The sequence below is a fragment of the Bos grunniens genome, chromosome 26 (genome assembly GCF_055505025.1).
Source record: "Bos grunniens cultivar Pamir isolate PY7600 chromosome 26, Bosgru_T2T1.0, whole genome shotgun sequence".
Lineage (NCBI taxonomy): Eukaryota > Metazoa > Chordata > Mammalia > Artiodactyla > Bovidae > Bos > Bos grunniens.
The window spans coordinates 15,261,040-16,312,140 of NC_141190.1; the positions used below are offsets into that span (position 1 = coordinate 15,261,040).

At 40.8% G+C, this 1,051,101-nt stretch overlaps 9 protein-coding genes, 8 long non-coding RNA genes, 4 other non-coding genes and 2 pseudogenes across 79 annotated transcripts; 11 read left to right on the forward strand and 12 right to left on the reverse strand.

Annotated features, from left to right (window-relative positions):
• Window positions 1–2,751: 2,751 nt before the first annotated feature.
• On the reverse strand, window positions 2,752–7,995 carry LOC147344064 (uncharacterized). Its single transcript, XR_015155691.1, has 2 exons — window positions 4,689–7,995; window positions 2,752–4,207 (listed from the first exon to the last, which is right to left on the reverse strand). It is a non-coding gene; the product is annotated as an uncharacterized LOC147344064 (long non-coding RNA).
• PDE6C (phosphodiesterase 6C) lies at window positions 2,887–55,097 on the forward strand. Of its 9 annotated transcripts, none has more exons than XM_086378722.1 (22): window positions 2,887–3,708; window positions 10,344–10,496; window positions 10,597–10,686; window positions 11,628–11,768; window positions 12,449–12,523; window positions 13,468–13,532; window positions 13,637–13,703; window positions 20,806–20,853; window positions 25,489–25,638; window positions 26,217–26,360; window positions 27,504–27,572; window positions 32,901–33,047; window positions 33,292–33,399; window positions 33,921–34,030; window positions 35,686–35,773; window positions 47,414–47,514; window positions 49,208–49,315; window positions 49,397–49,460; window positions 51,959–52,033; window positions 52,149–52,232; window positions 52,621–52,774; window positions 54,771–55,097. In XM_086378722.1, exons 1-22 carry the CDS (start codon window positions 3,244–3,246, stop codon window positions 54,830–54,832), a joined length of 2,568 nt encoding a protein of 855 aa, XP_086234848.1. In that variant the 5' UTR covers window positions 2,887–3,243; the 3' UTR covers window positions 54,833–55,097. The 9 variants fall into 9 exon arrangements, with proteins under 9 accessions (XP_086234848.1, XP_086234849.1, XP_086234847.1 ...); XM_086378721.1 differs by having other exon boundaries at window positions 3,010–3,708; window positions 49,193–49,315; XM_086378723.1 differs by lacking the exon at window positions 33,292–33,399 and having other exon boundaries at window positions 2,906–3,708.
• LOC147344066 (uncharacterized) lies at window positions 18,230–20,356 on the reverse strand. Its single transcript, XR_015155689.1, has 3 exons — window positions 20,234–20,356; window positions 19,463–19,692; window positions 18,230–18,386 (listed from the first exon to the last, which is right to left on the reverse strand). It is a non-coding gene; the product is annotated as an uncharacterized LOC147344066 (long non-coding RNA).
• On the reverse strand, window positions 49,309–54,354 carry LOC147344067 (uncharacterized). Its single transcript, XR_015155690.1, has 2 exons — window positions 52,959–54,354; window positions 49,309–50,160 (listed from the first exon to the last, which is right to left on the reverse strand). It is a non-coding gene; the product is annotated as an uncharacterized LOC147344067 (long non-coding RNA).
• Window positions 55,098–58,817: 3,720 nt separating the features above from the next.
• Window positions 58,818–100,096, reverse strand: LOC147344068 (protein FRA10AC1). 10 transcript variants are annotated; one of them, XM_086378741.1, is made up of 16 exons: window positions 99,329–99,523; window positions 98,895–98,964; window positions 98,484–98,521; window positions 96,811–96,887; window positions 95,394–95,489; window positions 95,237–95,282; window positions 90,941–91,017; window positions 89,813–89,896; window positions 89,130–89,214; window positions 83,032–83,077; window positions 80,959–81,072; window positions 79,073–79,115; window positions 76,754–76,872; window positions 71,598–71,636; window positions 61,150–61,228; window positions 58,818–59,003 (listed from the first exon to the last, which is right to left on the reverse strand). In XM_086378741.1, exons 4-16 carry the CDS (start codon window positions 96,885–96,887, stop codon window positions 58,961–58,963), a joined length of 948 nt encoding a protein of 315 aa, XP_086234867.1. In that variant the 5' UTR covers window positions 98,484–98,521; window positions 98,895–98,964; window positions 99,329–99,523; the 3' UTR covers window positions 58,818–58,960. The 10 variants fall into 10 exon arrangements, 8 of the variants coding, with proteins under 8 accessions (XP_086234867.1, XP_086234866.1, XP_086234864.1 ...); XM_086378740.1 differs by lacking the exon at window positions 99,329–99,523 and adding an exon at window positions 99,264–99,315; XM_086378738.1 differs by lacking the exon at window positions 99,329–99,523 and adding an exon at window positions 99,071–99,274.
• A 17,636-nt stretch (window positions 100,097–117,732) lies between these two features.
• On the forward strand, window positions 117,733–117,838 carry LOC147344069 (U6 spliceosomal RNA). The gene has a single exon (XR_015155906.1). It is a non-coding gene; the product is annotated as a U6 spliceosomal RNA (small nuclear RNA).
• Window positions 117,839–131,735: 13,897 nt separating this feature from the next.
• On the reverse strand, window positions 131,736–136,556 carry LOC147344070 (uncharacterized). The gene is made up of 3 exons (XR_015155692.1): window positions 136,420–136,556; window positions 135,330–135,555; window positions 131,736–133,067 (listed from the first exon to the last, which is right to left on the reverse strand). It is a non-coding gene; the product is annotated as an uncharacterized LOC147344070 (long non-coding RNA).
• Window positions 136,557–136,765: 209 nt separating this feature from the next.
• LGI1 (leucine rich glioma inactivated 1) lies at window positions 136,766–177,258 on the forward strand. Of its 2 annotated transcripts, XM_086378744.1 has the most exons (8): window positions 136,766–137,291; window positions 137,695–137,766; window positions 157,547–157,618; window positions 157,724–157,795; window positions 169,328–169,399; window positions 171,930–172,099; window positions 172,368–172,532; window positions 176,068–177,258. In XM_086378744.1, exons 1-8 carry the CDS (start codon window positions 137,077–137,079, stop codon window positions 176,901–176,903), a joined length of 1,674 nt encoding a protein of 557 aa, XP_086234870.1. In that variant the 5' UTR covers window positions 136,766–137,076; the 3' UTR covers window positions 176,904–177,258. The 2 variants fall into 2 exon arrangements, with proteins under 2 accessions (XP_086234870.1, XP_086234872.1); XM_086378746.1 differs by lacking the exon at window positions 157,547–157,618 and having other exon boundaries at window positions 136,879–137,291; window positions 157,667–157,795.
• Window positions 177,259–217,563: 40,305 nt separating this feature from the next.
• LOC147344072 (uncharacterized) lies at window positions 217,564–220,547 on the reverse strand. The gene is made up of 2 exons (XR_015155693.1): window positions 220,339–220,547; window positions 217,564–218,866 (listed from the first exon to the last, which is right to left on the reverse strand). It is a non-coding gene; the product is annotated as an uncharacterized LOC147344072 (long non-coding RNA).
• Window positions 220,548–224,188: 3,641 nt separating this feature from the next.
• LOC147344073 (uncharacterized) lies at window positions 224,189–227,069 on the reverse strand. The gene is made up of 2 exons (XR_015155563.1): window positions 226,328–227,069; window positions 224,189–224,468 (listed from the first exon to the last, which is right to left on the reverse strand). It is a non-coding gene; the product is annotated as an uncharacterized LOC147344073 (long non-coding RNA).
• Window positions 227,070–266,848: 39,779 nt separating this feature from the next.
• Window positions 266,849–268,936, forward strand: LOC147344074 (mitochondrial import inner membrane translocase subunit Tim17-A pseudogene; annotated as a pseudogene).
• Window positions 268,937–275,339: 6,403 nt separating this feature from the next.
• On the forward strand, window positions 275,340–299,391 carry SLC35G1 (solute carrier family 35 member G1). 6 transcript variants are annotated; one of them, XR_015155695.1, is made up of 4 exons: window positions 275,340–275,584; window positions 277,653–277,765; window positions 279,817–279,997; window positions 298,502–299,391. XR_015155695.1 is itself a non-coding variant. In XM_086378749.1 (3 exons), the coding sequence occupies exons 1-3, from the start codon at window positions 275,407–275,409 to the stop codon at window positions 298,629–298,631; spliced, it is 489 nt and encodes a 162-aa protein (XP_086234875.1). In that variant the 5' UTR covers window positions 275,340–275,406; the 3' UTR covers window positions 298,632–299,391. The 6 variants fall into 6 exon arrangements, 4 of the variants coding, with proteins under 4 accessions (XP_086234875.1, XP_086234876.1, XP_086234873.1 ...); XR_015155694.1 differs by lacking the exon at window positions 298,502–299,391 and adding an exon at window positions 282,198–283,494; XM_086378749.1 differs by lacking the exon at window positions 277,653–277,765.
• A 66,491-nt stretch (window positions 299,392–365,882) lies between these two features.
• PLCE1 (phospholipase C epsilon 1) lies at window positions 365,883–738,035 on the forward strand. 6 transcript variants are annotated; one of them, XM_086378751.1, is made up of 34 exons: window positions 365,883–366,111; window positions 408,921–410,478; window positions 543,655–543,943; window positions 575,866–576,182; window positions 632,030–632,175; window positions 639,130–639,388; window positions 641,405–641,610; window positions 655,786–656,461; window positions 664,210–664,377; window positions 665,983–666,100; window positions 666,684–666,840; window positions 670,040–670,165; window positions 670,258–670,394; window positions 672,685–672,923; window positions 674,691–674,752; window positions 675,455–675,620; window positions 679,044–679,151; window positions 680,259–680,375; window positions 684,094–684,252; window positions 692,262–692,391; window positions 695,076–695,117; window positions 696,022–696,143; window positions 697,043–697,160; window positions 702,212–702,343; window positions 703,459–703,749; window positions 709,594–709,757; window positions 711,047–711,308; window positions 713,254–713,372; window positions 715,622–715,750; window positions 718,085–718,294; window positions 726,358–726,516; window positions 727,934–728,152; window positions 728,469–728,677; window positions 733,619–734,970. In XM_086378751.1, the coding sequence occupies exons 2-33, from the start codon at window positions 409,276–409,278 to the stop codon at window positions 728,652–728,654; spliced, it is 6,936 nt and encodes a 2,311-aa protein (XP_086234877.1). In that variant the 5' UTR covers window positions 365,883–366,111; window positions 408,921–409,275; the 3' UTR covers window positions 728,655–728,677; window positions 733,619–734,970. The 6 variants fall into 6 exon arrangements, with proteins under 6 accessions (XP_086234877.1, XP_086234879.1, XP_086234880.1 ...); XM_086378753.1 differs by lacking the exon at window positions 695,076–695,117 and having other exon boundaries at window positions 733,619–738,035; XM_086378754.1 differs by lacking the exon at window positions 702,212–702,343.
• On the forward strand, window positions 375,151–375,257 carry LOC147344077 (U6 spliceosomal RNA). The gene has a single exon (XR_015155907.1). It is a non-coding gene; the product is annotated as a U6 spliceosomal RNA (small nuclear RNA).
• Window positions 636,009–638,611, reverse strand: LOC147344078 (uncharacterized). Of its 2 annotated transcripts, XR_015155703.1 has the most exons (3): window positions 638,422–638,569; window positions 637,741–637,869; window positions 636,009–637,462 (listed from the first exon to the last, which is right to left on the reverse strand). It is a non-coding gene; the product is annotated as an uncharacterized LOC147344078 (long non-coding RNA). The 2 variants fall into 2 exon arrangements; XR_015155702.1 differs by lacking the exon at window positions 637,741–637,869 and having other exon boundaries at window positions 638,422–638,611.
• TRNAE-UUC (transfer RNA glutamic acid (anticodon UUC)) lies at window positions 732,424–732,496 on the reverse strand. The gene has a single exon. It is a non-coding gene; the product is annotated as a tRNA-Glu (tRNA).
• Window positions 738,036–739,021: 986 nt separating the features above from the next.
• Window positions 739,022–764,910, reverse strand: NOC3L (NOC3 like DNA replication regulator). 8 transcript variants are annotated; one of them, XR_015155698.1, is made up of 21 exons: window positions 764,788–764,910; window positions 763,650–763,857; window positions 760,647–760,779; window positions 759,602–759,759; window positions 758,950–759,003; window positions 757,496–757,626; window positions 756,319–756,480; window positions 755,857–755,950; window positions 754,001–754,176; window positions 753,465–753,593; window positions 748,982–749,113; window positions 747,255–747,335; window positions 746,811–746,922; window positions 744,676–744,748; window positions 744,528–744,591; window positions 744,370–744,441; window positions 743,851–744,032; window positions 742,469–742,597; window positions 741,693–741,790; window positions 739,725–739,809; window positions 739,022–739,379 (listed from the first exon to the last, which is right to left on the reverse strand). XR_015155698.1 is itself a non-coding variant. In XM_086378760.1 (21 exons), exons 1-21 carry the CDS (start codon window positions 764,794–764,796, stop codon window positions 739,251–739,253), a joined length of 2,400 nt encoding a protein of 799 aa, XP_086234886.1. In that variant the 5' UTR covers window positions 764,797–764,910; the 3' UTR covers window positions 739,022–739,250. The 8 variants fall into 8 exon arrangements, 4 of the variants coding, with proteins under 4 accessions (XP_086234886.1, XP_086234885.1, XP_086234889.1 ...); XR_015155696.1 differs by having other exon boundaries at window positions 758,944–759,003; XM_086378760.1 differs by having other exon boundaries at window positions 746,822–746,922.
• Window positions 764,911–764,963: 53 nt separating this feature from the next.
• Window positions 764,964–881,739, forward strand: TBC1D12 (TBC1 domain family member 12). 22 transcript variants are annotated; one of them, XM_086378778.1, is made up of 17 exons: window positions 764,964–765,058; window positions 828,489–828,612; window positions 830,157–830,216; window positions 831,956–831,992; window positions 832,091–832,142; window positions 835,085–835,136; window positions 854,091–854,206; window positions 858,803–858,885; window positions 860,874–860,991; window positions 862,211–862,317; window positions 870,332–870,412; window positions 872,699–872,787; window positions 873,668–873,739; window positions 876,050–876,178; window positions 876,439–876,548; window positions 878,743–879,001; window positions 879,882–881,739. In XM_086378778.1, the coding sequence occupies exons 8-17, from the start codon at window positions 858,861–858,863 to the stop codon at window positions 879,948–879,950; spliced, it is 1,059 nt and encodes a 352-aa protein (XP_086234904.1). In that variant the 5' UTR covers window positions 764,964–765,058; window positions 828,489–828,612; window positions 830,157–830,216; window positions 831,956–831,992; window positions 832,091–832,142; window positions 835,085–835,136; window positions 854,091–854,206; window positions 858,803–858,860; the 3' UTR covers window positions 879,951–881,739. The 22 variants fall into 22 exon arrangements, 20 of the variants coding, with proteins under 20 accessions (XP_086234904.1, XP_086234892.1, XP_086234903.1 ...); XM_086378782.1 differs by lacking the exons at window positions 831,956–831,992; window positions 832,091–832,142 and having other exon boundaries at window positions 765,003–765,058; XM_086378781.1 differs by lacking the exons at window positions 764,964–765,058; window positions 830,157–830,216; window positions 832,091–832,142 and adding an exon at window positions 786,932–787,847.
• LOC147344082 (U6 spliceosomal RNA) lies at window positions 778,951–779,053 on the reverse strand. The gene has a single exon (XR_015155905.1). It is a non-coding gene; the product is annotated as a U6 spliceosomal RNA (small nuclear RNA).
• Window positions 881,740–887,082: 5,343 nt separating the features above from the next.
• HELLS (helicase, lymphoid specific) lies at window positions 887,083–926,854 on the forward strand. The gene is made up of 22 exons (XM_086378758.1): window positions 887,083–887,436; window positions 887,904–888,025; window positions 892,552–892,674; window positions 897,470–897,526; window positions 899,919–899,955; window positions 900,045–900,109; window positions 904,147–904,188; window positions 907,781–908,005; window positions 908,377–908,559; window positions 909,152–909,295; window positions 910,014–910,210; window positions 912,229–912,325; window positions 913,589–913,750; window positions 914,809–914,948; window positions 915,044–915,182; window positions 916,437–916,520; window positions 916,604–916,723; window positions 917,316–917,432; window positions 917,737–917,896; window positions 920,817–920,913; window positions 920,995–921,071; window positions 926,300–926,854. Exons 1-22 carry the CDS (start codon window positions 887,406–887,408, stop codon window positions 926,392–926,394), a joined length of 2,514 nt encoding a protein of 837 aa, XP_086234884.1. The 5' UTR covers window positions 887,083–887,405; the 3' UTR covers window positions 926,395–926,854.
• A 34,291-nt stretch (window positions 926,855–961,145) lies between these two features.
• On the forward strand, window positions 961,146–1,002,512 carry LOC147344084 (cytochrome P450 2C18-like). The gene is made up of 9 exons (XM_086378786.1): window positions 961,146–961,339; window positions 968,866–969,028; window positions 969,202–969,351; window positions 972,147–972,307; window positions 975,529–975,705; window positions 980,064–980,205; window positions 982,771–982,958; window positions 1,000,111–1,000,252; window positions 1,001,972–1,002,512. Exons 1-9 carry the CDS (start codon window positions 961,172–961,174, stop codon window positions 1,002,151–1,002,153), a joined length of 1,473 nt encoding a protein of 490 aa, XP_086234912.1. The 5' UTR covers window positions 961,146–961,171; the 3' UTR covers window positions 1,002,154–1,002,512.
• Window positions 979,367–981,510, reverse strand: LOC147344085 (uncharacterized). The gene is made up of 2 exons (XR_015155705.1): window positions 981,177–981,510; window positions 979,367–979,774 (listed from the first exon to the last, which is right to left on the reverse strand). It is a non-coding gene; the product is annotated as an uncharacterized LOC147344085 (long non-coding RNA).
• A 156-nt stretch (window positions 1,002,513–1,002,668) lies between the features above and the next one.
• LOC147344086 (cytochrome P450 2C18-like) lies at window positions 1,002,669–1,042,220 on the forward strand (annotated as a pseudogene). Its single transcript, XR_015155704.1, has 9 exons — window positions 1,002,669–1,008,825; window positions 1,010,763–1,010,919; window positions 1,011,093–1,011,254; window positions 1,016,840–1,017,000; window positions 1,020,399–1,020,575; window positions 1,029,212–1,029,353; window positions 1,033,118–1,033,305; window positions 1,038,630–1,038,744; window positions 1,039,494–1,042,220. The product of XR_015155704.1 is annotated as a cytochrome P450 2C18-like (transcript).
• The last annotated feature ends 8,881 nt before the right edge of the window (window positions 1,042,221–1,051,101 follow it).

Sequence of the window (1,051,101 nt, forward strand, 5' to 3'; positions counted from 1 at the left end):
ATCCCCAGCTAGACTTTGAGGCCCAGTAATCTGGGCCCACCCGTACCTTTCTGGTTCCTCTCCCATTAGTCCCCTTGTTACTCCACCCTCCATGCCATTGCTTCTGCCATTACCACCCCCTGGCTCACACTTGGACTTCTCTATTTCCATCTACTCTAAACATGATTCCATATCCATATCACATAAAGTCTCATAGTCATATGTATGTACTTCACTTCTGGCTTTTAATTCTATTTTGCTCTGTGCTTCATGATTTTCTTAAAAAAAATTATTTCATTGCGCCAGGTCTTAGTTGGGGCACAGCCATCTTTGTTGCTGCATTCGGAATCCTTGTTGTGGCATGCAGAATCTTTTTTGGTTGTGGTATGTGGGGTCTAGTTTCCTGACCAGGGTTGAACCTGGGCCCCCTGCATCGGGAGCCACTGGACCACCAGGAAAGTCCCACGTCATAATTTTTCGTGTTCTAGTCTTAGCTCCTTTACTGCACCACAAGTTCTTGTAAAGCTGGAACCAAGGCTTATTTATCCCCTATAGTCCCTGAAGTAGAAGTGTAACAGGATTGATTGGGTTATGCCGTGGTAACAACATTCACGTCTCAAAGGCTGAACACGAGAAAGATGTATTTCTCACTCGAGCTACATGTCCATCTCAGGTCAGCAGGGGGCTCTGTTCCATGACATCCTCACTGGGATCCATGAGGCCCCTCCAGCTGGAACTGGGAGGGAGCAGGGAGAAGCGGGGAGCTCCCGGGCCTCACTGTGGCGATTGATTGTTCCTGCCTGGAAGAGAGGTTTAAGCTCACAACCCACAGGCCAGAATTAGTCACACGGCTCTACTGGGGGTGGAGGGCAGAGAAGAATAATCTTTCCATACAACTAGCAGGGGAGGAGAATCAGAAAAAGAGGAACATGGAGTCTCTACCACAGGAGCTAGTGTATGTCTTGCTTATAATGGGCCACCAATAGACATGTGTTGGAAGAATAACCAAATGAATGAACCTAGATGTAGTCATCAAAACATAAGAATGCTGACTGTGATAGAATATGCTTCATTTTAAATTCATTTTCATTTTTTACAAGTAGAGGAATGTAAACATACATGAGCATTTTGTTTTTCCCATACACAGATTCATACCTCTGAAGTATAAATACCTCTTTATATTTCTGAAGTATAAATCTGTGTATGGGATATGGATATGTGTTTTCTCTGTGTGTGCATATAAAGAGGGAAGGATGGCATCAGGGAATTGTGAGCACACACATGCTTTTGAGAGCAGTAGGAACTGCACAGTCATCTCATGGAACAACCAGGGAGAAAGAGTGCCCTCAACTGTGTTAGAGGAAGATGGATGGTAGTCCCATTGGAGTGACTCAGCTGACTCAACTCCTTTCTCTTAGGAAATAAACCTCTGCATTATTCTATTTTTTAAAAAGTATATGTGTGTATATATATATGTTACAAAGTTTTTTTTTTTGGCCTCACTGCATAGCATGCGGAATCTTAGTTCCCCAACCAGGGATTGGACCCATGCTCCCTGCATTGGGAGCCCAGAGTCTCAACCATTGGACCACTAGGGGATTCCCCTATGTTACTGTAATTATAATGAGATGCTAATAGGATATTATGAAATAAATAATATTCTTAGGAGGACCATCCTGAGACTGGACTTGGGCCTGATGGAAGGAGATGAAAGAGAGTGCTTGACAAGACCCTTTGAGGGAGCAAGTGGACTCAACCATAGGAAGTGATGCAGCTCAACAAATGCCAGTGTGGATTCTGTTCCCCGGGGAAAACCATGTTCCCATCAACAGTCTCTCAGTTCATGACCTAGACACTGCAGCCTCGGTGAATCTCTTCTTCTTTTCTATCTAATATGACCATTATCACCCTAGCAAGGTAAGCTTTAAGTCTAGAAAAATAAATGAAACCCATAGCTGTGCTGTTTTTAAAGTGGATTTAAATGTGGGTGTAACTAACCTTTAGAGTCACTGTAACTCTTAGATATATTTTCATTCAAGAGAATTCACCATATAAAGTTTGCAGGGTTATTTGAAATGCTTAAAAGACCTTTGACTGAATTTGAATCAGCCTGTAGATAGCCAAGGAAACTGGTTCATGAAATGTGTAGTTCGGCTTATTAGTTGCATAATAGTGTTTAAATATTTGGGAAAATGTGCTTAATCAATGTAAAAACTTAGTAACCTGAACATTAAACAAAAGTAAGTAATGGTTAAGTGTTTTTTCCTATGCCAAAAGGCCCTGAGGTGTGAAAGATCCTAGCAACAGACAAGACATGTATTATCCAGTAGATTTAACTGACTGTACCTTGGAGCAAAAAGGCATGAGATCTGGTTATTACTATTGAAAACAAAATCCAAACTAATATGCTTAGCAGGAAAACCCAGTTGGCAGCTGCAGGGGTTGCCTTTCATGATCGTGTCTTTTGACAAGGATTATTGTATTAATATAAGTTGTGGCTTGATCAGGCTTAAATTGTGGGCAAATATTTTTCCATGTTCAGTTCTCTAGAATAAGCCCAAGGTCTGTTCCCATAAACCATTTCTGAGGTCAGGTTTTTAAATGAGGGGAACGGAGAGGTGAGGATTTTAGAAAAAGAGCAGGCCAAGCAAGCGGGCCGATTACAGGACTTTTAAAGAAAGGAAAGATTAACATTTGATTTTATGTTGTGTTATGCTAAACTCTTCCATCTCCCTAAAGGTTCCTTGACGTTGCCATATAAACAAACAGACATTTCTGAGGTCTAAACAGTTTCATTTCATAGAGCTACCACGGAAGAACAAGTATTGTCAATGCCTATGTAATATAATTAATGGACACCCCCGTTCTCCTTATTGCCTACAGCCACCAAGGTTCAGCTATTTTTCTGGAATAGTCAGTTTGACTTGTCACTTGGCTGGCTGATCTAAGATGCTCTGCAGATTCTCTGAGGACTTATGAGCTAATAATGCTTAGGGATTTCGTGTCCTGAAGAACTCTTTAATCCCATGCTTCCTGAATCCCACTCTAAGCCAGGGCCTTCTGTCACATCCCAAGAGTTACAGGCCAGTTTGAAAGCTCTGCTAAACAACCTTTCTCCTCGGCCCCTGGGGGGTTCCTGCGAGGTGCCCCTTAGGATTTTCCTGGTATCTTTGGCCAGGATGTAGCTCTTCTTGGCACTCTGCCTCTGGTGGTGTTCTGAGGGTCTCTTCCTTTCTAGACCAGAGCAGCACAGCACGCCACGCCATGGGTGAGATCAGCCAAGAGACGGTGGAGAAATACCTGGAGGCCAACCCTCAGTTCGCCAAGGAGTATTTCAACAGGAAGTTGCAGGTGGAGGCGCCGAGCGGCGGGGCACAGGCACCGGCCAGCGCCTCCTTCCCCGGCCGGACGCTGGCGGAGGAGGCGGCCCTGTACCTGGAGCTGCTGGAGGTCTTGCTGGAGGAGGCGGGCAGCGTGGAGCTGGCGGCACACAGGGCCCTGCAGAGGCTGGCTCAGCTGCTGCAGGCAGACCGCTGCAGCATGTTCCTGTGTCGGGCCCGCAACGGCACGCCGGAGGTGGCCTCCAAGCTGCTCGACGTCACCCCCACCTCCAAGTTTGAGGACAACCTGGTGGTCCCCGACAGAGAAGCTGTGTTTCCGTTGGACGTTGGGATAGTGGGGTGGGTTGCTCACACGAAGAAAACCTTTAATGTTCCAGATGTGAAAAAGGTGAGTGGTCTGATGGCGACAGTGGAGTGGAGAGGAGGTCTTGGTGGCCTCGGGGAGGAACATGGGAAAGAGGGGGGTGAGGGGGTGGGGGTGGGTCCAGGGGCCATCCTTGTGGCTGTGGTTTGGCTATAACCTGGGGAGTGGGTGGTGGAGAAGAGGAACCCCCAGGCCAAGAGTGGCTAGATTTAGCAAATAAAATGACTAGATGCCTAGTTCAATCTGAATTTCAGATAAACAGTGGATAATGTTTTAGCGTTATGTCCCCTGTAATGTGGGGCAACCTTACCTGGGCATGGGGCGGTCCACACCTGCTCCCACACACCTCTTCTGTCCTCTGGACACTGTTCTGACCAACAGGGTAAAGCAGGCCGCTCACTGGGGAGATCAGCCAACAGCCCAGATGCCAAGGCCCCTGAACTGCTCCCCACGCTTCTCACCCACAATCCTTTGAAGACTCTCAGCTCTTTGGGGTGAACTGGCTCAGGAATGATTCTCTCACCTATAGATCAAGCGTGAAAAAAGAAAAATGACATGAAATTTAAAATGTTCCCATCTGGATCATAAAAAATACATGAATTTAGGTGATGATTAAGTGCAGTTGGCCATCTCAACCCCTCCTAATTCAGATCTACCAAGAATTTCCAATCCTATAAATGGGACATTTGAAACCTCCCGAAGACCAGTTGAACACTACATAAATTATTGTGTTTTAAAAAGAACGTTCTTCCAACTAAAATGCTTGTTCATCTAAGGAAAATTAGAAAATACAAATGAAGAGGGAGGAAATGCGAATCACCCATAATCTCTGCACTTCAGTAGTGCCGAGGGTCCCAGCCTGGAGTTTCTCCTGCCAGCCCTTTTCCTACACATGCGTCCTGTCATTTTGCTTTGCTGTTAACAAAGGGGAGAGCTAGCAGATGACGGAACAGAACTGACTGGGGGCAGCCCCTGAAACGCTTACTGTGTAGAGGTTTACTTACGTAGAGGGCAGCTGGAGGCTGGAGGATAATCCCCTACGTGCCTCCTGAAGCTGATTACAGGAGGGGGGCTGTGCAGATCCACAGAAGGTGCAGAGGTTGTCAAACATTAGCAGCACTCAGCAAACAGCCCCAGGGGCAAGGGTTGCTGTTAGGCACTGGAGGGTCCTCAGTCTTTAGCACCCCTCCCTGCAGTGCATTCCGTCTGGTTTCAGTAGGATTCTGGGTCTGCTGCAGCTGCTTCTAGTGTATAAAGGGCCTTAAGGCAAAGTTCTTGGACCCTAGGGAGGAGGCTCTGCCTGTACATCCTGAAGTTTTCTCATGAGAATATGCTTCTTTCAAGTCTCTGACTGAGGCCATCTCCAAAATGACGAGGATAGCAAACTTAAGAAAGTGACATGCAAGACTTTTTTTCAGAAAAAAGTTTTTGTTGTTGTTTTTAAAGGAGAGATGGATAAAATGACTTCTGGGGTGTGTGTGTGTGTGTGTGTGTGTGTGTGCGCTCAGTCTTGTCCAACTCTTTGTGACCCCTTGGACTGTAGCTTGCCAGGCTCCTCTGTCCATGGAATTTTCCAGGCAAGAATACTGGAGGGGGTTGCCATGTCCTCCTCCAGGGGCTGCACTGGCAGGCAGATTCTTTACCACTGCACCACCTGGCAAGCCCTAACTTCTGCTACGATCCTTTATTAATGAGCCCAGTCCCGTCGAGGACAGAATGATAGAAAGGAGCTGCTTAAGAGGTCAGGTGGCCTGGGTCTGCCGCCGTCTGTGATGGACACCCCAGAGGCAGAGCGGTGGTAAAGTGGGGGGCAGGGTCACTCAGTTCTCCCTTTTACTGAGTATGTGTGAAGACAGATGCCCTCCCGCCCTCCTGAGCTCCCTTCTGAAAAGGGACAAAGACCTCATTTGCCCTTCATTTCTACTGCTTCTGAGCATTTTTCCCCCCCTCTGAGAATGGTGCTTTTCAACTCTGGAAGCACATTAAAATCAAACTGGGAGCTCTTTTAAAAATACAGATGTGTGAGACTCTCACTAGACCAATTACATCAGGCTCTCAGAGACTGGGATGCAGCCAGGAGTATGGTTTAAAAGCTACTCCGGTGATTCTAATAGGCAGCCAATGTTGAGAACCACTGGTCTTCTGGGTGAAGAGATGCAAGAGGAGGAACTGAATTTCAAATCAACTGTAAACGATTAGTTGGAAGGGCTCCTGGACTGTTAGTTTAAGTCTTCTCTTGGGCAGACAGGAAGTTGAGTCATGGGGGCTGCGTCTCTCCCAGGGGCCAGAGTCTGATCGGTGATAAGAGGGACTGGAGAAGATGCAGCCTCCTGGCTGTGTTCCCACGCTCACCCCACCCTGCAGCCCTGCAGGCTCACCACACTTAAGTCGCTGTGGTAAAATCTGCAGAGAAAGGAGTTAGAAACCACTGTTTTAAGTGACGTTTCGACCACCTCTTCACTTTTTCATTGCACTTGACGCTTGATGAAGATTCCTCTCGTTCTTGATTTCACTTGATTCTGGCAAAGACATTGTGCAGAAGGCCAGGACTGTATTTTTATTTCCATCCCGTGTATGTGAGAATCTTCTCCAGGTCAGTTAGGCACAATGTGGCGGATCTAGGCTCATAATCCAGGTCTTGCAAGGCCGCCCTTTTTCTTTGCCACAGCCCTGACCACACACAACTCCTGCCTGGTTGGCAAGTGTGGGCACAGGGAGGGAAGGACTACCTGCCCACAGACGGAGAGGCAGAACTGGATACTCCCAGCCTTGGCAGCAGAGAAGCCACATGGTGTCAGGTGAGAGCTTTGGCATCAGATGACCTGGGTACAGATCCAGGCCTGAGACTGGATGACGGACTGTGTTTCTCCACAAGAGAAATAGAGGGAACCAGGTCATAAAGTGCCTGACTCCCGGGAGGTGCTCAATAAATGACAGCTATGATCATATCATATTAATGTCCAGAGAGTTTGGGGGCCAGGTATAAGTGGCCAAAACCGGGTCAATGATCACTGCCTGTTTTTAAAACAGGTTAAAGGCAGGGAACTTAATAACAGGAAACTGTGACATATCCTCATCAAGTTAATCATTTCCTATTCTATTGGGAAAGCTGGTGATTAACTCTATGGGTGGTTCTCCTGGCAGCGGTTTAAAAGAAAGCCATGTGAGAATCCTAAGTTTTCAATAATTAACAGGGTGCTTATGGCTTGCACTTATAGCTTTCCATCCTTGTCTCCTGACTCCGGATCTCCAGATGTTTGATCAGAATTTAACAGTGCTAAGATTGAGGATCCAGGCAGCCCTCTGCTCTAAACATTCCCAATTGCCTTCATTGACTTATTTGAAGAAAAATCATTGAGGGGACTTCATGAATCCAAAAGATACAGGATTTACTCACAGAAACTTTACCAAGGATTGTTTGAACCAATGAAAACACAAAACCAGAAAACCTCACCTCACCTACCCTGAAATTTGATGGATGGTTTTATCCAAGATTTTCAGATATGATGATAAGCGAGTATTAAGTTTTGAAACTTGTAAGTCATTTTCTCAAAACATTCACTGAATGTAAGAACATCTTCTTGTGCTTAGAATCTAAAATAAAATAGCATCAAGTTTTGAGGCTGCAGAGTAAAATGTGTTAGCCAAGAAATGCTGCCCAGCTCCATCCCATGGTGCATGTTTTGGGCATTTTGGTTATTCCTTCTGCCCAGCATCATTGTGTAAATGAAAGTGATCACCTTCTATAATGGATAATAGGTTAGGAGGAAAATGGACAGTGAGCCAGCCTGGGCTATAGCAGTGGATTAAAAGAACCTGTCAAAGTCTGGAGGTGTCCTGGACTGAGTGAAGATGCTGCATGAGAAAGTCACAGATACAGCAGTTAGGAAAAAACATGGCTCTTGTTGGCACAGGGCAGAGAGCTAGCCCCCAGGAGCAAGCGTGCTTCTAGGCATAGGAGGCCTGCATCAGCTAAGAGCATCTCATTTCTTCAGTGATTGGAATTAGTTAGAAAAGCTAGAAGTAGAAGCCAAATGATGGGGCTTCCTTGGTAGCTCAGATGGTAAAGAATCTGCCTACAATGCAGGAGAGCCAAGTTTGATCCCTGAGTCATGAAGAAGCCCTGGAGAAGGGAATGGCAACCCATTCCAGTATTCTTGCCTGGAGAATTCCATGGACAGAGGAACCTGGTGGGCTGCTAGTCTGTGGAGTCACAAAAAGTCGGACACAACTGAGCAACTAACTCATCACATCATCATTGGAAGCCAAATGGTAATGCAAAACCTGAAGGACCTCTCATCCAGTGAAAGTAAAAGAAATGAAAGTGAAAGTGGCTAAGTCATGTCTGACTCTTTGTGACCTCATGGACTATCCAGTCCATGGAATTCTCTAGGCCAGAAGACTGGAGCCTTCCCCTTCTCCAGGGGATCTTCCCAACCCAGGGATTGAACCTGGATCTCCCACGTTGCAGGCGGATTCTTTACCAGCTGAGCCACAAGGGAAGCCCTGTCATCCAGAGAGGCCCCCAAAGTCCCAGGTTTGGCTTCCTAGTATTTACTGAGCACCTACTATCTGTCAGACTCTTTTCTAAGTGCTCTGCCCACACTATATTATTCTCTTTTTACATCAGGTACGATAGACAGTAGATAATATCCAGTGTTCCCATTTTCAGGTTAAAAAATGAGGATGCAGAGGGTTAAGTAGCATGCCCAGGGGCTCACAGCTAGTGAATCAGGAGCTGGTTTCAGCCAAGGACATCTGACTTGGGAACCTTCTTCACAATTATGCGATGCTGCCTCCTACATAATTAGCTGGTTTCTGGGGTTCCACTTTGGAAGGGTACAGAAGAAGTCTGGGGTCAAGGGCTGCATCTGACTTCCTTAGCATCCAACATTTCTAAGGATCCTCTACGGAATCAATTCATCCACTAAAAGTATAGACTCCTGGGGAAGCCAGTTTCCACTTTAGGAGATTAGAATTCAGCAGGTCTGCCATGATGTCTGCAAATCTGCAGCAGTCTGCAGGTCTTTCGGAGCTTCAGCCCAGGTCCCCTGCTCTGAGCAGGGCTGTGATTCTGTTGCCCAAGCGGTCATTGTGCCCTGATGGCGATGCTGGCCCCAAAGTCACACACCAGTGGACTGTTCCAGTTTTACTCTGGGAAACTGAACAGAGTCCAGCTGTTTATAGAAGCACCACCCACGTGGGGAAATGAACATAATACAACTTGTGAAAGGAAGACCACATTGATTTTTGGCCACTGAATCTCAAAGTCAGGTGGAAATTTCAGTTGAAGTTTCAAATGATGAAGACTCAAAGAGGAGTTAGTCATGACCCAGAGCAAGCAGAGTCTATACACGACCACAGTTGCTCTCACTTACAGCTAATAAGATAACTGCTATCCTTGACCTTCTTCCCAAGCCCTTCCACTTGTATGCCTCTCCAAACTCATCACTGTGCCCTCTACATGCTTAGTGAATTAGAGTCGTCCCTTGCGTCTTCTACTTGAAGCTTGTATCTGGGATGATCCATTTCATTTTCCCCTATGAAAGAAATAAAAAATACGAATGAGAGATATTGACTTGATAGAAAATGACTTCCCTAGTGGTTCAGTGGTTAAGACTCTGCGCTTCCCCTGCAGGGGGCACAGGTTCGATCCCTGGTCTGGGAACTAAGATCCACATGCCATGCAGTGCAACCTAAATAAATAAAAATACTTTTTAAAAAAAAGAAAAAGACTTTGAAGAACTGTTAAATATCTGGTGCTGTCAAGAGGGTGGTAAGAATTTCAACATTTTGTAAAAGTAACTGGTGTAAATTAAAACTTCGTGTACCTGTTGATACTGCAAAAGACATTTCCATTTGGGGACTCCATCAATAAAAATAAAAGCAAGGGTGATTAGTGCAGTATTGTTTGCAATGGGGAAAACTCTAAACAGACTAAATCAGTAGATATTGGTTGAGCAGAACTGGAGCCCCCACGCTGTGGAATAGCATGCAAGAATCTGGAAAACTAGTTCACGTCCATATGCACCAGTCTGGAGGGAAGTCCATAAGATAGTGTTAAGTGACGAATTGCATAAAATTAGGAGAGAAAATTTTATTAAAGAAAAAGAAAATGCTTTGTCCAAGTATAGAGAAAGGCATAGAAAGAGGCACACTAAGCATTGTAATACAGATTTCTTCAAGTAGGTGAGATTAGGAGGGGTTTGGGGGCAGTTAATAATTTTTTCCTTATGATGGTTGGGAGGTTTCAAGGGCAAATTTTACTTTTGCGATTAAAAAGAAGAGCCCTGTGGAATCCCAGCTGTGTTCTCCTTAGAGCACGCACATCCTCCCTGTTACAATCCTGCATCCTTGCCTCCCTTCCCCTTAGAACCTGGCTTTCCATTTGGTCACAACATCACCTCTTTCATCCTCGCCCAACCCTAGCCTAACCCGGAGAGGCCACAGCTCAGGTGGGAAAGCTCATTTGGAAATGGGCCATTTCATTCTATGCTTTATTCATTCTGTCTGCTCGTGGATGGTGGGGTGGGTGGGGATGTTGGCTTGGGACCATTATCCTGCGACCTACAGAGGATGGTCTGTTGCCCTTCCTAGATCTACACTTCATGGTTTCGTGCTGCTTTGTCAAATGTCAAATGTGGGAATGTATCTTTCAGAACAGCCATTTTTCTGACTTCATGGACAAACAAACCGGGTATGTCACCAGGAACCTGCTGGCAACCCCCATCGTGATGGGCAAGGAGGTTCTTGCTGTGTTTATGGCAGTTAACAAAGTAGACGCATCCGAATTTTCCAAACAGGATGAAGAGGTAATGCTAACCCTGGGCATCCCTTCAGACGCTCAGTAAATTTATTTGTTGTGTAACTGAAAGATGTCACACCTAATTTGTTTTTCTCCGCCATCCGTAGGTCTTTTCCAAATACCTCAGCTTTGTTTCTATCATCCTAAAGCTTCATCACACCAACTACCTGTACAATATTGAATCCCGAAGAAGTCAGGTAAAGAGAAGGTGACAGTGACTACTTCAGCTGACCTGTTTGACAAAGAGATCCCCCAGAGGCAACAAGCGCAGATCCTCCCCAACCACGCCCTGTGGATCAGACCCCCAAACTTCCGTTCCCAGTGTCCTCTTGTGGTCCCCTCCCCGTCACCTTCCTGCCCCTCTATCTGTAGGCACAACTGCTTGCTTTCTTTAGTCTGTGTCCTGGGCAGCTGTGGTTTCTTCCTCTTTGAGGTGGCGATGATAATCACAGTACTTACCCCACGTGGTTGCTGTGACTATTAAATGGTCACTAGATGAATTAGTTCACATAAAGCTCTCAGCAGAGCTGTGTATTCCTGGTACATAGTAAAGATGCTACATTGAGAAGCAAATCGCTCCTCTGTTGCCTCCTTGAGCCAGAGGGATAAAGAACAGCATTGGTAGCCAGGATACCTGAGTTGAACTACTCTGTGGATCTTGGTTTCTTCATCAGTACAATGGTGGGAGGGTGGTTGGGATAGAGGACTTCCAAGGCCCTGGCCCATGCTAACTGTCCAGGGCAGGTAACCTTCGACTAGCTCAGGACACATGGAAGGAGGCAGGTGGCTTTCTTCCCACAAGGGCCAGCAGTAGCCAGTGGGCCCCCAATACTGGACCCTCTGCCTAGGAACTGTCTCTGCATTTGTGTTAGATTACTTGCCCTTTGGAGCCAAAACATTTTGGACATGGGGATCAGTCATGGCTTTCATAAACACACGGCTTTGCAAAAGGTCTGCTCATCATCCCACCCTGAGACTCTCGGTAGTTTGTTGGACACGTACATATGCAAAAATGGAATTGCATTGTTTGCTCACATGTGTTCCTTTTATTTGATGCATCTCCTGTTTTCTTCTGACTAATGCTCCTCTTCATACTGTATTTCGTTTTGATTGTTTTCTTTGTAATACCTACTTTCAGATTCTTATGTGGTCAGCCAACAAAGTATTTGAAGAGCTCACAGATGTTGAGCGACAGTTTCACAAAGCACTCTACACTGTCAGGACATACCTGAACTGCGAACGATACTCCATTGGGCTGCTGGACATGACCAAGGAGAAGGTCACTGTTCCATATGTTTTGTCTCCCCTACCACCGGCTATAAAATGCACATCACATGAGATGCAACCCATTAAAAAATGGGTATACTACGTGAACTACCGGTATAGATCTTAAAAATCAGTGCCAAGAAAGTATGGTACTTTCATCTTTTATATAAAGTCAACTTAAAAATCATCAATTACATTTTACATGGAAAAGAAGAAGGGAAAGTGTACTTTTTGGAGCAAAAAAGTATCTAGACTTGGCTTTTCCACTTCCTAGCTCTATGTGTCTTCAACAAGTCTTTTTTTCTTTTTTAAAAATTAATTAGTAGACCATATTCTTTTAGAGTATTTTTAGGTTTACAGAAAAAAATGAGCAGGAAGTTCAGAGAGTTTCCATACATATTCTTTTCCTTCCTCTTGCCCTCCTTCCTTCTAACTATGTGTCAGGGTAGGTGCTCTGTATTATTCATTTAATCCACATAATGACTCTGTAATACGCATTTTGTTATTGTCTCCGTCTTACAGATTTAAAAGATTGACTTGTTTACAGTCACAAGTTCATAAACAGCATTACTAAAAAAGAGCTTTAAAATTCCAGAATTATAAATTAACATAAAATATGCAAACCAATGGCACTCAGATATGGTAGGTAACAGGACAGTTTGCTTAATAGTGTTTCAATATATTTGCCTTCAGGAATTCTATGATGAGTGGCCAGTCAAGCTTGGAGAAGTCGAGCCTTACAAAGGTCCAAAGACACCAGATGGCAGAGTGAGTGCAGACATCTTTCTTGATGATATCTGTGCCTGGTTTTAGCGGCTGTGTGTAAAGGAAAGAGCGCTGGCCCAAGAAGGACTGGGCTCTAGTACTGGGACTTCCTGGAGGACCTTGGAGAAGCAGAAAGCACTGGACAAGGAGTTTGAGGTTCAAGTTTCAGCTCTGCCCCAACCAGCTGGGTTGCCCTTGCCTTCGCTCGTTTAACTTCTCAGTTGTCTTTTCTGTGACGCTAGGGTTTGGTGGATCAGTGCTTCTCCACAAGGAGGGAGCATTAGAGCCTCCTGCATAGTTTTTAAAACACACTGTGCCCAGGCCTTTCTTCTGACATGCTGGACTGGGATCTGCAGACAAAGGTTGGCTTAGATTTACTTTCCCCCTTGATTGCAAGTTTCATAGGAAGCTTGTTCCACCACCATATCCCCAGCATATAGGAAAGGGAAGGCAGGGGACGGAATGTGTAGGTTCTTCATCTGCCCAAAGAAGCAGAGAGACTAGTTCTCAAGTCCCTTCCAGCTTTGACAACGTATTCACAGAATCCTGCTTCTTAGGCACCCACTCAGAGTGCTGGAGGGGGTAAGTGCACTGTACAGCTGGGAAGGGAAAACATTGACGGAGGTTGAGGAATTCCATGATTTGTTCTATGGAAGTATTAGTCTGATATGTCTGGACAATAGAAATTAAAAGAAAATCTAGAAGTTGTTAGGGGGTATTCAACTTTCTAAAATTAGTTCAGCAGTTTTGTTCATATGATAAGTGGCCAATGATATTTCTAGTTTAATTGTAAGCTTGTAATTAGGACATGAGTAGCTTGGTAATTTATGTTATGTGAAGAAATGTGGTTGGGAAATAAAATATTTAAATTAAAAAAAAGTTCATTAAGGAAAAATGTCTTCTCTGGGAGGTAAGATTTTTCTCATATTCTCTCTCTTTCCTCTTAGGAAGTCATCTTTTATAAAATCATCGATTACATTTTACATGGAAAAGAAGAGATCAAAGTCATTCCGTGAGTTTTGCCATGAAGCAGCTGCAGGAGTTGCCTTTTAATGTTTGTATTCAGTGCATTTCTTTGCATAGCGATGATTTTTTTTTCTTCTCATCTTCCTCAAGGACACCTCCCACGGACCACTGGACTCTCGTTAGTGGGTTGCCAACATACGTTGCTGAAAATGGATTTGTAAGTTATCAAACAAATTTGAACCTTAAGTAATATTGGATGAAACTCTCATTAGCTAAGAGATAGGAACAATTGCTGGAGAAGGCAATGGCAACCCACTCCAGTACTCTTGCCTGGAAAATCCCATGGACAGAGGAGCCTGGTAGGATGCAGTTCATGGGGTCACAAAGAGTCAGACACGACTGAGTGACTTCACTTTCACTTTTCACTTTCATGCATTGGAGAAGGAAATGGCAACCCACTCCAGTGTTCTTGCCTGGAGAATCCCAGTGACGGCGGGGCCTGGTGGGCTGCCGTCTATGGGGTCGCACAGAGTTGGACACGACTGAAGCAACTTAGCAGCAGCAGCAGGAACAATTGTGAAGGCAAGAACGCACCAGGTAAGGGTAAGATGGCCACTTTGGCACAGGACACAGGAAAGAAGAATCTTGGTAGTCAGAATGTATGTGAACTAGAAACTCCTCGACTCCGCAAGAAAATATTTAGTCAACACAAGAAAGACAGATCCATCTCCCAGCCTCTTATTCTGCAGCCACACAAAGTTCAGACATCCTGGTAGCTCACGACTATGATTCATGCTGGGTTTAATTTGACCTTAAATATAGTTCCCCTTGGTCACGACTTTTGAAACTCAGAAAATTACTGACAAAAGAAAAAATATATAAGAAGAGGACTTTGCCATTGATTGCAATGCAAAATGCATTGAGTTGATAGTGGAGGTGAAGATTTTTGCCCTGGTCTCTCATGTGGGGCGGGGGTTGTGGTGGGAGGGAAGAGTAGGCCAGGTCCGGCTGAGAGAGGTTAGGGGTGGGAAGACAACAAACAAGAGGTCTCTGTGGGTCGCATAGGCCTCAAGGTCAGGGGCCCAGTAGCTTCCCACTTGGCCTTGACCATGCTCTCCTTCCTTTTCATGGCTGACTTCTCTCCCTAGTAGGGCTTCTCCACCATCTGTGTCATTTTTTTGGCATCAAGATACCTCCCTGCGAGAATGTTCCCTGTTTTTTACGTTTCTTTATGTTGGCATCTTTCCTTTCCCCCTTCAAACTCAAGTTTCCAAAAAAATATTTTTATAGCATGTATTTGCATGGTTGTTTTTTCTTTAGTGTTGTCATTGTGTTCATGCATCTTCATTATTTAGTAAATGAGCATGTGAATTACAGTGACTTAGGGGTCACAGGGGAAGTGAAACAAAATTTAGGTTGTTTAATGTTTTTTCTTTTACTGTGACAAATTTGCCTCTGCTTAGTGTGAATATTTCTGGATTCAGAATGGTGACAGGGTAAGGAAAATTCTGTTGTGACTGCAAGGTAATCTTTCTATGTAGTGATGCTTTACCCTAGGGTTTCAGGGAGGATGCTTAATTCTGGGCTTGTCGGTTACAGGACAAAGTGGCCTCACCAAGTGACATGATCTCTTAGTGCAGAGACATGTTGAAGGGGAAGAAAAGAAAAAGGAGAGACAATTTTATGTCTTTTAAGAGTAAACAGCAATATATACTAACAAATATTATGATATAATTGAATTTTTTTTTTTTTTTTTTGCCGAACCACACGGCTTGCCTGGATCTTAGTTCCTGATCAGAAACTGAACCTGATCCCCGACAGTGAAAGTGTGGAGTCCTAACCACTGGACCACCAGGGAATTCCCGTTTTTTTATATATAACTGAACTATTTTTAAATGTCATTCCTGACATGGTGGTACTGACCAAAGTATTCCAATTCATTCCTAACTGAATCCACAGATACCACAATTTTTCAGCCTCACTGAAATAGCCAAGTAGCTTGGCCCTTGGCTTCTGTCCTTTGGTTTCCTGGCAGCCCATCTATCAAGCTCCATTTGGGGTTTTTATCCAGTTTGATATTCCCAAAGTTGCCACAGGTGGTATAAAGGAATTTATGCACCACTTAAAATTTTTTTTATTGGAGTATAGTTGATTTACAATGTATTTGTTAGTCTCTGCCAGACAGCAAAGTGAATCAGCTATACTTGTACATGCGTCCATTCTTTTTTGGATTCTTTTCCCATATAGGTCATTACAGAGTATTTGAGTAGAGCTCCCTGTGCTATACAGAGGGTCCCTGGTGCCTATTTTATATATGTGTGCTCAGGTGCTCTGTCATGTCTGACTGCCATCCAACAGACTGTAGCCTGCCAGGCTCCTCTGTCCATGGAATTTTCCAGGCAAGAATACTAGGGTGGGTTGCCATCCCTCTTTCAGGGGATCTTCCCAACCCAGGGATGGAACCCACATCTCTTGCAAATCCTGCATTAGCCGGCAGGTTCTTTACCACGGTGCCACCCGGGAAGCCCTATTTTATACATAGTAGAGTGTACATGTTAATCCCAACCTCCCAATTTATCTCCACCCCATAACCATAAATTTGTTTTTTACATCTGTGACTCTATTTCTATTTTGTAAATAAGTTCATTTGTACTGTTTAGATTCCACATATCAGCAATATCATGTGATACTTGTCTTTTTCTGTCTTATTTCACTTTTATAATTTCCTGGTCCATCCGTGTTGCTGCAAGTGGCATTTTTATTTTGCCCCACTTTTTAAGCACTTCTTCTCTCCTAGATGTTTCCCAGGTAAAGATTTTATTGTCCAAAAATCAATTTGGAGAAAACTAATGCACCAAAGTTTAATCCTACACAAGCTTTTGACACCTAAGTCATGAGCACTCTTTCAGGAGTGCAAAATTATATCAGTTAAGCACTTAACTTGTAGCTTGCAAAGATGGAAACTTCCAAGTTACAGATGCTCTGACTTTGATGAGGATATTTAACCACAAGCCTGATAGTTATCCAAAGAATCCTCTTTGTTGGAAGAAAAAAGTTTATAATAATAAGTTTGTCATCCCTGATGACTTCAATAAAAGGAGGAAAAATTAGAACATGAGAGAAAAGATCTTCCCAAATACAGAACTTCAGGGACTCATGAGAAATCCAAAGTATTAACTCCCAGAATGTTCATCAAGTAGCTAGAAATAGTGATGAGAGAAAACAAGGATGGGAAAATTAGTCTCAGTTTTTTCTAGTTGTTTTAACTGAAAGAATAAACCTAAAGCTAATTAGATGGAATTAACTTAATTCCTTCCCATTAAAATTGCAGTATTTTTAGGGTAAAATCATTGAGATTAAAAAGCAGATCAATTGAAAATTTGGGAGAAATAATAAACAAATGGGGGAGAAGGCAATGGCACCCCACTCCAGTACTCTTGCCTGGAAAATCTCATGGACAGAGGAGCCTGGTAGGCTGCAGTCCATGGAGTCACACAGAGTCGGACATGACTGAGTGACTTCCCTTTCACTTTTCACTTTCATGCATTGGAGAAGGAAATGGCAACCCATTCCAGTGTTCTTGCCTGGAGAATCCCATGGACGGAGAAGCCTGGTAGGCTGCAGTTCATGGGGTCGCACAGAGTCGGACACAACTGAAGCGACTTAGCAGCAGCAGCAGCAACGCAACAAAAGCCAACTCATTGAACGATTCATTTGCCAAGTCATCAATTTGCCATGTAACCAATTTGCCAGAATCAATTCCAAAAGCTGTGGAGGATTTTCTTCCCCCAGGTTTTGTTTCTATCACAGATTCACTGCATTTGCTTTACTGCTGCCTTTCACCTCTCAGCTCCTGCCCTCAGCCCCACCCCTGACGTTATCCTTTCTGCTGGCAGCCCAAGACTGATGGCAAACTCGTGTAAATCTAGTGTAAGGCTGCTACTGTTGCTGCTAAGTCGCTTCAGTTGCGTCCGACTCTGTGCGACCCCATAGACGGCAGCCCACCAGGCTCCCCCATCCCTGGGATTCTCCAGGCACGAATACTGGAGTGGGTTGCCATTTCCTTCTCCAATGCATGAAAGTGAAAAGTGAAAGGGAAGTCGTTCAGTCATGTCCGACTCTGTGTGACTCCATGGACTGCAGCCTACCAGGCTCCTCCGCCCATGGGATTTTCCAGGCAAGAGTACTGGAGTGGGGTGCCATCGCCTTCTCCGCTAGTGTAAGGCATTTCTCATCAAATCACTCATTAGACAAGTTAGCATTCCCAAAATGATTTTCAGAGAACTGACCTTGAGCCATTTTGGGAGACTCCAGAATTTGGGTGAACATACATCCCAGTTTGTATGGGACAACCTCCCTTTACAGTGCTGTCCTTGTGAGTTTTTAAGTCTTTCCTTTCACTCCCAGATGTGTCACCCTCTGCTATATATTTCAAAAGGCAGGATCTGTTAAAAACATAATTTCTGTGTATAGAACAGGATTTCTCAAACTTGTGGACTCTACTAACATTGTGGGCTAGTTCTTTGCAGTGAGCAGCTGTCCTTTACACTGTAGGGGTTTTAGCAGCCTCCCTGCCCATTAGATGCTAGTAGCACCACCCTGCCTGTGAGAATCCAAACGTCTCAGAAGTTGCTAAATGTCCTCAGGAGGATAATATACCCCTGACTGAGAAGCACTGGTCTAGAGGATGATATCAAACATTTCAGCAGACCCAGCCAGAGCAGCGCCATTCCTGGGGGCCACTTGTGTGTGATATGACGGTGGGTTCTAGTAAAGACAGCAAACGGCCATGACTCAGGATCCCTGGGTGCCATGACTCAGTCCGGCTTTGGGCAAATCCCATTGCAAATCCTTGACCTTGGGCAAATCCCTTGATGTGTCTGGGTTTTAACATCATCATCTGTAATAAGAGGTTGTTGACTTATTTAAGAAATGAAACACTAAAAAATCTTTAATAATAATAAAAATGATCTGGAGTTTTAATTGTAATTATGATGTTCCTCCAAATTGCTTGAAACTTTTCCATTTAGCTTTTCAAACTTTTCCCTTGATTTTTTTTTCACAACCCCTTGTAATAAAGGCAGGCTTTTGGATGAACTATCCCTTCAGTTGGACCTCGCTGAATTTAGGGAACACGTGCCCACAGAGTTCTCATTAGTAAATCCCAGCTCTGAATGAGAAACATTAGACTTCAGTTGAGTGACTTTTTAGAGTTAAAAACATTAGAAAATGAAAAGTAGTTTCTAGAATTATATTTGTAGAATTGAAGCAGGAAATGCAGGATAAAACCAGGCTAGAATCCAAATGATCTGTAAACTTAGAGAGAGAAATGGGGAGGGTAGAGACGATTTTTGAATATTTGAATACTGAGTTAAAAAAAAAGCTTGGCCTCAAGGACCTTGATCCATCTATAGATATTCTCTAAAGGCCAAAAAGCCTGGACCAAAATAGATACTGCTGACGGTAAGGTCAGAAAAGAGAATTAAGCTGCTTTTTGTCTCTTTGACACCCATGTGAAGGATGCTCAGCCAATCAATTCATGTTTTTTTATTCAGATTCAATCATAAAATTAATGGATAGCACAAGTGATTCCTTAAATTCTTAGGCTGAAATACTAACAAAAACTTTGAAAGCTGGTCACATTTGCTTCGTAAGAGTCGTCGGGTAAAGAATCCTCCCGCAATGCAGGAGACACAGGAGATGAAGGTTCAGTCCCTGGGTCAGGAAGATTCCCTGGAGAAGGAAATGACACTAGTATTCTTGCCTGGAAAATTCTATGGACAGAAGAGGTTGGAGGGCTACAGTCCATGGAGTTGCACAGTTGGACATGACCGAGTGACTAAGCACAGCACATTTGCTTTCTAAGAGTAAAGGGGGAAAAAATAGTTGATGTGGCTCAGCCACTCCCAAACAGCACTTCTGTTGGGTGGAGGGGCCGGCAGAGTTAGTACCATAGAGGGAGAAGCTGGCTCCTACCTTCCATTTTCAGGAGTTTGGTGAGCAACTTGTTAATCCCAGGTCAGTTTGAAATCCCCCATGGTGGGTATATTTACAACATGGAAACTGGTGAATGATGCCAATTAGGGCTCCCCACTCCCAACACCAGGAGAGGTGATTCCAACAGCACCCTCACTGGAGAGCTCAGTTCTCCTCTTATCCCATGAATTAAAAAAATCACTTAATGTCTTTGGGCTTCTGTTTCCCACCTGTGGAAAGAAAAGCTTAAACAATTATTAAACTGCCTTCTAACTTTAAAATGCTATGATTTAAAGTATCTAATTTTGGTGAGAAGAAAGATGCTGTCTTTTATTAAGACCCACTTGTGGATTTGACCTGATAGAAGGATAATTCAAAATGAACAAAAATGGAATGACTCCTTGTCCTTATGGATGTGACCAATCGTCTCTGAATTTAGTACTTAAAGCCATGTCTCATAGTGAATATTTACTCTGGTGTACCTAAAAGGCTGTCTGGTTTTTTCCTCCAGCCCTTAACCACCTTCTTCCAACCTGGATCCCACATCAGAAAAGAAAAAAAAAAAGGAAAGAAAATAGAGTCTTCCCAGAATTGCTGCCACACCTGCCAGGCCTTTCTGCTTTAGCTTCCTCCTCTTCTTGGTCTGAGCAGCTAGCTGCTTTGAATTTGGAAGTAGATTCCTTAGAGGCAGGAAGAGTAGGGAGGAGAAAAGATGGGGCTAAACGTCATCCAGTGTCTTACTTAGCAGAAGAAAAGCCAACAGTTACCCACCCAGGTCCTCTGGCTCTTTAATCAATCGCAATTGGTCAGAGGCCAGAGGAGGACTTCAGGCAAGGCTTTATTGGCACTCCAGTTGCGGGCAGGAGGGAGCAAAAACAAGAAACAGGTTGCTCCCTGGGTGGGGCGAGCTGGTGCCTTAATTGCGGTGAGGATAGGGGCGGGTTGGTGGGTTGGGCCAGAGGGTCCGCCCACCCCCTTGGCGGTGCTGTGTGCCGAGGTCAGTGCTTTTGCTCCCCACACCTCAGAAATGGCCATTGGCTTGTTACGTTTTTTGTATCTTACTGTTTACATTTTGCCCCAACTGGGAGTGCATGCAGTTATTTTTAGTCCCTTAGAGTTTCTCTGTATTCTGTTGCTGGAGGAGACGTTTTCTCAGACGTAAGCACTCTGGTTAAGGGCTGGTGCCCATCTGTCTCAACTTCAGTGTGTTGTTAGCTCAGTTGGTCTGGCCAGGCCCAGAGTGAATAATGTGCTTGCGAGCGCTGGAGGCCTAGGGAGGAATCCCTTGCTCCCACGTCCTTTCTCCTTGTGGTCTGTGTCTAATGGCTCTGTTTGCTTTCCAGATCTGCAACATGCTGAACGCCCCGGCGGATGAATACTTCACGTTTCAGGTAACTGCCCTTTGCCACCACCCCCACCCCGGCCAGTGCAGGGAGCAGGGGCGGCACTGCCCCCTACTCCCACCCCCAGAGTCCGCCGGGTGCTCAGGGGTGACCAGGAAGCACGCACAGGGCTTATGTCCTGCTCACCCTGGCTGGCCACCACGTAGCAGGTTCTTCAGGCAAAAAAGAAGGGGGAGAAGAGAAAGGAGGGTGAGACAAGGAGGTAGGGTGTTTGTCACTCTGGCATTGGCGGGTGGGGTGGGTTAGGGGGCCAAAGGGGTGGCAGGAGGGACTGTCACTTCTCCATTCTCTCCCATCCCTGGTCGTCTGGTGGTCTGGGCACAGCACAGGTGCTCAGTAAATGGTCTCCGCCTGAGTGATTGGCTGAAAACATCGTACCACCTGGATTCAGACCTCTACAGGTTTCTCACACCCTTTCTGGCGGCTTATCACCACCGTTAGGAGGAACAGAAGCTTCCTGTTGGGTTCTTGGGGGCTCCCCATGCTGTCAGACTTTTGGTTTTAATTTTTCCGCCTCCAACATCCAGAGATGCCCATCCCTACCTGTCCCCTCTCTCACTCCCTCCCCACCTGACCACTGGGACAACCTGGCTTTTGGCCCCACAGCCTCTCCTTTTCTTTTAGCCCCTGCTGTTCTGTGTCCTGTTTTAACAAGCGTGTCCGGTTGGAGACCTGTCTAGTTGGGAATAGAGACAGCCTTCCCAGTGGGGATCACTAGCGGCTGTCTTCCTATCTACACAGACTCACCCACAGAGCCCCCTCTCTGCCCACACCAGGGTGAAGGCGACCTGGGGTGGGGGGCAGAGGCTGAGGGGTGTTTCCTCAGCAGCAAAAGTGTCCAGGCAGGAAGAACCTGTGGCCACTTGCTCAGTTTCAGGGCAGGTTTCCCTCTGTTCTCCCTGCTCATCCTTCTGCTTGATGACATGGAACATGCAGACACCATACTCAGGCCACCATGCCGTTGTGAAAGAGTTAGCAGGGCCGAAGAGGATTCCTAGGACCCGTGGTGCTGGTTGGAGGAGTCTGGCGCCTCCCAGGAGCTGGCCTGTGTTAGTATCCCAGGGCCAGGAAGTGGAGCCTCCACCCTAACAGTGGATTTCTGAGCCCAGCAGCCATTGGACGGTCATCCTTCCCACAATCAGAGGCCTGAGAAGTGTGTTTTCACAGGCACTCCACTGATGTTTTTTGTGGGAGCTGGGAGATTCCTATGGGCTGGAGGTTTACCCTAGGTGAGTGCCCAGCCTCCTCTGAACCATCAGAGCCCTTGTTCTGGCTCCTTCCTCCTGGCAGTCCAAGGCCTGAGTGTGACCACACTGTGCCCAGCCCTGGCCCCTCTGTTTATGGTAATTGCATGCCAGGAAAGGGTGCACAGGCAGGAAGAAGGGGACATGGACTCCTTAAGGTGTCTGAACCTTAAGCAGTCATTGTCTGGACAGGGAGGGCAGTAGAACCAAGCTGCATTCTGAGGTGTGAGGGCCTGTGCTTTCTGGGGGCTTCGTGTGGCTTCCATGGGAGCAGCCATACAAGGGCTCTGATGGTTCAGAGGAAGTTGAGCACTCACCTGGGGTAAACCTCCAGCCCATAGGAATCTCCCAGTTCCCCAAGAAACATCAGTGGAGTGCCCATGAAAACATGCTTCTTGGGACTCTGACTGTGGGAAGGATGACCGTCCAATGTCTGCTGGGCTCAGAAATCCACTGCTAGGGCGGAGGCTCCACTTCCAGGCCCTGGGATACTAACATAGGCCAGTTCCTGGGAGGCGCCAGACTCCTCCAACCAGCACCATGGGTCCTAGGAATCCCCTTCAGCCCTGCAAACTATTTTAGAACTGCACTGTGGCTGGAGACACTCCCACCCAGCCCTCCATCCATCCAGCCCTCCATCCTTGGACTGAGGTCAGGACTGCATCTTGGGGTGCTCTCAGCCTCCCTCTCCATTTCCCCTTTTTGCATCATCCCAAAGATCAGACTCAGGAAAGGGCGCCCCTTCTCCCCAAGCCTCCACCGTACCCGGCCTCCCCTTCTCTCTCCATCTGCTCACACCCACCTCCATCCTCACTGGTCCCTCTTGCACCTGAGAAGTGTAATGGAAAAACCAATGATTCAAAGTGAACTATGGTTGGAGCAAACCTGAAAAGGCAGTGGTTCTCAAACTATGTTCCTTGGTGGCATGATGTATTAGCTTCCTGTTGCTGCCATAACAATGACTACTCAGTGACTTAAAGTGACACAACTGAGTTATCTTACAGTTCTGGAGTCAGAGGTCTAATATGGGTCACACTGGGCAAAATTCAAGGTATTGGCAGGACTGACTTCCTTTCTAAAGGATCTGGGGGAGAACCTGTCTCCTTGTCTTTCCCAGGGGCTAGAGGCAGCCTTGGCTTGTGGTGCCTTCCGCTTTCAAAACTAGCATCGCATTGGCCTGACCTTGCCCCTGATGTTGTATGTCCTTCTCTGATTTTTGACCCTGACTCTTCTACTTGTAAGGATCCTTGTGATTACATTGTGTCTACCTGGAAAATCCAGGATAATTTCCCTATTTTAAGATCAGCTGACTAATAATCTTAACTCCATCTGCTGGTTTAATACTCCTTCCACATAAAGTAACTTGTTCACAGATTCCAGGCATTGACAAGTAGACATCTTTGAGGTGTTCCTTGAAGTGAAGTAGGGACTTCTTCCTTTCATATCAATTAAAGTGATCCCAATTCACAGAAGAAAAAGTATATAGAATATTCTCAGTCTTAAGTTTTTGTCCTACTTTTCAAGTGTTAAGTTCCTCTTATCACTTTTCTGTGAACAAGCTCCAATTTAATAGCAAAACACATGAACGTGAACAGGTAATGAATACGAACTGAAAAACAGAGGCAGTAAAACGTATTTTGGAAGCTTTTAAAAATATATGTACACCCAGGTACTTATGGGTGTGAGGTTATTTTGCACACAGGTAACAACACTTTCTGTTATTGACTTTGTCTCTGATCTGTGTGAGGTTGTAAGTATATAAATGTTTCATAGTGTTTTCCCAAACTGAAAATTTTGAGAACAACTGTGCACTACTTTTTTCCCCCAGAGCTTCGACCATTAGGAAGCATGAATTGAGGCTTGGTTTCTTTGCTTCTCATTCCAAGCATAAAGAATTGGAGAAGGAAATGGCAACCCACTCCAGTACTCTTGTCTGGAGAATCCTAGGGACAGAGGAGCCTGGTGGGCTGCCATCTATGGGGTCGCACAGAGTTGGACACGACTGAAGCGACTTAGCAGCAGCAACAGCATAAAGAGGAGCTCTTCAACTAATAAGCAGTTGTTTATTGAGCATCCCTTATATGCCCAGCACTGTCCCATTACTTAGGTAGAATTCAACAGTTTATGGAACTGCTCTTTGGTTAGAAAATAGCCTCAGAGACAAAAGCCAACAGTTCAAAGCATTTGGAAAGTACCTAAGTTGTGTGATCCAGGCTAAAAGTGCTGATGGAATTCTGAAAAAGGAAAGTTCCATGTGGGTGAAAAGCTAGAGAAGCCTCCCTGGGAGAGGCGAGACTTAACCTCCATCTCTGAGGATGAGTAAACAAGCTGAGAGCAGGCAGAAGGAGGAGCAGTGTGGTGTGTTGGGGACTTGGCTGTCTTTGCAATGGCTTTCAAACTTCTGAGGATTTCAGAATCACCTGGGAAGCTTATTTAAGACACACTCCCGGAGATTTATGAAACTGGCTAAAAAAGAAAGATCTGTTGCCCTTGATTCTTGGCGGACACTTTGAGAAGCACTCCTGAACTTCTGTGTGTGCATCCCCTAACACACTGTTATCTCGAGGTTGGGGACTGTGACTTCTTCATCTCTGCACCTCAGCAGCTAACCCAGGTCCTGAAACATCATGGGACTTGACAGACATTTACTAAATGGAACCACACCACAGGACAAAGGACGATCTTGGTGGATCAGTCAGGAAAACAGAAACCACATTAGGTGTTTCAACAGAGTTTAAGGAATTAGCTAGATAGGTATTGGAGGACAGAAAAAGTGAACAGGGAGCACTGAGGTAATAGAGGTAAATGCTTCCCATCCTAGGGCTGGGAAGGGGATTGAAGAGAAGAGGGTAGGGTTGTCACAATACAGACACTTGGTCCTAGGATACTTAGTCAAATGTACAAGAGTGCTTTTATGACTGCATAGTTCTAGCCACGTTCTGTCACAGCATAGGAATTGTGCATCGAACACCCCCAAATTATTCTTTATCTAAATTGAAAGCAACCTAAGTGGGGGATAGCAAGGGGATGGCTGTAATGGGGTAGTGCAAGTGGATTAATTCTTGGATTAATTCTCTCAATTCCAGGGACATTGTACATAGCTACATATATGATGAATTTGCATAAAAACAGCCCTCCACACCCCCACACATGCACAAACACATACAAATCTGGTTAAACCTGGTTAAGCTCCATGGGTCATACCAATCTGTGTTCCCTGGTTTTGCTAGTGTACCATAGTGGCACAAGATGATACTGTGAAGAAAACTGGGTGAAGGGCACATGGATTCTCTGTACATTTCTCTTGCCACATCCTGTGAATATACAGTAATTTCAAACTAAAAAGCTGAAAAATAACCTGTGTCTTTTTTGTTTGTAGAAAGGACCTGTAGATGAAACTGGCTGGGTCATTAAAAATGTCTTGTCCCTGCCTATTGTCAACAAAAAGGAAGACATCGTGGGCGTAGCTACATTTTACAACAGGAAGGATGGAAAGCCTTTTGATGAATATGATGAGCACATCGCTGAGGTGAGTGCAATTATAAAATAATGGAGGGAGATGAAATTCATGAATAGAGGACGCATAATTGTTGTTCTGGAAAGATGTTTCCAAAGTGTAATTAAGATGTGAGTCACACACGCTTGCCATCAATATGTCGTTATTGTGTCATTTGTTTCCTGATCTCCATAAAACTGCACTGTTTTCTACCAAAGTGTGAATGTTTGACTTAATCAAAATTCTTTCCAGTACTAGGAAATTGGGGAAAAGGTTTCTCTCTCTTTTTCTCCCCACTCCCTTTTTTCCCCCTCTGCTCCTTGCTGTCACCCCCAGCCCTCTCTGATTCAAGTCATTCTTTATCTGATTGGATTTGGGTCATCCTTTCCTCTAATAAAGTATCCATGGTGCATGAAGCACTTCGAAAACGAGGGCTTAGCCAATTTTATTGTCTGGTGCTGACTATTAGTATTTTTTTCTTAGATTAAAACAAGAAACTGGGTTTTTGATGGGGGAAGAGCCATTGCTGGATAGGAAAGCATGCAGACTGTTGCCTCCAAATCAATTTTCCTTTAATTTTAGAGAACTGAATCACATTTTATCAATTTCAGACTCTCACACAGTTTCTTGGCTGGTCTCTCTTAAATACTGACACCTATGAGAAAATGAATAAGCTGGAGAACAGAAAGGACATAGCCCAGGAAATGCTCATGAACCACACCAAGGCTACACCTGATGAGATCAAGTCTATTTTGGTAAGTGAGGAATTCAGTCCTACGGAGATTAGATGCTGTTTAACCATGGCTTCTGGATTTCACCGGAGTACCCAGAGGTCTGACAGCGGAAAATAAGTTTAGTCCTGGGCTGAGGAAGGGGAGACAGAGAAGGAGGGGTCAGGGAGAATTTGGGTGGTTCATAGTACACAGACCCTTACTGAATGTCCAGACTGCTTGGTTGGAACAGCTTTTTGTTTAAAATAGCTCTGTAGAAGCTGGAATAGTTAGGTCTAGATTGGACTGTTAGCACAGAAAAAAATATTTCCATGGAGGGAACCGTCAGCTGTTGGCCATGTAATACTCTATAACAATCGTAACCTCTCAGTTGTATATGACAATAAGCATCTATTTCTCATGCATTTATGGGTTGACCAGGCTTCAACTGATTTTGGTTGGGCTGTGAGCTGTGCATCTGGTTGGCTCTCTGCATCTGTCATCCTTGATCATCATACCTACCTGGTAGATGTTCTTCTCATGATGATGACAAGTGGCAGACCGCAAGCCCAGCTGTGCAAGCTCATTTCAAGTCTTCCCTCATATCACATTCACTAAAATTTTCAGTGTACAAACATGACCAAATCAACATCATGGATGATTGGGGAGCCAGTAGGTATTTGCTAGAAGTGTTCTAATCACCACCAAATGAAGGGGAAATATCACACACCCATGATCTCTATTCCTTTATTTCCCTAGCTTTCAGAGAATGTGTGATATAGTTTTCCTGGGGTGTTTTTGTTTGTTTTTGCTGGGTGGTTTGAGATGTAAAAGAAATTTGAGAATTTGATATGTTGAAGATGAAAATGTCTGGGGAAATACAGGGAAATTGCTATAAACTAATAGAAAAACAGATGTAAGCCACTCATTTTTCTCGCCTACGTGTGAACTATCAATGTCTCCTTCCTCTCTCTCTTTGAGACAGCTGCTGTTACATTTTGGAGGATAAGAAAGAGTAATTGTGTTTTAGAGAAAATTCTACATAATCCAGTGCTATAGACCTTTGTATGGCACTTTGTCATGGGACTCATTAGAGCATGCTTTATTTTAACTGATTTTAAGAGTAAAGGAATCACATAGAGATCAACTTTATAGGAATTTCACACTTCCTTTGCTTTTACATTTTAGAAATTTAAAGAGAAGTTAAATATAGATGTAATTGAAGACTGTGAAGAAAAACAGCTTGTCACAATTTTGGTAAGTGTTTTACTTCTATCCTTAATGCCTTTTAAATAAAATATGGTTCCCTGCTTTTCTTCCTCTTTGTCCCCCACAGTGCAATCCACAAAGGTAAATTAGAGTCACAGCTAATCTAGACCACTGCACAAGAGAGTTCAGGCACAGACTCTGGGGGATAGCATGGCCTGGTTTATTTGAATAGCTTTGGATTACACCATGGCCACCCTTGAAGATGTGGCAGAGTTACAGACAGACCCTTACAGGCACCGTTGTCATTTCTGCCATGTCTAGCTTCTCTTCTGGATCCTGGAGGAATTATTTCTTTCCTATTGTTGCCATTGGGTCACGCCTATCATGTCTAGTTGAAATAACTTCTCTTCCAGTCACTAATCCTGTATTTTGTATCTACTATTTAAACTCACCCAAATTTTCTTCAGTCAACTGTTAAACCCATGAGGTAAGTTTTTAATTTCAGAGCTTCTCTTGTTCAGTTCTAGGATGTATATTTAACTTTTTTTTTTTTTTTTAAGATTTCAACTCTATGCTGAAACTTTGTCATTTTATCGACTTTCTCTCTCTTTTCGTCGATCTTCTTAAATTTATTCATCGTAGTGATTTTAAATTCTCAATACCTGAATCACCTATATGTCTGATTCTACTGTCTATATTTACTCTTGAGTTTTACTCATTTGATCATTTTAAGGCATACTTCATAATTTTTTCATTGAGACCCAGACATTGTGGGTAAAAGCTTGGAGGGGCTCTGGGTGATGTTATCTTTCTCTTCAGAGGGTTGATTTTCTTCTGGCCAGTGAGGGAGCTGGTTTTAGAGTTCATCAGGGATGGTCTATCTGAGGTTTGCCCTTCCTACTCGGGTAGAATCTTTATTTCTAGAGGGTGGCCCTTCTGGGGTCCCAACTAAAAGCCTGGGATATTTACCAAGGCCCCTAGACCTTTGACTTTCAGAGGCTTGAATACAATCTGTCTGAAATTGAAGTAACGTCACATTTATTTGCCTCCCTAACTACCCTATCCTGTTTTCCACTGCCCCTTTCCGATCTGCGTTCTTTTTTTCTGAGCTAAGATATACTGAGTATCTCACCTCCCCATCCCCATCTTTCATGAGCTCTGTCTCCCCGTCCTGGCCCTTGGCTGTACCACCACAGAGCCAGTGGCCTTTGACCTCTATGTTTTGACACCTTGCATATTTTCGTGTCACTTGAGGCTCTTTCTCCTTCTCTCACTCTCTTTGACTTAACTGGTGAGCACTTCCCTCTCACATGTAGTCCAGAAGATGACCCTTCCTTCTGCTCATTTGCCCCCAACAAAACTCATCTTCTTTGTAAAACAAAGCTTTAATTGATATTCATGACATGTTAGAAATTTTCTAGTTCTCTGTTTAGAGGAGGGAAGGGCCTTATGATGGAAAAGCAATAAAATGGACAAAGAATCAGTAGCTTTACAACAAAATGGCTTGTTTTGAATATAAGATATGCTCTAAAGCTCATCCTAAATCATTGCTGCATGTAACTTAAACAAACACAGATTTCAGAGGGGTTATCTGAAACTATCTTGGCATAATTTCCAAGTGGCATAAATATATATATGCATCTTTGCAACCCCATGGACTATACAGTCCATGGAATTCTCCAGGCCAGAATATTGGAGTGGGTAGCCTTTCCCTTCTCCAAGGGTTCTTCCCAACCCAGGGATCAAAACCAGGTCTCTCGCATTGCAGGCAGATTCTTTACCAGCTGAGCCACAAGGGAAGCCCAAGAATACTGGAGTGGGTAGCCTATCCCTTCTCCAGCAGATCCTCCCAACCCAGGAATTGAACTGGGGTCTCCTGCATTGCAGGCAGATTCTTTACCAGCTGAGCTATCAGGGAAGCCCAACTTAAGAAACAAACAGGTGTTTCAGAGGGGTGCTCTGAAACTATCTTGGCATAATTTCCAAGCGGCATAAATACATATGCGTCTTCACTTACCGTGATTTTCTCCAGGGATGCGCTTTAATTCTTGGTTCAGGGAAGGCGTGGCCCTCTTTTATAGGTGTAACAGCAGGTGCGTGGGGCTGTGCTGGTAAGGACTGAGGAAGCAGCACTGCAACTTGGGCAGAGGAAGTGGGGAAGGTTGTCCCCCTTCCTCCCCCTGCTTCCTGGGACATTTCAGGTCACTCACAGATGCCCTGTAGCTCCTGTTTACCAGACCATAGAAGACGTAGAGAGAATATCCCAGAGAAGTACCTCATTCACTCCTCCTTGAGTTTTTTTTTTATTCATTCACTAATTATTGAGATGCACTATGATACAAGAAACTGTTAAGTCCCAAGGGCGAAAGATAATGTGGTCTGGTTCTTACCTGGCTCAAGAAACCCCTTGTTTATTAGATGAAAAATACAAGCAATGACACTGCCTTGAATGGACGGGTTCATAGGGCGTGAGCATCAAGGGCCCTGGGGAGGCCGAGGGCCTCACTCTCCTCACAGAAGGTGGTGGAGAATGAGATGAAGGCCATGGCGTATAGGCCTGAAGGGAACGCGGGAGCTGGGTGGGCAGAGAGTGATGATGCGGGCTTGGAGATGAGAAGGGAAAGCAGGACAGTCCAGGCCAGGGTAGGGGGACACAGCTGGTGTGGCCAGAGCCCCAGCGAGTGGAGGAGGGGAGCAGCCTGTGAGGCCTGGCAGGGAGGTGGGGCAAGACCACACATGGCAGCCTGGCACACTGGGACCCAGGAAGTGACCTAATCAGATGGTCAGGGTCTCTGGAGCAGAGGGAGCGAGCTAGCCTGGATGCAGGAGGCCAGTGGGGCCATGTTACAGTCACATACAGTTACAGAGAGGGTGACTTCTCTCAATCTCTCATGCTCACCGCCTCTCATTCTCAATCTCAGCTGTGGGTTCCATCAAAGAGGAGAAAACCAGCCTTTGGTGCTAGAGTTCCTACTTCTCAGACCAAGCAAAAGCCTTTATTTCTATCAAGCTCTCTGTATCACTGTTGAATGACTGCTGTTCTTCAAAACCTGCGATTTCTGTATTATAGTATTATTACAATGGTTTGCCTATGTCTGCAAATTGGGCCTGGGAGTCATAATTCTGAGAACTTCTTACTTTGTTTCTTGCTAAAAATGCACACTTACACGTTAGTGTGACTGACCCTGTCATGCTTCAAAAAATGTTTTCACATTTGATCTTTACATAATACGCTGAGAACAGCAGGGCAGAGGTGACTTCCAGCAGGGAGGTTCTGTGGCATGGGGCACCCCTCACTGCACCCCACAGTTCTTGGTCTGATTTTTACATGTGCTTATTTTCCATTTCTCCCCACAAGAATGTGCATTTCAGGGAGTAGTGACATTGTTTTATCCATAATGCCTACAACACAAATAGGAACCAATAAATGTCTGTTGGATAATTAAAAATGAACAAAAGGAAAAAAGAGCTCCCATGGGCAAGGAATCTGGGAGGTTCTGGACAGAGAGAAAGTGATGAGAAGAAGGAACAGTGGAGGACACGAGAGGCTGTGTGAGGAAGGAGCTTTGGGAAGTGCCACTAGGGGCTTCCCTGGTGGCTCAGCTGGTAAAGAATCTGCCTGCAATGTGGGAGACCTGGGTTCAATCCCTGGGTTGGGAAGATCCCCTCAAGAAGGGAAAGGCTACCTACTCCAGTATTCTGGCCTGGAAAATTCCATGGACTGTATAGTCCATGGGCTCACTAAGAGTCAGACATGACTGAGCGACTTTCACTTTCCCTAGGGGTCGTGTGACGAATCCCCTCTAATTGTCTTTGACACATGAAAATAAAATTGGTACTGCTTTTTCATTAAAACAACAAAGACAAAAATGTTACTATTGTTATCCGCATTTCACAGATAAGAACACTGATGTAGCTAACCCCAACCCAGAACTGAACACTAGTTTCCTGGCTCAAAACCATTGCTTTGCAGGAGAGAGGTCTCTGCCCAAAGTGACCATCTAAGAGTGGCCTTGGGGAGAAGGGGTTCTTCTTCCTTGGAGAATCAGGAAGACCCTACAAAGAAGGGCAAGGGTGTGAGGGCCAGCTCTGACTTGGGGGTTAGGTGAACAGATACCATAATTGTATTTAAAAGAGCCATATAGCATTTGGTGTTGAAATTTGTACAAATAGAACATGAATCATCCTCTGGACCAAGCCTGAGCTTTCTGAGGGATGTGACCTTAGCACAGTATTGAGGGTTTACTATGGGCTCAGTGAACACCCACGGAACTGAACTGCTCCTGCACGTCCGTCTGCTGGGCCACACAGCAGACTGTGTGCTTTCTTTCTTTCTTTCTTCTTTCCTCGCCTGCTTCTTTCTTCTTGTGGGGTTGTCTCCACCCTGCCGTCTGTCACATCAGCTGAATACACACCCCTCCAGAATCTCACCTTTCACTATCTGTATTTTTAACCACTTCAGTAAGTGAAGTCCTTAAAGGCAAGACCCACATTTTTGTTTCCCAAGCCATGTCCATGTGACTAGTTCAACTGTTTTTTCATCTGGTCCTAAATCCTGACAAGGGGTGGGTTAAATGAGATGTCTGCGTGTGTTCCAGGACACTGGGGGCATTCATTCATTCATTCAATGAACATTAACCAAGCACCTCTGTGGGACAAGCCCTCAGGTTCTTTTACTGCAGCAGGTAACACACCATGATCCCATCCTTAGGGAACCCACAGACTAGTGGGAAAGCATCACTGAACAGGTAAAGAAAATACGATAGAACTGAATCAAGCCATCATTTACTGTTTACTAAATATTTCTAGAAGAGGGAAAAAGAGAAGTTAATCCCATGGACGGAGGAGCCTGGTGGGCTGCAGTCCATGGGGTCGCGAAGAGTCGGACACGACTGAGCAACTTCACTTTCACTTTTCACTTTCATGCATTGGAGAAGGAAATGGCAACCCACTCCAGTGTTCTTGCCTGGAGAATCCCAGGGACGGGGGAGCCTGGTGGGCTGCTGTCTATGGGGTTGCGCAGAGTCGGACACGACTGAAGTAACTTAGCAGCAGCAGCAGAGTATTGAAAATGGGTTAGGCTGCTGTAATTCAACATTTTATTTTGCATCAGAGAAAGAAAGTAGCCTCTGGGGTCTGCTTTGGAATTGAATGCGTCACGTAGAAAGCTTCTCAGGATAGCTGAGCCTCAGTTTAACCATCTGGAAACTGAGGGTCGTTGTGCAGATTTGTTGTGAGGATAATAGGGGCGTAACCCAGAAGTGGGTATGTAGAGGCTCAGGGAAGTGCATGTGGCATCACTGCATTGTAATTTTGTGTCTGACTAAAGGGATAAAAAAGAATGTAAACTGGAACCTTTGGTCCTGGTTTCAACAGAAGGAGGACCTGCCAGACCCACGGACTGCAGACCTGTATGAATTCCGCTTCAGCGACTTGCCCATCACAGAGCACGAACTGATTAAGTGTGGACTTCGGCTGTTTTTTGAAATAAACGTGGTGGAGAAATTCAAAGTACCTGTAGAGGTTAGATGGTATTTAATTTAAAATATGGTGTGATTCTGTGGCAGTTCACCACTGTGTAAAATTACCTGTGGTTCACACAGATTCCCTGCAGTGTGGATCTTAAATTATCATTAACTTTGTCAATATATCCGCTTAAACCTTGTAAACAAGGCGATCCTATCTTTTCAGATAAGGTTGTCACAGACCTTCTAACCTTTAGAATTCTGTTCCAAAGTCTGAGTGGCGTTGTCTTCTTCGGCGGCAGGTTCTCACCAGATGGATGTACACGGTGAGGAAGGGGTACCGGGCCGTCACATACCACAACTGGCGACACGGGTTTAACGTGGGGCAGACCATGTTCACTTTGCTGATGGTAGGTGTGGAGCACAGCAGTTGGTGAAACCTCGTGCCTCCCTCCTGAACGTGGTGAGAAGAGATACAGGCTATCACATTAGAGCTGTAATTTTGGAATTCATGGATACAATCCCATAAATCCCCAAATCCTCTGGAGATGATGCCAGGGCATGTGGGTATCCCTGGGCGTTTGACTGGATGATAACTCTGACACTCACGTACTTACGTCTTTCAAGGAAAAAAATTCAGTTACCTGCTAGGTTTGTAACTGCCCAGAATGAGCTACAAGAAATAAAACCAGTTTGGGACTTCCCTGGTGGTTCAGTGGTAAAGACTCCATGCTTCCAATGCAAAGGGTCAAGGTTTGATCCCTGATCAGGGAACTAAGATCCCACATGCCACGCGGTGTGACCAAAAATGAAAGCAAGCAAGCTTGCTCTCAAAACACAGCAGACACCCTTCTCCATCAGAGGCAGGCCTCGCTGCACATGCTGCATAATGTATTAATGTAAGTGAAAATATATGTCTATTTTCTTTTAGACAGGAAGACTGAAGAAATACTACACAGACCTTGAAGCCTTTGCCATGCTTGCTGCTGCCTTCTGCCACGACATTGACCACAGAGGCACCAATAATTTGTATCAGATGAAGTAAGTGAACATATGCTGCCGCATCGATAGTTCTGGTGCCCATACCTCATTTGTAAATGCCTTCACTTTTTCAACTTTATTTCATCAAAGTATTGAATTCATACCTTTAGGTGCATTGATCTTCGACTTGCAGTTGTACACCCTTGGGTGACACCCCCAACTCAAGCTAGAGAACATTTCTTCCTGGGCTCACTACCTCTCATGTTCCCCGTCCTTGTTCCTCCACCAGCTGAGCTTGCATCTTAACATCATCACCACCTTCCCCTCTTGCCTAAGAAAAGAAGTGCAGGCTCTCAGCTCGGACAGATTTGTGTTCACTGAGTTCACAAATTATTTAAACTTTCTAAGCTTTGAGTTCCTCATTGGGAAAATAAGAACTGTAATAATGCTACCTAACACTTAAGGTCACTGTAAAGATTAAATAAGGCTATGCATACAAAGCAGTCAGCTCACAGTTGGTGCTAGGTGGTTAATAATTATCAGGTATTATTATTATTAGTTACTTTGTCATTGGCACTTTCAAAATTGGTCAGCAATGCCATGGCCAACCTAGCTCCTTGATAGTGACATTTAAGAAGCTCTGTCTGCCTTGGCTGCACTATATCCTCATCTCCTACACATAACCCACTACCCACAAGGTACCAGAGGAAGTGAGACATTTTAGAGAGTATGAGCTTTGGAGTCTGGGTTTGTGGGATCCAAACACTTCTTGTTAAGTGATCTTGGGTAAATCACTTAATGTATTCGAGATTCAGTTTCTTAACTGTTAAATGGGTACAATATTGACCTCTCAAAGACTGCTGTGACAATCACATGAAATTGTATGTCTGAAATTACATAGTAGATGCTCAAGAAATTTACTCAATGAATTAAGCAGTGACTTTTCACCTTCAGCAACTCTGCCAATCAGGCTTTGCCCTGAAGTGGGGATTCCCAGTCTGGGTTCAGGCAAGACACATCTTCCTCTAAGAGCTCCAGCCCGTGCTGGCTGTTCCGCATTCCTGAATGCAGGTTTCCTGACAATGACTGAGCTCTCTTCCGCCCTCCTAACTGCTTCAGCCAATTCAGTTTCAAAGGAATGAATATTTATTGAGCACTTGTGTACTGGGAGACCAGCTGAGAACTTGATACCTATGGCCTTTTTGAATCCTTGTAGCCCTCCCACCTGGGAGTTACTATTGTTCCCCTCTTTTACTGATGAAGAAACAAGTCCCAAACAGTCAAATCTAACTTGCCATAGATGAAAAGAGAGTAGCCAAATGGGATGTGGCATCTTGTCTCCAGGTTTGCAGAAGAGATGAGACCACATCCCAGACTTCTGCTTTGGCCTGGTGTTGGGAGTCTGCATGGGTTCCATCAGCGATGGGCGAGCTGACCTTCTTCCTTTTCTTTCCGTGAGAGAAACTTTGTAGTTCAAGCAATTAAATCATTTTATGCATTTAACAAATTAGGGTTTTTCTTAAAAAGATTTTTTAAGAGCATATTCTTCTGTTCTAAATCTAAAAATTCTTTTCCAATATGTTACTTTCAACTGTTTCACAGTCATTAGGGGAGAGGGAAGACATGAAAAAAAAAATCCTCAGATTGCAAGGATTCTGTACTGTGTCATCTTATGTGTCATCTTTAAATAGCTAAAATGACCCTTTTCCTCCTAGGTCCACATCTCCGCTAGCAAGGCTTCACGGCTCTTCCATCTTGGAGAGGCACCACCTGGAGTACAGTAAGACGCTCCTGCAGGATGAGGTACGTGGGTCTCTCTCTCTAGGGCAGCTCACAAGCTCTGGATCAAAGTGCTAACCCACAGAAAATGCTTAGCAAGAAGATCATCCTGAATGCTGGTGGCTGACAGTGTATATACCCTTATTGAAGTCAATTGATAGAAATGACTATATTGCGATAGTTTTTGAACAATCAAATTGGAAGTAGCTGAGATAGAGGAGGAAAGAGCTATGAAAAGTCACAGAATCTCTGTGGGTCTGTAGAGTATGTAGAGTAAGAATAAAAAGTTTACCTTGGGTATGTATGAATGTAAAAAGAGGCTACACAGCCCCTGCTTTTCTTATTCATAGGGCATGTACTGTTAAGGCATTGTCTGGATCTTTGAGACAGTCAGGTGTTGGTAGTTTGGGGGTAGGCATGAAAATCAGGCTGTAAGATCAGACAGCTGCCATCAGAGGCACTGAGTGAGTGAGGGAGATGTCCCATTCAGGAGTGGGTGGGGCATAGGAGAGAAGAGGGGTGGCATCAGGGAACTTTTCACGGGAAGTGGGTTAAGCTTGGCCCTGAATTCATTGTGATTTATACAATATCATGTACTACTAACTTTCGATAAAAAGATTTTTCTTTTTATCGATTTTATTTAAAGAGTATATAGGCTTGTTGGAAAAGTTTTGAATATTATCTAGTTATGCTTGACAACAAATCTGAGAAGATTCTAACTCAGAATGAATCATTGTTAGATAGAAGGGAACATTCTTCTGTCTGCACAGAGAAATTGTCTAGAATCACACAAACTCATTAGGATAAATAAGCCCTTGGGAGAGTGGAGCTTTTTTCACTTTTGATAATAATTGCTTATTAAAGGCTCAGGAGAAGGGGTACAAGGAAATATGTCCAAGTTTCGAGATAATATTACATTCTTCTAGGTAATCAAAAGCCAAGTGGGAAAAATTTGTAAGGGCAATTAGGCAGAAAAGTGGAAAAAGAAAACAGACATATGGTTTAAATATTTTTAATAGCCTTTGATTGATGCAGCATCCAGACAGGAGGACAGAGACCAACTGCACTGAATTACCGATTTCACAGGGCAGAAGAGGGCAGGCGGTTAAAAACACATCCTGGGCTTCATCTCCCACTTACCAGGCTCCCTGGGGATTGGACCTAGGAATCTGCATTTTTAATAAGAGTTTTCATCACTCTCGTGTGTAGCCAGGACCTGTTCCTGCAGTAGTATCATAAAAAGAATGAGGATATCTGTTCTATGAGAGTTGGAAAAAATAGAATTGAAAGTAGTTCACGAATATGATAGTAATTTGTTATCCACCCAGTTTGTTAAGGGTCTTGCCTTACTGGTTGGGATGGTCTTATGTTTTTGAGTAAGGGTCTTCCATATATCCAGCTGATTACATATACCACAGGCAGGCAGTATCAAAAATAATTTATTTTACATTTACCTACTAATGCAAAATATATTCTAAAACCTTTATAGCCAAATGTTTAAATGCTTAACTATGGAAGGGCTCCTAGTAGCTCATATATTTTTACTTTCTGGGATTTGAGAATTTAAAAGAGTTGTTGTTTCCCATTGTAATTTTTAAATGTTATTTACTCTGCAGTCTGAACTGGTTTTCATGGCTAGATAAAGGCTTACTCTTTTTAAAAAGGAATATCGCATCCTAGTAATCCATGCCACCTTGGCAAGGACCTATCTACAATGCTATTTGACCTGCTAATTGCAGACTTTTAAGGGTTGTAAATAGAGTCACTAGGCAATAAATGCAATCACAGAGCTTTTTATGAGCAGGCAAACTGAATGCTGAAAACATGAAATTTTAACATCAGATGTTCTTTTCACATTTTTGGAAGACAGTACAGTTCTTCTATTTATTTATTGTATAGAGGAAATACTTATATTTAAAACTTTAATTTTTTTACGTAAGGCAAATCCTTACCTAGCAATTTTGCCATTTTGTAGGCATTACTTATTGTGTTTTGTATGTTATCAGGCTTTATGTCCCAGTAGAGTTGGATTCCCTGCTTTGAGGACAGAACTGTCTGTATTCTAAACTAGTCAGAAATCTACCCTTTAACCTAATGAATAGGGGTTAAAGCCCTTGTTAGCCAAATTTCTCAGAATATAAACTTTAATACTACAATGTACTATCAGAATGACAAAATGTATTATTTAGCATAAATAACAGAATACTTTTATTATTCAGAACATTTCTTCATAAAATTTATAACTTCAGACTTAAATTGAAGAAAGTAGGGAAAACCACTAGACCATTCAGGTATGACCTAAATCAAATCCCTTATGATTATACAGTGGAAGTGAGAAATAGATTTAAGGGCCTAGATCTGATAGATAGAGTGCCTGATGAACTATGGAATGAGATTCGTGACATTGTACAGGAGACAGGGATCAAGACCATCCCCACGGAAAAGAAATGCAAAAAAGCAAAATGGCTGTCTGGGGAGGCCTTACAAATAGCTGTGAAAAGAAGAGAAGCAAAAAGGAAAGGAGAAAAGGAAAGATATAAACATCTGAATGCAGAGTTCCAAAGAAGCAAGAAGAGATAAGAAAGCCTTCTTCAGCGATCAATGCAAAGAAATAGAGGAAAACAACAGAATGGGAAAGACTAGAGATCTCTTCAAGAAAATCAGAGATACCAAAGGAACATTTCATGCAAAGATGGGCTCGATAAAGGACAGAAATGGTATGGACCTAACAGAAGCAGAAGATATTAAGAAGAGATGGCAAGAATACACAGAAGAACTGTACAAAAAAGATCTTCACGACCCAGATAATCATGATGGTGTGATCACTGACCTAGAGCCAGACATCCTGGAATGTGAAGTCAAGTGGGCCTTAGAAAGCATCACTACGAACAAAGCTAGTGGAGGTGATGCAATTCCAGTGAGCTATTTCAAATCCTGAAAGATGATGCTGTGAAAGTGCCGCACTCAATATGCCAGCAAATTTGGAAAACTCAGCAGTGGCCACAGGACTGGAAAAGGTCAGTTTTCATTCCAATCCCAAAGAAAGGCAATGCCAAAGAATGCTCAAACTACCGCACAATTACACTCATCTCACACGCTAGTAAAATAATGCTCAAAATTCTCCAAGCCAGGCTTCAGCAATATGTGAACCATGAACTTCCTGATGTTCAAGCTGGTTTTAGAAAAGGCAGAGGAACCAGAGATCAAATTGCCAACATCTGCTGGATCATGGAAAAAGCAAGAGAGTTCCAGAAAAACATCTATTTCTGCTTTATTGACTATGCCAAAGCCTTTGACTGTGTGGATCACAAGAAACTGTGGAAAATTCTGAAAGAGATGGGAATACCAGACCACCTGATCTGCCTCTTGAGAAACCTGTATGCAGGTCAGGAAGCAACAGTTAGAACTGGACATGGAACAACAGACTGGTTCCAAATAGGAAAAGGAGTACATCAAGGCTGTATATTATCACCCTGCTTATTTAAATTCTATGCAGAGTACATCACGAAAAACGCTGGGCTGGAAGAAGCACAAGCTGGGATCAAGATTGCCAGGAGAAATATCAATAACCTCAGATATGCAGATGACACCACCCTTATGGCAGAAAGCAAAGAACTAAAGAGCCTCTTGATGAAAGTGAAAGAGGAGAGTGAAAAAGTTGGCTTAAAACTCAACATTCAGAAAACTAAGATCATGGCATCTGGTCCCATCACTTCATGGGAAATAGATGGGGAAACAGTGTCAGACTTTATTTTTGGGGCTCCAAAATCACTGCAGATGGTGACTGCAGCCATGAAATTAAAAGACGCTTACTCCTTGGAAGAAAGGTAATGACCAACCTAGATAGCATATTGAAAAGCAGAGACATTACTTTGCCAACAAAGGTCCATTTAGTCAAGGCTATGGTTTTTCCAGTGGTCATGTATGGATGTGAGAGTTGGACTGTGAAGAAAGCTGAGTGCTGAAGCATTGATCCTTTTGAACTGTGGTGTTGGAGAAGACTCTTGAGAGAGTCCCTTGGACTGCAAGGAGATCCAACCAGTCCATTCTAAAGATCAGTTCTGGGTGTTCATTGGAAGGAATGATGCTAAAGCTGGAACTCCAATACTTTGGCCACCTCACGTGAAGAGTTGATTCATTGGAAAAAGACTCTGATGCTGGGAGGGATTGGGGGCAGGAGGAGAAGGGGACAACAGAGGATGAGATGGCTGGATGGCATCACTGACTTGATGGACATAAGTTTGAGTGAACTCCGGGAGATGGTGATGGACAGGGAGGCCTGGCGTGCTGCGATTCATGGGGTTGCAAAGAGTCGGACACGACTGAGTGACTGAACTGAACTGAACTTCATGGTAGCTCACTGTGACTATATATGGGCAGGATGGTTAGAAACAATGTTAGAAAAAGGGGATCTCACTATCCAAACTATTTTGTTGTTGTTGTTAGAGTTATCTATTTGAGTTTATTGAAGTGTAATGTTTGTACAGTAAGCATCCCTTTAATGTGTCATTCATACAAATTCTATGAATTCTGTCCCTACACTTGGATAGATTTTACCCCACCACACTCAGGACACAGAAAGAACCCTTCAGTCCTCTCCTTCGGGATGACAAAGGGGACTTCCTGGGACTCTATCGCTGGATACAGAACACTTCAGTTCTGTAGTAGTCTATGCCTCTCTCCCTTCCCAGCCCAAAGCAAGCAATGAAATGTTTTTAGTCTCTACAGATTCGTTTGAATCTTCTAGATTTTTATATAAATGCAGTCATCCAGTAATTACTCTTTTGTGGTGACGACTTTCATTCAGAACAATAATTTTGTGATTTGTTCATTTTGAGCGAATGAGCCAGCAGTGATTCATTACTTTTCACTGCTGAGCGGCCTTGCATTTATCTTAAATGAAGATTTTAATTTTACTTCAGCTTAATGGAAGAAACATTTTTTAAGGGAAGGAATTACAGAACTTCAGAGAACTGTGTCCATAATCACAAGAAATATTAGTTCTTCAGATCAGATCAGATCAGTTGCTCAGTCGTGTCCGACTCTCTGCGACTCCATGAATCGCAGCACGCCAAGCCTCCCCATCCATCACCAACTCCCGGAGTTCACTCAGACTCACATCCATCGAGTCAGTGACCTCTGTCATCCCCTTCTCCTCCTGCCCCCAATCCCTCCCAGCATCAGAGTCTTTTCCAATGAGTCAACTCTTCGCATGAGGTGGCCAAAGTACTGGAGTTTCAGCTTTAGCATCATTCCTTCCAAAGAAATCCCAGGACTGATCTCCTTCAGAATGGACTGGTTGGATCTCCTTGCAGTCCAAGGCACTCTCAAGAGTCTTCTCCAACACCACAGTTCAAAAGCATCAATTCTTCAGCGCTCAGCCTTCTTCACAGTCCAACTCTCACATCCATATAGAGAACACTAAAATCAATAACTAGTGGTTATATGTTACCTTTTTACCATCTCTGAACTCCCTGCTATAAAACATGAAACAATTCGAATACTTACACTGCTTCCCACATCTCTTACTTGTTTTGTAAGGTATTTATTATCAGTTTTTTTTTTTTTTTTTTACTGTTATCAGGATTTATAAAATTAATTTATAATTTCCTTAAGTGTCTATTTTTTTTTTTAAAGCAGAGCGTTTGTTGCATGACTAATGGTGGAAATCCCTAAGATGAGCTGGATGCTGCCCAGCAGCTCTCTTGGGTTAGGTGTTCTCCCAGAACCCACGCCTGAATCTTCAGGACAGTATTTGTAGGTGCCTCGCTCAGCCACCTCGATGGTGTTCCATCTGTAGCCCTGGCGACTCCAGTCACATTTCCTCTTCTGCCTGGCGGTGTTGCCACAGTGATCATAGTTCGGCTTCTGAGTCGGAGGCCTTGGAACCAGAGTCTTACTTCCAAATGACAGTGTTCCCTTTGTCATCTCTTTTGTATGGTTGAGACCAAAGAGGCGCAATTGTTTATTCCTACTTCTACTTTTATATGGGCCTGATACTTAGCCTCAGACTTTCATCATGGCTTGTCCATTCCTGTGTATTTTGACTCATATCTTAGCTAGATTTTTGTCATCTGGTAGTTTTTCACAGTCTCTAAGCTAAGTACACACCTATGAAGATCTGTTTGTTACATTTTTGAAAGTCAGTTTGGAAGAATATAAAGGTTGTTGGGTCATTACTTTCTTCTCAGAAACTGGAGGACTGTTTTTTGGTGTTAAAGAGGTATAAATGGCTGATTTGATTTTCTCCCTTGTAGGTGACTTTGTTTTTCTGAATAGATGTTCATATAATTCTTAATTCTTCATATTTTAGTAACTTTGAATGTATGGGTGATTCTGCATCTATTTTTTTTTTTAATTTTATTTTAAAAATTTCATCCTGCAGAGTGATGCTGTCAATGTTTATTTGGGGGTATCTGCATCTATTTTTTTCTTGTTATAGGTTACACATATCCATAGAATCCATTGTCTTTTTTTTTAATTTCAGGGAAGCTTTTTTTTCATTTTATCTTTGGACATTTTTCTAATACATTGGGAATATCAATTATGTATATGTTGAATCTCCTTGCCATTTATGTTTTTATATTTTTAAATATTCTTTTAATTTCCTCAAGACTGTGGACTATGTCCCCTGCTTATTCTATTTGAGTAGCTTTACTGTGGATTACATTGCTTTTATATTCAATTCCATTTTCCTCATTCTACTACTAGTTTTGCTAGTTTATTTTCAACTTTACTGTTGTTTTACAGTCTTCCCTTTGAGTTCTTGTGGTTTTGAAACTATAGGTATTAGTGTGGATTTTTCATGTTCCATTGGGTATTTCCTTTGATGTATTTTTCATTTGCCTTTTGTGTTCCTTTCTTCTATTGTTATTTTCTTAGTTTGGGGTGTGTGCGTGTGCAGTGATGCACTGTATTTACATATTCAGTCAACTGCTCTAAGACCTTTATGTGACTTCTGATTCAGAGTTGTTACATGTGGTGTGCTGTGACTCTCTAGTTCATGTCTTTTTGTGAACACATGGGTGTATTTCTGTTTGGTATGTACCTGGAAATAGAATTGCTTGGCCATAGGGTGAGCATGTGTTCAACCTCAGTGGATGCTGACAAGCAGTTTTCCAAAATAGTTTTATTAATACATCCTTACCAACAGTTCCAGTGGCTCTCCATCGTCTCCAACACTTGCCACTTGCCATCTTTTTCATTTTAGTCACTTGGGGGATGCGCTGATTTGTGTCAAATTAAATAGCATTAACACATATAAACTACAATTTTTTATATTAACCTTTTGAAATTTTGTTTTGGGACTACCTTTGTTCTCAACTTGATTTGTAGGAATTCTTTATTCTGATTTATGTATCTTTCATCAGAAATACATATCACAAATATTTTCTCCCTGTGAATTGCCTTTTTATTCTCTTAATGTTGGATTTGGGTGAAAATAAGTTCTTAATGTCCATTTGATCAATTTTTTAAAGATTAATTCTTTAGTTGTATAGTATTGTCTTTTGCCTATTCAAGGTAATAAAGGTATTTTATTGTTCTACCTTTCTCATTTAGATCCACAATCATTTTACAACTTATCTTTATATATGGTTTGATGTAGAGATCAAGATACATTTTCTGTCCATGTGAAAATCCAGTTGACTCAGCACCATTTATTGACCCACTTCATTTCAGTGATACCTTTGTCCTACACCAGGTAACTGATTATAATAGTCTGGTTCTGCATTCCCTATTCTATTACACTGGTCAGTTTGTGTCTTTTGTTAATATGTCATCTTAGTTACTATAGCTTTATAATAAAGTCTTCCTTCCAGTGTAAATTCTCCAGTTTTGTTCTATTTGAAGATTGCTTTGGCTTTTATTACACCTTTGTATTCTCATATAAATTTTAAAAGTTTGTCAATTTACATACACACATCCACAAACTTGGTATTTTGGTTGGAATTGTACTCAATCCATAGGTTGTGTTCTTGTGGTCTTTATGCAGAGGTTTTACACTTGTTTTCCTCTGAAAACTATTCATTCCTTAGTGGAACTTGCAATCTGCTGTGAGGGGAGGGCAGGAATGCACTGTGGACAGCCTCAGCTTTCTATTTATTCAAACTCTGTCTCACCAATTCTATTTCTTTGGTCTGGAGAACTCACCTCTTTGATTTGGGCTTTCGGGAAGGCTCATGTTAAGCCAGCCTGTGAAGCTACAGGGTCTGTGTTAGGATCTGATCATTGCTGCCAACTTTCTGCCTTCACTCCTTTTTACCCAAAGCATTCTCTTTGGCACAGATGATGAAGTAATAGAAGTCAGTGCAAATATACGTCAGAAGTTACCCCATCAGCTCATCCTCTGCTGCTGTTCTGTGTGTCAGACTGGATTTTTGAGGGACATCCTTCCTTCTTCCATGCCCTGTCTACATTCTAAGACCTCTTGCTCCAATTAAAAGATTACTGGCTCTGCCTTCACTTACTTAAAAACAACTGCATGCATGTATATATGTTTAATCTTCAACTTGTTCCAAAAAATTTTTAATGGAGCTTCCAAAAATACATGTAACATTAAAGAAAAAATGAGGGCTAATGGGAAAATAAAAATAAGATGAAGTATGGGGCAGGCCCACAATGTGTACAGTGAGAGGTATAAATGTTTATTAGACATGGGCTATAAATTTGGTCAAGGGATTTCAAGTAACTAATTTAAACAGAAACAGGATCTTTTATGTGAATCTGTATCCATGGCTGAAAAAGAAACTACTTACAAGCTCTTCTTTTAAGAACTTTTTCTAGGAGAGAAGGAAAAGAGGAAATAAAAAATGATACTGAATTAAGACAGGGTTTTTCAATTAGAGACTTGTACAGTAAAAATGAGTGAAGGAAAAAAAGGTGAAAATCAGGAATATTGTGCTATCAACAAAGGAAGCAGTACTGAATAGTTGAACATACATCCTTTTTTCTTAAGTATACTAATTTTAAAAGTGTGTCATCTTTTTTAAAAAATGCGGGGAGGGAGGAGGGAGCGGGGTTCAGGATGGGGAACACGTGTACATCATGGCGGATTCATGTTGATGTATGGGAAAACCAATACAATATTGTAAAGTAATTAGCCTCCAATTCAAATAAATATTTATATTTAAAAAAAAAAGAAATGCAATACTGATTTACTTTGTAAAGTGAAAGAATGTTTGCCATTCTGTCTGCTTTAATAGAGCTGTTTTATTGTTCTGGATTAGAAAAAGGTATGACTTAAATGGAGTACAATGGTATTTTCTCTGTCTCTCTCTATATATATATACACAGCTTTTTTTCTCACACACATATATTTAGCAAATAGCAAAGTATCCAGGTTTAAAAATAAAATCAACATGTATTAAAAGTAATTGGCGCATAAACAATACTGATAATCGTGGTCGTGGTGTGTGGTCCGTGGTCTGGCGCTTGGTAGAGACGAGGTCTATCCTAAGGGATTGTTTATTTAAATCTGGCAGCCTGCCCTGTGTGTCCCCTCTCCCCATTCTATAATGTTCTGGCTCTTTTTTTCTAACTTTTTTAGTTAAAAAAGAATTACATGTTTAATGTGTACAACATGATGTTTTGATGTATGGATATATAGTAAAATCGTTACTACAGTCAAGTGAATTAACATATTATCTTTTTGTGTGTGGTGAGAAGACCTGAGATCCACTATTTTAGCAGAGTTTTTCACTATATAATAAGGATTAAAATGACTTATATAAAGAGATTAAAAGTGTGCTACTAATAATTTGTCTAAAAATTTAGGGCATTTCCACACATGATCCCCTTTTTTCTCCTAGTACAGCAGTCAAAAATGACCTGAAGTGCTACTGGACCTACAAAGTCTGTGTTGGAATTACATGCTACACGTCACTCTGGGAAACATATAACGTGCATCAGTGAACAGATAAGGGCAATGACTCACTGATGGAAACATGCCACAGGGTCACCACCAACCCAAAGGCAGGCCACCAGAGTAGCCAAATCAGGGAAGGTTAAGTGGGATTAAAATGCCAAACGGCCCACTTACTCTGCCCTTTTCCTGGTCAGTCCAGACCAGTTAAAAATAATCTATATCCAGAAGATTTGAGCAGAGATTACACACAAGGTGCTGCTGAGGACTGTCTCTTTCAAGCAAGACATGGATTTTGATCTAGACAAGTCTTCTTTTGTTTGTTGTAGTTTGGAGTATAATTGCCATGTCTTCTATCAATTTAAAAAGTCTAGCTATAGTTGCTATTATGAGCTCATTATTACTGCTGTGTAAAATACCATTTTTCTTGACTTCGAAGTTATAAAAGATGAACTAGGTGGAGGCTGTATTATGCACACATAATTCTAGTCCATTTCTTGCTTTCTAGTATTTCAGTCTCCTGGAATGACAGAGCTATATTTGGTCTTGGGTTTTGCAATTCTATTTTAAACTGGGGATAACCTCAGAACTTACCAGTAATAATGATACAGCAATAATTAAATTCTGTAGCAATTTACTGTTCTTAAATGCATTCCCAGTTGTCTCATCTGCATCAACATTCCACAAATATTTACTGATCACAGGTTGAGTGCCAGGCAGTTAGCAGGGCAGCTGTTGTTCTCCCCATTTGAGAAAACAGATACTTACAGATGTTAAGTGAGATGTCCAGGACGCTACAACTACCACGTGGGGAGGCTGGGAACTGAACCTGGGCTCCTTACTGAGTCAGTGTAGTGTCCCACTATACTGGCTCTGTGTGCCAGCTGTTCAACCTTGAGCAAGTTTCCTAACCTCTCTCTGCTGTGGTTTGCTGTGTGACTAAGAGTTTTCATAGAGCACTTAGAACAGTGCCCGGGGAGTGGGAAGCCTTAGGTGTCTGCTGTTATTATTTGGTGCTTGACCCAGTGTTCTTTTCTACATTATGCTGCCTCTGTCTCTACATAGGCAGAGAGACTGTTTCCTCCTTTCCAGTGGGATTTTTCTGTATTTAACTGTTGACTTCATTTGTCACTGCACATCTGTCTTTGGCCTGTATTCCTAAAAATGTTCTTTTTGGAATATCTTATCTTTTAAAAACCACTCCCAGATTTACACTCTTGTTTTCTGGAACACTAAAAATTGAGGGTGATCCATGTATGAGGAGACTATTAGTGGGAAACTCTTTGAAGAAAGGTAGAAATAAGTTATTGTAAAATAGAATTGCAAGACATCATTTTAAAAACAACTTGGAAGATTTACTTTTTTCTATGTGTGAGTACTATTGTAATCTGCAGCTTCTGAAAGCTCTCCAATAGTTTCTAGAATCACTCTGAAATTATCTGGTAAATAATTCAACATGTCTAACAATTGGACAAATACCAGATATTCTTTATTAAAGTTTCTCAATTACTACAGGAAATTTTAAATCTATTGTTTTTATTGAATTGGTCCTGGAAGAAAACTTATATACTGATTACATGAATATTTGCTAATAATCTGTTTTAAGAGTTTAAATTATCTTAATCAAAGTATAAGTAAAGAGGTAACTTAATCCAAGAGAGAAAACTGAAAGCAAGAAAATTAAGACTTCGTTTATCTTCTTTCTATAATAAGATGCTCTTATAAAGCATCATAGGGCGGTTTGTTTGTTGAATCAAAGGCAAATTAATGATGGCATTTTATTTTGAATTTTCATCTTGCAGAGTTTAAACATATTCCAGAACCTAAATAAACGCCAGTATGAAACAGTTATTCATTTGTTTGAAGTTGCGATAATAGCGACTGACCTGGCTTTATATTTCAAGTAAGTACGGAACTCCCTTATACTCTGTGTGGTTCCGCCTTCCACAGTCCATGGCCTCAAAGTTAAAAGACATTTGTTTAGAGACACATTTCTTCATTTTCTTTGTGGATTACCAATAAATACCCTTAAGATAACTGATGGTGGATTTACTGGACATCTGGAAACATATTTTAAAAGCTAAGCCCCTAATATTAATTAGTTTGTTATCTGAAGAAACTTCAATTGAAGAATATGCATCAAAGTAGATACACTGCCAGAACACTGATGCTATAAAAACTTACACGGTGCCTTTTGACCTGGGGAATTCATCATAGTTCGCAGTCTGGTATTTAGAGTTGCAGGCTCAGACATTTGATCCTGCCAGAGTCTGAGAGCTGAAAAATCTTAGTGATACTGATGCACATTAACAAACTAAAAAAATTTCTGAGTTACATACAGCAGAGGCATTAGCCTATTTATAATAATGATGATGATTACCAAGGAGACCAGATACTCCAAGCTTCTGTACATTTTCTTGTTGGTGAACTATAAAGTAAAATGCATTAGGACAAGGTGAACTAGTTACAGGGTCTAAATAGTTAACAACTTGGGCAGTATTAAATTATGCCTCTCCAATCCTTCATTAAAAATTCAATTATTAAATAGTTCAAACATGAAAGCAGATACTTCGAAATAGATAAGTGATATCCAAATAGCTATAGTCCAGATTCAACAAATGCTAAGATTTTGTCTTAGACATCTTTTCAAGGAAAGTGGTACAATTGAGGCATTCCGTACTCCATCATGAATGCCACACCCCCACCCCACTTCTTCAGAAATACCACTGTCTTGGTATTGCTATGCATTCATCCTTCCCACTCATGTTTTCTATGGCATTACTAAGTGTTTAAAATTTTTCAGTAAATGGTATCATACTGTATATACCTTTCTGCAACTTGTTTTCACACAACATTTTGAAGATTTAGCTTGGTGGTAAATTGAGATCCAGGTCATTCTTTTTAGATGTATATTCAACTGGGTGATTTTATCATAATTAATCTAGCCATTCTTCTATTCATGGACATTTAGGTTATTCCCAGTTTTTCATCATTGCCTACATTGTGTATCTTTGTGTATATGAGTTTCTGTAAAGTACATATCTAGAAGTGGGACTGCTGTAGGGTTTGCATATCTTCAATTTTATACCACATGGCAAAACTCCTGCACTCCTTAGTAGGTACGCCAATTTAAACTCCTACCAGCAGTGTTACAAGAGTTCCTATTATTCCATATCTGGACTCTTCTTGATCTGGGCATATTTAAATATATTTGTTAATGTGAGACAGAATATTATTATTCACACTTATAATTTTGTACCTTTTCATATATTTTACGTTCTAATATTTGGTTAGTTTTATACTTTACAATGTCTCATCACAACCTGTGGCCTTTGTTATGATCTTTTTGTCACATGTAGCTCTTAGTTTTAATGTATTTAAATTTACTTTTTTTTTTTCCTTTCTGACTTGTGATTTTTCTGTCTTAAACCCTTTCTGTATCAAGGTTACACAGCCATTCCCTCTTCTCCTGCCTGGGTCCACAATGTGGACAACTGATGCAAAGTGGGAACATGAAACCTGAAAGGACATATTAAAGACACTTTAAACCTCTGGTCCTATATGCTAAAATTGTCGCACAGTTGTCTCTTTTTTAGGAAGAGAACCATGTTTCAAAAAATTGTTGATGCCTGTGAAAAAATGGAAACTGAAGAAGAGGCCATCAAATATGTAACCATTGATCCAACCAAAAAAGAGATTATCATGTGAGAAGTCAAATTTTATTTTGCTTTTGGCAAAAATAACTTGTATATTTCTATTTTAACATGTTTTGTTTTCTTTCACAGGGCAATGATGATGACTGCGTGTGATCTGTCAGCTATAACCAAGCCCTGGGAGGTGCAAAGTCAGGTGAGTGGTTCCCACTTTCTGTCAGGCCCTCGGCTCTGCCTAGGCGCCATGAGACAGTGAATGTGAGAGTATCTGGCAACCTCAGAATTTAATTATAACCGTCAATTATATGACTATATATTTTATAAGCAGTTACCTTCGTTACCCTGGACCTGTCCTCTGAAACCATCAGTTTATAATTTACAAAGAAGAAAAAAGGAAGTTAAGAAGTTAAGACAAAAGTACAATGTTCCCTGTTGGGTTTCTGTTAAGAGAAGAAAAGCAAACAGCTTTCAAGAGCTCACAAATGTCAGTAGGTCATTTGGTCACGCCCAGGACAAGGGAAACAGAAGGAACCTTAGAAAGAAAATGCTTTCTGGAAGGAATTCCTGTTTATCACTGGACAGGCTGTAAGAAGTTTACATAAAATTATTCATGGAGCATCTGGGTTTTTAGTAGAGGAGATAAAGCATGCAGCAAGGATGAATCATTAGTGCCTTCATCCCTCAAGGGTGGTTTTGCTCCTAGTCTCCTCTTCGGTGTGCTGTCAGTCATGGAGAAGGAAATGGCAACCCACTCCAGTATTCTTGCCTTGAGAATCCCATGGACGGAGGGATTCCGTGCAGGTTCAGTTTAAGGGCGTCTTCTAAGGAAGGTCTTCCCCACCCTTGGGGAGTGTGGGGAATGAGTGGGAGCCATCTGCTTACCACTTGGTTTCCTGCTAATCGATCAAAGAATTCTCCCTCAGTTAATTCGTAGAAAGAATTCTCCCTCAGTTAACTCATAGGGAAAACCCTAAGCAGAAGAGGCCAGAATTCCCTGGGTTCAACTGTAAATGTGGACTGTATCTGTTAAGATAGAATAGCTGGGCTCCAAACCAAACACCTGTGCTTCCTCCTCACTGCCTGCCTGCTCTTCCTCCTCAATTCTTTTATCTACATAGTCACCCCAGCCACAAACCTGGGCTCAGGCTTGAGTCCATCTCCCTCGTTCCAAAACCATTTCTGTCCATCACTCTTGCTACCCTCTTAGTTCTTACTTTTCCTCTTTCGTCAGAACTATGGTGGCAGCCTCCTAAGTGATCCTCTCTCAGCACGAACTCTCCAACCTTTCTCTGAGTTGCTGCTGGAATGCTTATAAATAGAGCTCTGCTTGGCTACTGCTTTGCTTAAAAAGCCTTCTGAACTCCCCACTGCTGGAAGTTTTCAACCTTTTTTAAAGAAAAAAGAAATGTCTATTTTCCTTGCACAAAAAGTTGTACATAGGTCACTTTTTGTAAGAGGCAAACAGCAAAGTTACTGTACTTCAATCTCTCTTGGCATCCACTCTTGTACCACTTGTGCGCTTTGGAGGGACCGTAGGGCTCAAAGAAAAAGAACTACTGGCCCAGAGAATCAAGTTAAACTTCCCAGCAAAGCTTACATGGTTTGTTGTTACCTGTCCTTAACTCATACTCCCTAATTTATTTCCCTTATTTCCCATGTTATTGCCTCACACTCTTAAGCTCCTACTCACACAAGCTATAAACATTCAACTTTATCTGCACACTCTTCCCTTTCTTCTTTACGGGCGAGCTACTAGTCTTCCTTGATGACACAGCATAAATGCAACCTCCCTTATCTTTCTCCTTGATCCACAGCAGTTGATAGCTGTTGATATGATAGAACTTTCCACATTCTTTACATGACTGACTTCATTAGACTGTAAGCATCTTAAAGATCAAAGTCACATCTTAACTCCTCTTGGTAAGCCCGGATCATGCCAATGTAAGGCAGCTAGAAGGTGTTCAACAAACTTGATAAATATGGTTTTTAAAAAACCATATAAATTAACTCTCAAATATCCCTACAACATAATCAGGTAAAAGTGAAAGTGAAGTCGCTTAGTCATGTCTGACTCTTTGCGACCCCATGGACTGTAGCCTACCAGGCTCCTGTGTCCATTGGATTTTCCAGGCAATAGTACTGGAGTGGATTGCCATTTCCTTCTCCAGGGGATCTTCCCAACCCAGGGATCGAACCCGGGTCTCCCACACTGTAGACAGATGCTTAACCGTCTGAGCCACCAGGAGTTATTAGTCAGGTGAAGTGGTGTTCTAAGCTGTGCATGTATGTGCATAAACACATAGGCAGATACATGCTAGATGCTGGCAGATGATAAGCAGGACAAAAGGAGGATCTGGGAAGCTTTGGAGCTTGAAGCATAATGAAACAGACATCCTCCCTTCTCCCCTTTTTATTGTTGAGAGGTGGTGGTAATAGCAGCTAGGAGATTGGCACGCCCAGAATGAGTCTACCACACTGAAGTAGGAAGAGAAATCCCCCTTGTCCATTTCAATATAATCTGTAAATAACATCATTTTAAAGCCAAAGAACATATGGTATGACAATACCTCAAGCATTAATTATAAATTCTGTCCTTAAATGTTACTCATTTAAGGATAAAATGTTATGATAAAATGCAAATTCTGTTAAGTCATGAATCATGACTGTCATGAATCATGTCCTCCCTCTTTGCAGGTAGCACTCCTGGTCGCAAATGAATTTTGGGAACAAGGAGATCTGGAGAGAACAGTGCTGCAGCAACAACCCATTGTAAAAACCTTGACATAAAAACGCACTACTGATTAAAAATTATCAATACAAATCAGTCTGTTTTGTCCACTGGATCTTAGAAAATTATCTTTAAAGAATTTCTCTCTCTTTCTAGCCTATGATGGACAGAAACAAAAAAGATGAACTACCTAAACTTCAAGTTGGATTTATTGACTTTGTCTGTACTTTTGTATATAAGGTAAGTAAACAGATTATGTGAGTGAAATATATCATTTTCTGGATGAGAAGTTTTCTTTCAAAATGTAACTAAAATCAAAGTCACCCTCATCCCTCATGGAAAGTCACTAAGGTTGTCATCATTTCTCCAAGGTAGTTTGAGGTATTACCCTTATCTTTCCTTCAAGGATGCAATGAAAGGTGAGAGAACTCAGGTGTAAGCAAATTGAATAAACTTAGGTGAGCAGGAAAGACAAGAGCTACCTTTCCCACTTACAAGGTACTGAATTAATCTCATCCTAACAGCTCTGAGCACTGTAATAATTCTTTAGGGCTCCTTCTCTGCATATGAAAGGTACTGAAAATGAACCAAATGATTTAAGTGGTTTCTAACCTAAAATTCTCTCTAGGAGTTTTCACGGTTTCACAAAGAAATCACACCTATGCTGAATGGTCTTCAAAACAACAGAGTGGAATGGAAATCCCTAGCTGATGAGTATGATGAAAAGATGAAGGTAATTGAAGAGATGAAAAAGCAGGAAGAAGGAAATACGACGGAAAAAGGTTAGATGGAATCTGTTTTGGCTTCTTGTAAAGTAGCTGGAAGTTCAGCAGAGCTTCATCTCACATGACAAAAGCATAAAAAGTAAATGCAAACAGGAAATTTGCTTTACTGCCCACAGACTGAGAATTATAAGAAGCTGATTAGTGGTTTTCAGGGTTTTTATCCCCTTGAACAAGATCTTACTTTGTAATTCAAGATGGAATTGCTTGGTCCAGTTGAAGTTGGGGTTAGGGCTAGGTTTCTTCATCCACTCAGTAAAGTGGCTCCTGAGGTACCTCTGCAGAATACTGAATTTTAAGAAATAATATGAAAACCATAAGATTAATAGGATCAATCAGGTTTAGGTGAGAAAATAATTTTAGCCCTAACATTCTGTATTAGCTGTAAGACTTTGGGCATCTTGCTTAACCTCTCTGAGCTTAAAGTTCCTCTCCTTATAATGAGAAAACTTTACAGATCTCCAGCCTCATTTCCAGATCTAAGGAAGCCCTAGATGTAAAGATGGCCAGCAGAGTGGGGTGACTTGAAGGTACCCTAAGACTTTGTGCCTCAGATGTTTCTCCTTAGTGCTGTTTATCCTGATGAAATTTCTACTCCTGAAGTCACTCAGTTAAGTTTAACATAATCTTCAGAAAGCCTCTGTTAAGATGCTTACGATCACCTATTAGTTCATCAGATGACTCAAATGACATCTAGAAAGTGGAATACTAATGTCATCGTTTCGTATTTTGTCTCAAGAGCTCAAGACTTAAAAGGTTTTGTAAGAAATTCTTATTGTTTAATAAAGAAACCATCTCTGTCTGGAAAAGCCTTGTTAAAAAAAAAATGCAACATTCTTTTTAGACGGTTCATGTGTTTAGTGATATTTTAAAGAATTCAGAGGGAGAAAGCATTTTGCTTAAAGGGTTAAGGATATCATTCAACAGAATAAAAACAGGAGTTCCTGACTCTAGGATATACATTCACTTAAATGTTTAGTGGCTGTGTATTCTGTACAAGGCCCTGTGTTAGGCCCTGGGGAAAGATGGGGTCCTTATCTCCAGAGCTTACCACCTGGTACGGGAGTGCCAAGTGAAAAATCGATTATTTAACTATAATTATCAGAAGAAGCATACCTGGGGCATCAGGGAAGTCGTTCCTGAAGGATGTTTATGCTACTGAAGACAGGCTTCTTCTAAGCAAAGAAAGGAGGAAGAGTTTTAAAGGAAAGGAGAGGAAAGAAGAGAATATGCACAAAGGCCGTGACGTGGAAATAAGCTTGGTGCGCTGAAGAACTTGAAAACTGGTGTAGCTGGAGTCTAGAGAGCAAAGAGAGCAAAATACCAGATGAAGCCAGGAATGCAGGCAGCTCTGCCAGATGGGTGTGTTACCCTGAAGGCCTCCTTATGGATCTGTCCTCTACAGAGCAACGGGAAGTCCTTAGAGGAATGGATTTCAACATGAAAGGAGTAAGATCTGAGCTGTGCTTCAAAAAGATAACAAAAATGGTTATTTTTACTGAGCAAGTGAAAAGCAAAAAGTTATTTCTTAGTGCAGTTAATCTTTATCCCAATTTTACAATGAACACTATATCAAGCCCTTTAAGTGGTTCGTGACTTTTTTTTAAATTTAGTATTTGGTATATTGATATGGATCTCTATACTTTATTTGCATAAAAATTACTTCTGAATTTTCTTCCTACTACACTGAGAAGTCTCTGTAAACTAAGAATATTATTTTATCTCCAGGCAACACAAAGCAACAACTCAGATTCCCAGACTGGATAGTTCAGTGGTTCTTTTGAGAACTGAGACATTAACTGGTTAGTCATTTGTTAGATTTTATTTTCTAAATGGACTAATTTTGAATATGAATTCAAGTTTTTAAATGGTCAAACTCTTAGTACTTGATATAGGTTAAAACTATGAATTAGGCTATATAGTTACTCTAATATTAGGAAAAAACTACTATATATCCACTGATTCCTGAAAATATTGCTTTTCTCCTTTTTCCTAGCTGTAGAAGATTCAGGAGGTGGTGGTGATGACAAGAAATCCAAAACATGTCTAATGTTGTAAAACAATCCAACCGGTCTAAATTACAAATATTGTTTCTACATTTGAAGAAAACATTAAAAAAGAACATCAGCAAATTTCATTCATCAAACCATCAAGTAACAGAGACTCTTCAGGAAGGCTACCCTGTGACTAGCATAAGAAAATATACTGCTAGCCTGAAAGCCATGAGGATAAAATAAAGTTCAACAAAAGTGCAAAATAAGACAAAAATAAGTGCATTTTTGGTGCCAATTTGTTTTAAATTAAAAATAATATAATCCTGAAACTAGTCACCAATTCTTTTTTTAAAAGATCTTATTCATTGTATTCATTTACTAGGGTTACTATAACAAAAAAGCTGCCCCATACTGGGTGTCTTAAACAAAAGAAAATTTATTTTCTTGCAGTTCTGGAGACCAGAAGGCCAGCATTAAGGTTTGGCAGGGCTGGTTTCTCAAGAGGCCTCTCTTGCTTGTCAGTGGCCGTCTGCACCTGGTCGTCGGTCTTCTCCCTTGTGCGTCTGTGTCCTATTCTCTTTTAAGGACACCAGTCATACTGGATTAGGACCTACTCATAGGACCTCATTTTACTTTATTAGCTCCAAATACAACCACATTCTAAGGTACTGGGAATCGGGATTTCAACAGGAATTCAGGTGGGACACAATTCAACCCATAACATGATTCATACCTCACATCCTTTTCTGAACCAGAAATCTCTCATCAACATGTCTTAATGTAAGAGCAAATACAGTACAGAATGTATAATGTATTTAAGTACTATATAAGAAACAAAGAAAAAGGATATTAAATGTTATTCCACCTGAAATGCTTATCTCTTTCCTCCACTTTTTACTCTTGATAATGGAACAGTAAAGAGCACTTCACTTTCAACAGCTTAAAAGTATGTCATCCTATGCTCAGACTTTCTCCAAAGTCTGAAATCAATTATTTTATGTGTAACTAAGAATATGTTATTACATTCAGAACTATTCTTCTCATTGATAGAATTATCAATTTATAAGACATGACCTAGATAATCCTAATGCAAGTTAAATCAACTAATAAATATTATGCATTATTAAACAGCATGTGATTTGATTATACAAAAGCTTTACTACCAAAAACAGTTTAAAGGGACTTCAACAGAGGTGACTTTAAAAAAAGTGATTACTAGAAGTATCTACTAGGCATTCTAAATATTGATTGTCAAGAAAAATAAACAGGACTTCCCTGGTGGTCCAGTAATAAAGAATCTGCCTTGCAATGCAGGGGACGTGGGTTCAATCCCTGGTCAGGGAACTAAGATCCCACATGCTTTGGAGCAACTAAGCCTGTGTGCCACAGCTACTGAACCTACATGCTCTGCAGCCTGTGCTCCACAACTAGAGAGTCTGCACCACATGCAGAGATCCCACATGCCGCAGCTAAGACCCAATGCAGCCAAATAAATTAAAAAAAAAAAAACTACAGACAATCAACTACTTCTACTACATGGTACACACCTGTACATAAGGGAAGATTTCTTTATAATGACATACCAGATTATAAAACAGACCAAATATTAATTATACCATTGACTTTTTATTGTAAAACATCTAAATTATAATTGCTCTATCAACCTCAAACGTTCTGTTATAAAGGAGATAATCAATTTTAAGCGGCTGAGAAATCACTATTTGTTATATTTTTACAAGTTAGGTACTTAGAATCATAAGACTCTTCCTCTCACATTAGAATGTAAGGTCCATAAGAGGAAATATTTTTGTCTATTTTGTTCACAGCTCTTCTCACACTTAGAGAAGTGCCTGGCACAAGGCAGGCACTCAGTAAACATGAATGAATGATATTTTGCATAAATATCATGACAAACAGGTATAAATGAAGAGTGCCTGGAAGTTAATATTTTTATGGAGGGAAAAAAAACTATATATATATATATATATATATATCCCCAAATGAGTGTTGTCTATATAAGTCATGTTGCGCGAGAGATGTACATCTTATTTTCACTGCTTAAAATAATCCTGAAACTCCACTTAGGGTTATTTTAGAAACTGTATAAGAAACCCTCTTCCTTTAGTCTTAGAAAATTTTGGACCCCCCCAAATATCAGTCAGCTCAAACTACTTCCTCATTCACTAGAAAAGAAACTGAGGCACAGAGATGAGCCACCATTGAAGGTCTGCAAAAACAGGAACTTTGCTTACGAGTAAGTATAAGAAAGCATAACTTATCTCAAGCCAGTGATCTGCTGAACTCCCCTGACTATACTACAGCAAAGTTTAAGATAGGTCTGTTGGAGAATTAATCTTTAAAATCTAGATAATGGATAATAAGGACCTACTGTATAACACAAAGAAATCTACTTAGTATTTTGTGACCACCTATATGGGAAAAGCATCTGATAAAAGAATGGATAGACTATAACTGAATCATTCAGCTGTACACCTGAAGCTAACAATGCTGTACATCAACTATGTTCCAATAAAAGATAAAAATTCAATTAAAAAAATTTAAAACATCATCTTGAGGCCTTCTCAAAGACTCCTTTAAATATGACTCCAATTATCTGTCATTGTATGAATGGATTAAACACCGTGATTACATTTAATGATTTAAATTTACAAATGAACTTGATGTCCATAAACCATACTTGGAATACCACATATATGGATCTATTTTAAAAGGGTCTTTGAATATTCTTCCCAGTCACTTTAGTTTTGCAGGAGTTTTATATTCTGATGACTACTAATTTTTATCATAAAAATGTTTTGGCTTCATATATTCTATTAATAACATCAGTTTTCCTGCTGGATATTTCAACACTTTTTCCTCCGAAATCAAGATTCTTTTTCACTAAAAGTAGTGAGAAGAAAAAGATACAACAAACTATTTGTTGGTTATCAACACTCATTTACTGTTTTATGGTGGTTTAGAAATGACTAGTTATTTCCTAGCTACTTCCTTCGTAGCAATGTCTAGCAGTGTCTCATGTATGACAGTGATCTAATAATTAATGAATAACTTTAATAAAAGGAAAATCTGATACTATTTAAAAATAAGATACTATAAATACCTGTTTTACAGTTTAATGCCAATAATTCCATGTTTAAATGTCATTTAATTTTCAACAAAATACCTGTTTTCTATAGGTCCTCTCTTACTCACCAAATCACGCATCTTTTCCAGTATTCATCGCTTTGCTGTTTATAAAAATGGGTCTGACCTTTTGGAAAAAAATCAATAAATCCTTTTGAAAATTTGATGAAATCTATGGATCCTTTCCCCCTAAAACACACACAATCACGAAAGTTTACACATCGATTGTAGGTGTGTTTAGATGTCTTGAAGCACATCCATTGACTCTTGGGGGTATGGACCCCAAATTAAGTTACATTTTATAATATATCTCTGCATATAAGTATATCCATTATGTATGACTGTATCTGAGACAAGCTCTGTGCATACAGTATTGTTAAGTTATATTACAGCATAATCTTTACTGGAGAGTCAACTTTCATGAACACATATGCTGCTTTAGATTACTGGGATCTCATTTGGCCTCCTGTGCTATTAATTTACTTTATAATAAATTACCCATACACTGGGGAATTAAATCAGATTATAACAAACTCCCTTAAGTGGCAGAGGTAAGAAGGAAGAGAAATGTAAGGAAAAAAAGAAAAGGTAGCTAATGAAAAAAACAGGTTCTCAAGAGGGGCGCCTGTGTGTCAAAGGAAAGTAAAGAAGTTGAAGACATAATTAATCTACCTTATAATTTTGTAAGACCCCAATAACCCTAAAAGTTTAAATAAATTAATTGAGGCAAGGGAAAATGTGAAATCAGTGGGGAAAAAAGAAAAACCCATAAAAATAGGAACAGTGGATCTCTGTGCAGTGTACTAGGTCCATCCTTGAGCTACAGATGGAACTGAGTTGTAGGTAAGCAACTGAAAAAATATGTAAGAGATAGGGAAAAGTATCTCCAATAGAACTGAAAATACTTTAAAAGCATCTGACAATCCATCCTAGATGGATCTTTTATTTCCAAAGACAAACCACTCAAGTTGCAACTTGTAGACAAAACTTTTGTGAAGAATTTCAAAGTACACTTCACATTAAGGAATGTAGGCATCCCTCTTTCATCTCACAGAAATAAATCTTGAAAATATTCATCAAATTCTTCTTCCCTATTTAAAAGAAAAAGTATACATATTGATTAAAATCAACAGAGAAAAAAATTACTACGTGACACATTACATGAAATTAAGGTAATTCAAACCAACATACTTGCTAATTCTTTTATATATATATATATTTCATGATTCAGCTATCAAGTAATTCTTGGCTTCTATAATAATCATAACTAGGCCCAGACTGATTAAAGTGTTGTATATGGTGGCATGTATCCCTAAACATATTTATACCTAAGATTTTACTCTGAAGTACTTTGTGTTATATCATTGCTTCTCTTTACTTTTTTGGTTGACTTTATTACTCTGTTCTAAGTTGACTTTATTACTTACTCTGTTCATTCTCATTTCAAATTAATGAAAAAACTATTTTAAGGAAAAATACAAGTCTTACTCCTAAGAATAGGGACGATCTGCTTAGGCTGCAGGTTTTATTACTCTGAGAAGAGTAAATGTGTATTTGTAGCAGTGAAGATTATATCTAAAAGAATAGAACTCTGAAAGGAGATACTAAATTGTAATATATTAAAATATGAAAATTAAAGTACTAAATAAATATTAGTGCTAGGAGCCTAGAGCAGTACAATGAAAACAGCACAGGTTTTCAAGTCAGACAGTGTTTAAGTCCTAGCTCTGTCAGCTACTAGCTAGGTAAGCAAGTTATTTAACTTCTCTGGGCTCAGTTTCTTTATATAATAAAGAACATTACATTTTCTCAAAGAGCTGTTGTGAAGATTAAGTGTATGTACAGTTGCTTTTCTTCCTTCTGGGAACAGAGAATCAAGCTACACAAATTCTGCCTACCAATCTCTTTAGAAAATGTTCTTTTAGATTAGAAATTCACAGTGAGACTCCATCATTTTGTTTTAAGTGACTGTGACGGATAAAACCCTCACAACCATGTTCAAATTAAAAAAAAAAATTACAGAATCAGATACAGTTGATTTAAGAATTACCTACAATTTGGTATTCTCCATGCCACTGTCCCTTTTCCCAAGCATGACAGCAAAATGCAGCTGAATTTTTAAAACTGTAATAAGAACTTAGACGTATGAAATTAGCTGAACCTCTGTGTGTACTCAGATGTTAGTACATGATATCAAGTTTTTATAAGGTCACAAAGAGCTCTGGATTATGGAACCCCTCTTAGGCTTTACTTATGGATCTTTACTGCCATAAAGGTGAGTGGACTCTGAGATCTATTCTTTCATTTTCAGCTCTTCAAGGGGAAATTCTATGGTCAAAAGTTCAGTTGATAGTTTGACTAGGATAGCAATACCTTTTTAGAAATCTGATCTATAATGGCCACTCATTTTGGAATTCTTTATTTGGCAAGAAAAAAAAAGATCATAGAAAACAATCTTTTTTTTTTAAAAGGCCTCTTTTTAACACACTTGAATTCTATTAACTGAGAACATATTATACAATTAGCAAGATATTTTATCATCAGCTTAAGTTAGTGAATTATGATTGATTCAATAAATCTCTTATTATGAGCTAAGAAGACTGGATTAACAAAATGGGACTAAAATTTATTGAGCACGTATTATATTGGTAGGTATTATACCGGGTGCTTTATATTCTTAATTATATTAAATTTTCACAATAAACTATGTAGTCAGTATTATTTTATCCTCTTTCAACAGATAAAGCTCAAGTGGTGAACATCCCATTATATAAGAGCTGATAATATTCCAGCCTATATTCCAACAGCTCTTCCAACCAATAACAGAGAACAATGCATGAGTTGAGTTGTCTGTCTTTGGGGGCAAAAAAACTTTGACACCTGTTTGTATCTTTGAGGAATTCTCCTGTACAAGTTTATGATAATCAGAACATCATGGATAGGCTCTAGAAGCTAGTAAACAGGACATCTATGAAAGAACCTAAGCAAAGTCTAGGGGGTCATCTGTTAAGGGGAGATGAGGAAAGAATTACTCACCAAGAGGGAGCTGCGTAAGCTGGCTGATCGTGGCCATGAACAATGGCTGGGAATAAACTCTGATCTCATGGTCCTTGGCTTTAAATCAACATTCATGATGCTAAACTTTTCATTAAGTTATCAAAAATGGCTGTGGTCATAGCTTTCTAGACCGACTGTAGAAGGTATGCAATATCACTTTCTATTAACATCAGGACTTACTGTGATTTTTCATCTGTCTCTGGTAGTGGGCCCTTCCAAAGTTCAGACTCTGAAGCACTTTCTTCCTCATCAGAGTTTCCTGTTTATTTAAAAGAGATTTTTTTTAAATGTGCATATTAAATTTAAAACACATTTTGAACTATCCACCAATAATGCAATTAACTTTGGATTTAACTGTGGTTTAGCCTCAATTTGTATGGCTCTCTGAAAATTTAATTTGCTTTTCCAGACTAATACATTCTTTTGAAAATTAATAAGCTGAGCTATACCAAAGAGCCTCAGCAAATAGACCAAGGATTTAAAGTCTCATAGGAAACTTCCCTAAGTTATAGTGAGTTAAAGTAACAATTCCAATATTAACTCTATATTATAAAGGGAAATAGAGTTATACTACCTCTTGGAATATAGTTATCTTTAACTTAGTTTCTTCTTTTTATTGATCATACAAAAGACAAGCAGGTTAAGATTTTTGTAGAGACTATATTTATATTAGGATCAAGACCTCAAGAACTGAACTAGTATACAGGACTAGCTAGTAAAATTATGGAAAAATGTCAGATTTTTTAAAAATTAATGCTGATTACATTAACTAGAAGTCCAATTCAATGAAGAAACAGTTCTCATACACTGTTAGGAGTAAATACCCTTTCCTTGAGGAAAATCTGGAAATAAAGATCACTTTAGACCCTTGACTGGCAATGATGCCTTAAGAAATTTATTAGAATAAACAAGCTCCTCAAATATATACATATATGAAGATGTTCATTGTATAACAGCAACAACAAAAGAAAACAACTTAAATCCCCACCAATTAGGGATTATGGATTTGGTTAAATAAATACTATATGGCTGTTTAAAAAAAAAAAGCCCTTAAAAAAAAACAAAACCATTAGCATATCTGCGATAGAACACTATGTATGCTATATCAAAATTTGTAAAAGTTACAGAAAGCATGCATAGTATTATACAATATGTATTAAAATATTATATCTACATACATATATATATTATATATATATAAATGATAAGTTTGTGAATAACCAAACTTAACAGTCATTATATTACATGTAGGCCTGGGATATTTTTATTCTCTCAGTTCAGTTCAGTTCAGTTCAGTTGCTCAGTCATGTCCGACTCTTTGCCACCCCATGAATCACAGCACTCCAGGCCTCCCTGTCCATTACCAACTCCCAGAGTTTACTCAAACTCATGTCCACTGAATCAGTGATGTCATTCAGCCATCTCATCCTCTGTCATCCCCTTCTCCTCCTGCCCCCAATCCCTCCCAGCATCAGGGTCTTTTCCAATGAATCAACTCTTCACATGAGGTGGCCAAAGTTTTGGAGTTTCAGCTTCAGCATCCTTCCAATGAACACCCAGGACTGATCTCCTTCAGGATGGACTGGTTGGATCTCCCTGCAGTCCAAGGGACTCTCAAGAGTCTTCTCCAGCACCACAGTTCAAAAGCATCCATTCTTTGGCGCTTAGCTTTCTTCACAGTCCAACTCTCACATCCATACATGACCACTGGAAAAACCATAGCCTTGACTAGACAGACCTTTGTTGGCAAAGTAATGTCTCTGCTTTTCAATATACTATCTAGGTTGGTCATAACTTTCCTTCCAAGGAGTAAGCATCTTTTAATTTCATGGCTGCATTCACCATCTGCAGTGATTTTAGAGCCCAGAAAAATAAAGTTAGTCATTGTTTCCACTGTTTCCCCATCTATTTGCCATGAAGTGATGGGACCAGATGCCATGATCTTCATTTTCTGAATGTTGAGCTTTAAGCCAACTTTTTCACTGTCCTCTTTCATCAAGAGGCTCTTTAGTTACTCTTCACTTTCTGCCATCAGGGTGGTGTCATCTGCATATCTGAGGTTATTGATATTTCTCCCGGCAATCTTGATTCCAGCTTGTGTTTCTTCCAGTCCAGCGTTTCTCATGATGTACTCTACATATAAGTTAAATAAGCAGGGTGACAATATACAGCCTTGACATACTCCTTTTCCTATTTCGAACGAGTGTGTTGTTCCATGTCCAGTTCTAACTGTTGCTTCCTGACCTTCATATAGGTTTCTCAAGAGGCACTTCCAAATTTTTTTATTATTATTTTAAACAATAATCACGTATTACCTTTAAAGACCAGTAAAAACAATAAAGATACTTGTATTTTTTAAATACAACAAAACATCTTTTCATGTGTTTGTTAGCCATCTGTATGTCTTCTTTGGAGAAATGTCTATTTAGTTCTTTGGCCCATTTTTTGATTGGGTCATTTATTTTTCTGGAGTTGAGCTGTAGGAGTTGCTTGTATATTTTTGAGATTAGTTGTTTGTCAGTTGCTTCATTTGCTATTATTTTCTCCCATTCTGAAGGCTGTCTTTTCACCTTGCTAATAGTTTCCTTTGATGTGCAGAAGCTTTTAAGGTTAATTAGGTCCCATTTGTTTATTTTTGCTTTTATTTCCAATATTCTGGGAGGTGGGTCATAGAGGATCCTGCTGTGATGTATGTCAGAGAGTGTTTTGCCTATGTTCTCCTCTAGGAGTTTTATAGTTTCTGGTCTTACATTTAGATCTTTAATCCATTTTGAGTTTATTTTTGTGTATGGTGTTAGAAAGTGTTCTAGTTTCATTCTTTTACAAGTGGTTGACCAGATTTCCCAGCACCACTTGTTAAAGAGATTGTCTTTAATCCATTGTATATTCTTGCCTCCTTTGTCAAAGATAAGGTGTCCATACGTGCGTGGATTTATCTCTGGGCTTTCTATTTTGTTCCATTGATCTATATTTCTGTCTTTGTGCCAGTACCATACTGTCTTGATAACTGTGGCTTTGTAGTAAAGCCTGAAGTCAGGTAGGTTCAACATCACTCATTATCAGAGAAATGCAAATCAAAACCACTATGAGGTACCATTTCACACCAGTCAGAATGGCTGCGATCCAAAAGTCTACAAATAATAAATGCTGGAGAGGGTGTGGAGAAAAGGGAACCCTCTTACACTGTTGGTGGGAATGCAAACTAGTACAGCCACTATGGAGAACAGTGTGGAGATTCCTTAAAAAACTGGAAATAGAACTGCCTTAGGATCCAGCAATCCCACTGCTGGGCATACACACTGAGGAAACCAGAAGGGAAAGAGACACGTGTACCCCAATGTTCATCGCAGCACTGTTTATAATAGCCAGGACATGGAAGCAACCTAGATGTCCATCAGCAGATGAATGGATAAGAAAGCTATGGTACATATACACAATGGAGTATTACTCAGCCATTAAAAAGAATACATTTGAATCAGTTCTAATGAGGTGGATGAAACTGGAGCCTATTATACAGAGTGAAGTAAGCCAGAAGGAAAAACACCAATACAGTATACTAATGCATATATATGGAATTTAGAAAGATGGTAACAATAACCCGGTGTATGAGACAGCAAAAGAGACACTGATGTATAGAACAGTCTTATGGACTCGGTGGGAGAGGGAGAGGGTGGGAAGATTTGGGAAAATGGCATTGAAACATGTAAAATATCATGTAAGAAACGAGTTGCCAGTCCAGGTTCGATGCACAATACTGGATGCTTGGGGCTAGTGCACTGGGATGACCCAGAGGGAGGGTATGGGGAGGGAGGAGGGAGGAGGGTTCAGGATGGGGAACACATGTACACCTGTGGTGGATTCATTTTGATATTTGGCAAAACTAATACAATTATGTAAAGTTTAAAAATAAAATTAAAAAAAAAAAAAAGAACTTTTAGGTTAAAAATTATGTTGACACTGAATATATTATTATATAGTAATTACAACTTATTGTAATATAACAACACCTATCTGGTCATTTCAATAATAAATTATGCATATGAAAAAAAAATAAATACAACAAAACAGATGTTTCGAATGAATCACCCTATATTAATCAACTAAAAATTATCAAATACTGCAAAACATATCATAAGACAATAAAATTATATGCCACAAAATAATTATGCTAGTAAATAATTCCTCTCCAATAATGACCATTAGTCTGGAAAAGAACTGACACCAATTTGTCTTGTTGATATAGAACGTCCCTTAGTTAAACTCAACACAAAAATAAAGCAGCATTGATTTGCCATGGCGATTCTAGCCTTTTATCTGTTGGACTTTGATCCTTGAATCAACATGTGTATCCGAACTTTGGTCCTAACTGATTCTAGCATAAATTCTAACAAAAACAGAAAAAAAAAAAAGGTAGGGGGAGGGGTTGTACTTCTAATGATCTACACACAAAGATGATAAAATTATAAAGCTTTGGGAGTAAGCTTTGTCATTTCCTACTCCAGGGGATCTCCCCAACCCAGGGACTGAACCCTAGTCTCTTGCTTCTCCTGCACTGGCAGGAGGATTCTTTACCACTAGTGCAATCGGAGAAGGCAATGGCACCCCACTCCAGTACTCTTGCCTGGAAAATCCCATGGATGGAGGAGCCTGGTGGGCTGTAGTCCATGGGGTCACTAGAGTCGGACATGACTGAGCGACTTCACTTTCACTTTTCACTTTCATGCATTGGAGAAGGAAATGGCAACCCACTCCAGTATTCTTGCCTGGAAAATCCCAGGGACGGGGGAGCCCGGTGGGTTGCCGTTTATGGGGTCACACAGAGTCGGACACAACTGAAGTGACTTAGCAGCAGTGCAATCTAGTAATCAGATATTATCGATTCGTATGTCTCCTGCATTAATAGACAGGTTCTTTAACACTAGCACCACCAACTCAATGACAGCCAGCACTGGAACTGCCAATGTCCCAAAACAATATTCAAAAAAGACAAAAGTCTCCTGCTCTTTATTTTTATGAAAATTCACTAACTGAACTAACAAAAAAGATCTTCACAACCCAGATAATCACGATGGTGTGATCACTGACCTAGAGCCAGACATCCTGGAATGTGAAGTCAAGTGGGCCTTAGAAAGCATCACTATGAACAAAGCTAGTGGAGGTGATGGAATTCCAGTTGAGCTATTTCAAATCCTGAAAGATGATGCTGTGAAAGTGCTGAACTCAATATGCCAGCAAATTTGGAAAACTCAGCAGTGGCCACAGGACTGGAAAAGGTCAGTTTTCATTCCAATCCCAAAGAAAGGCAATGCCAAAGAATGCTCAAACTATCGCACAACTGCACTCATCTCACACGCTAGTAAAGTAATGTTCAAAATTCTCCAAGCCAGGCTTCAGCAATACATGAACCGTGAACTTTCAGATGTTCAAGCTGGTTTTAGAAAAGGCAGAGGAACCAGAGATCAAATTGCCAACATTCGCTGGATCATGGAAAAAGCAAGAGCATTCCAGAAAAACATCTATTTCTGCTTTACTGACTATGCCAAAGCCTTTGACTGTGTGGATCACAAGAAACTGTGGAAAATTCTGAAAGAGATGGGAATACCAGACCACCTGACCTGCCTCTTGAGAAACCTGTATGCAGGTCAGGAAGCAACAGTTAGAACTGGACATGGAACAACAGACTGGTTCCAAATAGGAAAAGGAGTACGTCAAAGCTCTATACTGTCACCCTGGTTATTTAACTTCTATGCAGAGTACAAGAAATATCAATAACCTCAGATATGCAGGTGACACCACTCTTATGGCAAAAAGTGAAGAAGACCTAAAGAGCCTCTTGATGAAAGTGAAAGAGGACAGTGAAAAAGTGGGCTTAAAGCTCAACATTCAGAAAACTAAGATCATGGCATCTGGTCCCATCACTTCATGGCAAATAGATGGGGAAACAGTGGAAACAATGACTAACTTTATTTTTCTGGGCTCTAAAATCACTGCAGATGGTGATTGCAGCCATGAAAATAAAAGACACTTACTCCTTGGAAGGAAAGTTATGACCAGCCTAGACAGCATATTAAAAAGCAGAGACATTACTTTGCCAACAAAGGTCTCTCTAGTCAAGGCTATGGTTTTTCTAGTGGTCATGTATGGATGTGAGAGTTGGACTATAAAGAAAGCTGAGCGCCAAAGAATTGATGCTTTTGAACTGTGGTATTGGAGAAGACTCTTGGACTGCAAGGAGATGCAACCAGTCCATCCTAAAGGAGATCAGTCCTGGGTGTTCAATGGAAGGCCTGATGCTGAAGCTGAAACTCCAATACTTTGGCCACCTGATATGAAGAGCTGACTCATTTGAAAAGACCCTCATGCTAGGAAAGATTGAGGGCAGGAGGAGAAGGGGATGACAAGAGGATGAGATGGTTGGATGGCATCACTGACTCAATGGACATGGGTTTGGGTGGACTCCAGGAGTTGGTGATGGATGGTGAGGCCTGGCTTGCTGCGGTTCATGGGACAGTTGGACACAACTGAGCGAGTGAACTGAAACTGAGCTAACAAAAGCACAGAAAAACTAATTAGGCCTAATAAAGTTATCATCATGGTGTTATCCTGTTAATGATGTCAGAGAACAAACCTACCAGGCTTTTGAAAGTGGACAGCTAATTTCAAAAGGCCTTACCACCAGCTGTTCTCTTGTTCCCGCTCAAGAGTACTTATCATATTCAAGCTTTCCTACACCAGCTTTCTGCTATCAGACAATCCAGTTTTACTAAAAAAATACAATTGGTTTAGAATAACATTATAAAATAACTCTCTTTGATAGAGGACATGCTGAAAAGTGACCAAATATCCTTATAGAATCAAATTCTACAAGACTGAAGGTCCCTTTTAGCCCTATGAGGGCTGCCCAGGTGGTGCTAATGGTAAAGAAACTGCCTGCCAATGCAGGAGAAGCAAGAGACTCGGGTTTGATCCCTGGGTCAGGAAGATACCCTGGAGTAGGAAATGGCAACCCACTCCAGTGTTTCTGCCTGGACAATTCCATGGACAGAGGAACCTTGAGGGCTACAGCCCATGGGGTTGCAAAGAGTTGGACAGGATTGAGCACATGTGCATGTACACACACATACACACACACGAATCTAAAATACCTAGTTCCCTGAGGGTGACAGAAACTACAAATCACTTCTTTGATAACTGCTACAACCTGCCAGAGGTGGGAATGGTGTTGACAAGGAAATAACAATTAGAAGACTGGGCAACATAAAATAGATGCTTGCATTTGCGTCAGCATCAAATCTCCGCAGTAATTATTGGCAAGTGGCGATCACAATTTAAGTCACTGATTCTGTGTTGGAAGGGGAGCTTGGAGGTCCACCTCTTAACCAATGAATGAACATCTTAGTGTAATAACTCCAGTAACAACTGGCTGTTTAATCTACACTTAAACACCTCACTGCTTCCTGAAGCAGCCCATTCCTCCATTCCATTCTTCAGATAGTTCTAATTGACAAGTTTTGCCTTAAATTAAGGCAAAAATCTGTCCATGGGCTATTTTTATCCACAGACTCTAGTTCTGCCAAGCAGCCACCAAAAATAAGTCTCCTACATAGTAGCAGTCCTGCAAATATCTACAGTTTCTATGTCTACCTCCTTACCCCTTCCTCTTCACTTTGTTCTAAGCTAAACATCTAAGGCTCCTTCAGCCTTCTTCCTATGAAAACATCTCAAGTTCTGGCAATGCTGGTTGTTCTATTCTTGACCTGCTTTAAGTTTTCAATGTTCCTTTTAGAATGTAATGCAAACTGCATATAATTTTCCCTACATGCTCTGAATAATAAAAGCAGGTCTAACATCTTGGTTTTTCTGGATATTATATACCTAAATAACTCAGCTTACTGAAGAAGTGGCAAGTCTCTAACTATGAAAACAACGGACAGGTCAGACTTTTCACAGACTTTTGATCTGACCTACTGCAGAAAACAAACACAAAATCTAATGTCCAGTATTTTCTTTTTATCTGATATAACAATAATAGCTACAAGTTATCAAGGACTTACTTTATAATAGAACATGCTTTACATGTCTATTATTTAACTTGACTCTGATAATAATCCAGTGACATCAAACCTCTTTACACCCATTTTACAGATAGAACTGAGACACATATCAAATCATTTGATGTGAATTTGTATAATACACGTGTCAAAACTGGGGTATAAAGAGTGGGCATACTTCATTGATGAAAGTTACTGATGATATAGGTAAAAGGACATACACTCTTATAAACCTTTGTTTAATCATAGCTCTGCCATTAACCAGCTATCTGACTTTAGGCAATTTAAGTAAATTCTCTGGGTCTTGCTTTTATCTACAAAATGGGATATTATGTGTCCATTACTAAAATTAAATTGGTACACAACTAAACCACTTGCGATTAAGACAATTAACAAAAGCAAGTTAAAATTCTTTTTCCCCATAGAAACTAGGCTTTTCTTTTTAGACTTGGTTTTAACAATCAATATGTTACGTGGGGGTAAAGGGTAACTGAATATCACCCAAATGGAAATGAAATATAGAAACAGCAAAATCTGAGTTCTAAAATTGCCGAGACCGCCTAAGACAGGTCACTGATGACCTGAGAAGATATCTGGGTGTGACAAACCCTAACAAGGTACCTGTCTCCTACTTGAAATGGTACTACTTCAAGAACCAAGATAAGGCAGGTGTTGTTCAGACTGACTACAGTATTCTCCCCTCCCTACCACTAGAAGTCTGACCTAGCTGAGGAGAGTTGACAGACTTAAGGCTCTCTCTGGGAAACGAGGGAGGATTCAGAGAGCTGGGGGAGGTAGGGGGAGGACAGTGGGAGGGAGAAGGAATGAAGACAAAATGAAAGAATGAATATAAATGGCAAGTAAAGACCCTTCCCCCAAAGATTACTTTAATGAAAAACTGGAATTGGAAAAGGACAATCTTTTTTTCTACATTAAATTGGACTTCACACCTCTAACTGCAATGTATAGTTGGAAATAGTCAAAAACTATAAATTTTCCCATTTTAACTTGTTATGCTTTCTAAAAATATATATACTTACTACCCCATCCTCAGATAGCTTAACATGCCTGGCTATGTTCTATACACTGTCAGGAAACTTAACCTAATTTTGAAGAAGAAGCTGCAGATAGATTAGGATTGACATGAGAAGAAAGGAAGTATCATTGCTTTATGACACTTCAAAAATGTTGAAAACAAAATGGTGTGAGTAAAATAATTTATAAGGAATATGTTATATTCCTAAACTAGAGCAATGCCTCCACTGATATCTCCCTCTTCAGTAAACTTTTAAACAATGAATATCTTAAAAATTTTATTTTAAAACAATTTCTGATTACTGAACACTTAAAAATTCCTCTTAAGAATTATATACTAAAATGCTAATACTTAATTTGAAAGGTGGGATTTACAGTAGTTACTTCCTGAGTTTGCCACATAGACGTATTCCTTGAAAATCAGGAAAAAAAATTTAAGTTTAAAACTTTACAAGCCGAGAATTTCTATACGTCTGCTGCTGCTGCTAAGTTACTCTGTGTGACCCCGTAGATGGCAGCCCACCAGGCTCCCCCGTCTCTATACGTCGAGACACTATCAAATAAATTAGATATTCTATTGAAGTACATTTTACTTTTAGACCCTAAGCCTATTTACTGTAAGGTCTTAAAGAAAAATTCGAGATTGTATTACTGTTGAGATGCAAGATTATTGTTTGTTATATACAAATGGATGCCCCCTTTTATGAACCCACAGGAGATTCTGCTCTCAAAACTGCCTGGAAAAAGCTGAACACCCTGTGAGTTCTCTTTAATATTGTATGGGTACAATTAATCATTCTACTATCCCTTCTTTGGTTTGGTTCTTAGGAAGAACAGTGACAAATTTGTGATCTACCTTTGCAATTATGCAAGACTTTTTGGTAAACATTTCTCTGTATTAAATTTACCTCTAGCTTTACTTTCCTACGCTACCTTATTTTTCCATTATTTTGACTTCACCTTTAAAAAAAATCTTATTTTATTGTAAACCACTGTGAATACTTTTTGGAATGCTGCAGGGAAAAAAACAATAATAAGATTTGTAGTAAATATTCAATGAAATCCAATCTGGTGAAAACTGTAGGATTTATTTAAAAAATTGACCAGTAACAACCAGTTGCTAACATTCTGCTTTCTATGCATAAAACAGAGATATTTAATTTGATTAATCAAAATCACCAAATGACAGATCATTCATTCTTGTGCAATATAAGCAACATTTCTTAAATGTGAATCCATCTCCCCAAATTCTTTTTCTGTCCCAATCGTATCCCTTTGGTTCTCTTCCTTCACACTCAATAATGTGAACTCAAAATGTGTATCCACTCTACTTACTGAAAAAAAAATTGTGCTCTTCTATACTTGAAATCAGAAACTTTTAAATGATTTAATTTGGGGAAGAAATACACTTTTGGTTTTTTTCCTATGACTTTTCTCACATAGTAGAAAAAAAATTACAGGAAAAGTCACAGTTTGTGGGAAACACAAATTGCAAATAACTTGAATCTATATATTTTTATTAAATAAAAACTTGATACTTACTGTTGACAGAATTTTCTGATTTCACTGAGGATGAATGCGCTGGGAAAAACAAAAAATGAATGTGATTAAAACAAAAAAACCAGCACTGTTTGGTCAAGAATCACTTTGCAGTGGTGTAACAGCCATAGCTATAACCAGAATTCTTCCGAGTAGTCGTGTACTTTCTAGTCAACTTTATAGTCTAGTAAACCTTACTTTATAGTCGTGCAGGAAAGCACTTCACTGTCTTTTAATCTTCCCTGTTCCTTTGACTTATCTCCCTAATTAAAATGTTAGGTCCTTTTTTGCTGCTGCGTCGCTTCAGTCGTGTCCGACTCTGTGCGACCCCATGGACTGCAGCCTACCAGGCTTCTCCGTCCATGGGATTCTCCAGGCAAGAACACTGGAGTGGGTTGCCATTTCCTTCTCTAATGCATGAAAGTGGAAAGTGAAAGTGAAGTCGCTCAGTCGTGTCTGACTCTTAGTGACCCCATGGACTGCAGCCTACCAGGCTCCTCCATCCATGGGATTTTCTGGGCAACAGTACTGGAGTGGGGTGCCATTGCCTTCTCCTAGGTCCTTTTAGGCAGGGGTATTGTAAGCTCTTGTACAGGCTGGAATACCTAGCATAAAACTTAAAAAAATAATAAACACCTATAAAAAATGTCTCATATTGCTGGGAGGGCAAGCTCATAGATTACCTACAATATAACCAATATTTCATCTACAGATTTTCAACATCCAAGAGCAGTTTACAAATAGTTTTTCTTAATACTTTTTTGAAGATCATATGCAGGTAAGAATTCACAGTAATTGAAAATCACACAAAAAACTATGTCATAAAACAACATTTGAGTTCCACAATGGTTACCAGTGAGAGAAACAGAAAAGTACTGAAAATGTATTAATTTAAAAAAAAATACCATTATATATACAGTGTCCTGCTGGAAGACCTCAGGGGAAATATTTCTGAAGGCTGCTAAGTCAAAAAAGAACATAACAGATGGAGAGTAACAATTCCTCCAACCTCTCTGGATGAAAGTCAGAGCTGTTCAGTTGTGTTTGATTCTTTGCAATCCCATGGCCTATACAGACCATGGAATTCTACAGGCCAGAATATTGGAGGGGGTAGTCTTTCCCTTCTCCAGGGGATCTTCCCATCCCAGGGATCGAACCCAGGTCTCCTGCATTGAGGGTGGATTATTTATCAGCTGAGCCACAAGGGAAGCCCAAGAATACTGGAGTGGGTAGCCTATCCCTTCTCCAGCAGATCTTCCTGACCGAGGAATTGAACTGGGGTCTCCTGTATTGCAAGTGGATTCTTTATCAACTGAGCTTTCAGGGAAGCCCACCTCTCTGGGTAGATCTCATAATTAGTCTAAGTTGTCACACGAATGATCCCTTAAGGCCAGACAAGAGGGTGTGAGAGACACAGGATAAAGATTCCAAAGAAAGTCAAGGCCTGGACTGCCTCAAGTGCTTTATGTTATTGTGTCTTTACTCCCACTTATTTCCCAGTCATCAGAAAACAAATAAAAACATGGTTAGCCTTCCTGTAGCAAAAGAAACATCCTCTTCTCTGTCATTTTCTCTGTCATGTAAGGAACATGATACTTGCTTATAGAACATAAGTGTCTATTATCTTAAAAAAAGCACACAGTTGGAACTAGAAGAAGTTGTAGGTTTGGACTAAATGTTAAGAAAACCTGCTAACAATTACAACTATCTGAAATGTACAGGAATATTTTGGATAATGGGTTCTTTTTCCCTGGAGGTGTTGAAGCTAAAGCAGAACAAGTACATGACAAAGAGCAGAGCATCTCAGACTTTATTGTGCATATGAGTCATCCTGGAAACTTGAAGTCAACTGTAATTCAGGAGATCTGCAAGGGCTGAGGTTATGCATTTCTAACAAGCTCCCAAATGATGACAATGCAGAGGACCATATTTTGAAAGGCAAAACCATAGAATATCTTTTCAATCATGATTTCCAGGGTTGATTTCTGATGTTCCCTGCAACACAGAAATTGGCTGACTTCACTGACTCACTCAAGCACTGTGCTTAGGAACTGGGGATAAAGAATTAAATAAGTCACATAATCCTTTCCTTAACAGAAAATAAATTATTCCAAGAGTGGTATGTATTTCTAAAGGAGAATGCAGGGTGCTATCAGTATGTGCTAACAGGGAACTAGCCTTGCCTGGAAAAGTAGAGTGAAAGGAATCAGACAAGACCTACTCAAGGAACTGATCTTTGGGGCATGGTGGAGGTGGAGGAATAAGATCTTGAACTTTCTGCCAAGACAGTTTACCTAAATATCCCTTTGTGTTCATACCTGCCAAAGGAGACTGGTCCTCAAAGTCCAGTTATTGATCTTTCTTACATTTTCTCTATCTGTTGGTTCAGCTATCAAGCCATCCAATTATCTACCCATTTACCTATTTAACATTCTATATGACGGTAACCCGAGTTATGGGAGTTGAAGGGATCACACAGGGAGAACAGAGAGAAAAAAGGTCTGTAAGAGCCCTGAATAATTCCAACACCTAAGGGTAAGACTGAGGAGAAACTATAGTCTAAAACATCTGGGGAGAGACCAAAAAGACAGGAAGAAAAGTCAAGAAAGTAGATTCTTTCGAGGAATGTTAGCAGTCCAAAGGCAGCTGAGATATTAAGCATTTATTAATTACTATTCAAGTTTGGGACAAATTAAGGTGGCCTGGCAAGAAAGTATCACATCAAATAGACCTAGTTACAGGTGATCAATCACAAATATCAAAAAATTAAAGAGGTTTATATGGTCCTCCTAAAGTTTGATAAAATGTTGTCATTTTCTGCTTTATACCAAAGCTGAAAAAGAAAGAACTATATCCTATACTCTCTATCAAAGATGCTCCAAATAAAGAATAAATAAGAAAGATGTCTCAATTCCACTTTGCTTGGGTTTTCTGTCTCTGAAGTTGCCCTGAAATAATCTTCAAAATGTTTCGTTTTCTTATTCTTTATTATTTATACCTAACATGTGCTAGTGGGGTGCTGGGGACAGAGCAATGAACACAGCAGACAGAATTCCTGTTCTCTTGTGCTTTTATGTAATTGTCATATGTGTAATGAGGGAAAAGTTCTAGGGTTGTGACAGCATTATAAATGGGAGTCCTAATTTAGATTCGTGGTTAGAGAAGGATCCCTGAAGAAGTGACATTTAAGCTTAGAACTCAAGGATGAGTTAGGATGGGCCTGGAGGTTTTAGAGAGAGAGGAAGCAGCATCTATGCAGTCCTTAAATGTATAGAAGTTTGGCATTTTCTAGAAATTGAAAGGCTATGTGGGTGGAGTGTGAAAGTAACATGAAGAGTAGTGAGAAACAAGCCTTGTACGCTGGATCATTTAGACCCTTTGGGCTTTGTCCAGACGTTGGTTATATCTTAAGAACAACAGGAAATCACTGCTAGATAGAGAATGAATTAAGGAAAGGGAAGTGGGATGACAAGACAGTGATGGAAACAGTAAGGATAATATAGTAGTAGCCTAGATAAGAAAATATGGTTAGTTTGAACGAGAGTAGAGAAAACTTCAGAAATATATAAACTGGGGTAAAACTGATGGGATTTACATAAACATGGAAAGAGGAGTCTGGCAGGCTAGAGCCCGTGGGCTCACAAACAGTTGGACACAACTGAGCAACTGACACACACAAGGATAATTTTCAGACTTCTGGTATTAGCTTTTAGGTTGACAGACATATCAGCTACTGAAATACAGGACACTAAAGGAAAAACATCTTTTAAAGAAGGTCACATGAATATATAACTTGAGGGATGCAACCTCATCCTTAATCACGAGCATCCAGCTACGTAATTACCTGTTTTGGAGGTACTGAATAAACTTTACATTGTAGGGATTAATTCTTTAATTTGGAATATTCAGTGACTAACATGATGTCTTATTATGACATAAACATATTATATAACAGTCAACGTTACAAAATCCTCAAATAGAATACATTAAATATTTTACTGGCACATGAGGATAAATTAAAAACTTTTAAATCTCAAATGAGATTTTCACACTTATTAATTAAAATTTATTTTGAAGTTTAGAACATGATTTATAGACATAAAAGACATTCTGTTTCAATACCATTTCTCAATAAACAGTAGAATACCAGTATTTTTCTTCTCATCATCTATCAATTTTACCAAGTCTAAAACTTGGCAATACTGTATGTTTGAATGTATCATGACATGTTGGAAGGAAAAGATGTACATAAGATTATAACATGTCTAATGATCTTCATAGCTGGAGCAAGGGAGCCCTCTCCTGTTCAAGTATTATGTTAACACTGGCTAGAATCTAATTCAATCTACCATTACCTACCTAATTTAACCCAATTCACTCTAAGTTACAGTTAATTTGACTCTATTACGGACTGAAAAAACAACCCACAGCAACCTTCATAATAACTATGGACCAAGTACTATGCAAACGGCTTACATACATGATCTGAGCTAAGGTACAATTATCATGACCACTGTCTAAACTAAGGCACAGTAAGGACTGCTGAGGAACAAGTAAGCAGTTGACCTGGATTTGAATTTAACAGTTACTTACTAACTGTATGTGCACAATACCATGTTAGGCTGAGGACACATACATATCAATCTCTATCATTTCAAGAAGCCCATTAGCTAGGGAGAAAAATCAAACAGACCATGATAAGAAATCACAATGCTAAAATTTAATACTGACTTATAGATTATGTACTGATTTACAGTGTTCAAAATGCCTTTCACGTTTATTTGATTCTTCACCATAAGCACCAGCAGTACAGAAACCAGGTAGTCACATCATCACTATGTAGGTATATGGGGAAAGTAAAACTCAAGAAATTCAGTAACTTGCTTAATGTAACATGTCTATAACTAACAAATCCAGAAATCAGAGTGCTGTTACAATATTATACCATTTGCAAAAATGAATCAAAACTGACCTTGTTCTTGAAACTTCTATAAGTTACTATAAATTTGTCTCTAAATTCTCCAACCAGTTTCCTTTCAAATACCATAAAACAGAATTGTAGATGCATTCACTAATTAAATTCTTAATCTGAGACATATGGCAGATTATCCTTTATGTTCAGAAATATGAGTAAATATTATATTTTAATTCCCATTTACCTTTATCCTTTGTCTTAGAGGTCTCTTCTACAGAAGATAATCTGGATTTTTTATGTGTTGACTCTTCAGAATCTTTTTCGGCTTTATCTTTTCTTTTTTTTGACTTGATTTCTTTTCTCCTTTATGTTGAACAATATAAAATTAAAAACAACTTTTTCAACTAAGCTTTACAAAAAATAAAAATCAACGGGCAAAAAAAGTTAAATTAGTTGAAGTATTCATTTAAAATGTAATTTACATAATAAGGAATGCTTAAATGAGTCTGTAAATATTGTAGGTTAGTATATTACTTTAGCCACTTCTATAAGATTACAAAGTCCGAGACAAAAGTAAGGTAATGAGCACTTGGAGACAAAATTATTTTTCATAAGTTCTATATAAAACCTTAGTGAATGTAATCATAGTTTTACTCATTTCCTTTTTAGATTCTATCATTTTGTTGTTGTTCAGTCACCCAGTCGTGTCTGACTCTGTGACCCTATCATTTAGCCATTCTAAAAAATTACAAAAACAAATCTCATTTCCCTCCACATAATTCATTATCTATCTACACTTTGAAAAAACACATAGAACAAAAGAAGCCACTGTACAGTTCTAAACCAGTAAATAGAAAATTATTCTCTTAATAATAAAGGAGAATAAAATAGAGGTATAATGGAATGAGAATGGAAGGGCTTATTGTTAACTCACACATCTACTTTAGACCACTTATCTTTTCACTGCTATGGCTTTACCTTTTTTGTTGTTCACTAAGTCGTGTCCCACTCTTTTGTGACTCCATGGGCTGTAGCCTGCCAGGCTCCTTGGTCCATGAGATTTCCCAGGCAAGAATACTGGAGTGGGTTGCCACTTCCCTCTCCAGAGGATCTTCCAGACCCAGGGATCAACCCCGTGTCTCCTGCACTGGCAGGTGGGTTCTTTACCACTGAACCACCTTGGAAACCCCTTATTTTAGGCCAGGTTTATAAGGCTGTCAGTACCATAGCTGGCAAGTGATTGATGTTAATTGCAGAGGATAAGGCAGTTGGATGGCATCACCGACTCAATGGATGTGAGTCTGAGCAAACACTGGGAGATGGTGAATGACAGGGAAGCCTGGTGTGCTGCAGTCCACGGGGTCACAAAGAATCAGACATGACTGAGCGACTGAACGACAAAGAAAAGAAACATGAAATAGGAAAAGGTGATAATGCTGAAACTGAGACTGGGAAAGAGGATGAAGAGACAACAGAGAGGATTACTTTCAAGAAACTTGTTTATCAAAACTTTCAAATTAAGATACTTATACCAAATACTACAATACTGTTTAAGACAGTAATAACTTTTTGTCTACGAATAATTCAATTCTGAAATGAAGTTTGAAACTCAAGGTCAAAAGAACATCTTTGGTATCTTTCAGAATCATTGATGGAGAAGAGAAATCATGTAATCTGAAAAACATTGCTAATTTTAAGAATTAAAAAAATTTTACTTATTTTTAATAGCTAAATACTAGATAAGGGTCATTCACAACACAGCTGATTATAAATATATATACATTTTATAAAGTTGCAGAATCTTATGTTAAGACTTTCAAGCATTATTCAGAACATGAAACCCAACCGCCACAATCATGCCAGGTCATACAGATTTTGCTTGAGCATCTTCAATGCCTGGGATTTCATTAGGCTCTGTTTACCATATGCCAGACACCGTGTCAAGCATTTTATACGCATTTTCATTTAATTCCCACAATAAGCTTAGTATCCTCTTTTTAGAGATAATAAAATTGAGTCTTATAAAGTTAAGCAGTTTTCCCAAGGATATGACTAGTGAGTGGAGCAGCTGAGAGGAATACACAGGGGTCTGATTTCAAAGCCCATGGTCTACATACGCTCCTCCCCTACTCAATATGGCAGACAGTCTAGATCCTTCAGTAGGAGCCTGACTTTAAACACTGAAATGAATATCGAGGTATAATCCTTTGTAAGAATGATAAACTCTGTTCAAATGAGAAGTAGGAATCACATTATGAAGACCTGATTTACAATATAGTTTCTAAGAATATTTCAGTATGTGAACACTGATTTCAAAACAAAAGTTCTAGCATCTGCCTGCTACTCTGCATAGGCCTTCACATTTAACACTGCTTGGCTAGAGCTAGGCAAGATGAACATTCAGTTCCCTGGTTTATGTGGTCATATGGCGATGCTGGATTGTGCATACACTCCACTAATGAAACCATCAGCCACTCAAGTTTACTTTAGACAGCTAGTGCAGGTAATGACGACATCCAAGACTACTAAAATCAACAACCACATTTTAAAAAGATCATATTACCTGTGATGAAAATTTAATTTAAAGGAACATTCTTGGCATAATCCTAAAAAAAAGGAAAAAAAAGTAACACCACTGAACAGCTAAATTTTTTATCACTGCACTGCTACTTTACTTTTAATATCATAAACTGTCATGTTTCTTTACATTCTTTCATTGTAATAGGGGAAAAAAATAATCTGAAGAAAAAATCTGATTCTCTTCCACCCCAAAATAAATATATATATATATATATAAAATAAAAACTGTATTAGAATGCTTGAGAAATTGAAAATATTCTGCCACTGCTTTAGAAAACTATGCTGTCAATTTATTCTAAAAGCAAACTGTTTCATTCATAGGCAGCATTAATGTGTATCTCAAATCAAAGACATCCAGTATTGGAGAAGGAAATGGCAACCCACTCCAGTGTTCTTGCCTGGAGAATCCCAGGGACGGGGGAGCCTGGTGGGCTGCCGTCTCTGGGGGTCGCACGAGTTGGACACGACTGAAGTGACTTAGCAGCAGCAGCAATAGTAGTGTGGGTATAGTCACCTCCTCTGAAGTACTCTAAGAGTTTTTCAAATGGAAAAGAGATTTTAAAAAAGTTCCAAATTGTTTCTTTTTTACTTTAATCTCAGTTCACACTAGGTGACTCTTCCTCATAAGCACTTAAAGGAGGAACTCGGAAACCAGTCTTCACTGGAGTGCACTAAGTTGCATATGAAATTAAAAGATGCTTCCTCCTTGGAAGGAAAGTTATGACCAACCTAGACAGCATATATAAAAAGCAGAGACACAGGTCCATCTAGTCAAGGCTATGGTTTTTCCAGTAGTCATGTATGGATGTGAGAGTTGGACTATAAAGAAAGCTGAGAGCCAAAGAATTGATGCTTTTGAATTGTGGTGTTGGAGAAGACTCTTGAGAGTCCCTTGGACTGCAAGGAGATCCAACCAGTCCATCCTAAAGGAAATCAGTCTTGAACATTCACTGGAAGGACTGATGTTGAAGCTGAACTCCAACACTTTGGCCACCTCATGCGAAGAGCTGACTTATTTGAAAAGACCCTGATGCTGGGAAAGATTGAAGGCAGGAGAAGGGAATGACAGAGGATGAGATGGTTGGATGGTACCACCGACTCAATGGGCATGAGTTTGGGTAAACTCCAGGAGTTGATGACGGACAGGGAGGCCTGGCGTGTTGCAGTCCATGGGGTCACAAAGTCGGACATGACTGAGCGACTGAACTGAACTGAACTAGAATACGGGGAAATCCTTGACCTCTACCTGGAGGGGGCAGAACACTCTTATAACACATTTATTTAGGAACCAGAGAAAGTTGTTAACATGATGCAGAGAAGACGCCAACACACAAAAGACTAGCTCAGGGGAAAAAAAAGGATGAGCAACAGATTCTAAATATGCGTATTAAGAGAAAATGCTATATTCTGGGTTAAAATCCTAAGCTTTTAAGACAGATATCGCAAACACTTTGCCCTCTTAAATTTTTTTTCTTTTTTGACACAAAGAGAGCAGATTTATTACCCATACCATAACAATATGGCTATTAACTAATGTGAGATTTTACAGTGCCTTTTCTGATACCACTCTGACTCCCACTTGGCATCTCAATCTACACTGACATTCTCAAATTAACAGACAGAGGTCTTCACTTTACAAATTACTGGTATACATTTGGCATTAGCACTATTTCATCTAAATGTCATGGAAATGCTGAGAAAGAAGTTTCAGGCTCAAAAGTTCTTTGAAACTTTAGCAAGCTCTGAGAAAAAGAGAGTTTCCAAGATACCTTAAGCATTTTAAATTGAATCTTAAATTGCCTATATATTTTCAATCTGAATTACTAAACTTTGAAGGAATCAGTCACAACCCATCTAAAGTCAACTTACTTAATTTAACAAGTGCATTTCTTTTTTCACCATGCTCAGTATAACCAAAATTAACTTCCCAACTCTTTAAGCCTTCTTTTTTATCACAAGATTTATTTCCACAGCAAAATTGGCCTGTAAATAAAGGAAGGAATATTAGCTATGGTGGTTGGTGACAGTATTTATCTACAATCAGGTATTATCTCTGAAATTTATTCAACATACATTACATACATGACATAAATTCTTAGTTTATAAAGTCTACGTCAAAAAACTAAGCACAATAATTATGGTATGTTCAAAAGTCAAATCAAGTTGCTGAATGCACTGTTTTAAAAAAAAAATCAGTTCTGGAATTCTTACTTGATAAATAGTTGACTCTCAAGTTAACTGTTTATATTTAAAAACAGATTTTTAGTGACTCCGAGTGAAGGAATCTTACACTTTGGAAAACGGAAGCACTAAAAAAGTGTACTCACTAATACCTTAAAAGAAAAAATGTATCTTCCAAAGTACATGCACTGTACCTGGGTCAACCTTTTTCAATATTATTGACATTGATACTTTAAGGTATTAACATATGGTATTTATTTTAAGCACCAGCATAAAACGACATTTAAAGCACATTTTAAAGTGTTATAGCATTTTGAGATTAAATAGAATAAGTAATCCAACTCGATGTTCTAAATTTTAGAATCACGTGACACTAAAATCAACATTACATACTCACTGTATATTAAAAGCTCTGTAAAAAAGGACTAATATTGATGATCCAAGAGGGAAAAAAAAAAACTACTCAATAATTAACTATTGACTTTAACAGAAAAAGAAAGATCAAACTTATTTGTACAACCTGAAAAGAAAGCACTTATATCTAAATTAATTGTACCAATAGGAACAAATCTGAACTTTTCATAAAAAAAGAGATTAACAAAATGAATTTGGAAAATGACCAGTCCAAAGGCTGATAACTTTTCTAAACTGGCATTGTATTACTCATTCCAAATGAATAGTTCATTAAATCTGTATATGTTGAGCAATTTGTTTATCATTAAAACACAAGATTATAACTTCAGGAATCACAGCAAATGGCTTTCTTTCCCCTTCTCAATTAAAACTTTTTTCAATTATATGAATTTAGAGAATGTCCATCAATTTTTTTTAAAAGGCAGCATTACTTATCATCACTTAAAAATTCCACTCAATAAAACTACAAAATTTTAAAACTGTGATAGATATTTCAATTAGGTAAAAGCACAAACTAAAATGTAATGCTAAGAAAAGTTTAAAAAATAGCTTTAAAATTATTCTTTTTCCTTCTCCTCTAGAGTACCTTTCAGGCTGATTATAATTTATGGAAAATGTATATAAACCACACTGATGGCATAAATGTGTATCATTTAAAAATGAAACCTTTATTTTCAGTTTAAGAGGTTTTTAAGTTACTTTAGCTTAAAATATTTTCTTAATGATTGTTCCTATATAGTTTTCAGAAGCATTAACACTTAAAATGCAATGCTCAATAAATACTTAATTTTATAACATGAGACAGTATAGAGATATTACATTTTCAGAAAAATTTCATGAATAGATTACAATGCATAGAAAATGCTACTGATTGTCTACAAAATGCTTGGTCTTTTGTTCTAAGACTAAATATTTAGACTCAAATTCAGTGACTCCTCAAAGTAAACTAGCCTGTCTAAAAATTCTGTAAGGGGCAAAGTAATATTTAATTTCTACTTGCAAAATGTAGATTTGACTAGAATACAGTAATACCAACTCATTACTCCAAAAATTAATTAGGGGAAAAACTCAAGTCTTCATCTATTGACAGTTTCCTTGCTAGGAAGCTTTTAACTTTTAAACATTTTCTACTTATCTGCAACTTAATATCCTAAAAGCAAAAATTCTAAAGGTAAAAACCACTAAAGGATCATATTTTGACCTTTGTCAGCAATATATCTTTAATACACCTTCTCTACTTTTACTTTGTATTTTGTAGACAATCACAGTAAGAATAATCTTACCCAATGACTTCAATTCTATAAAATAACTGTATCCTATTAAAAACTGAAATGAAAAAGAAATTACCTTTTCCTGAAATTACTTCTTTTTCTACTCGCCACCTAAATCCAAACTGATGAGGAAAAAAAAATACATGTATGCTAGAGTAAACTTAAACATTATTTAAACCATATTTAAATCTTAACATGGAGCCAACAACTGACAATATGATACTTATCTAAAAAGTAAACCTAATTCCCATCACAATAGTTTTTTCTTTCCTTGTAGGATTCCCGGTACTTAAAAATTTATCTGAATAATTACCAACCTGTTAAGAAACAATCTTCTTTACTTTTAAACTTTCTATTTAAAGTTATAGGTGCCAGGCACAAGGTATGCAAATGAATAAAAAATAGATACTGTTCTATAACACTGATAGGAAAAAAAGAAGTACAGTACAATAATGAAACAGAATACTGGAATACAAGAGAGTACAGTCTTTGGAGTCAGATTGTTTGGGTTCATGTCTTAGTTCTACCACTTGGGATTCCCTTGTGGCTCAGAGGGTAAAGAGTCTGCCCACAATGCAGAAGACCTGATTTCGATCCCTGGGTCAGGAAGATCCCAAGGAGAAGAAAATGGCAGCCTACTCTAGTATTCTTGCCTGGAAAATCCTATGGATGGAGAAGCCTGGAGGGCTACAGTCCATAGCATCACAAAAAGTTGGACATGACTGAGTGACTTCATTTTCTTTTCTTTATTTCTATCACTTGTACTCGATGTGGCTGTTTGGAGCAGCCTCAAGGGCCTGGAGTGTGACTCAGGCCAAAATTGGGAGTGTGCACATAAAAGAGCATGGTTCTGCCATGAGTACACGCAGGGACTTCCCTGGTGGTCCAGAGGTTAAGAATTCACCTTCCAGTAGAGGGGACATGGGCTTGATCCCTGGTCTGGGAAGATTCCACATGCCACAGGGCAACTTAGGCCTGTGCATCACAACTGCTGAGCCTGTGTACCAAAGCCCACGAGCTGCAACTGCTGAGCTCATGCCCAACTCCTGAAACCCATGTACCCTAGAGCCCTTGCTGTGCAACAAGACAGGTCACTGCAATTAAGAAACCCATGCAGTCCAACCAGAAAAGCCACTGAAATGAGAAGCCTGGGCACCACAACTAGAGAAAGCCTATGTACAGCAACAAAAGACCCATCAGAATCAAGATTAAAATGAATAAATTAAAAAACGCCTGCAGTGTAATTTAAAAAAATGATTACGTGGAGACTAAACAACATGCTACTAAAAACCAATGGATCAACAATGAAATTAAAGAGGAAATTTAAAAAAATCGAGATTGAAAACAATGAAGATATAACCATACAAAATCTATGGGATGCAACAAAAGCAGTTCTTAGAGGGAAGTTCACAGTGATACAGACTTTCCTCAAAAAAACAAGGAAAATGTCAATTTTTAAAAAAAATTTTCTTCCTAAAGTCATACGGAAAATTCTGAAAGAGATGGGAATACCAGAACATCTGATCTGCCTCTTGAGAAACCCATATGCAGGTCAGGAAGCAACAGTTAGAACTGGACATGGAACAACACACTGGTTCCAAATAGGAAAAGGAGTACGTCAAGGCTGTATATTGTTACCCTGCTTATTTAACTTCTATGCAGAGTACATCATGAGAAACGCTGGACTGGAAGAAACACAAGCTGGAATCGAGATTGCCAGGAGAAATATCAATAACCTCAGATATGCAGATGACACCACCCTTATGGCAGAAAGTGAAGAGGAACTAAAAAGCCTCTTGATGAAAGTGAAAGAGGAGAGTGAAAAAGTTGGCTTAAAGCTCAACATTCAGAAAACTAAGATCATGGCATCCAGTCCCATCACTTCATGGCAAATAGATGGGGAAACAGTGGAAACAGTGTCAGACTTTATTTTGGGGGGCTCCAAAATCACTGCAGATGGTGACTGCAGCCATGAAATTAAAAGACGCTTACTCTTTGGAAGGAAAGTTATGACCAACCTAGATAGCATATTCAAAAGCAGAGACATTACTTGGCAACAAAGGTCCGTCTAGTCAAGGCTATGGTTTTTCCTGTGGTCATGTATGGATGTGAGAGTTGGACTGTGAAGAAAGCTGAGCGCTAAAGAATTGATGCTTTTGAACTGTGGTGTTGGAGAAGACTCTTGAGAATGCCTTGGACTGCAGGGAGATCCAACCAGTCCATTCTAAAGGAGATCAGTCCTGGGTGTTCATTGGAAGGACTGATGCTAAAGCTGAAACTCCAGTACTTTGGCCACCTCATGCCAAGAGTTGACTCACTGGAAAAGACTCTGATGCTGGGAGGGATTGGGGGCAGGAGGAGAAGGGGACGACAGAGGATAAGATGGCTGGATGGCAGCACCGACTCGATGGACATGAGTTTGAGTGAACTCCGGGAGTTGGTGATGGACAGGGAGGCCTGGCGTACTGCGATTCATGGGGTGGCAAAGAGTCGGACACGACTGAGCGACTGAACTGAACTGAAAGTTAGCAGAAGGAAGGAAATAATAAACATCAGAGAAGAAATAAAATAGAGATTAAAAAACAGCAGAAAAATCAGGAAAACCAAGAGCTGGTTTTTGAAAGGATAAACAATATCGACAAACCTCTGGGCAGGCTCACCAAGAAGAAAACAGAGGACCCAAATAAATAAAATAAGAAATGAAAAAGGAGAAATAATAACCGATACCATAGAAATAAAGAAAAATCAAGTAAGCTATAATGAACAACTACATACAAACAAAATGGACTACCTGGAAGAAACGGACAAGTTTCTAGAAATAGACTGCAAAAACTGAATCAAGAAGAAACAGGCCAATCACTACAAGTGAAATATAATCTGTAATTTGAAAAACTCTTTGCAAACAAAAGTCCAGGACTGGATGGCTTCTTTGGGGAATTTCACCAAACATACAGAGAAGAACTTACACCAATCCTTCTCAAACTCTTCCAAAAGACTGAAGAGGCGGGAATGCTCCCAAAGCCACCCTATGAAGCCACTATCACCCTGACACTAAAACCAGACAAAGACATTAACAAAAAGGAAAATTATAGGACAGTATCTTTGATGAACATATATATATACATAGATGCAAAATTCCTCAACCAAGTATGAGCAAACTGAATCCAACTACACATAAAAAGGATCACACACCATAATCAAGTTGGATTCATTTCAGGGTCACAAGGACAGTTCAACATATGTGAATCGATCAAGCTGATACATCAACAAAAAAAGACAAAACCACAAGATCATCTCAACAGATGCAAAAAAAGTATCTGATACAGTTTAACATCAATTCATGACAAAAACTCACCAAAGTGGGTATAGTGGGAAGATAGATCAACATAATAAAAGTCATTTGTGACAAACCCACAGCCAATATTATATTAAATGGTGAAAAGCTGAAAGTTTTCTTGCTAAAGCTGGAACAAGACAAGGATGTACACACTCATCAATTCTACTCAACATAGAACTGGAACTCCTAGTCACAGCAATCAGACAAGGAAAAGAAATAAAACATATCCAAATAGGAAGGGAAGAGGTAAAATTGTCATTCTATGCAGATAACATGATACTCTATACAGAAAACCCTAGACTATACAAAAACTATTAAAACTGATAAATGAATTCAACAAGGCAGCAGGATACAAAATTAACATAAATCTGCTGTATTTCTTCATGCTAACAATGAAATAACAGAAACAGAAAGTAAAAAACAATTTCACTTAAAATCACATCCAAAAACAAACTATGAATAAACAATCAAGAAAGTGAACAGATTTATATGCTGAGAACTATAGATTAACAAAAAAATAGAAGAAGATTCAATAAAAATGGAAAAATATCCCCCACTTTTGGATTGGAAGAATTAATACAGATAAAATGGCCATACTACCCAAAGCAACATACAGATTAATGCAATGCCTATCAAATTACCCACAACATTTTTCACAGAACTACAACAAATAATCCTAAAACTTATATGGAATCACAAAAGACTTAGAATTGCCAAACTAATCCTGAGAAAACAAACCCACACACCTATGGTCAATTAATCTTTGACAAAGGAGGCAAGAATATACAATGGAGCAAAAAGTTTAGCAAAATATACAATGTTTAGCAAAAAGTATTGGGAAAACTGGATAGCTGCATGTAAATCAATGAGGGTAGAACAGTCCTTCATACCACACACAAAAAACATTCAAAATGGCTTAAAGACTTAAATACAGATGATATACCAAAAAAATTCCTAGAAGAGAACACAGGCAAAACATTCTTTGAAATAAATTGTAACAAACTTTTCTTAGGTTAGTTTCACAAGGAAAAAGAAAAACAAAAATAAACAAACAAGATCTATTTAAACTTAAAAATTTTACAAAGCAAAGGAATCCATAAACAAAATGAAAAGACAATCTACAGAATTGGAGAAAATATTTGCAATGATAAGACCAACAAGAGCTTAATTTCGAAAACATACAAACAGCTCATATAGCTCAGTAACAAAAACTAAAAAATCCAATCAAAAAATGGGCAGAAGACCTAAATAGACACTTCTCCAAAGACAATATACAGATGGCCAGTAGGCACATGAAAAGATGCTCAACATCACTAATTATTTGGAGAAGGCAATGGCACCCCACTCCAGTACTCTTGCCTGGAAAATCCCATGGACAGAGGGGCCTGGTAGGCTGCAGACCATGGGGTCGCTAAGAGTCGGACACGACTGAGCGACTTCACTTTCACTTTTCACTTTCATGCACTGGAGAAGGAAATGGCAACCCGATGCTCAACATCACTAATTATTAGAGAAATGCAAATCAAAACTACGATTAGGTATCACTTCACATCAGTCAGGAAGGCTATCATCAAAAAATGTACAAATTATAAATGGTGGAGAGGCTGTGGAGAAAGGGGAACTCTTCTTCACTGTTGGTGGGAATGCCAACTGGTGCAGTCGCTGTGGAAAAACTACAGAAGTTCCTTAAAAATCTAAAAATTGAGCACGATCCAGCAATCTCACTCTTGGGCATTATCCAGAAAAAACAAAAACTCTAATTCAAAAAGATACATGCACCCCAATGTTCATAACAGCACTATTTACAACAGTTAAGACACAGAAGCAACCTAAGTGTCAACAGTTGAATGGATAAAAAAGATGTGGTGTGTACACATACACACACACACACACACAGAATGGAACACTAGTTAGCCATTAAAAGAATGAAGTAATGTCATTTGCAGCAACAGAGATGGATATTATCCAACTATTAACCTAGATATTATCATACTAAATAAAATAGACAAATGTATCATTTAGATGTGAAATCTAAAAAACAGTACACATGAATTTATTTACAATACAGAAACGGACTCATACAGAAGAACAAATTTATGGTTACCAAAGGGGAATGTGGGGAAGGAATAGATTAGTATAAAATTATAGATACACACCATCATATGTAAAATAGATAAACAACAAAGACTTACTGTATAGCACAGGGAACTATATTAAATATAATAACCAATCACACAAAAGAATTGAGATAAAATATATACATATAACCAAGTCAATTTGCTATATATCAGAAATACAATATTGTAGATCAACTGTACTTCAATTAAAAAAAATTAATATTAACTAAAATAGAATATAAAGCAGGAAGGGCAATTTGTCATTACTGACAATGATGAAAGCTAGTTTTACTAGAATAGACAAAGGCATTAATATAGAAGAATATGTGCTTCTGCTGCTTTATAAATGGTGATCAGTTTGAAAAATAAAGCCTACCAATTTCAAGCATCATTTGTGAAACAAGACAATACTGTGCACTGTCAAATCATTCCTTATAATCAGTAAGGGCTCTGGATTAGAGTCAGGATAAAACAAGATCCAGTAGCCACTTGTGTTTAATTTTAGACTTTTCATGTTCCAGCTCACACAGCGGCACCCTTGACTTAGAGGCCCTTTGTAAATTCCACAGGTATAGAGGTTAAATGGTCCAACTGGTATTTCATAAATGCAGAACCACCTAGACTTGAATTAGCATCTTAAAATAATAATATGGGGCATACACTATATTAAAAAGTAATACTGTATATGAATAAAAACCTACAAATACATGGAAGGCATACCTTATTTTCTTTGTATCTGCTGAGATCTGCTATGCAGTATTCCTTGAATAATTTATCATAGTATTTCTTCGCAAGTCTCTTCTCCCTAGACTCATTAAAAAATTATAAATCTTTTTTTTTTAATATAAATCTTATATAGTTAGAAATTCAACCCCTATTCACTACTTGGAAGCAATGTCAAAAAAGGCATATGATATAAATACTAATGTCTTAAAAGAGGTCTATTATTTACACGTGCATAGAATATCTGAATATTAACTATTAGTAGTGGGCACTAGGGAGGGAAACTGGAAGGCTGATAGTCAAAGATGAGAAGGAAACTTAATCTTTACTTTTTATCCTCTGTAATGTTTGAATTTTTAAAACAATTTTTGGGTTTTACAGTTTCCCAAAATATTTTTAAAATTTTAAAAGAAGCATATTACAACAAATAATATTGTAAACGTGTTATAAATTATTTTTTAAAGACAAAGTCAAGCAATGAGAAGTTAAAATTGTTAACAATTACCCAAAGAATCAAACCAAATTCAATAATTGGAGGCATGGTTTTATGTCCTTGATTCAGAACTGTTCCATTCAGGGGCCAAATGTTTTGCAGGTGGACAAAGTAAGAAAACACTCAGGGAACAGGAGAGACAGGACTATAGCATTTGATCTATTATGTCTCACATGGCTACAATTACCAATTCATGTCCATTTCATCCTCCTCATTCCATAGGAATCTATGATTTTCTCGTATAACATCCATGTCTGTCTTATCATTTTCCCTGAAAAACCAATTTCAATGTGAACACAAAATTAGTCAAATTTAAGTTAAACAGTTGTGTAAGGTTGTGAGCACCTGAGTAAAAATAAGATACATAAAGATAGTTTTATATGAAGCATATATATGTATACATTTATTAAAAATATTTCAGTATTTTAAAAAGGCAGTTATAAAAACTGTGCTGCTACACAAACAACTTGAATGCATAAGGGATCCACCCATTTCAAGTGCTGGTCCAATTATACAAAGGGTGGTAAATTACCAAAGCTAGAATGAGAAATCTGGATAAACACTAAATGGACAAGGAAAATGAATGAAAATTTAAGTTTCAAAATCTGAAATCAGTCAGCAACACCATCCTATTGAGATCTAATTTTTAAAATATATGAAGAACTTTTCCACACCTCATATTACTACAGCTTCTTAGGAAGACTGAGTAAAGAAGGAAGAGATCTAAAGATGATTTTTTAAGATGACAGCAGTTTAGGGGTAGAAAAAGGGATTGTTGGAGAACATAGCCTAAATTGAGAGAAAAGTTTGGGATAGATGAGCTGGTATGGAGTTTTTTAGGGCTTTACCAATTCAGAAAATCGTTAAACCAAGAGAGTAAAATCCACACAAAACTAAGAGGCTCTGAAAGAAGAGCCTCAGATATAAGAAGAAATTTCATGTGTAGGAAATATTAGAGTGAGGTCTCTTGTTTGCCTTACCTTTTAAAAAGCAATCCAAACCTGAAGTTTAAAAAGTTCATTATTTCAAAAATTCTTGTGGAAAACAAAAACCACTGAAAATCAGGCACATGAGTATCCCTCACATATACTGTTATTGCCCGATCAGATCTGGCTCAGCAGGCCAGATCTGGCCCAAGGCCTGTTGCCAGAGAAATTAGTTCTCAATGAGCTGGCTGGCTAGAAGCTACGTATGGCCTCTCCAGTGATGATATAACAACAAAACCAAAATGGAAAGCAGGAGAAAATGAGAAGACACAGTAGCTGTGAGTCTTCATACCCATCTCCCATTGTAAAATACACTTCATGACACTTACCCCAATCGTCTGAAGTCTTCTTTTTTGCCACCATAATATAAAATATAGTCATTTACAAACTTTGTATGCCTTTGATACTGAAATGCAAAAAATTAAGGATTTTATTTGCTCAAGAGTAGTCCTGTGTCAATGACATATTAGTGAGTAGGGGGAAAAAGCATGAGTCCGCTTAGTTTTTTTAAAATATGCGAATACTATACATGGTTATGGGCTTCCCTGGTGGCTCAGAGGTTAAAGCGTCTGCCTGCAATGCGGGAGACCAGGGTTCGATCCCTGGGTTGGGAAGATCCACTGGAGAAGGAAGTGGCAACCCACTCCTTCTTGCCTGGAGAATCCCATGGAGGGAGGAGCCTGGTAGGCTAGATGGTTATAAATAAAATAGATGGTTATAAATAAAAAATCTAAAAGGGTAAATTTTAAACTGCTAAGAGTGAACACTAGAGTAGAGGGACTTTCACTTTCTATCAAATACTCTTTATATTGCTTTGAATGTTTTCAGGCAATAACTATGCGGAGAAGGACAGTTTCCTATTCTATTGGGAACTGCATACAGCCTCACACCACCATTCATTTTAATCATCATGATATGAAAAATAAATTATAGTTTCTAAAGTTAAAGGCAAGGAGAATTTAACTTCCATTATTATAAAATATAATTCAGCTATTTTGGTAACAATAAAGATTCCAAAATAGAAGATATAACTTTTATAATATTAAGTCCTGAGGCTTTCAAAAAGAATATAAGAAATTAGATGTTATTTTTTCTGTTCTCTTTTAATATTCAATAAGCTGCAGTCATATTTATTTTCAAGGCAATATAACAAGATATATGAGCATTTTACTTCTTGTTTTAAAAAGCTCAATGGTATTCTCTCTAGAGCTGAACACACACAACAGAACTGACATTATACTGTCTGTGACCATATCCTCTTATGTTTACTTCCCTAGCAGCTCAGCAGTAAAGAATCTGCCTGTATTGCAGGAGACGTGGGTTCCATCCCTGGATCAGGAAGATCCTCTGGAGGAGGAAATGGCAACTCATTCCAGTATTCTTGTCCAGGAAGTTCCACGGACAGAGGGTCCTGGCAGGCTACAGTCCATGGGGTCACAAAAGAATAGGGTGAGTGAGTGACTGAGTGACTAACATTTTCACTTTCACACCCTATTATACTAAAGATAAACAGTGATTTAATTGATCACAGTGTGTACTAATAGAGTAGCGAATCAAAACATAATTCCAAAATGGGAAACAAAGCAATTAACACCTCAGAAAAGAAAATAAGAAAAACTAGATACCCAGAGATCTGGGTTCTAATTCTCAGTTTATCACTAACTGGTCATGTGACACTGGCGAGTCACTAAATCATTCAGGACTCAGGTCAGCAAACTTTTTCTGTAACTAGTAAAATATGCAGGCCATATGGTCTCTGTCAAACTACTCAGCTCTGCCATTTTAGCATGAAAGTAAGCACAGATAACATCTAAATGAATGAACATAGCTGTGTTCCAAAAAACTTTTATTTACAAGAACAAGTGGTAGGTGGGACTTTGCTTCCAGGAAGATGGAGCAAAGATGTACAGTTAACCCTTAAATAGGACCTTAAACAGAGGTACCTACCTCTGCTAGGTCCAAAATCTGCATATAACATACAGCTAGCCTTCTGCATTTGCAGATTTAACTAAGTGCAGATCGTTAGTATCACAGTAAAATAAATACCCTTACTTACACAAGTAAAATAGTAAAACAAAAATCCTTATATAAGGGGACCCACACAGTTTAAACCCTCTGTTGTTCAAGGGTCAATTGCACTTCTTCCTGTTCCTCTCACTAAGAACTAAATACCTTGGAAATTATATATAAAACAAACATAAGAAGACTCTGAAAAGTAAAGAGAAGGCAGACCAGCTAAGAACCTCAGGATTCATGGTATGACATGGTAGTGAGTTCCCCAGGTTTTCTTTTGTCTTAGTAAATCCTAGACTTGGAGGCAAAGAAGCTGGCAACATGGAGATACCAAAAAAAAAAAAAAAAAATTCAACAAAAGGCTGCTCCCTCTAACAAAATAACCAGGAGAGAGACAGCCTAACAAGATAATTTGTAGGCAATAACTACTCTACTCTAGCCAAACATTTCAGAAAATGTATGACCCCAACCTCCACCTACTCCAGAAAAGGGTATCTGGACTTTCACCCCATCAGACAGTAACTAGATGCCCCAACACCTCCAACTGAATGGTGTGTAATAGAAGGCACAGATGTTGAAAGGTAAAGGAACAAGGGGCAGATGACATCCATGGGAAAGCTAACTTACTGGGTTAGGAGATAAGTGGAATAAATAAATTGGTGACAAGAACTTCTATAAATGATCAGGAAAAATCAAGTGAAACTGGTATCTACAGAATAGCAAGTATATCTAATTGCCACCGTCTCCTTCTCTGTGTCCTGACAATAGTTATAAATATCCCAAAATATTTTTATTCTCCAATACTTCCAAAGGTAATATGGATGTCTAGTGGTAGCAGCTAGTGTAATTAAGCCCACAGTCTTACCAAAAAGTTAGGCTAAGACATAGCTATAAGAGGGAAACAAGGTATAGCTTAAAGACAGCCCTAAGTTATGCCTGAAACTTGAAGCCACAACAGGCCTGAGATAGTTCACAAACAGATCTATTATTAAATATCAGTTTTAGAAGAACTTAAAGAGCTAAGAACCAGGTAAGAAAAGAATAAGAGTTAAGATGAGACTAAAGACAATAGTATAAAAATGAGAAACGTCGATAGCTTGGCAAAAACAGGTTGGAAAAATATATGCAAATTCAAGGACTTTGTAAACCTATTTATAGGAAATTAGTAATACATTTTATTATTTTTTGTTTCTAAATCTTTCTTACATATTAGTAAAAAGAGAACTGTATTCAAAAGTATAAAAGGCAAAATTCCACATCAATAAACACTTATAAAATTTACATCTAACTTCACAAGATTTTATGAAGTAAGTAGAGTATAATTCTGAAAGAGATGGGAAGACCAGACCACCTGACCTGCCTCTTGAGAAACCTGTATGCAGGACAGGAAGCAACAGTTAGAACTGGACATGGAACAACAGACTGGTTCCAAATAGGAAAAGGAGTATGTCAAGGCTGTATATTGTCACCCTGCTTATTTAACTTCTATGCAGAGTACATCACGAGAAATGCTGGGCTGGAGGAAGCACAAGCTGGAATCAAGATTGCCAGGAGAAATATCAATAACCTCAGATATGCAGGTGATACCACCCTTATGGCAGAAAGTGAAGAACTAAAGAGCCTCTTGATGAAAGTGAAAGTGGAGAGTGAAGAAGTTGGCTTAAAGCTCAACATTCAGAAAACGAAGATCATGGCATCTGGTCCCATCACTTCATGGCAAATAGATGGGGAAACAGTGGAAACAGTGTCAGACTTTATCTTTTTGGGCTCCAAAATCACTGCAGATGGTGACTGCAGCCATGAAATTAAAAGATGCTTACTCCTTGGAAGAAAAGTTATGACCAACCTAGATAGCATATTCAAAAGCAGAGACATTATTTGGCAACAAAGGTCCGTCTAGTCAAGGCTATGGTTTTTCCTGTGGTCATGTATGGATGCGAGAGTTGGACTGTGAAGAAAGCTGAGCACCAAAGAATTGATGCTTTACAACTGTGGTGTTGGAAAAGACTCTTGAGAGTCCCTTGGACTGCAAGGAGATCCAACCAGTCCATTCTAAAGGAGATCAGCTCTGGGTGTTCTTTGGAAGGAATGATGCTAAAGCTGAAACTCCAGTACTTTGGCCACCTCACGTGAAGAGTTGACTGACTGGAAAAGACTCTGATGCTGGGAGGGATTGGGGGCAGGAGGAGAAGGGGGACAACGGAGGATGAGATGGCTGGATGGCATCACCAACTTGATGGACATGAATTTGAGTGGACTCTGGGAGATGGTGATGGACAGGGAGGCCTGGTGTGCTGCGATTCATGGGGTCGCAAAGAGTCGGACCCGACTGAGCGACTGAACTGAACTGAAAGTATTAGTTGCTTAGTCGTGTCTAACTCTTTGCAACCCTGTGGGCTGTAGCCCACGAGGCTTCTCTATCCAAGAGATTCTCCAGGCAAGAATATTGGAGTGTGTAGCCATTTCCTTGTCCAGAGGATCTTCCTGACCCAGAGATCGAACCCAGGTCTCTCCTACATTGCAGGCAGATTCTTTACCATCTGAGCCACCTGGAAAGCAGCAGACTTTAAAAACTGTATTCGTCATAAAACCCAGGAATATAAAAAGGATACAGCATCCATAGCTATGAGATGAAACCTTCTATTTTTTGCTTCTTCCCTGTTAGGAAAAATTTTAAACAAATTCAAATGTCTGTATTTAATCAATATAATCAAACAACCAACATCTTAAACAAAGAAAAAAAAAGTAATTTAATTTGAAGTATCGTACCTATCCAGCAATTCTGCTGCAACTTGTTTATGAACCACCTTTCCATGTTTTTCTTTCTGAAATGGCTTTTTGAGTAGTAAATCATCTTCAACTGTCCTGGTTTGTTAAGAAAAATTATTAGAAGAGTTCATTCTTTGCAAAGGGTGTTTCCTGTTTCTTTATTATTTTCTTAATTGGAACATGTTTTAAAGAATTCAACTCTTATTAAAGATTCATTGATCTTTAATGAGACATTTTATGTCTTCAACACTTTAATTAATATCTTAACTTAAATATTTAATACCTCTAAAATGGAGAAGACCAGACTAACAAATGCATGTGCTCTGCTGCCATACCATCTAGGGTCCTTGGTTCAAATTTTGGCTCTGTCATTTACTATCTTAAATTACTTAAATCTTTGTGTGCCACAATTTCCTTGTTTGCAAAGTAGAGATAATAAAGCTTTCAATAATTGATAACATGAAAAAAGAAGGGCTGATTACAGATGATATACATTATAGGTGTTCAGCTCTAGTTAGATAAACAGGTATACTCCTAGAGTATACAAGACTATCCAATTAATTTGCTCAAATTCTATTCTAACAAAACAATATTTCTCAATGAAAAATTTTGAAAATGCAAAGCATTTTCATTACATAAAAATATAATTTATTACATAATTATTTCTATTCTTTTGGTTATCCACAAAGACTGAGTACCCAACAAGAGTGTCCAGTCCCAATTAGTCGCTTACTATATTGCTTGAGTGTGAAATAATAAACCAATTTTGTTAAGTTTCGTTAACACGAATCAGTCAACCACTCCTAAGTTAACAGATAAAATTATTATCCATTAAGCACTGAAAGCTGAACACAATACCCCTAAACACAGCTACTCCACCAAGACATAGCCTCCTTTTAAGGCTCAGGCTTTATCTGCTACCAGTTTTTATCCCTTTCATTCAATAAAAACTTCCATGGAGTCCTGCTTCTGGCCACTTAGTCTGCTCATTCACCGAATCTTAAGAATCGCACTGCATCACAATCTCATCCTCCACACTAACCTCATTTTGAAGTCAAGTACTGAAAAAGGGACCACCAACCAACCCAGTGCCTTCTTAGCTATGACAGTCACAAGTAGAGTCCTTGACAGTCGAATGAAAAGTACACGCAATAGAGAAATTTAAAAGCTTCAAATGATTTCCTTTGTTTCCCTTTCCACAAATCCCTTCACAACATAAATATTACTTTATCTTTCACACAACTGTTCTCAAATTCTACAGTCAATTCATTATAGTTTAATGAATAAAAATTCACTCAGTAGAGAGCATTGTTGTCTTCACATGTAAACACAATCCAAAAACTTTGAATAGTATTTATTTATATCTCATCTCAATCTAGAAAGGACTGGCAATAGAGATCAATAAAAAATTACTTACCTTTTCTTCCTTTTGCTAGATTCTCCACAGTGTTCATCATCACTAAAATCAGAGTCATATCCTCCGTGACCATGCATCTATAAAGAAGTACAGTCAGTTTACTTAGAACCTAAGTTATACATAGTTTTGGAAACAGAAAAGTTCAAATACAAGTTATCCTTAAAAGCCACAATAGTTATAAAGGACTGTGGTAGGTATACCAGGGGCTATCTAGCCATCTAAAACTCTCATTCACTTTGAAATAACAGACTTACCCTTTAGAAAATGAATCAATATTTTCCACCTTAATACCAACAAGGGAAACTACTCTTTTACCTTGCCCTTTAAAACCAGGTCTAGAAGCTGCCAAGTCAGGACATACAAGGTTCAGCAATGTGTTACTTCTATTTGATTCAGAGTAACAGTTGCTGTGTATTTATCATCAACTTTGTTCCAGACATTATATTAGTTTCTTTACAAACACCGCTTCTAATTCTGCAAGTTAGGAACTATAACCTCCATTTTATAGATGAGGAAATCAAGGACAAAGTTAAGCAAATCAATTATACGGAGGAAATACATGGCATGGCTAAGGCGATCTACTCGATTCTTAAGCCTATGATCTCAACTGTTACAAACTGCCTGTCTGGAATATGCTAACATTTTGATTACTGCTGCTGCTGCTAAGTAGCTTCAGTCGTGTCTGACTCTGTGCAACCCCATAGACGGCAGCCCACCAGGCTTCTCGTTCCCGGGATTCTCCAGGCAAGAACACTGGAGTGGGTTGCCATTTCCTTCTCCAATGCATGAAAGTGAAAAGTGAAAGTGAAGTCGCTCAGTCGTGTCCAACTCTAGCGACCCCATGGACTGCAGCCTACCAGGCTCCTCCGTCCATGGGATTTCCTAGGCAAAAGTACTGGAATGGGATGCCATATTAGACTTACTGGATTTGTGAATAGCACATAAACAATTGATAAAAAAATTCCCCAACTACTTTCATGAGTTCCTTTTTCTTTTAAACCTAGTTTCTTCCAGGTAAACCACCTTGTCCTTTGCTCTAGACAATTTTCTTTTGTTTCTATTCATTTTTAAATAAAAATTCTTAGGAATACTAAAAGATCTCAATTGTCACTCAGATATGTTAGAAGCAGCTCCTGGTTTCAGCATTACATTGAATTTGGAATGTAAATTAACAGAGGAGGAAAGGATTATTTGACTATTTGTCATAAATACCAATTCATACAAATATGAGGAACCAGTCCAGATCAAATGATATGTCAAATTTTAAAAATTCTAGTATTCACTACAGCAAGTACAGTAGAAAAAGGAAAGAACTTCCTAATCTTCATCGCACTAGATCCAAGACAAAAAATATGTTTCTAGTCATGGCTTCCTTGTATAAATTACTTCGTCTCTTTGGGCTTCATCTGCTAAATAAGGTGGCTGCATCAAACAATCTTTAAATCCTTTGAGTGTGATCTTTATTATTCCATTTCCAAACTTAAGTGTATGGGTGTATATTTCTCTTCCCTGTCCCACAGAACTCTAGAGGAAGACCCTAGCCAAGGTTGAGATGGTTTAGGACAGCTTCCACTTTACTCTTGCTTACATATAAGACACATCTGGATCTCACACACCTTTTATCATGTAAACTACTTGCTTCAGCTGTTCTATCACAAAGATTCAAACCTTACCAGCCTCTCACTCCTTACGGCCTCACTTTCTTCACACCCTGATAGGGGAGAAATATTGTCCGGAGTTTAGAGGTAAGTTCTAGGGTCAGCCTGCCAGAACGCAAATCCTGTCTCTGCACTTTTCATAGCTTTCTTTGAGCATGCTCCTTAACCTCTGGGAGCCTGTTTCCTCCTATATAAAGTGAGGCTAGTAAAAGTACCAGTCTCACAGGGGTTAGTCAATAAATGAGCTACCATATATAACGAGTTTTAGAACAGTGTCAGGTACAGTAAAACCCTATTAATGTTAATTACTCTTGCCGTCATCACCTTGTTCCCACACCCTCCTACCCTTGCACCCCGTCTCGTCTTTTATTTTCATCCATCGCACACTCATCTGAATTCATTGACTGCATTAAAAAGCTCACTCACTTTAGGCTACGAATCAACTGACAAGAACCGAGAGAAATTCGAGAAGGGAGACGCGGGGTGTTTCCAAAATCTGCCATTAAAGAAAAGAAAACAACAATCAACTAGTAGCATAGGAGGAACAAGTTTCGAGGTCCTTCTCCCCGACCCCAAATACACTCAAGGCCCGCCTCACACACCCCTTCCCCTCCTCCCTGCTCTGCCAAGTGCGCTCGCTGAGTCGTCGTTCCCTCTTTTGCCCACGTCTGCAGCGACAACCGACGGCCTGAGCGAGCCGCTGCAGCACCAGCCCCGTCGCCCCTGCTTGAAGCCTCTCCACAATAGCCACCACAGTTAGCGCCACCACCACCACCGCTCCCCGCCTCTCCCTACGGGTCCCGACTGGTCACTGCTTCCGGCTCGGCTAGGCTGCGTGTTTCACTTAAATGACACCGTACCCGGCGCGCAGACCTTGTGCTACAGCTAGAACAGCCCCGGGAAACAAAGGGACTGGAAGAACAGGGCCGGGAGGGAAGGCAGAGGCTTCCGGCTTCCCCGAAGTGGCAGAAATCGTTTTTTTTTTTTTTTCTCCTGGGCTTTCTTTCATTTTCCTCTCGGGAGCCCAGCATCTAATATCGCGTGGCACTGCTCACACTAAGCCCACGCCCCTCGTTTGAAAATTTGTTTCCTTGTAGGAAAAAAAACTCTTCCTGAATATCACTTGCCGTCCTCTTTCTAGTAACCTTAGTAACGCCTCCTCTCAGCACCCTCGCTGAGCGTCTCAGTCTCCGATCTGCCTTCTCCGCCACCCCCCCCCCCCCCCGCCCCAAAACGGTTCTCATAATTAGAACAAAAATAGCTTTTCATCGCTTCACCACCCACACAGTAGATGCCATTCCAAATGTAGTCCTGATGGCAGAGGAGCTCATCGAATATGCCAGGAGAGAAAGAAGAAAGAGTGGGTAGGGCCGATTTCACAGGCTCGCAAATTCTCTGCAGACAAGTGACTTGGCACAGGTGAAAGGGGATCTAAATAGTTACTTTAAAAAGAAAGAAAAGAAAAAATGCAGACGGGAAACATTTTAAGCTCTGCCGTGTTTTCCCTGTGTTTTACCTTTTCTAAATTATGATGCCCCATTCTGTTTTTGCAGCTTAGTTACTGGGTTCGTGTCTTATCCCCGCTCCGGCTCATGCTATTCATCTGTGCTTCCTCCTTGGTACCCAACACGGTTCCTTGGAAATTACGCGCGTTAATTAGGTATTTGTTGAAAACTGAACTGGCATGCCACTGACTTTCACGAGGGGCTCATTATAGCAAAAACCTTAGCACATAACACTCACCACTTTACATCTTTTGAACTAAATGGTAGATAACAATATCTATCCGTTCAAGCCACATCTATCCCTGACAGTAAATTACAGATTCATCCTGCTTTACACATGCAATGAATATGATCTTAAAAATCTGTAAGTTAAATTATTGTAAATTCAATTTCAAAATTCAATCGGATTAAACTTCAATAAAACGTTTATTAAAATATTTAAAGCGGTACGGCAGAAACCAGTAGACGTTGTAAAGCAATTATCCTCCAATTAAAAATAAAGTTTAAAATATTTAAAACAAGAGGAAGATTCATGATTTAACATTAAACCATATTGAATTATTTTGTCAATAAGTTCCTTTTTTAGTAAATATCTGAAGTATCTACTCAGTTCTTTTATTTATTATTGATAAAACCAAACACATCTGTGTGTGCTTGCTAAGTTGCTTCAGTCGAGTTGGTCTCTGTGCAACCCTATGGACTGAAGCGCCCCAGGCTCCTCTGTCTATGGGCTTCTACAGGCAAGAATACTGGAGTGGGTTGCATGCCCTCCTCCAGGAGATCTTCCAGACCCAGGGATGGAACCCACATTTCTTATGTCTCCTGCATTGGCAGGTAGGTTTTTTACCCCTAGCACTACCTGGTATTCAATTTACTTTCTACCAATATTTGATCTTTAATAGCATTTTCTACCATTCTTAGTGTTTTTTTGTCTGTTGCTTCATTTTACTCTTACAACAACCTGTGCTGCATGCAGTATTATTAGCCCCATTTTGCACCTAAAAAATAAAAGCACAAAACTCAGAGCCACAGGCCTGGTGAGAGGCTACAACTGGGAATACTTATTTCTCTACAAGACCCGGTTTTCTCTGTCTCTCTCTATCAAAATCTGTCTTTCTCTCTCTCTTTTTTAACTCACTAATTGCATGAGAAATAGCTTCTGGTTCTAACATTTGAAGAATTTCAGATCTGTTGTTACCAGATCATTCAGCCAAAGATTTGCATTTCTCTGTTTGAGGCAGCAGTTATTGAAAGAGAGAAAATAGAAAATGTATGTTAGGGATAGATCACATAATATGAACCAAAACCAACTAATAGAGGAGAGACAACCTACCTGATCAGGAAATCTCAAGTTAGCAATTACAACTCAACAACTGAAAAAACAACAAATATTTATCATGTGTCTGCTTTGGACAGAGCACTGTCCTAGTCATCAGGGTTACAAATATGTAAAAGTCACTCCTTACTCTCCAAGGATGAATAGTAACAAAGAAAGAGTATATAGAAAAATAACAACAAAATAGTCTATCAATATGAAGTGCCTGGTAAATGGCATGAACCTATGGTTTCCAATCTATAAAATATACTGTTTTAATGAATATGAAAATTTATATGGACACCAATGTTGTATAACTCAAAGCAAAAAATACTACAATAGGTATGTGGTGGGGGTGAGGGAAGTTGGTCCCCACTCCACTCCATCACCCTTCTCCCCTACACACACACCCTTATTCCCTGCCACTCCCAATGCCTGACGGTGGGGTGGGGTAGTGGGAATGCTGCTTTGAGAAAGAGTATAGTAAAGAGCTCCACTTCAAAGTCAGCCAGACCCACAATCAAGTCAGGTTTCTGTCACTTTCTAGCTAGGAAATCTTGGTTGTTGCTGTTGTTTAGTTGCTCAGTCGTGTCCGACTCTTTTGTGACCACACGGACTGTAGCCCTCCAGGCTTCTGTGTTCATGGGATTTCCCAGGCAAGAATACTGGAGTGGGTTGCCATTTCCTTCTCCAGGGGATCTTCCCAACTCAAGGATCAAATATGCATCTCCGGCATTGGCAGGTGGATTCTTTTACCACTGGTCCACCAGGAAGGCCCAGGAGATCTTGGGCAAGTTTTTAATTAAGTCTTAATTTCCTCACCTATAAAATGTAAATAATAGTACTACCTATCTCATAGTGGGTTATGAGGTTTGAAACAAGGCAGCTAAAATGCCCAGAATGATGCATACTTCATATTAAGAATATAATAAATGTTTTACTTGAGGAAAGTAGCATTTATTGAGGAAATTATTATTTTTTTTAACTTATTGGCTGCATGTGGGATCTTAGCTCCCTAAAGTGAAGTGAAAGTCGCTCAATCGTGTCCAACTCTTTGCAACCCCATGGACTATACAGTCCATGGAATTCTCCAGGCCAGGATACTGGAAGGGGTAGCTGTTCTCTTCTTCAGGGGATCTTCTCAAGCCAGGGATCAAACCCAGGTCTCCCACATTGCAGTTGTATTCTATACCAGCTGAGCTATCAGGAAAGCCAGTGATCAAATCCGCACCCCGTGCTTTGGAAGCATGTAGTCTTAACCACTGGACCATCAGGGAAGTTCCTGAGGAAATTCTTGTGATTTAACAATCAACTGCTTCTGGAGTATGGCCTAGAAACAGATCCACATTTATATAATATCATGATTAATGGCATAGGTTTAAGTATGAACTTCTTAGTAAATAGTTCTGAGCAAATTTAATACTATGGTAAAAAAAAAAAAAACCACCCTCATTCCTAACTTGATTCACACCACACATATTAGTCGCCTTCAAAAATAACATAGGAAAACCTCTTCATAATATTCCAGGATCTCTTCCTTAGGGCAGGAGAGATTTTCTTACGTAAGATATACAAAGGGCTAACCACAAAGTACAAAAATAAAGAATAGGCTTCTGTTCATTTAAAACACTTTATTAAAAAGTGAAAAGTTAAGTCACAGAATGAGAGAATATAATGCAGTAGACACACTATCAAATTATATGAAGAACTTGAAAAATAAGGGGAAAAAAAACAATAGAAAAGCTAGCTAAAGGCTTGAACAGACAGTTCAAGACGCCTGAATTGCCAGTGCACATACAATGAAGTGCTCGTTCTCACTGGTTATCAGAGAAATGAAAATTAAGAAAACAATGCACACCATTACACACTGAAGAGAGTAACTAACTGGAGATGACAGATCTAGTACTGATGGAGATATGGTATGACTACAATAATTTTATGCTGTTGTGGGAATGTAAATTGGTACAATCACCTTGGAAAATATGTTTGATAGTATGTACTAATGCCAAATGTATATGTCCTATGTCTCATATGTTCCACTCCTCAGTGTACTTTCAAAAGAAAAATGTACATATATTCATCAAAGCACCTGGCTTAGAAAGCACCAGCACTACTTATAAGTAAAAAACTGTAAGCAACCCAAACGGTCAGCAGGATTAGAATAATTAAATAAATTGCAACATATTCACACCTTGGAATACTATACAGCAACAAAAACAAGTAAATGACAGCTATCTGCAGCAGCATAGATGAATCTCATCCATGTGATGCTGAACAAAAGAAGCTTTGTGTATGCAAAAGAATACCTATCGCACAATCCTATTCATACAAAAAATAAGGTCAAAAGTAATCTGTCTGTTCCAAGTTAGAATAATGATTCCCCTGGTTGGGCATACAGGAGGTGACTGGAAGCAGCCACAAGGCGTAGTGGGAGGGGACTTTTGGGGAAATGGCAATATTAATATTCTGTTTCCTGCCCCTGGCATTCACTGCACGAGTGGTTCATTTCTACCTATGACTTGTGTACTTTTATGTTTGCAAGTTATGCTTCAATAAAGAGTTTATATTTACAAAATTTAACTGTTCTCAGAGGTTTGTAAAACTTTAATTGATCAATGGAAATTTTGGCAATTAAAGTGATTTCAGGCATGGCAGAACAGGCTGGGGAGTAGATAGATGGGATTTCCTGGGGTCTCAGAATTCACACCACATAAATGCTTGTGTAGTCAGAGATGAATTTCCTGTAGGCATAGAGATGGAGACAGACAGGGAGCTCTGTAAGTGCTGAGAAAGACTCTAGTCAGCACCCAAAGGACTGAGAGTGCCCAGGCCTTGAACTCTTGGCACAGTCAGCTGTACTTCCTGTACATTTATAAGCCAGGATCTGGCAGAAGGCAACTCTGCAACCTCCGACGTACAACTCAGCCCATGAACTGAGACCCAATCTAATACTTCTCTTTGCAATACAGTCAAAGGTCAGCCACTCACTTGTGAAAGTGCCTGGAAGAGGCAACCGGAGCACGAATACTGTGGCTGGATGGACAATGGGAAGCAGAGTGGAAAGACAGCAACATACCGCTTAGCCAAATGAATTGATTGTCATTTTTAGGCCTGCTCCCAGGAGGCAAGAACAGAGACAGGATGTCTATAAAACCCCTCTCCGAGGTAGTGGTGGATAAGGAGCCTTCTGATTAAGAGATAGGGAGACACTTACCAAGTCAATGAGATGAGAAGCAGAGACCAGGGATATTAATGTCACTGGAAAATTGATGGATTTATGTTTTGTCATATAATATCTGTTGGTATCAAGATTTCAGGTCTCATTCAGGAAATTGCAAAGTGGGGAGACTCATTATAATAATGAAAGCTGATGGCTGCTGTAACTCTGGATCCTTCTTCAAGGGCTGACTGGGCCTACAGTCATGGGAAACATAATCCCCCCACTCACTGAGGCTATAGAGAGGGAAAGAAAACCCCTACCCTTGTAAATTCTTCTGGCTGGCCTAAACACTAAATTGATGAGATAGATTACCAGGAGAAAGTTATATTTAAGTACATATGTACAGGGTTTCATAAGAATACATATCACATGATTTCACAATTCATGAATACAAGTTAAATGTGTACAGGGCATGTTGTATAGTCAAGCGAAACATCCAGGAAATTACGTCTGTTGTGTATTTAAGGATACACCCTATCATCATTATGTTGTCAGGCAACTGGATGTAAATAGTAAGCAATTTTCCTAAATAATGTCTTAATTAACGTATTTTCTGAAAGTAAAACCCCTTTTACTTTTAGCTCTCCTGATACTAAAGGTGATAATTGGTTGTAGGAAATGAAATACTTATAGACAGAGAGATAACCTAAATGACTAGGTTCTGAGACACAGCGGTAAACAGCAGATGGGGGGGCTCATGCCTCTCCTTACTTGGGCCACATAAAAAGCAAGAGCACTCAAGTAATACTGGGATCCATAAATAGAACTTTCTCAATGGCACACTTTATTGTCAGGAATTTTTTCAATAGTACAGGAAGCATAAAATAGAAATGTAGGCCAGAATTGCTAGGGCAATCCATTTTTCTAGAAAAGTTAACAAGCTGAATTTTTAGATTCAGTATTCTGAGTTTTAACACTGGCATCTAATTCATGTTTAAAAATCAAAGCAAACACACTTTGGACCAAAGCACTTCTGTGAGCTGAATGCAGCCCATGGGATGTAGATTTCCAAGGACTAATCCATACACCTGAGGACTGCATTTTGGAGGTGGTAGTTTGGAAGCAGAGGTTCTGAGTCTGTCTTGGATGAATCTCTTGGTAATAAAACAGGCTCTTGGTAAGTCATGCATGGACACTCCTTCAAGAAAGGAATCAAAAGCCTTTGGAACACTTTGGGAAGGAGGCTCACAGCCTAGTCACACCAAGGGGTGATCTACACATCCCTGCACAGAAACATATATACCAACTGAGAAGCCCCAGGTGTCACCCAGACTGGGCACATGGAACTCACATCCCAGTGCTTAGTGACGATGCTGAATTTTACCTGAGCCCTTTGCTCCTGGAAAACAGTGCCAATTAAAGGAATTCCCCAGTTTTTATGATATGGAAAACAGCTTGCTGCAAAGAACCACTCTTTCCCATATGACTTAGATAAGGCTTAGATGCCCCCTGTTTAACCTATGACAAAGCTACACACAGACCCTCCAAATTCCCATTGTCTCATAAATGATGAGTTGAACTGCTCACCCCCACTGATCAATTGGATCAAGATGCTTGTTAACCAAACTTCAGTTCAGCTTCTTTCCTTCCTCCAAGCCCCTGAACTTTGGCCCACCCTCAGTCTGAGGCAGCACACAGAGAACAGACTGGCTTCAGCGTAAATTTTCTCTGATCTAATGTCTGATCATGCCACCCTTCCACTCCAGTTTCCCACATTTGCTTCTCTCTAGCCCTGTTCATGCCCCTCTATTAAAACAAGACCAAGTCCTTCCCTATCACAATAGTCCCTTTCCCTCCTGGCAAAATATTTTTGAATAAAAGTTTCTCCCAACTAAGTCCAGATTTGTTTTTTGTTTGACCATGTCATTGTGCATCCTGTGTTATCTTGCACAGTTTCTGACAATAAAGTGTGCTGTTGAAAATGTTGTTTATGAACAGAAGTACTATCTAGTGGATGATGCCCTCTCACAGGACAAGAATTAAGCCGTCACTGAAGCGCCCCCAAGTCACTGGACAGTGAGCTGCTAGACATCAGGAGCAAGGTTGCTATCTGCCTTGGTTTCCATGATACCACACTCAGTTTTTCTTTCTCACTCTATATCTTCTCAGGATCTGATTTTCTGCAGGGTTGGGGCTTGGTGTTCCTTTCTCCTTATGGTATCAGTCATTTCCATGGCTCAGAGGACCATCTACATGCTCATGTGCCCCAGTTTATAGCTTCTTAATGGCTTAATAATATTCATCATTATCTATTGATCTATATCACATTTGGTTTATCCATTCATCTGTTGACAGACACTTGGGTTGTTTCTACCTTTTGGCTATTGTCAATAATAATGCTATAAACACTGGTATACAAATATTTGTTTGAGTCCCTGTTTGCATTCTTTTGATACATACCTAAGAGCAGAATTGTTGGGTCATATGGGAATTCTATGTTTAATCTTTAAAAAATCACCATCTGTTTTCCACAATAGCTACCATTTAATATTCCTACCTTCTCCACATCCTCACCAACACTTGTTATTTCCCCCTCTTCTTCTTTTCTTTTTTATTTATAGCCATCTTAGTAGGTGTGAAGTGGTATCTATTATAGTTCTGATTTGATTTCCCTAATGACTAATAATGTCAAGCATCATATCATGTGCATTCATCATTCTATATCTTCTTTGAAGAACTGTCTATTCAAGTCCATTGCCTATTTTTTGAATTGGGTGTTTTGTTGTTGTTGTTGTTGTTGAGTTTCAGTTCTTTATAGATTCCAGATATTCATCTTTTTTCAGATAAATGATTTGAAAATTTTTTCTCCCATCATATAGGTTGTTTTTCACTTTCTTGATAGCATTTTTTGATGCCTGATAGTTCTTGCTTTTCTTAAAATTCAATTGAAAAAGATATTTTTAAAGGCTAAAATCATGACTCTTGTACAAATATAAAATGAACACACATCAGAGATTTTACTTACCTAAGTCATGAGGCAATAAGCAAAATGTTACCCCCCCCAGATCAAAGGAGAATGCAAAGAACACATATATAGGCAATCAGGAAAATTAATATAAATTTACACATGGATGCAAACCTGATCAATATCCACAGGGCAATAATCAGTTGTACCTCCACCCGACAAAATTCATTCACATTACTACTGACAGGAATCATTTGTATTGCTATCAGTTTTATATGACTTTAAAAGTTGTATAAAATAGCTCAAAGACATTGAAAGTCTCATAAGTTGATTGGGTGCTAGACAGGACACCTAGTAATTCATTTTGCCTTTTTCAAAGTCTTTCATAAATTTTCCTAATGCCACCTCCAGGCCACCCTACATTGTTATCCTAGCAGTGAGGTGAACCAGCTGTTCTCCAACTGTCTGAAGTCTTTCAGCACTGGGATAGCTACTGGGGGCAGTTAGCTCAGGTAAAGAATTAATCACTAAGTGCCAGGTGGTGGAGGTGTAGCTATCCAGCCACTCTGGCTACAAACCTGAATATTTATTGTGAGCCTGCATTATGCTACAAGCATAGTGAGGAACAAGGCCAACTGGTCTCTATCCTCTTGAGGTTTACTGTCCAAATGGGGACAGGAAGAGCAAGTAAATAAATAAGTACAATAATTACAAACTGTGATAAATGCAATGAAGGGAAACAGCTTCCAACACAGAGAATCACCCAGAAGGGCCTATATAAGTAATGAGGGAGTCAGGACTAGTTTCTCAGAAGAGAACATTTAAGCTGAGACTTGAAAGATGAAGAGAAGTCAACCATTCCGAGTGTGGAGTGTGGCAGAAAGCTAGCCAAATACCCTCTGCTCTTCTAGGGACAGGTCTGCAGCAGCTGCAATTACTGTTCACCCCTTGGGCTTCCCTTGTGGCTCTGCTGGTGAAGAATCTGCCTGCAATGTGGGAGACCTGGGTTCGATCCCTGGGTTGGAAAGATCCCCTGGAGAAGGGAAAGGCTACCCACTCCATTATTCTGGCCTAGAGAATTCCATGGACTGAATAGTCCATGGGGTCACAAAGAGTCGGACACAACTGAGTGACTTTCACTTTCACCTGCCTAGGTACACAGGAGGCAAGAAGGACAAGGCCTGCCATTCCAGTGGTGTTTTCAGCTGCTTTGAGTCTCAGGTTCAAACAATTTCAAGGCAAAGAGAAGGCGGCCCTCTTCCCTTCCTCTTAGGTCCCAGTTTCCATCTAAATCCCCCCTATCTGCTAAGTGAAGCTTGAAATGTCTTCATCATGCAAACATCAGTTAAAGCCAAGTTAAACAAAAAGAGAAAAAAAAGGCTTTAAAAATGCAAATGAGTGGGAGAATTAAAATATTAGTGTAACTGTGTAAAATAATCAGCTCTTTTGCTGAACTGGTTTGATTAGAAAGCTTTAAAGGATAGGGATCTTTGAGGCAAGAGGAAAGACCAAGGTGATGTGGGCCGATGCGGCACCATAGTGAATGTCACCGGCCCCACTCATTTGTCCACGGTCTGTGCCACAGTTCATCATGTCCCAAAATCATGTCCTGCTGCTCTATGACTCTCACCAGGATGCTGGCACGAGAAGGGCAAGGCTGGGAACCATCTGCCCGAGTTGAGTGCTGCGAGTGGACGGGCTCACAGGGACAGTCAGGAGAGGGAGGAGAAGGCGGAGGGCAGAGTTGGGGCATTGATCTGGGCAGGAGACGGAGAAAGGCAGACTCAAGAGCCCACAGAGCCAGAGAAAAATGTTGTATCATAGCAACTGAGGGAAGTGTTTAAAGAAAGGAAGTGGCCAATTATGTCAATACAGAGGGACTGCATCTCAAAATGTATCTGTCACTCGGAATACCCACCTCAGAACCATGTGGGGTGGCGGGGTGGGGGTGTGTTATTACAAATTCAGATTCCTAGGCCTCAGCCATACCTGAACCTCTGTCACTGGAGCTAGTAATTGTCATTCTTTTAGGTGCTCAGAGATTCTGATGTATTTTCCAGGGTCGTGTTTAAGCATGTGGGATGTGGAATTAGAGCTGGGTCTGATTCTGGTTCTTTCACTTAAACTGTTGGGCAAATTATTTAACTTCTATGAGCCGTAACTTTTTAAACTCTCTAATAATACTTTCTACATAGAATTGATATAAGGATAATCTTCACGTGAGATTATATACCTGTATGCTGCTGCTGCTGCTGCTGCTAAGTCGCTTCAGTTGTGTCCAACTCTGTGCGACCCCATAGACGGCAGCCCACCAGGCTCCCCCGTCCTTGGGATTCTCCAGGCAAGAACACTGGAGTGGGTTGCCATTTCCTTCTCCAAGGCATGAAAGTGAAAAGTGAAAGTGAAGTCGCTCAGTTGTGTCCGACCCTCAGTGACCCCATGGACTGCAGCCTTCCAGGCTCCTCGATCCATGGGATTTTCCAGGCAAGAGTACTGGAGTGGGGTACCATTGCCTTCTCCAATATACCTGTATATACATATGTGTATATATATATATATATATATATATATATATGTATATATACGCGATGCAGTGCTTAGTACAATGCCTGGAACACAGGTGGAATTCAATGAACATTAACTGCCATTATTATTTAATAAAGAAAGGTCACTTGATTTGGGGAGAAGGGTAATTTTAAAATTTCCAGATAGCTTCCACAGAGCAGCTCGGGAAATTTCTGGGAATTAGAAAGGAAATACATGGATAAGAAGTAGAAGCAATGAATGAAGATCAAGTTCAAGCTCAGGAAAAATTTGCAACAGGAGGAAAGACATTTGGGTTGCTAGTTAGAACTGGGTAATGGTAAGAGAAAGGTATTACTAAAATAGCAGTGATGGGAGGGTTCTTAAAGGATGGAGTAAGGGAAGTTTCAATGGTGCAGATTGAAAGCACTAGAAGAAAAGAGATTGAGAGTAGGATCTAGTCCGGGAGAAGATGGGAAGATGGTTCAGAGGGCAGGTAGTCGGGGGGAGTGGGGTGGGAGGCAGGGAATACAAGTTAGAGAAGCTAACCCATTTCACCTGAAACATGAGGAAAGAATCCAAGCAGGAGTTTACAGAGTGTGGACCGTGGTCCAGCAGCATCAGGACCACCACAGTTTATTAGAAATGCAACTTTCCTTCTCCACTCCACACAGACCTACTGTGTCAGAAACTCAGGGCGGGGCCAGCAATCTGCGTCTTTATAAGTCTTCTAGGCAGTTCAGTGCACCTAGAGTTTGAGAACCACTGAATCAGGGCATAGCTGAAAAGGCAGAGATGTCTGAGACAGAACTACGTAGTGCCTTAGGCAAGACCACTTGCTGAGCGGTAAGGGCGGTGAGGGGACTTAGTGGAGGCTGAAGGCACGGAGAAGGAGGTCTGGACACCTGATGTAGGTGAATGCACAAGAGTCAGACGTACACACAAGGACTGCCAAACTACAAGACGCCACAAAGAAGTTTAGGTTTTACAATGACAATGCATCTGAGTGGACTAGGAAAATAACGCAAAGTATTCAAAGAGCAGGGTGTATGGACAGAGGAGCCTGGCAGGCTACAGTCCATAGGGTTGCAAAGAGTTGGGCATGACTGGAGCACACACGCACACACACACTGAGATATTTATGATATTGAAAGACTAAGCATTTGCCCAGCAATAATAGGGGAAAAGTTAGCAGAGTCCCAAGGCATTCATTAACACTTTGTGAAGACTATGAGACAATGAGAGAAAAGATCCATGATACAATGCTGAATGGCTGCACAACGACAGTTATGTTTGAAAAAAGGCACTCGGGGGAATGACTGGAAGTTTTAAATCCACAGATTACCAAAGGCCCCTGAGGCCATGGCTATGGCTATTAGACTTGCCCTCATGGAAAGGAAGGGCTGTTGTTAGATGTAGGTACCCAGTGAGGGGTGTCTGGATTAGCTGGGCTTTAATCTGGAAATTGACTGCTGTGGGGTAGTGTAGGGGACCACGAGCAGCTTTCTGGCGGTGGCAGTGGCACAGAGCCAGAGCAGACAGGATGGGAGCATTTACGCTTATTCAGAGCTCCTGAGACCACGGACTTGTTTGGAGCAGAGAAATGCTATGGAGGATACCAGAAGATGGCTTTGAAAACCAGCACGATGACATCTCCCAAACCAAAACCTGGGACCCAAGACCCGCCAAGATTACAGATGCCCCTAGGACTGTGGGCCAACATATTAGAATCTGGGCACTCCAAGGTAGTGTGAGACCAGGGCCGTCATGTTAGATCAGCAGTTCCAAGAGATCATTTACAGTTGGAGACCTCAGTCCCCAGTCATCTTAGAGATAAGGAAAATAAAGGCAAGGGAAGTTTAACATTTTGTGAAAAGCCAGGGCTTCCCTGGTGGCTCAGTGGTAAAGAATTCACCTGCCAATGCAGGAGATGCAAATTTGATCCCTGGGTCAGGAAGATCCCCTGGAGAAGGAAATGGCAACCCACTCCAGTATTCTTGCCTGGGAAATCCCATGGACAGAGGAGCCTGGCGGGCTGTAGGCTATAGGGTCACAAAAGAGTTGGACTCAACTTAGACATTAAACAACAATAATAGCACAGCTTTAATGCTGCAAAGGCCAAGGCTAAGGCAAGGTCACCTGTTTTAATACCATGCTTCCTGGATGAAGGACCCAGAACCCCATGTTGAGATGAGATGCTACAGGTAACAGGGACTCGTAATAAATCACCACACAGGGTGAGTGGAGTGTTTGAGGGAGGACAGTGATGTGTGAACAGGACAGGAAGAGTCTGAAGGGAGAGGGTTATTGGGGGGCCAGCAGCAACCTCTGTGCGAGGGGCCGATTAGGGCCTGGGCCTGTTCCTGTCTGTGAAATGAGATAGGAGAGAACCACAGAGAGACGTGCTGTCCCTCATGCCACACTTTCCCCAGTTTCTTTCTGCTGCTCCTCAGAACTCACTTCATTGCATTCAAGGCTTATCTGTGGACCTCACTCAGCACAGACTTCGGCCAGCGTGTTGGTCTTTTAGACATGTTTTTGCTTGGCCATGCTCTACACTCTTCAGGGCCAGTGCTATACCCATTGGGAACTAAAAGGAATCAAGTCCCCCGTAAACAGTGAGTGGCTCTGAATTTAACAGCTTTCTACAAATGATGTGGCATTTAAATAGGAAGCTGAGAGGCCGAAGTGTCTCACCCAAACACCACTCTTTCTGTCTCAATTCCAGCACTCTGATACACCCTCAGGCCTCCAGTATCCTTTGCTCCCATCAGCACGGGGTGGGAGGCATCACATGTAGACTATTTATACTGAAAGGGATCTTGGGGGTCACCCAGGCTAAGCCCCCTGGGAACACAGGTAAGCCAGGTGGAAACAAGACTGGAACCCAGGTGTCCTGATGCCCTCTCTGAACTACAACTCTTCTCTCCTCTTTCATTCCTACTTTCTGAAATGCAATCTGAAATAAAGTTCCAAAAATTTAAAAAATTTCAGTTCAAAATTGTACTATATATCTTTCTGTATATATACACACACAAATACATGTGTCTGCATGCATGCTAAGTCACTTTAGTCATGTCCGACTCTTTGTGACCCTATAAACTAGGAGTAGCCCACCAGGCTCCTCTGTCCATGGGATTCTCCAGGCAAGAATACTGGAGTAGGTTGCCATGCCCTCCTCCAGGGGATCTTCCTGACCCAGGGATCGAACCCATGTTTCCTGCATCTCCTGCATTGGCAGGCAGGTTCTTTATCACTAGTGCCGCCTGGGAAGCCCCCAGGTGATCTCTTAATCTAGTGCTATTTTGTGCACTAAATGGCTGGAGTCGCGATCTACTCTTTGCGACACCTGGACTGTAGCCTGCCAGGTACCTCTGTCCATGGAATTCTCCAGGCAAGAATATTGGAGTAGGTCGCCATGCTCACCTCCAGGGGATCTTCCCGACCCAGGGATCGAAATTGTGTCTCTTATGTCTCTTGCATTGGCAGGTGGGTTCTTGACTACTAGCACCACTTGGGAAGCCATGTATATATACACAATTATTTATATATGTATATATATATATGTGTGTGTGTGTGTGTATTCACACATAGATTAGAGTCAATAGAAGGAGATAAAGGGTAAAGGTCAGGTAAATGCATAGAAATCAAATATCACCTCAAATACAGTAATCGAACCACATCCACTCAGTTAAATTACCTTAAGGCATGGGAATGAAGACCTTTTTCCTTTATGCTATATCTGCCATCAGAAGTGATAGATCCACGTGCTTTTCTTAATCGTATTGCTGTTCCTCCCCTCCGAGCTGCATTGTGTTGCTCCTTGTTCTTGTCTCACTTTTCTTAGGGACCAAAACTGCCGAAAGGAAAAGACCTTATCTTTGCATGCCTCGTGGTTCTTGGCATTGTTTGGGGCAACAATGGTTTGTTCTTCATGAGGTTCTGACACAGTGTTCACTCTTCATAAACATTTTTTCTAATTTATTATTTGGTTTGGTTGTGCTTGGTCTTTGTGGCTGCGAGAGCTTTTCTCAAGTTGTGGCGAGCAGGGGCGACTCTGGTTTCGGTGCATGGGCTTCTCATTGAGGTGGCTTCATTTACTGCAGAACATGGGCTCTAGGGCATGCAGGCTTCGTACTTGCAGCATGTGGGCTCAGCAGTTGTGGCTCAGGGCTCTAGGGCACAGGCTCAGTAGTTGTGGAGCACAGTCATAGTTGCATGTGGGATCTTCCCAGACCAGGGATCAAACCCATGTCTCTTGCATTGGCAAGTGGATTCTTTCCCACTCAGTCTCCAGGGAGGCCCTTTCATAAACATTTGCAGAATGACAGGGCATCAAATAACTTGCATCTAATATTTTTGCAATATTTCCCTTCATCACCTAACGAAGAAAAGTCCAATAGTAAAAGGGATGTGCCACCTCAACTGGCGTATTTAACAACCTACTTTTTAAAAGAAAACACCTGAGGAAGCTATGGGCTCAGACCTACAATTCTGAAATCTAAATCACAGGTGAGTCTGAAAGGTTGAGTCAAGTCTTGGGAAACAAATTAAAAATTAGACCCATGGCAATTTGGGCAGAATCAAATAACATGTTAACTTGCCAATCTCTCTTTCCATAATCCATGAGTTATTTTGAGGCAAAAACAAAACAAACAAAAACACCTCAGGATTGTGTTCACTTACAATATTTGTCAGAAAACTGCCTGTATAAGTAAGAGAGGCAGAGCAATTCCTAGACTCTTCTCAGATGCTTCAGCTAAAAAGTAAAGTAAGCACCAGTGCCAATAATTAGAAATGAGGGAAAAATTATGCCAAATACTTGGCACCAGATGCAGCAAGAAAGTAAGCACCTGCCTTATGCTTCATCTGCTGGCACCCCCTCCCTACTTCATTTAGGCTGCATTCTGGATTTTTTTAGAATAAATGCACCTCATTGCACAAGCACACAAACCTCTTTTTTCCTTCTTATTTTTCTTTCTTTCTTTCTTTTTGGCTGTCATTAACTGGGGCAAACTGGAAGGAAGATCCCAACAAGGACAGGGTAGTAAAGACACTTAAATTTCTAAAATCTAGGCGGCATATGTAACCAGGGCAATCGGCTCTGGTAGGCGAGGACCAATGTGCATTGCTGTACCGATCACACCCTCCCAGGGAGACCCTGTAAATGAAAATGTGGATTCGATTTCTGAAAGCAAGATTTCTATTGGTTTCATTCTGAACCTTAGCTATGGCAACCAAAGCAAGCTGCTCTGCAGAGATTTAGGCTAAAAAAAAAAAAAAGATGCCATCTAATAGTTCTCTACCATCATCAGCACAGGAGAGCATGCGCATCAAATGACATGTGAACGAGGCGACAGTGCTTTGAAAAGTTGAAAGGATTATGCAAATGTGACATAGGTATTAATATTAAAAAACTTTATTGAAATCCATCAAATAGAAACTAGACAGTAAGTGTATTCATCCCCTGGAAGTGATTTAGCACTTTCAGAGCCCTGAGCGAACATTTCCTTGTTCCCTTTTATCTTGTCTGAAAACGCTGGCTAATGACGCTACATCAGAGGCAACTGAGAGGCTTACATGAGACTAAATGAGATAATGCATGTGAAGCACCTTGTTCCATGCTACTTCCATAAAAGACACTTAATAAACATGAATTGATTTCAAGGGGGAAAATCAAGCACATTATCCTGAGAAGTCTTTGTACTATCAGCCCACCAATAGATGCTTCACATTAAATTACAGGTTTCCGAGACAGAAAAATGGAAAGGTCATCCTCAGCAGTGCATAATCAGTGAAGCTGACTGCTTCTCACATGTGGAAAATAGATGTGAAACAAAGACAGCCATCCTTCCATTTGTAGGTTTCAAAGTAGCAATTTCCTTCTTTCTATACTGATTTCTGCTGTTCTGTTTAGGGGGAAATGTTAAACTGCACTGATTTGTGCTGTTCTGTTCAGGGGGAAATGTTAAACTGCTTTTGAATTCCCTCTAACAAAGCCAGATGCCCACAAAGGAGAGATTCTGAGACCGGAATAAGGACAAGAGCTCCAGGAGAACAGAGTCCAAAGTACTTAACCTATTAACTGTTAATTAGTTAATGTTGCCTGACAGAAGAAGAAACCAGAAAGTCGGGTCAGTGTACCAAGGGGCTCTGCTGTCTGCACTGCTTCACATTAATGTAAAGGAGTAAAGGTCAGTTGTCTAGAGCGAGCATCTGTTCATTTTGGATATTGCTACAACAGCAAAACAGACAATTACTGATATCCCTAAGAGATGCTTAGGGAGCGTTGAGAGATGGTGCCTTTCTCTGGGTCCATGCCCACCCCTCTGCATCAAACAGACCTGTGTTTCTGGTGTTACAGCATACGTGTGGTACAGAGCTTTCAGTTTACACACACTCATACACACAGAGCAACCTTGTCCCTAAGGCATGTCCACAGTACCTGGTGATTGGATCAGCAGGACCAGCATCCGCTTTATACTTTTTCCAGAACCCTTTCCTGAGTCTATTTTCTCTGAAGAGCCTAAAATCTCCAAGTTTGAGTTCAAGGAGATAACACTTGAACAGAACCCCAAGGATGGGGAGGAGGAAGTGGAGATGGACAAACTAGGAAAACAAATAGTATCACTAAAGACAGACTAGGTTTTTGACCCCAGGTTTCTGGCATGTTGAATGCACAGGTCTCAAAAAACAATGGCAAGGGAAAGGTGAATAAAATAGAAATGGGGTCAGGGAAGAGGGTTATGGGTACACACAGGGAGGGGCTGATGGATGGTCAGAACCTGGGGCAGGGGTGTGTCCTTCCTTGGGCGTCACATCTTATCCAACCCATAGTCAGGGAAGTCTCCTTCTGTCACAATGAAAGGCTTGACAAAGATGCCATACTTAGCCTGCCATTCAAAGTATTATTTCCCATTCTGTAATCATTTTCCTCTAGTGGCTCCTCATGGTGGACACCAATCCAGCAGCCAGCCCTGAAATCTGTGAGTCCAACATACATGATGATTCCCCAGTGAGGGGCCTGCCCAGGCATCTACCCCTCACACTGCTCCCCATTAGCACAGCACCAGCCTGAGCCTTCTCCTCAGTGAGGTACTGGGTAATCTTGGCGTCAAGCAACCATCATTCAGCTGGACATTTCATGAAGCAAACTTCATTCAACTAAGAAATTTCCATGGAATTTATTCAGGAGCAGGGAGCTGGGATGTCATAGAAAGGCAAGGCCATTTTGGGTGGGTCTAAAATTGATGAACATAGGGAAATACAGAGGGGTCAACATTTTTAAAAGTAGCCATTCTTTCTTTGGGATATAAAGATACCCTGGAAAGATGCCATTTGTACCACATTTTAGACTTGGGGCAAGAAATCAGAATTTATCACCACCACTTCTGTGGTCTTGCAGAGCAGCAGTCATGTTCTTGGGATCTACCAAGAATGTATCATACCAAGAACTTATCCAGGTTCTACCACTCACTTGCTATGTGCTATTAGGCAAGTTACTTCACTTGTCCAAAACTCAGTTTCATCTGTAAAATGGGAGCAATGAATTGTTACAGAAGAGGCTAGTGTTCACTAAGGCTTGTTTCCTTTCCTTCTTGGTTGGATGCCTAGTGGACATTTCCCAGCCTCCCTTGCAGTTAGGTAGGGCCATCTGACTGAGTTCCGGTTGATGGAATGCGGGCAGAAGTGATACCTTCTACATCCAGGCCTTGACTGTAAGAACCTTCCCATGGGCTCCTCCCCTGTGCACTCTCTCCCTCTCTTTTCACCTGCTGCAGGATACAGAACTCCACGTGCTCACTTCGGCAGCACATATACTAACACTGGAATGATACAGAGAAGATTAGCATGGCCCTGTACAACGGTGGTATGCAAATCCGGGAAACATTCCATATTTTAAAGAACACAATTTGCTTTCTTGAAGACTGTTCTTTCCTTTTTTTCTCATATATAAACTGATTTTTAAACACCCCATCTTGATTGAAATGTGTCTGTCTAAAGAGATCTGCTAATATTTGCTTTTTAAAAGCTGTCCACTATTTATTTAGGGGAAAAAATGAAGCCTGTAACTGAATTATATGTAAAAATAAAATTTAGACCTGTGGATTGGGAATTATTTTTAAAAATTAGCTATCAATCTGGTTTCAGAAAACAGTGGTTTTTCTCTTAGTATGTCATTGTTGTTCAGTTGCTAGGTTGTGTCCGACTTTTTGTGACTCCATGGACTGCAGCACACCAGGCTTCTTTGTCCTTCCCCATCTCTTGGAGTTTGTTCAAATTCAGGTCCATTGAGTCAGCAATGCTATCTAACCATCTCATCCTCTGCTGCCCCCTTCTCCTTTTGTCGTATCTTAGTATATAAGTAAATAAGATGCAGAGTAAGAATGTAAGCAGTTGTGATTCATTACAAGCAGTTGGAGATAACTAAATCCTAGGGATAATCATTTGCATTCTATTTCAAAGTCTTATTTTATAGTTTGAAAAGCACTTTGCACACAGTTCTCGTATATACAAGTAAACACGCAATTATAGGATGTAGTGTTACTGCTTTGTTTAACAAGAGCCTCATTTAAAATTTAAGATTGACAGCTATGGTATTTGTTTAATGATTTGCTTCTTTTCTGTCTCTTTACTGTAAAACTAAGTTAAAAATAAAAGGTTAATGAGAAAAAAAAAAAAAAGGACTCCAAGGTCCTGGAGAGGATGGGGACAAGAGTAATCAATTTGTCTTTACCTTATTAAGCCACTGAGATTTGGAGATTATTTGTTGTGGCAGTTAGCCTACCCTGACTAATAGGGCAATTGTGAGGATCAAACAAGATAATTTATTTATAAGCACAGTGTCAGGAAGACAGTAATGTTTAGCAAGTAACAGCTATTTATTACTGTGTGATATCAGTCCTACTTTAGGTACATAGACTTTTCCTTTCCATCTTTCCAATGGTACTTTTTCCCTTTTATCCAGTGACCAAGGCATCTCTGGATGTCCATTTCTGCTTTTTTTGTCTTTAAGCCTGATCGCAGTGTTAATGGGCTGCTTCTCTCTGGACCTTGCTCTACTAATAGCATTCCCTTATAAAAAAATATGGGGATAAAGGGGATGCTTCTATTGACATGATAATGGTTCTGAAATGAGTCAGAAGCACAAGGCTGTCCAGTTGGCACCATTCATCACAGCTCCATTTTTGCCTTCCCTGTCTTTCTGTATGAAGGCTACAGGGCTGAGAGTTAAATTTGTTTGAGAACTGCCTCGGATGAGCAGCACAATCTGCTCCACTGGAGTAAACATTTCATAAAAACTGCTCCTGTCGAGTTTTCACGAAACTTCCAAATTTCAATTAGAAACTGGAGAATCAGATGGGTGCAAAAGAAAATTTAAGGTAATGAAGAAGAAAGTGTTCATACACTAAAGTTAAAATCAATAACCATATGACTAAGTGGCCATATAATTAATATTATAATTAGCATGAGCTGAGGAGTTCTAGGGGCTCCTCCTGTGATCCCCAAACATTTCTATTGCATGTTGGCAATGCTTGAAAAGCTGTTCATAGCAACCCTTCACAATCACACATCACTTTATGTGATCTCTCTTATCACACAATTCTCTTGCAAGGTAGGTTTATAAATATGGACCTCAAGACCCTGTGAAATCATCTGTACAAGATTACACAGGTGTAAAGGGCAAAGCAAAGACTTATCATGTGTCCTGGCTTCAGGACTCTTTCCACAACACCATGATTGCCTCCACCATGATTAATACTTCATTTCTTTGGATTAAATACATCTCCTAAGAAATTGATCATTCAAATGAAACCTTACCTGAATCTCAGCATATAAATGGAGTTGTTCTGGCTGAAGGGTGTTTATGGGGAGAAGAAGCAGGGAGAGGGAGAGTTTAGAGAAGTCCATGATAAGCCTAAGAACTACATTCCAAAATCCACTAGGTTAAAGCTCTATCACCTATTTCAAAACAATTGGTCTTGGAAGAATCTCTTGCTATCAATCATACTTTGTAATCTATCAGACACTTCCTACCATCTGAAACAAAGAGCTGGAATAATAAATTCAGATTAAAGGGCTTTATCAGTCAGTTATGACAAGGTGGGAAGGTGAGAAGGAGTAAATAAAAGGTGAAAACCAACCTGACATTTGGCTTCAGGTTTGTTCTGCCCACTGAGGGAATCATATTCCTCTGTAACCAACAGATTAGTGTGCTTCTTGAACCTTTGTGCTTTAAAACTGCTAATATGGAAACAGATAAAACCTATAAATAAAAAAGCAAATTACAATCCAAGAAGGCCTTGTATACCTTAAAGTATGATCTTTATATTCTAGAAATACTAGAATTCTTTGGACTTGTCAAAGTATACTCTTCAATAAGTCAAAAATATGACTCTTAAACATAGAATGAACACATGTTGGAGATTTATTAAATTCATTAGTGAAGGGTAGTAAAACTGATTCCAAAGAGAATTAGAGGAATTGCAATTACATAGCATTGAGGAAAGACTGTTGACATAAGATGGTTGGATTAGACACAAAATTGCTTGCCCTACAAGCAATAGAACCATAACTTGAGGATTATTATTTCTACCTTTCAGAATTCATTTATATCTCTACTGGGTACAAGTTTATAGGTTCTGATGTAACTTCAAAGTGGCCTTTGCTATGCTATGCTAAGTCACTTCAGTCGTGTCCGACTCTGTGCGACTCCATAGACGGCAGCCCATCAGGCTCCCCCGTCCTTGGGATTCTCCAGGCAAGAACACTGGAGTGGGTTGAAAGTGGCCTTTGGCCAATAGTAAACAGAAACTCAAGCAAAGGTCCACTCTTCAGCCTAGATCATTCAATAATTCTTGGTAGTCCTGGTAGAGTGTTTCATTCTGACACTGAGAAGACAGACTGCCCTCTCTTTGCCTTCTTTGCAAGTTTTGAGTCCTAGTGGCTCAAGCTGGGCTCAAGTAGGTCAAGTAGAGGTGGGAAGAATTAGGAGATGGGGATTGACACATATACACTATTGATACTATGTGTAAAATGATAGTATCTATAGGGCTTCCTGGGTAGCTCAAATGGTAAAGAATCTGCGGGCCATGCAGGAGATCCTGGTTCAATCCCTGGGTTGGGAAGATCCCCTGGAGAAATGCATGGCAACCCACTCCAGTATTCTTGCCTGGAGAATGCCATGGATGAGGAGCCTGGTGGGCTGCAGTCAGTGGGGTCACAAAGAGTCGATATGACTGAGTGACTAACACACACACATGAAATAGATGCCTAATAAGAACCTAGGTATGGTACAAGGAACTCTATTCAATGTACTGTGATGACTTGAATGGGAAGGAAGCCCCAGATGGAGGGGATATATGTATATGTATGGCTGATTCATTTTGCTGTATAGTAGAAACTAACATAACAGTGTAAAGCAACTATACTCCAATAAAAATTAATTAATTAAAAAAAAACAAAACAGTTCTGTCATTCCCTTCTTGTTTTCTGGGGTCAAATTCCAACCTTTTTGGGTCATCACTTCTACTGAAACAAATGAGTATAATACAGGCCACAAGTCACAGGCAGCAATGTAAAGCTCTTAGTTCTTCCAGAATGAGAGCATAAAGCCAAGTAAAACTGAGCCTGTCAAAAGGGATAAGACAAAACAAGCAAGTCTGAAATCCAGCATCATGAAGTTTAAGTCTCCAGCATGAGCAGTTGAGTTACATGCTTTTTCTCTTAATTTCAGAATCATAAAGCAAAACAAACAAAAAAAGCAGTCAATAGTCTCCTTGAAAGAATGAAGGAGTGTCTCTTTTAAGAAAAAAATAACTACTGATAAGTATTTGGGGAATAATTCAGGCATAAAGTAGAAGAAGAAGGAAGAAGAATAATCATATTTTCAACTTTACATTCTAATAAACAAGGCCCTCTCTGGGCAACACTTCTCAGACTCACTGCCTTCCGGCCCAATTATATTCACCTTGCTTGAAACATAGAATTAGGCTTGTTTCATGTCCTAACATCTTTTTTTTTTAAAGCCAGTAGGAAGGGTGCCCTACCATGGTTTTGTATGCACTTTGATTGTTTGGTTCTGAAAAATTCAAATATATCTCCAGAGAACATGCTACATAGTTAAAATCATACTTTATCAAAAATCTTCTGGGATCATTTGCTTCTGTATACTTTTTTTAAAATTGAGAAATAATTGACATAAAGTTGTCTGGTTTCAAGTGTATAACATGATTCCATATTTGTATATACTGCAAAATGATCACCACAAGAAGCCTAGTTAACATCTGTCACTATACATAGTTACAAAAATGTTTTTCCTGTGATAAGAGCTTACAAGATCTACTCTCTTAGAACCTTCCAAATGCACAACACAGTGTTATTAACTATAGTTGGTACAGTCAATAAAGTATGCATCTGCATATTTCATATTTAAACTTTGCCCTATGCATTTTGGTTAATCGCAGTATGGTATCTACCATACACAAAATGAGAAAAACAAAGGCTTTCCAAGCCTTGATTTTTACAAAGTGTTTCTCCTTTCTGATGACAGGAATTAGGAAGTTATAGAATGTTAGTGCTATAAGGATGGAGAAACTGAGGACCGAGGAAATGAAATGCCTTGTCCGAGGCCAAGCAGCCTCTCCAGAGTTCTTAAATCTGTCAGTTTGTTCTGGATTCTGTGTGAAGAGCATTCAGCTTCCCTGAGTTAATGGATTATTGATTAATGTTCAGAAAAATGCACAAAGAAGTTTTTTATGTTCCCCACTCTGAGAACTTCTTTTATTCTTCCTCAGTGGGAACGCTCCAAGCATTCTGGCCTGGACAATTCTTCCTTGTGTGTGTGGTGGAGGTCCCAAGAGTTTCAGGATGTTAGCGTTTTCAGTCCAACAACTGCAGCCAGGGTGAGAGCAGAAGTGCCCTTCTCCATTTCCAAACACTTCCTAAGAGGGCAGTACTGTCTTTAGTCGATATCCACTGTCGTATTCTGAGACCAAAACAATGAAAAGTCTGCCCTCTTTACCCTCCTCTCCCCAGTGTCTCCTGTAATATTTTTCTCACTAAATACTTATTCCTTTCTTCTTTTCAGGTTTTCTGAGCATCTATGAATAACTGTGAGTGATATTATCCATTCGCCAGCTGCAGGCATATGGTGCAACATAAATCAGCAGGCAACTAAGTGCTAGGTTCCTCAGGGCACCCAAATAGGGCTTCCCAGATGGCCCAGTGTAAAGAATATGCCTGCCAATCCACGAGATGCAGGAGATGCAGGTTTGATCCTTGGGTCAGGAAGCTCCCCTGGCAATCCACTCCAGTATTCTTACCAGGGAAATCCCATGGACAGAGGAGCCTGGTAGGCTACAGCCCATGTGATCACAAAGAATCGGACATGACTGAGCAACTGAGCAGACATGCAGGGCACCCAAACAGCTATTATCTACTCATGTTTGGATGTTCAAGAACCTACTCAACACTCTCCTTGCCTTTCCAATAATTTAGCCTCCGGTAGGATTTCTGTCAGAGGCAGTTGACATAGACGGGACCCTTAAAGATCATCATGCCCAACAGCTTCCTTTGAAAACAAGATGTCAAGAGCTGTGCCCAAGGACACACAACTCACCCATGACAGACCAGATCTTAGCCCATTTTTCTTCCTTCCATGCCCCAGAGACAAACTTTCCATATGCCACAGCTCTTCCAAGGATCAATCCCGGTTACACACCCGGGCTAGCACAAAGGCTCAATACACATCACCCCACTGGGATTCTGTATTTACGCAGCTCTCGCCTGCAATGGTGTGAATAAGATCATCTTTGTTTGCAGAAACCACTCTGAAGGAAGGAGACAGTGCTGTGGAGTGATTAAGAGCATGGAATGCCTCAGGTTAGAGTCTAAGATTAACCTCTTAATCTTGGAGGTTGGCTGCCTAGCCTCTGTGCCTTAGGTAACTCATTGATAAACTGGGAGTCAATAATAGCCAAACTATGTATGTTATGATTAAATGGAGTAATGGTTCAAAAGTGCCTACAACAGTGACTGGCACATTATAAATGTGTTAAGTCGTCATCAATGTTAATCATCATCATCATCATCACCTTCATCATCAATTACACCCTTTTGCCTCCCCTGAAAATTTAACCAGGGAAAGAAAGCATGGCTGGTTCAATTTCTTCCACCAGCATGAGCCAGAAGGGGCTCTTCCTTTGGGGACATAAGCGATGGTCTCCAATCCACGGCTAATTCTGTTTCTACTAAAAACTGAAGACAATTATGAAAATATGTAAATTCAGTATACTTAACCTTTGGGAATAGAAATTGAGCAAAATAAAGTCTTGTTTTGTTTTTTTAAGAAGTAAAGTACCAGTCCACAGTTCTCTTTTCTCTTTCATAGGGCCATTTTAGCTGCTTTTCCTATTGAATGATTATTCAACCAAGGGAATAAAAAAATAAATCGTGGGTCCTGCCTTCAAGGAGGTTTTCATGAGCAGTATACTTTGCTGCCTTCATCCTGTTGACTTAGGTTTCACTCTGTGATGGGCTTGAAATCTTGGTAAACTAGGTAGTGCCTGGGCTGAAATTCCACTGGGTTCACTGACCCTCCTTCTCTCTTCCTTGCAGACCCCCACTCCTAATGGGGTGGTTACCCAGCAGCCTCCATGCTGCTCCCAGTTCTCTTAGAGCCCAGTCAGTTGCTTCCTACTGAGGAGTGGCTACAAAGGGATATTAAGTATGTCTTTTTATTTTCTTTATTCTGATAGTTTGACATCCGGGCCCTTGTTGACTTTGGAGAGACTGCAGGAGATAGGAGAGAGAGAGGAGATTGGAGATCTCCTCCCAGGGATAGCCAATTCCTAGAGATAGTAAATGACTCACCTGTGAACAAATCTTTCACATGCAAACCAACCAACGCAGAGTCAATATTTCCAACAACCTCCTCTGCTGGGCTCTCACCTCCCGGACCACTAATCAACTCAGGGACAGGTACCAGATTATTAGAGAGAGCTCTGATGCCCCAAAGCCCACTGAGGTTATTCAAACTAGTGCAGTAAAGCTCTTGTCCACATATTTCTTCACTTCTTCTGCCTCCTGACCAACCCTAGTGCCTCCCCATCCGGCCCCTCTGCATGGTGTGCCATGCCTCCTGTTTTATACTTCAGGAAACTGAGATCACAACTTCCTTTGTGATGGTCATTTCCATGTCTGAATATCTTTTTCTTTTACTCGGAGAATAATTGCTTTACAAAGTTGTGTTGTTTTCTGCTGTACAACAACTTGAATCAGTCCTAGTTTTATATATATATATATATATCCTTCCATCTTGAGCCTGCCTCTGCCTTCCATGTGCCTGCATTTCTTACCACACCTAATTAAAACAAATTTTGGGTACCCTTACAACAAAGGGAAAGAAAACAGAGGAGGAAGAATCAGAGACAAGAGCCAGCTGGGGAGGGAGCGTAGAATTCAATTCAGTAAATAAGATCACAGCCTTTAATACTCATCTCAAATGCTTTCATTGACAGAATTTCACCCAGCCTTTGACAAAAGCCTGTGAGGTCAGCATTATTAATCTCGTTTTACACACAAAAAATTGAGACCCAGAGAAGTTAAGTGATTTGACCAAGACCCACAGCCAGGAGTGGCAATATTGGGATTGGAACTAAGATCTATCAGATTCCACAATCCTATGGCAGCCTCCCAAATAAACAGAGAGAGAATAAGAAGGGACTGTGGCTGTCTGTGATCTTTTAAAAAATTTTAAAAAATATTTATTTGGCTGTGCCAGGTTTTAGTTGTGGCTTGCAGAATCTTTGTTGCAGCATGTGGGATCGAGTTCCCTGACCAGGGATCCAATCCAGGAGCCCTGCCTTGGGAGCACAGAGTCTTAGTAAGTCACTCAGCCGTGGCTGACTCTTCTCAACCCCGTGGACTGTAGCTCTTCAAGCTCCTCTGTCCACGGGATTCTCCAGGCAAGAATACTGGAGTGGGTTGCCATGCCCCACTCCAGGGGATCTTCCTGATCCAGAGATTGAACCTGGGTCTCTTATGTCTCCTGCAATGGCAGGCGGATTCTTTATCACTAGTGCCACCTGGGAAGTTCCTTAGTCAGTGGACCATCAGGGAAGTTCCTGTCTGCAATCCTGTAATCCAAGTATTCATTCCATTTGCTTCTAGCTCGTGGGTTTACAGAACTCTCTGAAGACGGAGACTTTGTCTTGTGTTACCTTGTCTTCCCCACTGCTTGGTGCACAGTGGTGTATTCACAAGTATAAGTTTAACTAAGGAATGAAGAGAAATCAAAAGTGGGCAGATAAATAACTCCAAGCCCCCTAGGAGCCCACTGACTTTCCCTCCCTTGTACTTGGCTCTGATACACCAAGGAAACGTTGGCATCTTGAATTGATAAAGGAAGTGAGATGCTTCCTACACAAGAAACTGAAGCTTATGTCAGTCAGTTCAGTCGCTCAGTCGTGTCTGACTCTTTGCGACCCCGTGAATTGCAGCACGCCAGGCCTCCCTGTCCAACACCAACTCCCGGAGTTCACTCAGACTCACGTCCATCAAGTCAGTGACGCCATCTAGCCATTTCATTCTCGGTCGTCCCCTTCTCCTCCTGCCCCCAATCCCTCCCAGCAGCAGAGTCTTTTCCAATGAGTCAACTCTTTGCATGAGGTGGCCAAAGTACCGGAGTTTCAGCTTTAGCATCATTCGCTCCAAAGAAATCCCAGGGCTGATCTCCTTCAGAATGGACTGGTTGGATCTCCTTGCAGTCCAAGGGACTCTCAAGAGTCTTCTCCAACACCACAGTTCAAAAGCATCAATTCTTCGGTGCTCAGCTTTCTTCACAGTCCAACTCTCACATCCATACATGACCACAGGAAAAACCATAGGCTTGACTAGACGGACCCTTGTTGGCAAAGTAATGTCTCTGCTTTTGAATATGCTATCTAGGTTGGTCATAACTTTCCTTCCAAAGAGTAAGCGTCTTTTAATTTCATGGCTGCAGTCACCATCTGCAGTGATCTTGGAGCCCCAAAAAATAAAGTCTGACACTGTTTCCACTGTTTCCCCATCTATTTGCCATGAAGTGATGGGACCAAATGCCATGATTTTTGTTTTCTGAATGTTGAGCTTTAAGCCAACTTTTTCACTCTCCACTTTCACTTTCATCAAGAGGCTCTTTAGTTTCTCTTCACCTTCTGCCATAAGGGTGGTGTCATCTGCATATCTGAGGTTATTGATATTTCTCCCAGCAATCTTGATTCCAGCTTGTGTTTCTTCCAGTCCAGCGTTTCTCATGATGTACTCTGCATAAAAGTTAAATAAGCAGGGTGACAATATACAGCCTTGACATACTCCTTTTCCTATTTGGAACCAGTCTGTTGTTCCATGTCCAGTTCTAACTGTTGTTTCCTGACCTGCATACAGATTTCTCAAGAGGCAGGTCAGGTGGTCTGGTATTCCCATCTCTTTCAGAATTTCCCACAGTTTATTGTGATCCACACAGTCAGTCAGAACAATTTTAAAAGAAGTGGTAAAAGAAAACCTTTCTGTAGTCTTGAAGAGCTTCAGGCCAGAAAAGCTCTCCTGCTCTGGCTTGCATCTGGCCTGTCTTTTCTTAACTCTGCTTAAGTATCGCACTTCTGGGATTGAGAAGTTGTGGCTAAGTTTCTCAGAATGCCTAAGTGTCTACCTACTCTTCATTACAGATGGCTGGGCCTAAGATTAACTACTAGTTTCCTTTGTTTTACCAAATAGATGTGATCTACCATCACATCTATATTTAGCTATAATATGCAGTCTATTTTTCCATTGACCTCTATCCTAAAATTGGAGATGCATTCCTGTGCTAAAAACAGCACATTTTATTTGCAATCAATGGCAGGTAGTAACTCTTCTCTGTTATCACCTTTCGAAACTGAGCTACTCACAGTTTTTCTGAATAGGTTGGCCCTACTGTGGGCTTAAAAGCTTAAATTTGGGAATCAGACAAATATGGGTTGAGTCCCAATTAATAGTAGCTATATGACTTTCATCTCCTTATCTGTAAAATGGGGTGATAATAATACTTACCATACAAACTTGTTGAGAAGAAGCAATATATTATTCAAATACATAATTATATAATACAATATTGTTATTTATATATTATGTAATGTATATTATATGTACAATATATATTATAAATATATAATATTGTTAGTGAACACTAATATAGGGGAAATGCTTTATCTATATGCCTGGCACATAATCAGTATTCAATATGTGGCAGCTAGAGTTAACACCTTTGGGAAACCTCTCACATTGTTGGTGGGAAGGTAAATTGGTGTGGCACTACAAAGGTTCCTCAAAAAATTGAAAATAGAGTTGCCATATGATCCTGCAGTCCCTCTCCTGAGCATATATCCAGAGAAAACTGTAATTTGGAAAGATACACGCATCCCAGTGGCCATAGTGGCATCATTCACAGCAGCCAAGACATGGAAACAACCTAAATGTCCACCGACAGAGAAATGGATAAAGGGGATGTGGTTCATACATACGATGGAATATTACTCAGTCATAAGAGAATGGATGAAATTATGCCATTTATAGCAACATGGATGGACCTAGAGATTATCGTACTAAGTGAAGTAATTCAGGAAGAGAAAAGCAAATACCATTTGATATCACTTACATATGGAGTCTAAAGTATGGCATAAATGAATTTATGAAAGAGAAACATACTTATAGACCTAGAGAACAGATTCGTGGTTGCCAGTGGGGAAGGGGCTTGGGGGAAATGGATGGATTGGGAGTTTAGGATTAGCAGATCCAAACCATTACATATAGGATGGATAAACGACAAGGTCCTTCTGTAGAGCAGAGGGAACTCTATTCAATGTCTTATGGTAACATATAATGGCAAAGAATCTGAAAAGGAATATATATATATATATATATTTATTTATATACGTGGTAACTGAATCACTTTGTTTTATACCTGAAACTAACACAATATTGTAAATTAACTATACTTCCATAAAATACAGTTTCTCTCTTGGCTGGGCATTGTGAACGTTTGCTGTCTGGGCACGAGGACAGCATTATTGGCTTCTGGTCAAAATTCCCTTCTTAGCCACCCTCTTCCTCAGCTGGATAGTATATTCCTTCTTTCTCTCCAGCTCCTGTTTCTCCTCCTTTGATAAAGGAGAGCTATGTTCCAGCTCCACGTTCCTATAGCACTTTCACACATTAGCTCAGTGACTATTTACTGAGCAGTGTTTTTTTTGTTTTTTGGTTTTTTTTGTCTGTTGCTGCATTAACCAACCACCCCAAACTTACTGGCTTCAAACAGCAATCATTTTATTTGCTCACAGCTCTTCAGTCTGGTCTGGGCTCAGTTGGAAATTTCTTCTTCTGGTCTTGCCAATGGTTACTCACTCTGTGGCTGCATTCACCTGGTGGATCCATTTGGGGCTGAACTCAGCCCGGAGGCTAAGGTGACAGGATCTCTCTTTACAGACTCAGAATTTCTAACTCTCTATATGGCCTTTTCACAAGGAGCCCGACATCTTACATTGCACCTCGGGGTTCTTAAACCCCCCAAAGCAGGAGCTGTTGTGTCTTCTTAGAACTCTGGCCTGGCACTGGAACAGTATCACTTCTGCCACATTTTGTTGGTTAAGGAGAACCAGCCTGGCTTCCAGGGGAGGGGGCACAGAGCATGGACCCTGGGAGGTGTAGTTCATGAGCGCCACTAACAGGCTGAAAAAGCACATTCTAACACTTTGCTAGACTTGCTGGCGAGCATGTCAAACCAGGTTCCAGCCTGGAGTTTACCCAAAGCAGGGGTTCTCAAAAATTGAAAGTGTATCAGAATCACCCAGAAGCCTTGTGAAAACACAGATTGCTGGGCCCCACCCCAGAAACCCAAGAATTTGTATCTCTAACCAGTTTCTGGGTGATGCTGATGCTGCTGATCTGAGAACACACTTTGAGAACCACTGTTCTGGGGCTGCTTCAGCACTACAATAAATCCCCAAAGATTTTAATTCAATTAGTCTGGGGTTAGATATCTGTATTAAAAAATCAAACAAAAAAAAACAACCATTTCCTAAGTGATCCTAATGTATAGCCAGAGCTGAGAACCACTGCTTTTAGAGTCTAATCTGTCTCCCTCTTTTTTCTTAAAGCTTCCTTGAGCTAGTTACAATTTGATTCATCTTTATGACCAAATCTGAATATTTCCCTTCAAATACAAGGGAAATATTTGCTGTACTTTAGAATTTAATGCGATTTTTAAAGTCTCGAGGTCCAGGTTACACTTTAGACTAATCATATCAGAACCTCTAGAAATGTAACCTGAGTATTAAGTATCTTTTTTAATTCTCTAGGTGATTCTGAAGTGCAGCCGAGTTTGAGAATGGGTGCTTTAAACACCCTTATTGCCATTTTCCCAGTACACATTTCTAAATTAAAAACAGCCCTTCCCATGATAATCTCCAATGTTTTCCTTCAAACACTAAAAACTGCAGAGGATATTTTAACCTAGAATCTTACCTTCTCCTCTATCAGCTCCCACTGATATCTGCATTCATGCTTCCATTGCATAATCATGATTTAGGGAAACCGGATTTCATCATATATGCCATTAAAAAACTTCTTACCCAAGACTGAGAGTAACTTTTAGTGAGGAAGGGGTTAAGAAGGTAGGCCTGTTGCATGCTGGGAACTGTAGTTCAATAGCACTGCCTAGTCAGTGAGGCAACTGTAGACTTGAGCGCTTAGTCCCTTCAGTCATGTCCGACTCTTTGCGACCCCATGGACTGTAGCCCACCAAGCTCCTCTGTCCATGGGATTCTCCAGGCAAGAATACTGGAGTGGGTTTCCATGCCTTTCTCCAGGTGATCTTCCTGACCCAGGGATCGAATCCGTGTCTCTTATGTCTCCTGCATGGGCAGGCAGGTTCTTTACCACTGGCGCCACCAGTGAGGCACTAGGAGTCGCCAAAGCAACATCCAGTAACCCACATGTCCTTTAGAGAGCAGTGTCCAGTAGTGACCAGTACCTTGGGCATCAGAGTCAGAATGCCTGGGTTAGATTCTGTTGCCACTCCTTACCACTGCTAGTGGTAAAGAACTTGCCTGCCAACGCAGGAGGTGTAAGAGAAGCCAGTTCGATCCCTGGGTTGGGAAGATCCTCTGGAGGTGGGCACGGAAACCCACTCCAGTATTCTTGCCTGGAGAATCCCAGGACAAGGAGGAGCCTGGACAGAGGAGCCTGGTGGGCTACAGTCCACGGAATCGAAAAGAGTTGGACACAACTGAAGTGGCTTAGCACACATGCACGCAGAGGAAATAAATCCCACAGGCCTTGTGGCATGGCCAAAAAATAAATCAAAATAGATAAGCAACACAAATTTACTGCAAAAAAAAAAAAAAGTCTTACCTCCATTTTACCAGTGTGGAAAATGAGGCACAGAGAAGTTAAGCAACTTGCCCAAGGTCACACAGCTAGTAAATAACAGAGATGATGTTGCAATAGGCCTGACTGCTGCCCTCAATCGGTAAATGAAATTGACTAGAATTGAGATCAACCTTTCTCTGCCATTTCAGATTCTTGGGATGGGTGAAGATCTTTAACATCCTGTAGGGTGGTATTTTCTTTTTCTCTCTTCTTTTTTTTTTAGAGAGGGAGGTCATAAACCAACTGTAAGAAATATCTTTTACATTACAGCCTTGTACACACACACGCATGCATGCACACATATACATACCCAAAGAATGGAAACTAAAACTTCACAAGGTAATAGCTACTCTTTTTTTTTTAAATTGACTTGCGCCAGGTCTTAGTTGCAGAATGTGGGATCTAGTTCCCTAACTAGGGATCGAACCCAGGCCCCCTGCATCGGGAGCACAGACTCTTAGCCCACTGGACCACCAGAGAAATCCCAACAGCTACGCTTATAGGTGTAATAAAGTCCAATTTTAGATTCAAAACTATTTTATTCTTTAAAATTCTGTTTTCACCTACTAGACTGATTTTGCAACCCACGAATGCAGCTGACTTGCCGCTTCAAAAACCCTGCTCTATTGAGAAAGCCGCTTAAACTGACACCAGTTTGCAAGTCTGAGTGTAAAAGGAGGCAGGGCCAAGCTGGATCTTTTAAGGCTCATAATAATGATTTGTTTACTTGCACAATGTGTGTTTCCTAGGTCACACCAGCCTGAGGGGAAAACTGGGATCAGAACTACGGCACAGGCTGTTCTCGCTCTCTCTGCTTTCATCAGTTCTCTCAGAATTGCCAGCCCCTCCTCAAAGACCCTTTCCAGTTTCTGAGGATGCCAGGGAACATTGCACATGCGCTCTCGGACATCTTCATTTTCCTTTCTTTTGCTTAGGCTCCCTGCTGGGATCATTTGCCACTTCCTATGTCTGTGGGCCTCTCAGTACTGTGGGACGCTAAGCATGAGTTGCTCCTGGTGGAAAATCCAATGATTTGGGTGATGTCTGAGCCACGGGCCTGGATGGGGACACGGTTGGTCTCATTTCTCTATAGCAGCTCTGGGTGCCAGAACACGGTGTTTAGTCTCATACCGCCCATAAGCAATGCCATGATACCCACCAAACTAGAGAAAACACTGTCTGTTACAGGGATCCCAGAGTAGATTCTTCTTGTACATGTATGCTCAGTCACTCAGTCATGTCTGACTCTTTGCGACCCCATGGACTGTAGCCTGCCAGGCATCTCTGTCCATGGAATTTTCCAGGCAAGAATACTAGAGTGGGTTGCTATTTCCTACTCCAGGGGATCTTCCTGACCCAAGGATCGAACACACATCTCTTGTGCCTCCTACACTGGCAGGTGAATTCTTTACCACTGCTCCGCCTGGGAAGCCCAGATTCTTCTTGCACCCTCAAAATTACACATGTTCAAGGGCAATGGGTTAAAGAAAAAAAAAACCTCCATCCAACGTTCATTCATAACCACCTTCTTTTTGTCCAGCCCTGGCTCTTACCCTTGGACCAAGCTTGGTGCTCCCAAACTGGAAGGGAATTCTTTCTTCCCGAGGAGGCTTTTTGGTTCCTTCACGTGTAGAGGCTCTTGGCAAGACCACAGTCTGTCATCCTGCTGGAAAGTGCCTGCTTCCTAGAGTGAACATATACTTAAGATAAACTCATTTGCATTTGAGAGCTTGGCTTCCCACATTTGGAAGTCACAGGTTCAGAATTCAAGTCCCACTGCAACAATGACAGTGATGATGGCGATGACAGATCATCCCCATATATCAGACCCCATGCTGAGCACTTTAAATACATTATTGTCTCTCATTCACTCCACAGCTTTACGTGTGGGACTTCCCTGGTGGTCTAGTGGCTCTATGCTCCCAGTGCAGGGGACCTGGGTTCCATCACTGGTCAGGGCACTAGACCCTGCCTGCTGCAACTAGAGACCCCAAGGGCCACAACTGAGACCTGGCGCAGCCAAATAAATAAATCAAATATGTTTTTTAAAAAACCAACTTTATATGATACGCACTATTAAATACACTCCCCATTTTACTGGGGAGTAAAACTGGCCTAGAAAGCTGAAATAGCTAGCGCATGGTCACGTGGCTGGCCAAGTGCAGAGCCAGCCCTGGCATCCCTCAGCTACTGCTCCAGAGCTGGGACTGGGCAGGGAGCCGGCCTTGGCCAGGCCTCCCCCACCTTCCTGGGCCTCCTTCCAGCTCTGCTTTCATCCTTTCTAGGCACCTCTCCCAAGGCACCCCCGTCATGCACAGGTGGGTTGCCAAAACTTATATAAACTTCCAAGCTGGAGGAAACCCCTCTCAGGGAGGGAAGCATCTACCCTCCCACTTCCCATCCCCTCTCCGTGTCCTACCAAGGCTTCCCGGAGGAGGGCAGGGAAGCTTGGTCAGCAGTAGGAGCTCCTCCCCAGGCCCCTCAAGACATCACTCTTGCAACAACCTGCCCTCCTCTCACTAGTTCCCTCCTTAGACCAATTCTGGCGCCTGGAATGGTTCCTCCTTCCTAAAAGAATACCAGTTATCTGTATTACACAGTTCAGTTGGTGCCTCATCTCGGTGGGTGTTTTAATTGAATGGGGAATTCAAGTCTGAGCTTTAAATGCCATACAAAAAGAAAAAGTTACTGTCTTTTCAGAATGCCCATTGTCATTTGTCCTTAGAACAGCCCCCTCACCCCCCGCTATGGTCCTTTTTCCACTTGAACTGACAAACTGAACCACCAGATAAATACAGCTGTGAAGTGAAGTTATGGCAATGCTTTCCTTCCCTCATTCATTTGCCCTCCCAGCTTAACCAAGTCAGACATGAAAGATTGCTCACCCTTTCATATCTACAGAGTACAGAGCCAGGGGCTGATCAAGCCATCTTGATAGTGTGATACATTTGATAGTGAAACGAAGGGAGGGAAGGATCCTGTTTCCCCACAAAAGAAAGAAAGTGTAGCCTTTCAGTCCTGTCTGACTCTTTGCGACCCCATGGACTTTAGCCCGCCAGGCTCCTCTATCCATGGACTTCTGCAGGCAAGAATACTGGAGTGGGTTCCCATTTCCTTCTCCAGGGGATCGAACCTGGGTCTCCTGCATTGCAGGCAGATTCTTTACCATCTGAACCATGCCTACAGGGATCAGTTTAACTAAATACCTGCCAGAGGTTCACCCCACAGTGTGGTGGCCCTGCCACTCATTGTCCTTGTGACCCCTCAGGACCTCAGTTTCCCTATGCAGGGATTGGAGCTGAGAACCCTGAGGTCCTAGAAAGTTCTCAGGGTCTTTACTTTATCACTACCAAATGCATCACTTACAAGTCAGAGAACTTAAGGTGTAGGTGATTGTTTGACTAAAAACCATCTTCTATAACCATTTTTGCCACATAATTATTCCACGGAGCAAGTTACCACTGTGCACTTGAAGCAGGATTCAGTTTACAAAAATCTGACTTGCAGCCAATTTTTCAGTGACACTTTTACTGTTTCAAGTGGGGCTTGCCCCCTGGGTCACCGTTTCTAAAATCACTGTGATAAACTCCCCCTCTCCATGGAGCCTGGACAGGGAAGCAAGAGTAAGATGCATTTCAAAATCATTACTTCTTGTGGACTGGGTTCTTTCTTTTCTTGTTTTGTGGAAAGGAAAAAACCAAAAAACCATATTTACATGTGCTCCTTCACCACCACCACCACTCCCCCACCTCCCCCCCACCCCCACCTCCAAACTGATTTAATGAAAGCAACCTACAGGTCCTTTAGAAACACAAACCAGATTCTATCCCGTCTGCCTAGAACTCTGCAGAGGTACCCTCGGTCCTCTGGGTGGCAGCCAGGCCTTCGCAGATGCTGTCTGCTCACCTGGGATGCTCCCGCCAACCCTTTCTATCATGCCCCTTACCTTGCAAGTCAGCTCCATCATTGCCTCGGGAATTGACCCTGACCTCCTTCATGATAACCGTGAGGAGCCGTTTGGAATTTCTTGGGATGAGCATGTCTCGACCATGGGGAGCCTCCGTGCTCTGGCTGTTCATGAGGGCACGCTGGTTGTACGTGGTGGTCTGCACCGTGCTATCCAGGCACTGGATTCCCTCCTGAATCTCTCCCTTCGTGGAGCCTGCAGTCTTCTGGGTAAACAGACAGCAATCAAATAGGGGAATGACCATGACTGCCACCACCCTCCCTTCACAGAGCTTACCGAGAAGTAAATGAGGGGTTTGTGCTCTCTACGATGAGAAGGAAAGGGTGGACTGTCAGTGACTTAAGCTCTGTGTAGGGTGAGTTTAGGTCATGACTGCACCTTGGCTTACATAGTCCATGTACTCCTTTCAGTCTGAAAAGCTGAGAGAAAAAGGATGGTGGACCGACATCCCTGGCCAGCTATGCCAGCTTAAGGGATGGTTGCCCACCACGTGGAAAGAGGCCCAAGCATCTATTCCTTACCCTAAGTGCCTCCCCAGGCACATAGATAATACCTCTCTGCCCCAAAGCCTGGGCTCTTGTTTAAATGAATTTCCTTCTCCAAGAGTGCATCCTCTTTCCCATCACGTGGGACAGTGGCATCCTATAATTTGGATTTAATGTTTGTAATATATATGGAACATCTGTACTGTCGCACCCATTGTACAGATCCAGAGACACCATCAGCTAGTTCACAGCAGAATCAGACCCTCAAAAGCCTGGTCTGTGGCTCGTAGGCTGGCATTTTTCCCACCCCTGTCTCAGCCTCCCAGACTCAGCCAGACCTTTTCCAGAGCCCTGGAAGCCCAAGTCGGCTGCCTCCTGCTGGCAGGGACTTCCTTCCAGGCTTCTGGTTCTAGTGCTGAAGAAGGGGGAGTGTGAGATGAGGAGGGGGTGTTAAGACACAGAGGCAGTCAGTGCTTCCGTCTCCCTCCTTCACACGGGAGAAGGGAACGGCTCACACATGGGGGAGGGTGGATATGAAAATCAATAATTTATGACAGTGAAGTGTCAGAAAAGTATTTACTCACATTCATTCCCTGAAAGTCACATTCTCCATGTGTTGTTTGTCTTTCAGCGACGGCATCACTCAGGTGGACTCAGCAAGAAATACCAAGGTTTTTAGCCAAAGGTTGCAGAGGGAGAGTTTCATTTCACTTCATTTTTCCAGCCAGGGCTGGCTCCGAAGCTGGTTTTTCTTACTAGGTTGTTTGCCACACGGAAAAGCAAATTCCCAGAGGTTTCCGAGATTGCTGAGATCCCAGGCAAGATGACTGCTCCCACCCACCCGCCCACCCACCCACTAATAAGACATAATGCCGTCCTATTTTTGGTAACAATTAAAGGGCCTCCCGGTGCAAGCAGAAAGCTGTTTATTCTGTTACATCACTTCGCTTTGCCTTCGAAGGCTGGTCTGTGCTCTGTGTTTTCGTGGTGATGCAAGTCTGCTCTCTCCTCCAGCCGTTGGGTCCCTCCCATCTCGCAGCACCTCACAGGTCTCTTCCCCAGCAGTGCCTCGCTGGAGCCAGGAGCGGCTCACGAATCAGCTGCAGGTCCCTGTTTTGAAAAGCAGAGAGACAGAGGCAAAGGAAAAGGGTGGACTCTTATGTGACCTGATCTTAGAGCAAGACAATCACCATCTGAATTCCAGAAGCCCTGTTCATGTTTGGGGATATTTTTTCGACTGCATGGAATCAGAGAGAAGCCAAAGGATGGGAAATGCCTGCATCCCCCTGAAAAGAATTGCTTATTGCCTATGTCTCTTATCTGCGCTTCTGCTGACTGAGGGGAAGAAACCAGCAAAGCCAAAATGCCCTGCCGTGTGTACTTGTACCAAAGATAATGCCTTATGTGAGAATGCCAGATCCATTCCACGCACCGTTCCTCCTGACGTTATCTCATTGTAAGGCCCGTAAGCATTTTGATATCTAATTTACGATTTAAAAATTCCAGCCGATGTATTTGGGTCTTTGTATGTATTGGTAAAAGGGCATGGGGAGAGTGATTCCTCTTGCACGCCTGGCTGTTTGACAGAGCTAACAGTCTGCTGCATTTAGAAATTTTGATTCTTAATAGCTGCTACAGAACATGCTTAGATATCTTCCACTCCCCGAACATTATTATGAGAAACCTGCAGCAGATTCATGCCTCCTACTTCAGCTGGCAAGGCACAGTATCATACTTCATGAAATAGTGTCAAATAATGACTGTTTTGCTAAACCGGATTAACATAAGGTTTGTTCTGTGTTTTGTGTGTGTGTGTCTTTGTGTGTGTCTGTTTGTTGTTTTGTTTTGTTTTCTTTCAGATCCTTTGTGAGATCTGGTTTTACTGAAATCTCCGAAGGGAGTTTTTTATTCACACCATCGCTGCAGCTCTTGTGAGAAATATTTATATCATGACTATTTTTAATATAGCATATATTTAGATAAGCCCTCTAGTAAAATTATCTCAATATTAATTTTGTCAAATGTGATTATATTTCTGGAGAGGAAAAGAATGATCAGTAAAGTGAGAGGTAGATGGGCTTGTTTGCGACCTGACACCAGTGTGCAGGTTGACGCTTGCAATGGTAAATTTGCTAACCTGTAATGCCGGCTACTCTCATGGCTATTTGTGAAGTTGTTGGAATGTTGTAACAGTGATCCTCACTTCAGTCTCCCCTTTTACTTTCATTTTTGACTTGGGAACTTTGGTTATTTTACCCTGGAGTTTCCGAATTAGTCAATACAGAACCCAGCATAACATATGCGCTCAAGATGTTGTCCTGGGAGACCTGGGGCGGCTGCTACTCTGTATGATTTACCATGTGGGGAAGAAAAATCTCAGTTCTTTCTAGGTAATTCCTTAAAATATTCATTCTTGAGTGACTGCTTTCTAATCTCACCTGATTTATAACTCATCTCCTTATAAGGAGGGAAAGAAAATATTAATATAGGATAGTGCAAAGGATTAGTCTTTGCTATGTGCTTTGAGATAGCCATGAGGGAACCACATATTCAATCTATGTCTGAAAATAGTCAAAAAATAATATTTGACTAAGAAATTAGATCTTTCCACAGGCATAATGTAACACGGATAACTTGTTCTCATTTGTAATGTTTGGCAGCTGGAGTGCTAGTTCTCAGAGCAGGACCGCACAGGGGGCAAGAGGTCCCCTGGTGCTCAGGTGTCAGGCCACAGAGTGGCTTGTCATTACCGGTTCCAGGGGGGGAAATCAGCCAATTGTCCATCAACTGAGTTGTGGTTATCTTAACTGCATGATCCAGGACTCAAGTTTTTTTGCTTGTTTGTTTTGTTTTAGGGTTTTTGTTTTCTTACCTTACTTGGCCATTTTGGCTATTTGAAGTTTTACATACGGAGAGGCAAATTGCATGGATTTGAAATGAGAGAGATCTGTATGTAAATCTCACTCCACCACTCCCTAGAAGCTAGACATGTAATTGTGTGCAAATGACTAAATCTCTCTGAGCCTCAGTCTTCTCATCTGTAAAATGGAGGTGATGACACTTTGAAAGGTTGTCATCAGAAATAAATGAGATTTAAGTAGATAAAATGCTTGGCATAGGATATGACAAGTGGTTACACATTTTATAAATGGTAGGGTTTTAACTTTTTACATGAAGCTAAAAAAGCTAGAAAAATCACTTAATCTATTGTTTTGTCTATATGAAATCCCCAAACTGATTTGACTATTCCATTTTGCAAACCTGATCAAGTGTTTTGACATTATGTAATAATGTTGACTAATATCCTTCTTCTAGCTAATGTCTTTGAATGATTAATAATTGAGTAGAATATTCCTAAGTGATTATCTGTTTGACTGACAGCTAATAGTTGATTAGGGCAATGAACAAATTAGTTTGTTTAGTACATCAAACAAATTAAAAAAAGAGGCAAAGTCATCAGTGCTGGGACCCTTTCATAGGATAAGAACTGGTTGTATGTGAGAAAGTGATCGATTGTGACTATGTTATTATTTGTCAAATACGCAAATGGCTCATTTTAAAAGCATCCTTTTGATGGACTGAGGCACTTCTCTCTTCCCAGGATAATTAAATAGATCAGTTCAAGAAGTGTCATTTGACACACACTACTAACAACATCGGACGGTTGTTAGTTGTGACACAGAACAAACACCTGGATTGATCGACCTCATCAGTTAGCATCTTTCCACTTTGTTTCCGCTGGGTGGACCCAGCCTCAGCAAGCACAGATGCTGGACAATGTTATAGAAATAGTTACCGGCTGCTGCAGGGTAATGTGATTACACGTATTTAGAATCACAGAGGGAAGCCAAGGAACTGGTTTTTAAATAGCCCGCACCGAGTGTGTGTGCCATGCCCCTGCGTTCCATGCTCCGAGTTCCTATGGAACATTCCAACCCTTATTTCTAAAAGCAGTTCAGGTTTCAGAAATAACAAAAGGGCGAGTAATTTTTGCCCTGGATGTCCTTACTTAACTCACATTGGCTAAACTCAATACAGCAGGGGTCAAAGTTTGTCTCTAATCTCCAGGATTCTGTTTCCTAAAGATTTTGCTCCCCATTCTTCCTGTCCAATGTTCTCTGTTTCCTCCTGTCCTTGGGAAAGGGTCTAATAAGTGCATTTTCACTGAGGAGGAAATAAATGAAAAGGCTCCAAGTATGAATAATGCCATAATCATAACAGTGGAGGGAATGCATACTTCGCAGACACAAAGAGTTCTTCTGTGGGACGGGGCCATCCAGTGCCCTGAAAACTCCCCACTGGAACATGGAGACCCAGGGGTCTGATTTCCTTTGCACGACCTTTGCCATCAGACCAGCCATTGCTTGGGGTTTGCAATGGATTTGCTGCTGGATCCCACCAGCCATTGCTTGGGGTTTGCAATGGATTCTAATAGCATTTGTGACCGCAGATTACCAAACAGACCTGTCACAGTTTGTGAAGAGATAAGCTTCTGAATCAATTCTGCTCCATTGATGTCCAAAGGCAGTTGGTTTCTTGCTCAGTTGTGGAAAAAGAAAAGACCCATTCCCATCACCCACCCTAAAAGTCTGATAATTTCATTATGGCCCCAAATGCTTTTTCAGACCTTCTGCAGAAGTCATGATGAAAAGTACTTTGTGAGATGTCAGCCTGGGGTACTGAGGGAAACAGACGCAATGCCTCCTTAAGTTACATGTTCTGGGGGAGAAGATCCTGGTAGGCTGTGGCTGGCAATGTGTGTCAGAGAACAAGAAAAACAAAAGCCCACACTCTGTAGAGAAGAGAGAAAGAATAAAATTATCCAATGAAATTTCGTCAGATTAATTATATGAGCCTTTTTTTTAAAAAACACCTATGGTTTTAAACAACAGCAAAAAAAAAAAAAAAAAAAAATCTTTCCCCAGCAAATGTAATTCCATTCATGTTTTCCATAGGCCTGCTGTGAAACTTAACCAATGGGAATGATTATTCATTCTAGTTTGCTTTCAGTGAGAGGGAGTGGTACTTGTAGTGAATGGAATTTACAGAAATGTGTTTTCACACTGGACAGCCCTGTTCTCAACCACAGACTAAAATCCCCAATGATATGGGCTCATTACAGAAGTAAAATTCAAATTTAAAGTATAAAATGTGAACACATTGCCATTTGTTCATAAAATTTTTAATAAACTAAAGCTATCTAATAGAACTCTTCAGAGAGTTCTATTTGCAGGGAGTAACAGGGTTCAGTTAGTATCATGCACACACACAAAATCTTTATATAAGAAATCAGGGTAGCTGGAAAATATTCTATGTATTCCAATGAAGTCTGATCTTGTTTGAAGCAATAGAACTGATCCCTCTGTGGGGGGGAGGATATAATCATTTCTTTTATTAATCAACACATAAATATATAGTTCATAAGAAATCAAAACCCAAAAAACCTAGAAGTAAACAGCATGAACAAGACAAATAATAAGTCCATCCTTACTTTAATTTTATCAGTTAGTTCTTAAAAATATTATTTGTCCAGGGAAAAACATCCATAGCCTATATCACCTTCACAGTGATTGGCCTCTTTATCTATTTCTCTTTACATGACAAGTGTTAAGAAACATTTCATGACCTTCAATGATTACTCAAGCCAAACCTATCAGCTAAGAGGGCTTCTAGAGGAATCACTGCTTGTGGATGAGTATGGTTTGGTTTGTGCCCAGGTGATGGCCTACAATGGACCAAGAAGTAAAAATTTCAATCATCTGGGCTGTTTTGTCTACAATCTGACCAGTGACCCATATCTCTGATTTTTAACTTCTTACTGAATCGTTGTGACTGTGCACGCAGCCCTGTATAACAAATGTTTTCTCTGAAAGCGTATTTCATCCTCTCAATTATTCAACCAGGAAAGTTAGGAGTTAGCTCTTCAGGTCCACTTTCAACAGGAAAAGCCCCCCATCAAACTGCATAAGAATCTGCCATCTCCTCTTGACCCCAGGACCATGATCCTAACTGAGGCTGCAGTCGCTGTTCCACAGGCTGCTGGGGGAGGTTTTACACTGGCCCCCCGGCGTCTGGACCCCCTTCCTCCCCACCTCCATTAGCATTACCTTCCTGAAGTGCAGATCTCACCCTGATACCCTCATGCTTGGAAGCCTTTAAAGGCTCCCTAGAAACAGAGAAACATCTGAACATCTGAGTTAGTATTAATAGAGTTTGGCTATTTGTCTAGGGTCATCTCTCATAGTAGCAATAGCACACACACACACACTCACCACAAGCTCCATCCATGCCAGCCTGAAGTACCTCATTCCCTGACCTCTATTTTCTCAAGTTCTACAGACTTTTCTGATGCTTCTAATTCTTCCCATCATTTTTAGAGCTATTTGTATCTGCCCTTGTCTCTAACAGAGGGTTCTCAATAGCCATGGTCCTAGAAAGGATGTTATAAGCTTAGATTAAGATTTTGCTTATTATATATTTGTTGAATTCAATTCATATTTTCATAGATTTTATACTAGAGACTTCTGTCTTCCTATCAGTAGTTTCAGTTATGTTCACACTTCCTTTTGTTTGATATATGCGATCAGATTTCACACGAGCCAATAGTGTGGAGGTCTGGAATGTGGGCTGAACCAAAAGAAAGTGTGAAGAGGTATTTGCTCATGACCTTATGATGTCAAACTTCTTCAACAGATGTTTCCAGTGTACCAGAACTTAAAAGACAAAGCATCCAGAATCTTTCTTTAGACCCACTGCCTGGATCCCTTTTGTCTCCCTCTGATTTCCTCTAGGTCTTTGACAAGCACAGACTCTTATTTGCCACCCTGGTTGTCTCTCAGGTTGGACTAGCCTCTCTCCTGTGAAAGGTCAAACTCCCCTTTTATCTGGACATCCAAAGAAAGATGCTGATTAAGCATTATTAAGATGGAAACCAAATTTGTGAACACAAAGATAGTTTCCTTTTTATTTACAGTGGCTTAGCTAAAACAAGTGTTTATTAATTGTATAGCTGCAAGCAGTAACAAAATGAAAGCAGAAGCCTCCCATTTCAGCAAAAGCTTTTTGGGATTCTCCTGTGCAACAGGCACAGCACTGGGCTTTGTGGGAGACACACAGATGGGTGCCAGCTCTCCCTCCCTGCTTTGACATGGCAGCTCCAAGTTGGAGGTGAGCCCTAAAGAGGTAAACTCTATTTTGCCTGTATTTAAAGGTATGATAAAGTAGTCTTGATAAGCTCTCTCATTTTGTTCAAAATGGTACTCAGTTGATTGGTGATGATGGTGACTCTTGCCCACTGTTGAGCTTATGGCTGAGAGAGGCTACGTTACCGGCCTCTATTAATACAAAGTGGGCAATAATCATAGTACCTGTTATACAGGATGATAGCCAGGATTAAATGAAATAATACATGTAAAGCACTTGAACAGTTCCTATAATTCAATAAACATTAGCTTTTATTATTTGTTCTGAAAATCACTTTAATTTGAATGACCATAACATCAGATTAGCATCGGATTGTATAGGCTGGGTTTGCCTACAATGCTAGCTTTAAAATTTCATTGTTCTACACATAGGTCTGCATCAGAACTTGCTAAGAAATCTTTCTTCAAATACTTCTCACAAGAAAGGTGAACTATTTACCCTTCTGAGGATGGGAGGGGAAAGAGGAAGCAGAATCCTCTCACTCGTGAAAAAAACAACTGGCACCATATTTTGTAAACACGTCAGGTTTTATTAAAAATAATTAACACTGGCCAGTCTTAAGATGAGTAGTTCTGTGATAAGATGGAGAGAAACCTGAAGTAGAGATCAGGAGACATGAGACATGGTTTTGAAATACAGTTCAGACAGTAAAGGACTGTGTGACCAAGTATCCCTGGGTTTCAGATTTTATATGTGTGAAATACCAGAGATAGATTAAAACATGGTTCTCAAACTCAAATGCCCGATGGGGGTTGGGATGATAAGGTAAATGAAAGAAACAGTTGAGTATAGACAACAGGGAGTGGTAGTGACGGGGGTTAAACCAGAGAAGACACGTCTTACCTAAAAATGAATCTTCAGTTCCAACTGATTATTGCTGATGAGAATGTGCTACATGAAGATGGGTCATATTTTTTTAATTTTCAGAAGAAGGCAGAAATCTGGAGGTAGATTTTTAAACAGAATAAAGACCAAACAAAACACACATAACTGGCATTTTTGAGACCTTCATGTTCAATTAACTTACGTTTCTTTCTGCTTAAAAATGCTATTGTATTCTGTTCTACTAACAGGGTACTTTAATATAATACAGAAAATGACCTTGTTAAGGAAATGGAAAAAATGTATTGTATCAGTTCTAACAAACCAGTAAATTAGATTGTTTAATGAAAGAGCTTCACATTATGAAATTGGCTATTATAAAACTATTAGTAGAATAATAATGTAGTTCCCAATTTCCCAAGCAGGTCCATTGGGACTTTATCAGGACCCCCCATGGTGGCTGATGATAAAACAGTTTCAATATCCCTCCCACTGGGCAAGGACTGGAAAGGAATTGTTGAGGCCATTTAAATGGCAAGATGACAGGTGTTCACCTGTGTAAAATGTGATTAAAAAGCAATGAGCCTTTATGGGGGACTTCCCTGGCAGTCCCGTGGTTAAGACTTCACCTTCCAGTGCAGGGGGTGCAGGTTCTATCCCTGGTGAGGGAGCTAAGATCCCACATGCATCTTACGGGATAAAACCAAAACATAAAACAGAAGCAAATTGTAACAATTCAGTAAAGACGTTAAAAATGGTCCACATAAAAGAAAATCTTAAAAAAAAAACAAAAACCCGAGCCTTTAAAAAATAAACAGACTAGAATTTATATATACAAGTAACTCTTGACTTTCAGAGAATTCCTTACAGGAGATCAGAGATTCCTCCTAACTTGGCTTCTATAGCTAAACATTGCTAGATCTTTGAGAATTGTCTTCATTGCCAGTTTGCAAGTCATACAATAAAATCAGGCAAAGTTTTGTTAGGGGACATTTGTCACTTGTATTGCTTGGTGCTAAGCACTTTATCTGTCTCATTTTTTATTCATTGTCACAGTAACCCTGTGAGGAAGTGTGATTATGTCCATTTTGCAGATTAAGCACTGAGTCCTAGAAGAGTCAGGTAACCTCTGTGACGTCACACCTCTCGTAAGAGGTAAAGTCGGAGTTTAAACCCACATCCTCACTTTTACCTACATCTGTCTACTTCCTCTTGAACATGAATAACTGGGCTTAACTTTGCACAGTTTTGTTCCCCAAATCAAACCCCCTCTCAGAGGGTCAACTTTTGCCATTAATGAGGATATTCTGAGGACTGTGTCCTGATCCCTGGAGACAATCACTGAAAAAGAGTTTCAAAAGCCCTTTGAAAGGGTGGCAGCGTTGCTGGCAAGAACATGGAGTATCCCTAGGATTCAGCTCTTATTGGTATGTGTAGGCTCTAGTCTCCCAGCTTTAAAAAAGAGAGGGACAGAGACACAGAAAAGGGCAAATGACAAAGAACTTATATACTTTAAAGTTATACCTTAGACCAATGTTTTCTCATCTTGTGTCCTGTGGAACATGTGTCCTGAAAAAAAAAGTTCTGTGCTCAAATAAATTTGGGAAACTGCCCTTTCTATTCATGCTTGGCTACTCACAATGCACCTTGGCTTAGAAAACCTCTGGAATTTCTTTTTGTTGTTTTCCTTTTCTTAACCTCCAATAGGATACTGGGAATCTACACTTTTGGTGTTCATTTTATTTATTAGCTTAATTATGAATACCCTACCTTGCTCTCAAGAGGCTTGCTAGCAGAACTTAGGCAGGTAGAAAGAATCTCATCTTAAAGGATACATTAAACCATCTGTCTCCATATAAGGAGTGACTCAGACAGCTTTGCTAGTGTGGATTCATTGAGTGTGATTTTCTTTGAATGTGCCTCACTGCCAAGCTCTCCACCTGATCAGGCAGCGTGTGTGGCACACACGGCTTCTCTGGGGACCTCCTAGTGGATGTTTCATCCTTCAGAGTAAGTGCAATTATCACTTGCAGCCGGTTCAATAGAAAAAAGCCCCGTAAGCTTGAATTTATGCTCTCACTATTTTTGTTTTAAGAGGGCTTCCTCAAGCTATTTCAGACGGCTAATCCAGCATTTTCCTGGGTATATTCATTGTAGTTAAACTCAATGATAAAAGGATCCCATTATCAATAAGATAGGGAAACTGTGTATTCAAATCCCTTTTGAAGAGTCTCAGTTTACTTATGGATAGGAAGATTCATGTAATTAGGAACCTCAGTTAACTTCACTTACCCAATTTACATGAATTTGTTTTTTTCCTCTCTTGTTGTTCATGTAAAACCTCCCAATCGCATGAAGGCCTTGTGTTCCCCACACTCTGGGAACTACCAGGCAAGGCTAATCTAGATTTGTAGCAGATCTGGGATCTGCTGGGACTAAAAAGAGGAAGCAAAGCCTTGCCCCTGACCATTATGACTGAGCACAGAATCCCAGCTCTGCCAACTACAAGCTTCAAAGTACTTTACCACTCGCACCTCGGGTTTCTTTGTATCTTAGATGGAGACTATAAAGCGTATATTATAGTGTTCACTGGAGGATTTAAATGAGTTGGGACGACCCAGAGGGATGGTATGGGGAGGGAGGAGGGAGGAGGGTTCAGGATGGGGAACACATGTATACCTGTGGCGGATTCATTTTGATATTTGGCAAAACTAATACAATTATGTAAAGTTTAAAAATAAAATAAATAAAAAAATGAGTTCCTAGTAGCAATCTGATAAAGATGAGGTTTGGCATACAATAGGCTTTAAATGGCACCCCACTCCAGTACTCTTGCCTGGAAAATCCCATGGATGGAGGAGCCTGGTAGGCTGCAGTCCACGGGGTCGCTAAGAGTCGGACACGACTGAGCGACTTCACTTTCACTTTTCACTTTCATGCATTGGGGAAGGAAATGGCAACCCACTCCAGTGTTCTTGCTTAGAGAATCCCAGGGACGGGGGAGCCTGGTGGGCTGCCGTCTATGGGGTCGCACAGAGTCGGACACGACTGAAGTGACTTAGCAGCAGCAGGCTTTAAATAAAATTGAAGTCCCTTCTTCTTTGTTTTTTAGGAGCAGGGAAATAACAGACCACATATATAAACTGCATCGGGAGGGTGGGCTGTGACTAGTTTTGCCAACTCTTAGAAAGGAAAAATTTGATTATTCTGGAATGAAAGATAATGAACTATAAAACCAAAGGGGTGGATCTATGCTCAGATCAAATCCATGCTCAAATGTGCAGGCTAAGAATACTCCCCCAGGGAATCCTTGCAAATCTAAAATCTACATTTTAAACCTGGCCCTGCTGCAGTCAAAAGTTGTGACCTTGAGTAAGTCACTCACTTTGTGGCCCTTGCTTTCCTCACCTGTAAACTGAGGAATTGAATCGCATATCTCTCTAGGCTGCACCCCACCGCCTCAGATTTACATGGAGCAAAATTAAGGCTATTTTCCATCAATCCAGATAGAAGAGGTCTACCTAAGGGTCCTCTGAGTTACACTGAAAATGTTTTCCAAGGATGAGAGTCAAAAAGAACATAACGTGCTCATATGTGATGCTTCCCATTTTAATGCTTTCCTATTTAAGAGCCTATTTAATATGTTCAAATGTAAAATTATTCACGTGGCACTTAGAATGTGTGCATTCAACTGAAGTGAATCATCAGCCTGTTATTAATTATCGTTCAACCAGCCCTGTTCTTTTGAATAAAGGAGAATGTTAGTAACAACTAGAAGGTATGAATCATTTAAGCATAGGCAGTTCTAAAAAGTTGGCCAGCCCTTCCAGCTGTGCCCTCAAATCTCTAACAACTGTAACGTGTGCATCTTGCTCTCTCATTTACATGTATGTGCACATATAAACATCAGGCACACACATGTATGCAAAATGTGCTTGCACACATTGCCCATGGCGCCCAATTCCCTAGATGAGGCTCATAACAGTTCTCTTAGGCAGATGGCAGTCTCACTGGGCCTCAGTTTCCCTCTCTGCGCAACTAATGTTCTTCACTAGATCTAACAGCTCTTCCAGCTCTGACATTTTATGTCTGGGCCGTTTGCTGAGATACTCTTTGGCAGAAGCATTGACGAGATGCTCTTATATATTATCTCACATAATTCTCAGAATCTTCCAGGAAGTCTTTTTGTTATTACCATTCCTCTTTTAATGGATGAAGAAATAGATTTACCTGCTTGATATACATGTACATAATAAAAGTGGCAGCTACAAGCTTAGAAACCAGATTCTCTATTTTGTATCTAATCAATGCCGTCTCTAAGCGATAGCCTGAGGCTGGCTGCTCACTCTTCTTCATCCAGAGTAGCCCTTACAGAGCGGAGATTGTATGGGAAAGCCCCCTAAAGCATCTCCCCTCCACAGCTGAAAGAATCTGCCTTGAGCTGTGAGACAAGATGCAGACCACTTGTGGCCAGCGTCAGTTCTGATGGAGTTAAGAGGTCACAGGTGACTAAAGGGAGTCTGAAGAAGTGTCATTAGAGCCAGGGAGCCAGTCTGGCTTGAGACAAGGGGAGATTTTCCCAGCAAGTTTACTCCTCCCATTCAACCCTCTGCAGACCTACCTACCCAAGACTCCCACTCCTCATGCAAAGCCCATGCCTATTCCTCCATGAATGAAGCCTGCAGCTCTACAAGCCCAGACTCACATATCTTTCTGGTTATTTGACAGCACAGAGAGCAGAAGCGATGTGCTCAAGGCCACATGGAGGATTTATGGCCAAGTGGGAAATAAGGCTCAGGCTTTGTGATTCCCTCTTCAGGGTGCTCCTTCCTGGTCCCTAGAAAAGGTGTGAAACCAGGGCAGGAAACTGCTTTAGCAGCCCTTTAGTCTTGGCATTGACACATGTCCCTGCCCAATCATTTCACTCTTGTAGACCCCCAGCTGGACATTGGGCAGCCTCAGCCTTGACCTCCTAATGTAGTTAGATCCTCATTCTGTGGTCCTCTGCTTCTTCCTTTTCTCCTCTACTGCTGACCTCAGCACACCAACCTCCATGCTAACCCTATCACACACTTCTCTGTTCCTTTTGAATTAAGTGCTTTTGTTCCTAGCTTTTCAACCAAGAACGTCCTAATAACCTGATGGCCTTGGTGTTCATTTATTGGTTATAGAGAGATGTGACCCACTCCTACAGACAGGTGAATGCAAGTAGTCAGAAGAGAAACTGGAGCTCAGGGTTGGCAGGCATTTTACAGATCTCATCCTCCTTAGTCCCAGGGCAATGTTAATTTTAACTCATGAAAACATTTAAAAAATATCATCAATAGGGAATTTTAAGAATATTATTCTAAATACTTGTTGAAATCAAATATGCAATTTTAAGAGACGTACTGGATGCTTTAAATAGAGGCAAAGTCATATTTCTAAATACTTTCATTTTAAATCAGAAAGAATAAAAATATATGAATTGAGCATGAAATAATACATCTTCTAAGGAACTCAAGAGAAAATAAATAATTAGCATATAAAATAATAAATTAGGAAACAGTAGGAATAGTAAGTAAATTCAAGATTTCTTCTTTGGAAAAACCCTATAAAATAGCAGATTTTTGAAGGAAGTAATATGTACACTCTGTCTATCAGATCTAGTCCCTTAAATCTATTTTTCACTTCTACTGTGTGGATCACAATATACTGTGGAAAATTCTGAAAGAGATGGGAATACCAGACCACCTGACCTGCCTCTTGAGAAATCTGTACGCAGCTTCCCTGGTCCCTAGAAGCAAAAGTTAGAACTGTACATGGAACAACAGACTGGTTCCAAATAGGGAAAAGGAGTATGTCAAGGCTGTATATTGTCACTCTGCTTATTTAACTTACATGCAGAGTACATCATGAGAAACACTGGGCTGGATGAAGCACGAGCTGAAATCAAGATTGCAGGGAGACATACCAATAACCTCAGATATGCAGATGACACCACCCTTGTGGCAGAAAGTGAAGAAGAACTAAAAAGCCTCTTGATGAAAGTGAAAGTGGAGAGTGAAAAAGTTGGCTTAAAGCTTAACATTCAGAAAACTAAGATCATGGCATCCGGTCCCATCACTTCATGGTAAATAGATGGGGAAACAGTGGAAACAGTGGCTGACTTTATTTGTGGGGGCTCCAAAATCACTGCAGATGGTGACTGCAGCCATGAAATTAAAAGATGCTTACTCCTTGGAAGGAAAGTTATGACCAACCTAGATAGCATATTCAAAAGCAGAGACATTACTTTGCCAACAAAGGTCCGTCTAGTCAAGGCTATGGTTTTTCCAGTAGTCATGTATGGATGTAAGAGTTGAACTGTGAAGAAAGCCGAGCCCCAACGAATTGATGCTTTTGAACTGTGGTGTTGGAGAAGACTCTTGAGAGTCCCTTGGACTGCAAGGAGATCCAACTAGTCCATCCTAAGGGAGATCAGTCCTGTGTATTCATTGTAAGGACCGATACTAAAGCTGAAACTCCAATATTTGAAGCTGACTCATTTGAAGACACCCTGATGCTGGGAAAGATTGACGGCAGGAGGAGAAGGGGACAACAGAGGATGAGATGGTTGGATGGCGTCACTGACTCAATGGAGCTGAATTTGAGTAAACTCCGGGAGTTGGTGATGGACAGGGAGGACTGGCATACTGTGGTCCATGGGGTCGCGAAGAGTCAGACACGACTGAGCGACTGAACTGACTGAACTGAATATGTACACACAAGTGGGAAAGGCATTAATTATTCAATGACAGGCTTTGGCAAATTTGAGTAAATATCTAGGAAGGAATCAAGGCAGTGTGTCACCTCACATCATAGATAAAAGCAAGCTCCAAATAAATTAGAGTTAAAAAAGAAAAGTTATAGAGGGAGGGTTAAGTAATATTTCATTAATATCAAGGTAGGAAGAAACACTTTAAGAATTACAGCAAAGAAAGAATATGCAATAGACATTGATATATTTTGTTAGAAATGTAAAATATCTGTATGCTAAAAATCATGATTCAAAAGGCAAATCATAATCAGTAGGGAAACATTCAGCATTAGATAAGAAAGGAAAAGAATAGGTATATCCTTAATAAATAAAAGATGCTTAGAAAGCAGCAAAAATTGTCAAAGGATGATTTCGTAGAAAAAGAAACAACTAACTATTGGTAAGGATGTGATAATAGGCATTTCTACATTCAGAATTGAATACATAGTGTGATACAAGTTAGTAATAAATGGAGACATAAAAACCATGTATAATGCAACAATGCCAACTTAAAAAATCTATTGTAAGTCTACTCTAAGGAAAGAAGTAAGGATATGGAAAAATACTTGCATGTGAGAGTAGTCATGGTAGTGTTCATAACGGTGAAAATTGGAATCAACAACAAAAAAGTTAAATCCTGAAATATTTATAATACAAGACTTACTCATCTGTTAACATTTTACATTGCAACTTCTCATAAGAGTTGCAATGAGGACAACTTGTCATAAGAAATTGTTCTTGAAAAAATAAGTACATGCAAAGGAGGACACAGAACAATAAAAATTATTATTCTAAGTTTATAAATTTTATAAATATATAAATGCATATATCATATAGGTATTATGTATATTCATATCTTTGAGTAGTATGGTGACAGTCATTTTTATTGTCTTCTCTAAGTTTTTCTGAGTTTTCCAGAATTTTTACACTGAGCCTATAGTATCCTTAAGCAGAATACACCAAACTGCATTCATATTTTTTAAATTCTTTTTTTTTTTAACTTGGAGTATAACTGCTTGACAATGTTGTGATAGTTTAGATTTTTTAAAATTCTTGACTTAAAAAAATAGTTGTTAATCTTACCGTGACTTTTAGGATACTTCTTTTGAATAATTAATTCCTTTTAAAAAAGGAATTATAATTTAATGAGATTTCTTAAATCCTCATAAGCTGAGCAGTGTTATTATAGTTGCCTATCGTAATGGGAATGGTGTGTCATTATGTGGTCCGGCTCCTGCTGAGAGACCACCCAGGGTGTGGAAAGGACAGTGGACCAGGAGTCTTGGGTCTTATGATCTTGGTCAAAGCTTTTAGCAGCCCTCTGGGCCAGTTTGCTCCTGTCAAACAGCTGTTAACACCTACTCTACCACTTTCACAGACTTGTTTCAAAGCCCTAATAAGAAAATGCAGCAGCATTTTATGAAACACTTATTCATGTTATTGTGGAGGCCACAATGATGATTTAAAGAATGAGCTATTGCCTGCACGGAATTGATAGTTGATGTGTATGGTTTTAAATCTGTTTCTTGGCAAGGAAACATACCAGGTGTCGCTAGTGGTAAAGAATACACCTGCCGATGCAGGAGACACAAGATATGCAGGTTTAATCCCTGGGTCGGGAAGATCCCCTAGAGTAGAACATGGCAACCCACTCCAGTATTCTTGCCTGGAAAATTCCACAGACAGAGGAGCCTGGCAGGTTACAGTCCATGGAGTTGCAAAAGAGTCAGACACAACTGAGCAATCGATTAATCTATGAATGGTCTTAAATCTTTCTTGGTAAGAAAACATACATGCCCTTCGTTGCAGAGGAAAACAATCCTCCCCACCCTTCCTATACTCCCTTGTTTTCATACTGAATTTATGAGACTGATGGCTAAGGTACAGAAAGGTCAAGGTGCAGCCTTGTGTCCACCCCCACCAACATTCTAGGGAACATTCTTGACTCTTCCCCTTCCTAAGAAGAAAGGAAGTGTCAGAGACCTCAAATGTTCCCACAGGCCCAGGGGCAGAGGACACATTCTACATTGTCCCTGAACAAACCCACAGGATGGCTGTTTGGCAAATCTATGGGGTGAGGTCTCTGATTTGGAGCTCAGGGTAAGGAGTTTGTTCAGACAATACATTGATCCCCACCCACCCCTCCGTGTGCTGCAGTTGTGAGGACAGTCGTCAAATCTGAGTTACGGTATCATGGACTCTTGCTACCTGTAGTTAGGGGCATGGGACAATCTACAGCATCTCTGTGTATCAGAGCTCCCATTCCAGCCACACCTGCTACTAGAAGCAGAGGTCCCCTTGGTCGCCACAGGTAAAGGAAGGCTACTGTAACTGACCAGAAAGTTTACCATATGCAGCCCTGGCTGCATGTAAGAGACACCTAGGGAGTTTTTAAACATCCCACGTTCAGGCCACATCACAGGTATAGAATTTAACCAGATTAACCAGAATCCTTGAGGGTGAGAACATGGTAACAGTATTTATAAAGCTCTCTAGGTGATTCCAAGTGAAGCTAAGATTGAGAAGCACAGGTCTAGGATCAAACATAGATCTGGGCATCTCCCTGATTCAGCCTCACACACACAGCCCTTTGTGAGGTCTCCTCCACATTCCGCTGTCTTCTGAGTGCACCCTGCACACAGAGCTGACTCAACCCTAAGGCATCTTTCCTCCTTCAGCTCCTCTGCTGGATGGTTCCATCTCTGTGATTCCAAATTCTCAAGAAGGGATTCATCTTTAGCCCAACTCACCTTTTTGAACCAGACTAGTTGGGCCATGGGATGCTGACTGACCTCAGGATCAGCTATTCTGGATGAGAAAAGGAGTCCTTCTTGTTCTAATAATTTAAGAAAAGTGATAGAAGTCATGAGGTATAAAACATGGCCACACAGGTCTGCCCCAGGTCTGTTGTACATCAAGATGAGGTGGGGTGACATAGTTTCCTTTAACAAGGACTATGGGATTCTTTACCATATCTGGCTCAATAACAAATTATGATATTGAAATCAAACTTTCTAAAGGAACCTATAAAAATTAAAGATGGGCATTTTACCCTCTTTATAGAACAGGATCTTTTTAAGTCTTAAGTATACACAGGATAATAAAATGGATAGCCTGTTCAACCGACTATGTTTAGAATGTATGTATAAATGTACAAATTTTTGCCCATGGAATCCTTGTCCACAGAAAATTACAATTGAATTTAGAATCTACGGACTAACATATTCAATATTATCTTAGCCAGAGGAATTTGTTTTAGCTTTTATAAGAAAACTTTTTATTAAAATAAAATTTATATAAAGAAAAGTGTGCATATCCTAAGTGTACATCTTGAGAGTTTAAGACTTAATTTTTTAGAGCAGTTTTAGGTTCACAGCAAAATAGAAGAGAAGGCACAGAATTTCCCATAGACTCCTCACCCTGACACATGCATAGCCTCCCCATCCCCTACATCCTCCACCATGGTAGTATCTCTGTTACAACTGATGAATTTACTTGATCAGCCAGAGTCTAAACTAGGGTTCAGTCTTGGTGCTGTGCATCCTATGGGTTTGGGAAAATGTATAGAGACATGTACCCATCATTGTGGCATCATACAGAGTATATTCATTGCCCTAAAACTCCTCTATGCTCTGCCTATTTATCACCCCACCCCTTTCCTCATGACTTTTTATAAAGTGAACAACCCTTGTAACCAGCACCCAGGTCAAGAAACCAAGCATTATCACTACCCCAGACTTCCTCTGTGCCCTCTTCTCATCTCCAAGATGTAAACGTTCTCTTGACTTCTGCCAGCATAGGTTAGTTTTGCTAGGTTTTCTTCTTTATATAAGAGCAATTATATAGGATGTACTTTATTGCATTTTGGCTTCTTTCCCTGGATTTAGGTGTATGAGATTCACCCATATTTTCGCATATCATTGTACTTTTAGCCAGAAGTTTTGATCTCTAAAAACTAGTTCAGCAAACAGCTTTCAGCCAGGAACTGTGCTCAGGACTAAGGACACAAAAATCAACAAGGATAAGTCCCTGCTATAAGGAACATTAAATCTAGTAATGTAGTAATGACCAGAATTTAATGTAAAGTAAATTCCTCTTTAACAAATATTTATTCAGTGTCCACTATGGGAGAGGCACTATTATAGGTGGTGTTGCTGCTGCTACTGCTAAGTCGCTTCAGTCGTGTCTGACTCTGTGTGATCCCATAAAGGGCAGCCCACCAGGCTCCCCCGTCCCTGGGATTCTCCAGGCAAGAACACTGGAGTGGGCTGCCATTCCCTCCTCCAATGGATGAAAGTGAAAAGTGAAAGTGAAGTCGCTCAGTCATGTCCGACTCTTATCGATCCCATGGACTGCAGCCCACCAGGCTCCTCCGTCCATGGGATTCTCCAGGCAAGAGTACTGGAGTGGGGTACCATTGCCTTCTCTGATTATAGGTGCTAGGGATAAGCAATGAATGAGCAGATAAAAATGTTAGCAAAAACCCTACTTTATTTCTCTGACATGTGTGGGCTAATTCTGGCCACTTATATCCATATCATAATCTGTTTTGCACCTGATTCAACATAAGGAGAATGAATGTTAGAAGTCATTTCTTGCAGTGGCTTGAAGTGAGCAATTTTTAAGTCCCTGGGACAGTTTGCAAGCCAGTGAACACAGGAGGTATTTCTCTGTATCTATTTCTGCCTTATTTCATCCTCCCCCTTCTATCATTCTGCCTATACAGAATGAATAAAGAATTAAAAATAAATTTTATTAAATTTAATAAATTAAAAAGAATTTAATAAAATTTTAATAAATTAAAAAGAATAAAGAATTAAAAAATAAAAGAATAAAGAAAACTGAATGCTGAAGAATTGATGCTTTTGAGCTGTGGTGCTGGAGAAGACTCTTGAGAGTCCCTTGGACTGCAAGGAGATCCAACCAGTCAATCCTAAAGGAAATCAGTCCTAGGTGTTCATTGCAAGGACTGATGCTGAAGCTGAAACTCCAATACTTTGGCCACCTGATTCGAAGAACTGACTCATTGGAAAAGCCCCTGATGCCGGGAAAGATTAAAGGCAGGAGTAGAAGGGGATGACAGGATGAGACAGTTGGATGGCATCACCAACTCGATGGACATGAGTTTGAGCAAGCTCCGGAGTTGGTGATGGACAGGCAAGCCTGGCGTGCTGCAGTCCATGGGGTCGCAGAGTCAGACACAACTGAGCAACTTAACTGAAGTGATACAGAATGAAACGAAAATCTGGAACCTAAGGAAGACTTTGGATGGTAGCTTACCTTGCAGTAAGGCTGAGCAATCTTCTTGTTTCCCAAAACCATGATCTAAGAAGAGACAATTGCCAAAATTGTGACTGAAATTGTAAAAATTTGAGTTTTTTGAATAACTCTGGGCATCTAATATGTATGATTTATTCGATAATGTTGACTTCACAGTCTAGTAAATCATTTGAGAGTAAAGCTATAACGTTGGAAGGAGAAGGGATAGAAGAGAATCCAACATCATTCCAGGGATTATAGCTTAGGAAGAAATGCAAGACATCATCTGGTTTTATTTGGTTTACTTTCTCTCCCTCCCCATTTTTACAGAAAATTTCAAACATATATAAAAGTAGAAATGATAGTAAAAATAAGCTTCCAGCTTCAAAAATGACCTCTTTGTGTTCATTTTGTCTCTAACCCACTTATCCCTTCCTCTCATTATTTTTAAGCAATCCCAGATGTCAAATAAGTTATTTACACCTGTTCAGAAGGTGAGATCTCATAGTTTTAATCCCCTTGATTAACAGGCTCAGAGAGGATTAGTCATTAAATTGGTTAGTGCAGCTATTTTTAACCCCTACCCTTCAAAAGTAAAAGTTTACTAACAGAGAATACTGGACTTAATGCAATTAAACAGTATGTATGAGACATGAATTATCAAACTTCCCGTCTGTCCCATGATAATGGCCACATTTTGGACACTAGTTACAAGTGAAAAATGAGGTTTCCCCATATAAGAACCTTAACATGTAGCCTGAATGTCACTTGAACCCATTATAAGTTGTCATCAGTACACGTAAAACTTTATTCTCAGTTTGTGTCAACACTTTATCTGATGAATTCCATAAATTAATACTCATTCTAAAAAGATAACTTTGTATTATTTGGCTTGTAATCACCACTGTTAAGCCTCCGATTCAGAAAAAAAAAAAAATTCTTCGAGGAATTATGCAGGATGTGGGAAACTGCTGATTGATGTTTCTTTTCATCAGTTATTTTGAAACCAAATCCCTGTGGATACTGAAATTTCAAATAAATTTGTCCAAGTAAAAGTGTTCTTTTTCAACTGTTTAGTAATAAAATGGGTCTGAGACTCTTCCTAAGCCTCATTGTTTCCCATCTTCAGCCTGCTCTACTTTCAAAGAAGGTTAGTTGATTTTTATTGAACCAGTGTCAATGGCTTATCTACTATGAATACCATGCACAACCAGACATGGAGCTAGCTTTCTAGGTCTCTCAGGTTAGTGAGTATGATACCATTGTTTGGGCTGGTCAGAATGTTCCAGAAGTTTCAGAGCAAGAGGGAAAGATTCTGCTAGTGTCTTTGTCATGGAAACCTGCAACATGTTGATTTGGCTGCTTTGACTGTCATACTTGCCCGGTTGTGTCTCAAAATGTTACCCAGGGCATGTGACACTCATCCCTATGAAGAGTAGAGCACAAGGCACCCACTCATTGAGTGTTTGATGAGATAATTGATGGTTAAAAAAAGCTACAAAAATTACCTGAATAAATAACACTGTAAAAGGCAGGGATCCAGACATTTTTCTGTGCACAACTCCCACTCATTTCTCTGAGAGATAAAAGCACCAAAGATTGACAATCTGTCAGTTTAACCATTTTCACTGTGTACTTTTTCTGGGCAGGTTATTCACATCGAACTCCTTTGATGTGATCAGTGATGATGCTTTCATTGGTCTCCCACATCTAGAGTATTTGTAAGTAAAATAACCTTTTTTTTTTTTTTTTTTAATGTAATGATACAGGACAAGGGCTCTGAGGTTCTACAGCTGTCTGACCAAAAATATTATAACCTATTGCAGATTCATAGAAAACAACAATATCAAGTCCATTTCAAGACATACTTTCCGAGGACTAAAGTCTTTAATTCACCTGTAAGTATGAACGTTGCTATTACATTTTAAGCTTGCCAATGGACAATGCAGTTCGATAATCTGTGGTTAATGTTTATCATAGATAACCCACTTTATGGGTATCTATGAAAATTTAAGAAACCCAAATGATTTCTCTCCATGCACGCTTGCCTTTTCTCCCTGTCTTCAGCCAGTGTGTCCAGGAAACCCATTCCTTTTAATATTAGCCCAACCAACAATAATTAGGAAACTATCCTAATGCAAGGAAATTATGTGAATGAAATAATGTTTTTATTCACTGCATCATTACTCAACTTCATGAATTGACTATATAGTTTTTGCTGTTTCTCTGTTTCTGTATAAGCCCTGATTTCATATACATTTAAACATATACTAGAACCACAGGCCACATCTACACAGCACCTGAACAACTTTTTTATGAGTAAAATATTTAATTATTCAGTGGGTGATTAAAGCTCCATCAGTTGTTCTGAACAGGAAATAATTTTACCTTCCAGGGAACAGAGACGTGTTTGGTTGTCACAGCTAGGGGATGTAACTGGGATTTAGTGAGTGGAGAACAGCAGCGCTGCCGAACACCCTGCAGTGCATAGGAGAGCCTCTCATCAGCCTGGAATGGCACAGTGCTATGCCTGAGAAAGCAAATACGAACTGAATAACGCATGTCTCTTATTTTCAACTACACCCTAAACACACACATGCTGCCGAACATCCTGCAGTGCATAGGAGAGCCTCTCCTCAGCCTGGAATGGCACAGTGCTATGCCTGAGAAAGCAAATACGAACTGAATAACGCATGTCTCTTATTTTCAACTACACCCTAAACACACACATGCTGCCGAACATCCTGCAGTGCATAGGAGAGCCTCTCCTCAGCCTGGAATGGCACAGTGCTATGCCTGAGAAAGCAAATACGAACTGAATAACACATCTCTCTTATTTTCAACTACACCCTAAACACACACACACACATATTTTTAATGAAAATAGAAGGACATGGGAAGAAACAGTACCAACATTTGTTGAGTGTCTACTACTACAATGGTCAGTATGCTTTACATAAATTTTCATTTAATTATCTCGACAATCCTGCCAGATAGGCAAAATAACCCCCATTTTATTTTTTAACCCCCACTTTAGAAATGAGGAAACAGAAGCTTGGAGGGGATGTATGACAAGTAAACGGACTAGTTAGGGAATTATGATAACATCAGCTCCGAGGCTGAACTGTTGTGGCTACTCATCCATTCAACAACTATTTCTCAAGTTCCTAACATGTATCTCGTTAGTGTTAGATAAAGAGGCAAGCCATCTAAGCGTCACAGTCATTCTGTCCATTTTAACCTGTTGCCTCACAGTAGCTCATTTCTAGCTCTGTCCTAGAGCCCAGGAGGTACCAGGTAACGAGGCAGATAAAGATGCCCGCCCTTTGTGCCTTTATTCTGGGGGGTCCACATGGTCTCATGCCATCTCTACGAGTTCCTATCCCTACTGTTACTTGGATTTGCAGCAACAGGGAACCGATGGCCCTATGTATTTTACAAAATCACTACACCTTTCAAGGCTTCTGTATACAGTCATTATAAAAGGACGAGGAAAATATTGTCTATAAAACAAACAGCAACACTGCTTTTAATATCAATGTTGTAAGTGCTGCAAAATTGGCTGTGTATGGTGGGAATGCTGTGCCATTTGATTATAGAGCCAAATGCCACCAAGCCTGAACTTTCAGACGAAAACAGATAAATGGAAGCTTGTGACTTCAACCTGAGATCTACTTGATTCACATAAATCCATTCAACACGGCCTGTGACTAATGGCTGAGCATCACGAGGGGCTGAAGGAAGAACATAAGACCCCACGGTTCTCTCTGGAAACCTGGACAGAGCCTTGCCATGACCCTTAGTTCACTCAAGTGTGTCTTCTCTCCAGCCTAAAGGCCTACCTCATGTGGAAGGAAGAATGGAAAGAATGGCAGGGAAGGACGAAAGAGAGAAAAAGGAAGGGAAAAGGAGAGGAAGGTTAAGGAAGGCAGGAAAGGGAGAAAGAAAAAAATTTATACAACACTCTAGTGAAGAACATCCATTTTGTTTGACCAGAGCTTACTATGTGCATCAAATGAAATGGAAATATAAATTTGGGTCATTATGAGGCCCCTTCTTTAGAAGTGTGAAGAATATAAGAAGGAGGCATTGGTACAGCATGTACTTATGTCTAGAAATGTTCAGGCTCAAGTGAAAGCATAATGCAGCCCTCAAAGAAAGAGGCATGAATCTTAAGGATCAAACAGACAATGAAAGGGAAGTTCCTCTGAAACAATGTGGGACCAGGTGTTGGAGGTAGGAGGGAGGTGTTAGGAGGGAACAGGTCAAAGCTGATTGAATATGACCCTTAGATTTCTTGCATTTTTATCAAATAGCTAGGTTGATTCAGTGACTGTGCCAATAAGAGACTGTTTTCAAGCTACAAAAATGGCATTGCCATATGGTTCATCCTAAATAGTCTCTAGGATGTGCCACACAAAAATGAAGAAAATCCAGCTCCAACCTGGAAGAGCTCAGTCTAGCAAGAGGAATTAGTCAAATATTTTCTCTCTGAGTGCCTTGTCCCCACATCATGTCCTCCTTTCTAATTATGCTGTTCTTCCAGGGGTACTTCCTTCCTTCCTTTTTTCTTTTCTCCTTACCTTTTTTTTCCTTTCAAGAAGAGGTAGGGAAGATTTAAAGCCCAAATGTCCCTCTGATTATTCAGCACATCGAGTTCATTTTCCATTATTAACCACTTATACATACAGTTGACATTTCTTTGACCCATTAATTTTCTTTTTAAGATCTTAGGTTTCAAAGTGCACTTTTCTCCTCCTCAGACCAATTCTTTTCAATTAAAGGCATTTATTCAAGTAGCAAAGAATTATCACCTTGCCCTCTAACCCACAGGAAGAGTTTACAAAGCTTTTCATATTCTAGACTTCATTACAGTCTTTTGATGACCTTATGAAAGAGATAAGGTGGAGGGTTATGGAGAAAGTAGCATAGACACATATACACTATCTTGAGTAAAGCAGATAGCCGGTGAGAAGTTGCTGTATAACACAGGGAGCCCAGCTAAGTGCTCTGTAATAATCTAGAAGGATGAGAAGGAGGGAGGGGAGGGAGGCTTGAGAGGGAGGTGATTTATGTATCAGTTCAGTTCGGTTCAGTCGCTAAGTCGTGTCCGACTCTTCGCGACCCCATGAATCACAGCACGCCAGGCCTCCCTGTCCATCACAAAGCCCAGAGTTCATTCAGACTCAAGTCCATCGAGTCAGTGATGCCATCCAGCCATCTCATCCTCTGTCGTCCCCTTCTCCTCCTGCCCCCAATCCCTCCCAGCATCAGAGTCTTTTCCAATGAGTCAGCTCTTTGCATGAGGTGGCCAAAGTACTGGAGTTTCAGCTTCAGCATCATTCCCTCCAAAGAAATCCCAGGGCTGATCTCCTCCAGAATGGACTGGTTGGATCTCCTTGCAGTCCAAGGGACTCTCAGGAGTCTTGCATTGTTGTATGGCATAAATAATCACAACACTGTAAAGCAATTTTCCTCCAATTAAAAATAAATTAAAAAAAAGAAACAGAGCAGACACTATCCTTATTGGCAAATGAGAATTCAGAGGTGTGCCCTGAGTTTAAGCTGCTCCCCAGTTAGTAGTGGTAAAAGCCAGAAATTTTCCAAGATCTTTAATGAGAACCCTAGTGCCGACTCCACCATGTCAATTATAGAAGGACCAGAGAGCTTTATGGATGGCTAGGTCCTTCCACAGGACATGATCTGAGAAGCAAACACAAATGGGGAAGGAAGAGAAGATCCTGAAGACAGGAGCCCTACCCTCACTCCTGGTCTCCAAATGCAATTAGTTGGAATTAGACACATACTTTGCTGGATTTTTAAAAATATATATATTTTGTATTGGAGTATAGCTGATTAACAATGTTGTGATAGTTTCAGGTGGACAGCAACAAGTCTCAGCCATACATATACATACATCCATTCTTCCCCAAACTCCCCTTCCATCCAGGCTGCCGTGTAACATACTCTCAATAGTACGTAGAATACGTACGCACTTTTGTAGTATGTACAGTAGTAGACATACACTTTTAGATCCAACTAGTTCCCACTCTGGCTTAACATTAAAGCTGCTCCAAGGGAACTTGTAAGCACTGATATAAATTCAGTTCATTCCTAAAGAAGCAATGAACTTACCTTGTCTTCTTATACATCTATCTTAGCAGACTTGCCTTCTAAAGAGACATTTTTAAATAACTGAAAATTTACTATACAGACTCCCCTCTCCTTTAGACCAACCCCTCCCCAAAAGAGAATTCCTTATACTTAAGTCCTTACAAATCCTGTCAAATTCCAAGAGCCTCTGTTGATTCTTCAAATGACTGTCCTAATAGTATACATGATTAACTTAAGTGTTTGAATAGTTCATATATTTCAGAAAGGTTTGAATTTTTCTGGTAACCATGTATTACTTCTGAAATCATGGGAAAAATGAATTAAAAAATAGTTTATGGCCAATGAGGACAAAATTTCTAAACATTTTGTCTTGGTTTCTGTTAACACCCACAATGTTTTGGTAATGATTCCCTTGGGCATCACACAAGTGTCATGGTGGCTAAGGTCCAGTGGAGGCAGGCTTGTTCACATGTATGTATAAAAACATTTGGGGAAAACTGTCATCGATCTGTACATGTCATGAAGCAACTACTGGTTGTTCTGCAACGTGGAGGTTCAAAAGACATACATGCAGTCCCCCAAACTCAGGGCATCCATGTGTCCCCAGTTAATCAGGCAGGATGTCCTCACTTCAGCTTTCACAATGACAAGCATGTATAGGGGGCAGCGGGATATAGTGGCTGAGGAGGTTGTCTCTTCCACCAGACTGTATGTGTTCAAAGCCAGGCTTTACCCATTAATAGCTCTGGGACATCAGGCAGGTCACTAAGCTTCATGGTGCCTCCAATTTCTTTTGTGTAAAACAGAAGTGATAACAATCATCTGTAAAAATAGGGGTGGAAAATAATAAGATACTTAGGAACACCTAGATTGTAAGACAGACAGGAGATTAGGCCAGTTACTCTACGTAAAGTACCTAGAACAGAGCATGGTATGCAGCAAACACCATCATGTAGGGAAAAACTAAGCCTCGCTGCCTAACCTCTACTGATTCTGGATCAGGACTCCAAATGCTGCAGTGTATTTATCCCCTTTAAACATTTTGTATGAAATTAAAATAACTGCACTTGAAGTACTGCAAATTCAGTGAGACACCAACTCAAGCTGAGAATCTGCACTGCAGGGAGGCTGGGAGCACCCCAGATGGCCGTGGGCGAAGCTTTCTTAGCAGCAGAGCCCAGTGGCACTGAAACAAACGTGCTGTCTGAGCCAGTCTGGTCTGCCTTAGCAAGAAGACTTTCCAGTAGGTTCCATACTCCATAATTAGAGGTTTTCTCAGGTAAACCATGAAAACACCAAAGTGGAGTGAAAGTGAAAGTTGCTCAGTCATGTGTGACTCTTTGCAACCCTATGGGCTATACAGTCCATGGGACTCTCCAGGCCAGAATACTGAAGCGAGTAGCCGTTCCCTTCTCCAGGGGATCTTCCTAACCCAGGGATCGAACCCAGGTCTCCTGCATTGCAGGTTTATTCTTCACCAGCTGAACCACCAGGGAAGCATGAAGTGGAGGGAATGGTCATCATTTCCATTGGGAAGGAAAGCCTGCCTGCCATTAAGAATGCTTGACCCTTCTCAGCCAGTCTCAAGGCAGCTGGGTGTTCAGTTGGACAGTTTCCCAGGTATTTTAAAGGATGTTTCTTAGGTAGATTCTGAATCAGGACCTAGAGACTTGAGCTTAGTTGCATACACACTTTAAAAAACCCTCCTAGGAGAACCTTCCTGGTGATCCAGTGGCTAAGATTCCAAGCTTCCAATGCAAAGGGTCTGGGTTCAATCCCTGGTTGGGAAACTAGGTCCCACATGTCACAACTAAGTGTTCACATGTTGTAATTAAATGACCCCTCCAAGATCACTGCAGATGGTGACTGCAGCCATGAAATTAAAAGATGCTTACTCCTTGGAAGGAAAGTTATGACCAACCTAGATAGCATATTCAAAAGCAGAGACATTACTTTGCCAACAAAGGTCCATCTAGTCAAGGCTATGGTTTTTCCAGTGGTCATGTATGGATGTGAGAGTTGGACTGTGAAGAAAGCTGAGAGCCAAAGAATTGATGCTTTTGAAGTGTGGTGTTGGAGAAGACTCTTGAGAGTCCCTTGGACTGCAAGGAGATCCAACCAGTCCGTTCTGAAGGAGATCAGCCCTGGGATTTCTTTGGAAGGAATGATGCTAAAGCTGAAACTCCAATACTTTGGCCACCTCATGCGAAGAGTTGACTCATTGGAAAAGACTCTGATGCTGGGAGGGATTGGGGGCAGGGGGAGAAGGGGATGACAGAGGATGAGATGGCTGGATGGCATCACTGACTCGATGGACGTGAGTCTGAGTGAACTCCGGGAGTTGGTGATGGACAGGGAGGCCTGGCGTGCTGCAATTCATGGGGTTGCAAAGAGTCGGACACGACTGAGCGACTGAACTGAACTGAATGGTGCAACTAAGGCCTGGTGCAGCCAAGAAAAAAAAAAATGTAAAGGAACCCTCCTAGGGAATTCCCTGGCAGTTCGGTGGTGAGGACTTGGCCCTTTCACAACGGGGTTTGAACCCTGGCCAGGAACTAGGATCCCAGGCTCAGAGGAGGGAGGGAACTTTGTGAGTATCGGGAGCACTTGATGTCAGGGTAAGACAATGGTAATTCACAGGGCTTTGCAGTTTCTCCCTAACTCACTGTCTTGGTGTACAGAGCCTGAGACTCATTCTCTGCCCTTTTCTCTGTCTAGATTGGTGCCCTTTCTCTTATCCATTCAAGCCTGTCCCATTCATCCACTCATTCACTCAATCATTTATTAATTTAAAAGCAGCTGTTGAGGACTTATGTTACGTCAGGCACTGGGTATAAGAAAAACATCCTTCCAGTACTCGCTGCTGAGTGATCCTAGAAAACAACTAACATCAGTGAATGTCTCACTGCCCTGTCTTCACTTTCCCAACCAATTCTACCCTTTATCAGCTACCCAGATACAGTGCATTCTTCAGTTCAGTTCAGTTCAGTACAGTTCAGTCGCTCAGTCGTGTCCGACTCTTTGTGACCCCATGAATCGCAGCACGCCAGGCCTCCCTGTCCATCACCAACTCCCGGAGTTCACTCAAACTCATGTCCATCGAGTCAGTGATGCCATCCAGCCATCTCATCTTCTGTTGTCCCCTTCTCCTCCTGCCCCCAATCCCTCCCAGCATCTTACCCCTTAGTAAAACCTGTAGTGAAGCACATTGACTCTTTTTCTTTTTTTAATTTTGGAATTTTAAAATCTTTTTTTTTTTAGACCAAAACAAACAAAATGCAGTTCACCCATTTCTCCCACCCCTCAACCCCACCTCTAACAACCATCAATTTGTTCTCTGTATCTATGAAGTTCATCATTAACACCCTGGCTATGTGAGGTCTACAGCTTTATTCTTCAGGCAGAAAGTGGAACTCTCAATTCACCGGCTCTTTCAAAGAACTGAGTTGGGCAGCAAGGAAAACAGGTGTCTTTTCCTTGGTAATCTTAATGGCTGCAGTAATTCAGGACTAGACTGTTTTATCATTTCCCTCCCACTGTCTTAAAACCCAGCCTACTCCAAGCATGCATCCTGAAGCCAGTTTTACTTTGTGCTGGTGTCTGGGAGAGGGATATCCACTTAGGAGAAGTTAGCATAGGACTGGAGGACACAATTGTGCCAGCAAATATATTGAGATACATAACTTGAGAGTGACTCCAGACTGGTCCAAAACACCAAGAAATTTCTTCATTCAACCACCAGTCAGTAAAAGGAATTGTGGAGATGTTCTCTTGCAAAATCTTCTTTAGCAGCATTTTCTCCCCATGGAAAAGAAATGCAAAAAAGCAAAATGGCTGTCTGGGGAGGCCTTACAAATAGCTGTGAAAAGAAGAGAAGCAAAAAGCAAAGGAGAAAAGGAAAGATATAAACATCTGAATGCAGAGTTTCAAAGAATAGCAAGAAGAGATAAGAAAGCCTTCTTCAGCGATCAATGCAAAGAAATAGAGGAAAACAACAGAATGGGAAAGACTAGGGATCTCTTCAAGAAAATCAGAGATACCAAAGGAACATTTCATGCAAAGATGGGCTCGATAAAGGACAGAAATGGTATGGACCTAACAGAAGCAGAAGATATTAAGAAGAGATGGCAAGAATACACAGAAGAGCTGTACAAAAAAGATCTTCACGACCCAGATAATCACGATGGTGTGATCACTGACCTAGAGCCAGACATCCTGGAATGTGAAGTCAAGTGGGCCTTAGAAAGCATCACTATGAACAAAGCTAGTGGAGGTGATAGAATTCCAGTTGAGCTATTCCAAATCTTGAAAGATGATGCTGTGAAAGTGCTGCACTCAATATGCCAGCAAATTTGGAAAACTCAGCAGTGGCCACAGGACTGGAAAAAGTCAGTTTTCATTCCAATCCCAAAGAAAGGCAATGCCAAAGAATGCTCAAACTACCGCACAATTGCACTCACCTCACACACTAGTAAAGTAATGCTAAAAATTCTCCAAGCCAGGCTTCAGCAATATGTGAACCGTGAACTTGCTGATTTTCAAGCTGGTTTTAGAAAAGGCAGAGGAACCAGAGATCAAATTGCCAACATCTGCTGGATCATGGAAAAAGCAAGAGAGTTCCAGAAAAACATCTATTTCTGCTTTATTGACTATGCCAAAGACTTTGACTGTGTGGATCACAAGAAACTGTGGAAAATTCTGAAAGAGATGGGAATACCAGACCACCTGATCTGCCTCTTGAGAAACCTGTATGCAGGTCAGGAAGCAATAGTTAGAACTGGACATGGAACAACAGACTGGTTCCAAATAGGACAAGGAGTACGTCAAGGCTGTATATTGTCATCCTGTTTATTTAACTTATATGCAGAGTACATCACGAGAAACGCTGGGCTGGAAGAAACACGAGCTGGAATCAAGATCGCCGGGAGAAATATCAATAACCTCAGATATGCAGATGACACCACCCTTATGGCAGAAAGTGAAGAGGAACTAAAAAGCCTCTTGATGAAAGTGAAAGTGGAGAGTGAAAAACTTGGCTTAAAGCTCAACGTTCAGAAAACGAAGATCATGGCATCTGGTCCCATCACTTCATGGGAAATAGATGGGGAAACAGTGGAAACAGTGTCAGACTTTATTTTTTTGGGCTCCAAGATCACTGCAGATGGTGACTGCAGCCATGAAATTAAAAGACGCTTACTCCTTGGAAGGAAAGTTATGACCAACCTAGATAGCATATTCAAAAGCAGAGGTATTACTTTGCCAACAAAGGTCCGTCTAGTCAAGACTTTGGTTTTTCCTGTAGCCATGTATGGATGTGAGAGTTGGACTGTGAAGAAGGCTGAGCGCCGAAGAATTGATGCTTTTGAACTGTGGTGTTGGAGAAGACTCTTGAGAGTCCCTTGGACTGCAAGGAGATCCAACCAGTCCATTGTGAAGGAGATCAGCCCTGGGATTTCTTTGGAAGGACTGATGCTAAAGCTGAAACTCCAGTACTGTGGCCACCTCATGCGAAGAGTTGACTCATTGGAAAAGACTCTGCTGCTGGGAGGGATTGGGGGCAAGAGGAGAAGGGGACGACAGAGGATGAGATGGCTGGATGGCATCACCGACTCGATGGACGTGAGTCTGAGTGAACTCCAGGAGTTGGTGATGGACAGGGAGGCCTGGTGTGCTGCGATTCATGGGGTTGCAAAGAGTCGTACTAAGCGACTGATCTGATCTGATCTGATGTAGGGAGACAGTCACAGCAATTCACTTGTATGGTCAGTTTTCTAAATGCTGTTTTGGGGCAATGTTCACACGAAAGCAGTCCACATACCAGCTACCATCCTGAGTTACCCCATTTTTTTTAACACTCTTATAATATGAGGTATTATTACATCCACTTAAAAATGAAAAAACTGAGTTGCAGAGAAGGTACATAACCAAAGTCACACAGCCAGTAAATAGTGGAGTCAGGATTCAGACAGCTCAGAATGACTCCAAAGCTATGCCCTTCATCACAAAATGGACTGTCACTGAGACTGGAACCTTCTGATTCAGTTCCCTTTCTTCTGTGCCAAGGTTCATTGAAAAACTTTTCTAATCCAGTCTAGCGGTAATTTCCAAAACTCAGAAAAACAACATAATTAACTTAAAAATAGGTTTTAAATGTCTTTAATGCTTGCACTTGAGAAATCTCGTACTAATTAGAATAGGTAGAAACAGAAGACTCTTGAGAGTGTTTTAAGATCAATTTGAGAGAATTTTCAAGAGCTTTGGAGGCCGACAGCATAGGCTGCTTTGTTTCAGTTTTCAATTTTTATTGTGAAAATTAAAACCGCTTCTAAGGAAAGTATATAATATGTATATGTATGTATGCATGCTCAGTCGCTTCAGTTCAACTCTTTGTGACCCTATAAACTGTAGCCCGCCAGGCTCCCCTGTCCATGGGATTCTTCATGTAAGAATACTAGAGTGGGTTGCCATGCCCTCCTCTAGGGGATCTTCCTGACCCAGGGATTGAACCTGAGCCTCCTGCACTGGCAGGTGGGTTCTCTACCCACTGACCCACCTGAGAAATGCAAGTATATGTATAGTGCTGATTAAATGCAAAACACCAGTCCCGGGTCACCCTTCCCGGTTATACAGTATCTGCTCCCGGTTACGTGCACATTTCTGCAGTGTGCACACATGACCTTTTCCTGGATAGTATCAGGACTGTTTCCTACTTGTTACTCTTGATTAGAATCAGAATCATTTTAGCAATACGTGGAAGAACAAATAGAGAAGGAGAAAACAATTCTTGTGATAATAGAGAAAGAACTGGAAAAAGGGAAAAAAGGAGATGATTAAACAGGATGAATGGATGATTGGATAGGTGGATATTTATGAGGAAGCTATTTTCTAAGGAGGCCTGAATGAATGGAGCTAAAAAGGAAAAAAAAAATGTAGAAAAAGAACAGGAAGAAAGAGTGGGCTGGAGTCGGGGGTAGTTAGACAGGCCTCCAAGTTTGAGAGCTGTGGGTTCTAAGAGCTGGTGGTTGAGCTGCTCCTGGACCGAGCGCGGGGAGGGAAGGAGGGTAAGGGTGGCCTGAGTGTGAGGGGAGAGTGCATGGAGGCTACAGACATGGGAAGACAACCCTTAGTTGTCTGAGAGTGTGAGGCTCACACTCAGTGCTAAATAGAAAGACCGATGCCCGGGCATTATTTTGTTACTAGTATTTTGGAGTGTTTCCTTGTTCATTTTGTTTAATACCATAATACAAAAAGGGCCATAAATGCATTTATTTATTTATGACTACGGTTTACGTCACTCTTTTTTTTTTTCTTCCCAGGAGCCTTGCAAACAACAATCTCCAGACTCTCCCAAAAGATATTTTCAAAGGCCTGGATTCTTTAACAAATGTGTAAGAGGACCTAAGAAATCACTGATTAGTTAATTAATTTGCAGTAGTTAACAAAGATGTCTGGTGTTGATTATTAAAATTTTTAATTGGCTTTAAATTAAATGAGAAATTTAAAATTTTAATTTGTCTTAAATTTTGAATTTAGTTGGACTACTGTTTGAGTCTCCTAGGGTTTCCTCCACTATAGTTTGAAAACATAACCGTAAGCTTTCCTTTGATAAAGTGTGTGTCTTTATGGGAGGGACTGATGACAAGGGACTTTGGGGGGAGACGGGGAAGAGGAGAGCTAGATAGAAACTTCAAGAAGCCTTTTTTTTTTTTCTCACGGGGTTCAGGAAATGGGGCTACAAAGGAAAAACACAAAGAAGTCTGGGTAACTGACAGAAAAAAGATGAAAGGTTACACCCATGGGTTGGTCAGTCAACAGAGAAACGGAGCAGGAAGTGGGGGAAGGGAGGAAAGTTTGCCTTTTCTCTCATTAGACTGAACAACAACCCTAGGCTTAATCCCCAGGAATTTGGCTTAAGCCCCAGGAAGGGAATGAACTTAATTATTTTTGACCCTTTTTCAAACAAAAGAGCTTTCAAACTTTGACTTTTAAGCCTCAGAGTGAAAGATCTTTGTAAGGAATTTGTATATTTTGCAGTAAGCAAAGCAAGTAATGTATGCCTAACCGTCTCAAAAGCAATTTAGCTTCAATAAGTGCCCTCCAAAACATTAGAAAGGTATTTAAATGCCGCAAGGTAGAACATAGGAACAAACAAAAGACGTGTGAAAACAAGAGTTCATATTTATCAGGTCCTTTGCTATAGAATATATATTCAAAACAACTTTTCTCCAACAAAATTTGAGTCAAGTATTCTCTCCTAAACCCAGTATTTAACATCAAATCAGCTAGCTAGTGAAAAACTTTCTTTGTTCCTTGTAGTACTCCCCCAGCCCCTCCTCAATGTCTATTACCCCAATTCCTAAAAGATGGTTTATTTCCAAGAGAGTGTCAGAATCAGGACACTTCCAGAGTCTTGGACAGACCACAGTTATCCACTCTGGTTTACAATAGATCAGAAAAGTTGACACTCATTATTTCTGGGTCAGAGTAGTCTTGGGATATGAAGTCAGTCCTGCGAATGTCTTGCAAGTTAGATAACTCCATGGCAGACTTGGGGATATAGCTTATTTGGAGACCCTCTGGCCCAACCTTATGTCAGTCTAAACCCCACTCTAGCAAAAGAAAAATCACTTGAAATGGGCTCAGTTTCTCCAAGGAATCTTATCATGGGTTTGGCCTACCTTGATATGCCCAAATCAAGAATTATTTAAGAACTGCAAGGATCCACGCCAATATGCCTTTTAGTAGATTTCTTGGTTTTCTTTATTCCTTAAAACACATTTTTAAGTGCTCCAACACAAAAATTATTCTTGTGCTGTGTGAAAAGTAGACAATACCTATCTTAGGAATTCTATGTGACAGAGACGAGTTTTAGGAAAGAGATTGGGTTTCTGAACAGAAACAATGCAAATAAACAGAACTGATGAGTTGGGATCATATGTGGAAATTTAAACTATTTGTGCTGTGCAGTTTATTACGGGCATGAGCTATTGTATGTCTGCATTAACTCGGCTGTATCTAAGTCATTTCCTATTAAAATTGAATTTGAAGACCATGGAATAGGATCAGGATTAATTACATCTGTGAGGAAGAAGAAAAGCAAATAGCTCACTTGATTTAATTAAATATAGTCCAACAGTCACTACATTCTGTGTTTTAGAACCTGTGTTGCCCAGTATGGTGGCTGCACACTTAAAATGTGATCCTAGTGTGACTGAGGAACTGAATTTTAAATTTTACTTAGTTTTTTAAAAAAAATAAAATAAAAAACTAAATTTAAGAACTCATTTTTCTGTTCAATTATTGGAAAACTTTTAAGTATGCTTGGAACAATTTGGGTGTATGAATCTTTTTTTTTCAACTGTGAATTTTATTAAATCTAAACACAAATCAGGAACTTCTGCTGAAATTTTATTATCCAAATTGAGATATACTGTAAGCATAAAATACACATTAGACTCCACAGAGACTTAATATAGAAAAAGCATGCAAAATATCTCATAAGTAATTTTTATATTACTATATGTCAAAATGATAAAATTCTGTATTGGGTTACATAACATATGATATTAAAAATAATTTCATCTGTTTCTTTTTACTTTTTTAATGTGTCCTTAGAAAATTTTTAAACTACATATGTGGTTCACATTGTATTCCTATAGACAGCACAGCTCTAGACTGAACTACCTTTGAATCCAAGAGGGAGTAAGTTATGAGGTTCCATTGACTGGAGTGGCTTGCAAGGGTGCACTGTGGTCCTCTCTGAGCCCAAAGTGAATGATCAGACAGGTTCAAGGTAGATTATGAGGCATGATATAAAACCAGGTGAGAGCATCCTGCTCACATAATTGCTATGGTAAGAGTCATGCCTGTGAAGGAAGGACCCTTGTATATCAAAAGCAGCTGAAGTTTGTCTTTCAGTGACCTGAGAGGTAATTCATTTAATTGTGACTGTAAACTGAAGTGGCTGGTGGAATGGCTAAGCCACACCAATGCAACTGTCGAAGACATCTATTGTGAAGGCCCTCCAGAATACAAGAAGCGAAAAATCAATAGTCTTTCCTCCAAGGATTTTGATTGCATCATTACAGGTAATGTATTCCAAATTATTCCATCTTGTAAAATTAAGGGTTACATTTTTTTTTTACATATGCAGGAACTGATATTTTTTATACATTAAAAACCAACTGAGCAATTTAAAGATATTATGAACCATTAAAACTTCATGTGTTTAAAAGCAAAGTAAAATTGCCATTTCACTGTTTCTCTAGAATAAAAGTATTTCTTATGGACATTTGAGATCTAGCCAACGAATGAGGCATTAGCACAGCTACTAATCATCATTTTCAATTTTTACAGAGTTTGCAAAGTCTCAAGACCTGCCTTATCAATCACTGTCCATAGACACTTTTTCTTATATGAACGATGAGTATGTTGTCATCGCTCAGCCTTTTACTGGAAAGTGCATTTTCCTTGAATGGGACCATGTAGAAAAGACCTTCCGGAATTATGACAACATCACAGGTATGAAAAGGCTGATTGTATTTTGAATGGAAAGTTAAACTGCTTGGGTCAAGGGCAAAAGGAAAAGATGAGTGGTATCAGGGAATGCTTTGGGCAGGTTTGTGGTTTAGTCACTAAATCGTGTCCAGCCCCTGCGACCCCATGGACTGTAGCCCACCAGGCTCCTCTGTCCATAGGATTTTCCAAGCAAGAATACTGGTGTGTGTTGCCGTTTCCTTCTGCAGGAGATCTTCCCGATCCAGGGATCAATCCTGTGTCTCCAGAACGTTAGGCAGTTCTCTACCAGTTACCAGGTTTAGAATCATTTGAATCCTAAATCTACCATTTGAGATTGTTCCCTAAAGCTTAATTTCCTCAGTTGTAAAATGGTAATACTAATATTTAACTTGCAGGGCTGTTATAAAATAACGAGAGCATATGTTCAGGAAACTTAGCATAGGACCTATCTTAGTAAATATGCAATAAAAAGTGGGTTATTTTTCTTGAAAGAAAAAGTACTGGACTAAGAATTATGAGTTCTATCTGGGTTCTGCCACAAACAAACTAGTTAATCCACACTCTCACTGGGTCCATTTTTTAAACCACAGAATGAGTTTATTTTAGACTGATGAATCTCAAACTTTATTGCAAAAACATTACTTCTGCAAAATGTTCATGTATGACTTGAGACATAAGTGTTTTATCGTCCAGTAAATTTGGGAACCATATCTCCCTCTTGGAGATTCATAATAACACACGTTAGAGGCTCTGAGAAATCCTGCAGTGAGGACATAAACCTCTTTCTAATATTTTTTGCATTTAATTTAATGATGGAAATCTTTTTTTTTTTTTTTCCATGAAAACTTTTACTTAGGTCACCTCTTAAGTTTCTTCCTCATTTCAACAACTTTTAAGTGTTTAAGTCATAAATTAGAACATGAGGCTCCCTCTGAAATCACCTTCACATCAGCATTAGCTTCTAACACCCTTAAACTTGCTTCTGAGAGCACTCCCACATCCCCATAGAAGGTTACCACTTGACAGGGCCGGGGTAGTTATAACTAGATTTTGTTGGCAGTCATCAACCCTATTGCTCAAAGGATCAGGACAGGTTTGGGTCTTGCCTAAGACTGAGGTGCCCAGATAACTGAATCCCCTCCAAACTGAGACCCTCCTAGAGTCCTCTTTCCTTCTCAAGGAGGAAGGCTATGCTTCCCTTTCTCCTGAAGCCCCCTCAGTTCTCCAGTGGATTGCAGCAGGGCTTTGTGCAATCTAAACCAGCTTCTTACATGTGTGCTGCTGCTGCTGCTAAGTCGATTCAGTCATGTCCGACTCTGTGCGACCCCATAGACAGCAGCCCACCAGGCTCCCCCCGTCCCTGGGATTCTCCAGGCAAGAACACTGGAGTGGGTTGCCATTTCCTTCTCCAATGCATGAAAGTGAAAAGTGAAAGTGAAGTTGCTCAGTCGTGTCCGACTCCTAGTGACCCCGTGGACTGCAGCCTACCAGGCTCCTCCGTCCATGGGATTTTCCAGGCAAGAGTACTGGAGTGGGGTGCCATTGCCTTCTCCGACATGTGTACAGTCTCTCAATTGCTATGAATGAATCTTTAGATAAGCACTTGAAAGAAAAATGAGTCATATATTTGCAGACTTCCAGATGACATCATCTAGTCCAGGATGATGAATATATGTCATATATGCAGTCACTATGCCCTCCCTCACCCCATACAGACATTGTTAATCTAGCATGATGTTCTTTCTTGCAGAGGATAGAATCCTTCTTAATACAGTTCTCCAGGGAGTTCCAATCAGTCAGTTGATATTGGTACATGATTGAAAACTAGTAGCCATCTCTAAGGAAAAGGCGATGGCACCCCATCCCATGGATGGGGTGAATTCACTTTCACTTTTCACTTTCATGCATTGGAGAAGGAAATGGCAACCCACTCCAGTGTTCTTGCCTGGAGAATCCCAGGGACGGGGGAGCCTGGTGGGCTGCCGTCTATGGGGTCGCACAGAGTTGGACATGACTGAAGCGACTTAGCAGCAGCAGCAGCAGCAGCCATCTCTAATCTAGTTCCAACTTTCATTATATAGAAGGGAAAACTGAATCCCAGAGAAGAGATTTTCTAAAGGTCACAGAATCAGCTGAGTCTTGAAAAGGGTCATAAATAGAATAATTTTGCCTATGCATGCAGCCAAAAGAGTTGATGCGGAACTTATTACCTCAAAGCCCTTAGAGCAGCAGTTAGAAAAAGCCTGGGGCTAGATCTGCCTTGCTCTCTTTGGGCTTCCAAGAACCAACCTCCCTCTAGAAGATCAGAATCTATTGATAACTTAAACTCTTAACAAAGGATACTGAGCTAGGCTTCTGACAGACCCCCATGTAGTTTTCTGAGATTTCCCAAAGTAACTTTCAGGAGCATCGCCCATGACTGTACCCCTCTTTCACTTTTCTTAAGGATTCTTCTTCTTTCTCTTCTGCCACTAGTGACCTAAAGCTTCAGAAAAATCCCAAGTGACATCTGTCTTTTCTTAGGGGAAAGTTAGTCGATTCTAGAGCCAGAAGCCATTCATTACAGAGAACACAGCAATTGAAGATAGCCATGAGCTGCCCAGGCCACTGCTCAAGACTTGGCCTTGAGGTTGTCCTAGAACCTTGTGGAATCCAAACCCAAGGTGGAAGCCCCAGTACAGCTAACTCCTCACCCTTGGTTAAGTTAAAAGCATAGGGACACTGGTAGCCTTGGGCTCGAATCCCAACTCTGCCTTCTAGCAGCATCGAACCTCTCTGACTTTCAGCCTGCTCACCTGCAAAAGGAAGGGTAATAATAATATTTATCTTTTAAGATTGGTGGGAAATTTAATTCGATGATCTGGCAAAGCATAAAGTAGGTGATTTATGGCAGTTTCCACTAGAATTACTATGACTAACTCATGATACATCAGGGAAAGCAATGATCCTTTTCTATAAGAAGTGAGAGGAGAGGGAGCTCCCTGACAGTCCAGTAGTTAGTACTCACTGCTTTCCCTGTTCAATCCCTGGTTGAGGGAACTTAGATCCATGTGTGGCTTGGCCAAAAAAAAAAAAAAAAGACAAAGAAGAGGGACTTCACTGGGCGTCTTCCCTGGCAGTTCAGTGGTTAAGACTCCGCACTTACAATGAATGGGGCACAGGTTCAACCCCTGGTGGGGGAACTAAGCTCCCACATGCCACGTGGTGCAGCCAAAATTTTTCTTTTAAAAATTAAAGACAATGAAGAAGAAGAAGTGAGAGGGAAAACTCAGGCTTTAGCCATGTGTCCTGAATGTCTAGTACACATTGGATGTGACAAGACAACTCTGTTGTTGGTAACAAGGCTCCATGAGGCAAAAAGGCACTGTCTTGTTGCCACTGGATCCGATTAAAAAACTGACTTTGCCTAATCAACCAAAGAAATCTCTTATTTCAGGCTGAAACAAGGTTTTGGTGGCAGCTGCATGGTCTCAGCCTGTGTATTAACAGCTCTAAAAGAGGACGGCCATCCTCCTAATCTCTCATTTGTCTTTCCCAGGCACGTCCACGGTAGTGTGCAAGCCTATAGTCATTGAAACTCAGCTCTATGTCATTGTGGCCCAGCTGTTTGGCGGCTCTCACATCTATAAGCGAGACAGCTTTGCAAATAAATTCATAAAAATCCAGGATATTGAAATCCTCAAAATCCGAAAACCCAATGACATTGAAACATTCAAGATTGAAAACAACTGGTACTTCGTTGTGGCTGACAGTTCAAAAGCTGGTTTCACTACCATTTATAAATGGAACGGAAATGGATTCTACTCCCATCAATCTTTACATGCATGGTACAGGGATACTGATGTGGAATATCTAGAAATAGCCAGAACACCTCAGACTCTCAGAACGCCTCATTTAATACTGTCCAGTAGTTCCCAGCGTCCTGTCATTTATCAGTGGAACAAAGCAATACAATTATTCACTAACCAAACTGACATCCCTAACATGGAGGATGTATATGCCGTTAAGCACTTCTCAGTGAAAGGCGATGTGTACATTTGCTTGACAAGATTCATTGGTGATTCCAAAGTAATGAAATGGGGAGGCTCCTCATTTCAGGATATTCAGAGGATGCCATCACGAGGATCCATGGTGTTCCAGCCTCTTCAGATAAATAACTATCAATATGCAATTCTTGGAAGTGATTATTCCTTTACTCAAGTGTATAACTGGGATGCAGAGAAAGCCAAATTTGTGAAATTTCAGGAATTAAATGTTCAGGCACCAAGATCATTCACGCATGTGTCCATTAATAAACGCAATTTTCTTTTTGCTTCCAGTTTTAAGGGAAACACACAGATTTACAAACATGTCATAGTTGACTTAAGCGCATGACACACCAAATTCTGTGGCTGCCATCAGTAACTTTCTACAGTACATGATCCGGATGAACTCAAATGCATGATGACTCTTCTTTTCACACTTGCAAATGAATGCCTTTCACACATTGAGACTGCTAGAACCAAGCACTACCCGTATCTCCATCCTTACCTGTCCAGTCCAGTGGTGTGGGAAGTTACCTTTTATAAGACAAAACTGAATTGTGTAACTGTTCTTTGCAGTGAAGATGTGTAAATAAGCGTTTAATGGTATCTGTTACTCCAAAAAGAAATATGAATATGTACTTTTCCATTTATTTATTCATGTGTTCAGAAACAACTGCCAAATAAAATGTTTACATTTTCTTTCATATCCCAAAGGTAATTATTTACAGGAGTTATTTTATTCTTGGTGATAGTATATTGAGTAAAGAGTTTTATACAGTGGGGTTATATTTGGATTGAGAATTTATATAGTAAATAATGATTGAAGATGAACATTCATATTGATTGCCTATCATTTATTATCAGTTTGATCAGCTGAGTTTGAACATTCAAACGTGTTTCTAAAGCGCATGGCTTTGGGGAACACTTTGGGGTGAAATAGTGACCAATGAAAGAAGAGTAGACAAATTTGCCTGTTACAAGATGGCTAATTAGACAGTTAGGCCCATCCTTTCCTATCTGATAGCTCCAGCTAAAAACATCATTTGGAGAATTTATAGAAGCTAAATTCAAGATTTTGGATTTTTAAAACTTTCTTCAGGGACTTCTAAATGTCTGACTCTCGAATCACCTGACAGCTGACAGAGATTGTAACTACAGCACTTGCATCAGATGTATCTGCTACAAAGGCCTCAATCTGACCAAGGATGCTTTGCTTCTAGATGTCAGTTCTGACCCGTTACTGACATCCTGCTGAGTGCCCACAAGGCTCAGATCCGACTTTCTAAATTCCTGCTCCTGGATCACATGGTATGTTAGCACTTAGCACGATGCCTTTGATACAGTACGTTCTCAAAAACTACTTTTGAAGATGCACATGTTATAAACTTAATAATAAACTTCACAAGGCCCTTTGGTCTAATCAGTCATATTTACTGAGTACCTACATGGGGTGTCTTTTCTGTGGTTTGGGGAGGAAAACTGAGGAATAGAGCATAGTCCTTGACCTGTGGGGCCTTAGAAGACTAACAGGGTGATTAGGACACAAAAAACTACAGAATAAGCTGTGAGTGCCAAATATCACCTAAACATTCTGATTTTAAGTATCATAGGAGTGTCCAAGATGAGTTCCTGGAAGAAGTGGTCCTTGTTCGAACATAAAGGGAATAGATGATTTCAAAAGGGAATCGGGGCAGAGGAGATATTCTTGGCATGATTTGGTTCTGTGTGCTGCCTTCATGGAGGGGATCAGAGCTTCCTCTGGCTTATTGTTCCTCAGATTCTTTTGCTGAATGACTAGAGGGGCAGGTGGGACAGACAGCAACTCTGGCAGCATGTATCTGGCAAACTTGAGGCATTAAAGGTACACATAATAGTTACATAGTCTCTGGGAAGCAACACCTTGGGGAGTTATGCATAGGAACCAGATTCCTTTACCACATGGGGAAGATATCAACTCTGACATCAGGGTTACGGGGGGACGAGAAGAAGACTCACCCACTCCCAATCCCGCACATAGGGAGATCTGGCCTTCGAATGTCTGACTTTCTTTGTTCCTTTGTCCGATAAGCAGCACATGTATGTTAGGGGGGGCTTCCCTGGTGGTGCTAGTAGTAAAAAACATGCCTGTCAGTGCAGGAGACTTAAGACTCACAGGTTCGATCCCTGAGTCAGGAAGATTCTCTGGATGAGGGCATGCCAACCCACTCCAGTATTCTTGCCTAGAGAATCCCATGGATACAGGAGCCTGGCAGGCTACAGCCCATGGTGTTGCTAAGAGTTGGACACAACTGAAGCAACTTAGCATGCACCTCTATTAGAGAACACCTGCTTGGTACAGATTGGGTTTAAGTCCTGTCCTATCACGTACTGGCTTTGTCCACAGGCAAGTTACATGAGTTCGCTGAGCCTCAGTTTCTTCATCTGTAAGGACAACGATGCCTACTCCAAGGACAACAGAAGGATTAAATGAAACAAGGCACACATGGTGAATTGAATTTTACAAATATGGCCACAACGATATTTCCCATCCTACATGCTCTATGAGAACCTTGCCCTAACCCCATCAAGACATGATGCCTAATTTCTTGATCCTTCCATCTGGATGGCCTGGTGACTGATAAAATGTAGTAGAAATGATGCAGTTTGACTTTTGAAGTGAAGTCATAAAAACAATGAAGCATCTGCCTTGTGAAACTGGGAGGATCTCTTTTGGAGGCCTGAGCTGCTGCATACAAAGTCCTATTAGCCCAAGGCCACCACTCTGAGGAAGCCCAAGCTTTGGTCAACAGCCCCAGATGAGGTCTCAGCCAACCGCCACATCAGCCACCACTTTTGTGAGCGAAGATATCAGCTCTCAGCTGTCAAGTCACCACAGACTGGCAAATATTCTCAACTGAAGATCCAGAAATCATGGAGCAGAGACAAGCCATTCCTATGATGCTCTGTCCAAATTCCTGACCCACAGTATCTATGAGCATAATAAAATCATTATTTTAAAAAGCCAAGTTTTGGAGTGACTTTTTAGCAGCAATAGTCAGAATAGCACATGACGTGCTTAGCAGAGAACAGCACAAAGCGGTAAAGACTCCACCTGCAATGCAGGAGACACAGGAGACAAGAGTTCGATCCCTGGGTTGGGAAGATCCCCTGGAAGAGGAAATGGCAACCCACTCCAGTATTCTTGCCTGGGAAATCCTCTGGACAGAGGAACCTGGCAGGCTACAGTCCACAGAGTTGCAAAGAGTCAGACACGACTGAAGCAGCTGAGCACACGAGTACCAGTTATTACTAGTGGGCCCCACACCCAGAATATTGTCTGCTTTGGAGTCGTGTTCTACCTTATTGCCTTGATGTAATTCACTGTTGTTTCATTTCTAAAGGCTACCTCCTGTTTTCTATATGTTAATGGTGTTCAGACTCTGCCAGGCACTCTGCTGACTTCAGAGATGCAGAGACTTTGGATCTAGATTCTGGCCATTTGCTTTAATAGAGGCATTGATTATTTAAGTCAGCAAAGAAACTGTCTAATTTACCTTGAAACTGAGACCCACAGATGTGAAGCAAGTTACAACCCAGGCCTCCTGACCCTCAGCCCAGTCCTTTCTCCATTACATGGTGCTACCTTTCAAAATCTAACCCTCTGATTGGAACCTGGGGTTGCAGATGGGGAGGGAGGTGAGGAATGAGGAGGCTGACTGAGAATATAAATTCAAGAAAGACTGAGAAGAAGGACGTGTGGTCAGGTCCACTCTTGCAGGAATTGACTTTTCTGAGAGCTGCCCTCTCTCCCTGTACCCCTCATCTACCCTGTACTATGCAACTGGGTCATTTATACCCAGCCATAAATGACTGAACACCTAAATCCCAATCTAAGTGCCCAAAACAGAAGCTGGGCTGGCTCAGCCTGAGCCAATCCCTCCTCCCTCCTGGATATTTGGAACTAGAGCAGCAGAGTCTGAGTCAATGGGTCTCAGGCACCATACTTGTAAGGGGATGATCTTAAATCATGTTCCCTTGAAGCAGGGGGATTTACTGAAGGAGTGCTCTTAGGTAAGGGACAGGGAGGAGTACAGGGCAGGCAAGATGTAAAGATGTACTTTCAGTAGAAGTCTAGCTTCAGCCTGAACCCAAGGGGATCTCTAAAGCATGAATGAATTGTACCACAGAGTGTGTTCTGCCTTGAGGCAAGGAGGGTGGACATTTATATCCCCCATCTGATGATCAGTGACCAAAGAATGTGGGGGCATAACCTCTCAGGCATCTCCAGCTGAGAAGTTTCCAGTTGGCTAAGGGCAATCTTCCAGAGACGGGAACCAGTGTGAGCAGCCATGCTACAGGATGAGTTCACCAACCTAGCAAAGGGCATCTGGGTGGGTAACCAAACGCATAAGCTACAACGATGGTGTTTGAGGCACCACTCCAGTTTGGAGCAGCCACAGTGGTCTACAAACCAGAAGAGCAGAGGAGAAGAGAATGAAGCCAAAGCACAGAAAGAAGCAGGGGTGAGAAACTACATAGTCTGAGGGAGAGAGGGAGGGAGAGGAAAAAGAAGGGAAGAAGGGAGAAGGGGTAAGAAAAGGGAAAGGGAAAAGCAGAGAGTAGAAAGGGAGGGAGGGAATTTCCTAGTGGTCCAGTGGTTAGGAATCTGCCTTGCAATGCAGGCAACACGGGTTCAATCCCTGGTTGGAGAACTAAGATCCCACATGCCATTTTGAGCAACTAAGCCTGTGGGCTGCAGTCACCGAGCCCAAGCACTCTGGAGCCACCGTGCCACAACTAGAGAGTCCGTGTGCCCACTGAAAGGTCCTGCGGGATGCAAGAAAGACCCTGTATGCTGCATCTAAGACCCAACACAAATAAACCAATTAAAAGGAAGGGCAGAGAGAGAATGGGAAGAAGCCTGGGAGGGTCGGAGTCCCAGCTTGGGTCACCTGAGAACCAGACTCTGAGAAGTTAAGTATTAGGTAGTACCTTTGAGACCAACACTTGGAAGGGAGAAGGAATTAGGATTTGGCAAAGGGAGCCACTGAATTGTGATGCAGTTCTAACAAAAGCAACCCTGTAGGAAGCTCTAGAGCTGAGATGTCCTTTCTCAGTTTTCCCAAGTTGGACCAAGGGGATTAGACCTTTATACCTCTATCAGAGGTGTGCTGTCCCTGGAAGAAAGCATGGCCTTAGTGAGGCTGGTTTTTTTCAGCCAAGGCAATCCTCAAAGAGGGCAGACGGTAGAGACCCATCTTCTGGTAGTAGTCCCAGAAGCTGGGGAAATAAGTCATTTATTCCTGAATGGGGATCTAGGCAGCACAACACAGCCTCCACCCCAGAGGGAGACAGATGAAGAAGAAGGCTGTGGGGGGGGGAGGGGGGGAGGCACCCTTATTCCTAGTGATTGCCCATTTTCCACTCCATCCCTCGTGAGATCCAATGGTGTTGTTCCCTGCTATTGAATTCCTTGAGATATTTCTGTAGCCTTCTATTAACAAGCCACTACATACATACACACACATACACATTTTGTTTTATATTACTTTATGTGGCTTTGTGTACTCGTCACAAAATTATTTTCAACTAAGTCAGAACACTTAGGCACAAGGTACTATAATGTAGATATGATGGCAAGTACTAGATATTTCTGTCTCTTTTCTTTCTGCTACTTATAGGTATACCTACACCTATGGACACAGAAAGTTCAATTTCACTGAAAAAGTTTATTGACCACCTACTATGTGCAAAACACTATGGTATACAACTCAAAGCAAAAGTGAGCAAGAAATTGTCCCTACACTTAAAGGATTTGCATACCACTGGGGCTTATTTCTGTGATATTAAATGGTTTGCCTTGGAAACGAACAGAGCTCATTCTGTCGTTTTTGAGATTGCATCCAAGTACTGCATTTCAGACTCTTTTGTTGACCATGATGGCTACTCCATTTCTTCTAAGGTATTCCTGCCCGCAGTAGTAGATATAATGGTCATCTGAGTTAAATTCACCCATTCCAGTCCATTTGAGTTCGCTGATTCCTAGTCGATGTTCACTCTTGCCATCTCCTGTTTGACCACTTCCAATTTGCCTTGATTCATGAACCTGACATTCCAGGTTCCTATGCAATATTGCACTTAACAGCATTGGACCTTGCTTCTATCACCAGTCACATCCACAGCTGGGTATTCTTTTTGCTTTGGCTCCATGCCTTCATTCTTTCTGGAGTTATTTCTCCACTGATCTCCAGTAGCCTATTGGGCACCTACTGTACTGGGGAGTTCCTCTTTCAGTATCCTATCATTTTGCTTTTTCATATTGTTCATGGGGTTCTCAAGGCAAGAATACTGAAGTGGTTTGCATTCCCTTCTCCAGTGGACCACATTCTGTCAGAGCTCTCCACCATGACCCGCCTGTCTTGGGTGGTCCCAGGGGCATGGCTTAGTTTCATTGAGTTAGACAAGGCTGTGGTCCTAGTGTGATTAGATTGACTAGTTTTCTGTGAGTATGGTTTCAGTGTGTCTGCCCTCTGATGCCCTCTTGCAACACCTACCGTCTTATTTGGGTTTCTCTTACCTTGGACGAGGGCTATCTCCTCACCGCAGCCCCTCCTGACCTTGACGTGGAATAGCTCCTCTAGGCCCTCCTGCGCCGCGCAGCCACCGCTCCTTGGACGTGGGGTAGCTCCTCCCGGCCACCGCCCCTGGCCTCCGGCGTGGGGTCGCTCCTCCCTGACGCTGCCTCTGGCCTCGGGTGTAGGGGCGTGGGGTAGCTCCTCCAGGCCGCGGCCCTGGCCTAGGGCGTGGGGTAGCTCCTCTCGTCCGTTCCTGCGCTGTCGCAGTCTGGCACTCTCGGCCGCTGCCCCCTGACCTCGGACGTGGGGTAACTCCTCATGGCTGCCGCCCCTCGGCATGGGGTCCTTCCGGCTTCTGCCCCTGACCTCGGACATGGGGTAGCTCCTCTTGGCCGCGCTCTGCGCGCCGTCGCAGCCCCCCGCATGTCATGTATGGATGTGAGAGAAAGAAAGCTGAGCGCTGAAGAATTGATGCTTTTGAACTGTGGTGTTGGAGAAGACTCTTGAGAGTCCCTTGGACTGCAAGGAGATCCAACCAGTCCATTCTGAAGGAGATCAGCCCTGGGGTTTCTTTGGAAGGAATGATGCTAAACCTGAAACTCTAGTACCTTGGCCACCTCATGCAAAGAGTTGACTCATTGGAAAAGACTCTGATCTGAGGGATTGGGGGCAAGAGGAGAAGGGGACGACAGAGGATGAGATGGCTGGATGGCAGTACTGACTCGATGGACGTGAATCTGAGTGAAGTCCGGGAGTTGGTGATGAACAGGGAGGCCTGGCGTGCTACGATTCATGGGGGCCGCAAAGAGTCGGACACGATTGAGCAACTGAACTGAACTGGGGCTTATTTCTAAAAGGCAGCCTGCAGAAAAATTAAAGAGGCAAAAGTAAATCCTATACAAGAAGTGACATGTGACTCATATTTTCCCCTTTTTGCCTGTAGGTCTATCCTGGTGGTGCCCATGTCAATTTTCTCTTTAGGGCAGTAGACAGAGCAGGTAACATCATGTGTTCTAGACTCAAACAGACCAAGTTTGCATCTCAATGTGGCCACTTACTAGTTCCGTGACCCTGGGTAAGTTAATCTTGTCTGTAAAATATGAATAATGATCAAATAGAGTCGGTTTGTTGTGATATGTACCGTTTTCTTTTAAGGTGTACAGTACGCTTTTTCCTGGGGCTTCCCTGGTGGCTCAGAGGGTAAAGCGTCTGCCTGCAGTGCAGGATACCTGGGTTTGATCCCTGGGTCGGGAAGATAGAGTCGGGTTCAGAGGGGTTTATTGTATTGAGGCTGTGTGATGCTGGCCAAGTTTCCTCAGCTAGCAGAAAATCATTCTCAACTACTAGTGGTCTAGTGAAGAAAAGCCTAATCCCATTTCCTGTCTTCAAACCTTGTCTGCACTTAATGAGTATTTAAGAATTATCTGTGTAAATTCCCAAATACACATGACCATTTTGCAACCCCAGTTTCTGATCCCTGAGGAGACACAGTGGTCAGGATTCTTTTGGGTTTCAGTTGCTGAAATCCAGCTGAACTAGTTTAAACATCAAAATGCATCTAGTTTCAGAGAAACCTGGACTGGATATGAATATGATATTGTCATTCATCTGTCTTTCTCTGACTTTTGGCTCTATTTTCCTTCATGTTGACTTCTTCCTAAGGCAGTCTCTCCATTCTTGGCAGAAAGACACCCCCGGCAGCTCCGATGTTGCCTCTTGCCAGTTTTGTTGTTGTTGTTGTTCAGTCACTAAGTCATGTCTGACTCTTTTTGACCACATAGACTGCAGCACACCAGGCTCCCCTCTCCTTCACTATCTCCTGGAGTTTGCTCACATTCACGTCCATTGAGTCAATGATGCTATCTAACCATCCTATCCTCTGCCACCCTCTTCTCCTTCTGCCTTCAATCTTTCCCAGCATCAGGGTCTTTTCCAATGAGTCGGCTCTTCGAATTAGGTGGTCAAAGTATTGGAGCTTCAGCTTCAGCATCAGTCCTTCCAATGAATATTCAGGATTGATTTCCTTTAGGATTGACTGGTTGGATCTCCTTTCACTCCAAGGGACTCTCAAGAGTCTTCTCCAGCACCACAATTCGAAAGCATCAATTCTTTGGTGCTCAGCTTTCTTTATGGTCCAATTCTCACATTTGTACATGACTACTGGAAAAATCATAGCTTTGACTATACAGACTTTGTCAGCAAAGTGATGTCTTTGCTTTTTAATATGCTGTCTAGGTTTGTCATAACTTTCCTTCCAAGGAGTGAGTGTCTTTTAATTTCATGGCTGCAGTCACCATCTGCAGTGATTTTGGAGCCCAAGAAAATAAAATCTGTCACTGCTTCCACTGTTTTCCCCTTCTATTGCCAGTTTAGCCATGCCCATAACCTTTCTCAGTAGTTCTAGCAAAGGTTGGGGGCTGATGCTCATTGGCCAAGTGCCCATCTCTGAAGCAGTTGCTTTGGTTAAGGATAGAGTGCTCTGATTGGCCAAGCTTGGGTCAGGTGCCCACTCCTGGAACCCATGGATGAGAACCATGTGGAATAAGGTAAGAGCAATTCTCTAAAGTAAAACTAGAGTGCTGGTAAAAAGAAGGAAAGGATGCTATACAGGTAAAATAACAAAAGTCATCAGCAAGAGGTTTGATCTCTATTGAGATCCTCTACTTAGAGAAAAACTTACCAGAGGAGAAGCCACACCCTCAGATGTGTTTAGAATTCTTCGACTAAAAGGTTTCAGAGAGCGCTTCCAGCTCCTATTTTGTGAAACTTGACAAAACAGAACCTATCTTTGTCTATTATTCATGATGATTCATTGTTACAATTTCTATATACATTTAAAAATGGTGTTCTCTCAAATATTCTGTTTTAAAATATTTAAACGGATAACCTTTATTTTAAAAGGATGTTTTCCCAAGAGAAATCAAGCTGCCAATTCTGATTTAGTAGCCACCCGTCCCTGGGAGAGGAGACCAAGTGTTCCTAGATCACTTTCTGTTCTCCTGGATGTGTTTCCATTTCAGATCAATCTCCATCTGGCGAGGGCAGCGCTCTCCTTGCTCTAATTACCTTGAGGTTGGTTTTGCAGATTAAAATCTCAGAGGCTCCTTGGTGGCCCAGGACTTTCCCTGACTAAGCTTTCCCATAGGTATCTCGTCATCTGCTGGAAATGATCATAGGTCAGTCTCAGCAGAAAACAGAACATAAAGCACTGACTTCTGTTAATAATGGTTCCCCTATCTGGATGTCCCTCAGAATCAGTTGGAAAGCAAACGAACTATACAGATTAACTAACAAACTAACTAACCATACAGATTCTGGGGACCTCACCTCAGATTCACTAAAACTGAATCTTCAAAGTCTGGGATCCAGGAATTTTAATTTTTAAACATCACTAAGGTGATTCTTGGAGAAGGCAGTGGCACCCCACTCCAGTACTCTTGTCTGGAAAATCCCATGGACGGAGGTGCCTGGTAGGCTGCAGTCCATGGGGTGGAAAAGAGTCAGACATGACTGAGCGACTTCACTTTCACTTTTCACTTTCATGCATTGGAGAAGGAAATGGCAACCCACTCCAGTACTCTTGCCTGGAGAATCCCAGGGACGGGGGAGTCTGGTGGGCTGCTGTCTATGGGGTTGCACAGAGTCGGACACGACTGAAGCGACTTAGCAAGGTAATTCTAATATTGATAGCTCATTTCCAGTCCATTAACTGGGACCTTGGGGCCCCTACTCTAAATAACCACACTGGACTGACCAGTGATATATCAAGAGCACCAAGCCTGTGATTACAAAAGATGACCCCAAACTCCAGAACGTGATGGCTTCAAGTACTGCCTGGGGTGAAACATTTTAAGATTCTTTTGGCCTCAATTTTCTCTATAATTTATTGGAACTGGATCAGGTCCTTCCAGTTCTGAAAGTTCTGTATCTCTGTGTTATTATGGGGAAAAAATTAGCTTGGATGTTAGGAGATCTTGGCCCAGTACTGTCACTTTTATATTTCTGTGACCTTGAGAAATCATTTTTATCCTTGGGCCACAACTTCCTTTCTTTAAAAGTGAATTTGGGGGCTTCTCTGGTGGCTCAGTGGTAAAGAATCTGCCTGCTAATGCAGGAGATGTGAGTTTGATCCTGGATTTGGGAAGATTCCACATGCTGCAGAGCAAGTAAGCCTGTGCACTACAATTACTGAGTCTGGGCTCTAGAGCCCAGGAGCCCCAGCTGCTGAAGCCCACACCCCCTAGAGCCCATGCTCTGCAACAGAGAGCAGCCCCTGCTTGCTGCAAGTAGAGAAGAGCCCACATAGCAACAAAGACCCAGCACTGCCAGAAAGAAATAAAATTATAAAAGTGAATTTGTTGGAGTACATGAGTTCTTTATTTTTAAAATTTAAAAGATTAAGATAACAATTAAGTCTTAGATAATCCTTCAGAATTATCTGCTGAGACGCACAGTATGAAGTTGATGAGGATGAGCACAATATCCTGTTGATTTGAATTTGCTGGGCTGAGGCTCTGCACGCAGCATTTGGTATGTTGGTGTTTAATGGATATGACATTTCACTGCACCAAATGGGAATAGAGTATTTTTAGCACAGAATTCATCAAGGTTTAGTAAAAAAGACTTGTTCTCTGAATGGAGTGTGAACAAGCAGAGATACTATTTTGAAAGACCAAATATAAAGGCCCCTTCCTCTCCACTATCACAAAATAGTCATATGTGCACTTATTCTCACCACAAAGCTTGAAGAACTTACTCCTTTCTATATCTCCTAAAAGGCAGTACTCCATCCAATGCAATAGCTCTGCCAGCTCACACACATTCCTTCCGTATTTATATTACCTGTAAGTGCATGCTCAGTCACTTCAGTCCTGTCCGAGTCTGTGACCCCATGGACTGTAGGCCACCAGGCTCCTCTGTCCATGGGATTCTCCAGGCAAGAATACTGGAGTGGGTTGCCAGGCCCTCCTCCAGGGGATCTTTCCCACCCAGGAATCAAACCCACATCTCTTATGGCTCCTTCATTGGCAGGCAGGTCTTTACTACTAACTAGCTCCACCTAGGAATCTCCATGTTCCTTGTGAACTTGTGTTAAATGGGCTAAAAACACTGTTAATCATCAAAAGCTACCACTTACTGAGCATTTGTTCTGTGCAGAACATGTATTGAATGTTTTACATGTATTTAGTCATCCAAGCCTTGCAAAAATCCCATGGTTATCACTATTTTCTAGAGAAGGACATGATGTTCAGAAAGTTTCAGAAGTCTGTCTAAGGCATGTAGCTAGGAGACAGCAGAGCCCAGATTCAAATCCAGGTCTGTATTTCACAGACATAGAAGATGAATTTGTGGTTACCAAAGGGGAGAGGTAAGGGAGGAGGGACAAATAAAGGGTATGGGATTAACAGATACAAGCTACAATACATCAAATAGATAAATAACAATGATATACTATATAGCACATAATAACCTATAATGGAATATAATCTGCAAAAATACTGAATCACCGTGGTATACAACTGAAGCTAATGCAATATTATAAATAAAATATACTTTAATTAAAAAGGGCTTCCCTAGTGGCTCAGCTGGTAAAGAATTCACCTGCAATGCAAGAGACCTGGATTCGATCCCTGAGTTGGGAAGATCCCCTAGAGAAGGGAAAGGCTACCCATTCCAGTATTCTGGCCTGGAGAACTGTATAGTCCATGGGGTCGCAAAGAGTTGGACATGACTGAGTGACTTTCACTTTCACTTTCTTTCAATTAAAAACAAACAAATCCATCTGAAATCAGAGCCCTAGTGATTGACCACTGTACTTGCATTGACTGTATGGGGCATATGGTAGTCCTTTGGAAGAAGTCAAATATTCCTGGCTTAAAATAATAAAGGTTTCTGTCTTCTTCCTGCTACTGAGAGTACATGGAGAGTACGTGGAGTATAATGCTCCAAGTCATTATAATCTTTGTAGGCTGATACATGTTTTGATGGAATAACTACTACATGAACATTACTCTGTATCAGAGGTGAAAAGAGCCTTGACAAAGTGTGCACTGGCTGCTACTACTGTTTTTATTGCAATTCCTCTATTTGACTTTTTAAAAACCTATTTTCATATAATACTTAAAAAGCTTTTTAAAAGGAAAGTTTTCCCAAAAATGGAGATTCAAGGGGACTAAGCTCCCTCACTGCCCCACCCCAGCCGTCTCTTAGAGATGTCCCTATTGGTTTGATGAGGATTTTGCTGTCTCATCCCCCTAATCTAAGGTCAATATGCCCTGTAGTCATCAGTGATATGAACCAGATGTTCATGCTTACAATATTTACATTGGTGTGGGGGCAGAGCACAGACCACTTTTAAATGCACTCATCTGCTAAACTGCTCTCTTAGGACAAACAAAAATGGCTACGCTTAGGTGGGTCCTCCCAGAAGTTCATCCCAGTTATCTCACTGCCAGCCTGCATCAGTGTGCTGGGAAGGATTAGAGGGACCAGCCCAAGACTCTGAAGAAGTCCACATTATAAAATAAGATTTGACATGTGTTAATGGTCCCTGATAACCCAGTATGTTGGGGCATCTAAACCTAGTCTCCTTTATTTCCAGGTACCCAATTTTACCACCATTAGTATCTTTCCAAATCTTTTCCCCTTTGCTTTCTGTTTAAAGGGTCAACCTGATGCTGATACCTGAAATTTCTGCAGTGCTCAGCTACCACTTCAAGGATGCTATAGCAGATAAAGCATGACAATTATTATTATTATTATTATTATGCTGTAGTGAGTGACTTTGTATTGCTGCTGCTGCTGCTAAGTCACTTCAGTCGTGTCCGACTCTGTGCGACCCCATAGATGGCAGCCCACCAGGCTCCCCCGTCCCTAGGATTGTCCAGACAAGAACACTGGAGTGGGTTGCCATTTCCTTCTCCAATGCATGAAAGTGAAAAGTGAGAGTGAAGTCGCTCAGTTGTATTCAATTCATAGCGACCCCATAGACTGCAGCCTACCAGGCTCCTCCGCCCGTGGGATTTTCCAGGCAAGAGTACTTTGTGTTGAGAGGCCCCCAAATAGGAACTATCACAAAATGTGTGGGCAAGGTCAAGAGATATTACCATCTGACAACAAATCGAATGAGAGGCAGGGCAGAGTTGATGAGCTCAGACATTTTCTGGTCATATTTCAGGGTCCTTCCCAGAAATAACCCATTATCCTTTATAATGGGAGCCAGAATCACTCACTGAGCATGTGAGATAAACTCTACCTGGAAGCTGCAACATGGCTTCCTGCCATACTCCTTAATAACAAGAGGGCTTGGTATCTGTTAAGGACTGCTGAGGAAGGAGAGTTTGGAGGACAAGAACTGCAGTTTTTGTGGGGAAGGGGGGATGTAACCCAACAGTTAACAGGCAGAACAAGCCCACTGTGGTCAGCAGAGGGCAGCAGAACCAGACTCCCCCTGCAGGTGGCCCCAGAGACTATGTGGCAGCTGCTGTGGACATCTGAGTTCTAGGAGATCAGGTCCACAAAGAAAAAATACAACTGAGGTGGGAAAGGAGGTTTGGGGAAAGAGATTTCCTTTCCTGAGACTGTTCTGGAAATTCTAAGAACAGAGTCCAGGGGCCACCAGAGCTCAAGAACTAGAATAATAATTAAAATTTTGCTGAATAAATTTTGCCAAGGTCTTGCTTCAGCCTCATGAAGAAGGCAGGGTGGGAGGTGGGCAGAGAAAGAACCTGAGACTGAGGAAAGATATGTAAATAGCATCTTGCTTTAGTATTATAAACATCCTTTATCAGGGGGAAAGCGACACCCCAGAAGGTCTGTCCTTCTTGAAGCCGATGTTCTGAAATCAATCTGCTGGTGCGCCTCCTGAGAGACTGGATTAAGCCTCCAAAGCCTGGTCATCCCAAGAGGAACCATCAGAAGAGCAAATTGGATCATGCAGACCTGAAGGCTAGAACATAAACTCCTAATGATTCAGCCAAGATATAAGCAATTAATTAAATTCAGTCTGAAACAGCCACCCATCCTACCCTGCAGGCTTTAGCAGATTTATCTTTGCTTTACCTGGGTCACCAATGTCCACCAGCCTCACAACAAAGAGAGAGAAATAACATCTTCCCAATAGGTCTCCTACCCTCCATCCTGTTCTCCAGAGGGTCAGTGTTCTCATTCAGGTGATGGCGAGCACGGTGAGGGTCATACAGTCAGAGAGAGGGTCTACTTGGTTGCCTCCCTTTCTTCTTTGGTTAAGCTAGAGATGACTATATGTAATTGAATTTTACTGCCCTTAAATATCAGAGAAGGCAATGGCAACCCTCTCCAATACTCTTGCCTGGAAATTCCCATGGGCGGAGGGGCCTGGTAGGCCGCCGTCCATGGAGTCGCTAAGAGTCAGATACGACTGAGCGACTTCACTTTCACTTTTCACTTTCATGCATTGGAGAAGGAAATGGCAACCTACTCCAGTGTTCTTGCCTGGAGAATCCCAGGGACGGGCGAGCCTGGTGGGCTGCTGTCTATGGGGTCGTACAGAGTCGGACACGACTGTTGCAACTTAGCAGCAGCAGCAGCAGCCCTTAAATACAGAGAGAAACATCGAGCCTTGTGTGTGTTGGGTCAGTTACCAAGAATCACTCACAGTTACTGTTAGTTGAGATGAGTAATGGGTCAGAGCAGTAAAGGAAATTTTAAAAAATATTTATTGATTTATTTGGCTGCACCGAGTCACAGTTGCAACAGCATGGGAGATCTTCGATCTTCACTGTGGCATGCAGAATCTTTAGGTGTGGCATGCAAACTCTTAGTTGCCGTATGTAGGATCTGGTTCCCTGACCAGACCCCCTGCATTGGCAGCACAGGGTCTTAGCCACTGGACCACCAGGGAAGCCCCAAAGGAAATTATTTTGATGACACTTTGTTAGTCTAACTAGGCAAAACTGTTGCTGTCAAGTCCTGGCTCTAAACCTAAAGAAAATTCTGCCTCCTTCTACTCAATTTCTTCCTCTCCCCAAGTTCTCTCAACAGAGTCCTATTTTGGGGACTCTTCTCAAGCAGAATTGGAGGAGAATAACACAGAAACTGACAGATTAGGCTGAAGGAGCGTGTCCAAATTTGTGTTTTGGAAGAGACCCAGAAGCAGCTGTGTTAAGGGCAGTGGGTGGGGGAGGACATGGGAAATCTATGAAGTGTTTCTGTCGGTTACAGCCCTTTTGTGACATTAAAAAACAATATTGCTTGACTGTATTCACTTGAAACAAGTCTTCTTTGAGAATGGGCCCTATGAATCATAGTTTCCATAGAATTACAGGAGAAACTGACATAATTTGGCCTCATCCTTTGAACAAGTATTTGCATAATCAGAGTAGGTTATCCTAAATCTGATGAGGAATGTGGAAAATAATCCAACTCACAGGATCTCAAGTTACCCCCAAATAAAGCAAATGGGAAGCCAAATACTTATCAAAACCCTGCTGTTTCTGATCTCTTCCATGTTATCACACCTAAAGCTTTCTAGAGTCATCTTTGCAGCTTTAAAGCTATTGGAGACATTTCCACTCCATCTCTCTTGGAAAGTTTCTTCTTCCAGGGCCTTTGGCTTTGACATCTCCTGGCTGGGCTCTGGCTGCCCTTTAAAACCTGGCTGGCCAGGCTGTGGTTTTCTATTCTGATGTCTCCCCCACAGGACAGGACAGGAAATTCCTTTTTCCATCCTAAATGAACCCTTCTAGTTTGCAGAATTGGAGTCATTTAAAGAAGAAAACAGTTGTTAACTGTAATTACAGCCACGAGATCCAAAGGCATGTAGTTAACCAAGTGTTAAAAGTAGATTTAGGTTTTACACCTAAATGAAGCATGGGATGGGCAGTGGCTTTTCCTACTAAAGAAGGAAAACAGAAAGAATAGGTAACATCAGCTAGAGAAAGTCTCCTGGTTACAGATAGAAAAAAAAAAAAAAGATATCAGACATGCTGGGGTTCTTTCTTCCACCATCTCCCTCTCTGTCTGTTTTTCTTCATGGAAGGAGGATTAGGGCAGAGATAACCAGGAAGAGATGGAATTCACTGGGGAAATTATCTCAGAAGCAGGCTATGGAAGAGAGCACCACAGAAACAGCTCCCTGTGTAACCATGGTGATGAGCTGAGGCAGGAAGGGGTGGGGAGAGATGGAGCCAAGATCCAATGTAGACAGAGGGCAGGAGGGTATGCGGGGTGGGGGGACACTTAGGTCACAGCGGAGAATGACAGGAACTATGAGTCTTTTCAACTAAATTCAGGTTTTTAAAAGAAAGAATTTATTTATGACTGTAATCCATTGAGAAGGCAGGATGAATATTATATCATGGGTTCTTTTTACATTTGGAAAGGCTTTTAAATGTTTCTTTGGATGTTAGCTACTGCAACAAAGCAAGATTAGTAGTGAACGGTGAGAAGTTGTAGCTAAGTGGCGGGAGGTGGGTGTCAGGAGGGTTGAAGAGGAATGCAGACAAATTCAGAGTGACCTACGAGCCCAGAGACCATATGTCATCTTGCCTGAGCACAGCACCGGTCTGCCTCCTGGTGGCTGGAGATCAGCTCCCTGAGGCTGAAACAGCAAAACCAAAGCCATCAATGCAGGATGGCCAGGTTTAGCAAAAAAACAAAACAGAATGCCCAGTTAATTTTGTAAGGAGATCAAACCAGTGAATTCTAAAGAAAATAAACCCTGAATATTCACTGGAAGGACTGAAGCTGATGCTGAAGCTGAAGCTCCAATACTATGACCACCTAATTCGAAGAGCCGAGTCATTGGAAAAGACCCTGATGCTGGGAAAGAATGAGGGTAAAAGGAGAAGAGGGCAGCAGAAGACAAGATGATTAGACAGCATCACCAACTCAGTGGACATGGATTTGAGCAAACGCTGGGAGATAGTGAAGGACAGGGAAGCCTGACATGCTGCAGTCCTTGGGGTTACAAAGAGCTGGACACGACTTAGCGACTGAACAACAGTTAATTTTGAATGTCAGATAAACGGCAAATGATATTTTAGTATTTTTGACAACCCTAATAAGGGTGGCACCCACTGATTAAATCTCTCTTCATGATCTCTCATCCTTATATATTTATAGAAGAAAGGAGGAGAGAAAGGAAAGGGTAGAAGGAAGGGAGAGAAATTATGAACCCCAAATGGTTAGTTTCTAATTACCTATCCACACTCCATCCCTTCTTGTGCGTCTGCCTTTTCAGTATCACAGGATATTCCTTAACCATTCCCCACAATATGTCCTCAAAAAATCAAATCAGAACAAAACCACATACAATCAAACCAAACCTCTCCAGTTTCTACAACCTCAAATTGTCTTTGGGCGCTAACAGTGTATTTCAACATGCCTTCCAGCCTCCCTCGTGAGCCTCTGCACTGACTTTACTTCTTAACTTTCTTGCAGCTGCCATATCTGCCCTTATCAGTTGACTCCACCTCTGAGCTCCCTGCTTGTACTTCTCTCAGGCCTTTTAGGGCACAGTTCTTAAGGTGTCTGCTAATTAAGTGACAGGTGTCAATAAGTCCTGTCACAGTAATATTTCAAAGGGGTGTTTCATAAAACAGATCAATGTCTGTGGTTCAAGACATGGTGGGTGGTTATGATGCTCTTTGATGGATTTTTTCACACATCCCACCTCAGCTCCCAGCTTCCATACCCTGTTGCCAGCCCTAAACTACCACCACCATAGAAAACACCAGAAACAAGACAAGAAATTGGCTCACAAATCACCTTACAACTTCAGCCAGATCATGCCACTCTGTTTAAAACCCTCCATTGCTCTCTCATTACACTGAGAATAAAATAGAAAATGTTCACAGTGGGCTGTAAATTCTGTAGGACTTTCCTCCGCCCACACATCTCACTCTATTCCAAGCCCCCTGCCGGCCAGTCACATGGAAACATTTGCTGTTCCTGGAAAATGCCAAGTCTTTTCCTGCCCTGGGATCTTGCATTTTCTTTCCCTTTTGCCTTGAATGCTTCCCCCTGCCCAGCTCTTTGGTGGGGTAAATCATTCTGATCCTTTAGGATGCCATTTTGGGGTGCTAAGAATATTCTGTGTATGTCTCCAGATTTGTATGCTTTGCTGTATGGACATCAGGCCTCAGCAAAACGTAAAATATAAAGTGAACCACGTAGAATAGTTCGCTTCCACAACATGCTGTTTATTTACTTATCAATGATCACAATCTGATATTCATGTTGATGTGTTTGTTTAATGTCTGTCTTCCCCCTAGATCAGGCGTTGGCTAAACGATGGCCCACGACCAAATCCAGTCACCATCTGTTTTTGTAAATTAAGTTTTATTGGCACCCAGCCACTCCCATTCCTTTCACGTCATCTACGATGGCTTTCGCATTATAGCGGCAGAGCTGAGTAGTCCTGACAGAGACTGCATGGCCCCATGAGACCTAAAATGTTTACTATTGGTGCTTTCCCCCTAAAAGTTTGACAACTCCTGCTCTAGACTGTAAATTTCACGAAGGCAAGAAGTATATCGGTTTTCTCTATGTGTATTTTCATGGTCCAAACAGTGCCTGCAACAGACTCAACAAATGTCGGCTCCCGCTATGCCTCCTTCCAGCCGACCCCCCAGTGCCAGCTCCTAGTTTGCCCTTTTCCTTATTGGAGCCTGGCTCCTGGCCAGTTGTCCACAGGTCGTAGGTTCCTGCCATCTGCCATCCCCTCCTAGTCCTGCCTCCTTGCTCTGTATCTCCAATCTGGTGCTACCTGTGCCCTTAAACTGAAAAGTGATCTGATCATAACAAATAATCCCATAACCCAAAAGCTTCCTCAGCTGTTTGGGGCCCATCAGACCATGTTTTGTTATCAACCACTTTGTGGTGTTCCAATCCATTCTCTATAATCACAGAAAGCATGCCTATTTAAAATTTCAATCTTTTATTTTTCACCTTCTGGGGCAACATATTTACTTAGGTCTTTTTCTATTATAAAAATGATCCATCTACATAACATGAAATTTGGAAATATAGAAAATAAAAGGAGAAAAATCACCAAGAGACAACCATTTTTAACACTTTGGTGGCATTTCTTCCCATTCTCCTTTCTATCTATTTTTTTTTTTTTTTAGCACACTTGTATGAAACAACAAAAAATGGCTAAAGGCAATTTTCCCTCTTGTGTTATAACAAGCATTTTTTACATTATACATTCTTTGTAAATTACTGTTTTTCAGAAGCTGCACAGAATTATATTGAGTGTATATATTTATGAAATGTTTCCCTATTGTTGGGAAATATTTATATTTATAATATATCCAGATTTTTATAACCAAAAATAATTATGAACATCTTTTTGCATGAAGTTTTTTCTTTCCTTTTGGATAAGTTCCTCAAGTAAATTTCCAGAAGTAGAAATACTGGATCAAAGGACATATATATTTTTTGAGTTCAGATACATGTTGTCCTCATTTTTTAAAAAAGGCGTGAAAATCTCTGGATAAATGTCTCAAAGTAAATACACTATGATCCTATTTCCTGTGCTCCAAATCCATAAGAATAAGAGGTAAGAGGTCAAATATGTGCTTCTCCCAAAACGTTGATATAAGAGGAAAATCTCAGCAGCTCAATACTGGAGTAAAACTTAAAGAACAAGCCACATGTAAAACCACAGCTGTAAGCAGCTGGAGCCAGGCAAGCAGGACTGGGGTTGAATACCTCCCCAGAAAGGCCTAAACACACCTCTGCAATAGGAATCTGAACTGGGCTTGCCACCCGAGAACAGTGGGTGATACAGCTCCACCCAGGCATGGAGAACTGTAGCAGAAACATACTACTTCCTCAGGGCCAGTGTCCACAGCAGAGTCCCCTCTGTTATGTGCCATGTGAACTGTGGAGAGCTGTCACTCCGGAAATGGGGAGCTCTGAGCTGGGTTGAGTCTGGTTAACTCATGAGACCACGGCTGAGGCAGCTAAGAAACAACCCACAGACCAGGGTCCTGCGGGAGAAAATCCCCATGCAAAACGCGCATTCCGGGAAAGGGTAAGAAACACATTCAGCACAATGAGAGGTAGTCACAAAGGAGAGATTTATACTCTGAGGTGACAGAGATACAAGAAGAATCTGAAAAGAACTTTGAAATGAATCTGTCTAAAATCTTCAAAAACAATAAAAGATAACATTAATAAAATCAGAATAAGGGATTGTGAAACTGGAATAGGTAAGTAGTTTAAAAGAACATAAAAAAATTATCCACCCCTCAACTTAAAAATAAAGCCACCCCTTAAAGGAACTGTACTTCACAGCATTGACAGAAAAGGCTGATCTTGAACCAAGAATGGCAAACTGCTCCAACTCCATAATGAAGCAGCGTAAGCCCACACAAAGTTACTCTAAGGGGTTAAAAATGAGAATAAAAAAATCTCAACTGGAGAAAATTCTTACCAAAAAGACACAAAATTCCAAATGGATTAACATATTTAAACAAGCATTTGGAAATATCAAAAGCCACTTTAAATAAAAAATTCAAATATTTCACACCACAATTAGAAAGAGCCTTCTGTCACAGTGAAGACCCAGGGCAGCCAAAGAAAAAAAAAATCAAATTCAAGAACAGAAACAGACAAAATGATAGATAGATACGTGGATAAAGTGATTGAACAATCAGTTGACTGAACTTGGGAAAGAAAAGACAAAATTATGTTAGGAGTGAAGGCTAGGTTATAAGTATCCAACAGAGAATAGACTCAAATGAAATTTTAATGAAGAGTATTGAGGAGAGGCAGAAAAATAAACAAGAGAATAGAAATGATATAAAGAAGTAAAAGGATTCAGACAGAAAGTAGTTGACATAGAAGACAAAATTAAGGATACAAGTCTTTGGAACTCCTGAAGAACACATGCAAAACAATGGAATGCAATTTATATTTAATCCTATCATCCGAAATGGAGATCTCTATCCTGTTCGCATACTGGAAGACTCAATATTGGTAAGATGTTAATTCTCCCCAGACTGAACTACAGACTTCTCTGTGGAAAACCCCCTGAGTCTCCTTTACTCTCATGCAACACTTCTGCCATGGGATGTGCGGGTTTATCCCACACCCACCAGTTTTCCATTACCAGCTGGGTGTCCTACAGTTCAGTTCATTTCAGACACTATGTGCCTGGAGTGAGTGTCAGATCCCCTAAGTTAATGGCTCAGTCCCCCATGTGCCCACTTTAGATGTCAATTGCAAGGCTCAGGTTGACCCTGGTACTTCTGACTAAGCAGCAATAAATCAAAGTTCCCACAACCACCTCTGCAGGTTTGCTGGGCCACGTGGCAGAACTCAGGGAAACGCTATGGTTACTAGTTTATTATGTAATACAGGACATGATAAAGGATACAGATGAACAGCCAGGTAAAGAGAAGCATGGGCAAGGTCTGGAAGCATCCCAAGCATAGGAGCTGGCATAGGGATGTGTTCACTGACCCAGAAGCTCTCTGAATCCTACACTTTGGGGATTTTTATGAGGGTTGTATTGCATATGCATGGTTGATTATTAACTCAATCTCCAGTGAGTCCCTACATCTCTCAGGGAATTCTGCCCCATTCCTACACTGTACTAAGATGATAGAGTGCAGACAATCCCATGTCACACCATCAGCCAACTCTGTGTGTGTGTTTATTCTCATATAATGTTAAGCTTTGAAATGTTTTAAGCATTTTTTTTTTAAATTTGGAAGACCTGGTGAGTCTATCACGAACAGTTTTCTGGAGATTCTTATGGCCTAGATGAGCTGTTAACTTTGAAGTTGCTATGGGAACTAGTGTATTTTTTTTTTTAAATTATTGATATAGAGGAAAGAAAAGCTGTCATGATTATCTCAAGGGAGAACAAATGAAGCACTGGAAAATATGAAAAAAGTGAAAAACCTAAACATAACCAAGTAAAAATAGCCCTCCCACCTTTACTCATATTGTACCAATAGAAAGCTCTCAGAAATTCTGCCATTTGGGGAATAAGAGCCTTATTTCTATGGATAAGGTCAACTGGTACTTATTGGATGGATGAATAAATGAATGAATGAATGGGGAATGGGAGACAAGGTAACCCTGGGATGCTGTTGGGTAAATAGGTCACGCTTTACTGTTCCTATGGATTCTAGGAATTAAAGAGGTTTATCATCCAATGATTAGCCACTGATTCCAGTTTTTCATCAGCTCTGTTTCTTAAAGCTTGAGAAATTTCACTATGAATCTTTCATTCATTTCTCAGAACTCTATTTTCTGGGCTGAGGAAGTTTGAAAGCTAGGCTCCTGTAGCGGACACAGGGATGGTGAAGTCACAGGTCCCCATTCAGGGAAGGATTTGCCTGGCTGCTGGGAGTGCTATCCCCAGAGAACCTCCATCTCTCAGCTCCTTCCGGGTCAGCCTTGCCTACAGAGAGCTCCTTTGCCTAAGGTTACACCCTTCCAGAGGTAGCTTATACCCAATGATGAATGGAAGCAGGGCTATGCAGTCCCAGCCATTTCAGCCCAACGTGGGACAACTCAGATGCTTTTGGTTGCCTGTAGGGTTGGTGGAGGCTGTCGGGCCTACGTCTTAGTTCTCCTTCTCTCTCAGCTCCGTCCAGCTTCCTTCTCATCCCTTCCACATGTGTTGATCTCAAGGGTGATTTCTGTAAACATCTGCACACTGAACTTCATCTCAGCATGTGCCTGTGGAAGACCCAACCTGCAACAACTCCTACTGCCCCTGCCACCTAGCATGGCCAGATAAAACACGGAACGTCCAGTTAAATGTGAATTTCAGATAAACAATGGATAACTTCTTAGTACAATCTTCCTCAACTTAAAATGGAGTTCAGTTCAGTTCAGTTCAGTCGCTCAGGTGTGTCTGACTCTTTGCGACCCCATGAATCACAGCATGCCAGGCCTCCCTGTCCATCACCATCTCCCAGAGTTCACTCAGACTCACATCCATCGAGTCGGTGATGCCATCCAGCCATCTCATCCTCTGTCATTCCCTTTTCCTCCTGCCCCCAATCCCTCCCAACATCAGAGTCTTTTCCAATGAGCCAACTCTTCGCATGAGGTGGCCAAAGTACTGGAGTTTCAGCTTTAGCATCATTCCTTCCAAAGAACTCCCAGGGCTGATCTCCTTTAGAATGGACTGGTTGGATCTCCTTGCAGTCCAAGGGACTCTCAAGAGTCTTCTCCAACACCACAGTTCAAAAGTATCAATTCTTCGGCGTTCGGCTTTCTTCACAGTCCAACTCTTGCATCCATACATGACCACTGGAAAAACCATAGCCTTGACTAGACGGATCTTTGTTGGCAAAGTAATATCTCTGCTTTTGAATATGCTATCTAGGTTGGTCATAACTTTCCTTCCAAGGAGTAAGCGTCTTTTAATTTCATGGCTGTAATCACCATCTGCAGTGATTTTGGAGCTCAAAAAAAATAAAATCTGACACTGTTACCACTGTTTCCCCATCTATTTCCCATGAAGTGATGGGAGTTACATCCAGATAAACCTATCAGAAGTTGAAAATGTCATAAGTCAAAAATACATTTAATACACCTAACCTACCAAACATCATAACTTTAGCCTAGTCTATCTTAAACGTGCTCAGAACACTTACATTAGCTGAAAGTTGAGCAAAATCATCTAGCACACAGCCTATTTTATAACAAAGTGTTGAACAGCTTGGGACTCCCCTGGCAGTCTAGCCAGTGAGACTCTGCGCTTCCACTGCAGAGGGCGCAGTTCTGACGTCTGGCTGGAGAACTAATATCTCACATGCCATGCAGCCAAAAATTAAAAAAAAAAAAATTTAGGTGTTGAATATCTCATGCAATTTATTGAATACTGTACTGAAAGTGAAAAACAGAACGATTGTGAGTGTATTGATGGTTCACCCTCGTGGCTTCCTGGGAGCCGTCATTGGCAAGCATCACTAGAGTATCATACTGCATATTCTAAGTACAAGAAAAAGTCAAAATTCTAAGTACAGTTTCTGCTGCTGCTAAGTCACTTCAGTCATGTCCGACTCTGTGCGACTCCATGGACTGCAGCCTACCAGGCTCCTCCATCCATGGGATTTTCCGGGCAACAGTACTGGAGTGGGGTGCCATTGCCTTCTCCCAGTACAGTTTCTACTGAATGCAAATTGCTTTCTCATCATTGTAAAGGCAAAACATCGTAAGTTGAACCATTCTTAATCAGGAACCTTCTGTGAAGTATGTCTCAAATATTGTTTTTCTCAACCCCCTATGCCTAATATGGTGCTTGGTTTAGGTAAATGTTTGTTGCATGAATGAGAATGTTAGGATCTTATAACAGAGTACCATATTACACAAAGAACGTAGAGGTGGACATTGGTTTCCTACTTTCCATTATGCAAGTATTTCTCAAAATGTCCTCAGATAAGCAACATTCCAGTTATCTGAGGATGCTGGTTACAAATGCAGATTCCCAGGCCTCAGCAGCTTTAGTGAACAAGGACCTCTGGACCTATCCCTAGCAATCTGCATTTATAACAAGCTACCTGGGAGTTTCTCCTGCTCCCTTAGGTTTGAGAGTCTTCTACACTGATAACAGTGGCTTTGAACTAAAAAAGCCAGTTTTATCCAAATTGAGAAGGCCTCTCTGTGTGGTCACCAAAGAACTCTAGAGAGTGGGGGACAAGCCCTGTCTCTTTCCTTTTCCTCTTGAGTCTCCTTTGGATGGAAAGTACGTTCTTAGGCCAGGCTGATTGTTGTAATCTTTGGAAGAAGAGTTGTATAAGAATTCAGATGTACTAAGTTAGAGTGTAATATGATGAGCACGGCAGGGGCTCAGAGTAGCCAGAGTGGCTGGGAACGATATTAGGGAAGAGATACTTTGAATGATAGGCAGGGTTGCATGGGCAGATTGGAAAGTTCTGAGTATTCCAGAATTAGAGACTCTGCAGGCTTAGCAGAGGAAGCATGGTGTGGGGGGTATGGGGGAGGCACTCGCTGTTGGATGGATCCTGAATTTCAGTGACACGTTGCTTCAGGATCTGGGTGGCAGCTTTAGGAACATTCCTCTCTAGCTCCAAAACACATCATTTTTATTTTTTTACCTGTTTTCTATCTTTGCCCTCGTGATAGTACAAATTCCATGAGAACTGGGTCAATGTCAGTTTTGTTCACAGCTGCAATCCCTCACCTAGCATTATTCCTAACATTCCTTAAGTACGCCATACAATGGTTGGTAAATGAATGAGTGAACTTACATTTTTTTTTCACTGAATATCAAGAACATTGTTAACCCATAAGAGAAACGTAAGCACAAATGCTATGATGATAGAAGCACCTATGACACAGGGGCCCTTAGTGTGCTCTGTTCCTTGAAATTCATGTGGACCATTTTGTGAATTCTGAACTGCATTTGAAAAGCCACTGACAAGTTCTGCGGAGGAAAAGACAAAAGTTGAGCATTTGCAAAAAATTTTTTAAATCGAGCATTTGCAAAATCTTTACCAAATTGTTGCACAGGGTTTTATGATTTGACATTTAAGGGAAAATCAGCAAGTCAGTCTATATCCAACATAAATTCAAGATATGACAGGTAATAATTATTCATGAACATTACATTTGAAATGTTCAAATGAAAAAAGATCTTTAGACAGATGTGTGTATTTCTCTTGTATTTTATCCCAGAAAAAATAGACTTAAATGAGTCTTTCTAATAAATAAAAACTCATTTTAAAACTAAATAAAACTTGCCACAATCTGTATGTTCAAATGAAGCATTTGTTAAAATTTATGTGGAAAAGAATTCAAATTCAATTAATCACTAAGAAGTCAAGAGTTTAGTCAAGGATAAAAGACCTGGAAAATAGAATGTTAAAAGCTCCTGCATGTCAATGAAGTTACATACCATTTCATAACATTTAAGATTATAATATTTAAAATTTTGGTTATCTGCATCTCTAGGTTTAATTCTCATTCTTTGAATGTCACAAAAGGTCATTTCTTTGAATCTGCAAAGAGCAGAATTTTTCTAAAAATAGGCAAATAGGACCTGTACATCCTTTACTCTTATGAAGTCTGCTGCTGCTATTGCTGCTGCTGCTGCTAAGTCACTTCAGTCATGTCCGACTCTGTGCGACCCCACAGACGGCAGCCCACCAGGCTCCCCCGTCCCTGGGATTCTCCAGGCAAGAACACTGGAGTGGGTTGCCATTTCCTTCTCCAATGCATGAAAGTGGAAAGTGAAAGTGAAGTCGCTCAGTCGTGTCTGACTCTTAGCGACCCCATGGACTTCAGCCTACCAGGCTCCTCCGTCCATGGGATTTTCCAGGCAAGAGTACTGAAGTGGGGTGCCATTGCCTTCTCCGCTTATGAAGTCTATACATCTATAATTAGGCCTTGCTTTTAAGAAAAAGGAAGCTAAATTATCTGTGCTTTTTAAAGAAAGGTTTAGGAATTTGGTTAAGGTGGTCAAACTTATAAGACGATTAACGAGCTTAAAGCAGGATATTTAGGCTTCTATTATTGATGTTGAAACATTTGCCTTTGTTCTTTTATTTTTCACCCCTTTCCTTCTAGCCTTATGAGTTATGGGTCTTTGTTCATCACTAGATAATGCCTCAGTTTCAGAGCCACTGAGTTACTTACAAAACTCAACACATTCATTCAACAAATATTTTAAAGTGCCTGCTATGATCTAAAATTTACTCCAGAAATAGCATTAAACAAAGACACCTGGCTTCTTGGAGCTTGTATTTTAGTGATGAAGACAGACAATGAATAAGATAAATAAGTAAAATATGTACTTTTGCTAGAATGTGATGGGTGCTAAGGAGAAGGGTAAGCAGGGAACGGTACATAGGAAATCTGTGCATCAGGGGATTGAGGCTGGAAAAGGCCTCAAGGAGAGATGCCATCTGAGTAAAAGTGAGAAGTAGGTCGCAAAGAATCGGCCACAACTGAGCAACTGAGCACACACTCACAAGAAGTAGACAGGGGCAGGCTAGGAAGATAGAAAGCACTCATACATATTGAGTAACTGTACCATGGTCTATGAGTTTCTCAGCTCTCATTGTGTTTGGAATATCTCTTCCATTTGGGGGGATGATGTGTTTACTCTGTAGAAGTCTTGTCCCTTCTCATAACTCTTGAATGATGTTCTTATTCACAGCCCAAAATAGCAATCCCAAATCAGCAGATGTACATATTTATGCCCCCAAGAATAAATGACTCTGCACCATCAAAAAATGGCTGGATATATAGCCTGCATTGGTGGAAGGGAAGCATCACCACCTGCAGCTGCATGGATGTGGCACAGTATGAAATGGAAGGAATCACAGAATTCCAGAGAAAGCAGAAGACAGAGGTCTTGCTATTGGGAGTTATGGGTTTACACACAAAAATAATGTCAGGGAGGGAGAAATCTCCCCCTCAATCCCTCTTGAGTTTTCTTGGCTGGGCTAATAAAATTGATACAGACAGATGAACAGGGGGAAACAACAGACTTTAACCTTGTGCTGAAAGCCTCATAGAAACGAACCTAAGGGGACTTCCCTGGTGGTCCAGGGGCTAAGACTCTGTGCTCCCAATGTAGGGGGTCCAGGAGAAGGCGATGGCACCCCACTCCAGCACTCTTGCCTGGAAAATCCCATGGGCGGAAAAGCCTAGTAGGCTGCAGTCCATGGGGTCACTAAGAGTCGGACACGACTGAGCGACTTCACTTTCACTTTTCACTTTCATGCACTGGAGAAGGAAATGGCAAACCACTCCAGTGTTCTTGCCTGGAGAATCCCAGGGACCGGGGAGCCTGGTGGGCTGCCGTCTATGGGGTCGCACAGAGTCGGACACAACTGAAGCGACTTAGCAGCAGCAGCAGCAGCAGCAGCAGCAGCAGCAGCAGGGAACTAGATTCCCACATGCTACAAGTGAGACCCAGAGCAACCAAATAAAATAATTTAAAAAAGAAAAGAAATGGACCTAAGAAGTACCCAAAGCAGGCAGCTTTTATAGTTTTTAGACAAAGGAACAAATTTATGAGGAATTGACAAGACAAAGAAATTTGGGGCTTGGGTGCCCAAACAGTGAAGACTCTAAACAGAGTTTGGGCTTGGGGTAGTGAATTAAAGTAACACAGTTTTTTTTATCTGGGCTTCTCAGTCACAAATTCCTTCAGGGTGTCCTTCTACCTCCACAGGCAGGAAGTACACCTTTCACATAAGAGATTTATTTCCTGCATTTAGGGCAACAGAGAGGAGGAGCAGAGTGTCCCTTTGGCATGGGCCATTTCTTAAGTAACTCCTTCGAAATAATCAATATGCCATTGAGGCACATTTTGGGGTGGCTGACCTTGGGTCCCCACAATACCAATAAAACTGAACTGTTAACTAGCATTCAGTTCTGGCACGTTCATCTGTGGACTTTCTCTAGCCTTATCTCGTGTGCATACCCCAGCAGCATGCTGTTCTTGGCACGAACTACCGTCACAAGGAACCGAATGCTCTCCTAGCTCTTTGTGCTTTGCATGTGCTCTTTGCTTCTGACCTTTTACATCCTATTTGTTCTTCCAAGACTCAACTCAAAATTTCACCTTCTCTATCAAAACCCATTGAACTATAACTCTTAAACTTGGTGCACATCACACTGTAGGTGAATTATATCTCAAAAAAATAAAAGCGAAAGAAAAAACTTCACCTCCTCCAAGAAACTTTCCTGGCACAGCCTCCCCTCCCCCTCCCCCATTCTCCCCCAGAAGGTTTGGCCATGGAGCCTGGAAGTTCCAGAGTCTGGGAGTGAGCTTCCCATGAGCCCATGAGCCAAAGGAAGGGCTGTTAGTGCCTCCGGTTATTATCCAGATGGATTATTGCCTCTTTTGCCTACTCCACATTCCTCCTCCTGTATTCTTTCATGCAGACAGATAATTTCAGCCTCCTGGGGTTTTGTTCACTATAGAATTACTATGAGTAAGGAGGCATTTTTAATATTTCTCCCTTTTTTGCTAACTTCTAGGAACATTAATTCAAACTTTGCATTATAATTCAGACATGTCCCATCCATTCATCCATCCACGTATCTACCCAACCACCCGTCCACCCCTCTCATATCAGTTAATAGCATAGGCTGTGAGTCCCACAGACTAGGTTGAAATTATGGCTTTTTCGCTTAACTGAGTAACTTTGACCAAGTTACTTAATTTTTATGAGCCTCCAATTACTCTGCAGTAAAGTGGGATAGTAATAGTCTTTATTTCTGAGAGTTACTGGAAGAATTAAATGGGTTAATGCATTAAGTGAGTTAGTACATATAAATGCCCAGCACATAGTGAGGACTCAGAAATTCATGATAAGCATTCATTCACTAATCATTCCCGGTATATCATATGTCAGAATTGAATTTGACACTATGGAAAAAAAAACAATAAATAAGACAGGGATCCTGACCTCATGAGCCAAGTTTACAAGTAAAGCTTCATAGACAGACAAGTACAACAGAGTGGATTGATGCTGTGATGGGGCAAGCCCCCAAAGTGTCCCCACCTCTCATGGGGAGATGAGTCAGTGAGACCTCCCAGAGGTGGAGATAGTTGAACCAAGTCCTATAATACCGGCCTCTTCTATTTGTTCCCTCAATTTCAGCATCACATTGATCTCCATACTTGACATTCTTATTCCTGGTCAGTGTCCTGAATACCCTATGCCTGATACCCAAGCCTTTCCCCGCAAGAGTAGGCAAATAAGAACAGCAACAGTCATATTAATACGGTGATGACAAATGTTCTAGTTCCTATCTCATTTCAAAGTAAAAGCAAAAGTCTTTGTACAGCCTTCTAAATCCCCTACCATCTGGTCTTCATAATTTCTCTGACCTCTCCTATCACGTCCTTCCTTCTGTTGACAAAAAATTAGTCAGTTTAGATCAGAAAGGAATGGAAAATTGTATTCAAACCAAATTAAAGATTATAACCCAGGAACAGCCTCTCAGAAAGTTTCAAGAACTGTTCGTCCTGTCAGACGTCAAAGCATAGTTTTACAGATTTTTGAAACAGAGAGCTATATTTTAAATGACAGAGATAGTTTGCACAACTCAGATCTGTAAGTACAAAATGGTGGGTCATTTATAAGATCAGTTCAATTCAGTTCAGTCACTCAGTCATGTCCGACTCTTTGTGACCCCATGGACTGCAGCACTCCAGGCTTCCCTGTCCATCACCAACTCCCGGAGCTTGCTGAAACTCATGTCCATCAAGTCAGTGATGCCATCCAACCATCTCATCCTCTGTCGTCCCCTTCTCCTCCTGCCTTCAATCTTTCTCAGCATCAGGGTCTTTTCCAATGAGTCGGTTCTTCATATCAGATAGCCAAAGTATTGGAGTTTCAGCTTCAGCATCAGTCCTTCCAATGAATATTCAGGCCTGATTTCCTTTAAGATTGACTGGTTTGATCTCCTTACAGTCCAAGGGACCCGCGGATTCTTTACCAGCTGTGCTACCAGGGAAGCCCTCAATGGCCTTTAGCTCAAAACAATCTATACCCTAAAGAGACGTTTTGGAATGGCCTGTTCTGTTATCCTTTATTGCAGGGCTTGATCCCCCATCAAATAGTAATTCTCTGAAAGTGCAGTACCTGAAGAATTATTCAAAGTACCCTATGTCTGCCCAGGTTAATGCATTTTAAATTGATTTAAATCTTCACTCATTTCCCTTTTGCTTTCATTTTATTAGGATAATGAGAGCTCCAGAGATGTTTTGAAATAGAACTCATTTAAAATTCCTTCTCTATATTTGAGCCTAACCAACTGAGTCCTAACTACTGTAACTAGCAAGGAATACTTGAGAAATTCGGACATAGTTATATCTCTGCACTTTTCTAATGATTTTTTGGGGTCCCCTTCTGCCTTATTAACAAGAAGCACAGTATCTCGTACCTGAAATTATCTAAGAACCATGGGGGGAGAGTGGTGAGTAGGGGTTGGGGCATCTCACTTTAGCCTAAAAGGAACTCAGTGCAGCTTCCACACTTCCGCTGTAGCAAGGAGTGTGTGTGTGTTAGTCGCTCAGTCATGTGCAACTCTTCGTGACCTCATGGACTGTAGCCTGCCAGGCTCCTCTGACCATGGGATTCTCCAGTCAAGAATATTAGAGTGGGTTGTTATTCCCCCTTCTTCAGGGGATCTTCCCGACCCACAGATCGAACCAGGGTCTCCTGCATTGCAGGCAGATTCTTTACCATCTGAGCCAGCAGGTAGCGAGGAGTACTTGTATGAATCATATGTTTTAAATTTTTCTTCCTTTCCAATGCTTTGACATCTTGGGACCTTTCAGACTGCCCCTCCAAGGGTTAGCAAATTCCTAGAGATAGTAAAGACTAGGGGGGATTAGTACTTTTCATATGCACACTAACCAGAGACAGTTCCTACACCCAGAGGCCATGTGAATTATTCAACTAACCAATCCTCAGCCTTGCCTATTTCTTCCAGCACAAACCACAATAAACTACATTTTCCTCAAGTTCCTTTTGCTTCTAACCAACACCGGTACTTCCCCACTGCTATGGTAAGCCATTCCCCACTTCTCTTGGGAACTGTAACAATCACATCTTTTCATCAAAATCATCTCCTGATCAATTGAACTCCTCGTTCCTGAACAACAATAAAATTTATATTTTAAAATTCCACAATCTAGTGAGCCCAGCAAGCTATGGCTTTTCACTGTCCAGGACATCAGGGTTAAATATGGGTCTTAGAAAGTCCAAGAGATCATGCTGGTCTCCCACTGACAAGACATCAGGGTGTTCCAGATCTCAACCAAGACGGCAGAGAGTCCTGGAGGCAGAGCCCAGCTGAGCCGAGGATCCCTGACACCTGGGCTCCTAAGAGGGCAATGCTCAGAGCTTTCAGCTCACAGATCCAGGCACCTCCTGGGAGCAAGTCCAACCTGTGAAAACCTGGGATCTGGCATCAGCCATCCTGGGGACCCATAGCTATCTTGTGAAAAGGTTGCATTCAGATGATACACTGATATAATCCTGTGATTTATCTGGAGGACAGTAGGAAAGTTCCTGTCATCTCTTTTGCTGTATGAAAAAGGATCCCCCCAAAAACACTACCCCAATTTTATGTAGGCATTTCACAACTTCTCGGATCACCTAGTTTATGAAGGAATAGCTTGTAATAAAATAACCTTTGTTCCTCCTCCATCACTGGTTTCCTGTGGCCTCATCGCTGGACTCTTCCCATTCTTGAGAACTCCCCTTCATTGTGAAGAAGGAATTCATAGGGCCTGGACTCCATCTTAGGGCTGTTCATGCTGATCATGCTTGGCCACCTCTCCAATGGACTCTGAACTGTGTTTAGTGCCTATGAAAACAACAACAGAAGGATAAGACCCCCTCCAGCCAGGGGAACCTTGAAGATCGTATCTAGGTTACTTATCGCCTAAGAGAAAACATACACTAATCACCCCTTCCTCCATACAGGCCATAAATTTTTCTGTATCTTTCGGAATGTAACCTCGGGTTTATTGATTATTGGCTAATTGTTTGACTGTTTGAGCACATGAGCACATAGCACGAGAATGATGGGGTTATTGGGATTGTATTTTCCTTGGTTTATGTAAGTCTCAAGGAATTTAGAGTGGTGGGTTCAGACATGAACACATGGGGTATAAGAGATTTTCACAAATGCTGGTCGGGGTCCTTGGCTAAGAGGAGACTCTGCCTTGGGCCCGCCGGTGTAATAAACTGCACTCCACTATCTGCATTGTCCTTCTGAGTGAGTTTGTTTCCTGGAACGTGTGGCTACAACAATTGTACCCCCCATCCATAGTGGCCAGAGCTCCCCAACTGACCTCTTCTCTTCTAGTCTTCCCCTAAGCCACCTATTGATTCCCCAATCTTGGCTCCTCCACCAGCCTCCTTCTCCTTTTCTACACCCTGGCTCATTTGAAGTTCCCTAAGACCTCGAGCCTTAGCTTTCAGAAAGGCTTTGGAACTAGTGTCAGGCCCAACACTCAAGTTTTAGGGGCCTGGGCTGCTTCAAGGATTGTGTTGCAGAGAGAAAAAAATTTCCTTCCACCCTTTCTAGGTTCTTCTGGCTGGTCTAAGAATTGCCACAAGATAGAATAAAAGGAGAAAATAAAATTTCATCACACATGTATGGGGGCCTCCACACACAAAAAACAAGACCAAGGACATGTTAGGCAATTGAGGCCTATATGCCATAGTGAAGAGAAAATCAGAGTGGAGTTGGTATCATTAAGAGCTCTCTACAACTGAGCAGGAAGCTACTGAAGTTCAACCTGTGCACATGTCTCAGCCTGGGAGGAATCTGACCTTTTGACCACTTATTATCCTAATGAAAGTATCCAAAATATCTCCCAGAAACTCAAGATACCTATCAGAACCTTATTCTAAAATAACTGTGACAGTCTATTTACTTATCTGACCCCTACCATTAAACGACTTGTGATTACTGAAGGACAGATATTTTCTGAATTGTAATTCTCACCAGGCAAATTTAACAGCCTCGTGGCTTTTTGTCTCTTTAAGCCCCATGCTCATTCTCTTCCCGACTCTACTTTTGTGATAGGGAAGAACAAATCTGACTCTATATTGGATCTGTTTCTTTTACTTTAACCTTTCTATTCTATTGCTTTTGCTACAAGTCAGTCACTAAAGGGATGCGGCCTATAGCTTAAAGTATATATAAATGCTTCCATCTCCAAGAATCCTGTCTCCCATGCCTGAGTTTAAGTTAAATAAAATACCTTCCTTTAGTTCACAGAAAACATCCTAACCAGGCCTCCTGTGAATGGCTGAAAGAAAGAATTTAACACATCCTTTCCTGAGTCTGGCCAGAACCAGGAAACATTTCCAGCAACTTACTGACTTTTTACTTTACCTTGTAATCTCCACTCTTTGTTCCATAAAAGAAACTAGCATCCAAACCTGGGCGTCCAAACTGACATCCCAGAGGACTGTCTAGTTTTGCCACCTTCTCGGTCTGTTGGTTTTCTCGATAAAGTCGATATTCCTCACCCCGCTAGCTTGTCTCTCAGTTGAGTGGCGTGTTGTTGGGCAAGCAGTACAAGCTTGGACTCACTCGGTAACATTTGGGGGGTTACCTGAATCTATGTTTCCTGAATTGCAATCCTTGCTGCTGCTGCTGCTGCTAAGTCACTTCAGTCGTGTCCGACTCTGTGTGACCCCATAGACGGCAACCCACCGGGCTCCCCCGTCCCTGGGATTCTCCAGGCAAGAACACTGGAGTGGGTTGCCATTTCCTTCTCCTAAGACCCTAAATAAACTCTTTTCTTACTTGCAGTATCCTGCATTCGTTTTTGATTGACACCATCTGAAAGAAGCAGTGGTAAGATTTGGGGACTTCAAAGGTGAGGAAGGCAATTAACATGCAGCTGGAAAAACAAACGTTTGGTAAACAAAGGACTGCTCTGCCATGCAGAGACAAAGGACACAGGGAGAATTTTTGTCTGTAAATCCTCCAAGATTTCGCACCAGGCCTAGCCCACACTCTTGCAGATATCTCTAATGATAGTGCTCTTCCTAGGCCAAGTTCTTTATCTAAATTAATTTAGACAGCTAACAGGGAGGTAAAAGAAAGGACTTCTTGAAGCTTCTGTTGCTTAAAATAACCAGCCTAAAATAATCCTCACACTAAAGAGACACATGTTGGGGTGGCAAATTTTGCTCTCCTACAATATTAACAGTGACATGGGTTTTTAATGGGCCCAAGAACTGAGTCAACATTTAAACAAGGAGAAAATGTGTCCCAGGGTCCAAACAGGGACACACAAATGACGTTTCAGAGCATCCCAAGTCTCACACTCATCTCTTCCATAAAGACTGAGATAGCTCATCAATAGAATGGGCCTACCACCTCTATGATCTTCCTTGGCAGACTTGAGAGAATGGACCAGGCTGTGTCTTACAGTTCCAACAATGATACAGGATTAAAGCTGAACAAGAGAGGTTCATCTGTTGTTGTGAAGAATTTCTCATTGAATGATTTATGGAAAGTTTTGGAAGTAGGGGTAGTTTGACACTGATTTAAAGGATCCCTGTTAATTCAAGGGTCAGAGTAGAAGGAGAATTTGGAGAGGGAGGTTGGCCAAGGGCTTGGTTGGACTGGAGAACCCGAGAAACACAAAGGGATCACATGGTGACTAATTTATTTCTTGCTTCAGCATTTCCTTTTTCTCAAATCCAGACCCTATTGCGTCTCAATAGTCTCAAAGTGGCCAAATGCCTTCTTCCAAAGAGCAGTGGCTTGCCACCTGCTGGTTTGCATTAACATAAACTATGCAGCCACTTTCTTGTTCTAAAGCCTCTCTGTAGGGTTCAGCTTAGGAAAGGAGGAATTAATTAACTGAATTAGCTGACTTTCTGCTCCAAGTACTGTTAAAGGGAACTAATCTTGAAGGAGTCTGTAAACAGTTCACTTACACATTTTTTTTTTTTTTTTTCCTGTATTGCGCAGCTTGTATGATTTTACTTCCCTTATTAGAGACTGAACCCAGACCCTCAGCAGGGAAAGCAGAGTCTTAATCACTGGACAACCAGGAAGTTTCTAATTTTTGTCATCTTAGATTCAGTGAGCTTTTAAAATCCAAAGGCCTTAGTTTAGTACAGTTTGCCCTGAGTGAGATGTTAAACATTGACACCAATGCACAGCTCCTTCTCCCCTGCTTATTACAAATATTCAACCAACCACACGAATCGTTCTTTTAGGGACATTAAATTACTAAATGCCAAGTTTTATTTTCACATTTCTGTTTTCATTTTGCTAATTATCTCTTCACAGAAGCTTTTTGTGACTAGCCTTTATCAATGAAGCAGAGTTTAAAAAGAACTTTTGTTTCTACAAATCACTGGACTGGAGTCCACTCAGTGGCCTTGGCAAAAGACTGGGGGTGGGAGAGACAGTGACTGGGGAGCGATTAACAAAACCTGGCAAACAGAGCGGTGCTCATGGAACTCAGATGTTATCTGTTCAAGTCCCAGCTAGGTGGGATAATATAGTCAGACGATTTATTGTTCAAACTGGAGGAGGAAACAGACAGAGCTGGACTCCATCTTAGGCCTGTTCATTCTGATGATGCTCGGCCACCTCTCCAATGGACTCTGAACTCTGTGCTTAGTGCCTATGGAAACTACAATACAAGGATAAGACCCCCTCTGGACAGGGGAATCTTGAAATTCACAACCAGGTTACTCATTGCCTAAGAGAAAACATACTCTAATCACCCCTGCCTCCAGACAGGTCATAAATTCTTTCTGTATCTATCAGGATGTAACCGCAGGCTTATATAATCAATAACTGTTTGAACACCTAACACATGAATGACTGGGTTACTGTGATTGTATTTACCCTTCCTTTGTTTTATGTAAGTCTCAAGGAAATTGGGGTGGTGGGTTCGGACACGTACACATGGGGTATAAGAGATTTTCACAAATGCTGCTCGGGGTCCTTGGCTAAGAGGAGACTCTGCCTTGGGCCCGCCGGTGTAATAAACTGCACTCCACTATTTGCATTGTCCTTCTGAGTGAGTTTGTTTCCCGGAACGCGTGGCTATAACAAAACCAAGACACTTATGAGAGTAAAGGGGACTGCTAGCTGCATGGGATGCCAGGACAAAAGAACTGAGACAGGAAAATCAGGATGCAGAGTCACCATGCATGTCTCTTGGTGAGTGTGGAACCAAGGCACAGCCAAGTAAAAGAGCCAGAGGAGGGAGGATTTGGTACTTGCAGCAAGTAAAGAGAGCAGTGGAGATCTTCTCCAAATCAGTGGCCCCCTGAATAGCAAACTGGGGAAGCTTCAAGCTAAGGGTACGTCATATTAATAAAGGGACTCGGGTGGTCGACAGGGTCCAAGCTTTCAGTTCAGTTCAGTCGCTCAGTCGTGTCCAACTCTTTGCGACCCCATGGACTGCAGCACTGCAGGCTTCCTTGTCCATCACCAACTCCCGGAACTTGCTCAAACTCATGTGCATCAAGTCAGTGATGCCATCCAACCATCTCATCCTCTGTAGTCCCCTTCTCCTCCCACCTTCAATCTTTCTCAGCATCAGGGTCTTTTCAAATGAGTCAGTTCTTCACATCAGGTGGCCAAAGGATTGGAGTTTCAGCTTCAGCATCAGTTCAGTTCAGCTCAGTTGCTCAGTCCTGTCTGACTCTTTGCGACCCCATGGACTGCAGCATTCCAGGCCTCCCTGTCCATTACCAACTCCTGGAGTTTACTCAAACTCATGCCCATTGAGTCGGTGATGCCATCCAATCATCTCATCCTCTGTCATCCCCTTCTCCTCCTGCCCTCAATCTTTCCCAGCATCAGGATCTTTTCAAATGAGTCAGCATCAGGTGGCCAAAGTATTGGAGTTTCAGCTTCAGCATCAGTCCTTCCAATGAATACTCAGGACTGATTTCCTTTATGATGGACTGGTTTGATCTCCTTGCAGTCCAAGGGACTCTTCAAGAGTCTCTTCCAACACCACAGTTCAAAAACATGGTTCAGAAAAGGCCAGAGTCATCATTCCTGAGGTCCCAGCTGATCTGGTGGGTGAGCACCTCAGGCTAATCTTTACCACTGAAATAGAAATGGGAGTCCTTACAACTGATATATTATCTTTGCTATTATCACTTCTCTTGCCTGATAACAGTCATTTGCTTTCAAATTCTTTTGTTCCCTTAGGATCATTACTTACTGAAACCAGTTCAACTGCAAACATTGTGGCCAGGCTTAGACTGCAAAATAGCTTAGGCCAAAAATGGTTTCTCTTATGTCAAGAAAGATGGGCACAATAAAGGATAAAAGTGTAGAGACCTAGTAGATGCTGAAAAGATCAAGAAGAGATGGAAAGAATATATGCAAGAACTGTATAAAAAAGATCTTAATGAACTGGATTACTATGATGATGTAGTTAGTCACTCAGAGCCAGAGATTCTGGAGTGCGAAGTCAAGCAGGCCTTAAGAAGCACCGCTATTAATAAAGCTAGTGGATGCAACAAAATTCCACCAGAACTATTCAAATCCATAAAAGGGGGATGCCATCAAGGTTTTGCATTCATCATGTCAGCAAATCTGGAAGACCCAGCGATGGCCACAGTACTGGAAAAGGTCAATCGTCATCCCAGTTTCCAAGAAGGGTAGTACCAAAGTAACCATCGGACAATTGCCAAATGGGACTCATTTGGCCTCAATGGACTCAATTAACAAATGGGACTCATTTCCCATGCTAGTAAGGTGATGCTTAAAATCTTGCATACTAGACTTCGGCATTATGTGAACCAAGAACTTCCAGATGTCCAAGCTGGGTTTAGAAAAGGAAGAGGAACTAGAGATCAAGTTGCCAATATTCTCTGTTATAGAGAAAGCAAGGGAATTTCAGAAAAACATATATCTCTGTTTCATCAACTATGCTAAAGCCTTTGACTGTGTGGATCATGACAAACTATGGAAAGCTCTTAGAGAGATGGGAATACCAGACTACCTTACCTGTCTCCTGAGAAACATGTATGCAGGTCAAGAAGCAAGTTAGAACCCTGTAAGGAAGAATTGATTGGTTTAAGGTTGAGAAAGAAGTATGACAGGGCTGTCTGCTATCACCCTGTTTAACCTATGTACTGAGCACATCATGAGAAATGTGCTGGATGAGTTACAAGCTGGAATTAACATAGGTGGGAGAAACATCAACAACTGCAGATATGCAGATGACACCACTCTAATGGCAGAAAGCGAAGAGGAACTAAAGAGCCTCTAGATGAGGGTGAAGGAGGAGAGTCAAAGAGCCGGCTCAAGATTAAATATTAAAAACACTAAGGTCACAGCATCCAGCTCCATTACTGGATGGTAAATAGAAGGGGAAAAGGTGGAAGTAGTGACAGATTTCCTCTTCTTGGGCTCCAAAATCACTGCAGATGGTGACTGCAGCCATGAAATCAGAAGATGATTGGTTCTTGGTAGGAAAGTGGTGACACACCTAGACAGTGTGTTGAAAAGTAGAGACATCACTCTGTCAACAAAGGTCTATAAAGTCAAGGCTATTGTCTTCCCTGGTGGCTCAGATGGTAAAGAATCTGCCTGTACTGTGGGAGACCTGGGTTTGATCCCTGGGTTGGGAAGATCCCCTGGAGGAGGGCACGGCAACCCACTCCAGTATTCTTGCTTGGAGAATCCCCGTGGATGGAGGAGCCTGGCCGGCTACAGCCCATGGGGTCAAAAAGAGTCGGACACAGCTGAGCGACGAAGGACACGTGGTCTTCCTAGTGGTCAGGTACGGTTGTGAGAGCTGGACCGTAAAGAAGGCAGAACGGCAAAGAGTTGATACCTTCAAACCGAGGTGCCTGAGAAGACTCCTGAGAGTACCTTGGACAGCAAGGAGATCAAACCAGTCAGTCTTAAGGGGGATCAACCCTGAATATTCCCTAGACGGAGTGATGCTGAAGCTGAAGCTCCAGTCTTTTGGTCATCTAACGTGAACAGACGATTCATTGGAAAAGTCCCTGATGCTGAGAAAGATTGAAGGCAGAAGAAGAAGAGGGTGTCAGAGGATGAGATGGCTGGGTGGCATCACCGATGCAATGAATATGAACTTGGGCAAACTCCAGAGATGGTGAGGGAGAGGAAGGCCTGGGTGCTGCAGTTCATGGGATCACAAAGAGTAGGACACAACTGGAGAACTGAACAACATGTCAAGACAGCCATATCTGGTTTTCTTCCTGGGAACTCTATACTGTCTGCTTACAATACTGCTTGTCTCTTTAGCAGCTTGTTATTGTGAAAAGTCATCTGACATTTCTGAGCCCATTTCTCAACTTCACAATGAAGAGAACTTTGTCCTACAGACCTTTCAGACTCATTAGTCTTGGAGACACACATTAACAAAACTTTAAAACTTGCAAAAACATGATATAAATATGAGGTACTACCATAGTTGATAAAGCCAAAACAAGTTTACTGCTTGCTCCTGAGGACCAAATATACAGACAGCAGCCTGACCATGTATAAAAATAGAACAATCTGTCACAACCTGCTCAGGAAACCAACTCCTTATCTACAATAAGCAATGTAAGAGGCCAGTCTGCTATAAGGCAGATTTACAAGAAGTCAGCTTGCTTTCTCTAATGAGAATCCAGGAAATTAAAGAATAATCTCTGTCATAATCAGCCCCAAATGGCCAGAACTTGATTTTAATAACTGCAGCTTTCCTAATTTTTATCCCATTAGATAGATTCCAATTTAGGATCTATCAGAGAAAACCAAGTATCTACCCTCACTGAGTCACACAGGATGTTCTGCTTTGGTTTAGGAAGTCTACAGTTCGCTCATGTCAACATCCTTCAATTGGCGTATATATGAAGTCTCCCTTATTTTCCCCCTAAAAAGCCTTGGCACTCCTCTGCCTGTCTTTGAGTCTCTGCCAAAATACAAGTGACAACAGCTGATTCCCTTACTACAGCAAGTTCTGACTGAAGAGCCTTTGTTTTTCTCGTGTGGTTGGTCTTTATTTCCACATCTGATATTTGCATATGGGACCTCAGGTCACAGGATATTGAATGGAACACTCCATGTTGTCTTGAAATTGTCAACAAAGCCCTAAAGCTGAGGGAAACAGGAAATATTCCCAGAGTATCAGAATTACCCTACGGGAGGGATGCTGAAGCTTCTCAAGCAGGGGTATTTGCATTTCCTGTGAGGCATTTGATTTCACAAAGTTAGCAGAGCTTAAACCTTCTCAGTGGTACTCTTAGTAGGCAGCTGCCTGCCAGTGAGAGGACCCACTGCCTGAGGGTAAAGGTCAGAAAATGTGATGCTGGAAAACATCATCTAACCTTGGGTACATGGTCATTCGGAATAGAGATTGCATTTTCCATCCTCTCTTGCACCCAGAAGTGCTACGTTCTGGTGGATATGATATGCAGCATCTAGGTAGTATCAGTTCAGTTCAGTTCAGTCGCTCAGTCGTGTCTGACTCTTTGCGACCCCATGAATCGCAGCACGCCAGGCCTCCCTGTCCATCACCAACTCCCGGAGTTCACTCAGACTCACATCCATCGAGTCAGTGATGCCATCCAGCCATCTCATCCTCTGTCGTCCCCTTCTCCGCCTGCCCCCAATCCCTCCCAGCATCAGAGTCTTTTCCAATGAGTCAACTCTTCGCATGAGGTGGCCAAAGTACTGGAGTTTCAGCTTTAGCATCATTCCTTCCAAAGAAATCCCAGGGCTGATCTTCACAATAGACTGGTTGGATCTCCTTGCAGTCCAAGGGACTCTCAAGAGTCTTCTCCAACACCACAGTTCAAAAGCATCAATTCTTCGGCGCTCAGCCTTCTTCACAGTCCAACTCTCACATCCATACATGACCACAGGAAAAACCATAGCCTTGACTAGACGGATCTTTGTTGGCAAAGTAATGCCTCTGCTTTTGAATATGCTATCTAGGTTGGTCATAACTTTCCTTCCAAGGAGTAAGCGTCTTTTAATTTCATGGCTGCAGTCACCATCTGCAGTGATTTTGGAGCCCCCCAAAATAAAGTCTGACACAAAATAAAGTTTCCACTGTTTCCCCATCTATTTCCCATGAAGTGGTGGGACCGGATGCCATGATCTTCGTTTTCTGAATGTTGAGCTTTAAGCCAACTTTTTCACTCTCCACTTTCACTTTCATCAAGAGGCTTTTGAGTTCCTCTTCACTTTCTGCCATAAGGGTGGTGTCATCTGCATATCTGAGGTTAGATGCTTTCATTTTCTCTCTGTAGTCCCTCCTCTGCCTTCTCCAGTTCTAGTGGATGCAAACAGAGTGGGAAGGAGTAAGAGTAGTTTTCCATGGAGAAAGAAATGACTCCCTACCCATTAAGGTTCTCCTGGCTGGTCAGTTTGAGCAAACTCTGGGAGACAGTGAAGGACAGCGTAGCCTGGCATGCTGCAGTCCATGGGGTCGCAAAGAGTTGGGCATGACTGAACAACGAACAGCAACAAGATTAACAGGAGAAAATCAAACAAGTTTAATAACTTGTATACATGGGAGAAACCCAGAAAAACTGAGTAACTCACCATACTGGCTGAAACCTTCATCTTCAGCTAAAGAGAAAAGGGGATATTGTGGGTAGTGGTTTGGGACTTCAAAGGGGAGGAAGGCAATTGACATGAAGATGGAAAAACAAGTGTTTGATAAAAAAAATGTTGCTTGAAAAAAAACTTTGAATTAAAAAAAATGTGCTTGGCCATGCAGAGAGAGTGGGACATAGACAGGAATGTTAACAGACCTGCTACGTTCCTCCCTATCTACCACCACAGTTCATTCTCTAAATATCTCACACCCAGTTCACACTGTAATGATCTATAGTAGTGACAGCTCCCTCCCCAGAACAGGTCCTCTCTCTAAATTCTTTTAGGCAGTTAGGGGGAAGATCAAAGCATTTGTGTGTGTGTGTGTGCTTTTTTTTTTTTTTTAGTTGTTTGGACCTTGATTATTTTCAGCTCAAAATAATCTGCCTGCCAAAGAGACACACCTTGGGATGGCAAATTTTGCTTCCCTGCAGTAGACGTGTCCCTCTACCCCATGCAAGCGCCCTTGGTCATTCAAGCTGGGGAGGAGGGACAGAGCATTGAGTTGGACGTGAAACTGAAGCTTCTCACTGGGCTGGACTCAGCTTGGCTTTTTAATACCTGAGTGTGATTAGGAAGCTTTGGGATCCACCCAAGGTGTCATTAAGGAGCAGAAAATAGGTGCTTAATGAATATTTTAGTTCACTGGTCCAGATTCTCATATGCTCCATTTTCTTAAATAGGACACTCTTGTAACTTGTACAAAATACTTATAGATTGGGGCAGGAGCAAATACCAGAACCAAGGCCAACTTCTACCAAAAAGGGCACCAATAGCCTAAGTACATCATTTTAAACTTCAGTATGCTATAGCTTGAAGGATCCTGGGCTACAAGACTCTTGGTTTCTTTTTTATCATTGAATACACAGATTATAGTAGTCAAATAAATAACTGGTGGACCAATGAATGTATGATCCTGTATAAAAATTATTTTCTTAATCTTTTCATCTAGCAGGCAGCTTTTCTCTTCAAACTTTCCCCTATATTTTTTAATGTTTAAACGGCAATTTCTATACATACTTCCAGCAAAACGGAAGTCTAGAAATGGAATTACAGATTTCTAAACACTAATTAAGTAGATTAAAAACTCATTTGTTTCACACAATTTAAATCTTTGAGTTTAAATGTAAAGATGATTTAAGCTACCTGGGGAGCTGGCCAAGCACGCCGTGTCCGAGGGCACTAAGGCTGTAACCAAGTGTACCAGCTCCAAGTAAATATAATATGCCTAGCCACTGTTAACGGAGAAGGCAATGGCACCCCACTCCAGTACTCTTGCCTGGAAAATCCCGTGGTCGGAGAGCCTGGTGGGCTGTAGTCCATGGGGTCGCTAAGAGTCGGACACGACTTCATTTTCACTTTCACTTTCATTTTTGTGATAGATGCTGACACCTACTGGCCAAATTTGATATTAAATGCTTGAAATGTTTTCATCCTCCTCCGCCCCTCCTGGAAATGTTCCCTGTTGAAGGGGGAAGTTTGGTGGAGGAAGCATTACCAAGCCAAACTTGGGTCCACTCTCCTACACACAGTAAAGCAAACCTACTGACACCAAGTTGTGAAGGAAAGTGCCCTGCACCAAACAAGGAGTCCAGGGCTTGATCCTTTGGTCCTCAAAACCCTCCAACTCCTCAATCAGTTTCAGGGAAGCGTTTTCAAAAGCCCCGTGAGGGAGGGGAGTCATAGGGTTTGTGATCAGCTCTGGACAGTTCTCTGATTGGCTGGAGGTGACTCATTAGGCTCAAGCGGGGCTGTGTGCTCATGGTCATCACTTGGTGGGGTTTTTCCCTTGTGGCTCAGCTGGTAAACAATCTGCCTGCAATGAAGGAAACCTGGGTTTGATCCCTGGGTTGGGTAGATCCCCTGGAGAAGGGAAAGGCTACCCACTCCAGTATTCTGGCCTAGAGAATTCCATGGACTGTATAGTCCACGGGATCACAAAAAGTTGGACACGACTGAGCGATTTTCACTTTCACTTAGCATCTATAAAACAACTCAGGATGTGTGCTTCAGATACTGTTCTCTAGGTACTTCAGAGGGGAGCTAAAGCATAGGACATGGGGACAGGGGTCTGTCTTGGGAAAACCGCATAGGGTCCTACTCCCTTACTGGAGGGGAAAAAAACCGTGGCTCCAGAAGAACAACCACTGGGAAAGAGAAACCCAAGAATGGGAAAAGAATGAAGGAACAGAATCTTGGGGTGGCTTCTGAAATGTCATCCGATTGACCCCAGAACTCCTGACCCGCCGTCGTAAACCCTTTTTATCCCTGAGTTTTTCACTTGAGGTTCCAAGTGCACAGTTTCAGTTTTAAACTAGACTTTGGAAAAGAGCCACCCTCCAAGCCACCAAATAGACATGCCCCTGGATCCTTTTCTGCATATCCCTGTGGCACCTGATCATCAGCATCAACACTATTTGCTGAGACGTTCCGGATGCCTACCCTGTGCCACCGTACTAACTGCTTTATAAGTAGATAGACACTGGAGTTAGGATAGCAGGAGTCCAGTACCGGTTCTGCTCTTTACAAGTTCTGTAACTTTATTCAGGGGACTTAATCTCTCTCTCCTTGTCTCTAAAATGGAGGTAACAATAGAGCCTATAGCATACAGTGCTTGGGAGGTTTTAAAGGGTTTACATATGTAAAGTGCTCAAAACAGTGCCTGCAAGTCCCAAGTGCTATACAAATGTTAATTATTGTTACTTTGCTTTTTCTTTACAGTAACAGTCTGAAATAAAAACTGTTAATTTCAAAATTAGGAAAAAATTTTTGGAGGCTCGATAGGGAGGGGATATAAGTATGCATATAGCTGATTCAAACCAGTCAATCTTAAGGGAAAACCAACCCTGAAGGTTGGAAGGACTGATGCTGAAGCTGAAGCTCCAGTAGTTTGGTCTTCTGATGCGAACTCAGCCGACTCTCTGGAAAAGTCCCTGATGCTGGGAAAGATTGAGGGCATCAGAGGATGAGATGGCTGGATGGCATCACTGATGCAATGGACATGAAGTTGGGCGACCTTCAGGAGATGGTGACGGACAGGGAGGCCTGGGCTGCTGCAGTCCATGGGGTCATAAAGAATCGGAAAACCACTGCGCGACTGAACAACAACAATATAGCTGATTCACTTTGTTGTACTGCAGAAACTAACACGACATTGTAAAGCAACAATACTCCAATTAAAAAAAAGTAAGAAAATTAGAAAACTGAGCCTTAGTTGTATGAGTTGGAAATGCTTTCAGCCCTTCTCCTACTGATACTACTAACATCATTCCTTCCCTCCCATCTTCAGGCTTAACAGTAGTAATGGCTTTCTACTACCAAGAGTCCCTTCTTGATTTTCCTAACCCTGGCATGACAAATTATTATATTCCATCTGTTACTTGCCTGAGTCCTGACAAACACCTTATATTTACATAGTCTCCCATAATATTGTTTTATGTATAGCTTCAGTTCAGTTCAGTCACTCAGTCGTATTCAACTCTTTGTGACCCCATGGACCATAGCATGCCAGGCCTCCCTGTCCATCATCAACTCCCGGAGTCTACTCAAACTCATCTCCATTGAGTCGGTGATGCCATCCGACCATCTCATCCTCTGTCATCCCCTTCTCCTCCTGCCTTCAATCTTTCCCAGCAACAGGGCCTTTTCAAATGAGTCAGCTCTTCATATCAGGTGGCCAAAGTATTAAGAGGTCTTATTCTGTGGAGATTTCTACCTATTGCTTTGTCCCCATGCATCCTTCTGGTACCCCAGGTGCACATAATGGTGTGTTCCATCAGCATATGCACAGCAACTTTGCTGTAGAATGAGAACGTCTTGGTTCCATGAGGCACACAGGAAAGAATTAGAGTTACAGGCTTCCTTCACTAGTAGTCCAACCAAACATGGTTGCAATTTTCACGGCTGTATCTATCCAATCTTGTCCTGCTTAATCTGAGTCCCAGCCCTTGTCCTGTCTTCCTAAGGAATCCAGCTTCTCTATGCCATCCCTTTATCTTGCATCCTTTGCATCTAAGAATTTTGCCCCAGTGTAACTCTTTTTTTTTTCTCTGTCTGCGCTAAATTCCCCTCAGTTCAGTTCAGTTCAGTTGCTCAGTCACTTCAGACTCTTTGTGATCCCATGGACTGCAGCACGCCATGCTTCCCTGTCCTTCACCATCTCCCGGAGTTTGCTCAAACTCCTGTCCATTGAGTCAGTGATGCCATCCAACCATCTCGTCCTCCATTATCCCCTTCTCCTCCTGCCTTCAATCTTTCCCAGCATCAGGGTTTTTTCCAATGAGTCCCATAGAATCTCCTATTCTTAGCCATTTCACCTCTTCCTCTTTTCTCCTTTCTCTAGTCCAAGCTTCTTTCCCTGGTTTTCTGGCTTACGTGTGGAACAAGGTACCACTAAAAACCCACTTTCCCAGGTCTAGTATCCCCTTGTCAGTCATTTGCAGATCTTCCCTGGTGGTTCAGTTGTTAAAGAATCCTCCTAAAATGCAGAAGACTGGGGTTTGATCCCTGGGTTGGGAAGATCCCCTGGAGAAGGGCATGGCAACCCAGTCCAGTATTCTTGCTTGGAGAATCCCATGGACAGATGGAGTCTGGCAGGATACAGTCCATGGGGTCACAAAGAGCTGGACACAACTGAAGTGACTCAGCACACAGCATGTGCATATAAAAAACCAGCAAAGAGTTTGATGACATTTTATAAAAACGTTCACTCTATCACTCCATGGTTTAAGCAGAATATGAATAAGGCATATATTCTTGGAGGTTTTGGAGCAAGTAACAGTCCAAAGCAGTGTTTTCAGACATTCAACTTTATGACTTAATGAAGGGTAAATTCATAGCATGTGGTACTGGCAAGACTCTCAGAGGCAAGGAAAAGAAGTCTTGGAGGTTTCACAGCTTGATAATGAACAGTATCGTTAACAGAAATAGAGAAGTCAGGAGAGAAGCAGCAGCTGCTCAGGATTTTGAATGCAAGTGTCAGAAATGCAATTTGAACTTCAGTGGACAAAAATGGAGACTTTATTGGTTCATGAAACCAAACTGCAGAAAAAGCAGGTGTGACACGGAGTCTCAAAAACATTTGGCAGCAGGAACCAGAAGTTTATCCCATTCTCCATCTGCATCTCTGTTTCTCCCATCTGGGTTCAGGTCATTCGTGAAGCTGGAATACATCTGCCAGCATTTCCCAGGCTCACATTCTCCCCAGTCTCACACCAGAGATGACAGTTCCAATAGAAACCCCCCTGGAACACTGATGGATCCGTGGGGTCACATGCCTACGTTAGTTGGAGGGAAGAGGCAGAGCACTCTGCTTAGTTAGCAGTGCCCACTAAAACGACAAGATTGGTGGGTAGAGCAGTTCCTCAAAACAAAGGGAGGCTACATTTGCAAAAAGAAATGGGAGTATATGCTAGATAAATAAAGCAACTGGTGTTTACCATAGGGGACAGGCAGATAGTGTTTGCTTCTATTGACATTTAAAATTAGGTAAACTAGTATAAATCCCTAGATCACAGAGTCACATAATCTCAGGGTCCCATAAAAGTCATCTGATCCCACATCCTCTCTAATGTATTCATCGTTTTGGTAATTTTCTGAACAATTGATATTCCAGCAGGCACTCAAACAATTCACCCTCTCCTTAAGCCCTCTGGCCATTATAAAATGTTTCTGGTTGTTACAAAGTTGTTCCTTATAGTCAGATGAAAATCTATTACTTTATTATGTATTACTCTACCTGTGAGTCAATGGCAACTCCTTCCCTTGGTGGTAACAATAATGAATCACTTCTGTTGTGCAGGTTTGAAGAGAGCTCTCATTTTGCCTAATGAGTCTTTTCTTCCCAGGCTAAGTATCAATTTACTCCAATTATTTCTCACGTGGCATGAAGAGTAAGTCCCTTTGGACCTTTGTTCAGTGACCTCTTTCAACATTCAACAAATGATTAATCATGCACTTGCTTTGTGTCAAGCAGTAAACTAGACCTTGAGAATAAGGTGATGAGAAAAACATTACATTCTTCTTTTAAGGAGACTTACAATCTAGGAGGAGAGAAAAATATTGTGTATATAGTCACACAAAAAAGTGACAACAATAAAAAGTATTATAAAGAAAAACTATTATATGTTTCTCTTAAGTTTCAGTGCTCAGAATCATACAAAATGCTTCATGTATGGTCTTGCCAGTGGTAATAGGGAGTGGATTAAATATATCCACAGATTCTTTGCCACTGTCTTTAAAAAGTTGCCTTGAGTATGAACTGAATTTGTGACTTGCTTTTAATGAATAGAAAAAAAGCAGAAGTGACAGAATGCCACTCCAGAGATTAGCTCATAAAAGGCATTGTAGTTTTCTGCTTGCTTTTTTTTTTTTTTTTTTGGATCACTCCCTCTGGGGAAAGCCAGCTTCTATGTCTTGAGAAAACCCCAAAAGCCCTAATAAAAAACGTATGGTGAGGAACTGAGGCCTCCAGACAACAGCCAAGTGTGCAATTATAGAAGGTTCCTCCAGCCTCAGACAAACCTTCAAATGACCACAGCCCAGCCAAAAGTTTCATTGCAACCTTATGAGAGACACTGAACCAGAAACACCCAGCAAACCAGTCCTAAATTGCTGACCCACAGAAAATGAGATAACAAATACTTGTTCTAAGCTGCTACTTCTGGTAGACAGAGTGCCTGAAGAACTATGGGTGGAGGGTCGTGACATTATACAGGAGGTGGTGATCAAAACCATCCCCAAGAAGGAGAAATGCAAAAAGGCAAAATGGTTGTCTGAGGAGGCCTTACAAACAGCTGAGAAAACAAGAGAAGCAAAAAGAAAAGGAGAAAAGGGAAGATATACCCATTTGAATGCAAAGTTCCAAAGAATAGCAAGGAGAGAAAAGAAAGCCTTCCTCAGTGATCAGTGCAAAGAAACAGAGGAAAACAATAGAAAGGGTAAGACTAGAGATCTCTTCAAGAAAATTAGAGATACCAAGGAAACATTTCATGCAAAGATGGGCACAATAAAGGACAGAAATGGTATGGACCTAACAGAAGCAGAAGATATTAAGAAGAGGTGGCAAAAATACACAGAAGAACTGTACAAAAAAGATCTTCACGACCCAGATAATCATGATGGTATGATCGCTCACCTAGAGCCAGACATCCTGGAATGTGAAGTCAAGTGGTGCCGGAGTCCAGCTCCAGCAGCCAGGGATTCAACCTGAATAGATAAACGGTGTCCGCGAGTAATGAGACAGCCTCTCAGTTTTATTTTGGACTGCCTATTTATTTCAAGTTTAAGATTCTCTTTTATACTTTTACAAAAACTTTAGGCCAGAGGTTTGACATTTTCAGTTTCCCCTCTCCCAGATTTATTATCTCCATAAATCACTGTTGCTCTTCAGAGTTCCTGCTTCAGTGATTCTCTCAGAATCAGCCTTATCATCTATTATCTACCTCCTCTAATGTGTCCTATAGTTAACTTGTGATTACATTGTAACTCATGCTACATTCCTCAGTTTACTACTTATCTTCCTAAATCCTGTTTGCCCCTAACATCCTGAGCTCACTATCTCTTAACAAGGCTTCTAGCTATAGTGTCTCTAAAAATTCCTAACGTCTATAAATTATAGTAAAATATGCTAACTTTACAACATTCCTTAAATATTTAACTTCTAACTATTTTAATTATTTCTAAGCCCTAAATTCAGTAAGCTCCTTTGCCATAAACATCTTCCTCACAAATAGTCTTCAGATAGCAATTTCTCCCATGGCCTTAAGCTGCGGCCTATGTGCTCATCCTGGAACACTCTTTTGTAAAAGTCCTTAAACAAATGTCAGTGATTAAGTTTATGAATTATTTTCTGAGCACAGCTGCAGAAGGCTTTGTGCCTTCTCATGCTCCTCTCAAGAACAATAAGCACCTTAATATTCCTTTGCAGTCAACTCAGCCGAGGAGAGGAAAAGACAAGTCAGAATTATAAGGCCTAACTCCTTCATCCCGGGACTGTGCCTGCACAATGAGGAGAGGGGTCTGGGGCCGTGCCTCCATTTTGTCAGTAATGCCTAACGTGGCTCCCAACAAAGTGGGCCTTAGGAAGCATCACTATGAACAAAGCTAGTGGAGGTGATGGAATTCCAGTTGAGCTATTTCAAATCTTGAAAGATGATGCTGTGAAAGTGCTGCACTCAATATGCCAGCAAATTTGGAAAACTCAGCAGTGGCCACAGGACCAGAAAAAGTCAGTTTTCACTCCAGTCCCAAAGAAAGGAAATGCCAAAGAATGTTCAAACTACCACACAATTGTACTCATCTCACACACTAATAATGTAATGCTCAAAATTCTCCAAGCCAGGCTTCAACAGTATGTAAACTGAGAACTTCCAGATGTTCAAGTTGGATTTAGAAAAGGCAGAGGAACCAGAGATTAAACTTCCAACATGCATTGGATCATGCAAAAAGCAAAAGAATTCCAGAAAAACATCTATTTCGGTTTTATTGACTATGCCAAAGCCTTTGACTGTGGGGATCACAGCAAACTGTGGAAAATTCTGAAAAAGAGATGTGAATACCAGACCACCTGACCTGCCTCTTGAGAAATCTGTATGCAGCTCAGGAAGCAACAGTTAGAATTGGACATGGAACAACAGACTGGTTCCAAATAGGAAAAAGAGTACATCAAGGCTGTATATTGTCACCCTGCTTATTTAACTTATATGCAGAGTACATCATGAGAAACGCTGGGCTAGATGAAGCATAAGCTGGAATCAAGAATGCCAGGAGAAATATCAATAACCTCAGATATGCACATGATACCATCCTTATGGGAGAAAGTGAAGAAGAACTAAAGAGCTTCTTGATGAAAGTGAAAGTGGAGAGTGAAAAAGTTGGCTTAAAACTCATGGCATCTGGTCCCATCACTTCATGACAAATAGATGGGGAAACAATGGAAACAGCGACAGACTTTATTTTTGGGGGCTCCAAAATCACTGCAGATGGTGACTGCAGCCATGAAATTAAAAGATGCCTACTCCTTGGAAGGAAAGTTATGACCAACCTAGATAGCATATTCAAAAGCAGAGACATTACTTTGCCAACAAAAGTTCGTCTAGTCAAGGCTATGGTTTTTCCTGTGGTCATGTATGGATGTGAGAGTTGGACTGTGAAGAAGGCTGAGTGCCGAAGAATTGATGCTTTTGAAGTGTGGTGTTGGAGAAGACTCTTGAGAGTCCCTTGAACTGCAAGGAGATCCAACCAGTCCATTGTGAAGGAGATCAGCCCTGGGATTTCTTTGGAAGGAATGATGCTAAAGCTGAAACTCCAGTCCTTTGGCCACCTCATGTGAAGAGTTGACTCATTGGAAAAGACTCTGATGCTGGGAGGGATTGGGGGCAGGAGGAGAAGGGGACGACAGAGGATGAGATGGCTGGATGGCATCATTGACTCGATGGACGTGAGTCTGAGTGAACTCCAGGAGTTGGTGATGGACAGGGAGGCCTGGCGTGCTGCAATTCATGGGGTCGCAAAGAGTTGAACACAACTGAGCGACTGATCTGATCTTATCTGAAATGATTGGGGAAGTCATATCAGTTATTGACATTTACTTGTGACTCTGCAGGCTATTTATGATGCATGACGGGGCTAGTGTTAGTTTAAGCCTCCCACAGGTCACTTTGCCAAACAAAGGAGTTGCCGAGGCAGCAGCACCATGGAGTAGCTAAATTCTCAGTAAAAATTTTCCCTGGAAGTCTGAAAGATCACCTCAATGGTCAGACTCAATCACATGAACATCCTTAGCTGGAAGGGAAGCAGAGAAATTGAATATTTGGCGTTTTCAGACTCTCACTCAATGGAGAAGAGGGCTGGGAAATGCTGCTGGGTAGGCAGTTAATCAACAGCATGTGCCATAGGTAAGCACATGACCCAGACTAGCCAATCAGCACAGTCCATCCTCCCAGTCACAGGACAGGTGCTTGGATGTTTGGATCCGTGATTTTCTGTGGATCCTTGCAAGTCGGAAATACTGTGGCTATCTTGCCATCGGCAGCAAGGAGTCTGCCTGAGACTGGTGCCAGCACAGAGGGAAAAGAGGTGAGAGGCAAAGGGAAGCATATTCATTTTGACTCATCTGAGCGCTTTGTTACTGACATTCCTGAGCCAGCTACACTTCTCAGACCTGACGTTGATGTGAGCCAGTAAATTCCAAGCCCAGTGTGTTACTTTAGTAACCACAATGAACTGTGTTTCCCAGTATTCATACCTGGTATAGTCTCTCGCCTTGAATCTGTGCCAGCCTACTGCCTTACTTGAACCAATAAATTATGGTAAAAGTGACATTGTGTAAGTTCTGGCCCTAAAGCCTTAAGATAACAGCTGTTACATTCTTGGAAACCGGCCACTGTAAAACAAGTTTAACTACCCTGTGCTGTGAAGAAGCCTAAGCTAATCATGAGGAAGAGTTATATGGAATAGAACTGAGGAAACTAGCTGTATTAATTAGCCAGGGTTCTCCAGAGAAACAGCGCCAACAGGATAAACAAATATATATAGATTTAAAAAGTATTTATTTATCTGTTTATCTGGCTGTGTCGTGTCTTAGCTGTGGCATGTGGGATCTAGTTCCCTAACTGGGAAGTCAAACCCAGTGTCCCTGCATTGGGAGCATGGAGTCCTAATCTCTGGACCATGAGGGACATCCCTAGAGATTTATTATAAGGGATTGGCTCACATGACTATGGAGGCTCAGAAGTCCCATGATTTGCCATCTAAAAACTGGAGGCCCAGGAAAGCTGATATTTTGTTCCAGCTCAAGCCCAAAGGCTTGAGAACAAGCAAGTGAAGTGAAGTCGCTCAGTCATGTCCAACTCTTTGCTACCCCATGGACTGTAGCCTACCAGGTTCCTCTGTCCATGGGATTTTCCAGGCAAGAGTACTGGAGTGGGTTGCCATTGCCTTCTCCAGGGGATCTTCCTCACCCAGGGATTGAACCCGGGTCTCTGGCATTGTAGGTAGACGCTTTACCATCTGAGCTACCAGGGATTGAGCCAATTCTACAGTTAGCAAAGCCAATGTGATAAGTTCCAGCCAGAGTCTAGTGCCCCTAGAACCAGCAGTGTCAATATCCAAGGAAAGCAGATGGATACCACAATTCAAACAGAAAGAGCAAACTTACCTTTCCTCTGCCTTTTTGTTCTATTCAGGCCTTCAGGGGATTGCATGAAGCGCACCCACACTGGTGAGGTTGATCTTTACTCAGTCTACCAATTTGAATGCTAATCTCTTCCAGGCACACCCTCAAAGACACACCCAGAAATAATATTTTATCAGTTATCTGAGAGCATGCCTTAGCTCAGTCATGTTGTCACAGAAAGTTAACCGTCCTTCTAGCTGAGAGCAAGAACTGAGGCTCCGAACTGACAGCCAGCACAGACTCACGGACCATGTGAATGAGCCATTGTGGAAGTGGATGTTCCACCCCCAACTGATAAGCTTTCCCCCGAGCTCCGTCCACACTGTGAATAAATAAAATGGTTGTTGTTTTAAGCTACTAAGTTACAGACTAGTATATTACATAGCACTAGACAATTGAGACTGGAGGAGCCAAGATGGCGGAGGAGTAGGACGGGGAGAACACTTTCTCCCCCACAAATTCATTAAAAGAGCATTTAAACGTCGAGTAAATTCCACAAAACAACTTCTGAATGCCGGCAGAGGACATCAGGCACCCAGAAAAGCAACCCAACTCTTCGAAAGGAGAGAGAAGAAATACAGCTCCACCCACCAGAACACCGACACAAGCTTCCCTAACCAGGAAACCTTGACAAGCCACCTGTACAAACCCACACACAGTGAGGAAACGCCACAATAGACAATTGACACTTGATATATGCTTTTCTTCCACTCATTGAGTTATTTTTAGGATTAAATGAAATATCATATATAAAAGCACCTTTTAATGCTAAAGATTCTTGCCAACTTTCAGTGACCACTGCTTTCCCAATTGCCTTGCAGAAATCTGGGAACACCGCCTCCAGCATAGCCTTGATTTTGAAGCTTTGCAAATCATCAAATAAAATAAAATAAGGTTAATTTAACTAGTAGATTCTTATTGACTCCTAGTGATCACTGCCCTTGCCACGGATAAATAAAGGCACAGAAAGCCATCTAAAACTCAGTTTTGTCCATTCCTACATTTGATTCTTGTTTATTTCTCTTCCCTTCTTTCTCCTATCCCACCTCCTCCTCTACCTGCCATCTCCAGATTAGACAAAGTTTCTCTGACCTTGGCTTAGACTGGTTCTACTTGGCTCTAAGAGAAGAACATTTACCAGTGCTTCTCCCATGGGCTGACTGGGCATGGAGGAGGTTTCCCTTCCAGGACTGAGATCCTGGATAGGTTAGGTTTTAAAGTTTTAAACGTGGCTGCTGTTGCTGCTGCTAAGTCGCTTCAGTCGTGTCCGACTCGTGGAGGGGACCTAAACTGCCTCTCTCCAGTAGAGTCCCAATGGGACAAAACAGCAGACACTGTAAATAAGATTGGGGTTCTGAGCTTAGTGGGGAGAGGACTGGAAGCAAGATCTCAGACTAAAAATGGCTGTAGTGGCATGGGCACGTGGGCCCAAGAGATGTTTCCTGAGGACTTCAACACCCATGTATGTATGGGGACAGAAATGATTCCCCTAAATTTAATGTAGGCATAGTAAAGGGCAGCAACAATGCCATGGGGTTCATGTGGGCCTGGTATGATGTTGGAAACCAGGAGCTCAGTGCTCCTGAGAAGGTACCCAGTGAGCCAAGGTGGGGATGATGACTAGGACTTTTGTGGATTAACAGCTAAAGACCAGGTGAAAGTGAGGACTTCCTAGCACATGCCAGCAAACAGAAACCAGGCATTTGACTTGGCCCCGTCCCCACCATTCTCTCCAGTAGTTAAACACTCAATACCAGTGTTGGATGTAACACTGGCAAAGTGGTCTGGCAATCACTCAAATCCAGACAAGGGCTTATAATAGAAATCAAGTTCATTTGTGGGAAGCTTGTGGTGTTGGAGAAGACTCTTGAGAGTCCCTTGGACTGCAAGGAGATCCAGCCAGTCCATTCTGAAGGAGATCAGCCCTGGGATTTCTTTGGAGGGAATGATGCTGAAGATGAAACGCCAGTACTTTGGCCACCTCATTCGAAGAGTTGACTCATTGGAAAAGACTCTGATGCTGGGAGGGATTGGGGGCAGGAGGAGAAGGGGACGACAGAGGATGAGATGGCTGGATGGCATCACTGACTCGATGGACGTGAATCTGGGTGAACTCTGGGAATTGGTGATGGACAGAGAGGCCTGGCGATTCATGGGGTGGCAAAGAGTCGGACACGACTGAGCGACTGAACTGAACTGAACTGAAGTGCTCATATCTTGCATACCTGAGTTTGTTAACCAAACATATTCTCCAGGATTTTGGTAAAGTAGTTTGCAGGTATACTGCCGGTATTCAGATCTGACCTCTGCAGGTGCTATCACCCAATGCTACCATGACATGGGCACTTGGCATGGCTCAATTGATTCAGATCATGAAGGTAGAAGAGCTCACAGCCAGCGAAGTGGCACTGACCGGTAGTCAAACAGCTTCCCAAGTCCAAGATCAAGTTCCCACTGGCCCCTTGGGTCTTGCACAGCACAATACATGCTTATCAAGAAGCCAAACACCTCCTTTTAGGTGCAAGGCCCTCCCCATCCCTGATCGGGCCAAATAAATTCCTTGGGGGGAAAAAACAAAACATGCTCTTCACCTGGGGAATATGTAAAAGAGATCTGAAAGGTGGGTAGGAACTAGTTGAATGTATAAGGAGGCATGATGGAAGTTCCAGGCAAAGCGGGGAGCATGTATTCTCTTATTTTCAGAGAACTGTGTAGTTAATTTTGAATGATGTCCCATCCAAAAGAAGTTTTATTTATATGTTCTTCAGTGCCATTAAAAAGACAATTTTCAAAAGTTACACAAAGGCAGTGGTTTCTGGTTCGTTAAGATGTTTTCTGCTCTCTGTAATATTATTGCCTTACCCAATCTTGCAGAATACTGCAGACCACTTTGAATGATATTGTTTTAACAGAAGCCTAATGGAGTACCCGCCCATTTCTCAGTGAACCATTCACAGTGAATTGCTCAACCATGAAAGTAGACTCCTGGCAACCTGGTTTGTGATAGATGATCCTGGGCAACTATAAACCAGATCCAGTGAGACAGCTGGCTCAATTTGAACCAATCAGATTCTCTCCTGAAAATTAAGTTTGGCAGCTGAGGAGCTGCTGGTTATTCTCAGGGTACAGCTGGGACAGAGGGACACTTAACCACAGAAGCTGAGAGACTTTTCTTGCACTAGACAGAGAAGTGAAGAAAGAGAAGAGAAGCAGAGGGGCAAGGAGATCTAGGGTCAAGGAAGCATCTAGCTCCAGAGGGAAAGAGAGAGGTCAAAGGGTGCCTTAGCTCCTGATGGGAGCCCAGCAGGGGACTCAGCTGTGCTCCTGCCCTTGGGTTCTGAGACATACCAAGGCTATCCTTATATATTCTCTGCTCTCCCACCAGACCTTTCTGAAGTGAATTCAAATGAATCTCATTACATGCAAAAAAAGGGTTCAAAGACAAGATATGAATCCGTGTGCCTTTGTTCCCTAGTGGGTCAGTTGGTAGCTATATCATGCTCAGCAGCAATGTTACAAGACCTCAAATTAAGATTATTCCCTGCTCAAAATGCATGCTTGCATGCTTATGACTTGGCAAGCTTTCTTCTGAGTCTCTGTAAAGTCCTGGTAAATCTCAGTCAACTGCTGCCTGCTCCTTGTTCCCCAGTAGGTTAGGTCAGCAGCTTTTGCATCCTTATACTATCCTCCTCAAAGCACAACATGTAAGTGAGACCTCCAACACATGTGGATGTGGTGCACAATATGGACCGGGTCTCTACCCACCTAGAGCGCTCAGCTATCGGGCATCCACACTCAGTCATGTCCCAGTCTCTGCAACGCTATGTACTGTAGCTCACCAGACTCCTCTCTGTGGGATTTTCCAGGCAAGAATACTGGAGTGGGTTGCCATTTTCTTCTCCAGGGGATCTTCCCGACCCCCAGACTGAACCTGCATCTCCTGTGTCTCCCACATTGCAGGCAGATTCTTTACCACTTGAGCCATCAGGGAAGTTTACAGCTATTGGGGGACACAGGTAATTCAACACAAAATTAAACTGTAATTCCAATTAAGTGCTGTGTAGCCATGAGAAAGTACAGCATGCCAGAGAGACACACAACAGGGGTACCTAATGCAGTCAGGGAGGGGTGGAAGGAAAGTGATTTGTCAAGAGAGAACATAATTCCAAAACAATCAAAGGTTTTGCTTACACAGGGCTACTGTGTACCACACATCTTCCTAAACACTTTTACATGTATGAACTCATTTAACCATCACAAGTCTATGTCACAGGACTTACTGTGTACCAGACATTTTTCTAAGCACTTTACATGTATGAGCTCAAGCGTTAATCATCACAAGTCTATGTGGTAAATATTATTATTAGTCCCATTTTATAGATGATTCAAATACACCATAGAGAGATTAGTAAGCACGCCTAAGGACACACATTTACTAGTGGAGCCAAGATTCAAACCCAGGCAGTTTGAATAATGAATGTTAATTATTGATTGAACAGCTACAAATTAGACAAAGTATAATGCTTATCCCCCATCCCCTCCATTACCGCTCCTGTTGGTCTTTCTTATTTTTAAAATGTAAATATCCTTAGGCTTTGAAATGTGCATTTAGTGTGACCCATCTGTATATGCAGAGTCAATGTCAAGATTTTTTTTAAAAGAGCATTTCAAGGTAATTCTGCCCCATTATCACACTCCAGATAATACTGAATAGCAACCACATTGTAACCAGCAGTGACCTCTACACATCAGGGAGCAGGAAAACAAACTGGATCGTTTCAAGGTTGCACCAGCTGCCAGCTGAAATTACCCCATTGGAAGGAACTCTAAAGGGCAGTTGCTGGGTGACAGAAGAAGCTTGTTGACATGCAGTGTTCCTTTTCAGGAAAATTCTCCCATGCGGATTTTTATTTCTACATTTTTTCAGATTGATTTTGTAGCTTCATCAATGATTTTGTAGCTTCAATGATTGTTCAGTTATTTTATCTAACAAAATGTACTGCAGTGGTTACTTGTGAAGCTGCTGAGGGCTGAACCAACTCCACTATGAAAGTGAAATTGCCATAGTTTGAGTGCCTTCTAGCTACACAATATTGTATTAAAAAGAAGAGGTGTATTTTCTTTTCAAAGATACAAAATGTGTTTATAATTAATTAACAAAACTAAGAATTCTTTGGAAATTCTTTTATTTGTTTCTGTTCTTCTTTCCTTCTGGCTTTTATTCTCCCCTCCTTTTCTTTTAGCTCATTCTACACCACTCTTGGGCTTCCCTGGTGGCTCAGTCAGTAAAGAATCTGCCTGCAATGCAGGAGACCCAGGTTTGATCCCTGGGTGGGGAAGAACCCCTGGAGAAGGAAATGACAACCCACTCCAGTATTCCTGCCTGGAAAATCCCATGGACAGAGGAGCCTGCTGGGCTACAGTCCATGTGGTCACAAAGAGTCAGACATGGCTGAGCAACTAAATCACCACCATACCACTCTCAGCAATTCTCAGATCATCTTCCTTCTGGAAACTTTATAAAATTTAAGTAACAGATACTGGCCTGATTCATGCATATGAACTTGCAGAGAAATGATAGGTCTGTTTTGAGCTAATCGCTCATTTCCCTTGGTATTAACTCTGTGACATCATTAGGGATATTCACAACCATTTCAGTGCTCCCATTTCTTGAACATGGTAGGACTGCACCTCTGTCCATGGAATTTTCCTGGCAAGAACACTGGAATGGGTTTTTATTTCCTTCTCCAGGGAATATTCCCAACCCAGGAATTGAACCCAAGTCTCCTGCATCAGCAGGCAGATTTTTTACCACTGAGCCACCAGGGAGACCCATAATGGTATTATTCAGCCATAAACAGGAATGAAGCATTAATACATGTTACAACATAAATGAAAATTGAAAACAGTGTGTTAAATGAAAGAAACCAGACCAAAAAGGCCACATATTACATGATTCCGATTATATGAAACACACAAAATAGGCAAATAAAGAAAGCAGATTATGATTGCAAGGTGCTGCAGTGAGAGCTGATGGAGTAGGGAATGAAGAGTGACTGCTAAATGGATGTGCAATTTCCATTTGGGTTAATGAAAATTTCTGAAATTAGATAGCAGTGATGGTTTCACAACATTGTGAATACATTTAAGACCACTACATTGTACACTCTGATTAAAATGCTGAATTTTATGTTATGTGCATTATATCATACTTTAAATATACATACGTTAAATATATTTATAAACTATACACACATAGGAGTTTACATATTGAACATCCATCAACCTGAATGATTACAAGACAGAAAAATAAACTTTGGCTGTGTTAAGCCATTTGTTGTAGCAGCATAACCTAGCCCATCCTGACTGATGTAAACTAGTTCATTACATTTGGTTCACCTAATCTTTTCTTAAGCCTCCTGTGTGTCAAGCATGAGGGAAGCAAAGCTGAAAAGTCTCAGATCAGCAAGGGAGATAAACATACTAACCAAAAGATGCTCTTCGGTATGATCATCCCGTAATAGAGGTGGATTAGGAATTATAGTTCAAGCACAAAGGCTGAAATGGCAATTTCATCCTGGAAACTCAGAGAAGACTACCCAAGAAGGAGAAGTTTGAATTACATTTTAAAAGATGTGTAGATATTTGCCAGATAGAGACAGGGAGAGGTTCATCCCAAGTTTGATGGATGAATTTACCTTCTGTGCAATGATATAGACATGAAACAGCCTGGCACATGGCAGGAAATGGCACTGATTAGATAATAAGATGTGAAGCAGTGAGTACTAGAGATGAGAGGGAGAACTTGGCAAGTGGCGGGAGTTTGAACATAATATTGCAGCCAGTCCTTCCTTACCATACCACTCATGACATACATGGAAAATGAATACACATATGGACACCAGGGTAAAAGATTGAGGCTGCTTGTGGCTGGCTGGCCATATATATAGCCATGCTTGGCATGTCTTAATTCATTGAAGCACACATCTTTTAGGAAGCCCTACTATGGGTAATGGAGTCACACCGAAGATTTTTTAGCTAGGAAGCAATATGTTAAGAGTGCATTCTGCATCATGACATGGAAGATGGGTTAGTATGAAGAATAAGACTCAAGTCAGGGCCAGTGTGCAGTAAGAAGTGGTAGAGGCGCTCCTCCGGATCTGTGGCTTATGCTTTGGTACTAGAGACCGAGACTGTTCTAGTGGTGGGGACCTCTGCGGTGACAGATGACTCTCGAAAGAGTAGCAGAGGATGGTCTGGAGGAGTTGCTTCTAGTTGACCCAGGCAGCAGGAAGGTGAACGCAACAGATGCAGAATATACTGTATGGGGAGCATTTGAAGATCACTCCCTGAGCCTTAGGTGTGGGAGCACTGACTCCAAGACCCTAGACTACCAGAGAACTAACCCTCAGTTCAGTTCAGTCGCTCAGTCGTGTCCGACTCTTTGCGACCCCATGAATCGCAGCACGCCAGGCCTCCCTGTCCATCACCATTTCCCAGAGTTCGCTCAGACTCACGTCCATCGAGTCGGTGATGCCATCCAGCCATCTCATCCTCTGTCGTCCCCTTCTCCTCCTGCCCCCAATCCCTCCCAGCATCAGAGTCTTTTCCAATGAGTCCACTCTTTGATTAAGGTGGCCAAAGTACTGGAGTTTCAGCTTTAGCATCATTCCTTCCAAAGAAATCCCAGGGCTGATCTCCAGAATGGACTGGTTGGATCTCCTTAGGAGGGCAGAAACCAAATGGAAGAAAGAATTCAAACTTCTTCAAGGAAAGAATTCAACTTTCCTTGAAGCCTGGGAAAAGGAGACCTCAAACACAGTAAGTTAAAAAAAATCATGAAAAGGCAGAGAGTTCAGTTCAGTTCAGTTCAGTCACTCAGTAATACTACATAAATGAAGGAACAAACTAGAAACACAGAAGTCCAAATAAATGAAAAGGAAATAGGCAAACTACCTGAAAAAGAATTCAGAATAATGATATTCTGATAATGATAATAATAATGATAATAATGATCAAAAACTTTGAAAAAAAAATGGAGAAAATGCAAGAATCAACTAACAAGGACCTAGAAGAATAAACATACAGAGACAAACATCACAATTACTGAAATTAAAAATACTCTAGAAGGAATCAATAGCAGAATATTTGAAGCAGAAGAATGAATCAGTGAGCTGGAAGATAAAATGGTGGAAAAAACTTCTGAAGAGCAGAATAAAGTAAAAAGAATGAAAAGAAGCGAGGATAGTCTCAGAGACGTCTGGGACAATATCAAATGCACCAACACTCGAATTATAGGCATCCCAGAAGAAGAAGAGAAAAAGAAAGGGTATGAGAAAATTTTTGAAAATGAAAATTTCCTCAACATGGAAAAGAAAATAGTCAATCAAGTCCAAGAGGTACAAAGAGTCTCACAGGATAAACCCAAGGAAAAACATGCCAAGACACATGCTAATCAAACTAACAAAGACTAAACACAGAAAAAGTATATTAAAAGCAACAAGGGAGAAGCAAGAAGCAACATACAAGGGAAACCCCACATGCTTAACAGCTGATCTTTCAGCAGAAACTCTGCAGGCCAGAAGGGAATGGCAAGATACATTTAAAGTACCGAAAGGGAAAAATCTACAATCAAGTACCCGGCAAGGATCTCATTCAAAATTGATGGAGAAATAAAAAGCTTTTCAGACAAGCAAAAGTTAAGAGAATTCAGTACCACGAAACCAACTTTACAACAAATGTTAAAGGGACTTACATAGTCAAGAAATACAAGAGAAGAAAAAAGATCTACAAAATCAACCCCAAATAATTAAGAAAATGGCAATAGGAACATATATATCAATAATTACTTTAAATATAAATGGATTAAATGGTCCAACCAAAAGACAGACTGGCTGAATGGATACAAAATCAAGACCCATATATATGCTGTCTACAAGAGACCCACTTCAGACCTAAAGACACGTATATACTGAAAGTGAGATGATGGAAAAATATATTCCACGCAAATGGGAAGCAAAAGAAAGCTGGAGTAGCAATCCTTATATCAGACAAAATAGACCTTAAAACAAAGAAGATTACAAGAGATAAGGAAGGACACTACCTAATGATCAAGGGATCAATTCAAGAGGAAGACATAACAATTGCAAATATCTATGCTCTCAACATAGCAGCACCTCAACACAGGAAGCAACAGTTAGAACTGGACATGGAACAACAGACTGGTTCCAAATAGGAAAAGGAGTACGTCAAGGCTGTATATTGTCACCCTGCTTATTTAACTTCTATGCAGATTACATCATGAGAAACACTGGGCTGGAAGAAGCACAAGCTGGACTCAAGATTGCCGGGAGAAATATCAATAACCTCGGATATGCAGATGACACCATCCTTATGGCAGAAACTGAAGAGGGACTAAAAAGCCTCTTGATGAAAGTGAAGGAGGAGAGTGAAAAAGTTGGCTTAAAGCTCAACATTCAGAAAACGAAGATCATGGCATCTGGTGCCATCACTTTATGGGAAATAGATGGGGAAATAGTGGAAACAGTGTCAGGCTATTTTTTTGGGCTCCAAAATCACTGCAGATGGTGACTGCAGCCATGAAATTAAAAGATGTTTACTCCTTGGAAGGAAAGTTATGACCAACCTAGATAGCATATTCAAAAGCAGAGACATTACTTTGCCAACAAAGGTCCATCTAGTCAAGGCTATGGTTTTTCCAGTGGTCATGTATGGATGTGAGAGTTGGACTGTGAAGAAGGCTGAGCGCCAAAGACTTGATGCTTTTGAACTGTGGTGATGGAGAGATGCTTGAGAGTCCCTTGGACTGCAAGGAGATCCAACCAGTCCATTCTAAAGAAGATCAGCCCTGGGTGTTCTTTGGAAGGAATGATGCTAAAGCTGAAACTCCAATACTTTGGCCACCTCACGTGAAGAGTTGATTCATTGGAAAAGACTCTGATGCTGGGAGGGATTGGGGGCAGGAGGAGAAGGGGACGACAGAGGATAAGATGGCTGGATGGCATCACCGACTCAATAGATGTGAGTTTGAGTGAACTCCGGGAGTTGGTGATGGCAGGGAGGCCTGGCGTGCTGCAATGCATGGGGTCACAAAGAGTCAGACACGACTGAGGGACTGAACTGAACAGACATAAAAGGAGAAATTGACAGTAACATAATAATAGTTGCTAAGTCACTTCAGTCATATCTGACTCTGTGTGACCCCATAGATGGCAGTCACCCAGGCTCCCCCATACCTGGGATTCTCCAGGCAAGAACACTGGAGTGGGTTGCCATTTCTTTCTTCAAACACAATAATAGTAGGAGACTTTAACACCCCACTCACACCAATGGACAGATCAGATCAGATCAGTCGCTCAGTCATGTCCAACTCTTTGGATATGGCTTTTTATGCATCTATTGAGATGATCATATGGTTTTTATCTTTCAGTTTGTTAATATGGTGTATCACATTGATTGGCTTCACAATTTCACAATTCATTTGGAAACACAAAAGACCCTGAATAGTCAAATCAGTCTTAAGAAAGAAGAATGGAGCCAGAGGAATCAACCTTCCTGGCTTCAGATTATACTACAAAGCTACAGTCATCAAGACAGTATGGTACTGGCAAAAAAAAAAAAAAAACCAAAACAGAAATATTGACCAATGGAACAAGATAGAAAGCCCAGAAATAAACCCATGCACCTCTGGGTACCTTATTTTTGACAAAGGAGGCAAGAATATACAATGGGGCAAAGGCAGCCTCTTCAATAAATGGTGCTGGGAAAACTGGACAGAAACATGTAGAAGAATTAAATTAGAACACTTCCTAACACCATATGCAAAGATAAACTCAAAATGGATTAAAGACCTAAATGTGAGACCAGAAACTATAAAACTCTTAGAGGTAAGCATAGGCAGAACAGTTGACGACATAAATCAAAGCAAGATCTTCTATGACCCACCTCCTACAGTAATGGAAACAAAAACAAAAGTAAACAAGTGGGACCTGATTAAACTTAAAAGCTTTTGCACAGCAAAGGAAACTATAAGCAAGGTGAAAAGACAACCCTCAGAATGGAAGAAAACCATGGAAAATCAAACAATTGACAAAGGATTAATTTCCAAAATATACAAGCAGCTCATAAAACTCAATGCCAGAAAAACAATCAAAAAGTGGGAAAAAGACCTAAACAGACATTTCGCCAAAGAAGACATACAGATGGCTAACAAACACATGAAAAGATGCTCAACATCACTCATTATTAGAGAAATGCAAATCAAAACTACAATGAGATATCACCTCACACTGGTGAGAATGGCCATCATCAAAAAGTCTAGAAACAATGAATGATGGAGAGGGTGTGGAGAAAAGGAAATGCTCTTGCACTGTTGGTGTGATGTAAATTGATGCAGCCACTATGGAAGATGGTATGCAGATTCCTTAAAAAACTAGGAATAAAACCACCATATGACCCTGCAATCCCACTTCTAGGCATATATCCTGAGGAAACCAAAATTGAAAAAGACACATGTATCCCATTGCTCACTGCAGCCCTATTTACAATAGCTAGAACAAGGAAGCAACCTCAATGTCCATGGACAGATGAATGGATAAAGAAGTTGTGGTACATACACACAATGGAATATTACCCAGCCATAAAAAGGAATGCCTTTGAGTCAGTTCTAATGAGATGGATGAACCTAGAAGCTATTATACAGAGTGAAGTAAGTCAGAAAGAGAAAGATAAATATCATATTCTGACACATATATACAAAATCTAGAAAAATGGTACTGAAGAATTTATTTACAGGGCAGCAATGGAGAAACAGACACAGAGAGTAGACTTATGGACATGGGGAGAGGGAAGGTGAGGGTGAGATGTATGGAAAGAGTAACATGGAAATTTTCATCGCCATATGTAAAATAGATAGCCAACGGGAATTTGCTGTATGGCTCAGGAAACTCAAACAGGGGCTCTGTCTCAACCTAGAGGGGTGGGATGGGTAGGGAGATGGGAGGGAGGTTCAAAAGGGAGAGGATATATGTATACCTATGGCTGATTCATGTTGAGGTTTGACAGAAAACAGCAAAATTCTGTAAAGCAATTATCCTTCAATAAAAAATAAACTAATTAAAAAAAAAAGACTGAAATCAGGATGATCTGGGAGGAGGCAATGCAATAATCCTGAAAAAGATGGCAAAAGCTTAAGTCAGCATAGTGGCAATGGGGATAAAGATAGTGGACAAATTTAAGACATAGAATTAACAAGCATTATTGATTGATAGGATGTGGAGGGTAAAGGAGGAGAAAGAGTCTCCAATGGCTCCCAGACTAAGTGAATAACTGTGGCTCCACTGGATTGGGAAAGAGAGGTAGGGGAGACCTGTGAAGATTGGAACTTGTTGAGCTGATATGCCAGCAGAAGTATTGGAAAGGTAGTTAAATACTAGGGTAGTTAATTATGGGCTCAGAGAGAAGACTGGAGTAGGGCTAAAGATACAGTGGTCATGGACAGATACATGTGTTAATTAAAGCCATGGGATAGATAAACTGGTTGAAACAGGACATAAGTGAAAAATGAAAAGGGCTGAGGTCATTAAAGCAGAACATAGAGGAAGGAAAGCCTATGTGAATGAAACTGGCATTTCTTTGATGCCTAATAGGATCATTTCAATTGACTGAACACTGAAACCCTTTGAAAAGGATGACTGTATTTAATCTTTCTAAATCTGTCCAAATTAAATGTAAAGGTGCTTCTGGGAATTCCAGAAGATTGGTCCACTAATACAGGCTGAAGACTTTTGTGAAAATTGAATGTCTAAAAAAATATATATCATATAAAGTAATTTTAATGAAGTTGTAGTTACGGCTCTCTCTAACATATTACAACACAATGCTGTGCTTTTGCTGTTGTTTAGTGGCCAAGTCAGGCCCAACTCTTTGTAGCCCCAAAGACTGCAGCCTGCCAGGCTCCTCTGTCCATGGAATTCTCCAGGCAAGAATACTGGAATGGGTTGCCATTTCCTTCTTCGGTGGGTGGGGGGGACTGGGGAGGGAGGGGTTGGTCATTTGGTATCAAAATAAGTCCTGAGACTAAGACATGCAATGACCTTACGGCATGGCTATTTGAAGTGTGGCCTAAGCAGGGGTGATATTACCACCACCAGCTAGAATCTCAGGCCCCACTTCCAGAGCTGCTGAACCAGAATCTGCCTTTTAACTAGGTCCCCATGGGGTCGCGAAGAGTCGGACAAGACTAAGCAACTTCACTTTCACTTTTCACTCTCATGCATTGGAGAAGGAAATGGCAACCCACTCCAGTGTTCTTGCCTGGAGAATCCCAGGGACGGGGGAGCCTGGTGGGCTGCAGTCCATGGGGTCGCGAAGAGTTGGACACGAATGAGTGACTTCACTTTCACTTTTCATTTTCATGCATTGGAGAAGGAAATGGCAACCCACTCCAGTGTTCTTGCCTGGAGAGTCCCAGGGATGGGGGAGCCTGGTGGGCTGCCGTCTATGGGGTCGCACAGAGTCGGACACGACTGAAGCGACTTAGCAGCAGCAGCAGCAGCAGCCAGTGATACACATGCACATTGACATATAAGAAACACTGCCTTGAAACATACGCACACTCACCAAGACAAAGCTAGTGCCTCAGCCGATCTGCACTTCCACCAAACCATCGAGAGGTGTGATAATTCTTCACCACAAAGGCTGCCCTCAATTTTGGCTGCCCTCCAAACTTTTTCAGAGAATAGAGCTCACAGGGAACAGACCCAGAGGATGTGCCCCAGTCTTCACCTTCACTCTGCATAGGCAGGTGGGATTAAACATTAATTCTTTTGGGCATATCACTGGTTACGGAGTCAGAAGCAACCAAAAAGACCACACAAGACAGAAAATATACTTAAAATGTGGTTTGACCAAGTATAAGCAAGACCAATCACTGCCATTTGTAAAAATTGTTTACCAAATGTGCCCAATGAACTTGCAAGATAAACTTTGGATTTCTGCCTTCAAATCTCCAGGATGAACATGTAAATAGGTTCCCTACTTGGAACTTAGAAAAAGTGGGAAAAGCTTTTTACTCTTAAATCTAGCCTATAGTTTTGGTAAAAGAGAGAGAACTGGTCTTTAAGCACCAAGGGACTTGGAAGGCGCTTACTGTGGGCTCCAGACTCTACTTATCTTTCTAGGTTTGATTGCAGTGTCCCATCCTTTGAGAAGTTTTCCCCCAAATCACCACTCCTTATTCTAGTTCTCATGGGATTTTCCTTAGTCTTCTAGAATGGTAGGATAACTTATTTATTAGGAAGCCAGGCTTTGCTGCCTGATTATATGGCTCTAAATTCCCTCCTTTGTCTATTAATATTATTAGCTGGGTGACCTTGGCCAGGTAACTTCCCTCCACAGCTGTCAGATGGAGAAACCTGTATCATAGGAGGTTTTTGTGAAGATTACATGAGACAATGCATATAAAAATGACAGTGCCTGGCACATAACAAATAACCAATGTTAGCTATGATTATTAGCACTTTGCAGAGTCTGGCTTCAATTAGAGCCAGACATTCAACCAGAGCCAATTAGAACCAATACATTCAATTGGTTGCATGTATGTCTGCCTTCCTCGCTAGACTGTGAGCAAACTCTTTACATCCCACATCTGGCATAGCGACTTACAAATGGAAGATACAATATTTGTTAAATGGGTTTGAAGGTATGCGAGGAAAAGGAAAGGGAGTGTGCTGGAAACAAGTTTAACATACTTTCTGATTTTATCCAGTGCAGGGGTTAATAGTCAGCCGCCTGTTGCTCTGGCTAAGCCATGAGAAAATCACCATGGGAAAAGAATAAAAGCAAAATATAGCAATACAGCATAACCCAAATAAAAGTATTGGGTTGATCAGCTGGGGTTGTCATCCCCTACTAAGCTAAGAAGAAACAGCGTGGACCTTGGAACGCCCGATCAGCGCAAATTCAGAACACTGCTTGGGCACACATTAAGATGTTTCCCCAAGGCATATGTGGGTCTATGACCTCCAGCTAGGTGATAGCCCTTGTACAAGAAAATAACAAAGACAGTTTAAAGTAATCAATAAAGTGGGAGACATGACCAGGGACACAGGAGGCTGACTTCATCATAACACAACAGATACTTTTTGCTTGCCAAGACACTAAATAAAAGTGATGTGGCTCCGAGGAGCAGGGCTCTTGACCCAAGGTATTGAGTCCCCTGGTCCCATCTTTAAAACTTTAATTCTGTCTCTTGTTTCTTTTTCCCAAACTGTGCATTGACCACCTTCGATCCCTACCTGCTGTGCTGGCTGCAGCAAGTGGAGCCCACTGTGGGGCTCTGAAAGTGAAGGATTGCCGTGAGCCAGACTAAAGCTGAACAGTCCTGAAGTGCACGGTCCTGAAGAAGAGTGGGGTGAGGCCTCTGAAAATCCCCCTTTGTGGTAAATAACACTCTCAGGCATTGAAAGCGTGGTTAAATATACGAAATTCAGAAAGCTCAGAACAATACTGGCTGTATTGTTATGGGGCCGGGGTGCGGGGGTGAGGGGGTGGGAAGAAAGGGGAACGACAAAAAATAAATAAATAAATAAATAAGAGAGGGCCGGCTATTGGAACTTTTACAAACCATTGAGAAACATTGCTCATGGTTCCCTTCTCCCAGTACTTTAGATTTAGGAACATGGGAGAAGGTAGGTAGTAAATTAGAGAAACTTCTTTGTGAGGGAGTACCCTTGTCTATATCTATCTGGTCAGTTTTGGACACTGATAAAATCAATTTTTTTTTTTCTTTCTTTTTATTTTTATTTTTTTTATTTTTTTATTTTTTTTGTTTTTTTTTTTTAATTTTATTTTATTTTTAAACTTTACATAATTGTATTAGTTTTGCCAAATATCAAAATGAATCCGCCACAGGCATACATGTGTTCCCCATCCTGAACCCTCCTCCCTCCTCCCTCCCCATACCATCCCTCTGGGTCGTCCCAGTGCACCAGCCCCAAGCATCCAGTATCGCGCATCGAACCTGGACTGGCAACTCGTTTCTTACATGATATTCTACATGTTTCAATGTAAAATCTATTTTAGAACCTCTTCAGAGCCCAGAAAGCTCAGAAGGGAGTGAGGACGAAAGTGAAACCCGGTCAAAGGGAGAACCTGAATATGCAAAGCCTGAGGGTATAGAACAAAAAACTCAGGAGACTCTTAAAGCTACCTTCTGCACCTTTGTTTGGGGAGGACGAATTTCCTTTACCTCCTCTTCCTCCTGCTCCTGTCTTAACAGCTGGAGTGACTCAAGTTTTTCCTTCCTTGTCCTGGACAGCAGTTCTGTCACCCTTCCAGAAAGGTATTTGTCAGACTAGCCAGGAGGGTGACTTGGAGGCTATGACTATGACATTTCCAAGGACAATACATGAACCAGTATCCTAATAATCCTAATGGGGTATATGAGGCTGTACACAAACAGATTCCCTTTAAAATACTAAAGAAACTTAAGCAAGCTGTTCAAAATTATGGAGTAAATTCTCCTTTTACCTTAGAAATAGTGCAGGGACTAGCTGAGGGTTCCCATTTGATTATGGTGGCTCATGATCAAGCCAGACAGATCCCCATCTCTTTGGATCAATTGATAGGCAGTGGAAATTGGGGGAGAACTCAAAATCAAGTGCTTATGAAAGATCAGCTATAGAACAGGTGAGGCGATACTGCATAAGAGCCTGGGAGGAAATAGAGGCTAAAGGACAGGTTTTCTTTAAGAGAAGACCTCACCTGCCCAGACAGACAGTCTCTGCTGGGACAACTTCTTATCAGTCTGTCGACCCTTGTCATCAGAGCCAATTTGAACATTCACTGGTTTCATTTTTAACTATGAAACTATGACTACAAAAACAGAGATGACATTTTTTATACTGAATGGCCATGATATTCTTTAGACTCCAGAGAAAACTGGTTAAAACGAGTCTTTTTAAAATACAAAACCGGTTCTTTTTGCACGTGCAATTAAGAAAAAGCTGGCTTGTTAAAATACTTTTTTGGAGCTCCATTTCTGTCTGAGAAACAAAAACAGGCCAGGGAAAAAACCTAAAGTTAACTCTTATCGTGTCTTTGGGATACACAGCCCACTCTATCTGGGACTCCAGCCATGAACAAATTGGTAGAACTCAAACCAAGAAAAAAGAAGGGGCAAAGAGACATTTTAAATATCAAGCAGAAAAAAAAAGACATTTTAAATATCAAGCAGAAAACTATGAGATCCCTGTCTATATGTCTGTCTAAATTTATGTGTGTCTCAGTGTGTGTCTTTGTCATTGGACAAAATTGCTAAAGTCTAATTGGTCAATGAGCTCTATTTAATTGGCCTAAAGAGAAGTACACAAGCTGGAATCAAGATTGCCAGGAGAAATACCAATAACCTCAGATATGCAGATGACACCACACTTATGGCATAAAGTGAAGAGGAACTAAAAAGCCTCTTGATGAAAGTGAAAGTGGAGAGTGAAAAAGTTGGCTTAAAGCTCAACATTCAGAAAACGAAGATCATGGCATCTGGTCCCATCACTTCATGGGAAATAGATGGGGAAACAGTGGAAACAGTGTCAGACTTTATTTTGGGGGGCTCCAAAATCACTGCAGATGGTGACTGCAGCCATGAAATTAAAAGACGCTTACTCCTTGGAAGGAAAGTTATGACCAACCTAGATAGTATATTAAAAAGCAGAGACATTACTTTGCCAACAAAGGCCCATCTAGTCAAGGCTATGGTTTTTCCAGTGGTCATGTATGGATGTGAGAGTTGGACTGTGAAGAAGGCTGAGCACCAAAGAATTGATGCTTTTGAAGTGTGGTGTTGGAGAAGACTCTTGAGAGTCTCTTGGACTGCAAGGAGATCCAACCAGTCCATTGTGAAGGAGATCAGCCCTGGGATTTCTTTGGAAGGAATGATGCTAAAGCTGAAACTCCAGTACTTTGGCCACCTCATGCGAAGAGTTGACTCATTGGAAAAGACTCTGATGCTGGGAGGGATTGGGGGCAGGAGGAGAAGGGGACGACAGAGGATGAGATGGCTGGATGGCATCATTGACTCGATGGACGTGAGTTTGAGTGAACTCCAGGAGTTGGTGATGGACAGGGAGGCTTGGCGTGCTGCAATTCATGGGGTCGCAAAGAGTCGGACACAACTGAGCGACTGAACTGAATTGAACTGAAAGAGAAGTAAGTGCTTATGAATCAAACAATTCTAAATTCAAAAAAATTAAAATGAATTTCAGGCTTGTGTGAACTGGTAAATATTCATTATTGAGTTGATCAGATCAGATCAGTCGTGTCTGACTCTTTGTGACCCCATGAATTGCAGCACACCAAGCCTCCCTGTCCATCACCAACTCCCGGAGTTCACTCAGACTCACGTCCATCGAGTCGGTGATGCCATCCAGCCATCTCATCCTCTGTCGTCCCCTTCTCCTCCTGCCCCCAATCCCTCCCAGCATCAGAGTCTTTTCCAATAAGTCAACTCTTCACATGACGTGGCCAAAGTACTGGAGTTTCAGCTTTAACATCATTCCTTCCAAAGAAAGACTACAATTTTCATGACTTTTTGTCTGACATATTACTAGCTTCTAATCTTTGTTTTCAGATATTAAAAAAAAAACTCTTCTCCTCAAGTCACTGATGGTTCAAAATAATTTAGTGATTTGTACCTGTGGGTAAAATTAAAATATTTTTCTTTTCTCTCTGTCTCATCCCTCCAGAAATTGGAGACATTCGGGTTCTGAACAGCCTCATCAAGGTACAAAAAAGACTGTCTCCAGACATACACAAAAATCTCAGAGTATACTGGGGAGCCCAAACTCATATAAATGAGGATATTAACAACAGGTTGGTGGATTTAGAAAATGCAGTGCTACTCTTAGGAGAAGAAGCACAAAATCTTAAATTACAAATACATTTAAAGTGTGACTGGAACATTACTACTTTTTGTGTGACCCCCTAGAACTATAACCAATCTGAACACTCCTGGGAAAAGGTTAGACAGCACTTGCAGGGCCATACAGCTGACAACCTTACTCTAGATATTAAAAAGCTACAAGCAAAAATCATTGGCATGCAGCATGTTTCTCTTAGCCCATTACCAGGTACAGATAGACTTCAAGGAATAGCAGAGGGACTTAACTCATTGAGTCCTCTCAAGTGGATCAAAGACATCGGAGGTGACCTCACTAAAACACTAGCTATGTTTTGCTGTTTCACTATAATCTTCTGTTTCGTCCTCAGATGCACACGAAAAACCGTCCGAGAACTAACGAAGAAAGAAGTTGCAAAATCAACATATCTTCTGCTATAAAAACAAAAAGGGGGATATGCAAGGGTTAATAGTCAGCTGCCGGTTGCTCTGGCTAAGCCATGAGAAAATCACCATGGGAAAAGAATAAAAGCAAAATATAGCAATACAGCATAACCCAAATAAAAGTACATCAGGTTGATCTGTTGGGGTTGTCATGCCCTGATAAGCTAAGGAAAAACATAGTGTGGACCTTGGAACGCCGGATCAGCGCAAATTCTGAACACTGCTTTTGCACACACTAAGATGTTTTCCCAAGGCATATGTGGGTCTATGACCTCCAGCTAGGTGATAGCCCTTGTACGAGAAAATAACAAAGATAGTTTAAAGTAATCTTTAAACGTGACCAGGGACACAGGAGGCTGACTTCATCATAACACAACAGATACTTTTTGCTTGCCAAGACACTAAATAAAAGTGATGTGGCTCCGAGGAGCAGGGCTCTTGACCCAAGGTATTGAGTCCCCTGGTCCCATCTTTAAAACTTTAATTCTGTCTCTTGTTTCTTTTCCCAAATTGTGCATTGATCACTTTTGATCCCTACCTGCTTTGCTGGCCGCAGCAATCCAGGACCAACCTCTGTGGTGCTTGTTTTTCTTCCATTTCCAGAGCACATTGTCTCAGACTATGAGGTTGGTTGTTGTGAAATGAGGCTGGCAGGACACTATTTCTGCAACCAGATGTTCTGTTCAGCAATATGAGGTTGTGCTATGAGGCATCTGAAATCTCCAGTTTGGTCCTGGGCTGGAAGGGGAGTAGGGGGCTGAAGTTCAGCCAGAGCTGGACTGGCTAAACTGGGCACCCTAGCTAGCATAGGATCACATCAGCTCTGAGGATCTTCTCAGTGTATTCACTTAGAGGGATGTCTTTACATACTGCACAAAAGAGCTGTTTGTACCAGCAGGACTCCCCTGCAAACTCAGAGGTCCCCTTGGAAACCAGACTACTGACACTTGGATGAACATCAACTAAAATAATGTTAGTTTGCTTACTAAATATTTATTGAGCACCCATTATGTGCTAAACACTGTGCCTGACACTGCAGAGCCAAAAGTGAATAAAGAAATTACAGTTGGGGAAGTTGGGAAGTGATGCAAAAAGCAGGAATGTGGACAGGTATGACAAGTGCCACCTTAGATGTGAGTGCAAGGGTAGTAGAAACATCCAACAGAAGGCTAATGTAAGGCTCAAAGGGTTGGAGGAGGCTTGGACAAGGGACTCACCACCAAGATGAGGCTCGAAGGAGTGATCACAACAGCTAACATTTATTGAGCACATACTGTATGCGTCCATCCAGCCCTGTTCAGAGAACCCTGCATGAAAACCCTCATTTAGTTCTTACAACACCCTATGAGGTAGATAACATTATTCTCTCCATTTTACAGATGAGGAAACAGGCTCACAGTAAATAGTGGAGCTGGATTCAAATCAGAGCAGCTTGGTTCCAGACTAAAGGGGGAGGAAAGAGCCAAATCAGCCTTCAAGGCAGGGGCAAGGGCTGTGCAACAGCATAGAGAGAGGAAAGACGCTCCCCAAGTCCTTTGAGGAACTCAGTGTCTGGGGGTGGGAACAAGAGTTCTGAGATGACACAGCTCCATCTGCAGGTTAGAAGGGAAACCAGAGGCAGGGGACAGTCTGCTGTGGACTGTCAAAAATTAACTGTGTGATTCCTGTCATCTAACCCCTCCTGGCTTCAGTCTCTCCCTTTTGTAAAAGACAGTAATACCAATACATGGGCTGTACCATAGAGAATGGCTATGGGCATCAAATGGGGGAAATGCATGTAAACTTGATAGCAAAATGCAAATTCCTTCCCAAACTTGACATTTCATCAGTATCATTTCCCCAGCAGCTTAAAAGATTTGCAAACCCTAATCAACAGCGTCAGGGCAGTAGCAAGAGACTTTGAAGTAGAGCAACAGGATGGGGAAATAGACCCTCATCCTGTGTCCATCACTTGCATCCAAATTCACCACTTACTGTGTGATGCCAAGGCAAGCTACTCTCTCACCATCTCACTCCATCATCTGGGCAATGGGGATGATGATAGCATTCACCTCATAAGTCACTGGGAGGAATAAATAACACTTGTAATATGCTTAGGACAGCTCCCAGCACAGAGGAAAGACAAAACGTTAACGGCTATCATTTTTAACATTATTAAGAACTCTATTGACTACTCACCCCATTCTTCCACGTTCTATGTGATAAAAACACATGCAGATATTAGAAACCAGAGCTGATGAAGGTTTGCAATCCAACACATGTGCACTGCTTTGGACATTCTTCCTGGCTCTCACAGGCAAGCAGCTGGCTCTCCATGGTCTCTGTCCTGGAAGAAAATGCCCCAAAGCAGTAAAACACAGAGATCAAACACCATTTGTGCAAACCAGGCTGCTCTCATCATTTTTAGACAATCTAAACATCTACTTGTATATCTATTCCTCATTAGATGGTGAAATTCTCAAAGGTGTCCTGGTGTCTAGCCTGGTACCGGCATGTAGTATACAGTTGATATACGCATGTGAATTCATCTGAATTTGAGCTTTAAAGCTCAGTATATAGAGAGTATAACATTTTTTGAAACTTCAGTCTAATAATATCTCCAGGATTTTGCAATTGAAATATATTAAATGGGCAAAAGATACTATAGTTCTAAATGTGGCAGTGTTCCCTTGTAATAGTCAGTATTGATAATTATACATCATATGTTCATGTAATGTTATACAAAGAACAAAATCAGCCAATAAAACTACATACGCTAACAAGGATGAATTTCACAAACATGATACTGAATGAGAAGCCACACAAAAACAAATGCATACTGTATAATTCCCATCATATGACATTTCAGTTCAGTTCCGTTCACTCGCTCAGTTGTGTCCGACTCTTTGAGACCCCATGAATCTCAGCATGCCAGGCCTTCCTGTCCATCACCAACTCCTGGAGTTCGCTCAGACTCAAGTCCATCGAGTCAGTGATGCCATCCCGCCATCTCATCCTCTGTCGTCCCCTTCTCCTCCTGCCCCCAATCCCTCCCAGCATCAGAGTCTTTCCCAATGAGTCAACTCTTCGCATGAGGTGGCCAAAGTACTGGAGTTTCAGCTTTAGCATCATTCCTTCCAAAGAAATCCCAGGGCTGATCTCCTTCACAATGGACTGGTTGGATCTCCTTGCAGTCCAAGAGACTCTCAAGAGTCTTCTCCAACACCACAGTTCAAAAGCATCAATTCTTTGGCGCTCAGCTTTCTTCACAGTCCAACTCTCACATCCATACATGACCACTGGAAAAACCATAGCCTTGACTAGATGGGCCTTTGTTGGCAAAGTAATGTCTCTGCTTTTGAATATGCTATCTAGGTTGGTCATAACTTTCCTTCCAAGGAGTAAGTATCTTTTAATTTCATGGCTGCAGTCACCATCTGCAGTGATTTTGGAGCCCAGAAAAATAAAGTCTGACACTGTTTCCACTGTTTCCCCATCTATTTCCCATGAAGTGATGGGACCAGATGCCATGATCTTCGTTTTCTGAATGTTGAACTTTAAGCCAACTTTTTCACTCTCCTCTTTCACTTTCATCAAGAGATTTAGTTCCTTTTCACTTTCTGCCATAAGGGTGTTGTCATCTGCATATCTGAGGTTATTGATATTTCTTCCAGCAATCTTGATTCCAGCTTGTGCTTCTTCCAGCCCAGTGTTTCTCATGATGTACTCTGCATATAAGTTAAATAAGCAGGGTAACAATATACAGCCTTGACGTACTCCTTTTCCTATTTGGAACCAGTCTGTTGTTCCATGTCCAAGTGAAGTTTAAAAACAAGCAAAACTAATGTATAGCTTTAAAAGTCTGGGTTTTGATTATCTTTGGAAGGGGTGTAGTGATGGGGAGGAGGCACAAGAGAAACTTTTGAAGAACTGGTTACATTTCTTTCTTTTTAAAAATAAATGTGCTTTTTAATTTTGTCAAGTACATTTTTCTTTTTCCTTTTATTATTTATTTATTTTGGCTGTGCCTCATGGCATGTGGGATCTTAGTTCCCTGACCAGAAATAAAATCCATACCCTCTGAAGTGGAAGCACAGAGTCTTAGCCATTAAACCATAAGGGAAGTCTCACATTTCTTGACCTGAGTATTATCTTCATGGGCACATTAAATTTGTGATCATTCTTTGAGCTATACACTTATGATTTGTGCATTTTTTCCTGTATGATAGTTATACTTCAATAAAATATGACTTTACAAGAATAATTATGGCACATGATAACTAATCACATTAAAAAAATCATCTCCGCAAGTAAGAACACGGCATTCAAAAAGTAGCTATGCTAATCAACCAATAAGAAAGGACAGTGAAAGGAAAAACATGATGGATTTCAGAAGGTGTATAGACTTGGTTGATATATTGGCTGAAGATTCAAGGGGTTGTTAACTACATATCTGCATGGGAATAAAATCCAAAGTGGTCTTGCAGTTTGGTAAGACTATCTCAATTTCTAAGCTTTCAGTATAACTATTACCAACTGGACCTCCATTTTATTAGCTCAAAACTCTGAGGATAGAGGACTTCAACTTCAGCTTGTAATGCACTAACTGATACTACCCCCTGCCATAAATAAAATACTGATAAATACAGACTAATATTTAAAACATCTACTTTTAGATACTGAACAACAAGCTCCTCAAGACTGTAATCTCTGAAGGAGGGAAGCAAATGAGGTAAATCCTGCAAATGCTCCAGCTTTAAAGGCATTTAGATCCTGGCATAGAGGAGGAGAATCCAAAACAGAAACAGACTTACAGATGTAGAAAACAAACTTAAGGCTACCCAAGGGGAAAGGGGAGTGGGAGGAGATACATTATGAGATTAACCGATACAAAATGCTACGCACATAAGATATAAGTAACAAGGATTTACTGTATAGCACAGGGCACTGTATTCAATAACTTATAATGGAAAATAATCTGAATACACACACACACACATGTATATATATAACTGGATCACTTTGCTGTACACCTAAATCTAACACAATATTATAAATCAGTTCAGTTCAGTTCAGTCGCTCAGTCGTGTCCGACTCTTTGGGACCCCATGAACTGCAGAACGCCAGGCCTCCCTGTCCATCACCAACTCCCAGAGTTTACCCAAACTCATGTCCACTGAGTTGGTAATGCCATCTAACCATCTCATCCTCTGTCATCCCCGTCTCCTCCTGCCTTCAATCTTTCCCAACATCAGGGTCTTTTCAAATGAGTCAGCTCTTCACATCAGGTGGCCAAAATATTGGAATTTCAACTTCAACATCAGTCCTTCCAATGAATACCCAGGACTGATTTCCTTTAGGATGGACTGGTTGGATCTTCTTGCAGTCCAAGGGACTCCCAAGAGTCTTCTCCAACACCACAGTTCAAAAGCATCAATTCTTTGGTGCTCAGCTTTCTTTATAGCCCAATTCTCACATCCATACATGACTACTGGAAAAACCATAGTCTATACTTCAATTTAAACAATCAATAGAGAATCAGTGATTTGTGAAACAAAATGAAGCAGTCTAACATTTGTATAAATGTATTAGGGAGGTAGTGTAGTAGTAGGGAGGAGGGACTGAGAAAATATTTGAAAAAATAATGGTTGCTAATTTTTCTATATTGACAGAACTATCAACTTAAAGATCCAAGAAGCTCAATGATCCTCAAGCAGGATAAACACAGAGAAAACTATAAATTACACAAATGAATACTGATGAAAATCAATAATAAAAAGTTGACAGGAAAAACAAGGGCACAGAGATAAGAAAATTACTGATGTCTCATCAAAGAAAATACAAGCCATAAGAAAATAGAATAAGACCTTTAAAGGGTGAAAAGAAGAAAAAGCAGCCAACATATAATTATATATTTAACAAAAATATCCCTCAAAAGACATGTTTCAGACAAAGAATAAGAGACTTAGTTGCCAGCAGATATGTTGCTCACTTTTTAAAAATTGAAGTATAGTTGATTTACAATATCATATTAATTTCAGGTGTACAATAGAGTGATTCAAAATATTATAGATTATATCCATTTAAGGTTATTATAAAATATTGGTTATATTTCTGTGCTATAAATATATATTCTGTGCTGTAGCTTACTTATTTTACACATAGTAGTTTATATTGGAGAAAGGAATGGCAACCCACTCCAGTATTCCGCCTGGAGAATTCCATGGACAGAGGAGACCAGCAGGCTACAGTCCATGGGGTCAGAAAGAGTCGGACACCACTGAGCGACTAACACTACACTATGCTAGCAGTTTGTATCTCGTAATCATCTACCTCTGTCTTGCCCCTCCCCTTTCCCTCTCCCCACTGGTAACCACTAGTTCTTTATATCTGTGAGTCTGTTCCTGTTTTGTTATATTCATTCATTTGCTTTATTTTTAAAATTACACATATAAGTGATATCATACAGTATTTATGCTTCTCTGCTTGACTTATTTTACTAAGCAACAGAGAATGAGATCGTTGGATGGCATCATCGACTCAGTGGTCATGGTTTGAACAAACTCCTGGGGGTAAGTGAAGGACAGGAAAGCCTGGCGTGCTGTAGTCCATGGGGTCGCAAAGAGTCAGACACAACTGAGTGACTGATCAACAAGATTCATAAAGTCTGATTCAATCAATCCACTATTATGTCAGTCATTTCCAATACCCTTCATGTCCATCTATGTTGTTGCAAATGGCAAAATTTCATTTTTTTAAAGGCTGAGTATCATACCTGTCTTTCTATATATATGGAGGGGTATATATAGCTAGATAGATAGATAGATAGATAGGATTACTATATATATATCAGAATACAATGAACACTGGGGTGTATATATATATATATATATATATATATCTCTCTTCAACTTAGTATTTTCATTTTCTTTTGCTAGATACCCAGGAATGGAATTGTTAGATTGTACAGTAGCTCTGTTTTTAGTTTTTTCGGGAACTTCCATACTGTTTTCCATAGTGGAGGCACCAATTGACATTCCTACCAACAGTGTACAAGGGTTCCTTTTTCTAAACATATTGCAAACATTTGTTATTTGTGTTCTTTTTGATGACAGCCATTCCGACAGGTGTGAGGTGATACTCCATTGTGGTTCTGATTTACATTTTTCATGATTAGCTATGCTGCACATCTTTTCATGTGCCTGTTGGCCATCTCTATATCTTCTTTGGAGAAATGCCTATTCAGATGTTCACTCCATTTTTTAAATTGGGTTGCATTTTTTTGTTTTTGTTTTTTTCTTTTTTTTGAGTTGTATGAGTTGGTTTTGTATTTTGGATATTAACCTCTTCCTGGTCACATCATTTGCAAATATTTTCTCCCATTCAGTAGGGTGTTTTTATTTCATGTTTTGATGATGGTTTCCTTTGCTGTGCAAAAGATTTAAGTTTAACTAGGTTCCATATTTTTGCTTTCATTTATTTTGCCTTAGGAGACAGATTCAAAGATATAGTGCTATTATTTATGTCAAAGAGGGTGGGCTTATCATATATGATCTCTATTATGCTGAAGTATGTTTCCTGTATACCCACTTCATTGATTCAACATCATATACGGATGTCGAATTTTGTCAAAAGATTTTTTTGTGTATTTATTAACATGATCATATGATTTTTATTTTTCAATTTGTTAACAGGGTAGATATTGACCTATCCTGGCATACTGACCTATTCAGGAATCTTTGGGATAAATTCCACTTGATTACGGTGAATAATCCTTTTAATGTATTTTTGAATTCCATTTGCTAATATTTTGTTGAGGATTTTTGCATCTATGTTCATCAGTAACACTGACTTGTAGTTTTCTTTTTTGGTTATATATTTGTCTGGTTTGGTGTCATGTTTTGGTTTTTAGTTTTATTGACATTTTTTATTGCTTTTTAATCTCTATTTCATTTATTTCTGCTGTGGTCTTTATGAATTATTTCCTTCTACTAACTGAATTTTGTTTGTTTTCTTTTTCTAGTTCCTTTAGGTATAAAGTTAGGTTGTTTAAGAATTTTCTTTTTCCTGAGGTAGGCTTGTATTACTACAAACTTCCCTCTTAAAACATCCCACAGATTTTGGATTGTTATCTTTTCATTTTCTCCAAGTATTTTAAAATTTCATCTGTAATTTCTTCAGTGATCCATTAGTTATTTAGTAGTATATTGTTTGGCCTCCACATATTTGTGGTTTTTGCAGTTTTATTCTTGCTACCATCAGCACCAGTGTCCAAGTGGTAGAATGGGTTCTCAAGAATTGCTGACACCAGTGTCTGTGTCCCCAGGGGGAGCTCCAGCTGCCTCCTGCCTCTCTGGGAGACTCTCCAAGATCAACAGGTGGGTCTCACCCAGCTCCTTTCAAATTACTACTTCTGTCTAAGATATTGGAGCATGTGAGATTTTGTGTGCCCCCTTTAAGAGTGGAGTCTACGTCCCACAGCACTCTGAGTCTCCCAAAAGTGAGCCTAGCTGGTCTTCAAAGCCAAACCTTCTAAGGGCTTTTCCTCCCAGTATAAGACCCCTGGGCTGAGGAACCTAATATGGGGTTCAGACCCCTTGATCCTTGAGGAGACCCTAAGTAGCTGTAATTATCCTCCCCTTTGTGGGTGACCACCAGAAGGACCCCATGCCCGAAGGGCGGCGGCCAACAGGAGTTACCCCACGTCCGAGGTCAGGGGCAGCGGCCGAGAGTGCCAGGCTGGGACGGCGCAGGAACGGCCGAGAAAAGCTACCTGGCGTCTGAGGTCAGGGGGGGCGGCCAAGAGGAGCTACCCTGCGTCCAAGGTCAGGGGCGGCGACTAGAGGAGTTACCCCGCATTGGAGGTCAGGGGCGGCGGCCGGGAGAGGCTACCCCATGCCCGAGGTCAGGGGCGGCGGCCGGGAGGAGCTACCCCATGCCCGAGGTCAGGGGCCGCAGCTCGGAGGACCAACCCCACGCCTGAGGCCAGGGGCGGCGGCCGGGAGGACCAACCCCACGTCCAAGGAGCCGTGGCTGCGCGGGCGCAGGAGGGCCTAGAGGAGCTATCCCACGTTGAAGGTCAGGAAGGGCGGCGGTGAGGAGATACCCTTTATCCAAGGTAAGGAGCAGCGGCTGCGCTTTGCTGGAGCAGCCGTGAAGAGATACCCCACGTCCAAGGTAAGAGAAACCCAAGTAAGATGGTAGGTGTTGCAAGAGGGCATCAGAGGGCAGACACACTGAAACCATACTCACAGAAAACTAGTCAATCTAATTACATTAGGACCACAGCCTTGTCTAACTCAATGAAACTAAGCCATGCCCATGGGGCAACCCAAGATGGGCAGGTCATGGTGGAGAGGTCTGACAGAATGTGGTCCACTGGATAAGGGAATGGCAAACCACTTCAGTATTCTTACCTTGAGAACCTCATGAACAGTATGAAAAGGCAAAATGATAGGATGCTGAAAGAGGAACTCCCCAGGACAGTAGGTGCCCAATATCCTACTGGAGATCAGCGGAGAAATAACTCCAGAAAGAATGAAGGGATGGAGCCAAAGCAAAAAGAATACCCAGCTGTGGATGTGACTGGTGATAGAAGCAAGGTCCGACGCTGTAAAGAGCAATATTGCATCAGATTAGATCAGATCAGATCAGTCGCTCAGTCATGTCCGACTCTTTGCGACCCCATGAATCGCAGCACGCCAGGCCTCCCTGTCCATCACCAACTCCCGGAGTTCACTCAGACTCACATCCATCGAGTCAGTGATGCCATCCAGCCGTCTCACCCTCTGTCATCCCCTTCTCCTCCTGCCCCCAATCCCTCCCAGCATCAGAGTCTTTTCCAATGAGTCAACTCTTCGCATGAGGTGGCCAAAGTACTGGAGTTTCAGCTTTAGCATCATTCCTTCCAAGGAAATCCCAGGGCTGATCTCCTTCACAATGGACTGGTTGGATCTCCTTGCAGTCCAAGAGACTCTCAAGAGTCTTCTCCAACACCACAGTTCAAAAGCATCAATTCTTTGGCACTCAGCCTTCTTCACAGCCCAACTCTCACATCCATACATGACCACAGGAAAAACCAAAGTCTTGACTAGACGAACCTTTGTTGGCAAAGTAATGTCTCTGCTTTTGAATATGCTATCTAGGTTGGTCATAACTTTCCTTCCAAGGAGTAAGCGTCTTTTAATTTCATGGCTGCAGTCACCATCTGCAATGATCTTGGAAACCAGAAAAATAAAGTCTGACACTGTTTCCACTGTTTCCCCATCTATTTCCCATGAAGTGATGGGACCAGATGCCATGATCTTCGTTTTCTGAATGTTGAGCTTTAAGCCAACTTTTTCACTCTCCACTTTCACTTTCATCAAGAGGCTTTTTAGTTCCTCTTCACTTTCTGCCATAAGGGTGTTGTCATCTGCATATCTGAGGTTATTGATATTTCTCCCTGCGACCTTGATTCTAGCTCGTGTTTCTTCCAGCCCAGCATTTCTCATGATGTACTCTGCATAGAAGTTAAATGAGCAGGGTGACAATATACAGCCTTAACGAACTCCTTGTCCTATTTGGAACCAGTCTGTTGTTCCATGTCCAGTTCTAACTGTTGCTTCCTGACCTGCATACAAATTTCTTAAGAGGCAGATCAGCTGGTCTGGTATTCCCATCTCTTTCAGAATTTTCCAGTTTCTTGTGATCCACACAGTCAAAGGCTTTGGCATAGTCAGTAAAGCAGAAATAGACGCTTTTCTGGAACTGTCTTGCTTTTTCCATGATCCAGCGGATGTTGGCAATTTGATCTCTGGTTCCTCTGCCTTTTCTAAAACCAGCTTGAACATCAGGAAGTTCACGGTTCACATATTGCTGAAGCCTGGCTTGGAGAATTTTGAGCATTACTTTACTAGCGTGTGAGATGAGTGCAATTGTGCGGTAGTTTGAGCATTCTTTGGCATTGGCTTTCTTTGGGATTGGAATGAAATCTGACCTTTTCCAGTCCTGTGGCCACTGCTGAGTCTTCCAAATTTGCTGGCATATTCAGTGCCGCACTTTCACAGCATCATCTTTCAGGATTTGGAATAGCTGCATAGGAACCTGGAATATCAGGTCCATGAATCAAGGCAAATTGGAAGTGGTCAAACAAGACATGGCAAGAGTGAACATTGACATTCTAGGAATCAGCGAACTAAAATGGACTGGAATGGGTGAATGTAACTCAGATGACCATTATATCTACTACTGCGGGCAGGAATCCCTCAGAAGAAATGGAGTAGCCATCATGGTCAACAAAAGAGTCCGAAATGCAGTACTTGGATGCAATCTCAAAAATGACAGAATGATCTCTGTTTGTTTCCAAGGCAAACCATTCAATATCACAGTAATCCAAGTCTATGCCCCAACCAGTAACGCTGAAGAAGCTGAAGTTGAACGGTTCTATGAAGACCTACAAGACCTTTTAGAACTAACACCCCCAAAAGATGTCCTTTTCATTATAGGGGACTGGAATGCAAAAGTAGGAAGTCAAGAAACACCTGGAGTAACAGGCAAATTTGGCCTTGGAGTACGGAATGAAGTAGGGCAAAGACTAATAGAGTTTTGCCAAGAAAATGCACTGGTCATAGCAAACACCCTCTTCCAACAACACAAGAGAAGACTCTACACATGGACATCACCAGATGGTCAACACCGAAATCAGATTGATTATATTCTTTTCAGCCAAAGATGGAGAAGCTCTATACAGTCAGCAAAAGCAAGACCGGGAGCTGACTGTGGCTCAGATCATGAACTCCTTATTGCCAAATTCAGACTTAAATTGAAGAAAGTAGGGAAAACCACCAGACCATTCAGGTATGACCTAATACCATTCAGGTATGATTATACAGTGGAAGTGAGAAATAGATTTAAGGGCCTAGATCTGATAGATAGAGAGCCTGATGAACTATGGAATGAGGTTCGTGACATTGTACAGGAGACAGGGATCAAGACCATCCCCAAGAAAAAGAAATGCAAAAAAGCAAAATGGCTGTCTGGGGAGGCTTTACAAATAGCTGTGAAAAGAAGAGAAGGGAAAAGCAAAGGAGAAAAGGAAAGATATAAACATCTGAATGCAGAGTTCCAAAGAATAGGAAGAAGAGATAAGAAAGCCTTCTTCAGCGATCAATGCAAAGAAATATAGGAAAACAACAGAATGGGAAAGACTAGAGATATCTTCAAGAAAATTAGAGATACCAAGGGAACATTTCATGCAAAGATGGGCTCAATAAAGGACAGAAATGGTATGGACCTAACAGAAGCAGAAGATATTAAGAAGAGATGGCAAGAATACACAGAAGAACTGTACAAAAAAGATCTTCACGACCCAGATAATCACAATGGTGTGATCACTGACCTAGAGCTGGACATCCTGGAATGTGAAGTCAATTGGGCCTTAGAAAGCATCACTACAAACAAAGCTAGTGGAGGTGATGGAATTCCAGTTGAGCTATTTCAAATCCTGAAAGACTATGCTGTGAAAGTGCTGCACTCAATATGCCAGCAAATTTGGAAAACTCAGCAGTGGCCACAGGACTGGAAAAGGTCAGATTTCATTCCAATCCCAAAGAAAGCCAATGCCAAAGAATGCTCAAACTACCGCACAATTGCACTCATCTCACACGCTAGTAAAGTAATGCTCAAAATTCTCCAAGCCAGGCTTCAGCAATATGTGAACCGTGAACTTCCTGATGTTCAAGCTGGTTTTAGAAAAGGCAGAGGAACCAGAGATCAAATTGCCAACATCCGCTGGATCATGGAAAAAGCAAGAGAGTTCCAGAAAAGCATCTATTTCTGCTTTATTGACTATGCCAAAGCCTTTGACTGTGTGGATCACAAGAAACTGTGGAAAATTCTGAAAGAGATGGGAATACCAGACCAGCTGATCTGCCTCTTAAGAAATTTGTATGCAGGTCAGGAAGCAACAGTTAGAACTGGACATGGAACAACAGACTGGTTCCAAATAGGACAAGGAGTTCGTTAAGGCTGTATATTGTCACCCTGCTCATTTAACTTCTATGCAGAGTACATCATGAGAAACGCTGGGCTGGAAGAAACACAAGCTGGAATCAAGATTGCCGGGAGAAATATCAATAACCTCAGATATGCAGATGACACCACCCTTATGGCAGAAAGTGAAGAGGAACTAAAAAGCCTCTTGATGAAAGTGAAAGTGGAGAGTGAAAAAGTTGGCTTAAAGCTCAACATTCAGAAAACGAAGATCATGGCATCTGATCCCATCACTTCATGGGAAATAGATGGGGAAACAGTGGAAATAGTGTCAGATTTTTTTTTTTTGGACTCCAAGATCATTGCAGATGGTGACTGCAGCCATGAAATTAAAAGATGCTTACTCCTTGGAAGGAAAATTATGACCAACCTAGATAGCATATTCAAAAGCAGAGACATTACTTTGCCAACAAAGGTTCGTCTAGTCAAGACTTTGGTTTTTCCTGTGGTCATGTGTGGATGTGAGAGTTGGGCTGTGAAGAAGGCTGAGTGCCAAAGAATTGATGCTTTTGAACTGTGGTGTTGGAGAAGACTCTTGAGAGTCCCTCGGACTGCAAGGAGATCCAACCAGTCCATTGTGAAGGAGATCAGCCCTGGGATTTCCTTGGAAGGAATGATGCTAAAGCTGAAACTCCAGTACTTTGGCCACCTCATGTGAAGAGTTGACTCATTGGAAAAGACTCTGATGCTGGGAGGGATTGGGGGCAGGAGGAGAAGGGGACGACAGAGGATGAGATGGCTGGATGGCATCACTGACTCGATGGATGTGAGTCTGAGTGAATTCCGGGAGTTGGTGATGGACAGGGAGGCCTGGCGTGCTGCAATTCATGGGGTCGCAAAGAGTCGGACACGACTAAGCGACTGAACTGAACTGAACCTGGGTTATGGGTCTTATGACTATATGATGACTTTGCCCCTCCTATCAGTTTATTGTGGTTCCTTCCTTATATCTTTTGTTGTCGTTCAGTTGTTCAGTCCCTAAGTCATGTCCAATTCTTTGCAACCCCATGGACTGCAGCATGCGAGGCTTCCCTGTTCTTCACTATCTCCCAGAGTTTGTTCAAACTCATGTCCATTGAGTTGGTCGTGCCATCCAACCATTTCATCCTCTTTCTCCCCCTTCTTCTCTTGCCCTCAATCTTTCCCAGCATCAGGGTCTTTTCCAATGGGTCAGCTCTTCACATCAGGTGGCCAAAGTATTGGAGCTTCAGGTTCAGTATCAGTTCTTCCAATGAATACTCAGGGTTGATTTTCTTTAGGATTGACTGGTTTGATCTCCTTGCTGTCCAAGTGACTCTCAAGAGTCTTCTCCAACACCACAGTTCAAAAGCATGAATTCTTCAGCATTCCGCCTTCTTTTATGGGCCAACTCTCACATCCATACATGACTACTGGGAAAACCATAGCTTTGACTAGATGGACCTCTGTGGACAAAATGATATCTCTGCTTTTTAATATGCTGTTTAGGTTTGTCATAGCTTTTTTCCCAAAGAGCAAGCGTCTTTTAATTTCATGGCTGCCGTCACCATCTGCAGTGATTTTGGAGCCCAAGAAAAGAAAATCTGTCTCTATTTCCACTTTTCCCCCATCTATTTGCCATGAAGTGCTGTGATCAGATGCCATGATCTTCTTTTTTTGAACGTTGAGTTTTAAGTCAGCTTTTTTACTCTCCCCTTTCACCTTCAACAAGAGGCTCTTTAGTTCCTCTTTGTTTTCTGCCATTAAAGTGGTATCATCTCCCTATCTGAGGTTGTTGATATTTCTCCCAGCAATCTTGATTACAGCTTGTGAGTCATTCAGCCCAGCATTTCACATGATACTCTGCATATAAGTTAAATAAGCAGGGTGACAATACCTGCTGTATTGTCAGCGATGTACTCTTTTTCCAATTTTGAACAAGTCACTTGTTTCATGTCTAGTTCAGTTGCTTCTTGTCCTGCATACAGGTTTCTGAGGAGACAGGTAAGGTGGTCTGGTATTCCTATCTCTTTAAGAATTTTCCAGTTTATTGTGATCCACGCAGTCAAAGGCTTTAGTGAAGTCAATGAAGCAGAAGCATATATTTTTTGAAACTCCCTTCCATGATCCAACAGATGTTGGCAATTTGATCTCTGGTTCCTCTGCCTTTTCCAAACCCAGTTTTATACATCTGAAAGTTCTTGGTTCACGTACTGCTGAAGCCTAGCTTGAAGGATTTTGAGCATAATCTTGCTAGCATGTGAAATGAGTGCAACTGTATGGTAATTTGAACATTCTTTAGCATTGCCTTTCTTTGAGATTGGACTGAAAACTGACTGGCCTTTTCCAGTCCTGTGGCCACTTCAGAATTTTCCAAATTTGCTGACATATTGAGTGCAGCAATTTAACAGCATCATCTTTTAGGATTTGCAATAGCTCAGCTGGAATTCCATCTCCTCCACTTGCTTTGTTTGTAGTAATGCTACCTAAGTCCCAGTTGACTTCACACTCCAGGATGTCCGGCTCTAGGTAAGAGACAACACCATTTGGGTTTTCCAGGTCATTAAGACCTTTTTTGTACAGTTCTGTGTATTCTTGTCACCTCTTCTTACTCTCTTCTGCATCTGTTGGGTCTTTGTGGTTTCTGTTCTTTTTCATGCCCATCTTTGCATGAAAAATTTCCCTCGGTATCTTTAATTTTCTTGAAGAGATCTTTAGTCTTTCCCATTCTATTGCTTTCCTCCATTTCTTTTCACTGTTCACTTAAGAAGGATTTCTTATCTCTCCTTGCTATTCACTGGAACTCTGCATTCATGTGGGTATATCTTTCTTTGTATCTTTAGTTGTAGAAAATCTTTTTCTATTAGATTCCAGTCTTTCTCATCAACAGTTGCTTGTAAGTGGTTGTAATTTTGGTGTGCCCACAAGAGGAGGTGAGTTCTGGATATTTCTACTCCATTATCTTATTCCCAGAATCTTCTCCAGAAGAAATGTTTTTTAAAAGTTCCTCAGGCTAAAGGAAAATGATACCATAAAGAAACTAAGATCTTCACAAAGGCAAGAAGGGTGTCAGAAATGGTAAATATTTGAGTATATATAAAAGATCTTTTCCTCCTTTTATTATCTTTAAAAGATAATTGACTGTCACCCACAAAATAATAATAAATGTATCCCAATATGAAGAATGGAGAAGGCAATGGCACCCCACTCCAGTACTCTTGCCTGGAAAATCCCATGGATGGCGGAGCCTGGTAGGCTGCAGTCCATGGGGTCGCTAAGAGCCAGACACGACTGAGCAACTTCACTTTCACTTTATATGAAGAAACTTATGACCATCTATTTTTCCCTCCCCAACTCTTTTAAATATCTGTCATAGATTTTATTTCTACATTATAAATGTGGATATTCATGAACATGTGCATGCACACACATACACTTATGCATACATAACTTGCAGAATAAAGGAACAAGGTGAATACACCTTGGCAGAACTAGACTAGCCTTAAAGCATTTGTTTTTCTAGGTCAGTAATGGTTAAGTGGACTTGAGTGTTAGAGAGTCAAGGCTGAGTCTAACTCCACCAGTCATAACTATAGAACTCTGAGCAAGAAACGTAACTAGCCAAAACCTAAGTTTACTTATCTGTGAAAGGTGGGTATTGCCTCTTGAGTAGCGTGGGTCTGGATTAACTAAATTACCATATATAAATTGTTAGCATATTGCCTGCCTGGCAAGAGCAAAGACTTGACAAAGGGCAGCCATTATTATCCTAAAGTCAAACATATCTCCACCGTGCCAGATGCCAACTTGGTCAGAGAGCAGTTGATCGAAAAGATATGATGGAACAAGGGAAAGTAGGAGGTGGTAAAATACACTGAAATTTTTCATCTTCCAAAGCAGAATAAAGGAAATCATCTAAAGTTAATAAATCAGTAACAGAGAACTGAGAATGTGTAAGAGTATAATGGTGATCACTAGAAGAATTAGAAACAGAGACTGTTTACGGTGATTGCCTTTGAGAAGTGCAATTGAGGGAAGAGAGAGAAGTTTTTGTTCTTCATAATGTATCCTTTTATACTGTTAAAAATTTTAACCTGTATTAAATACTGCATAAAACTTCAAAACCTAGTTTTATAATTTAGAATGTACATATGGAGCAAGGAGAAAGGTTAAACAAATATACCAGGATTTGTGTAAAAATGGAACTTCTTGATTTCCTATTTTTGCACCACTGAAGGGGAAACTAATGCTGCTTCAGAAAACCAGTACTGGCCTCTGTTACATTGTAGTTGCCAAGAATTGTGTGTGTGTGCGTGCGTGTGTGTGTGCGTGCGTGTGTGTGTGTGTGTGTGTGCGTGGGTGTGTGGGTGTGTCCATACAACTGTTTGTAAAGTAAATAATGTTTTATGATTAAACCCTTTGCCTAATTCTTCCTCCCGTGAGGACTTGTACTATTAAAAATTAAAATGCTTAGAAGCAAAGAAAAGCAATTTTTATATTATTAACTAAAGCCAGCCTATTTTCTCTTCTATAGATAACCTCATTATCACACTCCAGCATCCACACCTCTGATTTCTTCCTAACTTACTTCTGTTGTCCAAAGCTGGGGTCTTGGCTAGGACCCTCAGGAAAGGAGTAGCTGGTGTTCATAGGCAATATGTAAAGACACCCACAAATAACACAGATCTGATTTTAGTCCCTTCCTGAATCCTCTGCTTGTCTGGGCACTCTACTATTTTCCCTCCATTCTCTTGCTCATCTGATATATTCCTCTTGGCCCATTAAATCTCATTATTGGGAAAGTTAAGATGCTGCAGAGACACCATAAGCTAGAGAGACAAGACACACAGCATCATCATAGTATAGAATGTAGTCATGGAATGCTGCCATAGTAAGAGCCTTAAGGTCCAAGCCAGGATATACAGTGAAAGAAACCTCTCTAATGAGGTTTTCTTGGAAGCTAGCAATCCTGGTAATTCAGTCTTCTGGATGAGTAATCATCTGGACCATGGACTTCAGCTTCTGATGGCACTGGGTTCTAATCATACCTCTGTCCTCCCCACCAGTGTGACTCCGGCAAGTTGTTTAACATCTCTAAGTTTCAATTTTCTCATCTGGAAAATGAGGGTAATAATACACACATCTTTTTAAAAAAGAACTTGCTCTCTGGTGTTCTACATGTTATTAACTCAAGTCATTCTCACAGCAGTTGGGTACTATTATTATCCCTTTCTATAGACGTGTAAAACGAGGCTCAGAGGGAGGCTAAGTAACTTGTCTGAAGTCACACAGCTGTTAAGTAAGGCAGACAGGAGAGTATCCAGGCAGTCTGCCTCCAGAGCCCTGCTTTCAGCTATTATGCTAACCTGTCTGATAAAGTTCACCTGAGGATTAAATGAAATGATGCATTTAATAGCACTTGGCATATTTTGAGCATTTAATAAAGAGCAATTATTATAATGAGAGCTGGGTGGAATCCAAGTCCCAAATTATAACAAACTTGGGGGTAAGGTGGATTATACTGTACTTTTATCATATGAAGCCAAGTCTAAAGTTCAGACATCCTTATTCTCAGATCATCTGCAAACAGAAAGCAAGCTCCCACAGGAGCAAATAGGTTTCCTGGGGCACCAGAAATCATTTCTACAGGAGCTGTCTGTTGCTGAGTGGGAACAGAGGAGAGTATTAAAGCAAGGGCTTGACCGAGAAGGAGCGGAGTCCAGGTGGAGCAGGAGGCATGCCAGCCCTGCCCCTGGTGCATTATGGATGGCTGCGGTGGGGGCCTTTAGGATGGGAACCATAAATAGTGGGATCTCTCAAGTAATCAAAGGTTTCCACAATTCTCTGGTAGGAGTAAATCACAGACAACGAGGGAATTTGATAGCTATTAAAACCAGGGTTCTGCAGTTGGCAGGTAACTTTGCAGTCTGAAGAGGTCTGTTTTCTGAGACTGACTGCAATACAGTTCAAGTCAGAGCAAAAGAAGACACCTGGAACTCCATCATGAGTGAAGCCTTAACAGAAGCCATCCTGAGAGCAAGAAAGGGGTCAGAATCCATGCTGGGTAAGCCTCAATGGGTGGCATTCTCCTGGCTCTCATCAAAGGAACTGGTATCTTGTTGATAAGATTTGCCTCTGCCCAGTTTCCCAAGGATTCTCCTTTTGCTGAAAACCCCTTCTAGTTGCCATCAGCCCATTTATCATCCTCACCTTTTGGAGACTACTGACAATACCAGTAGGACTTCTCTCTCAGGATTTCTTCAACAGAATGAGCTGTAGGTCTAGGAAGGATTTCAGAAGATCAAGTTCAGTCTGTTTTTAAAACTGTAGGTGGGACAACTATAGCCAAATAGGCTATGAAGAAACATTCAGAATCTTTTTCTGTTTAAAGGAACATGGCGGGGAGGGGGGGTGCATTCTTAAAAGATAATACATTTATTTATTCACACTTGGATTGCATTTGTGATAAAATAAATGTCTAAAATCTTTAAAATGAAACACAGTAAGTACTTAGAAGATGAAGGGCTACACAGCAAACAGTCTTGAAGCATGACTTTCCTCGGGGACTTCTCCGCCTGGTTTTGTTTTCTTAGTCAAACAACAAAAAACACCTGGAGACTGCTCTTTCTTTAAAAAAATAAATAAATAAAGCAAGGAGTTGCTGGAGAAAGTTCCAGCCGTGGTAAGGCCCGCAGGGCTCTGCTCTGCCCAACAATGACTGCTTGGCGACCTAGTCCTGTGACTTCTGAGCTGAGGAAATGGAGATGAAGAGAAGCCAGTGGATGCATTCAGACTCGCACAACCACACAGAACACTGTTCTAACCCTCAGGCGAGTGTGTCAAACTGGGAAGGCGCAGGAAGCTACACAAAACTCACATGGTTGGGAACGGGTTTGCATGATGCTAGCTCATGTTAGCATCCTTTTTTTTCCCTCCATCATCCCCTACCACATCTCTATGAGGAATGCAGCCTTATCTCTCTTGTTCCCCACTCTACCCCTGCTAGGAATTGTGAATGGTCAGGCATATGCTTTCAAACAGCATCAGCTGAATGAGTTACATGCCAGAATGATACTAAGATCAACATAAATATATTAGGGAATAGAATGGAAAACTGACAAATTTTGAAGTTGGGATGCCGAACTTCAAAGAAACTAAACTTCCCATTTCTGATGAGGGCTTTAAACTCTGTGTCCAGAAATTAGAGATCAAAGCTCACACTTCTTAGCTGTGAGGGACACTTAGATGGAAAAGTTTCAGAAGCCTGGAACATGCAATACCATGATGCTGCTCTTCCTCCTGTTATTTCTTTCTTTAAAAAATATTTATTTATTTATTATTTTTGGCCATGCTGGGTCTTCACTGCTGCACGCTGGCTTTCTCTAGCTGTGGCTACTCTCTAGCTGCCATGCACAGACTTACTGTGGCGGCTTCTTGTTGCAGAGCACAGGCTTAGTTGCCTGGTAGCATGTGGGATCTGCCCAGACCAGGGATGGAACCGATGTCCCCTGCACTGGCAGGAGGATAACCACTGGACCACCAGGGAATTCCTATTATTTCCTTTTTTCAATGCATTATTACCTCTGTATAACTATGAGCCAGAACTTAAGAGAGGGGATGGCCATGTTGGGGAAAATATCTTGCATCCCTCAGTTTGTATGTAGACCTAGATTTGCTTTAACTTTGGATTTACATTGCTGTTTTTTTTTTTTTAGCTGTCTATTGCACACCCTCAGAAGGGTTTTTCCTGTCATACTGTTAACTCTCTAAAATAGTTGTAAATATACGTAATATAAAATTTATCATTTTAACCATTTTTAAGTATACAGTTCAGTGGCATTAAGTGAATTCACATTGCTGTACAACAAACACCATGATCCATCACAGGACTCTTTCATCATCCCAAACTGACACTCTTTACCCATTAAATCATAACTCCCCATTCCCTCCTCCCCTCAGTTCCTGGCAACTACCATTCTATTTTATGTTTCAATAAATTTGACTATTCTAGGCCCCGAATATAAGTGGAATCATACAGTAGTTTTCCTTTTAGGTTTGACTTATTTCAATTAGCATAATGTTTTCAAGGTTCATCCATGTAGCATGGAAAGAATTCCCTTCCTTTTTTAAGCCTGAATAATATTCCATTTTATGTATAGACCACGTTTTCTTTATCCATTCATCCACTGATGTTCTGTGGGTTGTTTCCCTCTTCGGCTATTATGAATAATACTGTTATGAACATTGGTGTACAAACATCTATTCAATACCTTGCTTTCAATTTTTCTGAGTATATACAAATCAGTACCAATATACCAGGCTGGTGTGCATCAGCTAGACATACCAGGAAAAAGCTCCTGATTTACACATGTCTCACTTAAGAACATCCCTGACATGTATGGTGGAATTCAGGAGTTGATCTTCTGCAGTTCCTGGAGGTCTCTGTTTGCCACCACTGGGATCATGAGGATTGTGGACTCTAACTTGTTATTAATAATGGGACAGCTAGAACTCACCTCTCACTTTCATCTTCCTTCTTTTTCTTGACACCAGAGCTATATGTGTGCCACGGTCACTGTGGCTAGCTGGCATCGTGTCAAGAGTTCCTGTTTTCACTAGAGGATTGAATTTCTTCAGAAGCAGAGGAGTTTCAGTTGGAACACTGCATGACTCTGCAAACGGAAGCCATGGTCTTTCACATCTGTTCAACTAATCCTGTCCATTCCATCTTTTAGCTAACTCAAAATCAATCCTTCCTCCTTGCCTCCTCTGCCTTGAGGTCAAAAATTTCACCGAGACCACTGCAATGGGCTAAGTTAGTTTCTGCTACAGTCAGGATTTCTGCCCCACCCTTCATATTATACGGGAAATCCATCTTTGCCCAGCTTAATATTAGTGTCACAGAGCCTTGAAATAACAATGTTCAAAGAAGAACTTAACCACTCCAAGCCTCTGCTGAGTGGGACTGCAACAGAGCCATGTCTTCTTACTTCTAGTCTGATCTATACTTTTCTTACCAGTAGCTTCTTAAGTTTCCATGGCCCTTGTTTATTCAACAAATAAGAATGACTGTACTGATATCATACATGTATCAAGGGCAGCAACAGAAGGAAAGCAAGTTAAATGAATACACTCCAAGATCAAAATCATTCCAGTACCCTTTTGTTATCTTAGTCAACACTGGTGTGGCACGTATTTTCTTTTTTTCTCTTCTCAGTTTTTTTTTTTTTTTTAATGCACAGGCTTCTCATTGCCGTGGCTTCTCTTGCTGCAGAGCCCAGGCTGTAGGGCTTGTGGGCTTCAGGAGTTGTGGCTCCTGGGCTCTAGAGCATGGGTTCAGTAGTTGTGGTACATGGGTTTAGTTGCCCCATGGCATTGAGATTTTCCTGGACCAGGGATCGAATCCACTGCATTGGCAGGTGAACTCTTAACCATTGTATCACCAGGGAAGTCCTTTCTCTTCTCCCTTTTTGAGGATGGTGATCAAACTGAAGTAGTTAAGGTATTTCTTGCTCAACTCATCCAGTTCTTTCTTCCTTCCGCTTCTTAACCACCATCTTCACCATTTTCAGAGGAAGACTAAATGGGTTCCTGGATCCAATGCCGCAGTGGTTCACAGTTCTCTAGACACCAGCTTGGTGTCCTACAATTTAGCTCAATTCTAAGTTGGCTCCGTGGTAAAGAATCCACCTGCCAATGCAGGAGACTCAAGAGACAGGGGTTTAATCCCTGGGTTGGGAAGATCCCCCGGAGGAGGAATTGGCAACTCACTCCAGTATTTTTGCCTGGAGAATCCTATGGACAGAGGAGCCTGACAGGCTACAGTCAGTGGGGTCATAGAGTCAGACACAACTGAAGCAACAAAACAACAACACAACACTATAAACCTGTTAATTTCACAGGTAAAAGATTCTGTCCTAAAAGACTGCCCCCATGCCTTCAGATGCCAATCACAAGCCCACATGATCACCTGTGCTTCTGACCAATCTGCTATAAACTAGAGGTTCCAAAGTCCCCCTTTCTTGGACTTCCTAGTTGTAAGTCCATATTGTTACCTGTTCCTCTGACCAACTGGCTATAAATCAGAGATTTCCACAACCCCCTTCTCAGGTTTGATTAATTTGCTAGAGCAGTTCACAAAACCAAGAGAAACTTTTTACTTACTGGATCACCAGTTTATTATAAAAAGATATAACTAGGAACAACCAGGTAGAACAGATGCGCAGGGCAAGGTACAGGGAAAGGATGCTGAGTTTCCATGCCCTCTCTGGCCACATCACTCTCCCAGCATCTCCACGTATTCACCCACCCAGAAGCTCTCTGAATCCCTCCTCTTGGGCTTTTATGAAGGCTTCATTATAGGCTTAATTGATGAAAATCACTGGCCATTGATGACAACTCAATCTCCAGCCGCTAGTTCCTACCCACCTCCCTGGAGGTGGAGAGTGAAGAGTGAGGGTAGGACCAAAAGTGTCAATCCTTTAATCTCAGGGTTGGTTCCCTTGGTAACAAGCCCCCATCCTTAGGTGCTTTTTTTAAAAAAAATTAACACAAACTCAGTAGTGGAGGAAAGAAGCCTGTTCTGAATAACAAGGCATCTGTTTCACCTCTAAGGCACAGAAGCCATTTTAAGAAGTGAGGACAAGAGAACAAAAACTATAACAAAAGATGCTCTTATCGCTCTTACTGCTCAGGAAATTCCAAGGATTTTGAGAACTATGAGCCAGGAACTCAGGTTGAAGATCATATATATGTGAGAAATACATTTTGGTCATCTGAATGTGGCCAAATACATATTTCTCGTTGAGTCACAACATCTCAAGGGCTCTTCACATGTTCTGCACATTTAAATCTCAGAATGCAACTGTGACGCTGCACTTGATTTTTGCATGTTTGGAGAAGGTTCTTGGTTCTTCCTTCATAATCATGAGCTACCACTCTCATCACCCTTTCCTATAATTTCCCCACCAAAACATCTTCCACCACCACCAATAAATCAGTTGTAAGCAGTCTTGAGTTATTCTTTAGAACAAGGCAAAAGGATATGTTAGCTCAGAATTCAGATGGTCATTTGTCCCAGTGTGCCTAGGGCAGTACCAGTTTATGCCTACTGCCCTGCATAATTTTTAAATGAGCTCCCGTTTTTACTCTAAAAAAAAAAGTCCCAGTTTGGAGGATAAATTATATGTTTGCCCTACTTAAAAATACACCTTGCTTTCCCAGTAAAATGCTTTTCGGGTGACATGGTGCTTTTGCCCCCATCACTGCACTTCAGGTGCACAACAACTCTGCAAAGTAGGAAGGGAAATATTTTATCTCTGTTAATTAAATGAAGTAGCCAAGGCTGACTTCAGGCAGCACAGTAGTGAACTGTCCGAGGTCACACACTCAGTGACAGAATCAGGACTCCTGCTGATTTCAAGTTCAATATTGTTCAGCTGTGGACCACTTTGTGCAAATATCTAAGTAAAGACAAACCTCATCCAGCTTGCATTTGGACCTAGAACAGTTTAGACAGCTCCATCCTTGCCCAGAGACTCTCTTTTTCACATTTGAAGCAAGCAAAGAGATGAAAAAAGAATTATGGAAACATATAGAGGCTATTCGGAGAAGGCAATGGCACCCCACTCCAGTACTCTTGCCTGGAAAATCCCATGGATGGAGGAGCCTGGTAGGCTGCAGTCCATGGGGTCGCTAAGAGTCAGACACGACTGAGCGACTTCACTTTCACTTTCCACTTTCATGCATTGGAGAAGGAAATGGCAACCCACTCCAGTGTCCTTGCCTGGAGAATCCCAGGGACGGGGGAGCCTGGTGGGCTGCTGTCTATGGGGTCACACAGAGTCGGACACGACTGAAGCGACTTAGCAGCAGCAGCAGCATAGAGGCTATTAGTGAATCCTGGGGCCAAATGACATAAATCTCTGATTTTACCAGGTGCAGTTACATCAGGTTGTTGGAATTTTTTTTCCCCTAACCAAATAACAATAGGAAGGAAAGAAAGGAGGGAGGAGGGAGGAAAAGAAGAAGGAAGAGAAACGGAAAGACAAAGACAAGATCAACAATGAATGCCTACAGTTACAAAAAGCAACAACAAACAAATGGGTTCTGCCCGTCTTACAGATACATTTCCCCCATAGTTACGTGCTAATTTTTTTAAAAACCCCAATCCAGTAAAATTTGACATTCCTTGGGTACGCGGCAAAGCCTTATACAAAAGAGGAAAAACCCATGATCCTTCAGACAGGCACAGTGCTTGGCAAGGTCTTCAGGGTGTGCTGCTACTGCTGAATGCCGCGCCACACGGAAAAATAAATGCACTCTGCTCTAACCTCCCCAACAGCCGCCCCAAGAGAAGGTTACAGGACACGCGGGGGTCCCAGCCTCCCTTCGCAATGACAGAAAGGGGTCCAGCGTCCGTGGGAAGGATGACTCCACGTCGCTGGCCAGTCTAGGGGCACCGCAGCAGAGGAGTGGACGCCTCCGGCTCTGCCCCGGGCACCGCAGCCTAACCTGGAGGCGGCCGGCCTCGCGCAAAGGAAGCTGAAGGTGAGAGGGCAGCGGAGGACGAGCGCGGCTCGGGGAGAGGGGAGGGCCCACGCGCACATGCGCAGTAACCGGATTGCCGCGGGCCGGAAGAGCAGAACAGCAGAGCCGCGGCGGCAGGCTACAGACGCCGCTGTGGCCGCGGAGAGAGCGCGGGCCGGCGATGCGGCCCCTGGATGATACTGGGGCCGCTAAGCGGCAGGACTCCGGGCTGCCGCTGATGGACATCCGGACCCCGAGCTCCAGGCAGGAGCCGGCGGCTGCGGAGGTGGTGGAGACGCCCGGCCCCGGAGGGTGTTGGCAGTGCCCTTCCTCGCCGTGCGGCTCGCGTGCCCAGCAGGGTGAGTGCGGGGCGCGGACCCTGGCGCGGGTCTCGCCCATGGGGGAACCAAGAGGGCGCCAGTGGGTGGGAATCCCCGCAGCCGCGGGCGGGGGGCTGCGCATGGTGGACCGCGCCTCTCCTTCCCACCCTGCTGGAAGCTCTGGAACACCCTCGCGCTGTCACCTGCGGGCGGGGGTGCGGGCTGGAAAGAAGAAGCCCCCTGCGTCCCAGTCGGCGGAAAGACCGGAGAAAGTTTCTGATTGGTTTGGAACCCATTTGGGTTTCTGAAACTGTTCCTATAATTAAAGTGTTGCGGGCAGGATCGTGGAGTCCGATTGCCGTTCGGTGCGCCCTGCCGGAGGTTGGGGGTCAGCGAGAAAGGCCATCACGAAGCGGGCTGAGGTTGGGAGGAAGCCAACCAAGAAAACTGATCTCGATGTTAAACGGTGTTCCTCGAAGAGGAAGCTGAAAAGCATCGAGTCTAGAAAAAAATGTTTGTCTCAGCCTTAAGACTCTTGGGAAGGCAAAGTTGAGTGGGACCACTGGTTCTTAACCTTTTTTGAGTTACAAGGAATTTTTAGCAACTGAGACAAAATGAGACAAAAGCACAGTCTCACATAACCTGGGTAAGAGGTTCACGAGCCACCTACAAGGCCAGGGACACTGTCAATGTCTTCCTTCCACAAATGATGAAATCGAGGCCCTGGAAAGTGAGGGCTCTGGCAAGATTTTGTTCGGTTTGCTTTTTCTCCGAAGATCTGGCATGTTTGGAAAAGACACTCCACAGGTCTGGGCAGCACCAGGCATAGGATACCAGTTTGCTAGAGACCCAGCCCAGGGCCCTTTCTCCCAGCCCCAGGCACATTCCTCCTTGATCTTCACCACCCAATTGAAGCAGCTTCTTCCAAGAAAAAAGAAAGGCAAATCTCCTTTCAGGACAAAGTTACACAGCCTGCACCACCTCATCCTCTAGGTCACCTCCCTAGTGTGACCTGGAATTTCCCTGCTGTTTAGCCAACCCCACTGTTCCCATCTGTGTGCACTTTCTCAAGACTCACAAAGTTCACAGACTTTATAGAGAGACAAACCCCAGGGAAATGGTTCTTGCTCCAGTTTCATCCTAAATGCTAAAAGAAATGATCAGGCTTCTCATTATTTATGTAGGGGTTCCCTTCAGCTGAGTGGACCAGAGATGCAGCTTTGAAGAGGTCAGATTCTTGCCTTAATATCCTAGGCCTGAATGTTGTTCTGATGGACTGCTGAGTTAGTCCTTGCAAGCTCTTAAGTGATTTCCCTGTTTGTGAATCAAAGAGGAATATTTCAGGCAGCATGTGGCAAAACCTATGTAAGCAATTGCACCTAAGAATCTTGAGAGAGTCTTTTAATTTCAAAGAAAGTTGCTATTAATAAGACTTAGAAATACTTATTATAAGGTAACCAGGTAATATTCCAAAAAAGGGAGTGCCACAGAAACACTTTAAACTTCTGTACTGTGGTCACTGAACTTTGTGACAGCATCATTTTAGCTTCTTAACCCAACTGCTTATCTCAAGAAAGTTCATTTTCAAGTTGAGGCTGAAACTGTTACCCATTTTTCTTACATTCTTGGATAACCTTCACAGACAGCATATAGCTATCCTAAGACATCTGTTTATTTTCATGAGGGACAGTGTGAGTCTTAGACTGAAGCAAGGAGAAGTTGTCTTAAGTCTGTGCCTCTCATTCTCCTGGAAGAAGTGAGTTCCTTAGGGTAGCAGTGGCCCTGAAACCAGCAGAGCTTTTTACAATGCCCAAGATCCTGTTTCAGTGGGTCTCAGGTAGGGCTGGGATGGGAGCTTTAAAAGTTCCTAAGTTGATTCTAAATCCCAACTGGGTAGTGAATCACCAGTTTAAAGCAGAGGATAGAGAAATTGAGCAACTTTTCAGTTTTCTTCCGACTCAGGAAATTACACTGTTGCCACTTAAGTTGAATTATTTAGAGTTACCAGATTATTAGATACGCTTGCATGGAGTATGATCGCGGAAGCATATACGTAAGCAAATGCCTCTTTGGATTATGCTGCTCTCTTGTTCATTTCCTTTGACAGAACTGAAATTATTGTTCTGTAAGAGACTGAAGTTTGCCAGTCCTCAGCCTCACAACAAATAATCAAGTTCAGCCAGGCCTTGAAACTTAAAGTTTTAAAAGACTTAAAATATCGTAAGTTAAAATATTCCTTGAGAAAATTTTAAAAGTTTAGGTTGGAGAAGATCCTTGAAATACAGACCAAGATGTTTTCTGTCCTTGATCTTCCCACTCTGTTCTGTTCTGTCTGAGGGTATAGGTTCTCTGTAAGGATTAGGTTTCTTCTTAGAAAAACTATTTTATTTGGACCTGAATTCTGAAATTTCAGAAGCTGACCTCTAAGGCTCTAAGACATGTACTTTGTGGTGCTTAACCTTCTAAAGCTTCCTTCTCATGGACTGAGTGGATATGTACAGTTTGGTTCCTGCAGTATCTGAGCACACAGATATAGAATAGAATGGAGGATTCTGGTATTTATAACAGATAACCTATTACATGGTGACTGCTAGCTCCAGGTCATTCCCTTCAGCTGTACACCTTGAACAGGAAAAGGCGGAGGCCTCTGACCAGAATGGCGTCTTTTAGTACAAAGGTCAGACTGTAATGTACGCCCAGGAGGATTGTGCATCATCATAGTTTGGTCCCACTTTGCAAATTGTTTATCACTATGGGCAAAAGTATCTAGTTAACATGTGGATGTTGAAATGTATTAACTGATGTTTGTGTTTATCAGAAAAGGGCATTAAGACAAACAAACAAACATTGTGCAGTACTGGTTTATGGCTGAGTAGCCCACTGTAAATTCCTAGATTGGAACGATAATCTTGCTTTACTACATGTGCCTACACATCCTTCACCTCTGCTATGCTCGTAACTAACAAGGGCCGTACTGTATTTCCATCCTATTTTCTCCTTGGTTTTTTGTGCGTTAGTTTTTTAAAAAACTATTCTTCAGTGTGTGGCCTATCTTTTAAGGAGTTCTCTGCTTACTCTGTTGCTCTCCTCTGAATGGCCAAGATGAGATTGAAAGCGCATTCTACTCCTCTCTTAGACAGCTGTATAAGACAGAGGCAGTGGCTGCTCCTAATGACCTTCATTAACAGATTGAATACTTGATGCCCCGGAGGGAACAGAAGTTTCCTGGTTAAGATCAAGTCAAGAATTAGATGGCAATTCTTTTTCTTCTTTTTTAAAAACTTTAAGCACTTTGGGGTCAGAGGGATAAATAACCTAGCTCCTGCTGTCAAAAAGTTGTGTTCTAAATGGAAAATAAGTTGTAAATCATGAAAACTTAAATATCTGCTTGCATGTGTGCTAAGTCGCTTCAGTCATGACTGACTCTTCATGACCCTATGGACTGTAGACCACCAAGCTCCTCTGTCCATGGGATTCTCCAGGCAACAGTACTGGAATGGGTTGCCATGCCCGCCTCCAAGAGATCTTCCTGACCCAGGGATCGAACCCTTGTCTCTTATGTCTCCTGCATTGGCAGGCAGATTCTTTACCACTAGCACCAGCTGTTCAAAATAACTAAACAGAGAGCCTTCTCAGATTATGCTTTTGCCTGTGGTGTTAGACTATGCATCTTATATTATTTAAAAAACCCGCTAGGTTTTCTCACATTATTTCCTTCAGCAAATATTTATTCAGTGTCTTCCATGGGCCAGGCCTGAACACGCAACTGAGCTCTCAGCCCTAGAGGAGCTCACAGGCTTGTGGGGGAAGCCACATAATCAACAAGTAGCCACATCACACAGTTCGGACCTGTTTTCCAGAAAAGAACACGTTCTGTCTAAAGCTGAGTTCACCAAGGAGATGATATAAAATATCACTTGGAAGCATTTTTCTCTCGCCATCTTGATAAACATTTCTTAAAGATTTCTTTCACCATCTTGGTAAGCTTGTACTTTTTTTTGACTTACAAGTGAGGGAAGAGTCTTCAGTGAGCCAGAGAAATCCATTTTATAGCGTGAACTGCAGTTAAAAATGTAGGCTTAAATTGTTGCCCTTTGCCTGTGGTTCTCTATTCTTGGTGGGGAAAATGGTTCAGGCCCAGAGAATGGATATTATTTAGGAGGTAATATTTGTGTCCTGTTAGTCATCAATGTCATTCCATTTTTCTCAGTATCTAAGTAAAAGTGATAAAACATGGAAGCAAGGACTAATCAGAATTTAATCTTTTTCAGAAGCTGAGAAGAAAGCACCCTGTCCTGGACTTGGCTTGTTTTACACATTACTGTCTGCGTTCCTTTTCTCAGTGGGCTCCTTATTTGTTAAAAAAGTGCAAGACATCCACGCTGTAGAAATTAGTGCTTTCCGATGTGTGTTCCAAATGCTAATCATTATCCCTTGCATAATATACAGAAAGTAAGTATTTCTTACCTGTCAAGTAGAAAGTATTAATAAATGTTTGTAAATCTTTTGACCTGCTTGAATCATCTACTCTCCAGCATCTGCTTTATCACTCTCATAGATTTACCAGTCCTCATACCCTTTGGCTCAGATTAATGAAAAGTCACAAGGATCCACCCATAGAAGTTGCTCTCATAAGCACAAACCACATGCCCAATAAAGGAGGGGAAAGAGATTCAGTTATTCACCAGCCCCTATTTTGAGAACAATGCTTTCCTTGTACAATTCCCCCCATCTTGTACCACCCTCCCTCTTTCCTTTGGCATAACTAGTATTTGGAAGAGAAAAGTAAACGAGAGGAAATAGTAGTGTCTCCTGGTGTCAGAGGTTTCTTTAAGTATAACAGGCTGTTCTCCAAACAGGGCAGACAGAAAGTTACAATAATAATATTTCGATCTTCCCACTAGGGTGCCATGGGAAAGATGTAAGGAGAGCTTAAGAAAGGCTTTTTGTAAAAAAAAAAAATTTAAATAATTACTTTATTGCCAAAAAATGCTGACCATCATCTGAGGCTTCAGCAAGTCCTAATCTTTTCACTGGTGAAGGGTCTTCCTTCATGTTGATGACTGCTGACTGTGCGGGGTGGTAGTTGCTAAAGGTCAAGGTGACTGTGGCAATTTCTTAAAGTAAGACAGCAGTGAAGTTTGCCACATCAGCTGACTCTCTGAGAAAGGCCTTTTTAACTCCTTTCTTGTTCAGTGTCCTCATCTGCAAACTGGAGGGAATGATACCCTTTGTCCTCAACCCTATATGAAAACTGTATTCCCCATCCTTACTGTCTTCTCCCCGGCCAGCCTCTCTTCCCCTTCCATGTGGACCCCATCCACACACCCTCCCCAGGTTAAAATTATGGCTCACCCACGCTGTTATAACCTGTGCACACCCCTGTGTACTTAGACACCTGGGAAGAGGGACTGTTGGGTTCCTGGTGGCAGTTTGCCTCTTTGTCTCTTTGGGTAAAGATGCTTTAACTCCAAATTAAAAGTTTCAGTCACTTGCTACCGAAGTCTCCTTGTATCTATCACTCAGCACAGATTTATTTAGAATTGTTTCACTCCTATCCCAAGTTTTTGGTGAAAAAGGTGAAAATCCAGTAAGAGCAAAAATATTGTCAGAAATTCCCGTGTCGGTGTGGACAAGTCACAGTATTTTAGGAACTGATGGTGGGTACGACTTAAGGAATGTTGAAGGGTGGCAACAGACCATTGATGTGAATACCATCATGCTGTCCATTTTGGAATAAAAGTACTGGGAAGAAGGCGCTTAGAAAAATTTTCTTACATTGCTGGCACTCATCTCTTTTGACCCCTTTTACGTTTCACTATCATGGAAAAAACTCAGCTTCTCAAAGTATGGATCAAAGGTGACTACACTTTGATTTCTAACTCCAGAGACCCAGGGGTCCCTCTATCAAGCCTAGATGCTGTTCTAAAAAGGCCAGCTCTGTAACAGACCAGTGAGCCGCACCTAGGCAGGAACTTACACAGTGCCCTGCTTTGTAAATATTTAATTAAAAAGCATTTGAGCAGCAGTTACTATACTTATCCAGATGCTACAGTTTCTTTTCCAGTGTATTTTAACTCTTTTCCTAAGGAGAACAGTGAAAAGTTGTCTCATACTCAGTAGCTAAAATAAACTTTAGCATTGCTTCAGCTTTAACAGAAGAAACTCATTAAGACTGCAAATGCACACTTGCATTCCCAAGTTTTCTTATATAGGGCAGCTAAATAATGAAATTGTACCTATTATAAAAATAACACTTTTTCATGGTAAAAAGTTTGGAGAAAATAAATATAAAGAAGAAAAATTACCTATGAGTCCACCTGTTTAAGGTATAACCACAATGAACATTTCAGTATATTTTCCTTTTTGTCTTTTTTTACAAGCATATATCAATACATAGGGAAAATACTATATTTGCTGAATTATAATTATACTATTTATGTCTTATTTTTGCTTGTACTGTGAACACTTTGATGTCATTAGTTATACTTAGGAAACACTTTGTAAAAGGTATATTATAATAGTGTAGACATAATTAATATACCATTTCCTTGTTTTTGAAAGTAAAGACTTTTAAGATAATGTTTAAGAATGTAATTTGAAAACAAATGTCAAGTCCATTTAATATTCATTCGTTCCTTTGAATTTACAGAACTGGGTTTATAGGCCCCAAAGGTCAACGAATCTACCTGCTCCTCAGAGGAGTCCTTGGTTCTAACGCCATGATCCTTTTGTACTATGCCTACCAGCTGACGTCTCTCGCAGATGCCACAGTTATCTCCTTTAGCTGCCCGGTGTTCACCTCTATAATTGCTTGCATATTTCTCAAGGAAAAATACAGCCCCTGGGACGCCCTCTTCACTGCCTTCACCATCACTGGAGTGATACTGATCGTGAGGCCACCATTTTTGTTCGGTTCTGAAGTCGTGGAGGCGGATAAAGACTATTCAGTTCACGTGAAGGGCGCTTTGGTGGCCCTTGCGCATGCTGTGTTAGCTGCCATGACTCTGGTTATCCTCAGAAAAATAGGGACATCTGTGGACTACATATTGAGCATTTGGTATTATGTAATCTTTGGCCTCATCGAGTGTGTCATTGTCCTTTCTATTTTAGGAGAATGGCGTCTTCCGCACTGTGGGTTGGACAGGCTATTTCTCATACTAATTGGGATGTTTGGTTTGGGAGGTCAGATGTTTCTGGCAAAAGCCCTTCAGATAGAAAAGGCAGGGCCAGTAGCATTAATGAGGACCATGGACGTGGTCTTTGCTTTTATCTTTCAGATTATTTTCTTTAATGACATGCCATCATGGTGGACAGTGGGTGGCTCCCTATGCGTCATAGCCAGTAACACTGGAGCAGCCATTCGTAAATGGTGCCAGAGTACCAAATAAAGCATCACTGCCGAAATGTGTATTTTTTAAAAGTACACCGTCACCCAGTTTAGACACATAGTGGACACACACACACACCTGGAAAATCTGCATTTACTTCATTGATTATATTTAGTACATTTTATAAAGTATCATCTTTAATTAGTTGAGAATAAGCCAGTCAGTTGGGTGTAGCAGTGATTTCTTTGGTCAATTATTTTTGGTTTTGGCTTTTTGTTGTTGTTGGGGTGGCATTGGTAGGCATTGGTAAGAGGATACATCATTCGTTGAAGAAAAACTGCACAATTTTTGACTCTAAGTATAAATTATGTAATTTTTAGAAGTGTATTTTTGGTATTGATGGGATATAGATGGGAGGAAACTTTTAGATTCTCTTTCAGCAGTGTAGAGGCTGAAAAACTTACTGATAATAATGCTGCTATATAGTTAGTCTTATGCTGAGAATTCATTTGAAATGTAATCCCATTTAGGAGGCCAAAGCTGAAACTTGGAGTAGGTGCCTACTTAATGGTATTAATAAAACAAATGAATTAGCCTTATTTTCAAGGCTTTTATAAACAATTGTCATTCTTTTAACCCGTATTTGTGCCTTTTCACTTTAATGCTAAAACTTTTATGCATAAACTTAAAAAAAAAATCTTCCCATCACCAAATCTGGCTAATAGTTTTCTGTTTTAGTGGCATTAGCAACTGTAGCTACATTCTGTAATTATAATTGTCCGGTGTTTTTTTTTTGAAACACCCCTAAATTTTTCTTAACCTTAAAAGATTTTAGGTGTTTAAAAATCGTAAGAAAGAAATCTTGGCATGACCAGTATGCACATTTCCATTCTGAAGTGTTTTCCCTATAATAGAAATGTGATTTTCTATAAATTTTCTTTGAATTTATGGTGTGATGCCAAATAAAATTTTCTCAGGGTTTTATTCACTTTAACTATAGGAAACCAATGAGATTTTACCTTTTCACATTACAAAAACCATAGTTCCTTATGGTTCACCCTATTAAGATACCTCTCTTACTTTCTAAACCAAATACTTAAGGGACTTTGGAGTATATTTTTTAAATTACTTTTTAAAATATAGTAATCCTAGTAAACTTATTTTTATAGTCTTTTTCCCTTATGGGATTTTATATAATAATGCTTCATGTTATATATTAAATGTAAAGACCTGTGAATCCACAATTAATTGAGTTTTGTAATTTCTTGAAAAAAAAATCACTGTTAAATTCTAGTATATCAGTATGATCTTAAGTGTCAGTGCTGAACCATGATACTATCCTCATGAGTTCAAACAACACATTTTATGTCTGGAATTTCATCAGGCCAGTATTCTGTAGTTAAAGAGAGAATGTAATATTTAGGAGAACTTGAGAGGTTAATCAGGAAATAGAGAGTACATACTAATCGTTCTTTGTCACAGTGAACCCTTTATTGGTGGGGCTTCAGCTCTTACTGTATCAGACCTAGCATCTGTTATTTTAAGCCTACAGATTTGAACGCTTATAGGCTCTTTCCCATTGTTTCATCATAAATCTGCCAAAGTAAGAAAGAACTTGGCTTCCAAGGTTTATGCCATGGTGAGAAACGATCTTTTCCAGTAGTTCCCGGAGGAAATTTTTGGCTTGCTGATCTTCCCAAATGCTTCCCACCAGACAAATCCTAAATGAAGTCTATTTAGGAGAGTCACACTATTATTATAACTTTAGCCTATTCTGCAGTATTCAAGTTTAAAGTTGCAGAACCATCATTTTGCAAGTATGTTAGATAATTATAGACTTGGAGCTTTTTAAGGCTCAAAGGTTAGAAATCCTCTTGTAGGAGACATACTCCATGGTTAGGGATGCTAGGGAGGGGACCTGCCCAAGATGGGTTTCCATGGTCTTATTTATCCCTCCTATATTTCTCCGGTAAAGTATGGAAAATAAACCACTGCTTGAGATATCTAAGGTTAATAAACTCTCAGGGATGCCTCTCCTGGTTCTCTACCTTGCACAATAAAAGAACCTATGAGACCTTGAAAGTTACATCCCTCTGGGCCTGTACATTTCAACAAAGTGGTTTAAGTGCTTGAATGTCACAATATATGACCAAAGTTGGAGAAAATGTTTCTTCTCCTGACTTTTACAGGGTGTGATTCTTAAACACTTTTATAATGTCCGAGTTATATACAAGGATATGTATTGTAACAATTGTGGGTGTGTATATTTTGCAAAGACATCAGTTCCTATATCTTGAAAAGGAAACTATTTTCATAAACTGCTTCTATTTTATAATTACTAATAAAATTAATATGAAAGAAAACTATATTTTGGTTTTAATGATTGTAGCATATGCTTAGTTAATATAACTTGTTTCTTTTTTTAATCCATGTGCATCAAAATGTATTTATTAAAGAGACTGACCTCTAGCCAGTTGTGATTTAGACTCAAGTTTCAAACTATTTATCTCTTTGATACTGTCACATCAAATCTAATGTCTCAAAAATAATCTTATGTTCCAGTGAGGCCTTCATTGTTCTAGTTCCTCAGATCTTGAAGCAGTTTCTGTTCCAACAGTAAGTCTTAGAGTGCTTTGTCTTCTTACTGTCTCATGAATTCTTCATCCTTTGCACTGCTGCTGTCTTAGTCCAAGACTTATCACCTCACACCTGAATTACCACAACAGTATCTTGGGTCTCTGCTTCTAGACTCTTTATTCCACTCAGATCCTTGTTCCACTGCCAGATTAATCTGCCTAAGGCCCTGCTTTCACTGTTACTCTGGTTTGCATGAAGGCATAACAATGCTTTTTTATACACCACATCACATTCAAATTATTCATCTGATCCCATTCCTACTTCTCCGGCTTGATTTCCCATGTCCCAAGACAAATTCCACACTCTTGTCAGTCTCCCCACCAACTCCCACATTTGCCAAGAGATTCCTTCCTCTGTTTTGCGTGCTTGCTTTGCCTTCTAAAGCCTCTTAGCATCCAATGGCTCACCTGAGCCATTGTTTCTTCCACTATCTTCAGCTTCTCCCACTCATACTTCTCCATCTTGGAAGAGTGGATAAACTACTGGATTAGCCATCTGAAGATCTGGGGGTGGTGTCATCCCTTTCCATCTAGGCCCTTCCACTTAGTGTCCTTGAGCCTGTTTTCCTCATTTGCTTCAATTATTAAGTGCAAAAATATTACCTGCTCCAACCCATGTTACAAATAAGCATCATAGAAGACTTGTAGGCCACAAAGGAAGACAAAAACACTAAAGTACTGAACTGTGGTTACTATAGCAGAGTTGAGTATTCACTTCCTATTCAAAATGATGCCTAGCCCAGGGTCCTTCCCCTCTGAGCAGCCTCACCAGGAATGGTATGAACAGTCTTCTTGATCACAAACCTTATTTGGCCCTCTCCTGCTGGCACAGAATTCTACTGTTGGAGAGCTCTAATTTCCTGGTGACATGCCCAGGAAGGGCTGCCAAGGGTCACCGGCCTTTTAATCTTACTCATAGGTGTTGCCACCTTTCCAGTTCTGACTTTAGCTCTGTGAATATTGCACTTGGCTTTGACTGGGGCTGGGGAGGGTGCTGTTAAGCCTGATTCTCTGTGTGTTTCACATGCAGTATTTCTCAAACTCAGCATGGCTCTTCTAGCCTCTTATCTTTTCAGCCAGTAGGCATAATTAATCTACTGAGGGTAATTTAGTGGGAAGAGAGCCAGATCTCTTTGACAACATGCTGGCCTCCAGTGTAGGTGTATGGCACCATGGTCAGTACTGGACATGGGGATTTGGTAATTACAGTGTAGGCTGGGCAGCCTGAGCACTACTCTAAGCACACTGTTACATGATCCCTTTGGTCCCTTATATCAAATCTAATACAGCTACCGTATTCACTTAGAGTTCTGCAAGATGCCCCATCAGGGACCCTCTGTGATCCATAAAGACCCATTCAAGTTTTAGCCTATTTGAACACCAGGCTTGGAAAATCAGTTCACAAACAGCCCATGAACCTTGGCACTGCCCATCATTTCCTGGAAATTGGAGGATTTATAGCAGGAGGGTAAGGAGTAGACATATTTGGTGTCAAGGTAAGGCAGAAAATGTTATACCATAGAAGTCCAGTCTACAAGAAAAGGTTCCAATGGGTTCCACTAGGTACTATGCTAGCTGTCATCTACTGAGCCAGATTTGCAACAATATGAAACATGCTGTTTTTATCACTAAAAATATAGTTACTTTTCATAGGAATGTTGTTGTTGTTTAATCACTAAGTCATGTCCAACTGTTTTGCAACCCCATGGACTGTAGTCCTCCAGGCTCTGCTGTCCATGGAATTTTCCAGGCACAAATACTGGAGTGGGTTGCCATTTCTTTCTCCAGGGGATCTTCCCAACCCAAGGACTTAACCTGTATCTCCTGCATTGGCAGATGGATTCTTTACCACTGAACCATCAGGGAAGCCAGAATGTTGTTTATATTAATTTGGAATTAAATAATAAATAATATATTATAAATATATAATTTATAATATACACATATTTATAATATAATTTATATATTATAAATTAAATAATGGAATTATTTTAAATAAATTTAAACTTTTTAACTTTGCTTTTAAATATTGTTATATACATATCTCTCTCTCTCTCTCTCTCCCCCACATAAACCAGAAGTTCTTTGGAGTCCTCATAAATGTTTAAGAGAGTAAAGGGGTGTGGCACCAAAAATTTTTTGGCCCATGGTCATTGGTAGTGGTGGTGGTGGCTTAGTTGCTAAGTCCTGGTCAATTCATTGGACCCCATGGACTGTAGCCCACCAGGCTTCTCTGTCCAGGGGATTTACCAAGCAAGCATACTGGAGTGAGTTGCCATTTCCTTCTCCAGGGAATTTTCCTGACCCAGGGATCTAACCCAGTATTGCTTGTAGATTCTTTACTGACTGAGCCACCAGGGAAGCCCATTACCAAATTGTCTCTGTTACTTTCTGTATATGTACTTTGGTTTCTTTGTATGTGCACTTTAGAAAAATCAGAAGATTTTGATACTCTGCAGCATAGTACTTGCATCCATACAACTTCTACAAAGGGCAGTTTGACAGCATCAATTAATTTATGGACACATGTTATTTTTTCACCCAGAAATTCCATTTTGGGAATTTGAATTACATACATTTATAATTATAGGAATTGAAGATATACTTTCTGTAAAATGATATATGCAAGATTATTTATTACAACATTACTTAAAAGCAAAAAACAGAACTAGCCTGAATGTTCCTCAGTAGGGTACTAGTTAAATAAGCAATGGTACATACACAAAATAAAATGCCATTGAAAGTAAATTAAGGGAGAGCAAGGGAGCTTTACATGCATAGATGTGAGATGTGGGATAATCTTCAAGATTAAGTGAAAAAGCAAGATTCAGATAGTAGTAGAGTATAAGATCAATTGTATAAAAAGAGGGTAAACAATATTTTAGGAAGAGATACATGAATTTGGTAACACTGGTTGCCTTTAGGGAGAAGAAACTGGTAGCTGAAGATCAGGGTGGAAATGAGATTTTTCATTGCATCCCCTTTTATACCTTTTGAATTTTGAGCTATGTGAATATATAATGTAGTCCACCAATAAAATAGAAAATAAAGCTGATAGAACAAAATCAAAAAGATGACATGACATAAAGAATAGAAAGGAGGGAATGATAGAATAGAGATATGCATGCATGCATGCATGCATACATATGTAGAGAAACGTTTACTGTTTTAATCTGATTTATCACCTGGCTATGATTACTGACTTCCTTTTGCTTTCTCCTCTTTTCCTTATCTAGCTTGCAAGCCAGACTTTAATTTCCATATGTTCCACAACTGAAGAAAATACAAAAGGAAAATCTGAATTTCCCTTAGATTCAAAAAAACATTGCCCAGCCCAGAGCCAAATATCTGACTTTCCACAGCACCAAAATTATTTTTACATGGAAAGGAAACTAGTATTTATTAAACATGTCCCATCCAGGCCAAGAGCTTCTTGATCTTTGCCTCATTCAATCCTTGCCAACTCTGGGAGATGGGTTGGTTGGGAAATTAAAGTTCAAAGAGGTTGAAGGGGATCACCTACTAGTAAACTCCAGCACTCTCACTAGTAAATAATGGGACTGAGTCACTGCCCTAGGTCAGCCTGATCCGAAAGACCTTGACCTTTCCAGTCCCCATATTACCTAACTAGCTGGAAAAGAATCAGGACAGAAACGCTGTAGTGCTTGCCACCACAGTGAAAGGACTACTTCTTGACTTTGGGATTTGGAGGTATGTATACCCTTCTCCTACCTCCTCTTCTCTCACACAGCAAGAGGCGGATGTGAAATATAGAAGGTGGTGACAACACTGCATATATTTTAGTTTTATTTCTTTCAATCCATTAATCAATAGTTATTGAGCAGTAGCCATATACAATCACGAAACAAGGAAGCATCAAATATTGCTAAGCCGTCAAAATGGTCAAGATGACATGCAAACATGACATATATACGTACCATGTAATCAGAGCACCTGGGCTACAGCAAGATACTGCCCAAGGACCTGAAAATGAGGTAGTCTCCTGAGGTCTCAAAGCAGGGAAGAACAGAGCTGTATACAGAGCTGAACCTCGGGCCAGCCACATTTAGCCATAACTTCCCTAGAGATACTCAGAACATTTTTTAGGTTGTAACACACCAGTCAGAAGGGCTGGCCAGCCTCAGAAGCAGGAAAGGAAGGTGGCTGTGGCAGGCATGTTCACATAGTAGAGATGGGACACACTGAGATGGTGCATCCCAGTTTTTCTCCCTAAAGTACCCCAATAGCTGACAAGAGTATGGAGGCATAGCTATAATCACAGCAACAATAACCAGTACCCTTTATTTTGTTTTTCATGTGTAACCTTCTGTCATGCTTTTTTTTTTTTTTTTAATTTTTTATTTGGCTATATTGGGGCTTAGCTGCAGCATGTGGGGTCTTTAGTTGTTGCATGGGATGCTGAGTTGCACCATATGGGATCTAGTTCCCTCATCAGGGATCAAACCTGGGCCCCCTGCCCTGGGAGCACAGAATTTTAGCCACTGGACCACCAGGGAAGTCCCCTAATTGGCTTATTGAGTCTTGCAACTCTGTGAGGAAGGCTATTTATTGTCATCACTTAATTGTTGAGGAAACAGAAGCTAGGAAAAGTTAAATGACTTGCCCAAGGGCATGTAGCTAATAAGTGGCAGAGCCTGGGTCTTAAAACCCTCCTCTGTCAAACCCCAACTCTCTGTTCTTGACTCTGCTACTCTACTGCTCACCCTAAGACTGAAGCTGCCCATCTCAAGCTCAAAAGTTCTTTGAGGCTTCATGCTTTTTAAAAAATATATGCGATTTTTGGCATCTTAATAATATACCTGAGTGTTTTGGTATAAGAATATTATTTTAAATTACCAATTTGGTCATTTAACTTTTTATTGCCCAAATTTCTAGTTATGAAGATGGGGCCTCTATTATGGTATTGCTGTCCTTCTAAGAAGAGGAAGAGACCAGAGCCCTCTCTCTCTACTGTGTAGGGATACAGCAAGAAGGCAGCTACCTGCAGGCCAGGAAGAAGGTCCTCTGTTAAGAACCAAATATACCAACACTTTTATCTTGGATTTCCTAGCCTCCAGAACTGTGAGAAGCCACCTTCATCTATGGTATTTTGTTATAGCAGTCTGAGCTGATGAAGATAATGTGTAATTTTAAATTTTCTGGTGGCCTTATTAAACAATGTAAAAAATAGGAAAAATTAATTTTAATAGTACATTTTATTTAACCCTGATGTATCCAAAATATTACCATTTCAACATGTGATCATTATAAAAAATTATTCATGAGGTATTGTATTAATACGTTTTGTGTGTGTGTGTTTATTTTTAATATAAATTTATTTATTTTAATTGCAGGCTAATTACTTTACAATATTGTATTGGTTTTGCCATACATCAACATGAATCCACCATGGGTGTACACGTGTTCCCCATCCTGAACCCCCCTTCCACCTCCCTCCCCATACCATCCCTCTGGGTCATCCCAGTGCACCAGCCCTGAGCAGCCTGTATCATGCATTGAACCTGGATTGGTGATTCGTTTCACATATGATATTATACATGTTTCAATGCCATTCTCCAAAATCACCCCACCCTCCCCGTCTCCCACAGAGTCCAAAAGACTGTTCTATACATCTGTGTCTCTTTTGCTGTCTCGCATACAGGGTTATCATTACCATCTTTCTAAATTCCATGTATATGCATTAGTATACTGTATTGGTGTTTTTCTTTCTGGCTTACTTCACTCTGTATAATAGGCTCCAGTTTCATCCACCTCATTAGAACTAATTCAAATGTATTCTTTTTAATGGCTGAGTAATACTCCATTGTGCATATATACCACAGCTTTCTTATCCGTTCGTCTGCTGATGGACATCTAGGTTGCTTCCATGTCCTGGCTATTATAAACAGTGCTGCAATGAACATTGGGGTACACGTGTCTCTTTCAATTCTGGTTTCCTCAGTGTGTATGCCTAGCAGTGGGATTGCTGGGTCGTATGGCAGTTCTATTTCCAGTTTTTTAAGGAATCTCTACACTGTTCTCCATGGTGGCTGAACTAGTTTGCATTCCCACCAACAGTGTAAGAGAGTTCCCTTTTCTCCACACCCTCGCCAGCATTTATTGCTTGTAGACTTTTGGATAGCAGCCATTGTGACCGGTGTGAAATGGTACCTCATAGTGGTTTTGATTTGCATTTCTCTGATAATGAGTGATGTTGAGAATCTTTTCATGTGTTTGTTAGCCATCTGTATGTCTTCTTTGGAGAAATGTCTGTTTAGTTCTTTGGCCCATTTTTTGATTGGGTTGTTTATTTTTCTGGAATTGAGCTGCAGGAGTTGCTTGTATATTTTTGAGATTAGTTGTTTGTCAGTTGCTTCATTTGCTATTATTTTCTCCCATTCTGAAGGCTGTCTTTTCACCTTGCTAATAGTTTCCTTCATTGTGCAGAAGCTTTTACTTTTAATTAGGCCCCATTTGTTTATTTCCAATATTCTGGGAGGTGGGTCATAGAGGATCCTGCTGTGATTTATGTCGGAGAGTGTTTTGCCTATGTTCTCCTCTAGGGGTTTTATAGTTTCTGGTCTTACATTTATATCTTTAATCCATTTTGAGTTTATTTTTGTGTATGGTGTTAGAAAATGTTCTAGTTTCACTCTTTTACAAGTGGTTGACCAGTTTTCCCAGCACCACTTGTTAAAGAGATTGTCTTTTCTCCATTGTATATTCTTGCCTCCTTTGTCAAAGATAAGGTGTCCGTAGGTGCATGGATTTATCTCTGGGCTTTCTATTTTGTTCCATTGATCTATATTTCTATCTTTGTGCCAGTACCATACTGTCTTAATGACTGTGGCTTTGTAGTAGAGCCTGAAGTCAGGCAGATTGATTCCTCCAGTTCCATTCTTCTTTCTCAAGATTGCTTTGGCTATTCGAGGTTTTTTGTATTTCTGTAAAAATTATGAAATTATTTGTTCTAGCTCTGTGAAAAATACCGTTGGTAGCTTGATAGGGATTGCATTGAATCTATAGATTGCTTTGGGTAGTATACTCATTTTCACTATATTGATTCTTCTGATCTATGAACATGGTATATTTCTCCACCTATTAGTGTCCTCTTTGATTTCTTTCACCAGTGTTTTATAGTTTTCTATATATAGGTCTTTTGTTTCTTTAGGTAGATATATTGCTAAGTATTTTATTCTTTTCATTGCAATGGTGAATGGAATTGTTTCCTTAATTTCTCTTTCTATTTTCTCATTATTAGTGTATAGGAATGCAAGGGATTTCTGTATGTTGATTTTATATCCTGCCACTTTACCAGATTCATTGATTAGCTCTAGTAATTTTCTGGTGGAGTCCTTAGGGTTTTCTATGTAAGGGATCATGTCATCTGCAAACAGTGAGAGTTTTACTTCTTCTTTTCCAATTTGGATTCCTTTTATTTCTTTTTCTGCTCTGATTGCTGTGGCCAAAACTTCCAAAACTATGTTGAATAGTAGTGGTGAAAGTGGGCACCCATGTCTTGTTCCTGACTTTAGGGGAAATGCTTTCAATTTTTCACCATTGAGGATAATGTTTGCTGTGGATTTGTCACATATAGCTTTTATTATGTTGAGGTATGTTCCTTCTATTCCTGCTTTCTGGAGAGTTTTTATCATAAATGGATGTTGAATTTTGTCAAAGGCTTTCTCTGCATCTATTGAGATAATCATATGGCTTTTATTTTTCAATTTGTTAATGTGGTGTATTAAATTGGTTGATTTGCAGATATTGAAGAATTCTTGCATCCCTGGGATAAAGCCCACTTGGTCATGATGTATGATCTTTTTAATGTGTTGTTGGATTCTGATTGCTAGAATTTTGTTAAGGATTTTTGCATCTATGTTCATCAGTGATATTGGCCTGTAGTTTTCTTTTTTTAGTGGCATCTTTGTCAGGTTTTGGTATTAGGGTGATGGTGGCCTCATAGAATGAGTTTGGAATTTTACCTTCCTCTGCAATTTTCTGGAAGAGTTTGAGTAGGAAGGTGTTAGCTCTTCTCTAAACTTTTGGTAGAATTCAGCTGTGAAGCCGTCTGGACCTGGGCTTTTGTTTGCTGGAAGATTTCTGATTACAGTTTCAATTTCTGTGCTTGTGATGGGTCTGTTAAGATTTTCTATTTCTTCCTGGTTCAGTTTTGGAAAGTTGTACTTTTCTAAGAATTTGTCCATTTCTTCCAAGTTGTCCATTTTATTGGCATATAATTGCTGATAGTAGTCTCTTATGATCCTTTGTATTTCTGTGTTGTCTGTTGTGATCTCTCCATTTTCATTTCTAATTTTATTGATTTGATTTTTCTCCTTTTGTTTCTTGATGAGTCTGGCTAATGGTCTGTCAATTTTATTTATCCTCTCAAAGAACCAGCTTTTGGCTTTGTTGAATTTTGCTATGGTCTCTTTTGTTTCTTTTGCATTTATTTCTGCCCTAAATTTTAAGATTTCTTTCCTTCTACTAACCTGGGGTTCTTCATTTCTTCTTTTTATAGTTGCCTTAGGTATAGAGTTAAGTTATTTATTTGACTTTTTTCTTGTTTCTTGAGGTATGCCTGTATTGCTATGAACCTTCCCCTTGGCACTGCTTTTACAATGTCCCACAGGTTTTGGGTTGTTGTGTTTTCATTTTCATTCATTTCTATGCATATTTTTATTTCTTTTTTGATTTCTTCTGTGATTTATTGGTTATTCAGCAGCATGTTGTTCAGCCTCCATATGTTGGAATTTTTAATAGTTTTTCTCCTGTAATTGAGATCTAATCTTAGTGCATTGTGGTCAGAAAAGATGCTTGGAATGATTTCAATTTTTTAAAATTTACCAAGGCTAGATTTGCGGCCCAGGATGTGATCTATCCTGGAGAAGGTTCCGTGTGCGCTTGAGAAAAAGGTGAAATTCATTGTTTTGGGGTGAAATGTCTTATAGATATCAACTAGGTCTAACTGGGCAATGGCACCCCAGCCCAGTACTCTTGCCTGGAAAATCCTATGGATGGAGGAGCCTGGTGGGCTGCAGTCCATGGGGTCGCAAAGAGTCGGACACGAGTGAGCGACTTCACTTTCACTTTTCACTTTCCTGCATTGGAGAAGGAAATGGCAACCCACTCCAGTGTTCTTGCCTGGAGAATCCCAGGGATGGCGGAGCCAGGTGGGCTGCCGTCTATGAGGTCGCAGAGGGTCGGACACGACTGAAGTGACTTAGCAGCAGCAGCAGGTCTATTGTATCATTTAAAGTTTGTGTTTCCTTGTTAATTTTCTGTTTAGTTGATCTATCCATAGGTGTGAGTGGGGTATTAAAGTCTCCCACTATTGTTGTGTTATTGTCAATTTCCCCTTTCATACTTGTTAGCATTTGTCTTACATATTGTGGTGCTCCTATGTTGGGTGCATATATAATTGTTATATCTTCTTCTTGGATTGATCCTTTGATCATTATGTAGTGTCCTTCTTTGTCTCTTTTCACAGCCTTTGTTTTAAAGTCTATTTTATCTGATATGAGTATTGCTACTCCTGCTTTCTTTTGGTCTCTATCTGCATGGAATATCTTATCTAGCCCTTCACTTTCAGTCTATATGTGTTCTTTGTTTTGAGGTGGGTCTCTTGTAGACAACATATATAGGGGTCTTATTTTTGTATCCATTCAGCCAGTCTTTGTCTTTTGGTTGGGGTGGTCAACAAATTTACGTTTAAGGTAATTATTGATAAGTATGATCCTGTTGCCATTTACTTTATTGTTTTGGGTTTGAGTTTATACACCCTTTTTGTGTTTCCTGTCAGAGAAGATCCTTTAGCATTTATTGGAGAGCTGGTTTGGTGGTGCTGGATTCTCTCAGCTTTTGCTTGTCTGTAAAGCTTTTGATTTGTCCTTCATATTTGAATGAGACCCTTGCTGGGTACAGTAATCTGGGCTGTAGTTTATTTTCTTTCATCACTTTAAGTATGTCCTGCCATACCCTCCTGGCCTGAAGAGTTTCTACTGAAAGATCAGCTGTTATCCTTATGGGAAGCTCCTTGTGTGTTATTTGTTGTTTTCCCCTTGCTGCTTTTAATATTTGTTCTTTGTGTTTTATCTTTGTTAATTTGGTTAATATGTGTCTTGGGGTGTTTTGCCTTGGGTTTATCCTGTTTGGGACTCTCTGGGTTTCTTGGACTTGGGTGATAATTTCCTTCCCCATTTTAGGGAAGTTTTCAACTATTATCTCCTCAAGTATTTTCTCATGGTCTTTCTTTTTGTTTTCTTCTTCTGGGACTCCTATGATTTGGATGTTGGGGTGTTTAACATTGTCCCAGAGGTCTCTGAGATTGTCCTCATTTCTTTTAATTCGTTTTTCTTTTTTCCTCTCTGATTCACTTATTTCTACCATTCTATCTTCTACCTCACTCATCCTATCTTCTGCTTCCATTATTCTACTATTTGTTCCCTCCAGAGTGTTTTTTATACCATTTATTGCATTATTCATTATATATTGACTCTTTTTTATTTCTTCTAGGTCCTTGTTAAACCTTTCTTGCATCTTCTCAATCCTTGTCTCCAGGCTATTTATCTGTGATTCCATTTGGTTTTCAAGATTTTGGATCATTTTTCACTATCATTATTCAGAATTCTTTATCAGGTAGAGTCCCTATCTCTTCCTCTTTTGTTTGGTTTGGTGGGCATTTATCCTGTTCCTTTACCTTCTGGGTATTCCTCTGTCTCTTCATCTTCTTTATATTGCTGTGGCCTTTCTGTATTCTGGCAATTTGTGGAGTTCTCTTTATTGTGGAGTTTCCTCGCTGTGAGTGGGGTTGTACGGGTGGCTTGTCAAGGTTTCCTGGTTAGGGAAGCTTGTGTCGGTGTTCTGGTGGGTGGGGCTGGATGTATTCTCTCTGGAGTGCAATGAAGTGTCCAGTAATGAGTTATGAGATGTCAATGGGTTTGGAATGACTTTGGGCAGCCTGTATATTGAAGCTCAGGGCTGTGTTCCTGTGTTGCTGGAGAATTTGCATGGTATGTCTTGCTCTGGAACTTGTTGGCTCTTGGGTCGTTCTTGGTTTCAGTGTAGGTATGGAGGCGTTTGGTAAGCTCCTGTCAATTAATGTTCCCTGGAGTCAGGAGTTCTCTGGTGTTCTCAGGATTTGGACTTAAGCCTCCTGCTTCTGGTTTTCAGTCTTATTTTTACAGTAGCCTCAAGACCTCTCTATCTATACAGCACTGATGATAAAACATCTAGGTTAAAGATGAAAAGTTTCTCCACAGTGAGGGACACCCAGAGAGGTTCACAGAGTTACATAGAGAAGAGGGAGGAGGGAGATAGAGGTGACCAGGATGAGATGAGGTGGAATCAAAAGAGGAAAGAGCAAGCTAGTCAGTAATCACTTCCTTATGTGCGCTCCACAATCTGGATCGCTCAGAGATATTCATGGAGTTATACGGAGAAGAGAAGAGGGAGGAAGGAGACAGAGGTGGCCAGGAGGATAAAAGGGGGAATCAAAAGGAGAGAGACAGATCCAGCCAGTAATCAGTTTCCTAAGTGCTCTTCACCGTCCAGAACACACAAAGAGATTCACAGAGCTGGGTAGAGAAGAGAAGGGGGAGGGAGGAGATAGAGGCGACCTGGTGGAGAAAAAGGAGAGTCCAAAGAGGGAGAGAGCAGTCAAGCCAGTAGTCTCGCTCCCAAGGAAGAATGGGTACTGAAGTTTGGGTTCTTAAAGGTACAAAAATGATAATACCAAAAAGCAAAGATTAAAAATCTAGAGTAGAGGTTGGATTTTCAAAGTTAGCAACGAAGCCTGCTTGCAGTTTGGTAGATAATGCCTCTCTGGGGCTGCAATTGCCCCCTTCCAGCTCTGGCTGCCCTCGACTGCCTGTCTCCGGAGGGGGATGGGCCAGCCTGGAGCTGGCTAGCTCTGCTCTGTCCTTTGTTCTGTGAGCAGGCCTGATGGTGTCTTAGGTTAGGGCTTTTCGCGTAGCTCTAGTCAGTCCTTTGTTCTGTGAGCGGGCCTGGAGGTGTCTTAGGTTAGGGCTTTTAGCGTGGTAGCTATCCCACAGTCTGGGTTGCTATCCCAAACCAGTTAGTTCCTTCAGATTGCCCTTGGGGCTTTCAGACCCCGTCCTTACTCTAAGCAATGCAGCCTGCACCTCCCTGCCCAGCCCGTGCTTGCTAGTGGTGGATGCAGCTGTCTGCATTGCTTCTCTGCTGGGAGTTACCATTGGGCACGTAATCTGTGGGTTTTAATTATTTATTTATTTTCCCTCCTGGTTATGTTGCCCTCTGTGGTTCCAAGGCTCACCACAAACTCGGCAGTGAGAGTGTTTCTTGGTGTTTGGAAACTTCTCTCTTTTTTAAGACTCTCTTCCCAGGATGGAGCTCCCTCCCTACCTCTTTTGTCTCTCTTTTTATCTTTTATATTTTTTCCTACCTCCTTTCGAAGACAATGGGCTGCTTTTCTGGGTGCCTGATGTCCTCTGCTGGCATTCAGAAGTTGTTTTGTGGAATTTTCTCAGCATTCAAATGTTCTTTGATGAATTTGTGGGGGAGAAAGTGGTCTCCCCATCCTATTCCTCCACCATCTTAGGACCGCTGCCCATATTAATATGTTTTAGTTGTCATCCATAGCCTTCAAAGTCTGGTGTATATTTTACGTGTATAGCACATCTCATCTGAGACTAGCCACATTTCAGGTTTTCAATAGCTACATGTAACTAGTGATTACCACCTTTAACAGCACAATTCTAGACAGTGCTGGGAGGAAAGCAGGGTTACAACTACCATTGTTACTGTGGCTGCCATGTGCCAGTACGTATCAAAGCTCCTTATACATTTCTCCCATTGATCCTTGGAATAACCTTACAAGATTCATGTTCTCTTCCCTATTTTACACACTTAAGAGTGTTTAAGAGACTTTTGTGAGGTCACATAACTAGCAAAGGACAGAGATTTGACCCAAAGCACTTCCTAATTCATCTTATGCTTCCCATTTACAGATACGAGAAGATGAATTGCTCTGGACTTCACCCTTCAGGTTGTGAAGCAGCTCAGGTCCTAAACAAAGCTCAAAGGAAGGGCGGTAACATCACCAGTAAGTCGTGTAACCAAACAGGCCATTCCCTCTGAAGGCAAAGAAGCACCTACTATCGGATTAGAAGCAGAAACAAGGTGCTGATAAACTTCCTCAGGAAAAAAAAAAAAAAAATTCTTTGAGAAGCAAAGGTGAGAGAATGAACAAAGTGAAAAGAAAAAGGAAAGCTACGCTAACCGGAAAGCGATAAGTGGGTTTGAACATTAACCAAGGGCAAAAGTTGGGGATATAATAATGATCACAACCTTGGTAGATAAACATGCCATTAAAGCAAGTGGAAATGGATGCCACAGGTCTCACCTGTAAAGTTGCTCTTGGGAAGAGGAGGAACCAAAGCCTGGAGCCACGTGAAGGGTTATCAGGATTGACCATGGAAAGCAAGTCAAAGGAAGAGTCAAGGTCACAACAGAGACAAGGATGTGCAACCATTCAAGGTGTGCTGTTAAAACACCCCATTATGACAGGCTCTGCACCAGCTACCGACACAGCTGCTTATATGTGCTCAGCTAGGACTAATGCCAAAAGCAGGAATCCATATAAACAGTCCTCAGTGAAAAGAGAACATCATACTAAATGTATTACATCTGTACCTTTGCCTTTTCTATATTTAGAGTTTAAATGTCTTTTATTTATGAAATGATGGTAAGGGTGGATTCCCAATGTTTGGATGGCTTCGTTCTTATGTCTTCACCTGGCAAATGTAGAAGTTGACAGTTTTATGTTGGCCCTCCAGTTTAATCATTGAAAACATTTTTGTGGTCTATAAAATTAAAAAAAGTACTGCTTAAGATTCCATCCTTTCTCATGTGTACCAGATTTTGTTTTTCTCTAGTATAATTTCAACTACTCCTTCTACCCTAGCTCCATCCCCTCAGAGCAAAAATATGCTTGAATTTCTTCCAAGTAAACCAAATTAAATGAAACCTTCCTTAAACTATCCTCCCTTCCTCTCTGGATACACCTGAGCACGGGTTTCTTCTTTAACTACCATTCTTTCCTCAACTCCCTCCCACAACTGTTTATCCCTACACTTTTTCACACTGGCAACTTAATATTTAAAAACTATGCAATAAAAACTGTGTGATATTTCTCCACCAAAATAAAGATTAACTAAAATCAGTTTTAATACTTTCCCTTCTGGTTGAGTCACTATTAAAACAGTATCGCCTTCTTCCTACTTAACCACCTTCAAAGGGCCCAATATTACATTAAACAGTGCTTTGTCATTTTACCTTGGGTACTTAGCCAAGTTCATAAGCTTTTGTACAAGAGAAAGGCCATGTTCCAAACCAGGTTTCAAATACATTTTGTTTTTCTTTTATCTTTTTACTTTGACATAATAATTGCAGAGTTACAGAAATGCTACAAGAATTCCCACTACCTTTTCACTCAGATTCCCCAAGAGTGAACATTTTTGAGAGTAAGTTGTAGACATGATGCCATTCACCCCTTGCATTGTTTAGGATTCTCCAGAGAAACAAACCAACAGGAGATACATACAATTCTTGAGAGAAAGAAGTACGGGCAGCAGTGTTGCAGGGGGCGGGGTGGAGCGTAGACTAAGGAACTGGTTGATGCAATTGTGAGGGCTGACATACCATATATGTAGGGCAGTCTAGCAGGCTTGAAATTCAGGTAGGAGTTGATGTTGCATTCTAGAGTCTGAATTCCACAGCACAACAAGACAGAAATCAGGCAGACTGTCTATGTCTTAAGAAGAATTTCTTCCTTGGGAAACCTAAGTTGTTGCTCTTTAAGGCCTTCAAATGATAGGATGATGCCCTCGCACATTATGGAGTATAATCTAGTTTACTCAAAATCTGATGATTTAAATCTTAATCATATCTTAAGAATATCTTCACACCAACATATAGTTGTCTGACCAAGCAATTGGATATCATAGCCAAGTTATGTTGACACATAAAATTAGCCATCATATCCCTAAAGTTCTGCACTGCCCAGTTACTTCAAAAAGCATATTTTCTCAATAACCACTGTAAAATTTGCAAAATCAGGAATTTAACATCAATATAACGCTAATATCTAATATACCGACATTATTAGACAGCTAGTCATTAATCCCCACAGAATTCAAATTAAAAAACATTGCTTAAAAACCTTATTTTATAATTTTTAAACATCTTAAGTATTTACTAGGGCTTCCCAAGTGGTGCAGTGGTAAAGAATCTACCTGCCAATGCAGGAGACACGGTCGACATGGGTTCCATCCCTCGGTTGGGAAGATCCCTAGAAGAGGAAATGGCAACTCACTCCAGTATTATTACTGGGAAATCCCATGGACAGAGGGGCCTGGCAGGCTAGTCCCTCAGTTGTGCACTACTCTGTGACCCCATGGACTGTCGCTCACCAGGCTCCTCTGTCCATGGGATTCTCCAGGCAAGAATACTGGAGAGGGTTGCCATGCCCTCCTCCTGAGGAGGGGATCTTCCTGAGCTAGGGATTGAACCTGCATGTCTTAAGTCTCCTGCATTGGCAGGCATGTTCTTTACCACCAGCACCACCTGTATGGGTCCTTTCAAAAGGCTGCTCAGCAACTTGGCCTATGATTTTTTTTAATTTATTTTAATTGGAGGCTAATTACTTTATAATATTATAGTGGTTTTTGCCATACATTGACATGAATCAGCCATGGGTGTACATGTGTCCCCCACCCTGAACCCCTCTCACACCTCCTTCCCCACCATCCCACAGGGTCATCCCAGTGCACCGGCCCTGAGCGCCCTGTCTCATGCATCGAACCTGGACTGGCGATCTATTTCACGTATGGTACTGATTTTTCAGCAAAGATAGCAGAAGTATTTCAAACAGGAAAGCTTTTAAGATTCCGAAATCTTTTATAGAAAATCATTTCGTGAAGTGCCTTAGTAGTTCTTATTATCAAAGAATGTTGATTTGGATGTTTGCCTGGACTACACTTTAGGGATAAAAGAATGGTTAAAATACCTTTGAGGCTACACACACAGAATCCCCTTGGTTTAGAGCTCAGTTTTACCAGTAGATGTCGCTACAGTCAGACATATTCTGCCTTGAAATCTTTGTGACCTAGTATGTGGACAGAACTGTCAAGAGGCAAAGCTTGAGAATTTGCAAAATAAAAATGATTTCAAGATATGAGCAGACAAGTTTAGAAGAAACCAACTTGTCTAAAGTCTATTCGTGAGATGGGGCATGAGAATTCAAGCAACTCACCTTTGCAGACATTAAATATATCCACCCCTGTCAGCAATGAGCAAGGCTCTACTGGAAACAGTGGGAGAGGAGATACGGTACCTAGGGTTCCCTAGAAAAGTGAAGCAGTGGCCATTTGTTCTGTCCTCTGTCTGTGAAAGGGGCAGGTTTTCCTGGCACCTGAGACAGACACATGTTTTCAAATCTGGAAGGAGGGTCTAAGAAACAACTTCCACTAGCTCATTCAACACCCATTTTCCCCTTCTCAGCTGAGGTTGGCCTGCACATGACATAAAGACATCACAAAGACAGTTTACAAAACTGTCACATACTTCAGAGGTTTTATACTGAATATATACACAGGATTTATTATATTCATTTTGAGCACTTGCTAAGGGGCACACTCTGTACGAAGTTCCTTATCTGATTTAATTCTCCCCAAAGTTCTGTGAGGCAGACATTTTAAATTATCCTCACTCTTAGAGATGAAATATCTGAAAAACAAGGGGCTGGGGAATTGAGTGGTTAAACAACTTATCTAAGATCACCCAGTTAAAGAATGGTAAAACAAGATTCAAACCTAGCCCTGTGTGAAGCACTCGGTTGTGTTCTTTCTTAGTCCATTATTCCAAGGCAACAGCCTCTATAAGTGTCTGACCAGATAAAATCTGGGGTTGCATTGTTCAAGTTGACTTTACTCCTTGCCTAGAAATAAACACATGCATACATAGTCAATAAATTTACCATAAAGAAGCCAAGAATATACACTAGAGAAAGGACAGGCTTATCAATAAATGGTATTGGAAAACTGGATATCTACATGCAAAAGGGTAAAACTGGATCCCTACCTTACACACCACACAAAAAAAGTAATTCAAAATGGATACAAACACCAACATAAGACTTGAAGCTATAAAACTCTTAGAAGAAAAGTGGTGGTAAGCATCTTGACATCATTTTTTTTGTTGATTTGAGAATAGAAGCAAAGGCACTACAAGTAAAAGTAAGCAAGTGAGGCCATAGCAAACTTAAAAGCTTCTGCTCAGCAAAGGAAATCATCAACAAAATGAAAAGGCAACCTACGGAATAGAAGAAAACATTTGCTAATCATACATCTGACAAGAGGTTAATATCCAAAATATATAAAAAACTTATACAACTCAATAGCAAAAAAAGCAAACAATCCAGTGAAAAAATAGGCAGAGGATCTGAATTTTCTCCCAGATGTACAGATGACCAATAGGTACATGAAAAGATGCTTAACATCCCTAATTATCAGAGAAATGCAAATCAAAACTACTATGAGATATTGCCTCACTTCTGTTAGAATGGCTATTATCACGAAGACAAGAAATAACAAGTGTTGATAAGGATATGGACAAGAGGGAATCCTTGTCCACTGTTACTGAGAATATAAATTGGTGAAACCGCTATGGAAAACAGTATGGAGGTTCCTCAAAAAATTAAAAATAGAACTACAGACATGACTGAAGTGACTCAGCACGCACTCATGCACCATGTGATCCAACAGTTTTACTCCTTGGTGTGCATCCAAAGGAAACAAAAACCAAGTATATATATATTGTAAAAAAAGAAGGAAAGCTTGCCATTTGTAACAACATGGACGCACCTTGAAGGCATTATGCTAAGTGAAATGAGTCAGACAATACTGTATGATCTTACATATATGTGGACTCTAAACCTTACGGCAGAAAGTAAAGAGGAACTAAAAAGCCTCTCGATGAAAGTGAAAGAGGAGAGTGAAAAAGTTGGCTTAAAGCTCAACATTCAGAAAACGAAGATCATGGCATCTGGTCCCATCACTTCATGGGAAATAGATGGGGAAACAGTGGAAACAGTGTCAGACTTTATTTTTGGGGGCTCAAAAATCACTGCAGATGGTGATTGCAGCCATGAAATTAAAAGACGCTTACTCCTTGGAAGGAAAGTTATGACCAACCTAGATAGCATATTCAAAAGCAGAGACATTACTTTGCCAACAAACGTCCATCTAGTCAAGGCTATGGTTTTTCCAGCGGTCATGTATGGATGTAAGAGTTGGACTGTGAAGAAAGCTGAGTGCTGAAGAATTGATGCTTTTGAACTGTGGTATTGGAGAAGACTCTTGAGAGTCCCTTGGACTGCAAGGAGATCCAACCAGTCCATTCTAAAGGAGATCAGCCCTGGGTTGGCCACCTCATGTGAAGAGTTGACTCATTGGAAAAGACTCTGATGCTGGGAGGGATTGGGGGCAGGAGGAGAAGGGGACGACAGAGGGTAAGATGGCTGGATGGCATCATCGACTCGATGGACGTTGAGTTTGAGTGAACTCTGGGAGTTGGTGATGGACAGGGAGGCCTGGCATGCTGCAATTCGTGGGGTCGCAAAGAGTCAGACATGACTGAGTGACTGAACTGAACTGAACTGAATAATTAAAAGAAAAAAACTCTGAACTCATAGATACAGAGAACAGATTGTTAGCTGCTAGAGATGGAAGGTGAAGGGTGGGTCAGATGGGTGAATGTGATCAAAAGGCACAAACCTCAGTTGTAAAATAAGTGAGTCATGGAGATACAATGTATAGAAAGGTGACTGCAGTCAATAACCTTGTTTTTTAGTTTTTGAAGTTGCCAAGAGAGTAGATCTTAAAAGTTTTCATCACAAGAAGAAACACTGTAGCTCTATGTAGTGATGGATTTTAACTAGATCTATTGTGATCATTTCACAGTATATACAAATATGAAATCATTATGTTGCGTGTTCTCTGCTAAATCACTCAGTCATGTCCAACTGTTTGCAACCCCATGGACTATAGCCTACCAGGCTCCTCTGTCCATGGGGATTCTCGAGGCAAGAATTCTATAGTGGGTTGCCATGCCCTCCTCCAGGGAATCTTCCCAACCCAGGGATCAAACTGGGGTCTCTGGCATTGCAGGCAGTTTCTTTACCAACTGATCTAAACAAATACAGTGTTATGTCAATTATATCTCAATGTTTAAAAAACTTGACTTTACCTGAATCATTCATTTAAAAACATCTCAGTTATTGAGCCATGCCTATGAACAGGCACTCCGCTATGTGCTAGGAGAAAGAGAATATAAAGGAGTGAAAGCCAAGTGCTGTAAAAGAAGCCGACATTGAGCAGGAGTAAAGATGGGGTGTGTGGAGATGAGGGGTAAATTGAATGAGGATGGTCACCCAGCCTTTGTTCTCTCTGCACAGCTCAGGAGGATCTGGGGGAAAGTGGAGATTTGGAGCAGCTGCTTGTGAGCAAAGTGTGAGGTTCAACAACATGTCTGGGAGAAGCAAGGAGCATTTCAGGACCCTTTCTTCTGCTCATCAGAATTAACAGCCTGTTTTCTCAGATTTTCCAAAATAAGGTTCACCTCTGGCTACAGCTGAAGCTTAAAGAATTTCAGTACAGAATTTAGTCTTGTCTCTTGAAAATTGGTCAGCACTTAAAATTTTTCAGCGCGAAAATACATAATTGATCATACTATGTTAAGGAGAAGGAGGCCAAAATGTTTACTTGACTTTCAGTGTTGATTATCTATCCAACTTACTATTGCTTATTGTCACCTCACTTATGAAATAAAAAAAACAAGTAAGAAGCGTTTTCAAAGCCACAAGCTGAAGTTTTAACAAACCTCGCATGAAGGGACAATTGTGTTCGTATTTTCAAGGTACATGGGCTTATTTCCCTAATCCTTGCATTTGGAACAGTGTCATCTACTTGCTTTGTGTTTCTTCATAAATGTGTAGACATTTCCTAGCTCCACCAGGTTGTTTTCAGTTCTGCTCTGTTTCACTTAAATATTTTGTTAAATTATTTCATTGCACTTTATATTTTGAAAGCCTCTCTTTGAGACATTCCACCTTGCTTCTGGCGAGGGAGGTAAACCTTGTTGAATGTTAATCATTAAATGGAATTTCTTCAGATTCACATCTTACCCCACCCACTTTGCCTCAGAGCAGGTAGAAAATGTTGCTCTGGAAAAATTACAGGATAAATACCTCTAAATCAAGGGCTTAATAACCAAGTCCCCAAACAGTGTATTTTTCCAGACTGACTTTCAAAAACCATACATAAATTCATTATTAAAGCCATAAACAGAGGGGAAAACTCCCAAAATAGGAAAAACAAATGGTTAATTAATATAAGAAAAAATTTCAATCTTATCACAAATAAAGAAAAACACCTTAACAAAGCAATGAGTTCTTTTAAGTTAAAGCTTGTTTTTTGCTTTTTATGTTTTTAATGACAGTACTCAAGACTGGCAAGAGAGTGTAAGGGTTCAAATTGCCAGATGGCACTATGGTTGGGAGTATAAACTGGTAAAATCTTTTTGAAAATAAATCCAGGGACTTCCCTGGTGGTCCAGTAGTTAAGACTCCCTGGTTTCACTCCACAAGGTGCAGATTTGATCTCTGGTCAGGGGATTAGATCCTGCATGCCTGGAGGTATGGTCAAAAAACTTTTAAAAATAAAAAATAAAAAATCTGCAACATGTATTAAACCCTGTGGCCTGGTAACTCTATTTCTAGGACTCTTTCCTAAGAAAACAATCTGACTACAGGGGAAAAAAAATCTTACATGAAGATACTTCATTTATAATTTATAATAGTTCAGTTCAGTTCAGTCGCTCAGTCGTGTCCGACTCTTTGCGACCCCATGAAGTGCAGCACTCCAGGCCTCCCTGTCCATCACCAACTGCCGGAGTTTACTCAAACTCATGTCCATTGAGTTGGTGATGCCATCCAACCATCTCATTCTCTGTCGTCCCCTCCTCCTCTGTCGTCCCCTCCTCCTCCTGCCCTCAATCTTTCCCAGCATCAGGGTCTTTTCCAATGAGTCAACTCTTCACATGAGGTGGCCAAAGTACTAGTGTTTCAGCTTCAGCATCAGTCCTTCCAAAGAACACCCAGGACTGATCTCCTTTAGGATGGACTGGTTGGATCTCCTTGCAGTCCAAGGGACTCTCAAGAGTCTTCTCCAACACCACAGTTCAAAAGCATCAATTCTTTGGTACTCAGCTTTCTTTATAGTCCAACTCTCACATCCATACATGACCACTGGAAAAACCATAGCCTTGACTAGACTGACCTTTGTTGGCAAAGTAATGTCTCTGCTTATTAATATGCTGTCTAGGTTGGTCATAACTTTCCTTCCAAGGAGTAAGCGTCTTTTAATTTCATGGCTGCAATCACCATCTGCAGTGATTTTGGAGCCCCCAAAAATAAAGTCAGCCACTGTTTATAATAATAAAACCATAAATAACTATTTACCTGTTCGAGTATATTAGGTTTTTTTTTTTTTGATTGCACTCTGTGGCTTGTGGGATCTTATTTCCCCAACCAGGGGTTGAACCATGTCAGTGAAAGCACCAAATCCTAACCACTGGACTGCCAGGGAACTCCTAATATTAGGGTTTTTTTTTTTTTTAAGCTACATTCACAGATCAGAATCTTATGCATCTTTTCACAATTATGTTTATAAAGATAAATAAAAATAATTGTGATATAATGCTAAATGGAAAAGCAAGAGAGTGCATATGTAAAGGTAAATATACATAAAATACATAAAGTGTATTATACATATAAGTATATATACATACATGTTCTTTCTGTAAAATACTAGACAGATGATCCCTGAGGCCCCAGGTGCGATTCTATAAAGTGAATCATACCAGTGTGTTGTCTTCACAGAGGTTGTGACTCTCTGGAAACTAGAGTAATGGGGTCAGAGATACCACTTATATTAAGTCAGATTCCTTAGAAGCAGAGCCTGAGAAAGGGATGGGGGTGGGTGATTTACTGGGGACACTCTCTTCAGGAATCCTGTGAGGGCCTGAGAGAAACAGATGAGGTCAGAGGTGGGAGGCAAGCCAGGATAGGGTTTCAGGTGAAGTCTAGTCTTGGCCTGATCCAGAGGTGCTCTGGAGCACAGACTGCACCACAGAACTCAAGGTGGTTGGAATTCCATGACCTTGGAATTCCAGAACTGCTGGAATTCCACCCAGCAGTTCTGGGTGGTGGGGCAAGGGTGGAATTGCTGAGCTGCTCACAGCCAAGTTCACAGCTGCCAGGCTGTGGTGCACATGCAGATCTTAGCGGATCTGGGTTGGGTCCGTGTGTCTACTAAGTTACCTAGGGCCATTGTGTGGATTAAATGAGGTCACATGCTGTGGACCCACAAGACCCATCAAGGAACAGTAACTGGTTAACAGTTACTGTTAACCAGCTACTGGTATTTAAAGAACACACCTATGTTTAAATATATAGATAAATCTAACTCTTGGAGTGGGAATGCAGTTGTGATGCAGAATCTCAATTACAGAATGTCCACTTCCCAGACAGGCACCATCTATTGTTTCCACATGCTTTGGTCACCTGGCTCCATGACTGGTGGCAAATGTATGGCAAACAGCAGTGAGCACAGAGGGTGGAGCCTGTTTCAACAAGGTCTTGGTGACCTTTATTTCTCTGGACCATGTCTTCCTCCCGGGTAAAATTAAATCAATGAAGGGTCTTAACCTTGTCCTGGATATCTCCAGGAATTGCACCAAAAATCCATTCAGTTTCCTGGGATTACAATGCATAATTTTCATCAGATTCTTTAAGGAGAGAGTGACCCAAGAAAACCTCTTTCCGATCTTCCTTCCCTCTGGCACTCTGATTTTCCATGAGACATAAGTCAAAGGAGGAAATTAAGCTGGCTTTATCAGATCAGATCGGTCGCTCAGTCATGTCCGACTCTTTGCGACCCCATGAATCGCAGCACGCCAGGCCTCCCTGTCCATCACCAGCTCCCGGAGTTCACCCAGACTCACGTCCATCGAGTCAGTGATGCCATCCAGCCATCTCATCCTCTGTCGTCCCCTTCTCCTCCTGCCCCCAATCCCTCCCAGCATCAGAGTCTTTTCCAAGGAGTCAACTCTTCGCATGAGGTGGCCAAAGTACTGGAGTTTCAGCTTTAGCATCATTCCTTCCAAAGAAATCCCAGGGCTGATCTCCTTCAGTATGGACTGGTTGGATCTCCTTGCAGTCCAAGGGACTCTCAAGAGTCTTCTCCAACACCACAGTTCAAAAGCATCAATTCTTCGGTGCTCAGCCTTCTTCACAGAACAACTCTCACATCCATACATGACCACAGGAAAAACCATAGCCTTGACTAGACGAACCTTTGTTGGCAAAGTAATGTCTCTGCTTTTGAATATGCTGTCTAGGTTGGTCATAACTTTCCTTCCAAGGAGTAAGCGTCTTTTAATTTCATGGCTGGCTTTATAAATACAGTCAATTAGAAGAAGGATTCTTTGGTCTCATCTTTCCTCAACCCCTATTAAGATTTAGGAAAATTAAAGGTGAGCTCCCAGGGCACACCAAATAATTCTTCACCACTGATCTATGAGATGAGTCTTATCTTCAATGAAGAGAGGAAACTGACGTGCTATGAGGTAACTCATCCAAAGTCCATCAGCACCCCCTCGTGGCTTAGATTTAAATGGTCATGGCTTCATGAGACTTTCAAACATCTTTGGGTATGTTTTAAAATATTATATTGGCCCAAAAGTTTGTTTGGGTTTACCATTACATGTTACAGAAACTTAACAAGCTTTTTGACCAACCCAATATATTTTTTAATTAACTATTTTATTGAAGGATAATTGCTTTACAGAATTTTGCTGTTTTCTGTCAAACCTCAACATGAATCAGCCATAAGTATACCTATATCCCCTCCCTCCTGAACTCCTCTCCCATATCCCTCCCCATCCCACCCCTCCAGGTTGACACAGAACCCCTGTTTGAGTTTCCTGAGCCATACAGCAAATTCCTGTTGGCCATCTACTTTACACATGGAAATATAAGTTTCCATGTTACTCTTTCCATACATCTCACCCTCTCCTCCCCTCTCCCCGTGTCCATAAGTCGACTCTCTATGTCTGTTTCTCCATTGCTGCCATGTAAATAAATTCTTCAGTATCATTTTTCTAGATTCTGTATATATGCGTTAGGATATGATATTTATCTTTCTCTTTCTGACTTACTTCACTCTGCACAATAGGTTCTAGGTTCATTCACCTCATTAGAACTTACTCAAAGGCATTCCTTTTTATGGCTGGGTAATATTCCATTGTGTATGTATACCACAACTTCTTTATCCATTCATCTGTTAATGGACATTTAGGTTACTTCCATGTTCTAGCCATTGTAAATAGTGCTGCAATGAACAATGGGGTACATGTGTCTTTTTCAATTTTGGTTTCCTCAGGGTATAGGCCTAGAAGTGGGATTGCTGGGTCACATGGTGGTTTTATTCCTAGTTTTTTTTAAGGAATCTGCATACCGTCTTCCATCAATTTACATTCCCACCAACAGTGCAGGAGCATTCCTTTTTCTCCACACCCTCTCCAGCATTTATTGTTTGTAGACTTTTTGATGATGACCATTCTGAGGTGATACCTCATTGCAGTTTTGATTTGCATTTCTCTAATAATGAGCGATGCTGAGCATCTTTTCATGTGTTTGTTAGCCATCTGTATGTCTTCTTTGGAGAAATGTCTGTTTAGGTCTTTTCCCCACTTCTTCATTGGGTTGTTTGTTTTTCTGGCATTCAGTTGTATGAGCTGCTTATATATTTTGGAAATTAACCCTTTGTCAGTTGTTTCATTTGCCATGGTTTTCTCCCATTCTGAGGGTTGTCTTTTCACCTTGCTTATAGTTTCCTTTGCTGTGCAAAAACTTTTAAGTTTAATCAGGTCCTACTTGTTTATTTTTGTTTTTATTTCCATTACTCTAGGAGGTGGGTCATAGAGGATCTTGCTTTGATTTATGTCATCGAGTGTTCTGCCTATGTTTTCCTCTTAAGAGTTTTATAGTTTCTGGTCTTACATTTAGGTCTTTAATCCATTTTGAGTTTATCTTTGTGTATCCAACCGAATATATTAAAAAAAGATATATAATATTTTTTTCTCTCAAAAGTGATACTTTAAAAATTCAACAGCAAGTAAATGTGTAAAATAAATGGAAGTCTCAACTTCCCAATTTATGCCTCTAGATGCTAAGTAATATAGTGGATTCTTTTTTTATATGGATACATGCAAATTTGTTTGATTTCTACAAAGATGGCATCATATTAAAGATACTGTCCCCCACCTTTTGTCTAGACAGTGTATCATGGACATTTTCCACGTCAGAGCATAAAGATTGTATCTCACTCACAGGTGAAGAATTCACCTGCAATGAAGGACACACAGGAGATATAGGTTTAATCTCTAGATGGGGGAAATACCTTGGAGAAGGAAATGGCAACCCACTCCAGTATTCTTGCCTGAAAAATCCCATCGATGGAGGAGCCTGCTGGTCCAAAGGGTTGCAAAGAGTCAGATACGACAGCGACTAAACACAAAAACACTTATGCCCAATGCTGTTAATATGTTAAGTTGAACCACTAGGCTAAATCGTTTTTGTGAACCATGTAGAATGAGACTTCTTCCATCTTGGACCAATTATTCAAACTTATATAAACTTATTAGTTTATAATATAAAATTGACAGTTCTGCACTGTTCAAAAAAAATTCAGGAACTGTTCAGGATCACTCGCATGTAATTGTGAGCATGCTCTCATGGCCCAGATCTCCATTAAATGCCCAGCAAGGTTTGGGTCCACCTGTTTTGCATTGGTGCTCATCACATCATAACTATAAACTGCAACATTGGCATTCTGCCTGTATAACTCTCTATACTTATAATAGAGTTTTTAGAAGTTTTGGACACCTATCTTTAGCTTTAATTTTGTAATTGTTATTATATTTTGGTGGAGTGAAATAAGTAAGCCATGAACTAGAAGCTAAATGACAGATAGACAGTCATAGGTATAAATGTTTAATTATTTAACAAATTCTATTAAAAATAGCTTTCAATTGAATTAACCAAGCTCAGTTTGGCAAGGCAGAGGCACAACTAAACACAATTATACCAGCCTAACAATGTAAATAAAATTTCAGGGGCGGAATTTTACATGTAATATGCTTTTATTAAACTTGTAAAAATGAAATGGGATGGTTTTGAGACTTTAAGTAAAATGCTTGATGGACACAGGCACTGAGTATGAATATTTTTAAAATTCCTTGGTATAGCATGGTGGTTAATAGTTGCAGCTCAGGAGTCAGATCAACACAAGTTTGAATCCTAGCTTCATCATTAGCCAGATGACCTTGAGTAAGTAACATCACCTTTCTGAACCCCAGTTTCCTCATCTATGAAATGGGTTTGTTGGTTCCCCAAAGGTAAGAATTACAAACTTGCAGAGGCAAAGAGTTTAGGACAATGCCTAATGCTGAATAAGTATTAAGAATCATTATGTTTTAGGAACTTCCCTGATGGTCTAGTGGTTAAGAATCTGCTTGCCAATGCAGGGGACATGGGTTTGATCCCTGGTCCAAGAAGATCCCTTGTTCCACGAAGCAACAAAGCCTGTGTGCCACAGCTACTGAGCCCCCTCTCTAGAGCCCCTGAGCTGAAAAACTGCTGAGCCCACGTGCTATAACTACAAACTAGAGAAAGCCCCCATGTGACAACAAAGACCCATTGTGGTCAAAAATAAATTTTAAAAATGATTATTATTTTTTAAATAAATGGGAAGCAGAAGCTGCTTGGGATCATGATGGAGGGTGCTCTTCTCAGACGTCTTCTGAGCCACAGGTAGCTTGTTAGGACCTCCTTGTGTCAGCCTCCCAAACCCTGCATTTCTGCGCTTTAGTTACCCCACTGCATGAGCTCATAGCCAGTGCCTGTTTCCAGCAGGCAGATGCCCTCCATCAGATATATTTTTCTTCTTTTCTGAAATTTGTATGGAAAAGTGAAAGAAGGTCTTTTTTTTTTTTTTTGAAGGCAAACATTAACAGAGGAAAGACCCCTGCTGTTGTCCACTGAGCAAAGCCACCCCAGAGGGGCTTGAATGTTCACCTGATCTGAAGGAGAAGATTTGTTTCCAGGCTGGAATTCACAGTGAATTTACTTTGTCTTCTTTTTCATGAAAGTAATATATATACTTTAAAGAAAAAAAAATTCACAGTACAGAGAAATAAAACATTTAAATTTCCTATACCCAAACATCCCCAGTGCTGGTCCATTTAAACTGCTGGTTTCTGCCTTTGGGGATTGAATGGAACAATCTAGTTCAAGTGTTTGCAAGTCTGGGTTCAGGCTATGCTGAAACAAAGGGAGCAGGAAGAGTCCCTGACTTACTGGTTAAGGCCCAGTGTCAGCACGAGGATTTAGCAAATAACATCCTATCAGAATTTGAAAGTGAAATTCTGGAATAAATAAGCAAACCATGGTCAAAAGGGCTAGCAGGCCCAGAGGGATTGGGGTTGGTTTTCCTGTTTACCCCTTACCTCAGCCACCCTGAAATCCCAGGGAAGAGCCAAGCAGAGGACCATCATAAACTGGGACCAGTGACGGCAAATGATCCAAGAAGCAAGGCTTGGAAACCAAACTAGGAACCAGATTTCTTCCCATCAAAATGATGCAGTTGGATCCAATACAATATTATAAAGTAAAAATAATAATAATTAAGAAATAAAAAGAAAATTCCGTAATTAAAAGAAAAATAAATGACAATTAATACAACTGATAAAATATTTTCATCAATCAGTAAGAAAAAGCTAACTCACCTAATGGGGAAAGGGACAAAGTATCAAGAGAGGAAATTCAAAAATAAAAGGTTTTGCATTAGCTAAAGTATATATTAAATATTTATACCCTATTAATAATGAGCATCATTTTTAAATTAAATTGGAAAAATTGTAACACTGTAAAAATATTACCAAAGTCATAAGGCAATCTCATTTACTGGTGTTGGATTTAGATATTAGAAAAATTTCTCAAGAATAAAATGTGTTAGTGTACAAAAAAAAAAAACAAACAAAAAAAACGATGCAGTTGGGATGGTGACAGAATGAACCTGACCCTGAATGGTCCAGACCTGGCTCCCAGAGAGACCCCTTGAGAAGAAAGATAGGAGCGAGTCCATCTGGTGAGAGGAAGGATTCCCCTGGCCAAGCCAGTCACCTGCAAACTGGGAATAAGACAGGACTCTGCTCTTCTCCTCAGATATGCCAGCCAACTTGTGGCTAGCCTAGCAGGAATTTGGAAACGGATTAAGGAATGAAAGCAATCCAAATTTATTTCATTATGGTCACATGCCAACAAAATAAACCTAGATTATCATTATGGTTTTTTATGCACAAAGGGAACAACTTGGAATGGATCACAAATTATTTAATTCTAATTTAGACATAGCATGACATTCAATGTTTTGTTTTACTATGGCTTTATTTATTGACATGCCAACTTGACCACAGAAAATTCTACCTGTCCTTCACTGACCTCCTGTATTGTTAGGAAAAATAACAATTAGCTGTAAAGGAAAGGATTCACTTTCATAAGTAGCTTACATGTGATATTATAAGAACAGTGAAACCAGAGCAGGAAAAGAGTATCTCCTTAGACATACAAGCTCTTGGAAGCTTCTCTGCTTTCTCAAAGGCTCTTATCCCTATCCCTAAGTTACCCTTTCAGACTCAGCCTTCTTTTAAGTCTTTCATTTCCCAGTGAGAATGAGTTTCTCTTTCTTTTCTACTTCTGGAGTGGCCTGTTCTTATAAATCATTGTATGAGTGATATATTCTTAGTTTGACTGTCTATCTCTCATACTAGTCAATGAGCTCATCAGAGGGCAAAAGACTGTAAGAAATTGCTCTGCTTGTTATGGTACATCACACAGGGCAGTACTATGTTGTAGGCAAAGAGAATAAGGAGTCATCAGGAATCAGGGATATGAAGATCAAAGCTACAGTGTGATACCACTTTATATCCACTTTATATCCACTGGGAGAGCTGTAGTCAAAGAGTCAGATGACAGCAAGTGTTGACAAGAACTTGGAGGAATTGGGACCCTCATACATTACTTGTGGCATTGTAAAATAGTGCAACCACTCTGGAAAAGAGTCTGGCAGTTCCTTAAAAATAAAACATAGAGTTATCATATAATTCAGCAATTGCACTCTTAGGTACATGGCCAAGAGAACTGAAAGCATTAGTCCACACAAACCTTGTACATCAATATTCATAAAGGCCAGAAGAAGAAAACAACTCAAGTGTCCATCAACTGAAGAAAGGAGCAACAAAAATGTGGTATTTTGATACAATGAAATATTATTTGGCAACAAAAAGACACAAAGTGCTGATACATGGTACAACACAGATGAACCTTGAAAACACTGAGATAAGCAGAAGAGGCCAGTTTCAAAGGATTACAGATTATATGGTTCCATTTATAGGAAAGAATAAGTAAAACTATAGAGACAGAAAATAGATTGGTGGTTTATTAGTTCAGTTCAGTTCAGTTGCTCAGTCATGTCCGACTCTTTGTGACCCCATGAACCGCAGCACGCCAGGCCTCCCTGTCCATCACCAACTCCCTGAGTTCACCCAAACCCATGTCCATTGAGTCGGTGATGCCATCCAACCATTTCATCCTCTGTCGTCCCCTTCTCATCCTGCCCTCAATCTTTCCCAGCATCAGGGTCTTTTCAAATGAATTAGCTCTTCGTATCAGGTGGCCAAACTTTGGAGTTTCAGCTTCAACATCAGTCCTTCCAGTGAACACCCAGGACTAATCTCCTTTAGGATGGACTGGTTGGATCTCCTTGCATTCTAAGGGACTCTCAAGAGTCTTCTCCAACGCCACAGTTCAAAAGCATCAATTCTTTGGTGCTCAGCTTTATTTATAGTCCAATTCTCACATCTATACTGACTACTGGAAAAACCATAGCTTTGACTAGATCTACCTTTGTTGGCAAAGTAATGTCTCTGGTTTTTAATATGCTGTCTAGGTCGGTCATAACTTTCCTTCCAAGGAGTAAGCATCTTTTAATTTCATGGCTGCAATCACCATCTGCAGTGATTTTGGAGCCCCCACAAATAAAGTCAGCCACTGTTTCCACTGTTTCCCCATCTGTTTGCCATGAAATGATGGGACCAGATGCCATGATCTTAGTTTTCTGAATGTTGAGCTTTAAGCCAACTTTTTCACTCTTCTCTTTCACTTTCATCAAGAGGCTCTTTAGTTCTTATTCGCTTTCTGTCGTAAAAGGTGGTGTCATCTGCATATCTGAGGTTATTGATATTTCTCCTGGCAATCTTGGTTCCAGCCTGTGCTTCCTCCAGCCCAGCGTTTATTAGGGTTAGTGTAATCGGGGGGAATGGTGAGTGACTGCTAAAGAGTACAGGGTTACTTTTGGGGGTGATGGAATGTTCTGAAATGGAATATAGTAATGGTCATACAAATTTGTGAATATAGTAGAAACCATTGAGTTGTATCCTTTGAGTGGGTGAACTGTATGGTATATAAATTATATCTCTACAAAACTTACTAAAAAAAGGGAAAAGCCTTTTAATATTGAAAAGTATAATTCTAGTATGAAAAGTTTAAAAAGCAAGGGGCGATTCAATAATACACTGTGAGAAACAAGGCAAAACTGTGCATGCACCAGTTTAATTTTTCAAAAAGAACCACAAGAAGGATAAACTAGAAATTAATGATAACATATCCCAGAGAAGGAGAATGGAAAAGAGGGAATGGGGAGGGGAACTACTGATGTTTTTCTGAGTAAATCTTTTTGTTTCATTTTGACTTTTGGAAGAATGTTAGTGTTTTCACATATTAAAAAGTTAAATTAATACCATTTTCGTAAGTTTGACTTATTTCAAAAATGAAAAGATTCCATGAGTCTATACTTACAATAAAAATAAATAGACAAAAATAAAGGAATACAGAGATAAAGTTCTTATTTACAAGAGAATGCTAGCTGAAAAATATATGAGAAACAACAGACTTTTTAAAATCATCACTTTTCAATCACCATCTTATTTATTGACTCAGGCAAGCATTATCAATAGTTGCTAAACTCACTGGGGAAAAATTTGTTGGGAACCAGAATATATATACAGGCTCAAAGCATTTCCTTGCAGATTACTTATTAATTACAAAAGAAGAAATGGTATCTTTACAGAAATATGTCAGATAATACTTTAGCCAAGTGATCAAAATTAACATCACCCAAGATGGAATGAACCACATCAGATGATTCTTGCTGTGATGCACTGAAAGAAACACAACATTGCTGTCATATTCCTGCCAAGAATGCATAATCATAACCAAGTCATAATACGGCACTCAGACACACCTAAAATGAGGAACATTCTGTAAAACAACAGGCAAACACACTTTAAAAACGTTCAGTTCAGTTCAGTTCAGTCGCTCAGTCCTGTACAACTCTTTGCGACCCCATGAATTGCAGCACGCCAGTCCTCTCTGTCCATCACCAACTCCCGGAGTTCACTCAGACTCGCATCCATCGAGTCAGTGATGCCATCCAGCCATCTCATCCTCTGTCCTCCCCTTCTCCTCCTGCCCCTAATCCCTCAGATCAGAGTCTTTTCCAATGAGTCAACTCTTTGCATGAGGTGGCCAAAGTACTGGAGTTTCAGCTTGAGCATCATTCCTTCCAAAGAAATCCCAGGGCTGATCTCCTTCAGAATGGACTGGTTGGATCTCCTTGCAGTCCAAGGGACTCTCAAGAGTCTTCTCCAACACCACACTTCAAAAGCATCAATTCTTCAGCACTCAGCCTTCTTCACAGTCCAACTCTCACATCCATACATGACCACAGGAAAAACCATAGCCTTGACTAGACGAACCTTTGTTGGCAAAGTAATGTCTCTGCTTTTGAATATGCTATCTAGGTTGGTCATAACTTTCCTTCCAAGGAGTAAGTGTCTTTTAATTTCATGGCTGCAGTCACCATCTGCAGTGATCTTGGAGCCCCAAAAAATAAAGTCTGACACTGTTTCCACTGTTTCCCCATCTATTTCCCATGAAGTGATGGGACCAGATGCCATGATCTTCGTTTTCTGAATGTTGAGCTTTAAGCCAACTTTTTCACTCTCCACTTTCACTTTCATCAAGAGGCTTTTGAGTTCCTCTTCACTTTCTACCATAAGGGTGGTGTCATCTGCATATCTGAGGTTATTGATATTTCTCCCAGCAATCTTGATTCCAGCTTGTGCTTCTTCTAGCCCAGCATTTCTCATGATGTACTCTGCATATAAGTTAAATAAGCAGGGTGACAATATACAGCCTTGATGTACTCCTTTTTCTATTTGGAACCAGTCTGTTGTTCCAGTGTCACCAGAAAAAAAAAGAAAACACAGTGAAAAGCTGACAGATCATTGCAGATTAAAGGAGACTAAAGAGAAATGGAAACTAAATGCAGTGTGTGGTCCTGGATTAAATCCTGCACAAGTGAAGACAAGTGTTGTATGTTATATTCAATATTGGGAAAGTCAGTCCCATTTAATATAGAATGTATACTAGGTAAAATATTGGATCAATATTGCATTTCCTAAATTTGATAATTGTCAAATTATTCTAAGGAGATACACATTTTAGGAGTAAAGGGCCCTGATCTCTTCAATTTACTCTCAAGTGTTTAATTTGAAAAAAAGAAGAGTGTACGTGTTTATGTGTATGTGTGTGTGTGAGAGAGAAATTGCAAACAAAAGGTGAAGTTTACAAATTTTTAATTTATAAAAAGAAGAAATTTTCTCATTCCAACTCTGTATCCCCAGCACTTCCTAGCAAAATAATATCTGCAACATAGTAGATGCCCAATAAATGTTTAGTAAATGCTTAAATTAAAGGACAAAGTCCAGCCAAGAATGACTGAATTGCAAGTGATAAAATCCAGTTCAAATTGCCTACATGACAAAGGAAGTCAGAGAATTTAACTGTAAAGTCAAATGGTATACTTGTTTCAGGTATAGCTGCATCCAGAGGTTCAATCCATGTGATCAGGATTTTCTATATCCTCTGTCTCTCTCTCTCCCCTATTTTCCTCTGCTGCTGCTGCTAAGTCGCTTCAGTCGTGTCCGACTCTGTGCGACCCCATAGATGGCAGCCCACCAGGCTCCCCCGTCCATGGGATTCTCCAGGCAAGAACACTGGAGTGGCTTGCCATTTCCTTCTCCAATGCATGAAAGTGAAAAGTGAAAGTGAAGTCGCTCAGTCGTGTCTGACTCTTAGCGACCCCATGGACTGTAGCCTACCAGGCTCCTCCGTCCATGGGATCCTCCAGGCAAGAGTACTGGAGAGGGGTGCCATTTTCTTCTAGGATGACTTTATTTTCTCCCTTGAGATGACTCTCCTTAGGATGGACCCACATAATTCTCTAGTCCAGCAAAATAAAGACATTTTAAATCTCACAGAACTGACTTAAGCGGTCAGAGAGGATGAAAAATGTTGATGAGCAAATATGAAGCTTGTATTCTCAAATGTGACCTACATGCTTTGTGAAATGAGCAGCCTTAAATCCTCCAAATCACAAAAAGACATGCAGAGTCTTGGAACATTATCCCTGAGATGAGACATGCACCCAGGCTCTCCCTTCTGCCGCTGACTCCACTGATTAGCTGCTCTTCTCACGGCACAAAGCTGACAGATACCACAAAGTCCTCACAGCGGATCTCCAAAGCCCAAGCTGTTTACCCCCTGAGGTTAATTAACCCATGCTTCAAAATGAAATGTCATAATATGGGGACTTCCCTGGTGGTCCAGTGGCTAAGACGCCACAATCCCAATGCAGGGGGCCTGGGTTTGATCGCTGGTCAGGCAACTAGAGCCTACGTGCTGCAACTAAGAGTTCCCAAGCCTCAGCTAACAGTTCACATGCCACAACTAAAGATCTTGCATGCCACAACTGTGAAGACCCAGTGAAGCCAAAATACAAAATAAATGTTTAAAATAAAATGTCATAATATGAAACTCAAAGTAGAGAAAGCTTCATTAATCTTGTTTGAAGAACAGTGATAAGAAGTGATGTCTTACTCTAACATGCTCCATTCCATTAGTTATGATGAAATCTGTTTAATCAACCCAACAGCGGGTGTTTTTAGGCATTGGGTTTAAGATAATTTGGGGGAGATAAGGTGGTGCTAGTAGTAAAGAACCCACCTGCCAATGCAGGAGATGAAAGAGACAAGGGTTTGACCCCTGGGTCGGGAAGATCGCCTGGAGGAGGGCAAGCAACCCACTCCAGTATTCTTGCCTGGAGAATCCCATGGACAGAGGAGCCCGGCAGGCTGGAGACCACGGGGTTGCAAAGAGTCAGACACTGAGGTGACTGAGCACACAGACACACGCTTGTGAAACTCCAATAAGTAGAAAACATGGTCTCTGCTGGCAAGAAGCGCCCATTTTAGTCAGGGATAGAGTTTTGTATTGGAGACTTTCTCTGGGGATCTGTCCTAGCCTGTAGGTGCCAGATGTGTGACAGAATGTCAGGTTCCCTGCAAGTTCTGTGGATTCAAAGGCAAAGAGCCATTAAGGGAGATTCCAATGGGAGTTCAACAAAGGTAGGGTGTCTGGCCTGTCCAATTCACTGATATGTTCCCCTGCCTGGAAGAGTGCCAGGCACATAATAAGCAGCAATAAAGATGAATTCAATGAAAGCCTGGCTGAAAAAGCCCAGAAAGGCCATCAGAGAAGGTGGGAAGGAGAGTGATGACTGAGGAAGACTTAACGAGGAGGGATGGTGGCAGGGAGGGTATTTAAGGAGGACAGGGACACACTTCTGGCCTGGGAAGACATGGGGTAGCTGCAGGATGGGGCAAGCCAGGCCATGCTGGAGCCGCTAGCACAGAAGGGGTGCCCAGTGAGCCACAGATGGGAGAGAGGGCAATAGTTACAAACAGCAGCCCATGGCTACATAAGTTGGCAGACGTGCTTTCTTTGACTTTCCCAGGGTTTAAAAAATTGAGAAATCTTAGCTAGCATCCAGATTTCTGGCTTGTCCTGAAAGCTTGGGTGATTTGACAACACTGAGCCCACGTTCCCACATGGTGACACTGGCTGGAGCTTAGTAGCCTCACAGAGAGCACGTCCTCTGCAGTTCACTACAGCCCTCTCTACTCTCAGCTGTCTCACACCCGGGCCAAGTCTATCATTTACATGATGGTGGGCTCTACAGCATCTGTTTGTTAGTTGCTCAGTTGTGTCTGACTCTTTGTGACCCCATGGACTGCAAACTGCCAGGCTCCCCTGTCCATGGGATTTCCAGGCAAGAATACTGGAGTGGATAGCCATTGCCTTCTCCAGGGGATCTTCCTGAACCATGGATCAAACCCGGGTCTCCTGCATTGCAGGCAGATTCTTTACTGTCTGAGCCACCACCCGTGACAAGTACAGGCGGGCTTCCCAGGCGGCGCTAGTGGTAAAGAACTGCCTGTTAGTGCAGGAGACAAAAGAGACACAGGTTCAATCCCTGGGTCAGGAGATCCCCTGGAGGAGGGCATGGCAACCCACTCCAGGATTTTTGCCTGGAGAATCCCATGGACAGAGGAGCTTGGCAGGCTATAATCCACAGGGTTGCAAAGAAGAGAACATGACTTAAGTGACTCAGCACAGCACAGTACAAGTACAGGTGGGCTGTGAATTCCCTGAAGTTACCTCTGAAAACCCTCGTGGTGCCTTCACCTTCCTCTTTGAATCCTTCTGTATTGTATTCTGTCCTCAGAAAAATTTTAAGTACAATTTTAAGCATTTTTAGAAACTAATCACTCAGAAGTCTAGCAAAACTAAGGTTATGCTTGAAAACTATAGTGTAAACAAATGTTTTGCCACCATTTGCCCCAAGGAATCTCCACAGTCCTGCGCTAATGAGAAGACTTTAGCAGTAAAAGCCATTGCTATTCCCACCCCCTCCCCTTTCCTCCCCACCAGCAATGTCCTAGCACTCCGATCTCTTTAGGGACATTGGTATGAATATTTCTGCCATCTTCCTTCTCTAGTATTTTCAGAAACTTAACACATGCTGGACATGGCAGGTGCAATTCTAATTTTAATATGGGTGGGAGTCCGCCTAGCCTGCTATCCCAGAAGAGCTTTGGGAACTGTATTAGAACATCAAGCTGGTTGGAGCATTATGCTGTCTGAACAACAGCCCACGTGGGCATAAGTCTACTGAATGTGGGCCTTTAGCCAGTTAAACCCCTGTGAGCTAGGAGTGATTAAAAAAGAAAAAAAAAAAATATCAGCACCTGTTTCAGCTTTGACAAGAACCCTAAAATAGAGCAACCATTTCTCAAAAAAGCTGCATGTCAGTATTTGCAGCTGCTGGCTTCCTTATCAAAAATCAATTTGTCTATTATATCAGATACATAAATAGGATGGCCTTTTCCCCTTTCTGGTTAACCACTTTTCTTCTTGATCAGAGGAAGTTTTTTGAGCACTTTTGTATAGATTTGGAGTCAGTGGGAAGGTTTTCTTTTTTCTATCAAAATCTACTGACCCACTAAAAAGGAATCTACTTAAACTTTTTCTTAAGTTAGTCACTTTAAAAAGTAAGCCTAGAGGTTACGGTCACTGATCTATTTTGTTTCTCATGCAACCTACAAAAGAATGAATGAAGAAACAGACTCAAGAACATAAAACTTCTCTACTCACTGTAATCAATCAATAAAAAAAGGTTTCAGTTTAGTATAGTAATACACGTGGAGAGAAACAGCAAAAATGAGATGGTAGGAAATGGGCAAAAGGAAAGGGAAAGAGGACTAGAGAGGTTGTGAGAGAAAGAAGTGTACTCAGAGGTGGAGGGCAGGAACCAAAGGCTGATTCCTTATTCAGTAAGGCTCCCAACAACCTTACTTCACAAACTCACCTTACATGCTAACTGTACCAACGCCACAGCTCCTAACCCTGGCTCCAGGAGCCTCTGGCATAGCTAGTCTATTCAGTTTGCTCCCTGAAGCAATATATCCAACTCCTGAGACCCCGTGTTAAAACCAGTTACAGCATCCTCTTTTCCCAATCTTATCTCAATCCCCTCAAGAACAATGAGCACACTCAGGGTAGAAACCTGACAATAGATTTTTTGCCTTAGTGATCCAGATCATTTTCTAGAGTACATGATTTTATTGGTTGCATTTTGAATAGCTCAGTTTTAGGAGCCAAGAAAAAAAAAAAAACACATAGCTAGCACTTTATAATTCATCCATTCAACCAGCATTTCCTGATATCCTGTTGAATATCATCTGTGATGCTAAGAACAACCGACTCTAGGGTGTTTCTTACTTCCTATAACATAATTGTCTAGTATCCAGACAACTCACTATTCTCTCAAAATGTCTTGTGTGCAGCCACATAACTTCTTTCGTTTGAGTAAATGAAAGTTGCAAGTTGTCAACAGTGAAGTTACTTAAGCAGAGTGAAAAAGAGGGGGGGAGGAAATCTGTTCCTTAAACTTCAACAGAAATAGGATACATTAGAATGTACATTTAAAAAAACCCAGTTTGATTTGAAATGTTGAGGAAGAAAGTAAATGAATAACTCATTCTGGAAAACAATAAGGAGTTATTTCATCATTAAAGAAAATAAATTTCTTCACTTCCTTCCTCCCACCACCCCTTCTCACCGATTCTTCAGTGTCTCTTGGTAAAAAGCACTGGCAGAGAGGTCAGGGACAGACAAATGGATTGTAAAATCTGTGAAACTCAGTCACTTATCTTCCCCCCATCTACCCTTTGACTTAGTCAAGGACTCAGAAGTCAGCTTCTGCTGCTCATCTCTACCACTGGCCTTGAGCTACATCGGATAGAACCTTCCACTTGTATTAGATCATCCTTTTATGGCCTGGCATTTTTACTATCAAACACAGTTACTGGTTAATCTGATGGCTATCTCTTTTCATAAGTTTTTTTTTTTTTTTTTTTATAAAACCAGATGGAGTTACAACAGCTTTAGCCTCAGAATTCCAAAGTTCTCCCTAACTTCTAGCTCTGACAGTGCAAACTAAGTTAGGTTCTCAGCAGGCTCGGGTGAGAGACCCCCACCCATGGTTCCACTTACATTTTGAACTCTAAGCCCAGAAATAAAGCTAGAAGTTCCTTTGATTACTGTTGTGAAATGAGTTAATTTTCTGATCTATGATAAGGGCATGTGTGTGTGTGTGTGTGTGTGTGCATGCTCAGTCACTCCGTGTCTGACTCTGTGACCCCATGGACTATAGCCTGCCAGGTTCCTCTGTCTACAATTTTCCAGGCAAGAATACTGGAGTGGGTTGCCATTCCCTTCTCCAGCATGATTTGTCTAGAAATCATGTCATGCCACTACTCAAAAGCCTCCAGTATCTGCCCATTTCCCTCAGAGAAAAGCCACAGTTCTTCAGAGGTGAAGTCCCACCAACACATCACTACTCCATCCTGTTAACCATCTACTCTTCTCTTCTACCATCTCCCCTTTGCTCTCTCCAACTGCAGCATGATGTTCCACTGACGTCTCAATCTTCTACTCACCACAGGGCCTTTGCATTTGCTGTCCCCTCTGCCTGAGACGTTCCTCCCCCAGATATCCACAGACTCTTCCTCAGTTCCTTGAGGTCTCCACCCAAATGTCACATCATCAACGAGACCTTCTCTGACCCACATCACTAAAACAAAAGCACTGTTTTAGGGTGTGAGCCCACTCTCACTCTAGTACTTTCCATATTTTTTTAAAGGCTTTATTGAGATATGACTCATCTCCTACATAATTCACCCATTTAAACACACAATTCAATCACTTTTAGTATATTCATAGACTTATGCAACCACCATCACTATCAACTCTAGAATATTTTCCTTGCTTCCCCAAAGAAATTCTGGATATTTTATCCATCACTTCTCACTCACCCCAAATCTCCAGACCTAAAGTGAAAGTGAAAGTCACTCAGTCATGTCTGACTCTTTGTGATCCCATGGAATTCTCCAGGCCAGACTACTGGAGTGGGTAGACTTTCCCTTCTCCAGGGAATCTTCCCAACCCAGGGATTAAACCTAGGTCTCCTGCATTGCAGGCAGATTCTTTACCAGCTGAGCCACAGGGGAAGCCCAAGAATACTGGAGTGGGTAGCCTATCCCTTCTCCCGCAGATATTCCTGACCCAGGAATCGAACTGGGGTCTCCTGTATTGCAGGCAGATTCTTTACCAATTGAGCTATTAGGGAAGCTACAGACCTAAGCAACCACTAAACTACTTTCTCTCTCGAATTATTTGCTTATTCTGGACTTTTCACATAACTTGAATTATATAGTATGTAGTCCTTTGTGACTGGTCTCAGCATATTTTTTTGTTTGTTTTTACTGAAGTACTGCTGATTTATAATATTGTGTTAGCAGCATAATGTTTTTGAAGTTCATCCACACTGTACTACGTATCAGTACTTCATTTCTTTTTTATTGCCAGATAATATTCCATTGTATGGATATGTGAAAGTCAGTCAGTCATGTCCAACTCTTTGTAACCCCATGGACTATACAGTCCATGGAATTCTCCAGGCCAGAATACTGGAGTGGGTAGCCTTTCCCTTCTCCAGGGGATCTTCCTGACCCAGGGATTGAACTCAGGTCTCCTGCATTGCAGGCGGATTCTTTACCAACTGAGCTATCAGGTAAGCCAGTGGTATGGATATACCACATCTTATTGCTCCAATCATCAGTTGATGGGTATTTGTGTTATTTCCGCTTCTTGGCTATTGTGAGTAATGCTATGAAGAACATTTTGTATGAGTTTTTATGTGGACATATGTTATTTCTTTTGAGTGTACACCTAGGAATGAATCCCCATGATTTTTATCTGTTTTGAGAACTTATTACAATCTGATACAACATATGTTTCCTTTCTTACTTTTTTATTATCTGCCTTTCTCCCACTAGAATATTAGCTCCCTAAAGGAGGATTTTGATCTGTTTTGTTCACTGCTTATAACAGAACCATAGTAAAATACAATAAATATATGTTGCGTGAATGAAAGAATGCTAAATTATTGGGGGAAACTGATGGGGGAACCTATTATATCAGTACACTGATTACGTACACATTAAAAGTCAGTTTGTGGGAAGAGGTTTGCCATGACAGCTTCCAGGGAAATAGTAAAATTTCCAGAGTTGCCACTAGTCTGGGCCTTAGTCAAGTGACCTTTTTTGAGGTCAGTTCCTCCCTTGTAAACTGTCAGGATTGAACCAGTGTTCCTGGTTCCTTCTAGCCCCATATGCCATAATATAACATAAAAATTAGCAAATGGTTTGCTCATACAAATATTTATCTTCCACTCATTCATTTCTTTATTAAGTGTCTTTATGAGCCAGACACTATTCAGATGCCTTATTTGACATATCAACTTTACAATCTATTTGGATAATAATTACACCCTTGCTGATTTAAATTTCTTTTCTTCTTTTCTTTCTCACTTATTTGTTTTCAAAAATACAGCTAAGTTTGGCTTTAAAAAATGAAAGTTCAGTTCAGTTGCTCAGTCGTGTCTGACTCTGCGACCCCAATGACTGCAGCACGCCAGGCTTCCCTGTCCATCACCAACTCCCGGAGTTTACTCAAACTCATGTTCATTGAGTCAGTGATGCCATCCAATCATCTCATCCTCTGTCATCCCCTTCTCCTTCCGCCTTCCATCTTTCCCAGCATCAGGGTCTTTTCAAATGAATCAGCTCTTCGCATCAGGTGGCCAAAGTATTGGAGTTTCAGCTTCAGAATCAGTCCTTCCAATGAATATTCAGGACTGATTTCCTTTAGGATTGACTAGTTTGATCTCCTTGCAGTCCAAGGGACTCTCAAGAGTCTTTTCACAGTTCAAAAGCATCCATTCTTCTGCGCTCAGCTTTCTTTATAGTCCAACTCTCACATTCATACATGACTACCGGAAAAACCACAGCTTTGACTAGAAGACCTTTGCTAGCAAAGTAATGTCTCTGCTTTTAAAAAAAATGAAAACCATATCTTAATTATTTTGTTCCTACAACACAGGCAGGAACTAAAAGACCAAAAAAAATCAATATCAGTATACATTTATTATTATTTCTTATTCTAGTGTCTTCCAATTTTACACAGATACAAAATGCATCCATTATCAGAAATACAGAGAGGATGAGTGGGCTGGATTGACTGGGCTGTAGCTTTTGTGTATAGGACTACAATCTGCACTCCAAGCCCTCCCCATCAGCACTTCCTACCTCTTCTCTTGCTTTACAAGTGTTCACAGACTCGAGGTTTGCCTGACATGAATAAGTTTCTCTATAACTTATTTATCCAGTTTATTCCTTGAGTTAGCACAATTTCTCAAATATTGGGGGACACAGAGAGTAAGATAGTTACTCTGTTTTTTGACTCCTATGAACATTATGTTCATGTGCAAGCAACACATTCTGCCTCCCTTATAACTGTTTTCTCCTTAGTAAGATAATAGGTTTTGAGTTTACACTCTGGCCTTTTCCAGGTTACATTTGAGCATATGCAGAGGTACAGCAATCCAAAGTAGTCAAGAAAGGAATAAGAGGTTCTCTTGCACACATGCCTTATTTTTGCAAGCAAGAGAGGCTTACAGAATCACTGGCTATGTTCCTAGACCAAATACCTCAAAATGTATTTTGTCAGGAATATTTTCTATGGGTCCCAGGGACAGTTTTATATCATCTGCCTACTGTATAATCTTAAGAAAGCATTTTGTGAAAGCAAAGTGGACCTGGGAAGAAATACACAAATACTTCATTCAACAAATGCTTGTTTGCCTATGATGTGCCAGCCTGAAAGCTGTTCTTATGCAACCTGTCCTGGGTCTCCATGAAACAGATATTCCTGGCACACTCTGCTTTATAAATGAGGAACCTGAGGCCCCGAGATGTAAAGCAATTACCCTGGCTAGGATGATACAGCGATACACAGATGGTACACAGATACAGAGTCTGTGGGCTCCCAAAGACTTGACACTCTTTTCACCCTGTAAAAACCACTTCAGTTGCTTATTTTACATTCATAACAGATCTTGAATGTTATTTTTGCATATGAAGTGTACAACATATATTGGAGATAATAGATGATAGTAATTATAACAATTCCTTTTGAACCAAAAAAGAGGACATTTTATCTTTCTGTAATCAGAAACTTCTGTGGCTACTTGAAAAGTTTGACCAAATTTCATTATTTTCCATTAAATAGAAATCATAAGGCATCTCTTTTTTTTTTTTGAGAAGTTCCACTTTTAGAAGTTTATCCTGATAGTTACATATTCACACAGAGATTCATATACAAGAACATACATTATTATGTCAATAATAACCAAAAAAAGAGATCAATTAATGTCTAGTAATAGTAATTATAAAGTATTACAAAACTCTAGCAATATCTATAGAATGGAATACTGGACAATTATTAAAAATCATGAGGTAGAAGACTATTTAAATCAAAAAACATTTAGTGACCAGGCATCACTTTAAAAGAAAAGGACTGTAGTGAATTTGGAACCTCTGAGAGGCTGTTTTCAAGAAAATTTAGGTGAATAAATTATTCACATTTCATTGGGACATCTCTAAATGTTAAATAAATGTCCCTTATACCCATATGGGCTTCCCTTGTAGCTCAGTTGGTAAAGATCTGCCTGCAATGCAGGAGACCCAGGTTTGATCCCTGGGTCAGGAAGATCTCCTGGAGAAGGAAATGGCAACCCACTCCAGTATTCTTGCCTGGGAAATCCCATGGACAGAGGAGCCTGGCAGGCTATAGTCCATGGGGTCGCAAGAGTCAGACATGACTTAGCGACTAAATGCCCATCACCACCATACCCATAAAGTTAAAGCTATGGTTTTTCCAGTAGTCATGTATGGATGTGACAGTTGGACTATTAAGAAGGCTGAGCACCAAGGAATTGATGCTTTTGAACTATGGTGCTGGATAAGACTCTTGAGAGTCCCTTGGACTGTGAGGAGATCAAACCAGTCAATCCTAAAGGAAATCAGTCCTGAATATTCATTGGAAAGACTGATGCTGAAGCTGATGCTCCAATACTTTGGTCACCTGATGTGAAGAACTGACTCATTTGAAAAGACCCTGATGCTGGGAAAGATTGAGTGCAGGAAGAGAAGAGATCGACAGAGGACAAGTTAGTTGGATGGCATCACCAACTCAATAGATATAAGTTTGAGCAAGCTTCGGGAGATGGTGAAGGACAGGGAAGCCTGGTGTGCTGCACTCAGTGGAGCTGCAAAGTCAGACACGACTGGGTGACTGAACAATAACAACAATACCCATCCATAGAAGTGATTAATAGATAATTTCCCTGATATAAAGTCAGCAGGTAGATGGTCAGGGCACTTCCTGTTCTCTCAGTTCCTAAAGTCTCATCTGCATGGTGTGAGGACTATATGGGAATATCTCTAATCTAATCTGATCTAATGGAATCTGATCTACAGCACTTTAATGCGATCCTGGTATACAAATCACCCTTTCAAAATAATTCTATCAAATCATAGAAAAAGAAAGAAAAAAGTTGGCTGTAAACTAGCTGTTATCTATTGGCCACAAACAACAGGACCAATTTTTTTGTTGTTGTTCAGTCACCAAGTCATGTCCGACTCTTTGTAATCCCATGGACTGCAGTAAGAACCACTTCTCACTATCGTAAAAAATAATCATATTAAAGAACTTGGGAATCAAAGGAAAAGCTTTAAAATGAAGCTTAGATAATGGCAGGAACTAGAGAGGAGCGGCTCAAGATGGCAAAAACATAAAAAGCATTACCTTATAGATAAGTAAGATTGACTGTTTGGGGCCTTTGTAAAGCTTTTGTTGTTCTGCTCCATTCAGAGAGCATCTGAAGGGTTTAGTTTGTGATCCCACTCATACCTTAGCCGAGGAGGAAAGACACTTCACACACACGATGGATCTATGTTATTTCTGATGGCAGATGAGCGCAGATTCCCCTAAGTCAAAGTTGGGTGCTCTTACCAGAAGAATGGAGCGGAGGCTGACCAGGCAAAAACAACAGATGCCCATGAACCTGAAGTCAGGAATTTGGCCTCTCTATCCCCTTGGAGGGATCTGTGATATGGGTTTGAGGCTAGAGACAGATCCAAACCACAAATAGACATGAGGATAAACCCTGGATCAAAGCTACAGCCCAGGCCAGGAAGGGGCACGCTGGAGCCGGGGAAGGCAGATGACAGGAGAGGGCACTTGGAGTTCTCAGGGCTGAGCAGCTGTATTTTCTGATACGCACTTCATCCGGCTGCCTGCACTGAGAATGTACCACATGGTCAGTAGAATGGAATGCAGGGCAGACACCAGCCCCTCTGAAGCTCACAGAAACCTGATACAATGGCTTTAGCCTAATGCATGTCCAGGCATTTTTCTCTTATTTAACTCCAGCTCTTTGCAATGTCCAGCAAAATAAAGAGGATCATGCTGGATCAGAAGGTCAGACCAGCCAAGCCAGAGTGGTCAGGCCCAAACTACATATTTAGGTGAGATGAGGGACATTAGCTGAGACAGGAGAAACTGCCCCATCCCCTTTCTGATGCTGAGTCTCATCCAGCTGGCATGAGAGAGGGGTCCTGGTTTGGATTGGAAGGTGCTGGTTCCAGAGAGGGTAGAGGAGGCTGCTAGGATGATACATGGGGTGCAGTTCCATTTAGGGCAAGACCGGAGCCAAAGGAGCAGAATCAGCTGCTAAATCCAAGAGGTCAGTTTGAGACTGTGGTCAAGAATGAGGCAAGAGACCAGGAGCCGAGATTAGAAACAGGTCTGGAAACACAGTGGGAAGTAGGATAATTCAAGAAAGTTCAGGATAATCCTGAAGAGCCCCAGAGACCAAAGCCTTTCTCATTGGATGCTGGTCACATGGCAGGGTGCCCAGTAACCAATCAGATCACTAGTGGCACAGGCTGGACGGGAATTAAATGAGAAAATACCATAGGTGAACATGGGCATCAGGCCCATAGCAGGCAGGAGCTAGGGGGTCTAAAGGCTGGAATCCAGGGTCCCAGAGGTGAGAAAGCCAGCCAGGTGGGCACCAGTAGTTCATTCATACTTCAAAGATGCTATGCACATTTTTAATGCCAGTTTTTTGTGGGTATGTACTTTCATTCCTTTGGGTGAAGCAATATTTTCATTGAAAAAAGGACTTCATATGTAAACAAGTCTGGGAAATAGTGTTCTGTGTGTGTGTGTGTGTGTGAGGATGAAGTTGTTGATCAAAGAGGTTGCAGTAGACTCTGACATACTTTAGATAGAACTGTTTTCAATTAGGCTTAAAACCATGATATTCAAAACATGGAAAACTATCAAATGTCAACTAGCCCTTTGAAAACAAGCTTCTGGTCAATAACTTAACTGCCCTCTTTGTGAGTTCTTGGGGACAAGTCCTTGCCATGTTTATCTCTTTCTCTCAGTACCTAAAATAGTTCTGGGCATATATTAAATTCTCAATATATATTTTCAATTGACATACAAAAATTCTTAAAGGGTAAACAACAAAATGTTGTTTTCCTTTTGGTGGTTGGACTACAGGTGACTTATGTCTTCATTAAAAAAAAATCTCCATTTTTGTAGTTTCTGAACATGAGTTACTTTTAAAAATTAAAAAAATATATATTTAAATTAAAAAATATATATATTTAAGATATTCATTGTGCAAGACTACTAAGTCTCCATTAGAAGAAAAAAAGGAATGCCTAATTTTATCACTGCTTAAACATTTTCCAATTAAGTAGCTTACTTTAACATTAATACTGAGACCTCGAAGATTCTGTTTGACTCTGAGAAGTTAATAATGGATGGGACTAAGGAACTAGGAGCTATGGTGGGGTGTATACATTTTGCTATATAGGCAGCTATCCCTTTCATGGATCACAGCCTTGTTATGGCAAAGGCTGTGAAGTTACTCAAGTTACTTCATTGAGTAACTCAATGAAGCTATGAACCAAGCTACATCACCCAAGATAGACAGGTCATGGTGAAGAATTCTAACAAAACGTGGTCCACTGGAGGAGTAAATGGCAAACTTCTTAAATGGACAATTGCAAAGAAATAGAGGAAAACAATAGAATGGGAAAGACTAGAGATCTCTTCAAGAAAATTGGAGATATCAAGGGAACATTTCATGCAAGGATGGGCACAATAAAGAACAGAAATGGCAAGGACCTAACAGAAGCAGAAGACATTAATAAGAGATGGCAAGAATACACAGAAGAACTGTACAAAAGAAGTCTTAATGACCTGGAAAACCATGATACTGTGGTCACTCACCTAGAGCCAGATATCCTGGAGTGTTAAGTCAAGTGGGCCTTAGGAAGCATTACTACAAACAAAGCCAGTGGAAGTGATGGAATTCCAGCTGAATGACTTAAAATCCTAAAAGATGATGCTGTTAAAGTGCTGCACTTAATATGTCAGCAAATTTGGAAAATTCAGCAGTGGCAACAAGACTAGAAAAGGTCAGTTTTCATTTCAATCCCAAAGAAAGTCAATGCCAAAGAATGTTCAAGCTATTGGACAAACACGCATATATCACAGGCTAGTAAGTTTATGCTCAAAATCCTTCAAGCTAGGCTTCAGCAGTATGTGAATCAAGAACTTCCAGAAGTATAAGCGGGGTTTGGAAAAGGCAGAGGAACCAGAGATCAAATTGCCAACATTCGCTGGATTATAGAGAAAGCAAGGGGATTCCAGAAAAACATCTACTTCATTGACTACACTAACACCTTTGACTGTGTGGATCACAATAAACTGTGGAAAATTCTTAAAGTGATGGAAATACCAGACCTCCTTACCTGTCTCCTGAAAAACCTGTATGCAAGTCAAGAAACAACAGATAGAACTGGACCTGGAACAACTGACTGGTTCAGAATTGGGAAAGGAGTACATCAAGGCTATATATTGTCACCCTGCTTATTTAATTTATATGGAGAGTACATAATGAGAAATGCCAGGCTGGATGAATCACAAGCTGGAATCAACACTGCTAGAAGAAATATCAACAACCATAGATATGCAGATGATACCACTCTAACGACAGAAAGTGAAAAGAAACTAAAGAGCCTCTTGACGAGGGTGAAAGAGGAGAGTGAAAAAGCTGGCTTGAACCTCAACATTAAAAAAACTAAGATGATAGAATCTGGTCCCATCACTTATGGCAAGTAGGGGGAAAAGTGGAAACAGTGGAAAAATCTTATTTTTCTTGGGCTCCAAAATTACAGCAGACGGTGACTGCAGCCATGGAATTCAAAGACACTTTCTCCTTGGAAGGAAAACTATGACAAAACTAGACAGCGGAGCAGAGACATCACTTTGCCGACAGAAGTCATATAGTCAAAGCTAGAGTTTTTCCATTACTCGTGTACAGATGTGACACTTGGACCATAAAGAAGGCTGAACCCTGAAGAATTGACACTTTCAAATTCTGGTGCTAAATGAGACTCTTGAGACTCCCTTGGACTGCAAGGAAATCAACCCAGTCAATCCTAAAGGAAATCAGTCCTGAATATTCATTGGAAAGACTGATGCTGAGGCTGAAACTCTAATACTTTGGCCACCTGATGTGAAGAGTTGACTCACTGGAAAAGACTCTGATGCTGGGAAAGATTGAAGGCAAAAGGAGAAGGGGGCGGTAGAGGATGAGATGGTTGGATAGTCTCATCAAGTCAATGGACATAAATTTGATCAAACTCTGGGAGAGAGTGAAAGACAGGGGAGCCTGGCATGCTGCAGTGGTGGCAAAGAGTCAGACATGATTTAGCCACTGAACAACAATAGGCAGCAACAGTAAGTAAGGAACTATATAACTCAGTGCTTTACAAAATTGGTCTGTGGTACAGATTTCTGCTAGGTAACATTTGAACATTTGGTCTACTGCTTTGGTATCTAATTTACCTTCAAACATCTAGCTGATGGTTACAGAATATTAATAGAGTTATATTGAGATCCCTCTACTTCAAGGAATTCCTAAAAGAAAAAGCTGGGTGTTTCGTTTGTTTGCTTGTTTTTTGTTTTTCAAATCATCTGTAGTGGCTCCAACCAAAGAAGAACCAAATCTTGAAGTGAAAGTTGCTCAGTCATGTCCGACTCTTTGCGACCCCATGGACCATAAAGTCCATGGAATTCTCCAGGCCAGGATATTGGAGTGGCTAGCCTTTCCCTTCTCCATTGGATCTTCCCGAACCAGGAATCGAACTGGGGTCTCCTGCATTGCAGGAGGATTCTGTACCAACTGAGCTATGAGGGAAGCCCCAACCAAATCTTGAGCCAGAGTATTTACTGTGTTTAATCTGCCCCTGGAACAGCTGTTATCTTGTAAAGTGTTTCAAATATTATATTTGTGTTTGCCTTTTAAAAAAAGCAGGGCATACTCTACTTGCATTAACTACAAAACCCTGCACTGTTGACTATGGAATATAGAAAGGGTGTCCATAGTAAAACTTTGGATAAGGTTGTTCTCATACAAAACAATTCGTCATCATAAATGAAAATTTTATAGCCATGTGTGAGAGGCTTTCATTTCTCCTCAGACGGTAAACAGTCTTCGTACTTATTCTCTTATAACCAAAGCATATTTTTAAACCTAAAAAGAAAAAAACAATCTGAAATGCAGTAAACTGATGTTTTTATCCATTGTTCTATTTTGTAGACTATACGTAGTGCAAGCACTGTTGGAACACCTAAGTGATGGCTGTTTATTTTTTTCTGATTAACATGAAAAACGAAAAGAGAGAATACTTTTAGATTTGAAAGAAGTACTGCAGATGATAGACTTCAGTAATTGCTCCAGCAGACCACAAAGGATTAGTTTTACAGCAAGAAACTTGGGGTAACCTGGCTAAATATTTCATTCATGTGACTGAGCGGGTTGGGGGTGGGAGGGTAGGGAATTTGCTTAGCAGTGTGGGTGACTGCGGCTTGGCTGGGAGTATGGTTAATTTCTCACTCATAGCCTCAGACTGTACAGAATGGCCTGCTCATGTTATGTGCTCCAGTGTGAATCTGTGGCCTGGCCCCTCAGGTTGAAGCTATCTTAACTGCTGGCAAGAATAGCAGTAGTACTAGAGTCAGCCATTTCAGAGGAGGAGGGCTGGCTGGCTCAGGCTCCTGGGTATACAAGGGATGCTGATGTTCTGTCTTGCCCAGTCTGGATCCTTGCAAATTTCATTTTCATAAATACCCTGCATTTTGCCAGCATTCCCTACTTTCACCCAACAAAGTGGGTGCAGGGAAGCAGAGAATCAGGAAGAAATGAGAATACTAAGGACTTGGAGAGTGAGGGAGGCTTCAGCACAGGATATCATTTCTCTGGATCCCAGCTGAGTTCTCCTTTGGGTTCAAATGAGGAATCAGAGCTTCTTCCACATTCATTTGAATACTTTTTCAATGATGGAACATTTGTGCTTTCAGTGGTTACATCTAAGTTTTGGAAACAGCAAAGTCCATTCAGTTCTAATAAAGCTGGGCCAATAATAACTTATGCTTGGAGAATGGGTTTCATTTCACAAGGTGGTGTAATAATGCCTTGTTTAATTTAATCTTCAGGACAACTCTTGCTGTAGATACTTTTATTCTCCAAATGCAAGAGAAGAAAGCGAGTTTAAGAAAATTTAAGGAATATGCAAAGTCACAAAACAGAGGTTGGACTTGAATTCAGATCAGATTTCAAATCCGTTGCTTTTCTACTCAACATCAGAGGTTCTATTTTTTATTTGAAACATATGAAGTAGTACAATAGGGCAACCTAGCTAATTTTCATGCATACCTCATAATCTTGTGCCAAAGACAATTGAAAAAGAGGATTTCCAAAACACTTGGAGCAATGGCATCCTTGACAGAATGAGTGGGTGGTTTTCCAGGAGATAAATTCACAGATCTATCCAAACTGATGGTTGAATTTTAAAGTCCCACTCTTTTCTTGTCACAACTGGTAAGACTTTAAAATGCTTACTATATTTGCATCCATAAAAATCATTATGCAGGAAAAAAATACTGGAGGTATAAGCTATTTAACATCTGTGAACAGGAAAATTGCAAAGAACGTTTAACGGTACATAAAAGCAGACTTGTGAACTACTTTATTTTTATCTGGGAAAAGAAAAAATGCTAGCATAATAATATTTATCCTATACATCTACAAAGGGATCTCATTATACTCAAAAGGTTATATTCTAGAAACTCCAAGTTAATAAAGAAATACGAGAGGGATGTTCTTCTGATTCAGGTTTTTCCCCTCCCAGTTTTGGACTTTGGACCTGCCTTTCTTTTAGGTGCAGTGACCATATGTAGGAAATCAGACTGAAATGTCTTATAGGTGCCATAACTGATCATTGATTGACTTAACTCTCAAGTGCTTTAGCAGCTCAGAGCTGATCGTTAAATAACTGAGTATTTTGTGCTAATTGTTAAACTGTTGATACTTGAAACTGATCACAGTAGTAGTATTTACACTTAGAAATCGACAAACTACAAACCAGGGCTCCCTACTCACCACCATCCACGCCTAGCTCACCAGCATAATGCCGACCCTCCAGGGAATCAGGGAGGGAGGTTGCTGTTTAACACCTCACAAATGTTGGAAGCCACAAGCTGAGTCTTCTCCATACCAGCAGACAAGAACAACACGCCATCTTGTTCAGTGACTTTGGATTTGACTTACAGGGTTTTACTAAAGCTGGTAGAGCAGGGCTGCAATGAAGAACATTTCTGCTAAAGCCAAACAAACATTTGGGCTACAAAAGAAATTCCATATGCTTATGGAAGGTGGTTCGATTTGCCCTCTAGTTAAAATAATGTCAGATGGCCACTACCTATTGTTAAATGTTATAAACAACATATATACAGTCCCATGTTAGTAAAGCAAATTTGGTTTAGATATGGATATTCTAGAAAAATACACTCTAAACTGATGAGGAGGGAGATTAAATGTTTACTTTTTTTTATTTCTGAGTTCTTCTTTGCTCCTTTCTTTCCTAAAATCAGCATTAACTTTTCCTAGAACTAAACAGTAATTTTAATAGAAAAAGAACCAAACAATGTCAGGTAAATCTGGTCATGCTCGCAATTTGACAATGTACTGTTCAAAGCATAAAACTGATCCGACCAATCCTTTTCATCCTCATTCTGTAATCTCAATCTGTTTTCCCTTTTTAACTGTCTCAACTTTTCAAGTTATTGTTTTCAAAAATAAAAGCATTTATATCTTATTGGACTCTGAATTTTCAGATTTTATACCTGCTTTAAAATCAGTTCCTGCATTGCCCTGAAAGATACAAACTCTACTCTAGGAGTTGGTTAGATCTTGAAAGCCCACAATCATCTTCATGCGTTTGCAAGTCCCGGGGGACTCCTAAGTCCAATTGCTGGCAGAAGGCAGAGCTGATAACATTGTGTTCTGACAAATCACTTTGTTAAGGAAAGTTTGTAAATTAAAGTTTCTTAGTCTAGGAGCTTCTCAAGAACTCTAGCATCAGGGGAGCCATATATTGTATTTCTGGCGAGGCCATATAATCAACCATGTCACTTTGTATTAACATTTCTGAAAATTTAAATTTCATCTGAAAATGGGGGTCATAGGTATCATGTTTCTGTGACTCTAAGATATACCTTTCCCCTTATATTTTACTATTTCTGAAATAGGATGAGTCTGAATTCAATTATAGTGTTCCAGGTGATTCTGATGTTTGGGATCCACCCTTAGAAAAGAGAACAAAATACTAATATCTGCATCTCTCCCGCTCCCGGAGATGCTCAGGTGTTGATATGAGCTGTGAGTTCTCTCTTGTGCAACTAAGATTGGGAATTGCTAACAACGCGCATTAGAATCTCTGGGGAAACTTTAGTAATACTTCAAGTTCCTGGTGTGTGTGTGTGTGCTAGGTTGCTTCAATCGTGTCCGACTCTTTGTGACACTGTTGACTGCAGCCTGCCAGGCTCCCCTGTCCATGGGATTCTCCAGGCAAGAATACTGGAGTGGGTTGCCATGCCCTCCTCCAGGAGATCTTCCTGACCCAGGGATCGAACTCGTGTCTCCTATGTCTCCTACATTGGCAGGCGGGTTCTTTACCACCAGTGCCACCTGGGAAGCCCCAAACACCTGGGCTCATCCCCTACAGGTTCTAATTTAATTTGCCTGGATCTCAAGACAGTGATATTTTTCAAAAACTCACCAGGTAATTATGAGGTAAGGAGGACAAGATAGGAAAATGGGATTAAGAAGTTCAAACTACTATATATAAAATAAATAAGCTGCAAGGATATAGTGTACAGCACAGGAATTACAGTCAATATTTTAAAATAACTTTAAATGGAATATACTGTATACAAATTTTGAATCATTATCTTGTACACCTGAAACTAATAATGTAAATCAACTATACTTCAATAAAAATGAAAATAAATAAAATAATAAAGTCCCTTCTGACTCCAACATGGGGAGGCCTGGGTCATTGGTCTACTGTAGGACATTTGTTGTTTTCTCTGCTAAAAGCAGCATTCTGTCCACCTCTTCTGGGAAGTTGCCTGCTACACATGTAATTCTAAATGGACTTGCCAGTTTTCTTACAGAAGGCATCCCCCGTACATCTGTAGCTGGTCTAAGGTTGCATAACTTACCCAAATTGGGCCAACTCGAGTCATTCCACAGTAGTTTTGCACTTTAGGCCAGAGAAGCAAAGACTCTTATCCTCCTAGTGACAAAACAGAAATTGCCTGTCTGGTTGACAAGATACCTGTTCCCTACCACAGGAGAGGGAATGAAGGTGATGTTCAGAAAAGACAAGATGACAGGTAGAGAGAATGTGGCCCACTCGGAATCCTGAGCTCCAAGGTCTATAGCATTCTTGTGGTTTGGTTATGTGAATTAGGAAAGTCTCAAGTTAGGTTTCTATTTCTTGCAACCAAAATGCAAACCACAATGAAACCCTCTCAACTAATATAACTGATCCTCAGTAAAAATGACACTTTTTGTTTTCCAAAGGTTTTCTATATACCTCCTAACCGGATAAGTGGGACATGTAATTTCTTTAAAAATTGAGACATAATTCACACACCAGCAAATTCAGCCTTTTAAGGTGCACAATGCCGTGGTTATTAGTATATTTGCAAGATGTATAACCATCACCACCAACTAACCCCAGAACATTTCATTATCCCAGAAAAGCAACTCCAGTCCTATCCGCAATCATCCCTATACCTTCCTCTCCGTTGCCCTTAGCAACCACCAAGCTACTCTCAGCACAGGTGCTTTCATGCTCATTTAAAGGCAAAGAAAAGGAGGCCTGGATGTTCTGGTGGTTTTCTTAAGAGGCTGGAGCCAGGATTAGAACCTGCTCAACTACTCTACCTCCCTTTTGTGAACATATTTACGCCCAAGTCATTATATTTATTTGCCACTGTAAAATGGAAGAGCGGGTTAAAACAACCACTTGTAAATCATTGCAGTCATTTAGAAATAGTGTTGGTTTGTTCTGAAAGGTCAATTGATTTTGACATTGCTTGCTTGACTTTTGTTAACGTTATGCCTTCCTAATGAAAGAGATTGTTTTTGTTTACTTCTTGGCAACTGAAACCCACTTGACACCCCCATGAAAGAAAAAAAACAATGACTAAGTCAACTGAGCTGAAATTGCCTTTCGTGTACATCTAAGGAAAAAACAAGTTTTAGTTCCTTTCACAGTCATATATCTTAAGTACAGTAATTGCATTTTAGCCTATTAAGCTTCTGATGAGGGCAAATAAACCTTATACAAAATTTAGACCAAGCTCAACAGGATTAGAAAGGGGAGGTCAGAGAGAAGATGTGGATATTACATGTTGAATCATTTGGAGTTCAAACCAACTTGGAGCCTTTGTTTTTGGCAGATATTATTTTAATAAGAGTCATTGCCTACAGACTGCTTTAATCTAATTCTAGAAACCAATAAATTGCAATCTAATTGTGAAATGATGAAAGACAGTGATTTGAAGAAACGAATGTGTTTACATGCAGTTTAGCCCAAGCTCAGTTTTGCAGAAAGGAGTCCGAAATATCTAATCTCTACTTTAGGGGTAAAAATGCATTCAGGGGGCCACACCCACATAGCCGGGTATGTTTCTCCCTTTGTGCGCCTTGCCTTCCACGCCCCGGAGGCTATTTCTGTTGAATTGGATACCACCAGGCCTGCACATCCCCGTCTCCAGAGCCCCTCGGGGTAAAGAACTGGGGAACAGTAACTCCCCAGAACAATTGGGGAGCCTGTTCACAGTTTTGGCTGCCTGTGCTGCTGCTCTGCCAGTCTATCTGAAGCATTTGGGGAACACCCAGTCTTTGCAGAAGTTTGAACATGGTGCTAGGGAACAAAAATGAATAAAGAATAAAATTTCCCCCAAGCTGAGCACAAGGACCTCACTCTCCTGTCTGATTTCCTGCCATTCAGCCAGATCTGTATCAGAAGATCCAGTGCACATATGTGCTGGAGTAGGGAGAACAGACTCCTCCTTCCCAGCCCACCTGAACATGCTGGGTCTATCAGTCTCTCCAGTAGGATATGTATATAAAATACAGTCAACTTGCTTATGTCACAAAGCAACGGTCATCCTCATGCCTTTGTCCTTGGTTTCTACTGTCACTCCACTGGAACATCCACACTTCTCTTCTCCCAAGACTGACTCCCTCTGGAACCTCCCAGGTGGTCCAGTGGCTGAGATTCTGAGCTCCCAATGCAGGGGGCCCAGGTTCCATCCCTGTTCAGGGAACTACATCCACATGCTGTAGCCAAGAGTTAACACGCTGCAGTGAAGACTGAAGATTCTGTGTGCCACAAGTGAGACCTGGCACAGCCAGATAATTAAATAAATCACTTCCTTTGGGAAAAAAAAAAAAAAAAGACTGACTCCCTGCTTGTCCTTCTAGACTCAGCTGTGCTGTCTTCCTGGGAAGCCTTTCCTAACCTCCCTCTGCAGTTAAGTCCCTCCTCAATGTTCCTCCAGTGTCCACCCAGTTTCATTTTGTATCCTCCTATTGTGATGACTATTGTAGTCCCATTACTATCTTTTCTTTAAAAATCTGTCTTTCCCATTAGATGGATTATACAAAATCTGGCCTGTCATATTTGTCTCTGTATCCTCAAGACCTGATATCATACATGGCTTGTAGCAGGCATTTAACTCATTCAAAATACGTGTGGGGTTCTTCTGTGTGCTAGGTACTATGTGCGCTATGTTGGATGCTGCAGCTAACCATCATTTGTGCTTGCTAAATTAATAGTCTCCCATCCTTTGGTTCTTTGCCATCTTTTGCACTGCAGTGGAAAAGAAACTTTGCCCGGTGGGTTAGGTACCACGATCTGAATGCAAGAGTGAGAAAGATCCCCCTTTGGATTCTTATTTACACGTACTGACTGCTCATCTGCCGTGGCGCAGCAAGCAGCTATGTGTTCTCTTCCATTTAGTGGGCAGTGTAGCATGATGCGTAAGAACTCAGTGTGAACTACATTCTGCCCATGAGTCCTGCTTCTATAATGTCCTAACTCTAGGACTTTTATGAGTTCCTTAACCTCTGTCTCCTCACTTGTAAAATGGAGAGAGACAGAATGGAAGAGGGTGATCAACCATCCCAGCTTGCCAGGAACTACCCCAGTTTTAGCTTAAAGTCCTGCACCCTAGAAAACCCATCAATTCCAGGCAAACCAGGATGTTTGGTCACTTTAAGCTAACTTTCTTAGCCTCAGGACTCATGGTCTATAAGAGGCCCATTAGAGCTGAGTAGTATGAAGCACAGCTATTGAACAATCTCCCACCGCAGCCCTCACACTTTAACCTACATCAGAATCACTTAGAGAGTTTGTTAAACACAGATTGCTGAACCCCACCCCAGAGTATCTGATTCAGTATGTCAGAGGTAAGGCTGGAGAAGTTGCATTTTAACAAGTTTCCAAGTGCTGCTGCTGCTACTGGTCTCAGAACCATATTTGGAGAACTACTGCTCTGTGCATTTACATTGATATGTTATCAGCCAAGAAACAAAATTGCTCTCGACCTAAGCTGGCTGATCTCTCCCCAAAAATTGGAATTATAAGCTAAAAGACAAATGTTAGAAAACCTTTGGAGCTTCTTTCTATCGATGGCATAGCTCTGGTGAGAAGGTCTTTGTGTCTCAATTTGTGTAAAATGGGGCAATAGGATCTACATCATATAGTGCATGTAAGTACTGAATAGGTGAATACATGTGGAGTTCTTAGGGCAATGACTGATGTGTGGTGAGAACGTCCTGTGATTGCTTATTTTCTTAAAAATAATTTTATTTATTTATTTTTGGCTGTGCTAGGTGTTCATTCCGACACAGGATTTTTTCTAGTTGTGGCAAGCGGGGGCCACTCTATAGATGCAGTGCATGGGCTTCTCCTTGCGGTGGCTTCTCTTGTGGAGCACAGGCTCCAGGGCACATGGGCTTCAGTAGCTACAGCGTGTGGAGTCAGCAGGTGCAGCTCCCAGGCTCTAGAGCACAGGCTTGACAGTTTTGGTGCACCCGCTTAGTTGCTCTTCAACATGTGGGATCTTCTTGGATCAGGGATCAAACCCATGTCTCCAGCACTGACAGGTGAATTCTTTACCACTGAGCCACCAGGGAAGACTTGTGATTGCTTATTAATATTGTTATTAATTATTGATGCTCATGTCTCTAGACATGACAAGGCTTCTGCCCTCCTTAAATCTCCATGGTTCAACTTCTCCTCCGCTTTCATGAGATAATATAGTGTCCTTCCAAAACATTCCTCTATGGCATGTGGCATGTGCCAAGCAGAATAATAGCCTCCCAAATATGTTCATATTCTAATCTCTGGAACCTACATGGTAAAAGAGACTTTGCTGATGTGATTTTAACAAAGAGAGGTATCTGAATGGGCCCAATGAAGTCATGTGGGTCCTTAAAAGGCAAAGAGGGAGACAAGAGCATCACAGAAGAGAGGCAATGATGGGAGAAGAGTTGGAGAGATTTTAAGATGTAACACTGCTCTCTTTGAAGATGTGGAAGGGGAAACAAGCAAAAGAATGTAGGCAGCTTCTAGAAGAGACAAGAGAATGAAGTTTCCCATGCACATTCCCAATACCATACTGTTAGCCCACTGAGGGCTGTTTTGGACTTCTGACATTCACAACTGTAAGAAAATTATATTTTAAGCCACTAAATTAGTGATAATTTGTTACAGTAGCAATAGGAAACAAATACATGGCATAAGCTAACCAAAGCTAAAGTTAGATTCCGTTGCTCACAACAAATAAACAGTTTGGCAACAGCTCCTGGAGAAACGCAAGGCTACCCAATCCAGCGTTCTGGCCTGGAGAATTCCATGGACAGCCCATGGGGTCACAAAGGGTCGGAACCGACTGAGCAGCTTTCACTTCACTCACTACAGTCACTAGGAGAGTCTAAAGAATGGGCAGGTCGCTGCTGGGTGGTTCTTCAAGTCCTTATGGCATCTACTGGGATCACTGGGGGGCATTCTACTTGTAGCTGAACTGGTCTTGGGGGGGAGGTGAATTTTAAGTTGACTTTACTCATTTGTCTGGCACATTAACAAGGACAGTTTGAAGGCTAAGCCTTTGTCGACTTCCTTGTGATCTCAGGGATTGTCCACATGATCCTTCCAGCTGTAGAATTAGACTTCATATATGGCAGCTCTGAATTCCAAGACTGAGGGTTCCAAGAGAACCAGGCAAAGGTTCTAAGGCTTCTTTTCAATTTTTTATTTTTAATTGATTGATGATTGGTTTACAATACTGGTTTGATTTCTGTCATACAACATGAATTAACCACAGGGGTGCATATCAGCTCAGTTCAGTCATGTCAGACTCTTTGCAACCCCATGAACTACAGCACACCAGCCCTCCCTGTCCATCACCAACTCTGGAGTTTACGCACACCAGCCCTCCCTGTCCATCACCAACTCTGGAGTTTACTCAAACTCATGTCCATTGAGTTGGTGATGCCATCCAACCATCTCATCCTCTGTTGTCCCCTTCTCCTCCCACCTTCACTCGTTCCCAGCATCAGGGTCTTTTCAAATGAGTCAGTTCCTTGCAGCAGGTGGCCAAAGTATTGGAGCTTCAGCTTCAGCATCAATCCTTCCAATGAATATTCAGGACTTATTTCCTTTAGGATGGATTAGTTGGACTCCTTGCAGTCCAAGGGACTCTCAAGAGTCTTCTCCAACACCACAGTTCAAAAGCATCAGTTCTTTGGTGCTCAGCTCTCTTTACAGTCCAACTCTCACATCCATGCACGACTACTGAAAAAACCATAGCTTTGACTAGATGGACCTTTGTTGGCAAAGTAATGTCTCTGCTTTTTATATATACTGTCTAGGTTGGTCCCATACCTTTTCTTCCAAGGAGTAAGCGTCTTTTAATTTCATGGCTGGAGTCACCATCTGCAGTGATTTTGGAACCCAAGAAAATAAAGTCTGACACTGTTTCCACTGTTTCCCCATCTATTTCCCATGAAGTGATGGGACCAGATGCCATGATCTTAGTTTTCTGAATGTTGAGCTTTAGGCCAACTTTTTCACTCTCCTCCTTCACTTTCATCAAGAGGCTTTTTAGTTCTTCACTTTCTGCCATAAGGGTGGTGTCATCTGCATATCTGAAGTTATTGATATTTCTCCTGGCATTCTTGATTCCAGCTTGTGCTTCATCCAGCCTGGCATTTCTCAGATGTACTCTGCATATAAGTTAAATAAGCAGGGTGACAATATACAGCCTTGACGTACTCCTTTTCCTATTTGGAACCAGTCTGTTGTTCCAGGTCCAGTTCTAACTTTTGCTTCCTGACCTGCATACAGATTTCTCAGGTCAGGTAGCCTGGTATTCCCATCTCTTGAAGAATTTTCCACAGTTTATTGTGATCCCCACAGTCAAAGGCTTTGGCATAATCAATAATGCAGAAGTAGATAATTTTCTGGAACTCTCTTGCTTTTTCGATGATCCAATGGATGCTAACAATTTGATCTCTGGTTCTGCCTTTTCTAAATCCAGCTTGAACCTCTGGAAGTTCACGATTCGCGTACTGTTGAAGCCTGGGAAAATTTTGAGCATTACTTTACTAGCATGTGAGATGAGTGCAATTGTGTGGTAGTTTGAGCATTCTTTGGCATTGCCTGTCTTTGGGATTGGAATGAAAACTGACCTTTTCCAGTCCTGTGGCCACTGTTGTACATATATCCCCTCCCTTTTGAATCTCCCTCCTACCTCCCACCCATTCCCACCTCTCTAGGTTATTACAGTGCCCCCATTTGAGTTCCCCGAGTCCTTCAGCAAATGCCCATTGGCTATCTATTTACATATGTTAGTGTATATGCACAAATGCTACTGTCTCCATTTACCTCACCCTCTCCCTTTTCTCCCCCACCCTCGTCCATAATTCTGTTCTCTATGTCTGCATCTCCACTGCTGCTCTGTGAGCAGATTCATCGGTATCATCTTTCTAGAGTCTATATATATGCATTAATATACAACATTTGTTTTTCTCTTTCTGATTTACTTTACTCTGTATCATAGACTCTAGGTTTATCCACCTCATTAGAACTGACTCAAATGTGCTCCTTTTTACAGCTGAGTAGTATTTCATTGTATATATGTACCATGGCTTCTTCATCCATTCATGTCAATGGACATCTAGGTTGCTTTCATGTCTTGGCTAATAGTGCTGCAATGCACACTGGGGTACATGTGTCTTTTTCAGCTTTGGTTTCTTCAGGGTATATGCCTAGAAGTGGTATTGCTGGATCATATGGTTTTTTATTCCTAGTTTTTTAAGGAGTCTCCATACAGTCTTCCATAGTGGCTGTATCAATTTATGTTCCCACCAGCAGTGTAGGAGGGTTCCATACAGTCTTCCATAGTGGCTGTATCAATTTATGTTCCCACCAGCAGTGTAGGAGGGTTCCCTTTTCTCCACATGCTCTCCAGCACTTGTTGTTTTGGGACTTTTTGATTATGGCCATTCTGTCTGGGGTGAAGTGATATCTCACTGTAGTTTTGATTTGCATTTCTCTCATAATGAGTGATGTTGAGCATCTCTTCATTGGTTTATTAGCCATCTTATGAGCTAGTTTTTATTGCTTAAGAAGCAGCACATAAAGTTAGCTATATACACACACACAAAGCACATGGCTAAGAACTGGGGAGTGGAAGTGCCCCTACAGCAAGACTGGAGGCACTGTTACTGGTGGAGGGAGAAAGGATGCTAGAACCAAAACCACAGGACTCTCCTAATGAAGACACAGGAGGCAGCCAGTTGAGAGTTAAGAGAAAAGCAACCCCCATAGCCAACCTACTTTAAAACTCCTACTTTAAAGAATGAGTCTATAGCTTAAAAGACATCAAATATGTAAAATAAGTGTAAATGAATGGGGACTATGGGTTTCATTATTCATTTCTTGTTTAAATTATTTTAATGTACTGATAAAATAACAATATTAAGAGAAATGAAAACATTCAGGATCTCACCACACTGGCACACAGTTTTGAGTTTTTTTCTTTCCTTCCAGTCCATAACCTTGGCATCCATATTTTTGAAGGTTAACTAATTTGTTATTTGACCTTTAGAATACCCACACAACCTGGATTCATTAAAGTACGGTGTCTTTACTAGTCCATGAAAGTTTATAAGAAATAAATTTAACTTCATTGAGATTATTTTTTCTTTACTGCATAAACTGAAATTGTCTTAAATTAAAGCTCAACTATAATTCTGACACTATAGTACAGTGAATTAAATGTTTGTACGTGAGTCTGAGTGAACTCTGGGAGTTGGTGATGGACAGGGAGGCCTGGCGTGCTGCGATTCATGGGGTCGCAAAGAGTCGGACATGACTGAGCGACTAAACTGAACTGAACTGTTATTACCTGTTAATCTTGGTTCACATATATTCATGCTCTTTTCCTCTAAAGTTGGAATCTATTTCTATTTTTCCAACTATTTACTTAAAATTCTTTTAATTTATAGAGAAGATGCAACAATAATATCTTTATATCCCCTATACATAGATCCACCAATTGTGACTATTTTGCCACGTTTGCTTTTTCTCTTTCCGTCTCTCTCATTCACGCTCCTCAACACAACACACACATACATGATTTCCTTTTGCTGAACCATCTGAAAGTTGTAGATATCATAATACCTGATGCCTGAATACTCAATCATGTGTCTTCTACATAACCAAAATACCACTGCCATACACAAAAAATTTAACACTGATATAAAAGAGTATCTAATATACAGTACATAAGCATGTACTTCCAGAATATCTTCTAAAGTTGCTCTTTAAAATTTGGGATTCAATCAAGGTTCATGCATTATATCTTTGTCACATCTCTTAGCTTTCTTTTGGTCTAGAAAAGTGCCTTGTCATAGTTTTAACTCTTTCAGAGACTGACTTTTATTTGAAGATGGGCATCACTGACTCGATGGACATGAGTTTGAGTGAACTCTGGGAGTTGGTGATGGACAGGGAGGCCTGGTGTGCTGTGATTCATGGGGTCGCAAAGAGTCGGACACGACTGAGCGACTGAACTGAACTGAACTGACCAACTGTTTCATTGTATATCTCACATTCTAGATTTGCCACATTGTATTCTCATGATTTAATTCAGGTCAAACATTTTGGTCAAGAGCACCATGTATGTGATGATACATATGTGCTTGTCACTGCATCCCAAGAGGAAGCACATGACGTCAGGTTGTCCAGTTACTGGTCATGCTAAGCTTCACCCCTGGATTAGAGTACTGTCTGTTGTGAAAGTACCTTTTTCCTTTGCAGTTAATAATTAATCTACGGAGGTAACACTCGGAGACTGTGTGACTATCTCATTTCTCAACAACACTTCACCCAGAGGATTGGGATCCCTTGACAATGCTTCCTAATTACTACACTAGTGGCTACCAATGGTATTGTTAATTCAATTATTATTCCTTTTTACAGATTTAGCTGTCATACTTCTGTATAAATGAGCTATATTCCTCCCCTTTAAAATAGCAATATAAACTCTGTTTTTCATGCCTGTGTAGTCTTCTCTCACACTGACACTAGACTTGGCCATGTGACTTGCTTTGGTCATGGGGACCCTAGCAAGCAACACCAAGTAGAAACTTGGTTAGCTTTTGCATTAGAACTTGTCTCCTGGGAACATTCTTTTGTAAAACCAAGCCATCAAGCTGTAACAAAGTCCAAGTTATCCTGTTGTAGATGGAGACCACATAGAAAGACCTAGGAGAGTGAGATACCATGTGAAGAACAAGGCCAAAGCTTAAGGCAGGCATAGGAATGGTTCCAACTGACAGCTCGTGGAGCAAAAGAACCACCCTCAAATCATGAGAAGTAATAAACTGTCATTATTTTAAGCCAAAAATAAAACACACACTCAGAGAAGTCTTAATGGTAATGTTGCATAAAAAACTACCCCAAAACTTAAACGCTTCAAACAAGAGTTTGTTATTATTTCTCATGATTTAGTAGGTCAAAATTCAGAAAAGGAACAGCAGGAAAGACTTGATACTGCTCTACAATGTCTGAGACCTCAGTAAGGATAACTTGAATGTGGGAGGCTGGAACAACTGGGAGCTGTCTGGTACTTCCCCCATATATATATGGCTTATCCGCATGGCTAGCTTAGGCTTCTGAGCAATATGGCAACCTCAGAAGGTTGCTGTTTCTCACATGGCATTTCAGGGCTCCTAAGAGCCAGTGTTCCCAGAGACAGGAAGAGGAAGCTCTTTCTTAAGATCCAAGTCTGCACACTGGCATAGTTACTTCTTCCACTGAATGCTATTGGTCAGAACAGCATCTGAACCTGCCTACATTCAATCAGGAACACAGAATCTACCTCTTGATAGAAAGATGTCAAAAAATCTATGGTATCTTTAATCTGCCAAACATCTCTTCTTTTTCATTCTATTCTCTCCTTCTCCTATAGGAAACTGTTTTAATTGTGTGTGCATGTATGTGTGTGTGTGTGTGCACATGCATGCACGATTTCAAAAATAGGTGAAAAAAACCATGTTTTATTTCTCCTTTCTTTTAATACAATAGGTAGCAATATTTAAATGTTCTTTTGTACACTGCTTTCTTCCTAGATAGCTTTATTGAGGCATTAATACTATATAATAAATTTCACATACCTAAAGTATATAATTTCCTAAATTTTGACCTGTGTATGTAGCTATGAGCCACCAATCAAGATAGTGCACAAGTCCATCGCCTCTCTCTCATTTTCTTTCGTCACACCAGGAGGCTTGCATGATGTTAGTTTACCCACCAGTAGAAGCACAGAGTGTCCTAATCACTGGACTACCAAGGAATTCCCAACCCCTGTCTCATTATAATCCTTCCCTCCTGACACTCTCTCCCACCCTGTCCCCAGACAACCATTGATCTGCTTTCAGTCATTACAGATTAGCTTGCATTATATAGAATTACATATAAATAGAATAATACAATATATCTTTCTTTTATATCCTTCTAAAATTTTGACTTCTTTCACAAGGCATAATTATTTTGAATTCTTCCATATTGCTGCATGTATCAGCAGTCTTTTTTAAATTGATGAGTACTATTTAATTATATAGCTATATCACAACTTGTTCATCCATTCATCTGTTGATAGGTATTTAAGTTGTTTCTAATTCAAGGCTTGTTATATTCTGCTTAGATTGCTGTAACAAAATACCATAGACTGGGTGGCTCAAACAATAGACATTTGTTTCTCACAGTTTTGTGGACTCTGAAGTCCAAATTCAAGGTGCCAGCTGATTCAGCTCCTGATAAGGGCCCTCCTTGTGGCTCACAGACAACTACCTTCTTGCTATATCTTTACATGGTAGAGAGGGAGCAAGCTCTGGTCTTTCTTCCTCTTCTTATATGAACACTACTTCCACTAGGCATTATTATCATATTATATCAATATTATCATTATACATATCAATATTATCATTATTACACTATTATCAGCATTTTACACAGAATGAAACTGAGCCACAGGTAAATGAACTTGCCTAAGTTCCCAAGACTCTGATGCTGGGAGGGATTGGGGGCAGGAGGAGAAGGGGACAACAGAGGATGAGATGGCTGGATGGCATCACTGACTCGATGGACGTGAGTCTGAGTGAACTCCGGGAGTTGGTGATGGACAGGGAGGCCTGACATGCTGCGATTCATGGGGTCGCAAAGAGTCGGACACGACTGAGCGACTGAACTGAACTGAAGTTCCCACAGCAATAAACAACAGAGTCAGAATTGAGGTCAAGGTAATTTAAGTCCAGGCTGTGCCTTAACCATGGTTCTATATCTGCTTACTGAGCACCTTCTATGCGCCTGGTACTATTCTTGGTACTATCCTAGGATACCAGCTAATAAGCAAAACCCCTGACCTCATGAAGACTTCAATGAGGAGGCAGAAATTAATCACATTAATAAATCAATTTACAATATGCCTGCTGGAGATATATGATATGGAGAAAAATCAAATGGGGTAAGGAGGATAAAGAATGCTGGGGTGTACAGGCAGCAGGGGTTGCTGTTTTGCCGTTTAGATTTGTCAGGAAAGAGTATACTGATTAGGCCACCTTTGAGCAAGAACATGAAGGAAGTTAGGATGAAACCATAGAAAACATTTAAGGGAAAATAAATATAATGTCCCTGAAGCAGAAAAATGCCCATTATGTTAAAAAAACTACAAGAAGGTAAGTAGGATGGAGAGGAAAAGTGGAAAGGGAGAATGAGAGAAGTTAGGGATACTAGGTCATGCAGGGCCTTAAAGGCCAAGGAGGGACTTCTGAGTGAGGTGGGAGCCCAGGAAGGGTTCTGAATAGAAGAGAGATGTGATTTAGTCATGGAATGTGACTGACTCACATTGTGAAAGAATTATTCTAGCTGTACTATGGAGAAAAGTGTTGAGATTCCTTAAAAAACTAGCAATAAAACTACCATATGATCCAGCAATCCCAGTACTGGGCATATACCTTGAGAAAACCATAACCAAGAAAGATACATGTACCCCAAAGTTCATAGCAGCACTATTTACAACAGCTAGGACATGGAAGCAACCTAGATCTACCAACGGATGAATGGATAAGGAAGTTAAGGTACATATATACAATGGAATACTATTTAGCCATAAAAGAATGAATTTGAGTCAGTTGTAGTGAGGTGGATGAACCTAGAGCTATAGAGTAAAGTAAATGAGAAAGAGAAAAACAAGTATCATATATTAATGCTTATATATGGAATCTGGAAAAACGGTATTGCTGAACCTATTTGTAGGGAAGGAATGGAGAGGCAGATGTCAAGAATGGACTTGTGGACACAGTTGGGGAAGAAGAAAGTGGGACGAATGCAGAAAGTTGTGTCCAACTCTCTGTGACCCCATGGACCATGGCCCGCCAGGCTCCTCTGTCCATGGGATTCTCCTGACAAGAATATTGGAGTGGGTTGCCGTTGCCTTCTCCAGTGATAAAGTATGAAATGAGTGAAGTGAAGTCGCTCAGTCGTGTCTGACTGTTTGCGACCCCATGGACTGTAGCCTACCAGGCTCCTCTGTCCATGGGATTCTCCAGGCAAGAGTACTGGAGTGGGTTGCCATTCCCTTCTCCTATGGAGAAAGTAGCATCAATATATATACACTGCTGCTGCTGCTAAGTCACTTCAGTCGTGTCCAACTCTGTGCGACCCCATAGACGGCAGCTCACCAGGCTCCCCTGTCCCTGGGATTCTCCAGGCAAGAACACTGGAGTGGGTTGCCATTTCCTTCTCCAATGCATGAAAGTGAAAAGTGAAAGTGAAGTCGCTCAGTTGTGTCCAACTCTTCGAGACCCCAAGGACTGCAGCTTACCAGGCTCCTCCATCCATGGGATTTTCCAGGCAAGAGCACTGGAGTGGGGTGCCATTGCCTTCTCCGATATATACACTGCTAAGTCACTTCAGTCGTGTCTGACTCTGTGCGACCCCATAGATGGAAGCCCACCAGGCTCTCCTATCCCTGGGATTCTCCAGGCAAGAACACTGGAGTGGGTTGCTATTTCTTTCTCCAGTGAATGAAAGTGAAAAGTGAAAGTGAAGTCGCTCAGTCGTGTCTGACCCTCAGCGACCCCATGGACTGTAGCCTACCAGGCTCCTCTGTCCATGGGATTCTCCAGGCAAGAGTACTGGAGTGGGTTGCCATTCCCTTCTCCTATGGAGAAAGTAGCATCAATATATATACACTGCTGCTGCTGTATACCAGGCCCTGATCTAACTCTTTACAGGCATTGCCTCATTGAATCATTATCTCCATTTTATAGATTAAAAAGTTGAGACACAGGGGTGTAATTTGTCCAAGTTTGCATAGCTAGTAAGTGAAAGAGCTACTTTTCAAAGCCAGGCAGTGTTTTTCTGGAACATACTTGGTTAACTCCAATTACTACACTGCCTCAAAACCAATTTCCTTGGAAGACACTCTGAATGCTTAGTTTCAAGTTTATGAAATGCACTGGGGAAAGTCTGAGGGCTGGGGGATTGTTCACTTGGGTGGTGCCAGGGGAAAAGCTGCCTTGGAGGGTTGAAGTACTCTTGGAATGGGGGTTATGTGATTTGGTGTGAGGCAGCAGCACAGCTGGGACGGAGAACAAGAATTGATACTGAATGATCCAGGGTCAGCTGGTGGGGAAATGGTCCTAAAGGTTAACAGTGAAGACAAGAATCAAAATGGAAAAGTAAGCAGTCAGGGGAAGATTCAAAACTAAGGCAGCAGCCAGCAAGCTCGCATGTGGGAAGCTCTTTGCTTGTCCTTGGGGACAAGGGACTTGAAGGTCATCAGCAGTCATGGGGCAGTGTCTCTGGTAGGCCTCACTGGGATAACTCTGGATGCCTTTTCTGCCAAGCAGCTTGCACATGCCAGGCACTCACCCTGAGCCAGGCAGGTAATGGTGTATAGCCACATTCCTTTGAAGAGCAAACACTGCCATTTGTCATTGCAGTGGACCTCGATGTGGGATTCAGAGGACCTTTCTGTCATCCGCCCTCTAAATGTAAATATTTTCGACAGACCATTGCCCTAGTAAGTGAGACCACTTGCTGTGTATTTTTAACTTTACTTACCCAGTGAGCTCAGAACCATGGAATACTGGGCATTGACAAATAATGAATAATAATAGTACATTTTTATCCTGTATCTGCCACATGAGGGTCTTTTAACACATTCTCTCCTCTTTTGCCCTAGAAAGAACAAACAAGTTAATCTTCTGAATTACAGGGGGGGGAAACTCCAGGTCATCTCTTTTGAGCTATGTCAGTGCTTCCCAGTTGGAAAGGTATTTCTCAAGACTGCTTCCCCTGAATGGAAAGTGATCATTCTATAAGGCAATCAATAATGAGTTTTGTTGTTGTTGTTTTATAATTTTATTTATTTATTTATTTGTGGCTGCGCTGGGTCTTAATTTCTGTGTGGGCTTTTTCCTCGTTGTGGCAAACAGGGGCTACTCTTGGTTGCAGTGCCCGGGCTCTCATTGCAGTGGTTTCTCTTGTGGAGCATGGTCTCTAGGGTGCATGGGCTTCAGTAGTTGTGGTTCCCAGACTCTAGAGCACAAGCTTGATAATTGTGGTGCTCAGGCTTACTTGCTTTACAGCATGTGGGATCTTCTTAGAACAGGGATTGAAACTGTATCTCCTGCATCGGTAGGAGGATTCTTTATCACTGAGCCACTAGGGAAACCCAGGGAGTAATGAGTTTTTACCACATCATCCTATTTTATTGATAGTTTCTTTATAACTCCTTTTTTGCAGTCTTTCATACAATTTTATTTTCTCCCTTCAACCGTTATAATATATCTTGGTTCATGGCTTCTGTCACTCTGATCTTTGCTTCTGTGTCACATATATTCCGCTGATCTTCCTGTCTCCCTTTTACAAGGGTCCATGGGAAGATCTTGGGCTTGCCTGGATAATCCAAGATAATCTACCCATCTCAGGATCCTTAACATAATTATATCTGCACAGCCCCTTGTTGCCATGTAAGGTAGCATGTTCCTAAGTTCTAGGGGATTGGGAGGTAGATATTGTTGGAGGTCCACTGTTCAGGCAGATCTTAACCAGGGAGAATTAGTTTTGGGACTTCACCTTGTAAAATATAGGTTCTTTTTCAGTCTGATCCCTTGGTAGCTATTCCGATTTACCTTATCTTTGTTCTACTATTAACTGTGATATTATCATGTAAAAACACAATATGCCAAGGACTATTTTATGTACCTCATACATTTTAACTCATTGAGTGTAGATTCAGGAAGATTAAGTAATTTAAGTGGCAGAATCGGGATTTGAACCCAGGCAGTTGTTCCCTAGAGTTAATGATTATGTTGTCCTGATCTCTGATGACCCAGCTTCCTCCTGAGTGCCCCAGTGCTGAGAGTGGCATCTCAGTTAAACCATTTGACATCTCACGACATCTTCCTCAGACTCTGGATCCCACATGGAGACACCAGCATGACCTCTGCTTTGGGCCACGTATACCTTCAGGCAGGCCAGAAGCTGCCTTCAGCCTTTGAGCAGCTTTGAATCAATAACCAAATTAGATCTCTGACCCCTCAAAGCCAGGGACCAGCTCTCGACCAAGGTAACTCCACAGAGGATCAGTCCTGACATCCAGCTGGATGCATTTCTGCAGACTTTACCACAGTATTCAAAAGTATTACTTTTAGAATTGGGAATGTGACTCATGCTTCTACTTTTTATTGAGTACATAGAAGCAACAGTTAATGCAATTTGTCTGAACCCTGAGCATAATTCTACTGTCGGAAGAGCAGTAATGCTCAGATTTATCAGAGGCTGCAGGCTCTGCCATAGTTCATTAAAGTTTTTCATTATTCATCTATATTAAGCTAAACACATTACATGATGTCAGACAACACAGAGCTGCTGTTCTGATTAAAGACACTTTCCTTAACCCAGAAGACCGTGGATACTTAGTAAACTCTTAGACAGGCTTCAGGTAATCTGTGGATGTGCCCATAGGTCAGTGATGAGTTTCTGAGAGGCAAGAGCCCCCAGGAAACAAGCAATGAGGCTACTATGTGCCCCAAAGATGGTGTTTATTTCTCACCACCTGCTTTGGCCAGAGCCACCATCACCTTTTACCTGCACCCTTGCCAACAGCCTCCTGTCTGGCCTGTCTGCTTCTGCTCTTGCCTTCTACCATCTATTTTCCATACCACAGCCAGAATAATTCTTTTTATCTTTTTGTTATTATTTATTCTTTAATTGGAGGCAAATTGCTTTACAGTGTTGTGTTGGTTTCTGCCATGCAACAGTGCGATTCAGCCATAATTACACGTATGTCACCTCCCTCCCCTCCCCGTTTCCCACCCTTCTGGGTTATCACAGACCGCCAGGCTGGGCTCCCCGTGCCATACAGCAACTTCTCACCAGCTATCTATTTTGCACATGGTAGTGTGGAGAAGGCAATGGCACCCCACTCCAGTGCTCTTGCCTGGAGAATCCCATGGACGGAGGAGCCTGGAGGGTTGCAGTCCATGGGGTCGCTGAGGGTCAGACACGACTGAGCGACTTCACTTTCACTTTTCACTTTCATGCATTGGAGAAGGACATGGCAACCCACTCCAGTGTTCTTGCCTGGAGAATCCCAGGGACGGGGGAGCCTGGTGGGCTGCCATCTATGGGGTCACACAGAGTCGGACATGACTGAAGTGACTTAGCAGCAGCAGCAGCAGTTTTATAAGAACTGCCAAACTATCTTCCAAAGCGGCTACACTATTTTGCAATTCTAGTAGCAGTGTTTAAGAGTTTCTGTTGCTCCGCATACTCACCAACATTTGGTATTGTCAATGTTTGGGGTTTTGAACACTCTAATAGGTGTGTAGTGGTGTCTCGTTGTTTTAATTCATAATTCCCTAATGATATATGATGTTGAACATTTTTTCATACAGTTACTTGCCAACTGTATTTCTTCTTTGGCAAGGCATCTGTTCAGGCCTTTTGCCCATTTTTCAGTTGGGTTGTTCATTTCTTATTGCTGCATTTTATCTTTATAAAATATCTTTATTTATCTGGCTGGGCCACGTCTTTGTTGCAGTCTGCTGGATCTTTGGTTGCAGCACTGAACTCTTAGTTGTGGCATGTGGGATCTAGTTCCCTGACCAGGGATTGAACTCGGACCTCCTGTGTTGGGAGCATGGAGTCTTAGCCACTAGACCACCAGTTCAGTTCAGTTCAGTCACTCAGTCGTGTCTGACTCTTTGCCACCCCATGGACCACAGCATGCCAGGCCTCCCTGTTCATTACCAATTCCCGCAGCTTGCTCAAACTCATGTCCATCGAGTTGGTGACGCTATCCAACCATCTCATCCTCTGTCATCTCCTTCTCCTTCTGCCTTCAGTCTTTCCCAGCATCAGAGTCTTTTCCAATGAGACAGCTCTTTGCATCAGGTGGCCAAAGTATTGGAGCTTCAACTTCAGCTTCAGTCCTTCCAATGAATATTCAGGACTGATTTCCTTTAAGGGACCACCAGGGAAGTCCCTTAGTGAGTTTTAAAAACTCTCTGTATATTTTGGATAATAGTCCTTTAGCAGATGTGTCTTTTGCAAATATTTTCTCCCAATCTGTGGCTGTCTTATCATCATTTTGACAGTGTGTTTTGCAGAGAAGTTTTTAATTTTAATAAAGTCCAGTCTCATATATTTTTAGAAATCAAAAACATTACAGATATAATTGAAATGATTTTTATACCCTTCTCTTTCAGTTCCTTACCTGTCTAGAGGCAAATCCCTACCATGAAGTTCATGTGCACACATCTTATCCATGTTTTCAATACTTGCATTTCACATATGCCCATAAACCAGATATTATCTTATTTTGTTTGTTTTTCAAATTTACAGCAACGCTATCATACTGTAAAGGTCATTCTGCAATTTTTCTTTTTCACTCAAAATTATATTTTTGAGATATATCCATGTTTAAATTCACAAATCTAATTTATTCACATAAGCTATTGTACAGCATTTGGTCACAAGTAAACAAAAACAAATGTGTTAGTTCATTCACCAACAAACATTCATATATTCAGTTCAGTTCAGTTCAGTTCAGTTGCTCAGTCGTGTCTGACTCTTTGTGACACGTGTCCGACCCCATGAATTGTAGCACACCAGGCCTCCTTGTCCATCACCAACTCCTGGAGTTCACTCAAACTCACATCCATCGAGTTGGTGATGCCATCCAGCCATCTCATCCTCTGTTGTCCCCTTCTCCTCCTGCCCCCAATCCCTCCCAGCATCAGAGTCTTTTCCAATGAGTCAACTGTTCGCATGAGGTGGCCAAAGTACTGGAGTTTCAGCTGTAGCATCATTCCCTCCAAAGAAATCCCAGGGCTGATCTCCTTCAGAATGGACTGGTTGGATCTCCTTGTGGTCCAAGGGACTCTCAAGAGTCTTCTCCAACACCACAGTTCAAAAGCATCAATTCTTTGGCGCTCAGCTTTCTTCACAGTCCAACTCTCACATCCATACATGACCACAGGAAAAACCATAGCCTTGACTAGACGAACCTTTGTTGGCAAAGTAATGTCTCTGCTTTTGAATATGCTATCTAGGTTGGTCATAACTTTCCTTCCAAGGAGTAAGCATCTTTTAATTTCATGGCTGCAGCTACCATCTGCAGTGATTTTGGAGCCCCCCAAAATAAAGTCTGACACTCTTTCCACTGTTTCCCCATCTATTTCCCATGAAGTGATGGGACCAGATGCCATGATCTTTGTTTTCTGAATGTTGAGCTTTAAGCCAACATATATTAAGGCTTGTTTCAATTTATTTTGGTAATTAACAACAAGCTGCAAAGAAATTATAGTATGTCTTTATGTATATATGAAGAACTTTCTCTGTATAGACACAGATGTGAAACTGGAGTAGATGTTGTCTAATGACTCTTAAAAGAGGTTGTACTCATTTATAGTCTCAGCAACAGTATAATTCTAACATTTATTCTTGCCAGACTTTAAAACTTTTTAGGTCAAGTAGCTGAGATAGCTTTTTTTAATGTAAAAAATATCTCATTTTAAAATATTTTTATTTTTTTCCAGATTATAAATACGGTTTATATTTTCTATAAATTACCTACTCATAGCATTTGCCCATTTTCTATTTTTCCTGCTGATTTCAAGACAGTCTTTAAAAGACACTAATGATTTATTGGCTATTATGTTGCAACTTTTTTCCTTCAATCTTCAGATTTTGTTTTAACTTTGTTAAAGAGGCCTGTGGTTGTATGTATGGGCATCATTTGTGGCTCAGTGGTAAAGAATCCTCCTGTGATGCAGGAGACACAGGAGACTTGCGTTCGATCCCTGGGTTGAGAAGATCCCCATGGAGAAGGAAATTGCAACCCACTCCAGTATTCTTGCCTGGAGAATCCCATGGACAGAGGAGCCTGGAGGGCTACAATTCATACGATCACAGAGTTGAACACGACTGAAGTGACTTAGCACATGGTTACACAGGGTATATGTTTAAAGCCAAATTTACCGATTTTCTCTTACTCCTTAGCTTTTACAAGAACCTCATCAAAGAACTCCTTTTCTACTCTGAGACCACAGAGAACTTATCCTATAATTTTGTCTAAAAGTTTCTACATTTGGTAGAGTACATCCCTTTCCTTCACTGTTTCAGAGTCATCTTGGCTCTTGCATAGTCCTTTAGATACCCAGGAACCTACTTTTACATGATACACATCATCTAAAAGAAGTAAATTAGGATTGGCCTCATGCATGAAGATACCTGAAGCAGGCATGCATGCCCTGTCACTAAGTCGTGTTTGACTCTTTTTCGACCCCATGAACTGTAACCCGCCAGGCTCCTCTGTCCGTGAGATTTCCCAGGCAAGAATACTGGCGTGGGTTGCTGTTTCCTTCTCCAGGGGCTCTTCCGTACCCAGGGATGCAACTCGGAACCTCCTGCAGTGGCAGGCAGATTCTTTTGCACTGAGCCACAAGGGAAGCCCTCAGCTCCGGATTAAACAGAGTTAAATGGTTATTTATTTGGGATTTCTCATAATTTTTAGTATGTCACTGTGAATTGTAAACCTCTAGCATTTTAAAATATATTTGCCCACAGAGACTCTTTACACTGATTAAATATTAGCAGGTGAAAATACCATACTAAAACCTTTTTGTGTATGGATTCATTGATAAGTACTCCATTAAATTATAAACTTGATGACAGTAGAGATTATGTCAATCCTTCCCAGTCACTGTTTTCCTAGTACGTTATACAATTCCTACACTAAAAGTCACTCAGTAAACATTTAATCAATTCATTACCTACTTTCACTTTTTTTTCCATTGATTATTGTGTTAGTATTCTCAGTTATAAGTAACAGAAACTAACTTAGGCAAGAAAGCAATCTACCAAAAGGAATTTGAGTAACTTGCAGAATTGTTGAGAGCTGGAGAGTTAGCCTCAAAACTAGGCTTCCAAGAATAATGCCCCAAATAATTTCCCAGGCCCTGGAAGCCATAAGTTAGCACCATTGCCAGGAACTCAACGTTTCAGGAATCCCATCTGCCACCAGCACTGAAGCCGCCTTGGCACCACCTTTCAAGCTTTACAGATGCCCCCAAAAGTTTAGTTTGTTTGCTCTCACTGTTGCCAGCAATATGTATTCTGTATAGAATTTCTGTCTTCAAATTGTTCACTTTTGAATCTAATTCTCTCACGCATATGCCTGACTGATGATGCCGCCGCTGGTCACTGCCCCAGCTGCAATGGAGGCTGGAGCAAACAGGGTCTATAGCTAATAACTTGGGAAAACAAGAATTGTAAGGAAGAAATTTTCGAACCCAGCAATGGTGTTCCAAAGGAAACAAAGACTTTTCTACTTCTTGGATCAATTGTGGTAATATGATTTCTCAGAATATTATCAATTTAAGGCAGATTTTAAAAAATTGATTAGCTTAAACTTTATCATGGTCTTCCCAGGTGGCACTAGTGGTAAAGAATCCATCTGCCAGTGCAGGAGATGCAAGAGATAGGGGTTCGATCCCTGGAGTAGGAAACGGCAAATGACTCCAGTATCCTTGCCTGGAGAATTCCATGGACAGAGGAGCCTGGTGGGCTACAGTCCACAGGTTGCAGAGGCAGACACAACTGGGCACAGCACAGCAACAGCAACAAACTTTATCATGGTATTCTTTTATAATTGAAAGTGTCACATATCTGTTATAGTGTTCTGTTTCCCTTTTATAATTTTGTTTGTGTTTTTATTCTTGATTATGTTTTACAGAAGTGTTAACTTTGTTTTAATGCTCCCCTCAAAGGCATTTTACATTTTCCAAAAAACCAGCTCTTAGATTTAACTTCTAGTTGGTTAGGCTTTCATTTTTACTTTATTTTTTATTTTTCTTGGAATTGCTTTTGGCATTTTTTTTTAACATTTGAATTCTCACTTCATATATTTTTATACTTTCTTGTTTAATAATAAAAACATTTAAAGATGCACATTTGCATTTAATTACTGACTTAGCCACCTCTCATAAATTTAGATTATATAATATTCTTATTTTGTCATATTCTAAGAAATCTACAATTATCATTTGTATTTCTTATGTGTTTAGAAGAACATGGTTTAACTGTTGAGCAGTTGATGTTTTTGGTTTAAAATATTTAATATTAATTTCTAGTTTTCTTGCATTTTAGTCAGAGAATATAGCTCATATATTTCCTGGAATTTCTTGAGATTTTCTTGGCCCATTATTATAAATGTCCATGGCACTCGGAAGAGAAGATATCTATTCTCTATGCGCAGGTTTTAAATGTTGTTAAAAGTAATTTAGACTCTGTTTTCCCAACTTTCTTCATTATATTAGTAAAATCTATACTTAAGTAATGAATAAAATCAGGCCTAGAGAACGGTTATAAAAACAAGTCACACAAACAAGCCATGTTAGTGAGAGAGACAGTGTTTGAGAGAAAAGAGAAGAGATCGAAAGGATACGGGAAGGGCTGGGAGAGCAGAAGGAAAGGTAGGCAGAGGAGAAAGGAAGAGTCAGAGGAGCAACTCGGACTTTAGAGAAAGTACAGTTGCTCAGGAGGGCAAGTGTGGAGCACATTTTATACACGCAGAGCTATGGCTGACGGAAATGTTCTTTTATACACTGCTCGCAACGTCTTTGTCAGGGTTAGACAGCTAGCACAGGGTGGGAAGCTGCCCCAAGAACATAAGAATGAAGAAAAAGAAGTGCCAGCCTAAAAGAAACAAGTGGAGGATGGATATTAGGGGGAAATAAGCAGTGTCTTCCACACTCCCTCGCTTCCTATAGCCTTTACTCCAGTAAAGAAGTAAAGAAGTCTTACCTGAGACATTCTATTTAAAATTGCAATCCTCTCCAAGCTCTGCCACACTCTTTTTTTCTTTGCTTTACTTTTCTCAAGCATTCATCACCTTCTACTATACTACATGCTTTACTTTTTTTTTTTTTTTGCAATATAAATACATTTATTTATTTCTTGAAAGTGAAAGTGAAGTCGCTCAGTCGTGTCTGACTCTTTGCGACCCCATGGACTGTAGCCCACCAGGTTCCGCTGTCCATGGGATTTCCAGGCAAGAATACTGGAGTGGGTTGCCATTTCCTTCTCCATATGCTTTACTTTTTACATAGCTCATTGTCTATGGATACCAGAGTATAAGCACCATGAAAGCCGGGATTTTGCTGACTATTGTGTTCACTGTTTATATCTCTGGCATACAATGCTTGACAAATAGTAGGTGCTCCATACATTGGCATATTGCAAATGCATATTGCATATCAAAATATACTGATATTTTTGCATAAAAGAATCAAAGAACAGCACAATGGTAAATAATTAGAGCCGCTATTATCATCATTATAATTTCTGGCAGAAGGAGTGGTGAGAATGATGATTGCTAATAAAAGGATCTGGGAGAGCTGGCAGATAGTAACATGCTAACATTAATGCAGGAGGAGTGACAGAGAAACCAAAGAATGAGCTTGCAGTGGGGCTTGCACAGTTAATAAGCATCAAGATACCAGTTGGAGAATCAGTGAACAAATTAATAGCCAGTGAAAACCTGCTCCATGTCATCTACTCTCCACAGGTGACCAGTCTGATGATCTATGGACAATTCATAGCACTTGGGATCACCCAGGAGCCATGGCCATTTTCCTAATGACTTACTTCAACTAAATTTGTAGAAAAGATGATTTTTTTCAAAAGACTATTATTTCCTTTGAACTCCACAACCATACCAGAGTTCTCTTCAACATTTTGGCCACTTAGAATGATATGAAACCTTAAAACCTACCTCTCGAGAAGTCTCTTGCCCCAAAGTCTATGCTTTGGGATTCCAGGACAGTTAATTTTTTTTTTAATTGTGCTTTTATAATTTTTATTTATGGCTCCTTGAGATGATTTGAGCTACCCCTACCTTTTATGGATAGCAACTGAACCAGATATTACAATGAGATTCCAGAATATTTCAAGGGAAAAAAAAATGGATGGACTTTCTGTCAAAACACCAAGACATTTGCAATATTCAAAGGAGATCACAATTTTTAAATACCATACATATACATGAAAATTAAGTTCTGAGTTTTATTTCTTTAATCTAAGTGCTTCACATAGATTAACTCACTTAGTCCTCACAACCACCACGCAGGGTAGGTATAGTTTACAAAAGAGGAAAATGAGGCACGAAGAGGTAAGTAACGTGCTCAAGGGCTCACTCACACCTGGGAGTGGATTAAGGTTATCAACTCAAGTGGACCCTCATGGGTCTGTGCCCCTAATATTGGCCATGTTGAGAGACAGAGCTCCTCCACCCTCACTCCTGTCACCCCACAGAAGTAGAGCTACCTACTGCTCTAACATGCTGGTATTTCCACCAACCTTGAACCGCTTTAGTACTTCTACCCTCACATATGAGAAAACTCCAGCAAACTTGTTTTGGGCTCTATGGCCACTCTCTGAATGCACTAGCATATTTGCAGACAGCTGGTAAACCCCGTACAGTCTGATGCATTGACTTAGAATGAGAGGAAAGGGTGATTCCTAAACTCGGGGCCGCCTTGTTCCTTCAGTTCTTCCTTGGCTTCCAAAGCTGACCCAAAAGTCTGTTGGCAAATTCCTCTGCCTAGCAATTAGCTGCTGCTGCTGCTAAGTTGCTTCAGTCGTGTCCGACTCTGTGCAACCCCATAGACGGCAGCCCACCAGGCTCCCCTGTCCCTGGGATTCTCCAGGCAAGAACACTGGAGTGGGTTGCCATGTCCTCCTCCAATGCATGAAAGTGAAAAGGGAAAGTGAAGTCACTCAGTCGTGTCCGACTCTTAGCGACCCCACGGACTGCAGCCTACCAGGCTCCTCCGTCCATGGGATTTTCCAGGCAAGAGTACTGGAGTGCGGTGCCATTGCCTACTGTTGAACAAAGATCAATACGTTTGTCAGTTGTGCCTGTGCAGTTCCCAGCCTTAAGGTTTGTTTATAAATGGGTTAACTGATGGCTGGCTTGTTGAGTGTGGCAAAGGGCCAATCTTTTCTTCTGAATATGTGCAGTAGGGGGACTGCGGCCTTCCACTGGCAGCAACAACCATGAAGTCAGAGACACCCCCCTCCACATAAAAAATTACAGGATGTGAGAGGAAGAAAGTGGGGACACAATTCCATTTCTTAAAATGATTTTACAACTTACATTTCCTAGCCCAACGTTTACAACTTAATCAATTTCCATCAAATGGAGACCATTACGTAACAAGTTCAAAAGAGATGTGTGCTTTTTTCTGGAATTCCAAACAAAGATGCACTACATTTAAATAGCTTCCACAGCAATGTTTCTTGGGGCTTTTGTTTTTGTTGTTGTTTTTGACTATGCAAAATGGTCTTGTATACAAAGATGCATAACTCAGTTTATTGCAACTGAATTTTCCATGGAAACTGCCCAGTGCTCCCCCAATTCACAAGCACTTTATCTGACTGTCTTTCTTCCTCCAGATAATGGCTGGCAGCAACCCACAGTGTGGAGGTTATATGCTGTACTTTTGAAAAAGTCTTGAATGGAGCCATTGTTCCCCTGAGATGGTCTGTGTGTTTCACTGAACAGAGAGCAGGGTGTAAAAAAGGCACCTTGTGTGCAACTGTTGGCGAGGTTGGGGAGTGAATTAAAATCTCCAGAAAGTCTGGGCAGTGCTGTTCAGAGGAGCAATGAACCCTCTGGAAGCACTGTTAGCTCAGACATTCCAATGCGGTGAGGCAGCCTCAGGGACACGGCTCCCTCCAGTCTCATTTAGAGAGGGATGGAGGGGGCGAGCAAAGGACATTGATCTGGACCTGATCTCTTTGCAAAAAATTGGGGAAGGGCTTTTCCAGGAATGGGGGCTTATTGATTATCACACTCAGATAACTTTCCTGCCTAACGGACCTAGACTTTCCTTGGTTTCTAATAGTGAAGTGACTCATTTGGAGGATCCATGTTAACTGCTTGTGCATCTATCAGTTTGCAACAATCTAATTCCTGTGTGCCTATTTTTTCAAAAAAAACCAGACAAGCCTTTGAGGGCTCCAGGTGATTAATGATGTTTGATATTACTAATTCATTAAATGCATTATAAAACCACAATCCAAAACTGTATATTGAATAAAAAGCCTACCTTGTGTATTGTCAATAATGCTTCCTTTTTCCTGGAGCCTCATTCACCTCCTCAGGACCGTGCAGGCACAGGGGTTGGGGTCAGTGACTATTTCCTATTCCTCTCGTGCTAAAATCTCAAGCTTTTCATGAACAAAAACTTTCCTCCGTCTTCTGCAGAGGTCTTTCCACAACCAGCTCTCAAGGAAGGAGGTAATGTTGATTTTCATTAAAATCCTAGTGGTGAGAAAACAGCAAAACAGTGTAAGGACCCAGGCTGACATACTTTTCTTAAAGGCAGAATTCTTCGGTACACCCTCCTGTGCATTCTTTGCTTCAACTCCTCCTGTGCCTGGAAGCTCAAAGGATGGGAGGCCACTTTTAACAGTGACCTGAAAGAAGGGGTCAAACTTGAGCAAGAGGAAATATGTGGGAGGAGGTGGGACCCTTCCAGGTAGAGGTGCAGAGTGGGAGAAACACCATGTCCCACGTAACGGGGAGTTAGTCTGGAAGGCAGTTGGGGGCCGATGAAGGTTTCTGCACGGGTTAAAGTTGCAGAAGAGGAAGGACCACATGGCTGCGGTGTGAGGGAGTACAAGGAGTGGACAGACGGGAGGGGTAGGGGCCACAGGAACTGAGCTTGACTGAATGCAGGAGGAGGGGTCATACCTACGGAACGGGTTGGTCCATTAATAGGTAAAGAGGGAGAGGTATTTAGGGGAGGTGGGGTGTGATAATTCGATTTTTCTCCAGGTCTCTGGCTCTCTTGACTGCGAGTTGGGTATAAAAACCACCTCAACGGCCAGGGTGCAGAGGCTGCAGTTTCTGGCAGCGCTGAACACCTCCTGCTTGCTTCGGCAACGAAAGACACTAGATTTGGAGTCCACAGACCTGGATGTCACTATTTGGATGGTCACTAAACTCCGTAGCCTAGCACAGCACTGGGCACACTGTGGTGCTCAATAATAAATCGTTGTTGGATGAATGACGGAACACATTGGAGACTCGGTGCTGCCCTTACAGAGTAACCTTGGTCAAGTAATTTAACCTTCAAGAGCCTCAGTTTCCGTGTGTGTGTCGAGCAGGGACGGTGCCTGGCGGAAGGTGTGAGACTATAAATTCCCGCGGCCTGAGTTGGACCGAGTTTCGGCTCTCCTGCCAGAGCCGGGCGACCCCGCCGCACTCTCTCCAGCTCCCACTGTGGCCCGGACGCCGGGCGGCCTTGGGAGGCCCGGCGGGGGTCGCCGGGCCGACGTCCAGGGCCAGGGTGGCGGCCGGGTCCGCCCCTCGCGCCTGCCTTCTCCGCGCGGCCCGCGGCCCGGGGGCGGGCCCGTCTCAGGCCTCTCCCCCCGGCCGCCCGGCGGCCCGCGGCGGCGCTCGCGGCCTCTCACCCGGGGCGGGCGAGTTCTGGGAAAGCCCGGCCCAGGGCGGGGGCCCCGCTGCCGCCCGCGCCGCCGTCAGGGCAGCGCGCAGAGCTCGGCGGGCGCGGAGCGAGGTAGCGGCGCCGGGCGGGGGCGCACGGGGCGGCGCGGGGCGGGACGGGCGGCGGGGGCGGCAGACCCCCGAGCGGGAGCGGCGGCGGCGCGCCCCGGCTGTGCCTCCCGGGCTTTGCCTCCCGGGCATTTGCCCGGCTCTGCGCGCTCCTGGCATCCGCTCCGCCGCTGACACACAGTAGCGGGGACACCCGACGCCGTTAGCGACAGGCACGTTCCAGAAGGACGCTGCAACTTGGGGACTCCGGCGCCCCCGGCCAGCAGAGGAAAGGTGAGGAGGAGACTCTGGAGCTCGGTTCCCGAGGCGTGGAGAAGGGGAGAGAGGGGCTTGTAATCTCTGAACCAGTCAGTAGAGCCGCCGAGGGCAGCCAACCTCACCCAGTTGTACCTGGCGGGAGAGTGTCCCTCTCCCGCCCCATCTCCAGGGGAAAACTGAGGCAGGCGACTCCCGAGGGGACGAGAGCCAGCCTCACATGGGCTGGAGGACACCCTGGTAGGGCTTCCTTCGCCCCTTCAGATGTCTGCCTTGGGTCTCCACTGCATTTTGTGTGTGCAGCACAAAGATGAAAAATATAAACTCTTTCTGAGGCGGTCGGTCCCTAAGCGACAGTATTTCAAGGAAAAGTGCTCAAGACATTGTTCCTGGAGAGATTAGCTACATCAAGTCCTAGAAAATACAATTTTGGACCTGGGGCTCACTTTCACTGGCCACTAGACACATGGCTGCGTCTTTTTTCTTAAAGTCCTCTAGTGCTGTGATAATGAATAACCTAGAAGGAAAAGTCCTCCATTGTGGCTGATGTTAAATGCACAGTGTAAATTTATGGTCCCCCCCCCCCGCCCCCCTTGCCTTGTATTTAAGTCATGAGACAATTGGTACAACTGACTCAACTAATTATTCATTAGTAAGAGAGATGATGGTAAGAGAGATCCATCATCCATCATCCAAAGATTTAGCAGCATCATTTTAAAGAGGGAGCACCCTCAATAGATGTTAAGTAGGAGTCACTTGATGGAAAAGTTTTATTTCCACATGGTTCTTAATTGGGGTTGCATCATGCAAAATTTGCCACTAGGTCATTTAGATCCCTGCAGGATTAGTGCATTTCTTGTGTTTCTGCTAAGAATCCCTGGTAGGGATAGGGTGGGGTCCCTGCCAGAATGGGCACAGCCAAGGCCTGGGGTGCTGTAACCTGCCAGGAAGAATTTTTGAGAGCCTGTCTTGGGAGGTGGATTTAGGTGACCCCGTAGATGCACTTACAGGGCCCAGTTGGCCCTGGGGGAGAAGGGGTGGTCGACTATCTCTGGATGCTGTATCCAGGCATATCTTCACAGATGCTTTCTGAAGAATACCTGGGGTGTTGTAGTCTAAAATATCCTTTGCTCTTCCTGAGTGCCCTTTCTGCTCCATGTCATCACTCTAAATCCTAACCAGTTTTGTTGCTGCCATAAGACCTTCCCTCACACCCCAGTCCCAAATAGTCGGCTTTCTCAGGCTCTGATGCCTGCAGCATTTTACCTTCCTGGCTTTTTCTCCGCTCAGCATTCTTTGAGAAGTATTTATGTAGATGTTTCCTTTTCCCTACTGAAGGACTTCACTGTGGCTTTCTTGGCACACTGCTTGCACCTAGAAGCCTCTCTGGAAATAGTGCTATGGCTTTGGTTCTTCAATACAAATCTCTGTTTTGGAGAAGAGGATTCAGAGAAAAGCATAATGTTTACCATTCAAATTGTCCTCCACTTACAACCCCACTGGGGAAATTTTCCTTATAGCCAGGATGCATAATAATCATCTTTGGTCTAAGCCTGGGGACCAAGTAAGAGCTGGAGGGGACTGTCTTCCAGTCCTTCTAGTAAAATAAGCTCCTTGGATATGCGCCAAGGTTGACCTGTGTCATTAAAAATTCCATGCTCCAGTGGGTTGTGGTGAAGCTAGATTCCACTGAAGGTGGTTGGTTTTCTTTTGCTATTTGCAGCCATTCTAAGTTACAGTCTTCTCTGGGCTTTTGTTGTATACTTTAAACAATTCATTTAATGTACAATTTGTTACCTAAAAATTTTTAAATGAATAATGGAAAGTTGAAAAGAATTGTGCTTGCTGTTTTTCCAAGCAGAAAGCAGGGAATGTTTCCCATGGCTGGGTGAGAGGGGATATTTGCACAGAGTGAGGCTGCTTTGCACCTGTGTGTTGGCAGTCCCTGCCATACCACACCTGGGTGGCAATCAGCCTATGTAGGATAACAGTTGCTTCAGCCTGGGCTCCTGCTTTCTTTGCCTGGTGTCACTGTGCTTGAGGGAAGAAGAGGTCTGGGGGAGGACAACAATATAGAGCTTTGAGTTTGAAGGAGTAACATAGCAGAGAAGAGGAGAGAAAAAGCAGTAACAGCTTTTAGTGTGAACTGGTATGATCCAGGGGCTTTCCTCTAGATGCTTGGTTAAGATCTTGGCCCTTAGCAGGTGGAAATTTGGTTGGGGAGAGCGAGGGCAGGTGACTGGGGAGCCTGGTACTCCTGGAGAAGGCTGAGGGGTATTGATGGAGGCTTAGGGAAGCGTGTGGCCCAATTATGTGGGGTTTCCTGTGGAGCTGGAGATGGGGAAGTGGGGAGTTGAGAAGGAAGAAGATATCAAAGATGCACTTTGTGAATGGCTAGCTACAGGGTCTAGAAAGGAAGAGAAAACCCTCTTCAGCATCATGTGGTCTTCTCTTCTCCCAGGGGGCAGGACTAGGGCTTGGGTTTTGTTTTTTTTTTTAAGTCAAGTGCTATAATTCATCTATATAGGTTTTCATGAGCCAGATTGGAACCCGGCCCTCTATAGCTGTGCTGTCCAGTCAGGGTAGCTACAAGTCACATAGGGCTATTTACATTTAACTTTGAATAAGTTAAAATTAAATGAGATTAGTCACATTTCAGGCTCTTAATTGTCACATGTTGCTAGTTGCTACCATACTGGAGAATGAAGATATATAATATGTCCATCATCTTAGATATCTGCCCTGGGATATTCATAATGACTACTAATCTCCCAAGTACTAATTTCCAAGTCAAATTTAGTCATAAATTAACAATTTCCTATTCATAGCCCCCTACTAAGTCTACTTAGATAAAAATAATAGTAACAGTTGTTGTTGCTAACACTGCATTCTAAGTACTTTATATTTGTCAGTTCATTTAATCCTAACAACAGCATTAGGTGCTAAATGCCAGAGACCTGTTATCCCTTACCTGCAATTCCAAAATTAAAAAAAAAGAAACTCTCAAAACTGGTTTTCATGTTTGGCTACAAAATTTGGTCTGAAATGACATGAGGTTCTTTTGGTCTTAATTTTTCTCACCTGATAAGAAGTATATATACATTTTTTATTTTGGAAATGATGGACATGTTTGCTATAGATCTCACCTACAGCATTATTTAATATATGACATGTGTACTGTTTTGCCATTACCAAAGCCAAAAATCTTCTGATTTTGTATAAGAACATATAGACTTCTATTTTTATGCCCCCTCTGAAGACAGGAAAACCGAGAAACTAAAAGGTTAGGTAACATACATGAAGTCAGAGCAAGAAAGTGCCAGGGCCAGGATTCAGTCAGAGCTGGCTGGCTCCAGACTCTGTTCCCTTGACCACTATGCTTTCCTGTATCAACTCTTAGTTAGGTTCATCACCAAAAACAAACAACTGGCTCTTTTTTGGTGGGGTGAAACCAAATAACTTGAACTTGGCTCATTAGAAAATTACAGATAGGGCTATGGCTAAATTGTTTAGCAACTGAGGTTTTGGAACGCTACGGCTAGTTAAACCACCGTAATTGGCATGCTTAGCAAGTGTTTAGCTTACCCTTTCCCACTTTAGCTAATCACAGTTGGTTTCGAGCCATTCTCCGTGAAAAGAACTGATAGGAAAAGAAGTTGCTCATTGTGGCTGTTGGTAAGACTGCTGGACCCTTGTTGGAACCTGTGGCACATGGTTCTCCTAGCAGTTGTGGGACAGACGCTAGGGCGAGGTTTGGTCCTGGTGTATACCGACTGTTGTGCTGTGGGTGTGACCATTCTGGTGGCCAGCCGGGGTTCTGAAACTTCCTGGTAGGGCTTTGGAGGATCTGAGTCAATCTGACTTGGTTGGAATTCTCTCCCGGAGAGACTATGAGGTTCTCTCTTCTTTGGGGGAGGTTGACTAGAATCACAGGGTTGGCCTGGGGTCAGGAACCGACTTTTCACTTTCCCTCTTTAGCTGGTCCCTTCGTGGCTTTTTTGTTCAAGTCTGCATTTGAAGAAACTCTTTAGTAACCCCAAGCTTTCTCCTTTGAGTATAAGAAAATATTCTGAAGCTCTACCATCTGTGTGGACCTTATAGCCTAGGGTCTGCAGGACCCCTGTCTCTCTGTGTCTCTCATGGTATAGCCTTCAACGTCCTAGTGGTCATGGGGCCTCCAGTTATAGTAGCTTAAGGAATAGGGCAAGGCGCTCTTGGTCAAATACTCTAGAATCAAAATGACCTGGTTTTACATAAGCTTTGTCATCTACTAGCTGTACAGCTTTAGATGAGAAGTTAACCTTTCTGTAAGATAGTAATTTTATGAAGTTGCTCAGAGACCTAGGGCTTCCCTGATGGCTCAGCAGGGAAGAATATGCCTGCAGTGCAGAAGACGCAGGAGATACAGGTGTGATCCCTGGGTTGGGAAGATCCTCTGGAAGAGGACATGGCCACCCACTCTAGTATTCTTGCCTGGAAAATCCCATGGACAGAGGAGCCTGGCGGGCTACAGTAGCGTCGCACAGAGTTGGATACAACTGAACTCTCACATGTCGTGCATTTGAGACCTCAGTAAGATAAAGTACCTAAAGCACTTTGCATAGTGCCAGGCACACAGTCAGTGTTCAAAACGTTAGCTACTAATGTTATTGTCTTTTCCATCTTGGTCTTCCTAAGTCTTGCCAGTCTGCAACTTTAGGCTTAGGAAAAATATGTCTAGTACATTGAATAATGCCAGTGATCCTGTGAATTGTCCAAGTCTTAATCCCCATAACCTATACACATGTTTCTTAACAGGACAAAAGGAACTTTGCCGATGTTTTTAAAGATTTTGAGATGAGGGGATTATGCTAGATTACCTGAGTGGGCTCAACCTAGTCAAGAGGGTTCTTATAAGAGGGAGGCAAGAGGATCACAGAGTCCCTCATAGAAGGTCGGACTAATGTAAGAAAGGGGTCAGGAGCCAAGGGATTTAGGCTGCCTCGAGATGCTGGGCCTCCAGAAGGAAAACAGCCCTGCCAACCCACCTGAGACTTCTGGCCTCCAGAGCTGAAGATAACAAATCTGTATTGTTTACACCACATTTGAGGCCATTTGTCACAGTAGTAATAGGAAACTAACAAGAGTGTGGAAGAGAAAAAAGAAAGTAGTCAAGAGGGAAAGGAAAGCTGTCAAAGTAAGAGAGCAATAAGAGCCAGCATTTAGTTTGAACTTTGCTTGGGACTTGTTTTGACTACCCTACGTGTATTATCTGTCACCCTCATTACAACCTTCTGAGGTAGGTACTTTTATTACCTATATATCATGGAAGGGGATGCTCAGGCTCTGAGAAGATAGGTAACTTACCCAAGTTTACACAGCTAGTATGGGGTGGTGGTTTAGTCACTAAGTCGTGTGCGGCTCTTGTGACCCCGTGGACTCTAGCCCGCCAGGCTCGTCTGTTCGTGGGATTTCCCAGGCAAGGTTTCTGGAGTGGGTTGCCATTTCCTTCTCCAGGAGTTCTTCCCAACCCAGGGATGGAACCCAGGTCTCTTGCACTGCAGGCAAATTCTTTACCAACTGAGCCATCAGGGAAGCCCTAGTAAGGGTAGAGCTGGGATTAAATCCACAGTCTGGGACTCTCTTTACTTTGCTGGGGATATAATTGCTTTATAATGTTGTGTTAGTTTTCTGCTGCGCAGTGAAGTGAATCAAGTATATATGTATTCATATATCCCCTCCTTCTTCGACCTATCTCCCACTGCCCCCATTCCCTGTGTCCCGCCCATTCCATCTATCTAGGGTTCCCCAAAGCAGGCATTTCTGTATCTGCTAAGGCCGACAGTGCCAGCCACTGAGTGGTATGTTACTGTAAGGAAGGAAAAAGCAATATTTGAATAGGGGAGAAGGAGTGTGTTATAGCCCCATCACACTGAAAAAAAAAAAAAGAAAATGGGTATCGAAGCCCTTGGTAAGTTCTTGCCCTTTCTGTCTCTTGTAATGTGTGTGGACAGCTTGAAGCCAGAGGACGCCGGCTCTGGGAGCAGTCCCTGTGCTGGCCTCCTCCTCGGCTTCCCACCTCTGTTCCTCCAGCAGCCCCGCTCGCTCACCACAGACCGCTGGCCCTGGCGCCCGCTTGGCTCGGCTTCCCACCTCTGCCTGTTTATTGGATTTGCCTTATTCCTGACTCTATGCTCCAGCCCTGAATTCCACCTTTTCCTGGCCCCTCAAATGCTCAAACTTGAGATGGTTCGTGTTGGAGCCAGGATGGTGAGGTACCTCTGGGACTGCTGGGGGGTGCGTGGTGGTGATTTCTCCTTTTCCTCTGGGTTAGTCGCCTGTTATTGACTTTCTAGCTGTGCTTCTTTTGCTTCTCAAGCTCATTATTCAGAGTGATACTGGTTTTCCAGTTGTGTCACAGGAGGGTTGGAGCCTCTGCCAGTTAAAGGAGATGGTGGAAGAGGAAGATCTCAACTCTTCATCCCATTTTGCCCACAGCCCCACTCTTACTCATTTTATTTAGATAGCGAGGTCCTGCCTCAGATATGGCAGGTAAGCGCACCTCTATGCTAGAGAGACAGGAGTTTGAGAAGATCTAAAGCCCGCGTTAAGGCACACTAGGTGTGACCTTAGCCCAGAGACTTGGATGTGTAGGAAATAGAACTCTGCTGTGCTTTGTCTAATAGTCTTTTACAAAATGAGGATCTGGAGCCAGGTTGCTTAGATGTGTTTACTTGGCTCCGCTATTTATGTCCAATCTGTGTGATCTTGTGCAAAATACTTGTTCTACTGGGGCCTAAAGTTCCTCATTTACTGAATGGGAGGGGTGACAGATAGTAGCATCTGGGCCTCGCTGGTGGCCTAGTCATAAAGAATCTGCCTGCCAATGCGGGGACTCAGGTTCAATCCCTGGGTTGGGAAGATCCCTTGGAGAAGGAAATGGCAACTCATGCCAGGATTCTTGCCTGGGAAATCCTATGGACAGAGGAACCTGGAGGGCCACAGTTCATGAGGTCACAAAACAGTCTGATACGACTTAGCAACTCAACAGCAACAACAAAACAGTAACACCTAGTAAATGAGACTGTTCATGTAAAGGGCTTAGAACAGTGTCTGATAGGCAACAAGACTTCAACAAATATTGGCTCTTAGGCTCATTTTCATTCTGATGGAGTCTCCATGGTGCTGTCCCCAGTCGGCTGGGGGTCTTCCTTCCATTCCTCCTCTCTTTCCTAGTTGCCACTGTTCACTGCCCTGACCACAAATGACACAGGTGCATGAGGCTGCTTCTCATGGGGCACAGCTGCCCCTCCCCGAGGTCTCTGAGGTCTTCCTGCCTCTGCCAGGAAGAGGGTCCCTTCAGCTTTGAGAAACTGTGGGATGTTTGTTCTTTTCTCTCCTGCCTGCCAGCTGTAGGGGCTGAGATGAGAGGGACAGGGTGGAGCTGCAGTCTTCTCCCTGCTCTTTCTCCATGACATTGGGTCTATAAGACAGACTTCATACTCTTGCATCCTTTCCCCTCTCCCCTTAAGGCATAAAATAATAATAAACAGGGCGGCTAGGCCTGACAGGGTTGTTGGTTAAAGTGTTATCTACATAGTGGTGGTGGTGCTGCTGGCTCTGTGGACTGATCTGCTGTGGGGCAACCCCACAGAAATATGCTCCGTGGAACGTCTCCTTCAGGAGGGCTGGTTACATTTGCACATGAGTTCAGAGCTATAACAAAATGCAGTTAGCATTTATGAATTTTATTGCTTTGTAGGAACCGCTACATTTTAATAACAAAACAGTAAGTGTGCTCCATTCAAAATTAAGGAAGAGGCAGAAGCAAGGAGAGACTCTATTTTGATGACTTCATTTTAGGTTTAAACTATATAATATCACTGACTATGGAAAATCCAGAGAATGGAAAAAAAATCATTGGGAAAAACACATGTGACCAAGTGCATACTAGACACATCTGGGATTAAAATATCATATAACACAGTTTAATTTGGATATCACTGGAGTTAGTTCAAGTTACTGTCATTTCTAAAGAAAGCTTCAATTCATTTGTTATTATTAACAACATGAACTCAGATTTCATTGATGAACATATTTTTGCCTATGATCCGCTTGCCTGGAGGAATTGAAGCACTCTCTAATAGTCTGGTTTGTCCATCTCAGGGAGGTGGATAAAACTCACAGAAGTTAAATGCTTTTGGCATAAGATTGTATTCCTTTTTCCCCGCAAAGGCAGAATGAATTTGGATGAGAGAGTCGAGCGTGAGCCTAACTGGGTCTGCAGTTTTGCTAACTGCTGGGGTCTGAGTAAATTCAGATTCACTTCTCTGCCACTCAGCAGGCTAATTAGTCCCTAACTTAACTTGCTTTACTGTGCCAGAGGTTGTTCTTTCATCGTGCCTCCGGCAGGGTCCTAAAATTCACAGTGGGACAGATTGGTCAGGCAGTTGTGAAAGAAATATGCTCAGTTATTATTTGAATCTCAGCGAGGATGGCAAGAGCTTCCTGAGTTATGCATAGAAACTACATAAATTTGTAAAAAGAACCCCAAAAAGTGACTTTCCTGCACCACCAGTGTAACAGCAGTCAGATAGCCTTGCAGATTCTCCCAGGGCACCTCTTCGATCTAGGATTTTGGCTAAGTACCCTTTGCTGACTGAGAACTTCTCCAATGCCAAGTCGTGGGACGGCTGAAAACAGGTGAAATGTGTTCCTGACTCAGGCAGGCAAGCCCATATCAAGTTAGTTACAGAGGATCAGAGAGCCTGCTTACTTCTAGCCACACGGTCTATCTCTGATGAATTGTCACTATCTAAGCAGTCAGGAAGGTCCTAAGTATGTCACTTGTTTAGATTATTTGTTTAAAAAAATAAAGAATTTTTAGACAAACACTGTATGTTTTCACTTATATGTGAAATCTAAAAATCAAAACAAACAAACAAATACAACAAAACAGTAACAGACTCACAGATACAGAGAACAAACTAGTGGCTACCGCGGGGGAGAGGAGTACAGGCTAGGGCAAATAGGTGGAGGGAATTAAGAGGTACAAACTAGCAGTTATATAATAAGTCAGTGCCAGCTTCGGCAGCACATATACTAAAATTGGAATGATATAGAGAAGATCAACGTGTCTCCCACACAAGGATGGCACGCAAATTCATGAAGCGGTCCATATTTTTTTAAAAAGTACTAAAAAATCGTGAAGCGTTCCATATTTTTCCTAATTAAACTTAAAATCTTCTGCACATCAAAGGAAACTATTAGCAAGGTGAAAAGGCAGCCTTCAGAATGGGAGAAAATAATAGCAAATGAAGCAACTGACAAACAACTAATCTCAAAAATATACAAGCAACTCCTACAGCTCAACTCCAGAAAAATAAATGACCCAATCAAAAAATGGGCCAAAGAACTAAATAGACATTTCTCCAAAGAAGGCATACAGATGGCTAACAAACACATGAAAAGATGCTCAACATCACTCATTATCAGAGAAATGCAAATCAAAACCACTATGAGGTACCATTTCATGCCAGTCAGAATGGTTGCGATCCAAAAGTCTACAAGCAATAAATGCTGGAGAGGGTGTGGAGAAAAGGGAACCCTCTTACACTGTTGGTGGGAATGCAAACTAGTACAGCCACTATGGAGAACAGTGTGGAGATTCCTTAAAAAACTGGAAATAGAACTGCCTTATGATCCAGCAATTCCACTGCTGGGCATACACACTGAGGAAACCAGAAGGGAAAGAGACACGTGTACCCCAATGTTCATCGCAGCACTGTTTATAATAGCCAGGACATGGAAGCAACCTAGATGTCCATCAGCAGATGAATGGATAGGAAAGCTGTGGTGCATATACACAATGGAGTACTACTCAGCCCTTAAAAAGAATACATTTGAATCAGTTCTAATGAGGTGGATGAAACTGGAGCCTATTATACAGAGTGAAGTAAGCCAGAAAGAAAAACGCCAATACAGTATACTAACGCATATATATGGAATTTAGAAAGATGGTAACAATAACCCTGTGTAAGAGACAGCAAAAGAGACACTGATGTATAGAACAGTCTTATGGACTCTGTGGGAGAGGGAGAGGGTGGGAAGATTTGGGAGAATGGCATTGAAACATGTATAATATCATGTATGAAACGAGTTGCCAGTCCAGGTTCGATGCATGATACTGGATGCTTGGGGCTGGTGCACTGGGATGACCCAGAGGGAGGGTATGGGGAGGGAGGAGGGAGGAGGGTTCAGGATGGGGAACACATGTATACCTGTGGTGGATCCATTTCGATATTTGGCAAAACTAATACAATATTGTAAAGTTTAAAAATAAAATAAAATTAGATTGGGTACCTAAGAAATACAAAAAAAAAAAAAGAAACATTTTAAAGAGAGACCTAATCTAGGGACCAGAAATCTCCCCAAGTGACCCTTTAGCTCAAGGATGCCACACAATAAAGCATTCTATAAGAGGAAAAAAAAAAAGTACTAAAAAAAAGTCATAGGGATGTAATGTACAACACAGGGAATATAGTCGATATTTGATCATAGGTTTGTATGATACGTAATCTCTAAAAATATTGAGTCATTATGTTGTACATCTGAAACTAACATTGTAAGTCAACTATACTTAAATAAAAAATAATTAAAAAAGAATTTTTAATCCAAAGCCATTTTAACAACTAAAACTCTATCTTTTAATTATTAATGCAGATATTATGCATCTATTTATGATTTGTTACTTTTTTTAATTATATGCTGTGTCTTGCAACATTGAAAATTGAGAAATCCAAATGTTCCCCTCTCAGTTTTAAGAGTTGGAGAAACGTCTTCTCAGAGACGAAGATTTGACCAAGTCACCTGGCTGGGGAGCAGTAGAACTGGAACTTTTGTTTATTTCAAGCAAAATTAAGACCATCCAAACAGTCCATTCTGAAGGAGATCAGCCCTGGGATTTCTTTGGAAGGAATGATGCTAAAGCTGAAACTCCAGTACTTTGGCCACCTCATGCGAAGAGTTGATTCATTGGAAAAGACCCTGATGCTGGGAGGGATTGGGGGCAGGAGGAGAAAGGGACGACAGAGGATGAGATGGCTGGATGACATCACTGACTCGATGGACGTGAGTCTGGGTGAACTCCGGGAGTTGGTGATGGACAGGGAGGCCTGGCGTGCTGCGATTCATGGGGTTGCAAAGAGTCGGACACGACTGAGCGACTGATCTGATCTGATAGATACCTAATTGGAGAAGGAATGGCAACCTACTCCAGAATTTTTGCCTGGAGAATCCCATGGGTAGAGGAGCCTGGCAGGCAACAGTCCTTGGGGTTGCAAAGAGACAGACATGACTGAAGCAACTTAGCAGGCAGCACAGATACCTAATATGCAATTTTTAATCCTGCCCCTTTGCCTAACATTCTATCATTAAGATGTTTCCACTCCATTAAATGTTTTTAAATCTTGATTTCAGGGTCTGAACCTCATCTGTCATGTTGTCTCATGGAGGGTTTACGGATTCCCCTCTTTTTGGGCGTTCAGTTGTTGATCCCCAATTTTTTCTATTTAAGTAACTCTTCATTGCCTAGATCTCTAATTCTTTAGCACAGAGTCCTAGAAGTGAAATTACTAGGTCAAAGTGAAGAACTTTTTTAAAGGCTCCAGATACATACTGGCAAAAAGCTTTCCAAAAAGGTTGCAACAGTTTGCACTTCAACTAAAGATGTACTAGAGTAGTCTTTCCAGTGGGATGTCAATGAGAAATCCCAGACTTGGTACTTCATAGTTTGAATGTGCATTTCTTTGATTACTAGAGATAAAAAACATTGGTGTTTCATCAATGTGCTTTCTCTTGGTTAATTATTTAATCACATACTTTGTCCATTTATTTGAGACGTCTTAATGAATTAAGACTGTAATGTATCATTGTCATTTGATAATGTTTTTCTCAACTAGCATTTTTTCCTGATTATAATACAATGCAAGTTAATTTTGGCTAATTTGGGAAACAGAGAAAGGCACAGCAAAGAAGTCCAAAATCACCTGCATTTAGTGCTCTTACTATCATTTGGTTCCTGGCTTTCTGGGTTTATTTTCTTTTTTCCCAAATTGAGATCATGTTTTCACATTTTATAACTTTTCACCTAACTTTATAAATCATATTTAAGCAAATTATGTTTATCCTACTATGGGATACTCTGTATATATATTAATGAAGTATCATATTTTTGAAATGTTAATCATGTGTCTCAATGTGCAGAAAATTTTCCATATGGCCAGATAGGTCTCTGTTCTCCCTGGAGATTACTTCCACGGCTTTTCAATTTGTACCCTTTACTCCTTTCTGTGATTAACTGTTTTTTTTTTTTTTTCCCCCTTAGGTCTTTAGGCTTTTATTTACGTTCAGCTTTTCATTTGAAATTAGTTTTTTTTGTTGTTGTTGTTCATATTATGAGTTGAAGACCTATCTTGTTTTCTAAATACTTAATTTTCCTTCATAATATATTTACTTCCTCATATATATATATTTATATTTCATATATAATTTCCTTAAATAATATACCTATTGAATTATCCTAGATTATTCCTAATCTTATCTTGTATAGTCTAAAGTCAATTTCAGGCCTAAGATATCTATTTGTAAAGTCTTTAATGAGTACCACACTGTTTGGTTATTTAATATTTTAGCCTTATGACATTAATTATACAGTGAATTCTCATTATAATTATTAAAATTTTTCTTATTTTCCTTGCTTATTCTTATAAATTAAGTTTTGAAACACTTTGTTAAAATGTTAAATATCTGTTGATATTCTGAGTAGGATTATAATAAATCTATATATTAGCTTCCCAGGTGGTGCTGATAGTAAAGAACCCACCTGCCAATGCAGGAGACATAAGAGATACGGGTTCAATCCCTGGGTCAGAAAGATCCCCTGGAGGAGGGCATGGCAACCCACTCTAGTATTCTTGTCTGGAGAATCCCATGGACAGAGGAGCCTGGTGGGCTATGGTCCATACAGACACAAAGAGTTGGACATGACTTAGCACACAGGCAAATGTATATATTAATTTCGGAAGAATTAATAGGTTTATATATTTAGTTTTTCCATACTGGTATGTTTCTTAATTTACTCAAATGTTTTTATATCTCTACTTAAGTTTGTAGTAACCGTCATGTAAATCATATGTATATGCATGCATGCTCAGTCCTATCCAACCCTTGCAACCTAGTGGACTGTAGCCCACCAGGCTCCTCTGTACATAGAATTTTCTAGTCAAGAATTCTGGGGTGAGTTGCCATTTCCTACTCCAGTGAATCATATCAGTTTAGTTCAGTCACTCAGTCGTGCCCAACTCTTTGCAACCCCGTGAATTGCAGCACGCCAGGCCTCCCTGTCCATCACCAACTCCCGGAGTTCACCCAAACTCATGTCCATTGAGTCGGCGATGCCATCTAGCCATCTCATCCTCTGTCGTCCCTTTCTCCTGCTGCCCCCAATCCCTCCCAGCATCAGAGTCTTTTCCAATGAATCAACTCTTCACATGAGGTGGCCAAAGTACCGGAGTTTCAGCTTTAGCATCATTCCTTCCAATGAACACCCAGGACTAATCTCCTTTAGAATGGACTGGTTGGATCTCCTTGCAGTCCAAGGGACTCTCAAGAGTCTTCTCCAACACCAGAGTTCAAAAGCATGAATTCTTTGGCACTCAGCTTTCTTCACAGTCCATACATGACCACTGGAAAAACCATAGCCTTGACTAGACGGACCTTTGTTGGCAAAGTAATGTCTCTGCTTTTGAATATGCTATCTAGGTTGGTCATAACTTTCCTTCCAAGGAGTAAGCGTCTTTTAATTTCACAGCTGCAATCACCATCTGTAGTGATTTTGGAGCCCAGAAAAATAAAGTCAGCCACTGTTTCCACTGTTTCCCCATCTATTTCCCATGAAGTGATGGGACCAGAGCCATGATCTTCATTTTCTGAATGTTGAGTTTTAAGCCAACTTTTTCACTCTCCACTTTCACTTTCATCAAGAGGCTTTTGAGTTCCTCTTCACTTTCTGCCATAAGGGTGGTATCTTCTGCATATATGAGGTTATTGATATTTGTCCCGGCAATCTTGATTCCAGCTTGTACTTTTTCTAGCCCAGCATTTCTCATGATGTACTCTGCATATAAGTTAAATAAGCAGGGTGACAATATACAGCCTTGATGTACTCCTTTTCCTATTTTGAGCCAGTCTGTTGTTCCATGTCCAGTTCTAACTGTTGCTTCCTGACCTGCATACAAGTTTCTCAAGAGGCAGGTCAGGTGGTCTGGTATTCCAATCTCTTTCAGAATTTTCCACAGTTGATTGTGATCCACACAGTCAAAGGCTTTGGCATAGTCAATAAAGCAGAAATAGATGTTTTTCTGGAGCTCTCTTGCTTTTTCAATGATCCAGCGGATGTTGGCAATTTGATCTCTGGTTCCTCTGCCTTTTCTAAAACCAGCTTGAACATCTGGAAGTTCACGGTTCACGTACTGCTGAAGCCTGGCTTGGAGAATTTTGAGCATTACTTTACTAGCGTGTGAGATGACTGGGAAATAGATGGGAAACAGTGGAAACAGTGTCAGACTTTATTTTGGGGGGCTCTAAAATCACTGCAGATGGTGATTGCAGCCATGAAATTAAAAGACGCTTACTCCTTGGAAGGAAAGTTATGACCAACCTAGATAGCATATTCAAAAGCAGAGACATTACTTTGCCAACAAAGGTCCGTCTAGTCAAGGCTATGGTTTTTCCAGTGGTCATGTATGGATGTGAGAGTTGGACTGTGAAGAAAGCTGAGTGCCAAAGAATTGATGCTTTTGAACTCTGGTGTTGGAGAAGAGTCTTGAGAGACCCTTGGACTGCAAGGAGATCCAACCAGTCCATTCTAAAGGAGATTAGTCCTGGGTGTTCATTGGAAGGACTGATGCTAAAGCTGAAACTCCGGTACTTTGGCCACCTCATGTGAAGAGTTGATTCATTGGAAAAGATTCTGATGCTGGGAGGGATTGGGGGCAGGAGGAGAAGGGGACGACAGAGGATGAGATGGCTAGATGGCATCACCGACTCAATGGACAAGAGTTTGGGTGAACTCCAGGAGTTGGTGATGGACAGGGAGGCCTGGTGTGCTGCAATTCATGGGGTTGCAAAGAGTTGGACACGACTGAGCGACTGAACTGAACTGAGATCAGTGCAATTGTGCAGTAGTTTGAACATTCTTTGACATTGCCTTTCTTTGGGATTGGAATTAAAACTGACCTTTTCCAGTCCTGTGGCCACTGCTGAGTTTTCCAAATGTGTTGGCATATTGAGTGCAGCACTTTCACAGCATCACCTTTCAGGATTTGGAATAGCTCAATTGGAATTCCATCACTTCCACTAGCTTTGTTCATAGTGATGCTTTCTAAGGCGCACTTGACTTCACATTCCAGGAAGTCTGGCTCTAGGTGAGTGATCAGACCATTATGATTATATTGGCTGTGAAGATCTTTTTTGTACAGTTCTTCTGTGTATTCTTGCCACCTCTTTTTAATATCTTCTGCTTCTGTTAGGTCCATACCATTTCTGTCCTTTATCGAGCCCATCTTTGCATGAAATGCTCCCTTGGTATCTCTAATAATCTTGAAGAGTTCTCTAGTCTTCCATCTGGTGATGTCCATGTGTAGAGTCTTCTCTTGTGTTGTTGGAATCATACATTTCTTACTTATTTTAAAATAAGTTTTATTTTTTTATTTAATCAGGTTAATTTTTTAGCTGATTTTCCTGAACTTTCTAGGTAGAGAATTGTGTTGTCTACAAATAATAATTGTTTCTTTTAAATCAGAAATTTGAACATAAATAACTAAAAGGGAGGATGATAGAGCTTTTAATTTTATTCCTGATTTTAATAGAAATGCTTTTAATATTCACTAGTAATTATGATGTTGCTCTTGGTTAAAAATAGTTTGATGAAAGAGTTTTATATTCATAGATTTTTTTTTTAAATGAAAGGGAGTTGACTTTATCAAAGGCCAAAAGGTCATCTTTGAGATGACTGTGTGCTTTTTTTCTCATTTGACCTACTGATATTTTATATTAACAAGTTTCCCATCATTAAACCATGTTTTCAATCTTGTTGTAGCAGTTAATTATCATTTTGTTAATGAATTCTATCTGTAAAGTAGAGATTCATCTAGGCCCTATTTAGATTTTACTTTGTTAGGTTTTTCTTGTTAGATTTATTTTAGCTATGGTTGTCAAAGACTGATATTAAAATTAGCGTGCTGCCCCTGGGTGTGCATAGATTGAATTCCTGGAGACCTCCTGTGCTGTTCTGAGAGTGACAGGGGCAGCTTCAAAAATGGTGAGGAGCTGGAGGCCCCGTTGCTGTGGGAGAGAGTAAGGACAATGAAGTGTCGACAGTAGCTTGGTTCATTGGGGCTTTCCTGTGAAGTGAAAATGCAATGTCTTTTTTTTTTAAACTGGGACACTCTTGTTTCTTTGCACTCATCATAGAATAGGCAGAATTGAAACTACCATTAGAGGGTTAGGCATTGTTCATAATGATTCCAGACATCGAATGTGGACCTCAGTCTCCTTTTCTAAATTGATACGGGATTTTAAGTAGCAAAGCAGCAAACCTGAAAGACAAGCTTAGAGGCTAGTAGGAGTCAAATTCAATGTCAAGTCTTTGTTTAGGTGAAAAGTTAAAAAAAAAAAAATGTCCCTAAGGCATACAGAAGGGAAGAGAGAAAGTGGTTACAAAACAAAAATATTAAATGGTGAGTACTGTAAATGTGCATTTGACGCTTTAGGACTGAGAAACTGACCCGACGATTTAACTTCTGTGTGCATATCTTTGTGGAGAAGTTGAGGAGAATCTGAGCCCAAGATGTAAGAAGGTGGTTAGTTGTTTCTTCAACTTAGTCTTCTTCACACTCTTCCTGCTTCTATATCACCCCTCATTCTCTGTCTCCTTGTTTTTCTACAGTTTTGCTTTTTCCCACTCTTATCGTCTCATCCACTCAACATTGTCTCATCCATTCAGCAGTCACTCCCATGTGTCAAGCACTGTGCTGGCTGATGGGGGATGCTGGTGAGCAAGACCCCCATGGCTACTCCCACCTGAGCTTACCTGAGCCAGGTGATGATGAAGGTGAGAATCTGATACTCTCTTAATTTATGAAATAAGATATTACTAACTCTCCCCCTTACTCAGAATTTCAGACATTTGCTTATTTATAGAAGGGTATTATAAAACATCATGAATGGGGAATAATTTCTAAATTGTAAAATTAGACAGTTTGTTGTTGTTGTTCAGTCGCACAGTCATGTCCGACTCTTTGCGATCCCATGGACTGCAGCACGCCAGGCTTCCCTGTCCTTCACCATCTCCCAGAGCTTGCTCAGAATCGTGTCCGTCGAGTCAGTGATTCCATCCAGTCATCTCATCCTCTGTTGTCCCCTTCTCTTGCCTTTAATCTTGCCCAGCATCAGGGTCTTTTCCAGTAAGTCAGCTCGTCAGCTCATCACCTTCATCAGGTGGCCAAAGTATTGGAGCTTCAGATTCAACATCAGTCCTTCCAATGAATATTCATGATTGATTTCCTTTAGGGTTGACTGGTTTGATCTCCTTGCAGTCCAGGGGACTCAAGAGTCTTCTCCAGCGACACATTTCCAAAGCATCAGTTCTTTGGCGCTCAGCCTTCTTTATGGTCCAACTGTCACATCCATACATGACTACTGGAAAGACCATATCTTTGACTAGATGGATTTTTGTTGGTAATGTCTTTGCTTTTTAGTATGCTGTCTAGGTTTGTCACAGCTTTTCTTCCACGGAGCAAGCACAGTTTAATTTTAGACAATATTTTGTTTTAATGGGCTTCTGTGACTTCTTATGGGAAGGAGGCTTCTGTTGCTGCTCCTTGATGTTTTCTCAAGCAAAATATCTTCATCCTTGTTTCTTCCCTTCTGAAGAAATTTCTTTTCAACTGGAAGAGTTCTGGAAGCAAAGGCTGCTGGGACTGAAGAAGGAGCACATTCTAAGGCATAAACTAGAAGGACAAGGAGAGGCAGGGTGTGCTCACCTTGACCAGCTCTGTTCAGTGCAGAGGCTCAGGTGGAAGCTTGGGAGAGTGCCCAGCATGTGGTTGCTGCTGTATCAAGAAAGCCATTCAGGTTCATCTGGAGAAACTAGTTCACATAAATGTTCTGCTATTGCTTCATTACCCTTTTATAATTGGTTCTGTAAAGAGCATACTGACTGAATTCCTAATGTTATACCCAGGATTAGCCATCAAAGATCTTTCAGTCCAGTCAGGGAGAGAGGGCACAAATACCTGAAATTTTCTATATCCTTACCAAGAAATGGCTGAGTCCCTGGCCAGCTGTTAAATGGCTTGAGTCCAGGAGAGGGCGCTCTGGGCTGGAATTTTCTGGAGCAGAGAGCGGGCTTGAAGGAAGCTGGGTATGGCTTGATGAAAAGGATGGGAAGGTGTTTCTGCTTGGGAAGAGATAAAGCCATCCTTAAAAGTCTGGTTCATGGGAATGTGCTAGTTGGCCAGTGAGCAGCGTCTCTTCTGAGGCCTTCTTTTCCCTTGTTTGCCTTACATACATGTTGTGGATCCTTCGAATTTATCCACCTCCATGAGTTTCATCAATGATTCCAGATCTTTCTGTGATCCATGCCCCACTCCTAAGCTCCAGACCTGCAAATCCAGCTGCCTGTGAGACATCTCCCCAAAACCCATGTCTCAAATTGAACTCAGTCTTTTCCCAAACCTATTTCCCCCACATTCCCCATCACAGTGGATAGAATCTTTATAGATTCAGTTAACAAGGCTGGAAACCTCAGCTCTCCAAGCACACTGCACACCCCCCCACCTTCTGAGCTTCTCCCTCCCAGTATTCACCACACTCTGCTACCTTCCATTTCCATGTCTATCTTTCCCAATAAATCATGTGCTCCATGAAGGCAGGGTCTTCCCGGCTGGTACTAGTGGTAAAGAACCCTCATGCCAATGCAGGAGACATAAGAGATGCGTGTTTGATCCCTGGGTGGGGAAGATCCCCTGGAGGAGGGCATGACAACCCACTCCAGTATTCTTGCCTGGAGAATCCCATGAACAGAGGAGTCTGGTGGGCTACAGTCTATGGGGCTGCAAAGAATCAGACATGATTGAAGAGACTGAGCATTCATGAAGCCAGGGGCAGGGTTCACTTCTGTGATCTCTAGCTCCAGCACAATATTCAGCCTGTGACAAAAGTGCTCCATAAATACATGTAGATTCACGGTATGAATTGAACTTCCTGTCCATTCTACTTCCTAAGTATTTCTCTAGTCAGGCAGACCCTAGTTTGAAATCTAGCTTTGCTGTTTACTAGCTGGGCAACTTTAATAGATCTATTTTTTTTAATTGAGTTAGTTTTAAATTTACAGGTTAAGCTATTTTTAATCTCACTATGCATCAGCTTCTGAATCAGTAAAATGGACTTAAGTGTGGTGCCTACCTCATAGGTTTGACATGAATTAAATGAAATAAAGCATGTAAACTATTATATGCATAATAAATAAATTATGCATAAATAAAGCATATACCACATTATACCATGTGTTTGACACATGGTATAGTCTTTACTGTTACAAAGGTAGGTTTGAAGCTAGACTGTGAAAGTCCCTTAAAGTACGTTAAGAGGTGTGTGCTGTATCTATTAGAAGGGGAGGATCCATGAAAAGTTCTGTGTGGCAGAAAAACAATAATCTGTGCAATCAACCCAAATTTGTGTAAAAATCAAAACTCTATCACTTAATAGCTGTAAGCTTTTCACAGAAGTACCTAGCCATTCTCAACCTCAGTTTTAAACCTGTAAAATTAAGATAACAATACTCAGTATCAGGATTTGTTGTAAGGTTTAAATGAGATGGTATATGAAAGGTGTCTGAGACTATTTTTTTTTTTTAAGTTGCTGTCTTTCCTCCAGTGATAAGTCCTGGGTTCCCTTGGAAAGATATCTGTAGTCCAGAGGCTTTTCTTTGGCTCAACTTCATTTAACATTTTTGTCAGACTTGGATGAAGGCAAAAAACCTTATTTCCAAATTTGCAGATGACTCAAAGTTGGCAAAATAGCTAACACAATAGGTGATGGAATGGAGGCTCAAAATGACCTCAACAGTCTGGAATGTTAGGCCTTCACCAAATGGGAAGTTGGGCATCTAGCAGATGGATCAAAGTAGTCAGGGACAAGGAGACCGTTTATTTATTTTAAAATTTTTGTTGGAGTATAATTGACTTACAATATTATGTTAGTTTTAGGTATACAGTAAAGTGAATCAGTTATACGTATATCCACTCCGTTTAGATTCTTTTCCCATATAGATCACTACAGAATATTGGGTAGAGTTCCCTGTGATATAAGTAGGTCCTTATTAGTTATTTATTTTGTATATAGTAGTGCGTATGTGTCAGTCTCCGTCTCCTAATTTATAAGGAGACCATTTAGAAGGAGATTCCACTAGTCCAGATGATGAATGGAAAGGGTCTGACCAGGGGGTGGTGTCAGTGGCTAACAGTTGGGAAAAAATTTTTAGAAAAATCACCAGAATATGACAAATAACTAGGTGGGTGTCTGGATGAAGAGGACAGTGATAACTGGGAAGTTTCCTTTCCGAATTCCTGGGAGGAAGGAGGTGCCAGTTAATAGGAAGGAGGAAGTTAGGCAGAAGAATTGAGTTAAGGAGAGAAGGGAGGACAGGAGTCTGGTTTTGTACTTGGGGTGTTGGCTGTATCCAACAGGAAGTTGGAAAGTCAGGACTGTAGCTCGTGGGAGCGGCTGTGTCTAGAAAGAGGCATTTGGGAGTCATCCACTTAGAGGTGATAGTTGAAGCCGTGGGTGGGAGGGGATGGGATGGCCAAGGAGTGGCCAGTGCTATTCAGAATCATTAGCGTTGTTGGCTCTAACTAGAGATAAGCAGGATAAACAAACCCATGCCCAAGTGGGAACTAGTTCTGCTGCCTTCCAGGAGTTCTTTAATGCATTAAAGCAAACTTTCACAGGATGAAAAAAAATCTCATATAATAATTTCAGATTTTCAAAAAGTTATTTTTCATTAAACAATACATAAATATGTTCTTGGTTGTAAAGAATGTGAACATTGAAGATAAAGTAGAAGCCCTTATAACCCCTCTCTAAGTCTGCTTTTTCTTTTTCAGAGGTAATCACTGCTCCTAGTTGGGTGGGTGCTGTTCAAATGTTTTGCTGTGTGTTTATACAGTTGTACATACACATAATGATATACTTTGTGTGTTTTGTTTTATATAAGGCGCTTCTAACATGTTTTGTTCTTTGATTTATTTTTACCTTAAGAAAATGAAACAATATACCCTGGAATCCTTTCTAGGTAAATGTATCTAGAGCTAAGTTATAAAAACAACAAAAAACCTGTTCTCCTGGATATGAAAGTACTATATTTTATCAATCCCTTGTAGATGGAATATACCTTCTCTCCAACTTTTTCATCTGCTCATTCTGCAAGACACAGTGTGATCCCTGTGTTGGGAAGATCCCCTGGAGGAGGAAATGGCAACACACTCCAGTATTCTTGCCTGGAGACTCCCATGGACGTAGGAGCCTGGTGGGCTATAGTCTATGGGGTCACAAAGAGTCGGACATGACTGAAGTGACTTAGCATACACACACATAGCGTGTAGGAGACTGCCCAGGAGAAACTGGGATCCATCAGTAATAGTAAGCCAGGAGTTGGCAGACTACTCGGGTAATGAGATGTACATAAAGAAGAGGACAGGCAGAAAATGCTGCTTCTTTTTTTATTTTGGTAATAACTTTGTATTCTGCATAATCTATAAAAATATGGAATCACTATTTTGAACACCTGAAACCAATATAACATTGGAAATTAACTCTACTTCAATTAAAAAGAAAGACAAATCAATTCAGTAAATCACTTAAAAGAAGGCAAAAGATATATAGACACATTACTGCTACTGCTGCTGCTAAGTCATTTCAGCCGTGTCCGACTCTATGTGACCCCATAGACGGCAGCCCACCAGGCTCCCCCATCCCTGGGATTCTCTAGGCAAGAACACTGGAGTGGGTTGCCATTTCCTTCTCCAATGCATGAAAGTGAAAAGTGAAAGTTGTCTCTGACCCTCAGCGACCCCATGGACTGCAGCCTACCAGGCTCCTCCGTCCATGGGATTTTCCAGGCAAGAGTACTGGAGTGGGGTGCCATTGCCTTCTCCATAGACACATTAAGGGGTCTACTAAAGGTATTTAATAAGATAAAGTAAAATCAAGTAATAGAAAATGCTGCTTCTTAAGATTGCCGCGCACTGTGGTATCTTCAGGGAAGGAGGCCTTGTTTGCTCTGGGGTTGCAGAAGGAGATGAGAGGGGCTGAACTCTTTGTCTGTGTTTCAGATGGAGACGTGGATGGACGATGGAGGTGTAATCTATCGCCCTAGTTCTTGGTGCCCTAGTTCTCCCTACCTCACCAAGGGATCAATTACTAATATGTTACAAACCTTAGGACAGGGAATTTCTGTGTCAGGCTCAGCCACCTGCTGTGTTTAACCTGGCCAGGATCCTTTCTCTGCCTCAAGCTGGAGGAGCTGGAAGTAGTGGGGAGAAAGGGAAGAGGAGGATGGATGCTAATGAGATAGGGACTTTCATCTGGATCTCCAGGTCCAAGCCAAAGTTGGAGTGATTGATTTGGGGAGGGGCGGGTTGGGTTTGAAAACATTTTTCTTCGTACAGATACCATCAAAATGAATACATAAAATTTTCAATTCTCACTGGGAGCTTCTGAAAATATATCATATACCCCAGTGAGACATTGGTATATTATTCCTTTTATTCTTTCTTTTTTTTTATTTAGTTGGAGGATAATTGCTTTACAAAGTTGTGTTTGTTTCTGCCATACAACAATGTGAATCAGCTGTAAGTATACATATGTCTCCTCCCTCCTGGGCCTCCCACCCCTCTAGGTTGTCACTCACCAAGTTGAGCTAGTGAACTTCCCACTAGCTATCTGTTTTACATCAGATCAGATCAGTCGCTCAGTCATGTCTGACTCTTTTCGACGCCATGAATTGCAGCATGCCAGACCTCCCTGTCCATCACCAACTCCCGGAGTTCACTGAAACTCACGTCCATCAAGTCAGTGATGCCATGCAGCCATCTCATCCTCTGTCGTTCCCTTCTCCTCTTGCCCCCAATCCCTCCCAGCATCAGAGTCTTTTCCAATGAGTCAACTCTTTGCATGAAGTGGCCAAAGTACTGGAGTTTCAGCTTCAGCATCATTCCTTCCAAAGAAATCCCAGGGCTGATCTCCTTCAGAATGGACTGGTTGGATCTCCTTGTGGTCCAAGGGACTCTCAAGAGTCTTCTCCAACACCACAGTTTAAAAGCATCAATTCTTTGGCGCTCAGCCTTCTTCACAGTCCAACTCTCACATCCATACATGACCACAGGAAAAACCATAGCCTTGACTAGACGAAACTTTGTTGGCAAAGTAATGTCTCTGCTTTTGAATATGCTATCTAGGTTGGTCATAACTTTCCTTCCAAGGAGTAGGCATCTTTTAATTTCATGGCTGTAGTCACCATCTGCAGTGATTTTGGAGCCCAAAAAAATAAAGTCTGACACTCTTTCCACTGTTTCCCAATCTATTTCCCATGAAATGATGGGACCAGATGCCATGATCTTCGTTTTCTGAATGTTGAGCTTTAAGCCAACTTTTTCACTCTCCACTTTCACTTTCATCAAGAGGCTTTTGAGTTCCTCTTCACTTTCTGCCATAAGGGTGGTGTCATCTGCATATCTGAGGTTATTGATAGTTCTCCTGGCAATCTTGATTCCAGCTTGTGCTTCTTCCAGCCCAGCGTTTCTCATGATGTACTCTGCATATAAGTTAAATAACAGGGTGACAATATATAGCCTTGACGTACTCCTTTTCCTATTTGGAACCAGTCTGTTGTTCCATGTCTGTTTTACATATGGTAATGTATATGTTTTGATGTTACTGTCTCAATTCATCCAGTCTCCTTCCCCCCTCTGACTCTGTTCCTGCTCTGCAAATAGCTTCATCGGTCCCATTTTTCTAGATTCCATATATGTACCTTAATATACAATATTTGTTTTTCTCTTTCTAACTTACTTCACTCTGTATAGGCTCTAGATTCATCCACCTCACTAGAACTGACTCTCCCATTTTTTCTTGAACATATGAGATTTCTTGAGTGTAAGGACAGCTGAGAAGGGGAAAAAAGGACAATCTTTTCTGTACTTGCTTTGTCCCACCCCAATCATTCTCTCTCTTTCTCTCTCCATCCACTTCTCTTTCTCTTTCTGGTTTTCCTGCCTTCGATGCTCTGAATCATATTATATCGTAAGCAAATTTGGGACTTGCGTATTTTGTGCAAAATACCAGGGCCTTCCTTTTCCTTCTCTTCCTTTCTGCTGCCTTCATTCAGGGCTCAGGAGATTCTGCTTTGGCTCAGTCTCAGGAAATCACACTGGTTCTTCTTTCTCCCCTTCCCTCTGTTCAGCACTGACTCAGCTGCTGCGAAGCTCTGCCAGGCAGTTAGGAAGCTGCACCATCCCAGGGTGAGATGGCCGATAGCTGGGCTCCACAGCAGCCCCAAATCAACTACATAGGCAGCCCATGTCCTCCAGCACGTGTGGGAAGAATTATTCCTTGGGGTCTCTGTCTAGTTCCCCAAGCCTAGCTCCTCCTGACTCACATCCTCCCTGCTTGCAGCACAGTGAAGTTTGGTTGACTTTTTGCATTTCTCCTGTTTCTGCTTCCAGGCAAGCCCGGCCCTCTGAGATCCAGGAGCTGGGCTCTTCTCCCCAGTGAGTGGGCTCATCTCCACAAGGCCTCCACAGGCCTGTGTTTGAAACGGCTCTGATCTGCTACCTGTGAGAGAGTGACCACCCACCCACCTCTCTGGGTACATCTCCCAGCCCCTCTGCTCTGACTCGTCCCCTGATACACCAGATACTCCAGCAGTAAATACCCGATGCGTTCACTATCTGGAGCTCCCTGAACACAGCACGTGGTCTTTCCATTCTGTGCCTCACCCTGGGCTGCCCACTGGTCCCAGCCCTCTTTCTCCTGTTCTTTAGGTTCAGTTTAGGTTTCAATCACTCTACAAAGCCTTCACTGACTGCCATTATGCCAGATTCACTTCACTGACTTTTCAATTTTGTATCTGTGTCCGCCACTCCACTGTGATGGTCTCCATTACCTCTCTGTCCCTAGGGCTGAGCCCAGGACCTGGAATACTGCAGGCACTCAGTTCATGCTCTTTGAACCCCACTGGCTTAGGCCAGGGAATATCTTTGTAGTTTTTCTTCTAGGTTTGCCCTCCTGGCAGATTGCTTCCTTCCTAAGTAGCATCTTGTTATTTGAGTCCCACTAGACTGGGCTGCCGTCTGTGGGGTCGCAAAGAGTCAGACACGACTGAAGCGACTTAGCAGCAGCAGCAGCAGTATCATCTTATTTGAGGTTCACTGAGAGGCCTCGCCTTATAATAAATTATTGGGTTGCATTCTGTTTGGATGGTTTGCCAGGTGGAGTGGCATTTTTAGATTCCAGACAAGTCTCTGTCTAGGAGGAGTGGAGAAACGAGGAGGGGTCCATACTGTGCAGGGTCAGGAAGGAGGCCCCTTGAGGTGCTCAGGGCTTCATGAGCTGCCTTTCCATGCATGATAACCACATCCTATGTGGAGTCTTTCCTTTCAAAGCACCTTGGCATACCTGGTCTCATTTGATCTTTCCTACAGATCACCTTGGGAAGTAGAAGGCAACAGGTATACGCAGTGAAACAGATAAAGTGATTCATTTATTTATTCCGTATAGATTTATTGAGTTCCCATTCCCTTGCTGGGAACACAACAGTGAACGAAACCAGCATGTTCCCAGCTGTCAGGAAGTTCTGGTTCCAGTCAGGCTATGCCAACAAGTGACTAGTGTACAAATAAGTAATACGTAGGATTTCCAGTGACAATACGTGCTCAAAAGACAATCAGGCCAGGTAATATTACAGAAAGTGACTAGTGGGAGGGGTGAAGGGACTGCCTTGGAGCAGGTAAAGCCTTTTTGAGGAGATGACATATGAGCTAAAGTCTGAAAGTTGAGAAGGAACGGGCCAGGTGATGTGCTGAGAGTCCGAAAGTGGAGCTGGCCCTGGAGCCCTGAAGCATTTCCTTTAGCTGTTCTTTTACTGCAGGAAAGCAACCAAGGCCAACAGTCAGGACAGGAAAAAATTGTGTGTGTGTGTGTGTGTGTATACAGGAAAAATATATAAAATACATATATGTAAATACATGTGTAGATATAGGTATACGTATGCATGTGTGTGCATATGTATACCTATATCTGTACCTCCTATAGCAGTTGAGAGGGTAGAATATTTTTCCTGAAAAATCCTTTCAGAGCTGGATTCACGTGACGTCGTGAGAGGAATGTTTAGGTGATTAGTAGTGAGGCATGTGGGGTGTAGCTGTGGGAAATAAAGGAAATGAGTCTCTGGCACCTGTCATGGATACTTACCGCCACCCCACTCAGGAACAGGGGCAGTTAAGGTTGTCTAAAGAGTGGATGGTTCTGTACAGTTGGTGTGGCAACAGTTTGAGAATAAGGCTCATAGTCACTGTTCAAAAGAGCTTCCTGAATAGAATGTGGTTCTGCAGAAAGGAAGGTGGGGGTCTTTGGCGTGATGAGCAAGACCCAGAAAGGCAGGTGAAAGGCAGGTTCAAGGAACAGGAGTTAGACCACCCTGGCTTAGGTGGATGTCAGGTTGATGAACTGGAGAGGGTAGTTTTGATCAGCTGCCCCTCACACTTGGCTCTGTTTGGCCTAGTTTAATATCATATAAAATGTCACTTAAACCTAGCAAATATCCCTTTAATAAATTTCAACTAGACCCATCAGTTTTATGGACCATCTAACTCAGGGCTTACCAAAGGATTTGGCACACAGCAGGTGTTCAGAAAATAATTTGTTAAATGAGTGAATGAATGAATCAGACCTTTTGGTTGAATCCTATGGGCAGAGGAGCTGGCAGGCTACAGTCTACAGGGTCACAAAGAGTTGGACACAAATGAAGCAACTTGGCACACACGCACCCACCATTTGGTTGACCAGCCCTTGGAAGCAAGATTGAGCCATCTGGAATTTGTTGTACTCGAAGAATAGGGCAGTGTTTACAAGTATATCAAACAGGTGAGATGACACATGATTTCAGGGGGGGACAGCCTGTGATTTCTCTAGATCTTCTCCTTTTTAAAGTAAGATTTAGAATGTTAGGATAGAGATTGCTAAAGTTGATATAGATTCTATTATGTCCCAAAGTTTCTTTTACAGAATATAATATTAAACAAGAGAAGCAGGACAAGAATGGTACAAACAGTATAATTTCAGTTCTATTAAAAAATCTGTATTCATGGGGGAAAAACTGGAAAGAAGTTATAACAAAATTGGGACTTACCCAATGATCTTACCTTATCTTTTCTACTTTCTACTTACCAGACTTTTTCCAAATTTTCTACAGTTAGTGTGTGTTACTTTTATAATCAGAAAAATATAATGTGTGACTTGTTAAACTGTTAGTATAGAATGTGGTATGACATTCCTGCCAAAGCCTGCTTTCTTTTTTTAATCTCTGGCATTCATCATAAAAATCACAGCTGATATTTCAAATAATGACATTATGATAGCAAAAGTGAACTGCACCTTAGCAGATGTACTCCCACCTGTGTCATGAGACACAGTTGATCTGCCGAGGAGCCCACACCATCCAGATGCTGAGATTGGCCATATCATGGCTCCCTGCCTCTATCTGCATCCCTCTACCGTGATCCCTCAGCCTCCCTGGGTACTTGCTTCCACCCCCATACCTGTCAGAGGCTCAGGAATGGCTGGAAGCTGGTATCGCAGGTCAGAGCTGCCCTGCTTGCTTCTGATTGTGGACTCAGCAAACAACTCTGTAATGTAGATCATACTGACTGCCCTGAAAAATAGCAAATGTGCCACGGTATTGTCCTATAGACTAAACAAATTAAAAAAAAAATAAAAGCAGCCGAACCCTGAAAACTTATTCACTTCATTTTTTCAATCAGGTGAAAAGTATGAATAATATTGCTTCTCCCTTTTGGATGATGACATCTCAGTGGTAAATCGAGACATTGCTTAAGTGAACTTCGAGTTTTAACAAGATTTTCTATTTGCATTTTTGACTTTACCGAAAACAAGTGCCATTAGAATGATATCAACTGTTTGAGTCAGTTGTTGGCTTGGGCCTCCACCCAGAATTTGATGTCATTGATGGGCATCCATGAGGAACAGGAATAATTTTGAAGCTTTTGACCAGAGGACCTCTGAAGACCTTCATTAGTGCTAGTGTTAAATATAATACAAATGTAAAAATGAAAATGGCCGTCTTATGCACTAAATATGTGGATTTAAAATGCTTTCTATCTGCTAGGGCTTTGCATGGGAACCTCTATGAAACTGGAGAGTTACTGAGTCTGGAAAATGTTTTGCTCAGTGTGATGATGAAATGTAGACTAGGTATCAGATGTGGGGGACCCAGGATGGAGGGAGAGAAGGAAACACAGCCATGAGGAATAGAGTTTGCAGGGCTTGAATCATATCTTATTTTGATTAAATCAGGATCGGTTTACTGAGAGCCTGTAATGTGAGAATGTGTTAGAGTAGTAGAGGGGTTCTATTATGGTTATCTTACTCAAGAGTGAGTTCATTTTCATCACATGTATTTTTAATTCTTTGGAAAGACAATTACATTAATTGAGGAATGACATGTAGAATACCAGTTTGAAAAAACACTTAGTAAATGGGGGTACTGATGTTGCCTAACTATCAATTAATTAAAAATAGCTTGTAACATGAGCTCTAGGTACCCCATCTAAAGAGTGGCAGTAGGCTGCTTGGGGAAGCCCATTATATTTTTGATGCATTGATTGGGTAAAACAAGACCTTCAAGGAAGAGGCTCCGGGTCCTTCCCACTTTTCTGTTTTCATTGCACAGCTTCCAAAAATGTGCTGCTTTGACCTAGTATGAGAACTTCCCAACTCCAGGATGAATTGTCCAAGATGGTTCTACTGCTTTTGCTGCAGTTAGCCTTAGTGAAGGCAGAATAGTCTCCAGGTGCCAGCCAACCCATGACCTTCCGTCTCTCTCCAAAATGAGACTCCTCCCTCTCTCCTCCACTTTCTCCCTGGCCTCACTTTCCTGGACAGAGTCCTCTTTTAAAGACTGTGACATTCTCTAGGGAGGCTTCACTCATGAATGGAATTCATACTGATTTCTGTCATCTCTGTCTTCATTTTTTATCTATTGCACAATCAGTACACACTATTGAGTGATTCTCCCACTTTTTAACTGGTTAGCCTGGAGAATCCCAGGGACGGGGGAGCCTGATGGGCTGCCGTCTATGGGGTCGCACAGAGTCGGATACGACTGAAGCGACTTAGCAGCAGCAGCAGCAGACTATACTATTCAGTGTTCTATGATAATAGCTCATATCTAAGTTTTCCCCTTGTGGCTCTGTAGTAATAAATGACTTCCCTGTAGGCAGAGGTTGTGCCTGGAGAACTCTCATTTGACAAATAACACATGATCCAGGGCCCATTATGTCTAATATCTCCATATTTCTGGAACAGCAACAAGGAGAGAAGGGGCAATTTGCAAGCTAATTAGAACCACCAGGGAACCACCAGCCACCCAACGCAGAGGTCTTTCAACTTAAATATTATCTCTGAGGATATCAGGCATTGTTTTAGGCAAAGATTTTAAATCTCAATAAATAGTTATGAAGTGGCAAAAAAGAGATTTTATATATATATATATGTATATGTATATATCCTGTGTACACAGAGATGTGTATATACATTTGCCTACATGTATTCGTATGTATGTGGAAAGAGACAGAGATAAGCACTAGCAGTAGTTCGCTACATCATGTTTATGGATTAGATGCCTCAGTATGGTTGCTGCTAAGTTACTTCAGTCGTGTCCGACTCTGTGCGACCCCATAAACGGCAGCCCACCAGGCTCCCCCGTCCCTGGGATTCTCCAGGCAAGATCACTGGAGTGGGTTGCCATTTCCTTCTCCAATGCATGAAAGTGAAAAGGGAAAGTGAAGTCGCTCAGTCGTGTCCGACCCTCAGCGACCCCACGGACTGCAGCCCACCAGGCTCCTCTGTCCATGGGATTTTCCAGCCAAGAGTACTGGAGTGGGGTGCCATCACCAGGATGCTATTTTTCTCCAAATTGATTAAAACCGATACCAAATAAAGTCCTTGCTGATTGGTGATATTCTTGAGGATTGGGGTAAGGTTTGGGTTTACCACACTAAATAATGTAGCTCTCTGTTCCTTCTCAATTGATGTGGATGAAAGGATGAGAATAGTGTTTGGGGAAGATTTTTCTAAAAATTATATGGGATGGATTGAAAGAGCTTAGAATTTGGGAGACTGGAAGCTCTTAAGTAATCCAGGTCCTAATAGGCAAGGATTAGGCTCAAGGAGCCGTGGACGGGAAAGAGAGTCAGATACCTGTTGAGACCAAATGTTTGCCTAGGTATGTGGCATACACCTAGTGTGTCTATAGGATTCCTTAAGATTGAAGATACAAGGTCTTTGTTTTTCAGAAGTTCTCCATCTATGCGGGGGTCCTGAATTATTAATAACTTCAGTATATTGTGTGCCGTGATATTTTGTGATGGTAAAATGTGGGAAGCACGACAGGAAACACAGATGAGAGCAGTTAATACTGACAGGTGAGCATCAGCGAGGGCTACAGGGAGGAAATGCTATGTAAGCTGAGTGACAGTCTTATTTAAGTTAGAAGGCAGTGGGAAGGGAAATCCAAGTGGTATTAAGTGCAAGCCTAATTCAACAAATGGCAAAAAGGCCAGTGTGACAAGATATCTTTTCTTTGAGGGTATTGGTCAGAGATGAAGTTAGAAAAAAATCAACTGAGACTAAATCAAGAGGGTTAAATGCCATCTTCTGCTGTCTGCTTTTCTGTCTTCTCATCATCTTACCAAAAACGTGAATCTTTTTGTGCATGCATCTTGTGACTGTCTATACCATAATCCTATCCGCCTCCATTCTTGACTTTAAGTTACATTATACTGTGTCTAATATCTCCATATTTCTGGGACAGCAACAAGGAGAGAAGGGGTGATTTGCAAGCTGATTGTGGAATGTGTTTTTCAGTGACGTTTTCCTTTCCTTGTGAGTTTTATAATTGAAAATCAACCTGTATGGACAAGCTTTTTTTATGATCTTGCGTGTTACTGTATTGTCAGCCTTATCAGTACATTCATTTGGAATTACTTATTTGGGTAACTTTCTCATCTACTTATCAGTAGATTCCTGATGTCTAATATACATAGAGTATAAAGATTAAGATCTCTTTGGGTTTCTGAGTCATAAGTCTAGAAGCGGACTCTGAAACTTTTCTAACAGAGTAGAAGTCATGAAGGGTTATGTCTTTGGGGTCTTGGGAAAGGATCTAGATGGGTGCACCAGTGCCTTCGGGGAGTGTTTTTGAATCTTTGTTTCTTTGTGAATTGTGGAATTTCTGTCATCATAGTTCAGAGAAAGGAGGTCAGGGGGAGGTGGAACAGCAGACATTCGGTAGAGAAGAAAGACTCCACTGAAGACTGACTCATATTGTGCAGAGTTTGAGTGTGATTGTGTGCATACACCTATAACTGTGCACTCCATGTGCCTGTGGTAGGAAGAAGGGGAGGAGAGGGTTGTGCAGACATAATATTTTCTTTAATCTCTTTGCAGAGTGGACTTTGGAGAAGAGTAAGCCTAAGTAAACAACGTGGCATAGTTGTTTGTCTGTCATACACATGATACTCAAAAAGACTCTATAAAATCCTGTCTTAAGTTAAGAAGCAAATAGAATTATTCAGTTACCAACTTTGATGGTTACCCCAGTGTTTCTTTTCCATGATGGTGAAATTCCTGAGCAGTTTTCACTTGCTGTGATTAGTTGAAATGTTCTCCTACAAGCTTCAGATAAATTCATGGTTATGCATTGTATTTTCTTTATCTTTCTTTACACTGCTCATCCTATGTGAATATGGGTAAAGGGGCTGCTACCTCTTTGTAAAGTTCCACCCCAGACCCCCCTCCAGCAGAACTTTACTGACCCCCTGGTCCTTGGCCATCTTGCTTTCTTGACTGTACAGAATATAATTGGGACTTAATAAATAATTGAGAACTGTCTGATAGATTAGTTTTTGTTGTTGCTGTTACGTCCCACCTCCTTCTAACGCCTACAGTTAGAAAAGACAGTATGCTTGTATTTCATATTCTTCTAATTTTACTATTCTTTATGATACAAAGACTCTGATGCTGGGAGGGATTGGGGGCAGGAGGAAAAGGGGACGACAGAGGATGAGATGGCTGGATGGCATCACCGACTCGATGGACGTGAGTTTGAGTGAACTCCGGGAGTTGGTGATGGGCAGGGAGGCCTGGCGTGCTGCGATTCATGGGGTCACAAAGAGTCGGACACGACTGAGCGACTGAACTGAACTGAACTGATGATACAAAGCACCCCTTCTGGTTTAAGAGCATAAAATTGGAAACATCATAGAAATTAGGGAATATAACTTTCCCTCCAGTTCAGGAACTTTCTGTATAGCTTCCTTGTTACATTAGTCTGTTCTCTTAGGTCATTCAAGTACTTAGAGCCTTATTCATAGAATGAAGGTAACAGTAGTACTCACCTTTGTTAGCAACATATCTGGGTGCCAGTGACAGAAAACCTAAAACAGTGGTGACTTACGGAAGACAGCATATTATTTTCCTCTCTCCCAAATCCAGGAACAGGCACAGTGGCTCCTGTCTTACTTCCTTGCTATCACAGCATCTAGTTTCATGTTCGCCTTGCAGTCTGGTACGGCTGCTCCAGCTCCAGCCATCATTGCCAGCAGAAAGGAGAAAGAAAAGGGCATACTCTCTCTCTCTTCAAGGACACTGTCCGCAAATAGCAAACCATTCTGCTTATATCTAATTAGCACTGACTTAGTCATATTTGCTACATGTAGCTATAAGGGAGGCTGATAAAGAGATGGCCTTGTACTTGGCTGAAATTCAGAGTTTATATTACTGAGGGATATGGGAACAGATCTGGGGGACAATTAGCAGTCTCTGCCACCCTACTGATAATTTTATGAGATAAAAAATGATGAAATGAGATAATATGTACAATGTGCTTAGAACATGCCTGACATATAATACGTGCTCAGCTAATATGTAAGTATTAGCCATTGTTTTTATGGATAAACATTATAGGCAATCACTTATTCACTGTATTATTTGTTCAACAGACATTGAGTACCTACTGTGTTGAATATTATACGTCTCCTGTTTAAATCCTTCAATCAACAATCTGGAGGAGACTACTGTCCAAGATAGCTTATTTTTTATGGAATAACTCTAAAAGTTCCATAACTTATTTATCAAAGTAAGTCAAAGCATGCTTCCCAAATAATTCAGTCTTACCCTTTGAAACTATAGAACAAGTCTATTTCCTCCACTCAGTTCGTCAAACATATGAAGGTGGCTAATAAGCCTCACATTTAGTTTTCTGACCCTAAGCAGGCATTTTTGTTAGCTCATTTATTTAGTATGTGGTTTGGCAAACTTTTTCTGTAAAGGGCTAGATGATAACTATTTCTGGTTTTTCAGGTCACATGTTCTCTGTTGCAGTTTCTCAACTCTACCGTCCTAATGGGAAAGCAGCCCTGGATGTTTTATAAGTGAATGGCTATGGCTGTGTTCCTATAAAATTTGTTGTTGTTGTTTAGTTTCTCAGTTGTGTCCAACCCTTGCAACCCTATGGACTGTAGCTCACTAGGCTCCCCTGTCCATGGGATTTCCCAGGCAAGAATATTGGAGTGGGTTGCCATTTCCTCCTCCAGGGGATCTTCCAGACCCAAGGATCAAACCCACGTTCCTGTGTCTCCTGTGTTGGCAGGTGGATTCTTTATCATTGAACCACTGGGGAAGGAAGTTTCTAACACCAATACAGTATACTAATGCATATATATGGAATTTAGAAAGATGGTAATGATAACGCTGTATGTGAGACAGCAAAAGAGACAGATATATAGAACAGTCTTTTGGACTCTGTGAGGGGGGGATAATTTGGGAGAATCGCATTGAAACATGTATAATATCATATAAGAAACGAATTGCCAGTCCAGGTTCGATGCAGGATACAGGATGCTTGGGGCTGGTGCACTGGGGTGATTCAGAGGGATGGTATGGGGAGGGAGGTGGGAGGGGGGTTCAGGATTGGGAACACATGTACACCTGTGGCGGATTCATGTTGATGTATGGCAAAACCAATACAGTATTGTAAAGTAATTAGCTTCTAATTAAAATAAATAAATTTAAATTTAAAAAAAGAAAAAAAAAAAAAAAACAGATAACAGGCCAGATTTTGGCCTCATGCTGTGGTTTGCCAGCCCTGTGATTTAGCCTATGCTGCTACTACTGCTGCTAAGTTGCTTCAGTCCATAGAAACTTATAAATAAGATTATTTGTGACTGATATTCTCCTTCTCTGAAGCTGGAAACTTTCTTTGTGTCACTCCTGATTTTTCTTATACATTTCATTTCTTTTTCTTATTACTTTGGTTAAGATTTTCAGCACCCCTTGCATCTCCATAGCATTACTTACTGGCCAATCATTTCCCTAGATACGTTATCCATCATTTCTCACTTGGAAATGCTCTTTGACAAATCTTCTTTTGTTCTACCACACATTGTTTGACCTCCCCCAGGCTGACTCTTCTGTAGTCATCGCACAAATCTGTCCACATTAAGAAAATAAGAATCCTTTTTCCATCCCTTTCTTCTTCAAACCTGTTAGACTTTGATTTTCCTTTGGTGGTGCTTCAGCTTTTCATCACTGAACAGTCTAATACTAACTATAACCTAATCCAACTTCCCTTAAAGACAATTTAGAGGAGGCAGGTAGAAAATTAACATTTACTGATGGACCAGGCACTGCTGACATTTACAATATGTGTGTTTCATTTCAATGTTATAGACATGGGAAGTACAATTTGAGATTGGTCATATAACCAGCTGTTGTCATGCAGCTGAAATACAAGGAGTCAATCCCAGTTACAGAATAGAAATTCAAATCTGACTGGACTGGGGGACTTAAGTGTGTGCATCTGGCAAAAGTAATTCAAAACCATTCACAAATACAGCAGAGTTGCTATACTTTGGTTGTCCTTTCTCATCAAGACATTTGTGAAGCAGAGAATAACAAACATTTGTGCTGAACTTTTGGTTTTCAGAATATTTACTTCGTAATTTTGTGGAGTAGGTGATTTTATTTCAGTTTTGCAGGAAAGGAAATCAAACCACAAAATGATTAAAATGTTTGCTGGAATTGCCAGCCACCAATGCCTTACTGCTTCTAGGAGAGTCCACAATTGCTTTTCTCAGAAAAGTTCATCGCACCTCTTTTCTAGCTAACTCCTTGTCTTTCAGACCTCAGCTCAGTCCTCATCTTCTCCAGGAAACACTTTCTGCAGTCACCTCCACTTTGTGCCCACCGTCTGATTTAGATGCCCTTTCTACATCTTAAACAAGGTCATCACCCTCTTTGCACTGAACCTGAACTGACGATGTGTTAGCTTATAAGGAAATCAGGGGCACGTCCCTGCCTCATTTAACTTTGTACTCAATAAATAAATATTTGTCAAGTAAAGGAATGCCCTGAGATGGCGCCAAGTCAGTGCTGCAGGGAGTCATTTCCTTGTGATGCTTCTCTGTTCTGATTATACCTGGAGGCAAAACAGAAACCTCAGCCTTCCAGAGACAAACAAAAGAGGATCCTCCCAGAAGCCACTGATCTCTGCAGCCAGGGAACATCAGAAATTCAAATCTAGGGGGTTTCGGACTAGAAAGCACAGAAAGCAGCATCACTGTGGTGAAGAGCGCAGGTTCTAGAGTCAGGCTTCTTAGATTTGAATCCTGACTTCACCATTTTCCAGCTGTGTGATCTTTGGCAAGTGACTTAGCTTTTCTACGCTTGGGTTTTTGTCAAACGTGGGTAATGATGGAACTTCGGTATATTAGTTATCTATGGCTGTGCGACAAATTACCCCCAAACTGTGTGCCTCATAACAATAAACCTTTATTATCTCACAGTTTCTGTGGGTCAGGAATTTGGAAGGCGCTCAGGTGAGTGCTTCTGGCTCAGGGTTGCTCATTAGGTGACAGTCAAGGTGTTGACTGAGGTTCCTGTCATATGGAACCTTGGCTGAGGCTGGAGGATCTCCTTCCAAGATGGCTCACTCAAGCAGCTTTTGGCAGGAGGCCATAGTTCTTCCCACCAGCAACTCTCATTATGGGAAAATAATTGATTTCCCCCAGAGAAAGCAAGAGAGGAAGCCCCAAGGAGAAACTCCAGTGACTTTTATGACCTATTTTCAGAACATACACTGTTACTTCCACCACATTCTCTATGCTAGAAGGAAGTTGCTAAGTGTGGCCCACATTCGAGGAAAGGGGAATTAGGCTCCACCTTTTGAAAGGAGTATCGTAGAATTTGTGGACGTATTTTAAAACCACACACTATCCTATAGAGTTGAGTGAGAATTGCATGAGATAAGAATTGCAAAGTGCTTAATAGGACTTCAGCAGCATCTACCTTGAATTACCTTCCTCATGGATTAGAAAGGACAAATGAACCTGTCAGTCTGAAGGCTTTCACTTGAAAAATTATTCTATAAAATGGAGCAAAGATATCAGAATTAAGCTGATGCCATTAGCAATTAAAGTATTCAGTATAGTTCTTGGCATGAAAAGTTGTTCATGTTTTGAATTTTTAAAAGCGAGTAAAAACAGCATGTACAGTGTGATCTGGTATTTGTGCGATTATATACTTTTATCTCTCTATGTTGATACATAGGGAGCATTCTAGAATGAGGTGCCTCATAGTATTAATCATGGTTATCTCTGGGTGGTAGAATTTGTGTTAAGGTAAACACAAAATTGTGTTTTTATGCTTTGTTTGAATTGTTTTACACTGAGCGTAAATCTACAAAAATAAGGGAGGCATTTTCCAAAGAAAATAAAAAAGAAACTAAGCTGGAAAGAAGACATGAAAGGTGGAAAGGTTTAGCCTGTTGAGCCAGAATGTTGCTTCTCTAAGTGGACTAGTTTATTCCCTGTGGTGTATCTGATTGATAGGCTATCCTCTGATCCTTCAAGTTTGTTGTGAAGACTTGTATTTGCTGAGAGCAGGTGAGAGTTTTGTGGCTGTGTTTTGCTTGAGGGGACATATATTAAGAGAAGAAGGGAAAAGTGTGGAGAAGCAAGGAGAAGAGGGACATCTGTGTGGCAAAGAGCAAAGACAGACCAAACCCGGTGTTGACAGCAGAGCCTGAATGCTCATAAGTTGCCGTGGGAAGAACAACTTTACCCATAAAAGAGCGATATACTTGTGATGGGCACTCTGTCAGCCCAGAGGGCCTTGAATATCTTCTATAATTGCACTTGTTGCATTGAACTGAAATCTGTTCAATTCTCCCTCCCTCTTAACAGACTTGCAAGCAGATCCTGGCTATCTAGCTCCCAACATAGAGCAGGGTTTAATAATCTGAAGAATAAAATAGCTTAAATTATTTTTAAAAATAATGTCATTCACCATTGAAAATGTTTATGTCTCCTAACATTCAACTGAGTAATTTATTCAAATGAAAGAGGGAGGTAAAATGTGTATATTTTATGGGAAAAATTGGAGAAACTACCCAAAGATGCTTTTTGAAAGGTTTAAATCTATCATTTGTTTCCCATTAGTCACATCTGTTCTTTTCCTTTTTTCTGTCTTGTTTTTTTAGTTACTTGAAAAAAAAAATTAAGATTCTAACGTTTTTACTTTCTTTCTGTATTTTTGGTTAAAGTGATAGCATTGGGGCTTATAGTATACATCTTAAGCTTATGACAACCTGACTTTAAGTAATATTACAGGGCTTCCCTGATAGCTCAGGTGGTAAAGAATCTGCCTGCAGTGCAGGAGACCCTGGTTCGATTTCTGGGTCAGGAAGATCCCCTGGACAAGAGATAGGCTACCCTCTCTAGTATTCTTGGGCTTACCTTGTGGCTCAGCTGGTAAAGAATCTGCCTGCAATGTGGGAGACCTGGGTTCCATCTCTGGGTTGAGAAAATCCCCTGAAGAAGGGAAAGGCTACCACTCTAGTATTTTGGCCTAGAGAATTCCATGGACTGTATAGTCCATGGGGTCACAAAGAGCTGGACACGACTTTTACTTCACTTCACCCAAATTCATGTAGAAAACAGTCTTATATTAATATATTTCCCTTTCTTCTCTTTTGACCTTTGTGCTGTTAATGTCATACATTTTACTTCTAAATTTGTTAGTAACTGTATAGTCATTGTTATTACTTTTACTTTAAATGGTCAATTCAGTTCAGTTCAGTTCAGTCGCCCAGTTGTGTCCGACTCTTTGCGACCCCATGAATCACAGCACGCCAGGCCTTCCTGTCCATCACCATCTCCCGGAGCTCACTCGGACTCACGTCCATTGAGTTGGTGATGCCATCTAGCCATCTCGTCCTCTGTCATCCCCTTCTCCTCCTGCCCTCAATCCCTCCCAGCATCAGGGTCTTTTACAATGAGTCAACTCTTCACATGAGCTGGCCAAAGTATTGGAGTTTCAGCTTTAGCATCAGTCCTTCAATGAACACCCAGGACTGATTTAATTTAGGATGGACTGGTTAGATCTCCTTGCAGTCAAAGGGACTTTCAACAGTCTTCTCCAACACCACAGTTCAAAAGCATCAATTCTTCAGTGCTCAGCTTCTTTACGGTCCAACTCACACATCCATACATGACCACTGGAAAAACCATAACCTTGACTAGATTGACCTTTGTTGACAAAGTAATACCCCTGCTTTTCAATATGCTATCTAGGTTGGTCATAACTTTCCTTCCAAGGACTAAGCGTCTTTTAATTTCATGGCTGTAGTCACCATCTGCAGTGATTTTGGAGCCCAGAAAAATAAAGTCAGCCACTGTTTCCACTGTTTCCCCATCTATCTGCCATGAAGTGATGAGACAAGATGCCATGATCTTAGTTTTCTGAATGTTGAGCTTTAAGCCAACTTTTTCACTCTCCTCTTTCACTTTCATCAAGAGGCTTTTGAGTTCCTCTTCACTTTCTGCCATAAGGGTGGTGTCATCTGCATATCTGAGGTTATTGATATTTCTCCTGGCAATCTTGATTCCAGCTTGTGCTTCTTCCAGCCCAGCGTTTCTCATGATGTACTCTGCATATAAGTTAAATAACCAGGGTGACAGTATACAGCCTTGACGTACTCCTTTTCCTATTTGGAACCAGTCTGTTGTTCCATGTCCAGTTCTAACTGTTGCTTCCTGACCTGCATACAGGTTTCTCAAGAGGCAGGTCAGGTGGTCTGGTATTCCCATCTCTTTCAGAATTTTCCACAGTTTATTGTGATCCACAGAGTCAAAGGCTTTGGCATAATCAATAAAGCAGAAATAGATGTTTTTCTGGAGCTCTCTTGCTTTTTCAATGATCCAGCGGATGTTGGCAATTTGATCTCTGGTTCGTCTACCTTTTCTAAAACCAGCTTGAACATCTGGAAGTTCACAGTTCACATACTGCTGAAGCCTGACTTGGAGAATTTTGAGCATTACTTTACTAGCATGTGAGATGAGTGCAATTGTGTGATGGTTTGAGCATTCTTTGGCATTGCCTTTCTTTGGGATTGGAATGAAAACGGACCTTTTCCAGTCCTGTGGCCACTGCTGAGTTTTCCAAATTTGCTGGCATATTGAGTGCAGCCCTTTCATAGCATCATCTTTCAGGATTTGAAATAGCTCAACTGGAATTCCATCACCTCCACTAGCTTTGTTTGTAGTGATGCTTTCTAAGGCCCACTTGACTTCACATTCCAACATGTCTGGCTCTAGGTGAGTGATCACACCACTGTGATTATCTGGGTCATGAAGATCTTTTTTGTACAGTTCTTCTGTGTATTCTTACCACCTCTTCTTAATACCTTCTGCTTCTGTTAGGTCCATACCATTTCTGTCCTCTATAGAGCTCATCTTTGCATGAAATGTTCCCTTGGTATCTCTAATTTTCTTGAAGAGTTCTCTAGTCTTTCCCATTCTATTGTTTTCCTCTATTTCTTTGCACTGATCGCTGAGGAAGGCTTTCTGATCTCTCCTTGCTATTCTTTGGAACTCTGCATTCAGATGCTTATATCTTCCCTTTTCTCCTTTGCTTTTCATTTCTCTTCTTTTCACAGCTATTTGTAAAGCCTCCTCAGACAGCCATTTTGCTTTTTTGCATTTCTTTTCCATGGGGATGGTCTTGATCCCTTCTCCTATACAATGTCATGAACCTCTGTCCATACTTCATCAGGCATTCTACCTATCAGATCTAGTCCCTTAAATCTATTTCTCACTTCCACTGTATAATCATAAGGGATTTGATTTAGGTCATACCTGAATGGTCTAGTGGTTTTCCCTACTTTCTTCAGTTTAAGTCTGAATTTGGCAATAAGGAGTTCATGATCTGAGCCACAGTCATCTCCCAGTCTTGCTTTTGCTGACTGTATAGTGCTTCTCCATCTCTGGCTGCAAATAATATGATCAGTCTGATTTAGATGTTAACCATCTGGTGATGTCCATGTGTAGAGTCTTCTCTTGTGTTGTTGGAAGAGGGTGTTTGCTATGACTAGTGCATTTTCTTGGCAAAACTCTATTAGCCTTTGCCCTGCTTCATTCCGTACTCCAAGGCCAAATTTGCCTGTTACTCCAGGTGTTTCTTGACTTCCTAGTTTTGCATTCCAGTCCCCTATAATGAAAAGGACATCTTTTTTGGGTGTTAGTTCTAAAAGGTCTTGTAGGTCTTCATAGAACCATTCAACTTCAGCTTCTTTAGCATTACTGGTTGGGGCATAGGCTTGGATTACCATGATATTGAATGGATTGCCTTGGAAATGAACAGAGATCATTCTGTCGTTTTTGAGGTTGCCTCCAAGTACTGCATTTCGGACTCTTTTGTTGACCATGATGGCTACACCATTTCTTCTGAGGGATTCCTGCCTGCAGTAGTAGATATAATGGTCATCTTAGTTAAATTCACCCATTCCAGTCCATTTTAGTTTGCTGATTCCTAGAATGTCGATGTTCACTCTTGCCATTTCCTGTTTGACCACTTCCAATTTGCCTTGATTCATGGACCTGACATTCCAGGTTCCTATGCAATATTGCTCTTTACAGCATCAGACCTTGCTTCTATCACCAGTCACATCCACAACTGGGTATTGTTTTTGCTTTGGCTCTAACCCTTCATTCTTTCTGGGGTTATTTCTCCACTGATCTCCAGTAGCATATTGGGCACATACTGACTTGGGGAGTTCCTCTTTAAGTATCCTATCATTTTGCCTTTTCATACTGTTCATGGGGTTCTCAAGGCAAGAAAACTGAAGTGGTTTGCCATTCCCTTCTCCAGTGGACTACATTCTCAATTAGTTATTTAAAATGTAAGAAAAATTGTATTTATCTACATATTTAACATTTTTCATACTCTGTTTCTTTTTGTAGATCCAGATTTCTATCTAGCATATTTCTTCTACCTAAAGGACTTTCTTACCATTTCTTATTTTAGTGAGCCTTTTTTTTTTTTTTTTGACTGCATGGCTTGTGGGATCTTAGTTTCCCAACCAGGGATTGAACCCATGCCCCTTCAGTGGAAAGATGGATTCCTAATCACTGGACCTTCAGGAAAGTCCCTTTTTATCTTTGTTATATGTAAGTTTACTCTTGATGAATTCTTTCAGCTTTTCTATGTCTAAAAGTCTTTATTTCATTTTGTTTTCAAAAAATATTTTTGTTGGGTATAGAATTCTAATTTGGCAACCCACTCCAGTATTCTAGCCTGCAGAATCCTGTGGACAGAGGAGCCTGGTGGGGTGCTATCTATCAGGTCGCACAGAGTCAGACATGACTGAAGCGACTTAACGTGCATTGCATGCATTGTAGAAGAAAATGGCAACCCACTCCAGTATTTTTGCTTGGAGAATCCCAGAGACAGAGGATCCTGGTGGGCTGCTGTCTGTGGGGTTGCACAGAGTCAGACATGACTGAAGTGGCTTAGCAGCAGCAGCATATATATATATATATTTTTTAAGTTTTTTTTTAATAAACTTTTTTTTTATTTTTTAATAAACTAAATTGGCTTGCCTTATTCCTAATGAGAAGCCTGCTAGCGTCCCTATGTTTTCTCCACTCTACTTTATGTGTCTTCCTGCTCTAATTTCCTTGGCTTTATTGAAGTCTCAACTTCTTTTTAAATTAGACACACTGTTTGGTTTCATCTGAGTCCCTCCTCCTCCCCAGTAGCCTAAAAACTCAAAAGGTATAAGCTAGGGCATTTATAGAACTCACCTTATTTATTTATTCTTCTTTCTGGAATTACTATTCTATGTTGCCTGTTATTCAGTATCTCAAAACGATTATTTCATTATTTTTTCTGACTTTTTTCAGTTGTTTAAGGAAGAAGGATAAACCTGATCTCTGTTATTCTGTACTGGCTGGAAACAGAAGTTTGAAATATTGAATAAAAAAAATAAGTACTTAAAACCAACTTCTGATTCATATTTTGCAGTAGCTTAGAATTATGAGGTCATTTTTAAAAATTTGTTTAGTGTTTGACATTATCTCTTTTTCTTACAGGATACATTCAAACTGGATTTTTAAATCATTGTAAGCCAGTGATGGATCAGAAGTTACAGAATGCAATGCCGAATAAAAGTCTCCGAAAGAATTGCTTCAAAGAACCGAAGAAAGAAAATTGATCTATTTCCTTAATACCTTGATCTAGAAAAACATACTGCACATGGTAGGAACTGATAACTGGGAAAGTTTATTTTGGTCTTAATATACCTAAATGAGAGGAACTGGTCACTTTGTTTCTCAGAGGGCTTATACACCTGAGATTATGTTAAAAACCAGTAGTTTCATTAACATCTTGACATGATCACAGGAGAGGAGAAACAGAGTGCTAGCTGAAACCCTGCACCCGGTCAAGATGACTTCTGAAGAAATGGCAGGTTCTGTTCTCAGACCTGTGAGTCAGAGAAAAGTGATCTCTGCTCAGTCAACTGTAGATGAAAGTAATGATAAGGTCTCGGGCATCAGTGTTCCGAAGTCTCATCCTGTCAGGCAGAGTGGGGAGACTTCTCATACCATCTCGCAACCGACCAAACTTACAGAAGAATCTTCTGGAAGCAACGCGCCCCAGATTTTCTCAGTAGCAAGGGAGAAAATAACCAGTGACGAGAACAGTAATGAAAAGTGCTGGGAGAAAAGCATGCCAGATTCTGTGAAAAACCTTAACATTAACTGCAACAGCATATTGAAAAACCATCAGCACGGCCCTCCTCAGAGCCAGTTTTATGAAACGTGCAATTCTATCACAGAGGAAGGTCTGTGTTTGGAAACTGGAATCCCTTCTTCACTGGAAGGAAAGGTGTTCCCTGGAATTCAACTGGAAATAGACACATCTCCCATGGGCATGAGTCCATTAGGAACTCAGTCGGCCATCATAGAGACAAGCAGGGCACACCCTGAAAGCAACATGGCAGTGTTTCACTTGCGTTACGAAGTTGACAGAAGAATGTCAGACAGTTTCTGTCCCCTGTCAGATAACTTGATTTTGGATGATTGTGGAAACTGTGTACTACCTGCCGTTGGTGAGGAACAAGAGAAAAATTACATGGCATATACTTGCAAACTGATGGAATTGACAAATAACTGTGACAATAAGAATAGGCAGCTGCAGTGTGATCATTGTGACCCCTTGAATGACAAATACTTGTGCTTTGAAGGCGCTTGCCCAAAGGCCAATGTGGTATGTTCAAGTGACAGCTTTTGCAGGGAAGATTTTACTGACAGTCCACCTGCCAAGACCTTTCTGAGCCATTTTGAGGACTTCCCCGATAATTGTGAAGAGGTAGAAGAAGAATTGTTCAAAAATAAAAAGGAGCGGTCTGCTTGGTTAGTGAGGAGATTTTGCAAAAATGACAAGGAAGTTAAGAAATCTGTGTTTACTGGGACAAGGGCAATTGTGAGAACTTTGCCTTCTGGTCACATTGGACTGGAGGCTTTGAGTTACATTGATCAGAAGAAAAATGGTCTCTTATTGCCTCCTGGGAGAGTCATGGAACGGCTGTCAACAGTGGTGGTTAGGCAAGATGGTTCCCAAGGTCTGTCAGAAGCCCAGTGGTATCCGGTAAGAGTTAAAGTTTCTTTTAATCCATTTTTCAAAGTTGGTTTTTTAAAACTCGAAATCTCCATTGTCTTAATTCATGGGAAATGTTCAGTTCTGGCCAGTGATTCTTAGGGGAAGCATTTATAGTTACTGGAAATTAGTAGACCTAACAGATACTGGAATTGATACCTGTCAAGACTGAGTTAATTCCACAGCAACATAAGTCACAAAATACACGTAAATATGCGCTCAGAGAAGTTAGGGAGAGTCCCTGATTACTGTATGCGGGCTTATAAAACAGAAACTCCTGGGAGTGGGAAGATGGTTTTGTCAACTGATTATTCAGCTGTATCCTTCAGAGATACATCTGTCCTCTTCTGCCATGGAGTTCATCATTGTTTTTAGGTTGCAAGGCTTAAAAGAACTTAAATCTCATTTTCTCTGTTCAATTCCTCTAGCCAGTGTTTCCTGTTTCTTCCCTCTTAACCCTTTTTATGCCGTGGCCTCTTTGGCTATTTGGTGAAGTCTTTGGGTTGAGAAGAACACTTTTAAATGCATCAAATGAAATACAAAGGATCATAAAGGACACAGATTATGTGGATAGACATATATCAAGATATTTTTGAAATTGTAATATAGGAGGATACTTCTTTATTAACACACTAAATAATGGCAGCTAATGATGAGATAACTACCATAACTTCCAGGTAGTGAAGAATGTTAGTAGGGAATGGTTTACCTGGGATTTTCCCAGTTTTAGCACTGCAAGTCCCATGTTCTGGGAAGCCGCTCAGTCTTGGACAAACCAAGACAAACGAATTAATTAGTTACCTTAGTTGTAAATACTATTTTAGAGTCTCTTCCATGACTATAATATATGGCAATATCTGTGATTTCTATTGGTGACAAAATCACAGGTACTGCTAGTGTTACTGAAGTTTGTTGCTTACATTCATAATGGGAGGAAATGCTAAACTTCTATTTGAGGTTAATAAAAGAACTTTTTCTCATCCAAATTTCTGGACTCTCTGAGTTCTATCCATAGTTCCCCCTCTTTAAGATTCCTGCTCTGGAAACGCACACAAGTAGTTGCCCACTCTTGGACCTGATCTTGGCATCAGAAGCCAGCACCATGTGTTCTCTTGTGTTTGTTTGTTTTTTTTCCTTCTGTGGCTAAGTAGCCCTACTTCCTTCAACTGATGTTAGTGGAGAAGCTGTTTCTATAACTTTTGCATTCCAGTTTTACACAATTCCTTAAAACCTGGTCCTAAAAATAAACCCAATCTAAAAGAACATCCTTTTATTGAACTATGACTAGCATATTTTTATTTTCATCATCATCAATTGTGGGAACTAATATTTATTGTGAATTTACATATGCTAGGCACTGGACTGAATAACTTACACACTTCATTTCATGAAATCATCTCAACTACCTTCTGATGTGGTCTGATTATTCATCCCATTGTATCATTAAGAAAACAGAAGGTCAAGGAAATTCTATACCTTCAGTTCAGTTCAGTGCAGTTGCTCAGTTGTGTCTGACTCATCCATGCCCCATGGATTGTGGCATGCCAGGCCTCCCTCTCCATCACCAACTCCCGGAGCTTGTTCAAACTCATGTCCATTGAGTTGGTAATGCCATCCAGCCATCTCATCCTCTCTTGTCCCCTTCTCCTCCTGCCTTCAATCTTTCCCAGCATCAGGGTCTTTTCTAAAGAGTCAGTTCTTTGCATCAGGTGGCCAAAATGTTGGAGTTTCAGCTTTAGCATCAGTCCCTCCCATGAATATTCAGGACTGATTTCCTTTAGAATGGACTGGTTGGATCTCCTTGCAGTCCAAGCGACTCTCAAGTCTTCTCCAACACCACAGTTCAAAAGCATCAATTCTTCGGCGCTCAGCTTTCTTTATAGTCCAACTCTCATATCCATACATGACCACTGGAAAAACCATAGCTTTGACTAGACAGACCTTGGTTGAAAAATAATGTCTCTGATGTTTAATATGCTGTCTAGGTTGGTCATAACTTTTCTTCCAAGGAGCAAGCATCTTTTAATTTCATGGCTGCAGTCACCATCTGCAGTGATTTTGGAGCCCAAGAAAATAAAGTCAGCCACTGTTTCCACTGTTTCTCCATCTATTTGCCGTGAAGTGATGGGACCGGATGCCATGATCTTCATTTTTTGAATGTTGAGTTTTAAGCCAGCTTTTTCACTCTCTTCTTTCACTTTCTTCAAGAGGCTCTTTAGTTCCTCTTCACTTTCTGCCATAAGGGTGGTGTCATCTGCATATCTGAGGTTATTGATATTTCTCTGGGCAGTGAACACTGTGTGTAATGACCATGACAGACCCAGTGAAAACCAAATCATCTATCACTAATATTCATGCCCACAAGCATTCAAAACAGAAAAATAGAGCTGTGCAGAACAACAAGGGAATTCAATATATACTGATCAAGAAAGATGTTCAAGAAGATAACAAATGAAAAAAATATAAAGCACAAGTTTCCAACCATCTTCTATTGAGGTATAATGCACACATCATTTTAAAGTGTACAAATCCGTGCTTTTTAGTACAGTCACAAGATGGTGCACCCCTCACAACTATCTAATTCCAAAATAATTTTAACACCTCAAAAAGAAACTCCTGGGGCTTTCCTGATGGCTCAGTCGTAAAGAATCTGCCTGCCAATGAAGGAGACATGGGTTCAATCCCTGATCTGAGAAGATCCCACGTACTGAAGAGTAGCTAAGCCCATGCACCACAATTGTTGAGCCTGTGCCCTAGAGCCCAGGAACCACAACTTCTGAAGCCCCCGCACCCTAGAGTCTGGGTTGCACAGCAAGAGAAGCCACTGCAAAGACAGGCCTGCATACCACAGCTACAGAGTACCCCTGCTCACCGTGATTAGAAAAAAAGCCCAAGCAGCGATGAAGACCCAGCACAGCCAAAAATAAAGATAAATAAGTAAATAAGAAACCTCTTAACCATTAGTGACCACTCTCTATTCCTCCCCTTCCCCTGGCGACCACTAATCTGCTTTTGGTCCCTGTGGATTGCCAATTCTGGACATTTCCTACAAGATCTGACTTCTTGTGACTGGATTCTTTCACCTAGCATCATGTTTTCCAGGCTCATCCATGTCATGACATATATCAGAACTATATTCTTTTTTATGAGCAAATAATATTCTTCTATATGGATGTACCAGATTTACTCATCCATTCATCAGTTAAAGGACGATGGGTTGTTTCCACTTTGGGGCTGTTATGAATGATGCTGCTATGAATGTTCCTGGACAAGTTTTAGAGTGAACATATATTTTCATTCCTCCTGGTAAGATACTTAGGAGTGGGATTATTGGGTCATATGGTAATGTCATGTTTAACATCTTGGGGAAGGAACAAAATGTTTTCTAAAACCACTGCTCCATTTTATATTCTCAGTAGTAATACATGAGAATTCCAGTGTCTCCACATCCTCACCAACACTTGATACTATTCATTTCATTTATGAAAGCTATCTCAGTGGGTGTGACCTGGTAATTCATTGTGGTTTCAATTTGCATTTCCTTAATAACTAACGATGTTGAAAAGTTTTCCATTTCCTTGTTGGCCGTTTATATATCGTCTTTGGAGAAATATCAATTCAGATCCTTTCCCCATTAACGAAAATGGATTTTTTTTGCCTATTTACTGTTGCATTGCAAGGCTTCTTCATATATTCTTACCAGATACATGATTTGCAAATATATTCTGTTGGTATGCTTTTGCCTTTTTGATACTGTGCACTGATGCTCAGAACATTTTAATTCTGATGAAGTCAACAGTTTACCTACTTTTTTTCCTTTGGTTGCTTGTGCTTTTAGTGTCATATGTAAGAAATGATTTCCTAATTCATGAAGACTTACACCTATGTTTCCTTCCCGGATTTTAATAGTCTTTGCTGTTGTTGCTGTTCAGCCGTTGTGTCTGGCTCTTGGCAACCCCATGGATTGCAGCACGCCAGGCTTCCCTGTCCTTCACTACCTCCCAGAGTTTGCTCACACTCATGTCCATTGAGTCAGTGATGCCATCCAGCCATGTCATCCTCTGTCATCTCGTTTTCCTCCTACCCTCAATCTTTTCCAGCATCAGGGTCTTTTCCAGCGAGTCAGCTCTTCACATCAGGTGGCCAAAGTATTGGAGCTTCAGCCTCAACATCAGTCCTTCCAGTGAATATTCAGGGATGATTTCCTTTAGCATTGACTGGTTTGATCTTGCTGTCCAAGGGACTCTTGAGAGTCTTCTCCAGCACCACAGTTCAAAAGCATCAATTCTTTGGCACTCAGCCTTCTTTATGTTCCAACTCTCACATCTGCACATGACTACTGGCAAAACTATAGCTTTGACTATATGAAACTTTGTTGGCAAAGTGATGTCTCTGCTTTTTAATACAATGTCTAGGTTTGTCATAGCTTTTCTTCCAAGGAGGCAAGTGTCTTTTAATGTCATGGCTGTAGTCACTGTCTGCAGTGATTTTGAAGCCCAGAAAAATAAAATCTCCCACTGTTTCCATTCTTTCCCCAGTAATTTGCCGTGAAGTGATGGGACCAGATGCCGTGATCTTAGTTTTTTGAATGTTGAGTTTTAAGCCAGCTTTTTCACTCTCCTCGTTTACCTGCATCAAGAGGCTCTTTAGTTCCTCTTCACTGTCTGCCATTAAAGTGGTATCATCTGCATACCTGAGGTTGTTGCTATTTCTCCAGGCAATCTTGATTTCCAGCTTGTGATTCATCCAGCCTGGCATTTCACCTGATGTACTTTGCATAGAAGTTAAAGAAGCAGGGTGACAGTATACAGCCTTGATGTACTCCTTTCCGAAATTTAACCAGTCTGTTGTTCCATGTCCAGTTCTAACTGTTTCTTCTTGACTTGCATACAGTTTTCTCAGGAGGCAGGCAAGGTGGTCTGGTATTCACGTCTCTTTAAGAATTTTCCAGTTTGTTGTGATCCACATAGTCAAAAGCTTTAGCACAGTCAATGAAGCAGAAGTAGATGATTTCCTGCAATTGTCTTGCTTTTTCTATGATCCAATGGATTTTTGCAATTTGATCTCTGGTTCCTCTGCCTTTTCCAAATCCAGTTTGTACATTTGTGAATTTTCAGTTCACGTACTGTTGAAGCCTAGCTTGAAGGATTTCGAGCATTTCTTTGAAAGCATGTGAAATGAGCACAGTTGTACGGTAGTTTGAACATTCTTTGGCGTTGCCCTTCTTTGGGATTGAAATGAAAACGGACATTTCCCAGTCCTGTGGCAATTGCTGAGTTTTCCAAATTTGCTGGCATATCGAGTGCAGCACATTAATGGCATCATCTTTTAGGATATGAACTAGCTCAGCTGGAATTCCATCACCTCCACTAGGTTTGTTTGTAGTAATGCTTCTTAAGGCCCACTTGACTTCACACTCCAAGGTGTCTAGCTCTAGGTGAGTGACAACACCATCGTGGTTATCCTGGTCACTAAGACCTTTTTTTATACAGTTCTTCCATGTATTCTTGCCACCTCTTCTTAGTATCTTCTGCTTCTGTTAGGTCCTTGCCATTTCTGTCCTTTATTGTGCCCATCTTTGCATGAAATGTTCCCTTGGTTTCTCTAATTTTCTTGAAAAGATCTCTAGTCTTTCCCATTGTATTGTTTTCCTCTATTTCTTTGCATTGTTCACTTAAGAAGGCTTTCTTATCTCTCCTTGCTACTTTTTGGAACTCTGTACTCAGCTGGGTGTATCTTTTCCTTTCTTCTTTGCCTTTCATTTCTCTTCTTTTCTCAGCTATTGGTAAGGCCTCTTCAGACAACCATTTTGCCTCCTGACATTTCTTTTTCTTTGGGATGTTTTTGGTCACCACCACCTGTACAATGTTACGAACTTCTGTCCATAGTTCTTCAGGCAGTGTGTCTATCAGATCTAATCTCTTGAATCTCTTTGTCACTTCCATGGTATAATTATGAGGGTTTTGATTTAGGTCACACCTGAATGGCCTAGTGGCTTTCCCTACTTTCTTCAATATAAGTCCAAATTTGGCAATAAGGAGCTCATGATCTGAGCCACAGTCAGCTCTGGGTCTTGTTTTTGCTGACTGTATAGAGCTTCTCCATCTTCAGCCACAAAGAATATAATCAGTCTGATTTCGGTGGACCATCTGGTGACCTCGATGTGTAGAGTTGTGTCTTGTGTTGTTGGCAGAGGATGTTTGTTATGACCAGTGTGGTCTCTTGGCAAAACTCTGTTAGCCTTTTCCCTGCTTCATTTTATATGCTCCAAGGCCTCACTTGCCTATTACTCCAGGTGTCTCTTGACTGCCTAATTTTGCATTACAGTCCCCTGTGATGAAAAGGACATCCTTTTTTTTTTTTTTTTTGGTGTTAGTTCTAGAAGGTCTTGTATGTCTTCATAGAACTGTTCAACTTCATTCTCTTTGTCATTAGTGGCTGAGGCATAGACTTGAGTTACTGTGATGTTGAATGGTTTTCCTTGGAAATGAACCGAGATCATTCTGTCATATTTGAGATTGCACCCAAGTACTGCATTTCAGATTCTCTTGTTGACTATGAGGGCTACTTCATTTCTTCTAAGGGAATCTTGCCCATAGTCTTAATGTCTTACTTTCAGATCTTTGATCCATTTTCAGTCTATGTTCGTATGTGGTGTGTGAGTCAGGGGTCAAAACTCATTGGTGTGCTTGTGGATACCTTCCTGCTCCAGCAGCATTTATTGAAAAGACTAGTGTTTCCCTGCCAGATTTTTTCAGCACTCTGTTTGGTTGATAATCAGTTAACTATTAATGTGAGGGCTTATTTGTGGACTCTCAGTTTTATTCCACTGATTCCTATAGTATCCACATGCCAGTACCACCTAGTCTTGATTACTGTGGCTTTGTAGCAAGTTTTGAAATTGGGAAATGTGAGTCCTCTAACACTATTCTTCTCTTTCGAGACTGTCTTGGCATGCTTCCCTACAAAGGTTAGGATAACCTAGTCAATTTTTGCAGAGAAGGATTCTGATAGGGACTGCGTTGAACCTAGTTTGCTGTGGGTGGTATTCAGTTCACTTCGGTCGCTCAGTCGTCTCTGACTCTTTGTGAGCCCGTGGACTTCAGCACATCAGGATTCTCTGTCCATCACCAACTCCCGAAGTTTACTCAAACTCATGTCCATTGAGTTGGTCATGCCACCCAAAACTCTTATCCACTGTCATCCCCCTCTCCTCCCGCCTACAATCTTTTATAGAATCAGGATCTTTTCAAATGAGTTAGTTCTTTGTATCAGGTGGCCAAAGTATTGAAGTTTCAGCTTCAACATCAGTCCTTCCAATGAATATTCAGGACTGATATCCTTTAGGATGAACTGGTTGGATCTCCTTGTAGTCCAAGGGACTGTCAAGAGTCTTCTCCAACACCACAACTCAAAAGCATAAATTCTTTGGCACTCAGCTTCTTTATATTCCAACTCTCAATCCATACATGACTACTGGAAAAACCATAGTTTTGACTAGACAGACCTTTGTTGGCAAAGTAATGTCTCTGCTTTTTTACTATGCTGTCTAGGTTGGTCATAACTTTTCTTCCAAGAGCAAGCGTTTTTTAATTTCATGGCTGCAATCACCGTCTGCAGTGATTTTGGAGCCCCCCAAAATAAAATCTGTCACTGTTTCCATTGTTTCCCCATCTAATTGCCATGAATTGATGGGATCAGATGCCATGGTCTTAGTTTTCTGAATGTTGAGTTTTAAGCCAACGTTTTTCACTCTTCTCTTTCACTTTCATCAAAAGACTCTTTATCTTCTTTGCTTTCTGCTGTAAGTGGGCTGTCATCTACCTATCTGAGGTTATGGATATTTCTCAGGGCAGTCTTGATTCCAGCTTGTGCTTCATCCAGCCCAGCATTTTGCATGATGTACTCTGCATAGAAGTAAATAAACAGGGTGACAGTATACAGCCTTGACATCCTCCTCTCCCAATTTGGAACCAGTCCATTGTTCCATGTCCAGTTCTAATTGTTGCTTCAGAGTCTCAAGGAAATTCTGTACCTTACCCAAACTTACTCAGCTAGTAATAGGTATAACTAGGATTGCAACCCAGGAAATTAACACTCTTAATTTCTCAAGATCTAGAAAAATATAAAATTTGATTAAGCTTTTAAAGTAACAAAATAATTTTGTTCTTTTCAGTGTCTGTTGATTTGAGTGGCTCCACTCATTGATGCATGTGGTATCTCACATTTGCATCAGAGTTGTGTGTTCAACAGTGTGGCTCTAACCCTGCTTATGTTTTAGAATCAGTGTCCAGGTTCCACCCCAGACTCTCTGAAGCAGAACCACTGGGGTAGGGCACAGCATCAGTATTTTTTTCCAAGTTTTCTCCAGGTGGTTCTATGATTCTATGGAGTTGAGAACCACTGACGAGGAGCTTAAACTAAGATTTTTGTGTTTTGGTCAGGACATTTCAGGAATATTTGCTCTTCTGTAAATTCCCTGGTGGCTCAGTGGTAAAGAACTCGCTTGCCAATGCAGGAGATGCAGGTTCAATCCTTGGGTCAGGAAAATCCTCTAGAGAAGGAAATGGCAATCCACTCCAGTGTTCTTGCCCAGGAAATCCCATGGACAGAGGAGCTTGGCGGGCACGGGGTAGCAACAGAGTCGAACACAACTTAGCGACTGAACAACAATAACAAACTCCTTAACCTGGCTCCAGCTCTCAGGAGTGTCAGGGCTGTCCTAGGGGCCTGCCTGAACAATGCCAGCCTGGAGGCCCTTCTGTCTATACATTTGATGGGCAGTTCAACCCAGCAAGTGTCAGGGAGTTTGGTTTTGAATCTTCACCTGGTTCCTTAAGAAACCTGAATCATGAAGTGGGGTCAACTACCCACATGCTCCCCAGTGATTCTGGGGGATTTTGTCCACACAGAAGAAAATAGCTTGTCCCGGGCACATGTGTCCTGCCAGCACTGTGGTGACTTGTCCAGCGCTTGCCATGAAACTGCTGCTGATGGCAGCGGGTCTCACTAAAAAATGCATTGCTTTTAAAATCCACATACACTTGAAATTGAACATTAAGAACACAACAGAAATTTAAATACAGCAAAGTAAATGGAGGTAGATTACTTGAAACCATTATCAGAGTCCCCTAGACACTTATATAAGCATGAGAGTCGTGAATCGGATATCAGTTTCAGAATATTCTTTGGCATTCCTGTACTCATTCCTCCTTGCCACTTCTTCTAAGAATGTTCACCGGTCCCTAGCTCAAACCTATCCCTTTCTGTCCATCCTGGAGGCCTTGGGATGGGTAATTTCCAATGAAAAGAACCAAAAAGATGATGCAAATCATCTCTTCCCTGCTTCTTAGTCTCTGGAGGCTGGGAGAGGCTGCCATACCTCCTGCAGAGTAAACCTCAGGAACTTCTCTCTCCTTCTCTCTCTCTGGGCTTCCAGGAGGCTGTGGGCATTTTTATTAACCCTTAAGCTGAAGCTGGGGGATAGACTGATTGTCCTCCTGGTCTTTCTTTTTTTGGAGTTAATTTACAGTGTTGTATTAATTTCTGGTGCACAGCAAGGTGATCACTATGTATTATTTTCATGTTCTTTTCCATTATAGTTCATTTTAAGATATCAAATATAGTTCCCTGTGCTATACAGTAGGACCTTGGTGCTTGTCCTCCTGTCATTTCATAAGGGTGATTTCTGAAAGGGAGAGCCTTTTCTGAACATTCAAACATGGCTGGGATGAATTTTTTCTAAAATACGGTATTGTCTCTGTATTTCCTTTTTTAGTTTAGGGTCTAAACTAAAGAAATCCTTATCCTTGCAATGTTTAAGAACACATGGATAAATAAATCACAGCCCCTTTCTGTAAATTGCTTTCTCCAACCTAAAAAAGCTACAGGCTCCCAAGGTTGTGTTCTTTTTCCTATTTTTTGATTATTTTACATACTGGCTCTCCAATCAGATTCTAAGTTTACTAAGGGAGAGAAGGGGCCCTGTCTTTTTGTTATACTCTACATAATGTAAGCACGATGCCAAGTATTAAGAAAACAGGACACCACCATGCTTAGAAACATGGTCTCTGGAGTCAGTTGGCCTGAATCGAAATTGTGAGTTTGACTTCATCACCTGCTGGCCCTGTGACCTTGGAGAAGTTGTTTAATCTCCTTGTCCCTAGATATCTTATAGGTAAACTGGGATTAATGATTCTTGGGGGGTTAAATGAAATACTACCATAAAGTCCTCAGCACAGGGCCAGCAGGGCACTCTCCTCACCTGGGACCTTTTATCCCTTGCTGTGGTGAACTGTCCCCACCTCCTTGTACTGCCTGGTGCCTTCTCACACGGGGCGTTTACAGTGGGGCATTTGAATGTATGATCCTTGATCTATGATGGAGTAGCTTCCATAGTCTTTCCTAAGCATTTAGAGAATGTGTTATTTATCTAATTACTACCTTTGCCTACATTAAAATTTTTTTCTTATATGCCTTCATCAAAATGACCCAATTAATTTATGTTTGCACAGCTGTGGAGAGAAGAATGGGTTTGAATGGGAGACGTTAGTGAGGATTAATGCTTGCTGACTGACTAACCATGATGGTATCCTCCTCCTCCTTCTGCCTGTTAAAAAATTAAAACCTACCCCTTATCCAGTTACACCTCCCCTCGCCTGCTCTCAATTTATTGAGAGCAGATGACATTTTTTGGCAAGTCACTAAAGTCTTCAGGTTAAAAGTTGATTAAGGGTGCTTTTCCTTTAAAAAAAAAAAACAAACTCTCCTTGCCCAAATTTCGGGGAGTTTAAGTACCTAAAGTTATCCTGAATATGAAGTACAAGAAGTTCCTGCCTCTGCTGGAATCACTCATGTAACTTCTCTGCATGCACTGAATGATAGAACCCAGAGAGAGCGAGCGGGCAGGGCAGACAACCCGCCAGGTCCTGTTTTATTGCTTCATTTATTTCCCTGCCTTGATCCACAAGAGGACTTACTGTGCAAGAATATGTAAGGCAAAATAGATAAAAATGAAGTTTTATTATTTAGAAATCGGACTCTAAATTAAAAAGCAGCTTCTACATTGCTAGTTCCTATCTTGCTTTTTTCCCTTCTAAAATGTGTCTTTCTTCTTCATATTTTATTTTCCTCTCCAGAGAAAATTAAGAGGCAGTGAAGAATATTTGAGTGTTTAACATAAATATCTTTGCCAGTATACATGTCTTGGATTCTTTATTTTCTCTATTATGTGTAAAGGGACCAAATGGTAATGCATTCATCTTCTAAGTTGTAGCTGTTATGGATGATCAAATATCCATTGAGCCCTGTTGTCCAGTGTTGTAATAGATGGCAGTTGAAATAGCAACATGTCTTGTTTTCCTGTCTGGAAATTTGGTCTCTCTGCAACTTGGATACAGTTTGGATCTTGAAATAATTAGAATTTCACAGGGTGCACAGGCTAAACTGAGAGGCTGTGCTTGGGGACATGCCAGACCTCCTCTTCTATTACTAAAGATTATGCTGAGGTCATGACACGGGTATAGGACAATACTGGCCCCTTCGTGCTGAGCAGAGTGAAAGGGAATCCAGCTCCAGCCAGGCCCTGTGCAGTTTAGTCACGTCTAGTGCATCAGTGGAAAATGTGACGGGCTGTCAGAGGCCAGCGCTGTGATGCTAGGACAGCTTTCTCTTAGTAGCTGCTTTGGGACAGTTTAGATGAAGTTACTCTCACATCACTGTCGTTCCACCAGCTCCTTGGCTAGGATTTGACCCCTCCTCCCCCCCGCCAAAAAAAAGAAGAAAAGGAAAAACAAACACTGACCCTGGACCCTAGTTTAAGGTGAATGTATTCATGGCCATTGTTATTCTTATGCTAGCTTTGGAACATGATCAGATTAGGATTTTTTTTTTTTTTTTCATTTTCTCCAGATGTCCTGCTTAATAAGAATTAACAGCTGTAGAGGCCTGGACCATCCCTGGAAATGGGCTCTGGTTAAGATGAGGCCTAAAAAGAATCAGAATTCATGGGAAAGATAAAGCATAGATGGAGGCTGGATCTAACTCACGCCGTGCAGTTTTACACGGGAGAAACTCAGGCTTCCTATAGAATGACTTCCCTATTGTCACAAGTGATGAAGTAGCCCTCTCCCCCCGTCCCTTCCCTGGATGCTGACTCAAGTACAACAGGCCTCTCAGGGCTAAAGGCCTCCTGGAATGGTACAGATTCAACATCCAAGGATTGAAGAATCATTAGCAATGGGGCAGAGGGGTGGGGACTGTGACCATTCCCTGACCCTCCATGATTAGACTAACTCAGAGCTCAGGCAAAGCCCTGCCTGAAAAGCTGTTCTCAGACAACGGTACTGGGGTCGTTTTCTGACCCTAAAGAGCCCCATCCAGTAGTTTTTTGTCCTTGTAGCTGGCCTGGATACATTCAGAGCCTCAGCTTAAACATGAGGTTACAGATTAGCTATCCAAACCCCAACCCCTTCCCTCCCATTTAGGTCATCACCCCTCAAAGCCTCAGAAAGAACTCCGCAGAAAACCACCTCTGCCTTCAGCAACACAAAGACACAGTGATTTTTAAGGAGAGCCCGTACTTTGAAACCCAATGGCAGATCTCCTTAGAGAGAAGAAGAAATGCTTTGACTTTTTTTTTTTTCTTTTCAAAATAGTTTTATTGAGATGCAATTCTCATATGGTACAGTTTGCCTGTTTACAGTGTATAATCCAGTGGTTTGGGGTATATTTACAAATGTGTGCAAACATGTCCACAATTTTAGAACTCTTTAATCACCTCATAAAGAAACCCTGAACCCATTAGCTGTCATCCTCCATTCTCTCCACCCCTCTACCCCTCCCTTAGCCCTAAGCCTCCACTAAGCTACTTTCCATATCCATGTTGTTGTTGTTGTTCAGTCACGCAGTCATGTGTAACTCTTTGTGACCCCATGAGCTGTAGCACACCAGGCTTCCCTGTCCCTCACCATCTCCTGGAGTTTGCCCAACTTCATGTTCATTGCATCAGTGATGTCGTCCAGCCATCTCATCCTCTGACACCCTCTTCTCCTTCTGCCCTTGATCTTTCCCAGCATCAGGGACTTTTCCAATGAGTCGTCTGTTCACATCACATGACTAAAGTCCTGGAGCTTCAGCTTCAGCATCAGTCCTCCCAGTGAATATTCAGGGTTGATCTCCATTAAGATTGACTGGTTTGATCTCCTTGCTTGTCCAAGGGACTCTCAAGAGTCTTCTCCAGAACCACAGTTCCAAGGCATCAATTCTTTGGCCTTCTGCCTTCCTTATGATCCAGCTCTCACAACCATATGTGACCACTGGGAAGACCATAGCCTTGACCTTTGTTGGCAGAGTAATATCTCTGCTTTTCAACATCCTGTCTGGGTTTGTCATCGCTTTCCTGCCAAGAAGCAATCGTCTTCTGATTTCATGGCTGCAGTCACTGTCTGCAGTGATTTTGGAGCCCAAGAAGAGGAAATCTGTCACTACTTTCACCTTTTCCCCTTCTATTTGCTAGGTAGTAATGGAATCGGATGCCATGATCTTAGTTTTTTTTAATATTTGGTCCTAAGTCAGCTCTTGCACTCTCCTCCTTCACACTCATCAAGAGGCTCTTTAGTTCCTCTTCTCTTTCTCCCATTAGAGTGGTATCATCCACACATCTGAGATTGTTGATGTTTCTCCCACCTATCTTTATTCCGGCTTGTAACTCATCCAGCCTGGCATTTCTCATGATGTGCTCAATGTAAAGGTTAAACAAGTAGGGTGACAGCAGACAGCCCTGTCATATTCCTTTCTCATCTTGAACCAATCAGTCCTATACAGGATTCTAACTTGCTTCTTGGCCTGCATATAGGTTTCTCAGAAGATAGGTAAGATGGTCTGGTATTCCCATCTCTCTAAGAGTTTTCCACAGTTTGTTGTGATCTACACAAAGGCTTTAGTGTAATTGATGAAACAGAGATAGATATTTTCCTGAAATTCCCTTGCTCCCTCTATAATCCAGTGAATGTTGGCAATCTGATATCTGGTTCCTCTTCCTTTTCTAAACCTAGCTTGGACACCTGGAAGTTCTTGGTTCGCATAATGCTGAAGCCTAGCATGCAAGATTTTAAGCATGACCTTACTAGCATGAGAGATGAATGCAATTGTCCAATGATTAGCACATTCTTTGGTACTACTCTTCTTGGGAATTGGGATGAGGATTGACTTTTTCCAGTCCTGTGACCACTGCTGGATCTTCCAAATTTGCTGACATAATGAACACAAAACCTTGATGGCATCCTCCTTTAGGGATTTAAATAGTCCTACATTCTAAAGGAGATCAGTCCTGGCTGTTATTTGGAAGGAATAATGCTAAAGCTGAAACTCCAGTACTTTGGCCACCTCATGCGAAGAGTTGACTCATTGGAAAAGACTCTGATGCTGGGAAAGATTGAGGGCAGGAGGAGAAGGGGACGACAGAGGATGAGATGGCTGGATGGCATCACCGACTCAATGGACTTGAGTTTGAGTGAACTCTGGGAGTTGGTGATGGACAGGGAGGCCTGGTGTGCTGAAATTCATAGGGTGACAAAGAGTCGGACATGACTGAGTGACTGAACTGAACTGAACTGAACTGGAATTTGATTGCATTCCCTAGCTTTATTAACAGCAGTGCTTCTTAAGGCCCACTTGACTTTATTCCACAGTGTCTGGCTCTAGGTGACTAATCACACAATTGAGTTCATTGCTGCTGCTGCTAAGTTGCTTCAGTCGTGTCCGACTCTGCGACCCCATAGACGGAAGCCCACCAGGCTCCTCCATTCATGGTATTTTCCAGGCAAGAGTACTGGAGTAGGTTGCCATTGCCTTCTCCATTGAGTTCATTAAGACCTTTTTTACACAGTTCTTCATGTATTCTTTCCAACTCTTCTTGATCTCTTTGGCATGTACTAGATATCTACCATTTTTATCCTTTATTTTGCCCATTTTGGGACAGAATGCTCCCTTGATGTTTCCAATTTCCCCAAAGAGATCTCTAGTCTTTCCCCTTTTATTGATTTCTTCTATTATTAAACACTGTTCATTGAAGAAGGCCTTCTTGTTTCTTCTTGCTATTCTTTGAAACTCTGCTTTTAATTGGATGTACCTTTCCCTTTCTCCCTTACTTTCCACTTTTCTTCACTCTCCCACTATTCGTAAAGCCTACTTAATTAACCACTTTGCCTTCTTGCTTTTCTTTTTCTTTGGGATGGTTTTGTTCACTGCCCCCTGAACAATATTACAAACCTCTGTCCATAGTTCCTCAGGCACACTGTTATCTAGACCTAGTCCCTTGAATCTATTTGTTACCTCTACTGTGAATTCATACGGGATTTGATTTAAGTCATATCTGGCTGTCTTAATGTTTTTCCCTGTTTTCTTTAATTTAAGCCTGAATTTTGTTATGAGAAGCTGATGATCTGAGCCACAGTCAGCTCTGGGTCTTGTTTCTGCTGACTGTATAAACTTTCTCCATCTTCGGCTACAAAGAATGTAATCAATTTGATTTCAGTATTGACCATTTGGTGATGTCCATGTGTAAATTCATCTCTTGTGTTGTTGAAAGAGAGTATTTGCTATGACTAGTGCATTCTCTTGGCAGAGTTGAGTTAGCCTTTGCCCTTCTTCATTTTGTTCTCCAAGGCCAAACTTGCCTGTTACTCCAGGTATATCTTGATTTCCTACTGTTGCATTCCAATCTCTCTGATGGTGAATAGAACATCTTTTTTTGGTGCTAGTGCAAGGAGGTCTTCTAGGTCTTCATAGAACTGATCAGCTTCAGCTTCTTTGGCATCAGTGGTAGGGGCATAGACTTGGATTACTGTGATGTTGAATGGCTTGCTTTGGAAATGAACTGAGATCATTCTGTCATTTTTGAGGTTGCCCTCAAGTACTGTGTTTAGACTCTTTTGTTGATTAAGAGGGCTACTCTGTTTCTTCTATGGGATTCTTGCCCATAGTAGTAGATATAATGGTCACTGAATTAAATTTTCCCACTCCCGTCCATTTTAGTTCACTGATTCCTAGGATGTCAATGTTCATTCTTGCCATCTCCTGCTTGACCTCATCCAATTTACCTTGATTAATGGACCTAACATTCCAGGTTCCTATACAATACTGTTCTTTGCAGCATTGGATTTTACTTTCATCATCAGGCATATCAACAACTGAACATCCTATCTGCTTTGGCCCAGTTGCTTCATTTGTTTTGGGGCTATTGGTAATTTTCCTCCACTCTTCCCCAGTAGCATATTGGACACCTTCAGACCCAGGGATTCATCTTTCAGTGTCATATCTTTTTGGCCTTTTATACAGTTCATGAGGTTCTTATGGCAAGAATACTGGGGTGGTTTGCAATTCCCTTCTCCAGCAGATCAAGTTTTGTCAGAACTCTCTGCCATGACTTGTCTGTCTTGGGTGGCCCTGCATGGCATGGCTCATAGGTTCATTGAGTTACTCAAGCCTCTTCTCCACGACAAGGCCGTGATCCATGAAGGGGATCCATGTCTATGCTATGCTATGCTAACTCACTTCAGTCGTGTCCGACTCTGTGTGACCCCATAGATGGTAGCCCACCAGGCTCCCCCATCCCTGGGATTCTCCAGGCAAGAACACTGGAGTGGGTTGCCATTTCCTTCTCCAATGCATGAAAGTGAAAAGTGAAAGTGAAGTCGCCTAGTTGTGTCTGACTCTTAGCAACCCCATGGACTGCAGCCTACCAGGCTCCTCCGTCCATGGGATCTTCCAGGCAAGAGTACTGGAGTGGGGTGCCACTATAGATTTCCCTATTCTGGACTTTCATATGAATGGACTCACATGGTATGTGGTTTTTTGTGACTGGCTTTGTTTACTCAGTGTAATATTTTCAGGATTCAAGTTTCATTTATATTTTATCATATACTAATAGTATTAATATGTCACTTTTTATTGCTGAATAATATTCCATGGTGTGAATGTACCACATTTTCTTTATCCATCATCAGTTGGACATTGGTTTTTTTCTATTCTTTGGCTATTATGAATAATGCTACTGTGGACTTTCGTGTATAGGTTTTTGTGTGGACAGTGTTTCCTTAAGTGTATACTAGGAGTGGAATTTCTGGCTCCTATAATTGTGTTTAACTGTTTTGAGGATCTGCCAGACTGTTTTCTGAAGAAGCTGTAGCTTTTTACATTTCCACCAGCAATGTGTGAGAATTCTAATTCCTCCATATTCTGACCAACATTTCTTAGTGTTCATCTTTTTGCTCATGGCCATCCTGGTGGGTATGAAGTGATATCTCATTGTAGTTTTGATGTGCGTTCTCTTGATGACTGATGTTGCTGAACATCTTTTCATGTGCTTGTCGACCATGTGTGCATCTTTGAAGAAATCCCCATTCAAATCCTGTGCCCATTTTTAACTTGTTTTTTAAATTATTGAGTTCTTTATATATTCTAGATATGTCTATATCTAGAAAGTAGGGAAAACCACTAGGCCATTTGGGTATGACTTAAATCCTTTACACTTATACAGTGGATGTGACAAATAGATTCAGGGGATTTAATCTGATAGGCAGAGTGCCTGAAGAACTATGGACAGAGGTTCATAACATTGTACAGGAGGCAGCGACCAAAACCGTCCCCAAGAAAAAGAAATGTAATAAGGCAAAATGGTTGCCTGAGGAAGCTTTACAAATAGCTGAGAAAAGAAGAGAAGCAAAAGGCAAAGGAGAAAATGAAAGATATACCCATCTGAATGCAGAGTTCCAAAGAATAACAAGGAGAGATAAGAAAGCCTTCCGAAGTGAACAATGTAAAGAAATAGAGGAAAACAATAGAATGGGAAAGACTAGAGATCTCTTCAAGACAATCAGAGACACCTAAGGAAACATTTCATGCAAAGATGGGTACAATAAAGGACAGAAACAGTATGGACCTAACAGAAGCATAAGATATTAAGAAGAGGTGGCAAGAATACACAGAAGAACTATACATAAAAGATCTTCATGACCCAGATAACCACAATTGTGTGATCACTCCAGGATGTAGAGCCAGACATCCTGGAATGGGAAGTCAAGTGGGCCTTAGGAAGCATGACTACGAACAAACCTAGTGGAGGTGATGGAATTCCAGTGGAGCTATTTCAAATCCTAAAAGATGTTGCTGTGAAAGTGCTGCACTCAATATGCCAGCACATTTGGAAAACTCAGAGCAGTGGCCACAGGACTAGAAAAGGTCAGTTTTCATTCCAATCCCAGAGAGAGGCAATGCCAAAGAATGCTCAAACTACCACACAATTGCATTCATTTCACACGCTAGCAAAGTTAATGCTAAAAATTCTCCAAGCTAGACTTAAACAGTTGGTGAAGTGAGAACTTCCAGATGTTCAAGTGGGATTTAGAAAAAGCAGAGGAACCAGAGATTAAATTGCCAGCATCCAATGGATCATAGAAAAAGCAAGAAAATTCCAGAAAAACATCTGCTTCATTGACTATGCTAAAGCCTTTGACTGTGTGGATCACAACAAACTGTGGAAAATTCTTAAAGAGATGGGAATACCAGACCACCTTACTTGCCTCCTGAGAAATCTATATGCAGGTCAAGAAGTAATAGAACTGTACATGAAACACCAGACTGTTTCCAAATTGGGAAAGGAGTATAGCAAGGCTGTATGTTGTCACCCTGCTTATTTAACTTATATACAGAGTGTATCATGCTAAATAATGGACTGGATGAAGCACAAGCTGGAATCAAGATTGCCCAGAGAAATATCCATAACCTCAGATATGCAGATGACACCACCCTTATGGCAGAGAGCAAAGAGGAACTGAAGAGCCTCTTGATGAAAGTGAAAGAGGAGAGTGAAAAAGCTGGCTTAAAACTCAGCATTCAAAACACAAAGATTGTGGCATCCAGTCCCATCACTTCATGGTAAATAGATGGGGAAACAATGGAAGCAGTGAGAGGCTTTATTTTCTTGGGCTCAAAAATCGCTGCAGATGGTGACTGCAGCCACAAAATTAAAAGATGCCTGGTCCTTGGAAGAAAAGTTATGACCCATCTAGACAGCATATTAAAAAGCAGAGACATTAGTTTGCCAACAAAGATCCGTCTAGTCAAAGGTATGGTTTTTCCAGTAGTCATGTATGGATGTGAGAGTTGGATTGTAAAGAAGGCTGAGTGCCAAAAATTGATGCTTTTGAACTGAGAAGACTCTTGAGAGTCCCTTGGACTGCAAGGAGATCCAAGCAGTCCATCCTAAAGGAAATCAGTCCTGAATATTCATTGGAAGGACTGATGCTGAAACTGAAGCTCTAATACTTTGGCCACCTGATGCAAAGAACTGACTCTTTAGAAAAGACCCTGATGCTGGGAAAGATTGAAGGCAGGAGAAGAAGGGTACATTAGAGGACAAGATGGTTGGAACTCGATGGACATGAGTTTGAGCAAGCTCTGGGAGGCGGTGAAGGATAGGGAAGCCTGGCATGCAACAGTCCATGGCGTCACAGAGTCAGACATGATTGAGCGACTAAACAGTAAGTCTATTATCAGATATATGATTTGCAATTTATATACCAGGCTCCTCCATCCATGGGATTTTCCAGGCAAGAATACTGGAATGGATTGCCATTTCCTTCTCCAGGAGATCTTCCCAACCCAGGGATTGAACCCAGGTCTCCCACATTGCAGGCAGATTCTTTACCAACTGAGCCACCAGGGAAGCCCTGAGAGAGGTATAGATATAATGAATAAGAGTCAGGAGAGTAGCCAAGAAGGCTTACAATTCTCATGCACAGTGAAGCTTGTTAAACCTTTCCTTTGGATATTGATCTCATTCTTTGTCTCACACTACCACACTGGCAATGAATTTCAAGTAAAACTTTTCTGTCTTCCTTCTCCCTACAGTTCTTTCCAGACCCCAGTCTGCATGGTTTTTCCCCCTTTTCTGCCTCTGCCTAAGCTTTTCATCATGGATGTAAATTTTTCAAATTATCCAAGTTCTATTCCCTGGAACTGTGCGTGGGATCCCGATTGTCACCTGCAGACTGGTGCATCAGAAGGAAGGCATTTGAGGCAGTGATGATTGAGGAGGAGGTCACCAGTTCATAGTAACGTGCTCCTTCATGCACAGGTGCAGCAGGGCCAGGCCTGGGCTGAGAAAAGCAGATGCTTAGGGTATAAAATTAAAGAGACATGGTGTTGCAAGTGCCAGCCCTGTACTTAGTAGTGAATTATGTCTAATTCTTAAATTTTGTCTTCTTAAAATTTGAGCCCTGGGTAGCTTACATCAGTTCAGTTCAGTTCAGTCGCTCAGTCGTGTCTGACTCTTTGCGACCCCATGAATTGCAGCACGCCAGGCCTCCCTGTCCATCACCAACTCCCGGAGTTCACTCAGACTCACTTCCATCGATTCAGTGATGCCATCCAGCCATCTCATCCTCTGTTGTCCCCTTCTCCTCCTACCCCCAATCCCTCCCGGCATCAGAATCTTTTCCAATGAGTCAACTCTTTGCATGAGGTGGCCAAAGTACTGGAGTTTCAGCTTTAGCATCATTCCTTCCAAAGAACACCGAGGACTGATCTTCCTTAGGATGGACTGGTTGGATCTCCTTGCAGTCCAAGGGACTCTCAAGAGTCTTCTCCAACACCACACTTCAAAAGCATCAATTCTTCAGCACTCAGCTTTCTTCACAGTCCAACTCTCACATCCATACATAACCACAGGAAAAACCATAGCCTTGACTAGACAGACCTTTGTTGGCAAAGTAATGTCTCTGCTTTTGAATATGCTGTCTAGGTTGGTCATAACTTTCCTTCCAAGGAGTAAGCGTCTTTTAATTTCATGGCTGCAGTCACCATCTGCAGTGATTTTGGAGCCCAGAAAAATAAAGTCTGACACTGTTTCCACTGTTTCCCCATCTATTTCCCATGAAGTGATGGGACCAGATGCCATGATCTTCGTTTTCTGAATGTTGAGCTTTAAGCCAACTTTTTCACTCTCCTCTTTTACTTTCATCAAGAGGCTTTTTAGTTCCTCTTCACTTTCTGCCATAAGAATGGTGTCATCTGCCTATCTGAGGTTATTGATATTTCTCCCGGCAATCTTGATTCCAGCTTGTGTTTCTTCCAGCCCAGCATTTCTCATGATGTACTCTGCATATAAGTTAAATAAGCAGGGTGACAATATATAGCCTTGACGTACTCCTTTTCCTATTTGGAACCAGTCTTTTGTTCCATGTCCAGTTCTAACTGTTACTTCCTGACCTGCATACAGATTTCTCAAGAGGCAGATCAGGTGGTCTGGTATTCCCATCTCTTTCAGAATTTTCCACAGTTTATTGTGATCCACACAGTCAAAGGCTTTGGCATAGTCATATCTCACCCTGTTCCAGCACTGGGTATGAGAGTCTAGGGGTATCTGTGGTTGCATGGGAATGATTGCATGCTCAGTTTTGTCTGACTCTTTGCAACCCCATTTACTGGGGTCTGCTAGGCTTCTCTGTCCTTGGGATTCTCCAAGCAAGAATACTGGAGTGGGTTGCCATTTCCTACTCCAGGGGATCCTCCTAATCCAGGGATCAAACCCATGTCTCTCGAGTCTCCTGCATTGGCAGGCAGATTCTTTACCACTGTGCCACCTAGAAACTCCATGTATAGCTTGGAAATGCATCTTATCTTCCTAGGTCCAGAATGACCTTGAGTAAACCCCCATATACCTTAATACAGACATTTAAAAAATATAAGCTAAGAATGGCTCCTCATCTTTAAAGGGTTCAAAAAAAATCACAAGAAGGATAATATCTTATAACATGTGAAAGTTATAAGAAATTCAAATTTCACTCTTCACCAATGAAAGTTGTTGGAACACAGCCACACCCATTCCTTTATGCATTGTTTATAACTAATTTGTGCCTGGATCAGCAGAGTTGAATAGCTGCAATCCAGACTGTATTGCCTGCAGAGACTGAAATATTTATTATCTGGTCCTCTAGAGCACATTTGTCTTACCCTGGCTTAGAACACCCCTTGCTACCTGGCTAATTCCTACCCATCCTTCCTTCCTGAGCCTGGATTTCACATTCTCTCCATGGTCTTTACTACCAGTCCCCTCCCCTTACCACGGATCCCAGTCTAGCATTTTTCTGACAGTCAGTACTCAATACATATTTCTTGAATGACTCCCTGAATTAGAAATGAATAAAGGCAGTTTCCACCCACTTTTGATGTCTTCTCTCCTTTCCCAAACTCAGTGCAACTTGTTAGCTGTCCTTCCCCTGACCCTCAGAGCTTGGAGCCAGTTTCTTTGTGCAATACCTAGGACAGAATCAGAATTTTCCATTGATATTCAAAAGGATCTTTTTTAGTCCTGTGTACCCAGAGATACATGCTTGTCACCTCCATAGACTTGGCCGTAACAGACAAAGAAGGGACGTGTTTGGACTTCCTTGTTCCTAGTCCCCCATTTCTACTGGCTGGGGAAAAAAAAAAAAAAAAACCCTTGAGAAAGTTTTCAAACATTTTAAGTTTATAAGGGAGCACCTGGTTCTGCTGTGATCCCCAGGAGTCCAGGGAGGAAAGAGAGTCCCCTCCTCTCATAATCCAGGAGCTCTGTGTCTGCTCATCAGAACCTCCAGTCCATACAGGCAGATTTCCGTCGTGGACCAGAGGGGATCTGGCTTCTGTTTCTCAGTTGTGGTCAGGGATGAGGTTGGTGGTAAAGAGGACAGCATGCCAATGTCAATAACAGACCTGAGGTGGCACCTCCCCACACCCAAGCAGACCTAAGTACCAATTCCAGCTCTACTGTTAACTGGTTGTGTGACTTTAAGCAAGTCACTTTAGGACTTGGGATCTTTGTTCCTTTGGATATAAAGGAAAGTGAGGGCCGACGTGTACTCGTGACCTGCTATGTGTCAGCCACTGTGTATGTAATTTGCATATATTAACTTAATGACTGTTTCCTCTTAACTCTAAAAGCCCCAGCAGTCTATGACTTCCTGATTTAAGTCCCAACCCTGGATTTTGGGGTGAGTGAATATTCTCCCTCCTCCAGCAGTGCCTCCTGGAGGTTTGATTTGGAGAGAAACTTGGGAGAGATGCTCCTTCATCACTGAGCTGCATGGATCAGCACATCAGTGAGCCCTTCCTGGGTTCTCACAGAGTACTGGGCCCTGGGCTTCCCAGAAGTCTTTGCTCTTTTCACTCCCTTTCATCCTCACAGTAACTGTGTAAGAGGCTGATAGTATGAACATTCTCATTTCATGCTTATGGTAAGTAGTGAGACCAAGTTCACACAGTGTCAGGATTTGAACCCTGGGTCTGACTACCTCCAAAGCCCACACTCATAATGGCTTCTCAGAAGTTTCCCTGGAAGATTCTGATGTAACTCACCCCGGTAACTTGGCAGAAGTTCTGCTCTCTTATTAAATGTGCGAATGTTGAGCTGGATGAAACCTTGAGCTGTTTCTTTCTTCAAATGTGAGCTGGGTGTGACCTTTGGATGAAATGGGAGACATGGGGGAACAATACCAGTTCTTAATGTGAGGGGCGTGTTGGCTATTGAAATGGCTAAGACTTATTTTTTATGACTCAGCCTGCAAGGGGGAGGAAACCAAGCCCGAAGGTTTGAATGTTTTACTCAATTGCTGTAATTTAGAAGGACATTTTAAAAGTTTTATAAGTAAGTAAGCAAGAACAAAGTCCAAAGCAAACTGCACACATCTGACTCACAATCTATAGCTTATTCATGATCACGCTGAAATAACCCAAACTAGGGGGGACATAATTCAGTATTTTTCCATATTAATTTCAAGTTTTCTCTCATCCCTTAATGATTCTGACCAAGTGACCTGAGTATGAAAAACATTACTCAGTAACATTTCTTTCTGCAGTCACACCTTTATAAAGTGAAGTTTTCACCTATTTCACAAGATTTTGAGGCTGTAGGGAAAAAAAAAAAAAGAGCTGGTTGTGTATTCAAGTGTTTGGCCAATGTTATAAAATCTCCCTGAAATTATAACTTTTCTCAGTCCGTGCTCTGAGGATGCAGAGTGAGGTACTTGAGGGGAAAAGGAACTCAAAAGCTACTGCAGAGGAAGCATAACAAAACTAGATTCGGCTAAGCATAACAAAACTAGATTCGGCTGTATCCTTTCAGAAACATAGAGCATTGAGGGGTACCTGCTTACTGAAATCTGAGCCTTTAGTTTCTCTTTAATGTGCCCGCCTAGTTTTAATAACCTTGTCTTCAGCTTGAAACTAGTTAGCTTTTATCACCAGCACCTCGTTGGTCTTACCCCTATGTTTTGGTAGAATAAGGAGTCAATGTTTTCAGTAGACCATGCTGAGTAGCCTAGCTTCAGAGAGATTTAGCACCAAATTATAAATGGTGACACTTTAATAGTGAGTGTGGATGTGTCTGAGAGCCAGCATGTGGGAGTTTGGCAGTGGGAAAGCCCCATGGCTTCAGTTTTTCCAGATCGTGTACCCTTCCATCAAAGAGTAATTTCTTAGCCTTAAAAATCTTTCTTCTACAACAAGGGGGAAAGTTAAATTGAATTCTAAATTGGTGAATCCAAAACATGTTTGGTAGCAAATGCATTATTTTTCTCTTTAATGAGGGCAAGAAAATGGTCTCAGGCCTTGAATGGACCAGCCAGTTGTTTTGATGGCCACGAACCAAACATGGGCACCATGATGATGGTGTGACTGGTATGACTGATATTTTGTGAAGGTAATGCCACTATTGTGGCAACCATATTTTCCAAATAAAAAGCTAAGAACTTTTTATTGAGAGGAGAAAGGGAGAGACTATTTGAAATTGAGACTGACCCAGGAAATCCAGAATTATTAGACTTGGTAGTTATGGATCACAGTTTAAAAGAAAAACATTATGAGTGACCTAGTGCAAATCTAATATGCTGCTAGAAAAATCAGGAGCCTCAAAATGAATGACTAGATAAGGATGGTAAAGAATTGTCTGCATGTAAAGATAACATTAAAAGCCTAGAATGGGATCCAGCAAGTATTTTTCCTAAAGTTTTTATTTTTCTGTATTTTGGCAAGTATTTGGTATTTATCATGCTTTGAAATTGTGAAGGTAACTAAATAGATTTATTTAAAACCCCAGGACATGCTCAGCTAAATAAGGATTGTCCCTTTCTGAGGAGTCACCTTGAAAGCTCTCTTTGCTTTCCATTTATGCTGCCATTATGCAAGATTTCTTAACCCTTTGAACTTGGATTGAGATTTTTAAAACAGTCCATATTAACATCCTGGCTAATGGTTTATGTCATATTGATGTATAACTATGAAGGCTAGGTTTTTTTATATTTATTTATTTATTTTAGATTGAAGGGTACTTACTTTACAATATTGTCTTGGTTTCTGCCATAGATCAACATGAATCAGCCATAGGTATACATCTGTCCCCTTCCTCTTGAACCTCCTTCCCACCTCCCACCCCATCTTACCCATCTAGGTTGTCACAGAGCACCAGTTTGAGCTTGCTTTATTATATAGCAAATTCCCACTGGTTATCTGTTTTATTAGTACGTATGGTAAATGTATCCTTCCATGCTACTGTCTCAATTCATCCCACCCTCTCTTTCCTCCACTGCATCATCAAGTCTGTTCTCTATGTCTGTATCTCCACAGACCTGCAGATAGGTTCATCAGTATCATCTTTTCTAGATTCCATTTATATGCTTTAATATATGATATTCGTTTTTCTCTTTCTGACTTACTTCACTTTGTATAATAGGCTCCAGGTTCACCCACCTAATTAAAACCGACTCAAATGTATTCTTTTTATGCCTGAGTAATATTCCATTGTATATATGTATCACAGTTCTTTACCCATTCATCTTTTGATGAACTTATTGGTTGCTCCCACATCCTAGCTATTGTAACTAGTGCTACAATGAATATTGGGGTATGTGTGTCTTTTTCACTTATGGTTTCCTCAGGATGAATGCTCAGTTGTGGGATTGTTTGGTCATATGATAGTTTTATGTCTAGTTTTTTTAAAGGAATCTCATACTGTTCTCCACAGTGGCTATATCAATTTACATTCCCACCAACAGTGCAAGAGGGTTCCCTTTTCTCCATACCCTCTCCAGCATTAATTGTTTGTAGAATTTCTTTGATGATGGCCATTCTGACCAGTGCAAGGTGATACTGTAGTTTTGATTTGCATTTCTCTAATAATGAGTGACGTTGAGCATTTCTTCATGTGCTTTTAGCCATCTGTATGTCTTCTTTGGAGAAGTGTCTGTTTAGGTCTTCTGCCCACTTTTTGATTGGGTTGTTTGTTGTTTTGGTATTGAGTTGCATGAGCTGCTTGAATATTTTGAAGATTAATTCTTTGTCCGTTGTTTCATTTGCTATTGTTTTCTCCCATTCTGAGGGTTGTCTTTTCACTTTGTTTATAGTTTCCTTTGCTGTGCAAAAGCTTTTAAGTTTAATTAGGTCCCACTTATTTTTGTTTTTATTTTCATTACTCTAGAAGGTGGGTCATAGAGGATCGTAGGGCTTCCCAGGTAGCGCTAGTGGTAAAGAACCTGCCTGCCAATGCAGGAGATGTAAGTGATGTGGGTTCAGTCCCTGGGTTGGGAAGATCCCTTGGAGGAGGGAATGGCAGTCCACTCCAGTATTCTTGCCTGGAGAATCCCATGGACAGAGGAACCTGATGGGCTACAGTCCATAGGGTTGCAGAGTCGAACACGACTGAAGCAACTTAGCATGCACGCAGGCACCAAGGACGTTACTGTGATTTATGTAAAAGAGTGTTCTGCCTCTCTTTTCCTCCAGGGGTTTTATAGTTTCTGGTCTCACATTTAGGTCTTTAGTCCATTTTGAGTTTATCTTTGTTTATGGTGTTAGGAAGTGTTCTAATTAGGAAGTCACTCTTTTACATGTAGCTGTCCAGTTTTCCCAGCACTACTTATTGAAGAGACTATCTTTTTTCCATTGTATATTCTTGTCTCCTATGTCAAAGATAAGGTGCCCATAGGTGCATGGGATTATCTCTGGGTTTTCTGTCTTGTTCCATTGGTCTATATTTCTGTTTTTGTGCCAATACCAAAGTGTCTTGATGACTGTAGCTTTGTAGTATAGTCTGAAGTAGGCAGGTTGATTCTTCTAGCTCCATTCTTCTTTCTCAAGATAGCTTTGACTATTCAGGGTCTTTGTGTTTCCCTAAAATTTTTTTTGTTCTAGTTCCGTAATTTGATAGGGATTGCATTGAATCTGTAGATTGCTTTTGGTAGTAGAGTGATTTTCACAATGTCAATTCTTCCAATCCAGGAACATGGTATATCTTTTCATCTGTTTGTGTCATCCTTGCTTTCTTTCATCAGTGTCTTATAGTTTTCTGTATACAACTCTTTTGTCTCCTTAGGTAGGTTTATCCTTAGATATTTTATTCTTCTTGTTGCAATGGTAAATGGGATTGATTCCTTAATTTTTGTTTCTGGTTTTTCCTTGTTAGTGTCTAAGAATTCAAGTGATTTCTGTGTATTGATTTTGTGTCCTGTAACTTTAACAAATTCAGTGGTTAGCTCTAGTAATTTTTTAGCTCTAGTATCTTTAGGTTTTTCTATATATGGCGTCATGTCATCTGCAAACAGAGTTTTACTTCTTTTAATCTGGATTCTTTCTATTCTTTTCCTTCTTTGATTGCCATGGCTAGGACTTCCAAAACTGTGTTGAATGATAGTGGCAAGAATGGGCACCCTTGCCTTGTCCCTGATCTTAGAGGAAATGCTGTCAGTTTTTCACCATTGAGAATGTTTACTGTGGGTTTATCATATATGGCCTTTATTAGGTTGAGGTAGATTCCTTTCATGCCCATTTTCTGAAGTTTTTGTCATAAATTGGTGCTGAATTTTGTCAAAAGCTTTTCTGCATCTATTGAGATTTTCAAATGATTTTTGTCTTTTAGTTTGTTAATATGGTGTAACACATTGATTGATTTGCATATATTGAAGAATCCTTGTACCCCTGGGATAAACCAATTTGATAATGGTGTGTGATCCCTTTAATGTGCTGTTGGATTCTGTTTGCTAAAATTTTGTTGAGGATTTTTGCATCTGTGTTCATCAGTGGTGTTGGCTTGCAATTTTCTTTTTTTGTGTGATGTTTTTACCTGGTTTTGGTACCAGGGTGATGGTGGCTTCATAGAAAAAGCTTGAAAGTGTTCCTTCTGCAATTTTTTGGAAGAGTTTGAGAAGGATAGGCATTAGCTTTTCTCTAAATGTTTGATAGAATTTACCTGTGAGGCCATCTGGTCATGGGTTTTGTTTTTTGGGAGATTTTAATCAGTTTTGATTTCAGTGCTTGTGATTGGCTTGTTCATAAATTCTATTTCTTCCTCTTTCAGTCTTGGAAGGTTGAACGTTTCTAAGAATCTGTCTGTATCTCCCAGGTTGTCCACCTATTGGCATATCATAATACTCTTATGACCTTTTGTATTTCTGCATTGTCTGTTCTAACCTATCCTTTTTCATTCCTGATTTTGTTGATTTGAGCCTTCTCCTTTTTTTTCATGATGAATATGGCTAATGGTTTATCAATTTTGTTTATCTTCTCAAAGAACTAGCTTTTAGTTTTACTAATCTTTACTATCGTTTCCTTCATTTCTTTTTTCATATATTTCTGCTCTGATCTTAATGATTTGTTTCCTTCTACTAACTTTGGGTCTTTTTTTTTTCTTCTTTTTGCAGTTGTTTTAGATGTAAAGTTAGGTAGTCTATTTGATGTTTTTCTTGTTTTTTGAAGTAGGATTGTATTGCTATAAACTTCCCTCTTAGAACTGCTTCTGTGAATCCCATAGCTTTTGAGTCATCATGTTTTCATTATCATTTATTTCTAGGAGTTTTTTGATTTCCCCTTTTATTTGTTCAGTAACCTGTTGGTTACTTAGAAATGTATTGTTTATTGTTTAATCTCCATATGTTTGTGTTTTTTGCAGCTTTTTTTCCCCCTGTAATTGATATCTAGTTTCATAGTGTTGTGGTCAGAAAAGAGACTTGATACAATTTCGATTTTCTTAAATTTACTGAAGCTTGATTTGTGACCCAAGATATGGTCTATCCTGGAGAATGTTTCATGTGCACTTGAGAAGAAAGTGTTTTCTTCCGCATTTGGATGGAATGTCCTGAAGATATGAGTTAGTCCATCTGGTCTAATGTGTCACATAAGTCTTGTGTTTCCTTATTAATTTTCTGTTTTGATGATCCGTCCATTGCTGTAAGTGGAGTGTTAAAGTCCTCTACTGTTATTGTGTTATTGTCAGTTTCTCCTTTTATGTCTGTTAGTATTTGCCTTCTGATTGAGGTGCTCCTATGTTGGGTGCATAAATATTTAACAATTGTTATGTCTTCTTGGATTTATCACTTGATCATTATGTAGTGTCCTTCCTTATATCTTGTAATATTCTTTATTTTAAGGTCTATTTTGTCTGATATGAAAATTGCTACTCTGGCTTTCTTTTGATTTCCATTTGCATGGAATATCTTTTTCCATCCTCTCACTTTCAGTCTGTATGTGTCTCTAGGTCTAAAGTGGGTCTCCTGTAGACAGGATATATATGGGTCTTGTTTTTGTATCCATTCAGCTAGTCTGTATCTTTTGGTTGGAACATTTAATTCATTTATATTTAAAGTAATTATTGATATATGTGTTCTATTGGCATTTTCTTAATTCTGTTAGGCTTGTTTTTGTAAGCCTTTTCGTTCTCTTCTGTTTCCTGCCTAGAGAAGTCCTCTTAACATTTTTTGTAGAGCTGATTTGGTGGTGCTAAATTCTCTTAACTTTTGCTTGGCTGTAAAACTTTTTATTTCCCCATCAATTTTGAATGAGATCCTTGCTGGGTAGAGTAATCTGGTTTGTAGGATTTTCCCTTTCAGTACTGTAAACATATCCTGCCATTCCCTTCTGGCCTGCAGAGTTTCTGCTGAAAGATCAGATGTTAAATGGTATGGGGTTTCCCTTGTATGTTAGTTACTGCTTTTCCCTTGCTGCTTTTACTATTTTTCTTTGTGTTCAGTCTTTGTTAGTATGATTAGTACATGTCTCAGTGTGTTTCTCTTTGGGTTTATCCTGTGTAGGTGTCTTTGCACTTCTTAGACTTGATTGACTATTTCCTTTCCCATGTTAGGGAAGTTTTTGGCTATAATCTCTTTAGAAATTTTCTCAGACCCTTTCTTTTTCTCATCTTCTTATGGGCCCCTTATAATTTGAATGTTGGTGCATTTAATACTGTCCCAGAGGTCTCTGTGACTATCTTCAATTCTTTTCATACTTTTTTTCTTTATTCTGCTCTTCAGCAGTTATTTCGACTATACTCTCTTCCAGCTCACTTAGGCCTGCTCTTTGGCCTCAGTTATTTTGCTATTGAGTTCTTCTAGAGTATTTTTAATTTCAGTATTTGTGTTGTTTATCTCTCATCTCTGTTTGTTTATTCTTTATTTCTTCTGAAATTGAAGTGAAAGTGTTAGTCATTCAGTCGTGTCTGACTCCTTGTGACCGCATGAACTGTAGCCTGCCAGGCTGGTCTGTTGATGGAATTCTCTAGGCAAGAATACTGCATTGGGTTGCCATTCCCTTCTCCAGGGGTCTTCCCAAGCCAGGAAGATCTTCCCTACCTGGGGTTGAACCCGGATCTCCTACATTGCAGACAGATTCTTTACCATCTGAGCCATTGATCCTTGTTAAATGTGTTAATTCTTGCATTTTCTCCATTCTGTTTTTGAGATCTTTACCATTATTTTGGAGCATCTTTACTATCATTTCTCTGAATTCTTTTCATGTAGTTTGCCTATTTCTTCTTAATTTGTTTGGGCTTGTGAGTTTTTGCCTTGTTCCTTCATTTGCACAATATTTCTCTGTCTTTTCATTTTTTCTAACTTACTGTGTTTGAGGTCTCTTTTCTCCAGGCTGTAGGGTAATGGTTCTTCTTTTTGGTCTCTGCCCTCGTGTGCGAGGTTGGTCCAGTGGTTTGTGTAGGCTTTGTGTTGGGAGGAACTGATGTTTGCATTCTAGTGGGAGAAGGTGAGTTTTTTCCTCTCTGATGGGCAGGGCTGTGTGAGGTGGTGTGTTTGGGGTGTCTATGGGAAGCCTGTCTGCTGATGTTTGGGTTTATGTTTTTGTCTTGCTTGTTTTTTGGGTGAGGCATCCTTCACTGGGTGCTGCCAGCAGTTGGGTGATGCTGGTTCTTGTATATAGGTGGAGGCCTTCATGGGAGTCCTCACTAATTAACATGCCCTGAGGTCAGGAGTTCTTCGGCAGTGTCCTGGCCTCAGCACTCCTACCGCAGAGGCTCAGGCCAGATCTCTCTCCAGAGAACCGGGACCCCACAAGCCATTTGTTATGGCATTAAAAGGGATTAAAACAAACACACAAAAACAAAATGTGAACCCCAAATAGTAAATGCAAAATCAGACAAATACTAAAACAAGGGACCATACACACACACACACACACACACACAAAACCAAAAGCAGTCCAAAGAAAACAAAGAACAAGGGAGTGGCCGAGTGAACAAAGGAAACCAAAAATTATATCGACCAATTAAAAACAGAACTAACTAAAACACAAATCAGAAAATAAGACCAAAGCAGAGTGGTCTTTATTCCAACTTTGGAATAAGGCAAAGAAAACAAAGCAAACTAATGAACATGATGAAATAGAGAAACAAAAGGAAGAAAAGGAAAAAAATAGAAAAGCATATTAAATAAAAGTATATAAAAGAGATTTACTTGTATTAAAGAATAATGACAGCAGGAGAAGAACCATAGGAAAAACAAACAAAAAAACAAAAAAAAATTTTTAAAGGAAAAAAAAAAACCCACAGAACCACAAATAAAGCCAATGTAGAGATAGAAGCTTAGAGTTAATAATAATAGCAACTACAGCAACAATGAAAAAAAAGGAAAGAGAAGAAAAGACATCCAGAACCAACTATAGAATGAATCAAAATATAAGAAGAATAGTAAATGTTTTTCTTGGGTCTCAGCTGTCAGCGCCGTTTTCCCTCTGTGATTCATAGCCCACCTCTGCCTCTCCAGGAGACCTTCCAATACTGGGCGAGCTGGTTTCTGGACCTGCTTTCAGGACAGCTCACACTCTAATTGGGCCCTACTCCTGCGTGTTCTTGCCTCCAGTGTCCTCAGCTGCCAGTGCTAGGGCACTTTCTTTCGTGGGAACACTCATTGTCCTTTGATATATTCCATAGAACAGAGTCTACCTAGTTGATCATGTGGATTTAATCTGCAGTTTGTACAGCTGGTGGAAAGGTTTTCGATTCTCTTAGCCACATTGCCTGTGGAGTTCAATTGTGGTTTTATCCCCACCTCTGCTTGTGGGTTATCTACAGGAGTTTGTTCCTGAGGCTGCCCCGGAGGACTTGGGTCTGCCCCAATGAAGACCAGGCTTGGAGGTGGCACAGCTGCTTGGATTGCAGTAATCCTGGCAGTTTCAGATGCTCAGGGATGCTGGCGACCACGGGTGCAGGAGCTACGGCACTATTAGAATCTTTTCCTAGCCTATGACAGCAGGCGCTCAGAGGGTCCCCCTGGCTGGCATCCTGCTCTCATGCTTGGCACATCAGTCATTCAAATGGCCAGCCTCTCTGTGTTCTTTCTCTGTTGGTCAGCTGCCAGCGCTGGTGTGTGGGGAAAGAGAGGCTTCAGTGTGGCTCCACCCTCTGTGTGTGACTCAGCAGTATGGCCCTGCCTCCGTGGCTTCCTGGCTTTCCTCCAAAGGCATTCCCTGCCACGATCTCCTCCCTTATGTCCCCTTGGGCATGTCAACAGCAGTCCTCACCCTGCTTTCCAATCTCTATGCTCCAGCTCCCAGCCACTGAATGTTTCAGGGGACTTGAGTCCCTGGCCAGGGTATGTAGGGCTGAGGCACGGATTGTGTGGTTCTCACTCCATTCAGAGTGTCACAGATCAGCTGCTTCACTCTCTGACAGTGTCAGATGCTTCCCCTCTGTCCCAAACAATTTCCCCGATGTGCACATCTTGCCCCTGCTTCCGTTTCCCCAACCCCCAGGTACAGATCCAGTCCCGCTCATTCTCTCTTTCTCTTCCTTCCTTCATCCTACCAAGTTTTGCATGGATCTGTATATTCCTTTCTGGTGGTCAGGGACTCCTGCCAGCTGTCAGCTGGTGTTCTGTGAGATCTTCTGCATCTGAAGAGGTATTCCTGATGCATCCGTGGAGAGAGATGTACTCTACATCCACCTACTTTTTCCCCATCTTGTCTTCCCTGACCTAATATTGGTTTTATTTAGGGTCTTATAAGCAGATTGGATGTGAAGGGAGGTGTCTGGAAATGTTTTGAGCAAAGGTAAAATGACAAGCCCTACATATGAAGCAACTTGAATGCAAAGTTGGCCATAGCTTTACTATCTGGCTTCCCCTTCAGCATCGATAGGTAGTTCAGAGGGACCCACGATCCCGTAATGCACCTTTGGTTTGGATCCAGGCTCAGGAACACCAACCTCATGCCAGAGGGCAGGTTGAAATTTGGCCCCATCTCCTTCACCCATCTTGGCCAGGTGCTCTTGTACACGACACTGTTAACTGTAAGCGATGATCCTGGGTAATACCATGTGGAAGGGAATCAGAAGAGCTACTGAAATCCAAAGCTACAATTGTTTTTTCTCTTAGATCCATATATTATGTGCTCAGCACAGTGGAGTCTATTAAATCCAAGTGGTTGGAAATATAAACAAATTGGTCCAGTGTGAATGATTTTCTAGGCGAATATAAAATAAGTATTTGGTAACTTTATGAACTACTGAATTCTTGAGCTGGAAGGCTCATTTTCTATAACTTTATTCAGCTTCTTGTTTTATGGGTAAATTAATCAAGGCCCTGGGATTGTGAAATTATTTGACCAGGTTCACGTAGCTAATGATGGAAGACACAGAACTAGAAACAGGATCTCTGTCTCTTCATCTCTAAAACGGGATAAAAATATGTGAAACAGCCTGTCACACAGTAGGTGCTCTGTTAGTTGGCCGATTCTGAACCTAATATCTTTAAGGTTCCTGGGGTGTATGGATTCCTGGTACAGCCCCTGCCCTAGACTAGTTCATGGTGGGATAGTTCAGACTGACAAGCCCATTCTAGCTTTTATTTATCCTATAATTTTCCCAGGTTGTAAACAACTTAGTTGGTGCGTAGTTTATCACATTTCTCCTGTGTTCCCTGGTCCATTCCAGTTTTCAGGCTTATCCTATCTTCAGTTCTTTAAGAAGCTGGCTCATCTTGTTGCAATAATATTGTCAGTTCTTTAAATACTCAGAGATGCCCTTTAAGTTTGCATGTAGCCAAGTTTTGTGAGTTCATTTCTCCCCTTAGTCCATGTTTCTTTCCATCCTTCACTTGGCAGGTAGCTCTCTCTGGTTAATGACTGTAAGTTCTTCAAAGCATCCAGAGCAGCCGTGGGATCCCTCCCAGTCTCTCAGGAGGATATTTCCCCTTGTTCTTTTTCTCTTATTTATGGGAAGCAGAGCCAAATGTGAGACACTGAGCCCAGCAGGAGGGGCCAGACCTGGCCCGGGAAGAGCCTGTATGGCCTGAGCTGCAAGGAATCCAGCCAGGAATCCCAGGCTCATAAAACATTAGCACTGGAAGGGCCATGGAGACTATCAAGTCCAACCCGTCATTTTACAGAGAAGGAAACTGAGGCTTAAAGGAAGACAGGGGTCTTGCCCAGGTCTGGTCAGGCATTGATTTCAGGTCTCTCAAGCCAGCTCTCCTCCCCTGTGCCAGTTGCCAGATACCATTCCTGACCCATAGGCATGGGACTGAACTGATTGAATTATGATAATTAAGTTATTGAAGGCTTAAGGCTCCAGAGTGGTTAAGTGAGCTCAGGCGCTAGAATGCCTGGGTTAAAATTCTGACTCTACACTTACTAAGTTTGTTACCTAATGAAAGTTATTTAAGCTCTTTGTGCCTCTGTTTCCTCATCTCTAAAGTGGGGGTAATAATTTGACCTAGTTCTTTGGATTGTAAAGATTAATAGGTGGTTAGCTGTTAAATGTTAACATATGTTAACAAAAATATTCTTGCTTTTAAAGCATCGAAATAGCACCTGGCACTATCATTGTTGTTTCTCAAGCCTCAATTTTTAACCAAAATTCTATGTTATCTCCCTATAAATATATTTCCCTAGGTTCCTTGACAGAATAAGTCTAAGTTGTGGGATATAGTGTCTGCCGTAAGAGTGGGAAGAAAATTTGTGTAGCCTAAGAAGGCTTCCTGGAGGAGGTGGGGTATCTGCTCAGTCCTGTCAGGTTTGGGATTGCTCATCTTCCTGCAGTAAGAAAGCAAAATATCCATCATAAGAAGACTGACCACCTTTCTCACTTGCAGGAGTCCACATGACTTATTCCAAATATAATGTTGATTTTAGAGGCCATTTGCCATTTTGCCTTACCCATTTTTTTCCACCAAAGAAATTATTTTGCATAAAACTTAAAAGTGATATAATTTCTGTCATTAGAAAAGGAATTTTCCTGTTTTATTGTCAAGGCATCAATTGTGAAAAGTACCATCTATACTTTGCAAAAAGTTGTTGACAACATCCGTTGATGTGAGGAGGCAAGGGTGATCCCCTTGGATTTGGAGAAACTTTTAAAGTTACACACAGATTTTTCAACCGCACAGGGTTGGTAGGGGTGCTGTGTAGTGCCCCTAACCGCCTTGTTGTTCAGCGGTCAACTGTATACCTAGGAGCAAAATTGCTGGAGCATAGAATATGTGAATATCCAATTTGGGAGATAGTGGCTGTTCTCGGAAGTGGCTATACCAGTTTTGACTTCATGCCCACCCTAATGAAGTGTAAAAAATTCTCTGGATCTGTATCCTTTCTAATACTTGATGTTTTTCAACTTGTTTTTGCCAATCAAGCAAGTTTATAAGTATTTCTCTATGGCTAATTTTACATTTTTCTGATCACTAGTGATACTAACTGTATCTTCATATTGTCATTGTGTTTCTTTTTTCAATGAAATACCTCAGATCTTTTGCCCATTTTCTACTGGGTTGTTTGTGCTCCTGATTGATTTATAGGAGGGTTTTATTTTATATACATTCCTGATATTATCCCTTTTTGTTTGTGTGTATTATTAATACTTTCCCTCTGTTTTAAACGGTCTACTCTTTTTTGTAATATTTTCTTTGGAAAATAAAATTCTTAATTTTCATAGTAAAATTTAGTGAAGTTTTATTTTGTAGTCAGTACTTTTTTAAAGAAAAATATTCACTACTTGAAGTCTAAAAGATACACTTGTATTTTCTACTAGGAGTTATGAAGTTTTATGGTTGACATTTAATTCCCTAATTCTTTTAAATCTTTGATTTAGTGTATGGTGTGAGACAGGGATCCCATTTTAATCTATTTCCATGTAGATATCCATTCTCCAGCTCTAATCTGACATGCCACCCATATATCAAAATCCCACATTTTCCTTGCTCTTCTCTGAGCCCTCAATATAATTCATACATCACTGTGCCAGTAATATTAGGAAATCATAACAACTTCTTTTCAGAAATGTCCTTACCATTCTTACTTCTTTGCTCTTTATTCTTGTGATTATTATTATTAAAGTATAACATACCTACAGAGAAATATACAAACCATACAAAGTGTGCAAGTGAACAAAACCCAGATTTCCCCACAGCCAGTCCCTCCCATCAGGAAGCTTCCACAAGCCTCTTATCCTTATCCATCAGAGGGCAGACAGAATGAAAACCACAATCACAGAAAACTAACCAAACTGATCACATGGATCATAGCTTTGTCTAACTCATGGAAACTATGAGCTATGTCATGTAGTGTCACCCAAGACAGACGGGTCATGGTGGAGAGTTTTGACAAGACGTGGTCCACTGGAGAAGGGAATGGCAAACCACTTCAGTATTCTTGCCTTGAGAATCCATGAACCGTATGAAAAGGCAAAAAATAAAATATGACGTTGAAAGATGAACTCCCCAGGTCAGTAGGTGCCCAATATACTACTAGAGAAGAGTGAAGAAATACCTCCAGAAAGTATGAAGAGACAGAGCCAAAGTGGAAACAGCATCCAGTTGTGGATGTGACTGGTGATGGAAGTAAAGTCTGATGATATAAGAACAATATTGCATAGGAACCTGGAATATTAGGTCCATGAATCAAGGCAAGTTGGAAGTGGTCAAACAGGAGATGACAAGAGTGAACATAGACATTTTAGGAATCAGTGGACTAAAATGGGCTGGAATGGGCAAATTTAATTCAGATGACCATTATATCTACTACTGTGGGCAAGAATCCCTTAGAAGAAATGGAGTAGCCCTCATAGTCAACAAAAGAGTCTGAAATGCAGTACTTGGATACAATCTCAAAAGCGACAGAATGATCTGTTTCCAAGTCAAACCATTCAATATCATAGTAATCCAAGCCTATGCCCCAACCCATAATGCCAAAGAAGCTGAAGTTGAACGGTTCTATGATGACCTACAGGACCTTCTAGAACTAACACCAAAAATAGATATCCTTTTCATCATAGGGGACTGGAATGCAAAACTAGGAAGTCAAGAGATATCTGGAGTAACTGGCAAGTTTGGCCTTGGAGTACAAAATGAAGCAGGGCAAAGGCTAACTGAGTCTTGTCAAGAGAATGCACTGATCATAACAAACATCCTCTTCCAACAACACAAGAGAAGACTCTACACATGGACATCACTAAATGGTCAATACCAAAATTAAATTGATTATATTCCTTGTAGCCAAAGATGGAGAAGCTTTATATAGTCAGCAAAAACAGGAGAGGGAGCTGACTGTGGCTCAGATCATGAACTCCTTATTGCTAAACTCAGACTTAAATTGAAGAAAGTAGGGAAAACCACTAGACCATTTAGGCATGAATTAAGTCAAATCCTTTATGATTATAAAATGGAAGTGACAAAGAGATTCAAGAGATTAGATCTGATAGACAGAGTGCCTGAAGAACTATGCAGAGCTTGGTGACATTGTACAGGAGATGGAGACCAAAACCATCCCCAAGAAAAAGATATGCAAAAAGGCAAAATGATTGTCTGAGGAGGCCTTACAAATAGCTTAGAAAAGAAGAGAAGTGAAAGGCAAAGAAGAAAAGGGAAAGGTATACATGTTTGAGTCCAGAGTTCCAAAGAATAAGGAGAGATAAGAGAGCCCTAAGTGATCAAAAAAATAGTGCAAAACAATAGAATGTGAAAGACTAGAGATCTCTTCAAGAAAATTAGTGATACCTAAGGGAACATTTTTTGCAAAGATGGGCACAATAAAGGACAGAGATGGTATGAACCTAACAGAAGCAGAAGATATTAAGAAGAGGTGGCAAGAATACAAAGAACTGTACAAAGAAGATCCTAATGATCCAGATAACCACAATGGTGTGATTACTCACCTAGAGCCAGACATCCTGGAATGTTAAGTAAGTGGGCCTTAGGAAGCATCACTATGAACAAAGCTAGTGGAGGTGATGGAATTCCAGTTGAGCTGTTTCAAATCCTGAAAGATGATGCTGTGAAAGTGCTGCACTCAATATGCCAGCAAATTTGGAAGACTCAGCAGTGTCCACATGACTGGAAAAGATCAGTTTTCATTCCAATCCCAAAGAAAGGCAATGCCAAGGAATGCTCAAACTACTGCCCAATTGGACTCATCTCACATGCTAGCAAAGGAATTCTCAAAATTCTCCAAGCCAGGTTTCAACAGTACGTGAACCCTGAACTTCCAGATGTTTAAGCTGGATTTAGAAAAGACAGAGGAACTAGAAATTAAATTGCCAACATCTGCTGGATCATAGAAAAAGCAAGGGAATTCCAGAAGAACTTCTGCTTTATTGAGTGCACCAAAGCTTTTGACTATGTGGATCACAACACACTGTGGAAAATTGTTAGAGTTGGGAATACCAGACCACCTGACCTGCCTCCTGAGAAATCTGTATGCAGGTCAAGAAGCAACAGAAGAGGATGTGGAACAATGGGCTGGTTCCAAATTGGGAAAGTAGTACATCAAGACTGTATATTGTCACCCTACTTATTTAACTATATGCAGACTGCATCATGTGAAATGCCAGGCTGGATGAAGCACAAGCTGGAATCAAGATTGCCGGGAGAAATAGCAATAACCTCAGATATGCAGATGACACCACCCTTATGGCAGAAAGCAAAGAAGAACTGAAGAGCCTCTTGATGAAAGTGAAAGAGAAGAGTGAAGAGCTGGCTTAAAACTCAACATTCAAAAACTAAGATCATGGCATCCGGTCTCATCATTGCGTGGCAAATAGATGGGGAAACAATGGAAACAGTGAGATAGTTTATTTTCTTGGGCTCCAAAATCACTGCAGATGGTGGCTGAATCCATGAAATTAAAAGACTCTTGCTCCTTGGAAGAAAAGCTTGAAAAACCTAGACAGCATATTAAAAAGCAGAGACATTTACTTTGCTGATAAAGGTCCGTCTAGTCAAAGCTATGGTTTTTCCAGTAGTCGTGTATGGATGTGAGAGTTGGACCATAAAGAAAGCTGAGCACCGAAGAATTGATGCTTTTGAACTGTGGTGTTGGAGAAGACTCTCAAGAGTCCCTTGGACTGCAAGGAGATCCAACCAGTCCATCCTAAAGGAAATCAGTCTGAATATTCATTGGAAGGACTGATGCTGAAGCTGAAACTCAAATACTTTGGTCACCTGATGAGAAGAGCTGACTCATTGGAAAAGACCCTGATGCTGGGAAAGATTGAAGGCAGGAGGAGAAGGGGACGGCAGAGGATGAGATGGTTGGATGGCATCACCGAATCGATGGACATGAGTTTGAGCAAGCTTTGGGAGTTGGTGATGGGCAGAGAGGCCTGGTGTGCTGCTGTCCATAGGGTCGCAAAGACTCAGACATGGCTGAGCAACTGAACTGAATACAAAGTGTACAACTCACTGTATTTCATAAAGTGAATTCAGTGATGTAACCAGCACTGAAATCAACAAGTAGAACATTAGCAACCCCAGAAACCTTCCTTGTATCCTGTTCCAGTCTCTTTCTGCCTCCTTCCAAAGTCATCAATCCTATCTTCTGACACCATAGATTCATTTGAACTATTTTTTTAAGTTTATGTAAATGAACTCATAATAGGTACTATTTTGTAGGTCTTCTTTTACCTAACATTTTATCTGTAGGATTTATTCATGCTGTTCCATATGGTTGTAGTTTGTGCATTTTCACTGCAAGTTAGTACATATTCTTTTCCATTTCAAGGATATACCACTTTTCACCCATTCTATCCCATTCTTAGTTTGAAGCTATTACGAATAGTACTATTCTGTTCCCTATTTGCCTCTAGCCTTTGCCTGAGCTGGTTCCCTCTTCATGTCATGTCCTCCTTACTTCACTACTTAAGATTCTGGCTATTTTATAAAGCCTTGTTAAGTACATTCCATCTCCGTGTGAACCTTTCTTGTTGCTACTGCTGCTAAGTCGCTTCAGTCATGGCCGACTCTGTGCGACCCCATAGACGGCAGCCCACCAGGCTCCCCCGTCCCTGGGATTCTCCAGGCAAGAACACTGGAGTGGGTTGCCATTTCCTTCTCCAATGCATGAAAGTGAAAAATGAAAGTGAAGTCGCTCAGTCGTGTCTGACCCTCAGCGACCCCATGGACTGCAGCCTACTAGGCTCCTCCGTCCGTGGAATTTTCCAGGCAAGAGTACTGGAGTGGGGTGCCATTGCCTTCTCTGTGTGGCAGCTTAGGTTATGGCCAGTCTTGTCATCATATTATAGTTAACTTCTTCCACCTGGTGGGGGTTTCAGTATCTACAAGGCAGCTCAAAGGATATGGCTCAGAATATTATCCATAGCTTTTGAGGAAGAACTTATAAAGATCCTTGACTTTGTTTAATGACTAAACTATTATTATTTAGTTTTGTTTGCTTTCCTTTGCTTTTGCATTTTCTCACTTCCCTGATTAAATTTATTCTTTGACTGAAGTTTTCTACAGACAAAGGCAGGCAGAGGACATGGGTAGGGTGGATCTGTCCTGGGAAGACTCCATAGATCTTGCTCTCTTTTTTCTTGTCAACATGATTAAAAGTGAATGGTGACAGGCAAACCCATCTATAGACCTATGGGTAGGTTTTTGGTTATTTGACTCACTTATTGAATGTCTTTGTATTTTTATATATTATCTCCCTTGGTGGTAAAGGTTTAGTTGTTAGGTTGTGTCTGACTCTTTGCAACCCCATGGACTGTGTGTGGCCTGCCAGGCTCCTCTGTCCAAGGGATTTCCCAGGCAAGAATCCTGGAGTGGATTGCCATTTCCTTCTCCAGGGAATCTTCCCGACCCCGGGAACAAACTTGTGTCTCCTGATTGGCAGGTAGATTCTTTACCACTGAGCCACCTAGGAAGCCATTATCTCCTTTACTAGTCTTTAAATTAAAAAAAAAAAATTAATAATAATACAAAAGCAATGCACGTTCCTTGAAATAAAAAATGGTGTATAAAAATTTGCAAGTGATTGATTCTTCCTTGCCTAATCTCCCCCAACCCTTATCTCAACCCCAAGTTAACAGTATCCTGATTCTGGTACCAGATCTTTTGTTATGAATTCTAATAGGTTTCATAATAGGTTTCATAAGGCCTCCAAGCTTTTGGAGGCCATGGCTTTCTTACTGAACTTTGTAAACCTTTATACCTAGAAAACTGCTTTGCCTAAGACAAGTTCTCTGTATCTTTATTTGACGAATGATTTTTTTTTATATTTATTTATTTGGCTGCATCAGGTCTTAGTTGTGGCATGCTCGATCTTAGTTGCGGCAGGTGAGATCTCATTCCCTGACCAAGGGATGAACCCAGGCTCCCTGCATTGGGAGCTCGGAGTCTTATCCACTGGATCACCAGGGAAATCCCTTGATGAATGATTGATTGAACACAGATTGGAGGGAGAAGTCCCAAATGGAAAACATTTATGATAAACCAAAAGCAAAGTTTTCAAAGTTCAATTCAGTTGTATCTGACAAGAAATATTAGTAATAAACCTTTAAAGGAGCACTTGGAGAGGTATTTTTCTACTTCTTCCTTGTCCCATAATACCAAATCATGAAGAGATAATGAACAAAAACTTGAGAAAAGATAGATGTCTCTCTGCTGTCTCCTCTTTCTTAGAGAGTGAAGGACATATAGAAAGGAGAGGCTTGGGGGATTGAGAGGGGCCCTAGCAGTAGATAAATCTCTTACTTTGTATTACCAGACTCTAAATTTTCTGTGGAGTATTTTTATGGGTAATATCTTTTACAGATGTGTTTGGAGAAGATTGAAATTGGTAAAAGCACATCTAGATTCCGCATTGCAACTTAAACATATTGTATTTTATTTCCTTCAGCACAAGGGCAAAACCTCATTTTTCCCTCCCTCCTTCTTTTAATTAAAAAAAAAAAAAGAACAAAGAAAGTCCAAAATGTCTTTTCCTACTTGGAATGAAAAATTAATGATTGCTTTGGGCACAGAGGTAGTGAGCATCAAGTCTTGATCCGACTTAATCAGGAGTCGCCTTTAAATATAAAGAGCCTTGACTCTGGAAGGCTAGAAAAATATAGTCTGAAGGTGTGATTCATATTATTTCCCCAAGGTTTCATTTTTATTTTATTATTCTTCAGCTCCATGACTAAACGTTTATTTGGTGCTAGCAAATTGAAAAAGTCTGGACTGCAATAAGCCGTTTGCCGTTGCTGATTAATTGCCATGGGCATGCTTTTGAATCCTCCTGGTGAACCTGAAGTGTACTGTCCCGAGGAGTGCTTTCCGAAGGGAAAAGTTCTGGAAGGCTCTTCATTTCTTTGAGTTTTCATAATAGTGGAATGTGTTATACAGGCAGCAGAACGAGCAGTTAAGAGTTGGACTCTGGAAGAAGTCCCGGCTCCACCGTTAACTCACAGTGGAGCCTTTCGCAATTTTCTTGATGTTCCTTAAGTCTCCGCTTTTCTCACCTGTAAAATGAGAATAATGAAAATAACAGCTAATGCATAAAGTCACGAAGATTGGATATCTGAAAAAGCACTAAACATAGCACATGGCAGTCGTTCCAATAAATTGGAACTGCTGCTGTTGTGATTATGATCTCTATGACTACTACGAATAATGAAATGGGAAGTTGTGTCAGAGGACTGTGCTCTCCACATCGGAGCAAATATTGTACACTTCAGTATCTTATGATATCTGATTATAGTACCTTATTTAGTGTGCATGATGGTTTTACTCTGCTAGATGGTAGTTGTGTAGAGGCCGTGCCCCCCACTAGATTGTACACCCCCTGACTTGCTCTTATATAGTAGCCTTTGCATCTGCCAAGGTGGCTTGCCTACAGCAGGGCCTCAAGAAGGGCTTGTTGGATTGCACTGGGAAGTTATAGGCAGAGGGCTGGATTCCAGCTTTCTCCAGAGTGAGGGCTGTGTGTTAGAAATATCCCCTTGGTTGTTGAATGAAGGCCGAGGATAGGGATTTGGCGTTCCAAATAGGAACTGGGGCTGCCAAGGTCCTAGTCACCATGGTAGGAGCCAGCCATTCAACCTCTGAATGAAGTTGAAGAGTCGAGCAGATTTGGAAAACAGAAGTTAGTTTGTTTCACAGCGTGGCCACATTAGTTTCTTTCTTTTTCTCCCTAGCAAGTATTTTAAGTTACACAAAATAAATGGTCAGAACGTGAGATTCAGATTTGTAAATTGTCAGAATCTGGGTTGAAGAAGCTGGCAGTGAAAGTGTCAGTACAAATGATCAAATCATCAAGGGAAAAAATGCAACTTTGCATGTCTCAGGAGGCAGTTAAAGTCTTACTGTGTGAGGGAAGGGGATAGACAGCTGTGAATGAAGTCGGCCTTGCTGATCTCTTCAGCCTGGGATAAAATCAATCCTGAGCAACCAGAAAAAATACAAATTCTCTGTACAGTTTGTAAATGAAGAGGTGACAGAGCCTGCCTGCTGAGCAGGTGGACTCCAGGAAGTTTGGGGAAAGAGAGAGACCAGTGTTAAATCCAACTCCGCAGTTGTTCCTTTTTGTTATCTTTACTCCCACCCCAGTATTCTTGCCTGGAGAATCCCCATGGACAGAGTAGCCTAGATTCCATGTGGTCGCAAAGAATTGGACATGACTGAGTGACTGGTAGGCTGCAGTCCATGGGGTCGCTAAGAGTCGGGCAGACTGAGCGACTTCACTTTCACTTTTCACTTTCATGCATTGGAGAAGGAAATGGCACCCACTCCAGTGTTCTTGCCTGGAGAATCCCAGGGACAGAGGAGCCTGGTGGGCTGCCATCTATGGGGTCCCACAGAGTTGGACACGACTGAAGGGACTTAGCAGAGCAACTTTCATTATCATCTTTACTCCAGCTCATCTTCACTAAACTCTCAATTTCCTTCTTCCTCTCAGATCTCTGTTTATATGAGATTTCAGTTAAAGATTCCAAAATGTCCCCATTGTCGTTCTAAGACATAGCATAACAGTGTTTAATAATGACGACTACATACCTTATGTGTGCCCAGTGATGTATAAGAGGGCTGTTTGATGATGATTTCCACTCAATTCATGATGTACTTGTAGTTTCGAAGCCCTTCCCTATACCATATAAACCATTTTTTTTTGTATAGCTTTTGCTTTATGTTTTTAAAGAGATTTTTATGATTTTAAGTTTTTAAAATAATGAACTGCTTGGTTCCTGTAAAATTAGCTGTTTTAAATTTCTACATGATCACGTAGAGTGAACTTACAGTTAACTAATCGATAGGATGCTAGCATTTGAGGAAATTTCACTTATTAATCTTTATATTGTAGGCTTCTCTTTCGTATTTTAGTCAATAAATTATTTTTCAAGGCTTAATCATTTTTTTTTTACAGACCCTTAACACATTTGTTAGCTGTAGGCTTACTATGATGAACAAAACAAAATGGACTGAGTTTCTATCCTTGAGCTTATAGTCTGGTGGGGCTTTTTCTCTGTTGTAGAAATTAAAGACACCCCACTAGGTGAAACAAGAGATCATGTGGAAGGGGAGAGTCATTCCCCATTTCTGCACAATCTCTCAGAGTATCAAATGATGAAAAGGTGCAAATGTGGTGGTCTGTTCTGTGACGGAGGTTGGTTAGCTGTTACCAAAACTATTTCCCTTCCTCTTCAGCTCACAGCTAGACCATGTTCCCAGACTCCCTTGCAGTCTGCTATGTCCGTGTGCCTGTGTTTTTCCCAGTGGAATGTGGACAGAAGTGAGGTAAACCATGAGGTGTAGGAGGTGCCGGGAGAGGTGGAGGGTAGGATGCAAGGAACCTGGTTCCTAAATTACCACTTGGAAATCTTCCTGCTGAGCGTCTGCAGCTGACTGTGTGAACAGGAGATAAACTACTCCGTGAAGCTCCTTGAGAGTTCAGGGTTTCTCTCTTACAGTATTCAGAATTACCCGAGCCATTAATAACATTCCCTTCTAGTGCTTTTAGTCTACTGGGGAAACAGACAAAAATTAAACGACCACTCAAATTATATGTGAAACTGAAATGCCCTGGTCCATCAGAGAAGGCAAGGGCAAGCCTGTGTAGATTACGGAGTCATTTCTGAAGAGCTGAAATCTGAGACCTGTGATCTGAAACAGGAATATGATTCATTTTATTATGAAAGAAGGCAGTATAATAATGAGGATAATAGTTGATCCTCTATCATAGGATTGTTCTGAGGATTAAGTTAATGATGCATTACAAATAAACTAATAACCACATGCATAAATTAATAAAACATAGAACGTTGCCTAAATCATAGTAAATATTTATTGGGTTTTGTTTTTTTGTCTTACTTCTGAGTTAGACTTCCTGTGTTCACATCTCAGCTCTGCCTCTTTATTTTCATAACCTGGGCAATTTGTATAACCTTGCTGAGTTTCAGTGTCCCTGCCTGAGGCTGCCAATAATGCATACCTCGTAGAGTTATTGTGAGGAGTAATGAGGCAGTTTATGGATCTCTCCTCAGTGCCTCATGCAGTGTATGACAAGTTCATGGTCTTTCTCTTCAAGCTGTTTTAGAGCATCTCTTACCTTGAGCTAGCCCTGTTAGACTCCATGGGGATTCTCTGTGATTCCTGCTCAGAGATTCTGCTATCATTTGAGAAGGCAGGATGTGCACACAGAATTAAATAACCATTCAAGGCATTGTATGATTTCGTGTGAATTTAACTGGTTGTATCACTGTTGTGGCCACAGACCAGTTTGATTATCAGAGGACCTTTCACCCATCCCGAGACATTGCCCATCTCAGTACTCTGCATCCAGTAGATTTCTATAGCTTAGCTAGTCTTTGGATATCTGTACAGAAAGATTGTACATATATATATATATAAGCAAACTCTTTGCTACCTCTGTAGATACGAATTTTCTGAAAGCTAAAGATATTTCCTGTTCCTTTCTTTTTTTTTTTTAATCCTTTCATTTTGAAAAGCAGTACCATATGCTTAAATTTATACTACTCACTCTTGGATTTTATCAACATTAAAAAGAGAGGGTTGAAAAAAAAGAGATTAGAAGGTCAGACTAGATTAGTGGTTTTTAAATGTGGTTGGAAGATCACCCAGAATTTATGATTTGCTTTTCAAAAGCCATAAATTATATTTTATGAAATATTAAATAAGTAGGAATAGCAATTATATACTAAATTAAATACCTTCTTATTTTAGATTCTGGTATAGACTGTGGTAAATAGTATTAAAATTGTTTAAAGTAAGTGGTTTTTCAGGCTTGAATATTTGTTCTAAAAAGTTGAGAATACAAAAAAGAGAAAAATAAAAAAAAAGTTTTTGTAATTGAACCACCAAAGAATGGCCAGTAAATTTCCTTTCAGTCTTTATTCTATGCATATATGTTTTTTCACAAATTTTGAATCATATACAGTGTTTTATTTCTTAGTCTTTTTTAAAGGTATAATTTACCTTACCATAAAATTAAAAACATAAAAATTCCTTTTAAAAAGTATAATTCAGTGGTTTTTAGTATATTCACAAAGTTGTTCAGCTATCACTATAATCAATTTTATAATATGTTCATCACTCCAAAGAGAAACTCTTGTACCTGTTAGCAGTTACTCCTCCAGACCTTGGAAACTACTGAAGTGCTTTGTGTCTCTGCTTATCCTGAACATCTCATATAAATGGAATCAAAATATGTGGACTTTTGTAACTGACTTTTTCACTGAGCATTATGTGTTCAAGGTTTGTCCATGAGTAGCACATATTCATAGTTCATTTCTTTTTTGGCTGAATAAAATTCTTTTGTATGGATATACCACTTTTCACTTATCCATTCAGTAGTTAATAGACATTTAGATTGTTTCTACTTTTTGGCTATTATAAATAATGCTGCTGTGAATATGTATACCGGTTTTATTTGTGAATATATTTTCAGTTTCCTTGAAAATGTTAATCGCTCAGTCATGTCCAGCTGTCTGCAATCCCGTGGAGGACCCCTCCAGACTCCTCTGTCCGTGGAATTCTCCAGGCAAGATACTGGAGTGGGTAGCTGTTGCCTTCTCCAGGGGATCTTCCCAACCCAGGGACTGAACCTGGGTCTCCTGCATAGTGGGCAGATTCTTTACCATCTGAGCCACATTCCCTTGGGTCATATGATAATTCTATGTTTAAAATTTTGAAATATCTTCCAACTATTTTCCAGAATGACAGCACCATTTTCATACTGTTGTGCAAGCTGCTTTTTTCTTTTTGATAGAGAGGAAGAGGGAAATGATAAATGCATTTCTCACTTCAAATTTTACTTACTAAACCATTTAGATTCTTACTCTCTAATATCTTTTACTCTTTTCTGCTTCAAAGGTAGTATTCTAGTTCACATCCTCTTTATTTTTGTTATTTTTATTAAGATGTAGTTGATTTAAAATATTACTTTCAGGTATACAACATGGTGATTCAAAATTTTTGTAAATTACACTCACTTAAAGCTATTATAAGATATTGGCTATATTCCCTGTGACATACAATGTATCCTTAAAGCTTTTTTATTTTATATGTAGTAGTTTCTACCTCTCAATCCTCTACCCCTGTCTTATCCTTCCTTGCTTCCCTCTCCCTGCTATGAATATTGGGGTGCACATGTCTTTTTGAATTAGTGTTTTCATTTGCTCTGGATATATACTCGGAAGTGAATTGCTGAATCATATGACAAGTGTATTTTTGTTTTTTGAGGACCCTCCAATACTGTTTTCCACGGTGGCTGTACTGATTTACATTCCTACCAACGGTGTACAAGGTTTCCCTTTTTCCCATATCCTTGTCAAAATTTGTTATTTGTAGCCTTTTGATGATAGCCATTCTGACAGGTATTAGGCAGTATCTCATTATGGTTTTGATTTGCATTTCTCTCATGATTAGCCATGTTGAGCATCTAATGATGTGGCTGTTGGCCATCTGTATGTCTTTTTTGGAGAAATGTTTATTCAGGTTTTCTGCTCATTTTTTAATCAAATTGTTTGGTTGATACTGAGTTGTATGAGCTATTTGTATATTTTGGATAGAAACCCCTTATCAGTCACATCATTTGAAAATATTTTCACCCCATTCAGGGGGTTGTCTTTTCATTTTGTCATTGATTTCCTTTGTTTTGCAAAAGCTTTTAGGATTAATTTGGTCTCCTTTGTTTATTTTTGCTTTTGTTTCCTTTGCCTTAGGAGACGGGTCCAAAAATATCTTGCTATGATTTATGTCAGAGTGTTCTGCCTATGTTTTCTTCTAGGAGTTTTATGGTTATGTTCTTACATTTAGGTCTTTAATTCATTCTGTGTTTATTTTTGTATATGGTATGAGAAAATGTTCTAATTTCATTCTTTTACATATAGTTGTTCATTTTTCTCGGCACCAATTACTAAAGATTTAGTAATATATACTAAATATACAGTTGTATATACAATATACGATTTCTTCATTGTATATTCTTGTCTTCTTTGTTGTAGGTTAATTGACCAAAAACACATGGCTTTTACTTCTGGGATGTCTATTCTTTTTCCTTTTTAAGTTTTTATTGAATTTGTTTACAGTGTTGCTTCTGTTTTATGTTTTGGGTTTTATTTTGGCAGCAAGGCATATAGGATCTTAGCTCCCTGACCAGGGATTAAATCCACACCCCCTGCATTGGCAGCTGAAATCTAACCCACTGAACCACCAGGGACGGCCCCTGGGCTCTCTGTTCTTTTCCCGTGATCTGTGTGTCTGTTTTTTTGTGCCAGTACTATGCTATTTTCATGACTGTAACTTTGTAGCACAGTCTGAAGTCATATAGTGTGATGCCTCCAGCTCTGTTCTTCTCAAGATTGCTCTGACTATTCAGGATCTTCTGTGTTTCTACACAAATTTTAGAATTATTTCTTCCAGTTCTGCTCTTGCAGTTTGTGTATGTCTTTAGATCTGAAATGAATTGCTTATAGGAGCATTTTTGTGAGTCTTGATTTTGTATCCAGAGCATGAGACTTTGTGTGAGCCCTTTAAGAGTGGAGTCTCTATTTCCCACTGCTTTCTGGGTCTCCCAAAAGTAAGCCCCACTGGCCTTCAAAGCCAAATGTCCTGGAGGTCCTATTCCTTGTGCAGGACCCTAGGGCTGCAGAGGCTATGTGGGGTTCAGATCATGTACCCCTTGCAGAGATCCTCGCCAGTTGTAATTATTCTCCCATTTGTGGGTCACTCAATCAGGGATATGAGTCTTGACTATACTGCCACTCCGCCCATCCTACCTGTCTCACTGTGGTCCCTTCTTTATACTTTAATTGTGGGAGAGATTTTCTGATAGATTCTGTTCTTTCTAATCAATAGCTGTTCTGTGAGCAGCTGTAATTTTGGTGTGCCCTTGAGAGGAGGTGAACTCAGGGTCTTCCTACTCTGCCATCTTGGTCAAGCTCCCAGAGTGCTTTTTCATCTAGCATTATATCACAGTCATTTGCATAAGTGACTACATTTTCTTTGAAAAACTTATTTTTAGTACCTGATCTACACTCCATCATGTTTGCACAATAACTAAGTCAACCATTTTCCTAATATTGGCTCCTTTGTTATTGTTATTATTATAAATAATTATACAGTGACATTGTATGCATCTCTGTTTCTTCTAGAGTAAATTCCTAGAGGTGGAGTGACTAAGTCAATGGGAATACAGATATTTAAGACCCTTAACACTTAGTGTAACATTTTCCTCTAAGAAGGATTAACAATCTAGACTTCCACCAAATAGCATGCATGGCACTTGTCACGTCCTTTGCCCATTTTTCTAATGAGGACCTAGCAAAAAAATGTATGGTTTTCTCTGGCTACACAGCAAATTATCACAAATGTAGTGCTTTTAAACACCATGAACTTATCATCTCAGTTTCTATAGAAGTCTTGTGTGGTCGGACTGTATTCTCAGCTCACATTTTCATGTTCCAACATCAAGTTGTCCACCAGGACCCCCTGCCTTGTCTGGAACTCAAGGTCTTCTCCAAAGCTCACTGGATGTAGGTAAAATTCATTTCCTTCTCACATTTTCTATTTATTTCTTTCTTTTTCTCTGAATTAGGAAGTTACTCACTTTGAATAGTTGCATACCCATGTTCTGCAGATATGAAGTTTGAGAATCAGTGGATGAGATTAACTTTAAGACCCTTCTAATTAGAATATTTTATAATTTGTTAGTTATTTGGCTATCTTTCAGCAAGAAAAATCTAGCTGTAGTTAAATTGGTGTAACAGGGAGACCCCTCCAATTAATAGAGACTTTTTAAAATGGAGAGTTAATGCTTCTTTTGTTTGTTAAAATGCTTTTTTAAATTGTCAAGTCTACATGCATATTAGCTGATGTTATTGGTATGTAAATTTGGAGGAAGCTCAGAGCAGTCTCTCAGTGCTCTTCCTTTTCAGGACTGGGCCTGTCTTTGGAATCAGAAACAGCCTTTTTCACAAATGTGTTCACAGCACTCCAGTCTTGCAAAGTGTTCTTTTGAGGCAAGCATTTTGTGATAACCAAGTGTGGGAACCCTTACTTTCTGTGTTTTCACTCCTCCCTTTGTGCTCTCCTGGAAAGTCAGTAAAGAACTTGTTTAAATTGCTAGATCATGTTTTCCTTGACTAAGGAATGAGCACGCTGTAGCAGTGCTGCTTCCTGTGTCTCCTGTCTCCATCAGTCAGGCGAAGCAGAGCTGAGCGGGCCATCTAAAGCTTGGGTGATGACCAGCAGCCTGAAAGGGTAAGTTTTGGGGATCTAGAACAAATCACCTAATCTGTCTGGGTGTTAATTCTTCTTGGTAAAATGAGGATGGGAGACGAATTACACTTTAAATTCTCAGTTCCAATGTTACGGGATTCTATCATTTACTTTATTATGAAAGTATAAAGAAAAGTGTTTCATAAACACAGCTTTGCCAAAAATAAAAACACACACACAAAAATTAAAGTCATCTGCTGGACCTCTGAGAAACAACTGGATCATGGGAATCTTTCCTCATGAATTTTTGAATAGTCCCATAGTGTAAACTATGAATTATGGTGCTGAAGAAGACTCTTGAGAGTCCCTTGGACAGCAAGGAGATCCAACAAGTCCGTCCTAAAGGAGATCAGTCCTGGGTGTTCATTGGAAGGACTGATGGTGAAGCTGAAACTCCAATACTTTGGCCACCTGATGCAAAGAACTGACCAATTGGAAAAGACCCTGATGCTGGGAAAAATTGAGAGCAAGAGGAAAAGGGACAACAGAGAGTGAGATGGTTGGATGGTATCACTGACTCAATGGACATGAGTTTGAGCAAACTCCAGGAGATAGTGAAGGACAGGGAAGCCTTGCATGCTGCAGTCCATGGGGTCGCAAAGAGTCAGACACTACTTAGCGACTGAACAACAACGTAGCCTGAATACATATACATTCATAATAGAACTTGTGCTGATCGAATGGTCTAAGTGACAAATTCAGGTGCACACTTCCTTATATCAGTCCCACAGAGTGGTGACAGTTTGAAAGGGAAAGGAAGAAAAGAAATCTGGCTGGACAGACACAGTCATGGTGGAAAGCAGGAAGATTAGATGTGTGTAAAGGAATGCTGCTGCTGCTTCTGCTAAGTCGCTGCAGTTGTATCTGACTCTGTGCGACCCCATAGATGGCAGCCCACCAGGCTCCCCCATCCCTGGGATTCTCCAGGCAAGAACACTGGAGTGGGTTGCCATTTCCTTCTCTAATGCATGAAAGTGAAAAGTGAAAGGGAAATCACTCACTGAGGGCCTTAAATGGTGTGGGGCTAACAGGCAGCCCTTGGTAGTTCCCGAGTACAGAGATAACACTCTGAAAGGTATGGTTTAGCCAAATTGCTTGGGCTGTGATGCTAAGACAGATCAGAAGGGAGAATGTCTGTAAAGACCAAGACTAAGGCTTTGGCGGCAACTTGGTGGGTGAAGGTGGGGCTGTGCCAGGTTGATGCATAAAGCAACATAGAGGAAGCATTGTGGGAATGTGGTGACTCATTGAGGTCTGACTGATGAGGGAGGAGGAGGAACTGGCAGTCATTCCAGGGTAGAGATCTCAGAAGAGGAAGTGGTGCCGTTGGTGATCATAGGGAATGTGTGCAGAAGTAGTGATGTAGAGGTGAAACGATGTTCTTTAATAGATAGTTGAGATTTGGAGATGTGGCTAGGTAGTCTGGTGCAGCTGGCCAGTGAATAGGGCAGGTGAGCACACTGGGACGAGGGACTGAGAGAAAGTAACTCTGTTGCTTTGAGTATCAGCAATATTTGTGTTCCATGCTAATCTTATTTACTCATGTACTATTGCACTGGGAGGGTACCTTGTACTCCATTTTACACACCTTCTACCTAGTTTGAAGGTGAATTTAATTCATTGCTTTAACACATTTGACATATAAACTGCTTTTCGAGCTTTATTTTATCTCTATGTTTTCATGAATGTAATGAGTGGTTCCCTGTTTCAATTCAAGCATTCAACATTCCCTTCCTTCTCCTGGTAGATTTTTTTGTTTGTTTATTTTCACTGTGGCTTTTGAAGAATTGCCTGGGTTTGATTAAACTTGGCACACTGTTAAATTACATCAGGTTACAGTGGAAGGGCTATTTGCATTTTTTTGTTTGCCTCTTTAAAATAAAAAAAAAAAAAAGGCAGTTAGAAACAATATCCATATGGGCACTTCTTTAAGATTCATAATTTTAACGCCATGTGGTATGTAGGTCAGGGCTCGGGTGGTGTGAGAGGCAGTGTGGCTTTGAAATGAAGGCTTACTTTATGCTGAGTTTTGGACAAGTTCCTTTTCCTCTCTAAGCTTCAACCTTCTCAACTGTAAAATGGAGATATTCATACTACTTATTTCCTATTGTGGTTGTGAGATTCCAGTGAATTGATATGTATAAAGGCTTAGGATGGTGCCTGGCACCTATTAAAAGTACCCAATAAATAGGGCCTACCATTATAATTATTAATATCATCATTATTACTATTATTTTTATTAGCAATGGAAATATGTGAGGTCTACAGATAAAACTGGTCAGGAAATTTAATTATACATACAGAAAGGAATAAAGGCATATAAAAATCAAGGAGAAAATGGGGAATAAGATTAGCTTGCTTTAAAAGTCTGTTTCTTAGTTTTGTGAGCTTGGCAAGACTTTAGTTCCCTGTGCCTTGAAGAAATGAGTACTCTGTGGCTGGCCTTACAAGAAAATTACAAGGATTAGTGCATTTATATTGAACTCCTGGACTCTCTGATTGCAAAGTAGGAAATATTTTTTGCAGCTGTGATGCATTAATGTTAGCATGAACCGAAGCACTTATTGGACTTAGATATTTTTTCTGCCCCCTTTCAACTTTTATGAAACCTTTCTATATTTCTCAGTTGTGAGACTAAGAAAATGGCAGAGAACGTGCCTCCCACATTCAGTGAGGAGGAAGCTGTGGAATAGGGCACTGGATGCTCAGTGTGACAAGCTTCAGGCAAAATCTGTTTTGCTTTTTTCTGATCTGAGCAAACTTTCCACAAAATGTGTTTCTAACTGAGTCAAGCTGGAGAAACCAGTTGTGTAGGAAGATTATAACAGGTTGTGGTTGTGGTAGAAATGAAGCTCTTCATTGGAGATCAAACGATTAGCTTAAGCAGGTGATCTCTAAATGGTAATTCTCCTCAAGTCCATGGAAATGGAAAAGACGAAACCAACAGCACATGTCTGTGGACCGAGATTGAAGCGTACTAATGACCAGGCCGTTAATGAAGATATCCAGGACGAATGAAAGTCATACAAAACAGTAGCTGGATTTCTTTGCCATTAGACAAAGAGAAATTTCCTTTTAACTTTTATTATCAAGAAACGATCCCCCTGATTTTCTATTTTTCAGACAAGAGAGTAGAAGTTTAGCTGACAGTTTCTAAATTGTAGCACAATGAAGCTCAAGTACAAAGGCTAGTTTTTGTTTTCTCGTGCCTTCAGTGATGCCATTTGGAGGGACCATTCATGTGAGGAGCCAGTGGGCTGCCGTCTATGGGATCGCACAGAGTCAGACATGACTGAAGCGACTTAGCAGCAGCAGAAGCAGCATAGTGGTGGAGAGCAGACTCTTGAGCCTGACCACCTGAGGTTCAATCCAGCCTCCAGTTTCCAAGCCCACAGTGTTCTATAGCACACACAGCTGTGTGCCTTCAGGAAAGTTCCTTGGCCTGTTTGTCCTTCAGCTTCCTCACATTTACAATATCAGAATAGTAGTAGCTACCTTGGAGTTGTAACAAGGAAAAGAACTGATAAGTATATCATGCTAAGAACAGTACATGGCATGTAGAATGAGCACTAGATATGGGTTAGCCCTTACTGTCTTGATAGTTTGGTGGTTAAGAGTGTGGACTCTGAACTCACATGGCTTGAATTTTGTGTTCCTACTTGGGAGCTGACCTTAGGCAAATTACTAACTTCTCAGAATCTTTATATTTGCTAAATGATTGTATCTATTTTGTATGACTGAAAGTGAAAGTGAAGTCGCTCAGTCTTGTCTGACTCTTTGTGACTCCATGGACTGTAGCCTACCAGGCAGGCTCCTCAGTCCATGGAATTTTCCCAGCAAGAGTACTGGAGTGGGTTGCCATTTCCTTCGCCAGGGGATCTTCCTGACCCAGGGATCGAACCCGGGTCTCCCGCATTGCAGGCAGACGCTTTACCATCTGTATGACTGATGTGACAATTAAATTTACAAAGCACTTCATGATTCACACAGTCCTCAGCATAAGGTAAACCCTCAATACATGTTAGTTATTGCTTTCTTGGTTTTTTCCTGTGTTCAGATGTCAGAGACAACATTATGAGCCCTCAAGCAGAAAACTGGAAAATCTGAGAATGATAGCTCTGAGAGCTTATCTCTACCTTCCGTTGCTGGAATATCCTTCCCAGATTTTATGTTGGCCCTTGAACAGCATAGTCAATTGTTGTCTTTCTGATTTTCCAAGCCCACAGTGTTCTATAGCCAATCTTGGCAATACATCAGGTTCTAGGAAAGTACATGAATCATCATGGGACTCTTGACTCTGCCCTTCTGAACCTCATAAAAACATGTGATTCTATGAGCTGATTTCCTAAGTATCCTTCTTCCCTGATGTGCTCACTTCCTTTCATCTACTTATGTCACCCACTGGCAGCCCCTTCCGTGGCTTTCTCATCCCTGGTTTCACACCCACCATTTATGCCCCCTCCCTCCTGCTGCGTTTATATCAATCCCCAAAATGTATTTTGCACACTCCCTTCTGTCCTCTCCTTTACAGCGGTTTTCTTTTTCCTTGACTGTGCTGGGTCTTCGTTGCAGTGCCCTGCCTTTCTCTAGTTGTGGAGAGCAGGGGCTGCTCTCTCGTGATACGTGGGCTTCCCATTGCGTGGCTTCTCTTGTTGTGGAGCACGAGCTCTCAGGGGCATAGGCTTTAGTAGTTGAGGCACATGGACTTATTTGCCCTGCTGCTTGTGGGATCTTCCTGGACCAGGGATCAAACCAGTGTCCCCTGCACGGCAAAGCAGATTCTTAACCACTGGACCACCAGGGAAGCCCAGCAGTTTCATTCTTAATGAAGACGTACCCTGCTCTCTTCACAAATGAAAGCCTCACCTTATTTGTGGGGAAGGAGTGGATTTGGCTTTCCCATTGCCCTGTACTGGGAGTAGACAATGAACTGCCACCTTCTCCCTGACTCCCACAGGATGTTCTTGTCACCTATCTGAGGTCCTTGCTATAGTATTGCTACATTCCTTTTCTGTAATCCCTGACTGAACATCTAGAATAGACCCTGGCACATAGTAGGTCTTCTAATATCTGTTGAGTGAACAGAATCAATGAATAAATCTTTCTCAGGAGTATTATCAAAATTATCAACCTTCACATTTTTTGCCTACCTGGACCCCATTTTTAATCATTGTTTATTCATTCACTTAATAGATATTTATAAAGATGCCAGGGGTTGTTCGCCACTGGTCTTCTCTTCTGGAGACATCTCATTTAGTAAGAGAAATTGCTTAAATAAATTAGAGTTGTGAGATGTGTGTGAAGGAAAAACGCAGGGTTCTGTGGGGCCTAACCTAGTGGGGAATGAGGTGGTCAGTGAGGGCTTTTGTAAGGAATTAAGGTTCCATGCTGTACTAGGAGGAGGAATGGTGACTGGTTAGGTCAAGGTGTCTGGGAGGAGTAGGACAGAGTGTTCCAGGCAGACGGAGTCATGTGTGCAGAGGCGTGAAGGGAAGAAGCACGACATACTTTGAAGAGTCCAAAAGAAGACCAGAGGTGGAGGAGCCAGGGTGGGAGGGAGCTGAAGATTGTGAGAGGTGGGCAAAGGCAAGATCTGGGGACTTCAGTATTCATTTTGATAGCCCTTGATATTCCTTAACACCATAGCCATCAGCTCCGTACAAGTGCTTCCTTGCCTGGCATGCTTCTACACATTGTTTGTTTTTATCCCCATAAAAACTCTTTTTGCTTTGTTTCCAACCCAGTGAGATCACAGTGATGAGACCTGGAGCAGATCATTGGTAAGGAAGGCTAATTGGATGATTAAGAGAATGAGCCTTGCAATCAGGCCAAGCTATGGTTCAAAGACTAGTTTCATCACCTAGCTGGTTGATCTTGGGAAACTTTACTAAACCTCTCTGAGCTTCCATTCTCTAATCTGAAAAAAAGAGGATGCTAATATTTACCATGTGAGATTTGATGAAGATTAAATAAGCCAATGGAGTGAAAGTGCTGAGCACAGAATTTGGGTCATATTAACTGCTCATTACGTGGCTGTGCTTGTTGGGAGTTGAGAAGTGTTTAGAGGCTGTGTGCTGTAGGAAGCAGAGGAACCCAGCCTTTTTTCTGCTGCTTCTTGACCTTTCTTGGGGGAGCCCTGACCAATAATTGGGATCAGAGTTCAATTTTTTGGTGTTTTGTTCTGCAACAGCTTTCTTGGAGTATGGGCCAGAGACTTTTTTCTTTCCTTGTTCTGCTTTCAAGAGCATCTAACATCCATGTTTAGTCCTGACATCTGCTTCTTACTCAGCGGTCCTTAGGGAAGCTGTCTGTTCTTAGGTCTTCTACTAGCTTGTCTCTGTCACTCTCCATGTTTATATTTCCCACCCCAGCTGCTCACTTAAACTCTGCCTCTCCCTATTCTGGACTCTTGTCTGCCCTGGACATTGAGATCTGGTTGTTTTTGTTTTGACTATCCGGTAATCTGGTCCCAGACTCTTAGATCGCGGGTGATGTTATGTATTCCTTTACCTCCCCTTGACCTACTGGCTCAGGGGCCAAGACTAACCTCTGACACCTGCTATCTGGAGAAACTTACACCCTGTTTTCCAGTCCTAACCCAGACTCATGTCCAGCTTCTTGGCATTACTCACTACGTGTAAAACCTCTTGCTGTTGCTACCTTTATTTCTTCCTAGATAAGAGACACAACCTTTGGATTCCCACCACCAGCTCTGAGTCAACACAGTGAAAACAGAATTCACCTCTGTATGCCTCATTCTCTCTGTACTTTGGTCAGGTTCCAGGCCTAGAACTTATTACATCATATTCACCATGAAATTATGAAGTCTCCAAGGACAGCAGTTGTCCTTAATTATTTCTGTGTTCCCAGTATTTAGTTCAAGCCCTGGAAAATCAAAGAATACCTTTAATTAAAGATTTTCAAAATTAATTAGAAATTGTCACCCTGCCAGGGAAGTGAGGGTCAACCTGTACCACTGAGAGGGAATAGAGCCCTTGTCTATTAGAGGACAGAGGGGCCTTGGAACAGTTCCAGAGATGATCAGCTTCAAATTATTTGGGGGAAATTTCTGTGATCAGCTGATAGTCAGTGATGTGGCCTCCCTCTCTGCTTGGGGAGGATTTTCTTGAAACTGGTATGGCACAAAAATTAGTGTATTGATGTTTGCAGCACTCTGCTCCTCTAGCCTGCAAAGGATAACTCTGTGCTGGTTTTTTCAGTATTCTATTTGCTCTTTCTTCCTAAAGAGATAGTGCACTGTCTGGCTGAAAGAGAAGCTCTTCCTAAAGAGATAGTGCACTGTCTGGCTGAAAGAGAAGCTAAGTTCATCAGCAAACTAATGGACACCAGGGAAAAGAGGGAGAAGAACAGAAATCAAAGATCTATCTGGGCAGAGAGTGAACTTGGGGGGGGGGTCATTTTACAGAAAGCACTCTGTAGCTGCTGAAAGGTGAAAAGGAATTAAAGAGGAAAGAGAAGCAAGAAATGGGCCCCTCAGGTGATCTTTAAGAAAAGCAAATAAAAGATTTGACTTGGGAATAAACTCTCTCTGCATTTTTTCTGTTGTATCCCTTATATCCAACACAATGTCTGGCACATATAACATTTTCAATAATTGTTGGTTGAATTAATTTCTTTAAATATTGAAACTGAATCATCAACAAATGTTACTACTCAGACAGTAGGCCCTGTATTCACACCGTTCACAGTATTATGGGGCTTGGAACCAAATCCATTGACACCATGAGTCTAGTATGGCAAGGTGTTGTGGAGAAGCAGGGGAACATGTGCCAACCCACCCCCAACTTCACAGAGTAAAGGCAATGGCCTCATGTGCAATACTACTTCAGGACCAAGGACAGCATCTGTTGGACACTCCCCCTCATGTTTTAGTGCTGTGACTCCCCTGCTTGTGTGTGACTTCAACATCCTGGGCCCCTTATCTTTCCATTACACCTGCTCTGCAACCCTCACAGCTAGGATCAATCCAACTACTGCCTTCTCCATTTCTGGACATGGCCTAGGACTGTTGGAGAAAAATGACAAAACTAATCCCTTGGATGACACACAAATACACGCTCCTCTGTCTCAGCTCCACCAAGCAGTCCTAAAGTGTTGCTAGTCATCACTGTCTCCTCCATGCTCCACGGTGGCTCTTCTAAACCTGCGTCACCCTAGCTCCTCATACTTTTGCCTGTCCTTCCAGTCTCAGGATGACTCTTCCTCTAACTTCCATGAGAAATTGAAGGTACAGGGTGAGAATTCTGTTAACTTCCTTTTCATGCTCACCTTGTTTGCCCTCAAAAGGAAAGGTATTCTTTGGCCTTCTCAAAACAAATCCCCTGCCTTTGCTTCTGAGTTCTTCTCTCCATCTCCCCAGGTCCTCCAGGTCCAGACCTTGTTCCATCAGCTGTCCTCCCCTCTCCTCTGGATCTCTACTGGATCCTGCCCAACATACTAGTCAGTGTTGCTGGACAACTGTGAGGTTCTGTCATATTCACATAGAGTCGTTATTTAAAGAAATAGATTTGGAGACCCTACCCCAGGTCTCCTGAATCAGGAGATAGTGTCCAGGAACCTATTTTTAAAACAAGTATTCCTGGTTTGCAAAATACTCTTAAAAACTCTGCCTTTATTATTGCTGCCCCCAAACCATTTTTCACCCAAAAGCCAGAAATACCTCTCAGAAATGCAAATCTGATCACATCATTCCCTGTTAAAAGCCCCTTGAGAGTTTTCTAATAAGTTGGGGTCAAAGCAGGATGCACAAAACACATTCAAAATGGGTAAAGAGAATTTAATCTAAGTGATATTCACAAAGGTGTTCCGGAGGTGAGACAGACATGAGGGCCATGGCAGTGCCCCAGGGCCAGCAACAGGAGCTCTAAAAGGGTAAGGCGAGGGAGGGGTTCCTTGCCTAGGAACAGAGGACTGCCTGATCTGAGCTGTAATTAGTGGAAAGATGCATCCGACCTGGGACAGCGACAGAACAAATGAAAATAAACTCTTTCTCCTTCCTTCCCTCTGAATTCATGCCTGTGTTCTCCATTGGATGAGGGAAGGGGAGCTGGGGGGTGCAGTTTATATTGGGCAGCCTTCAAGGTAGGGAGCATGGTGGAGAAGGGAGGGTTGTGGGATTTGGGGAGGTAAGGGAGAGGTGGGGGCACGCAAGCCATAGTTACCTACCTATAGGAAGGATAAGGGCCGAAGCCTCAGGGTGGCTGTGACGCATAATGTCCTCTCCCCATGAGGCTCCTCCCTCCTGCTTCTATCCCCCTACAGTGTCTGTAGATGACATGGGCTCCGGGAAGCCCCAGGTTTTTCCTTTGCTCATGTAACCTCCTTTGCCTGAAATGCTCACTCTGTTCTGTCCACTGAACACTTCCCACACTTTCTGTGAAACTAAACTCAAGTGACACTATTTCTGTGAAGCCTTTCTTTAGCTTCCTCATCAAGTAGAATTGGCTACTTCTTCTTTTGTGCTCCCATCGTTGTAAAAACAGGTCACATGGATGGAGTGCTTACCCTGTGCCAGACACTAAGAAGTTTGCATGTGTTTACTAATTAAATCCTCATAACAAATCTATTATCCCCATTTTATAGGTAAATAAACTGAGGCACAGAGTGGTTAAGTAAAATTGCACTAGACAATGGGCTTCCCTGGTCATTCAGGTGGCAAAGAATCTGCCTGCAACGTGGGAGACCTGGGTTCGATCCCTGGGTTGGGAAGATCCCCTGGAGGAGGGCATGGCATCCCACTTCAGTATTCTTGTCTGGAGAACCCCATGGATAGAGGAGCCTGTTGGGCTACAGTTCATGGGGTTGCAAAGAATCAGACACAACTGAGCAATTAAGCAGACAGAATCCAGTTAATAATTGGTTGAGCAGGATTTGAAGCTAGGCAGTCTATTTCTAACTGCTTAACGGCTTTGTCATAGAGCCTCATGACTCTATATATTACCACTTGACTGCATTAATGTATTTATATGTCTGTCTTTCTCTATCAAACCACAAACTCACCAAGGGTAAGATGGTGTTTTATTGATCATTTCCTCAGTAACCCCTTGCCTTGCCCCATTGCATAGCACAGAACTTGGCAAAATGGAGATATTTGATGAGTGAAAAAAATGAATGAGGAAGGGAGGAAAGCAATCTTTTGCAAATATCCCCTCTTCACAGTTGAGACTACTACACTGTAATAGCCTATGCTGTAATTTCAACTCAGATCTGCCTGACCACAGAACCCAAGCCCCTGTCCTCCTTATATCAGGTTGCTTTCAAGAGGAGTTCAAAACTTTAATGCTATACAACTGTTTCCAAACAGAAACTTGGCAAGCTACCAGGCATAACTCAGATAACTCATTGGAGATTGAATGTCATTTAAGATTAAGACCTAAAGCAGAAACTCTATTCAGGAATAATGAAGTAGAACTAGGGGGTAGAGGTGGGGAAATGGAACAAGGATAAAGTTCTAGGTCAGAATTCAACATAGTATCCAAAGAGTTGAAATTTAAGACCTCTAAGTTTAGAAACAGGACAGGCATCTGACCAGTCCTGTCTTTTCTTGAAGCCATGACTTAAGTAAATAGACAAAGAGTGGCTGTGATTTAAAGAATATATCTTCCAAGGAGTTGGGTGGGATTTGACCCAAGCCGTGTCCACAAGGTAGCTCTCTAGAGGCTCCAGTTCTATAAGGGGTACTAAAATATTAGCAGAAAATATTGAGAATAATGTGTCAGTTAATTTAGCTTTCCACAGTCAACTCCTAAAATGACCTGAGAAGCAGGAGGTCACTTTCCATCAAGTAAAACCTGTTTTGAAGCATCCCCACCAGTGCTGGCCACTCGTCAAGCAGTGAACGAGTGTGCAGGCTGTACCTGCAGCCACAAGCATCATCTCAATCCAGCTAGAGTCAGCTGTCCTCAGCAGCTACCATCAACTAGACCTGGTATTGAGTAATGCACAGCATGATAGCGATTTACCTAAATTTTGAGCAGTTAATATGTGTAGCTTAGAAAAAAAAATGCATGCCATCAATCAGTGTAATAACGTTATCTTTTTAAAACATAGAGAATTAGGTATACATTTATTTATGGAAGGACTTCCCTTGTGGCTCAGCTGGTAAAGAATCCGCCTGCAATGCGGGAGACCCAGGTTTGATCCCTGAGTTGGGAAGATTCCTGGAGAAGGGAAAGGCTACCCACTCCAGTATTCTGGCCTGGAGAATTCCATGGACTAGTCCACGGGTCGCAAAGAGTCAGACACGACTGAGCAACTTTCACTTTCACTTACTTATAAAAAGAGAATCGGTTTATGCTCTTGTTCCAATGAATAAATGTTGAGCAGATATGTTAAGAACATCAGTGTAAGGGATGCCAAAATGTCTGATACTCCTCTCTGAACCCACATGCTCTGTTAATGCTTCATCCTAAAAGAAGAGAGCATCCCACACTTCTTTTAGGATTGCAGGAGCATTGGTCTCCCAGTGCCGGCTGTTTCATTCTCCTCTGTCAGCCCCTAATCTCCCTCCTCTTTATCCAGGTCAGTTCTAGTTGCCCAATTACTGGATCAGTTTCTTCCAAGATATTTTAACATTCCAAGATTGTCCCTTGGCATGGAGATATGCTTCTTTTGAGCAAAACTTCCAGGCTTTTCCACAATCCAATGCCCCTCCACATTAAACATTTTTCCTTACTATTCCTGCTACCCTCTTTACTGGAAAAATTTCCACCCTAGTCCTCACAGATAGAACATGTGGGATCATTGTTGCATCTGTCCCTTCAGCACTGCCTCCTCAATTCCCATAATCCTCCGTCCCACCGCAGTCTCAATTCTCTTTTCTCTTTAAATCGTACCCACTATTTTGTTGTTGCTGTTCAGTTGCTCAGTCATGTCCAACTCTTTGCGATCCCATGGACTACAACATGCCAGGCTTCCCTGTCCATCACCAACTCCCGGAGTTTACTCAAACTCATGTCCATCGAGTCAGTGATGCCATCCAACCATCTCATCCTCTGTCATCCCCTTCTCCTCCAGCCTTCAGTCTTTCCCAGCATCAGGGTCTTTTCCAATGAGTCAGCTCTTCGCATCAGGTCACCAAAGTACTGGAGTTTCAGCTTCAACATCAGTCCTTCCAATGAATATTCAGGACTGATTTCCTTTAGGATTGACTAGTTTGATCTCCTTGCAGTCCAAGGGACTGTCAAGAGTGTTCTCCAACACCACAGTTTAAAAGCATCAATTCTTCAGCACTCAGCCTTCTTTATGGTCCAACTCTTATATTCGTAAATGACTACTGGTAAAACCATAGCTTTAACTATATAGATCTTATTCAGCAAGTCATGTCTCTGCTTTTTAACATGCTGTCTAGGTTGGTCATAGCTATTCTTCCAAGGAGCAAGCATCTTTTAATTTCTTGGATGTAGTCACTCTCCACAGTGATTTTTAAACCAAGAAAATAAAGTTTGTCCCTGTTTCCATTGTTTCCCCATCTATTTGCCATGAAATGATGGGATGGGATGCCGTGATCTGCATTTTTGAATGTTGAATTTCAAGCCAGCTTTTTCACTCTCCTTTTATACCTTCATCAAGAGGCTCTTTACTTCAACTTCACTTTCTGCCATGAGGGTGGTGTCATCTGCATATCTGAGGTTATTGATATTTCTCCAGGCAATCTTGATTCCAGCTTGTACTTCATTCAAGTGGGCATTTTGCATGATGTACTCTTCATATAAGTTAAATAAGCAGGGTGACAACATACAGCCTTGATGTATTCCTTTCCCAGTTTGGAACTAGTCTGTTGTTCCATGTCTGCTTCTAACTGTTGCTTCTTCACCTGCATATAGATTTCTCAGGAGGCAAGTAAGGAGGTCTGATATTCTGATCTCTTTAAGAATTTCCCACAGTTTATTGTGAGCCACATAAAGGCTTTAGTATAGTCAATGAAGCAGAAGTAGATGTTTTTCTGGAATTGACTTGCTTTTTCTGTGATCCAGCAGTTGTTGGCAATTTGATCTCTGGTTCCTCTGCCTTTTCTAAGTCCGTCTTGTACATTTGAAAGTTCTTGGTTCACGTACTATCGAAGCCTAGCTTGGAGAATTTTGACCATTACCTTGTTAGCGTGTGAAATAAGTGCAATTGTGCGGTAGTTTGAACATTCTTTGACATTGCCCTTCTTTGGAATTGGAAGAGCAGTGACGTTTTCCAGTCCTGCGGCCACTGCTTTTGGAAAACCACTGAGTTTTCCAAATTTGCTGGCATATTGAGTGCGGCACTTTAACAGCATCATCTTTTAGGATTTGAATAGCTCAGCTGGAATTCCATCACCTCAACTAGCTTTGTTTGTAGTGATGCTTCCTAAGGCCCACTTGACTTCACACTCCCAAGATGTCTGGCTCTAGGTGACTAATCACACTGTGGTTATCTGGGTCATTAAGATCATTTTTTGTATAGTTCTTCTGTGTATTCTTGCCATCTCTTCCAAATGTCTTCTGCTTCTGGTGGGTCTATACTGTTTGTTCCTGTCCTTCATTGCGCCCATCTTTGCATGAAATGTTCCCTTGGTATCTAATTTTCTTGACGAGATCTCTAGTCTTTCCCATTCTATTATTTTCCTCTATTTCTTTGCATTGTTCACTTAGGAAGGCTTTCTTATCTCTCCTTGCTATTCTTTGGAATTCTGCATTCAAATGGCTATATCTAGGTCCTTCTTTCTCCATAAAGCCTTCCTTGATTGTACTGACCATTCTTAATCCTTTCTTCTGATATGACCTTGTACATTTCACACATGGTGCTAAGTATTTTACTCCCATCCACACACTTAAAAAAGCAGAGACATTACTTTGCCAACAAATGTCCATCTAGTCAAGGCTATGGTTTTTCCAGTAGTAATGTATGGATGTGAGAGTTGGAGTATAAAGAAAGTTGAGCACTGAAGAATTGATGCTTTTGAACTGTGGTGTTGGAGAAGACTCTTGAGAGTCCCTTGGACTGCAAGGAGATCCAACAAGTCCGTCCTAAAGGAAATCAGTCCTGAATATTCATTGGAAGGACTGATGCTGAAGCTGAAACTCCAGTACTTTGGCCACCTGATGCAAAGAACAGACTCATTGGAAAAGACCCCGATGCTGGGAAAGATTGAAGGTGGGAGGAGAAGGGGATGACAGAGGATGAGATGGTTGGATGGCATCACTGACTCAATGGACATGAGTTTGAGTAAACTCTGGGAGTTGGTGATGGACAGGGAGGCCTGGTGTGCTGCAGTCCATGGGGTCGCAAAGAGTTGGATACAACTGAGCAACTGAACTGAACTGCACACTTAATCTTGCCAGCAAATCTGACAGGAGACATTACTTCCCCATTTCAGAGATGAACAGAGTAAAGTTTAGAAAGGCTATGGAGTTCAAGAGAAAGGGAAAGATATACCCATTTGAATGTAGAATTCCAAAGAATATCAAGGAGAGATAAGAAAGCCTTCCTCAGTGATCAAAGCAAAGAAATAGAGGAAAATAATAGAATGGGAAAGACTAGAGATCTCTTCAAGAAAATTAGAGATACATAAGGAAACATTTCATGCAAAGATGGGCACAAAAAGTGACAGAAACAGTATGGATCTAACAGAAGCAGAAGATATTAAGAAGAGGTGGCAAGAATACACAGAAGAACTATACAAAAAAGATCTTCATGACTCAGACAACCATGATGGTATGATCACTCGCCTAGAGCCAGACATCCTGGAATGCAAAGTCAAGTGGGCCTTAGGAAACATCACTATGAACAAAGCTAGTGGAGGTGATAGAATTCCAGATGAGCTCTTTCAAATCCTAAAAGATGATGCTGTGGAAGTGCTGCACTCAGTATGCCAGCAAATTTGGAAAACTCAGCAGTGGCCACAGGACTGGAAAAGGTCAGTTTTCATTCTAATCCCAGAGAAAGGCAATGACAAAGAATGCTCAAACTACTGCACAGTTGCACTCATCTCACATGCTGGCAAAGTAATGCTCAAAATTCTCCAAGCCAGGCTTCAACAGTACATGAATCATGGGCTTCCAGCTGTTCAAGCTGGATTTAGAAAAGACAGAGGAGCCAGAGATCAAATTGCCAACATCTGTTGGATCATCAAAAAAGCAAGAGAGTTCCAGGAAAACATCTACTTCTGCTTTGTTGACTATGCATAAACCTTTGACTGTGTGGATCAAAACAAACTGTGGAAAATTCTTAAAGAGATGAGAATACCAGACCATCTTACCTCCTTCTTGAGAATTATGTATGCAGGTCAAGAAGCAACAGTTAGAACTGGACATGAAACAACAGACTGGTCCATATTGGGAAAGGAGTACATCAAGGCTGTATATTGTCACCCTGCTTATTTAACTTATATGCAGAGTACATCATGAGAAACACTGGGCTGGATGAAGCACAAGCTGGAATCAAGATTACCCGGAGAAATATCAATAACCTCAGATATGCAGATGACACCATCCTAATGGCAGAAAGTGAAGAAGAACTAAAAGAGCCTCTTGATGAAAGTGAAAGAGGAGAGTGAAAAAGTTGGATTAAAACTCAACATTCAGAAAACTAAGATCATGGCATCCAGTCCCATCACTTTATGGCAAATAGTTGGGGAAACAATGGAAACAGTGAGAGTTTATTTTCTTGGGCTCCAAAATCACTGCAGATGGTGACTGCAGCCATGAAGTTAAAAGATGCTTGCTCCTTGGAAGAACAGCTATGACCAACCTAGACAGCATATTAAAAAGCGGAGACATTACTTTGCCCACAAAGGTCTGTCTAGTCAAAGCTATGATTTTTCCAGTAGTTATGTATGAATATTAGAGTTGGACCATAAAGAAGGCTGAGTGCCTAAGAATTGATGCTTTTGAACTGTGGTGTTGGAGAAGACTCTTGAGAGTCCCTTGGACTGCAAGGAGATCCAAGCAGTCCATCTTAAAGGAAATCAGTCCTGAATATTCATTGGAAGGACTGATGCTGAAGCTGAAACTCCAATACTTTGGCCACCTGATGTGAAGAGCTGACTCATTGGAAAAGACCCTGATGCTGGGAAAGATTGAAGGCTGGAGGAGAAGGGGATGATAGAGGATGAGATGGTTGGATGGCATCACTGACTCGATGGACATGAGCTTGAGTAAGCTCCGGAAGTTGGTGATGGACAGAGAAGCCTGGCATGCTACAGTCCATGGGGTTGCAAACTCTCAGATATGGCTGAGTGAACTGAACTCATGCAACTGAGGATAAGGTAGCTAGTAAGTGCTGGAGCTGGGATTCAAGACCCATTCTTGGACTTGCTGTGAATTCCGTGAAAATAACACTGTTTTCTTAAGGGCAAGGCCATTCTGTTTGGGCGTGTCCCACACAGAGTCCAAGGGCTGGGAGGCTATCTGTGCTCATGTACTGCTTCCCTGCTCCTCTCACACTTCAAGGCTATCCTGGCTTGGGAGACTCCTTTGTGCCAGTGGCACCACCTTGATCCTGGTGCCTGACTTCTTTCTTCCTCCTCTGCATCTATTACACTATTCCTTCCTATTCCACTGCTTCCACTCCAACCTCACCTGCCCTTCCTGTGGTGCATACAGAGACAACAGGGCTCACAGAGCCACCTCTTTGGTTCAGGAGTCTATTACCCAAATGATGATTAAGTCCTTTTTATTTCAAGAAATCAATAGAAAAGGAAGCCCTACCTAGAAAGCTCAGCTGATGGGAAGTGGGGTGTGCAACCGAGAGTTCTAGAGCTACAGAACCCCAAAGACAGGGCTGGGCCCTGGGACTTCTTCTAAGCCTCCTTGCCTGTCTTGAAAACCCTTTGTCTGTTTACCGCAGAATGTCTACTTCTTTCTTTGCTACCTCATTACTCCTCTTCCTCTCTGTTGGTTATCACTCCTGTTTTTGTGTTTCCTCTCTCCTTGATATTAACTCTTATCCTCCTATTTCTGTTCTCTCTTTTACCTCTCTTTCTCTTTCATCCACTTCATTCTATTGAGGAGCTAAGGAATACCTGGATGGTGGCTGATTAAGAGAGCTGTACTCCAGGGTACTATTTAGGGTGGTGGGAATCATTCTGCCTGGATTCGGCTCCCAGCTCTACCACCTTCTTACCTGGGACACGTGGCTGTCTCTTCTTCAGTTTTTTCATCTGTTAAGTAGGCATGAGAGAATTTACTGAGGCTGAAATGCAGCGTGTGCTTGTGTTCTCAGGCACTGAATTTTGTCCAGCTCTTTACGGCCCCATGGGCTGTAGCCCGCCAGACTCCTCTCTGTCCATGGGATTTCCCAGGCAAGAATACTGGGGTGGGTTGCCATTTCCTTCTCCAGGGGATCTTCCCACCCAAGGATCAAACCCGCATCTCCTGCATTGGCAGGCGCATTCTTTACCACTGAGCCACTTGGGAAGCTTGTACTTCTTTATTATTTGGCCGTTGTTATCATTATTATTTGGACTTACATTTTAATCTGAGTGTTCTTAGGTGGGGCGCATCGTCCCTACCTTTTACCTGCCCTGTGTCTACAACTTGGCCCATGTTAGCCGTGTCATTCGTCTGCTTGCCTCCTGGAGGTATTTGAGCTGCTGATGAGCACAGACCAAAGCTTGGAAACGACTGAAAATGTTTTCATTTATTTTTTTATTCCCCTACAAATAAATCATTCTCTCAAGCATCAGTGGTGACATTTGTAGAGTTTATTATTATTATGTTTAATTCCTAGAACTACAGTAAGAGTTTTCTGTTCTCATTTTTGTAGTCATGATGTGGGTTAAGTGGATGTCCCCAGATACCATCTGGTGGCCCTTTCTCTGACCTCTCCATGCAGAAGCAGGCTTACTACATCACCTTCACCTCAGGAAAAACTCAGACCCCTCCCCAGGCACCTCTGACTGCAAAGGTTCCTTTGCCACGCAGGACCAGGAATTCTTTTTGTTTCCCTCCCCACCCAGGAGTACCCAGCTCTCTGGCTGCTATCTTCATCCTTCCAGAGCCAACTTCCCACCCCAAACTTTGGGCATTTTCTTGGTGTGTAAACCCTCCCCTTTCTCCCTCTACTACCCATCTCAAGCAGCTCATCACATTTATTTAGAGAAAGACAGACTGCCACAGGCAGTGCCTCATTTGCATGCATCTGGAGTCTTGGCACCTTGACTATCCTATGTTGTCCTACAAATAGACACTGAGAGCTTATTTGGAGGTTCCAGCAGGGGAATGCTGCTGCCTGTATGCCCTTGACTGAAGAATGGTCCTCCTTCTCATGTGCTTCAACGAAGCACATGACTTCAGGAGGGACATACATGGAGCAGTGAGGGAGGAAGGGGACACCCACGTCTCCAGCCAGATCAGCCAAATTAACCCTGGTGATCAATGGATGACAGGTGTTGCAGTGAGACTCCTTCACACCCTAGTTTGCCTTTAAGTGAACATTCTGATAAACACATTTTCCCTTGTCATAACTTATTTTTATAGAGTGGCTTAGGATGCTAAGGATGCTAACTGACTTAAAAATTAGTATCAGTTACTAATTTTTAAGTCAGTTAGCATCCTTAGCATCCTTAGTGAGGCCTGAAAATCCTCAGGAATAGCTTCATGGGAGGTGCGTCTAGAGCTAGACCATAAGGGATGTGTAGATTTCAGTTTTGCATTGATCCATTTTCCAGAGCATGGTATTGATTTTTTAAGAATAACTTTTCTAACACCAGATGGGACATCTACATGAATAAGTTCTGCTTGCACTGCTGCCACTGCTTAGTCACTCAGTTGTGTCTGACTCTGTGGCCTCATGAACTGTAGCCCACTAGTCTCCTTTGTCCATGGGGATTCTCCAGGCAAGAATACTAGAGTGGGTTGCCCTGCCCTCTTTCAAGGGATCTTCCCAACCCAGGGATCGAACCCAGGTCTCCTGCAGTGCAGGTGGGTTCTTTACCATCTGAGCCACAAGCAAAGCCCAAGAATACTTGGTGGGTGGGTAGCCTATCCCTTCTCCAGGGGATCTTCCCAACCCAAGAATCAAGTTGGGGTCTCCCACATTGTAGGCAGATTCTTTACCAGCTGAGGTACCAGGGAAGACCATGAATACATTCTACTCTTCTCTTATCAAATAAACAAGGGCTTCCCAGTTGATGCTAGTGCTAAAGAACCGGTCTGCTGATGCTGAAGACATAACAGGTGTGGCTTCCATCCCTAGGTCAGGAAGATCCCCTGGAGAAGGGCATAGCAACCTATTCCAGTATCCTTGCCTGGAGAATCCCATGGACAGAGGAGCCTGCAGGGTTACAGTCCATGGGGATTGCAAAGAGTTGGACATGACTGAAGGGACTTTGCACGCATGCATGCCTAGACAATACAGGGTCTACACCTATTGTTTTCCACAAGGACAGTAGGATTCCAAGGGCCTGGGCCTCTCTTCATTCCCTTCCTTCCCCTTCTCCTGATGCTAAATTCTTATCTTTCATGAAGTGGCTCAAGAATCATCTTTCCTGTGAGATCTTTCCTAAACCTCTGCACCCTCCATCAGTTAGTCTCCCTCTTCCTGCTCTGGAGCACTTTGTTTTTGCACCATTAGCGGAATAGCTGGGGGCATGTCCATGTCTCCAGCTGGACCTGGAGCTCTTTGAGGGAAGTCTTGTGCCTCACCTTCCTCTCCCCATCACTCAGCACAGTGTAAGCCCCAGATGCACCCTCCAGTTTTGTTTACAGCAACACATCACTTAAAAATAGCAGGCTAGGGACTTCCCTGGTGGTCCAGTGGTTAAGACTCCAGGCTTTCACTGCAGGGGACACAGGTTCAATCCCTTGTCAAGGAACTAAGATGGCTCATACCAAGCAGCATGGCCAGAAAGCTAAAAAGAAAAAAAAAGTCTAGGAGAAATTTCATTTGAATGTATTAATATTCATGCTGATTTACCTGAGAAAGCAAAATTGGTGTAAAATTAGGTGACAAATCCATGAATGTGGATTTCAGGAGTCATTTATCTTGGAGGACTGAGTTGTTGTTGTTGTTTTTACTAACTAAGCTGCCAACATTCTATTTTTTACATTAAAAGTTCCATGGGGCGAAAGCATTGTCTGAGTCTGTCTGACCGTCTCAGGCAGAGCCTGTCTTCCTTTGAGTGAAGGGGATGTGTTTGGATCCTGTGGCTGGAAACATACACGTCATGAGATAAATACGTGGGCATTTGCGTTAGGACAGCAGATGATATCCTCTTCCCGAGTGAAACGGGAAGAGCAGGGCTTCAAGGAAGGCCTGCACCATGACCCGGGTGACGGAGTAGTATCCAGAATGTGTCCCGCTGTTCACCGTTCCCTTCTTATCGTTCTTTGCCTCAGTTTTGCAGATGGGAAACGGGTGGAAGTCAGTGGAATTCTTGTGTCATAAAAAATAACCAACACTTATTTCCTGTGAGTCAGGTAGTGTGTTGAATACATGGGCTCCTTTAATCTAAGATGAGGGCCTTATGAGATGATAACATTAGGATTCCCGCTTCACAGGCAGGGAAACAGCAGCTTAAACAGGTTAAGTGACCGGTTGACTGCAAGTAAATGAAAGAATCTATGACTCAATTCCAAGTCTCTATGACCATAGATGGAGAAGGAAAAGGAAACCTACTCCATTATTCTTGCCTGGAGAATCCCATGGACAGGGGAGCCTGGCCAGCTATACTCCATGGGGTTGCAGGAGTCGGACATGATTTAGCAACTAAACCACCATGACCATAGAGCTTGTCCTTTTACCTCTGACCTGCGTGCATGCGTGCTCTGCTGCTGCTGCTAAGTCGCTTCAGTCGTGTCTGACTCTGTGCGACCCCATAGAGGGCAGCTCACCAGGCACCGCCGTCCCTGGGATTCTCCAGGCAAGAACACTGGAGTGGGTTGCCATTTCCTTCTCCAATGCATGAAAGTGAAAAGTGAAAGTGAAGTCGCTCAGTTGTGTCTGACTCTTAGCGACCCCATGGACTATAGCCTACCAGGCTCCTCTGTCCATGAGATTCATGTCCAATTCTTTGAACCCCATGGACTGCAGCCTACCAGGCTCCTCCGTCCATGAGATTCATGTCCAATTCTTTGAACCCCATGGACTGTAGCCCACCAGGCTTCTCTGTCCATGGAATTCTCCAGGCAAAAATACTGGAGTGGCTTGCCATTTCCTTCTCCAGGGGATCTTCCTAATTCAGGGATCAAACTCACATCTCCTGCATTGTCAAGCATGTTCTTTATCACTGAACCACTTGGGAAGCCTCTGTGCTAAGCTGGCCCTATGGGAGCTCTGGAGAGCCTGATAAAAAAGCCAAATAGATAGAAGGGGTCAGAGATATCCTTATTAGAGTGTGTTCAGTAAAAAGGTAATGAAAATAATGTTAAGTATTTTCTTGAGAGAGCTCTCAGTCCAAAGTAAAGACAGATGCTATAAAGCTGCACAGTGGTTGATTTAATCAATAACTTGATCTTTTGTATCCAGTTAAGCTTGGTAGCTCAGACGGTAAAGTGTCTGCCTACAATGCAGGAGACCTGGGTTCTATCCCTGGGTCGGGAAGATCCCCTGGAGAAGGAAATGGCAACCTACTCCAGTATTCTTGCCTGGAAAATCCCATGGACTGAGGAGCCTGGTAGGCTGCAGTCCATGGGGTCGCAAAGAGTCGGACACGACTGAGCAACTTCACTTTCAAGCTTATATGACTATCAGGTGATTCTAAGACCTGTAAGACCTCCATTGCAGTAGGAGTTCAGAGGATAAAGGTCTTTATTAGGGCTGGACGGGGGCAGTGTGAATGGTTTAAGAGGTATACTGCCTTTTCTGAATTGTGCATTGTTGTCTTTTTTCCTACCAGTAGGTGGAAATAGAACTGAATCTTTCAGCTGAGTCCTACCAGGATTCCTTTCATTTCTGCCTCAAAAGAACAACAACCCAAAAAAGCCCTCAGGAGAAGTTTGCAGCATGCAGTTAGAAAATTGCTATTCTGCAGTCGGACTGGAATATTTCCAGTCTGATGGTCAGATAATGGTTTTATCCTCTTACAAGGCCAGGGTGGCCTTGAAGGAGGCGCTGGCAACCCTGGCTATCCTGTGAACCTTGCTGGACACCCACTTTGAGTGGGTTTTTTTTTTTTTTCCCCTTTCCTGACTATGCGTCATTTTCTAAGGCTTTTATCTCCAGTTTTAAAACCTTTGTACTTACTGTCAAATTGTGTATGATGGTATTTTTTTCAGGAACTACATTTCTGAAATGAAAATTTACCCAAATTAAAACAGTCCATAGTGGACAAAGTAGGTGAGGAAAGTCTCCCTTGCCCTCCCCACCTTCACCTGCGTTCACCAACAGATACATTTATCTCCATTTAAATAAAAGGGGGATCATGTAGTATGTGTTACACTGCATCTTGCTCTTGCCACGTATCGATGTTTTGAGATTGCCCGTATGTGTGACTGTCTCCAGAACGGTTCTCACCTGGGGCCAGTTTTGCCCCCACCAGACAGCTGGCAATGACTGGACGCATCTTTGGTTGTCAGAACTGGGGTGGATGGTGGTGCTACTGACGTCTAATGGATAGAGGACGGGGAAGCTGCTGGACACCTCCAGCAGAGAATAATCTGGTCCCCAAAGTCAGTAGTGCTGAGGTTGAGAAACGCTTTTCCAGAGAACCTCATTCTTTGTAATGGGTACATAGTATTCACAGTCTCAAGTTCTGTGTTGTATTAATCCATTTTCCTACTAGCAGTCTTTTTTTTTTTTTTTGAGGTATAGTTGATATACAATGACACTGTATAAGTTTCAAGGGGACAACATAGTGGTTCACAATTTTTAAAAGTTATACTCCATTTATAGTTGTAAAATATTGGCTGTATTCCCTGTGTTGTATAATAAATCTTTGTAGCTTATTTGTTTTATACATAGTAGTTTGCACCTCGTATTCCCCTAGCCCTGCCTTACCCCTCCCCACTTCCCTCTTTCCACTGGCAGCCACTGGTTTGTTCTCTATGAGTCCGTTTCTTTTTTGTTACATTCAATAGTTTATTTTTTTAGATTCCACATAAAAGTGGTAACATACAGTTTTTGTCTTTCTCGGACTTATTTCATGAAGCATAATATCCTCCAGGTTCCATCCATATTGCTGCAAATGAAGCAAGATTTCTTTCATCTTTATGGCTGAGTGGTATTCCATTGTGTATATAACACATCTCTATCCATTCATCTGTTGAAGGACACTTAGGTTGCTTCCATACCTACTAGCAGTCATTTAAAGCTGTTTCTAACCTGTTGCCATTAAAAGCAATGTTGCAATAGTCATTGTTTTACATATTTATGCACTGTGAGATTTTATTTCTATAAGGTAAGGACATAGAAGTAAAATGTCTGCATATAGGGACTTTTATTTTAAAAGTAAAAGACCTACAGACTGAAAGTATTTCATTTTAATTACACAGCAAGTTTATTTGATGGCAAAAGCTAATATGAACTGGCATGAGGGCTAGTTACAATCTTTATTCTGTATACTGTATTTAGACAATTTGTAATTATGGAATACTCCCTTAGTCTCTGCTGGGGATGTTACATAATATATGGCATAAGTACTTTGTTCATTTTTTAAATTTTTTATTTAAAATTTTAAAAATTTTTACTGAAATATAGTTGATTTATAATGTTGTATTAGTTTCAAGTATATAGCAACCACTGGAGTGTGTTGTCATACCTTCCTCCAGGGTATCTTTCCAACCCAGGAGTCAAACCCGCATCTCTGATGTCTCCTGCATTGGCAGGTGGGTTCTTTAACACTGTTGCCACCAGGGAAGCCCATCAAGTGTATATATATGTGTGTGTATATATATATATATGTGTGTGTGTGTGTGTGTGTGTGTGTGTGTGTGTATATACTTTTTTTACACTGTCTTCCATTATAGGTTATTATAAGACCTCACTGGTTTTTTTAATCTGAAACAAATTGAATATCAATGCTCTCTTAACTCTTTGATGCTGCAGTGATGCACCACGTTTAGTTCCTGTAATAGTCTTATGTTGCAACAAGCAGACAGAAATGACTGATGATTTTGTGTTCTGCATCTAAACCACCCCCCAGAGGTGATTTTGTTCTATAAAGAAAAGCTGTGTGTGTTCAGTTTATAATTCTTGCCAGCATCACATGGTTTTCCATCCAAATTAATTTATTAGAAAACATCAAGCAAGACCCTGAAAAGCACTTGTTGCCTTGATAGTTATGAATCTCATAAAAAATATTAGCAATATTAGCAACGATTGAATGCTTACTGTGCTTCATCACTAATCAACATTACCAAGTTGGACTTTTATGATAAAACCACAGGGAGGTGGGCTTATCGGACACGACTGAGCGACTTCACTTTCACTTTTCACTTGCATGCATTGGAGAAGGAAATGGCAACCCACTCCAGTGTTCTTGCCTGGAGAATCCCAGGGACGGGGGAGCCTGGTGGGCTGCCGTCTATGGGGTCACACAGAGTCGGACACGACTGAAGTGACTTAGCATAGCATAGCATAGCATACTTAAGGAAGAATCCCATGAACAGAGTAGCCTGGCAGGCTACAGCCTGTGGGGTTGTAAAGAGTCAGACATGACTGAGCGACCTAACACGTATTTAAGGGAACAGGTTTCAGGAGTTGAGATCTTGGGTAAAGTAACATATCTGGGGAGAAGCAGAACCCAAGCTTGCAGTGCAATGTGCTATATCCTTCGCCATGGTTATTCCAGTTCACTTTCCCTCATGAGGACAGAGTTTTAATAGTTTTACATCAGTGGTCATTAAAATTTTTTTGAGAAAAAATGAGTCCCAAGTTGCTTTTTCTCTCAAGGGGCTGCACTTGGGATTTGAGGGCAAATAGGCAAATGTTGCTCAAGTCAAGTGAATATTTTCATCACAATGTTAAGAGAAAGTCATCGGAGCAAATCTGAGGTCACACACTCTCCCACCAATGAACTCTAGCGCTGAGCGTTGTTTGAAATAAGAAAATGTTAATGTCCTCCGTGGAGCCTGTATTTGATATAATATTAGGGGAAAGCTTTCAGTTATATTTATTTCTCTTGGTGTAATCCCAAGAAGATGTCAGTTTCCATTATGAAAATTGCAGGTGTAAAAAATATTATCTTCTGTTTGCTACAGCAGAGCCAGTCCAAGAACCCTTTGGAGAAATTCGTGCCCCAAGCCAACTGGAATTTCTGATGCCTAAATTTTTTGTGTGTGACCAGCCTAGGCTGAAGTGGTGTCCAAGAAGGATGCTCCTAGGTTAGTTTTTTTAGCTGCCATTGACATAATCCACTTTGCTACCTCCTGGCTCTGAGAGTTCCTCCAAAACTCAGAATGCAAGGAGCCTTCCCATTCCTCAGCAGATTCCCATTTCTTAATGCTTTTTTCCCACTGTGTCCTCTGCAGCTCAATCTCCTGTTTTCTTAAAGTTTCAAGTTTATCATTGATTTTACTTCAATGAAAGGGAATAATCTGACCTGCACAGTTTTTAATGTTGCTTTTAAATGTCTTTAGCCTTTTACTCATGGTCTTTCACCCTGGGTTAATTCTTTGTGGTTCCTTGGACTTTGAGGAAGACATAGGTACATTCCCCTTGACCATGAGAGCAGTGCCCTTCCTCACAACCACAGAACCTTTCTTGGAGGTTTCTGTAGATTGTACACTAACACCTCACAGGCCTGGGCTCCTTTCTGCCTCAGGGCCTTTGCACATGCTGGTCCCTCTGCCTGCGGCATAGTCTTCTACCTACTACATCTTGGTACCCGGTGGTTGATTTCAGTTCATATCCTCAAGGAAGCCTTCCCCCAAATACACCCGTTCCCCTGCCCATATCAACCATTAGTTTATCTAATAAATCTGTCTCTACCATAAGACTGGACATGGTATTGGGCCAGAGACCACATATTTCAGTCAATAAGTATTTTGTGCAGTAAGTGGACAAACAAGGGCTGTACTTATTCTGGATTTCAAGAGAAGTAGCTCCTCTGCTTTTAAACTTTATTTCTGGACCAATGTTTTTTTCTAAAATGTGCATCTTTCTTCACATCACCCATCTGCCTTTTCACTGTGCTGATCTACTGGCCTTCACACTGGGCCTCTGCAGGGCATCCTGGTTCCCATTCTGGGCCCAGCCAGCCCTCTCAAAAACTGACTTAAATAGATACTTTTATTTTCTGTTGTTCCTTCTCAGTATCAATAAGGTTGTTTTAGATATGGTTTATTTGCTTCTGTTTATTTATATTTCAAGCATACAGAAAAGCAGAGAGAGGCTGATGGCAAACGGCCATGTACCCATTGCCCAGAGTTGCAAATGTCAACGTTTGTAGTGTTTGACTCCATTGTTTTTTTAAAGAAACAAAATGTTACAGAGACCATTATAGACCCTATTCCCCACTCTCTCCTCTTTCCTCAGAGGCAACACCATGTACTCAGTTGTCAGTCCAGTCATTTGAAAATCTGAAAGTGAACTCGAATAGACAGCTTGACATTTTGACTAGCCTTATGAATGGTCAATATTATCTTACTCTTGTGTTCATTAATATTTCCCTGATTATGGGTGCGGTTGACCAGTTTCCGGATTTGCCAGCTGCATCTGAGAACAGTTTGTAGGTTCTTCCATGTATCTGTTTGGTTGTTTATCTTTTTCCTGTTGGTTTGTAAGTTTTCCTGTGTAGTTAGATTACTCCTTTGCCAATTATTATATATGTTACACTTACCTTCTTCTAGCCTGTAACTTGTCTTCTATCTGTGTTTACATTATCATGCATTTTATAGAAATTTTAGATTTTAATATGATTCAACTAACATTTCCTGTATGTTTTCTACTTTTTTAAAATTAAGAAGCCATTTTCTACTCTGTGATTGTAAAGGCTTTCTCCTCAAAATGTTTTTAATGCTTTGCTTCTCCAAATGGAACTTTCATTCATCTGGATTTTACTGTTGTTGTAATTAGATAGAAATGTAATTTGTTTTTACCAAGCTTCACATACAGTTGGGTATACTTCTTCTGGGAGGGGAGGAGAAGGAAAGATTTATTACTTGTAGCAAGTAAGGAGAATAATGGGGAATCTTTCCTAAAATAGTGTCCCTTATAATGGCACATTTCTTCCTTTGCCATTTTTATTCTTCTTATTTACTTTTCTTGTCTCATTACACTGCCTAGTACTTCTAGTCCATTATTAAAGGGATGTGTCATTAGCCCTATGCTAAATCTCATTTAATTTGACTACACTAGTAGTCATTAATGTAGGTGTTATCTCATCTGTGTAGATGAAGGAAGGAGTGGACAAGTAACCTTTCCAGAATCACACAGCTAGTAAGTAAATAATAGAGTCAGAGTTGAGACCCAGGTTTCAGCAACTACAAAGTTGAACTACTTATACTACCTTTTGCTCACAAATGACTTAGGAAAAAGATAGTCCCTTTTACCTTCCCTGCTCTTGCCCTGAACCTCTATGTCCAATGAAGAAAGAACATTTTATTGAAGTGATGCCAGAAAAGCACTTCTCGTGTTTCTGAACAAAACCAATAGACTTTGTTTAGTTTAGACCTGCCAAAAGCATATTAAAGAACCATATATGTATGAAACAGTTCTTATTCCAGATGGTATAAACATTCACTCAGGTAATAAAATCACATCTTGGTGGAACTTCAGAAATGAGAAGTAGATCTTCATAGTAAGTTAACATTTTCAGGAATATTGGTGAGTAACTCAAGTTTCCTTCCTCCCTTCCTTTCTCCTTTCCTTCCTCCCTTCCTTCCTTCCCAGCTTCCATCCATGAAAGATCTAAGGCAACTTAGAAAGATCTACCCAAAACAAGGTAAAATTAAAAGATAAGGAAATCAGAGCCAAGACAAAATTGATATAGAAAAATAAAAATGAATTCTAGCCTTAGTGTCATTTGCTGGAGTGTGGCCACAACACAGCCCAAAGCTTCCTAGCAACTGAAATAAAGAAAACCTATCCAGCTACACAATTCACAGGGGGCATGGGATCAAAATAGAATCATTGCTAAAGGGATACACAGTTTTTCCTAATTCGGAGAGAGAGGAGCTTCTGCCATGGCCTTCATATAGGGGCCCTGTGTGGTATTGTGAGCAGTGCTTACCAGCATCTTCTTGGTAATGAGAAAGTGCACCTCACTTGGACCTGGTTCCCATACTTGACCCTGAGCTCCTTGAAAGGGCAGGGACCATATTTATTTTACTCTACATTACATAACAGAGTCCAGACCCCACCTGTTATATAGTAGGTGCTCATAAAATATTTTTTCGGTGAGTGAATATTTGTTCAGTTTAGTTCAATTCAGTCGCTCACTCATGTCCGACTCTTTGTGACCCCATGGACTGCAGCATGCCAGGCCTCCCTGTCTATTGCCAACTCCCGGAGTTTACTCAAACTCATGTCCATTGAGTCAGTAATGCCATCCAACCATCTCATCCTCTGTCATCCCCTTCTCCTCCAGCCTTCAATCTTTCCCAGCATCAGGGTCTTTTCCAATGAGTCAGCTCTTCACATCAGGTGGCCAAAGTATTGGAGTTTCAGCTTCAGCATCAGTCCTTCCAATGAATATTCAGGACTGATTTCCTTTAGGATGGACTGCTTGGATCTCCTTGCAGTCCAAGGGACTCTCAAGAGTCTTCTCCAACACCACAGTTCAAAACATCAATTCTTCAGCACTTAGCCTTCCTTATGGTCCAACTCTAACATTCATACATAACTACTGGAAAAACCATAGCTTTGACTAGACAGACCTTTGTGGGCAAAGTAATGTCTCTGCTTTTTAATATGCTGTCTAGGTTGGTCATAGCTATTCTTCCAAGGAGCAAGCATCTTTTAATTTCATGGCTGCAGTCACCATCTGCAGTGATTTTGGAGCCCAAGAAAATAAACTCTCTCACTGTTTCCATTGTTTCCCCAACTATTTGCCATGAAGTGATGGGACTGGATGCCATGATCTTAGTTTTCTGAATGTTGAGTTTTAAGCCAGCTTTTCATTCTCCTCTTTCACTTTCATCGAGAGGCTCTTTAGTTCTTCTTCACTTTCTGCTATAAGGGTGGTGTCATCTGCATATCTGAGGTTATTGATATTTCTCCAGGTAATCTTGATTCCAGCTTGTGCTTCATCCAGCCCAGCATTTCTCATGATGTACTCTGCATATAAGTTAAATAAGCAGTGTGAAAATATACAGCCTTGACGTACTCCTTTCCCAGTATGGACTAGTCTGTTGTTCCATGTCCACTTCTAACTATTGCTTCTTAACCTGCATACATATTTCTTAGGAGGCAGGTCAGGTGGTCTGGTATTCCCATTGCTTTATGAATTTTCCAGTTTGTTGTGATCCATACAGTCAAAGCCTTTGGCATAGTCAATAAAGCAGAAGTAGATGTTTTTCTGGAACTCTCTTGCTTTTTTGACAGCAGATGCTGGCAATTTGATCTCTGTCTCCTCTGCCTTTTCTAAATCCAGCTTGAACATCTGGAAGTTCATGGTTCACATACTGTTGAAGCCTGGCTTGGAGAATTTTTCAGTATTACTTTGCTAGTGTGTGAGATGAGTGCAATCATGTGGTAGTTTGAGCATTCTTTGGCATTGCCTTCCTTTGGGATTGGAATGAAAACTGGAATATTATTTGTAATATCAATAAAAGCAAATAGCTCAATACAAAAATCAGTTGTATTTCTTTACACTAGCAATGAACAATTCCAAAATGAAGTTAAGAAGAACTTGATATTCTTAAAGAGAAGTTAAGAACAATTCTACTTATAGTATCATCCAAAAGAATAAAATACTTAGGAATAAATTTAACAAAAGAGGTACAAGACTTAGACACTGAAAACTGCAGAAAATCATTGAAAAGCCAAGGGCAAAACGTTGGAGAAAATTTATAAAAAGCAATTTTATGAGAAGTAAAAATATTTATATTTTAGGTATGTGACTTTCTGATGATTTGATTTGATCAAAGACTATAATTTAAAATTTTAAGAGGAATAGGTGAGCTGAGCATACTTTTGGTGATTCTTCATGATTACTTTTTGCATTCAAGCTCCTAGTAGGAAGGAATAGGAAAGAACTAGAGTTTACTTCTTGGTCAAGATCTGAAAGTAAATGTGATATATTGTCAGTAAAAGATGCTGGTAAGAACTTCAATGTCATTTAGTTTCTGAGTCATGTCTGACTCTTTTGTGACCCCATGGACTGTAGCCTACCAGCCTCTGTCCATGGGATTTCCCAGTAAGAATACTGGAGTGTGTTGCCATTCCCTCCTCCAGGGGATCTTCCCAACCCAGGGATTGAACCCACGTCTCCTGAATTGGCAGGCAGATTCTTTACCACCGAGCCATCAGGGAAGCCCACTAAGAACATAGATGAACTCATAATACATATATGGTACCATAATTGTTTTGTAAATTGGAAAAGTTTGTATTAGGTAAAATGAAATCAGGATGTACAAAGTGGGAGACGGCCTCAAATGTTTAGCATCTAATTTATATTGAGGACATTTATATTACTAGTTTCAATTAGTAATCTGTGTGTATATGTGTATATATATATATATGTATACATATATATATGTATGTCTTAAAACACACGTCTGCTGTCATTAGTAATTATTACTGAACCCATAATATATACCTGGCACTTTTGTAAACAACTTTCTTGACATTATCGCATGTAATGCCCATGACTCTGGGAGACTCCACTGTAATGTCTCCTGTTATAGAAGAGGAAACGGAGATCTAGAGAGGTTAGGCCACTTGCCTGGGTCGCACAAAAGCATGTGAGAGTCCCGGTAACCACACCATAACCTGTGCCCCCAGCCACCCTGCCACATTGCCCTACTTATTTCTCGCTCAGTGATAGCAAACACCAATTTCCTGTGATTGGCTAGAAGTGAATGTCTGTTTCAGGTATAGCCTGTGGATGTACCCTGGGGATCTTGTTTTGCTGTTGTCCTCAGGATGCTACAATTAAAGAATTGTCCCGATTTTAAGACTGTCTTTCCGGAGAGTCTCTTGGAATTTTAAGATACCAACTACAGTTTATATGACATTTGCCAAGTTTTGGGCTCAGAAATTTCATTGCACATTGTAAAGTAATTATACTCCAATAAAAAATTAAAAATAAAAGAAAAAAGAAATTCCATTGCTCAAACAGAGGCCTGGACATAAACATGATTGCCAAACTTTGTTCCTGCCTCACAAGGATCCTCGTTCTGTAAAAGTAACAGTTTATAGATAAGACCTTGGGCTCTAGTCAACAGGATCAGTTCATGTTCTGTTTCAACAATAGAACCTTCCACATGGTGTTGCTGAAAGTAAGGCTGTCACTTAGGGCACTTAGCACACCGTGGGGCACTTAGAACGCTTTTAAGAATGGTAGCCGCGAAAACACACAGCCTTTTAAGAGGACTTCGGTGTGAGGAGTGCATCTTAGCAACCGGCAGACCCAGCCTGCAGTTTAGAGCCGAGAACGGCTCTGGACTGCAGACTCCTAAGGCCACCTGGAAACTGGCCAGCCCGGACTTTGAAAATTTAAACATTTTCAAATTTATTTTTAACCAAACTTAAAGAAAAGGGATTCCCACAGTGTGAAGGAGGCTGCTGCAGCTTTGTCATTTCCCACAGGGAAAGGGACCCAGGGAGACTTCTTTTCGTTGGTGGAAGAAATAAAGGGGAGGGCAAGAGTTCGAGGTCAGGAAGAAGCCGTGGACTGGGAGCTTGAATCTGGGTTCTCTGCCAGCTGTCCCTGGAGCTCCCCACTGCTCTTTCTATGATAAAAGCAGGGGGCTGGAGTGCAGGCCCTTCCAGTGTTGACATTCTGTGAAACCATAAACGCCTCTCTGGAACTACAATTTAATGGGAGCCCTCAGCTTTTATGGTGGGGTCCTTGTAAGTTGGGGCCCTTGGAAAGATGTCTCTGTATCGTTCACTCGAGTCCCGGGGAAGGCATTGTCCTTTTGGTTACCCAGTGCCCTACATCCCAGCTTGTAAATTCCTCTGGAAATTTGGAGCCAGTAAAAAGGTTGTCTCTCGGCTTAAACTCTTACATTTTTTTCTGATTGGATGACATCTGTGATACCCCCTCAGTGTGTTTCTCTTATTGTTCGGTTTGCCAAGAAGCTCAGAGCTAAAGGCAGTGGTTAGCAATAGTGGCTTTCCTCAGACAACTCAGGCCTCTGAATCCTTCTTAGAACTGAGTTGTTTAATTTTATTTACTTTAAAAAACACACCAAATCCTTTTGTGGCATCAAACAGGGCATAAACCATCAGTGTAGGGTGACACAGTAAATGCTTTAGAAGTACAGAACGACGTTTCCCCACCTCCAGCTGTGTCCATCAGCTGCTTCCTTCCCCACTCCCAGCAAGTCAGAAACAGACAGCAACTGACATGGAATAGCACCCGCCCGGGGGCCTCGCGTTCTTCTAAGTCCTTTGCGTGTATTTTCTCATTCAACAACCTTGTGTTTGGGGATACGGTTATTTTCTTTATTTAAAGATGAGGGAAGAGAGGGGGTTTCCCTGGCAGTGCAGTGGTTAAGATTCTGTGATGCCAGTGCAGGGGCCATGGGTTCAATCCCCACTTGGAAAACTGAGATACCACAGGCCATGTGGCCTATAAAAATAAATAAATTAAGAAAGAAAGAAAAAAGATGAAAAAAGTGAGCCACTGAAAGATTAAATATCCAGGCGAGGTCTTGCCATCCCTTTCCTTCACTAGTGATGGATAGTCAGGCCAAGGGGTCACATTAGACCCAAAGAATCCCTCTGGCCCTGAGAGTTCCAGGGGCCTAGAGGCCTTGGCTTGCTTATGTGGATAATTAGTAAGCCAATTACAGACAACAGAAAGGGAGAATTGAAGACTGGGGAAACTTCTCTCAATTCCAGCTTCCGTGAGGTCTATTCCAAACTCCAATTGGTCCTGTTTATTTGATGAACTCCATGGAGTCTCAGAGATGTCAACCCACTTTTTGGAGTGTGTATGGAGTTGGGCTGTGGTTGGGGAACGGTTCCTTGGACGTTCCAGTTTCCCCCAGACTTAGATCTGGTAGGAGGCCAGCATGGCTGTTGGGCACAGAGGTTCACTGCCTCCCCTAATGGGGCGGTGGATGCCTTCCCCAGCTTTGCCAGACTTCCAGAGTGGGCACTCAGTCAGGCCATGTGGCCACAGGCCCTGAGCAGGTCCTGCAGGGTGGCTTCTTTAGTACATGCTTCTCACTCTTCTTCACACTGAATGCAGGAAAGGCTATGGGTAGGCACAGGGTGGGAAACTGGGGCTTCCTTGGTGACTCAGTTGGTAAAGAATCTGCCTGCAATGCCGGAGACTGGGGTTTGATCCCTGGGTTGGAAAGATCCCCTGAAGTAGGAAATGGCAACCCCACTCCTGTATTCTTGCCTGGAGAATCCCATGGACAAAGGAGCCTGGCGAAATACAGTCCATGCGGTTGCAAAGGTTGAGTGACTAAACCACCACAGTCAGAGCCAGGCTCACCATCCAGGACCTGGCATGGTAGACAGACTAGGTAAGAACAGTCTTAGTTTGGCCATTGAGCTCAGTTTGGGAATGTGTCCACAGTCAATATGTGGATGTCTAAGTGTGACCAAAAAATAAGACAGTTTTTAGAAGTAAATAATCCAGACTTTGTACATTCAAATGTATCTCTCATTTAGTCAGTCAACAAACATCGGTTGAGCCTCACCCTGTGCCAAGTGCTCTGTCAGATGCTGGGACACTGCACAGGCGAGCTCTTCTGGGCTTCTGGTGGGGATCAAGTGATTCTGCAGGCCCTGCTCTGCTGTGGTCATGTTCCCTGCTCTGGAAGCCTTGTCTTCTGGAACCGCTTTGGGCAGCTCTGCCTTTAATCTGGTATCATTGCTCGAAACATTTTTGGAACTCCCCTTTAACAATTGCCTTCAGAGCTAGTCGGGGCCACACGGGAAAATCCATCTCACTATTTTATAGCCACACCTAGCTTGTGACCAAAAATGGTATTACCCAGCTTGATGACCCACTTACTCCCCAGACTTGGCTCTAATTGACTTGCCTGTGAGCCAAAATTGCATCCACCCTCTAAGGATGGATATTTACCACCACTGAACATATTAGCAGTAATTTGGGTAATTTTGAAATAACATCTCACTTGCCCCAAACTCCCCTGGTCCTGTGCCTCAGTTCTAATACTTAGCCCAGTCACCCTTGTGGTGGAAAAACCTTCTTCTGCCTCTGTTCCCCCTGGGAGCCTTTGGAGGTCAGGACCACATGTCTATAACCTCTGCAGTGTCCAGCATGAGTTTTGATGTTCAGAAATGTTTATTTATTAAAATGCAGCATATGAGTTCTGACGGAAGTTTCCAAAAAAGTGTTCCAGAATTGCTGCAAGTGATAAAGGGTGTTGTTGGATCAAAGGGCAGTGTAGTGTACATGGAATACATAGGCTCTGGAATCTATCAGGCCTGATTCCAATCCCTACTTGTCCCCTTTACCAGCAGTGTGGCTGCTACTGCTAAGTCGCTTTAGTCGTGTCCGACTCTCTGCGACCTCACAGACAGCAGCCCACCAGGCTCCCCTGTCCCTGGGATTCTCCAGGCAAGAACACTGGAGTGGGTTGCCATTTCCTTCTCCAATGCATGAAAGTGAAAAGTGAGAGTGAAGTCGCTCAGTCATGTCCCATGTCTGACTCTTCGTGACCCCGTGGACTGCAGCTTACCAGGCTCCTCTGTCCATGGGAGTTTTCAGGCAAGAGTACTGGAGTGGGGTGCCATTGCCTTCTGGCCCTACACAAATTCATTCCCTCTGAGCCTCTATTTCTGCAGCTGTGGAATGGAGATAATGATACTGCCTTCTAGGGGCTTTTATCAGGACAAGTGAGAATGTTCGTGTAACGCTCTAAGCATAATGCCTCTTGTGTAGTACACTAATTCAATAAATTAGAGTGGTTCTTTTACTATTATTATTGTTGCTGTGTCGTTGTATTGGAGTGAATTCTCATTTGGATGCAGAAATTCTGATTTTTTAAAAAATAACATCTCACTTAGCACTCCCATCCTTTAAAATCATATGTTGTAGAGATTTCATGCTGAAATGTAGTTGCTAGAACCCAACTCAGTCCAAGCTCCTCATTTTTCAGAGCTCAGAAAGGGAAGTGGGTTGACTGAGGTCACGCTGGTTCATGGCAGAACTGGATCAGGCCAGAGATCCTTTTATGTGACATTTGATTCTTGCCCCTACATTTGGAGGTTTTCCACCTTCCTTCCAAGGGTCTGGCAAGCAGGCTAGGAGCTCTGGGGCCTGGCATTCTTGGGCGGCAGCAGCCAAGGATTTGGCTTATGCCTTTGGGGAACTGCAAACACATGCTTCCCATGCTTTTGTGTAGTAACACTTTGTCACTTTGCAGAGCACAGAGCATGCTTGTGATGGTGTGGTTGTGTAGCTGGTGAAGCCGGCAGGAGCAGCGGGCTGGTGGTCAAGGAGCACACCAGACAGACCTGGTACCATCACTTAGGTAACAGGTTTGAGCTTCAGCTTCTTCATCTCCAGAACAGGAATGGTAATAGTATCTGCCGCATAGTGTTATTGTGAGGGTTCAAGCATGTTTGCATGTAATGTGCTTAGCACAGTGTGTGGCACATGATAATTACTTTTAAAATTTCACATTATGATCGGTTAAACACATCCAAAATGAAACAGTCTACCTCTGGCATCCCCACCAGTCACAAGCCAATCTCTGATCGGTCTTGAAACCTTACCTGGGGTCTCTCACAAGTGGGCTCTATTGACAAACTACTTCCCCTCCCCTTTCCCCTTTTCATCCAGCATTGTGCCTCTCAAACCTTCCCATCCCAGCCTGATCAGGGAAGACCATCAGATGCTGAAGTAACCAATAGCAGTTGTCTATCAGGAATAGTGTTGGAAACCCCTGGGCTTTCTTATTCATCAAAAGTCCTGAGACTTCCCTAGAGGTCCAGTGGTTAGCTTCCAACGCAAGAGGCTCAGGTTTGATCCCTGGCTGAGGAACTAAGAGCCCACGTGCTGCACATTGTGGCCAAAAAACTAATTTTTAAAAAATTATGGAAAAACAATGGACTTCTGGCTTAAATAAACAGTATTTTTCTTGGAAGATGCCTTTCCTTTGAAGGCATTTGCACCTGTGAGAGGCTCTGGTCTCCTGCAGCATGGCAGGCTTCCACATCCCTGGATTGACACCTTCCACCGTTGCCACCTTGATACCAGGTTCTTTGCACACGAATGCACTGGATTCTGTCTGCTCCTTTTTTTTTTCTCTCCAGCTAAAGCTTTAAGTAATTGAAAAGTTCTGAATTTCTGTTTGGAAAGCATGATGATACTCAGTAAGACCAGAACAATCCAAATAATCCTAAACGTACAGAGACTAGATTCATAAAACCCCAGAGTAATTTTTTTTATCCCCATCTAGAAAAATCGTATTTCATAGCAGTTCTTACAATGCCCTGACTCTGGATGGAGGCCCTCCCTTGATTCTAGATATTACATCATTTCATTTCTGCTAATGTAAACATTCATCACCCCGCAAGTAACAGGATTTTTAGTACAGTTTGAGATTGGGCTTCACTCGGTGGATCGTTGCAATGATTAATGGTTTCAGAAGGAAGTGCAGCAGGAAGAAGCTTTGCGGGAATGGAAGAGGTGAGGCAGCTCCATGTGAGATTCTGCAAAAGGATTAAGATTTGGCACCGGGCTTGGTTTCTGTGCAGCCTCTTAGGCAGAGAGCCTCAGGAGAGGGAAGCAGGCTGTCAGCTGGGGCTTTGCACACTCTCAGTCTGCCTTGAGGGTTGCTTGGTTCTTCCCTCTCTCTGCAGTACCCAATTTTACCTTATTAAAGGATGGATGTGGATGCTGAAGCCTTAAAGAAGACCAGGTAAGGGTTCCTGTTGTACAGGAAGTCCCCTGACGTTCTTAATGCAGGAAATCTGGGGACTGTTCCTTTTCTCACACCGCTGTGCAGTGTTAGCCAAAACACAATTCCTCTGAGACATTTCACAGAGAGGATCAGGGAAGTTTCTTCCCCAGTTAAAGACGTTTCTAAAATGTTTTAACCCAGAATACTGAACAGTTAGAGATGCAAATTTCTCTTCTTTTGAAGACATGGTTTTAAGATTATCGCTGTGCATTTTAATCTACAAGATTTAGAAAGGAATCCTGAGGGTGTATTAGAGATTTGTTTTCCTTCCTTTTATAATGGCCTGTGGTGTGTTATATCTGTATCAACATCTAGTTTAATGAAAACTTCTGATTCATGATATTCTTCAGAATGCTAGCTTTTGAATAAGTTGATTTTCCTTTTGCAGATTTGATTTTCTTTTTAATCTTTTGGCTTTTGTGAATACGATTGTGGTAAGGAATAGGCTTAGTATAACTAATTTTAAAGTATTCTTAAGAGTTCAGTGCAGTTATGTTTGATAGCATCCCTGGCTGAAATGAGCTACATGTTTTTTAATGCTTTAAATATACCTTATTGAAAATGTTTTTCCGTGTTAGTGTCCGTAGTTTATCTGTGTGGTTAAGCTATTTATTCACCAACATTGAGAACATGTTGGACCTTTGATAAGATTAGTTCAAGAAATAACCGAAAGAGTAGTTTCCTGCTCACCACCAATTCAATTCCAAGTCCTGTTCCTTTTCTTTAAAAAAAAAAAAAAAAATTCTGGGGTTAAAAATAACCCAGAATAAAACTTGAAAACTGTTTTGTTTCTCTGTATTTGGCTAACTTCATTGCAAAGCACTGTGTTTAAGGAATTCAAGCTATGAAGACTACTCTTGAAATGGCTCACATAACTCTATCTCTGAATTTCTACAACCCCTTTCAAGAGCATATGATGTTTTATGAGTATTATTGGGATTCAAGTTTTCAATTAAGTTTTTACGCTTTCTACACCCCTTGTGGATGGATGAAAATAACATGAGAAATCATGTCAATTTCCTGACACAAGCTCATTTTTCTCGCGTCCAAAGTAGTGTAGAGTTGTCAAAGTGAGAACAGGGGGCATCTGACACTCCTCTTTACCATGAGAGTGTGGGCGTCTTCGTAGGCGTGAACGCCTGGTGCTTGTTGTAGCAGAAAGATAGACACAGGAATTGTTTTTTTTTTAATTATTTATTTATTTTTTATTGAGGTATAGTTGATTTATGATGTTGTGTTAGTTTCAGGTGTACAGTAAAGTGATTCACTTATATATACTCTTTTTCAAATTATTTTTCCACGTGTGTTGTTACAAAATACGGACTATAGGAACTCTTGGTCTCTATGATTTATTGAAAATCAAATGTTTTTATTCAAAGTAGAGGACTCTGACTCTGTAGCAAGGAGGTCTCTATACACAATTGTTCCTGCCATTTTTGCTTGATGAGCCCTTTTAGTTCATGTAGTCTCTGTTTCTTCCTTTGGGAGACACACTGGCAAGAGAATCTCTAGCATTTTGTATTGCTTTAACCGAGCATTGCATCCACTGTGTTTTTCTCTTAGTGGGATGGCTAATAATAAAGCAGGTTTATGGCTCAATTTGAGGTGTGAGAGCAGCTGTAATCTTTAGGAAAAAAAGAATCATGCCAAGGATTAAACATGCAAACTCTTTAATTGTATTGTGTTCAATCTCTTCTGGTTATTAGAGAATCTAGACATGCTATTGTTACAAATACTTTTCATAATTGAGTTTAAAAAAAATCATGCTATATAGTTGGAAATGGTTAACCCTGATGTTGTCCTGACTTGACTTATGGTCATATCTGCTGAAGGGATAACTTTAGTCCTCTAATATTTTTAGAAATATTAAACAAAATATATTTTGTTATATTTTTGTCAAGAAACAAAATATAATTTTGTCAATGTATTACTTTATCATCATTCTACCTTCTTCCTTCTTATCTGTCATGTAGGATAGAGGGGAAATTGTCCAGGTAAACAGTTGGGGAATAATTACTAGGAACCTCCTAGGAGGTTGCCATGAATTGTCCTTTCCATCCTGGTGTGCTGTTGATAAAGGTTCCATTTATTTGTGTGTTTTTTTTTTTTAATTTTTATTGAAGTAGAAAGACATTCTCATGAAAAAATGTAAGCAATACCAAAAAAATAACAAAAAGTCTCCTCTGTGGACCCCAGACTCCCATGCCTCCTCTAGGCAATGTCGAGAATTCTTTAAAGCAGCCAACAGTGCTTTCAAGCCTTGCTTCTCAAAACACCTGCAGTGTTGCTGCTGGATAAAACACAGCTTCCTGGGCTCCACCCCAGAGATGCTGGATCTAGGAGACTAGAGTTGGGCCCCCAAATGTGCATTTCTAGCAGTTTGCCAGGGGATGTTGCCACCTGGCAAGACAACACTTTGATGTGTGCTGGCTTCAAGTGAAGGTCTCCTTCTTCCGTGTCCATTTTTCACTTTCTCTTTTCTAGTTTTCAGAATGGTTGCAGTTGCAATGAATAGCCACACTATCCCTTTGGGAGAGAACCATGGTGGCAGATAAAATCACATACCTGTAATCAGCATTGGGGTAGGGGGAAGGGTAGTGATAGCGGCAGATATTCTGTGTGAATGGCTGCAGTGTGTGAAGGGCATTGCTTTGTGGGTGGGCCACTGTGAGTTCCAGGCTCGATTACAATCTGAAACAATCATCAGTTAAAGTGAGCACAGCAGCCTCCACCAAAAATCTCTTTTTATTGGTTGTGATTTTGAAAACATTTACTGTAATTATACACATACACACACACACACACATATCCTTGAAAAATGACCCATCTCTGCCCCCGCTTATCTCTGCTTCCCTATGAGTATTGCCACATCTGCCTGTCCTCTGGCATGTGCTGCAGGTGGCCCTGCTTGACATAAAAGAATCCAGGTCACACTTTGGTGTTGGGCAGAGTGTTCCCCATGACACCAGCCGGGGTTATAAACAGGTTTGTTCTCATTGATGTATTGGCTCAAGCCATTTTACTGGGGACCTTTTGTGCCACACACTTCTGGGCTCTGAGATACAACAGTGGGCTGGACAGACAGTCCCTGCCTTTTTGAGGCTTTAGATAATGTAGAGATTCTTGGGGAAGGAGGTGAGTAATCCAGGATGGGGATGGAGAAGGGGAGAAAGGGAAGACTATGACATGTAGGTGCTTAGTGATAACTGGGTGTATGAAGGGAGCCCTTCCAGTTCATGTTCAGTTGGCTTAGATGGTTTCTTGGTGCAGGTCATAGTATTAGGAAGACCAGGAGATACCCTGGGGGAAATATAGTTCTTGCCCTCAAGGAGTTTGCTGTTTAAGGTGATACAACTCTAACAGTCCAGCATGGTACATTGATAAAGAGCTTTCCCATACGGGACCCACCCGCCATAGACATTGTTATGTGGTTAGATAATGAAATATAAGCAGTTGTCTCTGGCGCCCACTTCTGCCATTTCTCAAAGGAGCTATTGCTACAAGAAGAATAAAAAGATAGAACACCTACTGTGTTTTATTTCATGTTCATTTCACACCCTGACTTGCTTGGCCACTGGGTGCTAATTGAATTCAAAGTTCTGAGACATCGAATACTAATAACTTCCATATGCTCACCTGCAACATGAAGACGTACAGAGAAGCGTCAGGTGTGTGTGTGTGTGTGCTGGAGAGGGTAGGGGTTTTACCAGAGACTATGTCTGTTCCATGATTTCTCCACTGGGGTCAGTCTAGCTTAGGAATCCAGTGGGGTCTGCAGATCACACCCATGAAGAAAGAACTGTGGCAACCACTGCAGGCTTAGGCAGGTGCAGGACACAGGGAAGCCTTGGGGCGTTCCAGAGCTATTTAGCAACAGTTGGCAAATGGAGTCATGGTCCCCTAGCAAAAATCGAGTGAAGACCATCTGGTGAAAATGATGAAACAGAGATAGGAAATCAGTTGGCTGGAAGCTGTCCCGTGCATGCCCTGTGATTTCCATGCCAAACTCTCCTTTTTGGTGCCAGCACCATAACTTGAAAGCATACAACAGCGAGGTTCTAAAGTCTAATTTGGGAAGCTGAGAAGGAAGCTGAAGATCAGAAACTTTTGTGATCATTGCTGAACCATAATCATAGATAGATAGATAAATAGATAGACAGATAGCTGAGTACAGACCATCCATGAAACAGGTGATTTTGAGGGTCCTAGTAAGAGCAGAATGCAGGCTGTTGAATTTCTTAGAAACCAAAGGCTCTCATGAGACATCTGGCAAAGAAGGGTAGGAAACTAGGGTCATGAAACAGATTTTCAGAGCAGTGGATAAATCCAAGGAGCCTTAGCATAAAAATGCCATCAGGAAATGCCTAGTGGGTAGAAATAGCCAACAGTTAATGAAAATATGGCAGTAGAAAGGAGTTATGGGCCACCTGACAAGGATAATGAGGTTGAGCTGGAGGCTGGAGTAGGACTGGCCGAGCTAAAAAAATTGGGCCAATTAGTAATAATGAGGGTGTTTACTTGCTTGTAGATTGGCAAAATACTTCCCTGGGATGAATTAGGACAAATGATCATTTCCTGTACTAATGATTTTACAGAAGAAAAGGAAGACAAGCACCGTAGAAGGTGCAGGAAGCATCTGTGTGTGAACACTGTGATTCAATGATCCTAATAAGTTTAAGGGTCTGGTGCAAGGATGGAAAACCAAGATAATGTATACGTAAAAAGGAGAAATGAGAAAAATGTGAATAGTGACTATGAAAAAATATCATAAACCTCAAGAGTCTTGCCAACTAATTTTTTAAAAACATTTCCAACACCTATGGGGAAGCATAAAGTATGACAAGATTCATAAAACCATTTAGTAGGTTGGGTTGAGAAGAACTAGCTTCCTTTTCTTACCTCACCTTCTTTGACTAAGACAATAAGAATAAACATTTGCTAAACACTTATTGTGTGCCAGGCATCGGGCAAAACTCTCCGCGTACCTTCCTGCATTTGTCTCATAGCCCTCCTTGTGTATGCTAGGTCGCTTCAATTGTGTCTCTCTGTGACTCTATGGACTGCAGCCTGCCAGGCTCCTCTATCTATGTGTGGGATTCTCTAGGCAAGAATTCTGGAGTAGGTTGCCACTTCCTTCTCCAGGGGATCTTTCTGACCCAGGGATCAAACCTGTGTTTCTTATGTCTCCTGCATCGGCAGATGAGTTCTTTACCACCAGCACCATCTGGGAAACTGGCCCCTGCTAATAGGCCTAGTGTTAGTTGCTCAGTCATGTCCAACTTTTTGCAATCCCATATAATCTCTATTTACATATGCAGCTCAAAGAGGATTGCTCAAGGCAAGACATATTCCTAAGAAATAGATATCTTCAGGAAAAATAGGAAGTTAATTGAAAGAACAGAGAAATCTACCTGGGAAGCCCATGAAAAAGATCCATGTATAATTTAAGGGGCATCTGTAAGAAACAGACATTAAAGCAAAAATAAGAAGGCCTTTTAAAGTAACTGGAGTGAAGGAGCCAGCCAGAGAACCGGTAGAAGCTTTGTAGATTACCGGAAAACTCCTTCGGATGTATGAAAGGGAGCCAGCAGGCATAATAAATTATTTGCCTTGATCTTTTCAGAAAAAAATATATCAAACTGAATAACACTCTTAAATCATCTTTAGAAGCAGAGGTACTAGATCAAGTAGTGGTGGATGCACAGAATGTTCTAGACCAGTTGACAAACTGGATGTGGATAAATAACCGAGACAACTCGGCATTCATCCAAGAGTTCTAAAGAATTCAAAGGTGAAATTATGGGGCTGATGGTTAAAGCAACTAATCTTTAGCTTCAAAAACCCAGCAATCCCCTAAGCCTTTGTTGTCTGGAAAAGATGCCTGGCTTTACTACTTCATTTGAAAATAAACTATCATAGATATATGTAAAATATGAAATATGATAAATCAAATAAGAAAATAAAGACAGCAGTGATTTTTGAATTCCCAAACCCTGATGTCACAGTCCTGAAAGCTTTGTGAATGTTTCATTCTTGAAATTGCCAGAATTACCCAGCCCCTTACAATCATGTAAAATAAGCTTATAATTATTCATGTGAACTCAGTAGCTAAAGCAGAAAGAAACAAATGGGCAGTGACTCAGGGTTTCGAGAAAGTATTCATCATACAGTTCTGCTTCATTTAGGGGGGAGAAGATTCCTGCAGCCTCGGAAACGGACGCTCACTGTCCATTAATTAAATAGAAGGCATTCGCAGGATTTGGAAACTAATCAGCTTTTGAGCCCCTAACTGCACAGTCCAACTGCCCGATTTGCCTGGTGGTCCGGCCTTGCTCCCAGCTAGCTCAGGCCTTCTCCCCTTTTTCGTGGTCTTGACTTTGGCTAGCCTTGCTTGCTGAGAAGTCCAGATGCCCTGTTCTTTGCTGTGCTTCAGGTATTATAGCTCGAGTTTTCTAGTGTATGTGCTAAGTTGCTTCTGTTGTGTCCAACTCTGCAACCCTGTGGACTGTAGCCTGCCAGGCTTCTCTGTCCATGGGATTCTCCAGGCAAGAATACTGAAATGGGTTGCCATTTCCTACTCCAGGGGATTTTCCTGACCCAGGGATCAAACCCAAGTCTCTTGCATCTCCTGCATTGGCAGGCAAGTTCTTTACCACTAGTGCCACCTGGGAACCCTCTCTAGTGTATAGAGCAGGAGTAAAATGGGCCTGGTGCGGGGAGGGGCCTGGCCAGAGTCAAAACATAGTCAGAAGTTGTGCTAGGTTAGAAGTTGTACTAGGTGAGGCCCATATAGGGAGTTGATCAGGGTCCAAGCAAGCGGCAGTAAACAAGAGATGGAAGCTGAGGTGAAAGTCATTCAGTCATTTAACAGGTCTTTTTTGAGTACGATGTGCCAGGCATTGTACTGAGGATTTGAATGAGACAACCACTGTGAGAAAGATAATCAAGTAAGCAGTCACACTAAAGCAGGACAGGGTCTCTCAACCTTGGCACGGGTGACATTTGGGGCTGGACAGTTCTTTGTTGGGAGGACGGTCCTGTGCATTGCAGGATGCTTAGCAGCATTAGATGGCAGAAGCATCCAGTCACATGCACAGTCTTAACCAGAATGGTTTGCAGATATTGCCACATGTCCTCTGGGAGGTGGAACCATCCCTGCTGAGGATCTCTGCAGTAATGTAGGATAAGGAAGAACAGTGATCTCAGGAACTCCTGCTCAATCCCCTTAGCCCAGACCTGGCAGGGAGGGAGGTTTCCTGGAGGAAGTCATATCAGGAGGAGACTTAGCAGGGTAAGTAGCCCTCAGGTGAAGGTTTGGAGAAGTAGGGTCAGGAAGGGAAGAGCTGCAGGCTGAGGGAAAAGCCAGGTCTGGAGTCTAGAGGGAAGAAGTCCTAAGCCAGCTGAGTACTCATGGGTGGCAGTGGCTGTTGTTTGGTCGTAAGTCATGTCCAACTCTTCGCAGCTGACTCTTTGTGACCCCATAGACTGCAGCACACTAGGCTTCCCTGTCCTTCACCATCTCCCGGGGCTTGCTCAATCTCGTGTCCATTGAGTCAGTGATGCCATCCAACCATTTCATCCTCTGTCATCCCCTTCTCCTCCTACCCTCAGTCTTTCCCAGCATCAGGGTCTTTTCCAGTCAGTTGGCTCTTCACATCAGGGGGCCAAAGCATTGGAGCTTCAGCCTCAGCATCAGTCCTTCCAGTGAATACCAGAGGGAGGAAGTCCTAGGCCAGTTAGGTGGTTACTCATGGGTGGTGGACACTCCTTTTAGTGCAGTTATCATTGCCCAAGAGGTAGTGTTTCACACACCGGGTTCATCATCAGGTTAATGCCTTTTGGATGCTGTGCTTACATGCATGCAGCCACACCCAGGAAAGGAGTGATGTTGGTTTAAAGATGCTTAGCCTAATGGTCACAAGTGCAAGGGAAGAAGCGGGTATCCAGTCCCCTTCCTGCTGAATTGTCGGTAGAATTCTAATTTCAGCTCTAATGTGTTTTTTAAAAATTTATTTGGCTGTGCCAGGTTATATTTGCGGCATGTGGGATCTCTGACCAGGGGTGGAACCCAGGCCCCCTACATTGGGAGCCCCCAGTCTTAGCCCCTGGACCACCAGGGAAGTCCTTCTAATGTCTGTTTTTGATTAGCTAAATCGAATCCAATTAGAGAAAGATTCAAAATTGTTAGCTGAAAACTTTTATCCAATGGCTAACTTAGAAATTGTTTCCAGTTGTTAATAACTAAAGATTGTTTCATCAGTTATTTTAACAAATAATATGTTTAAACCTTTTAAATGCCCCCGTCTTCCTTCTACCCTATCTGTAACTGATTCTTTTCTAGAGAGATTGGTTTTGATTTCACAGGAAAGGGCTGTGAGTCACCTGCTGGGTCTCCCCAGGGGTTCACGCGTCTTCGAGGAAGATGTACTCTTGTGTCTCTCCTTGGGCTTCATTCGCTCTACGGCCTGCGTCTCCCGTGGGCTCCTTAATTGTCTTATACCTTGTGGGCCCTTCCATTCCTCAATAACAGTAATTAACGTTGAGCACTCCTTGTGTGCCACAGCCTCAGGCTGCCTCTGAGAGGAGCAACAGGCACTCGAAGTGGGGGAGAGGGAAGCAATCAGGTATGGCACCATACTAACTGCTTTCATGTAGGATATTCCTTCTGATCCTCTCAGAGAACCCTACGTAGTGGGTGATGTCATCTACGTTTTGCGGATGAGTCACAGGCCTGATTTCACACAGTTACTACGAGGAACAGGTAGGATTTCAGCCCACCTGTTAGATTCTAAGCCTGCGTTCCTTCTATTTCCATATCTTGGGGAAACCACCCAGGCCGTGGGCTGTGCTGTGGCCCAGCTTGCATGCCATTAAGACAGGCTGATCAGGGTCTTCTTGGGCTGCAAGGCAGATCTGGAACTTGAGGGGTCTCCAGGTCTAAGAGTAAGGCTGGCATCTTGAACTGTTCTCAGGGGCTTCCTGGGATTCCGATTCATCCTTATTCAGACCATCACTTCATTGCTTCCGTCAGAGATTGCTAGCTTTCCTCACTCTCCCAGGTGTCTTGGCTGTTGCTCCTATGGGCAGCATGGAATGATGCTAAGAGGCCATTCTAAGTACCTCTGTCTTTCACTTGCTGTCTGGCCTTCATTGTACTGCTTATGCAGCTGACTCATTTGCAAAATGATGGCCCAGTCATAAACCCTAGCTGGTTGTTTCTACTGGTTGCCCTGGGTGTGGAATAACATAATGTCTGTAAAGGCAGACTGAAAAGTTGCCTAATCTGCTACTGTCAAAAGGTACTGTGTCGGCACCAGGAGGGACAAATTACCATTGAGTCGACTCATATTAATAATAGGAACTTAATGTGTGAGTATTGGACAAGGGAATGAAAAAAACTCCCATCAGGAGGTGAGTTCGGAGAAGAACTTCCTATCAGCAAGTCTGGTTTCCCTGTCAGGCAAACAGCTGCAACATATAATAAAGAGGACTCTCTCTGAACACTCAGCTAACACAGCGTGTCAGGCACAACACATTATGACTTCTATATAAGAAAGTACTGAGAAGGTTACACCTAAGAGGATCCCTCTGATGACCCAGCTACCTCCCCACTGGAGAGGTGATGAAGATCAGAAGCATTGGTGACCAGATGAAACTTACATGTAGGCAGAGGTGAAGCTCAGACTATTCGACTTCTCAAAGTCTGTTTGCACTGTGTATGTGGGAAAAGGGAAACCCTAGAATACTTTTTATTTGGATATGCAAATAAAGTCTCCCAACAAAGATTCTTGAAGGGTTAGTTATTATGGACTTGGGGAATACTATATATATATATTTAAACACATATAAATAAATTTATGCCATTAAAAAAATTTTTTTTGTCATGCCATGTGGCATGTGGGATCTTAGTACCTAGACCAGGGATCAAACCCATGCCCCCTGTGTGAAAGCGTAAGGCCCTAACCATTGGACCACCAGGGAAATCCTGGAGGATACGGTACTGACAAGATGAGGACCTCTGCTGAGGAGAGTACTTCATATATGGAGGGAAAAGTGACATCAATGATGTTTTTCACTGTATTTGTTCATTAATGAGTCCATTCATTCAATCAGTATTTACTGAGCACTTACAGCTGTGTGCCAAGCACTGGGCTAAGTGGTAGACCAGCAAGCCCCTGCCTGATGGCGCTTCCAGGCTCCCTATAACCAGGCTTATTCTGAAACAGCTGGAGAAGGCATACAGGGAGCTGTTTGAGGCAATAAGATGGAGCTCAGCCATAAGAACTCCTGAGAGGGCTATGTCCACTAACATAGTAGACAAGGGTGTAACAGACGAGTTTCAAAATGCCGTTTCTGAGAGCATCAAGCTTGGCAGCCTAGAATTTTAGAAAATTCAACTGTTTGCACAGAAGGGTCAGAGAAAGGAGGCCTGCCAGGAGGTTGCTGCAACAATCCAAGTGTGAGGTGTCTAAAGCCAGGGCTAAAGCAGTCAGAGTGGAGAAGAAGGGTGTCTGTCTGAGTCATGTTCCAAAGTATCACTGGCTGCCTGGTTTAGGGAGGAACAGAGGGAAAGAGGTAAAGGTGATGCTGAGGTTTCTAGCCAGAACAGTGACATATCTCTTGTGTGACCGTGAACAAGTCAGTTCACCTTTCTGAACCAAATTCATTTGGGCCTGGTTACTTTGCTCTCCTTACTTGCTTAAGTAAGAAGTTTATTCTCAGTATCTGGAAGAATTGAGAGTAGGGCCATTTGGTCTAAAATTGTCAAGTCACTTTTCCTTGGGCTTTAGACTGCCCTGGGGACTCTTTCCCATTTCCACTGCTCAGCGCCTTGGTTGTAAAGGTCACTAACATGTTGGTGTGAGTTAATCACGTCTGGTCTGCCCTCATGCTGCGTGCATACCTCCAGGCAAGACAATGATCGGTTTCAAGACTGGTGCACAACAGTTAGCTTAGAGGGAGGGTGTCCAGGGCACTGGTGGGGGCACTGCATGTGGGAGGGTTCCTTATCTGGAGGTTCAGGTGGGCTTGCTGGAGGAAGCACTTAGAGAATGAACGTGACTTGGCCAGAGTTACCAGGAAGAGGAAATAGCATTTACAAAAACCTGGAAGTAAGAGAGAGGAATGAGTGGGTGATAGACTTGGGACTCCTGGAAGGAGCTGTTTGCGCTGAGTGGCCAGGCTCCTCCTGTCTTTCCAGAGAGAAATGCAGGCCCAGGCCTCGTTTACCAAGGAGAGGTGGCCTGTGACAGGCTGGGAGGTAGAAGGAGCTCTTCTTTGGAGGCTGTGGTCTGCTTCCTCTCTCCTGAGTGACTGTGTGATCCCCACAGAGGGGGATCTCGGGGCCCTCAGTGCTTTCATGAATGAAGTGAGGACTCCTGAGTTCCTGTCAGTGCCTCATTCTGAGGCTCTCTGAAATTATTTTTAAAGCTGAGAAAAAAAAAAAAAATCAAGCGACTACTGAAAACAGATTTCAGTCCTTATTAGGTTGCAAAATGGGAACAGAAACATAACCTGCTATTGAGAAAGAATTCAAAGAACCATTTGAGAAGAAGCATCTTTGATATTGAGTAGATAAAGGTTCTGTGGCAATTCAAGTCGATCCTGAAGTTGAATTACCAAAAAGCAAGAGATGAATCACAGGAGAAATCTGAGGAAGGAGAGAAAAATGCTCCTCAGAAACAAGTGGGCATTTGATAAAAGGGACTGAGCCCCTCCTCCCCGCCGCCACCAGGTGGGGTGAGTTTCTTGGTAAATACGGTGGCCACGGGCTGGCACAGAAGATGTGCAGGGTGACGGGGGCCACAGACCTGCATCAGAGAGCTTGAGCTCCCAGGAGGGGCCTCCCATGTCTGCCTGGAAGTTGTGGGGCGCAGAGCGGGCATTAGATGCTAGACGGGTAGGGCCTTCGAGACCAGAGGCTTTGTGGAACTGAATGCCAGCTGAGCCGGGCAGGACCAGCATCTGACGTGTAGTGATGTGTATGTGTGGTAGGATGTGTTTGTGGGGGTGTGTACTTGGAGTTGCCAGGGGACCTCTGAGGCCATGGGTCAGAATCCCTGAGGAAACTGGACAAGTGGGCCGGGCAGCTGAGCATTTATCTGCCCTGCCTGCTGAGAGGTCACATTCTGACAAGGAGTCCAGGGAAGAAGAGGAGAATAGGTTTCTTCTACAACAGCGTCACAATATGAGCCAGGTGGAGTCAGGCGTCCTCATCATCATTTCTTCAACTTCATCTTCAGAACAACAGCAGCAGCTGTAATGTGCCAAACACTAAGCTAAGTTCATTATCGATGTTAGTTTCAAGCCTCACAACAACCCAGCAAATAGGCATTATCTTTATCATCCCCATTTTATCCATTTTTCCTCCAGTGAGGCAATGGAACCTCAAGGAAGTTGAACCTCAAAACTAGTGATTTGCAGACATGAGGATTCACGTACATTTTCCTCTTTCTCTTCTGTGAGACACAATATGAATTTTTTCCAGTCCCAATCAGTTGTACCAATGTGCCATGTTCCCAGGAAAGAAATAATAATAAGCAAAGTTGTTTTTAGATTGTTTTAATAATTTTAAAAAATGACGTCTTTGCATTCCTATAATTTGCATTTCTTTAATAAGCAGTGAAGAGTACAATGTTTATACTATTTATCCTCCTGGGAGAATTGTCTTCCTTTTTTTTTTTTTTTTTTGTCCATTACTAGCTCTCTCATATCACAGATGAAGACAATATAACCTGGAGAGTTTAAGTGACCTGTCCAAGGTCACACAGCTAGTTATTGGAAGGACCAAGGCCAGAACTTACCCATGGGGTCTCTTGACTGCTCTCTACCCCATTGCCCTGGGCTGAGCCCCCAGGGCCCCCATCCTGCCACCTCAGTGGGGGAGGATACTTGAAACCTCACTCTTTGCAGGGGCTGTCCCAGGGGGAGAGAGAACAGGAAGGCAGCTCCTTGAAAAAAGCATCCTGACATGAAGTCCTTTCTACAAAAAGCCCTGGAATCTCTTCTGATGAGCAATAGGCCACTTCTCAGACGTTAAAATAGCTAGTTTGTTTTTAAAAAAAAAGGTACAAAAAAGAAAAAAAAAGGTACAAAGAAGAAAAACAGTGGAGGAGGTAGATAGCACGTATGTAAAGAATTCTCACTGGAAATTTTAAAACCAAATATAAAAACCAGCTAATAAACTGCCCATCGCAACCCAAAGATGAACCCACCGGAGATCTCCCTGGGGCATCTGGGACAAGAACAGCTATTCTGTGAAATCTGCTGTTTAAAGAGCACTGGCTGCCAGGCACCATGCTGAGTGCTTCCCGAGGATTCTCACTTATGCCTCATGAGCACGTGATATGATAGATACTGGTGTTATTATTATCGCCATTTTATAGATAGGCAAACAGGCTTTGAGAGGTTCAGATCTTTTTTTTTCAAGGTCACAAGATAAGAAGTGGCAAAGTTGGGGCTTGTACTGGGGCCTGAATCCAAGGTTTGCTCTTAATTACTTATGCTACCAGATACCCTGAGGTCGTGTCTTAGCCAGCGAGTGGCAGCAGTCCTCCGGCTGGCATGCATGGGGACAGTCCTTATGAAGACAAATTATCCCAACCACTTTGAATAATGGTCTAGAAAACAGCATCCCAAAGACCAGGTTTTCAAGACCATTATTCAGTTTCAGTAATGGAGGCTCAAGACATTTCATTGTAGGTAAGAGCTCGAAGTGTTGGAGCTGAAGTGACCCAGACTTAAGCATTGAAGCATCTTGTCTCACCTGAGCTCTTACCCTTCCCCCCATCATGTGTGTGTGTATGTGTGTACACACACGTACACATGCACTCACACAGTCACTTACACACCAGAACAGCTAAGAATAAATAGGTTCAAATAGCTCAAGCAAACATTTGGCTGAAATGACAGACTCTGAAGCTGACGGGCACTATGCCAAGGCATTCTAATTTCATCTCTACAACAAACTCATATCTCTTTTTTAAAGAGATGTGTCATTTTGATTTCAGCAGTCTAGGCAGGAGGTTTTTCAATGTGAATTCCTCTCAGCCCTTCCTAAATAAAATGAACAGCTGAGCCTTGTCTTGTCTAATGTATGGCTTTCCGTGGTACTTTTATGAGTGAGTAGTGTAAGCAGAGAGGAAGTAGCCTTTAAGAGAATCAGTGTGCGGCTGCTCTCAGCTGCCTAGTGTTGTCTCCTGCAATGAGGATTTATTTTATAAACACATACATCGTGCTTACTCTACAACAGGTGCTGATCCAAACAATGTAGCGACAGTAACATCCTCGTCACAACCCTGTGAGGGGGATACTGAGGCAGGACGGAACCTGGTAGTGGTTCAGCTGTTCCCCGCCAGGGACCAGTTTCATGGAAGACAATTTTTCAATGGACTGGGGAGGGGAGGGTGGTTTGGGGATGATTCAAACGCATTACATTCATTGTGCTCTTTATTGCTATCATTATTATATCAGCTCCACCTCAATCATCAGACATTAGATCCCGGAGGTTGGGGACCCCTGGTTTACCTGAAATCACTTAGATGGGGAATTGGTGGAGCTGGGCTCAAAGCTCAGGCTGCCTGGCTTCAGTACCGGTTACTTATGGGTAGTTGAAAATTACATTTTCTTCTAACATCAAGTCAATTATCCTCATGCAGGACTTTTCTCACACAGAGAGTAAGCCTGAAGTTCACGCATTCCGTGACCCTGGAGGGAAAAAGAACTAAACTCCAACAAGCGATGGGAAATGAGTCAGAGTCTGTTTATTTTGGTGATTTATTTTGTGAGAGCCATCGGTTGAATGAATGAACAAGGGAAGCGTGAGCTTTTCACAGCTTCTGTGTGGCTACTCCGATATTTAATAACTCATTTCTTTTGATCTTCTAAGCCATCTAATTGAAATACCCCCCAGTTCAGATATTATGGTTTATAATTGGCCTTCAGCCCCTGTCTGCATCTGACATGATGGACTCAACTACATCTCACCCCTTGTGCCTTTGACCTCTTACTCTAAAAATAAGGGCCAGATGAGTGCTTATATTCTTTACAGAACAGATGACGGTTTTACTGGACAAGTGTGGTTTATACTTTAGAACAGCTGCATGCATGGAAAGAAATTATTCGAGTAACCCGTTTTCAGACATTGACACATACATTTGCCTTTAAATTCAATATGCACTTTCTCAAAAAGGATAAAAATGTAAACAGTCTTCTCATACATTATCCTGCACATCTGAATCCTGTGTTTTAATGGTTTCTCTTGTGACTCTGGTGTATTACACTGGTAATAGGAAAGGAAGTCCCATTGCCTCTTTGGAGTGACATGAAAACTGTAGAATGTTAGAGTCGACAGGGGACCTGGACATCATCAGGGGTGACCCTCATTTATATGTGGATTCAGAGACCCACAGAAGTTTGGTTCTCCTGGGCCCCTCCAGGCAATGGTGGTAAACGTGAGGCTGGAACCAGTTCACCTGACTGCAGGCCAACAGAGTTGGCCGAAGCTGAGATAAACTCTAAAAAGTTGGTCTCCAGAGGTTTTCTGGCCACCACTCCCTGCCTGACAGTGCCAGCCTCACCCCATTGCCAACACGAGGGATTGGCTGTCTGTCCTCTCAGCCCTTAGACACCTCTTCCAGGTTTCAGACCTGGAGTCGTCCCTTTTGTGTATCAGGCTCTCATTGCCTGAACACGGCATTGGCCTCCTCACTGACAGCCCTGGTGTTCCTGATCACCTCCTCTCAAAACACATAAAGCATTTTTAAGACATGTAACTATCATACCCAAAAGGCCAGTCTTGATTACATCAGACCTTTTCTAAAATACTGTCGTCCGTTTCATTCACTGATGTGTCCCAACCATCTGGAACAGAACCTGGCACATAGTAAATACTTGTTTAATGAATAAATGACCTCATTTCCTACTGAATAAATGGATTCTTACTCCTTAGCCTTGCGGTTGAGGCCTTTTATCACCTGCACTCATCTTTTCCCACCTTCCCCCTTCTATCCTCTGGTAATTTAAAACAGCAACATAAAAGATATTCTTTTAGGCTAACGATTTATGGAGTGTTCATAAGCGTCAGGCCTTTTCTAACCTCTTTATGTCTATTAACTCATTTAATTGGCACAAAAGCTCTATAATGTAAGTATACTATTATTAATGACATTCTACAGATGAGGAGAGTGAGTCACAGAGAGGTTAAATTGCCTGTTGCTTCTAGGATGAGGCACAGCTGGGATTCCAGTGCGGGTAGCATGTCTTGAGAGCCCATGCACTTCACCACTGTGCTATAGTTAGCTCTCCTGTTTACTTTATTTTTTAAAAGAATTTTTTAATGTGGGCCATTTTTAAAGTCTTTTACTGAATTTGTTACAATATTACACTGTCTCTCTTCTGTTTTGGTTTTTTGACCACAAGGCCTGTGGGATCCTAGCTCCCTGACCAGGGATCGAACCTACACCCCCTTGCACTGGAAGGGGAAGTTCTAATCACTGAACCGCCAGGGAGGTCCCCTGTTTAGTTTATTTTTAATTACAAATTCCAACAATCTAGAAATATCAAAAATAAAAAGTGACAATTGTCCTTTTCCCCCCAAAATTGAGATAATCCACATGTATCCTTTCAGATGGCTTTCTTATGTTTAAATGAACAGTTATATTATTTTAAAACTAAAATGGTTGATACCATACATATTGCAACTTGTCTTTTTCATTTATTATATTTTTGAGATTTTTTTTCTTCTTACTACACATATTGCTGCTGCTGCTGCTGCTGCTAAGTCGCTTCAGTCGTGTCCGACTCTGTGCGACCCCATAGACAGCAGCCCACCCGGCTCCTCTGTCCCTGGGATTCTCCAGGCAAGAACACTGGAGTGGGTTGCCATTTCCTTCTCCAATGCATGCAAGTGAAAAGTGAAAGTGAAGTCGCTCAGTCGTGTCCGACTCTTAGCGACCCCATGGACTGCCGCCTACCAGGCTCCTCTGTCCATGGGATTTTCCAGGCAAGAGTACTGGAGTGGAGTGCCATTGCTACCTTACTCTTTTTCACTGTTACCTACTATTCCATTGTATGGATATACCATAATTTATTTTATCAGTCATTGATGATGAACATGAACACTTCCTTAAAAAAAGGAACAGAGCTGCAGTGAACATCACTGTGCTTTCATCTGTACAATGTTAATATCTCTATCAGTTTAGATTCCTAAAAACGTGGTTACTGGATCTTACGGTATATACGCTTAAAACTATGATGGGTATTGATAAGTGGCCCTCTGGAAATTTTGTGCCAATTTATCCTCCCGCTAATGGTGTCTTGAAGTTTTTGTGACTTTCCTTACTTCCATGTACAAGTTCAGGAAGTGAGCACTAGCTCCCTTCCTAACAATTCCCGTCCTGAGAACTCATGTTCTCTGATCTTTATGCCTCTCTTTCTGTAGAAAAGCTATTTTGTCTTCTACACTGTTTGGCTATAATCAAACCCTCCCTAACCCCTCTCTTCTTACCTGTGTGAACTCTGTCTCTCTCTGTCTCTCTCTCTGTCTTCCCCCACCCCTCTACCCTGCTTGGTTATGCAACAACAAAATAGAGATCCTCATTCAGGCCTTGATTTATTGGTTACAATTTTCCTACCAGGGAACTTGGAGATTACATAGAGAAGAGTGAACTCTGTGTTCCTGACTGTGATGATGAGTCATGTGGTGCTGGTTGGAGTTGATCTTCCCAACCTTGTGGTATCAGTGTTTGGCTGTGTAGGTAAAGATGTCATTGTCATCTCACCCAACCTTATTTACAACACGTCCATGTGGAAGGCAAGACTGGAGAAAAGTCTTTTAACTGATGAAGGGGATGGGAAAGGAGGGATAAAGGAATGATGCTTGCTGGACCCTTCCTTTGGGCCACGTCCCTTGCTTGGTGCTTTCAGTACATTATTGAATTTAATCCTCCAGTGAGAATAGACTAAACAGCTTAGGAATGTTCTGTCTGGAAAGAGAAGGAGGAGGATGTGAACAGTTTCTAAAGTCATAATAGACTTCCTAGCGTAACTACTAGGAAGAAGCAAAGATAGCCCTTGGAGCTAGAGCAGAACGAGTCTAGGACAAGACAAAGGTACTTCTGAAAGTGGCAAGTAAGTGGTGGACTCTGTAGCCATAAGTGTGGTGCTGATGGAAAAATAGATTTGTTTTTTAAAGGCTTTTAGGAAACTACATATAATGGATAATAACTACTACTGGCTTTCTAAAGAAAATTAGAATTTTGGGGGTCCATACCATTCCTTGACGTTAAGGAGTCCAAACATACTTTTGGCTCTAGTGTTCATAGAAGTGTTTAGGTTAGTAGTGGGTAGAAGGAGGGCATTCTGGACTTTCTTCATCTCACTTTAAAACAGAATTGCTCTACCTTTCATCTTTTATAAATTCTCTGCTTCTCCATGAGATTTCACTTGAAAATATTTTTTGTTACAAAAAAGAAGTCGTAAGTCATTGCATTTGATTTCACTGGAGATGGGCTGTGGGGCTAACCCACCATGGCAGATGTTACCTGTGGATCCAGGCTCCACCGTTGCTTCTCTCCATAGAACAGGCCAGGGCCTGCTGGCCTTGTAGTCCGTTCCTGACCCCGGTCATGGGAGGGGAAGAAAGAGAGGGCCCTCACAGCAGCAGGAACTGTTCCCTGTTACTGGAGGAACAAACCCAGTCTATTCATAAGCCCTCCCAGTCCCCACCCGACTCTGCCCCAGGCAGGGTGTGAACTCAGCTGCAGTTGTAGTGCCTCCAGGACTGCAAACCTCCTGTTTGCCCAGGAGGAGGAGTCAGGGAGGCCTTGGCCTCAGCCTGACTCACAAGTTCGTGCCTCCCCTGTGCTGTTCCCCAGTTCCTGGTTTAAGTCCCACCCTGGCCTGGTCTTTCCCTTGAGCTCTGAGTCAGAAGACAAGGGTTGAAATCTCTGCTTGGCCATTTTGCAGCTGTAAGGTTTTATTTTATTCTGAACCTGTCTCTAAGCCTGTTTCGTGTATGTTTCTCATGTATTCCTGTTGGGCGGTTATGAGGATTTATTGAAATATGGCAAGTAAAGCACTTAGCAGAGTGCCCACAGTGAGGTAAACCCTGAAATGGGGGTGTCAGTGGTCAGAGTTGCTGCTGATGTATGTTACTTTTATGCCTCCCAGCATCGTTGCTAATATCCTGTGATAGACCTGTGACTTGGAGGAGACTTTGATTCCTGCCATGAGACCTGATTCTGAACCACTGATTCTCCCCTGGACACCTTCCTGCTTCTTTCCAGTCCCACAGCTCACCTGATCAGCACTGACTCTTCTCTCCTTGTCTGTACTTGGGTTGACAGCATAAAGGACAATACACAGGAATACACAATAACAACTCTGTGCTGTTATTGCACTTAGAGAAGTACACTGTATCTCCAAAACACTTCACATAAACGGTTTCATATTTGATAGGTTTCCTTTTTTTGAAATTGAACCCTTCAAATGTCAATGACAGAGCCAGGGGCTGGCTAGTGGCATAGAGAAGTTGCCAACTTCATACCATTCCCTGCCATCATTGAGTTTACACATCAAGACATACTGCTTTGCTTTCTATTAATATATACTTGTAAATTTTCCTTTGAGTCTGGGAGCAGGAAGAGAGTGAGAGTTCAGTTCTGCTTCTCTGTAGTAGCGGTGGTGGTTTAGTCACGAAGTTGTTTCCGACTCTTTGCAACCCCATGGACTGTAGCCCACCGGACTCCTCTGTCCCTGGGATTTCCCAGGCAAGAATACTCGAGTGGGTTGCCATTTCCTTCTCCAGGGGATCTTCCTGACCCAGGGATTGAACGCAGGTCTCCTGCATTGCAGGCAAATTCGTTACCAACTGAGCCGCCAAGGAAGCTCTAGTCATATTCTAATCAGCTATTAAAACTGAGGGAAGCTGGGTCTTTATGGAAAAAGAAACGTTTTATCTTTGATCTATTCTTGTTCCAGAATGTTCTGGATTTATCCCAACAACAGCTGCAAAGATGTTTGTCAAAATTTTGCATTCCCAAAGGCCTGAATACCTGAAACAGAGAGAATACAGTCAAAAAATAAGTAAAAATAAAATACATAAACTGCTTTAATAAATAGAAAATAGTCTTATGCTTATAAGACAGACCTTCTAAGTAAAATCATTTTGCCTCTGTAACCAGTAGATCTTGCCATCTTAAGGGCATATTATGTCTCTTTGTGCCAAAAATCACAAGACCTTTCGTTCTTGTCCTTATGATCCTCTGCAGTGCTCTATTCAGAGTAATGGGATGGAGCCTTTTTTTTGCTACTCGTTTGAAGTTCCTCAAATGGAGACACTTTCGGTTGCAGGTTTGGAGTATGTTTTCAAACCAGCGTAGAGCCAGGATCTAGAACTTTTCATGTGACCTGCGATGTTTTGGATAGACTCCTTTGACAAATCCTGTTTGCATTGCAAAAATTATGGAAGGAGTATGGACCTTTTCTAAAATTCATCCAGGAAGTAACCACCCCTGTAGAGAAAGTTTTATGCATAAATATGTGTATCACAGCAGCTTTTATAATAGTGGAAAACAGGAAACAGCTGAAATTTACACTAATAAGAAAATGTTGCACTACACTGTGGTTTGTTCTTGGGAAGAATTGTACAATGAAAGTGATGTCTTTTAGTATTACAGAGAGCAGTTTGATTGTTATGTAGAAAAAGAAGAAAAATAAATTGTATTTAATACAGTCACAATTAGGTAAAAATATATAGTGATGTGGTATCATGTGGAATCTTTTACTTTATTCAAATTTTCCTATATTCAGCATGAATTTTTATAATTGGGGGGAAGTTTTTAAAACTGAAAACAGAAGCATTATCCTTCTTTATTGGTAATCTTGTGTTTGTAGTGCTGCGAAGGCATCTTCGATTTTTCTAGACCAGTATTTCTCAACTTCAGCCGGTTTGGAGTTGGATAATTCTTTGTGGAAGGAGCTGCCCTGTGCCTCCCATGTAGCAACATCAGGGCCTCTACCCATTAGATGCCAATAGCATGCCTCAATTGTGACAACCAAAAAATGTCTCCACATTTTCCCAAATGTCCCCTAGGGGCAAAATAACTGAGAACTGCTGTTCTATAACTGTCTACTGATATTCCCCAAATTCCCACCTCCTATGCAGGAAAAGAGAGACCAGAGGGAAGAGGGGCAGGAAAGAGAATGTCTGGAGATTGATCTGGAGGGTTTTGGTAAGAGAGTTATGCCAGAAACTTGTAAAGCATTAGGTCAGTGTGGTCAGGAAGAAGGGGCAGAGAGAGAAGGGGCTCCTGGAGACCCTTGGAAGGGGAGGCAGCTGCTGGGCAAAGCCATACAGGCTGAGCTGGCCTCCACAGCACACAGTTTTCAACAAGGGGGACATAGTGTCTGGCAGTCCAAGGGCCACCTGCATCAGGGGGACCTACCAAGATGTAGCAGTGTCCATTCAGTTGTGCACAATGATGGAGAAATCTAGGGATTCATTCATTCATGAAACACTCCTTTGTGGCAATAAGTAGCAAGATTTCTTCCAGTTACAGGGTAGGATTCTAGGACAGGACCTCAGCCCCTTGCAAGAAGAAATGGAATGAAGATAGAGTCTGAGAAAACTTGGAAGGACTAAGATTCCTGCAGTTCTGGTCACAGGAAGGAGGTAGAAGACTGACTTCCCAGCTAGGAGTGAAAACAGATGCACTGGACTAGAGACTGTGAAGGCTGCAGCAAAGAGCTAAAGCTCCTTAAATTTCCCTTGACTTGGAGCAGGATTGTTCTCATAACTAGGGCAGCACAGTGCTCTCAAGTACATTAGAAGGAGCACAGCCTCAGACAAGGAGGAGGACTAGGTGAGAACACTGAGGGCAGTGGTGAGTCAGAAATGAGATTGTGCAGGGTTGGTTCTAGACTGAGAGCCTTTTTTTTCCCCTTTCTTTTCATATTAAAAAAATTATTTTATATTAGAGCATAGTTAATTAACAATGTTGTATTACAGACATAAAGAACAGACTTTTGGACTTAGTGGGAGGAGAGAGTGGGATGATTTGGGAGAATAGCATGAAAATGCGTATATTACCATGTGTAAAATAGATGTCCAGTGCGAGTTTGATGTATGAAGCAGGGCATTCAAAGCCAGTGCTCTGTGACAGCTTGGAGGGATGGGGTAGGGAGGGAGGTGGGAGGGGGATTCAAGATGGGGAGGGGGAACACAGGTATACCTGTGGCCAATTCATGTTGATGCATGGCAGAAACCATCCCAGTATTATAAAGTAATTATCCTCTGATTAAAATAAATAAACTTTTAAAAAACTCTAGAAAAACCCCCCAAAAAACAAAAGCAAAACAGTGTTGTATTAGTTTTAGGTGTATAGCAGAGTGATTCAGTTATACATATACATGTATCTATTCTTTTTCAAATTCTTTCTTCGTTTAGTTTGTTACAGAATGTTGAGCAGAGTTCCCTGTGTTGTACAGTAGGTCCTTGTTGGTTACCTCTTGTAAACATCCTAGCATGTACATGACACTCCTAAACTCCTGATCTCTTCATCCCACGTCTTCCCGCTGGTAACCATAAGTTCCTTCTCTAAGTCTGTGGGGCTGTTTTTGTTTTGTAAATAAGTTCATTTGTATCCTTTTTTTAGATTCCACATATAAGTGATACCATGTGATACTTGTCTTTCTTTGTCTGATTTACTTCACTTAGTATGATAATCACTAGATCCATCCATGTTGCTGCTGCTGCTGCTAAGTGGCTTCAGTCGTGTCCGACTCTGTGTGACCCCATAGACGGCAGCCCATCAGTCTCCCCCGTCCCTGGGATTCTCCAGGCAAGAATACTGGAGTGGGTTGCCATTTCCTTCTCCAGTGCATGAAAGTGAAAAGTGAAAGTGAAGTCGCTCAGTCGTGTCCGACTGCAGATGGTATTATTTCATTGTTTTTGATGGCTGAGTAATATTCCATTGTATATATGTACCACATCTTCTTTATCCATTCATCTCTTAATGGAAATTGAGGTTGCTTCCATGTCTTGGCTATTGTAACTATTGCTGCAATGAACATTGGAGTGCATGTATCCTTTTGAACTATGTTTTTCTCCAGATGTATACCCAGGAGTGGACTTGCTAGATGATATAGTAGCTCTATTTTTAGTTTTTTGAGGAACCTCCATACTGTTCTCCACAGTGGCTGTACCAGTTTACATTCCCACAAACAGTGTAGGAGTTTTCCTTTTCTCCACACTCTCTCCAGCATTTATTGTTTGTAGATCTTTCGATGATGGCCTTTCTAACTGGTGTGAGGTGATATCTCATCGTAGTTTTGATTTGCATTTCTCTAATAATTAGTGATATTGAACATCTTCTCATGTGCCTTTTGGCCATCTGTGTTAGACTGGGACCTTTGTACTTGGTGCTGTAAGTGGAGAAAAGAGACGGCCAGGTTTTCTATAGGAAGGATCGCTAGAAGTGGATCAAAGCATATGCACTTTTTGTATTTTGATGGGTAGTGCTAACTTACCTTTCACAAACAGTATAATAATGAATGGGTGAAATACTATTGTGGTATTTTATGGTGCTTAAATAAAAGATTTATTATTTTAGAAGTTTATAAAGGTTTATAGTTGTTGCAACTTTGTTTTTGTGGCTTGTTGTGGATCATATCTCTGATTTATATGATGTCCTGCCTGGCACACAATCCCTAACCATAAGATATTTCCTATGGGAAAATAACTTGCTTTATGACAGTCTGCTTTATGACATGCTTTCCAGAAATAATGCATGACAAAAAGTGAAGGTTGTGTATAAGGCAGGCGTTTATTTTATCTGTTTGTGAGTTGTTGTGCTTTTGTTTTCCGTAATGGCTGATTTATTTTCCACCCTCTACTACTAGAAATATAATTTAATAAAGCTTGAAATGCTCTTTTTTAAAAGTTTATGAAGCACAGGGAAGATGCATAGATGGATTTGTAAGTCGACAGTTCGGATTGAGTACTGTATATATCTTCTATGTTATGAAATAAATGCATTCAATTAGTTTGAATAGTATGAAATTTACATTTTGTAGCTCAGAACAGTCAAGAATCATCAATTCATATAGTTCAGTATAATAGTAACGTTGACTATAAAGAAAATTTTAGTGAAATGAATATTCTGGTTTTTATTGCTTTCTTTAAAATTTAGATTTATTTCCCTGAAGGCAGGGTTGAAAACTTGGATTGTATATCATTCTGGGCATGGCTGGAATTCAACCAATTATTCTTGCTTAGAGTGATTGTTTCCATTGGAATGAGAGTTCTCAACCGTAGCTGTTCATAGAATCATATTTAAAATTGGGGACCATTTAAAAGATACTGACGTGCCCCACAGCAGCCTGATAAATGAGAACCTTGTGGGGTGGGGTGGAGATGGCAGGGCTCATGCCTTCTTGTTTCTCAGGTGATACTAAGCTACAGCCAGGTTTGAGAACCACTGCACTAGAATTTCACTTTAAGGAGACTCAGCAAAGCTTTTCTATGCCTTAGAAAAACAAAAACACAACACCACTGCTCCTGATTTATTTCCCCAGCTTGCTTTGGACCAGCAAGGTCCAAAAAGAAACTGTGGGGAAAAAAATATGTTTACATCAAACCTGTTTTGATTTTCATTCAGCTTTTGGTTTTCATTCAGTGGAACATTTATTGGATGCCTAGCATGGGCCTGGTCTTATGGCTGGGTATTTTGAGGAAATAGATTAATGATGAGTGAAAGAAGAGTTTGGGCCTTTTAAAAAGCAGGAAAGGGACTTTCCTGGCAGTCCAGTGGTTAAAACTCTGCACTTCCACTGCAGCGGCATGGGTTCGATCACTGGTCCAGGGAGCTAAGATCCCACGTGCCACATGGGCAAAAAAAATCAATAAACAAAGAGTGAAAGTTAAAAACAAAAACCAGGTGATGATATAAAATGTCCAGAATAGGCAAATCTATAGAGATAGAAGGTATGTTAGTGGTTACCTAGGCCTGGAGAGGTTAGAGAAGAAACGAGGAGTGACTGCTCATGGGAGTGGGGTTTCTCTTTGCAGTAATGAAAACGTTCTAAAATTAGAGAGTAGTATTGAGCTCCCCAGATGGCACTAGTGGTAAAGAACCCGCCTGCCAATGCAGGAGACAGAAGAAACCAGGGTTCGATCCCTGAGTCAGGAAGATCCCCTGGAGAAGGAAATGGCGACCCACTCCAGTATTCTTGCCTGGAGAATCCCATGGATAGTGGAGCCTGGTGGGCTACAGTCCAGAGGGTCACAAAGACTCAGACATGACTGAAGCAACTCAGCATGATGTTTGCACAGCTCTGTGACTATACCAAAATTCATTGGTGGTACACTTCAAATGGGTGAATCTCAATAAAACTGCTGTTTAACAAATTAAAAAGCCACAACCATGTGTCACTAAGAAGGCTTCACTCTAAGTGAATTAGGAACAGCAGAGAAGAAACTTTGCTGTCCACCCATTCCTTTCATATTTGACAGAGCTTAAAATGGGGACAATAAGAGAGCAAAATGACGCAGAGCCTGCTTGGAGGCATTTAGTTCTCACCTATATTCCAGGTAGCATCTGAGTGTACAGGGGAAGATGGGCCAGAAGCCGTGCAGATGTCCTGGGACATCCGGTGAAAAAAGACCAGAACTCACTGAGTCCCAGGCAGTGTTCCTTGTGCTTTACATATATAATTAATCACCACCCAATATCCCCATTTTACTTCAGTGAAACTGGGTGTAGAGAAGGTAACTGTCCCAAAGTCACACAAGTATTTCTGAGAAGCAGCCTTAAGGAATGGGTGGGTTTCGGACAGGCATGTGAAGCTGGAGGTGTCGAGTGACAGTAGGGCCGAAGGCTGCGGTGTGCTAAGGGGGATGGAGGATAAGCAGCTCGTTTTGGAGGAGCAGTGGGTTCGGGTAGGGTGATGATGGAAAATGATGCTAGAAGGATGGACGGAGAGAGGTTATTGCGGAGCTCTCGTGACCATGCTAAGGCATCGCCATGGAAGATCATCAAATCAAAGCAAGGCCATGTGGAGTCTTCTTGGTGTGTGTGTATCTGAATGGGTGTTTCTCTGCATCTACTTACAAGCAGCTATGAGCGTATTGTCTGGCACACCACCTTGTTCCTTGCATGACTCCAGGTGTGTGATGGGCACACCACAGGATCCAGCAGCCCACCTGGCCCCCTGATGGCCACTGGGGAGCAGCCACCAAAATAGAAGTCATAGTGATCTGGGGGAACTGAAAGCTTCCATAGGACCTGCCTTTAGAGCATAGAATCTTTGCTGTGATAGCAAAGTCTCAGCCCAGGGGAACTCCTCAAGCCCAGAATGTTCAGGATGTTTAGCATCAAGTCTTCTGGACTAAGAGGCAAACTCTCCATAGGGAAAGAAGAGTCTGTTTTCAACTGACCCCCTCACTCTCCACAAAATGGTAGCAAGTTGGGTTTCCCAGCCTTTGTCTCCCTTCCCTCTGGGATGCACGGGGACCAGCAGTGACGTGGCCCACAGTAGCCGAGGACGGATGGACATTCAGCCTCTGAGGCTGACAGTCTGTTCCTCAACCCAGACCCACGCTTCAGAGCCAGAAGCTTTTTGTGCCCAAGAACACATTCCTTTCTGCCGTCCTAGCTCAGCTCTGTCCATCTTGGGACTTAGTTCCTTTTGAATGTTTTTTCATGATCTCTCCCTGGTCTGATTTCAGTCATGCTTGGGTTTTTATACCAAGCCTTGTAACACCTCACTCACAGGTATCTTTACTAGTATGGTAATCTCCACATCACCTCAGATAACCAAGGTGATCGCAGTGCAGCTCTTTCCTTATTTCTTCATCCTCAGACCTCACAGTAGGTTAATTCTGGTGTGCTCTAATTTTTTGCCCTCAAATGATTCTAGGCACGTGGTGGCCACCCACATCCCAGTGAAATCAGCCTGTTCCCAAGTTCTTGAGCCTCTCTCTTCTCACTTATTATCTCCTGTCTCATCCTATTAATTAACTTTCTCTATTACCTGCCCTGCTTTCGCGATTATCCCTGATCATGTAAGAGACACTCAATGAAGCAAAGGTGATTCATTGATTAATCAGTAAGCACTTCACAGAGGAGTGACAAAGAGTGATAATTGTTCTGATATCCAAACCCAGGGCTCATCTCAGACACACACCATCCTTGCTTCTTTTCTTCCTGCCCCTGCCTTCCTCTCTGCATCTCCAGCTTCAACATTTTCTTCATGATTCTCTCCTTACCAAGTTCCTACCCTACCTACAGACACCTCAATTTATTTTTTAATTTTTCTTATAGTTGCTTTACAATATTGTGCTAGTTTCTGCTGTATAGGAGAGTGAATCAGCCATAGGTATGCACATATCCCCCTCTTTTTTGGATTTCCTAACTGTTCACTGTGTGGATCATTTGCTATCTATGTTCTACATACCACTCGTGACTTTTCTTATTTCTCTCTCTTGTGTCTGAAAATACTATGATTTCTTTTTGACTTGCCCTTTGATTTAACTTGGTCTTTGATTGATTTTGGATGTGGGGAAAGGATCCATGGCTTTCTTAGGAAAAGGTTGCCAAGTCTTCCTTAAGAATTCTTAGGAACATGTGCAGGGCAAAATGTGAAAGAGCAGATGACAGAACCTGCTGGAGGGGATGAAAGGAAACCAGAGTTCACCTGGCCAGGGACAGCCATACTGAATAGACTCCACCTCGTAAAAGAGATCGCCTTAGTTTCCCATGGCTGCAAGGGGAAGAGTTGACATGGAAAAGGAATGATTTGGAGGGAGGGCATTGAAAGAAAAGAAAGAGTTTCTGAAAAAAAAAAAAAAGAAGAAAGGGTTTCTGATATCATCCCCATACCCTGACTCTCTAGAGCCTGTTCCCTCTTTGTCCCCAGTGCCTAACACATCCTGGTCACTACTGGAACCTACACAAGTAGGTGTTGAGAGGATCCTCTGTGGTCTGCTCCTCACTGTGGCCTAGTGCCCGGTCCCCATATGTGGTCCTTCTCCTCCCATCATGAACACAACAAACAGAACTCCCTCTCTCTTTCACATACATAAGGTGGATGGCTGAACATGGTTGGGGTTCTTGTAGTGAGGGCACAAGACTTTGAGAGAGGAACACAGGGAATGAGCCTCTTAAGGAACAAAAGGTGGCCATGGATCATAGAACCCTCCAGATGATGCCTCATTTGCTTCTGAAAATCACCCACCCACTGATAATCTGAAGAAGCTGCAGAAATGTCTAGGATTTACATGGAGTGCGATCCCACAAAGGTGCCTTCCTCCACTCAGCACTACATTCACTTTTTTCAATTCACATTCCATCAGCTCCTACCTGCTCTCCTGGAAGTAAGCCTCAGTGTCCTCACCCTCCTCCAGCGTACCTGGCCATGGACTCATGCTAACGCTGGCCACATCATCCCTATTTGCCCCTGCTTTGACATACTGGTAATGTCCAGTAAATACAAGAGCCAGTTTCAGCCAAGAGCCAGTTGAAATCAACTCAAGGAATAGTTCATGAATTTCAACTGTATGCAATACAACATACCATAAATCATGGGAGGTACAAAGGAGAGAGACTCTTGGGACACCCCACAGTTGATCCCAGGGGTGTTGGTTACAGCTATGGCTAGTATCCTGAAAGATGATGCTGTGAAAGTGCTGCACTCAATATGCCAGCAAATTTGGAAAACTCAGCAGTGGCCACAGGACTGGAAAAGGTCAGTTTTCATTCCAATCCCAAAGAAAGGCAATGCCAAAGAATGCTCAAACTACCGCACAATTGCACTCATCTCACACACTAGTAAAGTAATGCTCAAAATTCTCCAAGCCAGGCTTCAGCAATATGTGAACTGTGAACTTCCTGATGTTCAAGCTGGTTTTAGAAAAGGCAGAGGAACCAGAGATCAAATTACCAACATCTGCTGGATCATGGAAAAAGCAAGAGAGTTCCAGAAAAACATCTATTTCTGCTTTATTGACTATGCCAAAGCCTTTGACTGTGTGGATCACAATAAACTGTGGAAAATTCTTCAGGAGATGGGAATCCCAGACCACCTGATCTGCCTCTTGAGAAATTTGTATGCAGGTCAGGAAGCAACAGTTAGAACTGGACATGGAACAACAGACTGGTTCCAAATAGGAAAAGGAGTTCGTCAAGGCTGTATATTGTCACCCTGTTTATTTAACTTATATGCAGAGTACATCATGAGAAATACTGGACTGGAAGAAACAGAAACTGGAATCAAGATTGCCAGGAGAAATCTCAATAACCTCAGATATGCAGATGACACCACCCTTATGGCAGAAAGTGAAGAGGAACTCAAAAGCTTCTTGATGAAAGTGAAAGTGGAGAGTGAAAAAGTTAGCTTAAAGCTCAACATTCAGAAAACGAAGATCATGGCATCTGGTCCCACCACTTCATGGGAAATAGATGGGGAAACAGTGGAAACAGTGTCAGACTTTATTTTTCTGGGCTCCAAAATCACTACAGATGGTGACTGCAGCCATGAAATTAAAAGACGCTTGCTCCTTGGAAGGAAAGTTATGACCAACCTAGATAGCACATTCAAAAGCAGAGACATTACTTTGCCAACAAAGGTCCGTCTAGTCAAGGCTATGGTTTTTCCTGTGGTCATGTATGGATGTGAGAGTTGGACTGTGAAGAAGGCTGAGTGCCGAAGAATTGATGCTTTTGAACTGTGGTGTTGGAGAAGACTCTTGAGAGTCCCTTGGACTGCAAGGAGATCCAACCAGTCCATTCTGAAGGAGATCAGCCCTGGGATTTCTTTGGAAGGAATGATGCTAAAGCTGAAACTCCAGTCCTTTGGCCACCTCATGCGAAGAGTTGACTCATTGGAAAAGACTCTGATGCTGGGAGGGATTGGGGGCAGGCGGAGAAGGGGACGACAGAGGATGAGATGGCTGGATGGCATCACTGACTCTGTGGACCTGAGTCTGAGTGAACTCCGGGAGTTGGTGATGGACAGGGAGGCCTGGCGTGCTGCGATTCATGGAGTCGCAAAGAGTTGGACACGCAAACGAGCAACTGATCTGATGGCTAGTATTTACACTGTTGTTGACATTGTCTTTGGTTAGGTATAGTCACATCTGCATGGTGTCTTTTACAAAGTCTTAGAGAATCACGCTGCATCCAGCTGTTTAGGGCTCTCTCACAGTGAAGGACAATAGTATTTTAGATTGTTGCAAGAAGCTCAGAGACTCTGGAGACAGAGAAAGCCCTTAAGTCTACTTTTTGCACAATAGAGCTTCATAACATTATTCTGTATATCATCTTTTTACCAAAACACTGTCACCTGTTTCTGTCAACAAAAGAACTCTTTGTTTTGATAGCCAAGGAAAACCTTAAGCTCAGTAGAGACAACAGAACAGTCTTTTTAAATGACAAAATGTAAGGGCTAAAATGCCTTATTTTTGGAATGTAAATTAGAAACTTTTTTTTTCTTTAATATGACTGTCACCCTCGGTTTTGGTCAACTTTAGGTTTGTTTTGTTTTGTTTTTAATGATATCCATGGAGCTCTTTGGAATGCCGCTCAGGATAACCACAGCGTTTCAATCTGACTACAGGGTAGTCATAAGGGAGGTGGGAGATGATGACTTTCCCACACCCTTGAGCCCTCTGAAATGTCTTTGACCTTCAGTTTCTCTGTGCAATCCTATCTCTGAACATATGTGCTCCGACACACATGTAGCTGACAGCCTCTGTAACGGGGCAGACATTCTCTATCTGGGGATGAGACAGAGTATCCTTACTCTTCTCCATGAACTGGAGTACAATTCTAACACATTCACCTGTTTATTTTTCTGCAGTTCTTCATATTTTAGAAGCTTCTCGGAGGCTTTTCTTTCCTCTGCTATCTTCCAAAGGCAGAGAGGAAGGTCACGTTTCCTTCAGCGCCTTCCCATTTCCATCTGGCTCCACACCTCCTACTAGACAGGAAAAGTCTTAACCTGCAGCCCGTCCCATGGGGTGCCTCTGTCAGTGTTACACTGTGGGGATGAATGAAACCCATGGTCTCTCTTAGTCCAGGTTAGCAGGTGTGTTGGGCACGTCTTTGGTTTTTGTGAATAACAAGGAAACTAGCACATTTAAGAAATCTTGGAAGCGATCATCTCTATCCCCTTGGTGAGTTAAGAGAGACTGGGTCTTGTTTGATGTTGCATCCTTAGTGTTTAGCATGACACCCTGAAGAGGTGATAGGTGTCCTCAGGCATAGGAAGTATAACCCTCTAGCTGTAAACCATTTTTTTTTTTTCTATTGAAGACAATTCCATGGTAGTTAGCTTGGAAAATATTTGTGAGAGGAAACAGTTCTGGGCTCAAATGGCATCCACTTGTAAAGACTCAGAAGGACCCTGCTTATCTCCCCAGATTCGTTGCCCATTCTCTTAGCTCTAATAGGGAGCCACTTTGCACATGGCACTCCTTCTGTCTAAAACATTTTCGTCCCTCTCCTTTGCCTCCTCTTTGCCTGGCTAGCTCTCTGTCTTTAGGGTATGTGTAGATGTCACTTTCTAGGAGAAGCCTTCCATGGTCTTCTAAGACCTCCCTCTGAAGCACCGTGTATTCACACTACTGCAGAATTGCCTGCCATCAGAGAATTGCCTACATTCTGGCCTACTTCCCCTGATGCTTGGAAACTTTTCTTGAGAATAAAAACAGTTTTATTCATCATTTTGTCTCTAGTTTCTGGAATGCTATTTGGCACAAAGTAGGCAGCCAGTAAATATTTGTTGAGCAAATGAATGATTGGTGTCCAAATAAGGAAGTTATTCATAGGCATAAATACCTTTTCCTTCAGAAATTTAAGTGCAGCCAGAGACTTTGTGTCTGCCCTGGCTGCCAGTCCAAGCTTCTCAGAGGATTCCCCTGGGTGAGTGCCCCTGCCTGAGGCCTGATTGTTGCAGAGACCCTCCCCAGGCTGCCTTCTGACCTGACTGGGCTCTTGGTGGCTCCAGGTCCTAGAGACTCGGTGGTCTCTATCCACCCACTGCTACTTAGTCCACTTGCTCTACCTGAAGTATGCTCCCTAACTGGCTAAGCCTGATTCTACCCTCAGATGAGACCTGAGAGTCTACACAGCTTGTTATAAACAGCTCTCAAGTCTACTTGGTAGCATTAGGCTCTGAAGTCAGTGTTATCGTGCCTGCAACCAGCTCAGCTGGTCAAGGCCAGCTTACATTGGGTCCTGTTGCTGAGGGTGGGTCCAGTGTTGGCTCAGTCACTGAGTTCTATTCCTTGGCAATGCGGGGGAGGAATGTCCCTAGCTTCTCTCTACTGACCATTCACTTGGCTCCCATCACAGGAGAGACTTTCAGGAATTAAAGCACTGCAGTTTTCTGGTAGTAGAAACACATGGATTCAATAATGACAAACAGCTGCTCACAACTAGAGGAGGGTCTCAGTTTGCAGATCATACCAGTCAGTACTGCTCCTTATTCCCACCCTCTTCCTTTGCCCATGGAATTGAAGCTCAAAGGATCCAGATCAAAAGGGAGTGAAAAGAAATGAGAGTGAAGGAGAGAGATGAGAAAAGGAGAGCAAGTGAGGAGGATGGGAGGACAGAGCAAGGAAAAACGGGACACGAGTTAAGAGGAATAACAATAAGAAATAAAGCATAAAAAAGCAAAACAGGGGACATGAACTTGGGGAGGAATAAAAAACTGTGGAGTGAAGAAACTGTGGGGGCCCAGAGGAAGCTGGAGAAGACACTTCCAGGAAAAACCTAGAGAGAAAGAAGAGAGCAGAGAAGTGAGAGGAAGGAAGGAACCTGGAGGGAGAGAGGACTCATGCTGTAACTCCCGTGTTAACCAAGAGGATTATTAAGAAGTTCCTACTTATTGAATGCCACCTATGTAACCAGGCACTGTAATAAGACTTTGCATTTATAGCACTGCAGGTGCACTTGCTCAGAGTCTGATTGTTCACAGAGCTGTGGATCAGAAAACACTCAGACATCTCCACATGAGTTCACATTGAGGAGGCTGGGCAAACTTACTCCTGAGCATAGAAGAGGTTCCACTGCCTTGGGAGCACCAGAATAACTAGGAGGGGGAGGGGTCAGAGGTGTGCAGGGTGGAAGTTGTTTCTGGTCTTGCAGGCAAGCAGTCATGGCCTTAGAGCTCTAGAGATTCAGGCATGGATGCTATAGTGAACACTAGGATCCTCCAGGGCTATGTAGTTGGAGAACCCATAGCTATCTTATCTCATTTAATCCTAGTTTATAACAACCCTGTGATAACCTCCATTAAAGAAACACAAGTTACTTTCCCACTGCTAGTAGGTGGTAGCACTAGAAGTCCAACAGGATCACAGGATGAAAAGACCAGGTTCTTTCTCTCCACCCTAAGGCATCTGCTCTCCATCCCACCCTTGGTGGTCAGAGCAGTGTGTTCCAGGAGGTCAGCCTCGGGCAGTCTTCAGGCAAAGAGTAGAAAGAGGAAAGGTAGTGTTGGTTGGTCCACAAACAATGACCCAGGCAGAAAGGGGCCTCTTGGAGCCATCAGGATAGATGGTGCCACTGATCCTTTTAATCACAACAAACTGTGGAAAATTTTTAAAGAGATGGGAATACCAGACCACCTTAACTGCCTCCTGAGAAATCTGTATGTGGGTCAAGAGGCAACAGTTAGAACTGGACATGGAACAACAGACTGGTTCCGAATTGGGAAAAGAGTATGTCAAGGCTGCTTATTTACTTATATGCAGAGTACATCATGAGAAATGCTGTACTGGATGAAGCACACACTGGAATCAAGATTGCTGGGAGAAATATCAATAACCTCAGATATGCAGATGACACCACCCTTATGGCAGAAAGTGAAGAAGAACTAAAGAGTCTCTTGATGAAAGTGAAAGAGGAGAGTGAAAAAGTTGGCTTAAAACTCAACATTCAGAAAACTAAGATCATGGCATCTGGTCCCATCACTTCATGGCAAATAGATGGGGAAACAGTGGCTGACTTTATTTTGGGGGGGTTCCAAAATCACTGCAGATGGTGACTGAAGCCATGAAATTAAAAGACACTTGGTCTTGGAAGAAAAATTATGACCAACCTAGACAGCATATTAAAAAGCAGAGACCTCGCTTTGCCAAGAAAGGTCTGTCTAGTCAAAGCTATGGTTTTTTCAGTAGTCATGTATGGATGTGAGAGTTGGACTATAAAGAAAGCTGAGCACTGAAGAATTGATGCTTTTGAACTGTGGTGTTGGCAAAGACCCTTGAGAGTCTCTTGGACTGCAAGGAGATCCAACCAGTCCATCCTAAAGGAAATCAGTCCTGAATATTCATCGGAAGGACTGATGCTAAAACTCCAATACTTTGGCCACCTGATGTGAAGAACCAACTCATTGGAAAAGGCCATGATGCTGGGAAAGATTGAAAGCAGGAGGAGAAGGGGACGACAGAGGATGAGATGGTTAGATGGCATCACTGAGTCAATGGACATGAGTTTGATGTTGGGAGTTGGTGATGGACAGGGAGGCCTGGCGTGCTGCAGTCCATGAGGTCAAAAAGAGTCAGACGTGACTGAGAGACTGAACTGAACTGAACTGAACTGATCCTTTTGAGTTGGGCAGAGGAAGGGAAGTTAGAAGTTTGGTGAGTAGGGATCCAGCTGGGGCTCAGGAAGCAAACAACCTAGCCCTACAGATTGAGCTTGGTCTCATCTACCTGTTGTGGACACAGCAGCCTGGAGCCATAGGACTTCAGGAACTTTCTTTCCCTCATAGCTTCTCATGTGCATATCTGAGCAAGAATGCTGCCCCAAGCCTCTGAGCCAGGGCAACACAATCTAGAGGATTTGTGAAAGTTTGTTTTTGTCTTGCAGGGGCTTTGTCCCCATGTGATTCATTAACTGACCCGCTGCTCCTTAGAGCTGCAGGGAGCCTGGTAGTTCAGGCCTTTAAATCCCTTTTGTCGACCTAATTCACAGCCTGACATCACAAGCCTCCCAACATAATCCATTTGTACTGATTCGATTTTTTTTTCAAGAGGCTTCCTTGGCAGCCAGGTTTTCTCATTATGAATATGATTCATCTGTATGGTAATTCCCAGTAGAATTAGTATCTCAGACATGATTCATCTTGGGAAATATTAGGCCAGAAGCATCGTTTCAGAAAGGCCTGGTACATGCATAGCTGCAGGGAATTTCTGCAAGAGATGCTTCTTCATGAAAATAGCATTTGTTGAGTTGGCCCTGTGCTGGACTCTGAGGTAGGGGCTTTGGGGAAATAGAGAGACATGAGCACCTCACCCCTGCCCTCAGGAGCTCCCATTCTAGAAGGCAGATGGCATGGATGAGCATGTTTATGGGATGGATAACATGAGAAGTACAGTCAGAAATGAAAGGTAATGTGATCTCATAAAATATCAGGTTCTCAAACTTTAGCAGGAATCAAGATCACCTAGAAGGCTTGTTACAATGCAGATTTCTGGGCCCCAACCCCAGAGTTTTGGGTTTAATAGGTCTGAGGTGGGGCCCAAGAATATGTATTTCTAACAAGTTCCCAGGTGATGCTGCTGTTGTTCTGGGCACCACACTTTGAGCACCTGCTCTAAGGATTTCAGTGCTTTCACCCCTATCCCCGCTCTTCACTGCCTGCAAGGTGCTAGGCAGTGTGCTTCCTGCTGGGGACAATATGTGGAACAAAACTTGCTGGCCCCACCTGGGGAACTCAGAGCCTGGAAGGGGAGTAAACAGCAGCTTGCCCAGTCTACAGAAAGTAGAGTTTTGTATGGGGGCAGCTGGAACTCAAAAGGTGATGCTTGGTTCTTGCTGAAGCTGGGGGAAGGCCGCATGGAGGAGGCAAAATCTGAACACAAGTGTAAAATGTGGATTGGAGGAAGATATGTGGAAGGGCATTCATTCCCAGCCTTTACCTTCCCAGATTATCAAGTGTCCTGGGGACATCCCCTCACACTCCTTCTTAGATATTTCCTGCAGTCATAAAGTTTTGACTTCCTACAGAAGTGGGTGGCATAGCTCTGGTTAATTGGCCTGGCCTTAGCAAAGTCTTTATTTTTGGCTCTGTGGAGCTCTGTTTGGTCAGTGTCTCGTGCATGGTCTGAATATTCTCAGTAGAATGGAATTCTCTGCACAGGCACTTGAATGGAATGTAGAATGAAGAGCAAAGGAAGCAACGGACTTGCTACCAAATTCCTTCTCCCCATCCCTACCACTCCGGCCTCCACGCTGCCTCAGCTACCACCCTCCAGCCCATAACAGCCTCACTGTTTTTGTTGACTCTTCAGGGAACTTGGCAGTTTTTATGTCATTGCATTTTGTGTAGACACACACATCCATCAGAAATCAAGCTTCCAGCATCTCAGCCTTCTAGAACACTGCTTCTGAATTCCAGAATTCAGGAAAGGGGCCCATGAGACCAGTAAAATGGCTTTCCAAACCACAACTCTCACACTTGATTCCTTGAGGAAGGCTCCTGCATTGTTCTCCAGCCTGTTAACTCTCAGTTTACTCAGTTCAGACAACCGTGGTTATTTGTTTTTCCAGCTCAGGCTACTTTAAGAATCACATTATGGGGAGTTTAAGGGTGGTGTTAGAAGTGGATATGTAGTCACTAGGGAGAAATGACAGATGATATTGAAGGAGAACACTGATAAGTGAGATACTGACTGTATGCTGTATTCAAGAATGATGATGGTCTAAAAGAGAATGAAATGATGCCATCTGCAGTGACATGGATGAACCTAGAGATTGTCATACTTAGTGAAGAAAGTCAGAGAGAGACCAATATCACATGATATCACTTGTATGTGGAATCTAGGAAAAATGGTGCAAATGAACCTATTTCCAAAACAGAGTCACAGATGCAGAAAACAAACATGGTTACCAAGGGGGAAGGTGGGGAGAGATCAACTGGGAGATCGGGACTGACATACACATACTACTATATATAAAATAGATAACTCATAAGAACCTACTGTATAGCACAGGCAACTTTACTCAATACTTTATAATGACCTATGTGAGAATGCTGCTACTGCTGCTAAGTCGCTTCAGTCGTGTCTGACTCTGCGCAACCCCATAGACAGCAGCCCACCAGGCTTCCCCGTCCCTGGGATTCTCCAGGCAAGAACACTGGAGTGGGTTGCCATTTCCTTCTCCAATGCATGCAAGTGAAAAGTGAAAGTGAAGTCGCTCAGTCGTGTCCGACTCTTAGCGACCCCATGGACTGCCGCCCACCAGGCTCCTCCATCCATGGGATTTTCCAGGCAAGAGTACTGGAGTGGGGTGCCATTGCCTTCTCCTATGTGGGAATAGAATCTACAAAAAGTGTATGTGTGTATATGTATATATGATTCACTTTGCTGTACAGCAGAAACTAAGGTAACATTGTAAATCAATTATACTCAAAAAAATTAAAAAGTATCATGATCAAAATTATCATTAAAATTAAGGTTAATTAATATCTTCTGTCCTCCATTTAAGAAAGCTGAGACGTATTGGTCATCAAACAGTAACACTAAGAGGGATGTGGGGATAATGTTAGTTGACGCCTTCATGTTAGATATAGAAAACTGTGGCAGGGGCTGGGTTTTGACCACATGACAGAGTTTGTCTTTTTTTTCAGTCATTGTCCTCATGCATCTGCCATAGTCTCTGTAACTGCAACTCAGCATTTGCTGAATCCAGAAAGTCCATATTGAATCCGTATCTGTTTTCTCTAAGCCCCATGATTCTTTTAAATCATCATTTTCATGAAAACTCAGGATGGAGACTAGATCTGATTAAGCATTCTCAACTCTTAGGAAAATCAGCAAATGAAAATGGGATAATGTTAAACTATTGGTGAATTTCTCAGAGCAGATCACATTTGTGTACGTGCTTATGCATGCTCAGTCACACAGTTGTGTCCGACTCTTTGCAACTCCATGGACTGTAGCCCACCAGGAATTTAACACATGGAATGGAGGAATTTAATCCATGGAATTCCATCTAATCCATGGAATTTTCCAGGCAAGAACACTGGAGTGAGTTGCCATTTCCTCCTCCAAAGGACCTTCTCAACCCAGGGATTGAATCCATGTCTTCTGTGTCTCCTTCATTGGCAGGCAGATTCTTTACCACTGAGCCACCTGGGGAGCCCCTCAGATCACAATTAGAGCCTCATCTGGTTGCAGCTTTTCTGAATGCTTTGTAAAGATTTGGTGCTATTTCATGTGACTTCTGTATCTGATGTTCAGCACATACAGGTGACAATACAATGTCACCTGTGGTTTAGATGAATCCAGTAAGGTCATGACCAAAAAACTATCATGACCAAAAAACTAAAGGATTCTAGCCAATTTCTTGGTGAGGATATAAAAGACCTTCATTAATTCAGTCAAGAGCTATTTACTGAGAAGCTGTAATGCCAAAACTTCCAGACCCTGGTGATAGAGCAGTGAAAATGAAATAAAATCCTCTTGAAGTTGCATTCTAGAGGGAGGAAACAGACCGTAAAGAGAGGTGGCAGGATCACTACTGCAATACCCATGGTAATCTAGGTTCTGTTTTCAGATTTTTAAAGTATGATTCCACTGTCTAACGGTCAATACCATTGTTGTGAATTCAGCTGTTGGTAAATTTATCATTACTTTGCATCTACTCTACCTTTCTTTCTAGCCTTTTTTTTTAAATTGGAGTATAATTACTTTACCATTTTGTGTTTCTACTGTACAACAACATGAATTAGCTATTCGTATACATATCATATATGCCCTTTCTCTTGAGTCTCCCTCCCACCCACCCCATCCCACCCCTCTAGGTCATCACAGAGTACCAAGCTGAGGTCCCTGTGCCATACAGGAGCTTCCCACAAGCTATCTACCCCTCTCTAAAAAAAGGTTTCTTTGACAACTGCAGTATAGGATTCTCTAATTGTTTGGTTTGGTGGCTACCAGTACTGGCTTAGAGATGCAGGGAATGATGCTGAGTCAGGTGTATGCACATTAGTGCCTTATTTTTACGTGATGGTAATAGTAGGACCTCTTTCTAGAGCTGTTCTGGAGTTTCGAGGAAATCGTGTCTCAGTGCTCAGTGCCTACTTCATTTTAAACATTCATTAGATGTTGCGGTGATTACAAGCATTGTTGTGTGTGTGTGCGCTCATCACTTAGTCGTGTCAAACTCTTGAGATCCATGGACTGTAGCCTGCCAGGCTCCTCTGTCCATGGGATTTCCAGTGTAAGAATACTGCAGTGGGTAATCATTCCCTTCTCCAGGGGATCTTCCTGACCCAGGTACTGAACCCAGGTCTCCTGCTTTGGCAGGTGGATTCTTTACTGTCTGAACCACCAGGGAAGCCCACAAGTATTACTGTTAAGGGTCAGTGGACACCTAAGTAACAAGCCTCCTTCTTGCTGAAAACTTTCAGGAGATACGCTATCAGACCTTAGAACATTGTGATTTTCCAGAGCTCTGACCCTAGAAAGAAAGCTTTTGGAACAGAGCAAGTACAAAATTGACTCCCCTTGTCAACCACTCTCTTTGACCCAAGTAGAAGTCAAGATAAGACAAGGCCCTTTCTGGCTGTACAGAAGAAGGAGCTTTCCTCCTGGGTGAGTGCTGTGGACCCGATGTGCCTGGCTGCTTTATGTCTTTCGGTGCTCTTAAGTCTTTGATTTCATCTCTCTCTGAATTACCCAGCCTTGGATGCTTGTTTTATTTGGGTTTGGATCTGAACTCCATGTCCCAGTGTTGGTTTCTTGAGTCACAAGGAACTTCAAATGTTTCCTTAAGTATTGTCTAAGGACTGCTTGCTTTTATGCAAGTAACTTCATAATATTGAGGTCATGCTTCTCAAACGCAGCACCTGCCATAGTGGAAGTAGTGTAATTCCATGGAGAGGACCCACTCACGGTTCGCAGTGCTGGGTAAACATAGGTGCTATGAAGGGCACTTTTGGCAACATTGATCTATAGTTCTTTAGGTAAATCTTTTTTATTGAAGTATAGTCGATTTACAATATTTATATTAATTTATATTTATGTTATGCAAATGTACCTATAAAGACAAATGCTTTATATTTATCTCAAAGACAAATATGTTATAATTTCTATGTGGAATCTAAAAAATATATATAGATCTTAAAAGTTCTAAGAACTCCACAATGGCCAACTATAAAAATTTTGACTCCTTTCCTTCCTTCATTCCCAGTGACTTTAGCAAGTCCTGTAGAGTCCATATCTGAAATGTATCTTGACTATTTATTGTTGTTGCTAAGTTGCTAAGTCACTTCAGTCGTGTCCGACTCTGTGTGACCCCATAGACGGCAGCCCACCAGGCTCCCCCATCTCTGGGATTCTCCAGACAAGAACACTGGAGTACGCTGCCATTGACTATTTATAATACCCTGCAATTTTTAGCTAACTTATTTGATTTACTTGTTTATTGTCTGCCTTCCTCCAGTAAAATAAAAAAGTTCTTTCTGCTTTCTGCTGGATCCCCAGAGCCACTGGGCTTGGCGCAGTGTATGTTTTCAATAAATAAAAATCAATCGTTGGATGAATGGATGGACACATATCTGTTTACCAAGACTGGATGCCCTGTTGTAAGGTGCTGATTTTATATCAAAAAAGATATTGACCCATATAGGGCATTAGTCTGTCTAATTTTCAGCACCTTCTATTACCACATTAATCAAGTGAGATAAAGTTTATATATTTTTTCACCTTGTAATTTAAACTACAAATCTCCATAAAAAGGAAACATATTTGCTCATTCATTAGTCATAACTTGACTGTTTTCCAAAGTACTTTAGTGTGACCATGAAAGGAATTATCATGAATAAAAACTATAACAACTGCAATGTTAACATCACTTAACACTCTTGCCAAATAACAACATTTTCTTGAATCATGTTGTTTGGGTTTTGGGTGTGACCATGTTTAGGGCAATGGATAAAGCGGAACCACAGAGCTGGACAAACCCAATTTCAGTCTTGGCTCAGTTTCTTACTAGTTGTGTAAAGTTAACTGTCTCACTCTGTCTCTCTAGGCTCACTGTCCCCATCTGCAAAATGAATCAACCTCATAGGGCTAGTGTGTGGATTCAGATATGCAAGGAAATACTTATCATTGCACCTACCCCATCATCATTGTGTAGGTTGACTTTTGCCATGTGCCAAGGCATTCCCAATGCTTCATGGTTTATACAGCAGTCACTTATGTGGCTCGTGTTCCTGTGAACTGTCTGGACGGTGCTCCTGGTTTGGATGAGCTGATCTTTGCTGGGCTCTCTCATATGTCTGTGATGGCAGGTGGAGGAGCCATTGGATGATCTAGGAGGGATTCACGATGTGGGTGCCCGGTGGCAAAGTGAAAGAAAGTGAAGTTTCTCCGTCATGTCTGACACTTTGTGGCATCATGGACTGTAGCCTGCCAGGCTCCTCCATCCATGGGATTTTCCAGGCACAAATACTAGAGTGGGTTGCCATTTCCTTCTCCAGGGGATCTTCCCGACCCAGGGATCGAACCCAGGTCTCCCACATTGCAGGCAGACTCTTTACCCTCTGAGCAACCAGGGAATCTGCCTATTGGCAGGCTATTGGCCAAGGTGACAGGAATGACTCAGCCGTGGTCCGTCATCCTCCGGCAAGCTAGTTCTGGCTCCTTCGCTTGGTAGTTGTTTCAGAATTCCCAAAAGTGGCAAGAGAGAGCAAGCTCCAACGCTGCAGACTTCACTGGCAATACATTTACTGAATTCCCATTAATTAAGCAAATCACAAGCCTGGCCTGGAATCTGTGAAGGAATAATGTATGGTCATTTTTGTAGTCTATTGCAATCATCCTTGTTACCATCATCATAAAAACCGGTATTTGTTGAACATTTATTAAGCAGCTGTTCCAGTCCTATTACTGTGTTTATCAAAGCTTGTAATTCTTACTACAACTTTATGGGACAGATAATATGTATTATATCCCTGTATTGGAGAAAAAGAGACTGAGACATAGGATGGCAAAGCAGCTTAGCTAAAGTCACACAGCTGGGAAGCAGAGAAGCTCAGACTCAAACCAACACTTCAGAGCAGCACTCATAATCACTGTTTTATACTGCCTCCTTCTCCCATTCGATGTACGTAAAATTTTCGATAGTTGCTTTTTTTTTTAATGGATGATCTAGTAAGGGGTTATTGCCTATATTTTAACATGTACCCTAAGCACTTCCATATCTTTGAATTCAGCTTATCAAGTTGGCATGAATGACATGTGTTAGTCCAGATCATGGTAGGACCTGTAGATATATGTGGATGGGGTGTTAGCAGTAGTGACAGCAGCTCAGGGATGTATTCTTAGAACTCTTGATTTCTCCTTTCTTCAGAAAAGTTGGAGGGCTTGGGAACAGCTGGTAGCAAGGCTGAATAATTACTTAATATATCCAAGTGTGTGCGTGCATACTCAGTTATGTCTGGCTCTTTGCGACCCCATGGACTGTAGCCTGCCAGGCTCCTCCATCCATGGGATGTCCCCGACAAGAATACTGGAGTGGGTTGCCATGCTCTCCTCCAGGGGATCTTCTCAACCCAGGGATTGAACCTGCATCTGCACTGCAGGCAGGTTCTTTACCACTGAGCCACTGGGCCTTTTTAGCAGCATTCCTCTGCTGAAAACAAATAGACCAAAAAAAGTGAAGGGCTACCCATCTCTGATAGATTAAATCTCTTTTCTTGACTTTCAAGGCTGTCCTTTGTCAGGCCAACTGACCTTTTCAGTTCCCCAGTGATTTCCCTACACGCTCTGCTCTTAATTCCTGCTCTCCTCACTGTCCCCAGGACACACTGTTTTCCAGCCTCTTCACCCTTACTTGCCATGTGACTTGCCTCCCTCAGCTGCCCCAGTTAGAGCCGTGCTTCTTTCTTTATCTTTACCTATCAAATCTCACAGTGGGTTCTCTTCTCTGAACATCCAGTGTTTACTTCTGAAGGACTCTTTTGAGACTTAGTGTGTTGGAGATTGCCTGTATGATTTGGAGCTGGGAGAAGAAAAGCATGTCCTGAGCTCTGCAACTCTCTACCCCCATTTATCCTCACAATACACCCAAATAAGGTTAGGATGACATTATCCAGCACATAAGAGCAAGGGTATAACTCCATCACAGCGAATTTCATAGACTGTGCTCTGTGCTCTGTTGTTATACAATCACCTGATGATTGTTTAGAGCAGGGTCCATTCTCTTCCTGCTCAGTGCTAATGGGCACCGTTTCTAGACACCAGACTGAGCACTTTGTATGTATTGTCGGGGGGAATCCCAGAACATCTCTAAGAATGGGCATTAGTATCCTCTCTGCCTGGTCAAGGCAGAGCTGGGTGTGCAACCCCACAAACCTGACCCCGAAGCCTGGGCTCCTTCTGTCCCAGCACACCATCTCTGTGGCCACCAGAAATTTAATGACAGAATTAAAGTTAAAGATTCCACACTCTGTCTTCAAATGGAAAGTATATACCAGAAAGCAAAGGAAGGCAGAGTAGAAGTCTAGTCAGGGTGTCACCACAGACTAGCTCATTGGGGTCCTTTTGAGTACCCTGGCATGCTAGTTAAGGTGAGGTTTGGAGTGTGCAGCATCACAAGGGTGCGTGCAGAGTCTGAAGGGCATGCAAGGTTCTTCCCTTCCCTCTCCACTCATCGCTGTCAGCAGAGATGACCTCCACTGTCGCCCTACCCTGAACTTTTTATCTGTTCACCCTCCTTATTAGACTGTGAACTCTTGGAGAGGAGAAGCTGTTGTATTTACCAAGGCCTAACACATAACTGGTATATAAACACAGAAGAACAATTTTTTAATTTAATGCATCAATTGTCAACCAAGGCATGGTGCTCAAGGTAGCATGATGGAGACAACACAGTATAGTAAACCTTTATTCCACCATCAGAAAGCTAGGTTAATTCACCCTGTGTTAGCTTTCTTCTCTGGCATTTATACACTGCCAAGAGGCTCTGGCTTCCCAGAGACCTTGACAAAACCCCATACCTCCCAGATATAATGCCAAACTTCATAACTTTCAGGTCTCATTTTCTAAATTAGATTGTGAAGTCCTACAGCACAAGAGGTGTCTGTTACTCTTCGTAAACACCTCACATCTTTCAATGCAGTGCCCTGCACAGAGCAGATCTACATAAACATTTGTTGAACAATTGCACTGAAATGGATTGGAATTATGGCTGGGAAAATGTTGTAATAATCCAATCTCTTTGAGATAATTCTTGGTGAATTCAGGTGATGAAGGAAAGAGGAAATCAGGATAGCGGCAGAGGCAGAAGGAAGAAAGGAAGGAGAAGTGGCAGGATCTGTCATCTCACTGGATGTGGGGGTGAGGGAGGAAGAGGGGGAAAAAGGATTCAAAAACTTTGGTCCAAGCTGATGGATTGAAAGCTTATAACCAAAAAAGGGAATATAGAAGTTATCCTGCCCCTTAACCCACTCACCCTTATTTCATTCTGAGCATGAAAGGAGGATTCCTCATGAATGTGAGTTTTCAGGGTTCCTTGGAGATAGACAGATAGACAGATAGACAGATCTGGGGGAGTCACTCAAGAGAGTCCAGATTGACAAATAGGAAAGGTACGCCCTTGTCCCACTGTAGACGAGCTTTGCTCTGATAAAGAGAAGGAGGAGAAATTTGAGCTGAATATATTTTTGGTTGGTACAAGTCGTAAGTGCTCTGTTTGATAGCAGGGTTGTTTGAACGACCTATTTCATAACTGCACATAGCTTTCCCAAATAAATGGTGTCTGTAGAATGTTCAGGTTAATGTATGAGCCCAGTGTTCACGAGTGTTTGCGCTTAGAGCGACCGAGACTTCTTTCTTAATAAGTCATCTTGGCATTTTGTCAACAAGTTAATTTGCTTTTCTAAGAAACTAGATTAATACTTCCTGTACTTTGTGCTATTCACAGATCTACAGTGCAGTGAGAAGGGGAGAAGCCACAGAACAGACAATTAGATCTCTTCTCCATTTCTTCGCCAAGCTCCCAGCCTCCGAGACAGCCCATGAAAGGATCAGTGTCGGTCCGTACTTAAAGCAATGTGTCCGAGACACGGTGTGTGAGTATCGTGCCACCTTGCAAAGGACTTCCATATCTCAGTACATCACCGGCTCTCTCCTGGAAGCCACCACATCTTTAGGAGCAAGAAGCAGCCTCCTCAATTCTTTTGGAGGATCCACGGGACGAATGATGCTGAAAGGTACTGTCTGAAATTTCACTTTTAACTCTTCATCATTGAATGCAGAAAAGAATCTGAGTTAACATTTATGCATCTCCTCATGGAAAACTGAGTCCACTTATCAACAACTTTCAGAAAAGGTAGCTGCTTTAAAAGAATATAAAATGATAGTCCTTTACCAAAATCCCTTAAGGTATAAGCATTCTGAATAATGAACGCTAAGATTTTGATGTTTCTTTTTCAAAAGAAGTAAATGACTAAATGCTGTGTTTAATTTTTTTAAGTTATTCTAATAGATGAGTTCTCCTAGTGGTGGTCTATGACAGATGTCAATTACTGTAAAAAAATAAAAATAAAAAAGCTCGTAAAAAAGTGTAGTCATGTAGTCACAGTGAAAACCAACTGTTTCACTCAAAACAGAGTGGAATAGAGTTCTCTTGCCTACACAGAATTAATAGGTTCATGTTGACTAGAGAAGCTAAAGGCCATCTTCCAGCAACTCCCATCTTAAAAGACAAGATAGTCAGAAATCCTGCTAAGAAATGAAAACTAATGGAGAATAGGGTCTCTGCATCAGAACTTCCCAGCTACTTCCCACAAGTGGTGGACAGGCAGGTCAGAAATGGCCGTGCACCAGTGGAGATTCGTGCACTGCACAGCTGTCACCACCCACTTGGCATCCTTCCCTGGCAGGAAGCTGCCAACCAGACAGGGACCATGCAGAGCAGCGTTCCACTGCTCAGGGGCTGCCAAGAACTCTCTCTGACATCCTGCCACTTCTCTCAAGGAGAGCCCCTGTCGTCCCTCCATAGCAAGCCCCAGACCTGCGATTATCACACCAGTGGTCTTCCTCCTTGACCCTCAACCTCCCCTACCCCGCCCCACCCCAGCACCCCTTGGGAAGACCCTAGAGGAGGTCCACACCTGTCTGTGTACCATGTGGGTGCCATGCTGATTTGTTTTCTAGTGTCCCTTTAACTTTTGTGGATCGGTTATACATGATGAGTGAAGAAAAACACAAGATGGGGACCACTAATCCCAGAGACTAAAGAGGAGAAACTTGGATTCATATATGTTTCATACATTCAGCATACGTTTTTTGAGCACCTGGGTGCTGGGTTGGGGACAAAACATAGCCCTTACCCCCAGGGAAATTGTTGAGAAGACCCCCTGAAGGAAAGAAGGGCTCCCCACTCCAGTATTCTGGCCTAAAGAATTCCACAGACTATACGGTCCATGGGGTCGCAAAGAGTCGGATACAACTGAGTGTCTTTCCCTTTCACTTTCTCACCCATGGAACTTGTAGTCTCTAGGTAGTAAGGGTTTCCCCTATCCACAGGATTCAAGATTTCTCTATTCTGATGCGGCTCCTGGTAACTGCCAAGCTTGCATTCTGCATCAGTGATCTTCCTGGGAATTCGAGTTGAAATTGACATATAGAGTTGGCAGAGCTTCAGTGCTTGAGACTCTATGTAAGGAGCTTATCCTGTGCATTAATCAGGCTTTTGTATCAGATCCCCACCCTGTGCCAAGCAGTGTGTAGGCCTTATGGGAGATCCTAATAACATATAAGTCAGTTTTCTTGCCTTTAAGTTTTTATGATCCTAGTGAGGCAGCCAGATTTGCATGCACCAAGTATTCAAAGAACAGACTGCAGGGAGTTAAATGCCAAATAATGTGGAAGTGACTCTAAGAGTTCAAAGCGTTTGGAAGTAGAGTTAATGGTCCATGTGACAAATGGTTTGGCTGCAAAGGAACAAAGTCAATAAAAGCCACTTTGTTTCTTCTCTATTAATTGCAAAAAGACATATCTCCAGGCTCCCCAAATGTTGTGTTTTGGTTCCCAGGCAGGCTGCCTCCAGTCTTACACAGACCTTTGGGGAGAAAAAAGGAGGCTATTAGTTAAGGTGTCTGTTGCCCTGATAGTAAGTTGATCTCCATTGCTCTTTGCACTTTCCTGTTCAGATCAGAACTCTGAGATCAGCATTCCCATCTCTGGGACTTGTTGGATCATCAGCTGATGAGTTATCATTGAATTGGGTTTTACGCAAGAGTTGGGAGTTTCTTTTAACTTTCTGTTTTGCAGCTCTTTAATGGTTTCTGATATCTGTCTGTAAGTAGTTTCTGCTGAATAATATAGTTAGCAGGTTGGCTTCAGCTCCAAGCTAATTTCTGTATCTCTACCTTGCTCCCTTGGAAAACTTTTTCAACTTCAGTGCTTTCTCCCATGGGGTTTTCAAAATCTGTATGTGCTGTAGTGAAACATATGGTTCTTCAACATGCAGTGGAATATAATACATCTTAAAAAACCATACATGGCCGTTCAAAATCATGGAGTGTTTAGAGAACCTATAGGTTCAGCATATTGAGTAGCTGGGTCTTGAGCTCTGTTGGCCTCATACTCCAGCAGGGGGTCTGGACGATATGCTTGGCTGCTAAGCCATGTTTGTCTGCTTGTTTTATTGTTCACTGTGTGTTCTGTGGCACTGAGCAGGCCAACAACTTTCAGCTCTGTGTCACTAATGAAAATCTATGGGAAGTGTGTGACACACTCAGTCTCCAGGTTATAAACGACTCATGTTCTAGAGTTCATTTCTCAGGAGCTGTGTGGAACTCAGAACGCTTTCCTGGAGAAGCAGTATTAAACATTGTGATTTGGTTCCAGACTTTAGTCCTCAAAAACCTCTTTAACCCACAACACAGTTGAAATCTACACACTTCCCATGGAATAGAGAGAAAAACACAATTATTAGAATACTGAGCATCAGCCTCCAGGAAAAAAGCAATACCAATGAGTTAAAAGGCATTTGTTGTTGAGGGGAAATCATTTTAATTAAGATGAGTAGAGTTAAAGTAAAACTTCCATGGAGATTTTGTAAGGAACTTTGGGCCATTTCAGAGGTTTTAGATGTTGGCATCTATAGTTCTGTTATTATGGTTAATTATATTTTGAAACTCATATCTAATGTGAAAGATTCAGAAAATTATTATCCCAATAACTTTCTTTTCTTTTAATGAGAGGCTTATAAATGGAATGAAGACAGGAAGAGGGAGATAGGACAGAATCTGTAATTTTTTCCCAGAGGGAAAAGGTAAGGAAGAGGGTCAAAAAGAATGACCTTTTCCATGAGAGAGATCACATTTAAAGTGGATTAAATCAAGTTGGAAAAGGTAGGGGAAAAAAAAAGGAGGAGGGCGAAAAACAAATGCTATATGATTCCTTTTGTGTGGGGTGCTTAGAATAGTCCAAAGCATCAGAGACAGAAAGTAGAACTGTGGTTGTAGGGGCTGGTGGAGGGAGGGTTTGGATGCGGAGTTACTGTTAATGGGTGCAGAGTTTCATTTTGCAAGATGAAGAATTCTGAGGATGGATCATGGTGATAATTGTGTATAAGTAAATTATGATAATTGTGTATTGAGTAAATATGAATTTACTCCGTACAACTCAGCTGCATTAAAAATGGTTAAGATGCTAAATTTTGTTATATATGTTTTTACACAAATGAACACACACTCACAAATCAAAGGATTTAAACAGGAGGAACACATTATGCAGGTCCTTAGTGCCAGGCCCATTAAGATGTTAGAAAGAATCAAGTTTGTGAAAAAGAAATGTGAAGACAGCTTTCCAGGTGACCTACAGATGCCCCAAGTCAACTTGTCTCCTGGAAGTGGTTATGAGTACAAAATGAGGGTTGGAGCTGCCTGTAGTAGGTGAGAATAGGAAGAGAAAATGTCCAACCAATTTCTTCATTACTCACAGGGCATTCCCAAGTTAGGACTTGATAATGTCAGGGTTGATTGGCCAGAATTCTGCAGCTCTGCAGCATTACCACAGTCTACAAGATTCTTCTAACTCTCCAACATCTTCATCAGTTTGCACCCCTCCAGTGGTATGAGTAGCTCTGAAAAATCAGCCAACAGTCAGTTCATTCCTGGCTTTCTGCCTTCAGGACCAGTGAGGATGGTCTGTCTGCTCAATGGAAAGTTTGCCAAATAATGAGAAACATTTTCTGATATGAAGCATCAATCAGCAAGGGTATACTATCTCAAAAAATGGAAAATGGAGAACTTACTCCATCCTATCTTCCACTAGTTGAGTACAGTCAAGATCTTTCCACTTCCCATTTAATTCCCCTTTTCCTCCTCCCCATTAACCTTTCTGGAATCCCGGGACCAACTCTGTAGAGCAGTGGCAGCCAAAAGAGTTCTTGACTTCAATAATCAGAAAGACGTTTTCTAAATCCATTGCCTACTTTTCTTTTTTTCCAATGTACTCCCTACTAAAAATTACAAAAGCAAGATTAAGTCAAAAGGGAGAGAAAGGAATGAGGTAATTGATAGTAATGGGAAGAAGGAAATGGCGACCCACTCCAGTACTCTTGCCTGGAAAATTCCATGGACTAAGGAGCCTGGTGGGCTACAGTCCATGGCGTCTCAAAGAGTTGGACATGACTGAGCGACTTCACTTCACTTCACTTCACTTCGAAGCACTGAAATAGCAAAAGTTAAAAAAAAAAAATAGTGATAAGGAAGAGGATTTTTCAATATAAGGTGGCTGTTTTCAAGTGCACATTTTGTATCAGCTTGTTCCTAAGTTTGTAAATCAAAGGATTAAATATTTACATGTAACTCGGACAAAGCATAGTCACATATTTAAATTATGTAGTAGGAAATGCTCATTTTGTAACCAGTTTGGGTGTTTATGTATAGAATAGTTATTAATAAATAAGTTATTCATCATAGATAGACTATAAATAGAATATTAATATGAAAAGAAAAGGTTTCCCTGGTGGCTCAGATAGTAAAAAATCTGCATGCAGGAGACCTGGGTTCCATCCCTGGGTCGGGAAGGTCCCCTGGAGGAGGGCATGGTAACCCACTCCAGTATTCTTGCTTGGTGAATTCCATGGACAGAGGAGCCTGGTGGGCTGTAGTCCATGGGGTCACAGAGTTGGACGTGACTGAGCGACTTACACTTTCACTTTCACATGAAAATAAAAAGTGCCCTGCAGATGTAATATTCTCATTTGAAAGTGGGGAATATTCTGTTTCTGATAGAAAGGTCTAATAATTTTCAACTTATTTTCTTCTACTGCAATAAGTATATTCTATTTGTGTCTTTTTCTAAAGTGAATACCTTTGAGTATAAAAATAGGAAGACCTAATAGGAATATACACACACACATTTGAACTATGTGATTGTACCTCATAAATAATTTAGTTTATGAAGGCTGTCTTGGTTGACTTCCTCATAATCAAAACAATTACCCTTTACATGCCTACCAGGCAAGGGAAGACGTCTCCATGGTTCTAATTCCAAGATGTAAGTGTATTTAAATCTGACTTACTAGTTTTGTGACCTTGAAATTATTTTCTTGATGTTAAAGTATGCTTTAATGCAACTTGGGTTATGTTTTTATACCAGTTAATCAACTGAGAAGTATTCATTCAGTGCCCACTATTGTCTAGGGCAGTGTCACCTCAGAGAAGAATGGAAACATCACATCTGGAAGCCTTCAACTTGTAAGATAATATTTCTCACTCCAGTGAAAATGTAATAATAGGTTTCAGGTTTACTGAAGTAGCCCTTACTGCCACCCTGAAAAGATTCACAAAGTTCAAGGTTAGTCACTTGAAGGTGGGATCTGTAGCTCATGGGGCCAGGAAACTTGGTGGGTGCAGGACGAAAGCCCTCTGCCTTGGGATACGCATGGCCAGGCATGATCCAGGAGTGTGACTTCATGTTTAGATGTGACCTAAACCTGCACAGTATTTCTGATGAGTGTGACTCCATACCCCTGCTTATAACAAGGGGGATCATCTCCAAGGCTCCAGGGCAGCACAAAGTCATCAACCTCAAATATTACCAGAGACATGATGCTTCTAGAGTCAAAACAATCAAGAGTATTTTGTGGGAGGAGGAGGGTCAAGCAGAGGAACTAACTTTTTAAGAAAACTTTTCCAAGCTGACATCCTCATTACTGTTATATCTGAAGTTGTAAACTGTCCCATCTGTAAAGAGAAAATTGGGCATACGGAAGGATTGGAATTAGAATCATAGTAATAGTTGTGAGTATTTTTTTAGTTCTTGCTGGGTGCCAGGTATTACTCTGAATGCTTCACGTGTTTGACTTCATTGAAAACCATTCAATGATCCAATGAGAGAGGTACTATTTACTAATGAGGAAACTGAGGCCCAGAGATATGAAGAAACTTGCTTAAGAGTGCACGGGTAGTCTGTGATAAAGTCTGTGCTTGAACTCAGGCAGGCTGTTGAGTCCTTATTGTGTTTCAGACAATGCACCAAGTCCTTTATCTGCATTATTTCATGTAGTCCTTTTGGGTTGACTTGTGTCCCTTTAAAGAGATACGTTGAAGTTCAAACCCCAGATCCTGTGATGGGACTTTATTTGGCAGTAATATCTTTGCAGATGTAATCGCTTTAAGATGAGGTTATTTTCTGTTACAATGGGCCCTAAACCCAGTGAATGGCTTTCCTTATCAGAAGAAGAAACAGGCAGACAGACCATGTTGGGATGAACACCATGTGATACGAGAGGCAGAGATCAGAGTGATGCGTGGAAACCAAGGAATGCCAAGGACTGCCAGCCAGCAGCAGCTACTAGAAAGAGAGAGGAGAAAATTCTTACCAGAGTATAAGAGGGAGCATGGCCCTGCCAACACCTTGCTTTTGGACCTCTAGCCTCTAGAACTGAAAACAAAGTCCTGTTGTTTTAAACCATCCAGTGGTGGCATTTTGTTAGGGCAGCACTAGGAAACGATGACAGTCCTTTTTTGGAGATCCTGTAAGGAAGAAATTGTTAGTGCTAGGAGACTAAAGCTCACAGAGGTTAAAGGACTTGCCCAAGGTCACACAACTAGTCAGTGTGTGTAGCCAACTCAGATCAAGCTTCTCCAGGGCCTGTGGTCACAGCTATGATGTAGACATGTTTGCAGGTCTCCGATGGCACTGTCCATTTCTGCTTTGTTGTAATTGATTATGGGTTTTTCTGGTCTCAGTCTCTAATATTCATCCTCCTCCCCCATGAGCCTCTTGCCTGACACAGGACCAGGCACAGAACAGACAGTCCATAAACTTTCATGGATTCCAGTGGCAGATGTGTTCACAGAATCAAGGAACATGAGATCATTGCTGTTTATCACATTTAATTGAATGAGATAATTTTAGAACCAAAGAAAGAAAGCACTAATTTTCACTGAAGGCTGCACTAACATATCAGGCTCATACCAAATGAAAATGCAGATACATTCAGTAAGTTTCCAAGCTGGTACAAAAGTTATTTTCAGTGTCTCAGAAGGTACTATCAGCACAAGGTCCTGGAATGGTTACAGAGCTATCTCCAGGGCCTTCCTTGCTCCCTGTCTGAATTCTTCTCCCTTCTTCCTCAGGCACCTCTTGCCTCTGGGGGTCCAGAGCCCCCTTAACTGTATCAGCCCATTTACTCCTCACTTACTACCCCATAAAAACACAATCTCCTTTTCTTTCTGTAGTGGATCCTAGCCATGCTTTGTGAAGAGAGGGATCTTGTGGGTTGGAATAGAGACCTGGGGTGTTGACTGATGAAGGAAACTCCCCTGCGAGCATCAGGGACAGATAGAGGAGCCAATGGTAACTAGTAGAAAAAACAGAGCACCCAAATATAAAGGCATGAGACAGGAAAAGGCACGATGTGTTCAGGGACTGCTGGTCTACCATGCTGTTATGGCCAAAGTTTGAGGTGCACAGGAAGTAAATAGGAAGGTATGGGACAAGAAAATAGGTCTCCAGGGGGCTGTAATTCATGATAAAGAGCTTGGATTCTACCTTGTAAGTAGGAGAGACACAGAAGGGTTCTAAGGAAGGATGTGATGTGATCATATCCTTTAGAAAGAACCATCTGGCTGCAGTGTGGAGTGGGGCTGCTCAAAGCATCATCTTTAGCCCACCTGCATCAGAATCGCCCAGCCTGAGTGTCCACGAAATAGCTTGCCTTGGCTTCATCCCAAACCTACCAAATCAAGAGTCTCTGATCAGGAATTCCCTGGCAGTTCAGTGGTTAGGACTCCATGATTTCACTGCCCAGGGCACAGGCTCAGTCTCTGGTTGAGGAACTAAGATCCTGTAAGCTACGAGGTACGACCAAAGTGGGGGAAAAAAGCATGGCCAAAGCGGGAGGGGAAGAGCCTGAATCTCTGATACTTCAGGTGAGAATGCCTGGTGTGGAAGGTGGATGGAAGGAAAGAGTAGTGAGAACTGGAGGCATTTAGGAGGAGGCATTGCTAAGGCTCCTGAGAGTACCTTGGACAGCAAGGACGCCAAACCATTCAATCTTAAGGGAAATCAACCCTGAGTACTCATTGGAAAGGCTGATGCTGAAGCTGAAACTCCAGTATTCTGGTCATCTGATGTGAACAGCTGACTCATTGGAAGATTCCCTGATGCTGGGAAGGATTGAGGGCAGAAGGAGAAGAAGGTGTCTGAGGATGAGATGGCTGGATGGCATCACTGATACAATGGACATGAACTTGGGTGAACTCCAGGGGATGGGGAGGGACAGAGAGGCCTGGTGTGCTGCAGTCCATGGGGTCGAAAGGAGTCAGACATAACTGAGTGACTGAACAACAGCATTGCTAAGGCAGTGTTGGTTACTGCTGGCCCATTGTAATCTGTGAAAATTACAAAAATTTCACTCTCTCCAGAGTGATCAAGCCTCATCCCCACATACATCATTTAGTGCACAGCGGGTAGACTCAAATCTCTTTTCCACTTGGGTACAGATCTTTGTACAGTGCACAAAATCGTGCCCTGTTGTTACCATTGGTAGTACATCCTTCCAATGTTGGTAAAAGTTAATTGAATTGTTGGATCATATGCTCGTCTATCCTTCCCACTGCATCGAGAAATCAAGAAGTAAGGGTTGGTTAAATCCTAACATTAAATTCAGAAAGATGACTGGTGAGGACAGCAACCCCAGTCAGTCACGTGGACTTCCCGTATTTGTTCAGTTCATTCAGTCGCTCAGTCGTGTTCCGACTCTGCTACCCCCTGGACTGCAGCATGCCAGGCTTCCCTGTCTATCACCAACTCCCGGAGCTTGCTTAAACTCATGTCCTTTGAGTCGGTAATGCCATCCAACCATCTCATCCCCGTATTTGAACTGATCATAAAAATACCAAGTCCTAGTTCCAGAAACTCAGAGTGGGCCATGTTTCAGAAAACCATTTGCAAGATAGTTATTTGAAACTCTGTTCCCAAAAAAACAACTAGATTCCAATCCTTTCCTCCAAAGCTTGCTTATTGCATATAACACTGAACTCATAACTATTTTAAATCAAGAAGTCTTAAAATATGACTTGTCAATGTCGGTAAGTAAATGTTCTCCCCAAACAACCTAGAATAAGAAATCATTGCATTGATCTTGAAAAAGGAAGGTTTAGAGAAGGAGAAAGAGCAGTTGGATAATCTCGGGGGAGTTAAGAAATACATTTAAATTGAAATATAAAGAGAGAAGATTAAGAATAGTATTTAAATCAATTAAAAATAAACAAAAAAAGAAAACACAGGAAAAATAGTATTTAAAGCTGAAACAATACAGTTATTAACAGAAAAATAAAACTAAAAAGATGTAATTTGCAGTGATGGGGAGAATAGGCCAAATTTCTCATCTTCCATTGAGGTGATTAAATACACTATTCTTGAAAGGGAAGGGAATATATGTATTTTTTAATGAGATGCAAATCTTTTCTTTTCATCCTTAAATTGTACTTTTATATTTATTTATTTTTGGCTGGGTTGGGTCTTTGTTGCTGCATGTGGGTTTCCCTAGTGTGGAGCTATTATAGTTGCAGCGCACGCTCGGGCTTCTCCTTGCGGTGATTTCTTTTGTCGTGGAGCACAGACTCTGGGGCATTTGGGTTTCAGTAGTTTGACTGCATGAATCTTAGTCGCCCTGAGGCATGTGGATCCTTAGTTCTCAGACCAGGTGTGGAACCCATGTCCCCTGCATTGGCAGGTATAAGCACTGGACCATCAGGGAAATCCCCAAGACCTCTTTTACAGTTAAAAGATAACTGTCAAAGAATAGGCACAGAAATGGTTGCCTCCAAGAGAGGCCTTTTACTTGTCACCTCCTGCGCATTTATACTGTTTGAATGTTGATGTTCTTGTCCATACTACGTAACTAATGGTTAAAAGGAGGCATTTGGAGCCTGTGTGCAAACTGATGGATTCAAGCCCCTTGTTTCCAATGATACTATTTTCTGCAGCCATATGGGGCTCACATTCAGACGAGAAGGGGGACATAGGCTTTGTTAAAGTAAGTGGGGAGAAGGGCTTAGAATGAATAAGAAAAGTATTCCTGGGGCTCTCTCTGTCCTGTTAATTGCTTCATGGTTAAAAGAAATTGACTGGGAACATCATTCTATCTTGGGTTTGAGTCTTGATTTCAACACTATGCCATCTTGAATAGGTGACTTTACTTTCTAGGCTTTAGTAAAGCCTGCCACCGTAAATCAGGAATAAAAGTGACAACTTCACAGAGGTGTTCTGAGGACTAAATGAGATAATGTGTATAAAGAACTGAGCAAAGTATCTGGCATCTCTGTTGAGTAAATGGTAGGTTGAAACAATGCTGAGGATGATGAGGGTAGCAATGATGATTGCTGCCACCCTTACCAGCCCCTCGAAACGCCAGCCTTCCACTGTTCTTAATTCAGGTGCTCCGCTCTTAGCTCAGTCTTAGATGCACACAAACCTCCAGGTTTCCCTGGCTCTGGACTCAGGGAAGTAGTATCTTCCAGGACACTTGAGAGCTTGTTTGGAGGTTCTAACAGGGGAGCGCAGCTACTCGTATACCCTTGACTGAAGACCGGTCCTCCTCTATCAGGGATGGTCGTCCTCTTCGACCGAGAGTGCAGCTTCGAGAGGGACGCACATGGAGCGGTGAGGGAAGAAGGGGACACCCGCCTGGCCAGCCAGATCAGCCGAATCAACCCTGGCGATCAATGGGGTGACAGATGTCACAACCAGATCGCCCTCACATCCTTACAGGACACTTGAAAGGAGGTATCTAGAGGCTGGAGTCTGCCCCTTTGTAAGGTTTTCCTTAGGATTCATGCATCAGATCATTCATTAATTCATTTAACAAACATTTGTTGAGCATCTTCTATGCGACAAGCACTGTGCTAGGCCCTGAGGATAAAACAGTGAATAAGACAAAGTCTTAACTTTCAAGGAAGTTACCTGATAGTTCAGGAGATGCAAATATCCCTGCAATGTTCAGATGGTAACAAATGTTATAGTTGAGATAAAAACAGGATATAGGGGCTCAGAGGGTCCCTGTACCAACTTGAGTGAAGTCTGAGGTTTCTAAAATCACTTAAGAGCCTGGAGAAATGTGAACACCTTATGTAACTAAGGAAAACAAGCTCTCACCTGTATTATGATGCTTCTGTTGTTTTAGTTCTGTTTTTTGCTGGTATCATCTCTGTTCCCTCCGGAGTAGAAAAGGTGCTAAGCGTTTATTCCTGGGATTGGGTACCATGTCTACTAAGATTGGTATAAAATTTAGTGTTCAAGCTAGAGTTTGTACATTTTTATGAAGATGCATTTCTCTTTACAATAAAATTAAATGTTTCAATACATGTAACTAATCCTTTTGAGTGTTTTTAAATTGTTTACCTTTTTAAAGGACAAAAACTTCACTTAAATGAGCTAGGAAAATTCTTGTCCATGGGAACATTTATAGAAAGAACATAGTAGAATATACTTATAATTTGTTTATAATAACATGTGGGTCAGTAGCAAATATTTAAGAGGAAAAAAGAGAAGATCTCAGGACAGTCTGAGTCATTATTTAAACTTCTGTCGGAATTGAGTCTTAAAACCAAGAAATTACTAGTACAGTTAAAGTTGTAAGTGGACATTTTAAGAATGTTTGGTTTTCAATGGACTAAACTCTAACAGAAGATTTTGCCATCTTCTGGAAAGTATAAAATGTTTTGCCAGCTGGAAATATGTACATATATGGCATTTAAAGCCTTTTTACTCTCTATTTCATTGTAATAACAAATGACTCTATGATGGCCTGAACAAATGGTTGCTTCAGCCCCTCTGAGGCTCTCCTTGTGAATTTTACATTCACCAGAAACACCGTTGCTAACAGTCGTGGGTATTTTACCCTGATTCACACCCAGAATCACTCAACTTTTGCATTAGTAAGCAGACTCGTCTAAAATCCATTTCAAGCAGGTATTTTTGTGGATGATCTGGAAACATGGAGGGAAACTGAGAGTATAAAAAGTTTCCGAGACTCTGGCAATGCACAGGATCTGAGCTTATGGACTACCAATTCTAGAACTAAAGCCTTTAACTGGGCTTAAAGGGGCAAAGCCTGCGTTTGGTCTCCAAATCTCTCTGATCCCCAACCCAAGTTCTTAACCAGCAGGAAATCCTGCAGTTTTAACTCCCACTCACATCTCACCCTGTACTGACCTTGTGTGTGTGTGTGCATGCACGCGCGAGTACATACATGAATATAACATAGAACCCCCAATTTGATTACAAGTCCATCCAGACTACAAAATTGATCTCTTCTCTGTGTACCTGCTGCCTCCTTGCCCTGTACTCCTCCGTGGACTTCTAAGACATCTCCAGCATTCTTTATTATGGGAACCTGTAGGGGTGGGTGGAAGGATCTTCCCATCTACGGCTGAGTAGTCATAACACAGAATCAACCAAATGTGAGAGGATATCTCAGAAAATATTTGTTGAGTGAAAAAATAAGTAAATGAATATATACATACAACTCAAGATAACATACAATTCCCCATACTAAAACCAGGAAAGAAATTTGAAGCCATGTGGTTCGAACCTGTGAGCATCACCATCCAGAGTTAACTTATCAGCAATGACTATTTTTCAAGCATCATTTACAAAAGTCACTTGGGCTGGTCCTCATCCTGCTCAAACTGTGACTGGAGGTACAGGGTACAAGTCAGACCGTCTGAGAGCCATACAAGGAATATTTAAGCCTCTGATCTTCCTTGGCCTCTGAGTGAGAGAGTCCTGCCCTGGCCCATATTGAGGCAGACAGCATGGATTGACTTCTCTCTGGTCTGTTTCTGTCTCTGTCTGTGTGTCCTCGTACCCCTGAGCCAATTGACAAGTGCACTTGAGGGTCTTATCTCTGCAAAGTGGACCTACGCTTTGTTGAGAAAAGAGAAAAGGGGAAAAGGAGTGACCCCAATCTCTGCATTAGCCCTGCTTTGAAGGGTCTGGAGTCTCTTTCCTGAGCAAAGAGATGAAGGCACCTCCATTCCACAGCCCTCACACTGAGAGAGGAGTCTATATTCCCTCCCTGTATTTGGGGGAATGCCCTCTTCTCAGTGGTCATCATACCCCCACACATGCCAAGGACAGGCCACTGGTGGTGGAAATTCATTTATCTTGCAAATATTATTAAATACCTTTACTGCCAGCTACCAGGAATAGAACAGACATTGTACCCACCCACATGGAACTTAAAGACCAGTAGGGAATCAAGTAATTACAAAAATAAATGACAAGTTGTGGCCATGGTGCCTGCTACCAGGGAAAGGGCCATGTGCATGTGACCCTCTAAAAGGGGGATTTGACCCAAGCAGAGAAGGCTTGCATGTAAGGCTAAAGGCTCTCCTTAGTTATCTAAGGGAAGGGGAGCAAGAAGAATGTTCTAGACAGAAGTAATCATTTGCCAAGGCCCCATGGCAGCCAGGAGTATGGCAAGTTTGAAGTTTGAGTGGACAGTTGAGATCTGGAGGGTTCCCTCTCAAGAAAGTCTGGAGAACTCAGAATGACAAAGGCTAGCAGGTATTGGGTGCTCATGGCAAGCCAGACACTCTGACAAGGTTTTTTTTTTTTTTTTAATCTAATTTAAAACTCATATTTTTACATGAGAAGAAGCTAAGCCACAGAAAAGTAAAGCAAGCTGCCAGATAGTACAGACTCTAGTTAAGGGCCCCTGTCTGTATTCTTGGGAGCCATGGAAAACCAAGTTTCAAACAGAAGAAGGGACACAATAGGATTTCTCTTTCAAAAGGATGATTCAGACAAAAATCAGCTTGAGATGACTCCAGCCCTCTTCATACCCAGATAAAAATGTTAGCATTTAAAACCACTGAGGATATTGAATCAGAGAAAAAAGGGTACTCTGAAAGAAAGCTACAGCTCAGATGAGCCTTAGTACTCTGCGGTTGTTCTGAGGAGGCAGGCAAAGGACAAATAACCTAGTAACCCAGCTCTCTCTACTTCCTGGGAACTGTATTCCAAGAAGTTTAGAAGAAAGGTTTGTGGTGTGGACTAGAAAGGAAGATTGATGACACCCCACCCACCACCCCCCCGCAGGCCCAGGGGGACTGTTAACACTCCTCCACCCCAGGCCAGACTCACTGAGTACTGAGTCATAGTAATGTCTTGCTTTAACCAAGGAAGCAAAAACTCCCTGGCGGGCCAAATCCAGGCCATGTGGCTTTTTCCTTGACAGCTTCAGTGTTTTTTTAAATTAGGAAATTTTGCGTTAAAATGTGGAGTTCTATCTTTTCTGGCACCCCGGGGCCCCCATTCTCCCCTGGCCCCTTGCACTGGCCCTGATCCATACACCTGCCTCCAAGCAAGATGCACCAGCTCAGCTCACCCTCCCATACCTACCCACCCCAACCCCACTGCTGGGTGTCTCCCTCCCAGCTCGGGTCTCATTTTCTCACCTGCCCGGCCCTGCAGACAACTTTTGTGTGCCCTGGGTGGTATGCCAGGGAGAATTTCAGTTCTTGGGTTTAGGAGGCTGGGCTGAAAGCAAGTATGTCTTCTGTAAACCAGTTTCTGCTTGGAAGTGGGGGAGAGGGGTCTCATTCAAGCAAGGGGTCTCAGGCGAGAAAAACATGTGAGATAAAGTAAAGAGTGAGAATGAGGAAATGATTCTCAGCCAAGATCTCATGGGGGGAATACAAGGAGGCATAAGGCTAAGTTGGTAGATGTGGTCACAATTTGGAGAAAACAAGGGAAAATTTTGGACCTAAAGCATTAGAGAGCCATCACAGGCTCTTAAAGCAGGTTGAATTTTAGGAAGGAAAGACCGACAAAGGTCAAGGGTCTGGAGGTAGGACACCCTCAGAAAGAGGGAGAGTCATAATCACAAACCTGCGTGGATATTCCCGGATCAGGAATAGTGTGCTCAAAATAAAGGGCCAGAAGCCAGTGTGAACACATGTAGTTTATGTTGGCCCAGGGCAGTGCTTACAGGAAAAAAGATTGGTCTTGAAAATTTAACATCACAGGGAGAAAAATGAAAAGGTAATACAAACTACAGTTGGTTAAGAATGGAGGCATTTTTACTATGACACAGCAGCATTGTGAAAATCCCCACACTTGAGCCAAGGGATATATGCGGCTAAACTTCTCTCAGAGTTTGGGCTTTTGACTGGTCTTGACGCAGACTGCTCAGCCCGAGGGGCTGAGAGCAGGGCCTCGTTGGGCTTCCATAAAGCATAGATCTTGCCCAAATGTGGAAAACCTTTAGGGACATGAAAACCATTAGGGATCTGTAGCCCTGACTTGAACCAAGCAGAATAAACAAACCCCTGCCCAAATTGGAACTCACTGGATGCCTTTCAGAGTTATCCAAGGGGAAAGGCTGGAGGCCTCAAGGGTCTTCAAGTGGGTTAATGTCCTGTTTCACTGCTTCACTCCAGTCTAATTTAACTGCGTGCTCTTCAGTCTTTGCCCTTTTTTGAAGTGTCTCAGCACCTCAGTTGCAAACCCAGAAATAGACTGTGTTCTGAACCTAAAACATATACAGTACTCTGCTTTTTTTTTTTCCTGCTAACGGGATGTTAAAGTCCGAATAAGATCTTCTGGAAGTGTGTTACATATTCAGGGACTGGGTTGGAAAAGTTCCAGAGAGCATTCACATTTTCCATAGACAGGGTCTTGCTAAGTTCCCAACCTTGATTTCTATTTTCAATATCCTTTGTCACTCTTTCCAGTCTCATTGTTTAGTTTTCTGTATGCATAACATAGTGTAATTGTGTCTCTCTCCCCATAACAGCTAAGTGGCATGTTTTCCTTTTAATTCCTTTTTTTTTTTAAATGGGGAGGCAGATGCATAGAGAACTGTGAACATTCATTCATTTACTGAATAGTCAACTTGATGCCTAACGGTTGGACACTCAGATGCTGTTTGGAGACAGTGAAAGGGGTAGATTGAAGAAGAATTAACACTACTCCTGTCTCCCTGATGTTCACAGTCTAGTAAAAGGTGGAGATGGACACAGGGGTAGGAAACCAAGACTCAGAGCAGCTAAGGACCAAGCCCTAGATGGGCATGAATCCAAAGGTCACAGAAGCCTGATTTGAACTAACCTCAACCTAGGCTTGGGGCTTCCCTGGTGGCTCAGATGGTAAAGAATCTGCCTGCAATGTGAGAGATCTGGGTTCAGTCCTTGGGTTGGGAAGATCCCCTGGAGGAGGGCATGGCAACTCACTCCAGTATTCTTGCCTAGAGAATCCCCTTGGACAGAGGAGCCTGAGGGGCTACAGTGCATGGGGTTGCAAAGAGTCGGACACGACTGAGCGACGAAGCGCAGCACAGCACAACCTAGGCTTGAGCTCTTGCCCTGTCTCTAGTCTACCTCTAGGAAACGAAGTGTAACACACTGTGAAAACGTTTGCTGAGCGCTAGCCATGGCTTTGTCCTAGACAGGGAAAACAGTGAAAAGAAAGCATGTTCTTCAGCTCCAGGAGTCAGTGATTTAGTTGATAGAAAGACTGACGTTGAATATGTGGTTACACCATACCGTGACACATATGAAACAAAGATTAGTGATTAAAAGTGTGCACTTTGGTAACAGACAGACCTAAATCCCAGATCCACATCAGACAAGCTTTGTGACCTGGGGTTAATTTGCTCCAGGCAAATTCTGTTCCTAAGTTTCATCATGTTTTCTGTAAAATGGGGACAATGTAGATACTTGCCTCACACAATTATAATGGGATAAAATCAATGAACTTAATGATTATAAAGCATACTGTCCAAAACAAACAACAGAAAAAGGTGTATGTAGAGCAAAGAAGACATTCCAGAAATAGTAAGAACAAAGGCTTAGGTCAGAATGGCTCTTAGAAGGGGTTCAGGTTTGGGTCTAGCAAGGGTTCAGGTTTGGCAGAAGGGAGAGAGCGTGAAGGGGACTGTGGAAATGGAGCAGGGTAGTGTGCCCTCGTCTGGAGGCTGCCTGGAGCCGCAGGTGGACTCTGGGGGTCAGTGCAAACCTCAGGAAACAGAGCTTTTCACAGCTTTTGACCTCAGAGCTCATTTCTCCCATCCACACCCACCCTTCTCACAATTCCAGGCCACATCAGCCACCAACAGCAACTCACCTGCCTGGAAATTCTCTCTCTTCTTCCTGGCTATTAATAATTCAGGTGGATAATACACATATAAATTTCCTTTTCTCTTTTTCTGCCTCAGACATGAGAAATTGGAATTTTTTGTGCAAACTCTTTCTCTTAGAAGAAAAAGAGAAAAAGGATAGAAGGAAATGAAGGAGGTAAAAGAGATAGAAGAAGGGAAAGGGAGGGAAATGCCTAGAGACAGGATGGACATACAGGTGCATGATAACAGACGTGTTCAGCAAAGAACAGACTTACTATCCCATTTATCAAAAATAAGTCACACAAATCAGTCTTGCCAATGGATTCCATTGGAAGGACTTCCTGTTCTTCTTCTCTTCCCTGCTGCTGTCTGAATGTCTGGACTTAGAGAAATTACACTAGCTATTTGAGGAAGAGTTTGCTTGCTGACATGGATGCCACATCCCTTCCAGAACCTTCTGATCTCCCCACAGTAGGGGGAGCAGGGAGCCCAGGTCTTAGATTCCTTTGGCCCTGGACTGTGTCACTGTCCCTTGTGTTTATCAGTCTCTCCATCTGTTCATTCAGTGACACTAACCTCTTCTTTCTGCAGGCACTCTGCCAGGAGTTGGAGATAGCAACATAAGCTATAGGAGGTCCAAACAACAGAACTGCTGCTGCTAGGTTGCTTCAGTCGTGTCCGACTCTGTGCGACCCCATAGACGGCAGCCCACCAGGCTCCCCTGTCCCTGGGATTCTCTAGGCAAGAACACTGGAGTGGGTTGCCATTTCCTTCTCCAATGCATGAAAGTGAAAAGTGAAAGTGAAGTCGCTCAGTCGTGTCCGACTCTTCGAGACCCCATGGACTGCAGCCTACCAGGCTCCTCCGTCCATGGGATTTTCCAGGCAAGAGGACTGGAGTGGGGTGCCAGTGCCTTCTCCGAAACAGCAGTACTACAGACTCTGAAAACAGCATTGAAAAAGGACCAGGGCTATGCAGAGCACCTTTGTATCAATTTACAGTGCCCAAAGGTGACTGCTTAGTGCTTAACTTGGGCCTGAATTCTTGTGATTTTTCTTAAAAAAAAAAATAATTTCTGTACCTTTATTACTTTGGACTTAAAAGCAAAAAGCCTACGTTGCTTTAAAAATATTGTTTTTAATATTGTATTAAGATCTTAATATTTTAAGATCAAAATATTGATCTTTTCTACTGATCAATTTAGTACAGTCATTCCAGGTCTTATGACTGTTCTGTACCAGATCAAAGAGGAGCTGGCCTCAGGAAGAAAGCGTGAGGTCCCTCTTAAACATCTTGAAATCTGTATGTGTTTTCTTTACACATTTTATTGAACTGGCTCCCTTCTCCTGCGTCCCACTGCCATCATGGACATCATGTCACAGAATCAAATGGCCTTGCTAACCCCCTAGACTTTGGCCTAAGAAAGGTCTGTGAAGATTCTTCTCAACATCCCATAGTGGAAGACAGTCAAGAAGTTGATGCAGACGTCCATGCAGGTGGATTGAGAGAAAGCAATGAAAATGGGATGGAAGCGACTAAATCTGGAAATAACTAGCAGATGCAAACTCAGCCCAGGAGGTGGAGGGGTGACAAATGTCCCCAGGAATTCGGACCAGAGGAAGTGAAGGTGACACCCTAAATAGAAGTTCAGCTTGCGTAACTTGACTCTAAGATGCTGGTTGTTCAAGTAGACTCTCCCAATAGAAGCATCAGGATTGGAGCTAAGTGAGAGGTCAGAACTGGAATTACACATTCACAAAGTCATCTGCTTAGCTGTGATGGTTGCATCTTGAGATGAACATTTCTAGGAAATAGAGAGGTAAGAGAACTGCGACTGTAGAGTTCAGGTTCAGGAGCTGCAAGAAGACTCAGAAATCAGTGTCATTTCTGGAGAGGAAAGAGGAAAGCCAAGATCATGTAGTGTCCTGAGCCCGGACTCAGGGAAGGTCCACGGTGTTAGGCTTAGACTTGTAGATTACCAGGCTCCCGCTCCATGACATTTGCATGGTAATTTTAATGCACCAAATAATAATTTCCTCCAATCTATCACTAGCCACTTTGGCATGGCTATTTTTCCCCCCTCTTAAAGTTGGCTTTGACTTTGTCAGTAAAGATCTTCTACTCAAATAATACTGCATAATTAAATACAAAATAGTTTCTATCCAGTCGTGTCCACTACTAGATAAGGTACATCCCACAGGCTGAATTCGCGTGGTAAGTACTTACTGAGGATTTGAGTTGAAATAACATTTGGTCAACAAGTGACACACTGTGAATCCTTATGCCTTCAGGTTTTGGTCCCATTTTAGTTGAAAAGGGGAAATGAACAGTTTTGTGTTTGTGCATAACTTTAGCTGTGGTACCCAGAGTACAAGAAATGGGGAAGAGAATGAACTTTGAAGTCAAATGAGTCTGAGTCAAATTCCTGGCATCACTGCTTACTACCTGTGAGTATTTAGGCAACTTACTTAACCTTTGGTGTTTCCTCAGCTGTAAAATGAAATATTTAATCATACTTGGGGGCTTCCCTGGTGGCTCAGACAGCAAAGTATCTGCCTGCAATGCAGGCGACCCAGGTTTGATCCTGGGTCAGGAAGATCCCCTGGAGAAGGGAATGGCAACCCACTTGAGTAGTCTTGCCTGGAGAGTTCCATGGACAGAGGAGCCTGGTGGGCTACTTTCCATGGGGGTCACAAAGAGTTGGACACCAATGATTGACTAACACTTAATCATACTTAGACCAGAGTCACTGGTAGGACTAAAGGAGATACTTAAATAAAATGTTACAAAAAGTAATGCTGTCAGTACAATTAGTACTGCCTTTTATGGGCAAAAATAAATAAATAAATTCCAGGTCGACGTGTGTTTTTCTTATTAAGTGACTTTGAGCTACCCAAAGTCTGGTACAGGTCAATTCTGAAATAATATGTTTTAAATCAGAAATAACATGCACCAGTTTTCTTTTAAGTCATAGAGCTATTTTAATTGATACTCATATCATCATGGGTTGAAAATGTGATTATGATAACAAACAACAATTTTCAACATGCATTTTTAAAATATATATTTCCTTTCTTTAAAACAAACATAATTTTTAAAAATATCAAAGTGTTTGTGGTTTGAAGTCATGGTTACAGTCACATCCCAGTTTGCCATCTGTTCTTGTCCAATGTACAGGTCCAAGTTAAGGTCAGAACTGCAAATAAACAATAAATGTCTGCTGGTCTCATACAAGGCTTTTCTCGGTTAGGCTGTACTTAAATATGCGATATATTAATATACAATAACTATGCAGTTAAACATAGGAAAATTAAAGTAACGCACCATATTAGTAGAATAATGGATAACAACCACATGATCATCTCAAAAGATGCAGAAAAATCATTTGACAAAATCCAATACCCTTTTACAATAAACACATTTAACAAAATAGGAATAGAAAGGAGCTTCTCTAACCTGATAAAGTGCATCTATGAAAAACCCACAGCTAATACAATGTGTTATGGTGGAAGACTGAGAATTTTTCACCCAAGATCAGGAACCAGACAAAGATATCTCTTCTCATCGCTTCTGTTCCACATTTATTGGAGGGCCTTGCTAGGGCAATTAGGTAAGAAAAAGAAACAAAAGGTATTCCAACTGGAAACAAAGAAGTAAAACTATCTCTGTTATCAGATAACCTGATCTCATATATAGAAAATCCTAAGAAATCCACTGAACTCCTATTAGAACTAATAAGTGAATTCAGCAGGCTTGCAAGACAGAATCTCAGTCATATTTATTCACACTGGCCATGAACAATTTGATAGTGAAGTTACAAAAACTATTTCATTTACAGCAGCAGCAAAAATAATATAATACTTAGGAATAAATTTAACAGAAGAAATTCAAGACTTGTACACTCAAAACTACAAAGCATTATTGAAAGAATTTTAAAAGACTTCAATAAGTGGAAAGACCTCCTGTGGTCATGAATTTAAAACTAATATTGTTAAGCTGGTCATACTCCCCAAAGTAATCTACTGATTCAGTGCAGTCCAAATTCCACCCACTGTTTTTGGGGAATTAACATGCTGATTCTAAAATTTACATGGACTTTCAGGGTCCCAAAATAGCCAAAATAACTTTTTAAAATAAAAATTAAAAGTGAAAAAAATTGGAAGACTCACACATCCATTTTCTAAATTTACTACAAAGCTACAGTAACCCACTCCAGTGTTCTTGCCTGGAGAATCCCAGGGACAGGGGAGCCTGGTGGGCTGCCGTCTATGAGGCCTCATAGAGTCGGACACGACTGAAGTGTCTTAGCAGTAGCAGTAGCATAGACCAAAAGTACGGAATAGAGATCCCAGAAATAAACCCTTGCATGTATGATCAAATAATTTTCAACAAAGATCATTCAGTGGGGAAAGTTTTTCCAAAAATGATGCTGGGAAAATTGAATACACATGTACAAAAATGAATTTGGGCCCTTGCCTTACACTGTATACAAAAATTAACCTAAAACAAATCAAAGAACTAAATATAAGACCTAAAGCTATGAAACATAGAGGGAAAGCATCATGACATTGTATATTGCAATGAGTTTTGGATATGACACCAAAAACAGTCAACAGAAGAAACATGGAAAATCGGACTTTATCAAAATTAAAAATTTTGTGATATCCAATGTCTTATAATAACTTATTATCGAAGAGAATCTGAAAAAAAAATATATGTAACTGAATCGGTTTGCTGTACACCTGAAACTAACACAATATTGTAAATCAACTATATTTCCATTTTTTAAAAAAAAATTTTTGTCAAAGAACACTATCAGTAAAGCTAAAAGGTAGCACACAGAATGGGATAAAATATTTGCAAATAACATACATGATAAGAGATTAATATCCAGAATATATATAAAACTCAACAACAACAAAACAACCCAATTCAAATGTGGGCAAAGGACTTAAGTCAATATTTCTCAAAAGAAGTATACAAATGGCCAGTAAGCACATGAAAACATGCTCAATATCATTTGTGACTAGGAATATGCAAATCAAAACCATAAGATACCACTTCACACTCACTAGGATGGCTATAATTTAAAAAAAGATTTAAGGAAAACAAATGTTGACCTGGATATGGAGAAATTGGAGCCCTGTGCATTGCTGAGGGAATGTAAATTGGTGCAGTCCCTGAGGAAAACAGTTTGAGCATTCCTGAATAACTGCTAAACACAGAGTTATCATATTGTTGTAGCCACGTGTGCCGGGAAACAAACTCACTCAGAAGGACAATGCAGACAGTGGAGGGCAGTTTATTACACCGGCGGGCCCAGGGCAGAGTCTCCTCTTAGCCAAGGACCCCGACCAGTTTTTGTGAAAACCTTATATAGCCTAAGTGTACATGTTCAAACCCACCTCCCCAAATTCTCTGAAACTAGTCTGAACAAAAGAAAAGAAAGATACAATCAAAGTGATTCATATGCCTTAAACCCATGATTCGTATGCCTTAAGCCTAGGTAGTTAACAGTGGACAATTATCAATAGGCCTGTGGTCATACCCCAATATGCATAATAGAATTTATGATTCTATTTGGTTCCACAGATAATTAGTGTATTCTTTTAGGCGATGGCGGAGAAGGCAATGGCACCCCACTCCAGTACTCTTGCCTGGAAAATCTCATGGATGGAGGAGCCTGGTAGGCTGCAGCCCATGGGGTCACTAAGAGTCGGACACGACTGAGCGATTTCACTTTTACTTTTCACTTTCATGCATTGGAGAAGGAAATGGCAACCCACTCCAGTGTTCTTGCATGGAGAGTCCCAGGGACGGGGGAGCCTGGTGGGCTGCCGTCTATGGGGTGGCACAGAGTCGGACACGACTGAAGCCACTTAGCAGTAGCAGCAGCAGTTTAGGCGATGGAGAGTCTAGATTCGAGCCCTGGGGCTCTTCCATCCAGGGGAGGGGGTGTGTCTGGTTTTCCAGTTGGTATGTCGTTTCCATAAATACTGGGCATATAGCTCAAAGTCCACAGTCCAGCCCAAGATGGAGTCCTGCTTTCAAGATGGAGCCTGTTCTGTCTTCAGTATGATCCATCCTTCAGTATGATCCATCAATCCCATTCCTAGGTATTTACCCACACAAAAGATTTTACACAAATATTCGTAATAGCATTATTCATGATCATCAAAAGGTGGAAACAATACAAATGTTCATTACCTGATGAATGGATAGACAAAATTTGGTATATACATAAATGGAATCTTATTTAGCCAAAATAAGAAATGAAGTACTAATTCATGCTATAACATTGATTTACGTTGAAAATATTATAACTGAAAGAAGCCATACACAAAAGGCCACATATTGTATGATTCAGCTTTAGAAAATGTACAAATCCATAGAGACAGAAAGAGTAGTGGTTGTCAGGGGCTGATAAGAGTTGGGCCGGGGGAATGACTGATAATGTGTGTGCATATATTCTAATATTATTGCTCAGTCGTGTCTGACTTTTTGTGACCCCATGGACTATATAGCTTGCCAGGATGCTCTGTCCATGGGATTGTCCAGGCAAGAGTACTAGAGTGGATTGCAATTTCCTCCTCCAGGGGATCTTTCCGATGTGGGATTGAACCCGTGTCTCCTGTGTCTTCTGCACTGCAGGTGGATTTTTACTTGCTGAGCCTTAGAGGAAGTAGCAGTGATAAAAAAATGTTCTAAAAGTAACTATGACAACAGTTCAACTCCATGAACATACTGAAAAACTGCTGAATTGTATACTTTCAAAAATGAGTTTTATGGTATGTGAATTATATCTCAGTTAAAAAAAAAAAGAATGGACATAAATAACTCAGCAGTATTTTAGCATGAAAGGATTTAACTCGGAGACTCTTCTGACTTTTCAATGAGGTTTGCTGATGATGCCAAACTAGAAAGGATGTGACCGTTCATAGAGAGGACAGCTGCCAAGTTAAGAACAGCAAATTTGGGGTGGGGAGGGGATAACTTTTTTTAAAGTGGGGAATCTATTATTAAAATGTATGGCAAAATGTGATGGATATTTTCCTATGAATAAATGAGGATCTTTTTAAAAAATGCTTGATTATGGTGGGCACCATACCAGAGGGTACAAGTTGCAGGTTATAAAAACAAAGCAAAAGTTTCCATACCCTGAAATGGTTTGATATATGACTAAGTCTCTCCATCTGACTTCCAAGATGAAAGGCCCCAAGATTCCTTCCTCTTTCAAAGGATAAATTCACAACAATAAAAAAACAGCTAACTACTGAAAGCTGAATATGTGCTAAACGTTTTTGCATGCATTTTCTCATTTTAATTTCCCCATCATCATTGTGACATGGTTGTAGAGAACTTACCCAAGGTCAGTTAGCAAGTCAGTGCCTGAGCTGGGCTGCAGCCCCACTCCTGTGTGATTGCCAGGACCCCACTTGTAACCACTGGATTATACTTTCCATTATCTTGTTTTCTTCCTCTGGGGGAGATTCCCCCCAAGAGTGTACAACACCTGAGGTTCTACCCACACTAAGTAGGGGAGACAGTGGAGTAGAGAGGGAATACTCGACTGGGAGTCGGAGACCAACTTTGCCGATAATCAGCTCCGTGACCTTGGGCAAGAAGCTTGATCTCTTAGAGGCACTGTTTTCTGATTTGTAAGGTGTGGAAAATTTGTCCTAGCTGTCCCTGAATGAGGTCCTTCCAGCTAGATCATTTGGTCTGAGTCCCACCTCATTTACCTACCACTAGGAAACCAGTTGTATAGAGACACTAAGAGGAACAAATCCTTCAAGCCAGAGACAGTGGTGATTTGGGGAGCCTGGACTTGGGTGTCAGACTGATGTGGCACGGCTTCCATCGCTAATCTCAGGATGATACTGAATAAGTTCTGTAACTTCTGTCCCCATATTCTAAAATGAGTATAATAATAGGAAAGGGTATAAATAAAATGAGTATATAATAATATAAAAGAAGTATAATAATAATAAAACTTTCTGGGTTTTCTAGTGACTAAGACTCTGTGCTCCTGATGCAGGGGACCCAGGTTTAATCTCTGGTCAGGAAACTAGATCCTGCATGCCTCAGATAAAAGCTGGTACTCCCAAATAAATAAATAATTAAAAAAATAAGCTTTAAAAAAGTAATAGCATAGGGTGCTATGGCATAAAGTGGTTGTGAGGACCAAGTGAGACCTCTTTAGGGAGCTTACAGCAACTCTTAGCATACAGTAAGTAGTGATTATTATACATTATTTAATGATATTATAATTTATTTAGTATTATTATTGATGATTATCATTATAAAATCAGAGAAGGCACTGGCAACGCACTCCAGTACTCTTGCCTGGAAAATCCCATGGACGGAGGAGTCTAGTAGGCTGCAGTCCATGGGGTCTCGAAGAGTCGGACACAACTGAGTGACTTCACTTTCACTTTTCACTTTCATGCATTGGAGAAGGAAATGGCAACCCACTCTAGTGTTCTTGCCTGGAGAATCCCAGGGACGGGGGAGCCTGGTGGGCTGCCGTCTACGGGGTCGCACAGAGTCAGACACGACTAAAGTGACTTAGCAGCAGCAGCAGCATCATTATAAAATAGATATACAGAATCTCTTAAGGGTAAATAGTATAGGTTTAAGTTGCTCAGCCAGATCAGACTCTGGTGTTCAGGTGACCTGCTTGGGCTCTGCTCTAGAAATATTCACATCAGGAATGGCCTGCTGGGTACAAGGGCATTAGATTGTCATTGGCACTCTAGAGTTTCCCTCTTGTTAACTTTGAGCCAGTAATGCCACTTTCCTCTATAAGCATGGCATCTTATTATAGTTTACCATATGAATTTTGGCTCAATTAATTTTGTTTACCCAAAAAAATCAGAAACAATAGGTGATCAATGAGAAATACGGCTAAAACATTTGACTAATGTGTGCTGTGAAAAGAAATTACCGCTCCCTGGAAATTTCCCAGTGTGGGTGGGGAATTTTTCTCTGTTTCAATGTTATTGGAAAATATAATAAGCACATATAATGATATATTTAAAAACTCTATCACAGTGTTATTTATAATGACATAAATGGTAAACATAACACTGACTACTAAAGAGCCATTAAGATCAAATATTAGAAAACTAGTTTTAAAGTTGGGGAAATGTGCACTGTAGAATAAGTTGGGTTTTTTGTTTGTTTGCTTCGAAAAAAAAAGCATGTGTTCTGATCCTAATTTTGTAAGTGCTTTGTACATTTGTAGAAAAAATATGAAATGCTACAACAAAAGTATTAGCAGAGATTATCTATGGGTGTAGGATTATTGATTGTTTTAATTTTCTTCTTTATACTTCTCTAATTTTTTATACTTTCATGGTGGGCTTATATCTCTTTGGAAGTCAGAGTGAGCACAGAAGTTATTTTTTACTAATAGGAATTCTGTCATATTTCTTCCATGAGGCTCTTCCATCGCTTATAAAGTATTTTATCTGACTGTGGTTTAATTCTCAATCTATGCATATTGGTTTTTTCCCCTTTTAAAAAAAGAGTACGACTTAGGAATAATATGCTTCATTGATTCGTGAACTCATAAAATCATGCAGTATTGAGGGCCAGACACAGCTGTTGCAAGATTGACTGTGACTCTGAAAACCAATAACAGATAATGAGAAAGTATCATCAACTAGCTGACCTTTCTCCATCTAAATCTATTACTTCCCTGTTGAAAAACAATTTTCAACTCTGCCTGAGATTTAGTGTCTGCAAGTCAACTTTGAATCTTAAATAAAAGAAAGAAATTAACATCCTTCCTCTCCTGTCTTATTTTATGATTGTAATCACATCACTCAAAGAGTGATGTGAGGTTGATGAATCCAGGGCTTCAGTTAAGAAAATAAAGGATTGCCTACAATTGCAATTTGAACTAATTTTTCAAAAACAATACTGTAATATTTGGAAAAATCTGAACTGCTCAAACACCAAACCAGTTTGTGCCCATGAGAAGATTAGAATTTTGTTCTCTGGCTGAATTTTTCAGATACCATTTTGATATATCTTTTTAATACTGTAAAATTACATTAGAAAAAAGTTCAATGAAATAGTAGACAGTCCCTGGGAGTAGAAGTTTATAGGCAAGATCAGGGCTTTCTGGTCATAGGAAGGAAGGAACCAAGGGTCAAGTGGATGTCTCTCACCACAGCATCCCTCAAGGGAAGACTCGGCCCAGATTCTCCTCCTTCAAAGTCGGGCGATCGCATAGGTCCACCCAGAGACCCAAAAGTTTAAGGTGTACATTTCTTCACGTATATGTTTGGAACCTCCTACCACCCCCATTGTTCCTTCATGAGCCACACCTGTTCTGTAGTGCCTTCCAGAAAATAAAGCTTCTTTCATTTTCTACGCAGATGCTCCATCTCTGTTCATATATGCTACAGCCTTGGGCAATGACTTGCAGTTTCCAAAATAAGCAATGTTCTCTCTCACCCTTGGATCTTTACATGAACCTTTATATGTTGTCTTTGGCAATATGGCAGACCAAGCCTCTTTGGAACCACTAACCTCACCCAAGGCCCTATTTCCCCCAGTTGACAAAAGTTTTGAGGAAACTGTAATTCCCATGGAAATTATATTAGACATAGATAGCAAAATTGAGGATAGCTACTGTGTGCTATGATAGTTTTTCCCCTAATGGGAATTATTAAAGGCTCTGAGAAGTCTTGCAGTTAAAATGGAAAAAGGAAAGCTTGTTTAACTTTGTTTAACCCAGTATGTCTCTAAATTATTAACAAAGGAACCATGTTTTGCATAAATTCAGTGTAATACACTTTCAAAAATTTTGATTTCAAGCATGGGAACTTTCATACGAATTTGTGAGAAGGAAAGGAGAGGGCACTTTTTCATTACTGTTAGCTACTTTCTAATGTAATTGTAATGTTGTGATTGACACGATGGTTCCAGGCTGACCAAAGAACAGAACTGTCAACTCTTTAGAGTCAAATCCTTACCTTTGGAGTTTGAAGAGTTCATCTCATCAGACCACTGCCAAGTAAGCAAGCACAGGAAGTTGACTTATACTAACAGAAATCACTTGTGATGCACCTAAAATCCATAATGCCAATGTGATATTCTGTTGCTACATAAGATCATATGCTGTGTGATCAAGAACACAAACTCTGAAGTCAAAAAGACCCTAATTCAAATCCCAACTTCCCAGCTGACCACTTATGTTACCTTATATGAGTATCACATAATAATACTACCTACCTCCTGAATTAATCCAACCATCTCATCCTCTGTCTGGATGTCTCAACCTCTCACTCCTCTTCTTGCCCTCAATTTCCCCCAGCATGAGGGTCTTTTTCAGTGGGTCAGCTCTTTACATCAGGTGGTCAAACTATTGGAGCCTCAGCTTCAGCATCAGTCTTTCCCGTGAATGTTCAGGGTTGATTTCCTTTAGGACTGACTGGTTAGATCTCCTTGTTGTCTAAGGGACTCTCAAGAGTCTTCTCCAGCACCACAATTCAAAAGCATCTATTCTCTGGTGCTCAGGCTTCCTTATGGTCCACCTCTCACATCCTTACATGACTACTGGAAAAACCATAGCTTTCACTAGACGGACCTTTGTCGGCAAAGTAATGTCTCTGATTTTTAATATGCTGTCTAGATTTGTCATAGCTTTCCTTCTGAAGAGCAAGCATCTTTTAATTTCATGGCTACATTCACCATCCACAGTGATTTTGGAGACCAAGAAAATAAAGTCTGTCACTGTTTCTACTTTTTCCCCTTCTATTTGCCATGAAATGATGGGACTGGATGCCATGATCTTCATTTTTTGAACACTGAGTTTTAAGCCAGCTTTTTCACTCTCCTCTTTCACCTTCATCAAGAGGCTCTTAGTTCCTCTTTGCTTTCTCCCTTTAGGGTCATATCATCTAGATATCTGAGGTTATTGATATTCTCCTGGCAATCTTGATTCCAGCTTGTGGTTTTATTCACATGCTGTACTTTGCATGTAAGTTAAATAAGCAGCTGTTTCATAAGATTAGGGAGTTACTTTTATTTCCTTCACAGAATGCTATACTTTGAAATGTCCTAAACCTGGTTACTTCTGGGAAGATTTACTATATATGGCTAGTTCCACTATACATAAATTATCAGCATCAGATACTGAAATCTGCCTCTGTCATCATTCAGGCCATATTCTGGCTCTGTTTGGGGGAAATTTGGTCACTTTCTCAACCATTCAGCAAGTTGGAGAATGAGGTATTGTAGGCTTGATTGAGAACCTGCCTTATTTTAATTATTTTCAAATATGAGCTTAGAGAAAACCAGATATAATTTGGTATTCCACATCAACACTGTCATCTAAGACAGACCTGGTTTCTACTTTTCTGTTCCATCCACATCCTTATTGACTTATTAATGTGAGCAGAATCATGCATGGCTTGATTTTTGGATCAGATATTATAGTCGCCACACTCATAGAGGAAGGAATCAGAGAAAGTAGACTACCTTTTAGAGAAGGTAGATAATGCAGGGTAAGTCTAGTTGGAGTTTAAGGGAGAAGGGATATTTTACTAGTTTGTCTTTAAGGACAATCTCTCTAGGCAAAGAAGAGTCCATGGAAAGGAAGATATGGAAGGTGGAGATATCCACTATGGCAAAGTGAACATGTGCTAAAGGAATAATTTTGAGTCTACGAATGAATGCCTTTGGGACTTCTATCTAATGCACTTGCTACCTTCCTTCCTGCTGCTACTGCTACTGCTAAGTCGCTTCAGTCATGTCTGACTCTGTGTGACTCCATAGACAGCAGCCCACCAGGCTCTGCCATCCCTGGGATTCTCCAGGCAAGAACACTGGAGTGGGTTGCCATTTCCTTCCTGCTACCACCTTCTTATTATCAGTTATGAAGCAGGGAATAAAATTTATTTTATTTATTTAGATATATCTCATTACCTATTTCTTCCTTACTTGTATAGGTGGTTCTGTCCCTGTAAGGAAAGTAAAGTGTTTGTTGCTCAGTTGTATCCAACTCTTTGCAACCCTATGGACTATAACCCTCCAGGATCCTCTGTCTATGGGATTCTCCAGGCAAGAATACTAGAGTCGGTTACCCTTTCCTTCTCCAGGAAATCTTCACAACCCAGGGGTTGAACCCGAGTTTCTTGCATGGCTGGCAGATTCTTTACTGTCTGAGCCATAAGGGAAGCTCTCTGTTCCTGCAAACCCCCAGATAAATCTCAGTGGAACTGGCATGTTTGAGGGTGGGATATTGGCAGGGTAGACCGTGACGTTTTGAAATCTGGTGTGCGGAGGTCCCTAGGTCTCTGGTATGTTCGCACACAGGGTGCACATCCCTGTATGTGTATAGGCCACCTCCCTTCTTCCATTTCAGTTGCTTTGCCTGTGCCCACCTTCATTCCTTTTCAGACTGATGGTTAGCCCTGGAGGATGAGGAAGCAAATAGTACATTCTCCTTCACTAGTACTCTGCAGAGGTCACAGTGACCTGCTTAGGGAATGGTGTGCTAGGTCACCTCTGCTTCTGAAAATGGGAAACCAGAGAGTGGGAGGGGGGCAAGACAGATATCAGAAAGGTCTCCATAACAGGACAGAGAGTATAGAACCATTCACCAAGCAGAAACTTTGGTTGATAAACCTCTAAGATTTTTTAAAATTTATTTTTAATTAGAAGATAATTGCTTTGCAATGCGCTATTGGTTTTTGCCATACAATGACGTGAATCAGCCATAAGTATACAAATATCCCCTCCCTCCTGAATCTCCCTCCTACCCCGCCACCCCAACCCAGCCCTCTAGGTTGTCACAGAGCACCGGGTTGAGCTTCCGTGTTACATAGCAACCTCCCATTAGCTATCTGTTTTACATATGGTAATGTATATGTTTTAGTGCTGCTCTCAGTTTGTCTCACCCTCTCCTCACCCTCTGCCACTGTGTCCACAAGCCTGTTCTCTACATCTGTGTCTCTATTTTTGCCCTGCAAATAGATTCATCAGTACCATTTTTCTAGATTTCATATATATGTGTTAATATACATTGTTTGTTTTTCTCTATCTGATCTACTTCACTCTGCATAACAAGCTCTAGATTCATCCACCTCAGTTCAACTGACTCAAATTTGTTCCTTTGATGAGTGAGAATTATTTCATTGTATATATGTACCACAACTTCTTTATCCCTTCATCTGTCGATGTACATCTAGGGTGAAAGCTGTAAGATTCTCAATGGCTCTCAAGTAAATATCTGCTGTGCATGCATGCATGCCAGGTCATTTCAGTCATGTCCAATTCTTTGCGACCCTATGGACTGTAGCCAACCAGGCTCCTCTGTCCATGGAATTCTCCAGGCAAGGATACTAGAGTGGGTTGCCATGGCCTCCTCCAGGGGATCTTCCCATTCCAGGGATCAAACCTGTGTCTCTTACATCTCCTGGTTCTTTAGTGTTCTCTAGTGCCACCTGTGAAGCCCAAATATCTGTGGTAGGGGTTACCAGTCACAGTGTAACCATGGCTTCTGTTGCTTTATTTTAGAACGCCAACCAGGCACCTCTATGGCCAACTCCAGTGCCCTTCCTTCAAGTTCAGCTGGGATCAGCAAGGAACTGATTGATCTGAAGCCCCTCATCCAGTTCCCAGAGGAAGTCGCCAGCATCCTGATGGAGCAGGAGCAAAATATTTACCGAAGGGTCTTGCCAGTTGACTATCTTTTCTTCTTGACCCGGGGCTTGGGCACAACAGAACGCCAGAGGTCCCTGCCCTGCCTCAAAGCATCCATCTCAGCATCCATTCTTACCTCCCAGAAGGGAGAGCACAATGCCCTCGAAGATCTTGTGATGAGATTTAATGAGGTAAGAAGCCGCTCTCAGATGTGTTGTGATTGAATCACGAGTAAGTGCTTGTTTTCATTTTTAGTTAATTTTTAATTGAAATATAATTGATTATCATGTTGTATCAGTTTTTGCTGTACAGCAAAGTGAATAAGCTGTTCATTATACATATGTCTTTTTAGATTCTTTTCCCTTATAGGACATTACAGAATATTAAGTAGAGTCAGTCCCCTGTGCTATGCAATAGGGCCTTATTAATTATCTATTTTATATATAATAGTGTGTGTATGTCCATCCCAATCACCCAATTTGTCCCTCCCCCACTCTCCCCCTGGTAACCGTAAGTTTGTTTTCTGCATCTGTGACTCTACTTCTGTTTTGTGAATAAATTCACTTGTACCATTGTTTTATATTCCACACATAAACAATGTCATATGATATTTGCCTTTATCTAACTGCTAGTAAGTGACCTTTAGGCATTTCCCCTTTTAGGTCTGTTTGTTACTGCTATCTCATCTACCTGTCTGTCTTGACGCTTCCATGATAACTGTTTCCTTTCCAGGCAAAGGGATAGACACACTGTCATCCTCCCTTTCACTCCACTCTACCCTTCAACCTAATTGAGCCCATCTCCATCCCCTAGCATAACCATGTTCTACAAGCTTTCACCCTTTGGACAACCAGAACCCCTCATTTTCTGTATGCCCTTGCCAAAATGTTCTCTCTGGGCTCATGTTCAAATAATCTCCTCCTGGTGCTCGTAAGCCTAGGTGTCTTAATTTGGAGTTTGATGACATGATCCCTTGCCCATGGGGTCCTTCTAGCCCACTCCATCTTCTATTGTCAGTTCTCCCCCCGCAGAAATTAAACACCAATACACCTGGGTCAGAAGAGCTGGGAGGAACATGGTCTTGAAGGACAATGAATTGCCTCATTCCTGACCTCTGTATACCATCAATTTCTCAGCCCCAGAAAGTCCCTCCAAGGCCTCCGAGACCTTGCCAGAAGCAACCTCTAAAAAGGACAGGTGTGACCAGAGTCTGGGAACACCTAGAAGGGAGGTATTGCAAGAGGTCTAGGAGCTTGCTGGGAGCAAAAGAGCCAATTGCTGGACACCCTGTGACCTTGGACCAAGGATGAAGGACAGGATAGAGAGGCAGGTCTCTAGAGTCAGGGGATGCTGCACTCTTGGACTTAAAGAATACTTTCACTCCATAGCCTAACCCCACACCCAGAGCTTTCTGTTCTATATTTTATTTCTTTTAGACTTCATTTCCTTGTCTTGAATATTAAAACACAGAATTTCAGTCTGTGTGTTTAGTGGTTGTTGGTTGGTTGAATTCCACAAATACAGTAGTTTCCTCGTCATTTAGTAAACTACCTAAATGCTAAGAGACTATCCTAGGTCTCATATATCTCTGATTGGCAGAAGATCAATCAACCTTTGTTACTTAAACACTTTCCAACCATAGCAGCTCATCTTGCAGCCTCCATAGCCTGTCAATCATGACCCTGATGATGGTTGTATCATGACAGTGATGCCCAGTGGATGAAGAGAGTGTTAGAGGCTGAGCTCAAACAGTTCTTTGTTCCAGAGATGCCCTGAGCATCATTCCTCAAAGGGAGATCCATGATTCATAGGAATCGCTAATAGTCATCTGGCACTGTCGTGCTAATTATTTAACCTGTGCCACTTATTTGTTCCTCGCAACCAACCTTGGGAGACAGATTCTTGTCATTAACCCCGTTTTACCAAAGGGGAAACAGACACGAGGAGATGGAATTCTTTTCAAAAGGTCACATAGGTAGTAGGTGGCAGCGATATTGAAGCCCACAGAGTCAGGTCTCAGAGCCTGGGCTTTGAACCAAAACATGAGAAAAAAAAATCAGACAATCCCAAATTGAAGGATATTCTACTCTTCAAATGCGTCAGGGTCATGAACGGTAATTGTCAAAAACTAGAGGAGACCAGGAATTTTGTGCTCAACTAAATATAGCTTGGGGTCCTATTACATCCTGGACTAGAAGAAGGATATTGATGGGAAACTGGTGAAATTCTAATAATGCATGTAGTTTAATGCGTATGAATGTATCAATGTTAACTTCCTTGTTGTGATAATGGGACTATGATTATGAAAGATGCTAACACTGGAAGAAGTTGGGTGAACTATGTACAGGAACTCTCTGTATTTTTGTAACTTTCCTGTAAATCTAAAATTACTTCAAAGTTAAAAGATTTTTTTAAAAAAATAGTGAAGCTCAGAGAGGTTGAGTCACTTGTACAAGGTCACACAGTGGCTGAGTGATGTCAGCATCCAGATGTCTGTCTTTAAAGTATGTTTTCTTCTCAATCAGTTGCCTGCCTCTCTACTTGTTGAATTACCAAGTTAAAGTTTGTAGTAAAATAAGCATTTCTGACTTAGAGTTTAATTAGCCCAAGGTCTCCTTTAACTTCTTGTGCATCTACTCTTTTTCTACTTCTCCTACCATTTCTATTTTTATCCAATTTCCTATTACCATTCATTCATTCATTCACTCACTCAAGATTTATTTATGGAGCACCTACTATCCTGTAACCTTCTCTTTTTTAAACTGGTGTGTTAAACATCTCTTTTAAATAAGAAATTAGCATCACCGACTCAATGGGCATAAGTTTGAGCAAACTCCAGGAGTTAGTAAAGGACAAGGAAGCCTGGTGGGCTGCAGTCCATGGGATCTCAGAGAGTCAGACACAACTTAGCGACTGAACAACAATATAGGATGAAAATTTACAACATTATTATCCCATGCTTTGGTTCTTTCAGAATTCGGTATACAAAATAAGTGCACTTTCCTCAGTGGAAGTAAAATATACTTTTGTTGAACATGGGAGAATCTCAAAGACAAGAGTGAGACAAAGAAGAGAAGAGTGAGCTTCATTGCTAGTCACTTAGGAGAAAGGCAAATGCATTTGTTCCCACATTCAGTCTTGCAGTTGACGTGTTTTCTGCACTTCTCAGAAGCAGGAGACCATAGTGGAAAAGCTCTAAGGAAAGTGAGTAACAGTCTGTGGCTGCCAGAAGCTACCAGTCTTAGACTGTAGTCAGGCAGGGGCACAAATCTATACCAAAAAAGGCAGAAATTGTGTGCAGTGTGAGTGACACAGATGGTGGGAGCTGAAGTATCCAGGTGGGTGATCAGACTCTGCTTCACGCTGGTGTTTGCGGCCAGGCCTTGAGGGGTGGTTGGGATAGAGGGGGACCATCTCAGGAAAGGGGAGGAGGCCATTCTGGGCAAGAATACAATACAACCAGTTCTTGTCATGAGCAGGAAAGCCTCATGGTCTGAGGCAGCTTGCTCCTAATTGTCAGGAGAACGTGATCATGAGCTAGAAGTTTCCCAAATCCTAACAACTCTTTACATAAAGACTTTAATGTTGGGGAAAGGGAAGACTATCCCTCATTCCTGTCAGGCAGTGTTGCATAACTTTAATTCTTAGGAAAATACGGTGAAAATGCAACTCCAAGTACAGTCATGAAATAACTGAAAGGGGTTTGGCTTACGTTAAGGAAGGCCAGGAGATAAATCATTTAAAATCAATTTAGACTGTGGCTTGGAAGCAGAATTTCTCCCCCTTTCCCCTTCTCCTGCCCGATGTCAAGACTGGTACTTGCCAGCGACTTTTCTTTATCCTTGTAAGTAAGCAGAAGCAGGCACGAGAAGCCAGCCCCCAAGCCAGTGGTGGTCAAGGAGGTCCTAATGAGAAGTAAAAAGTGTTAGTCTCTCAGTCATGTCCAACTTTTTGCGACCCCATGGACTGGAGCCCACCAGCCTCCTCCGTCCATGGGGTTTTCCAGGCAAGAATGTTGGAGTGGGTTGCCATTTCCTTCTCCAGAGGATCTTCCCGACCCAGGGGTCAAACCTAGGTCTCCTGCATTGCAGGCAGATTCTTTATCATCTGAGACACCAGGAGGTCCTAGGGGTGGGCTCGATCCTGCTCCCCTTGGTTTGGAAGGCAGGGCTTGCTGAACCCTTTTGACCCAGACACCTCTCTGTAGTCATATTCTTGTTCTGAAGCTCCAAGAAGCCAGTGTTCTCTCTTCTTCCTCTGAGGCTCAGCAGGCTCACTTCCTGGCTACCCCCAATGTCTCTTGCTCTGACAATCTCAAATCATATTTTTCTTTTCCCTACTCTTCCTTTCTCCCACCTCTACTTCTAATCCACATTCTTTTTGATCTTACTGTTTTTAGTTTCTCTTCGAATTCCAGAGCCATTTATCTCTTCGAAAAGGAGACAGAGAGGCATTTTTTGGTAGATAATTTTTCCAAAGAGATGACATACTTTATCACGTGCCTTTGAGAAGAGATGAAAGGCAAATACAGATGGATGAGCATCCTGACTTGCTTTGAGTTCATGCCCTTTTCTTATGAAGGGCTGTGATGGAACATGGTTTGGGGAAGCGGTGTATGAGTCACTAGTTCTCAAACCTTATGCCTCCTCAGTATGGCCTGCTTTTGTCTGGTTGTCCACACACTGATGGCCTTTGGGGTCAGAATTCATCATCCTATGCCCTGAGAGAGCAGTTTTTCTTTATGAGTAGGTCTTAGCAAGACCATTCTCAGAGCTCCTCTCTTCAACCAGCTGATCCAAGGGCAGGTGGCGAGCCCAAGACTGAGCCCTCAGTTAGACTGAGACCCCAGGAGGCTCAGGAGAGATTCTCCCTGGCTCTTTACCCTAGGTGACCTTCCTGCACCCTCCCATGTTTGGTCAGCCTGAGCCATCATCAACCTGCTTCTCTAGACACACAAATGTAGGCAGCCCAGAGTGACACTCAGGTGCTGCCTGTCCCTTCCATCTGGTGAGTTTCACCAGATGTCAGTTCAACAGTGTAAAGGGCACCCCCTCTATAAAGAGTGCCAAGGTGCAGCTTAACTCTGTAGGAAAGATCATAAGAATAAATAAACCATCTGACCAGAGAAAGACTGTCTGGGCTTGAGTCCTTTCAGCCAGAATCTCCTTGCTGTTCTGTTGCTCGTCATGTCTGACTCTTTGCAACCCCATGGACTGCAGCACGCCATGCTTCCCTGTCATTCACCATCTCCCGGAGTTTGCTCAAACTCATGACTATTGAGTCAGTGATGCCATACATCCTCTTGTCCTCTGTTGTCTCCTTCACCTCCTGCCTTCAATCTCTCCCAGCATCAGGATCGTTTCCAATCAGTCGGCTCTTTCCATCATGTGGCCAAAGGATTGGAGTTTCAGCTTCAGCATCAGACCTTCCAATGAAAGTCAGGGTTGGTTTCCTTTAGGATTGACTGGTTTGATCTCCTTGCAGTTCAAGGGACTCTCAAGAGTCTTCCCCAACACTACAGTTTAAAGGCATCAATTCTTCAATGTTCAGCCTTCTTTGTGGTCCAACTCTCACATCCATACATGACTACAAGAAAAACCGTAGCTTTGACTATATGGACTTTTGTCAGGAAAGTAATGAGTCTGCTTTTTAATATGTTCTCTAGGTCGGTCATAGCTTTTCTTCCAAGGAACAAGTGTCTTTTAATTTCATGGCTGCATTCACCATCTGCAGTGATTTTGGAGCCCAAGAAAATAAAGTCTCTCACTGTTTCCACTGTTTCCCCATCTATTTGCCATAAACTGATGGGACCAGACGCCATGATCTTAGTTTTTGAATGTTGAGTTTTAAGCCAGCTTTTACACTTTCCTCTTTCACCTTCAAGAGGCTCTTTAGTTCCTCTTTGCTTTCTGCCATAAGGGTTGCGTTATTTGCATATCTGAGGTTATTGAAATTTCTCCCAGCAACCTTGATTCCAGCTTGTGTTTCATCCAGCCCAGCATTTCATATGATGTACTCTACATGTAAGTTAAATAAGCAGGGTGACAATATACAGCCTTGATGTACTCCTTTCCCAATTTTGAACCAGTCTGTTGTTCCATGTCTGGTTCTAACTGTTGCTTCTTGACCTGCATACAGGTTTCTCAGGAGGCAGGTAAGGTGGTCTGTTATTCCTATCTCTAAGAATTTTCTACAGTTTGTTGTGATTCACATAGTCAAAGGCTTGAGTGTAGTCAATGAAGTAGAAGTAGATGTTTTTCTGGAATTCTCTTGCTTTTTCTAGGATCCAACAGATGTTGGCATTTTGATCTCTGGTTCCTCTGCCTTTTCTAAATCCAGCTTGAACATCTGGAATTCTCAGTTCACATACTGTTGGAGCCTCACTTGGACTATTTTGAGCATTACTTTGCTAGTATGTGAGATGAGTGCAGTTGTGCGGTAGTTTGAATATTCTTTGGCATTACCTTTCTTTGGGACTGGAAAGAAAACTGACTTTTCCAGTTCTGCGACCACTGCTGAGTTTTCCAAATTAGTTGGTGTATTGAGTGCAGCACTTTCACAGCATCATCTCTAAGGATTTGAAGTAACTCAGCTGGAATTCCATCACCTCCACTTGCTTTGTTTGTAGTGATGCTTCCTAAGGCCCACTCGACTTTGCACTCCAGGAGGTCTGCCTCTAGGTGAGTGATCACACCATTGTGGTTATCTGGGTCATGAAGATCTTTTTTGTATAGTTCTTCTATGTATTCTTGCCACCTCGTCTCAATATCTTGTGTTTCTGTTAGGTCCATACCATTTCTGTCCTTTATTGAGCCCATCTTTGCATGAAATGTTCCCTTGGTATCTAATTTTCTTAAAGGGATCTCCTGTCTTTCCCATTCCATTGTTTTCCTCTATTTCTTTGCATTGATCACTGAGGAAGGCTTTCTTATCTCTCCTTGCTATTCTTTGGAACTCTGCATTCAAATGGGTATATCTTTCCTTTTATCCTTTGTCTTTCATTTCTCCCCATTTCTCAGCTGTTTTTAAGGCCTCCTCAGACAACCATTTTGCCTTTTTGCACTTTTTTTCTGGGGGATGGTTTTGATCACCCCCTCTTGTACAATGTTAGGGACGTCCATCCATAGTTCTTCAGAGACTCTATCAGATCTAATCCCTTGAATCTATTTGTCACTTCCACTGTATAATTTTAAGGGATTTGATTTAGGTCACACCTGAATAGCCTAGTGGTTTTCCCTACTTTCTTGAATTTAAGTCTGAGTTTGGCAATAAGGAGTTCATGATCTGAGCCACAGTCAGTTCCTGGTCTTGTTTTTGCTGACTGTATAGAGCTTTTCCATCTTCAGCTGCAAAGAATATACTCTTTAAGGGATCATGATCACTTTGACAAATTCCAGCATCTAAGTCTCTCTGTTCATAGCCCAGGAAAGACCATTTTAGCATAGTAGAAAAAAGCATAACATATCATCATGACCAATGGGAACTTCCCTGTGGTTCAGTTGGTAAAGAATTTGCCTGCAACGCACAAGACCACCTGTAATGCATGAGACCAGGATTCGATCCCTGGCTCGGGTCAGGAAGGTCCACTGGAGGAGGAAATGGCAACCACTCCAGTATTCTTGCTTGGGTAATTCCACGGACAGAGGGCCTGGAGAGGTACAGTCCACGGGGTTGCAAAGAGTTGAATACGTCTTAGTGACTAAACCAACAACAATGACCAAATGTGTTCCTTCACTTGAAATACTTCAGAAAAAAATATTGGTTTTGAATTTGTACATTCAACCTTGTTAGCAAAGTTTCTTATCAAAGCTTCCTGTCCCCCACCCTCATACTCTTTCATGCAGAAAGCCAAACAAATCCTCTGCTCAGGACTGCTGTACAAACTATTTTCCCTCATATTGGAATACTCATGAGGTACGTAATAAAGCTCTCTCAGGGTAAGGGAAATTTCAGCTCTCTTTGGAAAACTAGAGTTTTCCTTGGGAAAGCACTTCTCCCTAGAGGCATACCTCTGAGAGCAGAAATGGTATTCATTTCCCTGGAAATTTCATGCCACATTCCCCAGGGAACAGAAATTTTAGTTCAGAAGTTTCTGGACTAAAGAAATACGTGCGTGCTAAGTCGCTTCGATCATGTCCAACTGATTTATGAATATAGGACACTTGTGAGAGATGCAAGCAGGAAGGCATGGGGGCTCTGTCCCAAGGATTAAATAGGCTGCCGTTTTATAACCAAAGGAAAGTCAGGGAGCGGGGGGAAAGACACCTTCTTTAAGTAGATATCAGGCTTAGATCTCTGGCTCCTCCCTATATCAGGCAGGAGAGACTCTGACCTATGAGGTCAAACTAGGATTATCATAGCACTTACTCAAACCAGTAGGCACGGGTGGTGACATTTTTCTTTCACCTAATGGCCTGGAGTATATCTTGTGCATTTATTTATGCCTTTATAGAAGCAAGGCCGCTTCAGGGAGTTTTGATAGCTTTCTTGAGGAATCATTAGCTTACGGTGGTCTTCCAAAGTATCCTAGGTTTCCCCATCTACAGTGCCTGGGTTTTAGTCCATCATTTCCCACTGTGGAACCTCAAGCCAAGTACCTAATCCCTCACCTTTCAATGGGGATATTAATAGTACCTACTTCATATGGTTGATGTAAGTCAGAGAGATGACGTGGGTAAAGCACTTAGTGCGGACCCAAGACACAGTTCTGGGTTCAGTGTCAGTTACAAACAAAACTAAAATAGCTGCATTGTCAGAATAACGAATGATAATAGATCCCACTTATTATTATTATCCCCTCACTTAACAGATAAAATGGAAGCACAGAGAGGCAAATGACCCATGGTTTCAGAGTTAGTGTTTGAACTCAGGTAGTCTGACTTCTGAAGCCAGTATTCTTGATTCATTAACCTGGTGCCATTGAATCAGAAGCCATAAGAGCCCTTTTCCCTCACCTTGGTCTTTTATTCTGAATTAAACCATTTGCTTCGCAACAGTATTCAAATATTCTTTATTATTTCAACATGTATAGCACTGTTGACCTCCTTGTTGGCTCCATGATATTGAAAATGTGGCATCTCCTTTGAATTGGCAGGCTGTGGAACTGGAAATGGGTAGGACAATGGCATCGCAAAACGTCTGAGAACATCGTCCTAGAAGAGTAATAGAATAAACTGTCGCTTCCCAGTACCAGGCAGAAATAGGATTTAAGGTCTTTGGCTTTTAAAGTTTCCTTTTTGGCTTTGAAATCTCCTTAGGTACTGGGTACTTGAGAATGTAGGCTGCCAAAAAGAGAATAAAATAAAAATTTTACTTTAGGGACTTGCCTCATCCAGTAGTTAAGACTCCAGGCTCCCAATGCAGGGGGTGTGGGTTTGATCCCACAGGCTGCGCAGTGCAGCCAAAAAAAATTTTTTTTTCCTTTGTTTCTTTATCCTCCTTCCTTGACCACACCACACCTGCAAATCTTTTTCCTCCTCTTTTTCTGTATTTCAATTTTGCATGAAACTTATACTCCCAACAGGGATGGCTTTTGAAATTCAAAATCTTTAGTTGCACCTGTACTCCTTGAAAGGCTGGGTGTACAGTTATTTTGTGGATTTTTTGGGGGAGGCTGTTCTCTAGTTGTGCTCTGATTTGGGGCAGCAAGAGAAGGCTTTGGAGAGGATCTGCTCAGTATCTTGTGAATCAGCCCTTCCACGCCTGAGTTCATGCTTTAAACGTCGAACGTGATTTCCTTTAACGGTGGCTTTCGCTGATTAGCAGAATGAAATCAATGGACATCTGAATATTTTTAAATACACACATGCCTGGAGCTAGTCCACAGGAGATTCTGGCTGTATGAATCCATGGTGGGCCTGGGGCTCTGTATTTTTAAAAAGCTCCACTATATATTACTGATGCCACCAATGGTTGAGAATCACGACTCCAGACCTTCAGGAGCACAGGTTTTTCAAAGAGAAGAATAAAGCTGTAGCCCAAAACAAATAGGGGGGAAATGATTCCAGTCTTTGGAGATAGTGTAATAGTTGAAAATTGTCTAAATAGATAAATGAACAATAAATATTAAGTGTGATGGCTTGCTTATTTGCTTATTTGCTCTTTCCTTCCTTCTTTCTTTCTGTATTTTTTTTTAATTGTTTGGTCCTAGAGGACTTGGTTTTGAAATCTTCAATATTCAAACTATTTTATTACTATGACAGGATATTTTTATTCTTATTTACCCTGCTTAAGGCTCACATCATGCCTTTAGTATTTAGCCGTTCTAGAAAGAGAACTGCCAAAGCCATAGATTCATTGGAGGCCTGTTTTATTCTGTTGAAAGTAAGCATCAAGTTACTACTTCAGTCCCTGGACTGATAAAAATAAGAATGCATCCAGTGGAAATTAGCAAACAGACAAATATGATTTTGACATACATGAGACGTATTTATTTTTAACTGGAAACAGTTAACATGGCTCAGAGAAACACTCCAGCAGTTTCTCAAGACCCCGTATTCTTTGCCTTCAGGCGTGTCACTGAATGACACTGAGCACTGTGGGAAAGAGACTGGGATTTTGAGTCTCTCTCCAGGACTGCCTTAACTGACCCTGTTAGGATGTTTAATTCAACTCTCTGAAAAACCACTCTCTCAGAGGTCTTTACTGCACATGTAGGAGCCAAGGCGGAAAATTTATGCTTTGCCAAGAATCTACATTCGCCAAAGAGATTTAAACATTCATAAATCCAGTTGCCTTCTTGATGCCCCGCCTTTTATCATTCAACAGATTTTTACGAAGGTACATCTTATATTCTAGGCACTGTTTTGTGTGCTGGGGATATAGCAAAGAACCAAGACAGAGGCCCTCCATGCACAGAGCTTACATTCTAATGTCTAAAAGGCATCTCAAATATGACCAAAATAGAACTCCTGCCTTCTCTCTACCCTATTCACATACCACATAGTATTTTCCCCATTTATCTCCTTCCTCTCATTTCAGCATCTACCTGGATGCTCAATCTGACAAGCTAGGAGTCACTCTTGATTTACTGTCTCTACCCAGACTGCCAACATCCGAACCATCAGCAAGGCTCATTTGCTGTACTTACAAATACGCCTGGAATTGGACCACTCCTTAGCATTTCCCCTAGGAGCTTCCCTGGTGGCTCAAATGGTAAAGAATCTTCCTGCAGTGTGGGAGACGTGGGTTCAGTCCCTCGGTTGGGAAGATCGCCTGGAGAAGGGAATGGCTACCCACGCCAATATTCTTATCTGGAGAGTCCATGGACAGAGGAGGCTGGTGGGTCACAGTCCACGGAGTCACAAAGAGTCAGACACAGCTGAACGACTAACGCACTCCCTTTTTTCACTTTAGCATTCCCCCTGCCACCACCGTGGAGCCAGTCCCCACTGCACTCACCTCCAGTGCTACTTTGATGCTTGCATAACCTATAATCCTCTTCGCCACCCAGGGCCAGCGTGATCTTTTATAAATATAAAGTGCATCAGATCACTGCTGTTGTTTAATTGCTAAGTCATGTCCAACTCTTTGCAGCCTCATGGACTATAGCCCACCAGGCTCCTCTGTCCATGCGATTTCCTGGGCAAGAATTCTGGAGTGGGTTGCTATTTCCTTCTTCAGGGGATCTTCCCGACCCAGGGATTGAACCTGTCTCTCCTGCATTGCAGGCAGATTCTTTACTATTGAGCCACTTCCTAAAAATTCCACTAGGTCTTCCCTTTGCATTTGGAATGAAATCCAAAATGGCAAGACCCTGCATGATTTTGCCCCATCAGCTTCTCCAACCATCTTTATACCTGGCTCTGTTCCAACCACACTGGACTTCATTCTGTTCCTGAAGACGCTGAACTTGTTTTTCCCACACAGCCTTTGTACTTGTTGTTCCCTCTGCGGAAGACTGTCTCCCCCACTGCTGGTGTCTGCTTTTTCTCGATCATGTCTCAGTTCGAAAGTCAGGGAAGCCATTGACTTGTTTACTTTTTCGTCAGAAACCTGATTACCCTGTTCATTGCTATAGGTCTGGTTCTTCGCCAAGAGCCATTTAAGTTCAGTTCGGTTCAGTTGCTCAGTCCTGTCTGACTCTTTGCGACCCCATGGACTGCAGCATGCCAGGCTTCCATGTCCATCACCAACTCCCGGAGCCTACTCAAACTCATGTCCATCGTGTCAGTGATGCCATCCAACCACCTCATCCTCTGTCGTCCCCTTCTCCTCCTGCCTTCAATCTTTCCCAGCATCAGGGTCTTTTCAAATGAGTCGGTTCTTCACATCAGGTGGCCAAAATTTTGGAGTTTTAGCTTCAGCATCAGTCCTTCCAATGAATATTCAGGACTGATTTCCTTTAGAATGGACTGGTTGCATCTCCTTGCAGTTCAAGGGACTCTCAAGAGTCTTCCCCAACACCACAGCTCAAAAGCATCAATTCTTCAGAACTCAACTTTCTTTATAGTCCAACTCTCACATCCACACATGACTACTGGAAAAACCATAGCTTTGACTATACAGACTTTTGTTGGTAATGTCTCTGCTTTTTAATATGCTGTCTAGTCGGACATGACTGAGCAACTTCACTTTCACTTTTCATTTTCATTTTCATGCATTGGAGAAGGAAATGGCAACCCACTCCAGTGTTCTTGCCTGGAGAATCCCAGGGACGGGGAAGCCTGGTGGGCTACCGTCTATGGGGTCGCACAGAGTTGGACACGACTGACGTGACTTAGCAGCAGCAGCAGCAGGTTGATCATAGCTTTTCTTCCAAGGAGCAAGCGTCTTTTAATTTCATGGCTGCAGTCACCATCTGCAGTGATTTTGGAGCCCCCCAAAACAGAGTCTGTCACTGTTTCCATTATTTCCCCATCTATTTGCCATGAAGTGATAGGACCAGATGCCATGATCTTAGTTTTCTGAATGTTGAGTTTAAGTACTAGATGCTTAATAAATATTTAATAAATCAGTTCAGTTTAGTCTCTCAGTCATGTCTGACTCTTTGCGACCCCATGGGCTGTAGCACACCAGGCTTCCCTGTCCATCACCAACTCCCAGAGCTTGCTCAAACTCATGTCCATTGAGTCGGCAATGCCATCCAACCGTCTCATCCCCTGTCATCCCCTTCTCCTCCCGCCTTCAATCTTTCCCAGTGTCAGGGTCTTTTCCAATGAGTCAGTTCTTTGCATCAGGAGGCCAAAGTATTGGAGCTTCAGCTTCAGCATCAGTCTTTCCAATGAATATTCAGGACTGATTTCCTTTAGGATTGACTGGTTGGATCTCCTTGCAGTCCAAGGGAGTCTCAGGAGTTTTCTCCAACACCACAGTTCAAAAGCATCAGTTCTTCCGTGCTCAGCTTTCTTTATAGCTTTCATGTATAGTTAATAAATGAATAATGCTAATTGGTATTAGCACTTGTTTCTTGAAATAGATGCTGTTGGACATAATAAGCAAGACATGTCCGTTTGTTCAAGGAATTTACAGTCAAGTTCTAGACACATAAGATATAACATATTAAGTAAATACACATATTTAGAAAAAGGCAGTGCAGAGCATCACCTGCCGCAGGAGAGAGTGGTTGGAGAGGTGCCATAGATAGTGGCAAGAGTATGATTCTGTTTCAAAGTCTGGTTTTGAGTCCAGGTTCTGCCCTTACTCACTATGGGACTCTAGACAAGTAAGTGATCACATTACTAGATAATCAGCTCCATATTTCCCACCTGTGAAGTGGGTTAATTTTATCAAATTCACATGATTATCGGGACATTTAAGCAAGCTAATATGTATAAGATCTCCCAGTACAGGATAGGTACTCAATGAATAGTAACTAGGGGGATTCCTGCCGTGTGAGAGACTCAGGACTATGAGAGTAGAAGGGAGTCACACAGGCACATCTCTCTCGAGCCTGGCGAAGGGCTTCAGAGCCTCAGAGATTGGGAAGGCTTTTAGCAGACACAACTATAAACTTTATCACTGATAAAGTTTCAGAGATTATGGTATGTTCTCCTATCCCCACCAACTGTCAGAATCTCTCCCTTGCATAGTCTTACCCAGCTTTTGCTAAAAACTTTCAGAGTTCATTCCATTTTAATGAACCTGTTATGTTGATGGAACTCAATTTGTTTTAAAATTTTTCCTTAAACTGAAATCTGCCTCCTCATAAATTCTACCTGTTCTTCCCAGGGGGCTATTAGAAATTGTCTTCCTTTGGTTTGGTTCTCTCGAGATTGGGCGTTCCTCACACTGTCCAAACTTGTATTATTTTTCAACATCCCTCTTAAGAAATGAGGCTCCCTAATCTGTTTTGAATAGTGAGACTCTTCTTTCTTGCAACTGGGTCATTCTCCTGCTCTTCGCTTTTTCCATCTAATTATTAGCCCACTGATGATCAGCTAAAACCCCTAGACTTGTAGCATACAAAGAGACCATGCTCAAATTTTCTCTCTGCATAGGTTGTCTTGTTTGTTGTTTCCTTTTTTGGAAAATATTTATTTATGTAGCTGTGCTGGGTCTTAGTTGTAGCATGTGGGATCTTTAGTTTTGGCTTGCAGGATCTAGTTCCCTGGCCAGGATCCAACTTGGGCCCCCTGGATTGGGAGCATGGAGTCTTAGCCATGGGATCTCCAGGAAGTCCCTGTTTGTTGTTTTCTTACGTGGAGGTAGTATTTGATGTTTAAGTCTACTAAGTGTTCTCTTTTGGCACATTAAAACCTATCAAAAATGTTTTGAATATTGATTTAGTTATGTATTAGCTTCCACTCCCCATATATATATATTTTTATATTTAGGCTTGATACACATGTCTCATGTTTTTAAATGCAAATTGTTGGTAAACATGTCAAACCAAATAAGAATTAATAGGAAGCCTTTTGGCACATCATTAGAGTGCTCCTCAGGTTGCCCTAAACCACATATCCCCTCTTTATGTAGTGTTTTTAAGCTAGATGTAAATTTCCATAATGCAGTCATCTGACAGATGTTCCTCATTTTGTCTCTGGGTGTAGCCTGAGATACTCTGTGAAATGATTTCTTAAAACCAGTAAACATGCTTGATATGCATGTCAAATTATCCTCTAAAAAGGAAAGAAAAAATTTGGTTAATTTGATACGTAGCTGTTTGAGGATATCTAACTGTTATTCCATTCATTTAAATAATGATGATGACAGAGAAATTAATAATGTAACCACTGTTAATTCTGTGCCTTGCACCGGGCACCATGCCAAACACTTTACGTACCTAATCACTAAGTTCACACAACTCTGAAAGATGGGAATCACTGCTTTATATTACAAATAAGAAAACAGACTCAGAAAGGCTACATAATTTGTCCAGTATCACACAGCTAGAAAGTGACTAAACTAAGATGAAATTCAGGCTTTCATGACCCCAGAGCCCAAACTCTTTGTTTTATTGCTCTACCTGTAGCACTATGCATCTAATTACACAATAAATACTTGCCTCAGGAAATACCATGAATAGAGAAATGAGGGCAGGGCTTCCCTGGTGGCTCAGTGGTAAAGAATCTGCCTGCCAGTGCAGGAGACACGGGTTCAGTCCCTGGTCTGGGAAGATCCCACATGCTACAGAGTAACTAGGCCCACACACCACAACCACTGAGCCTGTGCCCTGGAGCCTGGGAGCTGCAACTGCTGAGCTCATGTGCCGCAACCACTAAGCTGCCACAGTTACTACGCTGGCACACCCTACAGCCTGTGCACCCCAACAAGAAAAGGCGCCACAAGGAGAAGCCCACACACTCTAACAAAGAGCAGCCCCTGCTTACTGCAACTAGAGAAAAGCCCACACAGCAACAGAGACACAGACAGCCAAAAATAAACAAATAAACTATTAAAAAAAAAAAAAGAAATGAGGCCAGAAAATGCTGGTTTGTTTGAAGGATTTGAGGGGTAACCAAGTCAGACTATAGCAGCCTCTCCTAAAGTGAGTTGTATAGGAAGTCAGTATGCATTCATGTGACATATGCATATGCCACAGGCTGGGCAAACAATAACTTTTTCTTTTCTCATTGCAGGACTTCTCAGGTCATTTATTGTGCTCATGTACATTGGAACCCTCTTGGAAGGAAATATTTCATAAACATACTTGAGTATTGCATAGCTGTAGGCCTGGTACCTATTATAAAACATGCTTTAAGAAACTCTGCCACATAGGAAAAGTAGGTGGGTCTGTCATATAAAAGAGAAGGTGGGTTTTGACTTAATGCCTTATCCTCTCTAAGCTGCACGGCTACAGATCCTTTGAGAGCTGGAGACAGAGCAGGGAAGGAAGTGAGGCTTCAACTCCAGGTTAAAGCCGGGCAGATTCTGTGGAAGGTGAGGTCTTGGTCCCTCCTGCTCTGGCACGTGGGTCTGAGGCACATGAATTTACACGGTGAGACCCTAATCTCATGATTCAGATTTCATAAGCCTCACACAAATACAAGTTCCATTCCTTTATTATTACAGTTCCTACTTTTAAAACTGTATAGACACTAAAATTGTATAAAAATCATTAGGGTAGAAAACATGAAGGACAAGCCCTGGACAAAAAATGCAGCCAAGAAGGTTGCTGGCCTTTCCAACCACCGCATCCATCTCTTCTATTCTCTTTCCCTCCTGCCCCTTCCCTAGGTACCTACAGCTACCATGATGCAAGGATTTAATATGAACTTCAGTTCAGTTCAGGTCAGTCACTCAGTACTGTTCAACTCTTTGAGACCCCATGGACTGCAGCACGCCAGGCTTCCCTGTCCATTACCAACTCCCAGAGCTTGCTCAAACTCATGTCTATCGAGTCAGTGATGCCATCCAACCATCTCATCCTCTGTTGTCCCCTTCTCCTCCTGCCTTCAGTCTTTCCCAGCATCAGGGTCTTTTCTAATGAGTCAGTTCTTCACATCGGGTGGCCAAATATTGGAGCTTTAGCTTCCGCATCAGTCCTTCCAATGAATATTCGGGGTTGGTTTCCTTTAGGGTTGACTAGTTTGATCTCCTTGCAGTCCAAGGGACTCTCAAGAGTTTTCTCCAACACCACAGTTCAGAAGCATCCATTCTTTGGCACTCAGCTTTCTTTATGGTCCAACTCTCACATCCACACATGGCTACTGGAAAAACCATAGTTTCGATTATACAGACTTTTTGTCGGCAAACTTATGTCTCTGCTTTTTAATATGCTGACTAGGTTTGTCATAGCTTTTCTTTCAAGAGAAAGCATCTTTTAATTTCATGGCTGCAGTCACCATCTGCAGTGATTTTGGAGCCCCCCAAAATAAGTCTCTCAGTGTTTCCATTGTTTCCCCATCTATTTGCCATGATGTGATGGGACTGGATGCCATAATCTTAGGTTTTTTAATGTTTAGTTCAACTCATATTAAAGTTGCCTTATCTTTTTGTTATGAGTCATTCTGTAATTTGTAAAATGCTCTTCTCTTCAATGAAAAGTAAAATCACCATATGTTTGTGGCAGTTCTTTATTTGGATCAGTTGAATATATAAATGTAGCATCTACTCCCTGGAAGTGGAGGAAATAAAAATCTATATGTTTATGGAACTTCTCTGGCAGTCCAGTGGTTAAGATTCCAGGCTTCCAACGTATGGAGCCCAGATTTGATCCCTGGTCAGGGAGCTGGATCCTACATGCTGCAACTCAGACCCAGTGCCACCAAATAAATAAATAAATAAAACTTTATTTTTTTTTAATCTTCTTATAAAAGATTTAAAAAACTATAAAATTTTTTTATAGTTCTGGGCTTTCCTAGTGGCTCAGATGATAAAGAATCTGCTTGCAACACAGGAGACCTGGGTTCAGTCCCTGGTTTGGGAAGATCTTCTGGAGAAGAGAATGGCAACCCACTCCAGTATTCTTGCCTGGAGAATTCCATGGACAGAGGAGGCTGGCGGGCTGCAGTCCATGGGGTCACAAAGAGTCAGACACAACCAACCAACACACACATTTATAGTTCTATCTAATACTGTCTTAAAAGTTTTTTAAGATAAGATTTTTTGTTGTTGTTGTTAATCTTTAACTGGAGAAACCAACAGCCAGTCTTGGGGGGGGGATATTCTAAGGTATACTTAAAACCCCAAATCATATAGTGACACATTTATACTGTATTTTATACTGACACAGAGCTCATCACATGAGTTATCTCATTTCATCCTTACTGGGCCACTCTGATTTTGGTTCTGGGTCTCCAGTCTGTCCTTCTGTGTCCACGTCCAGAGCTCTTCCCCTCATCATTGCTGCCTTTCACTCCCACTGCAAGCCTAGCATTTTGATAGACATTCCAAGAGTAACTTTTCCTAAAAACTGTGCTGCAGAATCCTGGTTTTTCAGCCTGCTCTGGAGGAGAAAGTAAGATAAAAGATTCATGGTTCAGTACCTTCCAGAAACATCTTTGCAGCCTCTCCCTTGTGTATTGATATTCCCAATGCACATTAGTGTATGAAGACCTGAGAAATCCATCAGTAAAGACACTTATAGTTAGTTCATCAGCATTTCCCAGACGTATCTCACCTCCAACTTTATTTACTTGGTCTTTCTCTAGTTTCACAGAACACACTGCTCTTGAAACAACCAAGGACAAAAAAATAGTAAGGAACAAAAAGTACCCATGTGAAATATTTAAATTGCATGATAGTTGATGTATGTTCTAGCCTTCCTACTCTCCTCCCACCAGGATGAGGGCTGCAGGTCAATTAGGGCTGAACAGTACCAAGACAGGTTAAATGAATGGCAATGAGCAACAGCTGAAGAAACTTGGACTGTTTTGACAAAATGGGAGACTTCTGATGTGGGCAAGATAGGTGCATTTCAGTATTTGAAAGGTTACCATGAAAATGAAATTGAATTATTCTTAGTGACTTTAGGGTTAGGATCAGGCAAAACTAGGGCCCATCATTTTATCTTGGCCTTGGAATAGACTGCCTTTGGAGGTAGTGAGCTTTCTACAACTGGAGAAATTTCACAAAGGGCCTGGCTGGCTCTCTGCAAAACTGGGAAGAAACTCATGGTTTGGGTTGGGAGGGTGTCCAAGATCAAGCTGTGGCCTGTGGGCCAAATTTATGCCACCACTTGTTTTTGTATTGCCTGTGAAATATAAATAATTTTTGCATTTTTAAATGATTTTTAAAAATCAAAAGAAGAGTAATATTTTGTGATGGTTGAAAATGATAAGTTCAAATATCCATGTCCATACAAAAAACTGCACCAGAACATAGCCAGGCTTACTGGTTTGCATGTTGTCTATGGTTGCTTTCTCGCTGCAAAGCCGGTTACAACAAAGATTGAATGGCTCACAAAGTCTAAAGTATTTATAATCTGGTCTTTTAGAGAAAAAGTTTGCCAAAAAGTTTGAGATCATCCAATTGCCTTTTTTTTTTTTTTTTCTCCAACTGGGAGATTCTATGAGGGAGAAAAGTTTTTGCCTTAGATTTGGGTAGGAGGTCCTGGGTCACTTGGAGACCACTGGTACAATAGCCTGCGGGGATGGAAAACCAGGGTGCAGTGGTGAGAAGATGTAGGTGATGGGGCAGAAATACTTGTTTGAGAAGGAAGTCAGAACACAAAGGTGAGAGCCTGGATGATGCTCATCAGACCAACACCATACAGGGAAGGTATTTTTCTGGCGATAGGGAGACATGTATAAATTTGTGTCAGAAGAGAGACATAAAACCTTTTCCTGTGCTTGATGAACTTAACGATGTTCTTAATGTCTGCTTTCTTTTACAGCACAGTTAAATATATCTGTTGTAATACCTCTCAGCAAGAGGGGATTTTCTAAATGTTCTTGTTTATAAATGTGCAGAAAATTTTTGCACAGAGAGTCATGCTTTTATTGGCCAAAGAAAGTGAACACTTGCTGATTTTCTGGCAATCCTAACAAAAATACTGAAGTGTATTTATACTCTGGGGGCCAAAATGAATTTCAAGATGACAGCACTCAGATACATAATCAGCCCAGCTTTCCTCTTCTGCCTCCACTGGGTTTAACAACTCTGTCAAATCCCTTCCTCTGAAATCCACTTCTGCAAGTGAGTTGAAACTAATTTTCTCTACAGCCACATAAACACAAGACAGGCTTCCCTGCTGGGCTCTCAAAAGCTTGATCCCCAACCAGAGGGTGAGATAAGCATGATATGCCACCAAAAGTGTGGTACAGAACTGTCTTTATTAAAAAGCAAAGTTTTTACTGATTTTTACAGTGTGGTTTCCTTATTAACATCTCATAACTACCGCAAAAAAAATGTTTACTTCACATTGTTTTGAAGTATTATGATAGTCTAGAATTTCAAGTAAGCTTAGTTACTGCTCTTATTTCAATCAGGGCAGGATACCTATTATGTAATCCAGTACTGTATGTGTGTGTGTGCTCAGTCGTGTCTGACTCTGCAGCCTCATGGACTGTAGCCCGCTAGGCTTCTCTGTCCGTGGGATTTCCCAGGCAAGAATACTGGAGTGGGTTGACATTACCTACTCCAGGGGAATGAATCTTCCTGACCCGTGAATCGAACCCGTGTCTCTTGTGTCTCCTGCATTGGCAGGTGGATTCTTTACCACTGTGTTGCCTGGAAAGCCCTTCAGTACTGAAAAGTAACTATTATCTCTGCCAATGAAGGAATCAGATATTCTGCTGATAAAAATCCACACGGAACCAAACGTCCTACTTTGGCTAATAGTTTTGCCATCCTTTCCCAGGAGAATTAAGTGACAGTGTATTTAACAAGACTCACATTCATTCATTTGGTTGTTGTGTTTATTCCCTGTCCCTGTGGCAATAACAGGAGCTAGCTCTCTGCTCGTCTTCTCTCGTAGCTTCTTATCATTGACCAAATAGTGTTCAGGCCTTTTAGCTGCATTCAAGCGTCTCTCCAACGGACCTGTGCAGTTTTTTCCCTGAGTAATCCCTCATGCACCTTTCATAAGAATCAGCCTCAAAGATTCACTGTTGTGCTCTGTTGGGAGATGCAGGGACCCTACAAAGTTCCAGAGGGCAGCATTCACCTAGTGCCCCAAACAGCAGCTCTGGAGGAGAATGCTGGCCCTGGGGCTTGAATTTAAATCCCAGTTCCAACACTGAGTGGCTGTGGGACCCCTGGCAAGTTTCCTAACCATTCTATACCCCAGTCTCGTCATCCAAGAAATGGTACTAATAACACCCATGTAACATGTAGACTTGTTGCAAGAATTATGAGACTGTTTCGGGGGAATGTATTCGCCACGATGATCTACCTCGATTCAAGAACTCAATAAATATCAACCAAGGAAGATCTCCTGGAGGGGGGCATGGTAACCCATTACAGTATTCTTGCCTGGAGAATCCCTTGGACAAAGGAGAGCCTGGCGGGCTACAGTCCATGGGATCGCAAAGAATTAGACACCGCTGAAGTGACTTAGCATACCCACACACAATGTTGAAGATAAGATTCTAGGAAAACTAGTAACTTTGAACCACTACTTTTAGAATGGATAAGAAAAATGTCTCCAATAGTATAATATTTTAAGATTTCTATTTACAATCTATCAGGAGGTTTGGGAAAATGGAGGTCCCCATTTTGAATAGTTCAACACACCTATGCAGGCTCTTTGAAGGACTGCAAAAGTGGCAGATAGAGATACTGATATTAGGAGTGGTTCTACTGTCTGTATCTGGATTCATAGAATAGAGAAACTGCATTTAAGGTATAGTGTTATAACATTTTTAACTCATGCTCTTTTTTCAGAATTAAAAAACATTCATATCTACATTTAATGTGATTTGAAATTTTAAAATATAATTGATGGCATGAGTAAAAGCATTTAATAAAGTGCAAAATACATTTAAAAATATCAAGTGTTCTTCTCTCCTGTACCTGCCCTGCCCCAACTGGGCAACAAGACTGCCTTCACCCTTGACAGGTGGTAGGATGGTCCAGATTCCGCATGACCTCTTCCAGCCCTGGGAGTTTATGATTTGGGGACTCAACGTTGAAACCCTAGAGATCCAAGTCCTCCTCTTAACAGGAAAGAAGTCCCTGTGTAAAAGGACACAATGAGATGACAAAGAAGTATTCCTAAGAATTGGAAGCTTACTTTCTTTCTTTTCTATTTTTCGGAAGAGGAGGTGACATGACTGGACATCTTTGAGAAGAGTAGCACCACGCCAGTCATTCCCTTTCTCCTGGGAAGATGAGACTAGTGAGAAAAAGTCACATGCACAGAAAGGCATTCTGTCAGCTGTATAACTCCCTGAAGATTTAAAAAACTTCTTTCTTAGAAATCCTAAAGAAAACAGTACACACTCATCTGCTTGGACTTAAGTTACATGACTCTGGACTATGGCTGTGAGATCCTGACTTCAGGGAATTTCTGCCATCTCTGTACCATGAATCTAAAAAAAAGGCCAAGGGTGCTTTTAACAAGATGATGAGTCTGGATTCTTCCTTTTGCCACTAGCCAGCCACATGATGCTGAGCAACTCCTTTAACCCCTGGACATTAGTTTCTGCCCTGTAAGACAAAGGTTGAGAACAGGCGATCTCTAGCACCCCTTAGAATTTGAGCTCTGGAGTCTGATCTCCCCAAGTTTGAATCCTAGCTGCATTGTTTATGTGACCTACATGACTAAGCTTCTCTTTTCCCCTCTGTCTAATATCCTCTGTGAGTGAAAGTGAAAGTGAAGTGAAGTCACTCAGTCGTGTCCGACTCTTAGCGACCGCATGGACTGTAGCCCACCAGGCTCCCGTCCCTGGGATTCTCCGGGCAAGAACACTGGAGTGGGGTGCCATTGCCTTCTCCAACAAATACCCTCTAGATGGGACCATTTGATGCCCCCATCAATTCTGTTATGATCAATTTTATTGTTCAGTCCCTGAGTTGTGTACAACTCTTTGCAACCCCATGGACTGCAGCATGCCAGGCTTCCCTATCCTTCACTATCTCCTGGAGTTTGCTCAAACTCACGTCCTTTGAGTCGGTGATGCCATCCAACCATCTCATCCTCTGTCGGCCCCTTCTCCTGCCTTCCATCTTTCCCAGGATCAGGATCTTTTCCAATGTCAGTTCTTTGCATCAGGTGGCCAAAGTATTGGAGCTTCAGCTTCAGCTTCAGCATCAGTCATTCAGTCAGTTTAGTTGTTCAGTTGTGTCTGACTCTTTTCAACCCCATGAATCGCAGTACGCCAGGCCTCCCTGTCCATCACCAACTCCTGGAGTTCACCCAGACTCACATCCATTGAGTCGGTGATGCCATCCAGCCATCTCATCCTCTGTCATCCCCTTCTCCTCCTGCCCCCAATCCCTCCTAGCATCAGAGTCTTTTCCAATGAATCAACTCTTCACATGAAGTGGCCAAAGTACTGGAGTTTCAGCTTTAGCATCATTCCTTCCAAAGAAATCCCAGGGCTGATCTCCTTCCCAATGGACTGGTTGGATCTCCTTGCAGTCCAAGGGACTCCCAAGAGTCTTCTCCAACACCACAGTTCAAAAGCATCAATTCTTCGGCACTCTGCCTTCTTCACAGTCCAACTCTCACATCCATACATGACCACTGGAGAAACCATAGCCTTCACTAGACGGACCTTTGTTGGCAAAGTAATGTCTCTGCTTTTCAATACGGTATCTAGGTTGGTCATAACTTTTCTTCCAAGGAGTAAGCGTCTTTTAATTTCATGGCTGCAGTCACCATCTGCAGTGATTTTGGAGCCCCCAAAAATAAAGTCTGACACTGTTTCCCCATCTATTTCCCATGAAGTGATGGGACCAGATGCCATGATCTTCATTTTCTGAATGTTGAGCTTTAAGCCAACTTTTTCACTCTCCACTTTCACTTGCATCAAGAGGCTTTTGAGTTCCTCTTCACTTTCTGTCATAAGGGTGGTGTCATCTGCATATCTGAGGTTATTGATATTTCTCCTGGCAATCTTGATTCCAGCTTGTGTTTCATCCAGCCCAGCATTTCTCATGATGTACTCTGCATATAAGTTAAATAAGCAGGGTGACAATATACAGCCTTGACGTACTCCTTTCTCTATTCAGAACCAGTCTGTTGTTCCATGTCCAGTTCTAACTGTTGCTTCCTGACCTGCGTACAGGTTTCTCAAGAAGCAGGTCGGGTGGTCTGGTATTCCCATCTCTTGAAGAATTTTCCACAGTTTATTGTGATCCACACAGTCAAAGGCTTTGGCATAGTCAATAAAGCAGAAATAGATGTTTTTCTGGAACTCTCTTGCTTTTTCGATAATCCAACGGATGTTGGCAATTTGATCTCTGGTTCCTCTGCCTTTTCTAAAACCAACTTGAACATCTAGAAGTTCATGGTTCACGTATTGCTGAAGCCTGGCTTGGAGAATTTTGAGCATTACTTTACTAGAGTGTGAGATGAGTGCAATTGTGCAGTAGTTTGAGCATTCTTTGGCTTTGCCTTTCTTTGCGATTGGAATGAAAACTGACCTTTTCCAGTCCAGCGTCAGTCCTTCCAATGAATATTCAGGACTGATTTCCTTTAGGCTCAATAAATGCCATCTATTGTTATAGTCCTCTGATGCTTAATACATAAGATGAATTGAATGTAATACCAAATCCACAATACCCAGTATGTGCTTCACACTCGCTATACCCCTATTTTCAGGGAAAGAAGGGGCAGGAACTGAGTCTGCCAGTCAACAGCCATGGCCCTGGGCTCAATGGCTTGGTTTCTATGGGGTGGGGTGACAGCAAGTCACTGCTGCATACTAAATATTTTAGCATGGTGTTCTCTTCATTTCTTTGAGGTAATGACTTCTTATCTGATCCATCCTCAGCCTGGTTATTACAGTTGGGCAGAGCCCACAGGAGAAACAGCTACACCCAGCTGAATCTTCTTTGGATGAGAGAGGAGGATCAATAACCTGCCTTCCATGGGAGAAATTGAGGGAGAAAGGGCCACACTCAAACATAATAAGGGGGGACTGCCTAGCTCTGCATGCCTGATCCTCCTTCTGGTGTGTTTTCTCTACTGCTGGCAGCAGTTCTTTTTTTGTTTGTTATATTCAGTATTTGTCATTTTGTAACAGCTTTATTGAGATACAGTTTGTATGCCATAAAACAGAAAGATTTGAATTATACACTTCAGTAACTTTTTAGTATATTCAGAAGAGTTGTACAGATAACACCACAATCGATCTTATTTTATTTTATTTTGATATTTTATTTATTTATTTGGCTGTGCCAGGTCTTAGTTGTGGCATTTTGGATCTTTAATTGTGTCATACAAACTTTTAGTTGTGGCATGTGGGATCTAGTTCTCCAACTAGGGATCGAACCTGGGCCCCCTGCATTGGGAGTGCAGAGTTTTAGCCATAGGACCACCACAGAATTTCCACCACAGTCAATTTTAGAACATGCTCATTGCCCACAAAAGAAACCCCCTACCCATTGGCAATCACTCCCTATTCCTCTCTAACCCTAGTTCCTGGAAACCACTCATCTATCTCCTCTTTGTCTCTATGAATTTGCATATTTGGGACATTTCACACAAATGAGGCATACAATGTGTGGTCTTTTGTGTGTGACTTCTTTCCCTTAGCATAATGCTTTCAATGGGGGCTTCCCTGGTAGCTCAGTGGTAAAGAATCTGTCTGCAGTGCAGGACCCAGGTTTAATCCCTGGGTCAGGAAGATCCCCTGAAGAAGGAAATGGCAACACACTCCAGTTTTCTTGCCTGGGAAATCCCATGGACAGAGGAACCTGGTGGACTACAGTCCATGGGATTGAGAAAGAGTCAGACATGATTTAGCGACTACACAACAACGTTTTCAAGGTTCATTCACGTTGAATTATAGCATATATCAGTGCTTCACTTTTTTATTGTTGAATAATATTCCATTGTATGGATATAGCTCATGTTGTTTATCTGTTCATCAGTTGATGGACATTTGGGTTGTTCCACTTTTTGGTTACTACAAATAATGTTGCTGTGAACATTCATGTATAAATTTCTATATGGATATATGTTTTGAATTCTCTTGAGTATTTATATACCTAGAGGTGAAATCACTGGGTTATATATTAACTCAATTTTTAACATTTTGAGAAATTGTCAAACTGTGTTCCAAAATGCCTGTACCATTCTACATTCCCACCAACAAAATAAGAGGATTCTGATTTCTCTACATCCTTGTCAAAATCTTTTCTATTATAGCCATCCTAGCAGAAGTGATATGGTAGCTCATTATGGTTTTGATTTCATTTCCCTAAATGGCTAATGATGTTGAGTATCTTTTCATGTGCTTATGTTTTTATATCTTCTTTGGAGAAATTTTCATTCAAATCCTTACAACATTTCTGACAATGCTGCTATGCACATTCATGTATAAATCTTAATAAAATGCTTTGCTAGGATACGGTCTCATCCTTTATAGATTGGCTATTGTCATTCTGAATCCTTAAGTAGGAATATGTATCCTGGGCAGGAAAAGTGAGCTCTGCTTCCAGATGTGGACAAGAAGAAAGGGATCAGCACTTAAGACTCTCACTCTAACTGGGGTTTATGTCTATAAGCAGGAAAGACAGAAAATCGGTTGTTTTCTAGACAAGTGTCCATTCTCAATAGAAAAACTCTGGGCTTGAAGGCAGAAGACCTGGGTTCAATTCCTGGTTCTTCTTGGTAACTATGAATAATGCTCAGTGGGCAACTTAGCTTATTTAAACTTTCCTTTCCACCATCAGCCCCCTCCCCTTTTAAGGAAGAGTTAAACCTCTTACTTAAAAAAAAATTATTTTGTTATTTGACTGCACCAGGTCTTAGCTGCCACACTCAGGATCTTCAGTCGGGCGTGTGGGGTCTTTAGTTGCAGCATGTTAAGTGTTTGTTATGCCCTGTGAACTCTTAGTTGTGCCTGTGGGATCTAGTTCCCTGACCAGGGATTGAACCCAGGCTCCCTGCATTGGGAGTGTGGAGTCTTAGCCACTTGGACCACCAGGGAAGTCCCTCCACTACCACTTTTCAATGATCCACTTCCCTTTTTTGAATTGAAGTATAATTTACACACCATAGAGTTCACCTTTTGTGGTGTACAATTTGTATTTTTGACAAACGTGTAGAGTTCTGTAATGATCACCACACACAAATATTTCCCTCATTTCCAAAGTTCCCTTTGTGGTCAGTCTCCTCCCCATCTTCAAACCTATGGGAATTAATTATCTGATTTCTCTTTATCCTTTTACCTTATCCAGAATGTCATGTGAATGGAATCTTCCAGTCTTTTGAGGTTGGCTTGTTTTTCATTAAGCATCATGGTGCATTGGAAAGTCGTTATTGTTATTATGCATGGCAGTACTTTGTTCTGAGTAGTGTTCACTGTATATATGTCTGTTATGGTTTTTTTTTAATTCATTCATCAACTGAAGGACATTTGGATCATTTTCACTTTTTTTGCAATTATGAATTAAACCTTGGGTAAACCTAAACTATTTTGCAAAGCATTGGGCAAGGTGTCTGTATCCTTTGCCATTCCCAGTGTGACCATCCCAGTTGCTCTGTGTCCTCACCAACACTTGCTGTCACAAACTTCAGTTTTTTAAATCTGTAAATGGAACAACAGTCTGTCTTCCCCTCTCAGGATTGTTATATAGAAGTAAAAATGAAACAGCTTAAGCAGAAGTGTTCTATAATCTGTTAAGTGCCACACCCAAGGAAGACGTGCTCCCGTGTCTGATGATAATGATCATACCCATACCCACTATATGAAAAACTTGTTTCCCACATGAACTAAATGTTTTGTTTTTTTCCCCTACATCTTGGCAGACAGAGTGAGTTACAGCAAGTCTAAAGCAACAAGAGGTTTTGCCTTAGATGCATTCTAAAGTTTGTTTTGGCTTCAGATTTTGAACTTTTCACAGAAGCAGATAAATGGTCAAGATGTAAATCATCAAGTGTGAGTCAGTTTTGTAAAGAAACATGACCCTCTGTGATGGAAGTCAGCAGGAGTGGAATCCGCAGAACAGGGAGTATGACGTGCTGTGGGAGAAATAGCGGCAGGCCTAACCGGGCAGTGTGCCCAGGGTAAGGCATTCATACGACTGCGGCAGATAAGAGGACTGGCTGCCTCATATGCCCCATCAGGGTGGGGTGGAAGGGTGGGGAAGAAAACTGAACATAAAAGTAATAATTTTAGCTTACTCTTTGGTTGTTGTTTTTGTTCTTTTTTTTTAAAAAAAGCTTTTTATTTTGTATTGGGGTATAGCTGATAAACAATGTTATGATAGTTTCAGTCGAACAGCAAGGGACTCCTTCAAACATATTTACATGTATCCATTCTCCCCCAAACCCCCTCCCCTGATTGCCATACACTGGTTGTATGTATCATACATTCATATATAACACTGAGCAGAGTTCCGTGTGCTATGCAGTAGGTCGTTGTTGGTTATCCATTTTAAATATAGCATTAACTTACTCTTTTCAACTTTGAGGTTTACTTTTGTGTTAAAAACAGAAGTGTGTGAGAAACAAACTGGCAAACATTTTCTCATTAACATTGCTATGAACTAATGATTGGCATAATGTACAAGTGGTTACATGTAGAAATATTGGTAGTATGTATGAATTCACAGGTCAATATACACACACGTATTTCCTTGCTCCGACTTCTGAGGGCCTAGAAGCAGCTGACACCCCAGTAGCAATGGGCACACCTTCTTCCCAGCTCTTGGTTTCTAATTCCATTCCTCAGTAAAAGGAACCAGGGCTCCTTGGATAAATGTCTGATTCTAGGACTAGGGCAGGAAGTATACAAGATGAACCTGGAGCGTCTGGTAGGGCTAGGATGTAAGTAGGAGGCCAAGAATCCCAGTGATGGTATGTTAAAGGGGCACAGGAGCCAACTGAAAGAGCTCCCTGTGGCCAGAGCTGGAGCAATTAGAGCAACAGAATAGAGTACTACAGGCACCTCTGGCTCTTTCAAAAGTTCACTTTACTGCATTTCAGTTTTACAAGAGATCTGCACTAGTACCTGTTTTTGCTAACCAAAAGAAATCCAAAAAGGATTTCCATTTTTACAACAACAACAACAAAAAAAAAAACAGCAAGAAAAAAATAGCATTAAGCACATGTTTTACAGTGAGCAGTTATAGAGGCAGCATGCCTCGTGACCAGCAGTAGGAGTGGCAACACCGCTCTCCTTCCCCGAGGGCTACACTAAGTGTCCCAGTGCCATGGGTCCGAGTTGAGTCTGTGGACATCTGCGCTTTCTATCAGTTTATCTTGTGGTAGCAAGATGTGCCCTAAGGCAATCACTTATTCTCTCTGCTACACCAGTTTGGTTTACAAAATGTTTCATAGGAACACTCTCCTTTCAGATAGCAGGGAAAACCCATTTTAGAGTATGTAGCCTGTCACAGCTTTTTAGAATAAGCATTTGTTAAGTGGAGTCTGGTGTCAGATGGTGAGCCACTGTTCTACACAGACTGGTGTCCTTGTACCTAGCCAGCACACTTAGAGGGGCCACATGGAGAAGTCAAGACCTGTGCAGGTAGTGAGAAAGACAGGACCTGGGGTATGTGCTTTTATTAGGATCCATGAGTGGCGTGCTTTGGGATTCTGGGATAAAGCCAAATTGGTCAATTCAAAACAAAAAGAGCAGGGTTTAACAAGCTCCACGGAGGTCTTATCTAAGATGCACAAGGCCTCAAGCAGAGCATTGGGGAAGAGTGTCCATCCAAAGAGTCTTTGAGGGAGTCCTTATCCGAAACCTGCATTTACTTGTGATTCTGCAGCCAGGAGGAAGGGGCTAATGTCAGTTTAACACTTGGCCATACAGAATGGCTATCAAGGCAACAATATCTCAGAGTAGCTGAGCTCTCCACCTAGCCTAAAGTGTAAGTCTTCACGGATCTGTACTGATATAAGTAAATGATTGAGTCAGTAAATGAGAAGCATAGGCATATATCCTGTGCAAAAGAATTCACAAGAACTCATTCTAGAAACTGCCCTCTAAGAGGCAGAGCATGACTCCCTGCTGCTTCAGAGTGAGCCTCACCTAGTGACTTACTTCCAAAGAGCACCATGTGGAAAGGGAGGAAAAAATGAGTAACTTTTCAGAATAAGGACATTAATAAAAACTGAGAGAAAGTGAATAAATTATGGAATTTAGTTAATAATAATATATCAATATTGTTTTATTGTGACAAATGTACCATACTAATGTAAGATGTTAAAAAAGGGGGAAATTGGGTTTGTGAGAATTCGCTGTATTACTCTTGCTGATTTTCTATAAGTCTAAAAATATTATAAAATTAAGTTTACTTTTAAAAAACTTCTCACAAAATAAGAATAGAGCTAAAAAAAAAAAAGAATAGAGCTAAAATTTCATTTGTATATGTAAGTATATATAGGACATTTTGCCCCGCTGAAAAATATTCTCTGAAGGATTTCAGTTTTAATCTTGATGAAATCTTAAACAAGATAATTTTTAAGGTGATGTGACATGAATTATGTAAGCTTCAAAAGAAATTTTTTTGTTTTTGTTGTTAACTTAGAAACTCAAAGAAAAGGATGACTGTAGATATTTGGGGTGGAGGGCAGTTTTGTTCTAAAATTTAAATATGGAGAAATGTTTGTTTAAAAAAATATAATAAATAAATAAAACCCAGAAGATAATTATTTAGACTATCACATACAAAATCATAGGCTACTTTTTCTGCCAAGTTAAAAACAAAATTCAGCTTGTCTAGCTTTGTTTCTGTTTGTCCTCTAAAACTTAAAAAAAAAATTTTTTTTATATAATTTTTTTTTTTTTTGCCACACCACATGGCATGCAGGAATTGTACCCACACCTCCTGCAGTGGAAGCATAAAGTCTTAACCACTGGACCACCAGGGAAATCCCTGTAAAATATTATTTTGTTTTGCTTTTCAAGTTAACAAATAAGAGCAAGTATACAAATAAGATCGATTTACAGATAGTATAGAACCCAGTATTTTATAATGTGACCATGGCATGGCCTGTATGTGTCCATATCCAAACATCTGGACTATCTAGGTCAATCAATCAAGATGTTTTATGCCAAGAGGAAATTTCCATATTCCTTTTATCAGATTAATTTATTCCTGGCTACAGTACCCTGACCCCCTTCCCTGAGATAATAGTGATGCCTTTAAAGGACATATAGCAGTTTAACCTTCTATTGCTTTCTAGTGAGCTTCCTGTTACAGAAAGTTTCTGGCAAGATGTCTCACGTTCAGACCCAATTCACTGTCTGTGATGAAACTGAGCCAAGAACTTCATGACCAGGCCCCACAGGAACTGACACTCCCAGTCTCACCTCCCAAGACTCAGGGCTGCCAATCACTCAGTTTTTGAGGGTCTTTTTTCCGTGGGCTCCGACCTTAGGACTGTAGTCTTGGCCTGTTATTACTCTTCAGGGGGCACTTTGGCCCATTCTGTGCTCAGCTGGTCATTTATGACTTGATCACAATGTGAGAAAACCTTGGCCCTTTGGTTGCAAGATATATAAGTCCAACAGAGTTAGGCAGTTACCTTGGTACGAAGTTTATTTATTGGTTTGATTTATCCTAATGTAAGTCTGGCTCATCACAGTTTTAGTCTGAAAACATCTTCTTTGCAGCTATGAGAGCAAAGTATGATCTCAGTTAAGCATACCCAGCACCTCTTCAGCACCTTCTGTGTACTGAAGGTTTTTCTTTATGATTTTTGCCTAGTTGTTTAAGTAACTTAGTTACTGACTGGATACTGTGGTTTCTCTAACCTGACTTAGAAGTGGTGATAGCTATGATTAGTTGAGCACTTAAGTCTACACTGTGGGGTTCATCCAGGGGGACTTATTAAATCCCCTGCACAGTCCTGTTTTATAGATGGGCACACCGAAGTGCAAATAACTTAGAACACATTTCAGAGTTCATGCAGCTGGTACCTGGGAGAACTGGGATTCCAAAACAGTTTGTGTGCCCCTAAAACCCCTCCCCGTTGTGGCACTCCAGTCAGATCTGGGCTCTGCCATGCTCTCTGCTTCCCCTAGCTGTAACCCCCTCCTCTATGGCACTTAGGGACACCTGTCAGTCTGCCCTGACAACTCAGCATTCCTAGCTCCATCTTTATACTTACCCTGTTTTCCCACATGTGAGGGCTCAGTCGCTTCCATTGTGTCCAACTCTTTGTGACCCCATGGACTGTAGCCCACCAGGCTCCTCCGTCTATGGAATTCTCTAGGCAAGAATACTGAAGTGGGTTGCCATGCCCTCTTCCAGGGGATCTCCCCAACCCAGGGATCGAACCAGCATCTCCTGCATTGCAGACATATTCTTTACTAGTGAGCCACCTGGGAAACCCACACAAGGAAACCTTAAAGTACAAATAAGAGTGTTTACTTCATATTGATGTTTTAGGGGGAAGGGCTTCCCTCATAGCTCAGTTGGTAAAGAATCCATCTGCAATGCAGGAGACCCTGGTTCAATTCCCGGGTCAGGAAGATCCGCTGGAGAAGGGATAGGCTACCCACTCCAGTATTCTTGGGCTTCCCCTGTGGCTCAGCTGTTAAAGAATCCTCCTGCAGTGTGGGAGACCTGGATTCAATCCCGAGGTTGGGAAGATCCCCTGGAGAAGGGAAAGGCTACCCACTCCAGTATTCTGGCCTGGAGAATTCCATGGACTGTATAGTCCTTGGGGTCACAAAGAGTCAGACACAACTGAGCGACTGACTTTCACTTTCACGTACTTGCTTTGGGTGCATAAACTACGATATTTCAAACTTCAAAATATGGAGTTCTTCAGCTCACATTAAGCTCATAGTTTCCCTCTTTTTGGTGACCGCACAGTCCACAACAAAAATGTCATACTCAGAAATACCTTGTTTCCTAAATGTATTTTATCCATATCCCCTTTATTATGTCAGAGTGAATATTCACAATATCTGAAGACAGAAGAAATACAGTCTTTAATTTGAAATAATATATAGGGCAGTGAGAGAGTGGGGACCCTCTGGTTTCAATCTGAAAGCTTCTGCTAACTAGCTTTTTGTGATTCTTAGCAAAGGCAACCTTGAGCCCTACTTTCCTTCCTTGTAAATTATAAAATGTCAGCATTGGACTCTATTAAATTTTTTACATCTCCTTCTTCTTGCAAAAAAAAAAAGAAAAAATTCAAGAAGGTTTTTAGAAATGGTGGAGTAAAAAAACTGGACTCATGCCAAGAAAGGATAAAACAGAGCAAGAAAGAACACTTAGGCCAAGGGAAACTGATACCATTGATTCAAAAGTTGGTCCAAGCTTCCTGGTAGCCTAAGCAAAAAGAGAGAAATGATAACACAGTATTATTCTTGTTATCTGAAAAAGAAAGTTTAGAGAGAGGAGACAGAAGATGAATGAGAGGAGGAAGGCAAAGAAGCAGCAGCATGCCAGATTGTCTGAAAATCCAAGCTAAGTTCAGGGAGGAATTTTTTCTGTGTCCTACGGAAGGTGGATAGTCTCTAAGAACTGTTTGGGGGACAAAAACATTTGCAGAAACCATCTCTCTAGTCATATTTTATATTGATCCTCAATAAAAGGACATGATTTAAAAGCATAGCTCTCTAAAGATATGCACAAAGAGAGCTGAGATAATCTAGTCCAGGTGTATTGCTCACTGAGAGTCACTTGGCACAGGGATAAAGCTCAGAAAATCTCAGGAATGAGTGCCTGGTATGACCCTTAGGATGTCTTTTGCAAATACCAGTCACCTCCGCCAAGCTTTTGACAAGCATGACATAGAACAGACAGTTGAAAGTTGAGATTCCTGGCAAGTTCCTTTGTATATAAAAGTCAAGTTTGTGGAAGTTCTCTCCCCTTTCATCACCTTTCTATTCCCCCAGGAATCTCACCTGTCTACCTGAAGAAAGGGCTGATAAATGTTATTATTAGAGTGACCCATAATGAGGGAGGGAATTTCATTTTCTACTGCATGGAAAGCTATGTTGTTGGATTTTCCTTTTACAACAAACATGTATTGTGTAAAATAATGAAGTTGAAACTAAGGACCTTGTGAGTGGTGGGAGAGAGAGAGAGGAGGGAGGTTGGGAGGGTGGAGAAAGAGAGAATGAAAAGAAGTGCTGCTGCTAAGTCGCTTCAGTCGTGTCCGACTCTGTGCGACCCCATGGACGGTAGCCCACCAGGCTCCCCTGTCCCTGGGATTCTTCAGGCAAGAAAACTGGAGTGGGTTGCCATTTCCTTCTCCAGTGCATGAAAGTGAAAAGTGAAAGGGAAGTCGCTCAGTCGTGTCTGACTCTGTGCGACCCCATGGACTGCAGCCCACCAGGGTCCTCCGTCCATGGGATTTTCCAGGCAGGAGTACTGGAGTGGGGTGCCATTGCCTTCTCTGAAAAAAAGTGCAGTTGCATGCAAATACATTTGATAAAGTCTGCTTAACTAAAAGAAGAAGGTTATGCACACGAAGCCCTAGTGCTGTCTGTCCTGTCACTTAGACAGGACGAGTATTTATTGAATGACTAAATACATAGAACACAGAGGAGAAGACCGGCCTGCAAGAGCCCGAGGGCAGAGTCTTCTGTTGGCCACCTTGACTAGGAAACAAGTGTACTTCAGCTCTTTAAAAATACTTTGTTGTGAGTGAGGCAGCATCCTAACGCCCTTTCTGGGGTGGACAGCTCCAAAATGCACTCTCCTCACCCTCAGATGCCTAAATGGACCGCTAAATGGATTCATTTGTCAACCAGAATTATATGTCAGAGGCAGGCTGCCAAAAGCGACTCTTTGGATCCAGCAGAGTTGGAAATGAGCTCTTCCTCCTGTTGTCAGACAGCTAGCATTTTTGTTTGCTTCTTGAGGCCACGCTTGGAAGAGCATTCATTTGTTCATTCAGTCATTCATGCAGAAATATTGATTGAGTGCCTGTGACATGCCAGGCACTGTTCTAGGCTCTGGAGATCCTGCAGTGGAAAAAAAATGACAAAAATATCTACTGATAGAAATTCCATTCTAGTTAGATGGAGACAGATGATAAGTAGAGCATATGGCATGATAAGTGCTAGAGAGAAAATAAAGCAGGGGAGAGGGTTGAGGAGTGTTGGGGAGGAGTGGCTTTAAAATACTTATTTAACTTTATTTATTTGGCTGCTCTGGGTCTTAGTTGGGGCATGCAGGATCTTTGATCTTCATTGCAGCATGCAGGGTCTTTAATTGTGGCATGTAGGATCTAGTTCCCTGACTAGGGATCAAACCCAGGACCCCTGCATTGTAAGCACAGAAACTTAGTCACTGGACCACCAGGGAAGCCCCAAGAGTGACTATTGTAACCTTAAGTAGGGAGGTGAGGGAAGACCTCACTGAGAAGCTAATATTTGAGTAAAGACAGGAAGTGGAGGAGAAAGTGATTGATCTGGACTTCTGAATGAAGCTGTCCAGGCAGAGCGAATAGTAAGTGCAAAGACCCTGTAGAGATGGGTGGGGGGGTTCTCATGCCTGACACATTCAAATCATAGTAAGGAGGCCAGTGTGGCTGTGAAGGATGGAATAGAGCAGTAGGAGGTGAGGTCAAATGGCTTGATGGTATAGAGTTTTGTAAAACATTTTAATTTTATCCAGAAGGATATGGGAAATTGATAGAAAGTTTTGACCAAATTGTGTGTATTCTTTCCTGACTTGTTCTTTTACTCAATTTTGTATTTGAAATTCATCCATGTTGAAATGTGTGGCTGTGGTTGATTCGTCTTCATTGCTCTCTATTGTTCCGTTGAGTAGACTCTTTACCCGTCTACCATTGGAAGATAGTTGTTTCTCTCTTTTTTTGGTCATCATGTGGATGCCTCTTTATATTTACAGTTGTGGGGAGTGGAAGCAGGTATATCCTATTCACCTCAATGCCATATTGAAATAATTTGGGGATAAGTTAAGAGTTAGGGATCTAGGCCGTTCTTTCTCTTATGACCAGCTGGAATTTGTGCCATCAATGGACAAATCCTATGCAGTACAGTCTTCTATTATTCCTTCAACAAATATACAGAAGGAATGTAAGATCCAGAAGAACGTAAGAATCCTGAAATCCTGAAAGGAATGTTGAGATACGTGGCTTAGCCCCATAGGTAGTTCCTGGACATGTATCAACAGTGGACAATGGTCAAATCTATGTGGCTGAGTTGTTAGCAAATAGCAAAGTGGTTGAATAAGCCTGCCTTCTACTTGTTTGGACTTTGAAAGGTTGGATGAGACTGGTGGTGTTGAAATGATGTTCTGAGGAGCTCTAGGGAATATTCCTTGAAGAGAGACTACTCTCATCTAGCCTGTCTTCATCAGAGCAGCTCTGCTTTCAATGTTGTGTTCTAGGCATCAGCATAAAATCCTGGGGACTCCAGTTAAAACCATTTGACTAAGTGACCTTTGAAGTTCTTTACAACTTTAAAGTTCAGTTGCCCCCTCCCCCCCACACACAGTGTTTAAATTATCTTGCATGCTAATTCACTTAAGTCGTGTCCAACTCTTTGTGACCCTACAGACTAAAGCCTGCCAGGCTTCTCTGTCAGTGGGATTTTCCAGGTGAGACTGCTGGAGTGAGTTGCCATTTCCTTTGCCAGGGGATCTTCCCAAACCAGGGATTGAAACCATGTCTCTTATTTCTCCGGCATTTGGCAGGTGGGTTCTTCACCACTAGCACTATCTGGGAAGTTCCCTTAAATTGTCTTAGTATTTACTTGTTATTAGTGTTTTAACAAAAAAGTCAAATTTACTTTCACGATTAAGAATTTACTAACCACTGTAGCTCAAACACAAGACACTATTGATTCATTTACTAGGAATGAATAGCCTTCTCTTTCTTTCCCAGCATGGAACAGTCAGGAGCAAATCTGCCTCATTGAAGTGAGGGGTGTGGGAGCCTCACAGGTACATCAATTGCATGTCAGAGAATGTAGGGTAGTGATGGGCACTTAGGTGGTGGTTGGAAGAGAAGGCCTGTATGGTTGGCATACCGGTTACTTTCAGCAAATAACCCAATTGATTGAATAGATAAGTACTAAATATATTAAGGAAAAATATATGAAAGCCAGGTTCATCACTGTTGGAAAAGATGCAAACTTAGAAAGAAGAAAGAACCTTAAGGTATTAAAATGGAAATGTAGATTTCATTATGAACTTATGTTTATAAATATATATAGGTATAGAGATAAATATGGGAGCAGTTAAAGGGTGTGTCTGTGTGTGTATTTTCTAGCGCCGTGTAACTAAGGGACCTAGAAGAAATGACATTCCAGTAGCATGAGCTCACGGAGCACGCAAATACCAGATTCTAAATATCACCCTCCACTTAAAGGAAACCAAGGGTTTCTTAGAGAAATGGCTGATTCTGTGGGTGGAGCAGGAAAACTTAAAGAGAAGTCTGAAACATCTTGTTATGCTAGAATGGAAGGGAATGTGCAAATGATGATGGTGTATGTCAAGAAGACCCAGAATTTGAGCTTCTGCAACAATTTGAGCTTCATTATGATAGTCGTGGATTCCAGTGTAGTAGGAAGTTTAGCAATCTATTCGTCTTTGCTGATTTAAGATAATGAATAAATAAATAAATGGGGGGCTTCCCAGGTGGCACAGTGGTAAAGAATCTGCCTGCCAATGCAGGAGATGTGGGTTCGATCCCTGTGTCAGGAAGATCCCTGAAGGAGGAAATGGCAACCCACTCCAGTATTCTTGCCTGGAAAATGCCATGGACAGAGGAGCCTGGCAGGCTACAGTCCACGGGGTCTCAAAGAGCCGGACACGACTGAGTGACTGAATACACTCATGTACAAAGAAAGAAAAGCTCATCCTTACCAAGGAATGCAACTAATAAAAATAGAAGGAATAGTGGAAATATAAATCATCATTTGGCAACTCTCATAGGGGTGGGTGGTTGATCCAGGTGGTAGTCATCTGTTGAAGGCAGGTGGACAGAGGGTTTATGAGGAGCAAGATTTCAGTATGTTCATTGAATGACCTCCACATAAACACTGATCAGTTATCGAGGACAAATGGTGACGTTATGGTGCAGAGATCTGGCCACATGATCAAGATCTATATGACCAAGTGGTGTCATCCTGTAACCTCTGTTGTGATGCACTGAGATGAACCCAGTTTCATTCTGGGGCATTCCTGCTCAAACAGTGAAACTGAAGTCCAGTCATGAGGAAGTATCCCACGGACCTAGGCAAAGGGCTGTCCTACAGAATGGAAGCCTGCAATCTTTGAAACTGTAGAGGACATGAAAGATAGAGAGATATGGAGAAATCATTCCTGATGGAAAAAGACTGAAGAGGCCTGAGAACAAAATGCAGAATCTCCCCACTCAACCCCAACCTCAACCCGGACCTACTGAATCAGAACCTACATTTTAACAAAATCTCCCAAAATTCCTGTGCACACTGAAGTTTGAAACAGCCAGAGCCCTACCTCAGCAGTTCCTAGGCTTAATCAGTATCATCTAGAAAGACTTTTTAATAGGACTCCTCTGCTGGCTCAGATGGTAAAGAGTCCGACTACAATGCAGGAGACCTGGATTTGATCCCTGGGTTGGGAAGATCCCCTGGAGGAGGGAATGGCAACCCACTCTAGTGTTCTTGCCTGGAGAACCCTCATGGACAGAGAAACCTGGTGGGCTACAGTCCATGGGGTCGCAAAGAGTCGGACATGACTGAAGTGACTAACACTTAGTTATTTAATTTAATAGGACAGATTCCTCCCCTCCCCATCCCCAGATCTATAGAATTAGACACTAAATGGCTAGTTCTCACAGGTGGTTCTGATACTAAGCCACCGGGCTCTAAATGGTATTGTCTTCTATATGTGACCAAAGTAGGATTCATTCCATACAGACCTGGAAATAAATTGGAGAATCAAACTAATCATCACCTTGACTCCTACTCTAAGCACAAAGACATGACCCCAAACTAATATTCCAATGCAGGGATGGAATGTAAATAAATATTGCTGGCTCACATTTCAGGAGTTTTCCAGGACATTTAAGTGGATTTGAAAAATACTTTCTAAAAGATTGTTTGTACAAACATCATACTCTTTCCAGTCCTTGTTTGGCATAGAGTTTAATCAGATTTAAAATGGTAAGTGTTCTTTGTAAGGTTGTATGTTTCTTTTCTTCCAGGGCATGTAAAACAAGACATCTGGGTTTTATCATTAAAATACTAAAACATGTCCAACATTTTTAGGAAATCTGGGCCTGGGTTTATATGCTGCAGGTGTTGAACAGATTTGATAGAAGGCTGTAGTCTATTCATTTACAGTTAAAAGGAAAAAAAATTATGCATACCAATTTTGTTTCAGAAAAATATTTGACTAAAACATCTGAGGTTTTAACTGTATCTTAGAAAACTAAGAGAAAATAGAAATCATTTAGTCAATCTTATATGAAAATGGTTTCAGATAGTCTTAGTTTTATATTATACACTGAACTCTCATCCACTCATAGCAGAATTTGCTTTTGCTCTCTTATTAACATCTGTCAGTTTACCTGTGGACATTAATAGCTCATGAGCAGGGGCCAGTGAGGGAGCGGTGAGAGATACATAATAAGACGTTGATTAGGTCTTCCTTGCTGGTTCAGTGGTAAAGAATCCACCTGCCAATGCAGGAGATGTGTGTTCAATCCCTGATCCAGGAAGATCCCACAAGCTGCAGAGCAGCTAAGCCAGTGTACCACAACCACTGAAGCCCTCACACCCTGGAGCCCCTGCTCTGCAACAGGAGAAGCCACCACCATGAGAAGCCCACACACCACAGCTAGAGAGTAGCCCCCATCCACCACGACTAGAGCAAAGCCCGTGCGGCAACGAAGACCCAGCTCAGCCAGTAAACAAATCAGTAAATAGGTACACTCTCACCACAGCTAGAGAGTAGCCCCCATTCCCCACGACTAGAGCAAAGCCCATGCGGCAATGAAGAGCCAGTCAGCCAGTAAATAAATCAGTACATAAATGTTTTAAAGACATTACTTAAATATTTTAATTTAAATGCCACATTAAATGTAGGTGCCTCACAAAACCAAATGCCATTATCTGGAAATCATTGACTATGTGCCCATTAATATTAGTAAAATTGGCTAACCTTTCTACTGTGCTTATAAGCACTCTCACCTTATTTCATTTAACCCTACCATTCTGTAAGGGAGGTGTTGCTGACATGCCTGCTTGAAATTGAAGGAATAGAAGAGAGTAAGTAGTTGGCCCAGTATCACAGTTAGTAAATGTTAGAGCTGAGACGTGAACCTAGCACTTCTGACTCTGAGCACTTCCTACCCCCGCTCCACTGCATCAAGGAAAGAATATTTGTCCAGTCAGCACCCCAAAAGCATGATCTTGGTTTGTTTTGGGCTTTTGTCTTGTTTCGTCTAGTTTTGACATAAGATGTGCCACTTTCTAATACTTAAGTGACGTTTTTTATTTTTCAGTCTCTGTCATCTGTACCCAAGGCACTTTCGAAGTAAATATTTCTCTAAAGAGATTTCTTGAGCCAGATAAGAAGCATGTCTTTAACTCCTCTGAAGTGAAAGCTCACCCTCCCCCCACAAAGAAGCAAAGCTGGTGTTTAGTCCCCACTGGCTCCTGCCCTGGCTTCAGGGAACCCTTAAATTATCAGACCCCAAACAGGTCAGTTCCTTTTATAGAAACTGTCAACACCTGCCCAAACTTCTTTAACTGACTCTCCTGAAGAAAACAAGCAGAACTTTAGTCCACACAAAATCACTCTGAAGTCCTGCAGCCGTGTGGCACGGCCCCAGTCTCCAAATAAATCCCCTCTTCTGCTGGCCTGAAGCTCCCTCCAGTGTCTCCAAGTTTTGAATTTCTACAGCTCCTGTCCTTGGGTTTATGCCCATGCACTATTCATTGGGGTCCCCAACCCATAATCCTCCACACCAAAACTGGTGAGCAGCCATTGTCTCCCTTCCCAGAACACACATCCTGGCAGGATCTTCCTGGAAGGCTTCTTCCCACCTGCCTCCCTCCTCCCAGAACCAGAAAAAAACTTCTTTTTTTTTTTTTGGCCACACCACCAGGCCTGTGGGGTGTTACTTCCCCGACCAGGGATTGAACTTGTGTCCCCTGCATTGGAAGCATGGAATCTTAACCACCGCACCCCAGGGAAGTCCCTTTCCTAGGTCTTTTTGTTGTTTGCTTGTTTGTTTTTTCAGAGGAGACTTCTTGACTCTTCCTCAGACCTCTCCTGCCATCACTGAAGACAAGTAGCAACTCTACAAAATGTAATTTCTCCTTATCTTCCTTCCAGCCTCCCTTCTAGAATCCTGCCCCAAATCTCTGTGGGCAGGCAGCTGCCCACTGAGAGCTTCTCATTGTCCTGACTCTTCTTCCTTTTGTTCCTTGGGTTTTGGCCAGCCAGGACCGGCTGCCACTGTCTCTTAGGTTCCCTGAACCAGTATCTTCAGCAATTCTTCCAGTTCCCCTCCTCCTCTCTCCATCAGACCAGGTTAGCTCCTTGCTGGCATGTGCTGCTGCTTCACCTGGGGAAGCCTGCCTCTGCAGACCCATGGGTGGAGGGAGTGAGAGAGGGAGGGGACAGTGCATCAGATCCTCTTCTCAGAGATAGCAGAAACCCAGCAAATTGTGACTGCAGGACATCCTGAGGTCAGAGACCTGAGGTCTAGCCTCAGCACTGTCACTGCCAGCTGGATAACCCTGTTATCCAGTTCTCTGTTCTCTTGGGTTTCTTCATCTATGAAATATAGAAAGTGATCTAAATGACCTCTAAGGTCCTTTGATGTAGTTGTCATATTGTATAGTGGAACCACAGCTAAAAGCTGGTCTGCTCAGCTCTTTCCTCTGACCGCCTTGGCTATGAAATAATAATTGCCTGCATGCCTTAATCTCCTCATTATGGATTATAAGAAAAAAATCTTATTTGTGTATTGGTCTTAGAATTCCTACAACAATATATTGATTCTGAAATTTTGACACCTGTCACAAAACCACAGGCTGCCATTTCTGCCTATTTCTACCCCCTGAAGTCCACTCACACCTTGCAGCTTCTAGAGGTGGAAGGATGTGTTCTAAGGTTGAGCAGACTCAAGCCAAGGTCTTCAGAATTGCCAGGGGAGATGAGGCTACGAGGGCTCCAGGCTGCAGGAGCTCAAAGAGATACAATGCCAATATTCCAGGATTGCTTTAGGGAAAAATGACATGGTATAAAGAATTCCAGGCTTCCCGGGTGCCGCTAGTGGCAAAGAACCTGCCTGCCAATACAGGAGATGCAGGCTCGATTCCTGAGTCGATCCCCGAGTCGGGAAGATCCCCTGGAGGAGGCCATAGCAATCCACCCCAATATTCTTGCCTGGAGAATCCCATGGACAGAGTGGAGCCTGGTAAGCTACAGTCCATGGAGTCGCAAAGAGTCAGACATGACTGAAGTGACTTAATACCCATAAAGAATTTGGGAAACTCTGAATATTAGCCCCTTAGAGATTTACCATGCATGTTAGCATATTTAAAGGCCTAAGAAATCCTGTCGGTGAAGAAATCTTAATTATTCCCAGCATCTCCCAAACCTGAATGGCCCCAGACACTTTCTTCACAAAATAGTTACTATCTGATAGAACATGTCCCCAGAACACAGACTGGGACCCAATACCACAGAACCCGGCTGACCTGTCTCTCCCTGGGTCTTCCAAGCAGAAAGAAAACTACAGTTATTGAAATATTTACTAAGCACCTACTGTATGCAGAACAGCCCAAAATTGGCACAGAGTCTGCCTGTCAAGATTTCAAACTCTAAAGCTGCATAGGGGTAGGCAGACATGAAGAAGCATGCCAGGTGGCACACAGGGCGAAGTTCAGGTACAATGTGGAAGCGCTGCAGCCAGGCCCCGGGGCAGTAGTTTGCTTCCTGAAGTGAATTTCCACGTACTCAGCTGTCAGGCTCGAGTTCTCAGCTTTGTGCCACCGGGGTTGTTACCATTCACCCAGTGACATGACCTCATCGCAGGACAGTCGTTGTTTGTTTTCATAGATTAAGTGGTTGGAGACACACACCAAGTACTTTTATTTTGTGCTGGCATCCTAGAATTTCTGCCTTACGTGTACAGCTCTGTTGGGTTTTATTTGGAATTGGGATCTATCCTTTCCCTAGAAAAGATGACCCCCTTCTCACAAAGTGAGAAAGGTATTGAACTGGCCAGCGTCCCCTGATGCTGTTTAGCCCCACTCTGGACCAGTGCACCCAGTGTTCCTGGACAAAGGAGCCAGGGCTCTCAAGGCTGCTGCCCTTGCAGAACCTAGCTGTGACTCACTGCTGTTTTCTAAGCACTTCCCCTCCCACCAAAGCACATCCACGTGTCCCCATTTCCTCAGACAGCCCCCTCGCCACATCCTTCCTCTTCCCACCCATCCCTGCTGACTGTCCTTAGACTTTTGTTGATCTGTTCTCTTTTTTTTTTTTGGTCTCAATTTTTTTCTTACTCCCTTTCTGCCTTCCCTGTATCTCTCCTTTTTGGCCTCTTTAAAAGAAGCAAAGGATCATTCCTTCTGAGGGTTTGATCCATGGGAAGTCTCTCTCTGCTAAACAGAACAGAGAGGCTGGCACTGTAATTAAAAGGCCAATGTGGTTTCCTCAAAGAAACATCTTTGAAGAAGGAGCTGCTTTTTTTTTTTTCCATTATCTGCATTGCTTGACATTTATTGAGTATGTACTCTGCTCTAACCACCAGAGCCCTTTACATATATTTATTGTCTATTAGTTACCACACACCACTCTTGTGGCAGGATATTTTATGGGTGAAAAATTGAATCTCAGGGAAGGTAATAAACTTGTTCAAGGTCACAGAAATAGTGAAAAGTAGTGCCAAGAGGTGAACCTACATTTCTTTGGCTCCAAATCCTGTGTTCTCCCTTCTCTCTCTCACCTCCCATTAAAACAGGGAAGCTAAAATGACAGAATTCTGGTTTTCATCAGATTTATTCCTTAGCAAGTTTCATTCACAGAAGCTCACCCCTACGCACATGTACAGCACAGAGAGCAGATTCCACTACCTTCCTCTTAATGATCTATTATATCTACCAGGGCCAGCAGGGAGGATGTAATGGATCTTGGTGGGATGCTAATATCCTTTGTTTCTTCACACAGATTTGTCTTTAGAGGAACATAGGCAAACACATGCAAATGATTTTATTCCCTTACAATTTCTCCTTCCTGCTTGATCACTGGTATCAGTTTAACTGTTGATCTCCTGTTACCCGCTTACCATCCACCTTGCAGTCAGCAAACATTTGCCATTGGGTCCTAGGGGTGAAACAGTGACTTGTGGGGCTCATTCTTCCTTTCCTGTGACAGGAATCCACCTGCCCTGGGGTCCAGAGTGGTTCACAGCAGGTCTCAGAACCTCTGGGCCTGCTCAGTGGCCCGAGAAGACAACCTTCTCTCTCCCTTCTCCAAGCAGTGTGGCCTGTGGCCAGTGAGTTTCCCACTGGGGGACTTAGGTAACCAGGGAGGCCATTTCCTGTCCACCACTCAGAGCAGCTCAGAATGGGGCCACTCCTGTGGTGGCAGCAGCTCAGGAAGAGGTTTCTTAGGGCATCTCCTGACACTTTCTCAGACCTCTGCCCGGGACACCTCGCTGCCCCCAGGAGTGAGCTCAGGGATGGAACCTCTTGCAGGGCTTCTCTCACTTCAAACTCACGCTTGTCGGAGAAAACTTAGAACTTTACACGGGTGACAGAGCAGGAACCTCGGGGAGCTGGCAAGCCACTGCACCACATTCTCTGTGACCTATCAGGACGCCAACATCCTATTTCTACAGGAGATGAGACGCAACTGCTCAGATCTGGAGCGGAGCTTTGCATAGCCTGTGTAAAGGCATTTCTTCGGTCAGTAGTATCAGGGCCCTCGTCAGGAGTAAAAGTTGGTCCTCTTTAGTCTAATGCTCAAGAGAAAATGGAAAAGAATAAAGCACGTAGTTTAAAAGCACAGGCTTTTGATTTGTCTTGTTCCTAGTTTACAGGTGGTGTCACCTTGGACTGGCTAGCTCAGCCACTTTGAACCTCAGTTTCCCCATCTGTAAAATGGAAACACTGTTAGTACCAGCTGTCTAGAGCTGAGGGGATTAAATGGAATAAGCAGTGTCCCTCTCATAGCACACGACCAGTACTTTGAAGCTATTGTTACTGTAAGTATTATTATTAAAATCATACAAAGAGGAAAAGAAATTGATTCATAAGTGATCCTGCAATAGGATCAGGATAGTGTGGAGCTGACATCTCATGTCAAGATGTTTTATGTAAACTGTTACTCTTGGGGTTTTTTTTATTAATTGATGGATTTGGCTGCACTGGGCCTTAGTTGCGCATGCAGGATCATCCCTGTTACTTGGGATCTTTCGTTGTGGCACACAGACTCTCTAGGTGTGGCCTGTAGACTCCAGAGCGAGTGGGCTTCAGTAGTAGTAGAGCACGGGCTTAGTTGCTCCACGATGTGTGGGATCTTAGTTCCCCAACCAGGTATCAAACCCTCATCCTCTGCATTGGAAGGTGGATTCTTAACCACTGGTGAGTGGTAATCCCATTATTAAAATGGGATGAAATTAAAAAGACCCTGTTCCAGGACAACGATAATACTTTTACAAAAGGAGAGAATATGCATAAAATGAGGCTTATTCCTGAATAGTTTTTAAAAACTGTTTTCTGAATGAATGATCCATTCAGCTGTAGTAAGAGAGAAGAGGGTAACATAGCCTGCACAGCCATTATAATTCTCTGTAGACCATTTAAATAGAAATGGCATTTGCATCTTTAAGTCAAAGTATGTCCAACGGTTGATTTTAAAATAGTAACTGTCCATGCAAAGGAATGAAATCTTGTCATTTGTGGAGAATGTGAATGGACCTCAAGGGTGTTATACTAAGTGAAATAAATCGGAGGAAGAGAACTACCTTGTGGTTTCACTTATATGTGGTATTTAAATCACACAAAACAAAACAAAAACAAAGCTCATAGATGCAGAGAACAGTTTGCTGGTTGCCAGAGGTCAGTGAAGGCTGGGAGGGGAATGACTGAAGGGGTCAAAATGTACAAATTTACAGTTATAAAATAATGAAGTCACGAAGACATTATATATATATATATTATATATATATAATATATATAATGGTAATCAACATGTTATCATTAATAACACCGTATTGCATTTTTAAAAGTTGCTAGTGTCAGACTTTATTTTTTGGGGCTCCAAAATCACTGCAGATGGTGACTGCAGCCATGAAATTAAAAGACGCTTACTCCTTGGAAGGAAAGTTATGTCCAACCTAGATAGCATATTCAAAAGCAGAGACATTACATTGCCAACAAAGGTCCATCTAGTCAAGGCTATGGTTTTTCCAGTGGTCATGTTTGGATGTGAGAGTTGGACTGTGAAGAAGGCTGAGTGCCGAAGAATTGATGCTTTTGAACTGTGGTGTTGGAGAAGACTCTTGAGAGTCCCTTGGACTGCAAGGAGATCCAACCAGTCCATTCTGAAGGAGATCAGCCCTGGGATTTCTTTGGAAGGAATGATGCTAAAGCTGAAACTCGAGTACTTTGGCCACCTCATGTGAAGAGTTGACTCATTGGAAAAGACTCTGATGCTGGGAGGGATTGGGGGCAGGAGGAGAAGGGGACGACAGAAGATGAGATGGCTGGATGGCGTCACTGACTCGATGGACGTGAGTCTGAGTGAACTCTGGGAGTTGGTGATAGACAGGGAGGCCTGGCGTGCTGTGATTCAGGGGTCACAAAGAGTCGGACACAACTGAGTGACTGATCTGATCTGATCTGCACTTGGGGACAAGCCCTTCTTAAGGCTACTACAGGTTCTTCCTGATCTAGCCTTGGATTCCTTCCTTCCATGGAGTTAGGAACTGAGACTTAGAGACTCCTCTCCCTGGATGTCTGTGCTCTGCTTCCTGGAACTCAGATAGCGGTACCAATAGTGGTTATAGAAGCGGCAGGTGGCCGCAGTACTCCACTTCTGTTGAGCCCTTAACTACACACTGAGCACCACGTTGAGGTCCTAGGTATAGTCTCCAGGTTCATCCTGATGACAATTTTGTGGGGTAAATATTGTTATTACCCTTTCCTGGAAAAGAAATGGAATCTCCGAGAGGGTAGATTGCTTGCCTCGGGGACCCGCACAGAGGGACAGTGGGGCTGGGAGGTGAAGACAGGTCCACTCCGAGGCCCGTGCTCCTCACCACTGAGCCATCCCATCTCCTGCCGGCTCCGAGTTCTGAGTTCCAAATGGGTCAGAGCTCCAGCTCCAGGTGCTGTCACAGAGGTGGTGAATTAGGGTACTGGACGGGTACTACAGAAGTGATGCTTCCTGACTCGAGGCTCAGGGGCCCAGAAAGGGACACTGAATCCCAGGGAAAGCTCTCAACTAAAGTGCATTTGAGAATGCAGATTTCTGATCTGCAGATCTGGAGAGTCTGGTTTCTAGGTCTGAGTGGGGCCTTGTAATCTGTATTTGAATAAACACCCTAAAGATTCTGATGCAGATGTGCCATGTTGTGAAGAGTGCTGCCTAGGCAGGGATGTGTGTGTGTGTGTGTGTATGTGTGTGTGTGTGTGTGTGTGTGTTACCTGCATGTGGATGCCAATTGCCCTAGTTCAAGGGTTGTTCTAATAAAGCTCTGTAGAGGGTGGATAAAGATATGCACCACACACAATCCACTTCAGAGGAGCTTTTCTAGACAGACTTCGTGGCCTTCTTTAGACTTTACCATTTGAGCCTGGACTTTGCAGTGAAGGTGACCAGATACCCACTACAAAGGATCATCTTTCTACAAAAACTTCTGCTCAGGATATTCAAAAAAAGTTTTTGGCAGGAAGTCATCGGTCCCCCTTTTCTGGACCTGGGAACAGCAGTAGGAAGTGTTTAGGCCTTTTCCCAAATATAATCTCTGACCATTTGAAGGCTGAGAATCCTCTCTGCCCATGGCCTCCTGGGACTCTGAGTGGCCTGCCTGCCGGTCAGGGGCACCGAACATCCCCACACTGGGGATGTGGGAAAGATGGTCTCTGCCCTGGAGGTCTGGGTGGGGGTGCGGGGGGAGACAGAAGAGATCCATGTGAAAGAGTCAGGCACACAAATATAACAAAAATAAGCCAGAGGCAAACGTGTGCTGCTGTGAGAATCCAAGTGCAGACGTGACACTGGACTCAAGGTCCAACATCCAGTGAAGGGAAGCCGGAGGAGGCTGTGTGTGAGGCGCTAGGTGAGCCGTCAGAACGGCCTTCCCAGGGAGGTCACACGCATTCACACGTGACTGCCCTCGAGCATCTGGAGTGGGCTGTGCTGCTGGTGAGCACAACAGCCCCCAAGTCAGCCTTTTGGGGAACACAGTGCTGACAGCGCAAGGGGTCTGGGGCACCACCTAGCACAGAGCGCGTGGACCCTGCCCACGTGGGAAGTCAGGCGAGCCTTCCCAAGGTAGTGAGGCTTTCATCAGGTTCCTGAACACAGCCCTGCCCCTGACTTTAGGGGAGTCGGGATGAAATACAAAGAAAGGCCCCAGACCCCAGCCTGTGGCCTGCCCACCTCCCCTTCCATCCCGGCTCGTAAGCCTGTAGCATGTGGACACCTCGGGCCCAGTGTAAGCTCTGTCCATATACTACCTGCTCTTGGCCAGCCTTCAGGCCTACTGTTGTGACTGACCCTCAGGGGGACTGATCCAAATATCAGTCCCTTGCCATCCTAGAAGTGGGGTGCTTAAACAGGGGATTGGGAATACTGGTCTACAGGGGTGAGTGATCTGGTGGTGGGCTGACACGTTCCCTCTGGCCCACAGGCTTCTTATTCTATTGGAGGGAAGGCGGGACACAGCTGAATGAGGACCAACCTGGGCCTCTATAGCTTGGGGCATGGGCAGGGTGCCTGGCTACAGGCCTAAGCATGGTTCTGCCTAGAGGATGAGTCAATGATAGCTAAAGCAGAGGTGGAGGGATGGGAACAGGGTACCTTCCCATAGGAGGAACAACCAGTGCAAGCTCCCTAAGATGGGAAAAGCTTGGTTCACCTCCCCAAGAGCACCTCCCCAAGCACCTTGGGGAGAGCCAAGGTGAGACTGGAGAACAGACTGGGGCCTCCAGGGCCAGGGTAAGGACTCAGCTTTACAAAGGACATAGGCAAGGCGTGGTGGGCCAGGGAAAGGTCACGTTGAATGGAGCAAGAACATTCCTCTCAAACTGAGCTTATATGATGCCAGTAAGGTGTTTGATGTGGGGAGAGAGAGCAAGTTGATCAGTCTGTGGGCCTCAGAATACTGAGAAAGGCCTGAGAAGGAAGGAAAATAAAACAGTTATAGAGGAGCTGTAGCCATGTAGAAAGGGGTCAGGATTGTCAGGGTAAGCACAGAGCCTCTGGGAGGAACACTGAAGAACAGGGCTAGGGGCCAGGTTCTCTCTCTGTGCTGTGCTGACCATTGCAGTGAGGCAAAATAATCTGCCACATATAACACCTTTCTGCTCTAGGACTGTTCCCTGTGTTTGAGTCATAGTACTGTACACATGCGATCTTTTTGTGGTTTTCTGTGTGGTTTCCTGAAAGTCTTTATGGATTGGAAACACATTCCTTCGTCCACTTAGTAAATATGGCCATGTTTATGCTATGGTCTACATTTTACAGTCATCACTGAATCCTTGTTTTCTTTTTGCGTCATTTTATTTATTTATTTATTTATTTTGGTTTGGTTAGCCAGTAGTTTTTTTATTTTTTTTATTTTTTTATTTTTAAACTTTACAATATTGTATTAGTTTTGCCAAATATCGAAATGAATCCGCCACAGGTATACCCACGTTCCCCATCTTGAACCCTCCTCCCTCCTCCCTCCCCTCCCCTCCCTCTGGGTCATCCCAGTGCACCAGCCCCAAGCATCCAGTACCGTGCATCGAACCTGGACTGGCGACTCATTTCATACATGATATTATACATGCTTCAATGCTATTCTCCCAAATCTCCCCACCCTCTCCCTCTCCCACAGAGTCCATTTTTGCGTCATTTTAGAATTTGCTTTTTTTAGAATTAGTGGTGGCACTCTTGCTAGTTAATGCTTCTGAAATTATTAATACATTGCTGCTAAGTCACTTCAGTCGTGTCCAACTCTGCGACCCCATGGACGGCAGTCCACCAGGCTCCGCCCACCCTGGGATTCTCCAGGCAAGAACACTGGAGTGGGTTGCCATTTCCTTCTCCAATGCATGAAAGTGAAAAGTGAAAGTGAAGTCACTCAGTCGTGTCCGACTCCTAGCGACCCCATGGACTACAGCCTACCAGGCTCCTCCGTCCATGGGATTTTCCAGGCACAAGTACTGGAGTGGGGTGCCATTGCCTTCTCCGATTAATACATTAGGCCACAGTAAGAATTGTTCCCGAAGTCTGTAGGCAGATGTTATGTATGTGTGTGTGCATGTGTTTATGATAGCAATGCTTACATAATCTCAATAACCAAGCCCTAGGGACTCACACTTGGAGATGGAACAGTTGGTTTAAATTAGGTTTCCATGTGAAATACGGTATCACTATTTTTTTCCTAGCATTGTGGGAAAGTATATGGAAAATAATTTGACTGATAGGAAATAAATCTGGATGTGTGGTCAGGACTGAGGCACAAACCACATGATGGTCAGTGCCTGCTCTGTGAAGCAGGTCTCTCCAGGGGAAGATGTGTTAACCCTTTCAGGTCACAGCACTGAGAAGTCGCTGTGTGGTACCAAAATAGCCTGAAAGAACAGTGACTTTGCAGAAACACTGATTCTCCATCCATTTCAACAGGAAAGGAGCTAAAGCCATAGAAAAATACAGCCAGAGTCCTCAAGAATTAATGCATTAGGTGTCTTTGAAGAACAACTTTAAATGTTTAAGTATTTCATCTTTATTTTAAGGAGATGGATTTGAATGTCTAGCTCAAGGAGTCAATGACGTTGTGATTCTGAGTGTTTTCTGATGACTTCTTTTGGCAGGATTGTTGTTGTTGCTGTTCAGTCACTCAGTCGTGTCCTGTCTAACTCTTTTTGACCTCATGGTCTGCATCACGCCAGGGTTCCCTGACCTTCACTATCACCCGGAGTTTGTGCAAACTCACAACCCTTGAGTTGATGATGTCATCCAACCATCTCATCCTCTGTCACCCTCTTCTCTTCCTGGCTGCAATCTTTCCCAGCATCAGGGTCTTTGAGTCAGCTCTTTGCATCAGGTGGACAGGGCTTATCAAAAGCTGATCACATCAGCAGAAGAATTGATTGAAAACTTTACAACACTCAGTCTCTATTGGCAATATAATGTCTTGGTCTAGAGAGCCAGAGTTCCACAAAAGTGACTGGTAACTGGGTAAGTAGGGAAAGGGGCAAGGCCGAGAAGCAGTGAGCCAGGGATTGCTCACAGCTGCAGGAGAGGGGTTGGCTCTGGGAATCCCAGAGGTCTCCTGTGCTCCCAGAGGAGTCCCAGGAGACCAAATGAAAGGTTATCTCTTTCCCAAGAGCCTCTTAATTCTTTTCAGGATGGTCTGGACTCTGGCTCATCCTAGGGGTCTGATTCCAGATCTGTTCCCTGACATCTCACGAGAGCTCAGCTAAATCTGAGCAGGTGGAGAGTGATGGTGCCTGCTGAGAGCCTATTGGGCTGGAGCTGGGCTCCGGGCTAGCAGGTGGCCCATCACTTTCTGCTTCAGCCAATTTCAGAAAAGAAGAGACAGATTATTACTGCAGTGCTCCTGACTGGTACCAGATTATAACCCTGTGCTAGCATGGAAACTCTCTGTTGCTGTTTCCTACTTGTTTCTGTACAGGGAAAGGAAAGATGTATTTAGAACTGATCTCTTCTGTTTGTTTGGTTTTTTTTTTCTTCATTTTTTAATTCATGTTTTGATATTCTTCTTGGTACCTTCTCCTTTGATTCCATCTCTGTCTTCAAGTGTGCATCTCTTATTGAGTGCTTAGAAGGACCTACCAGTGCCAAGTTTACCAAAACTAACTTCCCTTCATCAGAGGAAAGAGCACCAGCCTGGGAGTCCTAGTTTTGACATCCATAAGAATTGTGACGTTGGCAAGTCAATTTCTCCCACGAGCCTTGGATTCTTGATCTGGAAGAAAGAGGTTGGGCTGCCCTCTGTGGTTGCTGCCAGCACTAAATGCCATTCATTCCTCTCATTTTATTTGGAGGAAAGAAGGCAGAGAAGTGTTCCCTTAGACCTTGAAATTTTCCCCCTGTAACCTTCTCAGTTCAGGCTTCACTCTCACTCAAGTCAGAGAAGTGAGTTGCTCCCCAGGTTTCGGCACTGTTGCTGAACCAAGTAAAATTAGTGGACCGTGGCAGGGGTGGGGGTGGGGGATCAAGGTTAAGACCAAGGCTTTGATCTACTATCAACTGAACTTATCAGCCCAGACCTTAACCAAGATGGAGAAAGTAACTTAAGTGAACATTAGTGTCAGAGCACCAAAGCATAGGTAGCAGCAAAATAATCTTAGAGATTAAGCAAAGGATTTTGAGGCTGCATACCATAGAGGGGGGACTTTGATAGTAGATTATTATTAAGTGTTCTACTCCACTTGCTCTGGTCGTAGCAAATACCTTCTTCCAACAACACAAGAGAAGACTCTACACATGGACATCACCATCAATACCAAAATCAGATTGATTATATTCTTTGCAGCCGAAGATGGAGAAGCTCTATACAGTCAGCAAAAACAAGACCAGGAGTTGACTGTGGCTCAGACAATGAACTCCTTATTGCCAAATTCAGACTTAAATTGAAGACAGTAGGGAAAACCACAAGACCATTCAGGTATGACCTAAATCAAATCCCTTATGATTATACAGGAAAAGTGACAAATATATTCAAGGGATTATATCTGATAGACAGATTGCCTGAAGAACTGTGGACAGAGGTTCGTGACATTGTACAGGAGGCAGTGATCAAGATCATCCCCAAGAAAAAGAAATGCAAAAAGGCAAAGTCGTTGTCTGAGGAGGCCTTACAAATAGCTGAGAAGAGAAGAGAAGTTATGAGGCAAAGGAGAAAAGGAAAGATATACCCATTTGAATGCAGAGTTCCCGAGAACAGCAAGGAGCGATAAGAAAGCCTACCTCAGTGATCAATGCAAAGAAATAGAGGAAAACAATAGAATGGGAAAGACTAGAGATCTCTTCAAGAAAATTAGAGATACCTAAGGGAACATTTCATGCAAAGATGGGCTCAATAAAGGACAGAAATTGTATGGACCTAACAGAAGCATAAGATATTAAGAAGAGGTGGCAAGAATACACAGAAGAACTATACAAAAAAGGTCTTCATGACCCAGATAACCACAATGGTGTGATCACTCACCTAGAGCCAGACCTCCTGGAGTGCAAAGTCAAGTGGGCCTTAGGAAGCATCACTACAAACAAAGCAAGTGGAGGTGATGGAATTCCAGTTGAACTATTTCAAATCCTAAAAGGTGATGCTGTGAAAGTGCTACACTCAATATGCCAGCAAATTTGGATAACTCAACAGTGGCCAAAGGACTAGAAAAGGTCAGTTTTCATTCCAATCCCAAAGAAAGGCAATGCCAAAGAATGTTCGAACTATTGCACAATTGCACTCATCTCACACACTAGCAAAATAATACCCCAAATTCTCCAAGCCAGGCTTCAACAGTCCGTAAACCATGAACTTCCAGATGTTCAAGCTGGATTTAGAAAAGGCAGAGGAACCAGAGACCAAATTGCCAACATCCGTTGGATCATCGAAAAAGCAGGAGAGTTCCAGAAAAACATCTACTTCTGCTTTATTGATTACACCAAAGCATTTGACCATTTGGATCACAATAAACTGTGGAAAATTCTTAAAGAGATGGGAATGCCAGACCACCTTGCCTGCCTCCTGAGAAATCTGTATGCAGGTCAAGAAGCAACAGTTAGAACCAGACATGGAACAACAGACTGGTTCCAAATCAGGAAAGGAGTACGTCAAGGCTGTATATTGTCACCCTGCTTATTTAACTTATATGCAGAGTACATCATATGAAATGCCGGGCTGGATGAAGCACAAGCTGGAATCAAGATTGCTGGGAGAAATATCAATAACCTCAGATATTCAGATGATACCACCCTTATGGCAGAAAGTGAAGAAGAACTAAAGAGCCTTTTAATGAAAGTGAAAGAGGAGAGTGAAAAAATTGGTTTAAAGCTCAACATTCAGGAAACTAAGATCATGGCATCTGGTCCTATCACTTCATGGCAAATAGATGGGGAAAGAATGGAAACAGTGTCACACTTTATTTTGGGGGGCTCCAAAATCACTGCAGATGGTGACTGCAGCCATGAAAGTAAAAGACGCTTGTTCCTTGGAAGAAAAGCTATGACCAACCTAGACAGCATATTAAAAAGCAGAGACTACTTTGCCAACAAAGGTCAGTCTAGTCAAAGCTATGGTTTTTCCAGTAGTCATGTATGGATATGAGAGTTGGACTATAAAGAAAGCTGAGCACCAAAGAATTGATGCTTTTGAACTGTGTTGTTGAAGAAGACTCTTGAGAGTCTCTTGGACTGCAAGGAGATCAAACCAGTTAATCCTAAATGAAATCATTCCTGAATACTCATTGGAAGGATTATGCTGAAGCTGAAACTCCAATACTTTGGCCACCCGATATGAAGAACTGACTCATTGGAAAATATTCTGATGCTGGGAAAGATTGAAGGTGGGAGGAGAAGGGAGGACAGAGGATGAGATGGTTGGATGGCATCACCGACTAGATGGACATGAGTGTGAGTAAGCTCTGGGAGTTGATGATGGACAGGGAAGCCTGGCATGCTGCAGTCCATAGGGTCGAAAAGACTCGGACAGAGCTACTGAACTGAACTGAATTGATACTCCAGTCTGTGTAGTAGAAAGGCAAATCACATTAGACTAAATTTAAGCCTAGAGGAGAACAGTATCTACATTAGGTGTTTAGTGAATAGTTAATAGTGACACTTTGGGGACACATATTTCATTTTTCATGTGTGCGTGCTCAATTGTGTTCAACCCTTTGCTACCCCATAAACTGTAGCCTGCCAGGCTCCTCTCTCAGTGTGATTTTTCAGGCAAGAATACTGGAGTGGGTTGCCATTTCCTCAAGGGATCTTCCCGTAACCTGCATCTCTTGTATCTCCTGCTTGGCTAAGATGGATTCTTTACCTCTGAGCCACCAGGGGCACACACCTCAGTTCAGTTTCAGGCTTTGCCACCTATTGGTTGGGAACTTTGAGCAAGTCTCTTAGGCTCTCTGTCCTTCAGTTTCCTCATCTATAAAATGAGCATAATTATGGTTCCTGACTCTTAGGATTGTTGTGAGAGATACATGAGTTAACATATATGAAGTGCTTAGAACAGTAACATAAGTGCTATGTTGGTTCTATTATTTAGTCATTTGAGGAGCATAATAAATAATGCATTTGTGTAAGATAGTTCAAAAAGTTTTTTGTGTTTTTTCGTTTAATATTATGCATTGTACTCTTTGACAAATGGACTTTTGTTCATGTGCTAAGTGCTTTCTTGCTCCATCAGTCAAATACATTTAAATCCTCATTACCTTTAGGCCTTGTTTTACTATGGTCTCATGGAATGCCTGGAAAATCCCATGGATGGAGGAGCCTGGTGGGCTGCAGTCCATAGGGTCGCTAAGAGTCGGGCACGACTGAGCGACTTCCCTTTCACTTTTCACTTTCATGCATTGGAGAAGGAAATGGCAACCCACTCCAGTGTTCTTGCCTGGAGAATCCCAGGGACAGAGGAGCCTAGTGGGCTGCTGTCTATGGGGTCGCACAGAGTCAGACATGACTGAAGCGATGCAGCAGCAGCAGCAGCAGCATGGAATTTTATAGATGAAAAGGGATTATATGAATTACCTTTCAGCTGCATTTTAAAGGTGAAGCGAACAGGGAGGTTAATCCCATTGCAAAGCATTGATGGAGCTGGAGCTTCAATTCAGTCTCTTGGCAGGTCCTTCATTTCCTAATACTAAACTGGCTTAAAAACAACAACATTTTTCTCATGAGAAAGTAATGCGTCAAGCTTCCCTGGCCTGGTTTCAGTGGACGCCCCTCTCTGCATCTACAGGTGAGCTCCTGGGTGACGTGGCTGATCCTCGCGGCGGGCTCCATGGAAGAGAAGCGGGAAGTCTTCTCGTACTTGGTTCATGTGGCCAAATGCTGCTGGAACATGGGCAACTACAATGCTGTCATGGAGTTCTTGGCCGGCCTCAGGTATGGGCAGTGGAATATGGTTATCTGGGGTTTCCTTTTAACAGCTGAATGGCACTGAATTAATTGTCCAGGTAACCATATTTGGAGAAGGCAATGGCACCCCACTCTGGTACTCTTGCCTGGAAAATCCCATGGACGGAGGAGCCTGGTAGGCTGTAGTCCATGGGGTCGCGAAGAGTCGGACACAACTGAGCGACTTCATGTTCACTTTTCACTTTCATGCATTGGAGAAGGAAATGGCAACCCACTCCAGTGTTCTTGCCTGGAGAATCCCAGGGACGGGGGAGCCTGGTGAGCTGCTGTCTATGGGGTCGCACAGAGTTGGACACGACTGAAGCGACTTAGTAACAGCAGGCAATTGGTACTGACTATATGGGGGAAATATATTAACCTGTGTTAGTGCCACAATTCCTGTTCCTCAGAGGTGCTGCAGAATTAAGCAGGCATGATCTTACTCCGCTGTGTCTGCCCTGACCCCATGCTCTTGGGCAGGCTGAGTGTCTGATTGCTTAACTCTGTCAACACCATCACTGACCCCCCTTTCCCCTTCCTGCCATGTGTGCCCCACTGTTACCTGTCTCTTCCCAGATCTGCCTTACAAATTACCCAGCACTGTAAGCTGCCAACCACTGACTGCCCTCACCAATGACAGTGGCTTATGTTGATAATGATATCACTGAATAATGTTAGCTGTCATTTTTATTGAACACTTACTACATGTCAAGCACTGGACTAAGCGTGTTCCATGCATTAAAACTTTCGATTGTCAGAACAATTTTTTGAGGTACATACTATTATTATTTCCACACCGGATGAAAGAAGAAACGTCTAAGATAAGAAGAAATTAAGTCACTCACCCAAGGTCACCTGGTGTGGCCAGGATGTGAATGGAGGCCACCTTGATTTCAGAGCCTGTGCTCTTAACTTCTGGAAAATCCCATGGATGGAGGAGCCTGGTGGGCTGCCGTCTATGGGGTCACACAGAGTCGGACATGACTGAAGCGACTTAGCAGCAGCAGCAGCAGCCCTTAACTTCTATGATATCTTCCTCTTACACCTTCTCCATCAAGCTAATAATAAGATCAGCATTCTATCATTAAAGCCTCCAGCTGTATTCCCTTTAAGCATCAGTTACCCTGCATGAAATAGCTGCTCCTCACTCTTGTGGTGGCAGTGTGGTATGAGGAAGAAGAGGATAAATGGTGGAGTTAGAATAACAGGGAATCAAATCCTGGCTCCCCTGTGGAACAGCTGTGTGATCTAGTTACTTGACCTCATTAAGCTTCAGTTTCTTCATCTGCAAATGGGGGCAATAATAAAAAGCACCTATCCCTTTGCATAGGATTTAATGAGACAGTGTAAAGTGTTGAGTATGTGCGTCTGGCATGTAGTAAGGCTCAAAAAGAGAACTTGTCATTGCTGTTGTTGTTGTCTAAGATTCATCTTCCCAATGAAGATCTATAAATAGATCTCGCTTCATAACATTTCAAGGTTTTTCTTTGCTTCTCCAGGCCTGACATAGGGGTTCAGGATTGGGGGTGGAGAGGAAAATTTTTAGTTGGAAATTTTTTCGTCCTTTTGAACTTTCTCAACTAAGAATAAACTCACATGATCATGTCCTTGGCATTTAAAATGGTCGTACAAATGCACTAAGCATGGCTCAAAAGAAGGAAAAATAGAAAAGCACTGGGTGAAGAAAAGGCTATATGCAGGTGATTTGGTTCTCTTTGTGATAAATTTTCTACAATCTGCGCTACTTTTCTTTTTTAATATTATTTATTTGGCTGCACAAGATCTTAGTTGTAGCATGCAGGATCGTTCATTGTGGTGTGCTGGCTTCTCTCTAGTTGCAACATGCAGGCTTAGTTACCCCACAGCATGTGGGATCTTAGTTGCCCAAGCAGGGATCAAACCCACGTCCCCTGCATTGGAAGGCAGATTCTTAACTGCTGGACCACCAGGGAAGTCCCTGCATTATTTTTCTTTAAAAAAATAGAGATCATATACTGATAAAATAGTCCTGTTTTAATGATGCTTGGGCTTCCCTGGTGGCTCAGCAGTAAAGAGTCCACCAGCAATGCAGGAGATACAAGAGATCCCTGGGTGTGGAAGATCCCCCGAAAGAGGAGATGACAACCCTCTCGAGTATTCTTGCTGGGAAAATCCCACAGATGGAAGAACCTGGTGGGCTACAGACCCTCTTGTGGGCTAGGGCTGCAAAGAGTCGGACTGACTGAGCAACTAAGCACGAACATACAATGGTGCTTATCCTTCCGTGGTTGACTGGCAAACTGGTGCTGACTGTTGTCTGGGGACCTCGAGTCCTCTCTTCTGGGTGTCACCATCCTCACAGCATGGCAGCTGGCTCCCTCCAAAGTGAACAATCCAAAAGAACAAGGCAGGGACTTCACTGGTGGTCCAGGGGTTAAGAACCTGCCTGCCAAGGCAGCGGACATGGGTTTGATCCTTGGTCTGGGAACTAAGATCCTACCTGCCAGTGGGCAGCTGAGCCCATGCACCACACCTGTTGAACCCTTGCACTCTGGAGCCCGTGCACCGCAACTACTGAACCCCTGAGCCCAATTACTGAAACCCATTGCCTAGAGCCTGTGCTCTGCAACAAGGCAAACCACTGCAGCGAGAAGCCTGCACACCACACCTGGGGAGTAGCCCCACAACTAGAGGAAGCCTGCACACAGCAATAAAGACCCAGTGCTGCCAAAAATGAATAAATAAATAGAAATAAATAAATAGAAAGAGCAAGACAGAAGCTTCGGTGCTTTTTACGTCCTGGCCTCAGGAGTCACACACTGTCCACTTCTGCCGTATTATACTGATCATGTAGGACCAGCACTGGCTCACTGTGGGTGGGGACCACACCGCAGCAGGAAGTGTGGATCTTTGGAGGCCATCTTGGAGGTTGGCTGCCACGTACCATATATTAGCAAGTCTCTTGATGCAAAAAATAGCCTCATAATGACCAATGGAGGCCTTGGGGAAATGTGACTTTTAGACCCAACTTAGTTTAAATTCAAAATCCAAGAAGTCCATGTGAAAGTGAAAGTTGCTCAGTCATGTCTGACTCTTTGCAACCCCATGGGCTGTAGTCCATGGAATTCTCCAGGCCAAAATACTGGAGTGGGTAGCCTTTCCCTTCTCCAGATCTTCCCAATGCAGGGATTGAACCCAGGTCTCCTGCATTGCAGGTGAATTCTTTACCAGCTGAGACACAGAGGAAGTCTATAGAGCCAGGTAATTCTTTCTTAGATGAGAAATAATGTCAAAGCAGCTAAACCTTACCACTGATTCCTGGCCACCCCAAACCCATTGCCACCTAGTTTCACACTCCTATATTTGGCTTAAGGCTGAATTAGTCTTTACAAATAGATGGGTAAAACTACCAGGTTTAATAGTTCGTCAGCCAGAACAGTAGATACAGGAGGTAAGTTACTAGATGTCCTCATGATGGAATGATTGTGGAAGAAGAGCTCACATGTGCACTTTCAAGTTTGAAAGTATTTAGATTACAAGTAATTGAACTGCATCAAGATAACTGAATTTTTTTAATTTTTAAAACAATTAGAGGAGAAGGGGGCACAACCTTATTGTGAAGTGACTGCTTTCCTGTCACCTTTGTACATTTGGCTTCCTCAAACTAAATTCTCAGCTGCTTATAGGAAACGAGTAGAAGTACAAAGATTTACAGGCAGCAATATTTACTCAGTTTTAATGTCAATATAAAATAACCCAAATGTCAAGGACACCTCGATTTTAAAATAATAAAATAAAATAACCCAATGAACAATAATAGAAAAATGAAGGCAATAACATGATGCATCCACATACTGGAGTATTATTTAATCACCAAAAACAATGTTTATAATAATTTTAATGTCATAGGACATACAATGTATACATACAATATATAAAACTACCTGGGAACAAAGCTGTCCATACTTAATAACTTCAGCAATATTTATACAACAAAATGTATAAAATATTTAGACCAGACAGACACAAATAGGATAAGTACTGGAAGGAAATATTCCTACTGTTGTCTGTGGTTGGAAGAGCCGTGAGTGGATTTTCTATATTTTTGGTATTTTTGAGATCATCTACAATGGGCATACCTTTTTAATCATGAAAAGAAGTAAAGTTTCTTTTTTAAAAGCATCAGTTCTCAGTCTAACAAAACACCACTGCTCTTTACTAAGGTTTGTCTCTTGCCCCACCCACATATCATGACTCCTGAAAAAAAAGGATGATCAGATAATGAGAACCAAGTCTCATTCATGTGTTCACTTCATTTATTTAAACCTCCATTCCATGCCCCCAGATGGATTCTCACCACCTTATAAGGAACTGGTTGTAGGACAAGTCGAACCCAGTGGGGTGAAATCAGGAGACAATTTATTTTTCTGACCTCACTGTCTTTCAAACCTGCCAACTGGCTGTTTTCCCCCGAACTCTGGACTGTACCGTGGGCCCCCCGTGTCTTTCCCGGTCACTTGTGTAGTTAGTAAGCCGTCTCCTTCGCCTATGCCCTTGAGCGCTAGTGACCCCCAGAATCGTATGGCAGTGCCACACGATGGTTGTGGCAGGTTGCCCTCAGTGTGACACCATTTGTATAAAGTCTAAAATGCACAAACAATTGTACAAACTGCTTAGCAGTATCTGCCCAGGTTGAGAAAGTATGAGGAAGTGTCAGGGAAGGAGCGCAATAAAGTTGCAGACGTGGTCCCTGGCGGTGAGGAAGGGAGGGGGGTGTGTCCACGGAGGAGTTCTGGGGCCTCAGCCATATTATCAATGCTTTATTTTTTTAAACTGAGAGGTTGATGCGTGAGTGTGTGTCGTGTTGTACTTTTTGATGTCTTTTGGATGTCTTAGGTATTACCTAATGATTTTTTAATCCAGTCTGATATAAATCAGAGCTTCAAGTTTTCATTTAAAACTTCAAAAAAGAAGTAAAGGGACTTCCCTGATGGTCCAGTGGTTAGCACTCCACACTTCCACTGCTTGGGACATGGGTTCAATCCCTGGTCAGGAAACTGAGATTCTGTATGCCACACTCCTGCTGCTGCAAAGTCACTTCAGTCGTGTCTGACTCTTTGTGACCCCATGGACTGTATCCCGCCAGGCTCCTCTGTCCATGAGATTCTCCAGGCAAGAACACTGGAGTGGGTTGTCATGCCCTCCTCCAGGGGATCTTCCCAACCCAGGGATCAAACCTGTGTCTCTGATGTCTCCTGCACTGGCAGGCAGGTTGGTTCTTTACCACTAGTGCCACCTGGGAAGGAAGAAAAAACAAAGAAAAGCTTCACCCTTTCCCCAGTTTCACAGCCCTACCAGTCTCAGAAAGCTGCAGTAGGGTGGGAAGATATAATTTATCTTTCTGTCCCTCTGTCTCTAGCTCAGGGTTCCTGCAGAAAACATGGGCAGGATAGGAGAGAAGAAGGGAGGAGGGGTAAAGGGAGCCAGTCTAACTTGACTGGGGCCACTGTGATCTGGCTTTGGTGACCTCACAGAGAGCCATGTGGGGTGTTTTCAGGGTCACTTCCTACTTACCTGCCCTGCTGCTGCTAAGTTGCCTCAGTCGTGTCCAACTCTGTGCGACCCCATAGATGGCAGCCCAGCAGGCTCCCCCATTCCTGGGATTCTCCAGGCAAGAACACTGGAGTGGGTTGCCATTTCCCTCTCCAGTGCATAAAAGTGAAAAGTGAAAGTGAAGTCGCTCAGTCGTGTCTGACTCTTAGCGACACCACGGACTGCAGCCTACTAGGCTCCTCCGTCCTAACTCCCCCCAATTTCTGTCCGAAAGCAACCCCCTGTACCATCACCTGGAGAGGGGTGGTACACCCCCAGCCTGGCCCACTACTCAGTCCTCCCTCACAGCATCTAGTTCTGAAAGGCCTACCCTTACAGACTCTTTCCACTAGGGCCCCCTTATTTGGAGGGAAGCCTTTCAAGATAACTCAAGCCCTGCTGCCTCTCAGGGTCCATTCCAGACTCAAAGAAAGCCCCAGCACTTTGCCCACCCAGGCTCTAGAGATGCAAAGCTCACTCACCGGATCCTTCCCCCTCACTAGCCATCCCGCGGCCCCAGCCAGCCTCTCGTCCTTACACTTTCCCAGGAAGTCACACACCAGGCAGTCCACATGATCAACAAGCTGCCAGGACATGGGCCAGCCTCTCCATGAAGTTCCCTGAAGCCCCTGAACTTGGGGAGATCTCCTCCTTCTCACTTACCATGTCCTGACAGCCCTCTGCAAAGAAGTCCCCGCTTGGCTGCTCAGACCCAGCTCTCTGTTGATGCACGGTGGGAAACCTCTGCAGGGAGAACACTCTGAGTCTCCTGGTGACAACACGCTGCCTCACTTCAGAAGGTGGGGTTCAATGTCAGCTGTTGTTCTTAGCAGCAATTTAAACATAGGAAGACTCTCATTTAACATCCTGTTCTGCAAATAATACTTTAAGATAAGATCTCTCAAGACAGGCCAGTGACTTAATGTCAGTTGAAGAAATTCAATAGGAGAGGCCAAAACAGGCTTTGTGGGCGTCACTGCAGGACTGGCCTCATCCGGTTATGTTTAAAAGATCAAGAGGAGTGGATGGAACACATTTTCTGTGACTGATCCTCCATGAATATTTGTAAAAACCATATTACCCATCAGGTTTCCCTTTTGGGAAACCAGAATAAGTTCAGTGCCCACCTTCTGAATTTAACTCCCCCACAATGTGTGTTTTTGTATATATCTCTGTTTAATTCCGTGTTTCAATTTATTAAAGTAATATTCACATCATTTGGGGAAGTAGGTGGCAATGTGAATCCCGAATAAATATTAAAACAGAAAGAAAACATAAGCAGAAATGAATTTCATACAGAATTTAAGCTGTTTACTGTAAACGATATTATTTCCCCTTTGGCCTAAAAACAATGTCCCTGACTTGCCATAGGTCAAGAAAAGTTTTAAAAATGTGGCAGTTTATGGACCAGTCTGATCTGGAGACCATGAGGAGCCTGAAGGACGCCATGGCCCAGCACGAGTCTTCCTGCGAGTACAGGAAGGTGGTGACCCGAGCGCTGCACATCCCCGGCTGCAAGGTGGTTCCCTTCTGCGGGGTGTTTCTGAAGGAGCTCTGTGAGGTGCTGGACGGAGCCTCTGGCCTCATGAAGCTTTGCCCGAGGTACAATTCGCAGGAAGAAACTCTGGAGGTGAGACCTTTTAAAACTCTCATGATCTGAAGAGTCATTGTTGCCTCCTGGCTTGTCACACACTGAAGCCAGAAGAGAGACATCTCTGAGGCCAGGGTTATCCATTGTCACAGTTGCGTTGACTAACAGATCCTTGGGGGCTGCCCTGGTGGCTCAGACGGTAAAGAATCTGCCGGCAATGCAGGAGACCTGGGTTCGATTCCTAGATTGGGAAGATCCCCTGGAGAAGGGAATGGCAACCCACTCCAGTATTGTTGTCTGGAGAATTCCATGGACAGAGGAGCCTGGCAGGCTACAGCCCATGGGGTCACAAAGAGTCGGACATGACTGAGCAGCTGACAGTTTCACTTTCACTAGATTGTGAACATTCCAAAGAAAAGAAGGCCAACTACCACTGTTGGGCTTTATATTAAGTTAGCTTTAATGGGGCAACGTACAAATGGTGTTGTTTTTCTTGGTGTTTTTTCTTAAGGTTGATGGGATTTTCCTCTCTTGTTAGGTGCAAATGGGTGAAGGGGATATAAGAAGTCAGATGAGGGTAGTAACTTTTTGGGGTCAGTGGAAGAAAGACTGAGGGGAAGTCAGTGCTGCCTTCTTTTCCTCCATTCTGGGAATCTGGTGTATCCTCCAAGGATGTGCTCTGGGCTCCTGATCATGCTGTCCTCAGCCCATTGCTGCTCATTCCCAACCCCCAGCATGGGAAGGACCACATGAGCTTGGACTCAGAGTGTTGGGCAGTGCAGAGAAGAGGCACTGAGAAACAGAATATACAGACACCTCTCTATATGGTATTTAGAAATGAAAGAAGGGATTGAAAGGTGGGAGACTTTATGGAGAAATTTGAGGAGTCCCATGCCCGGAAGTCCCATACCTAAATCTAAAGTCATTCTCACCATGGTGCCGGCACCCACTGTTGACCTTACACATACACACTCTCCCCCTCTCTCCTTCTCTCTCTCTCTCTCTCACCCTCATTCACACCCCTTCTTGGTGACAGTGGGAAGACTCTCCTAAAACTGCAGCCTCTTCCAGGTCCCCTGGGAGCAAAAGAATTACTTGGTATCAGGGGGACTTAGAGCCCCTGACAGGTGCTGGCAGCATTACTGGCTTCTATCTCCCTGGCTTGTGAGAGGGCCATAAAGTGCAAGGAGGGACTTCCCCAGTGGTTCAGCGGTAAAGAATCTGCCTGCAGTGCAGGAGACGCAAGTTCAATCCCTGGGTTGGGAAGATCCCCTGGCGGAGGAAGTAACTACCCACTCCAATGTTATTGCCTGAAAAAATCCCATGAACAGAGGAGCCTGGCAGGCTACAGCCCATGGGTCAAAAAGAGTCAGACACGACTTAGCGACTAAATAGCCAAAAAAAAGTGAAAGAAATGAAGGGGAAAGCTTAAAGCAAGCCTCCCAAACTGTCCCCGCACTGGCTGCCTCACATCTCAGAAGTAGGGAACTCCATATCTCATGGCCTAGCCATCCCTCTGACCTCTGATGGGAGATACTTCCCTGGTTACAAATACAGACAATAAGAGCTTATAAATCACCAGGAAGCCTCTGTGTTACTGTTAAGATGTATGGGAAATAAAGCAAAATGTCCCCCCTCCTTGATCATTTCCTTGGGCCCCAGTAATTTTATCTGGTTCCATAGAATAATAGATTTCTGTCATGGTTTTTCTCAATTCTCACTACAGGAATAAAATAACTCTGTCCTTCCTCTGTAAAGTGGCTAATCTTCTCCCTAGGGAACCTTGAAATAATATTGCTTTTTGTGTTATAAACTGGAAGTGAAGTGTTGATTCCTAGAGGGACTGAAGTTGTCTTAGTGGAAACAAGAGTAAGTTTTGGTATTTCATGTGGTGAAAGGAAAAAATGTTTTTCCTGGAGGTTGGTTTTCCCCCAATAAAATAGGCACAAATGCCATTATTTATGACTGTTATGATTTTGTTTCTCTAGCCAAGTAGGTTATTTAGATGTAGTATGTGAAGCTGCAATAACAAATCCTCAATATATTTCTCTGTAGTTTGTAGCCGATTATAGTGGACAAGATAATTTCTTACAACGAGTGGGACAGAATGGCTTAAAGAATTCAGAGAAGGAGTCCACTGTCAACAGCATCTTTCAGATCATCAGGAGCTGCAGTCGAAGTCTGGAGACAGAGGAGGAGGACAGCTCCAGTGAAGGGAGCAGCTCAAGGAAAAATTCCCTGAAGGATAAAGCCCGATGGCAGTAAGTTTTACATGGGATGTTTTACATGGGATTTAAAAATTGGGATTCTCATTTCTTCTTTTTCCTACCCCAGTTTGGTTTCAGGTTATAAATAGCATCCATGTACGTGTTAGTTGCCCAGTCCTGTGCAACTCTTTGCAGCCCCATAGACTGTAGCCCAGCTTTCCCGGTGGCTCAGATGCTAAAGCATCTGCCTGCAATGCGGCAGACCCAGATTCGATCCCTGGGTCAGGAAGATCCCCTGGAGAAGGAAATGGCAACCCACTCCAGTACTCTTGCCTGGAAAATGCCATGGACGGAGGAGCCTGGTAGGCTACAGTCCATGGGGTCGCAGAGAATCGGACATGACTGACCGACTTCACTTTCATTTTCAGACTGTAGCCCACCAGGCTCCACTGTCCATGGAATTTCCCAGGCAAGAATACTGGAGTGGGTTGCCATTCCCTTCTCCAATAGTATCCAGAGTATACATTATAAATCAACTATACTTTTATGTGTTTGTGTGTGTGTGTTAGTTGCTCACTTGTGTCCGACTCTTCGCAACCCCATGGACTATAGCCTGCCAGGCTCCTCTGTCCATGGCATTTTCCAAGCAGGAATACTGGAGTGGGCTGCATTTCCTCCTGCAGGGCATCTTCCCAACCCAGGGATTGAACTCCTGTATTTCTTGCCCTGGCAGGCCAACTTTACCACTGTGTCACCTGCGAAGCCACAGTACTTCAATTAAAAAACTAATTTTTAAAAAAGGGTTTATTAGTTACTGGATAAGGCATGGGGCAAATATTAACATTTTTAAATCAAATATACTGATTTAGTGGCAGAGAAGGCAATGGCACCCCACTCCAGTACTCTTGCCTGGAAAATCCCATGGACGGAGGAGCCTGGTAGGCTGCAGTCCATGGGGTCGCTAAGAGTCGGACACGACTGAGCTACTTCACTTTCACTTTTCCCTTTCATACATTGGAGAAGGAAATGGCAATCCACTCCAGTGTTCTTGCCTGGAGAATCCCAGGGACGGGGGAGCCTGGTGGGCTGCCATCTATGGGGTCGCACAGAGTCAGATGCGACTTAGCAGCAGCAGCAGCAGCAGTAGGATTGGAGTCAGTCATACCCAGAAATCAGCACTGTTGCAGCTCCCCTCAACTTTGATGATTCTAAGGCAGCTCATCAATGATTGACAAGCATTGCAGTGCTTCCCGGATCTCACTTTCAGGTGGCATCTGCAGCGTTGTGATTGCTCGGCTGTTTCGATTGCTGTTTATTGACAAGCATTGCAGTCCACCCATGATATGCTTGCTTAGCCCAAGACCAGATGAGAAGTTCAGAAATCAATGGTCTTAGGGTAGGCATTGCATCTCTTGAAGGCCATTTACTCATGGTCATGCCCAACTCAAAGCAGAGTCTGGTCCACCTGGAAGAATCCTTGAGCATGACCCAAAAGCAGAACATTTGCTGGCTTTGACATCTTGGCCACAAAAGGTTCTATTTGTGTGGTATACTCATGAGTCATACCTGGCAGTTGTCTCCCAGTCCTTGTAAGACATCACTGTTTGTTTTGCAAAGTCTTTCCTGGATGCCTGTGTGTATGAGCCTACAGTGGGAAGACAGTGCTTCTGGAAAGTAATTCCTTTGGAACTGTAGTGCTGGATCCTCAGAATCAGTTGTGAACAGAGAAATGAACACCTTGTGCCTGAATCCCAAGTGTTGTTATTAAAGAGATGAACCTATATTCCCAGTTTTTCCAAAGTCTTTGAGCTTTTTTCCAAACCTCATCTCCTAGCTCATTCCCCCATAGGGGATCCAGGTTAGGGATGAACCAATACTGCCCTTACCACGATGTCACATCCCTAAAGCTCAAATTTCACAAGTAGCTTCTACCGATTGTTCTTTTTAAGTTGGTCTCAAGCCAAAATTATTTGAAAGTTTCTCACTAATTTTTGTGATGTTGGTGCCACCATATATAAATAGAGAGAGGACCATCTACAAATAAGCACAGAGGCCTCTCATAGCCCTTAACTCCTTAATCTACGTCTACTTCTGTGTACCTGTCTCTATACATAGGTATCTATGTATATATCTACATCCTCTCACAAAATATTTTGTAGATGCTTATAAGAATAAATGTAAATAATCAAAGAAGGGATTATTAAGGGATTATTATGAAGGGAAAAGGAAAGTAGGATAGGAAAAAATAAAGCGTACAGAAATGTATACTATACAGTCTTTACAGTGACTAAATTTTGTTCTGAGATAGTGACCATAAAAAGGAGGGAATCAGGAGTCACAGTCTTTGTAAGAAAAATCAAACAGATGTTTGGGAGAAGCATACCTGTTCCTCATACTGAGATCTGGCTGAAATTCCTTCCTTAAGTGCTCCAAAAAAGGATACATCATCTCTTAATAGATAAAATTTCATATGATTTTTTTTATAACTCCCTTCACTTGGCGCTGTGTGTGTGTGTGGGTGTATATGTTACTTATAGGTGTTCTAAGAATACTTTTAGGAGTGCTTGTGACTCAGCTGGTAAAGAATCCGCCTGCAGTGCAGCAGACCTGGGTTCAGTCCCTGGGTTGGGAAGATCCCCTGGAGAAGGGAACAGCTACCCACTCCAGAATTCTGACCTGGAGAATTCCATGGACTGTATAGTCCATGGGGTTGCAAAGAGTCGTGGACATGACTTTCACTTCACTTCACTTCACTTTTGGTTGAGACTCAGAGACCAGGCCTCTGGGTTTTTCTTTACCATCTTTTTCCTTTTGACTGGATTTCCTTCAAGTAATAAATTTCATACCACATATCATCACCTCTTTTGAAATCATTGTTTCCAATTCTCTGCTTGTTCCTTTGTCCCCTCACTAATCATTTTATCATCTACATTCTAAGATCACTGCTTTTCTACTTCCCATTTTCTAGACTCCACTTGTAAGCACTCTTAGAAGGGGAAAAGAAGCACAAAATTGCAAATATTTCTTTTACAAAACCTGAGAAGTCAGGTTGAAATCCTCACGTTGAAATTTATGTACCTCAGTACTGGTAAATTTTCTTACCCCACATAATGGCTATTTTGAAAAGAACTACTGATGAGGCTGGGGTGTTTAATAGATGAGGGTGGGGTGTTTAATAGAATTCACTGAAACCAGATCAGCAAGCACTGTTCCTGGGACCATCTGCCAGGACTTGGGAATCCATTTCTGATCCAGAGTCCTGCATTAAAATATCCAGTACAGGGCTGTGTGTGAAAAAGGGATTTCCAGATCTCAAAACCCAAGGGAACTGTGCTTTGTTGTTGATTTGGCTGAAATAAAGACTCTGTAAACAGTAACCTCCAGCCCCTTTCCTATGGCAGCCACCAACCCTGTGAAAATTCCATCAGAGAAAGAAGGGATGATCTCGTGGTCATTTGGTTCACCCAACCTGTAGGGTGCTCTAATAATTCTTCTCAAACATCTCAGCTACTCCTGCCACTCAAAACATTGACAGAAACCCTAGAAAGATGGTCATAAGAGATTCAATACCTCAGCAGGAAAGGAACAGGGTTGAAATAATCTCCAAATGTCAGTGAGATCTTAAGGACATCAACTTATCATCTCCGTGTACAGTTGAGAAAGTGGTGCCTGGAGAGGTGAAGTCGCTTCCTTAAGTGGTGCCTAGCAGACCTGGGTTGTGAGCCTGACCACGTGATCAACTGCAGGGCAGGATCTTTCCTCCTGCAGTGTTGAAGGCACTTCTTGTCACTGTGGAACCCTCGACTTCTTTTTGTTTCTAGTTGCTATAGGTTAGGGACATCTAAACATGGCATCTGGTTCCATCACTTCATGGAAATAGGTGGGGAAACAATGGAAACAGTGTCAGACTTTATTTTTGGGGCTCCAAAATCACTGCAGATGGTGACTGCAGCCATGAAATTAAAAGACGCTTACTCCTTGGAAGGAAAGTTATGTCCAACCTAGATAGCATATTCAAAAGCAGAGACATTACTTTGCCAACAAAGGTCCATCTAGTCAAGGCTATGGTTTTTCCAGTGGTCATGTATGGATGTGAGAGTTGGACTATGAAGAAGGCTGAGTGCCGAAGAATTGATGCTTTTGAACTGTGGTATTGGAGAAGACTCTTGAGAGTCCCTTGGACTGCAAGGAGATCCAACCAGTCCATCCTAAAGGAGATCAGCCCTGGGTGTTCTTTGGAAGGAATGATGCTAAAGCTGAAACTCGAGTACTTTGGCCACCTCATGTGAAGAGTTGACTCATTGGAAAAGACTCTGATGCTGGGAGGGATTGGGGGCAGGAGGAGAAGGGGACAACAGAGGATGAGATGGCTGGATGGCATCACCAACTCAATGGGCATGAGTCTGAGTGAACTCCAGGAGTTGGTGATGGACAGGGAGGCCTGGCGTGCTGCAATTCATGGGGTCGCAAATAGTTGGACACGACTGAGCGACTGAACTGAACTGAACTGAAGTTCTAAAAGTGGTCCAGTTACATTTCATATGACCTATAAAGCTCATTAATAATGACTTTTCAAATTTACCAGTATGAAGAATAAATAAGTTTTGCTTGTGTGAGTGTAAGTCATGAAGGCATAAGAGTAGTGTATGGCACCATTGTAGGAAAATGGAAATTAAGACTATTTAGGTGTATAGAGAAGAGTGTTGGGTGATATAGGAGCCACAAGTTCTTATTATCAATATTGTCCACCCTCTCTAAAATACTGCTTAAAAAGGATTATTCCATTTGGAGAAGTTGGATATAAGCAGATAACAAGTTCAGGCAGAACCTTAGAAGGGAGGCTGTTTGGGATGATTCGGAACTCAAAGCTTGCAGTCACATGGTCTGGGACTGAATGTTGCCCCCATCACTTACTATTTGTGTCACCTGGGTAGGTGACTTAATCTTGCTGTTGGGCTGTGCTTAGTCGTTCAGTCGTGTCTGATTCTTTGCGACCCCATGGACTGTAGCCCACCAGGGTCCTCTGTCCATGGGATTCTCCAGGCAAGAATACTGGAGTGGGTTGCCATGCCCTCCTCCAGGGGATTTTCGCAACCCGGGGATCAAACCCAGGACTTCTGCATTGCAGGCAGATTCTTAACCTTCTGAGCTACCAGGGAAGCCTACTAAGCCTCAATTTTGTAATCTGTAAAATGGGAATGATTATAATGCTTTATTTATAAGATTGTTGTACAGATTATGTGAGAGGATACATGTAGAATAAGGAATTTTGCATTATAAAGGCATATAAATGGTGGCTACTGTAATTAATGCCTACCATCACAAATAGCAGAGACCTTAAGGTATGGGCACCAGTGGCAACAGTCACCATTTGAGAAGCAGCTTTCAGTCACCCTGCCCTTCTTTATGGGAGAATACAGAGTATTCGCTGCTCTCCCATCCCAGCAACGTCAGTCTCTTCCCTGAAAGATGATCCCACAAGGATAGAAATAAGAAAGCTAAGCGTGAGTTCCTTTGCTGTTCACCTGAAACTATCACAACATTGTTAATCAGCTATACTCCGATACAAAATAAAAAGTTTTTTAAAAAGCTAAGCATGAGGAAGTAGAGTATCTGAGAAAAGATTATAGATACCAGGACTTGCCACACATACACACGCGCCCTTATGTGCGCACATGAAATAATAAAATGATAGGAAACCAGTCACTTATTCTCCATGAAGGATGGCACAGCGTTATAAACACCAACCTCACAACATCCTTTAGGGACAGCTGACTACCTCCGCCCAGCCAAGACCTTAACAGGATCTCCTCCCACCCCATGGCTGGCTCTGTTAGGGGTTTCTGGGACTGGGGATACCCAGGACCCCTTCTCTTTCTCTCTTTTCCTGTCTGCTTGGCCAGTACACAAGACCCAGTCCTGCTTCTATCACCGTAACCAAGAAAGGCATTTTCCCACTATCTGCTCAACATTCAAGGGCTTCCCAGGTGGCTCATTGGTAAGAATCCGCCTGCCAATACAGGAGCCCGGGGTTTGATCCCTGGGTTGGAAGATCCCCTGGAGGAAGAAATGGCAACTCACTCTAGTATTCTTGCCAGATTAATGCCATAGACAGAGGAGCCTGGCGGGCTATAGTCCGTGGGTTCAGAAAGAGACAGAATGGAGCGACTGAGCATGCATGCACAACATTCAGTTTAAGCTTGTTTATCACTCGAATCCCAGCATGAAACTTGGACACCATCTTTACAAAGAAGCAGTGTTTGTTTGGGTGGCTGTGTTTTAGGATATTGACTTTGCACATACAAACTGGGCCATGATAATATTACTAATATTTGACATGCTATTATTTATCAAGAGCCTACTTTTAAATGAACACTGTTTTAAATACTTTACATATAAATTAGTTAATGCTCACAGCAATTCTATTTTGTTCAAGATCTCACATTTAGCAGGGCCAGAATTTAACCTCAGGCAGGCTGGCTTTAAAGTCCTTGCATTATGCAGCTATAATTTAGAAGCTGTCTATGGCTGAGGAAAGTGCTAAATTAATTAAAAGCAAGAATTTGCCAGAAGCAAAGTTAAAACTCTCAATTTTATTACAGAGTACAGCTATAGCAAGTCCTTTGGAAAAGGTGCACCTTTCCAAAAGTCTTACAAAATTAAATTTAGGCTTATCACTTGATGAATCATGTTTATGTAATCCTTTTAACTTTGCAGGAGTAACAAAATGTTATGAAGAAAATTAGTGCCAAGTCGCTTCAGTCATGTCGGACTCTTTGCAACCCTGTGGATTATAGCCCACCAGATTCCTTTGTCCATGGGCTTTCCCAGACAAGAATACTGGAGTGGGTTGCCATGCCCTCCTCCAGGGAATCTTCCTGAGTCTCTTATGTCTCCTCCATTGGCAGATGAGTTCTTTACCGCTAGTGCCACCTGGGAAGCCTGATAAGTAGCCCGCTTTTCCCCTAATATAAGATCTTCAGGGATTTCCCTGGTGGTCCAGTGGCTAAGACTACACGCTCCCAGTTCAGGGGGCCCAGGTTCGATCCCTGGTCAGAGAACTAGAGTCCACATGCTGCATCTTAGAGTCCGAATGCCACATCTGAAAGAGCCCTCATGCCACAGTGAAGATCAAAGGTCCCATGTCCCCAGCTAAGACCCAGTGCAGCCAAGTAAATAAATATTTTAAAAGTAAATATTTTTAAATGAGTTATATTTTAAAACATATTTTCATCATGGAACATGAGAAAGGTGTTTACCTGTCAGTTTATAGTTTCTAACTGAAGGATGCTTCAGAACCTCTTCAGGGGTTGAATATAAACTTTCCTTCTCTTTTCACTTCTTGGTCCTCTCCTTAAGGCATACCACCTAAATTTGACTAGGTAGTTTTTTTTTGCCAGTGCCACATCTTTGATGCCACTTGGTTCCTGAGTAACTATTTAAGTCCCACCTAATTTCTTCTTATAAACCCACAGAAACTTGTCTCCTGAGAGAATCAGGCACAGAAGTGCATAAAATTCACTATATAATGTAAGAGACAAAGCTACTGGCTTCCTTCTTAAAGTGATCTTGTTTTATTACAACTGCCAATTTTATCTTGGGCATTAGTTCCTAGAAGACTGCCTTTTAGAGGAATTATTAACACCTAGCATTAGTTCTTTTGTGTCTAAAATAGAACTGATACTAATAAAGATAGTGTCCATTCTCTCCCAGCTTACATCATAGCTGAGCAGTTGAAACAGGCTCCAGAAAAGCCTCATAATTTTTCTTTTCAAGACACGACTTTTCATAATGCCCATAGTTTTTCACTGGAAAATACTTGCTTTAGCTCAGAACTCAAATTAAATGGAATATGGAAAACACCATTTCTCTTGCTAAATTAAAATCAGAAGTCCTATGTCCAAATTAACATATGTTACATTTCATGGGTATTGATACTCTCCAATTGAATCCTTCTTGCTCTTACGGGGTTGGGGGGAGAGGGGGTGGACCATCAACAAGCAGTGTGACAGGGAGAATGTGGAAATGGTCCCAGAGAAAGGAAATAAAAAGATTAAAGAACTTGGATGCGGCCCTGAGGAAAGCCCCCTCTAGAGGAACAGCTGGACTGATTTAGCCTGGAGAAAAGGGAGTGGGAAGAAGAGGCAGGATAAGACCTTGATCTTTTTTACGTTTAATTATAGTCATGTGCTTTACTGAGCCAGAGTCTGTGCTGAGTCACTTACCAGTGTTATCTTATTTGAGCTTCACCGTTACTCTCTGATAGTGGGTGTTGTCTTTTTGCCATTAGCAGATGAGTAAAGTGAGGCTCAGAGAGGTTGAGCGATTTGACTAGATCACACAGTGAAGAAGTAGTAGAGTCTAACATTAAACCCAAAGTGACTAGAGGCTGTGCCCCTAACCACCTTGCTACATATATGTATCCAAAGGACAGAAGAATTATGTAAGAGAACCTGAGTATTGGCTTCCCATTGTTACTGAGAGAAATTTCAGAGGGATTGTGATAATTTAAACACAAAAGATTTTCTTCCTTTCTCATTCTTCACTTTTTATGGTGAGATGTAACATTAAGAAAAGTGCATTAAAAAGAATGGATTTGCACCTAGAACTCAGATCTTGATTTCTTTTTTTTTTAAATTTTATTTTATTTTTAAACTTTACAATATTGTATTAGTTTTGCCAAACATCAAAATGAATCTGCCACAGGTATACCCGTGCTCCCCATCCTGAACCCTCCTCCCTCCTCCCTCCCCATACCCTCCCTCTAGGTCGTCCCAGTGCACCAGCCCCAAGCATCCAGTATCGTGCATCGAACCTGGACTGGCAACTCGTTTCATACATGCTATTATACATGTTTCAATGCCATTCTCCCAAATCTCCCCACCCTCTCCCTCTCCCACAGAGTCCATAAGACTGATCTATACATCAGTGTCTCTTTTGCTGTCTTGTACACAGGGTTATTGTTACCATCTTTCTAAATTCCATATATATGCGTTAGTATACTGTATTGGTGTTTTTCTTTCTGGCTTACTTCACTCTGTATAATAGGTTCCAGTTTCATCCACCTCATTAGAACTGATTCAAATGTATTCTTTTTAATGGCTGAGTAATACTCCATTGTGTATATGTACCACTGCTTTCTTATCCATTCATCTGCTGATGGACATCTAGGTTGCTTCCATGTCCTGGCTATTATAAACAGTGCTGCGATGAACATTGGGGTACACGTGTCTCTTTCCCTTCTGGTTTCCTCAGTGTGTATGCCCAGCAGTGGGATTGCTGGATCATAAGGCAGTTCCATTTCCAGTTTTTTAAGGAATCTCCACACTGTTCTCCATAGTGGCTATACTAGTTTGCATTCCCACCAACAGTGTAAGAGGGTTCCCTTTTCTCCACACCCTCTCCAGCATTTATTGCTTGTAGACTTTTGGATCACAGCCATTCTGACTGGTGTGAAATGGTACCTCATAGTGGTTTTGATTTGCATTTCTCTAATAATGAGTGATGTTGAGCATCTTTTCATGTGTTTGTTAGCCATCTGTATGTCTTCTTTGGAGAAATGTCTATTTAGTTCTTTGGCCCATCTTTTGATTGGGTCATTTATTTTTCTGGAGTTGAGCTGTAGGAGTTGCTTGTATATTTTTGAGATTAGTTGTTTGTCAGTTGCTTCATTTGCTATTATTTTCTCCCATTCTGAAGGCTGCCTTTTCACATTGCTAATAGTTTCCTTTGATGTGCAGAAGCTTTTAAGTTTAATTAGGTCCCATTTGTTTATTTTTGCTTTTATTTCCAATATTCTGGGAGGTGGGTCATAGAGGATCCTGCTGTGATGTATGTTGGAGAGTGTTTTGCCTATGTTCTCCTCTAGGAGTTTTATAGTTTCTGGTCTTACGTTGAGATCTTTAATCCATTTTGAGTTTATTTTTGTGTATGGTGTTAGAAAGTGTTCTAGTTTCATTCTTTTACAAGTGGTTGACCAGATTTCCCAGCACCACTTGTTAAAGAGATTGTCTTTAATCCATTGTATATTCTTGCCTCCTTTGTCAAAGATAAGGTGTCCATATGTGCGTGGATTTATCTCTGGGCTTTCTATTTTGTTCCATTGATCAATATTTCTGTCTTTGTGCCAGTACCATACTGTCTTGATAACTGTGGCTTTGTAATAGATCCTGAAGTCAGGTAGGGTGATTCCTCCAATTCCATTCTTCTTTCTCAAGATAGCTTTGGCTATTCGAGGTTTTTTGTATTTCCATACAAATTGTGAAATTATTTGTTCTAGCTCTGTGAAGAATACTGTTGGTAGCTTGATGGGGATTGCATTGAATCTATAAATTGCTTTGGGTAGTATACTCATTTTCACTATATTGATTCTTCCAATCCATGAACATGGTATATTTCTCCATCTATTAGTGTCCTCTTTGATTTCTTTCACCAGTGTTTTATAGTTTTCTATATATAGGTCTTTAGTTTCTTTAGGTAGATATATTCCTAAGTATTTTATTCTTTCCGTTGCAATGGTGAATGGAATTGTTTCCTTAATTTCTCTTTCTGTTTTCTCATTATTAGTGTATAGGAATGCAAGGGATTTCTGTGTGTTGATTTTATATCCTGCAACTTTACTATAATCATTGATTAGTTCTATTAATTTTCTGGTGGAGTCTTTAGGGTTTTCTATGTAGAGGATCATGTCATCTGCAAATAGTGAGAGTTTTACTTCTTCTTTTCCAATTTGGATTCCTTTTATTTCTTTTTCTGCTCTGATTGTTGTGGCCAAAACTTCCAAAACTATGTTGAATAGTAATGGTGAAAGTGGGCACCCTTGTCTTGTTCCTGACTTTAGAGGAAATGCTTTCAATTTTTCACCATTGAGGATAATGTTTGCTGTGGGTTTGTCATATATAGCTTTTATTATGTTGAGGTATGTTCCTTCTATTCCTGCTTTCTGGAGAGTTTTTATCATAAATAGACGTTGAATTTTGTCAAAGGCTTTCTCTGCATCTATTGAGATAATCATATGGTTTTTATTTTTCAATTTGTTAATGTGGTGTATTACATTGATTGATTTGCGGATATTGAAGAATCCTTGCATCCCTGGGATAAAGCCCACTTGGTCATGGTGTATGATCTTTTTAATGTGTTGTTGGATTCTGATTCAGATCTTGATTTCTAATAAGTCTTCAGTGAAAGAAAGCAAAGCTCCCTGGAGAGATGACTGCTTCTAGGACTTGGAGCAGGAAATACACAAGATGAGCCTAGAGTATCTTGTGCCAGAAAAAGTAAATAAGTGCTAAGAAAAAAAAAAAAAAACAAAACTAAAACAATAATGAGGTTATATCAAAGAGGCACAAGAGCCAACAGAAAGTTATATTCTGTTGGCCAAAGCTAGAGCAATTTGAGTAACAAAATAAAATAGTATTGGATTATAACCCAAGTAAGTAAGTGAAAATCGCTCAGTCGTGTCCGACTCTGCAACCCCATGGACTGTAGCCTGCCAGTCTCCTCTGTCCATGGAATTATCCAGGCAAGAATACTGGTGTGGGTAGTTGTTCCTTTCTCCAGGGAATCTTCCCAACTTAGGGATCAAACCCAGGTCTCCTGCATTGAAGGCAGATTCTTTACCGTCTGAACTACCAGGGAAGCTTTGATTATAACCCAAAATATTATGTAAATATTCAAAAGTCCATGTATGTAAGTGATAACTAAGCAAACACATGGGGGAGAAGAGACAAATTTCTCATGCAGAATCCCAAATAACTTGTGTGGATACTCTGACCTCGGAGGTACAGCAGACTCACCTTTCCCTATGTATGGACTGCACACAATGACTTCCTTCCAAAGGGGACAATGTATAAGGAGGTTGTTGTTTTTTCTTAAGTAACTTTAAGTGGACACTGTAAAGTGGACACTGACTAGCACTACCTCAGCCAGGTCAGCATCAACAGCCTAAGTCCTGTTGATACTATGTTCCCTGGATATGATGTGACAAGAATGGCACTTTGCCTCTGTGGTCTTCCTCCCCAGAACCCAGAGCACCAGAATAATTATGAGAAAATTATCAGGCAAATTCTAATTGTTGGTCATTCTACAAAATGCCTGACCACTGTTCCTCAAAACTGTCAAGATCATAAAATCAAGAAAAGTCTGAGAAACCATGACATGAAGAAATATGAAGGTTAAATGTAATATTGGCTCCTGGATGGAATCCTGCAACAGAAAAGGGAAATGGATAAAAAACTAAATACATCTAAACAAAGTATGTCCTGTGCTGTGCTAAGTCACTCAGTCGTGTCTGACTCTTCGCAACCCCATGGACTGCAGCCCACTAGGCTCCTCTGTCCTTGGGGATTCTCCAGGCAAGAATACTGGAGTGGGTTGCCATGCTCCAGGGGATATTCCCAACCCAGGGTTCTGACTCAGATCTCCCACATTGCAGGTGGATTCTTTACTGTCTGAGCTACCAGGGAAGCCCAAAGGTACACAGAGAAGGGCATCCTTGGGTGGGCTTGAACCACCAATCTTCCGGTTAACAGGCAAAGGCGGTAACTCCACCGATCACGCCACAAAGACTAATACAAATACTAAACAAAGTATAAGACTAATACTAGTACTAAACAAAGACTAATACTAAACAAAGTATGGGCTTTAATAAATAGTAGTGTTTTGTGGTATTGGTTCATGAATTGTGTCAAATACACCACCCTAATGTAAGATGTTAATATAATAGGAAAGAATGGATACGGGGTATGCTGTCTTTGCAATTTCTCTCCTAATCTAAAACTATTCTGAAAAAAAATTTTTTAACTAATGTTTTTTAATAGTTTCAAGTGAGTGCATGTGTAGCTACCACCCATTATCAGTACCCATAAACCCCTTTTTTCCTGTCTCAGTTATGTCACCACCTTTCCCCCTAGAGAAAAATTCACTGCTGTGAACTTTGTGATAATACATTCTTTTTTTCTTTATAATGTTACCACTTTATGCCTCTCTAAACATAGAGTATACTTTTTCCTTTTTGGAAATTTACATTACTGTAATCACACAATATGTATGCCTGTATGTCTTGCTTAAGATTTGTCTGTGTTGTTGCAGGTGGTTAAGCATTGCGTGTTTACTTCCGTGGCTGTGCAGGCTGGTGTTATATGAATACATCACATTTTATCTATATATTTGATGGTTGCTGGACGTTTGGATGGTTTCCAGTGTGGATAATTTGAAAAGAATCTTCTGATCATTAGATTTGTGAGATCTCTTGTGGATTTCTTGTCTTTCTTAAGAGTATCTGTTTATGTGAGGCAAGGAAGAACATTTTGCTGTTTGAAAGCAGGAGTGGAATCTTGCTCGGGGACCAGGATCTAGACTGAGAGTCTGAGAAGCCCAAGGCCGCTTCTCAGACCTTGCCAAGAGGCTGTCAGCTGCCCAAGTGTCTCGAGGTGATGGGAACATCCCTTCCCAGGGATGTATGGACCAGTTCCTCAATTTTACCCACCCCTCTGCTGGTGATGTCTGTACATCAAGCAGTGAAAAGCCTTGACCTTAGTAACAGTTCCTCATGCTTTGAAGAGAATAAGTCTCTCTTAGGCACATTCCTACCAAAGTAGCCAAATGGAAAAAAGAGAGTCAGGCAGACCAAATTCCTGCCTTGAGTAGGTCTCTTCTGAGCTGAGTAACCTGGAGCCAGTTACTCACCCCTTCTGAACCTCAGTTTCCCCATAGATTAAAAAAATATGTATACTTAGGGCTGATTCATGTTGATATATCACAGGAACCAACACAACATTATAAAACAATTATCCTTCAATTAAAAAAAAATTTTAAGAATAATAAAACTTACTTTGCAAGTAGGTCATATTAATTGCAAAAATGTATGTATTTAACACAAGAGGAAAAACTAATAAATAATGAAGATTGTTGTTGTTTATATTAAAAATACAATAATATAGTAGTTCCTTTATTCAACCTGCTCCAGTACTCTTGCTTGGAAAATTGCATGGACAGAGGAGCCTGGAGGGTTACAGTCCATGGGGCCTCAAAGCCTATGGTCAGACATGTTGTTAAATATAAGGTTTCAGAATACCACTATATAAAATCACTCTATGACTTTTAGCATTTTATATTTCCTATGCTAATTTGAATTCATAATGAAATTTAAAATGATGTCCAGCGTCAGTGAAAGATTTTTGTTGTCCTTCTGATTATAAGACAGATCAAATTTGTAACTCTTTCTATCAGGTTTATAATCGGAGATTTGTTGGATTCTGAAAATGACATCTTTGAGCAGCCCAAAGAGTGGGACTCTCATGGATCGGAGGAGCCACAGAAAGCCTTTGACCATGGGACAGAGCTCATCCCATGGTATGTGCTGTCCATCCAAGCTGATGTGCACCAGTTCCTGTTGCAGGGGGCCACAGTCATCCACTATGATCAGGACACGCACCTCTCTGCCCGCTGCTTCCTCCAGCTTCAGCCTGACAATAGCACCTTGACCTGGATAAAACCCACCACTGCTTCCCCAGCCAGTGCTAAAGCAAAACTTGGTGTGCTCAGTAACACGTCTGAGCCTGGCAAATTCCCGTTACTGGGCAATGCTGGATTAAGTGGCCTGGTGGAGGGGATCTTGGATCTGTTTTCAGCAAAGGCTGTGTACATGGGACACCCTAACATTGATATACACACTGTGTGTGTTCAGAACAAACTGAGTAACATGTCTCTCTCAGAGACTGGCGTGACACTGCTCTACGGGCTGCAGACCACGGACAATAGATTACTGCACTTTGTGGCGCCAAAGCACACAGCTAAAATGCTCTTCAGTGGATTGTTGGAGCTCACGAGAGCTGTGAGGAAGATGAGGAAGTTCCCTGACCAAAGACAGCATTGGCTGCGGAAACAGTACGTCAGCCTCTACCAGGTAAGGGGAAAGGGATGCGGTCTTCCCTGTCTCCTCGGTAGTATAATTCTCCAGATTTATCTTGTGAAAACACACTGGAAAACTAGACCACCAAGGCTCATTTTCCCAGCTCTGTCAACTTTCTGCCTGAGTGATGTTGAACAGCTTTTACTTAACCTCTCTGTGCCTTAGTTTCTTATCTATAAAGTGAGAAAAATAATGATATTATTCATATTGTCCAAAGGATAATTGTGAAGCTTAACTGAGTTAATATGTGTAAAGCCATAATCTAAATTCATACATATAAAGCATAGTGTCTGGCTCAAAGTAGGTCCTATTATTATTTTGTATGAAAATAGTGACTTCTCACATCTGGAAAGAAACAAGTTAATATAAGCATTTTCACTTAAAGTGAAAATGGAAAACGTTGTAATCTGAATGCTTTTATACTAATTAGGGACTAGCTGATGTGTTGGAAATCTTCACTTTGGAAACTGAAATCCTATTTCATCTTCTAATGTGCTCTGTGACTCTCGGAGAGTTATTTAATTTACTGTGTATTGCTGCCAAACTGTTGAACTTGTAAGTTTAAAAGAAACGTTCCCAAATGTGAGATAGTCATAACTAGAGTTCTTCCAAACCTTATTCGTAGTGGCAACAGCCCTTAGGAGACAGCTTAAACTGAGTGAGTATTTTTTTAACCCTAAAGTATCAGGATCCCTGGAAGATCCCCAGAGAAGGAAATGGCAACCCACTCCAATATTTGCCTGGACAATTTCACGGACAGAGGAACCTGGCATGCTGTATAATCCGTGGGGTCACAAAAAGTCAGACACGACTGAGCAACTGAACACACACACACGCATCAGGTACTTTGACACTCCAGCCAAAGGTCCACCAGGACTGGGTTAGATGAGGTGGTGAGAAGAGACACAGGTGTAACTAGAGCCACATGCTTATGGAGGAAGGAGGGCAGAGATTGCTTGGAAATCGAGTCATAAACCCCACTACAAGGTGACACTATTGGTAGGATTGTCAAATGAGTTGTACAGAGTATTCAGTTTTTCTTTGCTATGTTCTTGTGTCTTGAGTGAGTGAAAGTAGCTCAGTTGTGTCCAACTCTTTGAGACCCCATGGACTATACAGTCCATAGAATTCTCTAGGCTAGAATACTGGAGTGGGTAGCCTTTCCCTTCTCTAGGGGACCTTCCCAGCCCAGGGATCGAACCTAGGTCTCCCACATTGCAGGCAGATTCTTTACCAGCTGAGCCACAAGGGAAGCCCTTTTCTATCTTATGGGGGAGAAATTATCTTTTCTAGTGTCACAGAACGAATACTACTGTGACTTAAATTACTCAAAGGATTGATTTTCATGTACTTTTCATAGTTCTAACATGTTTCTGACAATTTAAAACACTTTCTGCTCTGGAATGTTAGTAGAGTCACATATGTTAGTAGAGTCACATATGTTTCCCCTTTCTCCACATCCATACAGTACTTAATGAGTAGAGATCATATCCTGAAGAACTTAATAAATTCATAAGCACATAGGCCTATATACATGATTATGCTGCACTGCACAAAGCCAGTTTTAGTTAACTCATCTAAAATGGAAACCAAGGGACCTCTCTGGTGGTCCAGTGGCGAAGACGCCTTGTTCCCGATACAGGGGGCCCAGGTTCTATCCCTGGTCAGGGATAGATCCCACATTCCACAACTAAAGATCCCACATGATGCAACTAAGACCCGGCACAGCCAAATAAATAAATATTTTTTGAAATAAAATGGAAACCAAAATGCTTGCTTCCTGTCTACTCCACAGGGAGCTCTCAGTGGTGCCAGCTGCTTGGAACGAAGGTCTCCAGGAGCTATTAATGAATATTGGTTTTCAATTACAGTCATTCCTCAGCCTTCTACAGTCGTTAAAAATGCATTCAGTCTGGTCGTGAACCAAAGTCTTTGGGCTCAATTACAGTCACTGTCACAAAACCTAAGTGGTTTATTTGCTCCATTTGTTTCCTTCCCAATCTTACAAAGTAACTGAATTAACATGTAAAGTCTCCTTAGTTTCTCATTGCTAAGTTCACAGTACTGTACTGTGGCTCAGATGGTAAAGAATCTGCCTGCAATGCAGGAGACCCGACTGATCAATGGGTCAGGAAGATCCACTGGAGAAGGGCATGGCTATCCACTCCAGTAGAGGAGCCTGGGGGACTACAGTCCATGGGGTCGCAAAGAGTCGGATACAACTGAGCAATTAACATGCATCACAAAGGTTCTCATTTACCCTGGCAACCTTCAGTTTATGCTGAAAGAGGCACCAGATGAGACCACAAACAATGGATAAGAAGAGGTGCTGCTGGAGCTGAGACAGAGGAAGTGACTTGGAGTTGACTTGGTCTTATGCAGTTGTAACCACAGCTATATCCCTCCGTTTCTCTTCACCCCCATCCTTCCACCCCTGTGAGGAACCAAGCTGTCACAGTGTAAGGGCTAAAAGTCTCCATATACCTCAGTCACTTCTGAAAACATAGATTGCATTCATCCTCAAAACAATATACTACACCAGCTGCCTAAGACAGACAACAGTCTTAGACACTCAAGATTTCTTTCTTTTTTTAAGTGAACAAGGTCAACGGACTACTCATTTTTCCATCATAGAGACCAGTTCCCAAATTGTATCAGGGAATATTAAAAAGATGCTAATTTGGCACTTGGAGAACAAAAAGTCAAATAGGCATCATTCTAAATGCCCCCTGGGTGATTTATAATACAGCCTAGCACATTTAAAGCTCTCAGAAGTCCCAAAGTACAAAAGAAAATTTTAAACATATCTATAAACTAAAGAAACGTATGGAAGGTCTTGATTTCTTCAAAATTTCTGCCAACAGCCGTATAAGAATATTTCTTTATCCCCAATTTAGGAAGAGCTTATATAGAAAATAATCTTCCTAACATCTGAGTCCTCTTGTATGATGAATGTTTGCACCGTTACTTTCAAATACAGGTATTTTAGTGCTAGTGAATATAAACTAAGCTAATGGAAATAGTAACAAGAGATAAAGCAAAAGATAAGAAAAAATAGTGACTTTTGTTTTTGTTTGTTTGGTTTTTGGGGGGCTCTGCTCTGAGTCTTTGTTTGGGCTTCTCTTATTTCCAAGCACGAGCTCTGGAGCCTGTGAGCTCAGTAGCTGTGGCATGGACTTAGCTCCCCCAAGGCATGTGGGATCTTAGTTCCCTGACCAGGGCTTGAACCTGAGTCCTCCGCATTGAAAGACAGATTCTTAACGATTCTTAACCCCTAGACCACCAGGGAATTCCCAATAGTGATATTTGTAACAAAGCCTAGGAATACAAGAAATTTTTAAAAAGCAAACTGTGCGGAAATTTGATATGGGATGTGGAAGAAAGGTTGGTATCGTGAGCTTTGCCTCAAAGTTATGGGCAAGCTTGAGAACTCATATATTTGGAAAGATCTCTGCAAAGCCAAGGAGGTTATACACAGGATTATCAGTAAATTTCTTTGTAAGCAACAGAAACAGATTCTGGCTATCTCCAAGGAAAAAGTGGGGCATCTATTTAAAGAGTTAGATTGTTTTAAGAGTCTTTAAGGTATCATATGCAAAGATATGCCAAGTTAAAAGTATATGTATTTAAAAAAAAATATGTATTTATTTAGCTCCATGGATCTTAGTTGTGGCACTCAGGATCTTAGATCTTTGTTGCTGCATGCTGGATCCTTAGTCTTGGGCATGCAAAATCTTAGTTACAGCATGTGGGACCTAATTCCCTGACCAGGGCCTGAACCCAGACCCTCCGCAATGGGAGTGTGGAGTCTTAACCACTGGACCACCAGGGAAGTCCCAAAAGTACATGCATATTTTTTAAGGAATCAATTTCCTAATGCTCAATGTTCACATGAACCGTTTTCTAAAACAGAATGTACCTTCACTTGCTATAGCCCAAATTTAAAATAGGAGGTACATCTTTCATCCATCCCAAACAAGTTTATTGTTTTGTATAAAACAAAAGGAAGATTCAAAGTACATTTTAGTTCCCAGAAGATCTCCTTTAAAGATTAAACAAAGGCATCCTGCCTTTTACAGGCCTAAAATATTTCCATTAATAATAAAGCTTGGCCCATGTTAAGATGTTCTGAATTTAGAAAAACCAAAGCAGTAGAGGCTGATTCTTTTATATGTACATGGTAATGGGTCTATTAAATTTTATTAAAGATTTTATTTTTTAGAGCATTTTTAGGTTTATTATAAAATTGAAAGGAAAGTACAGAGATTTCCCATAAACCTTCTTTCCCCACACATACATAGCTCCCCCATTATCAACATCACTAACAAGAATGGTACATTTTTTACAAAGGATCAGTTCAGTTCAGTTCAGTCACTCAGTCGTGTCCAACTCTTTGCGACCCCATGGACTGCAGCACGCCAGGCCTCCCTGTCCATCACTAACTGCCAGAGTTTACTCAATCTCATGTCCATTGAGTCAGTGATGCCATCCAACCATCCCATTCTCTGTCATCCCTTTCTCCTCCCACGTTCAATCTTTCCCAGCATCAGGGTCTTTTCCAAGGAGTCAGTTCTTCACATCAGTGAAAGTATTGGAGTTTGGCCAAAGTATTGGAGTTTCAGCTTCAGCATCAGTCCTTCCAATGAATGCTCAGGACTGATTTCCTTTAGGATTGACTGGTTGGATCTCCTTGCAGTCCAAGGGACTCTCAAGAGTCTTCTCCAGTACCACAGTTTGAAAGCATCAATTCTTCGGCACTCAGCTTTCTTTATAGTCCAACTCGCACATCCATACATGACTACTGGAAAAACCATAGCCTTGACACATCCTTTTACAAAGGATGAACCTATGTTAACATGTTGTAATTTTCCAAAGTCCATAGTTTACCTTAGAGTTCACTCTTGGTACTGTACATTCTATGGGCTTGTACAAATATAATATATTGACATATACCCATCACTACAATACCATATGGAGCGTTTTTGCTGCCCTAAATATCCTGTGCGCTCTGCCTGTTCGTCTTGCTCCCACTCCATCCCACCCTCTCCTAGTCCCCTGCAACCACTGATCTTTTTATTGTCTCCTTAGTTTTGTCTTTTCCAGCTGTTATATAGTTGGAATCATAGAATATGTAGACTTCTCAGATTGTTTTTTTTCACTTAGTAATATGCATTTAAGTTTTCCCCCATGTCTGCTTGCGGCTCGATAGTTCATTTCTTTTTATTACTGAATGAAATTTCATTGTCTTAGTGAACCGCAGTTTATTTATTCATTCACCGACAAGGATTTCTTGGTTGCTTCCAAGTTTTGGCAATTATGAATGAAGCAAGTATAAATATCCGTGTTCAGGTTTTGGTATAGACACACGTTTCCAACTCAATTGGGTAAATATCAAGGAGTGTGACTGCTGAATCATACAGTAAAAGTGTGTTTAGTTTTGTAAGAAACTGACTTCTAAAGTGGCTGTACCATTTTTTATTCCCACCAGCAACAAATGAGAGTCTCTATTGCTCTGCATCCTCACCAGCATTTGGTGTTGTCAGTGTTCTCAATTTTGGCCATTCTAATAGGTGTGCAGTTGTATCTCGTTGTCTTATTTCTCATTTCCCTGATGACATATGATGTGGAACATCTTTTCATATGCTTATTTGCCATCTGTGTATATACTTTGGTGAGGTGTCTGTCAAATTCTTTGACCTATTTTTTGATTGAGTCGTTTGTTTTCTTATTGTTGAGTTAAAAAAATTTTTTTTGTACATTTTGGATAACAGACCTTTTTATCAGACGTTTCTTCTCAAATATTTTCTCCCAGCCTGTGGCTTGTCTTCAAACATTCTTGACCATGTCTTTTGCAGAGAAGAGCTTTTAAATTTTAATGAAGTGGTCTACTCTGTTTAAGCATTAGGTTTAATGTTTAAAGATGTATTAGTTAAAACCCATAGATAAAATTTTACAGGATTTTTTTGTAATCAGAGTGTATTATGCAATAAGGTAGTTAAAAATCAGTTTATGAAACTGCGTCACTTTGCAGTCAGTTTGGTGACTTGTTAGCAGGAGCTCTCTCCAGCAGGTCTGCACCAGGTGGGGTCATCTCCAGCCGTTGTCATTCTTTGTATCACTCCATTCAAGATTCAGTTTCCAGGGGTGGAGGTTTTTTTAACTTTTTATTTTGTATTGGGATATAGCCAATTAGCAAGCAGTGTTGTGACAGTTTCAGGCGAACAGTGAAGGGACTCAGCCATACATATACATGTATCCATCCTCTCCCAAACTCCCCTCCCATTCAGGCTGCCTCATAACACTGAGCTGTACTATAGGACCTTGTCGATTATTATTCATTTTAAATATAGTAGTGTGTACATGTCAGGGATGGTGAGTTTGATTGGCTTATTTGGGTCCTATACCAACCATTGGTCAAGGGAGGATGTTCCCCATTGATTGATAGACCAAGACTGTATCCAGGGACAAGAGATAAAGTAAAATTGTGTATGGTTAAAGAAAAGAAAATGACCCACAGACAGGCATAAATCACAGATATTCAGGACAGAAGGTCATCAAAAGGTTTCATCACATATCATTCAAAAGATCACCAAGTATCCAATTCACTAAGCATCCTGGGATCCATAACGGGATTCAGGAAGTAGGAGGTCACAAGTCAAGTCATCAAATCAGATAGTCATTGAACATTAAAAACAAGCACAGACATGAAGGAGCAAACACACACACCCATGCATACACGCTCGCGCAAAAAGTCACTTTATTATTTGCATGTTATCTACAACAAAGCCAAAGTCTATTTATAAGCACTTCTTAGCATTTGCAAAGGAGGACTAACCTTAAAAGCTTATGGAAAGTAAAGATAGTAAATAGAAATAGATTTAAAAGATGTTTTTTCTACAACTTGTGAAATATCAATATTGTCTTTAATTCATATGTGACTTTTTGTAGTTTTATTAACTTTGCTGACTTATAAGGAGAATTGTTGAACTCTGTTTAATTACTCAATCCCTTCTGATACTCAGTGCATGTAACACAGAGCTGCCTTTCAAGAAGCAGCTACTGTAAGCCATCATATGCCCACTGAGCATATTTTCACTGCTCAAGGCATCATAATATGAGTCCCCTGGGCTCTGTGTCCTTGGATACCAGTCACTGAGGAAAATGGCAGCTCAACTACTTGAGGTACCCCCAAGCCCTTCAAAATGAATTTCATGTACTCCACCTACTCTGACTTCAAGTCAGACTGTCCCAAGCATCAAGCTAGGTGAAAATATAGCTAGAGTGATTAAATAACAAATAGAACTTTATTTTACTTCAATAGAGTCATACACACATATACACCCTCCAAGTCCTTCAAAGCCCAGATTTACGAAGTACATCTTAATGAATTTGCCTGCAGTGATAATGCTGAAACATAACTTCTGTAAGTGGAAAGGGAATTTTTTTTGTTAATCCCAATTGAACGTGGCTGTATTAAAGCACAACACTGGAACTCCGCAGGATGTGATAAAGCACAACACTGGAACTCAGCTGGATGTGACCAGGACCACAGAGGACTTGATGAAGTCCCCAACAGAGAGTCTGGACAGTTAGAAAACAGAGCCACTTGGGTGGCCAGATCATTATTCTTTGGTGACAGCCTGTGCTCCTCTGCCTCTGGGAATTTCCTGAAAGCCTTTGATACATTTACTCCCCCTTTACTCATTCTTCCCTCATGGGTTCACAGTGTGTCTCTTTTACAGGAGGATGGACGATATGAAGGCCCAACTTTGGCTCAAGCTGTAGAGCTGTTTGGTGGCAGACGATGGAGTACTCGAAACCCCAGCCCTGGGACATCAGCAAAGAGCGCTGAGAAGCCCAACACCTTGAGTATAAGCAACACCAAGAAAAAGAAGAAAATCCTTATGAGGGTAGAGTGTTACTTGTTTATTAAGCATCCAACCCAGTCATCTGGGACCACTGTATAATCTACATAACCATAAACTATTTTAGGTCATTTGGATTGGGGACAGGGTGAGATGTAAAACAAATAAAATACAAGAGCTTACCAAGTGCCCACTGGATGCCAAGCCCAGTACTAGGAACTGAGTCATCACCAGCAAAAAGTCAGGGTCCACAGAGGGACACAGAGATGCTAACAAACAGTGAGATCTGAGTAAGAGTCATTGTCACGCTGTCTGCAAAGTGCTGTGGGAGTAGAGAGAGGGAAAATAGAAGACTGGGAGTTAGGCAGGGATGGCTCCACAGAGAAGGTGAGAGGTGGGTCTTAAAGGACATATAGGATTCACCAGGCAGACAGTGCAGGGGAACGTCTGTCTGGCACAGGGGGCCCTGAGTTCAGGCTTCAGGTTGGAGCATGGGCTCTGTGGTGGGCAAAGAAAGGATAGTAAGGAACAAGGATCATATTAGGAAGGTCTTGGAGGGTCAAAAGGCTAGACCTCAATTTAAAATATATTAACAAGAGAAGCAAGTGTCCATCCGCCAATGAAGGATAAAGAAAAGGTAACATGTACATACAATGGGGATAAAAAGAGGGAAATCCTGTCATGTGTCATGTGTCAAGGTCAACGTGGATGACCTTGAGGACATTATCCTACGTGAAAGAAGTCAGTCACAAAAGGACAAATACTGCATGATTCCAGTTACAGGTATGAGATACCTAGAGTGGTCCAACTCTTAGAAACAGAAAATAGAATGGTGGTTGCCAGGGACTAAGGTGAAGGGGAAAGGGGGAGTTGTTTAATGAGTATAGAGTATCAGTTTTGCAAAAGTGAGAAAGTTCTAGAAATGTCTTGCACAACAAGATACAGATAGTTAGCACTACTTTCTCTATGGTAGACTTAAAAATGATCATGTGTGTGTTAGTTGCTCAGTTGTATCTGACTCTTTGCAAACCCATGGACTGTAGCCTGCCAGACTCCTCTGTCCATGGGATTCTCCAGGCAAGAATACTGGAATGGGTTGCCAGTTCCTTCTCCAGGGATTCTTCCTGACCGAGGGATTGAACCCAGGTCTCCCAGATTGCAGGCAGCTTCTTTACCATCTGAGCCACAAGGGAAGCATTAAAAATGGTTAAGATGGTAAATTTTGTGTTTTGTTTTATAGCATGATATATATATATATAATATATTGCTCTATATTATATATTACATTATTTATATTATCACTATAGTGCAATACATTTTCTTCATGGTTAACTGGGAGAAGGTTCCCTCTTTGCACTTGGGAGGCTGTTGATGCCTAGGTTGAACCTTATCTGCTTCATAATTCTGTCTCTGCACAGACTCCAGGGACCTCATGCCTTCTCGTGTCACCCTTTCCCCCAAGGAGTGCTGCATTATCATGAAGAACACATGGGATAAACAGAACAGGGAACACTTGGTCAGCCTTCACATAGGTCTTTACTGGTTTCACCAGGGGGCAGTGGGACTGATGGTGGATCAGTGAAAAAATAGAGACCTACCTGAGCTAGGCAGTGATGGGAAAGATAAGCACGGTGAGTCTTCTGTTCCCAGGGTGAGAGTGGAGAGGTGACGGATGATGAGATGGCCACCCGCAAGGCCAGAACACACAAAGAGAGCCGGAGCCGGAGCGGCTCTGATCCTCAAGATGTCAATGAACAAGAAGAATCAGGTAAAGCGGTATCTTCATACCTAAGGGTTTTTTAAATGGGAAAACGTGCATTTGGTTTTAAACTGAGATTTAAGTATCACAGGCCTTCTTAACTAAACTCTTATTAAATATACTTACCTTTGTTTTTAACTGAACGATGGAACCCAAAAGGTATTTCTGCAAACACAAGTTTGCAACCGTAAGTTGTACTTAGAAGAAAATACTAACTAGTTAACTTGCCCTTATTGACAAGGAATATTAGATTTGAAAGATACGATCAAATCACTGGATTAGACCAGTGATTCTTACCTCCTGGCTGGATATTAGAGCTTTTTAAAGACTCTCTGCATGCTCTAGCCACACCCCAGCCCAACCGATCCAGACTCTGTCTGTGTGAGTCCAGGATATCTATGCACCAAGTTCCCCAGATGATTCTGATGTGTAGCCAGGATTGAGAACTCACCAGAATATTTTAATGCTTCTTAGACAGTAATTGCCTGTATAGATTGATTTCCTCAGACATTCGGAAGCATCTTTTCTATCTGATTTCTGGGGGAAAGTATAATCAGAGTCATTGTCTCTTTTCTGTCTTCCACTCTCACAGAGGCAAATGCCATCATGAACCCTCCCAACCCTCTCCCTTCCAGAAGAGCCCACTCCTTGACCACGACTGGGCCCCCTACCTTGGCTGCCGGGACAGCATCTCCCATCAGGCCAGTGTCCTCTCCTGTGCTGCCTGCTTCCAACAGGAGCCCAACCAGGTGGGGCCTTAACATGACAAAAAGAAGGGCCCTTTACACCATGCAGGTTGTGTAGAAGGGCATCCTCCTCCAGCGCTCTGTCAAAAGATGGTCTCTAACAATCACTTTAAAATGGAAAACCCCCCAATTTTAAAAGCTATTAATTTTCTTGACTGCATTTTCCTACTTTCTCACATTACTACTATACACACTACTTTGTGACCCCATAGACTGTAGCCCATCAGGCTCCTCTGTCCATGGAATTCTCCAGGCAAGAATACTGGAGTGGGTAGCCATTTCCTTCTTCAGGGGTCTTCCCAACCCAGGGATTGAACCCAGGTCTTCTGCTTTGCTGGCAGATTCTTTACCATCTGAGCCACCAGGGAAGCTCCTCACTTTACTATAATGGCTTCTAATTTTTTTTGACAAAGCAATCCTTCAAAGGCCAGTAACAGTAACAAAACCTGAGCTGCCAGTCTCTAAATCTTCACTGTCTGATCTAGCAGCCACCAGCCACAGGAAAGGACTCCCCCAGTGATGCAGCGCTAAAGAATCTGCCTACATAGTGGGAGCCACAGGATCCCTGGGTCAAGAAGATCCCTTGGAGGAGGGTGCAGCAGCCCACTCCAGTATTCTCGCCTGGAGAATCCCATGGACAGAGGAGCCTGGCAGGCTGCAGTCCATAGGGTCACAGAGTCAGACATGACTGAAATTACTTAGCACAGCACAGCAGCCACAAGAAAACAAAGCAAACAAAAAAAGTGAGCTGGCTATTTAAATTCAAATTTAATTAAAATAAAATTTCAGATTCAGTTCCTCAGTCACACCAGCCACATTAAAAGTGTTGCATGGCTACCACTGACCGCTGGCTACTGTATGTACTAAACAGTGCAGATAAAGACCATTTCTGTCATTGCAGAAAGTTCTATTGGATAGCACTGCTCTAAATGAAGAACACATGTTTTAATGTAAGCAATTTGATCCTCTGCTAATGGGTGAAATATATTTAACACTCTTCTCATGTATAAGGTGTACATGTCTGGAGAAATGAATGTCTTACAACCAGTTGGAGAGGTTTAGATATAATCCTAAAGCTGATATTATTGTAAATAATTTTTTAAGGTCCATGCCAATTAAAGATTTGAAACAACAGCCACCCTCTTAAAAAAATATATTAAAATGAAAGTCTTTCAGAGGAATCAGAATGCCATACCATCTCCCTCAGCCCCATACTAAAGTTTAAGATATGTTGAGATTCCAGACAGAACCATGATTTAAAAAAAAAAAAAGACATTTTATACTTTGTCAGAGAAGTGGGAGGAGGAAATGGGTCTGTACAGGTACTGGTTTAGAGACATTTTTATACACACACACACTTAACACATGCATCACCCCCTCTTTTCTCCTTCTCTTCCTCCCCACATCTCCCTCCTCCCCATGTCTCTTTTTCTCTTTCCTTGCCTCTCTGTCTCTCTGGGTCTCTCTCTCTGTACCTCTCTCTTTCTCTGGGTCTCTCTCTCTCTGTACCTCTCTCTTTCTCTCTCTCTTGATAGCTTGCTATAGATAAAAACCCTACAGTAAATCCTCTTTTAAAGGGAAGCATCCTTTCACGGTGTGAATAATGAATGTAATTTCTGCATTTGGCTTAACTGGGTCACAGGTACCTGAAAACTCTTTTTACCACTTTTGCAAGGTTTGTAGGTTTGTAACAAAACTAAAGCTACAAAGAATCAGAATTCTTTGCATTATATTTCAGCCTAACCAGTATCCTGGGAAAATAAAACAGCCGCATAACTACAGTTAAGTGGCCTTTCCCTTTATTTCAATCACTTGTACGCAGGAAAAGGAAAGACAAAGTAAACGAGGAAAATGTTTTCAAAGAGGTCAAAGCAGAGAGACTACCGTGCCAGATGGAAAATCAGAGGACCCTGCCATAGGAGGACAGTGGGGCCAGTAAGAGAAGACAAGGCGGGAGAAGAGAAGTCAGCCTGAATACTCTTCAAGAAGAAAGCAAGACTGAGCCCTAGGAAGGAACCGAATAGAAGAATAGAGGTTCCTAAAGTTAGAGGGAGTTGGGTGCCTACAGACAGTGGCTGGTCGGGGAACCAGAGGAAGACAGGCATGAAACATACATGTTTAAATTCAAATGAAAAACCACTTCGTTATCAGACCTTTGTCCTCTTCTTCAAGCTCTCCCCTCTGTTTCCCACCCCGTACTGGGGAATCAACAACCCAGGCCTACAAAGTATAGTACCGTAAATCTACCCATTTGTAATACTCTCCCACTAATGGCGGTGGCCTTCAGATGTCAACACAAAATAAGTTTCCATAAATAAACACTGTTGAAAGGATCAAGGTCAAGCTAGCTGTTCATTACAATATTCTCTCTATTTTCCTATAGATTTGAAATATTTTAAACATGAAAAACTAAGGACAAAACCAAAAAATGAAAAAAAAAAGATGATTTGACCAAAAACCAGCCAAAACATTTCTCATACTCTCCTCTCAAGGAACCAGCATAGGAAATAAAAAAATATTGTGAAAGCGCTAGACTGAATTTTTGACCCAGATGACTGATATTTTTATATTAAATAGATACAGCCTTGGCAGGTGCAAATATAATTCTAGGCAAGAGTTGGCTTCTTTCCACCCTTAATATTTTTGTGATTCACATTTTCCATTAGCATTAAAAACCCTTCCTTGTTTTCATCTAAAAACTGGTTAAGAAAGGAGAAAGGGAAGACATTGATACATTCAAGATTTTCTTCTTAAATGTGTTTCTATGGTTTAAAATATATGAAAACACATGAATAATTTTCCATAAGTTATAATTGCACAATGTGGGGCTCTTTTTTAAAATGACTTTTCCTCAAAACCACTGAATTTATGGTTTTTTTCCCCCCTCATTGACCTGTGGTTTCAAAGACCTGTTTTGATTTGTAGAAGAATATTAACTCAGCTTTGTGCCCTTATTAAATAGGCTGTAAACATGAAGTGGTTTCAATATATAATGTTTTATTTCCTCTGATGCAATATAGATGAATTTGGAGAGAAATGAAAAGGTGTAATAATTAAAGCAATGCTTAGAAAGAAAAGAGCCTAAACTTCAGTGACTCGCTGTCCATCGTTCTGTTCATGTTGCTAATCCGAGAACGTCTCTTAGGGCAGAGTGACAGAACCGGTCCCAGTTCTGCCCGTCAAGGCCTTGTCTTTGTTGCAGTGCTTGGAACAGCAGCAGCGGCTGGCCAGGGAAGATCAAAGGAGGGATGCAGGGCTTTCAGAGCTTCATGGTTTCAGACAGCAGCATGAGTTTCGTGGAATTTGTTGAGCTGTTCAAGTCATTCAGGTATGGCCGGCTTTCTTTTCAGCCTTTCCTCCTCTTACCCTTCCCTTGTTAAAACGAAGCTAAAGATGAGGTGTTCTCCATCCTGTGTCCAGTGTGAGGAGCCGCAAGGACCTGAAGGACCTCTTTGACATCTACGCCGTACCCTGTGACCGAGCTGGCTCTGAGGCAGCCCCCCTCTATACCAACCTGACCATTGACGAAAATATCAGCGGTCTTCAGCCTGACCTAGGTTTGTGTGACAATTTAATATTTCCTTTTGAGACCTTTCTACCTGAAAATAATTAGAGACCCAGTCATGCAAACCTTCAGCCTGTCCCACATGGCACACTACTCCCAGGAGCATGGTGAAATGCTTAGAGAATCATTTCTCTAATGGGAGTGTCATGGGGATGGTATTGTTAGCATTTTGGACTAGGAAGTTCATCATTGTATGGGTCTGTCCATAGAGTCTAGAATATATTTAACCAGTAGAGCCTTCCAGTCATTCTGACAACTAAAAACCCTTTCCCACTTATTTCCAAATGTCCACAAAGTTTGTGGCATGTCCCAGTTGGGAACTGCCAGTTTCTTCCCTACCTCCAGGGGGGTGGGTGCTCCACCCAGCGTTGGGAGCTGTCTGCCCTTTGACAGGAGGGTCTTCCCTGACCTCAGCAAAGTACTCCTGCCTGAACATTCAGGACATTTTTCCTAACGCGTAAACCAGCATCTCTATTCCTTGATCCCATTCACTGCCACCACCTTTACCATCACCACCCATGTATTTTAGGCCTATTATTTTTCTCTTCTGTTCTTGCTGGAAACCATAAACCTTTCTAAAAAGCAAAAAACAAAATGAACATAGTCCTCTTTCCTGCATTTTCTTTTTTAATTATTTAAAAACATATTGTCCTTAAGCTAAGAATACTAACCTTTTTCAGCCTTACTTATAAATGTACATAACTGTAGATTTGTCAAGTAGTTATAGTTTTCAAAAAAATAATAGACTATTTTTTTTAGGACAGTTAAGTTTACAGAAAAATGAGCAGAGTACAGAGAGTTTCTGTATGCTCTGCCTGCATACATACAGTTCCCCCCTTAGTAATTTTTTGAATTAGTGTAGTATATTTGTTCGCGAAGAGTCAGAAACGACTGAGCGACTTCCCTTTCACTTTTCACTTTCGTGCATTGGAGAAGGAAATGGCAACCCACTCCAGTGTTCTTGCCTGGAGAATCTCAGGGATGGGAGCCTGGTGGGCTGCCGTCTATGGGGTCACACAGAGTCGGACACGACTGAAGCGACTTAGCAGCAGCAGCAGTATATTTGTTGAGCCAATATTGATATATTTGAAGTCCATAATTTACATTAATGTTCACTGTCTGTATTTTCTATGGGTTTTCACAGAAGTATAATGACATGTATTTGCCATTACAATAGTATACAGAATAAATAGTTCCACTGTCCTAAAGACCCGCTGTGCTCCGTCTTGTCATTCTCCTACTCTCCTCTGAACCCCTGGCAAATACTGATCTTTTTCCTGTCTCCATAGCTTTGTTTTTCCCAGAATGTCATATAGTTGGGATCATATAGTATGTATGTGGCCTTTTCAGACTAGCTCCTTTTTCTGGGCAATATGTGTTTAAGGTTTCTTGATGTCTTCTCGTGGTTTGACAGCTCATTTCTTTATATTGCTGAGTAATATTTTGTTATGTGTATGCTTGGCCATTCATCTATTGAAAGACATCTTGGTTGCTTCTAAGTTTTAGCAATTATGTAGAAAGCTGCTGTAAATATTTGGTATGTGGGTGTTTTTGTGGACATAAGTTTTCAACTCACTTGGGTAAACACCTAGGACTGGAGTTGCTGGATCCTATGGTGAGCCTATATTTAGCTCTGCAAGAAACTGACTCACTGTTCTCCATGGTGGTTAGAGTGAAAATGACCGCCCATACCAAAGTGGGTGCAAATGTGGAGCAACTAGGGCATTGCTGATGGGAGGGTAAAACAGTACAGCCAGCTCAGAAGAGAATTTGGCTGTTTCTTACAAACTAGAATGTACTATTACCGTATAATCCAGCAACTGTACTCCTTGGTATTTACCCAACTGAGCTGAAAAAATATGTTCACACAGGCACCTGCACAGTTTACAGTTACACTTTTGAAGTACAGAAAAACTGTAATCTTAAGGGTACGTCTTCCATGCATGCTCAGTCATAGAAGTGGTTATTCTCAAAAACCAAAGTCTGAATTCAGCCTAAAGTCCCCGACCGAATTTACATGTTTGCATCTGATACTGAAGTTTATGGGCTTTTAGGATCATTGACCTAGCTCTCTTCATTTCTTTTATTTATTCACTAATTCATTTTTTTATCCCTTCAACTATGTGAAGCCAGGAAGAAGCACTGAGCTTGATGGCTTGTTTAGACAGATTAGTGAAGAGTTACTACAGCTTAATAGTTCCACAACACCATTATCTCCAAAACGGGCTTTATGAAAGATGCTGGCTAGCCTGTCCATGTTCTGTTCGGTGGTTCTGTTTCAGATTTGTTGACCAGAAATGTCTCAGATTTGGGATTATTCATCAAGAGTAAACAGCAGCTGTCTGACAACCAGAGGCAGATATCTGATGCCATTGCTGCTGCCAGTATTGTGACAAATGGCACCGGGGTGGAGAGCACATCTCTGGGTGTGTTTGGAGTTGGTATCCTCCAGCTCAATGACTTCCTAGTGAATTGCCAAGGAGAACACTATACTTATGATGAAATCCTCAGCATTATCCAGGTTTGTATCTTTTTTGCATGCAAGCACATGTGTAAGGCTTCTAACTATTCTAATTATTTTCTGCTGAACATTTACTCTTTTTATACTTCTTTCCAATGCCTTTGAAGTCTGGGGGAGAAATAGAAGGTTATTTTTTTTTTTAAATACCAAATATGTAAGTGTTCTTATTTAACATACAGTTAACATAGGTCCTAAACCTTTTTCTTTTGCTGTTGTTTAGTTGCTAAGTCATGTCCGACTCTTTTTCGATCCCATGGACTACATAGCCCACCAGGCTCCTCTGTCCATTGGTGCTTCCCTGGTGGCTCAGAGGTAAAGAATCCGCCTGCCAGTGCAGGAGACTCATCTTTGATCCCTGATTTGGGAAGATTCTCTGGAGAAGGAAATGGTAACCCACTCCAGTTTTCTTGCCTGGGAAATCCCACAGATAGAAGAGCCTGGCGGGCTACACTCCGTGGCGCTGCAATAGTCAGATAAAACTTAGTGACTAAACACCAAGTCTTCTCTTACCCAGTGGCTACTGTAAAGAATCAGTACATGATTGTTTTTTGTTGTTCCAGCACATGCAATGGAATTGGTAGTTAGGTCATCAGCTATTTTGATTGTCTAACAAATGTTTATCAGCTTCTACTCTGGGCCTGGAAATACAGTAGTTAAGAGGATCAAGTTCCAACCTTCATAGCAGTTTACATTCTAGTGGGTGAGACAAACTATAAATGAATAAATATATCATGTGATTTCAGGTAATAATGGGCTCTGATAAAAGACTGAGCAGAGTAAGGGAATGGAGGGCTGAGAGGAGTAAGCCAAGGCCCCTTGAGGGAGGTGACACTTGGGCTGAGCCCTGAATGATTAAGCTTTGTGAGGGTCTAAGGAGACAGCTTTCCAGACAGAGAGTAGCAAGCAGAAGCCAGCTTGGAGTTTGTGAGGAATAACAAAAGCCAGAGGGACCATAGCAGACTTGATTTCAGACAGGTGGGCAGGGGCCAAACCATCCAGGCATCTTAGGCCATGGTAAGGAGTCCATGTGAGATGGGATGCTATTGGAATTTTTGAGCAGGGGAAGAAGATGATTTAAGTTTCTAAGAGGTCACTGTGGCCCCACTGGAGTATAAACTGTGCTAGGGAAGGAATGAAGGCCAGAGAAACTGGGAAGGAAGCTGTCACTGTAACCCAGAGGAAGTGGTCATGGCCTCCTCTAGGGGATGAGAGAAGAGAGGGGGCCAGATGGTTCACTGTGGCTGCGCCACATGCAACAGAATTAATCTAGGCTTTTAGTCTCCCTTGTCAATTGATTAGGAATCAGTGGATTAGCTGGCCAGCGACTGGACTTGATCACTGGCGATGCTAAAAATGTAAGATTATGGTCACATTGAGTATGCACTAAGTTCTGATGGAGCGTGAACACTGTCCTGAGTGGATCTTCACGTTTCACCTCCCACCAACTCTGTAGTAGCTGCTGTTCTGATCCCCATCTTTACCTGGATAAACTGATACTGTTTGTTTCCATATAAATCAGCTTTATTCTTTTCTCCTTCTCTTTTTTTCCCCTCTTAAATAAATATGCTTCCTATAATAAACTCACACATAATAAATGTTTTCTTTTGGACTGAAAAACTACATTTTACCACTCCATAACTAAATTAGTCCAAATATTTGGTTTAGATATTTCCTGATGAAAACAGAACAGTTTTAAAAAATGATGTGGTGGTTTTTTCCCCTTTAGTTTCCTTTACCTAAATAACACTCCTTTTGTATCCCTTGCAGAAGTTCGAGCCTAGTGTTAGTATGTGTCATCAAGGCCTAATGTCATTTGAAGGATTTGCAAGGTAACTTTTAAAATATTTTTGCCCATCATTTAAGCACGTATATTTTTCAAATAGACTCAGATACAGAGAACAAACTAGCTGTTACTAGTGGAGAGAGGGCTTGGGAGAAGGACAAGATAGGGGAAGGGGGCCTTCCCCAGTGGTCCAGGCGTTGAGACCACATTGCCAATTCAGGGGGCAGAGGTTCAATCCCTGCTGGGGGAATCTTAGTTCTGCCATGTGGTACAGCCAACAAATAAAATAATTCTTTTTAAAAGATAGGGGAAGGGGACTAAAAGATACATATGATAAATACAAGGATTAATGTACAGCACAGGAAATATAGCCAATGTTTTATAATAGCTTTATGGAGTACAAGCTATAAAAATACTGAATCGCTATGTTGTATACCTGAAACTGGGCTCCCCAGGTAGTGCTAGTGGTATGGAATCTGCCTACCAATGCAGGAGATGTAAGAGACGCGGCTTCAATCCCTGGGTCGGGAAGATCCCCTGGAGGAGGACCCACTCTAGTATTCTTGCCTGGAGAATCCCATGGACAGACAAGCCTGGCAGGCTACAGTCCATGGGGTCGCACAGAATTGGACACGACTGAAGCAACTTAGCATGCATACCTGAAACTAATATATTTTAAGTCAACTATACTTCAGAAAAGAGAGTATATAGTTTTCCTATACACGTCTGACAAAATTGTTTCCCCTAGGTTTCTAATGGATAAAGATAATTTTGCCTCGAAAAATGATGAGTCACAGGAGAACGTTAAAGAAATGCAGCTGCCCCTCTCCTACTATTACATTGAATCTTCACACAATACCTACCTCACGGGCCATCAGCTCAAAGGAGAATCCTCAGTAGAACTCTACAGCCAGGTACCGAGAATTTCACTGGGAATGTGGTTTTCATTAACCTTATTTACGTAACCCTCTGTCACAGAAAGTTGACCCCAGCCTCCTTTGATGAGTTTATATGCTGTTAATTGTGAAATGTGAGGAAACATGACGTGTGGGAAACTGGTGATATATACGGCTGTTTTCTGTCCTCTTTTTCTTTCCATTCCCCTCCCCCCATCTATACTTAACCTTTATTCTAGGCAAAAATAAATAAATAAATAAGTAGTAGTTTGAGACTCATAGCTTTTAGATCTTGGTTAGTCTGACCTACCCCTACTAAAATTAGATTTTCCCATGAGAAAACTATCTAATCGCTTGCCTAGATGCTAAATAAATCAATATATTGTAGTGGGAAAGCATAGTAGAAAATGCAACTGTCTATGAAGTTATTCCCAGAATATTGTTTGTTTTGTTTTGCAATTTGTTAGAAAATTAATTCATCATTATGACAACCAACTTACACACACACAAAAAAAATCTACAAAGTGTAGGCACTATCCTTACACACTTAAATTGATGGGAATGTCCTCAAAAACTCAGAAGGGTCTCTGGACTAGAAAAAGCACATCCTTTTCACCTAAACATCCAGCTGTCAATTATCTGTATGACTGGTGCTTCTGTTGCATTTTCTGCAACACCTTTGCCTATGCTGCCTGTTTTCTGAACTCTCACAAGATGAGTTAAGTGTGGGAGGATCTAGCTAGGTCCTGTGTGTGTGTGTGTGTGTGTGTCCATGTCTGTGTGTTGGGGGAAGGGGTCCAAGTGTAAAAATTTTAACTGTATTTTATACATAAACACAGCACACTTGTGCTTGCTTTATTCTTCAGATTCGTCTAGATATTTCTCAAAGCATGGGTTAAACTTCTGTCCCGAAGCTTATCGGGTATGGAGTATGTCTTTTAAACTCTAAAATTTAAGGTGATTTTATTATGAAATGATGTGTTCTTAGAGTCACGATTTTCAAAATAAGGGTCTGTCAAGGGACCTCAGCTGCTGACACAGAAGGTCAGCATTAGAGGGTCCCATGCCCTGCTCCTACTGCAGCTGAAGATTTGCTCTTGTATGTGCTTTCTATATTGGCCCTCTGTTTGCGCTGAGAATTCCAAGGTTAAAAGAAGTTTCAAATCTATTGTTCTAAGGGAAAGAAATGAAATGTGTGTGTGTGTATGTGTGTGTGTGTGTGTGTATTCCAGGAAAATAAACAGGGACTGGTGTCCTAGCTTTAATTCCTACTATACTTACCTATTTGACATCAGGGAGGTTTTCTTTTTAAAAATTTTTTTTCAGGGACTTTTTCAGGGACATTTTCTTTTTAAACTCCTTAACATTACACCCCAAGCCTTTGAATAAAGCACAGAAACTCCTAAAATAGATTCACAGATGTGATTAAACCTTAAATGTGAGGCTCCCTTTTATTTCATTTCTTACCACTCTGCTGTCCCTCAACTCCTCCAATTACCTCCTAACATTCGTTACTTATGGGGTCATTGAGAAGTGAGAGAAAGCCCTGTTCTCACCTGGAATTTCCAGCCCTGGTTCTCCTCTTCTAGTGGTATGTGGAAACTTTAATGCAGACCTTTAACCTTTTCATGCTGAAAACCCATCTGGTCTGCTCCCGGTCGGTGAACGCTCTTCCCAGTGTGGCTCACTACAGAGAGCCTCACGTCCCAGCTGCCATGTTACACAACAGTTTCGGCCCAAAGCAGCACACCCCTAGATACTCTAATGCTGACAAATGCTGGGGGCTTTGGGATTCTTTACCACAGAATCAGTTGCCTGTGGGATGAGAGGTCGCCTAGGAAAACTGGGTTCTCAATGGTGGGCAATGGGAAGAATCTAGCAAGTGTCTCATATAAAAGCATTAAGGGGGATTCAACTATCTAAGTTATGTTGTAGCAACTGTAGTCGGAGAAGGCAGTGGCATCCCACTCCAGTACTCTTGCCTGGAGAATGCCGTGGACGGAGGAGCCTGGAAGGCTGCAGTCCATGGGGTCGCTGAGGGTCAGACACGACTGAGCAACTTCACTTTCAATTTTCACTTTCATGCATTGGAGAAGGAAATGGCAACCCACTCCAGTGTTCTTGCCTGGAGAATCCCAGGGACGGGGGAGCCTGGTGGGCTGCCGTCTATGGGGTCACACAGAGTCGGACACGACTGAAGTGACTTAGCAGCAGCAGCAGCAACTGTAGTGGCCACTAGCCCCCAGTTACTGGATTGCTGTTACATGGAAATAGGTATGTGGATTCTTAAATCAGAGAGTTGGCTCATTCACAGATACATATGCCTCTTAGCTTGGTTGACCCTTTTGAATATCACCATCTTTAAGATGTTCCACACATAGAGTCTATGGAAGAAGTTGATCCAAGCTAACATTACAGAGATGCCACCCAAACACATGGGTCAGGACCTCTGCTTCCAGCTTTAGATCCAGGAAAGCAAATAGGTATCATCTCATCTAATTCATTGGTCATGTTTCCTGGAGTTCTTTGCTGAGGTGGTCATGAGATAATGCATCAGAGCTTTGGGGGCAAGTGTGTTATGATTGATTACTGATGACTGCTATGGGTATGGAAAAGGGGAGCTTATGGATTTATTTGCCATCTCTGCTGTGGATGCTGTTCTAGGATTAGACAGCAAACAAATTCCTGATAACTCCTTGCTTCTACCCTTCTTACATGCTACATGTTCACAGCAAAGGTATGAGTTTGGGGCCTAAGTAGAGGAGCTTTGGGATTCCCAGGTGGCATATTGGTAAGGAACCTGTCTGCCAATACAGGAGACGTGAGACTCGAGTACAGTCCCTGGGTCAGGAAGATCATCCCCTGGAGGAGGGCTTGGCAACACTCCAGCATTCTTGCCTGGAGAATCCCGTAGACAGAGGAACCTGGCAGGCAACAGTCCACAGGGTCACAAAGAGTCAGACACGACTGAAGCAACTTAGCACCACACGCAGAGGAAGTTTTATCCTGATTAGATTCATATAAATATTTCAGTTCATTAAAGAATCAGTGTCCTCATTTCCTCATCAGCACCTGTGTCACCTCCTCTGACGTCTGCCCAGATAGAGCTCTAGCCTGGCTTTTTTGTTTCAGGATATACCATATGTAGGTCCCTTGGACCAAAGTTGATGGGAAAATGATCAAATGTTATTGCTATCAAATTTTACCTTCCACTAGTATTCAGCTCTGGTCAGCACTCTTTCCACCTTAATCTGTCCTATCCCTTCCCCACCTGTGATAAATTGTGGCCTTTGGCCAACATGCAATGTTTCTTTTCAATCTTAGGCCCTTCTGTTTTAGCCTGGAGCGTGAACACTGATATGTGGAAGCCTGTGCTGGGTTTAATTTGAGGCTTTATCTCCATTTGCTCATCTGGGGTGGATTCACTCATTGATCCCACAGGTCCTCCTGCAAGGCTGTAGGAGTGTAGAGTTGGACTGCTGGGACGGAGATGATGGAATGCCCATCATTTATCATGGACACACCCTGACAACCAAGATCCCCTTCAAGGTAATGCTTCATAACTTTCTTTAGATCAGATCACAGAGAGTCATTATCTTCATTCGTCATTTAAATAAGTGACTCTTCCAAATTATACCTTAGGTTGGGGGTTCTTATCCTGGGGCTTAAGACTTCTCCAAATTGTGGGGGTCTGCACATGCTCATTTTTCTGTGAGTTGATCTAAAACTCTCCTTAGATTCCCATTCAACCAAAGTTTAGTAACCATTACCTTAAATTAGTTATCATGTAATAATGTTATTGCAATTTTTGTATCATAAAATGATATATAAAAGGCAGGAGTTGTTCCTTGCTGTAAGAATTAAAGATCATTTTTCCTGGTGTTCTGCTGACAAAGGCCAACATCATGTGTCTGGGGAGGATGAAATAACATTTTAAAGTAATGAGAACTGATTCCACCTCGGGAGATTGGTCGCCCAGGAAGACTGGTCTCACTGTATTAAGGTGTCAGTTTCTAGGTGGTTTATTTGTTCATCGTGCAATTATAAACCTCAATCAGAGGGTCTTTGGCTGTGGCATCATTTTGTTTTTTCTGAACTCTAACTGGACTGAGAAGGAATATTACTTTTTCTGTCTTACATGTGAAGATAATGGCTAAAATATATTTTCTCTTCAACTCATTTTCCTATTCAGCCTTCTTTAAACGTTTTGTGCCTTATGCTGAGGAAAAGAGGGATTGATAACTGTTTATGTACATACATAAATACAGGTGATATATGTCTTATTGCCCCAAGTAGATTTGATTGTAAACTCCTTGAAAGCAGGAAAATATGCATCATTATTTTTGATACTGTAACTAAAACAATGTATCTTACCTATAATATACTCATATATATATATTGATTTGTTAAATTGACAATACTGACAACTGTTCCTCATAGTATGTGAACAATACTTAGTATGAATAGTTTAATGTCTTTATAGAAAATAACCTATTGTATTGATTAACTTGAAAATATATTTAAAAAGATAGAAACCACTTTGGCCAGAGTCTTCTGCATACACCAAGTTAGATGCTTTCTGTGGCTATTAGTATCTTGCTTCCTGACACCCTGGGCAGATATCTGAGCTCTGATGAGACTTTTCGGCCCTCACAGGAAGTGGTTGAAGCCATCGATCGCAGTGCCTTCATCAACTCTGACCTGCCCATCATCATATCGATTGAGAACCACTGCTCATTGCCTCAGCAACGAAAAATGGCAGAAATTTTCAAGGTAAGGTATTAGCTAAGTGACAGGACTGTGGCTTGGTCTTTGTCTTGTCTGACTATTGTTGAGCTTAATTTGGGGCCACCGTGGACCACACCACAGCTGGGCCTCAGCTGTAAAACATGTATAGTTAGATCCCTCAGACCTGAGAAATGGGGATGCCCCTGTGAGTTTGGGGCTCTCTCTTGAGGGGTTCATCTTTTCAGCTAGTGATTGAAGCATTCTTCTGTGGTCTTCTGGCAATTTCTAGAAAGCCTTCAGAGGTAAAAGAAGACCAACTCTCCAACACTTTTGGAATCACAAATCAGGGGTGCCAGGATGTCATCTGTCAGTTATATATAGAAAAGCTGAAAATATTTAAGGGCAAAGAAGTCAAATCTTCTTGTGGCCCAACTTCAGGTACAGAGATCCATGTTGGCAAAGAGGTTAGACTGGCCACAACAATTGCTGTTAGCACCCAGCTGTTCCTTATGCAAAGAAACTATAATACAAACAGATTTAAAGGCAGATACTCCAGTATACTTCCCCCTTCCTCCACTGGTAGAGGCATTTATGGGAATATGGCTCTCAGTGGTAGGGAGGGGCATGGAGAGAAGAAAATGTTCCCAAATACAAAACTAATGCCAACAAAACTAATTAGCCTTTCATATTGCCTTTTCTTTGGCATCATTTAGAATGATGGTCTCTAAACTTTTTTTTAAAATAATGTTATTTATTTATTTTGTGTGCCAGGTTTTCTCCAGTCACAGCGAGTGGGGTCTATTCTCCAGTTGCAGTGCATGGGCTTCTCATTGTGGTGGCTTTGCTTTTTGCAGAACACAGGCTCTACGGCGCAAGGGCATCAGTAGGTTAGGCCTGTGGGCTCAATAGTTTTGGCTCCTGGGCTCTAGAGTGTGACTCAGTAACTGTGGCACATGGGCTTAGTTTCTCTGAGGCATGTGGGGTCTTCCAAACCCAGGAAGCAAACTCACAGCTACATTGCAGGTGGATTCTTTACCACTGAGCCATCAGAGAAGCCCTCTAAACTTTTTTGATTGCATACTTCTATCAGTAAAACACACCATGTATTCCTATTGTGTATATTGACTTATTCATAAATTATATACATATCCTACTTATTAACATAACATAACAGGGACTTCCCTGGTGGCTCAGACGGTAAAACATCTGTCTACAATGTGGGAGACTCGGGTTCAATCCCTGGGTTAGAAAGATCCCCTGGAGAAGGAAATGGCAATCCACTCCAGTACTATTGCCTGGAAAATCCCATGGACAGAGGAGCCTGGTAGGCTACAGTCCATGGGGTTGCAAAGAGTAGGATACAACTAAGCGACTTCACTTCACTTTACTTATTAACATATTTCATATATTAATTAAAACATGCAAAAATAAAATATAAAAGAGGGTAACAGAAAGGATGAAAGTAAAGAATAGCATTTTAATGCTATTATTTATTTATGATACAAAAACCTTTTGCTATCATAAAAAAATTAGGACTATTTATTTATTATCTAAATTTTTAGTGGGAACAATGTGATTGAATACACCTCATTATTTTTGAACTTTTGTGATTGCTGACTTGCATGTCTGGTTTTAAGCTTAGTTTATTATTTCAGTATTTGTCTTTAATAGTTATCAGATCAGATCAGATCAGTCGCTCAGTCGTGTCCGACTCTTTGTGACCCCATGAATCACAGCATGCCAGGCCTCCCTGTCCATCACCAACTCCCAGAGTTCCCTGAGACTCACGTCCATCGAGTCAGTGATGCCATCCAGCCATCTCATCCTCTGTCGTCCCCTTCTCTTGCCCCCGATCCCTCCCAGCATAGTAGCTGATGAAGATGCCTTACAAAGATACCTGTACACAGATGGAAAAGGGTTATCATTAACTGCACTTGTTAAATCACGGTACTCATTTCTCAATTCCATTAATGAGGCAAAGGTTCTTGTTGGAATTTGGCTAGAGAGTTTGTATGTAAAGGTCTTGCCTTTATATACTTTTATATTTTGGGGCTTCCCTGGTGGCTCAGATAGTAAAGAATCTGCCTGCAATGCAGGAGATGAGAGTTCAATCCCTGGGTCAGGAAGATCCCCTGGAGAAGGGAATTGTGACCCACTCCAGTATTCTTTCCTGGAGAAGTCCATGGACAGAGGAGCCTGGCAGGCTACAGTCCATGGGGTTGCAAAAAGTCAGACACAACTGAGCAACTAACACTTTCACTTTTATATTTTTAACAGATGAGTTCAAAGTCCACTAAAATCCTTCCTTTAGAAGATTTTGTAACGATTAGAAAATCTGTTTCCAGTTTTCTGACTGTGCATACATGAGTGTTTATGTTAAAATACATTGTTTCCTACAACAAAATCACATCACAATAGAAATATCTTTAGACAGCTGTCTTTACTCTTTCCAGAACACAAATTTTATCTAAAAAGCAACTGCTTTCTCAATCAATGTTAAAATGTTACACTTACCATATAGGAACAGACTAATAGTGATTTTATAATCTTCATCATTTGGTAACAAAGTGCAGCACAGAAAAAGTCAGAAATTTTAGGATACTTTTTTTTTTTTAAAGAAAATTGCATAACTTAGAATACTCCTTTGACTAAGTGGGCTTCACTGGTGGCTCAGACGGTAAAGAGTCTGCCTGGAGACCCAGGTTTGATCCCTGGGTCAGGAACATCCCCTGGAGAAGGAAATGACAACCCACTCCAGTATCCTTGCCTGGAAAATTCCATAGACGGAGCCTGGCCGGCTACAGTCCATGGGGTCACAAAGAGTCAGACCCGACTGAGCAACTTCACTTTCTTTGACTAAGTGCATTTTCCTCATATAAAGTGTGAGCTTCTGTATGTTGTAAAGGATTTTCATAATCACTTTTCATCTAGTTACAAAATATTTTAAAGAAAAATCTTTTTGCGAAATTAACCACAGTGGTCACCATGGCACCCAAACTGTGATCATCTCAGTAAGCTGGTACCAAACAAAGATGTGAGGGACATACCTTTGGTCCCTCTGCGTCAGTGGAGAGCCCTCACCAGTCCTGCAGGCACCTTTATAAACAGCCCCTGACATGGACTGAAGGCCCCGTTTTCAGTCTGTACGTTAAGCGCTAACAATCTTCCATTTTTGTTCTGTTTTCATTAAAAAGGAAAAAAAAGACAACTAGAAATAGAAGCTGCCATATTTTCTACCCTCACCCCAGGGGGTCATCCTGTGCCTTCCCCTACACCCACCTCCTTGGGGGACACAAATGTCCCTTTGGAGACCAGTGCTCAGGAAACCTTTGTGAGAATGGCGTCTGCGGCTCTTTATACCAAATGGTGACAATTTCTCCCTGTTATTTTTCATTTTGTCCCAACTTCGCACCTTCTTCAAGGTTTATCTCCTGTGCCCACTTCTGGAACAGTCCATATTCTACAGACCACGTCCTCTGACTGAATCTCTTTTTCTTCTTTTGTACATCAGACCCCAGAGTATCTTCCTAAACAGTTAGAGCTGCCCTCTGGAGAGTGGCCTCAAGCCCTCTTCGTGGTTTCTAACTACCTCCCTTCTTTCTGCTAAGAAGCTATGCGGAGGGTGGGGACACACGTATACAACTTCTTTCCTAGCTCCTCTTCCTGGGATTTTTAGAAGAATCCCACTGGGCTGAAATATCTAGCCAAGTGACTCAAGTATAGACAAAAGTCACTGATGATGTGCTTTCCTTTATTGTTTCAGACTGTGTTTGGAGAAAAACTGGTGGCTAAATTCTTATTTGAGAGTGATTTCTCAGATGATCCTATGCTCCCCTCACCTGACCAACTCAGAAGGAAAGTGCTTCTCAAAAATAAGAAATTAAAAGCCCATCAGACACCGGTGGATATCTTAAAGCAAAAGGTACGCTCTTGTTAAAGAGATTACAGGGATGCTGCGTGCCCAGAACAAAGAAATTGATGTCATTCTAAACTTTCAGCCAGGTAACCAGTTTTTGGAGATTCCCTTTCCTTGAATGATATATTTGAGTTTTGGCTTTTGTTTTAATAGACTGATAAATACTCTCTTCCCACTCACATAAAATTTTATTTTGAAAAATTGATATAGAATGCACCTCATTGTTTAATTTATTTTGGGCAGAATAATGTATGACCTTTATCTCTGGATCTGGGCTTCACAATTCTCAACCCCTCAGTGGTCACTGGAGTCCCCTTTAGAAAGAGTCCCTGCCCCTGTGGAGCTCTTGAACATGGGGTTGTGACCCCTGAGGTCAGTAGTAGACCCCCAGTGGCAGCAGCTCTGTGGTCCTAGCCCTGTGGAAGCTGGCACAGTGCATCACTGTGGTATGTGGACCCCAAGGCACTTCTGTATCTGCCTCACTCATGACATCTATACTCAGAGCACCCCAAACTTGCCTGCATAGCAGGCCCTCCGCCCAAGGATCTGTGAAAAATTTCAGGTCCAGGACTGGTAAGTCCATACACCAGGTTGGACGTACTCATTGCACAAAATGACAGCTGCCAAAACTATTTGCCCTATTTAGGAGGGCACTTTTGGCCCTGAAACACCACTTTTGAAACTTACCACAGCCAAGAGTTGCTGCATAAACCTCCTGCAGCCCCCAACAGGAGGAGAATAGTATTTATTTTGTATAAATATATAATAGACAACATAAATTATATACAAATATAACATACAAAAACCATACTTGTCAAATAAATCAGCCCAGTCAGACTTACATTTGATCCAAAAAGGTCTGGCTTTATTTTTTTATTCACATAAACATTATATTATCATCCCTCTGATGCACATCTCACTTCTGAATTTTAATTCCAAGGTAGATGGATAAACAGACAGAGGAAAAGAAGGGAAAAGGAAAAGATAGGTAGATAGACAGATGATAGATAGATAGATACAGATAGATGATAGACAAGACATAAAACCTTGAATGTGTTTACTGCCTGGATGAAATAAGACGCCCCCTTCTTTCATTTCTTAAGACTCTCTCAGGAGCTCTGCATCCTCAAATGTTCTTTTTACTGCCTGGAATGGTTTTTCACCTCATCTCCTGTATCACTGCAAGATTGTTGCTTGGTCAGTGGGAGTTCTGCTTGTTTTTTGTAAAGCGAGAAGAACAATCATGAAGAGTAAGTGGGAAGGGAAAATTAGCCAACCACAAGCGTGTTCTCAGGCAGGCCTGTTTTTAGGTAGATATATTCCTAAGTATTTTATTCTTTCCGTTGCAGTGGTGAATGGAATTGTTTCCTTAATTTCTCTTTCTGTTTTCTCATTATTAGTGTATAGGAATGCAAGGGATTTCTGTGTGTTGATTTTATATCCTGCAACTTTACTATAATCATTGATTAGTTCTAGTAATTTTCTGGTGGAGTCTTTAGGGTTTTCTATGTAGAGGATCATGTCATCTGCAAATAGTGAGAGTTTTGCTTCTTCTTTTCCCATTTGGATTCCTTTTATTTCTTTTTCTGCTCTGATTGCTGTGGCCAAAACTTCCAGAACTATGTTGAATAGTACTGGTGAAAGTGGGCACCCTTGTCTTGTTCCTGACTTTAGAGGAAATGCTTTCAATTTTTCACCATTGAGGATAATGTTTGCTGTGGGTTTGTCATATATAGCTTTTATTATGTTGAGGTATGTTCCTTCTATTCCTGCTTTCTGGAGAGTTCTTATAAAAGAGTACCCAAACATGTTGAAATTGGTTTCTTTTAAAGATCCAAACCTGCGTGTTCCTAGAAGTCTTCATGTGCCCTGGAGGCACACATTGCCCAATTTGACCCTCATGCACAGCTCTGGGCCAAGAGTTGCAAAAGCAGCCACCTTCAGGGGCCAACCAGGAAACATAAACATAAGAGCCAGCTGGATATATAACAGTTGGGAAGTGGCGAGGAGGGCAAGGGAGTGCACATGGCTTCATGAATGAGCAACCCTAATTAAAAATTCTTAAAACATTGCATCAGCCAAACAAGTCTGGTCTGGAGGTGAAGTCAGCGCTAAGTGCCACCAGTTTGAGACCTCTACTAGGTCTGCCTTTGTCCAGATCTGCACTCCCCAAAGCTGCTGCATTTACTTGGGTTCCAGAAGCCATGAGACCTATACTGCTGCTGCTGCTGCTGCTAAGTCGCTTCAGTCGTGTCCGACTCTGTGCGACCCCAGAGACGGCAGCCCACCAGGCTCCCCCGTCCCTGGGATTCTCCAGGCAAGAACACTGGAGTGGGTTGCCATTTCCTTCTCCAGTGCATGAAAGTGAAAAGGGAAAGTGAAGTCACTCAGTCATGTCTGACTCCTAGCGACCCCATGGACTGCAGCCTACCAGGCTCCTCCATCCATGGGATTTTCCAGGCAAGAGTACTGGAGTGGGGTGCCATTGCCTTCTCCTGAGACCTATACAGATGGGCTTTATTTTGAAGCTGTTTGACTAAAATGTTAGCATGTGTATGCCTATGCCCGGCCCTCCTCAAATTCTGCAGCAGAAACTGACTCCCCAACATAAAAGGCACTTTTTCTTTGGCAGCGCTGTTCCTCCACTCTGCTTTCTTTATCCAGAAACTGCTGCCCACATCTCAGTGCCAAGCAGATGCAGCTGCCCTCTGCTCTATGGTCTTCAAGACGTAGTTGGATGTTCTTGTAGCTGCTGCCTTTCCTGTTCTTTGCACATTTGCAGTGACTTATACAGTGTCCATTCCACTAATGAATAGATTGTGTTGTTGCAAAAGTCTTCTGTATGTGGAGCCCGAATCTTCCTTCCTGTTCCTCCTACTCTTTGGCACAACTTTCCTCTGCAGCTGCACAGACTAATTGCACATCCTAAAAGCCAGCATGTGTCTTCTCACCAGCTTTTCTCTTCTCCAAGCTAAACGTTCCTGTTGTGTCAACAGTGCCTCACAGGATATGACTCTTCCATTAAGACTATTTTGATATTCTTACATTTGTGGATATGCTTGAATTTGTCCATCTTAAAACATGATTTCCAGAACTAAGTCCATGCTCAGGGTCTGTCAACTCATGAACAGTATAAGCATCACATCTCTTAATCTGAACTTTATACTTCAGTTAATACAACCTCAGACTGTTCTCGCTGTTTAAATTCTTTAACACCTATCAGGCCCATGTTGAGTTTGTGGAAAACAAACAGTTCAGTTGTTTTCATAGGACTAAACTTATGTCTAGTCTCCCCATATTTCCAGGTTTACAATTAATGTTAACCTTCCGCATAGCAGGAGCCTCACATTTATCACTATTAAATTTGCTCTTCTTGGTTTGAGTACGTTATTACAGCATATAAGGTTCCCTGTGGGTTTTAACATTAGTCATCCAATGTATTTATTAGCAGTTTTCCAAACTGTGCCTTCACCCAGATTGCCCTTGAGCCAGATGGCCCAGTGGAGAGCCCTGTGGCCCTTCTTGCAGGACCTCCCTGGAGTTTAGGTGATTATCCCTCCTATCTGGTTCTCTGTTCTCTGAAACCCACATTTCTGCAGAATCTGGTTCAACCTCTTTCATTATAGAATAGAAATTGAGGTCTAGCCATCTATGGGACTTTCTCCAAGCCTCCCAGCTCGAAGTGGCAGAGGCAGGATTCTGATTCAGGTCTTTAGGAAAGACCTTGTCAAAGGCAGTCCAGAAGTCAGGATACACTGATAAGAACCACTGGGGCAGGGACTTCCCTGGTGGTCTAGTTGCTAAGACTCTGCACTCCCAGTGTGGGAGGATTGAGTAGTTCGATCTCTGGTAAGGGAACTAGATCCCATATGCCACAAGTAAAGATGCTGCATGCTGCAGCTAAGACCCAACGCAGTTAAATAAAGAAAGAAAGCATCACTGGGGCACTTTCAAAGACACAGAGGCTTGGGTCCCAAATCTGCCTAACTAAATCAGAATTGCCATAAGGAAGTCCTGGTAGTCTGTTTACTTAAAAATAATTTTTACCATCCTGAAAGTTGGAAAATGCTGCTAATCTGTTATTTCCCGCAAAGTGAGTTACCTTACCCAAAAGGTCTAAACAGGTTACTGTATGGGAGATTCGTTCTTAGTAAACTTGTTCTACTTCTTTCTAGTCGCCTCTTTATTTTCTGTGTTCTCACAACCAAATAATCCATTCTGAGACTTTGTCAGGTATCACCTTGACATTTCCTACCATTTGACTTCCACAACTTACTTCTTCCTCCTTTTGGTAAAAATGGGACAATGTAATCCCATTATCACTGTTTTAAGCACAGTTCCAGACCCCCGTGATTTTCCAGGGAGTTCCCTGGTGGCTCAGATGGAAAAGAACCTGCCTGCAATGCAGGAGACCCAGGTTCAGTCCCTGGGTTGGGAAGATGCCCTGGAGAAGGGAATGGCTACCCATTCCAGTATTCTTGCCTGGAGAATTCCATGGACAGAGGAGCCTGGCAAGCTACAGTCCATGGGGTTGCAAAGAGCTGGGCATGACTGAGTGACTAACATGTTGACAGTCATATTGTCAAGGCCTTTCAGTTGCCTGACAGGCTGTGGGTCCAGACCTGGTGATCTGAGTTCACATGGGGCTAAGTGATGCATGCCTAGAGCTCCAGTGTGCTCAGAACCATTCCTAACTTAGAGCATCTGAGTGCTTTCTATTCAAAGAACTCACCCTCAGCAAGGATCGACTGACTCACAGCCGGATTTCTGAACCCTTGGTCTGAACTCCAACCTGCTAGACTCAGACAGTTCACTCTCAGTGCCTGGTGCTGTGCTGGGGGCTGGAGGAACCAAGCCAGTGAGACATGGCTCCTGCCTGGGCCCGTCTGAGCCAGAGTCTTCACCTGATCCCTACCTCTGACTCTCTGACCTATAACTGAATTGCTTTTATCAAGGGCTGAGATCCTGTTCTTCTGTCCTAAAATGAGTAGGATATTGCAAAAAATAAGGAAGTCAGCTCTTGACTGTCATTGGCCTACCCATCCCATACTTCCTGCACTGGGGGAAGTACCTGCAAGTTGATGGGACCTTGACACTCCGCTTTCTGATACCTGGCAGCGAAACTTTGAATGGCAGCTCTCCCTTCCTGGTTCTCCCAACTTTCTGCCCGGGGCGGGGGTGGGGGGGTGGGCGCTTCCCAGCTCTTGGCATTGCCAGTCATGATACTTGGCTCCACCCTGCATGTTTACTGTTTGGAGGCTATTTGCTTATTCAGGACAGATAGACTTGCTTCTGTGGCTCACTTGTGCCTGGAGCATATTTCCCAAAGTTTGAAAGAACACTAATCCTATGAGACACTCTGGAAAAAAAAAAGATTCCCAGTTAAATAAGCGTGGGAAATACTGCACTGGAGATCTTTGAAGAACCGTGATGCCCTTTAGCATATTTAATGAAGGCTCTGAGAAACTCCGTAGTAGGAATGTGTTTTAGTTTCTGTAAGATGTTGTTTTTAAACGTCCATTGTGTTGTGTGGTTACTGTAATTGTCATTTTTTTTATATAACAGCTGTAAGTGTTCCATAAAAATTTTGAGCTTAGGCCATGTTCAGTTATCTGGAGTGGACTGCATTGTAAAAGATTTATCTGTATATCGACATAGCCTAAATCCTATCTTCCTTATGTATACATTTTATTATAAATACAATATAATCACATTTCAGGAAGCTTAAGGAAGAATTATTGTAAAATACACTTAATTCCGAAGCCAAACACAACCTGTATCACAGGGATTCTCAACCTTAACAGTATCTATGGATAGAATTCAGGAGGCCCATGAAGTTAGGTGAAAAATTCATTTTTTTCTTTTTTGGCCACACCACGCAGCTTGCAGGATCTTATTAATAGTTCCCCAACCAGGGATCGAACCCATGCTCCTTGCAGTAGAAGCACAGAGTCCTAATCACTTGGGCCTCCAGAGAATTCCTGAAAAAAACAAAAATTACATCTTAATTTTCACTAACCTGTAGCTAAAATTTAGCCTTTCCTCTGATTATAAATATAAGAAACACACTAGAATAAACTTGACAAAGTATGTCTTTGTCAGCAATAGAAATCACAGGTTTTCCATGTTAAATCAGAGTTGCTGCCATTATCTCCAAGAATTATTTATGCTCATCACTATTTCACAAGCATTACATGACCTACCATTATATATTTTTCACTGTGTTAATAAAGAAGCATATATTCCTATAGCACTGATTTGTCTTTTTAACATTTCATAACTATAGTCAACATTCCTTTTTTCCTTTGTAATCTTATATATTTTATTCTATGCATTTAAAATATTCTGAGAAGGGATCTTATCTCACCAGACTGCCCAAGGGATCTGTGCCTGCTGTATTAACATTTAAAATCTAGCCTTTTATGCATGACATTTTATATAATTATAATCATTATATAGAGACATAAAGGTATTCAGTCAGTTCAGTTCAGTCGCTCAGTCGTGTCCAACTCTTCGAGATCCCGTGAATCACAGCACGCCAGGCCTCCCTGTCCATCACCAACTCACAGAGTTCACTCAGACTCACGTCCATCGAGTCAGTGATGCCATCCAGCTATCTCATCCTCTGTCATCCCCTTCTCCTCCTGCCCCCAATCCCTCCCAGCATCAGAGTCTTTTCCAATGAGTCAACTCTTCGCATGAGGTGGCCAAAGTACTGGAGTTTCAGCTTTAGCATCATTCCTTCCAAAGAAATCCCAGGGCTGATCTCCTTCAGAATGGATTGGTTGGATCTCCTTGCAGTCCAAGGGACTCCCAAGAGTCTTCTCCAACACCACAGTTCAAAAGCATCAATTCTTCGGCACTCAGCCTTCTTCACAGCCCAACTCTCACATCCACACATGACCACAGGAAAACCATAGCCTTGACTAGACGGGCCTTTGTTGGCAATGTAATGTCTCTGCTTTTGAATATGCTATCTAGGTTGGTCATAACTTTCCTTCCAAGGAGTAAGCATCTTTTAATTTCATGGCTGCGGTCACCATCCACAGTGATTTTGGAGCCCAAAAAATAAAGTCTGACACTGTTTCCTCTGTTTCCCCATCCATTTCCCATGAAGTGATGGGACCGGATGCCATGATCTTCATTTTCTGAGTGTTGAGCTTTAAGCCAACTTTTTCACTCTCCTCTTTCACTTTTAGTTCCTCTATTGTTGAACTTTTAGACTGTTTCCTGTTTTTAATTCACGCAAATAACTTTGTCTGTACTTTGGACTATTTCCTTATGCTAGGCTCCCAGATTTATATTTATTCTTATATCCTGCATTATTCCCTCACAGTAATTCTACTCAAATGTAGAGGCACATGACCTTCCTGTGTGCTAACACATCAAGTTTCCAGAAGCTTCTAAGCCTATTTTGTTAATCTGACTGATGGTTCAGATAAAAACTTTTTTGAAACGTTGATAAAACTTTGTTGAAAAAACTTTATATTGTTCAAGGAATTTTATTTAAATCAACTATTCTTTTTTCCCATCCATAGGAATTCTAACATTTCTCTCAATGTCAAAGACCTTTAGATAGTATCTTAAGAAGCGGGGAGCAGATTTTTAGCAGAGATTTTCTTTTTCAAAATGGGTGTGCTAACTTACTTCCTCATCATTCAGGATTGATGGTTCTCTGAAGCACCCAGGTTTCTCCTGGGAAGCAGGAAAGTAGTCCTAGGGGACCTGGATTCCAATTCCTTGTGATAGTTTTCTAAAAGTTCCTGGATTCCAATTCCTTGTGATAGTTTTCTAAAAGTTCCTGGATTCCTCCTGCAAAGATGTTAACATTTGCCTAAGTATTGATGTTGTATTTTAAGTGAATGTAGAGTTTGGGTTTTTTTTTTCCCCCCAGATAATCAAAATAGGTTAAGCCACCTTTATGACTATGTAAGCATTGGGTAGTCCTTTTGAAAACCATTAATGAAAGTTTAGTAGCTGGGTATCTGCAGTCTTTAATTATTGATATCTTACAGGCTCATCAGCTAGCATCCATGCAAGCTCAGGCTTATAATGGTAGCAATGCCAGCTCCCCACCTGCTAATAATGAGGAAGAAGAAGATGAAGAGGATGAATATGATTATGATTATGAATCCCTCTCTGATGGTAAGAGAGCCAACACAATGCTGTACTCAGGGAAGCACACTTGGATGGTTTTTCTACTGGGTTTTTTGGTGTCTTTTTTTTTTTTCCCCCAAAATAAGTCTGGCACTCCATAGACAAACAATACAGATTGTTGTAATATTACCTAAGAGTTTCTGGAATCCTGTCACTTAGCAAGGAGGACCAAGCAAGGAAACAGATTCTTGTCAGCCACCAGAGCCATTACGAAAGGAAAGAAGAGGATGTGGAAAGCAGCACAGGAGTTGTTCCTAAATTGGTTTCTAGAGAAGGAGGTAGAATTACAGCAGAGAGACCACATTCTTAGAAAGAAAGTGAAGTCGTTCAGTTGTGTCCAACTCTTTTCGACCCCGTAGACTGTAGTCTATCAGGCTCCTCCGTCCATAGGATTTTCGTAGACTGTGGTTAAATCTTTTCTATCTCCTGAATCACCTGCAGGGGGTAGCATCGAGTTCCCATGCTTCTGTCCATTGCTTTCACTCTTGCTTTAAGAGCAGGGAAAAAAATGAAACATCATTCCCCTTCTGCACCCGCCCCCCTACCCTGGTTCTCACATTACTTAGCCAACCAGACATTTCTTTCTGGCCCCACCAAAAAGATAAAACAACGCGGGTGAGGACTACTGGTGCGCTACAAAAAAGTCACAGGAATGACATTACCCACCCCTGTTTTACAGGTGAAGGGGGCTTCTTACAAGAGAGTTAGGTTTCAGGTGTATTTCATCTGCGCTAAATTCATGTCTCTGCTAGAGATTATAAAATGCTTCCTCAGGTACTACTGCTAATGATGGATTGTTTTAATTTTGGCAACATCTGAAAGACAAATATGGAGTCATGAAAAAAAATGCCAAAGTTCCTGTTTACTTAAACATTTAAATGTAGACTATATTACTTCTCATTGTGTTGTTAATGTGTAGATATACCCAGACCAGCAACCATTTACCACTTGCATTAAGACTGCAGCCAAGGGACGTCCATGGAAGTCCAGTAGCTGGAACTTTGTCTTCATTGCAGGGCATGCAGGTTCCATCCCTGGTCAGGAAGCTGGGATCCCACATGCGTCGAGGCCAAAAAGCCAAGACATGGAACGGAGGCAGTGCTGTATCAAATTTACTAAAGACTTTGAAAATGCCCTACATCAAAAAAATCTTAAAAAACGACAGCCAAGCCTCCTCCAAATATCCGCTTCTCATGCAGCATGATTGTCTAGTCATGTTTCATTAGCCTCCATCATGGTCAGCAGCTACAGTCTAATCTGTTTCTGCCCCCAAATATAATTCTAGTCTCTGTCCATTTAATAATTGTCCTTAGTAGTAGTTGATTGCTTCATGTGCTCACTCAGTCGTGTCGGGCTCTTTCTGATCCCAAGAACTGTAGCCAACCAGGCTCCTCTGTCCATGGTGATTCTCCAGGCAAGAATACTAGAGTGGGTTACCATGCCCTCCTCCAGGGGATCTTCCCAACCCAGGGATCGAACCGAGGTCTTTGGGTGGATTCTTTACCGTCTGAACCACCAGTGAAGCCCGAGAATACTGGAGTGGGTAGCCTTTCCCTTCTCCTGGGGAACTTCCTGACCCAGGAGTTGAACTGGGGTCTCCTGCATTGCAGGCAGATTCTTTACCAGCTGAGCTACCTGGGAAGCCCTGACTGCTTCATACCATCAGCTAAAAACTGACCTGAAACCCTGTCAGTTAACACAAGGGGCATATTCTCTAAATTGGGAGACTGAAAGAGGGTGATAACAAGAAGGAGTCAAGATCATTTCTTATATCCTATTCCTCAAAAGCTGTGGGAAGATCCCCTGGAGAAGAGAATGGTAACCCACTCCAGTATTCTTGCCTGGAGAATTCCATGGACTTAGGAGCCTGCTGGGCTATAGTCTATAGTGTCACAAAGAGTCAGACACAACTGAGTGGCTAACACCTTCACTTTCACTTTTCTGAATCCATTGAAAGCAAGTCAGGCTGAAAACTCACCTAGGTAGCCCTAGTTTATCTCTGTGACAGCTCTAGTCCTCAGTTTTCACATATATAAAATGAGCAAATTTCTCTAAAGCCTTTTTTTGGCTATAAAGCTGTGATAGTTCCTGGGAACTATCTGAAAATTACTTACAGAAAATCTAAAGGAAGTTGCAAATGAGGCTCATTTATTTCAGGAAGTACTACTCTGCCTTTTGGCCAGTAAGTTGTTAATGAATATTTATTCAATTAAATTTTATTAAAGCAACATCAATTAATTTTTCCCCAACCTTGCTGTACATCTTAACTAGCGTTGAACATGCACTATAGATTTGAATTTACAACTTTATATAGACATTCTGTGACTTCATATATATGGAGTCTAATGATTGCATGATTCTAACACATTAATCAATTTCTATCCATTCGACATGAAGTGTTTTGCAGACTGTTAGGACCATCAGTAACTGAAAATATGTAGTGTGAATGTGGCAGCATGATTAATGTTAACAATGTTTGCACTTCTTTTATTGCTAGGCTTTGCATCCCTTAATAGTCAAATTATGAAATCAGCGGAAGAGTTCTTATTTCATTTTTCTTGTAATTTAAGCTGTTGTTATTTATGCTTTACTTCATACCTTAATTTAATTTATCTGGCTTTTTGCCTTAATTTTCTTACTGTTATCCTCTTTCTGATTCTGTTTTTCTGTAGCAGATGTCCTTACTGCTTCTCCCGCTCCTAACAGTCAGGAAGGTAAAGCCATTTGAACCTGGCATTTTAACTGCATGAATGTCAGCATTCTGTTGCCTGTTGTTTAGGTCCGATTCGCATGTGACACTTATAAGAATAAAAATGTCATTAACTGATTGATCTCATTTATTTCTCGGCAGCCTGCATGGCCCTGATTTGGTATAAGGATATTTTGGTCTAAGCATTTGTGGTCTGATGAGATAGTAAATTGTGGGTGAGAAATGAGCTTTCTTGTGTGTCGTTTTAAAAGAACATAATCATGTTTATTTTCCTAAAACCTTTAAAGTCATTTTGAATAGAAATTCCAAAGCAAGAGCAAAGTATAAGATTATCTTTCATATTTTGGAAATGTTTAAATCTATCTTGATTCCTCACCTTAAGATTCTCCCTTCATAAATTGATAGACAATTATGAAAACTTTACTTCCCAATTAAATATATTTGTGAAAACTGCATGGCAAATAACAATGCCTTTTTCCCCTCTGGTTTTGACATTTCTAGAGGTAAAAGAAACTAATAGCTTCATTTTTAAGTGAGAGTGATTAAATCATGTCTGTACCATCAAGAAGTGATTCAACCACTCAACCTTTCCCAAACTTGTGTGCTGAGAGCTTCTTGACAGGGTATCTTCCATAATCTGTGCACAGTTCTAATTGTCTGTATGAAAATGAGTTTTCTCATTTAGATTATGTCTATATGGTACCAAAACTACTGGTAAGTTAGTCCATTCAATCAAAAATGAATATATCATTTAACAAAATTTAAGCCATTATTTTGGTAACATGTAGTCAGCACCTCAGTCTTACAGATAAGCACAAGTACTTGGATATTCTTGGAGTGATGTATAGACACAACCTTAAGTGCGGCATTCAGTTCTTATTCACTAAAGCCTGCCAACTCATTTTCAGACAACATTCTAGAAGACAGAGCTGAAAATAAATCATGTAATGACAAACTTCAGTTTGAGTATAATGAAGAAATCCCCAAGAGGATAAAGAAAGCAGATAACTCTGCTTGCAACAAAGGGAAGGTGAGTGCATGGTTTCTGTTTGATTGCATTTGGACATGGTATTCTTGTCAGTTTCAGGTAGGATTTCACTCCCTCCCTATCCCTTCCCTTTACCTCGCCCCTCACTTTCCCTTGAATGCCAAAGCCCAGACAGTGGTGATATGGGCCCACTTCTGTCATTTATAGAAAATTAGTCATTTATTCACCCAGCCAGTACCTACTAGAGGTGTAGCGTGTGGTAGGCACTAAGGTAGCACAGGAGGTGACTTAGCAATGGAAATAAACATGTCAACCGTGCTTGGAAATGATTACAAAGAGCAGTGATTACACATTGTTATCAGATCATCTGGCAGATGAAGTTGAGAAGCAGATGAAAACAGGGCATTCAGAGCAGGAGGACAACCTGGTATCTTTAGTGAATTGCCAGAAGTTTTAAAGTTGTTTGGGATGACCAAGAAGATGAACAGGGCTGATTGGGAAGTGTTAGCACAGGGAGGACACTAAGAATGAAAAACTAAATGAGATACCTGGACCCAGTCCTCAAGTGCCTCACAGTGCTAGACTCTGAGCAAATCGATAGTTGCAGTGACATTGTTGGAAAACAAAATAACAAAATATGCCAAAAATTTGAGCCACAGAAGATACATACTCCATCATCCATTTGTTCAACAAATATGCATTGAATGTTCTACATTTAAGACCCTGAACTATGCCCTCGGGGAAGATGAAGAATGTTAGACTCAGCCATTGCTCTCAGAAACCTTTTCTCTAGGGAAGGTGTTAGAATGTGTACGTGGATAAGATAGAGTAAGGGAAACACACTGATGACAAAAGAGAGGAACAAAGAGCTTTGGGGATTCAGAGGTAAGTGATCTGATCGGTAGCTTCCCTGTAAACCAGTATCATTGTTCCCTTGATAGGTTTATGACATGGAATTGGGAGAAGAATTTTATCTTCCTCAGAATAAAAAGGAAAGCAGACAGATTGCACCAGAGCTTTCTGACCTTGTCATCTATTGCCAAGCAGTAAAATTCCCAGGTAAGAGTAGACAGTATCATTTATAGCATTTAAAGATACCAAAAGATACAACAAATATGCTATTTAATCAGGTGTTGCGAATGGTCTCAAAATAACTAAACTGTGTTGCAGAAATCACTGTTACAGTACCTTCTAAATGTTTATTATTATTATTATTGTTTGCTTTGGTGCTGATGTGGATAATACCATAATATTATCATTTTTCAGACCATATCATTTCTCTTCATAATAGTTAATCATAATATTCATAACAACTAATAGCTAAAATTTATTAAGCACTTAATTTTAAGTACCAGGATTTGTATTAAATATTTTACATACATCATCTTAAATGACTTCATAATAATTCTGTGAGTAGGCAGATTTATCCCTATTTTTACGTAAAACAATCTGAGAGAGATGAAATAATTGGCCTAAGGTTTCAGAGCGTATCAGTTAAGACTCTTTTCTTTGAAAGTGGCAGAAATTGGCATAAGCAAAGAAGAAATGTATTGACTTGTGTGTTGAAAACTGAAGAGATAAACAAGTTTCAGATACATCTTGATCCAGGGCCTTCCTCTCTCCCCATAGGGTCACCCCGTTGACTCTCACTGGGTCACCACTGTGTTGGCCCTTTTTCCTTCACGGTGGCAAGGCAGCCGCAGCAGGCCAGCACCGCATTCTTCTAGATTCAGCTTCAGTAGGAGTCTCTTTCAGAACTTTCAGCAGCAGTTTCGTTGTTTTTCATTGGATCTTTGCCCGTCCCTGAACCAGTCACCGTGATCAAGGACATGCAGTGCTCCGACAGTCTAGGGCAGTGGTCCCTAATCTTTTTTGGCAACAGGAGCTGGTTTCCTGGAAGACAGTTTTTCCATAGACGACAGGGGGGAAGGGGTGGGAGAGGAGGGCAGAGAGGAAGGCTTCATGATGATTCAAGAGCATTACATTTATTATACCACTGCTGACCTGATAGGAGTTGGAATGGGAAAGGGCTGTAAATATGGATGAAGCTTTGCTCACTCACTCACCTGCCACTCACCTCCTGCTATGGGGCCCTGTTCCTAACAAGTTACTAACCACTGCTAGTCTATGTCCCGGGGATTGGGGACCCCTGGTCTGGGGCTTATGTCATGTGCCCATCCCTGAGCTAGGTAGTGAGTCTCCATCCAAACTGCAAAGATCAAGGACAAAGTTTCAGTGGAGCTTTCCCCCACTGGTCATCTTTAGAAGTACAAGTAAACTTAAGCTGATAAACCATTGCCCCCAAAAATGTGCATTTCAGTTAATAAAGGATAGAATTCTGATTCTGAAGCTTGTCTGCCTCCAAAGTCCTGCTCTTAACCCTAGAGCTACCCTCATATCTTGTTAGGGCATAGTGAGCTCATCCAAATGGAGCAGCAGGAGGCAGAGGGCAAACAGGAAATCCATAAATATCTGGAAGTCAGAAAAATTCATCTCCTCTTATTAAGAAGAAAGATTCCCTTGTACAAGATTTCTGAGGACAGGAAAGCAGCTGGCACTGGGGCACCCATCTAAAAGTTAGTAAGCAGCTTGGATGAACTTGACCTAGAGAGGGAAGTTAAAACCCCAACCCTTATTTTTTTAAAGGTGGTCTGGATGCAGATCCTGCTTCCAGAGGCTTTATCTTAAGCCCCAGTTCTCATACTCTGCCTTGCAAATGGGACAGAGGTCTTAGGCTATTAAAAAATTAGATAACCAGTGGTTTCTTCACACACCAGAGGAGGAAAAAAATCATAGGACTTTCTCAATTTTAGATTTTCTTTCGTAAACTGTTTTTAAACTTTTGGCAGCCGCTACTGCCTATCTGCTAGCAAATTCTGTTGAGGAGGATAAGAGTGAATAAGTAGCCAACAGTGGCAACCCACTCCAGTAATCTTGCCTGGGAAATCCCATGGACAGAGGAGCCTGGCGGGCTACATATTCATGGGGTCGCAAAGAGTTGGACACGAATTAGAGACTAAACAACAGCAACAACAGATCTCAAAGAAACAAAAGAACCTGGCCATGTAGGGTTAGTTTCACAGATCCTGATTTTCTAGCTCCTGAGTACCGTATGACCGTATCTGCAGTTAGTGAAATTGTTCTTATCATGGGATAAAATTCTTTCACGGTCAATGAGCCTCATGGCCTGCATGTCCCTCATCACAGGAACAGATGTGAAGACCACTCCATCCAAGAATCATACTCACTGCATCTCTTGTTCTTTATAAATTCAGCTGCCACTGCACCCAAAATGTTCCTCTGGCTTTGTCTTTTCCTCTCAAGAGCTGAGTAAACAAAGAGTACAAGTTCCCAGAGATATTTGAAGTCACCATGAGAGATTACATTTCTCTGCTGATAGAGGATTGTGGAAGGGTCAAAGGTCATTTGGTACAGTTTCTGACTTGAGGCACAGGCAAAGCATGGGGTTGTTTGACTTGTTTTTAAAATTCCAAGTGTGCTGTTTTTTAAAAGTGTTTAAATAGCACACATCCTTTATAAGTATACTATATTCTAATCCCCCCTTTTTTTAACCTTTTTTTTAGTAGTTGAAGTTTCTCACATTTTTTCCCCAAATTTATTTCCTTTCTCATAATGACTAAATTGCATTGCCAGAATCATTTTCATAATAGCTTCTAAATATTTATTGTCATTATGATTTGTTTGGATAATTCAGGAGGAAAATACCCTACAGTGTCCATTTCCTTGAGACACAACTTAAAAATTTATATGAATATAATAATTTTTAAAAGTGTTCATTTTGCTCTACTGTTGATTTAATTTTGCTACATCATCAGTTTCAATGCGTCTCACCTTTCACCATCCCAAGTCCCTTCCCAAGGAGCCACCATGCAAAAAGTTCTTCAGAGCAGGGAGGCACTGTGAAAACCATGGGTGCGTCCTTCCCCAGATCAGGGACCTGCCTCACTGCAGGGCTCCGCTCCTCAGTGACCTTGGCTGGGACAGTTGTATAACTTCTCTGCACTTTGGGTTCCCTACTGGTGAAAGAGGCATAACTTGCAAGGTTGTTGTATAAATAGTTCTAACTTGCAAGGTGGTTGTATAAATTAGCAATAAGGTACACAGTGTGAATAGCACGCTATCTGGAAAATAATTGGCTCTCTGGAAATGGTTGTTGTCGTTGTCACTGGTGAACGGACCAACTGGGCAGATTAAGGGTCTTTGTTGCTCTTTCGATAACTTCTCTGGGTCTCTCCAGATTCCTTCCCTTTTCTTGATCACTCAGCCTTTGTTTTCTTGCTTGCTCACACCACCCCAGAGAACACCCAGGCTCCTCAGAGGGGGGCCATGTACCCTTGGGGGATGTCAGCATGTGCCAGGGTGTGTGCAAAAACCCCAGAATGAATGCAGCCCCTCATTCCAACCCTTCATCGGTTTTACTCGGGAGAAAACCCATTGTTACATCATTGTGTAGAGGGCAAAATTCACAAAAAAGTTTTAAGATAAAGCATAAGAATTCACTAGTTCAAGTTTGTGCATCTTTGCAGTTTCAGATACTCTAGAGGAAAGAAAACATGTAGAAGCCCCATAGCTACTATGCACTGAACATTTTCTCTGAACAAGACACCCTACTAAGTATGCAGATATACATTATCTCATGTAATCCTAACCAGGACTCTCTTAGAGATGAGGAATAAGTGGTGAGAGAGGTTAAGTAATTTGTGTGAGGTCGCTCCACAGGGAACAGGGCTTAAATTCCAGAGTCTACACTCTCATTGAGCTCAGTTGTGTCTGACTTTTTGCAGCCCTATGGACTGTAGCCCACCAGACTCCCCTGTCCATGGGATTTTCCAGGCAGGAATATTGGAGTGGTTTGCCATTTCCTCCTCCAGGGGATCTTCCCAATCCAGGTATCGAACCTGCTTCTCCTGGGTCTCCTGCATTGGCAGACAGAATCTTTTACCACCTAGCCACCTGGGAAGGCCACACTCTTATTAAGCACTACTTAATCCTGTCTTCTCACATGATATTCTTCGAAGGTTTATTTTCATCTTAAAGTGGCCTTCCTGAATGCTGCTTCAGGTAAAGGAATTACTTGCTAATGGTGCAATTGTAGAGAGCGGGACCAGTTTGAAGGCAACTCTGGTTTCACTGTTGCCTTTACATCCTGCCCAGGAGCCAGGTTTGCTTGGCGTGAATTTGTTTCCTCATTCAGCAGATACCTGTGAAGTTCCTGCTGTGCCCTAGCACTGGCCAGACAGGAAGGATCCAAAGAGTGGCTGGACCAGGAGTGAGGAAGAGAAGCCCTGAAATATAGTTATCAGCATAATCTGTTTCCCATTTAATCCTCAGATTAACCCCATGAAAGAGTTCCTATCACTGCACCCATTTTGCAGATAAGGCAGCTTGAGGAACCAAGAAGGTAGATGTTAAGTCAAGGTTCCTGTGGGCAGGAATTATCCTGGGCAGTTACGATATGAGCTTCCCAGGTGGTACTAGTGGTAAAGAACCTGCCTGCGAATGGGCAGGAGACTTTAGGGACTGTGGGTTCTATCCCTGGGTTGGGAAGATCCCCTGGAGGAGGATATGACAACCCACTCCAGTATTTTTGCCTAAAGAATCCCATGGACAGGGATTCTTGTTCCTGGCAGGCTAAAGTCCATGGGGTTGCAGAGAGTAGAACAGGACTGAAGTGACTTAGCACACGATTATATGACAGCTCAGGCCTTTGGCCATCCTTTCATCTCTCTAAACTGTGCTAATTAACCTAAACTAATTAGGTTCTGGAGTCTAATCTTTTAGACTCTAAAAGATTTTTTTTCTTGCAGTTTTTCAAAATCTTTCTGTTGCATAACCAAATAGGTATGGGTGTGATTTTGTGGTCATCTTGTAATAATCCTGCAGGTCTTGTCCCATTTGCCTACAGAGATAAAAACTTCACTGTCGTTACTTGCAATGCTATTATTAATCGTGCTAAAAATGCTAGAAATCTTCTGTACTGAGTTAGAAGGGAGTAGTAGGACTTCAAAATAAACATTAGCAGGGATGGAAAATGTTGAGTTCCCTTGCTTGTAGTTTTTGGCTTATTTATTTTCATTTTATGGGAACAGGCCTGTCAACTCTAAATGCATCTGGCTCTAGCAGAGGAAAAGAAAGGAAAAGCAGGAAGTCCATTTTTGGCAACAATCCGGGCAGAATGAGCCCCGGGGAGACAGCACCATTTAACAAAACATCTGGAAAAAGTAAAGTCACCTTCTGACAATATCTTTGCCTGATTTTGCATGCTGGAGGATTCTGAGATTTCACTAAGCACTTCCCTGGAAATTTTTAATCTTCTTTTTTTATATTCATGATTATTCATAAGTGTGGTGTAAATATTTTTTTAATTACAAAATTATTCTCTTAACTTCCTAAAAAATAGTCTTTCACTGAAGATGTTCTAAGAGTGTTTGCCTCAAAAGTAAAAATTGGAGCCACCTTGGAACCTTCTCATGGTTCTTGGAACTGCAGTCTTCCCCATTATAATTCCAGAAGATATATCCAGTTTAATTACTTTTTATTGTCAAAATCATAAATTCTCATAGTTAAAAAACTCAAACTATAGAGTATTATTAAAGTTGCTTTCCACTCGCAACGTCCCAGTTCTACTCCCCAGAGGAAACTGCTATTAAGTTTATGGTGTTTAGTTCAAGAAAAATAAGATTCTTTTTAAGATAATCCAAATGGGATATAACTGAACATGTATAACTTTTATACGCACCATAGCTTTCTGCATAGCTTTCTGTGCATATAATCTACCTTATCCTCTTTTATGTCCCTATGGTATTCTATTGTGTGGATATATTGTCATTTATTTAACCATTTCTCACTGGTAGAACTTCTGAGTTGCTTCCTGGATTTTTGTTGCTGTGTGTGTGTGTGTGTGTGTATGTGTGTGTGTACTGTAAAGAAAATACCGCTGGAGTGAATACCTTGTATATATATTGTTTTATATCTGTGCAAATATATCCACAGGACAGATGAGGTACTGAGGCAAAGAACTTTAGGGCTTTTAGTTTAAATTGGTGCTACACTTATTTTCAAACTCTATAGCTATCCCTTCTGAGGGGAAGATCTAGCTGGCTTTATTATTTATTGACTCGTGAATGGGTAGCATTCTACCTAGCGGGTAGAAAGGCACACCCTTAACAGCTGTCGTTTAGTCTCGAGGCGGTGGACTAACTCCCAGGTAACACTCGAGGCGCGCGCCGGTGTGTCACGTGCTGTGGGTGTGGCCTGCGATGTTGTTCAGGTTTCTCTTTCTGAAGTATCTCAAGTGTTCGGCACTAATCTGAGGCTGATCTCTGGGGGGGTTTAGGTTCCTGTGAAGGAATGCGACAGGCCTGGGAGGACTCTGCTTTCTCCGTCAACCCAACCACGTCCCTCAGCGCTATCATTAGAACTCCCAAATGCTACCATATCTCCTCACTGAATGAAAATGCCGCCAAACGTCTGTGTCGCAGGTATTCTCAGAAACTCATCCAGCACACCGCCTGCCAGCTGCTGCGGACGTACCCGGCTGCCACCCGCATCGACTCTTCCAACCCCAACCCCCTCCTGTTCTGGCTCCATGGGATACAGCTCGTGGCGCTCAACTACCAGACAGATGGTAATGGGCTTGCTTCTCCCCGAGGAGTGCCTCTCCCCTTGCTCCTTTGCATCTTACATCTCGACAAAAAACATGTTTTCAAGGGGGAAAGGGTCCCAACTAGGGCCTATGTGAGGGTAAAAATACAGAAGACAGAAAAGAGAAGAGAATTAGACACTAAATTTTACTCTTGACTTTTCAGAGTTAAGGCGATAGGGAAAAAAAAAACCCTCAAGGAACCCTGAATAGTCTCTTGTTCCTGCTCCATTTTTAAAGCACTTTTAATTTATTTTTATTATTATTATTATTTGTTAATTTATTTTTTTTAGTTGGAAACAAAGAAAGAAAGTGAAGTCGTTCAGTCACGTCTGACTCTTTGTGACCCCATGGACTATAGCCTACCAGGCTCCTCCGTCCATGGGATTTTCCAGGCAAGAATACTGGCGTGGGTTGCCATTTCCTTCTCCAGGGGATCTTCCCGAGCCAGGGATGGAACCTGGGTCTCTCAATTGTAAGCAGACGCTTTTACCATCTGAGCCACTAGGAAAGCTTCATGCAAAAGCCTCTGCCTTAATTGGAGGATAATTACAATACTGTGATGGTTTTTGCCGTGAATCAGCATAAATCGGCCACAGGTATACATGTGTCCCCCACAATCCTGAATTCCCTTCCCACCTCCCTCCCCACCCCATCCCTCCAGGGTGCCCTGCTTCATGCATCAAACTTGCACTGGTCATCTGTTTTATATATGGTAAAGTACATGTTCCAATGCTATTCTCTCAGAGCATTCCCTCTCCTTCTCCCACTGAGTCCAAAAGTCTGATCTTTACGTCTGTGTCTCCTTTGATGCCCTGCAGGTAGGACAATCGGTACCATCTTTCTAAATTCCATATATATGCATTAATATGCAGTATTTGTCTTTCTCTTTCTGACTTACTTCACTCTATATAATAGGCTCCAGAATCATCCACCTCATTAGAACTGACTCAAATGGATTCCTTTTTAATTAACATTAAATAATATTCCATTGTGTATATGTATCACAACTTCCTTATCCACCCATCTGCAGATGGACATCCAGGTTGTTAAAGCACTTTTTAAAAATAGGACTGCTATCGATAGAGCTGTGTCCAATTTGTTTTTAAAGACCTGTTGGGGTAGAGATTTCTTAACACTCTTTAGTAACTGTCTTGGAAAAGGCAGTGGCCACCCACTCCAGTACTCTTGCCTGGAAAATCCCATGGACGGAGGACCCTGGTAGACTGCAGTCCATGGGGTCGCTAAGAGTCGGACACGACTGAGCGACTGTACTTTCACCTTTCACTTTCATGCATTGGAGAAGGAAACGGCAACCCACTCCAGTGTTCTTGCCTGGAGAATCCCAGGGATGGCGGAGCCTGGTGGGCTGCTGTCTCTGGGGTCGCACAGAGTCGGACACGACTGAAGCAACTTAGCAGCAGCAGCAACTGTCTTGCTCATTTCTTCTTCTTGCAGTTAAAAAGTAGGGTCTTTCCAAACACTTTGCAAGTTAATACCATTTTAACTCTTCTCATCCCTTTGAGATTGAAATGGAGATGAATGGTCAGTGCTCAGCGAGCAGCTAATGCAAAGGAAACAATCTGTGAATTATATGGACAGAGAAAGCAGTGTTTGTACTTCTCTGTCCATGAGATGCTCACTGGGGATAACGGGTGAGGCTTGAAAACTCCAGAGTACAAGCCACCTTTAACTGCATGCTGCTCCCTGTCCACTGGGCTTCTTGGTAGCTCAGGTGGTAAAGAACCTGCCTGCAATGTGGGAGACCCAGGTTTGACCCCTGCGTCGGGAAGATACCCTGGAGAAGGGAATGGCAACCCACTCCAGTATTCTTGCCTAGACCAAGGCACCTGGTGGACTACAGTCCATGAGGTCGCAAAGGGAGAGACTGAACAGCAGCAGCCTGTGCTCATTCTTGACCCTTGTTATCTCATTTAATCTCTGAAACAACCCTAAGAAGTAGGAACCTTTATAATCCCTATTTCTCAGATAAGCAAACCAAGACAAAGAGCAATTAAGTTACTCAGGATCACAGAATGACTTAAAAATTCAAGGACTCTCAGAGCTTAGAGGATTAAGCGCTCTGGTTCCACTTAGATGTTGGGGGAGGTGGGGAGCTACAGCAGATGAAGAAAGAGCAGATGAGGAATGTTTCCTCGAAGCTCTTGCAAAAATCAGATTCTTCCCTTTGGACAGTCAAGCAGCCTGCGCCTTCCTCTCACGTGCAGTGAATCAGATCCTAACCAGCCGTGCTGACCCATCCACCATGGCGTAACCCTGTCTGCAGTCAAGGTCAGACCACAGCTCTAGCTCTGGGATCAGCCAGCCACCTGGCACTGGCGCCACCAGAGCCCATTTGTGGCCAACCCTGGTTAGAGACCTCAGTCATATTTTCTTGCCCTTGTTATATTTGCTCCTTTCAGTTGAAATTGAATAAGATAATGCAGGTGAAATACCATACTTAGCATAGTGCCTGGAGTGCAGACAGCATTCCACAAACATTAGCTCTCATTAAGTATTTTTGATAAGTTATGAAAACAGTACGATTTGGACTTGCAAGTGGAAATAATAGTGAAATATTTTCAAGGCTGTAAAAATTTCTTTTCAGTCTGTCCCAAGCGGCTTGTGGGTTTATATCTCTGGCCCTGTCTGTAGCCTTGTGTCCACTGGCGCCCTTGGTTGAGATGATACAGAAATATTTTAAGTGAACTGAAATAACTAGCTAAACGGTTTTCTCAAGGAAATGGCAATGCACTTGGTTTGGGACGTGTCCTTCCTCCTGAAGTGCTGAGGCTGGTGCAGACACACTGGCTCCACTGATGGCAGAGGGGGCCACAGCCGAAGGGGACACGGGAACGGGGCCCTCCTCAGGCCTCCTTGTGGTCTGGAAGCATGCACGGAGGCTGCAGTTTGGCCTCCGCTCATCCCTGGAGGCTCAGCCTCTTTCCCAAATCAAGCTGGGGTGCGTGTTCCAGCTGTCTTACTCAGGGGATGCAGGTGGCTGTGTCATGTGATTGATCCTCAAGTTTCTCTCTGTCATCTTCCAACCCAGGAGGGAGTGCTGCCATAGATCCTCTCTTGATTCAGTGCAGCCGGTAATGATGAAGCCTCTTCCACGCTGGACGAAGCTCACACTATACGCAGTTTCAGTTCATCTGTAAAAATGGTCTTCATTCTTGCACACTGGGGGTAGAGCCTAGTTCAATCCCTTGCACACAGTAGGTGCTCAATAAATGCATGTTGTGCTGAGCTAACACTGTCTTTATGAGCCTCAGCAGAACCTATCATTCTTGATTTTTGGTCCAGATCCCTTCTAGGTATTGCCAGGTGAATTTCAAGTCCAAAAAGACAGATAAGAGTCAACATTGGAATCACTATTTTTTAATTTTTGGAAAAAAAAAAATTCCTGGGTTAGGGAATGCTTGATTTTCCAGGAAATATCCCAACCAAGTAACAAATAACCCCTTCCCCAGACCCCTTGTAATAATCCAAATATGTTCCACGGGTCGTTTACCTAAAGCTTCCTGAATTTCAGGGGACCCTGGTGCCCCAAAGGCATGTCCATGGACTTAGGGTCACTTCTTCCCAAGATTTCTAATGGCTCCATCAACTCCAAGAAGGTCTGTAGTGATCTGAAACCAGGAGTATCCCAGGTCTACACTCAAAAAAACCAACTCTTAAGTTTGGAAACTGACCTGAAACTGATATGCAGACCCTGGTTATTATAGGCAACAGCCCCTCAAAGTTCTTTCCATTTGCATCAGGATGATTCTTCCCTCATATCCCAGGACCTACAAGTATGTAGAAATGCAGCCCCAAGTCAAAAGAAAAACTTCTGTTAATATTTATTGTGCTTTCCTGAATGATCGTCACACACTTTGTGATGACTTTTCCATCCCCCAAATATAGCGTAATGGTTATGAGAATGTGTCAACTTCACACAGGGTTTTTAATGACTAGAAGGACACAGGGGTAAAGGATATGCTTAATGTGCCATCCCATGCATTGACTAAGAGGGTTGATGGAGTTACATACATCAGTGCGCGTTCATTCTTGGTTAAAGCAGAGGTTTTAAAACTATAGCCCTAGTTGAAGTTTGGGGACCACCCTAGGGGGCAGTAGGAGGGCTAGATTTAAGCCCCATCTTTATTCTAACTGAGCAGCTCCACGTGGATCTGTTTTACATACCAAATCACCAAATGAGATTTTAGTCAGGAAAAAGTGCTTTGAAGTTTTGCAGAGCTACAAAGATAGACACAGTGCCAATGAAATCAGACTTCAAACCTGAATGAGTGTGGACAGTGTAATCATAATTCAATATCTATTGTTTATTGAGCACCTTCTATGTGCCAAAGGCTGGGGTAGGGATTTTTGCACATGATCTCTCTTATTTTTAGGACACCCAAGTGAGATGCACATTATATGGCCCAGTTCTTAAGATTAGGGAACTGTGAGTCAGGCTGCCTGGGTTCAAACCTTATCATTCACTTCTTACTAGCTAGATGCCTTGGACGTTTTCCCTTTTCATGCCTCAGTTTCTTCATCTATAAAAATGAGAAATATGAAAAGAGTCTACCTCATGGGTTATTGGGGGGCAGTAGCACACACAAGTTCTTAGCATGGGGCTTGATCATGTGACCCATCCTTACCCACATCTGTGCTCCTCTGTCACAGGATAGGCTGGGAAGAGAGTTTTCTCCTGTTGCAGGCAAGACAATTGTCCCCAGTGAATCAGGCACATTGGGGCTGGTAGCATCCTGTGCACTAATTTTATTGATAAGGGAGACAGAGGCTCAAGGAGCTTTGATGTGTGTGTAAGACATCTGACCCCAGAAATGCCTGCAAATGATCCCAGCCAACCCCACTTATGGGGAAATTTTTTTACTCACAAGACAAGGAGAGAGGCCAACTTCTCATTACTCTGCAGGCTTACTTGCCACACTTTTCCTTGATGTTGGTCCAGGTAGCAGAGTTCATTCTGCACATGGAAGGAATCTGTCAGAGGGGGCATTTGTCAGGTGTATCTCATAAACCTCTTGCTCACTTGGAATGCAGCTTTTCTGCAAACTTGTGCCATCAGATGTGAGCATCTGGGTGTGTACGAGCCCCAAACCTTGCAGGGATCCAACCATTCATCAGACAACTCTGCCAAATAAAATCTGGCCACAGAAGACTGGAAGCTGTTGTGAGGGTTCCCAGAGTGTATTATTGAGGGGATTGTGGACATAATGTGAATCACATGTGATAATAATTGTTTTTTCATACTTAACTACAATTTAAAAATAGAGGTAGAAATACTGTAATTTATGAGTTGAAATTGAGATTTCAAGGAAAAGATATGTTTCTTTGGCTCTTTTTCTGGTCTTTCTTGGATTCTTAAGATTTTATCTTAATGTTTGAAAAGGCAAGAATTAGTCGTATGATTGTCTGCATGGTTTGGTGTTTGGGGATAAGAAAATGCCATTATGCCTTTCTAAAATTCAGTATAAAATGAAGTATTTCAAAGATTAGTTTTTGAAAGGATGTTGCAGATTTTAATTTGCAAAAGGAGTTGTAAGTGGCAGGAGTTTTTCTGAACGGCTCCTGGGTTGGAGCAGGAAATGAGGCATAGCCCATAGACAGTGAGCTCCACAAAGACTGTGGGTATCTTGTGTCTTGGTCCCCACTGTATCTCTGGTGCCCAACATGAGCTGACACATAGTAGGCACTCAGTGTATGGAGTGAATGGATAGTTCTCTCTTCTTCCTGTTTAAGTTTAGAGAAAATCGGTAAAGTCTGTTTGTAAGATGACACTTAAGCGACCAAATAACAAGTGATGCTATTTTACAGATCTCTCTTTACATTTAAATGCCGCCATGTTTGAGGCCAATGGTGGCTGCGGTTATGTTCTGAAACCCCCAGTTCTGTGGGACAAGAACTGTTCCATGTATCAGAAGTTCTCCCCCTTGGAAAGAGACCTGGACAGCATGGAGCCTGCTATCTATTCTTTAACTGTAAGTCTGGCCCCTGTGGGCCCAAGAGAATATAAGAAGGTGTTTAAGCCCTACTGAATATGAACTGCTTTTGACTTCAAGGCAGGGCAAAACTCTCGTGTCACAATTTTGTTGGTGCAGATTTAGTTCCCAAAGAATTTCTTTACTTCTCAGAAGGCAGCAGCTGAGGTTTAGAATCACAGTCACCAGGTACTATACTTGCCAGAGCCCAGAAGGTAGAGTGCTGACCCCCCTCCCCTGCTTCCACCTCTATACTGAGATGGTAATTCTGTCTTCCAGGGCCCTCAGAATCATAACTCTCAGTGCCCCCCATAAAAGCTGAGGTCCTTGTTAGCGCAAGGACCTCTAATCTTAAACTCTAATAGGCTCTTATAAAAAGTAAAACAGGCATCAACATACAAATCAATTAAACATCTTCCCTCCTTACAGTCATTCCTGCTCTTTCCTTATTCCTTTTATTGTCTAATTAACTAATTGTCAGAACTCCACAGACTGCCCTTAATATCAGAGTAGCTCATTACTCAATTTTATTTCTAGCTTCTCCCACTCCCTCTTAGCTGAGGAAAAAACCAAAAAACTGAATTGGTGCTAGAAAAGACAGGGAGCGATGAAGTTATCTTTTCGTCCATCTTTAGATATCGTCTGTTTCCCTCCTAAGGAGGAATGCCGAGCAGTGTCTGCTCACACCTCACACCCCTGGGAAACCCCCACTCACAGATTATCCTACCACCAAACTGCATTTCCCCTTTCCCTAAAACAGGAGAGCAGTAGCTCCTTTTCTGTGTGACCATTTCTGCTAGACTTGAGTATAGCTTCATGTTGATAGAAGGCTATGAATTTCTAACAGCATTCCTTGTGACTTGACCTAGAACTTAACTATTTAAGAAAAACATTTTGGAGTTATAAAAGATACACCTAAAACACTTTGAAGACAATGTTAGTAACACATTTGTGGCTTCATATTTAAGGTCTTTTTTTCTCAACTTCTTGACAAACAATTTCATCTTAATTGTGTGGCTTTTTGAAGATGTTTCAGTATATTGACAGTTGAAAGGTTATAGTTAGGTGAATGCTGTTGACAAAATTGACTTTCCCATGAGTCCAGTCATGCATTTTCCCATGATTCCAGTCTCTCTCTCTTTTTTTTTTTTTTAGCAGCCTTATTAATCATTTACTTAGTCCATTCCAGAAGTTTCTTTGTCTTTCTTTGCAGAGGGAAGCAGTGAGGCTCAGTGTTGACATCTGTTTCTTTTGCAACCCCAGTGACTTTGATCCTTTCTTCCCCTCAGATTGTCTCTGGGCAGAACGTGTGCCCGAGTAACAGCACGGGGAGCCCATGTATCGAAGTCGATGTCCTGGGCATGGCCCTGGACAGCTGCCACTTCCGCACGAAGCCCATCCACCGCAATACTCTGAACCCCATGTGGAATGAACAGTTTCTTTTCCGGGTTCACTTCGAAGATCTCGTATTTCTTCGTTTTGCTGTCGTGGAGAACAACAGCTCGGTGGTCACTGCTCAGAGAATCATCTCCCTCAAGGCTCTAAAGCGAGGTAGAATCACTGTCAAAAGTTCGTGGTCATTGTAGCTGAGTGATGGGTGCCTGGAGTCCATTACACGCCTCTCTCTACTTTTGTGTATGTTTCAAATTTTCATATTAAAAAGGTAAAATAAGAGGCAGAAGAAGATAATGCAAATTTGAACACTGAGTGTACCTCAAAAGACATTTTTCTTTTACGTTATTCTAAAATCCAAGGTTATTAACAACATCTCTTATAAAATGTGGCCTCTGCCTGTTTCAGGAGCAGTGGTCCTTGTGTTCTTATTCCCATATATCCCTCCCCAATAGCTCCCACTGCACCCCTGGTATGTTTAAAGCTGAAACTGTTGTAAAGAGAGGAAACCAAGAGCAGGGAGGGTTGGGTGGTGCTGGTGGCATCAGTGGGCTGAGGTTGGAGTCGAGGCCTGGTGGGAGGCCATTGTGGGAAGCCAAGGGTGGGTTTGGGTGCAGAGCAGGAAAGGTGGAGAATCCTGAGCAAAGGTTAGAGCTGTTGTCTTGCTGTCTGTTGGCTTTGCCGTGGCCCTTGGGGAAACGTCAGCTTGTCACACCTGTCCAGAATGTCTGTGCACTGCTTCTCAAAATTGATATGCAATCAAGTCACCTGGGCTCTTGGTAATAAAATCCAGATCCTGATACAGTGGGCCTGGGGCTTGAGATTATGCCTTTCTAACAAGCTCTGGGGACGCTGCCCCTGCTGATCTCTTCTGAGTATCAAGTTCCCAGAACATGCTTCTTCGTGCAACCACATTCTGCCAGCCTCTGAGCTCCACCTCCTACTCTTTAGCTTTTTTTTCCTATTTCTTTTCTCCATTGTGTGAGTAGCACATGGTCATACTCACTGTGTTATGTCGTAACACTGACTGTTAGTTCGGGCTGTGTAACAAAATACCACAGACCGGGTGCCTTACATAACAGGGGTCTATCTTGTCAGCTTTGGAGGCTAGAAGCCCACGATCAAGGTTTCAGCAAGTCTGCTTTCTACTGAGGCCTCTCTCCTTGGCTTGCAGAGGGTCGCCTTCTCGCTGTGTCATCACAGGGCTATCCCTTGATCGCTGTACACAGCATCTGGTGTCTCTCCTTGTCTGCCTTCCAATACCCTCTTCTTATAAGGACAGTTGGTCATATTGGATTAGGCCCCACCCTCATGACCCAACATCACCTCTTTAAACCCTATCTCCAGACACAGTCACCTTCTGAGGTACTGGGAGTTAGAGCTTCAACACACAAATTTTGGACACCATTCAGTTCCTAACAGTTATAGAAATATGATCAAGTACAGAAGAACAATTTTTAAAAAATTATCCATCTTTCTATGTCTTCAAGATAGTTACTTTTGGTGTAGATATTTTGCAGGCTTTATTTCTCTGCCCATGTGTATAAATATTAACAAGTAAGCTTCCTCCTAACCTTAATGTTTTGTGACTTACTGATTTTCACTAATATATGTAGTGAACAACTTATCAGGTAAATAGATATACATCTTCGTTACTTTACAGAGTTGCATATTATTCTATTTTATACTTGTACAAACACTCACACTGTAACTTCTTTAACCAACTCTCTATTGTTGGAATACTTTATTGTCACTAAAGCTGTTCTAAGAGGAAATATTTGAAGAACAGTGACTCTAGATGACTTGATACAAAAATGATCAGATTTTCCTACTATACGTTGTTTAAGTTTAAAATTTTCATTTTGAGTCTAAGTTTAAAAACAGCACTTGGACAAGGTAACTACAACCACTAAGTGGCCCCAGACGGTCCCCAGGGGCAGCGCCCTGGGAGAAAAGGCATCCGTCGGTCACCTGGCTGCTGTCACCACTGCCCATCTGAAGGTCTTATTTCTCCCTGTCATTTACTGACCTCCCTGGGGGATCTTCTATGCAGAGCTCTGCAATGCATGGCTAACAGGTTTTTCCCAATTCTGCACTGTTCCAGGATATCGACATCTTCAGCTGAGAAATCTCCACAATGAAGTCTTGGAAATCTCTAGTTTATTCATAAACAGCAGGAGGATGGAAGAAAATTCTTCCGGCAATACTGTGCTGGCCTCTCTGGTAATTAAGTTCTATTTCACTCAGCATATTTGTGGGAATTGCTACACCAGAGGCAGGCTTTCTTGTGGTCCAGGAAAGTGGTCCATTCAAGTCATAGATTAGGTGGCTATGGATATAATTAAAACAACAATGGTTGATACCTGACACATTCTAAGCACTTTACATATATACTGACTCACTTGATCCTCACTAACTTCATGACATAGCTATTAGTCTCATTTCCATGTTATAAAGGAAGGGGAGTGCTAAGTACACCTGAGGTCACACAGCTATACACCCAAGTTCATCATCTACTGCCATACTGCTTGCCAGGGAAGTGAGCCAAAAATAACAACCCAGGGAAAAGGCTAATTACGCAAAGCCTGCTAGGAAGCATCTTGATACTTCTAGAAGGTTTAGGTTAGACCATGAAAATCCTTTGCTTCTTCATTAGTGCAGGGGCAGATGTCACAGGTGAGCAGGATTGGGTGAACAGCCAGGCGCTGCTGGTGACAGGTAATTCTGCAAGCCCAGCAGTACCCTGGCACCTGAGGAGACTCTGCACCTGCCCTCTTGGGAATGGGAGAGGAACACTGCAAAAAGGGCCACCATTGCAGAAGCTGGGTTTTAACAAGTTCCGCATTGGTTAAGGTCCGTTGGTAAGGTTTGAGAACCAATGGTAAGGTCCATCGGTTAAAAGTTTGAGACCCGTTGGACCAACGCTCACCCCGGTAATGCAGGGTTGTTTACCTCGACAAGGAGTTCTGCTTTGATTAACTGATTGATTCCACTATGCTTGCTCTTGAAAAACTGAAAGGTGTCCATCCATTGCCTCTTTACATGTTTACTAATCTACTCACAGCCACACCGATCTTTTAAAATTTATTTTGGTGGGGGTGCGGCTGCAATGGGTCTTTGTTGCTGCACACGGGCTTTCTCAAGTTGCAGCAAGCAGGGTCTACTCTTTGTTGCAGTGCTTGGGCTTCTCATTGCAGTGGCTTCTCCTGTTGGGGAGCAAAGGCTTTGTGCGTACGGGCTTCAGTAGTTGTGGTGCTCGGGTTTGGTTGCTCTGCAGTATGCGTGATCTTAGTTCCCGGACCAGGGACCGAAACTGTGTCCCCTGCATTGGCAGGTGGACTCTTAACTTGTAGACCACCAGAGAAGTCTGGTTGCACCCATCTTGTACTTCAGTGTGGTCCTAACAACCTTTGAAAAGCTGCCTTCTGTGCTTACAGTGGCGCCGACTTGACCGCTGCCCCCATCACCTCTGAGCAGCCCTGCTCTCTCCTCTGCTTCTCTTTCCCTCACCCCAATGATTTCTTCTCTCTCTGTCCCTTACCTTGTTTTCTTGGGTTCTCTTCGTTCTCCCTTCAGTAAGTGATCGAGGTTGAATACGGCATGTTGGCCAGTAGAGAGAGGTGTCGCCTCTGCCTGGTGCCTGCCTGTTACCTTCCCTGCCTGGGAAGCAGGGATGGTGTGCCTGGTACCTGAGAGCAAGAATTAGATGGTAGTGTCCCACTCTGGGTTGTCCACTTATCCTTCTAGCTATTCTATTCTAGAAGCCCCCCACCTTGAAGCCAGGGATGTCTTATTTCTCCCCAAAACCCCAGAGCCAGGCATAATGTCTGTTTCATTGTCAGCCTTCCATAAATTATTTTGTATTTTGTGAATGAATCTATCTCAGTATACAAACTGCTCAAAGACTTGAGAGTTACACACCTCCCCAACTCTTCCTAACAAAAATACCTTTCATATTACAATTATTTGTGTGCCTGGACGGCAAGCTCCCGGAGGCCAGAATATTTTATTTATCATTTTACCATCAAAATTCTAGCCCAGTGCCCTGAAGAGAGATGGAACTCAGTAGACACTGTTGAATGTCACTTCATAAGTAAGGACTGACATACATTTCAGACAATATCAGTCCCCTAATTATGATGGAAAGCAACACTGTTATTTAAAATAAATTGCTATTTTGGTGATATGCTGCTAAATATTCTTACTAGACTATTAAGGAACATGCACCATGCCTGCTGCTGCTGCTGCTAAGTCACTTCAGTCATGTCCAACTCTGTGTGACCCCATAGACAGAAGCCCACCAGGCTCCCCCATCCCTACCACAAAAAGAGGCATCTGGTTAGAAAAGGTTGGCCTTGTTTTGCATTTACGTGTCCCTGCGTGTACTTCTAAGAACTAGCACCTCTCTATCGATGCAGCCTAGAAACATGAGAATGGAAATGAATGAGAAACCATATGATCTTCCTTGACAGATGTTTAATACGGAAGAAAGAAAATGTTTGCAGACTCACAGAGTCACAGTGCATGGCGTCCCAGGCCCAGAGCCCTTTACTGTTTTCTCTATAAACGGAGGCACTAAGGCAAAGCAGCTTCTCCAACAAGTAAGTTCACTGAGTCTATAGTTAATAAACAGTTCTTTTAGAGGCATCTCTAGGTTAACAACTTGTCCAACATTTTACAACTGACTCAAAGTCAGAGAAAGCAGCTCAAAGTGTCAAATTTCATAGATTATGAAACAGAAGCTACTACCAAGGGGTTTGGGCTGTTTTGTTTTTGAACTGTGGTGTCTACTCTCACAAAGCACTGTTGGGGTTTTGGAGACAGTGTAAAATATAATGACCCAGCAATCCCACTGCTGGGCATACACACCGAGGAAGCCAGAATTGAAAGAGACACGTGTACCCCAATGTTCATCGCAGCACTGTTTACAATAGGCAGGACATGGAAGCAACCTAGATGTCCATCAGCAGATGAATGGATAGTAAAGCTGTGGTACATATACACAATGGAGTATTACTCAGACATTAAAAAGAATACATTTGAATCAGTTTTAATGAGGTGGATGAAACTGGAGCCTATTATACAGAGTGAAGTAAGCCAGAAAGAAAAACACCAATACAGTATACTAACGCATATATATGGAATTTAGAAAGATGGTAACGACAACCCTGTATGTGAGACAGCAAAAGAGACACAGACGATAGAACAGTCTTTTGGACTCTGTGGGAGAGGGAGGAGGGGGGATGATTTGGGAGAACGGCATTAAAACATGTATAATATCATATAAGAAAAGAATCGCCAGTCCAGGTTCGATGCAGGATACAGGAAGCTTGGAGCTGGTGCCTGGGATGACCCAGAGGGATGGTATGGGGAGGGAGGTGGGAGAGGGCTTCAGGATGGGGAACACGTGTACACCCGTGGCGGATGCATGTTGATATATGGCAAAACCAATACAATATTGTAAAGTAAAAAAAAAAAATAATAATTTTAAAAAAAGGAAAAAAAATTAAAAATTAAAAAAAATAATTAGAAAAGTAAGGAAGCATTTCCATGGACCACCCATAAAAAGCAGCACATTACTGTCCACATGAGTAATCCCAGGGCTGTGGAGCAGGACTGGAGAGGAAGTGATGCTGGCCATCTCATGGAGGTGACAGTGTCAACTGACCTACTCCTGGAAGCTTCATGCCCTTAATTGTTGCTGAAGTGGTAGCTGCCTTGCCCCACAAAATCCACAGTCCAGTATCAACCTGAGACCAAGGTCTAGGGTGAAGGGAGCAGAGTCTTCCTGAGAACCTTCTATCCCACCTCCACCCCATCCCCAGGTCCTTCTGCTTCTATGAGTGAGATTCTGGTCATTGCATGCTCGCACGGTCGAGTGGATGCCTGGGAAGGACGTTTGCTTACTCCACGCCAGAAGGTGGCAGCCTTCTCTGGTCACTGCAAGTTCAGCTTTTGCCAGTAACCTGGATAATAGAAAACCATGTGAAAGAATACATCAGTAAGAGTAGCTATCATAATGTCTAGTGTTTACCAGGCTTCCCTGGTGGCTCAGGCAGTAAAGAATCCGCCTGTAATGCAGGAGACCTGGATTCGATCCCTGGGTCAGGAAGATCCCCTGGAGAATAAACCCACTTCAGTATTCTTGCCTGGGGAACCCATGGAGAGAGGAGCCTGGCAGGCTCTAAGTTATCCTGATGCACCTGGGTTACATTTTACAGTCAGTGCCTCAATCATAAAATGAAACAAAATTGAGACAAAAATCACTAACAGTAAGAGCTGTTTCCACTGTATACATGAGGACACTGAGTATCCATGGGGTCAGATGTCTTGGCCAGCACCTCACAGCCAGTAAGGACTAAATGCAGGCCTCAGACCCAAGTCTGTTTGGCTCCCCAGCCTGGTCTCAACCATTTCAACTGTCAGGGTCAGTAGCCAATAGAGAAAACAGGCCTCTAGGCGCACTGTCAAGTCTTTATTGAAAGGGGAATTCCCAGGAACTTAGATCAGATGAGATTAGAAGATGATTGAGTATTTCTAACATGAGAATGGGAGATTATCTTGGTAAAAGCTGGAATGGGTTCTTTGCCTTTGGTCTTGTGTTGCAAGATTACAAAGAGCTAAGTTCATAGATTGAAAAGCCTAAAGTTTTTAATTCAGTTAGAGCTCTTATTCCATCAGTGGGAAAAACAGTTTTGCTGGCTGGCAATTATGAATAAATTGTTTCATTGCCCAGAATGAACATAAACAATTCTTTTTGGACGTAAGAGAATTCTAAGATCTTCCAGAAAGAGTTATGCAACACTGTAGGGTAGGTTTCATTTATAAGTTGCAAACCAAACTTATCTGAACCCCGAGAAAGTAGATTTGTTTGGGTTTAAAGTTTTTGCGACTCTTCAGAAGTGTGCCTAAATTGGCCTTTGCTCTTTCTTTAGATTCTCGTTATGGATCAAGATACCAAACCTATTGCCACAGATTATTTTTTAATGGAGGAAAAATATTTCATATCTAAAGAGAAGAATGAATGTAGGAAACAGCCGTTCCAGAGAGCCATTGGTCCAGAAGAAGAGATCGTGCAGATTTTAAGCAGCTGGTTTCCAGAAGAGGGCTATGTTGGCAGGATTGTCTTAAAAACCCAGCAGGAAGTAAGTGTGTCCTGGGGCAGCCTACCCAGTAACAGTTCATATGTAACTCTCTACCTCACCACTGGCCGCCTCCCTCAAATTCAAAACTTCTTATCACCGCAACTTGCTTTGTAGTCTTCTTTTAAGTAAATGTGGAGAATTGATTTTATTCTTCTGCACATATTCAGAAGGTCAAGTTATAGAAATGTGGTTTAAAAATCATCCCTTAGGAAACAAGGGGAGAAAGAAGTCAAAGGATTCCTTAAGCATGGCGTCAGTGTATGTCCAGGGTTTCGCCTGGACGTGTGAAGACCTTGCTGTAAGGCTCACTACTGTGTAAGGGAAGGTCTGTAGGCATTTTGCATTTGGGCGTTGGTTGCCCTCCCGTGAGTGCCTGTTCAAGTTTTAGCTAATAAAAGGCTTTTTGCTAATTCGTGAAACAACAGCATTTCTTTGAAAATATTCCATAAGATTACACAAGGTAAGAATAACCTCTCAGCTTTGGTCTGAATTTGTTGCAGATTATATTACGGTCCCTAATATGCCCATGATCATTCTGATAATGGAAACAGTACTGTCCGTTGACTCCAGATTGGGGGACTCCTGATGTGGTTTGCTGATGGAGCACTTTTCTTTTTAATAGACTTATATTGGCCCACTAATTGACTGCCATTTTTTTAAATGACATATAAGGTCGTTACGTAGATAATAATGCCTTATGATAAATCAACAATAGAGCAGTTGAAGCAGTTCAACAATCTGATTAAACGAATATTTATTGTGCCAGGCCCTGTTCTAGGCACATGATCTGCCTCTCTGGGGTATGAAATGGAGATGGACTGATAAAATCCCCATTGCTGGTCCATGCTTGCTAGAACACAGAGATGATAAAGAGCCCATTTCAGCATCGTGTGTTATTTTTCACTCTCTACGTAACTATGAACATGCAGCCTCACTGCACTCCAGCTTCTCTAGGAACCAGAGCCTCTGTGTTCCCTCCTAACCTTGTCTTAGATCATAAAAGGACACTTCCTATAAGCCAAGAAATGTAATTATCTCCCTAGTGTCTTCTCCCCATCAGACATGTACAAAGTACTAAGATGGCGGAGAAGCAATTCTAATCATAAAAGCTGTAGAAGAAAATATCAGAGGGCTTACCTCGGCTTTTGAAGCCATCTTTAATTTCTCTCTAGTTTTTTTTCCTATTTCTAATTGTCTTTGTCTCATGTAAAAAAGTATGCTAGGGACTTCCCTGGCAGTCCAGTGGTTAAGACTCCATGCTCCAAATGCAGGGGGCGCTGATTTGATCCCTGGTCCAGGAACTATTAATAAGATCCTGCCTTCCGCATGGCCTAGCCAAAAAAACCGAAAAGTATCCTAGAAGTGACAATTTCAGTGAAGTGAATTTTTAAACCATATATTGTATCATGACTTACAGTGTTTAACGCTCTCAAGCACCCAATATTTTGAATCATCTTATGATATAAGGGAAACCATTCTACACAAAGGAAACAGGTTCAGAGAGGTTAGATTATGACAGGGTAAGAAGTGGAAAGAACTAAAGTCTTATGTCTTCCCGGTCAGTGTTCTTTCCACCACCCCATGCTGCCCAGGCTGGAGCTGAGTCAGTGCTCATGGGTCCTCCATCCCCAGCACCATGGGAGGCAGTGAGTAGCAATGGGCAGACTGCCAAGGGTCACGATGGGTCTTCATCACAGGGTTGGAAGGACTGGGAGGCCAGGGCTGCCCCATATGCAATTAAAATGTATATGACAATAAGCAGCAGAGATGTCAGGAATAAATGTTTAATAAAGGCTGGTGGAACAGAAGCATTTTGGAAAAAGAAGGATATAGTAGAGGGGAAGGCTGACAAGCATTTTCAGATGAGTATAATATAGCAAGTTCTCCTTTATATGCCTTGTTGAGAGAAAAGTTTTGAAATGACTGAAATATGTCTCAAAAGATAACAAATCATATTTCATGTATCTAGGCTTACCAGCTGCACAGTGACACATGATACAAATTTACTGATTGACTAAATGAATTCAGCACTTACTGAATGGAAGCAGAAACTGGTATAATTGATAGATTTGGGCTATAAGTACTTCCACTTAGGCTACTCTGTGAAACTAGGAAGCTATGTAAGCAGTTTGTCTGTATGTTAAAAGTCCCCAAGCTGCTGTCTTTGGCCTCTGATCCTGCGTGTCTGCTTTGTATAATTTTCTTCTTTCCTGGGCTCTCAAGCTGTTAGGAATCTTCCTATGGTCAATATGCTCTCCTCTGACACCTGCTGGATTTGAAATGAGACAAACCTGGATCTGACAAATTAGATAGATGACCTTCAAAGTATCGTCTGAATTCTGTAAACCTCTATGTCCATATTTGTAAAATCTATGATAGAAACTGGGCTTCCTGGTGACTCAGCAGTAAAGGATCCAACTACAATGCAGAAGTCGCCGGAGACCCAGATTAGGTCCCTAGGTCGAGAAGATTCCCTGGAGGAGGGCATGGCAACTCACTACAGTATTTTTGCCTGGGGAATCCCATGAATAGAGGAGCCTGTGGGCTACAGTACATAGGGTCACAAAGAGTCGGACATGACTAAAGCAACTTAGCATGCACGCATGATAGAAACTACCCTGCTTGGCTCAAAAAATTATTATGAGACCCAAGTCAAACATGTAGACAAAATGTAGAAAAATGCTTCAGTTCAGTCGCTCAGTCGTGTCCGACTCTTTGCGACCCCATGAATTGCAGCACGCCAGGCCTCCCTGTCCATCACCAACTCACAGAGTTCACTCAGACTCAGGTCCATCGAGTCAGTGATGCCATCCAGCCATCTCATCCTCTGTCGTCCCCTTCTCCTCCTGCCCCCAATCCCTCCCAGTATCAGAGTCTGTTCCAATGAGTCAACTCTTCGCATGAGGTGGCCAAAGTACTGGAGTTTCAGCTTTAGCACCATTCCTTCCATAGAACACCCAGGACTGATCTCTTTTAGAATGGACTGGTTGGATCTCCTTGCAGTCCAAGGGAATCTCAGGAGTCCTCTCCAACACCACAGTTCAAAAGCATCAATTCTTCGGTGCTCAGCTTTCTTCACAGTCTAACTCTCACATCCATACATGACCACTGGAAAAACCATAGCTTTGACTAGACGGACCTCTGTTGGCAAAGTAATGTCTCTGCTTTTGAATATGCTATCTAGGTTGGTCATAACTTTCCTTCTAAGGAGTAAGCGTCTTTTAATTTCATGGCTGTAGTCACCATCTGCAGTGATTTTGGAGTCCCCCTCAAGAAAATAAAGTCTGACACTGTTTCCACTGTTTTCCCATCTATTTGCCATGAAGTGATGGGACCAGATGCCATGATCTTCGTTTTCTGAATGTTGAGCTTAAGCCAACTTTTTCACTCTCCTCTTTCACTTTCATCAAGAGGCGTTTTAGTTCCTCTTCATTTTCTGCCTTAAGGGTGGTGTCATCTGCATATCTGAGGTTATTGATATTTCTCTCAGCAATCTTGATTCCAGCTTGTGCTTCTTCCAGCCCAACATTTCTCATGATGTACTCTGCATATAAGTTAAATAAACCGGATGACAATACTTGACATACTCCTTTTCCTATTTGGAACCAGTCTGTTGTACCATGTCCAGTTCTAACTGTTGCTTCCTGACCTGCATATAGGTTTCTCAAGAGGCAGGTCAGGTGGTCTGGTATTCCCATCTCTTTCAGAATTTTCCACAGTTTATTGTGATCCACACAGTCAAAGGCTTTGGCATAGTCAATAAAGCAGAAATAGGTGTTTTTCTGGAACTCTCTTGCTTTTTTGATGATCCAGTGGATGTTGGCAATTTGATCTCTGGTTCCTCTGCCTTTTCTGAAACCAGCTTGAACATCTGGAAGTTCATGGTTCACGTACTGCTGAAGCCTGGCTTGGAGAATTTTGAGCATTACTTTACTGGCATGTGAGATGAGTGCAATTGTGTGGTAGTTTGAGCATTCTTTGGCATTGCCTTTCTTTGGGATTGGAATGAAAACTGACCTTTTCCAGTCCTGTGGCCACTGTTGAGTTTTCCAAATTTGCTGGCATATTGAGTGCAGCACTTTTACAGCATCATCTTTCAGGATTTGGAATAGCTCAACTGGAATTCCATCACCTCCACTAGCTTTGTTTGTAATGATGCTTTCTAAGGCCCACTTGACTTCACATTCCAGGATGTCTGGCTCTAGGTCAGTGATCACACCATCATGATTATCTGGGTCGTGAAGATCTTTTTTGTACAGTTCTTCTGTGTACTCTTGCCATCTCTTCTTAATATCTTCTGCTTCTGTTAGGTCCGTACCATTTCTGTCCTTTATTGAGCCCATCTTTGCATGAAATGTTCCCTTGGTATCTCTAATTTTCTTGAAGAGATCTCTAGTCTTTCCCATTCTGTTGTTTCCCTCTATTTCTTTGCATTGATCACTTAAGAAGGCTTTCTTATCTCTTCTTGCTATTCTTTGGAACTCTGCATTCAGATGCTTGTATCTTTCCTTTCCTCCTTTGCTTTTTGCTTCTCTTCTTTTCACAGCTATCTGCAAGGCCTCCCCAGACAGCCATTTTGCTTTTTTGCATTTCTTTTCCATGTGGATGGTCTTGATCCGTCTCCTGTACAATGTCACGAACCTCCATGCATAGTTCATCAGGCACTCTATCAGATCTAGTCCCTTAAGTCTATTTCTCACTTCCACTGTATAATCAGAAGGGATTTGATTTAGGTCATACCTGAATGGTCTAGTGGTTTTCCCTACTTTCTTCAATTTCAGTCTGAATTTGGCAGTAAGGAGTTCATGTTCTGAGCCACAGTCAGCTCAGAAAAATGCTTAGTAAACTATAAAAGAATATGCAAATGAGGGTTATTGTTATGGTCATAATCTATGGTTTCTAATGTGACTGAAAACAGCTTAAAAATCAATAAGCTCTGAGTAAGGCTCTAAGGCAGAGAAGGTGATGGCACCCCACTCCAGTACTCTTGCCTGGAAAATTCCATGGACAGAGGAGCCTGGTGGGCTGCAGTCCATGGGGTCACAAACAGTCAGACAGGACTGAGCGACTTCACTTTCACTTTTCACTTTCATGCATTGGAGAAGGAAATGGCAACCCACTCCAGTGTTCTTGCCTGGAGAATCCCAGGGACGGGGGAGCCTGGTGGGCTGCCATCTGTGGGGTCGCACAGAGTTGAACATGACTGAAGCAACTTAGCAAGGCTCTAAGGAGTGCTGTTAGAAATATTTGTAGTGCATGGTCATTGTGATATTTTATATGGCAACCTAGAACTTTTCTTTCTGTCTTACTTCCATCCCAGCTTTCAGGATTATAAATTGCTGCTGCTGCTGCTAAGTCACTTCAGTCGTGTCTGACTCTCTGCGACACCATAGACAGCAGCCTACCAGGCTCCTCCTTCCATGGGATTTTCCAGGCAAGAGTACTGGAGTGGGGTGCCATTGCCTTCTCCAGGATTATAAATTACGTCATGTGAATTACCACCCAACCCCACTCTCCAGTTGGTTAAATATATTGTAATCAATGCAATGACATACTATGGAAAACCTTTAGAAGCTGACATGAAATGATAATCACAATCTTTCTTTAAAAGATATTTCTGATGTGGACCATTTAAAAAGTCTTTATTGAATTTGTTACAATATTGCTTCTGTTTTATGTTTTGGGCTTTTGGCCCTGAGGTATGTCGGATCTTAGCTCCCTCACCAGGGATCAAACCAATACTTCCTGTGTTGGAAGGTGAAGTCTCAACCACTGGACCACCAGGGAAGAAGTCCCTGATCACAGCCTTTTAAATAGAGAAAAAGTGAGTTGTAGAACAGTATAGGTACTACAGTCTCATTTTATGTAATAAAAATAGAGAATAGTTCTCTCCCCTTCACGCATAATTTGATGAATGGAATCCAAACACTTCAGCTGTATGTAAATGAAATGATTGGGGCGAGGCTGTGCAGCTGAATGGTGAGCCCAGGAGCCAGTCCGTTTTGGTCTTGGCTGCAGTTTGGCGCCACCTGGTGGTCGTTACCCGTTTTGACCTTAATATCAATGGGGGACAATTCTGGTTCCTAGAGCTGGTTGGAATTTCCAGGACAATGACAGTGATTCTTGTATTCTTCTGGTCAGTTAGCATCGTTTCTGTGGGATGATCTGAGATTAAGCTAGAAGCATGCTGGGGACTGGAGGACCTTCCTGCCCAACCCTCCCATCCTGAGATGGGATTGCCTACTGTTCACTTGCCTCACCTCCCCATCGTCTCCATGGTGCTCCCTTGTGGAAGATAACTTTACACGACCCTCGTTTGAAAATGACTCTAGCAAAGAACAGGAGCCATGTAACAATCACATTGTATTTAAGTTCGCGTAATTCCAGGACTTCTTTTATTTCTGGTTGTGCTGGGTCTCGTTGCTGTACAGGCTTTGTCTAGTTGCGGTGAGCAGGGGGCTACTCTTCATTGTGGCGCACGGGCTTCTCACTGTGGTGGCTTCTCTTCCTGCAGAGCACAGGCTCTAGGCACACAAGCTTCGGTAGTTGTGGCGTGTGGACTCAGTTGTAGCTCGAGGGCCCTAGAGCGCAGGCTCAGGAGTTGTGGCACAAGGGCTTTAGTTGCCCATGGCATGTGGAACCTTCCCAGACCAGGGATTGAACCGTGTCCCTTGCATTGGCAGGTAGATTCTTCTCCACTGTACCCTGTACCACTAGAGAAGTCCCAGGGTTTGTTTGTATATATTTATTCACATACACAAAAATACATTTTTATATCCATAGCAGACGGTTCAAAGGATATACAACCTAACAACAGTGATTTTTTATGGAGAATGAGATGGGAAAGGTGGAGGAAAGAAAGGAAAAAAGTAGAAATGCCTTTATATTGATATATTTCCTTACTGCTTGAAAATTTTTGATAAGATACCTATATCTATATTGGATGAGGCATTAATACCATTTCTATGATTGTCTAAAAATAAAAAATAATTAATTAAAAAATACATGTCTATAGATGGTGGTAAATAATCTGCCTGCAATGCAGGAGACATGGGTTCTATCCCTGGGTCTGGAAGATCACCTGGAGAAGGGAATGGCAATCTGATCCAGTATTCTTGCCTGGAGAATTCCATGGACAGAGGAGCCTGGCAGGCTACAGTCCATGGAATCGCAAAGAGTTGACTAACACTTTCACTTTCAACTATATACTTAAATCATATAATTATAAATGTAAAATTCACTGAAAGCCAACCCACCAAAGACCATTTAACCCAATGACCAATCTCAAAATTATTGAGAATTTTGTCAATATCCATTTAGATGTTACTTACCTCCAGGCATTGTTTCAGCCTTTTCACTGTGGGTTTTGTTCATTCAGCCTACCGGAACATCAATCTTGCATGTTTCACATTTCACATGTCTAGCATTTCTTAAATGCTCAAGTTTTATTGGGGAATGGATGGGATTTCTCTTAAATGTACTTACCGTATTATTTGGCCTTTGCATGTGTGTTAAGTCGCTTTAGTCATGTCTGACTCTTTGTGACCCTGTGGGCTGTAGCCCACCAGGCTCCTCTGTCTAAGGGATCCTCCAGGCAAGAATACTGGAGTGGGTTGCCATGCCCTCCTCCAGGGGATCTTCCCGACCCAGGGATGAACCAGCATCTCTTACGTCTCCTGCATTGGCAGGTGGATTCTTTACCATGAGCACCACCAAGGAAGCCCATTTGAATTTTAGTAATTGGAAAAATGGCATGTTGTCTTTTTACAGATTTATCTCTAGCTGATTTGTGGACTCAAAATCCACAGCAAACATGAGCAGATCTACTGGCTTGTTCGGGACGAGACCTTATCAGTGTGTCAACATTAGCAGAAACTTACAGTACTTTCCTCCTCTAAGATGACATGTATATCCTTCTAGGATAGTTTGTGAAACAGTAACTAGTGTATGGGATATCAAGCTAAGAAGTTGTTTCCATGTCACCAAGATCCAACTCAAATTTTTACTAGATTTTTCTTTATCCTATGTTATCATTTACTCAGACTTGTCTTTTCTTAACATAGAACCTGGAAGAGAAGAGCATTGCACAAGATGACAAGGAGATGCTCCTGAGCTCAGAGGAGGACAGCTTCTTTGTCCAGGTGCATGACGTTTCCCCAGAGCAACCACGCACGGTCATCAAGGCGCCGCGTGTCAGCACCGCGCAGGATGTCATTCAGCAGGTGAAGGCCTCCCCGCCCTCCCCCCAGCCCTGTCCTCAGTGTCAACTGCTGGGCTTAGCCTCCTCTGGGAATAAGGTTCTGGAACACAGGGGATACGACAAGGCAGCATGTGCCTGGTAAGGCCAGGAAGTGTCCGGTCCTTCAACGATACTTGCCCAGTATATGCTGTGAGTCAGGCTCTCTCAGAAGCCTTGACAGCAGAGCCAGGAGGTGGATCTGCAGAGCGGGAGCGTCACTGTCCATCACCTAGTGACTGTCTCTCTGGGATCCTTCAGATGACACGCAGGAGGACTCTCTGACCCTCTCCCCTTCTCTGGTCTTCTCTCCCCGCTTCTTTGTATATGGCTCCAGAGAACTCTGCTGCCTTCATTCCACGCCCTGTAGTGGTTTGCGTTTATTAAACACTTGCTTGAGAAGTTAGCATAATGGCTCACAGAACAGACTCTGAATCAGGTTGTTCCAGGTAAACCCTGGCTCTACATCTTACTAGCTGGGAGAGCTTGGGGAAGTCATTTAACAATCTGTGCGTAAGTTACATGGGTGTGGTGGTAAATTGTCTCTTTAAAAAAAAAAAAAAAGACCCCAATTTGTAGCATTTGCGTTTCTGTCTTGTACATTCCTCAAACATCAGATTCCAGTGGGCTCCAGCACAATGCTGTGTGCCAAGCTACCACACAGAAAAACATGAAGATAGTATAACAGCACTTTCTTAATAGCTATTGTGAACATTAAATATATGTAATGGACATTTGCCTAGTATAACACCTAACATGGCAAAGCACTATTTAAATGTTATTTGCTACACTGACTGCACAATAATTTGGTTAATATTAGTCTCCTTAATAGACTTTGAACTCCCCAAAGTACATACAGTACCTGGGACATAGTAAATGTTAGATGAGTGAATAAATGAAAGATAGTCTCGATAAAAGAGAGGTGAGACCAGGTAAGTCTTAAAATGCTTTCAACATCCAAGACTCTGAGATGAAGAGGCAGTGTCGTGCGCCAGAGAGGCTCTGGAGGGTCAGGATTCTGTCCCTCACTGTCTGGGTCACTTTCAGATCTATGAACTTTGGTGGATGCAGAAAATCTGGCTCAAGTCCTTTTTCTGTTACTAAGCTGTCCATCCTCTGTAATATGCCTGACCTCTTAAGCTTAAGCCTCCTTGTCTGAAAAATGGGGATTGTAACATCTAAATCATGGATGGGTGTTGTGAAGCTAAACGAGGCAATGTCAAGTTTGTGTAAGCTACAACTGTGAGAATGTAAACTGAGAGGTGGGATGACATGATCTGAAAAGGACCCCCCACCCCTGTCCAAAAGTCTGCGACATTTTTCCACCTTAAAGTCTCGTTTACAGGGAAGCAAGTGTTGGAGATCCTGTGTTTTTATTCTGTTGATCATAACTTACCTTTCAGACCTTATGCAAAGCCAAATATTCCTATAGCATCCTGAGCAACCCCAACCCGAGTGACTATGTGCTTTTGGAAGAGGTGGTGAAAGACACCGCCAACAGGAAATCTTCCACCCCAAAGGCCTCCCAGCGCGTCCTTTTGGATCAGGAGTGTGTGTTTCAAGCTCAAAGCAAGTGGAAAGGTGCAGGAAAATTCATCCTTAAGCTAAAGGAACAGGTGCAGGTAAAGTTCAAGGTTATTTTGCTCTATTTGATTTTCATAACTACAGTATAATCAAATTCAGGAGCTGGTGAAAGCCAGAAGGAAGTTCCCGAGTCAAGGACACTAGTGGGAAGAATGCGGTTTGGCTCTGTTTTCACTGTGTGGAAAGAAATGTTTCCCTCTGGGTGTAAGCAGTCTTGAGGTGCCCAGGGGGTGAGGGGGGGTCCCCTCCGCCCTGCTTTCCAAAGCTCTACCGACCAGAGAGAGAACAACAAAGGGCTCTCTCTGATACAATCTCTTTAACCTAATACCAAGGGCACGTTCTTATTTTCCACAGGCATCTCGAGAAGATAAAAAAAAAGGCATCTCTTTTGCAAGCGAACTCAAGAAGCTCACCAAGACTAAACAGCCCCGAGGACCCACATCACCTTCTCAGGTCTTGGCCTCAGAAAACGTCCAAAACAAGGAAGAGAAACCTGTGGGTGGCTTGCCTTCCAGTGACACCATAGACTACCGACAGTGAGCAAGATAGCACGGTTTACCCAGGTATCCCGAGTCATCGCAGCGTTCTAAAATGGGGGTCAACTATACTGCTTTGTAAGACATAAGTTTGTACACTGTCTTTTGTCTTTTCCTGGAGGAGGAAGTTCCAGAGGCAGGTAGGGATGGTACCCTAGAGAAAAGGGGCTCTGAAGATACACACGACTTCAGCACTGATGATTTCAGATCTCCTTATTTTGTAGATAACCAAAGGCCACAAGAGGACAATAAACTTGCCCAAACTGCAATAGCTTTATTTCATCAGACATAGAACTGTCTTAATTACTGGTAATTCACATGAACATTCTCAAAGGACTGCTATGGGTCTTTCTGTTTTCATTCTTTGGACTTTTAGTTTGCTGTTCTTCTAATTTAGCTCTGATTTAGCCTTAACAACCTCCATTTCTTCTGACTCAATGAAAAAATTAAGATCTGGCATGCAAGTTGTGATGATTAAAAAGAAAGCAAAATGACATAACAGCCTGAAGTAAATTATGCCTTTGGTTGCCAGCTCACTGCTTGGTATTCCCATACAGAGTAAATTTCATTCTGTTTTAAACTATTTAAATGGAACCTGAATTTTTTTTAAAAAGGCATGTGAGGAAACCAAACATAGATCTCTTCTTTCACTTAGTTTCTTAATGAACTCAGTTCACTTCAGTTCGGACGCTCAGTCGTATCCGATTCTTTGTGACCCCATGAATCGCAGCACACCAGGCCTCCTTGTCCATCACAAACTCCCGGATTTCACCCAAACCCATGTCCATTGAGTCGGTGATGCCATCCAACCATCTCATCCTTTGTCGTCCCCTTCTTTCCTGCCCTCAATCTTTCCCAGCATCACGGTCTTTTCAAATGAGTCAGCTCTTCACATAAGGTGGCCAAAATATTGGAGTTTCAGCTTTAGCATCAGTCCTTCCAATGAACACCCAGGACTGATCTCCTTTAGGATGGACTGGTTGGATCTCCTTGCAGTCCAAGGGACTCTCAAGAGTCTTCTCCAACACCACAGTTCAAAAGCATCAATTCTTCGGCGCTCAGCTTTCTTAATAGTTCAACTCTCACATCCATACATGACCACTGGAAAAACCACAGCTTTGATGAGACAGACTTGTGTTGGCAAAGTAATGTCTCTGCTTTTTAATATGCTGTCTAGGCTGGTCCTAACTTTCCTTCCAAGGAGTAAGTGTCTTTTAATTTCATGGCTGCAGTCACCATGTGCAGTGATTTTGGAGCCCAAGAAAATAAAGTCTGTCACTGTTTTCATTGTTTCCCCAACTATTTGCCATGAAGTAATGGGACTGGATGCCCTGATCTTAGTTTTTTGAATGTTGAGTTTTAAGCCAGCTTTTTCACTCTCCTCTTTCACTTTCATCAAGAGGCTCTTTAGTTCTTCTTTGCTTTCTGCCATAAGGGTGGTGTCATCTGCATATCTGAGGTTATTGATATTTCTCCCAGCAATCTTGATTCCAGCTTGTGCTTCTTCCAGCCTAGCGTTTCTCATGATGTACTCTGTATATAAGTTAAATAAGCAGGATGACAATATACAGCCTTGATGTACTCCTTTTTCTATTTGGAACCAGTCTGTTGTTCCATGTCCAGTTCTAACTGTTGCTTCCTGACCTGCATATAGGTTTCTCAAGAGGTAGGTCAGGTGGTCTGGTATGCCCATCTCTTTCAGAATTTTCCACAGTTTATTGTGTTCCACACAGTCAAAGGCTTTGGCATAGTCAACAAAGCAGAAATAGATGTTTTTCTGGAACTCTCTTGCTTTTTTGATGATGCAGCAGATGTTGGCAATTTGATCTCTGGCTCCTCTACCTTTTCTAAAACCAGCTTGAACATCTGGGTGTTCACAGTTCACGTACTGCTGAAGCCTGACTTGGAGAATTTTAAGCATTACTTTACTAGCATGTGAGATGAGTGCAATTGTGTGGTAGTTTGAGCATTCTTTGGCATTGTCTTTCTTTGGGACTGGAATGAAACTGCTGAGTTTTCCAAATTTGATGGCATATTCAATATCACGGTAATCCAAGTCTATGCTCCGACCAGTAATGCTGAAGAAGCTGAAGTTGAACGGTTCTATGAAGACCTACAAGACCTTCTAGAACTAACACCCAAAAAGATGTCCTTTTCATTATAGGGGACTGGAATGCAAAAGTAGGAAGTCAAGAAACACTTGGAGTAACAGGCAAATTTGGCCTTGGAGTACAGAATGAAGCAGGGCAAAGGCTAATAGAGTTTTGCCAAGAGAACGCACTGGTCATAGCAAACACCCTCTTCCAACAACACAAGAGAAGACTCTACACATGGACATCACCAGATGGTCAACATTGAAATCAGATTGATTATATTCTTTGCAGCCAGAGATGGAGAAGCTCTATACAGTCAGCAAAAACAAGGCCGGGAGCTGACTGTGGCTCGGATCATGAACTCATTATTGCCAAATTCAGACTGAAATTGAAAAAAGTGGAGAAAACCACTAGATCATTCAGGTATGACCTAAATCAAATCCCTTATGACTATACAGTGGAAGTGAGAAATAGATTTAAGGGACTAGATCTTATAGACAGAGTGCCTGATGAACTATGCATGGAGGTTCATGACATTGTCCAGGAGACAGAGATCAAGACCATCCACATGGAAAAGAAATGCAAAAAAAGCAAAATGGCTGTCTGAGGAGGCCTTACAAATAGCTGTGAAAAGAAGGGAAGTGAAAAGCAAAGGAGAAAAGGAAAGATATAAGCATCTGAATGCAGAGTTCCAAAGAATAGCGAGGAGAGATATGAAAGCCTTCCTCAGCGATGAATGCAAAGAAATAGAGGAAAAGAATAGAATGGGAAAGAAGAGAGATCTCTTCAAGAAGATTAGACATACCAAGGGAACATTTCATGCAAAGATGGGCTCAATAAAGGACAGAAATGGTATAGACCTAACAGAAGCAGAAGATATTAAGAGGAGGTGGCAAAAATACACAGAACTGTACAAAAAAGATCTTCACAACCCAGATAATCACGATGGTGTGATCACTCACCTAGAGCCAGACATCCTAGAATGTGAAGTCAAGTGGGCCTTAGGAAGCATCACTACGAACAAAGCTAGTGGAGGTGATGGAATTCCAGTTGAGCTATTTCAAATCCTGAATAATGAACTCAAGGGATTATTAAAGCCCTCTTTTCACCTGTTCCATCATAGAGTTCTAAGATTTAAAATCCTTGAGACATCAACAGCATGGTGAAGGCATTGTTGCTTATATTACACAGCTGCATCATCTGTCTGCCCACAATCAGTTATTTCTTATATAAAATTATAGCTCACAATTTAAAGAATTTACTGATACCTCTTGATGGGGCCAAATCTGACGTACAAGAGCCCATATTGAGCCAGTGTTTAAGAAGCAACTCCTAAAACAACTGGTGCCCCAGATACACTTACAAAGAAAGCTCTTTCAAAACAGACATAGCGAAACACAGGAAACCACCCCCTCCAGAGCTTCTGCACAGCCCACTATCCCGAGTCAGGGCTCTTTAGGTTTTGTATGCAAAGACTCACCAGAAAGAAATCTCAGCACCATGGCAGCAGTCCGCATCATACAGCATCAGATAATACTGAATCTGCACAGAATCGTGAAACCCTGGACTGTTCCAGACTCTGAGAAGGCTCAGCACTCATTTTTTGTTGTGGTACTTCTGGTATTCCATACCCTCCCCTTTTTTTTGTATTATCTTTATTACCACCTTGCTTCCTGTTAGTTCCCTGACCAGGAATTGAACCCGGGTCCCCGGCAGTGAAAGTGCAAAGTCCTAACCACTGGACCACCAGAGAATTCCCTGGTATCTTAAAGTTCCAGACTCAACTTACTTTCCTTCTCAGTGACAGTGTCACTGAGATACTGCTTTCTTCTCCAAGAACTGAGCACCATGTGGAGCCTCTGCAGCTTTTGGAAAATGACTCCTCCTGGTAGTGGGTCTATGAGCACACAGTAAAGACAATGATCAGAATTTCAGATATTGTTCTCCATATCAAGAACTTAGCATCAAATAAATTACACATGCGACAATGTTATGCACACCTCTCACCTCTTTGTTATAACCTCCGTTAATGATAGAGTGGAATTACACTTGGCAGAGAAAAAGCCCTGGGTGTGCCAGAAGATTAATAAGTACATAATACAACTCCATTAGAAATTTGACTTCAAAATAATGTGCTTGCTCTAATGAGCATTACTAGTTGCTTATACTTTATGAGAACAGGGAAGGGGGTGGTGATTTAGATGATTGCCTTTGGATTCAATTTTCCTATCATAAGCAGAAATTCATAGTCAGTCAGTTGACCTCTTTCCCTAAATTTGGGGAAGGTTCTCTTTAACAGTCATTGAAAGAATAGCCATTGGTGCATAGATGTATATATGGTAATATATGTCCCATGTTATTAACTTTACAAATAGTGTCTCCAAGAGCACTTGGGAAAAAAGAAGGGCCTTTCTGTATATGCTCATAAGAAAACAAGTTTAGTATTTTTATTGCTTTCTGAGCAACATAATATTTCATGTTATTTGTTCTGAAATATTCACCTCTAAACTTTCAAGAGTTACCCCCTAATAATAATATAAGAATTTCTAAACAAGTAATTATTTACCTTAAGTAATATATTTAACGAGTTGAAAGAAGTCCACCTTTAAAAAAAAAAAAAGCTAAACAGTTTGTGGTTAAAAAACTTTCTACAGAATGTGGTGTTCCAGGCCAGGAATAGCCTAATGTTCCACCTCCCAGGAACATCATGTTCTAACACTATGAGTTTATAGGAAATATTCTCTGCCCCAAACCCAGCCACCAGAGCTGTGGGTTTCTGTTGGTTGAACCCTAAACCTTGCTACACTGTGGACTGTTTCTGCTGCTTCACTTTGAAGACATTAATACTAACAAGCCTATGTATACGACTTTACAGGTGAAGATCTTTTGGCAAGAAGTTAAAATCAAGAACGAACATAATGGAGACAAATATAATTCCCTTATTTTCATAAACTAAACTGGAAACTTATGATTTCTGAACTCTTGATATAAGGTCTGAGCTGAGGTCAAGCAAAATGGTACAGAACTGGTTTCCTGCTGATTGAAGCAAAGAAGCCCAGCAGACTGCCATTTTACACCTGTCAACAGTTGGAAAAACCACCGCTAAGCTTGCAATAATTGACTTAGAACAGGAGTCAGCAAACTTTTTGTAAAGGGCTAGTCAGTAAATATCTTCGTTCTTCAAATGGTCTCTGTTGCAATGACTCAGCTTAATGCAAAAGCAGCCGTAGACAATACATACATGATTGAATGTGGCTGTGATCCAAGAAAACTATTTAAAGACATTGGAATTGGAATGGTATATCACTTTCCCATGGCATAAATATTCCTCTTTGGATTTTTTGAAAAATCATTTTAAAATGTAAACTATTCTTAGTTCAACAGCCACACAAGAGCAGGTGGCAGGCTGGATTTGGTTCAAGGGCCACAGTTTGCTGACCTGACTTAGAAAACTGGGAACAAGATGCAAAGAGGTAAGAAATGAAGCAGGCTGGTTTAGTCATACCTATTACGGATAAGAATTGGAAGCTCTGGGGCATTGCTGTGTAAATATGTCCTTTAGGACTCATTAAAAAGTAATTCAACGTACTCTACATTGTACCATCATGAGCTCTTCCATAGTGTTTCTTTTTACATATAGAATGATGTTGGGTTTTTTATGTTTATTGCTTATATTCACAGACTTTTGGTTTCTACAAAATGAATTTAGAATAACGTATCTACTGAGTTGTGGCATCTTAGTAAGAAACTTAACCATGTTTCTAACGCAAAAGTAGACTGAGTTGGTGTTTATTTATTTTACGAGGTTTGTACTGACACTGTACCTATGTATTTATTATACATAGCCTTCTTGATATTGCTTGCAGATTAGAAGCATTAGTGGTTCTATGTCACTATTTGAAAACAAATCTTAAAACAAAATGTATACCCTGAATACCTGAAATAGGCCAGAATTTCATGTAACTTGCCATTTAACGTAAATTATTTTTAAAACCTTGCTGTATAAGACTATCATGTAAGTGTAAAGGATTCGTCTTGTTCTTGGCACGAAGCAAATTGTGACTTTTCACATGAAATGTGTTCCTCTAAAGTAAAATCCAAATTTTATCTTTCTAATGACCTTCAAATTTGATGTTTTTCTTCAAATTACAAAACATACTAAAATCTCTAATCTTTGCTTTGAAACATTTGCATCATAAAAAAAAATGAATAAAATAATTCCCCGTTCTTTGTGTACTCTTAACAAAAGTATCAAAAACACACAACACACCTTTCATGTAATTGGAAGTTCTGACTAAGTCACAAACCTCATTGCTAAAAGAATCGCCGTTTGCTTGTCAATAGCATTCAGGCTATTTCAAGTTGATGCTGTTTGTACAGTACTGCAGGTCTCTTTTTAAATCAAATAGTCAGTCTGCAACAAATGCACAATGCTCCCTTCACTTTAAATTTCCCAGAAACTGTGATCAAACTTGTCTCAACTAATGGGCATTTTTGCCATCTGTTTGGGCTTTGCTGTGCTTAGCTGCTCAGTCATGTCCGATTCTTTACAACTCCAGAGACTGCAGCCCACCAGTCTCCTCTGTCCATGGCGATTCTCCAGGCAAGAATACTGGAGAGGGTTGCCATATCCTGCTCCAGGGGAGCTTCCCAACCCAGGGATTAAACCCAGGTCTCCCGCGTTACAGGTGGATTCTTGCCTGACGGAGCCACCAAAGAAGCCTCTGGTTGGGCTTACTGTGTCATTAAAATCGAGTTACTAGTCTAACTGGCTAGTGTCAAGATGAAACTGTGCAGAGCAGTGAGATGGAAAGCAAGGCTGGCCTCACGAGGTTTTATCAATTGGCCTTGATTCTAAGCCTCCCATCCCACACCATGGTCCTTAGCATAAAATCTGGAACTTACCTTGAGACTGGTTTTAGGAACTGAGTGAACCCAGCCTTCTGCCTATGTTGCAACCCATCTTGATCGTTCATCCTATTGTGAGGTAAAGTACATACTCTGGGATTTGAGTCCTAGGGATTTTAGGAGGGACACATTGCTCAAAAATGTAGAGGGTTTACTCTATTATTACAACTAACCAGCACAACCTGGTGTTTGCCAAAGTAAATTTTGATTTGAAGTTTCTCTGAATTATACAGCTGTATTAGTATAGCAAATGCAAGAAACTGTCCTACTGTTTAGGACATCTAATATAGCACCCAGGCTTATAGCCATTACCACTTCATACTTGTCAGACTACTAAAACCTGGGGAGCAAACTTGCATCAGTAAAGCTGACATGGGAAAGAATCTAATATGTAAGCTGGGTTTATTACACGATTTTGAGGAAAAATATTTTAAGATGCTTCACTGAAAACAGAAAGAAAGGAGCATGAATTCTGTCCCTCTGTTGGGTGATTCCAACTTTTAAGATTACGGGAGCTGGCAGGAAAGGATTTAGACTGGGAATCCAATGTGATGTGTGACACCAGAAAAAACAGAGTCACTTCCTCTCTATCACCTCATCCTGAATTTACTGTTTTGCCAACTAATGTAAGATCACATAAGGGCGTGAAGGAGTTGAGAATAAGTCTGAGGATAAACTTGTAGGAAGTAACAGCATTATTTGGGCAGAAAGTACCCTCTTGAAGGAACACCTCCTTTCATGTCATCCTTAGCAGGTAAAAGTTATTTATTTATAAATTCTCCTGTTGGGGAGAAATATGGAGTCCAGACTCAACAAAAGTGAGTCAAAAGTCGAATTTACTTTTCCACAAAGGTCTCCCATCTTGATGGCTCTGGAGACAATGGAGGCTCATTAATGACAGTTGGCCTCCCCAGTGGCTCCGTATGTACTTTTCTTAAAAACTATATCTTTCCTCTGTTCTCTCCCTTTCTAGTATCTCTGTAGACCTCTCCTCCTGTGCCAGACACCCAGAGACCTTGCTTAATTCCGAAAAGTAATCAGACCTTGTGTACTGGTCTGGTAAAACAGAATTAACTAAAACATAAAACTCCACAACTCTGCTCCTGTGCCACTATGGAGGATATTCCTGGCTGGTGTCAGATTTTAAACTTGGCACAGTGAAAGGCAGCCTACAACGAAAGAAATCTCTAAATGGTAGCCTTGAACCCCTCCAGTTGTTTCTCTCACAGCAGCAGCAACAGGGGAATCCCTGGGCCCTCCAAAAAGTTACTAGAAAAGGAGACTGCCTCTTACACCAAGCCCACCCCTCCTCAGTCAACATTTCCATGATACAGTACATTGTTAACAACTTAAATGTTCTCTGCCATTGCTACCTATTAATTTCCTAAGTACAGTCCTTGCCTGATGGCTAAGGATTTTGACAGGAATTCCTGAATGTTTTTGAGATATTGAGTCTCCAAGATTACCAAGCTGTTTGTATATCTCTCTTAGATCCAAAACATGCTATGCTCAAGTCTGCCATCAAGCAGGCCCCTGAAACCTTCCCTATTTCAGATGATACAGGTCTCTGAACTTCAAGACAACTCACTCTGACACTCAACTGGGTAATGCCTCATTCAAACAAAAATGACCTGACTCGGCATACAAGGGCATGGAAGACTGAGGCTATATATGTATCTGTTGTTACCCCAGTTCCCTGTGTAGTGCCTAGCACGTGCTAAGCACACAGCAGGTGTTCAAAATTTATCTAGTTAAAGAAACAGATATTAAGACTAGTTTATAATAGCCTCGGGCTATATGTGTGTGTGTTATCATTAATGACTATAATATTTAGCTCTGAAAATGAAACCCATCAGTACAAGACTACAGAAGTTAAGTGCACAAGTATGTTTCATCCTCAATTCAATGGCAGCCCACTCCAGTACTCTTGCCTGGAAAATCCCATGGATGGAGGAGCCTGGTAGGCTGCAGTCCATGGGGTTGCCAAGAGTCGGACACGACTGAGCGCCTTCACTTTCACTTTTCACTTTCATGCATTGGAGAAGGAAATGGCAACCCACTCCAGTGTTCTTGCCTGGAGAATCCCAGGGACGGGGAGCCTGGTGGGCTGCCGTCTATGGGGTTGCACAGAGTCGGAAACGACTGAAGTGACTTAGCAGCAGCAGCAGCAATTCATACAGGATATTCAAATATAAGATGTATAATTTTATGGTCCCACTGTGATTCTCTGTGTATGTAACAAGGTTAAAAGCATAGTGCAACTGTGGAATAGTTGATGAACTTCTATTTTAAAACTGATTTTTCATTAAAGTATAGTTTCTGCTGCCAAAGTGAAATATAAATGTATTTATATATGTTTGGAAAAATAAATGATTTGCGACACATACCGGTCACTTGTGTTCCAATGGGGAAAGACCCCTCGGTCATCTAAACAAAGATTCATAACATTTCTGGCTTTTAATATCTATAAAGTGGGTTAGAAGCAAATATTTGTATGTTGAATCATACATTTCTCACCATTAAATAATCAAGCCTAAAACTGATTTTAGAAACTAGTTGGACTGCTGTGTTTTTTTTTTAATTCTCAAAAGAATAGGAAAAGGAAGCTTTTTTATTCAACTATTCACAGTAAAGAATATTTATAAACAGGTAATTAAAACACTTACTTCATAGGCCATTCCTAGAATACGGCAACAGTCACATAAAATACTACTTTTTATTTATATTCCTAAGAATAGGCATTTCACCATTTAAAAAAAGGGGGCGGGGGGAATCAAATAAAAGCCCCTCGTGCTGCATGCATGCTAAGCCACGTAAGTAGTGTCCAACTCTTTGCAGTCCCATGGGATTGCAATCCCATGTAGCCCTCCCACCTCCTCTGTCCATGGGATTCTTCAGGCAAGAACACTGCAGTGGGTTGCCAAGACCTCCTCCAGGGGATCTTCCGACCCAGGGATCAAAGCCGTCTCTCTTACGTCTCTTGCACTGGCAGGTGGGCTCTGTACCACTAGTGCCACCTGGGAAACCCAGAAGACCCTCACTGGATACCTTTTATCCTTAAGACAGAATGGTAATGTCTCAGACTTGTTTTTTTCCACCTGGAAGGGATTTTTCCCCTTTCACCCTCCAGAGCATGTCAGAAAATATGAAGGACTTCAAAGAGACTAGAATCACACTCAAACTTTCCATGAAAGCAACCATGATGAGCACTCATTCTTTTTCCCATATACCAAATTAGGTTACTTCTTGAAGTTTATTGTCCAGGAAGAGCCAAAGAACCTGGTACCCAATTGAAAGCTATTTTTCCTTTTCTCAAAAATTTTCATAAAAATATATACACTCAAATTTAGAATGTTTCTCACTTCCATCATGGTGGTGCAATAAAAATAGATTTATTTGGTTACAAAGAGTAACTGGTAAAAAGGAATCTCATAGTCTTGATTTTCCTGTGCATATTTTTAGGATTGGGACAGAACCGTGTGCCACGCAAAAGATAATTCTTTCTCCTCAAGAGAAGGTCCTGAATTAACAATAATCTTTATGTGCACCCGCACAAACACACAAATATACAGGAAGTCCACCGACTCCTCATTCTTCCACTACCGCAGTGATGTTTCCAAACATTTGGTGAAATCCAGAGGCAACGGAGTAGCAACTTGACTGCAATGTCTTTTGATCAGCTGATTTAACTCTTCATTCAAAAATGAATCCCCTTGTAAAACTTTATCCTGAAAAAATGTTAGAAGTATGAGTTAAAAGTCTGCTTATGCTGTAAGCAAAAGACAAGCCATGAGCAAAGCTACAGATGGCAACAGCTGACATCAAAGCACACGGAATGTAACAATGACAGGGCCCGCGTCAGGTCTTGGACACGCCAGCTAGTCTACACTGAATCAAGTCTCCTGTCTCCAAGGGAATCCAATCCCAGAAATTCACCCTACCATCAGCTCCTAGACATGAAAAAAAAAAAAAAAATCTACCTAGAAAACAATTTAGCAAGTTGAAATCAGTTACTAAGAGACATTTAGTTTTTATTCCATCTTTTAAAAAAAATTATGAAAACTATCACATACCTTCCTTTTGGAGTTTGAAGATTCAACAGGAGGATTGAAGGTCATTGCTGCCATGCTATAAGCCTCAAAAAGTTCTGCAGCAGATCTATAATAACAAACATAAGAAATGTAAAGGCACCAATCTATCTGCATAACTTGAAAAGTTAGACTGCACCCGAAGAATTAGATCGTACCCAGAGAAAACAGTTTGTACTCAATGTATACTTCTCAATCTCCCTCACCTACTTCTCTCCTCCTAACCCCCTCCTTTCTGGCACCCCCTCATTGTTCTCTGTATCCATGACTGTTTCTATTTTGTTGGTTCATTTATTTTGAGAGTGAAATCATACAGTATTTGTCTTTCTCTGACTTATTTCACCTAGCATAATACCTTCTATGCCCATCCATGTTGTTGCAAAGGGCAAGCTTTAATGCCTTTTTTCATGGCTGAGTAATATTCCAGTCATATATACCTCACTTTCTTTATTCATGTATTGATGGGCATTTAGGTTGCGTCCGTATCTTGGCTATTGTAAATAATGCTGTGATGAACTTAAGGATGCATATATATTTTCTAATTAGTGCTTTTGTTTTCTTTGAAAACCAGCAAAACATACATATAAAATAAGTCCTAAATCCCCATATTAAAACTTCATTATCCAACTAAATCCACCTCATATAGGTCTGGTATACACGGATAAATATAAGCCTGAACGAAAAGAAGGCTGAGCAAAAGACCTCAAGTTTAATGTGATCAAATCTCAACTCAATCAGTTATGTGAAAGATATGCAACTAAGTGTTAAGTTAGTCGTGAGAACACAAGGCATGGAGTTATCTTCCACGGATTTCCAACAGTGTAATTCTTCAGTTTGCGTGGATTGGAAGCCAGGAGAGGCCAATCAGGACAGAATAAATGTCCATACCCTTGCATATAAATGAATCCTTAATGATCTGAGACTGAAGAAGGGCAAAGGTTAACTCTGTCCTACCTAGAAGGAAAAGAATTTATAGGAAATTACAATTTATACCTCATTAAGAGAGGTGGGTAGCTGACTATTATGATGTAAAAATACAGATCTGTTTTGTCATCTTTCCAGTATTTCAAGAGAAGCTGGAAATGTGATTTTTAGGTGAATTCCCCCAAATTTTACAATATAGCAACTAATCAGACTTTTTCTCAAACACTGACTAGACCAGAAAATTTTGTTTTCAGGCCACCTGTCTGTGGTCTCTGATTAAAGAAACCAGTGGGGCTGTAATAGCTCTGAGTGTCGGGACTATCACAAAGGTGTCTTCTGTAGAACCAAGTATTTCCTAATTGATCTTGTGTGGGGGTGAGGGGAGAGAAAAAATAATTACTACTGTTTCAACTTCTTTGTACTTTTTGAAATTTTTCAGAATAAAAACTTGTGGGTAAAGAAACTTCTTTTAGAAGGACCCCTTTCCCCATCTGGAAGAGAAAGATGAACACTGTAAGTGCTGGTCCAGATTCTGACCGGTCAGGGGACACAAAAAGATAGTTGTGAGGGCTAACAAGAGAAACTGCTGCCTTCTAGGTGGCCGGGTTCAAAGCACTTCTCTCTGCTTCTTCACTTCTCCCTTTCTGGTCCTAGCAGAACCATTCAGAGGGGGAAAAAAGGGGAGTCTGGTTAGACTCAGGGATCTTCACATAAAGCAAATACGGCATCATCTTATTAAAAGTTGACCCTAAATAATAAGCACCTGGGGATTCACTATTCTATTTACCTGTATGTGTGAAACTTTTTATAACTAAAAAAAAAAGTTAATTATTCAAAACAAACCAAATCTCAGTTAGCAATGTTTTCTCCTTGGAATAACTCAAGAAAATGAAGTGGACCAAATCCAGATGACCAAATGGCCACTTTCCATTTTGAAATCTATTACTTTGTAAAAAACAGATTTCTCATAGTCAAAACAGCTATCAGTGGTAATCTGGAGTTCTATAATAAGGCGACGCTAAACACTACCTTCGGCTCAATTCTGGCTTGAGCGCTTCCGAGCCTTCTGAAGGGGCTCCGGCAATGAGGTGAACAGCGAGCCTCTGCACGATGGGATGGTAATGTCGCTGAAGGGGAAAGAGGACCACCACATTTTGCGCGGGTCAGTATTTTATAAGACACAAGCCACAGTTTAATAAACACCAGTTTTTCTAAAAACTACAAATGCATATCTAATTCATTAGAACCACCCACCCACAGAAAAAACAGTACCTTTGCTCACAAGATTCCAAGTCTGATGACCAAGCTACTAGTAATGTAGCTTAGTCTTGCTTTTACAGTATGAAAAGGAAAATCAAAAGGCAATTTCTCTTTCAGAGTAAAAAAAGTTAGTTTACAACAGATTTCTTGAAATGTATTTCCACTCGAATGCTACTGTTCACACTATAGAGTCACAACATAGGTGAAACCCTCTTGAAACTGGCAGGCTTCCGAAGTCTCCCTGGATAGGACCCAATACAAATATGCCTCATAACGAATCTTCTATTTTGAATAGTGTCAGGGAAAGATTTCAGGAAATCTCACCCTACAATACTGTCACCACTTTCTGCTTCCTTAGAAAATGCATCTCAGCATCTTAATAGCAAGAGCAAAGTGAGATGTGGAATATTAAGACAGGAATTGTAGGAAAGGCAGTCCCAAAACAAAATACATTAAGTTCTCTGGCAATTATAGCTACTTGGGCAAAAACTGAAAAATTTTTTCACAAAAAGGAAGGGGCTTGGGTTGGGGGGGGATCCTCTTACCCGCAGTGCATGCAATTCCCAAAGAGCGGTGTTCTGAGCATTGCAGTACTCGGGTTCATCCAGCTCAGGAAGGAAAACCCCACTCCCCTGAGATTCATTGTCAAGCAACAGGTCTGTTTTAGGGAAAGTCTGCAAAAATGTCACAGAAAAAGAAGGACTAATTAAAACAATATTATTAATTTTAAGGATGCTATTGGATTCTGTACTTTTATTTCCATTTAAACATAATTTGGTTCTATAGTTACATATGAGATATAAGTACATGTACTTTATACCTAGTTTTAATTTCTGCAATTTAAGTTTGCTCCATAACAGAACAAAAATTGCAAAAGAATATTTTCTTAGCTTGCTTTGAAAATAATTCATTTCATCTTGCAAAAGAAAACAGATATTCTTTCACTCAGCAACCCCACTTTTAGGAATCCTTCTTATAGAAATAATTACATTAGATACACATATAAGAATATTCACTATAGCATCATTTATAATAGCAGAGACGCAAACAACTTACACCCATCAAAAGAAAAATGCAAAGTGTAAAAGCCAGATTGCTTAAATTTTAATTTCAACTCTGCAACTTACTAGTAGTGTCACTTTGGGCAAGTTTCTTAATTTCTCTGGACCTCAGTTTTTCCTATCTATAAATGAGAAAAATAGTAGCTACTTCAGAGTTGCTATGAAGATTAAGTGAATTAATTTTTGCAAAGCATGTAACAGTGCTTTCACACAGTAAGAACCATGTTAAACCAGCAGTCATTAACAAGACAAAGTAGCTGTATTTTTACTGACACAAAAATGTGTTCGCCACCAGTAAGTATTAAAAAGAAAAGTTGTAGAACGGAAATGTATATCATAATCCCGTCTCCATTAAAAGAAAAAAAATTCTGTTTGTGTGTGTTTAGGACTTCCTGTAGCTCAAATGGTAAAGAATCTGCCTGCAATGCAGGAGGCCAGGGTTCAATCCCTGTGTCAGGAAGATCCTCTGGAGAAGGGAATGGCAATCCACTCCAGTATTCTTGCCTGGAGAATCCCATGGAAAGGAACCTGATGGGCTACAGTCTCCAGGGTCGCAAAGAGTTGGACATGACTGAGTAATTACTACTTGTGTGTATTTAGCATACACATTTATATATGAATTTTTTAAGGTCTTCTGGACGGATATGCACCACCTGGTAAAAATGGTTATTTCTGGAGAGTGTCAGTAGGAGTGGAATGTTTTCCTTTCATAATTTTATGTACTTCTTTTATTACTTAATCTTATCACAAATATGAATTACTTTTATAATTAAAAAATACTGTAAGTGGGGGAAAAGACATATATCAAACAAAACACCGTTGTTACATAGCAAGAACGATGCTCCATCTGTTTGCACCCTACTTACATGCATTAATATTCTGTTAGTTGCTAAAATGCCAATGCTCGAATTTGGAAGCACATGAAGAGCAAGGGTACAAAGGCGCTTGATGAAGGCCAGGGCCCGCTGTTGAGAAACTTGCTTTCTGCGTTTAGTCAGCATGACATCAAGACACTGGAGGACGGTCTCAACGCCTTCATTCGTAGCACCTGAAACAGCAGGTAAGACCCTTCAGGGCTGGTCTCATCCCTTTTTCATTACGCAACTTCAATGCACTTGAAAAATCTCAGATGAACCTGTCATACCTGTCCCACATCATCTCCCTAATTGATGAAGCAGTGCTACCCTGCCCATGTATTGCTCTGAGTTGGAATTCATCTCCAGTCAACTCCAAAAGTTTTCTGAAATACAGATGTGTGGCACTGGCAGGCTGGCATTTTATGTACCAGCTCCTATTTCTCAATTCTCATTGACTAGAACTGCAGTCATAACATATTCTTAAAAGATAAAGATTTACTAAAAACACATTATCTTAAACATACGTACCTGCATGTAACTTGAACAGTGTTTTGTAAAGATGAGTATAGAATTTCATTGGATCAATATTCAGAACATCACCTTTGAAATAACAACAAACATCAATTAGGTATGTTACAGCCTCTACAGGCCAAGACAAACAAAACTTGGTCAAGAAACTATCTTACCTTGCCCAGAAAGAATATGAAAAGCAGTCTGGACACAGTGAAGACTTTCTTGATAGCTTAAGTCCTTCAAAAGACAAAGAAAAAAAAGGACATTAAGAATAACTACAATTTATATCTTAAAAAGTAATTCATTAGTAGAGTTACTTACACCAGACTCAATGAGAGAATGTAGAACTACTAATAAATCATCAAAAAATTCCACATTGATAAGGTGAGCAAACCTAGAATCAAACAGAATTTGGTTAAAAGGTAACATAAAAATAGATATAAAGAGCTTAAAAATTAAACTTGACTTTAAAACGGTGTTTTTAATATTACTTGTTTCAAAATGTTAGCTATGCTAGAGATGACAGTGATTATATTTTTCATTAATTCATACTGGCCTCTTGGACAATTCATACACAACTAGACACTATACTCAGCAGGAGTATATGAGGCACTAAACAAATTAAATATATTTCAAAAATACTCCTGCTCAGAGAAAAAAGTTGCTAAGAGCAAAGAGTCAGCTCTGAGACAAGCTGACTAGTTGCCCAAGTGATGTTCTAAGTAACAAAGGAGTCATCAGTTCCAGCTTCTAGGAAAACGGGGCAGGAAGAAGGAAGACAGGAAAGATTTTGCTATTAATAAGAAAACGAACCCTAGGAAAGCTTAAAAGAAATGCTGCACCTAGTGTCCAGCTCAGGCTCTTCAATTAATTACCTACATAATCCTAAATTCTGGCCTTCTATTTCTAGAAATAACTGAGATCACTCAATAGAGTTAAAGAATCATGTGAGCTACTAAATGTCAGAGCACTCTGTACACTATAAAACGTTAGGCACTCAAGTAGTTCAAGTCAGGATATCTCTTCAGAATTAGTGCAAGAGCCTTTGACACTAAGTAAATCTTAGAAGGAAAGACCTTAGAGGTCACAGATTCCCTGTGCATTGGTACAACCTTTTGGAGACGTAATATAGCAATAATTATCAACATTTAAAATGAACATATTCTTTGACCTAGCAATATACGCACACAAGTACATTGAAGCTATTTCCAGTGTAGCACTGGGCACTGATCAAATAAAGTATTATATATCCATAAAATGGAGTATCATGAACTTAAAAGTGGGTCTGTATATACTAACAAGGAAGGATACCCAGAATAACTGTTTATCAAAAAAAGAAAAGTTACAGAACAGTATACATTTGTGTGAAAGATTCAATCTATATGAAAGGTAGGTAGGCAGATTTATATACTGGTAAAGGAAAGAAGGGAACTTATGATCTTTTAATTTTTAACTGCATTATTTCAATTTGTATTAATAAATGAGCATTATGTTTAAAAAAAGAAATTGGTCACTGAAAAAACAAACAGGTCCTCCCTAATGTAATAATACCTTCTCTTCGAATCTCTGACTAACATCTCTTTCAATGACAAGAACCACACTATCTTATGAGGCAAAGCATTTCATCACCAAACAGCTCTAGTCATTAGGAAGTAATTTCTTCTTTATTGAACAGAGTCTGCCTTTTCTCTATCTTCCAGACATTAGTCCTATCTCTAAAGCTGGGCTTCCAAACAATGGTAGCCACTGGCATTTGAAATGCGGCTAGTCCAAACTGAGATGATATGCTATAATGTAAAATATATACCATTTTTCGAAGATACATTATGAAAAAAGGAATGCCAAATATCTCATTAATGTTTATCACTGACTACATGTCAAAATAATATTTTAGATAAAATAAATTCAGTAAAATATACTTAAATTGATTTCACTGTTTCTTTTTCCTTTTCAATGTGGTTAAAAGAGAATTTTAAATTACGTATGTAGTTTACACTATATTTCTATTAGATAGCACTGTTCTATGGGACAATATCTCAAATAACTGTAGAAAACTATCATGACGACCATAACTCTGGCTCACATCCCCCAACAGGTTCATCAGGGTTCACAGAAAAATACAAAAGGACCTATCTTAAGAGGAACAGATTATATAAGACCAAAAACTGACTACAGAGCAAAAGGAAACCAGAACGAAGGGATGAATCTTAGGGACGGTGAGAACTGAGTAAGCTGGAGGAAAGAGTTAGTGAAGGAAATGAAAAAAACTAAAGGTTTGAGATGAGAAAACCAAAAAATGTGTAGTGTTACAAATAGTTTCAAGGAAAGGCTAGTAACAAATAAAAAAGGAATGAGAACTGAGAAGGACACGAGGTTATCATTAGTGAGCCCTGTTTAAAATTCATGATTATTTTGGTCTTATTTATTTAGAAAGAATTTAAAAGATTTCAACCTACACAGCCCTTACTTGGCAAGACCTTCCAAAACTGCTGGCAAGAGAGGTGACCTCTGGGCCTTCTTCAGTATTCTGAAGTAGGTTACAAACACGATGTTCAGAGTCTCCGTGTGCTGAGAACAGACAAAATGACTTCAGTATAACCTAGTACACTTTCTCCCAAGTTAGCAAAACGATCACTTTTGAAAGCCCAGTCTTTTCTGTCTTTTCCCATCCCTCCTCACTATTCAACCTTAAGAGTTTCAACAAAACAGAATGAAGATACACATCCTGTTATTTCCTAAAACTACCATCATCAATCAGGTTACTATTTCCTGCATATCACACACCTAAGCCCCATGAAGTAAACCAAAGTCGTATAACCATAAGTTGAAACAATGTCTCTAGTTAAGATTATTTAACAAAACCTTTTTAAAAGCATAAGAGAATGTGTGAAACCGCCTACCAGTTTAAGTTTTTTCTCAGTACTCTCTGAAGCTTCTGCCTCCCGAAGTTCTCTCTCTAGTTTCTCTTCTGCTTTCTTCCACTGAAAGTAGATTTTAAAAACAAGGGTGTACCACTGAGTGAAGAAGCTAGCTTCAGAGACGCATTATATGTCAGTGTAATGAAACACATACAACACCAGAGATTGTCTACAGATACAAATACAAGCAAAAATAGAAAAACATGGATAAGAAACATACACAAACCAATTATATGACAGTGGCTGCCTCCCAGGAGGAAGGCAGAAGAATGGGATTGGAGAGAGGAACAAAGGGACTCCAACTCCATCACCAGTGTTTTCTTTTCAAGAAAAAAAACTGAAGTGTATTAATACTTGCTCTTCAGAATGATAAATACATGGGATATGTTATACTACTCTCTGTAACTTAAATTCTATTGTTACTCTCTGTAACTTAAATTTTCTATAACTTAAATTCTTTCAAAAAGAAAAAATGGACATGCTCAGCCCAGAAAGAATTCTTATTGTGAAATCACGAAAAACGTGGAAACCAGTCATCAACAATACTTCCCAAACTTATTAACATATAATGCATAAAACTAGATACTAAACATACAGAAATTCAACAAAAAAACAATTTTTTCCCACTCCTTCCTGCTGTAAGAGCAGCAAACAGTGGTTGCTACACTGCCTGAGACATAGGGGACTGAGTGAGGAATAGTTTCCTCCCTTCACATGAAGTTGTTAAAGATCTGCTAAGAATCTCTGATTCCCCACGGTAGCCACATACATGCTATTCCTAACAGGCATGTCCAACCTACATTAGGAGAGTGTAGTATAAATAATTTAAATATTAACCTTCATTTGTTAACAATCACTAAGTCTATTTTGACATTTCTGCCTTTTTAAAAAATTTATTTTTTAACTGAGTTATAATTGCTTTATAGAATTTTGTGGTTTTCTGTCAAACATCAACAAGAATTAGCCATAGGTATACATGTGTCCCCTCCCTCTGATATTTGTCTTGTTTTCAAAAGTTATTAGACCCATTCAAAGATGGATATTTCTGGAAATGACTTTTTATTTTGCTCCTAATAACCCATTTGAATAACCTAATAAACTGTTTAGAAATGTTTTGAGAAGAGATCATGATGATGATGGTGGTGGTGGTAACCAATGTTTATACAGTACACCCAGTGCTGTACACTCCGTTAAGTGGTTTTCCTATATTATTCTATTTAAACTGCACAGTGACCCCGGCAAGGCAGAGCTATTATTAGCTCTATTTCTCAAAATACTAAAAAAAAAAGTTTACAAAGTCCCATAGCAAATAAATAAAAGTCTGGAATTTCAACCTGGGTTTCAAATACAAAGCAACAGAGAAACAAGATTCAATTAAAACCTATGTTGTTGCCAACTTCACATGAATACACCCTTTCTTTTAAGGAAGGAATCTGTGTTATCACAACAAATCTAAGATGATCTTAAAAGCCAGCACGGCAAGAAAAAGCCAAAGGATAAAAGACAACATGGCAAGAAAACCTTTTCACCTGTTGCTCTTTGCTAATAAATTGTCAGTTAAAGTTGATTTCATAAAACATTTCTTTGCAATAACTGGGGAAAATAAAATCCTCTAAATATATTTATATATTATTTAACTATGATTTTTACCTGTGCCTAATTGATTTTACTCTAAAATCAATTAAAACCAAAAAGGAAATCAATCAAACCTTTCTCTGCATTCTTGATAGAGTTTTTCTCTTTTCCTTAAAAGTCATGAACTTTTTTGGTTTATTAATATCCTCTGTATCTTTTTTCACTTCTATTTCTTTGATTCTTAGGCACAAGAATGTTTTTAACATCTGTTATTGAAAAAAACACAAATACACAGCTTATTATTTATATTGCTCTCAAATACTTTAAACAGAATAAGCATTAAAAATGTTATTTCCTTCCTTCAAGCTAAAAAAAAAAATCCAAAAAACAAAAAAACTTTGCAACATCTTTTATCACATTTTACACAAAGTTCTATTATCTTTTTGCTAAACATATTCAGTAATTTGTCTATGATTGGAGTGTTCTTGCCTGGAGAGTCCCAGGGACGGGGGAGCCTGGTGGGCTGCCGTCTATGGGGTCGCACAGAGTCGGACACGACTGAAGCGACTTAGCAGCAGCAGCAGGACACTAGCATTTGTCTAAATTCACATAATTTTACTTTGCAATGAAATGAGAAGCAGAAGAAGAGAACACAATGTGGCACCGGCAGACAGGACTGCAAGAGCAGACAGGCCAGAAAAGGCTGGACCAGCATGCGGGGAGAGGATGCTTTAGATATCTCTAAACCAGCTTAAAGCGTCTGCCTACAATGTGGGAGACCTAGGTTCGATCCCTGTGTTGGGAAGATCCCCTGGAGGAGGAAATGGCACCCCACTCCAGTACTCTTGCCTGGAAAATCCCATGGACAGAGGAGCCTGGTAGGCTACAGTCCATGGGGTCGCAAAGAGTCGGGACACGACTGAGCGACTTCACTTTCACTTTCAAACCAGCTTTCATTTCCCAAATCAGATTCAATTCTGCAGTTAACAGTTCTAATCTTTTTTCCCCCAATAAAAAAATAATATGAAGACTAGTGTTATTCATTTTAAAACAATTTCTCTAAGCCAGTGGTTCTCCAACTTGACCAAATATCACACTCACTCAGAGGGCTTGTTAAAACACAAACAGCTAGACCCCATCCTCAGAGTCTCTGATTCAGCAGGTCTGTCATATGGGCCCAGCTGATGCTGGTCCAGGGACCATGAGTACTACTGCCTTAAGCCATTAAAAAAAAAAAAATCAGAAACTAATTCAGAAATTGATGTATTGTGTGCTACAGCGGCCATCCAAACACAAAGAAAAGGGGCTTAAAATCCTACACTTTCTGGGGAAGAAACCACCCTACTGACCTGCAGTTACAGCAGCATTGTGTTTGCGTGTGTGTGTTGCAGGAGGCGGGGTGGGGAGCGGTTGGAGAACTACAGGTTTGTATTATTTTTAAGTTCCTACACGTACATTTTGAAGAAAGCTGAGAATTTCATTTAAAGTGTGGAATGGAAACCAGGAAGAATGAAAAGCATAAATACTACACCTGAAATCATTCTAGGTATCAGAAGATTTTAGTATTTTGTAGGTATTCTGTGTGCTCATAAAATATCTCCAGGGTATCTTCCCAACCCAAGGATTGAACCAGTGTCTCCTGCACCGCAAGTGGATTCTTTACCTGCTAAGCCACCAGGGAAGCCCCCTCCCAAAATAAATAACTCCAAATCAAAGAAAGCAGTGCATGGTCCCTTACTAATCTTTGGTAAAGGAACCAAGAATGCACAACAGGAAAAGGACAGTCTACAAAAACTGGTGTTGGGAAAACTGGATATCCATACATAGAACTGAGAGTGGACCCTTATCCTACCAGTCATAAATGTTAATTCAAAATGGATTAAAGACCCCAAACCATAAAACCCCTATAAAAGAAAACGCAGGGCCAAAGCTCCTTGACACTGGTCTGAGCATTAATTTTTTAGATATAACACCAAAAGCACAGGCAACAAAAGCAAAGCAAACAAGTGAGACTATATGAAACTGAAAACCTTTCACATGCAAAGGCACTGATAAGATGCAATGGCAGCCTGCAGAATGGGGGAAAATATTTGCAAATCATGTATCTGGTAAGGGGTAATATTCAAAATACTAAGGAACTCAAACAACTCACAGAAAAAAAAAACAAATAACCTGACTTAAAAAAGAACAAAGAACCTAAATACGTATGTTTTCCAAAGACAACGAACAACAAATGACCAACAGACAAATGAAAAGATGCTCAACAGCATAATCATCATAGAAATGAAAATAAACACGGCAGTGAGATACCAGCTCACATCTGTCAGAAAGGCTATGGTGGCTCAGCCGGTAAAGAATCCACCTGCAATGCAAGAGATCTGGGTTTGATTCCTGGGTCAGGAAGATTCGCCTGGAGAAAAGACTGGCAACCCATTCCAGTATTCTTGCCTGGAGAATCCCATGGACAGAGGACCCTGGCAGGATACAGTCCATAGGGTTGCAAAGAAGTCAGACACGACTGAGCAACTAAGCACCCAAGCAGGCACACAGTGCACTTGGAAGAAGAGGAAACCCTTGGACACTGTCGGTGGGAATGTAAACTCATACAGCCATGTTGGAACAGTATGGAGCCTCCTCAAGAAAGTGCAAACTACAATTATCATATGATCCAGCAATCCCTCTTCTAGATATATATCCAAAAGAAATGAAATCAGTATCTCAAAGAGATACCTGCACACCCATGTTCATGGCAGCACTGTTCACAGAAGACAAGATATGGAAACAATCTACATGTCTGCTGGACAGATGAATGAATAAAGCAAACTGTGATAACATGGATGAGCCTGGAGGACATTATGCCAAGAGAAATAAGCCAGACACAGAAAGACCAATACTGTATGATCTCAAGAAGTGGTACACATAGAAACGGAGAATAGAATGGTGGTTGCCAGGGAGTGGAGGAAATAAGGAAACTGGTCAAAGGATACAAAACTTTCAGTTATGAGGTGAATAGGTTCTGGTATCCAATGTACAGCATGGTGACTACCATTAATAATATTCCATTATACACTTGAAATTTGCTAAGAGGATAGGTCTTAAATCGTCTCACTACAGAAAAACGGGTAATTATGAGAGGTAACGGCTGTGTTAACCTGACTGTGGTAATCATTTCACAATGTATACATACATTAAATCATCACATTGTACACCTTAAAAAAAAAATCACTGTAAAAACTATAAATATACAAAACAAACAAATACCAAGAAAGTAAAGGAAGCAGTTTATACTCTAGCATCGATAAAAGTGTTTCCTCACATCCAGTTTTGTGTTCAAGCCCTATTATCTGCTTACTCTAATATTCTGAGTAATATTTAAGCTCAGTATTTGTAATTTTAGCAGTTCAGCAAAAATGATCAGCTTCGGGGGATGAAAACGCTTTGATGACAAAGGAAGACTTTAAAGTTATAAAACAGTAAAAAATTAAATTAACAAAGATATCTAAGGCCCAAAAGAAGAAAACCATAAAACTTCACTTAAGAACATCAAGGTAAGATACTTCATATTCTTGAATACAAAAAAAAAAAAAAATCAATTCCATAAAATAATTAAAATGCAAAACTTCTATGAAGCAAAAAGACCACAATCCAAGATTAAAAGACAGCAACAAATATTTGCAATTTATATAGCAAAGATTTAATGTGCTTACTATGTAATGTAAGCTCAACAAACATGGACCTTTTGTTTCTTTTGTTCACTACTTTATCCCTAGGACCCAGAATAGCGCCTAGTACATAGTTTTTATTGACATAAATGAGTATTTTAAAAACTATTAACATATCATTAAGAAAGACAAATACCTGAGGGAAAAAACTGGCAAACAATACAAACAGGTAAAACATTCAAATGACTAATAAATGCACGAAAGGAAGCAAAACCTTACTAAGAACAATGTGTAAACAAAATAAACCACCTATTAATATACAATTTTTTTACCCACCAGGCTAACAAAGATTAAAGAGTGAAAATACTCAACATTGGGTAGGTTGTAGGGAAATGACACTCATCACTGGTGCGAACACAAGTGTTCAAATGTTTTTGGAGGACAATTTGATTTTCTCTTTCAAATATTTAAATGTGTATACTGTTGGACACAGTATCAACACTTAAGAAATTTAACTCACAGAATATTCACACAAGTGTGAAAAAATAACATGGCCAAGATGTTCTTTTCTATGCTGACTGTAATAGCAAAAATCTAGAAACAACTCAGCCGCCCCTCAAGTAGGGACTACATATTCACCTAACAGAATACTAAGGCAGATGTTCAAAAGAATGGGATAGCCCTTTACATAAATCCACAATCCATAAAAACTCCAGAATAGTTTCCATTGTATAAACCCATTTTTTACTTTAAAATATAAACACAACATGTCTCTATACATAAATGTCTATGATAGAAGGATACACGCCAAATTGTTATGAGTGGTTACTTTGGGGGAGTACTTTCACTTTATAGTTTATACACTTCTACAAAAAATAAATGCTTCATAACAACTGAAAATTAACTTTGTACTTTAAAAACAAACACAATGCGAGGTGAGAAAAGAAAGGCTTACCTCTGGCCTAACTTCATAATTTCTGCCCTTCACATAACCAGATATCACTTTAATTACACCCAGGGAAGCTTGGCCTAATTTATCTTGTTTAAACAGTTTCTTCACTGCTTCACAACACATTTCAGATATCTGAAAAATAAAATGTTACACTAAACCAGTGTTTTTCAACTGCATCGGTACTGACATTTTGGGCCAGGTGATTCTTTGTTGTGGGGGCCCGTCCTATATATTGTTTAGAAGCCTCTCTGACCTTTATCCACCAGATCCAGCGGCAACAATCCCCTCCTCCCACCACCACAGTCGTGACAACCAAATGTGTACAGACACAAGCCTGATGTTCCCCAGAGGGTAAAACCAGCTGCTACTCAGAATCGCTGCAACAAATTTATTTTCAAACAATTTTCTTGAAGAGACAGTATTTAATGGACCCCATTTTAGCAATAAATAAGAGCTCCAAAACAATTTTGAGAGAGAGGAAAACAATAATCACATGGTCTTGGATTTTCTGTTAAGGAAAAGCAGCAAAAGCAACCCACCAATTTTGACATGTCATTCATGAGAGGGACGATCAACACAATGATGTTGTTGTGAAAGTTGAAATGAGGCAGGGCCACCAACAGCTCACACAGGCTCTTCACAGCCACCTCTGCCAGGCCCTTGTAGGCCTTTAAGGAAACCACATTGCTTTTCTTCAGCTTCCTTTGCTTCCAGTCTAACAAAAGATAACTGGAGTTACTTCACTCACTGGTTAAAATTTCAATTAATTAGCTTATTTTACACCAACAGGCAATCATATGAAAAATCAACATATCATCTGAATTCTTAAATAAGAGTTGTCTACGCTTAAGACACAAGTACAAATGTTATCACTAACATTTACCTACCATCATTCATCTTCTGACTCTCCCCACAATTACAAGGATCTTAGATCTTACATCATTTCCCTGGGCTTAGTGCTAATGCTCATTGTGGTATCTTTACCCAAGAGGTCCACAAGAGGTTTAACTTCTTCATAATAACTGATGATTCACAGTACCTTTTTTCTAGAAATATCTACACACACACTCTGTAATGTACTGTAACACAGTATCTTGAATATAAGATACTTGAATATACGAAAATATGCCAATTTTTTTCTAAAGTAGGTTCAACACCTCCCTCTTCATCATACACAGCCAGAGATGAGAAAGACAGTGACTTTTTAAATTTTAATTAATTAATTAGTTTTTTGGCTGTGCCACAAAGCATACAGCAACTTAGTTCCCCTACCAGGAATCGAACCCGTGCCCCCAGCAGAGGAAGTATAGATTCCTAACCACTGGACCACCAGGGAATTCCCCAAGTGCCTTTGTTTTGAACTTGCTTCTCATAAATGTGATTTTTCCTCAAACAGACTGCATTCACCATAATTAAGAACAATATTTTCTATTTACTTAAAACTGACAAGACTTCATAATGGATAAATGAATGGATAAACAAAATGTAGTGTGTACATACAATTGGATATTATTCAGCCTTAAAAGGGAGGAAAATATTGACACACACTACAACAGGGAAGAATCTTGACATTATGATAGATAAATAAATGCTAGTATCTAGGTTCCAGCTGAGATGACAGAGCACAGAAGCAATATCCATGCCACCCACCCCATTCCACGTCCTTACTGGGCCAACAGATTCAGATCTGTTGCAGCTGAGATGGCAGCTGGGTGATCCTTAGACCCAGCACTGAGTAAAGGAGCCCAACTGAGTCAGATGAAAGCTCCTTGCCTTGGCAAGAATCTCTTCCCCATTCATGTCAGAATGATTCCTATGCCCTTTCTCCTCTGAACGAAGAGAAAGCAAATGTTAAGTCCATTTTCACGGCACTCATTACGTCCAATCACATTATCTTTCTCCCCTGACCACTCCTTCCAAATAAAAAACAGTAGAATAAATTCTAACCATTCATAAATTCAAGAAACATACAACTATTTACTAGGTACAGGACTGCAGCAATGATAATACTAATACTGATAGCTGATAATGCACAGTATCTAGTACAGGCACTATAATCCTACTTCATACCTATAAATTAATTCACTCCTCACAACAATTCAATGAGACTGGATTGTTCCTATTAAAGAAAAGCATCAAAATACTATTAAAGAATAGTACTTTAACTATTCTTATTCCCATTTTATAGACAGAAAAACTGCAGCACAGAGAGGTTAAGTCCTTTGCCTATCACAGGTACTAAGAGGTGAACCAGAACTTGAACTCAGGAAGTCTGACTATAGACTCTGTCCCTCATCATACACTACACTGACTCAACACACAGGACAGAATACAGAATTCCCCTTCCTGATGAGAGCTCAGTGTGCTACACACTCTTAGGATACTTTTAATATACCTTTAATCATTTGCTCCAGATTTTCCAAATAAAATTTGTATTGGCTAACCAGGCCTTCTTCAAATTCTCTTAATTTCTGGGTTTCTTTGCGAATCTAAAGAGACCAAAAAGATTATTTTCTTAAATCAAAATATTAAAATCCATTTTTAAATTAGCACAAAATATGAGTACCCCCACTATTTCTCCCACCTCTGCATGCTCAGTTGCTATAAAGTCGTGTCTGACTCTTTGTGATCCTATGGACTATAGCCTGCCAGGCTTCTCTGTCCATGGGGTTTTCCAGCAAGAATACTAGAGGGAGTTGCCATTTTCTCCTCCAGGGGATCTTCTCGACCCAGGGATTGAACCCACATCTCCTCCATTGTCGGCAGATTCTTTACTACTGAGCTATCAGGGAAGCCCTTTTCCTGTCTCTAGCAAAGCAAAGTTTTCAGCTTGTGTAGCAGTTATATCCAGCATTACCTTGGTGGATTTTTCTGCCTCTGTTAGGGGTCGTATTTTATATGAAGGAGTAATGTCTTTAAATAACTCCATCAAAGAAACTATCACCAGCTTTCGAACAGTAACAGCCACATCAGGATCCTGCTCCATCAGCATAGAACGTAATTCTTTCAATTTTTTAATCTGTTAAAGAAAGAACATATAAGGCTAGAGAAATGGCAAGGTAATTATGAACAAAAGAAAACCACCACACATCTGGCACAATAAGTGGAATTCACACAACGGCTCACAGTCTAGTCCAGCCACACACAGCTCCAGACACTGCTCACGTTAACAACACATAAATCACTAAAGTTGTAAGTTCATCAAATTTTTGTTAAAAAAGCAGTTAGAAAAAATATACTTTAAAAAGTTTACATTAATCTATTTTTAGAAATTCTTTTTTTATTGAGTTTTCTTTTAATGATGCTACCTTTTTTTAAATTGAAATATAGTTGATTTACAATGTTTCAGTTGTACAGCAAAGTGATTCAGTTATACCCATACAAACATATATGTATTCTTTTTCAGATTCTTTTCCATTATAGGTTATTACAAAATAATGAATATAGTTCCCTCTGCTATACAGTAGATCTTTGTTACTGATCTATATTATATATAGATTATAATAATCTATATCTGAATCCCAAATTCCTAATTTATCCCTCCCCCACCCTTTTCCCCTTTGGTAACTGTAATTTTGTTTTCTATAACTGTATCATTTATTGAGATTCCACACATAAGTGATATCGTATGATATTTGTCTTTCTCTGACTTTATTTACTCAGTCTGCTAATCTCTAGATCCATCCATGTTGCCACAAATGGCGCTGAGTTTTCTTAAAACATGTGTCTTATTTCCCTGAAAACACTTTCTGAAATATATTGTTACATACATCAAGTATAGTCCAATATCTTCATTCAGAGATGAAAAAATAAGACTCAGAACGTTCAAGCAACTTTTCTAAGATCACAGAAGAAACAAAGTTCAGATTTGGATTAGGCTAAGGTTCTATGTACTCTCTTATTTTAATTCAGTTACTACCATTTTGTTAATGTCCTTCCTTTCCATGTGTGCTTATAGCTAAGAAGAGAATCTTAAAAGATCAGACTATTACACCACATAATATGAACAGCCTAAGGAAATTAGTTACACTTACATTACTTTCTGGATCTGATAATATGGCAGATGCTAAGGCTGCAATATGCATTTTCCTCTCCTGTAGTTTCTTCTTCCTCTCAATTAAATGTTCTTCTAATGTCAGCTCCTTAATGGGCTTCTCAATTATCTCTGAAATAGATTAGGTTTCACCTCTTAAACATTTCTTTATTTACAAGTATCCAAGAATCTTAATGATTAAAATAATTTTCTTGTAGTAACAAACAACCATAATGATAGCTAACTTTTACCAAGTACTTGCTATGAGCCAAGATTACTATTAATACATATAAATCTCTCATCAATCACATGAGGCAAATACTATCATTAGCCTCATTTTATAGATAAACTGAGGCAAAGAGAAAGTAACTTGCCTAAGCTCAAATATGTGGCAGAAATGGGATTTAAATCCAGGTAGTCTGATTAAGAGTTCTTATTCTTAAGTACTATGCTAACTGTTGCTGTTGTTTAGTCACTAAGTCATGTCCATTCAACTCTTTGTGACCCCATGGACTGCAGTCCATCAGGCTCCTCTGTCTGTGGGCTTTCCCAGGCAAGAATACTGGAACAGGTAGCCATTCCTTTCTCCAGAGGATTTTTTTGACCCAGGGATCAAACTTACGTTTTCTGCATTGGTAGGGATTCCTTGCCACTGAACTATAAGGGAAGCCCACTGTGCTAATAAACCCACAATAATTCATACAAATTAAGAGAAAGAACAATCTGAATTAGTTTTTAAAAAGTACAAAACATGCTCCTCTGTTTTCAACTCTATGCAAAATACATCTACCTTAAGAAATGTACATGGAACTAGATTTACCAAACACACAAGCATAATCTGTTATAAGCCTATGAAGAATGACCCAAAACAGTTAAAATAGTTGCCCTGTAATCTTTTACACTAATAAGGTTTGCTAAGACAAAGTAAAATTTAACTAGCTTGTTTTATCACAAATTCCAACCCAATATAGTTTAAACCATAAAATATGTTCTTTCAGTTTAACTGTGATTAGAACTGGTCCAACTATTAGAACCCACATTTAGTTATGTAAAACAGACATACATAAAGTATAACTGCTCTAAGAAAGAACCAAAATAATTTTATACCAGAGTCATTTTTATCCTTTTAGTTAAAAAGTTAATAGTTAATTGTAGGCAGGTCCTTAAATTATGATTAAAAAGAATTCAAAATAGTAATAATTTATCAGACTCTCCACACATGCCTAGACATCACCAAATATAAGTGCATAAAATTTTCCATAGGAAGGGCAACAAACAATCAAATTACACGAGGTGAGATTTTCAAACTGTGGGAAAATGTTCAAAATGACCTTGAAATGACCAATACTCCAAAATGCACATTCCAGCTTGTATCTAAAACTAATTCACTATTAAGTAAAAAAAAAAAGTAATTCTCAATTAACAGTTAGTAACTAGAAAGATGCATACCATTACCTTCCTCAGGTTCCATCTCTTCTTGATCCTCTTCGTCTTGGTTACTGTCAATAACTATATGGAAAATATGCATATTAAAAATGTGATAACATACATAAGTTGTAAAACCACAAGGAAAACCAGGGAAGTGATTATCATAAAACTCAGGAAAATAGTTACTTTTATTAGGAGAGAACAATTAGTGATTAAGGGGAGCAGAAGGGATGTTTCTGAGTGCTGGCAGTATTTCTTGCCCAGATGGTAGCTTTATGGGCAGATTTTTTTGATAAACCACATAATTTCACATCTTTGAGTCCCAGACTTTTGTGTTTTATTTCACAAAAGTACACGTATGAAAAAAAAAGAGTCTAAAAACGGACGACTAGTATGTTTCTAATTTTAGAAACAAAAAAATGAAACACTCTGAAAAGAATCATCTTAACCTTGCAGCTTCAGCTGTACTCACAGTACAGTGCGCATAATTGTACTATGAGATAAGCATTTGTATTTCCGGTCAGAATTGTCAACTTTGCTCTATGACTAACTGTAGCTACCCTGTTTTGTAGATATGAGTAAAAGTCAAAGTAAAATAAATTTTGAATGAGAAAATTTTGAACGTGATATTAGTAAGGGACCAAAATTTTAACCTAATACACAGGCTGATCAGATTCACCTGGTTTCTCTCTGGTCTGTGGGATTATACCACTTTTATCTTTGATAGGAAGTAAGTGAATCAGTTCCTTCTCTGGTGCAGTTTGCAGAGTTCTTGGTATTTTTTCATATTTATCTATAACACTCTCATGCTTCCGTTTCTTGACGTGAACAGGCTCACTGCAGGAAAAAATTTCAATATTTTTAAAAAAAGAACTTAAGAGACTTATCATTTTAAAAGTACATAAAAATAACTCACTAACCAAATCTTTAATAGGCATAAAGATATTAGCACTTAGATCAGGAACATGAGAGACATTTGTGTAGTAAATGAATCATATGGCCTACCATATAAAGCCATAAAACTATGGCTTACATTTAGTTTTCCCTTTAGCGGCAAAATAAAGGCAAAGTTACAGATTTTTTTTTTGAAGAGTATTCCACAGAGCCAATGTGGACATTGTGCCAAATGTTTTACTTTCCCCAAACCTTCAGAACATAGCATGGACTTTGGACTTCACCTAAGTATTAAATTTCAGATCCATTATTTGTGACTATGGGAAAACAGTTTCCTTTCTGTGAAATAGAATAATACCTACCTGATATGGTAACATGGAATGGGAAATGGCAACCTATTCCAATAACCTTGCCTGGAAAATTCTATGAACAGAGGAGCTTGGCAGGCTGTGGTCTATGGGGTCACAGAGAGTTGGACACAACTGAGCAATTAAGCATGGGAGGGTGACGGTGACTGAGACATGGGTAATGTGGCCATAAGGAACTCGGGACTGTTTTGCCTCAAACAGAGAGCGTACGTCACCCATTCACTCTGCTTCACTATTCAGACTCAAAAGAAATAAAGATTTATACTAAATAAAATCATTTTTTTATGAGCTAATTTTATTTACGAAATAAACAGAATAAGGTTTACAGAACAGGGTTTACAGTTTACAAACTCCAGTGTTCAGAGATGAGCAGCATCTTGCACTACCCACCTGAGTAAAATTCAGAACCAAGTTTTTAACGTTGAAAGGATGTGAATGACTATAATCTAAGTGAAGTACTACCTGGAAGAAATGTCTCTCGTTAGAAAAGATGCTCTTTGTCCTAAATCTTTCATTAACTGTAAGTCATCTTCATCCATCATATCTAAAGGAAGGGCTTCCTCCTCTTCTTCCTCTTCCCTCTCAATCCTTTTACCTATTCCAACAAACAACAAAAAAAAAAAATCAGGAATTAGTATTAGAGACATAGAATCCTGTGTTTTTGTGTCTATGATAGGACAAGCTTATGTTTTTCAACCACCTTAGCCCAATGTTTCTAAACGTGAGCACTACTGACGTGTTGGGCAGGACAATTCTTTGCTGTACTTGGTTGTCATGGGTGAGGCAAAATGCTAGCATCTTTGACCCCTTAAATCTAAACACCAAGAGCATTCTAAATGCCAGGTCACTTACACCAAGCGTAAGAATTTAAAATACATCCAAAATTCGTTAAATTTACATGTAAGAGAAAAATATGCAGCAGCTTAAAAATTTTTTGGAGGAGGAAGCAATGATAATTGTGTCATCTGCTGCAAAGATCTGGTAGATCATATAGCTAGAATATGGCTCTCAGTCTCAACAACTGTATGATATTGTATATCTTTATATCATTTAACAATTCCCTGCTGATGAACATTTTGATTATTTTCAAAATAATTTTTTTTTTGCCATAGTGAAAGTTGCTCAGTCATGTCCAACTCTTTGGGACCCCATGGACTATACAGTCCATGGCATTCTCTAGGCCAGATCACTGGAGTGGGTAGTCTTTCCCTTCTCCAGGGAATCTTCCCAACCCAGGGATCGAATCCAGGTCTCCCACACTGCAGGTGGACTCTTTACCAGCTGAGCCACAAGGGAAGCCCAAGAATACTGGAGTGGGTAGCCTATCCCTTCTCCAGCACATCTTTCCGACCCAGGAATCGAACCAGGGTCTCCTGTATTGCAGGCGGATTCTTTACCAACTGAGCCATAAAGGAAGCCCCTTATAGTTTCCATATTTTTGCCATAATTAACCATAATAATTGCTATACTGCCAAATATGCCATAATAATTGCCATAAATTAACAGTGTTGCAACGAACATGCTTGGGCATATATACTCTTAGAAAATATTTTCAAATAATCATAGGATACATTCCTAGCAGTGAGATCTCTGGGTCAAAGGAAAGTCTATTTTTTTTTTTTTTTTAATTCTTACTGTGATAGTTCACATATGAGTTTATGTGTACATACATATTTTTCTCCTTTTTACTCAACTGGTGATAACCTATAATTTCAAGTGGGTGGAAGTTCCAATATACATGACTGTTCATCATTTATAGACTACTTCATGTTAGAACATAAAAAGTTTCCTTCTTTCTTGAAACATGTTTCTTTCCATTTCTAAGACATATACAATTTAAGTTTTCTTCCTAATTCTCTGGCTCCACCTCAAACCACATTACAGGTTTCTCTACTCACTTCTTAAATGCTGGCGTTTCTTAAAATTATTTTCTGGGTTCTCTTATTTTCATGTTACACAGTCTCCATGGTGATTTTACTCAAGTCAAAGGCTTTGATTACCATCTATATAGTAATAATTTGCAAAACTATTCTCTCTAACCCAGGTCTTTCACTTGAACATTATACCTATACCCAACTCCCTAAGAGACTTAATTTAGACGCTCAACATGTAAGAAGAAAGACATTTTTTGCTTTTATTTTTAAAATATAATACCTAACATATCATGCTTTTTTAATTCTTCTGAAATTTAGATAGATCTTTAAACATATCTAACTCAAGCAAGGCCTATTTTTTTTTTTAAATAAATGAAGTATTTTTTTTCTTAAATAATTGAAGATTAAGTGACAGACTAAGGCCACACCACTAGTAAGAAACAAAATCTGAGAAAAGCTCAGGCATCCTGACTTCCAGTCCCATGCCCTTTTATACATCACAATAGCATGGTTGCCAAGGGATCAAAAAGGTTCATCTAGTCAAGGCTATGGTTTTTCCTGTGGTCATGTATGGATGTGAGAGTTGGACTGTGAAGAAGGCTGAGCGCCGAAGAATTGATGCTTTTGAACTGTGGTGTTGGAGAAGACTCTTGAGAGTCCCTTGGACTGCAAGGAGATCCAACCAGTCCATTCTAAAGGAGATCAGCCCTGGGATTTCTTTGGAAGTAATGATGCTAAAGGTGAAACTCCAGTACTTTGGCCACCTCATGCGAAGACCTGACTCATTGGAAAAGACTCTGATGCTGGGAGGGATTGGGGGCAGGAGGAGAAGGGGACGACAGAGGATGAGATGGCTGGATGGCATCACTGACTCGATGGACGTGAGTCTGAGTGAACTCCGGGAGTTGGTGATGGACAGGGAGGCCTGGTGTGCTGCGATTCATGGGGTCGCAAAGAGTCGGACACGACTAAGCGACTGATCTGATCTGATCTATCTGAAGAGAATGAGATGTAAACAGGAAGAAAGAAAAGTCAGATATAGTCAAATATTAATACTCTGAAAGTGCAAGTTCTGCTGTAGCAAAATGGGTCTGACTCAGAATGGTCACATTCCTTAACTGTTTTGAGTACTTGGGAGTTTTGAACAGGGTGACAAAAGAATAACCTTGACAATTACAGCTCAATTTCATTTCAAGTGAAAAGAAAGCCAGAAGTTGAGAAAACTAAGTGACACTTGGCAACACTGTGAAGAATGCATCAGAGAAAAGCAATACTCTTTCCTTAGCTAACTGCCAGTGAAATGGGAAAGTGGTAGCACTGGAATGCCCAAAAGTTATTTACATGGTTATTCTGAGTTTGTTTCCCAAGTATGCACTGAAAATCTTCAGATCTGCTTTCTAAACAAACTAAAAGCAGAAGCTGGGTCTCTTTCACCATGAATACTGCATTAAAATGTTTTCTCATAGTGACTGAAACACACAGGACTACGATCCTTCCCTAGGAGTGATGACTAAAAAGCAAAGTTATTGCATGAAGAATATTTTAGAACAAATCAATAGAAACTGGAACACAGGAATGTTTTCACAGTTACCTGGTTGTTTTTCCTTTGGGTCCTCCAATGGAACAGGTTTCTTAGACACAGCATCTTTTACAGCTTGCCTCAGTTTCCTCTGCTCTTTACGGTACTTCTTGAGAGTGCTTTGTTGTTTAAACTGTTTGTTTTTTAGCTTGTTCTCAAGTTTGACTTTACTAGTTTTCAACAACTTCCGAAAGCTTGGAACCTGTTTTTTATTTCTTCTCTAGAAAACACCAACAGAAGGGGCACTGAATACTCAGAAAAATAAATTACTTTATTTTTAAAATCAGGTTAAAAAGAATTGATTATTTCATTAGGCCAATTCCACAATTTTAATGTCTCACAGTCACGGGTCTTGCATATAAGAGCTAAAGCCACACTATGGCATTAATCCTACAGAACAGCACTAGATCAGGAGTTATTCAACGGGAGGTTCCTACAGTGAGCAGAAATCACAGCGGCTCAAAAGGGTCTAAGACTCAAAAAAGTGTGAAAAACCACTGAGTTACTGGTAAACAGTTATTCAAGGCTAGTTTAACACTTGTAGTTTGGCATACTAAGATTAAAATGTTGGCTGTCTGTAGCAATAACAAGTGATATTTACATATCGCTTAACTGTTTACAAAGTGCTCTAACATATTACCGCCAACAGCCTAGAGGTAGTGACTGCTGTTATATTACTGATGAAGCTACAGCTTAAAGAGATCAAGACAAAGACCCTTAAAAGTAAGGAAAACAAAACTGAACTTGCATGTGGATTACAATTTGCTTTTCTATATACTTACCTTTAGGAATAAAAAAAAAAAAAGGACTTATCTCAGGTCCCAAGACTCATAAACTTATTGAAAGCAGGACCGTTTCTCGTCTGTAAAATAACGGGTTCAAAAGATGGTCCTGAAGAACTCTTCAAGTCTGACATCTTATGAACTCAAGACTTCGTGCTAGTGTCATTGCGGCCCGCTGAAGCCAAACGCGCACAGTGGGTGAAAAAGGAGCCAGGTCTAAGGGAGAGGAAGCTGACAGCGCGGAGAGCCAGGAGGGAGTCCAGGGAGCCCCTAATCTAGGCCACTGCCGCCGCCCCCATACATCGGCAGCGACTCTGTGACCCAAAAGGGTCCTAAGCCGCGGGGACCAGGCTTCTGAGGTCACTTACGGCCTTCATCCTTAAGTGTGCAGGGTACCCGGCTAGACAAATTCGCCAGTGACAGTGGTAAACCAGGAATCCCGAACCCGCAACACACGTGCGAAATCAGCAACACTGAGCCAGCCGGAAACTGCCACTAGCCCCTCCCCATCCTCCACCGCCGGAAATGGGGGCGGGATTTCCGTAGACAGGGGCTGTCGTGCGCCCTCTCGCGGCCGTGGGCCGACGGCGCCCCGGAGTGCACGCTCATGGCGGCGCATGGCACTGTGAATCACCAAAGGTGGGTAATCAGCGGTCTCTCTAAAGGGTCTCTGAATTTTTGACTCCTGCCCAATTTCCTTGCAGTTCTTCAGGAAATTGGGCTCTTCTCAGAACGAGAGGATCTGAGTTTTTCAATCATCTTCCTGTATTTTGTACCTCTTCTCATGTTTAGCTTGTTATACGATATAGCTCGTCTCATCCTTCTATTATAAATACTGATTTTTGTGCGACAGAGAAGAGCTTATTTCACTTGTGAAATACCTGCCCCTTGACAGGTTCTCTGGGCGAGTTTGTGGAATGGCTAATGATTTCTCATGAGTTCCAACACTCAAAAATCTATGATTATTAATGTTTTATTTTGAAACCTTTTTTGCTTTAATTTAACCACTGCTTGATAAACAGTTATATCAGTGAGATTCATCTGCATTTCAGTTTTTTATAACTTTTCTGTAAATTCTACTGTCTCCTTAGTAATTCCTCCGAAGTCATTAGTTTTAACAGGAAGATTTATGCATTGCAAAAATAACTGTGTTTTTCAAAATGTCTTTAAAGACTTTTTTTTCATGAATAAATTTAAGAATTCTGCTTTAGTTTTTTTTCTTGTGTTTGTTTTTAAAGTCTGCAATTCTGAGAACATCCTGACAGTCTGGCCTAGCAGTCCTGACCTAGAGAGGAAAAGCCGGTAGAAGCTCCAAAGAATCTGAGCTCCCTTGTAGGTGCTGGTCTTACAGAGACTGAGAAGAAACCTTTCAGTTTCTGGATCCCACTTTAGAGCCAAGAATCCCATTCTATCCAGAACTCTTCTTTCCCTCTCTTCCAACTTCCTCAATTTCCCCACTGCTCTCCTTTACACACATTCTTAGAGACAGCAGAACCTGTCCTACTGGAGTATTACTTCATCAAACAAATTGAAAACATTAGCCTGTGCTCTTCCCAAGAGTCTGAATTCCTTCTCAAACGTAATGATTTATCTGTGGTCACTCCCGTCCTTTTAGCCTCTTGTCCAGTCTCTCCAAGAATGAGGCATCTCCATTTCAGTTCAAAATGAACTTCTCCCAGCTTCATCACACGCCATGTATCACTATCCCTGCTCTCTATTTCCCTCCCTAGTGCATCTTTCCCCTTGGCTGATTAATATATGCAAATCTCTTCCATCCTTCATTTTTGCCCTGATGACTTCTCCTTTTAATTGCTGTTTTATTTCCCTCATTGTCTGGTTGTCTTTACTTCAAAAAAAAAGGAAAGAAAAAGAAAAAAACTATATTTCTCTTGGTATCTCCACTTCATCTTCTCTGTTATCACAGCCCAAGCCTGTGCTAGCTTTTTTAAGAATTAGGTCATACTCTTGGCCCATTTTAAGTTTACAATCAACTAAAACTCTTTGGATCATTTTTAAGCACTTGTTGCCAAGCTAATCTTTCCCATCTTGATTTTGAGCAATCTGTCGTTTAAACACAAACTTAACAAATGGAAGTTTACGTGATTCCTACTAACGTAATCTGGTTTCTCAGTTACGTCACCCCCAGCTTCGTGTCATTCCCATTCACTCAATCCACACTAAGCTCAGTTTGGGCTGGATCCTCTTGGATCTTCCATAGCTTTCCTGAATACCTGGACTAAGAGGGGTCACTGGGCTACCCCATACTAACTTCACAGGGATTGTACCCAGAGGTTCCTGTGAACCCTTTTGAGATCCTGCCCATAATATTCTACTGTAACTGCTCTCAATAAGATCACCAAGAATCTCCAAGTAATGTGAAATTTTTTAAGTGTTCACTGAATTACATTATTTCTTTTTTAACCTCACTAGATCTCTCTGCTGCAGTTTTCCTTTCTCACATTAGAATTTTGACTCTCTTGGCTCCCTTAACAGCCTCTTTACCAGCTTCTCCTCCTACCTTCATTCCTTCGTCCTCCTGCCTCTTCAGTGTAGGTTACTCTCAGGGTCCCACTCCTGACCCACCTTTCTACTTCTCTTTTTGTTCTGCTTGCTCTTCTGGTGTGATCTCATCCATCTACCTAATGCACAGAGATTCCTAAACCTTATGTCTGTGACACCTATATGAAGAGGTAATGATTGGACTCACTGTGTACAGCAGGTAAAGTGAAATGTCTGCCTCTCGAGAGATGTTTCTTTATGACTCCACTTAATAGATTCTATATGGACTGAATGTCCCTGTGCACACATGTGGTATATAAAACTTAACTGTACTGAAGATTATTTTTATCATTAAAAACATTGTTTACTCTTGTTTAAAAAAAATTTTTTAAGCAAGGTCACACAGAGCAAATAATTTATATTGTGGGTCATCAGGAAATTAGGCTAAAATAGCTAATAATTATAACTAATGATTAATTATTCAATTTAAAATTGTTAACCCAAAAATCTAAATAACAAAAAATAATAGTGTAGCAGATACTGTCATCCCATTGACCTCCTCTCAGCACTTCCCACTCAATACATGCAACTTTTAACCTGAGGAGTTTTTCTGAACCCCTCCAGGGCAGTCAAGAAGCACCAAGGACCCTGAGAGCAGTCTTCAACCAATGACACTTGAAAACTGAAGGATAAATACATATGCCAAGTGTGGTAGGCTGAAGAATATCCTCTGAAGATATCAGGCCCTGAAACTGGTGAATTTTGTGTTTTAGAGCCAAAGGTATGATTAAGGATCTTGAGATAGGGAGATGATTCTGGACTGTCCAGGTAGGCCCTAAATGCAATCACATGTATTCTTAGGGAAACTAGGCAGAGGGGGATTTCACGCAGATGGAAGAGGAGGAGACCTTGTGGCCACAGAAGCAGACAGTGCAGTGATGTAACCACAAGTCAAGGAGAGCCAGCAGCCACCAGAAGCAGGAAGAGGCAAGGAGCAGACTCTCCCGTGGAGCCTCTGGAGGCAGGATGGCCCTGCTGACTGCATGATTCCAAGGATACTGATTTCGAACTTTTGGCCTCTAGACCTGTGAGAGAATAAGTTTTCATTGTTTTCAGCTACCAAATTTGTGGTGATTGTCACAGTGACCACAGAACACTAATATACCAATATTTATACCCATAAGTACACCAATGTCCTCACTTCTCAAAAGCAGAACAACTCTGAGGCGTCTTCTGTTGTCTCCAGGAGTCTGCGGCAGAGTTGAGCCCTACCTTTAGGGTTACCCACCCATCAGCCTGCTCTGTTACTGACTTTCTCTTCTCAGTCTCGCTTGCTTATTCTTTCATCAGTGGTTCCAGGTCTCTCCTTCAATACAAACCACATACTCTCAAATCCTTCTGTATGAGTTTCTTGGAGTTGCTATAACAAAGTACCATAAACTGTGTGGCTTATAACAAAAAAATTTATTCTCACAGTTCTGGAGGCCAGAAGTTGGAAATACAATAAAGGTGTTGATTCAGTTGGTTCCTCTTCAGGCCTCTGAGAAGTCTGTTTCATGCTTCTTTCCTAGCTTTTGGTGATGGCTGGCAATTCATGGCATTCTCTGGTTTGTAAATGCATCTCTCCTATCTCTGCCTCCATCTTTACATAGCATTCTCCCCTGTCTCTGTGTCTTCATGTGGCCATCTTCCCCTCATGTAAGAACACTAGTTATATTGGATCAAGGACCCAGTTTCATGACATTATCACAACTTGGTAACATCTGTAAAGATCCTATGCCCAAATAAAGTCACATTTCTACATACTGGGGATAAGAATTATAACATCTTTTGTAAGGCACATACTTCAACTCATAACACCTTGACTCAGTGTCAAATTTGGGGACCCCTAACCTAAGACAATTATCACTTAATAAGCATTTTTATTTCCAAAGCATAAGCATTTTTATTTCCCTAAATATAATTATTTTTCTTCAGTAATCTTATGATATTGTGTCTATTTCAAAGTTAATAAATCTGAGGATTAGATATTATGGTGTAGTCAAGTCTGTGTTTTACCAGGCAGGAAATGTAATAAGATGCCAGTTCTACCAGTGGGAGTGGTTTTCAGCAAAAGAGATCAAATACCTTAAGCTTTTTCTTTTTTCCCCCCCTCGTCTGCAATATTATAGATCAGGAAACAAAGAGGGATTTTCCTAGGGTTGTGATAATCTTTTCTATTTGAGATTTTGTTGATAAATTTAATGTCTAAGACCTGATGTTTCCTCTTTCTTTACTTGAATTGTCTGTTCAGAGCCACTCTTGTTTATTCATTGCTTTCCAGAATCTTTGGGGAAGGGGGAGTAGACTCCACACACAAAGTCATGTCCAGTTTCTGATAATCCCTTTGGCAGCAATAGTTGCTCACTCTCTGTACCAGCCTCTGCTAGGAGCTCTCTGTGAAAGAGTGTTCTACAAAACAAGGACACATTGTCTCTGCCTCTATTCTAAAGCTGCTGGTAAGTACCCTGCACAGGGAAGAGACCATAAGATGAAACTAACATCTTAGATACCTTGTATATCACAATGTGCCCCGGCTTATTCTAATATTCTCTACTTCATCTTTCACCAAAGGCCAAGTCCTTTCTCTGATTACAAGTTTGGAAATACTTCCACTTACGGGCTTATCCACATATAGTCCCAAAACCTGCTTAGGTGGCATTTATGCTTCTGATTGCTTCCCTTCCTTTTATAAGCTGATACTGCTGATTATTATTTTTTTAATTATTTATTTGGCTGTACCCAGAGTTGTGGGCTTCCCAGGTGGCACTACTGTTAAAGAATCTGCCTGCCAGTGCCTAAGACTCAAGAGACCTGCATTCTATTCCTGGGTCAGGAAGATCCCCTGGAGAAGGAAATGGCAACCCACTCTAGTATTCTTGCCTAGAAAATTCCATGGACAGAAGATCCTGGTGGGCTACAGTCCATGGTGTCGTGAAGAGTCGGACACGACTGAGCACACACACACATTCTACATACCCCGTCTTAGTTGCAGCAGGTGGCAGCTTCTATCTTCGTTTGCAGCTTGTGGGATCTTTAGTTGATTAGTTGCGGCATTCGAACTCTTAGTTGTGACATATTGGGATCTAGTTCCCTGACCAGGGATCAAACTCAGGCCCCCTACATTGAAAGCATGGAGTCTTAGCCGCTGAAGCACCAGGGAAGTCCGTGTTGCTAATAATTAAAATCCTCTCAGGTGAATAAATGGATGCATAAGTGAAATAAGTAGATATTTATGAATAGATTGATGAGAGATCTTGATGATCCAAAATGTCTCCTCCAACATCTGTCACACCTGAAAGAAGATCAAGTCTGCCCCTAAGGAATCCCTCTCTTGGGCTCATTAGGAGCAAAAGGACTTTTTAATATCCAGAAATTACAGGAATGAGTGCCTTCTGGAGGTGGCAAAGATGGGAAGTGGAGGAACAGTAGAAGGTAAGTGAAAGAGGCGCCAAAACAGCTAGGTTTTAAACATCAGAGGCATGTATGTCATAACATCATGATAATTTCAGTAGGCATCAGTTCAGTTCAGTTCAGTCGCTCAGTCGTGTCCCGACTCTTTGCGACCCCATGAATCGCAGCACGCCAGGCCTCCCTGTCCATCACCAGCTCCTGGAGGCATATGAGTTATCTATTTCTGCTTAACAAATTACTCTAAAAGCTATCAACTTAAAGCAATAATAAACATTTATTATTTCACATAATCTCTGTGCATCTGGGGATTAGGAGTGGTTTAGCAGGATGGTTCTGCTTCTGAAAGTTTGCAGTCTTAACTGTTGGTCAAGGCTACAGTCATCTGAAAACTTTACTGAGGCTCAAGGGTTAATTTTTTTTTTTCTTTTTTAAAATTTATTTTTAATCAGAGGATAATGGCTTTACAATAATATGCTGGCTTCTGCCATACGACAATGCGAATCAGCCATAAGTTTACATATGTCCTCTCCCTCTTAAATCTCCCCCTGAAGGATTAACTTCTGAGATGGCTCACTTGTGGTTCTTGGCAGGATGTATCATTCCTTACTTACTGGCTGTTGGCAGGAAGCTTCAGTTTCTTACTGCATGAACTTCTCCATAGGGCTGCTTGGGTGTCTTCATGAGACAGCAGCTGGCTTTCCCCAGAGCAAGTTATCCAAGAGACAGCAAGGGGAAAACTCGAATGCCTCTTAAAGATCTTAGTCATGGAAGTCATCACTCCCACTATTCAGTTTGTTAAAAATGAGTCACTTTATTTCAGACCACTCCCAATGATAGGGGAATTAAGAGTATACTTTTTTGAAGAGAAAATATCAGAGAATTTGTGGACATATTTTAAAAACATCAGTTTTGGATTCAGTGAACATTTATTGAGCATCTTTACTGGGATCTGAATAGGTGCTGGATTTCAAACACATTATTTTCCTATTACCCAAGGCTAAAGAAATCAGAATTTTATATAGGTAGAGGAGATGATTTTAGAATACAGGACGTTACATGACTATGATAGGTTTAAAGTTGAATGGATGTGTAGGTGAGATTTAAATCGTGGACAGCATGAGAGACTGATTTTCTACTGAGAAGATAAGAAAGATTATTTTGTAACCTGTGTGACTGCCCATTCATTAAACCTTGTAGGTCCTGAACTAATACCAAAGTACAGGAGTCATAACTAATTCCATCTTTTAACCTGAGACACCTGGGTCATTACTCTGTATTTATAAACAATAAATATTTACTGTATTTTGGATTATATTTAACTGATGAATTGAGATGAATCCTAGGTATAAGTTTAGGTACCCCCCTTGGTGGTTGTAGATTTTTATTACTCTGGGTGTTTTGTTACTTATTTGACATGGTCAGCTCTTTGGGATTTAGAGCAGTCATAGGGGCACAGACTTGAGGCTCATGGCCAGATTCTGCCAGAGGAGTAGTTGTGTTTGGTTAAAATTGTGTGTGTGTGATACTTTTCATTGATTTTTAAATACCTTTGAGTGGACCATATACTCAGTATTTAGTCTCTAGTTCCCCCACCAGCCCCTGTACTTCCTGTTGTCTGTTATCCATCAGCCTTACTGGTCCCTAAAGATTCTTAAGTATGAGACATACATCTTGATTTTAAATCTCAGGATTGCATGGCATAATATTAGTTCAGCCTATTCTTACTCACCATCCCAAAGGTGAACTGCTTTCAGTAGATCAATCACTTTAGGTCAAAAGTACTGTTTGTTGTTGTTGTTTAGTTGCTAAGTTGTGTCCGACTCTTTGTGACCCGTGAGTCTGGGTGAACTCCCGGAGTTGGTGATGGACAGGGAGGCCTGGCGTGCTGTGATTCATGGGGTCGCAAAGAGTCAGACACGACTGAGCAACTGAACTGAACTGAACTGAAGTGTAGCCCACCAGGCTCCTCTGTCCATGGGATTTCCCAGGCAAGAATACTGGAGTGGGTTGGTAGCTATCTCCTTTTTAGCTTAGTCAGTATCTACTTGCATTCTGCTAAACCCTTGTTTTCTCTCCAGTTCTTTTTTCCTTTCCCTTCTATTCAGCATTCTTGGTGAATATTCGCCCCTTCAGTTTCTCTCAATTGTCACACCCCAAATGGTATATGGAAAAAAGCTTGAGGATAACAGTGCCTACCAGTGAGTGAGATGGTATACAGCACCTGGCTGCAAAAGGTGAGGTAAACTTAAGAAACAGTCCCTCCTCCTTTCTGGCAAATAATTTCAGGACCTTCTGTGAGGCTCTTTTCATAGCTCTTCCACTTTGGTTCTCTTTTCCAATCTTTATTGTCAGTTCATTCATTTATCCTTTTATTAATTCACCCATGTAACAAATATTAACTAGCCACTTAACTATCAGCCAGTGTCCAGGCATGAGAACGAGAAAATGATACCATCCCTGCACTTGGATGGCTTTGGTCTACTGGTGGGAAGCAGATATTAGTCAAACAAACCACCCAGATAGATGTAAAGTTTTCTAATTTTAAACGTTTGGTGTAATTCATTTCAGTTCGGTTCAGTCGCTCAGTCGTGTCCGACACTTTACGACGCCATGAATCACAGCACACCAGGCCTCCCTGTCCACCAACTCCCAGAATTCACTCAGACTCACGTTCATCGAGTCAGTGATGCCATCCAGCCGTCTCATCCTCTGTCGTCCCCTTCTCCTCCTGCCCCCAATCCCTCCCAGCATCAGAGTCTTTTCCAATGAGTCAACTCTTTGCATGAGGTGGCCAAAGTACTGGAGTTTCAGCTTTAGCATCATTCCTTCCAAAGAAATCCCCTTAGTGCCAAAAAAGAGAGAATATGGTGTTAAGACCTATTATGAGAAGGGACTATGGCCTCATCAGAGGTCATATGAGGCTTTTACTAAAGAATTGATGACTGAGCTGAGGTCTAAAGGAAAGAGGAGTTAACTGTGTATATGTGTGTGTGGTGGTAGCGGCGGTGGTGATGGTCATCATTGTCTCAGAATTTTTAGCAAGTGGAACAACATGTGCAAAGCCCTGTGATCAAAGGGAACAGAAGCTGATTGCCCATCACTTTGCTGCTCTCTTGCCTTTTCCTTCTTAACTTCCATCCTTTCTTTTCCTCACTTCCTCCCCCTGTTTCTTTTTTCTTCCTTGAATGCAGAGTTAACACCTTCCTCAGTTCTTGACACATTATCGTTATTCATCCATGCAGAGACTCTGTTACATTCTCATTTATCAGTATACTCAGTTTTAACCCTTTTTAGCAATTCCTTTTTCTCTCTTCCATATTCAGCCGTTGTTTATATAGATTTTTAAAATTTATTGATGTTCTTGAGAAAAGGCATATTTGTTTTGTATGTATGTACTATTCATCTGGAGAAGGCAATGGCACCCCACTCCGGTACTCTTGCCTGGAAAATCCCATGGATGGAGGAGCCTGGTGGGCTGCAATCCATGGGGTCGCTAAGAGTTGGACACGACTGAGCGACTTCACTTTCACTTTTCACTTTCATGCATTGGAGAAGGAAATGGCAACCCACTCCAGTGTTCTTGCCTGGAGAATCCCAGGGACCGGGGAGCCTGGTGGGCTGCCGTCTGTGGGGTCGCACAGAGTCGGACATGACTGAAGTGACTTAGCAGCAACTATTCATCTATGTAAATGATTTTTATTATTCTCATTTCTTTTTTTCATTTGACAGTGGTTTTAATATAGTTATTCTGTGTATATCTGTGTATCCTAACCTCGCTCTGTGTGTATCTGATCTGTTGTTGCTAATTGTTCTTCATCTTGTTTATTACATATTTATGTCAATTTAGGATTGTCTCAAATTCTTTTCCACCTCACACAAGAACTACAACAACATGCCTTAATGCACACTTTAATGAGCATCCTCTAGTATTCCTCTTAAGGACTTGTGAGAAATTTCCTTTGAAGGATATTATCAGGAGAGCAATTGCTGGGTCACAGGTTATGCATGTGCTTGATTTGACTAAGTCATGCCAGCTGGATCACCAGAATAACTCAGCTATCAGAGGTTTTCTGTTATACGGTTACCTCATCCCCACTGACCTCCAACAGAGCACCCTAGAATCTTCTATTCAATTTTTTTCCCTCCTGTATTCTGTTTATCCTTCACACATCCATTGTGAGCAAGCCATAGGTGTTCTTTTCTCTCCCCAGTGGCCTAAATCCAGAGCCAGTTTATCACAGCCCCTTCAGGAATTTACAATACACAGTTGTATACTAAAGATAATCATCATCTCCTAAAGGAGGTTTCTGTTGTCCGTTTTGTTAAACATTTAAAACCACATGAGATGGCCTATAATTTGTATACTTCTCCGTGGTGCCCTTTCAACTCACAAATATTTCTTAGGATTATCTCATCACTGAGGTGGACTAGAAGCAGGTTGCACCAAAGAAATTTTTTACTTAATCTCAAAAGAAGAAATGTAAATGACTTAAGTAATATGGTTGTGGGGTAGGCTGGGATGGAGAAGGAGGTAGGTCCACGTTCATCAGTAGTACTTTTCAAAGAAAAGTATAGTAGTTTGAAATAATTAAAGGAAGTCCTCTTGTAAAGTTGGAAAGTTTTTTTTTTAAGAGATAGGATCTAGCTTGGTGAGGGTTTAGAATGATGGGCACTTTCACACACTGCTGGTAGGAAATGTAAAATTGTACAACCTTTTCACAAAGCAATTTGAAAATGTGTATCAAAGGACAAAACAGTGACTTGACAGTGCAGAAAAGTGGAAGGCATTATCTTGACTAAGTTATTAAAGTTAGTGTTACAAGTATTGGGAATAAACTAGCATTCTGCACCTCCTGCTCCTAGGCATGAGGACACAACATCACTTCAGTGGTATTCTTACCCAAAATTCATAACCTGGATTGAATTATGAAGAAACAATTAAGCCAAACCTAAACCGAGGGATCTTATAAAACAGCCAGCCAATCTTTTTCAAAACTGTCAAGGTCATTCAGAATCAACTAAAGGCAGCCCACTCCAGTGTTCTTGCCTGGAGAATCCTAGGGACAGGGGAGCCTGGTGGGCTGCTGCCTATGGGATCGCACAGAGTCGAACACGACTGAAGCGACTTAGCAGCGGCAGCAGATGAAATTAAAATGTGAAAATTTCAAAATTTCCTTAAAAATAATGAATTTCAAGACAACAATGACAGAGCATTAAATCAGATGTTCAGGGCAGGACCCTGTGCAACTAGACAGATAACCCAGAGGTCATGAAAGACAAAGAAAGACAGAAACTGTCCTGCGTTGCAGGGGTAGAAGGAGACATGAAGACTAACAGGAATGCTTGATCCTGCACCAGATCAGTCACATTAGCAGGACAAACTGAACAACTTAAATAAGGTCTGTTTCTTAGTTCAGTTGAGTCGCTCAGTCATGTCTGACTCTTGGTGACCCCATGGACTGCAGCACACCAGGCCTCCCTGTCCATCACCAACCCCCGGAGCCTACTCAAACTCATGGCCATCGCGTCAGTGATGCCATCCAACCACCTCATCCTCTGTCGTCCCCTTCTCCTCCTGCCTTCAATCTTTCCCAGCATCAGGGTCTTTTCCAATGAGTCAGTTGTTTGCATCAGGTGGCCAAAGTTGGAGTTTCAGCTTCAGCATCAGTCCTTCCAATGCATATTCAGGACTGATTTCCTTTAGGATGGACTGGTTGGATCTCCTTGCAGTCCAAGGGACTTTCTTATTTGCTTCTTCCCAATTCATAGTTATGATATGTGTTTGGAAATGGATTTCAGACTATTCTGCTAAAGAACTGCTACTTAATCCATTTTAAAATATCATAAAGGGGCTTCCCTCGTGGCTCAGTGGTAAAGAGTCTGCCTGCCAGTGCAGGAGACGTGATCCCTGGTCTTAGAAGATCCCACACACCGAGGAGCAACTCATCCTGTGCACCACAACTACTGAGCCCACACTCTAGAGCCTGCGAACTGCAACTCCTGAAGTCCATGTGCCCTGGAGTCTGTGTGCCACAACAAGAGAAGCCACCACAGTGAGAAGCCAGGACACTGCTACTAGAGGGCAGCCCCTGCTTGCCACAACCAGAGAAGAGCCCACACAACACTGGAGACCCGTCACAGGCAATACATAAATGCACAAACACATAGAAATACTTAAAAAATAAAATACCGTGAAAAGTAAAAGTATAAAAATAAAAAATAAAAACCTCCATCATTCTCTTTTCATATCTATCTTTTTTGATCTTTATCAAACTGGAAATGCTGATTTTATACATCATCATTATGATATACAATTATGTTTCTCTACCTTTAATATTGTTTTGTAAAATGTCCCCATATTTCTATATTTTATCATTTTAATCAACTTTGCAATATTTCATAGATAAACCTAGTTTTTTGTACACTTTCTGTATTAATTTAATACAGTTTAAACTTAAGTGATTTCTCGCTTTTAACTATTAAACATTTTGTTACAGGCCTTCTTGTGTAGCTTTTATTTTATTATTGTGAATTATTTCCTTATGACACATTCCCAGGAGTAGGATTGCGGTGCCTCTTGATATGTGGCATCAATTTGCTTTCCAAAAGGATCAGTTTGCATTTCTAGAGCATCTTATCTCTCTCGGTTTGTGGCTGTCCTGCTGTGGTTTACCAAACAGCAGTTGCTTTGTGATCTTACTATCATTCATTTCCCACATGTGTCTCACCCTTGTGGTTAATCTGCAGTACACATCTTCTCAATACTTGTATTCTAACTATAATCCGTAACCTTAGTCCTAGTCACCTTCTCTTCCTAGCTAAGGGTTTACCAGGCATGCACGGAATTTAAATCATTTGTGGAAATTGAGGGTGATTCAAGGAAGAGGAACTTAGAAGAGTACTTAGAAGAAACAGCCAAAATGTAGGAGGGAAAAAATGGAGACAATAGAGAAATGAGACCTAAGGAAAAAGTGTTTCTTTTAAACAGCTGAAAGGTTCATAGGAAGGTGACTAAAAGAGCAAGGCAGTGATCAGATGTGGGTTTAATAGAAAGTGCTTTGCTTGCAGCACGGGGAAATGTTTGAAGTGGCCCCAAGTGAATGTGGAGAAACTGGTTGGAGGTTGCTTCTGTCACCCAGGGAAGAGATGATGGTGACTTAGTCTGGGTGGGTAGACATTGTGAAGTGAGTAACATTTAGAGGATATTTACGTTAGATCTTAGACCTTATCCATTTTATAGCTGAAAGTTTGTAAGGATCTCAGTTATCTAGTTTCAGAGGATCTAATGTAAAACATGGTGAACTACAGTTAATAACATTGTATTATATAATTTAAAAAAAAACATATTCAGGAGGGTAAAACAAACAGACCTTAGTGACTACTTGGTATTGTTGTTATAGTTGCTCAGTGTTGTCCAACTGTTCTGCGACTCCATGGACTGTAGCCTGCCAGGGTCCTCTGTCCATGGGATTTTCCAGGCAAGAATACTGGAGTGGGTTGCCACTCCCTCCTTCAGGGTGTATTCCCAACCCAGGCACTGAACCCTTGGCTTCTGCATTGGCAGGCGGATTCTTTTACCACCTAGCTACCTGGGGAGCCCAGACTAGGTATTTTAGCCTCCTAAGGCTGTGATAACTAATTACCACAGATTTAGTGCTTTAAAACAACAGGAATTTATTCTTTCACAATACTGGAGACCAGAAGTCTGAAATCAAGATGCTAGCAAGGGGACTACTCTGGTGGCTGTGGTGAAGAATCCACCTGCCTGCCAATGCAGGAAACACGGGTTTCGATCCCAGGTCCAGGGAAGATCCCACATGCTGTGGAGCAACTAAGCCCATGTGCCACAACTATTGAGCTGATGCTTTAGAACCAGGAACTACAACTGCTGAGCCCACGCACTACAGCGACCGTAGCCTGCATGCCCTAAAGCCTGTGGTCTGCAACAGGAGAAGCCGCTGCAATGAGAAACCTGTGCACTGCGACTAGAGAGTAGCCCCTGCTAGCTGCAGCTAGAGAAAGCCCACGGGCAGCAACAAAGATCCAGAACAGTAAAAAAGAATAAATAAATAAAATTAAAAAAAAATTATATTGGCAGCGTTGGTTTCTTCTGAAGGCTCTGAGAGAGAATGCACTTCATGCCTCTCTCCTAATTGATGGTGTTGCCAGCAATCCTTTGTGTTCCTTTGGCCTATAGATGCATCATTCAAATCTCTGCTTCCATTTTCACATGGTCTTCTTCCCAGAGTCTTCATGTGCCTTCTCCTCTTTTTTTTGCCACTCATTACTATTTGAATATTTTAATTTAACTTTTATTTTATATTGGCATATAGGTGATTAACAATGTTATATTAGTCTCAGGTATATAGCTAAGTGATTTAGTTATACATACATACATATATATATGTGTGTGTGTGTTTATACATATATATATTCTTTCTGTTTCAAATTCTTTTCCCATATAGGTTATTACACCTATTGAGTAGAGTTTCCTGTGCTATACAGTAGGTCCTATGATTATCTGTATTATATATAGTAGTGTGTATGTGTTAGTTCTGAACTGTTAATTTATCCCTCCTCCAGATATGGAATACTTCCTGAATTTGTGGGTTATCCTTGCACAGGGACCATGCTAATCTTCTCTGTATTGTTCCAGTTTTACTATATATGCTGCAAAAGCAATCCCTTCTCTTTTTTCTTTTATAAGGACACCGATCACAGCTACTTATTAGCTCTGTGAGGAAGGGAGTATGTCTAATCCAGGATTATCTCATTTTGGAAAGCTTATCTTAATTATATCTGCAAAGACTCTTTTCTAATAAAGTCACATTCATAGTCCTTGGAGTTAGAACTTGGACATATCTTTTTCAGAGATAAATTCAACCCACTACACTTGGCTAATTGGATAAGAAAGAGGGTGGTATAAGAAAGAGAATGACTCTTGGGTTTTAGGTGTGAGCAACTAAAATATTGTCATTTGGTGAGATATGGAATATTATAATAGGAGAAGATTTAGAGAAGGCAATTATGAGTTTAGACTTGGAGGTACTGGGATGGAGGTGACTTTAAGACCACCAAGCAGAGATACTGGGTATACAGTTGGCATATAGGATCTGGAGAAACTGAGTGGGTGGTGGTGGTATGTATTAAGATGGAGAATGGTGGAAGAAAACTAGGAGAGGCTCATTTAATCATATTTATTATGTCTGTTATTGTTGTTCAGTCACTAAGTCGTGTCTGACTCTTTGTGACCCCATGGACTACAGCATGCCAGTCTTCTCTGTCCTTCACTATCTCTCAAAGTTTGCTCAAATTCATGTCCATTGAGTTGGTGATGCTATGTAACCATCTCTTCCTCTACCATCTTCTGCCCTCAATCTTTCCCAGCATCATGGTCTTTTCCAATGAGTCGTCTCTTTGCATCAGGTGGCCAAGATATTGGAGCTTCAGCATCAGTCCTTCCAGTGAATATTCAGGGTTGATTTCCTTTAGGATGGATAGTTTGATCTCCTTGCAGTCCATGGGACTCTCAGGAGTCTTCTCTATCACAACAACTCAAAAGCATCAATTCTTCAGTGTTCAGCCTTCTTTATGGTCCAACTCTCATATCCATACATGACTAAAAATATCTATATATAAATATCAAGAAGGCATTCGGATGATAATGTCGGAGCTGTTGATACAAATTCTAGAGTCTTCAGTTGATAGATGATCATCTAAATACTGAGACTACCTGGGTTAAAGAGGGATGAATAAGAAGAAAAGAGGGTTCAGAACTATTCCTTTAGGAAATTTCAGTTAAGAGGGAAGAAATTCTTCTTGCCTTGAGGAAATTAAGAAGTAGTAGCCATAGAGGTAGGGGGGAAACGGAGAGTATGGCAACAATGGAGTAATGAAAACAGAGGAGCAAAAGTGTTTCAAGTTTGAAAGTCAGATGAATGAGTGTTTTAAAATGGAGGGGTGGTCAACAGAATGAATGTTGTTGAGAGATTAAGCAAGGTGGAGAGTGGAGTTTCTCTCTTAAATTAGGGACAGGGAAGTCATTAATGAGAGTGGACATGAGCTAGAATGGAGTAAATTGTGGGGCAGAGAGTGAGAAAATAGAGACTAGAGACATCTTTAAAATGTTTTTCTTTGGAAATAAACTTACAAAAAGTTACAAACATAAAAAATAATACAAGAAACACTCATATCATTCCCAGATTTGCCTAGTGTAACATTTAAAAAAATTTTTTTGAAGTATGGTTTACAATATCGTGTAAATTTCTGCTATATAGCAAAGTGATTCATACACACACAAACACATATTCTTTTCTGGTTTAGTTTATCTCAGGGGCTTAAACATAGGTACCTGTGCTATGCAATAGGACCTTGTGTAATCCCTCTGTTAACATTTTATCCTATTTGCTTTATCCCTTGTTCTGTGTGCATGCATATTTTTTTAAGTCATTTGAGGGTAAATTACATATATCACGGCCTTTTATCCTAAATACTCCAGAGTATGTTTCCTAAAAATAGAAATGTTTTTCTTATAGAATATAGCAATTGTTAATTATAAATATCAAAATTTTTATATTGACACCTTTATTTAATCCACTACGATTAAGACAGTTGTGTTAGCTGATATAATACAGACCTTAATAGAATATTTTCTTTTTCTCTACCTAATACAAAGTGAAAGAAAGTGAAAGTGAAGTCGCTCAGTCATGTCCGACTCTTTGGGACCCTGTGGACTGTAGCGCACTAGGCTCCTCTGTCCATGGGGTTCTCCAGGCAAGAATACTGGAGTGGGTTGTCATTTCCTTCTCCAAGGCATGAAAGTGAAAAGTGAAAGTGAAGTCGCTCAGTTGTGTCCGACTCTTATCGACCCCATGGACTGCAGCCCACCAGGCTTCTCCGTCCATATACTTAGGGTATATTGCTTAGTGGGTAGAATTGCTTAGTGGTAAAGAACCTGTCTGCCAATGTAGGAGACATAAGAGACTTGGGTTTGATCCCTGGGTCAGGAAGATCCCCTGGAAGAAGCATGGCAACCCACTCCAGTATTCTTGCTTGGAGAATCCCAATGGACAGAGGAACCTGGCATGGAGTCACAGAGTTGGACACGACTGAGTGACTAAGCACAGCACAGCACAGTGGGTGTGAGTGCTATCTTTGAGGTTTTGATTTGCATATCTCTAGACAATGGCACCCCATTCCAGTACTCTTGCCTGGAAAATCCCATGGACAGAGGAGCCTGGTGGGCTGCAGTCCATGGGGTCGCTAAGAGTCAGACATGACTGAGCGACTTCACTTTCACTTTTCACTTTCATGCATTGGAGAAGGAAATGGCAACCCACTCCAGTGTTCTTGCCTGGAGAATCCCAGGGACGGGGGAGCCTGGTGGGCTGCTGTCTATGGGGTTGAACAGAGTTGGAGACGACTGAAGAGACTTATCAGCAGCAGAGATTATGTTGAGCATCATTTTATATCCTTATTAACAGCTATTAGCATATCTTCTTTCAGAGAAATATATGTTCAACTCCTTTACTCATTTGTAAATTGAGTTGTCTTCTTATAGTTCAGTTCTTCATATATTCTGGATACTGGGCCTTTATCAGATATATGAATTACAGATATTTTCTGTGTTCCTATATTAACTTTTCCACCTGTATCTTGGAGGTCATTTCTTCTTCTGAAAAATCTTGATAATAAGTGTATTGCTAGGGACTTCCCTTGTAGTCCAGTGGTCAAGACTCCCATGTTTCCACTGCAGGGGGCAAGGGTTCAATCCCTGGTCAGGGAACTAAGATCCTGCACTAAGATTTGGACTCTCAGCCAACAACAACAACAAAAAATGTATTGCCACCTATGCCCTTGGCACTTTAGTTAGGACCTTGAGAAATGCTCATTATAAAAGACATGATGTTTCTTAAACTGGATGCTAGCCACATGGATGTTCATTTATGTATTTTATTACTTATATATAGGTTATATTCACTTTGTGTGTGTGTGTATATATATATATATTTTTTTTTTTTTAAAGGCTTGACAATGTTGCTTCCTCTAATTCTCCATTCTCCTACTGCTATCCTTTCATTGACATACTTCTAGAATGAGTGGTCTATATTTGCCACTTCATTTTATCCACAACTAGTGCCTCTCTTTTGGAGAAGGCAATGGCACCCCACTCCAGTACTCTTGCCTGGAAAGTCCCATGGATGGAGGAGCCTGGTAGGATGCAGTCCATGGGGACACTAAGAGTCGGACATGACTGAGCGACTTCACTTTCCCTTTCATGCATTGGAGAAGGAAATGGCAACCCACTCTAGTGTTCTTGCCTGGAGAATCCCAGGGACGGGGGAGCCTGGTGGGCTGCCGTCTATGGGGTCGAACAGAGTCGGCCACGACTGAAGCAACTTAGCAGCAGCAGCAGCAGCAGTGCCACTTTAGTTCCAATATGATTGGAACTAAATTATAGTTCCAATATGATTGGAACTAAATTATAGTTCCAATAATTTAGTTCCAATATGATTGGAACTAAATCAGAGTTGCAATATGATTTCTTTGTCCATCCTTAAATAACGACACCTTTGAGTCTCTGCCCCACCCTCATCTTTAGTCTTTCTTCCCTGGTGTTCCCGGTGACTCACCTAGTTGTATTATTCAATGCCTCTTCAATCTGCCTCTTTAAACTGAAGCCCTAACCGTTTTAGAACTCTAAATGCTGGATATTTTACTTTCCCAGCTATATTTCCCCTATTAATCAAGTTATTCCCAATCCACAACTATTTTTCAAACCACATCAGCTTCATTCTCAAGAGTTTTGTAGTGATTGGCTGGTACCTCCTGTAACAGAGTGCAGTGAGCTCAGCTTTTAGCACAGCAGCCTCAGGTATGCAGATGACACCACCCTTCTGGCAGAAAGTAAAGAAGAACTAAAGAGCTTGTTGATGAAAGAGGAGAGTGAAAAAGTTGGCTTAAAGCTCAACATTCAGAAAACTAAGATCATGGCATCTGGTCCCATCAATTCATGGCAAATAGATGGGGAAACAGGGGAAACAGTGGAAACATTGGCTGACTTTATTTTTCTGGGCTCCAAGATTGCTGCAGATGGTGATTGCAGCCATGAAATTAAAAGATGCTTACTCCAGAATACACAGAAGAACTGTACAAAAAAGATCTTCACGACCCAGATAATCACGATGGTGTCATCACTGACCTAGAGCCAGACATCCTGGAATGTGAAGTCAAGTGGGCCTTAGAAAGCATCACTATGAAAAAAGCTAGTGGAGGTGATGGCATTCCAGTTGAGCTATTCCAAATCCTGAAAGATGATGCTGTGAAAGTGCTGCACTCAATATGCCAGCAAATTTGGAAAACTCAGCAGTGGCCACAGGACTGGAAAAGGTCAGTTTTCATTCCAATCCCAAAGAAAGGCAATGCCAAAGAATGCTCAAACTACCACACAATTGCACTCATCTCACACGCTAGTAAAGTAATGCTCAAAATTCTCCAAGCCAGGCTTCAGCAATATGTGAACCGTGAACTTCCTGATGTTCAAGCTGGTTTTAGAAAAGGCAGAGGAACTAGAGATCAAATTGCCAACATCCGCTGGATCATCAAAAAAGCAAGAGAGTTCCAGAAAAACATCTATTTCTGCTTTGTTGACTATGCCAAAGCCTTTGACTGTGTGGATCACAATAAACTGTGGAAAATTCTGAAAGAGATGGGCATACCAGACCACCTGATCTGCCTCTTGAGAAACCTGTATGCAGGTCAGGAAGCAACAGTTAGAACTGGACATGGAACAACAGACTGGTTCCAAATAGGAAAAGGAGTACGTCAAGGCTGTATGTTATCACCCTGCTTATTTAACTTCTATGCAGAGTACATTATGAGAAACGCTGGGCTGGAAGAAGCACAAGCTGGAATCAAGATTGCCGGGAGAAATATCAATAACCTCAGATATGCAGATGACACCACCCTTATGGCAGAAAGTGAAGAGGAACTCAAAAGCTTCTTGATGAAAGTGAAAGAGGAGAGTGAAAAAGTTGGCTTAAAGCTCAACATTCAGAAAACTAAGATCATGGCATCCAGTCCCATCACTTCATGGGAAATAGATGGGAAAACAGTGGAAACAGTGTCAGACTTTATTTTTTGGGGCTCCAAAATCACTGCAGATGGTGACTGCAGCCATGAAATTAAAAGACGCTTGCTCCTTGGAAGGAAAGTTATGACCAACCTAGATAGCATATTCAAAAGCAGAGACATTACGTTGCCAACAAAGGTCCGTCTAGTCAAGGCTATGGTTTTTCCTGTGGTCATGTATGGATATGAGAGTTGGACTATAAAGAAGGCTGAGCGCTGAAGAATTGATGCTTTTGACCTGTGGTGTTGGAGAAGACTCTTGAGAGTCCCTTGAACTGCAAGGACATCCAACCAGTCCATCCTAAAGGAGATCAGTCCTGGGTGTTCATTGGAAGGACTGATGTTCAAGTTGAAACTCCAGTACTTTGGCCACCTCATGTGAAGAGCTGACTTATTGGAAAAGACCCTGATGCTGGGAAAGATTGAGGGCAGGAGAAGGGGACGACAGAGGATGAGCTGGCTGGATGGCATCACCGACTCAACGGACATGGGTTTGGGTGGACTCCAGGAGTTGATGATGGACAGGGAGGCCTGGCGTGCTGCAGTTCATGGAGTCGCAAAGAGTCGGACACGACTGAGCGACTGAACTGAACTGAACTGAACTGAATTGCTGTGTGCAGTTACTCTGCACCCTGTTACCAGGAATGGGTCCTGCTCAGCCATTGGTCGGTGCGTCAGAGGTCCCCACACACTAGCAACCAATTGTCAATGAGCAACCCCGATGACCCTGCTCAGACATTGGACAGCTCAGCAGTGGGCCCCACCCACAAGCAACCAACTGTTAAGAATGGGCAGTTAGTGAGGGGATTCAGCTAAGTGGCGTGGTGGTCCTCAGGTGAAGAGTGAGGTAAAAGGAGGATCCTGACCTTCTCCCTGGGGCCCTTCAGTTCATCTGGCCTTTGGTCAGTGAGAGAGCTTGGGCACCAAGAGAACAGGCTTGGGACTATGTTCTGTAGGACTTCAGAGCCCTCATCAAGCCCTCCACTAGCCTTGGCCCAGGCCTTGAGGCAGCAGTGAACCTCTCCCCTATCCTTGTCTCTGGGACCTAATAGTAGCAGTGGTCTGCCTGGGTCACAGTATGTGGGATGTGGTGTCCTGCTTTGGGTGGCCTGAGAAGCCTGAGGGCCAGATGAGTTGGGTGCCTGGCTTCCTCAGTGATGACAGTTGGTCAGGTTCTGGGGAACCTGACCCTGAGGGAACTGCCACCTGAGCTCTGCTTCCTGTTAGCCAGGACCTGGACCTTGGAGGTTAAAAGTTGTACCTTGGGACCTTGCCCTTTCTTCTCAGGACAAAGAATAACATTTGTTTGGTAGAGGTTTACAGGAACATTGTTAGCTGACCATGACCTGACTTTAAGAACAAAGGCTCTGACACCAAGAAGTTGCAACTAACCATAACACCCCCTAACCTTTTACATTTAAAAGCGCTTTGATGAAAGCTTTCAGTAACTTTGGGGTTAAGGTATGAGCCACCCATCTCCTTGCATGGTCCTGTAATAAACCAAACTCCAAACTCCAGTGTTTTAGCATTGTTTTGGCCTATGTGTTGGGCACACAGACTTGGTGATGTTCGGTAACACTCCCTCTTCAGTCCTTCTATTTGAACAGTTACCACACCTTGGGATTTCTACCTTAAATGCACTTCATTTCCATTCATTGGTTATCACCCCATTTTAATCCATTTTCATGGGGTGCTGGAATTATTTCAACAGCCCTCTCTGCCTGACTCTACTACTTCTATCTCAAGTGATAATGGAAATCTTTAAGAGTGATGTGATGAAACGTTGTCCTAGATGGGAAACATAACTTTGGTAATATTGGGAAAGATGAAGTGGAGAAGAAAGCGTGTTAACTTGAGATGAGAACAACTCTGAATAGTGAATGGAGCAGTGGATATACACTGGAGGTGGAAGGACTTACATCTAAATCCTGTATTCTATTCCCATAAATTGTGTTAGTCGCTCATTGGTGTCCAACTCTTTGCGACTCCATGGACTGTAGCCTGACCGTTTTCTTTGTCCATGGAATTCTCCAGGCAAGAATACTGGAGAGGATTGCCATTTCCTTCTGCAGAGACTCTTCCTGACTCAGGGATGGAACCCAGGTCTCCTGTATTGGCAGGCGGATTCTTTACCATCTGAACCACCAGGGGAACCCGATATAGCACATCAAGTGAATTTTTGCTAAGGGAGCCATACCCGTGCTTCCCTAATGGCCGTCCTGTTTGGAGTGGGCCAACCAGCCTCCACTGTCCAGAGGGCTGATCCCAGATTGCCGGTCGCAGTGTCACGGAGCGAGTCTCTCTAGCTACCGTCTCTATGGTTCGCGGAATCTCCAGGTCGGAGCTTGACCGGTCTGGCTTTTGCGCGTGCGCGAGCCCAGGCGCGTGCCCGCCCTCCTGCAACTGCCCGAATTCTCGGGAGGGAGGGGTGGGTGTGGGAACGTTGCGGCGGTGGCCGCCGCGGCCCCAGCACTCAGGGATCTTCCCTGGCCAAGCCTGAACTGGGGAGCTTCCGTTACCTCCTCCCGCGGCGCTCACCCGGCCCCAGATGGTGGGTCCGGAGGATGCCGGAGGCTGCTCGGCAAGAAACCCCAAGTTGCTCCTTTTGCCGGCGCCCGATTCCGCGGGCCTGGACGGGAAAATGATTCGGGCCACAGGCGGCTTTGGCGGAGGCGTCGGCGCTGTGGAGCCTCCTGAAGAGGAGGAGGAGGAGGAGGAGGAGACGCCGCCGCCTCAGCAGCTCCTTCAGCGTTACCTCGCGGCGGCCGGGGGACAGCTGGAGCCCGGGCTGTGCTACTGTCCGCTCCCCGCCGGCCACTCCTGTGCTCCGCCGCCCTCGGCAGCCTCGCGCTCGGACGCCTGCCAGCCGGATGCCGGCTCCAAGCACCGCGACGCGGAGGCGGCGGATGCTGGCTCGGCGCGACACGGAGGCATGACCAACGGGGACTCGGGCTTTCTGCTGGGCCAGGACTGTCGCGACCTGGCCCGCGCCGGCAGCCGGGAGCCGTGCCACCGCCGCCTCCGTCCGGACGGGCCTGGCGACGAGGGTGCGGACGGCGCGGGCATCCTGTCTGACTGGGCCGCGCCGCTCGAGGACCCACTGCGGAGCTGCTGCCTGGAGGCGGCGGACCCCGAGGAGCCAGAGGGCGAGGGCAGCGGCGCGAGGGACAGTTCGGCCAGTGACGGCAGCGGCAGCGAGGACTTGGAGCGGCTGGGAGCCGGAGCCGGGGGTTCCGAGGAGGGTGCGTCGCCCGTCACCTCGGCGGAGAGGACTAGTGGGGGCGCCGGAGCCGAGCCGCGCGTCGGTTTCTCCGACGTTCACTGGAACTCTCGGAATACGTTCGAGGTGAGCCGCTGCCAAAGCGCCCGCGACCACCTGCCGCCGGCGGGGGCGCCGGTGTCTTTGCCGGCCGCGGAGGAGGGCCTTGCCGGGACCTCGGCTCGGGCTCGACGGAGCGGCGGCTTCGCCGACTTCTTCGCCAGGTATAGCGCAGGCTACGCCGGGGATCAGGGCGGGCTTGGGGCCGGGAGCGGGCGGAGAGCGACGTGAGGGCAGCCTCAGAGCGTGGCTCTCGCTGGCGTTAGGATTGAGCTTTGATTTGTCACAGGAGGGACCAGGAACTAGGTCTGCATTGTGTTGTGCGTCTGGATCGGAGAAGTTGTGAGCGCGGGGAGCCAATCTTGGTGCTTCCCTGAGCCGGACGCTGTACCTGCCATTCACATCTGGTTTCTATGAATTTAGGCCAGCGTGCTAGTGCCATATCTACAGTTTTGCCTCTTCCGGAGAAATAGACAGCCTTCTTCGTCCGCGTGTACTATACTGTTAGGATTTAGGGGCGGGTGGCGGTGCGGGGTGTGTGTGTACAGGTGCGGTTGTGAAACAGAAAGAGAAGTCATTTTCAGAGCTGTCTCTTTGCGTGGAGTCTAAACCCATTCAAGTAGTTTGGGAATTACTGAAATTAGAGGTGGCTGAGTTTCATAGCGTTTAACAGCCTGTTTCAGGGGCCTTTATTAAAATACTGTCAGTTTAGTATTTAAAATTTGATCCAGCCTTTAAAACCAAATTACTATGGCGCTTTATCTAGAAAAATCCCTTTTCCCCACTTTTGCTAGATAGACCTATACTTTTTTCCGGCAACTTCTGTTAATTTTTTATGGTGTCGTATATGTGATTTGACCTGCTAGTCTTGAAGTTAAATTGTGGTGCTGGACATTGCAAGTTTCTCAGTGGGACGTTGATAGGGATACATACGTCGTTAGAAAATACTCATCTTAATGCACTGTAGTAACAAAGCAGTTTCCTGTGAGTCAGATTTTGACACGCTTTTTTTTTTTGGACACGCTTTTTTTTTAAGTCTCTAGACAAATAGGAAAATATTCCCAACTTGGAAAACCCTCCCTTTCAAAGTTCTTTCTCCTTTCTTCTGTGTTTTTGTTCCCTTTTCAGGGATCATGACAAAAACCAGAAATAAAGAAACAAGTAATGAGTCTCAGATTTGAGAGGATTATACAATTAGTGTGCATATTTGTAGACTCACAGACAGAGTTTTCTGATTGAAATTAGTGTTTCTTATTCCCTTTTCTGCTCTATTAACTGTTGTTTAAATCAAGATTGGGGAAATCCTAATTATGTTTTAGTCATGTGTGTGCTTAGTTGCTCTGTGGTGTCCAACTCTTTGTGACCACAGACTGTAGCCCACCAGGCTCCTTTGTCCATGGGGATTCTCCAGGCAAGAATACTGGAGTGGGTTGCCAGTCCCCTCCTCCAGGGGATCTTCCCAAGCCAGGGATCAAACCCAGGTCTCCTGCATTGCAGGCAGAGTCTTTACCAGTTGAGCTACCAGAATCTTTACCAGCTAGCTGAGCTATCAGAGAAGCCCTGTTTTACTCGTAGGACAACATATATAGTAGTGAAATGTGCATTTGTCCGTCAAATTATGCAAAGATCTATGCAAAGAGACATACTTAAAGCTAGTAGTGGCAATATTTTTAAAGCTCTTAAGGTGTGTGAAGCTTGTAGGTATTTTTTTTTTTTTGGTGGAACTTGTGGGTATTTATTGGTCATGTTTTGATGTCAGGTATCAGGCAGTTTTAGATTTGAACAGGGCTTTGGAGAGCATAGCTAGTTGACATTCATATGGCTTAGTTGATGTTCATATGATACACTTTTCATGTGTATCAGAACACTGAGTGTAAAGTCAGTAAACTTAGGTCCCCTGAAGTTAATTTCTCTAAGCTTTGTTTTTGAGATATGAATGTCAAGAGTCTAAGCATCATTGCTTCCTTCATATAACATTCTTGGGAAAGGACAGAATCAGACATTAGGACTATTTTTATGTTAACCTTTAGTCAAAACCTTAACTAGATGCTGAACACCTTCAAGGCAAAGACTATGACCTTCATTTTTGAATCTAAAATATCTAGTGTTGTATAAAGAATCCCATTCAGATTGTGTTGAAGTGACAACTTTCATGGACTCTCCCTCTTTTACTGTTCTCTAGGTAGTGTAATTTTGAACAAATCTTCTATTTCCAAAAAGAATAATCAGAAATTTTCTCTTCTCCCTGTAACCTAGGAGTGTTTTTCTTCCCATAAACAGTTGTCAGCTAATGGCAGAGCTGGGTTAGAAACCAGGGTTCCTGATTTTCATTCCAGGAATTCAATCATAACTTCTGTTTACCTGTGACTCTTTTCTTTCCCACCTGATTATCTAAATCTTTCCCTTCTCCTTTCCATTTCCTCTCTTTCTCTTAACTGGGTCAAAAAATCTATAACAAGAAATACTTTAAAAGACTAGTTTCATGTTTGTTTTAACCTTTTACAAATAAAGAGAGTAGACCATTTTATGGCTCTGTTTATCTGTTACTACAAAAATTTGTTCAATCAAGGCACATCATTTACAGAAGCCTCACTGAGTAGGGTAGAAATCATGTAGGAGAAAAAGGAATTTGGTCCAAGATGGGACAGTTCTCATTATCTCCTTCCTGCTTGCCCTCCCTTCTAGATGAAGTGAGTTCTATTTCAGACTCTGTTGGGAGCTTGCCTCAGCTGCACATGGGCATCTGTGTTTATAGTGACTTGATTACGGGAGCCCTAGAAGTAACATTCAGGAGAAGGAAATGGCAACCCACTCCAGTATTCTTGCCTGGAGAATCCTGTGGGCAGGGAAGTCTGGTGGGCTGCTGTCCATGGGGTCACGCAGAGTCGTACACGACTGAAGTGACTTAGCAGCAGCAGCAGCAGCATGCATTGGAGAAAGAAATGGCAACCCACTCCAGTATTCTTGCCTGGAGAATCCCAGGGATGGGGAGCATGGTGGGCTGCCATCTATGGGGTCGCACAGAATTGGACAGGACTGAAGCAATTTAGCAGCAGCAGCATAAGCAGCAGAAGTAACATTCCCTCAGGTCCTTGGCCTTTTCCTGTCTCTAAAAGTTTTGAAGTGCTAGGTGCATCCACTGCTGCCACTCTCACAACTTAGCAGTGAGAAGATGAAAGTTAAAAGACAAATCTCTTGTGTTTGTAGGCTAGCCTTTGTTTCTCAAGGGTATGTTTATTATTCTGTTCTGAAAGTGAAGTAACTTTAAACCATTTTTATGGTCCTTTAAGCAAATCCATGTCGTGTTTTCAAACTAGAGTGGTTTGTTTTTTATGTATGCTCTTAATAGGTGTATTTTAAAAGCCATTTAATACTTTTGAGTATTAATACTCAAATTGAATACTTTTGTTCTGATTGCACTGGCAAAGTCACTGTTGTTTAGAAGCACTCAAGTATGTATTTGTGTCTCCTAATAGTGTTAATATATATATATTTTTTTTACAAAATCTGCATGATAAATCACAAGAATTTAGTAACTTAAAAGGGCATGACTAAGGTAGGCAAAAAATACTAAAGATTTTTTTTCCTTCTATCTGAAAGATAAACTTTATAGATTCTGGAATTTATATAAATCTTTATAGATTGATTTTATAGATTCTGGAACATAGAGATTTGTGTAGCTTACCCTGTAGTTACCAACTCTGAAACTTCCTAAATATTGCACAAAAATTTTTTTGTGAATCTCTTTTTATTATGGGTAGCTGAATAGGGAAGACTAGCAATGGTAGGCTCATTTAGTGGTTTCTTTTCACATATTGGGCGTCCCTTGTAGCTCAGCTGGTAAAGAACCCGCCTGCAATGTGGGAGACCTGGGTTCGATCACTGGGCTGGGAAGATCCCCTGGAGAAGGGAAAGGCTACCCACTCCAGTATTCTGGCCTGGAGAATCCCATGGACTGTATAGTCCATGGGGTTGCAGAGTCAGACACGACTGAGCGACTTTCACTTTCATATATAAGCAGTCTCCAATCTCCCCACTATGAAAATTGTTGAGAATGTATATTCTTTTTGTTATGATATTGAGAATTTTGAAAATTTCTGTTATTATTTTTCTTAATTTAAGATTCTCAGAAACAACAAAATCAACCATATTTTCACTACTACTCAAAATTTAGTTGATGTACACTGCTGCTGCTGCTGCTGCTAACTCGCGTTAGTCGTGTCCGACTCTGTGTGACCCCATAGACGGCAGCCCACTAGGCTCCCCCGTCCCTGGGATTCTCCAGGCAAGAACACTGGAGTGGGTTGCCATTTCCTTCTCCAATGCATGAAAGTGAAAAGTGAAAGTGAAGTCGCTCAGTCGTGTCAGACTCTTGGAGACCCCATGGACTGAGCCCACCAGGCTCCTCCGTCCATGGGATTTTCCAGGCAAGAGTACTGGAGTGGGGTGCCATTGCCTTCTCCGTGATGTACCCTAGTTGATGAAATAAATCATTATTCACCTGACTGAGCCACCATTGACTTTCGTCAGATAGGGCTCCCTTATTTGTCCTATAGTGTGTATTCTTCCCAGTCAACTAAAATAAAAGCCACAGTTTCAGGACCAGTTTCTCAAAACAAACAAACAAAAAAAACCCCCTTCTTTAACATTTCAGTAAAGAAAAGGTAAAATATCAAACCTCTGATAAGTTTTAAAAGATTTTTATAGCTCCCCAAAGCAAACAGTTCTTTATAACAGGTGTGGTATGATTATTTAAAAGGAGAATTAAGAAATATCTTGCTCTAAACATAATTTTTTTTGTTATTACAATACTATAAAAATATTCATTAATGTGTCACTAAGGAAATTTTGTTGGACCTTACTTTTATATTAGTATAATTAAAATGTGTAAAATTTTAGAAAAACTGAAAAGAATGTGTAATTAGTTGCTCTAGAATAAAAATGAGTCTTTTAAGATTTTAGAGTGTTGTGAAGCTACCCATTATAATATTAGATTGGGGAGCTAATGGCTGAAGAGTCTTTGTTTCCTTTTCTTATATCTAGCCCTTTCCCCTGCTCAGATCCAATAATTGCTTTAAAAAACCAACCAACTGCAAAATACTAGTTATCTATACCAAACCATTAGAAATCCAACAGTGATTCAAGGAGTTTATGGTTAGAGATGTAATCATCTGAGTATAAATTCAGTAGAAAGTATTGGGAAACTCTAATTTTTGTGGGACTTGGTTAATTTTAATCACTCAAACATTATTTCGAAGTGCTAAACTAAACTAACATTTTAACACTAAGCCCCAGTTAGCAAAGCAGACTAATATTAACTAGGAATTGGGACTTCCCTGGTGGTCCATTGGTTAAGAATCCAGGCTTCCGTGGATTAGAGTAAGACACAGAGATTTACTTTTTATTTTATTTTTTGAGATTTACTTTTTAAGATACTTTTTTAAGAATAGGTTTATGTTTATAGAAAAGTCGCAAAGGTACTATAGAAAGTTCTGGTATATCCCTTGTCCAGTTCTCCCGTTGACAACATTACATAACTGTGGTACATTTGTCACAACTAAGCAAAGAGTTGGACACGACTGAGTGACTGAACTGAACTGAAGAATCCATCGTTTGTACATTATTACAGTTAAACTTCATGCTTTGTTTAGCATAGAGTTATTGACTAAAAGAGCCTTCCCAGGTGGTTCAGTGGTAAAGAATCTGCCTGCCAATGCAGGAGACACAGGAGACTCAGGTTCGATCCCTGGGTTGGGAAGATCCACTGGAGAAGGAAGTAGCAACCGGCTCCAGTATTCTTGCTTGGAATATTCCATGGACAGAGGAGCCTGACTGCCTACAGTCCATGGGGTCACAGAGAGATAGACACAACTGAGCACGCGTGCACCACACCTTTATTGTTGGCTGTAAGACTTTTATTTGGGAAGCTATTGTGTTTTACTGTAAAATCAGAGCTGTTTAAAGTAGAAGGAATTTTAGGAGTCACTTTGTTCATTCTTTAATACTCTATGGAAAATCAGGGTTAGCTTCTATTTGCTAGCCATCACTTAGTAAGATGGTATTAATTTAGTATTGGAAATGAACTAGACATAGTAATGAGTGTAAGTGATCTAAAGCAATGTTTTTTAAAGCTTTTCAGATTATTTGGATTTAACAACCAGTACCCATTTGCCTCTGGAAAAAAAAAGTCAAGTATATTTTAATTTTACATAATTTCATATTTTTATAAAATTATTTTAATATGTCTTTCCTTTATATATTTTTTTGATTCCTAAATTATTCCTGTGACCTAAGAAAGGTAGGGTTTATTTTTATTTTATAGCTATTTGCCCAGAGACAGAGAGTTAATTAAAAAAAAAAAATCAGAACTGGGCATAGGTATGATTCCTGGGGTTTGAAGCTAATACATTGATTTCTGTGAATTATAAGAAGTTTATGAATGAAAACATAGCTTTTGATGTAGTGAAAATACTCTTGTCTTGAGAAATAAGAAACTTGACTTTTGTCCTGGGTAGTTTCTTTTCTTGTATCATTAAACAATTTATGTGATCTTGGGCAAATTACTAAATTTCTTCACTTCACTTTCCTCATCTATGAAATTTAGAGATTCAGAGTACCTTTCAGCTCCAATACACTATGATGTTGTGTGATTCACTTGCACTCACTGTTGTAATAAACCTCAAATATTTGTTGGCTAAATACTACATATGTGAATTGAATTGAGTTAAAGAGAATGCTTTTTTAAAAAACAGCATGATTTTTCATCTGTAAAATGAAAAAGTTGCCAGGGATAGAAATACCCCTTCAACTCTAAATTCTGTCTTGAACGTTTTTTTGGTAAAGGCCTAACTCTGCCTGAGAGTAATCATGCTAAACATCAGTCTCAACATCAGTGATCTTTGTTTAGTGTCTCATAAGCATCTCATAAACAGACCAGCAGCTCTTTTTTTTTTCTTTAGCAATTCTAGATTTTTTTTTTCTTTATGATTTCTTTGGAGTAGGAAAGTGAGAGAGTAAGATAATAAGTACATTCTAGTTAATCAGTGAATTGGAGTTTGATACTTTAACTTCCAGACCATGATTTTTTTCTCAAAGTTTGCCAGTGTGCCACTTTGGGGAACTGATAGCTTAGTACAATAGTCCCTAGCCTTGTTATACTGCAAATTAACCTAAAAGCACATTAAAAAAATTAGATGCTTCATAATCCACAGCCCTTAGGTGGATGGATTCAGGGGACTTGCCCTTGGCAGGTGGAATCTTTAAGCTATAGGATGGATATAGAAGTGAAGTAAAGTGAAGCGAAAGTTGCTCAGTCGTGTCTGACTCTTTGTGACCCCATGGACTATACAGTCCGTGGAATTCTCCAGGCCAGAATACTGGAGTGGGTAGCCTTTCCCTTCTCCAAGGGATCTTCCCAACCCAGAGATTGAACTCAGGTCTCCCTCATGGCAGATGGTTTCTTTACCAGCTGAGCCACAAGGGAAGCCCTGGATGGTTATAGTGTACTGCTTAAAGATGTTGATTGTGGAGTTAGACTGCTTGGATTTCAATTAGCTTGTTGTTGTTTTATAGTCACTACGTTGTGTCCAACTCTTTGTGACCCCATGCACTGCAGCACACCAGACTCATCTGTCATCCACCATCTCCCAGAGTTTGTTCAAATTCATGTCCATTGATTCGATGATGCTATCTAACAGTCTCATGACAACCTACTCCAGTGTTCTTGACTGGAGCATCCCATGGACAGAGGAGCCTGGCAGGCTACAGTCCATGGGGTCGCAAAGAGTCTGACATGACTGAAGTGACTGAGCATAGGCACAGCACATGCCCATTGAGTCAGTGATGCTGTCTAACCATCTCATCCTCTGCCTCCCCCTTCTCCTTTTGCCTTCAGTCTTTCCTAGCATTAGGGTCTTTTCCAACGAGTTGGCTCTTCCCATCAGGTGGCCAAACTATTAGAGCTTCAGCTTCAGCATCAGTCCTTCCAATGAGTATTTACAGTTGATTTCCTTTAGGGTTGACTGGTTTGATCTCCTTGCAGTCCAAGGAACTCTCGGGAATCTTCTCTAGCAGTTCAAAAGTATCAATTCTTGGGCACTCAGCCTTCTTTATGGTCCAACTCTCACATCTGTACATGACTACTGGAAACACCATTGCTTTGACTATACAGACCTTTGTCAGCAAAGTGATGTCTTTGCTTTTTACTATACTGTATAGGTTTATCATAGTTTTCCTTATAAGAAGCAAGTGTCTTTTAATTTCATGGCTGTAGTCACCATCTGCAGTGATTTTTGGAGCCCAAGAAAATAAAATCTGTCACTGATTCAACTTTTTCCCCAAATGTTTGCCATGAAGTGATGGGACCAGATGCCATGATCTTAGTGTTTTTTTTTTTTTTTTTTTTGGTTTTCAAAAATATTTATTTTTTTCCTTAATAGCTTTGTATATTATCTTTTTTATATTTTATTTTTTAACTTTACAATATTGTATTGATTTTGCCATATATCAAAATGAATCCACCACAGGTATACATGATCTTAGTTTTTTTAATGTTGAGTTTCAAGCCAGCTTTTTCACTATCCTGTTTCACCCTTATCAAGAGGCTCTTTATTTCCTCTTCACTTTCTGCCATTAGAGTGGTATCATCTGCATATATGAGGTTGTTGATATTTCTCCTGGCAATCGTGATTCCAGCTGGTGATTCATTCAGTCCGGCATTTTGTATGATGTACTCTGCGTGTATGTTAAATACGCTGGGTAAAAATATACAGCCTTGTCATACTCCTTTCTCAATTTTGAACCAGTCAGTTGTTCTGCATCTGGTTCTAACTGTTTCTTCTTGACCCACATACCAGTTTCTCAGGAGACAGGTAAGGTGATCTGGTATTCTCAACTCTAAGAATTTTCCACAGTTTGTTGTGATCCACACAGGCAAAGGTTTTCTTGTAGTCAGTGAAACAGAACTAAATGTTTTTCTGAATTCCCTTGCTTTCTCCATGTTGGCAGTTTGATTTCTGGTTCCTGCCTCTTCTAAACAGAGTTGTTACATTTAGCTTGAAGACCTTTGAGCATAACCCTGCTAGCATGTGAAGTGAGCTCAGTTGTATGATAGTTTGAACATCTTTGGCATTGGCCTTCTTTGGGATTGGAATGAAAATTAGCTTACTAGCTGTGTACTTACAGATAGGTAACTTGACCTCTCTGGACCTTAGACAACTCGTCTGTAAAATATGGGTCATAACGATAGCTATCTCATGGGATTGTCATGAGCATTAAATGAGATAATACGGCAAATGCCTTGTATTTATTATGTGGTGTATAGTGACGACCCACATCTTATTATTCAGACTACAGGAGACTGCCACAATCCCTTTCCCAACTCCCTCACTGAAATTACTGGTTTAAAAAAAGGGAGAGCCCGAGATGAATTTTTTGTGTACTCACTAAAGAAGCATTGCACAATTTGTGTAGTAGATTTTATTTTTTTAACTTATTTATTTTAGTTGGAGGCAAATAATTTACAATATTATAGTGGTTTTTGCCATACATTGATATGAATCAGCCATGGGTTTACATGTGTTCCCCATCCTGAACTCCCCTCCCACCTCCCTCCCCATCCCATCCCTCTGGGTCATTCCAGTGCACCAGCCCTGAGCACCCTGTCTCATGCATCGAACCTGGACTGGTGATCTGTTTCATATATGATGATATACATGTTTCAATGCTATTCTCTCAGATCATCCCACCCTCGCCTTCTCCCACAGAGTCCAAAAGACTGTTCTATATATCTGTGTCTCTTTTTTTCTGTCTCACATATGGGGTTATCGTTACCATCTTTCTAAATTCCATATATATGCATCAGTATACTGTACTGGTGTTTTTCTTTCTGGCTTACTTCACTCTGTATAATAGGCTCCAGTTTCATCCACCTCATTAGAACTGATTCAAATGTATTCTTTTTAATGGCTGAATAATATTACCATTGTGTATATGTACCACAGCTTTCTTATCCATTCGTCTGCTGGTGGACATCTAGGTTGTTTCCATGTCCTGGCTATTATAAACAGTGCTGCGGTGAACATTGGGGTACATGTGTCTCTTTCAATTCTGGTTTCCTCCATGTGTATGCCCAGCAGTGGGATTGCTGGGTCATATGGCAGTTCTATTTCCAGTTTTTTAAGGAATCTCCATGTGTAGTAGATTTTAAAACAGTTTGTATTTGGGATTGGATGGGTGTTAAAATGGACTCTGGTGTAATGATACAGGATTTTTAGAAGTCTTGAAGCTTTGCCTAAAAAGCAAGTCTGAGAAGGAACTGAAAGGAGAGAATGTTGATAAAGATTAAAATATTTGTATCTTTTGTTATTTTAAGGACCTTATATAGAACGGAGAAGGCAATGGCACCCCATTCCAGTACTCTCGCCTGGAGAATGCCATGGACGGAGGAGCCTGGTAGGCTGCAGTCCATGGAGTCGCTAAGAGTCGGACCTGACTGAGCGACTTAACTTTCACTTTTCACTTTCATGCATTGGAGAAGGAAATGGCAACCCACTCCAGTGTTCTTGCCTGGAGAATCCCAGGGGCGTGAGAGCCTGGTGGGCTGACGTCTATGGGGTCACACAGAGTCGGACACAACTGAAGTGACTTAGCAGCAGCATAGATAGGGAAAGACACTTTTTAAGTTTAAATTCATGAGCCTTTTAACCTGGCTTGCTCATATATTTTATACTTAGTATGTTGTGGTGGGAAAGCTATGGGGAAATGTGGAAACATTGGAAGATTTTGAAGTGATACATTTGTTACCCATCTCTAAATGTATTATTCAGAAAGGGAAAGCCAAACTTATTTCTCTTCCTAGGAACCCTATTGGCTACATTAAAAGTTGTCCCCAGGGAGTTCTGACTGCTTGTTGCTTAGACCCAACTACAGTAGTTATTGAACACTAGTGTTGAAAACTGGGCTTTCCAGGCAGCTCTAGTGGTAAAGAACCTGCCTGCCAGTGCAGGAGACATCAGATACCCAGGTTCGATCCCTCGGTCAGGAAGACCTCCTCCCTAGAGGAGGCATGGCAATTCACTCCAGTATTCTTGCCTGGAGAATCCCATGGACAGAGAAGTCTGGTGGGCTGTTGTCTATAGGGTCACAAAGAGTCGGACACAACTGAAGTGACTTAGCAGTAGCAGCAGCAGCAGTGTTTAAAATTACCTGTGGTGGGAGATGGGGAGGGATGTGAAGAATGCAGATTTCTTGAGCACTTTTTTTTGATTCTGTAGATCTTGGGTGGGGTCCAGTAGGAATCCAAATGTTTAACAGAATTTCTCAAGTGATTCTGATGAAAGTGGTTACCACACTATAATTCGTGAAATACAGTTGACTGTTTTCAAACAGGAGTTTGAACTGCCCAGGTCCACTTACATGTGGATTTTTTTCAATAATAAATAACTACAGTCCTACACCATCCTTTGTTGATTGAATTCCTGGGTGCAGAGGAGAAAGGGATGACAGAGGATGAGATGGTTGGATGGCATCACCAACTTGATGGATGTGAGTTTAAGCAAGCTTCAGGAGTTGGTGATAGGGAAGCCTAGTGTGCTGCAGTCCGTGGGGTTGCAAAGAATCGGACATGACTGAGCAACTGAACTGAACTGAACTGCGGATAAGAAGGGCGGAGTGTAAGATTATACTGGGATTTTTGACTATGTTAGGTCCCCCTAGTCCCCGAGTTGTTCAGGTGTCAGCTGAAATTATTGATAGGCAGAGCTCTCTAGGTAGTAACTAAAAGAAGGTACAACATACATTTAAAGCTTAGATTGCTTTACTTAAAATTGGGTCATATTGAGGTATTATGTAATTGATGAGTATAAATAGAGATATAGGAGAGAAGAGATATAAGTACAAATATAGAAGTATTTTACTAACTTTCACTAGATTGAGAAGCTATCTCTGCATAATTAAAATCCTGTTTTCCTTTTTATTAGTGGGAAAGTTCTTTTACTTTCACTTTATGTGGTTTTAGATAGTCGTACTTACATGTTCTGTGAAACACTTGAACTCAAAAAACTTTACTCAGGTCTCTTTAACATGGAGTCAGAACTTTACTTCTTATTTATAGTTTATCAAAAAGGGCATTAATTTCCCTTCCTTCTGCTGAGTAGTTGTAATTCTTTTCCATGCCTTTAAGAAAAAATTCTGCATGTTGCATGTGGCTTATTCCCCTCCAGAATTTGCTGCTTCAGGCTTTCTTGCACTTCTTATTTCTGTAGCCAAAACAAGAAAGAGAGGGAAACCCATGTGACTGTCTGGCTTTTCAGCAGGCTCTTTCCTGCGATTAAGAGAAGTTTACCTAGGAAATCAAGCCACAAGTTACATTCCTACTTAGGGCTAGTTTAAGAGTTAACTTGGTAATGTGTTTAATTTTTAATTTACCTTTGAATTTGCTTTTCAGTTTCTTTTTAATTTAAATTTGATTTTGGGTTTCTTGGTTAAAAAAATACTTCCTTCTGTCTCTCTCTAACCTCACACAGATGAAAACATTTTAAGTTTGGAAATGAACATGATAGTTTTGAAATCAAATTCTGTGCTGTGTTCTCATATTTTCCCCAATACTGTAATATACAACTACATTATTTAGAATTTCCAAATGTGGTTTTCATCTAGACTGTTTGTAGTCATTTTCTAGTCAAGTAGGCAAAATGCTTTTCTTTTGCTGTCCAAGGAAAAAGTTCTTCAAAGACCACAACACTGTATTGATTTTTGTTGTTGTTGTTAGAAAAACATAAAATGCTCATTTGCCTCCTTTCTAAAAACAGCACAGGGAGAACAAAATACACTAAAGATAAATACTTTGTTTTTACACATTCCAGTTCAGGTAGTAAGAAAGGAGACAAAATTGGGAAGGTGTGGGGGTTTCACTAGAGACAAGAGAAACTGTTAGAGAATGAATTTGAAGAGGTTTGTGCAGAAAAAATTGCTGGAGAGAGTAAGTGTTAGCTGGAAGTTAGCTCTGTACTTTGGTCTGTGGGCTTCAGAGTATTACCACAGGTTATTTACATATTTATTTTTCTGTTCTGCTTACATCAATGCCCCAGATGCTTCTGGCAACTTCTTAAAGGTAGTTGTTGTGCCTCTTCCTCTTAACTTCCCTAATATCCCCATCCTGGGGCTTCCCAGGTCGCTCAGTGGTAAAGAATCCACCTGGCAATGCAGGAGCCACAGGAGATGCAGGTTCAGACCCTGCACTGGCCACCAGAAGAAATCAGTTCACTCCAGTGTTCTTGCCTAAAATTCCATCAACAGAGGAGCCTGGTGGGTTACAATCCATAGGGTCACAGTCAGACACAACTGAACAACTAAGAACCTTCATAGCTTCTTAACAGGTTATGTCTTGCAAAAGAAATATTTTTTAATGACAGATTGTATCAGTTCAGTTCAGTCGCTCAGTCGTGTCCGACTCTTTGCAACCCCATGGACTGCAGCACGCCAGACCTCCCAGTCCATCACCAACTCTCGGAGTTTACTCAAACTCATATCCATTGAGTCAGTGATGCCATCCAGCCATCTCATTCTCTGTCGTCCCCTTCTCCTCCCGCCTTCCATCTTTCCCAGCATCAGGGTCTTTTCAAACTAGTCAGCTCTTCGCATGAGGTGGCCAAAGTATTGGAGTTTCAGCTTCATCATCAGTCTTTCCAATGAATATTCAGGAATGATTTCATTTAGGATGGACTGGTTGGATCTCCTTGTAGTCCAAGGGACTCTCAAGAGTCTTCTCCAAACCCACAGTTCAAAAGCACTAATTCTTGGGCGTTCAGCTTTCTTTCTAGTCCAACTTTCACATCCATACATGACTACTGGAAAAAGCATAGCCTTGACTAGGCAGACCTTTGTTGGTAAAGTAATGTCTCTGATTTTTAATATGCTGTTTAGGTTGGTCATAACTTTTCTTCCAAGGACCAAGTATCTTTTAATTTCATGGCTGCAGTCACCATCTGCAGTGATTTTGGAGCCCCCCAAAATAAAGTCTGCCACTGTTTCCACTGTTTCCCCTTCTATTTGCCATGAAGTGATGGGACCAGATGCCATGATCTTAGTTTTCTGAATGTTGAGCTTTAAGCCAACTTTTTCACTCTCCACTTTACTTTCATTAAGAGGCTCTTTAGTTCTTCACTTTCTGCCGTAAGGGTGGTGTCATCTGCATATCTGAGGTTATTGATATTTCTCTCAGCAATCTTGATTCCAGCTTGTGCTTCCTCCAGCTCAGCATTTCTCATGATGTACTCTGCATATAAGTTAAACAAGCAGGGTGACAATATACAGCCTTGACGTACTCCTTTTCCTATTTGGAACCAGCCTGTTGTTCCATGTCCAGTTCTAACTGTTGCTTCCTGACCTGCATACAGGTTTCTCAAGAGGCAGGTCAGGTGGTCTGGTATTCCCATCTCTTTCAGAATTTTCCACAGTTTATTGTGATGCACACAGTCAAAGGCTTTGGTATAGTCAATAAAGCAGAAATAGATGTTTTTCTGAAACTTTCTTGCTTTTTCAGCGATCCAACAGATGTTGGCAATTTGATCTCTGGTTCCTCTGCCTTTTCGAAAACCTATATATAAGGTTTAATTTAGACTTTAAAAGTTTAGGTTGTTAGTATGACAGATTCATATATTAAAAATTACATATATCAAAGTATAAGATAAATGCAATATACAGTTTTACACAATGTATTCTTACTTGAGCTCCAGTGCTAAAAGGTAAGTTTCTCCTACAAGGACCATGGTAAAAGTAGCAAACAATTTAAATCTGTCACCCATAAGAAAGTTATTCATTATCAGGAAGATATATTGTGTATAAATTTAAGTTTTGAAGTAAGTTATTGAAGTTTTAAATCATTAAAGGTCTTAATTGACTACGTAGCTTCTGTGTTGTGAAGAGTGATAAAATTTGAGTTGCTTTTTTGATTACATAGCCCTTTGCACTCCTTACCTCACCCGTGTTGAATTGACTTTTTAACTTTATCAGTACACCAAGAGTTAAAGAGCTTGGGTGTTGTTTGGAAAACAAAAGACTTGTTGTAATTCATAATTGGGTGTTGAGTACACAAAATTTGTTATCTAAAGATTAAAAAATGTAGCTTTTGATAAAAATGATATGAGGTAACCAGCACAGTAATTGAACGTATAACCAGAGAGTGATGTTCATCTTTGTGATATACTTCCAAAAGCACAAGAATACCATACTAGGACAGTGATTACCTTTCAAAATAGTTTCTACTATCAACATAAGTGAAAATTATACTGCGTGAAGAAAAAAAAATTAGTAGCTAACCACTATAAAATGTTCTTGATTAAAATAATAGTTAGCTACATGTTGTAATGAAGAGATAAGATTGTTTTGCTGTTGTGTGAGACCACCAAAATCTTTTGATTTTCATGGAAATGTCATAACATCAAGTGGAATAAAAGACAATTGCCTTGGTCAGGAGAGATATTTCAATTATGATGATGGAAGACGAGTTCAATTCAGAAAGTGCTTCTAGGTCAGATGAGCCAAGTGTCAACTAAACAACAACCCCCAGAGCTAAGTGTCCGCCACTCTGTTGTGAGAGACTGTGGGCACCTGATAGATGTGGTTTGGCCCCTGCTTGAATTCTTTCACTAACAAGCAACTCTATTTCCTCAATGCAGCCCATTGAGGGTATTAATTGTTAGAAGGTTCTTTATGTCAAAGCACAGTGTATCTCTTTGTAATGTTCCTGGTCCTCATTTGCCCTTTAGAGCCACAAAGAACAAGTGAGTTCTTTTACATAACTGCTGTTCAGAAATTTAAAGATTGCTATTGAATCTGTTTTTGACTCTTCTAGCTAAGCATATACAATTCTTATGAACTAGCTTGAGATTTTCTTACCATTTATTCATTCAGCAAATGCTGTTGAGCCCTACTATATATATGAGGCACTAAGGAAATAAGAGAAAAAATATTCTATTAACAAACTTAAGATGGGAGAATCATATAAATCAGTACTTACAATACAAACCTGATTAGTGTTATAAAAGAAAATACAAGGGTGCGTCAGTGGCACTGAGAAGGAGTGATTAACTTTGGTCATGAGACATTAGGGAACTTTTCACAGTAGATGAAACATGAATGCATAATTTTTCTGTTTTGTTTTGTTTTGACTAATGAGGAGGGTTTGGATTGGAATGAGGCTGAAGCCAGGACAGGCACACAACAGCATATGCAGAATTATACATGAAATAGCACAGCACTTTTGAAACTGTAGAGACTTATTAGTATGACCTCACCTTAGCACACAGGGCTTCTTTGGTGGCTCAGTGTTAATAAAAAGTCCGCCTGCCAGTGCAGGAGATGCAGGTTCAATCCCTGGGTTGTGATGATCCCTTGGAGAAGGAAATGGCAACCTACTCCGGTATTCTTGCCTGGGAAATCCCATGGACAGAGGAGCCTGGCAGGCTACACTCTATGTGGTCAAAAAAGAGTCAGAAGTGACTTAGCAACTAAACAATAGCAACAATAGAACAACACCTTAGGGCAAGTGAGGTAAAGTGTCAAAAATGGAGACAGAAAGGTTGGGGCTAAATTATCAGTGAGTTTGTGTGACAGAACTACACAGTTTTAATTGATTCCATGAAGGGTGGCAGCATACCAGACCTTTGATGGGTTTTCAAAATAAGGGCAACATGCTTAAGATTGTGTTTTAGAACAGTGACTCTGGTAGCAGTGTAGCAGATGATTTGGGACTTGAGAAACTGGGGCTTGGATACATTTGTGGTAGTTTATCTGTACTTGTCAGTCTCTTTATTAAAGTGTGATATCCCAGTCATTGATGTAAATTCAGTCTCTATCAGAAGAAGGTGAAGGTGAAGTCGCTCAGTTGTGTCCAACTCTTTGTGACCCCATGGACTGTAGCTTACCAGGCTTCTCTGTCCATGAATACTTCTCCAGGCAAGAATACTAGAGTGGGTTACCATTTCCTTCTCCAGGGGATCTTCCCGACCCAGGGATCGAACCCAGGTCTCCCGCATAGGAGGCAGATGCTTTAACCTCTGGGCCACCAGGGAAGCCCACCTCTTCTATCAGAAGAGTTAACTAACAAATTTAGTGATATATGCTTACCTTGGGCTTCCCTGGTGGCTCAGATGGTAAAGAATCTGCCTGGAATGCGGGAGGCCCAAGTTTCATCCCTGGGTCCAGAACATGCCCTGGAGAAAGAAATGGCAGTCCACTCCAGTATTGTTGCCTGGAGAATCCCATAGACAGAGGAGCCTGGCAGCCTGGGGTTGCAAAGAGTTGGGACACAACTGAGCAACTAACATACACATGTGCCTACACAGTAGCCATTTTGTGAAGCTTTAATGAAGGCCTAAGCTTTGATTTTTGGTTTTGTTTTTGTCTTTCTGAGATACTGATTTTATTTCCTTTGGATATATACTCAGAAGTCCTATTAAGTTTTTGAACTGCCATACTGGAAAACATAGTGGCTGCACCAGTGTATATTCCCACCAGTTGTTTACAGAGGTTCCCTTTTTCCACACCCTCCCTAACAGTTGTCACTTGTCCTTTTGGTCACAGCCATCTTGACATGTTTGAAGTGATATCTCATTGTACTTGCATTTTCTTTTTTTTTAATTAACATTTTTTTAAATTTTAACTGTACAATATTGCATTGGTTCTGCCATACATCAACATGAATCCGCCACAGGTATACACGTGCTCCCCACCCTGAACCCTGCTCTTCCCTCCCTCCCCGTACCATCCCTCTGGGTTGTCCCAGTGCACCAGCCCCAAGCATCCAGTATTGTACATCGAACCTGGACTGGCGACTTGTTTCATATATGATATTATACATGTTTCAATGCCATTCTCCCAAATCATCCCACCCTCTCCCTCTCCCACAGAGTCTAATGAGGTGGATGAAACTGATTTTTGTTTTGAGGGAAGTGGGATGATATGAAATTGGAGAGTCATGTGAAAAATTATGTCTACCATGTTTTATAAGGAATTTGATGAGGAGGGGCAAAGAGCCAGGATAGTTATTAGGCCAATTTTTCCCCCTCTAAATTCAACTACAGTTGATTTACAATAGTATACTAATTACGGGTATTTAATCTAGTGATCTGATATTTTATAGGTTATGCTCCATTTAAAGTTATTACAGGGATGTTCCTGGTCGTCCAGTGGCTAAGACTCCATGCTCCCAGTGCAGTGGGCCCAGATTCGATCTCTGGTCAGGAAACTAGATTCTGCGTGCCACAACTAAGACCTGGTGTAGCCAAATAAAAAGTAATTAAAAATAAATTAAAAAAATAAAATTATTGTAAAGTATTAGCTATATTCCCTGTACTATCTATGACATCCTTGTATCTTATTTATTTTATACCTAGTAGTTTTTAATTGTTGTGGGAAACAAAACAATTTCAGAGGAAATCCTGTGAGAATAAAGTAGTAAAATCGTGTATGTATACCCAATGCACAAGGTCTATATATTGCTTCATAAACGTGGATGGTGGACATGTACCCATCACCTGTTTTTGAGGATTGAATGAGGTAAAGACAAAGTATTGAGACTTTCATCATTACTTGTAGGTGTATGTTTCTCTTCCACTAAAATGAAAACTCCCTGCAGATATGAAACATGTCTTTTTTGTCTTTGTAAAGAGACATAGAGCCATGTATATATGAACACAAAGATTTATTGGATTAAGAACTTTTTAAAAAGTACCAGGGCTTAATAGTTCAATGATTAGAACCTTTGGAATAGTCACTCTGGGAGTAATAGTATCATTTCTCAAAGTATGTTTGATTCCTTTGGGAGATGTTTCTATAGGAGAGAAATCAGTTGGGCCCATGTAAGATAAGACTGAAGAATTGAACGTGGAGGAGAGTCATAGTTGAAATACATTAGGAAGCCAACTAAGCAAGTTCAGTTATATATTAACTATAGTAATTACTCTAATATTCTAGATATAATAGATTCATCCCCAGGCAAATAGTGAGACACATAATAATATGTAAAGGGTTGAGATTTATATAAACAAGCAAAATGATTTCACCTCTGGTACTCTTCTTCCCCTCCGGTACTTTTCTGAAGGATCAAATAAATTCAGTGACTTGGGGGTCTGCCACCCTTGAATTTGGTCATATTTGGGTGGTTAGAGCTATATCAGTTTAATTTTGGTGAAGCCTACAACTCCTGTTAACAGGGTGTTTGGTAAAATCCATAATACATCATCTGTAAAAGAAATACTGAACTTTATAAGTATTGCTTTTATGCTGTTGCCAGTTTTGAAGTATCCTTTATACTTTTCTACTTGTGAGGTAAATATTTTCTTTCACTTTTCTAATTAGCAAAACAAATTACATATTTTCTCCTGTTATATGGTTTGCCTTTATACTTTCTTGAGAGTTTCATTTGATCCGCAAAAGTAGAAATGTTTTAAATTTGATATATTACAGTTCTAAGTATGTGTAACCAACTTAGTTTGTACTGTAAAAGGTAAGATATTTATGTAGCTATCCAGAGTACAGAGGCAAGAAATTGGAGCATATGTGAAAAAGAGTACAGTTAGAGTTATTTAGTTTTAAGGAATATAAGCCAACTTAAGCTACTTAAATGCAGGAGAGTTTATTGTAGGCTTGTAATAGGAAACTTGTACATATTCTGAAGATAGAAAATAAAATATAGCTGGGCTATAGAGTACCTGGAATAGTGGTTTTTCTGTTTTCCACTGGATGCTTGGCTTTTCTCATCTCTTTTCTGCCTTTTGGTTCAGTGCATGCTTTTCACCTGCAGAAGCTGTTTCAACTGTACCTGATTTATCAGTTCAAGCATTTATTGTCATTTGACTCAATCTCTATGTCTTTTATTTAAAAATCCTGGAAATCTGATTGTCTCAGCCTGCATATGAATTTATCCATGTTTTATCAGCAGTCCAACTTAATCAGTGCTGACTGAGGGGCAAGACCATGAAACACAAATATAGCCATTTTGGGCTACTGCTTCAGGCAGAGTTGGGACAAAGATACTGTCAAAGAAGTGGGAGTAGGTTGCAGGTATTCTAAAGTCACATGTATTTCTCCTAGTTGTAAAAAGGGTAGTAGGAAATAATATTGGAAAAATAATTTGAGTCCAAATTGTAAAGAGTCTTTAATGCTCGGTTAAAAAAAATTATAACTTTTCCATAGATATTAGAGAGGGTTGAGGATTTGGGGCAATAAATGAAATTCTCTATTCTTTTCTGCTTGTACTTTTAAGTTTATTCTAGCCACAATGAATTAATATGTTATTCTCTCCCTTTAATTTCTGTTTGTCTGAATCCTCCCGTGTTAATTCAGTAAACATATTTGAGTACAGACTCTATAGCAGGAAAGAAGGAGCTAGAATAAAGCCTTTCTGGTAAAGCCAGTGATGATCACATTGCAAACATAAATTGAAATGCTTATGACGTTGATAGTACCAGGGAGCGTGAGATGAGGGAAGCAATATTATTCCTCTAGCACTGAATCTGGCTTTTAAGTCCATCTTTGTGCTCATTTCAGTGCTTTACAGGGATTGGGAGGGGTAACTACAAAGAGGTAACATGATTGAATTTTGGGGGATGATACAAATGTTTATCACCTCTCCTGAGGTAGTAGTTACACAAATCTATGTGTGTGTGTGCTCAGTCGCTACTGAGTAGTTTTGACTGACTCTTTGTGACCTCATGAACTGTAATCCACCAGACTCCTCTGTCCATGGGATTTCCCAGACAACCCACTCATTGCTGTTTTCTTCAGGGGATCTTCCCCAGCCAGGAATCAAACCTGCATCTCCTGCACTGGCAGGTGGATTCTTTACCACTAAGCCATGTGGTAAACGAATCTTTACATGTGGTAAAACCTGTAGAACTGTATGCCAAAAGAAAGGCAGTCAATTTTTATTCTGTGTTAGTTTCAAAAATGAAAATTTCCTGAGTGTTTAAATACCTTATGTGCAGGTTATTGTGGAAATAGCACAAGTCTACTTCTCAGTGCATTTAGAGTTTAAAAGTAGCATTCAGATTATTATATAAGATAGAAAGTAAAATCAGGAGGGAGTGATTTATAGAAGAAATGGCTCATGGGGAGAAAGTTTCATAGAAATAATAGCTCCCCAGACTGCACTCCTCCATTAGACTACTGTTATAGACTGAATGTGTCCCCTTTAAAATTTGTATGTTGAAACCTAATCCCCATTGTGATACTGTTTGCTGGTGGGGCCTTTGGCACGTGGTTAGATCATGGGTGTGGAGCCCTCATGAATGGGATTAGTGCCCTTATGAAAGAGGCCTGGCGAGCTCTCCTGTGCCTTCTGCCTTGTGAGGACACAGTGAAAAGACTACGGTCTATGAACCAGGAAGCCAACTCTCATCAGACACTGAATCTGCCAGTGCCTTGATCTTAAATTTCCCCAGCCTCCATAACTGGAGGGAAGAAGCATCTTTTGTTTACAAACCACCAAGTCTTTGTTTTTGTTGTTGTTGTTGTAGCAACCACGAATGGATAAGACAGCTAATTTGAGGATAGCAGTTATTTTTTTCTCTGCAGCCCTCAATTAGCAGACTGATTTATGTGTGCAAGCACAGCACTAGGGTACAATGGTCAACATGGAACTCACAGTCTAATGAGGTGGCAACATCCATAAAGCTCACATTCTAATGAAAGTGACAACTAATTAAATTTTCAAAATCATTTTGGCTATTCTGCTTCCTTTCCATGTCAATTTTAGAATCAGTTTATCTATATTTACGGATAATCTTTGTTAATTAACGTGGGGAGAATTAACATGTTTAGTATGTTGAGTTTTCCATTCCTGGAACACAGTATATTTCTTTGTTTATAATTTTGGTCTCATGAACTTCTTTTATCAGAGTTTTGTAGCTTTCAGCATACACATTCTGCTTATGTTTTCTTCAGTTCAGTCACTCAGTCATGTCCGACCCTTTGTGACCCCATGGTACTGCAGCATGCCATGCTTTCCTGTCCATCACCAACTCCCGGAGCTTACTCAAACTCATGTCCAACAAATCGCTGATGCTGTCCAACCATCTCTTCCTCTGTTGTTTCCTTTTCCTCCTGCCTTCAATCTTTCCCAGCATCAGGGTCTTTTCTAATGAGTCAGTTCTTCATATCAGGTGGCCAAAGTATTGGAGCTTCAGCATCAGTCCTTCCAATGAATATTCAGGACTGATTTCCTTTAGGATTGACTGGTTTGATCTTCTTGCAGTCCAAGGGACTCTCAAGAGTCTTCTCCAGCACAATTCAAAAGCATCACTTCTTCAGTGCTCAGCTTTCTTTAAGGTTAAACTCTCACATCCACACATGACTACGGGAAAAGCCATAGCTTTGACTAGATGGACCTTTGTTGGTAAAGTAATGTCTCTGCTTTTTATTTTTATTTTTATTTTTTTTCAATAATAGAACTATTTTATTGAACATATGAACGTACTGATTTTGTACAACACACATTTCTTTCTCTCCTCTGCCCCAGGAAGCCAGCGCTCTAGAACCCCATGTTTATAAAAACACACTTTGGCAGCTACTATGACAAGGTGAAAAAAGTGCAATTCTGAAAGTGACAACACACAACCAAAGTGGGGAACAGAAAAGGCAGAGGGGAGTGGGCCCAGGGCTGCTCCTCTTCTCTCAGGAGGAAACAATTTAAGAATAGAAACTCTTGAGCATTATTTAAGCAGTACTGCCCAACTCTCTTGGTAGCATCTCTGTTTCAATTCCATTTATCTTGATGTTGTAACTAACTAATCTGTTACTTCTTTAAGAAATTCTGCCCTGGTTTATATCCTTTTCAGTGACCCATATCCCTTTGAGCTTCAAAAACACAGAAGTCGCTCAGTCGTGTCTGATTCTTTGCGACCCCATGGATGGTAGCCCACCAGGCTCCTCGGTCCATGGGATTTTCCAGGCATGAATACTGGAGTGGGTTGCCATTTCCTTCTCCGTCTCTGCTTTTTAATATGCTGTCTAGGTTGGTCATAACTTTTCTTCCAAGAAGCAAGCATCTTTTAATTTCATGGCTGCAGTCACCATCTGCAGTGATTTTGGAGCCCCCAAAAATAAAGTCTCTCACTGTTTCCATTTTTCCCCATCTATTTGCCATGAAGTGATGGGACCAGATGCCATGATCTTAGTATTTTCAGTGTTGAGTTTTAAACCAGCTTTGTCACTCTCCTCTTTCACTTTCATCAAGAGGCTTTTCAGTTCCTCTTCACTTTCTGCCGTAAGAGTGGAGTCAATTGCAAATCTGAGGTTATTGATATGTTTCCCGGCAGTCTTAATTCCAGCTTGTGCTTCATCTAACTTGGCATTTTGCATGATGTACTCTGCATATCAGTTAAATAAGCAGGGTGACAATATACAGCCTTGACATACTCCTTTCCCAATTTGGAACCAGTCCGTTATTCCATGTCCAGTTCTAACTGCTGCTTCTTGACCTGGATACAGGTTTCTCAAGAGGCAGGTCAGGTGGTCTGGTATTCCTATCTCTTTAAGAATTTTCAACAGTTTTTTTTGTGATCACATAGTCAAAGGCTTTCGTGTAGTCAATAAAGCAGAAGTAGATGTTTTTCTGGAACTATCTTGCTTTTTCGATGATCTAACCGATGTTGACAATTTGATCTCTGGTTCCTCTGCCTTTTCTAAATCCAGCTTGAACATATGGAAGTCCTTGGTTCACGTACTGTTGAAGCCTGGCTTGGAGAATTTTGAGCATTACTTTGCTAGCGTGTGAGATGAGTGCAATTGTGTAGTAGTTTGAATATGCTTTGGCATTGCCTTTCTTTGGGATTGTAATGAAAACTGACCTTTTCTAGCCCTGTGGCCACTGCTCAGTTTCCCAAATTTGCTGGCATATTGAGTGAAGCACTTCAACATCATCATCTTTTAGGACTTGAAATAGCTCAGCTGGAATTCCATCACCTCCACTATCTTTTCTTATATTTATGTCAAATATTTATTTTTGAGCTATGATCAGTTCAGTTCAGTCGCTCAGTTGTGTCTGACTCTTTACAACCTCATGGACTTGAACTATTATAGATTATGTATTTTTAACATTTCAGTTCCTAAATATTCACTGCTGTACTATATAGAAATATGATTAATTTTTGTTTGCTTTCTATCCTATAATCCTGGTAAACTTATTAGCTCTAGAAGCTTTTCTGGGACACTTATTTTTCTTGCCTTAGTGTCCTGGCGAGGATTTTACATTTTTTTTGAGGGGAGTCATGGTAGTAGATAACCTTACCTTGTTACCAATCTCCAAAACATTTGGTCTTTTACATTGAAGGATGATGTTGTTGTTCAGTTGCTGTGTCATGTCTGACTCTGCAGCCCATGGACTGCAGTATGCTAGGTTTCCCTGTCCTTCACTTTCTCCCTGAGTTTGCTCAAATTCATCTGTCTGCAACACAGGACATGCTGGAGTTGTGAGTTCAACCCCTGAGTTGGCAAGATTCCTTGGAGGAGGGCATGGCAACCCACTCTAGTATTCTGCCCTGGAGAATCTCATGGACAGAGGAGCCTGGCAAGCTGCAGTGCATAGGGTGCAAAGAGTCGGGCATGACTGAAGAGACTAGCACAGGCACAGCATGTGCCCACTGAGTTGGTGATGCTACCCATCTCATCCTCTGCCATCCTCTTTTCCTTTTGCCTTCAGTCTTTTCTAGCATCAGGGTCTTTTCCGAGTTGGCTCTTGCCATCTGGTGCCCAAAGTATTGGATCTTCTGTCAGTGTCAATCCTTCCAATGAGTATTGAGGGTTGATTTCCATTAGGATTGATGGTTTCATCTCTTTGCAGTCCAAGGAACTCTCAAAAGTCTTCTCTAGCACCACAGTTGGAAAGCATCAATTCTTGGGCACTCAGCCTTTTTTTATTGTCCAACTCTCACATCTGTACATGACTATGTGAAAATCATTGCTTTGACTATACAGACCTTTGTCAACAAAGTGATGTCTTTGCTTTTTAATATGTTGTATAGGTTTGTCATAGTTTTCCTTATAAGAAGCAAGCGTCTTTTAATCTCATGGCTGCAGTCACCATCTGCAGTGATTTTGGAGCCCAAGAAAATAAAATCTGTCACTGATTCGACTTTTTCCCTATCTATTTGCCATGAAGTGATGGGACCAGATGCCAGATGCCAGAGTTTCAGGCTCTCCACTCTCCTGCCTCACCCTCAAGAGGCTCTTTAGTTCCTCTTCACTTTCTGTCATTAGAGTGGTATCATCTGCATGTATGAGGTTGTTGATATTTTTCCTGGCAATCTTGATTCCAGCTGGTGATTCATCCAGCCTGGCATTTTGCATGATGTACTCTGCGTAGAAGTTAAATAAGCAGGGTGACAATATACAGCCTTTTCATACACCTTTCCCAATTTCAAACCTGTCAGTTGTTCTGTGTCTGGTTCTAACTGTTGCTTCTTGACCCGCATACAGGTTTCTCAGAAGACACGTAGGGTGATTTGTTATTCCCATCTCTTCAAAAATTTTCCGGTTTGTTGTGATCCATAGTCAAGGTTTTCTTGTAGTCAGTGAAGCAGAAGTAGATGTTTTTCTGGAATTCCCTTGCTTTCTGTGATCCAGTGAATGTTGGCAATTTCATCTCTGGTTCCTCTGCCTTTTCTAAATCCAGCTTGTACATCAGAAAGTTCTCAGTTCGGATACTGCTAAAGCCTAGCTTGAAGGATTTTGAGAATAACTTTACTAGCATGTGAAATGAGTGCAATTCTGTGGTGGTTTGAACATTCTTTGGCATTGCCCTTCTTTGGAATTGGAATGAAAACTGACGTTTTCCAATTTGTGGCCACTGCTGAATTTTCCAAATTTGCTGACATATTGAGTGAAACACTTTTAACAGCATCATCTTTTAGGATTCTAAATAGTTCACCTGGAATTGCATCAGCTCCACTAGCTTTATTCGTAGCAATGCTTCCAAAGTATTGACTTCACACTCTAGGATGTCTGGCTCTAGGTGAGTGACCACACCATTCTGGTTACCCCGATCATTAAGACCTTTTTCGACTTCTCCTTGATTTCTTCTGCCTCTGTTAGGTCCTTACTGTTTCTGTCCTTTATTGTGCCTGTTCTTGCATGAAATGTTCCCGTGCTATCTCCAGTTTTCTTGAAAAGATCCCTAGTCTTTCCCATTCTGTTGTTTTCCTCTACATCTTTGCATTGTTCATTGAAGAAGGCCTTCTTATCTCTCCTGGCTATTCTCTGGAACTCTACATTTAGTTGGGTATATCTTTCCCTTTCTCCCTTGTCTTTCACTTCTCTTCTTTCCTCAGCTATTTGTAAAGCCTCCTCAGACCAGGAGGAGGTAAACCAGGAGGTTTACCATCTTGTATTTCCTTTTTTTTTTTTTTGAGATAGTTTTGGTCACTGCCTCCTGTACAGTGTTGGGAACCTCTACCCACAGTTCTTCACACACTGTCTACCAGATCTCATCCCTTAAATCTATTTATTACCTCCACTGTGTAATCATAAGGAATTTGATTTAGGTCATACCCAAATCACCTAGTGGTGTTCCCTACTTTTTTCAATTTAAGCCTGAATTTTGCTATAAGGAGCTGATGATCTGAGCCACAGTTAGCTCCAGGTCTTGTTTTTGCTGACTATATAGAGCTTCTCCATCTTTGGCTGCAAAGAATATAATCAATCTGATTTCGGTATTGACCATTTGGTGATGCCCAACCATCTGTAGAGTCATCTCTTGTGTTGTTGGGAAAGGATGTTTCCTTGGACCAATGTGTTTTCTTGACAAAACTCTGTTAGCCTGTGCCCTGCTTTATTTTGTACTCCAAGGCCAAACTTGTCTGTTACTCTAGGAATCTCTTGACTTCCTACTTTTGCATTTCAGTCCCTGTGATGAAAAGTACCCACTCCAGTACTCTTGCCTGGCAAATCCCATGGACGGACCTGGCTCCAACATTTACTATTTACGTGACCTTGGGAAGTGGCTCGTGAACCTTTCTTGGGGGTGGTCGGGTGACACATTGAATACTTGGAACATTTGATGAAAGCTATAGATAGCTGCCCAAGAAGAATGTTTGTGAATACATCATTTACTTTAAATTGTACATAGAGCTTGAGGAGGCTCATGGACCTCCTCTAGTCTGTTCATGTAGGTGCACTGATTCTTGATCAAGAACCTTTAATCTGGTTTCTGGCTGAGGTCCCTAACAGCTCTGAAATACTGTAAAAAAAGAATTACAACCTTTACTTTCAGCATTGAAATTCTGTTTCTGTTTTTTTACAAAGAATAAATGATGCTTAATTCTGTACTTTTCTTTTTTTTGTTGTTATTTATTTTTTTTAAATTTTATTTTATTTTTAAACTTGTACTTTTCTGATAGTCCTGATCTGTGGCAGTATTTAGATTAGTTAAACAGTGGGTATTAAGTAAAATTCTCTATTATTTTTTGATTTTTAGGATTTGTAATGATGACAAAGACAAGATCCAGAACCGGGCCTAAAAGAAAATTCTTGGAATTCAAAAAAGCCTAAGTTATTTTGCAAAAAAAAAAAAAAAAAAACAGCAAACTTTTTTTTGCATCTAGTCAGCTGAAAGTGTTTTTCAAGTGAAAAATGATTGAGGTTTGGAAAGAATGTAAGTAATCTTCATGCCAGATCTTTAATCCAAAATACTCAAGGGTAGCCAAAGAACTGTGTTTTAAAGAGACAGTACTTATAATTCTTTGAATTAATTATGTAGTCAAACTGTAGCATTCCATGTTCACTAGATAATGTTTTCTTTTTGGCCTTCTATTATACTTTAGGGAAACTTAAGTACAAAGTCCAGGAAGTTGCTGTGTGGTCAGAAGTCCAACTTCTGCTGAGACAGAATTTGAAGATCAGGTCATGATTTCCAGTTTTTTAAGCTGATTTTTCTCTCTTGATTAAAGTTGAATTTTTTCCTGTTTTGAAAAGTATTCTAGCCCCCTTTTAATGTACAACTACATTTAAATGATGATTAGAATTTATTTAATGAATCTAAAAAGTTTTAAAAAGTCATATGTATGTAAATATTAGGCAAAAACAGTGTTGTTTTACTAGAGCTGATGATATTGTTAGTGGTAAGAAGGTTCAGGATTATGTAGTCACAGTTTTCCTGTAACTGTCGGACGCCATAGTCTGAGAAAATACGGAATTTATATGGTTTTTGCTCAGATATATAAGTGGGTTTGCCAATTCTTAAAGACCCAAGTACTGGAGATTCTACTTTAGAAATCATGAGCAGAGAACTTACATGGTGTGAACAAGCTGTGGCCCTTTTTGGTTAGCTATATATATATCCTTTAGTAAGGAGTAGTAGGCAAGTGATCTCTTTTATATCATTTTTAACTCTTTTATGGTGGTAAAAGAAGTGACGAAATCTTAGAAAAATGAAACAGATATGTGAAGCAGGTATTAACAGGTATTAACAAGTAAAAGCCATTCATCAACCTTTATTATAAAAACCACTTAAAGGAAAAACTTGGCCTTTTTTTATTTTCTTCCTCTTCTTATCCCCATATCTGTTATTTTGTTGTTGGTGGTGGTGTGTCTCTTTTCTTTTTCTTTACATTTTCGGCAATATAGAAACATCGATCTGGTATTTCTTGAGTTGGTGCTGTTTCTTAACTGTTGCTCCAGATTTTCTCAGTTTCTTTTTGTTATGAAGAGTGGACGTGAGTGGTGCAGAGAATAGAAGATGGTGTGTTTGTGTCTCTGGTGTGTAGGTTGTTGTGTGTGTGAACATAGTGTTGATTGGAGTGGAGAGTGATTTTAATGGAAAGAGAAATTACTACTGCCACTCCTTGTTCGCTGTACACACTGACAAAATGTGTCATAGAATGAAAAGCAAACATGAAAAAGCCCAAACTAGAAAACATCGTTTTAATGTTTCCAGTGTATCTGAGGCAATAAGATACCCAACCTGTAGACTTGACAGTTGGAGTTGAGGGAGAACAGCTCTTTATCAGCCCATATGGGTTTGTTACTAGAAGAGAGAAAGACATGGACACAAATAGGACCTCAAAACATCAGTTTTAATACTCACAAAATCTGAGTTGAAAGATACGCCTTTGTACCTCCTAACTCTAAATGTATCCAGCTAGCCAAAGACAGAGACGCTCTATACAGTCAACAAAAACAAGACCAGGAGCTGACTGTGGCTCAGATCATGAACTCCTTATTGCCAAATTTAGACTTAAATTGAAGAAAGTAGGGAAAACCACTAGACCATTCAGGTATGACCTAAATCAAATCCCTTATGATCATACAGTGGAAGTGAGAAATAGATTTAAGGGACTAGATCTGATAGAGGGCCTGATGAACTATGGACGGAGGTTCCTGACATACTACAGGAGACAGGGATCCAGACCATCCCCAAGAAAAAGAAATGCAAAAAAGCAAAATGGCTGTCTGAGGAGGCGTTACAAATAGCTGTGAAAGAAGGGAACTGAAAAGCAAAGGAGCAAAGGAAAGATATAAGCATCTGAATGCAGAGTTCCAAAGAATAGCAAGGAGAGATAAGAAAGCCTTCCTCAGAGATCAATGCAAAGAAATAGAGGAAAACAACAGAATGGGAAAGACTAGAGATCTCTTCAAGAAAATTAGAGATACCAAGGGAACATTTCATGCAAAGATGGGCTCAATAAAGGACAGAAATGGTATGGACCAAACAGAAGCAGAAGATATTAAGAAGAGGTGGCAAGAATACACAGAAGAACCGTAGAAAAAGGATCTTCACGACCCAGATAATCACGATGGTGTGATCACTGACCTAGAGCCAGACATCCTGGAATGTGAAGTCAAGTGGGCCTTAGAAAGCATCACTACGAACAAAGCTAGTGGAGGTGATGGCATTCCAGTTGAGCTATTTCAAATCTTGAAAGATGATGCTGTGAGAATGCTGCACTCAGTATGCCAGCAAATTTGGAAAACTCAGCAGTGGCCACAGGACTGGAAAAGGTCAGTTTTCATTCCAATCCCAAAGAAAGGCAATGCCAAAGAATGCTGAAACTATCGCACAATTGCACTCATCTCCCATGCTAGTAAAGTAATGCTCAAAATTCTCCAAGCCAGGCTTCAGCAATACATGAACTGTGAACTTCCAGATGTTCAAGCTGGTTTTAATAAAGGCAGAGGAACCAGAGATCAAATTGCCAACATCCGCTGGATCATCAAAAAAGCAAGAGAGTTTCAGAAAAAAAAAAAACCATTTCTGCTTTATTGACTATGCCAAAGCCTTTGACTGTGTGGATCACAATAAACTGTAGAAAATTCTGAAAGAGATGGGAATACCAGACCACCTGACCTGCCTCTTGAGAAACCTATATGCAGGTCAGGGAGCAACAGTTAGAACTGGGCATGGAACAACAGACTGGTTCCAAATAGGAAAAGGAGTACGTCAAGGCTGTATATTGTCACCCTGCTTATTTAACGTATATGCAGAGTACATCATGAGAAATGCTGGGCTGGAAGAAGCACAAGCTGGAATCAAGATTGCCAGGAGAAATATCAGTAACCTCAGATATGCAGATGATACCACCCTTAGGGCAGAAAGTGAAGAGGAAATATAAAGCCTCTTGATGAAAGTGAAAGAGGAGAGTGAAAAAATTGGCTTAAAGCTCAACATTCAGAGAACGAAGATCATGGCATCTGGTCCCATCACTTCATGGGAAATAGATGGGGAAACAGTGGAAACAGTGTCAGACTTTATTTTTTTGGGCTCCAAAATCACTGCAGATGGTGACTGCAGCCATGAAATTAAAAGACACTTACTCCTTGGAAGGAAAGTTATGACCAACCTAGATAGCATATTGAAAAGCAGAGACATTACTTTGTCAACAAAGGTCCGTCTAGTCAAGGCTATGGTTTTTCCTGTGGTCATGTATGGATGTGAGAGTTGGACTGTGAAGAAGGCTGAGTGCCAAAGAATTGATGCTTTTGAACTGTGGTGTTGGAGAAGACTCTTGAGAGTGCCTTGGACTGCAAGGAGATCCAACCAGTCCATTCTGAAGGAGATCAGCCCTGGGATTTCTTTGGAAGGAATGATGCTAAAGCTGAAACTCCAGTACTTTGGCCACCTCATGAGAAGAACTGACTCATTGGAAAAGACTCTGATGCTGGGAGGGATTGGGGGCAGGAGGAGAAGGGGACGACAGAGAATGAGATGGCTGGATGGCATCACTGACTTGATGGAGGTGAGTCTGAGTGAACTCCGGGAGTTGGTGATGGACAGGGAGGCCTGGTGTTCTGAGATTCATGGGGTTGCAAAGAGTTGGACACGACTGAACGACTGAACTGACTGTTGGAGAAGACTCTTGAGAGTCCCTTGGACTGCAAGGAGATCCAACCAGTCCATTCTGAAAGAGATCAGTCCTGGGTGTTCATTGTAGGGACTGACACTAAAGCTGAAACTCCAATACTTTGGCCACCTCATGTGAAGTGTTGACTCATTGGAAAAGACCCTTAAGCTGGGAGGGATTGGGGGCAGGAGGAGAAGGGGACAATAGAGGATGAGATGGCTGGATGGCGTCACTGACTCGATGGACATGAGTTTGGGTGAACTCCGGGAGTTGGTGATGGACTGGGAGGCCTGGTGTGCTGCAATTCATGGGGTCTCAAAAAGTCGCATACGACTGAACAAGTGAGCTGAACTGAGTCAGTTCAGTGACTGTGAAAGGCTAGCACACCAGGCCTTTCCTGTAGAGATGGGGGTAGAGGGGTGCAGAGAAAACAGCCTGCATATTAGAAAAATAGAGCAAACAGTATCTTCTCTGCCATTTGGTAACAATGTCTGTCAGCAAAATTTTATCTCCTCAGTTGGAGATGCATAAGGGAGAAAAGAGATGCTAGGAATGTCCCTCTGCCCTGCCACTCTCCTGAAACAGGAAGCAGTCAAAATGAATGACTTTTGTCCTCCAACACTGATGTGTAAATCTCATTCATACAGTCCGGCTTTACCTCCAATTCAGCGTGAAAGAATTGTCCCCTTTTAAGTGTGGGTTCTTGAACACATTTAGCAGTTTTGTTCTGCTAAGAAACCTTTACTGTTGCTTTAAAGTTAAGAACTTTGAATGTCTTGGGAGGGGGGAAAAAGGCGAGGGGAAGAGACAGACAAAGACAGTTTGTCTTTAGTTTGCAAAACTGGTGAGGAGGAACTTTTGCCCACATGTTTATTTGCATTGAGACCTCCACTTTCTCAGTCTCCTGATGGTGGATTGGGGCAGGTGGGTGGCAAAGGAATGCGCATGAGAAGAACAAGAGTATGGGACGTTTTTAGTCTATTTTTGTAACTTTTCATTGTATTGTCCCCTTAAGATTTGATAAACTGGTATTTTTCTTCCTAGGCTAGCAAGTAGAAGCCCATTTAGTCTGTAATGTCATTTTAATATCATTCTATATATTTGTAACAATATTTTAAAATTATATTTCATTGAAGATGTATGCCATTTAGCTATGTTATAGTTTTTTCATGGCAAGGGATAACCTGAAAACCCAATCCAAAAGTTATTAGTGGCATAAGAAATTATTGTGAAACATTATCTGATGTCCTTTCTTTGCAGTTGGATACCTGTGGGTTCATATTTATTTTATGACAATCTCTTAGAGTAGCCAAATTTTACTGGATATGTGAATATAAGATACTTGGCTTTGGTTTGTTTTTATGATTTAATGAAAATTTAAGCTTCATTCTGGTCTTATTATAATATTGTACTATAATACATATTATAAGCAGACTTTTTATTGTCGGAGTTATCTATTTGTTGTTTGCTTTTTTTCCCCTTTGTATACCTGCCAGTCATAGCAAGATTCTTCAGAAATTGCATCCATTGAAAGACCAACTGTTGTTTGATTTAAAAAATTATTATTCCTTGACTTTAATTTTGGAAGTTCAAAATATTCTTGTAAATTAATTTTGCACATAAATATATATATATACATGCATAACATTTTTTAATGATTCAGAATAATTTCTAACAATATTTATTCAAAACTTTGTGTATATTTGACATTTTGTCTGTGATTTGTAAAGGGTTCTGTTCTGTAACTTACAGAGATCTAATGGACAGTGTCAATAATGTATAGCCTCTAGCTTTTCACATGAGAATGTGTTTGGTTGTAATTACAGTATCTAATTGTAGCTAAAGGTTATAGAGACAAGCACTCCCAAAAACTCCTTGTAAAACTCTGCACATGAGTTTTCTGATCTGTCATTATCACTGTCCTCTGGTATAATCACATCTTACATTTGTGGTCTTCTCATTCTTTTGCTCTGTCTGCATTCTCAGCCAGGTGACATTCTTTGAAGCTGTGCTTCACTGAGTTTGAAAAAATAATGCTTATGTTCTTTTACTTTATGGTGCTTTAATTAATTATATATGTAACCCTGCAATTCTAGAGAATGAAAAGCTATGTTTTTCACCTTACAGGCACTGCCTTGTTCGTGCATTGTTGTGAGGAGAAAAGCAATTTATAGATTCTTAGATCTGAAACTGTTAAAGTTGTAATTAAAGATTTCGTTCTTGTCAGTGATTGGAGTTGATGGTATCAATAGCTGTGAAAAACAAACAAAACTGCTTGTTCATTGTAGATTCCACCCTCCCCGCACCTGCAAGAGCTAATTGTTAGTGTGAAGGCTTCTGACTAAATAACTACCTCAGTATGATGAAGACAAATTTATATATGAATATAAATTGACTCTAAGAGGAATGCTTACAGTCCGAAATGTTTATCAACTTTGGCCCAAAGAAGTATGTCTAAGCTTGTGACCAAAGTGGATGCCTAAAACTATAGGCAAAGGCTAACTTTATAGCTCCTTAGTGATACATTAAGAATATGAAATCTTTTAATTGGTTTAGTTAGTGCTCTCTAGTTACAAGGGAGTTCCAGTTGGTACATTAGTTTTATATAGCTTAATAAAAACTAGTGTTTTTTTTTTTTTTTTTTTTGAGCCATACAAAAGAAATACATATGTAACAGATATGTGAATTATGATGCCTGGTATACATTGGTAAACCCTTTGTCTAATCTCAGAAACAGAACATTACCAACACTACTATTGAAAATATACTACCTTATGAGTGTCTTTTTATCCTCCTCACCCCTAAGAGGTAGCAACTATCCTGAATTTCCTTGATGTTTTATGGAATTATTTTTGCCCAATTTTTTATTATTTTTATTGTTTTTGAGCTTTATAAAAATGATACACTATGTGAACTCTGCATCTTGCCCCACCCCTTGCCTTTCTTTTTAAACTCAACGTTATTTTTAAGATTCATCCATGTTGATGAATGTATGTTTGGCTCATTCTCACGGTGGAATAATATTGCATTTACTAATTAGCATAACTTAAGTTTTCTATTCTTCTATCAGTGGATCTTTGAATTGTTAAAAGATTTTTGCTCTCTTGAACATGTTGCCTTGAATGTTCTTTATATGTCTTCTAGTGCATATGTCCGTAACGTTCTCTGGAGTATGTAGCTAGAAGTATAATGCTCAACAGTAGTATAGTGTATGCAACTGGAACAAGTGATTACACCAACATAAATTCCTCAGTGTTCCTTTCCCTCTACATTTGATATTATCATATTTCTTAGTTTTTGCCCGTCCAATATAAAATATTATTCTAGCTTTAGATTCCAGAAAATCAAGCAAAAATTTAATAATATGTATACATGGGAAAGACCTAGGAAAACTGAGTAACTCTGGGCCTCTTCACTGTTTTAGAAGAATTTGAGAAAGATTGGTATTATTCTTTAAATATTTGTTAGATTTTTCACCAGTGAAGCCATCTGTTCTTCAGCTCTTCTTTGTTAGGTTTTTGACTATTGAGTCAATTGCCTCAATAGATTTTCTGTTTCTTGAGTCAGTTTTGGTAGTGTGTGTATTTCTAGGAATTTTTCCATTTCATTTATTTGATTTGTTTGTGAACAGTTGTTCATAGTATTCATATATCCCCCTTATTGGTAGTAATATCCCCCTTTCATTTCTGCTTTTTGTAATTTTACTCTTCTCCTTTTTTCTTAGTCTAGCTAGGAAATTGTCAACTTTGTTGATCTTTCCACAAAACTTGCTTAAAATTTTTTTCTATTGTTTTTCAATTCTCTTTTTCATTTTATCCACTCTAATCCTTACTATTTTCTTCCTTCTGCTAGCTTTGGGTTTAGTTTGCTCTTCTTTTTCTAGTTTTTTTTTTTTTCAGGTGTGCAGTTATATTATTGATATGAGGTATGGTTCTTTTTAAGTATAGGTGTTTATAGCTATAAACTTTCCTCTTAGCATTGCCTTTGTTGTATACCATAAGTTTTGATATGCTCTATTTCTGTTTCAGTTCATCTTAAGTGTTTTCTAATTTATAATTTCTTGACTAATTTATTCACTTATTGGTTATTAAGTTGGTTATTCACTTATTGGTTATTAAGACTGTGTTGTTTAGTTTCCATGTATTTGTGAATTTTCCAGTTTTCTTCCTATTATTTATATATATATATATATATATATTTCTTTGACACATTTATTTATTTATTTATTTATTTGGTGGGCATTGGGTCTCAGCTGCGGCACACAGGATCTCCGTTGTGCCATGTGAGATCTTTCATTGGGGCTCACAGACTCTCTAGTTGTGGCACAGTGGCTCCAGAGCACGAGGGCTCAGTTATGTGGTGCTCAGGCTCAGTTGCTCCATGGCATGTGGGATCTTAGTTTCCCAGCCAGGGATTGAACCTGTGTCCCTTGCATTGCAAGATGGATTCTTAACCACTGTAGCACTAGAGAAGTTCCTCTTCCTGTTACTGATTTATAATTTCATTTTATTCTGGTTGGAAAAGATACTTTGTGTGTTTCTAATCTTTTAAAACTTATTAAAGCATTTATGCATTAACATATTGTTCATTCTGGAAAATATTCCATGTATCCTTAAGAATGTGTATCTTACTGTTGTTGAGTGGGATGCTCTGCATATGCCTATTAGGTCTAACTTACTTAATGTTTAAGTCTTCGATTTCCTTTCTGACCTGATTGTTTTTTTTGTTAAAACTATGGTACTGAAGTCTCCAGTTATTGTAGAACTGCCTATTCCTTCAGTATTGTCAGTTTTTCTTCATGTATTTTTCTTCCGTTGTTAGGTGTATGTATGTTTATAATTGGGCTTCCCTGGTGACTCAGTGGTAAAAGAATTCACCTGCTAATGCAAGAGATGGAGGTTTGATCCCAGTGTTGGGAAGATCCCCTGGAGAAGGAAATGGCAACCCACTCAATATTCTTGCCTGGGAAATCTCATGTACAGAGGAGCCTGGTGCGTTATAGTCTGTGGGGTCGCCAAAGGGTTGGGCACAACTTAGCTACTTAACAACAACAAAAATGTTTATAGTAGTTATATGTTCTTGCTGGATTAAACTTTGCCCCAACACATAATGTTCTCTTTTGCTTCTTGTAACCTTTTTGACTTAACATCTATTTTATGTGACAATAATATTATCACTGGCATTCTCTTTTGGTTACTATTTGCTTTCAATATAATTTTCCATCTTTTTACTTTTAACCTCTTTGTATCTTTTTATCTAAAGTGAATATTTTATAGACAACATGTGCCTGCTGCTAAGTCACTTCAGTTGTGTCTGACTTTTTGTGACCGAATGAACTGTAGCCTACCAGGCTTCTCTGTCCATGGGATACTCCAGATAAGAATACTGGAGTGGGTCGCCGTGCCCTCCTTCTGTGGATCTTCCCAACCCAGGGATCAAACCCTGTCTCTTCCATCTCCCGCATTGGCAGGCGGGTTCTTCACCACTGTGCCACCCAGGTAGACAACATACATAGTATTTTTAATCCAGTCTGCCAGTCACTCTCCTTTTAATAAAAGTTTAATCAACTTATATTTAAATTCGTTGTTGATGAGTAAGGATTTCTGTCATTTAGCTGTTTATTTTCTGTATGTCTTATATATATTTTTTGTTCCTCAGTTCCTCCTTACTACTTTTTGTATTTAGTTGAATTTTTAGTGTACCATTTTGATTCTCTTATGTATATTTTAAAGTTATTTTCTAGTGGTAACTTTGGGGATTACAATTGACATCATAAACTTAAAGCAACTTGGTTTGAATTATACCGAATTAATTTCATTAGCATATAAACCAGTTTCATTAGTGTACTAATACTGTGCTAACTAACTATATACATTTCTGTACCTCCTCATTTATATTGTTATTGTCAGAGATTACATGTTTGTATGTTGTATGCCCAATAACATAAATTTGTAAATATTATTTTATGCATTTACCTTTTAAATCACATAGGAAAAATGTGGAGTTATAAACAGAAAAGTACAATAATACTGGCTTTGACATTTACCTGTGTAAATAATTTTACCAGTGTTTTCTCATGGTTTTAAGCTACTTTTCACTTCATTCTGAAGAATTCTTGACATTTCTTGTAGGGCATATCTGTTAGGAATGAGCACGCTTAACTTGTTTATCTAGAAATATCTTCATTTTTCCTGTATTGTTGAAGGATAGATTTTTGCTGCATATAGAATTCTCAGTTGATAGTTTTCTTTTTTTCCCCTAGAACTTTAAATTATGTCAGCCTGACACTTTATGGCCTACAAGATGTCATATGAGAAATCAGGTGTTAATCTTATGAAGATAGATTGTTTGTGATAGTTGCTTCTCTCTTGATGTTTGCAAAATTCTTTGTCTTTTGACAGTTTGACTATAATGTATCTTTGTGTATATCTCCTTGAATTTATTTTGCTTGGAGTTTGTTGAGCTTCTTGGATGTGTAGGTTTGTGTCTTCCATCATATTTGAAAAATTTTTAGCCATTCTTCAAAATTGTTTCTGCCACCTCCCTTTTTTTTTTTCCTCTTCTGATTCTGGAACTTTTATAGTATATATGCTAGTATATGCCATAGGGTTGTACAGATTTCTCAGGCTCTGCTCATTTTTATTCATTCTTTTTTCTTTGTGCTCTTGAGACTGAATAAGTTCAACTGTCTTATTGTCATGTTACATGCTGATATTTTCTTCTGCTTGCTGTAATCTGATGTTGAACTATTTTAGTGAATTTTAAATTGTATTCTACTTTTCAGTTCCAGAATTTGTTTGGTTCCTATATATAATGTCTCTAATGATATTCTCACTTTGTTCTTTGCTTGATTTCCTTTAATTCTTTGTTCATAGTTTTGGTTAGCTCATTGGGTATATTTATGACAGTTAATGTAACATGTTTGACTAGTAATCTCATTGTCTCAACTTCCTTAGGAATAGTTTTTGCCAAATTCTTTCTCCTGTGACTGGTCTATACTTTGCTGTGTCTTTATATGTATTATAATTCTTTTCTTGTTGAGACCTGGACATTCTGAGCATTATTATGTTGAAACCGCATAAATCTGTTTTCTCAGTTCTCAGTGACTGCAGATTTTTGTTCATTGAAGGCTAGAGCCATCTGTTTGTGTTATTTCCAAACTGTTTTTGCAAAGTGTGTAATCCTTTTTGTGTGTGGTCACAAGTTTCTGTTCTGTTATTTCCTGCAGTTAGCTGGTGGCCTGACTAAGATTTCCTTAAATATCTGGGTCAAAAAATGTACCCTTTTTTAATGTTCTAATAGATACCACCAATGGAAGCTGCTGCTGCTGCCTGTTCTAGAAACTATTCCTCCTGGAGCCAGCAAGCTGCTATCTCCACTGCTGCAGGAGGGAAGGGCTGAGGAACAGTTGATGGTAGTTGGTTCACCCATGCTCTTCACTTAAGGAAGATCAGCAGCCTCTCCTTTCATGCACTCTCTTGGTGGTTATAAATTTCTGATAAGGTTCTGAAATTCTAAAATGATTGATTCCAATTGCTCTTTCTGGCTCAAATTTTACTTTGGTGGAGACACTGATTTCTAGATCCTTCTACTTCATTTTGCATCAGTGATGTCTTTTGAAGTGCAAGTGTTTCAATTTAAGCTTGGTTCATCAGTGTTTCTTTTATAGATCATGCTTTTGATGTCTCATGCAAGAATTCTTTGTATAAACCTTGGTGTCAAAGGTCCTTCCCCTGTGTTTAACATGGTTGGATGGGAAACCTTGGTTGGAAGGTGTGTAGGCAGGCCACATGGAGGCTTGTGGGGGAAGCATAGCTTGATGAGAACTTTCTGGGGAGTACAAGTGAGCTGTGTGGGGCTTACAGAGAGAATTAGTGCATCAGTGCTGGCAGGAAGCCTTTGGGGTGCCAGTTTACATGTTAAGAGGACTACAGGAAAGCCATCTGCCAGTTGAGTTGCTGAGGCTGCAAGTTTGCTGAGGGACTTGGGCACATGACTGAGCAGAATTCTACTGGATATCCTCACACCAAACCACTGACCCACTCTGCTTCAGCTGGAAACCACAGGAGACCAGAGCCCCTTTCTCCTGCTGTGTCCCTTCAGTGCTCTCTACTGAGAAAGTGTAACAGCTTCATGTTTATTTTAAAAGGAGAAATCCTCAAAGGAATTCCATGTTGTCACAGAGCGTATACTGCAGGGTTCATAATGGAGCTATGAGGCAATAAATTGATGAGCAGCACACAAGGTATAAAATAGTATTTAAATTAATAGGCCATCCTTTGAGGCATGAAACTTTATTGTAAATATACCAGTCCTTCATGTAATCATTATTGAAAACGTAGATATTTTATGAAATAGGAAACTGAGTAAACTATATATGGTCTCAGATGAAACTTCTAGAGTATCCTAAGTAGGAATTAGTCTAAATTGTCATCAAAAGTTATCAATTCACTTCCACTGTACACTCAGGAAAATGAAAGTATTTCTTTATTATTGATTAACCCATATTTTGTAGGAGTCCGTTGATATCTTTCTAAACTCGAAGAATAGCCTTAACATTATGCATTAAAAATTTATCCCATTCTTATCACAATAATGTACTTTTAAGAACAGATGTATGTATGTATTTTGAGTATAGATAAACCAAGTTATTTGAGATTTCAAATACTTTGTGACTGTATGTAAAAATTTTAAATTTTCTTAGTGAATATTTATATCACAGCTTATATGAAGTGTTTATATTCAGTTGGATTCATTGTACCTTTCTGATTAGTCTGTGGTACCCTGGCATGCCATATTGATGTATACATATTTTGAATATCATTCCTGTTTACATGTACAATATATACTTAATTTGGTTGGTAAGGGCATGGTGATTATAAGTAAAATCCTTGTTCCTTATGCAGATTTTTGTTTAGACTGTCAATGAGAAATAACTTTCTTACTAGGTTACATGTTGGCCCTTTCACAGTAAGCTTTTCTTGTGCATACTTGCCTAGGAAAAACAGTTTGCATATACATATATTATAGGAATAGGCTCAATAGATACTCTTTTATTTCAAACACTAACAAATTGTTACAGAGAATAATTAAGTAGTATTTTCCCACAAAAATTGTATGGCTTAATCCTTTACCTATTTTATACAAGTTCTCTTTAACTTTTTTGTTCTCAGATTTTTGGCTTTTACTGTCAAGTATAATACATGTATAGTCAATTCTAGTACACTTTGTAGCTAGTTCAAAGCAAATGTTTACATTTTATTTACATCTACCATTTTTCAAGTAGTTCCCTGGTTACCAGAAGCACAATTCATGTAACTTTTCTGTGTTTCAGAAACCTTTTCCCAAAAAGGACAAAAGAACTCAAATCAGTTGTACATAGTGCTCCTGGCTGGAAATTATTTGGTAAAGTCCCTCCCAGAGAGAATCTTCAGAAAACTTCCAAAATCATTCAGCAGGTAAGTACTAATATAGCCATGCGGTTTGTCTTGCTTTCCAAAGATTCTCTTCTAGATAACCATATTCTACTTTCATTGATTTTTTTTAACATACAAAATTTTGTGACTATAGATATTTGTAGTAATCTTAAGTTTTTTTTTAAAGCATGACGTATATTTTCAATTATATTTTATGGTTGTGAAAATTATTTATAGTAGCAGAACATTGATTTTCTTTCCTAGTTATTCCTTGGATAGTGTCTTCTTTTTTCTTTCTTTTTTAAAATTTTCTCAGTAAACCATTCTCACCACATACTGTGACTTCTAATTGAACATGGTAGCATTTGCAGTGGCACAGCTTTTATGTATGATGGGTAGTTGTGAACTGATATATTTTGAGGTTGAAAATTTCCTTGGTCATTTTTTCTACCAAGGACTTTGTGAGATGGGTGGGTATATATTCTATTTCCAGTAATTTAGGAGCCAGTTCTTCTGTTACCTCTCTTAATACCCATATTCTTGAGTTCTTAAGAATTTCATGTGTTATTTGACTTATTAGCTTGTGCTTCTCAGTAATAGGAGATCCGTGAGACTGGACAACAGTGAGACTCCTTTATCAGTTTGTGGCATTTTTAAGTTCAGAGAAGTTACTCCTCAGAAGGAGATAGAATGATAAATGTCTTATTTATCTCCTTCCAATTATAGTTTATCAAATTTAGCACATCCAGCATTTATAAAAATAATCACCATGAAAACAATAATCATCATTTAAATTGGGAAAATATTTTCCTATAAGGATTTAATAGTGTTCTTTTTATTGCTGAAAAGAAAAACTGGTTTCCCAAGTAAATAAGAACATAATTTTTATATCTTTAATAGCATTTGTTATAGTTAATGTCATTTTCAAGTAATTAAAATATGGACTAGTTTATATGCTGCTCAGACTTAACACTAAAGTGCTATGATTCCAAAGCTGTGTGCCGAGGGCCCCCCATGTGCTGCAGCGGCTAATGCTGATGGGAACCGTGGCAAACTCAGTAATACTCTTCCACCGTTTGTTGGATGTGGTGCTGCCTGAGAGCTTGAGGTAGTACACAGTTTTAACATAAAATGGAAATACATTACTTTCTGTGACATTGTGTCTTTGTGAATCTGGTTTTTCTGAGTTTGCTGTGGTAAAAATCAGATATTGTGCAAAAATCAGTGTGGAACAGGAAATGAAGGTGATGGTGTCCAGTCTTATTTCAAGATTGTGAAATTGTACGCTGCACAAAAGGCACACATGCCCCAATTAGTAATTAATTGTGGTTATTTAAGAATGCAATAAAGCTTTCTTTTAATTTATGTGTATTTTTTCAAATGGCTACTAAGTACTGGGACATACTACTCATTAAACAGAATAATTGGGTATTTCTGTTGGTTTAGGGGGTGCCAATAATAATTACTGAGGCACTAAGGTTGCTGTTAATCCAATAAAGTTTGGGAATCTTTGCTATCTGGACGTCTTAAATTTTAACTCGTTTTTTTTTTTTTTGTAAAGTCTAAAAGTAACCTCTCTTGTCTAGAGTTTTTCAGAAGACCAAGTTCGCCCTCTAGAGGCAAAAACAGTGGTCTTGCTATTGAAGGTTTGTATTCTTGACTTTATGGTAGTTTACCTGAAATATGCATGTGCATATAGTACTTTAATATCTTTATGTAAACTAACATTCTGTGATATTTTCTTATGGTAGGTCTCTAATTACTAGTGGATAATTATCTGTTTACGGATGTGCCATTGCCTTTAATCTGCTGTTTTCATTTTGGAGTGCCAAGGCCTCACATTTTCTTTCCTTTTTATATATATGTTGTTTGAAAATTTGATGAGTGGTCAGGAAAAGAACAAGTCTTATTTTCAAATGGGAAGAAAGAGTGGGATTGAAATGCAGTTTCTATCTTCTACAGTCCCTTTCTGGCTGTTTATTGATTACATGGTTACATGTTGATTATTGGTTACATGTTGATTTCTCTCAGCTGCTGCTTTTAATTTTTGAGTGTTCTGGTGTGTGTAGGGACTAGTGTGTATTTTGGTGCCTTTTTCATGCTTCTGTTTGTTTTCTGGGAGCCGTGATGGATAGCAAAGTCATTGTTCCTCTGACTGTTTTCCACCCTCAAAAATGTATCTGTTTCACCATGTGATGGAATGTTTCTGCTTTCTCTTTTACTACAGTTTGTGTCCTATACCCCACCCCCTATTTGTCTCATTTTGCTATTCTCTTTCCTGCAATTGTCATTTTAAACGTGGGCATGATTTTCTTTTATTAGTAATGGAAAAGCTACAACTTTCTGTTTCCACTTGAAAAGTTTGTTTTACAGTCCTAATTTCTAAACTCTGTAAAACATTATCAGTATAAAACTACATTTGAGATCTTTGACTATGTTCACATGTAAAATGTGTTTTGTGTTTAGAATCAGAATTTAAAATAATGTAAGAGTAAAACCATGAAGAGTGTTCAGACACATCTGTCATGTTTTAGGATAAGGTTTTAAGCTGTTACGGCTATAGAAAATGAAGGTAGCTAGTATTCCACTGTAAAACTGTCTGAAAAAGTGAGGCAGTGCTAGAAGTACTAAGGAAAAAATAGATTCCTTTGATCTTTCTTAAGATGCATCACTTGCTTCAAGAAGGGCAAAACTGTAAAATCTGTTAGAATATTAGAGTGGTAGTAGTATTTTATAGGATAATTATTTCATTAAGCAGATACCCAGAAAGGAGTTGCCATATTCTTAAGGATGAGTATATGTTTGGGGACTAGAATTTTTTTCTAATGGAAAGACACTTATAAGATTATAAATTTAACTAAACTACTTTGAATTGCAACCTTTTTCTCTATTAATTGTTAATTGCACAAATAGCACATGATTATATTCTCTATAAAATATAAAACATTATAGGAAGGTATATCTCATTTTACATTTCCCTTCACAGTTTTAGGCCTTTTAAAATTAAATTTTTGTGTAGAAAACACAGTTATTTTCATGTGTATATACTTTTACATTCTATGTTATTTTTTCCCCTAAGAACAAAATGTTACTGTATATAAAACTTTTTGCCTTCTTTTAAGTGTTTTGTATCTATAGTTTTTCAGAGATACATGAAGTTCAAAAGTGAAAGATACTTATAGGTTAACTATTTTTAAAAAGTTATTAAAAGTTTGATCAATTTAGTACTTTACATGTTAATAGTAAAGAAGTATAAAAATAATTTTAGGATAATAGCAAAGTCAGACTGACTCAAGTTTGGCATTTAACTTGACAATCAGTCCCCAAATCATATGAATATTCATAATATTATTTTATGAGGATTATCACATGTGTTCTCTTGCAGGTATGAAATTCCTGCTTGTGGCCATCTGAACCAGTTGGTGAGCCATGTTAAAAATCGCATCTATTAATTATAAATAGTATTTCAGTTATATTGTAGTTCAATTGACCTAAGTTTTTGGTTTTTCTAAATTAATAGGCTGAAGTTGGAATACAGCTACAGAGTTTGTCTTATGACCCCCAAACTGCAAGTGAGAATTATTTCAAATGCTCCATGTTATGTGTAACTGTAACATGATTGCATACTAGATCGAACATAGTCTATGTCAAACCCAGTCTTTCAGTAGAAAGTAATTTTTTGCTTGGCACTATTTTTATATTGGCATCTTTTTCATTATGAATAGGTGAGATTATAGTACTTAGATGATGTTTCATGTTTTTCATCACTCATGTCTTTTTCTGAGTGGTGTTTTAGTTGAGTGTTTGAATCACTTTCAGCTATCTTTTGACAGGCAAGGAAAAAAGTTTTAAGACTCAGTTTCTTAATCTGAGCATTTCAAATTGTCTAAAATAGAATAGGTCATGGACTTACCTGGCAGTCCAGTGGTTAAGACGCCTCACTTCCATTGCAAGGAACGCCTGTTTGTCCCCTGGTCGGGGAATTAAGATCCCACATGCTGTGCAGTGTGACCAAAAAATAGAAGAAAAAATAAAGGAGAATAGGTCATTCTCCTCAATTAAGCTTTTGACTTTAGGAACAGTAAGTAGCATTGTGGAAAGGACTAGAATACACATACTTTATGAGCACTAATTATGTTACACTTTGTAAGGGTAGAGCATAGTTTTCTGGTTACTAACATTATTGGTTTATGTAGTTAGGATACTTGAAAAATTTGTTGATTTTAGTTATGCTTAAATATAGATACCTTCAGTATAAAGTTTGAGTGAGCACTGCAGTAAATGAACCACTTGATTGTTGTTAAATTGTTTAGGGTCTGAACTGTGTTCAGAATTTGTTTTTGATAAGTCCTTAAAACTGTTACACACTTGCATGTTCCTTCATCTTTGTTTACCTAATGTATTGTCACCTTGTAAAGGAAGTGAATAATTACCTTTCTAGCCACACATGTGTTCCTTATTTATAGTTAATGATAAATTGCTGTGTCTTTCCTATGTATGAATAAGTTTGATTTCATAAATGTTGATTTCTGTGGCCTGAAGATTGAGAGAGGACTTTGTACCAGCTCTGGGCCTGTGCTCCTGGGAGAGGGGAGAAGTATGAACCTTAAGAAAGAAGGTTAAATTAGTTAAAGAAATGGAAAGAATAATAATAATAAGTTCTCATAAGTTGAACAGGGCAGAATTTGGGGGAATTATTTTTTTTTTAATTGTTAAAGACGGAGACTTGGAAAAGAGTTGCAATTTGAAAATACTCTTGTTATTTGATTCCAAACATATAATTCGAGCATCAAAGTAGAAGTTATATTCCTTCTGTCATGATGTCAGACTTATAATTATGTTAGGCTTCAGATTACACTAAACAAAATTGTGTTAATAGCTTTACCAAAATGAAGTTTATTAAGACACTGCTGTATGCCAGAGGATGATGAAATGCTTTGCCCTAGGTTTCAGTTAAACTTGAATTATAGGATGCATTTTATTTCTTCTAATTCACAGATCCTAGAATCAATCAGTAAAGGTATCCTAATTGGCTATCCCCTCTACTACAAGCATGATGATTTCCCTGGCTTTTGGATCAAATTGTATAAAATTGTCTTTATCTTGGGTAGACATGTTCTTAAGGTGATAGAGATGTCCACGTGGGGAGTTTCTTCCATTTCTGAAACATTATTCTGGCTGTCTATAAATGGCTACCATAATATAGAAACATGAGGGTTTGCTTACTGACACAGATTTAACACTAACCCCTTTAGGAGTAGTGTTCTCACTGTACGCTGAAACTCAAAAGTCAAGTCAGTGTATATGCATCAAGCTTATTTTGGCTTTCACATTGTCTTTAAAGGAGAAGCTCCTATTTCATTCTTCCTTTTCCCCAGACCCCGTATTTTACTTCAAGAAGTTGGCCAAAGACTCCTGCCACCCTCCCTTTGAACCCATAGACTTATCTTTTCTCATATCCCTCTCCTAGTACATTCTTTTTCTGGTGGGTCCTTTAGATATAGAGCCTAAGACATCAAAATGTTGTAGGATACCATTCTGTGACCAGCTTATTGTGTGACTTCATATTAGCAAGCTCTAAATCTTTTCTCTTGTAGAATTTGAAGGACAAAATTCTTTAATTGATCCTAGATTCTTCTCTAAGTTTGTCTGGCTTTCATTTTAATGAATGTGTAATTTATTCAACAGACATTGACTGTACGATAAAATAGGCATGGTTTAGGTTCTTGAGAAATAGATTAATATGAGTCCTAGCTTTTCTGTTATTCTAGTATAACTGTGGGAAGGAGGGAAAAGATTCATATATGGTTATCATATAGTATAGTGAGTGCTGTAGTTGTGAACAAAGTACGGGAGTAGAGATGAAAGAGGGATTAATTCTACTCAGGATTACATGCAGTTTGTGTTCTGAAATATACTCGTAGGAGTTCACTAGGTAGACAAGATGAGGAAAGCTGTTCCAGATAGAGAAAATTGAATGAGCAAGCAGGAATGCACTCAGTATTAGCTCAGAAAGAATCTACCTTCAATGCAGGAGCCCCAGGTTCAATCCTTGGGTGAGGAGGATCCCCTGGAGAAGGAAATGGCAACCCACTCCAGTATTCTTGCCTGGAAAATCCTATGGAAAGAGAAGCCTGGTGGGCTACAGTCCATGTGGTTGCAAAGAGTTGGACACCGCTGAGCGACTGAGCAGGGAAGAGGTGAAGGTCATTAGCCACAGGTTAGAAAGCTGGACTTAACCAAAATACTTTCAGTGCTGAGACATCAAATTCATATATTAGAAAAATTCTGGAGGCTTTATAGAAACTAGAAAAGAGTGAGATTGCAAAGGACTTTGAGATTTGTTGTAGTAGTCTATGATTCTATTCTCAAACACAGTGGATTACCTAGGGAATGAGTTAAAAATACAGTTTCCTCAACCCCATACTTTGAGTTCTTAATGTCAATTTTGTGTTTTTCAATTCTTGTGTTTCTAGTTGTTTCTTTTTCAAATCTGCTATATCACTTTTTGCAGTTTACAGTTCCCTGCTGAAATTTCAAGCTTGGCCTTTATCTCCTTAAACATAGTAAGTATAGTTTTTCATAGCCTGTGTCTGATAATTTCAATGTCTGGAAATTCTATAGGTCTGCTTATATTGAATATTGACTCTGCTAGTTTTTGTTAGTGGATGCTATTTTATTTCTGTGTGTGCTTTGTTACCTTTGCTTGGGTGCTGGATGTAATATTTGAAATATTATATGTAGAAAGCAATTTGAAGTACATCTTGTTTGCTTCCAAGTTTTAGCAATAGTGAATAAAGCTGCTATAAACATCTATGTGTTAAGTATTTTTGTGGGTGTAAGTTTTCATTTCTTTTGGGTGAATACCAAGGAGCCTGGTTGCTGAATCATACGGTATTTTAGTTTTATAAGCAACAGCCAAATTGTCTTCCAAAGTAACTGTACCATTTTGCATTCCTACCAAGCAGTGAATGAGCATTTCTTTCTTTCCACATCCTCACCAGTATTTGGTGGTATCAGTGTTTTGAATTTTGACCATTCTAATAGGTGTGTAGTAGTATCTGATTGTTAAATTAGCAATTGACATATAAATTAGAATATATTACTTGTTATCTGCATATCTTATTTAGTGAGGTGTCTTTTCTGATCATTTTTGATTGGATTGCTCATTTTCTTATAATAATAAAAACAGAACTCAGTAGAATTTTAAGAGTTCTTTATGTATTTTGTATGGCAGTCCTTCATCTGATGTATCTTTTACAAGGATTTCCTCCCAGTCTATGTCTTCTCATTCTCTTGACAGTGTCTTTCACAGAGCAGAGGTTTTTAATTTTTATCAAGTCCTGCTTCTCAATTTTTTTTCATGAATTATTAGTTGATTGTGTTTATGTGGAATTGTTTTCGACTGTCTATTCTGTTCCATTGTCTAGTCCTTTGTCAATGCTGCATTGTATTGATTACTGTAGTTTTATATTAAGTCCTGAAGTCAGGTAATGTTTGTCCTCCAGCTTTCTTCTTCTTCGATATTGAGTTTGGTATTCTGGGTCTTTTGCCTATACATATAAACTTTTTTTTTTTAACTGTTCTTTCAGATTTTGTATATAGACTAGATCATGGCATCTGCAAGCAAAAGCAGTTTTATTGTTTCTTTTCTAATCATTATACCTTGTATTTCCTTGTCTTGTTGCATTAGCTAAGACTTTTCACAATGTTGACAAGCAGTGGTGGGAGGGGACAGCCCTTGCCTTGTTCTTAGTGGGAAAACTTAGTTTCTCACCATTAGATATAGTATCAGCTTTGGGTTGTTTTGTAGATGTTCTTTATCAAGAAAGGAATGACCCTTTTATTCCTACTTTAATGAGAATTTTTGTTATGAATGACTTGAATTTTCCCACTTGATCTTGGCATATAATCCTTTTTATACATTATTTGATTCGATTTACTAATATTTCATTGAGGATGTTTGCATCTGTGTTTCTGAGATGTATTGATCAGGGTTTTCTTTTAATGTCTTTGCCTGTTTTAATATTAGGGTAATGCTGGCCTCATTGATTACATTAGGAAGTATTCTCTTTGCTTCTATATTCTGGAAGAGATCATTGCTTGCTAAGTCGCTTCAGTCGTGTTCGACTCTGTGCTACCCCATAGACAGCAGCCCACCAGGCTCCCCTGTCCCTGGGATTCTCCAGGCAAGAACACTGGAGTGGGTTGCCATTTCCTTCTCCAATGCATGAATGTGAAAAGTGAAAGTAAAGCCGCTCAGTCGTGTCTTAAGTCTAAGTGACCTCATGGACTTCAGCCTACCAGGCTCCTCTGTCCATGGGGTTTTCCAGTAAGAGTACTGGAGTGGGTTGCCATTGCCTTCTCCGAGGAAGAGATCATAGGGAATTGATATAATTTGTTCCTTAAATGTTTCTTAAAATCTGCCCATGAACTCATCTGAGCCAGGAGCTGTCTCTTTTGGAAAGTGATTATCAATGCAGTTCTCTTTGTCCTTCCTTCTTTCCCTCCTTCACTCCTTCCCTTTCTCCCTTACTTTTCTTTTCATTTTTCCCAGCTTTTTTGAGGGTATAATTGTTGATTGAATTTTTTAAATAGATAGCAGGACTGTTCAGATCATCCCTTTCTTCTGTGAGTTTTAACAGATTATGTCTTTAAGAAATTTATCCATTTCATCTAAGTTATCAAATTTATGGGCATATAATTGTTAATATTTCTTTCAGTTCAGTTCAGTCACTCAGTCGTGTCAGACTTTTTGCGACCCAATGAATCTCAGCACTCCAGGCCTCCCTGTCCATCAACAGCTCCAGGAGTTCACTCAAACTCATGTCCATCGAGTCGGTGATACCATCCAGCCATCTCATCCTCTGTCATCCCCTTCTCCTCCTGCCCCTAATCCCTCCCAGCATCAGAGTCTTTTCAAATGAGTCAACTCTTCGCATGAGGTGGCCAAAGTATTGGAGTTTCAGCTTTAGCATCAGTCCTTCCAATGAACACCCAGGGCTGATCTCCTTCAGAATGGACTGATTGGATCTCCTTGCAGCCGAAGGGACTCTCAAGAGTCTTCTCCAACACCACAGTTCAAAAGCATCAATTCTTCAGCGCTCAGCTTTCTTTAACATACATCAAATCTGTAGTGATACCCCTCTTTCATTTATGATATTTGTAGTTTGTATCGGCTTTCTCTCTCCCTCTCTCCCTTCCTTCCCCCCTTTATCCTAGAGCTTGCAATATGCATTTACATCTAATATAAACCCATTTAAAAATAATGTTTACCACTTCACAAGTGCTGCAAGTGCTTCATAACATCAAAATATTCCTAATTGCTTCCTTCCATCATTTGTATGTTTGCTGTCATTCATTTCATTTACACATGAGCATGCTCACATACACATACACACAACCATATGTAACTGAATGTATCATTATTTGGAACAAGCTGTTATCTGTTGGACCAGTTAAGGCTAGTAAAAAGAGAATTTTTATTTTACTTTCATGTATTTCTTTCTGATACTGTTTTTTTTATGTAGATAAAAATTTCTGAGGTGTCCCTTTCCCTCTCTCTGAAGAGCTTCTCTCAACATTTCTTGCAAGGCAGATATCTGTTGGCAACAAATTCTCTCAATTTTTGTTAGCTTGGAAGAGTCTTTTTCTTCTTTGTTTTTGAAGACTAATTTCATAGGGTGCAGAGATTCTCTGTAAATTGTTATCTTTGCTTTTGTGTAGAGAGGTTTTTTCACCTCTGGCTTCTTTCAAGATTTTTTAAAATCTTTGATTTTCTGCAGTTGGCCACACACTCCAGTATTCTTGCCTGGGAAATCCAATGGACAGAGGAGTCCCTGGGGTCGTGTACAGTCAGATACGACTGAGCGATTGTCACACTAACACACTTTCTGCAATTTAAATATGATTTGCCTAGGTGTAGTTATTTGGGCATCTATACGACTTTGTGTTCTGAGCTTTCTGATCTGTAGTTTGGTGTAGACATTAATTTATAGAAATTCCTGGTTATCGTTCCTTCAAATATTGCTTCTGTTCCATTTTCTCTCTCTTCTTTTGGTAGTCCCATTACACGTATATTACATCTTGTGTAGTTGTCCCACAGTACTTGGATATTCTGTTCTCTGTTTCTCAGTCTTTGTTCTCTTTTTCAGTTTTGGAGGTTTCCAATGAGGGATCCAATAAAAGGATCCAATGAGGGATCACAATAAACTGTGGAAAATTCTGAAAGAGATGGGAATACCAGACCACCTGATCTGCCTCTTGAGAAAGCTATATGCAGGTCAGGAAGCAACAGTTAGAACTGGACATGGAACAACAGACTGGTTCCAAATAAGAAAAGGAGTATGTCAAGGCTATATATTGTCACCCTGCTTATTTAACTTATATGCAGAGTACATCATGAGAAACGCTGGACTGGAGGAAGCACAAGCTGGAATCAAGATTGCTGGGAGAAATATCAATAACCTCAGATATGCAGATGACACCACCCTTATGGCAGAAAGTGAAGAGGAACTAAAAAATCGCTTGATGAAAGTGAAAGTGGAGAGTGAAAAAGTTGGCTTAAAGAATTGAAAGAGACACGTGTACCCCAATGTTCATCGCAGTACTGTTTATAATAGCCAGGACATGGAAGCAACCTAGATGTCCATCAGCAGATGAATGAATAAGAAAGCTGTGGTACATATACACAATGGAGTATTACTCAGCCATTAAAAAGAATACATTTGAATCAGTTCTAATGAGGTGGATGAAACTGGAGCCTATTATACAGAGTGAAGTAAGCCAGAAAGAAAAACACCAATACAGTATACTAATATATATGGAATTTAGAAAGATGGTAACAATAACCCTGTATACGAGACAGCAAAAGAGACACTGATGTATAGAACAGTCTTTTGGACTCTGTGGGAGAGGGAGAGGGTGGGATGATTTGGGAGAATGGCATTGAAATATGTATAATATCATATATGAAACGAGTCGCCAGTCCAGGTTCGATGCACGATACTGGATGCTTGGGGCTGGTGCACTGGGACGACCCAGAGGGATGGTATGGGGAGGGAGGATGGAGGAGGGTTCAGGATGGGGAACACATGTATACCTGTGGCGGATTCATTTCGATGTTTGGCAAAACCAATACAATATTGTAAAGTTTAAAAATAAAATAAAATAAAAAAAAAAAGTTAGCTTAAAGCTCAACATTCAGAAAACGAAGATCATGGCATCCGTTCCCATCACTTCATGGGAAATAGATGGGGAAACAGTGGAAACAGTGTCAGACTTTATTTTTCTGGGCTCCAAAATCACTGCAGATGGTGACTGCAGCCATGAAATTAAAAGGCGTTTACTCCTTGGAAGGTAAGTTATGACCAACCTAGATAGCATATTGAAAAGCAAAGACATTACTTTGCCAACAAAGGTCCATCTAGTCAAGGCTATGGTTTTTCCTGTGGTCATGTATGGATGTGAGAGTTGGACTGGGAAGAAGGCTGAGTGCTGAAGAATTGATGCTTTTGAGCTGTGGTGTTGGAGAAGACTCTTGAGAGTCCCTTGGACTGCAAGGAGTTCCAACCGGTCCATTCTGAAGGAGATCAGCCCTGAGATTTCTTTGGAAGAAATGATGCTAAAGCTGAAACTCCAGTACTTTGGCCACCTCATGTGAAGAGCTGACTCATTGGGAAAGACTGATGCTGGGAGGGATTGGGGGCAGGAGGAGAAGGGGACGACAGAGGATGAGATGGCTGGATGGCATCACTGACTCAATGGACGTGAGTCTCAGTGAACTCCGGGAGTTGGTGATGGACCGGGAGGCCTGGCGTGCTGAGATTCATGGGGTTGCGAGTCGGACACGACTGAGCGACTGAACTGAACTGAATGAGGGATCCTCTAGTTCAAGGTTTCTTTCCTCAACTGTTTGCCTCTACTCCATCAGAGGTGTTTCTCTTTTAGTTATTATTATTTTTTTTTAATCACTAGCATTTCTTTTTCATTCTTTCTTAGAATTTCCATTTCTCTGCTTCCATTATTCATCAATTGTTGCATGTTGTCTACCTTTCCCATTAAAGCTCTTAGCACACTAATAGTATTCAAAAATTCCTTGTTTATAAGTCCAACATTATTACCATATAGACTATGGTTCTGATGTGTTCAATCTCCTTGAACTGTGTTTTTTGCTTTTTAGTATGACTTATAATTTTTTGTTGAAGAGTGGATATGGTGGGCTGAGTAAAAGGAACTTTAGTAAATAGACCCGATTAATGTAGTGGTTAGGTGTGGGAGGAGGGAAAGGGTTACATACTCCTGTGATTAGTTCTCAGTCTTTTGGTGATCCTGTGCCTTCAGACTGCACTTCACCAGTGCACAGGCACTTCTCAGTCCCTCTACCACCTTAGGTGGGAGAGGTGGGCTGGAGCTGGACATGTTCCTTTCCCCAGATAGGTTAGGCTCTGATAAGACTGCAATAGGCTCTGGTGAAATAGTTTTTCCTGAGAGCAAGCTTTGTTAAGAACAGATTGCTCTAATATATTTCAAAATAGTTCCTTTCCCCTCCTACTGCTGCAAGCACAAGGGCGTTTTTCTCTGACGATCACTGTGAGGATCTGATAGAGTTCCTGGAGGTAAAACTTGCTGAAGTATGTGGGGCTGGGATCTCTCGGAGTCTTAGCTTTCAGACATGTCTGCATTGAGCCTCTAGCAATTTGTCAGTTACAGTTCAGGTTTTCCTACCCTGGCTTGGTTCCCACAGAGGTTTCTTTAGGAGTTTCTACCCTGGTAAATTGTGATCCTCGACATCTATCTACCTATTTCTCTAATTTTGTGGCAGCAGTTTGCCTTTTGACCTCATTTCTCTGAGGAATTTAAGAAGAGTTGTTGATTTTTTTTATTTGTTCAGCTTTTAACTTACTAGAATGGGTAGGCAACTTTTAAGCTTCTTACATGCTGGAGCAGAAAATGTTGAAATACTAATATTTTGTTAAGAATTTTTGCTTCTATTTTAATTTGAGATATTGGTGTATAATTTTCTTTTACTATTTTTGTCTGATTTTGGTATTGGGATAATGCTGGAATCATTGAATGAATTGAGCTGTTTCTTCCCTGTCTCTATTCTAAAAGAATTTGTGTAGAATTAATATTTTTTCTTCATTAAATGTTTGGTGGAACTTGGCAGTGAGATTATCTAAGGCAAGGTCTCTCAACTTTAGCACCATTGACATTTTAGGCCTTGTCATTTTTGTCCTTGGGGACCCCTCCTTTGCAGTGAAGAATTAGCAGCGTCTTTGGCCTCTACCCAGGAGATGCCAGTAGCATCCCCTCACAGTTTTGGCAACCAAAAATGTCTCTTAATGTTGTCAACCATACCCTAGGGCCAAAGTCAACCCCAATTGAGAATTACTGACATAAACGAAGTATACTGGGATTTTTGTTGTTGTTACAGTAAGTACATTACATGTGAACCTTTAAGTTGCACACTTTCAAAAATGTGAAAGTGTGTTCTGTTAACATCAGGCATGAGTGAAATTGCAGTTTGTCCTCAGTCTTCTTGCCTACTCACTCAGTGCCAGCCCCTGTATGCCAACTACTCTACTGTAATACTGTGCTTTTCAAGGTACTGTACTGTAGGGTTAAAAATGTTGTGGTTTTTTGTATTTGTTTGTTTTTTTTATGTATTATTTGTGTGAAAAGTATTATAAAACTATTACAGTACAGTAAGATATAGCCATTTGTGTTAGTTGGGTACCTAGGCTAACTTTGTTGGACTTACAAGTTGGACTTATGAACACACTCAGAATAGAAGTTGTTCACGTGTAGGGGACTTACTGTATTGTTGAATAGCTTTTTAATTATAAAGTTAAATTTTAATTGATATGAGGTATGTTGTTTTCTATTTTTTTCTTGAGTCAGTTTTGGTTAACTTGTATCTTTCAAGAGATTTTTATGTTTCATCTCTGCTGTAGGATTTATTGGAATAAAATTGTTAATAATATTCTCTTATCCTTTTAATATCTAATTGTTATGTCATAAACGTAGAGATGATCTCTCACACATTCCTGAAATTAGTAATTTGTGTCTTCTTTTTTTATTGATCAATATTACCAGAAGTTTATCAGTTTTATTGACCTTTTAAAAATATACCCCTTTTGTTTCATTGATGTTTACCTCTCTCTCTATTTCTGTCTCACTTATTTTTACTCTTTGTTATTGCTTTCCTCTTGCTTTGGATTTTTCTAATTTTTTAAAGTGGATCATTGATTTTAGACCTTTTATCTTTTTAATATATGTATTAAGCTGTACATTTTCGCCTAACTGTGCTTTTACTGTGTTTAACAAGTATCAGAATTTTCATTTTCACTCAATTGAAAATGTTTTGTTCATGATTATTTAGAAGTGTGGTGTTTTAACTTTCAAATATTTTAGAATTTTCCCAGATAGGTTTTTGTAAATAACTTCTAATTTTACTCCATTATGCTCCTGCAATATACATTATGCAATTTCAGTCTTTTTCAATATTTGAAAGTTGTTTTATTTCCCAGATATAGCATGTTTTAGAGAATATTCCTTGGGCACTGGAAAAGAATGTATGTATTCTGCTGATGTTAGGTCAGTGTTTTATAAATGTCAGTTGGGTCATAGATGATAGTATTATTTAAGTGTTGTATAATTTTCCTGATTTTTTGTTCTGTGAAATTAGTGAGAGAGGAATAATGAAATATCCACCATAATCTACTTGACTATTTCTCTCCTTATGCTCTTTTTTCTTCTGTTTGTGTTTTGAAGCTTTGTTTTTATGTCTTTTTGGTGAATTGACCTCTTTACCATTAATGTAATGTCTTTTTTGCCCCGGTAATGGTTCTTATTATGAAGTTTTTGTCTAATTTATCCACTACAGCTTGCTTTCAATTTGTGTTTACATGTTAATTGTTCTGTTCATTTGCTTTTTTTCCATCTTCATATTTAAAGTGGTTTTTTTTTTTTTGTATATAGCATATATTTGGGTCTTTGTAGGCAGTCTGAATCGGAGAAGGCAATGGCACCCCACTCCAGTACTGTTGCCTGGAAAATCCCATGGGCGGAGGAGCCCGGTAGGCTGCAGTCCATGGGGTCACTAAGAGTGGGACATGACTGAGCAACTTCACTTTCACTTTTCACTTTCATGCATTGGAGAAGGAAATGGCAACCCACTCCAGTGTTCTTGCCTGGAGAATCCCAGGGACGGGGGAGCCTGGTTGGCTGCCGTTTATGGGGTCGCACAGAGTCAGACACGACTGAAGTGACTTAGCAGCAGTAGCAGGCAGTCTGAATACCCTCTTCTTTTTAAATGGAGTGTCATTTACTGTCAGTTATTGGTATGACTGAATTTAAATTTACCATCTTGCAACTTCTTTTCAGATTGTCCCATCTGGTCTTTGTTAATTTTTATCTCATTTCGTGCCCTCTTTTGGATTAAATCAGTATTTTTAATACTCCATTTTATCTCCACTGTTAACTTATTAGATATATGTTTGTTTTAGTTTTTCAGTTGTTGCTCTTGGCCAGCAGTTTTCAAATGTTTATATTTACAACTGCTTTGGATTCTGGCTATTAAGGATCTCAAAGAGTTTTTTGTTTTTGTTTTTTCCAAAGAGTTTTTGTTCATGGGAATTGTCTATGAATTACTGCTATACCCAGAATTAACACTGACTGGTGGAAATATTTATTAATTCACTTAAAAATAGCAATAATAAAGTCATTACATGTTAACACAAATAATATGTATTTTAAAAACTTTTAAAAAACCAACTGATCGGAAGACTAGCATTGTTTTACACTTTTGCACATCTCTTAATGTCTGGCTTAATATTATAAAAGAAGATTGGATTATCATTTCTACTCCTGCATTCAGTTTCTGCTTGTCTATTGTTTTAGTTTAAGTATGTGAAGAAAATATGGCCTTATACTAATGTCTAGATAGTAAAGGAAAGAGCATTTTCATATAGTTGTGTGTATTCTTTTTGATGGAGAAGGAAATGGCAACCCGCTCCAGTATTCTTGCCTGGAGAATCCCAGGGACAGAGGGGCCTGGTGGGCTGCTGTCTATGGGGTCACACACAGTTGGACACGACTGAAGTGACTGAATGCATGCATGCATTCTTTTTGATACGCACAAGGAATCAAAGGAGGAATATTGGTCAGATATTTCCCAAAATGGTCCTTAAAAGAAAAACTATTAATTTTTTCTTGCCCTCAGTACTTCTGATACCAAGTGTGTAGGCTGTGTAGGGTTTTTTTTTTTTTTTTTTCACATTGACCAATTCTTCAAACCCCAGTTGGGTGTCCTACAATTCCATTCAATTCTTACACTGTTTATCTGGAGTTACTGTCAGATCCCCCAGGTTAAGACCTCAGTCTTACAAGACTGCCTCTGATTTCAGATGCTTAATACAAGTCAGGCTTCTAGTACTTTTTTTTTTTTTTGGCCATGCTGTGCAGCATGTGGGATCTTAGTTCCCTGACCAGGGATCAGACCTGCACCCCCTGTATTGGAAGCCAGGGAAGTCCCATGCTTCTTGTGCTTCTGATCAACAACCATAAATTGGAGATGCCTGTGACACCCTTCTTGGGTTTGATAATTTTGCTGGAACCACTCACAGAACTCAGGAAACTGTTGATTTATTAGATTACCAGTTTATTACATAAACAGCCAGATGGAAGAGATACATAGGGCAAGGTATGAGGGAAGGAACGTAGAGCTTCCAAGCACACTGTGGGTTCATTACCCTTTTAGCCCCATAGAGTGCTCACCAACCCAAAAGTACTCTGAACTACTTCAGGTAGAATTTTTTATGGAGGCCTTACTATAATAAATAGGCACAATTGATTAAATCATTGCTTGCTGCTACTGCTGCTAAGTCGCTTCAGTTGTGTCCGACTCTGTGTGACCCCATAGATGGCAGCCAACCAGGCTCCCCCATCCCTGGGATTCTCTAGGCAAAAACACTGGAGTGGGTTGCCATTTCCTTCTCCAATGCATGAAAATGAAACGTGAAAGTGAAGTCGCTCAGTCGTGTCCGACTCTTAGTGACCCCGTGTACTGCAGCCTACCAGGCTCCTCTGTCCATGGGATTTTCCAGGCAAGAGTACTGGAGTGGGGATTGCTTATCAGTGGTTAATTCAGCCTTCAGCACCTCTTCCCTCTCCAGAGGTCAAGGGGTAGAGCTGAAAGTTCCAATCCTGAAAGTATATAGTTGGTACCCCTGGTGACAAGCCTCCATTCTGAGAATATCTAGGAACCTTCAACTACCAGTCATCTCATTAGCATACAAAAAGACACATCATGTCAGAGATTTCAAAGGTTTCAAGAGCTGTGTTGCAGGAAATGGGGCAGAAACAAATAAATATTTCTTATTATATCACATCCTCAATTTGGGTTTGTCTGATAATTTCCTCATGACTGGACTGGGGTTATGTTTTCTGGCTTAGATAGTAAAGAATCTGCCTTCAATGCAGGAGACCCAGGTTCAATTCCTGGGTTGGGAAGATCCACTGGGGAAGGGATAGGCTACCCACTCCAGTATTCTTGGGCTTCCCTGGTGGCTCAGCTGGTAAAGAATCCGTCTGCAATGCGGGAGACCTGGGTTTGATCCCTGGATTGGGAAGATACCCTGGAGAAGGGAAAGGCTGCCTACTCCAGTATTCTGGCCTGTAGAATTTCATGGACTGTGTAGTCCATGGGGTTGCAAAGAGTCAGACACAACTGAGTGACTTTCGCTTTCATTTTTCATGTTATTGCTTTGGTTGTGCTAGGGGATTAACAGTTTTATTCCTCGTTTTGCTTTTAGCAAAATTGTCTACCTACTGACAAAGACAAACTATTAGCATTATTAGGACTATAGTTTTGACTTTGAGACCTCATGAAACCATCTCTGGGACACTGTTATGATATATATCTGTATCACAATCTATCTCCAAATAACATTATACCACTTTGAGTACAATGTAATAATTTTACAACAGTATACTGCCATTCTGTCCCTTCTGATTTTGTGCTGTAAACCCCCTCAATACACTGATATTATTTTTGCATTTAGTCAGCTATCCTTTTAAAAATTACTTTTATATTTTTGTCTCTTAGTTGTATCTTTTCTGAAATGTCTTTCCATATTTACCATGTTTGGTGCTTTTATTTTAACTTTGTGTTTTCATGTGATATATTCTTTCTCTCTGCCTGAAAGATCTCCTTTAGAATATAGAGCAGGTCTACTGACAACAGATTCTTTCAGGTTTTGTTTGTCTGAAAACATTCTTATTGTGCTTTTATTTTTCAAATGTGTGTTTGTAGAATCCTAAGTCAACAAGTTTGTTCCCTGTTTTTTAATTATTTTTTTTCTTTCAGCAATTTAAAGATTTTTCCATTGTCTTCTGACTTGCATAGTTTCAGATGAGTCTGAATAGTCAGGTCTCTTCTGAATATTCTGTGTATTCAGTGATGACTTTCCTATCTGGTTGGTAGGAATGTGAATACTTCTCAGCCATGGGTGAGCTGTGGGAACTGTTTTACTTACCACTCCATAGTAATTATTCTTTCCCCAGAAGTTGTTTTTTTTTTTTTTTTTTTGCCCAGTCTTATAATGTTTTGCCCTACACACATCCATTTGGTATTCAGCTATATAATACCTCCAGAGGACTTCTATGCAGATTCCTAGAGCTGTTTCTCATCAGAATGCCTCCTCTTCTGATGATCTGGCCCACAAATTCTGCCCGCTACCGCCCCTGACCATTCCAACTAACAGTTGGGACGTTCTTCCAGTTCTCCCGTGTGCACTGGATGTTCAGAACTGCCCCCATGCATAGTTTTTTTTTGTAGATATTAACATTTTATTTTATTTTTTAATTTATTTTAATTGGAGGCTAATTATAGTATTGTAGTGGTTTTTGCCATACATTGACATGAATCAGCCATGGGTATACATGTGTTCCACATCCTGAACCCCTCTCCCACCTCCCTCCCCATCCCATCCCTCAGGGTCATCCCAGTACACCAGCCCTGAGCACCCTGTCTCATGCATGGAACCTGGACTGGCGATCTGTTTCACATATGATAATATACATGTTTCAATGCTATTCTCCCAAATCATCCCACCCTCGCCTTCTCCCACAGAGTCCAAAATTCTGTTCTTTACATCTGTGTCTCTTTTGCTGTCTCGCATATATGGTCATTGTTACCATCTTTCTAAATTCCATATATATGTGTTAATATACAGTATTGGTGTTTTTCCTTCTGGCTTACTTCACTCTGTATAATAGGCTCCAATTTCATCCACCTCATTAGAACTGATTCAAATGCATTCTTTTTAATAGCTGAGTAATATTCCATTGAGTATATGTACCACAGCTTCTTATCAAGTCATCTGTTGATGGACATCTAGGTTGCTTCCATGTCCTGGCTATTGTAAACAGTGCTGCGATGAACACTGGGGTACATGTGTCTCTTTCAATTCGGTGTGTATGCCCAGCAGTGGGATTTCTGGGTTTATCAGAACTGTCCGCATGCTTAATAATAGGATGATCAATAGGCTCACCTTGTTTGGAAACAGAGGTTGTTTACAGAGAGACAGTATGAATTACCCCTTCGTTGCCCATCAAGTGGGAATCTACATATCTTTCTGAAGAATTTTTTTTGTCCAACATGTATATATAACTTTTAGAAATGTATAATAGATGAAAATCAAATACTTGTTTCTAATTACATATTCAATTTGCATATATAATAGTATATTAAGAAATAGTACCTCTTTATTCAGATCTGTTTGCATACATCTTCGATGTCAATATATTCAGCATCACTGAGCATTTTTGTGGTCTTTAGCCACAGAACAGAGCATCTTCACTTTTGTCCAAGTTTGTAGCAGGTACAGTGCCTTTTAAGTGTACTATCTTGTTACTAGAAATTTTGTCTCAAGCCACAAACTTCCAGATGCATTATATTTTTTCTTTTATTTGTTCTATAAGTATAAAATTATGATCTACTGTAAAGAGACCTAGTCTCTTTACAGTAATGTTTTAAAGACTCTTCATGAGTGTTTGCATTTGAATGGTTATACCTTCAGGAATTGGGAATCCTTCATTACTTCATGTCCATTTTCTTCCTTTCCTATTCCACTTAAACAAAGCCACAACAAAAAAATTGAACAAAAAATCACCTTCTAAGATTTTCCTGTGGTCCAGTGGTTAAGACCCCACACTTCTCCTATAGTGGGCATGGGTTTGATCCCTGGTCAGAGAAGTTCCACATGCCACAGCAAAAAATAAATAAAATAAATTACCTTCCAAACTAGATTCAGTATTGACTGAGATAATTTCAGGATGACACACCTCCTCCAAATAGTGCCTGGCCATTCAAACTAATAGAGAAAACACCCATAATATGAGAGATGTTAAGCAAACATGCTTTCTCTTTTCTAAGAGATTATTTTGAGGAAAAACATCTTTTTCATTTATGTGAATCTAGTATTTCTTTGCCTTGGAATAATAAGTAATTTTTTCTACTCTGTGCTCATGGAGATGTTATCAGTTGCTTACCATCTTTTGACCAGACTTAGAATTAATTGCCTATTTGCCTCAAATTTTCTTATAATAGAAGTGAATGAAGTCTGTCAGTCATTGTCCGACTCTTTGCGACCCCATGGACTGTAGCCTACCAGGTTCCTCCGTCCATGGATTTTCTAGGCAAGAGTACTGGAGTCAGCTGCCATTTCCTTCTCCAGGGGATTCCCAACCCAGGGATAGAACCCAGGTCTCCCACACTGCAGACAGATGCTTTACCGTCTGAGCCACCAATAGCTAGAATAAATTATCCTACAGATATTGCCAGCCTGCCTCTAGCAGTGTTTTCATCTTCTATTCTAGTTATCCAGTTAAGTAGCTTTCATAGAACAATAGTTGAGTGAAAGATGAAAAATAAGTTAAATTGACAAAATAAACAAGGTTCGTTGCAGTACTTCATAGAAATATATTCCCTAAGTTAAGAGAAAAACTAGATGCTTCTTATCTTAACATTTGGTAGGTAGCTCCAACAACTCAAAATAAGTCAGTTAAAACTGACCTTGGGAATTCCCTGGCAGTCTGGTGGTTAGGACTCTGTTTTCACTGCTCGGGGTGCTGGTTCAATTCTTGGTCCCTGGGGAACTAAGATCCTGTGAATTGCATAGTGTGGCAGAAAAAAAAAAATTAACCTTTGTTGTTAGGAAATGAGGCAGATTGATGTGATATTTTCAGACAGTGAGTGTTCTATAGCTAGCATTATATACTGATATCCTTAAACTATGATATTTCCTGTCGTTTTTTAATATTTAAGATTTCTTTATGACTTATAAAATTATCAATTTTTGGTTCATTATTAAACTTCTATGGAAGGAATATACAGGGGATTTTTATGACATGACACACATGGATTTAAAGTGAAAATGGCTTCAGGAATCTCCCCATGATGGACTATTCAGTTGTATTTTTAAATGATGTCTTGGAGATATCAACTACATATCAATAACTTGAACACTATTATCTCTCTCTGTTGTCCTCGAATTGAGTGATTTAAGAATTATGTGATTTTCCTCGCTACAGCGATAGGCCCTGATTAACTCATTGATAAAGCTTATTTCTCAGGTCATTGTGATTGCGTATTGAATGAAGTGTTTACTGGGACCTTCCAGGAAGGGTACTTTGTTTTTCTTTTGTGAAAGTTATTATTAGAAGAACAGCTAGAGGATCTTTGAAAGTTGTGCTCTAAGGATGTGACAGTTGGCATTGCTACAGTCATTTCTCTGATCAAAAAGCCAGCCTCAAGATGAAGCCCACACGTGGAGGAGGGCATAGCTAAGAGAGTGGTGGGGAAGGGAAGTCTCTGACTGGTGCTATGAGCCTCTTGGTCAAACAGAAACCAAAGTTACAGAGAGTTATTACAGAGACCTGAATATACAGAATATTAGTCCTGTGGTCTGATACATTTGCCTAAATGTATTTGATATCACTTTGTGATTCATTTTGAAAGTACTGATATTTGATATTTTACTATTTCTGATACAGTTTGTACTGTTAATCATGTTAGACTAGCATCTTTATTTGGCAAATATTTGAGTCATTAAAGATGTATAAATCTATCCTATTTTCAGATGAGGATGGATTGATACCATGTTTTAAGCTGTAAAAAAAAAAATCACCCTCTAGAAATTTAAAGCATTTTTTATGCTTAAACATCTGTGATAGGAAATACTTGAATATAAATTCCTTCTTATGTGAAAAATATTTGAGTGACAATTCTGTATAAAGCTCATTTGTAAGGTGAATATATAAATGATATTGGTGAACTTGCTTTTGTGTTGCCTTTTATATTAAACATGTACTTAGTTAATTTTTAATAAAAGATTTCACTTTTTGTTCATTCTTTAGTGGCTGTCCATTTTGCTCAGCATGAATTCCAAGTATTTTTGCCCTATAATTTAGCCTATACTTTATTTCCCATCCTTTTTCATATTCATTGGGATTAATATTTCCCTAATCCACACTTTTGCTTATTCCCCCTCACCTGTTCTTTCCAAGTCTTTCTGTCTAATTAATGCTTATCATTTTTGCCTTGGTTCTGATCCCAGCTCTTAAGTAAAATCTTTGTCAGTTATCCACAGTAACTTTATATAAAATGGGCTCTCTTATAAATGGGCTTCCCTGGTGGCTCAGAGGGTAAAGCGTCTGCCTATAATGTGGGAGACCTGGGTTTGATCCCTGGGTTGGGAAGATCCCCTGGAGAAAGAAATGGCAACCCACTCCAGTACTCTTGCCTGGAAAATCCCATGGACTGAGAAGCCTGGTAGGCTACAGTCCATGGGGTCGCAAAGAGTGGGACTCCAGTACTCTTGCCTGGAAAATCCCATGGACTGAGAAGCCTGGTAGGCTACAGTCCATGGGGTCGCAAAGAGTCGGACACGACTGAGTGACTTCACTTTCACTTTTTTCTTATAAATAAGCTACTTTATTTCTTGTAAGAAAAGTCAGACAACACTGAGTAAAGTAAGACAAGTGCCCATCTAGTCCAACCCTCCAGAGGGAAACCTAATTGTTCAAATTCCTTAATGTTTTTCTATGTATATTTGACCATAATAGGACTTATTTGGTTATCATGTCTTTTGACTACCATATTGGAGAGTACAGTTCTAAGGACTTAATCATATTTGTTTGATTTTTCTTTTGGCAAAAATACATCAAGAATGATGATATGTACTTCACATTGCATCAGGAAACGCATACTACCTGATGGTCTTTTAAAATAATGTGTAGATGGATTGGTGATTGAGTATTGTTAGCTTGAGCCTCCCATTTTAAAGTTCCCTATTAGCCTCTCACTGAATGATTTTATCTATCTCATCATTTTAAATTATTATAGATAGCTAATTGACTATCTGCTAATATCATCTTTGTGCCTCAGTTTCCTCTACTGTGAGTTAGGTGCCTCACAACATTGTTTCAAGAATTAAATGTGTTAAGTGTTTAAAACACTGTGTGGTACGTTGTCAGCATCAGTAAATGCTAGTTGTTATTTTTAGTGTGTTGACTTAGGAGTTTTATTTTGCTCCCTGTGTACTGGCATTTGTTTGCATGGAACATGCTTTATTGGGTAGTATTCATTGCATTCTGTCTGGCAGTGAGTCCAGGTCACATTGTAGGAAAACAAAGTGCCATGTAAGTGATAACAAACCTCATATGTATTTAGCATCTATGGTTTTTAATAAGAAAAACATTAGCAGAAAAGGGGATTACACTTGAGTTTATATTGAAGAAAAGAAATTTTGATCATAATAACATGTATATACTAGATACTGGAAAATTTTGAAAACAAAAAAGAAATGAGTGACTCTGCTGTTTTTGACACTGAAAGGCTGTACAGTTCTTTGAGATGGGAGTTAGTAAAAATGAACATACAAAGTTCTAAATAATTTGAGAAAGAAGTCTCTAAAAATCCAATGCAGTCATGCAAAGGAACTGTCAGACTAACAGCTTAGATTTAGTAGAAGGAAGAGGAGATGTAGAATTAAAGACAGTTATAAAAGAATAGTATAGGGACTTCCCTGGCAGTCCAGTGGCCAAGACTTCACCTTACAAGGCAGGGGGTGCAGGTTCAATCCCTGGTCTGGGAGTTAAGATACCATGTGCCTGGTGGCCAAAAACCCCAAACATAAAACAGAAACAATATTGTAATGAATTCAATAAAATGGTGCACATTAAAAAAAATGTTAAAAAAAAGAATAGTACAAACCATTGTAAACAGTGGCCAGAAACCAAAAGTAAAGCTTGAAGTTTATAGAAAATGATTGACATCATAAATTGTTTTTTAAAGTAATATCAAATAAGATGAAGCTTCAACAAGATTATCAGATTTTTAAGAGGGATGGAACCATCGTTTGTATTTTGCAACCATCAGATTCAGTAGTGAGAATCAGTCTTTGAGTTAGAAAAAATAGTAATTTAAAAGAATTATATGCCATGGTAGGAAAACAGCTAGTTAATAAGAGAAACGCTTGATCACTTTAAGTGCATTTAATTTTCTTCATTTGAGTTAATGTCTTTATCTGCCAGTGAACTTGAAGATGTACTCATGAGTAATCATTGAGAATAATGTGGAAAATATATTTGTTATCTGGAGATGATCAAATACTAGCTTGATTTCTTTTTGTTTTAGAAAGGGAATAATGTGGGTTCTGGAAATTATAAGTCACAATCTTGTTATTGATCTGCAACTTTCTAGCAGAAGCTTGTGAACATTTATGAAAAAATGCTCAAATGTAGAAATTTAAATATGTCCAACAAAAACATATCATGTTAAACCAACTTCATTTCTTTTAAGAGAATTATCAATTCAGTTGAATGAGAAAATACCATAGTAACAGTTTTTTAAATTTTAGTGAAATATTTGAGTCTTTGGCCTTTTTTTGGATAAGATATGTTGGTGAATTGTTGTTTCAGTTTAAAATAAATAGGTAGATTTATAGTAATTAGAGTCAGAGTAGGTTGAAATCCAAAACCAGTATGATTAGAGGTTCAATGTCACAGTTGAGAGAGATCTTCAGAGCATTAAAACAGGATTATCTGTTTCTTGTGTCAATGTTTTTATCATTGATCTGGCTGAAAGTTTAGAAAGTAGGCTTATTTGATGTAGATTATTCAAAGCGGGACTTTGAATAATGGACGTGATATCATAGACTTGGAAACTGGAAACTGATATCATAGAATGCAAACAAGAACATCTTCCTAAACCTTACCTAATTAATCTAGTACATTTGTACCTTCCCCTCTTTTAACATTCTTTCATACTTTATATATTACATACATTAATAGTTTAGATTGCTTCAGGGCAAAAAAGTGACTTTTTTGTCTATCTGATATTTTTACCAAATTAATGTATGAATTGTATGTATTCCTTATTATAGCGTAATATCTTAAATGACACAGATTTAATTGGAAAAGTCACTGCATAAGTGTATTTTTATCTACTCTAGGAATATGAAGCACGGACGGGGAGAGCCTGTAAACCACCACCTCAGTCTTTAAGACGAAAGAATTTTGAATTTGAGCCACTTTCTACCACTGCCCTGATTCTTGAGGATCGACCATCGTAAGTATTTCTCATCAGGCACACTGTATTTTAAACCTAAATTTAATTTTTCTTATTAGTATTTCACTTAAAAGATATCAAGAAATTAAAGAAATTGGTTTTAGAAAGTTCTTTTTAATCCCAGTGATGAATCCTAACATAAATAAGGAAGAATTGTTGATCTCCAAGATTTATGCGTATTTTCTTTAAGTCTCTATGAGCCAGTGTATGAAACATACAATATATATAACATAATATATCTGTTACTGTGTCAGCCTTCCTCTGCCTTATCTTTTTTTAATTGAAATATAGTTGATGTATAGTGTTATATTTCAGGTGTACTGCATAATGATTTGACGCTTTTATATATGTTATGAAATGATCTGGATAACAATAACCATCCATCCATCCTGATACAAAGTTATTGCAGTATTATTGACATATTTCTTATGTTATATCTTATATCCCTGTGAATTATTTATTATATAATTAGAGATTTGTACTTCTATTTGTTTTTATTTCTTTAAAGGTCTACCAGTTTATTGCTACCAACCCATCTCCCTCCACCCTCATGCATGTGTGCTGAGTCATGTAACCCCATGGACTACAGCCCTCCAGGCTTCTCTGTCCATGGACTTTTCCAGGCAAGAATATTGAAGTGGGCTGCCATTTCCTTCTCCAGAGATTTGTGCTTCTTAATCCCCTTCATTATTTTGCCCACCCCCTCCCACCCTCCTCTGTCTTACCTTCACATGATAGAGCAGTTAGTTTTCGTTTCTTTACGTTTAATATGCACTTAAGATATATTTGTCTTTTTTGCCGTGCAAGTACTATCAACCAATTGGTTTACTGTTGTATTTTTGAGACTTCTTTAGTGGTCTAGTAGTTAAGACTGCCCTTCCACTGCAGAGGGTATGGGTTTGATCCCTGTTTGAGAAGCTAAGATCCCACATGATCTATGGTGCAACCAAAAAAAAAAGGAAAAAAAAAACATATATATATATATATATATATATATATATCTCCTTAATACCCAGGAAAAAATCTTGAACTCTTCCATTTCCATTTTTGTCCTTCCCATCTTAGCCTTCCACAAAGCTGCTGTTCTTCAAAAGTATCTGATTTGTTATAAGACAAAGGACACCTTCCCTAAAGCAAGACTACCTGGTCCTTAACTCCTTTTTTTCCTTCTTGGGCTCTCTGGACCTAAACTTTTTCTTCTTCTAGATTTCTCTTTCCTTCCAGTATAAAAACTCCTAACTTTATGTAAAGTCATGTTCCTAGTCTGCAGCTTTTCCCACCCATTATCTTGATGAGTATAATAAAAAAATCTGGAGCCAAACAGGTAGAGGTTGAACATGTTTTTAGATATTATGAGAGAAGAAAAGCTGAACATAAGTAGATTATTTTTTTATTCTTGTTACATTTCTTTATACTAAAGAATTGTGATCCCAGTACTCTTTTTTTTAGGATTTGGTAAATATGTCTATATTCATTGTTCATTAGTATTAAAAAAAGTTTTTAGTTATGAGAACATGTCAAAGTTTTATTAATATTTCAGTCTTGCTGCCAGGTGAATGAACAAGGCCAATTCAGAGAGTGCTTAGATAAGCAAGGAAAGAATACCTGGCTAGGTAAAGAATACTGACTAAAGATCTTTAGACTCTTGATTGACTGACATCTGGGTAAAGTGAAAGTGAAGTTGCTCAGTCGTGTCTGACTCTTTGTGACCCCATGGACTGTAGCCTACCAGGCTCCTCCCTCCATGGGATTCTCCAGGCAAGAGTACTGGAGTGGGGTGACATTTCCTTCTTCAGGGGATCTTCCCAACCTAGAGATCGAACCTGGGTCTCCTGCATTCCAGGCAGACACTTTAACCTCTGAGCTACCATCTGGGTAGGTAATAGACAAATTCCCAGACCTTTCTTAAACTTTTAAAAATTCATCCAAAATAGATTAAGCTTTTAACCAAGAATGGTAACTTCCTTCCAGGAGAAGTTTATAAAAATACAATGCAAAAAGTTTTGTTCTAAACAGTGTTTGGGATAAATATTTCTTTACACCTTACTCTTTTATAATTAAACTTTTCTTTTAAGCCATGTCTTCTCATTATTACCCTCATTTGGAATGCAGTTATCCTATATCTACTTCTCACCTGCCTCATCCTTTAAGGATCAGGCTTTTTCCTTTCTTTCAAGTCTGTTGACTTTTTCAGCCTTCAGTGAATTCTTTTACTTGTGAATGCTTTTAAAAAAATCTTTGTTCCATGTGATTTTCATGAATTGGATTATGGTATGCTATGGTGTGGTTTTCTTCATGTTCTATCTGTTTGGGGTTCATTGACCTTAATGTATCTCTGCATTTATAGTTTTCTATTGATTTTGGTAAAATTTTAGTCTTTATTTCTTCAACAGCTTTTTGTTCTGCCCTCCCTCCTTTCTTCTGAGATGTACATTAAACATGTTACTTGATATTTTTCCATGTCCCATAGCTCATTTATGTTTTTTTTTTTTTGGAGGGGGTGGGGTTTCTTCTCTCTCTGTACAGTTTTATATTGTTGTATCTTAAAGTTCACTTACTTTTTCTTCTGTAGTATATAATTTGCTGTCAGTCCTATCTTTTGAATTTATCATTCTAGAAATTTTCATCTGTAGACATTGGATTTGGATCTTGGATTTCTCTTATCATGTTCCTTTCTTCTTCTTGAGTATATTTATAACAGGTTTATCATCCTTGAGTTCTAATCTTGTTATCTGACATTTTTGCACTATTTCTGCTGAGTGATTTTTCTTCTCATTATGGCTTTTATTTTCCTGATTCTTTACATCCCTGATAATTTTTATTGGATACGAGATACTGTGTTTTTACATGGTTGGGTATTGGACTTCTTTGTATTCCCTTAAATAAATATGTTTTGGTGGTATGGAATGGCTTTGATCCTTTTGATCTAATCATCATTAGAGTGCTTCCAGAACAGCCTTTAGTGTAGGGCTAATTTATAATTTATCCTTACTACTGAGGCAGTGCCCTAAGGATTCTATTGAATACCCTATTAGGAGATCTCTCTACTTTGATGGCCCAGTCCAGTGTGATTTTGAGAATGTTCTACCTATTTCTTTCTGGTGTTTCTTTCTCTGGCCACTATAGTTTAATCACACACATACATAGTTCATTGTTCAGCCAAAGCCTCTGCAGCTGCCTTCTCTCTGGTCCACAGTTACTCAAATTCTATCTCAAACTCTTGTTTTCTCACTCAGCAAGACTGGTGGGCCCTGTTTTGGCACTTCCTCTCAGCACTGAGACCTGGAAATCCAGGGAGTAAGGTCAGGCATCTGCAGGGTTACCTTGTTTCTTTTTTCATAAGGAGCATGGTCTTGTGCTGCCTATGGTCCAGCATCTTAAACTGTAGTTTAATGTATTTTATTTATTTTTGTAATTAATTAAGGCAAGAAGATAAACCTGATCCCTCTTAATTCCATTATGGCCTGAAGCAGAAATCTTAACCTTTATTCCTTCCTGCTACAACATACCTAAGGAATCTTAATCTGAGATGGCAAGAAGTAGAATATATAATTTGAAAGTTTGTCACATACCTTTCCCACCTAGCCTGTTGAAAATCATTTAAAAAACTGGTTCTAAAAACTGGACATTATTATGACATATTTGGATATGTGGTAATATTCAAGTGTATTTCATTTTGCATAGTTATATATCTAAATCATGCCTCTGTGAAGCCACTGATTTTATAAACCAAAATATAATATATGCAAGTGAGTAACTGATTATCAAAATTTTATTTAGAATGTTATGTTAAATCTCTAATAAAGCAGAAAGCGTATAAATCCTCCTACTTATTTACCAAGAGAAATGAATGCAGATAGCCACACTTGAATATTTATAGTAGCTTTTATTCATAGCAGCCCCTAACTGCAAGCAGTCTAAATGTCCATCCACATGGGTAAATGGAACATTACTCACCAATTAAAAGAAATCATTACTAATACACAGGACAAAGTGGATGAATATCAAAAATATGCTGAGCAAAAGAAGCCAGGCACAAAAGAATCTATACAAAATTCTTATTAGAGACTAATTAATCTATAGTGATAGAATCAGATATGTGATTGCATAAGGTAGGAGTTTGGTAAGTATTAAGAGTAAAGGGGTCAAAAACTAACTGTGGATTGATGGAAACATTCTGTATCTTGATTGATGCGTTTTTTGCATAGATATATACATTTGTCAAAACTCATCAAACAGTACTCTTAAAATATGTATTCCATTTTGTTGTGTGAAATTACACCTCAAAAAAGTTGACTAAAAAATAAACTATATAGTGAGTTTAACAAATAAGCTAGAATTATTGGCTAAAATCAAACATGTTTATATGACATATAAACAAATATATATGATATTTGATATATATAACAAATACTAGCAACCTGGATTCTGATTCTTTTCTAAAATGCAGAGTTCTTTTCAACCTTATACTTTCTTATTGTATGAAATGTGAAAACTAAGTTAGAAATTCTTTTGTATCTGGCTATAAAAAGAAAGGAGGTCAGTAAACTTAAGTTAGTCTTTAAAAAATTGACTTAAATTTTGTTTTTTCCTCAGAAATCTTCCTGCCAAATCTGTGGAAGAGGCTTTACGTCACCGACAAGAATATGATGAGATGGTGGCTGAGGCTAAAAAACGAGGTATAAAATTTAACTCCAGGTGATATATTTTATTTATTGATGTTAGTAGGAAACTCATTTCCTACTAAATTCATTTCAACAGGATGGCAAATGGTGAAATTGACCAAGTCTGTCTTTAAGATGATGCTGACTAAATTTGTTCTTAAAGAGAAATAAAATGTCGTACAAGAATCTTAGTTTTTAAATACTTTTACAAAACTAGTATGAGGAGAAAGGCCGCACACTATCTATGAGAGACCTAGTAATTGCAACATAAACGTAGGACTCCTAGTACTTTGATTTATAAATGAAGATGTTATGCATGAATCCATTCAGGAGATTCATTTGTTTTTTCACTAGGCTTTTGATATTTTATAATTTAAGAATTTTGACATTTTGCAGTAACTTTCTATAGGTTATGGGAATATGATTTGGAAGTAAAAATTGATTTCATGACTTATGAAGTTTCTCTCAATTCCCAGTTGTGTCATTTTGACAGGCACAGAAGTGTAGATTCTTATGTGTATAAATTCACACATTTATTCAGTCTCTCTTCCAACCAAAAATAAAACATAAGGATGATTTAGCAATACTTACTTAAGTATTGTTAGTTCAGGGTACATTTTTAGAAAATATTACACAGTTATCTATATTTTTTAGCATAAGCTTTATTAACAACTGATATTTTTTCCTTTGACTTAAGTGAATCAAATGTTATTATAATATATACTTCTGCTTTCTGGCACAATCTTTTTAGAAGGCATAATTATGTAAACATTGGTTAAGTTTATTTTACTATACAATTTGAAATATTTCTAGCATACCCAACAAATTTTAATTGACTCTTAACATTGACATTACTATTTGATTAATATTTAAGATGATTATTGATAAATTAGATGAACCTAACAGTATATGATAAAAGTAACATTGAATTGGGAAGTAAGAAGGTCAAAGCTTTAATCTTATTTTATGCTTCCTGGATGTGATACTCTAAATAAATCTTAATTTTCCTTATCTGTGAAATGTTTGTGTGTGTTGGGGATGAAGGGTGGAGGAGGGGGCAGTTGACTGCATCTGGGCTTTTCAAGCCCTTCAGTCAACACTTAAAATCTGAATACATAAATAAAACATGGAGCTATTTACTTGCCCCCTTAAGATGGTTTGTGAGTCACATGTGAAACACAATTAGAAAACAGTTTAGCCAGGTAATCTCTGAAGTCCCACTGGTTCTAAAATTCATTCATTCTCTGTGTATGTACTTCTCTATTTGGGGGGCATCTCTTATTCCAAAATTGTGACTCCTGATCGTCAGAATGGTGTTAGGTGTATGTGTGTGTGTTAGGAGGATTTTAAAATTTCCAGGTAATTAGTAAACTGAAACATCATAGTAAAAGAAAGGGTCACTGTAATAGTGCCATGGCAATATCATTTTTCAATGTCATGTGGGTTTTTGTTTTTGTTTTCTGTGCCACATGGCATGTGAGATCTCAGTTCCCCGACTGGGGATCAAACCCATACCTTGTGCATAGTGAAGCTCAGAGTCTTAACCTCTGGACCACCAGGGAAGTCCCTGTCATGTGGTTTTATGTCAAGAAATTCATAAACCCATTGTATGAAAAAATGGTATTGGTTAGTTGCTCACAGTTGTTTATTTTTACATAATTAATTCATGAGAAATTTTACTTCATTAAGTATAAGTAGACTATGTGATATAGTAATCTATTTAAATTGTTTTTTCTGAGCTTTGTTCCATCCATTTTTGTAGAACAGAAGAAGCTACTTTTATGTTAAATCAAGTTCATTTTTTCCTCTTTTTCCCTATTTCTCTCCTTTCCTCTTTCTCCTTTTTCCTTTCTTCCCCTTCTTCCCTTCTTCATTTCCATTCTTCCTTCCTTTTACCAGAATATTCTTTATGAGAAAGTCTCTTTTGTAGACTTGGGTAGAAAGAGAAGGGCATTTTGATCTGGCTGTTTTATATTGAAATAATTTTTACTTGTTTAAAACAGAAATTAAAGAAGCACATAAAAGGAAAAAAATAATGAAAGAACGGTTTAAACAGGAAGAAAGCATTGCAAGTGCAATGGTAATTTGGATCAATGAAATACTACCCAATTGGGAAGTAATGTAAGTAAGCAGACTTTTCCTGAATTTCAGTCTGTCTCCAAAGATCTCATGTTTCCAATTTTATATTTATATAACTTCTAGCATGTATCTTATGTTTTGGCTAAATTATACTGTTAACCAGTGTTTGAAAATTTTCATGCTTACCTCTGTTCTTTGCTTTTGTAAATCCCTTAATCTCTAATGCCTGCTTCCCTTACTGACCACCCTTTATGCATATCAGAATTTTATCTATCATTTGAGTCGCATCTGAATACTTGTTGATCCATGAAATTTCTAATTTCCTGTTACCATATTTTCTTAATTCTAACATACTATCTATATTGCCAGATGTACTATTGATGTAATAGCAGGATTTTTGGCAAAGAAAATATTAAACATATACATTCATTGTAATATGCATTTATTAAATGGTAAATATTAAAGCGATTTTGATATGCTTCTCATAATCAAGATAGTATGTTATATATGATCTTTCCCTTCTGTAATGTCCCATTATACTTTGAGACTAATACACTTCTTGCGTTACTTTGCCTTTTATTTTTTGATAATATTTTTATACATTCATGATTTTTCCTCTAGACTGGTGGGAGATGACTTTTGCAATGCCAAGTATAGGATGTGCTTTGGGAATGTATTGAATATTGGCATAATGTGACAGATATTAGGCTCTTTACACAAGTAATCACATTTGATTCTCACAACCTTTATTCCCTTTTATCTTATAGGGATTCTCAAAGTCAGAGAGGTTAAGTGATTTGCCCAAGGTTGTACATTTAATGAATGGTTAACCAGATTTGAACTCAAGTCTATCTGATTTTAAAGCCCACACTTCTTTCAGTAGACTATGCTGCCTCCCAAAGACTAAGGCTTTACCCATAGTAAATACTTTGTGATTTTGTTTTTGGTACTGAATTGACAATGCATTTTTATATTCTTTTTATTATGTTTTTTCATAATTTTCCTATATTTCTTATTCTCTCATTGTACCCTTAGTGTAAGTGGCAATTATGGAAGACAATTCCCTTTAAATTGCTGTATATTTTTTAGGCATTTTTTGCCTACATGCATGAACCCAAGGAAAGAATGCATCACATACTTAAGTCTCTATGTTCTAAAAAATTATTCAGCCATTTGGCCACAGACTAGGTAAACCATCATGGAACTAGTATTTTTGGTATAAAAAGTAACTTTCTCCTTTTTTCTCCCCCTTCAATTCTAGGCGTAGTACGAGAAGAGTTCGAGAATTGTGGTGGCAGGGATTGCCCCCTAGTGTTCGTGGGAAAGTTTGGAGTCTAGCTGTAGGAAATGAACTAAATATCACTCCTGGTTTGTATTCTATATTGATTGAGTTACTCCCACACATGATAATAGCCATCTTCAGAGTTACAAAACAGATTAATAGATTGGTCATTTAAAAAGGCGCTACATTTTAAGAGCATACTTCATTCCCCACACCCTCTAAAACCTGGTACAATTTAATGTTACTGTATTTCATATTATGTATATAAAATTTGTGTTTTCCTTTAGTTTACAACCATCAATAATAATCTTGACATTGAAATATCTTAAACTGTGGATAATAACTTCAAAAACTTCTGGGTCTAGGTAGCAATAGATGAATAAGCATCAATTCAGTTCAGCTCAGTCGTGTCCAACTCTTTGCGACCCCATGAACTGCAGCATGCCAGGTCTCCCTGTCCATCACCAACTCCCGGAGTTCACTCAAACTCACGTCCATCGAGTCGGTGATGCCATTCAGCCATCTCATCCTCTGTCATCCCCTTCTCCTCCTGCCCCCAATCCCTTCCAGCATCAGAGTCTTTTCCAGTGAGTCAGCTCTTCGCATGAGGTGGCCAAAGCACTGGAGTTTCAGCATCAGCATCATTCCTTCCAAAGAACACCCAGGACCGATCTCCTTTAGAATGGACTGGTTGGATCTCCTTGCAGTCCAAGGGACTCTCAAGAGTCTTCTCCAACACCACAGTTCAAAGCATCAATTCTTCGATGCTCAGCTCTCTTCACAGTCCAACTCTCACATCCAGGAAAAATAAAATAGTCTAGTTGTGGGCAAGTTTCCTCTTTATTGAAAAAAACATAAATATTATGGGAAGGATAAAAATTTATTTTCCTGTCTCTCTACCCAAACCAGTCATTTTGAATGTTTATATTTAAAAACTTGAAAAAAACAGTAGTAAGATTCTCATTGTTTTTATTTTTTTAAGTTTCTTAAAACCCTGAAGCATAGGAGTAACATGTAGATAGGAATAAAACGTAGTGTGGTTTTGATGAATTAAAAAAATTAGATAAAATAAGGATAGTATCACGTAGAGTAAAATAATTGATATTATTAAAAATGGTCTGAATGATAATGATAATGCCAGACAGAGGCACCACAAAAAGACTTTTAGGGATTATAATAATGTAAATAATACACTGTTACTTAAAATTTTTTATTTACGTATTATTGAAAAAAATTCAATAGTAAAGTACAAACTGCATGTCTGTCCCCCTCTTTCACCCAAACATCTTCTCTTAATCCTACTATGTATTAGTTAACAATTTGGTATATGTTCTTCCAGATCTTTTTTCTATGCACATAAAAAAGACTACATCTACTTATGATACTTTTTAAGCTTTCTTTTTTTCTTCCTTTTATTTTTTTTCCACAAACCATCTGAACATTCCTCCATGTCAGTGCATACAGGTGTATTTATACTTACTATAGCTGCACTGTATTCCACGTTTTGGCTGTACTATAATTTATTTAACTATTTTTCTAGTGATTGCTAAATCAGAGAGATTTGTGTCAAAACAATATCAAGGCGCGGTTTTTTTTTCTCCTCAAAAGTGAGTAAAATGAGTGAATATTACCCACACAGAGTATGACTGAAAATAATTTAGAAATATTTACCAAAAGCTTCAAAAAATGTAACCTCTAGCCTATTTATTCTAGTTCTAACACTTGAAGTAAATAAACAGATTTACAAAAGCTTTTCTACAAGGATATTCATTACAGCAGTCAGTATTATATATAGTCGTTTAGTTGCAAAGTCGTGTCCGATTCTTTGCGACCTCATGGACTATAGCACACCAGGCTCCTCTGTCCTCCACTATCCTGGAGTTTGCTCAAATTCATGTTCACTGAGTCAGTATACTATCTAACCATCTCATCCTCTGCCACTCTCTTCTCCTTTTGCCTTTGATCTTTCCCAGCATCAGGGTCTTTTCCAGTGAGTCGGCTCTTCACATCAGGTGGCCAAAGTATTGGAGCTTCAACTTCAGCATCAGTCCTTCCAATGAATATTCAGGGTTGGTTTTCTGTAGAATTGATTGGTTTAATCTCCTTGCAGTCCAAGACCTTCAAGAGTCTTCTCCAGGAATTTTTCAGAATTTATAACAAAGACCTAAATGCCTATCTTTGGTCTTAAAAGTGATGCAAAAAAAAAAAAAATTTTTTTTTTTCCCCCCAAAACACTGAAGAACATCTTTATTATAGCATGGGATAAAATCCTTCTATAACAGCCTAGATTGGTAAATAGGATTACAAAAAAATACACATATTTTGTACAATAAAAGCACTGTGATTAGTTGTGCAAATATGCAAACTCTGGAATTAAACAGGCTTTTCATAATTTCTCGTGGTGAGAAATTGATGAATTCATGAGATAATGTATTGTAAAATATGCTTTTCAAAGACTGTCTTTAATGAATTAATTTATATGCTTCTCCCTTCTGCCTTTATGGAAGTATTGAAAAACCCATACATAATTGAATTGTGTTTATTTGATTTCTTAAAATATTTGATTTCTTAAAATATGGCAAGTAGTGAATCATAACTGTAGAAATGTAGTCCATTGTGTTAAAATAAATCTGGCTAAGGAGACATAGCAAAAAAAAGTGATGCCAACTGAGTAACATGATCATATATGGTTTATAAAATTGATTTTCACAAATAATGAACATGTCATTTTAATGACTTTTTTCCAGTTAAAAAATAGAATTTAAGGGAAGTATTAAGAATTAAATTAAGCTTAGAAAAGGACTGTATTGGTTTAAGGTCTTAAGAATCAGTTTGCATACAGGTAAGATGATGAAGTATTGGTAGCTATGTTTTATTTGAAGTTTTGTTGAGAACTTTACCTTTACAGTATTAAGTATATATAACTTAGACATTAAAATATTGATTAAGTTGGTATTAATCTTTTGCAATACTCTAATCAAAAAGTTTTTTTTTTTAAGCTCAAAATTTATAAGGCTTATAAAGTAACCAGGTCATTCATTTTCAAGTTAATTTTAGCTTCTTTCAATTAAACAGTTATGTATTCAGGAGTGAATGAGGTTCAGTTCAGTTGATCTGCTGTGTCTGACCCTTTGCGACCCCATGGACTGCAGCACATCAGGCTTCCCTGTCCATCACCAACTTCTGGATACTCAAACTCATGTCCATTGAGTTGGTGATGCCGTCCAACCATCTTATCCTCTGTTGTCCCCTTCTCCTCCCGCCTTCAATCTTTCCCAGGATCAGGGTCTTTACAAATGAGTCAGTTCTTCCCATCAGGTGGCCAAAGTATTGGAGTTTCAACTTCAGCATCAGTCCTTCCAATGAATAATTAGGACTGATTTTCTTTAGGAAGGACTGGTTGGATCTCCTTGCACTCCAATGGACTCTCAAGAGTCTTCTCCAACACCACAGTTCAAAAGCATCAATTCTTCAGCACTCAGTTTTCTTTCTAGTCTAACTCTCACATCCATACATGACTACTGGGAAAATGATAAATAAAATGAACAATAAATAAAATAAATGATAAATAACATTGAAAAACCATTAGCCAGACTCATCAAGAAACAAAGGGAGAAAAATCAATAAAATTAGAAATGAAAATGGAGAGATCACAACAGACAACACAGAAATACAAAGGATCATAAGAGACTACTATCAGCAATTATATGCAAATAAAATGGACAACTTGGAAGAAATGGACAAATTCTTAGAAAAGACCAACTTTCCAAAACTGAACCAGGAAGAAATAGAAAATCTTAACAGACCCATTACAACCATGGAAATTGAAACTGTAATCAGAAATCTTCCAGCAAACAAAAGCCCAGGACCAGACGGCTTCACAGCTAAATTCTATCAAAAATTTAGAAAAGAGCTAACACCTATCCTACTCAAACTTCCAGAAAATTGCAGAGGAAGGTAAACTTCCAAACTTATTCTGTGAGGCCACCATCACCCTAATACCAAAACCTGACAAAGATGCCACAAAAAAAGAAAACTACAGGCCAATGTCACTGATGAACAAAGATGCAAAAATCCTTAACAAAATTCTAGCAAACAGAATCCAACAACACATTTAAAAGATCATACATCATGATCAAGTGGGCTTTATCCCAGGGATGCAAGGATTCTTCAATGTCTGCAAATCAATCAATGTAATATACCACATTAACAAATTGAAAAATAAGAACCATATGATTATCTCCATAGATGCAGAGAAAGCCTTTGACAAAATTCAACATCCATTTATGATTAAAAAAAACCCTCCAGAAAGCAGGAATAGAAGGAATATACCTCAACATAATAAAAGCTATATATGACAAACCCACAGCAAACATTATCCTCAATGATGAAAAATTGAAAGCATTTCCCCTAAAGCCAGGAACCAGACAAGGGTGCCCACTCTTACCACTACTATTCAACATAGTTTTGGAAGTTTTGGCCACAGCAGTCAGAGCAGAAAAAGAAATAAAAGGAATCCAGATTGGAACAGCAGAGAAGGCAATGGCACCCCACTCCAGTACTCTTGCCTGGCAAATCCCATGGCTGGAGGAGCCTGGAAGGCTGCAGTCCATGGGGTCTCTGAGGGTCGGACACGACTGAGCGACTTAACTTTCCCTTTTCACTTTCATGCATTGGAGAAGGAAATGGCAACCCACTCCAGTGTTCTTGCCTGGAGAATCCCAGGGACAGGGGAGCCTGGTGGGCTACCGTCTGTGGGGTCACACAGAGTCAGACACGACTGAAGTGACTTAGCAGTAGCAGTAGATTGGAAAAGAAGTAAAACTCTCACTGTTTGCAGATGACATGATCCTCTACATAGAAAACCCTAAAGACTCTACCAGAAAATTACTAGAGCTAATCAGTAAATATAGTAAAGTGTCAGGATATAAAATCAACACACAGAAATCCCTTGGATTCCTATATACTAATAATGAGAAAATAGAGAAATTAAGGAAATAATTCCATTCACCATTGCAACAAAAAGAATAAAATACTTAGGAATATATCTACCTAAAGAAACAAAAGACCTATATATAGAAAACTATAAAACACTGGTGAAAGAAACCAAAGAGGACACTATAATAGATGGAGAAATATACTGTGTTCATGGATCAGAAGAATCAATATAGTGAAAATGAGTATACTACCCAAAGCAATCTGTAGATCAATGCAATCCCTATCAAGCTACTGACAGTATTTTTCACAGAGCTAGAACAAATAATTTCACAATTTGTATGGAAATACAAAAAACCTTGAATAGCCAAAGCAATCTTGAGAAAGAAGAATGGAACTGGAGGAATCATCCTGTCTGACTTCAGGCTCTACTATAAAGCCACGGTCATCAAGATAGTATGGTACTGGCACAAAGACAGAAATATAGATGAATGGAACAAAATAGAAAGCCCAGAGATAAATCCATGCACCTATGGACACTTTATCTTTGACAAAGGAGGCAAGAATATACAATGGAGAAAAGACAATCACTTTAACAAGTGGTGCTGGGAAAACTGGTCAACAACTTGTAAAAGAATGAAACTAGAACACTTTCTATTACCATACACAAAAATAAACTCAAAATGGATTAAAGATCTAAAGGTCAGACCACAAACTATAAAACTCCTAGAGGAGAAGATAGGCAAAACACTCTCCGACACAAATCACAGCGGGGTCCTCTATGACCCACCTCCCAGAATATTACAAGTAAAAGCAAAAATAAGCAAATGGGACCTAATTAAAAGCTTCTGCACAACAAAGGAAACTATAAGCAAGGTGAAAAGACAGCCTTCAGAATGGGAGAAAATAATTGCAAATGAAGCAACTGACAAAGAATTAATCTCAAAAATATACAAGCAACTCCTGCAGCTCAGTTCCAGAAAAATAAATGACCGAATCAAAAAATAGGCCAAAGAACTAAACAGACATTTCTCCAAAGAAGACATACAGATGGCTAACACATGAAAAGATGCTCAACATCACTCATTATCAGAGAAATTCAAATCAAAACCACAATAAGGTAGCATTTCATGCCAGTCAGAATGGCTGCTATCCAAAAGTCCAATAAATGCTAGACAGGGTGTGGAGAAAAGGGAACCCTCTTACACTGTTGGTGGGAATGCAAACTAGTACAGCCACTATGGAGAACAGTGTGGAGATTCCTTAAAAAACTGGAAATAGAACTGCCATGCGACCCAGCAATCCCACTGCTGGGCATACACACTGAGGAAACCAGAATTGAAAGAGACACGCGTACCCCGGTGTTCATCACAGCACTGTTTATAATAGCCAGGGTCCATCAGCAGATGAATGGATAGAAAGCTGTGGTACATATACACAACGGAGTATTACTCAGCCATTAAAAAGACTACATTTGAATCAGTTCTAATGAGGTGGATGAAACTGGAGCCTATTATACAGAGTGAAGTAAGCCAGAAAGAAAAACACCAATACAGCATACTAATGCATATATATGGAATTTAGAAAGATGGTAATGATAACCCTGTATGTGAGACAGCAAAAGAGACAAAGATGTATAGAACAGTCTTTTGGATTCTGTGGGAGAGGGTGAGGGTGGGATGATTTGGGAGAATACCATTGAAACATGTATATTATCATATGTGAAAAAAATTGCCAGTCCAGGTTCGATGCATGATACAGGATGCTCAGGGCATCATGCTCATGCTCATCCTCCTGACCCAGAGGGATGGAATGGGGAGGGAGGTAGGAGGGGGGGTTCAGGATAGGGATTTCATGAACACCTGTGGCAGATTCATGTTGATGTATGGCAAGACCAATACAATAGTGTAAAGTAATTAGCCTCCAATTAAAATAAATACATTTATATTAAAAAAATTTTTTTTTAATTTCTTCTTTCCAAACCATGAGTAGTAAATACATTAAAAAAAAAAAAGATTAATTGATGCAAAATATGTTCTTGGTATTTGGGGCAGTATTATATAAATTTTGATATTTGGGCAAGAAATACTTTCTGCTGTTTTGTCATTGAAATTTACTATTTTTATGTAAATTTTAACATTTGTAGTGGTTAGTTAGAAAGTAGAAACAATTAGAATTTGAGAGTTGAAAATTTTTCAATTTCTTTTGTTCTTGAAACTTTAATGAGATCCTGTATATGAAAGCACAGAGTAATAGTCTCAAAAAGTGATTGGGCAGTTGAAGTAAAAACATAGGGGTTGAGATTTTTGTATGTAGGCCTGGCGAAATCTGTTTAGTTTGGTAGCTTTGAATAGCTTGTTAGCCTTATAATATCATGATAGAGATATGGTATTATAGCAATTTCATAATAGAGAAAACAATTTTAAGAGAAGGAAAGCAAGAACCAGCATTTGTATTTATTGAGGATCTATATGGTGTCAGGAGCTTAATGTAAATTGCCTTCCTTAATCATGGGTTTTCTGGATGGCTCAGCAGGTAAAGAATCTACCTGCAATGCAGGAGACTCAGGAGATTTGGATTTGATCCCTGGGTGGGGAAGATCCCCTGGAGGAGAGCATGGCAACCCACTGTAGTATTCTTGCCAGGAAAATCCCATGGACTGGCTGGCTGTGGTCCATGGGGTCACAAAGAGTCAGACACAACCGAAGCATTGGAGCACACACACACACAACCCCTTGAGTAGGTGTTACTTTTCTCCAGTTTACTGATGAAGACAGCCTAGTTCCAGAGTGATCAAGTACCTTTCTTGAAGTCTCACAGGTAGTACGTGGCAGAGCTGGAATTTGAATCTAGGTCTGACTGACTCAGAAAATCATATTTCTGCTATTCCACAGTGATATTCCTTTAGCAGAAGCATCTTTTCCAGCCGCTTAACATTCATTCTATATGGTAGCTATTTGGCTGAGCACTCTGCAGTATTTTATCTTTCTGGCTGTGTAATGAATAGTTTTGATAGAATCAAGTACTTCAATTTACCACATTTTTGATACCTGCCACATAAGAGAAATCTGATGATATTTTATCTTTATTTTTGAGTAAAAATAGATATATGTGGATAAATTTCTTTCTTATTATTTATGAATTTTTATTCTTGTTTTTCCCCAGAACTTTATGAAATCTTCCTCTCAAGAGCAAAGGAACGGTGGAAAAGTTTCAGTGAAACAAGTTCAGAGAATGATGTAGAAGGTGGGCTATTTTTGTTGTTAATAGAAATTTCTCAAAATCCAGGTGCTGAGATGAGTGTGAGTTTTTACAATATGCCAGGAACTGCAATAATTCTTTACATACATTATCTCCTTTAATGTTAATAACCCTTTAAATAGATGTTATTATACTGAATGATATAAGAGGAAACTGAGGCTCAGAATAGTTAACTTGGGAACAGTTAAGCTGTGATGTAAACCCAGGTTGTTGGACTCCAGAGTCCAGTTTTTAATCACAACAGTAAAAGTAATGGGGTGCAGTATTTTTAGGCCACCTCTTACTTAAAAGATTGATGATGTTTACAGCTCGCTTGTGACCTCCCCTGAAGAGGAAGCATGCTCTTCTCTCTTATGCTGTTGGATTATCATTTCAATTTAGTCACTAACTGAGCTAGGTTTGGCAGGATTGCAGCTTTAGATAGACTTAGTTCATCCTGGGTTTCAAATTTGCTGAAGGAAAGAACCGCAGGCTCCCTGCTTTAATCAGACATTCTCCCAAGGGCCATGTGCCTATGGATGATTTCATTATGTCTTTCCAGCCTGGCCTTCTGCACTACACTGGAACCCTGCAAAAGTCCCACAGAGGAAAACCAGATATACATTCAGGCTTCTCCAAATCAGTCTTATTGGGCCATGAAAAGCTCTTCTGCATTCTTTCCTCAAGCAGAGTACCTTCATCTCTGGCAGGCTCAGTCCTGAGCCCGTTCCCACACTTGGCAGATGCCCCTAGGAATAAAAGTAGCCACTGGTATCCACTTACCTGGGAAAGGCAAGGCAAGACTCTTCTCTTTCTGAGATTTAAAACCTTTACAACTCTCGGTGCTCACAATTCTCTTATGCCTTTTTTTTTTTCCCCTTTCTTTTCTGGCCACACCACATGGCTTGTGGGATTTTAGTTCCTTGACCAGGGACAGAACCCAGGTCCTCAGCAATGAGAGTGCAGAATCCTAACCACTGGATCACCAGGGAATTTCCTCTTATGCCTTTTTAAAACATATGGTATTTGAAATCTGTTTTTTCCTAGTAGTTATTGCAGGAGTAGTAGTCTTTCCCCTCCCTTTTATAAAACCTAGAAACAGAAATCTTTTACCATAAAACTTTGTGATAAATGTATAGATTCTTTCTTCATATTCAGTTCAGTTCAGTCGCTCAGTCGTGTCCGACTCTTTGTGACCCCATGAACCGCAGCACACCAGGCCTCTCTGTCCATCACCTTTCCCAGAGTCCACCCAAATCCTTGTCCATTGAGTCGGTGATGCCATCCAACCATCTCATCCTCTCTCATCCCCTTCTCCTGCCTTCAATGTTTACCAGCATCAGGGTCTTTTCAAATGAGTCAGCTCTTCACATCAGGTAGCCAAAGTATTGGAGTTTCAGCTTGAACATCAGTCCTTCCAATGAACACCCAGGACTGATCTCCTTTAGGATGGACTGGTTGGATCTCCTTGCAGTCCAAGGGACTCTCAAGAGTCTTCTCCAACACCACAGTTCAACAGCATCGATTCTTCGGTGCTCAGCTTTCTTCACAGTCCAACTCGCACATCCATACATGACCACAGGAAAAACCATAGCCTTGACTAGACGGACCTTTGTTGACAAAGTTATGTCTGTGCTTTTTAATATGCTGTCTAGGTCGGTCATAACTTTCCTTCCAAGGAGTAAGCGTCTTTTAATTTCATGGCTGCAGTCACCATCTGTAGTGATTTTGGAGCCCAGAAAAATAAAGTCAGCCACTGTTTCCCCATCTATTTCCCATGTAGTGATGGGACTGGATGCCATGATCTTCGTTTTCTGAATGTTGAGCTTTTAGCCACCTTTTTCACTCTCCTCTTTCACTTTCATCAAGAGGCTTTTTAGTTCCTCTTCACTTTCTGCCATAAGGGTGGTGTCATCTGCATATCTGAGGTTATTGATATTTCTCCCGGCAATCTTGATTCCAGCTTGTGTTTCTTCCAACCCAGTGTTTCTCATGATGTACTCTGCATATTAAATAAGTAGGGTGACAATATACAGCCTTGACGTACTCCTTTACCTATTTGGAACCAGTCTGTTGTTCCATGTCCAGTTCTAACTGTTGCTTCCTGACCTGCATACAGGTTTAAGGCTATAAGTTCCAGGAAAAGCTGTGGTGTTTCTTTAAAGTTATTGATTATTCAGCTTTTAACTTTCCTTAAGTAACATACATGCTGTGTGTGATCATTCTGTGTTTACAAGACTGATCTTGGTATAATGAGTAATCATTTCAGTTTTATCTACCTGGCAAATGCAGGTGTATCTGTTGCTGATCGAGAGGCCAGTCTAGAATTAATTAAGTTGGACATATCCCGTACATTTCCATCTCTCTACATCTTTCAGAAGGTAAGGGTATCTCAACTAACTTGTAGCAACTATTTTTTTTTTAATCCAAAGGAACAAATTCTCTAGATGCATAGCTATTATTTTTTAAAAGCATAACTATAAAAATTGGATGCCTTTATATAAAAAAGGCAAAACTAGTAGGAAAATAGTAAAGGCATTTCTGTTATTTTATTCCACTGACTGAATGCATTGCAGTTAGAATAGCACACAAAGGTACTTGATGAGTTTTCCCTGAAGTGAATTTGTCTAGTTTCTATTCTGTAAAATATCTGAATTTTAACATTTTTGCCTAGTAAATTGGTAAACTATAAGGAAGTTTGCTCCAAAACTTAATTTTTTTTTCAGAATTATTGAAATAGGAAGGTTTGTTTTTTGTGCAGAGATTATTATGAAATTGCTTACATTTTATGAGGAGAGTAACGATTACATTTTATATGTATATATGACAAGTCTTTATTCATGGAATTCTTCTCTATGTTGACAAAGTGAGATTGAACATTTTACCATTAAGATTAAAATTTGTAATTATTAATAAACTTAATTTTGCGTCTTCATGGTTTTCTTTTGCTGAAATTGTATTATATCAAATGAAAGAATCTGTGTTCATTATAAATTTATTGTGCTAACTTTAGATGTCTTTAAAATTGCATACAACTCTATAGTTTGTATCCATCCATCAAGTAAGTATATTTGACTATTTTGGTTTTCCACAATTAAATATTTTTTACCCATACTTTAGAACATATCTTTGCAGAGTGATTAAGTATACTGACTAAAACTAGTCATTTAGGAAATATAAAGTTAATTAACATGTTTTTTGAGAATTAACTTAGAAACAATTATTTGTATAGTTTGACATTTCATTTTTCTCTTCTCTAAGGGTGGCCCATATCATGATGTCTTACATAGCATATTAGGGGCATATACATGTTACCGACCGGATGTTGGTTATGTAAGTATTTGTTTCAATCTGTCTTTTGAATATAAACAGTCTCTCTGTCTTATCTCATAGTAGCTTATGTTGTATTAGCTCTCACATGTCTGTATCTGTATGGTTTTTTCCTTGGTCCTGTCAGCTTACTCTGAGAGGAATTTTCCCTTTCCTGCCAGAGGCTTGTGAAACTGATTGCCTGCTTTCTTGGAGAGCAGCTGGGGATTTGACCATTCAATTTGTAAACTTTTATTTATTATCCATCCTGTGTTGCCTTCTCCCCTTTTCCCTAACTCTCCTTTTCCTGACTGTCTCTTTAGAGGTAAACCTCTTATGTTCATCTGGGTTGAGGAAAGGTAGGTAGGTACCTGTACATACAGAGTAGAGGAGAGGATTTGCTCCTTTTACACATTTTTAACCAATCCAAGTTTTAGTCCTTCCTCTCAATTTTAGAGGTGCCTGATAACTTTAGTTCTTGAGCCTTCCAGAATTTGTGGCTGAATTGGCTTGCCGCTGACTGGCTTTCTCCTCGGCACATATTTTAGTCTCAATATTCCCTGTATAGTTAAAATTTCCAAAGTGCTATTGACATCTTTTATCTACTGTCTATATTATTTTCCATTTTCTTTTTTGTTCTTCTAGGTTAATACTTATTTTATTTACTGTTATCTTAGTTGGATTTGGAAGGGAAGAGGACAAAGAAAAATGTGTGTTCAACTTGTCATGTTTTACTGGAAATCATAAAACCTTCATTTTCTTGCCTTTGTCTTAAAATAGAAACATTTTAGAGATTTCACAATAGGATGGCTGTCTGATACAACTTACCCTATTTTGTTGCATGTTCATTTGTACATTTGTTTATTCATCCATTCACTCAACAAATATGTACTGTGTGCTTATGGCTATATGCCAGGCTTTGTTCTAGGTATTTTATTCAGCTCTGTGAACAAAAGAAAGATTCCTTTTTGTCTCTTATAATTTAGATGGAGACAGACAATAAACAACAACAAATAAGTAAATCACATGTTATATTAAAAGGTGATAAATATTATAGAAAAAGCATGACATGGCTTGGGGAGAAAGTAAAGTTTGGGCATGGGGTAGGTTGTAGTATTAAAGCTGTCCTTACGAAGAAACCTCAGATATGCAGATGACACCACCCTTATGGCAGAAAGTGAAGAGGAACTAAAAAGCCTCGATGAAGGTGAAAGTGGAGAGTGAAAAAGTTGGCTTAAAGCTCAACATTCAGAAAACGAAGATCATGGCATCCGGTCCCATCACTTCATGGGAAATAGATGGGGAAACAGTGGAAACAGTGTCCGACTTTATTTTTCTGGGCTCCAAAATCACTGCAGATGGTGATTGCAGCCATGAAATTAAAAGACGCTTACTCCTTGGAAGGAAAGTTATGACCAACCTAGATAGCATATTCAAAAGCAGAGACATTACTTTGCCAACAAAGGTCCGTCTAGTCAAGGCTATGGTTTTTCCTGTGGTCATGTACAGATGTGAGAGTTGGACTGTGAAGAAGGCTGAGCGCCGAAGAACTGATGCTTTTGAACTGTGGTGTTGGAGAAGGCTCTTGAGAGTCCCTTGGACTGCAAGGAGATCCAACCAGTCCATTCTGAAGGAGATTGGCCCTGGGATTTCTTTGGAAGGAATGATGCTAAAGCTGAAACTCCAGTACTTTGGCCACCTCATGTGAAGAGTTGACTCTTGGAAAGGACTCTGATGCTGGGAGGGATTGGGGCAAGAGGAGAAGGGGACGACAGAGGATGAGATGGCTGGATGGCATCACTGACTCGATGGACATGAGTCTGAGTGAACTCCGGGAGTTGGTGATGGACAAGGAGGCCTGGCGTGCTGTGATTCATGGGGTCGCAAAGAGTGGGACACGACTGAGCGACTGATCTGATCTGATCTGATCTTATGAAGAAAGTAAAATTTAAACAGAGAATCTCTTTTGGTCATGTGTTCTATAATAGAATCATAAAAACATTACATAACCCCTTCATATTTTTTTAAGTTGACATTCATTTAAATTTTTTCATTATAAGTTTCATCATAAAGGATTTAATTTTTAGCACTTATTAAATATTGATATTTTAAAATAAAACTTTTATTTTAAAACTGTATGTGCTCAGTTGCTCAGTCGTGTCTGACTCTTTGTGACCCCATGGTCGGTAGCCCGCCAGGCTCCTCTGTCCCTGGAATTTTTCAGGCAGGCATTCTGGAGTGAGTTGCCATTTCCTACTCCAGGGGATCTTCCTGATTCAGAGATTGAACCTGTGTGTCTTGCGTCTCCTGCATTAATTTCTCTTCCCTTTGAAGGTCCAAGGGATGTCCTTCATAGCAGCAGTTCTCATTCTCAACTTGGAAGAAGCAGATGCCTTCATTGCATTTGCAAATCTCCTGAATAAGCCATGCCAGTTAGCCTTTTTTCGTGTGGATCACAGCATGGTATGAACATTTAGAATGAATTGTGTTTTTCTTTGTCAGTTTCTATAGTCTGATTGCCCTTCCAGAGTAAAATACAGTAATTAGAAGACCAAGGTGATCTAAAATAAGCCTTTCATTGAATTACAGTTTTATGAATGCTTGATGAAAACACTCAGAAAGAGGTGCTAAGCAAGATTTTCTATTAACTTATGAGTAAGGATTTAATTTCTCAATTTCTCGAGTATACTCTTAAATAATTTTGTTGAAATTTCTATCTTTAGATGTTGAAATATTTTGCAACGTTTGAAGTATTTTTTGAAGAAAATCTCTCCAAACTATTTCTTCATTTCAAATCTTATAGTCTTACACCAGACATATACTTGATAGACTGGTAAGTTATAGAATATAGTAATTAAAAGGAAACAGAGTAAAACTTTTTGCCTAAAGTAAATCTGATGCACAGGATCATACATATAAGAAAAACTCTTCTCTTATGTATAAAGAAACCCTCACATCTTTGTTGGGAGGCATTTGATTAAGAATGTGAACTCTGGTTTGAAATCAGAATCCCTGTTTTTTGTATTTCACTTTCCAAACTATAAAATGGGAGTAATAATATCTCAATCCTGAGTTGTTTTGAGAGTGTTTTACATGGATTATCTCACTCAATGCCAGGTACATACTAAGCTCTGAGAAAGAATTAGTTTGCTATTCCTTTAATATTCTTAACATACAAGGGTTTATGATGGTTATGATAGGTTTTCTTTACTGAGAGCTTTGTTTTTTCCAAGGCCTTATCCAGTTTTCTGACCAAGTATTGATGCCTTATTTAAGTGCTAATGCCTTTTTTTAACTTTACAATTCTAGCTTTTGTATTCTAACTTGGAAGGTTTGCGTAGGACTCTGCTGAACAGTAGCAGTAGATTATTTAGACGGGGGTGAATTTTGCCCAAGAGATAGAGCAGTCGATCTTAAGATAGATTGTTAAGAGTACATATGAAATATTTAAATCTTAAATCCTAATCATTAAAAATCAGTGGGTTTCATATAAGTGATAAGATTTAATATAGATAATGGCATTGATCAGCTATCTTTATGGTTGTTTGAGGTTTCTTCTACTTAGACTTTAAAAAAAAGACTAAGTTATTTTTCAACGTATTCTCCTGTTCCCATTAGGAACATTAGAGTTCCTTTGGGTAGGACCTAAGATCATGGGGAGAAGGGTTTTCTATTACGGGACCTGAAGGACCAAGATCAAATACTAAATCTGTAAAGAAGGTGGTAAAACTGCTCAATTGTCCATCTTAAGAACTGTGAACATGAGCCAAAACAGGATCACAGCTGTTAAAGGGAGCAGGATGAAATTAATACTGAGTGAGTACTGTATACTAGAAACTGCTTCGGCACTTCTAATACCCTTTCACATTTTGAACAGTGAGTTAGTATTCTCTGTACTACCAAGAGTATGCTTTAGGTTTTCTGGAGGTTTTTTTTTTTTTTGGCCGGGCCTTACAGCTTTTAGAATATTAATTCTCTGACTAGGGATAGAACCCAAGCCCTCTGCAGTGGAAACCAGACTCCTAACCACTGGACTGTGAGGGAATTCCTCTGCTTTCTGTTATGCAATTAAATATGTGTTTATAGTTTAAGAAGTAGTCATGAATTTTTGTTTCATTCCATTGAGCTTGTAACATACAAAGCCCAGAACCAATGGTGCAAGAAAAAAGAGGAATAAGTAAGTGGCAGTGCTAATGAGGATTTATTTCATTTTTTGGCGGAAGAGCCTTTAGTTAGTTGCCTTGCTCATGTTTCATCAGCAGTATCTCAGATAAAGTTTGTGTAAAAAATGTGTACCTTCTTTGCCAAGGTAACATCAAGAGAAGTTCTCTAGCATTTTCGCCCCCTACTTCCTCAACCACAGTGCTACTCCAAAGTACTACTGAATAAAGACATGATCAAACATTATCAGAAAGGATGGGAAAAACCTTTGGTGATTCTATTGGAAGGTACACATGCTCCCAAAGAAGTAGTAAGTAAAGTTTGGTGAACAGAAAAACAGTAGGTATTTGTGAAGAGGAAGAAAAGGAGAGAAGTCAGGCTTTATGGTTTTGTATTTAGGCTAATATAAGGTACTTGACCTCATACGGTAATAAGTAACTTTTACTGAGCATTTCTTATGTGCCATTCACTATTCTAAACACTTTACATTTAGGTAATTTTATTATCTTTGTTTACTAATGAGCAGACTGAGGCACAGCAAGGTTAAGTATCTTACTCAGGGTACATAATCAATAAACTGCAAATCTAAGATTCAAACTCAGGTACACTGGTTTCAGTGTCTATACCCTTAACCATGAGGTTATTCTGCCACTGTAGTTTGTATTAGGCTGTATCACTGCATAAGATTGTAAATTCACATACTTCTGTTATTACTTAATTTTCCACTACTCAAGTTGAGGGAAGGAGCCATATCTTATTTGCCTTTTCAGCCCTAATTTAAGCACTTCTTTTTATATAGAGATGCTTAATGAGTGACTGAATAAATGAATGAAAAATTTTAATGACTTTTTCCCCCCTAATTTTAGGATCTTCACACTCTATAGCAAATCACTACCACTTGATCTGGCCTGTCGAGTATGGGATGTATTTTGCAGAGATGGGGAGGAATTTTTATTTAGGACTGGATTAGGAATCCTCCGATTATATGAAGATATTCTTCTACAGATGGACTTTATTCACATAGCACAGTTTCTAACTAAATTGCCGGAAGATATCACATCAGAAAAACTGTTCAGCTGTATTGCAGCCATTCAGATGCAGAATAGTACCAAAAAATGGACTCAGGTAGAGTGACATTTTCCTACTTCTAACAGATGTACTAAAAGTTTGTTTTTAATTAAAAAAAAAAAAGTTAACTATTTGTCAAATGTTAGTGCTTAAGTTTAAAAAAAAGCTTTAAAAATAATTTTTGACTTTGAAAAAAATATTGCTTCTCTTTCACCTCTCCAGACCTATGGCTTTATTTTTTATGTAAGTCCAGTAATATTTTGAGTTTAGTGAAGTGCAGCCTACAATAGCCATGTATTTGCCAGGGTAATTATATAAGCACCTTGGTAGTTCAAATAGACAACAATTGTATTAAATACCTGAATGTGTACTAAGGGTTTGCAATAAAAAGAATGTAATGTATGATTCTGACTTTTTAGATGCTTAATCTTGTTAGGGAAGCAAATATATTGACAGTCTAAAGTTATATGACATAAAAAATAGTGTTAAACACTTGCTTCATGAATGATGGACAGTAGGCATAAGTTCACAGTTTTATTGCTTATGAAAATGAAAATATAAGAATATTGGTCCAGTCAATGTAAGGCAAAAACCACTATATTATAAAGTAATTAGCCTCCAATTAAAATAAATAAATTAATTAAAAAAATAAATATTGGGAAAATGCAAAAAAAAAAAAAAATGAATATTGGTCCAGGAAATGTTTTGTTACCTAATAGTAATTTTATAATATTGGCAAGTGATGAAAACTGGAATCTAACTGTCTATCATAAAATTGGGTTGAAACAAACAAGAGGATTTGAGAATGACACTCTTTCAGAGAGCAAAGTTATGTATGCTAAAGCTTTTTCATGTTAATAAACTATAGATTTTAAAATCTCTTTAATCTGCATGGTTGTTGTTTTTAGCATTAATGTTTACTTTATATAATTTCCAGGTCTTTTCATCTGTGATGAAGGATATTAAAGAAGGAGACAAGAATAATAGTCCAGCTCTGAAAAGCTAACCTTCAAAATTAACAAAATAATTGCAATATAACAAATGTTGTTTGATAAAAGTTTTCGTTTCCTATGTAAAAAGCATGGTAGAAAATGCTGAAGAAAGCTAAAAGAATCAAGACATGGAAAACTACTGATTTTGAATTCCATGGGGCTGAAGTAAATGAGTAACCCATTGACAGTATTAATTTAAAAAGTATTTTATAGGGAGAGCCATTTTACAAAGGAGAAAATTTAAATGGCTAGTTCATACTCTGTAATATGGAGTGAATAGTTTAATGCAATACATTTTTTAATAGCTTTGGATATAGTTCAAAATTTTTACATCTTTTCTTTAACTATTAGCATAAAGGCACTTTGGAGGTCAGAACAGGCTATTTAAATACTACTTTAACTTCTAAAATACTATTTGAAATAAACGCCTTAGTACAGATATTATCTCCAGTTCCAAACATTTGAAGATATTATAGACCAATAATAAGCATCTTTGATTGTAAAGTGTTTATGTCACTGATGTTGTTTATATTCATTCCCACGTTGGGGCAAATTTGGGTTATTTGGGAACTGGAAATATTGGTAGGAGATTGTTTAGCACTTATGTAAGTGTTTTCCACAGTATCATGTCTGTCTGTTTTTGAAAGGAAATTGTTTCTTTTTTTCAAGGAATTTCTGTCACTCAGAGGAATTTAGCTTTTCTGTTTCTAGTCTAAGAAATTGTTCATCTAGTAATTTAAGAAAGCTAACTGGTAGAAGAAAATTTCTTTGCACTTTAATGGACTGAAGACTTTTTGGAGGGAGTAAGTCCATAAATATAAATGAGGTTTTTCACTGGTAAGAGTAAAAAGTAATGAATTCTGAGAGTTCTTAAATAGCATGCTACTTGGCAAGACTTTAAGTTTGTTAGTTAAAATTTTTTCGCTGTCTGTAGAAACAAAATTTGTTAATTCCAGTTTGAATTTTGAAACAACATGTAGCCAAGTCCGTGACTTGTAAAACCCTGTGTATAATTTTCTAATCAATGGAAATGAGAGTAAAAGAAAAATTTAATTTTTTTCTAATGAGTTTAATTTTGATGATATAGTGGATAAAGGAATGATTAATTATTGGTAACCTGACATTAAATTTATTATGATGTTTGATTCTTGAGCTTAAAATAAATCACTTTATTATTATTGATATCTATATAACATGGTATTTGGTTAATACACTTAGTGTGCTTTTATGTTGCACTTTGGTTTGAAACAACACTTAAGCACACTATTTCTGTTAGTGGTATATAGTCTTCAAACTAACAAGTCTGAGAACTTTGTTAGTGTAGTGACTGCCTCTTTAGGAATATGGGACCAGATGGTACCCATGTATTTTTACCCCATGGGTCATTCTAGCCTAGGGACCACTAATGGAGCCCTCAGAAGTTAACTCCTGTCATAGGAGCTTTCTTAGTGGAAACTAGTAGTGTAATAAAATATTGAGGGAGTACTCAGGGTCTTAATAGGTTTTAGAATGACATATTAACTCTGGTAACTACTTCCTTGGTATTGGTGGCCCTGATAGAGGGAACGAAACCCCTGGCAGTAATCTCATTGAGGTTGTACTACCTGCCAAAATTTAATCTTACTTTTGTGTATTTGTTTCCTAAGTTGGGCCTATGTTACTGTATTTCTTTTTCTCATTTTTATTATTGTACAGTTTCTTTACCTTTCAAGTATAAATGTGTATATAAAATGTAAATACAAGGAATTTACTAAAATCCACTATTAACAACTACTGTGTAAATAAAACTTATAAGCAGAGTAATTACTTGAAATGAGTCTTCATTATTTGGGGGATATTTAACTACATGTGGAGATAAAAAGGGAATAAACTCTTCTTCCAGATTTCTCTTCCTGAGGATGATTGGGCCTTTTGGCTTTTGAGATTGCCAGTACTGGTAGTGAGAAAGTTGTATCTTCCTTAAACCTCTTATACAGGCATTATAGAGTTACTCGTTATTCACATGGTCAGTGTATGGCAGTTTTTTAGGTAAAGTATATTTTCAATTAAAAAATAACTTGCCTGGGAGAGACGTGGAAGGGAGGTTTAAAAGGGAGGGGACATATGTATACCTGTGGCTGATTTATGTTGATGATGGCAGAACCCATCACAATATTGTAAAGTAATCATCTTCCAATTAAAAATAAAACTAAAAAAATAACTTTCCTAAAAACCTCAAGATAATGTGAAATTGAATATGATGTTTTGTCTGTCTAATCAATATTTCTCTCATTGTCCTTTTAGCCCTGGTCTGCATTGTATTGTTTAAATGCTACTGGAAGACTCCAGTAACTAGCATAGCTTTCTAAAATCAGAACACATAGTTTTTGCTGACTTCTTTTGCAGTGATGACCTTCATATAATGTTATTTGAGTATACACACACACACACACACACACACACACACACACACACACACATATATAAGCAGAGTGTGTGTGTGTGTGTATATATATATGTATATATGCATACTTTAATTGAGGTATAGTTGATATACAGTGTTGTGTTAGTTTCTGGTGTACAACAATATGATTCAATTCAATTATATATATATTCTTGCTTTCTATTGAACAACTAAGGATTGAGGAAAATTTCTTCCCCTCTGACACCACCCAGGAAACTAACTCACCAAGATGACTGAAACCCTCACCTTAAGTACTATCTAAAGCTGAAAACCAAAGATGTTAGGAGTATGGTTTGAGACTTCAAAGGGGAAGCAATTGACATGGAGATGAAAAGCAAATGTTTGGTAAACAGATGTTTGCTGGGCCTTGCAGAACAGTGAGTGGACTCTGATCTCTCTTGGCCCTGCAGAGTTTTCCCCACCTCACCTAGTCTATATTCTTAGTTCTATTACAGAATAGACCCTCTATCAAAATTCTTTTTTGGCAGATAAGGGGGCAGTAACAAGAAAAACTTACTGAGTCTTCTGTTTCTTAAAAATAATTAGCCTAATTTAACCTTCACACCAAAAAGACACATTTTGGGGTGACAAATTTTGCTTTCCTACAGTGCTGGTGGCTCAGCTATAAAGAATTCACCTGCAGTGCAGGGGCCGCAGGAGACATGGGTTTGATCCCTGGGTCAGGAAGATTCCCTGGAGGAGGGCATGGCAACCCACTTGAATATTCCTGCTTGGAGAAGCCTGGCAGGCTGCAGTGCATAGGGTAGCAAAGTCGGACACAACCAACTGAACATGCATGCACGCACAGTGCTAAAACCATTTATTTGGACTTCACTGTTTGACAACATGTGAAAGTCACCCAGTCATGTACCACTCTTTGTGACCCCATGGACTATAGAGTCCATGGAATTCTCCAGGCCAGAATACTGGAGTGGGTACCTTTCCCTTCTCCAGGGGATGTCCCCAACCCAGGGATCGAACCCAGGTCTCTCGCATTGCAGGCAGATTCTTTACCAGCTGAGCCACCAGGGATGCCCAAGAATACAGGAGGGGGCAGCCTATCCGTTCTCCTGTGGATCTTCCCAACCGAGGAAACGAACCGGGGTCTCCTGCGTTACAGGTGGATTCTTTACCAACTGAGCTATCAGGGAAGCTATCACAACATGCAAAGATGAAAATTATATCATGTTTTTAAATGATTAAAAACTTTATTTTTTTAATTTCAGGGAAATTAGCCCCTTCAGAGAGAGAAGAAAACCTTGCCCTTTAAAAAAAACTGTTTGCTAGAAATACAAATCAAAACTGCAATGAGGTATGAATGGCCATTATCAAAAAGTCTACAAATAATAAATCTGGAGAGGATATGGGTAAAGGGTACCCTCTTACACTGTTGGTGAGAATGTAAACTGGTATAGCCATTACAGAGAACAGTAGAGAAAGCCCTTGAAAAACTAGGAATAAAGATACCATGTGATCCAGCAACCCTACTCCTGGGCATATATTCTGAAATGATGAAAACTCAAATTTGAAAAGATATATGCACCCCAGTGTTCATAGCAACACTGTTTACACTAGGCAAGACATGGAAGCAATCTAAGTGTCCGTCGACAGATGAATGGATAGAGAATGTGTTATGCGTGCATGCATACACACACACAAACACATCAGCTATGAAAAAGAATGAATGCCATTAGCAGTGTTGACTTAAAAAATGCACCACTTGAGAACTGTGAGTTAAGTTCTATTTGGGGCAAAATGAGGACTGCAGCCTGCGAGACAGCACCTTAGCAGATAGTTCTGAGAAACTGCTTCAAAGAGGCAGGGGAGAAAGGTCAGTATACATATGGTTTTTGGTGAAAAGAATATATGCAATCAAGCACATATTTTTCTAGAAGGTTTCTACAATCTCATGAAGCCTTTCCTAGTCAAAAGGAACAGTCATCACCATGAAGGATTTTAATGTTTTTCTAGATACAAGGAGAACTGGGCTCGTAAACTCAGCTCTTAGAATATGTATCTGAAGACCTGTCCTACCAATTTTTCCCTGAGTACAGAGTGCATTTCTGTTCTCCACTCTGAGCTCCTTCAATGGGTGTTGAAAGTCAGCAGCTACAGCAGCACATGATTTTATCCTTTGTAGAGGTAGATGGCAAGCACCCATGGAAAGTGCCAATTTGTTGTTGACAGCACCAAGATGGATGGACCTAGAGATTATCATACTAAGTGAAGTAGGTCAGAAGACAAATACATGATACCACTTGTATGTGGAATCTAAAAAATGATGCAAATGAACTTACAAAAAAAATAGAATCAGACACAGAAAGCAAACTTAAGGTTACCAAAGGGGGAAGAAGAGTTTAACAGATAAACACTGCTGCTGCTGCTAAGTCGCTTCAGTTGTGTCCGACTCTATGCGACCCCATAGACGCAGCACACTAGGCTGCCCCATCCCTGGGATTCTCCAGGCAAGAACACTGGAGTGGGTTGCCATTTCCTTCTCCAGTGCGTGAAAGTGAAAAGTGAAAGTGAAGTCGCTCAGTAGTGTCCGACTCTTAGCGACTCCTTGGACTGCAGCCCACCAGGCTCCTCCACCCATGGGATTTTCCAGGCAAGAGTATTGGAGTGGGGTGCCATTGCCTTCTATATATAAAATAGAAAACCCACACAATTTCATGGCTGCAGTCACTGCCTGCAGTGATTCTGGAGCCCAAAAAAATCTGTTGCTGCTTCCACTTTTTCCCCATCTATTTCCTATGAAATGATGGGACTGAATGCTATGATCTTAGTTTTTTGAATGCTGAGTTTTAAGCCCAATTTTTCACTCTCCTCTTTCACTCTCATCAAGAGGCTCTTCGGTTTCTCTTCACTTTCTGCCATTAGAGTGGTACCACCTGAGGTTGTTGATATTTCTCCCGACAATCTTGATTCCAGCTTGTGATTCATCCAGCTGGGCATTTCGCATGATATACTCTGCATAGAAGTTAAATAAGCAGTGTGCCAGTATACAGCCTTGTTGTACTCCTTTCCCAATTTTGAATCAGTTCATTGTTCCATGTAAGGTTCCAACTGTTGCTTCTTGACCTGCATATAAGTTTCTTAGGAGACAGGTAAGGTGGTCTGGTATTTCCATCTCTTTAAGAATTTTCCACAGTTTTTTGTGATCCACACAGTCAAAGGCTTTAGCATAGTCAATGAAGCATAAGTTTTTTTGGAATCCCCTTGCTTTCTCTATGATCCACTGAATGTTGGCAATTTGATCTCTGGTTCCTCTACCTTTTCTAATCCCAGCTTGTACATCTGGAAGTTCGCAGCACAGTGACAAATGTGTCAGGAGATATACCAGTGCAAACAGTGTCAGGTGTGGGACCAGATACTAGATGAAATTTCTGTCTTTTGAAAATCAGATGAAATTGTTTGAATTCCATCCTATTTGTGTTTGGATAAATCGTCCCCATTTGATCTCTGGGGAATTAGAAGGGAAGTTATTGGCCTTGAGCTGATCACTGAAGCTTGCAGAGCAGACTGCAAGGAACAAAGTAGGGAAGAGCAACAGATGAAGTAAAGTTTTGGGTAGGTTGGCCACAATTGAGTTCTAAAGAGAGAACAAGAAAAGACTCAGCACATTAGGGGAAAACCCTGTAAAAAGTAGTGTTTGAAAAATTAGGAAAAGAAATTTTGGAATTGATTTTAGGTTGAAAATCTTAGTAATGTGAGACTGACTGATAGCTACTGTCCTTGATTAGAAAAGGTAGGATTTAAGAGTAATTATTAATGGAGGTTATTATTTATCTTAATGCAATCTGAATTGGCTTTCAAAAGACCTGGGTTTGGCTACTATTTTATCACAAAATGACTGTAAGCTTGTTGCTAAGTTAATTTATCCTCTGGCAGCATGTTTTCCCACCTATAATGTAGGAATAAAAACAATCTTCTCTGCTAATCTCAGTGTTAACAAAGGTTGCTGAAGATGGTTATAGTGCATTGTAGACCCTTAAGTTTTGTACAATTACAATCAGTAAAGGAGTTGGGGGTCTGCCGTCTATGGGGTCGCACAGAGTCGGACACGACTGAAGCGGCGCAGCAGCAGCAGCATAGCATGGGAGTCAGAAATGGAGGAAACAGATGGTTACATGGCAGGTATACCGTAAATTCTGAGGCTGGGGTGGGGGTGGCACAAGAACTTGTTAAAAGGGACTGCAGGCAAGAAAGTGTGGGACTGAAGACTGAAGTAAAAACCAGGGGCCAGAAGAGCCCAGCTCCTCCCTTCAGGCACTTTATCTAATTACTGAACCTCTACTGAATTCCTGAACCTTATGTCTTTTCTACTGGCCACTCCGCTAGGTTTATCACTGCATTATCCCCCTTATCCTGAAACAACGTTCTAAAAAGAACTCTACCATCATACTATCTCTCCTATTCCAGCCACAAAAGAGCCCTCTTCTGGGTCACTTCGGGGAATTTTCATTCAAAATGTTAACTGCGGATGGTGGCCAAAGTTGGCAATATGTATTTCTCACATCTTCACCTGGATACTCGGTACCTTTTTCTACCTAAAGGATCATCCGCGGGCGGGGTTTAAATCACATCAGCCAGTGTGTGAAGGGGCCTTTCAAACTGTTCAGTGTTGCTTAAGCCTGCATAGTGAGGCATTATCATCAGTTACGTAAGGAAACAGGGCCGTTCGCTAGACAAACTCGCCCAGCATCACAGAGCTAAAGGCTAACTTCTGCAGCAGAATCCATCTACCTCAAGCCCGAGGTCCCCATAAAACGCTTACCGTCGCCCAAGTTGATTCTGACGAAAACCAAACTCCGCCAAATCTCGCGCCTCTGGGACTCGGGGGCGGGGTGGGGAACACGAAGCATCGCGAGATGACGGCGTTTTCCCGCGAAGGAGAAGCGCGCGTTTTTCTCTGGCTGGGCGCTTGGCCGGGAGACTAGGACGGGGGAGCGGCGAGTGAGGATTTAGCGTGCGGCATTGCAGGCACTGTGAGGAGGGCACCCGGTTCCGGAGTGTGTGTCCAGCCATGCCGGCGCAACGCCCCGCGAACAGCGGCGGTGAGTGAGGAGAACTTGCCTCCCAACGCGGGCTGCGGCGTCCGGGGCGGGGGTGGGGGAGCGGCATGGAGACTGCAGCCGAACTTTTGCGGGGAGAGCTGACCCCGGGCAGAGCTTGAGGAGGAAATGAGGTTTCCCCTTTCTGTGGAGAGTGGGTAGGGGACACCTGAAATTGCGTGTGTTTGCATAGTGCAGGAGATTTTACACAGGAGACCTGCGTTTTCCTGCACATACCCAGTTGTAAACTGGGGTCCCGGCTACTACTAGTTGACATAGTGAAGACCTAGGAGGTCTCTGAGAGGTAATGCTGGCGTCCCCCCTGGGTCTTCAACTTTTGCGTCAAATGCATCTGGGAAGGCGACAAGGGTTGTTTAATAAGGACGTGGAGTAATTTGTCCTTTTTTAAAGCTGCAATTTAAAAGCCCTGTCCCCCCACCCCCCTCCCCACCCCCCGCCTCCCCTTCCAGGGCCCCTATCTCCAGATGTGGTTGAACAGCCGGAGACTGCCGTGATTACCCCAGCCATGCTAGAGGAGGAAGAACAGCTTGAGGCTGCTGGGCTAGAGAGAGAGCGGAAGATGCTAGAAAAGGTAATTTAGGCATCAAGTTCATCGTCGTTAAGTAGTAACCTGATGCGTCCTCGGGGGTGTGGTTTGTGTGCTTCAGTTTACTAGTCTTTTTTTTTAATCAACTTTTAAACGTGCTGCTTTTATCGATGCTACTTTTGGGAAAGCTTTGCACGAGCTTGGAATCATGCTTCTATCAGTTATAGTCTTGGTCTGGAAAGTGTCCTCATCTCTCTTAAGTTAGCATTTCAAATTACTTGTTCAGCCATAATAATAATTCTTCCAAAGTCGGTAATGAATTTTTTCAGTGTTCTTTTTCCACCTAAGTAATCAACTTGCTTCTGCTTTCTTTTCCATTGTACATTTTCATTGACATTGCCCTTGAGCTTTTCTTATTTTGAAGACTACTAAAAGCAGTTTTTAACCTCTTGAAAAGCTTCAGTTTTTAAATATATTTAACTCCAATACTGTCCCACCCCGTTGCTTACCTGCCAGCTCTTAATGTGCTCCCTACTGAGTGATTTCTTGTAATAATTTATTTAGCCCTCCCAGTATTACGATTATATCAATACTTTTGATATCTCCAGTTAAATATGATGAGACTGAGGCAACTGGGGGTCGTGTCACACGCTAGTGAACTCAAATTTGACTGCTTCCAGAGTTTTTTTTAACATACCTCACTAAGGACGTTAATACTGAATTAACATCCTGTAATTATAAAACTACTTAAATTGGGGAGTAGTGTACTCCAAAGGCAAGTAATACATTAGTTGGTTCCCTCCTATTTTATATCAGTAATGATTCTTTTGTTAGCCTTGTTAACACCTCATGATCATTTACTGTCAGTCACTGTTCTAAATGCTGTACATGTATTTGACGCATTGAATTCTCAACTATTCTATCATGTAGATACTACTATTAACTCATTATTACTATTAAACCTAATAGTTTAATTATTAGTATAAATTATTTTATTAAAATATTCTATAAGGTAGGTTCTGTTTTCATTCTGTGTTACAGATGAGGAAACTGAGGCACCTAGAGGTTGCCTGGGGTCCCACAGCTAGTAAATGGCAGAGCAGAGATGGTAATGTAGGTCCTGTGGTTTCAGATTCACACTTTTTAACCATGTTGCAATACTTTCACTCCAGTAAATTCTAGTTCCGTTGTTACTGATCATCTGTAGTTAACCATAATTGGTTAAGGTAATAAGTTTATAAATTTTAATAGAATTGGGAGGTCAACCGTAAACCACTTTTACTCATTCTGTGAATTCCCATAGTACTCTGTTACACAGTATTATCATTACTTACTTTCTCACTTTGTTTCTTGAGGGCACATCGCATTTTTTTTTTGTACACTGTGCACTTGGCAGATAATAGGATAATAAATGTCTGTTGAATTTATAACTAAAGTAAAAGAATATTTTATAATATATTACAAAACATATATGACTATATAAATAGAATATACTTTGTGGCTATTGTAACAAGGTGAATTGTAAAGGATGAATCCTGGAGCACAGTCCAGAGTAGAATCAACTTCAGAGATGGCAAGAACGATAAACCCTTAATTTTGAGTAGTGTAGTTCAGTTTTATAACCCGTGAAGATTGTTGGATAAGGAAATGCTATTCGAAGAAAGGTAGGTATAATAAAGATACATTTCAAAAATGCTTTAATAGGGACTTACCTGGTGGTCCAGTGATTTAACGATTACCTGGTGGTCCACTTTCAATGTAGGGGGTGTGGGCTCAATCCCAAACTGGGAACTAAATTTCTACAGGCCCTGCAGTGCAGCCAAAAATTTTTAAAAAGTAAAAAACAGTTTTAAAAAGATTTGTCAAAATTTATAGAGCCGTAAACATTTGCTGATTAAACTGGGAGTTAATTTCTCCTTTTAGTGAAATTTTTAAGCTTTTGAACCCTTTGTCATTTTAAGATGTTTTTGGAATTGTTAACACTTGAGGGATAGGTATGGTACAGCTAGCTTTTCTTTAGAAGTTATGTATCATAGAACTTAAAATAGCAATTTTTAAATTCATTTTTCAGATTGTCCATGAATAAAGCTCTTTTCAGTCCCGTTGGTACAAGGGTGAAAGACTGTGGTTCATTGTTATCAATGTCTTTTTATTAACAGGTATTGAAAGAATTTTTTACTTTTTGTCCTTGACATAAATTATTCTTACCTCAGTGACTATCGAGAAAATTCCAGTATGTCTCTTATAGGTCTTTGGAGTTAAAAAAAATTCAGCATACAAAAGTAATGATTCCTTTTAGGAGAATACAGTATTTATGGGCATATATTTAGAAGTACTTAAGAGAGGAAGAACTAGCTTAAGTTCTTAATGAGAAGCATTTGCTTTGGTTTAGGAGATTGGAAGGTTTGTGAAGAGCCTGGAGAATGATTTTGATATTCATTTGCTACAGTTATTTTCTTTGACTCTTCACCTGCATTTCCTTTTGAAAGAAGTCATTGTTAGTCTAGAAGTCTTTAGAGTAGCCTTAATGTCCCTGTAGTGGGGGGAAGGGAAAGGTAAGAGTTGTGAGGGTTCTTGGAAAGGTAAAAGGAAAACAGCTCATATTGTGTAGACTGAAATAGAACCCCCTCTGCAAAAAGAAAAAGAAAAAAAAAAAATTCTGGGCTTGGGAGAGGTGATGGGATAGACAGTGAAGAATTTATGCTCATGGTATCCATTGGCATACTCTTATTACCCATCAAGAGAAACTTACCACCAGGCACTCAGTACTTTCCACAGATGAAGTTATGATTTACTTTAGTATAACAAATAACAAATTAAGAAAGAGGAATGATAGATGAGAAGATTTACTACAAAATTATTTTGAAATATGGAAGACTGGGTTTAAAGGTTAACCATTGGCATAGTCTAAGTATATTATAAATTATTGTTCCATGATGGCATGTTAAAGGTTTAATTACTTTTAAAATGTATGCTAATTTTTTCTGAACAAGACTTAAAGCAGCAGATAAGCACAAAGGATTTTAACTAAAATATGCAAAGTTAAATATAGTTATTTTTATAAAAATCAAGTAATTTCATTTCATTTATAATATCCATTGCATTCAGTGACTGACTGTTGGAATCATAGTAGTATATTGGTAATAGTAAAAGAAAAGCCGTCCTAAAGTAACTGCAAATAGTTTATGAGATACTAACAGATTATTTGCACAGAGAAGTTTATGGATGATTTTAAAAGAATTTTAATTTTCTTGTAATCCACATATATTACTTTCATTAGATTTATTCTTTGATGTCTTATTGTCACTACTTTTGTAATAGAAAATAAATAATTTGTTTTGAAAGAAAAGTTAGATGATGTAACATCTGAGAAATACAAGCCAGTGTATAATGGTGTCTGGTTTATAAGGTCAAGCCTTAACCACTGAATTAAATTTATTTCACACACACACGTAGGAGTGGGATTGCTGGTTAGTAAGATTTGTACATATTCAACTCTTGATTTCAGCCCACTTAATGCTTTTCTTTTGAGTTCAGATTACAGTATTTAGTTGGCCACTTATAAACTGGATTTGGCCTCTTCCTGTTAATGTAAATAAGGTTTTATTGGAACACAACTTTGGTTTATATATTTATTGTCTGTAACTGTTCAAAGGCAGATTTAAGTATTCACAGTACAAACCATATCGTGCTTAAATATTTAAATATTTGCCCTTTTGCCAAAAAAAGTTTGTGGACCATTGAACTATGCTATTTATTTGTTGCTTTTGTTTTCTCTCTTGTGCCTTCTGTTTACTTTTATTGCGACTTGAGAGATCCTCCTCAGCCACTAGAATGTTGCATACTTTTATAAATGAACAAATAGATAGTGTGTGACAGTAATATGAAAAGCAGAGTTTTGTAAACAGAAGTTGTACAGGGGTCAAAGATAAAGCTAAGAGATTGAGAATAAAAGGAACCTAAAAGGTAAGGGCAAATCTTGGGTAACAAAATACTGAGGAGAAAAGAAGCTTATAAGAAATTAGCAGTAGATTTAGCTTGTTGAAGTGTTTTAACAATATCGTATTTAAATTCTAAAACTAGATGTTCTAGTCCCTAGCTAATGAGGTTATCTTTTACTTCCAGTGCTCTTTCAAATAAAACTGGTATATAAAATTTTTCTTTTTCTGAAATCATTTAGTTTTTTAAAAACTTAATTTCAACTTGAATTAAATATTTACTTTCTAATTGTAATTTCAGACATTTTGAAAATGGGCCTTCAGTTTTGTAAATGCCAATAACCATGTTTTCAGTATCTGAAATTTCAATATTTTGGTAGCCAAGCTATTAATATATTTTACCAGATTGCCTATTGAACCCCAGAATCATTTTTTTTTTAGCGATTCTAGTTTTTTGTTTGAAGATATACATTTTTAGTAAGTGAATGTAATATTAGAAAAGTATTTTTATTAATTATAGGAAATATATTAAACCTGAAGTGCAGTTGTTTAGTCATCTTTGTTATGCATTATGCAGAAAGATCAATGTATGTCAGCAAACTTAATAATTATGGAAACTTTTTCTTTGGGTAGGCTCGCATGTCTTGGGATAGAGAGTCCGTGGACATTCGATATCGTAGACTTCAACATTTGCTTGAAAAAAGCAATATTTACTCCAAATTTTTATTGACTAAAATGGAACAGCAGCAGTTAGAGGTATGTACGCGTGATTGATTATAGTTAACAGCTTAAAAAAAAAAAAAGCTTTATTGAGATATAAATTATATAAAATATAATGCACACATTTTAAAATTTAGAGTTAGGTAAGTTTTGACCTGTGTAATCCTCAGTACAGTCAAGATAAAGAACATTTCCATTACCCACAAAAGTTCTCTTCTGTCAGTGATCTCTCCTTCTGGCCCTAGACAACCACTGATTTCTGTTTGCTGTAGTTATAAATTGGTAATGATTTTTCTAGAATATTATACAAATGGAATCATAGGAAAAACATTCTTTTGGTGTCTCGCTTCTTTAGCTCAGCATACTTTTAAGATTCACTTATATGTATTTATTTAATAGATCATTTTTATTCCTAAGAAGCATTCCATTGTATGAATAAACTAACATTTTTTAAATTTGCCTTTTGACTGATTTTTATTTTCTCCACTGATTTTTTTTGGATGCTAAAAATTTTGTATTTTATTTTGCTCAGTCCTTTTTTTTTTAATGTGTTATTGAAATGTAATTGATACACACAAAACTGTACGTATTTAAAATGTATACCCACGAAGCCACCACAACCGTGATAATGAACGTAACCATTAATTCCCCAAAATTCTTTCTGTCTCCTTTTTAATGAGATATAATTTACATAGAGCATTATTTTAATTTCAGGTGTACAGTGTAATGATTCAGTATTGCTGTATATTTCAAAATGATCCCCACAGTAAGTCTAGTTAATGTCACCATAGGGTGACATAGGTGTCACTAGGGTTCAAAAATTTTTTTTTCCTTACGATGCACACTTTTAAGATTGACTCTCTTAGCAACTTGCAAATATGCAGTAAGTATGGTGGCACACTGGTAAAGAATCTGCCTGCCAATGCAGAGACGCAGGAGATGCAGGTTTACGTCTGGGTTGGGAAGATCCCCTGGTAGGAAATGCCAACCCACTCCAGTATTCTTGCCTGGAAAATTCCATGAACAGAGGAGTCTGTCTGGTGGGCTGTATTCCATGCAGTAGCAGAGAGTAGGACACAACCGAGCATGCGGCACACACATTATTCACTGTGGTCATCATGCTGTGTAGTACATCCCCATGACGTGTGTATTTTATAACTGGAAATTTCTACCTTTTGACCCACCCGACCCTCCAACACTAATCTGTTCACTGTATCTGAGCTTTTTGTTTCTTTTTTAAAGATTCCACATGTGAGATTATATAATATTTATCTTTCTCTTTAATTTTACATAGTATAAGGCCCTCAGATCCATCCATATTGTCACAAATAGCAAGATTCAGTTCAGTTCAGTTTAGTCGCTCAGTCGTGTCCGACTCTTTGCGCCTCTGTGAATCACATTATGCCAGGCCTCCCTGTCCATCACCATCTCCTGGAGTTCACTCAAACTCAAGTCCATCGAGTCAGTGATGCCATCCAGCCATCTCATCCTCTGTCATCCCCTTTTCCTCCTGCCCCCAATCCCTCCCAGTATCAGAATCTTTTCTAATGAGTCAACTCTTCGCATGAGGTGGCCAAAGTACTGGAGTTTCAGCTTTCGCATCAGTCCTTCCAAAGAACACCCAGGACAGATCTCCTTTAGAATGGACTGGTTGGATCTCCTTGCAGTCCAGGGGACTCTCAAGAGTCTTCTCCAACACCACAGTTCAAAGGCATCAATTCTTCGTCACTCAGCTTTCTTCACAGTCCAACTCTCACATCAATACATGACCACAGGAAAAACCATAGCCTTGACTAGACGGACCTTTGTTGGCAAAGTAATGTCTCTGCTTTTGAATATGCTATCTAGGTTGGTCATAACTTTTCTTCCAAGGAGTAAGCGTCTTTTAATTTCATGGCTGCAGTCACCATCTGCAGTGATTTTGGAGCCCCCCCAAAAAAATAAAGTCTGACACTGTTTCCACCGTTTCCCCATCTATTTCCCATGAAGTGGTGGGACTGGATGCCATGATCTTCATTTTCTGAATGTTGAGCTTTAAGCCAACTTTTTCACTCTCTTTCACTTTCATCAAGAGGCGTTTTAGTTCCTCTTCACTTTCTGCCATAAGGGTGGTGTCATCTGCATATCTGAGGTTATTGATATTTCTCCCGGCAATCTTGATTCCAGCTTGTGCTTCCTCCAGTCCAGCGTTTCTCATGATGTACTCTGCATAGAAGTTAAATAAGCAGGGTGACAATATACAGCCTTGACGTACTCCTTTTCCTATTTGGAACTAGTCTGTTGTTCCAAGTCCAGTTCTAACTTGCTTCCTGACCTGCATATAGGTTTCTCAAGAGGCAGGTCAGGTGGTCTGGTATTCCCATCTCTTTCAGAATTTTCCACATTTTGTTGTGATCCACACAGTCAAAGGCTTTGGTGTAGCTAATGTAGCAGAAGTAGATGTTTTTCTGGAACTCTCTTGCTTTTTTGATGATCCAGTGGATGTTGGCAATTTGATCTCTGGTTCCTCTGCCTTTCCTAAAACCAGCTTGAACATCTGGAAGTCTCGGTTTGTATTGCTGAAGCCTGGCTTGGAGAATTTTGAGCATTACTTCATTCGCGTGTGAGATGAGTACAATTGTGCGGTAGTCTGAGCATTCTTTGGCATTGCTTTTCTTTGGGATTGGAATGAAAACTGACCTTTTCCAGTCCTGTGGCCACTGCTGAGTTTTCCAAATTTGCTGGCATATTGAGTGCAGCACTTTCACAGCATCATCTTTCAGGATTTGAAATAGCTCAACTGGAATGCCATCACCTCCACTAGCTTTGTTTGTAATGATGCTTTCTAAGGCCCACTTGACTTCACATTCCAGGATGTCTGGCTCTAGGTGAGTGCTCATGCCATCGTGATTATCTGGGTCATGAAGATCTTTTTTGTACAGTTCTTCTGTGTATTCTTGCCACCTCTTCTTAATATCTTCTGCTTCTGTTAGGTCCATATCGTTTCTGTCCTTTATTGAGCCCATCTTTGCATGAAATGTTCCCTTGGTATCTCTTAATTTTCTTGAAGAGATCTCTAGTCTTTCCCATTCTGTTGTTTTCCTCTATTTCTTTGCATTGATCGCTGAGGAAGGCTTTCTTATCTCTTCTTGCTATTCTTTGGAACTCTGCATTCAGATGTTTATATCTTTCCTTTTCTCCTTTGCTTTTTGCTTCTCTTCTTTTCACAGCTATTTGTAAGGCCTCCCCAGACAGCCATTTTGGTTTTTTGCATTTCTTTTCCATGGGGAAAAAATAGCAGGATTAGATTCTTTTTTTATGGCTGAATTCTGCCCCCTTTTTAATTCTCTGCCATCCCTCACTTCCTGTCTTTCCTCATTTCCTGTCTTCTGATTTGTTTTCTGTAATTATAGGTTTGTCTGCATTTTCTGTTGGTGACAGGTTCTTTTAGCTTTTATGTTTGAAAAAGTCTTCATTTACCTTCAGTTTTAAAAGATTCTCTACAGGATGAAGAATGAGTTTTTCTTTAGTGCTTCCCCCACCCCCCCATGCAGTATTTTAATTATATTTCACTGCTTTCTAGCTTTCACTGTTTCTAAGAAAGCCTAAGTCTTTATGATGACCAGAAGACCATAAGCAGTCTGGTTGCCTCTCTCAACCCCATTACCTTGCAGACCTTGTTCCAGGTGTGTTTCCTGCTTGGAACCCTCCTCTCAGTAGATTTCTGCCTGGCTTACTTCATTATCATCTTCAAGCTTTGGCTTAAATATTTTCCAATGAGACCTGCCCTGACAACCTTAAATAAAGTTACCTGACACCTCTTCCCTCATCTCGTTTACCTTGTTTTATTCTTCCCATTGCATTTATCATCTAAGACACTGTATAATTTATTTCTAAGTCTACTATAATATATAAAGATTTAAAAACTTGGGCTAATGTTAACACTACAATAAATCCTTTTGTCCCCATCATTCACAGTTGATGATTATCAATGAAGATTTTCCTACATTTGCTAAATTTTCTTTTTTCTTTGTTGGAGCCCTTTTCAAAACTATGATAAAAGGAAACAGAAAAACAAATACCAAGCTTAATGACTCCTAAGGCAAATACCCTTAACCACCTCTTGGAAATAATTTGAATCATTTTATGTCCTGCTTTTAAAACTTTGTTAGGGGGCTTTGGAACAGCTTCTAGTATAAGAATAACTTGGTCCGTCTTCTGAAAGTTTTTCTTGATGCTCTCTGTGTTAAGAGGCCTTTCACGTTTGGCTGATATGAATATGAACTGTTCCTGATCCCTTGTGAGCACAGAGATCCTTCTGCCTGCTTTCTAGTTGCTCTTTTTCTGGCCCTCAATTTCTCTACTCACACACTGATCAGTACTCAGCCTGAGCGTGCCACTGCAGATCTTCAGAGCTTCTATTGTATGTTGCTTTCTCCCCTCTGGTACTTTGACCCTGGTTTGCCAGCTCCTCTGAGTTTTGCACTCTGTCTTCTCAACGCAGACTTCTGAGCTCTACTTGGGTTCCCCCTCCATTGTTTGCACTTGGACATTGCCTCCAGGCAGTAAGCTTAGTAGTCTGAAGATTCACCTTGTTTGTTTCCCTTTTGTCAGTGTTCACTGTCCTTTGCTGCACGATGAAAAGTTGCTGAAAACCATTGGTATGTTTTATCTGGATTTTAGTTGCTTAAGGCAGGAAATCTGTTTCCTATTCGTAAAAAGCTTAAAGCTCAAGTTTTTGTTTTTTTAATTTTTGTATACAGTTTCTTCATTGTGAGCTTAAGTTATTTGAGATATGTGTTTCATACTTTGCATTTTCCACTTTTGACACTAAGAAAAAATTATCTTGTAGGAGCAGAAGAAGAAAGAGAAACTGGAGAGAAAAAAGGAATCCTTGAAAGTTACGAAGGTAATAAATAGTAAGCTAGAATATTTTATATACATTACCTTAGATATTGAAGACATCCTCTTGTATTCTTTTGACTCTTGATCATCTTTTTAACTTTAACCTTCTTTATCTGATAGCCCTTCTTTGTTGGTTGCATAGAAACATGTAAAATCTGTTTCTCAGTATCTTAGATATGGAAGGAGAGATAAACTGTGACCTTTAATTTCTTATCCTGTGGACTGTATTTCATAGTAGCAAAATTTCACTTTGTAATCTCAGGAAAAATCTACAAATATTTTATACCTCAAGGCATTTTATAAGTGGCTAGCTCTTTTGGAGCCTGTAATGATTGCTCTTCTTCATGCCTCTAACCTCATTATGTCAACTTGGAACCATACCAGTAATTTAAATGTGTATCTTGTACATAGCTGTAGCAGTGGAACCAAAACTGGAGTAGATAGCATTTCAGATAGAGCATCCATTTAGGGATAGCCTGAATTTTAGATGTGATCTTTTGGAGGAATATGTTTTAATTTTTTTTAACCTGAGGTTTTTTATGCCATATTGATAGGAATTGTACAAACAACACTTGTGCTAGTGAAAAGAGAAATAATATGGGTAACCACTGTTGAGTACTTACTATGTGCCAGGTGTTGTTCTAAACTTTACATGTCTTAATTCTCAAAGTAGCTCTTTTGGGTAGAGATCCTATTACCCACGTTTTATGTATAAAGAAGCTGATGCAAGGAGATAGAGTACAGTCCATCCTCATTATTCATAGATTCCATATTTTCCAGTTAGCTACTTGCTATAATTTGTTACCCCAACATCAGTACCCATGTTTTTGTGGCCATTCACAGACATGTGCATGTGCGGAATGGCAAAAAATTTGAGTCTCTCTATAAGTAACATTCCCAGCTGAGGTCAAAGCTATCTGCCTTATTTAAGCTGTCACAGTGTAAACAAGTGTCCTTCTTGTGTCTATGTAATGTCATGATTTTTGTATTTTTGTGGTTTTGGTGATTTAAAAGACTGTCAGTTACATTGTGCTGAAGTGCTGCCTAGTGTTTCTTATGTAAGAGGACTGTGATGTGCCTTATGGAGAAAATATATTTGTTAGATAAGCTTCCTTCATGTGTGAGTTAAATTGCTCTTGGCTTTGAGTTCAGTGTTAATCAGCATATGTTTTAAATGAGCTGTCTTTAAATAGTACTGTATGTTTATATACATGAAAAGGGTTATGTATTGATCAGTTAATGAAGATGTGCTTGCAGGAACCTAAACCTGTGTTTCTTCTAGATGCACTGATTCGGTATTCACTAATTCAGTATTCATGGTGACTTTATAGAACTCAGCTATTGTGAATGAGAATTGACTAAGTTTGAAGATCACATAGCTAATAAATAGTAACCTAGGATTTGATCCTAGGATTAATTTCAGACTCCACACTTAATTTCTACCCCAAACTGCCTTTGTTAGGAAAATGCTAATAGGAAATATCAAATGCTAATATCAAAATGCTAATAGGAAAAATAAGGAGGGTATCTAAATCCAGTTACTTGATTGTTAGTGTAGTTAGTGGTGATGTTAAAGTACATAGCAGGTAACTGTACAACAAAAGCAATTGTGGAAAACTGATACTTGACTCAGTTGCTAATTCCAGGGACTTATTTTGGGTTTTTGAAGAATATACTTATAATTTTACTGGCTTAACCAACCATTTACACTGTATTCTTCAACCTGTTGCTTTAAAACAGTCTTTACTTTCACCAAGCTAACTTTTTACACCAGGTTTTGGGGTTTTTTCCTTTTATTCTAAAGGTGTCAGCCATCATATTCTGTCTATTCCATTTCATTATTCTCTTGGTATTTTCCTTTTTAATCCTTTAAATCTTTTACTTCATTTTTATATTTACCTTCTTTGTTATTTTTATTTTTCATGCATGTTGTCTACCTATTCTTTTCCAGCTCTCATTTTGAGACACTTTTTGAATGTCTCTTCATTTCTTTTATCTCTTTTCCATTGGTTTTTCTCTTTGATAATCTTTTTTCAGTTGTATTTAACTTACAGATTATACTGAAATGAGTACTCCTTCCATACCATACCCATTGAGTAGCATAAACACAAAGAAGAGATGTACATGGTAATTACAAAATAAAAATGCCTCTGTTTAATTTTGAAATTTGTCTTACATGGAAGAAAATGGAGGGAAGTAGAGCTTTGGGAAAAAGTAGAGAGTTACAAACAAGTTGTAGTAGAGAAATAAAGAAAAAGGTTACCTTTTAGTAAGCATGATAGTGAAGAGTTCTGGATTTGGTTCAACTGCAAGGAAAGTTTACTTAATCGGTGCCTTAAAACTTGTAATACCATAGAAGTTTTGGGAAAATAATAGTCTAAATCCTTGTTTTGTAGGATAAAAATTCCATTGATGCAAGTGAGGAGAATGCAGGTAAATTTCTTTGTTATAGTTTTGAAGAATATGTGTTTATATTTTCTGCTTAAATTACTATAAAAACTAAAATGGTGTTGTTTTTTTAGTCATAAAAAAGAAGAGAGGAAGAGAAGATGAATCATACAATATTTCAGAGGTCATGTCAAAAGAGGTAAAAATAAAGGGGGAAGGACAAATAAGGTTTTATGTTGTGTATAACCTATGTGATATTGATAACTATTACTTGAAGGTATACTGATAACTGATATTTACCTGTCTTTTCAGCCAGTTAAGTGTTTTAGGAAAGAAGATAGTACCATCTTCCTGTCTGTTAAAGGAGCATGAGCTTGGCCTAGTGAGAAATTATAACTTCTTACAACCTCAAAACTGTATCTTAAGAAAGATTGTTAGGGAGCTAAAACCATAAACTAATTTTTAAAGCCATTTTTGTTTTCACCTTCTCACTTAGTACCTCATTAAATAAAAATTAAAGAATATCTTTAATTACAACAAACCCTAAATATCCCTTAAGCATAATATATCACATTCTTAATATTAACAAAAATTCTAACTTTATGATCTGCTCTACTTTTCTTTTATCTGAAAGTATAACTTCACATCTTCATAAAGTATAAAGTTTAACATAATACTTACCTTTTTAAAAAAGTTTATTTATTTATTTTGGCTGTGTTGGGTGTTTACTGTTGTGCAGGCCTTTCTCTAGTTTCTATGTGTGGGCTTCTCACGCAGTGGCTTCTCTTGTGGGACACCGGCTCTAAGGTGTGTGGGCTTCAGTAGTTGCAGTTCCCAGGCTCTAGAGCACAGGCTCAGTAGTTGTGGCAATTGCTCAGCCGCATGTGGCGTCTTCCTGGACCAGGGACTGAACCTGTGTCTCCTGCATTGGTAGGCAGATTCTTCACCACTGAGCCACAGGGAAGCCCCATAATACTTGTCTTTACTCTCAGGTATACTCTTTGTTTTCCCTTCTTTCCCCATTTAAAAATAATATTCAGGACCCACTTGATTTGTTGTGGAACATACTAAGACTGCAGTGAAAAATACTTAATAATAGTGAAAACACTATTAATGAGATTAACACATCCCTTGATGTGAACTGGGCTTCCCTTGTGACTCAGCGGTGAGGAATCCGCCTGCCAGTGCAGACGATGCAGGTTCGACCTCTGGGTCGGGAAGATCCCCCTGGAAAAGGAAATGGCAACCCATTCCAGTATTCTTGCCAGGAAAAATCCCACGGACAGAGGAGCCTGGAGGGCTACAGTCGACGGGGTTGCCAAAGAGTCAGACACAACTTAGTTACTAAATGACAACATTGATGTGAACCAGGAGATGTTTGACTTGACTCCCTCCTCTTTTAGTATAAAAGGAGCCTGAATTCTAACTCAGGCAAGATGGTTCTTTTGGGGCAGGAGCCCACCATCATCCTGGTTTCTTGGCTTTATGAATAAAGTTGTTATTCCTTGCCCCAACAGCTCTTCTCTCAATTATTCGCCTGTTGTGCAGCAAGCAGTATGAACTTAGACTCAGTAATGTAATCACTCTGTTTGCCTTAGCATTTATCCAGTGAGAAATATTTGGAAGGAAGTAGTTAAATATAATTGGATAATTGGAAAATGCTATTGAGCGTATAGAGGGGTGCTTAACTCAAGCCTGAGTTTCATAAAGGTTTCATCTAGGAAGTTGAGACTTGAGGGATAAAAATTAAGTCATGTAAAGGTGGTGGGGGCAGGTTAATAGGAATAATAAGATATAGGGAAGATACTGGGGATGTGTTATAGGAAGAGATGATAATCTTTAACAAATGTCCAGAGGCAGGAGATTTCCTGGAAAGTTCAAAAAATTTAAAAAGAAATTATATTTGGCTCTAGTTTATAAACAGAAGAGTGGTATAGGATGAAGCTGTAGAGGTAAGCGGCATCAGGAGTTTAGGAAGTTTAATTTCTAACAAGAATACTTCATAGTTGCTATTGTTTTGATTCATTCACAAATTGTTATCCAAAACGGTTCATCTCAGCTAGCCATTTTAAAAGACAACTCTATCTGTTCTCTATATAAAATCTCTTTAGCCTTAAAATATGAATATCTATATTTATATGATACTTTACATACACACGAAACATACACATGTATGTATATATGTGCTATCAGCCACACCTGTCCTTTTATTCTCTTGTGTATCTCAAATTTGAGATATGCTTAAAATTTCTTGAATGTATCATTCTGTTTTATCCACTTTAGCCTCTGCACATGCTATCCTAGAATTTAATTCTGTCTTTAATTATTATGCCCTGATAACAACTTTTTCAGAAAATTTGATATATTGTTTTCCTAAGTCACTAGGTTCATTGTCTCTATACCCTTAGCATCTAGTAGGTACTTCAAAATCAGAACACTTTTATTCTTTATTTTTAATGTATTTGTCTTTGCCTCTTGATCAGGATTGCATATTCAGGTCTCTAATCCAGAGAGAGGTCTAAAGTGGCCTGGAGTTAGGATTTTAATACATTTGGAAGTGAATCCTTGAATAATGGTGGTAACCATAGCTTGACTCTAGAGCAGAGTTTTGAAAACTTTTTCTGTCAAAGGCTAGATAATAAACATTTTATGACTTTGAATAGTTTTGTGGGTAACTCACCCTGAACTTTGCCGTTGTATCCAGAAAATAGTCACAGACAAATTGTAAACCAATGAGCCTGACTTTTTTTCTAATTAAACTTTAGACATTTATAAAAACAGGTTGCTGGCTAGAGTTGGTCCATGGGTTATAGTTTGCCTTTTTAGTAGAGGACTGTGTGGATTTGGACTTAATAAAAACTTCAACTAAGAAAAAAAACAAAGTTGAAAATTTGGGAGTAAATATTCCAGTTTTTAAGTGCTGCTCACAAATTCAGGATTTTATGCCATGGGCCTACTTTTGTCTCATGTTTGATTCCTCTGTATGAGCCTTATCCCCATTTCCTGGCATAAAATCAGAACAAGAGTAAATGTTGAAGAAATAAATGAATGGACCATCAGATCAGATCAGATCAGTTGCTGAGTCGTGTCCAACTCTTTGCGACCCCATGAATCGCAGCGTGCCAGGCTGTCCCTCACCAATTCCTAGAGTTCACTCAGACTCATGTCCATCGAGTCAGTGATGCCATCCAGCCATCTCATCCTCTGTTGTCACCTTCTCCTCCTGCCCCCAATCCCTCCCAGCATCAGAGTCTTTTCCAATGAGTCAACTCTTCGCATGAGGCGGCCAAAGTACTGGAGTTTCAGCTTTAGCATCATTCCTTCCAAAGAAATCCCAGGGCTGATCTCCTTCAGAATGGACTGGATGGATCTCCTTGCAGTCCAAGGGACTCTCAAGAGTCTTCTCCAACACCACAGTTCAAAAGCATCAATTCTTCGGCGCTCAGCCTTCTTCACAGTCCAAGTCTCACATCCATACATGACCACAGGAAAAACCATAGCCTTGACTAGACGAAACTTTGTTGGCAAAGTAATGTCTCTGCTTTTGAATATGCTATCTAGGTTGGTCATAACTTTCCTTCCAAGGAGTAAGTGTCTTTTAATTTCATGGCTGCAGTCACCATCTGCAGTGATTTGGGAGCCCAGAAAAATAAAGTCTGACACTGTTTCCACTGTTTCCCCATCTATTTCCCATGAAGTGGTGTGACCAGATGCCATGTACTTCATTTTCTGAATGTTGCACTTTAAGCCAACTTTTTCACTCTCCACTTTCATTTTCATCAAGAGGCTTTTGAGTTCCTCTTCACTTTCTGCCCTAAGGGTGGTGTCACCTGCATATCTGAGGTTATTGATATTTCTCCCGGCAATCTTGATTCCAGCTTGTGTTTCTTCCAGTCCAGCATTTCTCATGATGTACTCTGCATATAAGTTAAATAAACAGGATGACAATATACAGCCTTGACAAACTCCTTTCCCTATTTGGAACCAGTTTGTTGTTCCATGTCCAGTTCTAACTGTTGCTTCCTGACCTGGATACACATTTCTCAAGAGGCAGATCAGGTGGTCTGGTATTCCCATCTCTTTCAGAATTTTCCACAGTTTATTGTGATCCACACAGTCAAAGGCTTTGGCATAGTCAATAAAGCAGAAATAGATATTTTTCTGGAACTCTCTTGCTTTTTCTATGATCCAGTGGATATAATCATTGTTATTTTGTTTGTTTTCTCATTGTTTTAGGAAATTTTGTCTGTGGCCAAGAAAAATAAAAAGGAGAATGAGGTAAGAGATTTATAAGAGAGAGATATTTATAAAAGAGAAATTTAGGAGTCATATTTGTGTCCCTGATCATTAGTGTTTTTTTTTCTCTTAATCACCAGTGTACATTTTTTTCTCACTAGTTATCCTATAGCATGCTTCTTTCTTATCTATCCACTTTAGTCTATTATATGTTCTTTAATGTGTAAATATTAATTTTTGAGTCTTTGAGAGTGTGGCAAAGATGCAGGTAACTGTAACTGTATGCATAAATACATTCCACATTTATATATTCCACAGCTTGTGGAAGTCCCTGGGGATACTTCAGTCTTGTTTCTGGCCTTCCAAGATTTTCTTTGGTTTTGTTTGAGAAGGCTTATTTCTATCCCCACCCCCAAACCCTCATTTTATGTAGAGAGATGCCTTATGACCTTGGAATTTACTATCCAAGGCTCTATACTTACAGGATTTTTTTTCTTTCTTCAGTATGAGGTTTGGTTTATGATGCAGTTGCAACCAATTATGTTAAATGTAAATAAAATTAAGCATTTTTTTTTATAAGTCTTAGATGTATTTTAAAAGATAAAGTACAATCTAATCTTCTATCACAATTTACTCTGGAATTGCCCACACTTTGTAATGTATAATAAATAACATACTGATCTTGTGTTCATTCTGATAAGTTTTGTTAAGTGTATATATCTGTGTAACTATCATCCAAATCAAAATTTTAGCACCTTTTCATTATGGTAGAAGGATCTCTGGTATCCTTGCCAGTCATTTGCCCACCCCTATTTTCTGTTGCTTTTCATTCACTGTGGCTGATAATCATTGATGTTGTTTTGTTACTAGTAGGTTTTTTATTGCTGAGTAGTAGTCTGTCAAGTATTATAATGTCTTTATCTATTCTCTTCATGAGCTTTTAGATTGTTTCCATTTTGTAACTATTCTGGATGAGGCGGCTGTGATAACTTCTGTAAAGATCTTTGTGTGGACATGTTTTCATATTTTTTTGATGGGATTCGGGAGCCTGGTGGGCTGCTGTCTATGGGGTTGCACAGAGTCGGACACAACTGAAGCAACTTAGCAGCAGCAGTAGCAGTAGGAATGGAATTGTTGGATCATTATGGTAAATGAAGTTCAACTTTATAAGAAGGTAGAGCTCTTTTCTGAAAGTGAACCCACCATTTTATTCTCACTCAATTCAGTTCAGTTGCTCAGTCCTGTCCGACTCTTTGCGACCACATAAATTGCAGCATACCGGGCCTCCCTGTCCCATCACCAACTCCTGGAGTTCACCCAAACCCATGTCCATTGAGTTGGTGATGCCATCCAACCATCTTGTCCTCTGTCATCCCGTTCTCCTCCTGCCCTCAATCTTTCCCAGCATCAGGGTCTTTTCAAATGAGTCAGCTCTTCACATCAGGTGGCCAAAGTATTGGAGTTTCAGCTTCAACATCAGTCCTTCGAATAAATATTCAGGACTGATCTCCTTTAGAATGGACTGGTTGGATCTCCTTGTAGTCCAAGGGACTCTCAAGAGTCTTCTCCAACACCACAGTTCAAAAGCATCAATTCTTTGGCACTCAGCTTTCTTCACAGTCCAACTCTCACATCCATACATGACCACTGGAAAAACCATAGCTTTGACTAGACGAACCTTTGCTGGCAAAGTAATGTCTCTGCTTTTTAATATGCTGTCTAGGTTGGTCATAAGTTTCCTTCCAAGGAGTAAGCGTCTTAATTTCATGGCTGCAGTCGCCATCTACAGTGATTTTGGAGCCCCCCAAAAAAGTCAGCCACTGTTTCCCCATCTATTTGCCATAAAGTGATGGAACCAGATATCATGATCTTAGTTTTCTGAATGTTGAGCTTTAAGCCAACTTTTTCACTCTCCTCTTTCATTTTCATCAAAAGGCTCTTTAGTTCTTCACTTTCTGCCATAAGGGTAGTGTCATCTGCATATCTGAGGTTATTGATATTTCTCCCAGCAGTCTTGATTCCAGCTTGTGCTTCCTCCAGCCCAGCGTTTCTCATGATGTACTTTGCATATAAGTTAAATAATTAGGGCGACAATATACAGCCTTGACATACTCCTTTTCCTATTTGGAAGCAGTCTGTTGTTCCATGTCCAGTTCTAACTGTTGCTTCATGACTCTCCATTAGTACTGTATAGGAGTTTGAATTCATATCATTGCCAGCATTTCATGTCATTAGTCTTTTTAACCTTAGCCGTGAAATGAATTTCATGTAGTTTTATTTTGTATTTTCTTAATTACTAATGTAGAGTTAATTTTTGTGTTTGTAATGGCTGTTAATGTGTTTTCTTTTGTAAAGTTTCTGTTTATATCTTTTGCCCAGTTATTGGGTTATTTGTATTTTTGTTGATACATGAGTTCTGATTGTTGTCAGATACATATACTGTATTTTCTTTCTGTTCCTGGCTTGCTTACTCAATTTCTTAATGATATCTTTTTTTAGTGATATCTTTTAATAAGCAGAAAATTTTAAATTTTGTAATAGTCCAAATCATTACTTTTTTTCTTTTGATGGTTAGTACTCTTTTTGTCTTGTATAAGAAGTATTTGTCTATCACAAGGTTATCAAGGTTTGTGATAACCTTGTGAAAATTTATCACAAGTTTCACCACTCCATACATAAAATCTATGATGAAATGATATACCTAAACATCAAACCAAGAACCAAACACAAACCTTGTGATAAATTTTCACAAGGTTATTCTCTGTTTTCTTCTGAAAGCTTTATGGTTCTTGGTTTGATGTTTAGGTATATCATTTCATCATAGATTTTATGTATGGAGTGGTGAAACTCAAGCTCCTTATATTTCCAGTTGAATATTCAGTTGTTGGCATCATTTATAGGACTTCATTTGAATTGACTTAATCCTTGTTTTCATATTCTTAAAATGGAATTTGGTCATAGCTAACCAATGAAGTCTACCTTTGGTCATAAACTGGTGCTATGTCACAGATAAATTGACACTCTTTAAGTTTGATACAGTTTTAAACTATATTTACCTTGTCCCTTTCCCTGCAGTGAAGGTAATTACTTACAGAAAGTAAAAAAATTTTATATTCTTGAACGGAACTAACTATAGATTTTTATTCAACATGTGAAATGATCTTCACAGTGATTCAGTTCAGTTCAGTTGCTCAGTCACGTCCGACTCTTTGCGACCCCATGAATCGCAGCACGCCAGGCCTCCCTGTCCATCACCAACTCCCGGAGTTCACCCACACTCATGTCCATCGAGTCAGTGATGCCATCCAGCCATCTCATCCTCTGTCGTCCCCTTCTCCTGCCCCCAATCCTTCCCAGCATCAGTCTTTTCCAATGAGTCAACTCTTTTCATGAGGTGGCCAAAGTATTGGAGTTTCAGCTTCAGCATCAGTCCTTCCAGGGAACACCCAGGACTGATCTCCTTTAGGATGGACTGGTTGGATCTCCTTGCAGTCCAGGGGACTCTCAAGAGTCTTCTCCAACAGCACAGTTCATTATGTTACTGCAATTTTGATTAGTAGTTACATTTTCTGATTAATGGAGGGTAGCAGCATAATTATGTATTAAACTTTTATCTGAACTTTTTTCTTTACAGGATGAGAGCTCCTCTTCTAATATGTGTGTAGAAGATCTTCAGAAAAATAAAGATTCAAATAGTAAAATTAAAGATAGATTATCTCAAACGGTTAGGCAAAATACGAAATTCTTTTTTGACCCTGTTCGGAAATGTAACGGACAGCCAGTACCCTTTCAGCAACCAAAACACTTCACGGGAGGAGTGATGCGGTGGTACCAAGTGGAAGGCATGGAATGGCTTAGGGTAATACAGCCTCAATTTTGATTCAAGATATTGTTTCACTATTTAATAACCTATTAATATGATATAACACAACTTGAGCTGTTCCTCCTGTGTTTCACTATTATATATAAGACATGTATTGCTGTGTAAATACTTATTTTCTAATTTATTTACCCAGAGTAAGTTTTTGAAAGTGAAAATTTATCTTATTCAAGGCTACCAACATTTTTATGGCTTTGGAAACCGAGTTCACACAGTGTTTTTATAACTTAAAGTGTGAATATGTCAGTCTCATCATAATTATCCTCTTTGGATTAAAGGAAGAAATAAACTGCTGATTCAATAGATGTTTATATCAGCATTCAAATAGAGTGTATGTTATTTTTGTCCAGATGCTTTGGGAAAATGGAATTAACGGTATTTTAGCAGATGAAATGGGATTGGGGAAGACAGTTCAGTGCATTGCTACAATTGCATTGATGATTCAGAGAGGTGTACCTGGACCTTTTCTCGTCTGTGGCCCTTTGTCTACACTTCCTAACTGGATGGCTGAATTCAAAAGATTTACACCAGAAGTAAGACATGCTTCCTTTTGTTAAATATATTATCATTACAAATATTTTATTATTTTGTTGCCTGAATTAAGTTATAGATCTCTTATTACAATTATGTTGATTTCTGTGTCTACATCTTATTTAACCTATCTTTCAATATCAGCAATACCTTCTGTAAGTTTATATAGAATACGTATTAGTAATCTCAGAAATCTTGCCTGACATATCCCTGGGTGATTTGTAGTGCATTGAATACTTTGACCCACCTGAGACAGACCTTGGTAGAATTTATTTTTTAATTCTATTCATCCTTATTATAATGTTTTCCTTCCATATGTGTTTTAGCCACATCCTTGCCTTAGGAGAAGTACACATTCCAGAAATAACTTTGCCATTTCTTTCACTTTACACTTGATTTGTTTTTGTGGCCCTTTTTATCCTCCCACTGTAGCCCAGCAATTAAAATTGGTTGACTATTTTATTATAGAAAGATAGAACTAAAGTTAAATTATGTTTTTTCTCTCAGAAATGTTTAACTTCATATTTTCCAAATTGTTGTTATTTATATTTTGTTCTAAAGTTTGTTACCTATCAATCTAATAAAATATTTTAGATTCCTACTATGTTATATCACGGGACCCAGCAAGAGCGTCGGATACTGGTAAAGCATATTCACGAACGGAAAGGGACACTACAGATTCATCCTGTGGTGATCACTTCATTTGAGATAGCCATGAGAGACCGAACTACATTACAGGTACGAATGGTCTTATTGGAGTCTTTGTAATCCATAAATCACATTTCTGAAAATTTATATCACCTTCCAGTAGCATTGGTTCAATTTTTTTTTTTTCTAATGGAATAGATTACATTGGTTATATTCCTTTAGAACCTAGAGGTTTATATTAACCAAAAGATTGAGATGAAGATTGTAGTCTGTAACAGGAAAATTAAAGCCTTTGGCACTTAAATCTTGGTAGCCACAACACCATTTAAATAATTTTTATCTCTTTTCCTTTTTTTTTTTTTTTAATTTTTTTTTTTTTTTGGCTATGATGAAAATTCTACTGCCATTTAATGTTTCAGAGCATATAGAACTAACAAAGTCTTTCAGTTCCTTTTTTAGGACTCCAGGATAACACTAATTAAAACTTGACAAAGCATTAGAAAGAAAAACTACAGACTACTTTGCCTAAAGAATGTGAATGGAAAATTCTTAAATACATAACAGCAGGTGGACTTTATTAGTTCAAGACCAAGTGAGGACTGTTTTAGGAATACAAGTATAGTTTCAGAAAATCTAACTTACTCTCTTAGTAGATCAGAGGAAAACATGATTATCTCAATAGATACAGAAATACCATTCAATAAAATTGGACATTCATTCCTAATAAGGTGGTTTTGTTTTTACAGTTGCTTTTAGGAGAAATTGTGAGACCATCGTATAAAATGTTTCCCCTGAATTCCTTTTCTAGAATTGCTATTGGAAATACTTAATAGTAGATGAAGGACACAGAATTAAGAACATGAAGTGCCGCCTAATTAGGGAGTTAAAACGATTCAATGCGGATAACAAACTTCTTTTGACTGGTACTCCTTTGCAGAACAATTTATCAGAGCTTTGGTCATTGCTAAACTTTTTGCTGCCAGATGTATTTGATGACTTGAAAAGGTAGGTAAGCCAGTTATTTAATTATTGCCTGTGTTTTTCTAAAAGTCTCAAAATCTGTGTTCATAGATTAATTTCTTTCTTCTAGGTAGCTGGACTTTAATAATAGCTTTTGGCTAGTTCTTTGTAGTATATATATTCTCTATTTTTTTCTAGTTTTATTGAAAAATAATTGATATACATTACTGTATAAATTTAAGATGTACAGTATGATGGTTTGATTTACATATATTGTGAAGTGATTACCACAATAGGTTTAATTAAAATCCATCATCTCAAATAGATAGAATAAAAAGAAAAAGTTTTCCTCCTTGTGATGAGAACTCGTAAGATCTATTCTCTTAACGACTTTGTGTGTCATAAAGCCTTATTAGCTATGGTTGTCATGTTGTATATCATATCCCTAGTGTTTATTTTATAACTGGAAGTTTGTACTTTTTAACCATCTTCCTCCAAATCCCCCTCCCCTAGTAAGTCCTACTTTTGACACAAATTATGAGAAGAGATAAATGAAACAGTTAATTTTAAAGTTTTTATTGTATTGATTAAAGGAAAACTTTTATACTGCTTAGTTTTTATTTTTTTTTATTTTTTTGACTATGGCTCATGATTTGTGGGATTCTAACACCCCATCCAGGGATTGAACCTGCATCCGTGGCAGTGAACGCTCCCAATGTCTTAACCACTGGACTTCCTGGGAATTCTCTGCCTTAAAATATTTTTATAATGTTCCTTATTGTCTTAACTTTCACTTTCATATGGATTTTTCTCATTATATTCTTACAAACAAGGGATAGAGAGGTTGAATACATCCCCTCACAGATAAGAAAACCCAAGTGTCAAATTATTAAAAATATAACTAGTTAATGCCAGACTCGAAAATATAACCAAGGTCTCTCAGTTTCGCCCTCATGTTTTTTATTCTAGAAGCTGTATTTGAAGCATATAGCATAAAAGAACAAAGTATAAACATAGTTTTCAGAAAATCAGTATGCTCAGGATCAAAAAGTAAATAGTCTTATCAGACATTAAAAATAGGCAAAATAACTGATTTATACTTTGGCATCAATGAAGTAAGAATGTTAATTTTATATGGGAAAGTAACTTAATATTTTTGAGAATGTGTTCCTCCTTGGGTAACAGGATGTTAGCCCAAGGCCAAGGTGTCTTAGGGAACATTTATTGAAAGAGATTTCCAGGTCCTGTGTATTTCTGCTTAGTTAGAACACTGAGGTAGGAGCTGGGAATCTGTATTCATAAAATGTACCTCAGGTGATGAAATTTTGGGAATATCTGGTCTAACTACTGTTATTAGCATTTTCCCTAATTGTATTTACTGACAATATTAGTGCAAACATATTTAATAGTTCATGTTAATAGGGTTTTGTTTTGTTTTACATTATGAAGAACTTAAGGATATTAATAGAAATCATTATCGGCATTCATATATGTTGAATCCTAAAACATTGTAGTGGGTCACATTTTTACCAAAATAGAGTCATATGCCCTTGATTTTCAGAGACAGTTTTTATTTCTATAACTTTATTAAAATGTTTCATAAAATGTGTATCTTAGGATGTGAGGGTGATATGGCTGTGACGTCTGTCATCCCCCTGATAGCTAGGGTGGATTTGACAATCGAAAGGCCAGTGTCCCTTTCCTCCCATGAGATATGTGCGTTCTTCCTGGAGCTGCATATTTGGTGGAAGAGGACGTTTCCCAGTAGAGGTGGACCTGTCTCAAGGTCCATTTGTAGGAGAACATGGGGTAGGCAAGCTTCTAGGACTCCAGACATATCCAAATGAAGTCTGCCTTTAAAGAAAGAGGGAGAAAAATGTACCTTAATATTTATTTGGTGTAAATACTATTGTAAGATAATATATTTATAAATCAGAAAAAATGTTCCCTTTGGGAAAATGCTGCTTCATAATATACAGATTAATATAAAGTTTAAAATGTAAAAATGTATTAATATAATTGATTTATGTTGATAGGTTAACTTATAATTTTTTCTTTTACAGCTTTGAATCTTGGTTTGATATCACTAGTCTTTCTGAAACTGCTGAAGATATTATTGCTAAAGAGAGAGAACAGAATGTATTACATATGCTGCATCAGGTTTTTTGATTTTCTTATTCTGCTTACTATAGACTCACAGAATAAAAGAGACACCTTAGAAATTACATATACAACCTGTTGTAGATTTTGAAAAATGGGCATCCTGCACCCCAGTTTAACTTCCCCTCCTGTCCTTTCCCCTCTCCCTGAGGTCTCATGGTGTGACAGCAGCACTAAAGGGCATTTTCAAACTGTTGTTGTTTCCACGTATACTCATTTTATCCCTGATGGTTATATACATGTTTGTCAGCCCAAAATAAAAATAAGTGATTTTTATGCAGTGTTTACCAATAATAGTTGCGTAATTTACTTACAAACTGTGTGATCCATTCTGCCATTTCATACAGATTCTATCTATCCTATCTGTCTTTAAACAAACACAGTCTTTCAAAAGTCTCGTAGTTTCTTCTGTGGGCCTGCATTTTTTCTCAATTGTGCTTTGACAATTTTATTCAAAATCTTTCTGAAAAAGTTTTATGACTTTGAAGTAAGACAGTACAGAAATCAAAACTAAAAATAATATCCCAAATCATGAATTTTTTTTCTGATAATTGCATGTAGGTGTATTTGTTTCTGAACTGCTGCCTACAGATACTTTTTTCTTAACCTACTGGTAATGTTCTGTCTCTGGCTAAATTAAAGCCTCGCTGTGCTTGGCTCTATACCTGTGAAGTACTTAAGTACAGAGCCCTAAAAATGAACTTTCTATATGTAAATTTTAAGATAAGGCTGTAAAGAATATATAGTTTTTCTTTTAAACACCTAAACAGTTTAATAATGGTGTAATTATTGCTTCTCTTTTGTTTTTAAAATGTGGAAATCTCTTGTCATCACAGCTGATGAAAGAATAATTTTAAGTCTGAAGTTTTAAAACTTACAGAAGGAAACTTTTCATGTCTACTTTTCTGGGTCAGTTGTTTTTGGTTTTTTACTAATTCAAAACCTCACTTTAAAAAAATATGGCCTATAACTTTATCCCTAAGAAGTATAGATACCATCTTATTTTTGCTTTTTAAAATATTCAAGTTATACTAAAATTTTTGTAAAATAATAAGTTGTGAACTATAACAGATAAACACTGAGTTTATCATGTGGTGGTCTGGTCCAGAAAATTTCTCGGAGATATTTTATATCACTTTTTGAGATGTGATAGTTTCATATAGGAAGAAAGGAAGAAGGGATAAAATGGTATTTGGGAGAGTATTCCTTGAAAATACAGAAATGTTTAATATTTACATAAATTTATTCGTGTTTAAATTTTAGATTTTAACACCTTTCTTACTGAGAAGACTAAAATCTGATGTTGCCCTTGAAGTTCCTCCTAAACGAGAAGTAGTTGTTTATGCACCACTTTCAAAGAAACAAGAGATCTTTTACACAGCCATTGTGAACCGTACAATTGCAAACATGTTTGGATCCAGTGAGGTAGAGTGTGGACTTGAAATAACCTGTAAATGACAGTTGGCATAGAAAATTTTCATGGTTCATTTCAGTCTTAATATAAGGCTCATCGCCTGTTTTCATGACTTTTTACAATAAGGCTCATTACCTGTTTTCATGACTTGTTGAGGGTGAATTTCTAATTGGAGTATAAGGCATCAGGCCAATAGCAAAAACTGTCTAAAGTTCAGGTGATGGTTTCTGCAATAACTGCTCTATAGTCATCTGAAATACTGTGTGGGGATGAACTTGAAAATAAATTTGAACAAGCACACAGTATACTAAGGCTTGCCAACTAGACCAGTCACCTCAAATATATAATCCCTTTACAGGAGATTGGTGGTAGCCAAAAACTTTAATAAAATCCTCTATCTGAAAGAAACATCTCTTTTAGTCAGCCATCATATTATAAGAAATTGAATTGGAATGTGATTATCTTACAACTGGAGATGAGGAGACCCTTAAATTTTAAGATGTCCAGATTTTTGACTGTTTGCCATGGACCTATGTCTTTCTTTTTAAAGCACTTAGGGTTATGCATCTTTGTTTTGTACAGTTATTAGACCATTTTTATTTTAATTGAAGGAATCTCTGGCTTTTTAGCTGTTAGAAAATTAAACTAGTTGTCTATTGGGAGGAATTTCATTGCTGTATTATACCAATCCAAAGAAGTACCCTCTGTAATGATACACAGGGTTTTATTTCAGCCCAAACCTATTACATTCCTTTATATAAATTCAGAAGTTTTATCTATCATTTTTTTCCATTGTGATATGAATGCATTAACTCTGAAAGTAGATATGGGCATCAGTGTTAAAATAATGAAATCTCACAGGAAGACATTTACATTTGGCTATAGTTTATGGATCTTTGGTTTTGCACCTTTGAAAATTATGAAACTCAGTGATGAAAGACAGAAGTTTTTTTTTAATATCTTAAAACACTTCATGCATAAAAATATTATGCCCTACTTTGTATATATGTACATATAGAATTTAAGGGTATGCTTTTTAAACTTATTTCTTTAATTTATTCTATTACAGAAAGAAACAGTTGAGCTGAGTCCCACTGGACGACCAAAACGCCGAACTAGAAAGTCAGTAGATTACAGCAAAATAGATGATTTCCCTAATGAATTAGAAAAACTGATCAGCCAAATACAGCCAGAGGTAGACCGAGAAAGGTGTGAGTTTAAAAATAGATTTTTAAAAAGTATTCTTTAAACTGTATTTTTGTTTTTTTAATTTCTTGTATTCATGGATTATACATTTTGGGCAGAACTATTGTGGAAACAGGTGTCCCTATAGAATCTGAAGTTAATCTGAAGTTGCAGAATATAATGATGCTACTTCGAAAATGCTGTAACCATCCATATTTGATTGAGTACCCTATAAATCCAGTTACACAAGAGTTTAAGGTAAATACTATTTAATAATATACTATTTTGATTTCTGACTTTTTATGTCGTGTAAAAGTGTCATTTTGTTATTATTTGCAGTAAATACTTTGCTGTTTGTCATGAAGATTGTAATCCTTTTAGTAAGTAGAGATGATAGTCTTCTACCTCCAGATAAAGGTTGTTTTCTATATGTAAGCTAATATTTTATTTATATGTTTTATATAAATAGCTAAGAATCCCCCTAAATTTAGAGTGACATTAGAAATATAAGTCTTTTTAGTAACCAGTTGGCTTCTACTCCATGTTTTACTTACTGTCTGTTTTAGAGGTTATTGTCACCTTTTCAGTATTCCTTTAGTTAGCATTCAGCTTGTCAGTCAGTCTGACGGCTCATTGCTTAAATTTTAACAAGTAGCCACAAAACAGAACAAAAGGTTGATGTTGAGTTGCAGACTCCCAGGTCAAATGAATGAAATTGGTCTCTTGGGTGGTTGATGGGAAGACAACATATATTAAGTGACATCTGTTCTCAGTGACTCTAAATAACCCTATTTTAGAGTAAGTTCCTCATCCTTGGCATATTGATATTTGGGGCCAGATAATTCTTTGTTAAGGAGATACTGTCTTGTTGTCCAGCATCCGTAGCCTTTAGCCACCAGATGCCACAGTAATTCCCCTCTCCCGGCTGTGTCAACCTCAAGTATATTTCAGGCACTGCCCAGTATACCCTGGGGTGGAGGGCAAATTTGCCCCAATTAAGAATGACTGCTTTAAAGCTTTTCATTGAACAAGGAAGAAGATAATCTCTGGAGGGTATTGGTGTTTCATCAGATTAATTTCATCTTTGATACTTAGGTTACTTACAAGCTCTTACACTTTCTTTCATTTCTTCTAAGAATTTTGGCAGTGACTTTCATACACATTTGGTTGAAAGTGTACTCAGTTATAAAGAATAAACCTCAACATTAGGTTGAATTTAATGTTTTATTATACAGACTTCTGGGGTGAGGGGTGGGGAGGATAGATTTTAAACTATAGTTTGTATTTTGTGAGATTGTTGATTTTAAATTCTAGAGTATATCTTTCCCTGAGAACTATCTCCTGATAAAAATCAAATAACAAAGTTGGTTTAAAAGGTGGGACTTATTTGTCTTTGAAAACTTAAACCTGTAAACATGGTTTTTATTTTGACAAAAACAGATTATTACTTGTGACTATTTTTTCTGTTTTTTGTTTTTTGTTTTTTTTTTTTTTTTCCTTTCTTTGCTCAAGGTTGATGAAGAGCTGGTAACAAATTCTGGGAAATTCTTAATTTTGGATCGAATGCTGCCAGAACTAAAAACCAGAGGTCACAAGGTGTGATACTTTTGATTGGGTTTTTGGCTATATAATTATTTTTTGTTAGTAAGTATAGATACTAAAGTATATTTAAATTTCAGGTGCTGCTTTTTTCACAAATGACAAGAATGTTGGACATTTTGATGGATTACTGTCACTTTAGAAATTTCAACTTTAGTAGGCTTGATGGATCCATGTCATATTCAGAGAGAGAAGAAAATGTAAGACTGCTTATGTCATACATACTTAATTCTTTGTAACTTCTTTCTTGATTTCTGAAGTAATGGTCAATAGACCTAGGGACTTCCTGGTGGTGCAGTGGTTAAGACTGTGCTTCTGCTGCAGAGGGCACAAGGTTGGGTCTTTGGCTGAGCAACTGGGATCCCACATGCCCTGTGGCACAACCAAAAAATAAAAATAAAAAGACTTACATCTTAGGACCTCTGGCTTATTACCACAACCTGGGTGATAGGCATGATTATTTCGTTTCATGGGAGATGAATCTGATAGTTTTATCTCTTTTCCACCAAATTGGTCTTTTCAACTTTATGGCTTCTGCTGCTACTGCTAAGTCGCTTCAGGGGCTGTCAGTATTTATTTATCTCACATCAGAAGTCCTGTAGATGCTTGAGAACTATACCCAGCTTGAAGAATGCTGGCTTATTATATCCCATGGCACACCACTGCCTTCCCCCTCCTTTGCTGATAAACAGATGGTGATAAGGTAGCTACTTACTAGTCAGTTTTATCCACATTCCAGGAAGGAACAGTTTCTTTCTTAATTCCTTATGTTTACATCCCTTTTGCTTTTAGATACACAGCTTCAACACAGATCCAGATGTGTTTATCTTTTTAGTGAGTACCCGAGCTGGTGGCCTGGGCATTAATTTGACTGCAGCAGATACTGTTATCATTTATGATAGTGATTGGGTAAGTTGGAAATGTAGCAGTAGATTGTATTTCCATTCTAATCTTTCATTGTATATTTTGCAATTTCATTTACCTGTTTTGAAAACATATCCACTATAAGATGAGAATCATTGCTTTGTGAAGTGTTCTGTGTGTAAAGACTTAAACGTATTTTATTACTGAAGTAACGCCTAGAAGCCTAAATTGAGTTAAGGCACTGTTTAAAAGATTCTGGTTGGATCATCCTATTGACTCTACCCACGTAGTATGAGTTTAACTAATTTTAACCTTAAACTGTTAAATGTTTTTCTTTTTAACTTTTAAGAACCCCCAGTCTGATCTTCAGGCCCAGGATAGATGTCATAGAATTGGTCAGACAAGGCCAGTTGTTGTATATCGTCTTGTTACAGCGAATACTATTGATCAGAAAATTGTGGAAAGAGCAGCTGCTAAAAGAAAACTGGAAAAGTTGATCATCCACAAAAGTAAATAATATTTTGTAGTACTTTTTTGCTTCAGTTGTCTATTGTGTGTTGTGAGTTTTGTTGTTGTTGTTAACTTTCTTTATAAAAGAAATCAGTGTAGGATTTAAATAGGCAGTGGGGAATTTGAAGCTATATGTACTTTTAAAGTATCTTATCTTAAAGTCTGAAGTCTGTCATGGCGCTTTGACATGATGTTATTGATTATTCTCTTTTTTCATTAAAAAAAAGTTTTATTGAAGTATAGTTGATTTCTAATATTATGTTTCAGGTATATAGCATAGTAATTCACAATTTTTATATATTTTACTCCATTTAAAGTTACTGAAAAATAGTGACTTTACTGCCCCTTCCCTTGTCCCCACTAACCACTGGTTCTCTATATCTGTGAGTCTGTTTTCTTGTTTGATTTTTTGGATTCCACATGTAAGTTTTAGCATACAGTATTTGTCTTTCTGTCCTTTTTCACTAATCATAATACCCTCTAGGTTCATCCATGCTTCAAATGGCAGAATTTCTTTTTTTTTATGATAACTGATACTCCATTTTGTACCCTTCCTTATCCATTCATCAGTTGAACACTTCGGTTGCTTCCATACTTGGCTATCATAAATAATGTTCCTATGAACATTGGGATGCATGCATCTTTTCAAATTAGTATTTTTGTTTTCTTCAGATACATACCCAGGAATAGAATTGCTGGATCATATGGTATTGTGTTGGCCAAAGAGTTCATTCTGGTTTTTCTGTAACTATCTTACAGGATGGGATGGATTAAGAGATTAGGACTGACATATATACACTATTATGTATATAGGTAACTAATGAGAACTGACTGTCTAACTCTGGGAACTCTACTTAGTGCTATGTGGTACCCTAAATGGGAAGGAAATCCAAAAAAGGGGGGATATATGTATACATACAGCTGATTGACCTTGCTGTACAGCAAAAACTAACACAACATTATAAAGTAACTTTAATAATTGATAATTGAAATCGCTCAGTCATGTCTGACTCTTTGCGACCCCGGGGACTGTAGCCCACCAGGCTTCTCCATCCATGGGATTCTCCAGCCAAGAATACTGGAGTGGGTTACCATTTCCTTTTCCAGGGGATCTTCCCGACCCAGGGATTGAACCCGGGTCTCCCGCATTGGAGGCAGATGCTTTAACCTCTGAGTCTATACTCCAATTTAAAAAAAGAAGATTAAAGGTATATTGAAGTAGTGCTACAATAAAATTCCTTACTTTGCCGAGCCCCCACTATTTAAAAAATATTTGATTCCAGTATACCCTTTTCATAGTTTTAATAATAGAATATTAAAAACACAGCAATTTTTTATCTAGAAAAGATTCTGAGAAATAGGGAAAGTGGTGTGGGTGAGGCATTGGCATTTTATGTTCTGTTCCCTGAGAGTCCTTGAAAATAAAATTCTCTTTGGGCAAATGACTTACTTGGTGGCTGCCTTACAAAAAATTGAAAATCATCTTATGTACATTTTGAAGCATAGAGAAATCATAATAATGTTGAAAATCACTAACAATTTATGCTGCTTTTCTACTCACAAAAACTTTCTCCATTGTATTTGATTTTGAGAGAAATAATGGGTTAGGTTTTAGACATCTTTAATTTGACTTGATGGAGCATTCAGATTGTAGTTAGAATTTCTGTTGAAGGAAGAAGGTGCTTGATCCAAGTAAGATTTTGTGCAGATTAAAGTTTTTTCACCTATGCTGCTTTTAGGGATTTGAATGATGAAATAAATTGTATTTTGTTTATTGAATTTGGTTTAAATGGTGTGTGCTGTGTGCTTTAGTTGCTCAGCTTTGTCCGATTTTTTGTGACCCCATGAACTGTACAGGCTAGGTTCCTCTGTTCATGGGGATTCTCCAGGCAAGAATACTGGATGGGTTCCCACGCCCTCCTCCAGGGGACCTTCCCAACCAAGGGATCGAACCCAGGTCTCCCTCATTACAGGTGAATTCTTTACCAACTGAGCCACCAGGGAAGCCCAAGAATACTGGAGTGGGTAGCCTATCCCTTCTCGAGGGGAACTTCCCAACCCAGAAATCAAACCGGGGTCTCCTGCATTGCAGGTGGATTCTTTACCAGCTAAGCTACCAGGGGATTTTAAATTAGGTACAGTTTATAGTTTTATTTTCCCAAGTTTTATTTTTAGTAATTTTAGAGATTAATTTCTGAGAACAAGGTGAAAATAATTTTTTAAATGCTAGCAATATTTTATTGAGGTGTAATACACATACAGTAAAATCCCAAGCTAAGTGTATGGCTTGATGCCTCCAACAAGTTATACTCAAATAATTGTCATCCATATCAAGGTAACATTTCTGTTTTCCAAGAAAGTTTCCCTTTCCAGTATTTCCCAGACTCTTGCTCCTTACTAGAAGGCAGTCACTATTCCAGTTTTTGTCACATGGGTTAGTTTTTCCTTTAACTTCACACTGGATTCATTTGTACATATTCTTCTTTTGCCTAAGCTACTTATATATGATGTATTTTGAGATTCATCTCTGTTGTTGTGTTAGAAGATTGTGATTTTTTTTTAACTGCAAAATAATTAATCCATTCTTTTGTTGATTGATGTTTGGTTTACAGATTTTGGTTCTTACGAATAAGGTCCTTTTGTTACAACTATTAATGAACATACGTATTTATTTGTGCTTTGTCTTCGGGTGGGTATATGTTTACCTATAGAAAACTACCAGACTTTTCCCAAGTGGACATACCGTTTTACTCCCACCTGCAAAGTATGAGAACTGCAATTGCTTTTCTTTTTTTACCAACACTGGGTTTGTCTGTCCTTTTTATTTAATGTAGGGTATTCTGATTGGTTTGTAATGTGTTATATTTTGGTTTTAAAAGCAATTTTGAGTGTTTTTAATTTTTTGTAAATTTTTTCCAGATCATTTCAAAGGTGGTCAATCTGGATTAAATCAATCTAAGAACTTTTTAGACCCTAAGGAATTAATGGAATTATTAAAATCAAGAGATTATGAAAGGTGAGGTTGTTTTTACTTTAGAAAAATATAATTCATAGTTTTGATTTATCCTATAGACCTGAATATTTTGTTTTCCTATAGGGAAGTAAAAGGATCAAGAGAGAAAGTCATTAGTGATAAAGATCTGGAGTTGCTGTTAGATCGAAGTGATCTTCTTGGTAAGTATCTCTTATGGTTTTACTTACTATTTCTATGGAAACTTTGAAACATATACGTAAGTAGAGAGAAGTACAATATACCCCTGTGTATAACGCATTCTGCCCTAATAGTTTACAACATTTAGCCAATTTTGTTTCATTGCCATTTTCTTCAATCAGAATGTTAAATTTATGCCATAGCCACTTTTAGGCATCTTTTATTGAGAAGAACATGTTTTTAAATATCGTCACTATGTCATTATTACACTTGAGAGAATTGGCCCTAAAACTTTAATAGCAGCTAATACCCAGTTCATATCCAGATTTTTCCACTTGTCCCAGTCTTTTTACAGTTTGAATCAGGATCCAAATTCCATTGTTCTTGCTATCTTTTTTCTTCTCTATCACTTTCCTCCTCACTTTTGTTATTCCATGCTGTCGATTTGTTGGAGAAACTGGGTTATTTCAGTGAAATGACCTGCATTCCAGAATTGACCAACTTCTTCCTATCATTGTTCTTTGACTTGTTCCTCAATCTACTTATTTTCTGTGAAGTGGCAAATAGCTGTGAAAATAACTCTACTGGCTTAATAAGATCCAAGTTCTGTATTTTAGGAATACCAGTGCTTTGTTCTCATTTTAAATCATATAAAGAGATGCTTCATGTCTGGGTTTCTTATTTTTAGTTAGCTAAGATTAAGATTAATCAGCTGATTCAGGCTGATTCTCATTTAGTGTTCTGTTCTTCTATTTAACCTGACTTTTTAGCATTTATTTATTATGGTTTAGAACCATTTTTTTGAGCATTACAAAATGCTGATTTTCTTATTCTGTCATTGCTTTATTAGCTGGAATTAGTCTATTATAACTTTCCCATATAAATTATTTGGTTACTCTGAGATACAATCTACATAAAGCAAGATAGGGCTTCCCTGGTAAGTCAGTTGGTAAAGAATCTGCCTGTAGTACAGGAGACCCGGGTTTGATCCCTGGGTCAGGAAGATCTCCTGGAGAAGGAAATGGCAACCCACTCTAGTAATCTTACCTGGAAAATCCTATGGGGGAGCCTGGCTGGCTGCAGTCCACAGGGCTGCAAGATAAATTGCTTCTTTTATGTATAAATTGTAAGAATAATGAGTCGATGCCTACAAATGGTGATCATAAGTTATTTTGAATACAAATAAATATTTAAAACTCATCCTTTCCTACTCATTCTGTACCATGGGTATCTATGCTTTTGATTATTTATGTATATTATATCTCCAGAGTGGAAATAAATAATGGTATCTTTTCCTAATTGTGTTTAGCAGTGTTACATTAGTAGCTTGCTATTGGTGATGGCAGGCATAGAAACAGGAAAAGGTAAACTACAGCCCTTTTTGGGGAATAGGGAGTCTGTTGTTAAACACCAGCACACCACGGGGTATAGCGTCATGATATCTTCAACTTAGTTTCAAATAGCTCTTCTAAAATTTGTCATCTTACTGAATTGAGAGAATTCTTTATATATTCTGGACGCAAATCCTTTATCAGATACGTGCTTTGCACATATTTTCTCCCAGTCTGTAGTTTATCTTTGTACTTCCTTTGTGTCTCTTAAAGAGCAGAAGGAAAAATTTTGATGAAGTTACATTTATCTTTTTATTGTTATTACTCACAATTTTGGTGTTGTATCTAATCTTTGCCTAGTAAAGTTGTGATTTTTTTTTTTCCTTCTTTTTAACTAAAAAAAATTTTTTGGCCACACCGCATGGCATGTGGGATCTGGTTTCCTGACCGGGGACTAAACCACACCCCTTGCACTGTTGTGTGGAGCCTTAATCACTGGACCACTAGGGAAGTCTGATGTTTTATAGTCTCATATTTGAGTTAAATTTTATGTAGGGTATAAGGTAAGGGTCTTAATTCATTTTTTTGCACGTTGTCCAAAAAAACTGTCTCTGCACAATTTATTGAAGATTATTCTTTCCCTTTTGAATTGCTTTGGCACCTTGGTTGGAAATCTGTTGATCATAAATGTGAAGGGTTTTTTCTATACTCTCAGTTCTCTCCTACTCCTATTCATCTGTTTGTTAATCCTGTGCCAGTACCACAGTCTCGATTTTTGTTTCATGGTGAGTTTTGAAATTGTGAAGAGTGAATCCTCCAGTTTTGTTCCTCTTTTTCAAGTTGGTTTTAGCTGTTCTGAGTTCTTTGCATGTTTATGTGAATTTTAATTTTCATATAGTACAGGAAAAATGAGATAAAGATAAACCATTATGGCCAAATCTTAAATATATTCTCAAATAAACAGCAGCAGCATAGAAGGCATACAAGGACAGGGTAACATCTGAAACTATTAATTGACATTAACTGAATAAAAAAGAACTAGATTCTGAAAACCCACTTGACGTACCATCATAATCAACCTCATAATTCTTAAATATGATAAAGAAAATGTTCTTAATCTGAAAAAATGCATTCATTTAGTAAATTACTATGAAAATCAAGAACAGTTGAGTGTAACAGCTGTCACTCCCACTGTACATTATAAAACATAATGCAGTGTACAGGAAAGTCTTAACTAATGCTATAAGATAATAAAAATAGGAATAATTAGTTTCATTATACTGCTTTTGCAGGTGGTATAATTATCTCCATAGAAAATCTGAGGGAATCTAAAAGTTAGAATTCAAAAAGTTGGCTATATATTAATAGTATATGTATTAGCAGTAATTATTTAGAAAATAGATGTTTACAACAGCTACTAAACTAACATACCTAGAATTAAATATAATAATTTCTTTAAGACCTTTATAGAAAAGCTATGAAACATCCAAGGACAATAAGAGAAGGACTGAATACATGACAATTTAACTGTATTTATGGATACGATTAACTTGTATTCCTTACATTAATCTTCTAGTTAAAATCCATAATATTATGGCTTTTTTAAGAGCTTTGACAGGCTGTTTTTAAAATTAATATGGAATGGTAAAGGACCAAGAGCCAAGACAATTTTGAAGAACAACGGAGTACTTGATATCAGGTACTAAGATTCAATTTAAAAATTATAATAATTAAGACTGTTGAATTAACATATAAGATAAATTTACTGCTGATGTGGCAAATCCAGAAAGTCATCCAAACTTCCATGGAAAAATCAATAAATGATAAATGTCATTTCAAACCAGAGAGGGGAAATTCCTGTTATTCCTTGCAGATACTGCAGGCTGGGTTCCAGAGCACTGAAATAAGCAGATCACACATTTAAAACAATTTTTTTCAGTGCTTATGAAGGTTATGTCTACACTATAAAGTAGTCTGTGTGAAATAACAGTGTCTAAAAAAAAATGCTAACCATTATCTGAGCCTTCAGCAAGTCATAATCTTTTTGGTGGAGGGTTTAAAACAATGTGAGAATTAACCAAAATTAAGACAGACATGAAGTGAGCAAAAAATGGTTCTGATATGCTTGCTCAACACAGGGTTGCAGCAAACCTTCAATTTGTAAAAAATGTAATATCTGCAAAGCACAGTATCAACAATGGTAAATCTCATCATATTCAAGAATAAATTCTAGATAAATTAAGTCATCAAAACTTTAAAAGCAAAACATTTAACTTAAAAAATAGGGAAATATCTGTAGGGTTTTAGGATAGGAAAAGAATTCTTAAATAGGATATAGAACTCTCAAACTAAATGAACAGATTAATAGATTTTATTAAAGGCTTCTGTAAAAACAATACCATAAACAGGTAAATGACAAACCACAAATATCTGCAGTACATAGCAAACAGGAAATGATTACCATACATAAATAAATATCAAGAAAACTGAACAACTTAAGAGCAAACAATTACCAGGAATGAAAGAAACAACCATTGAACATAGAAAGATGCTTCAATCAAAAAATGGGCCAAAGAACTAAGTAGACATTTCTCCAAAGAAGACATACAGATGGCTAACAAACACATGAAAAGATGCTCAACATCACTCATTATCAGAGAAATTCAAATCAAAAGCACTGTGAGCTACCATTTCACGCCAGTCAGAATGGCTGCAATCCATAAGTCTACAAGGAATAAATGCTGGAGAGGGTGTGGAGAGAAGGGAACTCTCTTGCACTGTTGGTGGGAATGCAAACTAGTACAGCCACTATGGAGAACAGTGTGGAGATTCCTTAAAAAACTGGAAATAGAACTGCCTTATGATCCAGCAATCCCACTGCTGGGCATACACACTGAGGAAACCAGAAGGGAAAGAGACACGTGTACCCCAATGTTCATCGCAGCACTGTTTATAATAGCCAGGACATGGAAGCAACCTAGATGCCCATCAGCAGATGAATGGATAAGAAAGCAGTGGTACATATACACAATGGAGTATTACTCAGCCATTAAAAAGAATACATTTGAATCAGTTCTAATGAGATGGATGAAACTGGAACCTATTATACAGAGTGAAGTAAGCCAGAAAGAAAAACAGCAATACAGTATACTAACGCATATATATGGAATTTAGAAAGATGGAAACAATAACCCTGTGTACGAGACAGCAAAAGAGACACCGATGTATAGATCAGTCTTATGGACTCTGTGGGAGAGGGAGAGAGTGGGGAGATTTGGGAAAATAGCATTGAAACATGTATAATATCATGTATGAAGCGAGTCGCCAGTCCACGTTCGATGCATGGTACTGGATGCTTGGGGCTGGTGCACTGGGACGACCCAGAGGGAGGGGAGGGGAGGGAGGAGGGTGGAGGGTTCAGGATGGGAAACGCGGGTATACCTGTGGCGGATTCATTTCGATATTTGGCAAAACGAATACAATATTGTAAAGTTTAAAAATAAAATAAAATTAAAAAAAAAAAAAAAGATGCTTCAGTCTCCTTAGAAATCCGAGAATGCAGATTAAACCAGAAGTAATTCCATTTCAATAGCTATCATGTTGACAAAAATATAAAAGATTTCAAATTAGCTATGGGAGTATAAAGATACATTTTCATGGTATTTTGCATTCCTACTTTTAAACTAACCATAATTGGGCTTTAAAAAAAAATACATGTATATATATATCTCTCTCTCAGAATATAATTCACATTGGTGTTTATTGCTAGGTGTATCTTAAATTCAGCAGAAGTGATTTTGATTAGCAAACTGGTGTTTCAGTTTGTTCCCTGGAGGCCAGTTCTCGTTTTAATAAAAGGAGATTTCTTTTTAAGTTCTTACACTTTTTTTTTAATACCTGTTTATTTATTTTTCTCTTAGATCAAATGAATGCCTCAGGACCAGTTAAAGAGAAGATGGGGATTTTCAAGATACTAGAAAATTCTGAAGATTCTAGTTCTGAATGTTTGTTTTAAATTGGAGCTAAAAGAATGTCTTCAAAAAGTTCTTGTTCACATCTAGTGATCTGTATTGGTGTTAAAATCCACATTTTTCACTCTACTTTGATTATATCAGTTTACATAATATAACTGTACCATTGCATAATTTTTGAACCTTATTAAGAGCAAATACATATATTAAGAGTAAATTTAGGTTTTCAGTTAATTTTTCAGGTTCAGTAGTACTTTTGGGTACAGGATGATGTGTACTTAACCACTGCCAGATTTATACAGTCTTCCTGTGGAAGTTTAATGTTTTTCCCCCACCCTCCTTTTTAGCAGCACAGTTCATGGGTTTTTGGTACTTCAGTTATGGAGTAGACTTTGGATGGGGGAAAGACTGGGATGATTCTGTCCATTGTTTAAATAAGGAACAGTTTGAGTTTTAGGGTCTATTTCTATAAAATGGTTTGCCAAATAAATATTTGTTATAAGATCTCATCAGATTATTTTTTCAGATAAATAATGGCTCAGGTGAAATAACACCAAAAGTCTTGACTGCTATTTCGATTTATCAGTACTTTACACGTATGTCATATATATAAAGATTTCAACTGGACACTGGGTCAGTGCAGAGAAGGCTTTGGAAGAAATTACAGGTTCTTGACAGAAGAAATTGGTTCTAGAAATTGGACATGGCAGGGTACCATGCAAAACAGGAACAGAAAAAGAAGAGACCCTGAAAATTATAGCAGGGAGGGGTTAAAATAAGACTTAGGAATATAAGTAACACAGGATCCGTAACAGAGGAGCATAGAGGCCAAGGTGGGAATCATTTAGTCCCTGTATGTATGCGAAACTGAGGACGAGAGATACTGAATGCTGCCTGAAGCACACATTTCTGTGAAGGTGGTTACTCTTAGTGCCATGTATATTCCAATGGAGATCAGATTCTCTTTGCTTTAGGGCAATGGAAGCTAGGTAGGACTCAGAAGAAAAACTATTTTGAGAGAATATTCAGCCAAAGTCTGTTCTAAAGAACAGACAACAGAGTGGATTTTCTTCAAAGTGGAAATGTTTACCAGTCTCTGACGAACTATCATCATACTCCATTCTCCAACATTCATCTCAAATGATTATTTCATTTGAGTTTATCTCTGTCCTCATATTTCTGCTACTTCCTCCCTCTGGTCTTGCTCCCTTATCCTCACAGAAAATAATCAGAAAAGAACTTCTAAATGTTGCCACCATTGCATCTGAAACCTACCAGCACCTGCGCCCATGTATCCTTTCCTGTGTGGATGTAGTCTGTCTTAGCTAGAGCCAACAGAAATGCCCCATTTCTTGTTTTACAGCAAACTCCTTGAAAAGTCTATATTCACTGTTGACTTGTTTCACTTCCATTTTTTTTCCCTGAATCCATTCTGTTCAGATTTTTTAAGTCTCCAGTGACCTCTGAGTCATTTTGAGTCTGACCTCAAAGATCATTTACTTGATCTTTCAGAAGCATGTCATATAGATGTTTAATTTCCACTAACCAGTTTCTGTAGTTCCCAAGTTTTTAGCAGACAAATTTGTCTGGTTCTTCCTACTTCTCTGGCTCTTTCTCAGTTTCCTTTGCTATTTATTTGACTCATTAGAATCTCCCAAGAGAACTTGGGACTCCCTTGATGGCTTGTTGCTTTAAATACCAACTATGTATTAAATGGGTTTCCCTGGTGGGCCTGCAATGTGGGAGACCTGGTTTCAATCCCTGGGTTGAGAATATCCCCTGGAGGAGGGCATGGCAACCCACTCCAGTATTCTTGCCTAGAGCATCACTATATAAGGAGCCTGGTGGACTACAGTCCATGAGGTCATAGAGTTGAACACGACTGAGTGACTAAGCACAGCACATGTGTTAACCAACTTTGTAGTGGTGACTCTGATTTATATCTCCAGCCAGAATCTTCTGAACTCGCTTCCAACTGCCTACTTCACATTTTTACTTGGTTGCCTGATAAACTCCCAATCTGAACTTCATGAACTTGTTATCCAGCCTCTTAAAAATACTGCCATTCATGTTATTTTTCAGCTTCTGAAACCCTGTATTGTCTCTTATGTTCTCTATTTTGAGATTTTAATGACTTTAATCATTTTACTGTGACTTTAGTTTCCAGATTTTAGTTTATGGGGCAAGGGGAACAGATGTATTCATTCCATGATATTGAAACATGTTCCCTGCTTCATCTGTAGGAAAAGGTATTCTCAAACCAGGACTTGTCTTCCATCACTTGGTCAAACTGCCATGAAAAATAGTTCATTAGCTTTATTATTCAGTGAGTCATTCTGTATTATGAGGCAGATGCTGAATGTATTGGGAGGTATAGTGAAAGTGGTACTTGAACATTTCCAGGCAAACACGTTTGATGGAATTTTTCAGTAATAGCAATTTGAGTTGTTTAGTCTTAGAACTTTGAAGTAATATATTATGAAAAGCCTGAAATGCAATAATATTTGTATTCAAAACATGAAATAAGTGCTTCTAGCTTTAAATTCTATACTCTTTCGAAACTTAGTTTTGGTTTTGAGCTTTTTAACTTAATGCTACTTAAGTTTTTATGATTCTATTTGCTGTATTAGTACATCTTCACAAATAACATACTATGTATTAATACTTTACCATCAATTGTGGTTATAAAAATCAAGCCCAAGGAATCCTACTTCTGAGTAAAGTTGAAGATATCTTTTTGGTCTTTATTTCTTTGGAATCACTGTTATCACTGGTTTATAACTGCTACATTCAGAGAAGAGGTAACTTAAAATCTAGGGGAACTTGTCTATTACATACATTTTACATCCCTAATTTAGATAATGGTTTTAATCCTAAACGGATTTGATTAAAAGATAAATTTTTAAAGTGAATTATAAAAACAAATTTTTACTTTTTCTCAGAATTTTATTTTTGACTCTAGAAGTGGCAAACCAAGTTTAAAATACCACACATTGTAATTAGTCCTGTGGTACACACCTGAGACATGAGTTTGACAACAGTGCCAAGCAAATGACAGCCAGATGCAAGAGAAATGCTGGCTTCTAGGTGTTACTTGGTACCAATATAATTTAAAAGTGTTAATGCTTATAGGTACCTGTACTTGATGGTATGGTAGTTGGTCATTGATATGATTTTTTTAATCTCTTCCTGTGAGATCAGTCCTGGGTGTTCATTGGAAGGACTAATGCTGAAGCTGAAACTCTAGTACTTTGGCCACCTCATGCGAAGAGCTGACTTACTGGAAAAGACCCTGATGCTGGGAGGGATTGGGGGCAGGAGGAGAAGGGAACGACAGAGGATGAGATGGCTGGATGGCATCACTGACTCGATGGACGTGAGTCTGAGTGAACTCCGGGAGTTGGTGATGGACAGGGAGGCCTGGTGTGCTGCGATTCATGGGGTTGCAAAGAGTCGGACATGACTGAGTGACTGAACTGAACTGTGTCAGCTATTTTAGATTCTTCTGTCATTGTAATATTTGCTTAAAAATCACCATCTGAAGGTCTTTGGGGGTGGGGGGGATCATGTCAGCTGTTACTCTTCTCTGCAGTATTTCAGGATGTTTACAAAATAACTAATGTATGCCTGCTTCTTTGTTTTCAGTACTGGGCATCCACACCTACACAATTAACATGCTCAGATGAAGATTTCATTTCTTAGTTTTAAAGTTACTTAAATATAAAATAGTTATTACAGAGGCATACCAAGTTTCATTTTTACTTTTTATTGCGATATAACATCTCAATAAAGAAATCTTATGCTCAGTTTGGTGTATCCACTGTGTAGGTACCATCCAGATTAAGATGGGGTGTTTCTTTTCAGAAGGCTGTCTGGCCTCCCCTACCCCAAAGTAACCACTCTTCTAATTTTCATCACCATAGACTAGTTCTACACAGCAAAATCTATTACAGCTATGCAAATTAATCAGGTTTGGGAAATGTTAACATTTCTCAGTACCCATGAAAACCTTTGGTGAGAAGAGCAATTACACAGGTTTCTTGTCCTTTCCTCTTACTCTGTAACTATTTGCTACTGCATTTTTGAGTAAGGATTTTAGTTGCTGCTGTCACTACCAATACTAAGTATTTCTCTGGATACCTGAAAGATATGAGATGAATATCATCTTAATTTTCATTAAAATGAGATTGCTGATATGACTACCTGTACTGGGGAACCAGGCACAGACTCATTTGGGAGTGTGGGGTCTAGGAGTCTTTTTTCACTTTACCCTGTTTATCTCATCACCAAGGTTCTATCTGCTATGTTCCTATTTTTTTTTCCCTCCATCTTCCAACGAATTATCTTTAAACAGTACTAGGGTGCATGATGAGAGATACTAGAATATGGTACTATTTGGTACATGACAGGTTTAATCTTCTCATGGGACAGAATGGAAGCTCAAGTTCTGAGTGGATCTGAAGACAGGTACCAGCAGTGACAGAGGGAATCAAAATTAATAGTTAATCGACTTGTTACTTACTGTTTGGACTTGCTCAGTCACATTCCTCACTCAGATGTGTGAGTGGTTGGCTCCTTGGCATTCAGCAGTCAGGCTTACATTTCACTTAAGAATGTTCATAATTGCCCTTGTTTTTCAGCCCCTGAAGAGCCACACTCTTGCCAATCTTAAGCCTCTCATCATCTCAAGATTGGTTACTTAATCTGTTTTCTTGATTGTGTAAGAGAGCGTATTGGAAACATGCAGCAGGAATAAAGTTAGAAGAATCCACCAAACACACTGGATAAAGAAAGACATTTGTATTAATGAAAAACCTCTTATTGAATTGGCTTATTTAGTGCTAAACAGAATAGAGGGCTTCCCTGGTAGCTCGGCTGGTAAAGAATCAGCCTGCAATGCGGGAAGACCTGGGTTCAATCTCTGGGTTAGGAAGATTCCCTGGAGGAGGGCATGGCAGCCCTCCAGTATTCTTGCCTGGAGAATCCCCATGGACAAGGAGCCTGGTGGGCTATATAGTCCATGGGGGTTGCAAAGAGTTGGACATGACTGAAGACTAACTACAGTAACACACCAAACAGAACAGATAAGAAAAACTACTCAGATTCATTAATATCAAAGGCAAAGAGACTCTTCCAAAACCAGATCACCCACAAAGATACAAAGATCAGGTAGACAGCAGATGTGTTATTTTAACAGTAAGACTAAAAATTTCAATGTGCTGAAGAAAAAAAATCCCAACCGAGAATCACATCTATTTAAATATGAGGGAACAGTGGTGAAGATACTTAAAGTTATACAAGTTTTGCTATGCAAAAAGATACAAGGTGACTGGCCCAACCCTGTACAACAGCCTAATGGAGAATCCACATTTCTGACATGGCTCTTTTTTTTTTTTGATCATGCTGGGTAGCATCTGGGATCTTGGTTCCCAGACCAGGAATGGAACCCATGCCCACTGCAGTATAAGCATGGAATCTTATCCACTGGACCACCAGGAGAGTCCCTGACATGGCTCTTTAGTACCTCATTGAAGTGAAGTGAAAATCGCTCAGTCGTGTCTGACTCTTTGTGACCCCATGGACTATACAGTCCATGATTCTCCAGACCAGAATACTGGAGTGGGTAGGCTTTCCCTTCTCCAGAGGATCTTCCCAACCCAGGGACTGAACCCAGATCTCCCGCAATGCAGGCAGATTCTTTACCAGCTGAGCCACAAGGGAAGCTATACCTCACTGAGGATCACCCTAGTTCAGTAGGTTCAAAATGTAGGCCATTAAAAAAAATTATTGAGGTACAGTTGATTTATCAAAAACGTGAACAACCCAATCAAAAAAGTGGGCAGAAGATCTAAATAGACCATTTCTCCAAAGAAGACATATAGATGGCCAAAAGGCCCATGAAAAAATACTAAACATCATCAATTAAAGAAATGCAAATCAAAACTGCAATGAGATGTCACCTTCAGTCAGAATCATCAAATGTCTACAAATAATAAATTCCGAAGGAGTGTGGATATAAAGGAACCCTCCTACAGACTGTTGGTGGGAACGTCAATTGGTACAGAATAGAGGATAGTAGGGAGGTTCCCCAAAACATTAAAAATAGAGCTACCCTATGATCCTGCCATCCCACTCCTGGGCACATCTCCAGAAAAAAACTATAACTTGAAAAGATACATGCACTCTCTGTTCAGGACTATTTACTATAGCCAAGACCTAAATGTCCATCAACAGATGAATGGATAAAGAAGATGTTATGGGTAAAGGATACTGTGTACATAATGCATTTCATGCAGTGTCTGTTAATGTTCAATAAATGACAGTTTCCATTATCACCATCAGTACTACATTTTATTTTTATTAACAACAATTTCAGTAATGATACCAAAGTTCAGTTCAGTTCAGTTCAGTCGCTCAGTCATGTCCGACTCTGCAACCCCATGAACCGCAGCACGCTAGGCCTCCCTGTCCATCACCAGCTCCCGGAGTCCACCCAAACCCATGTCCATTGAGTCGATGATGCCAACCATCTCATCTTCTGTCATCCCCTACTCCTCCTGCCCTCAATCTTTCTCAGCATCAGGGGCTTTTCCAATGACATGGTGCTTAAGTGGAAGAGTCAAAATCCAAACCATAGTCAGAATTTTTCAGTTGTACTAGAAAAGAAATGCAAAAAAGCAAAATGTCTGTCTGGGGAGGCCTTACAAATAGCTGTGAAAAGAAGAGAAGTGAAAAGCAAAGGAGAAAAGAAAAGATATAAACATCTGAATGCAGAGTTCCAAAGAATAGCAAGAAGAGATAAGAAAGCCTTCTTCAGCAATCAATGCGAAGAAATAGAGGAAAACAACAGAATGGGAAAGACTAGGGATCTCTTCAAGAAAATCAGAGATACCAAAGGAACATTTCATGCAAAGATGGGCTTGATAAAGGACAGAAATGGTATGGACCTAACAGAAGCAGAAGATGTTAAGAAGAGATGGCAAGAATACACAGCAGAACTGTACAAAAAAGATCTTCATGACCCAGATAATCACGATGGTGTGATCACTGACCTAGAGCCAGGCATCCTGGAATGTGAAGTCAAGTGGGCCTTAGAAAGCATCACTACAAACAAAGCTAGTGGAGGTGATGGAATTCCAGTTGAGCTATTTCAAATCCTGAAAGAATCCTGAAAGATGATGCTGTGAAAGTGCTGCACTCTATATGCCAGGAAATTTGGAAAACTCAGCGACTGGAAAAGGTCCGTTTTCATTCCAATCCCAAAGAAAGGCAATGCCAAAGAATGCTCAAACTACCACACAATTGCACTCATCTCACACGCTAGTAAAGTAATGCTCAAAATTCTCCAAGCCAGGCTTCAGCAATATATGAACCGTGAACTTCCTGATGTTCAAGCTGGTTTTAGAAAAGGCAGAGGAACCAGAGATCAAATTGCCAACATCCACTGGATCATAGAAAAAGCAAGAGAGTTCCAGAAAAACACCTATTTCTGCTTTATTGACTATGCCAAAGCCTTTGACTGTGTGGATCACAATAAACTGTGGAAAATTCTTCAAGAGATGGGAATACCAGACCACCTGATCTGCCTCTTGAGAAATTTCTATGCAGGTCAGGAAGCAACAGTTAGAACTGGACATGGAACAACAGACTGGTTCCAAATAGGAAAAGGAGTTCGTCAAGGCTGTATATTGTCACCCTGTTCATTTAACTTCTATGTAGAGTACATCATGAGAAATGCTGGACTGGAAGAAACACAAGCTGGAATCAAGATTGCCGGGAGAAATATCAATAACCTCAGATATGCAGATGACACCACCCTTATGGCAGAAAGTGAAGAGGAACTCAAAAGCCTCTTGATGAAAGTGAAAGAGGAGAGTGAAAAAGTTGGCTTAAAGCTCAACATTCAGAAAACTAAGGTCATGGCATCTGGTCCCACCACTTCATGGGAAATAGATGGGGAAACAGTGGAAACAGTGTCAGACTTTATTTTTCTGGGCTCCAAAATCACTATAGATGGTGACTGCAGCCATGAAATTAAAAGACGCTTACTCCCTGGAAGGAAAGTTATGACCAACCTAGATAGCATATTGAAAAGCAGAGACATTACTTTGCCAACAAAGGTCCGTCTAGTCAAGGCTATGGTTTTTCCTGTGGTCATGTATGGATGTGAGAGTTGGACTGTGAAGAAGGCTGAGCGCTGAAGAATTGATGATTTTGAACTGTGGTGTTGGAGAAGAGTGTTGAGAGTCCCTTGGACTGCAAGGAGATCCAACGAGTCCATTCTGAAGGAGATCAGCCCTGAGATTTCTTTGGAGGGAATGCTGCTAAAGCTGAAACTCCAGTACTTTGGCCACCTCATGCTAAGAGTTGACTCATTGGAAAAGACTCTGATGCTGGGAGGGATTGGGGGCAGGAGGAGAAGGGGACGACAGAGGATGTGATGGCTGGATGGCATCACTGACTCGATGGACGTTGAGTCTGAGTGAACTCCGGGAGTTGGTGATGGACAGGGAGGCCTGGCGTGCTGGATTCATGGGGTCGCAAAGAATCGGACAAGACTGAGCGACTGATCTTATCTGATCTGATTTCGTCTTGCAAAATACTAAAACAAAATCTCCATTCCTTGGAGACACTGATTGTTTCTCTGAAGGAGAAAATGATTCTCCTTCTGCCCAAGTTACACTCCTTTCATTTCTACTATGATTATGTAGCTGCAATTCTGAAGCATCTTCTGCATTTCTGAACTGCAGAACCCACGGAGAATTTTTAGGAGAGCAATTCTCTTAGTCCACAATGAGTAGATCTTGTTAAAGGCTTTTGACAATTGATATGGAAATTTGGAGGCAGGGGCGATAAAACAGTCTCTGGGGTTTAGTATATCAGAAAATAACAGATTTGAAATGAGAAGACCTGGATTTCAGTCACTGCTCTGTCCAAGTACACTCTGGATAAGGGTGTAAGTCTTATCTGCAAGTCTTTTGGGTATCTCTGCAAGTCATTTTCTTGCAATGACTTCTCTGCAACTCATTTTCTCTACAGTCTTTTGGGTTTAGTATATCAGAAAATAACAGATTTGAAATAAGAAGACCCAGATTTCAGTCACTGCTTTGTCCAAGTACACCCTGGATAAGGCAACCTATCTAAATCTATTTAGGAGAGGAAATATTTTCTCTGCAAGTCTGTATAGGACACTGACTATGTAAAAGGCCAAAAGGAAAGCCTTGATAAATTACAAAGGATCAGTTGCATAAAGACTGTTTTCTGGCCATAATGAAATAAAATTAGAAGCAAATAACAAAAGATTTAATGAAATAAAAAAAAAAAACATGCTTTGCTAGTATGCAAATTATTAAAAATGAATAAATATAACATAATTTTAAAAGCATACTATGTCAAAATATGTATGTATTGCAGAGTTCAACCTTAATTTTGAGGGAAATTTATTGTGATAGAAATAGATGGGGAAAAAGTGGAAACCGTGACAGATTTTATTTTCTTTGGCCCCATAATCACTGTGGATAGTGACTGAAGCCATGAAATTGAGACGCTTGCTCCTTGGAAGAAAAGCTATGACAGACCTAGACAGCACATTAAAAAGCAGAGACATCACTTTCCTGACAAAGGTCCACACAGTCAAAACTCTGGTTTTTCCAGTAGTCGTGTATGGATGTGAGAGTTGGACCATAAAGAAGACTGAGCGCTGAAGAATTGATGCTTCCAAATTGTGATGCTGGATAAGACTCTTGAGAGTCCCTTGGACAGCAAAGAGATCAAAGCAGTCTATCATAAAGGAAGCCAACCCTAAATATTCATTGAAAGGATGGATGCTGAAGCTCCAGTACTTTGGCCACCTGATGTGAAGAGCCAACTCATTGGAAAAGACTGTGCTAGGAAAGATTGAGGGCAGGAGGAGAAGAGGGCAACAGAGGATGCAATGGTTGAAGGACATCATCGTCTCAATGGACACGAGTTTAAGCAAACTCCAAGAAATAGTGAAGGACAGAGAAGCCTGGCACGCTGCAGTCCACAGGGGCACAAAGCATGGGACGTGACTTAGCGACCGAACAACAGCAACAACAACCGTGTGTGTTTGCCGGAGACCTCCTGTTTCAGAGGGACCTTGTTTTCTAAACACAAATGAGACTTGGAAATTTCAGTCCGCCTTTTACAGGCCACTAGCCTCCCTCTAACCTTTGCATTTGCATCTTTGGGGTTTGTCAAGCTTCCAATCTGTCATGCCCATCTTAGCAACTCCTGAAAGCCTTCCTGGTTTCTTCTTTCCCCTTGTAAGGTCTCTCTGTGTGGGCCAAGCTTGATCTTCAGTCCGAACCCCAAATTAGCAAATGTTCCCAGTCTGAATCACTTTGCTATATTGCAGAAATTAAAACAGCAGTGGCCAATCCTGTTCAACTAACCTCCAAAGGACTTCTCTGGAGTTAAAATTCATGTAGTTCTCATTACCCGCTGTTTGCTGGTGTCTTTAAACAAACAAACAAAAAACAATCGACAGGTTCTTTATCTGGCTTTTTCTAGTTATTGCAGCAGGAACACTGGGCTGCTGCAACTTATTATATCCTACTCAAAAGGAGAAATCCCATCAGTTTTTAATTTCTCAATGCAGAGTATCTTTTCAGTATAACAAATCTTAGCTCTTGGATATGCTGAATCCTTTCTATTCTTTCTAGTGAATCACGGAAGCCAGGGGAGTCTTCCCAAAACACGTGGTACAAAAACATAGCCTTTCAAATGAAAAGATGCAAATTATTCAGTTCAGTTCAGTTCAGTCGCTCAGTCGTGTCTGACTCTTTGCGACCCCATGAATCGCAGCACGCCAGGCCTCCCTGTCCATCACCAACTCCCGGAGTTCACTCAGACTCACGTCCATTGAGTCAGTGATGCCATCCAGCCATCTTATCCTCTGTCGTCCCCTTCTCCTCCTGCCCACAATCCCTCCCAGCATCAGAGTCTTTTCCAATAAATCAACTCTTCGCAGGAGGTGGCCAAAGTACTGGAGTTTCAGCTTTCGTGTCATTCCTTCCAAAGAACACCCAGGACCGATCTCCTTTAGAATGGACTGGTTGGATCTCCTTGCAGTCCAAGGGACTCTCAAGAGTCTTCTCCAACACCACAGTTTAAAAGCATCAATTCTTTGACACTCAGCTTTCTTCACAGTCCAACTCTCACATCCATACATGACCACTCGAAAAACCATAGCCTTGACTAGACGGATCTTTGTTGGCAAAGTAATGTCTCTGCTTTTGAATATGCTATCTAGGTTGGTCATAACTTTCCTTCCAAGGAGTGTCTTTTAATTTCATGGCTACAATCACCATCTGCAGTGATTTTGGAGCCCCCCAAAATAAAGTCTGACACTGATCAACAAAAGAGTCTGAAATGCAGTACTTGGATACAATCTCAAAAATGACAGAACGATCTCTGTTCGTTTCCAAGGCAAACCATTCAATATCACAGTAATCCAAGTCTATGCCCCAACCAGTAACACTGAAGAAGCTGAAGTTGAATGGTTCTATGAAGACCTCCAAGACCTTTTAGAACTAACACCCAAAAGAGATGTCCTTTTCATTATAGGGGACTGGAATGCAAAAGTAGGAAGTCAAGAAACACCTGGAGTAACAGGCAAATTTGGCCTTGGAATACGGAATGAAGCAGGGCAAAGACTAATAGAGTTTTGCCAAGAAAATGCACTGGTCATAACAAACACCCTCTTCCAACAACACAAGAGAAGACTCTATACATGGACATCACCAGATGGTCAACGCCGAAATCAGATTGATTATATTTTTTGCAGCCAAAGATGGAGAAGCTCTATACAGTCAGCAAAAACAAGACCAGGAGCTGATTGTGGCTCAGATCATGAACTCCTTATTGCCAAATTCAGACTTAAATTGAAGAAAGTAGGGAAAACCACTAGACCATTCAGGTATGACCTAAATCAAATCCCTTATGATTATACAGTAGAAGTGAGAAATAGATTTAAGGGCCTAGATCTGATAGATAGAGTGCCTGATGAACTGTGGACTGAGGTTCGTGACATTGTACAGGAGACAGGGATCAAGACAATCCCCATGGAAAAGAAATGCAAAGAAGAAAAATGGCTGTCTGGGGAGGCCTTACAAATAGCGGTGAAAAGAAGAGAAGCGAAAAGCAAAAGAGAAAAGGAAGGATATAAGCATCTGAATGCAGAGTTCCAAAGAATAGCAAGAAGAGATAAGAAAGCCTTCCTCAGCAATCAATGCAAAGAAATAGAGGAAAACAACAGAATGGGAAAGACTAGAGATCTCTTCAAGAAAATTAAAGATACCAAGGGAATATTTCATGCAAAGATGGGCTCGATAAAGGACAGAAATGCCAATTATTGGAGAAATGCAAATCAAAAGTACAATGAGGTACCACCTCACACCAATTAGAATGACCATCATCAAAAATTCTACAAATAACAAATGCTGGAGAGGATATGGAGAAAAGGGAACCCTCTTAAACTACTGGTAGGAATGTAAGTTGGGGCAGCCACTTTGGAAAACAGTATGGAGGTTCCTCAGAAAACTAAAAATAGAATTACCATATGATCCAGTAACCCTGGACATCATATACCCAGATAAAACTCTCCTCCCCACAAAAGATACATACACCTCTGCATTCATAGCAGGACTATTTACAATAGCCAAGACATGGAAACAACCTAAAAGCCCATCAACAGACGAATGGATAAAGAAGATGTGGTGCATACATACAATGGACTACTGCTGCTGCTGCTAAGGCGCTTCAGTCGTGTCCGACTCTGTGCGACCCCATAGACAGTGGCCCACCAGGCTCCCCTGTCCCTGGGATTCTCCAGGCAAGAACACTGGAGTGGGTTGCCATTTGCTTCTCCAATGCATGAAAGTGAAAAGTGAAAGTGAAGTCGCTCAGTCGAGTCTGACTCTATGCGACCCCATAGACTGCAGCCTACCAGGTTCCTCTGTTCATGGGATTTTCCAGGCAAGAGTACTGGAGTGGGTTGCCATTGCCTTCTCCACAATGGACTACTACTCAGCCGTAAAAAGAACAAAATAATGCCATTTGTAGCAACATGGATGGACCTACGATAATTACTTAATTTCACTTAATTATCATATTAAGTGAAATAAATCAGAAAGAGAAACAAATATCATGTAATATCACTTATATGTAGAACCTAAAATATGACACAGGGAATTTGCTGGCAGTCCAGTGGTGAGAACTCTGCACTCCCATGCAGGGAACATGGGTTCAATCCCTGGTTGGGGAACAAAGACCCTGCAAACCATGTGGTGCAGCTGGAAAAAAAAAGACAAATGAATCTATCTATGAAACAGACTCAAGGACACAGGGGACAGACTTGTGGTTGCCAAGGAGGAAGGGATTGGAAGAGGGACAGACTGGGAGGTTGGGGTTGGCAGATGTAAGTGAATATACATGGAATGGATAAAGCAGCAGAGTCCTAGTGTATAGCACAGAGAACTATATTCGGTATCCTATGATTAAACCATAATGGAAAAGTATATAAAAAGAACAGTATGTATATATGTGTATATATATATATATATATATATGTACACACACACACACACACATATATAACTGAATCACTTTGCTGTATTTCAGAAATTAACACTGTAAATCAACTATATGTCAATAAAAAATTTAAAAATAGCTGTACACACTGCTATATTTAAAATAAATAACCAACAAGGAAAAGAAAACATAGCCTTCACCCCTTGTATGATGTAGATCTGTGGCCCTGATTTCTCCCAGGTGACCTTTTTCTCCCTGCCCAAGGCCCTGGGCTGACAGTGAACTTCTTCACTTCTCTACATTGGTGAATGGAGCCCTTTTAATCCTTTTATTAATAGAATGAAGCAGTCCTGTAGACACCTAGGTTTTATGTAGTTGTTTCAAAACTTAATGCCCCATTTTGAGGCTATAATTCTGTCCTGTCCTTGGGCTTATGGGCCAATTCTATATTCCACTCTTTATCTTTTGGATTCTGGAACCTGCATATTTGTCTATCTTTCCTTCGAGTTTGTATAAAAGTATTTTTGTAATATTTTATGCAGCATGTATATGTGTTTATATTACAGTTGATGGGTAGGTATTCACATCAGCTCTGTCTACCATATTTCTTTGGGTTTATCTTGACATTCTTATTTTCTGATTGTTGAAATTGGTTGTCAGTCACTCAGTCGTGTCCAACTCTTTGCAACCCCATGGACTATACCTGCCAGGCTCCTCTGTTCATGGAATTCTCCAGGCAAGAATACTGGAGTGGGTTGCCATTCCTGTCTCCAAGGGATCTTTCCAACCAGGGATTGAACCTGGTCTCCTACATTGCAGGCAGATTCTTTACCATCTGAGCTACCAGGGAAGCCCTGATGTTGGTTAGTGAGTTTATTTCTTTTCTTGCTTATAATCCAGTGATTACATGCAAAAATAAACAATTTATATACTGATAAATATTGGGCATTTATTGTGATTCATTTGCAAATAGTTGGGATTTTAGTTTTAGAATCTTTTCACACATATAATTATTTAGAACGTGTTTTAAGATACTTTGAACAGTACTGTCAACTGGTGGGTGGATTTAAAAAATTTTTTTTGGTTAGACTTAAAAAAATGAATTCTGACTTCATTGCATTGTGATCAGTGGATGTTGCCTGAATAACAGATTTGCTTTTCGTGGTCGATTAGCATATTCTTTGTGGCCTACTAAGTGGTTAATTTTTGAGAGGTCTACTCTCAGCTTTGTCCTGGAGCTGATGTGAGGTCGGCTACATCGTAAATGCTTTCAAGTTTGGCTTCGCTGCTCCATCCTTTAATGAGGAGGTTGACTGTGCCCTATAAATTCTGCCTAACTACCCCCATTCTACTTGCATCACACCTAATTTCCCATCAGCCAAAGAAAACCACTGGGGAAGCCCAGAATCATGGTGGGCGGGGGCAGGGGGGTGCGGGGGCGGGCACTGTAGGGTTACATGCAAAGGAGTGGGAACAGAAACAGCTGAGGCATTTAAGAAAATTACCACTGAGAATTATTTCTTACTGTCAAATGTAAGACCAGTTGGAGATGGTTGAAATTGTTTTTGGAAGCCTTGTGATATGTAGTTGGCTCTGCCCAGTCTTCAAAGCTTAGTTCAAATATCAACTTTTCCATTAATTTTTCTTGATTCTCACAACAGGGTATTTTTATCCCTTTCAGATTTCTACAGATCCTTCTACCTTCTTTAGGACACTCATTATTCAGTCTCTGACAACTCTCTGAGAATATGCATTTTATTCTTGACTAGAGAATAATGTCCTGATGGCCTTTTTTTTTTTTTTCCTGAAAAATTTCCTTAATTCCTAGTTCAGACCTTGGTATATGCAGTAATTGTCCAATAAATATTTACTGAATAAACAGAAGAATGAGCAAATGGAAGGAAGTTTAAGTAAACCTTCAGAGAGGGTTTTTGGACCTAAGAAAATCCCTTAAATCCTGTAAGACATTCTTGTATGTTCTATTTATTATTTTTTTTTATTCTTACAAAGAAAATGCTCGATTTCCAGTAATATTAATTTAAAATAGATATTATTTGAAATGTTTCCTTAAAGAGAAACAGACGCAAGTCACACTCAGACTTCCCAGTGACAATTTATTTCTCCTAAAGAGGTATAATTGTGCGGTAGTTTGAGCATTTTTTGGCATTGCCTTTCTTTGGGATTGGAATGAAAACGGACCTTTTCCAGTCCTGTGGCCACTGCTGAGTTTTCCAAATTTGCTGGCATATTGAGTGTAGCACTTTCACAGCATCATCTTTCAGGATTTGAAATAGCTCAACTGGAATTCCATCACCTCCACTAGCTTTGTTTGTAGTGATGCTTTCTAAGGCCCACTTGACTTCACATTCCAGGATGTCTGGCTCTAGGTCAGTGATCACACCATCGTGATTATCTGGGTTGTGAAGATCTTTTTTGTACAGTTCTTCTGTGTATTCTTGCCATCTCTTCTTAACATCTTCTGCTTCTGTTAGGTCCATACCATTTCTGTCCTTTATCGAGCCCATTTTTGCATGAAATGTTCCTTTGGTATCGCTGATTTTCTTGAAGAGATCCCTAGTCTTTCCCATTCTGTTGTTTTCCTCTATTTCTTTGCATTGATCGCTGAAGAAGGCTTTCTTATCTCTTCTTGCTATTCTTTGGAACTCTGCATTCAGATGTTTATATCTTTCCTTTTCTCTTTTGCTTTTCGCTTCTCTTCTTTTCACCAGCTATTTACAAGGCCTCCCCGGACAGCCATTTTGCTTTTTTGCATTTCTTTTCCATGGAAATGGTCTTGATCCCTGTCTCCTGTACAATGTCACGAACCTCATTCCATAGTTCATCAGGCACTTTATCTATCAGATCTAGGCCCTTAAATCTATTTCTCACTTCCACTGTATAATCATAAGGGATTTGATTTAGGTCATACCTGAATGGTCTAATGGTTTTCCCTACTTTCTTCAATTTAAGTCTGAATTTGGCAATAAGGAGTTCATGGTCTGAGCCACAGTCAGCTCCTGGTCTTTTTTTGCTGACTGTATAGAGCTTCTCCATCTTTGGCTGCAAAAAATATCATCAATCTGATTTCGGTGTTGACCATCTGGTGATGTCCATGTATAGAGTCTTCTCTTGTGTTGTTGGAAGAGGCTGTTTGTTATGACCAGTGCATTTTCTCGGCAAAACTCTATTAGTCTTTGCCCTGCTTCATTCCGTATTCCAAGGCCAAATTTGCCTGTTACTCCAGGTGTTTCTTGACTTCCTACTTTTGCATTCCAGTCCCCTATAATGAAAAGGACATCTCTTTTGGGTGTTAGTTCTAAAAGGTCTTGGAGGTCTTCATAGAACCATTCAACTTCAGCTTCTTCAGTGTTACTGGTTGGGGCATAGACTTGGATTACTGTGATATTGAATGGTTTGCCTTGAAAACGAACAGAGATCATTCTGTCGTTTTTGAGATTGCATCCAAGTGCTGCATTTCAGACTCTTTTGTTGACCATGATGGCCACTCCATTTCTTCTGAGGGATTCCTGCCCACAGTAGTAGATATAATGGTCTTCTGAGTTAAATTCACCCATTCTAGTCCATTTCAGTTCGCTGATTCCTAGAATGCCGACATTCACTCTTGCCATCTCTTCTTTGACCACTTCCAATTTGCCTTGATTCATGGACCTGACATTCCAGGTTCCTATGCAATATTGCTCTTTACAGCATCGGACCTTGCTTCTATCACCAGTCACATCCACAGCTGGGTATTCTTTTTGCTTTGGCTCCATCCCTTCATTCTTTCTGGAGTTATTTCTCCACTGATCTCCAGCAGCATATTGGGCACCTACTGACCTGGGGAGTTTCTCTTTCAGTATCCTATCATTTTGCCTTTTCATACTGTTCATGGGGTTTTCAAGGCAAGAATACTGAAGTGGTTTGCATTCCGTTCTCCAGTGGACCACATTCTGTCAGATCTCTCCACCATGACCCGCCCATCTTGGGTTGCCCCACAGGCATGGCTTAGTTTCATTGAGTTAGACAAGGCTGTGGTCCTAGTGTGATTAGATTGACTAGTTTTCTGTGAGTACGGTTTCAGTGTGTTTGCCCTCTGATGCCCTCTTGCAACACCTACCATCTTACTTGGGTTTCTCTTACCTTGGGCGTCGGGGTATCTCTTCACGGCTGCTCCAGCAAAGTGCAGCCATTGCTCCTTACCTTGGACGAGGGGTATTTCCTCACCGCTGCCCTTCCTGACTTTCAACGTGGGATAGCTCCTCTAGGCCCTCTTGTGCCGGCGCAGCCATGGCTCCTTGGACGTGGAGTTGGCCCTCCTGGCCACCGCCCCTGGCCTTGGGCGAGGGGTTGCTCCTCCCTGCCGCCGCCCCCCGCCTCGGGTGTGGGGGCGTGGGGTAGCTCCTCCTGCCCGCCGCCCCTGGCTTCGGGCTTGGGGGTAGGTCATCTCCTCCCGGCCGCGGCCCCTGACTTCGGACGCGGGGTAACTCCTCTCGTCGCCGCCCCTGACCTCGGACCCTGGGTATCTCCCCTCGGCCGCCACCCCCCACCCCCCGGCCTCGGATGCGGGGTAGCTCCTCTCAGCCGTTCCTGCACCGTCACAGTCTGGTACTCTCAGCTGCTGCCCCTGACCTCGGAAGTGGGGTAACTCCTCTTGGCCACCGCCCTTCGGGCATGGGGTCCTCCCGGCTTCTGCCCCTGACCTTGGACATGGGGTGGCTCCTCTCGGCCGGGCGCTTTAGCGCGCCCGTCGCAGCCGCCTGCGCTTTAGCGCGCCCGCACGCACTAGTAAAGTCATGCTCAAAATTCTCCAAGCCAGGCTTCAGCAATATGTGAATCGTGAACTTCCTGATGTTCAAGTTGGTTTTAGAAAAGGCAGAGGAACCAGAGATCAAATTGCCAACATCCGCTGGATCATGGAAAAAGCAAGAGAGTTCCAGAAAAACACCTATTTCTGCTTTATTGACTATGCCAAAGCCTTTGACTGTGTGGGTCACAATAAACTGTGGAAAATTCTGAAAGGGATGGGAATACCAGACCACCTGATCTGCCTCTTGAGAAATCTGTATGCAGGTCAGGAAGCAACAGTTAGAACTGGACATGGAACAACAGACTGGTTCCAAATAGGAAAAGGAGTTCGTCAAGGCTGTATATTGTCACCCTGCTTATTTAACTTATATGCAGAGTACATCATGAGAAACGCTGGACTGGAATAAACACAAGCTGGAATCAAGATTGCCAGGAGAAATATCAATAACCTCAGATATGCAGATGACACCACCCTTATGGCAGAAAGTGAAGAGGAACCCAAAAGCCTCTTGATGAAAGTGAAAGAGTTTAGCTCAACATTCAGAAAACGAAGATCATGGCATCTGGTCCCACCACTTTATGGGAAATAGATGGGGAAACAGTGGAAACAGTGTCAGACTTTATTTTTCTGGGCTCCAAAATCACTACAGATGGTGACTGCAGCCATGAAATTAGAAGACGCTTACTCCTTGGAAGGAAAGTTATGACCAACCTAGATAGCATATTGAAAAGCAGAGACATTACTTTGCCAACAAAGGTCCGTCTAGTCAAGGCTATGGTTTTTCCTGTGGTCATGTATGGATGTGAGAGTTGGACTGTGAAGAAGGCTGAGTGCCAAAGAATTGATGGTTTTGAACTGTGGTGTTGGAGAAGACTCTTGAGAGTCCCTTGGACTACAAGGAGATCCAACCAGTCCATTCTGAAGGAGATCAGCCCTGGGATTTCTTTGGAAGGAATGCTGCAAAAGCTGAAACTCCAGTACTTTGGCCACCTCATGGGAAGAGTTGACTCATTGGAAAAGACTCTGATGCTGGGAGGGTTTGGGGGCAAGAGGAGAAGGGGACGACAGAGGATAAGATGGCTGGATGGCATCACTGACTCGATGGACGTGAGTCTGAGTGAACTCCGGGAGTTGGTGATGGACAGGGAGGCCTGGCGTGCTGGATTCATGGGGTCGCAAAGAGTTGGACACGACTGAGCGACTGATCTGATCTAAAGAGGTATAATATCATATTGTATTTAAACGTATATGATATTTGAATTATGAAACTAATCTCACAGTAAACTAGGTAGATTTCTGAAAATGAAGGGTTTTCAATTGTCTGTAAAGCTAATCTTAAAATCTTTTAAAGTTTATTGTTTGCAAAAAGTCAATTTCATCATTCAAAAATGTCTACTTCCATGAAGTTCTAGAAGAGCTAAAACTAATAGAGAGAGCTAGAAACCAGAGCAGTGGTTTCTTCCAAGGATAGGCATTACCTGGAAAGGAGGTGAGGGAAAATTTCAGGGGAATGGAATTATCCGGTGTCTTGATAGTGTATGGTTGCTCAGGCGCCGGTGTTTATCAAAACTGACTACACTCAGCTCTACATCAGAAGGGGCCCAGGGGCCCCAGATGAGCAAGATAGTAAAGGGACCCTTTTCGAAAGGATAGGCATTTCAAGAACCTGAAAATCAACCTTTTCTTAGACCCACTCTGATTTATGCCAGCCATATCTTTATACGTGCCCTTTCAACACATAGCTGGGCTTTCTGCTTTGCATTATGACTACAATATTTAATCTTGATAAAGATGATATCTGATGACAAATAATAAAATATTTAAGACTGTTAAGTACATGTGCAGAAACTCTTGAGTCTTTAAAAACTCAAACCATTCTTTCCAAATAACTTTTCTCTTGCTTCTTTCTAAACTAATACATGCTCTGTGTTGACAGTGTCAAAATATCAGATCCTTTTAAAAAAGAAAGAAAAGAAAAATCACTTATAATTTCACCACCTGGTTAAAAATTGGGGGAGACAATTCATTTCCACATTTTTCTTTGTGAACATATACATGTTTGCATGTTTTCTTTAAAATGAAAGTCCTCTGTATGTTTTTTTCAACATGACTTTTATACATACTGAACATTTTGCAGCCAAGACGGTTCCCGACTGAGCGACTGAGTAGGAAAAGGAGTGAAGCCAGACTGAGGACTGCTGGGAAGGGACAAGAGACACAGGACTTTAGGCATCTCTCCATCACTGTGCCTCCCCTTGTCACGTCTGCCTCTGCAGAGGGATCTGTGCCTCCCGGGATGGGTACCTATGGTTCTGATTGTCAGAGGAGGAAAAAGCGGACTTTCTTTCATGGAATCCTGGCTGCACTGACCGCAGGAAGCAAAACGGAGCACATGCGTAGGGGGGATCCACTTGCCCACAGTGAGTTTGTAACCACCTCTGAAATACTTATACCCTTTGTGAGGGAGATATGAGTCACATGCTGTTATGGTCATCCGAAAGGTGATGTTTGTTTGTTTTAATCAGCCAACTGCTATCCTACTTCAGAAAAATTTTTTGCCACAAGCCAGCTTGTAGACCAAAAAAAAAAAAAAAGTGCTATAGTGACATCAAATGATAATGCTGGGCTTCCCTGGTGGCTCAGATGGTAAAGCAGCCACCTGCAATGCAATAATAATCCTAGCTACTATGTGTCTATAGTGCTGCCGTGTACCATGCACTGTTTCAAGAACTTTACCTACACGAAACCTTTCAGTATAAATTGTTCAAGGCCATCTGTTAGGGATAACTCCCTGCCAATCCAGTATACCTTTTTTCCTTTAAAAATGAAAGCTTATCCCCCCAAAATAAATAAATAAAATAAAATAAAATAAATGAAAGCTTATCAAATAACAGCAGAACTATTCTCTAACAGCTGCTTTTATTCTTATGTATTTTAGGGAAAGATAATATAGGTTAGTGCCATCTTCTGCCAGATGTCTACGGTTATCAACTACTTCCTGGATTTTTTCCTACTTTGTTCTCTGTAAATCTGTCTTTAGCTCTTCTTGCTTTAAAATAGATTGCCCATAGAGGGAGAAGGAGAGGGTGGGAGGAATTGGGAGAAGAGCACTGACATATATACACTACCATTGTTAAAACAGATAGCTAGCCGTAGCTGCTGTACAGCACAGGGAGCTAAGTTCAGTGCCCCGTGATGACCTAAAGGGGTGGGGTTGGGGGAGCGAGGTTGAAAGGGAGGGAGGCTTTAGAGGGAGGGGATACACGTATACATGGCAATTCATATTGTTGTACAGCAGAAATTAACACAACACTATAAAGCAATTATTTTGCAATAAAAAATAAAAATAAACTGCCTTGAAACTTGCATAACCTGTTAACTCTGTGTTCAGACCTCCAGCTCAGGTGACTCTGGACCCACTGTCCCCTCCCAGTCTATAACCCTGCCTGGGATTACTGTGCCTGGAAGGATCTCATTCGGCCTAGGCTGGGCTTGGACAAGACTTCCCTGATGGACAAGGGCCCCTGAATAGCCCCGCTGGTCAGTGTGGCTTCTAAAGTTTCCCTCAGCCCTTTGGTTTTTCACTTGACAATGAACGGGAAATTTTTTTCTTAGTGACTCCTTTCTCTCCAAAGAATATAAACATTCTGCCACAGACTTAGTGTTATCATGTTTCAATTGAGAAGGAACTTCAATTAAGAATCAGCTAACTCAAGGATTTCCTGTTATTGATAGTAGTGCTGAGTTAATACAAACTTGCTTTTTATTTTATAACCATCTTATTTCCTAAACAAACTCTTTTCTGCAAGTAAAGAAATAGAAAGAGAACCCCTCAAAATGCAAGCTGGAGGACAATCTCAGAATTTAACCCTGAAATTTGTATTAATATTAAAAATGGTTATACACTGCAGTATACAAAAAGACCACAAGGTGGCACGATTTCCCAGATTAAAACTGACCTTCCCGGTTCTAAATACTTAAGTTTTTCTACTTTACTGGGTGAGATTTCAATTTTATTTATTTTATTTTGCCGGTTGAAAAATGGAAAGAGCAACAATTCAGTAACCCCTGTATCTGTAACAGCAATGGAAATTTCCCAGTTATTTCATCATATTTTAAAGCAAAATCTACTCTTTTTCTTTTTATAAAATAACAATTTCAGAGAATTTGGAAAACATAGAAGCACAATATTTATGCCTCAGGACAATTTGTATATAAAACCTAGTAAATTGCTTTTTCCGGTAAGAGTAACTTATATTTGTAAATATTTCCCAAGAATATTATTGAGTACATAATAAATTATTTACAGTATACATGGATCATTATTATTCTAAAGAAATTGTTTCTTATTGGGTAAATGTTGGATATATAAGGATGTTTCCTGTATAGGTGTTTGTAAATCTCTGATTTGCTTCTTAGGATACATTTCTATAAGTCTAAAAGTGTGAACATTTTCTAGACTTTTGATAAATATTGTCTAGGAATGATTTGCTTGTTTTTACCCATTTACCTGGTCTTTTCCAATGGTGCAGTGTTAAAGAATCCACCTACCAATGCAAAAGATGCCAGAGATGTGGGTTTGATCTTTAGGTTGGGAAGATCCCCTAGAGAAGGAAATGGCAATCCACTCTAGTATTCTTGCCTGGAAAATCCCATGGACATAGAGGAGGCTGGTGGGTTACAGTCCTTAGTCCTTAGGGCTGCAAAAGAGTCAGACAGGACTTAATTATCTAGCACCGTGTGTGTGTGTGTGTGTGTGTGTGTCTGTGTGCATGCACGCGCGCATGTGCGTGTGTTAATTTACTCAATTAATTTTGTTAAATCTGCAGAGGAAAGCAATTTTCCCAAAGATGAGGGCAGAAGCCAGACTCAACAAAAAAAAAGGCAGCCTACTAAGCGGGAGAAAATATCTGCAAATTATATATCTGGTAAGTGGTTAATATTCAGTTCAGTTCAGTTCAGTCTCTTAGTCATGTCCGACTCTTTGTGACCCCATGAATCCCAGCACGCCAGGCCTCCCTGTCCATCACCAACTCCTGGAGTTCACTCAAACTCATGTCCATCGAGTTGGTGATGCCATCCAGCCATCTCATACTCTGTTGTCCCCTTCTCCTCCTGCCCCCAATCCCTCCCAGCATCAGAGTTTTTTCCAATGAGTCAACTCTTCATATGAGGTGGCCAAAGTACTGGAGTTTCAGCTTCAGCATCTTTCCTTCCAACGAACACCCAGGACCAATCTCCTTTAGAATGGACTGGTTGGATCTCCTTGCAGTCCAAGGCACTCTCAAGAGTCTTTTCCAACACCACACTTCGAAAACATCAATTCTTCGGCACTCAGCTTTCTTCACAGTCCAACTCTCACATCCATACATGACCACTGGAAAAACCAAAGCCTTGACTAGATGGACCTTTGTTGGCAAAGTAATGTCTCTGCTTTTGAATATGCTGTCTAGGTTGGTCAGAAATTTCCTTCCAAGGAGTAAGCATCTTTTAATTTCATGGCTGCAGTCACCATCTGCAGTGATTTTGGAGCCCCAAAAAATAAAGTCTGACACTGTTTCCACTGTTTCCCCATCTATTTCCCATGAAGTGATGGGACCAGATGCCATGATCTTCGTTTTCTGAATGTTGAGCTTTAAGTCAACTTTTTCACTCTCCTCTTTCACTTTCATCAAGAGGCTTTTTAGTTCCTCTTCACTTTCTGCCATATGGGTGGTGTCATCTGCATATCTGAGGTTATTGATATTTCTCCCGGCAATCTTGATTCCAGCATGTGCTTCTTCCAGTCCAGCATTTCTCATGATGTACTCTGCATATAAGTTAAATAAACAGGGTGACAATATACAGCCTTGACGAACTCCTTTTCCTATTTGGAACCAGTCTGTTGTTCCATGTCCAGTTCTAACTGTTGCTTCCTGACCTGCATACAGTTTTCTCAAGAGGCAGGTCAGGTGGTCTGGTATTCCCATCTCTTTCAGAATTTTCCATAATTTATTGTGATCCACACAGTCAAAGGCTTTGGCATAGTCAATAAAGCAGAAACAGATGTTTTTCTGGAACTTTCTTGCTTTTTCCATGATCCAGCAGATGTTGGCAATTTGATCTTTGGTTCCTCTGCCTTTTCTAGTGGTTAATATTAAAAATACACAAATATTTAATTTATATTATATAAATATTATATATATTAATATTTAATTTAATATATAAATAGCAAATATATATGTTGCTATCATACAACTTGATAGCAAAAAACCCAAACAATGCAATTAAAAGTGGGCAGAGGATCTGAAGAAACATTTTGCCGAAGAAGACATACAGATGACCAACAGACACATGGAAAGATGTTCTATATCACTAATCATCAGGGAACTACAGATCAAAACCGTGAGGTATCACTTCACACGCCTGTTAGAATGGCTACAATCAGAAAGTCAACAGCAACAGGCACTGATGAGGACGTGGAGAGAAGGGAACCCTGGTGCATCCCTGGTGGGGATGTAAATTGGTGCAGCCATTAAGGAAAACAGTTTGGAGGCTCCTCAAAAATTTAAAAACAGAACTACCTCACAATCCAGCAATTATACTTCTTGGTATTTATCTTCAGAAAATGAATTCACTAACTTGCAAAAATAGATGCATGACTATGTTTGCTGCAGCATAAATTATAATGGCCAAGATACAGGAAAAACCTGAGTGTCCATTGAAGGATGATTAGATAAAGAAAATGTAGTCTATGCATGCAATGGATTACTATTTGGCCATAATAAAGATTGAAATCTTGGCATTAGCAGCAACATGGATGAAACTTGAGGGTATGATGCTAAGCGAAATAAGTCAGAGAAAGACAAATTCTATATAATGTCATTTACAAGTGGAATTAAAAAATAACCCAACAACCCCCAAAAAACTAAGATCCTAGATATAGAAAACAGACTGGTGGTTATCAGAGGTGGGGGTTTAGAGAGAGCAAAATGTGAGGAGTCAAATGGTATAAACTTAAAGTTAAAAAAGAAATGTCATGGAGATGTAGTTATTGTATAGCACGTTGACTATACTCAGTAGTACTGAGAGTAAGTCTTAAAAGTTTTCATCATGAGGAAAGAAATTCTGTAACTATGTATAAAGATGGATGTCAGCTAGACTTATTGTGGTGAGCATTCTGCAATATATACAAATATCAAATCGTTATATTGTACACAGGAAACTAATATGTTGTATGTCAATTATGCTTAAAAATATAGAAACATAATTTCTTTTTTTTACTGAGGTGAAAGTTAGCAACAGGGAATTGTACATATATTAAAACTGTACAATGTGCTGAGTTTTGACCAGTGCTAACACCTATGTATTAGCCATCTGATCAAAATACAGAACATTATCGTTACCCCGTAAGTCCCATTATGTCCGATCCAGTCAATCAAGGTCCATAATTGTCCTAAGAAAATACTTTTCTGATTTCTGTAACTACAATTTTTCCCTTCCCTGCAATTTGTATACATGAAATAACATAATCTTCCAGTTTCACAGCAGCAGTTCCCGTAATTTCTGCTATGGAGAAGAATGATACCTGAGCTCTGCCTGCCCTGCATCAGGCTCTTACTCACCAGGAGGCAGTGTTCTTCTGCCCTGATTTATCTCAGGGTCAGGTACCAGGTGACCAGGGGCAATGTCCCTATGCCCTGATTATCTCAGGGTCAGGTACCAGGTGACCAGGGGCACTATACCTATACCCTGGAGCCTGCTGAAATTATTCAAACAGTTAATCTTAAACTTCCTAATCCTACCTATTCTGCCTCACCCATTTCTTCCCACGAAAACCAGAATAAAGGCTTCTGCCCATGCTTTCCCTTGCCTTGTTTCAGCTATGAGCAACAATTTCTTCCTTCACGAAGAAAGGAAGCCTGTCTGTGTGTATTACCACACCTGATTAAAACAAATCCCAGATATATTTTAACATAAGTAGTTTTTACAAAAAAATTCAGATTTTCTACATATAAATTCATCCCTTTGGTGAACATGGAAGTTTTTATCTCTTCATTTTCAGTATTCTTGTCTGTTTTCTCTATTTTTTTCCCCTTCCATATCTCACTCACTAAGACCACTACTTAATGTTGAATAGAAGCAATGAGAGCTTGCTTTGTTGTTCATAGAGTGGTGAAACGTTTTCATGTTTCACCCACAGAGATAGTGCTAACTCAGACTCTATTGAGGTACTTTATCAACAGAGGAACTTTCCCTCTATTCCAGTTTTTCCTCAGGGTTTTTCCATAATGAATGGGAAATTATTTTCTTCCAAATTTCCCCAAACCTATTGAGATGAATTTTTTGTTTTGTCTTTTTTATTTAGTTAACAAAAGTGAACTTAAATTTTGTATTTTTTAAGGTGAACTTGCATTCCTGTTGATAAACACCACTTGGTCATTATGCTTGTTGCTGAATCAATATATTTTAAGACACGACAGTGACTGGTGTGTGATTATGTTTCTGAGTGATGTCTGCTGGCTTTGGTGCCAGGATAACGATCAGTTTCCATAAGACATCAGAAAATTTTCTTCCTTCAACTTGAATTCATGAAGAAGCCATCTGAACTCAAAACTAACTTCATGGGGTTAGTTTTGATTATCAAACCAATTTCTCTGACCAACGTGACTTTTTTGATTTTTCTATTTGGTCCCGTGTCATTTGTGTGAAGTTTGATACTCCGGGCATACTGGGGCCTGTCCTCAGATGAAGAGTTTCATCTTCTCAACACTCCCTTCTAGGATCTCTTTGACCTGGGTGTCTCTCTAAATGCATTCTGAAATTGTTTTCTTATGAAAAAACTGCCCAGCCTGAATCATTGTTATCCACATGAAGGTGAGATAGATTAGCTGGTCCACCTTTGCAAAAGAGAGCAGTTCTCCCATCGCATCACTGAAAGGACATAAAAGGGCCCCTCTTGCTCAACAGCACCGCCGCTGTTCCCATTACTCATGGGAACAAGTTTGGGCAGCAGGCTGATCCCTAGTCAAAGGCTCTGCTCATGTCGGAAGCTGCCCAGCATCACGTAGGCAGTTTCCAGTGTTGGACTCAGGTACCGATGGGAGCTTGAGACTCGGTGGGGGTCGGATAGTGTGCGATTCTCCAGCCCCACGACCTGGCCGACACCAAGGATCTGTGACACAGCTCCCCTGAAGACACCGACAGCCGCTCTGCCCTGAGAGTCTGCAGTTCTGGACCAGATGAGGATCAGTACAGCCTGCTCTGTTGTTTGTAGGGCGGGACTAGCCTGAGCATGAGACTCAAGGCACTCTGCCTAAACACTTGGGCCTGCGGTTGTGCTCTCTGCTTCCACACCCTTCCACATGCCAGCCCTGGGGATACAGCTGAGCCTGCGTCAGCCCCACTGCTGGGCAGAGCTGCCTCCACACCTTGTCCACCAACACCAAGGCCCCCTAGACCAGCTTTGGGGCAATATCCCACTGAGGACATCAGGACATTGTTGTGAGAGAGTGTGTGTGTGTGTGTGTGTGTGTGCGTGCGCGTGTGTGTCAGAGAGAGTATATGCGTGTGTGTGTGTGCACATGCAGTAAGTCACTTTAGTTGTGTTTGACTCTGTGCGACCCTATAGACTGTAGCCTGCCAAGCTCCTCTATCCATGGGATTCTCTAGGCTGGAATACTGGAGTGGGTTGCCATGCGCTCCTCCAGGGGATCTTCCCAACCCAGGGATCAAACCCATGCCTCTTGTCTCCTGCATGAGCAGGCAGGTTCTTTACCACTAGTGTCATCTAGAAAGCTGTAAGCGAAGTCTAAAGACACTGTTTTGAAGAGGGAGTTATACTGGGATAAGTCCATCTTTCCCCTGAAGAGCCTGAGGGTCCCAGTGGCCACCAGGACTCACCAGGATTAGGGCAAAGGCCAGGAGTGATCACCTGAGGCTACCTCCCTCTTCACTGAACATCTATAATCAGTGCAGCATCTTCCAGAGTGCCACACAGCCAGAGGGCACTGGACACAGATGGGTCCTGCCCTGTTGGACTCCCACTCCACAGGGAGCCCTGTTGCCCTCCCTACCTGATCACCACACACTAGCCATTTAAAGATTCAACAGTAATCCACTGAGACCACAAAGTAATTTTTAGCTCTTTCTTGTAACACTGGTGGATAGAAACATTAACAGAGAAGAGCATTATTTTAAAATTTCAAATGTCTTTGTGGATTAAACTGTAGTGTTTAAACAAAGAAATATCTACTGCTTGTTGTCTCTAGATGTATGAAGTAATGTAATGTATAATGCAATAATATTTTATATTGAATCAATCCTGAAACATTAATATCAAGATGAAAGAAAGCAAAACCACTTGCCAAAAATGAGTTATGTATTTTAAAAATAAATACATACATAGTTCCACAATAGTTTGAGGAAGATAGGAAACTCGGTGACATAGATGTCTTACTGGTACATTAGGATTTTTACGACAAGTGTCGTGATGGAAGCCACAGGTAAAACACTTCAAATTTCAGAATGGAGTTGTCCAGGGAAAAATGCCAGGACTTGATGGACAAAAAGGTGGACAAAGCCCCCTTGACAGGGTTCGATTCACAGGGATATATGCAGGCTTCCTGGACCGGACATGAACATCCTCTTGCCAGGAGCTCCCTGCTAGACTCCCAGGAAACATGGGTTGGAAACGGAGCTGCAGGGAGAGCTCAGCCTGGCACATGGCGAGGCGGGGGTCTGAGGAGAAGGAGGCAGCACCCTTGCACGGGGGTTGGGGAGCAAGTAGTCCTTTCCAAATCTCCTTAGGGCTCAACAGACGTCTGAGGAACCACTTCTAGAAGTTCATGTTTCACCACAGGGATTTTCTTTGTCTCAGGTCTTTAATCTCTTCTCTGTAGATGATGACGTTTCATTCAGTTCCCTCTCAAACTATCATGAGGTTTTGGTTCCACAGACAGAGTTCTGTGTGAAGAAGAAATGGTTCCTGACAGCTTTTTTTTTTTTTTTTTTTTGAGACCTTTGTTTTCTGTAGGTCTTAAAAAAAATATTTATTTATTTTTGGCTGTGCTGGGTCTTTGTTGCTGAACGGGCTTTTCTTTAGTTGTGGCGAGCAGGGGCCACTCTCTAGTCGCAGTGCTCAGGCTTCTCATTGTAGGGGCTTCTCTTGTTGCGGAGCACAGGCTCTAGGGCATGCGGCCTCAGTAATTGTTGCTCCCGGGCTCTAGAGAACAGGCTTAATTGCGGTGCACAGGCTTAGTTGCTCCTTTGCACGTGGGATCTTCCTGGATCAGGGATCAAACTAGTGTCTCCTGCATTGGCAGGTGGATTCTTTACCACTGAGCCACCAGGGAAGCCCTTCTGTAGGCCCTTAGCTCATCATTCTCACCCTTTACCAGGTCATCTCCTTCAAAACTTCCCACTTGTTGCCACTAAGGACCATCTTCTACAGCAGGTCAGTCTGAGATGCTCTTCTTGTTTCTGTTGACAAGACTCAGTCACTTCATTTCCTCCCTCCTTTGGATGTTGATCAGCCCATTTGATTGAGAGTATTTCAGTCTGGACAGCTTCGTGATGATCTGTCAGGTGGGCAATTTCTTTTCTTTTTCGGCTGTGTGGGTGTAGGATGAATTATTCCTGCTATTTTAAATGTCTGAATATACATGTGACTTTGGAGCATCCTGCTGTGTCAACCTGGATTCTTCCAGGTGGGCAACATCCTCTCCATCCTCTGACTCCAGGTTATCACCTACGTCCACTTCCTCCAGGGAAGTGGTCAGGGCTTTGATCCTGAGTCAGCATCCTGCAGGGACATGCCTGGACTCTACACTCAGGCCCAAGAGCTCACAGTGGTGACCCTGACCCAGTCGCCAACAGTACTTTTAATTGTGGTTTAGCCTCTTCCACTTCGTATGATGTTATTTGTTCCATCTCCCAGAGGCTGGATCTTTTGTTGTTGTTGCAGGAACAGAATCAACTGTTCTCGGTCTGAAAATTGAGGATTTCCCCCCTCTCCCTGTGTTTTACTACAATGCATATGATGTTCCTTATCGTAGAGTTAAAGCTATCCAGGTTCCAAGATATTTCTGCATTTGCATCCTCTTCCCTCACAGAAGGAAACATCAAATATTTTGCTACAACCGCTCATGCTGAAGGGCTACTGGCAGATTCCTTGTCTCTGTAGAGAAAGTCATTCTTCAACTACCTGGAAAATTCTGCCTAAAATGAAGTGAGCTGTGAACACCTGAACTGTCATAGTGCACTCCACCATCTCCCAGTGACATCCAGGGACAGCGAGACTGTGTGTCTCACTGTCCATGGGTTCTGCCAGAAAACTGTTTAGCATTTGCTACAATTGCTACAATTACAGCCCCTTGCCAGGATGTGGTTCCTCCATACTGGCTCCTGAAGCAGAGGCCCCTACAGCTGCTCCCATGGCCTGCTGGACCACTGCACACTGTGGGGATAACTGAGCTGGTTTCTGTCCAGTGTCACTCCTGAGACAGGTAACTGGCTTGAACCATGCCTGCAGAGGGCTGATGAGCAGCATCACAGCAATAAAAAAAATGCACACGCCTTCCACCCCACCTCTGGTGTTTCCTTTCCTTGACTTAAACTGTTCCCTCTGCAGCCCCAGCAGGTCCATCCAACCCTCGGGGCCTACTGTACTCTCAGCCTGGGAAGATCCTCCTCCCATTGCCAGTGTGGGGTCACACCCTTCCTTTAACAATTGTGTTCACTTGCCCCTGTGTTCAGTGCCCAGGGCAGGGCCTGACCAGGATGAAGAGCCCAGAGCTCTGGGCATGTTTGTGAGAGAAATACATGAATAAGCATTTGAATGAATGGAGGGAGGAGAAAGTTATGCTATGCCAACTCTGGAGATTCACACATCATGTTCTGCTGACTCCTCAGGCAGTTAAAACTGGTCGACATAGAATGGAGAGTGATGTAATTAAAAATCTTGAACAAATGCTAATGACAGATGAACATATAACACAGGGGCATCTGAGGTGGCACTAGTGGTAAAGTATCCACCTGCCAAAGCAGAAGATGCAAGGGTTTGATCAAGGGTCGGGAAGATCCTCTGGCGTGAGAAATGACACCACACTCCAGTATTCTTGCCTGGAGAGTGCCATGCGTGGAGGAGTCTGGTGGGCTACCGTCCGTGGGGCTGCAAAGAGTCAGACATGACTGAGGACATATAACATTAATAAAAATTCACCATGTTGGACTATAAGAGATCCTCAACTTGAAAAAAGTTAAAGAGCATAATGAAGATCATTTCCTGTAATTCCACTTCAGGATAATTTAAAACAAAGTGTAAAGCAGAGAAAACAACTGCTTGGAAATTTCAGAACTCTCCTAAATAATATTTTTGAATCTTTAAAATAAACAATATTGCATACTACTTTAAAAACACTAACAACAGATACACTAACGATATGTAGAATAGAGATTATTCAGTGAAGAAAATTCAAGGGCTCCCCTGGTGGTTAAGAATTTGCCTTCCAATGCAGGGGCGCAGGTTCCACTTGTGGTTGGGGAACTAAGATTCCACAGGCTGCCAGGAAACTAAGCCTGCGCACCACAAGTAGAGAAGCCAGCCTGCCACAAGGAGGACCCAGCACCGCCCATTAACTAAAGGGCTTCCCTGGTGGCTCAGATGGTAAAGAATCTGCCTGCAATGCAGGAGACCTGAGCACCACAAGCAGAGAAGCTCACCTGCCACAACAAAGACCCAGCATAACCAAAATAAAAGCAAAACAGAATAAACAAAAAAAAGAAAAGCCATGCCATTTATTACTTAAAACTTAGTACAAGCATGTCGCAAGGAAACAAACAATAATGTAGCTTAAAAAAGTTAGAAACTGAAAAGGAAATACAAAGAAAACACAGCAGTAAAGAAGTTTTAGCATAATGGGTTTTAGCTCTGAAAATCAGAACACTTGATACAAAAATATAACAGCTGCTTACAGAGTGACTATTTTCCTTTTCTCTGAGGATGCCCAATGAACTCCATGGACTCTTGTCGAAACTTCCCTCAAAAACAGCTTAAAATCCTATTGGAAAGTACAGGCTCCTATACTAGTGGACATAACAAAAGAAACAGACTCACAGATAGAACAGACGAGTGGTTACCAGTGAGGAGAGGGAAGGGAGGGAGCGGTAATAAGAGGGTGTGGGGTTAAGAGGCACAAACTACGATGTATCAAATAAGCTACAAGGACGTGTTGTACAACCCAGGGGATATAGCCAATTTTTATAACTATAAATGAAGTATAGCCTTGAAAAGCTGCACATCACTATATAGTACATCAACTATACTTCAATAAAAAGACAAATATGATGATCTTATGAATGTCTTTGTACAACCATTACTGTTAGTGATGTAGTAATGGACAGGATTCCAGTCACATGTAGCTTCACGACCACTAAATGTTATTTGAGATGGTTCTGGGCTATGAGCTGTTCAATGAAGTCTTTGTCTTCCATCTTCCACTGAATCCACACCTTTTATTCTATCTAAAGTCTCCCTTTCTTGTGGTGTGTACTTCATTCCATCATGTCTGACAATGACAGAATGAAGAAAGCAACCAAAGCCCCTGTACCTGGAGGTGACTGAGAGGTGGGGGAGGTCAAGTTTTCTCAAGGCTTGACCCCTCAGTTTTCTGAGACTGCCTTTCCTTAGTACCTGAGCAAGTTTCACCTTGGTAGTGATGGAGAGGGACAAATTCCTATCTTTTATGTCTTCTCTTGAGACACCATGATCCTTTGATCTTTGCATCAAATGAGGAGCATCTATTTAGTGTGAGCTTGTTATTCTGTGAACACCCACTGGGGTATGCATTCGGAGAAACTAATGTTTATGGGCTTTGGTGTTTCATTTTCCTAAAATTGTTCTTGAGGCAGCTGTGGTATAAACCACGGTGTACCACAATGGGCATTAGAGGACTATTAGTTCAAATACCAGTTCAGTTCAGTTCAGTCGCTCAGTCGTCTCCGATTCTTTGCTACCCCATGAACCGCAGCACGCCAGGCCTCCCTGTCCATCACCAACACCCGGAGTCCACCTAAACCCATGTTCATTGAGTCGGTGATACCATCCAACCATCTCATCCTCTGTCGTCCTCTTCTCCTCCTGCCCTCAGTCTCTCCCAACATCAGGGTCTTTTCCAATGAGTCAATGCTTCGCATGAGGTGGCCAAAGTATTGGAGTTTCAGCTTCAACATCAGTCCTTCCAATGAACACCCAGGACTGATTTCCTTTAGGATGGACTGGTTGAATCTCCTTGCAGTACAAGGAACTCTCAAGAGTCTTCTCCAACACCACAGTTCAAAAGCACCCATTCTTTGGCACTCAGCTTTCTTTATAGTCCAACTCTCACATCCATACATGACTATTGGAAAAACCATAGCCTTGACTAGACGGACCTTTGTTGGCAAAATGAGGTCTCTGCTTTTTAATATGCTGTCTAGGTTGGTCATAGCTTTTCTTCCAAGGAGTAACTGTCTTTTAATTTCATGGCCTCAGTCACCATCTGCAGTGATTTTGGAGCCCAAGAAAATAAAGATTAAAAGATTAAAACTGGTTCAAATAACAGCTTTGTCATTTATTAGCTGTGGGACACTGGACACACCTTGTGTTCTCTATGAATAATTTCCCTTTCCCCATTTGAAAAAGAAAAATTAAAAATTTTTTCTTCTAGTGATATTTTTGAGGGGAGGGGGAGGATAATTTAATGGTTGCTGCTGCTGCTGCTGCTAAGTCACTTCAGTCGTGTCTGACTCTGTGCGACCCCATAGACAGTAGCCCACCAGGCTCCACCGTCCCTGGGATTCTCCAGGCAAGAGTACTGGAGTGGGTTGCCATTGCCTTCTCCAATTTAATGGTAAAATATGTAAATTTTCTTTTAGCTAAGAACTTGATACATGTTTAGACCTTCAAGATGTATGAGTTATATTACCTGGTTTACGTTTAAGAAGCTATAATGTTAGTATGGTACAGTAAAATATTTCAAAAGGCTTTCATTTTCAAGGACAAATATATTAGTATCTGATAAAGCATTAAAGGATAAGCATTTTGTAATATACAACATTTGCCCTCAAAGTCATAAATTCTCAACTGGTTACCAGTCAGAGAATCCAGAATGTTGAGCAACTTTTTGATTAAATCATTTATTAGTTCACTAGTCATCAACCTCCTGGAGTGTTTAAAGAAAACTCACCAGGTTGTTCCACCCCCGACTTGTTAAACTGGAATGCTCAGATGGGTCATTAAAAAAAAAACGGCAAGAACAAAACAAACAGCACCATATTTTAACCTTTATCGCAGGGCTAAAGTCCCTTCAAAAGAGAGATTAAAGTAGACCTAGCTGACTGTTCACTTTCTGAGTTAGAGGCACAGGTTGAATTAGCAGGGACTGTTATAAAAGCTTTAGGTTTCAGGCTCACAGTCTTCTGAGTAAGAAGAGAAGGCACCAATGGATCTGGCTGTGGTCCTGGTGCTCTGTCTCTCCTGTCTGCTTCTCCTCTCACTCTGGAAACAGAGCTCTGGGAAAGGGAAGCTACCGCCGGGCCCCACTCCTCTCCCGATTCTTGGAAATATCCTACAGTTAGATGTTAAGAACATTGGCAAATCCTTAAGCAATGTAAGTAGGTTTTATGTTCCTCCAGTGGTTTGCAAAGGGTAAGTAAGTGAACATCTGCTTTAAAAAATATATATTAAAATACATTACAATATCTTAAAATTACTAAAATATGTCATTTTAAAGCAAATACTCCAGTGGAATATTACTTTTTGTCTGTCACTGTCAAGAAGAGTGGAAAGCATTTCTTGAGTAGAGAAACATTTAGGTCTCTGTATAACTGAATCAAAATGATAACGTGGCAAAAGATTGGAGTATTGCTTCTCTTCTTTGTTTCACCACATTTGCTATGATTTTTGGCTGAAGATAAATGATAAGGGAAGTGTTTTGTGATTAGCGATGTCATCAAGAAGTCATCAATTATATAAACTGCACGTTTTGTTCAGAATAACCATGAAAATTTAACTTCTGTGAAGAAGTGAACTATGCCTGATGTTAAGGAAATAGCTTGGGATCAGGACAAATATGAGTGAATGAAAGGAAAAAGTCATTATTCAGAGCCAGCTGGGGTGGTAACAAAATCCTTTTGGATTCTGCACAAAGCTGCTTTCTTCAAGACATGATGCTAGATGAAAGTAATTGTTCTTTCATGAGCTGCTGCGTGTCCTGGCACTGACTCTGTGATGCTTGCTTGCTTCCTGTCAGTAATAGCAGCGGATCTTAAATTGGGCTGGGCATTTGAATCACTGAGGGTGGTTTTTAAAAATGTAGATTTCTAGTATTTATTACAGCTGAGTCAGAATTCCCATGGGATGAGCTTTACAAGTGCTCTAGAAGCAGTCAGTTGTATATTGGTTCTGAGGTAGGCACAGGGGTTACCAATAAATGTCTTAGGCACTACAGGGCAACTAAGCCATGTTGAAATTTGGGTCTTCTCTTTAGTAAAAATTTCTCCAAAGAAAACATACAGATGGCCATAGACCCATGAAAAGATGCTCAACATCACTATTAGGGAAATGCAAATCAAAACTACAGTGAGATATCACCTCACACTGGTCCAAATGGCCTAAATAATGAAAAGTCTACAAATAACAAATGTTGGAGAGGATGTACAGAAAAGAAAACATTCCTACACTGTTGGTAGGAATGGAAACTAGTGCAGCCACTATGGAAAACAGTATGGAGGGTTCTCAGGAAACTAAAAATAGAATCACCACATGATCCAGCAAATCACTCCTGGACAAAACACCCAGAAAAACTATAGTTCAAAGAGATCCAGAGATCAAATTGCCAACATCCGCTGGATCATGGAAAAAGCAAGAGAGTTCCAGAAAAACATCTATTTCTACTTTATTGACTATGCCAAAGCCTTTGACTGTGTGGATCACAGTAAACTGTGGGAAATTCTGAAAGAGATGGGAATACCAGACCACCTGACCTGCCTCTTGAGAAATTTCTATGCAGGTCAGGAAGCAACAGTTAGAACTGGACATGGAACAACAGACTGGTTCCAAATAGGAAAAGGAGTACGTCAAGGCTGTATATTGTCACCCTGCTTATTTAACTTCTATGCAGAGTACATCATGAGAAATGCTGGACTGGAAGAAATACAAGCTGGAATCAAGATTGCCAGAGAAATATCAATAACCTCAGATATGCAGATGACACCACCCTTATGGCAGAAAGTGAAGAGGAACTAAAAAGCCTCTTGATAAAGGTGAAAGTGGAGAGTGAAAAAGTTGGCTTAAAGCTCAACATTCAGAAAACAAAGATCATGGCATCCGGTCCCATCACTTCATGGGAAATAGATGGGGAAACAACGGAAACAGTGTCAGACTTTATTTTTCTGGGCTCCCAAATCACTGCAGATGGTGACTGCAGCCATGAAATTAAAAGACACTTACTCCTTGGAAGGAAAGTTATGACCAACCTAGATAGCATATTCAAAAGCAGAGACATCACTTTGCCAACAAAGGTCCATCTAGTCAAGGCTATGGTTTTTCCAGTGGTCATGTATGGATGTGAGAGTTGGACTGTGAAGAAAGCTGAGTGACGAAGAATTGATGCTTTTCAACTGTGGTGTTGGAGAAGACTCTTGAGAGTCCTTTGGACTGCAAGGAGATCCAACCAGTCCATTCTAAAGGAGATCAGCCCTGGGATTTCTTTGGAAGGACTAATGCTAAAGCTGAAACTCCAGTACGTTGGCCACCTCATGCGAAGAGTTGACTCATTGGAAAAGACTCTGATGCTGGGAGGGATTGGGGGCAGGAGGAGAAGGGGATGACAGAGGATGAGATGGCTGGATGGCATCACTAACTCAATGGATGTGAGTCTGAGTGAACTCTGGGTGTTGGTGATGGAGAGGGAGGCCTGGCGTGCTGCGATTCATGGGGTCACAAAGAGATGGACACGACTGAGCGACTGAACTGAACTGAACTATTACATCTCCATTTCTGCATATGAAGTGACTTGTTCCAAGTAATTCCCAGGTAGTAAAACACCTAGAATTTGAACTCTAAAGCCATGCTTTGGTGACTGTAAGATTTTCTAGAACAAATCTGATTGTAAACCATTTTGTGTTTACGCTTCACTAGATCCTCAGGGGGAAAAGGGGTGCTTACCTTGATTTTTCAGATTTTAGAAACATTTCCGGAGGATCAACTTGTCTAGTGAATGTAGAGCTTAATTTAACTGAAGTCTTGATTCCAAACCCTTTAAATCTGACCTAAAATTTTTTATCCCTTTTTATCTTTCAATATACGCATATAATTGTCCTGTATTCTATCTTGTTGGCTCCTTTTCAGTTCATCTCAAATTGCAATCTGCCTGGGGACAGAATTTGAAACTTAAAACTAAATGTTTATAAATTTATAAAGCATTGCTACCTTTTTTACTAAGCAAAAAAAAAAAAAAAAAAAAAGTTAGGAGTACATTTAATTCTATGGAACCCAGGAAAGGGACTTGAAAACTGAATAAGAAACTTTCTGGAAAGTCAAGTACTGACTTTTGTTCTCTTCTTTGAAAAGAAACTATTAATATTTCTACCATAATTTCTAATGCCAACTATGGCTTCCTTTAACATTTCTCCTGTTTTAAGGAGAACTATATTAGCTTCCTAAACAACAAAAAAATCCAGTGAGATATACACCTGATATAAAAGTACCCATAGTTTCTTATACTGTCTCTTTTTCATTGTTCTTGTCTTCAAAAACAGAAAGAAGGACAGGATAGGAAAAATAGCATTTAGGCTTTAATGTAAAGTAATTATTAAAAGAGATTAGCCCTGGAAATCATACTTCTCTGTGGTAGCCCTTAACGTTTAAGGATCAGGAAATAAAATATCCCACTATTACACAAACAGAACCAACTTATATAAATAATGAAATTACTCACCTGTGAGCCCTAGAGTATACTCCCTTCTCTGTGGTTTGATTTACATAAGGGAAGAATGTAAGTTCGTCTGTCTTGAGAATGAATGAAGGATATGTTTGTTTGAACCACTGAAGGGAGTTTTCTTAATGGCTGAAGCCATTTTATAATGTAGAAATCCCTTTTTCCTATTTTGAGTAAGAAAGGCCATTCTTAATATGGTGTCCAACAACTAAAACAATCTGAGGATTTGTTACTTGTCTGTGATGTAAACTGACTCCCCCTTCCCTTACCATCTGCTGCCCTCGGGGACTCTTTGGTAGGCGTTTGCTTTACAGCATGCAGGGGCTTGCCCAGTGACTCAGTGGTAAAGAATCCACCTGCAATCAAGGACATGCAGGAGATGCCAGTTCGATCCCTGCGTGGGGAAGATCTCCTGGAGGAGGGCATGGCAATCCACTCTAGTATTCTTGCTGGGATGATCCCCTGGACAGAGGAGCCTGGTGGGCTGCAGGCCATAGGGTCGCAAAGAGTCAGACACAACTGAAGTAACCAAGTACACAGCATGTATCTAGGACGCTTGTTCCTAGAACTGGCTGCCCACTGCCGCTAGGAAGTCTACCAGGTGATGCTTCTGGTGTCAGGCCGAGTTGTCCGCCACCTCAGAGCTGCTGGTGGTCTATTAGTGAGGAGCTGCTGGTGATCAGCCGCCTGGGCTGGGATTCCAGACTCAGGACGAGCACATTGCTTTGCACTTGATCCACTTCCAGCACCTCGTGCTCAGTGGTACCACCGCTCAGGTGTCCCAGGCTCCCACTGGCACCTCCCCCCAGTGCAATCGCTTTGTGGCCCAATTGGTGATGGGCACCGCCATCTTCATGGTGTCCTGTTACAAGTTGCTGCTGCTGCTGCTGCTAAGTCGCTTCAGTCGTGTCCGACTCTGTGCGACCCCACAGACTGCAGCCCACCAGGCTCCCCCGTCCCTGGGATTCTCCAGGCAAGAACACTGGAGTGGGTTGCCATTTCCTTCTCCAATTCATGAAAGTGAAAAGTGAAAGTGAAGTTGCTTGGTTGTGTCTGACTCTTAGCGACCCCACGGACTGCAGCCTACCAGGCTCCTCCGTCCATGGCAGGAGGAGCATTTTCATTTTCTCCGTCCATTTGCTAGCCAAGAGTACTGGAGTGGGGTGCCATTGCCTTCTCCACTGTTACAAGTTACTGAATGTAACTCCCTGTGCTGTATGGTAAGCCTTGTTGCTTTTCTGTCTCATGTATAGTAGTTTGTATCTGTTAATCTCTTACCCCTAATTTGTCCCTCATCCACTTTGGTTACCCACAAATTTGTTTTCTGTGTCTGTGAGTCTGTTTACAATTTGTATATAGATTCATTTGTATTTTTTAAAGATTCTCTATATAAGCGATATCATGTAGTATCTTTCTTTTTCTGACTTAGTTCAGTTCAGTTCAGTCGCTCAGTCGTGTCCGACTCTTTGCGACCCCATGTATTGCAGCATGCCAGGCCTCCCTGTCCATCACCAACTTCCAGAGTTCACTCAGATTCACGTCCATCGAGTCAGTGATGCCATCCAGCCATCTCATCCTCTGTCCCTCTTCTCCTCCTGCCCCCAATCCCTCCCAGCATCAGAGTCTTTTCCAATGAGTCAACTCTTCACATGAGGTGGCCAAAGTACTGGAGTTTCAGCTTTAGCATCATTCCTTCCAAAGAAATTCCAGGGCTGATCTCCTTCAGAATGGACTGGTTGGATCTCCTTGCAGTCCAAGGGACTCTCAAGAGTCTTCTCCAACACCACGGTTCAAAAGCATCAATTCTTCGGTGCTCAGTTTTCTTCACAGTCCAACTCTCACATCCATACATGACCACTGGAAAAATCATAGCCTTGACTAGACAGACCTTTGTTGGCAAAGTAATGTCTCTGCTTTTCAATATGCTGTCTAGGTTGGTCATAACTTTTCTTCCAAGGAGTAAGCATCTTTTAATTTCATGGCTGCAGTCACCATCTGCAGTGATTTTGGAGCCCCCCAAAATAAAGTCTGACACTGTTTCCACTGTTTCCCCATCTATTTCTGACTTAGTTCACTAAGCTTATTCTCTAGGCCCATCTGTGTTGCTGCAACATTTTATTGTTTTTTTTTTTTTATGGCTTAGCAATATTCCATTGTATGTATATACCACATATACTTAAGCCATTTATCTGTTAAGCGCACTTGGGTTGCTTCTATGTCTTGGCTATTGTAAGTAGTGCTGCTGTGAACATTGGGATGCGTTATCTTTTTGAATTAGAGTCCCATTTTTTTTTTCTTGGTATATACCCAAGAGTGAAATTGCTGGATTATATGGTAGTTTTATTTTTAGTTTTTAAAGGAATTTCCACACTGTCCTCCTTAGTGGCTGCACCAATGTACACTCCCACCAACAGTGTAAGAGGCTTCCCTTTCCTCCACACCCTCTTCAGCATTTAGCACTTGTAGACATTTCGATGATAACCACAATGGTACCTCATTGTGGTTTCAATTTTCACTTCTCTAATTGTTAGTGATTTTTTTTTTGATTGTTAGTGATTTAAAGAATCTTTTCATTGCATGTTGGCCATCTGTAGGTGCTTCTTCAGAGAAAGGTCTATTTAGGTCTTCTGCTTTGTTATGCTGAGATATGTTCCCTCTATACCCACTTTAGTGAGACTGCTTTTTTTTCCCTCATGAATGGATGTTGAATTATCATACTTATAAATCCCAAAGAAAGGCAATGCCAAAGAATGCTCAAACTACTGCACAGCTGCACTCATCTCACTCGCTAGTAAAGTAATGCTCAAAATTCTCCAAGCCAGGCTTCAAGCCGTACGTGAACTGTGAACTTCCAGATGTTCAAGATGGATTTAGAAAAGGCAGAGGAACCAGAGATCAAATTGCCAACATCCATTGGATCACTGAAAAAGCAAGAGAGTTCCAGAAAAACATCTACTTCTGCTTTATTGACTATGCCAAAACCTTTGACTGTGTGGATCACAATAAACTGTGGAAAATTCTGAATGAGATGGGAATACCAGACCACCTGACCTGCCTCTTGAGAAGTCTATACTCAGACCAAGAAGCAACAATTAGAACTGGACATGGAACAACAGACTGGTTCCAAATGGAACCAGAGTAAAAGAGTACCTCAAAGCTGTATATCGTCACCCTGCTTACTTAACTTATATGCAGAATACGTCATGAGAAACACTGGACTGGATGAAGCACAAGCTGGAATCAAGATTGCTGGGAGAAATACCGATAACCTCAGATATGCAGATGACACCACCCTTATTGCAAAAAGCGAAGAAGAACTAAAAAGCCTCTTGATGAAAGTGAAAGAGGAGAGTGAAAAAGTTGGCTTAAAACTCAACATTCAGAAAACTAAGATCATGGCAACTGGTCCCATCACTTCATGGCAAATAGATGGGGAAACAGTGGAAACAGTGACAGATTTTATTTTGGGGGGCTCCAAAATCACTGAAGATGGTGACTGCAGCCATGAAATTAAATGATGCTTGCTCCTTGGAAGAAAAGTCATGACCAACTTAGATAGCATATTCAAAAGCAGAGACATTACTTTGCCAGCAAAGGTCTGTCTAGTCAAAGCTATGGTTTTTACAGTGATCATGTATGGATGTGAGAGTTGGACTATAAAGAAAGCTGAGCACTAAAGAACTGATGCTTTTGAACTGTGGTGTTGGAGAAGACTCTTGAGAGTCCTTTGGACTGCAAGGAGATCCAACCAGTCCATCCTAAAGGAAATCAGTCCCGAATATTTGTTGGAAGGACTGATGCTGAAGCTGAAACTCCAGTACTTTGGCCACCTGATGTGAAGAACTGATTCACTGGAAAAGACCCTGATGGGAAAAGATTGAAGTAGAGAGGTGAAGGGGACAACAGAGGATGAGATGGTTGGATGGCATCACCGACTCAATGGACAGGAATTTAAGTAAACTCCGGGAGTTGGTGATGGACAGGGAGGCCTGGTGTGCTGCAGTCCATGGGGTCGCAAGGAGTTGGACATGATAGTGACTGAACTGATATTGATATATAAGATCCAGAAATGTTTGTAGTTATGTGTGGGAGAATAAATTATCAACAATATTATGATAATAAGTCTTAATCATGAGCAAAGTAGACCAAATTGTGACTTCTTTTGCTAATATTTGCATTTTCTTTCCATTTCCCAGCTCTCAAACACCTATGGCCCTGTGTTCACAGTGTATTTTGGCCTGAGGCCCACTGTTGTGTTGCATGGGTATGAAGCAGTGAAAGAAGCCCTAATTGATCAGGGAGAAGAATTTTCTGGAAGAGGCAATATCCCAATGTCTCAAAGAGTTAATAAAGGATATGGTAAGTGTGCATATGCACGTGTCCAACATTGGTAATGGGGGTGGGGAGAATGGAAAAGAGGAATTTGAAAAGCCCCCTCAGCAGAGCTTGGTCCATCTCTGAGGCTGCCAAGTGTCAGCTCACTCCTCCTTCTCTAGGGCCTCCCTCCTAGTCTCTGTTTCCCCTCCTGGCAGGAATCATTTTCAGCAACGGGAAGAGATGGAAGGAGATCCGACGCTTCTCCCTCATGACCCTGCGGAATTTTGGGATGGGGAAGAGGAGCATCGAGGACCGCGTTCAAGAAGAAGCGCACTGCCTGGTGGAGGAGTTGAGAAAAACCAACGGTGGGTGATTCTATGCTCTGTAATTCTGACCTCAGCAGACCGCTCATTTCTCCAGGGACGCCCTTGGAAACATTTCAGGGGCGGCCACATCTTTTATACGGTTCCTGGTTTTCAGCCTTCCCATGGAGAAGAGAGAGAGAGAGGAGAGAGCCAAGAGGGCTTTTGTGTATCTATGCTTGTTGTGTGTGTACACCCAGGATGGGGCATATAGTGTGGATTAAAGGTCATTTAATCCTATTCTGATTTGAAATTTTTGTTTTCACATCATTAGGACATGAAGGTAGGAGGTTTTGAGTCTCATTTTTGTGTGTGTGTGCATTAGAGAGCAATTTCCCTCCCCATAGTGTCAGTTTGGGTTATCTATTCCAGAACATTTCATCAGGGAATACTTGTCAAGTGGACACGGTGGGAATGAATTCATCATGCCCCTTTGGAGGGCATGTGCTTTCACTTAATTGGCCTGTATTTGTATGGTCAACCTTACTCAGATGTCTGAGGGTTTCTTCAGACACTCATTGCCTACAGTTCTAGCCAGTAACGATACTTTTCTATGGTTCTAATTACTTAGGTATCCTTCAGTGCAGGCCTCATCTATTGTGATTTCCTTGTAAACAACTGTTTTAAAATTATCAGCTTGAGTTATTTAATGTTGCTTCTAAGTTACAGTATTGTTTTATGAATTCTAAGAAATAGATGCTATAGAATAATCCTAAAGTTTACACAAATACGAGGTTATAAAATGATTTATTTGGATTTCAGCCTGCCTTCCTAATTAGTTGCTTCCAACTTCAACTTTCTCTTTACATTTATCTCCCCTCCCTTACTGGTAAAGAATCTGCCTGCAGTGTTGGAGACCTGGGTTCAGTCCCTGGGTTGGGACGATCCCCTGGAGAAGGGAAAGGCTACCCACTCCAGTATTCTGGCCTAGAGAATTCCATAGACTGTATAGTCCATGGGGTTGCAAAAAGTCAGACATGACTGAGAGACTTTCACTTTCCTTTTCCCATGTTTTGTATTTTCCATATTTTATGATACTTTGACATCTTGGAAGGCCTTGCAGACCTGGGGAGCAACTGCCTCTCCCAGGGTTAGTTAATCCTGAGATAGAGCATCACATCTTTTCTATGAGCGTGCCTTTGATTTTTAAGCCAACCATCCAGAGCCCATACCCTCTGGATACCTACTTTATGAAACCCTCACACACCAAGCCAATATTCTCCCTGCCCTAAATTAACCCAAGGCATTATGGGACAACCAGGGACCATCCCTACTGCCTAGCTGCTGCTACTGCTGCTAAGTCACTCCAGTCGTGTCTGACTCTGTGCGACCCCATAGACGGCAGCCCACCAGGCTCCACCGTCCCTGGGAGTCTCCAGGCAAGAACACTGGAGTGGGTTGCCATTTCCTCCTCCAATGCGTGAAAGTGAAAAGTGAAAGTGAAGCTGCTCAGTCGTGTCCGCCTCTTCGAGACCCCGAAGACTGTAACCTACTAGGCTCCTCCGTCCTTGGGATTCTCCAGGCAAGAGTACTGGAGTGGGTTGCCATTGCCTTCTCCCTACTGCCTAGAGCACTCTGAAATTATCCAAACTATCCAATCCTAAGGTTAGTTAGCATACTGACCCCACCTTGCTCATTTCTTCCGTGAAACCCCTGTGAAAGCTCTGCTCCATGCTGTCTCCTGACCAATCTTGGTGCTTCCCCACGTGGTCCTGGGTGATGTACCCCTCCTCTTGGGAATAAACTATCTTCTCTATGGCTATCATCTCCTGATCTGTTGACCTCATCATGTGAATAAAAATAAAACCCCAAGTACATTTTAAAACAATTGGGTTTGGGATTAAAACTCTTAGGGTAATTTTTCACCCCTACTGCTAGCTGTACTGATTTATGAAGCGCTTGTCACAATGAATCTTATTTTCGGTCTGGATTCCAAACTATCTGCTTTGTAAGTCTTCCTCTCCAGTGACCTGATAGGAAAGATTAAAAATCAGATTTTAGTCGTCACACACATGGACATTTCATTTTAACCTTTCTTGTTTGCTTTGTGATTGAAGTTTGAAGTGGAGAATTCTTACTTTTATTTTAGGCAAACAAATCTTAGAGTTTGCAGTTTATTTGTGTTACTTTTTCTTCTCATACAATGTGGATGACTTTTACTCATTTTTCCATCAAACACCTGAATTTTTCCATAATCTTTCTCTCTTAAATCTCTTCCTTTCTTGATCCTACCAGTCATTCCTTCAACTATTTATTATATATAAAAGGTTCCCAGGTTCCTAAATATTTTTTCTTTCTTACATCAGTGCTTAATTGTTTAGCTTACCAGATAGATGTGATTCTGTACTGATAGATAACTTGAATTGTTGTTTTTAACCGGACCTTTAACATTTTTTTCCATACTTCAAAATAACCAACAATTTGGCTCAAGGCAGTGAAGGAAATGGAGATTTTGGGAACAAGTTATTAAACAAACTAGGATGGCTGAATGGTTAGGATTCTGGGCTCTCTCTGCCATGGGTCCATGTTCAGTTTGTGGTTGGTGAGCTAAGATCCCTCAAACTGTGCAGCCCAGCTAAAAAGTTAAAAAAAAAAAAGGTCTGTTAAACAAACAAAGGATGGTATGGTCAACTCATATTAAAGGCAATAATGATGTATTTTAAGCATACTTAAATTTTTGCTGATAAGGGAATTTCTATGTAAATGTTGATTTAGATATTCTATAATTATCTGTTATCCACAGCAAAGTTGTATATTTATATTTTAACAGTGTTTTATAAATCTTTTCCATTCTTTAGGGTCACCCTGTGATCCCACTTTTATCCTGGGCTGCGCTCCCTGCAATGTGATCTGCTCCATTATTTTCCAAAATCGGTTTGATTATACAGATCAGAATTTTCTTAACTTGCTAGAAAAATTTAATGAAAATCTCCAGGTTGTGAGCTCCCCATGGATGCAGGTGAGGGCATGCTCCTTTTTTCCTGAGAAGTCATCTGTGTTCTTTTCTCTGACAAGTTCATAATTCAGTATGGACCAAGCTGTGAAGAGAATGTTTGAAAACTGAACATTTTTTTAATTTATTTATTTTATTTATTTATTATTATTATTATTTTTTACTTTACAATATTGTATTGGTTTTGCCATACATCAACATGCATCCACCACGGGTGTACACGTGTTTCCCATCCTGAACCCCCCTCCCACCTCCCTTCCCATACCATCCCTCTGGGTCATCCCAGTGCACCAGCCCCAAGCTTCCTGTATACTGCATAGAACCTGGACTGGCGATTCATTTCTTATGTGATATTATACATGTTTTAATGCCATTCTCCTAAATCATCCCCCGCTCCCTCTCCCACAGAGTCCAAAGGACTGTTCTATACATCTGTGTCTCTTTTGCTGTCTTGCATACAGGGTTGTCATTACCATCTTTCTAAATTCCATATATATGTGTTAGTATACTGTATTGGTGTTTTTCTTTCTGGCTTGCTTCACTCTGTATAATAGGCTCCAGTTTCATCCACCAATGTGGCAACTGGGAATCAGATTTTCCCCTCTTTGTTTTGTTTTTTTTAGTTTGATATAGTTTCTGTTTGTTTGACTTTTGCTGCTGCTGCTGCTGTGTCGCTTCAGTCGTGTCCGACTCTGTGTGACCCCATAGACGGCAGCCCACCAGGCTCTGCCCTGGGATTCTCCAGGCAAAAACACTGGAGTGGGTTGCCATTTCCTTCTCCAATGCATGAAAGTGAAAAGTGAAAGTGAAGTTGCTCAGTCGTGTCCGACTCCTAGTGACCCCATGGACTGCACCCTACCAGGTTCCTCTGTCCATGGGATTTTCTAGGCAAAAGTATTGGAGTGGGGTGCCATTGCCTTCTCCATTGACTTTTGCAAGCTGTAGCTATTCATTTATTTAGTGACTTTTCTAAACTGTTTTGGCACAATCTCTTTTTTTTTGTCTAGTGTGGTTGCTGAAATTTCTGTTCCTTTAGCTTATTATGTTCAACTAGTATTTGAATAGAGTTTTTTGATTTTTGTTTTTTGGTGTTTTTTTTGCTTTTTTCTTTTTAAAAAATTGAATAAAATATTCTTTAAAATCTATAGTGCTTTACAGTTTTCAGAAGTTTCACACACAAGATTTCATATAATCCTATAAAACCCTTTTTTTCCCTCACTACCCTTGTGTTGCCCCTCTATCCTCTCCTCTCCCTCTATAGCTTGTTTTCATATCTGTGAGTCTGTGGATAGCAATGCCATTGAATGTGAGGATCCTAAGAGAAGAAAAGTGAGACAAAGAGATGGAGATAGAGAGGAAGGGAGGAAAGAAGAAAGGGAGAAAGGGAGGAAATAAAGGGAAGGAAATGACTCCTAGATTTGTCCTTGTGTGCTTAGTTGCTAGTCATGTCCGACTCTTTGTGATCCTATGGACTGTACCTGCGAGGCTCCTTTGTCCATGGGATTTCCCAGGCTTTTCCCAGTATCCTGGCTTTTCCCAGGGATTTCCCAGTATCCCAAGGATACTGTGGTGGGTTGCCATTTCCATCTCCAGGGGATCTTCCTTACCCAGGGACTGAACTTTTGCGTTGGCAGGTGGGTTCTCTTACCACTGAGCAGCCTGGGAATCCTTTAGCCAGGTTATTTTCAACTCTGTCTTGGTCTTCGCTTGTTACTTGCACTCAGCCTAGAGATCAGCCAGAGGTGATAGCTTAGTCTCTTCTTAGGTCTTTTCTTAGCAGGTGTCCTGCCCTGGGCATATGTATAGCTTTCTGAATTCCTCAGTACACATGGGTGCTTTTGAATGTGCTGATTTCTTAAAGGCACTCCCTCCCCAGCTGTTCTTTCTGGAGTTTGGGGCTCTGTTGTGTGCCTTAACTGTAATCCTTTGCTCCAGGCAACTGTGGGTTTTTCATGAATCTTGCCAGGTCTTTGAGACATCCGTACTGTGTTTCCACCCTAAGTTCCAAGTCAGATGAAACAAAAACAAGTTTCTGTGTCAATGCCTCAGGTGGCCCCAGACAGGTTAGAACACAGATACACAGTTCCTTGTTAGTGAGGTCTGCCCTGGTACCACCAGAATGAGGAAGCAGGCTCCCATACCACAAGCTGCCCTTGCTAAGGCCACTGCCAAGGAAGGAGGTGGGACAAGGAGAAAAAACAATAACAGATCTTTTCTGCTGTTTTTAAGTTGTCTTATCCTTGATTCAACATTTATGTGATTGCTGTAAACCTTGGTGCTCTGGAGTTCTGACAAGTTGATTCTGATAGTTTTTGCTTAATTTTCTGACGCTTTTTAAGGCCTTCTGAGTTGTCTACTGCATCATTTTTGCTGATGTTATTCTAAGTGAATGTTTGAAAGTAACAATCCTGCCTTAGTGTCATAAAGTAAACATCTGGGAAAGGTGGCTGTGCTTTTATTTTACAAAGAAAAGAAAAGCCTGAATATAAAGCTGGAATTCAAGACTCTTGACTCCCTGGCCAGTGGTTTTTTTCTACTACCCCACCAAAACCCAGTTTCCATAAACTACTTTGGTGACTGCCCAGAAGCATGCCCACAGCACTCAATGAACGTCCAGGCCCTTACTGGAAGGTTTCCATTGTGCACAGGCTTGTCCTCCAATCGCACTTGGTGATTTCCTCATCATATTACTTAGCAGAAATATCCTACTTTAGGAAGAAAGAGAATATCTCTTTCAGAGAGGAAGAAAGTTTGTGAACAGAGATGCCACCGGGAACACTGGCCAGGGCAGGGGTGTTTGATGCTTTAGTTGGTGTCCTAGCTGACCAGGTGATTGGGCTTGGGATGATAAAACTTCCAAACTTCCTTAACCTCTGTCCTCATCTATAAAATGTGTATCATAGTAATTCATCTTACTCTGTATTTCAAGGTTGTAAAGAAGAATTAATTTAGAAAAAGAGAGAATTGACATAAAAATGCTTTAATAACATAAGGTTGTTGTATGACTATAGGAAATTACTGTCAACTTTTATCACCTGGTCAGAGTTTTCTCCCTTAAATACCTCTATCAGCATAAAGAATTATTTTATATGTATAATATAAAAAGCTCCCCCTGAAGATATAGACCATTTTTATTCACTTCAATTTCTAACCAGGGCTAGGCATATGGTATATATGTGTTCAACATATATTTTTAATTTAATAAATACATATTTTTAATCTTTAAGGTCTGCAACACTTTCCCTATTCTCATCGACTATTTCCCAGGGAGTCATAACAAACTATTTAAAAATTTTGCTTATATAAGAAGCTATGTTTTGAAGAAAGTAAAAGAACATCAAGCAACTCTGGATATTAACAATCCTCGGGACTTCATCGATTGTTTCCTGATCAAAATGGAACAGGTAAAATGTTGATGACAGATTGGTTATCTATTTGCCTGAATTTTTTTGTTCATTAACTTGTTCTGTACTTATTAGGGATGTTTAATGGTTAGAGAAGAAATGCTTGATTAGCACTTTGGGTACTATTTGTGCATGGATCTGGATTGAGCATCATGGGAGATTTAAAATTGAATAGTTAAATAACTGGGATACATGGACCTTGTCTGTTGGGTACTAATAGGCTAGATGAGAAGAAAGAGAACACACATCTCAGGTGAAATCAAAGTGCAGACAAGTGAGAAATACAAAATACTGAGCCATAAAGGGAAAGTGGGTGTGATCATTTCACATAGCATGTGGGAGAGTGAGAAGGAAGGGTTTAGCCTGCTTGGGTTTCCTGTATGTCCTGAAGCTTGACGTATATCTTCAAATATTTGCAATAAGTCATCGGGGAGGGAATTTCAGATTGGTAGAATGATGTCATGAGAGGTTCAGAGGTGTTTGTGGTAGAGACTAGGTGGGTAGAAGAGAGAAGCCTTAACTGAGTGTAACCAAAAATGATTCTGGAAAGATATAGAGTTGGAAGTTGGTGTCCTTCAAGTTAACATGAAAGTTGGCATTAGAAATTTCGATTTTTATCAGGTAGATGTATGAACCAGAACAAGAGTAGAATGCAAATAATTACTGGGGAAGATTATCCTGGGAATTCTGTAGAATGACTGGTACAATGAGAATGGAGCTCAAGGACCAGCTATGAGATTTTTAATTTCTTTGGACTTTGGCTTGATGAAAGTCTGGAACATGGAAATGCAGAGGATTCTGAAATAAAATCAATCTGTCCATCTTGTCATATTATCAAAGATCCATAAATATTAGTTTTAGTTAGAAGAGAGAATGAGAGCCAAATTATAGGGAGTGTCTGGGAAGTCTCAGTAAAAAGATCAAATTTGTTATCTGAAAAGTTCAACTAAGGAGGGAAAAATTCAGATAGTAAATTTTAATAGTGAATGTGATTAGTGGTAGGGTCAAGTTGGAAATTGTGGCAAGAGCAATATAGGTGCCATAAAAAATTTGTGTAGGTGCAAAGCCGTTCTTGAACTGGGGAAAGGCCGGATCCAGTAAAAGCTGTAAAAAGCACTGTAGAAACTAATTCTAGAGAAAGAAATTTCTTCATCTGAGGCCATGATTATTTTATTCAACCACTTTGTAGCACTGGGCAGAAATGAGAAAACAGTTAGTAGGCTAAAATGGCAAGGAGCCAAAGATGCTGATGAAGATGACATTTGAAGAATTGTTCATGAATTTGCACTGGACTGCTCAAATCATGTGTTTTGAACAGAATGAAGGGAAGCACATGGAGTGGCTTAAAGAAACAGGAGCAAGGAAGAAGCAAATCTGCTCTCTGCTTTCTCTGGTGCTTGGGCAATGATTTTTGTCCTTCTGGGGCCCAGTTGATTTGAGAATCTGATTAAGAGTAAGGAAACTGTCCTAGAAAGATGCACCTATATGAGTTCCTGATATTTTGCACATAATTTGAGGGATTCTCATTGCGCTATGAAGTCTCTCCACTAATCCTGGGTTAAGGAGGCTCTAAGATGTCTGGTATTCCATTTAACAGTGGCTGTTTCATCAGTGCTATGTTTAAAACCCTTATTGTTTCTCTGGAGTTCACTATCATATTTATTTTTTTATAGTATATATTTATATATATATATATTTTATCTTTATTCAGTATAATTTATATACCATATCCCTCACACATTCGGTATACAATTCAATATTTTCACAGAGTTGAACAACTACCACCACAACCAATTTCTGAATATTTTTATGACCTTGAAAAGAAATCTTATATGCTTTTGGAGTCACCCTCATTCCTCCCCAGTCTCCCCAGTTCTAGGCGTCACTAACCTATCTTCCATCTTTATAAGTTTGCTATTCTGGACATTTCATGTTAATGGAATTATACAATATGTGTCTTTTGTGTCTAGCTTCTTTCACTTAATGCTTTCAGGGCTCATTGATAATGTAGCATACATCAGTACTTCATTCCTTTAAATGATTAAATGGCATTTCAGTGTGGATATACCACATTTTGTATATCTGTTTGTTGGTTGATGGACATTTTGGTTCCTTCTATTTTGGTTTTTATGAGTTTGTGGACATTTATGTACAAGTTTTATGTATGTGTGCATTTGTTAAGTTGCTTCAGTCATGTCCAACTCTTTGCGACCCTATGGACTGTAGCCTGTCAGCTCCTCTGTCCATGGGATTCTCCAGGCAAGAATACTGGAGTTGGTTGCCATGGCCTGCTCCAGGGGATCTTCCCAAGCCAGGAACTGAGCCCATACCTTTTACTCCTGCTGTAATGGCAGGCGGACTCTTTACTACTAGCACCACCTGGGAAGCCCCACAGGTTTTGTATACACATATGTTTTAATTTCTCTTGGGTATATACCTAGTGATAGAATTGTTGGTGGGCTTCCCAGGTCACACAGTGGCAAAGAATCCACCTGCCAGTGCGAGAGACACAGGAGATGGGAGTTCAACCCCTGGGTCAGGAAGATCCCTGGAATAGGAAATGACAATCCACTCCTGTATTCTTGCTTGGGAAGTTCCAAGGACAGAGGAGCCTGGTGGGCTGTAGTCCATGGAGTCACAAAGAGTCGAACACAACTGAGCTCAGCACAGACAGATGATAACTTTATATTTAACCTTCGAAGGAAGTGTGGCAGATCAAAGTCTTAATGTAAGAACTGAAGCTATAAATCTAGAAGAAAACTTACACATAAAATTGGCTGCACCATTTTATATACTCACCAGCAGTGTATGAAGCTTACAATTTATTCACATATTTGACAGTGCTTCGAATTATCTGTCTTTTTGATTCTAACCATCCTAGTAGAATCTGATCCATTTTCACATGGATCATGTTGCATCTGTAGGTCAGTTAGGGAGTAATGCCATCTTAACTTTTAAGTCTTTCAATAGATGAACATGGGATGTATTACCATTTATTTAGGTCTTCTTTAATTTCCTTCAGCAAGGTTTTGTATAGGCTAGTTTAGTTTTGATAGGCTATGTGTACATAACCATTGATTCTTCAAATTCACATGAACAGATAGAAATAGCAATAACGATTTGTAAGAACTCTACTCTCCTTCTTGGTCTCAGAGTAATTTTGAGTTGACAAACTTAGAAACTGTATGAAGTTGATGTTACCAATGGGGATAACTACTTTTGTCTATCAGGTACAACTGTGATAGGGTTAAGTCTATCTTAATGGTGTTGGATTCTATAATATTGGGCATGCCACAGGTCACCTGGGGATTATAAGAGCCTTATTAAATTAATGCTAGTCTAGAGGACTGGATAGGAAGAAATGATTATTTTGGGTATGTTCATGACCTCTGTAGTCAGTATTTCAGATTGTCCCATTCTTATTATCAATTTTATGTCACATATATCCCTCCTCTAAACCCACCTTAGTTGTCCTTGTGAAGGGCTTTTACTCTCCCAACTTCCAATTTGTGAGAGCTTTATTCAGTCAATTCCTTATTCTGAGCATCTACACTCTTTTCCTCGCCCAAGCTGCCTATTGCCTCACATCTTGGAATACAGTAGTGGCCGGCCCCATTTTGTCTTTGTATGCGGGATAAATAAACTCACTATTTCTTTAAACCACTGTTAACTTTTTTTTTTATTGGTAGGCAAACACAACCTTATTGATAGAAATGAGCAAATTAGAGCCATATCTTGAAAAATGTTATAAACCAGAATCAAGAGTTTGCAATTCTCTTTTCCTTTTAAACCATTTTATCTGGACTCTGCCTAAAGACACATGAAGAAGTTGAAAATGTGCAAAAGCTAACATAGCAGCACATCCTAGAATATATTACAAAGAAAAAGAATGGATTCACAGAGACTCTTATGTTGGGAAGTCCAGGGCTAGCCATGACGTGTACATTGAACTCAAGTGCCTTCCATTTTTCTTCAGCATATTTAAGTATGTAGGTTTCATCTTTATGTTCGGATACTCATGTTTCAAAATGATGACTGCACCACTTCTACGTCTGTATCTGTGTTTTGACTATGAAGAAAGAAAGAGAGAAACTGGCATCAGCAAGCTCTTTGGTAAGAAGTAGGTTGCTTCACCAGTGTGCCTGCAAAAGAGGCTTGGAATGAAGTTTTTAGGCAAGCTAGGGATGAGGAGTAGGAAATCAAGACTGCATTGGCCCAGTCCACACACTTTGCCGGTTGTTGTAGTACTGCACTTGAGTGTCTAGGTTTGTTTAGCTTTGTAACAGTGTGTTATTTTGGATTGATTTTAATTATTTATACTGGCAAACTACCAGATAATTACATCAAATAACTTATAGGAAAAACACAATCAAGAGATGGAGTTTACTTTTGAAAACTTGATAGCATCTGTGTCTGATTTGTTTGGAGCTGGGACAGAGACAACGAGCACCACGCTGAGATATGGGCTCCTCATGCTGCTGAAACACCCAGAGGTCACAGGTATGATAACATGGTGGGCAGGGTGAGTTTCGGGGAAGATATTGGGTCTTCTGTCTTATAATTTCTCTTAGAGAAGCTTTAGTTTTGAAATTTCTTTGCCACCCACTATAAGCTGCCCAAATATTAAAAAAAAAAAAAAGGTGAAAGTAAGACAAATTTGTATAGTAGGGAGGATTGCTGAGAAAAGTGAAGACAGTATGAGCAGTATCAAAGGCAATAAAGCTATGGATTTCATCAATAAAAAATTCTGGTTAAGTATCTGGACTTCATGGGAAGGGATTTGCAGCAGGCACAACCAGCATAAATTGGCCTACAATGGACTATTAGTTTTCTTAAGAAGTGGCCACTTTGAATGGTAGATGTATTTTTACCTAAATCTTTCCCTGTTCTAAATATGCAGCATTATAATGCTAGGGTAGGGAAGATGGGAGCTATATTGTTGAAGTATAGCAGAAATTCTAGAAATCTGGTGAGAAAGCCTGAGAAAATTTTTGGTCTGAGAAGTACTTTAAAAGGTTAGATTTAGAAAAAGATATATGCTCTTTAGACAGAATATGTACCTAAAAGGCCACCTGATGCAAAGAGCTGACTCATTGGAAAAGACCCTGATGCTGGGAAAGATTGGGGGTAGGTGGAGAAGGGGATGACAGAGGATGAGATGGCTGGATGGCATCACCGACTCAATGGGCATGGGTTTGGGTGGACTCCGGGAGTTGGTGATGGACAGGGAGGCCTGGCGTGCTGCGGTTCATGGGGTCGCAAAGAGTTGGACATGACTGAGCGACTGAATTGAACTGAACTGTACCTAAAAGAATTTTTTCCCTTTTTAAACATTAAATAAGATAGCATTTCACGTTGCAAATAAACACACACACAATACATATACAATTGCAAACCATACATACATCAGTTATAGAATTTGATTTGTAAAACATCGTACATTATTTTGATATGAAAATAATACTTGATACCTGTTTTTCTTTCTGTGATTGTCGAGACCAGCTCAACAAGCAGGGTTTCCGAAAGCGTGATACGGTGAGAGAATGAGAAACGAGACACAAGAATTCATAGAAAAGCGAGGATCAGGGAGCCGACACCACTCCAAGGCGAAGGTGCAGCGCCTGAATCCAAGCCGGCTTTATTATACCCTCAGCCGTGAAGGAAAGAACATGCGGGGAGTTAAACTATAACTTGTGTAGCCTTCAGGGCCAAAGAACAAAATGATCATTAACCATTTAGTAATTAAGAAACAGTAATCAATAACAAATCAGTAACTAAGACTAATATTCTTATCTACAGATTTTTCACCAGATATATAAAACATGTGACTCTCTGAGAGGCCAGTCGAGAAACAGTCTGGGGTCGGTTTTCCGACCCCAGGATCATATCTTGTTTTCATGATTATGAACTGTTCCCTCTGGACTTGTTCCAAGAGTCTCATGCCTTATAGCATCCAGTTTATCAATAAACTTCTTTTGCGGCCCTTGCTGGGGCCTGCTTTTGTTTTATTCTTCCTGTCTCCTACATGTGATGACAGACATCTCTTGAGTTAATAATATACCGTTTGTGTTTAAAGTGTTTCATCATGCTAATATATGTGCTTCCCAGGTGGCACTAGTGATAAAGAACCTGCCTGCCAATGCAGAAGATGTAAGACAGGCGGGTTCGATCCCTGTGTCCAGAAGAGCCCCTGGAGGAGGGCATTGCAACCCACCCCAGTATCCTTGCCAGGAGAATTCCATGAACAGAGGAACCTGGCAAACTACAGTTCATAGGGTTGCAAAGAGTTGGACATGACTGAAACGACTTAGCACGCATGCATGCTAATATATAGGCTTCCCTGGTGGCTCAGATGGTAAAGAATCTGCCTGCGATGCAGGAGGCAAGAGTCGGGAAGATTCCCCTGGAGGAGGGCATGGCAATCCACTCCAGTATTCTTGCCTGGAGAATCTATGGACAGAGGAGCCTGGTGGGCTACTAGTCCATAGGGTCAGGAAGAGTCAGACATGACTGAGCGACTAACACTTTTTTCACTTTTCATGCTAATATATAGGTGTGCACAGATTTATCCCTGGAGAAGGCAATGGCACCCCACTCCAGTACTCTTGCCTGGAAAATCCCATGGATGGAGGAGCCTGGTAGGCTGCAGTCCATGGGGTCGCTAAGAGTCAGACATGACTGAGCGACTTCACTTTCACTTTTCACTTCTCACTTTCATGCATTGGAGAAGGAAATGGCAACCCACTCCAGTGTTCTTGCCTGGAGAATCCCAGGGACGGGGGAGCCTGGTAGGCTGCCGTCCATGGGGTCACACAGAGTCGGACACGACTGAAGTGACTTAGCAGCAGCAGCAGCACAGATTTATCCCAAAGCCTAGCTTGTATGAGTGTCATTTGTACTTGTATTATGAAAACTCTCTAAGTCTAGGTGTATTTCTGGACATATAATTGATGTTTATAACTATGTTGGAATACCTTTACAGAGTTTTATGTCACCCTGATTTGGTATGAAAATGTGGCATGTGTTTTCCTCTTTTTCCCAGTAGTCTTACTTGTGTCTTATCAGCTAAAGTCCAGGAAGAGATTGACCGTGTGATCGGCAGACATCGGAGCCCCTGCATGCAGGACAGAAGCCACATGCCCTACATGGATGCTGTAGTGCACGAGATCCAGAGATATATTGACCTCATCCCCACCAATCTGCCCCATGCGGTGACCCGTGACATTAAATTCAGAAACTACCTCATCCCAAAGGTAAATTTGTTTCTCTTACAGTGACCTCAACACTCTTGAAGTTCCCATATTCACTGTATGATTTCAGTCCTCAAGATGAGAGAATTGGAAAAATCATACATGTGGCAGCTTGATGGGTTTTGTGTTGTTTCCAGTTTGTGGCTATAAATCTTTATGATGGCTCTCGATATCTGGCTAAGTCTCCCAAATTGTTCTGCTTCTTTAATATTGTTTTGGCTACTCTTAGCTGTTTATATTTCCAGGTAAATTTTAGTATTAATTTGTCAATTACCCAAAACATTCAGATGTGATTTTTTTCATGGTAGTATCAAATCAGTTTAGAAATTGACATCTTGACATGCTGATGCTTTCAATTCACAGATACAGTTAATTTGGACTTTCTTTAATTTTTTTGATACTGTTTTGTTTTTAGTACAGTGACTTGCACATCTGTTATATTTTTCTCAGATAAGAAATATTCTTGATCTTATTATACATTTTATAATTTTAAAATTGCTTTTTCCATTTTTTTGGTATATAGAAATATAATTGATTTTATTACCTTGATGACCTTATATCTAGCAACCTTTCCAAATTCATATATCATTGTTAATAATTTGTTTGTAGATTTATTTGTAATATCTATATGCACCACAATTCTGCCATCTGGTTTAATATTTGTTTTTTTCTTTATTTTCCAATTCTCATGACTTTGATTTACTTTATTGCATTATCACACTAGCAGGATTTCAAGGATAATATTGAACAAGGTGGGGATAGTGGCTGTTGTTTCATTTATGATATCCTGGAAGAGGTGAGGGTTATATATCTCATCATTGAGAATGATATTTTATGTACATTTTCGTAAATATTTTAAAAAAGCAGATTAGGGAAATACTTCCTAATCCTATTTTTGTATGATTTGGGGGATAAACTTTATTTTTTATAGCAGTTTTAGGTTCACAGCAATTTTAAGCTGAAGATACAGTGATTTCCCATATACTTCCTGCCTCACCTATTATCAATATCCTCTACCACACTGGTACACTTTTTTACAATTGATGAGCCTATACTGACCATCATTAGCCTCCAAAGTTCATCATTTGCATTAGGGTTCACTCTTGTTGTTGTACATTCTGTGAGTTCAAGCAAGAGTCTAATGATATGTATCCATCATTGTAGTATTATATAGAGTAGTTTCATGGCTCTAAAAATCCTCTGGGCTCTGTCTATTCATCCCTCTCTCCCCCAAATCCTTGGCAAACATTTTATGCCCATTGATTAGGAACTCCCTATTTTCCCCTCTCCCTTGCTGTTCACAATCTAATTTTTTCCACAAATGTGTGTATAATTTGATCAAATGGATTCTCTGCATTTGTTTATATAGTATATATTTTGTTCCCTCTATCTCTGTCTCTCTCATATATAAAAAGCTGAATTTGGTTTGCTACATTTTATTGAGGACATTTGTATTTTAATTTGTAAGAGGCTGGTCTACAATTATCCTTTCTCAAAAATTTTTGTCAGACTTCTGATATCAAGGTAATGCTGGCTTCATAAAATAGGTGGGAAATTTTCCATACTGTGGGTATGTTTTTATTATGTATATATATATTTCTTTTGGGTGTTCAGTTAGTACTGCCTTTTCTGTGCCTAATAAGTATGGCTTAATCTCAGATATTATATAAGAAAAAAACGCAGTCTTAGGTGATGTCTGTCTTCTCCCAGAAAGTGTTCATCTTTCCTCCACTAGACAGAATTATAAAACACCTCCTATTTCAGAATTGTATATGTACACAGTCAAAAACTGACTGCAGATGCCAATTTGCCTTCCCAAGTTTCTTGCATCTGGAATCTGGGGACCAATTTTAGTCAGCAGTTTTCCAGTGCTTTCTAACACATGGTTTCTGTTTTTATTCAGACTTTCTAGTTGGCATCCTACAAGCTATTCTATTTTGAAGACTGCATATGTTACTATTATATATAAAAATAAAATAACTAAAAATTCTACTTTGAGGAGAAAAGGGTTGTGAGTTTCTTAAGGTTGAAATTATTACTGCTATCTTCTGGGAAAGATGGGATTCTGAATATCTGTGTGCCCCTTATGACAACCACTAGCCACATGTGCCCAGTGAATGCCTGAAAGTTGATTAATGCAACTGAGGAACTGAATTTTAAATTTTATTTACTTTTGACTTGCTTTAAATATAAGTAGCCATAGATCACGCAAGTCTACCATGTTAGAGCTGCTCTAAGTTTTTTTTTTTTCCCTCTCACATGGGTTTAGAACTCCCTCATCCTTAATTCTGCAACACTAAAAACCTGAAAAATTAAAAACAAATATACATTTAGTGCAATTTCATTTGGTGGTCAAAACGTTACTGGAACTGAAGTGAATCTATTTTTATTCCTATTTATGTCACTTTGTGTGATTATTCATGTCCTACTGAAGACATTTGTATACTGTCGATAATACTAATCGTGTTTACTTCAAAATGTTGCCAGAATTAAACCATGTAACATATATTTTAAAATATGAGCTAAAACTATGAGACATTTTCGTCTATCAGAATGATGAAGTTAAAGGCTGAAAAAAATCTTTTACTAGTGAGGATATACGTAAACAAGTACTTTCAGGTGCCACTGATAAGACTGTAAATAAGTATATCTTTTTTTTCTTTTTTTGAAGGACATTTTGGCCATAATTATTAAAAAATAAAATATATCTTATAATGCAAGAGTTATAATTCTTGGTATCTACTACAAATGCTTGTGAAGGAATATCAAAATGCATCCTTGCATCATTACTTGTAATAAAAAAAGTATTTTTAGCTACTAAATGTTCATTGTAAGTGTAATGGCACATTTATATTGTGTAGTATGAATAAGGCAGATGTGTATGTGTTGACGGGCTTCCAGGTGGAGCTAGTGCTAAAGAACCCGCCTGCCAGTACAGGAGTCATCAGAGACACAGGTTTGATCCTGTGTCTGGAGGAGGAGAGCATGGCAATCCACTCCAGTATTCTTTCCTGGAGAATCACATGGCCAGAAAAGCCTGGTGGGCTACTGTCCATAGGGTCACAGAGAGTCTGACATGACTGAAGAGACTTAGCAGCAATAGAAGCATATATGTTGACATAGGGCAATATCTAAATTATTTCATTATAGAAAAAAATCAAAATCTAGTGGATGTTTGTCACTGGGTAAAAAGAGAAGAAAATGCTAAGTAGCGTAAATGTATATAGGATTATCTGCTGATATGCATAATCTGTGAAAGCACATGTAACTAGTTGGTGGGAATGATTATTTTTGAAAAGTCTAAATGAGTTGGTGCAGCTAGATAGGAAGAAGACTCACTTTTTACCGTGTGCTTTTTGTGACAATATCTTCTTCTATTTTTCACTTGAGGTATAAGTTATGTAAAAGAAAAATTACCCTTTTAAGTACAGAGTCTAAAGAGTTTTGACCAATATGTGAAGTTATGTCACTACCACCACAAGTAAGATATAACACATTTTCATCATCTTGAAAATTTCCCTTATTCTCCTTTTGCAACCAATCCATTTCCCCCAATTTTAGCCCCTGATAACTACTAATCTGTTTTTATTTTATTTTTAAACTTTACAATATTGTATTGGTTTTGCCAAATATCGAAATGAATCTGCCACAGGTATACACGTGTTCCCCATCCTGAACCCTCCTCCCTCCTCCCTACCCATACCATCCCTCTGGGTTGTTACAGTTTACCAGCCCCAAGCATCCAGTATCATGCATCGAACCTGGACTGGTGACTTGTTTCATATATGATATTATACGTATTTCAATGCCATTCTCCCAAATCATCCCACCCTCTCCCTCTCCCACAGAGTCCAAAAGACTGTTCTATACATCAGTGTCTCTTTTGCTGTCTCGTATACAGGGTTATTGTTACCATCTTTCTAAATTCCATATATATGCATTAGTATACTGTATTTATGTTTTTCCTTCTGGCTTACTTCACTCTGTATAATAGGCTCCAGTTTCATCCACCTCATTAGAACTGATTCAAATGTATTCTTTTTAATGGCTGAGTAATACTCCATTGTGTATATGTACCACTGCTTTCTTATCCATTCATCTGCTGATGGACATCTAGGTTGCTTCCATGTCCTGGCTATTATAAACAGTGCTGCGATGAACATTGGGGTACACGTGTCTCTTTCAATTCTGGTTTCCTCAGTGTGTATGCCCAGGAGTGGGATTGCTGGATCATAAAGCAGTTCTATTTCCAGTTTTTAAAGAAATCTCCACACTGTTCTCCATAGTGGCTGTACTAGTTTGCATTCCCACCAACAGTGAAGAGGGTTCCCTTTTCTCCACACCCTCTCCAGCATTTACTGCTTGTAGACTTTTGGATCACAGCCATTCTGACTGGCGTGAAATGGTACCTCATAGTGGTTTTGATTTGCATTTCTCTGATAATGAGTGATGTTGAGCATCTTTTCATGTATTTGTTAGCCATGTGTATGTCTTCTTTGGAGAAATGTCTATTTAGTTCTTTGGCCCATTTTTTTGATTGGGTCGTTTATTTTTCTGGAATTGAGCCACAGGAACTGCTTGTATATTTTTGAGATTAATTCTTTGTCAGTTGCTTCATTTGCTATTATTTTCTTCCATTCTGAAGGCTGTCTTTTCACCTTGCTAATAGCTTCCTTTGTTGTGCAGAAGCTTTTAAATTTAATTAGGTCCCATTTGTTTATTTTTGCTTTTATTTCCAATATTCTGGGAGGTGGGTCATAGAGGATCCTGCTGTGATTTGTGTCGGAGAGTGTTTTGCCTATGTTCTCCTCTAGGAGTTATATAGTTTCTGGTCTTACGTTTAGATCTTTAATCCATTTTGAGTTTATTTTTGTGTATGGTGTTAGAAAGTGCTCTAGTTTCATTCTTTTACAAGTGGTTGACCAGTTTTCCCAGCACCACTTGTTAAAGAGATTGTCTTTAATGCATTGTATATTCTTGCCTCCTTTGTCAAAGATAAGGTGTCCATATGTGCGTGGATTTATCTCTGGGCTTTCTATTTTCCATTGATCTATATTTCTGTCTTTGTGCCAGTACCATACTGTCTTGATGACTGTGGCTTTGTAGTAGAGCCTGAAGTCAGGTAGGTTGATTCCTCCAGTTCCATTCTTCTTTCTCAAGATTGCTTTGGCTATTCGAGGTTTTTTGTATTTCCATACAAATTGTGAAATTATTTGTTCTAGCTCTGTGAAGAATACCATTGGTAGCTTGATAGGGATTGCATTGAATCTATAAATTGCTTTGGGTAGTATACTCATTTTCACTATATTTATTCTTCCAATCCATGAACATGGTATATTTCTCCATCTATTAGTGTCCTCTTTGATTTCTTTCACCAGTGTTTTATAGTTTTCTATATATAGGTCTTTAGTTTCTTTAGGTAGATATATTCCTAAGTATTTTATTCTTTCCGTTGCAATGGTGAATGGAATTGTTTCCTTAATTTCTCTTTCTGTTTTCTCATTATTAGTGTATAGGAATGCAAGGGGTTTCTGTGTGTTGATTTTATATCCTGCAACTTTACTATAATCACTGATTAGTTCTAGTAATTTTCTGGTGGAGTCTTTAGGGTTTTCTATGTAGAGGATCATGTCATCTGCAAACAGTGAGAGTTTTACTTCTTCTTTTCCAATCTGTATTCCTTTTATTTCTTTTTCTGCTCTGATTGCTGTGGCCAAAACTTCCAAAACTATGTTGAATAGTAATGGTGAAAGTGGGCACCCTTGTCTTGTTCCTGACTTTAGAGGAAATGCTTTCAATTTTTCACCATTGAGGATAATGTTTGCTGTGGGTTTGTCATATGTAGCTTTTATTATGTTGAGGTATGTTCCTTCTATTCCTGCTTTCTGGAGAGTTTTTATCATAAATGGATGTTGAACTTTGTCAAAGGCTTTCTCTGCATCTATTGAGATAATCATATGGCTTTTATTTTTCAATTTGTTAGTGTGGTGTATTACATTGATTGATTTGCGGATATTGAAGAATCCTTGCATCCCTGGGATAAAGCCCACTTGGTCATGGTGTATGATCTTTTTAATGTGTTGTTGGATTCTGATTGCTAGAATTTTGTTAAGGATTTTTGCATCTATGTTCATCAGTGATATTGGCCTGTAGTTTTCTTTTTTTGTGACATCTTTGTCAGGTTTTGGTATTAGGGTGATGGTCGCCTCATAGAGTGAGTTTGGAAGTTTACCTTCCTCTGCAATTTTCTGGAAGAGTTTGAGTAGGATAGGTGTTAGCTCTTCTCTAAATTTTTGGTAGAATTCAGCTGTGAAGCCGTCTGGACCGGGGCTTTTGTGTGCTGGAAGATTTCTGATTACAGTTTCAATTTCCGTGCTTGTGATGGGTCTGTTAAGATTTTCTATTTCTTCCTGGTCCAGTTTTGGAAAGTTGTACTTTTCTAAGAATTTGTCCATTTCTCCCACGTTGCCCATTTTATTGGCATATAATTGTTGATAGTAGTCTCTTATGATCCTTTGTATTTCTGTGTTGTCTGTTGTTATCTCTCCATTTTCATTTCTAATTCTATTGATTTGACTTTTCTCCCTTTGTTTCTTGATGAGTCTGGCTAATGATTTGTCAATTTTATTTATCCTTTCAAAGAACCAGCTTTTGGCTTTGTTGATTTTTGCTATGGTCTCTTTTGTTTCTTTTGCATTTATTTCTGCTCTAATTTTTAAGATTTCTTTCCTTCTACTAACCCTGGGATTCTTCATTTCTTCCTTTTCTAGTTACTTTAGGTGTAGAGTTAGGTTATTTATTTGACTTTTTTCTTGTTTCTTGAGGTATGCCTGTATGCTATGAACTTTCCCCTTAGCACTGCTTTTACAGTGTTCCACAGGTTTTGGGTTGTTGTGTTTTCATTTTCATTCATTTCTATGCAAATTTTGATTTCTTTTTTGATTTCTTCTGTGATTTGTTGGTTATTCAGCAGCGTGTTGTTCAGCCTCCATATGTTGGAATTTTTAATAGTTTTTCTCCTGTAATTGAGATCTAATCTTACTGCATTGTGGTCAGGAAAGATGCTTGGAATGATTTCAATTTTTTTGAATTTACCAAGGCTAGATTTATGGCCTAGGATGTGATCTATCCTGGAGAAGGTTCCATGTGCGCTTGAGAAAAAGGTGAAATTCATTGTTTTGGGATGAAATGTCCTATAGATATCAATTAGGCCTAACTGGTCTATTGTATCATTTAAAGTTTGTGTTTCCTTGTTAATTTTCTGTTTAGTTGATCTATCCATAGGTGTGAGTGGGGTATTAAAGTCTCCCACTATTTTTGTGTTATTGTTAATTTCCCCTTTCATACTTGTTAGCATTTGTCTTACATATTGTGGTGCTCCCATGTTGGGTGCATATATATTTATAATTGTTATATCTTCTTCTTGGATTGATCCTTTGATCATTATGTAGTGACTGTCTTTGTCTCTTTTCACAGCCTTTGTTTTAAAGTCTATTTTATCTGATATGAGTATTGCTACTCCTGCTGTCTTTTGGTCCCTATTTGCATGGAAAATCTTTTTCCAGCCCTTCACTTTCAGTTTGTATGTGTCCCCTGTTTTGAGGTGGGTCTCTTGTAGACAGCATATATAGGGGTCTTGTTTTTGTATCCATTCAGCCAGTCTTTGTCTTTTGGTTGGGGCATTCAACCCATTTACGTTTAAGGTAATTATTGATAAGTATGATCCCGTTGCCATTTACTTTATTGTTTTGGGTTTGAATTTATACACCGTTTTTGTGTTTCCTGTCTAGAGAATATCCTTTAATATTTGTTGGAGAGCTGGTTTTGTGGTGCTGAATTCTCTCAGCTTTTGCTTGTCTGTAAAGCTTTTGATTTCTCCTTCATATTTGAATGAGATCCTTGCTGGGTACAATAATCTGGGCTGTAGGTTATTTTCTTTCATCATTTTAAGTATGTCTTGCCATTCCCTCCTGGCTTGAAGAGTTTCTATTGAAAGATCAGCTGTTATCCTTATGGGAATTGCCTTGTGTGTCATTTGTTGTTCTTCCCTTGCTGCTTTTAATATTTGTTCTCTGTGTTTGATCTTTGTTAATTTGATTAATATGTGTCTTGGGGTGTTTCGCCTTGGGTTTATCCTGTTTGGGACTCTCTGGGTTTCCTGGACTTGAGTGATTATTTCCTTCCCCATTTTAGGGAAGTTTTCAACTATTATCTCCTCAAGTATTTTCTCATGGTTTTTCTTTTTGTCTTCTTCTTCTGGGACCCCTATGATTCGAATGTTGTAGCGTTAATATTGTCCTGGCGGTCTCTGAGATTGTCCTCATTTCTTTTAATTCGTTTTTCTTTTTTCCTCTTCGATTCATTTATTTCTACCATTCTATCTTCTAATTCACTAATCCTATCCTCTGCCTCTGTTATTCTACTATTTTTTGCCTCCAGAGTGTTTTGGATTTCATTTATTGCATTATTCATTATATAGTGACTCTTTTTTTATTTCTTCTAGGTTCTTGTTAAACCTTTCTTGCATCTTTTCAGTCCTTGTCTCCAGGCTATTTATCTGTGATTCCACTTTGATATCAAGATTTTGGATCAATTTCACTATCATTATTCGGAATTCTTTATCAGGTAGATTCCCTATCTCTTCCTCTTTTGTTTGGTTTGGTGGGCATTTATCCTGTTCCTTTACCTGCTGGCTATTCCTCTGTCTCTTCATCTTGTTTAAATTGCTGAGTTTGGGGTGTCCTTTCTGTATTTTGGCAGTTGGTGGAGTTCCCTTTATTGTGGCATTTCCTCGCTGTGTGTGGGTTTGTATAGGTGGCTTGTCAAGGTTTCTTGGTTAGGGAAGCTTGTGTCGGTGTTCTGGTGGGTGGAGCTGGATTTCTTCTCTGTGGAGTGCAATGAAGTGTCCAGTAATGAGTTATGATTTGTCTATGGTTTTGGGGTGACTTTGGGAAGCCTGTATCTTGGAGCTCAGGGCTGTGTTCCTTTGTTGCTGGAGAATTTTCTTGGTATGTCTTGCCCTGGAACTTGTTGGCCCTTGTGTGGTGCTTGGTTTCAGTGTAGGTATGGAGGCGTTTGATGAGCTCCTGTCAATTAATGTTCCCTGGAGTCAGGGTTTGGACTTAAGCCTCCTGCTTCCAGTTATCAGTCTTATTTTTACAGTAGTTTCAAAACTTCTCCTTCTATACAGTACCACTGATAAAACATCTACGTTAAAGATGAAAAGTTTCTCCACCATGAGGGTCACCCAGAGAGGTTCACAGCGTTACATGGAGAAGAGAAGAGGGAGGAGGGAGTTAGAGGTGACCCGAATGAGATGAGGTGGAATCAATAGAGGAGAGAGTGGGCTAGCCAGTAATCGCTTCCTTATGTGCACTCCACAACTGGACCACTCAGAGATGTTCACGGAGTTATACAGAGAAGAGAAGAAGGATGAAGAAGACAGAGGAGGATAAAAGGGGGGAATCAAAAGGACAGAGACAGATCCAGCCAGTAATCAGTTCCCTAAGTGTTCTCCACCGTCTGGAACACACAGAAATTCACAGAGTTGGGTAGAGTAGAGAGGGGTTAGGGAGGAGACACAGGTGACCTGGTGGAGAAAAAGGAGAATCCAAAGGGAGAGAGAGCAGTCAAGCCAGTAATCTCGCTCCCTAGTGAAAAATGGGTACTGAAGATTGGGTTCTTAAAGGTACAAAATTGGTAACAAATACATAAAAGCAAAAATTAAAAATCTAGAGTAGAGTTTGGAATTTCAAAAATACAATGTTAAAGAAAAGAAGAATGAAAAGAAAGAGAGGAAAAAAAACAAACAAAAACAAAGTCGCAAAAATTATAAAGAAAATATAGGTACAAAATTGATAACAAATACCAAAAAGCAAAAGTTAAAAATCTAGAGTAGAGTTTGGAATTTCAAAAATACAATGTTAAAAAAGGAAGAAGAAAAAGAAAGAGAGAGAAAAACAAACAAACAAAAACAAATAAAGTCGCAAAAATTATAAAGAAAATATAGGTACAAAATTGATAACAAATACCAAAAAGCTAAAATTAAAAATCTAGAGTAGAGTTTGGAATTTCAAAAATACAATGTTAAAGAAAAGAAGAAGGAAAAAAAAAGGTCACAAAAATTATAAAAACTATATATATGAATTTTGTTTAAAAAAATAGGGTTTTTTGTTTTTTTTTTGCAAAGTAATAGTAGGTTATAAAAGTGAAAATTAAAGGAATAATAGAGAACTTAAAATTTTTTTAAAAATTAAAAAAAAAAGAAAGAATGATCATAAAAATAGTAAAAATATATCTAGGACTTTCTCTGGTTTTGTTTGGGTATTGTGGGGTCAGTTCATTTTTGGCTAGTTCCTTGGTCTGACTTATATTTCTCAAGATCTATAGGCCCCTTCCTATGTAGACAGTACTAACCACAGGGTTTTAATCTATTGCCTGTAGCTTCCAAGGCGGTTCCCTCTGTTATAGCTTCTTCTGTTTGCTGGTCTCTTCAGTGTCTGGTTTCTGCCCTGACACAAAGGGGATGGTGGTGGACACTATTTTTTTTTTTTTTTTAGGCTCACTTGTTCAGTCGCGCTGTGGGGAGGGAGGGAGGGACGCTGCAAACAAATAACACTGGCGTGTGCTCGCAGTGCCTCAGCCACACTGGGTCTGCCCCCATTCACGGCGCATCTAGCCTCCCTGCCCACACTGCTCAGGCTCTAGGTTGCTCCTCCGGGAACCATCTGTGGCCGGCCCTGGGCTGCTTGCACCTCCCAGGTCCAAGCCGCTCAGGTTCAGGCACTCGGGTAGTCCTCAGAGGTGCAGACTCGGTTGGGCCTGCGTTTTGTGCCCTTCCCAGGTCCGAGCAGCTCAGGTGATGAGGTGTTTGGCAAGCGTGATTGCTGCGACTTATCACCTCCCCACCGCTCGGTTATCTAGGTGTACAACTGGTGCACCTTCTCAGGCGGATGTTGACCGTCCAAGACTCCCAAGAAGTTTTAGTTAGCAAAGAAGCCTGCTTACAGTTTTATAGATAATGTCTCTCTGCGGCTGCAATTTCCCCCTTCCGGCTCTGGCTGCCTGTCACCAGAGGGGGATGGTCTGCAGCCAGCTATCTCTGTTCAGTCCTTTGTTCCGTGCACGGGCCTGGTGGTGTCTTAGGTTAGGGCTGGCTTTTCGCGTGGTAGATATCCCACAGTCTGGTTTGCTAGCCCAAATTATTTCGCTCAGACAGCGCTCTGGGTATTCAGGCCAGATTCTTACTCTCAGCGATGCAGCCCGCGCCATGCCTCCCTGCCCAGCCCCCGCTTGCTAGTGGCGTGTGCAGGCATCTGCGCTGCTTCTCCGCTGGGGGAGTTACCGTAGGGCTCGCAATCTGTGGGTTTTAATTGTTTATTTATTTTTCCTCCCTGTTATTTTGCCCTCTGTGCTTCCAAAGCTCGGCACAGATTCGGCAGTGAGAAGGTTTCCTGGTGTTTGGAAACTTCTCTCTTTTTAAGACTCCCTTCCCGGGACGGAACTCTGTCCCTCCCTCTTATGTCTCTTTTTTTGTCTTTTATATTTTTTCCTACCTCCTTTCCGAAGACTTGGATTGCTTTTCTGGGTGCCTGATGTCCTCTGCCGGCATTCAGAAGTTGTTTTGTGGAATTTACTTGGCGTTTAAATGTTCTTTTGATGAATTTGTGGGGGAGAAAGTGTTCTCCCTGTCCTACTCCTCCATCTTGGCTCCTCCTCGACTAATCTGTTTTTAGTCCTACAGTTTTGCCTTTTCAAGAGTGTAATATAATGGAATGTGATGTAAGTGAAATAACTTATAATCAATATATGCCTTTATCTTTTTTATGTGGCAGAATGTTTAAGATTCATCTTTTATTGCATATATTAGTTTATTCCTTTTCTATTGATGAGTAATCCATCATATGGAGTACCACAAATTGTCTATGCATTAACTGATTGATGAATATGTGGGTTGTTTCCAATTTGGGGCCACTTGAATAAAGGTACTATTAACATTTGCATACAGGTTTTTGTGTGGACCTAAATTTTCATTTCTTTTAGGTAATACCGAAGGGTGAGAGTGTTGTTTAAATGTTTAACTTCATTTTTAAAAACCCATCAAACGGTTTTCTAATATGGCTGTGACATTTTACATTCCAAGTAGCAATATATGAGAGTTCCAGTTGCTGGGGGTACCCTTCACCACTTGCCTTTGTTAGTGTTCTTAAATTTTTTTTTAAATTAATTCATTATCTTGTATTAATGGCTTCTGACCGTTTGTTTTGTTTGTGGTATTTATTAGTATTCCTCCAGCCAGATCACCTGCTTTCTACCCCAAACAAAGCAATATGTTTTGAAAATGGTTTTGAGGGGCTGTTCTTGGGTGGCAGTGGGAAAGGGAATTTTGGCAAGATCGCCATTGATTAGTAGGGAAAAAAAATTGGAAAAATATGAAACCAAGTACATGTCTCTCCCCATATATACACCTATATATATGTCCACTCACATGGCCGGCCAAGCCAGCCCTTGGGGGCTTTGAACAATTATCTCAATGCCTCTTTACGTTTCCCTTGTCCTGAGAATGGAAAGGGGCGAAAGGCAGAGTTCAGATCTGTAAGTATTTTTAAACAAACAAAAAAAAACATTTAAAGCATCGTTAGAAACTTTGGTGGAATTGATTGTCTGGCATGCTAAAGTGGTCCCACTTTTCCGTAGAAGGCCTTGTAGGCTTGCGTCAAAAGAGGGCTGACCCCACGAGGAAGGTGGGGCGGAGGCAGAGGTTAAAGGTCGGGACCTCGGCGCCGCACCGTGGAGCCGCACGGCCTTTCTCTGGTTGGTACCTGTAGTCCCCGCGAGGAGAGTGACAGGCAAGGGGTGGAAGCCGCCTCGCGGCTGACACGGTGCGCTCTCCAACGCACTTCTTTCCTGCACAGGGAGCTCCTTGGGGTTGTTGGCCGCGCGGTGCTGTGCGACGTGGTCCAACCTGTGGCAAGAGTCTCCTCTCCGAGGGCTCAGGGCACGTGGGGTGGCGCCGCCTGGACCAGGTGGAGAACTCGATTTTCTCGTCCCCTAGCCTGGTGCGACAGGCTGGCGGCGCTCACAGAACCCTAGCCTGTGGTGCAGTTGTGCATCCCGCAGGGCTCAGGGCCTGGGCGCGGAAAGGCTGCACTTGGGATGAGGAGGGATGAGGTCGGAGACTAAGCAAAGGCTCATTCCCACACTGTTTTGTTGTTGTTGTTTATGGCTTGCGTTGTGCGTGGCTAAGTGGCAAGTACCGGCCGCTGGCACTAAAAAGAAGGGACCTTGGTGCGTGGTCTGCGTGGCCCCTAACTTCTGCGCCCTAACACTTGCTGATGCGCGCTCTAAATTTTAGACACTGTAATACAGTGATACAACATTTTGTTTTACTTTTGTTTTTTCGGCCAATAGTGATATATATTTTTTCATATGTTGATTGGCCATTCATATATGTTGATTGATAGTGTTTGCTCAAGTTATAGTTCTATTTTTTATTGGATTGTTTGTCCACTGCAGTACTCTTGCCTGGAAAATCCCATGGACGGAGGAGCCTGGAGGGATGCAGTCCATGGGGTCGCTGAGGGTCAGACACAATTGAGTGACTTCACTTTCACTTTTCACTTTCATGCATTGGAGAAGGAAATGGCAACCCACTCCAGTGTTCTTGCCTGGAGAATCCCAGGGGCGGTGGAGCCTGGTGGGGTCACACAGAATCGGACACGACTGAAGTGACTTAGCAGCAGTTGCCTTCAGTTCAGTCGCTGAGTCGTGTCCAACTCTGTGTGACCCCATGGACTGCAGCACGCCAGGCTTCCCTGTCCATTGGAAACTCTGGGAGTCCACCCATACCCATGTCCATTGAGTTGGTGATGCCATCCAACCATCTCATCCTCTGTCATCCCCTTCTCCTCCCGCCTTCAGTCTTTCCCAGCATCAGGGTCTTTTCCAACGCCAGCTCTTCACATCAGGTGGCCAAAGTATTGGAGTTTCAGCTTCAGCATTAGTCCTTCCAATGAATTTCAGGACTGATTTCCTTTAGGATGGACTGGTTGGATCTCCTGGCAGTCTTGTTTGCCTTATTACTTATCGCAGTTCTTTATATATTTTGCATGCAATCCCTTTATCATGTCTAACTGCTGCAAATATTTTACTCCCAGTATGTGTCTTTTTCTTTCTTGTTTTGGTTTCTAACAATGTTTTTGAAAGAGCAGAATTTTTTTTAGAAAAAAGTGGAAGTTTAAAATTTTGATGGTGTCCAATTTATCAGTTATTTCCCTTATGACCTGTGTTTTTGTGTCATACTTATTTTCCAGCGTGTTATCAAATATTTATGCTCATCTTTTCTTTTTCAAGTTTTATACTTTTAGCTTTTATATTTAAGTCTATGATCCATTTAAAGTTTATTTTTACTTATGGTGTGAAATAATGATCACACTTTTTTCTTTATGAATATCTACTTGTCCCAATACCATTTGCTGAAAATACACCTGCTTTTAAAACTTAAGGTAACATTTCCTTGTGGTATTTTGAGATTTTATATATCTCTTTATATATAAAATTTGAGATTTTATAATTTTGAGATTATACAAGGCAATAATTTAAAAAATAAAATTATAAACCTTAAATGCAATAAACTTAAGGGGTAGAATTACTCCTAACTTTAAATTAAAAAAATCTTAAATTTAAATAGGATTTAAACACACAGTGGATATATATATGTATATAATATGTGAAATGTATATGAAAATGTGTATATATTTACATTTTAACTACATATTTAGCATCTATCACACTTAAACCTAAATAATACTTCAGTATGCATATCTTCTAAACAAGTACTTTATCTGCATAACAGTAAAAGCATTCACACTAAAGGAATTATCATCTATATAATAATTTTATCTAGTATATATACTATAATTACATTTTCTCAGTTATCCTAATATATCTTGTATAGTTCCTCTTGAAGGGGCATCTAGTGTCCAGTCAAGGAACAAGTATTTAATTTGTCTGTCCCTTTACTCCTCTGTTATCAAGAACAGTTCCTGTTCCTATGTTTATTTCAATACATTGACAACTTTGAAGAGTCTAAGACAATTGTCATGTTAAACCTTTGGCAGTCTGGCTTTGGTAATTGTTTTCTTGAGATTAGATACCAATTCTGTGTATTTGGCAAGAAAATTACATAGGAGATGTTGTGTATGTCCCACTGCATTGGATTTTGGCTGAAGACATGTATTGTCAGTTTATCCCATTATCGGTAATGCTAAAATGATCACGTATTAAGGAGGAGTCTTCCATATCTCTCTATTGATGAGTGTCTGTTTTCATAGGCAATTAATTAAAAATCTATGGCATGTACTTTAAGACTTAGTGTATACTATTTCCTAAAACATTCATCCAACAGTTTCAGTATTAATTGATAATCTTTATCTGCTTTGTTGAAAAATGAGAATTTTTCTAATTTTATCATCTCTGTTTTTTTTAAATCTAGAATTTATACCTAATGTGTTTCTCCACATTTTAAAATTAAGAGAAACAGATTTCATCCCAAAGATAAATGCTCAGTAGTTGTTAGTGTACTTGTCTACGAAATCATTTTTTCCTCTTGGGAAGATTTTCTTTTTTATTGTGGTAAAATCCTTGGAAGGAAAGTTATGACCAACCTATACAGCATATTAAAAAGCAGAGACATTACTTTGCCAACAAAGGTCTGTCTAGTCAAGGCTATGGTTTTTCCAGTGGTCATGTATGGATGTGAGAGTTGGACTATAAAGAAAGCTGAGTGCTAAAGAACTGATGCTTTTGAACTGTGGTGTTGGGGAAGACTCTTGAGAGTCCCTTGGACTGCAAGGAGATCCAGCCAGTCCATCCTAAAGGAGATCGGTCCTGGGTGTTCATTGGAAGGACTGATGTTGAAGCTGAAACTCCAATACTTTGGCCACCTGATGAGAAGAGCTGACTCATTGGACAAGACCCTGATGCTGGGAAAGATTGAGGGCAGGAGAAGAAGGGGACAACAGAGGATGAGATGGTTGGATGGCATCACCGACTCAATGGACATGGGTTTGGGTGGACTCTGGGAGTTGGTGATGGACAGGGAGGCCTGGCGTGCTTCGGTTCATGGGGTCGCAAAGGGTCAGACATGACTGAGCGACTGAACTCAACTGAAAATGTTATAATGTAAAAACTACCATTTTAACTACTTTAAAGTGAGCAATTCAGTGAAATTTAGTACATTCACAATGTTGTGCAACCATAGCTGCTATCTAGTTCAGAACATTTTCATCACTCCAAAAAGAAACCCAACCCATCCATTAAGCAGTGATTGCCCATTCCTCCCTCCCTCCAGCCTCTGACAACCACTAACCTGTTTCCGTCTGTATAGATTGGCCAGATGTCATTTTTAATTGTATCAGACCTCTATTTTTGAAAAGCCCGATAAACAGGTTCTAAATACATCTGACTTTTCAAGAGTGATCAGAGGCTTCCATTTTAAAACATAATCCACATATGAGATGTATGAAAACGAAATGATGAAATTGAGCAAAACAAACAGCAGTGTCTAAATACTGTGATAAGCAAAAGGGATTCAGAAACCAAGTAACCAAGTACTCAGTACTTCAGATGCTATTGGAGGCTACTTTAGTAACATCACTGCCATTGATCTTAAACCCATCCGTGTTTATTGCTTGGTCTGTCTCTCTGGAATTGCCACTGCCCTTCTTTGGCCCTGGGGCTCCTCATCTATAGATCAAAGACTGGACTAAATGATTTGCAACATTTCTTTTGCTCCATGATTTCTTTTTTTTTTATTTTATTTTATTTTTAAACTTTACAATATTGTATTACTTTTGCCAAATATCAAAATGAATCCACCACAGGTATACATGTGTTCCCCATCCTGAACCCTCCTCCCTCCTCCCTCCCCATACCATCCCTCTGGGTCGTCCCAGTGCACCAGCCCCAAGCATCCAGTATCGTGCATCAAACTGGACTGGCAACTCGTTTCATACATGATATTATACATGTTTCAATGCCATTCTCCCAAATCTTCCCACCCTCTCCCTCTCCAACAGAGTCCATAAGACTGTTCTATACATCAGTGTCTCTTTTGCTGTCTCGTAACTCAGTTGATCTTCATCTTTCATTCCAGGGCACGACTGTAGTAACATCACTGAGTTCTGTGCTACATGATGAGAAAGAATTCCCCAACCCAAAGGTATTTGACCCTGCCCACTTTCTGGATGAGAGTGGCAACTTTAAGAAGAGTGACTACTTCATGGCTTTCTCAGCAGGTAATAAAAGTTAATTTCCTTAAGTACTTAGGGAACAAGGTACCTTTCTGGAGTTGGTTGGAACTTAATGATGCCCTCTCTGGGGCTGGTAGAAATGCTTTTTGTCCATGATCACAAGCACCACTTTTAATGCCCTTGTGTTTCCTCCCCTCACCACACATCCCCAATATTGGAACTTCAGGGAGGTGACCCAGTTCTTCCAAAGTAAGAAAGCTAGAAAACAAGTTAATTGAATTATGCCTCTAGCATAATTCAGTAATAATCTTAGGTAGCACTGAGTTACCTGTGAGCTCCTCTTAGCAGGTGAAACTTTTAGACTTTACTTGCCTGCCATGAGTCCATAAGTTTGAGTATTTTCCATGTGATATCCTTCACTCCCTAGGCTGAGTTCTGGGGTTAAAAGTACAGAATGGGCACCAAAGTGGGCTCACAATCTAGTTAGGGAAGCAAATTACTAAAGAGAACGTTGAATAGTGTTGTGAGAGAGGAAAGCACAGGCTGTTCATGAGACCAGAAGGAGAAACCCTGTTTTCTGGTCACTCATACACCATAGTGGGGCATAAAATGGAGTAAGGAACATTCTTACAGAAAAAAGCGAATTTGAACTGCCTCACAGGAACAAAGGGAGAAGAGAAGGCAGGGCAATTTTACAGGAGCAGGACATTCTTTTAGATTGAGAAAGTCAGAACCTGCCGACTAACTGCAGTGTCAGCGAGTTCTTGGAAATGTGGCAGGATACCCTGCAGTGGTTCCAGAGCACTGTGGTCATCTTCCACTGCTGATCACAGATCTTGAAACTGGGTCTCCACAACTACAGTGTGTGCTGAGTCTCTGGCCACAGACTCACCTCCTTGTATTTGGCAGCTTTTGATGCCTGCTTTGTGTCTTGCTCTGTATATACCAAGATGTTAAGGACTGAGCCTTCCCTTCAAAATCACACATTTTAGCATAGCAGAAGAACCAGAATTATGATCAAGGTGATTCATGCTTCAACTGAAACAATGAATGTGATATTGAGGAAACTCAGAGAGGGCAAGATTCTACTGTCTGTGAATATCGCAAAGACCATAAAGAGGAAATGACATGGGACGTAGGTCCTGAAGGAAGTGTCAAAGAAATGCATCTTGACCGAATGAAGCATCATGAGACAAAACTAGAGGTTTCATGGTGTATTGGAGGTTGATGAAGAGCGGATATGGCTAGAGCTGAGAGTAGAGAGTGTGAAGAATGGAAAGAATGATATCGAACATCATACTGGGAACAAAATATGAAGGGCCAGCTCAACTCATTTGGACCTCGTAACAGATGGGAGAGACATTTAATGTTATCAAGTGGGAGACTGACACATTTAGACATGTACTTTTGAAAGCACATGGAGGAAAAATATCTTTAGCTGAATTTTGTGCCAGAAGTAGAAAGGAAGCACATATATACAAGTTCCCTCCTCTCAGGGCTTCCGATAGAAACTGGAAGTGGAAAAGAGCAGTTAAAATGTGAGAATACATGATGAAGTGCTTGACACAAAGTTGACATTCAATCAATATTTACTGAATGAAAAATTCTTATGAAGGTATTAGCTGAATAGAGAGTGTGTCTCTCTTTCTGTTTATCTGTCTCTAAACATCTTTCCAGGCCTCTATCTGTTCAATCATTCATATATTTTGTGACAATTCAAAATGTAATGCTCAAGGAACAAATCACCTCTGTGTGTATTTTCAGGAAAACGAAGTTGTGTGGGAGAAGGCCTGGCCCGCATGGAGCTGTTTTTATTTTTGACCACCATTTTACAGAAATTTACCCTGAAATCTGTGGTTGACCCAAAGGACCTCGACACCACCCCAGTTTCTAGTGGGTTTGGCCATGTGCCGCCCCCATACCAGCTCTGCTTCACTCCTCTGTGATGAAGGGCAGTCCATTGGCTGCTGCTGTGCTGTTGTCTGTAATTAACTCTCATCTGGGCCATCACTCACCTCCTTCTTACTACCAGGGATACTCTTTCTGACCGCCCATCTCATACTGCCACAATTTTCTCAGTATCCAGTGAATATCCAACTTTCATGAAAGGAAAGTCTCCTGAGTTTTACTGCACAAATGTATTTGCTGTCCTCATGTTCTGTAACACTTATATTGACTACCACATATGCTAATACTTCTTAGTACCATGTTATCACTGTAAAACAGAGTGGAATTGTTGGTATAAGCCAACACACAGCCATTTGCTCTCCAGGTGTTCTAAATAAAAAGCAGCAGTATTTGCTGAGCCAGTCTCAGACTTTCCTTCTTTTGTATGTAATGTAGGTAAGGAATGAATGAAAGTAAGAGTCTGAAGAGGCCGTGCTTGTGCTCATAATGATAAACACAGAGAGGAACAAAGGGGAAGAGGGCAGGAAAACTCTTTGCTGAGTATCACCTGGGCTTACTTGAAGATTGGGTTTGGAAATGAGAGAAATTGTGTCCAAGAGCAGGTCCAGCCTGCAGGGAAATAGTGAGAAAATCAGCATTTGGGAGGACTGAATAATAAGTGTTGGAATTCATTCCTCTGGTTGGTGTTACTGTGAACACTAAAAGAAGATATGAAATGTTCACATTACTTTGTGTTTCAAACTTATAGTCAAATATTAACCTATGTTTCTCTATTTCTAATCATGTACTCTAAGTGTTATTCTTTTCTCTCTGAGCAAGAACAAAATCCCTAGAAGGTGTCACCAGATTCTATTTTTTTCTACTTTCCATCACATTGTTTTATATGTAACATCAGTGGTGGCCATAACCACTTTGGAAGAGTTAGCAGTTCCTCAAAAAATGAAACATATACTTACCATATGATCCAGCAGTCATACTCCTTGGAATTTACTCAAATGAGTTGAGAACTTACATCTGCACAAAACCCCGCACATTAATGTTTTTAGTTACTTTTTTCATAAAAACATGTTTATTCATAAAATTAATTTTATAGTTGTTTTATTCATAAATTTATGTCAAAACTTGGGAGCAGTTGAGATGTCCTTCAGTTGTTGAAGCATAAAGAATGATATATCAATTGAATGGAATATTATTCATTGTTAAAAAAAAAAGGTGGCAAGCCATGAAAAGAACCCTAAGCACATTACTAAGTGAAAGAAACCAATTTGAATGCTGCTGCTGCTAAGTTGCTTCAGTTGTGTCCGACTCTGTGCAACCCCATAGACGGCAGCCCACCAGGCTTCCCCGTCCCTGGGATTCTCCAGGCAAGAACACTGGAGTGGGTTGCCATTTCCTTCTCCAACTACGTATTGTGTAATTCTAACTCTGTAACATTCTAGAAAATTATGGAGACAATACAAGATCAGTGGTTTCCAGGGGCTTGGGAAGGAGGGACAGATAGATGGAGCACAGAGAACTTTCAGGTGAAATCATTTTGTGTAATACTTTAATGGTGGATACATGCTCATGCTACATTTGTCAAAATCCATAGAATGTACAAAATTAAGAGTGAATCCTAATATAATCTGTGAACTTTGATTTATCATGTGTTGGTGTTATATCATTAATAGTAATAAGTGTACCACACTGGTGTGGGGTGCTGGTGGTGGGACAGGCTGTGTGTGTGTGAGTATGTGTGACCACTGTATACTTTTCTGCTTAGTTTTACTGTGAACCTAAAACTGCTGTTAAAATTCTATTCTTTAAAAAGAAAACCCCTAACCCACAACTCCAGCCAACCTGAAGTTTGCATAACTCTGTGACAGTAGAGGACTTAATATTTATGCTCTCTTAATCATTTGGACAACAGGAATGCTATTTGATGTGAGATGTTATTGAACTGGGAGTTGAAAAACAGATTCTAACCGAAGGCCTTGTAAGAATGTGGTGAGGACACTTTATCCACTGTCATTAATTGCTCATTAAAATAAAGGCTAGATTAACTGATCTCAGAGTACTTTCAGCCTTTAAATTATCTTTGACTCTTTTACTCTATAAAAAGAAATGGCTTTAACAGAAGGAATGTTAAGCAGAGCAAGCACACTGATTTCTCAAGGAATAAAATTGCTCTAAAGAAACTGACTGAATTTATTTCATCCAAAATTAGGTAGAGTTTAGACCTCTGTAAGTTAGGCACAAGTTACTACTTCTCCTTCTTTTCTGGTTGAAAGGTACACCATGTTTCATACTCATTCAAGTTTATAGGTTACAAAAATAAACTTTCCTGACCCCTACTTTAATCAGCTGGTGCAGTATTCATTAACTCAATTGACATATTTGAAAATTCATTGACTAGGATGAGTCACAGAATATTGAATCATGGTACATATGCAGCAAGTGTGGTGACCCTGGTGAACTGAATGTTTGCTTGGAGATGTGGGTTCCAGTCTCAACTCTACCACCTGTGGGTGCCGTGTCCTTAGCATAGGAACTGAATCTCCAAGGCCCATCCATGAATTGGAAATAATTTTACCTTTGGGAAAGGTAATTGAGATAATCATAAGAGATATTATGGTGTGAAAATTCTCTGTTTAATGTAAATAAGATATGAATCCATGTAAACATGAGGAATAAAACATTTTGTAATTAGCTCTTGGTGGTTTAGTGGCTAAGTCATGTTTGACTTTTGAGACCCCGTGGACTGTAGCCCACCAGGCTTCTCTGTTCATGGGATTTCCCAGGCAAGACTACTGGAGTGAGTTGCCATTTCCTTCTCTAGGGGATCTTACTGACCCAGGGATCCAACCTGCGTCTCCTGCACTGCAGGCAGATTCTTTATCGACTGAGCTACCAGGGAATTCCCAGGTATTAGCTTTTAATAAAAACTTGTTTTGCCTTACTAAAAGAGTTTAGGGATAACTTCACTAATCAATTTTGAACAAATATGGTATGTTGTAGAACACGTTTGTAAAGCATCGTCATTGTGATCTAGTGATGTTTACCTTTCCAGTGGTATTTAGATCTTCATGACGACTGTCATCTCCTGTTCTGGTGTGCATGTTATAGTGGTTCCACGCTGTAGGTCTGTTTAATGAAGTCCTTGCCTCCCATCCTCCACTGAATCCATATGTGTTGTTCTGTGTAAAATCTCCCTTCCTTGCTGTTGATGACAAATTGAAATTATAATGGAGTAATCACAGGATTCCCAGGTGACTTAGTGGTAAAGAATCCACCTGCCAATGCAGGAAATGCAGGAGACACAGGTTCAATCCCTGGGTCAGGAAGACCCCCCTGGAGGAGGAAATGGCAACCCATTCCAATATTTTTGCCTAGGAAATCCCATGGACAGAGGAGCCTGGTGGGCTGCAGTCCATGGAGTCACAAAAGAGTTGGACATGACTTAGTGACTGAACACAATCACAATTCAGGCATACAAAAACAGGAGGCAATTGCGGATCTGGTCTCCAACATGTCTCTGCACCTCTGAGAACTTGAAATCCCTTTGACCTGTACCAGACCCAAGGACAGGATCAGCCCTGTTCATAGCAACACCTGCCAGCTGCACCCTTATGTTCTAAAGGCCTTCCCTTGTAATTGTGCAACTGTTTCTGAGCCCAACCAATGTTTATGTAGCAGAAACTTTTACCCATTGCCATATCCAATTATGATTCTTGATAAGTAACTCATGTGTCTAACCGTACTCTTGCAATCTTCCCCTTTATAAGTCTCCACCGTTTTGTAGTCCAGTGCAACTCAATTCAAGTGCTTCTTGAGCCTGTGTCTTCTGGGCTACAGTCCTAACAAACCCTCAGTGGACACCTTTTTATTTCAATCAGGTCTTTTCTAAAATTTTGGTTAGCACTGTGCAAACTTTATTCTGTTGCTTCTGACAAAGACAGACTTCAAAAGGCAACAGAAGCAATTGTGTCTGGAAGCAGCTGGGAGGCTGGAGTCATAGTTTCTCAAGCTTTCCCTGCTAAATTCTTGAGATTGGCTCTTCCCTCAGTTACTTGAGTAAGTTTTACCTCTGCAATGATGGAAAGGGGAGAATACCTATTTTTGATTTCTTGTTTTGAGAATCTGTGACTCTTTTTTCCTTGGACTCAAGTAGGAGACATCTGTTTAATGTGAAGCCTGTTATTTTGTGGTCAGTGGGGTATATATTCAGAGTAATGTATATGGGGATAGTGGAAGAAACTTTCACATATTCAGGTATGGGAAGTCATTCTGGCTTATACATGATTTGACATGAACTTTATGATAACTAGAACAGCCTGTCTTATGGTCTGTTTTCATACCTTGTATATCTGCTTTAACTCTCAAAGAGTGCATTATCCAGATGTAAAGAATGTCCACTTTGAAGATAGGGATACAATGCCTCCCTTCAAATGTCATCAAAGTTAAGGCTCTCTTCCCAGATGCCAAAGTCATACTAACTCTCTGAGCAAGTGCTGATCTGTCTCTTTTGAAACTTTGAAGGAATGTTCCCATGTCATGTTTGATGTGTATTTTTTTTTTTTTTGATAAGTTGTAAAACTGTACTGAAAACCATGCTTCTCTAGAGCTATTTTTCAGAGCTATTAAGAGGCTGTCTCTGTGGTATAGACCTCAAGTTTGCTTGAATAAAACTCTCTTCTGTTCCTTACTATAAACTGCTTATTGACTATTTGTATCCACAGGGTTTTAGCTGTCCTGCTAAATTTGTTCTTGAGGCAACTATGGTGTGAGTGCATTATAACTGATGGACATCAGAAGAACTTAAATTAAATCTTAGTTTTATTAATTATGAGCGTCATGACACAGGACAGGCTTCTTGTTCTCCCAGAATCTCTCTTTCCCCCATTTGAAAAAATACAAAATAATAAACCCTATTTCCAGTATATTTCTTTTCTTTCTTTTTTTCTTTTTTTTTTTTTGTGGGCAGGGGAAAATATCAACGTAAAAGGCATGTAAATTTGCTTAGCTAATTACTTTATTTCTGTTTGGCCATTCAAATTGTTTGAATTATGTTAATGTTAACCAGAAATTCCAAGAATGGAGACCTGGTTGAAATAAACAGGTGTTTAATTGAGGTTTATTAGGACTGTAGCCTAGGAGACACAAACTGAAGAAGATCTTGAATTGTGTTCTACTGGACTACGTACTGGACTACGAGGTAGGGGACACTTAACAACGTAAAAAACACAAGGTTACATAAATTATTTGTCAAGAACTGGGATTGGAGCTGCATGGATTAATGGTTAAGCAAGGGTAGGTTGAGGTTCAAAATGATTACAGAATGGAGTGTGTGGGTACTTGAAACTACAAGGCGGCAGCTGCTGCTGCTGCTGCTAAGTCGCTTCAGTCGTGTCCAACTCTGTGCGACCCCATAGACCGCAGCCCACCAGGCTCCCCCATCCCTGGGATTCTCCAGGCAAGAACGCTGGAGTGGGTTGCCATTTCTTTCTCCAATGCATGAAAGTGAAAAGTGAAATTGAAGTCACTCAGTTGCGTCTGACCCTCAGCGACCCCATGGACTGTAGCCTTCCATGCTCCTCTGTCCATGGGATTTTCCAGGCAAGAGTACTGGACTGGGGTGCCATTGCCTTCTCCAAGGTGGCAGCTAGCATATACTATTTTCTTTTTTTAAAAGGTGACACTTTACCCATTTAAAAGAACACCATTTAGACAGTGTTAGTGTATTCACAACATTGTGCATTATCTAATTCCAAGATATTTTTATCACTCCAGAAAGAAATACTGCCCATTAAGCAGACACTGCCCATATATTGTTTTGAAAATGGCTAGTGGTATCCTTGAGTTTGATACAGTTCTGAAAATTCAGATTCTCAGATATGCAGAAATATGTCTGAAACCATATCCACTATGGCGACCCATTTCCATTCTGGTGGCCAGGACTATAGTTAACTTCATTTTGATTTTTAAATTATCTTAACTATGTCATCATTAGCTGTTTTATGTATAGGCAGCTGTAATGTTAGTATAGTACATTAAAATATTTTGAAATCTTGCATATTCAAGGACAAATTAGATTTTTAGATACATGTGTATATTAGATAGTGTTAGATATAACATTACAAGATACTCTTTAAAATATAAAAAACATAGAATACACTGATATTCCTCAAAATCATAAATTCCCAACTGGTCATTGACTCCAGTCCAGAGTATTGAGCCTTTTTTGGCATCAAACTATTTATGTCAATAATTCTCAATCCTGGTTGTGTGTTAGAACCACTCAATTTTTTAATTAGCAATACCTGGACCCCAACCCAGTACAAATAAACCAGAATCTCTAGAGTCATCATTGGACACAGAGAAAACAAGTCCAAAGAACAATTTGTTTTTGTTTTTGTCAGAGTGGCAAAGTCCCACAGAATATAGAGTACAAAGTGGGTATAATTGATTGATCTCTTTACAGGTGCAAATTGAATTAGCAGAGACTGTTATAAAAGCTTTACATTTCAGGCTCACAATCTTCAGAATGAGAAGAGAAGGTGTCGATGGATCTGGCTGTGGTCCTGGTGCTCTATTTCTCCTGTCTGCTTCTCCTGTCCCTCTGGAAACAGAGCTCTGGGAAAGGGAAGCTCCTGCCTGGACCTACTCCTCTCCCAATTCTTGGAAATACCCTACAGTTAGATGTTAATGACATCAGCAAATCCTTAAGCAATGTAAGTAGGTTTTATGCTCCTCCAGTGGCTAGCAAACAGTAAGTAAATTAAGCCCAGTTATGACACTAATGGGCTGCCCTGGGTTTTCCCAGGTGGTGCTAGTGGTAAAGAACCCGCCTGTCAATTCAGGAGACTTAAGAGACTCAGGTTTGATCCCTGGTCGGGAAGATCCCCTGGAGGAAGGCACCGCAACCCACCCCAGTGTTCTTGCCTGGAGGATCCCATGGACAGAGGAGGCTACAGTCCATAGGGTTACAAAGAGTTGGACACGACTGAAGCAACTTAGCATGCACGCACGGTGGCTCAGAGAGTAAAGAATCTGCTTACAATGTGGGACACCAGGATTCGATCCCATCCCTGGGTCAGGAAGATCCCCTGAAGAAGGGAATGGCTACCCATTCCAGTATTCTTGTCAGGAGAATTCCATGGACTGAGGAGCTTGGCAGGCTATAGTCCATGGGGTCGCAAAGGGTTGGTCATGACTGACTGATACGCCAGTCAATCCTAAAGGAAATCAGTCCTGAATATTCATTGGAAGCTGAAACTCCAATACTTTGGCCACCTGATGTGAAGAACTGACTCATTGGAAAAGACCCTGATGCTGGGAAAGATTGAAAGCAGAAGGAGAAGGGGATAACAGAGGATGAAATGGGTTGGATGGCATCACCAACTTGATGGATATGAGTTTAAGCAAGCTCTGGGAGTTGCTGATGGACAGGGAAGCCTGGCGTGCTGCAGTCCTTGGGGTCGCAAAGCAAAGAGTTGGACACGAATGAGCGACTGAACTGAGCTGACTAACACACACATATGATACTAATACATATTTCTGGGGGCACATTGTCAAAATAGGTCCTTGTGTAGCAAATTAGTCCCTGTAAATACTGTTACTTTTCTTGCCTTTTCAGGTATGTCATTGTCATAAATAGAGGGACAAAGTAGAGTTTGTGAGTAGAGAAATGTTTAGCTCTTTGTATGGCTGAAATAAAAGTGTCAAAAGCTGGGAGTATTGCTTCCCTTCTTTGTTTCATAGCCATTTGCTATGATTTGGGACAGAAGGTAAATGGTAAGTGAAGTGTTTTGTGATTTAAGATTTTCTTCCAGAAGTCATATACTATATAAGCTATGTGTTTCCTTCAGATGGCCAGAAAAATAGGACTTTTCTGAAAAAGGGCATTGTGCTTGAGGTTAAGAAATTAGCTTGGAATCAGAGCCAGCATGAGTGAATGAAAGAAAAAGTTGTCAGTCAGGGCCCAGTTGGTGGCAAGAGCATTGATTTACATTCTTGAGGAAGCTGGTGTCTGTACCCGTGAATGCTGCAGTCTGGAAGAAGTTGTTCTTCCATGAGATGCTGCATGTCCTGGCACTGCCTCTATGATGCTTCTGTTGTTTCTGTTTTACTAATACCAGTGGATCTCAAACTGTGCTGGGCATTAGAGTTATCTGCACTTATTTTTTAAAATACAGATTTCTAATATTCATCTTTGGGCTACAGATTCAGAATTCTAATGACTGCCCTGTGGTGATTCTGAAGCAGGCAGGTGGCTGTTGGTTTAAAGGTGGGCCTGGAGGGTTGATACATTGCTCAAGAATCAGAGATTGATAAGAAGGGTTTCAAATTTGAATCTTCTATATATATCCATGGAACTCTGGAAATGAATTGAAATCCTCAACCTCAGTTTCCTTATTTATAAGTTGGGGCGAATAAACCTGCTGATGGTGTTGATATGTGGATTAATTACAATCTGTGTACCAGTTACTTGAGTCCCATCTAAGTGGAAACTGTAACAATTACTATAATACTTATGTATTCAGAAATATGTTAGGCTGTTTGTGGAAGAATAGAAATGTAAAAGTGTGATGATAATATATTCTGAGTCAGGTATTATATTTTATCAAGTTGTGACCTATTTTGCTATTACATGCATCTCCTTTCCCAGCTCTCAGAGGTCTGTGGCCCTGTGTTCACTGTGTATTTTGGCATGAAGCCCGCCGTCCTGTTGTATGAATATGAAGCAGTGAAGGAAACTGATTTGGGAGAAGAGTTCTCTGGAAGAGGCAGTCTCCCATTGCCTGAAAGAATTAGTAAAGGCCATGGTAGGTGTACTTGTGTTTGTGTTCAGCATTGGCATTGGGGGTGGAGAGGGTAAGATTAGAGGAATTTGAAGAACCTGGCAGCAGATGTTGGTCTACCTGAAAGGCTGCCAACTGTAAGCTCACTCCTCCTTGCCTAGGGCCTCCCTCCTAGTTTCTGTTTCTCCTCCCGGCAGGAATCCTCTTCAGCAGCGGGAAGAGATGGAAGGAGAGCAGGCGCTTCTCCCTCGTGATGCTGCGGAATTTCAGGATGGGGGAGTAGAGCGTCGAGGACCGCGTTCAAGAGGAAGCGCGCTGCCTGGTGGAGGAGCTGCGAAAAACCAACGATGGGTGATTCTGTGCTGTGTAACTCTGACCTTAACAGACTGCTGTCTTCTCTGTTGACATCCTTGGAAACATTTCAGGAGAGGCCACATCTTTCACATGGGTTGTGGTTGTCAGCCCTTATGTGGAGGGGGGATGTGTGAAGAAGAGAAAGCCAAGGGAGGTTTTGTGTATCTGTGCTTGTCATATGTGTACTCCCATAACTGTGCATGCAGTGTGGATATTGGTTATTTAATTGTAATCCTGAACTTCTTTTCAAGTCAGAAGTCACAAGGAATGGTTTTGAATTACTTCCTGAAAGCATTAGATAACATTGTTTTACCATAGCATAAATGTGGTTGTCTATATCAGAGCCTTTCAGCAGGGAATATTTGTTAAGTGGACAGGGTTGGAATGACCTCATCATGCTCTTATGTAGCATGAAACGTGTGACTTGTATATTATGTAATTGAACTATATTTATATATTAAGCATCACAGATGCATCTGAGAGCCCAGGCCTGTAGTTCTGACCAAGAGTAATACTGTCTATGGTTTTATTTTCTTAGGCATATCTTAGCACAGTTCTTATCAATTTTGATTTCTCTGTGCAGATGGTACCATTTAAAAATATCAGCTTTCATTATTTCTTGTTACTTAATACTTAGTATACTGGTTTATATATACAGTTATTTATAAATTTTGAATAAATACTTGCTGCATCATAATTCTGCAAAATACACAAATACCAAGTTGGAAAATGTTTGGTTTAACTCGACTTTAGGATTATCAGTAACTGCTACCTGGTGTTCTCTGAATGAAATTTGGCTTTGCTTCAACATTGCCCCTACTTTACTGGATTTTGGTAACACATGTATGGTAATTATTTACTTCCCACTACTAGGTGTAATGACTTGTACAATGGTTATCACAAGGACTCTGATTTTCAGCTCATATTTCAAATTATTCTGTTTTAAAATTCTTTATTCTATATTAAATGAAAGACTTGAATTGGATTTACTGTGAATCACATATTGACAAAGAAATGCCCAAGGCTTTCAAAATTACCCTTTATCTATCTAGCCAAAATAAAAGTTGTTTTAAACTTAGATCTCTATAATTTAAAAGGAACCTGGTGTAGAAGCTCCTTAATGAAGCCTGGCATAATTCCATACCTTAACCATTTGTTCCAACATTTTACAAAAATTTGTAGTAAAAAAACGATATAACATGAGATCTATGATCTTAACAAATTAAGTGCACATTATAACTATGGATGGAAGTTTGTAACCTTGTACAAGAGACAGTGACCAAAATCATACCAAAGGAAAAGAAATGCAAGAAGGCAAAGTGGTTGTTTGAGGAGGCTTTAAAAATAGCTGAGGAAAGAAAAGAAGTGAAAGGCAAGGGAGAAAGGGAAAGATATACCCAACTAAATGCAGAGTTCCAGAGAATAGCAAGGGGAAATAAAAAGGCTTTCTTGAATGAACAATGCAAAGAAAGGAAAATAATAGAAGATCTCCTCAAGAAAACTGGAATGACAAGGGAACATTTCATGCAAAGATGGGTACAATAAAGGACAGAAACGGTAAGGACCTAACAGAAGCAGAAGAGATTAAGAAGAGGTAGCAAGAATACACAGAAGAACTGTACAAAAAAGGTCTTAATGACCTGAATAACCACAATGGTGTGGTCACTAACTAGAGCCAGACATCCTGGAGTGTGAAGTCAAGTGGGCCTTAGGAAGCATTACTACAAAGTTAATGGAGGTAATGGAATTCCAGCTAAGCTATTTAAAATCCTAAAGATGATTGCTGTTAAAGTGCTGCACTCAGTATATCAGTAAATTTGGAAATCTCAGCAGTGGGCACAGGATTGGAAAAGGTCAGTTTTCATTCCAATCCCAAAGAAAGGCAATACCAGAGAATGTTCAGACTTCCATACAATTTCATATGCTACCAGGGTGATGCACAAAATTCTTCAAGCTGGGCTTCAGCAGTATGTGAGCTGAGAACTTCCAGATGTACAAGTTGGGTTTTGAAGAGGCAGAGGAAGGCAATCTGAAACAGATCAGATTGCCAACATTTTTTGGATCATGGAGAAGGAAGGGAGTTCCAGAAAAACATCTACTTCTTCTTTATTGACTACGCTAAAGCCTTTGACTGTGTGGATCACAACAAACTATGGAAAGTTCTTAAAGAAATGGTAATACCAGACCACCTTACTCATCTCCTGAGAGACCTGTATACAGGTCAAGAAGCAATGATTAGAAGCGGAAATGGAACACATACTGTTAAAAATTGGGAAAGGAGTACAACAAAGCTGTATATTGTCACCCTGCTTATTTAACTTCTATGCAGAGTTTGGGATTCCCTGGTGTGAATTCCAGGCTGGATGAATCACAATCTGGAATCAAGATTGCCAGGAGAAATAACAATCTCATATATGCAGATGATACCATGCTAATGGCAGAAAGTGAATTTTTGTGTAGCTATTTGAATACTGAAGATGGAAGACAATGCAACTTTTTTGCCATGTGATGCTTTATTATTTCAAGAAAGGTAAAAACGTAACTGAAGCACAAAAAGGGTTTGTGTAGTGTTTGGAGAAGGTGCTATAATGGATCGAACATGTGAAAAATGGTTTGCAAATTTTCATGTTGGAGATTTCTTGCTGGATGATAATTCCTGATAAGGTAGATCAACTGAAGTTGATAGTGATCAATTATTGAGAACAATCCAGGTGGAAGACAGACAACATACTAAAAATATCCAAATTAAGCACTGAAAATCATTTGCACCAGCTTGGTTATGTTAATCACATAGATGATTTGGTTCCACATAAGATATGGGAAAAAAACCTTGACCGTATTTCCACATGCAACTCTCTACTTACACGTAATAAAAACATTCATTTTTAAAACAAATTATGATCAGTGATGAAAAGTGGACACTGAAAAATAATGTGGAATGGAAGAGATTATGAAGCAAGCAAAATGAATCACCATCAACCACACCAAAGGCCGGTCTTCATGCAAAGAAGGTAATGTTATGTTTATGATGAAACTCTATTATGAGCTCCTTCTGGAAAACCAAACTATTAATTACCACAAGTACTGCTTCCAGTTAGCACTTGGTGAACAATGTCTGGAATTACTCAACTGAAAATGCATAAATCTCCATGTGGATAATGCAAAACCACATGTTTCTTTGATGACCAGGAAGAAACTTTTAAAATTCGGCTGGGAAGTTCTGATTCAGCTACCATACTCACTGGACATTGCACCTTCGGATATCAATTTATTTTGGTTTTTACAAAATTTTCTTAATGCAAAAATTTTCAGTTCCCTGGAAGACTGTAAAAGACACCTGGAACATTTCTTTGCTCAAAACCAAAAAGTTTTAGGAAGATGGAAGTATGAAGTTGCGTGAAAAATTGCAGAAGGTAGGGGAACAAACGGTGAATATGTTGTTCAATAAAGTTCTTGGTGAAAATGAAAGATGTCTTTTCTTTTTACTTCAACAAAGGAAGTTTTTGGCCAAATGGATACTTTTTGTTTTTGTAAGTTTGACTCAGATACTTCGTCTAAGGGGAATCATGAATCCTTTGTCCTACTGTGATTGGCTTTTTTCACTTAGTACAGTTGGCTCAAGGTTCATCTATGTTGTATCATGTGGGAAGATTTGTTTCATTTTTATGGCTGAATATTATTCCAGTATTTATATTTATATGTTTTCTTTATTCATTAATCATTGGGGGCTATTTAGATTGTTTTACCTCAACTTTTAAGGTTATGGAAATACAAATATCACTTTGAAAGTTTGAGTCAGTTCTTTTGAATAGAAACTCAGAAAGGGGATTGCTGGGTAATATGGTAATTCTAGTTTTAATTACTTGGGAAACCATCCTAGTGTTTTCCATAGGAGCTTCTGGTAATAGTATTCTACCTCCCCACCCTCACCAACAGTTGTTATTTTCTTCTCCACTCCCTCCCTCTCCTTCCTTCTATCCCTTCATCCTTCTTTTTTTTTTTTTTGGATAGTGCCTATTGGCACCCCATTCCAATACTCTTGCCTGGAAAATCCCACGGACAGAGGAGCCTGGTGGGCTGCAGTCTATGGGGTCGCAAAGAGTCGGATACGACTGAGCGAATTCCCCTTTTCTAACAGATAGAATAGGTGATATTTCTTGCTTCTGATTTGCATTTTCTAATTTGGAGTATATATGCTGCTGCTAAGTCGCTTCAGTCGTGTCCGACTCTGTGCGACCCCATAGACGGCAGCCCACCAGGCTCCCCGGTCCCTGGGATTCTCCAGGCAAGAACACTGGAGTGGGTTTGGAGTATATATAAATCTTGACAATTTTCCCACTATTTTGTAATGCGAGTGTCAGATTTGATCCTTGATGGCTGAGGCATCCATTTCAAAGGGGCATCCAAACCTGACTGTCTCAGATAAACAGCCACAGGACTAGATAAAGAGCTGGTTGCCTCCCCTAACTGAGTCTCCTTTGTTTTAGAGATCTTGCTTGATTTCAGTGACTGACTTTTTGAGCTACATTTTTTCCTTTTCTCTTCCTGTGCTTTAAATTCCCACTCATATATATTAAGTTCACCAATAAAGAGTATTGAATCACATTTTCAGTTGTACACCTTAAACTAATATATTGTAACTCAGCTATACTTCAGATAAAAAAAAACAGTAAGCCCTTCATGGGAAATATGATTAACTTGATTTAAATGATGGGGAAAAAATGAGAATTTATTAAAACTGTGAAATGAAATATTTCTTGCCATATTGGAGGGCAAGAAATGTCACAGCCTTCAGCGATTTTGGGCCTCCAAAAGTGAGGGCTCTCAAAAGGGACCACAATGGCTGTGATCTAACAGATGCCACCTCCCCCCACGGTGATTGCTGAGGAGCTGGGAGTGTGGTGGTGGTGGTGGTGGTGGGGGCGGGGGCGGTGGATACAGGAAGCAGCCATCTGCCACATCTGCCACCTCTGACTGTAAACCAGGAATTAAGGATGTAAACAATCAAGAAACAGGATTTGGCTCCAGATAGCTAAAGGTGCATATAAAAGGAATGAATTCAATGAGCCCAGAGGCTTGAACCTTATGAACCACAACTCTCTCATGTTAGCTTCTCCTCTTCTGATTCTACATGTGATTCTTTCAGCAGTTCATTAAGCAAAAAATATTTTGAGGTCCCTAATTATTCTCCTTTGTATATCAGTGCTTAATTTCCTACAGGCTTTCCAGACAGATGATAGTCAGCACTCATAATTTTAGTTACTAAATGGTATTTTTAAATGACCTCTTTAATTTTCACCATTTTCTCTTCAAATTAACAGTCATCTTGGGTGAAAAGGGTACAAGAAAAGGCAGCGGAAGTGAATTGAATAATAAAAAACAACCCATTGTTTAATTACCTGTGCTGAAATCTACTCATTTTAAGTTAAAAGTGAAGTGTTGATTTTATGCTTGTGGAATATTTGTTAAGGGTATTCATAGATATGATATTGTTTAAAGTTTCTAAAACAACTTTCACATGTTATCACAAACACCAAATGTTTCATCTGTGTACTTCAATGGTGTCTTAAAATTGTTCCTGATTTTTTAGCCTCACCCTGCAATCCCACTTTCATCCTGTGCTGTGCTCCCTGCAATGTGATCTGCTCCATTATTTTCCAGAACCGTTTTGATTATAAAGATCAGACTTTTCTAAGTCTAATGGAAAAGTTGAATGAAAACTTTAGGATTCTGAGCTCTCCATAGGTTCAGGTGAGGCCAAGGTCCTTTCTTCTTGAGGAATTGTTGTAGGAAGGGGGACCCCTTCCACGGCCCGAAACTAGGCTCTTGTCTAACACTCGGAAATGAATTGTCCGAGGAGACACATGTGCTGACAAAGCAAGAGATTTTATTGTGAAAGGGCACCCTTTCACAAAAGGGTGGAGAGCAGTAGGGTAAGGGAACCCGGGAGAACAGCTCTGCCTCGTGGCTGGAAGTCTCGGGTTTTATGGTGATGGGATTAGTTTCTGGGTGGTCTTTGGCCAATCATTCTAATTCAGAGTCTTTCCTGGTGGCGCACGCATCGCTCAGCCAAGATGGATGCTAGCAAGAGGGATTCTGGGAAGTGGACAGACATGCAGTGTCTCCTTTCAACCTTTCCCATACTTATTAGTTCCGTATTCCTTATCAAGATCTCCTGTCATAAAACAACTCATGCAAATAGTTACTATGGTGCCTGGCCAGTGTGGGCAGTTTCAGTGTGCTTCCCTTAACAAAATGGCTTGCAGTCTTGGGTTTTATGGTGATGGGATTAGTTTCCAGGTTGTCCTTAGCCAATCATTCTGACTCAGAGTCCTTCCTGGGGGTGCATGCCTTGTTCAGCCAAGATGGATGTCAGAGAGAAGGATTTTGGGAGGTGGTCGGACAGGTTGTTGGGAAGCCCAGCACAAAATAGCCGGTTGGAGGAAGTCCTTGGGAAAATGGCGAAGGGCCAGAAATACCCCGGCTTGATATGCTCGGGCAGAAAAACATCTCCTGCCTTTGGTTATGCCTGGCGCCAAGATTTAATAATAAATATTAAGGATGTTGCTTGAGAAAACGGGTTATGGGATAAGCACATGGGTCACTTAGAGCGCGCTGTCCTTGAAATATTTTTACTGATTAGGTGTTAACCCCGTACGCTCTTTGCTGGCTGTATACTCTAAGCTCTTTGTTCCTGCTTCTATAAAAAGGCTTGACTACAGAAATAAACTTGTCAGTCCTTGCAAGAGACTGTCCGAGTGTCCTTCTTTCAGGTTCGTCACTTCCAAGTCCCAGGGAGAAAATCCTCAACACAGGTGGTGTCTCCTTTTGACCTTTCCAGAACTCTTCTGGTTGGTGGAGGCTTATTAGTTCCCTGTTCCTTACCAGGAACCTCGTGTCATAAAATAGCTCATGCAAATGGTTACTATGGTGCCTGGCCAGGGTGGGCTGTTTCTATCAGTGTGTTTCCCCTAACAATCATTTCTGCTGTTTTCTACATGAGGTCCAGATCTCTATACACCGAACTGTGAGGTGAAATTGTGAAGAGTGCAGTCCTGCCTAGAGCTTAGCATCATGGAGTGCTCATCTGGGGCTGATGGTTGAGCCCTTTGATGATAGACAAGAAAATGCTTGCCCAGAAAACAGAACTGCAGTTCAGTCCTGTTGACACTGTTCAGTGGTTTTTCACACCAATTTCCAGAAACTACTTTGGTAACTTCTCCAAAGGGATGCCCGCAGCAATTGAAGGACTTCTAGGTCCTTCTGGAAAGGCTCCCATTACTCACAAGTCTTGTCATTCAATCTCCACTGTTTACTAAAAAAATATAGTTACATCCTGAAAGTAGAGAGTTATTTTTTTTGGTGGACATAGTTAGGACTCTGAGTGCGTGTGACCACATCTGAGAAAATTCCTCCAAGGAGGCAGGAGGGGGAATCAGACTATATATAAGTTTGCAACAAAGGGAGCAAGCAGTCTGAACATCAAAGATCAGATATCAAGTTAAGGAATTTAGCATTCTGTGTATGAGAAGATGCAAGCCTCTTAGATCACTGAATTCATTCCTTTCATATGCACATCAGCCCTCTGGGGCCAAATCCGGTTTCCTTGTTCACCAGAGGAGTGGCAGTCTCTTAAGTTTCTTCTTGCCTTCCCCCAGCTCCTCAGCAGTCATCTTGGGGGGTGGCAGCATCTGTCAGATCTCAGTTTTGGGAGCCCTCATTTACATTTGGAGGCCAGAAATCACTAATGGCTATGACATTTCTTGTTTATTGATATGGAAGGAGATACTTTAATTTCATACCACTTAGTTGCTATTTAGGGCTTTCCCGGTGGCTCATGGGTAAAGAATCCATCTGCAGTGCAGGAGATGTGAGAGATGTAGGTTCCATCCCTGGGTCAGGAAGGTGGGAATGGCAACCCACTCCAGTATTCTCACCTGGAGAATCCCATGGACAGAGGAGCCTGTCAGGCTACAGTTCATGGGGTCACAAAGTGTCAAACACAACTGAAGTAACTTAGCACGCACACACACACACACACACACTCACAGTTGCTACTTAAGCACATGAGTTGACAGAAATATCTGCATTTAGTAAGGAGGAGAATATCTCCTTCAAAGGGGAGAGTGCTGCCAGAGGACAACTAGGATAGGAGGGAGATCTTGATGCTTCATTTGGCATCTTAACCTACAAGGTAATTGCTTTGGGAATGACAAAATGATTGTTTTTGTGTGTATAAGAAACATAAACAAACATTATAGGCGTACCCTGTGCTAAGCTATGTTCTACCCTCTGCCTAAGAGACATCACAGAAATCACTTAATTCTGCTGGTGCCCAGTTACTTTATCCATAAAATATTGTTGTGTTTCCTGGTTCTTTAGGATCCTTTCAGCCCTAAAATATTGATTTTATGTTTGAGTATACGAGGCAGAAGTAGAAACATCAAAGACCAGCTCTGTGTTCTTTTCAGGTTGTTTAAATTCTCTTGTCATCTACAAATGTAAATCATAGTATTTCATGTCATCTTATATATCATGATGGTAAGGAAGAATTGAGGTAAAATATGAGAGAATTGAGCTAAAAATGCATTTATGCGATAAACATGATATATGTGTATAGGAAAAAATTATCATATTTGATCCATGGTCATAATTTTCTCCCTCAAATGCATCTGTCAACATATGTGTGTGTGTGTGTGTGTTAGTCACTCAGTCATGCCCGACTCTATGTGACCCCATGGACTGTAGCCCACCAGGCTTCTCTGTCCATGGGATTCTTCAAGCAAGAATACTGGAGTGGATTGCCATGCCCTCCTCCTGGGGATCTTCCCAACCCAGAGATCGAATCCAGGTCTCCTGCATTGCAAGCAGACTCCTTACCATCTGAGCCACAAGGGAAGCCTATACTCATATAAACATGATATATGAATATAGGAAAAAATTATCATATTTGACCCAGGGTCATAATTTTCTCCCTCAAATACATCTGTCAACATAGAAAATTATGTATTTGTGAAGTGAAAATTTCTCTCAATACAGAGACCATATTATATTAATATTTATACCACAGTTGTTAACCAGGGCTTGGCATATTAAATAAGTCTTCACTAAATGCTTTTTATTTAAGAAACTACTGCTTTCTCTTCTAGATCTGCAATACTTGCCCTGCTCTCCTAGATTGTTTCCCAGGGAGTCATAACAGAGTACTTAAAAATGCTACTTATTCACAAAATTATTTTTTGGAGCAAACAAGGAAACACCAAGCATCCCTGGACATTAACAATCCTCGAGACTTTATTGATTGTTTTCTGATCAAAATGGAGCAGGTAAAATGTTAATGACAGCTCAGTTCTTTGATTGCTTGTGCATTTTGCAATTCATTGAATAGTTTTGAATTTACTAGGAAAGTTTCAGTGATCAAGTAAGTAATGCCAATATGTATTTTAAGTGTCTATTGTGTGCATGTATTGTATGCACTAAGCATTATGAAAGATATAGTATTTAACTTTTAAATAAATGGAAAAATTGATCTTGCTTTTTGGGTACTAGTTGGACTGTGAAGAAAGCTGAGCACTGAAGAATTGATGCTTTTGAACTGTGGTGTTGGAGAAGACTCTTGAGAGTCCCTTGGACTGCAAGGAGATCCAAACAGTCCATTCTGAAGGAGATCAGCCTTGGGATTTCTTTGGAAAGAATGATGCTAAAGCTGAAACTCCAGTCCTTTGGCCACCTCATGCGAAGAGTTGACTCATTGGAAAAAACTCTGATGCTGGGAGGGATTGGGGGCAGGAGGAGAAGAGGGACAGAGGATGAGATGGCTGGATGGCATCACTGACTCGATGGACGTGAATCTGAGTGAACTCTGGAAGTTGGTGATGGACAGGGAGGCCTGGCATGCTGTGATTCATGGGGTCTCAAAGAGTAGGACACGACTGAGCGACTGAACTGAGCTGAACTGAGTATACCCAAGAAGAGTCAGAATGACTCTTCAGGTGAAAAATAAATAATTACAAACAAGGTATAAAATACAAATATCATAGTATAATATGAAGATGGGCATGATCTCTGCACACACTGTTTGAGGGAATGGAAGAGAATGGCTTAATCTAGCTGGACTTCTGCATGTCAGGTGGTTGAAAATAAATTTAATATGTTTGCATGAAGGAGAAGGAAAGGAATTTCAGATGGGTGAATAGTGTATATAGAGGTGCAAAGGTGTATGATGGGAAAGAGTAGATGAATGAAAGAGAGAAGCCTTAATTGAGTGTAAAGTAAAATGAATTGTCATAGATATGGAGTTCGAGGCTGGTATCCGAGACTCTGAACCCTGCACCATTAGTTGAAAAGACTGTTTTCCTCACACGAACCATCGTGGCACCCTTGTCAAAAATCAGTGGAAGGGTTTATTTTTGTAATCTCAAATCTTTTCCAATAGTCTATATGAAAATATTATACCATAACATATTATCTGTTCTTCTTAATTACTAGCATTGTATTATAGTTAGCTTTGAAATTGAGAAGTGTGAGTCCTCTAACTTTGTTGTTAATTTTTAAGAATATTTGGCTATTCTTAGTGCCCTGAATTTTCAGACTAATTATAGGATAAACTCATAAATTTTTGCCAGGAAGACAGTAATGATTTTGGTAGGGATTGTGGGAAATCTGTAGATCAGTTTGTGGAGTAAAGTCATTTTAAAAAATAAGATGAAATTCACATACCATACAGTTATCCATTTAAAGTGTACAATTTAGTGGTATTTATTGCACTCACAATATTGTGTGATTACTTGCTGTCTCTAATTTCAAAACTTTTCCATCACTCTGCAGGAACATATGCTCCCAGTAAATGATCACTAACACATCTTGTGTTAACCTGTTATCTGCTTTATATCTCTATGAATTTGCCTATTATGTATTTTTCATATGAAAGGTCTCACAGCATTGTCCCTTTTGTTTCTAGCTCTTTCACCTAGTATAGTATTTAGGAGGTTCATCTAAGTTGCATGTATCAGTACTTTGTTATTTTCTTTTATGGATGAATAATATTGCATTTTTGCACATATTATATTTTTTTAATCCATTCATCTATTGATGGACATCTGTTTTGTTTCTGTCTTTGAGTTTTATGAATAGTGTTACTGTAAACATTTGTGTACAAGTTTTTGATGGACATTTTTCCATTTTTGTGGGGTGTATTTATAGGAGTAGAATTGATGAGCTATGTGGCAATTTTATGTCTAATTCTGAGGAACTGGCGATGCCAGGAGCCAGCATGAGGAACTCCGCCCATGGCAAAGGTCATGAGGAAGGAGGCTCGGCATACGCAAAGGCGGGATCGAGCCTCAGGAGTCCCCCTGGAAATTCTCGAGCATCTACCCCCCAAACCAGAGTCTGACTACTTTACTGCTTTATGCTCTCACCTACACCTCTGACTTTATGGGGGGCTGTCCCCCACCACCTCTGTCTGAAAAAGAGTTAACTTACAGCTCCAGTTAATAAAGTTCCTGGGTGTGACAAGAGTGTTTCAACCTACAAGCTCCTCTGGAAGTCCTCTAGCCTGCCTGAACAGGTTCTTACAGCCACATGTGATTTTCAGAGTCTCCCAACCACGAGAGGCATGAGATCTTCTAAACTGTATAAATACAGATTCCTTTGAGCAGTTAAAAGATTGATTAGAAATTGTATTGGTGAAGGGTTTTTCACTTGTTGGGCCAATGTTTGCTCCTAAGTTTCCATATCCCTTACCTACTGTGTCCCTGAGAGTGTATTGATTAATATAATTGGTGTATAGGAATGTAAGTAGTAGCTTTAATGTTTGTAACCTTGGACCCTTGAGTTAATTCTTTTCTTATTATAGCCCACCACACCTTTGCCCTATAGGAATGCAACTTTATCTAATGCTTTCGGAGGGTGGGGCCTGACTTTAGAATAATCACCTTTAGAGAAAAATAAGTTTTCTGAAGAAAGGATCATAAAATGTTAACAGGCCTCTTGGCCAGAAGATGATGTAATTCACCTAAACTTTTGCATATGATAAGTTTGCAGGAAGAAAGCCTGGCTTACTGCTGACTCTACTCCTTCCTCCATTATTCTCTATGCACAACTTAAGGCATAAAAACTACTTTGGAAAATAAAGTGTGGGCCTTGTTCACCGAAACTTGGTCTCCCCATGTCATTCTTTCTCTCACCTTCTGGCTGAATTCCCATCTGGAGCGTGGAGGCTCGTGAAGCCTACTAATTATGCCTGGGCTTCTAAGATCTGTCCAGGGAGGCCTTAGTGTCTCCTCTGCTTCAGGAGAACGGGAGGATGCCTGTGGCCTACGTAGGTGATGCAAATTCCTTATTTTGGAATTTTATTAGCTTTCCACATAAACCAAGTTATTCAGCCTCTTTTCTCCACTGAATTTTCTCACTGAGCTATCCTTATTTGATCACTCTTTATGTCTTTAACTCTATCGTATCCTGATCGCTGAAGCCGTCTCCCCTTCGAAACCCCTGGATCCTGCTGGGTCTGGCCCCCAGTATGGCAGCCTTTTCCACAGTGACTACAGTAGTCATGTTCCCACGAGCAATGTACAGGGGTCCTGTTGACCCACATAGTGGCCAATATGTATTTTATAATTTTTTGTAATTATTAAAGCTAGCCTAATTAATGTGAATACTGGCCAGAATACTGGAGTGGGTAGCCGTTTCCTTTTCCGGGGATCTTCCCAACCTAAGGTTTGAACTTAGGTCTCCCTCATTGCAGGCAGATTCTTTACCAGCTGAGTATATCAGAGAAGCCCAGTTGGTCTGGATAGTTCTTCTATTTCAATTAAAAAATTTTTACCTGTCAGTTATACCTTAGTAAAACTTGGAAATTTTTTATGTATTTAATGTGTGTGTGCATGCATGCTCAATTGCTTTAGTTGTGTACAGCTCTTTGGGACCCTATGGACTGTAGCCCACCAGGCTTCTCTCTCCATGGGATTCTCCAGGCAAGAATACTGGAGTGGGTTGCCATGCCCTCTTCAAGGGGATCTTCCAGACCCAGGGATCGAACCTGTGTCTCCTGCATTGCAGGCAGATTCTTTACCACTAAGCCACTGGAGAAGCCCATTTAATGTGTACAATATGCTGTTTTGAAACACGTATGCTGGAGGCTATGCTTAGGAGTTGAATGGGATTTTGAACTTGCTTCTCTTCCAGACTGGGCCTGAGTGGGATTTTGAACTTGCTTCTCTGCCAGACTGGGCCATAAGATGAACTCTGCACTTCCTGGGTACTTGTGGCTAGGATTACTGGTAGGAAAAAATATTGTAATTTTGCTTGTTTTTCCTATGCTGTTGGTATCATATTGAACAAATCATTGCCCAGACCAATATAAAGAAGCTTTCCCTTTTTGCTTTCTTCTAGGTGTTTCATGGCTTTAGGTCTTGTTTATGTCTTCAGTCCATTTTGAGGTGATGTTTTGTATGTTGTAAAATAATGATTCAAATTCTTTTTTTTTTTGCAGGTGGTGATCTAATTTTCCCAACACTCTATTTTTGAGAAATTGTGCTCTCCACATTATGTATCTTGAGATAAGTTGATCATAAATTTGTCCATTAATTTCTGGGTTCTTTATTCTTTTACATTGGTCTGTGTAGCTGTTTTTATACTGTTTTGATTATTATAGCTTTGTAATATAGTTTGAAATCAGAAAGTGCAATTCCTCCACCCTTGTTCTTTTTTAGTATGGCAGTGGCTATGCAGGGTCCTTGGTTGTTCCATATGAATTAAAATATTTTTTTAAATTATTGACTTTTGACTGCGCTGGGTCTTCATTCCTCTGCAGGCTTTCTCTAGCTGTGGCAAGTAGGAGCTATTCTCTAGTTGTGGTGCATGGACTTCTCACTGTGGTGGCTTCTTTTGTTGCGGCGCATAGGCTCTAGGGTGCCTGGGCTCAGTGGTTGTGGTGCATGGGCTTAGTTGCCTCATGGCACGTGGGACGTTCGTGGACTAGAGACTGAACTCATGTCCGCTGCATTGGTAGGCAGATTCCTAACTACTGGACCACCAGAGGAATCCTTGCATATGAATTTTAATTTTTTTCTATTTCTGTGAAAAATTCTATTTTGATACGTATTTCATTGAATCTGTATATTGCTTTTGGTAATATAGACATTTTAACAATATTAATTCTTCTTATTCATATACATGGGATATCTTTCATTAATTGATCCTCTTCGTTTTCTTTTTTATAGTTTCCAGTGTACAGATCTTTTGCTTCCTTGATTAAATTTATTTTAAGTATTAGGAGATCCAACCAGTCCATCCTAAAGGAAATCAATCCTGGGTGTTCATTGGAAGGACTGATGTTGAAGCTCAAACTCCAATACTTTGGCCACCTGATGCAAAGAGCTGACTCATTTGAAAAGACCCTAATGTTGGGAAAGATTGAGGGCAGGAGGAGAAGGGGACGGCAGAGGATGAGATGGTTAGATGGCATCACAGACTCAATGGACATGAGTTTGGGTAAACTCCGGCAGTTGGTGATGGACAGGGAGGCCTGGCATGCTGCAGTTCATGGGGTCACAAAGAATCAGACACAACTGAGTGACTGAACTGAACTGATCTGAACTGAAGTAGTTTATTCATTTTGTTTCTATTTCTTGAAGTTCTGTCAGTTTTGCCTCACATATTTAAATGCTTTGATGCACTTGCAAATAACACCATTCCACTTTATAAGTTAATGCCTTATAAGTTAATGTCTCTTATAATGTCTTATAAGTTAATGTCTCCATTATAAGTTAATGTCTCTTATAATAAAAAATAATTTTACTTCTTCCTTTCCATCCTTTATATCATTGCCATGGTTCATTCCACTTATCTATAAGCATAAGGTAAGGGTAAGTGAAGTCACTCAGTCATGTCCGACTCTTTGTGACCCCATGGACAGTAGCCTGCACCAGGCTCCTCTGTCCATCGGATTTTCTCAGCAAGAGTACTGGAGTGGGGTGCCATTTCCTTCTCCAGGGAATCTTCCCGACCCAGGGATCAAACCCAGGTCTCCCGCATTGTTGACAGACACTTTACCGTCTGAGCCACCAGGGAAGTCCATATATAAGTCTATATATATTTATATATATGTCCATAACCATTACATAATCAAATATACTGTTACTATTTTCTGCAAATTTTTATCTGTTAGAGCAATAAAGTAAATAAGCAAAACTTTTTATTTTACTGTCACTCATTCTTTCTTTATAACCCTTTCTTTATGTAGACGTGTTTCTGACCTATATGATTTTCCTTCTCTCTAAAGATTTTTAAAACATTCTTTGCAAGCCAGTTCAACTGGCAACAGATTCCCTCAATTTTGTTTGCTCGTTTGCTCAGAAAGTCTTCATTTCTCCTTCACTTTTTAAGGAAATTTTGAAGGATACAGAATTTAGATCATTGGTTTGACCATCTGTATGTATTCTTTGGAGAAATGTCTGGTTAGGTCTTCTGCCTGTTTTTCAATTGGGTTGTTTACATTTGTGTTGTTGAGTTGTATGAGCTGTATATTTTGAAAATTAAGCACTGGTTGATCACATCATTTGCAAATACTTTTCTCCCATTCTGTAGGTTGTCTTTTCGTTTTGTTTATGGTTTCCTTTGTTGTGCAAAAGCTTACTAGTTTGACTAGGTCCTGTTTGTTTATTTTTGTTTTTATTTGTATTGCCTGGGAGACTGACCTAAGAAAACATTGATTCGATTTATGTACCAGACACATTTATCTAAGCATACCCCTGGATGCTGCAAGTGTTTAATTTCCAGGGTACAAAAATAATTGCTCAGACCCTTTGTGCGTGGCCAGTAGCTGTTTCAGTGGATGGACTGATTCCTAGAACTTCCTCTCTGCCTTTTGTGTGACATTACTCTAGCAATGCCATCCTCACAATACTGAGTGTCCAGATCTATGACAAGGTAAGTTATTTGTTTATTTAGGTTTTCTTGAATTGTTTTGTGTAATAATGATAGGCTGTGTACACATAACCACTGTATCTGAAAATCAAATTCAAGAAATGGAAACACTAATATTGTTTTATGAGAGCACTGCTTTTCTTACTGACTTGAGTAATTTTGAACTGAGAAGCCAAAAGCTTGTGTGATGACACTGTTACTGAGGAAAATTAACAAGAGCACACATTCAGTGAGTTTAGTCTGTCTTAATTGTGTTTCTTACATAATAATAGACATGGCACTGGGGCCCTGGAGATTATAAATGCATCATAAAATTAATGCTAGTCTAGGGACATGTTTACAAAATATGCTTTTTTTTTTTGCATGTTAACGATCCCTTCTACTCAGTATTTAAAACTGCCTGCTTGTTATGTATTCTGTGTCACATCATCGCATCAATCCTAAAACAGCATTACTTGTCCTTTTCTATTGCTGTCTGTCTCCTTATTTGTGAGAGACATTCACTTAGTTTGTCAGCTTTGACACTGCATTACTCCTTCCCATCCCTTTTTCCCCTTGGGCAGAGAAAGCCTCAACTTTCTGTTTTTATGATTGTAGTGTAGCTTCAAGCTGTATATTCTTTTTATTCCTACATTTGTTTCTTAGGTCAAGCTGCTAATTGCATTGCATGTGGAATACAACCATGATGGTCCTGTACTGTCTTTGTGAATCCATCCTCTTTATTATAATTTACATATAGTTCATTTTAGGTTGTGCTGCAGTATTAGCTTTTGTACAATTTCAGCTTCATCGTGAATATACAGACAGCATTGAGTTCATGTACATTTTTAACAAAGAAGAGAATAATGAAATCTTGATTCAGGCTTATAACATCTTTCATGTTATGGCCCTAATTTATCTATTTCTACTAATTAAGATTTTGTTCATCTATAAATAAGAGAAAACCTGTTAATGAATGCTTTAACGAATAGTGGCTATATTTATCTCATGTACAAAGAATCTTCTGTCAGTGGAGGAATAGTACAATAGTCCTGAAATATCAGGGATTCAGATACCTTCCATTTTTATTTACTTATGCTGAGTATATGGAGCTCATGGGCATGTAAGCTAAGTTGCCTCAGTCGTGTTTGACTCTTTGCGACCCTTTGGAATGTAGCCTGCCAGGCTCACTCATTATTAAAACTTCTTGTCCCAAAATGATGTTGGTGTATTCTAATAACTCCTTCAAATATTTGTTTTGGGTAGGAAGGAGGGCATAGAGGAAACAATTCCAACAGCCTTCTGCTTGTATCTCACTGGCGAAAACTGTGTTGCTTGTTGTTGTTTAGTCGCTAAGTTGTGTCTGACTCTTTTGTGACCTCATGGGCTGTAGTCCGCCAGGCTCCTCTGTCCATGAAATTTCCCAGGCAAGAATCCTGGAGTGGGTTGCCATTTCCTACTCCAGGGGATCGTCCCAACCCAGCGGTCGAACTCATGTCTCCTGCATTGGCAAGTGGATTCCTTACCACTGAGCCACCAGGGAAGCCCCCTGCTTGGCTCACCTAAATGCAAAAGAGGCTGATGAATGGGACTTTTAGGCAAGTGAGGAATAAGTTATGAGAAACTGATGTTTGAGTCAGCTGATCTATAATCTCTTGCTATATTCTACAATAGTTTTTTTTCTAAAATTGCACCTTGCAGTGTGTGTGTGTGTGTGTGTGGCTTCCCAGGTGGCACTAGTGGTAAAGAACCCGTCTGCCAATACAGGAGATATAAGAAACATAGGTTCGATCCCTGGGTTGGGAAAATCCCCTGAAGCAGGTCACAGCAATCCACTCCAGTATTCTCGCCTGGAAAATCCCATGGACAGGCTACATGGTGGGCTACAGTCCCTAGGGTCACAAAGAGTCAGACACGACTGAAGCGACTTAGTGCGCACACACATACACACATATATAAAATAGGCTTAACTTTAAAATAATGTGAGTTATTTTGGATTACCTGTAATTCTGAAAAGTTAACCTGTCAAATAATTGTATCAAATCATTCCTAGGAAAAGCACAATGAACAATTGGACTTTACATTTGGAAGCTTGACAGCTACTATATTTGATTTGTTTGGAGCTGGGACAGAGACAACAAGCACTACCCTGGGATATGGGCTCCTCCTCCTGCTGAAGCACCCAGAGGTCATAGGTATGATAACATGGTGGTCAGGGTGATTTCAGAAGAGTTACTGGAAAGAAACTGGGAGTGCTTTCCGTCTTGTTACTCTTAGAGAATTACTTAAATCTCTTTTTGAGCAGCTTAATGTTTTCAGATTTAATGAAGGGATCCTTCATTAAATAATAAGAGAACATCTTTGCATAACCTGAGAGGTTGAAGACACGGTGGACAGCAGCAAAATCAATACAGCAGCATCTGGATTTCATGAGAGGTCATTTCATTTCATGCCCTGGGACTACATATTGGTTTTATTATGGAAGGGCCACTTACACGTCTGCTCATTCTGAAAATGCTGTGTTCTAAAGCCAGAGTAGGGAAAATGGAACTTCTCCTTATTGAAGTCTGAGTGGAAATTCTAAAACTTAATGAGGTAGCTTGAGATAGCATCCACATTCTGGGAGTGATGAGTGAGTGAAAGTCACTTAGTTGTATCTGATACTGCCGGGAGCCGGCACGGGAGTCCCCACCCCCATGACAAGGACATGTGGGAGAGATCTGGTGGGCAAGGCGAGCCAGAACTCTAGGGGTGCCCCTCTGGGCCTGCCTGAGGGTCTACCCCAAAACCTGAGCCTGTCTGTTTTACTGCTTCATGACTTTCACCAACTCCTCTGACATCACAAGGGGCTATCCCCAACCACTCTTATCTGTAAGAACAGCAACTTAGAGCTCTAGTTAATAAGTCTCCAGGGTATAATAAGGTATGTTCCAATTGTGTTTCCCTCAGAAAGCTTTCTAACCTGCCTAACAGGTTTCCGGGCTCCTACAGCTGTGCATGTGATTATTTACGGCCTCCCAGCCATATGAGGCACAAGGAGACTTAGTTATTCTAACAATGCAGAGCCTCTCGGGGAGTTAGAAAATTGTTAAAATAGAACTGATAGAAGGTTTCTTTGTTGAGTTAATGCCTGCTGCCAAGTTTCCATATTTCTTATCCACTGTGTTCCTGGGAGTGTATTGATTAATATAGTTGATATATAAGAAATATAAGTAGAAGCTTTAATGTTAATAATAACCTTGGACCCCTAAGCTAATAAATTCTTTCCTTAATTACCCCCACGACACTCTTGCCCTATAGGAATGCAACTCTGTTTAGTGCTTTCGGGGAGTGGTACTAAATCCTAAGAAAAATCACCTCTGGAGAAAATAAGTTTTTCTGGTTGACTAATTCTTATCAGAAGAAAAATGTTAGCAGGTTTCCTGACCAGAAGATGATGTAAATCACCCAAAGCCTTTGTATTTGCGATAATGATTAAGGTCTGCTGACCTTACATGACTTTGCATCCCCCATTATCTTCTATGTACAACTTGAGGTATAAAAGTCCTGCTAAAAATAAAGCTACGGGCCTTGCTCACCAAAGCTTGGTCTCCCCGTGTCGTTCTTTCTCGTCTCCTTTTCTTTTCTTTTGTCTCTACTCTTTCTTCAGGCCAAAGTAATTGGAGCGTGGGGGTATATCGATTTCCCACGTAAACCAATTATAATTAGGCCTCTGATTCTCTCCACTGACGCTATCCCTTTAAATTGCTGAAGCCGTCATCCTGAGGGAATCCCTGGATCCAACCGGGGCTGGACCCCGGTATGATACTTTGTGACCCTATGTACTCTAGCCTTCTAGGCTCTTCTGTCCATGGAATTCTCCAGGCCAGAATTCTGGAGTGGATTGCCATTCCATTCTCCAAGGGATCTTCCTGACCCAGGAATTGAACCTGGGTCTCCTGTATTGCAGGCAAATTCATTACCATCTGAGACACCAGGGAGGCCCACATTCTGGGAAGTGCTCTAAGCATTTAGAGTCACAAGAAATTGTACCTTTTAGGCATAAGATGTCTATAAAGGTTGTTTTTTTTTTGTTTGTTTTTTTTTAGTCCAGAAGTCTGTTTCTATAAAAATGATGCTTGACAAAATAAGAATTTTGAGGGTCAACAATTTTATATTTTACAAAGTACTTTTTTTTTAAATTTACCTTGTAAGAGTTTATGATTGTGCATGGTGGGTTAGAAAAGACATTATCTTGTCCTGTTTCACCATCCCATTAAAAACTTATTACAAACAAGACTAAGAGTTTTAAAGTTGAACAAGAGGAGGTCAGGAAATACCAAATCTTCAGCACATTTCTGAAGCACAGAGAACATACTGAGGAGTAATAATGAACTCTTTAGGGAAGATGAAGTTGCATCTTAAATGTAGAAAGGAAAAGGTACCTAATCAAAGTTAATATGTATCCCTATAACCCCATAAAGTTGAGTATTTAGAAGTACCAAATGTCAAAGAGGGTAGAAGGAAAAAGAGATTGAAAAAAGTAGCAGTCTCTGCCTCGTCCCCTTGACAAATCCTTTTATCATGTAACGTTTTCTCCAGTGGGATGAGAGAGGATTATTCTTCAGAGAAACTGAAACCAACAGGCTCTAAACTCAGGGACACTGGGCAGAAAAAGAGGAAAAGAGTGAGGTGCACAGCTGAGAGGCAAGGTTAGGGAAGAATCCACTTCTTGAATTCAGAGACTTTCAGTTCCTTTCTCTATTGTAGTTCCCCGAATGCAGGGAGTTTCTGTTTGTCTTATTATGTATACTAATAAAGAAGTATATATAGATATATCTTAAGCCTAGTTCCAAATAGGAAAAGGAGTACGTCAAGGCTGTATATTGTCACCCTGCTTATTTAACTTATATGCACATTACATCATGAGAAACACTGGGCTGGAAGAAGCACAAGCTGGAATCAAGATGCTGGGAGAAATATCAATAACCTCAGATATGCAGATGACACCACCCTTATGGCAGAAAGTGAAGAGGAACTAAAAAGCCTCTTGAGGAAAGTGAAGGTGGAGAGTGAAAAAGTTGGCTTGAAGCTCAACATTCAGAAAACGAAGATCATGGCATCCGGTCCCATCACTTCATGGGAAATAGATGGGGAAACAGTGGAAACACTGTCAGACTTACTTTTTTGGGCTCCAAAATCACTGCAGATGGTGACTGAAGCCATGAAATTAAAAGACACTTACTCCTTGGAAGGAAAGTTAAGACCAACCTAGATAGCATATTCAAAAGCAGAGACATTACTTTGCCAACAAAGGTTTGTCTAGTCAAGGCTATGGTTTTTCCTATGGTCATGTATGGATGTGAGAGTTGGACTGTGAAGAAGGCTGAGCGCCGAAGAATTGATGCTTTTGGACTGTGGTGTTGGAGAAGACTCTTGAGAGTCCCTTGGACTGCAAGGAGATCCAACCAGTCCATTGTGAAGGAGATCAGCCCTGGGATTTCTTTGGAAGGAATGATGCTAAAGCTGAAACTCCAGTACTTTGGCCACCTCATGCAAAGAGTTGACTCATTGGAAAAGACTCTGATGCTGGGAGGGATTGGGGGCAGGAGGAGAAGGGGATAACAGAGGATGAGATGGCTGGATGGCATCACTGACTCAATGGACGTGAGTCTGAGTGAACTCCGGGAGTTGGTGATGGACAGGGAGGCCTGGCGTGCTGCGATTCATGGAGTCGCAAAGAGTCGGACACGACTGAGCGACTGAACTGAACTGAACTGAACTAAGCCTAGTTCACAGGAGAGTTAAATGTATCTATATTATATCAGTTATCTCTTTATGTTTAGGTGAATTTCTGAACTATAACTGATGTTTATGATGTTGTTGGAACACCTTCATAATGCCTCACGTGTCCTTCAATTTGTATGCAAATGTGGTGTGCACTTTTATTTCTCCATCCTTCTTACTTATCTGTTACCAGCTAAGGCCCGGGAAGAGATTGACCATGAGCTTGGCAGACACCGGAGCCCCTGCATGGAGGACAGGAGCCACATGCCCCACATGGATGTTGTGGTCCATGCAATCCAGAGATACATTGATCTGGTCCCCACCAGTTTGCCCCGTGTGGTGACCTGTGACATTAAATTCAGAAATTACCTCATCCCCAAGGTAGGATTGCTTGAGTGCTAGGTTGCTTCAGTTATGTCTGACTCTGTGTGACTCCACTGGACTGTAGCTTGCCAGGCTCCTCTCTCCATGCGATTCTCCAGGCAAGAATGCTGGAATGGGTTGCCATTCCCTTCTCCAGGGGATCTTCCTGACCCAGGGATCGAACCCGCATCTCCTATGTCTCCTGCATTTGCAGCCGAGTTCTTTACATTAGTGCCACCTGATAAGATTGGGTCCTCTTATACTGACCTCAGTAGTCTTGAAGTTCCCATATATACAGTATGAGTGCGGTTCTCGATGCACACAACAATCCTGTGTGTGGTGGCTTGATGGAAGGTGTGCTGTTTCTAGTTTAGTCTGTAAAGCTTTATAACAGGCTTTGGTAGCTGACAGTGCAAGTGTTCCAAGTTTGTTCTGCCTCTTTTGTATTGTTTGTCTGATCTTAGATATTTATTTTTCCAAATGTTATCAGTTTTTATTTGATATTTGTTTGTATGAGTGTCAGTCAATTTACCAAAACACTCTGCTGGGATTTTTATCTGGGTGACATTAGATCAATTTGAAAAGACTTAACATCATGACACATCGAGTCTTTCAATTAATGGGCATGGTATATAGTCCTTGGTTTGGGGAGCTTTCTTTAATTTTCTCAATAATGTCTTTTTCAGTAAATTGGCTCGCAAAACTTTTTTGCAAGATGCTTAATACTGTTATAAGTTTTAAATAATGACTGTCATTTTATTATCTGGAATACAGAAGTATAATTAATTTTATCATTTGGATAACCTTATATAAAGCAGCATTGCTAAATTAAAAAAATTACTAATAATTAATTGCAGTTTCTATATACATTGTCATACTATCTGGGTAAATATCTTTGTTTCATCCTTCATCATTTCTGGTCTCTTGCAGGGTGAAGATTAACATAAAATATTAAGCATGATGTTTTATATACATTTTGTTAGATTTTTAAAGTCAGTTTCAGTTCAGTTCAGTTCAGTCACTAAGTCGTGTCTGACTCTTTGCCACCCCAGGGACTGTAGCACACTGGGCCTCCCTGTCCCTCATCATCTCCCAGAGTTTGCTCAAACTCATGTTCGTTGAGTTGGTGATGCCATCCAACCATCTCATCCTCTGTTGTCCCCTTCTCCTCCTGCCCTCAATCTTTCCCAGCACAAGGTCTTTTCCAGTGAGTTGGCTCTTTGCAACAGGTGGCCAAAGTATTGGGGCTTCAGCTTCAGCATTACTCCTTCTAATGAATGTTCAGAATTGATTTCCTTTAGGATTGACTGGTTTGATCCCCTTGCATCCCAAGGGACCCTCAAGAGTCTTCTCCAACACCACAGTTCAAAAGCATCAATTCTTTGGTGTTTAGCCTTCTTTTAGGTCCTGCTCTCACATCCATATATGACTATTGGAAAAACCATAGCTTTAACTAGATGGATTTTTGTTGGCAAAGTAATGTCTCTGCTTTTTAATATGCTGTCTAGGTTGGACATAGCTTTTCTTCCAAGAAGCAAGGGTCTTTTAATTTTGTGGCTGCAGTCAATATCTGCAGTGATTTTGGAGCCCAAGAAAATAAAGTTTCTCACTGTTTCCATTGTTTCCCCATCTGTTTGCCATGAAGTAACAGGACAAGATGCCATTCGTGATCTCCATGTTTTGAATGTTGAGTTTTAAACCAGCTTCTTCACTCTCCTCTTTCACTTTCATCAAGAGGCTCTTTAGTTCCTCTTTGCTTTCTGCCATAAGGGTGGTGTCATCTGCATATCTGAGGTTATTGATATTTCTACCAGCAATCTTGATTCCAGCTTGTGCTTCCATCCAGTCCACCATTTCACATGATGTACTCTGCAAATAAGTAGGGTGACAATATAAATATACAGCCTTGACATACTCCTTTCCCAATTTAGAACCAGTCCGTTGTTCCATGTCCAGTTTTAAATGTTGCTTCTTGACCTGTATACAGAGTTCTCAGGATTCTGGTAAGGTGGCCTGATATTCCCATCTCTTTAAGAAATTTCCACGGTTTGTTGTGATCCACACAGTCAAAGGCTTTTAGGGTAGTCAATGAAGCAGAAGTAGATGTTTTTCTGGAATTCTCTTGCTTTTTCTATGATCCAATGGATGTTGGCAATTTGATCTCTGGTTCCTCTGCCTTTTCTAAATCCAACTTGAGTATCTGGAAGTTCTTGGTTCATGTACTGTTGAAGCCTGGCTTTGAGAATTTTGAGCATTACTTTGCTAGCATGTGAAATGAGTGCAATTGTGCCATAGTTTGAGCATTCTTTGGCATTGCCCTTCTTTGGGACTGGAATGAAAACTGACCTTTTCCAGTCCTGTGGACAACAACCATCAACATGAGAATGTTGGATTCCACCAAAAAAAGATACCCCACATCCACGGGTAAAGGAGAAGCCTCAACAAGATGATAGGAGGGGATCAACTGCATTTAAAATTAAATCTTAGACACATCAGAGAAGCTCAGAGGGCACAAACAAAACCCTGTGCACGCAGGATTGAAGGCAAGGAGCAGTGACCCCCCACAGGAGACTGAGCCACACCTGCCTTTGAGTGCTTGAGTGTCTCCTCCAGAGGCATGGATCAGCAATAACCTGCTGTGGGGACAAGGGCTCTGGCGGCAGCAGACCTTGGAGGCACGGCATGTGGCGTTAGTCCTCTTGGAAGAGGTCGCCACTGGCCGACCATAGAGCCACTGAGCAGACGACACACAAACTGCAGAACAATTATAGCAAAGAAGTTCTTACACTGTTGCAAAGGTTCCAGGGCCCACAACAGATTTCCTAACCTGGGCATCTGGCAGAAGGACTGAGAACCCCCAGGGAAACAACAAAACCTTCTTTGCACCAGGACCTGGGAGAAAGGAGCAATGACCCCACAAGAGACTGAGCCAGACTTGCCTGTGATTGTCCTGGAGTCTCTGGTGGAGGCTTGGGTTGACAGGGGCCTGCCGTGGGGTCAGGGCCACTGACTACCACAGTCCTGGGAGCTGCAATATGTTGGCATATATAAGTCTTTTTGAAGGCCAAACTATAGGGAGGGAACACAGCCCTACCCATGAGCAGAAAATAGGATTAAAGATTTACTGAGTATTTACTGAGATTTACTTGCCCACCAGAGCAAGACCCAGTTTTACAAAGCCATCCTTTCCATTAGGAAACTTCCACAAGCCTCTTATCCTCATCCATCAGACAGAATGAAACCACAATCACAGAAAACTAACCATACTGACCACATGGATCACAACCTTGTCTGACTCAATGAAACCTTGAGCCATATTAGGAATAAAAGAGTTTTATTTGAGCCAGATTTAGGACTAAGCCTGTGAGACAGCCTCTCAGATCACTCTGAAGAGCTGCTGTGGAGAAGCATGGTTTTCAGCAAAGTTTTATACTTTGTCAGAACAAAGTACATCAAGCAAATCAGGGAAACATTCCTTCAAGGTTTCTTTTTTTTTTTTTTTTCTCCAAAGATCAGCATGTTTACAAAGTCAGTATGGCCTTGAGACCTGGGAAGGGAGTCTTTTCAGCTTTGCTGTCCTAAGAACATTTAATCTGTATTTTTAACATTTTTTATTTCTAGTCAGTCAACCCTTTTAAAAAATGATTAAACAGATGGGTAATGTATGTCTGATAGGCCACAAAGAGGCTGCTTTACTTAATGTAAAATTCAAGTTAAATGAAGTATAAGCAAGAATGACTTCCCCATTCCTCAGTATGTAAAAATTTCTTCCATTAATATCAGTTTATCTATCTACCCACCTATCCATCAACACCTCACTAGTTTAGTGAGTATGTCTCATTAACAATGATTTTTATAAAGAGAACAATAATATTTACACTCAAGGGTTACCAAGAGTACACTCATATTATCTTATGTACAGCTTATACTTAAAAATTCCCAATTTGCCTAGAATATACTTTATAGCTTTCTTTTTTCTTTGCAATTTAATAAGTAGCCTAGGGATAAGCATATAATTTTGTTACCTTTTCTCTTTAGTTTCCTGTTATCAGTTCCCTTTACTTTGTATTTCTTTTAACATTTAACTTTGTGAGGAATTCAATTTAGTAGTCTTGTAAAATATTCTGCAGGCAATTGTTTTCTAGAGATTAGATTTCAGTTACTATTTGGTTAGACAGCTATGTAGGTGCATTTGTGTTCCACTGAAATTCATCTGGGAGGTGGGGACACATAATGTCATCCCATTATTGGTATGGGGTGTTCTTCATATAATAAAGTAGTATCTGCCAGATTTCTCTATGGGAGAGTTTCTTTTTTTTTTTTACATTTAATTAATAAAAATCTATGGTGTGGTACTTCAGAGCTTTGTAAATATCAAACTTCTTAACCATTCACTCTACAGTTTTAGCATTTATGGATGACAATTGCTTGAATTAATGATCCTATGCTGAATTGTTATAAAATGATTTTTCTAATTTTATCTTTGTTTCTGTTTCTATGCTGAGATTAATCTGTAATGAAATCTACCCTATATTTTCAAATAAGACAATCTGCATGAAAATGATTAACACTAATAATTGCTCTAGTACTTATTATTATCCTGCTGCTGCTGCTGCTGCTAAGTCACTTCAGTCGTGTCTGACTCTGTGTGACCCCATAGACAGCAGCCCACCGGGCTCCCCCGTCCCTGGGATTCTCAAGACAAGAACGCTGGGGTGGGTTGCCATTTCCTTTTCCAATGCATGAAAGTGAAAAGTGAAAGTGAAGTCACTCAGTCATGTCTGACTCTTCACGAACCCATGGACTGTAGCCTACCAGGCTCCTCTGTCCATGGGATTTTCCAGGCAAGAGTACTGGAGTAGGGTGCCATTGCCTTCTTCGATTATTATCATAGAAGAGGTTATTTTTGACTAGATCAGATATCTGTTTACAAAAGTACTATGGACAGATAACTCCAAACACTTCAAGTTCCAATAGTGATTTCCATTTCAAACCATTGTCCACATATGAGAAGAGTGGAAATTGAAGTGACAAAGCAGCTATGACGGATGGACACCTGTGTCCAAATGTGGTGATAAGCAGAATGGATTCACCCTGGGACCCATGTACTCACTGTTTCAAATGCTTTTGAGATTTACTTGCAACATTACTGCCACTCATCTTTAATTTATTTTTGTTTATTACTTACTCTGTCTGCTGCTGTCTTGCTCAAAATGCTGCAGCCCTTCTTTAGCCTTAGATTCTTCATCTATAAATCATAAAATTGGACTAAATGGTTTGCAGCATTTGTCTGGCTCCAGTACTTCTGTGTAGTTTAGTTTATCTTTATCTGTTCTTTCCAGGGCACAGATGTATTAACATTGCTGACTTCTGTGCTACATGATGACAAGGAATTCCCCAACTCAGAGGTGGTTGACCCTGGCCACTTCCTGGATGAGAGTAGCAACTTTAAGAACAGTGAGTACTTCATGGCTTTATCAGTAGGTAGCACAAGTTTATTTTCTTCATCACTTCCGAGAGCAGGATACCTTTTGGGCATCAGCTGGAACTTTCATCCCTATGCTAGGGATGGTAAAAATGCTTTTTTGTCTATGATGAGGGGCGGCAATCACAGTGCCTATATACTTTCCCTCCCCTCAATACATCATCATTGTTGGGCTAGATTACTGAAGCTTGGAGAGGTGACCCAGTTCTTTCAAATTCAGAAATGAAGTTTAGCTACATTCTGAAAATGTAAGAAAAGTGCATCTTAGACAAAAGAAACTCTGTAATAAATCTTTGAAACTTCAAGGTTGATGAAGAGTAAATATACTTAGAGCAGAGAACAGAGGCTGTGGAGAATGGAAAGAAACATGTTGGACCATCAGATTAGGAACAGAAAATAGAATGAATATATGTGTGTTTCTAGAAAAAGATTGAACTTGAAAATATCAAATTGCAGCTATAGTATAAGAATACTTACTGAAGTATGTGGTATAGTGCTGATGCTCAGTAAATGTTTGTTGAGAGAAGGATACCTGTTAAGATAAGATTTAAGTGGATAGCATGTGTGCCTACCCTTTGTCCATCTGTCTATCCAGCCATTCTGCTTTCCTTCTATTCATTGAAACATTCATCAAATGCATAGTCTCTTTCTGACAGCCAGAAACACAATGTTCTGTACATAAACAAGGAGTATATGTACTCTCTGTGTTTCTTGTTTGCAGGGAAACGGATTTGTGTGGGAGAGGGCCTGGCACGCATAGAACTGTTTTTATTCCTGACCACAATTTTACAAAAATTTGCCTTGAAATCTGTGGTTGACCCGAAGGACATTGACACCACCCCAGTTGCCAGTGGGTTAGTTTCTATGCTGCCTTCTTACGAGCTTTGCTTCAATCCTGTGTGAGGAATGTTAGATCATTTGGCTTCAACTGCCTCTCATCAGGGCATCACTCACCTCTTTCCCTTCAGTTTTCCTGAAAATTCCTTCTCTGACCTCTCATCTCATTGTGCTGTTTCACTGCAGAAATGTATCTTCTATTCTCCATATTCTGTAACATTTGTATTGGCCATCACATATGCTAATACTTGTCTAATATTGAGTATTATTATGTAATCAGTACAAAATATAACAAGATGGTTAATGCATACCAATGGAGAGCCTTCTCCTATGCATGTTCGAAACAAAAGGCATAATTTGATGAGTCACTTCTCAGACTCTTTCTCTTTTGTGCTAGTGCATGTACGAAATGGAAGAAAAGGTGTGAAAAGGTCATGATGTCTCTCCTAATTATAAGCCTTTACATCTGGCTTCCACAGGACTGGAAAAGGTCAGTTTTCATTCCAATCCCAAAGAAAGGCAATGTCAAAGAATACTCAAACTACCACACAGTTGCACTCATCTCACATGCTAATAAACTAATGCTCAAAATTCTCCAAGCCAGGCTTCAGCAATACGTGAACTGTGAATTTCCAGATGTTCAAGCTGGTTTTAGCAAAGACAGAGGAACCAGAGATCAAATTGCTGAATCCACTGGATCATCGAAAAAGCAAGAGAGTTCCAGAAAAACATCTATTTCTGCTTTATTGACTATGCCAAAGCCTTTGACTGTGTGGATCACAATAAACTGTGGAAAATTCTTCAAGAGATGGGAACACCAGACCACCTTATCTGCCTCTTGAGAAACCTATATGCAGGTCAGGAAGCAACTGTTAGAACTGAACATGGAACAACAGACTGGTTCCAAATAGGGAAAGGAGTACGTCAAGGCTGTATATTGGTCACCCTGCTTATTTAACTCATATGCAGAGTACATCATGAGAAACGCTGGACTGGAAGAAACACAAGCTGGAATCAAGATTGCCGAGAGAAATATCAATAACCTCAGATATGCAGATGACACCACTCCTATGGCAGAAAGTGAAGAGGAACTAAAAAGCCTCTTGATGAAAGTGAAAGAGGAGAGTGAAAAAGTTTTCTTAAAGCTTAACACTCAGAAAACTAAAATCATGGCATCTGGTCCCATCACTTCATGGGAAATAGATGGAGAAACAGTGTCAGACTTTTATTTTTTGGGGCTCCAAAATCACTGCAGATGGTGATTTCAGCCATGAAATTAAAAGACGCTTACTCCTTGGAAGGAAAGTTAAGACCAACCTAGATAGCATATTAACAAACAGAGACATTACTTTGCCAACAAAGATCTATCTAGTCAAGGCTATGGTTTTTCCAGTAGTCATGTATGGATGTGAGAGTTGGACTGTGAAGAAGGCTGAGCGCCAAAGAATTGATGCTTTTGATCTGTGGTGTTGGAGAAGACTCTTGAGAGTCCCTTGGACTGCAAGGAGATCCAACCAGTCCATTGTGAAGGAGATCAGCCCTGGGATTTCTTTGGAAGGAATGATGCTAAAGCTGAAACTCCAGTATTTTGGCCACCTCATGCGAAGAGTTGACTCATTGGAAAAGACTCTGATGCTGGGAGGGATTGGGGGCAGGAGGAGAAGGGGACGACAGAGGATGAGATGGCTGGATGGCATCACTGACTCGATGGGTTTGGGTGAACTCTGGGAGTTGGTGATGGACAGGGAGGCCTGGCGTGCTGCGATTCATGGGGTCGCAAAGAGTTGGACACGACTGAGTGACTGAACTGAGAGAAATTAGGCCGGAGAAGGCAATGGCATCCCACTCCAGTACTCTTGCCTGGAAAATCCCACGGACAGAGGAGCCTGGTAGGCTACAGTCCATGGGGTCGTGAAGAGTCAGACATGAGTGAGCAACTTCACTTTCACTTTTCACTTTCATGCATTGGAGAAGGAAGTGGCAGGCCACTCCAGTGTTCTTGCCTGGAGAATCCCAGGGACGGGGGAGCCTGGTGGGCTGCCGTCTATGGGGTCACACAGAGTTGGACCTGACTGAAGCAACTTAGTAGCAGCAACGGCAGCAGCAGAGAAATTAGGCAAGAAAAAATAAAAGTCATTCACATCAGATGGAAGAAATAAAATGATATTTATTCAAGATCACATGATATTATATGAAAAAATCATAAAGATTTCATACAAAAAGCCCTGTTAGATCTAATAAATGAATTCAATTTCAATGCAGAAATCATTTCCATTTCTACCCATTAATAACAAATTGTAAATTAAAAAGTAATATCATTTATAGCAGCATAAAAAAATCTTTATGAATAACTCAACTAAGGAAATGAAAACTTATACACTAAAAATATAAAAATTGCTGAAAGAAATTTAAAAAGATGAGCAAATGAAAGTACATCTGTGTTCATAGATTGGAAGAATTAATGTTGTTAAAATGTCCATAGTACCAAAGCCAACTATGTTTTTAATGCAGTATCTATCAAAACCCTAACAATAATTTTTATAGAAACAGAAATAATCCTAAGATTCATATGAAACCACAGCGCTTCAAGTAGCAATGCAGTCTTGAAAAAGAACAACAATGGGACCTAATCAAACTTACAAGCTAATGCACAGGAAAGAAAATCATAAACACAGCAGAGAGGCAGACTATAGATTGGGAGAAAATATTTGCAAACAATGCGACTGACAAGAGCTTACTTTTGAAAATATACAAGCTCATACAACTCAGCAATAAAAAACAAATGACCCAATTGAAAAATGGACAAATGATCTAATGACCTAAATAGACATTTTTCCAAAGAAGACATACAAATGTCTTCTAGACAAATGAAACATGTTCCATGTTGCTAATTATTTTAGTAATGCAAATTGAATAAGGTAGCATCTCACACAGGTCAGAATAGCTAGCATTAGGAAGTCTACAAATAATAAATGCTGGAGAGGGTTGCGGAGAAAAGGAAACCATCTTACACTGGTGATGAAAATGCAAATTGGTGCAGTCACTATGGAGAATAGTATGAAAGTTTCTCAAAAAACTAAAAATAGAATAACCATGTGATCCAGCAATTCCACTTATGGACATATATCCAGACAAAGCTCTAATCTAAAAAGAAACATGCACCCCTATGTTCATAGCAGCACTAGTCACAATAGCTAAGACATGGAAACAACAAAAATGTCCATCAACAGAGGAATGGATCAAGAAGATGAGGTACATATATGCAATGGAATACTGCTCATCCATAAAAAGGAACCAAATGAAATGCAATTTCCAGCAATATGGATTGCAACTAGAGATTATCATACTAAGTGAAGTCAGAAAGAGAAAGACAAATACCATACAATGTCACTTACCTGTGGAATCTAAAATAAAACACAAATGAAGATATCTATGAAATAAACCCACAGATACAGAGAACAGACTTAAGGTTGCCAAGGGAGAGGGTGGGTAGGGGAGGGAAGGATTGGGAGTTTGGGATTAGCAGGTGCAAACTATTATATTTAGGATGGATAAACAGTAGGTTCCTACTGTATAGCACAGGGGACTATATTCAATATCCTGTAATAAACCATAATAGAAAAGAATATGTATTAATATATATATATATATATATATATATATATAACTGAGTCACTTTGCTGTTGCAGCAAAAATTAAACACAACATTATAAATCAACTATAATGCAATAAATTTATTAAAAAAACAGAGCTGGAAGCATCACACTTCTTAATTTCAAAATACTAATATATTATATTATGGAGCTATAGCAATTAATCAGTATTGCACTGATGTAAAGATAGACATAAACAGTGCAATGACACTGTATAAAGCCCAGAAATAAATCTGAGCTAATAGAGTCACTTGAAGCTTAATTAGTATGCCAAGACTACACAAAAGAGCAGTCTTTTCTACAAATAATGCTGGGAAAATAGATATGTCTGTTGAAAAGAATGAAATTGGACCCTTATGTTACACTAGATATAAAAATCAACTAAGAATGGGTTAAAGATTAAATGTAAGACCTGAACCTATAAAACTTTCAGAAAAAAACATAGGGTGTAAGCTTCATGATCTGGGTTTTGGCAACAATTTCATGGATAAGGCACTAAAAACACAGGCAGAAAAAGAAAAATTAGACTAGTGGAACTATATAAAAATGAAAAGCTACAAATCAAAGGGAATAATCAATAAGGTGAAAAGGCAATATATAGAATGGAGAAAATATCTGTAAGTCATATCTGATGAGAGGTTAATATCCAAAACATGGAGGAACTCTTACAACTCAATAGTAAAAATCCAAGAACCCAATTTCAAAATGGGCAAAGAGCTAGAAGATCCATCTCTCTTAAATAAACATAACATTGGCCAACAAGTATATAAAAAGGTGCTCAACATCACTACCCATCAGGGCAAGGTAAGTCAAAACCACAGTGAGATATATCCTTACACATGTTGGGCTGGATATTATAAAAAATAAAGAAAGGGGGTGTTGGCAGGAGTGTGAAGAAATTGAAACCCTTGTGTACTAGAAATGCAAAATGATGCAGCTTCTATGGAAAATGGAATAGCGGTTGACCAGAAATTAAAAATAGAATTACCGTATAACCAGCAATGTCACTTCTGACATTGCTATTTACCTAAAGAATTGAAATTAGGATATTGAAGACACACTACATTTCTATGTTAGTTTTGGCATTATTCATAGCAGTCAATATATGAAGAATCCTAAATGTCAATCAATGGATGAATGGAAACAATGGAATATACATACAATGGAATATTATTCAAATTTAAGAAATAGAATATGCTGCAGTACTTGATAACTTGAATGAACTTTGATCAATTAGGCTGAATGAACTTAGACAAGTTTGGAGTACAATCACTGCATGATTCCACTTATATGAAGTATCTAAAATAATGAAAGTCATAGAGTCAAAGAACTGAATGATGTTTGCTAAATCCTAGAGAGCAAGTCAAAGGGGCAGTTGTTAGTCAACAGATATAAGATTTCAGTAACACAAGGTAAGGGCTTCCTTGCTGGCTGAGCTGGTAAAGAATTGCCTGTCAATGCAAGAGATGGGTTTGATCCTGGGTTGGGAAGATCCCCTGGAGAAGGAAATGGTAACCTTCTCCAGTACTCTTGCCTGGAAAATTCTATGGACAGAGAAGGCTGGCAGGCTATAGTCCATGGAGTCTCAAAGAGTTGGACGTGACTGAGCACGCATGCACACAATGCAAGATGAGTATGTTTTAGATATCTACTCTACAGAAGTGTGTCTCTAGTTACCAGTACTGCACTGTACCTTTAAAAATGAGCTATAAGGTTATATCTCATGTTAAGTGTTCTTACCGCAACAAAACAATTTAAAAAGTGCACGCAAGAAGAAATATAGTCCAAATAGGTATTTATCTATTAAATGAATGGAATCAATAATTATTATATTTCAGATGAGAAAATCCAAGACTTTCGTTTACAGGTGAATTCTCTGAAATATTCAAGGAAGATTTTATGCCAATTGTCTATAATATCTTCCAGAATATAGTAGTAAAGGAAATTCTTACTAAATCATTTTATGAGGTTAGCATTACTCTAATTCCAAAATCAGGCAAAGACTTTACAGAAGAGGAAAAGTACAGACCAATATTCCTCATAAACTTAGATGCAAGAAGTCTCAGCATAATATTAGCAAATCAAATCCAACAGTGTAGAAAAGGAATTGTATGCTGGGTCCAAGTAAGATATATTCAAGGTATGGAAGATATGAAATCAATTAATGTACAGGAGACAGGGATCAAGACCATCCCCACGGAAAAGAAATGCAAAAAAAGCAAAATGGCTGTCTGGGGAGGCCTTACAAATAGCTGTGAAAAGAAGAGAAGCCAAAAGCAAAGGAGAAAAGGAAAGATATAAGCATGTGAATGCAGAATTCCAAAGAATAGCAAGAAGAGATAAGAAAGCCTTCCTCAGCAATCAATGTAAAGAAATAGAGGAAAACAACAGAATGGGAAAGACTAGAGATCTCTTCAAGAAAATTAGAGATACCAAGGGAACATTTCATGCAAAGATGGGCTCGATAAAGGACAGAAATGGTATGGACCTAACAGAAGCAGAAGATATTAAGACGAGGCGGCAAGAATACACAGAAGAACTGTACAAAAAAGATCTTCATGACCCAGATAATCATGATGGTGTGATCACTGACCTAGAGCCAGACATCCTGGAATGTGAAGTCAAGTGGGCCTTAGAAAGCATCACTACGAACAAAGCTAGTGGAGGTGATGGAATTCCAGTTGAGCTATTTCAAATCCTGAAAGAATCCTGAAAGATGATGCTGTGAAAGTGCTGCACTCAATATGCCAGCAAATTTGGAAAACTCAGCAGTGGCCACACCACTGGAAAAGGTCAGTTTTCATTCCAATCCCAAAGAAAGGCAATGCTAAAGAATGCTCAAACTACTGCACAATTGCACTCATCTCACACGCTAGTAAAGTACTGCTCAAAATTCTCCAAGCCAGGCTTCAGCAATATGTGAACCGTGAACTTCCAGATGTTCAAGCTGGTTTTAGAAAAGGCAGAGGAACCAGAGATCAAATTGCCAACATCCGCTGGATCATTGAAAAAGCAAGAGAGTTCCAGAAAAACATATACTTCTGCTTTATTGACTATGCCAAAGCCTTTGACTGTGTGGATCACAAGAAACTGTGGGAAATTCTTCAAGAGATGGAAATACCAGACCACCTGACCTGCCTCTTGAGAAATTTGTATACACGTCAGGAAGCAACAATTAGAACTGGACATAGAACAACAGACTTGGTTCCAAATAGGAAAAGGAGTACGTCAAGGCTGTATATTGTCACCCTGCTTATTTAACTTCTATGCAGAGCACATCATGAGAAACGCTGGACTGGAAGAAGCACAAGCTGGAATCAAGATTGCCGGGAGAAATATCAATAACCTCAGATATGCAGATGACACCACCCTTATGGCAGAAAGTGAAGAGGAACTAAAAAGCCTCTTGATGAAGGTGAAAGAGGAGAGTGAAAAAGTTGGCTTAAAACTCAACATTCAGAAAACGAAGATCATGGCATCCGGTTCCATCACTTCATGGGAAATAGATGGGGAAACAGTGGAAACAGTGTCAGACTTTATTTTTGGGGGCTCCAAAATCAATGCAGATGGTGACTGCAGCCATGAAATTAAAAGATGCTTACTCCTTGGAAGGAAAGCTATGACCAACCTAGATAGCATATTCAAAAGCAGAGATGTTACTTTGCCAACAAAGGTCCGTCTAGTCAAAGCTATGGTTTTTCCAGTGGTCATGTTTGGATGTGAGAGTTGGACTGTGAAGAAAGCTGAGAGCCAAAGAATTGATGCTTTTGAACTGTGGTGTTGGAGAAGACTCTTGAGAGTTCCTTGGGTTGCAAGGGGATCCAACCAGTCCATTCTGAAGGAGATCAGCCCAGGGATTTCTTTGGAAGGAATGCTGCTAAAGCTGAAACTCCAGTACTTTGGCCACCTCATGCGAAGAGTTGGCTCATTGGAAAAGACTCTGATGCTGGGAGGGATTGGGGGCAGGAGGAGAAGGGAACGACAAAGGGTGAGATGGCTGGATAGCATCACTGACTCGATGGATATGAGTCTGAGTGAACTCCGGGAGTTGGTGATGGACAGGAAGACCTGGCATGCTGCAATTCATGGGGTGGCAAAGAGTCAGACACAACTGAGCGACTGAACTGAACTGATATGAAAATCAATATACCCCATCACATCAACAGTTTAAAGAGAAGTCCAATGATTCTATATTGATAGATGTATAAAAATCATCTGAGAACATCTAAAACCCACTTGTGATTTAAAACTCTAAGCAGACCAAGAATGGAGGAGCAGTTTCCTCAACTTGATAAAGAAAATTTACAGAAATTCACAACTAACATCATTGTTAATGGTCAGAGACTGGAAGCTTTCCTGCTAAGATAGGTATGAGGCATGATGACCCCTCTAATTATTCCCATTTAGTATTGAACTGGAAGACCTAGCTAAATGCAATAAGAAAAGAAAGAAGAAATAACAGTTACACAGATTGGGAAGGAAGAAATGAAACTATCTTTGTTTGACAATAGGGTGATTATCTATGTAGAAAATCCCGAAGAATGAAAAAACAACTAAGAAGCAATTTTAGCATGTTCCCATGTGGCACCCCACTCCAGTACTCTTGCCTGGAAAATCCCATGGACAGAGGAGCCTGGTAGGCTGAAGTCCATGGGGTCGCTAAGAGTCGGGCACGACTGAGCGACTTCACTTTCAGTTTTCACTTTCATGCATTGGAGAAGGAAATGGCAACCCACTCCAGTGTTCCTGCCTGGAGAATCCTAGGGACGGGGGAGCCTGGTGGGCTGCAGTCTATGGGGTCACACAGAGTCGGACACAACTGAAGTGACTTAGCAGCAGCAGCGTGTACGACAGGGAACAAGCAATAGTCAGTTGCTTTCCTATATACTAGCAATGGACATGAAGTTGGGCAAACTCTGGGACATAGTGAGGGACATGGAGGCCTGGTATGTGGCAGTTCATCGGGTTGCGGAGTCAGACATGACTTAGTGACTGAACAACAACAGTATTAGCAATGAACAATTGGAATTTGATATTAAAAACTCAATATTATCTACATTAAAACAAAACTTAAGTACTTAGAAATCTGACAAAATTTGCATAAGTTCTATTTGAGGAAAACTCTAAAACTCTGATGAAAAAAACTAAAAAGATTTTTTTTTAATGGAAATACATTCCACATCTATCAATAGGAAGTTTCAATAGTGTTTAGATTTCAGTTCTCCCCAGTTTAGTCTATAGATTCAATGTAATCCCAATCAAAATCTCAGCATGATTTTTTTTAGATATTGACAGTAAGATTCTTAAGTGTATATGAAGAGGTTAAAAACCCAGAATAGTCAACATGATATTGAAATAGGAGAACAAAGTCAGAGCACTGACTCTCTCTGATTTCAAGACTCATTGCAAAGCTACCATGATCAAGATAGAGTGGTATTGATGAAAACAGAGACAAATGATTTAATGGAAAAAAGAGTCCAGGAATATTAATAGGTAGACAGATATAGTCAATTGATCGTTGACAAAGGAGCAAAGCAATTCAATGGAGAAGGCTAGTCTTTTCAACAAATGCTTCTGCAATTACTAATCTCTCTTTCACTCACACATGTGCACACACACAAGTTATCTTATAACCTTCACAAATGTTAATTCAAATGAATCATAGACCTATGTGTAAAATGCAAAACTATAAAACTTACAGAAGTTAATATAAGAAAAAATACTAGATGTTCTTGATTTTGACAATGATTTTTATGTGTATCACTACAGGTAGAATCCATGGAAAGAAAAGAATAATTTGAATTGCATTAAAATTAGCCACTTCTGCTCTACTGAATGTTCCATCAATAGAAACCATTGAGTGGGAAAATTATTTTCAAAAGATGTATCTGATGAAGGATCATAATCCAAAATGCACAAAGAACTCTTAAAACTCAACAATCAGAAATATAACAACCTGATTTTAAAATCGGCAAATCAGAAACAGACTCATAGAAAACAAACCAAATGGGAAAGGGTGTGGTGGAGGGATAAATCAGTAGTTTGAGATTAGCAGCTCCAAACTAATATATCTATATAAAACAGATAAATAACAAGGTCCTACTGTATAGCACAGGGAATTATTTTCAATACCCTATAACCATAATGGAAAAGTGTATGAAAAAGATATATGTCTCTCTCTGAATCATTTTGTTGTACATCAGAAACTAACACAACATTGTTTATCAACTATAATTCAACAAAATAAAAATAATAGGACCCACCCTAAAAATGGCAAGAATATATAGACATGGCAAATAAGCATGTGAAAAATGCTCAACATCATATATCATTAGATACTTATAGAGGAAAACAGCAATTAGATACCACTACAGAATGGCCAAAGTCCAGACCATTGACAAAACCAAATATTGGCAAGGATGTGGAACAACAGGGACTCTCAGTCATTGCTGGTGGGAATGCAAAATGGTACAGCCACTTGGAAGACAGTTGACAGATTTCTTAGAAAACTAAACATGTTTACCATATGATTCAGCAATCACATTCCTTGGTATACCAATGAGTTGAAAACTTATGTTCACATAAAAACCTGCACATGAATTTTTTTTTATTATTTTATATTTTTACTTTACAATATTGTATTGGTTTTGCCATATATCAACATGAATCTGCCACAGGTATACACGTGTTCCCCATCCTGAACCCTCCTCCATCCTCCCTCCCCGTACCATCCCTCTGGGTCATCCCAGTGCACCAGCCCCAAGCTTCCTGTGTCCTGCATTGAACCTGGACTGGCGACTCATTTCATATATGGTATTGTACATGTTTCAATGCCATTCTCCCAAATCATCCCACCCTCTCCCTCTCCCTCTCCCACAGAGTCCAAAAGACTGTTCTATACATCAGTGTTTCTTTTGCTGTCCTATATACAGGGTTATTGTTACCATCTTTCTAAATTCCATATATATGCATTAGTATACTGTATTGGTGTTTTTCTTTCTGGTTTACTTCACTCTGTATAATAGGCTCCAGTTTCATCCACCTCATTAGAACTGATTCAAATGTACTCTTTTTAATGGCTGAGTAATACTCCATTGTGTATATGTACCACAGCTTTCTTATCCATTCATCTGCTGATGGACATCTAGGTTGCTTCCATGTCCTGGCTATTATAAACAGTGCTGCGATGAACACTGGGGTACACTTGTCTCTTTGAATTCATGAATAATTGTTTTATTTATAATTTTATTTATAATTAGCATAATATAAATTCTATTAATTAAAAAGAAAGATGTGCATCCACAATTATAGCTGAAATCAGGTTTGTATTGCTGTATGACAATGAAGATCTTAATGCTAATCATTTGGACAGCAGCAGGAATGTTGCTTAATGTGAGATGTCACTCAACGGGGAGCTTCAAGAATGGGATTCTAATGCAAGGCCTTGTACTGATGCAACGAGGACACTTTGTCTCACTGTAATCAATTGCTCATCAGAAAAGTAAATTAGACTAACTGATCTCAGAAATCCCTTCAGTATTTAAATTATAGTTGACTCTTTCATTCTATGAAAAGCAATGAGCTTCATCAGAAGGCAAGTGGAGCAGAGCAGGCACTTTGTTGTTCAGTTGCTAAGTTGTGTCTCACTTTGTGACTCTGTGAACTTCAGTCACACACTCATTTCTCAAAAAATAAACACAGCTGCTCTAAAACAAGTGATTGAACTTATTTCATCCGATATAAGCTGGCTTGTCTTTTAGAGCATAGGGCTGTGTGAGGTAGGTAACAAATTACTGGTTCTTTTTGTAGGAAATAAAGGTTACATTGAGTCTTGTTGTA

Coding starts and splice junctions, on each gene's coding strand:
- PDE6C (XM_086378721.1), top strand. CDS start 3,244: ATGGGTGAGATCAGCCAAGAGACGGTGGAGAAATACCTGGAGGCCAAC. Junction 10,497..10,596: donor TTTCCAAACAGGATGAAGAG/GTAATGCTAACC, acceptor CGCCATCCGTAG/GTCTTTTCCAAATACCTCAG. Junction 13,533..13,636: donor GAAGAGATCAAAGTCATTCC/GTGAGTTTTGCC, acceptor ATCTTCCTCAAG/GACACCTCCCACGGACCACT.
- HELLS (XM_086378758.1), top strand. CDS start 887,406: ATGCCGGCGCAACGCCCCGCGAACAGCGGCG. Junction 904,189..907,780: donor AAAATAAAAAGGAGAATGAG/GTAAGAGATTTA, acceptor TTTTCTTTACAG/GATGAGAGCTCCTCTTCTAA. Junction 917,897..920,816: donor AAAGTTGATCATCCACAAAA/GTAAATAATATT, acceptor AATTTTTTCCAG/ATCATTTCAAAGGTGGTCAA.
- PLCE1 (XM_086378751.1), top strand. CDS start 409,276: ATGACTTCTGAAGAAATGGCAGGTTCTGTTCTCAGACCTGTGAGTCAG. Junction 666,841..670,039: donor TCCAACAGGAGCCCAACCAG/GTGGGGCCTTAA, acceptor TCTTTGTTGCAG/TGCTTGGAACAGCAGCAGCG. Junction 672,924..674,690: donor AAATCCTCAGCATTATCCAG/GTTTGTATCTTT, acceptor TATCCCTTGCAG/AAGTTCGAGCCTAGTGTTAG.
- LOC147344084 (XM_086378786.1), top strand. CDS start 961,172: ATGGATCTGGCTGTGGTCCTGGTGCTCTGTCTCTCCTGTCTGCTTCTC. Junction 969,029..969,201: donor AAGAGTTAATAAAGGATATG/GTAAGTGTGCAT, acceptor CCCTCCTGGCAG/GAATCATTTTCAGCAACGGG. Junction 975,706..980,063: donor TCCTGATCAAAATGGAACAG/GTAAAATGTTGA, acceptor AATAACTTATAG/GAAAAACACAATCAAGAGAT.
- LOC147344068 (XM_086378732.1), bottom strand. CDS start 100,008: ATGGGGCATCATAATTTAGAAAAG. Junction 81,073..83,031: donor AGAAGTAATTTCAGGAAAAG/GTAATTTCTTTT, acceptor CTTTATTTACAG/GCCAATTTTGCTGTGGAAAT. Junction 79,116..80,958: donor AAATGCACTTGTTAAATTAA/GTAAGTTGACTT, acceptor CCTTTTTTTTAG/GATTATGCCAAGAATGTTCC.
- TBC1D12 (XM_086378764.1), top strand. CDS start 787,050: ATGGTGGGTCCGGAGGATGCCGGAGGCTGCTCGGCAAGAAACCCCAAG. Junction 872,788..873,667: donor CTCTCTACATCTTTCAGAAG/GTAAGGGTATCT, acceptor CTCTTCTCTAAG/GGTGGCCCATATCATGATGT. Junction 873,740..876,049: donor ACCGACCGGATGTTGGTTAT/GTAAGTATTTGT, acceptor TTCCCTTTGAAG/GTCCAAGGGATGTCCTTCAT.
- SLC35G1 (XM_086378747.1), top strand. CDS start 275,407: ATGCGGCCCCTGGATGATACTGGGGCCGCTAAGCGGCAGGACTCCGGG. Junction 275,585..279,816: donor CGGCTCGCGTGCCCAGCAGG/GTGAGTGCGGGG, acceptor AATCTTTTTCAG/AAGCTGAGAAGAAAGCACCC. Junction 279,998..282,197: donor CCTTGCATAATATACAGAAA/GTAAGTATTTCT, acceptor TTGAATTTACAG/AACTGGGTTTATAGGCCCCA.
- NOC3L (XM_086378759.1), bottom strand. Junction 757,627..758,943: donor GGAACCTGAGGAAGGTAATG/GTATGCATCTTT, acceptor AATCTATTTCAG/AGATAATTGAGAAGCCCATT. Junction 756,481..757,495: donor TATCAGATCCAGAAAGTAAT/GTAAGTGTAACT, acceptor TTTCTTTAACAG/ATTAAAAAATTGAAAGAATT.
- LGI1 (XM_086378744.1), top strand. CDS start 137,077: ATGGAATCAGAGAGAAGCCAAAGGATGGGAAATGCCTGCATCCCCCTG. Junction 157,796..169,327: donor CTAAAGTCTTTAATTCACCT/GTAAGTATGAAC, acceptor TTTTCTTCCCAG/GAGCCTTGCAAACAACAATC. Junction 169,400..171,929: donor CTGGATTCTTTAACAAATGT/GTAAGAGGACCT, acceptor TTTGTCTTTCAG/TGACCTGAGAGGTAATTCAT.